The sequence below is a fragment of the Sus scrofa genome, chromosome 4 (assembly GCF_054392235.1).
Source record: "Sus scrofa isolate SSC_HxYL_T2T_F1_AM1 chromosome 4, Sscrofa_HxYL_maternal_Yorkshire_Landrace_v2.0, whole genome shotgun sequence".
Classification (NCBI taxonomy): Eukaryota; Metazoa; Chordata; class Mammalia; order Artiodactyla; family Suidae; genus Sus; species Sus scrofa.
The window spans coordinates 87,572,855-88,525,000 of NC_139386.1; the positions used below are offsets into that span (position 1 = coordinate 87,572,855).

At 42.0% G+C, this 952,146-nt stretch overlaps 9 protein-coding genes, 3 long non-coding RNA genes, 3 other non-coding genes and 2 pseudogenes across 70 annotated transcripts in view; 9 read left to right on the forward strand and 8 right to left on the reverse strand.

The window, feature by feature from the left end:
• Positions 1-16,330: 16,330 nt before the first annotated feature.
• Positions 16,331-99,691, reverse strand: MPZL1 (myelin protein zero like 1). Of its 6 annotated transcripts, none has more exons than XM_085022509.1 (6): positions 99,529-99,691; positions 41,333-41,499; positions 34,547-34,760; positions 33,107-33,239; positions 29,694-29,796; positions 16,331-18,589 (listed from the first exon to the last, which is right to left on the reverse strand). In XM_085022509.1, the coding sequence occupies exons 2-6, from the start codon at positions 41,396-41,398 to the stop codon at positions 18,488-18,490; spliced, it is 618 nt and encodes a 205-aa protein (XP_084878635.1). In that variant the 5' UTR covers positions 41,399-41,499; positions 99,529-99,691; the 3' UTR covers positions 16,331-18,487. The 6 variants fall into 6 exon arrangements, with proteins under 6 accessions (XP_084878635.1, XP_005663198.1, XP_084878639.1 ...); XM_005663141.4 differs by lacking the exon at positions 99,529-99,691 and adding an exon at positions 92,611-92,862; XM_085022513.1 differs by lacking the exon at positions 29,694-29,796.
• Positions 98,360-98,431, forward strand: TRNAP-AGG (transfer RNA proline (anticodon AGG)). The gene has a single exon. It is a non-coding gene; the product is annotated as a tRNA-Pro (tRNA).
• Positions 99,132-99,203, reverse strand: TRNAP-CGG (transfer RNA proline (anticodon CGG)). The gene has a single exon. It is a non-coding gene; the product is annotated as a tRNA-Pro (tRNA).
• Positions 99,692-107,467: 7,776 nt separating the features above from the next.
• On the reverse strand, positions 107,468-609,379 carry RCSD1 (RCSD domain containing 1). 14 transcript variants are annotated; one of them, XM_085020306.1, is made up of 12 exons: positions 240,612-242,284; positions 240,229-240,311; positions 224,577-225,316; positions 196,382-196,453; positions 186,992-187,111; positions 183,189-183,374; positions 131,397-131,498; positions 129,915-130,004; positions 125,216-125,287; positions 120,458-120,661; positions 117,650-118,288; positions 107,468-109,425 (listed from the first exon to the last, which is right to left on the reverse strand). In XM_085020306.1, the coding sequence occupies exons 3-12, from the start codon at positions 224,577-224,579 to the stop codon at positions 109,393-109,395; spliced, it is 1,521 nt and encodes a 506-aa protein (XP_084876432.1). In that variant the 5' UTR covers positions 224,580-225,316; positions 240,229-240,311; positions 240,612-242,284; the 3' UTR covers positions 107,468-109,392.
• Positions 241,750-253,285, forward strand: CREG1 (cellular repressor of E1A stimulated genes 1). Of its 3 annotated transcripts, none has more exons than XM_001928982.5 (4): positions 241,750-242,127; positions 246,568-246,687; positions 248,308-248,492; positions 251,638-253,285. In XM_001928982.5, the coding sequence occupies exons 1-4, from the start codon at positions 241,774-241,776 to the stop codon at positions 251,645-251,647; spliced, it is 669 nt and encodes a 222-aa protein (XP_001929017.1). In that variant the 5' UTR covers positions 241,750-241,773; the 3' UTR covers positions 251,648-253,285. The 3 variants fall into 3 exon arrangements, with proteins under 3 accessions (XP_001929017.1, XP_001929021.1, XP_020945135.1); XM_001928986.6 differs by having other exon boundaries at positions 251,958-253,285; XM_021089476.2 differs by lacking the exon at positions 251,638-253,285 and having other exon boundaries at positions 248,308-248,496.
• Positions 277,666-367,475, forward strand: CD247 (CD247 molecule). 4 transcript variants are annotated; one of them, XM_005663131.4, is made up of 8 exons: positions 277,666-277,856; positions 359,373-359,476; positions 360,944-361,000; positions 361,620-361,700; positions 362,266-362,298; positions 363,111-363,167; positions 365,072-365,113; positions 366,345-367,475. In XM_005663131.4, the coding sequence occupies exons 1-8, from the start codon at positions 277,799-277,801 to the stop codon at positions 366,408-366,410; spliced, it is 498 nt and encodes a 165-aa protein (XP_005663188.1). In that variant the 5' UTR covers positions 277,666-277,798; the 3' UTR covers positions 366,411-367,475. The 4 variants fall into 4 exon arrangements, 2 of the variants coding, with proteins under 2 accessions (XP_005663188.1, NP_999320.2); NM_214155.2 differs by having other exon boundaries at positions 277,729-277,856; positions 362,263-362,298; positions 366,345-367,388; XR_303057.4 differs by lacking the exons at positions 277,666-277,856; positions 359,373-359,476 and adding an exon at positions 360,403-360,785.
• On the forward strand, positions 287,986-288,924 carry LOC146403918 (heterogeneous nuclear ribonucleoproteins A2/B1 pseudogene; annotated as a pseudogene).
• Positions 379,256-559,455, reverse strand: POU2F1 (POU class 2 homeobox 1). Of its 6 annotated transcripts, XM_085020911.1 has the most exons (19): positions 559,383-559,455; positions 547,725-547,768; positions 544,130-544,176; positions 462,818-463,095; positions 459,489-459,554; positions 429,366-429,466; positions 427,333-427,386; positions 425,377-425,496; positions 423,265-423,453; positions 420,828-420,954; positions 419,334-419,428; positions 413,035-413,208; positions 407,717-407,858; positions 405,494-405,639; positions 403,655-403,834; positions 401,693-401,798; positions 382,851-383,196; positions 382,025-382,113; positions 379,293-379,810 (listed from the first exon to the last, which is right to left on the reverse strand). In XM_085020911.1, exons 4-19 carry the CDS (start codon positions 462,843-462,845, stop codon positions 379,500-379,502), a joined length of 2,274 nt encoding a protein of 757 aa, XP_084877037.1. In that variant the 5' UTR covers positions 462,846-463,095; positions 544,130-544,176; positions 547,725-547,768; positions 559,383-559,455; the 3' UTR covers positions 379,293-379,499.
• On the forward strand, positions 407,016-413,047 carry LOC146403919 (uncharacterized). Its single transcript, XR_014843929.1, has 2 exons — positions 407,016-407,100; positions 409,721-413,047. It is a non-coding gene; the product is annotated as an uncharacterized LOC146403919 (long non-coding RNA).
• Positions 609,380-621,776: 12,397 nt separating the features above from the next.
• On the reverse strand, positions 621,777-624,732 carry LOC106510105 (uncharacterized). Its single transcript, XR_001308293.3, has 3 exons — positions 624,417-624,732; positions 623,234-623,310; positions 621,777-622,646 (listed from the first exon to the last, which is right to left on the reverse strand). It is a non-coding gene; the product is annotated as an uncharacterized LOC106510105 (long non-coding RNA).
• A 29,435-nt stretch (positions 624,733-654,167) lies between these two features.
• STYXL2 (serine/threonine/tyrosine interacting like 2) lies at positions 654,168-685,275 on the reverse strand. The gene is made up of 6 exons (XM_003355072.5): positions 685,165-685,275; positions 684,384-684,509; positions 668,892-668,986; positions 665,224-665,455; positions 663,355-663,572; positions 654,168-657,493 (listed from the first exon to the last, which is right to left on the reverse strand). Exons 2-6 carry the CDS (start codon positions 684,491-684,493, stop codon positions 654,687-654,689), a joined length of 3,462 nt encoding a protein of 1,153 aa, XP_003355120.2. The 5' UTR covers positions 684,494-684,509; positions 685,165-685,275; the 3' UTR covers positions 654,168-654,686.
• A 949-nt stretch (positions 685,276-686,224) lies between these two features.
• Positions 686,225-724,537, forward strand: GPA33 (glycoprotein A33). 6 transcript variants are annotated; one of them, XM_085022515.1, is made up of 8 exons: positions 686,225-686,719; positions 700,071-700,225; positions 705,998-706,214; positions 711,976-712,270; positions 714,731-714,886; positions 721,239-721,358; positions 722,313-722,445; positions 722,906-724,537. In XM_085022515.1, exons 4-8 carry the CDS (start codon positions 712,075-712,077, stop codon positions 723,042-723,044), a joined length of 744 nt encoding a protein of 247 aa, XP_084878641.1. In that variant the 5' UTR covers positions 686,225-686,719; positions 700,071-700,225; positions 705,998-706,214; positions 711,976-712,074; the 3' UTR covers positions 723,045-724,537. The 6 variants fall into 6 exon arrangements, with proteins under 6 accessions (XP_084878641.1, XP_084878643.1, XP_084878645.1 ...); XM_085022516.1 differs by lacking the exon at positions 686,225-686,719 and adding an exon at positions 687,919-688,000; XM_085022517.1 differs by lacking the exon at positions 711,976-712,270.
• A 4,494-nt stretch (positions 724,538-729,031) lies between these two features.
• On the forward strand, positions 729,032-899,940 carry ILDR2 (immunoglobulin like domain containing receptor 2). 22 transcript variants are annotated; one of them, XM_085022523.1, is made up of 11 exons: positions 840,140-840,164; positions 848,983-849,101; positions 854,262-854,594; positions 855,493-855,612; positions 875,736-875,792; positions 878,618-878,764; positions 879,883-880,059; positions 888,888-889,001; positions 893,328-893,544; positions 894,616-895,291; positions 896,881-899,940. In XM_085022523.1, exons 2-11 carry the CDS (start codon positions 849,047-849,049, stop codon positions 896,914-896,916), a joined length of 1,932 nt encoding a protein of 643 aa, XP_084878649.1. In that variant the 5' UTR covers positions 840,140-840,164; positions 848,983-849,046; the 3' UTR covers positions 896,917-899,940. The 22 variants fall into 22 exon arrangements, with proteins under 22 accessions (XP_084878650.1, XP_084878655.1, XP_084878659.1 ...); XM_085022524.1 differs by lacking the exons at positions 840,140-840,164; positions 848,983-849,101 and adding an exon at positions 729,032-729,396; XM_085022521.1 differs by lacking the exons at positions 840,140-840,164; positions 848,983-849,101 and adding an exon at positions 839,576-839,932.
• Positions 737,467-741,490, forward strand: LOC146403920 (elongation factor 1-alpha 1 pseudogene; annotated as a pseudogene).
• MAEL (maelstrom spermatogenic transposon silencer) lies at positions 773,159-823,344 on the reverse strand. Its single transcript, NM_001097511.1, is given in 12 exon segments — positions 773,159-773,602; positions 774,134-774,209; positions 777,977-778,109; positions 779,419-779,481; positions 810,783-810,924; positions 811,046-811,100; positions 812,648-812,772; positions 818,897-818,938; positions 820,377-820,532; positions 821,412-821,511; positions 822,804-822,896; positions 823,146-823,344. Coding segments are annotated over 12 exon segments (1,305 nt in total). The 5' UTR covers positions 823,278-823,344; the 3' UTR covers positions 773,159-773,414.
• MIR9825 (microRNA mir-9825) lies at positions 893,598-893,660 on the forward strand. The gene has a single exon (NR_128510.1). It is a non-coding gene; the product is annotated as a microRNA mir-9825 (primary transcript).
• Positions 899,941-945,009: 45,069 nt separating the features above from the next.
• LOC106510106 (uncharacterized) overlaps positions 945,010-952,146 on the reverse strand; it is a 14,371-nt gene continuing 7,234 nt past the window's right edge. Inside the window, exons 3-4 of one of the 2 annotated variants that reach the window (XR_014843115.1) lie at positions 946,811-948,778; positions 945,010-946,088 (exon numbers count right to left, since the gene is read on the reverse strand). This is a non-coding gene — a long non-coding RNA (uncharacterized LOC106510106). Of the gene's footprint in view, positions 946,089-946,810; positions 948,779-949,413; positions 951,460-952,146 lie in introns of those variants that run through there. The other variant, XR_014843116.1, reaches the window with a different exon arrangement.

A 952,146-nucleotide genomic window follows, 5' to 3' on the forward strand; every position in this document is an offset into this window, starting at 1 on the left:
GCTGTGGTGTGGGTCATAGATGTGGCTCGGATCCCTTGTTGCTGTGGCTCTGGCATAGGCCAGTGGCTACAGCTCCAATTAGACCCCTAGCCTGGGAATCTCCATATGCCATGAGAGTGGCCCTAGAAAAGGCAAAAAGACAAATAAATAAATAAATAATTGAAGAGAAAAAAAATTTTTGTCTTTTTAAGGCCATACACATGGCATATGTAGGTTCCCAGGTTAGGGATTGAATCAGAGCTGTAGCTGCCAGCCTATGCCACAGCTCCAGCAATGTCAGATCTGAGCCGCATCTGTGACCTACACCACAGCTCATGGCAATGCTGGATCCTTAACACACTGAGAGAGGCCAGGGATCAAACCCACAACCTCATGGTTCCTAGTCAGATTTGTTTCACTTATGTGATGACAGAAACTCCCCTGAAGAGAAATATTTTTTAAAATTGTGATTTAAATATCCTTAAGCTATACATAATTATTTGGAAAGGGACGTATCCATTGTGTCATACTATACTTATGAAGGGCAAACATCTGTTTCCTTCTGATACAGCCATTGTGGAGCATTCTGAAGGTGATTGTGTGTCTTGTGTAACCAGTACCATTTAGTCCCCAAAATGACTTTCACAAACTAAAGCCAAAATTTTATGTATATTTTATTTTTATTATACTTGATTTACAATGTTCTGTCAATTTCTGCTGTGGAGAAAACTGATCAAGTTATACATATATATGCATTCTTTTTCTCACATTATCCTCCATCACGTTCCATCACAAGTAATGAGATATAGTTCCCTGGGCTAAGCTGTAGGATCTCCTTGCTTGTCCACTCCAAATGCAATAGTCTGCATCTACTAACCCTGAACTCCCAGTCCATCCCACTCCCTCTCCCTCCCACTTGGCAACCACAAGTCTCGTGTCCATGAGTTTGTTTCTTTTCTGTAGACAGGTTCATTTGTACCATATATTAGTTTCCAGATATAAGTGACATCATATGGTATTTGTCTTTCTCTGACTTACTTCACTTAGTATGAGAGTCTCTAGTTCCATCCATGTTGCTGCAAATGGCATTATTTTGTTCTTTTTATGGCTAAGTAGTATTCCATTGTGTATATGTACCACATTTTAATCCATTTATCTTCTTTTGTTTTTCTGATTACTGTGGCTAAGACTTCCAATATTATGTTGACTAAAGTAGGGAGAGGGGGGATCCTTGTCCTTTTCCAGATTTTAGCAGAAAGGCTTTCAACTTTTCTCTGTTGAGTATTATTTTGACTTTGAGATTGTCATAAATGGCTTTTATTGTATTAATGTATGTTCCCTCTATACCCAAGAATTTTTATCATGAATGGATGTTGGATTTGTCAGCTGCCTTTTCTGCATCTATTGGGATGAATTTTCTTTTGTTAATATGGTGTATGACATTGATTGATTTGCATATGTTGAACCATCCTTGCGACCTTGGGATGAATCTCACTTGGTCGTGGTGTATGATCTTTTTTATATGCTGTTGGATTCGCTTGGCTAAAATTTTGTTGAGAATTTTTGCATCTATATTCATCAAAGATATTTTTATAGTTTTCTTTTATGGTAGTATCTCTGTCTGGTTTTCAGAGTAGGGTGGTGGTGGCCTCATAAAATGTCTTTGGGATTATTTTTCAACCTTTTGGAAAAGTTTAAGAAGAATGGGCATAAGTTCTTTTTCGTATGTTTGGTAGAATTCACCCGTGAAGCCATCTGTTCTGGGACTTCTGTTGTAGGGAGTGTTTTTATTACATATTCAATTTCATTTCTAGTGATTGGTCTGTTCAATTGAACTATTTCTTCTTGATTCAGTTTTGGCAGGCTATATGTCTCTAGAAAGTTGTCCATTTCTTCTAAGTTGTTAAATTTTTTGGTGTGTAATTGTTCATAGTATTCTCTTACAGTTTTTTTATTTTTGCAGTATCTGTTGAGATTTCTTCTTTTTCATTTCTTATTTTGTTTGAGTTCTTTCTCTTCTCTTCTTGGTGAGTCTGGACAAAGGATTGTCAATTTTGTTTACCCTCTCTTGGTTTTATTAATTTTTTTTATCTGTAGTTTTTTGAATCTCTGTTTTCTTGATTTGCTCTCTGATCTTTATGATTTCTTTGCTTCTACTGACTTTAAAGTTTTGTTTGTTCTTTTTTTTTCTAATTATTTTAGGTAGTAGGTTAAGTTGTTGATTTGAGATTTTTCTTCTGTTTTGAGGAAGAGCTGTATCACTATGAGCCTTCTTCTAAGAACTGCTTTTGTGGCATTCTATAGATTCTGAATGGCTGTGTTTTCATTATCATTTGTCTCAAGGTATTTTTTAATTTCCCTTTTGATTTCCTTGTTGACACATTGGTTTTTTAGTGGCATGTTGTTTAGTATCCATGTAGTCAGTTTTTTCTCATTTCTTTTCCTGAGGTTGATTTCTAGTTTCATGCCATTGTGGTCAGAGAAGACACTTGAAATAATTTCTATACTCTTAAATTTGTTGAGGTTATTTTTGTGCCCCAGTATGTGGTTAATCCTTGAGAATGTTCCACATGCACTTGAAAAGAATGTACATTCTGATTTTCAATTAAGTGTAACTCTCCTATAGTGTCATTTGGGATCTCTGTTGCCTTTTTTATTTTTTTTCTTTTTCTTCTGTCTTTTGTTTAGGGCCACACCTGTGGCATATGGAAGTTCCCAGCCTAGGGGTTGAACAGGAGCTGTGGCTGCCAGTCACCACCACAGCCACAGCAATGTGGGATCCAAGCCATGTCCTTGACCTACACCACAGCTCATGGAACTGGATCCTTAATCCACTGAGCAAGGCCCAGGATTGAATCTGCATTCTCCTGGATACTAGTTGTGTTCTTTACCACTGAGCCACCATGGGAACTTCAGCCTTATTGAATTTTTGTCTAGAGGATCAATCCATTGATGTGAGTGGGGTGTTGAAGTCTCCTACTATCATTGTACTCCTATCAATTTCTTCTTTTATGTCTGTTAGTATTTGTTGTATTTATCTGGGTGCTCATTTATTAGGGGCATATATATTGAAGAGTGTAATATCCTCTTCTGAATGGATCCTTTTATCATATGTGTCCTTTACCCTAAGGTGAGTCTCCTGTAGGCAGCATATTGTAGGTGCTTTTTTTTTAATTCAGTCTGCCACTCTATGTCTTTTGATTGGAGAATTCAGTCCATTGACATTTAACATAATTACTGATAAATATGTATTTATTGCCATTTTAAACCTTGTTTTCCAGTTGATTCTGTTTCTCCTTTGTTCCTTATTTCTGGTTGGATGATTTCCTTTTATTTTATGCTTGTGTCCTCTTCTTTATGTACTGTTTGGTTTGATTTGTGGTTGCCCTGTTTTTAAGCTATGTTAACCCCTTCCTATAGCTGCTTGCTTTAGCCTGATAGTCACATAGGCTCAAACACATTCTTTTTTTTTTTTTTTTTTTCAGGACCGCACTCATGGCATATGGAGGTTCCCAGGCTAGGGGTCTAATCAGAGCTATAGCTGCCAGCCTACACTACAGCCACAGCAACACCAGATCTGAGCTGCGTCTGCAACCTACGTCACAGTTCACAGTAATGCCAGATCCTTAACCTACTGAGCAAGGCCAGGGATCAAACCCGAAACCTTACGGTTCCTAGTCAGATTCATTTCCACTGTGCCACAATGGGAACTCCTTGATGTCCTTTTTTGATATCCTTTTTTAACATCTTCATATTTAACCTCTAGCTGTTCCCTGGGTTTGTCACTTTTTTTTTTTTTTTTTTTTTTTTTTTTTTGTATACCACAGCCAAAGCAACATTGGATCCGAGCTGTATCTGCAACCTACACCATGGCTTGTGGTAATGCCAGATCCTTAACCCACTGAGCAAGGCCAGTGATCAAACCCACATCCTTATGGATGCTAGCCACTGAGCCACAAAGAGAACTTCCTATCATTGCTTTTATTTTTTTTTTAATTTAAATTTTTTTTTTTGTCTTTTTGTCTTGTTGTTGTTGTTGTTGTTGTTGTTGTTGCTATTTCTTGGGCCGCTCCCGCGGCATATGGAGGTTCCCAGGCTAGGGGTTGAATCGGAGCTGTAGCCACCGGCCTACGCCAGAGCCACAGCACCGCGGGATCCGAGCCGCATCTGCAACCTACACCACAGCTCACGGCAACGCCGGATCGTTAACCCACTGAGCAAGGGCAGGGACCGAACCCGCAACCTCATGGTTCCTAGTCGGATTCGTTAACCACTGCGCCACTACGGGAACTCCCTATCATTGCTTTTAAATAGGTGGGTTTTTTTTTTTTTTTTTAAGACATGTATACTGGCTTATTTAAGTGATCACTTTCCAATTGTGATTTACTCCATCCTATTTTCTTCTTACTTCATTCCTATTTAGAGGAGCTCTTTCACTATTTCTTTTAGAATGGGATTAGTATTGCTGTACTCTTTCAGTTTTTTTTGTTGGAGAAATTATTTATTTCTCCTTCTATTATAAATGATATTCTTACTGGGTAGAGTATTCTAGGCTGCAATTTTTTTCCCTTTTTGAACTTTGAATATATCTTGCCATTCTCTCCTGACCTGTAGTGTTTCTGTAGAGAAAGCAGCTGATAGCTTTATGGGGGTTCCCTTATGATTAACTTTTTGTTTTTCTCTTGCTGCCTTTATTTATTTTTATTTTATTTTATTTCAGGGCCATACCTGGAGGTTCCCAGGCTAGGGGTTGAATTGGAGCTACAGCTGCTGGCCTACACCACAGCCACAGCAATGGCAGGTCCAAGCTGTATCTGCAACCTACACCACAGCTCATGGCAATGCCAGATCCTTAAACCACTGAGCAAGGCCAGTGATAGAACTTGCATCCTTATGAATATTAGTCAGATTTATTTCCACTGAGCCACGATGGGAACTCCTTTCTTGCTGCCTTTAGAATCCTCTCTTTAACTTTGCCATTCTAATTATAATACATCTTGGCATGAGCTTGTTTGGGTTCAGTTTGTTTGGAGCCTTTTGTGCTTCCTGTATCTTGATATCTCCTTCCTTTAGATTTGGAAAAATTTCAGGCATATTTTCTTCAAATATGTTTTCAATCTCCCCCCCCCCCCTTTTTTTGTCTTTTGTCTTTTAAGGTCTACACCTGTGGCGTATGGCGGTCCCAGGCTAGGGGTCAAATCAGAGCTACAGCTGCTGGCCTACAGCACAGCCACAGTAACTCCAGATCCGAGTCATGTCCGTGGCCTACACCACAGCTCACAGCAACACTGGATCCTTAACCCACTGAGCAAGGCCAAGGATCAAACCTGCAACCTCATGGTTCCTAGTTGGATTCATTTCTGCTGCACCACAATGGGAACTCCTCAAACCCTTTTTCTTTTTCTACTCCTTCTGAAATCCCTATTATGCATAGATTGGTCCACTTTATATTTTCCCATAAGTCTCTTATATTGCTTTCCTGTGTTTGCACTTAGTTCTCTGTCTGCTGTCCTGATTGGGTGATTTCCATTATTCTATCTTCCAAGTCACTAATTTGTTCCTCTGCATTATTCATTCTGCTCTTCAGTGCCCTTAACTCAGCTTGCATCTCTACAAAGGAATTTTCTAATTTTTCTTGGACACTCCTTATATTTTCTAATGTAATCTGAATTACTGTTTATATCCCCTCTTAATTCCTTCATATTCTCTCTTAACTCCTTCAGTATTTTCACTGTATCCTTTTTGAACTTGGTGTATGTTAGACTTCAGAGGTCTGTTTCATTATTTGCTCCTTCAGGTGAATTCTCCTGTTCTTTTAACTGGGAATGGTTCCTGAACTTCTTTCTTTCTTTTTTTTTTTTTTTTTTTTTTTTTGTTTATATTTTACTTATTCTGTGAGTTTAGGAAAAACAACTACTTTAATCTTAGAGGGCTATTTATATGTGAGAAGGCCCCTGGGTATTTTGCGAAGTCTTACTATTTATTTTTGGCATGAGGGATGCTTTTTTGGAAGCTTGCTGTCTCTTTCCTCAGTGTGTGAAGGCTGTTATTCTCTTGATAGGGTGGTGCATGTGCATTCACGGAGATGGAAGCAATGCCCAGGGCTAGTAGCCAGTGCCTGGTTGCTGGTCCCTTGACAGTGGTAAGGACCTATGGGAAGGTGGCACAGGCTGCTCCTAGTTTCAGGGTCATGGGAAGTGGCAGTGACCCTCAGGCAGGTGTAGGCAGCACCCAGAGCATTTATAGAGGCAGTGGCAGGGCATGTGCATTCCCAGGGGATTGAGAGCAACAATGGGTAGTGCTTGGTTGCAGTGCACTCCTCTGTGCCAAACTCTGAGGTGACTGGGGCCTGTTCATGGACCCCTAGTGGTGGTGGACCATGCCCAGCTCTGGAGTCTGAGATGACTGTTTGCTCCTGCTGCCTATAGACCCCACAAGAGGTGCCCCATCGTGCTTAGCACACGCAGAAGGTCCTGCCACATGTAGCGCATGCAAAAAGGGCCCATCTCCCACACCCCACACAAGAGGCTCCTTGCTGCCCATAGCCCCACCCTCCAAGAGTCTGCATGTGCAGAGATATCCCTATGGTGCTCCCCCCTCTTCTTGCCCTTCCCAACAATGGCACCTTGCTTCTCCTGTGGGCCCAGACCTCCTTCCAGTTTCCCTTGGATGTGGTGCTCTGCTACCCAGCCCTTGGTGCACTGCTCTCTAGCCCCTTAGGCTTTCTCCACACAGTCAACCCTAATCCTCTTCCTGGAACTGACCTCTGGAGCCTGAGTTTCAGTGCCCAGCCCCTTTTCACACATCTCAGGCTGTGTTGTCCTGGGATATTGTACTGATGATCTATGCCCCCCTCTCTCTGCTTTGCCCTCCTCAGTCCAGCTGCTGTGCTTTTCTCTGAGACTTTGAGGTCCCTCCTTCTTGCTGATCTCCCCATCAGTTAGGTGGCTTCCCAGGGTGTGGGTTCCTTTCCTCTTTCACAGCTCCTTCTCAGGGTACTAGTCCCATCCTGATTCCTTTCTCACTTTCTCTCTTTTTTTTTCCCCTTTTGTTCTACCCAGTTATGTATGTGAGGGGGGTTCTTACCCTTTTTGGAGGTTTAAGGTCTTCTGCTAGGGTTCAGTAGCAAATTGTTCTACATGTAGATGGGTATTTTTAATGTGTTTGTGGGAGAAGGTGATCACCACATCTTACTCCTTTGCCATCTTGATCCCTTTCCCCCAAATTATATTTTTAAAATACAGTTGTATTTAAGTTTCTGACTTTTCCTCCCTCCCTGCCTTTTTTTTTTCTTTCCTTTTTCATAAGTATATCTCAAAGCCATTGCAAAGAAAAAAAATCAAAAATAGGGAGTTCCTCCTATATCTTAGTAGGTTAAGAACCAAACACGGTGTCCATGAGGATGCAGGTTCCATCCTCAGTGAGTTAAGAATTTGGTGTTGTCACAAGCCTCAGCAGAGGTTGCAGATGTAGCCAGGATCCAGTGAGTGATGTCATGGCTATGGCATATGCCTGCTGCTGCAGCTCCAATTAGACCCCTAGCCTAGGAACTTCCTTATGCTCAGGTGTGGCTATAAGAAGAAAAAAATAAATAAATAAATAAATAAATAAAAACTAGAGTAACTATGGTTTAGGCATCCAAAATAGGCAGGATGGCCAGATGGATGTGATTTGAGATACATTCCTTTATTACTGAAAATTTGGATTATCTGAAATGTATTACATACCAGGACAATAACCACAGGCTGTTGTGGTATTATTTCAAAATGCAGTTACTACATGTATTTTGCTTAATGGTCCTGATCTTCCCTGTCTTGTACCTTTAAGATGACTTACAGTTAATCCCTAGCATAAGTTGAGGGACTCTACTCAAGGACTGAGCAGCAAAAATGGCCTCACTGTGAAGTGATTCTAATTGCTAGGTCTACAGAGAGATGCTCTTGTGCTTCTCTGAACATCCATGGAAAACTGACGTGGCTTATTCAGCTGTGTGGGAACAATTGGCAATGTGGGGACAGATTCTCACCATTTTCCTATCCCACATGCCAATACATCAGAAGGACTCTCATCAGTAAACATTACCGTAAAGACCTAATGGGTCCACCCCTAATGACACCCAATATAAAAGGGGTGACAAGCCTGTACTGTGATTGCTGACACCTGGCCAGGCAATCAGAATGTTCCCTTTAAAGCTGGGGTCTTTACCTCCCCATGGGGGTGACTCTGAGTTTGTGGAATCTTGAGATGGCCTTCCCTTATGACCGGATATGACACTGCTGCCCTTGACTTCCTGTCTGTTGAGTAGATAAGCACTTGGCTCCCAACTCTATCTACATCCTGGAGAGCTACTATCTTCAGCATACTGGATATCTTAATCTGCTTTATCTGCTGTATTTGTGGTATCTAGTTGCAGTACACCTCCATATACGTAACCCCAGGGATATTGCCAAAGAGGTGTGGACCAAGTTTGTGAGGGTTGAACAGGGTAGGTAGGGATAGAGTGTATGATCAGTCACTAAAAACAGCTTCTCTCTCTCTCTCTCTCTTTTTTTTTTTTTTTTTTGCCATTTCTTGGACCGCTCCCGTGGCATATGGAGGTTCCCAGGCTAGGGGTCTAATCAGAGCTGTAGTCACTGGGTTTATGCCAGAGCCACAGCAATGCCAGATCTGAGCCATGTCTGCGACCTACACCACAGCTCACAGCAATGGCGGATCCTTCACCCACTTAGCAAGGCCTGGGATCGAACCTGCAACCTCATGGTTCCTAGTTGGATTCATTAACCACTGTGCCACAATGGGAACTACAAAACAGCTCTCTTGCTGTCTGTACAACCCCTGTTCAACCAGCCCCTGTCTCACCTACACCCTACCCAGTCGCACCTAACCCTACTCATCTGATTCCCCCTCAATCATAGATCCTAAACAGTAACTGCCCACATGCTTTTCCCCAACCCTCCCCCCGGCTATTTCTTATTCCAATTCTTGAGCCAGAATTGCTCTACCCTGCTTGCTTGCTTATTTATTTATTTTTGTCTTTTTGCCATTTCTTGGACTGCTCCTGCGGCATATGGAGGTTCCCAGGCTAGGGGTCTAATCAGAGTTGTAGCTGCCAGCCTATGCCAGAGCCACAGCAACACCAGATCCGAGCCGCATCTGCAACCTACACCTAGTTGGATTCGTTAACCACTGTGCCACGACGGGAACTCTGACCCTGCTAATTTATTAAACTGAAACACCTGCCTGAGACAGTCTTAACCTGAGGGGCTAGGGATGTGCCCCCTCTGCAGGTTTCCCTGGTAACTAATGAGCAAACCTGACATCAATTTCCCCTATAACTGGTAACCTCCCCCTCCTCCTGGTAGTTAAGACTGTTGCCCTATCTTTAGTTCCTCAATCCAGTTAGCAATGTAATCACCCAAAGTAGTTAGAAGGGGGCCTGTGGTTATAAGGGGGCAAGAGAGTTCCTGAGATTCCCCATTAAACATGAAGCTAGCTCCATTGGGGCAGTAGTTACCCTCAGAAAAACCTGTATGTGTTTGGTTGGTATGTTACTTGTACAGTTTGGAAATCAGAGCCCCAGAAGAAGTGGGAAAATCGCCAATACTTTATGCTAATTTGGGAGGAAATGAGAGAACCTGTAAGATTTCATTACTGCTATCCTTCCATTCTTGGGGAAGCATCTCTTCCTTTTTGCTACATCACACATGACGCAGTTCACAGGAGACTCATTCCTGCAGGTTTTCTTGCCAGCTCAAGAAACCATTCAGTTATTCAAGCTGAATCCATGGTAATTATACAATAAATCACCAGAAATCTTAAGGCATTATTTGTAACACAGTTCTCAAAAAATAAAGTCAGTATATCATCTTCCAAACTAAGGTTAAGATTCCTGGGCATCCGTGTCTCCACCACCTACAAAACCACCTCCCTCAACTCACCCACACAACACCTTTATTTGAACACAGAAGAAGTTAGGTTCTTCTCTTTGGTGAAAAAGGGCCACAGGGCAGAGGTTAAGACAAGGTTTTGTGTCAAACAGAGCCAGCGGCAGCCCTGTCTCTCTGGACCTTATTAGCTGAGTGACCTTGGGCAAGTTATATATCCTATGCCTGATGTTGTCTTTTTTTTTTTTTTTTTTTTTGTAGTAGATAAAATATTGTGTTCATTGTTTATTTCTGCTGAACAGCAAAGTGATTCAGTTACACACACACACATTCTTTTTTACATTTTCCATTATGGTCTATCACAGGATATTGAATACATTTCCCTGTGCTATACAGTAGAATATTGTTATTATCCATTTTATATATACTAGTTTGCATCTGCTAATCCCAAACTCCCCCTCCATCCCTCTCCAGTCTCCCTCCCCCTTGGCAACCACACATCTGTTCTCGATGTCTGTGAATCTGTTTGTTTTGTAGATAAGTTCTTTTGTGTCATATTTTAGATTCCACATTTTTTGAGGAAATGCCATACAGTTCTCCCTAGTGGTTGTACCAATATACATTCCCACCAACAGTGAAGGAAGGTACCCTTTTCTCCACACCCTCTCAAGCATTTGTTATTTGTAGACTTACTAATGATGGCCATTCTGACTGATGTGTGGTAGTACTTCATTGTAGTCTTGATTTGTATTTCTCTAATGATTAGCAACATTGAGCATCTTTTCATATGTGTATTGGCCACCAGTGTGTCTTTGGAAAAGTGTCTACTTAGGTCTTTTGCCCATTTTTTTTCAATTGAGTTATTTGGTTTTGTTGTTGTTGTTTAGTTGTATGAGCTGTTTGTATATTTGGGAAATTAACCCCTGTCAGTTACATCACTTGCAAATATTTTTCCCATTCCATAGGTTGTCTTTTCATTTTGTTTATGGTTTCCTTTGCTGTGCAAAAGCTTGTATGTTTGATTAAGTCCCATTTATTTAGTTTTGCTTTTGTTTCTATTGCCTTGAGAAACTGACCTAAGAAAACATTGATATGAGTTATATCAGAATGTTTTGCCTAAGTTCTCTATTAGGAGTTTTATGGTGTCATGTCTTATATTTAAGTCTTTAAGCATATTGTGTTTATTTTTGTGTATGCTGTGAGGGTGTGTTCTAACTTCATTAATTTACATGCAGCTGTCCAACTTTCCCAGCACCACTTGCTGAGAGTTTTTTTTTTTTTTTTCCCATTGTATATTCTTGCCTCCTTTGTCAAAGATTAACATAAGTGTGTGGGTTTATTTCTGGGCTCTCTATACTGTTCCAATGATCTGTATGTCTGTTCTGTGCCAATAACATCTTGTTTTGATTACTGTAGCTTTTGTAGTGTTTACTGAAGTCTGAGAGGATTATGCCTCCTGCTTTATTATTTTTCCTTAGGATTTTTGTGGCAATTCTGAGTCTTTTATGGTTCTGTATAAACTTTCTGAAGTGGGTCTCTTGTGGACAGCATATATATGGGTCTTGTTTTTGTATTCATTCATCCAGTCTATGTCTTTTGCTTGGAGCATTTAATCCATTTATATTTAAGGTAATTAACAATCTATATATATATTCTTACTGCCATTTTGTTAATTGTTTTGGATTTGGTTTTGTAGGTCGTTTTTCTTCCCTTCCTCTTTTGTTCTCCTGTGATTTGATTACTATCTTTAGTGTTGTGTTTGTGTGTGTCTGTGTATGTATATACATATATGTATGTAAAAACATATATATATATGTTGGCTGTACCCACAGCATGTGGAAGTTTCTGGGCCAAGATTAAACCTGTGCCACAGCTATGACCTGCATCACAACTGTGGCAACACCAGATCCTTAACTACTGTGCCAAATGGCAACTTCCTAGTTTTGTATTTGGATTGCTTTTCCTTTTGTGTGTGTATCTACTGTAGCCTTTTGGTTTGTGGTTCCCATGAGGTTTTTCGGGGTTTTTTTGGTTGTTGTTGTTGTTTTGGTCTTTTGTCTTTTTTTTTTTTAGGGCCGCACCTAACATGGAGGTTCCCAGGCTAGGAGTCTAACCAGAGCTGTTGCTGCCAGCCTATGCCACAGCCACAGCAACAACAGATCCAAGCCGCGTCTGTGACCCACACCACAGCTCATGGCAATGCTGGATCTTTAACCCACTAAGCAAGGCCAGGGATCAAACCCGCAACCTCATGGTTCCTAGTCGGTTTCGTTTCTACTGCACCATGACAGGAACTCCTCCCATGAGGTTTTGATATAGCAATCTATAGATATACAAGATTGTCTTCTGGCCTCTTAATTTCAAATACATTTCCAATGTCCTGTGTTTGTACTCTCCTTAAGATTGCTGGTCTTGATATATTTGTGTGTGGATAATTTCCTACATTTACTGTATGTTTGCCTTTACTGGTGAGCTTTCCCATTTGTGATTTTCTATTTGTGACCTTTTCTTTTTTGCCTGGAGAAGTTCCTTCAGTATTAGTTGTAAAGCTGGTGTGGTGGTACTGAGTTCTCTTAGCTTTTGCTTGTATGTAAAACTTCTGATATAGCCATCAAATCTGACTAGGAGGAGTTCCCACTGGTGCAGTGGTTTTAAGAATTTGACTGCAGCAGCTCAGGTTGCTGTGGGGGCATGGGTTTCATCCTGGCTTTGCACAGTGGGTTAAAGGGTCTGGCATTGCTGCAGCTGCAGTGTAAGGCTGCAGCTGCAGCTCTGATTCAATCCCTGGCCCAGGATCTTCCATATGCTGTGAGTGCAAGCATTAAAAAAGAAGAAAAAATCTGAACAAGAGCCTTGATTTTTTTTTTTTTTTTTTTTTTTTTTTTGCTTTTTATGGCCATACCCACAGCATATGGAAGTTCCCAGGCTAGGGGTTGTATTGGCACTGCAGCTGCTGACCTATGCCATGGCCACAGTAACACCAAATCCAAACTGTGTCTCCAACCTACACCACAGCTCATGGCAATGCCAGATCCTTAACCCACTGAGCGAGGCCTGGGATCAAACCTGCATCCTCATGGTTATTAGTTGGGTTCCTTACCATTGAGCCATGACAGGAACTCCAGATGTATTCTTTATTGTAGCTTTTCCATATTCTTTATTGTAGCTTTTCCCCTTTCATCACTTTAAATTTATCATGCCACTCCCTTCTGGCCTACAGAGTTTCTGCTGAAAAATCAGCTGATAACCTTATTCCATTGTATGTTATTTGTTGCTTTTAATATTTTCTCTGTCTTTAATTTTTGTCAGTTCGATTACTATGTGTCTCTTCGTTTTCCTCCTTGGGTTAATTCTGCCTGGGACTTTGCACTTCCTGGACTTGGGTGACTGTTTCTTCTCCCATGTTAGGGAAGTTTTCAGTTATTATCTCTTGAAATATTTTTCTCAGACCTTTTCTCTCTTCTCTATCTAGGATCCTTAACCCACTAAGCAAGGCCAGGGATCAAACCCGCAAATGCAAATGTTGTTGTGTTTAATGTTGTACCAGAGGTCTCTTAAACTATGCTCATTTCTTTTCATTCTTTTTTCTTTATTCTGTTCTGCCACAATGATTTCCACTAAATCTGTCTTCTAGATAAACTATTCATTCTTCTGCCTCATTTTTTCTGCTATTGACTGCTTCTTGCATATTTTTCATTTCAGTTGTGTTACATCTCTGATTATTCCTCAAATCTTTTAGCTCTTTATCTTCTCTGGCTGTGCCTCCATTCTTTTCCTGAGACCTTGGATCATCTTTATTATCATTATTCTGAATTTTCCAGGTATACCTATCTCTACTTCACTTAGTTTTTCTTCTGGGGTTTTATCTTGTTTCTTCATTTGGAACATCTCATTTTTTTTTTTTTTTTTTAACTTTCTGTGTTTGTGGTCTTCTTCCATAGGCTGCAGGACTGTAATTCCTCTTGCTTCTGGTGTCTGCTCCCTGATGGTGAGGTTGGTCCACAGGCTTGTACAGGCTTCCTGGTGGGAGGGACTGGTGCCTGCCCACTAGTGGGCAGGGCTGTGTAAAATTGCAATTAAAGGGGGCTGTGAGCTCAGGGTGACTTTAGGCAGCCTGTCTGCTGATGGGTGGGACTGTTGGTTGTTTGGCCTGAGGCATCCCAGCACTGCAGCTGCATGCTGTTGAGTGAGGCCTAGTTTCAATGTTAAAATGGCAACCTCTGGGAGAGTCACATCAATGAATATTTCCTGGGGCCTGTCACTAGTATCACTGTACCCACTGTGAGCCCCAGCCAACCCCTACCTCCCCAAGAGACCCTCCAAGACCCAAGGTAGGTCTGTCCCAGACTCCTGTGGAGCCACTGCTTTGCCCTAGTTCCCAATGCACATGAGATTTTGTGTGTACTAAGAACAGAGCCTCTCTTTCCCCTAGTCCTGTAGAGCTCCTGCACTTAAACCCTGTTGGCCTTCAAAGCCAAATGCTCTGGGGGCTCCTCTTCCTGAGGCCAAATCATGGAAGCCTGATGTGGGGTCTGAACTCTTACTCCTATGGGAGAACCTTTATGATCTATTTCCTAGTTTGTGTGTTGTCCACCAAATCCAATTTGGGAATTGATGATTTTGTGAATGTGCCCCCCACCCCCCATCTCATTGTGGCTTTTTGTCTTTGGAGGTAGAATTTTTTTTTTTTTTGTAGGTCCCAGGCTTTTTTGTTGATGGTTGTTTAGCTATAGGTTGTGATTTTTGTGTTTTTGTGAGGTGAGCTGAAGTCCTACTTTGCTACCATGTCTCCTATCCCCTATTTTTATTGCAGTATACTTGACTTACAATGTTTTGTTAGCTTTGGATGTACAGCAAAATGATTCAGTTGTATTTCTTTTTCAGATTCTTTCTTATTACAGGTTGTTATAAGATAATATATGTTAATCCCAAATTCCTAGTTTATCCTTCCCCCCACTTTCCTCTTTGGTAGTGCTAAATTTGTTTTCTGTTGAGTCTGTTTTGTAAGTTCATTTGTATCATTAAAAAAATATATATATATACATATATAAAATTTTATATATATATAAAAATATATATATACATGCCACATCTTTATTCATTCATCTGTTGATGGACACTTAGGTTGCTTCCATGTTTTGACTATTGTAAATAGTGCTGTTATGAACGCTGGGGTGCATGTATCTTTCTGAATTAGTTTTTGTCTTTTACAGATATATGTGGAGTGGGACTGCTGGATCATAGACAACTCTATTTTAGAGAAATGTCTGTTTAGGTCCTTTGCCCATTTTCTGATTTTTTTTTAAATTAAGCTGTGTGAGTTGTTTGTATATTTTGGAAATTAAGCCCTTGTCCATGGCATCATTTGCAAATATTTCCTCTCAGTTTGTAGGTTGTTTTTCATTTTGTTTATGATTTCCTTTGCTGTGCAAAAGCTTCTAAGTTTGATTAGGTCCAATTTATTTTTGCTTTTGTTTCTTTTACTCTAGGAAACAGATTCCCCCCAAATACTGCAATTTACTGACACTATCTTTTTAAAAGTGGGTTTAAGATTGGAGTTCCTGTTGTGGCTAAGTGGTTAATGAATCCGACTAGGAACCATGGGGTTGCAGGTTCGATCCCTGGCCTTGCTCAGTGGATTAGGGATTCGGGATTGCCGTGGGCTGTGGTGTAGGTCGCAGATGTGACTTGGATCCTGCGTTGCTGCAGCTGTGGCATAGGCTGGTGGCTACGGCTCTGATTTGATCCCTGTCCTGGGAACCTCCATGTGCCATGGGAGCAGCCTTAGAAAAGAAAAAAAAAAAAGAAGTGGGTTAAAGATTAGTACAACTAGCATAGTGCTATACAGAGCAAGAAATGCAAAAGGCCTGACACACAAGTATTCAATAGTTATTAGTTACTACTATTACGCTACTTTCTCTCACCTCTTCTGTGGCAAGTTTTTTGAGGAACTTTTTATTACCAGCAGTGTCTGGTACAGGATAGTTCTCAAAAATAGATAGATGATGGGTAGATGGATTTATCCATTTAATCAATCTAGTCAACACTTAACTGGCTAAATACCAGGTACTATTCTACACACTAAAGGTGGAGCAGTGAACAAAACAGCAACATTCTGGCCTTTTGGTGCCTATATTCTAATAGGGAAAACAGACAAGCACAGATATAGTTTGCCAGGGTGAAAAACTGAGCAGGGTTAAGGAATTTAGGGAGAGCTGGGGGTGGGTGAGATTGCTCTTTAATGTACCACAGGTCTGAGAAGGTGACATGTGAACTTAAGGAGGTGAGGAGCAAACCACAGAAATATGTGTATTCCAGGATGAGGGAGCAGCAGGTGCAAAGAGCCTGAGGCAGGCTCATGAGTGGTGTTTCTGAAGAATAAGAAGCCAGTATGGCTGGAGTGGGATAAATAAAAGGGTTTGATCTCTTCCTCACTTGATTAAAAAGGAACACATAACACAATCCAGTAGCTGAAAAAGATGTATTAAAATATTCACAAAAGTACAACTGAAAAAGAAAATCATGAACTTGATGGTTTTTTTATGGAGCTGGATCCCTTTCCATTGAAAAACTACAGATAGCTTGCCATTTTAATCTTAAGTAATCCCTTTTAGGTCTCCCCCCACCCCCTTAGAAAAACCTTGTGTAATTTTAAGAGGTCTCTGCCAGTAATTAGACACAGAAAGGACAGCCCTGGCATTTGAAAGCACCACCACAGTTGTCATCTGTGGCCAGGGACAAAGATGGTGAGTCACGGGACCAAAAGGGCCAAAGATCCACAGGAGCCGGTGGGAGTAGTTTCTGAAAAAGCCCCACGTGTGAGAAGCTCCTTCAGACAAGTCGGTCATGGAATGGGAGTCGGTAGGGGCCCACTCTTGCCTGGTGGAGGAGGGTGATGAAGGCCAAATAAAGTCTGAGGTATCTGGTTGAGTGGTCATGCCCAGAAGGAGGTGCACGGGGGTGGTGTCCCGCTGACAACTGATTAGCGGGAGTGTAGGCTGGTGCTCTGGGTGGCAGCTTCACAAACATGCAGAGAAATTAGGGCTCTTGCTATCAGGTCATGTTAGGAATGTATAGATTTATTAGACCTGCTGAGAAAAGGAGAAAAGGGAGAAAGCCACTTTTCTCTATAAAAAATGACTGTGAGGAAACTACATATCAAGAATGTGGGCTTGCTACATTCTTCCCATAACTGTGGGTTTTCAATTTCAAATGAAGAAAATTATTTTAAAACAAAATCATCCAGAAAATGGGGAAATGACAACGTAAGTGTTTAATGATTTTTACCATGCTTTTCATCCCCAGTTTAAAAAAAAAAACACATAGGTTTGAGATGTGGGTCGGGCATAGTCAATGGGAAAAAATGTTACCGAGAAGGATGCCAAAATTGTCTATATTTTTCCTCATCTTATTGTTTCTCAATACCATGTAACTGGGGAGGGGGTGAAATAAAAAGGAAAGAAGGAAGGGAGAAAGGAATAAAAAAAAATGCTGGGAATCTCTTCTCAGTTCCCATTTTTTTTTTTTTTAAGTCTCTACGAGTTCCCTGGTGGCTCAGTGGGTTAAGGATCTTGTCACTGTGGCAGCTCGGGTCACTGCTTGGGCAGGGATTCAATCCCTGGCCTGGGAACTTCCCATGAGCCTTAGGCATGGCCCAAAAAATAAAAAAATAAAAAAAAAAATTAAAAAAAAGATTCTCTAGAGAGAGCTCTGGGCTACTAGAGACTGGCAGTTGAATTATCCCATTTCTGCCTTCTCAGAAGGAAATGAAACACTGCTCCTTTGGCTGTCTGAGGACTTGTTACCAGTATGAAGAACTAGAGCAAAGAATATAACTGATACTTTTTGCTCTCCAATGGTACAGGACCCCTCAAGCCAGGCCTGGGTTCTCTATGTCGATTATGTCTGTGGTGTTGATTGAAAAACACCTGGAAGGAAGTGGCCTCTGGCTTTGGTTCCACGCTATTATGAATCCACAAGTTGACATAATATGCTTAAAGGGCATCATGTTATTGTCTACACAACATAGAAAGCTAAAAACTGCCCTGTATTTGAGAGAGAAAAACATCAATAAAAATTCTCAAACTGTCCTCAGGTGGTATGGAGAATGGATGTTTTCTAAAAACCACCACCAAACAGGGGGCACGCTAGGTCAAAGGCCACCCTGAAGGTGCTTCCACCATAGTATCGCCACTCTCCAACCACAGGACATCCTAAGGTGGGTTAAGCCCTTAGATTAAAAGGCCATGTCTATTAGAATACTAAAAGAGCTGCTACAGTCTCCATTAAGACAGACCACATCTAAGTGATGGTGACAGGAATGTGTCTGAATTTCCTCAATTGTAAGTGACCCCAAAGGGAAGTACAAAAACAGCAAGACAATTTACACATACGTAGAATCATACCGCCCCGTCATCATGCAACACTGGCTCCTCTCATCAGGAAGATTAAATAGAATATTTATACATCTCCTTTATACAAATCTTTTTCTCCCTCTATGAATAAACATGTGCTTGTTCTTGTCCACGTTTCCAAGGCCACACATGGTAATGGGCTACATTTTCTGCACAAGAGTCCAGTTTGGATTTGTTTCTTGCTTGTTGGGATGTCACTGGGGTCTTCTCTTAATTTTTCCGGATGTCTGCATATACCACAGACTCTGACTTGTTAATCTTGTCGCTGTGATGTCCGCCAGAGTGGTCTAGCTGTGCATATATGACTGGGCCCTGGAGAAGAGAAGCAGAAGTAAGACATTTTGAAAACTAGTGGCCCCATTAGGTGCAGGGACAGAAGCAATGATTAAAGTGATATTGTTAGAGTTCCAGAGCAAACTCTGGAACAATATGTCCCGGACTGACTTTTTTTCCCCTCTGAGATTGACTTTAAAACAACATTGAGGAGTTCCCGTCGTGGCGCAGTGGTTAACGAATCCGACTAGGAACCATGACGTTGCGGGTTCGATCCCTGGCCTTGCTCAGTGGGTTAACGATCTGGCGTTGCCGTGAGCTGTGGTGTAGGTTGCAGACGTGGCTCGGATCCCACATTGCTGTGGCTCTGGTGTAGGCTGGCAGCTCAGCTCCAATTAGACCCCTAGCCTGGGAACCTCCATATGCCACGGGAGTGGCCCAAGAAATGGCAAAAAAACAAAAAATAAAATAAAAATAAAATAAAACAACATTGAGTATATCTGGTCATTGTTCAAGGGGGTACACAGAGATCTGTTACATTCCCCTATCTACTTTTGTATCTGTTTTAAAATCTATAACAATATTCTTTCTCAGGGATTACCTTTAGCTTAATACCTGTCTCAGAATTCCTCAACTCTTGCAATTGGGATCAGTCTCAAGGACAAAGATGGGCACTTCTACCAACCTGAGACTTACTGAAATCATGACTTTCAGAATGAACAAGAATCTAACATATTCGGTGCCACTCCAAAATACAATCGATTTGAACTGGTCACTTTATACAAACAGGTACTTAAAAACTTCAAATATTTTCTCTCTCTTCTTCCTCTTTTTTGGCCATGCCTGCAGCATGTACAAGTTCCTAGGCCAGGGACTGAACCTATGCCTAAGCAGTAGATACAGCCACAGCAATGACAATGTCAGATTCTTAACTTACTGAGCCACGAGAGAACCCCAGAACCTCAAACATTCTTTCATGTATCTTACAGTGCAATTCTTTTAGTTTAATCGTATCATGAGCAATAAAGGTATTGCTTTTTTTATGGCTACACCTGCAGCATATGGAAGTTCCCAGGCCAGAGACTGAATCCAAGCTGCAGCTGCAGCAACGCAGGATCATTTAACCCATTGTGCTGGGCTGGGGACTGAACCTGCACCTCTGCAGGGACCCAAGCTGCAGCAGTCAGATTCTTAACCCACTGCGCCATACCACGATCTCCAAGTATTGCTTCTTTGATATCTAAGATAAGAAAACCAAACCATTTTTCCTGTTTTAAAATTTAAAACAACAACAAACAAAAAAACCAAAGCCACAATCTATGGAGCTATAAGGAAAAGCTCCAGATGGACTAGAGTGGAAGAGGTTCTCTTAGCTTCAGCAGTAAGGAAGCAACCCGTCAGGGTCCCATCCAGGATAGCAAGGAAAAGTTGCCTGGGGAGAGCAAATCCTTTGACTCTTTGGGAAGGAGGGGGGTTCAAATATCAGAAAAGTGGCTGCACTTCACAGTCCTTAAAGACTTCCAACCCAGAGATTCTAAAATTGTAAACAACAACAACATAGCCCTGGTGTGAAGTTTAATATAACCCAAAGTCAACTTTTCTCCCAATCCAGGGAAACTCTCCTTGCATACTCTACTCTTGTGCTTAAGCTTTCAACTTTGAAATCATGAGCTCAACTGCCAAAAGCATGTGGTTTAAAACAACCATCCTCACTCCCATCTAGAAACACCACAACCTGCATTCTTTAGTGTGTATAACGGGATCCTGCAGAATTCAGGCACCCCAACTTCTACAGAGGAAACAAACCCAGCTATAAGGGCTAAACAGTGGTGGACCTAAAAGTGGAGTCATAAATTACACCCAGGGGCTAGACCCATTTGAACTTTAGCAGATCCACAATCTACATGCATGAGAAATTCTTTTTGAGTAACAGTAGCACTGGGGAGCACTACACGTGTGGTCTCAGGAGTATTTTTAAATTCCCGAGCATGAGTTTCTTCACCTGTAAGACAGCACTAACAACAGTATTATACCTCTTAAGGTTTTTGTGAGAATTAAATGAGATGATATCTAAACAAAAGCAGTATCTGACAGGTAGCACTCAATACACGTCAGTCTCATCATGAACAGCCTGCTCTACAAATATACTTGCAAGTACACAGAGGTAACCCATCAAGTAAATCAAGCAAAATCAGTGTGTGATATTCTCAGGCCTGACATAGGTAATACAACAGATCACGCTGTTAATACTGAATCAAACTGAGACCTTCTATATTCATCTCAGAAAGCTGCAAGTTAAATGTCACTCAAAAAACCACACATCCTATTTTCTACTACTAAGAATGAAAACAATGAAAGTATGAAGTATCTTCTAGTAAGTTAACTAATCCTTGGTAACAGTCATTTCCAACAGGAAAGACACCAAAATTAAATTATGTAATTTCCTTGACAATAAGACCTTATACCATGAGGAGTTTTAGTTCATGGGGGAAGGGGTTCATGCCCCATGATGGATTGTAAAAATGGCTATAAATTCTTTCTTTTGTTGCATCTACACCCTAAATATTAATGCTGCAACTCCTCCCACCAAGAGCATGAACCTACTTCTGAATCCCTTAAATCTGGGCTGGTCTTGTGACTTGCTTTGACTCACAGAATGTGGCAGTAGTAACATGCGCAAGTTCCATACCCAGCAGGCCTTACAGCTTCCACTCTTCTTGATCTTGGCAACTGCAGAGCCACCACCCCATATGAAGAAGCCCAAGCTTCCTGCTGGCTGAGGGGGACACATGGCCCTGTGGTCCTCTGTCTCTCTGGTCAACTGCCTGCCAATTATCAGCCTATGAGTGAGACCCCTTCAGGCTGTCCAGCCAACTGAGGATGCACCAGTGAGCCAGCAGAGGTCAGCTGAACTGCCCCAGACCAGACGATCTGCCCACAGGAGCAGGAGCCCAATAGAGGGTGGTTGCTTTAAGCCACTATCTTTTAAGGTGGCTTGTTACATAGCAATAGATAATTGATACACTGTGGGAATGGGAAAGAAAGAGAACAGAGAGAGCAAACAAGAAAAATGACAGAATAATCTCTGAATCACTCAGAAAATGTTAAAACACGAGCAAGGTCTTTCATGTGAGACAGTACCGTCTTTCATGGCAAGAGAACACAAGCATTTGTGGGAAAGTAACTGGGAAAACATTAAATGATAAAAGGAACCCCTTCCTATTGATGGATTTGGTTTCTTCAAATTGCTTCCCACTATCTGATGTCCTCACTCTCTTTCCCCCTTAGAATGTAACAAGGTCATAAGGTCAGGGGCTTTGTTAGTTAAATGACTTTAACAATATTTGGAAGACTATAGGTGTTGGATGAAGGGGTGGATGAAATAATGGATCTAGAGGAAATGTGGGGTGTGAGTTGAGATCAGGGATCTGCTGATAGATCTAGTTCAATCCAGAACAGCTCTCTGGAGTCTTGTTCCAAGGGATATTTGCAAGCTACTTTGAAGGCGAAGGAGACCACTCAAGACTTCAGAAGGGGCCAGAGAACCAAGATCAATTTGGAAGCAAACGTGCCATTGCCAAGACATTTACTTTTGGGTGTTTGAGAGTTAAAACAATATTACCACCACCTACACTAACCTAGCTGTTTTTACTGTAAACCGCTTGACACTCACTCTTCCTCATCCTCTTTTTTTTAAAAATGGGCTGTATTTGTGGCATATGGAAGTTCCCAGACTAGGGATTGAATTGGAGCCGCAGCTGCCAGCCAATGCAACATCTGTGACCTACACCAAGCTCACAGCAGTGCCAGATCCTAAATCCACTCAGTGAGGCCAAGGATCAAACCCACATCCTCATGGATACTAGTTGGGTTCATAATCTGCCTAGCCACAAAGGGAACACCTCTGTTTTTTGTTTTGTTTTGTTTTGTTTTTTTTTTGACGTTGCCACAAAGAATTACAACAACCAAGTAAAAAATTACCCTTACTTATACATTTTCCCCAACTATTTACTATACAAATAGTCCTTACCATTGAAAATATTTCAAGAAGTGAATTGCTTGACTTAGGTTTATTCTTTTAGTTCCAATAAGAGATAAGTTACTCCTGAACTCCACTTGCATGCATTTTATTCCCATATAAAAACATACTAGTGAAAGTGTGGGGACAGTCCAGGAAGAGAAGGTTATAGGAAAGCAAGGTGACTTCTAAACACATATTAATTACTCAGAAGCTACTATGGTATGTGCTGAAGTACACTTTTCATGGTCTCTGTAGTTCTTCAGAATCTGAACCTTGTCCTTCAGGCAGCAGAGCAACCACGTCTGACACCCTAGCACACGTGTCACTAAGAGAACATCTGCCTTTACCATGTGCTCACTGACTATTCACCAAACACATTTTCAGTATTCATTTCACATCACCAAATATAGTTATGAAACACATCTGTGTATTGTGACATTCTTTGAGAGAAAGGAAACATTATCAAAATGAAATTGGAAAGTGAACAGGCAGAAAAGAATAAGTACACACATCTTAAAGCCACACAGTTGCCTAACTCCAGCTCTGCCACTAACTACTAATCTTGACCAAGTGACACAACTGACTAAGCCTCAGTTTCCTTGTGCGTAAAATTGGGACAGTAAAAAAAATTACCTCATAGGGATGTTGTAAGGTCTAAATGAGTTCAAGCACATGACGTACTTCTGGAAACATCACCTACCTATGGACTACAGTTGACAAACGCACAACTATTGCATTCACTGTCCTCCAAGACTACATGCCTTCTGTGTACAAAGGCATGTAGAAAAATTATCTAGAAAACCAACTGTTCCTCAGGTAAATACAGAAAATTTATTTTAAACCAATGTCATTCAAGACAAAGCTTTACAAAGAAAAATTTGTATTTATCTTTTCCCTAAGGTCAGAATACTCCAAACTAGAAAGTGCTTACCTAACACCCTTCCCAACTCAACTTCCCATTCTGTTTGCTGGAAAAGCCCCAAATTGGGTCTGGTGTTCACCCTCCCTTCGCACAGGCAGATGAACCCACCTTCCCCTGCCTCCAGGGACGAGGCCAGTCATAACTGCTGTCCCCTTGCAGAGGACTGCAAGAGGCATCAGTGTGTGACCCACTCCGACCAAGGAGACGAGACATTTGCTGGGGGGTAGGGTGGGGGGAACACTTCAGGTAAAACTTTTCCTCCATACTAAAAACTGCCTACAAGGAGATTCAGCTCTTTCTGCAGGTAGCTTTTTTCATGAGCTGCCTGAAACCATGGCAGCCATTCAGAGGCTGAAGGAAGGAGCCCCAGAACAAAGACAATATGCAGAAAATGAAACAAGATGGAAAGAACTTGAGTCTTAATGACACTGTTGGATGACTGAAATAATGAACATAGAAGTACCCTGCTTTGGGACCTCCTGTGAGTTAGTAAACCTCTCATCGTTAAAGGTAGTTTTAGTCAAGTCTTCTGTGACTTGTCTTCCGATAAAAAAAAAAAAAAAAAAAAAGTGGGCCAAAGACAAATGAGTAATATAGCACACTTAATAGCCTGCCTGGCTGTTATGTTTCATCTTTCATGTTTAAATTTCCTTCCTGGAGCACTAATATTCTTTTTCTTCTTTTGATAAAATAACTTGGAGTTATTTATTCATCTAAAGAGTAATGACTAATGCTATTAGATGATGCCTGCAGGTAGAAAATGGAACGTTAAGCTGATCAGGAAACATGTCACGATAGAACCCTTGGAAGAAAGCATCAAAGGATAATCTGCAAACATTCCTACCATGCCCCCATTACACAGATCTGATTGCAGTACGTGGGCAGCAACTACCTAAATTTCTCCTTATAAGGCACTGTGTGCCATGAACCCTTATAATTAGAAATGGAAAAATGAGAAGGGTCTACCCAACCCAGCATTTCAAAGATGAGGGAAGAGCTGTGGAAATAAAAGAATTCTTGGAGGTCCCATCACTACTCAGCAGTAGTGAACCTGACTAGTATCCGTGAGGGTGAGGGTCTGATCCCTGGCTTTGCTCAGTGGGTTAAGGATCCAGTGCCGCCATGAGCTTTGGCACAGGTTTCAGGCGCTGCCTGGATCTGGCATTGCTGTGGCTGAGGGAGTCAACCCCTAGCCTAGGAATTTCCATATGCCGCAGGTGTGGCCATTTAAAAAAAAAAGAAAAAAAATTACAGAATTCTTTGCAAGTTAAAATCATTACTGGGACGCCAGAGTCAATACTAGTTTGTAAGACATCACTAATCTTTAAAACACTAAGATGTTTATCTAAATATGAAGATTTCCTCAAGATTGTCAGGATATGTAGAGAAAAAAAAATTCCCCATATCAGGGAAATGCCTGAAAATGATCTGAACAAGTCAGGAGACCCTGAGGTTCTGGAGAGCAGGGACTGGCTGATGCTCATCCCTGCATTTCCCAGGTTCCACTCACACTGCACGTATGCCGAGCACTCACATGTGTGAGGAGCGATCAAAGACGGCATACAATGGAATGATTAGACCGTCAGAACAACTGCTACATCTGGTTGTGCTCAACTTATAAAAAGGACAATCTCATAAATTCTATCATACGAGGAACATATCGGGTCAAGTCAGTTTTCTTCCTCAGTAGGAACAATCTGAAGACAGAGTGTGTCAAAAGGATTCTGGTGAGAGCAACTTTCACAAAACCCTCTGGTGCTCTGACAGGTTTTCCAATACGCCTCCTCAGGGCGGCTTGTGATGGTGAGTAAGAGCACACACCAGGATCAGCAAAGGCCCTGGGGTGCTGGGAATTTTTGTGGAGTATATGAAGCAAATGTTTTTAACCCTAGGATAGCAGCCCCTGCTGTAAGGTGAACACTGAATGCAAACCTAAATGAAACAGAAAATTGGAAGATACATCTGCAAGGAGATCACGCAGTCCACTCCCAAGTCTTGTGCTGATGGGCAAAGGCTTTATAAGTTCCAGAAACAGGGAAGGCAGAAAATATCTAACAATTTAACTGTGGAATTCCCGGCATGGCACAGCAGAAACGAATCTGACTAGGAGCCCTGAGGTTGTGGGTATGATCCCTGGCCTTAATCAAGGTTAAGGATCCAGCGTTGCTGTGAGCTGTGGTGTAGGCCAGCAGCTGTAGCTCCTCTTCAACCCCTAGCCTGGGAACCTCCATGTGCTGTGGGTGCAGCCCTAAAAAGCAAAACAAAACGAAACAAACAAAAAAACATTTAACTGTATATAAAAGGTACATTATGACTTGATGAAAAGTAAGACAAAGGGTCCTCCAGGTACATGTCACCGAACGAAAAACCCTGACTTGCAAACAAGTTAGAGGGTGAAGCCTTCAGGGGCCTGTGCTGAGTGCAAAGGAAATAACCGAGGACTCAACAATGAGAAACACTACAGCTTTCCTCTCAAAGCTGACCTGGTGTCATACTGCAAATGCTGAAAAATGATCATCGAGATTGACGCGATGCTTGAATTGCTTCTCACCAACCTCCAGAAAATGCCACAGAGTCAGGCCTGGGCAGAACCCTGGGGATCTACTTGCAGGTGAGCTGAGCTGTCTCTCTGACTCAGGGACAGCAGGCAAGGCCGGGTGGGGTCTTGGCACTGGAAACAGGGCAGGCAAGTCTGCTTACTGAGCAGCGAGCCCTCTCCTCCTCTCCCCTCGCTCCATTCCCAAACATGGAATCAGAGGACTTCTGAGAAACTGACTATTCCACAAGAGAGGACCCCTCAGCAACTGACAAGAGAGGTTGCCCAATGAGAGGCAGCTGGCACTTTATACAAAGAGTGAAGCCCACTACCCAGTAAGTTCCATCTCTGCAAAAAGAGCTTGTGATCAGATTTGAATGCCTTCAATATAAACAGATATCCAGGGAGCTTTGGGCATTTGAGGAAAGCTTATAAATGAATGACAAAAATTATTAAAAAAAAAAAAAAGGGAATTCAAAAGAAACAGCAAAACCCAGTAACAGAAGAAAACATAAAAACAAACAAACAAAAAACCCATATAAGAGTTCCTGTCATGGCTCAGGGGATTAAGAACCCAACTAGTATCCATGAAGATTCAGGTTCAATCCCTGGCCTTGCTCAGTGGGTTAAGGATGTGGTACTGCCATGAGCTGTGGTATAGGTTACAGGCCCAGCTCAGAACCAGATTGCTGTGACTGTGGTGTAGGCCGGCAGCTGTAGCTCAAATTCGACCCCTAGCCCAGGAACTTCCATATGCTGCAGGTGCGGCCCTAAAAAGAAAAAGGAAAAAAAAGAAAAAGAAAAAAAAAATATATATAAAAAACAGAAGAAAAAATTAGTTGCACAGAGAGGTAAGACAATGCATCCAAGGAAAGCAAGTATGGGGTATCAGAATCAGAATAAACAACAGTCCCTGAAAATTAATAAAAAGCAGAAATTAAATATTCAATAAAAGTCAGAAATAAAGTTGCAGATTCTCTAGAAAGAAAAAAATGCAAAACAGGGAAAAAAAAACTAAAGGTTTGCTCTGGGAGATGATCCAATTCCTAACAGAAATTTTCAAAAGAGAATTTTAGAAAATGGGAAGAAATTTCCAAAAAATAATGGAAGACAAACCCTAAGACTGAAGGACATACTTTTTCAGATTGAAAGAGACCACTGAGAACAGTAACAATTTCGTAAAATTTCAGAGCACAGGGGATTAAAAAAAAGATTCTAGGAGAAGAGGGATTAAACTGGTTCTACACAGAGGAGGAGGAATCAGAACAGTATCATCTTCTTAACACTGGTATCTAGAAAAATCAGCAGCCTCAAAATGTTGAAGGAAAATGATTTCCAAACTGGTCTCCTACCCAACCAGATTATCACTCAAGCTTGATGGTAGAGAATAAAAATAATTTTAGACCTTCTAAACACAAATGTATTATGTTTCAGCTTGGGAGGTCAGAAGTCTGCAATGGACTTCATTGAGCTCCATCAAAGTATCAACAAAGCTACATTCCTTCTAGAATACGACAAAATCCAACATCCACCAATGAAAAATTCACAATGTCTGGCACCAGTTAAAATTTATCAAGCATACAAAGAAGGAGGAAAACAAAACACATAACCCAGAGGAAAGGTCAATCACTAGAAACAAGCCCAGAAATGACAGAGATGATGCAATTCAGAGACAAAGACCTTAAATCAAGTATTATAAATCTTATAAATAAACTTAAGGGTATAAAGGAAAGCTTAGCATAATGAGAGAAACCGAAATGTAAAAAAGACCAAAATGGAACTTCTAGAAATTAAAAAAAAAAAAAAAAAAAAAAAAGACAAAAAACATTGGATAGCATAAATAACAGATGAGACACTATAGAAGAAAAGTTTAGTAAATCTGAAGAAGCAATAGCAACTATCCAAAATGTGGCATGAAAGTAAGACAGACATGCTTTGGTAGTGGGTACTAATTACTCTTAGAAATTTATTTTGATTCTTTAAAAGCTTCCTTGTTATGGTGGATCCAGAGAAAATTTAGCCCCACTACCAAGGCATGATCATTCTGAGGACTCAACCAATATCCTGTATGTAAGAAGCCCTCTTCATTCTGGCTTTTAGGAACACAGACTCTTCCCAGTCCTGTGTGTAAGTTCCAGGCATTGTAAAACCTACTGCTTTTCAGGTGGTTCTCCCTCTGGTCTTGGAGTTTTTACCCATGCATACACAAGTCTATATTCAGCAAAGGCTCAGGGGGACCCACTCCAGACCTTGAGGGTTGCTCTCTCTGTGCAGTTTCTTCCTCTCTAGTACTCTGCCTCATAAATCCTAGCTACCTTGGCCTCCCCAACTCTGAATTCTCCATCCTCAGTTCAGTGAGACAGCTGAGCTTGCCCCAAGCACTGCAGTCTGGAAACCACATGAAAGAATAAGCAGGGCAAACACAGAGCTCCCCTGTTTCCCTTTTCTCAGGGATCACGGTGCTACACAATCTGTTTTCCAATGTCCAAAATTCACTGTCCCCGTCCACCGAGTTTGTTCACAATAGGAGAACAATTCTCATGGCACTTTAAGGGCAGAAGAAAGTTTCCAAGGCTTCTGTAGGTTTTAGGCCTATCTGTAATTCTAACGCCTTTATTTTCAACCCTATTCCCATTCACAATCCAAATTAGTGAACTGAGGTATCTGAGACATACTATGTAATCCAGGGGGGGTGGGGGGGGTGGAGAGGGAGGGAGGGAGGGAGACTGGAAAAAAAAAAAATGAGAGAGATGGACAGACTAGGAACAGTAAGGAGCCTGATGCTGTGAGAGATGCTGTTGCCTAGAAACCTGTGTTTTGGTCCAAATTCTGTCACTAACTGGGTCTCTGCTTTTAGTAATTTCATGTTACAGTGTCTCAGTTTCCTCATCACATATGACAACTGTGGACTAAGACTGGGGGTATTTCTTCAGCAAAACAGTTACTCTTTACTTTCTCTTAAATCCACCTGCCCGCTACATCCCCAATCCCTTCTCCTCACAGCAAAGTTTTATCTGGCCAAATTCCTTCTATGTTTTCTACCCTAGAAGAACAGAAGTGGTACTAAACTATGGAGTTTCTGCCATGTCACAACCATAGTTACAGTAGCATGGCCAAAACACAATATTAACCACAATGTTAGATTCTATGCTAGGTTCCAAATAAAAGTTATATCTTCTCTGTACTTTCTCCAAGAAGTAGAAACCAAAGCCTTTTCCTTGTTCATTGAGCCTACTTATTATTCCAATAAATGCTTACTTTCAATTACTTCTAAAGAATTCACCTAAAATAACTTTTCTGTTTTATTATTGATTCCAAGATCAACTTTTCCCTGTGAATTCCCTAGCTTATAGAGTACCTCAGTATAGAATCTAGTTCATTAGCTTTATTTCCTCGAGCAATTAAGGAAGAATCATTTACATCTGACAAAGCCATTGCCTGACTTCACTTGGGCCAATGTATTAGATGTTGTTTGGTGGAAACCTCTACAAGTCAGATTCCTCTTCACATATGTTCTCATGGTCCTCCTAAACCAGCCGTAAATTCCCTCTTGCTTCTCTTGCCCTGTCTCTCACAGCTCAGTATTCTTTTTCAACCCCGGAATGAGACACAGCACTAGACTGCAGAGCGTGGTACAGTGGGCAGAGCTGCAATCAGCTGTTACCTGGTGAGATCCAGAAGGCAGGCTCTTTACTAGACCCTCTGTGTCGAAGGGGGACTTCCGTGGAGCCTGCTTAACTGGTGACACGTTCTCTGATGTATTGCAGCTGATGAGTTGGTGATTTGGAGAACAAATGTTAAAAAAAAAAAAAAAAAAAAATTAAAATAAATGGAAACAAAAAAATACAGAAATGCAAGTGATGACAAGATGAAGTAACAGATGCATAAAAACGAAACAAAACAATGAGTACAAGAACAATCACATATCTTGAAACTATTTTTTATCCTTGACACTAATTCTTCCAAGTCAGGGAAGCTACTCTTGGGGAGGTACAGAAAGCAATGAAGTACAACCTCTTCGCCCCCAGTTTACAATAATGATATATGCTGAATGGGATTCTGGCTACCATGAACATGTATCCTTTTGCTACTTTGTCTTTTACCCCGCCTCAATCCTCAGATGGGATAAAAGTTTAAAGGAGCAAGCTATACATTCTTAATAGCAATTTGCTTTTGTGATCATCAAAGGTAAACTTCTGAATATGTTTCCAAAATAAAAGACACAGATCTAGGCTCATAGTCTTGGCTCATCTCATTCCTTCCATTCCCTAGGTCCCTAGAATTTGCTTCCCCACCAATTCCACAACCAAACCAAAGAAAATCTGGGAAGTTGTGAAATGATAAGCAACTGTGGAATGCCACATCACTTGGGCTGAACTTTTTCAGGGACACAGGGGTCTTAGCAGCAAGCCCTTTGTCATAAATGAGTCAGCAAAAGTGGATGCCAGGAAGTAACTCATTAGGGAATCCCTAATGGGATGTGTCAGCAACAGAGCTTAAATCCTTTATGACGTACTTTTTAAAAAATCTTAGGAGCGGGAGTTCCCATTGTGGCTCAGTGGTTAACAAATCCGACTAGGAACCATGAGGTTGTGGGTTCGATCCCTGGCCTCACTCAGTGGATCCGGTGTTGCCATGAGCTGTGGTGTAGGTCGCAGATGCAGCTCGGATCCTGAGTTGCTGTGGCTGTGGCACAGACCGGCGGCTACAGCTCCGATTTGACCCCTAGCCTGGGAACCTCCATATGCCGCGGATGCAGCCCTAGATAAAAGGCAAAAAGCCAAAATAAATAAATAAATAAATAAATACAGTAAATAATAAATCTTAGGAGTATGGGGAGAATTATATTTAAAGTGTTGTTACTAAGACCAAAGCATACTGTGCCTTCTGCAAACTGCGCCTTCTCTGAAACAAGGCTATTACCTCAAACCAAAACGGTTTGAGTAGTCTAACACCAAGAGGGTCTCACTCAATAAAACAATTCCTGGAGTTCCCGTTGTGGCTCAGTGGTTAACAAACCTAACTAACCTCCATGAGGATGCAGGTTCAATTCCTGGCCTTGCTCAGTGGGTTAAGGATCTGGCATGGCCATGAGCTATGGCGTGGGTTGCGGATACAGCTCAGATCCCACATTGCTGTGGCTGTGGTGTAGGCCAGTGGCTATAGCTCTGATTCAACCCCTAGCCTGGGAACCTCCATATGCTGCCTGTGCGGCCCTAAAAGACAAAAAGACAAACAACAACAACAACAAAAACAAAAAAACAACAACCAATTCCTATATATACAAAAAACTAAGACACACACACAGGCATTTTACATGAAGAATGACCATAAAACCTCCATGTAACTTGACAACCCAATTTCTTTGGTTTGGTACACTCAACATGCTTCTAATACAGACACATGATATATTGTGGACAAACCATGATAGCTGTTGGGTTAGCGCATAGCTAGCTGGTTAGCTGTCAACAAGGGAGATGAGCTGCATACATACACATGAATATTAACAGCATCGGCCAATGCAATTAGTTACCATGTGTCTAGTGGGAGTGGAAGAGGAGACCCAGCCCTGTTATTGTCCCAATGTGTCGTCTATGTCAGCTTTTCTTAAGAAGTGGAAGATAAGCAGGATCTGATCCCAGCACACCAAAGTAGAAAAGGCAGGGGAGAGGAAAAAGAAAAATCAAAGTAAGAAGAATAGCAGCATTCACGATGCCATGCAGGATTTGAAGGCACACTTTTCCGTGCCTTCATTAACCCCCAAAGCATGAAGTACTGAGACACCACCCTGGATTAGTTTCAAGTTGAAAACCAACGCTCCAGTTATATTTCACTGTAAACCACTCACCATGCAAGGGGGCAGGTATAGTCAGTAGAAGAGAAACATTCAAAGCAAGTAATATCTGACTTCAAATACTCAAACTCATAAAAACACAGCACTGCTAGAAAGTAGAGCAGCAGAGTCCAAAGGGACAGGTTCCCACCACCACCAGCCAGGGAGTCAGGAGCATGCAATCTATTCAGAACATGGTCCCTTCCGTGCACCCTGAACACAGCTCGTGCTACATCATCTGACACCCAGCCTCACTCTCAGTCTTACCACATGAGTTCTACAGAGCTCACACGGGCCAGCTTTCTGGCTGAAGTGGTGAAAAGAGAAGTCCTTCGATCACACACACACACACACCCTATGCTCAAACGTGTTTTCTTTTGAGAAGCTGCAGACAAAAAGCAAATCTACTTTTCTTTATTGCCGGTATATTTTGGTGTTAAACTCTTATTATCCTAGCTTTAATGAGTCCAGCCGTGCATTTGAGAATCCTCAAAGCAATAAAACTGCTTATAAAGCTACAAACAAGAAAAGTTCTGCCTCATGACATCAGGTGAGGGCCATTTATCAGCAAAACTTTCTTATATGTTATAACTATACATTATGTTTACCTGACTGAAAAGAACCTCATGACATTATTACCAAGAAATTAAAATTAAACTCACATTGAGTAAGTGATACCTGTGGCTTAATAACAACTAACTGCAAGAGGTTCCCGTTGTGGCTCAGTGGGTTACGAACCTGACTAGCATCCCTGGGGATGTGGGTCAATTCCCGGCCTCACTCAGTGGATTAAAGGATCTGGCGTTGCTGTGATCTGTGAGGTGAGTTGCAGATGTGGCTCAGATCCAGAGTTGCTAGGCTGGCAGCTGCAGCTCCAATTAGACCCCCACCCTGGTAACTTCCACATGCTGCAGGTGCTGCCCCAAAAAGCAAAAACAAAACAAAACAAAAACTAATTGTAGAGTGGATGGAACTCAAGCACAGACTACCAGCAATCCATTTCACCAAACTTAAAAAAGAAACTGAAACAGGGATTGGTGTCATCCTCCATAATTAATAGCGGGCCACTGAGTTCTGCTGGCCCATGTCAGAACACCTTCTAAGGAGATGGCTCAGTTCCCACTTAAGAGCAAACAGTAGCTAATTTTCCACAATTCTTTAAAACAATTCTATAAAACATACAGAAATTTCATAAACACTGTTACCTTCCCTCCACCCTTCCCCCTAAAAGCAGAGTTTCTTACCCAGTGTAATCTCGTTTAGAGTTTTTCCTTCTATAGAGGACGGCCAGAATCATAGTGATGAGCAGAGTGAGACCCAGGACCACAGCAGTAACTATGCCCACCACCCCCCAAACTGGAAACGCAGGCAAAATCTCTACAGAGAAAGAAGAAAATTGTTTTAAGGTACACTGCTATGGAGAGAAGAAATGGAATTTTATTAAATTAGTAAACAAATATCAAGTTCCTGTTGTGGCTTAGCAGGTTATGAACCTGACTAGTATCCATAAGGATGTGGGTTCGATCCCCAGCCTTCCTCAGTGGGTTATGGATCCGGCTTTGTCATGAGCTGTGATGTAAGATGCAGATACAGCATGGACCTGGCGTTGCTGTGGCGTAGGCTGGCACTGCAGTTCCGACTCAACCCCTAGCCTGGGAACTTCCATATGCTAAAAGTTCAGCCCTAAAAAAGCAAAAAAACAAAACAAAACCAAAAAACCTACAAATGTCTCTCTTTACCAATTACCACACACTCTTATTATCCAAATTATAAGATCTTAATATCTAACTGATGACATACAAATATTCATCAGAACTAAAAACATTCTACACATATAATTCCTCTCAATGCTCTAAAATCCAAGAAAACTTGGGATGCGAATTTATCCCAATCTATTCTCCAACAAAGCAGATTTTATCTCAAAATGAAACACCAGGACCTGCATTTCCTGATGATTCTCAAAAAAGGGCAAGAAACAGCTGTACATTTTGCCAACATTAAAACTTCTTCCTGGAGAATTTTTTTTTTTTTCTTTTTTTTTTGGTCTTTTTAGGGCCATACCCGCAGCATATGGAGGCTCCCAGGCTAGGGATCTAATCAGAGCTGTAGCCACCGGCCAATGCCACAGCCACAGCCACTTGACCTACACTACAGCTCACAGCAACGCCAGATCCTTAACCCACTGAGGCCAGGGATCGAACCCACAACCTCATGGTTCCTAGTCGTATTTGTTTCCACTGCATCATGTCGGGAACTCCGAATTTGGTCATATTTCTAATGAACACTGAAAAATTCCCACTCCTGGAATCAGATCAATATTCCAAACAGAGGGTATATAAATGGAGAAATCAACCACTCCAGTGGGAATGAGTTTCTGACCCACCCCCCGCCAAGGCATGTTTGGTAGAGCCACAGGCCCATGGAACTGGGAGCAAAACTGTCTGGCAAAAATACCTCCTTTAAACACACCCCGAAGCATAATTTTTTTTTTTTTTTTATTTTCCCACTGTACAGAAAGGGGATCAAGTTATCCTTACATGAATACATTACAATTACATTTTTTCCCCCACCCTTTGTTCTGTTGCAACATGAGTATCTAGGCAAAGCCGAAGCATAATTCTAACCAAGCATGAGATAGAAGGGACTCTGCTATTACTGCAAAACTACTCAAGGCCCATCCATACCTTTCTCTACAACATAGAGCCTAATGTGTCCTGGCTGGACAACAATGTCAGGAGGGTTTTTGACATCACAGATGTAGGTGCCATTGTGTATAAACTGAATATTTTCTATGTTGATTGATGCATCTTTCTTCTCGAGGTCTCCAGCCCAGCTGATTCTATCTTTAAATGGTGGATAATTCCCGGCATACACTTGCCCTTGGGAGTAGTGGAAAAACTGCAATTAGAAAAAAGAACATATGAGCTATTCTCAAAAGCAGAAGTTCTAAACTCTTAAAAGAACTTTTCATAACATGCCTATAATAAAGATTTCAGGAGTTTCCGTCGTGGCGCAGCAGAAACGAATCCGACTAGGAATCATGAGGTTGCGGGTTAGATCCCTGGCCTTGCTCAGTGGATTAAGGATCTGGCGTTGCTGTGAGCTGTGGTGTAGGCTGGCAGCTGTAGCTCCAATTGGACTCCTAGCCTGGGAACCTCCATATGCAATGGGTGCGTCCCTAAAAAGCAAAAAAAAAAAAAAAAAAAAAAAAAAAAAAAAAAAAACCGAAAAAACAAAACAAAACAAAAAAATAGGCAACTTCATCCAGAATGAAATGCCACATCATATTATAAATCTCAAGTTTAAAACCTAAGTCAGACAGAGGTTTAGAAATCAGAGTTCGATCTTATTTCAGTTGAAGAAATAGACTTGTGCATTACCTCTAATCCTCTCACTATCCCAGAGATATTGCAATTACAACCCATATTTTTATAAATAAGGAAATGGAGACGCAAGCCATTTGCCCAAGGTCACAATTGATAATAGGTGCTGGATCCAGAGTCAAAGTCAAGACCACTTGACTCTTGAAAATCAAAGCTCTGATTGACACTATGATTACCTCAGTGAATCCAAAGTTTTCAGCCTTAATTCACAAAGCTTACCATTAATATACACAAAGGCATCAAGAAAAAAAAAAAGCCTAGGAGTTCCTGCTGTGGCTCAGCAGGTTAAGAACCCCGCTAGTATCCATGAGGATGCAGGCTCGATCCCTGGCCTCATTCATTGGGTTAAGGATCTAGCACTGCTGCAAGCTGCAGTGTAGGTCACAGACATGACTCAGATCCAGTGTTACTGTGGCTGTGGCAAGAACCGGCAGCTGCAGCTCCAATTTGACTCTTAGCCCAGGAACTTTCATATGCCACAGGTGAGGCCATTTAAAAAAAAGATGTGGCTGTAAAAAAAAAATAATAATAATAGAAGAAACCTAAAGAGCATAGATCAGTTAATCTGGTGAGTTACCCCCTATTAATGGTTTCCTACAGGAAAGTCATGGGTATGTGAAAAGAACACAGCCCAGATAACCCCAAAATATTCTTGCTTGCCTTTGCTGGTTCAGCCTTTGGCCCCTTTCACTTCTCACGTTCTCTCTCTCCTCAGACCTGCTTCCAGCCAAGAAACACATTTTTCAAAGTAACTTTGTCAAACCCAGCACCTTGTAAGATGGGCAGAAATGTGAAACATCATGCTCGGATGCTCATAATCACCCTGTAAGGTGAGATTTGCCTGCTAGATATTTTAAGAGTGAGGAAATCGAGGCTCAGAAAACCTTAGTGACTTCCTCAACGTCACAGGTCCTAGAGGTAGAACACAAACCCAGCTTTGATTTCAAAACTTAGGCTATTTTCATTATTTAATGCCTCTCGTGTCTGATATCTTGCTTGCCTAAAACCCTTCACTCTCTTTTCTTTACCAGGAAATAAACCATAAACTCTTAGCTTGGCAGGCAAGTCCTTCTGTCATCCGGTCTGCTTTCCTTTCCTACTTCATCTACAAACATCCTCTGCCCTGCATTTCTGAACCAGCAATGAAGACTTACACGACACTTTTCCACTGTCAGGTCTCGGCAACCCCTCCCTCATTAGCCCAAGTGCCCTCTGAAGGCAGGTATGAGCTGTATGTCTCTCTGTACCCCTCTGGACTTAGCGCATCACAGGAACTAAATATGTTTGCTGAAATGATTAAGGATGCTTTGGTTGGAATTCCCTTGTGGCTCGGCAGGTTAAGACTCTGGCATTGTCACTGCTGGAGGTCTGATTTGGGTTTGGTATGGCCAAAACAAAACAAAACCCCAAAAGCACTTTGGTCAAACCAGTAAGAAAAAGAGAAATGAAACAGTAAAAAAAAAAAAAAAAAAAACACCAAAAAAAAACACCCACCTTACAAAAAACTTTACAAAAAAGAAACAGTAAAAACAAAACAAAACAAAACAAAACAAAAAACCTCTTACAAAAAAGGCCAGGGATTGAACCCACATCCTCCTTACTCAATTGGTTGGGGATTTGGTGTTGCTGTGCTGTAGGCAGGCAGCTGTAGCTCTGATTCGACCCCTATCCTGGGAACTTCCATATGTTACAGGTGCAGCCATAAAAAAAAAGGGGGGGGGGGACTAGATCTCCTTTTATTGACCAATATTTATTAAGTGCAAACCACAGTGCTGAAACTGTGAGGGACAAAGGTATAAGACAGGTCTCTACCCTCAAAATGCTTACATTCAAGATGAAGAGAAAAGGTACCATAATAAGGGATGCTATCTCACAGGAGTGGCCCAGACAATGTGGGCAGTGAGCTTTAAGACCAGCTGAAAAGGTCAAAAGAAGTGTTATGGACGGATCAGACGGTGAAAATGGAATATGACTTAAAGGGCCAAGAATTCAGAAGTGTGGCTGTAACAAAGGTCTTCTTTTTTTTTTTTTTTTTTTTTTTTTTTGGCTACTCCAGAGGCATATGGAAATTCTTGGGCCAGGGACTGAAGCTGGGTCATAGCTATGACAATGCCATATCCTTAACCACTAGCCCACCAGGGAATTCCAGACAAGCGTTGTTCTCAATGAGAAAATAAAAGGCACTGGCAGGTACCTGGTGGACTGAAAGCGTGGACTGCAAGATGGATGATAGGAAGTGGAGAAACAGCCAAGGGGTTACTGCATCAGTCTCAGCACACAGTTGTTTTTGTTGTTGTTGCTGTCTTTTTAGGGCCACTTGGGCGGCATATGGAAGTTCCCAAGTTAAGGGTTGAATCAGAGCTACAGCTGCCGGCCACAGTCACAGTCACGTCACGTTAGATCCGAGCCTCGTCTGCAACCTACACCATGGCTCACAGCAACGCCAGATCCTTAACCCGCTGAGCGAGGCCAGGGATCAAACCCACAGCCTCATGGTTTCTAGTTGGGTTTGTTTCTGCTGTGCCACAATGGAAACTCCTCGGAACACAGTTTGTTATTACTTAATGGTAAATGGAGAATCAGTAAGGCTGACAAAAAGCTGGATGCAAGAAACAATGTAGAAAGAGCCAGCAAACATTCTTTTTTCTCAGGGTGGGAGTGAGGGGTAAAAGGGAAGAGGTAGTGGATGGGGGCAGGAAGGGCCCCAAAAAAACCCTACAAAACTCAAAATTTCAACAATCCAGTCCCTAAAGGAACCCTCCCATACTGTTAGTGAAAACGTAAACTGGTACAGCCAGTATGGAGAAGAGTATAGAGGTTCCTTAATAAACTAAAAATAGGACTATTATATGATCCAGCAATCCCACTCTGGGCATATGCCAGAGAAAACTGTAATTCAAAAAGACACAGGCACCCCCTATATTCATTGCAGCACTAATCACAATAGCCAAGACATGGAAGTAACCTATTGTCCACTGACAGAGGAGTGGGTGAAGAAGATGTAGTATATACATACAATGGAATATTACTTAGCCGTAAAAAAAGAATGAAATAATGCCATTTGCAGCAACATGGACAGACCCAGAGATTAGCAAACTAAGTGAAGTCAGGCAGAAAAAGACAACTATCACATGATATCACTTATATGTGGAATCTAAAAAATAATACAAATGAACTAATTTACAAAACAGATACAGACACACAGACTTCAAAAACAAACTTATAGTTAACAAAGGGGAAGGATGGGGTAGAGGGATGGATTAGGAGCCTAGGATGGCATATGCACACCATTGTACATGATATGGATGGTCAGTAGGGACCTGCTATGTATAGCACAGGGAACTCTAGTTAATATTCTGTGATAACCTATATGGAAATGGATATGTGTGTATGTATAACTGAGTCACTTTGCTGTACAGCAGAAATTATCACAATATTGCAAATCAACTATACTTTGATAAAACTTTAAAAAATGAAAAAAAATTTTAAAAAGCTTAAAAAAAAAGGTGAGCTCTTGTTGCGGCTCAGCGGCAATGAACCCAACTAGGTATCCACAAGGATGCAGGTTTAATCCCTGACCTCGTTCAGTAGGTTAAAGGATCTGGTGTTGCCACGACCTGTGGTGTATCTGGATCCCACGTTGCTGTGACTATGGTGTAGGCCAGAGGCTGTGGCTCCAATTTGACCCCTAGCCTAGGAACTTCCATATGCTGAGGGTGAGGCCCTAAAAAAAAAAAAAAGAAGAAAGTAAATAAAATTTTAAACAAATGATATAATAAATGAACTTATTTACAAACCAAATTAGACTCACAGACATAGAAAACAAACTCATGGTTACCAAATGGGATGCTAGGGGCTCGGGGGCAGAGATATCATCAGGCCCTTAGAAGAACGTAAGTACCAGAAAGAACCAGCAGAAGGAGTTCCCGTCGTGGCGCAGTGGTTAACGAATCCGACTAGGAACCATGAGGTCGCGGGTTCGGTCCCTGCCCTTGCTCAGTGGGTTAACGATCCGGCGTTGCCGTGAGCTGTGGTGTAGGTTGCAGACGCGGCTCGGATCCCGCGTTGCTGTGGCTCTGGCCTAGGCTGGCAGCTACAGCTCCGATTCAGCCCCTAGCCTGGGAACCTCCATATGCCTTGGAAGCGGCCCAAGAGATAGCAACAACAACAACAAAAGACAAAAAGACAAAAAAAAAAAAAAAAAAGAACCAGCAGAGAAGGGAAACTGGGGAGAAAGATGAGTTCTGTTTTAGATATGTGACCCCTAATTCATGAACCAGAAAAGCCATCTCTGGTATGTTGGGCTTGATTTCACTTCCTGAAAATCTATAAAAATGATGAGCATCCTGCTCATCTTAATAACTGTGCCCTGACGTTTAAAGGTAAAGGATCTTATTATCAGCAACTGAACATTCTGGAATTAACTATAATCAGATTAGTCTGTAAGTATAAATTGATTAGCTAAAAGCATCAATCAGAAATGTAGCAGGTTCTTAATACTATCTTGGGATAAGTAAACCTTATCTGACCCACATAATAAGAATGTTTTGCGCATAAACGGAAGTGGTCTTTTTTTTTTTTTTTTTTTTCTTTTTTCCTTTTAGGTCTGCACCCATGGCATATGGAGGTTCCCAGACTAGGGGTCAAATCAGAGCTGTAGCTGCCAGCCTACACCATAGCCACAGCAAAGCCAGATCCAAGCTGCGTCTGTGACCTACACCACAGCTCATGGCAACACCAGATCGTTAACCCACTAAGCAAGGCCAGGGATCGAACCTGCATCTTCATGGGTATTAGTCAGATTCATTTCCACTGAGCCATGACAGGTAGTCAGGAGCTGCTCTTTAAAATAAAGAGCATCTGGGTGTCTTCCTGATTGATGCTTGATTTCCTTTCTTTCTCCCTCTCTCCCTGCTTGCTTCTCTTCCTTCCTTCCTTTTCTTTCTCTGATTTTTTTAGAGCCAGACCTGCGGCATATGGAAGTTCCCAGGCTGGGGGTCAAGTAGAGCTACAACTGCCAACCTGCACCACAGCCACAACACAGGATCCGAGCCATTTCTGTGACCTACACCACAGCTCACCAAGAGGCCTGATCCTTGACCTTGAGCAAGGTCAGGGATCGTACCTGTGTCCTCATGGATACCAGTCGGGTTCATTAATCACTGAGCCATGACGGAAACTCGGATGCTTGACTTTCAATAGATAAAACAATGTCCTGCACATCTGGTCTGGCAAAAGATGTCAGGAGGAAATCTTCACAGATTAAAATAATTCTTTGGACTCTCCTGAGTGGGTCTGTGTGTTTAATTTTGCATCTAAAAGATGTATGTTCCACATTGATGCATGTTTATGGGAAACAGCAGAATGCCTCTGACAACATGTGCAGGGGTTCCTGTTTTCACTCACTCTGGGATTCTGTTTTACACAGAACCACCCCCAACTGGACCCAGTGAGGAAGTTATCTAAATTTGTAATCTCTGACTTTACCTCATCTTTCCTTCCTTCTCAGGCATAACACCTAAGGGCTCCCCTTTTTATAAATCCCAAGACACAAAGGTCTACTCAAAAATTAGGTAATTAGGTATACATTCCAACCCACTATATAGATATAGATATTAATACAGACAAGAAGCTGCATTTAATTTATTTTGTCTTTTCTAGGGCCGCACCCACAGCATATGGAGGTCCCCAGGCTAGGGGTCTAATCGGAGCTGTATCTGTCAGCCTACGCCAGGGCCACAGCAACGTGGGATCCGAGCCGTGTCTGCAACCTACACCACAGCTCACGGCAACGCCGGATCCATAACCCACTGAGCAAGGCCAGGGATTGAACCCATAACCTCATGGTTCCTAGTTGGATTCGTTAACCACTGAGCCACAACGGGAACTCCAAGAAGCTGCATTTCAAAGATGCTGAATCTATTTTTTCCTGGAGAGTCTGAAGAAACAGAAGGGCCCCGAGGTCTCTAATAGATAACAAACACAGTCATTTTAGAAGTGAACAATCAGAAGAACAGCTCATTAATAACACTACAGGAGTAAAGAACCCCAGCGGTAGGAACAGGGAGAGCAGACAAGCATTCCTACCGACACAGTGCTGTCAGTCCCCTCTGGCTGGAAGCTCCAGGAGACTGAAGTCAGTGTGCCCGTCATGTTAGCAGACTTGAACTTGCATGGCAGCTTCCCTTGTGTCCCATTTGCCACGAAGATTTCTTTTGGTGTATAAACCTCCAGGGCCGATCCACCAGCTGTCACTGAAGAGAGAAGAACAAGGAAAGCTAAGGAGTAGGATTTACATGAATATCACTGTGCCTGTTTACCAGAGGACAAAGATATAAGAACATCACGGGATATATAAGTAATTCACTGCCATTGTGGACTATACATTTCTGGCAGAATATTATATACCCAGGTACTTTCTTACCCAGCATAAACCACTGAGTCGTCACTGGTTCACTAGTTCAGCTACAACTAATTATTTGTTTTCTTTTGAATTAAAAGACTTTACCTTTTTTTGTCTTTTGTCTTCTTAGGGCCGCACCTGCGGCATGTGGAGGTTCCCAAGCTAGGGGTCCAGTCGGAGCTATAACTGCTGGCCTACACCAGATCCAAGCCTCGTCTGCGACCTACACCACAGCTCACAGCAACAGCAGATCCTTAACCTGCTCAGCGAGGCCAGGGATCAAACCCACAACATCATGGTTCCTAGCTGGATTTGTTTCCACTGTGCCAAAACAGGAACTCCAATAGACTTTACTTTTTAGAGCAGTTTGAGGTTTGCAGAAAGTAGAGTGTTCCTATATATTCCCTCCTTCTTCCCTCAATTATTAACCTCTTGCATTAGTGTAGCACTACCATCCAGAATATTCTATAGTTGGAATCACAGTAAATGTAGCCTTTTCAGATTGGCTTCTTTCGCTTAGTAATTTTCATTTAAGCTTTCATCCAAGTCATTTCATGGCATGACAGCCCATTTCGTTTTATTCCTGAATAATGAATATCCATTGTATGGATGTACTACAGTTTATCCATTCACCTCTTGAAGGAGATATCATCATGCTTCCTTGATGGCCTGTTTTTAATGCTACGGAGGCCATATTTTTATTTCTTTAGATAGTTCTCGCATTTACCTCATATTTCAATTGACATATCATGTTGAACTATATTCATCTTCCACATTTAAAGCAATTAAAATTATTCTAAGTATGATACTGATTCATTTTTAAAGCCATATTATTTAACTGACCCCCCCCCCTTTTTTTTTTTTTTTTTTTTTTGGTCTTTTGTTGTTGCTATTTCTTGGGCCGCTCCTGCGGCATATGGAGGTTCCCAGGCTATGGGTTGAATCGGAGCTGTAGCCACCGGCCTACGCCAGAGCCACAGCAACGCGGGATCCGAGCCGCATCTGCGACCTACACCACAGCTCACGGCAACGCCGGATCGTTAACCCACTGAGCAAGGGCAGGGACCGAACCCGCAACCTCATGGTTCCCAGTCGGATTCGTTAACCACTGCGCCACAACGGGAACTCCTGACCCCCTTTCTTATAAGGAACTTAGGGCAAAAAAAAAAAAAAAAAAGAAAGAAAGAAAGAAAAAAAAAGCATAACATATGTTTTTTTCATTAGTGACATCTTATCATTGGATTTCAGTGCACTAGATACATTTATACTCAATAGCTGACCACACTGGGCCATGTGTTCATGCACCTACCGAGTTTTTTCCATTAGTTTAAGCCCAGGAAGTAGTAATTAAAACGTCTATCACTTGGAATATAAAAATAGCTCTTTTTAAAAGATCTGTAATCAGTGGCAACTGCAGGAATTACTAAGGATGGATGCTAAAATAAAATCTTCACTCAAAAAGAGACCCTTTCATGGACTAAATGAAGGTTAGAAAGAAGTTTATTTGGCCTGAAAGTGGAAACAATTAGAACTAATACAGAAAAGATTAAAAACACCCATTTTCAAAATAAGATATTTTTTAAAGAAATAGTTCGGAGAGAATCCCTATCTGCGGTGTTCCAATTATTCTTAGACTATAACAGACAAGCAGAATAAGGCTGGGTATTGTCACCCAGGACTGATGGTCATATTCAGAATTTTTTCTTCCTGAGGTCTTAACTATGACTCTAGGCCAAGGAGAACAAGAGTCCTCCCCCATGCCTCCCAACCATCTTCCAAATGTTTATTCTCAGGACACAATGAGCACTTTTGGCTATTCTTCTAAATAAACTGATAGCCACACTGCATCAAGCAGATTTTTTCTGCTAGAGAGGGTGGATTATTATTATAGGGAACAATGGATTATTATTTGTGATCCAAACCTCAAAACAAGCCCTCCTTTGCAACAAGAAGCAAACAAAAGACGTTCCTTGCTATTGCGGGTAGGCAGAAAAGCAGCCCCAGGGCACTTGAGTTCAAAATGAAGGACAAAGCACAAGACTGGACGATGTGACCAGTTCATTCCAGGAAGCAGAACTGGTCTGTAACCCTTATTTACTCTGTGTAATTTTTGACTGGTTTTCTCCATGGTGATGAGCACTGCAAGGAAAGCCACAGTCTTTGAAGTCAATAAATAAAGTTTCTCAAGGATTTTCTCAAACCAGATCCGTGCCACAAGGCCTGGCTACGAGAACTATTACCCTGAGAAGTTATTTAAAGATGGAACTAGGCCAAGTGCCCAAGTTTACAGTCATGGAATTTTGACCAAGACGACCAGTCAATCCCAAAATGGGCTTTTAAATAATCTATTTAAGACAGACAATTTAATTGTGCCAAAACTGATTAACAAACATGTGGATTTAAAAAAAACAACAATCTACCATCACTCTTTGGCTAATGAGAGCCAGGATTATGAATTCCGACTCTAGCCAATCAGCTAGTTCCAGAACAATAAAATAATGCCATACATAGCCAGTTAATTTCCCCTTATCCCTGGCTCTTTCTCTCTCCTACTCTTGTCATAATTCTTGGAGAGTCCATGAGTCATAAGAAGAACCTTCCAAATCCTGGTCTCTTTGTTTATCTTCTGTTCTCCAATAATTTTATCCTCAGGCCTAACCCTGCCACTAATTCCTATAATCATACCCTAGTCCAGGACTTCCCAATCTTGGCACCACTGACAGATTACTCTTTGCTGTGGGGGATGTCCTATGCATTATAAGATGCTTAGCAGCATCCCTGACCTCTACTAGGAGCCCAAAGCATCTTTTCCCCTTCCAGTTGTGACAACCAAAAATGTCTTCAGACAATTACATATGTTTCCTCAGGGGCAAAATGCTCATGGTGGTTGAGAACCGCTGCCCTAGATCCTATCATCAATACCCACACCCCCTCCACAATCTCAATTTCAGGCTCTCTACTCTGACTGACCACCTCCCGTTTTTCCAGAGCATTTCCTCAACACCCTGATTCCACCACCCCTTCAGCCACATCAGAACCAAAAATCCTTCTGTTCTCCAGTCCTTTCACTGTCTCATCCCGCACGTCTTCATGTGTCCCACTCAGATCAGATCCGCGTTGTCCCACAAGACTCACCCCTGTCAGCTCCCTTGTCCCTCTCCCATCTGTGCATTCACCTGGCAAACCTCAGTCCCAGTTAATCCACGACTCTACTCACTCTGCACAGATGGAGAAAAGCACAAAATCCCACTAGCTGGTTTCACCTTAAATTCCTGACCCCTAACTTCAAAGAGGACTCCTGAGGGTGCCCAGCAATCCTTCCACATTCTACTCCATCTATCTGCTCTCCTAAACGACTATTTTATACATTCCCCTCTAACCTCAACTACCTTCCCTCTGCTTCTCTTGCTCAGCTAATGACCATGCTTCCTGTTTCACTGAGCAAACAGAAGCAATCAAAGGAGAACTTCCCTATGTTCCCAACCACATCCTACCCGGCTTTTGTATCTGTGGTCTGCCTTCCTATGCAGGAAACGTCTGCACCCTTCTAGGTCAGCCCTCCACTGGGCACTGGATCTCATCTTCTCTTGCCTACCTAGGGACACTAATTGAGCAACTCTCCCTTTTTCTCCTGAATTTTTCACTCAGTAAAGTTCCTGACACCAGCCATAAAATTAGATATATTTATGTCCCAACTTTAGGGAAAAAAAAATCTTGCCCCTACATCTCCCCCCAGCTATGATCCCTTTGCCCTTCTTTAATTTACAAATCTTCAAAGAACTGTCTATACTGGGGGGGAGGGGGAAGATAAATTAAGAGTTTGGGATTAACATATACACACTACTACATATAAAACAGATAACCGAGAACCTCCAGTAAGGCACGGGGAACTATACTCAATATTTTGTAATTTCCTATAAGGGAAAAGAATCTGACAAAGAATACTCACACACACACACACACCACATGTATATATAACTGAATCACTTTGCTGTACACCTAAAACTAACACAACATTAGTATAGTATAGTAAATCAACTATACTTCATTTTAAGAAAGAAAAAAAGAAAGGGAATTGTCTATACTCCCTGTGCCCAGGCTCCCTCTTCCCACTTTCTCCAGAATAAACCCAGTTCAGGCTTTCATCCCCAGTACTCTGCTAAAACTGTTCTTCTTAAGGAATCCAATGATCTCCATGTGGTTAAATCCACTGCTGATTCTCAAATCCCATTTTAGGGACATATCTGTATTTGATACAATGTTTTTTCCAGGCTGACTTCTGAAACATTGCTCCCTTTTAATTCTCTTCTCATCTCATTACCTGTCTAGTTCTCCTGACCTCTATATGCTGGGAATTCCCAGGGCATCTCTCTGACCTCTTATCTAGTCATTCTCTTGGTGAGTAGTTTTAGGGCTCTAAGTACCTGCTAAATACTGATGACCCTGTACCACACACATCACATATGTGCGTACGTATACATATGTTATACCCAACAACTTCACTTGGATCTAACTGGCATCTTAAATTTAATATGCCCAGATTGAACTCATGATTCCCACCCCCGAACCTGCCCTTCCATGGTCTTCTCCATGTAAATGACAATTCCTGCCTTCTAGTGGCTGAAGCCAAAACTCTGGACACCTCTCTTTCTCCTAACTTAATTTCAAGCCATCACAAAACCTGTGTCTCTACTAAAAACCTATCTAGAAGTGGCTCTCTCCTGCCCTTTCAGTGTCACCATCTTGGTCTACGCCACCATCATCTTTCATTCAGTTATCTGAGTGACATCCTAAGACAGTGTTTCTGCCTCCACTCTCACCCACTTAAATGCAGCCAATCCACAGAGAGTCCACAGAGATCTTGCTAAATTCAAGCCAGATCTTATTGCTCCACTACTCAAAATCCACCAAGAGTTCCCCACATCAGCCAGGATCATGTCTGAGTCCTCAGAGTGGCCCAGAAATCCCCGGCCACCTCTAAGACCTCATCTTCGCCTGCACTCCAAACATGCTGAGCAGCCACCCCGTCACCCTGTTGCTTCTCTGCCTGTCCTGAGTGCCCTCAGCACAGAGGAGGCTATGGACAGGGAGATGGGAAATGGTGATGCCACAACAGAAGATTAGCAACCTTGTGAACTGCTGGAAGTCAGATGCTCTGCACAGCCGACCTCAGGGGGAAGTTGCAGGAAAGCCCCATACTTAAAATTGCATGTGGCTACCAAGCACATAACAGAAGCCCAAAGTGCTTACAGCAGTTTCCGATCAATGTCAGTGAGCATGAATAACACCTGGTTAGAAAGTGTCTCCTGTGTGGGGAAAGGAGAAAAATAAAAACAGAGACCTCCCTCTCAGACTACATTCCATGTAGCCTAAGCAAGAGATGAGTTCACTGGCTGCAGAAACAATTGGGAATGGTTTGCTTTGTCCAGTCTTTTTTTTTTTTTTTTTTTTTTTTTTTAACGTGACTAGGGGTATTATGGAGGTACACAGTAAATTATTGTGGAATTCAGATGGCTCATCTTCAGAGTCATAAAAGAGAGCTTTAAGGGGCTAAAGTAGTTTAAAAATGCAAATATAAAGAGCACTGAGATGCAGAGAAATTACTGTTCTATCCACAGCATCCCCTGACACTGTAAGACTGGAATTCCAGTCTGAATAAGATATTAAATAGGTTTCTTTTAGGCCTCAGATTTACAACTATGGTATAGTGACAAAAATCACTGTGAAAAGCAGAAATTAACACAACATTATAAATCAACTATACTTCAATAAAATTTTTTCAAAAAAGGGAGTTCCCATCGTGGCTCAGCAGTTAACGAATCTGACTAGCATCCATGAGGACTTGGGTTCGATCCCTGGCCTTGCTCAGTGGGTTAAAGATCTGGCATTACTGTGAGCTGTGGTGTAGGTCGCAGATATGGCTCGGATCCTCTGTGGCTGTGGCGTTGGCCAGCAGCTATAGCTCAGGTTCAACCCCTAGCCTGGGAACCTCCATATGCTGCAGATGTGGCCCTAAAAAGAAAAAAAAAAAAAAAAAAATTAAAAAGAAAAAAAATCACTGTGTAAAGTATTAACTCTTTAGTTTTAAAAACTCAGATGAGGTCAAAAAGTCTGCTGCTGAGTCCTGGAAAAACAAACTGCCTCAGGAATAAAAATATAGAAATGAAATGAAACGATTAAGTATCGTAAGTCCCATCATGGCTCAGCAGTAATGAACCCAACTAGTACCCATGAGGACATAGGTTCAATCCCTGGCCTCGACCAGTGGGTTAAGGATCCTGCATTGCCGAGGCTGTGGTGTGGTCTGGCAGCAACAGTTCTGCCTAGCCTGGGAACTTCCATGTGCTGCAGGCGTGGCCCTAAAAAGCAAAAAAAAAAAAAGATTAAGTTACAGACATGTTTCTATGACTCTGAGTTACATATTAACTTACAGATAAACTTCAGAATGGTCATGGGAGCAGAGCTCGCCTTCTTCAGGGGAAAGGAATTGTGCTAAGCCACACTAGAGTTCAAAAGGCAAGAAAATAAACAAAAACAACTTCTTGTTCTGGCATGCCCTGGGAAATAAATTTCTAAAATGCACCACATTGCCCAAAAGGACCATTTGGCAGTGATGTGGCAATAACCCTCAAAGTAGGAGATCAATTCAAATAAAAAAGCCTGCAAAATCATTTGACAAGTAATCAAAAAGCTTGTGAAATCTACTCACTAAGGGTCATTTCTAGAGTAGTCAAATAGGATACCTAAAACTTGGTATTCTTCCATTCTGGATGGGGAACCCGAACAGTTTAGGGGAAAATGAAGGGCAAATACAAAATACATAAAAAACATCCATCACAATTCCAAAGAAAGAAGCAAATTCAAGAATGGTCCGCTCAAGAGGCTATTTCCTAATGGGATCTATTTCAATACTTTGAATTACTAAAGTGATAGTGTCAATAGTATCTTCCAAGGAACATGTCAAGATGACCTTACTCCAGTAAATGCAAACTCTGAAACCACAAAATCATTTCAAATACACCGGCGAAGCATTATTATGAATGAACAAATAGTTTCACGACCTGGTTTAAAATAACAGTGGTTTCACTTTATTGGCTACAGCAATTCCTTGTCATGTTATTGCTGGGTCTAGGTGTAGTAACCTAGTTTGTAAAAACCTTACCCTTTTAACAGAGCTTGTTAAGGATTTGCTTGAAAATTGAGAGGCTTTTAATTTGTTTAAAGCACTTTGATGTTACCAGTCTATTCTCCTCTTTGAAAAAGTATAACCACGCAATTTATTCAGCTTTTCAGCCTATCTCTTGTTTGTGGTTGGTACACACTGATAGCCTGATATTGTTATATGCCCTAGAAGAATAAGACCTTCTAAAAAGGTAAAAGAATTCCTTGGTGGCTCAGAAAGTTAAGGATCTGGTGTTGTCTCTGCTGTAGTGTGGGTTCGTGTGGGTTCAATCCCTGGCCTGTAGAACTTTCATATGCTTCAGGTGCAGCCAAACAGACAGAAAAAGAGGACGGGAAAGAAAACTGAACACAGAATTCAGGTTACTGGTTATGACTGAAACAGGGTAGAGGGGACAGGATGCAAGTAACACACACTACTGGTCATGTTTAATTTCCTAGCTTAGGTAGTGAGGGCACGGGACCTCATTTTATTCTGCAAACCACACACGTGTGCAAGAAAACACCCACCCACACAGCCTTTTGTATATATTTTATACTTCATAATAAAAACAAATTTTGCAGAGAAGAAGGAAGATGTCAGTAGATGCTAAGAGATTTTCTTTTCTTTTGTTGTCTTTTTTCAGCTGCACCTGCAGCAAATGGACGTTCCCAGGCTAGGGGTCAAATCGGAGCTGCAGCTGCCAGCCTACACCACAGCCACGTGGGATCTGAGCTGTGTCTGCAACCTAGACCTCAGCTCACAGCAGCTCCGAATCCTTAACCCACTGAGTGGGGCCAGGGATTGAACCCACATCCTCATGGATACCAGTCAGGTTCATTACCATTGAGCCACGACAGGAACTCCCAGACTTACTTCTTTACTTCCCAAATGCTCCACTGAAAGCATCCAGCACACAGCTCCCTCCCAGTGCAGCTGTGACTCCCATACTCAGGCTGGATAAGGAAAGCCAATTGATGGTATGTGTGAGTGGAAACAATGCCGGTGTCGGGTCAGAGGCCTCCAGCCTCTCTCAGCACTGGGCCACCCTGCAGCTGACATGGGCTACATTCTGCCAGGCATCAGGGCTATTCTGGACCTTCCTCAGCTGGAGGACACAAAGTCAGGAGGCTACAAAAATATATTTTATTCAATGAGCCATAAATATTAATAAATTAAGCTTTGGACTTCCTGACATGGCGCAGTGGAAACAAATCCAACTAAGAACCATGAGGTTGCAAGTTCGATCCCTGACCTCGATTAGTGGGTTAAGGATCTGGCGCTGCCGTAAGCTGTGGTGTGGGACGCAGATGCGGTTCAGATATGGCGTTGCTGTGGCTGTGGTATAGGCGGGCAGAAACAGCTGTGATTCGACCCCTAGCTTGGGAACCTCCATATGCCCAGGGTGCGGCCCTACAAAGACAAAAAAGACAAAATTGATTAATTAGGCTTTTCTTTTGTCAGAAACACACTCTTCCCTACCCTTTGTCTGAAAACATGCTTCAGGCCACAATCTAAAAGTGACCTCCTACCAGTGTCTGGCTCACATTCCCCACCCCGTGCCCCTCACATCCTGCTTTCCCTGTCAAGCACTCCTCACACTCTGCTGGAACGAATGGCTGGCTGGAACCAGGGCACCTCGTTCACCACACCACCCACCTCCATTACCTTGCAAATGCCTGCCCCTGTCAGTGTGCTCCACAAACATTTGTTTGCAAGCTGGAAAAAAAATGAATGAATGAAATGAATGAATGAATGAATGGAGAGAAGAATGAAAGAGACCAACCTCAATTCACTTAAGTTCAGTCAAAATTATACTTGCTTCACAACTAATGGCTTCAGCATAGTATCCAACCAAAAGGTATTTGCAAGTTTTTGTTGTTTTTTTTGTTTGTTTGTTTTAGGGCCACACTCATGGCTTATGGAAGGTCCCAGGCTAGGGGTCAAATAGGACCTACAGCTGCTGGCCCATGCCACAGCCACAGCAACACCAGACCTGATCCATGTCTGTGACCCACACCACAGCTCATAGCAACACCACATCCTCAACCCACTGAGCAAGGTCAGGGATCAAACCCATGTCCTCATGGATACTAGTCGGGTTCATTACTGCTGAGCCAAGACAGGAACTCCAGTATTTGCAGATTATCACTCGGGGTCAAGTTTGAATGCTGACATCATCTTAGAGAAAGCTTAGATAGGTTTCCTCCAAGAGTCATCCTCCTTTATTTTTTTTGCCATGCTCAGGGTATGTGGAAGTTCCTGGGCCAGGGACTGAACCCTAGCAACAGTAACGACAATGCAGAACCCTTAACCTTTAGGCCACCAGGGAACTCTGAACCTTCCTATTTAGCTGAGAAAAATCCCAGAGTTCCTGTTGTGGCCCAGCAGTTAACGAAACTGACTAGCATTCATGAGGACGTGGGTACAATCCCTTGGCCTTGCTCAGTGGGTTAAGGATCTGGCATTGCCATGAGCTGTGGTAAAGGTCACAGAAGTGACTCAGATCCTACGTTGCTATGGCTGTGGAATAGGCCGGTGGCTATAGCTCCAATTGGACTCCTAGCCTGGGAACCTCCATGTGCCGAGAGCGCAGCCCTAAAAAGACAAAAAAGAAAAAAGAAAAATCCCAAAGATGACTCACCCTTTTTTTTTTTTTTTTGGCTTTACCCATGGCATGTGGAAATTTCCAGGCCAGGGATCGAACCTGTGCTACATCTCTATTCTTAACCTTTTTGCACCAACAAAGACCTTTCTGTTTCTCAAATGACACATAGTCAAAAGGTCTTGAATCAGGCCAGTCACTGAACCAATCACACTTGACTCCTTAAAGCCCTGGTATTTCTTGTCAGCCCTCCTCTATGTATGTACTGTTCATCTTTCTTTCCTGCTGCACCTTTTTTCAATCAACTGCAGTGACGATGCCATATCCTTAATCTGCTGTGCCACAAGGAAACCCCAAGACTTATCTTTTGAAATGTTTAAAAAAAAAAAAAAGGCCATGTACTTTTTCATGAACACATAGGATTACCAAATTCTTCTTTGAGATGATTCTTTTCACTCATGATTGATGGTCAGCTGGCCACATCTCTATCCTTAACCTTTTTGAACCAACAAAGATCTTTCTGTTTCTCAAATGAGAGATAGTCAAAAGGTCTTGAATCAGGCCAGTCATTGAACTAATCACTTGACTCCTTAAAGCCCTGGTATTTCTTGTCTGCCCTCCTCTATGTATGTACTGTTCATCTTTCTTTCCTGCTACGCCTTTTTTCAATCAACCATTCATTCTTTCAAACCATGCCGGGCCTCGGCTCTGCCCTTAATGGACCAACAGTCTCATGGGGACAAAGGAACAAACATCTACAGGGCTGTGGCAGAGGCACAGTGTCTGGCCTCTCAGATGTACATGGAGCTGGTGCAGGGACAGGGCAGGGCTTCCACTAAAGACCAAAGTCTCCAAACAATCAAGCAGTGGACACAAAGGCCACAGCTGTAGTGAACCTGAACTGTATCATCTGTATCCAAATGTGTCCACTATTGTCCAAACATTTCTCAGTTCTCAGCAAGCAGATGAAAACAAGATACTTTTGGTAAGAAATCAGACTGCTTTACTTCTGACAGATTATAGTGGACTAAAATGCTTGGCATCAAGAACACGTTGAAGGTTCTGAGAGCATATATCATGGATAAAAGAATAACACTCTCATGTATTTTATACTTCCCAGGTGCTGAAATGGCATATCAAAATCTCTGTTCGAGCAAAAGGCCACTGCACTGTAAATCTATCTTTCCGAGCTCTCAAGTCCCATCAGAAGGCCTAAAATGTCAGAAGATATTTGAATCAAAATGTAATCCAAATGAGGAAAGGCTAATACAAAATATTACAGGAATGACAAAACAAAAGACAGTAAAGTATGTGCCTCTGATTAATGGCAAGAAGGCTATTCCTCATGGAGTTCCCGTCGTGCTCAGTGGTTAACGAATCCGACTAGGAACTATGAGGTTGCAGGTTCCATCCCTGGCCTTGCTCAGTGGGTTAAGGATCCGGCGTTGCTGTGAGCTGTGCCGACGTGGCTCGGATCCCGCGTTGCTGTGGCCCTGGCGTAGGCCGGCGGCTGCAGCTCCAATTCAACCCCTAGCTTGGGAACCTCCATATGCCGCCGGAGCGGCCCAAGAAAATGGCAAAAAAAAACAAAAAACAAAAAACAAGGCTATTCCTCATCTTTAAAACAGAGCAAAAAGAAAAGGAGTTATAGACAAACCACTACTTATTAAGTGCTTACTATGAGTTAAGCATAATTAATCTATGGTACCTTCATATTTTTTAACATCACTGTTGGGTATTATCTACTGGATAGGAGCTCAGAGAGGCTAAGAAACTTGCCCAAGAAACTTTATTCAGCAAATGTGGAGCCAAAAGTTGAATCTCAGACCCTCTGACTCCAAAGCCTTGCGCTTTTCACTAAGCTGATCATCAACCTTTAACAGAGTCCTCTATCAAATAAAATCTTATGGGGAGCACAACACATAATGGAGACAGCAGTAGCTTGCACATGCAATTCTAATAAGAAGTACTCAAAATTTACAATAACAAGTCCCTTTACTTTACAGCATAATGGTTCTCACCTTGGTTATATTTTGTAATCGCCTAGAGAGCTTTGAAAAATAGTAATGGCTACTGAAACCACTGTGATGGATATACATCATATTATATATTTGTCCAAACCCACATACAATACCAGGAGTGTACAACACCAAGAATGTAAACGACGGACTTGGATGATTATGATGTGTCAATGTAGGTCCATCAATTGTAATAAATGTACCACTCTGGGGGGGGGGGGAGAGATGTTGATAATGGGGGGAGGGGGCGGGCAGAAAGAATATGGATATATGGTATATAACCTCTCAATTTTTCTGTGAAAAATAAAGTCTTTTTTTTTTGTTTGTTTGTTTGCTTTTTAGGGCTATACCCACGGCATATGGAGGCTCCCAGGAGAGGGGTCTAATTGGAGCTATAGCTGCCAGCCTACACCACAGCAATGCAAGATCTGAGCCATGTCTGTGACCTATGCCACAGCTCATGGCAACACCGGATCCTTAACCCACTGAGTGAGGCCACGGATTGAACTCGAAACCTCATGGTTCCTAGTTGGATTTGTTTCTGCTGCACCACGACGGGAATGCCAATAAAGTCTATTTTTTAAAAAATGTTGATGCCTAGGTCCTGCCCCTACTCCCAGGGATTCTGATTTAATTAGTAGGGGGTATGGTCTGGGCATCAGGATTTTTAAAAGGCCCTCAGGTGATTCTAAACTTGTAACCACTATCTAGCAATAGCAATGAGATGTTGGACTTACGATACTATAATAAAAAAGACCATGTCTGAGGCAGATGAGCCAAGACTTGCCTGGCACTTGATTGAGTGTAGGAACAGGTATGTTGACTTATAAAACATATGTTAGCGCACATGCATGGACCTGAATTTTTCAAAATATTGGGGCAGTGCTCTACTTCCCTCTTAAACACACACTTACGAGTTTAAATGCATACCCAAAAATTATAAAAATCTGCTTTATTCTAAAGAATGCACTGGTTGCTGGAGTTAACGCGGCAGAGCAGTCAAAGTCCCCAAGTTATTGGAGTTAACATGGCAGTAGTCATCAAAATCCCCAAGTTACACATACAACTTACTATCTGGCATGTTGTCCCTTATTATTTTACTAGAAATACATTTTACATCTCAGAAAATTAAAAACCGGAGTTCCCATTGTGGCGCAGTGGTTAACGAATCTGACTAGGAACCATGAGGCTGCAGGTTTGATCCCTGGCCTTGCTCAGTGGGTTAAGGATCTGGCGTTGCTGTGAGCTGGGGTGTAGGTCGCAGACACTGCCTGGATCCTGCATTGCTGTGGCTCTGGCATAGGGCAGCAGCTACAGCTCCAAGGAGACCCCTGGCCTGGGAACCTGCATATGCCACAGGTAAAGAGAAGAATAGAATAGAATAGACTAGACTAGACTAGAATTCTATTTACTAAATAGAGGGAGTTCCCACTGTGGCTCAGCAGTAACAAACTATTATCTCTAAGGACATGGGTTTGATCCCTGGCCTCACTCAGTGGGTTAAGGACCCAACATTGCCACGAGCTGTGGTGTAGGTTGCAGATGCAGCTCAGATCGGGCATTGCTGTGTCTGTGGCGTAGGCCAGCAGCTGCAGCTCCAATTTGACCCCATCCTGGGAATTTCCATATGCCACAAGTGCGGCCCTAAAAGACGAAAAAAATAAAGAAAAGAAACAGTCCTACGGACATAAAGAACAGACTTGTGGCTGCCAAGGTGGGGGAGGGAGAGGGATGGACTGGGAGCTTGGGGTTAGTAGATGCAAACTGTTACATTTAAAATGAGTAAATAGCAATGTCCTAATGCATAGCACAGGGAGCTATATCCAGTCTCCTAGGATACATATGTATAACTGAGTCACTTTACTGTACAGCAAAAATTGGCACAATATTGTAAATCAACTATACTTTAAAAAAAAACATAGAAAAGCGTACACACATACATGCAAATTAAATCTAAATAAATTCATGGAAAAAAGAGAAATACATTTTAGAAACAAAATGAGAAGTTCCCTGGTAGCCTAGTGGTTAAGGATCTGGTATTTGTCACTGCTGTGGCTCGGGTCCAATCCTAAGCCCAGGAACTTCAATGTGCCGAAGTTGCAGCCAAACAAACAAAAAGAAACAAAAAACATTGGACATTCTAAAGCACAGTTCTTGAAACCTAGAAATCTATCAATGAGAACATGAAAACTGCTTCTCTGCTTGGTTTTCAAGAAGTTCAAGTTTACTACAGATGTGTAAAACCAGCGTCTACTGCCATAGCAACCTGAAGCTGGACAAACAGACTAACCACATTTTAACCACACGGGGAAGTGAAGTAGTAAATGGAGGAAATACTTAATCCTTTAGGGCCATAGGTGCTGTCAGAACTGCGTCTTCTACCTGATAATTCTTTAGTCAGGTTCTTAATGAAATGCAAATCTGCCCATGCTAATTTCTCACTTAAAATTCAGTTCCCAAGACCCCCTAAGTCTTCCTGAGCCCACAGTCCTCAGCATGGCACTCTAAGCCTTTCTAAGTAACACCCCGTTTTCCTGCTTTATATCTGGTGAGGGCTATTGCTGGTGAGCTGGTATCAGCTTGGTCTTGCTTCCTTCAACATGCCACGCAGCTGGCATACCTCTGGGCACATGGTACGCATATTCACTAAGTTTGGAACAAGGCCACCTCTGGAATCCTACAGAATCTTAACCCTACCTTAACATGACTTCAGGAAAACCCTCCCTGATCCAACCACCTCTTCTTGTGCCCCACTTCTCAGTGTTTCTAGTACACCTCTGTACAGCTTCAATCTGCTGAAGCTACACCTTCAAGTGAGAAGCCAGATCTTTTGCGTAGCAGTCCTGCAAGTGTCTAGAATTCCCCTATTAGACTTTCAACCCCTCGAGGGATGGAACTACTTCTATTTGGCCTGTGTGTGCCCTACACATGAGACACTTCCGATGGTCAGAAAGCTCTCCAGGAACATTTAAGGAGTAAACCAACTGAAAACAGTTGCATTTTTTGGATTCCTAAAATGTGAGGTTTTGGTTAATGAAACATATAAGTACCTGAAAGAAAGAAAGAAAGAAAGAAAGAAAGAAAGAAAGAAAGAAAGAAGGAAAAAGAAAAAGAAATTAAGTTGCCCTTAAATGGAAACCTAACCCCACTCAGTCAAGTGATCTCTGGCTCTTAGAAAAATCTGGCAAAAGAGTCCAAATTAATCACCACCAACTTATCAACTCAAGAGTTCAAAGTATAAATGCTCAGCCTTGGACGAAGTAAAATATGAGATGAGAATGGATATATGTGCCCCACTTCTTGTTGAGACTCAGGCTTTGTTAGAATAACACAAAGACAGTAACATCAATTAAATAACTCATTTACTGAATAGCAAATAAGGGCTAGGTTCTGGGGGATGCGGTCTCCTTGGATACTATGCGTGAACATCCACACATAGGAATGTGTACATCAAACACTGGGTGCCCACAGTGGGCAAGGTCTGTCACAATGGAGGACACAGGAGAAGAGCCCTCCAAAGGATGCTGATGTGCCACCTGGTCTGTATTTTATTTCTGGTTTATGCTACCTTATTATAATCCCTAAAAAAGTTCTTACTAAAGCATCTCCTTAGAGTAGCAAATAGACTACATGATGTTAATTTAGCTAGTTTGAGGAGCTCCCGTCATGGCTCAATGGTTAACAAACTTGACTAGGAACCATGAGGTTGCAGGTTTGATCCCTGGCCTCGCTCGTGGGTTAAGGATCCGGCACTGCCATGAGCTATAGGTTGAAGACGTGGCTATGACCCAGCATTGCTGTGGCTGTGGTGTAGGCTGGCAGCTGCAGCTCCAATTCGCCCCCTAGCCTAGGAACTTCCATATGCCTGGGCTGTGGCCCTAAAAAGACAAAAGACAAAAAAAAAAAAAAAAAAAGCTGAAGTTGAAAAATGAACAGGGCAGGGAGTCTTTTATGGAAACTACACTTGAATTTTATCTGGAATGTTGAGAACAAATCAAGATGGACAGATAGGAAAACCATTTTGTCCAGATAGAAAAACACGAGATGATGTTTCCAAATGGATTATGTAGATTAATTTGGCTGGAGTCAAACTTTAAAGAGAACTTTAAAGTTGAAAAGATAGGTTGATAAGTTGGAACTTGATCCTGTGGGAAGTAGGCACCACTGAATATTTCTATGCAGGGCAATAAGGTGAAAGTGGACTTTTTGGCAGAGAGATGAAGAAACAGAAAAATGACAGAAAGGAGAGGCATTTAGAATTTTTTTTCCCTCTCAAGGAATTTTTGTTTGGTTCAATCTGTCCCCATCACTGGACAAAGCAGAAAAAACTTCCAGGAATGACTCATCCCTGTCCTTAAAAAGCAACAATATTACTAAGAAATGAAATTATTTTTAAATGTATAAGCCTACAAAGTGACTTTAGTTATGTGAAGGATACCTTTTTTTTTTTTAATTTCTTTCTTTTAGGGCTGCACTGCATGTAGCATATGAAAGTTCCCAGGCTAGGGGTCCAATCAGAGCTGGGGCTGCTGGCCCATGCCACAGTCACAGCAATGCCAGATCAGAGCCACATCTGAGACCTACACCGTACCTTGCAACAACATCGGATCCTTAACCCACTGAGCAAGGCCAGGGATCAAACTGGCATCCTCATGGAGACTAGTCAGGTTCTTAACCCTCTGAGCCACAACAGGAACTCCAAGGATATCTTTTAAAATTGAGTACTGCAAATATCTAATTTCTCTGAAATAATACTAAGGAATTCTATGGATAAACAACAAGGTCCTCTGTATAGCATGGGAACTATATTCAATGTCCTATGATAAACCTAATGGAAAAAAATATTTAAAAAATGTTTTTACGTATGTAACTAAATCACTTCACAGCACAGCAGAAATTAACACATTGTAAATCAACTATTCAATTAAAAAATTCGAACAAAACTGTTCCATGTAAATACACAGGCATAGGGTCTAAGTTTAGGAGTACAAATGTAATACTTATTAAAAATGCAACTTAATACTACAAATGGTCAAAAGAAAGGATACCTCAGGAGAGAGAGTACCCGAGGAAACAGGTAGGATAAGAAATAAGGTAGAAGGAGTTCCTGTCATGGCTCTTTTTTTCTTGATAAGTCAGGATAAGGGTTTATCAATTTTGTTGATGTTTTCAAAGAACCAGCTTTTAGTTTCATTCATCTTTTCTATGCTTTTCTTCATTTCTATTTCATTTATTTCTGCTCTGATCTCTATACTACAAAGCGACAGTCATCAAAACCATATGGTATTGGCACAAAGAGAGAAATACAGATTAGTGGAACAGGATAGAAAACCCAGAATTAAACTCACGCACCTACCGTGAACTGATCTATGACAAAGGAGGCAAGAATATACAATGGAGAAAGGACAGCTTGTTCAATAAGTGGTGCTAGGAAAACTGTACAGCCACATGGAAAAGAATGAAATTAGTACACTCCCTAACACCATACACAAAAATAAACTCAAAATGGATTAAGGACCTAGATATAAGACCAGATACTATATAAAACCCTTAGAGGAAAACATAGGCCAAACACTCTCTGACATAAATGACAGCAACGTCTTCTCAGATCCACCTATCAGAGTATTGACAACAAAAACAAACAAAAAAATGGGACCTACTCAAACTTCAAAGTTTCTGCACAGCAAAGGAAACCCTAAACAAAACAAAAACACAACCCACAGAATGGGAGAAAATCTTTGCAAGTGAATCAAGTGACAAGGGATTAATCTCCAAAATCTATAAACACCTTCTGCAGCTCCATACCAAAAAAAAACAACTAACCCCATCAAAAAATGGGCAGACGATCTAAACACATGATTCTCCAAAGAACACATACGGATAGTCAAAAAGCACATGAAAAGATGTTTAACATCACTCATCATTAGAAAAACACAAATCAAAACCACTCTGAGGTACCACCTGCACCAGCTAGAATGGCCATCTTCAAAAAGTCTACAAACAGTAAGTGCTGGAGAGGGTGTGGAGAAAAAGGAACCTTATTACACTGTTGGTGGGATTGTAAATTGGTGCAACCACTGTGGAAAACAGTGTGGAGATTCCTCAGAAAACTAAAAATAGAACTACCATTTGATCCAGCAATCCCACTCCTGGGCATCTATCCAGAGAAAACCATGACTTGAAAAGACACATGTACCTCCAATGTTCGCTGCAGCACTATTTTCAATAGCCAAGACATGGAAACAACCTAAATGTCCATCAACAGAGGAGTGGACAAAGAACATGTGGTACATACACAAAATGGGATATTACCCAGCCATTAAAAGGAATAAAATAGCAGCATTTTTAGCAAATGGATGGACCTAGAAATTATCATGCTAAGTGAAGTCAGTCATACAATGAGACATCAAATGCTTTCACTGACATGTGGAATCTGAAAAAAGGTCACAATGAACTTCTTTGCAGAACAGATGCTGACTCACAGACTTTGAAAAACTTATGGTTTCCAAAGGAGATAGTTTGGGGTGTGGGGGATGGGCTGGGGGTGTGGGATGGAAATGCTATAAAATTGGATTGTGATGATTCATTGAGTAATTAAAAATAAATAAATAAAATAATAAATAAAACAAATAAAATCTGTGCATTATCAGTATTTCCTGATTTTGATAATTATGCTGTGGTTTTATAAGACCATCCCTTAATCTTTGGGAAATACACATTAGTGGAGTTCCTGGTGGGGCTTAGCAGGTTAAGAATCCAACTAGTATGCATGAGGATGCAGGTTCAATCCCTGGCCTTGCTCAGTGGGTTAAAGGATCCTTCGTTACTGCAAACTGTGATGTAGGTCGCAGATACAGCTCCGATGTGGCGTTGCTGAGGCTATGGCATAGGCCTACAGCTTCAGGTACAATTCGACCCCTGGCTTGGGAACTTACATATGCCATGGGTATGACCCTAAAATATATATATATATTTTTTAAGTATACACAAGCAATATTTAAAGATAAAGGACCAGCATTTCTGCTGCCCTCACATAGTTAAGAAACACAAGGGAGAGAGAAAGGGATTAAAAAAATGTAATAAAATGTTAACATCTGAGAAATCTGGTTGAAGGGTAGAAGGTATTCTTTGCATTCTTTCACCACTTTTAAGTCTAAAATCTTATCAAAATAAAAATGAGAAATATATCCTATTTTGTTGAACTTTTTTTTGCTAACTCTTTGGTAACTCAGGACTCGTTAACCAAACATCAAGAACATACATAAGGAGTTCCCGTCATGGCGCGGTGGTTAACGAATGCGACTAGGAACCATGAGGTTGCTGGTTCGGTCCCTGCTCTTGCTCAGTGGGTTAATGATCCGGTGTTGCCATGAGCTGTGGTGTACGTTGCAGACGTGGCTCAGATCCTGCATTGCTGTGGCTCTGGCGTAGGCCGGGAGCTATAGCTCCGATTCGACCCCTATCCTGGGAACCTCCATATGCCGTGGGAGCGGCCCAAAGAAATAGCAAAAAGACAAAAAAAAAAAAGAACATACATAAAATTTGGTGTGAAAAAGGATTTGAACAATTCCAAAGTTCTTTTTTATGATATCATACTACTTTGAACAGTATATAAAATAAAGGAAACAGTCCTTAAAAAAGAGCTGTGTTACGAGTAAAGCTTAGGAACTTGAAGAAATGGACTTTGTCATGAATCTTAGGTGTCCCTTGGCCTTTTCTTTGCTTACCTTCATGTGGCCAGATAAGCTGCTGCAGATTATCAAAGTGTTGGCATATTTCAAGCTTTCCCCCAAGCTTCCTCTTTATTTAAAAAAGAAACCCACATGCTTCACAATCTCCAAGTATTCTATTGCTTACTGAGTGGCTGACTGAATCACCCAAAGTTTAGGTCATTGCTTACCTGGATTCACATACACAAGAAATAATGCCCCAAAACCACAGAAGGAGGATACAGGCTCCTAAGTCATCTGTAACTGAATATATTTTAAAATGTACAAAATATTACAGCACCTGGTTCCTCCAAAAGTATTTTTACAGGTATTTTCAAACAACTGAAAGAATCTTCTGCCTCCTGACTTACTATAAACATTTAATGGAGTGAAATCTCTTGAAATAATTCCTTGGGGTCATTCTCCCCAGAAGACTGGCATTTACTCAAAGGCTTCTGTAAGAATTGCTTAAGACAACAAAGTCTGTCGAATGGTTGAAAGGGCCATTTTGAGGGGGCTGGTATGAAATAACTTTTTTCTTTTTTTTATCTTTTTGCCATTTCTTGGGCCGCTCCCACAGCATATGGAGGTAGGTTCCCAGGCTAGGGGTTCAATTGGAGCCATAGCCGCTGGCCTACACCACAGCCACAGCAACGCGAGATCCGAGCTGAGTCTGCAACCTACACCACAGCTCATGGCAACACCGGATCCTTAACCCACTGAGCAAGACCAGGGATCAAACCCTCAACCTCATGGTTCCTAGTCGGATTCGTTAACCCCTGAGCCACGACGGGAACTCCTGAAATAACTTTTCAAGCCACATGACATTCTGAATAATTTCTGAAATAAACCCAAATGTTTATGTAAATTTCCACCAACGGGGGGCTTATAAATAAATTTGGCATATTTATACAAGGGAATACCCTGGTATTATAAGAATGAGGAAGTTCTTTAGTGCTGATATGATCTACAAGATATACTACTAAATGGAAAAAAGCAAAATACAGACACATCCTATACAAAAATTAACTCAAAATCTACCACTGACTTAAATAGAATTAAAACTATAAAATTCTTAGAAGACAACACAGCAAATTCGTGATCTTGTATTAGGCAATGGTTTCTCATCAAAAGCATGAGCAACAAAAGAACCAAAAGATAACCTGGTATTAATCAAAATTAAAAGCCTTTACACCTCAAAGGATACCACCAAGAAAGCCAACCCACACGGCGGAAGAAAATATTTGCAAATCATGTATCTGTTAAGGGACTTATATCCAAAATACATAAATAACACTTGTAATTCAACAATAAAAAGACAAGTATGTGAATTTAAAAATGAGAAAAGGGGAGTTTCCATCATGGCTCAGCGGAAACGAATCTGACTAGTAACCATGAAGACAAAGATTTGATCCCTGGCCTCACTCGGTGGGTTAAGGATTCGGCATTGCTATGGCTGTGGTATAGGTCAATGGCTACAGCTCCAATCCAACTCCTAGCCTGGGAGTCTCCATATGCCACAGGTGCAGCCCTAAAAAGTCAAAAAAAAAAAAAAAAAAAAAGAGAGAGAGAGAGAGAGAGAAAAGGACTTGAATGGATATTTTTCCAAAAAAGATATACAAATGACCAATAAGCAAATGAAAAGATGCTTGAACATACTAATCATTAGGGAACTGCACGATACTACTTCACACCTATTAGGATGGCAGTTCAAAAACACTGTAACAGAAGTTCCCATGTGGCTCAGCCCCGTAATGAGCCCGAGTGGTATCCATGAGGATGCAGGTTTGATTCTTGGCTTCACTAGGTGGGCTGGGGATCCAGCGTTACTGTGGCTGTGGCCAGCAGCTGCAGCTCCAATTCAACACCTAGCCAGAGAACTTCCATGTGCTGCTGGTGTGTGGCCCTAAAATGCAAAAAAACCAAAAATAAACGAAAACCACCACCACCAACAACAAAAAACACAGTAACAAGCATTGGTGAGGATGTGGAGATATGCTAACTCTACATTGCTGGTGGGAATGTAAAAGAGTGCAGCCCTTTGGAAAACAGATTTGCAGTTCCTCATATGGTTAAACCTAAGATTACACCACATGACTTAGCAGTTCTACTCCCAAATATGTATCTAAGAGAACTGAAAATATGTCTATCAACTGATGAATAGGTAAACAAAGTGTGGCATATCCACACAATGGAATATTTTTCAGCCATAAAAGAAAATATTGATACATGCTGTATCATAGATGTGACAACACAAAACTCTATGCAAAACAATACACCTAGGGGCTCGAGAGGGTAACAGGGCTAAAATTAGCCTAAAGTAATGGGAAAAAATCAGTAGTTTTCTTTCCTATACTGTTTAATTCTGGTTCCATTAACTTTTCACTTTTGGTCTTCTAACTCTTTATATCTTAGTGGCTCTTTGATGAAATTTTTTGTACCTCTTTTATTTGGAAACCCAAACCAAACAAATTTCTCCTATAATGGATCAGATCTACAAACTTTTTTTCTGAGGAAGAAGTAGGAAAAAAAAAAATTTTTTTTTAAAAAAGTTCTGGGAGTTCTGCTGTGGCCCAGCAGGTTAAGAATCTGACTTGAGTGGCTCAAGTTGCTGTGGAGGTATGGTTTGCTTCCCACCCTGGCACAGTAGGTTAAAGGATCCAGTGTTGCTGCAGCTGTGGCATAGGCTGCAGTTGTGGCTCAGATTCAACTCCTGGCCCAGGAACTTCATATGCCATGGGTATGGCCATAAAATAAAATAAAATAAAAATTCTGATAAAACCTCCCTCTGCCAGACATTATACCTTAAAGGAAATGAAGAATAATACATTGGAGTTCTCGTTGTGGCACAGTGGTTAATGAATCCGACTAGAAACCATGAGGTTGCGGGTTCCATCCCTGCCCTTGCTCAGTGGGTTAACGACCGGCATTGCCATGACCTGTGGTGTAGGCTGCAGATGCGGCTCAAATCCCGAGTTGCTGTGGCTCTGGCGTAGGCTGGCAGCTACAACTCAGATTCGATTCCTAGCCTGGGAACCTCCATATGCCATGGGAGTGGCCCAAGAAATGGCAAAAAGACAAAAAAAAAAAGAAAGAAAAAAAAGAATAATACATAACCCTTATAAATCAAGGGTTTAATTAAGGGAATAAAGAACCCTTAGAAAAAAGCCAAAAACAGCTTAGTAACACTATATCCTACAGGCTCCACTCCTAAATTTCCATCCCAATGGATTAAAACTGCCCTCTGAAAGCCATTCTCCATTTTTCACCAACTTTGTCATAGAGCTAGTCCAGAAACAGGCTTCCAAAACAGGCCCCTGGACCCCCAACTCTGCTCACAACTGGGGCAGAAGGAAATATCCCCACTTGGTGAAGTTCTCCCTTCTATTTAATTCCCCACCACTGAGCTGGAATCAGAGCGTAGTTCCTTCCATTTTGGAAAGTTCTGTGCTGCAGATCTTATCTGGTATATTGCCTTATCTACACTCTTTGTGATTATGTCAATGCCACACACCCCCTTCCGATGCAGAGAAGGGAGAGCTGCTTTACAAGGCTGCGTGGCTGTAAATACAGCTGACTCCTTAGCACACAAAGCCCTTCAGGGCCTGGCTCCAGGTTACTGTTCTGGCCAGTTATCACTTTCCAAATCTCACCCCAGATCCTACATATCTGCCTTCAGGCATTAGGAGTCCAAATTGTGGCTTAGCGGGTTAAGAATCTGACTAGTATCCATGAGGATGTGGGGTTGATCCCTGGCCTCACTCAGTGGGTTGAAGGACCCCACGATGCCATGAGCTGTGGTGGAGGTCACAGATGTGGCTTGGATCAGGTGTTGCTGTGGCTGTGATACAGGCTGGCAGCTGCAGTTCTGATTTGACTCCTAGCCTGTGAACTTCTACCTGCCATGTGTATGGCCCTAAAAAGACAAAAGACAAAAACAAAACAAAACAAAAAAACCAAAAAAACCCAAACTTCTAACCCTTCCCCCAACACAGTACACTCTTTGAAAACAATATGCTTTGTACATGCTACTTTGTCTCAAATGCCATCTCCACCAACTCCCTCGCCCAAATGGGGCTGAGGCCTATGCTTCCTGCACGGCCACTCCAAGATAAGCACCTCTGTAAAGTCTCCCCTAACTTGGGGTCTATTCCTGGACACTTTTCCTGAAGTGTCAATAAAATTATATTAAAAAAAAATAACGTTATAGAAATCACGATATTTCATCAATTCTAAGAGAGGACTAATGGCAACACACATTATTTTATGTGCCACATGAATATAAAAATGCTGGCTCTGACTCACCAGTGATTGTAAGGCACATTCCAATGTCAGAGATATTAAAGTGTACAAAACCATCTTAAAATTTTTAAAATGTAGTAGACCACAAATCTGAGAGGCAAAGATGTTATCTTCCAACTGTTTACTTACAACACATCCATTGATAATTGTTTCCCAGTTTCTCCCAGGCCTTTGGCATCTAAAATTTTGGATTTTACTCACATTTGATTCTTCTCAATAATTAGCTCAGGATCAAAACCCCAAGATATGCAAGGTAAAAAAGATTCCAATTTATTAAATCTAAAAATAAGAGTTCTCGACATTTTTCCAAAGAAATACAGATGGCCAAAAGGCACAAGAAAAGATGTTCAACATTGCTAATAATCAGGGAAATGCAAATGACAAGCTCTGTGAGGCATGCCTCACCCCAATCAGAACGGCTATTATCAAACAGTTTACAGATAACAAATGTCAGTGAGGATGTAGAGAAAAGGGAATCCTTGCACTGTTGGTGGGAATGGTGCAGCTACTATGGAAAATAGTATGGAAGTGTCTCAAAAAACTAAAAAGAGAATACCACATGACCCAGCAATTCCACTCCTGCGTACGTATCTGAAAAAAAACCCAAAACACTAATTTGAAAAGATACAGGGAGTTCCCGTTGTGGCACAGCGGAAACAAACTTGACTAGTATCCATGAGGATGTGGGTTCAATGCCTGGCCTTGCTCAGTGGGTTGGGGATCTGGTGTTGCCATAAGCTGTGGTGTAGGTCACAGACATGGCTCAGATCTCACATTGCTGTGGCTGTGGCATAGGCCAGCAGATGTAGCTCCAATTCGACCCCTAGCCTGGGAAGTTCCATATGCCACAAGTGCGGCCCTAAAAAAAAAGCAAAAAAAAAAAGCAAAAAAAAAAGATACATGCACCCCAATGTTCACGGCACCATTATTTACAACTGCCAAGACCAGGAAACAACCTAAGGAGCCATCATTAGATGAAAGGATAAAGATGTGGCATACACACACACACCACACACAAAATGCACAATGGAATACTATTCAGCCATAAGAAGAATGAACCAGCTGCACAGACATAGGTGGACTTGGAATGCACTATGCTAAATGAAATAAGTCAGAGAAAGACAAACATTACATATTACTTATACGCAGACTCTAAAAACACAACAAACTAGTAAGAATAACAAAAAAGCAGCAAACTCACAGATATAAACTAGTGGTTACCAGTGGGAAGTGTGGAGGGGGTGGTAATACAGTGGACATACAAACTCTTGGGTGTACAACAGGTTCAAGAATATATTGTCCGGGCAACAAGTTTGACAATCTGGAAGAAATGGACAATTTTCTAGAATCTTACAGCTTGCCAAAACTGAATCAAGCAGAAACAGACCAACTGAACAGACCGATCACTAGAAATGAAATTGAAGAGGTCATAAAATCACTCGCTACAAATAAAAGTCCAGGACCAGATGGCTTCACAGGTGAATTTTATCAAACATATAAAGAGGAATTGGTGCCCATCCTCCTTAAACTCTTTCAAAAGGTTGAAGAAGAAGGAATACTCCCAAAGACATTCTATGAGGCCACCATCACCCTCATTCCAAAACCAGACAGAGATACCACCAAAAAAGAAAACTATCGGCCAATATCATTGATGAATATAGATGCAAAAATTCTCAACAAAATCTTAGCCAACCGAATCCAACAACATATCAAAAAAATTATACACCATGACCAGGTTGGGTTCATCCCAGGTTCACAAGGATGGTTCAACATACGCAAATCAATCAGCATCATACACCACATTAACAAAAAAAAGGTCAAAAATCATATGATCATCTCAATAGACGCAGAAAAAGCATTTGACAAAGTTCAACATCCATTCATGATCAAGACCCTCGCCAAAGTGGGTATAGAAGGAACATTCCTGAATATAATCAAAGCCATTTATGATAAACCCACAGCAAATATAATCCTCAATGGGGAAAAACTGAAAGCCTTCTCACTCAAATCTGGAACAAGACAGGGATGCCCACTCTCACCACTGCTCTTCAACATAGTTTTGGAAGTCTTAGCCACAGCAATTAGACAAACAAAGGAAATAAAAGGCATCCATATAGGAAGAGAAGAGATCAAACTGTCACTGTATGCAGATGACATGATACTATACCTAGAAAACCCTAAGGACTCAACCCCAAAACTCCTTGAACTGATTAATAAATTCAGCAAAGTGGCAGGATATAAGATTAACATTCAGAAGTCAGTTGCATTTCTGTATACCAGCAATGAAACATTAGAAAAGGAATACAAAAAAATGATACCTTTTAAAATTGTACCTCACAAAATCAAATACCTCGGAATACACCTGACCAAAGAGGTAAAGGACCTATATGCCGAGAACTATAAAACTTTAATCAAAGAAATCAAAGAAGATGTAAAGAAATGGAAAGATATTCCATGTTCCTGGATTGGAAAAATCAATATTGTGAAAATGGCCATCCTACCCAAAGCAATCTACAGATTCAATGCAATCCCTAGCAAATTACCCATGACATTGTTCACAGAACTAGAACAAACAATCCAAACATTTATATGGAACCACAAAAGACCCAGAATCGCCAAAGCAATCCTGAGAAACAAAAACCAAGCAGGAGGCATAATTTTCCCAGACTTCAAGAAATATTACAAAGCCACAGTCATCAAAACAGTGTGGTACTGGTATCAAAACAGACAGACAGACCAATGGAACAGAATAGAGAATCCGGAAATAAACCCTGACACCTATGGTCAATTAATCTTTGACAAGGGAGGCAGGAACATCAAATGGGAAAAGGAAAGTCTATTCAGCAAGCATTGCTGGGAAACCTGGACAGCTGTATGCAAAGCAATGAAACTAGAACACACCCTCACACCATGCACAAAAATAAACTCAAAATGGCTGAAAGACTTAAATATACGACAGGACACCATCAAACTCCTAGAAGAAAACATAGGCAAAACACTCTCTGACATCAACCTCATGAATATTTTCTCAGGTCAGTCTCCCAAAGCAATAGAAATTAGAGCAAAAATAAACCCATGGGACCTCATCAAACTGAAAAGCTTTTGCACAGCAAAGGAAACCAAAAAGAAAACAAAAAGACAACTTACAGAATGGGAGAAAATAGTTTCAAATGATGCAACTGACAAGGGCTTAATCTCTAGAATATACAAGCAACTTATACAACTCAACAGCAAAAAAACCAATCAATCAATGGAAAAATGGGCAAAAGACCTGAATAGACATTTCTCCAAGGAAGATATACAGATGGCCAGCAAACACATGAAAAAATGCTCAACATCGCTGATTATAAGAGAAATGCAAATCAAAACTACCATGAGATACCACCTCACACCAGTCGGAATGGCCATCATTAATAAATCCACAAATAACAAGTGCTGGAGGGGCTGTGGAGAAAAGGGAACCCTCCTGCACTGCTGGTGGGAATGTAAACTGGTACAGCCACTATGGAGAACAGTTTGGAGATACCTTAGAAATCTATACATAGAACTTCCATATGACCCTGCAATCCCACTCTTGGGCATCTATCCGGACAAAGCTCTACTTAAAAGAGACACATGCACCCGCATGTTCATTGCAGCACTATTCACAATAGCCAGGACGTGGAAACAATCCAAATGTCCATCGACAGATGATTGGATTCGGAAGATGTGGTATATATACACAATGGAATACTACTCAGCCATAAAAAAGGATGACATAATGCCATTTGCAGCAACATGGATGGAACTAGAGAATCTCATACTGAGTGAAATGAGCCAGAAAGACAAAGACAAATACCATATGATATCACTTATGACTGGAATCTAATATCCAGCACAAATGAACATCTCAGAAAAGAAACTCATGGACTTGGAGAAGAGACTTGTGGTTGCCTGATGGGAGGGGGAGGGGGTGGGAGGGATCAGGAGCTTGGGCTTATCAGACACAACCTAGAATAGATTTATAAGGAGATCCTGCTGAATAGCATTGAGAACTATGTCTAGATACTCATGTCGCAACAGAAGAAAGGGTGGGGGAAAAAACTGTAACTGCAATGTATACATCTAAGGATGACCTGACCCCCTTGCTGTACAGTGGGAAAATAATAAAAAATAAATAAATAAATAAATAAATAAATAAATAAAAGCTGCAAAAAGAAAGAAAAAAAATGTAAAAAAAAAAAAAAAAAAAAAGAATATATTGTCCGATATGGGGACCATAGCTAATATTTTATAATAGGTGTTAAATAGAAAGTAACCTTTCAACATTTTTATAAAAATAAATTTTAAAAAATCAGGTTAAAAAAAAGTATTCCTATTTATTAAGCACATGTTTATTAACAAAGTACAAAAAGAGGGTGATAACTTAGAAATCATTTATGCCATAAAATTAAACCTTAGGAAACAAAGCTTCTTTGCCCAGTGACCCAGGCAATACCCTTTTTTTTTTTCCCAGTGTTTTTTTAAAAGATACACAGGATATGCCCTTGTATCCAAGGTTCCAAAAAACATTCTTGGCAGAATTTGCCAAATCTTCCATTAACAACATTAGGTTAATGTGACATGGTATTTACTTAGCACAGAGACAACATTTTTTGCCCCATAATATAAACAACGATAAGCACTTAAAAGATATATTTGTCATAGAGAATCTGATGTTTGCTGACAACTTTCAAGCTGTTCCAGTCCCCTTTCCTGAGGGCAAACTGATCAGGTGATCCCTCCTTTGGAGCAGATGGGAAGTTAAAACCAAGCCCCGGCAGCACAGATGGGAACCCTGACCCTGGACGCACCACCTCATCACAATAAAAAGCACAGCCATTTTCCATTCTCTGTTCTTTCAAACCACTCCTGGACCAGCTTGAGAAGCCTGCCCTGTTCTTCCCAGAAAGCCTCATTATGTAACTAACAAACCTTTACCTTTTCATAACCTCTTGGTACATAGTGTGGCATCATCGGTTCCTTTCTCTGAACCAAATAGGGAGGGAAGGGGGAGTGTCCACCTCACCTCTGCAGATGGTCACAGCAATATTTACTCTTGAATTGATGGCAGCAGATATTATTCTGTTATGATGTCATTCCCACTTTAAAGTAAATAAATTTAATGATACAAATGGACAAAAATGTTCACTCACTGTTGTAAAGGGTCCATGATAAGGACTTTTATTAAGGCCTTTATGTAAATTTATTTCAGAGAGAGGAGGCGGGAAAACTATCTGTCTCTGTGGGTTCCTACAGAAGCCCTGGGCTTAGACATATCTTCTAATATATCTTATTTGTTTTACACATCAAAAAAGGTTCTTCCCCTAGTAAGGTTAAGTTTTTTTTACAAGATATCTAGATTTTTGCTGGAAAACCACCAGAGTGGCTATGTGGTCTGCCACTACAGAGGCCAGAGGGCTACCTGAAATAACAAGGAATGACATATAGCCTTGTGGAAAAAACCTCTTGGTGCCTCAGCTTCATCTACTGTAAATTTTTTCTAATAACAGTATCTACCTCATAGGGTTATTACAAAAGTGAAATGAGCTAATATTTATAAAGGGTTTAGAAGAGTGCCTGGCTTATGATATGCTCCACATGTACATATGATAAATAAATCAGGAGCTGCAAGATCACTTAGGTATAATGTGATGCTTCTGGACTATAAAAAGTATCTATCAAAATAGACAAGAACATTGTGATGATGGTTGTACAACTATAAATATAATAAAATTCATTGAGCTGAAAAAAAAAATAGACAACAGCCTCTCCTTTCTCTGAAAATCGTTGCATTTGTAAGGAGTCCAAAAGCGTTGCTGCCATTTACTTCACGTGTACGAGTTACCCCTCCAAATAGACGTTAGGCACCTTGAGGGCACGGCCACTCCCACCATCCTTTACTGTACCCGCCAAGTGCTTTCATAGCTTCAAGCTCCTCAGGTTTAGACTGCAGTTTTGGAGGACTGGCTAACTTTGGGAATGGAATGGTGTAAATGGTGCTGGAAGCAGAGGATAGAAAGGCTGCCCAGCTCGCCTCCATGAGATGTAATTTTTTTTCCAGCATATGGAAGTTCCCAGGCTAGGAGCTGAATTGGAGTTACAGCTGTTGGCCTACACCACAGCCACTGCAATGAGGGATCCGAGCTGCGTCTGCGACCTACATCACAGCTCACAGCAATGCCGGATCCTTAACCCACTGAGAGAGGCCAGGAATCAAATCCACATCCTCATGGTTATCAGTGAGATTCGTTTCTGCTGTGCCACAACGGGAACTCTGAGAGCTACTTTTTTTGAAATGGAAGGTGTTCTAAAGTAATCCCTAAGTGGAGTTCCTGCTGTGGTGCAACAGGATTGGCAGCACAAGTCCCAGGTTCAATCCCCAGTCTTGGCAGAGTGGGTTAAAGGATCTGGCATTGCCACAGCCGCGGCATAGATCACAACTGTGACTCAGATCTGATCCCTGGCTGGGGAACTCCGTATGCTGTGTGGTGGCCAAAAAAGAAAAAAAAAAAATTAATAATCTCTAAGTGAAGACTGTTCAACAATTGTTCATGCAGACTCCAGAGACAGAGGTCAACGTAGCTCTGATTCAACCCCTAGCCTGGGAACCTCCATGTGCCTCCGGTACAGCCCTAAAAAAAAAAAAAAAAAAAAAAAAAAAAGACGACCCATGGAATCAGGAAAAGATCCATTAAAAAATCAATACTGGGGGGTAGGGTAACAGAACACAGATTCCCAGGAGATGTGGTCTATCCACTAGCTAAAATAAGCTTTTCCTGGCCAGTGTCTCTCATATAAGGTATTTCTCACATACCTTATAGAGCGCACCCTGGGTAATGCAGAGGGGACGTCTTCAAGAACAACTGACAACAGCGCCAACAGTTTTATAAAGCAGGCTCTCCTGACACCTCTTAAAAAAAAAAAAAAAAAAAAAAAAACAACAACAAAAAAACAAAACTGATGCCATTACACCACCACAGGATTCAAAGAAAGCAATTGTATAAGGAGCCAAAGCATGACTGTCCAAACACAAAGCCAAACCAAGGCAAGGACGTGGGACAGCTACAGAAATAAATGGACTGCAAAGTGCTTGAACAATCCTTGACAAATACCACTTCCCTTGACTGGGCTCCTGATAAAAGTTGTTTGGTGAAAGGTTTCCGGTTATATTCTTTGGCAGTGTGGTCTGTGTTGACTATCAAACGTAGATCCACATTCTTGACAGATCAAAGAACAGAGCATGTTTGAGAGTTCACTGTAAAAAGTGAGGTGTTGGGTCAAAGCTCTCACCTTGATCTGTGGCCGTCTCGCCTAGGGTGGGAGGTAAGTCATGTGAATACCCCTTGCAAGCAATAGAGAATGACTTTGGGATTGTGCCAGAATAAAGTACAAAAGATTGGTCATACTGCCAATTCTAGACCATAGAATGCAGGCAATACGATTTTAGTCCAGAAACTTCCCACAGTACTTGCTAACAGTCACCCAACACGGCCAGGAGCTACAGTAGGCAGAGCCCAAGCCAAGGGTGGAAGGTCTTGGTACCTGGATCAGAAGGGTAAGAAGACCCTGTTGAGTTGCCCACCAAACCCACCAGAGTGCTTCCGGCCTAGGAGGCAAGGGAAAGGTCACCAAGCAGCTCCACCCAAAGACACCCCAGGGTACCTGTGGCTGGCAAGCAGTGGGCTAAAGACCCATCCCTAGGAGGCAGGGAGGTAGCAGAAAGGAAGCTTCCATGTGCTCTGAGGCTCTGAGGCCCTGCTCAGCCCAGTGTCTCATCAGACTTCACTCACAAACTACACAAACTACACAATTAAGACTTTCAAGGTAAACTCAGAGCATTAAATACTAAGCTGGTTATAAGGTCCTTCTGAATGCCAGGCCCTGTGTGACTATGCCAACTGTCTGCCCTTGAAGCTGGCTCCGCCAGCTTGCAAGTTCTGCAAAATGCTCTCACAAAGTGTCTGATTTTGAATGATAAAACTTATCAACAAGCCTATCAACTGAATGAGTCAAAAAAGAGTTCACAACTCTCTATGGTATCAAATATAGTACACATTGGGTTAAAGGTCTACCACCACCACCAATAAGCCAACATATCTATTGGTTTCTCATTTTCTCCAGAGTTGCTTATGTTATTAGTAAGAGCAAATTGAAGTGGTTGCCAGGTTTGGGAGGGGAAAAAAGGGAGGAAGAATTTATGGTGCACAGAGAATTTTTTAGGGGAGAAACTATTCTGCATGATATTTTAATGGTGGATATGTGTCAAATATCAAAATATATATCAAATATCAAAAATATATGTCAAAATCCAGATTGCACAACAGTGAACCCTAATGTAAACTATGAAATTGACTTAATCATAACGTATCAGGAGTTCCCATTTTGGCACAGTGGAAACGAATCTGAGTAGGAACCATGAGGTTGAGGGTTCGATCCCTGGCCTTGCTCAGTGGGTTAAGGATCCGACATTGCCGTGAGCTGTGGTGAAAGTCACAGACATGGCTCAGATCTGGCATTGCTGTGGCTCTGGTGTAGGCTGGCAGCTACAGCTCCAATTAGACCCCTAGCCTGGGAACCTCCATATGCCACGGGTGCGGCCCTAAAAAGACAAAAGACAAAAAAAAAAAAAAAAAAAAAAAAAGTATCAATATTGGCTCATCAATTATAACAACTGAACTACACTAAAACAAGATATTAGTAGCAGGAGAAATGGGAAGGTAGGTATATGGGAACTTTGTCCTTTCCACTCAATTTTTTTTTTTTAAAACTTAAAACGGGGGAGTTCCCGTTGTAGCTCAGTGGGTTATAAACCTGACTAGTATCCATGAGGAGGATGCAGGTTTAATCCCTAGCCTCACTCAGTGGGTTAAGGATCCAGCATGGCCATGAGCTGCCGTGTAGGTCACAGATACCGCCTGGATCCCACACTGCTGTGGCTGTGGCATAGGCTGGCCACTGCAGCTCCAATGAGACCCCTAGCCTGAAAACGTTCATACGCCACAGGTGAAGGCCTACAAAAGCAAAAAAATAAAAATAAAAAAAAAAACCCTAAAACTGCTCCCCAAATAATAAAGTGCATTAATTAAAGAGAAAAATGACATATCTAGAGTTTTGGCTCTAATCACAAAATTAACCCATTATTTCTATTCTGACTATGGTAGACTGACAATAGACTAGGGACTCCTTATCAAAATTCCTTCAGGCAATCCACGTTAATTTATTTTAAAAGTTGCAAAGTACCTTTTTCGCTTTAAAGTTACTATTCATATATCTGTCCATAATACAATTGAACAACATACTCTTATATACTCTATATTCCAAGCTTTTGACACTATGGAAAATAAGAATAATTTGGTCAGACTGAAAGGTGTTAAAAACTTTTAGGAGAGTGACATGCAATTTAAAATAATTCTTGCTGGAACAACACTATAAATCAATTATATTTTAATAGAAAATAAAATAGTTCTTGCCTCTATGTAGAAAATGGAATGGGGGAAAATATGGGTAGAAACAGGGACATTCGCTAAGAAGTTACTGCAATAGGGTGGGGGATGAGCTGGGGGTTTGGGATGGAAATGCTATAAAATTAGGTTGTGGAGTTCCCATTGTGGTGCAGTGGTTAACGAATCCGACTAGGAACCATGAGCTTGCAGGTTTGATCCCTGGCCTTGCTCAGTGGGTTAAGGATCCGGCGTTGCTGTGAGCTGTGGTATAGGTTGCAGACGCGGCTCGGATCCCGCGTTGCTGTGGCTCTGGCGTAGGCCGGTGGCTACAGCTCCGATTCGACCACTAGCCTGGGAACCTCCATGTGCTGAGGGAGCGGCTCAAGAAAAGGCAGGGAAAAAAAAAAAAAAAAAGACAAAAAATAAATAAATAAAATAAAATTAGGTTGTGATGATCACTGTACAACTATAAATGTAATAAAATTCACTGAGTAATTTAAAAAAAAATTTTTTAAAAAGAAGTTACTGCAAGTTGACTGAGTAATTTTAAAAAAATTTTTTAAAAAGAAGTTACTGCAAGTTCTTGGATAGAGTGGTAATGACCTGGACTAGACGAGAGGAGATGGAAAGAGAAATGAACAACAAGACTTCCTGCTGATAAATGAATATGGGAATGAAGAAAAGGAATGAATCAAGAATAACTCCAGGAAGTTCCCATCGTGGTGCAGCAGAAACAAATCCAACTAGGAACAGTGAGGTTTCGGGTTAGATCCCTGGCCTCATTCAGTGGGTTAAGGATCCGGTGTTGCCATGAGCTACGGTATGAGTCACAGACTCGGCTTGGATCTGGCATTGCTGTGGGTGGTATAGGCTGGTAGCTGTAGCTCCAATTAGATCCCTAGCCTAGGAACCTCCATATGCCATGAGTGCAGCCCTAAAAAGAAAAGGAAAAAAAAAAAAAGAGTAACTCCTGGAGTTCCCTTGTCGTGCAGTGGGGTTAAAGATCGGGCATTGTCACTGCAGTGGCTTGGGTTTCTGCTGTGACTCAGGTTTGATCCTTGGCCCAGGAAATTCCATATGCCATGGGTGTGACCAAAAGAAGAAGAACAACTCCTAGGTTTCTGGCTTGAACAACTGAATAAATAAAGGTGCTTGCAGAGCTAGAGAATTACTTAGGGCGAAGAGAAATCAACCAGCATTTTTGGAAACGTTAAGTTTAGAATGTCTAGGAGACCTCCAAATGGAGTCAAGCAGAGACCTCTGAGGCTCAAAGAGGTCTGGCCTGTGTATAAATTTCTGAAGTTACAGGTGGTATTTAAAACCACAGAAGAAAATAGTATATAGTGAAAGATGAGGGTCAGGTGTGTGTGGTGGCAGGGGCAGGCCCTTCCAAAGGTAGATCAAAGAGAACAAATTATGGAGTTCCCGTCGTGGCTCAGTGGTTAACAAATCCGACTAGGAAGCATGAGGCTGCAGGTTCAATCCCTGGCCTTGCTCAGTGGGTTAATGATCCAGCGTTGCTGTGGCTCTGGCGTAGGCTGGTGGCTACAGCTCCGATTAGACCCCTAGCCTGGGAACCTCCATATGCCATGGGAGCGGCCCAAGAAATGGCAAAAAGCCAAAAAAAAAAAAAAAGAGAGAGAGAGAGAGAACAAATTATGAGAGGGAAAGAAAGCCAGAGGATGGGGTGTCAGGAAAGCCAAGAGAAGATGAATGGCAGGGGGTCTCAGAAGATGACTACTGGAAAGGATAAAGGGAGCTGGCAACTTGGAGTGCACTGGTGATCCTGACATGAGCAGTTTCCACGGCATGGACAAGGCAGCCATGAGAGTTGGAGGGAAGAACAGAGCTGTGTACAAAGACAGGAGTACAGACAATTCTTCTTGCTGAGATCCAGAGCCTGGAAATGTGGCTAAGGAGACTGTGGTACCAAGAAAAGATGTTTACAGAGTAGGAATTCTAGAGCTTGCTTATACTGTAATAAGAACGCTCTAAAGAGAAGCAACAGGAGTTCCTGTTGTGGTGCAGTGGTTAACGAATCCGACTAGGAACCATGAGGTTGCGGGTTCGATCCCTGCCCTTGCTCAGTGGGTTAACGATCCGGCGTTGCTGTGAGCTGTGGTGTAGGTTGCAGACGTGGCTCGGATCCCGCGTTGCTGTGGCTCTGGCCTAGGCCGACAGCTACGCTCCGATTAGACCCCTAGACTGGGAACCTCCATATGCCGCGGGAGCGGCCCAAGAAATGGCAAAAAAAAAAAAAAAAAAAAAAAAGAGAAGCAACAGCTAAAGCAACAGATCCTTGAGGAGATAAAAAGAGATGATAGGGTTGGGGGTTGGCTAGTTGATTACCATGAAGGGACAGAAGGGCAAGGGAGGTAAGAGTATTGGAAAGGGAGTGATTCTAACAAAGGACCATGGACTCCAAGCTGGAGAGGGAGAGAGGAGCAGCCAGGAAGTGACTAATGTAAATAAGAGAGTGGGGAAGAATCAGAAGTCTTAATGAGTTCCAGAAAGTCTTGCAGTGAGACTGGAAGGAGGTCACGCAGGATGAGATTTTGGAGTTGGTGCATTTTCTGGTAGTGACAAGGCTCGGAGAAGACAGCTCAGAGAAGATGGGTAAGAGAGATGGCCAGAGAAGGAGATGTTCGGAGTGGTAAGAAACAACTCCTTAAGAGATGGCACATGCCCGGGACTACCTGCAGGTGACTAAGGTCAACAGGGATTGGAAGACGCAAGGGGAAAAGTCCAGATACTCTGGGACAAACAAGTTCACTGGCTGCAATCCCCAGGTATACAGCTGCTTAAGAGGTCCCCTGGGGCTTCTTGAGGTGTCATGACAATATTTACGGGAAGGCAGGGCCTCCTGAGAATTTCCAATCTCCATGTCCACATTGGAGTAAGGTTACCTTATACTGACTTTTAGAAAGTTTTGATTTTTATTTTAAAAACTTTAAAAGCTTCTTTATTTCAAAAATTTCAACAAACTTTAACAAAGTACAGCAACATTCTGCCCATCCCAAAAATATATTCAACAAACACTTACTGGGGTCCCCCTATGTCCCAGGCGCATTCTGGGCCTTAGTGGAGATTTCTAGTCTAATGGGAAAGCCGAGAAATAAACATATAGGGAAGAAATAATGTATTTTCAGCTATAAACAGTAGGGAAAATACAAACTAGAGCAATGGATCAGCAAATAATGGGGTTAGTGATTGTATGCTCATTTTATTTCGTGCCACTGTACTGTTAATCGACATTGAGTGTCTGTGTTTGTGTTCACTTTTGTGTACTCTGACTCCTAAGTCCAATGTACTTTCCATTTAACATTAGTACATTAAATACCTTGAAATCTGGTATAGAACTGATTAAAAAAACAAAACAGGAAGGTCAATGAATTTTGAAACAAGATGTTTCAACACTCAATGGATGATATTGGTCATCGGTAGAGGGGAATCCACTCTGTATGACAGGGTTTCTGTCTAGAAAAACTCTCAGGATGCAGGAAACTATCAAGGTTTCCAATCAAGCCTTCCAGGATGTCTCGTCACGTCTAAAGTGTCACTGTGACACTTTAGTGACAGCACTCTCCAGTGAAGGGGGTGACTCAACTAATCTGACGTGTCTGTCACTTATATGCTTGCCATAGAGAGAGGGTCATTTCAGAGGCTGTCATCCCCGTTGTGGTCATTCAGTAAGCATCCATTGAGCTGATCCCATATTCCCTGGGCAATCTTGTGAGAATAGTCTTTGGACAGGGAGAAAAATGCTTTAACAACTCAATCCACTTAAACAGTCTAGGCCCCCCAGCATTTATAATGCTCACTGAACCCAAAAAGCTGACACAATGCTCTTACTGATACAATGCTTTTGAGAGCTTGGTTAGACAGTTTCCCCCCGAGCCATATCACTGTCAAATCCAATGTCTGAACTACAAAGTTGACTGCTCCCTGGATCTTGAGATTCTCAGTTTGGGAAGGACCTGCATCCCTATTTTCACTCACTCTCTCCTCTAATATTTATAGTTCCTAAATGAAGTTCAGCTCAACAGTTCACCTAGTACCGGCTAAACACTACATTCCAAGTATTATGCTAAGTATTGGAAACCTAAAGATGAATAAGGCACAGTCCTGCATTCAGAGAAACACTCATATAAAAAGATAATTTTAGGAGTTCCTGTTGTGACTCAGTGGCAACAAACACAACTGGTATCCATGAGGACGTTGAGTTCAGTCCCTGGCCTCGCTCACAAGGTTAAGGATCTGGTGTTGCAGTGAGCTGTGGTATAGGCTGCAGACACAGCTTGGATGTGGTATGGCTGTGGCTATGGTGTAGGCCGGCAGCTAAAGCTCCAATTCAACCCCTAGCCAGGGGACTTCCATGTGCCTTAGACGTGGACCTAAAAAGACAGGGAGAAAAAAAAAAAAAAAAAAGAAGAAAAGAAAGAAAGATTATTTTATTTTTATTTATTTATTTGTCTTTTTGCCATTTCTTGGGCCACTCCCTTGGCATATGGAGGTTCCCAGGCTAGGGGTCTAATTGGAGCTGTAGCCGCCAGCCTACGCCAGAGCCACAGCAACTTGGGATCTGAGCCACGTCTGTGAGCCACATCACAGCTCATGGCAATGCCAGATCCTTAACCCACTGAGCAAGGGCAGGGATGGAACCCGTAACCTCATGGTTCCTAGTCAGATTCGTTAATCACTGTGCCACGACGGGAACTCCAGAAAGATAATTTTAGATAAAGTGATAGAATAGAAACTTAGAGACAGGGCACTTGGCCTTGCCTCGGAATATCTGCCAGGTGAATTTGAAGTTGAAAATGGGAAGACTAAATAAGGATCACCAGCTAAATAAATAAGGAGATGGGTAATCAGGAGAGAGAGTAAACATACTATACAGAAAAATCAAACAGAAATGTTGCAAACAAGCAATAATGCAAGGAAGAGAATGGCAGAGGATAAGGGCAGAACATATGAATCAAGCTAAAGACCTGAGGAATTCCCGTTATGGATGAGATCAGCAAAGATGAGCACATGATGAAACTAGCAGAGAGCTGAGAGCAGAACCTAAGGAAAATCAGTGTTGGGGTACAGGCAGAGGGGGGATGCTTGGAGCAGACAGGGAAGAGATCAGAATGGTCAACAATGTTGAGGAAGCAAAAAAATCCAGAAAGGAAAGCACTGAAATAGGACGCCTGATTTAGCAACATCGAGTGACTTTATCAAAGGATCAAATGGGTGAGAGGAGGCAGAAGTCAGATTGCACTGACCTGAGATATGACCAGGAAAAGCTAAAACAGAGCAAGGCATACAACAATTTACCATCAGAGGAAATCAACAATTTGGGATTTTTCCCTTATGGCTTATCTTTCATAACTTGCATTACTGGTATGGTGTTTAAGTGTCAACTGGATTGGGCCACCAGCTGGGTCAATAATCTTTGATCGAAGATTACTGATTACTGTGTATGTTTCTACAAAGGTGTGTTTTTGAATGAGATTACCATTGAAACTGGCAGACTCTGAGTAAAGCAGATTATCCTCCCTTATGTAGGGGAGCCTCATCCAATCAGTTGAAAGTCTTAAAAGAACAAAGACTGACCTCCCTGAGAAAGAAAGCTACCAGCAGACTGCCTTTGACTCCAACTACACTACCTCCCTGAATTTTCAGCCTGCTGGTAGATTTTAGACTTAACAAGCCTCCACCATTGGGTGCCATTTCCTTAAAATTACCTATCTATCCATCCATCCATCCATCCACCCACCCATCCTGCTGGTTCTGTTTCTCCAAGAATTCTGACTAATATGAATTTTGGTACCAAGAGTGGGTCTAGAACAGAATTAAGGGTGAGTTTTCTGAATTGGTTCTGGCATTTCTGGAATTAGCTCTTCAGACTGATTAGATTTAAAAACACTAGCGACTCTATTTCCAGTAATAAAGAGAGCGATGATAGCCCACGGCACAATGTGGTAACAGAGACATGGAAATGCCACCACTGGATACTCCAAAAGGCAAGGTCCTGGACACAATGTATATAATACTTCTAAACGTTTCTGTCCAACTCATGAGTATAATCACATTGGTTAACTGCTCCTAAAGTCACTGGACAAAGGGAAGAAAGAAAAGGATGAGCTCAGGGAATCGAATTCCCAGCTCAAGTGCTCATAAATGACCAGAAAACACCTACACCTACCCTGAAAGGGGCCCTTAGCCCCTACAGCCGCAGAGCTGAGACTGCTGAAAACCAAATCCAGAAACTCATCCTGAGAGTGGCTGAATTACAAAGCAATGGGAATCCTACCCTTCACAGGGTGTCTATTATTAAAGTGAGGACATTGACTGAGAAGGAATGAGGACCCTGTGGAAAGACCCTAATAAGATCCTGATAAAGCATTTTACCCCTAAATATCGATGAGTCTTCTTGGCCAGTAGACCCCAGCCTGATATTAACCCTTTTGCCTGAGGAAATCTTAATGACCTCCCTGAGGCAGCTGCATGGAAAGAGGCTGCTGACTGCCTTCAGAACCTGGCCACCAGTCCTCTTTGTTTTCGGATTTATCACTAGACTCAAATCACAGAAGGCCTCTATCAGTACAAAGTGTGACCCATGAGGAGACACACTGCACTCCAAAAGAACTACTTGATTTTTCTAATTTATACACACAGAAATCCAGGGAATACGTGTGGAATGGATACTAAGCATGTGGAATAATGGTGGAAGGAACATAAAGTTGAATCAGGCCAAACTGATGGATATGAGCCCATTAAACAGATTTTCTGCACTTAATGCTGCAACTCAGGGAGTTAGAAAGGCTCTAACAGATTGTTTTGGTTCCTTGGCTAAAACATGGACCATAAGCAGACCCCAGAAAATGAACCTGAAATGCCAGACCTGCCTTGGTTTAATGCAGAGGAAGGGACTCAAAGGCTCAAGGAGACTGGGATGTTAGTGTGGATTTGTCATTTAAGAAAGATCATCCATCCTAGAAGATCCAGAAGACATGCCTTTCGGCATAACTGTGAGAAATAAATGTTTTGAGGCGTTTTGTTTCTGTTTGTTCACATCCGTAGCATGTGGAAGTCCGGGATCGAACCCACACCACAGCAGTGGCCTGAGCAGCTGCAGTGACAATGCAGGCTCCTTAACGCACCCTGCCACAGGGAACTCCGAGAGATAAATTTGTGAAAGGTGCCCCAGTATCCTTGAGGAGCCCTGGAACCACTCTTTTATGTAGGCCGGAACTTAACAGGGAAAACCACTAACACTGATGTGATGCTCCTAAACGTATGGAAGGAACTGCGTCCCGGAGTGGCAGTGGGACATGGCAGCACTTAACTGCCAAAGGCGAGGCAAGTATGGTTACCAGGGTGGAGAGCAAAGGGAAAGCAGCTTTCAGAATAGTCTAACTCACAGAGACCTGCAATATTGGCTAGTTAATTATAGTGTTCCTGGAAGTGACAGAGATGCTAAGTCCACTAAATTCTTATTGGATCTGTATAAGCAGAGAAGTTCTAGGTCATGTGAGCAAAAAAGTCTAACTTGAATCATAACAATAGAAAGTCATATCTCCTCAATCAAGTCCCAGATTTGAGCCAGTTTACAGACTCTGAATTCCTTGAATAAAGGGGAGGCCAGGTCCAAAGGAATTTGAAAGACGGTGTGTAAATGGCAAGCCATTAGCTTTATGTATTAAATGTGATTCAGAAGGTAGAATTTTTCAACAATAAAAGCCTTCTGCATAGTACAGAGAATTATACTCAATATTTTGTAATAACCTGTAAGGAAAAAGGATCTGAAAAACAACGTGTGTGTGTGTGTGTGTGTATACATACACAAATGTGAGAATCTGAGTCATTGTGCTGTATACTTGAAACTAACATGGTTTGTACATTAACTATACTTTAAAAACTAAATTTTAGGAGCTCCCTTGTGGCATAGTTAAGTTAAGGATCCAGTGTTGTCACTGCAATGGCTCAGGTCACTGCTGTGGCGGGGGTTTGATCCATAGTCCAGGAACTTCCACATGCCGTGGGCACAGCCAAAAAGAAAAAAGAAAACAGGAGTTCCTGTCGTGGCTCAGTGGTTAACAAATCCGACTAGGAACCATGAGGTTTCAGGTTGATCCCTGGCCTTGCTCAGTGGGTTAAGGATCCAGCATTGCCTTGAGCTGTGGTGTAGGTTGCAGATGCGGCTCGGATCCTACGTTGCTGTGGCTGTGGTGTAGACCAGCAGCTATGGCTCTGATTGGACCCCTAGCCTGGGAACCTCCATATGCCACAGGAACATCCCAAGAAATGGCAAAAAAAAAGAGACAAAAAAGACAAAAAAAAAAAAAAAGAAGAAGAAAAAGAAAACAAACCAAGAAAAACAAAAAATTAAAAATTTTAAAAAGAGATTACAGATTTTAGAAAACTGATATAATGTGTATACTATATTACAGGCCCAGCTTGTCTCAGGCAGCATCCCATAATCAAACACATAAGTATTTCTGTGGGGAAACATATGATTAGTCTTATCAAGTGGACCACAATTGGAAATAGTCTCTTATTAGTTCAGGTCGAATTTTGCAGCTAAAACAGTTTGTATCAAACTTAGGAAAAAACTTTCAGTTTTCAAAGCTCTGGAAATTCCAAAGTTGCTTATAAGAGTTTGTGGACCTATAATTTGAAATAAGAATGAGAAACTGCCCCTCAGCATTCTTTGTTCTAAATCCATATACAAATTCCTATCACCTCTGCTTACTATTAAAATATTCTCTAATTTTTCTAGTGTGTACACATCAGCAAGCCTTACTGAGGATCTTCTACACTTACAGTCACTGGGGAAAAAAAATTAAACTCCAAACAGCTGAAAGTGATCAAGACTGAAAGTCCCTACTAGTTAGGAGACAAGGACTGGAACTCCTGCTGGAGGCAGGCAGCAAGGCAGCAGGGCTACAGAACCTCTGCCAATGAGGTGGAAGAACCAAGGAAAGGCACTGGTGAGGAGCTTCTGGTTGGAAAACCCTGAGCCTGTTTGGACATCCTGAAGGGCAGGCCTGCCAGGAGTCTAACTGCAGAAGGATGTGCACAGCCTCCAGGGAGAAACTCAGCCCAAGGGAAGAAGGAAGGCTCAGTGGCTTGGTCCACATGTAGTGCCTCTGGATGAGGGGGCAAGGAGCCTTTCTGAACCTCGTTTGGTGTCAGACAATTAAATGGATTCATGCTAGGTCCTAGCCAGAGGGAGGGGTGTTAAAGTGAGAACCTACAAGAACCACACCATTAAAAAACCCCTGGGGGAGTTCCCGTCATGGCGCAGTGGTTAACGAATCCGACTAGGAACCATAAGGTTGCGGGTTCGGTCCCTGCCCTTGCTCAGTGGGTTAATGATCCGGCGTTGCCGTGAGCTGTGGTGTAGGTTGCAGACGCGGCTCGGATCCCGCGTTGCTGTGGCTCTGGCGTAGGCCGGTGGCTGCAGCTCCGATTCGACCCCTAGCCTGGGAACCTCCATATGCCGCGGGAGCGGCCCAAGAAATAGCAACAACAACAACAACAACAACAACAAAAAAGACAAAAAAAAAAAAAAAACAAAAAAAAAAAACCCTGGGACACCTGAAGTGAACACAATATTGTAAGTCAACTATATTTCAACTAAAAAAAAAAAAAAAAAAAAAAATCCTTAGAGTTCCTGTCATGGCTCAGCAGTTAACGATCCTACCTAGTACTAATAAGGAGACAGATTCAAACCCTGGCCTCACTTAGTGTAAGGATCCGGCATTGCTCTGAGCTGTGGTGTAGGTCACAGATGCGGCTCAGATCCCATGTTGCTGTGGCTCTGGTGTAGGCTGGCAGCTACAGCTCCAATTCAACCCCTAGTCTGGGAACCTCCATATGCCATGGGTGCTGCTCTAAAAAGACAAAAAAAAAAAAAAAAAAAAATCTCTGAGGAGCAGTAAACATGATTCTTCATCATTAGTGAGGATGGTTTCAACATGGCAGCTTCATTCCTCTAGAGCAGAGTCAGCAGCATCAAAGCATCGGGTTCTTGGCACAACCATGACCACAGAGAGGAAGAAACTGGTGGATGCCTGGGACAGTTAAAGGGCTCTCTGCAAACATTCAAAACATCCTGGAAGCCTCCAAAAAACTGGTAAGAGACTTTGGAAGAGAAATTCTATAATAACGCAGAGTAGCTGCAAACATATCCTTTGAGGTTTGAGTCCCAACCCTACCATATATTAGCTTTGTAATTCTGCACAAGTTGCCCAATGTACAGATGAGGATTCATTTTCTCATCTGTAAAAGTAATAAAATAATTATCATCCAGAGTTGTGAAGAATAGATGAGATAATGTATATGATTGCTTAGCAAAGGTTTTGGCACATGGTAAGCACTCAATAAATGAGGGTAGAACAAAAGAAATAACATGAACCCAGTTTTTTGTTCAAACTTCTAAGTTATACCTCACTGAAAAGAGGAAAAAATATATATATAATGTATGTATTATATATATATGAAATCTGTATCTATCTCTAGATAGATAATGGGGTAATTAAAAATTTCTCCCTACTACCCACTCACTTTCTCTTTGCCCTTCTTAGCCATTTAGGAGGTTTCAAATATTTACGTCTTAACACATTTTTCTCTTAGGAACCTGAGTCCTTTAGTTACGTTTCCTAGTGACACCTTTCAGAGGAAGGTAGACAGCAATTACAACCTGGACATAACTGTAAGAAACTGTCTGGCACAGGGTTGTATAAGTTCTCATTGAAGCTTAGTCTACGATTTAGCACCTTCATCTTTTCAAGTGTTATCTGGAAGAAGTACATGATTATGTTAAATTTACAAAACTCTAATGTATTCTTTAAAGTTTGTAGAGAAAAGGATGAATTCCTTAATTTTGATAAAGGCATTGTTTAAGGAGTTCCCGTTGTGGCTCAGTGGAAAGGAATCCGACTAGGAACCATGAGGTTGTGAGTTCAATCCATGTTCTCTCTCAGTGGGTTAAGGATCCAGCATTGCCATGAGCTGTAGTATAGGTTGCAGATGTGGCTCGGATCTGGCCTTGTTGTGGCTCTGGCATAGGCTGGCAGCTGTAGCTCTGACTCATCCTGGGAACCTCCATATGCCATGAGTGCGGCCCTAAAAAGCAGTGGGGGAAAAAAGGCATTGTTTAAATGGTTTTAAATTGCATATAACAAACACCTCAGATCCCAGCAAAGAATATCGGTCTCAGTATAGAAAATGTTCATTGCAAATTCAGCAATATTTATTCAGTTGGTTACAGAGCACAGTACTAGCAAGCTCAAGTTAAGGATTTCATTCTATAGGGCAATCTTAGCTACTATAATAAATAACTCAGGCTCAGCAAAGACATACTGCATTTCTAACCCCAACCAGTCAAACCTAAAAAATGGGTAAAACGCATCACAGTTGTTAAAAAACTATTCATCATGACACAAGTCTGACAGTATATCAGAGGTATTACAAAGGATCAAACTTCTTATAGAGACCCTGAGTTTAGAAGGAAAAAAAGAAAAAAGAATAAATCAACGAAGGAGAATTTATCAATGAAATCATCCTTCTGTTCCTGGATAAACACCTAATGGGACCAAAGGGAAATTATAAGTGAATAAAAAAATTACAGCAGCCACATGCATTCAGAGATACTGAAGGAGTTCCCATCGTGGTGCAGCCAAAACGAATCCAACTAGGAACCAGGAGGTTTTGGGTTTGATCCCTGGCCTTGCTCAGTGGGTTCAGAATCCTGAATTGTTGTGGCTGTGGTGTAGGCTGGCAGCTGTAGCTCTGACTCAACCTGTAGCCTTGGAACCCCCATATGCCGCAAGTGCAGCCCTAAAATGCAAAAAAAAAAAAAAAAAAAAAAAAAAGAAGAGGTTTAAGGCCACATGCATCCAAAAAGAAATGAGGAGGTTTAAGAGCAAAGATATAAAGGTCCCAGGAAGTAATTACGGACTTCTCAATTTAGGTTCTTTAAATGGTCACAAAGCCAACTGACCTCTGTCCTAACAGCCAAAATTCCAAGGACATAGGTCTGGACTCAAGCACATTGCTAAGGTCAACCACTTGGCAAAGTAAGAGGAGAAAAGGAAGAAACATCACTCATGATATACAAAGGCTTCATATCTCACCAGCCTTAGACACCAAGACCCAGAGACATATGACACTTGAGACCCCAATTGATGTTTCTAGTTTTTCTAATAATTAAATTTCCTTTGATGAAGACTAAAGATCAAACTAGTTGATAATGAATTCCAAGCCAAAGCAAACCATTTGTTCTCTTTTCAAAATGACATCGGAGTCCTCTTGTGGCACAGTGGGTTAAGGATCCAATGTTGTATAAATAAATAAATAAATAACATGATACCAATAGTCTTAGTCTCATTAAAATCTTCCCCAGGTTTAGGTACATGTCCTACACAGAAAATCCAAATTCTCAGATAAATGATACTTCAATAAAAACACAACTGATGGAGTTTCCGTCGTGGCTCAGTGGTTAACGAATCCAATAGGGACCATGAGGTTGTGGGTTCGATCCCTGGCCTCGCTGAGTGGGTTAAGGATCCAGGGCTGCCGCAAGCTGTGGTGTAGGTCGGCAACCCTGGATCCTTAACCACACCACACTTGGCTCAGATCCCAACGTTGCGGTGGCCCTGGCATAGGCTGGCGGCTATGGCTCTGATTGGACCCCTAGCCTGGGAACCTCCATATGCAGCGGGTGGGGTCCTTTCTAAGACAAAAAAATAAATAAATAAAAACACAACTGAGCTCCAGTTAGAGGATTCGAATCATCCAGGAGAAATGTGATTGTGACTACAGTAAATCAGCCTCAGTGGTGATAGAAAGGAATGTGAAAAATATTTAGCATGCAGACCAGCATTTACTAGACAGAGGGGAGGCAGCAACATTTCCACCAAACTATGTATATCATGTTTTTCCCAATTAAATCATTTTTAAAAGCTCAGTAGGAGAGATCAACCATTAATGAAATCCCACAATATATCCTTTTACTTTAAGAAACATCTATTTTGTAATGCCAATAACTTTCTCTCTTTTATTTTTACTGTAAACTTTCATAATAGGTGAGTATTTTCAATGTGGTGACTGTCTGGAATTTAATCTGTCTTTGGGTATTCACTACTTACTTGAAAAGTCTGTCACCTAGAACTAGGCTTCCTGCTGCATCCAAGGTACCTGAAACAGCACCTGGCACCCAGGAGGTCTCCATTTAGTTCAGTAAGTGAATAAAGACATTGTGAAAATACAAATTTGCACTTTATGCACTTTTCACATATACCCCTCTTTCACTTAATATTTGTCTTTATTTCTTCTTTTGGCAGCTTCTGATCCTAGTGAATACCCTGGAGTTAGGGTAAAATATTAGAAATATTAAATAAAAATATTTTTAAAAGAATATTAAAAAAGATGAAATTTTTGTTTTATTATATGAACTAGTAAATAAGTAAAAGGCTGAGGGAATTGATAATGAGATTTGTGGCCTTTCAACTACAGGGGTAGTGTCTCAAGCCTAAATTTGGTCAAAAAAAAAACAAAAAAAACATTTCATTGATAAAACACTTAGATGCTACAACACACAGGATAAAAGTAATTTAAATACTAATTCCAAACCTGTACTGTTTTAAAGGGGTCAAAGAATGTTAATTCATTCCATACATTTCTGAATAAATACGAAACAGTACTTAAAGAGTGAAAATTATCAGATAATGCATAAAACCACACTTGGAAAAAATACTTCGTCTTTCAACTTTTTTTTTTTGTCTTTTTGCCATTTCTAGGGCCGTTCCCGCGGCATATGGAGGTTCCCAGGCTAGGGGTTGAATCGGAGCTGTAGCCACCGGCCTACGCCAGAGCCACAGCAACACGGGATCCGAGCCACGTCTGCAACCTACACCACAGCTCACAACAACGCCGGATCCTTAACCCACTGAGCAAGGCCAGGGATCGAACCCACAACCTCATGGTTCCTAGTTGGATTTGTTAACCACTGAGCCACAATGGGAACTCCTCTTCTTTCAACATTTATTGGATACCTACTGTGCACCAGGCTACATTCCAACTACGTGTCACAAAGTACGAACAAACTGTTATCAAGACAGGCCTACACCTCACTGCCATTTGATACGATTATTATCTACTATATACACTACACTAAGCACTAGAGATACTTCTATCAACAAGACAAATGATTTCTGTCCTGGATTCTAGTGGAGGGAAAAAAAGAGAAAAACCACCAAATAGTGAGAAATGACAATAAAGACATAAATAGAGAGCCAAGAAATGATAACAGGGGACCCCTGTGGATAATGTGGCTGGAAACTGTCTCTCTGAGGAAGTGACATTACACTAAGGCCTCATTGATGAAAAGGAAACAGCTCTGGTTGAGTTCCAGATGTATTTTGGAGATGGGAGAATGGACTGGATGTGGGGATTGAAGGGCAGGGAGGAATCAAGGATGGACCCTAGGTTTCTGGGTTGAGCAATTACATGGATGGTGGCACCACTGACTGAAATGGGTGCTGCAAATTGCTGAGACTTAAACTTCATATATTATGTGTTCATTCCTGCCTAAGGGTTACCAAAGACATTCCAATTGCCAAATTCAGTGACGTATTCACTCTTTTATCTGACACTGTTGACCATTGCTTCTTTCTTAAAAACTTCATTCTCTCTTGGCTTCCAGGACACCACACTCTTCTGGTTCTTTTCAAATTCAATGAGCCTCCTTCTCAGGTTCCGTATACTGGAGGACTCTGTCCTTGGTCTTCTGCTTTTCCTTCAATACACTCACTTGGTGACCTCATCCAAGCAATCCACTGCTTTAACTGCTATCCACATAAAGCCTCCCAAATCTCTAGCTCCTACCAGAACTTTCTCCTCACCTTTAGAACCATCCACCCAACTGTTTTCTACCCACTCCTATGGAGATGCCTCAGTAGTATCTTAAACTCAACATATCCAAAAGGAACTCCATCATCCTCTTCTATGAACACTCCTATTTCCTCATCCCATATTTTTCATCATCGAAAAGCCCCACTTTCCAAAAATATGCCTGGCTACCCAAGCCCCAAACTGTAGCCCCAACTCCTCTCTTTCAAGTCCACATCAAATTGATTTCCAGGTCTTATCAAATTTACTTTCTACTGAGCTCTTGGTTATGTCCTCTCTTCATATCCCACACCTTTAATTCAGGTCTTCATCCTCTGGATTATTATAACACTCTGGTTTCTTAAGCCTTATACCATTCTAACCTACCCTTCACATCTCAATAGACAGAGAAATCCTTCACAGGCTCCCACAGCCCTCAGGATCAAATCTGGCCCCAAGAATGGCAAACAAGGAGTTCCTGTCGTAGCTCAGTGGTAATGAACCCAAATAGTATCCATGAGGATATGGGTTTGACCCCTGGCCTCGCTCAGCAGGTTAAGGATCCAGCGCTGTGTGGCTGTGGTGTAGGCTGTTACAGCTTCAACTGGACCCCTAGCCTAGGAACTTCCATATGCCATGGGTACAGCCCTAAAAAGACCAAAAAAAAAAAAAAAAAAAAGCAAAATCTTGTGAGTTAGTGCCTCTGACTGGCTTTCCTGCCTCAACCCCTACCATCTCTCCTATACTCTCCAACCTCCCATCACAATGACCTACTAACAGGTTCATGCATGACTCTGCATATCCTGTTTCCTCCCCCAATGCCTACTTGGCTTAGGCATCCCTTTTTCTAGCAGCCTAAACTGAGATGATGACTCCCCTTAGTACTTTCACAGCAAACCATTAAGGAAAGACTTCAATTGCTCATCTCATTGGTTCTCCCACATGTGTAAATTATGTGAGGCCAGGGACTGTCCTTAATAGAATACCTCTGGTGCTTAATACTTAAAAACTGCTTAATGTTTGCTAAATAACTGTATCTGGGTCAAACTCAAGAAGACAGTCTATAAAACACGAACTGTTATGTACAGTATCCAGAACAAGAAAAGATAACCTGGCAAGAAGAAACATTCAATAGTTTTCTAAAATTAACCAATAACATTAGCTGCAGACTTTCACATATTAGCATTCATCTTTCATTACTGAAAGGCTAAGTATGTCCAAGGTGTGTGCAGATGTTATTCCAACAATCTCTCTCTCTCTTTTTTTTTGGCTGCAGTGTACACACCACAGCAATGCTGGATCCTTAACCCACTCACTGATTGAGGCCAGGGATCAAACCTGAATACTCTTGGATGCTAGTCAGATTCGTTTCCACTGAGCCTCAATGGGAAATCCCTTTTATTTAAACAAAACAAACAAAAAAAACAAACCTCAGAAGAGACATTTATACATAATGAATTTTGTCTTATATGTACAAAGTACATCTTCACCTATCAATCTCCACAGGGTGGGGGACTTTTACAATTAGACTTTATAGTTCATGGAACCATTCATTAAATGTTATTTTTCCTGGCATTTCCTACCTGGTGCAGTGGATTAAGAATCAACTGCAGCTGCCCTGGTGTCTGGAGGCACAGGTACCATCCCCCCGCAGGTGCAGTGGGTTAAAGGATCCAGCATTGCCCCAGATGCAACCTCAGCTGCAGCTGGGATTCAGTCCCTGCCCCGGGAACTTCCATATGCTGTGGGTGCAGCCATTAAAAAAAAAAAAAAAAAAGATATTTTCCAAAGATTACATTAAGGACTTTTCCATGAAACTAATTACTGAGTATACTCATGTTCAGATACTGTGAGGCAACTGACATTTTGCAAAACAAAAGAAATGAACAAGTCTCCATGGGTTCTTAGGAGTTGGCCCTCTTTATAACCATTACTTAACCACATTCTCAGACAGCAACAAGTACTCTGCTTTGAACAACACACACACAAACGCCTATGGGGGACTGCGGATATCCCTAAAAGAACTCATCCAATTCAATCAGTCCAGTCTCAGGTTTACCTTATGCCTCACTCACGAAATCTAGCAAGGAAAAAAAGGATTTTTTTTTTTGGATAAAAGAAAAATGTGCCTTTTAATGTCCTATGTCTTGTCAAAAAATGGTGACGATGTCTCGAATGATTATGGATTTGCCCGAACTCTTAAACCAGGTCATTCCAGTGGTATTTCCAACTCTGCATTCTCACCCAAAAGTAATGTAAATTTCTTCTTGGTGCTCTGCAGACCCCAGAGATAAGCCAAATTAAGCTCCGGGACTCTTCTATCTCAGAGGCTTAAAAATGGGTACTTTACGAGGTTAAAAAAAAAAAAAAAATTGCTTAAAACAGAGGAACAAACAACAAAGGCCCTACAAATGAAAAACCTGCAACCTTCCGCCACCTCCCAAAGGTGGAGAACGCCAGAAGCCCGGGTTCCTGAACCGGAATTCCAGGCGGGCCCAGGCGACCCAAAGTCACCATGCGGAGAAGGTGGGCGAATCAGCGAGGGTGCGATGCAGCCGCCCGTCGGGCCTGCTCTCCAGACAGATTCCCCCAGGAGTGAGCAAGGTAGGGAGTTTTTCCCCCTTCCTCCTCACGCAGGGACCGAGGAAGAAGAAAGAAGCTCCGCGCCTCCTCTGCCCGTAGCGGGGCCCGCGGTCCCCGCCCGCCGGCTCGGTTCCCCCAGCCCCAGAGCGCGTAGGCCGCGCCCCCTCCCCACCTCAGCGCCCCTCAAGCTCAGGGCCCGCCACCCTGCCCCAAGCCCCCGCCGCCACCGCAACACTCACGGAGTCCGAGCGCCGCCACCAGCACCGACCACAGCCAGCGCCCGCGGTCTGGGGCTGCAATCAGTGCCCTGGCCCCGGCGGGCGCTGCCATCGTCCTCTCGCTGCAGCCGCAGCCGCCGCACCCCCGGGCCCCGGTCCCCACTGTGGTTAGCTCTGCTCGGGGCTGAAGGAGCCTGACTCGCCGCCACCCGCGTCCGCTGGCACCTCCACGCCGCGCTCCCCGCTCGCGGCCCCAGGCGCAGCCAGCCAGCCCTCCGCCGCGGCCTCGGCTCCAGCTGCCTGCTCATTGGCCTGCCCCGCGCCCTTTGAAGGACGGGATTGGAAGGCACTTACTGTCCATCACCCCTCCCCCAGGTGTAGCCCCGCCCCCCTCAGTCCCACCCTGGCTCCTTATCCAGGCGCTGGAGGTCCCCGGCTGTCCGAGGGAACCGCCGCCAAGCCCTTTGCCTGCCTGCGTGGCTGCCGCCTGCCTTTCTCCTCTGCCTCTCTAAGGGTCCAACCCCCCAGATCTCATTATCTGTCCTCGCCTGTTTCAGCTCTTCTCCGTTTCTCTGAGCCTCACCTAAAGAAGCAGTTCATTTACTAAATTAAAAAAAGAAAAAGAAAAAGAAAAGAAGGATTAGGGTGCAATGGGGAGAGACTTCTGATTCAGACTTCCAGATAGAACTCGTTTCCCCGCTTGCCCTGCTTCCCGAGGCGTGTCCTTTGCCTGGACCAGATAATTTATGTGTTGCAATTTGAAAAATCTACTAGCTTAAAAAGAAGTCTCCATCTTGTCTGACTCCCTTCTTAGGAGGCCCTCCTTTTGGTTTAAGAAGGGTCAGGAACTGAGAACACTTTCCTGCAACCTAGAGCACAAATGAATGGGGGGTTTGTTTGTTTTGCTTTTATCAACAAAATGTCCCTTAATTTATCAATAAAAAATTGGTTAGTTCTCCACCCTGACTCGGAAGTGCCTTGCCTGAGCCGGCTCCACTTGGTTATCTTGGCCCAGGACAATGTCTGCAACTTATTGGTTGCCCAGTAAATAAAGTGTTTGGAAGGGTCCTTCTGAGAGTAGCCCATGAAAGAGAGAAATGAGACAAGAGCACAAGAAAGATGATGGTGAAGGAAGAAAAGGAAAAACCCAGATAGGAGGCCAATAGTGTGAGTGAGGAAAACAAGTACTAGGCAGTTAGGAGAGAGTGGGGGAAGAGCGTGGTGAGAGGACCTAAATGCAGCCTCTCATTTCAGGATTTTGTCTAAAGTCAATCTTAGTAACACCTCTCCTGATTTGTTGCTGTTTTAGCCTGCTAGCCTTGCAGTACCACAAACTCATAATAATTACTTTAGCACTAGTGAGAGAAAACTGAAAACTACAAAGAGAGAGAGGGACCATTTCAATCTATTTCTCACTCAGCATGACCTTATGAAGTGTTTCTGGAATGCCATAGGTTGGAAAGAATACTAATATACAAGTGCATTAAGGAAGTTCCCATCGTGGCTCAGCAGAAATGAATCTGATTAGCATCCACGAGGACTCAGGTTTGATCCCTGGCCTCACTTAGTAGGTTAAGGATTCTGCGTTGCAGTGAGCAGTGGTATAGGTTGCAGACATGGCTTGGATCTCATGTGGCTGTGGCTGTGGCTGTGGTGTAAGCCTGCAGCTGTAGCTCCGATTTGACCCCTAGCCTGGGAACCTCCATATGAGGCCCTCAAAGGACAAAAAGAAAAAAAAAAGTGCATTAAGTGAGCAACTACTATGTGCTGTAGATGTACAATACCTAGACTTTACTCTGAAGAAGCACAGTCTACTAGTCAGTGTAGCAAGCAAGTACGTAATGAGATTTTTTTTCATGCTCTATGAGATCAAATAAAGGAGAGACCTAAGGCCAGCAGGGACAATGAGGTTCTCAAAAACACATGTAATGTGAAAAGCTTCTCCACTGACTGTGATGTATCTCAACACACATATTCTCTCTTCTGAGAACCACTGGCCCATGAGGTGTCTGGAAAAGATGCACAGAGGATGTAGCATTTGAGGTGGATTTTAATGGGTGAATAAAGTTTCACCAGAGGGAAACAGGAAAAGTCAACTCAGACACAAGAAAGAAGTACTAGGTGTAAAGGAATAGTGGATTAAGCTTGTGTGATTTGGGACTTCAGGGGTTTTAGGGTAGGAGAGAACACTGGAAAAGCAGGCTGTGGTTATATTTTAAAGAGCCTTGGATTGTCTTTATTCTGTAGGCAGTGTGTAGTGATGACAGGGAGGTGACAAATTCAGACCCATGTATTAAAAGGGTGACCCCTGCAACAGACAAGGCAAGAGTGAGGAGAGTACAAAATAAGTTATTGATAGTGATGATGGAGCGGACTATTGGAAAAACCATTCAGAATGACAAGACTGGGTATAAATTGGATGGGAAGTTTAAGCAAAGACAGATGTGACCTCCACTTTCTAGCCAGAGTGGAGAATGATGCTGGCAGTTAACCAAGACTAAAAACCCAGAAAGAGAACCTGGTCTGGGAGGAAAGCTAATAAGCAGGGCCCTGAACACAGCTTCAGGTGCTGAGAAGACCCAGATGGTCAATCAGAAGGCAGTTGGATACCTAGGCCTGGAGCCCAGGGAAGAAGAGAAGGGCTAATGTGAAGTTGAAGGCCTGCCATGGTGGCAAAGTGTTACCACACTAAACAATATCAGACCATTATTAATAAAATATTTGTTGAATGAACACATGAATGGTTTATTAAGTTAATCTAGATAAGTTACAAAGGAAAAAAAATGCCACTTTGCTTTAGCATAGTCCTTACATTGTGGTTTCTTTCTTTTTTTTTTTTTTTTTTTTTTTGCCTTTTTGCCTTTTCTAGGCCTGCACCCGTGGCATATGGAGGTTCCCAGGCTAGGGGTCTAATTGGAGCTGGAGCTGCCGGCTGACACCACAGCCACAGCAACGCCAGATCCAAGCCGTGTCTGTGACCTACACCATAGCTCACGGCAACGCCAGATCCTTAATCCACTGAGTGAGGCCGGGGATCAAACCCACAACCTCATGGTTCCTAGTCGGATTCATTAACCACTGAGTCACAACAGGATCTCCACATTGTAGTTTCTGATCCTTCTGTAGAGATAGAAAATGGAAAACAAACAAACAAAAAACCCTCTGGATTTCAGCCACTACTGTGAGCCTGAGGGTCTTACTCAACAAACCTCCTCTTCTTCAGATACCTCCCTGGAAGCTATTTCTAGCTCACTCAGTCCAGACAATACAACCAGAATCAAATGAATCACAATCAGGTGGGAAGGTCCGTTTTGATGGGCTGCTGCCTTGGAAAGGAATGGTCTCCTTAGGGAGAATTTTCCCCACAGAGTCAATAAGAAGGAAAATCACGTGCAGAGTCCTCTCTGATAATGATTATCCATCAGCTAAGTAGGATCTATGTGCAGATCCATCAGCCTCACAGACTTCCTGCTTCGTGAGATGGACAATGGACAATAAACGCACTAGTGAGGAGCGGGGTTGCCTTGCGAACATCTCAAGGCTTTAAATTTTCTCTCAGTAGAGACCAGGTAAGAGGCACCCAGGAGCAGCTAGTTTTGGCAAATATATATGGGGAGAATCTTCTAGACCTGGAATTAATGGGAGAAGTTAGAAGAGAATGACAGGAACCAAAATTTCAAACATCTTTGTGATTGTGGTAGAATTCTCTTCCATCTCCTGTACTCTCCTGGCATTCTCTCCTGCCTTGTCTTTTAAGATCTGTGGCCAGGGGAAAATTGGAATGCTGTGTGATCTGCAGGTGGTGATAACAAGCCATTTCAGGAACACTGAGATTGAATGACTACCAGATCGAGTCCAAGATGAATCCCAGGCCATGCTGAGAAAGATTTACCTGGAGCTAAATTAGTTTCTTGAACATTTCTACAGAGAAAATATCTTCGTCCAGGAAAAGTGTGGCATTTTTGCTAGGACATTTTTGAAAATCTGATAGAGTTCTAGTGTCTCTGGGGTCCCTGGGCACAGAGGCACCAAATTGGGGAATATGAGTGATGGGGTCTTTATGGCTCATTGTATAGGAGAAGGTATGTCACCAGGCTGCTTCATTTCCTGTGGCGGGGATAAAATACTCCTCAAGGTTCTCAATCTCCCTGTGCCCTGCAACCACCTAAGTACTACTTCTGCTTCACCTATGAGGGAAGGAAGTGCCTCGGAAGAGGCATCGCAGACAATCCTCCTACCATGATAGAGGCATTTCTCACTCTGAGTTGGGCAATGGAGAGCCTAAGTTTTGTTACCCTCAGTCTTCCTGTATCATTGTTGGGAGAGCAAATGAGATATTCTGGTGGCACCGGCAGTGGAAAAAATGAATACTTTCAATGACTAGAGAGAAGGAGGAGGAAGAAAGAAGAAACCATAAAATGATAACTGCGGTAAATTCCAGTGGGGAAAGTGAGCATAGAGACAGACCTCTTATGAAAAGCCATGGAGGTTTTCAGAAATCTAAAGTGGTTACATTATTTTACCTAAGGAAGTTATTTTGTAGTTTCCCCTTTCTCTAGAGAAACAGAAAATTTTTAAATGTCCAGGGCCATTTGTTTTCCAGTTACGTTCTGATGAATAATCTGTGCAGGCATCTAGAACTAACAAACATTTTTAAAGTGTATTTTTATCCACCCTACCCTGGGCCCTAAGAAGGACTGAGAACTCAAGTTAGGACAGTTTCAAATAAAACAAAGAAGGGTAGTGACTGAATGGTAGAGCTCCAGAACTATAATTTACTGCTGTCAAGCCATAAAAACAACTTAGAGTGTGGCACATAGTGCTTCTAAATGTTTGTTGAATGAATAGCCATCAAATGAATGAATAAACTGATGAATGAATGGTGTAGGGAATCAAATTTTAAAAGAGATCTGTTTAGGATAGTCACCCTGTCTCCTTGTTTCCTATCTGGTTAGTTAATTGCTAGAGTGACAATGCGCAATTACTGATCGTCCAAGTACCAAAATTTGTATGTTTAAGGGATTTGAAATGAATTGCAGTCATTCAGCAATTATTCACTGAGCACTAGCTTTGCTAGCAAAAGCCTCAATGCTAAGTATTTAAAAATTTTAAATAAATAAGCTATGCCTTGAAGATATGGGGACAACCAGGCACCAACTGGTTGTCAATTAGTATTCAGTGCTGCTGTTGATGTCTTGTCCGCCAGTAAGTTATGATTAGAGGAGACAAGACTACAACCCAATTATATACTGCATACAATTGGTTTTAAATGTTAAGGGATTTGGGGAGGGAAGGTTAGAGTTTGGGATTTATGGAAAAAAGAGAGCGAGAGAGATTTTCTAGGTGAAAACAGTTTGAGGAAAAATACAGAGATGGGAATTCTCAAAGCTGGAAAAGTGGTGCTTTGAACACTAGAGTAAAAGGTGTAGGCAAGAAACCGACAATTTTGCTATTACTGGAAAGCGCAACATCCAGAATGTCCTTGCACCCCTTTCTGAGTGTAGGGAGAGAGTCTGAAATCCGCCTTCCACAGGGATATTGCCACACACTCACTGCAACTTATGAGCTATGAATATAAATAGAATTATAAATATCACACCGGAAGTGACACGGTTATTTTCTTTTGTGTTACTGATTTTCAAAGATCAAAAGGGAAAAGAAAATCGAAAACAGCTGAAAGATATAAACTCATTACACAGGCAACCACTTGGGGGCGCGGACCTAAGTAATTCCACCTTCCTTTGTGATGGCGGAAATAGAGCATCATCGCGGCTCGTTGGTCTAGGGGTATGATTCTCGCTTAGGGTGCGAGAGGTCCCGGGTTCAAATCCCGGACGAGCCCTCATTTATTTCTTTTCGTGAATTAATTGTAATTCTAAAGTTAATTTTACCACAGATCCATAAACGCAATAAATGCATGTCGGTGAAAAACACAAAACTGAGACTTAGAGCACATTTTACGTTCAAATGCAATTAAAAGACGTAACATGAACACGTAGAAAGTTTGCTAACAATGTTAATACTCTGCAAACGCTGTCCCCAACCCCGGCCAGTTCCAGAGTCAGCGCGTGTGTTAGTAACTGAGTTCCGATCGTGTTTAAACTTGCGCTCTCCAGCTATAATGGAAAAAATAAAAATCAGTAAAAATAAACAAACAAATAAATAAGTAAAAATAAACTTGAGTTCGCCTACGCACGTCGACCTGCAGAGCAGGGTGTAGGCCACCGCGGGAGGAGGACAGCGCGCCCCATCACCTGGGTCGCGCTAGTCCACGGCGCCCCCCTCCCGTTCGGAGTCTTCGAGGGGCGCCCAAGGAGTCCGCACGAGGCGTGTCTCTTTCCCAAGTATACGTGTTTTAAATGGTACGAGCATTTTCTTGCCTTCTTCTAGGATGTACAAATACCACATGTTATAGGCATTGCTCTCAGTGGATCCTTTACTTAAAACTACGGAGAGATTCGTGCTCGAGAACAGTTTCATTTCAGCCTCTAAATAGGCTGTGTGGGAAAAAGCTGGTTGGTTTTTAAGGAGAAAAAGAGCCTGGGCTCGTCCGGGATTTGAACCCGGGACCTCTCGCACCCGAAGCGAGAATCATACCCCTAGACCAACGAGCCGCTCTCGGCAAACGCGCTCCCGGCGCCTCCCTTCAGCCTTGCCCCGCCTCTGGCCGCGCTGCCTGGCTGAACCAGGTCGGCGACCTTTCTCTCGCTCTCCAGGCCTGGGGTCCGAAACCCTTCTCGCCACCCGGAAAGCGACCCGAAGGGACGCGCGTTTTGCCCAGCGGGACCAGCCGTATCACCCGCAGCCGAGGCTCTGCACCTCGGCCTGCGGCCATCCGCACACTATCGGGGAAGCCGCCCGGATGGCTCCTGGAGTGCTTTGGCGGCCGGGCGCTGGGAGCTGGGCTAGGAGGGCGCATGCAGGGCCCCTCGGACTTACCGGACGCCGCTGGCGCCAGTGCCCATTGTCTTCACGCCGCCTGTTTCGCTCCTTGAGGAGGGCTCCCGCCACCCTCCGTTCTCAGACCACCCTCAGTGCTCTCGGCCGCGTGCCCCATCCGCCTCCCCATCCCTGTCACCTGCGCGGCCGGGGGACAACGCTCGCGGGTGGGTGGGGCGGGAACGGCTGTGGAGGAGCGGGCGGCATATGGAGAGGGTTCACCTTATCCTTTGGAGGGAATGATGGGCCGCAAGAATTCTCAAAGGGAGAGTATTAACAGCTAACTTTTTTCGAAGGTTCATTTTGGGGTGGTGCACCCTTTTAAGCGCTTTGCATGTATTGAATTGCTTATTCTTCACAACGTGTCCCTTATGTACTCCTGTTATCCTCATTTCACAGGGAGGCCCAGAGACCTTAAGTAGATCTCTTAGGACCACACAGGAACAGGACCGTGGTCTTGGGAGGTGGGCTGAATGGGGAGGGTCTTGGCAAGTGCTGGGGAAGGAGGGGGCAGAGTTCGATGCCTGAGCAGCTGGAGGAGTGATAAAGGCAGTGGCAGTGGGCAGATCCTTTGCTCTGGCACCACCTCACCTCCATCCCCTACCGTTAATGGGGAAGAACAAGTCAGACTTCATCTTGGATCCGTTTATTTATTTTTTACTTTAACCTTCGTTTTTATTGTTTTTGGTACAATAAAACACTAAACGGATGTTTCCTATGGCTTACAATACACATAACGGCCCATCTCTGGGAGCTCTGCCTCCCATGCCGGAGGGTTACGCTAAAATACCTGTAAATTCACAGAAAAAATCCTGAACCCGCTCACCTGTGAATGGGTGCAGGAAAGACGAAATTAACACATCCGCTCCTGGCCAGAACCAGGAAATATTTGCAACAATTTAGCGCCTTCTTTTTTACTTTAACCTCTTCACCTCCCCCTCTTCGTTCTATTTGAAAAACTAGCATCCAATCCCCGGGGAAAGGTTATTTTTTGGGACACTGGTCCACCATCTTCCCCTTCTGATGAATAAAATCGCTATTCCTTGTCCCAACAACTGTCTCTCAATTTACTGGCCTGTCCTGTAGCAAGCAATAAGCTTGGACCCAGTGACACTACCTACACCCTTAAGCCCGGCCTAAGGCCCCACTCCCAGTGATCAAAAGTGTAGGGTCTCCCACATGTAAGGTCTCTCTGCCTGGGGTCTTCAGCTAGTATTATCTGCTTTCTGCCTGCACTCCCTCTTCCCTCCCTGCCCCTACCTACTTGGATTCTCATTTCTCAAACCCTCTTCTATCCTTAGGTTACTTTGAATTCAGGGTCACTGGCATGCATTGCTCCATAGCCTGCTCAGTCTGTTCTCTGAGGATCCAGGTCGTGTTTTTGCCCCCTCACCTTTTGACTGAGAGCTCCCCATTTGCACCAGCCTCTCTGCTCTTCTCCTGCTTCCTTCCTTCCTCCTGACACTGAAACTGATAGTATTAACTGCCTGAACCAGAACACAGATTGGGGCTTGAACCCTTGTGCGGGGGACTCCAACCCAGCCTAAACCCAGATTGGTACTTGAATCCAAGATTTTACGTTAGAATCACTCACCCTGTGTCTGGACTCGCTGAGGTTCAGGTTCTTCATGTCTCCGTGCAGAAGGAATTCAGCGAGAGACAAAGTGATAGGCAAGAAATAGATTTATTAAGATAGGACATTTGCGAGAGATGCACTGGCAGGCACGGAAGCTCTGCCCCGAGGATCTGGTGGGCTACAGTTTTATCATCCAAGAGGAGTGGGGGTTGGAAAAACCCGCCTCTTCCTTTCTGGGAGTGGTAGCTCCTTAGTATCTGGTAAGGTGTGTATTCAAATCTGCAGAAGGGTGGTCCTCAAACTCTTGCCCTTGGTCTGAATATGAATGCAGGCCTCATCCCATCCCCCACCCAATGACACAAGGCAATTCGCAAGACTCCACTAACGAAGCAAAGCTGTCTTGTGCCTACGTCTTTTTTGAGCAATTTATTTATTTACAGCGATCTCCCAATGTCCCCTAAGTTACCCGTGGTCCTTTATTGAGACTTCTGAAAATACCTGTGTCTATTTCATCCCTATCAACACCAGTGGGCAGACATTAGGGATGCCACTGAATGATAGGCCAGCATCAGAGCTCACTCCCTTTTTGAGTGTGACAGGGGACATACGAGTGAAAACACTTTGAAACAAAGTGCAAAAGCTGGAAAACCTTTCTATAACCCAAACTGGACATGTGGAGACATTCCAGATCTCGGTTGCTCCCTGGAGTAGGAGGATGTGTCTAGGGTAGACAACTCTGCCTAAGCTTTCCATTTGCTTTTATGATAGGTAAATTGTTTATTGTCACCCTCTCCCTGTCTGAGGCCACTTTTCTTCCTCCTACTGAGCTAAGTTTGAGAGCTGGATTTTGCTTTTAACCAACCCACTCTTTTGAAGTTTGAAAATGGCTTTAGGAGGGTGAGGAAGGAGGGAGACCTGAGCAATCTAGGTTTTGCCCTCTGCCTTGAGACTGTACCTTCTAGAGGTCTCCCTCTGCCCCGGCTGGGCTGAGCTGTACCCTGCCCCTAGGGGGCTCCTCTTCACTCCCTCACCAAGGCTGGAGAACTTTCTCCCTTTGCCCACATCCACTCTCAAGGTTTTTGTTGTTATTGTTTTGCAATTTCCCACATCTGATTTCCCAAAGCTTTTGAAAATGGTAGTATGTTAAAAGTACTATTGCATATAACAATTTTGACTTGGGGTCGGATGCGTGGAAGAGCAGAGATGAAATGAGAAATGACTAGGTCCGTTTGGGGATTAGAATAACCCTAGGATGTCATGGTTGATGCCTTGAAATTGTGAATGGCTTTTAAAATCACTGACGGTGAGGGATTGGTGCTTATTTTATAACTAATATTTGCCACTGAATTCTGACCCATTTGAGGCTTAAGCAGTGCAGACTTGGCTCTGACTTGGAATGGTCAGCCCTTAGAACTGAGAATACAATTTAATCACATGTGTCTGCCTTTCAAAAGAAACTTCCTGGAGTTCCCAGGTGGCCTAGTGGTTAAGATTTGGGGGTGTGACTGCTGTGGCTCAGGTTTAGTCTCTAGCCCAGGAACTTTCCCATGCCAAGGGTGTGGCAAACAAAGCAAAACAAAACAAAAAAAAGAAAGAAAATTCTTGCATACTCCTTCCACATGACGGGCCTCAGGACTGTGTGCTGAGCCTTATTCGCTGCCTGTGGGGTTAGGCAGGAACTGATTCACAGGCCACCATCATTGTCCCCTGAGTAAGTTTGCTTTGACCCCTGCGAGCCGTGTGCTGATCTGCATAGAAACTTGGGTCAGATTTAACATTTGCATTTTTTTTTCCAGACTCCAGTCCAATAGCCTCAATGACTTCAGCTACTTTTTACTAATAACATTTCTATGTGGTTTCCCTCAGGGATCCTTTTTCAGAGGCTTATCTCATGCCTCCCCCTGAATTTCACAATCTCCTAATCATCAGGAATGAATTTTGCCTCAGATCTTTCATTTTTTAATAAAATGTTTTCACTTGTTTTAGGTTTTGAGAGGCATGAGGTCATAGAAGTCATAGAATCTGAGATCTAGATTGTGAAAAGAATTGCTTTTGAGGAGGACGCCTTTATTTACACCAGTGGATATTACTACCCCTCTGTTGTGTACTGATTCGGTCTTGCTCTGGATGTTACTGGATGAATAGAAGACAACGTGTGTATTGTTTTCAAGATCAAAATTGTTTTTGTTTATAAAGACATGTTCATGATAATATGTTACAAAAGAAAGACACACAATTACAAATAGTAAGATCTTAGGTTTGGAACAACAATGAATTAAAAATAAAACCTGCACAGGAGTTCTCTTCCTGGCTCAGTGGTTAATGAACCCAACTAGCAACCACCAGGACGCAGGTGTGCTCAATGGGTTAAGGATCTGGCATTGCAGTGAGCTGTGGTGTAGGTCGCAGACGATGCTGGGATCCCGAGTTGCTGTGGCTCTGGCGTAGGCCCGTGGCTACAGCTCTGATCAGACCCCTAGCCTGGGAACCTCCATATGCCGAGAGTGTGGCCCTAAAAAAAAAAGAATAACAACAATAACAAAAGTACATACTCATTTAAAAACTTGCGGATATCCATCAAATATTAACACTAGTTATTTCTGGGTAGTGGCATTATGAATACGTTTTTAAAATAATTTATAATTTACTTAAAATATTTTCATTTCAGAGTTCCCATCATAGCTCAGCAGTTAACAAATCCGAATAGCATCCATGAAGATGCAGTTTCCATCCTTGGCCTTGCTCATGGTTAAGGATCCAGCATTGCCATGAGCTGTGGTGTAGGTCACAGACGTGGCTTGGATCCTTCATTGCTGTAGCTGTGGTGTAGGCTAGCGGCTACAGTTCTGATTCGACTCCTAGCCTGGGAACCTCCATATGCCACGGGTGCAGCCCTAAAAAGCAAAAAAAAAAAAAAAAAATTTTTGTTTAATCCACAAATGTTTAAAAATAAAGATGTACTGCTTTTATAGTGAGGAAAAAAAAGATAATTAACATTTTAAATCACAGAGGAGATGGGGAGTTCCTAAAAGTATTCCTCATGCCTGGTAGAAAGAAAAGAGACACAGAATTAGAGGTGATGCAGAGCAGGCCCTTTTTGCCCTTTCCATCTCAGCCGCTTGCAGAGGTCGTTAGGAAGGCTGCTGCCACTGCTCCTGAAGGGCTAGGTGCATCCATGATGGGGCGGGCCTGGTACCATTCAGCAACCATGAGTTCCTTAGCTAGTCCAACAGTAGTGTTTGAGGTCCTATTATTTTCTTGTAGGGGAATGAGTATCTGCTTCTTGGTAATATCATCCTTGTGTACCAACCATATAATCATTCTAGAATCTTGTTTCTGAATGTTGGTTAAAATGCAATTCATGCCTTAAAACAGAAGCAGTTGATATATGTGATAACTGACATTATAGGTTTACCTAAGTTCATGTAATTTTTTCAGATTTTCATTTGATGAAATACGGTGAAATGCATTTCATTTCCCCCTGAAAAACCAGAGCCATCACTGCCAGGAGTGCCCCTTGGGGAATGCTAGCCTGTTTCCACCTCTTTCTTCTATATCCTGTTTCCCTTATAGCATCTGTGCCAGGACAAGGGCTTGTAGACCCCATGGGGAGCCCACAGCCCTCTAGGATGAGGAGGGAGAGGAAGGAGTTTCTTTGTTCCTGTTTTCAAAGTGGGTGGCTCCCTTTTTGGTGTGAGGAATTTAACACATTCTTTTCCTCCAAGGAGTCTCAAAAGAGCTTCTGCCCCATTAGACCACAGTTTGGGCCTCTCCAGAATTCCCACAGCTCTCCTCAGTTTTGAGGACAGAACTGGAATAAATGGTCTTCTCAGCCTCCATAGCCACTCTGGTCAAGATATCATGGGGCTGAATGGGAGCCTGACTTAACCCAAGCAAGATTGGGAAGTCAGGGATGTGTCACCTGCCCCTAGACTTTTGTGTACTTTGTACTGCTTTCTCAACCCCCTCTGGAAAGGCTTTCTAGAACCAACTCAAGGTGTAATCACAAAGGAGGCTTAATATAGTACCTTTCGCAGGATACGTGTTTCGACTGGAAAGGAAGACTAGAGCCAGTGGAATCAGTTGCTAATTATGACAATTCAGGCACCTGGTATCAGTGAGGGAATTTGGGGCAGCAATAGATGTTGAAAATAATCCTATTCCAGCTCTAAAATCAGTTCGATCGCTCATTACTTAACCAGTATTGTTTGGGTATCTGTAATATTGCTCACGAGGCACTGGCACCATGAAGAGGAACACAGACACTGATGGGACCCTCATGAGCTCCAGACTGGCTCTAGGCACAAAAATACATTATTCCATAAAAAATGAGACTGATTTTCTTCGGTGGCTTATGAAAACGAATTCCTTTTTATTTGAGTAGCTTACATTTGGCTCAGTGCTCTGTTTTTGTTTTTGTCTTTTTCTACCCAGCATCAATTTTTAGTGACAGCATGCTGATTTCACCTTGAGGCACCCCATGCTCCCATTCAGACCTTGCAGATGAAATAGAACTGACTCACCTAGCACCTGCCTCCAGGAGAAGGCAGTGACCAAGGGCCAGCCAATCTGATCTCGGCATCTCCTTAGGATTGGTTCCAGTGTGGATATATGGTCCCCAGGGAGCCTACAGAAAAACTTCGCAGGGTTTTTTCCCCACAGTTATTGGGGAAAAAATAAGCTCTTTCCATTGGGTTTGCAGGGTAGGAAAAGCCTGCTTGAGAATATGGCCAACATGGAGGAAAACAGCAATAACAGAGATTTCCAATAATGCTGAAGTGATTATATTTAGGTCTGTCCATGGATTATATCTATTACTCAATGTATAAGTAACTAGAGAGAGGAGGGAGAAAGAGAAAGATTCATAAGATACAGCTATCCTACACCGGCCAGTTTGCATTGGGTTCCTTTCATTAGCAGCTGAAGATCTTCGTTTATTTATTCAATTAGATTAAATGTTTACATTCCCAATACCCAAGTTGTATTGAACATTTGCACTCCCAATAATCAAAAGAAGACAATGAACTGGTTACCTGTCCACTCCTTTATTTCCTTATCTGACATATATTTATGTAGTGGCTAGTCGACTGCTCACAGGCCAAAGCTGGTCTGGTATACTGGGTCCTGCTCAGGGTGACCTCAGTTAGGAGAATGAGTTTGAGGTGCCTGGCCTCCTCCTCATGGTCATATCTGGTTACCCAGTTCCACATGCAGCTGAAACAGCATCATAGCCCCCTTTTGAATTTTGGCATTTTCCTTCGAAGCACTCAAATTTTCTTTTCCTTGCTCCCTCTCTGGAGAAAGGAAGGACACTAATTAATTAATTAATTAATTAATTATGTCTTTTGAGGGCTGTACCCAAGGCATATGGATGTTCCCAGGGTCAAATCAGAGCTGCAGCTGCTGGCCTATACCACAGCCACAGCAGCACGGGATCTGAGCTGCGTCTGCGACCTACACCACAGGTCATGGCAATGCTTTACCCCATTGAGAGAGGCCAGGAATAGAACCTGAATCCTCATGGGTACTAGTCAGGTTCATTACCACAGAGCCACAATGGGAACGCCAGGGATGCAATTTAAAATTCAAGGGAGACTGTGGAGTTCCTGCAGTGGGACAGCAGAAACAAATCCAACTAGGAACCATGAAGTTGCGGGTTTGAACCCTGGCCTTGCTCAGTGGGTTAAAGGATCTGGGGTTGCCGTGAGCTGTGGTGTAGGTTGCAGATGTGGCTCAGATCTGGCATTGCTGTGGCTCTGGTGTAGGCCAGAAGCTGTAGCTCTGATTAGACCCCTAGCCTGGGAACCTCCATATGCACAGGTGGGGCCCTAAAAAGACAAAAAAAAAGACCAAAAATAAATTAAAAAATTCAAGGGAGACTGCAAAGGCAGTGGAAGAATGATTCTGACACTTCTCTTTAGCCTTGTCCCTGTGAAGCATCAGTGTTTTCCTTCAAGCCTCTTAAGGAAGCCTAAATGAAAGCTTTCCTGGCCTGGCGATGACTCTGTACCACGTAAATGACTCTGTACCACCTAAGACATAAATAGATTTCTTTACTCCAAATTTGAAATTCCAGTCTCACCCATGGGATGCAACATGCCCAGAAAGGAGAGCAGTAAACAGCAAGGCTGCAGCACCAACAGGGAAGCTCAGGGTCCTGCCTGAGCTTCAAGCTTCTCAAATTCCCCACCAAGAGCCCCCATCACCAATAAAATCTGAGGATGGGGCCTCTGTGTTTGTTGGTCAATAATGTCACTAACAGGGAACTGGGGAGACTTTTGACCCCATCATGAATGCTCCTTCAGCGTCACATTCTTGTCATTTCTCATTGCTTCTTCATCTGCTACTGTAAGACATGGACCCTCCAGAAGAAAAAGAGTTTTATTTTTACATCTACATCCCATCTGTTCCTTTCCATTTTCTAGTAAGGGAAAGTGGCAACGTTCCCCTTTCACCACACACACCCACAGACATGCTCAGATTCACAAAACTCTTGCCCAGATATGTGCATGAATATATAAACAATCCAAAGACATATATAAATAAATCCATGTATTGTTTAGGGGGTATACACCTCTGTCAATAGACAGATGATTGATACGGTCTGGATCTTAAAATAACTGAAACACACGTCTCCCAAAAACTCTGCAAAAATACAAAGCTTATTACAGTATCAGTCTTCACTAGATTACAAGTTTTAGAAGCTGCATTCGATTTAAAAATAGTTTTTGGAAAAATATATCCCAAACATTAACACTATCCTGGAGTTAGAAAAACTGTAAATAGGGTGATAAATTGAGGTACCAGCGGTGAGATAAGGCCTTTGAGTCTGAGAGGCTACTTTCTGAAGTCAGAGTAGAGTGTGGTCTAAGAGACCTTCGAAAAAATGACTGCTTCACCCACCAAATCAGCATGTTGAAACACTGAAATACTCAAATCTGAGTAAGGACCATCTCTAAAAATTAAATATGTTTTGGATGAGCATCTTTCAGCTTTGAGTCTGAGAGGCTACTTTCTGAAGTCAGAGTAGAGTGTGGTCTAAGAGACCTTCAGAAAAACGACTGCTCCACTCACCAAATCAGCATGTTGAGACACTGAAATACTCAAATCTGAGTAAGGACCATCTCCAAAAATTAAATATGTTTTGGATGAGCATCTTTCAGCAGAAGTGGGTGAAGAGGGGAGCAGCTATGTCCGGAAAAGGGTTGCTGATGAATCTCCTGCATTCTGCAAATAGAACCCTTAAAGCAAGAGCTATCCCACCCCTCCCGAGTCCAGGAGGAGAGGCTGGGTTTCCACTCAAGTGGGGAAAGCCAGGAAGGACGGTCTCATTATGTACCTTGCACATCACGATGCTCAAAGCACCTCCCAAGAGGTACCTAATCCATGCTTGAGGGCCCCCTTCTGGAAGGGCAAGCTTCCTTCCCCCAGGATAAAGCAGAGGGCAGGCATTGCTCAGGTTGTCGTGCTCTGCTGCTTTCAGGAGGAGGAAATGTAGCCTGAAACCTGACACTCTGCCTCTCCAAAGGAGCTGCTCCCTGCCTCCTCCTCCTCAGCCAGTGAGCAGAGCTGCTTACCTCCCAGCATATCATCAACTAAGGAACTACCAGGCAGAGGGGAAAAGCTCCTGCTGCTGGAACGGACACATATTTTTTAATGTTTCAATAATTACCTCTTTTAGTGCAATGTTTTCAAAATCCATTGGCCGGTTTAAATTTGGACAGAGCTGAAAGGCTGTCTCGTAATTTACAGGATTTCTTACGCTCTTCCATAACTTACAGGGTTTCTATTTCCAGCGATACTCTTGTTTCTAGCCACCTGAAATGAGTTTTTACTTACATTTGAGGACTGTGAAAACTTTAGAACAGTAAAAAGGCTGTCCTTTTATGCAAAACAAATCAGATCAGCTCAATCCTAGTCCCGTTCTGAGGTCAGCGATAGAGATAGGTGGGTGTGGGCAGTGTCTGCGCTCCACAGGTGGACCAGTATCCCTGGGGAGTTGGCACCACTGCACATTGTTTTAAATACTTTTTTTTTTTTTTTAAACCACGTTCCATCAAGTGACACAAACTCAAGCTGATTGATAAAAGCCTGCTGCCCTCAGATCCAGTCTCAGCTGGTGATGGTGTGGAGGTCGGGAAACTGCAACCTGTCTTCAGGCTAACTCCAGACCCTCAGCCCAGTCCGCTTCTGCGATGGCTTCCTGTGCTGCTGCTCCTATCATTGCAGCTACTTCCAAAGGGATGGCTCGAGCAGCAGCTTCATCACGAGGCACCATATGCTCTTCTTCACATTTTAATTTCCTGGACAGGGGTGTTATCCTGTGAACAGAGAGGGAAGGAGCAAATTAGGAAGAGAGGAGGGAAATCTGGACACTTAGCCTGTTTGCTTGGGGATACTAGGTTGGGGAATAACAGTAATAATGATGCTATGTGCCTGCCATGGTTTTTCACATGTATCTGCTCATTCATTCCTCAAAGCAATATGGGCTTGGTACTTCTATTAGCCTTTTTTTTTTTTTTTCTTTTCGTCTTTTCTAGGGCCGCACCTGCAGCATATGGAGGTTCCCAGGCTAGGAGTCTAATCAGAGCTGTTGCTGCCGGCCTACGCCAGAGCCACATCAATGCCAGATCCGAGCAGCGTCTGCGACCTACACCGCAGCTCATGGCAATGCCGGATCCTTAACCTACTGAGCAAGGCCAGGGATCGAACCTGGAACCTCATGGTTCCTAGTCAGATTCATTAACCACTGCACCACGATGGGAACTCCAGCCCTGTTTTATAGTTGGGGACAATTAAGGCACAAAGAGGTCAAGTGACTTACCCCAGGTCACACAGCTAGTAAGTGGTGGAGTCAGAATTTTTTTTTTTTTTTTTGTCTTTTTAGGGCGGCACCCACAGCATATGGAAGTTCCCAGGCTAGGGGTCGAATTGGAGCTGTAGCTACGAGCCTACAGCACAGCTGCAGCAACACCAGATCCAACCTCCACCACTACTCATGGCAACGCTGGATCCTTTAACCCACCGAGCAAGGCCAGGGATTGAACCTGCATCCTCATGGGTACTAGCTGGGCTCGTTACTGCTGATCCACGACAGGAACTCCTGGAATCAGAATTTAAATCTGGGGACCAGAACTTGAGCCTTCAATGACTAGGTGACACTGCCTATTCCATGATGCTTGGCTTCTCATGTCCTCCCTGCCCTAGCTCTTTACTGCCTCACTCATTCCATTCCATCATCCTGAAACACTGCTCAAGAGTCTTTGGCAGCATAAAAATGGCAAAAGAACAGAAAGATTCAAAAATAAAAAACTAGAAGGACAGAAAAATTGCTATTTATTTAATGTTCACGCAGAGGGTATTACTCTGAAGCTCTTTCTGCACCAGGAGCTGTACCAGGCCTCGCCAACATCAGTTCTCTAGCTGAGAAACCGGGACATTTATGAATACCTCTACAGTGCGAAGTGTTCCTGTTGTGGCTAAGCGGTAAGGAACCCAACTAGGATCAATGAGGATGCAGGTTTGATCCCGGGCCTCGCTTAGTGGGTTAAGGATCTGGTGTGGCCGTGAGCTGTGGTGTAGGTCACAGATGTGGCTCAGATCCTGTGTTGCTATAACCGTGGTGTAGACCATCAGCTGCAGCTCTGATTTGACTCCTAGCCCTGGGAACTTCCACATGCCACAGGTGCAGTCCTAAATAGAAAAACAAACAAACAAAAACAACCACAGTGCAAGCTAGTATGTGATATAAGCCATCCTAAGGGATGACAGGTAGTGTGAGGAGCTGGGACAAAATTTTTTTTTTTTTGGTCTTCTTAGGGCCAAACCCAAGGCATATGGAGGTTCCTAGGCTAAGGGTCAAATCGGGACTGTAATTGCTGGCCACAGCCACAGCCACAGCAAAGAGGGATCTGAGCCGCATCTGGCCTCCACCACAGCTCACAGCCATACCAGATCCTTAACCCACTGAGCGGGGGCAGGGATCGACCAGCATACTCATGGATACTAGTCAGATTTGTTTCCACTGAGCCACGATGGGAACTCCAGGGACAACGTTTGTTGTCAGAACAATCAGAGAAGGCCTACAAGAGGAGAGAGTGCAGTGAGAGGACCTCTGGTGGTGCAGGCACTTCAAGCAGAAGGGACAGAGGGAGCCTGGAGTGGGTGAGAGGATGCGTTGCTTATCGTGGAGCAGTGGGTGATGGTGGCCCTGGCCCCATCATGGGGGACAGGCAAAGGCTGGAGATACCCACAGAGTTCAGCATGCAGGAGTGTGAACTCAATTTTCCAGTGGTAGGGGTTTTGGGTGGGAGAGTGGCATTTCCAGGAAGATGAATATGGTGCTACTGTACTGGGTGGATCTGGAGACCAGGAATGCCATTAGGAGTGAGTGGTGATTGCAGAGATACGGAAGAAGGGGGGCACTGGGCTCAGGACAGCGGAGATGGAGGGGAAAGGGTGTGAAAGGCCCTCAGCAGGAAATTTCAGAAGACCTGGGGTCTGATTAGGTATGGGAGGGGAGGGGACAAAGATAAAGAAGAAAACTAAGTACCTCTTGAGCAGAGGTGGGTAAAGGCTAGCAAAGGGATTGCAGGTTTCAGCTGAATGGAGTGAAGACCTGGAAGAAACAAAGAGAACAGGAGTCTGGTTTGGGAAATGCAGAGTGTGAGGGACGGATGGGCCTCCGAGCTTGGAGGCCTGTCAGTGCATAGTCAGGACTGCGGTCAGAGCCTGCCTGGTGCAGTCGGAGGGGTCCGATAGGTAATGGTGAGGACCAGGTTACTGACAAAAGGAGATGAAGCCTGGGAGTGGGGGCCAGAGGAGACCACTGTGGTCCGGATGTGGTGACTGCCCTAGGAGGTAGGGAGGCAGGGAGGGGACCGGAGCAACCCAGCCACACAGAGGCTTAAGGAAGGAGGTGGTTTCAAGGGCAGGTTGCCGGGGTCAGCTGCGTCACAGAGGTGAGGATGACAAGAACCGAGATAATGACTGGTCTTTGGTGGCTGTGAGGGCATTCGTGAGCTTCAAAGTCATTGCTAAGAGCAAGACCATAAGGGGAAACAAATGAGAGGGAGGCAGAGAGGATTGTGGGCGAGGAGGTGGAAAGCAGAGTGGAGAAGGGATATGTATATTTAGCAATTAAAAAAAAAATACATCTTTTAAAAAAATAACCACAGCTTAGTCCATCGAATCCAAATAGGACTGAAAATATGAACACTGAGTTGTTTACGGTGATGATGCTTATTAAGGAGAGAGGTGCAAAGAGGGAAATGAGGGTAGAGATTCAAAACTCGGCCTTGAAGAAGTTCCCGTCCTGGCTCAGTGGTTAACGAACCTGACTAGCATCCATGAGGACGCAGGTTTGATCCCTGGCCTCACTCAGTGGGTTAAGGATCTGATGTTGCCATGACCTGTGATGTAGGTCACAGACATGGCTCGGATCCCGTGTTGCTGTGGCTGTGGTGTAGGCTGGCAGCTATAGCTCCTATTTGACCCCAGCCTGGGAACCTCCATATGCTGCAGGTGGGGCCCTAAAAAGACAAAAAAACAGGAGTTCCCGTCGTGGCGCAGTGGTTAACGAATCCGACTAGGAACCATGAGGTTTCGGGTTCGGTACCTGCCCTTGCTCAGTGGGTTAAGGATCCGGTGTTGCCGTGAGCTGTGGTGTAGGCCGTCAGCTACAGCTCCAATTGGACCCCTAGCCTGGGAACCTCCATATGCCGTAGGAGCAGCCCAAGAAATAGCAAAAAAAGACAAAAAAAAAAAAAAAAAAAAAAGACGAAAAAACAAACAAAAAAACTCATAAACAAAAAGGATTTACTTTATAGCACGGGGAATATAGTCAATATCTTTCAATAACCTACAATGTAAAGAGTGAAAAAAAAACAACATAAATATATACATGTATATACATATAATTGAAACACTTTGCTGTACAACTGAAACACACTGAAAATCAACTATACTTCAATTTTTAAAAAAGGAAAAAAATTTATTCTCTATACTTCTATGTTGCCAAAATCTTTAAAATGAGAATGTATTCAATGCACTGTAGAATAAAAATTATTCCAGGCAATTTAACCAGTAATTTTATTTTATTTTACTGCTTTTTAGGGCTGCACCCACGGCATATGGAGGTTCCCAGGCCAGGGGTCGAATAGGAGCTATAGCTGCCAGCCTACACTGCAGCCACGGCAAAGCAAGATCCTTAACCCATCGAGCTGGGCCAGGGATCGAACCCGAGTCCTCATGGATACTAGTCAGATTTGTTAACAACTGAGCCACAAGGGGAACTCCCTAACCAGTAATTTTAGACATAGGCCAGTTGGAAAATGATTCTAACACATTATTACTTAAGTCATTAATGTATTAATTGACATTAATTAAACAAAAATAGACAAAAATAGTAGAAAGTCTATGCTACGTCTGCTTTCTTTTTGTGGCTGCGGCATGTGTGGCATATGGAAGTTCCCAGGCTAGGGGCTGAATCAGAGCTGCAGCTGCTGGCCTACGACACAGCCACAGCAGAGCAGGATCCAAGCTGAGTCTGGAAACTATTCCATAGTTCATGGCAATATCAGATCCTTAACACACTGAGCAAGGCCAGGGATCAAACTGGCATCCTCGTGGATACTAGTCAGGTTCATTACAGCTGAGGCACAACAGGAACTCCTGTGCCTACTTCTATTTTAAAACTACGATCTGAATCTAGGAGTTCCCGTCGTGGCTCAGTGGTTAATGAATCCGACTAGGAACCATGAGGTTGCGGGTTCGATCCCCGCCCTTGCTCAGTGGGTTAAGGATCCGGCGTTGCTGTGAGCTGTGGTGTAGGTTGCAGACGTGGCTCGGATCCCGCGTTGCTGTGGCTCTGGCGTAGGCCAGTGGCTACAACTCCCATTCAACCCCTAGCCTGGGAACCTCCATATGCTGCAAGAGCAGCCCAAGAAATGGCAAAAAGACAAAAACAAACAAACAAACAAAAACAAAAAAAACCTACAATCTGAATCTATAGATCAGACCTTTGTTCACCTTATCAAACTTTGCCAATTCCTCAGGAAAAGTAAATAAATTGAAATACCCTAGTGAGTAGCATATTTTTTATTGGTATGCTGCAAGGGAAAAAGGGAAAGTTTAGATGTATAGTTTCTGGAAAAGATATATTTTCAACTAAATCTTTTTTTTTTTTTTTTTTGTCTTTTTGTTGTTGTTGCTATTTCTTGGGCCGCTCCCGCAGCATATGGAGGTTCCCAGGCTAGGGGTTGAATCGGAGTTGTAGCCACTGGCCTACGCCAGAGCCACAGCAACGCAGGATCCGAGCCGCGTCTGCAACCTACACCACAGCTCACGGCAACGCCGGATCCTCAACCCACTGAGCAAGGGCAGGGACCGAACCCGCAACCTCATGGTTCCTAGTCGGATTCGTTAACCACTGCGCCACGACGGGAACTCCTCAACTAAAAATCTTTTTACTGTTTATTTGGCACCTCAAACACACACCTATCTCTATCCTTGTATATTAAAGAATTTAATATACTAAATCCTAAAGAATTTTTTCAAGAATTTTATAATATTCTCCAACTAAATCTCCTTGGGAGTAGAAGTGTGTGTGTGCTCATTGCAAACACAAACATACACGCACACTACAGCTAGTACAGTGTTCTGCATATTGTGAGAATCTGACGTGCAATTAAATGAGAAATTAGACGCTGTTAAGCTTTTGTAAACAGGTAGCACCTTGCATTTAAGTAATAAAACCAGGAGTTCCTGTTGTGGCTCAGCGGAAACGAATCTGACTAGCATCCATGAGATGCAGGTTTGATCCCTGCCTTTGCTCAGTGGGTTAAGGATCCAGCGTTGCCATAAGCTGTGGTGTGGGTTGCAGATGCAGCATGGATCCAACTTTACTATGGCTGTGGTGTAGGCCGGCAGCTGTAGCTCTGACTAGACCCCCTAGCCTGGAAACTTCCACAGATGTGGCCCTAAAAAGAAAAAGAAAAAAGAAAAAGAAAACGGTGTCTTAAAAATAAAAAATTCAATTTTTTTTACTATTACTATATTAAAGAAAGCTTAATGAACATTTAAAAACAACAGGTTTACGACCTGAACACTACCGATTTGGATCATAAAAATACAGCCACAGAGAAGAAGGGCTGGAAGGATGTACACATGGCAGCCCTATGCAGTTCAGGCACATCCTAAACAACAGCTCTCAGATGGCATTTTTGGAAAGCCACAGGCTCTGATTCTGTTCAGCCAATTTTGTACTTACAAATTACTTCATTTAGTCATTTTAAGGATCTAGATATTTACCATGGTAAAAACCACACAAAACAAAACCCAAATCGTTAAGGATCCAGCATTGCTGTGAGCACTGGTATAGGTCACAGATGCAGCTTGGTTCTGGCGTTGCTGTGGCTGTGGCATAGGACAGCAGCTGTAGCTCCAATTCAACCCCTAGCCTGGGAACCTTCATGTGTCGCGGGTGCGGCTCTAAAAAGCAAACAACAACAACAACAACAACAACAACAAAAACAAACCCCAAATCATCCATGGTTGGGTCACAGGGAAGGGGAAAGTCAGGGAGAGCCCAGGCAGGGCCTCACAGAGGGTTTGGAATCTTTGTTTTGAAGCCCTGGAAAGCCACGGGAAAAGGGGGTACTGGGTTGTATTCCCCCCTAAAGGTAGGTTCAATCCTGATCTGCACACCACCCCCCTCCACCTGCCCCCGGCCCTGTGAATGTGACCTTATTTGGAAAGGGAGGCTTTGCAGATATAATTAAGGATCTCAAGATGAGATCATTCTGGTCTAAGGGTGAGTCCCCATCCAATGATTGGTGACCTTACAAGAGAAAGGAGAGAGAGTTTTGAGACAGAGGCAGAGGTTGGATGATGAGTCTACAAGCAGAGTGACAGAAGCAGGAAGAGGCAAGGGAGGATTCCCAGGGTTGCTGGCAGCCCCCAGAACTTAGGGGACAGGCATGGAATGGCCTCTTTTTCGGGGCTATGGAGGGAACCAACCCTGACAAGACCCTGACTTTGGAGTTTGAAGCTGCTAATTTGTAGGAATTTGTTATGGCAGCCCTAAGAAACTAACACAGGAGGTGTGTAATTTTAGCAATGAGTGAACACACATACACACACACACCCTCTGGTTGCTGTACAGAGAATGATGACTATGCAGGCAGAAAAAGTAGAAGGTGGAAGCAGGAATCCAGAGAAGAGGTGATCCAGTCAGAAGCTGATGGTGGCTTGAGTGAATAAATGAATGAATGAACTAACGAGAAGGGAAGAGGGAAACACCGGAGGCTGACTTTGTTGATGAGACTGTACGGGGTGGTGATAGGGGTGTGGACAGAGAACTTTTCTTGTGGAACTTCTAAGTCTCAACAAAGCTGGTCCTGCTCCTGCATCACAGGTAGGTGAATTCAAGGTGGGCTTCCCGGGAGTGGTGGGAGAAGCCAGGTGAAAGGCCAGTGAATGTGGGCCCAGCAGGAGGGAAGGGACCAAGACCTGTGCATGGATGGAACATAAAGCCTCCTTTAAGGGACCAATGCAAAAGCCGCCTTTGCCTGGAAGCTCCTCTCCTCCAGCATTCTCCACATGTAAACTGTTTTTCTGATTTCTGTGCCAGGCTGCCCTAGGAGAAGCCCCGCCCATTGCTATGCTTTTTTTTTTTTTTTTTTTTTGGTCTTTTTGCCTTTTCTAGGGCCACTCCTGCAGCATATGGAGGTTCTCAGGCTAGGGGTCAAATCAGAGCTGTAGCTGCTGGCCTATGCCAGAGCCACAGCAACTCGGGATCGGAGCCTCATCCGTAGCCTACACCATAGCTCACGGCAAGCCGGATCCTTAACCCACTGATGCAAGAACAGGGATCAAACCTGCAACCTCATGGTTCTTAGTCGGATTCGTTAACCACTGAGCCACGACGGGAACTCCCTGCTATGCTTTCTTTAATGTGCCCTAAGGAGCTGGTCTCATGCGCTAGACTGTAAGGGATTTTTTTTTTCTTTTTAGGGCACGACTGTGGCACACTGGGGTTGAATTAGAGCTACAGCTGTTGGCCTACACCACAGCGATCTGAGCTGTGCCTGCGACCTACACCACAGCTCAGGGCAATGCTGGATCCTTAACCCACTGATCGAGGCCAGGGATCGAACTTGCGTCCTCATAGATACTAGTGGGGTTCTTAACCCGCTGAACTACAATGGGAACTCCTAGACTGTGAGTTTAATATGGAAAGGAGCACCCCCTTTTCCTTTCAGAACCCCCAGTACAGCAAGGCCAGCCCAGGATGCTGCCACGGCAGGCCTGTCACACCCAGAAGGGCTTCAGACCTCCAAGGCAGCACCAAGAAAGAGAGCATGAGACACGCTTCCCCTTCTGGTCCTTTTGTCCCCTCCCCCAGGGATAGCTGGTCTCACTCTGGTGCCTTTGTTACTGCACACCCAGCTGATGGTGATGGAGCATAAGGAACAGGGGAGGGACAAAGGATGCGCTGGCCTGGCCCTGCCCTGTCAGGGTTGGGGGACAAGCTGGGCCACCTACCTCTGTCTTGAGAACCTCACTGCTGGTGTCCGGCTGGGTATGGCTGGTGCCAGGGTTGCAGCCTGGCTCAAGGCCGGTCCCCTCATCTTGCTTTTCCATGCTGGTCTCCTGCTCTGAGCTGTGGCCCCCCTCCACTTCTCCAGGGAGACTCTTCTTCGGAGTCTCCTCTGCCCCAGCTCCCTCCTCCGGCCCCTTTGTGTCTGGGCCCCTCTGTCCGGGCTCCTCCTCTCCACTTGCCGCCTTCTCCTTCACCTCTGAGGGCTCTTCCGTCTGCCCTCCAGCTGGTTTCTCCTCCGTGGGACTCCCACTTGCATCCTCTCTTTCTGGGCTGGAGGCTTGGGCTGGACGCTGGCCTGCCCCCTCCTCGGAGTTCCCCATGGCCTTCTCGGGCTGCTGGGCTTTCTCTGCCGCCCTGCCCTTCTCCTCTGGCTTCTCTGTCCTGCTGGACATCCGGCTCTGAGGAGGGGATCCTGGGGCCTTGCCCTTGGCTGGGAACACCTCATCCCCGTTTTCTTCCTTGGCACCATTCTCCTGGGAGGACTCCACTGCCCTGAAGTCCCCCAGGTCCCCACAGTCCGACTGGGACCTTCGGAATCGCCTGGAGGGAGGGCGCCTTTTAATGGAGCCCCTCGTCCGCACCTGGAAGAAAAGGTCAAGGAAAATGATCTCACCTGTGGAAAAGGCCAAGGGGAGGACCATGTCTTCTTTTAATGCCAGGTTCATGCACTGCTTCGCAAGCCCACCTGAGGATTATTTGATTTTCAAGGAATATGTACCATCCATTGCTGCTTTTTTTTTTTTTTTTTTTTGGTCTTTTTTCTAGGGTAGCACCCACAGCATATGGAGGTTCCCAGGCTAGGAGTCTAATCAGAGCTATGGCTGCTGGCCTACGCCAGAGCCACAGCAACGCAGGATCCAAGCCGTGTCTGTGACCTACACCACAGCTCATGGCAACGCCAGATCCTTAACCCACTGAGCAAGGCCAGGGATTGAACCCGCAACCTCATGGTTCCTAGTCGGATTCGTTAACCACTGCGCCACAACGAGAACTCCATTGCTGTTTATTATAGGTCAATGCCCTACAGGATTGTGGGATTACATGTTAACGGCAGATTTTGTGTGTGTGAAGATGAAAATGTTTTCTATTATAAAAGGTAATGTATGATTTTATTGGCCTGTAAAACACCAATCAATTTGGTGTCTGATAGCAATTTTAACATCTGTCCTTTTTTTTTTCTTTTTGGCCGTGCCCTCAGAGACCAGGGATCAAACTTGTGCCACAGCAGTGACAACACCAGATCTTAACTGCTAAGTTCCCACCAGGGAACTCCAAATTTGTTTTTTGTTTGTTTGTTTTGTCTTTTGTCTTTTTAGGGCCACACCCATGGTATATGGAGGTTCCCAGGCTAGGAGCTATAGCTGTCAGCCTACACCAGCCTATGCCACAGCCACAGCAATGCTGGATCCTTAACCCACTGAGCGAGGCCAGGGATCGAACCCACAACCTCATGGTTCCTAGTCGGATTCATTTCTGCGGTGCCATGACAGGAACTCCCCTTTGGGTGTTCTTTGAATGAGCATTACCATCCTATAGGTTTCCTTGTAAATTAACAAGTTGGAGAAAATCTCTATTTTGAACAAAAGTCATGTTTTAAGAGTTCCTGTTGTGGCTCTGCAGGTTATGAGCCTAACTAGTACCCATGAGGACGCAGGTTGGATCCCTAGCCTTGCTCAGTGAGTTAGGAGTCCAGCATTGCTGTGAGATGTGGTGTAGGCCGGTGGCTGCAACTCCGATTGGATCCCTAGCCTGGGAACTTCTATATGCCAAGGGTGCGGCCCTAAAAAAACAAACAAAAGGAGTCATGTTCTGTTGTTGGTGGTGGGTTTTTGTTTTTTGTTTGTTTGTTTGCTTGCTTTTTAGGGCCACACTGGAGGCATATGGAGGTTCCCAGGCTAGGGGTCCAATCAGAGCTACACCACAGCCATAGCAACGCAGGATCCTTAATCTACTAAGCGAGGCCAGGGATCAAATCTGCAACCTCATGGTTACTAGTCAGATTCTCTTCTGCTGCACCACAACAAGAACTCCAAAAGAGTCATGTTTTAACATTTTGAAAATTCTCTGACAAAGGTGAACCCAACAGAGAAGAGGGTTAGGGGCCTGTAGGAGGCCTCACCCCACTACAGGGACCTTGTGGGTGTGGAGTCAGACAACTGGTGACTAGCCTCCCCCCATCCCAGCTCAGCCCTCCCCACCTCCCCAAAGCTGGCTAACCCTGGGAGGCAGGTCCACCTGTAGCAGAAGCCACGCCTTAGAAGCACCGAACAGAGCTGCCAGAAATCATTTCCTCTCTGTGAAGTGTGTGAACCTCAGAACCAGGCCTCACCTCTGTCCGCTGGACTTTGTCACAAGTTCAATGGGCCTGTTTATATGGATGGCCTACTTAAGTGATGTGTCCTTTAACAATTTCTGTGCAAATTAGCCTGCCAGGCAGGCTAGGTGGGTGCTAGACTTGTTAAAAAACAGTTCTGGGAAGTTCCCGAGTGTCACAGTGGGTTATAGATCTGGCGTTGCTGCAATTGCAGCGCTGGCTTGATCTCTGGCTGGGAACTTCCATGTGCTGTGGGCATGGCCAAAAAGCCCCCAAACAAACAAACAAAAAAACCCCAAACCCCACCAAAACCCAGCTCTGACTACAGCTCAGATGTGTCCTCCTTTTTCCAGGACAGCAGGGTGGAGATAATTCAGGTTTGCACAGTTCCCACATTTCCACCGACACACCACAAGGCTTAGGACCCAGACCTTACCTTGTTGTAACAGGGCAGATGGCTGCCTTCAGGAGGCTGGTCGAAGCTGACGGGTGGTTCCTCAGGCTCACTGGCCCGAGAGCGCACGCCAGGGCTGCTGGGGGTAGAAGGTGGGCTGTGAAATGGTGACACCATGGCCTTAAGACCAGGACTCTTGGGTGATGCCCCAGGCAGCAGGGCAGCTGGATCAAAGGCTAAATTGGCCTGTCAGGAAAAGATGAAGAATTTCAAACAAGGGTGAGAAGATGAGAATTTCTACCTTAGCCTGTTGGTTACCTGGCCTCCCCTTGCTAACCCACTATCCACTGTCAATTCAGAACCTGCTCCTGGAAGCACATCCTGCTCCTGCAGTCTATCCCTTGCTACCTAGCTTCCCCAGGCTGCATTCCAGAATGTCCAGGAAGTATTGATTTGATCCTATAAAAATGCATTGGAACAGGAGTTCCCATCATGGCGCAGTGGTTAGTGAATCCGACTAGGAACCATGAGGTTGCGGGTTCGATCCCTGCCCTTGCTCAGTGGGTTAACGATCCAGCGTTGTCATGAGCTGTGGTGTAGGTTGCAGATGCGGCTCAGATCCTGTGTTGCTCTGGCGTAGGCCAGTGGCTACAGCTCCAATTGGACCCCTAGCCTGGGAACCTCCATATGCCGTGGGAGCGGCCCAAGAAATGGCAAAAAGACCAAAAAAAAAAAAAAAAAAAAAAAAAGCATTGGAACAGTCCTGATTTGTAGACAAAGAGCCAAAGCTAGCACCTGCAGGCTCCAGGATCTCATGCTAAGTCAGCTTCCTTTACCATCTTTCAGAGTCAATAGTAGTTACTGCTTCCTGGATGCCTACTCTTTGCCAGACTTGTGCCATTTCCCCCTCTACAGCAACCCTAAATGTTCAGTTCTGATCTCATTGCACGAATTAGCAAAGCATTTAAGGAATCCACCCTGGGACGCAAGCCAGGTCTGTTTGTCCCTCAGCCTCCAAGTATAGGGTCTCCCTTGGTAGATGACAGGAGTGGTGGACATAGCAGACTTCAGAGCCCTTCCAGCAGAGCAGATGCTAGGGCATGTCCCCACTCGGGACCAGACTAACCCAGACTAAAATGAACCCTGAGGGCAAGCGAAGGGGAGGGGTTACCCAAAGGTAACTGAGGCCTGAGGGAGTCTTGAGTGTGGTAGATGGTTCCTAGTGCCTTGAGGAAGGTGGTGGTGCAGATGTCTACGGAGGGACTAAGCATGGGCCTCCCTGGTCCTCTCTAGCACCATCTAGGGGCACTCGCTCCTCTGCATTTCCAAATCATTGCACAGCTGCATCCTCCATAACAGGAGAGCAAGCACCAAGGCCTCACAGGGAAGGGACCAGGCTTGAGGGGGCCAGATGGTGCTCTCCACGCAGATACACCCGCCTTCAAATATTGGCTCTTTCACTTCACAGCTGTGTGACCTAGAGTGAGTCCAGTAGCCTTCTTGAGTTTCGTACTCTTTATTTGTCCAATCCACTGAGCCTGACCTTCAGAGTGTTTTATGATCTGGTCCCATTTTTCTCTCCTGCTATTATCCAACTCACCCTTCACTCACATCCTCTCCCTCCCTCCGTGCCAGTTAAGGCTCTGTCATCCAGGAGGACCCCTACATGTACTTTAGGACTTGCAGTGTATCGGACATTATACCTGCTTAGGATGATATTTGTATTTCTATTGTGATTTTAAGAAAGAACTTATAATATAGACTTGCATCTATATTAATTAATAAGGTTGCATCATGGTAAAAATTAAAAACTTAAAAGTTAAAGAGCAACACTGTGAGCCCAAGCTACGTCTAAAAGCAGCATATGGTGGGTACAAAGGGACAGGTTTGGACCTCAGACGCTGTGGAAGGTGATGCACAGGGATGGCTGGATGGCTCAGAAAGGCTTCATGGCAGAGGGGATGTCAACTGGATATTAAAGGAGGTCTTCCTTCCCCGTCAATGTCAAGCTGGGAAGTTCCTCTATAAGATTGTTCGAAAATAATATGGGAATTGGTACAATCATTATGGAAAACAGTATGGAGGTGCCTCAGAAAACTAAATATAGAACCACCATATGACCCAGAAATCCCACTCACCATATGACCCAGAAATCCCACTCATAGGCATATATCCAGACAAAACTTTCTTTGACAAAAATACAGGCACCCATATGTTCATTGTAGCATATTCACAATAGCCAATACATGGAAACAACCTAAATGTCCACTGACACATGAATGGATTAAGAAGATGTGGTATATATACACAATGGAATACTACTCAGCCATAAAAAAGAACAAAATAATGCTATTTGCAACAACATGGATGGAATTAGAGACTCTCATACTAAGTGAAGTAAGTCAGAAAGAGAAAGACAAATACCATATGATATCACTTATGTCTAGAATCTAGTATATGGCACAAATGAACATTTCCACAGAAAAGAAACTCATGGACTTGGAGAACAGATATGTGGTTGCCAAGGGGGAGGGAGAGGGATTGAGATGGACTGGAAGTCTGAGGTTAATAGATGCAAACTATTGCATTTGGAGTGGATAAACTATGAGATCCTGCTGTATAGCCCTGGGAACTATATCCAGTCACTTGTGATGGAACATGCTGGAGGATAATGTGAGAAAAAGAATGTACATATATATGTGTGACCAGGTCACTTTGCTGTACAGTAGAAAATTGACAGAACACTGTAAGCCAACTGTAATGGAAAAAAAAAAAACATTAAAAAATGGAAAAAGAAAATAAAATGGGTCTTGTTAGCCAGCAGAAACCTTCAGCTTTGAATTATGGACTACTCTAAAGAAGAAAAATCATAATTCCTAACTCATCCAGTAGAATATCTAGAAGAAAAATCAAGCAGATAATATATTTCTTAGTTTTTCCCCCACATTTATTTCTAACGAAGTAAGGTTTCTATGGGATTTGGCCAAATTATAGCCTTTTGCTGACATTTTTCATGAGATTAAACCATTAGAGATCAAAATCTCATTCTCAGGTTGCTATGTTTCCCAAAGAGGTTTATTTATGACTGGAAAGGGGAAGACCAAGACTGCAGGGTACCCAGCATTTGGGAACTGCTTTCTGGCACTTGGCTGAAGGGTCTGGTGGGCTGCAAGGAGGCAGGGGTAGCTGTCCTGGGCTATACCCCCTTGGATGGCTGCTTAGGAGAGGTGTCCAGGTCCAGGGCTCCCTTCTGAGAGCTCTCTGTTATGTATATGGGAGTCCTGCAGCCTCCTACAGTGATGAATAGGTCACTCCCTTCCTGCTTCTCAGTATAAATTAAACTTCAGGGGAGACTCCCCCCTACCCTCCACAGGGAAGGCTCATGACTGAAACCAGAGATGCTTTCCAGAACCCCAAATCAGGCCCTGGGCCCTCCCATGGCTGGGATGCACAGAGGCTGTGGCTACTTCTTTTGATACACCCCTAGTAACTACGGCTTCAGAGGCAGAGGAGCCAGTTTTATTAGGTGAGCCCCAGTGGGAGGATCCAGTGCCTGAGAGCTGTGCTATTCTCCTGCGTGAGCACCTTCTCCAGGCCTGACACACCATGCCTGCCCCTCCTCTGCGCTTTAGCTCACGTTATTCCCACACCAGGAGCACCTTCCGCCCACCTTTCCAGCCATCATTTTTTGTTTGTTTGTTTTTTAGGGCTGCACCTTCGGCATATGGAAGTTCCCAGGCCAGGGGCTGAATCAGAGCTGCTGGCCTACATCACAGCCACAGCAATGCCAGATCCGAGCTGCATCTGTGACCTACTCCACAGCTCATGGCAATGCTGGATCCTTAACCCACTGAGCGAGGCAAGCTATGGAACTGGCAACCTCATGGTTCCTAGTCGGATTCATTTCTGCTGCGCCATGACGGGAATTCCCAATATACATCTTTTATTGTATCACGTGTGAAAGTCTTATCTCCCCTATAAGACTGTGAGATCAAGTGTAGTGTCATATGCTTCATTTACATGCTAGGAAAGCCAGCCCAGCTGTGGGCACATGGGTGAGGGCTCCAGGTGTACGAGGTGCTTGGTGCAGAGGTAGAGCGGAATGCTCTGGCCACAACAGTGTAGTGTCCAGGACCTGAACTTCAGCCCTGTTAAAGGCTGAAATCATGTGTGGCTACATTCAGGCCTTGGAAAGGACTTGGCTATTTCTGGAGCATTTCTTGCACTATCATGTCTTTTTCCCCTAAGACTTAAAAAAACTTTTTTTTTTTTTAATATATAAACTTTTTTTTACATTTTATTTTTAAAATTTAATTTTATTGGAGTATTATTATATTAGATTCAAGTGTACAGCAAAGTAAATCGGTCATATGTATAAATACATCCATTTCTTTTTCCCATATAGGTTATTACAAACTATTGAGTAGATTTTCCTGTGTTGTAGTGTAGATTCTTGTTAATCATCTATTTTATACAGTAGCGGGTATATGTTATTTCCACCTTCCAAATTCTTTGCTTCCCCCAACTCACATAAGACTCTTGAGACACCCTATTACCCTCAGCTTCTCTTGGGCGTGTTAAGGACATAACCTCCTGTTTGATATGGTCATTTATTTTAGTGTTTTTGCCTCCAGGTAGAGCTCCTCACCCTTCAGGGCAATTTGATCACTAGCTGGTTATCAGAGGTCAGCCGTCCTGGTGACACAGAGGACTAACCCTAGGAGCCCCAAAGACATGCAAATGTTGGATAAAAGGTGGGGTTGGATACGAGGTAGCAATAGGTAACCATTCTGAACTTACCTGAAGCTTCTCAATCAGAGGCGAGCTCTTCACCTTCATTTTAGGAGGGTGGTTTGCAGTGGGTGGTGACTTCTATAAAAGCAAATAGACGAAAACAACCAAATAAGTAAGGTGAAGGGAGATAGAGCTCTGGCTGGGGCCCAGAAGCCACAGTTGGAATAAGAGAAGAAATAGATGGTTTTGTCGCTTCACAGCTTAGCTCCCGAAGCCCCCTTACCTCATCAGGTCCTGGGCGGCAGGCTGCCCTCCTCTCCCTCCCACATCTTACCACTAATAATACCACTTGAATCTATGAATCAGAGCAGGCAGGGCGTCTGAAACACAAGGGGTCTCCTGGAAGAATGGCTTCGTGGTCATTACAGGGGAGCAGACTATCTCCGAGGGGGACAAGATCTTCACCTCAAGACCTTCAACAACACGAGCCAACAATTGGAGGGGATTTCAAAAAGAAACAAGAGACAAGAAACCCCAGAGTCAGAGTGAAACCTGACAGAGGTGTTAAAATTCTTCTTATGAACTTATAGTATTTTGGAAAACCCCACAGAGAGTGTTGTTTGTTTGTTTTACAATAGTGTTATTTATAAATCATCCACTTTCTAAAACATTGACTATTCATTTTGAATAGTTTATTGAGCATCTACCACATTCCGGGCATCGTGTTGGTTATATAAAGATGAATGTGATTAGGAGTTCCCTTCACGGCTCAGCGAGTGTTAACGAACCCGACTGGTATCCATTAGGATGCAGATTTGATCCCTGGCCTCACTCAGTGGGTTAAGGATCCGGTGTTGCCATGAACTGTGGTGTAGGGCACAGACATGGCTCAGATCCTGCGTTGCTGTGGCTGTGGTGTAGGCTGGCAGCTGTAGCTCCAATTCAACCCCTAGCCTGGGAACCTCCACATGCCTCAGGTATGGCCCTTAAAAGACAAAAGACCACAAAAAAAAAAAAAAAAAAAAAAAGAATATGATGAGCCCCTGCCCTCTAAAAGTAGTCAATGTTTTATATGTATATATATATATATATGTTATATATATATATATATTCATAATCCATATAATCCATATAATGCTGTTAGTAGTTGGAGATATTTTTGTGATGACTATATGTCAGGAATCTTTCCCATATTTGGGTTTTACATTATCTAAAAAGAGCGACACTTCCTTGTTTTTTGTAAAATCCCTGCAACTTGATTCTAGTTCCTCAGATATATGGATCCTCAACATGTAGGAATGATGACAGTGATGATGAGGATGAAGACGAAGATGAAGATGACTTCCATGTTGCTGGACAGAGATGAGGGCAGAAAAAGGATTTTCCTATAGTTTGGAGACACTGACCCTTGCACCCATGTACTAATTTACTTGAGTCACAAGAAGACTAACACCAAGTTCTTATAAATATTCTGAGATGTTGATTAGGTTGATTGTATTTTAGTGATGCAAGAAGAGAGACTTATTCAACTAAACTCCCTGTGACCTTTTTAAGGCCCAGCATTAAGGGAGAGGTGCTGGAGTGAGACAGTCACCCTCTGGGACTCAGGAGCACCCCCTTCTGGCTCCTTCTAACTTTGGCAGGTGCCAGATGGATGCCCTGGCCTCCCAACCAAGACCCAGGTGGGTGAGTGGGTTGAAGTAAGTGATTCTAAGGACGCCTCCTCCAGCTGTCAGGTGCCTCTGGCTCTGTGAATCTACACCGTCAGACACATTTCCAGAGTGGCCAGTCTTTCAAGGAGCCTTATGTCCACCTTGAGTACAAAGAGCTTCCAGCCCAAACTCCATTATCCTAAATTTCTAGGCTTTACAGTGGAGGTCACATGAGCCAGTGTCTCTGAAGATATTGTTTTATTAACTGCAGCAACAATTGTGTTGACGAAGCTCATTTTATGCAATACTTAAAACTCTTCTCTTCTGAAACTGAGCATTATCTTCTGAAGAGAGTAGACATTCAATAAATACAGCTCCTTCACCATAGGAAGGTGCTGAGAACCCAGTTCATCGTCCACAAAATCGTTGTTGACTTGAATGGAACTGCAAAACAGGAAGAATCCAAAACAGCCACCCATGCAGTTTCCTAGGAATGTCAGTAGGTGGCAGTATTTCCTTTATGGCTTAACAACCAGCCGGCTCCAGGCCAGTGGCTAAGGCTAATACAGTTGGTGGAGAAAAGCCAACCTTAACATCTTTCTATATATATATGTATGTATGTCCATATATGACATTCTTATAATGTCTAGAAATTACAGACAAGATTTTTCAAATGGAAATGTTTTTCAGCCCTTCTCTGGGCAGGCCAGGTGGAGACAGCAGCCACATTAAACATGTTTTTGGGTGGGTCCTCCAGGACACTTATCAGCCAGGGCTGGCCTCAGGGACCCAGGCCTGTCTCTGTGCAGGCATAGGGAGGGGGCAGGGATGAAGAAGGAATGGGAGAACCCTTTCCAGCTCTGTGCATTGGGCACCCAGGGGTAGCCTGACTGGGGCCCGTCCTGCAGGCCCCCAAGGCTCCGAGCATTAGGGCTCCTGCAGGCTGTGCTATGTGAGAACAGAAGGAGAAGTATGGGCAGCAGCCTCCATCCAACCTTGCTCGTTTTATTTTTTATTTTGTGACTTCTGTCTTTTCAGGGCCGCATTCATGGCATATGGAGGTTTCCAAGCGAGGGATCAAATCAGAGCTGTAGCTGCTGGCCTACACCACAGCCACAGCAATGCCAGATCCGAGCCGAGCCTGCAACCTACACTACAGCTCACAGCAATGCCGGATCCTTAACCCACTGAGTGAGGCCAGGGATGGAACCTGCATCCTCATGGATGCTAGTCAGGTTCGTTAAGCACTGAGCCACGACAAGAACGCCTCATTTTATTTTTATGTGAATTTCGTAGTGACAAAAACTCACTGATCCCTGGAAGCAATGCCCTTCCCATGGTGCAAAAAGCTGATCCCTCTGAGCTGGAGTATAAAATCCACCCTCTAAAATCCACCCTCCCATTCATCCAGTCCTTGGCTATTATATGCCCTTTAACTGCTGGTGGTGCCCCCAGGGGTTGAAACATGTAAACATATTTCTCTCAGAGCCACTGAACTAATCTGACTCACTCCACTTTTATCCAGGGAATAAATGCCCCTATCCAGCCCCCATCACCTGTCTGGTTAGTGTCCTCTGTCCCATTTTATAAAAAGGGAAGCAACTCAGTGCAGTGCAGTTACTTCCCCAGGGCAGTAGGGGGCAGCCTCACAGTAGGGTCCTAATGGCCATGGCCTTAGCCTGTTGGCTAACATGGACTCCAAGCCCAGAGGGTGAAGGTCAGAGAAGTTGACCTGCAGTGGTAAACTGATATGTATTTGGTCAGGACATCGGCTGGTGACCCTATGAAGCCACAGAATCATAAGGTCAGCACATGAAGGGATCCCAACAAAAACAATGTTTTTAAAACTGTGCTTCTTGGGGGGTTCTCATCCGAGAAGCCCACCTCCCCCGCCGCCCCGTTCAGTGTGGGGAAGTATTTTCAGAGCACATGGGGCCCTAGACCCCGCCTCCCACCTTTCCACTTGACCAGGGGATCTGAGTTTCTGTTTCATCTGATGGGCTTCTGCTTGTGCCTTAGGTTGACACAGTTTGAAAACTGTTGATCTAATTCAAATATTTCACTTTATAGGTGAGAAAATGTAGCACCAAGAGGCTTGCCCACCCTCGTGGCTATCCAGTGTCCGTTGTCAGGATACTGGTCCCCAAAAAGAACAAGGGGAGAGAGGTGGTCACGACAGGGTGTGGGAACTGGACTGTTTTTGGTTTGCTTGCTCTGTTTTGGGGCTGGCCTCCAGGCTGAATGAGAGAACATGCAAATCCATTTCTGGCGGAGACCATGACCACAGTGAAGGTTCATGGGCTGCTGGGAGGGCATGGACAAGCTACTCTTACAGCTACAATTAGATAAATAAGGGTGGGTGAATATGCAGGGCCGGGAATCCATTGCTGGCTATGATCTATGATATCAGAGCCTTTATTATGTTGGTAACATTGGCTATTTATATCTGAGGGCAATGAGGCCTCCTGTGTGCTCTGGTTTTTTTCCAATGATGCAGAACAATAGCCAGCCTTTACAAGACACCGCAGAACCTCTCAAATGCTCACATTGCACTGTAACCCCTCTTTCCAGATGCCCTGTACACATGGATGATCATATAAGTCAGACCTGGGAGTCAAACATGACTTTCACGGCTCCTGAATCTGGCATGGGAATACTATATGGCCCATTTTCTTTGCTGAAACATGCAGGCTTAAAAAATAGTGTTCCTGGAAGTTCCCATTGTGGCACAGTGGGTTATGAATCCAACTGCAGGGAGTTCCCATTGTGGCTCAGTGGAAACAAATCCGACCAGTATCCATGAGGATTCAGGTTTGACCTCAGGCCTTGCTCAGTGGGTTAAGGATATGGCGTTGCCGTGAGCTACGGTGTAGGTTGCAGATGCAGCTCGGATCCCGAGGTGCTATACTGTGGGGTAGGCTGGCAGCTGCAGCTCCGACTGGATCCCTAGCCTGAGAACTTCCATATGCAGAGGGTGGGGCCCTGAAAAGGAAAATAAACAAACAAATAAATAAATAAATAAATAAAAAGAGTGTGAATTGTGTGCCTCTTCTCATACGGAGAAAGAAAATCAGTAACCAGGTCCTCTGAGCCCCGGGGGGAGCAGCACTTACCTCCTCACCATTCTGGCCCAGCTCTACCTTGGGGGGGAACAGAGAGAGGGAGCAGGGTGGTTTCCTTCTTGTTGGTCTACTGGCTGGTGTCTAGAAGGAGGGTGACAGACAGACACACAGAGAGAAAAAGAGAGAGAGCTAATCAGGCAACAAGGAGGAAGAGGAAGGAGGTGGAAACTGGTTTGAGGAATGTTTCCAGATGTCTGGAGGAGAAAAGAATGGAGGGAGGAATTGCATGTCTTTGTGACTGCAGATTAATTTTATAAATTCTTGTGAACTGTCTGCCCATTTTGACTTTCCATTTTGACTTTCCATTTTGACTGGAGCATCCTCTTTTTTTGAGATTCATCAGCCTGAAGTAACATCTCAAAATGACACTCACATCCAGCTTCCAAGCATTGCCATCACCTTAGATCAATAACATCTCCTTCATCCTTTATGATATTTCTGTGATGTCTAGAAATTATAGACCTATTCTTCAGATGGGAAAATAAAAACGCAAAACGACACACCTAAAAAAGCATGATAATTACATTCTCTTTTGCCCCAAGGGGTCATGAGAGACCTCCCCCCACATTAAGGTGCCCTTCCTTCGTTTCACTTCTAAAGAGCTCCTCGGATAGTAGGACTCAAGGAAATCTAGCCCAAATCTCTCTAATGCTTCAAAGCCCCTTTTGAAACTGTCCTCTTCAGCAGGATTGTAGAATCCACTGGACCCTGATCCCTTTCCTTCTTGATGCCTGGCTTTCAGTCTGAATGTGCTTCCGTTTAAGTCTCCTGTTTCTTTCCAATTCTCCATCTGGAATCTACCCTTGCTCTGGATTCCTGAGCTCCAGCCAGGAGCCTGTTGTGGGGACTCCTTTATTTTGAACTAGTCCAGGGAGTTCCCATTGTGGCTCAGCAGTAACAAACCTGACTGGTATCCATGAGGACGTGGGTTTGATCCCTGGCCTTGCTCAGTGTTAAGAGTCTGGAGTTGCCATAAGCTGTGATGTAAGTTGCAGATGTGGCTTATATCCCGGGTTGCTGTGGCAGCTGGCAGCTACATCTCCAATTTGACCCCTAGCCTGGGAACCTCCATATGTTGCAGGTGTGGCCATAAAAAGACCAAAAAAAAAAAAAAAAAAAGAACCAGTCTAGACCTGGCACAGCTGTGCAAGATCTAAGTCTCAGTGGATGGACAATCAAGGTGGGCAAGCCCTGGGTTCCAGACTCTCCTCTCTGGCAGCTGGCTCTTTCAGTTTTCAGCCCCATTTCTGCTCCCTTCTGGCTGGAGTGTAAGCCTGGCTCTGGTGGGGAAAGATCCTGCCCAGGCCCAGCAGCATGGCGACATTCCTTGCATTCAGAGAGACCCCTCTCTGGCTTCTCTTCCTAATTTGGTAATTACCAAGCCTCCTCCCTCCCTCTCCTCTGGGCCTGACCCAGACTTCCCCTTCCTCCAGCCCCCTCCCAGGAGAGGGGCTCTGAAGCCGCCTGACTCACCTCCTTTGCAGCGGCTGCCTGTTCCCTAAACCGCCCAGCCAGCTGGGCCACCGAGGGGAGCGCCGAGTCGTCCACATTGGCGTTGGTCTCTGCTGGCCTTTCCTGGCAAAGCGAGGGGAAACAGAAGTTAACCAGCAAATAGGCACTTGGCACTGCTGAGCGAGGGCACTGGGTAGCACGCAAGGTGCTTGTTATGTGGCCACAAGCAGGGGATGCCGCAACAGGGAGGTCTTTAAGAGCATCTTGCAATTGGCTCCTGCATTCAAAGATTTAAAAAGCCCATCAGTCAACTGCATTTAAGGAATATTTACATGGTTCTTGGCCCTGGGTGTGGCTCTGCAGATCTGGAAAGGAACCAGAGGTGGTACGTCCTGGGGGCTAGGGTGATGCCCAGGGATCTGGGAGGCAGGACAAGGTTGGGTTCCTCATTCCAGCCTGGAAAGGGTTCTACAGTGATAGCATCTTTCCTTGGGTAGATGGGGCTTCAAAAACTGGAGGTCTGACCGAATGCACTGGAAAGAGAGGCCTGTAATTTTAAGTAATGGCATGAACAAATGCCCTTTATTGAATTTTCGCAAGTATTTCTGTGTCTTGTCTCCCCTACTTAATTGAGTGCCTTAGGCATAGAAAATGCTCAGAAAATATTTGTTGAATGAATAATAAATAACATGAGAGGCAGGTAGCATGGTGGATGAGAACCAGATTGTTTGGACTCGACCCTGGAGCAGCTGCATCTCTTCCTAGCTCAGTGACTTTGGGCAATTGGCTTTACCATTCTGTACCTTGACAGGTGGGTTAAATGATTTACTACATTATCTAAAGTGAGGGGACAAGGCCTAAGACATAAAAAGAGCTTTAGAAGGGTTGTTATTAAAACAGGCAATGGGGTCCTTCCAAGAACCCTCACGATGACTTTGGGTAGGTAATTGCATATTGCATTACATTCTCCCCAGTGCCCTCACTGAGGAAGACTCGCCCCTTTTACTGTTCTTTTCCTTTTTGGCAGTACCCATGGCATGTGGAAATTCCCAGGCTAGGGATTGAACCTGCGCCACAGCAGTGACAGCGGATCCTTAACCTGCTAAGCCACAAGAGAACTCCTGTTCCGGGAGTTCCCGTTGTGGCGCAGTGGTTAACGAATCCGACTAGAAACCATAAGGTTTCAGGTTCGATCCCTGGCCTTGCTCATTGGGTTAAGGAGCCGGCATTGCCGTGAGCTGTGGTGTAGGTTGCAGACGAGGCTCGGATCCTGAGTAGCTGTGGCTCTGGCATAGGCCAGCAGCTATAGCTCCGATTAGACCCCTAGCCTGAGAATCTCCATATGCTGCAGGAGTGGCCCTAGAAAAGGCAAAAAGGCAGAAAGATAAAAAAAAAAAAAAGACAAACAAACAAAAAAAAAGAACTCCTGTTCTGTTCCTTTTTGCCTTGAGTTTTCTCCAAGCTGGTTACCAGCTGGCTATCACACCCCTGCTCCACCACCAATGCAGTCAGCGGTTTCCTGTGGACTTCCCTCCCTCAAGGTGCTTCCAGGCCCCCTGAAGAGGCCAGGATGCTCCATGGCCACCAAGACACACATGGTGAATCATCAAGTGCTGGAAATGACCACCTCAACTCTGCCTTGTTACACGTGTCCTATGGAAGCATCTGTTTTTTTTTTTTTTTTTTTTTTTTTTGTTTGTTTTTTATGGCCATGCCCATAGTGTATGGAGGTTCCTAGGCTAGGGGTCGAATCAGAGCTGTAGCCGCTGGCCTATACCACAGCCACAGCTATGCCAGATCTGAGCTGTGTCTGCGACCTGCACCACAGCTCATGGCAATGCCAGGTCCTTAACCCACTGTGCAAGGCCAGGGATTGAACCTGCATCCTCATGGATACTAGTCTGATTCGTTTCCACTGAGCCATAATGGGAATTCCCTGGAAGCATCTGGTTTTAATAACCTTTTTTTTAAGTGTCCAGCCCCAGAGATATCCCTCTTTGGGGTTTTAGTGCCATTTCTTACACAGACTGCAAACTCCCCCTCCAATCCCTCTGCTCAATCCTAGCCTGCAACTGGAAGGATTTGGGTAGCAGTTTGCCTGAGAAAGTCCATCTCTGTCTTTGCACTCAGCTCATGGCCTTCAAAGACTAGGCATGCTCCTTTACAACTGTAAGCTTGCACTCCTGTACACCCCCCCCCCCCCCACACACACACACACACACTCTTCCTAGGCCCTCCTTTGTGTGCTATAAATGTCTCTAAGCTTTCTTATTTGGGTGCTCCCTCTAAAGCAAATGTTAGATTGAATCCCTAGCCTGGGAGCCTCCATATGCCAGAAGTGCGGCCCTGAAAAAGCAAATAATAATAATAATAAAAATAGAAAAATAAATAAAGCCAATGTTACTGGTCATGCCATGATGCTGCCTCTCCTTGGAGAAGGGCGGGGGCGGATGCCCGCAGCTTCACCCTCCACCCCAGCTGATCTCAGGCAGGCAGTGAAGTTGAGTAAGTGAAGACAAAGCTTTGTGAAGAGGGCTTTGCTTAGAGATAGGAAAGGACTGCTGGGGCCACAGACCTTCTGATCTGTGAACAGGCTCTTCCGGAGGAAAAGACAGGTCCCTCTCTACTGCTTCCTGTTGTAATTCAGGTTTATCCCTATTCTGACTTGAATGTCAAATGCTGATTCCACATAAACATATAAAAGGATCCACCTCTCTTCAAGATGTGGAGTCCCCCACAACGCTGGGGGAAAGCGGGAACCTGATGCCTGCCCTGGTGTCTCACACTTGCCACCTTGGACGTGGTCAGAGGCGAACAGCTTGTCCTCCTGGAACAACGGAGAGTCTCCAGGGACAGTGTGATTAATTAATTGAGCTGCTCTTGGCAAAGATGCTGGGCCCATCGGTTTGTCCATCTGTCTAACTTCCTGCCCTCATAAGAGCTCAGTCTCTCTGTCCGTTGCTATTTATTGCTTGGGTCCTGCTGACAGTGCACCCTGAAGGCGCCAATCACTGGCGGTGCAGGAAGATACATTCCAGATAAAAATAGAGCTGTACAGGAATCAGAAACTCCTCCCTAACTTCCCTGTCTCAAAACCAGGCTTGGCAAGGGGTGAGAGAGTTACAAGGCTTCTGGAAGCACTTAGGGCTTAAAAGCTGGGTTGAAGGAAAGATTATAATATGTGTGAGTTTGTTTTCCTGGAGCCCAGTGAATGGGTTTTCTTCAGAATGTCTATGGACTCCAGAGTTGCTGAAACCTGGCAAATCCACTCACCACAGCACATCTCCAGCTGCTTCGCATTCATTCTATGTTGTGGAATAATGGCTGATGGTTGCCTTCTCTCAGTTGGGCACATCAAAGCCCAGAGATGGTAAGTAAACTAACCAGAATCACACAGCAGAAGCCAAACAATAATCTATGAAACACGTGACTCCAACGCCTGATAATCCAGCAATGGACATCAGTTAAGTAGCATAATTTGGGAAGGCGTTTTGAAAGCTGCAAAGTGATATATAAACAGCGAAACTACTATAAGCCACTGGGTCACAGAGGTGGAATGGAAGTATGGTTTTGGGGAGGGACAGGCACTGTGGCTCAGCCTGTTCAAGGCTTTCCCTGGATTGCTGCCTTGTAATTCTGGCAAGGTACTATTACTAAGCTCCTCTAGTGGTTCAACATCACACCACCTTGTCCCCAGGTAGGTGAGCAACTCCTCCACCCTGAGGATAGATAGTTTGTTAAGGTCATGCTCCCACCTTGATTGTTCTTGGATCTGAGAATGACAGAGTATCTCTGCCTGGTCTGCAACTGTCCTGGGACTCTCCCCACAGCCTCCCTGGGAGTAAACTTTCTTGCTTTGTTCCAAAGATGTCCATTAAGTACTGAACACAGAGCTAGGCTCATAGAAAGCCCTTCTCAAAGGGTGCTTTCTTTCCTTCCCCCCATCCAACTCACTTGTGGTGTCAGGGCCTGGGCACCTGCTCCAAGTCACTGACACCCTCAGCTCTCCCCTCCCTCGCCTGCATCGACATTCCTGGTCTTGGTCACTGTTTTGACCTCAGCTCAATCCTTTCTTCCTGGGGCCAATCTCCATGTCTTAAATCTGTTTTCTGAACTCGTCCTCCTTTGCATCTTTCTTGAGCTGCACTTGTCTTTATAGACTGCAGGCCCTCACTCCATCTTCCTGGGTCCAGATCTTGTTCACCGAGCCATCGTCCCTGGCTGACTCTGCCAGCCAGCTTGGGAGGCACTCCTGCAGTTCCCTCATCTTTGCTGAGGCCAGAAGCAACTTTGCCGAGGCCAGAAGAAAATCAACTCTGGTGTTTACTTTCTGTTTCTATGGGACTTTCTTCGGAGAACTGAGGAGTCCCTGTGTCTGGACAACATGGAACTTCCCCCTCGCTGTTGCCATGTTGAGTAAATACAATTTGGATGCTGCGGACCAGCCACATAGTGGAATCTTTGTGTAGAGGCCTGAATCCCTACCTACTTCCCTGGCTCTGCCCCCATAGCTCCATCCTCTTTGGTCCAAAGTCTAAGCATCTAACAATCTTTGGACCATAGTTTAAGGAAATAAGGCACCAGGGGAGGTCTCCGCATCATAGCTGGGGGGAGAAGGAGTTCGAGGACTCTTGGGGCTGAGGAACCCCTGCTTTTAGGTAAAAGGAAGATTCTCCTGCTCACCAGAAATAGGCCAGATAAACCAGAGCCTCCAATGTATAAGGTATGCTTGTTTCTTTGCACTTCTAGAACTGTAGTGGCTTTTTTTTTTTTTTTTTTTTTTTTTTTTTTTTTTGTCTTTTGAGGACCACACTCATGGCATATAGAGGTTCCCAGGCTAGGGGTCTAATCGGAGCTGTAGCTGCCATAGCAACACTGGATCTGAGCTGCCTCTGTGACCTACATCACAGTTCACAGCAACACCAGATCCTTAACCCACTGAGCAAGGCCAGGGATCGAGCCTGCATCCTCATGGATACTAGTCAGTTTGTTAAACACTGAGCACGACGGGAACTCCTGCAGTGGATCTTAAGACCACTTACTTCCTTTCAATATCACCATACTTAAACCATCATTTTTAAAGGATTGACAGACAATCCTTTGCGATGCTGCAGTAATTCCAGGGTCTACCTTTATACTTACTTATCCTTAACTCTTCAATTCATCCCAACCGTTTAACCACTACCGTCTTGGGATGATGGAAAGGACAATGGGCTAGGAACCAGGTTTGACCTAGAGCAGCTGCTAGGTGGGAGCCACTGTCCTTGGAGCCCTTGATAATTTTTTTTTCCTGCACCCGAAGCATGTGGAAATTTCTGGGCCAGGGATCAAACCTGCACCACAGCAGCAACCTGAGACACTGCAGTGACAACACTGGATCCTTAACCTGCTGCACCACCAGGGAACTCCCAGCACTTGATATGTTTTCTGTCATTCTCACAACACCTTGTCTAGAACAGAAAATGGCCCAGAGTTGCTAAGTCACTCTTTAAGTTAGTAAGCATGGCACCAGCGTTATCTGGATTTGAAAGATCATGCTATACAAACTGTAGACTTTCACTGCAAAGAGTTATCTTATTCAGCCTCTTATCAGTCAACATAACTGTCCTGGCCCCTGGGGTAAAGTAGTGAACAGGACAGAGTTCTTGCCCTTAGGGAGCTGCTATTCCAGCAAGGGTAGCAAACACTAAACATAGAGGCAAATAAACAAGCAAGATAACTTGCTAAATGTCATGAAAAAGAGAAAATAGGGCACTTTATCTCTGGGGGTGTGGGCAGATGTCTTTGAGGAGGGTCATCTGAGTTGAATTCCAGCTGCAGGAAAGATGGGAAGAAAACTGTTCTGAGCAGAAAGCACAGAGAGGAACAAAGGCTGAGGGACAGAGGACAGGGAGGTGTGGCAGGGACCTGTCATGTCCAGGAGAGAGGGAGAAAGACAAACGATGAGAGACAGTCTGGGGGCTGTCTCGGGGGGCCTTGCAGATCATGGCAAGCAGTTTGTATTTTATTCTGAGTGAATGGGATGCAGTTTGGAGAGTTTCAAGGAGACATGTGACTTGAGTTACACATCAAAAGGCCGTCTGTGGAGGATGGATGAGAGTGGGAGCAGAGGAACAAGGAGGAAGGTTCTGGCAGTGGTCCAGTGATGGCAGAGTGGACCAGACTTGGAGCAGCAGAAAGTGAAAAGGGGTGGGTCTAGGGGTAGGACAGCTACCAGTTACTGATGCATTGGGTGTGGGGAGTAAGAGAAAGAGGGCAATCAAGGATTGCTTGACTTGGACAACAGGATGCACAGGGTGTTTTGGAAGACTTGCTGGGGAGAGGGATGTGGGGGTGTGTGTGAATAGTTTTTGCTCATGAAAGTTTGAAATGTCTATTAGACATCCAAGAGGAGATGCAGCAGAGGGAGTTGAATATACAACCAAGCCTTGAGTTTAGAGGAGATGTTCAGGCTGGAAATAAACCTGTGGGAGTCACTAGATAGTCATAGGACTGGACGAAATCAGGAAATACAGACCAGGGAAAAGAAGAGGTCCAAAGACTAAACCCCTTATTAACACTGAATGGTCTTTCATTCATAAAGGTGAGGGGACTGTTCCTGTTATTCCTGTGGGAGTCTTGCAGACATTGAGGTACAGATGGCAAACAGGATGGGTTGAGGCCAGAAGATATCCTTGGCTTAGGTGATAGAGGGTAAGAAAGCCTGGGATTGCCACAGGAGGGAAACACATGTGTCCCAGTGCTGCTGGGTGATGCAGTCATCATTTCTGGAGCATCTGTAGACACTGCAGAATGCACTGGGATAACAGCGATGGCCCACTGGGAGTGAACAGCCTTATGGGGGGAGTGGGGGAGGGGAGAATGGAGAGGAGGAGGAGAAGGAGAAGAACAACAATAATTACAACTACACAACTACACAAAGCAGAAGAAAAGAAACAGGTACAAATGAATGCTGATCAACTATTTCGCATAAAACCGAAAAAGTCCCAAATATCCCCAGCCTACCCCCTTGTGGGCTTTAAGAATCTGAAAATGGCAGGTCCCTGGCCTCTGAGATTCTGACTGGGGAAAACCCAGGCAGGATGCTCTGCTCACACAAAGGATCCACAGGCTGGAGTTCCCGCTGTGGCGCAGCAGAAATGAATCCGACTAGTAAACATGAGATTGCAGGTTCGAGTCTTGGCCTTGCTCAGTGGGTTAAGGATCTGGTGTTTCAGTGAGCTGTGGTGTAGGATGCAGATGCAGCCTGAATCCTGCGTGGCTGTGGCTGTGGTGAAGGCTGGCAACTGCAGCTCTGATTCAACCCCTAGCCTGGGAACCTCCATATGCCATGTGTGTGGCCCTAAAAAAACAAAACAAAATAAAAAAAAAGGATCTGTGGGCCATGCCCTGGGGACTGCATCCCTCCATGGGCCCTCCAGTGCTTCCCACTTCCTCCCAGGATGTAGGGTTGCAACTCAGTGCCCTGGACAGGGTTCAGTAGCCTTTGGTCAGTGGACTCCGGCCTGACTGCTTCAGTGGTTTTAGAATCAGGGTAGCCCACAGCTTCAGGTGCCTGGCTGGCCATCCAGGTGGGGTCAGCGGGTTTGGTGGTGGCACAGGCAGGGTTAGGGTCCAGGTATATTTCCAGGTAACAGTAAGGCCAAATGGGAGGGATATGTTAATTCGGAAGGTCATGATAGTGTAGGATCTTATCAATACCATCTGGGAGATAAAAGTATGTGAAATTTCCCTGTAAGACCTGTTCATTGTCGTATAAACATAAGGATAAAACTTTGAGTCTGTGAAATTTCCCTGTACGACCTGTTCATTGTCGTATAAACATAAGGATAAAACTTTGGGCATGCACAGGGACAATATGACAAGAATCGAAAGAATGAATTCAGAGTCGGATATGGGTCTCGGTTTTGGCTCTGACATATATCGGGGGTGGACCCCTCTCAGTCTCAAGACCCTCATTTGTAAATGAGAATATAATATCCATCAGGGTTTGCTCCGACCCAAATTGCAGCACGTGTCCTGTTGTCTGGAGGCCCCACCCCCCCTTTTCCCATGGAGAGCAGGATGTAGCAAATATCCCCAGAGTCCCCACAAGAATCAGAATTAGTCCAGACAGAGTGCACAATGACAGGGTTACAGTGCTGTATGTGGGGCAGTAGAGCACAGAGCCTGCCTGTGTTCAAATTCAGACTCTGCATATGAATGCGTATATGCCTTAGCCTTGGACAAGTCACCTAATTTTTGGTGCCTCAGTTGCTATCTGTAAAATGGGGAGAATATGCCAAAGGATGCATAGTCTACTCTTGCCCTTCTGTTCCCTCTGGGGCACAGAGGGAGCCCCAGCTGGCTCAAATGTCCTCCCTCCTGCTCCCGGCCCTTCTTAGTTCAGGAGCAGGCCCTTCTTGAGTCAGCCATTAGTGGGATACACTTAACAGACACCTAACAAGGCAGACACCTAACAGATATTCCGTTCCTGAACTCTGGAACCATCCCTGAGAAACTAATGTGCGTAGTAACGAGCATTTACAAAAACATAAAGTTTAATTTATGGCTTGATCTAGGTCATGGCCTAAGTATGTACGGCCCCCCCTACCCCCCACTACTCTTCCATCTCTCTTCCACCTCTCCTCCTTCTTTTTCTGATTATGAGTATTGCTATTATTTTATATGCTCTCCCACCACCTACTGCAGGGAGCTCTCAAAGTCTTGCTGGTAAGGACACTAGTAAAGTCCTGAGCACGGTCTTGGAACTGCCCTTTCTTTTTTCTTTTCTTTTCCTTCCTTCCTTTCTCTCTTTCTCTCCATCAGCCTTTTTTTTTTTTTTTTTGCTTTTTAGGGCCACACTCGTGGTTCCCAGACTAGGGGTCTAATCGGATCTACAGCTGCCAGTCTACACCACAGCCATAGCAATGCTGGATCCAGGCTGCATCTGTGACCTATACCACAGCTCACAGCAACACCAGATCCCTGACCCACTGAGTGAGACTAGGAATTGAACCCACATCCTCATGGATACTAGTCGGATTGGTTTCTGCTGTGCCACAATGAGAACTCCTGGAACTGCCCTTTCTCATACAACTTTGGCTGAGTCCCATCAGCGAGTGAAGCTGCAGCTTCTTCCTCTTCAAGAGTCCCTACCTTGTCTTCTTCCTGGGATAGCTGTGAGGCTCTAAGGACACAAGGAATGACCACACACTGGATGAGAGGTGCACAGCGATGAACAGGATGAATACTGTCATCCACAGCATTTATGGCCCAGAGTGTAACAGGGGCAATTAAGCAAATATTTAGAGTGTGATGGGTCAGTCAGTGTGGGAAGAGAATAATAGCCCCCAAAGATGTTCACATTCTAATCCTGGAACCTGTGGATATGGTAGGTTACATGGCAAAAGGGAAGTAAGGTTGCAGGTGGAATTAAGGTTGCTAATCAGCTGACCTTAAAACAGGGAGATTATCCTGGCTTATCCAAGGGGGCCTAATGCAATCTAAAGGGTTCTAAAAAGTGGAAGGAATTGGAGTCACAGTGATGGGATATGAGAAAGTCTTGATCTACTACTGGAATGCTGGCCGCCTCTAGAAGCTGGTAAAGGCAGGGAAGTGGTGTCTTTCCTAGAGCCTCCAGAAGAAACGCAGCCCTGGCAACACCTTGATTTTAGTCCCATTGGGACTTGTTTTGAACTTCTGACCTCCAGAATGATCAGATAATAAATTTGTATTGTTTCAGCTGCAAATCTGGGTCATTTGTTGCACTGGCCATAGGAAACTAAAACAGCCAGTCAGTAAGTACTTGCCGAACACCCACTTTGGACTCTGAGTCTGCCGACGTAGTGCTGAAGAGAGTCAGTCCCCACTCTTACTGGAGCTCATGTTCCAGGGGAGAGATAGGTGGTGAACAAATAAGCAAGTGCGTATCTAGTATGTGATTGGCGCTAGATGCCATGAGTGGTCACAGGAGGCCTCCCCAAGGAGGAACAGAAGGAGGTGACATTGAATTTAGGATGCTGTGATTGAATAAGGACAGGGTGAAAAAGCATAGCAGGAGCACCCAGTGTGGCTAGAAGCATCTAGGAGAGCTTCCAAGAGGAAGCATCAACTTGGCCAAGCTTGAAGGATAAGCAGAGTTGGTCATTCTCCCACTGAGGGAGCTGCATGGGTGAAGGCTGAAAGGCCAGGGGTGCCTTATGGAGCTACTAGAAGTCCCCTAAGCCTGGTGCAGGGCATGTAGCATGAGGGGCAAGATGAGGCTGCAGAGGAGACAGGAGGTTAGAGTGGGCAGGGCTTCTAAGCTGGAACCCTGTTCTTAGGGCCATGCAAAGTCATTGGAGGGTTTTAAGCAAACAAGTAAAACCATTGGACTTATGTTGATGATCCCTCTGGCTGCAGTGTGAGAAATGGACAGGCTAGGGGTGGGGAGACTGGTTCAGAGGCCATTGCCATTGTCATGAAAGGTAAGAAAAAAATGAGCAAATTGACAACCTACTGCCTCCTACAGAGGGTGGATCCTGGCCCCACAAGGTCCTTTCTCTGAGCTGAGCCTCTTGTTAGGTCTAGGTCTGTCAAGGGAGCTGCATTTGGGAAGAGAGTGTGGAGGAGCGCAGGAAGGGGCTGGGAGCTGTGGCCCTAAGGAGTGGACAGGGCCAGACACCTGTGGCAGAAATGGCCAGAATGAAAGAAACTTCTGGGGATGGGGTGGCCCAAAGGGTTTTGATGAACAAGAGTCTTTGGTCACCGATTTACAATGGTTAGCTGTGTTATCATGACCCCTTCCTGAAATCTGCAAACTCACAGAAATTCTACAGAAAGCAGCAGGTTTTTTATTTGTGGGTGCTTTTTTAAAGGGGTAGAATGAGAATCAAAAGTGTCTAACACATGCCTGGGACTCACAGGGGTGTTTAGGTTTACTAGGCTTTTTTTTTTTTTTTCCCAGCTGCACCTGTGGCATATGGAAGTTCCTGGGCTAGGGGTTGAATCAGGAGCTGCAGCTACAGGCCTAGCCTGTAGCTACAGTCACACCAGATCCGAGCTGTGTCTGCGACCTACCCCGCACCTCATGGTAAGGCTAGGTCCTTAACACATTGAGCAAGGTCAGGGATCAAACCCATATCCTCACAGTCACTATAACCCACTGAGCCACAATAGGGACTCCTAGGTTTACTAGCCTTAAGAAAGAATGGAGAACAAGGATTTAGTAGAGGCAAAAAACTGGGACCAAAGGGGACCATGAGCAGACAAGTCCATCTGGGAATCAGTAACTTTCTCAAGGATGGCTTAGACATAGAGTTGGAGGCAATACTCTGTAGATCTCAGGAGTCTGTAGGACTAGACAAAATGGTGGCCTGAACTGGGATAGGGTCCATGGGGATGGAGAACATTAATAGGACTCAAAAGCAACTTGGGAAAAGATTGACTAGAACTGGCGACTGACCAGGCAGGTGCGGGGAGGGATCAATATGCTGTCCAGGTTTCTGGCTCTGCCTGCTGGGGGGACAGGGGTGCCATCTACAGAGTGAACCCAGGGGAAGAGCAGGGCTGGGGGAAAAGAGAGGTGGCAAGAGAAGGGAAAGGTGACCAGAAGGAGTGAGTGACCAGAGCAGAGGGTCTAGGACAGACCCTGAGGGACCTGTTTGTGATTTCTGGAGCTGGAGGAGCCTGGATTTGAAACTTGGCTCCCTTACAAGGTGATGGCTGAGCCTGAGGACAGGCAAGTGAGTGGAGGCTGGAAAGGAGATGGAGGGGGTGCTGGGATGAGGGGCTGAAGCAGCAGCCTCACAGCCCAGGCTGGGTGTATGCACCCTGCTCCCACCAGTGGGCCTGCAGAGGTGGAATCCAATCCAATCCTGTCAGTCTGGCGGCCTCAAAGCAGCTGGCTGGTTTTTTTTTGTTTGTTTTTGTTGTTTTTTTTTTTTTTTTTTTTTTGGAAAAGGGGAAGAGTGTGAAAGACATGCCTCCGCAGAGCTGGCATGAGTGATTCAGAGGGATTCACTTACCTATGAGCCAACAAGTACATCTACACTCAATCGTCTCTTCAGAGAGAGTTCAGAGACTCCTGCCATGTGTTCTCTCATGCTGGTTAGATCCATAATAAACCTGATTTCACTGGGCGCCCCTTTGGGTCTGAGGGGTGGGTTAGGTTCCAGGTGCCAGGGCTTCCTGGAGTCCTGGGGTTTGCTGCAGCCACCTGGAAGCCACCTCAGAATACCCTTCACTGGGGGCCACTTCTGCTTCCCAAATGGGAGTGACAAGGAGTGTGTCGTCCTAAGGTCTGGATCATTTGTCCTTCACGCTGAAGCGAAAGTCCAGGCATACCTTCTAAGATTAGAACAAGTCACCCAAGGACCAAGGTCTGCCTCCCAGTCAGCTGCAGCCTCTCCTGTTACAGAGGCTCCTCTTCCCTCCCCCCTCCCCCCTTGCAGTCTGGAGCTGGACTCTTAGCAGGAAGTCTCTAGGGATACTCTGCGGGGTTGGGTCACCATGGGCAGCATGTGGTGCTGGGTCCTCTGCTCCTTTGGGTTTTACCCTGTCTTGGACTCATTCCTCTGTTCATTCATTCATTCATTCATTCATTCCTCCTGTACTCCAGGCCCTGCAGCAGAATATAGCAATGAACAAGATGGGACAGATTCTTTCCTAATTGGAGTTACAGTCTAGTGGGGATAACTGTTCAACAACCATATTATTTATTTATTTATTTTGTCTTTTTGCCATTTTCCTGGGCTGCTCCCGTGGGAATGGAGGTTCCTAGGCTAGGAGTTGAATCGGAGCTGTAGCCTCCAGCCTACGCCAGAGCCACAGCAACGCAGGATCCGAGCCGCGTCTGCAACCTACACCACAGCTCAGGGCAACGCCGGATCCTTAACCACTGAGCAAGGCCAGGGATCGAACCCGCAACCTCATGGTTCCTAGTCGGATTTGTTAACCACCAAGCCATGACGGGAACTCCAACAACCGTATTATTTTTTTACGCCTGTTAATTTTTTATGATGTCAATAAATGTTGCAGAGGGAAAGGACTAGGAAAACAAGGACAAGGGGACCTGACCCAAAGATGTGACGTTTAAACTAAGATCTGAAAGAGCAGTAGAAGGGATCCAAGCAAGGTGTGTGTGGTGAGGAAGGGAGGGAGGTGGCCAAGGGCATTCCAAGTAGTGGAATTTACACAAAGGCCTGGAAGTGAAAAGAGCAGGAGGTGCTTGAGGAAATAAAAGAAGGCCGATATGGTTGAAACTCAGAGAGCTTATCAAATACGCCCAGTTTTGCAAGCTTTTCTCTTTCTGCTGTAAGCACAGGAACCATGCATTCTTCATGTCCTCGGTCCTTTGCGGATTAACACATTAAGTGCTCAACAAATGCTGGTAAATGAATGAATAAATGAATGATGCCTCAGAAAACCAACACCAATGGATTGACATTATGAGGGCTTGATAAATATAGATGGGGACCTTGAAATGAAAATGGAAACAAAGTGTCAGCCAGGCTTGGCTCTGGGCATACCAGTCTTGACTATTTTCATTAAGGTTCACTGAACTAGTCCAAGGTCACTGGAATAGTGTAGCTAACTACAGGGCAAAGAATGAGATCTTCCCCCATGAATCCAATATTTAACAATCTGAGCCTCCAGTCTCTACTTGGAGCCAAGAAATGCATTATAATTTCATATTCCCATCCCTGGGTATCCCCTATCTTCTTCAGCTTTAATAATTCAATCTATCCTAAAACATGGCATATATAAAAAATACTTAAAATGTGTCTACTTCTTTATCTAGAGCCGTTGAATCCTTCTGTCAGATGTTGGGACTTTCAGACACATTTCCTCTAGAAGTAACTAAGTCACCTGTCAGTGTAGGTGATGTCTGCGTAGGATCGGAAACTCACATTTCTGGTCTGCAGCTGTCCTCAGACACTAAACCTGTCCTCCCTGACCTTGCTGTCCAGGGATGCTCCAGGCAGGAACCCACAGTCTCTGGTAATCAAAGAGGCCCCATGCAAAGAGAGGACAGGCTCACCTGCCCTAGAATCTGAATCACTGGGACGGGGCCAAAGGGGACTTGAAACGGTTATTTTAATTATCTTTCTCATCTCCCCTTGCCACACCCTCCAAAGAAGAGAAAAGAAAAGAAAACCACTAGGCTGGGTTGAGTTGCTTCCCTTGAAAAATCTACTGGGTTTTAGAGAGCAAAACAGCTGACCTCCTGGCATGAAAAGGGGAGATTGGGAAGGTAGGGGGTTTGACATTCAGCCAGCAGAGGCTTGTAGATGGCCTGACCTCTCTCCCTTTGGCCTGAGGCTGCTTCTCAGTGGGAATGTCCCCTCCAGACACTGGCTGAGAGCACTCAAGACCCAAGAGTTGCACAGGAGTCCAGGCCTGCTGAGCTGCTTAGCCCCCTCTGTGCCCAGCACTGTCCCCAAAATTAGTGATTCAATCTACACCTACTACCGTTGCTGAAAAGGCTCTCCTTAGAAACTGGTTTTGAATTAGTAAGAGTTGCCTTTTTAGCCTATATTTTCTCCACAGCAGTAAAGTAGCCAAGTTTATTGTGTCAGGTAGTGTGTTAGGACGAGCTCATCCAATTCTCCCAACATCTCTGTGACATGGGTTTTATAATCACCCCTATTTTACTCATGAGAAAACTGATACTAGAGAGCTCAAGTAATGAGTCCAGGATTGCACAGCTACTAAGGGGAGGTCTAGAATCCACACTCAGATGGTCTATGAAAGCCTGTGTTCCAAACCACAATACCACATGCCTCCAGCAGCCAAGGCATCTGGGAGTTCACATTTGGGGGGTTAAACAGGGCTCATCGAATTCCATAATAATGACAAACAGTCCAATTTAAAAAGGGTAAAAGATCTGAACAAACACTTCACCACAGAAGATATATGAACAGCTAATAAGCACATTAATCAGGTAAACACAAATTAAGACTATAAAGAGATAGCACTACACACCCACAAGAATGGCTAAAATAAAATAAACTGATAATATCAAATGCTGGTGAGCCTGCAGAGCAACTGGAACACTCATACACTGTTAGAGGAAATGCTAAATGGTGTAGCCATTCGGAAAAAAATTTAGCAGTTTCTCATCAAGTTAAACTTACAAAAATGACCAGACAACCCCACACAGATATTTGCCCAAGAGAAAAAACATGTGTCGACATGAAGACTTGTACGGAAATTTCTAGAGCAGCTTTATTATTGTTATTATTATTTTGCCTTTTTGTCTTTTTTTGAGGGTGGCATCTGCGGCATATGGAAGTTCTCAGGCCAGGAGTCTAATCGGAGCTGTAACTGCCAGCCTACACTACAGCCACAGCAACACCAGATCCGAGCCGCGTCTTCGACCTACACCACAGCTCACGGCAACGCTGGATCCTTAACCCACTGAGCAAGGCCAGGGATCGAACCCGCAAGCTCATGGTTCTAGTCGGATTCGTTAACCGCTGAGCCACGATGGGAACTCCTACATAACATTCTTAAAAAGGCAAAGCTATAATGGGGGAAAGCAACTCACTGCCTGGGATCAGGGCCAGGGGCAGGGGATTGACTACAAAGGGTACAGGGAACTTTTGAGGCAAAAGAAATGTTCTGTATTTTGATTGTGATCTATAGCTTGTGGTGGTGATGCTTACATAACTGCATATAGTTGTCAATACTCATCAAATTGTACTCTAAAACAGCTGTTTTATTGTGCATAAATTATATCTTATAAAAGTGATAAACATCTTTTTTAATTGAACAAATGGGCTCATCACACTCCTTCTGCATGATGTCTCTCTTCATTTGCCCTAGGGGGGAAGGGACTCTGCTTAGTCCCAGGATGCCAGCCTTATGGGCCCCACAGCGAGGGCAAGAAGGCGCCTGGGCTGCAGGAGGCTGGCTAGCAGCCTCTGGCAGCTACTAGGAACAGGACACACCCAGCCATTCCTGTCCAACCCAGGTTAGCCGCCAGCACTCAGGAAGCAAGAACGGTGAAGAGAGGACAGAATTTGGAGCTTGACCAGCCAGGTTTGAATCTCACTCTATGATTTATGGGTTGTGGGGTTTTGGGCAATTGACTTAACTGCTCATAGTCTCATTTGCAACATGTGGCTAATACCCCTTAAGGAGCCTTGAAGATGCAAAGAGATGGTGTTTGATAGGACAGTTAGGGTCCAAATCCAAACCCTACCTTTTACTAGATGTGTGCTCTTAGGCTAGACTTGGCTTCACTGAGCCTCAGTTTCCCCACTTGTAAAATAGGGCTTATAACAGCACTTATCTCAAATGATTGTTATAAAGTCCAAATAAGATAATGCACATAAAGTCCCAGCACAGTGCCTGACACATAATAAGCCTGCCCTCCCATTTTAGCTATTTTTGTTGTCACCTAAGACACTGATTGCCACTATGGGCTCCCCTGCATGCTTTGAAGGGATGATAGGCTGTTGGCCCCGAAGAATTACAGCAGAAATCTGCCACTGCCAAGTCATTTTCATTCCCATCCTATAGAAAAAGTCTGCAAACCAGGCATTGCATCTTAATGTCACAGGAACTTACAACAAAAATAAACAAATGGGATTTAATTAAATTTAAAAGTTTCTGCACAGCAAAGGAACCCTTAACAAAATGAAAAGACAACCCATAGAATGGGAGAAGATATTTGCAAATAAATTGACTGACAAGGAATTAATCTCCAAAATTTATAAACACCTCCTACTGCTCAATACCAAAAAAACAACCAACCCCATCAAAAAATGGGCAGACGATCTAAACACATGATTCTCCAAAGAAGACATATGGATGGCCAAGAAACACATGAAAAGATGTTCAACATCACTCATCATTAGAGAAATGCAAATCAAAACCACTCTGAAGTACCACCTTACGCCAGCCAGAATGGCCATCATAAAAGTCTACAAACAATAAGTGCTGGAGAGGGTGTGAAGAAAAAGGAACCTTATTACACTGTTGGTGGGATTGTAAATTGGTGCAACCACTGTGGAAAACAGTGTGGGGATTCCTCAGAAAACTAAAAATAGAACTACCATTTGATCCAGCAATCCCACTCCTGGGCTTCTATCCAGAGAAAACCATGACTTGAAAAGACACATGTACTCCAATGTTCATTGCAGCACTATTTTCAATAGCCAAGACATGGAAACAACCTAAATGTCCACCGACAGAGGAGTGGACAAAGAAGATGTGGTACATATACACAATGGAATATTACTCAGCCATTAAAAGGAAAGAACAGCATTTGCAGCAACATGGATGGACTTAGAAATTATCATGCTAAGTGAAGTCAGTCAGACAATGAGACACCAACATCAAATGCTATCACTGACATGTGGAATTTGAAAAAAGGTCACAATGAACTTCTTTGCAGAACAGATACCAACTCACAGACTTTGAAAAACTTATGGTTTCCAAAGGAGACAGTTTAGGGGGTAGGGGGATGTGCTGGGGGTGTGGGATGGAAATGCTATAAAATTGGATTGTGATGATCATTGTACAACTATAAATGTAATAAATTCATTGAGTAATTTAAAAAAAATGAAAAGGAAAAAAATGTCATAGGAACTTACAAATGGGAATCTTGTGAGTCACACAAAAGAGCAGACTGGCTACTTGGAGTGAGATTCTGGACTCCAGGCGCAAGTAACCTAACTCACTGAGGGCAGTTCTTGTGGTGGGGTCAGCTGGATGTTTCTGGGATGTGGGGGTGGGGCAATGGGGCAAGACCAGCCAACAGAGGGAAGTCTGCTTCTGGCTTCTGCAGGCGGGGATCGTCCTGCCTTTTTCTCAGGGCCCTGCACCATGAAGGGACCATAGAAGAAAAAGCCCCGAGGCCAGAATTTTAGGGTTGTGCCTGGTCCTGTAGGTCCAAGACTGATCAGGCTAGTTTATCAAGTGGGAGCAAGTACCCTCAGGGGCCACAGTGGGTGTATGGCTGTTGTAGCTCTCCAGGGAATAGGCTTGGGTCTAAATGATGCAGGCGAGTTCCCACTGTGGCACAATGGGATCAGCGGTTTCTTTTTTTTTTTGTCTTTAGTGCTGCACCCGCCACATGTAGAGTTTCCCAGGCTAGGGATCGAATCGGAGCTGTAGCCGCCAGCCTACACCAGAGCCACAGCAACTTGGGATCTGAGCCACGTCTGTGACCCACATCACAGCTCATGGCAATGCCAGATCCTTAACCCACTGAGCGAGGCCAGGGATCGAACCTGAGTCCTCATGGATGCTAGTTGAGTTTGTTAACCGGGGATCAGTGTTTTCTAGGGAGCTCTGGGACACAGGTTCCATTCCTGGCCTTCCACTGCGGGTTAAGGCTTCAGACTAGCTCACATCTGATCCCTGGCCCGGGAACGCCATATGCCTCAGAGCAGCCAAAAAAAGAAGAAAAAAAAGAGATTCAGGGAGGGGGAATAAGAGGTTAAGTCTCTGGGCAGACATGCTTTGCCCTGCAGAGTCAGAAGGGAAGATCCAGATGAGTTATTTCAAGAGCTGAGCATCCCGGGAGCGGGGGAGGCCACTGACCCAGAGATCAGAGGAGTTGTGTGAACTCTCCACCCCTCTTTGCCTTCCCATTTCCTCATCTGTACAATGAGGGGGCTTGCCAAGGATGTTTCCCAAGGCCCTTTCCGGCTAGCGCACTATTTTATTTTTCTTTTTTTTGCTTTTTAGGGCCGCACCCACGCATATGGAAGTTCCCAGGCTCGGGGTCCAATCAGAGCTATACAGCTGCCGGCCACAGCCACAGCTACAGCCACACTAGACCTGGAGCTACACATGTGACCTACACCACAGTTCACAGCCAACGCCAGATCCTTAACCCACTGAGCGAGGCCAAGGATTGAACCCGAAACCTCAAGGTTCCTAGTTGGATTTGTTTCTGTTGCGCTGTGATGGTAACTCCACTTTTTTTTTTTTTTGAACTTGAACATCACTGTGAGGAAAACTGGGAATACTTAGATTATCTTTCTCATGTAGATGACAACAGAGGTGGATATCTACATTTAGGCAGAATCAGAGCAAACTCTGCAGGGAGGCTCAGGGATTCCCAAGGAGACACAGCTCTTACACTACTTCCTCATGGTCTTGACACGCAGCTCTGCAACGTAAAGAACCCCATCCCTCCTTCTCCTGCCTTTTCTGAAGAAGATTCTAAGAATGGAACCCTCTTCTGTTCTCCAACTAGGAATCAAACGGCAGTGTGATATAATCCCTTTATTCCAAATTAGCAAACTGGGGTCAGTAATTCTTTTAGAAAGAAGAGTTTCAGGAGAAGGAGATGACAGGGCTCAAGTAGCGAAGAAGGTGTTAAAAAGCAATTAAACAGAAAAGTGGGTGAGAAATCAATAACAAAGGACCTTCGGGACCAAGCCAGATCAAGGGATACAAAGGCCAAAAGACGCATAAACTGAAAAGGGGAGAAGAAAAGGAGTAGAGAGTTCAGGTTTTTCCCCAGGCGTGTTGCTGTCCAGCTGGGGAACGAATAACCCGCACTTGATTTCCTCGGGAAGTCATGCAAAGAAGGAATGACTACAGGTTTTGCTTTCTTTCATTCACACCCCTCAGCGTGCTACTTTTTTTTTTTTTTGCTATCTATTACAGCAAGGGCACAGGCTCAGAGCCTTGGCCAGCTTGAGAGCCTCAAAGTTCTGAAGCAAGCACCAGGAGCTCTAAGAATAGTACAGGCCTGCAGGGAAGCATTCCGAGGAGATACAGACAGAGCTTTTCATGAACCCCCTAAGTTGAGTGACTCTCTGGGGCTCTGAGGGAGGGAGGATGGCTTGTCCTGGCAGGGGTCTCCCAGGCTCCAAATGGAAGTCCCTCACAGGAAATCTAAGAGAGATCCTCCAGGGTGAGCACAGAAATATAGGGGTCCTCAGCCCAAGAAACAGCCAAGTGCCAGGTCTAAGATACAAATGAACCAGCCTTCTCTTGCCCGCCTCTTATCAGCAATGGTACCACCTTCCACCACATGAATGAGAAATCTCTCTTTGGACAATGGCCAACCTACTCCCCATGTAGAAGATATTCGAGCAGATGACTCACAAGATGGTTTGGTTTTCATACGGACAGGGGAGCTGTGGGCAGCCGGGAAGTACTTGACCCCATCACTCCAGCACATCCACACTTACACCTCCGAGCTGCCTCCATGGAGTCCAGGATTGGCAACTGCTGTGGCTTTTCCAGGAGAGGTGGCTCCACCCTTAGTGGCTTCTAGGCCACTTTACAGGGAGGAGGATGTGGGGTTGCAGAAGGACCTCCTCAACCCCCACAGAAAGCAGAGAGCAGAAATGGTGCTCATTTCCACCCTAGGATCAGCACGGTGCTGGTGATGAGTTCGGACTGGCCAGTGCTGGCCTGTCTGCAGTCATCCTGCCATCTAGGCACAGGCTGCTGTAACGTTGTGTGAGACGAGGACCCACAGTCCCAGACCCATCTCCTCTGGACTTCATTTCCTCCTCCATACAATGGGAAACAAATCTAAACAGGGTCATTTTCACAATTAAGTGAAATGTACATGGGAAGTATCTGATAAGCCAACATTGATTGGCTGATCCATCATTCCTACTTTTCACAAATTTCACTGAATACCACCAAGAACGGGCTCTGCTGGGGTTGGAAGCTGTTTGGTAGTCAAGACCTTTAGTTAAGAAGGGACTTCAGAAGGTTCAGAGTTGTAGGTATTTTATTTTATTTATTTAATTTTTTGTTTTATAGGGCCATATGTGTGGCATATGAAAATTCCCAGGCTAGGGGTCAAATCAGAGCTGCTGGCCTAGCAGCAACAGCAACGAGGGATCCGAGCTACGTCTGTGACCTAAACCACAGCTCATGACAATGCTGGACCCTTAACCCACTGAGCAAGGCCAGGGATCATGGATACCAGTCAGGCTCGTTATTGCTGAGGCACAATGGGAACTTCTCTTAGCTGCAGGTATTTTAAAGCCAAGGGAAATTTAAGAAGATTCAATGTTGCTACAGAGTCTTGGTTAAACATCATTCCAGTGAAGGTTGGAAGAAGTTGCTAAAAAATAAAACGCATTAACTAACAAATTTGGGGGAGGAGACAGTCACAGAAATTAAGTCATGGTCTCTGCTCTGTCAAAGCTGACAATCCAGTTGGGGAAACATGAAGCAAAGTTCAATTAAACATAAGAGCAAGTTGGAGTTCCCATCATGGCACAGTGGAAACCAATCTAGGAACCATGAGGTTGCAGGTTCAATCCCTGGCCTCACTCAGCGGGTAAAGGATCCTACATTGCCATGAGCTGTGGTGTAGATTGCAGACGTGGCTCGAATCTGGTGTTGCGGTGGCTATGGCATAGGCCAGCAGCTGTAGCTCCAATTAGATCCCTAGCCTGGGAACCTCCATATACCGCGGGTACAGCCCTAAAAAACCAAAAAGACCAAAAAGAATAAAATAAAATAAAATAAAAATTAAAAATAAAACATAAGAGCAAGTTAAGCAGACCATTGTATAAGAAGTTGTGCCTGTGTAGGCATGATTAACTGGCCAAGGAACAGTACAGGCTATAAATGTGGCTGTGTTCGAAGACCTAAGAAGGAGAAATGATGGGGTAAGGATAGGGGGTAAGATCAGATCAGAAGGTGATCACAGACAGTGCTCCACAGACAGAATGTTTGATGCATGTCTCTACTCTGCTCCTTATGTGACCATGGGCAGTTAACTAACCTCTGTAAATTTCAATGGCCCCAGCTAAGGGCTTGTGTACAAATCAAGTGAGATGTACAGTACTCAGCACGGAGTCTGGCACACAGTAAGTGCTCACTAAATGCAGGCCATTACTATACATGAAGCCAAGGTATTTGAAATTAATCCTGGGAGTTCCCGTCGTGGCGCAGTGGTTAACGAATCCGACTAGGAACCATGAGGTTGCGGGTTCGATCCCTGCCCTTGCTCAGTGGGTTAAGGATCCGGCGTTGCTGTGAGCTGTGGTGTAGGTTGCAGACGCTGCTCAGATCCTGCGTTGCTGTGGCTCTGGCGTAGGCTGGTGGCTATAGCTCCGATTCAACCCCTAGCCTGGGAACCTCCATATGCCATGGGAAGTGGCCCTAGAAAAGGCAAAAGGACCAAAAAAATAAATAAATAAAAAAATAAAAAAAAGAAATTAATCCTGAAGGGGTAAATCTGCAAAGTTTAAAGGAAAACATTTGTCCTGGATTCTTACCACGCAAACTGCAAAGAGGCAGTCAGGCAGTCCCCACAGTGATACAGACATCCTTTTGGAGACAAGGGTGGATATTCAGGGAAGCGTGGGTGACCCAGCTTAGATGGCGGGAAAGGACCCTGTGACCCTAGAAGGCCCTGGGGCAGGAACACGGAGAGTTCAGGGACATTCCACATCCATCCCGCCAGAAAGAAGGACAAAATATAGAAGAGAGCTGGGAAAATGGATGGAAAGCTTCCATTTAAGGAGCAAAGGGAATTGACGGCGAGCTGGCAGGGGAGGGAGGAGAAGACAGAGGCTAAGACCTGGAGATAGAAAAATCCCAGACTGGTATCAGCTATAGGATCTGGCCAGAGAGCAGACACGTGGTCTAAGGGTAGCCTGTGATAACAACTCCCAGCATGCTTTGCTGATTTCTCATGACTGCCTCTGGGTTCATGTCATTTTGAAGGCAAATTGAGATTAGTTAGCCGAGACATAGGATGTAATAGCAGAATACTGGATAAATGAGTGTTAAAATGAAACATTTCTCTTTTTAACTAAGAGAATGAAACATTTCTCTTTATATATCTTAAAGGTCCCTCTACTATAAAAAAAGGCAAAACTTTTTAAAGGCAAAAAAAGCTATAAACGAAGTAAAAAGAAAACAATAGATCTGGGAAATTATTTGTAAAACAGATGAAAAGGAGATAAAACCTGTTATATAAAGTACTCTCACAAAAGGACAAGAACAATATAGTAGAAAGGATATAGACAAGCAATTCATAGAAAAGAAAATTCAAAAAGCCAATAATGTAAAAAGATGCTCCAATCACTAGTTGTCAGGGAAATGCAAGTTAGATTAACACTAAGATTTCTTTTTATGCTTATCAGACAGGCAAGGAGAGAGAGGGGAGAGAGGAAACAGACATTGCTGTCTGGGAAATGGGAAAAAGGAAATATCATATGTTTCTGGGGGAAATGTGAGTCGTTTCAGCCTTTTAGGAAAGTTACCTTGCAACATTGATTGCATTAGATTACACAAACTTTTTGACTTAGCCTCATGCTCCTGAGAATCTACTCGAAAGACAAACAAACCCCAGTAAATAAGGATGTGGAAGCTGATGACAGCCTTGTTTATAGCAGCGAAACTCTGGAAACAAAGTAAATACTCATTAAAAAGGGAAATGTTCTACTCTTCATCCACATAACAAGTTATTATGAAACCAGTAAAAAGAACAGATTAGAGCACTTCAAACTTCCATAAAAATTGTAAAGTGAGAACAGTAAGAGGCAGAGAAGAGTGTGTACTCTGATCCCAATTTTATAAGACAACTAAACAATCTAGCCCCTGTGTGTCTGTGAACATAAACCTATCTATATAACATGTGTATAAAATGTATATGTAATAATTTATATAGTTAAAGAACATGAAATAGCCTACAGAAAGGTATGCATGAGGTTTCTGGAAGCTGGGGTGATGTGGAGGGGAGCTTATTTGCAGAAGGCAAGCCTAAAAAAAAACCAAAAAATACTGCTTGTAAAAACCTAGCACACTTGCCATGATCTCTGTCATGTGAAAATTGTCTATGTGTATTTGAATGAGTAAACCTGAAGTGATTCATAGGGCTGTCCATGATATGTTTTCAAAGAAAAGAAAGCAGGTTGCCAAGATATAATATGAAAAACATCAAGTTAAAATTTTTTTTTGTTTTGAAATACTGAAATGAGAGTTTCAAGCTCTACTCCCTAAATCTTTTGGGAAAGTTTGTTTTGAACAGGGGAACAAATGCCTGAAAACTTTGGAGAGAGTTGTCGGTCTTCTCAAAATATCCAGCCCAGGGCCTGAGAGTCTGGGGACAGGACGCATGTGCCCAGAGGGAAGGAAAAGGAGATGAAGTTCATCATTCAAAAAAGAATGTGCCACTAAGTTTAAAGACGTGCACTTTGAAGCCGTTTTTAGGTTTACTAGAATCCAGTCCAATTTATCCCATTTGTAGTAACCCCTGAAGCATTTTAAAATGTTGTCTCTTCGCAGTTACATACAGCTCTCTGCTCAAGGAAATGATCAATCCGAAGCCAAAATGTCCCCTTCCATCTAAGTAGACACTCTTGGAAAAACCAAAGTACAAGAGAGAGAAAGGAGAAGGAAACGGGGATTTCTTTTAGATCCGACTGATTTTCTAAAGGTCATGGACTGCTCAGCATGGACTCATTTACATCCCTGGTGATAGACTGTTCCCAGGATGGTTAGGTACTCATCGCATTTGGAAAGGAAAAAGAGATCAGGAATCAGTGTCAACTGAGTGTTTACTATGGGCAACATGCATCACAGGCAGAGCTCAATGAATCCTCTCAACAGCCTTGGGAAGTAGGTATTATTAGATTATTGGTCCAATTTTATAAGAAAGCATAAAGTCACTTTATCAGAGTCACATGTTGGTAGAGTGGAACTGGGTTCAAAACTTGGCCAGTCTGACTCGTACTACAACACAGCCAATCTCCCTTCTGTGAAATGTTTCTTTCTTTTCCTTCCTCCCTTCCTTCCTTCCTCCCTCCCCTTCCTTCCTTCTTCCCTCCTTCCCTTCCCTTCCTTTCTTCCTTCCTTCCTTCCTTCCCTCCCTTTGTCAGTGCCCAGGGCACGTGGAAGTTCCAGGCCCATGCAACAGTAGTGACCCAGGCCACAGCACTGACAATACCGGATCCTAAACCCGCTGAACCACCAGGGAAATCTGTTCCACTCTGTGAAATCTATTTGAAATCTCTGTGAAATCTATTTCTACTCTAGATGTCAATGATGTAAATTCTGAACAGGAGCTGCCCTTCCGAGAATGCAGCCTGACAGATGGGAGCCATGACCTCTTTCAGAGTAGGTCGGAAACGGAGGCTTTCCCAATGTGTAAGACCCATTTGGGGTCTTTGTAGCCTGTTTGCATGTCCCTCTCCCACGTGATTTGGGATGGCCTTGCAAACTCCAGTGCTTTCAGAAGACAAGCAGGAAAGGTAAAGGTGGGGGGTTGGGAGAAACCCCTGCATCCCCAGATCTTGGTATTCAGCTCCCGCCCACTGCCTGCATCGGTCACACAGAGCCAAAAGATCATTCAATGCCCAGCATCACCAAATGATTTGATTTTTTTAGGAGTCTATTGATTTTTGTTGTTAACATCAGCTCGGTTAAAAAAAAAAAAAAAAGGCTCAGCAGAAATGAATCTGACTAGTATCCATGAGGACACAGGTTCGATTCCTGGCCTTGCTCAGTGGGTTAAGGATCCAGCGTTGCTGTGAGCTGTGGTATAGGTTGCAGACATGGCTTGGATCTGGCATTGCTGTGGCTGTGGTGTAGGCTGGGGGCTACAGCTCCAACCTGACCCCTGGCATGAGGACTTCCATATGCTGAGGGTGCGGCCCTAAAAAGACAAAAAAAGAAAAGAAAAGAGGAGTTCCCGTCGTGGCTCAGTGGTTAACGAATCTGACTAGGAACCATGAGGTTGTAGGTTCGGTCCCTGGCCTTGCTCAGTGGGTTAACGATCTGGCGTTGCCGTGAGCTGTGGTGTAGGTTGCAGACTCGACTCGGATCCCGTGTTTCTGTGGCTCTGGTGTAGGCTGGTGTCTACAGCTCCGATTGGACCCCTAGCCTGGGAATCTCCACATGCCGCGGGAGCGGCCCAAGAAATAGCAAAAAGACAAAAAAAAAAAAAAAAAAAAAAAAAAGAAGAAGAAAAAAAAGAAAAGAAAAGAAAATCTCAGTTTGGGGAGAGAATGTCTGCCTGCAGCACTTGGCCCAGAAGAGTATCAGTTTGCCACTTCTGATTTATGGGAAGAATATTTTTATCCTATTTCTACTTGCTTTCCTGAATAATCCCAGGAGGTATCTTTTGATTTAACATACAATTTTTTTTTTTTTTTTTTTGGTTTTTAGGGCTGTACCTGCAGTATATGGAAGTTCCCAAGCTAGGGGTCAAATGGGAGCTGCAGATGCTGGCCTACACCACAGCCACAGTAACACAGGATCCTTAACCCACTGAGCAAGGCCAGGGATTGACCCACTCCTCATGGATACTAGTTGTTTCATAGCCCACTGAGCCACAACAGGAACTCCCTAATATATAAATTTGTTTTTCATTATTATATGTATGTCATATCACTGTTCTTAATATTAAATAATATTGAAGGTATTATTACCTAAGGGAGATTAGAATATGTAACTCTTGTGTCTCAGAGGAGTTAGGGAACTGGCATTGTCACTGCTGCGGCTTGGGTAGCTGCTGTGGTCTGGGTTTGATCCCTGACCCAGAGACTTCCACATGCTGCAGGTGAAGCCAAAAAAAAAAAAAAAAAAAAAAGAACATAGAACTCCAGACAGGATGAGAAGAGTTCAAATTCTGCTTGCCACCCCCCCACCCCGCAACTACTAGACTGTTTAACCATGCTGAGCTTTAGTCTCCTAATCAATAAAACGGATCAGTAATACCCAACTCACAGATCATCTGTGAGGGTTTTAAAAGACAAGTTGTGTAATAAAAGTATTCAATAAATGCTTGCTCCATTCCTTCTAAAAGACAGATGTAAGGCTCCATAAATACTGCAAAAATAGATCAATTGAGAGAGATTATGTTTCTTAAGTAATGGTTTCTTCACTTGATAAAAGGATTTCTCATCGTGGGCATCTGCCATGCATGAAAAACATGATGATGTCCCTGAAGTTTTAGTTGAGGCATAACTTTTAGGGGCTAAAAATAAATAAGGATGCTGCCTTCTCACTAGCATAGGCATTCTTGCCGGTTCTATGAGGCTGTCATAATTGGTTGGAAATGAAAGAATTTCTTACCTATGAGAAGTAAGAGTAATTCCATTGGAGCCACCTGGCACCTCTGTCAATAAGGCCACAGTTGCTAGGGACTCAACAACCAGAGGAATGCTGGAAACCAGACTTCCTTCTGTCCCCCCTCCCTGACAGGACCGCTTTTCAGGTGCTCTTCAGAGCGAGCCCTGACTTACACCACAGGAGAACACAGAGCCAGTTGTGCAGGGGGCCTGATTTCACCTCACCTTGCCCACAGGGGGTGTGAGGTGGCACACTCAGGCCGGAGCGGGGAGACTTTTTGGAAATATCTGGAACAAAGCTGATTATGTCATGGGCTCTGTCCTTTCTGAGTGCAACACCATAGGAAACACCTGTAGACAGCAGGAAACTAGAGGAATTAAAAATATCTGCCCAAACCCTAAAAAATAAATAAAAGAGGAAAGTAAAATGGCCTCTTTTCTTCATAGGGAAAACAAACAAGGTAATATCTGGTTTGAGCCATTTCCGCTCCGCAAAGCACATCCCTCCTGTGGGCCACTGTCCCCAGGCAGACATGGGCTTGGACCACCGGCTGAGACAGCCCAAGACATCCGGACGCCTGAGGTGGTTGTCAATGAGGGTCCTGGGCAGGGTCCAAGTCCTCAAGCTTGAGATTTTTTTTTTTGCAGGAGGGAGGGTTTGAGGAAGCTGAGCTCACTTCCTTGGAGAGAGGGGTAGCCTTCATCTAGTTTGGATATAAAAGGCCCTTGTGTTCTTCCTCCACCGTCTTCCAATCCCAGTCCGTCAGCTCCTCCGAGCCCTGAAGATCAGGGATGGCAGGTCCCTTTGGAAAGGATATGATTGCTGGGCCTGCAGGCGCTGGCTGAGCACAGGGGCAGATTTAAAGTGGTAGGAAATCTTAACTCCTGCTCTTTCCCCTGCCTTCTCACGTCCAGCAGGTCACTGACCCTGGTCATTCTGTCTTCTGTATCTATTTCCAGCCTGGCCTCTTCATCTTTACTGTGGTCACTGCACTTAAGAATCCATTTCTGGAGTTCCTGTCGTGGTGCAGTGGAATCCGACTAGGAACTATGAGATTGCAGGTTCGATCCCTGGCCTTGCTCAATGAGTTAAGGATCCAATGTTGCCGTGAGCTGTGGTGTAGGTCACAGACTCAGCTTGGATCCCAAGTTGCTATGGCTCTGGTGTAGGCTGGCAGCTATAGCTCCAATTTGACCCCTAGCCTGGGAACCTCCATATGCTGCAGGTGTGGTCCTAAAAAGCAGAAGAAAAAAAAAATCCCTATCACCTCTCCCTTGATTGTGGGAAGAAATCATGATCACCTAATTGATCTCTTTGCCTCTGCTCGTTTTCCTCTGCTGCCCCAACAATCTGTCTAAAATACGTCTGACAGCCTTTGGTTTGTGTAACTACTACATACTACGTACTATACAACCCAAACATCTTAGTATAGAAGTATAGTATCTTATAGTATACTATAGTATAGTATAGTATCTTTCCTCCCCGAAAGATAATAACATAGGGAGTTCTTGTTGTGGTTCAGCAGGATCCATGAGGGATTGGGTTTGATCCCTGACCTTGCTCAGTGTGTTAAGGATCCGGAGTTGCCATGAGCTGCAGTGTAGGTTGCAGACGTGGCTCTGATCCAACATTGCTGTGGCTGCGGTGTAAGCCGGCTACTGTAGCTCTGATTAGAACCCTAGCCTGGGAAGTTCCATATGCTGGGAGTGTGGCCCTCAAAAGACAAAATAATCATAATAACAATAAAAAGAACAGCCAACATGTATTCAATATTTACCATGTGCTATGCACTATGATTAGTGCTTAATGAAGACGATCTCATTTGATCCACTGCCAACCAGCCAGGTATTATGATCGTCCCATTGTGGACAGAGGAATCAGAACTTAGGGAGGCTAAATGACTTGCCCAAGGTGACAAGGCTTGTGGTTGGACCTGGGATTCCAATCCTGGAAGTGCAACTCCACATCCCCCTCTTTCCACCCTGAATCTCTTGTGCAGCCCTCTAAACATACTACGTATTTTCATGACTCTGTGTCTTTGCACATGCTGTTCCCCTACCTCAAATGCCTTTATCTTTATTCCCTCCCCTGGATAGACCGTCTTCATCATCCAAGACCCAGTTTATTGCTCTCTCCTCCCAGAAGCCCTCATGGACCTCTCCCCGGGGTTGTGTCACCACAGCCAGACATGCAAACGTCTCTCAGAGGACTTCCCTGAGTACAGTGACCTGTCTGTCCCCCCTGTCAAGAGTATGAACCCCTTGAAGGCACGTATCATGGCCTTTTCCTTTCCCCTATTCCTAGCACAGGGGCTGACATATATATAAATATTTACTGGTTTAAAGACATCAGCCATTGGAAAAGATTGTGCCTCTGGATTCTGGATCAATTCTCTAGGTCTCGTGGTCTCCATCTGTTGCATGAGACCAGCAGTCTGCTCAGCTCTTCTCCTTAATTTCCAAAGGGGCCCCAGTTTCTCTATTTTGGGAACTCTCTCCACGTGACTCTCATGCATCTAGTGTTGAGAATCAGGGCTTTGACCTAAAGAAGACTTACTGGAGGCACAGGCTGCCAGGGAGAGGCTTGTGAAGGGAAATCACACAGCATGTTCATACATGTGAAATTTGTACAAAATAAACACCAGAAAGCATCAAAGGAGATAAGCTTCCAAAGGACGGGGAGAAAATGCTGACCAAAAATTATCATTTGGGAAGACACAGGACACTGACAGTCAATACTAAAATGCAAATCACCTTTAAGATAACAATGCACAACAATTAGATTGGCAAAATGTTACAACAACAACAAGCCAGAGCTGCCAGGATTATGGGGAAAACTGTTCCCTAAAACTGCTATTAGGCGTTCCCATCGTGGCGCAGTGGAAACAAATCCGACTAGGATCCATGAGGTTTTGGGTTCGATCCCCGGCCTTGCACAGGGGGCTGAGGATCTGGCATTGCCGTGAGCTGTGGTGTAGGTCACAGACATGGCCTGGATCCCGTGTTGCTGTGCTGTGGCATAGGCTGGCAGCTGTAGCTCTGATTTGACCCCTAGCCTAGGAACTTCGATATGCCACGAATATGCCCCCCCCAAAAAAGACTGCTGTTAGCATTACACATTGATTAATTCTGCCCTCTCTTGAGAAAATAATCTGGGACTATTAACAGGAGCGGAAAATGCTTTGTTCTATTTTTAGAATATATCCTAAGGAAATAAGGAAGAAAAACATAGCTCATACAAAGCTATCTATAGCACTGCTATTCATGCGAGGTGAAAACTTAGAAACTATCTGAATGACATTTTGGGGAACAATCATGAACTACATAGACCGTAAAGGAAATAAAACCCTATGTTCCCATTAAAAATGACAAATATGCAAACTTTCTAAAACATGGAGATGTGTATGGAAGAAGAACAACAAAAAAGGGTTGAGAATTCACAGTGTTTTGTACACAGTGATGAGGGTCACACAAAAACATGCAAATACACTTTGATGAAAAACTGGAAGCGAATTTGGAAGAGTGAGGGGGAAAATGTAATGTTCACCAGCTTTGCTGTTGCTCACAGTTTTGGTCACTACAAAGTGTGCCCACCGCCCGGCTAAGGCAGCAGCTGGTTGGTCTCTCTGTACAAGGGGCAGGCCTGGTTCCAGTCTGACAACTGCTCGTATCTTTACCTCAGCCTCTTGGCTGAAAATACACTCCGGTATCTGGCCATGGTGCGGGTTTCAACTTTAAAGGGACCCGGGTCCTGTTAAACTCATATCCTTTCCAGTCTAGATGATAAGGGGGAATCACTGGCTCCAGGAGGAATGGAGAGGGAGGAGATATAGGAGCCAGGGGTGGGGAAATCTCCTCCCAGCGCCTGGTCACAGGCACTACCTTCCTGTGGGAAAAAAGCGCTGGGGACTGTCTAGGGGAGAGGAAACAGCTGAGGCCCACCCCCCAGATAAGAGTGAAGGTGGGGTCCCTCTCAGGACCACTGGGAGAACGCCCGTCAGAGGCTCAGACTCCTCTTGCAGCCCAGTGATCTCAGAATGGAGGGCAGACAGGGTCAAGACTGACCATGGTCCCTGCCATGCCTGCCCACCACGCCTCACCTTGGCATCTTGACCCATAGACCTAGCCCCCTAAGTGGACTAGCGACTGGGGACTAAGAGCCCCAGAGTAACAAAACTCCTCATAGGAGGATGGCAAGGAGCTAGGAAGTTCAGGGCAGAGGGACCTGCAGGAGCAAAGCCATACAAGAGAGAATGCTGAAAGCAGCTCAGAAGGGCTGGAAAGCACAGTCAGAGTCTGTCACCTTGCACTTTGTGTTAGCGGAAGAGGTGACATGAGTTTATCCACCCCGAAGGAGGTGATAGAAGCTGTGCCTGGGGTCAGAGGAGAGCGGGAGAGTAGGAAAGCTCTGCAGCAACACTGACAGTGCAGAATACAGGGTGCCCTCCAGGTCTTTCTAGGATGTGGCCCTGGCACAGGAGTGGCAGAAGTAGCCAGGCATGGAGTGAAAGGCTGGCCCTGGGCCACAGACCAGATGTTCAGAGTCCCTGGGTTCCATTTCTGTCCCTGTGACTTCATGATCTCCACTGCAACTTTCCCATTCTCACCCACAGCTGCAAGAGAGGCTCTGTGTCTGGGGGTGTCACTATACATTGAACTGTGTCACTCAATTTCATATGTTGATGTCCTAACCCCCGTACCTCGGAATGTGACTGTATTTGGAGATCAGCTCTTTAAAGGGGTCATTAGGTTAAATGAGGTCATCAGGGTCAATCCAATCTGACTGGTGTCCTTTGGGACCCTGAAGGAGGGAAGACTTTGTGAAGACACAGAGGAAAGACACCCATCTTCTTTTTTTTTTTTTTTTTTTTTTTTTTTTTTTCGCTTTTTTTTTTTTAGGGCCACATATGGAGGTTCCCAGGCTAGGGTGTCGAAGCAGAGCTGTAGCCACTGGCCACAGCCATAGCCACAGCAATGGCAGATCCAAGCTGCATCTATGACCTACACCACAGCTCATGGCAACGCTGGATCCTTAACCCATGGAGTGAGGCCAGGGATTGAACTTTCGTCCTCATGGATACTAGTCAGATTTGTTTCCACTGAACCATGATGGGAACTCCTGCAGTGGGATTCTTAACCCACTTGCCACAGCAGGAACTCCTCCCCTGCTCTGTTCTTAATTGGTGCTTTTGCTTCTAAAACTGAAAACATTTCACTGGACAGAGGAGGAACCCCTGTAATTCCTGAACTTTGGCCTTGACAGTGGCTGGAACAGAGCTCTTAGATGGAGGGGTGGAGCAGTGGTCCCCCTGGCATGGATGGTGTGTCTTTTCTCATGACCTAGGGCCTCCTACTGGGGGCCCTGGGGTGTCAGGCCAGAGACAGACCCACATGCTAGAGTCAGGAAGTCCTGCCCACCTCCCAGTGGTTTTTTTCTTTGTAGCTTCAAACATGACCTCTGCCTCTGAGCACAGTGATCTGGGCAGGGCCCAACCTGGCCTCTCATCTGTAACAGCTGCTCTGAGCTTCAAAGAAAAGCCACAAGAAGAGGAGGAAGTAGAGGCCCAAGTGGAGGTACACGCCCCAGACCCTCCACCCCACCCCAACACACACGTTCCAGAGTGCCTGTTTCTCTTTGAGGCACCAAGTTATTTTCAGATATTTCCCCGTGTTTTCCAAAACACTGAGGTGACAACACCTTGCATCTGTTGAATTCTTTATGTCTCTTCCAAGTCCTTGACAATGAACACATTAACTCATTTAATCCTCCCAATAAACCAGGCAGGGACAGAATTATCATCCTGGTGAGGGCCCCAAATCTTGTGCCCTTGATTCAAGATCCCCCAGCAAATTCCGTAGTGATGGGATTTGGTCCAGAGTCCTAAACTCCTGCACCACCAGGCCTGGATTCTTCCAGTTAGACTATAACACTCATCTGGTTCTCCTTCACTGCACACACACACACACACACACACACACACACACACACACACACACACACACACACAGTGTACCTGCACAAATGCCGGGGAAGCACTGGTGACCTGCCTTCATTATAGATGTGAGAAACTCAGTCCCACTTCTGTCTGCCCTTTACATGCTATGGCCATGCCTGGGCACCCCCAAGAGAGCACTGGTCTCTGGGAGCCTCTTCCCTTAGTCCTCAGCTAGGGCTTAGCTAGGAAGTTCTTGGCCTGGGAGGAAGGGGTCCCCCTCAATCTCCTGTCTCCCTCTCTGCCTCCATAGTCCTTTCCGAAGCCCACCTTGCCTGCCTGTTAGTAGAGGCAACTGAAGAGCCGCCAAAGATCTCCATGTCATTCATTCTCTGGGGGCCATAGTCACAGTGTGTTGTGGATTAAAAATGTATTACAGTGTAACACATTTTAAAAAGGTAAATCTGGAGGAGTTCTCTTCGTGGCACAGTGGTTAACGAATCCAACTAGGAACCATGAGGTTTCGGGTTCAACCCCTGCCCTTTCTCAGTGGGTTAAGGATCCGGCGTTGCAGTGAGCTGTGGTGTAGCTTGCCCACGCAGCTTGGATCCCGCGTTGCTGTGGCTCTGGCGTAGGCTGGCAGCTACAGCTCAGATTAGACCCCTAGCCTGGGAACCTCCATATGCTGCGGGAGCGGCCCAAGAAATGGCAAAAAGACAAAAAATAAATAAATAAATAAATAAATAAATAAATAAATAAAAATAAAAAGGTAAATCTGATCACCTAACTCCTTGTCCTGCATTGCTTGGGGAATAAAACAAGTGACAACACACAGAGGTAGCTTTCAAGAGCTTTAACCTTCCCGGTAATCTCAGCAGCCACACCAAAGACATATCCAGTTTAAGTGAAGAAGTGTGCCTGCCTTACAGATGGGGCTTCAAGGCGAGCTCCTTACACTCTCCCTTTGCGATGGGGCTCTGCCTCCAGATGCCTCTGTGTGGAAATCCTGGCTCCTCCTAGATCAAGTTCTAGGGAGTCATGTATGACTTCCTAACTAAACCCACTTGGACTTCACACGCTCTCCCTCTCTTTCACCTGAGCTGCAACATCCTTCTCTTCACTCTTCAGCTTTGCAGCTCCTCCTCATCCTTCCAACTGAGCTCAGGTACTACTTCCTTCAGGAAGCCTTTCCTCCTCCCAGGTCATATCCAGATCCGTGTCCTGAGCACAGATCTGTCAGCATCCTTGACCAAACCGTTGTAATCACCTGTTATCCTTCTGACTCCCTTACTAGACTGCAAGCTCCCTGAAGGCAGGTGTATTCCCTTTTGTGTCCAGAATTCCCAGCACAGAACTTGACACAGTGGGCATTCGCGAAATCCTTATTAAATTGGGGGAGGGGGCGGTGAGTACTTGCTTTTTCTCCCTAACCCAGACTACTCTTGCCCATGACCTCAAGGCATTTCCTAAGAGCAGGTCCGGTGCTTCCTAGAGGCCTGCTCAAACAGGCTGTTCTGCCTACATCCTTGACGGGTGGGTGAGGTTCTCGGTGTCTGCAGGCTCCCTCCCTCCTGCCCCCTCTCATGGGTATGTAATTTCCCCCTAAGTGCAGCTGCTCCAGCAGGAAGTCCAGATGGTTGCTTCATTTCCCAGGGTGTCCACACCCCTTTCCTGCCTCCCCTCCCCCTCCCTGTTGGCAGGGGGGCACCCACAGGAGTACAGTGGGAGGATGGGGCTCTGGGCTATACCAGGCTCCACCTCACATTCCCCTCCTGGCACATCTTGCTGAGCCTGCAATTTGTGTACCAGGTACAGTGAGGCTTTGTGGAAGGAAGGCAGCCCAGGGCTAATATGGCAACGTTTATCAAGAACCATAAAAACATTCATATCCTTTGGCCTAATAATTCCACTCCTGGGAATTGCTTCCAAAGAAATAATTCAAGAGAAATAAAAAAGATACATGTACTGTTTATAGCTGTGTTATTTACAATAAGAAAAAAGTGGACACAAATGCCATGTCCCCAAATAGAAAAATGATTAAATGAATGATGGTATATTTGTGTAATAGAATATCATGCAGACATTTTAAATGAAAATATGACTCTGTAGAACAAGGATATTGTCTTGGAAAGAGCATTAGGTGAAAAGATAAGAGTTCAGAGTTGCATAGACATTGATTTTAATTTTGTAAGAATTATGTGTATGGCTAAAAATAATAAACATATCAAGTTGGAAGTAATATTAAGCAGAATTGTCTTTTTCTCTTAGTTTTTTTTTTTTAATGATAAAGGGGATAAAATTAGGATCCGAAGGGAGCAAGAAAAATTAAAAAAAATAGTTGTGTTAGGATGATAATTTTTATAATTTTACCTTAAAATGTTTAATCTTAGATTAATAACAATGCTTTAAAACTAAAAGGAAAACCCTGTACACCAAGTCCTAGGACTTTCTCAAAAAGGATTTTTTTGTTGGTTGTGGTTTTATCATTGTTTAAAAATAATAACAAGAACATGCCTCATTCAGTCCTTACCAGTGTGTGGCTGTAGGTCTATAAATTATCTGAAGAGGGACCCATAAGCTGATTGTCACTAAAAGCACTTAAAAGACTTTTGCCTAATGGATAAATAGTTCTGCCCCCTCTCCCTCCCTTCTGTGCACCTTGGCTACCACATCCCAACCTCTGGGTCACAGCCTAGAAGTTCTGAGGCTCATTTCCTTGAGGCCTCTATTCCTGGAGCTGAGAGAGTGTTAGAGGAAAGGAGATGGGATCTCAGAGAGTCCTGCAAAGGTCACCTGGGCAGGATAAAAAACTTTTAAGTCCTACATTGGTGGGATTTAGAGATAAAGCCTAGGATTGGGTCTTTAAAGAAAACCATTCCGTTATGAGAAGCTCATGGTCAGCTAAGACTCCCAAGCCTTTGCACATAAACTGCTCTTTCACTGTCCTTAGTGGTCCTGGTGCTCCCCCAACGTGAGGGAGGCCCATGGGGTTGTCTGTGGCCTGCTTCTCACTTTACAGTGGCCTCTCATCACTCCAGCTGCAGAGACCACTTCTGCACAGATGACCGCTGAAGCTCGTCTCAGCCCAATAAGCCTCCACGCCCCAGTGCCAAATTTTCAATTCTGAGTGTCCAAGACCTCCATGGAAACACAGCCTCTCCTCATGTAGGGCATATGGAAATTCCCAGGCTAGGGGTCAAGTCAGAGCTGCAGCTGCCAGCCTATGCCACAGCCACAGCAACACCAAATCCGAGCAGCATCTGAGAACACTGCAGCTCACAGCAACAGAGGAGGCCAGGGATCAAACCTGCATCTTCATGGATACTAGTCAGGTTCGTTACCACTGAGCCATGATGGGAACTCCCCTTGCCTCAGTTTTTTCTGTAGCTTCCTTGACTTTCTAATTTCAAGGTCCCTCTCATTGGTGCTTTAGCCTCTTAGGGAGTATTCTGGCCTCAAGAGTCTCCTCCCCCTACTTTCATCCCCCACAGTGAGATCAGATGAGCAGGCCTCCCATTCTCCTTTGATCCTGGGAGCCCCTCTTTGCAAAGACCTTCCTCAGCCACTGCAGGAGGCCCATGTTGTCAAGGCCGTCTTTCTGGTCTGTGCACAGTCTTGTTTTATCCTCTCTCCCCAGCAGCATCTACCCCACCTCTCCCCATCCCCATGCACACGTACCCATGCACGCATGTGTGCACACACACACACTCACCTAAGAGACCCTCCATTTTGGTCACTTAGGGTACTCATGGCTCCCCATTCTCCCCATTCAGTCACATCAGCTGCCCACCACTGTACTTCTTTGCCCCTTCACCACTGCCACCTGCTTAAAAAAAAAATCCTCCTGGTTTTCAGTGCCTGCTCTGAACTCACACTCCCATGAAGGCTTCTCCATTTGCAGCAGCTGAGCATGATCTGTCCCTGAGAAAGTCCTCCAGCCCTGTGGTCTTGTCACTTACATGCCATTCATACCCTGCACCCTGTATTTATTTGGAGATGCAGCATATCACTCCCCACCACTGCTACTAAGCCTTCAGCACATTGAGATACCGTCTTTATATCTGACTCTCTCTGAGAATCCAGACAGCATCTTTCATACAGTGGGCCCAATAAATATATGTGGAATTGACTGAACAACTGTGTATTTCCGAGCCAGGTCTGTCTCACACTGGTGTCTGACTTTCCAATGCTAAACAGAAGACTTGATATCCATCCTTGTTTAATTTCATTATGTTGGTTTTGGCCCAGCATCCTATCCTATATAAATCATTTTGAACTTGAATATGTCATGCAGCATATTAACTATCCCAGCTGTGGGTCATCTGGTTTCTTTCCATTTTTCATCCAAGTCATTAACAGAAATGTTTAACAAGACAAGGCCAAGGACAGAGCCTGGTGGTCTGCCTGGGGAGCCTTCCCTCAGGAAAGATCTGGGATTCAAAGTGAAGTGAAGCTAGGGGCCAGATAGCTCAGCCTGCTCTGGGTTCACCTTTGTAAGACAAGTAATTATTTTTGGCAAGATGAATTGAGAGCAGGTTGAGTCACCTCGACGATTTGAGAAATCAGAACACTCTCGTTGGCATATGAAGGCACTCAATTCCTTCAGCCCAACAGGAAGCTCAGGATTGATAACAGCAGAGAAGGGCACTGGAGCTTAGCTTCTCAGTCTCCAATCCCTGCAGCTGTCTTTGCAATCACAGAATCCCACCCTGTTCAGCTCCCCAGCATGAGCTTCCCATGCAGGTGTGAAAGGTGAGGTCAGGCCAGGCAAGATGAGCAATGTAAACAAGAAGGAGGAAAAGGAAGGAAAGCCATACTTCAGTCAGATTGTCTTCTTCCCTTTTCCTACCTCTTCATTTCACCGGGTCCACCAGGGTAAACCACAGAATACACGTGCTGTCTCCCTTTCTCTGAAATGCATTTATTGAGCCAATGAGAGTCCCTTCTTCTCACAGGTCTCATCTACCCTGTGAGTCTGCAGCTTGGATTTATTATTTCATGCCTAAGGCTCCCTGAGGGGTGTTTCCCTGGTTCTAGTCTGGACTTATGTGGGTACTGTTGCAGAACTGCCTCCAAGGACCAACCACATGCCAGACAGCTCCACCAGAGCAGAGATCAGCACGAGGTGTGCACTAACCATCCCTCCATCTATATTCCCTCAGGTTGGAGAACTTCAGACGTCCTCTTGTCCATCCTGGGTCCCAGTCAAAGCTGCACTAAAAGCATAAAAGGCCATTCTCTCTCTCTTTTAAAAAATTATTTTAAATGTTCTGGCTATAAAATGTTATGGCTTGATGTGGGATCTCAGTTCCCAGACTAGGGATTGAACCCAGGCTGCAGTGGTCAAAGTGCTGAGTCCTAACAACTAGACCACGAGGGAACTCCTGCCACTCTATTTTGAATGACTATAAAACTCTTATTCAACAAGCAATCAAATCACATCAAATATGTGCCAGGCACTAGTCTAAATACTTTACACAAATACAACCGGTCCTCCATATCAACTGTACTATGCTCATTGCAGGATGCTAGGGGAAATGATGGGGAATTTTAGAGCTTAAGTTTAAGAGATATGGGAAAGTATTTTGAAAAGAAAGTGTGGCAGAATTGTAAAGCATTTTCCTTATCACCACTGCACAGATTAGAGCCTCCTTTTTGATCCATAATGGAAGCCTTAGCTTCGTATTTACTGATGTCACCTTCTTTGCACTCCCTCTGCCACCTTCCATTAGGCAAAGAGAACACCAGAATTTTCTTACAGAAGACACACTCAAGGTTGTTACAATTTTGCACAATATCCATTTAATAAATATTAATAACCATACTACTATGACTTTATGGGATATTTTACCTTTTCAAGGTACTTTCACAAATTATCTTATTTTTCATGCATGATCTTAATTCTTTTTCACTATGGCCCTACAAGGTAGGTAAAGCAGGTAGACAAGACCCTAAGGCTAGTTACTGACTCTGGACCCGAAACTCAGGTCCCAAGGTTCATCTCTCTACACAGCATCCCCCTTGGCCTATCCCAGATGTAATCACTCAACAAAGGAAACCCAAAGTGAACAGAGTGCAGAGGGCAGCCTGATGTTTCCATTGCCTTCAAATTCCACTGCGTAATTCCAATGATATTTTCAGGCGAGGCTTACGTACAAGCTCATGGAGAGAAGAAAGGCAATTCCAAGTGCTTTGTAACTACATTGTGGCTCAGCGGTTAATGAACCTGACTAATATCCATGAAGATGTGGCTTGGATCCCTGGCCCCAATCAGTGGGTTAAGGATCCGGTGTTACTATGAGCTGTGGTGTAGGTTGCAGACATGGCTTGTATCCAGCTCCGATTGGACCCCTAGCCTGAGAACCTTAATATGCCACAGGTGAGGCCCTAAAAAAGACAAAAAGACCTAAAAAAGAAAAGAAAAAAAAAAGGCAAAGATTTCCTATTCTCTATAGGGGAGCATTTCTAAATCAAAAAGGATGCCTATAAGCAGGCTGTCTCTCTTGATGGCATGGTCAGTGCAATTGGCTGATCTGGAGGCAACAATATTTGAGAAACACTTAAATAACTGCACCTAGTGGTTATGTCTATTTCATTGATATGTTTACTTACAGAAATGGGGCATATATTCACCCCCTGACTTCCCTTTCAAACCTGCCTGCCCCTCCTAATCACACCTCAAAGCATGAACAACTGAAATCACTAAAAACACATATTGTACTTGCAAAGAAGCTTTCATTTTAATCAGGAAGAACATCTCTGACCACGAGAGTTGTGTAAGTCCCAGTCAAGTGAGTGAACTCTGAGTGGCACAGATAAATGCTTTCTTCCTCAGCCTTCACACTTTGTCAGCCTGAAAGACACAACTTGCAGACCCAGCTCAAAGAGCATCTGCTCTATGAAGTCTTCTGAGATTCCATCGGGACCCAAAAGATGTTCATGGAACAAATCTCGCTGACAGAATTTGGGCCATGTGAGGGGAATAGCACTTCTTCATCCTCGTGGTTAACTTGATGTGGCTAGTTCTAACCCTTCCAAACCAGAGCCACAGCCAGGGCAAGTCCTCCAGAACCTTCCCTCCCTCTGCTGCGACAACCAACAAAGTTCTATATGGTAGCTGCTCAGTCAACCTGGGTCCCAGAGGGAGGACAATGATGACATGGAGCAGAACTCCCAGCCAACCCTTGATGGACATGGAGCATGAGTGAGAAATAAGCCTTTATCATTTTCAGCCACTCAGACTGTGGAATTGTTGTACAGAGACACTAGCCAGCCCAGACTGCTAGAGTTACCTGTCCTCACTTGTGCAGGTGACCTTTACAGAGCCAATCATTTCTTCCATTTCTGCCCACCCCTCCTCCTCCAGACTGTATGGATCTTGAGAACAGGTATAATGTCTTATAAATTCCCATTTGGTAGCTGCTCAGTATATATCCTTAAATGAATGTAGGGATGGATGCATGAATAAGAGATCACCCAAAATCTAATTCTATTATCTTGCTAGGCACAATCCTCTTTGAAGGTGGAGATGATCCTGGATAATCTTTTTTTTTTTTTTTTTTTTTGTCTTTTCTAGGGCCACTTCCGCGGCACATGGAGGTTCCCAGGCTAGGGGTTGAATCGGAGCAATGCCAGATCTGAGCCACGTCTGTGATCTACACCACAGCTCATGGCAATGCCGGATCCTTAACCCACTGAGCAAGGCCAGGGATCGAACCCGAAACCTCATGGTTCCTAGTCGGATTCGTTAACCACTGTGCCACAACGGGAACTCTGATCGTGGATAATCTTAAGTAGCTCTTCCCAGCCTGCTGGATGCCATAGTTATCTCTCGGGAAAGGGAGCAGAACAGATGGAGATGATCCTCATAGCTCCATGGAGAGGCTCCACAGCACCCTTGCAGACCTCCTCTCCCTACTGTGGCCCCAAACAGAAAAGAGTTGTGGCTGTGTGACTCGGGCCAATATGGGTGTATGTGGGCTACCCCAGATGCAGGAAGTTAGTCACACAGCAGGAATCAATGAATATTCATTGGTAGTTCACCCCCAGGGCAGAGAGGGAGGGAGGAGTGTAGCAGTATAGTTTAGCAACAACCAAGGATTGACCATACCAACCCCCAAATCCCCTGCTCCTCCAATAGAGAGCAGGTTGCCTGCTGTCATGAGCTAAACTGTGGCCTCTCTGCAAAATACAATCATTTCCCAAACTCTGGAACCTGTAAATGTCATCTTATTTAGTAAAAGGATCTTGGCAGATGCAGTTAAGGACGCTGAGATGAGGAAATCATCCTGGATTGTCAGTGTGGGTCCTACAAACAGTGACACATGTTCGCATGAGAGAGTCACAGAGGAGAAGGTGAAGAGAACATGAGGCAAAGATTGAGTGACCACAAACCAAGAAAGCTAACAACCACCAGGAGCTACAAGGAGGTGTGAAGAGATTCTCTCCAAGGTCCTTCACCACCTTGATTTCAGATATTTGGCCTCCAGAACTGTGAGAGAATGGATTTCTGTTACCTAATTTGTAGTGGGTTATGGCAGTCTTGGCAAGCTCACACATCTGCCGCCTCCACTGGCTTTAGATGCCCCTCTGGGCAGCACTCTGGCATTCTAAGGTACCTGAAGCACTGCATCCTCTGAGTCTCCCATTCATTTCCCCTAGGAAACACTGGGGTTGGAATCATCCTTATTTTTCTCCTCCCAAGTACTTTAATTCAGACCTTTGTGAGGGGATTCAGGCATGACTGGGCAACAGGGGCCAAGGGCTCTCCCAAAAAGGCCCCTTGAGGGCATCGTAGAAAGGAAGGCTAATAGGACTAGGGGTAGCACTGCCCCTGGCAGGGTGGAGCCCTCTCAGCCTTAGCTCCAAATCTCTTGACACTTGTTGGTTAAAACAATGATAAAATGATAAAAATAGCCATTTCTCTTCCTGCCCATCTCAACCCCCACCCATGTGCTTGCTACATAAAACCTAGGAAAGTGAGCACCACTGGTGTGGACTTGGAAAGCCTCAAGAAGACACTACAGAGAAATGTAGAGGTGATAATGTATTATGAGCTGATTTAGACACATGGATCCCCAGTGCCCTGGAGAAGGGAGGTTCCTGTGCTGGGAGCTAAAAGACTTCATTTTATTCTGACTTTGTACTAATTGATTTCAAGTGTGACCATCAGTATGTCACTTATCTTAGTTTCCTCACTTTTTTTTTTTTTTGGTTGCCCCGCAGCGTATGGAGTTCTTGGGCCAGGGATCAGATCTGAGCTGGGAGTTCCCATCGTGGTGCAGCAGAAATGAATCCGACTAGGAAACCATGAGGTTGCAGGTTCAATCCCTGGCCCCGATCAGTGGGTTAAGGATCCGGCATTGCTATGAGAGGCGGCTGGGATCTGATGTTGCTGTGGCTGTGGTGTAGGCCAGCAGCTGACTGGACCCCTAGTCTGGGAACCTCCATATGCTGCAGGTGTGGCCCTAAAAGGCCAAAAAAAAAAAAGGATCTGAGCTGCAGTTGTGACCCAAGCCACAGGTGTGGCAATGCTGGGTCCTTAACCCACTGTGCCAGGCCAGAGATGGAACCTGCGTCCTAGGGATCCCAAGATGCCACCAATCCCACTGCACCACAGCAGCAACTCCAGTTTCCTCATCTTTAAAATGGAGGGAATGGGGAAAATTGCCAATATTCCTTCTTACTTTTGAAACTCTAAGCCATGAAAATGAATTTGTATTTAAAATTCCTTTTTGCCACAGATATTGGCACTGGTTTCATCCAGAGATATAAGTGGAGCCTTTCAGAAGCTTGCCAGATGTGTAGATGAGGGCTCAGAATGAATCTGTGCCAGACCTGAGAAGCCACCAGCCTTGAGCTGCCTGGCCTTCACCACAGCCTGGCCCTGAGCTGGAGGAGGACTGGCCAGGTCCAAAGGGCTCTGGTCTCCCCATCAGCCCCCAATGCAGACACCGTTAACCTCTCCAGTGCAGGAAAAAGTACGGGCCATAGGATCCCACCCAACTGGGTGGGTTCAAATGTTGGCTCTTCTGGTAATCATCTTCCAGGCCTTGGGCACATAATTTAATATATGTAATCCTCCGCATCCTCATTTAGAAAACAGATGTAACAGGACTTTATGGGTATGGAAAGATAAACTTATGCAAAACATCTGTATATAGTAGGCGTTCAACAAGTGGTAATGATTACCATGACGGGAAGCTTTAGGTTTCTCCCACACTGACATCAGTGTGGATGTTCAGAAATGGATTTGCTATTACCCATCAAAACGAATATCGAGGAGTTCCCATTGTGGCTTAGTGGAAATGAATCTGACTAGCATCCATGAGGACGCAGGTTCAATCCCTGGCCTCGCTTAGTGGGTTAAAGGATCTGGCGTTGCCGAGAGTTGTGGTGTAGGTTGCAGACAAGGCTGGGATCTGGCTTTGGTGTGGCTGTGGCATAAGTTGGTGGCTACAGCTCCTGTTTTGACCCCTAGCCTAGGAACCTCCATACACTGAGGGTATGGCCATAAACAAAAACAAACAAACAAACATTTCTCAAAACAAAACAAGCCAGGGACCTGAAGTCTAGAAACAGACTTTCAGAGATGGGGTTGGGGTTGAGGGTGGCCCCATCAAGGTGGGAGAACTGTCTGTCTAGCTTAGGTGCTTGGAATGAACTATCGTGGGGGTGGGGTCCAGGGGCAAGGCCCCCAGGAAACTGGAAGCCCTCTACAACATGTGAGATATAAATTCTCTGTGACCTCTGGTGTGGGTGCTTGGGTTGTCATAGCAGCCACATGGCTTCGCCTCTTGTTTCTGTTGCAGTCTTTTTCTGGGCCCAGCCCTGGCTGATGCATGTGGTTGGCGGCTGCTCAGGGCCCACCTCAGCTGGTCCCTGTGCTGCCTTTGGACAAAGAGGAGAAATGCTGGCTTTACGGAGCAGGCGCAGTACCTGCAACCACAGTGGGAGGCATGAGTGTGGCTGAGGTAGAGGTTTGAATTGGAAAAGGAGATATTTTTGTGTGAATATGGTTTATTCCCAGAGGCCTCTTTTTCTCACAGAAGGTAAGAGGGCCTTGGGGAGCAGCTTTGGGTGAGCTGGACCAAAGGCATTCCCTTGGGGCCTGGAGCCTATTTCAAAGTGGATCTCAGTAAAGCGTTTAGGTACAGGCTCCAGGCAGAGTGTGCTAATCTTTGGGTTGAAATCCCGTTAGCTGTGCATCTCCTCCACCAGGCTGCCAGGGGGCCTGGGAAGAAAGAACCACACTTGCAGAAGGAAACCCTAGCAGAGGAAGCGACTTTGCTCTAGCTCCCCCTAGAGAAGCTGACTTTTGAACACCCACACACCTGAGAGCTTATCAAAATACGATCTTATATTTTTTAATGTTGTGTCACATGCGTATATCTTGATTCCTCAAATAAAAGAGAACTCCTTTTATGGCAGGAACCGTAACTTACATTTCTCTGTATCCCTCATCTAGTCTCCCAACTTCAAATACCTTTATCTTGCTTCATCCTCAAGAAACAAACTGCTCATAACTCATGCCATGTTGTTTCTAGCAACAGGGCTTTGCTCTTGTCATTCCCTCTGACTGGAATGCTCTTCTCAGTTGGTCAACTCCCACTTGGTCAACTCCCACTTGGTCAACTCCCACTCATCCCTCCAGATTCCACTTAGAAACCATCTCTCACAGGAAGCCACCTGTAACCCAGATGGGTATGATGTCTTTCCTCTGTCCATGTGAATTCGAACCCCTGTTCTACACGCATCTACTAGGTATTGCCCTTGCCCGAGACTCAAGCTCTTCAGAGATTGGGAGGGTGAAACATTCATCTTGGTGTCTCCACTGCCTGCATGTAGTATAGCCTCAATACTTGTCTGTTGGACCTAATTAAAAAGCTGGTATGTGGCATCCTATGACTGGTTATCAATCAATTATAGAAGATCCAGCCTGGAAGAGACTTGTGCTTGCTACCTCAAGGCCAAGAAGGCAGCCCTGAAATGTATGGTACAAGCAGGTTCAAAATGAAGGGCTGCGAACATCTCGGCTGGAGAGAATGTCCAGACCTTGGGGTGTGGAACTTCTCCGTGCTTCCAGACTGGGGTCAATACCACCCATTAAGGAGGTACTCTGATGGCATCTCAAGAGCATCTCTAATAGAGATAAAGGCCCTGAATACCCAGCTCCTCTCTTAGAGAGGTGCTGGGGCTTGCATTGCAGAGGATAGAGCCCCTTCTCTCAAGAAAGGATTTGACCCATGCAAGTGAGAGGCTCAGCAGTCATTTCTCACAATTCCTAGAAGAGAGATATTCAGAAAACCCCAAAGGAAAAAGATGGGGGGGCTCACCGCCTAAAAGACAAGGATATAAGGGCGTGTCCCCCTGGTCTGGCTCAGGTAGATCCAATGGGGAGATGAGCTCCTGTAGGGCCCTAGAGCAATAATGCTGATGTGCTAGCGACCAAGCCTTCGTACTATGTTAGCAGTTTGATTGTATCTTCTTTCACACAGAGACATTAAAAATGTCTACATAACTCTCTAAAGGCTAAACATGAGGTGGATATTGTTTTTGTGGGGAAACTGAGCATCTCTAAAAGAGATGGTTCCGTGTGACTTAAAAGACTTAAGGTTTAGGCTGAACTACTCCCCAGCTGAGAGGAAAACTGCAAGCTGTTGGCGTTCCACAAGTCCATTGGCACCTAAATCCCCTGGCAGCCCCAGTCTCTGTCTTAGTCTCTCCTTTACGGAATGGCAGTTAGAGATCATTTAATTCCAATCCAGAGCTCTGAGATGTTTAGCTCTAATGAGTTGAGTAGAAGTGGTCAAGCTGGTGCTGCAAACCTAAAACTATTACTTTAGGAAGGCAGATCTGACTTCACATTTTCTCTGGAACCAAACTCTTGAGGCCCTGATAAGATTACTGGGCTGCTGAGCCGCCAGTGTTCAGATTTCTCATGGAACCACATTCGCCAGGCTCTGGTTCGCCTGGCTCTGAAGAGTCACGCTGTAGATGGGCTCTGAAACCTGACTCCACTGCAAGAATGCACGCTCACCCCCTCCTGTGACAGTGCCTGGGCCCTTCCAGTCTGCCTACCCCACCCCCACCCCCGCCCCACTGGCACTGGGCTCCAGTGAAGGGAAGTGTCAGCTCAGTGGAAGCCAGTGGTACTTTGAGGTCCCACATAGTGGGCGCTAGATAGGAATGGGTAGGCCCAAAAGTCTGAGCCAAACTCCAGCTCCCAGAGGGCAAGCAATCCCCAGTTACGACCAGTAGCCAGCAGCCAGTATGGCTCAGTGAGAGGGACGGTCCAAAAGCTGTTGGTGAAACTGTGGTAGAAAATATTTAATGAAGTAAAAAGATTTCATTGAAAACGTAGGCCACAAAATGAACACATGATAGATATCAGTAAGTACACACATACACGCGCGCTTGTCATCAGTGTGGAGGATAGAAATACAGATAGTCTGTGAGGATGATGAGACATGAGAGCCCAATAATATATATATATATATATCTTTTTTTTTTTTTTTTTTGTCTTTTTAGGGCCACACCAGTGGCATATAGAGGTTCCCAAGCTAGGGGTCGAATCAGAGCTGTATCCATAGGCCTACACCACAACCACAGCAACACCAGATCCAAGCCGTGTCTGCGACCTACACCACAGCTCACAGGAACACCAGATCCTTAACCCATTGAGGGAGACCAGGGACTGAACCTGCGTCCTTATGGATACTAGTCAGATTCGTTTCCACTGAGCCACAATGGGAACTCCAAAAGCCTAACAGTACTTAACTAACATTTACAATGCAAGATCTAGTACATAATAAATGCTCATTAAATACTGAATAAATGGAGGAATGATAAATAATATCTGGGGAGGGGTTGGAGTTTCCCCAGAAAAAAGGGGCTCATTAATTTTCTCCATCTAAATTAGAAATTCATTCTTTATTCAGTGGCAATAAAGTTTGATTTTTCACTGACTAAATCCTTCATTTGTTCAATGAAATTGGAGACATATGGTTGAGAGAGATAAATTTAATTTCCATGTGTCTATTATTTCATTGAATAAATGAAGGATTTAGTGAAAATTGAACTTTTTCAAGCACTCTAAGGCTATTTGGTAGTGCCTACAATTTATATTTAAGCAACTAAGAAAATAAGTTTTATTCCAATGTCCCAAGTTTCCAGCTCATTCTCGATTATACACTTTTGGGTTCCTATCCAGAGTAACTTTACCTATGACCACCTCTAGAGAAGAATCAATTATATTTTCATCATAAGAGGTCTGTACTTCTCATAGAGTACTGGACATTCCTGTTCAGAACAATTAAAACCAACATATTTAAATTTTGCTTAAAAAATTCTGATCTTTCTTCCATCTTCAACCATTTATGTTCTCTTTCAACAAGCATTTGAATACCATCAAGCCCTAGATATATAAGATATGGTCCCTGGAGTTCCTGTTGTGGCTTAGCAATCATGAACCTGACTAGTATCCACGAGGATGCAAGTTTGATTCCTGGCCTCACTCAGTGCGTTAAGGATCCGGCGTTGCCATGAGCTGTGGTGTAGATCACAGATGTGGCTTGGATCTCACATTGCTGTGGCTGTGGTACAGGCTGGCAGCTGCAGCTCCAACTTGACCCCTAGCCTGGGAACTTCCTTATGCCGAAGGTGTACCCCTAAAAAAAAGATATGGCCCCACTTCTCAAGGAATTTTCCAGTGAGAGAGCCAAGTGAGCATTTACAGTTCTGCCTGGTCCTCTGATTTGGTTTGAACAAAGTGCCCTGAGAGTGCTGTAGAGTCTGAGAGCATCTGTGAAGACTACTGTAGGTGGAGATATTTGAGCTGCGGGCTAAAAGGGGAAGGAAACCCTTGATTCTGTTAATTCATTTATCAAACAAACTCTTCCTAAGAAATTACATTATTATCTAGGCACTGTGTCAAATCTCTGGAGACCCAAAGACCAATAAGACAGTCCCTGCTTACCAGAGGCTTATAGAGCTACAAAAGTGGTATTGCCATTCTCCTTGGCATCTTGGAGAATTCCACTCCTCTGGGTACTCTGGTGAGTTCAGACACAGAGGTCATTTCTCATTTCTCTTATAACACATGGTCTTGACTCTTCCATCTTTTCCATTCTTGTTCTCTTGCAAAATCAGACTATACATGGATTCTCAGAGAATCTCCTGAGTCTGGTTTCCTCACTCACTCTAGGAACTAGCATTTCTGCCACATTATCCCTGCTACATTGTGGCCGCCATCTTACTCAACACGACTTAAGAGTTTCCTACTGTCCATAGAGCAGAATCCAGGACCATCCACTCTCTAGCCTTTGAGGGCTGCATTGGGCCTCTGCCTAAGTTAGAAAAAAAGCACCCCTTTGGGGCATAGCTAGGCAAGGAGATGTTGCACATCGTATGAAGAAAAAGTAACCCTTTCTTCCAGATGGCTTGAATTCCAGCTCCCACTCAACCACTTAGCCAGCATCCACTATACTCAAAGGCCCTGTGGTTTTTATCTTATTACTTTCATTTTTTTTCTTTCTCTGCTTCCCTATCTTCCTCTCCAGCCAACTGGCCTACTTTCCTGTACAAAGCTGGCATGTTCTCCCTGCACCCATTCCTTATGCCATCTCCTCCTCACCACCCACCTCTCTGTCAGGACTTCTTTTGAGTCTCACATGGAAATACTGAGATTCTGCAGAACTTATGGTCTGCAACAGGCATACCTTTCACACTTAAGCATTTGAAAATTATATACATGACAAAACACAATGGTAAATCTCATTCTCACTATTGGATTGTGAGATTTTATTTTATTTTTTGCTTTTTTAGGACCACATTTGTGATATATGGAAGTTCCCAGGCTAGGGGTCGAACCAGAACTGCAGCTTCCAGCCTAAGCCACAGTCACAGAAACTCAGGATCCAAGTTGCTTCTGTGACCGTGACACCACAGGTCACAGCAACCCTGGATCCTTAACCCACTGAGCAAGGCCAGAGATGGAACCAGCATCCTCATGGATACTAGTCAGATTCATCGCCACTGAGCCATAATGGGAACTCCAGATTATGAGCTTTAAAAGGCATCTTTATCTTGTTTATTCCAGAAGGTTTAATGTGGGCTGAAGCAATGATTGATATTATAGAAACAGCAACGGTGACTTGAAAAAAGGAAAGATTTCCCAAAGACTTCCAATCTGCAAGCAGGTTCTAAAGAATGAATGTTGAGTAAGCCTTGATGGCCTAGTTTAAATTCCAAATAGTGGGAAGTGGTATAACTCAGTTTCTCACCAAATACAGCAGCTAAGATTTTTCAGGAATTCCCAATCCCATTCCTGCATATCATATCCCATCATGAAAAGTTCACTTCATGGATAAGAATCGTCACTTCCCCAGCCTAGTGGTTTCCTCTTTACTTCCTTCATCAGTGCTAGCAGTTGAAGTTCTTTTTTCAGGCATTTTTGACAAAGAAACTTCAAAAGCAGTCACTGACGACCAGCAAACCCATGCCCTGTACAGACTCAGTGTAAACTGACAGGCTTCCTGGCTGGTCGAGTAGAATCCCCCATCAATGACTGGACTAGACTATACTAAACTATACTACACTACACTTACACTACACTATACTATACTATTTGTAGACTGGAGGACCTTCTTTTTTCACATGCCCCCCACCCCTACCCTACCCCCCCAGCCACACAGGAAGTTGCTTAGGCAACAGTTTCAGGGCCTCTGCCACACACTGTTCCTTCCTCAACTGAGGGAGAAGAAAGTAGCTTTGGAAAGAGGCCTTTGTGTCTTCCAGAGAACAAAGTTGAAACTTGCATGTGGCCCTCAAGCAGCAAGCAACCCGCTTTTAAGCCTAAAATTTTCCTTTTATCTCCTATCCACTTCTACAAGAGATTAGACAGGTTCTAAAGCATACTGCACCTCTAGGTGGGGGCCCGAGGCACCCTGCACTCTTTTTTTTTTTTTTTTTTAAAGAGCCACACCTATGGCATATGGAAGTTCCCAAGCTAGGGGTTGAATCCAAGCTGCAGCTGCCAGTCTACATCACAGCCACAGCAATACCAGATCTGAGTGGTGTCCTTGACTTGCACCATAGCTCAGGGCAACACTGGATCCTTAACTCACTGGGTTAGGTCCAGGATCGAACCCACAACGTCATGGATACTAGTTGGGTTAGTTTCTGCTGAGCCACAATGGGAACTCCATACCCTGTACTGTTGCAGAGGTGGAAACCTACTCCTAAGGCAACTTCTTCAGGAACCTTCAAATTAGCCTGTGGGCATCCACTGGGCTGTCTCCCTCCTCTGCCCTGAAGCAGCAGCCACCAGAGAGGATCTTGATGCCCTGGGCTATCTTGTAGTAGACTGGCGAACACCCCCTGCTGGGCTTCCCCATGTTCCCTTCCACCCTTACGCAGCCCTAATCTGTCCAGAGTCTCCCTGGCTTGTAGATGTTCCTATAGAGGGTCCATCTCAGTTTCTGGTGGATCACACTGTCCTCAGTCCTTTATATAAAGCCTCTCTGAAGGGAATCCCTGTTCCTCGAAGACAACTGGTAGAGCTGGATGCCTGAACGCAACTGCTCACACAGAGAGGTCCCAGCACTTTGTAGGCCAAGCAGTGAGGTTCACTTAGAACAGCCAACCAGGGCTCCGGTGTAGAGCCGGGAACCAGGAAGAACTAGCAGAACTAACAGAATCTTTTTTTTTTTTTTTTAAGATTTTTATTTTTTCTATTATAATTAATTAATCTTCCGTCAGTTTCTGCTGTACAGTGAAGTGACCCAGTCATACATATATACACACATTCTTTTTCTCACATTATCCTCCATCATGTTCCATCACAAGTGACTCGATACAGTTCCCTGTGCTACACAGCAGGATCTCATTACTTACCCACTCCAAATGCAATAGTTTGCATCTACTAACCAATCCCAAGAACTGACAGAATCTTGAAGGTGCTGAGCACAGCCCTGGAGGAGCAGTTCAGCTTTTGAAAAGGCCGGGAATCACCTTGGAAGCTAGACAACATTTACACCTTCTCTTTTCTTCTTTTCAAAAGCAAACAACAAAACAAAACAAAAAAAAGTCTGAGTCCCCTAAGACTGGCTTGAGGCTAAATGTGTCAGTCTCAGTTTCAAGGGAGGGAAATCTGTGGACGCCTCAAGATGTGGAGAAGGCAGAGAGGAGGGGTATAACACCCAGTCCCTCCTCCCATGGAAGGTGGTTCCTAGATCCCACTAGCATTGGAACCGTCCCAGGAAAATCCCAGGCAGAGTAGTGGCGGGCCCTTCACCCTAGTGCCCCCACACAGATGTGGCCAGCACACCCCCATACCTGCAGGGACATAGAGGGGAGTCTCAAATTTGATCAGAAATAGTGTCATCTGCCAACAAGGGGCGCTTTTCAGAAAGTTCTGAAACGTGACAGACAGAAGTGGGACGTGAGAAGCAAGAGGGCAACTGGACTCTAAATACTCCAATCATACTGAAAATGGAAGCCCACAGCCTGGCAAAGAAATGCATCACGTTAAGCTCTGTTTCTCTTTCAAAACCCATCTCCTCAGATCCAGCGGCTTCGGCTTTTTTGAGGGTTTGCCCACTTACAAAGTTGACGGCACCTAACCACCCCTCCCCGCCCCCACAAGCATTTAAGTTCCTAAGCCAGATAGCAGGACTTCCAGAAAGGCCCCTCCTTCTCCCTGAGGTCTTCCCCTGCCGACCCCTGCTAGCCCGGAGGGGTCCCCTAGGTAGGACCCGGGTGTTGGCCAGGAGGCGTGGGAGCGGCTGGCGTGCGCAGTGCTCCCCGAGGGGCAGCGATGAGCCCCGAGCTCCCGGCTCCCCGCTGAGATCGCAGCCCCGCGCGCCGCCTCGCCCGCGCGCCACCGGCTCCTTTACCTCCATGTCCTCCAGGTGCCGACTCGGCGGCGGCCGAGCGCGCTCACTCGGGCCTGGGCTCGCGATCCTCGCTCTCCGCTCGGCTCCCGCCCGGGCCGGGTTCGGCTGCGGCGGGCACAGCGCAAGTGGGCGGCGGCGCGCCCGGCTCGCTGGCTGCGGGACTGCCCCGTCTGCCCTGGTCCTGAGCTAGAGAACGAGGAAGGAGGAGGAGGAGGAGGAAGGGAGGGAGAGAGAGAGGGAGGGAGGGGAGGGAGGGGAGGGGAGGGGGGAGGGAGGGAGAGGGAAGGAGGCCGGCGATCAGGGTTTAAATTTAGACACAAATCTAAACAGATACTGTCCCCTCCCGAGGCAGGACTCAAACGAGGGAGCCACGACTCCATTAATCTGCCCAAACATGGGGATGGGACAGCCGCCTGGCCCCTCTTTCTCGCAAAGTTTCTTCAGGACCCTGGTCTTTGCCTTGGTGTCAGTCCTTCTCAACCTCTCACTCCTTTGACACGCCTCCTTTCTTTTTCTTGCCCTAAAAGTTCCAGTCGTTCCTTCATTCTTTTAAATCTCCCTTCTTTTCTATTTACTGTTTTTATGTACATCCCTGCTCCTTTCTTTCCTCACTTAAAAAAAGAATTGCGTTCGCTGTGTGCCTACCTGATTTTCCTGGCGTCCCTGGGCAACATGTGAGGACCTTCCCTGGTTGAGGTGTCCGTGTTCTCTCAGGACCTCCCCCTCCCCCCAAAAGGAGCTGTTCGGGACAATGCTTTCAATGCCCAGGGTGGGCGGGCTCCACCACCCTGCCTCTCTACCTCTGTCTCACGTTTTCATGAAACCACTATCAATCTATCCATCTCTCAGCTGTGTATCAGGAAGATGAGGACGAGAGAAGAAAACCAAGGAATCCGAGCAGAGTTTTCCAAGCTCCCTGTGGCAGTATATCTTCCCCTCTCCCCCAGTTTGATGCATTCAATTTTGTGGAATTTAAGCTTCCACAAGCTGCTTCCTAAAGGGCCTTTTTGCTGTTCCTAAGTGTACTCTAAGGAATAGAGTAAAGGGCAAGATCCTGAACATCCAATTCCCAGAGGCCCAGCATAGCAGTCCTCCCCCAGGGCCATCCCAGTCCTCTGGGCAGCAAAGAGGCAGAAGAAAACAAAGCTGCCTGCGAGGCACGGGGTGGGGGAGGGGGGGTTGGAATCTGGAGCAGCTTCTCTCTCTGCTACCAGTTTATAACCCTGGCCATCAGCCTAGATGCCCCTTCTGGATCCCCTAACCCTTCCAGAGAGGAAGAGGGGAAATGCCTTCAGAGACCTGGGATGTGAAGGGGATGAGCTGGCAAGGATGCCTCTGTGTCTTTCTGTAGTGTTCTTGCGCCCCCATTCCTACCCTAAACCCCAAACTCACCCTGGGAGAGGGACAGTGGGCCAGGTCATCATGAGCACAGTGAAGAGAGATATATGGAGAAACTGATAACAGAGACCAGTTGAGAGTTTGCTCACACTACAAAGAATTGCCCTGATTCTGCTTCTTATCCCAAGACCACCTGCAGACTATCGGGCACTTAGATTTCTGCTTTGGGTATCAGCCTTAGAAACATGGCCTCTTCTAAGGCCTTCCTTTCCTAGGCTAGGGGTCCAATCAGAGCTGTAGCTACTGGCCTACACCACAGCCACAGCAACATCAGATCCAGACCACGTCTTCAACCTACACCACAGCTCATGACAATGCCGGATCCTTAACCTGCTAAGCAAGGCCAGGGATTAAACCCATATCCTCACAGATACAAGTCAGGTTTGTTACCACTGAGCCATGACCAAACTCCAAGCCTGCCTTTCTAAAACACTAGTAGCCTTAATGGCCAAGTATTTTCCAATTCATTTAACTTGACTGAGCATAAAGCTAAGAGCCTTGATTTCAGAAACAAAGTGAAAGTTGAATTCCAGCTTTGCTTCTTTCTAGATATGTTTTCTTTTCTTTTCTTTTTTTTTTTTTGGCTTTTTGCTATTTCTTTGGGCCACTTCCCATGGCATATGGAGGTTCCCCAGCTAGGGGTCTAATCGGAGCTGTAGCCGCCAGCCTACGCCAGAGCCACAGCAATGCGGGATCCGAACCGCATCTGCAACCTACACCACAGCTCACGGCAACGCCTCATCCTTAACCCACTGAGCAAGGGCAGGGACCGAACCTGCAACCTCATGGTTCCTAGTCGGATTCGTTAACCTCTGCGCCACGACGGGAACTCCTAGATATGTTTTCTTAGACAAGTCACTTACCCTCTCTGATCCTCGCTTATGTCACCTATGTAGTTTAGTAGGCACTCTGAAAAGAGCAGCTATTTTTATAATGCTCAGCTTGAATGTACAAGCTCAAATGAATAGGGACTCAATATTTCTTTTATTGCCAGGCATTCTAGGGTCCATTGAATGGGGCCTTCACCCCCAGGAATTAATGGTAAGACCCTTCCCATTCCAGCCACACAGTTATGGAGGTGAGGGCACTAGGCAACAACTGATGGCAAAAAAGGAAGTATCGGAGTTCCTGTCGTGGCACAGCGGAAACAAATCCGACTAGGAACCATGAGGTTGCAGGTTTGATCCCTGGCCTCGATCAGTGGGTTAAGGTTCTGGCATTGCTCTGAGCTGTGGTGTAGGTCGCAGGTGCGGCTTGGATCTGGCATTGCTGTGGCTGTGGTGTAGATTGGCAGCTGTAGCTCTGATTAGACTCCTAGCCTGGGAACCTCCATATGCTGCGGTGCGGCCCTGAAAAGACAAAAGACAAAAAAAAAAAAAAAAAAAAGACAGAGAAAAAAAAAAGGAAGTGTCTTTGTACCTTGCAAAGCCTACTTGTGCTTGTAATTTTTTCTCCCTTTCCTTTTTTTAAAGGTGGGGACTGAGTTGGTGGTGGGAGTGTAGTTTCTTACCATGTCTTCTAAGTCTGACTCATGGGGCCTTTTCATTTCATTTGTCATCCTCCTCTCTGCTCAGAATGGGGCTGCCCCAGCACAGGCTTCTGGCTTCACAAACAGGAGGGCGGAAGTGCTTACCCGAAGGAAACCGTTAGGCCCAGATAGCATCGCAGTCACTCAAGGTGACTTGCAGCTGCAGCCCACGCCCTGCTCAGGCCTTCCCTCAGCCACGTGAGGACCCAGGATCCACAGTGCAAATTAGCTCGGCTTTAGCTCTGTTCCTACATGCAGGGTGGGATGCCCTTTCAGAGCTGACTGGGCCGGAGGCAGAGACCTTCATGGGAGGAAGGAGTGAAAAATGGGGAGAAGGGGCAGAGGCCCAGGGCTCAGTTTCAGCAGCCCTGAGTAGGTATAGGGCCCATGCCCCTCTTATCTTCCCTTCCTGTCCCTCCTGAAGATCCTCAGAAGCTAGAATGGAAATAAACCAGCTGGCAAACACCCCATTTTTGCTGGGCTATCTGGGGTTGTGACTTGCTGCTCTGTGTGCTGAGAGGAGCTGACAACCAAGGGGAAGGGAAAGTGGCTCTGAGGGGGTGTCTCCCCTCCCGCTCTAGGAGACTGGTTGGCTCACAAGGGCCCACTTCCTTTACTCTCCTCTCTTCACAAACCCTGGCAGTCTGAATCAGCCAAGCAGAAAATAAAGGCCAGTGCAGAATGAAGAACAAGAAACACCAGGAGTTCCCGGCACAAGTGGGTTAAAATCTGACTGCAGTGGTTAGGGTCACAGCTCAGGCTCATTGGGAACTTCCTTATGCTGTGGGTGCAGCCATGAAAGAAAGAAAGAAAGAGAGAGAGAGAGAGAGAGAGAGAGAAGCCAGAGATGCAGCTTAAGCAGAGGAGCCCATCTTACCATGAGCAGCTCCAGGCCTTCAATAAATAGTGAATGAACGAAGCAAATTAATAGGATCTCTGCCTTTAAATCAAGGGTAGAGACTTTTTCCATAGGTAGGTCTCCAGTGGGAAAGAAAATCTGATGGGAGAAAAGATCATGGAAGGGTACAAGTTATGCAGTAACTTAGTTTTTAGGCAGAATTGCTAAGTGCTCCAATCAATCAGCTCTTAGTAAGTGGCCACACTGTGCTGTTGACTGTCCATTTTAAAAATTAAGAGCAAGAAGCAAATATCCTTCCATGACTATAAATACTTACTTTAACACACACACACACATACACACACACACACTCAGCCCTAAGTCCTGAGAATGCTGCAAAAATAAAACAAAACAACTCATACTGGGAGTTCCTATCGTGGCTCAGTGGAAATGAATCTGACTAGCATCCATAAGGACGCAGGTTCTATCCCTGGCCTTGCTTGGTAGGTTAAAGATACGGTGTTGCATGAGCTCTGGTGTAGGTTGCAGACACGGCTCAGATCTGGCGTTGCTGTGGCTGTGGTGCAGGCTGGCAGCTGCAGCTCCTCTAATTTTTTTTTTTTCTTTTTTTTGTCTTTTTGTCTTTTGTTGTTGTTGTTGTTGCTATTTCTTGGGCGGCTCCTGTGGCATATGGAGGTTCCCAGGCTAGGGGTTGAATCGGAGCTGTAGCCACCGGCCTACGCCAGAGCCACAGCAACGCGGGATCCGAGCCGCGTCTGCAACCTACACCACAGCTCACGGCAATGCTGGATCGTTAACCCACTGAGCAAGGGCAGGGACCGAACCCGCAACCTCATGGTTCCTAGTCGGATTCGTTAACCACTGCGCCACGACGGGAACTCCAGCTCCTCTAATTTAACTCCTAGTCTGGGAACTTCCATATGCTGCGGGTGCAGCCCTAAAAAAAAAAAAAAAAAAAACCCAAAACGAAAAACTCGTCCTGCCACAAGTGACTATCAATGAGGAAGAGTTGAATATACTAAAATTAAAACAAGACTTGAGAGCTCATGTGTTCAAGGAATGGCAATGGAGGGTTTCCCAGAGGAAGATGATAGCACATGAAATGTAAACTGAGGAGGAAGGTAGCAGGGTAACAGTTGGGCCACAAGGAGGATGATGAAGTACTGAAAGGGCAGCCAGCAGGGTCGGGCAACCTCATGAGACAATTGCCTTATGACAGCAATTATAGTTGTAATACTTTTAGGTAAGAAGTATCATTGGATGCTAAATCTAGTGGGTAAAAATGGAATGAGGACTAGGATTTTATATAATTCCAAAGTCTCTCCCCAGAAGTTACTCATTAATTACAAAGAAAAAAAGTAACTTAACAGAGAATAAGCCTAACAGACACCATATTAATCAAATGATCAAATAAACAGCAGCAGTGACGGGACAAATTGACTTCACATTCTACCTGATGGGATGTAATAAGAAGAGCACACCATCACTTCTGTGATAATCTGGCCCAAGGTGCATAACCTGAATCTAATCATGAAGAAACACTGGACAAGCTAAATGGAAAGACGTTCCTCAAAGTCACAGTGAGTTCCAAAAGTGCCCATGTCAAGAAGGTCAAGGGAAGGCTGGGGAAGGGTTCAGGTTAAAGGAGACTAGAGCCAATAACAATTGGATTGACCATGTACTTCTAGATTGGTTCCTTTGACTATAAAGTATATTAAGGGAATTATTATATATATTATACATTATTGTATATATCAAATCATCATAATTTGTGCTTTTAAGTATCTTACAATTTTATTTGTCAATTATATCTCAATAAAGCTGAAAAAAGATAAATTACTAGAATTGGCAAAATTGTAAGGAATTCTGGGTGAAGGATGTATGGGAGTTTTTGTACTAAACTTACAATTTTCTCAAAGTTTAAAATTATTTCAGAGTTCCTGTTGTGGTTCAGTGGAAACGAATCTATCCCTGTCCTTGCTCGATGGGTTAAGGATCCAGCATTGTCGTGAGCCGGGGTGTAGCTGCAGACGCGGCTCAGATCTGGCGTCGCTGTGGCTGAGGCTGTGGCTGGCAGCTGTAGCTCTGATTAGACCCCTAGCCTGAGAACCTCCATATGCCATGGGTATGGCCCTAAAAAGACAAAAAAAAAAAAAAAAAAAAAAAAAAAAAGTTTAAAATCATTTCCAACTAAAAAGTTAGGAAAAAAGGTGGCTGGGTAAGAATTGAACCCTCCTATTTCTTTTCTTTCTTTCCTTCCTTCCTTCCTTCTTTTTAGGGCCGCATGTGAGCCATATGGAAGTTCCCAGGCTAGGGGTCCAATCGGAACTACAGCTGCTGGCCTACACCACAGCCACACAGCAATTCGGATCCGAGCCGTGTCTGTGACCTACACCACAGCTCGTGGCAACAACAGACTGTCAACCACTGAGTGACGCCAGGGATCGAACCTGCATCCTCTTGGTTTCTAGTCAGATTTGTTTCTGCTGCACCACAAGAGGAACTCCTGAGCCCTCCCATTTCTTTGATTCCAAACTGACTCCCTACTCAGTCCCTTTATCATGTCCCCACCCTACCCCACCCCCAGAGACCCACAGGATGGTCCGGGGGCCTGTTGACAGTGGTGATAGAGAGATTGTGGGTAGAGAGAGAGTCTAGTCTTCTGAAATGGAGACAGGAAGGGGATTATTTAAATCTTTCTTTGTATAAATATCTTTGTGATGTTTCAGTGGTTACAGCAAACACAAGTATTTTTAAAGTTTTGGGGGAGAGTTTTTTGGAGTTTTTTTGTTTTTTTTTTTTTGGTTTTTTTTTTTTGTCTTTTTAGGTCCACATCTGCGGCATATGGAAGTTCCCAGGCTAGGGGTCAAATCAGAGCTGCAGCTACCAGGCTACACCACAGCCACAGCAACGCTAGGTCGGAGCTGGTTCTGCGACCTACACCTCAGCTCACAGCAACGCCGGATCCTTCAACCCAATGATCGAGGCCAGGGATCAAACCTGCATCCTCATGAATACTAGTTGAGTTCATTACTGCTGAGCCATGATGGGAACTCCACTGGGGGAGAGATTTAACCGAAGAAAAAAAAGAAGAAGAAGAAAACACAAGAACCAAACTGGACAGAAGGAAGACTGGACCTACTGACGGAGACCACAGTTAGCTCAGGTGCACTGAGAAAGGCTGGGTGTCTATTGTGAAAGAAAGGCCAACCGGGGATATCCTGGGATGAGTCTGGTCTCATCATCAATGCCAAAGAACAGTGTTGACAGAAAAAAATCAAAGAGGATAGGATAGCATAGGCTCCTTTTGTGGCAGAACCTAAGTTCAAGAATGAAGTCAGGCCAATCTACAAGGAAACCCAAACCTTCTCAACCCTAAAGTGTGTCATGCAGAACATCTGAGCACTAGTGTAGATGTAAATTATAATGACTCAGGGGGCTTTGAAAAAATATCTATGCCTGCCCACCACTACCCCCTCAACAGGGAGTGGGGCCTGTGTCAGTGCTTTTTAAGCTTCAGTAAAGAGTAAATCTTGAATAGTCTAAGCCAATTATGGAAATACCATTCTTCTTGCCAAAACTGTTTTAGAGAGAGGTAAGTGAGGAAATTTTAGCCAGAGAGAAAAAAGGGGAAACCTTCATCCTTTCCAATAAAGGAACACATAGGAAGAGATGCCCCATAAATATAGGGTGTTGTCCTACCTGGTGTAATGCCTGGAACTCCAGCAACTATTTTGCTAACATGAGGCAAACCTGGGCAGTTTCAGGATTTTTATTTTTATTTTTTTGTTATTATATATCTCATGTGCCTAAATCAAGGCCAGGCACAAATAGTCATTCAATAACTGTTCATTGAGCAAGGAACCCAATGAGTTTGTTGACCGAGTGATGTTGTTGAGGCACTGAATTAACCAACTCTGGAGGGACTATCCCTTGGAACTCTTGTTATGTGAAATAATACATTTCTTTATGGTTTAAGCCATTTGAGTATGATCTTTTGTTACAGCTGAGAGCATCCAACTGATTCAGATATACACAACCTTAAAGAAGACAAAACCAGGAGTTCCCACGGTGGCCTGGTGGGTTAAGAACCTGACTAGCATCCATGAAGATTTGTGCTCGATCCCTGGCCTTGCTCAGTGCGTTAAGGATTCAGTGTTGCCACAAGCTGCAGCATAGACTGCAGATGTGGCTTGGATCTGGTGCTGCTGTGGCTGTGGTATAGGCTGGCAGCTGCAACACCAATTTAACCCCTAGCCTAGGAACGTCCAAATGATGCAGGTGCGGCTCTAAAAAGAAAAAAAAAAAAAAAGGAGAAGAAGACAAAATTGGACAGATTTACCAGTACAAGGAAAGAAGCAATCAGAAAAATGTCCAACAGAGATGTGGATAAAGACTTGCATGGAAGTGCAGACACATACACACACACACACACACACACACACACACACACACACACACACACACACACACACACACACACACACACACACACACAGATAGGAGAATGTGAAGCAGAAAAAGGGAGTGGGGAGTTCCCGTCATGGCGCAGTGGTTAACGAATCCGACTAGGAACCATGAGGTTGCCACACACACACACACACACACACACATACACACACACACACACACACAGATAGGAGAATGTGAAGCAGAAAAAGGGAGTGGGGAGTTCCCGTCATGGCGCAGTGGTTAACGAATCCGACTAGGAACCATGAGGTTGCGGGTTCGGTCCCTGCCCTTGCTCAGTGGGTTAACGATCCAGCATTGCCGTGAGCTGTGGTGTAGGTTGCAGGCGTGGCTCGGATCCAGTGTTGCTGTGGCTCTGGCCTAGGCCGGTGGCTACAGCTCCGATTCAACCCCTAGCCTGGGAACCGCCATATGCCGCGGGAGCAGCCCAAGAAATAGCAAAAAAAAGAAAAAGGGAGTGGGAAACCTAACTAATATCCATTGTGGGAGGAAAAAAAATTTAAATTGAAAAAATAAGCATAATCATTATCAGAATTTGGAGTGTCTTGGAGTTCCTGTTGTGGCTCAGTGGAAATGAATCTGACTAGCATCCAAACCAGGATCACAGGTTCGATCCCTGGCCTCACTCAGTGGGTTAAGGATCTGGCATTGCCATGAGTTGTAGTGTAGGTTGCAGAATCGGCTTGGATCTAGCGTTGCTGTGGCTGTGGCGTAGGCCAGCAGCTACAGCTCTGATTCGACCCCAAGCCTGGGAGCCTCCATATGCCACGGGTGAGGTCCTAAAAAGACAGAAAATAAAATAATAAATAAAAATAAAAACAACAGAATTTGGACTGTCATAATTCCCATCTAAATTTCAGACAGCAGGTGATCTATATAATCCTTTATCTTATTCTTAAAAAGAAAAAGAACTGGTTTCTTCTAGAAATAAAGTGGGGTGATATTTACAGAAATAAAGATGTGTTTTCATGAAGTAATTTCATATCACCATTTCTTTTAGGATATAGATAGTAACATTAAGTGATGTTGTAGTTTTGCCGCTAAAGGAGTTTACTAGTATGAATCAGTCACTTGGACTGTGCAGGAGCTTGTCCAAAGCTGGAGGTTACCTGCATGGCCTTAAAATGAGTATGTCCAGTGATTCTACCCTAATAAAGTGAAACAGGTTATAAGAAAGAATATTATCCTCCCACCTGTCATGCAGCCCCTTTGTCTTTTTTTTTTTTTTAACATGGACAACAGGAAAAGGATTATGTGGAAAGTTTTTCTGTACAAAGTAGACATTTGCAAAATATTATCAAAAACCTGTGTCACATTTTAGTCTCTCTTTCCCTCTTGTAGTGGTCTCATTATCCATCCATTTGTCCATGCCAGAAACCTGGAAGTCGTTCTTGATTTTCCTTCATCTTTACCAACCAGGTACTACAGTTTTACCTCTGAAATATCCTGACATTACTTCCCCCAACAGTGTCCTCGTTCATCTCTATATCTACTAATTGTTGCCCCCGCCTCCAACCTTGACTCACATTCTCCCCAAATCTATTTTCCACTCCACAGGCGGTCATCTTTCTAAAGATTACTTTAGAGAGTGTAACTCACACCCTTTCCTGACATGGCCATGTCTACCTCTACAGCCTCTTCTCAAAAGAGAACACCCAATATTCCACACTCAAGCCATCCTGAAGTGCTTTTGGGTCCCCGAATGAGCCCTTTCCTCTGCCTGGGACACATTCCTTGCTTTCCACAAAGCACAAAATTAAAAGTTAACTCTTTTTTTTTTTTTTTTTTTAAGGCAAGAAACAGAGTTATTAAGCAAAGTTAACTCTTAATCACCTCTTGGTTCTCAGATTAGGCTTCCTCCAGGAAGATGGTTCCTACCACTTGGAAGAGATATGCTTCCAATTACTTTATTTATTTATTGCTATTTTAGGACCACACCCAGGCTAGGGGTGGAAATGGAGCTGTAGCCACTGGCCAACGCCACAGCCACAGCAACTCAGGATCCGAACTAAGCCGTGACGGGAACTCCTCCAATTACTTTAAAATTGCCTGTTTGTTTTTTCTTTTAATCCTCCTACAAAAGCAACCTGCATCACAGCTCATGGCAATACTTCATCCTTAACCCATTGAGTGAGGCCAGGGATCGAACCCTCATCCTCATGGATCCTAGTTCGTTAACCGCTGAGCCATGATGGGAATTCCTCCAATTACTTTAAAATTGCCTGTTTATTTTTTTCTTTTAATCCTCCTATAAAAGCTTAATCTCTCTTTGGCCCCACCTGCAGCATGCAGAAGTTCGCACTCACACCACAGCAGCACCCAAGTCACAGCAGTAACAATACCAGATTCTTAACCCGATGCGCCATCAGGGAACTCTAAAACTTTAACTGTAGAGGGTACATTCTATTCTGTCTTCGTTAGAGTTCTATGCTCAGTGTTGGGTTCAAATTTGGTGAGCAAGCACATGTTGGGGGAACAAATGGACACTGGCTCTGTGCAAAAGAGGTAGATAATTCATTTTGTAATCCACTTCTTGAATGTTCACCTAAAAATGTGGTACAAACAGAGAAAGTTGTAATGCAGAGGACACACAGAAATTTAAAGATCAGCATTGAAACCAGATTTCCTGGTTCCAGCTGTGACCTTGATCAAGTTAATTTTGCTCACTCCTCAGTTTCTCCATCTGTAATATGGGGCTGATAAGAGCACTTACTGCATAAAGTTGTAAGGATTAAGTGATAAAGTTTGGGTCATTATTGTCATAGATGTAATAGAAGCTGCAGTGGCATTTTATCACAAAGAAATTATTGTAACCAGGGGCAGGTAGCAAATACAGCTTCCTCTACAACATGATTCCATATTTATCTCTCAATTCCAAGCTATCCACTCATGATTTTCACCTACTTTTTTTTTTTTTTTGGTCTTTTGTATTTTTAGGGCCGCACCTGCACACATGGAGGTCTGTCCCCAGACTAGGGGTTGATCGGAGCTGTAGCTGCCAGCTTACACCACAGTCACAGCAATGCCAGATCCTTAACCCAATGAGCGGGGCCAGGGATCGGACCCAAGTCCTCATGGATGCTAGTCAGGTTCGTTAACCACAGAGCCAGGATGGGGAACTCCAAATTTCACCTACTTTTAATAAATTTGTCTGCTTGGCTGCAGCTTCACCTTGGAGGAAAGATTTATCTTTGTCTTACCTCTCCTCATCTGTACTTTATCTGACTGTTCTAGAATATTTTAAGTTCAGATTCAAATCTGCATTTTTTTGCATGCCCCCCCCAAAATGATGGGAGGGGAGTTCCTCAGATCTCACTTCTGAATAAATTTCACTATCTTGAACAGTATTTCATTTTCAAAACCAGTTTTAAGTTATACTTATTTAAATAATGCATAAATTTAATGCACAGAAACTATAGGGGTTTTCTGGCATAGTCAAAGATTTGACATTCTTTCCTATTTTTTTGGTAGGGCCAGAGGCCTGTTGAAGTTTCTGGGCCAGGGATCAAAGCTGCACCTTGAGTTCCCATTGTGGCTCAGTGGAAACAAATCTGACTAGTACCCATGAGGTCGTAGGTCGGATCCCTGGCCTTTCTCAGCGGGTTAAGGGTCTGATGTTGCAGTGAGCTGTGGTGTAGGTTGCAGACGTGGCCCAGATCCCACATTGCTGTGGCTGTGGTGTAGGCCAGCAGCTACAGATTCCATATGCCTCAGGTGTGGCCCTAAAATGACCAAAAAAAAAAAAAAAGGCTCCTTAACTTGCTGTGCCACAAAGGAACTTTGTGAATTTCTTTCCTAAATCTTACCACTTATCAACTGGTTTACTTGTTCTCATCCTATTGTATAACATTATAACTACTCATACTGAAGTCTTTTTCATGATTTTAAAGTTTTGAAGTATGTCATTTTTAACATTTCCTTCATTCATCTTTGCGGCTTCCTGACCTGTGAAAATATTTGAGACTTTTTCATTTCTTTTTTCTTTTCTTTCTTTCTTTTTTTTCTTTAGGGACGCACCTGTGACGTATGGAAGTTCCTAGGTTAGGGGTCGAATCGGAGCTACAGCTGCCAGCCTACGCAACAGCCACTTCATATTACTTTCATCTTGGTGTCCCCAATACCATTTAGCCCGTGAGGCCCACACAGACTCCTTATCTTGTAAGCATGTCATTTATCTGCGAAGGCATGAAATAATAGACCCTCAGACATTTGAATCATAATACAAATTAAATGTCCTGAAGGAGTATACGACTAGATGCTGCTAGGAGTTCCCGTCGTGGCACAGCGGAAATGAATCCGGCAAGGAACCATGAGGTTGTGGGGTTGATCCCTAGCCTTCCTCAATGGGTTAAGGATCTGGTGTTGCTGTGAGCTGTGGTGTAGGTTGCAGACACAGCTTGGATCCTGCATTGCTGTGGCGTAGCCCAGCAGCTCTGATTTGTCAACCCCTAGCCTAGGAACCTCCATATGCCTTGGGTGTGGCCCTAAAAAGCAAAAAAAAAAAAAAGCAAAAAGCAAAAAAAAGACTTGATGCTGCTAGATCCTGAGGAAGGCAGGATGGACAAGGATGGAGGGTTTATGGAAGGCCTGGAGGCAGCAGGAAGAGGAAGCTGACCTGGGTTGTGTTTGGTAGACATGGGGACAGTGGGGTTCTGGGTGCCTGGAAAGGTCATGTGAGCAGGGGGCTCCAGGAGCTTAAGGAGAGGGTTCAGCTGATCAAGAGGGTTTGTCAGAGGCCAGCTTTACGTCCTTTTCAGGTTTGCAGTGTCTGCTCCAACACAGCACACATAAGTCCTTTAAGTGGGCATTAAGTTTGGAATCCATCCTTGCCTCCTTATAGGGAGCTGGCTGCTGCTGGAGTCTTGTTCTGGAAATGTTTTATGCTTGGTATTTGCCTCTGTAAAAATAGGTGACATTTGCATTTTGAAGATTACTGACCTTGAGCAGAGTTGCTTCTGATTTGTATTTTCTGTTTCTGTTTCCTTTATTGCACATGGTGGGGATTTTAGGCTGCAATAAAGAGAAAGAGAAGGGATGAGAGTGAGTATGGACAGAGACATGAAAACCACCTACCTGTAAAGACTCTGTAGGCAAAGGGGCCAAGCTGAGGACTGGGGACTTCAGGACCCTACCACGTATGTGCTTTCTAAAGGGCAAAGTTACTGAACCATCCTCATTTTCTAGTTTGATGATAATTCTCATTAGTCACCCAGGGATGTGGCAAGGAACTCTTAATCAAAGCAACCATAAATCTAAAACCATAATGAAATGGGTTAAGCACTCAAGCTGGCCTCACACAGCCCAGTTGGCAATGAAGCAAAGGACAAAGACAGTGGCTGCTGGAAGTCATAGAGGGAGATGAATGCATCTCTGCTGTGGAAGGGGAATCTGGTGTGGGTGGCAGTGGTCTGGGAGTGGGGTGGGGGTGGGGTGGCGAAGGAATTTGCATCTCATGGCTTAATCAGATCAGAAAGCTAACATCCTGTTTTTCTGTAGGTTGGGCACATGAGTAGCTGAAAGCCTCCTCTGACCACGACCAGGCTCAGGAAGTGAGTGTCAACAGCTTTGCAGATGGGAACTCAACTCCTAGTGACCATGCCTGCAGAGGCGACCTGCCCCCACTCCGGCCAGGCCCCCTGTACTCCCTCCACCCCAATTCTAGAACTCCAGACTTCACCCCCTCCTCCCCAGAGACTTATCAACAGGAAGTTAAGTCAGCTGGAACACTCCGTTCCCTTGACATTTTTGTTTTAATTTTGCAGCTGTGTTTAAGGCTTCATGAATTATCTCTCTGGCTCTGTGTCTTGGGTCTGTCTGTCTGTCTGCCTGGTGCTTTTTCTCTCACATCCACGCACCAAGTCATGATTATCACAAGGCTGATGGACCAAAATGAGTACTAGGGTTGGTAAGAAGGACGTGGGGGTGGGTAAAAAAGCATTTTAGGGACTGTAATACTAGCTGACAATGAGCTACGGAAGGTGACCATTTGCACAGGGACCATTACTGAGGAGAAGCTGTAAATGCTGAGGAGGAATTCCTAACTGTGTGCATCCTTCCTTCCTCATCCTTCCTCATCCCTTCATAGAGCTTATCTCTCTCTCACATCAGAGTGATGTGTGGGCATGTCTTCCCAATACAGTATAGTGCCCACTCAGCAGATGCCTTATTCACACTCATTCTCTCCTAAGAAGCAGTTGGTAAATAAATGAATGAAGCTTCTCTCCTTCCTTTTATCCCAAGTTAGCTTATCATTTAAAAAAACCAAGACACAGCTTTCAAGTGCAACCTGTTCCACTCAAGGCGATATCTCTAAATCTCTTGTGGCTACAATTACACAGTACCTTACATGCTAAAAGTCTATTTTTTATTCATAGTACATTTTTCTGAGATTCATCAGGGCATTATTTTGTTCTATCCTGATTGCTTTTATCTTTCTTTCTTTTTTTCCTATTGCCTCTCATTCAAGTCTTGAGGGAAAGGACCTCTAAACCTAAGAGACCCTGAATCTTCAAAGAAGGAAAGTGGTGATTATTTTCTCTCCAAAGTCTCTCCAAGAGTGTCCTCCATTCACTGTAGTAGTTTTCCATCGAACTCACATGTGTAAACTGCCAGTGTTGGTTTTAAAGGTCCATGTGAAGCAAATGATTTATAGTCACGCAGGTTGGATATGCTTTGTCAATTCCTACCCTTGAAACCTAAGTCCGAGAAAACGTAGCTCATAAGACAGTAACAGTCTCCACAAACTACATCTAGAAAATCCATATACAAATCTTCTGATACTAGTTGGTAATCCTGAGCTATCATTTCAAACACCTGCCCAAATTTGATATTTCAAAATCAGTCCAGGAATCACACACATATATATAGTTTGTTTTTTGGTTATTTTTAGGGCTGTGCTTGTGGGATATGGAGGTTCCCAGGCTAGGGGTCCAATCGGAACTGTAGCTGCCAGCCTGTGCCACAGCAACAGCAACACAGGGTCGAGCTGCAGCTCATAGCAATGCTGGATCCTTAGCCCACTAATCAAGGCTAGGGACCGTACCCACATCCTCATGGCTACTAGTTGGGTGCTTAACCTGTTGAGCCATAATGGGAATTCCAGGAATCCTATATTTTAAAAAGCAACCTATATGAAGCCCACAATGAACATTATACTCAACAAGAAAAACATAAAACTTTCTAAGATCAGGAGAAATGCAAGTTTGCCCACTCTTGCTACTTGTATTTAACACAGTACTGGAAATTCTGGCCAGAGCAATTAGGTAAGGAAAAGAAATAAAAGGCATCCAAATTGGAAACAAAGAAGTAAAATTATCTTTGTTTGCGGATGACATGATCTTACATAGAGTTTTCTAAAGACCCCACACATTTCTTTATTGAAACTAATAAATGAATTCAGCAAAGTTGCGGGATACATAATCAACATACAAAAATAAGTTTCGGAGTTCCCATTGTGGCATCTCCGATGTGACCCCTAGCCTGGGAACCCCCATATGCTGAGGGAATAGCCCTAAAAAGACAAAAAACAAAAACAAAAACAAAACAAAAAACCGAAAACATATGTCTTTACTGGCATAAAGACAGACACGTGCACCAATGGAACAGAACAGAGAGCCCAGAAATAAACCTTTGTGTTTATAGTCAAATGATCTTCAATAGGATGCTTCAAAAGAACAGTCTCTTAACAAAATGGTGTTTTTGGATATTCAGAAGCAAATCACTGATGTTAGACCCTTAACTGATACCACATACATTAATTAACTCAAAATAAGTCTTAAAAACTATAAAATTCCTAGAAGAAAACATAGGGAAAATTTTCGTGACATTGGGTTTAGCAATGATTTCTTGGATATGATATGAAAAGCATAGGCAGCAAAAGCAAACAGAGAGGACTACATCAAACTTTAAAACTTCTGCACATTTAATGAAAACAATCAACAGAGTGAAGGACAATCTATGGAATGGAGAAAAATAGCAAAATCTAACAAGGAGTTAACATACAGAATATACATATATATACTATTTATTTATTTATTTATTTTTGTCTTTTTAGGGCTGCACCTGCAGCATATGGAAGTTCCCAGGCTAAAGGTCAAATAAGAGCTGCAGCTGCTGGCCTATGCCAAAGACACAGATCCAAGCCGTGTCTTCCATCTATACCACAGCTCATGACAACACCAGATCCTTAACCCACTCAGCAGGGCCAGGGATACTAGTTGTGTTTGCTACTGCTGAGCCACAACAGGAGCTCCATCAGAATATATAAAGAACTCTTACAACTCAACAACAAAAAAACAAGTAACCCTATTCAAAAATAGGAGAAAGACGTGAATAGATATTTCTCAAAGATATACAAACGGCCAACAAGCATATGAAAGATGCTTAACACCACTAATCATTACAGAAATGCAAATTAAAATTACAGTGAGGAATTCCTGTTGTGGCTCAGTGGTAATGAACATGACTAGTATTCATGAGGATGTGGGTTCAATCCCTGGCCTTGTTCAGTGGGTTAAGGATCTGGCATTGCCATGAGCTGCAGTGTGGGTCGAAGACGCACTTGGATCTTCGTTGCTGTGGCTGCGGCATAGGCCTGCAGCTGCAGCTCCGTTTTGACCCCTAACCTGGGATCTTCCATATGCCACACTTTACATACAGCCCTAAAAGGACCAAACAAACAAACAAACAAAAACACAGTGAGACATCACCTCATACTCATTCGGATGGGTGTTATTAAAAAGAAAAGAAGGAGTTCGGTCGTGGCTCAGTGGTTAACGAATCGGACCAGGAACCAAAAGGTTGCGGGTTCAATGCCTGGCCTCGATCAGTGGTTTAAGGATCTGGCATTGTCCTGAGCTGTGGTGTAGGTCGCAGACATGGCTCGGATCCTGCGTTGCTGTGGCTCTGGCGTAGGCCGGCAACAACAGCTCTGATTAGACCCCTAGCCTGGGGAACTCCACATGCCGCAGGTGTGGCCATAGAAAAGGCAAAAAGACAAAAAAAAAAAAAAAAAAAGCAAAGAAAGATAGAAAACAAAACAAAACAAAAACCCCAGAAAATAATAAGTGTTGGCAAAGATGTGGAGAAATTGGAACTTTTAATGCACTGCTAGTGGGAGTGTAAAATGGTGCAGCCACTATGCACAGCAGTATGGAGCTTCCTCAAAAAACTAAAAATAGAATTACCATATGATTTAGCAATCCCACTTCTGGGTAACTGTCCAAAAGAATTTTTTTTTTCTTTTTAGGGCTGCACCCACAGCATATGGGGGTTCCCAGGCTAGGGGTCAAATCAGAGCTACAGCTGCTGGCTTATGCCACAGCCACAGGAATGTGGGATCCCATTGCATCTGTGACCTACATCATAGCTCATGGCAACGCTGGATCCTCAACCCACTGAACGAGGCTAGGGATCAAACCGGGGTCCTCATGGATACCAGTCAGGTTCGTTAACCACTGAGCCACTACGGGAACTCCCAAAAGAATCTAAAGGAAGATCTCAAAGAGATATTTGTACACTCATGTTCACTGTAGCATTATTCACAATAGCTAAGAGTTGGAAGCAGCCCAGATGTCCACTACCCAAAATGAATGAATAAGGAAAATGTGATGCACAAACACAAACACTCAATGGAATAATGTTCAACATTAAAAAAGAAGAAAGTCCTGTCACATGTTACAACATGCATGACATATTACATACAACATATAAGGACATTTTGCTGAGTGAAATAAGCCAGTCACAAAGGACAAACAATGTATGATTCCACATATATGAGGTATCTAGAGTAGCCAAATTTATGGAAACAGAAAGTAGAATTGTGGTGGACGGGGGTTGGAGTAAGGAAAAAGTGGAGTTGTTATTCGATGGGTATAGAGCTGGCCCTGCCCAGTGGAGTTGCCGTGATTGTGGTGTAGGTTGCAAATGTGGCTGGGAGCCAGTGTTGCTGTGGCTGTGGTGTAGGCTGGCAGCTGTAGCTCTGATTCAACACCTAGCCTGGGAACTTCCACATGTCACAGGTGTGGCCCTAAAAAGAAGAAAAAAGGGTGGGTCTCCTTTTCAATCTTAGGCTTTTTCCAAGTGGGAAACAAGACCTTAGGCACTTTTTTTTTTTCTTTTTAGGGATGTACCTGCAGCATATGGAGATTCCCATATGCCAGATCCTTAACCCACTGAGTGAGGCCATGGATCGAACCTGCAACCTAATGGTTCCTAGTCATTTCTGATGCACCATGACAGGAACTCCAAGACTTTAGGTACTTCTTGATAGGATGCAATAAGGAGGACATGGGGCCACCAACGATGTGATACTTGTGAAAGTAAAAAACATAAAACTTAAACCAGAGTCTAATCATGCCTCTAGTTCTGATTCCCAGTTTGTAGGAAATATGGCATATGGCCCATGTATGACCCAGGAGGATCTAATCAGCAAAGCCTGGAACGAGGAATTTCTGTAGATCAAATGCACTGGTTTCTTCAATAAATAAATGACATTTTTAAAAGTAAAGAAAAAGAAGGAAGTGCTATAAATTTAAAGAGACTTAAGAATCAGCATTCAATATGCAGACCTTCTTTGGTTCCTGATTCAAACACACTCAGGTTTTTGAGACAAATGAGAAAGTTTGAACACAGATGATGAGAAATCGATGCTACCTTTTTTTATTTTTTTTGGCTGCCTCTGGGCCCATGCCATAGCAGTGACACAAGCTGCTGCAATGACAACGCTGGGTCCTTAACCTGCTGTGCCACAGGGAAATCCAATTCGTATTATCTTTTTTAGGTGTGGGAATGATATTAAACACAAAAGTTCTTATATGTTGGACACACATTCTCAAGTATTCATGCTAAAATTACATGAGGTCCAGGATTTACTTTAAAATATCCTAGAAAATGCTGAGGGAAGAGGTACCAGCCACCAGCTGAAAAATCCACACACGGACCATGAAGATAGGCCACATGTCTAAGCATTTACACATGTGCCTCATTTTCTAATACCCCTTTTATACCTTAAAATAATTTGTTGGGTTTTGACTATTGTATTACCACACATTTCTAAAAAAAACTCTAGGGGAAAAGAAAAAAACTGGTTAAGGAATAGATGAGGCAGAATTGGGAATGTATTAATCATTGGAACTGGATGTGGGCATGTGGGAATTCATAGCACCATTATCTCTGGGTTTCTTTTATTTTCTTTTTTTTTTTGGTCTTTTCTACGGCCGCACTCATGGCACATGGAGGTTCCCAGGCTAGGGGTCTAATCAGAGCTGTAGCCACCAGCCTACGCCAGAGCCACAGCAACGCAGGATCCAAGCCACGTCTGTGACCTACACCACAGCTCACAGCAACGCCGGATCCTTAACCCACTGAGCAAGGGCAGGGATCGAACCCCGCAACCTCATGGTTCCTAGTTGGATTCGTTAACCACTGCGCCACAATGGGAACTCCTCTCTGGGTTTCTTATCCTTACACATTTCCATAGTAAAAGGCAAATAGTGAATAGACTCAGGTTGATTGGGTATCCAGGACAGGTTTTATTTTCAAGACACGTCTTGGAAGTTCCTGTCGTGGCACAGCCGAAACAAATCTGACTAGGAACCATGAGGTTGCAGTCGATCCCTGGCTTCACTCAGTGGGTTAAGCATCTGGCATTGTTGTGAACTGTGGTGTAGGTCACAGATATGTCTCGGATCCTTCATAGCTGTGGCTATGGCATAGGCCAGCAGCTGTAGCTCTGATTTGATCCCTAGCCTGGGAACCTTCATATGCCCTAGGTGCAACCCCCCCCACCCCAAAAAAGATAGGTCTTGATGTAGGAGAGAGAATTGGTACTGAAAACTTTGAGATCAATAAATACATCTTATCTACTCTACAGGTTTGCTTAAGGGCAGTTTCCTTCATATGGTTCCTGAGGAAATTACTTTATTCATTTCCTTAAAACTTTGAGAGTCAGTTTTATGACCCAGTAACCTCATAACTAGATACCCTCCCAAGAGAAACGAGTGCATAAATCTATCAAAAGTCATGTACAGGAGTTCCCTGGTGGCTCAGTGGGTTAAGGATCAAGCATTTGTCACTGCAGTGGCTCAGGTCATTGATATGGCATAGGTTCGATCCCTGGCCCAGGAGCTTCCATATTCCCAGGCATGGCCAAAAAAAAAAAAAAAAATTTATTCCCAGGCATGGCCAAAAAATAAAAAAGTAGTCATGTACAAAAAATTTCACATCAGCTTTATCCATAATTGTACAAAACTAAAGGCAATCCACATTTCAAAGAACAGATCAATAAACTGTGGATCATTAATATAATAAAATGTTACTCAACAATTAAAAGACACTAACTATAGACACACACAACATAGGTGAATTTAAAAAACATGGTGGTGGAGTTCCCCTCGTGGCTCAGTGGTTAACGAATCTGAGCAGGAACCATGAGGTTGCGGGTTTGGTCCCTGGCCTTGCTCAGTGGGTTAACAACTGGCATTGCCGTGAACTGTGGTGTAGGTCGCAGACTCAGCTCGGATCCCATGTTGCTGTGGCTCTGGTGTAGGCGGGCAGCTATAGCTCCGATTCAACGCCTAGCCTGGGAACCTCCATATGCCGAGGGAGCGGCCCAAGAAATGCTAAAAGACAAAAAAAACAAAAAAAACAAAAAAAAACCCAAAAAACAGTGGTGTATGTCACAGATGTGGATCAGATCCCAAGTTGCTGTGGCTGTGGTGTAGGCCAGGAGCTGCAGATCAGATTCGACCCCTAGCCTCTATATGCTGCGGGTACAGCCCTAAAAAAACAAAAGATAAATAAATAAATAAATAAATAAATAAACAAATAAATAAAAATCATAGTGCAGAGCAGAAGTCAGACACAGAACACAAGCTGTGGTATTCAGGAACAGGCACAACTAACTGAGGATAATGGATGATAGAATAATAGCTCTCTCTTGAGTTCCTGTTGTAGTGTAGCAGAAACAAATCTGACTAGTATCTATGAGGATGCGGGCTCAATCCCTGGCCCTGCTCAGTGGGTTAAGTCATGGTGTTGCTGTGACCTGTGGTGTAGGTCGAAGATGCAGCTCGGATCCCAAGTTGCTGTGGATGTGGAGTAGGACAGCAGCTGTAGCTCTGATTTGACCTCTATCTAGCCTGAGAACTTCCATATGCTTCAGGTGCGGTTCTAAAAAAAAAGCACAAAAAACAACAAAAAATAAAATGTCTTTTTTTAAAAAAAGAATAATAGCTCTCTTTGAGTGGTGGTATTGACCAGGAAGAGCATGAGGGACTTTTCTGAGGTGATGGAAATTCTTACATCTTGATCTGGAATCTGGTGTGTACATATACAAGGACCCGCTGACCTGGACACTGAACAACATGCTTTGTGCATTCTACACTATTGTGTAGGTCATAACTCAATTTTTAAAGTAATTTTTTAAAATAGGAAAAGAAATTTCCGGGTGGCTTAGCGGGTTAAGGATCCAGCATTGTCACTGCTGTGGCTCAGGTTTGATCCCTGGCCCCAGAACTTTTGCATGCTGTGGAGTGCAGCCAAAAAAAGAAAAATAGGAAAAGGAAAAGAAAAAAGCCCTGGGAGTGCTTTGCATTTCTAAGAGAGATCTAAGTGATGGTGAAATTTAAGACAATATTTTTAGGGTATAAAAAAACCATACTGAGTTTGACTCAAAAAGCAAAAATCTCTTTCTAGGAAAATGCTGCTGCCTGGAATGGTCTATACCCAGGGGTCAGAGAAAGGGTTCCAGTTCTTTTTTTTTTTTTTTTTTTCTTTTGTCTTATTAGGGCCACGCTTCAAGTGTGGCATATGGAGGTTCCCAGGCTAGGGGTTGAATTACGGCTGTAGCCACGGGCCTACACCACAGCAACAGCAACGCAGGATCCAAGCCGCATCTGCAAACTATACCACAGCTCATGGCAACGCTGGATCCTTAACCTACTGCATGAGGTCAAGGATGAAACTTGCATCCTCAGGGATACTAGTTGTGTTTGTTACCGCTGAGCCACGACTTGGAACTCCAAGGGGTTCCAGTTCTACCCCAGGCTTCCATCCTTCTTTTCCCTTTTGTAAAATGCATTAGTCCCCTGTTTTTCCCAGTAGCAATTAAAGAATTCATGCTTTTTCTTTTTTTTGTTTTTGTCTTTTTGTCTTTTAGGGCCACACCATGGCATATGGAGGTTCCTAGGGGCCGAATCAGAGCTGTAGCTGCCAGCCTACCCCAGAGCCACAGCAAAGTGGGATCTGAGCCGTGTCTGCAACTTACACCACAGCTCACGGCAATGCCAGATCCTTAACCCACTGAGTGAGGCTAGGGATTGAACCCGCGTCTTCATGGATGCTAGTCGGGTTCGTTAACCGCTGAGCCAGGACTGGAATTTCCAAGAACCCATGCTTTTTTTCTGATTTTTTTTTTCTGAAAATATTCATGGCAAAATCCTAATGATTGGGGATTCAATATAGATGACAGCCAAATGAAGCTGCCCTGTACAGATGAACATACTGCCTGCAAAGAAGAAATGGTTTGTTTTCCAAGAACTTGGTCTGGGATAGTGAGGGGATGTGCATGTGTGGTGGAGGGGAGGGGGCTATGCAGAGTTTGCAAATAGTACTGGACATAGAGTAAGAAGACTCGAGTTCTAAGTCTAGCTGTTTCCCTGGCCAATTATGCATTTTGAGGCAAATCACACAACTTCAGTTATCATCAATTTCCCATTTGAGAATTGGGCAGGATGAGCCCACAGGGCTGCACATGAGATCATGCCTACATAGTGGCTACTGAGCTCCTGTTGCTTAATAAACAGTGACTAAAATAGAAGAAGAGGAGGAAGCACCAACATGTCCAAGTTCCTTCCTTACAACATTCTATTCATTCCTTTTCTTCTTCTAAACTCCTGGTGACTCAAGGGTCCCCAGACCCTTCCTGCTGTGGTCAGGACTCATCCCACTCAGGTAACTTCTCTTGGGTGCTCTACTGCAAACCTGCAGGTGGAAAGTCATAGATGTGACCAGTGTCCTTCGAATGCCCTCTGCCAGGTGCAGGGAGGGCTGGGGCGCTGGGGAGGTTTCAATGAGGAGGTGACATTGGGATTAAGGATGAAGACCCAAAGCAAATTTTTCCAGTCTGTGAGGTCTGTAGAAGTAAATCAGAGGATACAAGAGAGGGTACACGGTTCGGAAGGAAAAGCAGAGTCCAGCATGGCTGGGATGGTGGAGAAAAACACAGGATGGATTTGGACATGCTGAGGTTGGACTTCAGTAAGAGAAGGGGCAACATGGCACAGGCTGTTCTTGCAGGGGTCAGAATTGTATTTTAGGAAGAAGATTCTGGCAGCAGAAGGAATCAGAGGCAATATGTTTGCAGATAGGAAAGCAACATCTGTTGAGCTGCCATAAAGACCTAATCTGGGAGTTCCCGTTGTGGTGCAGTGGTTAACGAATCCGACTAGGAACCATGAGGTTGCAGGTTCGATCCCTGGCCTTGCTCAGTGGGTTAACGATCCGGCATTGCCATGAGCTGTGGTGTAGGTCGCAGACCAGGCTTGGATCCCGAGTTGATGTGGCTCTGGTGTAGGCCAGTGGCTTCAGCTCCAATTCGACCCCTAGCCTGGGAACCTCCACATGCCATGGGAGCGGCCCTAGAAAAGGCAAAAAGACCAAAACAAAACAAAACAAAACAAAAAAAACCCAACCTAATCTAGAGAGGAAAAAAGGGATTGAAGGAGGTGGATTTGCCAGGACTGGTATGCAAAATAAGTAGGAGAGCTGAGAATAACTTAAACCTTCAGAGTAGGGTTGTCAGATTTATCAAACAGGGATAGAGGATGGAGGCACAGCAGAAATGACTCCAACTAGGAACCATGAGGTTGCACGTTGGATCCCTGGCGTTGTTCAGCAGGTTAGGGATCTGGCATTGTGGTGAGCTGTGGTGTAGGAGGCAGACGTGGCTTGGATCTGGCATTGCTGCGGCTGTGGCGTAGGCCTGTGGCAACAGCTCCGATTCGACCCCTAGCCTGGGAACCTCCATATGCTGCGGGTGCAGCCCTAAAAAAAAAAAAAAAAGAAAAGAAAAGAAAAGAAACAATAGAGGATGGATGTCCATTTAAATTTGAATTTCGGTAGTTCCCGTCGTGGCTCAGCAGAAACGAATCCAACTAGGAACCATGAGGTTTCCGGTTCGATCCCTGGCCTTGCTCAGTGGGCTAAGGATCCGGCATTGCCGTGACCTGTGGTGTAGGTGGAAGACGTGGCTCGGATCCCGTGTTGCTGTGGCTCTGGTGTAGGCCCTTCTCAACAGCTCCAATTAGACTCCTAGCCTGGGAACCTCCACATGCTGCAGGTGCAGCCCTAAAAAGACAAAAAAAAAAAAAAAAAAAAAAGAATTTCAGACCATCAATGAATAATTTTGTACAAGTATGCCCCACGTAATAATTCACCTAATATTCAAACTGAATTGGGTGTCCTGTATTTTATTTGGCAACTCTATTTCAGAATTATCTCCTTAAAATTCAAATCTGATGTGCATAAAACATTGTTATCTTCTGTTTTTGTTTTATTCTTTTTTGGCTGCACCTACAGCATGCAGAAGTTCTAGGTCCAGGGGCTGCTGCAGTGACAGGGCCAGATCCTTAATCCGCTGAGCTGCAAAAGAAATCCTAAACCATCGCTATGCCCATTTGACTCCCCAGGTAAATCATCCTCCTGGAAAGAGACTGCACTTGTTAGCTGAAGAGTATTTGGGTAAATCAAGCAGTCATATTTCTCATTTTCAACTGGAGAATCAGCCCAGTGAAGAGCATCTTTTTTTTTTTTTTTTTGACCACACCTGAGGCATATGGAGGTTCTCAGGCTAGAGGTAGAATCAGAGCTGCAGCTGCTGGCCTACACCACAGCCACAGCAACGCAGGATCCAAGCTACATCTGCAACCTATGCCACAGCTCACAGCAACACTGAATCCTTAACCTACTGAGCGATGACAGGGATCAAACCTGCATTCTCATGGTTACTCGTCGGGTTTGTTACCCCTGAGCCACAATAGGAACTCCAAGAGCATCATTTTTATTTCAGTGTCATAAGTCACCTGTACCGCCATTTATTCAATATGGTTTTTAGATCTATATTAAATTTACTCACTTTTAAAATTTAGTACTGTCCTAAGTAATGATATCCATGAAACCAACAGTTTAGTGGTCTAGTTGTTATTTTTTTTCTATACCAATTAAAAAAAAAAATGACTAGAGCATTTCCCATCATGGCTCAGTGGAAATGAATCTGACTAGCATCCATGAGGATGCAAATTCCATTCCTGGCCTCACTCAGTGGGTTAAGGATCTGGTATTGCCATGAACTGTGGTGTAGGTCATAGACGTGGCTGGGCATTGCCCACATTGCTGTGGCATAGGCAGGCAGCTACAGCTCCTATTCGACCCCTAGCCGGGGAACCTCCATGTGCCTTGGGTGCAGCCCTAAGAAGACAAAAAAAAAAAAAAAAAAGACTAAAGAATAAATTTTTTATTTCCATACCACCTAAAATTTGCACACACACACTTTGGGAAATTCTAGTCAAGTAGAGAGCTATGCCTAGGCTGGCCCGACTCCTACCCTGCCAGCCTGGGGCCCTAGTCCCTGTCCAGATGGGTAGGAGGCTGGCCTGGTGTGCTTGCAACCTGCACTTGACTGTACTGGATTAGGAGATGACGGACAGGCCCCTGATAAGGAACAGGCCAAGTGGGGACTGGAGCTCAGCCTCCAGGCATCTCACAGGTCCCAGAGGGGTTGAGGCACATATGTGGTTGGGGCCCCATTGCCTGAGAAGAGCTGCATGGTGACAAGTGAGGGCTGGGAACTTAGCTGGATGTTGGGCTGAGGAGTTTCCATCCCCAGAGGAACCATATCTCTCCTCAGGGGCTGTCAGCTGATATCCAAGAATGCTGCTTGTGGGATTTGGACATGGATTGTTGATCTACTTGTTTGAACAATATCTAATTGTTCTCGACTTGTTAAGAAAGCTTTTCCTGATACTTGGTAGTGGTTCCTGGGTGGTCCAACAGAGAGGTTTTCCCAGGTTTCTTGATGGAGACTGGAGCCACCAGCATTGGGGTGCCCTGAACTCAAACCAACAAGCCATTCTTGCCCAGGCACCTCTGACCCCAAAAGTGAAGCTCAAAGTTCAGTGGCTCTGATTTCAGCACTTCAGCCACATAATGGCCACCACTGTCATGTTTCCCACAGGCCACAAGGCTCTCTTTCCTCCAGGTTTCATTGATCCACGCTGCTGGTAAAAAGACTCCTAGACTGGAGTTTCCACTGTGGCGCAGTGGGTTAATGATCCAGCTTGTCTCTGTGCAGGTGCCAGTTCAATCCCTGGCCCAGCACAGTGGGTTAAGGATCCAGCATTGCTGTAGCTATGGTATAAGTCTCAGGTGCGGCTGAAAAAAACAAAACAAAAGACCCCTGGACTGTACCACCATTACTCTGGGACTTTCTCTGTGCTCATCCAAGTTCAGATCCCTTGGTGAAGGCTGAGGCATCCCTATGAGTTTCCTACAGCGGGCTGGTAAGACGAAAGACAGTAGGGGAGGGTCTACCACTCTGTCTAACACTCATGTGTCACAAGGCTGTCCTATGGGGGGCGAGGCAGCAGGGTTGGGCAGGAGACGGTAGTGAGTGTTCCTTATGTGCCAAGCATTGTGCTGAGCCAACCTTCACAGTGATCCAGGAGGCAGGTACCATCATCTTCATTTTCCAGATAAGGAAACTTTAAACTCAGGGAGATTAAGTAACTTGTATAAGAGAAAAAGCAGAGCTAGAATTAGATCTCAGTCTTCTGACCTTAAGGCTGATCCTCTTTGAATTATGCCACTTGAAATCATTTGGAGAGGAAAGGTAATCCCTGGCTGCATTTCAAGGCAATAAGAAATCAGAGGCCCCCCCACTTTTTTTTTTTTTTTTGGCTTTTTAGGGCCACACCCTTGGCATATGGAAGTTCCCAGGCTAGGGGTTGAATTGGAGCTGCAGCTGCCAGCCTACGCCACAGCCACAGCAACTTGGAATTCGAGTTGCATCTGTAACCTACACCACAGCTCATTTGGCAACACTGGATCCTTTAACCCAATGACTGGGGCCAGGGATTGAACCTACATCCTCATGGCTACTAGCCAGATTTTTTTCCACTGAGCCACAGCAGGAACTCCTGGGAACTTTCTGCATGCCTAAGGGTGAGTGACTAAAATTTAGGTGAGAGACTTGCATCAGGCAAAACCTACTGGTAACACATCCTTCATAATGTTCTGCTTTAATTCACATCCTTTTTTTTTTTTTTTTTAACATCCCACAGGCTTCTTTCCTCATAATTACTATTACTAGTTATATATGCCCACATTAGTTAAAAGCTAGTTAGGCTGTTATAACAAAGAGATCCGACATAGAATAGCTTTAACTTTTTTTTTTTTTTTTTTTTTTTTTTTCTTTTTAGGGCTGCCTGAAACATATGGAAGTTCTCTGGGCTAGAGGCTGAATAAGAGCTGCAGCTGCCAGCCTACACCACAGCCACAGCTAGGCAGGATCCAAGCTACACTGTAGCTCATGGCAACGCCGGGTCCTTAACCCACTGAGCAAGGCCAGGGATCAAACCCACATCCTCATGGATACCAGTCGGGTTTGTAACCCACTGAGCCACAATAGGAACTCCCTTAAATTATTATATAACATTCCAAGTGAGTAGTAAAATGGTTTCCCCAGCTCCTACCATCACATTCTGCATCCCTGATATCAGGAAGGAGGAGAGCGCATACCTTCATTTTAAGGGAGTGGCCTGGAGTACATAACCACCACCACAATAATTCTGAGAAGCTCTGGCATGAATTGATAGTCCATTAAGTTTTCTTTAAGGAGTCTAGATGTAAAGTCAGATTGCTTATCTTAGAGCCATAACTCTGTCTCTCACGTGTGATCTTGGTTAGTTGTTAAGTTCTCTGAATCTCAATCTTTCCCCCCCTCTCTGTACAACTGGGTAATTGTAATTAGTTGACTTAACTCACTGGGATGTTGGGAGGCCTTTGAGAGCCTAGGCAAGCCTTTTTTCGTGAGGTCACATGAAAAAAGTGAAGTGCTACTGCATTAGGAACACCCAGATGTAGTTTTCTGTTTCTATTTTTTAAAAATTGTGGACACTTGGTGCTGGCTCCTCAGCTTGATTTAGGGTGAAAACCACATATCTGAAATGTCTTTGTATTTCCACTCACAGGGGAATACTTTGGTGTGTGCTATTTGATTCTCCTGGTTAGGCTGCCCTGCTGTGACCAAGTGCCTCTCCCCAGGCGCCTGGGCTCCCATCCTCCCCTGGGGTGAAGGTCATTGGTACCTGGCCCCACTGGCTCTCTCTGAGCTCTAATCATGTGGCTGATGATGGCCCTGAAACTTATTCCTCACAAAGTGGATTTGGGTGGAGACCTGGAACAGAACTGGCAGGAAACCAGCCAACAGCCCCCAGTGATGCCAATCTGAGCAGTTTCTCCCCACCCTGCCTGCAACAAACCACAAAAGGCAGGCTTGGCATCCTTTGCATCCCTAGTTGAGCTTGTATGACAGTCTACAGTGTGTGTCAGTTATAGCGAACCTGTTCTTATCTATCAGCCTCTAAGCCTCTCAAGGAAGGAAGGAAGGAAATCTTTTCTCAGCATCTATTATGTTGCAGGCACAAAGACAACTTGTCCACATTTATTTCTCACTGCCAACAGATATTATGCCTTCCTTATTGATAGATGAGGAGTGGGAGGTTGAAATCTGCCTTGCTCAGTACTACACAGTCATCAAGGGGAAGAGGCAAGATTTGAACCCAAGACCTCTGACACTAAGTCTGGCTCTCATTCTACTGTAGCATGATTAATTTTATTACAGTTGAGTGTGAAAGGGTACAAACCACACGGTCAGTCATTGGATCCTCCACTCAGTATAAGCATGATTTTCTGTACATAGTAAGGACTCAAAAGAGTTGGAATGAATGGCATTTTCACCATTTTACCTCTGGCATTACACAACCCAGTTCCTGACGGGTGAAACAGGTCATTATAGTACTTATTGGATATATTTAAGTTGTTGGAGTGATACTTTTTTTTGGATTGATATTTTTATTTATTATTTATTTTTGTCTTTTTGTCTTTTCTAGGGCCGTACCTGTGGCATATGGAGGTTCCCAGGCTAGGGGTCGAATCAGAGCTGTAGCCACTGGCCTACGCCAGGGCCACAGCAACACAGGTCTGAGCCGTGTCTGTGACCTACATCACAGCTCACAGCAACACCAGATCCTTAACCCACTGAGTGAGGCCAGGGATCGAACCTGCAACCTCATGGTTCCTAGTTCAATTCGTTAACCACTGAGCCATGAGGGGAACTCCAAGGATTGATATATTTAAAAGAATCATAGTTGAGTTGAAGGTAAAAACACCCTGCAAATCGTAGCTGAGTTGAAGGTAAAAATACATTGTAAAGCCCCCATGGGACTAGGGTTTTTATGCAGGTAAAACAAGTAAATGAAGTCAAGGAAAAAGTTGTCCTGGACACACCTGTTCTCTGGCTTCTTGGCAGAATCTGAGTAGGAGTTACTCAAGGGACTACTGTGGCTGTTATCTGAGTCACACTCACAGGCATGAATCTGTGGCAAAAGCAGATGGCACTTCTAGCAGGCATCACCCAGAGGAGAGAACTTCTCAGGATGTATGTCCATGGCAACCATCCATCCTGGGTTTCCTGGCATGGTCCAATTTCAGGTCTTTTGTCTGAAAGTCCTTAGAATGGCACGTGTCCCGCTTGGGTAATGAATTCTACTTTTGAATATGGAAAATATGGTTACAGCAGGCACGTGGAAAGTGCCTTTTATTGCTTCCTGCTGGCAGATCAAAAGCAGAGGGGTTGGACCACACCAAGACAGCCTGTTTTACCCAGGCAAAGGGAGAGACCCAGGGGTTCATGAGTGTTTTGTTCTTCTGTGCAGGTCAGGAAGCCAGGGGGAGGCTACTGATAGGGAAAGCCAGCCAGGGCTGAGCAGGGCTGTGTCTTGAGAACTGGGTCCTAGAAAAGGCAAAGACAGTGGTGGCAGGAAACAAAAGAAGCAGAGGCAGAAATTGCTTTTTTGTTGCACAAAGGAAGGAGGTGACCCAAGGCTCCTTGTGACACAGGAAGAAACATATTTGGGGAAGTGAGAGCCTCTCCCCACACATCCCTTCAGATTAGAGGCGAATTATGGGTGGCCTTAGGGCAAGCAAGAGGCTCTTGTGGTTCTGGCTCTTTCTATACCCCAGGTGGGTGGGGTCACTTGTTGGTAAAGGTGCCTCTCAGCAGCATGTTAAAACCAAGCTCAGGAGTTCCTATTGTGGCTCAGCAGAAATGAATCTGACTAGCATCCATGAGGATGCAGGTTTGAATCCTGGGTTAAGGATCCAGCATTGCCGTGGTGTAGGTCACAGATGTGGCTTTGGATCTGGCATTGCTGTGGCTGTGGTGTAGGCCAGTGGCTACAGTTTCGATTTGACCCCTAGCCTGGGAACATCTATTTGCTGCAAGAAAAGAAAAACAAACAAACAACAAACAAAAAACAAGCTCAAAGCCTATTTATTTTCTGGGATCAGTCCATTAAGGGCCACCTCCTCATTCCCCTGTCCTCCCACCCAGTCAGGCAGGTCCCTATGACTTAAGCCTTGAGCTAGGACTTAAGTCTCATCCTGCTTTTCTAATCAGCCTCAAAGCCTGGGGCACATCATTCGCCCCCTCTGGCCTCTGTTTTTTTCCAAAGAGGAGTAGAGAAGACTGACAGAACTGTCTCTAATGCTTACTAGAGACAGTTTGGTTACTTTGCCTTGAGGTGACTCAACTAGCTGACTCCACATTTAAAAAGCTTGAGGAGTTCTGTTGTGACACAGTGGAAGAAAATCTGGCCAGTATCCATGAGGATACAGGTTCGATCCCTGGTGTTGCTCAGTGGGTTGGAGATCTGGTGTTGCTGTGAGCTATGGTGTAGGTACACCCCTAGCCTGGGAACTTTCATATGCTGAGGGTGTGGCCCTAAAATAAATAAATAAATAGCTTGAAAGTATTCATTTTCCTTAGTGCAATAAAATCTCTGTGATTCTACACATTTCATTCACTCATTCATTCACTTAAACATGTATTAAGCACATTTTATGTCAGCTGTGATTAAGTAACAAATAGCAATAACTTCTGCCTAAGTCTCTGCTATGTGCTACACACTGTTAGATGCTTTAGACTGATCATTCCATTTAATCCTCTTACAGCTCTATGAGATAATGCTTTCATTTTTATTTTTTAATTTTTTTTAAATTTTTTTTTTAATTTTTTTTGTCTTTTGTTGTTGTTGTTGCTATTTCTTGGGCCGCTCCCACGGCATATGGAGGTTTCCAGGCTAGGGGTTGAATCGGAGCTGTAGCCACCGGCCTACGCCAGAGCCACAGCAACGCGGGATCCGAGCCGCGTCTGCAACCTACACCACAGCTCACGGCAACGCCGGATTGTTAACCCACTGAGCAAGGGCAGGGACCGAACCCGCAACCTCATGGTTCCTAGTCGGATTCGTTAACCACTGCGCCACGACGGGAACTCCTGCTTTCATTTTTAGACTAAGAAGAGTTTAGGTAACTTGCTCCAGTTCGTATCTTTGATTCTAGGTCAGACTCCAAAGCTGGTGTGTGGTTTTTGTTTAGTTTAGTTTATTTGTTTGTTTTGGCCATGTCCATATGGCATGCAAAAGTTTCCGGGTCAGGGATGGAGCCTGCACCACAGCTTCAACCTGAGCCGCTGCAGTGACAACTCTGGATCCTTAACCCGTTGTACCACCAGGGAACTCCCAAAGCTGGTGTTTCGATTTGGTACTTCTGATATCAAGGAGGTTCCAACCAGCAGCCCTGTAGCCAGAGGGCCAGCTTGTAGGCTCTGAAACCCTTGATATTGCTCACTTGGGACATTAGAACATGTTCTATCCACTCCAGAAAACACAGTAAGTCTGGAACACATAGCAAGCACTTTCTCTTCCTGTTTCCCGTCATGAGCTCCACAGACCTTGTTTTCTACAGGAATTTCTGCACCATGAATATTATAAACTGTAGAGATAGTGCGCCCTCGTGTGTCAGGAGCACAACACACATTTGAACTCAGGATAAAGATACATTTTAAACAATCTTAAACTACAAAACGCTTCACTTTTTGTGTTTTTCTTTTTGCTTCCTATGACTTTGAAACATACTGGGTTGGGGAAGGGATGGTGAAAAATTGCTTAACTTGAGGAACTCCACCCAGAGGCAAATTACTAAGTACTAGGACTAGTAAGACAAAATGAAGGGGCCGGATCTTGGAATACTCCCTTGCTGGGGGCATCTGATGTCCTACAATAGCTTGAAAAATCTAAAACTTCTATTGTTTCAATCTGAATGTAAACTTTACTTCCTTACATGTTTCCATTCTTCCTTTATGCTTACCCCCTCCTATTTCTTTTTTCTTTTCCTCGTTTCTCCCTCATTTGCTTTTCTTCCCCTTCCCGTCTCAATTTCCCTACCTGTTCTTAGAAATAGTTAAATTTGCTTATGGACCATAACATCTTTCTTCCTCTCTTTTGTGGAATTTGAAACATTTCTCTCTTTTTTGAGTGTATGTTGGGGATGGGGCAGGAAATGAAAAGAGGGAAACACTGACATAGCTGAGGATTTAGGAGATCTGGATTTGTCTCCATTCATCTCTTCCTACTTTTTCCACAAAGGTTAGCCATTGCTTATTAAAACACATACAGTAAGGAGTTCCCATTGTGGCTCAGTGGTAACAAATCCGACTAGTATCCATGAGGACGCAGGTTTGATCCCTGGCCTCCCTCAGTGGGTTAAGGATCCGGCATTGCCGTGAGCTGTGGTGCAGGTCACAGACCCGGCTCAGATCTGGTGTTGCTGTGGCTGTGGTGTAAGCCAGCAGCTGTAGCTCTGGTTAGACCCCTAGCCTGGGAACCTCCATGTGCTGTGGGTACAGCCCTAAACAGACAAATAAATAAATAAATAATAAGAAATAAAATAAAAACACGGACAGTAAAAATGATTCAATGGATAGATGGGGGGATATGATGAAGGAAAATATATGCAATAATAAAAGGTCAGGGGTAAGGCCTACACAAAGTAGCATACACCATAGAGTTCTGCACATTTACTCAAAGTAGGTCACAAGATATTTCATTGCGGAATCTCTCAGAAACCAAGGGAAATAATTGTATTTATCTTATTCATTAGATGAAAGCAAACCAATTGTTCTTTGGAAATATTGTGCTGCCTGGTATTGAGGCCTGGCAAATTCTCCCCTGGGTGCTCATGAGGAAAGGACTGTAAGGTGGAAAACACTCCCAGCAGCAGCCCCATAATAGCTACAGTGACACATTTCCTGCTGTTGTTTCTTATTGGATGCTGTTTCAAAGATTGTTCTTGTTTGAACAATGTTCAAAGTGAGGCTGATAGTGTAACTTCAGTACAAACAAATCCAAACAATAGAGGAAAAGAATAAAATCCAAGCAGGCAATTCTCTGCTGCTCTGATACATTTCAAGGGTAAAATTTAGAAGAGCTAAAAAAAGGAGTGGGCTGCCTGTTCGTAAGAAATCCATTGTAGATATGATTTCTCCTGACTGGGCTTTTGATAAAACTGAACAAAACAGAGTGTCAGGTTGTAGTCTCCCAAAAGAAACTGTGTTGTTGATAAAAGGAAGATCATTGTTTAAAAAAAAAAAAAGGAAGATCATTGTGATTTTAATAACTAAAAAGGAAAAGAATAACATCTTTTAAAGAGTATTTGGATTCTATCCAGACACTAGACTAATTAGTACCCACTGCATCTCAGCAGAGGGTGAGTTTATGGAGTAACTAGAAGCTAAAGCTAAAATCTCTTTAGGAAAACAGTTTGGGGTCTACTCCAGCTCATTAAAGAAAGACAGAAGCATTAAAAAAATGCTCAAATTTTAGTGTGACTAGAACATACTAAGAAATTTGTTTAGAAGTAGAGTCCTAGGACCGGACTCCAAAAATTTTTATTCTGTTGTTCTACCATGTGCCAATGAATCTACATTTACTTATTTATTTTTATTTATTTATTTTTTTAAAGGCCGAACCTGCAGCATATTGAAGTTCCTAGGTCAGGGGTCAAATCAGAGCTACAGCTGCCAGCTGAGGCCACACCACAGCTCACGGCAATGCCAGATCCTTAACCCACTGATCGGGGCCAGGAATCAAACCCCCATCCTCATGGATACTAGTCAGGTTGGTTACCACTAAGGCACAAGGGGAACTCTGAATCCACATTTTAAACTCAAGAAACAACTGGGACAGAGACACCATCTTCACATGGGACTATGATAATTCTAGTTGGGAAAAATCAAAACCAAAAAAAAAAAACCTCAACGCAGATGCTAGTGATTGCTCAATTGAACAAAAACCTCTCAATAAAACAATTTGACTTACACTAATTTAAAACTAGAGCATCCTCGGGAGTTCCCGTCGTGGCTCAGTGGTTAACGAATCCGACTAGGAACTATGAGGTTGCGGGTTTGATCCCTGGCCTTGCTCAGTGGGTTAAGGATTTGGCACTGCTGTGAGCTGTGGTGTAGGTTGCAGATGTGGCTCAGATCTGGCATTGCTGTGGCTGTGGCATAGGCCGGCAGCTCCAGCTCTGATTCGACCCCTAGCCTGGGAACCTCCATAAGCTGCAGGTACAGCCCTAGAAAAGACAATCAATCAATCAATCAATCTAGAGCTTCCTAATAAAACTTGTAGGACAAATTAGTTTATAATTGTGCCCCCTCCACAATTAAATGTTCTAACCTGAATGGCTGCTGTAAGCCAATTGTATGTTGGAAGATGGCTGCCAAAATTAATTTGATTTTAGAGTAAACTCAAGTCATTAGATCAGTTAGGATTAGGTTTAGCTGCACAGAAAAATCACAGTGAAACATTAAATTTTACTTGTCTCACAGAAATTGATGTCAGAGGTTGGCCATGCTGAGCAGGTATCTGCCCTAAAATACTGGGGACCCAGACTTCCTCCACTGCTCCGATTCTTAGCGTGTGACCTCTACTTCATGCCCAAAGTGTAGCTGGACCTCCTACCACAGTTCTATATGACAGATGGTAGCAAAGAAGGGCAAAGATGGATGTACCCTCTCCTTTAAGGACATTTTCCAAGTTTGTCCTCACACATTTGCTTACATTTTATTGACCGGAACTTGGTCTCACGGCCACACCTAGCTGCAAGGAGTTGGGGCTCTGGGAAATGTAATCTTCATTTTACATGGCCATGCGTCCAGCTAAATTTGGGGGGTTAATTTCAAAAGAAAAATAAATGAGTATCGGGGGACATCTCCCAGTCTCTGCCAAAGCTATCTGTGGGCACAGATTAGGTGACAAGATCAATTGTCAGTTGAAGCAATTCCTCACCAGTGACACCAAAGTCATGTCACCTCCCTCAGATCTTTTTGATCTCAACACAGATGCTCATGCTTCCTCCTTATCTGAAAGCAAAAGCAGTTCATAAAATACACACTGAAAAGAGGATAGGTCAAAATCTCTGTGCTTTTTTCCATTCTTCTTCTTTTGAAAATTTTACATGTATCATAGGGTGACAAATTTAAGTACCACGGAAGAGTAAAAAAGCACAAATTCCCTCCTGCTGCAACCCCTGCCCCTAATCTTAACTTGAGAGTAGTCTCTTTTTTCTTTTCTTTTCTTTTCCTTTTTTTTTTTTTTTTGGTCTTTTTAGGGCTGCACCTGCAGCATATGGGAGTTCCCAGGCTAAGGGGCTGAACTGGAGCTGCAGCTGCTGCCCTACACCACAGCCACAGCAATGCCAGATCCAAGCTGCATCTGTGACCTACACCACAACTCATGGCAATGCTGGATCCTTAACCCACTGAGTAAGGCCAGGGATCAAACCTGCATCCTCATGGATACTAGTCAGATTCGTTTCCTCTCAGCCACAATAGGAACTCCAAGTTACCACTATTCATTGCCATAATGCAGTGGGGGGTCAAAGACTACAAATGTTATAAGTTGGAAGGGGCTTGAGGAATCACAATGTATTCTCACAAGTTATTTCTCAGTTTATGTTGAAATGGAAATGGGGCAAGACTTGTTATTTTTTCCCCCATTTATCTTAAGGAATTTCCTTCCTTCCTTTCTTCCTTCCTTCCTGCTGCACCCGTGGCATATGAAAGTTCTCAGGCTAGGGGTCAAATCAGAGCTACAGCTGCCAGCCTACACCACAACCACAGTAACGTAGGATCCGAACCTCATCTGCAACTTACATCACAGCTCACAGCAACACTGGATCCCCAACCCACTGAGCAAGGCCAGGGATGGAACCCGCATCCTCATGGATACTAGTCGGATTCGTTTCCGCTGAGCAACAATGGGAACTCCCTCTTTATTTTTATTTTATTTTATTTTTGCTTTTGAGGGCTGTACCCACAGCATAGGGAAGTTCCCAGGCTAGGGGTTGAATTGGAGCTATAGCTGCCAGCCTATACCACACCCACAGCAATGTGGAATCTGCGACCTACACCACAGTTCACGGCAATGCCATATCCTTAACCCACTGAGCAAGGCCAGGGATCAAACCTGCAACCTCATGGTTCCTAGTTGGATTCATTTCTGCTGTGCCACAACAGGAACTCCCCTCTTTCTAAGAATTTTTTTTTGAAAGTACTTCATACAAAAGTAACCATGGAACTTCTCTTGGGATCTTCAGTAATATGAACCAGAATATTCTTTTTTGTGCTCTAGTAAGTGTGAGTGTGACTTTGCTGACAGTGTCCTTAGAGGCCATCATCCAAGAGAATATGAAACAAATGGAAGGAAAGTGAACCATCCCTCTTTTCCACCACAGCATGGGGGGCTCCACTGGCACAGAAGATGGCAGAAACCCTTAGCCAGGAATCATGGGGTCTGACACATGACAAGGGGTCAGTGGAAGCAGCAATACCCCTTGGAAGGACAGTGGTGTCTGGGGGAGATCCCCAGCAGAGAGGGCTCTAGCAAGAAGAGGGGAAGACAGTGGTCAATGTGGTGTAGTAATTATACTATATGCCCCCCACTTTGCTCTGTTACCTGCATATCTCTCTCTCCTCTCCCCACACCCCTCCCCCTCTTTCTCTCTCTCTCACACACACACACACACACACACACACACACACACACACACACACACACACTCTCTCTCTCTCTCTCTTTCTCTCTCTCTCTCTCTCTCTCTAGCCCCCTCCCCACCCCAGTAACTTGGCCACGTGCTCAGTGGAGGTCCTTTACCACTGCCATTGTCATTACCTCACGGCCTAACAGTACCAGCTGCCTCAGCCTCCCCCAGGAGAGGGCTTGGCTTCTGCATGGCTTCTATCATATCTGTTGGAATGGTACTGGAGCCCTGATGCTTCCCAACTGCACCCCAAATGCTGTGGCTCCTCCCACATTTCTGGGCTCAGGAAAAGACCACACTGCAGGGTAGGGGACCTGGCTTTCCCAGCAGCTTCCCAGAGGGTTCATGAAACTCAGCATGGAAGTGCAGGGGAATGAATGCTCCATGCAGTGAACTAAAACATTGACAAGGAAATCAAAGACTGGCTGATATACCCCTCACCTTTCTTCCCCAAAGGCAGGGGTACAAAGCACAGTGTTTCGACCTGGCTTGTCTGAACAACAGTCTGCATAACCAAGCAACCCACTGTCTTTTCTCGTGCAGCTGAGGGCAGCTAATCAATGTGCCACCTGGTATTTACTTTCACTCCTTTCTACTTTGGCCTCCTGCCCTGGGATTTGCAATAATGCTGCAGCATGTGAGGTTTGCCTCTGGCTTTTTTTTTTCCCTAGGGAACATGGGCTAGGAGGGTAACTACAGATATTTGTTAGAGTTCCCGTGGTGGCACAGCGGAAATGAATCTGACTAAGAACTATGAGGTTGCAGGATCAATCCCTGGCCTCGCTCAGTGGGTTAAGGATCTGGCGTTGCTGTGAGCTGTGGTATAGGTTGCAGATGCATCTCAGATCGTGCAATGCTGTGGCTCTGGCGTAGGCTGGAGGCTACAGCTCTGATTAGACCCCTAGCCTGGGAACCTCCATATCCTGCTGGTGTGGCCCTAAAAAAATCAACAGACCAAAAAAAAAAAAAAGATATTTGTCATGAGCATATGTGAGTGTCCATTGGAGGGAGGGTTACAAGATTTGGCAAATAAAAATATAGCATTGAATTTTGAAATACCGGATTCCAAATACACAGAGAATTTTTTTTTTTTTTGTCTTTTTGTCTTTTTTTGTCTTTTGTTGTTGTGTTGTTGTTGCTATTTCTTGGGCTGCTCCCGCGGCATATGGAGGTTCCCAGGCTAGGAGTTGAATCGGAGCTGTAGCCACCGGCCTACGCCAGAGCCACAGCAACGCGGGATCCGAGCCTTGTCTGCAACCTACACCACAGCTCACGGCAACGCCGGATCGTTAACCCACTGAGCAAGGGCAGGGACCGAACCCGAGACCTCATGGTTCCTGGTCAGATTCATTAACCACTGCGCCACGACGGGAACTCCCAAGAATTTTTTTTTTGGTATAAATGTGTCCCAAATATTACATGGCACATACTTATGCTAAGAAAATTATCTTCAGCTTATCTGAAATTCTTTTTTTTTTTTTTTTTTTGAGAGGGGCCCTCACCTGTGGTATATGGAAATTCCCAGGCTAGGGGTCCTTAACTCACTGAGTGGGGCCATGGATCAAACCTGCATCCTCACAGATACTAGTCAGGTCTGTACCGCACTGAGCCACAACAGGAACTCCTGAAAAAAAAATTTTTTTTTTTGGTCTTTTTAGGGCCACACCCATGGCACACAGAGGTTCCCAGGCAAGAGGTCAAATTGGAGCTGCAGCCACTGGCTTACACCACTGCCATAGCAATGCCAGATCCGAGCTGCATCTGTGACCTACACCACAGCTCACTGGCAATGCTGAATCCTTAACTCCCTGTGCAAGGCCAGGTTCAATCAGCATCCTCATGGATGCTAGTCTGATTTGTTTCCACTTAGCTACAGCAGGAACTCTAGGAACTCCTGAAATTTGAATTTAAATCTGCATCCTGTATTTTATCTGGCAACCCTATCTGCAAACTCCAAGAAATTCCTGGGGGAAGAGACTTTGCAGGGTTTGAGGCAAGGGAACAGTGTAGGGAAAAATGATTTCTACAAAGCTGTACAAAGAATTAAACAGCATAACGAGAGTGTGAAAGGTGAAGAGGGGGTGCAGTGGGAGATAGAATTGTGTCACAATGAAGAAACGTGGGCTTCTACATTGTTAAAGGAATGATGTGATCGCTTTAAAAATATATAGGGCATTCTGATGAAAATTCTGAATGATGAAGCTTTGAAGAAAAATTGGTTAAGGGGCAAGACAAAATAAAGGCAAGAAGGTCAGTTCAGAGATTTTTTTTAGTCACAGAGAGTGGGCTTGGACCCAACCCATGGTGGCTGGGATAGAAGGAAGTTGATGGTTTTGAGATCTTCTGAGGACATAAGATTTAAAAGCTAGGGCGAATAATTAGATGGCCTGGGGAGTGGCAAGGAAGTAGAAGGGATCTGCAATAAAGCATTTCTGCTTAGGTAACCAGCACCACCAGAGCCAATGAAAAGGACAGATTTGCAGGAAGAAAACCAGAGTTCAGTTCTGAACATGTGGAGTTTGAGAGGGTTTGCAGGAGTACTCAGTATGATACTATGATGAAAGATACATGTTATTAGATATTTGTCTAAACCCAAAGAATGGGCAATACTAACAGTGAATCCTCAAGTAAACTATGGTGTTTAGGTGATTCTGATAGGTCAATGCAGGTTCAGTGACTGTAACAAATGTACCACTCTTGGGGGAATGTTGATAAAAGGAAAGGCTATGCATATGTGGGGCTGGGAAATATATGAGCAATCTCTGTACTTTCCACTCAGTTTTGCTATGAACCTAAAACTCCTCTGAAAAGATAAAGGTTTTTTTTTTTTTGTCTTTTTAGGGCCGCACCCGTGGCATATTGAGGTTCCCAGGCTAGGGGATGAATACGAGGTATAGCTGCTGGCTTACACCACAGCCATAGCAATGCAGGATCCAAGCCGTGTCTCTGACTGACACCACAGCTCATGGCAATGCTGGATCCTTAACTCACTGAGCAAGGACAAGGGTAGAAACTGCATCCTCATAGATACTAGTTGGGTTTGTTTCTGCTGTGCCACAAGGGGAACTCCTCCAAGTTGATACTGATCCTTGTAAACCTAAAGCATTATTGGGGCCCTCTGTTAGAGTAGGGGTGAGTGAGGACTGGGTAATAAGTTGTCCTAGCCTCAGCCCACCTCATAGCTGGTCTCCTGGGGTCCATGACTCTCCCAGCGGTCATTTTCCTTTTATAATTTGTTTTCTTTTTAGGGCCACACATGCAGCATATGGAAGTTCCCAGGCTAGGGGCTGAATTGGCACTGCAGCCGCTGGCCTATACCATGGCCACAGCAATGCAGGATCCAGGCAGTGTCTGTGACCTACACCACAGCTCAGGGCAACAGTGGATAATTAACTCACTGAGAAAGGCAGGGATTGAAGCCGCATCCTCATGGATCCTAGTTGGGTTTGTTAACTGCCCAACCATGAAGGGAACTCCTCTTTCTTTCTTTTTTCCTCCCTTCCTTCTTCCTTCCTTTCTCTTTCTTTCCTCCATTCCTTTCTTTCTGTTGCACCTGCTGCATGTGGAAGTTCCCGGGCCAGTGACTCAAGCCATTGCAGTGACAACGCCAGGTCCTCACCCTGATGCGCCACAGGAGAACTCCCCCACACTTGCTTTTGCTGGCATGGGTAGGACCTTAGTTTTTCTGTGGTTTTTGGCTAAAGCAGCATGATTATTATCTAAATGTTTTCTGCATTGCTAGAATGTTCTTTTCATGGTCTTTGGTTAGAGAACAGATTTTTGTTGGTTTGTTGTTGTTGTTGTTTTTTTTTTTTTTTTTTTGGTTTATGCCCATTTGTTTTTCCAGGTTGCCAGTTTCTTGACTTCCAAGTCTGGGATATATGAAACAAAAAAGAAAACTCAGGGAACTCACCATTGTGTTGATCCTCAGGCCCCTGGGTCTCCAGCTAGTCAGACTCCTTTTCTCCACTGTTCAGTCTTCTATGTCTGAGTTTTTGTTTGTACACAGTGGAAGGAATAGGGAAGATGAAAGAAGTCCACATTTCATCCACAGAAATGAGATCTCTGATAACAGAGCACTGGACCAAGGGGATCACTTGACAGCACCAGAGATGGAGAAGTGAGCCCATCACCATGGGATCCGCTGGTCCTTCACATACCAGAACACCCAGAATATGCCATCTTGATAGACAGTGGAATGCCCCCTGAAGGCGTAGCTGAGGTGCTGGCTGAAGTGGAAACCATGTGAGAAGGGTGTGCTATCCTCCTGGACAGAGTATACGCTCCCTTACCAATCCTTACATGGTGCAGTGTCCCCAGCAGGCAGACCACTTGGGCCTGGAGGTTATGCAGTAAAAATAAGAGAGTTCCCACTTGTCATTATTCCAAGTGGTCCACTTTGGAAACTTGTGCTTTCTGCTCCACAGTCCTGGGCACTGCAGAGTTAGAGGTCTTGGCTCCCAGAGGGTGACTGGGTTTCTCATCCTGAGAGACTGGCAGGTAAAGACTCTGATCAATAGGAGGAGATGAGTCTGCTGTGACACAGCGACGGTAGAGATGAACATGGATGGCATGCAGGTGGTCCACTTGGACATCACTTGGTTCGCCCTTGCACAGTTTTGCTGAAAAATGGGCAAATGCAGCAGCCACGGCCTAAGAAGGACATTGCAATCAGGGACTCAGACCCCTCAAGGATAAAGGTCTAGGTCATTCTACCAGGTAAGCCATCTGGACTAGCAGGGCTACTCACCAAACATCAGAGGAGTCTAGAACAGACAGTTGTAGCCATGAGGGCTATCATTTGTCCCACTAAGCATCTTCTAAATTTTCCCCAGGGAAAAGGGCTTGCTAGAAGACTCCTCAAAGAACTGCTTCTCAAGTTCATACAAAGCAAGCAGATTTAAGTGGCACATGGGTGAACTATGGTGGACGCTTTGTGTGCTGCCCAGATCCCTCCTCCCCCACCCAGGATGGAGCCCTCATTTCTCTGACTGCTGAGGGCGTTGGCAGCTAATGGCTTGCTTCTGGAATACTGCTTCCAAGACTGTCTTCAGCAGAGAACTGCCCCATCCACGGTCCTGTGCCCACATCTAAGGACAAGTTGATATGAGGTAATATAAAAACCTGGACAATCGGGACAGCCTGGAAGGCCATCCCAGGTCCAGAGCTCTCCATGGGATTGCCTGCGCCCTTTGCTGTGACTGTATCACAACCCACCTCCTTCTGCCCAATCCTGCTTTCTTCACTCCCCATATATGTTGATTCCTGAGTCACTCCCAATAACCTTTAAAAATTTTTTTAATTTTTATTTTTTATTTTTAGGGCCGCACCCATGGCATATGGAGGTTCCCAGGCTAGGGGTTGAGTCGTCGGAGCTTTTCAGCCTACACCACAGCAATGAAGGATCCAAGCCTTGTCCGCAACCAACACCACAGCTCACAGCAGCGCTGGATCCTTAACTCACTGCATGAGGCCAGGGATTGAACCTGCGTCCTTATGGATAATAGTCAGATTCATTTCTGTTGCGCCACAACAGGAATGCTCCCTTTTTTCTATGTACAAAGGAATAAGATGATTTCAACCAAAAAGCTTGAATTTACTTGATCAACATACATTGTGTAACTATTTAAGAATTTCCCGTTGCAGTTTTATGAATGTGAAGGAAGGAAAAAAACACTACTAGTTTAAAAATGGGCCACACAATATCTTTAGAAAAAGAAGTGTTTTTTTATTTAACATTAATGCTTAGAAAGCAATTTTGTTGTAGGAAATAGCCCATAGCAGTGTGGCTGGGCTAGGAAAAGACCTTAAGCTAAATTACTGTACATATTGGAGAGAAAGAAATTTATTTATTTATTTATTTTTTAATTATATTTTCCCACTGTACAGCAAGGGGGTCAGGTTATCCTTACATGTATACATTACTATTACATTTTTTCCCCCATCCTTTGTTCTGTTGCAACAGAAATTTATTTTTTAATGTGTATTGAAGCTGGAGTTCCCGTTGTGGCTCAGTGGTTAATGAACATGACTAGTATCCATGAGGACACAGGTTTGATCTCTGGCCTCAACTCAGTAGATTAAGGATCCAGTGTTGTGAGCTGTGGTGTTGGTTGCAGACTGGTCCCAGATCTGGCATTGCTGTGGCTGTGGTGTAGGCCTGTGGCTACAGCTCCAATTAGACCCCTAGCCTGGGAACCTCCATATGCCATGGTGTGGCCCTAAAGGGAAAAAAATTAAAAAAAATTTAAAAATATCATATTTGAAGTTGATTTCTTCAAGCAATGTTAGCATCTTATTGAAGATCCAGCACGTGAAGTGTGGAAATGGGTTCCCTGCAGTTCTGTCTACTAATTTGTAGGAAGTCAGGCAAGTTTCTCTTGGCTGAGGACGGGAGTCAGCTCTGCATGTGCTCTTTGTTCCTGAGCATCCCTCTGCTTTCCCAGCAGTTATTCCAGAACCCACAGCCCCTCCAGGGCATTGGAGCCAGCATGATGAAAGGGGGTTAATTTACCCTCATATGCCATGTATCTGCCTCTGGTCAAACAAAATTACATTTCTTAAAACCCAAGTGGTATTTAGGGTCATAACAAACTTAGGTGTGATGAATGTGAGAGGTCTGGATTGTTTGCAGTAAGAAAGGAAAATCGAAATGGAGTTGGTATTGCTAAGAGATCTCTCTAAAATGGAACCAGGAGGCTACTAAGGAAGTGTGACTTATGTGCCCCTCAGCCTGGACAGAATCTGACCTTTTGACCTGATGATGTCATCCTGAACACCTGCAAGAAATTCTATCTACTTTAAAATAATTTCTGACAGTCTGTCTATTTATTGGACCCCCTACCCTAAAACAACTTGTGATTAATTAAGGACAAATATTTTCTGACTCAGGTCAGAATCAACCATGATTCTCACCATGCGACTCTTAACCACCTGGAAGCATTTTTTTTGGTACCTGCAGCACGTGGAGGTTCCCAGGCTAGGGGTCCAATTGAAGTTGTAGCTGCAGGCCTACGCCACAGTCACAGCAACATGGGATCCATGTTGTATCTGCAACCTACTCTATGGCTCACAGCAACGCTGGATCTTTAACCCACAGAGCGAGGCTAGGGAGCAAACCTGCGTCCTCATGGATACTAGTTGGGTATGTTAACCACTGAGCCATGACGGAAACGCCTGGCTTTTTGTCTTTTTAAGACTTGTCTCTTTCTCTTCCTTGGAACACTCAGGGTTACCCAAAATTGTGCCTCTTGAATTACAATAAAAAAATTTTTTTTATTAAAGTATAGTTGGGTTATAGTGTGCTGATGTCTGCTGTATAGCAATGTGACCCAGTCATACATATATACACATTTTTTCTTAAACATTATTTTCCATCATGGTCTATCCCAGGAGGTCGAATATAGTTCCCTGTGCTATACAGTAGGATCTTATTGCTTTTCCATTCTAAGTGTAATAGTTTTCCATTCTAAGTGTAATAGTTTTCATCAAACTCCCAGTCCATCCTACTCTTGAATTACAAATCTCAAGATACCCAATAAACTCTTTTCTTATTTGCTGGCTCCTGGGTTATTTTTTTGTCGTCAAAGAAGAACAGAACTGGGTTCTGTGAAGAGGGTACAGTTAAATAAGGAGTTATAGAACTCTTCCTGAGGGCCCCCCCCCCACCGCTTTGAGAAGGAATCCACTTAAATTTTTTGTGACATTCCAATTTTAAAAAATATTTACTTGTGTTTACCCATGAAGCCCCGATAGGATGCAGTGAGGGTTTAAATAGACTTGCTCATGGGAGGCCTCTCCCAACCCCCAATAGATGCGTGGCCAGAAGAGCACTGTAGTGGGAAAAAGCTGCCGAGTGCCTCCCTGTCAGACCCCGAGGACTTGGCCAGAGCCTTTAGCCTCCTTAAGGACTTCTCTTTTTACTTGCAATAAAAAGTCTTTCTGGCTTTTTATTTATTGTAAATAATCCTCAAGAAAACCTTAAATTATTATCGATGGCTTAAAAAAAACTTTCTTCTACTTCCAACACTTCTGACTCCAATTGCATGTGGGGTTTCCCACATCAACCACTTCAACTCTTTAGCACCAAGTGGGTGTCCAACAACTCAATTCTGACACCAACTACCCAGAGCTTGCTCAGACCCTAGAGGTTAGGGGCTCAGTCCCATAAGACTGCCCCCCATTTCAGATGCCAATTGTAAGTAGCAGGTCCCCTACTTCCATCCCACTTGGCTACAAATTGATAATTTGCCACAGTAGCTCACAGAACTCAGGAGAACACTTAATTACATTTACCACTTTATTATCAATGATATAATAAAGGATAGAGATGATAGCCAGGTGAGGAGGTACATCAGGCAAGGACCAGGTCCTGAGCACAGGAGCTTCTGACCCTACGGAGTTTGGGAAGCCCAAGCCCTGTTATATAGGGTGTTTATGGAGACTTCATTCCATAGGCATGGTTGATTAAATCATAGGAATCAGTGATTAACTCAGTCTCCAGCCCCTCTCCTCACCAGGAGATCAAGGTAGAAGAGTCAGGGACCAAAGAAAATATAACAAAAGATGTTCCTATCACTCAGGAAGTTACAAAAGTTTTGGAAGTTCTGTGCCAGGAGCAAGGGACAGAGACCAAATACATGCTTTTTTTATTATGTCACAGTGGCCAAGAAATCAAGGAGGAAATAAAGTAGAGAGGAAAATAACCACAGGTTTCCTCCTCAACTCTTGGTGAGGCAAGAGACATGGAAATGTCAGGGTGGGCTTTCTCCCTGCTCAACCTTGACCTCAGGGTGAAGAGAGGCATTGCCTCTGCCTCCAGCCCAGGGCAGGACATTGAGGTCTTGCACGAGGGTAGCTCTGGGCACAGAACCTAAATGGGTGCTGACCTGGTTCCTCTGGTACCTGGAAGGGACTTGCCAAAAATGGGTTATCTATTTACTCAGAAAAGCTAGACCTTGGGTAAATGTCTTAACGCCCATGGGCCTCAGTTTCCTCAGTTGTAAGATGGGAGTGATAAAAAGACCTCACAACCCCTTAACTAAGAAATTTAGGGCCAGATAATTTGTGAAATTCAGTTTTTCAGATCTGAGAGAGGAAATAAGGTATCCTTAAGTGTCTATTTTATGTATTATGCAACACTTGCTCCCATCCCCGTGGGGTCTGGAGCAGTACCCTGCAAGCAAATGTGCTGCACAAGGCACTGGAGGACTGAGGAGTTTCCACTGAGGCCCTGAATCCTCGTCCTCCACAGCTAGCTCTCCTGTCCCCTCATACACATGACCTTAGCCCCTAATTGCTCCCCTCCTCCTGAAGAAATCTTATTTGCCCAAACCAGGTCTGCTGGTGTGCAAGAATTCTCTCTCCCAAGATCTATCCTTGACTAAATATTCCTGAGACCTGCTAAATTAGGACTGATTCTCCTGCTAAAGCCCTATTAAAAAATTCTTCCTGTCTTTCTGAAGGCTGAGCACTCCTTTCAGGGACTTCTCACACTTGGAATTCTGGAATAAAGGCTTATGCTGCCAGTGCTCCAGCTGCCTTTCTTCCACAACATTCAGAATTCTATGTGACACACGGGGACACTCGCAGTAAGGAGGGTGGACAACAACCATAAAGAACCTCTCAGAGGTAAGGGTAGCTTAGGTGCCAAGCGACTTACAACAGCTTCCTGTTTTCAGAGCTTTTTGGATTTTGGAAATGAGGATATGAGATTGAGGACCTGTAGTACATGTGAAAGTGCTTAGAACACTGCTGGGCATATGGTGCTTAAAAAATACACTGAGAGGGTTCTGTAATTAAGGAACCGTTACTCTGGGAGCTCAGCTTCACAGGTGAACAGAGTGATCACAGCTTAGGGCAACCCCATTTGAGAGGCATTTTCTTATCCTTGTACCCCGAGAAACTGTGGGGAGTGAGGGTCCAGCCAGGCTGCCTGTTTGCAAGAGATATGTGTCCTTAACAGCTCAAATTAAAGTCTCTGAATGCAGCCTGTGTGTAGAGGCTCTGGTTTCTCACTTGCTAAATTATTTGTTTTTGCATAAGGCAATAGGAAAACAATCAGTTCCATAGCTTGAAGAGTGGCCCAGAATTCTTGTGCTTCCTACGAAGGAACGGAGGGCCAAAGATGGAAAAAGTATTTTTTTTTTTCCGCTTTTTGCTTTTTAGGGCCACACCTGCAGCTGTAAAAAGTAAAACGCTGTATGGAAGTTCCCAGGCTAGGGGTTGAATCACAGCTGCAGCTTCCAGCCTATGCCACAGCTGCAGCAATGCTGGATCCAGCTGCATCTGCAAACCTACACCTCAGCTTGCAGCAATGCTGGACCCTAACCCACAGAGTGAGGCCAGGGATGGAAACTGTATCCTCACAGACACTATGTCAGGTTCTTTTTTTTTTTTTTTTTTTTTTTTTTTTTGGTCTTTTTTTGCCATTTCTTGGGCTGCTCCTGCAGCATATGGAGGTTCCCAGGCTAGGGGTCGAATCGGAGCTGTAGCCACCGGCCTACACCAGAGCCACAACAATGCTTTTATAAAGGAATTTCCTTGCCCCTTCCACCATGTGAAGACACAAGAGGTCTGACTCAGAAGAGGGCCCTTACCTGACCATGCTGGTACTCTGATCTTGTACGTCCAGCCTCTAGAACCATAAGAAATACATTTCTATTATTATTATTACTATTATTTTGTCTTTTCAGGGCTGCACCTGCAGCATATGGAGGTTCCCAGGCTAGGGGTCTAACTGGAGCTTCAGCTGCCGGTCTACCACCACAGCCACAGCAATGTCAAATCCGAGCCATGTCTGTGACCTATACCACAGCTCATGGCAATGCTGGATCCTTAACCCACTGAGCGAGGCCAGGGATCGAACCCACAACCTCATGGTTCCTAGTTGGATTCTTTCCCACTGCGCCATGATGGGAACTCCACATTTCTGTTATTTTTAAGCCACCCTGTCTGGAGTATTTTGTTATAACAGCCAAACCAACCAAGACAGTCCTTCTCTTGTGGAGTTTCCATTCTACCAAAGAGAATGGACTAATGTAATTATTTGTGCTGTAAGTACTAGGAAGACAATAAAGAAGAGTGATGGTGCTAGAAGTGACTGGAAGTGGACTTTTTGTTGCTGTTTTTTTCTTTTTTTTTCCTTTAGGGCCACATTCTTGGCTAGGGGTTCCCAGGCTAGGGGTCAAATCAGAGCTATAGCTGCCGTCCTACACCACAGGCACGGCAAGGCCAGATCCTGGTCAGATTTGTTTCCACTGCATCACAAGGGGAACAACTGGAAGAGGATATTTTGGATGGGGTGGTCAGAGAGAATCTCTGTGAAGTTATCTTTAACAGTTGAGAAGGCTGAGAAGCTGACTCATAAAGAACCAAGAGAAGTAACTTCTTGGAGGAAGGAAGAGCAAGTGTAACGCCCCTGATGTGGAAGAGGTTTGAGATATTTGGGGAATGGCAAGGGGACATGTGACCTGAGCCACAGTTGTGGCAATGCCAGATCTTTAACTGCTAGGTCACCAGGGAACTCTGCAAGCCACATAATATCTTGACAGTTCAACTCTGTCACAACTCTATCTAGGCTTTTGTCTCCATCTTGCTTTTAGGAAAAACTATTAATGAACGGCCCCATCACTCCTGATTGCCCCACACCTCCACACAGCACTCATGCACATTTCTGATAAGTAAAGATTCTGACTCTAAACCTAAACTTCTCAGAAATTATAGAGAAGCAACAAGAGGAATGGAAGAATGACTGTTAGGGGCTCAGTGCAGTGGATGCTGCTTTAAGATCTCTGACCAAAGCCAGTTGCCCATCTCTGCAAACTAGCTGGCTAATGATTTTTCCTTCTTCCCAGTAAAAGCTTTACCTAGACAGGTAGCTTCTGTTTGCCTGGGAGCTAAAACAGGTCACATTAACAGTGAATTCTAGCTTATGGCCCTCATCTCCACTCATGGCAGTGGAACCTCTATTCCTCTGAAAGCTTCTCCTATCACTGACATGTCTCTTGAAGGCTTATAAATGAGCTCAAACTCCACTGCCTGCCAAGGCCGCCACTGCTGGCAGTGCTGCGGGAGGGCCCTTTTTATTGTCAGAAGCATTAGTTGAGCCACTTTCAGGGTGCAAAACTGTGTCAGGCACCCTGACACTAGCCCACAACTGATCCACTGTTGCCAAACATACACTTTCAGTTTATGTGGTTGGGTTTTTTTTTTTTTTTTAAAGTCTCTTCTCCTTTCCATTCTGTTCCATTTTTAGACTAAGGCATAAGACCAAGGGAGGGTACAAGCTGGGCTAAAGGATAAATATAAATTGTAGATGTTTTTCTGAATTTACAACTGAACACTGAGGTTACATAATTGCACTAATCCCATATACCTGTCTTTCTCACCTCTTAGTATTCATGGTCTATGTTAATCCCCTCTCTTTGAATGATGGGATGTCACGCCAGGATTATTTAAAAAAAGTTATTAAGAAGACTTTGGCTTCTATGTTCTGGTCTTCCTTCTTTCTCCCTCATTTAGTTGTTCAAAGGCAGCCAGCTGCCATGATATGAGCTGCCCTATGGAGGGGCCCACGTGGCAAAGAACAGAGGGAGGCCTCCGGCCAGCAAGAACTGAGGCCCTCAATCCAACAACACAGAAAGGAGTGAATGCTACTAACAACTGTGTGAGAGAGCTTAGAAGTTGATCTGTTCTCAGTAGATCCCTGAGATGACCACAGCCCTTGGCATGATATGTTCCCCCTGCAGAGCTAAACATGCCTATCTCTCACCAATGGTTCGTCACATTCCCCTAAACTTACTGTTGCCTTCCCAACATATCATGTCTCCGGGCCATGTACATTCCAGGGCCTCTGTAAAACTCTTCCCTTCCTTCCCTCTCTCCTACCTTCTCATTGTCTACCAAGCTTCTGCTTATCCTTCAAGTTCCTATTCAAGAATTGTCTCTGATATAGAGCCTTTCCTTGAGGGGATTCCTTCTCATGTTTCCTTTGCCCCTTGTATAGCCCTCTGTATAACACTAACGACATTGATTTATAATTTTCTGTGTGTTGTCTGTTAATCAACTAGGCAGAAATTTCCCTTAAGGCCAGGGATAATACATATGTTAATATTTGCTTTCTCAGTAATTATTACAGGGCCCCAGGCTTGGCAGGCATTACATGCACACTTGTGAAATGTATAAATTTAATACACAAATGTAAAAAGAGTAAAAATTTTGGTATCAGGCAGGTAGAATGGACATGCACGTTGTTATAGGAATTCTTTCATTTGTACTCTTTGTTTTTTTCTTTTCCTTTTCGGCTGTATCTGCAGCATGCAGAAATTCCTGGACCAGGGATTGAACTTGCACCACAGCAGTGACCTGAGCCATTGCAATGACAATGCTGGATCCTTAACATGCTGAGTCACCAGGGAAATCCTCATTTTTACTCTCTAAATTATTATAATGACATGGAAGGCTGAATTCTAGTGCAAATTCTAATTTAATAATTTTCTTCTGACAGATAACTTTCTCTTCCTGTTTAATATCACAAAATCATTGAAATGCTAGGAAGAATATTCTTCTAAAGCTTAGTTGTGTTTTTGATTAAAAAGTTAATTCAAAGGTATGTGTTAATATGTTTTTTATTTACCAAGCACTATCTAGGCAGGTGGAAAACATGTCCTATAGATTGACAGGAGTCAAAAATTGTCTCCAGGGGGTGTGGAGAAAAGGGAACCCTCCTGCACTGTTGGTGGGAATGTAAACTGGTACAGCCACTATGGAGAACAGTTTGGAGATACCTTAGAAATCTATACATAGAACTTCCATATGACCCCGCAATCCCACTCTTGGGCATCTATCCGGACAAAACTCTACTTAAAAGAGACACGTGCACCCGCATGTTCATTGCAGCACTATTCACAATAGCCAGGACATGGAAACAATCCAAATGTCCATCGACAGATGATTGGATTTGGAAGATGTGGTATCTATACACAATGGAATACTATTCAGCCATAAAAAAGAATGACATAATGCCATTTGCAGCAACATGGATGGAGCTAGAGAATCTCATACTGAGTGAAATGAGCCAGAAAGACAAAGACAAATACCATATGATATCACTTATAACTGGAATCTAATATCCAGCACAAATGAACATCTCCTCAGAAAAGAAAATCATGGACTTGGAGAAGAGACTTGTGGCTGCCTGATGGGAGGGGGAGGGAGTGGGAGGGATCGGGAGCTTGGGTTTATCAGACACAACTTAGAATAGATTTACAAGGAGATCCTGCTGAATAGCATTGAGAACTTTGTCTAGATACTCATGTTGCAACAGAAGAAAGGCTGGGGGAAAAATGTAATTGTAATGTATACATGTAAGGATAACCTGACCCCCTTGCTGTACAGTGGGAAAATTAAAAAAAAAATAAAATTGTCTCCAAACCCTCCTACACTGTTGGTGGGAGTGTAAGTTAGTACGACCACTATGGAAAACAGTATGGAGGTTCCTCAGAAAAGTAAATAGAGAACTACCATACGACTCAGCAATTCCACTATTGGGCACAAGCCCAGACAGAACTATAATTCGAAAAGATACATGCACCTCTATGTTTATTGCAGCTCTATTCACAACAGCCAAGACACAGAAATAATCCAAATGTTCATCGACAGATGAATGGATTAAGAAGATGTGGTAAATATATACAATGGAATACTATTCAGCATAAAAAGGAACAAAATAATGCCATTTGCAGGCATGCAGCTAGAGATTATCATACTAAGTGAAGTAAGTCAGAGAGAGGACAAATATCATATGAGATAATTGATATGGGGCATCTAAAATATGGCACAAATAAACCTATCTACAAAACAGACTCATGGATGTAGAGAATAGACTTGTGGTTGCCAAGGGTCAGGGAAGGGAATAGGATGGACTGGGAGTTTGGGGTTAGTAGATACAAACTGTTACATTTAGAATGGATAGACAATAAGGTCCTATTGTACAGTGCAAGGAACTATATATCCAATCTCCCAGGATTGCCCATGATGGAAAATAATATAAAAGAAAGAATGCCAAAAAAAGTGACTGAGTTACTTTTCTGTACAGCAGAAATTGGCACACACTGTAAATCAACTATACTTCGATAAAAAGTGGAAAAAAAAGAATTATTCCCCAAACATCTGGAAAACCATTTTTAGTCAAATATAAGTGTGCATGAAAGAATAAAATACAAAACTTAAAGTAGTCAGCAAAAGGGTAGGTTTGTATTATTACCTTTTTTTTTTTTAGGGCCGCATCTGAGGCATATGGCAGTTCCCAGGCCAGGGGTTGAGTCAGAGACACAGCTTCTGGCCTATAGCACACCCATAGCAACACCAGATCCAAGCCTCATCTATGACCTACACTGCAGCTCACAGCAACGCTGGATCCTTAATCCCCTGAACAAGGCCAGGGATCAAACCCACATCCTCACAGATAACTAGTTGGGTTCTTAACCCCTTGAGCCATGACAGGAACTCCTGTATTACTACTTTTTTTTTTTTTGTCTTTTTAGGGCTGCACGTGTGGCATATGGAGGTTCCCAGGCTAGGGGTCCAGTCAGAGCTACAGCTGCTGGCCTACACCACAGCTGTAGCTGTGTGTCAGATCCAAGCCACGTCTGCAACCTACACCATAGCTCACAGCAACACCCGATCCTTAACCCACCAAGTGAGGCCAGGGATCGAACCTGAAACCTCAAGGTTCCTAGTCAGATTCTTTTCCATTGCGCCACGACGGAAACTCCTATTACTACTTTTTAATGTCTGGGAACATTTGATTAAAGTGAGGGTGGATGACAGGAAGTATGAAGGGAAGGACATCTGATTAATGAAAAATAGTATGTGTGGGCTTTTTCCTCCCTGAAAGTAGTGGTGGGCTATGAAACTTAGTAGTTGCTTGAGGAATTCTCAGACATTTTGTAAAGTTATTTTTTTCAGAAGGTATTTTTTTTAAAACAGAGGCCACAGTTGAAAGCTTTCAATCTCAAAAAGAGATTATATGAAGCAATCTACAGAGCTGCAGAGTAAAAAGTAGGGACAGAAAGAATGGAACAAAAGCTAAGACTCACTAAGATAATAACTAGAAACTACTGAGCATCTCCTTTGTCCCAGACGCTATGCCGGGTATTTTAAAATATTATCTCATTTAATCTCCATGAAAATCCAATGATGTAGGAGCTAATATTTTCACCTTTTTAATGAGGTCACGCTTAAGTGACTCTAAAGATAGCTCTCGTCACATCACTAAGCAAGCTACTATTTGAAACATGTATACTGTGGAGTTCCTGTCGTAGCTCAGCAGTTAATGAACCCAACTAGGATCCATGAGGATGCAGGTTTGATCCCTGGCCTTTGTCACTGGGTTAAGGATCCAGCATTGCCGTGAGCTAACGTGTAGGTTGCAGACAGATCTCAGATCCTGAGTTGCCGTGGCTGTGGTGTAGGCCGACGGCTTTAGCTCTGATTCAACCCCTAGCCTGGGAACCTCCATATGCTGCAGGTGTGGCCCTACAAAAAAAAAAAAAGCAAAATCAAAATGGATTTGGTATTGCTAAGAGAGCTCTCTAAAATGGAGCCAGAGGTTACTAAGCAAGTGTGACTTATGCACCTCTCAGCCTGGATGGAATCTGACCTTTGACCTGATGAAGTTATCCAAAACATCTGCCAGAAACTCAAGGTGCTAACTGGACCCCTACCCTAAAACAACTTGTGGTTCCTTAAGGACAAATATTTTCTTTTTTAAAAAATTCAATGAATTTTATATGTACAGTCGTTACAACCATCATCACAAACTAATTTTAGAACATTTCCATCCCAAACTCCAGTCCACCCCTCTTGCAGCTGAGCTAGTGCCCTGTGGGGCTTCTAGGCACACAAACCTACTGTGGCTCCCTTTGCCTGGCATAGCAATAAAGCTATCTTTTTCTCCTTCACCTAAAATTCTGTCTTCACGTTTCTATTTGGCAATGGGCTGAATTTTGGCAACACTCTCTCCTAGACACCTGTCCCCTTTGGTAGATATAAGTTTTTCAAAGTCTGTGACCCTGTTTCTGTTCTGCAATAAGTTCATTTGTATCCTTTTTTTTTTTTTTTTTTTTTTTAAGATAAGACAGATATTTCTGACATGTCAGAGTCAATCACGATTCTTTTTTTTTTTTTTCTTCCTTTTGCTTTTTAGGGCTGAACCTGTGGCATATGGAAGTTCCCAGGCTAGGGGTCAAATCAGAGCTCTAGCCGCCGGCCTACACCACAGCCACAGCAATGCCAGATCTGAGCCATGTCTTCAACCTACACCACAGCTTAGGGCAACATCAGATCCTTAAGCCACTGAGCAAGTCTGGAGATCGAACCCATGTCCTCATAGATACTAGTCAGTCTTGTTAACCACTGAGCCTCGAAGAGAACTCCCTGAATTGCAAGTCTTTTGACTCCAAATGAACTCTTCTTATTTGCAGCCTCCTGTGTTACTTTTTGGTTGACAGTTCCTCTCTGTGCACAACACCTATTTCATGTTATACTATAGTTATCTGTGGTTAATAGTTCCCTTCCTGGAACAGTCCTCTAATACTTTTAGGCAATTAGGGGGAAGGTCAAGAGTGCATCCTGAGTATTTTGGGCCTTGATTGTTTTCAGCTCAAAATAATCCACATACTTAGAGCAACTGAAATCCCGGGCACCAAATTTCAATACAGCTGTTGCCACTGCAGGGGATGGGGTAAGAAATAGGACAGAAACAGGAGGTCCTACAGAATATTCAGAGGGCACTTATTTTCTCTCAAAAAGAATGATAGCTTCATCTTATCAACAAAAGCTCTAAAAAGTAATGACGGTCATCACTGCAAATGAGTCTTGGCATTGTAACTCTTTTGAGTTATCTCATGCTGTTCAATAGATGTACAGTCAAAAGGCATTTTTAAAATTTTAGATCGGATGATGCAATCATATCAGAGCTTCTTGAATAGACCAAAAAGGCACCAACATTGTTTATCAGGAAGAAAATACCTCATGAATAAACAGAAGTCTTTCCCCCAAAAAAACCCACATGCCAAAGTGGCACATTTTGGGGCAACTCATCCTGAACTACTACACTATGAATGAAACAAACAGGTTGTCCAATGGAGCGTAACTGAGGAAGGCCCCCTAGAAAGAGTGGTAAAGAGGCACCTTTAAGAAGTTTTCAATTTTTACTTTAAGATTTAATTTTTACTTTAAGAAGTAACATCTGGAGAAGTTCCCGTTGTGGCGCAGTGGTTAACGAATCTGACTAGGAACCATGAGGTTGCAGGTTCGATCCCTGGCCTTGCTCAGTGGGTTAAGGATCTGGCATTGCCGTGAGCTGTGGTGTAGGTTGCAGACGTGGCTCAGATCCAGCGTTGTTGTGGCTCTGGCATAGGCTGGTAGCTACAGCTCCGATTTGACCCCTAGCCTGGGAACCTCCATATGCCGTGAGAACGGCCCCAGAAATGGCAAAAAGACACACACACAAAAATGACATCTGGAGTTCCCATCGTGGCTCAGCGGTTAAAGAACCCGACTAGTATCCATGAGGATGAGGGTTCAATCCTTGGCCTTGCTCAGTGGGTTAAGGATCTGGTGTTGCCATGAGCTGTGGTGTATGTCACAGACATGGCTTGGATCCCACGTTGCTGTGGCTGTGGTGTAGGCCTGGCAGCTGCAGCTCTGATTCAACCCCTAGCCTGGGAATCTTGATATGGCTAAAAAGTAAAAAAAAAAAAAAAAAAAGGAAGTGACATCTGAGTAGAGATCTGTATGTGAGTGAGGTAGCCATGCATATATGTGAGTGAGGAGCATTTGGGGCAGAAAAAACAGCCAGTGCAGAGACAGACACTAAGGGGAGGTACTTCAAACTGGAGGGTTTGTAGACCTCATTCTCATGCTCTGATCGTGAGATCAAGTTTTAGGCACTTGTTTTGTACTGGGGCTATAACAGGGCTTATACATCAGCAATAGGGTATAGCAATAAACAAAAAAGATTTTTGTTAGTCCTCTTGGAAAAAAAATCATTCTGAAACTTACAAAAGGCTCCTATTTTGCATATTAACAGAAAAATAGAATATAGAGCCAGAAGAGGTATCAGAATTGAAAACAGGGGCCCAAAAAAGGTAAGATGAACCACCATCACACGACTTAATAATGGCAGAGCTGAGATTAGAACACTAAATTTGAAACTCCTTTCCTTAAAAGATTAAGGATGAAATATTTGTAACTGGCACGCACACAAGCTATTTGTATTAAACATTCATTTTGAAAATGAGAAACCTGATTTTTCTCCTAAGTCTTTCCCACTTAGTTTTCCATCTAGCTGACGCTCTCCCAAATTCAGTTGTTGAAAAGGAAATCAAAATTTAGTATCTATGAGACATGGAGGCTCAGTAAACTTTTTGTAATAATTATTTCATGATGTATGGCAGTTAAATCATTATGCTGTACACCTTAAACTTATGCAGTGCTTTATGTCAATTACATCTCAGTTAAACTGGAAAGAAAAAAAAAGGAAGCCAACTTTGACTTACCTGAATATGCAAGTGGTGTGTGTAACATCCTTTGGCCACCAGAAGGCACTGCAGGTTCCTCCTCAGAGTAAATGGTGTCCTTTCTGTACCCAAGTTCTTTTCTTTCTTTTTTTTTTTTTTGTCTTTTGTCTTTTTTGTTGTTGTTGCTATTTCTTGGGCCGCTCCCGCGGCATATGGAGGTTCCCAGGCTAGGGGTCAAATCGGAGCTGTAGCCTCCGGCCTACACCAGAGCCACAGCAACTCGGGATCCGAGCCGCGTCTGCAACCTACACCACAGCTCATGGCAACGCCGGATCGTTAACCCACTGAGCAAGGGCAGGGACCGAACCCGCAACCTCATGGTTCCTAGTCGGATTCGTTAACCACTGCGCCACGACGGGAACTCCATGTACCCAAGTTCTGGCTGAGTAGCCTGAGAACCTTCCAGGCTCAATGTGGGGAAGCCGAGTTGGAGACCGGAAATGGAGGCGGGGCTTCAGTTCACACACCTGTGGCCCACACCTGCCTGCTCAGGTGACTGGTCCGGGGCCCCAAGTTACTTCACCTTTGTTGAACACCTCAGCCTCTGAAGGCTGCTTATACCAGAGCCAGGTTTAGAAACTGACAACCTCCTGCCCCAGCACCACCACACTGGCCTTTATAACAATGATTAAAGTAGGGGCGTGAGGCCAGGTCAAAATAATGAGGATTCGCTATGAGGAGGTGTGATTAAAGCTTATAATTATAAGGCGGGCACATCAGGTGGTATGAGCCTACTTGCCAATTGCCAGAGTATCAGAAAGAGGAGGCACCCCTGGAAAAACGGAAGAGACTTTCTTAGGAGGAGCAAAGGGAAACGCCACGTACATGAGGTGAGGGATGAGCAAAAGCAAGACATCTGTGAAACCACAGTCCCCGAGCCTTATAACCACGGTCCACAACTGGTTTCAATGAGTTCAAATACGTGCATGGAATCCTGACAATCCCCTGGTATCTCTGAGGGACTCCCGGGCCAGGAGTAATAAGTTATTGAGGTGTTAAACTTTGGGGCTTCTGTTTTCCCCCTGGGACCCTTGCTGCTCTTTGGTCTTTACTCTTTATAGTGGAGTAACCAGACAGTGAAGTAAACAGACAAGAGGAGCATGTGAAGAAAACACAGCATTTCCTCTCAGATGCCAGGTAGCCAAATCCAAAGGTATTAAAGGAAGGGGGTGTGTGTGAAGAGACTGGTCCTTTCCTAGGAATATGACTTAGGCAAGCTGCTTAATTTCTCTAAGCCTCTGCTTTTCCTCGGTCCAAAACGACCACCCCCTTTAGGAAGATTTCGCAATCCTGTCAGAGCGGCGGGGCGGAGCTGCAGGAAGGTGGGTAAACAGCTTCCTCGCAGCACGTTGCGGGGGCGGGCCGAGGGACACGCCCTCTCCGCCCATCACCCCCGTACTCCCATTGGTCCTCTTCGGAAGGGGCAGGATCGGTTTGCCCCGCGATGGGCGGGGCCCGGGCGCGCACGCCTAGTCTTGGGACCCGGTAGGCCCCGGACGCGGAACTTTTGCTGGAGTCGCGGACATGGATGGTCGTGCCCGCGGGTCTGCGCGCGCCGTGCTCGCCTTCCTGCTGGCTCCCGCGCTGGTGGCCTTGTTGGTGACACCAGCGCGGGGCCGAAGCGGCCAGGGCCACGGGCACTGGGACGCCACCGGGCTGCTGCCGCCGCTCCCGCCCCGCGAGAATGCGGCGCTTGTGGCCCGCTTCGTGACGAACCTCTGCGACTGGGGCGCGCTGGCCACCATCTCCACGCAGGAGGGGGTGCGGGGCAGGCCCTTTGCCGACGTCTTATCTCTCAGCGACGGCCCCCCAGGCAAGGGCACCGGCGTCCTGTACTTCTATCTTAGCCCGTTGCAGCAATCAGTAGGCAACTTGCAGGTGAGCGGGAGGGGCCGTGTGGCACCGCGGGCCGAAGCGCGAGCCTTTTGACTGTCGCTTAAATTCTGTTGAGGAAGGAGAGCCGGCCTCGTAGAGATAAGAATTTGAACGTAGGCCAAACCTACCTCTTCTTTCCCGAGCTGGCTAGGCGAGCATTGCAGCTTTTCTATTGCTGGGCAGCTAAATATCAGGAATTTCACACACGCCCTCGCCACTGCGCAATGCACTTCTAGTGAATTCTCTACCAGCACCTGGAGGACTTCTCACCTGGGGTCGTTTTGGGTTACGGTGTCTCACTGAACTCTTATTAAAAGTTTTACAGGGTGTGGAGACTTTTGGGTAGTTTAGCACTTAGTATAACTGGCTTTGGGATTTCTCTTTCTTATCCCTCCTTTGAATTAAGAATTTTCCCTTCAGCAGCAAGAAGTAAATACAACATTGTGTATGATTATTGCAGTCTTTTTTTTTTTTTTTTGGTCTTTTTAGGGGTGCACCCGCGGCATATGGAGGTTCCCAGGCTAGGGGTCTGCAGCTGCCAGTCTACACCACAGCAACACCAGATCCAAGCTGCATCTGTGACCTACACCACAGCTCACTGCAACCCGGATCCTTAACCCATTGAGTGGGGCCAGGGATTGAACCCACGTCTTCATGGATACTGGTTGGGTTGGTTACTGCTGAGCCACAATGAGAACTCCAGAGGTTAACACTGTTGATAATGATAAGATGAAAGAAACCTTATATTTAATATAAGGTTTGATATAACCTTGTTCCAGGCTGACCTTTTCATTCATCTTCCATTCATCGTCTCCTTTAATAACGCTTTGAAGTGGGTATTACCATCCCCATGCTGCAGATGAAGAACTTGAATTTTAGGTTATGTAACTTGCCCAAAGCCAGTGGCCACACTCCAGTTTCACCCCAGCTCTGTCGGCCTTCAAAACACAAGTCTCAGACTGGTGGCCCATGAGATGAATATGTCCCACAGGCTGGTTTTCTTTGGCCCATGCAGAGCTCTGTTTTGTTTTTAATAACTCTGAATTAGTTACCACCATTCAAAAATGGAGAGTGCAATTAAAAGTCTGTCTAATTTCTTGAAAAAATGGTAAGATCTGTGACACTGGGGGCCTGCAATCTCTGAGCAAAACCAGAAGCAGCCAAGGCACATAACATCCTTGTTCACCATTTTCTTATTCCTGGCTTGCTCCACTCCCTTAGGCATTTGCTCAGAGCAAGTTCATTCCACTCCCATCAATGATGTTCAACCTTAGCTGCAAATAGTCACCTGGGAAGTCTTAACAAAAAATGCAATGCCAAGGCATTTTACTAAAAACACATATATTAAAAAAACACCCCCCAAATCCCTCCCTGATGCTTCTAATGTTGAGGGGGAGGGGAATGAGAACCACTGTTCTACATTATTACATTTAAACTTTTGCTGATATTCTCATTTTAAGAATGAGGAAACTCAAACTCAGAGGGGCAGAGACTCAACTTCTACCTAGTCTGACTAGTTACTGTCAGGTAGAACTTGAGCCCAGGCCTTTGACATCTCTAGAAAAGACAGTGGTGAGGAACTTACCCAGGATTTCAGGTCCATGATGGCAGTGAAAAGGCATAGCCACATCAGAATTAGTCTGAGTTTGATTCTGTCAATTAGCCAGTCAAAGTTGGTTTCTGACCTCTGTCTTCTTCCTGTCTACTCCTGTCCACCCTACCCACCAGATTTACAGGAACAAGATACCACTCAGCATTGCTTTCTGCCCAGAAACATTTATTTATTTATTTATTTATTGGCTGTGCCCATGGCAAGCAGAAGTTCCCAGGCCAGGGATCAAACCCGTGCCATAGCAGTGACAACGCTGGGTCCTTAATCAGCTGAACCATGAGACAACTCCCCAGAAAACTTTGACAACTTCTGGCTGCCTAGAGCTGCATAAAATTCACCTGGATGTTTATTAAAAGTACAGATGCCTGGGCTGGGAATGGAGCCCAGAAATCAGGACTTTTTTTTTTTTTTTTTTTTTTTTTCAGGCAAGTGGTTCTTGGAAAGCACTGACAGATGCCAGCCTACAAAATACAATTTTGACTCCTTAGCTTGGAGTTGAACCACCTGCACTACTTCCATCCCCTCCACACTTTGTCCCCAACCTCCTCCTCTCAGAAAGCCTTTCTTTCAAGCAAATTAGGTTTTCACTACACATAATCATGTCTTACACAGTGCTGTGTTTTTGCAATTACTATTCCCTTTATCTTTAATGTGTCTTCCCACTTCTGTGCTGATTTTGAATATCTTATAAGGCTCTCTAGAGATTCCATATCGCTCCAGGCTGTGCTGACATCTCCTTACACTGACCTTCAAATACACTTAACTGTACCATTCACTTGGCAATTCGTTTTGTGCTGCCTTTTGACTTCTTCTGCGTCTTTGTTTTGCATTTTTAAAGTTTTGTTTATATCTGATTTTCAATCAGATTATAAACTCATAGTGGAGGAAAGACCAAGTCTGAGTCTCCCTCTCCTCTATTTTTAGTCTCCTATGATGCCTCGCCTAACAGTTTGTCAACAGCAAATATTTGGCCTAATGATCCCAAAGACGTCTGTTTATGATTCATTGTTTTGATGAGTCACTATGAGATGGCAAAATTCCCCATGCAGGACACTCAGGATTTTTTTTTTTTAACACTTGGGGTTTAAAACACTAAATGCAGTGTGTGAATTTTACTGTAATCTGTCGACAACGCCTTTTATGATGCTGATTTCTGTTTAAGAAAGAATTAGGAATTTTGCTTGCATTACATTTTTAATTTTAGAATTCTGTTGTTAGAGCAGGAATGAGCAACTTCTCCAGTTTTGAAATCACATGACAGTTTCTGCTAGTGTAAGATAACTAAGAAGCATGATTCAGCTACTTTTTCTTTCTTTCTTTCTTTTTTTTTTTCTTTTTTTTTTTTTTTGCTTTTTAGGGTTGCACCTGGGGCATATGGAAGTTCCCAGGCTAGGGGTCGAATTGGAGCTACAACTGCCAGCCTATGGTTATGCCATAGCCATAGCAATTCGGGATCCGAGCCACATCTGTGACTTAACACCACAGCTCACAGCAATGCCAGATCCTTAACCCACTGAGCGAGGCCAGAGATATAACCCAAGTCCTCATGGATCCTAGTCGGGGTCCTTAACTGATGAACTGTGAAGGGAACTCCATCAGCTACTTTCTTGCTTAGCTAGTTAAACCACCGTAGTATTTTTATACACTAGTTTCATATTAGTCTAATCCTTTAGATCTTGCAGTGAAGAATGAAGATGAACTTTGTGTTTGCATGGTAGGGTAATTATAATTCCTCTGGTGAATATGGGACAAATTAAGAATTTAAGAAAAAAAGTTTTTTTTATTTTTTATTTTTATTTTTTTGCCTTTTCTAGGGCTTCGCGTGGCATATGGAGGTTCCCAGGCTAGGGGTCTAATCGGAGCTATAGCCGCCAGCCTATGCCAGAACCACAACAACGTGGGATCCGAGCCATGTCTACGACCTACACCACAGCTCATGGCAATGCTGGATCCTTAACCCACTGAGCAAGGCCAGGAATAGAGCCCGCAACCTCATGGTTCCTAGTCGGATTCGTTAACTACTGAGCCACGACGGGAACTCCAAAAAAAAGTGTTAAAATAATTCTTGGAGGAATTCACAACATGGCTCAGTGTTTAACGAACTCACCTAGTGTCCATGAGGACAAAGGTTTGATCCCTCACCTCCCTCAGTGGGTTAAGGATCCGCAGGTTCCATGAGCTGTAGTGTGGGTCACAGATGAGGCTCGGATCCTGAGTTGCTATGGCTGTGGTGTAGGCTGGCAGCTGTGGCTCTGATTCAGCCCCTAGCCTGGGAACGTCAATATGTCATTGGTGTGGCCCTAAAAAGACCAAAACAATAATTACCGAGTCAGTTAATTTACAATATGAAACAACTCTCCACACCCTTTTTTTTTTTTTTTTTTTTTTTGGGCGGGGGGGGGGAGGGGGAGGGCCACACCTGAGTTGTATGGAGGTTCCCAGGCTAGGCATCTAATTGGAGCTATAGCTGCTGGCCACAGCAACTCAGGATCTGAGCTGAGTTTGTGGCCTACACCGCAGGTCACAGCAACGGCAGATCCTTAACCCACTGAGTGAGGCCAGGGATTGAACCTGCAACCTCATGGTTCCTAGTCAGATTCATTTACAATGCATCATGACGGGAACTCCCCACGCACCTTTTTCTTTGGAGAGGGTCAAGATCAGTCTCTATCCAAGTAGTAATTTTCCCAAGTGGAAAGTGGTATTTTCCAACTCATCATTTTATGGAAGAACAGTCAAAGTCTGGGGACAGTGTGTATGCAACTTGTGAGATTTATTACCTATCCGGAGACAATATTTCACATGAGAGGGTCTTCATTTTCTCTCTACAGGATAATCCATATGCTACGCTGACCATGTCTTTGGCAGAGACTAGTTTCTGCAGGAAATATGGATTTGATCCTCAAAGTCCCCTCTGTGCTCACACTATACTATCAGGAACTGTTATCAAGGTAAATAGTTACCCTACAAGAACAGACAATGGTTTTAGAAAGCACTGTCTTGTTAGCAGTGAAGGAAGGGATATTTTGAGAGTAAAATAAAATTGATTTGTGATTGAGATCTGTAATTAGAATATATTCTAATATGTAAATCATGAAAACCAAAAATTTTAATCAGTTGCTTTCATATAGGTGTTCAGTAAGATATTTATGAGAGAACTGAACTATTTTTTCGAAGCCAAAGAGATGTAATAGCTTATTAAGCCCCTATATTAGGAACATCCACTCAACCAAAATTGGTATTTCTACCCGCGGTGTACACTGTACAATGTTACCCATGCTTGTGTTCCCTGACTCCATATTTTAACAGTGGCTTAGAGCAGAGCATGTTCTAAGTAGGTTAAAAGGGGAGTATCCAGGAATTCTTTTTGTGGCACAATGGGTTAAGGATCCAGTGTCACTGCAGTGGCTGGGTCGCTGCTGTGGTGTGGGTTCAATCCCTGGCCTGGGAACTTCCACATGCAGAAAAGAAAAAAAGGGTTGGGGGCGTATCCATTAAATACTAGAAGTGAATTTAGACAGTTTGGAGTGAGTGCTAGTGAGGGGAGGTTAAATTGAATCAGGGGAAGGGTAAAGGATGAGGTGTTAATGAGAACTGATCTGATTGCTGAGTCAGCAGCTGCGACTTGACCTTGTGAATCATGAATACCTCAGATAAGTTTTATTTTTGGTCTCAAAATTCTTTGTGGATGCGTATCTGGAGTTGAGTGTCCCTCCTGGGCAGGAGAAAGGGGGAGGGGCAGCAGATATTTTTGAGTTCCATTGAATTTCTACAGACTTCTATCCTTTGTGTTGTTAAACCCCTCTCCCTGTTTAACATGTGCATATTATGGGTTAAGAGTGCTAATGTTACAAAGTGTAACCATCCATAACATTTTACTATAGTACTCTGTGCCAATTACTCTGATAGCTCAAAATTACTATTCAGCAATGAAAATTGGTACTCTTAATGGTCGTCCACTTCATTATAGTATATATTATCACCAACATATGAAATCTTCATTGTTCTCTGCATTTCTTCAAGCTTCTTTTACTTTCTCCTGATTCCTTAAGATCAGAATTTATAGTAGTTCTCACTTAAGTTCTCACTACAGGAAGAAAAAAAATGTATGCATGGTGATGGATGTAACTAAACTTGTGATCATTTTGCAGTGTATGAACATATCAAATCATTATGTTGTACACCTAAAATGAATTTGTCAATTATAAGATTAGTAGAATGCTAGAATCACATATTCTTTTTTTTTTTTTTTGTCTTTTTAGGGCTGCACCTGTGGCATATGGAGGATCCCAGGCTAGGGCTCTAATCAGAGCTGTAGATGCCAGCTTAGACCACAGCCACAGCAACACTAGATCTGAGCTGCATCTGCGACCTACACCATGGCTCACGGCAACACTGGATCCCTAACTCACTGAGCAAGGCCAGGGATCGAACCCGAAACCTCATGGTTCCTAGTCAGATTTGTTTCCGCTTCCCAACCACAGGAACTCCCATAGAATCACCTATTCTTAACAGCTGAGGAAACAAAATGTTACTGCTATGAGTAGGTTTATTTTACATATGTCTTTTAGGTGAGTGAAGCAGAAATGGATGTTGCAAAGAATTCATTATTCATTCGACACCCTGAGATGAAAACCTGGCCATCCAGTCATAATTGGTTCTTCGCTAAGTTGAATATCACGAACATCTGGGTCCTAGACTACTTTGGTGGACCAAAAATAGTGACACCTGAAGAATATTATAATGCCACATTTCAGTAAGTATTTCTACATCTTTCATCCTTCTAATATCACAGCCCCTATCACTGCTTCTTAACCTTCTAAAGCAAGGGGATCTTAACCATTTTATGTACCATGCATCTCTTTGGCAAGCTGGTAAGGCCTGTGGACCCCCCCCCCCACCAAGAATAATATTTTTTAAATGCATAAAATACATGGGATTACAAAAGAAATCAACTATATTGAAATACACTTATAAAAATATTTTATAAAAAATGTGTGGTATAGTGATATGTTAGCTTTTTAATGAACATGTTAAATAATAAGATATAGCAGTGAGTCCATATTCTTCTGTACTTTCAGAGTAGTGAGAACTGAATATTTTGAGACTTCAGCAGCTCTACCATGATGTGAAAGTGTCTGTGATTTCTCTATTTCTTTTGGTGGCCTTCACAGATACGCTCTTACCATTGTGGTTTATTGCCTGCATTTATCATTGAAGGAAATGATACATTTCAGTTAAAGCTTAATGAAAAAAAAGTTTATTCCATCCCAGTTTTTTTTTCCCCATCACGGACCCCCTGAACTCTCTCTGCAGACTAGGACACCAAGTGCAGACGCCGTTTTAAGGCTATGCCTGTGGGGCCCCGAGTAGAGCCTAGTTCCACGATGACATTTTCTCTTGAGAATCAGACCTGGGTGCTTCCGGACCATGAAGGATCCACATCCGAGTCCGAGCATGTGACCCCATGCACTCAGCCCCCATTCCTATGGGGATGTGTAGTCCGTCTCGCCCAGAAAGGGGCACCTGGAGGGGAGGAGTATAACCTGAATATGGGAAAGGGATAGGAGAGAAGGGGGTGATCAGATTCTTTGAAATTAGGTCAGGGTTCAAATGAAGGAGTATAAGAGACTGGTGCTTTTCCCAGGCGACACGGGTCACTCTTGCCTGTCTGGCAGCTTTAAGGCCTAGCGGACAGTGGTGACAATAACAGTAGCAGTAGCATTTATTGAGCATTGCTGGCCGGGTGCTGTCCAGGTGGCTTTAGGTGTATGAACTCACTGAACTCTCACTGCAACCTGATGAGTTAGATAATGTTTTTTCTTCATCTGTGAGGTGGAGAACTGATGCATAGAAAAGTAAGAAACTTGTGGAGTTCTTGTCGTGGCTCGGTGGTTAACCCAACTAGCGTCCATGAGGATGCGGATTTGATCCCTGGCCTCGCTCAGTCGGTTGAGGATCTGGCATTGCCGTGAGCTGTGGTGTAGGTCACAGATGTGGCTCAGATCCTGCATTGCTGTGGCTGTGGTGTAGGCTGGCAGCTGCAGCTCTGAATTGACCCCCAGCCTGCGAACTTCCATATGCTGCAGGTGCGGCCCTAAAAGGACAAAAAAGAGAAAAAAAGAAAAGTAAGAAACTTGCCTAAAGTCTACAGCCAGTAAGTGATGGTATTGGGATTCAAACCCCGGCATTCCAGCTCCAGAGCCCTCACTTTGCTTCTTATCAGAACCTCATGCTGCCATGCTGGTGGTTACCTCACTAGCATCTGGCCACGCTCCAATTCCAGTGTAATGTAAACACTTTCTTCTTGTAACAGACTGACTGCTCTCTGTGGAGACTGGGGTGATGATGCTAAGCTAGATGTGTAGGTTGTAACTCAGGTTTGCATTTAAATTCTTAGCATTTTTTTGCCCTGTCTTATTCTATTTAACAACAGTTTTGTGGTGAACTAGTGACTTCCCACCATGATTGTAAATCTCTTCACAGTAAAAGCTCAGGTTTTAGTTTTAGTTTTTCATTCCAAACTGGACCTAGGACAGTGTAGGGTACAGAGCAGCTGTTTCATAAATACTGGCTACTTGTCAGGCTGATCCTTTGAGACAAAAATGCTCAACTTCTTTGAATAAAGAATCCAAGAGTCATAGTGTTTATTCTGCTGCTGTGTACACAGGAGAAGAGGCCTGGGCCAGTGTTTGTCTTCTGAACGTGAAAAGCCATCTTGCTTTATAGGAAGACAGAGGTAGCAATTACAACATTATGGCCAGGCAACAAATTACCAAGGAGGATGTCCAGTAAGCTGACAGGCTCGCTCTTAGAGGTTAAAGTTCATTTTTACAGGACGTATCAATCTCTGAAGCACAGTTATCTTCATATAAATAACATGCCCAAGGGCAATGCTTGCTTTAATAGCAAAATAAGAATGGGGTTTTCCCATAAGTCTCCATGGTGAGTGAGTAAAATAGAAAAGTTTGAGGTTCCCACTTTATTAACACAGATGAGAGGACCTTTTCTGCTGCTCAGAGATAAGAGGGAGCACTCTCCTGTCCTTTTGAGAGGAGGCCAGAAGACTAGACCTGGGTATGGGCCCCTCCTGAGACAGGACACCGGAATCCTCAGAATGGGCAGTTCCTTGAAGATGACCTTCCAGAATGGGTGCCTCTGACAACTGTCCATTTCAGAGCCTAGGTGGGACAGAGTCACTCCCATCCCACCTGGTTTGCCATCAGAACTATTTCGTAGCCTGAGAGAGTATACAGTAGTATCTGTAAGGGTCAGTGGCCTGCACATTTTTGGGGAACCACTCCTGGGGGCTACACAGGCATACTGGAGCTTCCCCAAATGGCAGCCACCTTGCCTGGTTTGCCTAGATTGGTTTTGGAAGATATTATTTCTCCAAATACCACACAACCGTCTGCATCTGGAACCTGTCTCACTCCAGTGGAGTCTTTTGAGAAAGCTTCAACACCCAGGTCATTTGGCAGGGCTAATTTGGAGCCTAACTGAATATGGTTTGCCTTGCTAGGCTGTTGGGTCGAGGCTCCATGAGCATATTTGGATATTGAGGGGAAGGTTGAAATGTTTACTGGAAGTATTTGCAGACATGCTGGAGAAAGCCATTCTCATGAGTATCAGCCATTGCCTCCTCTCACTGAAGTCTGAGCAGCAGGCCTCTGGGGCATCCTGTGTTCCCTAATAAGGATAGAGGGAATGAGAGGTCACAGATTACAAACTTGCCTGCTCTCCCTTATCTGGAGATGGATTTCCTGATGGCCACGGTTAGGACTGCAACAGGAAGATGGATTAAGGTCACCTCCCTGGCTAGGCGCTGGCTGATTACTGCTTTTTTGCCCTAATGTTCAGGACCTCTTTGTCTCAACTGTTTTTATCTTTGAAACCTTCAGATACTCCTGAATGAGAAGATCACAGCAGCCACAGCTGCTGATTAATGTTTCATCCTGTCAGTGTTCCTCTGAAGCATGTCAGCATCATACGTGGAGAGAAGGGATGCTGACTGAGATGAAGATTCCTAGGCCAAATGCTGAACCAGAACCCAGCAATCCGCATTTTAGCAAACTCAGATGATTCTTTAGTATATTGAAGTGGCTGAAATTAACTCAAGATCTTAAACTTTTAGATCAGAAGTTTCTCTAGTCCTTCTCCAGAATGAATTAACTTTTATGATTTGTTCACTCAGTTCAATGAAATAACTCTTCCTCTCCAGGTGAAGCAGCATATGGTGAATTTAACTTCATATGTGAAGTTTCTTGCGAAGTTTCATACAGACTTGAAATGCTCAGTGTTTCTCCATGGAAATTTCCTAGAAGATTAGCCAGTTTTCTTTCATGTTCTGGTTTGTTTCCTTGCTTGCATGTTTATGGAATTGAGTTGGATTGTTACTGGATTTCTTGGAAGATGAACCAGTGGGATATATACTCTTTTCATATCTTGAAGCCAATTTTCTTAGAGACCTATCTTTCCTTAGGATCCAAGAAGTTGGTGCCATCAGTTCCAAATAATTTGCCAATGATGCTCCTTGCAGAGGAGATTTAGATTGCGTATTGGCACTTGAAAGTATTCAATGTGTGTTCTTAATTCCTGGAAACCACTGTACTAAGGACAGGGCATCACTCCCCAACAGCTGCTGCCTGAGGCTGTACTAAGGGTCTGGATCCAGTTACAGTGTCCCTGAATAAATCTTGCCCAGGCAGACCAACAGTGATGAAACAATTGGAGTGTCCTACTCATGGTCCGTTTATGTCTGACAGTTCTGGGTGTTGCTGATTCAACATGGGACCAAAACTTTCTTATAAATAACTTAAAAGTTTTTCAAATCCAAAGCGATAATTTCCTAGAACAAAGGAAGTCCATAAAACGTCCTGAATTTGATTTCCCCCACTAAGTGGACACCGTATAGTATTTCCTCCACTCAAAATACACACATACATGCACTTTTTTTTTTTTTTTTTTTTTTTTTTGCCCCAGAATGGGATTGCAAAAGAAAGAAGAAAAGAGGGGATTTTCGTAAGTTGTTTCTGGTATTCTTTTATAAGTAAAGTTAACCTAGACATGGACCAGCTTAAGCCAGGGCCATAATCTGTCTCCCAGCCACTCTGTAGCTTTTCTTTCATACTAATGATACTCTCAACAATGACCTAAGCCTTCCTCAATTGCTTCAAATCTCCAAATGCCTTCTAATGCTGTTACTACCAAAATTACATCATCAGAGGGAAAAATAACACAACATTTTAAAAGCATATTTCTTCAGAAAGCAAGAAACTTTTATTACCTATATTTCAGAAGATGCTATGAGATCTCTCATAAAGATGTGTGTCAGGAATCAAGTAACTGACTCCTTAAATGACTTAAAAGGGAGGATGTTGAATATGAGTTTGAAGACTATGAAATGAACTTATCTGAAATCCAGCTTCTCTTTTAGAAAAATGGTATGTTTTAAAACTTGGCAGAGTACATTTCTTATTCAAACCATTGATAATTAAAAGTATTTTAATGAAATGAGTTGGATTTATTAAACAGATTTGTTACACTTTGTTTCATTGTCCACTTTGAAACTCTTTTGTGTTTTTATTTTAGCAGACTGTTAAAATCAGCTTCTGGCTGTTTCAAAGCTTAATGTGAATAATTGGACTCTTTCCTATTGGTAAACAGCTCCTTGTGTCCTAAAATTTGGGGGATGTCAGAATGCAGCCATCATCAAGGGTCTTCCCTCAGGACCTTCCATGTTAACTTGGTAGAATTAGGTTGAGAGCGTCTATCTGTACTTTTCTCTACCCAATTATTGTGAATTTTGTCTTCATCATTTAGTACCATGCAAAAACACTTGTATTCAGGTAAGATCTGATTATCAGAGGAGAGTCAACGATTTTTTCATGGAAGGTGTTGCAGATTCCTTTAATTGAATGTTCAGATTATGTCCCTGATTGACCATCAGAGGGCACTGTAGACCACTTTTTGTGCAGATGCAGGTTTCTTGTATAGTAATCCCCAACCCCACCCTTTTTTGCGGGGATACTAACAAGACAACCAACCCCTTGCCCCCAACCCTTGCTAGTGGATATATATATATATATATATATATATATATATATATGTATATGTGTGTGTGTATATGTATGTATGTATACACACATACACAATGTTTCCTATACATATGTATGATAATGTTTAATTTACAAATTAGGCACAATAAAAGACTTATCACCACTCTTGTGCTTTGGGACCATTATTAAGTAAAATAATGGTCACTTGAACACAAGTACTATGATATCAAGACAGTTGCTCTGATGACCTCATTGGCTACTAAGTGACAGCATATGCAGCATGGAGTCTCTGGACAAAAGGGATGACTCATAGTGTAATATTTCATCATGCTACTCAAAACAGCGCACACAATTTAAAACTTATGAATTGTTTATTTCTGGCATTTTCCGTTTAGTATTTTAGAACTCAAATTGACCACTGGTAACCAAAACCCCAGAAAGCAAAACTGTGGATGTTGGGGGACTACTGTACAGCAGAGCCAGTCAAGCCCCTGAGAAAGACACTGTGGGCTGGGTTGTAGGCAGACGGCCTCGATGATAGTATACTAGGGTAAAGGCAGCCCAGCAAGGAAAGAGAAAATCAGAAGTAAAGAAGGAGTGGCTCAGGAGCCTCAAGCTGCCTAGCCCAGGGACTGTGCTTGGTGGATGTTGTCCTGGCCTTGGATCTGTGCCCAGCTGGTCAAGGCCATCTATCTTTCTCAGATCATGGCCAATAGTCATGGTTTATTCTGGCTTCTAGTCTAGGTTTAAATTCTTTTCAAGTATGTAGTGAGGTGGAGAAAAATCCTTTATGACACGAGGCAGGGCCCAATGAGATCAATTCATACATGTTCTGATTGGAGCTGTTCATGTCACATTTCCCTTTTAATAATATTCAGACTGAAATTCACAAAGTCACCGAGGAGGAGACTTTACTTTCCTACAGTGGGGTGTGTTTTCAGTTTTAGTACTAAAAAAAATAATGTTCTACTTAGTGTAAAGCTGATAAATTAATATTTATAGGGAAATTCCAAACTGTCACTTTAAAACCAGGTGCTCTACTATATATTTTCATCTGAGAAGACAGTAACTTAATTTTTTTTAATTAAGGGAGGTATAAATCAACTAGTAAAACTTTTATCTTTTTCTTAGTTTTTTTTCTTGCTATTTATTGTAAGATATATCCCTCTGTGTGAAAAAGACACAAAGTAGAGGATTAAAAATATCACCAGCCATCATGGCTGCTAATATTTTGATGTGTTTTCTTAGAAGACACATCTATGCTTCCATGAAATGTTTAAATATGATTAAGATTGTGCTATATGTTTATTATCATGCTTTTTTTCACTTAATCATAAGTTTGTTAACGTTTCTAGAAGCCGTTCATAAAGATGGTTGCAAGTATTTCATCAGATCTGATTTGGTTACCAAATGACAGTCTGTGTTAGCACTCCATTGCTAGTGACAGAAACCCTAGTCAAAGTAGTTTAAGCAAAAAGAATTAATTTCCTAAAATATTCTTTTAGAACTCAGTCTTCATCCCCTGGCTCCTCTTTCCATTGTGTTGGTTTTGACTGCAGTCAGCAATCTTAGAGCAAGGGGGATGCATCTTTTTGAGCCAGAAGGGCCACTTCTGAATAATCCCTGTGTCTGGGAATGGGGTTCCCTCATTGGCTGAGCCCATGTCTTGTGTCTTTCTCTGCAGTTGGGGGATCATCTATCAGAACCATCAGAACTCCAGGGATTGGGAGAATTTTGAAGCAGAGGTCCTGAAAGGAAAGAAATTATGTTAACTGAAGGGACTCTAGACAGGCAAAAGCTAAGGGCTGTTATCACTTTCTCCAGTATTTGAATATTTAAGTTACTTCCAATTTTTCCCTGTTATAAGAACTCTTTTTCCTTTTTTTTTCTTTTTTTGGGCCACACCTGCAGCACATGGACGATCCCAGGCTAGGGGTCAAATCAGAGCTGCAGCTGCTGGTCTCTGCTACAGCCTAAGCCACAGCAGTACCAGATCTGAGCCTCATCTGCAACCTATGCTGCAGCTTATAGCAATACCGGGCCTTTTAACCCACTGAGTGGGGCCAAGGATTGAACCTGCATCCTCATGGACACTAGTTGGGTTCTTAACCCACTGAACCACAGTGGGAACTCCAAGAGAGAACTCTTTATGCATGAAGTGTTTTCTACATCTCTGCTTGTTTCCTTAGAGAGATTCCCAGCAGTGGAATCCCAGGTCAAAAGCTGGTAGGACTTGTTACACATTGCTTTGACGTCTTGATATCAATGAACAGTCCTGCAAAGAGTATATGAAAGTGCTCTCTTCCCTGAATTTAGAGGTAAAAATGGTACTGTATGATTTGAATTGGCAACTCTTAGGTCATGATAACACTGGACATAAAAAAAATCAGTAAAGGGGTTCCTATTGTGGCCTAGTGGTAACGAACCCACCTAGTATCCATGGGGATGCAGGTTTGATCCCTGGCCTTGCTCAGTGGGTAAAGGATCTGGTGTTGCTGTGAGCTACTGTGTAGATGGCAGACTCAGTTCAGATACCCCACATGGCTGTGGCTGTGGCTGTGGCCCACAGCTGTAGCTACGATTTGACCCCTAGCCTGGGAACCTCCATATGCCACAGGTGCGGCCCTAAAAAAAAATAATAATAATAATAAAAACTCAGTAAACACTAGTTGCTTTTCTTTCCTTTGCTTCAAAGGGCAGGTGGTATGAGTTTTCTCAAAAATAAGTTAACATTTTATCTAATCCTTGCAACAAGCCCAAGAAATAGTTGGGACACAGGTTTTCCTTCCTTAAGGGAAGAGGCTAGAGTCCCCAGATGGTTAGCTTAGGAGGGTTCACACAGTTGCTCATCAAACCCCGTCCTTAAATCTAGCTCTGTTCCCAAGAATCCAGTGACCCCTCAGCTGATGGTGACACATGAGTCCCTTGAAGAGATTTCTTGCCACTTGTATTAAAGGTGTGTAGTTTAAAAAATAGGTCCATGTGTAAGAAAACCCCAGGATATCACGGGTTGCGAGTTAACATCTTTTGTGTAGGCAGTTTGGGGTATAGGAGTGTGAGCTCTGAAGCCAGGTGACTACCTTCAAATCCCAGCTCAACCACTTAGCCAGGTGGCCTCAGGCAAATGCTCTGCAGAAGGTCCCCTTCGTGGTTAAGTCAGGGATGATACCTAGGATTAGGGGTGGTTATTAGCATTATTTTATATCTATCAGTGTAGGTTGGCCCGAGGCCACTCGTGACATGGATGCTGGTCAGGCTTTAGTGGAGCAAAGAACTAGCCATTTTCTCAGTAATAAGAATGTAGGAAGGAAGGTCACCCCTGTCATGTCAGTCCCTGGTCTCCACTGGGCCTTGGGACTCACCCATCATGTGCTGGGTGTATAGGACCAGGATAGATATGGGAGGATCTGGGTTCCTGTGCTGAAACCTGGTTAGAGGTCAGGCCCAATGGTCAGCTGGGGAAAAGCTGGGGAAACCGTAGTTTGACATGACAGCCACTAGAGGTCCCTGTGGAGCTGCACTGAATTGCCCAGAGAGGGTCTGCCTAGAGCAGGAAAATCCTCTTTAATCCTCTCTTAGTGGGGCCAGACCAGCTTCACCTCAGGAATTCCAGGCCTCCTTTGTCTTTTAATCATCCTTCCTTCTCTGTAAGCTGCTGACTATCCTAAGGGACTGTAAAGTTCTAATGCAGGGACCACCTGTCCCCTCACCAGCAGAGTGAACCCCCTTCAGGCTTGTTCCTGAGGCAAGAGGACCAAGCCAATGGGGAGGGGGCGGGGGTGCTGGCACAGTGTTCAGAGAAGATTTCCAAGCCAGCCAACTGACTCTGCCTCTTGCAGCTCACTTGGTCCTTCCACTTTGCAAATGATAAAAATATGATTTGCATCAAGCCAGAGTGCCTCCCGCACAATCAGTCAGGGCAGAGCTCTGAAAACCGACATCTAGACCCTCATATTGAAGACTGGTCAGTATGGGCAACAAGCAAGGAGCAGTAGGATCAAGGCACACACCTAGGATGCACTCAGGGCAGCACACATACAACTCTGTGCTTCACCCAAGGGGTGGGAGAGATAATAGCTGGTGGGGCTAAAAGGGAAGGGGGTATTGGAGAAGCAAGACTAATAAGCCTAAATATGCTTTAAGGATAGACAACAAGTTGGGAGGGGCTCTAGTATGCCCTTTCATCTCTCTCTTTTTTTTTTTTTTTTTGTCTTTTTAGGGCCACACCTGAGGCGTGTGGAGGTTCCCAGGCTAGGGTTGAATCACAGCTGCAGCTGCTGGCCTACAGAGGATCTGAGCTGTGTTTGTGACCTACACCACAGCTCATGGCAATGCTGGATGCTTAACATACTGAGTGAGGCCAGGGATTGAACCGTGTCCTCACAGATATTAGTCAGTTCGTTACCACTGAGCCACAATGGGAACTCCTCATCTCTTTTTGAAGAGGAGAAGAAAGGTGCTTTATTTTTTCATGTTTTGATTACAAATCAAAAGCACTTTTTACATAGCAAATATTTACTGAGCTTCAAGTATGTGCATAGCACCGTATCAAGTCTCATGGAATTAGACCTTTAAAAGCTGCTTTTCTGACAAAGGAACCCATAATATCTCTATTTATCAGGATGTTCTTCAGTCTCAAGTAATGAAAATCCACCTAATAATTCACTCCCTTCACCTATGGCTGAAGACACCAAGACCCAGAGACGGAAAGTGATTTGGTCAAGGTCACAAAGCAAATTTAGGACAAAGGTGGGAGCAGATCCCAGGTCTGTGCATTCCTAGAGCCACAGCTCTCCAAGGCACCACACTGAAGGAAAACCATTTGGTAGAGTCAGAAGTGAGTCTAAGCCACCACAGAGGTGAGAAACTTGAGATCATTCATCGCTTGGAATTTAGTTATAAACTGGGCTCTCAGATGCCCTGGCATCTCAAGGTTTGCCCAGGCGTTCTCCTGTGGCTCAGTGGGTTAAGGATCTGGTATTGTCACTGCAGTGGCTTGGGTTGCTGTTGTGGCGTGGGTTTGATCCCTGGGAACTTTTGCATGCCATGGGCACTGCCAAAAATAAAGGTAAAAATGAAGCCTGCTCATTTCAAAGGATAATTTTGGGGAGTTCCCTTAGTGGCTCAGCAGTTAACGATCCCAACTAGGGTCTATGAGGATGCAGGTTTGATCCCTGGCCTCACTCAGTAGGTTAAGGATCTGGTGTTGCTGTGAGCTGTGGTATAGGTCGCAGACACAGTTCGGATCCTGAGTGGCTGTGGCTGTGGCTGTGGCATAGGCTGGCAGCTATAGCTCTGATTTGACCCCTAGCCTGGGAACTCCCATATGCTGCGAGTGTGGCCCTAAAAAGCAAAGAAAAAAAAAGATGATTTTGTGTTTGCTCAGATGCCCAGGAGCAGACTCTATAAGACTCCTGAGGCTAAACTCATCACCTCCACCAGCCCAGGAACTGGAACCCTGTGTTCATAACAAACACAAGGTAGTTGCCCTAAGTTCTGACCTGGTCCTCAAGAGCTGTGGCATCCTAAAGAGGGAGCAAAGAGGACCCTGCCCTGGGATCCGGAGCCTTCCCTCTCTGCTGGAGCAGGTGTCCACCCCATCCGTCATCAGCTCCTCTCCATCTCCTGCTCTCTCCACAGAGATGGGGACCGCACCCCCCCCCCATTCCTAGAAAGACTTTGCACACAACATGTGCTTCAAACATTTAACAGCCAGCTGGAGTCCTTTTCTCTAGGCAATGATGGTGACTCTCACTTCCTCTGGATGATGTAAACAGGAATAAATTCTTCCCAACACCTTCTATACCAGGGACATAACATATATCATTGTATTCATTCCTCCAACAGTCGAGTGAGCAGGGCTTTGTTAGCCAGTATGGAACAAAGAGTTTTAAACATTTATTAATGGATTCAGCAACCAGACAGCTAGTAAGTGGTGAGGCTGGAATTTGAACTGGGGTCTGGCTGTTCTCACACCATAGACCTGCACGCAGAAAAGCTGAGTTCTAGTTTTGATTTAGCCACTACCAGCTTTGTGACCTTGGGAAAATTAATCTTTCTGAATCTGTTTCTTTATAAGGAGAAAATTGTGCATCAGTATTGACTACCTTACTAAATCATCATGGAGATTAGATATGACAATATACATGAAAGTGACACACAAATGTAAGTTATTCCCAAAGCAGAAAATGTTCTTTTTCTAGTAGAAGGTCTTTGACTAACTAGCAACAGCAATATTTAGTAGATTACAATTCATCTAATTAATTGATAGTATCTCTAATTTTACCCACAGCCCAACTTATTCTTACTATCTCTCGTCATTTTTATTTTATTTTTTTAATTTTTATTTTGTCCTCTTAGGGCCGCACCTGTGGCATATGGAAGCTCCCAGGCTAGGGGTCAAATCGGAGCTGTAGCTGCCTGCCTACACCAAAGCCACAGCAACACCAGATCTGAGCCGCATCTGTGACCCACACCACAGCACACAGCAACACCAGATCCTTAACACATTGAACGAGGACAGGGATCGAAGCCACAATGGGAACTCTTCTTGCTATTTTAAAATCTTTTATATTTTTGTGCAGTCTTTTTTTTTTCATTTAAGTCTGTCTTGTGTTTGGACATGAGGCATGGTCTTCCTCCTTAATGTCTCCTTAAAGAAAAACTTATCACTTAATTTTCTTAAGGACAAAAAATGTTTTGAGGAGAAGGACCTCTTAGATAAAACTCCACAAAGTAGAATCAGGCAAAATTGTGACATTTATAAGCATTTCTTCAATGGCTATGCATTTTCAGCATCTGTAATATTCAAGGCCATTTCAATTACAAAGCACAGAGTTAAAGTCAAATTGCTTAACAAAAAAGCTATTGGCTTATGAATGGAAAAACCCATGGACTGGATTTAGGTATGGCATGATCCAGGTTATCAATGGATATAGTGAGTTGAAGACCTGTCTTTGTATATCTCTGCTCTCCTCTGGGTTGGCTTCATTCCCAGGAAGCTTCCTCCATCTGATGAGAAAGATGGATATCAGGCATACCTGATTCTCACGGAGGAAGAAGGAAGGAGGATCTTTTCAATAACACTCCTGTGGGAGACAAGATCATAAGATGGCCTTCAAGATTTCCATACTTTGGTGTATATGCCCCGTATAATCTCCTTATGGGAAGGATCTGTGAATATGAGGAGATACCACTCCTGTGATTGCATTATCTTATCCTGGGTGGTCCTGACCCAATCAAGTGTGCCCTTTAAAAGCAGAGTTTTCTCATGCTGGTTGCAGAAAAAGTCAGAGAGATGTCTTTGGTTGGCCTTGGAGAAAGCACCCTTGTTGTGAACTGCCTATGGGGGTCACATAGTAAGGAAATGCAGGTGTTCTCTAGGAACTGAGATAGTCCTTGGCTAATTGTAGTAGGAAAATAGAGGAATATAGTCTTACCTTTGTAAGGAAATAGATTTTGTCAACAACTGGTGACTTGGAAGAAGACCCTGAGCCTCAGATGAAAATAGCAGCCCTAGCCAACACCTTAATTTCAGCCTTGTAAGAATCTGAACAGAGAATACACTCATGCTGTGCCTGGACTTCAGATATATATTACTGTGAGATAATAAATTTGTGTTTTTAGCCACTAAGTTTGTGATACTCTGTTATGCAGCAATAGAAAGCTAATACAACTTCCCAAAATCCCAAATGCATGAGTTATGGTCCTTCAGTTGCAAGCAACAGAAACCACCTCTGGCTAAACTAAGCCAAAAGAAAATTTACAGGAACAGTGAACAGAGCCACAAAATGTGAACAGCTCCTGGGATGGACCCAAGTATGAGAAATGAACAGGGAATGTTTCCAGGTCTTTTTTCACTATCTCAAGAAAGCAGCTAATTAATTGTCTTTACCTGAGAGCCTCATCAAGATTGTAACCAAGGGGATGTGGCTGTGGTATAGGTTGGCAGCTATAGGTCTGGGCTCATCCCTAGCATGGGAACTTCCATATGCTGCTGGAGCAGCTCTAAAATAAATAAATAAATAATAAAAATAAATAAAAAATTGGAACCAAGGGAGAATAGTTGATTCTTTAAGGCAAAAATTTTGAAAAGACATCAACAACACTGCTGAATAAGACATCCTTTATTTATGCTCTACTCTAAATAAGAACAATTTGACCTCCATCCATGGATAGAAGTGCCTTTGTGGGAGCTATGGGATCCAGCATCATACACCAAAGGATTTAGGAGGAGTCTTGCCCACATGTGTTGTATAAGAAGCATACAGACCCCGGTTCTGGCTGTGGACCCTACAGGGACCCATGAACTGGCTCTGTCCCCTCTCAGTCATGGTCTGAGAGCCTCTGGAAAACACTGCCTCAGATGATCACCCACAGACAAGAGAGCCTTGTTCCAGAGTTTCCAGAGGAGAAGTTCTAGCATTTTGTTGGAACAAAAAAATACAAGTCTGGATGCACTGGAGTAAGAGGAACAGCTTTAATTTACTTGCATCATCCTTCCCCTGAGGTGGCACAGGTAAGGGGTAAGAGATTTCTTCTCAGCCCTGTGATTTCTCCTACAGTGTAAAGTGAAAGCATGTGAGGAGCACCTGGCTTCCCCAGCTGTATGGGATACTGTTAAAGAGTCTCATTTCTCTCTCGTTCCATCCAGAGTACAAAATCATGATTTTTTTTTTCTTTATATGGCCACACCTGCAGCATATGGAGGTTCTCAGGCCAGGGGTCAAATTGGAGCTGCAGATGTGGCCTCCACCACAACTTGTGGCAATGACCCACTGAGCCAGGCCAGGGATTAAACCCAAATCTCAAGAGACAACGTTGGGTCCTTAACCTGCTGAGCCAGAATGGGACTTCCCTGAATCATGATTTACATGACTAAAGGGCAGGAAGAGACTGGAAGAGTGGCAAATAGGACTTGGGGGGGTGGGGGTGGGGGCATTAAGGTGATGTGGCTCCTACTAAGAGCATTTCAGTCCAGAAGTTCTCACTGTGGCACAGTGGGTTAATGATCCAGCATTGTCCCTGAAGGCACAGGTTCAATCCCCAGCCTGGTACAGTGGGTTATAGATCTGGCATTACTACAGCACCACAGCTGTAGGTTGCAGCTGCAGCTAAAATCTAATCCCTGGTCTGAGAATTTGCATAGGCTTCAGGTGTGGCCGAAAAAAAAAAAAAAAGCCAGTTCATGAACCACTGGGGAGCGGGGGGTGAGGGGTGGCAGTGCCTTGACTGCCCTGCAGATCCTCCCAACTGGCCCATGAACATCCCAGTGCTCTGTGCACTTCACTCACATACCTGGCTCCCTGTTTGCACTCCTGATGGTGGTGGTAAGAGTGAGCACTGGCAGATAACTATAGAGCATGCCCAGAGAGCTGACCTGAATCTACAAATCCACAGGCCAGGGAAAGACTAGAAACTTTTTTTTTTAGGGCCGCATGTGGTATATGAAAGTTCCCAACCTGAACTTTCAGAGCTTCAGCTACCGGCGTATGCCACAGCCACAGCAGTACAGGATCTGATCCACATCTGAAGCCCATACCATAGCTCACAGCAATGCTGGATCCTTAACCCACTGAGTGAGGCCAGGGATCAAACCCACATCCTCATGGATACTAGTCAGGTTCATTACCACTGAGCCACAATGGGAACTCCCAAGACTAGAAACTTAAGCTCTAGCATCACCCTTGGAAAAGCAAAAGGGAGGCCATTGGCACTTGCCCTGGTATGTTGTAAGATTAAGAAAAAGCATACAAGTTTATGAGTTTTTCCACAAGAGGGAGCCAGGAGCATGGAACAGATATATCTATGGCAGGTCTGAGAAAGCCCCAGAACCCCTAGTGGGGCTGATGGAAGATGTTTCTTTCTCAAAGGCAATTAGGAAAGACTGGAGGAGGGGACTGCTACTTCAAATATGAAGACAGCAGTGCTTCAAGGAACATGAAAAATTAAGGAAACATGACATCACCAAGAAATTACTGTAATCTTTCAGTACAGATCCTAAAGACATGGAGATCTGTGATTTACCTGATAAAGAATTCAAAATAGCTATTTTAAAGATGCTCACTGAGCTATGGGAAAACATAGAATACATTTCAAAAAAACCAGCAAACAATCAGGAAAACAATACATGAACAAAATGAGAAGTTGAACAAAGATAAAGGAATCACAACAACAACAATAAACAAATTCCAGAGCTGAAGAATATAATGAATGAAAAATATAACAGAAAACGTCAACAGCAGAATGACTTAGACAGAAAAAAGAATCTGTGTAGAAGACAGAAAATTTGAAATTATCCAGTTGAAGGAGAACAAAGGAAAAAGAATGAAAAAAGAGTGAAAAAAGCCTAATGATCTATAGTCTGCCATCAAAAGAAACAGTCTGCAAATTACTGGAGTCTCAGAAGGAGAAGAGAGGGTAAAGGAGGCAGAAATCTTATTTAAATAAATATTGACTGAGTACTTTCCAAATCTGGAAAGAGGTTTGAAAAATGAAGCTCATAGGTCATTGAACTCAAATTAAAGAGTTATTCTCCAAAATACATTAAAATAAAACTGTAAAACAAACAGTCTTAAAAGCACCAAGAGAAAAGGAACTTGTAACCTATAAGGGAACCCTATAAGGTTACCAATACTCTCAGCAGAAATCTTATAGGCAGGGGGAAAATAGGATGATATATTCAGAGTTCCCATTGTAGCTCAGCGGTAAAGAACCCAGCTGAGTTCAATCCCTGGCCTCACACAGTGGGTTAAGTATCCAGCATTGATATGAGCTGTGGTATATGTTGTAGACAAGGTTCAGATCCTGCATTGCTGTGGCTCTGGTGTAGGCCAGCAGCTGCATCTCTGATTTGCCTGGGAACTTTGATATGCCATATATGAGGCCCTAAAAAACAAACAAACAAACAAAAGATATATTCTTCAGGAATAGATCACATGATAGGTCACAAAACAAGCTTAGCAAATTTAAAAAGGTCAAAATTATACCAAGTATCACTTCCGATGGCAATGGTATAAAACTAAAAATTCACAACAGGAGGAAAATTGGAGAATTCACAAAAATGTGTAAGCTTAATAATACACTCCTGGCTAAACAAGGGGTCAAAGAAGAAAGTTCAAAAAATCTTGAAGCAAACAAAAATGGAAACACAACATAACAAAACTTATGGAATGTAGTAAAAGCAGTTTCTAAGAGAGAAGTTTATAGTGATAAATACCTACATAGAGAAGAAAAAATTCAAATAAAAGATGTAGCTTTATATCTCAAGGAACCAGAAAAAGAAGCCCAAAGTTATCAGAAGGAAAGAAATCACAAAGAGCAGAGCAGAAATAAGTGAAATATAGAGAGACAAATGACAGAAAAGATAAATGAAACTAAAAGCTTTTTTTGAAAAAGATGAAAAAAATTGACAAACATCTATCTAGACTAAGAGAAGACTTAAAATCAAAAATAAAAGACATTTCAATGATACCATAGAAATACAAAGGAACAAAGAGATTACTATGAATAATTATGTGCAAAAAACTGCACATAATTAACTGATAAGAAACAGATAAATTCCTAGAAACATATACCTTACCAAGACTGAAGAAATAGAATATTTGAACAGATCAATAATGAGTAGAGATTGAGTCAGTAATAAAAAAATCTCCCAACAAAGATAAGCCCAGGACCAGATGATTTTCCTGAGGAGTTCTACCAAAAATATTAAAAAATTATTGCCAATCCTTCCCAAACTCTTCCAAAAAACTGAAGAGGAAGGACTTATTTTATGCCAAACTCATTTATGAGACTAGGATTACCCTGACACAAAAGCAAGATAAGGATTCTACACAAAAACAAAACTACAGGCCAATATCCCAACATATTTTGAATATAGATACAAAAATTTTCCATAAAATATTAGCAAACCAAATTCAACAGCACATTTAAAGGATCATACACCATGATCAAGTGGGATTTATCCCTGGATGCAAGTATAGTTCAAAACATGCAAGTGATAACCATGACACACCACATTATTGGAATGAAAGATAACATCATAAGACCATCTCAATAGATGCAAAGAAAGCAGTTAACAAAATATAGTATCCTTTCATGACAGAAATTCTCAACAAAGTGGGTACAGAAAGAACATATTTCAATATAATAAAGGCCGTATATGACCAACCTATAGCTAATGTTAACTTCAGTGGTGAAAGGAAGAAAGTTTTTCCTCCAAGATCAGAAACAAAAGAAGGGTGCTCATTCTCACCACCCCTATTCAACATAGTACTGGAAGTCCTAGACATGGAAAGAGAGATAAAAGGCATACAAATCAGAAAGGAAAAAGTAAAATTGTCTTTGTTTACAGATGATATAACCTTATATGTAGAAAATTCTAAAAACTGTTATAACTAATCAATAAATTTAATAAAGTTTCAGTATACAAAATCAACATTCAGAAGTAAATTGCATTTCCATACACTAAGAATAAATTCTCTGAAAAAGAAGAAAACTTAGCCTATAGAAAATAGCATCAAAACTAGTGACATATTCATGGCTCAGTGCTAACGAACCTGACTAGGATCCATGAAGATGTGGGTTTGATCCCTGACCTTGCTCAGTGGGTTAAGGATCCAGCATTGCTGTGAGCTGTGGTGTAGGTTGCAGACTTGGCTTGGATCCTGTGTTGCTGTGGCTGTGTTGTAGGCTAGCAGCTATAGCTCCAAATGGACCTCTAGCTTGGGAACTTTCATATGCCATGGGTGTGGCCTTAAAAAGACCAAAAAACCCAACCAAACAACAACAAAAAACACCCAGTGACATACTTAGGAAGAAATTTAACCAAGGAGATGATAGACTGTACACTGAACAATTGGATCAAAGGAATTGATGAAGACACAAATAAATGAAAAGGTGTTCATAGATCAGAATTAATACTGTTGAAATGTTCATAGCACACTATGTCATCTATAGATTCAATATAATCCCTATCAGAATTCCAATACCATTTTTCATGGAAATAGAAAATAACCCTAAACTTGATATGGAATCACAAAAAGCCTGAAGAGCCAAAGCAACCCTGAGACAGAAGAACAAAGCTGAAGGCATCATACTCCGTGATTTCAAACTACACTACAAAACTATGCTAATCAAAAAAGCAAGGTACTGAGGGAAAAAAAGACATAGACCAATGAAACAAAATTGAGAACCCATAAATAAACTCTCTATGTACAGCAGATGAATATTTATTTGATAAGAGAGCCAAGCACACTCAATGAGGAAAGGATAGTTTCTTCAATAAATGGTGTTGGGAAAACTGGATAACCACATGCAGATGAATGAAATTGAATCCCTCTTACCCCACTCACAAAAATTAACTAGAGATGAATTAGACTTAAGCAGAAGTCCTGAAACCATAAAACTCCTAGAACAAAAACATAGGGAAATCTTTTTGACATTGGTCTTGGCAATAATTTTTTGGATATGACACCAAAAGCCAAAGCAACAAAAGCAAAAAATTAAAAACTTAGGCTACATTGACCTAAAAAACTTCTGGGAGTTCCCATTGTGGCTCAGTGGTAATGAACCCGACTAGTATCCATGAGGATGTAGCTTCGATCTCTGACCTTGCTCAGTGTATTAAGTATCCGGCATTGCCATGAGCTGGGGTGTAGGTTGCAGACATGGCTTGGGTCCTGTATGGCTGTGACTGGAGCCAGCAGCTGCAGCTCTGATTCAACCCCTAGCCTGGGAACTTCCATGTGTTGCAGGTGTGGCCCTAAATAGCCAAAAAAAAAAAAAAAAAAAAAAAAAAAAGCTTCTGGCACAGTGAAAGAAATAATCAAGAAAACGAAAAGGCAAACTATGGAATGAGAGAAAATATTTGTAAAGTATCTGTCTGAAAAGGGATTAATATCCAAAATATACAAGGAACTCATAAAACTCAGTAGTAAAACAAAACCAAAACCAAAAACTATCTAGTTAAAAAAATGGGCAGAGCAACTGAATAAACTTCTTTCCAAAGGTATATGAAAAGAAGCTCAATGTCACTAATCATCAAGGAAATGCAAATCAAAACCACAGTGAATGTCACCTCACACATGTTAGAATGGCAATTATCAAAAGACCTAGAGATAAGAAATGTTGGCAAAGATGTGGAGAAAAGGGAACACCTGGGCACTGTCAGTGGGAAAGTATGTCACTATGGAAAACAGTATGGAGGTTCTTCAAAGAATTAAAAATAGAACTAACATCTGATCCAGCAATCTCACTTCTGGTTATATATTCAAAGGAAGTGAAATCAGGATCTTAAAGAAATATCTGCACTCCCGTGTTCATTGCAGCATTATTCACAATAGCCAATAGGTAGAAAAAACTGTCAACACGTGAACAGAGAAAGATGTGGTATGTAATACACTGGAATTATTCAACCATGAGAAAGAAGGAAATCCTGCCATTTGTGACAACATGGATGGCCCTTGAGGGCTTTATGCTAAGTGAAATAAGTCACACAAAGACAAATGCTGTATGATATCACCTATATGTGGAATCTAAAAAAGCTGAACTTAAAGAAACCATGGGCTTTTGAGTGGGAGAAATAAGGAGATTTTGGTCAAAGGGTACAAACTTCCAGTTATAAGATGAATAAGTTCTGGGTACAACATGACGAGGTCAAAAGATGAGGCTCCACTGGGGTATTTGGGTGGGGTCCTGGTGGGACTGGTGGACATTTGTGCCCCAACAGAGACTCCTTAGGAAACAACTATTTATCAGTCTGAGACCAATCAGCTGGAGTGCATGGACACTGGGCCCTCAAGGCCTGGGGAAGTGCTCCTCCATCAGAGAAGCCTTGGGAATGACTGCCTCTCGAAACACCAAGGACAGAAGCCAATTCTCTTTCTGTGTTTCTTTCTCTGGAGATTAGGACCCTGGGAACTGCTCCATTCACCAGTTTCTGTATTCCTCTTGCTATGATCTTCTCAACAGTTGAGGAACCTCCTATTCAGTGTTAGACTTTCTGCCATCCTGAATGTTACCATCCATTCACCCACCTATCCATTCATCCATTTACCCACCCATCCAAAATGTACTGGGAGCTAGAGATTGAATCATGAGAAATAGCCAGATCTCTCCCACTAGGAACTCCCAGCTGCTAGTCATCATGTTCTATTTGGAACTTCTCTCAGCTCCTATACCTACCTGTATCCTTCTCTGCAAAGTGTGGGCCTAGTTCTAGGTCCCAGCCCCATTCCACTGCACTCAGTAGAGCATGACTGGCAGTCATTTTATATATACCCTGAATACTTTATCTTTCTTTCTTCTATGACAAATGATTCTGGTAGGGCTGTTAATCATAGTGCCCCATCTCCAATCTTGTCTTGTCCCCTTGGAAGTTGGTGCATCCAAAAGGTGAGCATAAGATCCGGGCTGGGCCCCTCAGATCATTTCCTGAGATTGATTTGGGGATACTGTTTCTGTTACCTACCACTGTGTAACAACCATCCCTAATTTAGTGACAGAACAACAACTATTTTAGGTGTGTGTGATTCTGTGGGTCAGCAGCCTAGGCTGGGTTCAGGTAGTACCCTGTCTGGCCTTACCTGGGGTAATTCATGTGGCTGCAGTCCTCTGGCAGCTCTGCTGTGGATGATCTAAGATAGCTTCACTCATTTACTTAGAAGTTAGTTTTGGTTGTCAGTTGAGGCATGTGTGTTCAGCAGGCTAATTCAGCCTTCTTCACATGGAGAAGCCTGGATTCACTTCTTAGATTCCCAAAGCAACAAGAGTTATGCAAGCTCCAACATGCGAATGTTTTTCAAATCTCCAAGGGTTTTTTTGGTTTTTGTTCTGTCTTGTTTTGCTTTTTAGGGCCGCCTCCACAGCATATGGAAGTTCCCAGGCTAGAGGTCCAATCAGAGCTACAGCTGCCGACCTACACCACAGCCACAGCCATGCCAAATCCCAGCTGCATTTGTGACCTACAGCACAGCTCACCGCAACGCCGGATCCTTAACCCACTGAATGAGGCCAGGGGTCAAACCCGAAACCTCATGGTTTCTAGTCGGATTCATTTCCACTGCACCACGGCAGGAACTCCTCCAAGGGTTTTTTTTTAAAGATGGGAAAGATAACATGTTTGTGTACTGATAAGAATGATTCAATTTAGAAGAAAAAATTGTTATGCAGGAGAGAGAAGAGAAAATTTCTGGAACAGGAGTTCCCGTCGTGGCACAGCAGAAACAAATCCAACTAGGAACCATGAGGTTTTGGGTTCAATCCCTGGTCTTGCTCAGTGGGTTAAGGATCTGGCATTGCCATGAGCTGTGGTGTAGGTTGCAGACGCGGCTCGGATCCTGTGTTGCTGTGACTGTGGTGTAGGTCGGCAGCTGTAGCTCTGATTAGACCCCTAGCCTGGGAACTGACATATGCCTGGAGTATGGCCCTAAGAAGCAAAAAAAAAAAAAAAAAAAAAATTTCTGGAACAATGTCCTTGGGAGGCAAGAGAGGATGGAACCAGCAGAGGGTTGATACCAGTAGGTAAAAAAATGTATTCATTGTAGTTTTAATTTTGGTTTATCTCATTATGAGTGGTATTGAGATTTTTTTCATTCATTTAAAAACCAATTACTAATCCCTTTTTCATGAATTTTCTGTTCAAGTTCTTTGTTCATTTTCTAATGTGTTTTTAAATGTCTACAATCCTAAAAATTTCATGAGGGTGAGGATTCTTTGTTTCACTCTAAATTATATCCAAAGTATATAGTACAAAAAAAAAAATAAAGTATATAGTACAGTCCTTGGCACATGGTAGGCATCCAAAAAATATTTGTTGTAACTGAACAATGGTTAGGTGCTCCTTATACATAAAGGAATAAGCCCTTTGTCACAGTGCTAGAATTTTATATAAAGGGAATCATTTAATGTATACTCTTTGCCTAGCTTCTTTAACTTAGTATGATTTTGAGATTGGGCCATATTGTTGTGTTACTAGCAGTTTGTTCCTTTTTATTATTGAGTATTATTTCATGGGTATACCATAATTTGTTTATCCATAGTCTGGTGATGACTATCTGCTGTTACAAATAAAGCTGCTATGAATATTCATGTATGTCTTTGTATGAACATATGAACTTCTTTTCTCTTTGATAGGTAGATAGTTAGGAGTGGAGTGTCTGGATCATATGGTAGAAGTATGTTTAAATTTTTAATAAACTGCCAAACCTTTCCCAAAATTGTCATATCATTTTACAATCCCACCATCAATGTATGAAAGTTCCAATTCCTCCATAGCCTTGTCAACACTTGATTCAGCCAGTGTTTAATTTTGTTTATTTATTTATTTTTAGGGCATGTGGAGGTTCCCAGGCTAGGGGTCAAATCAGAGTGATAGCTGCTGGCCTATACCACAGACATAGCAATGTGGGATCCGAGCTGCGTCTGCGACCTATACCACAGCTCGTGGAAATGCTGGATCCTTAACCCACTGAGTGAGGCCAGGGATCAAACCTGTGTCCTCATGGATGCTAGTCAGAATCGTTTCCGCTGAGCCATGATAGGAACTCCCAGTTATTTAATTTTAGCTATATTAATAGGTGTATAGGTGTGTAGTAGTATCTCATTGTGTTTCAATTTGTGTTTTCTTTCTTTCTTTTTTGTCTTTTAGGCCCATACCCATGGCATATGGAGTTTCCCAGGCTAGGGGTCTAATTGGAGCTACAGCTGCCAGCCTACGCCAGAGCCACAGCAACACCAGATCCAAGATGAATCTGCAACCTACACCTTAGCTCACGGCAGCACTGGATCCTTAACCCACTGAGCAAAGCCAGGAATCAAACCTGTGTCCTCATAGATACCAGTCAGATTCATTTCCACGATGGGAGCCCTGACAGGAACTCTTCAATTTGTATTTTCTTTCTTTCTTTTTTCTTTTTTTGTCTTTTTTTTAGGGCCACACTTGCGGCATATGGAGGTTCCCAGGCTAAGGGTCTAGTCTAATCGGAGCTACAGCTGCAAGCCTACACCAGAGCCACAGCAAGCCAGATCTGAGCCAGGTCTGCGACCTACACCACAGCTCACGGCAACACCGGATCGTTAACCCACTGAGCAAGGCCAGGGATTGAACCCGCAACCTCATGGTTCCAAGTCAGATTCGTTTCCACTACGCCATGACGGGAACGCCTGTATTTTCTTAAGTATTATCGATGTTTAGCTTCTTTTTAGTGCTTACTGGCCATTCGTTTATCTTGGGGAATTTTCTATTCAAATGTTTTATCCATTTTCTTATTATCTTATTATTGACTTGAAAGAGTTTTTTTATATATGCTGGATATAAATCCTCTGTCTGATATATGCATTTACAAATAATTTCTCCCAGTATATGTCTTGCCTTTTCATTTTCTTAATGCTGTTTTTTAATGAACAAAGTTTTAAATTTTGAAAAAGTCAAATTTATCAATTATTTTTCTCTTATAGTTTGTGCTTCCTGTGTTCTGTCATAGAGATTTTTCTCCAGTTTGTTCTGGAAGTTTTATGGTTTTACATTTTACATCTAGGCCTATGGACTATTTTAGTTGGTTTTTGTGTACAGTGTAAAGTAAGGGTAAATTTTTTTTGCTCCATAAAGATACTTAGTTGGTTTTCCCCTGAATTCTCCTTGCACCTTTATTATAAACCAATTACCAATTGACCATATATATTTGAGAGTCTATAGTATCACAACTACTATATATGGTAATCATGTCACTTTGTAACATTCCCAAGGCTATTTCACTCTCCTTACTCTTTTTTTTTTTTTGGCTGCACCTGTGGCATGCAGAGGTCCTAAGGCAAGGAGTCGAATCCATGCCACAGCTGTAACAAAGCCACAATAATGACAATGCCAGATCCTTAACCCACTGCAACACCAGAGAACTCCTTTCCTTGATCTTTTACAGAGTTTTCCTGGCTGTTCTTTTTGCTTGTTTTAGCGTTATTTTTGTATTGAGATATAGTTCACCTGAGAGGAACCATTTTTTTTTTTTATACTTCTTTATTTTCCCGCTGTACAGCAAGGGGGTCAGGTTATCCTTACGTGTATACATTACAGTTACATTTTTTTCCCCCACCCTTTGTTCTGTTGCAACATGAGTATCTAGACGAAGTTCTCAAAGCTATTCAGCAGGATCTCCTTGTACATCTATTCTAAGTTGTGTCTGATAAGCCCAAGCTCCCGATCCCTCCCACTCCCTCCCCCTCCCATCAGGCAGCCACAAGTCTCTTCTCCAAGTCCATGATTTTCTTTTCTGAGGAGATGTTCATTTGTGCTGGATATTAGATTCCAGTTATAAGTGATATCATATGGTATTTGTCTTTGTCTTTCTGGCTCATTTCACTCAGTATGAGATTCTCTAGTTCCATCCATGTTGCTGCAAATGGCATTATGTCATCCTTTTTTATGGCTGAATAGTATTCCATTGTGTATAGATACCACATCTTCCGAATACAATCATCTGTCGATGGACATTTGGGTTGTTTCCATGTCCTGGCTATTGTGAATAGTGCTGCAATGAACATGCGGGTGAACGTGTCTCTTTTAAGGAGAGTTTTGTCCAGATAGATGCCCAAGAGTGGGATTGCGGGGTCATATGGAAGTTCTATGTATAGATTTCTAAGGTATCTCCAAACTGTTCTCCATAGTGGCTGTACCAGTTTACATTCCCACCAACAGTGCAGGAGGGTTCCCTTTTCTCCACAGCCCCTCCAGCACTTGTTATTTGTGGATTTATTGATGATGGCCATTCTGACTGGTGTGAGGTGGTATCTCATGGTAGTTTTGATTTGCATTTCTCTTATAATCAGCGATGTTGAGCATTTTTTCATGTGTTTGCTGGCCATCTGTATATCTTCTTTGGAGAAATGTCTATTCAGGTCTTTTGCCCATTTTTCCTTTGATTGATTGGCTTTTTTGCTATTGGGTTGTATAAGTTGTTTATATATTCTAGAGATCCATTTTTTTTTTAATTTAAAAAGTTTCAGTTGTGGTACAGTGGGTTAAGAACCTGGAGTTCCCTTCATGGCGCAGTGGTTAACGAACCCGACTAGGAACCGTGAGGTTGCGGGTTCGGTCCCTGCCCTTGCTCAGTGGGTTAACGATCCAGCGTTGCCATGAGCTGTGGTGTAGGTTGCAGACACGGCTCGGATCCAGTGTTGCTGTGGCTCTGGCGTAGGCTGGTGGCTCCAGCTCCAATTCGACCCCTAGCCTGGGAACCTCCATATGCCGCGAGAGCGGCCCAAGAAAATGGCAAAAAGACCAAAAAAAAAAAAAAAAAAAAAAAGAACCCTACTAGTATCCAAGAGGATGCATGTTCAATCCCTGGCCTTGCTAAGGGGGTTAAGGATCCGGCATTGCCATGAGCTGTGGTGTAGGTCACAGATGTGGTTTGGATCCCAAGTTGCTGTGGCTGTGGTTGTGGTGTAGGTTGGCAGCTGCAGCTCTGATTCAACCCCTAGCCTGCGGCCCTAAAAAAAAAAAAAAAAATTATTTTTTTGGCCAAGCCTACAGTATGCAAATATTACAGGGCCAGGGATCAAACGTGAGCCACAGCAGTGACAATGCCAGATCCTTAACCTGCTAGGCAACCAGAGAACTCCAAGAGTCACCATTTTAAGGTGTATACTTCAGTGGATTTTAGTGTATTCACTGTCTTGTATATCATCATAAATAGCTAGTTCTAGAATATTTCCATCATTCCCCCAAAAAACTTCATAATCAGTTTCATACAGATAGCCAAAAAGTATATGAAAATATGCTTAACATCACTAATTACTAGAGAAATGCAAATCAAAACTACGAGGTATCACTTCACACCAGTCAGAATGGCCATCATCAAAAAGTCTACAAACAATAAATACTGGAGAGGGTGTGGAGAAAAAGGAACCTTCCTACAGTGTTAGGGGGAATGTAAATTGGTACAACCACTATGAAGAATAGTATCGAAGTTCCTTAAAAGACTGAAAAAAGAACTACCATATGATCCAGCAATCCCACTCCTGGATATCTATCAGAGAAAACAATAATTCAAAAAATACATGGACCCCAATTTTCATTGCAGTGCTTTTTATAATAGCCGAGACATGGAAAGAACCTAAATGTCCATCACTAGAGGAATGGATAAAGAAGATGTGGTACGTTTATACAATGTAATATTATTCAGCTATAAAAAAGAATGAAATAATGCCATTTATAGCAACATAGACAGACCTAGAGATTATCAAACTAAGTGAAGTCAGGCAGAAAAAGACAAATATCATATGCCATCACTTATATGCGGAATTTTAAAAAATGATACAAATGAACCTATTCACAAAACAGAAACAGACTCAAAAGACTTAGAAAACAAACTTATGGTTACCAAAGGGGAAAGGTGGAGGGGGCAAGGATAATTTAGGAATTTGGGATTAGCATATACACACTACTATATGTAAAATAGATAATCAACAAAGACTTACTGTCTAGCAGAGGGAACTCTAATCAATATTCTGTAATAACTTACATGGGAAAAGAATTTGAAAAAGAATGGCTATATGTATATATATAATGAATCATTGTGCTGTACACCTGAAACTAACACAACATTGTAATCAAGTCTACTCCAAGATAAAATAAAATTTAGATTAAATTGAAAAAAAGAGTCTTAATTTCCCCCTTTCCTTATCCTCTGAAAACTACTAATCTACTTGAGTCTCTGTGGCCTCTTCTGGACATTGCATATAAATGGGATCATATAATATGTAGTCTTTTGTGTCTGGCTTCTTTTACTTAGATACTGTTTTCAAAGTTCATCCATGTTGCCACATATAACAATGCTTCCTTCCTTTTTAGACTGAATCATATTCCATTGTTTCGATATGCCACATTTGTTTATTTCTCACTTGCTAGACATTTATTTCTAGTTTGGGGCTATTTTGAATAATGTTGCTATAAACACTCATGTACAAGTTTTAACATGGGCATGTTTTCATTCTCTTGAGTATACGCCTAGGAATAGAACTGCTTGGTCATATGACAATTCTACTTAATTTTTTGAGCAAATGTCACACTGTTTTCCATAGGGGGTTCACTGTTCCACATTCCCACCAGCAATGTATGAGAGTTCCAATTTCTTCACAACCGCTAACACTTGTCATCTGTCTTTTTAAAATTTTAGCCATCCTAATGTGTATGAAGTCATAGAGTTCACTGTAGGTATTTTTTTATTTTTTAAAGTTTTATCGAGGTATAGTTGATTTACAATGTTGTGATAATTTCTACTATACAACAGAGTGATTCTGTTATACACATACACATACCCATTCTTTTACAGATTCTTTTCCCATATAGATTATCACAGAATAGCGGGTAAATTTCCCTGTGATACATACAGCATAGTTCACTGTAGTTTTGATTTATATTTTCTGATGACCAAAGATGTTGAGCATTGTTTCATGTGCTCACTAACTGTTGGCATATTTTCTTGGAGAAATTCAGATCTTTCAGATTTTTAATTGTTTTTTTTTTCCTGTTTTAGTTGTAGGAGTTATTTATATATTTTGAATACTAGACCCTTATCAGTATATGATTTGCAAGTATTTTCTTCCATTCTATGGGTTGTCTTTTCACTTTCTTGATAGTGTTCTTTATGCATAGAAGTTTTAAATTTTGATAAAGTCCAATCTATTTTTTCTCTGATTGCTTGTGCTTTTGTGTTCTGGTTATTTTGGTACTTTTTTTTCACATTCACTCTTGTTCTAAAACTTTTGCTGGCATTTTTAGAGGAATGGCAGTTTTAGAGAATTGTAGTCTTCTTAGGAGGAAACTTGTTTTTGTTTTTCTCCTTTTGTCCTTTTTTAGGGCTACACCTGTGGCATATGAAATTCCTGGGCTAGGGGTTGAATTGGAGCTGCAGCTGCCGGCCTATATCACAGCCACAGCAATGAGGGATCCAAGCTGCATCTGTAAACTACAGCGCAGCTTGCTGCAACACCAGATTCTTAACCCACTAAGTGAGGCCAGGGATAGAACCAGAAGCCTCATGGAACTGTGTCAGGTTCTTAATCTGCTGAGCAACAATGGGAATTTCATTAAGGGGAAGGCTTTTTTTTTTTTCTTTCTTTTGGTCTTTTTGCCTTTTCTAGGGCCGCTCCTTCGGCATATGGAGGTTCCCAGGCTAGGGGTCCAATTGGAGCTGTAGCCAACCAGCCTACGCCAGAGCCATAGCAACTCGGGATCCGAGCCGTGTCTGCGACCTACACCACAGCTCATGGCAACGCTGGATCCTTAACCCACTGAGCAAGGCCAGGGATGGAACCCGAAACCTCATGGTTCCTAGTCGGATTCGTTAACCACTGCACCACCACGGGAACTCCGAGCTATACTATTTTGAAATATTCTATTAAATTCAGGCCAAGTTCAGATCTGCAACCTCAGAGCTACTCCAGTAATCTGCTTTATTGGTAAGGACACTGAGGTCTAGAGATGTCGAGTGGTTTACTCAAGGCTGCATAGCAAGTAGTTAGCAGAGATGGCGCTAAAACACAAATATTCTGTCCCTCCATTTCCCCTGACTCTGAATCCAGCACTCTGTCATCTTACCATCCTCCATAAAATACATGAACCTAGCAAAGTGGCAAACGTTCTTACATGCACTGGGATCTTGCATTTATCTAGGGACTAACTTCACCAATCAAGATAGGAATTAGCTAAAAAGTAGGAAAAAAGGAAAATAAAACAATAGTTAAATGAGAGGAAAAGCAAAAATTGAGACACACACACACACACACCCCAAACCCTCAAACCTCCAGAGCTTCCTGCCTATGAACCGAAAGGGGGAGTGTGAGTTTCTTGGCCCTGTTGGCAGGTGCCTTCTCAAAGGCCCCATCGTCCTCCACTTCCTGAGGAGGCAGCAGCAGAACAAAGCTAGCAGAGACTTCTTTTCTTTTCTTCGTCCAGCCACGACTGCCTCAGCCTCTGCCTCCCGGCACCATCCTGGGGAAGGACAAGATGAAGTGGACAGCGCTTGTTATCGTGGCCATCCTGCAGGCACAGTTTCCAATTACAGGTAAGGCCAGATGTATTGATGGCAAGGAACTTTTAGAAACTCTTTGTGCGTGTGTGTGTGTGGGGGTGGGGGGTGGAGAGAGATGTGGAGGGGTGGTGAGAAGCCAGTGTCTCCTTTAAATCCTGTTCTCCCCAAATCAGTGGGCAGCTGGGCAGGGAGGGGTCCAGCTCGATGCAGGCATCTGCTTCATTAAGGCCACGTTGGGCATCCATTCAGAGTCAGCTGCTTGAAAACACACCTGCCCAAAGTATGGATTTTTCCAGTGATAAAAGGAGACAGACAAGTCTGGATGAGGAGAAACTAAGGCAGGTTCCATGTGGAGAAGAGGAGAGGGAGTATTTAAGCTGGGTGGGACCAAAAAAATGTCAGCCAGGCCATGTTTCATGCTGAGGCATTTTTCTAGTCGTTTACCCCCTTCCTGGCTCTATCACTCAACCCTTTTTCTTGGGCAACAAAGAATATTTCATTTATTGGTCAGAGAGGGTCATGGCTGTGGCCCTGTCTGACTTGAAACACCTCAATGGGCCAGGGACTGACTGGGTTAATGAGGGAGGGAGTGATATGGCCTTCTTTGGGGTCCATTCTAGGCTCAGCTCTGACACTGGTTCCCCTATGCCCCGCAGCTAAGGGCTGCCTGATGACACACCCATTCCAGGCTCAGTGACTCACCACTGCCCCTTGCTTCAGGCCGCTCTCCCTCTGAGGCCAAAAGGCTAGAGATGCTGACGCGATGTAGGGAACTGATGAGAAGATGTGACTTGTTAACTTGTCACCATGAGGAACAACCAACCAACAAGCGAACTTACTCCTCACTTTATTCCTGCTCCTGGAGTCTGACTTTTCTAGAATTCTTTCACTTCCACCATGTTTTCTAGCCCAGATAATAAGGAGAAGTGAAAAGAAGACAAAATGTGCTATGTCCGGGGACTGGTGTCATAGCATTTTTACAAAAAATGGGACAAGCTGTATTTGAATCTAAAGAAACAGGGAGGGTCGTCGCAAGCCAGTGTCCTTCCTCCACTTCGCAGCTCACCTCAGCATGGGAGGGCATTTGGCTACAATGGTGAGAGGGCAGGAGAGGCCACTGACACTTCTGTTCCTGCCAGGGAACGTGGCACAGCCCTGGCCTAGTGCCTTGGCGGTTTCGAGGACAAAGTAATTGCAGGGTTTTCTGTAAGATCACAGGTCTCTTCTCAGAAAGGCCGTGTGTTGGGTATGAGTCATGTGGTGCTGTGGGGTAAGAACATCAGATCGAGCTCAGAGCAGCCCATCTTTGTGTGTGGAGCAGCCAAGTGAATTCAGCGATTTCAGGGAGAACAGCTGATGGCAACAGAGTCCAGACCTTGGCTTCAGCTTGGGGGGGGGGCGCTGAACTTGGGAGATAATTCTACCATGTGGAGTTTCCTTAAGGGTCCATCTGTGCTGGGCCTTGGGGCCAAGGCCGGGGCAATGGAATTAGAAGAGAAAAGAAAAGTTGCTTGGGTGGTGGTGGCTTCCAGGAGTGGTAAACAAAACTGCACCCCGCAGACAAGATGGGAGGAGCCATGTCCCATTTCCACAAAGAGCGTACAGGAGGAAAAGCTTTAGATTCATCTTTCAATGCCACTTGCTTTGCCAGAGTGGAGATTGAAATTTCAGCTATTTTCAGATAAGGCTCCTGGACCAAAGTTGTTCAAAGTGTCCTAGCTCTGTTGGGGGAAGGCAAGAGAGCCTCACAGAGGTCTTTAACTCCGAGGGCCACAAAGGGCACCCAAGCTGCCTGAAAGGACACACACTCTGATCTCCTCAGGAGGGAAGGCTGTTGATGGAATTTGAGCTAAGGTCTTCCCTCTTTTCTTGAACAAGTAAGTTACTTACTCCTAAACCCATTTAAAACATCTTTTGGGGTTCCCATCGTGGCTCAGCCGTTAACGAACATGACTAGTATCTACGAAGATGCAGGTTTGATCCCTGGCCTTGCTCAGTGGGTTAAGGATCCCATGTTGCCATGTGCTGTGGTGTAGGTCACAGATGCGGCTTGGATCTGGTGTGGCTGTGGCTGTGGCAGGCAGCTATGACTCCGATTGGACCCCTAGCCTGGGAACCTCCATATACCATGGGTGTGGCCCTAAAAAGCAAAAACAAACCCCAAAACAAAAAACTTCTTTTGACTAAGACTTTTCCATTTGCATTTTCTTGGAAATGACCAGATCATTAAGGTCACAGCATACAATGACCTAGTCTGTCCACCTAAGGACGTCTCCCTGGGTGTTAGCCAAGATGGTCACCTGAGGCTGGAAGAGATTAAGATGGTGTATCTAATGGCAAGGGCACACTTTTGCCTGCAGAGCCCTCAGCTCCTCAATCCCTTTAACTCCTTGCTTCACGGTGGTCAGTGTGGCCTTTGTCTTTTCTCTGTAAGGAAATGCAGCTCTGACACAAAGCCTCAGGAAATGAGAACGCTCCCAGGCAGGTGGGAAGAATCAGGCTAATCACAGTGCTGCCAATTTCCCACCTTAAACAAGTACAACCTTAAGCAAGTTACTTAACCTCTCCGGGGCCTCAGTTTTCTCACCTCTAAAGTAAAAATAACCTTCATCACAGAGCTATGAAAGTGAGAAATAAAGGTAATGTGCCTGATACATACCAGACAGTCAATACATGGAAGTTGTATTAATTTTTACTATTATTACATCCTGGCCTGTTTTGTTGTTCTCATTATCCAGGGACAGAAAATGGAAACCCATGGTTAGGATTCTTAATTTGCTCTTGATTGTATCGTAAAGCAGCCTGGACATTTTCTCCATCTCTTGAAATCTAGGTGGTCCTTCTTTTGGCTTCTGAGCATATCCTGTAACAGCTCAGGAACACCGGTGGTCCCCAGTGGTAGGCCAATTGTGAGCAAGGATCAAAGCCTCAGTGGGTCACACAATGAGTGTTGCAGTGACCAAGTGAATTTTTCTGGAGACACTTATTCTGTAGAGGATATTCCCCCAAAATGAAAACATGACTGATTTTATACACACGCATACATATGCGCATATATATATATATATATATATATATATATATATATACACACACACACGCACACACACATATATAAAATATATAAATGGGGGAGTAAATTAAGACAAGGTCATCACTGGTCAGAGTGCCCATCCAAACGGGTGGTTTAGCTAGGGTATTTAAATGCAGACTCCTCAAAACCAGACCTTTGCTTAAACTGCTCAGAACTGAGCTTGAGGAAAGCTTTTGAGTGATGCTGGGACAGGTTTTTCATTGATGGCATTTAACCAATGGTTTATTTTGACCTTTGGTCATCTGGCTCTGCTCCTCTAGATGAGTTACTTCATCTGGCCTTTCTCAGATTTGCTGGCCTATTTACATTCTGCTGCTGCAAAACATCCGCCAGAAACAGTGCTAGAAAGCTCTTGCTTAGGTGAATAAACACCGCTGATTTTATTTTATTTTAATTTTTGCTGAATTTATTTTAAAATTCTTTTTATTTTTGTCTTTGTTTTTAGAAAATTAGATTTAATTTTTATTAGATATAATACTGTTTTACTTCCAAGAATCCGTTGGCATTGTGTCTTGGGTTTTATTTAGAAGGACTTAGGCGCCGTTAGGGAACTATCTTGCCTTAGAATTGTCCAAAACACACTCTAGGGATCTTTTTTCTCTGGAGCGTTATTTATCTATGGGTCAGCTAACTGATTAAATAAATAGCAGCAATAGTTCAAAATAAATTTTTTCTCTGCTTGAGCCAAGGCTAGTTCTTATCAAAATTAAAGTGACAGTAGATTTAATCAATTTGAGCAAACATACAGTCCATTTGGTTAAAAAAATAATCAAACCAGTCATTGGATCTGTTAATTGAAACAAAACGATTAGTTTACTCACTGCACATACATAGCCATTCCTTCCAGCCTAAAACACAGTCTAATGTTTTCTGAGGGAAAAGAAGCTTTAGTCTTACTTAGGGATGTAGCCCAGCATTTAGCACTGTGTCGGGAGCAAAGATCATGCACAGTAAATATTTGTTGAGTAAATTAAAAGGTGGGTGAATGAAGGAATTCTAGACTTTTCCATGTGATTAAATTCATTTTAAGGGTTTGTTGAGGGGGATCATATATCAGAGTGGCATTACCCTAGAGAACTTAGCATTAGACAAAGTTACTTTGGGAAAAAAAAAGCAGAAATTAAGCTGGTGGAGGGGATAGGGCAGTGGGTATAAATAGACTGATTCAAAATAAGTTACGAAGACAGTTAAGAATAAAATTCTACTGTTGTTAAAATTTGCTGGTTGGGCCGTATGAAATATCTGATATTCATTTATTTGGGACCTATGAAAATGATAATTTCATGTGATTCAACTAATACTATTTCTTGCAAATAGACAAAAAGAAAGAAGCTCATTTTTTCTGACTTAGCTTTAACACTGGGGAAAAGCACAAAATAAAGAAGGCTACCACTGCTGGAAATTATTAACTAATGTACTAATAAACTAATGAAAGGCACCAAGGAGAAAAATAACAGTTTGTGGGTAACAGCATAAATCACATTATTCAATCTTCCAATAGAAAGAAAAAAAGCGGGGTATCTATAATAGTCCGATCTGGTCTAAGTGACGAAATAAATATCCCAAGTAGCTATCCCTTTTTTTCCTCTCTTAATTTGAAGTATTTTACCAAAAATATTGTAAAAGGATATTTTTAACATCAGAGGAAGTTATGCATTTTTAAAATATTCCATTTCAATATTTTTACAAGTGTTTATATATCTTCATATATTTGTTATAGAAACAATTTCATGTGCTTTTTTTCCTTAGTATTTTATTCTAAGCATCTTTTTTTTTTTTCCCTTAGCCTTCATGATTGTTTTTAACTGCTGTGTAAACTTTCACAGTTTATGCATCGTATTTTCTTTACTATTTGTTTTTATTGTTGGACATTTGGGAAATTTCTAATTTTTCTTATTATAGCTAATTCTACAAGAAAATCCTTACATATCTAGCTTTAAAAGCTTCTTTTTTGAATTTCCTTGGGCTAATTTCTCCAGGGCTGACATTTAAAAGAATAAAGTAAAAACACTTAACAGGATACTTGACACTTCTGCTGAAAACAACCCCATCAGGGAAAGAGGTTTTTTTTTTCTCTCAGACCATCTGCAAGTGTTTCTTGTCTTCTCTGGAGTAGGCAATAAGGTGGGGGGAGAAAGGAGGCCATGGAACCAGAAAGATCTGGATCCAAGGCCTGGTTCCCCCCGACCCCAGCCTTTCACTGTGGCCAGGTGCCTACATTTAGAGGCTCGCTCTTCCTCTGTGAGATGGCGGGTGGAGAGGAGATACTACTCGAGAAAGTGGCTGCACGCAGGAGGTGCTCGAAAAGCAGCAGTCATTATTGTGTGTGCCTCAGTTTCCCACTCTGCAAAATAGAAAGGATATCATTTTCCCAGTGAAAGAAAATGTTTTCTTTTTCTAACATGCTTTCTTTTGTACTAACATGCTTTCTTTTTCTTCTTGTGTCACTAAACTGCAGTGTAAACTTGGGTAGAAATCTCTTTAGTTTTCGCATCTGTGAGATGAGGAAGAAGAGGGTTGAACATCCCTTTCAGCGACAGAATGACTTTCGAATGGTCTTGAAATTACCAAGTTTTTAAGAACATTTAGTTTCCCTACTGGTACTGGCTCATGAATTAGGAACCTAAACTTCATTCTTCCCTGCAGCTCCAAACAAGTGAATAAATAAAATAGAAACTTTTAAAAAATCTAGAACTTTCACCTTATCACAATATTGTTAACTTTCTCACGGGAGCTTCTGTTGTGAAAAATCCAGGAACACAGTCCAGCATTTTCTGGCTTGTTCTTTACGCTTGTGCATTAACTATAGATTTATGGCCACACAAGGACTTTGTTGGTGAGAATGGACTTGAAGAGAAAGCAAATTGCAGTGGTGGAAATGTTAGGAGCTTCCACTGTACTCTCTGTTTGCCTGTTATGATTCGTGCTACTCAGCAACTAATTTTCAGGTTCAAGGGGAAAAAAATAAATAGAAAGCATTCGAACAAGGACAGGCAGGATCCTTGCCCAGTCTAGGCCAACGTTATCTTAGTGCAGTTATCTCTTTTTTTTTTTTTTTTTTTTTTTTTTTTTTTTTTTTTTTTTTTTTTGCTTTTTAGGGTCGCACTCGAAGTATATGGAGGTTCCCAGGCTAGGGGTCTAATCGGAGCTACAGCGGCCGGCCTACGCCACAGCCATAGTCACACCAGACCCGAGCTGAGTCTGTAACCTACACCACAGCTCACGGCAACACCAGATCCTTAACCCACTGAGTGAGGCCAGGGATTGAATGGGCAACCTCATGGTTCCTAGTCGGATTCGTTTCCATTGCGCCACGACGGGAACTCTGCAGTCATCCCTTTATATTTACAAATGTTTCCAGTGCTTTCAGTCAGAACCATTCTATGGCAAGCAGCAGTAAAAATATTAAGATTCTCTTTTTATAAAGAAAATGAAGCTCAGAGATTTAGTGACTTGCCTAAGAGTAGAGCCAGGCCCCAGTTTCTCTGATCCCTTGTTCAAACTATGTGCTCTCGACTGTTCTGTGGACCCTCTCTAGTAGATCTTCTGTCAGTTTGCAATATCATATATCTGATGACTGAATCCTAAAGCAGACTTTTGAAGGTATTCCCCTTAGTAAGCACTTATTACACACCTCCTTTTAATTGTTGAAGAAATAATTATTTTGAAGTGAAACAGCCTCATTTTCTGCTTTGTATGAAGTATTTGGTTGTTAATAGAGCATCACATTTTTCTCTGGCCTATAATTATAGTTCTGAACTCACATTTTCCCCAAAAGTGGTAAAATCCATATTTTCTGTTTTTCTCTTAATAAATATACCTATTTTGGAGCCTTTCTTGAGGGGTACCGGCCTCGATTTGCAATTCAACCTGCTTCTGTGTACGCAGGTCTCCCCTCCCCCCAAGTTACGCATAGGTGGAAATCAAACGTGTAAATTAAAATGTAAATTAAATTGTATGTGAGAAGCTTTGATCCAAAATAATTGCCTTTAATTGATCTGTTTGGTAAGAATTTACCTTCATACAGTATATAAGGTTTTGTGGAGTGACGTTTTCTAAAAGAAAAGCATTTTATTACCCAGAGAATCTGAGGTGAGATTTGATTTTTTTATATAAATCATCGAGGAGTGGGAGAATTACCTTTAAATGACAAATGTCTATAATCAATTCTCAATTATTTATGTCAGATTTCGGCCTTGAGGTCACTCGCATCTGCCTGGGCTGAGCTCGGGGAGTGCAAACACTTTTGCTGTTGACTGGAGCAAAGCAAACCAAGATAAGAAATCTGATGCTCAGAGAAGAATAAGTGAAGCATTAAACTGCCCAAAACGCAAATATCAGTGACTCTTAGAGGGGCCATTCCCCAAGCTGACCAGGAAAAGGGCTAGGAAAGGAAAAGTGTCTGGCAGGTTCAGCAGGATATTTGTAGGGCTGCTGCGTTATATATGCATTGCTTTTGGCAAACCCTGGAGTTGGGAGGACAACTCAGAACACAAAGCAACACCATTTAGGATTAAACAAATTATCACTTCTACAGTAATTGCTGTAGATACTAGAAGGTCAGCTGGGTATTGCTACATTTCACCTGTTTCCTATCCTGTAGTGTTTACTGGCTCTAAGACAGAATGTGAATGGCAGCCCTGAGTTAGGACTACCTTTTTGTCCTGTAGGCTGGGAGTGATGGTGGAGGCTTGGAGGGAAGAGGTCTTGTAGGGGGAAGAGTAGAAGAGAGCCTGGTTTCTGGGGATGGAGGTTACCATCTGTGGCTGTGGGGGGCAGCCTGGCCTGAGCAGCGTGCTCCAGGAAGGCAGCTGAGCCAGGGGACGCTATCATGGGACCAGCCTGTACCCAAGCCCCGTCCTGTGGGTTAATGCTCAGTGTGGATGAGGCAAACACTTGCACCATCATGTTCTCTGCTGGGGGTGCAGGAGTCTATGCCCCGGGTGTGCATGTGCAGGCATGTGTGAGGCTATGTGTTTGTGTATGTGTCCGGTGTGTTCCAGCATGTGGGTGCACATGTGTGTGATTTGGTGTGCCTGGTGCATGTATGTGCTTATTTGTATGGGGATGGCATGTGCATCTGTGTGCACCAGTGAGTGGTTTTCTGTGTATGAAGTGAGCATATAAGAGGAGGTTGGTGGCAGCATGACAGCTCTGTAGAAGGAAGGGCAAATGTTGCTTCAGCTTAGAGCTGGCCATCTAAGTGGCAGAGCAGTGGGGCAGAGATGCCATTGAATGCAGTCCAGGCATTCTCTACAGGAGAGGGGTAAGAAAACTGTCCAAACTAGAACGTCTAGGATCATAGAGATGCAGAGACCTCTCGTGTCTCCCAACTGCCGTCATTAACTCCTCTGAAAACTCTGCCATCTCCCAAGTAAGCCTTCTATCTTTCTTTCCTTCCACCTTCTTCCCAGTTCCCTCTACTTAGAATGCAGACCCTACCCAACTCCCACCTGTGAAAACCCTGTCTTCCCCTTGTAATCAGGTCCAGATGCGTGGGGATCTCCCAGACTCACTGCTGACATTATTACCACCATTAGGGTGACAAAGGAAAGTGGAAAATTGTTGTTCTCAGAACTCAAGGTTAAAAACCCAACACAAATAGTTCCCTATGGTGAGCCCTTCTCAAAGTGGAGGCCCAGCACACAGAGTTTTAGAAACATGTTCCTGTCAGCAGAAAATGTCACCAGCTCCCCAAATTCTCACCAGTTCTCCCCACAGCGGACATTCTGTGAGTTTTGACTAAAAGAGTCAAAATGCATTGGATGCTTTTCTTTCTGCCCTTAGAATAGATAAGCAATTCAATAAGGTGGCTCCTGGTAACCTACTTTGGCTGTAGAGAGCTGGTATTGCCAGACTGATAGTTATTTTTATTTTATTATCATTATTATTATTCTTTGTCTTTTTAGTGCCGAACCCAGGGCATATGGAAGTTCCTAGTTAGGGGTCGAATCAGAACTACAGCTGCCAGCCTACACCACAGCCACAACAGCACTGGCTCTGAGCTGGGTCTGCAATCTACACCACAGCTCACGGCAACGCTGGATCCTTAACCCACTGAGCAAGGCCAGGGATCGAACCTGTGTCCTCATGGATACTAGTCAGGTTTGTTAACCAGGGGACTCCAGAGTTATTTTTAATATCTGATTATTCAAACCATCTGGATGGGACATTTCCCTTGCACTGTCATTGGGAAAGAGAGCACTGACTGGAAGGGAGAAAGAGGAGGTGCCCAGCAGAAAATGCTGCAAATAGCCTTTTAGCTTGGGGCCTGGTGCTCTTGCTGAAATTTCTGCCAGCATATTTTTAGGCATCATAGACCTCTCTAAGTTGACAAGGATTTAATTCTCTGTCCTGTTCTCTTGCATGCAGCATTCAGTTGAAAATATGAACTTTAAGGAAAAAAAGTTTGCCGCTTTAAAAATACTTCCTGATCTGCTATTCTTGCTAAAGTCCTTTAAATTATACATATCTTTACACCATGGCCATGATCCAAAGGAATCAGAGCAATTGAGAAAACTTTATTGCTGTTCTGAGCTTTGAAACCACAGATGATAGTTTAAGAGACTATTTTGAGAAACGGGGCACACAGGCCATGTGGTGATGAGAGACCCTCAAACAAAATGTTCTAGGGGCTTTGGTTTCACAACTTACTCCTGTGGTCACAAGAGGTGGATGGAGCAATGTATGTGGGACCACACAAGAATGATGGGCGTCGTGGCACCAAAGAGAGCTCTTTCTAGAGAGCATTCATAAAATCCATCTTGGAGTTCCCGTCGTGGCGCAGTGGTTAACGAATCCGACTAGGAACCATGAGGTTGCGGGTTCGGTCCCTGCCCTTGCTCAGTGGGTGAAGGATCCGGTGTTGCCGTGAGCTGTGGTGTAGGTTGCAGACGCGGCTTGGATCCCGCGTTGCTGTGGCTCTGGTGTAGGCCGGAGGCTACAGCTCCGATTCGACCCCTAGCCTGGGAACCCCCATATGCTGCGGGAGCGGCCCAAAGACATAGCAAAAAGACAAAAAAACCCACAAAAAACAAAACAAACAAACAAACAAAAAAAATCCATCTTATAGTGAAGAAAATTTTTGTTGGTGGCATTAAAAGAGATACAGAAAAATATAATTCAAAAGACTACTTTGAAAAGTATAGCAAGATTGGAATCATAGAAGTTATAGAAGACAGGCACAGTGGAAAAAGAGAATTAGCTTTTGCGATTTGGGGTGATCATGATCCCATTAATAAAACTGTTGTTCAGAAATACCACACCTTTTTTTTTTCTGGTCTTTTTAGGGCTGCACCCACAGCATATGGATATTCCCAGGCTAGGGGTCGAATCAGAGCTGTAGCTGCTGGCCTCCACCACAGCCACAGCCATGCCAGATCTGAGCCGTGTCTGCGACCTACACCATAGCTTACAGCAACACTGGATCCTTAACCCTCTGAGTGAGGCCAGGGCTTGAACCCTCGTCCTCATGGATACTAGTTGGGTTCATTACCTCTGAGCCATGATGGGAACTCCGAAATGCTGCACCCTTAATGGGCATAATTATGAGGTGAAAAAGAACCTTTCTAAATAAGAAGTGTAGTCTGTGGGATTGCAAAGAGGTAGAAGTGGATGTGATAACTTTATAAGTCATTGAGGATACTTTAGCCATGGTGGACACCTTGGTTGGAAGAGGAGACTATGGTGGTGGAGGCTGTGGCAGCAGAGGTAGTTAAGGAGGTGATGGTGGTAGAAATAATGGATTTGGAGGTTACAGTGGCAACCATCATGATGGCCCTAATTATAGTACTACAGGAGGCTATGGTGGTGGGGGGCCAGGATATGGAAACCAAGGTGGTAGAAATGCTGGTGGTGGCAGAGGATATGGTGGTTACGAAGAAGGCGGATGTTTCAGCACTGGTAACTGTGGTGGTGCAGGAAACTAAAGATTTTGGAAATTATAGTGGACAACAGCAATCAAATTATGGGCCCATGAAGGGGGCCAGTTTTGGTGGAAGAACCTAGGGCTGCCCATGTGGTGATTATGGATCTGATGATGTAAGTGAGAGATATGTGAGCAGAAAGGTTCTAAAAACTCGGCAGTAAAGGGCTACAGTTCTTAGTGGGAGAGACAGTGAGGAATTGTCAGAAAAGCTACAGGTTACTTTGAGGCAGTCATCATAAAGGCATTAGAGGACCTATAAAAATCTGCTACAGAAAGAACCATGATGCATAGTCAGAAAAGTTACTGCAGCTTAAACAGGAAACCCTTCTAGTTTAAGATTGCCATAGCCACGGTTTGCAAAAAGGTAATTAACTGATTAATGCAATGTAGTGCCAATTAGATGTACATTCCTAAGGTCTTTTATCTCTTTTAGCTTTGTCTTTTTCTTTTCATTACACTCGGCACACTGTACTATAAATTGTGGTTGTGGTAGCAGCAATAAAAAATTAAGGAGGAGTTCCCGTCGTGGCGCAGTGGTTAACGAATCCAACTAGGAACCATGAGGTTGCGGGTTCGGTCCCTGCCCTTGCTCAGTGGGTTAACGATCCGGCGTTGCCATGAGCTGTGGTGTAGGTTGCAGACGCGGCTCGGATCCTGCGTTGCTGTGCCTCTGGCGTAGGCCAGTGGCTACAGCTCCGATTCAACCCCTAGCCTGGGAACCTCCATATGCCGCGGGAGCGGCCCAAGAAATAGCAACAACAACAACAACAACAAAAGACAAAAAGACAAAAAAAAAAAAAAAAAAAAAAAAATTAAGGAATTCTTACCCTTAAATAAAACAAATAGTCTGGGTCAGTCACTTCACTTATCAATGAGTAAATATTTACTAAGCATCTTTCATGTGCCCCAAGGCAGACAAACAACTCTGTAGATAGTTGGCCCGACCAGCACATTGTTTAGGCCGGTGTCTTAGAGATGGATGTTGAGTGATTGAGAGCCTGTAGGTGAAAGAAAACTTGCCTAGTTTTGTAGGTCATGTCATCAGGTTTTGTGAAAAAGTCTTAATTTCCCTACAGGCTTACTTCTTTATGGTCTGGTCTAATTTTCATCATTTTGTGAGACTGTGCTAATTTCCATGCTGAGTTTAACAGCAAAGGAGGCATATATCAGGAGATGCCACCCAGGACTATTTTGAGTTAGACTAGAGAGCTTCAGAAATTCCCCCTTTGATTTCCTCAGATTAGAGGGGAATCTTTGTCTTTTCTCCCACTTTGCTATCAACGCTTCAAAACCCAGACCTATACAAAATACACAAATGCTTTTTGGACAGAATGAATCTTGTCTGTTTTCTTTGGATTTCGGTGGGAACAATAAAGATTGAGCTACAAAAGGATGGCAAAGAGGATTATTCTTTTTCTTTCTATTAAGTGTAGAGGCTTCAAAAGAACAGCTCAGAAAGTCAAATAATTGTATCCAGCGCAGCTCACCCATCCATCTCCCTGCTGACCTGGCCTGTGAAATCCCCTTTAAAAACTTGGCCAGTTCTCACCTGCCCATTGCAAATGCTGTATTGTTAAATGTCCCCATCCATAATTCCACAAGGGAGGCTGCTATAAAGCAAATTCCTTCCATTTCAACAGAGGACTTGGTCAGGAATAGCTCTTCAGGGTGAGAGGAAGGGTGCCTGTAATTTTCAAAGCTTTGTAATTCCATCTTGGAGAGGGAGCTACTTGGAAACCAAAAGTGGATTGTGAATAAAGTTATCACAAACTCTAGCAATCCAAATTGGCCAGTGGGGAGGATGTGAAAAGGAAAGTTTGGAGAGCAGTGTTTGATCTTCATGACAATTTCTTGATTTCTTTAGTTTGGACAAAACACATCTGTGAGTTTCTGGTTATGGCTTTAAAACACAAAGCCTCCGACCTGAGGCAGAACTAATTTTTAGTTTGGTTTCAGACCATTGCGTCCTCAGCAAATTCCTGTCAGCCATTTTGAAGAGCACAAAATAGGTCCTCTGACCCAAGGGCTGGAGAGGATTTGGCTGTTTAGGGATTTTTAAATTTAGAGTTGAACATTTTATAGTGGCATTCAAGCCTGGAGTAATTTCAATTAAAAACGGAAAGAAATCTAACCTCCAAACTGGCTAATCATCTCCGATTCAGGGCCAAATGCTCACCCAAAGAAGCTGAAGATGGTATCTTGCTGCTGGGTCCTCTCTTGGGAGTTCTCTCTATGGTCCGGGTCCTGGACGCTTTCCCCAGAGAGTTCCTTCAAACCCATGGTCTTTCTCCATCAAGTTTGACCCCATCACTATGTTTCTGCGCCATCCCTTCATTCCTTTTCTCTGAAGATTTTTTAAAAAATCCTTTCCGAGGTATAACTATAGTGGCTCAGCGGTAACATCCCCACTAGTATTCATGAGGACTTGGTTTCATCCCTGGGCGTTACCGTGAGCTGTCGTGTAGGTTGAAGAGATGACATGGATTCCGTGTTGCTGTGGCTCCAGTGTAGACTGGCAGCTACTGCTCCAGTTGGACCCCTAGCCTGGGAACTTCCATATGCCACGGATGCGGCCCTAAAAAAAGGACAAAAAAACAAAAACAAAGAACAAAGAAAAGACAAATGGAAAAAAACTTTCCAAAGGAATATACAAATCACATTTAATGGGATGCATTTGAATTATGCAAATTCAAAATAATGCAATACAAAAAAATTAAGATTTCAATTTATGTTCACAATTTAAAATAATGTGATTTATTTTGCATGTATTCTCTTGAGAAATTAATTTGAACTTTGCAAAATCATCAGGAATGCACTTCTCCTGTAGTGTAACTATCTTGTAATCAGAAGTGGCTTGTAGTAATATTGTGATTAGCTGGAGTGGGTGTGGGGGATGCTGTCAGTGAATTTTACTTTCGGTGATAAGAACAGTAGTTGGGGCCTCTACGGAAAGATTTTCTGTGACCTAAGTGGGGCTGTCCTGATATGACAGAATCACAGAATATAGAGAGGATAGACAGCTTCAAGTTCTACTTCCAGATTTTACCAGGTTCAAGGGATCAATGAATCAGCCAAATGTCACATAGCACCCAAGTGGGAAGGGTCAGCACTTGACCCCGAGACTTTGGATTCTTGCTCCAGCCATCTCTCCACTGGGCCACCAGGTTGCCCTGTTGTAAGGGAATGGTATTTCCCGAGCTGGGTACTCGGGTCCCAGGTCTGTGTGACAAGTTCTCATGTTGGAATGGCAACTGAAAGAGGGCTGCAGGTGGCTGGGCCATGTTAGTTTGGTCCAACCCTGAGGTCCTGGTGGTGGCCAACTGGCCGTCTCTATGAGCAGGGAGACAGCCTTCAATTGTTTCAGGAGGTGCAGAAATGCACTGGGTCATCCCTACCGAGAGGAAACCTTGGACGGGGACAGTTGATGCTGCTGGGGAGCTTCATTTAATCTCCTTCTACTTCAGCTCTTACAGGCCGAATTCCCATTTTTCTTAAGTTTTTTGCCCGTTAATGGCTCAGGCCCTGACCTACCCACCTGCAGGACCACAGTTCTGCTTGAGGGCCTTGTTTCATAGGACATGGTCTCCCGCAGCTTCTGGGAGAAGATCAGGTCAGCACTCCTCCCAGAATCCTGTCAAGAGCAAGGCAGGTTGTAGATTGGTAGTAAGAAAGCTATAAACACACACACACACACACACACACACACACACACACACACACACACAGAGCCAGAATGTTTTTGTCTGTGTAAAATAAAATTTGGGAGTTCTCCATGTGGCACAATGGAAATGAATCCAACTATTATCCATGAGGATGCGGGTTCGATCCCTGGCCTCACTTAGTAGGTAGGGGATCTGACATTGCCATGAACTGTGGTGTAGGTCACAGATGCGGCTTGGATCTGGTGTTGCTGTGGCTGTGGCATAGGCCAGCAGCTATAGCTCAGATTTGACCCCTAGCCTGGGAATTGCCATATGTCACAGGTACAGCCCTAAAAAGCAAATAATAATAATAATAATAAATAAAAAATAAAACAAAAGTTTAAGGAGTGCCCTGGTGGCTCAGCAGATTAAGGATCTGGTGTTGTCACTGCTGTGGCTCTGGTTACTGCGATGGTGTAGGTTTGATCCCTGGCCTGGAACTCCCACAATGTGCAGGTGAGGGCAAAAACAAACAAGCAAAGGTTAATGAATGAACAAGTTCTTTATATCTAGGTTCAGAAAACGCCTTATAGTACATAATTATACCTCAACAAAACCTGTTTTTGTTTTTTTTTAAATAAAATGTCAGCCACATACAAAGGGAACTTTCTCCACTAGATGAGGCCCTTGGAAAGTTTTGTGGAAGGGAATATTATAATAACACTTAAAATATATCTATGAGAGTATTGTTGAATCATTCAGTAATTTAAGGATTCATTTTCTAATTTAGCTGTTTTCTTGATTTTTCACTTATTGGATTTTTGCAGCATAGACGTGTTTAATTTTCTTAAGGAGAGGCATGCCCACATTTTACCATCAGTTGTTCACCAATGGATGACCTCCCTTGGGTGAGCAGGATTGACCCCTTGAACTTGGAAGAACTTCCTTTTTTAGAGCTTTCTGTGATGCAGTTCTACCTGGGTGTCCCACCTCCCTGCCTGGCATCCCGTTCATGACTAGGAGAGACAGATAAATTGCCTCTGTGTATAGATAAATCAAAGACATCTCTAACTTCTCTGCTGAGACTGCCCGGGGCCATGGTGACCACAAGGACAGTGACCTGCTGATCCAAGGCCCCGGCAGCCAATCTTACCTCTAGTAATGACAGGGCATCTGTCTGGTTAATCTAGCTGGGAACATTAGATTAAAACCAATGAAAGAAAATCAGGTAATCTTTCTATTAATTAGTCAAGAGGGTATATATTTTTAAATTATTTTTATTTTTTACATTATAGGTGGTTTACAGTATTCTGTTAATTTTCTACCGTATAGCAAAGTGACCCAGTCACACATACATATATACATTTAATTTTTCTCACATTATCCTCCATCATGCTCCATCACAAGTGACTAGATATAGTTCCCAGCGCTATACGGCAGGATGTCATTGCTTATCCAATCCAGATGCAATAGTTTGCATCTAATAACCCCAGATTCAGGAGGGCATATTTTAACAATACATTTCATTATTAGAAATACTATCGGAGGTAGAAATAAAATACAGGGCATAGCCGTGCCGTAACTCACCCCAAATATGTTTTCTGAGCAGACACTATTGCACACCAGGTGATGCACTGTGATAAGTCCTAGTCACTGTGCTCAGAAAATTCAAAATTCCGAGAGCCGATAGATGTGTGAGATTGGTCTGGTAAAATGATGTGAGCTGCAAGGACAGTTAACACTTGAGAGGAGCTTGTTTTTTGTGTTGTTTATATGCACTAGGTCAACTAATCCTGTGGGACTTATACTAGTGTCCCCATTTTTCAGGTGGGGAGCTGAGGCCCAGGGGTACTTGGCTAGCACACCCAGAGCGGGCTTTGACCCTGGCAGCCTTTCCCCCTGTGGACCATATTATCTTTGGATGGGGTAGAAGACCTTATGTTAGTCATCAGCCTCGAGGGAGAGGTTGAAGTTTGTTTGCCACGTGGAAAAGGGAACTGGAAAAGGGCAGATCTAGGAATAGGATGTCTTATGGCTAAAAACCAGTGAAAGCCAGCTAGGGCTCTTAGAAGCTCCCTGCCCTTCCTTGGAACCTCATTTCTCACCCTCAGGATGGTTCTAGGATGAAGAACCTGGGGGCACCTTCTATTCACGGCCCTCACTACCCTGACATATGGCCCACCCCGACTCCAGGCCCAGTACTAACTTGCCTCTGGGGACCAGCTGCTCCCAAGAGCTGACATTCCTCATCCAAAGGAGGTGACACCTAAAGATCTTGTTCACTGATATTTATAACAAAGGCATTGTTCCCTAAACTGTGTTCTGCAAGATGGGAACACTGTACCATGGAAAGAGGGGACAGACATATTGGAAAGGTTTTGTGGGAGTTCCCATCATGGCTCAGTGGTAATGAACCTGACTAGTATCCATGAGGATGCAGGTTCCATCCGTGGCCTTGCTTAGTGGGTTAAAGATCCGGCATTGCCATGAGTGTGGTGTTAAGTCGCAAACCTGGCTCGGATCCTGCGTTGCTGTGGCTATGGCATAGGCTGGCAGCTGTAGCCCCGATTCATCCCCTAGCCTGGGAACTTCCATATGCCATGGGTGTGGCCCTAAAAAGACAAAAAAGGAAAAAAAAGAAAAGAAAAAGAAAGCTGTTGATTTTTGCTGATTCACTGTAGGACTTGTCAGAACCTTATCTCTGCAAATGTGCCTTATACCTCCCTAGGAGGAAGAGAGGGAGATACAGTATGCAATCCTGGGTGAATTGATTCGGCCCCATTTGGCATTTATTTTTTCAGGGAACCCCTATTAAATAAATGGTCTGCAGATTATAGTTCTAGAAAAGCTCAATAGAGGACTGTATTGAGTGGCTCAACACGTAAGGGCTCTCAGAAACCTGGGCTGGAGGGGTAAATAGAGAGGGGCACCCTGGGGACACAGGATTTGAATGGGTAGGATTTAATGCAAGAAGGAAGACACCCCAAGAAGGGGAAGCATGTACCAAAGGTATGGCAGTAGCAGGAGCACAAATGTGCAGGTGAGGGCTTAGAAGCTCCATTCCTTTTGACCACCATTAGAATAAGCAAATGGATCTTTAGGGGCACTGATTGGCAGGACTGTTCCAATGAAAAGAGGGGCCAGAAATACTTTACCCTTCTTTATTTTTCTTTTTCCAGTCACACCTGTGGCATATGGAAGTTCCTAGGCTAGGGGCTGAATTGGAGCTGCAGCTGTGGGCCTATGCCATAGCCACAGCAAAGTCAGGTCTTAGCTGTGTCTGTGACCTACATGGCAGCTTGTGGCAAAGCCCAATCCTTAATCCATTGAGTGAGGCCAGGGATCAAACCCACATCCTCACGGACACTATATCAGGTTCTTAACCCGCCGAGCCACAATAGGAACTCCCTAGCTTACCCTTCTTAAATAACCATCCTTTGTAGGGGATGGGGCCTGTTCATACCACGTTGACCTCCCCCTCAGTGCCTGGCCTGCCTTCCAGCTGCTGCCACCTACAATTCTCAGCCGAGTTCTTTCTCTGGCCCTAGACCCTGCCCTGCCCAGCCCTGTGCACTGCAGGTTGGCAGTACAGGAGGCTTAACTCTCTGCAGAGGCAGCCCTCGGCCAGTGACTGAATTTACACCCCAACAGCCTTGCTGTCAGGCTGATAACTCTGAACTACCTATTCCATACTGCTTCCTCAAGTTTGCCAGCATGATGAAGCCGCGTTGTTCACAGTGGTAACTAGCCTATAAGGCTCCCTTTATTGAGTTCCTTCCTGTTCCTTCCAGAGTCCCCCACCTATTCACTGTATCTGTGTAACAAAGGACCACAGACTGGTTGGCTTAAAAAAACATATCGAGTCTTTCACAATTCTGGAGGAGAGAAGTCCAAAATCAAGGTGTTAGTGGGATTGGTTCCTTCTGAGAGAGAATCTGTTCCATGCCTCTCTTCTAGGGGTTTGCCGGCATTTTTTTGCACTCCTTGGCTTGCAGGTGCATCGCCCTCATCTCTGCCTTCCCCTCCATGTGGTGTCCTCCCTGTGCGCAAGTTTGTTTCTGTGTCCAAACTTCCCCTTTCCCTCCCTCCCACTTTTTTTCCTTCCTTCTACAGCCGCACCTGTGGCATTTGGAAATTCTTGGGCTAGGGGTTGAAGAGCTTGTGGCAATGACGGATCCTTAAGCCACCGAGTCACAGCAGGAACTCCCCAACCTTCCCCTTTTTATAAAGACACAGCCTTATTGGATTCCAACACACTCCAATGACCTCATTTTAACTCAATTATCTGCCAACACAGCATTTCCAAATAAGGTCATGTTCACAGGTACTGAGGGAGTTAGGACTTCAACAGTCCTTTGCAGGGCACAATTCAATCTGTAATACCACCAGTGCTTCCCGGGAACGTCTCCCAAATAAAGTACTTGTACCTTAGTCTCAGGATCTGCTTCAAGGGCAACCCAAACTAAGATGTTTTTAAAAATGGTACCTCAGGGGTACAGAGAGATTGTGAAACTTTCCTATCACATGTAACAAGTCCCTTGCTCAAATTACGATTTGAGTCAACATTGTCAGCATTTTAATTTCTTACCTAAATACAAGAATATACTTCTCGGGAGTTTCCTGGTGGCCTAGTCGTTGGGACTTGGTGCTTTGTACTGGCCTGGATTTGAACCCTGGTTCAAACTCTGGAAACTGAGATCCCACATCAAGCCACAGCACACCATAGCCAAAAAAAAAAAAAACCCCATCCAACCAACCAACCAACAAAAAACCAAAACAAACCCAACAAACTACTCAAAGTTCCCTAAGGGTCTCTGGAAAAATAGTTTCTATGCTGGCTCAATTGATTTGTTTTGAAGACTGGCTGTCATTCACCATGATGTGACTCAGTGGAGAAAGGGGAGAGGCATGTTAACTGCACAGGGGTCTTTGCCACTAGGCATCTCTCAGGACAGAACACTTCCAGCTCAAGGCCCAGGCGTCCATTTCCAGCCTGGTTGACTATCAAGCTCCCGCTGAAGTGACTGGCATAGATGCAGATTTTGGGGTTGCTGAGCCTGCTCTGTCCCCTCCCTCCCTGCGGAAGATGGAATAAATATGTCAGAGGGGAGGGTGCTTCCCATCTCGGGAGCACCGGGGTTGCCCTTTAGAAAAACATCGCCAGCACATTCTGCAATCTCGAAATGAATCTGAATGATCAACTAGCAGGGCTGGGTCTGGATTTTAGACCGTTCGTCTACCTGCTTCAGACCCTCCTTTTCCAAGCCCCATCTCGACTCCACATACAGTGGTCTGGATGGCAGAGGGATGCTGACAGGAGGCAGGGCCCCTGTGGCAGCTGTGCTGGCCCCCTCCTGCCAGCTCTGTGGTCTCCTTGGCTGGCGAAGGAAGAACAAAATCATGTTTCCAGGTCACAGCTGCACGGGGCCCCCCGGCTGTGAGGCAGGGTGGCTCCAGTTCAGTTATGAGTCAGGAAATGCTTCAAACACGTTCTCCTTGGGAAGAGTCACCAGGAATTGGCCATTTCTCTCTGTGGCTTTCTGCAGTCTATGAGTATTTGAGAAACCAAGTGAGGGCCCAGCCATGACTTGCAGAGAAAAGCTGTGTGAATGTGTTTTAGCTGAGAATAAATTTTAATTCTAGTGAGACATGCTTGTTTACAACCACAGGTGTAGAGACCAGGACTGGAGAGGACCTTGATTTTTCTTAACTGTTACAAGAAGATTGTGTGTGTGTGTGTGTGTGTGTGTGTGTGTGTGTGTGTGTGTAAGAGAGAGACAGATAGGCTGAGAATTAGGAAGGTGTATTAAAAGGATATTCGTGGCAAAGGAAATAACTTATATGATTCCTTTTCTCTTCTTGTCTGCAGCCAGAACCTCAGGGAGCTCTGAGTGGGTGTGGGAGGTTGTGACAGGAGAGTGTGTTGACTAGAGGTAGCCCTGCTTTTTATTCTACTGCTGAAAAAGGCCCTTCTCCTTGGTAAGAGAAAGCCACTCTGTGAGGTGCACATCCTTAGCAAGGAGCCCCTTTTTCTCTGCTGATTTGGGAGAAAGGAACGGTATTCTGACACAGAACAGTCTTCATTTATGCCAGATTCCTTCCCTGTTGCCAGCTTTCCATTTACCTTTAACTTCTGTCTCTAATGATGTTTATCACTTACCTGTGCACACCTGATATTTCCACATAGGGTTCCCATCTCACAGCCCATTCTTATGACAACTCGGTGAGGTCAGCCTCGATACTCCATCTTATGCATGAGGAAACCAAAGCTCTGCAGAGACGAAGAGATTTGTCTTAGGACTTGTCATCAGTAAGCGGTAATGCCTAAGTGTGATGCCTGCCCTGCCCTGGCTCTTCACTATGCTGAGCCCCACCATTACGGTGACTACAGGAAGAGGTGCCTTTAAAGGAGGGGGCTGTGGTATGGCATTCTGAGACCAGAGCCGAATCTCTCTTTGGGTGGCTAGAGTGCTCCCGACCACATGATTCCCCATAGGCTGTAGGACAGAACTGCCTCAGGCCCTCTCTCAGGGACACAGGGACAACTGCCAAGCCACCTGCAGCCTGCACCTCCTGTCAGCACCATTTGCAGTTGCTGAGCTCCCTCACCACCCCCAATGGTGTGTAGTGATGGGATTGGATGTAATTGGCCTAAGGCTGCTGGTAAACACTTACTTGATGTTCTGAATGGGTCTGGATGTGGTTAGTCCTTGCAAAGACCTGTCCTCTGGCCAAGTCCCCTCCCCAGGGCTAGCTGGTCATGATTCATGTGTGACATGGTCTTCTCTCATGTGGGGAGGATTGCTTCTCAGACTCTCTCCATCCTTCTTGGCATTACTCAGATCCTACCTCTGCTCTGAAGCTTTCGCAGCCTTTAATAATTTCTCCTCTCACCGAGGTCCTGAGACTTTCACCATCTGCCCCACTCAGCTGACGGTGAAGAGCATGGGTTCTAGAGTCACATGGACTGGGTTCAAGCTCTGTCTTCGGTACTTCCCAGTGGTGTGTCCTTGGGGTAAACAAAGGCCCTCTGGACCTGGGGCTCTTCCTCTGTTTAATGTGGGTAGCAATATCTATCTCAGAGGGGTTTTGTGAGGAACAAACTCTGTAATGCATGAAAGGTGTTGGACTTGGTGCCCAGCACAAGAGCACTTGATATACACCGGCTCATAAGATCAATGTTGTTGATTGCTAACACATCATTATCCAACTCTTGCATTATTAAATAACTTGTTATGTATGTAGCAACACCTTGCTTTTGTAAATGAACGATCCTGGAGGCAAGGACTCTGATGTGTATTTCTTTGTGTTCCTTTATGTGTAAAGTATTTACCATTGGTCTCCCTCAACTGAAACCCAGTGGTTAGGCAGAGCTCAGCAAACTTTTTCTCCAAAGGCCCAGATAGCAACAATTTTAGGTTGTATGGGCCATAAATCTCTTTCACAACTACTCAACTCTGCTGGAGTAACATAGAAGCAGCCACAGATAATATGCAAACCAGTGAGCGTGGTGAAGTTCCAACAACCTTTTGCTGACAAGCAGGCAGCTGCCCAGATTTGTACTGTAGGCCACACTTTGTCACCCTTGGTTAAGAGCAATGGGATCAGAAGTCAGATGCTTGGGTCCAAGTCTACCTCCACTACATCGTGTGCCCAGTTTTCTATCTCTGTGTTTGAAAGGAGGTCCCATTAGTAAGTGTCTGCCTGTCTCTGCCTGATCCCAGCCCATAGCATTAGGGAGACAACTGAGGTGCCCTCCTAAGGCAGCTGCATAGCTGGAGTAGGTGGTTGACTTCAGTGAGAAGATAGCACAGGTGTGGTGCTTCAAACAAAAATGGCATCCATTTGCTGGGGCAGTATGTTCAAGGTCGATAACCCTCTCACTAAAGTGAAACAGAAACCGCATTGTGATTTGGCTGGCCTGAATGATAAAAGCATTTGTTATTATTCTCTGATTTGCTCTGTTCATGGAGAGTTTAGTCATACGAGTTTCTATTCTCAGGAATTCACAGTGCATCACAACACACAGCTTATTCGTCCTCAAAATAATTCTGCTCTACATAACAAGCCTTTACAGGCAAGTGGGGGGGCAATTATGAGAAAGCATGTGTGTTAGAACTGCTACCAGTGCTTTGAGATCATCAGATAAAAGTTAATTAGTAATAACCGTACGTGTACAGGCCACCTCTCTAATTACCAGAAGTTGAGTTTGTAATGAAAGGATAGTGTAACTTATTTTCAACTCTTTATAATCCTTGAAATTGTATTTATTTTATTTTATTTTTATTTATTTATTTATTTTGTCTCTTTGCCTTTTCTAAGGGGCCACTTCCACGGCACATGGAGGTTCCCAGGCTAGGGGTCTAATCAGAGCTGTCGCTGCCAGCCTATGCCAGAGCCACAGCAACGCCAGATCTGAGCCACATTTGCGACCTACACCACAGCTCATGGCAACGCCGGATCCTCAACCCACTGAGCAAGGCCAGGGATCGAACCCACAACCTCATGGTTCCTAGTCGGACTCGTTAATCACTGCGCCACGACGGGAACTCCTGTAATGATTTTAAAAGTAAAAACTGGGATTTCCCATCGTGGCTCAGAGGAAACAAATCTGACTATTATCCATGAGGATACAGATTTGATCCCTGGCCTTGCTCAGTGGATTAAGGATCCGGTGTTGCCATGAGCTATGGTGTAGATCAGAGATGTGGCTCAGATCTGGCGTTGTTGTGGCTGCGCTGTAGGCTGGTGGCTACAGTTCCAATTTGACCTCTGGCCTGGGAACCTCCATATGCCTCGGGTGTGGCCCTAAAAAAAAAAAAAAGATTAAAGTAAAAACCCAGCATCCTGTTAAGGAAAGATAAAAACAGATGAGAATTACAGAGCAATAAGAGTCTTTGAGCAATAAGCTCAAAGTGGCAAGAATTATTGTAGGACAAGAAAGCATTGGGTGATGTCAAGATCTCATCATGGGAAAATGGAAAGCTACATCATAAACATTGTCTGCCTGATCATCCTAAACTTTCTCATTGGAATGGGATGTATTGTTGTCTCAGAGGCAACAATCTTCTTTGGGATGTGAGTAAAATAAGTTGGATTCTGTTTCTCTTTCATGATATAACGACTGTTTCTCTGGTATAACGTAAGAAATAGAATATCACCCAGGAGAAGCTTACATAGGCAGTGATAATGTGGGAAAAATCCAATAAAGAGAACCCACATGCCTCATGGAGAAGCTGTCCTTGTTTGGAATCATCATCCTGTGAGCGGTTAGATCACACTTTATAGTTTTGCCAAGTGCTTTAATATAAATTACTTCATGAAAAAATCCACATCCCTTTGGAATGTGTAGGTATAGCCCTCTTTTATTGGTGGAGAAGGTAACACTTAAATGAGTAAGTTATTGGTAGAGTTGGAAACTGAATTCTGTTCTTCTGGGTCCAAATCCAAGCTCTTCTATGTGCTTACATGTGGACAGGTTGCATATATATCTGTGGCCTGGAGAGGTGGCATGGAGGGGGGTGAGTAACCTTATAAAAAAAAAATGCTCTCAGCCAAAAGTTGCACATGAGCTTCCATTATTACACACACTTTTCGTTTTCTGTTTATTTTCCTCTTAGAAGTTAAAATTTCCATTCCTGATTTTAACCCAAAGAAGGGCTAAGTAAATTCCATGGGCCACTCTTGAAGAAGGCAAACTGGAAAAAATATAGAGTGTCAATTGACTAGCCTAACAGGATGTGGGCAACTTGGTCATGGCTAACTCTTGTACAGTTTAATCCTTGAGAAATTTTCCTGTGTATAAAATAGCTGCTCCTTTTTCTTTTCTTTCTTTCTTTCTTTTTTTTTTTTTTTTTTTTTTTTTTTTTTTGTTGCCTTGCTTTTTAGGTCCACACCTGTGCCAGGCTAGGGGTCGAATTAGAGCTGCAGCTGTCAGCCTACGCCACAGCCACAGCGACACGGGATCCAAGCCCCTTCTGTGACGTACACTGCACCTCACAGCAGTGCCAGATTCTTAATGCACTGAGCGAGGCCAGGGATTGAACCCGTGTCCTCATGGATACTAGTCAGGTTTACTACCACTGAGCCACAACGAGAACTCCAAAATAGCTGCTTTTTGTTTTGTTTTTTTGCCTTTTCTTGGGCCGCTCCCTCGGCATATAGAGGTTCCCAGGCTAGGGGTTGAATTGGAGCTGTAGCCACCGGCCTACGCCAGAGCCACAGCAACGCAGGATCGGAGCCGAGTCTGCAACCTACACCACAGGCTCACGGCAACACCGGATCGTTAACCCACTGAGCAAGGTCAGGGATCGAGCCCGCAACCTCATGGTTCCTAGTCGGATTCATTAACCACTGCGCCACGACAGGAACTCCTTTTTTTTTTTTTTTTTTTTTTTTTTTTGATATTGGTCTCCAGCTGTGTCAAATCCGTTTTGACTGAGTGCTTGGAGCAGGGCTTTTCAACCTCTGCACTGTGACATTGTGGGCTGGATAATTCCTTGAAGTGGGGAGTGTCCTGTGCATTGTAGGATGTTTATCAACATCCCCTACCTCTATCCATCAGATGCCCATAACACCTCCAAGTTGTGATAATTCATAATGTCTTCAGATGTTGCCAAAATCCTAGGAGATAAAATCTGCCCCTGGTTGAGAACTTGGGGGTTAAAGTTGAAGTGATGGCCTCAGGGCTGCCTTTGAGAATGTCTTTTGATGGCTCTTCCCAAGGGTTAAAGCCATAAATCGTGGAAAACAGCCACCTAACATCAGATGTCCATGGTTGGTAAGTGCATCCTTGTGTCTACCATTGGCATTTCCATGTAGATGCAGGATTGAGGGAAGTCAGTTTCAGCAGGAAGGAGAAAGAACATAGATTTATGAGACAACCAGATCCAAATAGAAATTCCGGCTTTATCACTACCCAGCTGTGTGACCTTGGGGAAGTGACTAGACCTCTCTGAAACTGTCTGTTCCTTTATAAAATGAAGATAACGCTACCTACCTTAAAGAATTGTGGGTGGGAATTAAAGATAATGTGTGTAAAGGGTCCAGATGGAGCCAGGCACATAGTAGCATTGTAATAAGTGTTTTCTATTACTGTAAATTAAAAAAGAATAAACACTTCAACAGATAAAGTAGAAATGTCAAACGGAGTGTTTGCCAGTGGCCAGTCCATCTGCCGCTGATCTCAAGGGTTTTCTGTTGGTCCCTGGAGCGTGTGTCCATCTCTAGCTCCCTTGAGGCCCTTCCCACCTGTTCTCACTCCAAGGTCCCTGCTTCTCTGACTCTTGAGGGACCTGAACATTCCAGAACCAAAGGTTGAAAAGGTGTGGATTCATGTAGAAATCTGCCAAAGTGCTTTTGGTTTTAGCAGCTGATCTGAGCTGGGGAGTGAAAGACAACCAAAGTTACTAAGCCCCAGAGGGATAGAAATGGGAACAGAAGGGCAGATGGGAAAACAGCTCTTGACCTGAGCAGCACAGAAGCCACTGCTTAGCAAGGGCTGGGGAGAGGCTCAAGAACAGGGAGCAGGGCAGAGAGCTGCCATAGCTGGGATCCCAAGGCTAAGCTGCCAGCACCCATCCCACATCTGCGGAAAGATCTATACTAGGCACCAAGGAGAAAGGGCCAGACCTTCAATAGAATATTTGGCCAGGACAGTTATGGGTCAAATGATAAAGCAGGCTTTTTTGGTAACATCTCTGTTCCCATCTGCATTACGGAATCTGTGCTTGGTAAAGAAGCTAGGAGATCTCCTTTATCCCAATCCCTTTAATACAGGCCCTGAGAAAGGAGGTTGCAGAATCAGGAAGCTGGTGGCTGAACCAGAAATATGCTGTAGGTGGAATTCAGGTCCTGGGTGGGGTTGGGGGCCCCTTAGAGAGAGAGTTTTACATTTGTTCCAGTTGACAGTTTGTGATTCTAGACCTGCAACCCAAGATGGACACCCAATCCGGTGCTCCTTTTGCTCTGCCAGGCTCCTTCCCTCATCCCAGTCTTGTTTAAATTCTAGGATAATACCTCTCCAAGGAGATCAGCACTGTTTTCCAAACCAAATACCAACAACATTTATAATCTTTATGTCCTTATTTATTTGATGCTGCCCCTAAAAGTAGTAATTTACCACCAAGACAGGTTCTCCTGCCCTGGAATACTAAAGAAAATGAGACATGAGCAAAAGATGACTTGGAAGTCAGCGATTCTACTGCATCCTATTTAAAATTGGGTGAAATTTATTACCTGCTTTTAGAACCTATAGCACACACATTTTAAAAGACAACATCTTTCATATTTTAATGATTACACAGCCAAAGCATAGTTATTGTGGAAAACCTGGTAAATACAGAAAAGAACAAAGAGTAAACAAAAGTCATTAAAAAAATTTTGCCACTAAGACTCATTAGTATGTCAGTGACTATCCTTTGATGTTTGAATATGGGCATTTAATTTTGTAGCTGTTTTTTTTTTTTTTTTTTTTTTTTTTTTTTTTTTTTTTTTGCTTAACTGTAAATCATGACCCTCTTTCCTTCTTGTTAAATATTTCTCTACATCAATTTTAGTGCCTATAGAGTACCATAATTTATTCCACCAGTTCCTATTATTGGACGTTTAGATGGCTTCACATTTTGATGCATTATGAACAGTGCTGCTGTGGACATTCCTGTGCATAAATCTGTATCCACATTTGGGGTCATTTCCTTGGAATAAATTCCTGGAAGTACACTTGCTAGGCTCCCCCCTCACTGTCAATGTCCCTGCTTCCTGGGGCCTGTCTCTGGTGCCTTCATGGGCCTACCTTCCTCATGAAACTTCCTAAACTCCAGGTCTCTCTCCATCTCAGGTGTGACAAGGTGCACTCCTCCTGGCCTGCTCTCCAAAGGGCAGAGCAGATGGCCATTTGTAACCATGGTGGTCAAGACCAAAAAGGGTATCTCGTATCATTCCTTTCAGGCATTTATGATGGTGACAGAGGATCGCAGTGGGCATAGCTCTTGCCTAAAGACAGCTCTCAGGAAATGAAGGGAGACCATTTAGGGACAGTCCCCAAATCACAAACTTCTAACCAATTCAGTCCCTTGCTTTGCTTTGCTTTTCAGTCAACTTTGTCCCTGGTTGGAGTCCTTCTTCCTCTCACCCCATGTCCGTCTCTCAGTCCCACCTAGGACCTCCTTCTCAGCTGGCCTTGGTACTTTCTCTCTTAGCCCAGCACCTCTGCTTCCTCCTTGGTTCCTTCTTCCTACTCCCTGCCCTACTCTCTATGAAGAGTCAGACCCTCCCCAGGATGGATCAGGCTTCAATGCCAAAGTAATGCAAAACCTCATTGCTACAGGATTTTAGTGTTTTGAGCAGACCCGGAACCAGGCATGCTCAAGTTCTGACCAGGGGTGAGGGGATTGTTGGGGCGGGGAGAGGGTGCAGGGGGATCCTGTGATCCTGTTAGAGCACATGGGGACCTAACCAAGGTGTGGTAGTCAGACGTTGGAGGGAACTTCAAGGTCATCAAGTCAAGCCTCTCCTCCAACATAGTTATCATTCAACAGAGTCTTTTGTGGGAAGAAGGCCAGATCTTTGGGAACATTTCTGTGGTGAACAATGCACTGGTTATTTTCTACTTTATTCCATAATTCTTGCCATGTAAAGAAAACAAAAAGAGAACAAAACCCACCACTAATGTTAATCATTCATTTATTTATTCAACAAATATTTATTGAGTATCTTTCACATGCCAAGAACAGTTCTGGGTGCTTTGAAAAACAAACCCATGAACAAAACCCCCCAACAACTTCACACCTCATAGAGGTAATGTTAAAGATGGGGACAGGCAATAAACAAGGCAAATTAGTAAGATATATAGTCCAGAAGAGATAAGTGCTAATAAAGACTTCCCATAGGAGAAGTACTTAGGAAGTGTCAGGGTTTGGTAGAAGGGACATGATTTTACGTAGGATGTATAGGGATGTCCTTGCTGAGAAGGTGACATAAAAGCCAAACCAAAATGAAGGAAGGAGTTCCCCTTGTGGATCAGTAGGTTACAAGCCTGACTAGTATTCATGAGGATGGGGGTTCGATCCTTGGCTTTGCTTATTGGGTTAAGGATTCGGTGTTGCTGTGTCTGTGGTGTAGGCCATTTGCTACAGCTCTGGTTCGACCCCTAGCCTAGGAACTTCCACATGCCAGCCCTAAAAAGCAAAAAACAAAACAAAACAAAAATAAAACAATCAAAAGTAAGGGAGTGAGCAGGCCAAGCTGGACTCTGCGACAAGGCCGAGGGACAGTGCAGAAACTGGCATGTTCCTGGGACCACAAGGAGGTGGAGTAAGTGAGGAGGAGGCCAGCGGAAGTGAGGCTGAGGTACCAAGTTCCAGCAGGGTGTGGTGTGTGTGTGTGTGTGTGTGTGTGTGCAAGGAGAGTGACAGCTGAGGATGGGCTTGAAGGACATTGTATTTCAATGAGAGTACATGAGGTGAGATGGCGATCAAGGACTTGGAGCAGAAAAGAGACAGTTTTTTGTTTTAGTGGGATCACTAGCAGCTGGGCTGGGAGTTTACTGAGGGCAAGTGAGGGCAGAAGTCAGCATTACTAGCCCTGTGCCAGGTGATAAGGATGAAATGAGCAAACTCTCTTCCCTTTGGTGGATCAGTGTGACAACTGTGACCAAACCAGGTCTGTTTGCCCCTCTCGGCACAGCAAGCCAAATACTGAGACGCCAGAGTTTAGGGTTTACAGCTGAGAAGGAGCTTATTCCCAAGACAGCCAAGCAAGGAGATGGGAGAACAAGTCTCAGATCCACCGCTCCACGGAGAAGGGGTTGGGATATTTCGGGGATAAGCAGGGTGGTTGTAGGCATGGGGAAAGGTGACGGGAGATGGGGCAAGGTTGCGGACATGGTGTTCTGTGCAGGCGCATCTGTTTACATGGCAGGTGCATCTTCTGCATATTCAAGATGGAAGCGCTTAGCATGGTTGGAGGGTAGAATCTTCCAGCTCTCTAACAGCAAAATGACATTCATCAGCCATCTGCGCAGGCCCAGTTTTAGGGTGAGGGGGCCCCAACCAGCCCCAGCCAGCTCACACTGGACAAGAGCTGACTCTAAGTTCTTGTAAAACAACTGCACTGCATGAGGCTGGGAAGGATGCGATTAAAGAGAGGAAGAAAGGAAGAAGAAACAACTAAAGCAAACTTAGTCAATGAACGCAGTTTAAAAGCAAAAGGCTTTTAATAAGCGTTCCTTTATCTATTGTTCTGAGACAAGTTCAAGAATTTCTATTCGTATCAGCTTCTATCAACTCATTGGGGCACAGTTTCACAGCTCCCCCATCTCCATCTTTAATGAGCACTTACCCAGTGCCAAGCTGGGGTGGAACACACCCCATCCATTATTACAATTACTGCTCTCAAACACCTGTAAGGTTACAACCCCAGGATATCCCCATTTTACAGATGAAGAAACTTGGGCTCAGAGAGGTTATAGAACATTACACAGGGAGTTCCCATTGTGGCTCGGAGGGTTAAGACTCCGTCATAGTATCTGCAAGTATGCGGGTTTGATCCCTGGCCTCACTTAGTGGGTTAAAGAACAGCGTTGATGCAAGCTGTGGTGTAGGTTGCAGATGCGGCTCAGATCCTGAGGTGCTGTGGCTGTGGTGTAAGCCAGCAGCTGCAGCCTTTTTTTTCCCACTTTGCTTTTAGGGCCACGCCTGTGGCATATGGAAGTATCTCAGGCTAGGTGTGGAATGGGAGTTACATCTGCCGACCCTCGCCACAGCCATAGCAACACCGGATCTGAGCCTCATCTGTGAACCTACACCATAGCTTACAGCAACGCTGGATCCCCAACCCTCTGAGCAAGGCTATGGATCGAACCTGCATCCTTATGGATACTAGTTGGATTCGTTTCTAGCTGGGAACTCCAGCTGCAGCTTTGATTCAAACCTCTAGCCTGGGAACTTCCATATGCTATGGGTGCAGCTGTTAAAAAAAAAACCCCAAAACAAAAAACATACCCCAGACCACACAGCTAGTGTAGCCAACCTACACCACAGCAGGACTTTCTCACTCCAAAGCGGCAATCCTAACCATTATTAGAAACTGTTTCTCTGGATTTTGAAATTTCTTCTAAGACAGCATGAAGAGTCCATTGAAATGCTTCAGGTGGCCAGGTGGGCCAGCAGACCTTCCATCCTCCAGATCTGCCCTCCCTGCTCTGTCTGAATGGAGGGTCCCTGAACTACTCTGGGGATGAAAGAACCCCAGAAAGAGAGAGAGTAGAGTTCCCTAGGATAAGGCCCTGGAATAGGTCTCTAACCCTCATTTTCAGCTCTAAAATCCAATGGGTTCGCTGGATTTTAAAATCTGATGTGAGCATTGCCTTGTCCCACTCAAGTGGCTTTTGACAAAACTTTCACACTCAACACCCATTGCTTTACTAAGGATTTCTCCGTATCCAGGCCCTATAGAGGGTACAGAATACAAGGCAAAGCTCCTGTCCTCCACAGAACACATGATTCATGATCTTATCTGATCCTACAACAGTCTAGTGGCATGGACAGTGGAAAGCCATGGTGCAAAATAAAAGTAGGATGATTCAACCACAAGACCACTCATGCCTTAGAATAGTGCTAGTTACTGCACTAATTACCAGGTCCACATGGTTTTCTCATCTGACCCTCACAGCAGATATGAGAAGTGGATGGTGAGGAAATTATCCCCCTATAACAGATTGGCAAACTGCAGCCCAGTGAGCATGTGATTTTTCCCAAGGTCCTACTTCCACTGGTGTAGAGGAGCCACCATATGTATTAAACTCCAAATTCTCAAGCCAACCCAATATAGTCTCTAGAAAATCCCAAGTACCTGACCATTCCCCATGTGGAAGGTGAACATCTGAGCCTGTCAGAAAGGAGAAAACCAATCCCTAATCCTCTGCAGAGGCTTTGCTGAACTGGCCCCAGGGATTGACTGTACACAATAAACAGAGCAAAGGGCTCTTCAGAAAGCATGTTTTATTTCCTAACCACCTCCATTCCGCACTCTTTCTATCTCCACAAGTCATCCTGGACTACCAATAACTCTGGGGAGACTTCGCCTAGATCATCCTGTGAGAGCCCCTAGCCATGTTCTCATTTTGCAGCCTCTAGAGCCCTACTGTTGAGCCCCAGGAAGAAGGTCCAGGGTCCCCCAGGCTGCACCTGCAGACACACACATTCAGCAAAAGAGCATATTAGGTACCTTGGGTCTCTAGTGGGATTTAATTCGGTACCTGACCAGGGTGAGTTTTGGGTAAATGCTTTCTGGATATAGATGAATGATTCTGGATAAGTAAACCTAGAAGACACCCACCTACGGAGAAGGCCTGTAGAACAGGAAATGTCTTGGAATTAGGTGGCCAGCTTCTGAGTCTGGGCTCTGTCACTAACTTGCTGTGTGGCCTCAGGAATATCCCTTGATGACTCTGATACTATTTTCTTCTGTATTTTAAGGAAAGTTTGGGCATTGATGATCCCTAAGTTTCCTTTTAGCCCTGGAACTCAACTATTTTGAAAAAGCCAGGCAAGAAATCAATCTACACTAATGTCATCATCTGAGCTTGAGCCTGGCTGCCTCCTTTCTCTCCCTATCAGCCAGACTTCTCCATTCCCCGCTGACACCGTTATCAACAGAACTACTGCGTTAGGAAAAGGAAGGGAAGGAGGAACATGTGGAAGAGGAATGAGAGAAGGAGGAGGGAAGAGGATTTGCAAAAAATATAGCAACAGGGAGTTCCCGTCATGGCTCAGCAAAACAAATCTGACTAGGATCCATGAGGACGCAGGTTCGATCCCTGGCCTCGCTGGTTAAGGATCTGGTGTTGTGGTGAGCTGTGGTATAGGCCAGTGGCTGCAGCTCTGATTTGATGCCTAGCCTGGGAACCTCCATATGCCATGGGTGCGGCACTAAAAAAATTATACATATTTATAATTATCATATATATATTAATATAGCAATGTCTTGGCTCTGAGGCAGACACCATCAAGGTTCAAATCCCTGTTCTGCCATATTCTAGCTGTGTTACCTTGAACGAATTACTTCTAAGCCTTAGCATCTCTGGCTATAAAATGGGCACAGTAACACCAATCTCATAGGGCTGTTGTGAGGATCCAAAGACATAACCCATGTTAGCCCTTAACACACTGAGAAATTCAGGGCTCAACTAAGTTAACAGTGTCTCTTGATGCTTATTCTGTGACGCAGAAAGTTGAAGAAGGAAAGGGGAAGATGGAAAGAAAGATTAAGAAAATGCAGGTGGGGGAGAAGGCAGGAAAGGCAGGAAAGGTTTGTGGGTGGCATTGGAATAGTATTCACCTGCCCAGAAGTGGAATACATATAGAATACAAAAAAAATACCCAACACCTCCCCAAACACACTCCCCATCGCCCTCCTCTCTGCCCCCAGCAGATTGCATGGCATCCCAGGGATGAAGCCTTCTATAACTGTGGAGCCTGCCCCTCCAGACTGACACCATGCTGCGTGTCTCTGGACAGGACCTCCAGCTCAGCCACTTTCCCTTGCACCCACCCTCAGAGGGGTCCCTTTGAGATAGATTCCAGTGGTTTCCCACCTCCTACTTGGGGCAAACTGAACTGTCAGTTCAAGAAAGAGCTTTTGGGGGTGGGGTGTCCCCCATCTGGGGCTAACCCTGGCCAGGGAGGTTGTTGACTATTTGAAGCTGAAGACAGCCTACGCGACAGGAGAGGAAAATTCCCCTTCCTGCTAGTAAGAAGCTTCACAGAGCACACCAGCCGGCTGTTTTCTATGGTGTTTTGTTTTGGTTTGGGTTTTTTTCTTTGTGCACATCAGCTTCTAAATTTTAGTAGCTGTTGCCTCCCTTTATCTCTGAGAGTAGTGAAACGTGTTGGATTCAGAAGAGTAACAGTGGAGCAGAGAATCACTGATGGGTTAACAGAGGCAAGGTCTCCTGCTTTCCTCCGTACTGGAGAGTTAAGCCTTTCTATGGACAAGCAGTCCACTAATCATGACCCTTAACCTGCTCACTTCTTTCTCTCCTCCTCCCTCAGAGATGCAGAATGGGACAGTCTTTTTTTTTTTTTTTTTTTTTTTTGCTGCAGCACATGGAAGTTCTCAGGCTAGGGGTTGAATCAGAGCGGCAGCTGCCTGCCACAGCCACAGCAACTCGGGATCCAAGCTGTGTCTGCGACCTACACCACAGCTTGTGGCAGTGCTGGTTTCTTAACCCACTGAGCAAGGCCAGGGATGGAACCCGTGTCCTCATGGATACTAGTCGGATTTGTTTCCACTGAGCCACAACTGGAACTCCCCAGAATATGACAGCCTTAACGCCTAAGACAACTTTAACAGTATGTGCTTCTAAATTCCGTGCCCCTCCCTCATTTTTTCTTGTGGTAATATACACATAAAATTTACCACCTTAACCATTTTCCAGTGTACACTTAGTGGTATTGAGTACATTTATATTGTTGTGCAACCACCACCACCATCCATCCACAGAAGTCTTTTCATCTTGCAAAACTGAAACTCTATACCCATTAAACAATAACTCACCCTGGCTCCCTTCCCCCAGCTGCAGGCTTCCATAATTCTGCTTTGTATCTCCATGCATTTGATTGCTCTAGGTACCTCCTATGAATGGACTCATACAGTGTTAGTTCTATTGCATCTGGCTTATTTTATTTAGAATGTTGTCCTCAAGGAGTTCCCGTCGTGGTGCAGTGGTTAACGAATCCGACTGGGAACTATGAGGTTGTGGGTTTGATCCCTGGCTTTGCTCAGTGGGTTAAGGATCCAGTGTTGCGGTGAGCTGTGGTGTAGGTCGAAGATGCAGCTCAGATCCCACGTTGCTGTTGCTGTGGCTGTGGTGTAGGCCAGCAGCAACATCTCCGATTAGACCCGTAGCCTGGGAACCTCTATATGCCACAGGAGCAGCCCTAGAAAAGGCAAAAAAGACAAAAAAAAAAAAAAAAATGTCGTCCTCAAGATTTACCCATGTCATGGCATGTGTCAGAACTTCCTTCCTTTTTGACACTGAGTGCTGTTCCATTGTATGGATATACCACATTTTGTTTATCCATTCATCTGTCGATAAATACTTGGGTTGTTTCTACCTTTTGGCTAGTGTGAATATGGGTTCATAACATGAATATCTCCTAGAGACTCTGCTTTCAATTCTTTTGGGTATATACCCAGAAGTGGAATTGCTAGAACATGCGATAGTTCTATTTTTAATTTTCTGAGGAACTGCCAAACTATTTTCCACAATGGCTTCACCATTTTATATCCCCACCAATGGTGCACAAGCATTCCAACTTCTCAACATCCTTGCCAATACTTATTATTTTCTATGTTTTGATGATAGCTGTTTTAATAGATGTGAAGTGGTCTTTTTTAAAAGGAAGAAATGCCAAAACTAGGACTTCAGGATTTATAAATATAGAATAAAATGTGTTTATAGGTGACAAATTAGGGGAGTTCCTGTTGTGGCTCAGTGGGTTAAGAACTGGACATATTGTCTGTGAGGATTCGGTTTGATCCTTGGCCTTGCTCAGTGGGTTAAGGATCACAGATGGCAGAAGGGTAACTTAGGTTGCAGGTGTGGCTTGGATCTGGCATTGCTGTGGCTATGGCATAGGCTAGCAGCTACAGCTCCTATTCGACCCCTAGCTTGAGAGCTTCCAGATGCTGCAGGTACAGCCCTAAAAAAAAAAAAAAGAAAAAAAGAAAAAAAGAAAAAAAAGTAACAAATTAATTTAACAAATTAAGGTTTAACATACACATAAAAATATAACAACTGTTTGTATAAGTTCCTCCGGAGGTGTCAAAGGAGAAAAGAGAAGAGAGGGGAAAATAAAAAAACTGGGAGAAGAAAAATTAAGTCAAATGGGGGCAAGACAAGGGAAAAAGGTGGCAGGCCTTTGAGGGCAGGATCTGGAATAATGTTTGTGGAATTGTGAGGCCTTTGGTCCTCCTCACGCAGCCCAGCCCTCCCGCTACATGCATGGATTTGCTTGAGGAACATGGATTGTGTCCTGCCGTTTCTCTATGCTGGGGAGGGTACAAAGATGAGCCAGCCGTTGTTCCTCACTTAGGCCAAAATGTCAGGCAAAGGGGGTGGAGATGGGGGGTTTTTGGCGTCTATACTGGCTCTGCCTCCTGGGCAGAGCAGCCATCTTCCTTGCTGGATCTGCCTGTTCCCACACCTCAGCACGGGCACAGGTCAGAGGCAGGGCTGGGTGGCATTCAATCCTGTGTATCATGCAATTTTAAAGCTGCCTTTGAAGGAACGAATGCATCATGGTTCTTTCGTTTCACGGAAGGCGACTGTGAGAAAGGGGGAGGTGGGGAAACCCTGGGCTTTGGTCCAACAAAGCCACCGCTGCTCAGCAGCTGAGCTCTTGCCCTTTGAAAACCAGTTGGCCAGGAATCCCTCAGGCCTCTTTCCCTCCGGCCAGTCATGTCACATTTTACAGATCTCAGGGCAGAGGACCCACGTCCCTGTCCTCTGTCACTCTGGGTTTGCGTCTCTGAGTCTCCAAAGTATCAGTTTTCTAGGCAAACACAGCCTCTGGGTAAACAGTAGCATTTTGCTTCTCTGGCCCCTGGATGGGGTCACATGTCCATAGAATTCCACAACCAAACCAGATGAATAGAAAGAAAACCTACGGAGGCAACTAAGTGGACAGGACCAGGACGTTGCTGGTGTCTCAATGAGAGGGTCGTCTATTCACAAAGCAGGCAGGAAATCTTTAATTGACTCCATTGCCAGGCACAAAAGCCCATGATAACATTTCATCCTATTGGAATTCATATTTTCAAAGATGTCCATGTGGGAGCCCTTTTGTTTTTGTTATTGGAGGGCTAATTTACCACCATGTATATTTTATTTTTTAAATTTTATTATTGTTGATTCACAGTGTTCTGTCAATTTCTGCTGTACAGCAAAGTGACCCAGCCATATATTTACATACATTCTTTTTTTCACATTATCTTCCATCATGTTCCATTGCAAGTGATTACACAGAGTTCCTTGTGCTATACAGCAGGATCTCATTCCTTATCCACTCCAAATGCAACAGTTTGCATCTACTAACCTCAAACTCCCAGTCCACCCCACTACCTCCCTTTCCCCCTTGGCAACCACAAGCCTGTTCTCCAAGTCCATGAGTTTGTTTCTTTTCTGTAGATCGGTTCGTTTGTGCTGTATGTTATCTTAAACGGCCGTACAAGAACACAGAACCTGAATTTATAAACATAGAGGATGGGGAAAATCCTTCTAGGAACTCTCCTTTCTCTCTTCCACTTTTATTCCTCAGCGATACCTCCCTCTTGGGAAAATCCTGCCCTGTAGGCTGTTGGGGTTGTAAAACCTCACAGATCCATTATGTGCTTCTCAAACCTGCTTTTCAAGTTGCCTCTCCACCGGAGGTGGCCTAATGAAATGGGGGGGTGGGGGCAGGGGGCAGCTGCCCTCATCTCTCTTAGAAGAGGCTGAGGCCAAAGATAGCCCATCCTTTAGAGACCCTCAGGATATTCTTGCTCCCTGAACTCACCATATTCTCACTGCCACCAAGTTTTTATTCAGAACTACTTGAACTACAAGTATATGCTCCAATATGTGGCATAAAAACATGCCTGTACGTGCAGAAAGGGAAAGGCTGGTTATGCTCCCTCAGAGAGGGTCTTTTTCTACTTTTTTAAAAGTCTTGAGATGACCATATGTCATCTTTGCAATAAAATTATTTTAAAATTTTTGTTAGAACATATTATTCATATCTTAGAGCTATATCCTAATTTCCACTTTACAAGGTACTCTCATAGTACTATCTCTTCTGTACCTCATCACAAACGCTTTGAGAGGTGGATTGTCATTCCCATTTGACACATGGGGAAACTGAAGTTCTAGGTGGCTGAGTGAATTCCTCAGGGGAATACAAAGAGAGAGTAATATTGTGGGACCGGGACCCAAATCTTCTAATGCCGAGGCCAGTGCTTATTCCCTTTGGCCGTGCTGTCTTGTTACCAACAGACACTCAATGAAGCATTGTTGGAAGGATGGTAGGTCCTTCCTTCACAGCATGACATTAGCGACCCCTTGGATTAGTACTGCCAAGTGTGGTTATCTGAGCACCCGACAAAGGCACCAGGCTGAGGCTGCTGGTGGGTCCTGGAAGCTGCCTATGCCCCTTCACCGTGGGGGTCCAGGAGCACTCACCTAGAGAAGGGGTGTTGATTGTCTAGGGTCAACCTCCACAGAAATGCCTCTTTCTTTTCTTTTTCTTTCTTTCTTTCCTTCTTTCTTTCTTCCTTCCTTCCTTCCTTCCTTCCTTCCTTTCTTTCTTTCTTTCTTTCTTTCGGGCTGCACCCGTGTCATATGAAAGTTCCCAGGCTAGGGGTTGAATTGGAACTGTAGCTGATGGCCTGCACCACGGCTACAGCAACACAAGATCCAAGCCGTATCTGCAACCTACATCACAGCTCAAGGCAACGCCGGATCCTTAACCCACTGAGCGAGGCCAGGGATCAAACCTGTGTCCTCATGGATACTAGTCAGATTCGTTTCCACCACGCCAGGACAGGAACTCCGAAATGCCTCTTTCTAACTTACAAGATGTGTAGGAACAGCTGGTAGTGGCCCAGCATTAGTGGGTAGAGCTCTTTCGTAGGGTGGGAGGGGGTGTTTCTATGCTGACCCTCTCAGCAGACAGCAGGTTCCACAAGCCAGAGAGAAAGGATGTGGTAGCAGAGACTGGCCTCTGCAGTGTAAGAAACAGATCTGCATGCCATCGGATGTGTGCCTGCCACATTGCAAGCTCTGCCACCCAGCTCTGCTGCCCAGTTCAGGTGGGGCGCTAGACAGGGCCTCGGGTCTGAGGAGATCCGGGCTCTGGTCCCAGTTCTGCCACTGATCCCTTTTGTTTTATTTCACTGTTTCAGTTGACACAGTATTTTCATGTAAGCCGTCTCTGTTGATCCCTACCATAACCCTCTGGAGTGCCCCCTTGATGCTCAGGGAGGTTCAGTGACTTGCCTGTGGTCCAGAGCCCTTTGGCGTCCAAGCTCCCTGAGTTCCCTCCCAAGAGCTGCGGTGATTCAGGCAGGTCCTGTGTCCCTTCTGAATTTGATTTCTCATATGAAAAATGAGGGGGTTGTTGCAAGAACCAAACCAGTTTTTCGATCTTGCTGTGATCAAAACATGTTTTCTTTCCACTGACTTTTCCATGTTGCTCACTTCTTTGGCTGACAAGCCCTCTCCTCTTGTTGTCTCTCAGGAGCAGCAGAGCTGAGGCTACCTGCCCCTTGAAGCATGGCATTATGTCCTTGAAGGGGTCTGAGGGGCAGCGTGGACAGGGCAGGAAAGGGAAGGAGGCCGTGGAAGGTTGTCTGCGACAAATCTCGTTCCTCCCCCCATTCCAGCCTTTCCATCATTTTCTTTTGGTTAATGACCTGGTTGTTCAACCTTCATGTCAGCTTATTTTCCCTATGGCCATACTGGGCTCCTCTGAGGCTCAGCCAGAGGGAAGCAGAGAGCAAAATTCATATTGTTCTTTGTGGGAAATAGTTAAATCCCATCTGAAGTATCTGTGGGGATTTGGGGCTGGAGGAGGGATGGAAAGACAGGTGTCCTGAGCTCTGCCCCGCCTGCCCCCACCCCTGCCCAGGTTTTAACCACCAAGGAAGCCCTGCCAGAGGGAATCCTCCCCAGGGAGCCTGGCATTCTAGCCTTCCATGTGCCAGCCAGCACTGACAGGGGCCCTGATTGCAGGGAGCTCACAGGGAAGGCAGATGCATAAACAGATCATTTTCTTCAGTCTCCAACAATCTAAGGCCAGGGTTGAGCTTCTGCAAACACAGCTGCTGAACTGTAAATCATCCTACTAGCTGTAGGGCTTCTATTTTGAAACGCCTGGTGAGTGGTGGTAAGTGGGAGGGGACAGGTCTACCCACCCACCCTCAGGTCCCTAACCCCCCAACTCTTGCCGTACCTGGGCCATCTGCAGATCTGCTCAGGCAGGGCCATCTTTCCTCCACCACTCAGACCCTTGCTTGCCTCAGTTTTCCTGAAGTGGCAAACGTGAGAGCTAACTGTAAGATGTTCTTTCAGAATGCTCTGGCCAGAGGGCTCCAGGCGGCACCTCCACCCTGGCCTCTGGGATCCCTGAGGGGAAAGGACAAGGAAGGGGGATGCTGAGAGCCAGGAGGCTGTCCCAGAGGCTGACATAGAGCCTTAAGGAGCCCCCACGACCAAGCAGTGTGTGGGGAAGGGAGAAAGCAGAAGGGGGAGGCAGGGTGGGAAGGTGGCATCTGTTTGATGGTTGGAGCTAAAGGAATCAGTTCCCCAAAGGCCAAGTTACCCCCAGAGAAACAAGAAGAAAATAAAAGGGGGTCACAGGCCTCTGTGCCAGAGCACAAGGAATGGCCAAGGGCAGAGCTGTGCCTGCAGCTTGCACACTGACCAGTGTGATCCCCACCTCAGATTCCATTTGTCCACATGGCACTGGCCTGGTCCACCCCTCAGGCAGAGCTAGGACAGAGGTCCCTCAGCCCCCAGCACTGATTGACTCCAGTTGCCAGTGGAGCATAGCAGTGGGACACCCCGGCAGCCTCTGTTCAGGAAATCTTCCATTGTCTCTGTGGCTAGCCCAGTGGGCAGATGACTTCTCATGTCCCTCAGGAGGGAAAGGGGAACAGCATCTCTTCTCAGACTCAGTTAGTGCCCTGAATTCAGAGCCAAGGAGCACTGCCGAAAGTGCTGTGCAAATGTAAAATTCACTCATTGCCATCGTTATGACTGGGCACGTGGTGCAGCAACTCCCCAGCTGGCCTCCAGAAGCAGGTGCTGCTTTGTGGGTAACATGGCCCTTGCCACCTCAGAGAACAGTTCCTCTACCTACCAGTTATTTGACTTTGGGCAAGTAACATAACCTCTCTGAGCTTTTGCCTATTTATAAGATGGGGAGATTGTGACCTGTCTCCCTAGGTGGGCTCTGCGGATTAAATGAGATACGTTTACAGCCAGTGCTGGGAACATAGGAGATGGTAATAAATATCAGCTCCCTTGTAGCATGAATGTCTGAAAGGGCATGAGGACATCTGAGTTTGATGAGAAAGCAGACTAGGAGGGAGAGGGTGGCTATTTTTAGGGTCTAGACACCAAATCCCTGCGAGGGGCTTGGTTTTCTCCACTGGGCACTGTAATTTATAAGCTAAAAGCATGAGACTGTTGGTTAGCTGCTCTGTGAATATGGCTGTGGAGGATATTGATATTAGGCTGTGATTACAAATTAGAGGAGATATTAGATCAGTAAGGGTCCAAACCAGGGCTCTCCCAAGCCTTTCCCTCCCTCATTTTAGCATCTCACCTACCTCGAGGCAAACCTGGGCTCTGTCCTAAGGGACTGTGGGCAGCATATGTAGGATAAGCCACCATCCCAACTCATCTCCTGTTCCCAGACTCTCTCCCAGGAGAAGAGGCGCAAGGACCTTTGGACTTGAGTCCAGAAGGATTCCTTAAAGTCACTGTGGTCCTCCTGGTGCTGGGAGGCCTGAGGTCCAGGCCTTGCTGAGTTGCTGCTTCCTTAGCAGCTGGGTTTCCTCTGCTCTCTGTCACAGCCCTGTGCTCTTAAAGGTCAGCACCTGGCCCAGCCTGCAGGGGCTTTGCTTCTGGTAAGGGCAGGAGACGGGAGAGGGTTGTGGGCAGAGGAGGGGAAGGAAGGGAGTGCCAACCCACTGCTCAGAAACGTGTTTGGTAGACGCTCAGAGAGGAGAGAGGCTCCCTCGGCCCCACCCCGCAGAGGTGAGATGAGCTTCAAAATGGGGTCTAGGCATCCTCCAAAAGTCGGGGTCTTGACAGTCCAGCAGCCTCTGGGCGGTCGGTGGGGAGGAGCCACCTGCCTTCTTTATCACCAGCACCTGCAGGAGTTCAACATTTTGGGGAGACCCCACGGGCCTGGGGCTTTGGGTTCGGAAAAGTCATGAGAGAGAGGAGATGTCACGTTGACTCCATCATCCCAGAGTGTTTGGGGACTGTGCTGTCCATGGTAGGACAGGAGACGGGGGCAGGGGGTGGTGGTGAACCCAGGGGGTTCAGAATCATCCTCGGGTCAGAGGACTTTTCAGGGGAAGGCTTCTAATTCCTGCTGAGACAGTTCACAGTGCAGAGCTTCTCTCCAAGTGTCATCCAGAGGGTGACTAGACCAGGTCCCCAGGGAGTCTTGGTTGAGAGGCAGGTTGCTTGGGCAGGGCTCACAGCCAGGAAAAGGTACAGACAGGCCTGCTGCCAAAGGCCTGAAACTAACTTTAGTGTAGGCCCGGGTCTTTCTCAGCACCCCGCATAGGGCTTTCCCCTCCCTGCCCTGTGCCCTAGTGTCCTTTGTAAAATAGTCAAACAGGATTTCCTGATGAGTCTTGCTGGATTAAATGAAGTGATGTCCTGCTTTTCTCCTCTGCTTGTCCTGGAGAAAGTTGGGACAATGGGGCCATTTGCACTGTGTCTCTGGAGGTTCTTTGTTTGTTTGTTTGTTTTGTCTTTTTAGGGCCGCACCTGTGGCATATGGAAGTTCCCAGGCTACGGTTCAAATTGGAGCTGTAGCCACAGGCCTACACCACAGCCACAGAAATGAGGTATCCGAGCTGTGTCTTCGACCTACACCACAGCTCACAGCAACGCCAGATCCTTAAGCCACTGAGCGATGCCAGGGATCGAACCTGCATCCTCATGGATGCTTGTCGGGTTCATTACTGCTGAGCCATGACAGGAACTCCCTCTATCTGGAGTATTATGTATCCATCAATTCAGTAAGCTATTTCTTGAGGCCCTAATGCCCAGTACTGGATTGCGTCATGAACTTACTGCATCTATCCTCAAGAAGCTTATGTTTTTAAAAAGAAATGAGGCATGTCACACAAAATAATCGGAGTAGTGATTCTGACTATTTCTTTCAATCTCAACTCACGCTGGATAGCACCAGAATGTGTGTTCCTCAAGGGCTGCAAAAACCCCACCTTCATCTTATTCTCAACTTTCTCTGCTGGGCAAGAAAGTTTTTGGAGAGCAAATAAATGAAAATGATTTTAACAGAGGTATAAAATGACTCCATTTTATATTTTGTAATAGATGTAAGTTATTTCCAAGTTTTGTTATTTTATCTATTATAAAGAACAATTTTCTTATAACACTTCCTAATGGATAATGGTCGAGAAACAATACACGAGGCACTGAGTCTCAGGCAATACCATAATTGTTCTTTAAACCAGCCTTATTGTGGCTTAAAAAGTCACATAAACCTTACATGAGAAAGCTCTCTGTAGGTCAGAGTTTTTTGTCAATTCCCAAGAGTCCATGATAAAAGCCAAGAAGTGATGGCCAATCACAGATTAAATAATTTGTAACCAAATAATTTCAAAAACAATATTATAAAAATATTTTAAATCATTTTATAACTAAATAACTACATATATTTTTTATGCATCTTCACATTTGGTTGGAAGTATAGTGGGCTGAAGAGATAAAAGGTTTCTAAAGCCCCTGCTTAAACCTTTAAATGTTTAAGACATCTTCCAAAATGACTTTATTTTTTTCTAAAACCACCTGAAAAGAATATTCAGGTCATCCTTGTTTACATGCCCCAGAGCCTATGGTCTCAGGTGTAAGAAGTTCCAGACTAAAGTTTTGGAGCTGAGAGAGATCTCCAGTTGGCTCATTGGCTGGTTGAACTGAAAGAGACTTCAGGGGTCTTGGGGGGCAGGGGTGGGCTCTGAAAGGTGACGTAGCACCACAGCATATGCACAGTAGTTATGGTTTTCTTTGTGTATTAAAGACATCCATGGGTTCGTGTCAACTCTTTTTTTACAGCTAAATTAACCCTATTTTCTTTACTTTCTATTCCACTTTCTAAGTGGTCTCCCATCATCATGACCCTATTGAGATGTTTCCAGTTCTTCTCCATTTGGCATGTGTGCACAAGTTCTAAACCAAATGCTGAAGTGTTCACAGAAAAGTGAGGAAACTGTGTTTCTTTCACTCCAGGGCAGGATTGTGTCTTACATGCAAGGCTACCCTGACAAATCAGGCTGGTCTGCTGTCTTTTCAGATCCAGTGGACATCTGCCTGATTGTGTCTTGGCCTGGGCTGGGACTGGGGTGTCAGACCATGGGGCAGTAGCCATTGAGTAACATGGTCCGGCTGGCACATGCTCTCAGATTCTGAGTTCCCGCTGAGTGCAGTGCTGGGTGTTTTGGTTTGGGGCATGGGAGACACTAGAGAAGTAGAAAATGTGGCTCCACAGACGAGAAGCTCTTACCCAAATGGGCAAGGCAAGACCGAAGGTCAAGAGCTGTCATAAATGTTTTGATGCAGAAAAAGAACGGGTGTTTGCAGGAGCTCAGGCAGGTTTGGCTGATGGGTAGAATGTGGATACGTGCAGTTTGACGGGAGGGAGGAGGGGTCCTGGCTGAGCCGCAGTGCAGGCCTAGAGGGGGCAGGTGCTAGGCCCACAGACGCGGACCTGGCTGGGGGAGAGGCATGGGCAGGGGGCATAGATGGAAAGTTGTGTGACCAGAGTATGAGATGCCGAAGCCACACAGTGGAGGGGAAGGTTTGCAATGTGAAATAAAAGCAAACCGGAACTTCTGGGCGGTTTTTGAAGGGGAAGGGGGAGGGAGGGGGCCATGACCACCTTCGGGCTGCAGTGTGTGGTGGATTGAGGCGGATGTGTCATGTCATGTAATTGCCACCATCTTGTGGTCACAGAATCATGGTTGTGGAAACTAGCTCAGCAGGTCTGGGGGTTGGGAGGGGGCTTCAACTAATCGAGAAGGACCTCCTTTTCTTTTGATTTCCTTCTGATTTAGTTTTCATTCCAGTTGATGCCCTTCCCCCACCATTTTCAAAGTAATGTACATTTAATTGAGAAAATGTTTAAAGTACGGAGAGAATAAAGAAGCAAACCCACCCTACTCATCGTCCATCTCTGTAGAGTAAACACTTACCAGCGTCTTTGATTTCTTTCCAGTCTTTGTTTTTACGCACTGCCTTCTTTACATCGTTGGGATTAAACAGTACAAATAACACGACTGTCCATTAGCCATACGGGTTTGAATATTTTTAGTGACATGGTGTTTTAAACCCTTTTAGTGACTAGGATCTCACTACACCTTTAAGCATACTATGGCTTTTGAAAACAGGGATAATGCTAAAAATGTTTTCCACTTATGAAATAACACATGCTTAGAAAGTATGCAATACTTAGAATTGTAAACATTTATATCATTCATCATCCTATTGTCCATGCATCGCCTCATCTATTGTTGATATGTCATGGTATTTCCTTTTTATATTCTTCCAAAACAATGTGCATTTTAAAAACACAATTGGAATCCCACCACCTATGATAAGGATCTTGCTGTCTTCATTTACAAATCACACAAGTTTCCATTTTCTGACAGTTGCAAACATTATGTTAACCTAATGTTTGCAGAATACTTAGCATAAACCAGGCCATTCAGAGCATTTTACCTATATCTGATTATTTTACTCTTCACAGCAGCCCTTGAGGATAAGTACCATTTTCATTCCCATTTCACAGACAAGGCAACTGAGGCACAGAATGTGGGATGTGAAGCTGAACATTTTGACTCCAGAGCCAGTACTCCTATCCACCACATGGCCTCTCCAAACTGTTCTCAGTGAAGCTTCGTCTACCGATCTCCAGTACACACACACACACACACACACCCAAGTTCTTTTCCATGAGACAGAGTTTCATATGTTGAAAGTATATCTGAGGTCCCCAAGCCTTGTCTTTGCCAGGCTTACCATCCTCACCTCAGCTGTTTTTCATGGCTCCAAGGCTCCTTGCTTTGTTGCCCTTTAGGCAGGTCTGCATTCTTCTGTGCCTCTTAACCGAGGAGCTAGAAACAAAAGCACGGCTATGCGCAAACCTGCTCAGAGCCCACTGCAGCAGCCTCTCCTCCTGTGTGTGCTGGGCACTGGACACCTGTCAGAATACACAGAAGTGAGTTAGCTTTAACGAATAACAGTTCAACTGCCACAAACAGAGAGGGCTTGTTCCTAATCCCTTGGCCCCCTTGCAGCTCCGTGGCCTGGCTTGTTCAGCCCTTTGAGTCTTTGCTTGGTCCTACAGAGCACAGCCCAGACGAAAGGCGTTTAGGAATTTCCAGGGGCCTTAGTGTGGCTGGAATGGGAACTTCCCAGGCAACCTGGTGGGGATCAAAATGACAGTGTCTGGCCTGCCTGGGTCAGTGGGCAGGCGGGGAGACCCAGATCTGGCAGCAAGGCCAACGACCGCCCCAGCAGCACCTGTGTTTCCCCAGATGGCTTCACGTTTTATACCAGGATGCCCCAAGAAGGCATCAGTAGTCACAAGAGCTAGTCTGTGAGAGTCTGAGTGGGTGGGAGGGAGCAGAGAGGAAGGGATCTTCCGGGCGGGTGGGTGCTGGCACTGCAGAGCTGGTAGGGTCCTCTCCGTTCCTTGGGTCTGTTTGAGAACAAGGAAGGCAGCTTTGTTTGCCTATCGCCTGGCACTGCCCACCTGAGGTTGGAATCTGGACAGGCTTCAGGTAAAATTGCCAAGATCATGGACTTTGTCCTTAAAACCTTGGTTCCTCTGTCTGATCAGTCCTCTTTTCTCTCAGGGTCCTCACAGAGAAGGGAGGAAACCTGATCAACAGTTTCCTAGTAAGGCATTCGTGGTGCACAGAAGCTTAATGTGTTACCCCCTCAAGGTCATTTCCATGATCACAGAGACATCTTAGAGGTCCACAAGCCCCCATCTGAAGGTATTTTCCGAGAAGGGACTTCCTGATATCCCTCAGATTACAAGGGGGTGGCCAGCAGCCTCTTCATCTCTGTGCTTTGAGAACAATATACAAACCCAGCCGTGGTCCTTTACATCCTTGTGCTTTGACTTTGCCCTCTGTGAGATGAGGATAGTAATAGTGCATCTCTCCTAGGGTTTTATGAGAATTAGATGCGATGGTGCCTGTAAAGCTCTTAGAATTAAAGCTGGGACATGGTTAGCCTTCAATATATTACCGGGAGTTATTAATTTGATAACATAGAGCAGCTTCACGTTTATTATGCCATTTTATCCTTATGACAACTCTGTGAATTTAGTCTTATTGCTCTGATTGTATAAAGAAAGGAAATTGAGGGATTAAGCATGAAGCTAAGTAAGCACAGAGTATAGCTGAGTGATCTCCGCAAAGATTGCTCACTCCCCCTGTTTGGCGGGGTTTAGGGAGAACCCAGTAGCCCAGACCTGAACCTGGCACCCTGGAGGCATGGAGGAGCCCCAGAACCAGAGCCCGCCTTGGGGAGCTCACCAGAATCTCAGAGGTGTCAGCAGCCCGGGAAAGGTGCCATTTCTACCCATAATGTTGTACTTAACCAGAGAAGCTTCACTTCACACTAGCTCCCTGTCATCTGAAGGGGGAAACCAGGGTGGCCCTTTCTGTTCCAAACACATATAAGAGGAAAGAAATAACATAATGAACCATATGTACCTATTTAAGTATTAATCTCTAAAAGTTAAGGATTTTTTTTTTCCTTTTGTCTTTTTAGGGCCACACCCAGGGCATATGGAGGTTCCCAGGCTAGGGGTCTAATCAGAACTGTAGCCACTGGCCTGTCCCACAGCCACAGCAATGCCAGATCCGTGTCTGTGACCTACATCACACCTCACGGCAACACCGGATCCTTAACCTACTGAGGGAGGCCAGGGATCGAACCAGCAACCTCATTGTTCCTAGTCGGATTCGTTAACCACTGAGCCACAACAGGAACTCTGGTTTGGTGTATTTTATCGGGAGACTCATGATGTCCTGAGGTCTTTCCTTTGGTGTCATTCGAAGCCACCGATGGTCATTGCCAAGAGCTGCCATTTCATTGACGGTGAGCTTTTTTTCTTTTGCCTTTTCTAGGGCCGCACCAGAGGCACATGGAGGTTCCCAGGCTAGGGGTCCACTTGGAGCTGTAGCCATCAGCCTACACCACAGCCACAACAACATAGGACCTGAGCCGCTTCTGCAACCTAAAACATAGCTCACGGCAGCGCCAGATCCTTAACCCACTGAGCAAGGCCAGGGATCCAACCTGCAACCTCATGGTCACTAGTCGGATTCATTAACCACTGAGCCACGATGGGAACTCCAGAGGGTGAGCTCTTTTTTTATTTATTTGGTGGAATATTTCTTGAAAGTCCTCATCAACTATTTGGTTATATCCTGATAAATACCCAGGATAAACACTGATTTACATGCCTGATTTTTTATCTTTAGATGAAATGATGGATATAATGCTTGTGATTGAATTCAAAATAATCTCAGGAAGGGGGTAGTGAGTAGGTATAGAGAAGAAGAGGAAGAGCCGTGAGCTGATCATTGCTGAGGGTACGCATTAACAGGTGAACAGAGGTTCATTCCGCTATTCTACTTACGTGTATGTTTGATATATCTTATAACTAAAAGTAGGGGTTTTTTTTTTTGTTTTTTTAGTAAAAAATTAAGTAAGGATTTGGTTCCCAAACATCCTCCGAAGGACAGCAATGAGTGTGTTGGCTGGTTTTACTGTCTTGATGAGTCCATGAACTTAAACATATTTAAGTGTTTTAATCCACTGCAGCTATTTTCTTACTGATGCTTAAGTGGTCCTATCGTTGGCCGATGGGAGCCTCTTCAGGTTGGCTCATAAGTTCTTTTTGACTCAAGTACAGTGGTCTTTGATAGCATCCTTGCTTTCGCTATGACAAGAATCCTATCTGCATGGTGCGTTTCCTACCCAGACCGGGGCCATTTTTCCCAGGCAGGGATCCATCTTTCCCTAAGGTTTTTTTTTTTGTGTGTGTGTGTGTGTGTGTGCCTGGCCACTGTTCCCGAAAGAGATCTTGTTGAGGCTTCAGTGAGGCTATAGCTGGGGCAGACTTCTCCTCCCTACATACCCAGCAAGTGTACCTCTCCACCCTCTACCCCCACTACCGCTGCGCTCCCACCCCCACCCAAGCAGGTGTCTCAGCGATGCGTTGACTGTGCTGGTGGGTGGGTGGGTGGAGGGGAAGGGAGATTAAAATCTGACTTTAAAGCTTCAGGCAGTAACTTGCTTGAGGCTGGCTCCCCCTCCCCAGCCTCAGCCCCACCCCCAGACTCAGAAGCAGGGAGAAGGAAAGGAGGGCAGTGAGAGTGTTCATTATCTCTATTTATCTATCTATATTTAGGCAGATTTATCTTGCAAAGTAAATCAGAGAGAAACATTTAGGGAGGAGACAGAGGGGTACCTCCGGTTAACATAGATTTATCTAATCTGCTGGGGGTTGGTGGTGGTGCAGAGCTGGCAAAGCCCACCAGAGACAAGTGTAAGATGAAAAGGGCACGGAAGACTAGAGTGAGACTGGCCAAGAGCGGCCTTCAGACATGCAAGGTGCCACCAGGTAGAAGACGGTGCGTACTGGTTAATGTTCAAGGGCAGAACCAGACCCTGTGAGTCGATGTGACAAGGAGGCTGGTGACAGGTAGAACCACCCAGCCATGGAATGAGGAGTTGCCACATGAAGCAGGGAGTTCCCTTCTCAATGAGAGTTCTGAAAAGTCTAGAAGATCGCCAGTCGGGGATGTCTGGGAAGGGGGTTCCCATGTGATGACTGGACACATACTCAAAGAGAGAACATACATTTGCATGTGGCAGAGGAGAAAAGACCCAGGGCCTGCAATGGAGACATCAACTGTGTGAACTTGGCCCAGTCGGTTCCTTCCGAACTTTTTACACTGAGGGGATAATAGTCAGACCTCATCCTCTGGGCTGTCGTGGGGCTGAAAGAAGAGGTGAGCTAAGAAGCTCTGGGAATCCCTAGGTGTGACTGAATGACCCTGCCGGAGGAATCTGCAGATAGGCAGGAGGCAACGGCCTTTGTTTTCAAAACAGTCTCCAGATGGAAACTGTTTCCAGGTAGAAGCTGCATGATAGAAAGCCCCAGAGTGGAGGAGGTGGCAAAGCAAAGGGAGGAGGAGGCCAAGCGTGTTCCCAGGGTAGTGGATGGAGGCTCTGGGAGAAGCTAGTCCTTGCAGAGGATAGAACCACCCAAGCATCCTAATAGTGAGTCTGAATATGAAAATAATGCTCTTCAAGGAGAAGTCTCAGTATAGATTTCTCTCTAAGACTGCAGGGGTGCGTGTGTGTGTGTGAAACTGAAAGAAATGGTGGCAGACACCTGAGGAGTCCACACCTGGCCTCCTTCCAGGCCTGACCAGTAGAATATTTAGTTGGGCTGGAAGGTAAAGGCCAGAGAGGCAGACCTGCCTAAGAGGCTAGAAGGCAAGGGTCAGAGTGGAGGGTTTCCAAACACCAGCATGGGTCCCGTGATCCCGCGTGCAGGTGCACAGGGCACGAACCAAGCCAACAGGACATGGAAGTTCTAGGCCATGGTGCCGCCCAAGCCTGTCTAGCGCTTCATTTGGGAAGGGTGTGATCAGACACAAGATGGGCAGCAGTCTCACTCATGAATATAGCCATTTAAAGCATTTCCTACGCATGCCTCTGCCTTCTTTGATGTTTATTTCTTTTTATTTCTCTTTCTTCTTCTTTTTTTTTTTTTTTTTTGTCTTTTTGTTTGTTTGTTTGTTTTTTGTCTTTTTAGGGCTGCACTCGAGGCATGTGGAGGTTCCCAGGCTAGGGGTCTAATCAGAGCTATAGCTGCCGGCCACAGCCACAGCAACGCAGGATCCGAGCCCCATCTGTGACCTACACCACAGCTCACAGCAACGCTGTATCCTTAACCCACTGAACGAGGCCAGGGATCAAACCCTCAACCTCATGGTTCCTAGTCGGATTTATTTCCTCTGTGACGGGAACTCCGATGTTTATTTCTTTAAAAAAAACAAACAAAAAAAAAAAACATGATATGAGTTCCTGGTGTGGCTCCGATTAGCCAATAGGAACAGGAGTTCCTATTGTTAAGAACCTAACTAGCATCCATGATGAGAGTTCGATCCCTGGCCTCATTCAGTGGGTTAAGGATCCAATGTTGCCACAAGTTGGGTGTAGGTTGCAGATGCAGTTTAAATCCTGCATTACTGTGGCTGTGGTATAGGCTGGCAGCTGCAGCTGCAATTCAACCACTAGCCTGGGAACTCCATATGCCTCAGGTGTGGCCCAAAAAAGCAAATAATAATAATAAATAAACAAAATAAAAAGCCATGATAAAATAAATATAAAAGATGCAAGAGGGGTCGAATTTAATGGTGGCAAACTCCTAATAGAAGTGAAACTTCAGTTTTTTTCTAATCTGGCTATAATACAGCAGTCTTGGCTCTGTTGTTACTGCTCCCTTGACAAAAGTCCACAATTTTTCCTTCTTAATTTTGCTGCATTCTTAAATAGATAAAAATCAATTTTATTAGACTTGCTTTTCCCTATGTGCACACACTGTGTATGTGAGTGTATACAGACACATTTAGTGATAGATATAATTCTACCAACCTGGGCCACTGCCTAAAATGCTTCCTAAGTTTTTTATTGTGAATGTTCCTCAGAATATTATTGAAAATAGTACTTCCGAGAAAATATAAATGAATATGTATTTGATCTCGAAATGAGGAAACAGTTTCTGAGCATATGAGTAAAAGCAAAAAATTAATGACATAAATTTCAATTTCTACATGTCAAAGATACCAAATGAAAAGTAATGACAAAGTGGAAAAATATTCACAACATCTATGGTAGGAAAAGGGTGAATATCCCCAGTACGTAACATGATCTTAGAGGTCACTTAAGAAAGCATGTCAAGGAATTCCCTTGTGGCTCAGCAGGTTAAGGATCCAGCATTGTCACTGCTCTGGCTGGGGTTGCTGCTGTGGCGTGGGTTTGATCCATGGCCCAGGAACTTCTGAATGCCAGGGGTGTCGGGGGTAATGGGGAGAAAGCACATCCAAGAAAGAAAGAAGAAAGATTCCTCACCGCATAGGTCATAAAATAAGAAACACACATGGTAAAGAAAATACATGAAAAAATGTGCGACATTGCTAATAACCAAAGAAAAGCAAAATGTAAAATTAGGTTTTTGCTTACTGGGGAGGTTGGGGAGGCTGTTTCAGGTTTTGTTTGTTTAATGATAATATCCAGTGTTGGTGAGAATACAGTAAATTAGAGTTTGTCTTTTTTTTGTTTGTTCTTTGCTCTTTTTAGGGCTGCACCTGTGGCATATGGAAGTTCCCAGGCTAGGGGTCAAATCATAGCTGTAGCTGCTGGCCTACAGCACAGCCACAGCAACACCAGATCCCATCCACCTCTGCGACCACAGCTTACGGCAACACTGGAACCTTAACTCACTGAGTGGGGTCAGGGATCGAACCTGTGACCTCATGGATACGAACTGCATTCGTTACTGCTGAGCCATAACGGGAACTATGAATTAGAGTCTTTCAAAAACTGCTGAGGATAAACTGGCACTGTCTTTCTGGAAAGTAATGCAGCCCTAAGCTTAAAGTTTCAAAAATATTCCTGTTGGCTATGTGTTTCTCGTGTCTTAATTTGTTTCTTAAATAATCAGAGGGATAAACATATTTATATTCAAGGATGTTTATAGCAGCACTACTTATAATACTCACAAATCAGCAATAACCTATATTTCTAACAATAAGGAGAGTGGCAAAATAAAAATATATAAATATAAATAACAAAAATAGTCCTAGGTAAAATCAAACAAAACCCCTAAGGTTTTGAAAAAAAGCATTAGAATAAATGTTAGAAAAAATATAGCTATATATTAATAGTGATTATGCTTAAGTGCTAGGCTGTGGGTGATTTTTATTTCCTTTTTCATGCTTTTCTGTATTTTCAAATTTTTCTATAATTAACATTTCTACTTTTGTTATAAGGAAAATTATATAGAATATAAAAATTCTTCCCCCATTTATTAAAAATTGAAAAATAAATGATTTACAATGTTGTATTAATTTCCACTGTACAGCAAAGTGATTCAGTTTTTTATATATGTATATATATATATTCTTTTCCATTCTGGTTTATCATGGAATATTGACTATAGTTCCCTGTGCTATATAGTCAGACCTTTGTTGTTTATCCATTCTCTATATAGCGATTTGCATCTGCTAATCCCAAACTCCTAATCCATCCCTCCCCCACACGCCCTCTCTCTTGGCAACCACAAGTCTGCTTTTGATGTCTACGAGTCTGTTTCTGTGTCATAGATTAAGTTCATTTGTGTCATATTTTAGATTCCACATGTAAGTGATATTATATATTTGTCTGACTTCACTTAGTATGATAGTTTCTAGGCTCATCCATGTTGCTGCAAATAGCATTATTTCATTGTTTTTAGCGCTAAGCAATATTCCATTTTATATAGATACCACATCTTTATCCGTTCATCTATCGATGTACATTTAGCTTGCTTCCATGTCTTGGCTATTGTAAATAGTACTGCTGTGAGAATCAGGGTGCATGTATCTTTTCAAATTAGAGTTTTGTCTGGATATATGCCTAAGAGTGGGATTGCTGGATCATACGGCATCTCTATTATCACCCCACTTCTGATGTGAGAAATCAAACTCATCCTAATGTTACCCAGTGAGCCCAAAAAGAGCAGGTTTGGGGTGGGAGAAGTGATGAGTGCTGCTTAGGACAGGCTAGAGCTGAGGTGGTCATTAGATCTCCAAGTGGATATTTGAGTCTGGATTTCAGGGAGAGCTAGGGCCAGACGTAAATGTTGGGGTCAACAGCATACAGATGGTATTTTAAAACCCCCCAAAAAAGTGATGAGATCCCAAAAGGAGTAAGTTCAAGAAGATTAGAGAAGACCGTCAAGTCTCTCCAAGACATCTGGGAGAGACGGAGCCATCCACAAAAGAGACTGTGGCCCTGTGCCCATAGGAGGCACTCAAAATGACTAAGGGGTAGTTCCCGTCGTGGCGCAGTGGTTAACGAATCCGACTAGGAACCATGAGGTTGCGGGTTCGGTCCCTGCCCTTGCTCAGTGGGTTAACGATCCGGCGTTGCCGCGAGCTGTGGTGTAGGTTGCAGACGCGGCTCGGATCCCACGTTGCTGTGGCTCTGGCGTAGGCCGGCGGCTACAGCTCCGATTGGACCCCTAGCCTGGGAACCTCCATATGCCGCGGAAGCGGCCCAAGAAATAGCAACAACAACAACAAAAGACAAAAAGACAAAAAAAAAAAAAAAAAAATGACTAAGGGAACAAACAAATGAACTCTAGGCATTGATTTATTCTAAAACCTCAGCTCATTTGCTTGTACACTTTCCTTTATTTCTCTTCCTTTCAGGCCCAATTCTCAAGTAATTGGGAGAAGAGGGGGCATGCATCATTCTTGAGAATAAAATCATGTTTGAGTAACAAAAAATTCTAGATTAAAGAACACCAATATCATGCTTGTGACCATCTTAATAAGCCTGTAAGTGTATTGACATCAACAGTAGCCGCTTCAGCCCCCTGGGAATAATCCAATACTGGAGGCCAGGCTGAGACTCGATTCCCTTGTCCATTGAGTCCCCTTGAGCAAATGTGCAGCTGGATCTTACAACTGAAAATCAAATGTGTCTCCATCTTCCAATTAACCTGATTAGTCCTGTGGGCCTTTGGTTTGGCATCAACACATTTGGACTATTTAAATGGACTCAGTCCCGCAAATGCATAAATCTCGCTTGCCAAATTATTACAAAAAAATTTATTCCAAAACCAGATCACATCTTTTTAGTTTTAGAAACTCCTGTTTTTTTGTTTGTTTGTTTTTGATAGGCAAGATGTAGATTTATTAAGATAGGACAGTTAGGAGAGATGCAAGAGGGCAGGCAAGGAGGCTCTCCTGGTTTTGAGTGCAGTTTGCTTTTTTTTTTTTTTTTCTCCCCATGCGAGGGAGCATGGCTTCCTTCCACTGCTTGGAAGGAAGGAGAACATTTTATTTTTTAATTCCCTTCACTCACAATGGACCAACTAGGTGGAGGATCTCTGCCTAGCAGAGACTGGTTGATCAGGAACAGAGGTATTAGCAGCTATAAATTTGTTGGTTACAATTTAGCAGAAGGCAGGGCTGGCAGTGGAGATGGGAAGAGAAAAGGGAAGGGTTCCTTAGCCTCGGTGGTTTCTCTCTCTTGGTAGCACCTCTCTTGGTGGTGAGGGTGGAAAGATCAGCTCTTTCCTGGGTGTGAGCCTTGTGATGGGGGCTCACCGTGTAAGTCGCTGGACTTAATTGAAAGAAGGCAGCCCTAAAACCATCCTGCTGGAAGCTGGCTTGGAGGAGTCTTTGCATTAAACTGATTGATAGTCTGCCCGTGTCTGGGAGAGGTGTTTTGGCTTCGTGTCAGGGCTCCCATCAGATGCGCCTACACTGAGAGAGATTTGAAAAATGGTTTGTATGAAAAAAATTGACTCTGTTCAATAATAAATTATAATGATGCTTTGTATTTATAGAGCATCCTTCAACTGAGGGAGCTCTAAGTTCTTTATGGATATTAACTCACCTTTCTCACAATAGAGAAAAGATAATTTTGTCAATTTAGGGCTTTTTTTTTTTTTTGCTGGAGGAGGATAGTCATTACAGGGATATTTTCTTATATTAATTTGGAGGCAATAAATCTTCCTTTCATTTTTTTTTTCTGCTGGAAATCTTTTCTTATTGGATGTCACTTAAGAAATTAAAAATGAATAGTGATGCCTGAAATGTGTGTGTATGTGCATGTATACATCTATGTGGGTGTAGTATCTATATAAATATTTAATTTTTATGGCGTAAGTCTTCTCCCTCAGTTTTCATGAGCTAGACTTTATTAACTACTGAACAGTGTGGCTATTATTATTTGCTTTTGCACCTAATGATTTAAAAGTCAATTATGAATTGGCTAAGGGGATTGGAGAACTGTGCCATGTAATATGGCCCCCTCAATTTCGATTTGTTACCAAATGTCTGGAGTGAGGAAGTGTCCTGGGTAGGAAATAGCCCACAGACGTACTATATGGATATTAAACCAACCAGACAGGGGCCGTAGGTTACTGGGATGTAGCAATTCTCTGGGTTTCATCTGGCTGTGCTAGGAGGTGGGCGCAGAGGGTGCTGGGGGGCGTATAGGCAGACCATAAATCTAAGAATAAAGCAAAACCCCAGGACTGGCCAAAACAATGACTAAAAACTAGACAAGCCCAGAGAGAGTCTGGTCACAACCACCAGCCCCAACACTTAGGTCTGAGGTCTAGATCCCTAGCAACAATCAGAGCAAGCACCAACTGGCTCCAGGGACCCAGGGGAGAGAACGTAAACATTTACTGCATTTCCTATTTATCTGCAAAATGCCGTCTTCTGAGTTACCAAGGCAGAGAAGCAGGCTGGAAGGCAGTAATAACTCAATGCAACAGAATTATTTGTGGAACATAAAATTCCACAGGGGAATTCTTTGTCCTTTGAACATTCCAAATGGGAGGTGGGAGTTTGCGGGTGGTAAAGAGAGGTGAAAAATAGGTAATTCATTCTCTGGGCCCTCCACTGGGGACATTATGGCTTTGTGTTTGCATGAAGGGATGCTGAAAATCAGATTATGTTCACCTCAGAATGAACCAGGAGCAAATGACAATACTTTGTTAATAAGCTTGGAGTCCACAGTTAATTTTAAAAAGCGAGTGTGCGCTAGAGTGAGCATTCATCATAAATCTTCAGTGGCCTCCAGGTTCCGGCCTGGAAGCTGAAAAGGATAAAATACTTTTGGAACAAGAGCCAGGCCTCCTGGAGTTCCCGATGTGGTGCAACGGTATCAGGGCCTCTCTGGAGTTCTGGGACGCAGGTTCAATCACCGGCCCGGTGTAGTAGGTTAAGGATCTGGCCTGGCCACAGATGCAGTATAGATTGCAATTGCAGCTAGGATCTGAGCCCTGGCCAGGAACTCCATATGCTTCTGGGTGGCCAAAAAAGAAAAGGAATTTAAAAAAGATCCAGGGAGTTCCCATTTCAACTCAGTGGTCAACAAACCCAACTAGTATCCATGAGGATGTGGGCTCAATCCCTGGCCTTGCTCAGTGGGTTAAGGATCTGGTGTTGTGGTGAGCTGTGGTGTAGGTCACAGACTCGGCTCGGATCCCAAGTTGCTGTGGCTGCAGCATAGGCCAGCAGCTGCAGCTTGGATTCAACCCCTAGCCTGGGAACCTCCATATGCTGCAGGTGTGGCCCTAAAAAAAGAGCCAGGCCATCTGAATCCTTTGTATGTTAACTAGCTAATCAAGGTGCTCCAGCCTGTTGGGCTTATGCTACCCAGTTATTATCTACTTAATACCATCAGCACCCAGCGTTGAACATTGAAATCGCTGCTGGGTACACATTATATACATACACACACGTGTATGTTTACATACATATGCATGTGCTTATACATATGTACGTAGGTGTGTATATTTGTATATGTATGTACCCATATACATACACAGGCATACGTTTTCCCTCATGAATATAACTGAGTTACACTTTCAGTATTTTGATGACCCTTAAAACTGAGGGGAAGAGCTGAGATTGAAAAAGACAGGACAGGGGAATAATTATTCTGTGAATCTTCTCTAAATGAAAATTTCCCCCAAAACATTAGCTCCAAATTCTAATATTAAAAAAAAAATCTAAAGCGGTATAACATAAAGATGGACTTTAATACAGAAAACCGTGTAGCACTGTGGGTCAGTCCAAAGAAAAACTGATTTCTTTTTCCTTAAAGGAGGTCAGAGTTAACCTGGAAAATGGTCAGAAAAGTGAAGAAGGAGGGTTCCTTTCTTTGTTAATTTGTTTGATTTGAGGTCCTCTAAGAGCCACGATTGGTACCAATCATGAGATCTGTGCCGAGCTGCAAACCCCAAAGCTTCAACCTGAACCCCCAATGAAGTTAATTAAGTTTCAGTCTTGGGCTGGTTGATACCAGAGTAAATCTAATGTGTTGTCAGCGGTGAAGCCAGAAGAGCAGAGCTCCAATGAGGAATTTCTATGCAGTAAATATCACTTAAATTCCACTCAAAGTTGGAGCCGGTGTCAAAGTCCAAAAAAGCAATATTCCCTGGCAACTGCTGTCAGGAGTGCGTTTGTGCCTGGCTATGTATCATCTGAACACTCAAATTAGCAGAGAAGAAGGATAGTGAGTTAATATCACCCAGCTGACTGCTCAAAGAACGGCTTCAACTGTAGCCAGAGAAATATGGAGAGGGCATGACCAGTCATCAATGACCTCCAAATGACTAGATGCTCAGAATTTTCTGCCAGCCTGGCCTAGATAAATAATTCCTGCTCTGAAATAAATAAATTCCCTGAAATATTTCAGAGAAACCAATGCTATCACTTCCAGGTTGTTCAGCTATAAGGAGCTGGAGAAACACTACGGGTGAAGGGGAGAGGAAAGCAGGAAGCTCTCCCTGCTGGTAGATTTCTTTCTTTCTTTTTTTTTTTTTTTTTTTGGCTTTTTAGGGCCACACCCTTGGCATATGGAGGTCCCCAGGCTGGGGGATTAATCAGAGCTGTAGCTGCTGGCCTACACCACAGCCACAGCAACTTGGGATCCGAGCTGCATCTTTGACCTAGGCTACAATTTGTGGCAATGCTGGATCCTTAACCCACTGAGGGAGGCTAAGGATCGAACCCGCATCCTCATGGATACTAGTGCTGTTCGTTAACTGCTAAGCCACAATGGGAACTCCCTGCTGGTAGATTTCTATCTCACTGCCTGCCAGTTCATGAAGGGCTGGTGAGCCTAGTGAGGTTGGCGTGGCGGATGGAAGTGGGAGGTCTTCCAAGAGCTCTGTAGGTGAGGCTTGTAAACATATTGTCTCTGGACAGGTCTTTGGAAGGGAAGGAAGAAGACTAGGAAGGAAGGGGGGTATATGGAAAAGCAGACTGAAGATGGGAGACAGGAGAGAGAAGAGAAAGAAAAGAGAGAGTGATATCAATTTAAAAAGGAAATAAGAGGGAGAGAAGGAGAAAGGGAGAGAGGAAAGTGAAAGGGATTAATACTTGGTAGCTCTAACGTAACTGTCATTTTTTTTTTTTTTTTTTTTTGCCACACCTGCAGCATGGGAAAGTTCCCAGGCCAGGAACTGAACTCATGCCACAGCAGTAACCTAAGCCACAACAGTGACAACACAGAGTCCTTAACTGCTAGGCACCAGGAAACTCCACAAAGCACCTTTAAAATTTTTTTTTTTAAGTGAGAATTCCAACTTTTTAAAATTTTAATATTTATTTATTTGCTTTTTAGGGCTGCACCCGTGGCATATGGAGGTTCCCAGACTAGGGGTCTAATCAGAGCAACAGCTGCCGGCCTATGCCACAGCCATAGCCACAGCCACGCTGGATCCGAGCTGTGTCTGTGACCTACACCACAGCTCACAGCAACGACGGATCCTTAACCCACTGCGTGAGGCCAGGGACTGAACCCGACACCTCATGGTTCCTAGTCAGATTCATTTCTGCTGTGCCATGACAGAAACTCCTTTTTTTTTTTTTTAATGGAACACACGTTGCAGATAAATATTGCTGTTGCCATCTTGGAACTTTTTCAAATACTGCATTTCTATTATTCTTTTTCTTTGCTTTTTTCATGTTAATTTTTAAATGTTTGCTTTTAAAACAGAGACACAACAGAGACTTGTGGAGCAAGGCGTTAAGGATCCAGTGTTGTCACTGCAGTGGCTCAGGTTGCTGCTGTGGCATGGGTTTGATCCCTGGCCAAGGAACTTCTACATGCCTCAGGTGTGGCCAGGAAAAAAAAAAAAATTATAGAACAGAGACAATTGAAGTTTTGGGGTTAGCACTGTCATCCTCCGTTTTCCAGGTGGTTCAAAGCTAGAACAACCACAGGCAAAATTCTCTTTCTTCTCCATCTTCTTTCACTCATCCAGCTTCCTGCTTGCCTGGCTTTCAGAAAAGGGACAGGGGTGCTAAGAAAATTAGCTGTGGGGAGTTCAAGGAATTTGGGCTCCTAACCGCTTCAGGAGCCAGCACCCTTGCCCAAAGCAGGAGCAGGCAGTCCTGGGCGAGAGAGCCATTTCTCCCAGGGAGTTTGCTAATTGGACTATTTCAGAGACATTCTTGGGGAAAGGAATCCTTAGGGGTGTTCAGAACTGGAGCTAAATTCCTCCTCCCCTGAAGAAAAAATAGGGGTGTTTAGGAAAGTCCCCCCACCCCCCACACACAGCAGGGAGGCAGCCCCTGTATTTGGAGCTAAGTGTTTATAAAAAGCCAGCCGGTCCCAAATGCAGGCTGGGGAAATAAATCAGTGGCCTTCCTCAGGGGACAAATTGGGAATGCAGAAAATCCACAGCTTCCTCCTATGCGGTTGTGATCCTGGGATGATTTGGTTCAAGTGAACTGGCCTCTGATGGGGCGGGGACTGGGGGGAATAATTATAAATGTATGATTTCCGTTTATAAATTAAGCTTCTCAAAGGAAGGGAACTCAAAAACAGTTTTATTATTGCCCAGTGAAAATACAATTGCTACCGGCAACAATTAGCACATTCTGGAGAAAAACAATGCACAACCACATGACACAGTGGTGGCAGTTATAAAAGGCATATGTCTCATTAGCCAGTGTCAGGATTTCTGGGGGTGCTTTGTTGTCCCATGGAATGAGAAGGCTGTCTTCAGGACGGCGCGCTTCTTAACTTGGGAAATAAAACATTGAAAACCAACAAACTGACCTTTTCTTCTTTACCACCTTTCTGACCATCCCCCTTTAAGTTTGTAGGACATAGTATTACTGGGAAAAGAAACTTCAGCTGAAATGAATTACTGGTTTTAATTCAGGCAATAGGGTGACATTCTCTTTAATAATTTTAGGAAATTATGTAGATTCAGATGAAATTTAAACCACTCATTTCAATAGGGTCTATTTTTTTAAGTTTAAAAGTCTGATGTAGTTCCAAACAATAGTGACTCTTTGAACCTGACGTTCAACTAATAATTTAGCGCAATTTCAAGTTACCACTAAATTGGAAGCTGAAATGCAGGATCAAGGGAAAAGAGATGCAAGTTACAAAACTAGATTCTAAATATCCTAGCAGATTATCTCCATTAAACTGACTTTTATTTTTTGTGAATAAGTGTATGTGAATCACCCTCTCTCTCTCCCTTCTCCTTTAAAAAAAAAAAATACATGATGACTTTATCAGGTCTCTGGTTCTAGATGTGAAGGGCTTTGGCCATTTGAAGCCAGGTGGGAGGCAGGAAAATGCTACTAATTGGGTGCATCCTGGTGGGCTAATACAAAGGACAGCCAAAGTGACTACGGATTTCTGAGTTTGCTATCTGTACCTGGCCTGTCTGGGAATTAAGAAAGGCTTGCTGGCCCCCAGGTCATGGGTTACATTGCAGACTTGATTGCAATTTCCCTGGCTGATTCCTAAACCAGAGCAGACAGTGTGACCTCTATGCTAACCAGCCCAGAGTAGTTCATACTTAGTGGTCATACAGAAAAGCCACACGCAGACCTTAGAAAGGATTGCCGGGATGGCAGAGTGACGGCTCATCCTCCAGAAAGTTGGATCAAGCCACAGGAGCAGCCCCCAAGTCCTTAGGGCCAGAGCTGCTGGCAACAGGTCACCCAAGTCTGTGAGGTGACAGGGAATGATGCCACCTTAGGAAGGGACCATTTGGTGAAAGATGCGAGGAGGAGTAGGGGTGGGTGACAGAGAAATAAAAGGAGAATCTGGGGGGAAATTAAGGAGGAGACCATTGAGAACAAACACAGAGGGAAGAGGTGTGTCAGCCTGAAAACAGGATGATGTGGGAGGGGAAGCGAGAGGGGGACAGGGAGGGTGGACCTTTCCAGCGGTGAGACTCAGTCCGGCCACCTTCTACTTACTTGTTGGCCATCTTCTTCTGACAAACAGAGAGAACCTAGGCTGGGAAATGGCCCAGGTGCTTCTTCTCTGTAAATGGTTCTGGAGGGCCTGGTCAAACCTCTCTCAGCTGGGGCTTGGTCTGGCCCAAAGGATTATTTCACCTCCTTTCCTTGTTGCGACACTTCTGAGAGACAGGATGTGCCCTCTCCCATGGCTCGTGTATACAGACTCATTTACACATGCAGACACTCCCAGGTCCTCATCCCGGTCGCATCACCTGTGCGTTTGGATATCCATGAAACACCTTTTTTTTTCCCCCATCATTCCCACCCATGGATAAGGCTTTGATTCCTAAAACCACCCTAATCCAGCCGCATGGCCTGACTGAATGCCTAGCACACACTGGCCTTTCCTGTGAGCTGCGTTTTCAGAGGGTTTCCAGGAAACCTGGCCTGTGATGCCAGAGCAACCCCAAACACAGCCTGCCCCTTGTCCTGAGATGTGAGAGGAGAATGTTGACCCCTGAGTGGGACACGGAGACAGGTCCCATCCATCTGCCTCCTAGGCTTGAAGAGAGCAGGGTGAGGAGAGGACGTGGGCTTGGCACTGCCTGGCCTATGATGGCGGCCACATCCCACTTGGCTTAAAGATGATGATGCTAAAAGTCCCTTATTGGTTGTAACTAACTTTAATTCCACTATCCCATCAGCTACCTACCTTCTGTTGGTGTGTGCCTGAAGAATGCAGAGTACTTTAGATATTCGTTAACCTAAAGTGCAACTAAGAAGTGGGGGGTGTGGCCATGGGGAGGAGGATAACACAGAGCATGGAAAATATATTTTAGGAGTACCTGCTGAGGCACAGCGGGTTAAGGGTCCAGTGTTGCCGCACCTGTGGCAGAGATTGCAGCTGTGGCTTGGATTTGATCCCTGGCCTGGGAACTTCCATAAGCTGTGGGTGTAGCTGGAAAAGAAAAAAAAATGTATTTTACTATTTTCTCTTATTTCAAAATTTTATATTCTTTTGTGTAATATCTTGGGGAACTTAGAAAAGAGGGAAAGGCATAAAAAAAGATTTAAATCACCCACAATTTTACAAACCAGATGAAACCACTGTTAACAGTTTGCTATATTTTCTTCCGTTTGCTTTTCCATAGTGGTATCTGCATTTATATGCCTATAAATCTAGATTTAGTGGTCAAATAGGAATGGCCTGAGGGTGCTGGAGGTGTCCTGTGGGTTCTGGTAGCAGATTTCATTGATTCCTGGTAGTCCTGGTGAGAGGTCCTGAGGACCCAAACTATGGGGTAACTGAGCAAGAGAGGAGGTGACATGACCAGGCTCCCCGCCTCCCCCTCACTCCACCCCTCCCCCACTCCCACCCCCACCTGAGAAGGGGGAGGGTGGAGGCTGGTTTGGAAGCTGCAGGGTGAACTCCCTACCATGGGAGAGAGCCACAATAGGAGGTGGCAGCCCAGCAGGCTGGCTCTCAGCCCATGATCGCCCACGCCCCCCAGCACGTCCTCAGCGCGTCCCCAGCACTGCAGCTGCAGGGGCCGCAGGCTTTGTGGGGCCTTTGATCCACGCGAACAAAATACGTCACAGGCGAGTGCTCACGGGGCGTGGGTTGGCACAAACACTAGGGGTTGCCAAACTGACAAACACACCTCCAGGAAAGCCTTCCAGCTCTGGCTGTGCTTCAATCCAGCCAGCAGCCCCGACCCCCGACCCCCCTTGTCACAAACGACCCGCATAGGAGGCTGGGAAATGGAGGCTGGGAAATGGACTGGGCCCTTCCCCTTGGTGCTCCCAGGGCCCACCCAGCTCGACTCACAGGAGCTCAGAAAAAACTCGCCGCGGGCTGCAAAACTAGAAGGCAGACCCTCTAAGTGAAAAGGGAGGCCTTTCCTGCACCTTGCTGCACACAGAGCAGATTTTTCTGACACCCACTCACACTTCTTTTGGACATCTGAGACAAAAATCTCTTAGTCGTAATCTTATTTCTTTTTGTCGAGCTTTCAGAGGTTAGAGAGAGAGTTGAAAATAGAGGAGGCAGCCAACTCAGAGCTCAGCTCCATAGCAAGGGTTGGGGAGAGTCCCAGCTGAATTTATCATTTATTCATTCATCAAACCCTTAGGATCACCTACTTTGTGCTGGCACTAGCTAGGGATTGCAGAATCAAAGAAGAATAAAATATATTCCAGGTCGTATGGAGTTTTTTTGTTTGTTTTGTTTTGTTTTCGTCTTTTTGCCTTTGCTAGGGCCGCTCCCGCGGCATATGGAGGTTCCCAGGCTAGGGGTCTAATCGGAATTGTAGCCACCGACCTATGCTGGAGCCACAGCAACGCGGGATCCGAGCCGCGTCTGCGACCTACACCACAGCTCACAGCAACGCAGGATCTTTAACCCACTGAGCAAGGCCAGGGATCAAACCCACAACCTCATGGTTCCTAGTCAGATTCATTAACCACTGCGCCACGACGGGAACTCCTGGAGTTTAATTTTTAATAGGGAGAGAACTGTCATCAAATAACTAGTTTCTGACAGAAGCTACAGGTCTGTCAGAGATATTATCATGAACTTATTTTTAAACAGAATGTTAGCTACGTTTTCAAACAATATGCTTGACCTGATTTACTTCAGCTTCCAGGCAACTTATTAGGAAATTCTTCTAAGTTTAAAACAATGAGTCCAATTGTCAATGTGAAAAAAGCATAAGAACCACACCACAAAGTCTCCAAAAAGCTTGGAAACACAGAGAAAAAACTGTATTTATTGTACCTTTTAAAAATAAGATTAAGGCATTCCTGTTGTAGCTCAGGCTTAACGAGCACGACTAGTATCCAAGAGGATGCAGGTTGGATCCCTGGCCTCCCTCAGTGAGTTAACGATCTGGTGTTGCTGTGAACTGCAGTGTAGGTTGCAGACACAGCTCAGATCCCACGTGGCTGTAGCATAGACTGGCAGCTGCAGCTCTGATTTGACTCCTAGCCTGGTAACTGCCTTGGGTGTGGCCCTAGAAAGCAAAAAAAAAAAAAAAAAAAAAGGCAATAAATAAATAAAATAAGATTAATAATTGAATGCATTTCAGTTTATAGGTGCTTCACCTGAACAGGTATCCAAAGGATGAAGGAAAACACAGCAAATGTATTTTTTTTTAATGTAACTAATATTCTGTTTAACAATAAACTTAAGTGACTTCATAAAAGTCATGGCTCCTGACTTTTTCGGCACCCTGTAGAATAGAAACAGGTGCCTACTGAAGGGAGATTAGTTCTGCTTGAGGAGGCAAAGAAGTTTTCCCAGAGGAGGTAATATTTGATCTGAGCACTGAAAGATGAGTAAAAGTTCTGAGCTGAAGAATTTAATGGAAGGATAAGCTGAGCACAGTCTTACTGGAAACCATGGGCTGGTCCTCCCAGAAGGCTCATCTTTTCTGGGTGAACCTTGGCCTGTTCTTTGTTCAGGTGTCAGTAGGATGCTGCCCTGGGAGGCAGTCCTGCCTGGCAGGGCCGGGTCCTGAGTCAAATACAGGGCAGGGGCCCTGCTCACAGCCTGGGGCCCATCGTTAGAAAAGGCCTGCCAGTTGTCCTCCCTCACAGGCTTAGGGGCTGCGACATCCTGTCCTAGTTACTCATGCTCGTCCCAGGACCACGCATACAGGGACACTAGGGACGGTAGAGGGCACTTGGGGAATCTGACACTTTGTGACATCTGTTCACTAAGAAATATTCTGTAGTTTTCTTCCTGATGACTAGTTTGAACACTGGGTCAGAGCTGGAAGGAACTATAAAGATTGTTATTCAAACACACCCTTATTGGCGGCAAAGAAACCAGGGGTAAAATAACTTCCTTAAGGGTACACACTTTGGGTAATAGCATTAGCCCAGGCTTCCATCAGAACTGTCCCTTGGGCCTCTTCCAACTCATAGGTTCTTTGAAATGTAGGGATAAAATGCATTCACTTGATGCGTTACTGGGCACCAATCAGTCAATGAGCCTCTTAATCATCCTGGCAATTATGTAATGACTGGATTCTGGTGATGCCTACCACTGGGCTTCCTACAGTAGTAAAATTAAAAGAACTAGAAGCCAGGCTTTTTCTCTGCCCATGGGCAATGTGCAATCTAATTGAGTAGAAAAGAACCCCTTAGACACAATGAGAGTAACAAAGTGCTCTTTGCACACAAAAAAATAGTGAACGAAATGGCAATCTGTGTAGGCTGGAGCTCTAGGGGAGGGAGGACTTAGAGGTGGTGGTGGGGAGCTGAGAAGGGCTTGGAAAGAATTACTAGAGTGAGAGGGTAAGGCAGGATCTGGGGGAGAGCTGTGGACAACATTTGGGAACACTTTCCAGTGCCTGTTTATGTATAAGCCTGCGCTCACGCCTAAGCTCACAGGTGCCCTGCTTTAATTCCCAGTGCCTCTCATCATCCGGGGTTGATGGGTGACTTTTCCCCTTCTCCACCCAGAATAAATCAGTGAAAGATATGCAGGGGCAAGGTGCCAGCTCCATTTTGGCTGCAATATTCTTTTCTCCTTCACGGATCATTCTGCTCTGTTTGGAAAATTGGACTTGTTCTCTTTGGCCGACTAACCCTGCAATGGGGTCTAAAGCATGCTTTGAAGTGCCCAGGCCCCCCATCCTATTTCCACATAGCCCTGAGCAAACCACTCAGAGTCCCTAAATTGTCAGAGCAGCTGTGGCTCTGGTACCAATAACAAAGGCCGCCGTAAAGAGACGGTGGTGATGCAATGTGAGACGCCCACCCCGGTTCCTGGCGCCCCCCAGGCTGGCGTCTCACACCAGCTGTTCAGAATCTCCCAAGACACAGGTGGGAGCAAGGTCTTCCCCGGCAGGCCCCAGTATCAAACGAGCTGGTCCTCAGCAAATGACTGGATGTCAAAAAAAGCGGAGCTAGGAGAAAAAGAAATGCCAGGACCATAGTCCTTGTTAGTATATTTTATTTTTGTCTTTCTTTTTTAGGGAGGCACCCGAGGCATATGGAGGTTCCCAGGCTAGAGGTCCCATCAGAGCTACAGCTGCCGGCCTACACCACAGCCACAGCAACACCAGATCCGAGCTGCGTCTGTGACCTACACCACAGCTCATGGCAACGCTGGATCCTTAACCCACTGAGCAAGGCCAGGGATAGAACCCAAAACCTCGTGGTTCCTAGTCAGATTCGTTTCTGCTGTGCCACGATGGGAACTCCTAGTATATTTTAAACAAGGCAGAACTCCAGGTGGCCATGTTAGAGAAGGCACAACGTCCCCTTGAGATCACATTCAATACATGAAACATGGGGAACAAACACAGCGTGGACCTGTGACATCAGGGTCGTGGTCCCTCGGGTTGTTTCTTTGACAGAAGCGACAGAGCATGGGGTTACTGGCCCCTGCTAGATTGCTCTGTGTCCACGACAGAGAGCCTTGGGGCTGCCCTCCTTCAAGGAGCAGCCTGTCCACACATGCTCAGGTGGGGCTGGATGTGTTCAGAGAATCTTCCAGACCCAACCAACCCAGAAGGTGATGGGAAGTAAAGCATATAAGAGAACACCAGGAAGCATGTCTTCAGAGACTCACTGAGCTGCTCTGGCAAGACCCAGACCTGACTGGCAAGCTCTGCTGAGGGCTTTGGCTCTGCTGACAGCCAAGAGTAAAGCCACCTCTTTTCACCCAGAGAGGAGCTCAGCTGGCTTTTTCTGTCCTCACGCAAAATTCTCTGCATCTGGGAGTTCCCGCCGTGGCACAGTGGAAACAAATCCAACTAGGAACCATGAGGTTGTAGGTTTGATCCCTGGCCTCACTCAGTGGGTTAAGGATCTGGCATTGCCGTGAGCTGTGGTGCTGGTCACAGACCCGGCTCGGATCTGGTGTTGCTGTGGCTGTGGTGTAAGCCGGCAGCTGTAGCTCTGGTTAGACCCCTAGCCTGGGAACCTCCATGTGCCGCGCGAGTGTGGCCCTAAAAAGACAAAAGATTTAAAAAAAAAAATTTCTGTATTATTTATATGTACGCTGTCATGCGACCTGATTAGCTCAAATCAGAAAAAATCAGAAGAAGCTAACAGGGTCTGCCTCCTGGGCCACTCCCCAGCTGCGTGGAAGAGAACACAGCCCCTCTGACAGGTGCATTCCCAGAACCCCACCCAGAGCGGTGGAGATAAAATCCAGTGTTCTCCACTTGCTGGGCGTCGGCCCCAGGATGCCCTGACACTGTGCTCAGGGCTCCAAAATGAAAGCAGCTGCGGATTGTGAGAGTGGCAGCTTTGATGACATTTGGAGTCCCCCACTTGTGTGAGAACACAGAGACCCCTGCACTTCCTCCTGGTTCTCTAGGAAGGAGGAGCAGTGCTGGCGGGATTGAGGTTCCACCCCAGGTGGAGGTTTACGTCTCCAGAGGGGCTTTTCCTCTCCTGGGCCTTCAGATCGGAAAGCAGCAGCCTGTCCTCAAGGCTGTACCACTGTGGACAGGTGTGACCGTGTGCCCAGTGACCCAGAGCCAGGCCTTCTCCTGGTCACTGTCTACCCCCTCTTCCTGGCCTGGTCCCTGCATCTCGGTGGGCTGGGGGTGGGTACTCTTGGACAGTTTTCCTTCATCTGGGAGGCAGCCCCTCCGGCCCCACCCCCGAGCCAGCGTTCCCACCCCGGTAGACCTCCCCGCAGAGGCTGGGGGCGGTGCGGTTCCGGGGGGAAGGGACCGCAAGTGGGGGCGGGCGCCTGAGAGTGTGTGAGCAGTTCAAGTTCAGATGGGAGATCTCGGGCGATAACCCAGGCCCTGGATGGCAGTGCTCGACAGGAAACCTCGAGCAAGGAGCCAGCTGTGGGCCGAGGGGAGGAGCTGCTGCTCCCAGTGTAACCGCACTGAGAGGTGGTGGGACAGCGCGACCCACAGCGCGGGAAGCCCACCCTGACTGCGTGGGAAGGAAGGGTCTCAGGCCCCTCAGCCCGGCCCAGGGTTCTTTTCCCTCAGGAGGCAGGCTGTCCTTCATGAATTCGGTTGGCGACTTTGGGGCTGGGGTTTGGCACAGCTGGGCTTTGGGTGTGGTTGGAGAGAAAGTCCAGCCCCTGAGCAGACCAGGTGGGCTGTGACATCCAGGGGCAGGATGCATTCCTGTCAGACCTGGGTGGCAGGGGCCCAGGGGTACTGTGAACAAGCTGTTCCAGGAGAGGCCACTGCTTCTCCCCATCTCCTTTCCAGCAGTGACCCCCACACCGGGCACAGTGAGCCTGAGCCTTCTCAGGCTTAAAATCTCAGGGAGTTGTTTGCTCTATCCCCTGAGGTATTCATGTTTGACTTCAAATCAAAACAGCATTTCCTCTCCCCCTGTCTTGGAGAAGCTGAAGCTTGGTGCAGTGGCGGGCCTCATCGTGAGCGTTGCTGCCCACCCCCCAACCAGTGTAACAAGGGAAGCCCATCACAGGGCCTACAGATGTGCAGGAGGCATGGCCCCTGCTTCGAGGAGCCCTCTGGCTGGAGGGGGCGTCAGTCAAGCAGAAAGATACACAGGTTTCCCCTGGGGGTGCTTCGGGAACCTAGAGGAGTTACCCTCAGTCACCTGGGGCCAGCAGAATGGTTCCTAGAGGGCAGATGAGGGCCATAGGAATGGCCCTTCTGGTTCCCTTTCTGAGCACGGTCTCTCGGGTTGCCCAGGCAGCTCAGCTACTGATGCTCAGAAACCTGCCTGGCCTCTTGGGTGCCTAACTCAGGAAGCAAGGGCGTGTTTGGAGTGAGGCAGTGGGTCAGAGCAGCTCTCCCCTGCCTGGGCTGGTTCTCATGTTAGGGATGGGGACCAGAGGGACTTCTGTTTGAAAGCATCTCTTCTGGAGCACTGGATAATATTAACAACGATAGCGATTAAGTTACTCACGAGCAGTCATTGTTTTTATGTTCGTGCTTACATGTATTATAAGCATGAACATAAAAATACCATTAGAGTGAAATTTTCTGTACATTTGAAATACTTCAAGTAAGTATTTCAGCAAGTCACCAGAAATGTACTGAGCCACAGCCAAGTTCAAGGTGCTTTCTTAGGTAGACAATCCCCGTCCCTCTACTTTCTTCTTGCCTAGAACTGTGCGGCACACACCTTGTTTGACTCATGTCATTTGTTTTTGTTTGTGTTGTTTAATGTTAGAAATGTAATATACTATCATAGAGTTTCAAAAAGCACAAAAAGTTGTAAGTGTGGAAAATAAGAAAAATTTGCTCAATTTCCCCTTCCACTCTCTGGAGTTAACTGTGGATAATGTATTTTGTGCATGTAGCTATCCGGACAGCTAGATAGATATGATTGATGATATAGAGACTTTTTTTTTTTTGTCTTTTTGTTTTTGGGGCCACACCCGAGGCATATGGAGGTTCCCAGGCTAGGGGTTGAATTGGAGCTGTAGCTGCTGGCCTACGCCAGAGCCACAACAATGTGGAATATGAGCCGCGTCTGCAACCTACACCACAGCTCACGGCAACACCGGATCCTTAACCCACTGAGCGAGGCCAGGGATTGAACCCACAACCTCACGGTTCCTAGTCGGACCCGTCTCCACTGCCCCATGATGGGAACTCCTAGAAACTTTTTTGTTGTGGCAAAGTATAAATAAAATTACCATTTAAGCATTTTTAAGTGTACAGTTTGATGGCATGAAGTACATTCACAATGTGGTGCAACAATCACAACTGTTTCCAGAACTTTTTCTTTTCTTTCTTTTTTTTTTTTTTTACTGTCTTGTAGATTTTTCTATTTTTTAAAAAATTACAGACTTAATAGTAATGATAATTAATAATACACTATTTTTGGTATTTAGTTCTGAGCTTTAAATTTTCGGATAGGGAGTTCTCGTGGCTCAGGGCTAACAACCCCAAGTAGTATCCATGAGGACTCAGGTTTGATCCCTGACCTAGCTCAGTGGGTTAAGGATCTGGATTTGCTGTGAGCTGTGGACGCAGCTTGAATCCTGTGTTGTGGTTGTGGCTTAGGCCAGCAGCTGCAGTTCTGATTCGACCCCTAGCCTGGGAACTTCCATATGTTGCAGGTGTGACCCTAAAAAACAAAATAATAATAAAGTTTGGATAGATTCATGTAACCGTAATCACAACAGGATACAGAGCAATTTCCCTCCCCAACATCCTTATGTATTTTAGAGTTTTATATGTTCAAGATTCAATCCTCTTTTGTAGTTGTGATTTAAATATATTTTCTCCTGGTCAATGGCTTCTTCTCAAACAAAGGGAATATACCTAACAAAGTATGTACAAAACCTTACACTGAAAAGCATAAACCGTGTTTACAGAAATTAGAGAGTCCTAAATGGAGAGATTTATTAAAATCGTGACTGTTTCCAGAACTTTGTCATCATCCCAAACAGAAACTCCATCAGGTGTTTTTATGTATTTACATATATATATATGCACACGTGTGCAGCCTACACAATATGCCTTTTCTTTTTTGCTTTATAGGGCTGCACCCGTGGCTTGTGGAAGTTCCCAGGCTGGGGGCTGAATCGGAGCTACAGTGTCAGCCTACACCATAGCTCACAGCAACGCTGGATCTCCAACCCACTGAGCAAGGCCAGGGATTGAACTCACATCCTCATGGATACTAGTCGGATTCATTTCCGCTGAGCCACAATGGGAATTCCTGCCTTTTCTTTTTTCTACACAAATATTATACATGCCTTTCTAGAGCTTGCTTTTTTTCTCTTAATAATCTGGAAGATCTTTCTCTAACAGCACAACAGAATTCTCTGTTGTGCTAGTTTTTCTTGAACTACTATATATGAATAAACCAATATTTATTTATCTGGTTTCAGGCTGGTGGACGTTTACATTGTTTTTCTTTCTTTTTTCTCTGTTTTTTGCTCCTGCGGATAATGATGCAATAAATATCTTTGTGCATATCTCTTTTTATACCATGAGGATTTATCTGAAGAATAAATTAAAGTTTCAGAGAAATGGCAAAATTCTGCCTGGAATTTTTGCATGAAGGGTTTGCTTTAGAGTGGGTTTTAAATGGTGCTTATGTTCGTGAGGGCTGTAGGCTCTGTGCTGTGTGAGAAGGAACAAAGACTTGGCGAGACCTGGCCCCTCATTCAGGCTCTGCTACATATGCTCCTTGGGACCTCAGGAGAGTCACTTCACCTCCCTGACCTTCAGGCTCTCCATTGATAAAGTGGAGCAAATAAGATCTGCTCAGTTTACTTCACGCCGCTCTTGTAAGGATGAGATGAAATCAAGAATAGAAAAGGGTTTTGTAGATGGGAAGCATAGAGTAAATGTTTGGTATGACCATGACCGTCCCTGGAGCTGAGCAGGAAAGCCGCAGGTCCAAGCTAGAGGCAAGAGGGCAGAATGAGTCCCTGTTTTCCTTCTCTGTCTCTCTAGATATAGATATGGACATAGACATAGATGTATATATACACATACATGCATATATGTGTATATATATATGCATAAGCAGACATATATACGTATGTGTATATATTGCTCTCTTTATATATAGATACACACACACTATATATATATATAAAATGTATGTGTGTATATGTATGTATATGTATACATATATCTTATATTGTGCCTGGCACAGAGCAAGAGCTGTCCGCTAAAATCAAAGTCTTGCCTGCAGGCCTTGAGGGGCTGCTGGGAAGATGGAATGCGTGCAAAGACCCAAAACATGAATTCTGCTCACCAGAAGAGGTCACTTGCCTGTCACTGTTTTATCCCCAGAGCACTGACAAAGGCGCCATCTCCCTTGGGTCCCCTCAGGGCCCTGTGCATCTCTCTTCTGGGGACGATCTGTGTACTTGTTCACCTCCCTGCTCGGCCGTGAGGCTAGATCTGAGTCTTTGCTTGCTCCTCGCTGCCTAGCACAGTGCCTGCACCTTTCCCTAATAACCATGGCCTGACACAGTGTTTCGGATACTTACTACATGTCAGGCACTGTGCTAGGTCGTCGCTTACATGCCATACGTCCCTTCTTTACAATTCCCCAGAAGTTAGGAATCATCGTGACTGTTTTCAGAGAAGAAAACCACCTGTTTGCTAGGGCTGCCCTAACAAAGGACCACAGACTGAGCAACTTAAACAACAGAAATTTATGTTCTCACAGTTCTGGAGGCTAGGAGTCTGAGATCAAGGTGTCAGCAAGGCTGGCTTCTTCTGGCCTCTCTCCTTGGCTTGTAGATGGTCGTCTTCTCTCTGTGTCTTCACATGGTCTTCGCTCTGTGTGTGACTGTGTCTTAATCTCCTCTTTCTTATAGGACACCAGTCATCTTGGGTTAGGGTTTACCCTAAAGCCTCATTTTGATTTACTTTCCTCTTTAAAGATCTCCCAATAGAGTCACATTCTGAAGTAGTGAGGGTTAGGCCCTCAACATATGAATTTTGAAGGGCCAGAATTCAGCCCATAGCAGAAACAAAGGCTTGGTGGTCCTTTGTAATGAACAAAGAGAGAACAAAAGAATGAATGGATTTGCATCCATCCCTTCAATAGAAATAAAACTACTATCTGGGTGGAAATCATAGCTTGGTTTTTGGGTTGAGGGCAGAAAGAGGTAAAGTTACTAGAGTGAGGTAAATGAAGACAACTCTTGGAGGGTCTCTACAGAGCAGGCCGACACTCTGGCAGTGCTGCCCAGATCTTAGGCTCGTCCTGCAGCTCACCTGTCCTGCCTCTCTAGCCAACCCAGGGGCCCAAGGTAACTGTGAACCAAATTTATCCAGTTGGCTTTAATTTTTTTCTTTTAAATTTATTTCATGTTTTTGAAATTACCAAAAATAACATCTAAAAAGAGAAAACACTGCAATCTTAATAAGAGTAAAATCCACCAGCCAATGAGGTTCTAACTAATGCTCCTACCCTCCTGTCACCCTCTAACCTCATCTTCTATCACTCTCCCTCTTTTACACTACTCTGGCCACACCCACCTCCTTGCTGAGCAGATGCCAGGCATGGGCTCACCACAGGACCTTTGTACCTGCTATTCCTCTGCCAGGAGTGCCCTTCCTCCCCATGTCCTTGCAGCTGTGGCCTTCTGGCCAGCTGTGGAAGAGATTCATCTCTTGGGCATTTTATACTTTTATTTACCTGGCCAGTAGTGAGATTGAGTATCTTTTAATATGTCTGTAAGCAATTTATTTTTCCTCCTCTGAGAATTGCCTACTTATATCTTTTGCTGATTTTTCTCCTGGGCCAATTGTCCTAGCTTTCATTTTTCAAAATATTATTGACTAAATTCTAAACCTATAAAAAGCTTTAGGAATGAAGCTGTTCATCAAAGAATTGTTTACAATGGGAAAAAGTTGGAAACAAATAGCCGTTGATGGGGGAATTGTTAAATAAATAGCGGAAGGATTATTATGTAACCCTTAAAAAATATTTAGTAAAACTATAAAGTAACATGAAATATGAAGATATGAAACAACATGAAAAATCTAATGTTAAATTATAATTATAACTGAAAAATGTTTTTTAGGGAAGTTTTTATGTAAAATGATTACAATTTATAAATAACAAACACTGGAAAGCAATCAGCCATCAAGTTAATAGTGGCTTGAATGTGTGATTATGGGTGATTCTGATTTTTTTTCTACTTTTCTGTACTTTTATAATAAGCAGATTTACTTAAAAATAAAAAGTGATCACAGAAAAAAAATTACTGCACAAACATAATGTTTAATGGAAATAAAAATACAAGAAGGGAAATATTCACCCATAATCCTGTTATCTCTATGAAATCAATCTCCTTGTCTATGGGAATATTATTTGTAGATGGTTATGATCAGATGATTAGCTTTACAATGAAACATGAATATTTGAAATCCAACACTGGGGAGGGGGTGGAGGAGACCGACAAAGTAAAGTTGAGTAGCAATAAATTATGTGGTACTCATAAATAATGTAGACTTGCTCTGCAGGTCAAGGTGATTAGGATGTCTTCAAGTGGATCAGCCTCACCGGGCTCTGGCTGCTGTGGGTCCTGACCTCTCGTTTGATAACAGGCCAGCTATACCTGTTAACCCCCTAGGCCTTTCAGCCCCCTGCTTCCTTAAAGAAAGAAGCCATTTGTAAAGTCAGAATATCACCTGCTAATATAGATCCCCTGAGAAGGAAGGATCCCTTCTCCCCATCTCTGAAGACCAGGAAGTGGTCAAGGGCAATACCAAACGATGGTTAGGACTTTGGACCACATGGTTTCTGGATTATGGATGCAGATAGGCCTGGGTTCAACTCTGGCTGTAGACTTTAGGCATGTTTTTAAACTTCTCTGTCTCAAATTTCCGGCTATAAATTCATAGGTGCTGTAAGGATCCAATGAGAAAGCACACATGTGCTTCCTGGCGCAGAAGAAATCTTCAACTAGCGGTTATAACTATTATCCTCTATGTCTAGTCTCTATCTTTCCTGCTACAGTGAAAGTTATTTGCTCAATGAAAGAGAGCAACTCCCCTGAGGGGGAGGTCTGGCTGCCAGGGGTGCTGTGGTCGAGGGGCCAGCACAGGCTGCCACTGCCTTCCTGAAAACACATGACTTCCTGTTTTCTAAATTCTTAGCCTGCAATGTCATCACCCATTGTGTCTGAGTCTGAGGGTGGGGCTGGGCAGCAGCAGGACCCTGGGCTCAAGATTGGAGATGCAAAAGGAGGTCAGGGAGGCTTGGAAGCCGTCTGCTCCTACCTGAATCATAGGCTATTAGTATTGATAGCATTAGCTCCTATGTACTGAGTTTACCATGTACCAAGCCCATCCTGTTTATCTCACACACCCTGGGAGGCAGCTGTGATTACCCCACGTTCTCATAGCTAGTTAGGTAGCGGGGCCAGGACTTGGACACCAATTGTCTACCTTCAAAGGATGTCTTCTTGCTGAGATGCTAAAGTGCTTCTTATTAAGGGGAAGACAAGCTGGACAAGGGGGAGATTTTAAAGACCCTATGGAAGTGGAAGTACCTGTGTTCTTTGTGCTTCTGGAGGCAGAACTAAGAACAAAGTTGTTTTTTAGAAGCTCTAAAAACTAGAGGTCTCCACTGGCAATTGATGGGTGGTGAATTCTCCATCACTCAAGACTTTCAAGCAAAGGCTGGAGGTATCGGAGAAGAAATTCTTACAAAAGGCGGGAAACTCTCTGGATGAGAGGAACCTCAGAGGCACCAGGATAAAGTGGAGAGACTTTGCATCGTATGAAATTTGGGAACTTTCTAGCTGAGTGACTTTTCTGAGCCTCAATTTGCTCATCTGAATAGAATGAGCAATAATTCTGCCCATATCATACAGAGCTGTTCTGAGGACTAAACCCGATAACACAAGGGCAAAGAATTCTCTACACTGTGCATTGAGTGCAAATGCAAGTTACCTTGTTATCATTTTGTGAAGCCAGGAGATCTCAGGATGTCCACACACTGCTGGGCTCCCACTATGTACCAGGCACTTGATATATATTCGTTGTCTGGTTTTATCCCCATATACTCTGAAAGGTGGGTCGCGCAATCTTAAGCTGGGGAAGCTGACCAGGTTCCATCTCCAACCTTGGCATGAAGGAGCGGGAAGCTCTGGGCCACCCCTGCTGCTGCTTGTCCTCCAGAGCCTCTATGGTGGTAAAAAAGTTCACCTGAGACTCCTGGGCTCAGCCTGTGCCCCCAAGCAGGGCACTTCCCCACACACTGTTATCTCGTTTCATCTGCATAAGTACCCTGTGAAGTCAGTCTTGTGAAACCCTTTTGGCAGGTGGAGGCATGAGTGCTTAAGAAAGCTGTCCCAAACCACAAAGCCAGTAAGCAGCAAATTCAGAATCTAAATCTTAGTCTTTCTGGCTCTAAGGCCTCTTTTCTTTCCTCTTCATAAGTGGCCTCATATGGGCTACTGAGGAGGGGAAATAAGCAAGTGAAACCAAAATGCATCATCTGTGCTTTCCAGGGCTTGTTGGGGAGGGAGACACGATGTGAAAAGTTCACAAGCTTCTGTGACTAAGTGTCAAAAGCAGCAAACAGTAAGGGATGTGAATTCAGAGCTAGGTGAAAACTCTGTGTCCTGCACCCAAAGGTGAGGTGCACCTAAGGCAGAGAGGTTGGACAAGTAAGTAGCTGGGATCAGGAAACCAGTAATCCCATCCAGCTCTGCTGCTAACCTGCAGAGGTCCTTAGGGGAGTTACTTGATTCCTCTGGTCTCAGTTTATCAACCTGTGAACTGGACCCAAAAATAGCCTCCTGTCTATCTTCTGGGCTCTCATGAGAATCAAACTTGATCAGGCACAAGAAGTCATTTTAAAAGTACAAACTGGGGTTCAAATGGGAGGTATCCTTCCTAGCTGGATGAGAGGGAGTTCAGCGGATGCCCTGCTTCTAGACAGGATTTGTTTGAGGGTGAGGGGTCACCAGTGCTGTCTGCAGCTTCAGGCTGTGGCAGGATCAGTGTGATTTCATCCTGTCCACAGAAGCTCACAGTCCACATGGGCGACAAATGTAGCAATTCAAATACATCTCACCCAGAGAGACCAGACTCTGTTAGGGCAGCTGCCTCCTCCAGGCTGCCTTCTTCGGCCCCAGAATCTTCTGGTTAATGGTCAGTGCCATGAAACTTTCTGAACTCAGGGCTTTTTTGAAGATGTCAAAAGGGTGTATAGAGATGGCTGGGCTCACTCTCACTAGTAAGACTCAACATGTTTAGACACAATGAACCTATATATGGCTTGATATGCTGTGATCTGTCTCTAGCCCGTAGAGCCTCCTCTGGGCATCTCACAGAGCCTGCCCCAGGCATCCTGTGTTAACCAAAAAACACAGGAGATGCAAATAAGAAAAGAGTTTATTTGGGGTCTTAAGTTATGCAATTTGGGAGATGTAGATTTGGGCAACCCCGAATGTTCCAAGGAAGAGAAAGAGCCAAGGCTTATAAAGACAAAAAGCCACCAGGCTGGTAAGAGTTGCCTGGTAAGAATTGTAATTGGCGTGCATTGAAAAATATTTGTCCTTAAGGAATCACAAGTTGTTTTAGAGTTGGGGTGGGGTCCCGTAAGTAGATAGACGGTCATGTGTTATTTTAGGGTAGGGGGTCCAATAAGTATCTGGAGTTTCTGGCAGGTGTTCAGGATCACATCATCAGGTCAAAAGGTCAGATCCATCCAGGCTAAGACGTGCCTAAGTGATACTACCTTAATGGCCTCCTGGCTCCATTTTTGAGAGCTCTCTTAAAAATACTGATGCAATTTTGATTTTCTTTTCACACCTGCTACTTGGCAAGAAGGTTCCAGTTTATTACGCTTAAAGTAAAAATCACGGTGCTTCAGATGGGAAGTGGCAACCAGGGCTGGGCGGTGCCCTGGGATGGGAAGCTGGTGGCAGATGCTCTCAATTTGCTGCCCAGGCACCACACATGTTCACACCAACCTGGACTGCAGGAGGGACTGCGTGTCCAGGGGCCTGGGCTGACCACCAAGGCTCTTTTCAGGCACTGGCATGACGGCACTTAGCCACTCTCTGCCAGGTCCTGCACCCATGATAATTTTCTCAAGCCTCACCATTAGCTAATGAGACAGGTAATATTATTGTCCCCATTTTATAGATGAGGACGAGGCTTAGAGAAGTTCAATGATACATAGCTCAGAAGCACACAAAAACTATAGTGCGTATGAAAGACTACAGCTTTAATTTCATCCTTTGTTTGGCAGTGGAATTTATACTTGCTGTAGGGTACGGCTGTATTGCTATGGAACCCACCTAACACCCCATCCAGGGCTTTTTTTTTTTTTTTTGCTTTTTAGGGCTGCACCCACAGCATAAGGAGGTTCCCAGGCTAGGGGTCTAAATGGAACTACAGCTGCCGGCCTATGCCAGAGCCATAGCAACTCGGGATCCGAGCCACGTCTGCGACCTCACAGCTCACAGCAATGCCAGATCCATAACCCACTGAGCGAGGCCAGGGGTCAAACCGGCAACCTCATGGTTCCTAGTTGGTTTCATTTCTGCTGTGCCACGACGGGAACTCCCAGGGCTCTTTCTATTTCAATATCCCCTGACATCAAGTAGATGTCCGATAAATACTTAATTCATCACATAATTGAATTTGATCCTGGGTCCTTCCAAGGAACTTAGAGAACTGTCACAGCCTTCCTCAGTGCTCTTGCTCCCAGCGGCGGCACAGCTAGACTAGGTAGAGGCACATTTCCTACCCTGGGGAGTGTGTGACAATTAATAGCCTCTTCTCAACCAAACCACACACAGCACACTTGTCACTGGTCATAAAATCATGCTGCTCTTTAAAAAGAAAGAAAGAAAGAAGTGCCCCTGTTACTTATCTCTGGGGAGGGTGGCCAGTCCCCTCCCCCACTGCGCTGGCTCTGCACAACACCAAGAAATATTTCTTCTTATTTGTTCTAAATTTACTGTCCAGTAATTTTTCTGTTCTCATTTTATGTGACAGGTAACTGAGCGATTTTCTCCCAACCCTTTTTCTGAAGCTCAACCACCCCCATAAATCGCCACTGACACCTCCTTTCCAGCCCTAAAAGAAAAAAAAATCACCCCAGCTTTGGTGGCCTTTGTTGGGGGCTGGCTTGTCTCCTAGAGGCCTTTAGACCCCCGCCTTGGGTCAGTGGGGGCTTCTGGCTTTGCCTCAGGGCCAGAGCTGGACATCTTCCCTGAAAATTCCATGTGTCTAATGAGTGTCTACTCTGTATCCTGCACTCTTTTGTTGGGGGTTGTGGAAAAGGCAAGAAGGAAGAAGATGCAGCTATTGTTCTCTGGCCTAGATGGAGGGGAATTTCATAACTCAAATACTATGTCTTCGAGAGCTCTACTGGGGGCAGGCTCTTGCACCTCCATCAGCACACTGGAGTCTCACTGGGGCACATGACACGGGACCCAAGTCCCATTCCAGCAATTAAGTAAGAGCAGGTGGTGCCAGCAATGGCAGTCAGGGAAGAAGAACCAGCTCCAGCAAAGGCAGGTGGCTGGAGCAGGATTGGGGAGCAGTATGGGGGCGGCTGCTGGCAACTGAACCTGGGCTTCTAAATCAGGGCTGGACTTTACTCTGAAAGATTGGCTCCTGGATGGTTTCTGAGCAGGGGCTGTGGGAAGTTTACAAAGAGATCAGCTGTGTTGGGGGCAGTAAGGCAGAAGGAATCTTAGGGTCAAAGGTCTGAGGGCAGAGGGAGTCAGGGGGTGGGGGTGGGGATTCTGGGGCAGCCCTGAGTCACCTGTTCCCAGGGCTTGTGGGAGAAGCCAAAACGTTGTTCCTGCGGTGGGGCTGCAGCGGGGTGGGCAGGGCTGGGCCCAGAGGGAGGGCGAAGGGAGGGGAGATGCACTGCCCCAGTCGTCCAGGGCTGCCTCACATTGAGGTTCTCTGTGCCTCCGTGTCTGCATGGTGCTCTTGGGAGGACCTGACAAGTTATTACATCAAAGCCATGTCTGGCACGGAGTAAACCCTAAAGAAATGTTGCAGTTTTCACCTGGTGAACAGAAAAGGCAGATGAAATAGGGTAAAAAAACTCGCCCCAAGTCAAAAAGCTAGTAAGGATGAGGCAGCCTTCTTAGCCCCAGCAAAGTCCTGGTCGCAGGCGGCCAACAGGGGGCGGCCGGGGCCTGGAGAAACTGTGGCGGCCGAGATCTCTGCTTCTGTGATACCAGACAGGGCTGGAGAGAGGCGCCTACTAAACCCCGTTTTACAACTTGAGATGCTGCGCACATACCTGGTAGGAATAACAGCCTAGACTAAAATCCGTGACTCTTCACTCACAGAGCGGGGAGCTTTCAGGCAAAAATGCTAACTTTTATTTAACCAGAATATTTCCTGTACCTCCTGCCGAAATACCATTGTATGGCAGCACAAGTGCCAACTAATATGCATACAACAGTTTGACAGGTTATTATGGCAGTAGGGATTAGGGGTCCCTTGGCAATTTGGGGTGCAATGTAAACAGAGGGCCCCTCTGAGCTGCTTCTGGTAGAATGCATCAGATGGTAGTATTGCAGGGAGGGACTATGTGAAGGGGGTAGTGCATGCAAAGACACAGAAGCAAAATCTGGAAGAGCAAGGTGTGTCCTGGGAATAACAAGTGTAGCAGGGGACGGGAGCACAAGGGATGAGGCTGAGGCTGTGGAACTAGGACTGGTGAGCAGGGAGATTGCCAGGTTCAGGCAGGGAAGGGGACCAACAAAAGGTATCTCTGTCTGCTGATCATGAGACCCCTCAGTGCCCAGGGAAGGGAAGCCCAGCACCAGACCCCACTGCTCTGTGCCTGGCACCAAGGAAGCAGGGAGTCAGGAAGGGAGAGTTAACCCAAATTCTCACAGTCCCAATTAACTTAGAGATTGAAATGATCTCATTTAGCCATCAGTCCTGTTCTCTCTCCATGGGCAGGCCTCAGGGGTAAATATATCCTAATTCAGGTGGCGGTGCCATTCATCCAGATGTGGGTATCTTATAGAGGCTTTCAGAGTGTAAAGTTCAGGGAGTTCCTTTCGTGACTCACCCAGCTAGGATCCATGAGAATGTGGGTTCGATCCTTGGCCTTGCTCAGTGGGTTAAGGATCTGGCATTGCTATGAGCTGTGGTGTAGGTCACAGACATGGCTCAGATCCTGCGTTGCTGTGGCTGTGGTATAGGCTGGTGGCTACAGCTCTGATTCAACCCCTAGCCTGGGAACCTCCATGTGCCGAGGGTGCGGCCCTAAAATAGCAAAAAAAAAAAAAAAAGAAAACCACAGAGGGCAAGGTTCAGACTGGGCTCACACCCAGCTGGGTTCCCATGCCCTGAAGCCGCAGTTCTGTTGTACATGGGACGGTTTCATCACGCCACTGAGTTTCTGCCTCCCTCCTGTGTTCTAGGGTTTGTGACCCCACCAAGGCACCATGTCCATTGTTGGGGCAGGCTAGGTTTTCCCAGGGGCTGGTCCAAGGGGGTAGAAGAGAGGCTGTGGTCACTTGGGGTGTGGACAATGGATCCGGCTCGCTGTTATGATTTCCTTGACCAGTCATGGCACAGCCCTCGGGTTGCGGGGTCATGTCTCATCACCTGGGCCTTGCTGACCAACCTCATCTCTTGACACAGCTGCGCAGAGCTTCGGCCTGCTTGATCCCAAACTCTGCTACCTGTTGGATGGGATCCTCTTCATCTATGGTGTCATCATCACTGCCCTGTTCCTGAGAGAGAAGGTGGGTACCACTGGGTTCTAGGGGGAGGGCATAGGCTCCCCAACTTGATGGATATTCAGAGGGGCCTTGGTCTTGGAAAGTCTCAAGCTCGGGTGGTACCTGAGGCTTGGTGTGCACTTTGGGTTGTCTTAGAAGGTGTGGGGAGTGGTGTCTGGCTGAGCAGGACAGAGTAGGAGGGTGAGCCTGGTACTGGCCCCTTAGTGAGGAGGCACATAGTTGTGTGAACATCAGAGAATCAGGGGTTCTGCTGGCAAAAAAGGGGGTTCTGCTTCAGGCAGAGAAGAGCAGGAAGGTGGGAGACTTGCAGTCTCTTTCCAGATCCTTCTGTCCAGCTGCTGACCCAGGCCCCACCAGCCTTTTCTCTTCAAACTTCAGTTTCCTCATCATTGCGTGGAAGGGTTGGCCCAGAGCTCAGGGTTTTCACCTGGTGCCTTGTAGACCCATTATTTCTTGGAGGGGCAGGGGCTGGGGCTGGAGACGGGGTTGGGGAGGTGGGGCGAAGGGGGCCCATGGCGTGGCCAGAGGGCGGAAGGACTTCTGGAAAGGAAACTACATTTGTTATGACTTCCATGACTTCATCCATTTCTCCTTTGGATTTTGGACTTTGGCAAAAGCTTTTATTATTAAAAAAAAAAAAAAAAAAAAGCAAAAGCCTGATTTTCTTTTTCTGCTTCTTAGGGCCGCACCAGTGGCATATAGAGATTTCCAGGCTAGGGGTCGAATAGAAGCTACAGCTGCCGGCCACAGCCACAGCAACGCCAGATCCAAGCTGAGCCCGTGACTCACACCACAGCTCACAGCAACACCGGATCCTTAACCCACTGAGCGAGGCCAGGGATCATCGAACCCACAATCTCATTGTTCCTAGTCGGATTTGTTTCCCCTGCGCCACAACGGGGAACTCCCTGACCTTCTTGAATTTGAGCAACGCTGCCCTAGCCGACCTCTCGGGAGTTCCCAATGCTCTGAATCTGTAAGACCCTGCAATTTCAGCTGAGGCGCATGAACTGAGGAGAGCGGGAGGCCATATGCCTGGGCCAGGTCCTCAAGATACCAAGCCAGCACGACGCATCCGCACCCCGTTGCAAGGGGCAGGATGGGCGATGGGACCTTGCGCAGCCACGGTCCTTCTCCGGGTGTCCTCAGAGCCCCTGGGAGGAAGGGGCTTAGAGAACATACCGGAACCGAGGCGGGTGCGGGGAGCGCAGTCCGCTTACCAGGCGCTTCTGCGCACGCGCTTGGGCGCGCGCAGGGGAAAGGAAACTGCGGCCGGTGCCCGCGCCCCCGCTGTGGCCGCACTTGAACCCTGGTAGGTAAAAGGACGGTAGAGCTGAGAAAACGGGCGGCCAGGCTGCTGGCTCCTCAAGGGCCGGGCTGGGGCAGGCAGGGCGCGCTCCGCTGGCCGTCGAGGAGCGGAGGGAGGCTGCCCGCACGGAGTAACGCGCTTTCCTTTCCTTCTCCCTCCAGTTCAGCAGGAGCGCGGACGTCTCCGCCTACCAGTCGGGCCAGAACCAGGTCTATAACGTAAGTCCGCCTCTCCTTTAAAGCCCCTCTGAGAGAAAGTGCAGTCCTCTGCTGGGTCGGCGTGGGGGTGGGATGGGGGCGGCGGGGTGGGGGGCAGGAAACCTGGACCAGGGGCTCAGCTGTAGGTAGAGTCCACAGCTCTCAGCCCTGCGAGTTGTTTTAACCTCCCAGGGGCTCAGTTTTCTAACCCTGTAAACAGGCATAGCCCTCGTGCCTGCCTCGTGGGGATGCTCTGGGGATGCTCTGAGGATGCCGCGCGCTAGAGATTTGAAGCTGGAAGGCGCCTACTTAGTGTAGTGTAGTGCCTGCTCCTAGTGAGCCCCTACCTGGCAGCGGTTCCTTAGAGGGGGCGGGGGTGGAGAAGGAAGTATAGGATCCTCACTCCGGTGGGGAAGCGAGTTCCCTCCCTCTGTGCAAGACCTTGATGGAATCGACGATCATCTGACCCCCCCCTCCCACCCCCCGCCATGGTAACAGCAGGTTCTTTGAGATGGTCTGCAAGATGATGGTAGCCAATGGACTTGCCAACTCCCTGCTCCCTCCTTTGTGAACCCACCCAGAAAGAATTCCCAGTCCAGCTGCCCGCACCCTCCCGGTCCCTGACACTTTTTTGTTTTAGGAACTCAATATCGGACGAAGAGAGGAGTATGCGGTCTTGGATAGAAGAGGGGGCCTGGATCCTGAGATGGGGGGAAAACCGGTAGGACCTTGTTGTCTGTGCATGTGTGTGTGTGTGTGTACGTGCGCGAGTGTGCACTCTGCTGGGCAGAGGCGAGGTCTCCTCGGGGCCAGCACACTCTGCCACTTCGCCAGACCCTGACATGTGACAGATCCCCTTTACCACTGCCCCTTTTCTCCTCCTTGCCCTCGGCTCCCTTTTGTCACAAGGGACCTCACACACATGAATGTGCAACCCAGACTCGAAGCCCTCCCCCGCCCCCCGACCCCAGGACCCCCAGGGACTCTGTCCTTTTGGCGGTAGACTCCACACCCTGTGGGGAGGGGAGCAGACCCCAGAAGAGTCTTCTTAAGAGCAGGGCTCAGCCTGGGTGTGAGAGAGCGTGTGCATTAGGGAGTATGAAGCGTGGTAGTCCTGTGAGCTCCCACGGGTGCCAGGGCTGCAGGTGCACAGGGAGGGCAACAGCTGGATGGCCAAGCTCACAGAGAGTGTGGGGAAGGGGAATGGGGAGGGTGCTGCAACCCTCCTGGCCAGGTGGATTCCTGTTTCTCTACCTCTGATGTCTCCCCTTTTTCTCTCCCAGCAGAGGAAGAAGAATCCCCATGAAGTCGTGTACAATGTGAGTACAGGAGGCGGTGCATTTTCCCTTAGAAGATTGGAGGGTAGGGCTAGGGGAGGGCTCTGGATGAAGGCTTTGCTCCCTACTCCATGGTCTTTGCCTGTCTTGACCTTCATTTCCCTGGGTCAAATAATGCCTCACTTGCTTGCTGCCTGCAGTGGCTTCTTGTAGGAAACCCCTTGGCTTGCCCTCCCTCGGCCACCCCTGGAGCTTGTTGCTGGAGTTTCCCCATCAGCCTGGTGGAGACCTCGGGGAACAGTGAGGTCAGGCTGGGCAACTGCCTCAGAGGGCCTCCTGTTCCTAGGAGCTCCAGTAGTCTTCTGAGTGTCTTGTTGAAAGGTCAGCCTCCCCATCCTGGGTGTTGACCTGGGTCTGCCACAAAGGGGGCCATTGAAGAGGGTAACCTAGTGTAAAGAGAGCACTTCCCCTTTCCTCTAGCAATTCCTCCGTGGTGGTGGCTGTGTAAGGAGACAACTTGCTCCAGTAAATGGTTTTGGGGGGCTCCGGGTGAGCCCTTGCATTGTCCAGCATGCGTGTCCTTCAGCTAGGACCCCGCATCTTTTTGAACCTAACTTGAGCTTCTCAGCTTCAGTACAAAGGGCTGGTGGCTCAGAGAAGGTTCCAAAGTGCTGAGGAGGAGTGTGGCATCGGAGCCGGGTTTTGGCAGAGACGTTTGTGTGAATAAGGCCTGGAGCCTTGACTCTGGAAGCCCCTCACCACCTTGGGAGTCCAGAGGCTTCCTCTTATAGGGGAGCCCACTGCTTTGTACATCAGTTGATAAAACCAGTGTCTCACGCCCTCTTCTTCTCCAGGAGCTGCGAAAAGACAAGATGGCAGAGGCCTACAGTGAGATTGGGATGAAGGGCGAGGTGGGTGTTGCTCTTCCTTACTTCCCAAGGATTGGGTGGCATGAGATGCTCTAGAGAAGTTCCTGTGGTCTTTCAGATACCCTGCCATAGGCCTCTAGTCCCATCCCTCCTGTTATCTGAAGAAGCCTTGTGGTGGCCGCTAGAGGCAAAGGTTAATCCAGCTCTCACCCAGTTGATAGTATATAAGGTATTCAGAAAGGGCTAATGTCCTTTTGGGATTAAAAACCAAGTTAGATTCTAAGATGTCCCGTGCTTTGCAAAAATAGATCAAATCTGTCACCATTAATAATAATCATTATCAAGGGCTTCATGGGTGCCAGCATATGTTCATTGCTTAGGATGCTTGCGCCCTTTATTCATAAATGATTAAGAATTTCCAAACAGTGAGAGCAGAATGTTGAACCTTCTAAGTTTGAACCCTGTGTGACTACGTAGGCGGTATGCTCATGACGTTGGCCTGGCCAGTGCTTTTACCAGGTAGATGGTCTTATTTAATTCTCATAATAATCTGATGAGAAATATATGTCCTACCAGTAACTTACCCAAGGTCACGTAGCTGGTGATTAGGGAAGCCAGGATTTGAAGGAACTCTACAGCCCAAGCGTGCACTCACTACTCAGTTGCCATTCCCAGTGAACACTGATATTGAGCCAAGAATTTAAAAAAAATTTGTTTTATTGAAGTATAGTTAATTTCCTGTAGTTAATTCCTACTGTACAGCTAAGCGATTCAGTTATCCATATATGTACATTCTTTTTCATATTCTTTTCTATTATGGTTTATCACAGGATACTGAATATAGTTCCCTGTGCTATACAGGAGGGCCTTCATTGTTTATCCATTCTATATATGATAGTCTGCATCTGCTGATCCCAAACTCCCAATCCATCCCTCCCTAACCCCTCCTCCCCCTTGGCAACTGTAAGTCTATTCCCTATGTCTGTGAATCTATTTCCATTTCATAGATAAGTTCATTTGTGTCATATTTTAGATTCCACATGTAAGTGAGATCATTGGTATTTGTCTTTTCTCTTTTTGACTTATTTTCCTTAGTATGATAATCCATCCATGTTGCTGCCGATGGGATTATTTTATTCTTTTTATGGTTGAGTAGTATTCCATTGTATATGTGTACCACATCATCTTTATCCATTCCTCTGCCAGTGGACATTTAGGTTGTTTCCATGTCTTGGCTGTTGAAAATAGTGCTGTTATGAACACTGGGGTGCATATATCTTTTCAAATTATAGTTTTCTCCAGATAGATGCCCAGGAGCGGGATTACAGGATCATATGCCAACTCAATTTTTAGTTTTTTAAGGAACCTCTCTACTCTCTCTTTTTTTTTATGGAGGTTCCCAGGCTAGGGGTCGAATCGGAGCTGTAGCCACCAGCCTACGCCATAGCAACGCGGGATCCGAGCTATGTCTGCGACCTACACCACAGCTCACAGCAACGCTAGATCCTTAACCCACTGAGTGGGGCCAGGGATGGAACCCCAATCCTCATGGATGCTAGTTGGGTTCGTTAACCACTGAGCCGTGATGGGAAATCCTCTATACTCTTTTCTATAGTTAGCCAAGAACTTTGAGAGCTGCAGGCAGGCCGGCTTATTCCAAGCAGAGGGCATCATGGGCAGCTCCCATGTAGCCCAGATCCAAGAATCTGATACCAGGAGGACCTGAGCTGGACAGAGCAAATCCTGGCCTGGCCAATTCAGCCCTCACCTCACTCTGCAGAGGCCAAGGTCTGGAGTGGCCTGAGGAGCTTTCTCTCCTGGGGGAGGGGTGCTGGCTGGGAGACAGTCACCTCTGACTCTCTGGGGGAGGAGGAGTAGGGTGCTTGAGCAGGAAGGTCACTGCTCACTCTCTGACTTTCAAACCTTTTTTTGTCTCACTGCCACAGAACCAGCGGCGAAGAGGCAAGGGGCACGATGGCCTTTACCAGGTAAGTGCTGATGGCAGTGTCTCTGGTCTACGCTGCCGGCCGTTCTTCCCAGGTGGTGCCATCTAACCCGGGCTGAGGTCGGGCCCTTTTGTTTTGCTTGTTGGTGATGCCAACAGCTTACCCAGGACACCCATGTAGGCCTGTGGTGACTTCTCTGCCAGTCAGTCCCTGGGGCGGGGCTGGCATTCACCGGTTCAAGCAGAGGACTTGGCTCCAATCAGGAGGCCATGGGAGCCCCCAGGGGAAATGGCCTTGGCAGACAAGCAGCAGCTGCCCAGAGGCTGTGTGGTCTGGAGCAAAGGGCAGATGCAGGCAAAGAACGCCACACAAGCCATTTCCTGCCTCTTTCTTGGCCACCCTGGGCCTTGGAGAAGCCTTGCTTGGCCTCACATTCTCACACCTAATAGGATGGGAGGATGGGTGAGAAGGTTGAAGCAAACAAATCAAGAAAAATAACTTTAAAGAAAATGTTATTGTAGTCAGATATCTGGTTTATGCAAATCAGGGTGAATAATTATGCAAACTAAGCACAGCGAACCTACTTCTCTAGAATGTAACCCCCAGTGGGTTCTCACTTGGCTTGTTCTGCCTCCCCAGGGCTGTTCACAGCTCGCTTGACTGACTCCAAAGTGTCAGGCCACTCGCTTGCCTGAGTTCAGAGTGATGTCAAACGGCCCTCCAGTTTTGCTGTGACTGCTGTTGATCTGTGTCCTGGACCTGAGCAGGAGAGGGTCCAGTGAGATTGGGACCAGCCTGCCTGTTCCCTGACAAAGAACATAACTGTCGTAGCACAGCCTGGGAAGAGGGCTTGGGAGGGCTGGGGCCAGGGAGCCACACCTTCCGCTGGAGGGCCAGGTATCAGGGACAGTAGATTCTCTGGAGCAGGTCTGGGCCCTTCCCCCTGATTCCAGCTCAGTGGTCCAGCTGGGGGACCCTCCTTCCTCTGCGGTCTGACCAGAAGCTCGTAGGGCACAGCACTTGGGAAGCTGGGAGGAGGGAATCTGGCTGGAGGGGAATTGCATCAAGGCCGTTACCAGCCGTGACGCAGATCCCATCTCGGCTGCTGCCAGGTGGGCCAAGGCCCCCAGCTGCGGCATGAGGGGAGTTCCTGGGCCTCTGATCTGGGTGGGAGGCCATAGGCCAGGCTGTAGCAGATGCACCTACTGGCCTCCAGGTAGGCTTGAGCCCACACAGGGTTCCTGACACCCACTCTTTTGATTTCCCTTTGCAGGGACTCAGCACGGCCACCAAGGACACCTATGATGCCCTCCACATGCAGACCCTGCCGCCTCGCTAACAGCACTAGAGATTTCACCACCCACAGGCCAGACCTGCAGACACCCAGATTGTTCAAGACCCAAGAAAAGCATTTACAACCCGTTTTACTCTTATTTCTCTACCACCCAAGTATTCCTCTTTATGAACAGGATGCTTCCAGTTGTAACATTTGGTTATATTCCCATTCCAAACTGTCACAGAGTTCTTCCCTGGACGCTAGGAGGGAGTGTGTCCCCCAGGCCTTATCCTTGAGGAGCCCGCTGTGAGTGCAGCATGCTGTGTTCTGGTTTCTCAGAGGCCGTGGGCCGGCCCAGCTCTGTGCAGCTCCAGGCTCTGACCTGGGAGACGGGCACCCTCCTTTTCACACACACAGCTGGGTTCAGGCTAAATCCCCAAAGAAACCCCAGATGTTAGTGCACACTCATCATCTGTATTGTTCTGTCAGTACTGGAATGGCTTCGCTTCTGCTGTAAATTTGGCTTCTGTTGTCAGCGAACCCTCTCATTTCTTGGTGACTGGGCCGGGGAGGCTGTTCTGCCACCCCGTGAAGGATCCGGGCAGAGGGGAAGATGGGAGTTGGTAGCAGCCAGAGGAGGCTGAAGAGGGAAGCAGTGGTGGCTCAGGGATGGGAGCAGGGAGCCAGAGGCCCGGGAGGGGGGCAGGAAAGGACCCCCCCCTGCAATCAAGCATATGTTCCCCGTTATAGAACTTGTGTGCCAGACCCTGTGGGGACCAGAAGATAAAGAAGCCTATCTTTGCCCCCGTGGAGCCCACACTCACAGGGCAGCAAGTTGTGAAGAGTCTGGTGTGAGAGAATGTTAGGCACTTGCTCACCTCACACTGTGTCCAAGACAAACCTGTCACGGGGAGACCTCCAAGGGAGACTCGGCACCACTCAGCCCCAGAAAGATCCCACAGGACAGTGGCACGGAAGCGCCTTGGCCAACTTAGTGCGACAGTGCTGTGTAATAAAGTGCATGTGGCCACGGATGGAAAACCCTCTCTGCTCTGCTTGGTCTTAATTTATACTGGTTTGCTAGAGCCTTAATCTTCTGCGTAATAAAGGCTTCAGTGCAAAATGCCACTTTACTGGAAGCTTTATTTCAGGGCAGTAGAGCCTGTTAATGGTCATTTAGTTGTCAGGAAATCAGCCTGTTGCTCCTGCAGTGGGAACAAAACTGCCGATTCTTGGGTGAAAAAAAGATGGTTCCTTGGAACGTGCAGGAGAGCAAGGTGCACCAGTGGTCCAGAATGTGGCACCAGGCCAGCAACGCGGTGTGTCGAGATGGGCCAGGCCTTACTCAGGAACTGAGAAAGATGGGAAGAGGGCCCTGGCGTGCAGGGCTCAGCATGGAGATAGGTAGCTTGTGGTGAGCAGGTGAAAGAGTGGGAGAGAGGCCAGCTGAGCATTCGAGCCTTGGGAAGAGGCAGCGTTGTTGACAGAGGGTGTCTGAGGTTAGAAACAGCCACCAATGCCACAGCACAGACCCTGAGTCCACAGGACTTGGGGAAGGATGGAGGCCATCAGAGGTCTTTTAGGTCAGGTTCTCACCAAAAGTGGCCCTGTCCTCAGTGGTATTTCTTCTAACCACAGAGGCTATTTATAATGTCCCAGCTCATCCAGCCACCACTTAATATTGGGGAAAGACTCTGAAATCCAAGGCCACAGTACCCCATAGAGCATCGGGGTAAGGATGGAGGAGCCAAGGTGGGGATGGGCAATGAACCAGTGTGCTCACAGTGACTCTGGGACTCCTGAGAAGAGCACCTGCTGGACAAAAGAAGTTGGAAGTCTTAGGTGAGTAGTCTGAGAATGTGTGTGTGAAGCATCCAGGATACCAACACAACGTCAGAGAAACAATGTGAAAACACTTGGAAAATGGTTTAATGATGTTTTACAACAGAAATGAACTGTACAGTTACAGTAAGTTTAATATATATAAAAAATTACAGCAGACAAATGCATCTACACAAAATCTACCACTTCATTCTGATTCACTGTCACCTACACAACCTCTCCCAAGCCTACAGCCCCCTGCAGGCAGCCCCAGGAGGGGGAATCATATAAAGGGCACTTTTAAAGAGACAGCACCGCTCATATTCCCCACCACCTCCTCGGGTCTCAGGAGGTATCAGCGAATTCCCCTAAGTGGAAAGTTGCTTGTGTTTCAGGTTTTCAAAAACCAAGAAAATGTGTTTCCCAGGGGCCCAGGTAACGAGGCCCTAAACTCCAAGTTATCAGCTGAGTCTTATAAAATATTCCTATCAGAGGGGAAATGGCTAACCAGGCTCTCTGGGACAGTAAGGCTATACAATAGCCACCCAGATTGCAAGTTATCTACGGAGAAATGTAAAAGGACTCCCGATAAACTAATTAGGAATTGTCACTGCCTCATTAAAGCTGCTGGACAATTTTGGAAAGAATCATTTACACCACATCTTAAGTTTCCACAAAAGAGAACTCAAACTCACATTTTAAAGTTAAGTACATAAAACAAAAAGTTTTGGGAGGCCAAGGGGTCAAATCCCTCTTGTGTCTCTCCCTTGACAACAGTGGAAAAACACCCCTGAATCAATATTAAAAAAAAAAAAAAAAAAAGGAAGAAGTGAAAAAGGGTCGGGTAGCTAAGATATTCAAAGACAGAGAGAAAGAAAAAGAGCTTTAGAAAAACACGTTCGATCACTGTCTCTTCAAAACAAAATCCCAGTTGGGAATACGGTAATCAGCAAATATTCAATCCAAATTGAACCCAGTGGAAGTTTATTACTGAATATTATGTACACTCAGAACTTTTTTGTTTTCTTTTTTATTACGAACACCTAGGCAGTGAAAACTGTTATGTTAATACATACATAGACACACCCAAAACATACAAAAATACTATTATTTCAAACTACTAAGAATAGGACAGTTCAGTTATTTTCATGCTATGACTTTAAGAGCATTACACTGAAACAAACAAGAAGTTAAACGACATTTTTTTTTTTAATATCCCAGAAATATACCAAAATATACATCTAAGCTTTGGAATTACTGAGGTTAGACTAATGCAAGTGCTGGGTAATCGTACTTAATACACAAGTCTAAGGTTCTGCAGGAAAGAAATTATCTTTGGTATCTGCATCAGGCTAATATTATTAACATTTGGATTTTGCTTTGGGATAGAGCTTGTATGACCCTAGAACCAAATACCCCCCCTCCCCCAATCAACTGAGATTAAAAAGATCCATGTAAAAAGTTCCTTCATTTGCAACCCCCCACCCCCCAAGTTAAAAAGTCACAGGCATCTACCTAGCACAAAAGGTTGTGAAATACAATGCATAGTTGCACAGTGGTGCTGCAAAAAGGAAACAAACCTACAATAAGGAGAAATGAAAAGCTTGATAATCCTTCTGCATGTTTGCTCACAAACAGGACAGCCACTTCCAAGCAGTTCCAGTAAAGGACGAGAAAAGGCTCAGAAGGGCACGGGCACCGCCCCAGAGGTTAAAGCACCCAGCAGAGCAGCCAATCCTGCGCCAGTGTCTTCAACTTTCCCCCACTCTGTGGAGTCCATGGCGGCCCAGCCGCATCCCCACCCTCCTAGTCCCTGTGCCAAACCCCTGTGGTGACCATGGCTATTGTAGGGTAGTGGTTGTGGTAGGGTGGATTAGCATGGTGACGGGCTTCTGTCTACTGTTTTGGAAAATCTGAAATGCCAGTTTGTTCCATGGCATGTTCACAAGTTGGCAAGAGCCAAAGCTACTAAGCATGCGCCTCTGCAAACCCTGGAACATGGTAAACAGACTCCCTGCCCTTTCGATGCAGTCAGAGCCCCCCCCCACTCTGCCCCTGGCCTCACTCCTCTAAACGCCAGGACGCCACAGACTGGATTGACGCTGAAGACTTCCCTTTTCTTTGGTTTTTTTGTTTGTTTTGCATTTATACAATCATTAAAAAATCTTTGGTTTTGGCTGGAAAATTTAAAAACAAAACAAAACAAAGAAACCACCCTCCCCTGGCTTATAGCAGCAGTAGTAAGACCTGGCAAAGCTTGTTTTCAACATCGGGCATGGGAACTGAAGGTTGGGAACTACATTCAAAGAAAAGGTGAAAGGGCTGGGGATGCAGCTTCTAGAGAGCCCATTGGATATAAGATTGTCAAATAATAATAATATTAATAATAATAAAAACTTAAATATTTGGATTTTTTTGGTCTTGTCAAAGGAAAAAAAAGTGAAATGTGTATGCAGCAGTCAGCTTAAAGGAGCCTTTGGTGTCTTCCCTTCCACCCAAAGTCCTGAAAATAAGCAGAACCCTGAGGCCTCCCAGGGGAAGGGGATGGCCTCCCCCACCAGGGAGAAGGCAAGTACAGGAGGTGATGTGTGGCCAGCAGTTGGAGACGTGGGGTGGGGTGTGGGTGGGGACGGCTGGCCAGCCCCTAAGGGCAGGGTTTGGGGAACAGATGGTGAGAGACCTGTGAAGACCCCTTGCAACAAAAAGAAGGAGGAGATTGCAATTTGCCCTCAGTTTGCAGTAGCTCTTAAGCAGCGACATTCAGAGGCTTTGGGAAGGTCCCACCCTAGGCTACAGGTCCCGTGATGCTATAGGCCAGAGTTCAGCATTACTTAGAGGAGGGAGGGCAGACTTGGCAACTCTGTGGGGTGTAGAGAAAGTTAAAGCAAGTTACTCAGTCACGAGTCAGAAATGAGGTATACAACAGCTCCTGGACTTGTGGTGGGTGGAAAACCCCACACTTACTCACCTTGCCTCTGCTACCACCACAGCTGCAGAGATGGGAACTGGGGTCTAATGTGGGTGGGGTGGGGTATTTCCTCGGAATGAGACCTCCTGTGGACTAAGTAATGCACACAGGCCCCCTCGAGCAGGGGTAAGAAGCTGGAAGAAGTCTGTCCGTCTGTCTCTCCCCATTACCTGATCTTAGGGGAGATACACCATTTCTGCTGTCAAAAGCCAATGTTATAATAAAGCTGCAGAGTCTTAGGCTCTCTCCGTTCTGCTCCCTCCCAACTGTTTGCCATATTCAACACAACCAGGCTGGTCCACTCTACTCTCAGGAGTATGCGCCTTCTGCAGACCCAAGTAGGACTGGAACCACAGACATGGCACCTGCCTACGACTAAGCCTTTCCTAACAGGACTCTCCTTTTAGCTGTGGAAAGTGCATTCCCTTCCCTGCTATGCTGTTCAGACTTAAGAGACACTGTGGGACTAGGTGGGAGCGCAGTCTTCTGTCTCCTTGGCTTTGTCTTTTTTCATTCGGAGGAGATTCTGATTTTAAAGAAGCATTTGGATGTCTCATTTTGGAAAAAGCATTGTATCAAGCTGTCTGCCTGCAGACTTTGGAATATCATGTGGGAGAGCTCAATGCCACTGCCAAGTTACAAAAGATATTTAAACTGCTCTTGTGAGGTTGTGGCTACTCAATTAAAACAATAATGAACAAGTAAACAAAGAAAATTCAGGGGAACTTTGCAGCAGACCTCAATGGTTTTTTTTCTTTTTTCTTTCTTTCTTTTTACAATAAATTAGTTTGGGGGCCTGAATTTTCTGATAGTGTCCTGCCTGGGTTTGAACCAGAAGGTGGTGCAGCCCTGAGTGGAGTGGGCTGATTCAGGGGCACAGAAAGAATCTTCAAGGGCACCTGCCTGGCCCAGCCTGGGAGCTTTATTCCTGGGCACAGTGGTGTTCCATCACACATACCTTGTCCTCCCACAACTGCTGTTTCAAGTGCTCTTACCTTCAATAGCCCTGCTGCCTGCTTCCTGATCTATTTAGCACTTGGAAAAGTCACACACTCTTAATACTACTTTTATATAATGTCAGAACAATAAGATTATTAGTAAAGCCTTCGTGAAGTTCTGCAACCTGACCAGTTCTTGATGGAATGAATATGGAGAGCTATACATTTCTCCCCACTCCCCCTGTGTCCCATCAATGGCACACCGAAACAATGAACTACTCAACTCCCTAGGGCCCGGATGTAAAAACATTTTGGAATAACACAGCTCCATGGAAGAATAAAGGAGGGTCTTTGAGTTTCTGTGTAATCCTGTTCTTGAAAATGCTTATCCTTTACAAGTGACAAAACAACTAAGTATCATCTAAACTCAAATAGGCTGTACTAGCTCTCTTTATAAGCGTTAGATAAAGGGAAGTTAGACAAGAATTCTACCCCCATCTTCCACCACCTCCCTCCCTAAATTTCCCAGCAATTCCAAGAGTATCACTGCCACCTGAGCAGCTCTATCCATCTTTGCAGAGCCAGCAGAGTGAAACTAAACAAATCTCTTTTCCAAAGCCAGGATGACTACCAAGACTTTCTTCAAAAAGTGGGTATGGGGTGTGGGGAAGAAGAGAGAGAAGAAAAGGGAAGAGATAAAGGTAAAGCTTTTCTAAATTTCAGCTTTTTGCTCCTATCCCCTCTGCCTGCTTTGAAATTGTAAGGATCAAGAATGCAGTGTCTTTGGTATCCAAACTGAATCCCACTTAGGTTCTGTGAGATGGATCACTTATTAAAAAATAGCCTTTTTGGAGACAGAATCTATATTTGAACTCGGGAAGCCAAAAAAATTTGCCCTAGAGTATGGCCAGAAAGGGCTCTTAACTGTTCCTAAACCAGCATCATTTCTCATTCACATATCCACCAAGAACAATATTCTCCCCAACCTCACTAACTAACCAATCCCTAAAGGTCACATGGTATCATAGGTGTTAAGTGAGCAGGTTGGCTTTCAACATCTTGGTCTGGTTTTTCTTCTGTTTGCGTTTTTGGTCTAGACAGAACTGGCCTTGGTATGAGAAAAGGAAGTGAGGTTTTAAACTGTTGTGCTACTAGCACAACATTCATAACATGACAGAAGGAACCCCTCCCGCCCCCCCAATCTAATTTACTTTAATTTTCTTAGACTAAGATGCATCAATCACTCATTTCTCCTTTCCTTTCCAAATAAAACGGTGCCTGTCTACTTCTGCCTCTATTTCTCAACTACACACCCAGACTTCACACATTCATCCTTGGCCTAAGCTCTTGCTACATACAGAGGTAATGAATCATCAGGAGAGGCTGGCAGAGTCTGGGGGGGCCCCAGGCAGCCACAGGAAGGGATGTAAATGCCCTCAGGGACCCTGAGCTGGTCAACCCATGTGTAACCTGCATGCCACCACACCCTGCACTGCGGGCCAAACCACAGAGAAGCCAACAAATCCCAACCTAATCACAGGGATGATCAAGTTTCCTTTGGCAAGACAGAGATAAGGACACACACACACACACACACACACACACACACACACACGAGCAATGCAACGTTTTCCTTCTAACATAATCACTTTCTCCCCCCCAACCCTATAAACTGTAACCTATAAACAGGATTCCAAATACATACAACATCAATCATGTTTATCGATCATAATAAACATCAGTTGAACTAAATGCTACAGCTATAATTATTTCCACTATTTATAAAGTTTTTCTCTTTATTTGGTTTTTAGTTTAAAACCAGTTCTGTAACAATGCTAAGCTATGCTGAGGTATTTTATGAAGGTGCCAGAAGCTAGCTGTTACCCACGAGCATTATCCTCACGGATTAAGGTATCACCATTCAAAGAGAAAAGGAAGAGAAGGAACAGAGGAGAGGAGATCCAGATTACAGGATCAACATAAGATCCACCAAAGTTTACTGCTTTTAGCAAAGGCAGTAAAAGTAGAAGAGCCTGAACATGGGACTGCTTCAAGAATAAGGATGGTCAGTAGGCAACAGTTCACAAATCATGTAGAAATCTGGGTGTAAAATGGACAACTCTGAGAAAAGACATATTCCCTGCTCTCCTGATGGAACCCTTTCAAATACCTTACTGAAAATTTCAGGGACGTCCCATTTAATCTCTTTGGATTAAAAAAAGAATGAGGCAGAACAGGATTAGTACCAGCCTTTAACAGTGAAAGCAATTTATCCTATTTCTATCCAAGTTCACAGTGTGCGCCATCTATGCAGACCTACATAATAGCTGATGTTAGTTATTCTTCTTAAAGGAATAGCAGAGAAGGACTTTTTTCCTTCTGAAAACTGAAGTTAAACGCTGAGAAGATTTTGCCCTTTTATAAACAGTCATCCTCAAAGTGTTTTAAGACTGAAAATGACTTCAAAATGGCTACGGCTATTATTAAATTAAATGCTTTTCATACACACATACAAAAATGAACTCACAAATGGCTATGATCAAATGAATCCGTCAATTCTTGCCCATCTGAGTTATTTTAAATTTTAGGCTTTTCAGTCTTTTTCTCTATTAGTACTGATGGTCTTTTTGATATCTTCAGCTTCAATAAACATGGTTTGAATGAATAAACTTTAAATTCATCAATTTCAGATGCTGATTTAACAAGAAACTATTTGACCAACTCTCATAATGAATTTTTGAGGCTCTTTAATGGAGGGTTCTCTAATCGCAGGATGGTTCTTGGAGGGCCCCTGTGGGGTCTAAGGCCACAGAAGACTGCCACTGCCTCCTCCCCTGGCCAGCCCTGACGCTCAGGGCTGCTCCCTGCTCCCTGTCCACTCGCTCTCTTTTCTTCCTGTCTCAGTGATTTTACCTTCTTGGTAAAGAAAGTTTTGTGAGGTTTGGGCACAACTTTATGAACTACAAAGAGTTTCCTCTGTAAGCCAAGTTTTTTTTTTTTTTTTAATTATACACTAATTTCAATGTTTACTATTGGGATTTACAACTTTAAAAATCTACATTAATTTCCTACATTTGCAAAGGTATCCAGCTTTCCCAGCAATTTAAATAGGAAATTTAATGTTAAAGATGGGACTGAATTTAAATACTGTGTCAAGCAAGTATCTGTGCTTTTGGATAACAGACAAGGTTTTCCCCCACCTTCCCAAATAAATGAGGGATAACAGAACAAAATAACGTAAAAAAAAAAGGTATAATTGTGCTTTTTTTCTCAATAGTGAATGGTGTCGAACAAACTGGCAAGATAGTTTCACTAAAAATCTTTTAACTAATCTTTCCTTTGTAAAAAACCACGTTAATTTCTCATAATGCTACTAAGGAGTATAAATCATTATGGTCCTACACAAAATGAAAGTTGGATTCCTTTGGTTCCATTTCTCTAGTATCAGCTGAGTACACAGGGAAGGTATTGATCCTTCTTATCAAATAAATAAAAGTTCACTTTATATCAGGTAGTGAATGGACAGGAACAATTTTTTAATTCTAAAAAGCTGCCTAGATAACTTCAGAACCACTTAACACTCAACATAGCACTCAACTTATTTCTTAAATGGGAAGCAACAATATCATTCCTCTGAGAAGCTCTTTTCCAGGTCTTTCTGTTCTGTCCTTCAGATTTATACAGGGTACAAAATAAAGTTCACGATCAAATCACACTGCTTGTGATAAGCAGGATTCAAACAATTACATTCACCACTCCCTAGGGAGGGCCCACTGCCATGGGCAAATATAGTATCACTATAAATGCATTAAGAGTTAGTCTTTGGCTTAATGTATGTTAACCAAATTCAGGGATGAAATGAAACTTGCATAAACATTAAGAAGAAAAAAAGAAGGATGACACAATGAACTGTGATGACCTATCTGGCCCCTCCTCTTAGAAATGGCAGACACTCTACCAAACACTTCTTTTTGGTCAAATGGTCCCCTTAATTTCCAGACTCTCCCACATAAGGAGGCTAAAAGTTAGGTCTGAGTACCTTAGCTTACGAGATTCATTTGATTCAAAAAGCATATCTTGAGATGATAAAAAAGATGATATAAAGTAAAAAAGGACTAAAGGTTGAGTCATGAAGCAATACAATCAGCAGAATATCTAGGGATGACGATGGGGGAGTTGATTTTAAGTTAAAACACCCATGAACAAGCTGTTTTAGTGTTTTGTGTGTACATGTATAAATGTATCTTTCATCTCACAACTTGTTTTTAAATAAGATTAAAAAAAAAAGAAAAATTCTAGAAGTTACCTTTGTCTAAGGATTTATTTCTTCTTTTAAACACAGGTTTTTATGCTGGTTTAAAGTTTATCCTCATAAAGTGATCCACATACACACACAAAGGCAGAATCCCCTTATCCCAAACTGACTAGTGAATATAGACAGGGTGGGGAAGAGACCATCGTACTGACATTTAAAGCTTAGTAAGTTTTTAAAAATATTAAAGTATGTTGGAGAATCTTATTTGGGAGAGGAAGCATCTTTTCAACCACATAGGAAAACAAACAAACAAACTCAGCCTTTCCTTGTTCTTCCTCTTAATCCACTGGGGCTTGAGTCCCTTGGGGCTCAACACTTCCTTTGGTAGCAATTTTGGGAAATTAATGCTATAACCTCTACTACAGTATGGTGGGTATCAGCATTTCCCTCCCTGAATCCTTCCTCCTAAATTACCTCTCCCAGGGGAGGGACTCACCACTATGGGCAGCTACAGTATTACTGAAACCTCTAAAATCATTTGCGCAGACTAAAATTAGAGATGTCAAATCAGGATAAAAGATTAAAGTCAACTATATCAGAGAAATAGTGGGTTGAAGAGGAGAAAAATTAGTAACTGACACTGCCATCCTATTTACACATCAAACTAAATAAACTAGTTAAAAAATCAAGTTAATGTCTGCCCAGAGGATATTACAATTTACCAACATAAAAGATTAAAACAAGCAGCAACTTTTATATAAAATTAATAAAAGACAAATGAAAAAAGAAATTGTCAGTAGCATCTATCTCCTCAATGTGTCTGAACTGCACGATACAAACTAGTCCATTAGTACAGCAGCTTGCTAAAATTTGACTTTGGTTCAAGCTTAGTCAAAAAAAAAAAAAAAAAAAAACAATAACAAAAAAACAACCAAACAAAATACAACAACATAAAAAAATACCACACATAAAAAAGGTGGATGGACATTTGTTAGTTTCCCTGCTTGCAGTTCACTGATTTTGGAGGGACTTTAGGAAGGGGAAGGGTAGTAAGTAAATACTTTGTGAAATAAAATGGGAAGACAGAAGGAACAGAAGAAAAATTAACAAGGGGACTAAAACGTTTCTGGCTTTTTAATATTAATATGCCTGTCTCCCACTTGGATGATCACAAACAAAAATACACATTGTGTCCATATCACTGCCTTTCCCAGCACTGTGAAGAAACAAATACACAGAATCCAAGCTCCCTTGTGGACACAAGCAGAGCAAGCAGAACAAAAATTACCTGTAAGCTCTCTCTCAGCCCCCAGCTTGCAAGGGGGAAAAAGTGCAGTCAAGGGACCACTGGAGATATAAGCAAGCACCCACAGACACCAGGTGGGAACCTTTAACTCCAATAAGAAGGGCGCTCAGATGAGCTGCATTGCAGTCATCCAGTCTTTGGGGAATTTTCTGGATATAGATACTGTAATAACAGAACATTGACAAAAAGGGGAAGCTAATTTCCAAGTTACCCTCATTCCTCTTCATCTACTTCCATAAACACTTCCTTTTTGTGGGCTCATTTATATAGTCTAGAAATACCCTGGAAACAATTACAGACGCTAATCAACTTCTATAATGAATAGAGAGATGTGTATTGCCATTTAGACCTAGTTAGCAGGAGCATCACTAACAAACCTAGGAGAAACGTGAAGTTGTGCAAAGTTCCTGCTTAAAGTCTGTCAAAGGTTCTACAGATCCCATGTCTGGCAAATGCGTGCCTTCTCTAGTCAGAGAACCAAGGATAATGTCAGGGTTAGAGGAAGTGATAAGCCATCTGGTGAAAAGAAAGTCTGTGGCTAGAGGAAAAGGTGGTAACCCCAGACTCTTAACACACCTCTTTCGATGATCTATAACTAATGGAAAACGGTCTAGAAAAATTCCTTCAGAAAACAAAAGAAGGGAAATATTTCCCAATTTCAGTTATTTTGTTCTTTGCCAAGTAAGTTAAAGAAGTTTGGATGAAAAACTTCCACAAAGTGGAACAAACAAACAAACACACCAACAGTAGGAGCATTTCAGGAGATTAGAAATCAGGAGAACCACCAAGTCAGGTGTCTGCAGTAGTCTTTGCTCTTTGGAACCAAATCCTGCCCTGCAACATGCACAGGCATTCCCACTGAAAGTAGCAGAAGGCAGCACTGCTGCACCACAGGATCTGGGCCCCAGGTCATTCAATGGTTCGGGGTGAGTGAGAGCTACAGTTCAGCAGGAATTCCTTCCTACGCAAAAGTGCTCCAAAGGCACCACCTGATCGGGGGGAGGGGGCGTGTGTGGAGTGAGAGTGTTTGCACACACTGCCTTCAGCTTCTGCACCAAGCCTCTTGCATAAGTGGCAAAAGAAAATAATTTTCTAGCACCTCTGTAAGAGTCATCAAGGATAAGGAAACCAGCAAGAACATTCCCCGCAGTTAAGAACGTAAGCCCCACCTCACCCCAAAACCCTCCCGCCCCACAGTGTGGGAGCTCACTGAAATAGGATCCAGGAGCAAGAGATAAACATGTCCAAACTATATATATATATATATATATATATATATGTATATATATATATAAAACAATAACAACAATAATAATAGAGATACAGTAATACAGGCCTGCCTAAATTGTACCAGTTAAGAAAGGAACCCCCAACACAATTGATACGATTATAAACACCTTGTTATGACTTAATGGCCTGTACAACAGACCCATAAAAATGATTTTTTTTTTAAGGAAAAAAAAAAGAAATTTAGACAAACAAGAAATCCCCTTCCTATATTGGAATTGATAACCCACCTTAACTCGTCATCATGACTGCTGGAAATGATAAGTAGTCCTTTCACTTATTTTTTTGTTTGTTTGTTTTTGATTTTTCGTTTCTGCTTTTTTTTTTTTTTTTAATTTTTGGTTAGAAAGTTCTCCGATCCATGAAGCAATCCTGAAAAGACAGTGTTTTATTACAAAATTAGGCAAATGTTGTCCCGTCTCCATCCATTTTTTTTTCGGCATGTGTTTTTTTCTTCTCTCCCTTGCCCTTGCAACATGGCAAGAGGAAGCCAATCACATGTTTTAGTCTCAGCCAAGCTGGCAGCCCTATCACACCCAGAGTGAAGAAGACTGGAGGCAGCCCTGCTTGGCCCCACTCACTGTGCCTTGGAGGCGGTGGTGGTGGTGGAGGCAGCCCCGCTGGCAGAGGCGACTGTGAAGAGAGAGTTCTGGATGGACTCAGCTGAGGTGGAGGTGGCATGAAGGCTGGCTACAGGTCCAGAGTTCCCTGCAGAGGCTGCAGCGGCAGAGACCAAGCTAACTGGGTTGCTGGTGAGCAGAGAGAGGTTCTGAGGGTTCAGGAACAGAGGGGCAGTCACGATGTTGGGGGCTCCTCCTGCATTGGCAAATACCAGGTTCCCAGTCGCGTCCAGTGACGTTATTGGAAGAGAGCCACCAGAAGCAAGAGCTACAGACAAACCCCCCCAAAAACAGGCAGGAAGGAGAACGTCAGTATCATCCTGGAGAAGCCAAACAACACATCAAACCTACTGAGTTTTCCTATAATCCAGACAGAGAAAGTATAGCTCTTAATAGAATTTATTCCCTTAATCACAGTACTATATTGTCACCAACTAAAGTTTATTTATAATTTTGAAAGGATTGAAAACTCTAATTTAATGAGCATGAACGGGATAGGTGAGAAGAAAGCTAAGAAACTGTCTAATAAAGAGTTACGTTTTTATCTTGAAATCTCAATTAGATTTCATCTACCTAGAAATATATGTTAAATCCAGTAATTTTGTTTTTAATGAAGATTACTGATTTTAGACTACCTCCAATTCAAAAGACAAACTACAGTGATTAAAGAATTAAAATAAAGTTAGCTTTTATCAAACTAACTGGCATTCGGATAAATATGAGCACTGTATAGTGCAATATACAAGATAAAAACTGCTTTTCAAAAACACTTTAGTTCTGGAGTTCCCATTGTGGCTCAGCAGAAACAAACCCGATCCCTGGTCCCACTCAGTGGGTTAAGGTTCCGGCGCCGCGGAGAGTTTGGTGTAGGTCGCATATGCAGCTTGGGTCTGGCATTGCTGGTGTAAGCCAGCAGCTGTGCTCTGATTCAACCCCTAGCCTGGAAACTTCCATATGCCCCCGGTTTGGCTCTAAAAAGTAAAAAAAAAAAAAGAAAAAGACTTTAGTTCTAAGTTAAGCTATATATTAACAAATAAAGGATAAGGTGCAATTAATTCATTTTTACTTTACAGCATGTGATATTTATGGCCTGTATAAAGGAGAATGATAAGTCTGTATGAGGAAAACAGAGATGTACTGACAGAGGTGGCCCTAGGTGCGTTATCTAAGATTAGGACTTGCTTTAATGTGTAAGAATTTTCTATGATGCTGCTGCTTCTCCACAGAAGGCAGCATCAAACTTTTCCTTAAGATAATCAGGCATTCTCATTTAATATCTTTTCCTGTTATCCGACAACCCTCCTCTGCGGCATTAAAATTTTGATTGATCTCTTACATAATATATAACAAAAGCTGGAGGAACTGAAGGCAATGTTCCTGACTTAAGTTGTACAGCTCTAACCATCAATTTCACATAGGATTTAATCAATGAGAGAGTCAATAAGGTAATGTAAGGTAATCTAGGTCAGGTTTTGGATTGTCTGTAACGAATATTGTCCATAGTATACTGTAGAGATATCACCTATGAAACATTAATCTTAACTGAAGTTGGCTAACAGGTCATTTTTGGCCCCAAGAACTCTTATTTAAGCACAACTATTTTAAGAAAAGAATTCTCTGATTAATATAGTGATGGCTCAAAGTATTTCCCTGAATCATGTAACAACAAACACCTTCAGACACAAAGTTCAGAAGCTTAACAAAGCAAATCCTTCGATATATAGAATGAGTGGATTTAGACTTATTTTAGACTGGATAACATGCTCAGGCCAAAAAGGAGCCATCTAGGCTTGGAAAGGAGACATTATAATCCAAGAGAATACATGCTCTACAGTGATGGTAATGTTCAAACAGCAGGCCCTAATGGGAACTCTATTAAAGTCTTCAGGATGTGCTCCAGTGTTAATCCACTATAAGGCTTTTTTGTATATGGCTCTCTTGGGGGTGGGGATGGGGACTAGGGGAATTTTACCTGGCCAAGTTTGCTTGGGGTTGGATCTTGGATGACAGTTTGGATAAATTTAGGAGGAAATTCTGCCTCCAAGTCTATTTATCTAAGAAGATAAATAACAGCATAAAAATCCTGGTTTCTTAGAATACATCAAACTAAATATATCTCCAGTTTTTCAAACTGACACCTATATTTCTCTTATAAAGCTTTTCTACATGAGCATATTTTTGGTTGTCAAGTTAGTTAGCATTATCAATTCAACTATCTCTTCCCATCACTTTCACCTCTAGAAAAGCAGACTTCCTTCATTAAACCTCCTCCCCTCCAAGACTCAGAGTTCCCTGGCGGCCTCGTGGTTAGGGATTCAGTGTTGTCACTGCTGTGGCTCAGGTTACTGCTGTGGTGCAGGTTTAATCCCTGGCCAAGGAAATTCTGCATGCTGGGGGTATGGCCAAAAAAACCCCCCACCAAAAATAAAAACAAAAAACCCAAGACAACAAAGAACTAAATAAGTAAAAAAAGTCTACTGACCTTGGATAGTTGCCAGTGTACTGTTGCTCATCAGTGCAGGGCTGAGAGCACCGCCCAGGGTCCCTGGATTGAGACTGAGTAAGGCACCTCTGAAAGTCCAAAAGAGAAGTCAATTTATTACAATGTAAGACACATGTGTCAGTTTGACTATAGACCCAAGGGGATAAGAAAAATGAAAATACAGCTGGGGAAGCGTATGGAAATATTTGTTATTCCCTTTATATTCTTAAATGGTTTGGTTAGTCTTTCCAAGTTACTGCTTTCCTTGAGGTGCACTCGTACAAAGCAAAACAAGGTTATGGTTCAAACAAAACTAGCAGTCATTTTGACTCTTTAATTACTTCACCCTCTACTTTTGCAAAACACAAGAAAAAAACGCCAGAGAAAGGAATATATTTACAAAGTAATTCTTATATGTTTGATGATAAATATAACATTAGGAATCCTGTTACTGTATCTCTTATTTATGTTTGAAATTAGAAAGCAGACAGTTGAGAATTTAATGGCGAAACCATAAAAATAAGAGTCAGGAATTCTGGGCTTTCTTCCTGGCCCAACACTCAAGTATAATGAGTGGCCTGGTGTTCTGTGTCTTCATCTAGAAATAAAAGCATGCCTATTGTCCTTCTAGGGTATAAAGGAACTTAAGCCCACCTATTATCAAAGTCCTTGTGCTATTATAAGCATGACCCACTTCAAAGGGATTAGGGCTTTAAGGGTTTTTTTTTCCATTTAAGATGGCGATGAAAAGTATCCCCTATGAGTAACTCCACGGATGGCCTCCACGGTGTTTCTCAAATGTGACCCAGATAAGAAAGTGCCTTACCCAGCTGCAAACTGTGAGGGTGCCATCAGGCCTGGGTTTAGTCCTGCAGCAGCAGCCATGGCAGCAAGACTGGCATTTGCTGGCAACTGTGCAGCTCCTTGGAGGGCAGCAGCTGCTGCTGTTTGCAACCCTGACGCTGTCACCATCACCTGGCTGGTCCCAAGAGGAGAGGACAAGGGAGTGGAGGTGGTCTGTGTTGTGCTGGTCTCACTGGCACTAGATGCCTCGGAGGTGGAGGCTGAGGCAGAAGGGGAGGGACTCAGAGAGGGGGAAGTGACTGCTGAGGAAGCCGGAGGCGCTGTGGAAATCACGGTTGCAGTGTTGTTGGAGGTGGTGTCTGTAGTGCCTGAAAAGAGATAAAGTGACCTTCTGTAAATGCTTTTGGAAGAGTGGTTGCTTTATTCAGCCATACTCTAGAATCGACTGAATAATCTATCTCCGGTAATCTCTACACATGTCCTTTTATATTAACCTAGTTTAGTGTTTCTATGGAAAATAACCACAAAACCAAAACATTTTAAGAACCAAATGGCAATAAAGTAACCATGAAACAAATAGAGAACACAACTTTCCATTTCCAATTTCATATTAATTTTTTTTTTTTAATTACAGAAACTCTAACTATAGAACACAATTGTTCTGGAGAAGAAACATATAAGCAAAAAAAATTCCAAGGTTCTGAAAAGTATTTTCATTCAGAAATCTCCTCAGCAGTCTCTGTAAAAGAATTAAAGCAAAGCAACGAAGGCAAGAACACCTAAAAGTTACATATTTTTCTGAAATAAGTGTCAATAACAACATACACAGAAATAGTATGAAAATAAAGGTATATATGTCTAAATGCTTTCTTTGCATTAAAAAATTTAAATGTCTATTCTGTAAAAACAGCTCTCAAAAAAATCTATTGTTGTAGACATTTTCTTATTTGAGGAAACAACAACGTACAATGATATTATGAATCATAGAAATTAGCATGAAAAATGAAGATCTATAAAATTGTTATATTTGAGAGACCTAAAAAAAAAAAGATGCCACTTTTTTGTTGTTGTAAGGAGAACAACAAACATTGGAAACAAATAACTGACATTAAAAATATCACTGATAAATAAAACACATTCACTGAAATTGTCTAATGTTATAGATCAATGATGTCCAATAGAAATATAATACATATGTAGGGAGTTCCTCTTGTGGTTCAGCAGTAAGGAACCTGGCTAGTATCTGCGAGGACTTGGGTTTGGTCCCTGGCCTTGCTCAGTGGATTAAGGGTCTCAGTCACTGCTGTGACTGTGGCGTAGGCTGGCACCTACAACTCCAATTCGACCCCTAGCCTGGGACTTCCATATGTGGTAGGCGTGGCCCTAAAAAGACCAAAAAAAAAAAAAATATATATATATATATATATATATATATATATAAAATACATATGTAATTTACAATTTTCTAGTAGTCCCATTGAAAATAGGTAAAAAGAGGAGTTCCCATCATGGCTCAGCAGAAACTAATTTGACTACCAGCCATAAGGACACAGATTCGATCCCTGGACTCACTCAGTGGGTTAAGGATCTGGCATTGCTGTGGCTGTGACATAGGCCAGTGGCGGCAGCTCCAATTTGACCCCTAGTCTGGGAACTTCCACATGCCATACACTGCAGCCCTAAAAAGCAAAAAAAAAAAAAAAAAAAAAAAAGTAAAAAGAAACAGGTGAAATTAATTTTAACATTATGCTCTTTTTAACACAGTGTCCCAAATATTATCATTTCAACATAAAATCAATTATTTAAAAATTATTAACGTGGATTTTTTTTCATACTAAGCACATTTCAATTTGAACTAGCCACATTTTTATATGGCATAAAAGCCATACTGGATAGCACAGGGGTAAAATATCTCTAAAAGTTAGGCCCAGGGTCCCAGAAGTAAGTGTGACTTAAAGAATACCAAGTCCTTTTGCCTAAAGTAGAAATGATTCAATAAGGCACAGGATAGATAAAGAAGATGTCAAGTGTTCTCACAGAGCTGCAATTTTGATGCTATCTATAAAAGACAGTATAGAACAGGCCTTCCTTTCAGTTATCAGTAAATGCTACATATTACAAAAAACAGGCTGTCTGAATTAGGTGGAACTTAATTTAGTGAAAGTCATCATGTTCTAGGATATAATCAATCATATGTATGTGTAAAGCATAACCTTAGTGGTATTTTCTCAGGATAGAGAACTCAAAAAGACAAAAAAAGACAAAAAAAAAAAAGGCATTCAATATTTCTGTGAGGTACTAGACCAATCGCAATAAATACTTCAAACCTATAAACACACTGGGAAAAAGATCTATGTAGAAGAACTTTGTGAAAAAATTACTAAGCTAAAGACTCTCTTTTCTCTTAACAGCTGTATAAAAAATTCAGGCAGTTTTGTTCTTTGAAAATCTATTTTGAAGCCTTCTTTTGGTCTGTACTAAGGCCCCCAGAATTCAACTCTCTTCTCACTTTAACTGTCAGGAAATGTTTCTTTCACATATTATAGAGCTGGAAGAAAATCAGATGCCATCTATTTCAGTACTGGCTCTGATTTTCCTACCTCCTATCATGCTGCACAAAAGTGTGATGTGGCCCTGCAGCCTCTGAATAAATTAAGTAAATATATCTTTTTTTTTTTTTTTTTTTTTTTGGCCATGCCCATGGCTTGTGGAAGTTGCTGTTTCAGGGATCTAACCAGAGCCACAGCAGTGATAATGCCAGATCCTTAACCCACTGAGCCACCAGGGAAGTCCAACCTATCTTATTGTTAACTGAAAAAGGAAGATTTACTCCTCTTTCTGCCCCTCTTAAAAATGTAAATGATTCCCTCTCTACTGCTCTTGTCCCTAAAGTACCATTACATCTTCGTGGATTTATTAATCTTAGTTTCACTATTTCTTTAGTTCTAAATTTATCAAATCAATTTCTATCACTGAGCTGTTGATGCTATCTTGGGTCCTATGTTTGGCAGATTCATACATACTTTTTCAGTTTTGATGCTCTTTTCCTAAGATCTGATCCCTGTTCCATAAAAAGGTAAATATCTTTTCTCACTTCTCCCCTACTACTAATAAATTTCAATCTTTTCTTGACCAATTTCTTGCCTTATCTAACCTGATTTTCCTTTTTTTTTTTTTAACCTGATTTTACTTATGGGCATTACTTTCCTTTCAAAGTTCGGAAAGTGAAATTGCCCATATCGTGAAGTCAAAGGCTTATAGCAATAGCCTTTTCTTTACTCTCCATTGCCATTTGCAGACCATTCAGTATCACTTTCTTAAAATCCCATTTGTATATAAAGACAATCCCAATAATTTTATCAGTAAATTTAACTTTGCTAGGACATGATAACTCCAGAAACCTCTCAAAGTGTTGTTTTTTTTTTTTTTTTTCCTGGTTGTCACCCTCCAACCTCATTCTAGGTGTCTTCAATATGAATGTTATATGAGTGCTAGAATATAATAACTTACTGTGATTTTCAAATTAATTCTCCCAGCCAGTGACTCACTTTGTAATCAATATATATCTTTTTTTTCTTTTTTGGCTCTGCCTGTGGCAAGTGGAGGTTCCTGAGCCAGGGAATGAACCTGTGCCACAGCAGCAACTCAAGCTGCTGCAGTGACAACATGGGATCCTCATTTCACTGTACCACAAGAGAACTACAATACATATTTTTTATGACATTAAATTCTTGGTAACTTAATTACCTGGGCAACTTTGATGAGGGAAGTGATGCTTGCTGAGTTTCAACATCCTTGACAACAAAATAAGATGCCATCACTCACCTCACAAGGTTAGTAGATAGTTAAAATGCAAGAACATATAGTGTTTGGCACAACCTCCTGCTTCCCATCTCATCTTTTTTTTTTTTTTTGTCTTTTTTTTTTTTTTTTTTGCCATTTCTTGGGCTGCTCTCGCGGCATATGGAGGTTCCCAGGCTAGGGGTTGAACTGGAGCCATAGCTGCCAGCCTATGCCAGAGCCACAGCAACGTCACATCTGAGCCTCATTTGCGACCTACACCACAGCTCATGGCAACGCCAGATTCTTAACCCACTGAGCAAGGTCAGGGATTGAACCCGAAACCCCATGGTTCCTAGTCGGATTCGTTAACCACTGAGCCACAACGGGAACTCCCCCACCTCATCTTTAAAAAAAAAAATTTTTTTTTTCTTTTTAGGGCCAAACCTGCAGCACATGGAAGTTCTTGGGCTAGGGACTGAATTGGAGCTGCAGCTGGAGCCTACCCCATAACCACGGCAATACTAGACTTGATCCATATCTGCGAACTATGCTACAGCTTGTGGCAACGCCAGATCCTTAACCCAATGAATGAGGCCAGGGATCTAACCTGAATCCTCATGGACACTATGTCAGGTTCTTAATCTGCTGAGCCAAAGGGAACTTCCTACCTCATCTTTTAAAATTTATTTTTTTATTTTTTATTTGTCTTTACAAATGGATTTTATTTCATAATATTAGTCAATATTAAACTTATTTCCCAAGGAAATAACTGAAAGCTGTAGAGATATACATCTGACACTTTTTGGCAAATGACACTGAAAAAAAATTTTTTAAACAAAAAAAAAATTATTCAAGTATAGTTGATTTATAATATTGCATTAGTTTCAACTATACAGCAAAGTAATTCAGGTTTTTTTTCAGATTACTTTCCAATATACATATTACAAGATATTGAATATAGTTTTCTATACTATACAGAAAATCCTTGTTACCTATTTTCTGTATAGTAATTTGTATCTGTTAATGCCCTTCTCTGTATCGTTCCAATTTTAGTGTGTGTGCTGCCAAATCAAGCATTCACCTCATCTTTTAAAAAAATAAATTTAGCAAGGTACAATATACATGGCATAAAATTTACCCAACTTGTGTAAAATCCAGTCATTTTTAATATACAGAGTGGTATGGCCATCACCCCAATCCAGTTTATGACATTTCTATCACCCAAAAAAGATCCCTTGTGCCTATTTGTAGTCATATCCTGTCCCCACCTACAGCCCCTGATCATCTGCTTTTCACATCTGTAGGTTTACCTTTCCAGAACATGTCACATAAATGGAATCATATGATTTGAAGTCTTTTGCATCTCACTTCCTTCAGTTAGGATACTGTTTTCAAGGTTTATCCATGTTGCAGCACAAGGCAATACTTCCTTTTTCTGGCTGAAAAGTATTCCACTGCATAGACAGACCACATGTGTTTATTCATTCACCAGTTGATAGGCAATGGCTTGTTTCCAGTTTTTTATTATTATGAATAATGCTGCTATGATTATTTGTGTAAAAGTTTTTATGTGGACATGTTTTCATTTCTCTTGTGAGACTTGCCATGTAGGATGCAAAGTTCCATTAACTTTTAAAGACATTGCTAAAGTTTTTCCAAAGTGGCTGTATCATTTTACATTCCCACCAACAATAAATAAAGGTTCCAGTTTCTCCATACTCTTGCTCATACTTACTATTTTTGGTCTTTTTTTGATTACAACCATTCTAGTGAGTATGAAGTAGTACCTCAGTGTGGTTTTAATTTGCATTTGTCTAATGAATAATAATGTCGAACATCTTTTCATGTGTTTATTAGTCATTCCTCTGTCTTTGGTATAACGTATTCGGTTTTTTTTGGATGTGGAAAGTTCCCGGGCCAGGGATCAAACCCATGCCACAGCAGTAACCAGAACCATGGCAGCTGACAACACTGAGCCCCCCAGGGAACTCCCAGTATAATGTATATTAAGATCTTTTGCTCTTTTAAAAAACTAAGTTGTCTGTATTCTACTACTGGGTTTTAAGAGTTCTTTATATGTTCTAGATACAATTCCTTTATCAGGTATGTGATTTACAAATTTTTTTCCCCCAGTCTGTAGATTATCTTTCCATTTTCTTAAAGGTGTCTTACAAAGTACAAATGTTTCATTTTCTTTCTTTTTTTTTATTGGCTGTGCCTGTGGTATGTGGAAGTTCCTGTGCCAAGGATCAAACCTGCCACAGTGGTGATAACGCTGGATCCTTAATCACTAGGCCACCAGGGAACTCCAAAAGGTTTTATTTTCTATGAAGTCCAATTTACCATTTTTTTTTTCCTTTACAGTTTGTACTTTTGGTGCTATATCTATGAACTCTCTGACTAACCCAAGGTTACAAAGATTTTCTCCAACAAAAAAAAGTTTTGTTGGAGTTCCCTTCATGGCGCCATGGTTAATGAATCCGACTAGGAACCATGAGGTTGCGGGTTCCATCCCTGGCCTTGCTCAGTGGGTAAAGGATCCGGTGTTGCCATGAGCTGTGGTATAGGTTGCAGATGTGGCTTGGATCCCGCATTGCTGTGGCTGTGGTGTAGGCTGGCAGCTACAGCTCCGATTAGACCCCTAGCCTGGGAACCTCCATATGCCAAAGGAGCAGCCCTAGAAAAGGCAAAAAGACAAAAAAAAAAAAAAAAAAATTTTGTTTCTTACATTTAGGCCTTTGATCCATTGTGGTTAATTTCTGTGCATGGTATCAGGTCAGGGTCTAAATTATTTCATGAATATAGATATCCAATTGTTCCAGAACCATCTGTTGAAGACTATTCTTTCCCTATTGAATTTCCTTGGTGTCTTTGTCAAAAATCAATAGAGCATATATTTAAAGGTTTGTTTCTGGACTCTCAGTTCTGTTCCTTTCATCTACATGTCTATCCTTAGGTTAGTATCATACTGTCTTGATTACTATAGCTTTATAGTAAGCTTTGAAATCAGGATACGTAAGTCCTCTAACTTCATTCTTTTTCAAAATTGCTTTGGCTCTTCTGGATTCCTTCCATATATACTTTAGAATGAATTTCTCAATTATTGGGGGGGAAAAAACCCCTCAAATCCAACTGACCACCACCAACAAAAAACACCAAAAACCACCTGCTCAAATTTGGGTTATGATTGTATTAAATCCATAGATCAATTTACAGAAAATTGTCATCTTAAGAACTCTCCATTTAGATTTTTAAAAACTTCTCTTAGCAAACTGTAGTTTTTTTTTTTTGTCTTTTTGTCTTTTGTCTTTTGTTGTTGTTGTTGCTATTTCTCGGGCCACTCCCGCGGCATATGGAGGTTCCCAGGCTAGGGGTCGAATCGGAGCTGTAGCCACCAGCCTACGCCAGAGCCACAGCAACGCGGGATCCGAGCCGCGTCTGCAACCTACACCACAGCTCACAGCAACGCCAGATCGTTAACCCACTGAGCAAGGGCAGGGAATGAACCCGCAACCTCATGGTTCCTAGTCGGATTCGTTAACCACTGCGCCACGACGGGAACTCCAGCAAACTTACTCTTTAAGTCTTATACTTCTTTTGTTAAATTTATTCCTAAGTATTTGATTCTTTTTGAAGCTACTGTGAATAAAATTATTTTCTTAATTTCATTTTTTTGGACTGTTCGTTGATAGTATACACAGATGCAATTTATTTTTATATGTTGATTTTGTATCTTGCATCAAAATTGAATTAATTTATTAGTCCTATTAGATTTTTTGGTGTATGGATTTCTTGGGAAATTTATACATACAGGATAATGAAAACGAAGACAACTTTAAATTTTCCCCTTCCAAACTGGATGTTTAAATTTTTTTTCCTCTGTTGTTAAGCTGGCTACAACTTCCTGTACAACGCTAATTCAAAGTCTGCTAGAGCAAATATTCTTGCTTTGTTCCTAACCTTTGGGGGGATAAGCATTCAGCCTTTCCCCATTTAATACACTGTTACCTGTAGGTTTTTAAGTAGATGTCCTTTATCAGGCTAGGAAGCTCCCTTCTATTCCAGGTTTTTATCATTGAATGGGTGTTGGATTTTGGCAAATGCTTTTTTTTTTCCCCCTCATTTCATAGCCTCACTTGTGGCATGTGTAAGTTCCCAGACCAAGAGTCAAATTGGAGCTACAGCTGCTGGCCTACACCACAGCTCAACACTGGATCCAAACTGCATCTGCAACCTATGTCACAGTTTAAGGCAACACCGGATTCTTAACCCACCAGATCCTTAAGTGAGGCCAGGGATTGAACCAGCATCCTCAAGGAGATTATGTTGGGTTCTTAATCTGCTAAGCCACAATGGGAACTCCTTAAATGCTTTTTCTATACCTATTGAGATGATCACGAGGTCTGAGTCCTTTCTTCTAGTACTATGGTGTATTACATTAAGTGGATATTCTATTATTAAACCAACTGTACATTTCTGGGATAGAAACCCCTTGGTCATGATACAGAATATTTATATTTTGCTAGATTGGATAGGGTTTTTATGCAGATTTTCTTTTTTTTCTTTTTCCTTTTTAAAATTATTATTATTTTTTAAATAGTTATTTCCCCAATACATTTTTTTTCCTACTGTACAGCATGGTGACCCAGTTACACACACATGCACACATTCTATTTTTGCACATTATTATGCTTCATCATAGAATTTTTGTGTACATTTTCATGAGGGGTAAAGGTCTATAATTATTTTCTTGTGAAATCTTTTTCTGGCTTTAGTATCAAGGTAATATTGGCTTTATACAATGAGTTGTTTCTCCATCTCTATTTTCTGGAAGAGACTTAATTCTTTTTAAAATATCTGATAGAATTCACTATTAAAGCCATCTGGGTCTTGGCACTTCTTTTTGATTAATTCACTTTACTAATTTTAGGTCCACTTAGATTTTCTATTTCTTTTTCTTTTTGAGTCAGTTTTGATAATTTGTGTCTTTCTTAAAATTTGTCCATTTCATCTAAGTGGTCTAATTTTTTTGGCAAAAAATTCCAGCATGCGGCATAATGTAGAAATCCTATTCCTAAATATATACCCAGAGAACTGAAAACACAGAACCACATAAAAACTTGTACATGAATGTTCATAGCAACAGTACTTAAAATGGCCCCATATGTCCATCAACTCATGAATAATAAACGAAATATGGCATATCCATACAATGAAATATCACTCAAACATAAAAAGGAATGAAATACCAATATAATCCACAAAATGGATAAACACTGAAAATATGCTAAATGGAAAAAGAGAGGCACAGGTCATATATTATATGATTCTATTTATATGAAAAGTTCAAGACAGGCAAACTCAAAGAGACAGAATAGACTAGTCATTTCCATGGGTTAGGGGGAGGGCTGAATGGGAAGGGGCTGATAATGGGTATGGCATTGCATATGGTTCCATTATGAAATGCTATTTTGGAAAAAGAATTGGAGGCAGAGCATGTTTAGTTGAGATTATTGAGGGCTGTGGAATTTTTCTAAGTTCTTAAGATACATAAGAATACATATCTTGGGAGTTCCCGTCATGGCTCAGTGGTTAACAAATCTGACTAGGAACCATGATGTTGTGGGTTCGATCCCTGGCTTCACTCAGTGGGTTAAGGATCCGGCATTGCCATGAGCTATGGTGTAAGTCACAGACACAGCTCGGATCTGGCATTGCTGTGGCTCTGGTGTAGGCCGGCAGCTGCAGCTCTGATTGGACCCCTAGCCTGGGAGCCTCCATATGCCACAGGTACGGCCCTTTTAGAAAAGGCAAAAAGACCAAAAAAAAAAAAAAAAAAAAAAAAAGAATACATATCTTTCTGGAGTAGTATGGTCATGATCATTCTTGTATCCATTTTGGAAAAGTTTATCAAGAACATATTATGTGCCAGCACCATGCTAGATACTGAGAAAATAAAAATGTCACGTCAGATACATAATCAGACAAGCTTTCTCTTAGAAGATGATAGATTAAGGATATGTTTTTTTTCCCTTCATTTCTAAAATCCTATCCCAAATGATGGTGAAGAAATAAAAAATGGAGTGAGAGCTCTGGGGAAAGATATTGGAGAACTTGAGATTTTGATATACTTGCAAAAATGAGAAAGAGGCTAAAATTGGGTGGCAGAGAAACCAACCACAGTCCAGAAAGGCATGGTAGAAGTGGGAATTATTTACTCCCATGGAGCCCTGAGGTAATCCAAGCTCAGAGTTGTCAATCCTGAAGTAGGAATAGGAAGCAAGGGCAGAGAAGAGAGTTATCAGACTGTTCACACACCAGTTCTGTCAGTGGGACGGTCCCTTCTTCCACCAGACTTCTCAACTGAGCAGAACTAACGTCACCTACTACTCTTTGAAGAAAATAAAAATCTGAGTATGGAAGGTTAAGAGCTTTGTATAAGCACTGGCATCCCTCTCCTTTAAGGAAGGTGTGAGGGTAGAGCCTGGTCTGGCAGTTCTCTTCCCACATTCATAGCTTACAGCTCCCTTCCACTCACTGGAGAGGATGCTGAGTAACAAATGCTACACAAGGACAGACAAACATTTCAAGCTACTTATCTTAAGTAAAAAGGCCTTGCATTCATCAGTATAACTAACCAAAAAGTACCAGATAATGTGAAAAATCCACAGGACAAAAGAAATGGAACAAAATGAATAAGAACTGAGGCCAGAAGAAACAACTTAAACACCACTGTAATCTGTACTGTATCTATAAATTAAAAATAGACTGCTATACAGATGCAAACTATTATATATAGAATGGATAAACAATAAGTCCTACTGTGTAGCACAGGGAACTAGATTTAATATCCTGTAATAAACCATAATAAAAAGAATATGAAAAGAATATATGTGTGTTTGATAATCATTTTGCTACACAGCAGAAAACTAACACTATAAATCAACTATACGCCAATAAAATAAATTTTAAAAATAGAATGCTTTAAAAAGGAGGAATCAGAACAAATAAAAGTTCTTAGAAATAAAGAACTGAGGATAAAGTTTACGGAGGGGAAAAAACAAATTATCAACACAAAGGAATTAGACTGAAATCTGACTTTTCATCGGTAACAATGGATGCTAAAACACAACAGAGCAATACCTTCCAAGTTCAAAGGAAAAGTAATTCTGTACCTAAAATTCTATTACTGGACAAACGACAAAAAAACTGTGAGAACAAAATATTTTTTACTTATGTATGTGCTTGGAAATTTTCCCTCCCACATAACCTTTCTAAATAAAGAAAAAACTTATTTTGAGAATCTGCTCCTGGCAAAACAAAAAGGAATCAAAGTAGAGGGAGACATGGGTTCTCAGAAATATTAGTTCTAACTCAGGAACACAATGAAAAGAAATTAAAATAAACAATCACAGGGATCCCAAGGAGAAAGTCTTCAGGAAGAAAAGTAGACTGCATTAGACAAGCTATATGATTAAGATACTAATTGTCTTTAGTAATAATATGGATGAAAGAATATGCTACTTTTGTCAACAGAAACAGTTATAGAAACGTCAGAAGAAAAGAGGCTATAATAAGAAGTTATAGTCCAGGGAGTTCCTGTTGTGGCACAGTGGAAATGTACCCAACTAGTATCCATGAAGGTGCAAGTTTGGTCCCTGGCCTCACTCAGTGGGTTGGGGAATCCAGTGTTGCCATGAGCTGTGGTGTAGGTCATAGACACTGCTTGGATCTGGCATTGCTATGGCTGTGGCATAGGCTGGCAGCTATAGCCCCAATTGACCCCTTGCCTGGGAACTTCCACATGCCATGGGTGTGGCCCTAAAAAGCTAAATAAATAAATAAAAGAAGTTATGGTCCAAATAGGAAACAAAAATTGGAATGGGGTATGATTTTGAGCAACTGTTGACAAAAGAAAAGAAAATCCATTTGATACTACTGCTGCTTAACAAAAGTACTACAAACTTAGCAGCAGAAAACAACACATATTTACTATCTCATAATTTCTGGGGGTCAGGTGTCCAGGCACAGCCTACCTAGCTCATCCTCTGCAAGGCTGCAATCAAGGTGTCAGCCACGCTATTCCATTCTATTCCATTCCCATGTCTGGGAAGAATATGTTGCCAAGCTCACTTGAGTTGTTGGCAGAAATCATTTGGCAGAATTTGCCTGCTGCTCTAGATTAAGTGCCAAGCTTCTTTCTGGCTATTGACTGAAGGCCACCCTCAGTGCCCTGATTTGTGAGCTTCCTAACATGGTTGCTCATTTCTAACTTCATCAAACTGGTGAGAGGGGTCTCTAGACTAAGTCTGCTAACAAGACAGAGTCTTATAAAATGTAAAATAATCATGGTGTGACATCATATCACCTTTACCACATTCTACTGATAAGAAGCAAACTAAAGGATCAGCCCACACTCAAGGGGAGAGCATTACACAAAGGCATGAGCATTAGGAGGCAGGCACCATGTAGGGGTCACCTTAGACTTCATCTATCACAATTATAAATGCTGAATGTTAATTTAACATTTTTAGAGGCTTCTGCTTTTGACCATTAAAAGTAAATGATAGTGGAGTTCCCGTCATGGCTCAGTGGTTAACCAACCCAACTAGGATCCTTGAGGATGTGGGTTCAATCCCTGGATTCACTCAGTGGGTTAAGGATCAGGCGTTGCTGTGAGCTGTGGTGTAGGTCGCAGATGCGGCTTGGATCCCGCATTGCTGTGGCTGTGGTGTAGGCCAGCAGCTACAGCTCTGCATGGCCCCTAGCCTGGGAAGCTCCACGTGCTGCAGGAGCAGCCCTAAAAAGACACACATACACACACACACACACACACACAAAGTAAATGATAGCAAACTTACCCATTCACTATAACAAGAATAGAGAAATATGTGAGAAAATGTTCTAGATATGAGAAAATAGGCAGCACAAGGCTGTGAGTCCTGAAAAGGGGGAAACAAATGATGTGGGCCCTACAATCACCTGGATTGTATTTGGAAGCACTTTATAAACAGTGGCACCGGAAGAGGAAACTAAGTAGGGCACAGTGATTTCAATGACTCAAGGAAGATTCTATGTTGGCTTTGAAGAAGCAGCCATGTTGTAAGGTCATGAGGCTAGGACCTGAAGTTAGCCTTGTAGGAGTTGAGAGTGACCAAGCTGACAGTCAACAATAACAACAAAAAAGAGGACTTCAGTCCTATAACCATGAGGACCAGAATTCTGCCAACTAATAAACTTGGAAGATTTTGGGCCTCACATGAGGTCACAGCCCTAGCCAATATCTTGATTTTAGCTGGTCAAAAGTACATAATCTAAATCTAATCATGAGGAAACAGTACAAAATAACTAGCTAAAATAAAGAACCCCCCCCAAACCCAAAATAACTAGCTATACTTTTCAAAAATATTAATGTCACAAAACACAAAGAAAGAGTCTTTTTTTTTTTTTTTTTCCTTTTTAGAGGCACACTTGCAGCCCATGGAAGCTCCAAGGCTAGGGGTTGAATTGGAAATGAAGCTGCCAGCCTATGCCACCACAGTCACAGCAATGCCAGACCTGAGCCGTGTATGTGACCTATACCACAGCTCAGGACAATGCCAGATCCTTAAGCCACTGAGCAAGGTTAGCACTAGATAACCCACCAGCATTCTCATGTATACTAGTCAGGCTTGTTTCTTGTGCGCCACAATGGGAACTCCAAGAAAGAGTCAAATTGTCCCAAATTAAATGAGACTAAAGGGACACAGCAAATGAATGCAATATATGAGCTTAGATTTTCTTTTGCTATAAGGAACATTATTGGTATAATTGGCAAAATCTAAATGTGAATTGTTTACTGGATATTAGCAACTGAGTCAGTGCTAACATTCTGATTTTTGATAATCATACTCTGGTTATATATAGCAATTTTTAAATTAAAAAATATACAGTTAAATATTTAAGGGTAATGGGGTATATCTGTAACTTGCTGTTAAAACAGTTCATAAAAATAACCACAAACAAAAACACAGAAAGAGAAAAATGAGAAAGCAAATATAGTAAGATTTTAATATTTGAAGAATGTGAGGAAGAGATTTAGAATTTCTTTGAAGTATTCTTATAACTTTTCTGTAAGCTTGAAATTATGTCAAAATAAAAAATTTAAGAAAAAGCTATATGTACAAAGGTGCTCATTATAGCATTATTTATAACAGTGAGAACTTCATTCATTTAATAATTACTGGGTATCTTATACTCTAAGTGGTATGCTGGACATGAGGAATATAACAGTGAACAAGTGAGACCAGTTACGTGGCTTAGAGATTGAGGGGTTTCTTGGGATGTAATATTTGTAAAGCTCAAGCTGGAAAAGTTGGTCGCCCTTGGTAGAACTTAACTGTGATGGCAGCACATGGAGATGTTTATGAAATTATAGCACAGTCATTCGACATAATAAGGGAAAATCAAAATAGAAATGTAAAACATTGTAATAACAGAGTAAGATACTTATTCTAAGAGTTAAGGAGTTCCTGTTGTGGCACTGCAGAAACAAATCCAACTAGGAACCATGAGGTTGCGGGTTCGATCTCTGGCCTTGCTCACTGGGTCAAGGATCTGGCGTTGCTGTGAGCTGTGGTGTAGGTAGCAAATGCAGTTTGGATCCTGCATTGCTGTGGCTATGGTGTAGGCTGGCAGCTGTAGCTCTGATTTGACCCCTAGCCTGGGAACCTCCATATTTTGGGTACGGCCCTAAAAAGTAAAAAAAAAAAAAAAAAAAAAAAAAAAAAAGTTAAGTTAAAAAAAAAAGCAGAGTACACTGTAAATACTATCAGAATTGTACATCTATATGCATATAAAAATATACAAAGACAAAATAAAAAATTGCACCCAAAAAATCAAATACCTGGGAATACACCTGACCAAGGAGGTAAAGAATTTATATGCCGAGAACTATAAAACTTTAATCAAGGAAATTAAAGAGGATTCAAAGAAATGGAAAGATATTCCATGCTCCTGGGTTGGAAAAATTAATATTGTATAAATGGCCATACTACCCAAAGCAGTCTAGATTCAATGCAATCCCTATCAAATTACCCATGACATTTTTCACAGCACCAGAACAAACAATCCACAAATTTATAAGGAACCACAAAAGACCCAGAATTGCCAAAGCAATTCTGAAGAACAAAAACCAAGCAGGAGGCATCACTCTCCCAGACTTCAGGCAATATTACAAAGCCACAGTCATCAAGACAGTGTGGTACTGGTACCAAAACAGAGAGACAGACCAATGGAACAGATTAGAGAACCCAGAAATAAACTCAGACACCTTTGGTCAGTTAATCTTTGACAAAGGAGGCAAGAACATAAAATGGGAAAAAGACAGTCTTTTCAGCAAGTATCACTGGGAAACCTGACAGCTGCATGCAAATCAATGAAACTAGAACACACCCTCACACCATGTACAAAAATAAACTCAAAATGGCTGAAAGACTTAAATATAAGACAAGCCACCATCAAAATCCTGGAAGAGAACATAGGAAAAACATTCTCTGACATCAACCTTACAAATGTTTTCTCAAGTCAGTCTCCCAAAGCAACAGAAATAAAAGCAAAAATAAACCAACGGGGCCTCATTAAACTGAAAAGCTTTTGCACAGCAAAAGAAACCAAAAAGAAAACAAAAAGACAACTTACAGAATGGGAGAAAATAGTTTCAAATGATGCAACTGACAAGGGCCTAATCTCTAAAATATAAAAACAACTTAACAGCAAAACAGCCAACAACCCAATTGAAAAATGGGCAAAGGACCTGAAGAGAGGTTTCTCCAAGGAAGATATACAGGTGGCCAACAAACGCTTGAAACAATGCTCAACACCACTGATTATTAGAGAAATGCGAATCAAAACTACCATGAGATACCACCTCACACCAGTCAGAATGTCCATCATTAATAAGTCCACAAATAAAAAATGCTGGAGGGGATGTGGAGAAAAGGGAACCCTCTTGCACTGTCGGTGGGAATGTAAGCTGGTACAGCCACTGTGGAGATCAGTATGGAGGTACCTTAGAAATCTATACACAGAACTATCATATGACCCAGCAATCCCACTCTTGGGCATATATCTGGACACAACTCTAATTAAAAAAGACACATGTGCCTGCATGTTCATTGCAGCACTATTCACAATAGCCAAGACATAGAATCAACCCAAATATCCACTGGTAGATGATTGGATTAGGAAGATGTTGTATATATACACAATAGAATACTACTCAGCCATAAAAAAGAATGAAATAATGCCATTTGCAGCAACATGGATGGAACTACAGACGCTCATCTTGAGTGAAGTAAGTCAGAAAGAGAAAGACAAATACCATATGATATCACTTATATCTGGAATATAATATACAGCACAAAGGAACCTTTCCACAGAAAAGAAAATCATGGACTTGGAGAATAGACTTGTGGTTGCCAAGGGGGAAGGGGAGGAAGTGGGAGGTACTGGGAGCTTGGGGTAAAGAGATGCAGAATGTAGCCTTTGGGATGGATTAAAAATGGGATCCTGCTGTATAGTACTGGGAACTCTGTCTAGTCACTTATGATGGTACACTTAATGTGAGAAAAAAGAATGTATACATGCATGTGTAACTGGGTCACCATGCTGTACTGTAGGGAAAAAAAAAGATAAATAAATAAAATAAAATAAATAGTACTCATTGTGATTGTGTTTCCTATTTGAATTTCCTATGTTAAAAATTTTTGTAATTAAAGACAAATTTCAGGAGTTCCTGTCATGGCACAGTGGAAATGAATCTAACTAGGAACCATGAGGTTGCAGGTTCGATCCCTGGCCTTGCTCACTGGGTCAAGGATCGGGAGTTGCTGTGAGCTGTGGTGTACGTAGCAAAAGCAGCTTGGATTCTGTACTGCTGTGGCGTAGGCCGGCGGCTGTAGCTCCAGTTAGACCCCTAGCCTGGGAACCTCCATATGCCTTGGATTCAGCCCTAAAAAGACAAAAGACAAAAGATAAAAGACAAAAAAAAAAAAAAAAAGAAAGAAAAAGAAAAATTTCATTCCAAAAAAGTTACTAACATTTCAGGAAATTGTCATAATTAAATCTACATAAATGGACTGAGTAATTGAGTTTAAGAAAATTCGATTAGTCAGTCAAGATCATCAAAAAATTTATAAAAGATAGTTACAATGATGGGTATCTTTTTTCTTTTTTGGTCTTTTTAAGGCTGTACCTGCAGCATATGGAGGTCCCTAGGCTAGGGGTTGAATTGAAGCTGTAGCTGCCAGCCTACACCACAGCCACAGTAACACCAGATTCCGAGCCAAGTCTGCAATCTATACCACAGCTCATGGCAACACTGGATCCTTAACCCATTGAGGCCAGGGTTTGAACCTGCGTCTTCATGGATGCTAGTCAGATTCATTTCCACTGAGCCACGATGGGAACTCCAAGATGAGTATCTTTAAATCTAATATAATATGACTTATAATTTGTTTGGAAGGTGAAGTACACAATTTACCAGCTAAAGGCAGTCAGGGGAGACTATAAATTTCTCAAAGGCAGGAATTTCGTGTTCCTGGTGCCCGATACAATGGCAATCCATCACCAGTAGTTTGCTTATTAAGCTGAGGTGCTGAATACTATATACTCTTTTTTTCCAAAATATATTACTTCTTCATTTTTGATTTTTTTCTTGGTCTTTTAAAACATTTTATTTTTTTTTAAGTTTTATTGAAGTATAGTTGACTTACAAGGTTGTGATAATTTCTGCTGTGCAACAAAGTGATTCAGTCATACATACACACATATCCATTCTCTCCCAGATTCTTTTCCCACATAGATTATCACAGAATATTGGGTAGAATTCTTTGTGCTATACAGCATGTCCCCGTTGGCCAATCATTCCATATACCTCAGTGCTCTCTTGAACAGAGGTTTTTAATTTGCTTCTAAGGTATCCAGAAATGCCAAGTCTTGGTGAGGAGGGGGACAGATGTGGTTTGTCATTTATAAACCTCCTTGTATCTTACTAAAAATTGTGGATATGTCTATTTTGTGAAGGGAAAAGTTTACAGCTTTCACCACAGTTTCAAAGAGGTCAAAAGTACTGTTTTGCATAAACAAAGAATATTATGAAATTTTTCTAATAACTTTGAAATTTAATAACTATATAGAGCCATTTATTTAATTTTTACATCGTGGTTAGGTCAGAGACAAAGTGGTGTTATGACCTTAAAATCTGAGTGAAAAAAACCCCCAAATTCCTCAACCCCAGGTTAAGTTTAAGCTTGACTGTGAAATATCGCAAATCTATCCAATGATTTACTAGCACATATCAACCTGATGAATAATTACAGAATGCCTTCTATACTACGTATTACCAAGAAACATTTGACGAAATGCTAAGTTTTTAGATACATTTAGGGAGTGGGCCAATTAAAGGGAAAACATTTATTTATTCATTTTAATTGTAAGTGTGCCAAGCACTGAGCTAGGCATTGATAGTTCAAAAAGAACACTCAGATCTTTTGAGAAGTACAAAGTCTACTGGAAAAGACAGACGTATAAAAATATAATTGTTCACAATATAGTCAGGTAGAAATAAATAATTTCCTGAAGAAGTTAAAGTATATATCCAAGAGGAATTGATATCTAAGCTGGAGGAGTTTCATCACTAACAGAAAGCAATGGAGGCTGAGATAGACAACATTTAGGCTGTGGGGATGTTTACAAAGGTATGGAAGATCCCTCCTGCGTTTGGAGGATGGGTTAGGGAAAAGACTAGTAGAAGATAAGGTCCAGAATGGAAAGGGTCAATGAATTCATGATGAATCTGGATGTTTTCCTGAATGCAAAAAAGCTGTGACTATTAAAGGTTTTTAAGGAGAGGAGGAATTAATTGGAAAAAAGTAACTCTGAGAGTAATGTAGAAGACAGACTAATGTGGGAAAGAAAAAAGATATGAAAATCTTTATGTAAAAGCGGTCTTTCTGAAAAATTTAATGGCAGACATTCTCACAGAAACCTATCACGGACCTACTGTTTGCCTAAGAGCTGCACAGCCTCGTTGCTGCTTACCTGTAACAGAGAGATTAGTTACCGCAGCGCTAGTTAGAGGAAGGACTGGATTGACTGTGAGGGTAGTTGCTGCACTGCTTGTCACAAGGCTTGGCGTGGTTGCCACCTAGAGGTCAGAAGTGAAAATATGCAAAAGCATTTAAAAATCAAGATATAAAAATTTAAAGTCCATATTATAGATTTATTTTTCCTATTAAAATTTTAAAATTCCAGGTATAATAGAATAAAATAAAAGGGCCTACAATGAAATGATTTTATTAGTTATTCCTTGATCTCGGGAGTTGCAAAAACTGGCTTATGTTGAAACGTTGCTTTTAGCAGATGGTTTTTCACTGATATTACAAATAACTTTGCCCAAGTTTCAAAAAGAAATAAAAAAAAATCCCCAAATTTCAAGTCAGATATACTCTAAATCAGTATGAAATACTATACCTATTACAAACTTAATTTAAACAAGAAAAAACTACTCAAGGGGATCAGAGAATCTGGGTGGTTTTTTTTTTTTTTGGCCGCCCTGCAGCATATGGAGTTCCTGGGCCAGAGATCAGGTCCAAACACACTGGCAACCTATGTCACAGCTGCAACAACACCAGATCCTTAACTCACTATGCCACGCCAGGGATGGAACCTGTGTCCCAGTGCTCCAAAAATGCTGCCAATCCAATCCATTTCGCTAAGGCGGGAACTCCTAATCTAGGGTTCTTGTATTACTTTCATTTTCGACTATGTGGGGGCAAGACTGTCTTGGTTTTGCTTTTTTAATAAAATTATATTATGGAAAGAATGTAAACAAATTAAAAAAACTGACAGTTTCTTTTTGAAATAACAAGTATTTCTACATTGTTGTAAGAAATACTGCCTTCCGTCCTTCCTTCTTCTAGTAGAAATATATCCAAAACACGAAATAGTCACCTACGTAAAACAAAATTGTACCTAGTGACTTTTTCATTACTACCATCTCATGGACTTTATATGATTAAAGCTTCACCATTTAACAACTATAGGCTTCACTTAACAAATTAGTAAGTGCTTATTAATGAGGACCTTAGTTTGAATAGCCTCCCAGTATAGAATAATAATCAAATAAATTAAAAACAAATTAACAAGGTATCAGAAATGCAAACTCAACAATATTTCCATCTTTGGAATCCTAGTTGGAAATGTGGCATCACATTTATAATTGTAAAGATCAAGGGAGTCACATGGCCACTCCATGTCCCTTCAGTCTAGGAATATTATCCTCATGTTAACAGCAGAGGTTACTCAATGAGGTTATAAATAAAAGGCCAACATGTGTGTAAAGATCTGAGACAGTTGTTTTAATACAAGTTCAATAAATCTGGGAATTTATTGTCACTTAATCACATAAGTGTAAGTTTAATAAATTGAGCTTCAGAACCCAACATGAATAAAAAGCAACTAAAGATTTTTTTAGATAACTGGAATTAGCCACAAATTTACTCCCATTACATAATAACCTAGCAAATTATACCAGAGAAGAGAATAATAGAACTTCAATGAAATAGGAAAGGATTAAAACTGTTTACTTTAGGAGTTCTCGCTGTGGTGCAACAGGACCAGCAGCGTCTTGGGTACACTGGGACGCAGGTTTGATTCCTGGCCCGGCATTAAGGATCTGGTGTTGCTGTTGCGTGGCTTAGGTTACAACTGTGGCTCGGATCTGATCCCTGGCTGGAAACTCCATATACCATGGGGTGGTCAAAAAAAAAAAAAAAAAAAGAAAGAAAATTGTTTACTTTAAAAAATAAAAATCAGTAAGTTCTTAGGTTAACAAGAAGAGATTTAATTACTTTGGTAACATTTTAAATATAAATTTAAATACCTTTATTCAATATGAATATGTACAGTAAATTCCTATAGTGAAATACATTTATTTGATAGGTGATTTGTAAAATTGTAAAAATTAACCCTTGAGCTTGTATCTCTATTCTTCACCCTTACCAGTGAGGTTGGGCTGGGGAAAATTGCTTTGATAGGTGAGCTGCTGGTCCCACCACTGCTTGGTGGGTTGATTCTTTTTTCTTTCTGGCGGCGGTTACAAAACCAAACACGTATCACTTCTTTTTCCATATTAAGCTGATCAGCAATCATGGTGATCTCTTCCGAGGTAGGCTTTTGATTCTGAAGGAGAAAAAAAAAATCTTCTTTTGGAAAACTGGCATAAAATGCCATTAAATGAATAAATGGGGAGGAACAAGTAAGAGAATGAAGTTGGGGTTTATGTGGCCACATTACTCCACTTTTAACAAAGAAGTTCTATAGACAGACTTTCTAATGAGCATATATATATTTATCAAATGTTGTTATATTAACTTAGAATAAGTTATTCTTGAATATATACATATATATTTTTTATTTTAAAGGGCAATTACTTTTGAATGAAACCAATACTTTATTAGTGGGAATTTAAGAAATTTCCTGCTGCTTTACACACACAGTCTCACTTGGACAACATGAGGCACGCAACAAGGCTGTGGGGCAGGAAAGACAGTTATTATTACAGATAAAAGAACTTTACCTTTAAGAGACCAAGTAACTTGACCAATCATAGTTCATAAGTAGCAAAACTGATAAAGACTCCTATTTCAATGCTCCTTCTACTGTGCTCAAGCCTTTTCTAAATTAGGAAAGTTAAAATTTTGTTGGAAGCTTTGATTTTGCTATTCCCTGGTACCAATACCCTGGTACAAAAAGACAAACATCTGCAGAAGTGATAGGGATGGAGTAGACACAGGTGTTTTTAGAAGTCTCAATAAAGGACCACAGATAACGAGGGAAACTTAGGGGACAATGGGAGATCACTGTAAGTAAATAAATTGCTCAAAAAAGACTTCAGCACAAGACAGCTTTGCTTCATTAGTGGAGCCTTGCGAATTGCCTCAGGTCTTGGGTGGGGGATGGGATGAGGCCTTCATTCATATTCAGACCAAGGGCAAGAGTTTGAGGACCACCCTTCTGCAGATTTGAATACTAAAGAGGAACTACTACTCCCAGAAAGGAAGAGGAGGGCTTTTCCAACCCCCACCCCCTTAGGTGATAAAACTGTAGCCCACCAGATCCTCAGGGCAGAGGTTCCTTGCCTGCCTGCTTGCATCTCTCACAAGCGTCCCATCTCAATAAATCTATTTCTTGCCTATCACTTTGTCTCTCGCTGAATTCCTTCTGTGCAAAGACATGCAAAACCTGAACCTGAGTGAGTCCAGACACAGGGTGAGTGATTCTAATTTAAAACCGTGGGTTCAAGTCCCAATCTGGGTTTGGGCCAGGTTTGAGTACCGGCACATGGGTTCAAGTCCCAATCTGTGTTCTGGCTAGGTTCAGGCCGTTACTACTGTCAGTTTCAGAAGCAATGTGAACTTCATAGCCCACCAAGGCCTTTAGTGTTCTGGTTCCAAACTACTATTCTAAGCACGCGAACACTAGAATTTAGCCAAACCAAAGTACTGGTGTTCCCCTGATACACGTCATGGTTTTTCTCCCTGGGTGCTTTTGCTCGAAGGGCTTTTCTCCCACCTCTTCCTGTCTGTGAATTCCCACGTATCCTACAGCAGCTGCTGCCTCCCTCACCTTGAGTGCTCACATGAATCTGAGCCTCTGAACCCTAAAGAACTCTGGTTTTGTTTTCTATGCTCAGTAACTTACTTTGTCTTATTTTCTCCAGTATGTTTATAAGCATGCATAAAGGCCAAGGCTTACAAGTCTATATTTTATTGTCTACAGCAATTAACATTTGTACTATACAGACAAACCCATGTATATGAAAAGTAAAAACCTACTAACCTCCAAGAAACTCTTCTCTAAGGCCACACGGATGTTGGTCTCTATGCTGGTGCGTTTTTTCCTCCTACGGTTCAAGCCCTCAACTCCCAGCCCTGGAGAATTCAGGGCACTTGGGCTGGAGAGAGCCGAATCAGATGAGAGGTTCTCTGTAAGAAAGAAGAAAACAAGTGAATCAAATTAACTGAACACAATTTATGTATGTAATACATGTATGTTAACAACAACAAAACTGACCAATCTATGTTAAGCTAAAAGCACGTCTGAAAAGGTTTTCATAATCCACATTAAAATATAGTTTACTACCATGGATCTTTCCACTGTTCTTGGCATTCTTTGTCTCAGAATGGTTGACTATACTGTCACTGCCACTCTCTGTTTTGTTTCTGAGAAAGCAGAAATTTACTACCCCTACCCTTAACTCTATGTCTTCTCAGTTCTGTTCTTATGTTTTGGTGTTGTTTGCTGATTTATTTATTAGCTCTAAGGATAAAAGGAAGAAAGCTTCTTGGAAAATATTCAATGTTTAACATTTATCTTGCAAATGACCTCTCATTTTATTTCATTGGTATTTCCCTTCCCCCAAACCAGACACATAATGAAACACTTCTATACACTTTAAAGTTTAAACAAGGTTCTGTTTAATGACCCTGGGCATGTCACAGAATTCTCTGAGTTTCTTTCCACTCTACAAAAAAATGAGATGGAGGGAAGAGACCAGTGAGCCAAACCCAGAACTACAAAATCAGACTACATAAGGCTGGAAGTTATAGGTCTGTCTTTTCCAAAGACCTGATTTATGCCCACATTTATAGGGGGAACCATAGTATAGGGGATCTCTATGGTTCCTTACAGCTCTCATGGTCAATGATTCTGTGACTCAAAATTCAAATTTTCCAAAAGGAAACCTCAGCACAAAACACTTAAGTTAAAACTAACAGAGTTCCTGCAGTGGCACAGTGGGTTAAGAATCTGACTGTAGTGGCTCAGGCCACTATGGAGATGTGGGTTCAATTCACTGGCCAGGCACAATGGATTAAAAGATCTGGCATTGCCTCAGCTGCGGTATAGGTTTCAGCTGTGGATCAGATTCAATTCCTGGCACAGAAAATTCCACATGCTGCAGGTACAGCCATAAAGTTAAACAAACAAACAACCCCCCAAAAACCAACAGCTCAATTTCAATGTATGAAATATATGGTCATTTACAAAAAAACAAATATAGTTGATTCACAATATTTTGTAACTGAATCACTTTGCTGTAACTGAATCACTTTGCTGTGATTCAGTTACAAAATTTTTTTTTCAGATTATACTCCATTATAGGCTATTACAAACTACTGAATATAATTCTCTGTGCAATACAGTAAATCCTCATTGTTTATCTATTTTATGCATAGTAGTTTGTATTTATTAAACCTATACTCCAAATATGTCCTTCCTCTCTCCCTCTCCCATTTTGGTAACTGTAAGTTTGCTTTCTATGTCTATGAATCTGTTTGTTTTGTATATAATTCATTTGTATTACTTTTTTATTTTAATTTTATTTTATTTTTTATTATTATTTTTTTTTTTGGTCTTTCCTAGGGCTGCACCCATGGCATATGGAGGTTCCCAGGCTAGGGGTCTAATCGGAACTGTAGCCGCTGGCCTACACCACAGCTCACAGCAACGCCAGATCCTTAACGCACTAAGCAAGGCCAGGGATGGAACCTGCAACCTCATGGTTCCTAGTCGGATTCCTTAACCACTGAGCCACGATGGGAACTCCGTGTATGACTTTTTTAAGAACAAGTGATTGAATAATATTCCATTGTATATACATACCAATATATGTCATTTTAAAAAACAAAGCAGAAATATTATAGGAACAAATTTATCACAATTCATTGGAAGAACCAATAATCTTATTTTTCAAGTTTATTTAAATATATAGCCTTTCTTATCCTCTTCTTTCAGCTGTCCCTCACCCTGGGCTCAAATACAAGAAATATTCCAAGGCTAAAAAGTATTGCTGATTATATACCTTGTAATTACTAGATTATTTAAATGAATTAGCTTTCCAATTTATGTAGTCATAATTTATACTGATCCTTCCAAAATTAGTGAGTTTCAAGGTCCTGTAGTATCAATAATGTAATAAGAACCATAAACCTCAATTTATACAATAATACCTCCTGTGAAATTTCAATGGAAAATGAGGAAATTTTTAATATATTCACCCACCTGCATCATTTAGCCACTTCTCCAGAAGTGGCTTTAACTTGCACATGTTCTTAAAGCTGAGGTTCAAGGCTTCAAAACGAGAGATGGTAGTTTGGCTGAAGTCATTTCCATACAGTTTACCCATAGCAAGCCCAACATCGCCCTGCAGAGTAATATAGAGCAGGAGAGGGAAGAGGAAGAGAGAAAGAAAAGACTCATCTCACTAAAGTTTACAGCCTTCACTCCAGGGTGCTACTCCAATAACTGTTCTAGACAAAGAATCAACACATTCCACTTAGTGAGTCCCACAAAATCCACCCCTAAACTAAGCACAATATTGTAGTGAAGACTGTTGGGCCTTGATCATGACAATATTCACAACCGTCCCATAATCTATCTTGAATCTCTTTCTTGCTACCTTTATAATAACTGAGATATCAAATGTTTCCACCAACTCTCAAAAAATAGTGCTGATATTCTACCAAATCCGTTAATTGATGCAACCAGAGTGAGTTATGTAATTTTTAAAAATCAGTTCATCTCTATCACCACAGGGTTAAAACATGTAACTGTCTAGATAAACTTAGGTGTTTCTGAACTAACCAAACTTCCCATAAATCACTTTAAATGCCTCATCCTTTTATTTTATTTTCTTGTAAAGTATTTCTGGAAGCAGTAAAAAAAAAAAAAAAAAAAAAAAAAAAAATCTTTCCACCCTTAGTTTGGATTTCAAAGTTTGTTACAAAAACCAGGTATTCTAAAAAGACTACTTTTGTAACCATTATAGAGACAGAAATTCACAGTAGAGAGGTTTGACCCATTTAGTCAAACCTTTATGGGTACTGGAAACGTGGTAACCTTATAGCAATAGAACAATGATCCCCTGAATATATTACAAAAAAATATCTTTCTCTGTAAGCCTATAACCTTTGAAACGTATACAGTGCTTTTCCTCCATGTGAATCTCTCTTGCTAAAGCTGGAAAAGCCATATTTGAATCATTATTGTATGTATAGGTAATAGAAGCTCATGGAGTGAAAATAATTCATGGTCTTATTTCAATTAGTTTAGGGACGGCAGAAAGGCAACATTTCTGGTCCAAAATACTACATAGCTAATCTTACCAAGGACAGCCAACTCCCATATCCTGGCAACATCCATTTTGAATTAGGATTACCAGAGTCCTTTGATTTCTCTTGCTTAAATTCATCTTTTTTTTTTTTTAATTTACCTTCTTTTATTTTATTTTATTGGCTATGCCCATGGCATGTGGAAGCTCCTGATCCAGGGATTGAACCTGTGCCACAGCAGTGATCCAAGTCACTGCAATGACAATGCCAGATCCTCAACCCACTGCACCACAAGGGAACTCCTATAATCCATCTTTTGGATAGTACAGTACTTATTAGCACCTGATTACGTGGCAGTCAGGGAAATGAAAAAACATTTCTTTTTAAACTCTATTTTCTTACTGGTGAGTTACTTCTGACAAAAAGTTTAAGAAGGGAAATGTTGCAACTAGAAGATAAAATGAGGCACCAAGAGTACTTGAACCCCAGCTGAACTGATCTATATTCTAATCTTTCCCATAGGATAGCCACCAGCCACATATGGCTATTTAAATTTAAATTAATTCAAATCAGATAAATTAAATATTCAGTTCCTCAGAAGCCCTAGCTGCCTTTTAAGTTATTCAATAGTCACATGTAGATAGTAGTAGCTATTGTACTGGACAGCACAATTACATAACAGTTCCATTACCTCAGAAAGTTTTATTGACAGCTCTAAATATACTATTTCAGGAGTTCCTGTCATGGCTCAGAGGAAACAAATCTGACTAGTATCATCCAGGAGGATGCAGGTTCGATCCCTTTCCTCACTCAATGGGTTAAGGATCCGGCATTGCTGTGAGCTATGGTGTAGGTCACAGATACAGCACGGATCTGGCATTGCTGTGGCTGTGGCATAGGCCAGTGGCTACAGCCCTGGTTCGACCCCTAGCCTGGGAACCTCCATATGCTACAGGTGCGGCCCTAAAAAGAAAAAAAAAAAAGAATATACTATTTCACTAGAACAGAAGTGGACTGCTGATTGATTTTGTTCCAATTACAGTAAAACTCAAAGAACCAGGACAGTGTGAGTGAAGTATAAATGTTATCCATTATCTCTATATAAAAATCTATAAATACAGCTATAGATTTTATCTATATCTTTATAAATTCTTCTTTTTTTTTTTTTTTTTTTTTTTTTGCTTTTTCGGACTGCACTTGCAGCATATGGAAATTCTCAGGCTAAGGGCTGAATCAGAGCTGCAGCTGCAGGCCTATGCCATAGCTCACAGTAACACTGGATCCTTAACCCACTGAGCAGGGCCAGGGATCAAACCCGCATCCTCATGGATTCTAGTTGGTTTGTTTCCGCTGAGCCATGACGGGAACTCCCCATATGTATACATTTATTAAACCTTACTTTATTTAATCAATAAATACTAGGTGTCTACTATATGTCAGGCATTAAACTATACTTTGTATATCATTATATTCATGTCTTGGTCACTTTATTTGTTTAGATTATAGCTTCCTATAAAACTAGGTCCAACTAAACCTTGCAACTCTTTGAATATAAGACCTGCTGCAGGAGTCAGATGGCAATAAATGTTTTCTGACATTATAATTGCACAATTCACTAAGAACTATTCACAAACTTCTGTAATGCCTTTCTGTGAAAAGTAACAATGACAACAAACAAAAAATACAATATCTATTCAAAGATCATATTATAATAAGAATAAGAAACAATGCCATAAGTTGGTGGCTGGAAATAAGAGCTGTGCCATCAATTAATTAAAACTGTGGCAATAAACGACAAATCCACTTAACTGAGATTTATAATACAAGTTTACTTCACATTTAAATGATTTCATTGTCTAAAAAGCAACAGGTGCCTCAGTTAATATACTAATTTTTGCTGATTTGATACCAGCTCGGTTTAGTGTTTTTATAACTCACAACCACCCTGGGTTCTCCCTCACAAAAATAAATCTTTGAAGCAGTTAATTCATATCTAATCTGAACTGTATTACTTCCCTTTTATATACATTTTTAAAAGCAATGGAAAAAAGGAACAAAGATTGGATTAGGAAATAATGAATATACTACAGGTGATGGGTGGTGTTAGACACCTCCTAATCATGTACTGACACCAGCAGTAATCCTTTAATAACCAGTTATGTAGTTAGAAAACTACTGTTTAAAACACCTAATAACATGCATATTTACACAGAGAATAGGGCTTTGTTTGTTTCAACCTAATAACTCAAACGTCTAACTTGTCCTCTGTAAGCATATGTATAAATAAATTGGATAAAAAGCAATGCTTAAAAAACTACAATTGAAGTATCTGACTTAAAAACAAAGGTTGATCTTCCCATTCTGCACCACACAGTCAAGGACTGTAAAATGTTGCCACTGCTATGTCAAAATCATTTTGAAAAATAAGGAACAGTTATGCCAAGTAATAGGATAAAACCATAAAGCAGAATACCAGACCATAGGGTAGCTCTTTTGCATAAAAAGGAGAGTGAGAAAGAAAGAGAAACAGCATTGGCAGTGTGCTGGGTCAAATGCCACAGAAAGGCAAACCACACTGGGTAAAAGGTAAGATTTTTAAAAGCCTTAACATCCTTGGCATATCACTCAGGCAACAATCTCCTAGGGAACCTGAGAGTATGCTGCGTTAATAGTCTAAGAACTGAAGCACTGCTGAACATGCCAACCTTACACTTATTTAAGCTTGTAAATTTACCCTCGTCAATTCAGTTGTATCTTTAGCTTTCTTTTTAAAAACATTTCGAATTGTTTAGATGTTTCAGAAGTACCAAAATCTTTCTAATTATAATTTGTTTCTTCACAACTGAAATGCCTCACAAATACACCTGCATTTTCTCCAAAATTACATCTATTTAAAAAAATTATTCTATGTTCCCAATATATAATGAGTTTCTTTGAGCAAAAATAAATTACCAAAGAAATGTAAGGAATAAAAATCTGTTCTTAAAAATGCAGGGATATCATCCCTGATTTTTGATCTTTGAGAGCAGGTGGTACATTACTATACTTTCAACATAAGATAATTTGGATAATACTTAAGCGGTGGCTTAAATTTCAAACAGTAATTATATTCTCTGGAATAAAACCATCCGGTTTTTCCTGATTCCATTAAAATAGCCAATCCAAACTACACTTAAATAATTTTATTTTACCTAATGATCTTACATTATTTTATACAAATGTCCTTCAGCTTAATTCTTTTCCTGCTTTAAAAGTATTATTTGTGGAGTTCCCGTCGTGGCGCAGTGGTTAACGAATCCGACTAGGAACCATGAGGTTGTGGGTTCGGTCCCTGCCCTTGCTCAGTGGGTTAACGATCTGGTGTTGCCGTGAGCTGTGGTGTAGGTTGCAGACGCGGCTCGGATCCCGCGTTGCTGTGGCTCTGGCGTAGGCCGGTGACTACAGCTCCGATTCAACCCCTAGCCTGGGAACCTCCATATGCTGCGGGAGCGGCCCAAGAAATAGCAAAAAGACAAAAAAAAAAAAAAGGTATTATTTGTGACAGGTTAATCAAAGAGTAAGTCAGTGGGAGTGCTTGGAACAAAGAAGTCATACACGCAGATGCCTGTTTAAACTATTAGACTTAATCTACCTTTTAGCCCTCTGCTAGGTGATATTTTAAAAAATTGATTTAGATTTTGACTAATCTAGATTTTTCATCTTCAACAGATTCCTATATGATTGATTAATTAGCCTCAGTTTGTGTCTGTGTCTCCACTAACCCTTCCTCTCTCCCCAAAAAATGGTTTTAAACAAGTCTTCCAAATGTTTCACCTTTCAGGCTACTATAAAAGAAGCTATAATCTTTATTCTTCTCAATCTTACACACACACACACACACACACACACACACACACACATATAGCACAAAGGTCTAGAACCAGATGTTTTTCAAACAACAAAGCTTTCTGTACAGTTATATCATCCCCCAACAGAATCTTTCAACTTCTCATCATTTATTGGTATAATTCTAATATTTCGGAGGCCTGTGTTCTGAGAGAAATCTTAACAATTTTAACCTAATGGTAAATTATACATTTATAAATGAATATATATGATGAAGGTATCAATTTAACAAATGCAGAAGATGGTTAAGAAAAAGTTACAATCTAAAATTAAAAAACAAGGCTGAGGAATATATTGCTCCTTGGAAGTCTCTTTGGACATGGAAAGCAAATATTTGGACCTAGCCAAGGAGGGAAACCTAAGTCAAGGGTGGGTTCATGTTACCTGAGTGAATCCAAGTTTGATTCGTCTTTGTTTAAAGGTCTTGGCAAACTGCTCAAGCTCCTCAAGGTCACTGGGCTCCTCCAAGCTGGGAGTATCAATTCGCTTTGGTGTTGACTGGCTCTGTGGAAGTGTCTGAATTGGGGTTGCTGCTATTGTGCGTGTTGGGGTTGCTGGCTGTTAGAGAAGGAACAGAAGAATAAGAACAAACATATACCAAGATATTTATCTCTGGAAGGCCACGAGTAAACAATTTAAGGAAATGGCTGTATTCAAGAAGAACTATAAAGACCATGTAACATTGTAGAAGTTACAACATAATACCCAATGAGAAAAGCAGAGTGTGATGTTATGTACACTATAATTATAGTTAAGGTTAAACATGTAAATCTATGGAAAAGACTTGAATATACAAATATGAAATCCATTATTTTTGGATTTTCAAATGGTCTGAATACATGCATCTTAACTAAGCCTTTTAATAAATCAGTCTTAATTTTTAAGAATCTATTTTATAAGTATGCCTCTTAAACTGTAAGTTTCAAAACAGCAGGGACCATATCTGTCTTATCATTATCATATCTCCTACTTGTAACACAATATTATAAAAAATATTATGAGATTATTGAAACTATTTTAAGGGGGAACAGTAAATCATTTATAGTTTAAATAACTTAATAGCTTCATTTCTATCTGTTCAAATTTTCTTTCATAGATTTTTTATGTTGTTTTTAATTTGTTGCACTGAATTTATTTAATCTCACATATATTTCTCGCAAATTATAATTTTCAAATTTTTCAGTAATAAGGTGACATTCCACAGATCAGAGTAATTTTTACAATATGATTAAGACATTGGAATGGACCATATGGGACAAAATCAAAGCAGTAAACTTTTAAAATTTAACTGAGATATGACTGACATACAAAAAAAGTTGTACATATTTATTAATGTATACAACGTGATGACCCCGAGTGTAAGTAAATACCTATGAATACATATTCTCACCATATACAATTCCCTAAATTTATCCTTACTTCTGGAAGTTTTCTTCCTCTGTCATCTACATTCTTAACCTTAACTGTAATTACGGTAACCTGATTTTATACTCTGCTTTTCTCTCTTAAAATTATGTCTTAATTTTTTTCCTATGGGGTTTCAGTCATCACAATTATCATTTTCAAAGGCTGACTGAAAGGGCAATAGTTTACTTAACAATTTCTTCATTGCTAGACACTTTTTCCGTTGTTTCAATTAACATAGGTAACACTACAATCAAAAACTGTGCATATAGTTGTTTTTTCCACCTTTGTTATTAGTTGTTTGAGATAAACTCACAAAGGATTTTCTGTAACTGGATAAAGAGAATACCAGAAACAATTTCATGGCTTCTGGTACATGCTACTAGTTCTAACTATACAATGCTCTCCACAGGATTTGTATCAGCAGTTTTTAAAAATGTTTTGCTAATTCAGTGAGTAAATTGTACTTTGCTGTTTTGCCCTAATTCATATTTCTTTTATTACTTAAAATTTTAAGTAATTCTCTCATTACTTAAAAGCCAGAAATTTCCCACATGTCAATTATTATCTGTACTTCCTTTCATGTGAATTGGACTTACATCCATACCCATTTATATATTAACGATATAATATATAAATCTCATTCTTATCCTTAAAGAGATCATCAAATGTTACAAATTAAGCCTTTGCCTGCTGTATTAATACAAATAATTTTCCCAAACTGCTTTTTTCCTTTTATTTTCGTGTACATGAGTTTTAAATTATCATTTGGATAAACACTTTTTTTTCCCTTTCTAATATCTTTATGTTTTAAATCTTAGAAGACTTTGACTTATTTGTAACTTGGATAAAATTCCTTTTAATACTTCTATGTATTTTTAAATATGCAATTATTTAAATCCATTTAAAGTTTTTTTTAGGACATGAGGGTATAATCTATCTTTTTTTTTTTTTAAATCACACAGATACAAGGCTACTCTGTTTTACTCACAGGCCCTGAGTAGAACCTGACCTTCTGAGTACTCTCTAGTGGGAAATGCTGCTCTAATTCTGCACTGTAACTGCTCAGTTAACCCTTCCTGTGAGCAGAAATCTAGGTGAGAGATTGTAGGACAGGACTACAGATGGAGCCTATGGTTATGTGCTTTTTTCTTATAATTTAAATGGGTCAGGTCCCTAACTCTGACCTCATTAGTAATGTATTCTCTCCAACTGAACTAACTGGCCTTGAAAACTACACAATAGGAATTATACAGGCCTACAGTTGGGGTAAGCTCCTCTCTATCATAGTGCTTTGATGAAGTCAACAAAGTTCATCTCTATGGTCTGTCGACCCTGAGAAATTTTACCTGACCATCTGGAGGAGCCACACTGCACCAACCATATTAGAGTCCTTTGTGGTTGTAAATTCCCATTGAAACTGTGATAGGTAGAGATGAGTCTCAACTATCAGATTGTTACTTCATTTCCAGGCTTGAAGTGCCCTGTTCTCAAATAATAAAGGACTAAAAATACTTTGGGTACCTTTTGGTGGGGTGGTTACAGATAAGTTACCCCAACTCCAGAAATCTCAGGCTGGACTGGGCCAGATCTAGAAATAGTAGAGTAAAATTCAGTGAGCAGGAGTCAGAATGAAGCTACAACAGCCCTGCCACTGTGTACAAAGCTTGTAGGCCAGGAAGGAATTGCTGGTATAGGCTTTTTTCAACCTCATTTTTATATTCAGCTTATTCACAATTAAATGCACTATTTAAAAGTGTACAGTTTGATATGTTCTGACAACTATATATACAACTATATATATCATCATGTAACTGCTTACCACAATTAAGACAGAGGAAATTTCCATCACTCCCAAAAGTTGCCTTGCGCCCTTTGCTGTCATACCCAACCCTAGCCCCAATCCCCTGGCAACCACAGATATGGTTTCTGTCCCCATAGTTTTGTCTGTTGTAAAATGCCATGTTAATTGAATCATGCACTACACAGTCTTTAATGTTTGGCTTCTTTTGCTTAACATAATGCTTATGAATTTCAAACATGATGCTGAATGTATCAGAAGTACATTTCTTTCTATGGCTGAGTGGCATTCCACATATAGATAAGCCAAAATTTATGTTATCTATTTACCAGCTGATGGATGTTTTTTCAGTTGTTTCCACTTTGGGGTGATTACAAATAAAACTGCTGTGAACATTCATACACAGATCTTTGTGTGGACAAATGCATTCATTTCTAGGAGTAGAACTGCTGAGTCATAAATATACATGCATGTATATTTAACGTCATAAGAAACTGCCAAGCTGTTTTCCAAAGTGTCTGTACCAATTTGCAACCCCACCAGCAACATATATGAATTGTAATTGCTTTACATTTTTACCAACACTTGGCATTACTATAGTTTTTAAAATTTTGCCCATTCTAGTGGTGTATAGTGATACGTCATTTGCATTTCCTGATGACTAATAATTGTGAGCATCTTTTCATAAGCTTATTAAGTATTTATGTGCCTTCTTTGGTGAAATATCTTTAAATATTTTGCATATACCTCTTTTTTAAAAAATCAGGTCATCTCATTGTGTTGTATGAGTTCCTTATATATTCTAGTTAGAAGTCTTTTATTAGATATAAGTTTTTAAAACATTTTCTTCCAGTTTGTAGCTTTTCTTTTTATTCTTTCAACAGAAGCTTCTAATTTTTATTTATTTATTTATTTGTCCTTTTTGCCATTTCTAGGGCCGCTTCCGCAGCATATGGAGATTCCCAGGCTAGGGGTCGAATTGGAGCCATAGCCACTGGCCTACGCCAGAGCCACAGCAACGCGGAATCTGAGCCGCGTCTGTGACCTACACCACAGCTCACCGGCAACGCCGGATCGTTAACCCACTGAGCAAGGCCAGGGATCGAACCTGCAACCTCATGGTTCCTAGTCGGATTCGTTAACCACTGCACTATCACGGGAACTCCCTAATTTTTATGAAATTAAATTTATCATTTTTTTCTTTTATGATTAGTGTTTCTGTGTCCCACTTAAGAAATCATTACCTCACCCAAGGACATGAAGATTTTTTCCCCTAGGTTTTCTTGCAGAAGTTTAGATCTGCAGCCCCTTTCAAATTAATCTTTGTATATCATTGTGAAATAGGGAGTAAGGTTCTTTTTTTTTTTTTTTTTGGCCTATGGGTATCCAATTGTTTCAACACCCGAAACAAGGCTTTCCTTTTCCCAATGAAATCCTTTGGCACCTTTATGGAAAATCAGTTGGCTCTATATGTGTAGATCTGTCTACTGACTTCTGTCCTGCTCCATTTCTATTCAAATGCCATTATTACACTGTCTTCATTACTCTAGTTTTATAATAAATCGACATTAGGTAGTCCTTCAACTTTCTTACTTTTCAAAACTGGCTATTCTATGTTCTCTACAATTCTGTACAAATGTTAGAAACACCATGCAAATTTCTACGAAGAAAGTCTGTAGATATTAACTGGATTGTATTGAATTTATAGATCAATTTGGAAAGAATTCACATTTTAACAAAGTCTTCATGAACATATTCTACCTGTCCATTTACTAAAATCTTTTTCAATTTCACTCAGCAAGATATTGTAGTTTTCAACATATAGTTCTTATAAATGTTTTGTTAAAGTTGGAGTTCCCATTGTGGCTCAGTAGTAACAAACCCGACAAGGTAAGCATGAGGACGAGGGTTCAATCCCTGGCCTTGCTCAGTGGGTTAAGGACCTAGCATTGCTGTGAGCTGTGGTGTAAGTCTCAGATGTGGCTTGGATCTGGTGTTGCTGTGGCTGTGGTATAAGCCGGTGGCTATAGTTCCGATTCGACCCCTAGTCTGGGAACCTCCACATGCTGCAGGTACAGCCCTAAAAAGACAAAGAAAAAAAAAAGGGTTTGTTAAATTTATCCCTAATTACTGTAAATATTTTTCTTTTTAATTTCAAGTTCCAAATGACTTTTATATAAATTTTTTTTAATTTATTTTTTTATTTTTTGTCTTTTTGCCATTTCTTGGGCTGCTCCCACGGCATATGGAGGTTCCCAGGCTAGGGGCCTAATCGGAGCCATAGCCACCAGCCTACGCCAGAGCCACAGCAACGCGGGATCCGAGCCGCGTCTGCGACCTACACCACAGCTCAGGGCAACGCCGGATCTTTAACCCACTGAGCAAGGGCAGGGACCGAACCCGCAACCTCATGGTTCCTAGTCGGATTCGTTAACCACTGCGCCACCACGAGAACTCCTATATAAATTTTTATATATTGACTCTGTATCCTACCTACTTGCTAAATTCACTTATTAATTCTAACAACTCTTTTGCAGATTCTTTTGGATTTTCTACATAGACATCATGTCATCTATCAATTAAGACAGTTTTACTGCTTCCTTTCTAATCTATATGTGTTCTTTCTTTTTCTTGCTTTATTGCACTGCTAGGCCCTCCAGGGCAATGCTGAATAAAATTAACAGTGGACATCCCTCTGTCTTGTTTCTGATCTTGGGAGAAAACATCAGTCTTTACAATGTTTTTTTTTTGGTAGATGCCTTTGAGCAGGTTGGGAAAGTTACCTTCTATTCCTAGAAGAGTTTTTATCACAAACAGTTGCTGAATTTCGTCAAATCTGTTAGGTTGGTATTAAAGTGATAACTTCCATGATTATGGACAAAGACAATCAGGATCAGCCTGTTAATCATCTAATTTACAGATGAGGAAATGGAGGTCCAGAGAGGCAAAATGACATGCTTAAAGTCACAGCTAGGTAAGAAACAGAACTAGGTGTAAAGCTTAAACCTGTGATTTTCCTACAGTTAAAGCCTCTCGCAGAAATTAGCTAAAGCAACATTTGAAACTTGAGACAGAATAAAACACAGATAAGAATGTCTTTGCAGTTTTCTAAGAGCGAAGGGCAACAGTGGGTTTTAACTGAAGCTCTAGGTGTCTAGTTCAAGTGGTAATCTCTACTGCCAAATATGCAGGGGAGGGTGGTCAAACAGCAAGAACTCATTTCTCAAATGGCACTAACACACAGGTATTCTTTATGAACACATAAGAAAACAGGGACTCCTTAAAGATTTTCAAAGACTACATCAATTTGGTAGCACTGCTTTACAAAGTTGATAAGGCTAACTTTGAAATTTTGGTGACTTTTGAAAACTATTTGAATTATTTTTATTAGGGGGTTGTGGTTTTAAATTAAACAAAGCCCCAAAGTGTCTCAAGACAACAGAATAAGAGAGAGCAACCCTCATGGAAGAAAACTGACCTGGGAGGTGAGGGTGATGCTTGGCTGCGACTGTAGGAGGTTGGCTTGGCTTTGCTGAGGTAGTTGCGTTAAAAGATTTTGCGCTTGCAGGAGACCTGTGAAAACAAATGTGTTATGTCAAACATTAAATAGCACTCTGAACATACGGAAAAAGAAAATAAAGTGAAGTGAAAATTTCCAACTGATCTTCTGATTGTCTTAATGGCCTTAAAACTCTTAATGTCTTAAATTTCATGCCTGAAATTCAGTCGTGTTAATAAATACAACTTAGGCAAGAAGATATGGAACATTAAACTAAAACTGGTGTATGTCTTTAGCGTAACCTGAATAATCTCTCTGGCCAATTCTTTATTTTAGCGAGGAATGGACAAGAGTGAAGAACTATTCTAAATGGAAGAAGCCTGAAATTCCAAAAAAACCTCAACTTCTTAACCCAGAATCCATTAGAAACTGCTAGTATATGCAGAAAATTATTTAGTTCATGAAAGGAGCAGGCTATCCTATCTGTTAAGTGGAATAGGTATTTATACAACAAAAAGTTTTAGAATGAATGATCAAGAAGAAAAAAACATAAAGAATAGAAATAAGGAGGAATCAGTAGAGATGCACTAATGTGCCTTGAGTTGAAGACTTAATACTCATATCCTCTATAATGATTCCATTAACCAATCCTACAATCATGACTGAATTTTATATAGAAGTTACACAACAATATTTAGCACTAAAAAGCTTTGAAGATGTTTTACATAACTCACAAAATCTGCACAATTTCTAATATAACACCCTCTCTTTCTTAAACTTTAGAATAAAACAAACGATTGTTAGAGGCATATATTTTCTTCTTCTTCTTTTTTTTTTTGTCTTTTTGTCCTTTTTAGGGCTGCACCCGTGGCATATGGAGGGTCCCAGGCTGGTGGTCTAATTAGACCTGTAGCCGCTAGCCTACGCCACAGCCACAGCAACACCAGATATGAGCTGTGTCTGTGACTTATACCACACAGCTCAAGGCAATGCCAGATCCTTAACCCACTGAGTCAGGCCAGGGATCAAACCTGCAATCTCATGATTCCTAGTCAGATTCGTTTCCACGGCACCACGGACAGGAACTCCCAGAGGCATATATGCATTTCAATGCTCAGTCCACATTCTTTGAATACATTCCCATGAAAAACTATCAAAACGCTGAAAAGAAATTTATCCAACGTATGCTCAGCATGTGAGTGAAAGATTTAATTCAGACTTCTGGCCAAACTCCTGGTCCTCCTTAATGATTAAATACATGAAAGGCAGTGAGGATGACCTTCACTAATGAGGTATGCATGACAAAAGAAACATTTTTCCTCAAAATGAATATTGAGCTTAAAGTTAAATAAAACTGAATGAAAACATTGTTCCAATGGACAGCTTCTAGGTCAAATTGAGAGTAGTCAGCATGTGTGTCACATAGATGGAGAGCCTTGGTGTACCACTAAGAAGCTCTAAGGAGGTGCTCACCCTGCTGGCCCTGGGGCGTCTGTGAGATGATAAACTGTGCTGGTTGCAGGTTGGTGGTTGGATGTACCAACACAAACTGTTGCAGGTTGAGATTCTGCTGTTGTAGTTGTTGCAGTTGTTGCAGATCCTAAAAAATTAGGATTAAGACATGGATTGAAGATTCTGAAACAAAACCTTGCTTAATCTTAAGGTTCCCAGATGGTGAATTCTATTATACAAATAAAGAAGAGTCAATATTTTACATTCTAACTCCCAATCAGGATGTGCTGTGGGTATGCTCATAAAGTCTGTGAAGAAACCTGGAGCTGCTACAAGGACTTCCTATTCTGTGGGGATGTATTGGGTTGTGACTTATGCTATACATAATTTTCAATAGTTATTTAAAATTCCCTCAGAACAAATGGTTATGGTTCTGTTTTTAACATGCAGAGACCAAAATGAGAGTTTTTTTTTTGTCTTTGTAGTGTCACACCCGAGGCATATGGAAGTTCCCAGACGAGAGGGTGAATCACAGCTGCACCTGCTGGCCTACACCACAGCTACAGCAACGCCAGATCCAAGCCATGTCTATGACCTACACCACAGCTCATGGCAGCGTTGGATTCTTAATCCACTGAGTGAGGCCAGGGATTGAAACTGAGTTCTCATGCATAGTACTTGGGTTCATTACCACTGGGCCTCAAAAGAAACTCCTAGAAAGAGTTTTTAAAGTCAAGGGAGGGAGTTCCTGTTGTAGTTCAGCAGTAACAAACTCAACTAGTATCCATGAGGATGTGGGTTCGATCCCCTGGCCCCAGCGGGTTGAGGCTCTGGCGTTGCCATGAGCTGTGGTATAGGTCACAGACACAGCTCAGATTCCATGTTGCTGTGGTGTAGGCTGGCAACTAACAGCTCCAATTGGACCCCTAGCCTGGGAACTTTCATATGCCAAGGGTGTGGACCTAAAAAGACAAAAATAAATAAATAAAAAATCAAGTGAGAAAAGAATATGTTGACTTTTTAAGTGTTTGAGTTTTCTCTTGTTAAGTAAAAACTGAGAGGGCTATGTCTAATTTGCATCAATAAACCAAAAGATCTATAATGATTCATGAAATTTGGCACCAGCCTAACCCAACTGAGAAATCAGTGTAAGAAATTTATTTAAAAAATAGCTATCCATATAAAAATCTGATCTACAACATATTAACCTTGCTTATATTGGCTAAGTATTTGAGAATTTTCAATGTGCTTTCATGTATATTATGTTATTAGAATAACATCAACATAGAGCCTTGAAGCTTAGGCTCTAAAAAAGTATTTATTTGGTGATGGAAAAAGCAGCCAAAATAAAAACATTATCTGATAATTATTGGATATAATAGTCATAAAGATTAGTCTGACATCTATTCTGTACTCTTATAGTTAATTGGTTTTTTTGTGATATTTACTCAAATTCTAATTCTTATTTAAGTCCATTTCTGAGCCTCCTCTGTTGGGGGACAAGATAGACTTGTTTATCAATAGACTCATAATAAATATATATTTTTGTGTTCCCTTTCACCCTCCTTTCTTTTTATGTGTATGTGTGTGTGTGTGTATATATATATATATATATTTTTTTTTTTTTTTTTTTTTTTCGGGCTACAGCCACGGCATATAGAAGTTCCCAAGCTAGGGGTGTGACCAGTGCTTCAGCTGTCAGCCTATACCATAGCCACAGCCACAGCCACACCAGATCTGAGCTATGTCTGTGACCTACACCACAGCTCATGGTAATGCTGGATCCTTAACCCACTAAACAAGGTCAGGGATCAAACTCGAAACCTCATGGATGCTAGTCAGATTCATTTCTGCTGAGCCACAATGGGAACAACTCCTTTGCATATTTTTACTGAAATGACTACTTATACTGTTTTCCCCTCCTTGAGATAAAGGAATTCATGTACCTTTCCTCTTTGGTAGAACTGTCTATGCCTCTTAAGTAAATTTTTATTATCTCTGGATACTTTGCCCTAAAAGGTGAAAATAAAAGCCAAACAACACTCTAACGCAGTTCTACACAAAGCTAATTACTCTGTAGCAGAGAGATGACTGGCAGTCTCTCTCACACATGGGTGGCAACATTCACTGCAGAACACATGAAAGAACCCATGCTTGCTGTAATTAACTAATTAAAATAAATACAGTAATCCCCTGCTTCAGAAATACGCCGGCTAATTATTCAAGAATTGTCACTTAATATAAACAGTTATTCAAATAATCAGTTATGTATTTATAATATTAACTAAGCAAACAAATGTATTATTTCTAGTCCACTGATAAAGAAGGCTACACCACTTACCTCGCCCATCTAGAGCTTCTCAGGCCTGGAAGCTAATAATCAGAAAGTGAGTTTAATCCTAAAGAAAGTCTGCCACTCTATTCCTCCCTTCCCGTGCTGGCTATGAGTGTTACTTACCTGTGCGATCTGTATGGGCTGAGAGAGCGGGATCTGCGTCATGGGAGTGGCGGCGGAGGCTGAGATGGTGGCCCCAGCAGCACTGTGCTGTTGGCTGGCGGAATGCTGCTGCACTGCCGCAGCCAGCAGCTGTGCCTGTGCCTGTGCCTGCTGTAGTAATAACTGTTGCTGGGCTGGTGTCAAAGTCAGCTAAACAAAATCAGGACAAAACAGTTGGAACAGGTTGAAGGCGACGGCCCTAGCGCAATACTCAAGTGGTATTAAACTTTAGCTACCCAACTTCACATGGTTAGCATGAAGCCAAAACATTCACTGCTGATCAAACTAACACTACTAGAAGGACATTTAAATTAAAATGATGGTTCTCAGTCCGGACTTAATCATTCAAGCCTGTTCAAGGCCCTAGAGTTCAGGCAAAAAAGTAATTAACTAGTGAGCAAGAAAAAAAAGGAATCAATGCTGACAGGATATGAAAAGAAATTTACACCCAACAGAACAGCAAGTGATTAGTCAGACGAATGAGGAACAAGGACGCTGAATCTGACCAGGAAAGAACTGATAAGGCCCAGCTGCTTCCCATTAGCATGAATCCCTGCCATATTCCATCATTTTCATTATGTCCTAAGATATGACTAAAGAATATGAGGTCCATTCGTTTCTTTTCCAGGTCTCCCTACAGTCCCCTCCCCAACAGTCTTTTCTGTTATTCAAAGCACTGGGTCTCTGCAACTTTACATCCTCTTTCCAACACATTATCTCTGTGAAACAGGTGGTGACAGCCGCTCTCTTTACATGCAAATGAATCCTAATGCCCAAGTTTAAATTTAATAGAAGCCCCTGCCAGGAGAACCTGGAATCCCAAGTGTCTCTTACTATTATAAACACTAGTCACTCAAAATAAAACCCAAACAGGGAAATAGGAAAAGTATTTGGAGATTTAAAGTTGCTTTCACAATGTAACTTATTGCAAACACACTTAAAATGATAAGTGTTCTATCTTCTTTCTGGTGACATAGTCTGATCAAACCAAGAAGGAATATTCTGAAGTACATGTACAGTCACTTAGTCATTTAATGGTATAAACGTCTTTCAAAAAGGGTCCAACAAAATATGTATATCAGAGACACAAGAATCAAAGACAAATCATTCAAAAACCCGATACCCTTCAAGATATATGTTTATAAATATTTCATACGACATATAAACATGTAATAACCTCTACTGATGGGATTTTGTAAACAATTTTGCAACAATTCTTAAAAGAGACTTCCACTGCCAAAACAAGGAAATACAAAATTTCGTGGGTTGTTGTGATGTGAACTGAATAACAATAACTCTTCCTTACCACTCTTCTTGACTCCCCTCAAAATATAATTTAATGGACAAACTTTTGACATTATTCTGAATCATGACTAAGAGAAAAAGAGAGTTGAAAACTTAAAAGCTTAATATATCAGCATAAGTCAAATTACTCCCAATAAAAACAGATGACATTTATTGAATGCTATGACATGACATGCCAAGCACTCTTCCCTGAGTTTTACATATGTTATTACTCTTAATCTTTATAACCATACTGTGAGATAAGTATTATTAACATCTCCATTTAACTGAAGGTAAACTGAGGCAAAGGGAGATAAAGTAATTAGTCCATACAGGAAATTGCAAAGCCAGGATTTAAGACCAGAGGATTCATTTAGAACACTATATAGTAACTTAACATGTTTTTCTTTTGTAGGTACTAATCCATTCTTTAACTTCTACTCTGCAGTGATGTTATAACTCCAAACTGATAACTACAATTTAATTACTGTAACTCTCTCAACCATGGGATCATGACTCCATTGCATGATGAAGCAACAGTTGAAATATGGGTTTAAAAATGTCCTTAGATTACCCAGAGCATCTGCAATGGTAAGAAAAAACACCCTATGATAAAGATAGTTCCTTTTTCAGAGTTGCTTACACTGTGGAAAGTTCCGTTAAAAGACATCATAGAGCCAGGCATAGTCATATTACTGGCTGCTACAGCCAACAGTTCTAATCAGATATTGGCCAATGACAGTTCTGACATGGAGAAAGCTTATTACACTTCTCTCAGTGAAAACTTACCCCAGTTATCTGTCCTCCAGCCAACATAAGCTGGGTCTGGGGGATGGCAGCCTGCACTGAAGGCTGCTGAGAAGGCTGGCTTGGCTGCTGTGAATCCCCAGATTCTTCATTAGATTTAGACTGAGGTGTGGTAGGGAGGAAGAAAAGATTTCAAATAATTGATTTTAAAAAAATTACTCAAAATTCCATATTTTAAGAATTATCTATAACATAGACTTGTTTAATCATGAGTTTCCTGGTTTTACTCATTTCCTTTCTTATAAATCTTTGTATTTTCCTAATTTTACATATTAAGTTTCAGACTTTTTGTTCCAGTGCCAGCAAAGTTGGAGTTATAAGTTTTAAGATGAAAAAATAATTTGGTCCTTTACAAGTCAAGAGAATTTTTTACAAACCCAAATTCTCAACTCTGGAAATAAGGAGGAAGGGGAAGAGCACATTCAACCTGTCCTTAATTAGACCCTCCATCCCAACATTTTGACATGGGTCTGGTGGTCAGTCTAAAACTTCATTATACACCATCTCAGAAATTGATTACTTGACCCACAGAACTTTTCACCTAATGTTTTAAAGAACCATAGATTTAGCATCTTCCATCAAGTAATACAGCTGAGAGGGAAAATGCTGCAGTCAAGGGGGAAAGGGAAAGAGAGCACGCTTCAGAAAGGGACACTGAGAGAAAATTTTATGGTAATTAAAATTGGTTATGCAGAGCATTAAAATTCTGCATAGATTTGCATATTTCCCACCACCTGTTTTGGGGACTGCAGCAAGGCTAATTAACATAAAGGCTCTGATTAATTCTGCCAGTCATTGTGAGATAATTACAGTGCAGGACTGTAAACACTCCGCACTGGAGATACAGCCTGTTTGCCAACATCTCTCTAAGGGATGAAAGTTTACCATGGCAACCAAGGCAATTTTCCACCTCCTCTCCCTCAGAAAGGAAGGTCACATTATCTCCTTTTCTTTTCTCTTCTTGTCTCCCTGTATTACTAGGTCCATATTCCACTGGGTTTCATGGAATGCTCAACCCAAGGTCTTTAGTCATTAACAATGCTGAAATCAACCTTCCAGAATACTGTTTTTCCCTCCTGACTGTGAGTTACCTAAACACTATCATGAAAGGAAGCAGCAGGTTGAATGAAGTATTATGGAGTAATACATGATACTTGAACTTTGCATGTGTTGCTATATGGTTCATAGAAGCTAAGCACCCAGATTTAAGTTTTGTCTTTAAAATTTTGACTCTAAGAAGCCCATTAATGTCTATAAATAGGTTAAATTACAATCCTTAGAATCATAACATTTTAGTGCAGAGATGAACCTGGCAATCTTCTAAACTTTGCAGTTGCCCCCCTTGGTATCCACAGAGGATTAGTCCCAGGACCCCATGGACACCAAAATCTGTGGAGGCTCAAGTCCCTTACAGTCAGTCCTCTGTACTGGCACAGTGGAACTTTGGGATAAGAAGGGTGGACTGTATAACAAAAAATGAGCCCCAGGAGGATAAGTGGCTTACCAAAGCTCATACATCTAGTTAGTGGCAGGATGATCAAACTTAAGACCTCTCTCATTCCAGTGCTCTTTTCTCTACTATAATGTTTCTCCAAGATATGAATGATAAATAAAAAGATATTTGGAAACAAAAGGACACAAAGTATTCAGCTTTATGTTTTGGCATGTGTTATGACTATACAACTTGGAAACATTTTTACTGAACTTATATATAAAACTTTGAAAGTAGGCTTTTTGTTCATCTTTGGACATTCACAGTGGCATAATATAAAACTGATTTCCATTAAGGGCTATGATTATCACTGTTTGAATCTTCATGAGATTCAGTAATAAAAAAGTCATTATAAGTATTCCTATTACATGCTCATTACAGAAAATTAGAAAAATATGGAAAAAATTAATAGAAAAATTGATCCATAGTCCAATGTCCCAGCTTACCTGTACATTTAATGACTGAGCAGCAGCCTGTAAACTTGTTCCAGCGAGCTGGACCTATAAATAAAATAATCAGGGACGTTCTAGTCTAATACTGTTGACATTCATCATCAGAGGTTGTCATCAACAAACCTCTATTAAGTGTATGTCTTACTAAGTTAGAACCAAGAATACAAAGTTTATTTTATGGAGTTAAAACTTTATGAGCAAACTCTTGGCACCTCCATCTCCTACCAGAAAATGCTGTTAAAAAATTCCTTTCTTGAAGGTATTTTCCCACACTACATTGGCATCAGCAGGTATGCCACACTTCTATTAGACATTCCTTATATAACACTGTTTGTATATATAAGAGACTTAAGATTCTAAAAATTTAGTTCCTTTTTCACACAGTGTCAAAGAACACACAGGAATATATATACATAATAAATAATATATGCATTATATGTTATATATGATATATGCATTATATAATATTTTCATCATTATAAACAAACAGAATTCTCTAATTTCAAAATTTCCATGTACAGACAAATGAAAAATCTCATATATATACTCACACCTCTACAGTCAAGTCCTTAAAACACTTATCATCATACTAAAAAATCCTAGCTGAAATAGAAAATCTGTCCTATAAACTACACATGAAAAATTTTCAAAATAATTAATTGATTCAGGCAAGGGTCACTAATGGATGCCCCAGAATGAGTGAACTTTGAGAAATAACATGATATTTACATATTCTCACCTATCTTTCCATAGATATTTATTAATTACAAAGGGTAAGGGTAAAACAGTGGGAAAACCTGGAAGAAAAGTGATCACAGTTAAAGTCACCCGTATTGAGACATGGGCCTTTTACTATGATGCACTAGGGACACTAACAGCAAAAGTGTCAACTAAGTCTCACTCTAATAGATATAATTGTTGCCTACACAGTATCCCTTTAAGTTGGTGAACAAATAAATGGGCTTTAGAAAAGCTTTCTAATATTTCACCTGTTTTCAAGTAGAGGAGGTTCTTTTACAGTTTAAGTAGTCTGAAAACATATTTTGATTAAAAAAAAACTAGGGTAGTATTACATATATTCAGTTCACAGTAACAATGTGTCATAAGTAATCTTGGAGTTTTTATGTCCATATGTGCTTTTCATTGAACCACTACCACTAATACCATCACGCACTACCATCACTAGAGTCACTACCACCAACATCGCTGGCCAATACATTTTGAATACTAAATTGGTTCTAGGGTTTACCTGAGGTAGACTAAGCTGTGCCAAGTACTGTTCTAACATATAACTGTGAACATAAATCAAGGGGTTGAGACACTCTGATAATCTAACTTCCAAATGTTTTCATTGTTTCACTTTCCATTTTCAACCAGCTCCCAAATCCCCAAACTCTTAAGGAGTCAATGTTTGATTTTTATATTCCCTTTCCCTCTACATTAGAGCTAACATGTAGATGAATAGAATCTATAGTCTGTTTTAGACTCAGGAAAAATTCTCATAATATAGGGTAATAAAGTTGAGACAAATCTTTCTGAACCCCCAACTAGGGGGTTCCCAGTCAAGCAAAAGCTCTGAGTAGTTGCCCAAATCAAAATGACCTCAAACTATTTTAAAAAAGGGATTTGAGCTGTGAGCTCAGAGCGTACACTGCAGGTCTCAGGCAATGGGGGGTATGGTTATTTTGGATGACTTTGTAATTTACTGCTACTTTCAGTGAGCGACCACAGACCAAACTCACAAAAACAGTAATACGAATACACACACACACACACACACACACACACATATTTATACTGTTCATAACAAGGAATTCTTTTTTTCACACAGCTGTGGGATCAATAACTATACAGTCAACAAAGCTATACGATTCCATATTAACCATTCAGAATGACATGACTAGATGCTAGTAGTACTAGACTTTAATCAACTTAAAAAGTCCCACATTCTGAAATAACTTCCCCTGGCCCTAGCATTCCATGCCTCCATTTTTCACTCTCACTCATGGTTGAGCAGAACATTCTACCTGATGGAGATGTCCAAGGAAAGCCTGGGCCTGGGCTGTTGAAATTGCTCCTCCAACAGGCACAGGCTGCTTTTGAAAGTCCAGACCATTGGTTTGTGTGCCTAGAAAGCAAGCAAAATAATATAGCTATTAAAAACACAAAAACTGAAATAAAACACTACCCCCCCCCTTTTTTTTTACACAGGTTCCTTTTTAGTATAAGTATTCTTCTAAGTACCTCCAAGGAGGAGAATGGATTCAAAAGAAAGGAAATAGAGTAAAATGATTTCTCTACTAAAGGTAGGAATTCAGGACAAGTACATGAACACAGATAAAGTTTCCAAGAAACAAAAACAAAAAAATAAATAAAATATAAATAATGAATTATAATCATAATCTCATATTAGAGAGTTCAGAAGTAAAGGCAATGACTGGAGTAAATGGGGTCAGAAAAGCATGAAACCTAAGGTGGCTTTAGGAGGAGATTAACATCATTACCACTGTTATAAATAATGACAGACACAGAATTCCAAGGGGGTATCAAGGTTCTCTTCTAGTCTCTCCCTTCTGGATATTTGGCTTGGACAGAAGAAATTCGCAGGTGACTTTGCCAAGATCAAGATGGAGTTACTCTTAACTTATAATCCTTTTATCACAATCTCATGGTAAAAGCAATCATTTACAATACAAACAAAATGGTTTTACCTATATCTTCAATCCCAAAGTATAGACTGTTGTGTGTATCTAATTAGCAAATGCTTCGCTAATATTACAATTTTCTAAATGTTACACCAGTGCCTTTAACCACTTATGTTATAATCTTATGTTAGAATAGAATTAATTTATGGAAAGGCATGATACTGACATGATACCTAATACCCAGAAATATTTCCTACGGAATATAATACATTGTTTTCAAATTATTATATCCAGCATTATTTAGAAACAACCAGAATACCTTGTACTGAATAAAAGAGACCATGTGAATCTGCAAGAATCATCTGGTCATGTGAATGTGGTAATGAGCTTCCATTTCCTACCACCAGAATACCCCGTCTTCTTAGCCTCATCCCTCTGCATGTACACACACAGAGCAGACTAGTTAGAAAAGTACAAGCTACAGCCTTTAGGCAATATTCCTAAAAGTGTGCTTTTGCCATTATATACCCAAATTACTTCTAGAAATGTATCACTTGAATAAAACAACTAGGTAGGTCACATGACTCAACAGAGTTATTTAAAGTTTCTTTGAGATAGTTATTAAAAGAGTGTATATATTATTTCACCTCCTCAAAAATCTCAATGATGGTTCTCTTACAGTTTTTCCTAAAGTTTCCCACAGATAGGAAATAAAGAACTACTTATACACACACAGTTAATGAAATTAAAGGAGATACTTGTGTCAAGTAGTGAGAAACCAGTATGAAACAGAATTAAAGGTAACTAGAGTCACTTTCATAGGCCACATACAGAAGTTTCACTGTTTTAAAGTCATACATTTTGTCATTAGCTGCTGTCTCTATCTCAATGCAGGAAATCATTACTTATGTTAAGATTTTAAGATTGTCTACCATTAGGAAAACATGCTTAAAATATATTAAACAAATCAACAGGGCTAAAAGAAGGTAAGATTTTGAAAAACAGAGATAAGCACTTAGAGATTAACATATCACCAATTTAAGAAGTCTTCCAGAACCAAATATTTCACTCTCATGGAGACCATAAAAATTCCACACACTGGTTCCATTTTCAAGTTCTCATAAAAATGATAACAAGCTCCTTGTAAATCATACAGCACCATATAACACAAGACTGAATGATTTCTGGTATCCCTGGTACAAAGTCCACAGTGGCTGACAGGTAATACTATTTAAGTGCCCTGGCTCTGTCTTGGAGGGGAGGGTAGCATAAAGGCATGGTATCCAAAGCATGGTATGGTGAAAAGAATGCTTAGATAACAACTCAGACAAACATTAAGATGCGAAAGCAGGTTTTTGTGTTGTTGTTGCTGTTGTTTGTTTTTTTTTTTAAAGTAAGATGTTGAGGCTCCAATAAGAGGTGAAGGGTAGAAGTAGATATTACATATTACAGTCAAAACCAGATGCATGCCTGAGAAAAACTGAAACATCCAAAGGAGCAATCAGGGGAATTAAAAGTTTGGGGGAGAAGGCAATTTATGTAAGAAGATTAACATAAAATAAACAGAGTTTGAGAAACCCTAATAAAATATCTAAGAAAAGTGACCTAGAAGGAATTTAGAAATTACAGAGGCCAGAGCTAAAGAGTTTATAAGGTTGTCACTAGAACAGTATTACTGAGATAAAACTTTAGAAACATTGTATCTAACACCTCTGTATCTTATTGGTAAAGAAAGAGAGATGGAGGAATCTTAAGTGAATTGCTCAAGATATCACAGCTAGATAGTCGAAGAGTTAAGACAAGGAAGCAGTCCCTTAAATCTGCCTAATTCGCTCACAGAAAATGACAGTTGAAATTGGGAGTAAAAATGTCTATTAATTAATAATGGATATATGTATCGATCTTTCATAACTAAATGATGGGTTATGTTCTGATAAACTGTTCCTAGATTGAAAATATCATAAGTTAAAAATGTATTTAATACACCTAACATACAGGAACATCATAGCTTAGCCTGGCTTACCTTAAACATGCTCAGAACACATATCAGCCTATAGCTGGATGAAATCATCTAACACAAAACCTGTTTTATAATAAAATGAATATCTCATGCAATTTATTGAACACTGTATTGAAAGTGAAAACCAGAATGGCTGCATAGGTACACAATGGTTGTAAGTATATGGGTTGTTTCCTCTTGTGATGGGGAGCTGTGGCTGCTGCAGCCCAGCATCACACAAGAGTATCACGCTGTCCATCACTAGCCAAAGATCAAAATTCAAAATTCAAAGTATGGTTTCTACTGAATGCATATGGCTTCCACATCATTGTAAAGTTGAAAAATCTTAAGTTCAAACAATCATAGGTTCAGGACCTTCCATGAAGAAAAAAAGGTTGACGATAAGGGGGCACCTACATTGGGAGATGTAAAGACAAAGACTCAGAGAAAGCAGTGAGGAAATGGAAAAAAAAATTCCTCAAGACGAGGGTGCCTCAGGAGTCAGGAAAAAGAAAGCTGCAAGGATGGGGGTAGTTTAAGTGGTATCAAATGGTACAGAAAAGACAAGGCTCAAACACTGAGAAAAAAAGAAACATAAGGAGAACAGAAGAAAAGCATTAATAAAGATAAGATTAAAATTAATGAAATCGGGGAAAAACACACAATGGAAACATCAACTTGGTTCTTTCAAAAGAATCACATAACTTACAAACTTCTGGTAAGATAAAATAATAAAAGAGAAGGAGTAAATAATTTAATGAAAACAGAAAGCGTATACAATCAAAAAAAGTCACAAGAACTAAAAGAGGACATTTGAGCCGATAAAATTAAAACTTGGATAACTACCTAACTATAACTTATCAAGACTGACTCAAGAAGAAGAAGAAAAAAAAGAGTCCCACAGTATTTGAAGATATTAAATTAATAGACGAAAATCTTCACAAAAAGAAAATGAAAAGCCTAGACTATTTTACTTTGCTTGTTTCCAAAAATTCAAGGAAAAAATAATTCCAATCCTACAGTTTTTCCAGAGTGGGGTTAAAAAAAAGGAAATACTTCCTGGAGTTCCCACTGTGCCGCAATGTGTTAATGATCCAGCTTATCTCTGTGGTATTGCCGGTTTGATCCCTGGACTGGTCCACTGAGTTAAGGATCTAGTGTTGTTGCAGCGGTGGGGTAGGTCACAGATGTGGTTTGGATTTGATCCCTGGACTGGGAACTTCCATATGCTGTGGATGCAGCTGAAAAAGGGGTGGGGGGAAGAAACACTTCCTAACTCATTTTATGAGTTTAGCATAACCTTGATACCCAAACCTGACAAAGTATGAAAAAGAAAAAACACAAAAGCCATCTTTACTTATAAACATATGTGGACATATCCTAAATAATAACAATAAAAATAACCTAGCAAATTAAAATATTGTGACTAAGATGGATTTATTCCAGGAATGATTTGGGGCTAAAAGAAATTCATTCTTTGAAGGGGGAAAATCATACAATCATCTCAAAGCATGCAGAAAAACTCTTAGATGAAATCCAATATCCATTTATGATAAAAATTCTAGGTGTAGGAATAGAAAGAAGCTTCTCTAACTTGACAAAGAATAATATTAAATGCACTCACCTTAAGATTAAGAACAAGATAAGAGTGCTAGCTATTGGAAGGTTTAGCCAGAAAACGCGTCAAAAAAACAAGGTAAGTTAGAAAAAAGAAATAAAACTTTCTTCTTAATCTGATTATGAATATAGACTATCCCAAGGAATATAACAATTAGAATAAGAGAAGTTTAATAAGGATGCAGCACATAAAATCTATTTAAAAACTGCCTTTGTTATACACAAAACGAAAAAAAATGAAAAAAATTTTAAACAATTGTATTTGCAACACTTTGAAAATATAAAAGTCCTGGAAATCAATCTCTCAAACTAGCAAATCCTAGAAGTAGAAAATTATAAAACTTAATTGACAGGCTGATTCTAAAATTTCAATAGAAAGGCAAAGACCCAACATGCTTGTTAAAATGACAAAATGGAGGGACTTGCACTATCAAGATATCAGGACTCATCATAGAGCTAATAATTAGGACAGTGTGGTATTAGTGCAGGGATAAACAAACAGACCAGAATGGAAAGTCTGGAAATAAGGCCACACATATCTTAAGACACCTGAAATGTGAAAGAAGTGCTATTGCAGCTCAGTGAGCAAAGGATGCAGTTTTCAATATATAGATAACTAGGAGTTCCTGTTGTGGCACAGTGGTTAACGAATCCGACTAGGAACCATGAGGTTGCGGGTTCAATCCCTGGCCTCGCTCAGTGGGTCGACGATCCGGCGTTGCCGTAAGCTGTGGTGTAGGTCACAGATGTGGCTCGGATCCTGCATTGCTGTGGCTCTGGTGTAGGCCGGCGGCTACAGCTCCAATTAGACCCCTGGCCTGGGAATCTCTATATGCCGTGGGAGCGGCCCTAGAAAAGGCAAAAAGACAATAAATAGATAGATAGATAGATAACTAGGTGTTAATTTGGGGAAAAAATGAAATTTCAGAGATTGATTCACATCATACCAAAAAAAAAAAAAAAAAAAAAAAAAAAGGCAAGCAAAAGAAAAAAAAATTCAGGAGGATTAAAGACCTAAATGTGAAGTGTAAAACAATTACATTTTTGGAAGACAGCATAATCAAGTATCATTATAACTTTGGGGAAAGGGAAGGATTTCTTGATCATGACCCCAAAATTAAAAAGACATGAATTTAACTACTTTAAAATTAAAAGCTCTGTTCATCAAAGGACTATGTAAAATTAATGAAAAGGAGAAAATATTTGCAATACACATAAACGACAAAGGATTAGTAGTAAGAATATACAAAGAACTTCTATGAATCAATTTTTTAAAAAACCCAATAGAAAAATAAAGCAGGCAAAATAAATGAATAGGAATTTCACATAAGAAACATAAATGGCCCAAAAACACAAGAAAAGATGTTCAACTTCCTTGGGAACCAGGGAACTACAATAAAATCTCAGTGAGATACCATTTTACACTTGTTAGATTGGCTAAAATTATAAATCTGGTTACTATCAATTTTTGCTGAGATTGAGAAATTCACGTCTGTTGTTGGTAGCAGTATAAAAACCAGTTACTAACGCTTTGGAAAACTGGCTGTGGCTGGAAGTTTTGAGGAACACCGAAACAAGTTCAGCAATTACAGTATTAGGTAATTTCACACATACGCATCAAGAGGTAAGTACAAAATTATTTATGGTAGCAATGTTTGTAATGGCAAAAGCCTAAAAATAACCAAAATGTTCATCAATAATAGAATAGATGGAAAAATTGTGATGTATTTATATAATGGGATTATACCAGTGAAAATGAATTACAGATATATGTACCAACTTGGATGAACCTCAAAATCATAATGCTGAGCAAAAGAAACCAGTCATAGAATATACATATGGTGTGATTCAATTTATATAATGGAAACAGGTATATATAAGTAATATATTGTTTCAGGATAATAAATACATAAATGAAAAAATTGAAAGAAAAGCAACGTGACTACTAAATTCAGGATGATGGTTACCTTTGTGGTAAGAGAATGAAATATGATCAGAGTGGACCTACAGTGGCCTTCTGGGACATAGTAACTATTTCGTGACCAGAGTGGTACACATATGAGTGCTTAAACCATACATACATGTTTTTAAAGTTACTGCTTTTATATTAAAAGAGTAAAAAAAAAAAAAAAAAAGGACAATGACAAAAAAGTTGCAGTAAAGTTTTTGGGATGCATCCAGAGAGCAAGAAACAAAGAAAAAGGCAGGTGGTAATGAAGCCAAGGTGGTGAGTGGTACTCACTTATTCCAGTAAGTCTGGCAGTGGTGGGAGTGAAAGAGGATGGTAGTTCAAAGTGGTAGACAGGGTGGAAGGGAAGGTTTATAGGTTGATGAAACCTGAGTCTACTGAAAGACTGAGGAAAGACTCACAGGAAGGGATACATTGAAGATGTAAGAACCAGAAAGAGTTAACAGATGAGGTAGAAATCTGAAGAACACGAAAAGAGAATTAAGAGTGAGAAGTAGAGGATTTATAATAATGGAAAAGAAGGATATTCCTTTCTTAGATGGAAAAGAAAAGGAGAAGGTGGTGAAAACAAAAAATGTGATGTGATGAGGAGGGAGGTGATGGGGCTCAAATCAGCTACAACTTTCTTACTAATCAAAACATAGTCATTTTCAGAAAAGAGTAACAGCAAAACAGATGAGATAGAAAAGTTTTGGACAAGAGAAAGGATTTGAGAACATGTAATGAGGAATGTGACAAGGAATCATTAGAGGGGAATCCAAGGATACCAGTTACAGTGTAGGTCCAGCTGAGAGAGAGCTGAAATTTATACAGCATTAAAGAACTGGCAAATTCTCATCTCCTAGGGAGTTCTGTTTCTTTCTTCATAGCCAACAGTCAGGCATCAAATACACAAAGGTTTCCTCTCTTAATAAATAGTTCATACTTCCCCGATTTGCACAGGTTTCAGGCTTTTAAATTCCTTTCAGAGTCCAGCTCAAATGCTCCCTTCCTTTGTTCCCACCTCTCAAACCCAAAAGCTATCATCTATATTTACTAGTGCAACATAGTTAATACTGTTTCAACATTTTGTAGGAAAGAGATAAAAATGAGCTACAATACATACAAACACACTGTGCTAAGTGAAAGAAATGAGACTCAAAGAGTACATTTGTATGATTCCATTCATATGACATTTTAGAAAAGGCAAAACTGAAAGGAACCATTAAGAGAAATGAGTAAACTTCCTTGATTCACAAATGAGAAAAACAAAAAATATACAGAATCACTTCCAATGAAATAACTGAGCTGCATAGTAATTGAGCCAACTGAAGTTTAGACTTCCTTAACTCTCTTCTCATTGCTCTTTCTACTCTACCACTGTATGACCAAGGAGTCCAACTCCACATTGACTTATGAAGAATATTAACTAATTCACTGACCAGTGACTGAAGCCAAGGTCAGGCCCGTAAAGAGATAACAGATGATGAGATATAAGAATTCAGAAGCTTTGATTTCTACATCACAGCTTGTTACTCCAGCTATATTACTTTAAAATAAAATTTTTTAATGGATCAAATCAAATTTTACAGTTCATGAGAAATAATACCATAATGAATAAAGATAATATTTGGCAAAAAAAAGTCTCCAAAACATATCAAACACCAAATGTTAACAGTAGATACATTAATCTATGATTTTCAAATTTTCTACCATGAATATTACAATTAGTAATAACAACTTAAAATTTTATTCAGTTTCACTTTTCCTAAAATAAGCTTCCTTTCAATTTATCCTTCAATATTGACTCCAAAGCAATCATCTCCAGAGTGATCTGTCCCTTACAAAGGGCTGACTTCTGCTTTTTAAATTCTATCTAGGAGTGTCTTTATTTGGTAGAGGTAGGACAGCCTCATTTATCCTAATCCTGTTACCATTTCCCCATAAATGAGAATGGAAATCTATGCCCTATGAACATTTATTTTAAAATGTATAAATGGAGAATGAAATACACATAGTAGGGAAGGAAGGAGAGAGATAGGAAGAGAGGGATAAGAGTATGAAGAATGTGTCACAGAGAAAGCTAAGGTGACACTGCCACAATGGGATCAAAACGCAGATTCCCTCCACCACCTTCTTTATCTCTGAAAGTCTAGTTATGATTCAACCTCGAGCCTCCTCCTAAAGAATCTAATTTCTTTAGGAGGACTTCAAGGGTCAACCTAACTATAAATCATCTTTCCCCAATTGTAACTCCTATAGAACAACCGAGTTTTAAAGTAACGACATTCAATCCTTACTTAAGAGATAACATTAATATTTTCCAAACAGATCAACCCTTTGAGGCTTCAAAATTAAAACTTACGGTAATCTTACATTTTAATTCTTTCTTCAAGATCTAATTATATCTAATGGAAACTATGATACTTTAAAAAAAATTCTTTTTTCTAATGTAAGTGGCCTTGGATTTTTTTTTTTTTGCTAAATGCATGAGTTTGAGGGGTAGAACACGAACAAGAATAAAGTACTGTCGCTGGCCTCAAGCAAAGAGAGGCAAAATATGGTATTTGTTCTAAGGAAGGTACAAGGTGCTTTGAGAGCTCTAGTGTGGCTAAAAGGAAGAAAGGAGGTTTTAAAGGGGGTCTGAGGTTACAGAGTGAGGCCTGAACAACCAAGGCGAGAATGTGAAAATCAAATGGTTCAGATATACATATTTTATTACTACCTATTGATCACCTCATTATTACAAGACTTTTTGACTATAATATTGAGGGAGATGCAACAAAGACACTGTTGGGGGGGAATTCAGTTTCCAGCATTATTTCTTGAGGATAAATGAATGCATAATTGTTACTTTTTTTTTTTTTTCTTGCTCTTTAGGGCTGCACCCACGGCACACGGAGGTTCCCAGGCTAGGGGTCAAATCAGAGCTGTAGCCACTGGCCTGGGCCACAGCCACAGCAATGCCAGATCTGAACCACGTCTGCAACCTACACCACAGCTCACAGCAACACCAGATCCTTAACCCACTGAGCAAGGCCAGGGACCTAACCCGCAACCTCATGATTCCTCCTAGTTGGATTCGTTTCCGCTGAGCCACGATGGGAACTCCAGAATTGCTACTTTTTTTTTTTTTAAATTTCTAGGTGAAGTTTTTATATTAACTGATTTTTATTTTATTTCCATTATAGCTGGTTTACATTATTGTTACAAGAAAATAACAAGTATTAACAAGGAAGTGAGGAACCTGGAATCTTGTGCATTTATTGTAGAAATGTAAAATGGTTCAGGTGCTGTGGAAGAGTTTGGTGGTTCTTCAAAACAGTAAACATAGAATTACTTCATGACCCACCAATTCTACTGTAGGTATATACCCCATAGTACTGAAAACAGGTACTCAAACAAATCCTTAAACATGAATGTTCATAGCAGCAGTTTCACAATAACCAAAAAGTGGAAACAAACCAAATGTCTGTCAACAGATAACTGGATAAACAAATTGTGGTATATCCATACAATGGAATGTTATTTGGCCAAGGAATAAAGTACTGATGCATGCTATAAAATGGATGAACCTTTGAAGGAAGCCAGACACAAAAGGTCACATACTGTATGATTCCATTTATATGAAATCTCCAGAAAAAGTAAATGATGGCTGCCAGGGGCAGGGCAGAGGGGAAAATGGAGAGCAACCACTTAATGGGTATAAGATTTCCTTGTGGGATGATGAAACCATTTTAGAACTTGGAAGAAGTAATGGTTGCACAACACTATGAGTGTATTAAAAGCCACAGAATTGTTCACTTTTAATGGCTTAAGTGCATTTCACCTCAATTAAACAAAACCAAAAATGAATCCACAGCTGCTAGATAAATCTAACAATACAAATATTACTGCCTATAGCAAATAGTCTCACCTATCTAATGGGCCACTTATACTCTGCTACAGGCCAAGTAACAAGAGTTACCTCTAGTGACACTGTGTGTGAAAATAAGAGTAACGATTTCTTGAATGAGAGATTCTTGAAGATGGGGTTTGTGAAGACTACTTTTCATTACTAAGCAGCTGTATTTTAGATAACACCTACTATACTTTAATGAAAATTATTATATACTACTTCAATTAAACCCATACAATAAAGAAAATATATATATATATATCACAGATTTCTATTTGACAGTAAATTTAAGGCAAAGTAAAATTTAACAATTTCAGACGTTCTACAGGAAATAATGACAACATTTGTGCATGTCACTATATAACCTTGGCAAGCAAGCACAAACGCCAAAAGAAATTCATAGAAAGTTGGGCAACTGTGGGCCATAAACAATACAAGTAACAGCTAAAAGTTCTTCAAAGGAAACCTTGGCTCCTACTTGAGTGTGTGTGTGTGTGTGTGTGTGTGTGTTTGAGTGTGTGTAGATAGTTTCTTCATGTGTGTGTGGGTGTATGTGTATGTGTAGATAGTATCTTCCAAGCAAGTCATCATACAAATGGGAGAGATGTGGGACAATGGAAATCCAGAGAGAGAATTACTTATAGCTATAGAAAAATTCTACATTACTACAAAATTAGGTGCATAACCACAACTGGTGCTATCGATCATCCATGGGATGGATGAACATTATATATTTGCTAAAAATTTCCACTGCTATTGTATATTTGTCTTTTCCTAAGTAATGGTGTTTTTTTTTTTAAATGTAGATGACTGCATATCAGTGTTGCATGATAAGATTTCTATACATGGTTAATGTTTGTTAAGTCTATCTAGATAAAAGGTTCTAATGAAACAGATTTTTATTAGCTTTATTCTTTTTTTTTTTTTTTTTTTAATGGCCACACCTGTGGCATATGGAAGTTCCAGGCTAGACTCAATCAGAGCTAGAGCTAGGGTCTATGCCACAACCATGGCAACACTGGATCCAAGGTGCATTTTATGGCAATGATGGATCCTTAACCCACTGAGCCAGGCCAGGGATCTAACCCACATCCTTAACACTGGGTCCTTAACTTGCTGAGCCACGATGAGAACTCTTTTTTTTTTTTTTTTTTGGCGTTTTGCTATTTCTTGGGCCGCTCCCGGGGCATATGGAGGTTCCCAGGCTAGGGGTCCAATCGGAGCTGTAGCCACCGGCCTATGCCAGAGCCACAGCAACGCAGGATCCGAGCCGCGTCTGCAACCTACACCACAGCTCACGGCAACGCCAGATCGTTAACCCACTGAGCAAGGGCAGGGACCGAACCCGCAACCTCATGGTTCCTAGTCGGATTCGTTAATCACTGCGCCACGACGGGACTCCCAGAACTCTTTTTTAAAAATTATTTTTATTAAAGAACAGCTGATTTACAACGTTGTGCCAATTCCTGCTGTATAGCAAAGTGACTCTTACACACACACACACACACACTTGCGCATTCTTTTTAATGTTATTTTTCATTATAGTCTATTCCAAGAGATTGGATATAGTTCCCTGTGCTATACACTAGGACCTTATTGTCTATTCGTTCTAAATGTAATAGTTTGCATTTATTAACCTCAAATTCCCAGTCCATTCCACTCCATTCTCCTTCCCCAATAACAACCACAAGTCTGTTCTCCATGTCTGTGAGTCTGTTTCTGTTTTAGACAGATTCATTGTGCCATATTTTAGATTCCAAATATACGTGATATCACATGGTATTTGCCCTTCTCTTTCTGACTTACTTCATAAATCACTAATTGCATCCATGCTGCTAAAAATGGCATAATTCCATTCTTTTTATGGCTGAGTAGTATTCCATTGTATAGATGTACAAAATCTTTATCCAGTCACCTGTCAATGAATGTTGTTTCCATGTTCTCTTGGCTCTTGTGAACAGTATCACAATTTTTAAACTATAATTTTGTCCAGATATATGCCCAGGAGTGGAATTACTGGATCATATGGTAGTTCTATATTTAGTCTTCTGAGGAACCTCCATACTGTTTTCCATGGGTTGTACCAACTTACATTCCCACCAAAAGTGTAGAAGGGTAACCTTTCCTCCACACCCTCTCCAGCATTTGTTATTTGTAGACTTTATTAATGACGGCCATTCTGATCAGTGCGAGGAAGTATCTCAGTGCAGGGTTTTTTTTTGGTTTTTGTTTTTTTGGTCATTTTTGACTACCCTGCAGAATATGGAGCTCCCGGGCCAGGGATCAGATCGGAGCCACAGTCTCAACCTAAGCCACAGCTGCGGTACCACCAGGTCCCTAACCCCACTGTGCTGGACTGCGGATCAAACCTGCATCCCAGTGGCTCCCAACTCCCAAGACGCTGCTGATCCTGTTGTGCCACAGCAAGAGCTCCCTTATTGTAATTTTGACTTGGTATTTCTCTAATAACTAGTGATGCTGAGAATCTTTTCGCGGCCTTCTTTCTGGTCATCCATGTCTTCTGTGGAGCAATGTCTACTTAGGTCTTCTACCAATATTTCCACTGGGTTGTTTGTTTTCTGTTGTTGAGTTGTACATGTTGTTTACATATTCTGGAGTTAAGCCCTTGTCAGATGCATCGTTTGCAACTAATTTCTCCTATTTTGTAGGTCGTCTTTTCATTTTTTAATGGTTTCCTTTGCTGTGCTAAAGCTTGTCAGTTTGATTAGGTCCCACTTACTTATCTTTGTTTTTATTTCTATTGCTTTGGGAGACTGACCTAAGAAAATATCTACCATTTATTTCAGAGATTGTTTTGCCTATATTCTTTTCTAGGAGTTTTATGGTGTCATGCCTTATGTTTAAGTCTTTAGGCCATTTTGAGTTTATTTTTTGTGCATGGTGTGAAGGTGTGTTCTAGTTTCATTGATTTACAGGCAGCTGTCCAGTTTTCCCAGCACTACTTGCTGAAGAGATCATTTTTACCCAATTTTATTCTTGCCTCCTTTGTCAAAGATTAATTGAATGTAGGTGTCTATCTGGGTGTATTTCTGGGCTCTCTATTCCATCTCTCTCTCTCTTTTTAATGGCCACACCTGTGGTATATGGAAGTTCCCAGGCCAGGGATTGAATCCGAGCCATAGTTGCAATTTATGTTGCAGCTAGGCAATGACCCACTGAGCTGGACTGGGGATCAATCCTGCACGTTTGAGCCACTGCAGTAGGATTCTTAACCCACTGTGCAACAGCAGGAACTCCTCTATTCTGTTGCACTGATCCTTATGTCTGTTTTGTTTTTGTTTTTCTTTTTAGGGCCACCCCTGCAGCATACAGAAGTTCCCTGGATAGGGGTTGAATCAGAGCTGCTGTTGTCAGCCTATGCCACAACTATGGCAAGGCAGGATCCAAGCCACATCTGCTACCTTCACTGCAGCTTGCAGCAACACCAGATCCTTAACCCATTGAGAGGACAAGGATCAAAACCACATCCTCCTGGGCACTATGTCTAGTTCTTAACCCACTGAACCACAACAGGAACTCCTTTATGTCTGTTTTTGTACCAATACCACACTGTCCTTATTATTGTAGTTTTGTAATGTTGTCTGAAGTCTGGAAGAGTTACACCTCCTGTTTTTTTTTTTTTTTTTTTTTTTTTTTTTTTTTTTAATTCAGGATTGCTTTGGCAATTCTGGGTCTTTTATGGTTCCATATAAATTTTTGGATTATTTGTTCTAGTTCTGTGAAAAATGTCAAGGATAATATGATAGGGATTGCATTAAATCTGTAGATTGCTTTGGGTAGTATGGCCATTTTAACAATATTAATTCTTCCAACCTAGGAGTATGGGATATCTTTCCATTTCCTTAAATCCTCTTTAATTTCCGTAATTAATGTTTTATAATTCTTAGCATATAAGCTTTTTCACTTCCTTGGTCAGGTCAGATATTTACTTTTTTAGGTATGATTTTTAAAAGGTTTTTTTAAAATATATTCCTTTTCTAATACTTTATTGTTTGTATACAGAAATGCAACAGATTTCTGAATGTTAATCTTCTATCCTGCTACTCTGCTGAATTCACTGATCAGATGGAATAGTTTTGTGTGGAGTCCTTCAGGCTTTTAATATATAGTACCATGTCATCTGCATATGACATCTCAAACTCTTCCCTTCCAATTTGGATACCATTTATTTATTTGTTTGTTTTTGTCTGATGGCTGTGATTAGGACTTACAATACCATGTTGAATAAAAGTGGTAAGAATGGGAATTCTTGTCTTGTTCCACATTTAGTGGGAACACTTTCAGCTTTTCTCTGCTGAGTATTACATTGGCTCTTGGTTTGTCATAAATAGCTTTTATTATGTTGAGATTGTTTCGTCTATACCCACTTTGGTAAGAGTTTTTATCATGAATGGATGATGAATTTTATCAAATGCTTTTTTTGCATCTATTGAGATGATCATGTGGTTTTAAACCCTTCTTTTTTAATGTGGTATAATACATTGATTTGTATATGCTGAGCCATCCTTGTGACCTTGGGATAAATCCCACTTAGTTGTGATCTTTTTTTATGTGCCATTGGATTCAGCTTGCTAGAATTTTATTGAGAAATTTTACATTTACATTCATCAAAGATACTAGCCTATAAGTTTTCCTTTTTGGTAGTATCTTTGCCTGGTTTTGGTATTAGGGTGACGGCTTCATAGAATGTCTTTGGAAGTGTTCCTTCTTCACACTTTTGGAAGAATTTAAGGAGTGGTCTAAGTTCTTTTTTTCTATGTTTGGTAGAATTTGCCGTGAAGCCATCTGATCTTGAACTTTTGTTTGTAGGGAGGTGTTTTTTTTTTTTTTTTTTTTTTAAATTACATATTCAACTCCATTTCAAGTGATTGGTCTGTTCAAATTTTGTATTTCTTTTGATGGGCTGTATGTTTTCTTCTAGGTTTTCAAATTTGTTGGCATATATATTCATAGTATTCTCTCTCTTTTTAAAGATTTCTGTCGTATCAGTTGAGATTTTTTTTTCTTTTTCATTTCTTGTTTTATTTGGGTTTTCTCTCTTTTCTTCTTGGTGACACTGGCCAGGTTTGTCAATATTATTTACCTCTTCAAAGAACCAGCTCTTGGGTTTACTGTTTTTGTATTTTTTAAAATCTCTACTTATTTCCTCTCTAATCTTTATTATTTCCTTCTTTCTGCTGACTGTTCTTTTTCTAATTCTTTTAGGTTGTAGGTTAGGTTGCTTATTTGAGATTTTTCTTGTTTTCTGAGGAAGGCTTGTATTGCCATGAACTTCTGGCTAAGAAGTGCTTTTGTGGCATCCCATAGATTTTGCATGGTTGTGTTTTCATTGTCATTTGTCTCAAAGTATTTTTTATTTTCTTATTTGATTTCCTTGTTGGTCCACTGGTTTTGTAGTAGCATGCTGTTTAGTCTCCACGGTGTCAGTTTTTTCTCATTTCTTTTCCTGTGGTTGATTTCTAGTTTCACGCCACTTGTGGTCAGAGAAGATGCTTGAAATAATTTCTATACTCTTAAATTTTTTGAGGCTTATTTTGTACCCTAATATGTGGTCAATCCTAGATGATGTCCCATGTACACTTGAAAAGACTATATATTCTGTTCTTTTTGAATGTAATGTCCTAAAAGTATTACTAAGTCTAACTGTTCTATCAGTTAGGATCTATGTTGCCTTATTGATTTTCTGTCTAGATCTCTCCATTGATGTGAGTGGGGTGTTAAGTCTCCTACTAGTTGTATTCTCATCAATTTCTCCTTTTACGTCTGTTAGTATTTGCTATATGTATTTGGGTGCTTCTATATTAGGAGCATATATATTGACAAGTGTAATATCCTCTTGAAATGATCCTTTTATCATTAGCATCCTTCTTTATCTTTCTTCATGGCCTTTGTTTTAAAATCTATTTTGTCAGTTATGAGTATTGTAATCCCCACTTTCTTATCATTTCAATTCCCATAAAATATCTTTTTCCATTTCCTCACTTTCAATTTATATGTGTCCTTTGTCCCAGTGTGGGTCTCTTGCAGGCAGCATGTTGTAGGCTCTTATTTTTTCAATCTGATCTGCCACTCTATGTCTTTTGATTGAAGCATTCAGTCCACTGGCATTTAAGGCATAAGTATGTGTTTACTGCCATTTTAAACCTGATCTTCTAGTTGATTCTGTTTCTCCTTCATTCCTTTCTTGTTTCTTTCCAAAGTTTGATTATTTCGTTTTATTTTATGCTTGTGTCCTCTTTTTTGTTTTTGTGAACATATTTTTTCTTTTTGAATTGTGGTTGCCATGTTTGACAAGTATGTTAATCCTTTCCTGTATCTGCTTGCTTTAGACTGAGTCATATAGACTCAAGCATATTCTTAAAAAAAAAAAAAAAAAAAAGAGTCCAGATTTTCTTACTCTCTTTCCCCATTTTTTATTATAATGGTCCTTTTTTAGATCTTCAAGTTTATCCTTTTGCCATTTGCTGTGTTTATCATCACTTTCAGAAATAGCTTTTTTTTTCCCTCTTTGATACATACACTGGCTTAAGTGATTACTTTCTAATTGTGACTTCCTCAATCCTATCTATTCCTACTTTTTTCCTATTTAGAGGAGACCTTTTTAAAAAAAAAATTTTTTTTTTTTTTGGTCTTTTTTGTCATTTTAGGACCACACCCATGGCATATGGAGGTTCCCAGGCTAGGGGTCAAATTAGAGCTATAGCTGCCGGCCTACGCCAGAGCCACAGCAACACGGGATCTGAGCTTCATCTGCGACCTACACCACAGCTCATGGCAATGCTGGATCCTTAACCCATTGAGCAAGGCCAGGGATCGAACCCACAACCTCATGGCTCCTAGTCGGGATTTGTTTCCCCTGTGCCATCATGGGCACTCCTTAGAGGAGACCTTTAATGTTTCTTTTAGGATAGGTTTAGTATTGCTGTATTCTTTTAGTTTGCTTGTCTGAGAAGTTCCTTTATTTTCCTTTCTATTTTAAATAATAATCTTGCTGGGTAAAATATTATAGGTTACAATTTTTTCCCTTTAGAACTGTGAATTTATCTTGCCACTCTCTTCCGGCCTGCAGTGTTCCCAGGGAGAAATCAGCTGTTAGCCTTATGGGAGTTCCCTTGTAATTTAGTCTTTTTTTCCCCCTCTTGGTGCTTTCAGAATCCTCTCCTTATCTTTAACTTTTGCCATTTTTATTCTATGTCTTGCTGTAGGTCTGTCTGGGTTCATCTTGTTGAGAACCCTCTGTGCTTCTTGATCTGGATATGTTTCCTTCTTTAGATTTGGGATACTTTCAGCCATAATTTCTTCAAATACATTATCATTCCCTTTTCTTTCTTCTCTGTCTGGGATACCTATTATGCATAGATTGGCATACTTTATATTCATTCCCTTTTCTTTCTTCTCTGTCTGGGATACCTATTATGCATAGATTGACAAGATGTAAAAAAGGACCATTATAATAAGACGTGGGGAAGGAGAGTAAGAAAATCTGGACTCTCTCTTTTTTTTTTTTTTTTTTTTTTTTTAAGTGGCAATGGTGGAGCATGTGTGTTCCCAGAGATGTCTTATATTGCTTTCATTTTTTAAAATTTGGTTTTCTTTCTGATGTCCTGATTGGGTGATTTCCATTAGTCTATTGTCCAAGTCACTTACTCATTCCTCTGCATTATTCATTCTGCTATTTAACACCTTTAACTCAACTTTTGTCTTGGCAAACTTGGCTCCTCCTCATAGTTTCCAGTCCCTTTTTAAAGTAACATGCTTTACTGTCAATAGTTGTTCTTAATTCCTTCAGTATTTTCATTACCTTCTTTTTAAATTCAGTTGTTTGTTAGACTGCAGAGTCCTGTTTCATTGTTTGCTCCTTCATTTTGCTTTTATTTTTCTTACTCTGTGAGTTTAGGGAAAACATTTATCCACTGTAGTCTTGGAGGGTTATTTATATGTGGGAGTGTCTCTGGGCAGCTTGTGCAGGGTTTGCTATTTTTGGGGTGTGAGGGCTATTTTTGGTTTGGATGTTTTCTATCTCTATCCTCAGTGTGTGCAGGTAGTTACCCCCTTGATAGGGGGTGTGCAGGTGCATGGCCTATCCATGTTTCCAGGAAGGTAGAGGCAATGGGTGGCAGCTGGTCACTGGGCCTTTGGCTGCAGGCTGCGCCTGGTTGCAGGGTCCTTTGCAGTAGCAGTGACCCCCAGAGATATGGGGGCTGTGCCCAGGGCACTTGGCAGTGGCAGTGGTGGAGCATGTATGTTCCCAGAGAGGTGTTTGCAACAAGTGGTGCTTGGTTGCAGGGCCCTCCATGCTGGCAACCCCTGGGATGACTGGGGCAGGTGGTGCTTGGTCACTAGACCATAAGTGGTGATGGGCCATGTCCACCTCTGGAATCTGAGATGACACCCATGAAAGAGAGCCCACAGGTGCACAGAGACAGAAATTCCTACGGCAGTCCTCCCCAACAGTGGTGCCTTGCTTCTCTGATGGGTCCAGGCTTCCTCCTGCACTATCTCAACTGTGGTGCATTTCTCCTTAGCCCCCTCATACTAGCTGTTCCCACATAGCCAACCCTAGTCCTCTCCCCAGAAGTGACTTTTGGTGCCTGAGTCCAAGTACCCAGACCCCACCCAAGTGTTGCAAGCTGTGGTGTGCTAGGCTGTGGTAGTGACTGTCTGTGTCTCTTTCTCTCTGCTTTACCCTCCTCAGACTGGTTTCTGTACTCTTCTCTGAGGCTTTGAGGCTCCCTCTCCATCCCAGCTAATCTCCCATCAGTTAGGTGGCCTTCCAATGTGTTGATTCCTTTTCTCTTTCACAGCTCTCTCTAAGGAGTTATGATCTGTCATGATTCATTTTCCCCTCTTCTCTCTCTCTTCCCTCTTGTTCTGCCCAGTGGAGGTTTTCTTGCCCTTTGCAGAAGCCTGAGATCTTCTCCCAGCATTCAGTAGCCTGTTCTGTACGAATTGTACTACATGTAGATGTTTTGTTTTTTCTTTTTCTTTTTTTGATGTGTTTGTGGGAGAAGGTGAGCTCCATGTCCTATTCCTCTGTCATCTCCTGGACCTATTAGCTTTATTCTTAATTGTAGAAAATGAATGACTTGTAACCTACCACCTACTGAGACCAAGTCTTTTTCAAATGACTTAATACACATGTCACTCAACGGAAATATTTTGAAGACCAAGAAAACCAGAAAGTTCTTATTCTAAATTCTAATATCATAGTAACATTTTTGTTGACAAAAATTTAGCAATCATGCTCTCCTCCATCTTGCTCTTGCCTCATAATCGAGTCACAAGCTCCTTATCCGTCTTTACCTTTAAGATGGGAGCCAGGTAAATGGTGGTATTTCCTTGCCTTCTTTGGTAACACAAAAAGCCCCTGAACAGCTTCAGTAAAACTCATTATCCTCTGATTTTATCTGATGTCAGGGTTCCTAGCTTGAATTATGACCCTTTGCTACCAATCCTTCTTTTATTGTTTATTTATCTGGATGAACTATCTACTCTCAGACTTCTTTATTGTATTCTATTGCCTAGTTTTCATTTTCTCAGTATCACAAGGACAACCCTAATTGCCTCTATTCCTAACCCTATCTAGGGCACTTTCTTACCTTCCCTTCTACCTAAAACCTTATTATCTATAATTTATCTTTAACTCCTTCCCTTTCCCATTTCTCTACTTTAAAAAAGAGGCAGGGGTGAGAGAGGGTTCTTCTAGGCTAAGCTACTTCATTTACCAGTGCTCGGAAACCTACCACCTCCCTTCCCCTTAGAAACTTTGTTTCCTGAATCATCCATCCTTTTTTCACCTCTCCCCTCCTACTGGTTCTCTCCTTGGCATATATACAGACTTGACTTCCTCTTCCATTCTTTCCTTGCTTTTGTTTAATAAAAAGCATCATCAGCATAATACTTACACTCATAATAAATACTAATTATTGAACACCAAGTCACACATCTACTTGCTGTCAAGATCAACTCTATGCAATAGATTATTATTATTTATCTCCATTTATAGCTAAGAAAACTGTGGCACAGAAGGAGATAATGTGCCCAAGGTAGCATAACTAGTAAGTGAAAGAACAAAGATTTGAATCTAGATGGTTTGGTTCCAGGGCCTGAGTGTATAATTACTGTGATACACAGCTTCTCATAGAGATTCCATTAAAAGAGTTGCCTACATTTATCTTTCCCCTACCTTAACTATTCAATTCTCTCTCCACATCAATTTCTTTCCCTACCACTTACCTAAAACCTTAAAAAAGCCATCAAATTCAAAGGTCACATTTTAAGCTTCCTACGTCTCTACCTCACTTGTGGGACTTGATTACATTGAATACCCACTCTATGAACTCTGCTGTCTGGTTCACCTCTGTTTTTTATTTTATTTTACTTTTTCTTTTATGTTAGAGTACAGTTGATTTACAATATTGTGTTAGTTTCAGGTATACAGCAAAGTGACTCAGTTATACATATACACACAGCCATTCTTTTTCAGATCCTTTTCCCATATATGCTATTACAGAACACTGAGTAGAGTTCCCTGTGCTATACAGTAGGTCCTTGCTGATTATCAATTTTATATAATTGTATGTATACGTTTACCCTAAACTCCTAATTTATCCCTCCTCCCACCTTTCCACTTTTGTAATCATAAGTTTGTTTTCAAAGTTTGTGAGTCTGTCTTGTAAATAAATTCATTTGCATCACTTTTTAGATTCTACATGTAAGTGATATCAAATGATATTTGTAACTCTGACTTACTTCACTTAATATGGTGATCTCTAGGTCCACACATGTTGCTGCAAATGACATTATTTCATTCTTTCTTATAATTAATATTCCACTGTTTATATATATCACATCTTCTTTACTACCCAATGGACATTTAGTTTGCTCCCATGCCTTACCTTTTGTAAACAGTACTACAATGAACATTGGAGTGCATGCATCCTTCCGAATTATGGTTTTCTCAGAAATATGCCCAGGAATGGGACTGCTGGATCACATGGTAGTTCTAGTTTTAGTTTTTAAAGGAACCTCCATACTGTACTCCACAGTGGTTGTACCAGTTTACCTTCCTATCAACAGTGTAGGAGGGTTCCTTTTGCTCTGCACTCTCTCCAGTATTTTACTGTTTGTGGACTTTCTAATGATGGACATTCTGACTTCAGAACTCTCCTATGAGAGAACCTCTGTGATATAATTACTTTTCAGTTTGTGGGTCGCACACCCATATGGTATGGGATTTGATTATATCACAAAAGTGCCCTCATAAAATCTCACTGTAGCTTCTTCTTTGTCTTTGGCTGTAGAATATTTTCTGTTGATGGTTGTTCAGCAGTTAGTTGTGATTCTGGTGTTTTTGAGGGAGGAGGTGAGTCCTTCTATTGCAACATTCTTATCTCTGCTTTTGTCTTGCTGGTGATCTCCACAGTTGCTCTTTTTTTGGTCTATGTAATAAGCACTGTCCAAAGGAAATTTCTGTGATGATGGAAATGTTTTATATAGGTGCTGATACAGTAGCCACTAAATACACCTGACTACTGAGCACTAGAAGTGTGGCTAAATGACTGAATTTTTAATTTCATTTAATTTTAATTTAAACAGCCACATGCAGCCTATCGGACAGTGCAGGGCTACTTCATGGGCTCCTCTTTCTCTGTCCACCCTTTCTATGTTGTAAAAGAGTTTGCCCTTGGTTCTCTTCTCAACTTATTCCACTCTCTTCCCAGCAGTATCTCCCTAAGTACTTCCACAACCATATAAGCAGACAGATTTCTTTACTTAGGAACCTCTCCCTTATCTTTTAATTGCTCACATCTTCACCTGCCAGTGCCACTTTCTGGCTTGCCTTTTTTTTTTTTTTTTTTTTAAATTCCCTCTCAATCTTCTCTTCTCCTGCAAATCCTCATTAAATCTGACCCCTGGCTTCCACTGCTGCGCTCTAAGACAGAATGCAATATAATAGATCTAATTGAAAGAGTAATGGAGTCCAGTTTTTTTTTTTTTTTTTTGCTTCAAGCAAGATGTAAAATATGAGGTGGCTAGAAAAATATATTATACTTGTTAGAAAACACAAACAACAAAGTGACAAGATAGGGAAACTAAACTGCTTTTTAAAGAAGAAGAGAGAAAATGATAAACAATCTCATAATCTATGCCTGAAACAGCATTTTAGAAACAAACCCTCTTATTAATGTTCATTTAATGAATAAAAATGAAATGGATTTAAAATCCTAATTTTTATTATTGATTATCACTTGGTGAAGAGATCAACTGCTCATACACTCATTTAACAAAAGTAATCTTAATTCAAATGTCACTTAATATTCTCATGGGTTTAATAATTATGACTCTCGGCCTCATACACCGAAACGACGACAACAACAAATTTCTCCACATGCACCACAGGGCAGGGCCAGAACAAGTTTCTCAATATGTAGTGGTCAGAATCCCCCAGAAGCATGTACTCTGACATCTATCAAACCAAACACTAGAGGAGATCCATCTTTCCTACAGATGTTTACTTTTCTGCTTTAGACCACCAAGAACAGAGTAATGTATCCTCCACTGTGCTCTTGAGGCTCTCATGAAGTGTTCTAGCCAATTTCAATGACCCGCAGAACTACCCACTATTTAAAACATAACTATGAAGGAAGGCCAAGAAAAATCAGTATTGGTATTTCTACCCTGAGGCTTATAAGAGCACTTTGGCCAGTGCAGAATGCAGCCCATACAGTAAAATACGTAATAAATTTAAAATAACAACAATAGCAATAAAAATATTACTAGTGACCTTAGATAAACTAAGTTCCAAAGGAAAACAACTCTATGGAATCTGAAATCTGTAACTGTGCCACTCTCTTCTGATGACAATTTCATGGGAGGCCTGTTCCTTGGTGAATTTCTCAGGCTTTTCCTGAAAATGCTGGTATCTTATCTGGAAGTGTTTTCCAAAAGTACCACTAGTTCAAGACATCGACATTTTTCAATTATTATGAAGAACAGCAGGTATATTCACTGGTGCCCTGGTCTTTAAGGATCTTGTGTTTTTATCTTAGAGAATATAATGTCCGATTATGCTCTCTTAGGAATATAACTTCCCAACATCATGGCACTAATAAGTCCCACAGAACGAATACATCACTGGTTGCTAAGAACTTCTGATAATAATTTTGGAATGCCATTTCATAAATGCATATTACGATGTTTTAATAAGCTTATTTGGCTTTTTCAGTTGCCAAAAAGAATTTGATATTATCCCGGGAAAAAAAAAATCACCTGAATGAAAATTCAAGTGAACAAGGACACAAAGGGAGCCTTAGCTATACCATAATTCAAGTAAAAAAAGACTTACAGTTATATGACCACAAACTCAATGAATCAACAGGTTAAACCCAAGACCACCTAAAACTGAGTTCTTGTTTGGTTACAAGATGAGTCAGTTGCTTTAAAATAAAACAAGTTTTAATATTTTAAAATAGATAAATATTATTAGAAAACATACCATTTTATATTAAAATTTTAATCTGATGTAATTTTTACCTTAATTAAAATTATGAGAATTATAATAAGCCCATAGCTATGGCAATGGCTGAACTAATGTCTGAAGAACTGTAATACTGACTAATTCTGAGGACTAAATGATAAAGGATTTAGAAATTACATGACAGGATAGAAAAAATCTAAAGGAATTAAAACCTTCAGAGCAGATTTCTTCTTCCCATCTTAGCTTGTACTATTTCTTCATCCTGAACAGGCACTGCCTACTACCATCACATTTAAATCCTACCCAGCTTCAAGGCCCAATTTAAGTTCCACCTTCTTTAAAGCCTTCCCTCATCCTCCCAATCAGAAACAATTTCTCCCTCACTGAATTCTCATGGACTTACATAATACCTCCTATGATTATGCCATTATATTTTCATACATTTTCTCTATAACAAATTTTTTGAGAATAAGTTACTATTTTATTCAACTTTAGTGATCCTACTGAGTATAGTATAGTATCTTGCATACTGGAGACAAAACAAAAGGAACAACATAGCTCAAAACATAAGAGGATGTCTCTGCTCACTTTTATAGATATGTGTGACTTTTGTCAAGTGATAAATATCTAAGCCTCAGTTCCCAGATCTATAAAAAGAGAAAAATAACACCTCATATGGTTGTTATAAGGATTAAATGAGATGACCTATACAAGTGCTTAATTCATGAATGACAGCCACTATTACGTTACATTATTACTTTATAATAAATTATAATATTTTAAAATAAATTACTTTATAATAAATCACTTTAAAAAATTTTTTATTAAGTATAGTTGATATACAATGTTGTGCCAATTTCTGCTATATAGCAAAGTGACTCAGTCATACATTATATATACATTTTTTAATATAAACCATTTTATAATAAATGTCAAATACATGAAGACTTACAATAGGGCAATGACTTCCAGAAGAGCTTTCATTTTTAAAAGATGAGGAAAATCATTTTAATCTGTGTTACTCCTAAGAGCAGAATTTGGAAGAATATAGATAACAGAGTTGAACAATAGAACAGGATGATCAAAAACTAACTGTTCCCTGTCAATGGATGAGTCCAGGCACAGAGCAGATGAGTATTTGTCAGAAATACTGATTAAATAAGCCTACTCTTTGATTAAAAAGAAAGCAAGCTTTAAAATTTGTCAAATTTTTTTTTTTTACATTAGAGAAAATGCTTTGGTTTTTTTCCTATTGATACTTATAATACTTGATTCAACTTTACTTTTCCAACTGTAATCTATAATGCGACTGATCAGATTTATTTTAGGATAAAGTACTGTGATAGGTTGCCCAAAGATGTCTACATCCTAATCTCAGAAGCTGATAAGTTACCTTACATATGATCAGATCAAGTCAATGGTCTTGAAACAGGAGGGGAAAGTGAGATGGGGGGGTGGCATGGGGATTATCCTCAATTATGTGGGTAGACCCAGTGTAATCACAATGGTCTTTAAAACAGAAAGAAGGAGGGAGAAGAGTCAGAGAAAATGTGATGATAGAAGCAGGGATCAATAAAACAGAGAGAAAGACCTATATTTCTGGTTTTGAAGATGGAAGAAGAAGCCATAAACCAAGGAATGTTGGTAGCTTATAACTTAAAGGAAATGAATTCTCCACAGGGCCTTCAAAAGGAACACAGCCCTTTCAAACCTTAACATTAAAACTTCTGACCTCCGGAGCTATAAGATAATAAATTTGTGCTGTTGTACCCAGCAATTTAGCCATTAGTTATATACTCCAAAGAACTACACACCAGTGTTCACTGCAGCATTAATTCACTATGGCTAAAAGCGGAAAAAACCCTAGGGTCCATCAACAGATGAATGGATAAACAAAATGTGATATTACATATAAAGTATTATTCACCTAGAGACCCAACATAGATGAAGTTGAAAATACACTAAGTGAAATAAGTCAGACATAAAAGAATAAATATTGTATGATTCTACTTATAAAAGTATCTAGAACAGGCAAACTCGGAATCAGAAAACAGAGGTTACTAAGAGAGAGGAAGAAGAAAACAGGAGAGTTATTGTTTCCCCTAGGGGAAGTATCCTTGCCAGCATCCTTGTACAAAAAGCCATGTTACAAGAAATAACATTACTACTCCCTCTTATCCAGATGGGTATTCTGTTGGGAGGGAATTAATTTGGCCATTTTCTTCACTTCTGATCTTGGACTTCTTGAGCTAGGCTATGGAAAGATCACATAACCTTGTTGGCTAGATAAGCTACACATCTGTATTCTTTGAGTCTGACCTTCAAGAAGCTTGTTAATCTTTTTAATTTATTTTTATCAATTCCTTAAAGGTAAATACACAAATCTCATTCACTCTACTCAAATCCCCAAATCCATTTCCTTCAAAATCTTTGAGGCAGTGTAAGATAATGAAAGGTAATGAAACATTCAGTCTTTGCAATCACAAATTACTAAACGAGTTCTTAATTTATTTCTCTTATCTGTAAAATAGGCATAATACATGCTACTTGCCTTATAAGAGTATTTTAACAATTATGATATAAAGTATATATAATAAAGTGGCTAGCCAGACACATACAGTAAGTATTCAATAAATGATAACTGCTGCCATTATTACTATTGTCCTTGCCTTCCTTTCAGATGACCACTTCAACTACTTCAATGAGAAATGAGAAAAATGGAGCAATCTAATGTCAATTATTCCTCATTTTCCTTCTCCTTGACACCTCAATTTCCTGTCATTATTTAATCTTACCTACTCCTCAATATGAAAATGATAATAGCTTTTCCATTTTCAAAGTTAACTCTCCATTCTGTACTTTTGATTCTCCTTCCCCTACCTCAGTTCCATCAGTTGTTTTTCTTTAATTTCTTTTTCTCTAGTGGTTCCTTCTAAGTGGCCTATGAACGTACTCACATTTCTTAAAGAAATACCACTTTGGCACTTTTCTATACCTCCTCTTGAATTATTATAATTTATCCTGAATCTGTCACCGAGGTTATCTGTCTCATCTCTTAATGGATTGCTAACTCCTCAAAGGACTGACAGTATCTCATTCACTTGCACTAACATCTTTTAATAACACCAAGTACAATATCTTAAATACAGGACAGGCACAGACTGAATAAATAAATTTATAAACCTAAATAAGAGATCTTCAATTAACATGTAAGGGCTATTTAACAAAAGTGTATTGTCAGATTTAGCTGCTCAACCTAAATGAATCACTCTGGCCAGAGAAAGGCAAAGAACTAATGTATCAACACAATATTAAATACTTTCATATTACCATTTCCTTAAACTGTCATAAATCAAAAATTATTTTTTCCCTGAAATGTTTAAAATTGTTGAAATCTACACAAAAGTATTATGAATCCAGAAAATGTGAAACTTCAGTTTTATTATAATGTTAAAAGTTCTTTCCATTGCAATTTTTATTGGTTATTCATAAACTAACAAAAACTAAGAACCTATATATTTTTATAGTTAAACAATTTGCAGGTTTATATTTTTAAAATAAAAATCAATTTATAAGCATATAATTATCTGAATAAATGTAATTTTACATCTAACACATTAAACATGATAATTTAGTATGCAAACTGGAACTCAAATGTATTTTTATATTCCTAAGTTAAACTGACAGCGGGAGATGCTAAGAATATAGTGACAGACCCTTAACATTTGAGAAACTGACATTCAAGGTGTCAGTTATCTTCAAGTGAACGTAAAAGTCCATAACATGGAAGTAATTTGTAGTTTTATAAAGGTAACAAATGCTTTAGTCAACATACAGAAAGTAAGTTGCCACACTCCAGAGTTAGGAGAGCTGATCATCTCATGTTTGATCCAATTTCTATTATTATTGCATTAATAGTAATTCTTGTGAAAAAGGAATAAACATTTTCCCTATTTGTAAGGAAAAGAGAAAATCAACTGCTATTGCTGGTGACAGAAATAAAGACGTCTAAGAAAGCACTAGTTCTTAGCCACAAAATCAGAGTTTTAGAGACACTGAAAAGTAAAATATCTAAATTCATACTGCTCAGCTCTATGGCTGGAATGAGTCTGCCATGCATTCCATATTAAAACAGGGCAAGAAATTCATGAGACTGTTTCAGCAAGTGTTCCAGCTAAACTTTATCTTATGTAGCTCTATAAACGGTTTCAGACCTGAACATATATAAATCACTGCTTAAATTTTCAGTTTTATCTAATTACAGTTCATGGGAGAAACCATGTGCAGGGTGTAAGCCATATGCAGGGTGTAAATCCTGATCCTGCTTTTATTTTCTGGCTGGCTTTGTGCCTCAATTTCCTATTCCTTGACAGAATACCTAAAGAGAAGGGTTGTCATGAGAACTCAAATTGAAATCAGATAATGCACACAGTGCTTAAGATTTTTAAAAGCATGTCATTAGAGTTTTATTAAATGTAAGTGTTCAATAAATGGCAGCTACTAAAACTTCTATAATAGTGTATGATAGTGATGGATTCCCAAGGAATCCGATTTAGTGGACATTTTTAGTGTTCTCCAATCATTGAGTCTGTTTCTCTTTCCTAAGACATACAAGACTCTTCTTTGAATTTGTCTTTTGTTTGTTTGTTTGTTTGGCTTTTTAGGGCTGCACCTGCAGCATATGGAAGTTCCCAGGTTAGGGGTTGAATCTAAGTTACAGCTGCCAGTCTACACCACAGCCACAGCAGCGCAGGATCCGAGCCGCATCTGCGAACTACACCACAGCTCATGGCAACTCTAGATCCTTAACCCACTGATGGAGGCCAGGGATTAAACCTGCATCCTCATGGATCCTAGTCGGGTTCATTAACCACTGAGCCACGAAGGGAATTCCTGAATCTGTTCTTTACAGGGGCCCTATTTATTCTCCTCTAGCATCTTAATGGGATCAACTACCCTATTTCTCTCTGCAAACAAGTCCCACACTTAAGCTAGGTGGCCAAAAACTGGCAGAAAGATTGGTGCTACAAAGGAGTGCAAGATGGAGCCCAAAGAGGGGACAGAAAGGAGACTATGATGACACCACAGACAGAAGAGAATGCTGCACTTCCCCTTCTCAGGAAATACTACAGAAGTCAACCTGGCCAGCCTGTTAGAGTAGCTTGAGACACGTTAAATACAAAAGGAAGTACCACTGCTCAGTTTCACATAAAGAGGCAGGTATGCTTTGGAGATTAAAAGATTAACAAGTATTTCCAGGTACAGAACAATTTAGAATGAAAGATATGTAGGAGGAAGCTGCTATCCTGGGTCAACTCATCTACTTCAAATTAAAAAGTGTTGTGGCCAGAAGGGGTGAAAACAAAGCTAGTTTCTAAGGGTGACTCTCATTTTTACTATCTTCTGTAGTTAAGCATTTTAAAATGACGAGTCAAAGAAGCAACCCTCTCTGCTAGTGAAAAACTTAGTGTAACTATTAATTTCTGGGTAGCCCATTCATAATTCCCTTCTTAAATGGTTGTTTATTTTAATTTATGCCTTTACCAGAAACTGGGAAAGTCCCTGTACCACCTCTGGCAGATGATAAAGGCATATGGTCAAATGTCAAGAATATGGGCTGTGGAGACAATCTAGTCTTTATGGACTTACCATTTTCCTATGGGGCATCAGTTTCCTCATTTATATGATATTAATTTTCTCCTGATAAAGGGCTTAATCAAGCGTGAATTTAAAAAAAAACAAATAAAAGGATGTATTAGAAGTAAGTGTGTGTTTTCATCTACTCATAATATCATAACTTCAATATAATTTATATTGAACGTGGATAAGATTTCCTTTTTTTTTAGGGCTGAACCTGCAGCATATGAAAGTTCTTGGGGTAGGGCCTGAAATGGAGGTGCAGCCACGACAGATCCAAGCCATGTCTTCAACCTACACCACAGCTTGTGGCAACACCAGATCGTTAATCCACTGAGCGAGGCCAGGGACTGAACATGCATACTCATGGATACTGTCAGATTCTTAACCTGCTGAGCCACAGTGGGAACTCCATAACATTTCCTATTTTGATTAACATCTGTAACAAGAGCAACTTTTTAATGAATGGCTACTGTGTAGTTGGCAGCATGCTCAACACATTTCCTTTAATACTCACAATGACCTACAAAATTTATTATCCCCATTTTATAGGTGAACAAGTTAAGTCTCAAAGAGATGAGAAGTTGCCTAAAGTCACATTACTAGTAAGTGACTAGTATTTCTTACTCAAAACTAACTGACCCAAAGGACTATTGTCTCAACTACTGATAGGCGTTTCTTTGATTATGCGGCAGCAAAAAGATGAAACAACCTGCGGGAGTTAGATAATCTTAAGTATAATAAACACAATCCCAGGTCCTGCAAACACTAACTTATATTTGACAACTCAATACTCAAACTGGTCTTTATTTGACAAATATGCTAAGCCATGCTTAAATGGGAAGTTTCTTCTTTTAGCTATATTACATCTATTTAAAAAGGTAGATCTGAGATTGATCTCTTACCTGTGTTGCTATCTCCACTCTCCATAGATGGTTTACTGGTTTCTGACGGATTGTTCATTCTTGAGTCTGCAATAAATCAGAGACGAACAAGATTTTTTAAAAACTGAGGATGTAGTTAAAGAAAAGAGTTAAGAATATTGACCAATGTTACAGTCTTCCAGTTCAAGGAGAGATGGTGTCAACACTCAAACACTGGAAATTATAATAAAAGTTTATCTGAAAGAAATTTAGGATTCCTTTAACCCTAAAGTGATCCATAAATAAACTATCTTCTTAAAAATTTTAAGATTCTTCCAAGAAACATAACAGAAATCTGACCTAAAAAATCATAATAGAGAGTATAATATAAAAAAAGTAAAAATACTTTGTAATATGAATCACTAAGTACATTAAAGAAACAAAGCTGGGGCGGGAGTAGGGGAGGAGGGTGCACTTCACAAAGTAAAATATATTATTCCCAATAAAGTTTCTTTTTTTATAAGTAAAGATATTTATTAATTATAACCTAAAGAATTCACTAGTAATCTTGATAACAGACTGGACAGAAACTCAACCTATCAGAATAAACAGAAAACATGTCTTTTAAAAAAACCAAACCTCTGTATTTACTCTGTATTTACTACCCACCCCCACCTGGAACAAACTATAAACATGTGTCAAAGTGAGGATATATCAATTCATACCTCAGTCAATCTAGTACAAGAAGCTGTACGAGATACAACAGATACATCTAATAACTGCAAAGTTAATTCATAATCACACCACCTAAAAATTATACTGCCTTGATATCCTAAATGAACCTGATGTGGGTTTATTTCTTCTAGTGTTACCTGTATAATGAAGGCTTTCATAGTAATAAGTTTTCATAACGCAGTATTAAATATCTTGGAAGACGTGCAAGAGGAAAGAGAAGGAAAAATCTGCTTTTCCTCTATCTCTCTTAAAGGTTAAAAACTAAATATACATTTAATATATATCTTATTCTACTTCTACTAAGAACTCAAACTTAGTATATTTATAATCAAAGAAATTTACTATCAAGTAAGTTCTACCTTTTCCCCCACATGAGTTAAGAACCATTTAACTATAATTACGAGTAAAGGATAATATTTAAACTATATTATATTTGATTTTTTGACTGAAGAGCACATTTTGTCATCTGCTTAAAGTTTCACTGGAAAATCAAAACAATCATTAGTAGTTCCAACCACGCTGTCCATAGTTGCTTTACCACATGCATAACTGATGAGAAAGAATCAAGAGTCCTTCTCCCATAAATTTCATTTCCAACCCGGAAGCTGTGTAATAGTTTTTTCTACAAAAGTTTTTGAAACAAATGCTTGCCTTATGGGCCTATGTAGTCCTATCATATCTTTGATTTGTTTTTCAGATGTTCAGAGGGTTCAAATTTGTGGTCATAAATGAGGGTAGTTCTATAACTTCCTTCCCCCTGCTATCCAGAAAAATTTGAATATCATCTGAAAGCAAACTAAGGTTTGAAAGGAACAGGTGTACAACTTAGTAAAAATCAGCTTTCTGAATGACTTAACCAAAGTCTTAGGAAAGTCAACAAAAATCACAACAAATGTAACAGAATATACCACTGAGCATACATGCTGCTCAATGCTTGCTTTAGAATGTATCTTAAAAGAAAGTAGGGGGAAAAAAATGATGAACCAGTTAACATTCATAAGAAGGGTAATAATTTTTCCACATACCATAGAAACAAAGCTGTAGTATATAATTCTTAACAAGTCATGACCTTGTATAATTCATATCCTGATTTTCACATCTCTAAATTAAAATTTATTTCACAAGTATTTTATGTCAATCTTCTAAGCACTTTCTATTAAAACTGTCAAAAGCTTCAAAGACATTTAACAAAATTATTTCATGTACACAAAAATAAATAAATAAAACCAAATTTTGATTTACTGCATGAGTGTTGTACAATGGAATGGAAGAATGTTTAAATGATATTTACTGTTAACTGAAAATAACAGAATTAGAATAAACTTCTAATTCTAAAATATAATGCTAAAAATATTCAAAAAGGTACTTTCCTTCCTTGAGTTCCCAACTTAGTAGATGTAAAAGAGTAAATATAATTAAGTTATTTTTTGATATTTGTAGTTTTTTCTCTCTGGACACAGTGAACTGACTGAGTCTATCACACAGTCTACAAGTTGCTCTTAGATTGAATTCTTGACATCAGTTTGTTATTTTAGTCATTCACCCTTTTAACAGGGTTTTTAATCATATGAATATTACTACTATGAGATTAGTCCATGCCTTCTGCCTAAAAATGCAAACACTTTCAGAACTATCATTTTATTTTATCCTGAGCAACTGTGATGGTGATGGGGGTAGCCTCGATTTTTCAAGTGGGAAAAATTACATACAGGAAAAAAAAATTATTTGCAAAGGTTTTAAAACTAAGATATCATAGTCCTTATCATCACCATATCATCAGAGGTGACCAGAGGAACCCAAAGAGGTTTCAACAATTTCACATACAAACAGAAAAAACTCAACATAAACTATGGCAACATGAGTCACGTCCCTCTAAAAACCAAAGTGTTCAATTAATTTTATTTAAAATTTTAATCACCAGTTTATACATTCAAACCACATAACTTTTCCCCCCAAAGTCTTGATCTATAGAAAAAACTCTAAAAACAGGTTTTCCAGCACTTAAAAATTGTTTCCTAAAGAACAAAAGTTGGTTTTTAAAAATAAAAAAAGGCTAGTATTTGCCAAAATTTGAAAACAGTTAATAGTTTCTAAAATTTGGAAACTGAAACAGTCCTATTGCAGTAACCACTCCGATTACCCTCTGCATTAGTATTTATGGGAAATAAATATGACTCTATCTTATGCACTATGGCTCTGTCTTATTTTTCACTAGGCACTTTTGGTTTGTATATAAGATATTTACATTTTGTATGCAAAATATTTTTTGTTAAGATGTACATATTATTTAGGTACACTTTATACCTTGTTTCAGATTTAGACTGTTTTTAGAACTACATGAAATGCTCTCATCAGAAATTTCCAAAAAGAAAAATGTCCTTCATTCAAGATGAACTCTAAATCTACACTATTTACTGAAAATATCCTCTGAACCAGAAGAGCTAGTGGTAGGGAGGGACCTACTGCAAATTCAAGCATGCTTGTGCTTTGCAAATGCTTTCCTCCTTCCCGGCTCAATCCACTTCTCCCCCTTCGCCCAATAGGTTGCATATGCGATTAAGCATTTATGCATAGTCAACCCCACACATGCTATTTCCATATTAAAGCTTATAAGAAAGAACTGTGCTGGTACCCACCTAGAACATAGTCACTGCAGTCCAGCATTGCTGTGAAATCTTCTAGAGGTTCAGACAGTCCAAAGCAAGGAAGAAAACAGGTAGCGGTTTGGGGTGGGGGAAAGAAGGTACTACTATTTCTAACAAATCTACACTATATTCTTAAGAGAACAAGGGTGGGAGGTGGAAAGTGGATTAGGGGGAGAAGCAAAACACAACTTCAGTTACACCATAGCAATCTTCAACTGAATAAGGAAACTTCAGTTGCTCAGAGTTTTAGTCTCTCCTACCAGCTAGGACTGACATTGTCAAGGCAACTGAAGCATGAAAAGTTCCCCTTTTTGTAATAAAATAGAAACAAAGATTGCAGCTGGCAGTTTCCATAATGAAGCTTAATCAGTATGCGCGTGATTAGGGCCTTATGCAAATCTCTCCTCGTTAGCACAGCAGCCAGCACTTTGAAGTCCACGAACAATTCATTTACAGAATACACTGAAAGCACCCCCTGCATAATTTAAATCATTGCATAAATATTTATCAGTCCATTTGCATATTAATTGGCAGTGCATGAAGGGAAAAATTATCTCCTGAGTGCCAGCATAATAATTAGGAGGATAAAATGAGACTTCTTCCAATGGTCTGGCTTCTTGGACCTAACTTGAGATAGTACCAGGGGAGAAGGGAGGGACAGGAGACAGAGTTCTGTTAAAATGCCACTGAAATGACACGTACAAATTAGAAACAACTCTACAGACTTAAGCACCTTTAATCTTATTCCTGCTGGCAACAATGACTTCAGTAATAAGAGGATTTGCAAAAAGCTTTCTACACAATCCAAATAATCCCAAGGAAACAATTAGCAAGGTAGAAGCAGAACACAGGGCTGTCAAGATGGTGCTAGCCTAGTGATAGGGAATTTTCCAAATATTAACATACACTGTCAGGGGAAAATCCTACTTTAAATCAAGGCACCAGTATAAATCCAGAAGCAGTGTAGGATCTATAACATTATCTTCAAGAGTATGAAAATTTTATCATCTACAAATACTTTTATACAACCAAACTAACAAAACAGATGAGCTGAATGCCACATAGCATGTACTGTCCTTCCCCCATCGAAATGAATGTAAAGTGTAAGACAGTTTGTTATTTATAGCATCAATCAAAAAAAAAAAAAAGGGCCATGCAAATAGTGGAATTACTTAGTATTTTCAAGTAAATTTCACTTAGTGGATATAAATCTATATATTTAGAATTCTTACAAAGGAATATATTTATCTATTTGAAGTGAATTTACAAGGTAAAACATCAACTCCCCAATTTTTTAGGCATTACCACATGAAAACATTCCAATGTAATCATCATAGACAATTTAGAAGATTTATAAAAACCCCATGAAATAGTCATCTATTACCCCCTGTTTAAATAAAAGTAAGGAAACTGAGGCACAGACAGCTAAAGTATCTTATATTAATGTCATATGCATAATTTGGTATCAGGATTTAAAACTAGATTTGCTAACCTTAAAATTGGACCTCTTGGCTACTATTACACCTACGGACAAGTTACACATTTAGGGAACTAGTGGTCACAGGGGGTTGAATTAAGTAGACTAAAACACTAAAACACTAAAACAGTTTATTTTCAGTTACTAAAACACTAAAACAGTTTATTTTCAGTTGGTAAGGAACCAATAATTGGTGACAACAATTTTGTGTTTAAAAGTCAGGTGTGGGCGTTTCCACCGTGGCATAGTGGAAACGGACCCAACTAGGAATGATGAGGTTGCAGGTTCTATCCCTGGCCTTGCTCAATGGGTTATGGATCCGGTATTGCCATGAGCTGTGGTGTAGGCAGCAGATGCAGCTCAAATCTGGCATTGCTTGCAGCTGTGGTGTAGGCTGGCAGCCATAGCTCTGATTAGACCCCCTAGCCTGGGACCCTCCATATGCCAAGGGTGTGGCCCTAAAAAGACAAAGGACAAAAATAGAATAGAATAGAAATAGAATAGAATAGAATAGAATAGAATAGAATAGAATACAATAGAATAGAATACAATAGAATAAAAGTCAAGTGTGTATAGATACACAGAAGAGTGCACTAGATTTGAGGAGAGTTCTTAAGGGCATTATCTCATTAATAACTGCTTTTATTTAGAACTAATCTTGAAGCACGCCAAGCGTCTGATATTTAAAAGTATATATGGACCTTTTCCCAACGTTAAGGATGAAATTAAAGTCAACATGCATATGAAGAAATGAAAGACAAGAAATCTTTAAGAGCCCTTCAAAAGGATTTCCTTGCAAGTCAGTAACTTTGCTGGGAACAGAACCAAACACCCTGCTTAACTTTTAGATCAGCATTCTGTTACACTGCTAGTTTTTCTATGTTTTACAGAACCACAAGATCCTTATGAGAGGGTTTCAGGGAGAAAGGTAACACTGCCATATAGTACCTGTGAGACTTTCCTTCTTTGAAACCTGCTTTTCTCATCCATAAAATGATCTTTCTCATGAGGCTGCTGTGAGGATGATAAAGGTGCTTGTGCTTCTCAGACTAGACCCTAGACTATAGCATGAGGTAGCTGTGGGCCAAGAAGGACATCAAGACACAGGATAAAAATGGCACATCCTTCAAGAACATCAATTTTATTCAATAAACATTCACAGTACTAAAATATATTCCCTTCCCATATCAACTTGTGAAAAGTCTGTATCCTGTAAAGATAGGCTTAAAAGTTATGATTTCAGATCTTCCTTCATTCCCCTTGTTTTCGTCAAGTAACTCTTTGTTTCCCCGAAATCCCACAGCAATGATGATGTCCCTCTCTTTTGTTTTTAACCCATGTACCCTTCACCCAATTTGTCCCACTGATTACATCTTATATAACTAATAATATAATACAACTAACAGTACAAATCCAGGAAATCAGTATAGAGTGTATGTATAGTTCTATGTTATTCTACGGTCACATGTGTAGATTTATGTAACCACCACTGCAATCAAAATATAGAACTAGTTCATTACAAAGAATTCTTGCTGCTACCCTACTGTAGGCATATCCATTCCTCTCCCTCTAGCTATTCCTTGACAATCACTCATCTGTCTCATTGTCATTTGGAGATTATACAAATGGAATCATACAGTACATGATCTTTTGGGGTTGGCAGTTTTACTCACCACAATGGCCTTAAAATCCATTAAATTATTTTGTATATCAATAGTTCATTCTATTTTATTGCTCAACAGAGTATTCCATAGTATGGATGTACCACAGTTCATCTAACCATTCACCTACTGGGGAACTTTTTGGTTGTTTCCAGTCTTTGGTTATGACAAGTAAAGCTGCTATAAACATTCACACATGGGATATACACAGAATCACAAGCTCCACCCTAGGAGAAGGTATTTGCAAAAGACATTATCTGATAAAGGACTCTCATCTATAATATACAAAGTGCATTTATGTACGTATTTTTATGTGGATATAAATTTTTATTTCTCTGAGATAAATGCACAGAAGTGAGACTGCGTGGCCATATGATAAATGTATATTTAGTTTTAAAGAAAACTGCACATATTTTCCAGAATGGCTGTACCATTTGACATTCCCACATTCCTCATACATTGAGGAATTTGCATTTCCTCAATGTATGAGAAACTCAGTTTCTCTAAATATATACCAGCATTTGGTATTGTCACAACTTTTTATTTTAGCTGTTTTAATAGGTATGTACTATTGGTACAACCACTATGGAAAGCGGTATGGAATTTCCTCAGAAAACTAAATATAAAACTACCATATGATCTAGCAATCCCACTCCTGGGCATATATCCAGACAAAACTTTCATTCAAAAAAGACACATGCACCCCTATGTTCACTGTAGCACTACTCACAATAGCCAAGACATGGAAACAACCTAAATGTCCATCGACAAATGAGTGGATTAAGAAGACGTGGCGCATATACACAATGGAATACTACTCAGCCACAAAAAAGAACAAATTAATGCCATTTGCAGCAACATGGATGGAACTAGAGATTTTCATACTAAGTAAAGTAAGTCAGAAAGAAAAAGACACATACCATGTGATACTACTTATATCTGAAATCTAATACATGGCACAAATGAACCTATCTAAAGAAAAGAAACAAACTCATGGGAATGGAGAACAGACTTGTGGTTGATAAGGGGGAAGGGGAGGGAGTGGGATAGACTGGTAGTTTGGGGTCAGTGGATGCAAACTATTGCATTGGGAGTGGATAAGCAATTAGGTCTTGCTATAGATAGAGCACAAGGAACTACATCCAGTCACTTGTGATGGAACATGATGGAGGATAATATGAGAAAAAGAATGTATGTATATGTATAACTGGGTCATTTTGATATACAGCAGAAATTGAACACTGTAAATCAACTATAATAAAAAATTTATAAAAATAGGTATATGTACTGATACCTCAACGGTGATGGTAGTCTTAATCTGCATTTCCTCAGTGGCTTATGGACCACCTTTTGGGAGGGTACTGTTTTTTGCTATCGTTGTTATTAAAGAATAGCTGACTTATGGGGCCAACTTTTTTTTCTTTTTAGGGGCCACAAGTGCAGCATATGGGGGTTTCTCAGGCTAGGGGTCGAATGGGAGCTGCAGCTGCCAGCCTACACCACAGCCACAGAAATCCGAGCTTGTAGGATCCCAGCCACATCTACAACCTATACCACAGCTCACAGCAACACCAGATCCTCAACCCACTGAACAAGTCTGGGGATCAAACCTGTATCCTCACAGATAATAGTCAGGTTTGTAACCCACTGAGCCACAACAAGAAATCTGGGACCAACTTTTCATATGTGTATTTACCATTCACATATTCTCTTCAGTGATATATCTATCTATTCCTTTCTTTTGGATTTTTCTAAAAACCCCCAAACTCATTTTCTAATGGTTTGGTTTCTTAAGGGTTTGTTTTGAGAGTTCTTTATACATTACAGCTATCAAGCCTTTATCAGGTATGTGCTTTGCAAACATTTTTCCTTACTGTGGAGCTTAAATTTTCATCCTTTTAAGAGTGTTGCACACAGCAATTTTTAAATTTTGATTAAGTCCAGCTTATCGAATTTCTTCTTTTATGGTCTGTGTTTTTGGTGTCATGATGTAGAACTGTTCACCAAGACCAATACCTTAAAATTTTTTTCTCTTTTTATTCTATTGTGAGCTTTAAGGTGAAGAGTCCACCGCTCCCCCCCCCCCCAAATCATTCATCAAAAAGACAATCCTTCCTCCGCTGAATTGTTTTTGTACCTTAGTCACAAGTTCACTTGCTGTACTTGTATAGATATTTCTGGGTTTTCTATTCTGTTCCACTGATCAAATGCATTAATGCTTCCACTAATATCCTGAGGCTTTTATTCTTGCAAAGACTGATTCTTCCCACTTTATTCTTTTTCAAAAATTTGTAAGCTTTTCTAATTCTTCTGTATTCCCATATTAATTTTAGAATAATCTTATCTATGAGAAACCTTAGTAGGATTAACAGATACATACTACTATATACAAAATAGACAACAAGGACCTACTGTACAGCGCAGGGAACTGTACTCAATATCTTGTGATAACCAAGAATGTGAATCACTTTGCTGTACAGCAGAAACTAACACAACATTGTAAACCAATTATATTTCAATAAAAAAAATAACATCTTATGGGGATTTTGACAGGAATTGCATTAAACCTGTATATCAAGTGGGGAAAAAATTCATCTTTCCTATGATGAGTCTTCTAATCCATGAACACAGTATATCTTTCTACTTCCCTATATCTACCTTGACTTCCCCCATCAGCATTTTGTAGTTTTCAGTATATAAGTCCTGAATATGTTCTGGTGAATTTAAAACTAAGTATTTCTTTTCTTTCTTTTTTCTTTTTCTTATTTTTATGGCCATACTTGAAGCATTGGATCCCAGGCTAGGAATCAAATTGGAGCTGCAGCTGCTGGCCTACACCACAGCCACAGCAATATAGGATCCAAGTGCATCTGCGACCTACACCACAGCTCACAGGAAGCCAGATCCTTAACCCACTGAGCAAGGCCAGGGATTGAACCCACATTCTAATGGATACTAGTCAGATTCATTACCACTGAGCCACAATGGGAACTCTACTATTTCTTTTTAAGCCATTTTTTAAAGGTAAGGGTGATAGAAACAAATTCTCTTTACTTTCCTCCATCTAAGAATGTCTTGATTTCTCCTTCATTCCTCAAGTATATTTTTCCTGGATATAGAACCTGGGGGTTTTGAGCTCTTTCTGTACTTGAAAAATGTTTTGCCACTGCCTCCTAGCCTCCATGTTTTCTGGTGAGAAACCCACTATCATTAGAATTGTTTTTCCACCACAGGTAAGGTGTCATTTCTCTCTTGCTATTTTCAAAATATTTCCTTTGTCTTTAAGTTTAGATAAGTTTTATGATGATGTGTCTTATAGATTTCTTTGGGTTTATCTTGTTTGGAAGTCGTTCAGCTTCTTGGATCTGTAGGTTTATGTCTTCTCCCAATTTAGCAAGTTTTCAGCCATTATTTCTTCAAATACTTCTCAGTCCTGCCCTCCTCCTCCTCTTCTCTTGTAATCTTCTTTTTGTCACAGTCTTACAGGTACCTGAAGATCTGTTCACTCATTTGGTCTATTTCTCCTCCTTGTTTGGACTGAGTAATTTCTACTGTTCTTTCAAATCACTCTGTCCCCTCCATTCTGCTGTGAGCCTACTCAATAAGTTTTTAATTTCAGTTACTATAGTTTTCCATTCTAAAATTTCCATTTAGTTCTTAATATTTTCTAGTTCTTTAATGAGGCTTTCTGGGTTTTTTTTTGTTGTTTGCTTTTGCTGAGACTTTACATTTTATTTTTTATTTCTTTCCTTTTATTGTTCTAGTAAAGAAATTTCTCATGGAAGTACCTTAAGAAATGATGGGGGAGTTCCCGTCGTGGCGCAGTGGTTAACGAATCCTACTAGGAACCATGAGGTTGCAGGTTCGGTCCCTGCCCTTGCTCAGTGGGTTAACGATCCGGCGTTGCCGTGAGCTGTGGTGTAGGTTGCAGATGCGGCTCGGATCCTGCGTTGCTGTGGCTCTGGCGTAGGCCGGGAGCTACAGTTCCGATTAGACCCCCTAGCCTGGGAACCTCCATATGCCGCAGGAAGCAGCCCAAAGAAATAGCAAAAAAAAAAAAAAGAAATGATGGGAATATGTGAAAAAGAAATAGAAGCCAGCATGAAAGGTCTCTCATTGACTAACTCTGGACAACTTGGGTAAAAATAATAATAATAATAATAAATTATAACCATTGCTCAGAGGAATTCATGAGTCTATGCTGATAGAAATAAATAAACAGGGAGAAGAGAAAATTTTTTCTTACAATAGAATGTCAAGAAAATCAACATTTGGAAACTACCAGAGTAATAATAAGTTCAGTCAAGAAACTAATGCTAAATGTGGTGAGTAAAAATTTGATGACAAAATTTTAGTTTCCCCATAAAATACATGTTAATTACAAAGGGAAGAAGTTAACTTTGCAGTAAAGAGGCTTAGTAAACATCACCTTAATCAAGTTATTTAAGTTAGTATCACCAGTCAAGGGAGACAAATCAAAACTGTGCACCCCCCCACATGAGAATACAACTTCACTTCTGTGATGTTTCTGCCATACATTCACACATAACTTGAATCTAACCATGAAGCACTTTCACATAAGCCCCAATTGAAATACATTCCATAAATGCATTCTTCCACAGTGTCAAAGTGCTGAAGATCAAGGAGAGACTAAGCAACTATTCTAGATGGAAGAACACTAAAGAGACATGACAACTACATGCAATGCACGATCCTGGACTGGAGTTTCTTCTTTGAAGGGTATTTTGTTGAGACAACTAGCAAAATTTGAATATGGTCTATGGATTAGCTGGTAGTAACATATTATTGCGAATTTCCTGAGTTTCATATGTTTGTATCGTGGCTATAGAAGAATGTCCTTATTTGCAGAAATTAAACACTGAAGTATTTGGAAGTGATGGACCATCAAGTCCAGTGACATACCTCAAAGATTCATGGAAAAAGTTATTTGTGTTATTGTGAAACTTTTCTATAAGTCTGAAATCACTTTTAAAGAAAAAGGGAGATACAGCAAAGAGAAAAAAGGGGGGGGGACAGAAAAGAGATCAACAAACCACCATTACTGTTTTATTATTCTAATAATGTCTTGCCTTCCCCATTCCTCAGAAATCTCTTATCACAAGATGCAGATAAACACTGGCAACACTACAATTCTTACGAAATGTACCGATAATCTAGCAACAGAGTGCGCTTGAAACACATTAAACAACATTCTGTTGGACATCTCAAAATATGGAGCATAAGTCCACATTTTAAAACTATATTGCATTAATGGAAGTTTGGATTTATACTCAGGTCTAAGCCCTGGGTATTGAGCAACTTTCCATAGCTGGTATCATATCAGTTATTTATTATCCAAAGAAAGAAAAAGAGTTGGAAATCTGTTATAAGCAAAAATTCTATTAAATATTTTTGAAACAATTTCAGTTAAAGAAAATATTAGAAAATGAATTTTAACTGTGCTATTATGGGTATATTATCATGTTCTTTTAAAACTACTATTTTAGTGGCACTTTAGTGTGTTTTGTTTAACTTTCCTACTTAAGAGACCCTGAGCTAAGGACTTAACATCTGTTATGAGTTAAGACTATATCCTCCCCAAAGATGTTAAAGGCCCAACACCCAGGATCTGTGAATGTGACCATATTTGGGAATAGGGTCTTTGGAGATGATCAAGATAAAGTCATTAAGGTGAGTCCCTGCCCAATACTACTGCTATCCTTTAAAAAAGGGAAAATTTGAGGAGTTCCTGTCGTGGCCCAGTGGTTAACAAATCCGACTAGGAACCATGAGGTTGTAGGTTCGGTCCCTGGCCTTTCTCAGTGGGTTGAGGATCCGACATTGCTGTGAGTTGTGGTGTAGGCTGCAGACACAGCTCGGATCCTGTGTTGCTGTGGCTGTGGCATAGGCCGGCGGCTACAGCTCTGATTAGACCCCTAGCCTGGGAACCTCCATATGCCGCGGGAGTGGCCCTAGAAAAGGCAAAAAGACAAAAAAAAAAAAAAAAAAAAAGGGAAAATTTGAATACAGATACGTACAGAGGGAAGACAAGAAGACAGGCATGGAACAGATTCTCCCTCACAAGCTTTAGAAGGAAACAACACTACAACACCTTTAATCTCAAATTTTCAGCCTCCAGAACCATGAGATAATACATTTCTATTGCTTAAGCCTCCCAATTTGTGCTACTTTATTATAACATCCCTAGGAAACTTAACATTGGAACCTCTGTTTTCTCATTTGAAAAATAGGAATGATTATGCTGTCTCCCAAGGTTGTTCTTAAAGTTAAAATGAGAATATAAGTTATTTTGAAATTATAGGAATTATAAAAATGACAACTATTATTCTGATCTCTTGATATTCAATAAATGCTACTCTCATAATTTTTCTGCTATTACAATAAAAAATTTTAAGTGATGCTCTTTAATATCTCCATGCGTTTTAAGTGAATTTTAATCCATAGGCCAGAAAATTATATTTTGCTGTACATGGTAAGAGCAGAGTTTTAATAATGTTAGGACTAGCTGAATATAGCTAAAGTAGAAGTTGGTTTCCTTTTTCTTCTTTTTCATGTTTTAATTTTTATAACATTTCTTAAGTATAAAGTTTCTCTTTTGAAAACTTAAAAATTCACTTTATTGAGGTATGATTAGCATACAAAAAGTTGTATATTTTTAATGTATACAAGTTTAATGGATATACACTTGATACATTTTTAGATAAATACTCATCTGTGAGACTACAATTAAAGCCATAAACTTATTCTTCGGCTCTAAAATTTCCTTTCACGTTCCTGCCCCACTTTTTTTTTTTTTTTGTCTTTTTTGTGTGTGTGTGTTTTTGTTGTTGTTGTTGTTGTTGTGTTGTTGCTATTTCTTGGGCCGCTCCTTCGGCATATGGAGGTTCCTAGGCTAGGGGTCCAATCGGAGCTGTAGCCACCGGCCTACGCCAGAGCCACAGCAATGCGGGATCTGAGCCGCATCTGCAACCTACACCACAGCCCACGGCAACGCCGGATCATTAACCCACTGAGTGAGGGCAGGGACCGAACCCGCAACCTCATGGTTCCTAGTAGGATTCGTTAACCACTGCGCCACGACGGGAACTCCACTTTTTTTTTTTTTTTGCTTTTTAGGGCTGCACCCATAGCATATGGAGGTTCCCAGGCTAGGGGTCAAATTGGAGCTACAGCAGCTGGCCTATGCCACAGCCACAGCAATGCCAGATCTGAGCCGCATCTGCGACCTACACCACAGCTCATGGCAACATCAGATCCTTAATCCCCTGAGCAAGGCCAGGGATCGAATCCGCAACCTCATAGTTCCTGGTTGGATTCGTTTCTGCTGCGCCACCACGGGAACTCCTCCACCCCACATTTTTTAATTAAAAAATTTTTCTGAGTGTGTGGCAAGAGCACTTAACTAAGATCTACCCTCTTAGCAAAATTTAAAATACATCAAACAGTACTGTCAACTACAGTCTTCTGAAAACTTAAAATCTAACCCTTTCCTCCAAAAAAACACCCACTGATGGCCCTCTTGTCACAAAAAACACTCTTCAGCCATCCCAGGCAGCTGTGTACCAGAGCACTGGAAACAGTCAACAGCACTTGGTTGGCCAAAAGTGGATGACAAAAGAATATGAAGGGTTTAACAAGCTGACCATCCAAACAAAAAGCAAGACAAAATTTTGTGCATAATGCTTTCTTCTCTTTGCTCTACTTCCTGTACTTCCACATTTCTCTGTATATTAAAAATGAATGCATACATGTGCGTGTGTCTAGTATATGCCCAACCAAATAAGAATTCAACGAATGTTAGCTGCTCTGGCTTTCTTAACCTCCATTCCTTCTACTCAGAGGATGATGAGTAGCTAGCTGCAAGCTCATTCTTAGGGTAGCTAAGTAACTTTGTAATCTCATCATAATGTCACAATATCAATAAATTTCATTCTACCTGCATAAACTCCAGTTAGATAAGAATTTAACTAAATAAAATAAAATCTGTCAACATATCTCACCTTTTATAAAGTTCTAACATATGTCTATCCAGAACAGAAAGGTACTAAGCAATCCAATTTATATCATTTCTCATTTTAAATGCTAGAGATTAAAATGCATTTATATTACAATTTTTTGCTATAAGATCTCCATACTACCAGGAACGAAACAGTTATGTGACATGAGCTCTATCTATTATATTTATCTCATTGTCCTGTGCATCCCCATCCTCTTTTGACTAGGCAGGTAAGTGGTGGTTGTAATTTAATGAAAGATTCCTGGGGAAAGGTGATTTTCAGTGGATGAGTCAGGTTTTTAAGGGAAAGATTCTCCTGAACTGGGCAAACTCAAGTATTCTGAGTATTTTACTAAAGAAGAATAATTTTCTTTATACTTTCATCATCACAATTTCATTTAAGATAATAAGCTTTTATTTATCCCAAAGCCAACCAGACACTTGAAATGTCTTAATTTCTAAATAATAGTCTTTGCTTAAATATCAATTTTTTTTCATTAAAGGTGTCAACTATTTTGAAATGTCTCTTTTAAAAATATCTTACGGAGTTTCCGTTGCGGCTCAATGGTAACAAACCCAACTAGTACCCATAAGGAGGTGGGTTTAAGCCATGGCCTCACTCAGTGGGTTAAGGAGCTGGTGTTGCTGTAAGTTGTGGTGTAGGTTGCAGACGTGGTTCGGATCTGGTGTTGCTGTGGCTGTGGGCCAGCAGTGGCAGCTCCAATTCAACTCCTAGCCTGGGAAGTTCCATATGCCACAGGTGTGGCCCTAAAAAACAAAAACAAAAAACGAAAAAAAGGAAAATAATCATTGTTTTCTATTTGTTTGTTTTGGGCCACAGCATGCAGAGGCTTGATGTGGAATCTCAGTTTCCAGACCTGTAGTGGTGAAAGCACAGAGTCTTAACTACTAGACCAGGGAACTCCCTAAAATAATGACTGATGATCAACCAAGTAAAAACATGGAGACAAATGTTCAGTCACCCTAAATATACCTTTGGATTTGCTCAAATTAGATTGCTTTAGTTTAAACATATGTTTATAATATATAAGTATTATATAAATACCTTTTTTTGAGTGGTAATAAGATCTACACCTTTAAATTACATTATAAAATAGCTAATATGATTTCTATAGTTAAAATCATTAGAGGGGAAGATACGGTTTTATGATTTCTCCACACTGCATCAATATGTCTCTGAAATACTTGGATTTTTGGATGGGTGACTCAAGAAATAATTCTATAAGCAGTATCAGTTAATGTGGGATAGGTTGGATTTATGTCTAAATTTTAATTCCAAAAATAAATAGTTTAGTAATGGGCTTTGAAATCAGATAAAACTGTGTTTAAATTCCAGCTCTAAGTTACTCAACCATATGACTCTTTCAAAGCCTCAGTTTCCTCATTTGCAAAACAGGTACAATAATACGCCTAAGGGTTCTCTTCAGTTTTGAACAAAATGTATCCAAAAGCTTCAACAACATCTAGAAGTTAATTAATGATTGTTAATACTGTTATTTAATAGATTAAATATTTTATGTAGAATAAATGAAACCATTTCATCTCTGTGGCAAAACTAACATTTTTCAGTTATACAAAAGGAAAATCCACATGAAATGTCACTACGGTTTATTTATTCCCTTATGCATGTTAATTTATAATTAAGGTACATAAAAAATAAGAATTTTTAAAAGGCGCTAGACTAGGAGTCTCATTTTGATCTAGATTTCGATCTCAGCTCTACACTGGCTAGCTGAACTTCCTTAAACAAGTTGCTTGATCTCTCTAATATTTACTCTGTAAAACGTAGGTTACAATATTTTGATTACTAGATTTTATAAAACCATTATTTACAAAATGCTTCTATTAAACTACCACATAAGGATTATTACTAATTATTAACTATTACTATTATCACAATAAAGATGACACTTAACAAGTACCTTATTTGCATTAATTTCACAACTTTTTCAAAAGAAATCAGAGCCTAATCTAAGTACCAGGGCCAATCCTAAACTAGTTTCCGTTGTTGGCTAGGGCACAGGCATTCTATGCATAGCTCTATTACACCAGTAAATACCAAACAAATTTCAGAGTTAAAAATGAAATACAGATATATTTCATAAGTCATTCTCATGGTCATTCCACAAAATTAAAGGCAATCATTATAACACCTGGATTTATCAGAGGCCACTAAATTAATAGCTTTCATTAGCAGAAAATATTTACCAGGTACAGAAAGACTGCATTCTTTCTCTGATTTGATTCACTGAAAACTGAGAGTAGTTTGGTAATTAAAAAGGCAGGAAAGCTCTTCTTACTTTTCCAGTCTATGAATACAAAAAGAGAAAAAGGCAAGACTGAGTAAGCTGTATAAAATAACCTAACACTTTAAGGGGGAACAATCAGAAACAGTGGGGAACACTGGACTACCCCTCAAGGTATGGCAAGCTGCCTAAACATAAAGTGATTAGGGACAGGCATTTCTCATGAGCCTACTTCCTCATCTACAAAATGGGGAGCTAGCACCTGCCCTTACATGAGGAACCTGGAAGGAAATCAGAAAGTCCTTGGAAAATGTGTCATAAGGCGGTATTCTTTTATGAAGCTAGATAAAATAGCCTACTTAGTATTTTCTTTAAAGGGTATATATTTCACTAACCTTAAAAAAAAAAAAAAAAAGGACTCCCAAATCCAACATTAACCTCCCCCCAAAGTGATAAGTATCTACTTCAATTGGCTATACCACACAGAGAAGACAGACCTAGATATAGATGGACATAGATTGTTTTCACTGTATTTGGGGAAAAGGTGTGAAATTACACCTTGTCTTTAGAAAATGAGAAAGGTTAATACTTGGCATACACAAGTGTGTAAATTTACCATCACACTCTGCCACGAGGCTTCAGAACCCTGAACAGTAGTTTTATGTAGCCTTAACAGATGAAGAGGAGTTGGTAAGTGCACTGATCTACCTCTACTGCAGCTTTGTTTGAATTAGTACAACTAATTAGTATAATTGGTATAAATTAGTATAACTGATTGAGTAGTATAACATTAATGAAAACCATGTAGGTTTTACATAACTGTACTCAATGTTCAGTCACTAGCCTGAGTAATTTTCTCTATACATTCAGTGATATTCCTAACTACTTCATAAAACTTTGAACCAAGAGCTAATCAAGTTCAATGGTGCAAACAAAATCAAACTATCCTCTTAAATTTTTATTTAATTATTTAATTTTTTGGCTGCACCTGTGGCATATGGAAGTTTCCAGGTCAGGATCGAGTCTAAGCCATAGCTGTGGCAACACCGGATCCTTAACCCACTGTGCCAGGCCAGGGATCCCACCCATACCGCCAGAGAGGAAGCTCCTCAAACTATTTTTTTTAAGGATGGCAGGTCAGCATATGGAAGTTCCCAGGCTAGGGGTCAAATCAGAGCTATAGCTGCAGGCCTACGCCAAAACCATGGCAACTCAGAATCCAAGCTGAATCTGTGACCTACACCACAGCTCATAGCAATGCTGGTTCCTTAACCCACTGAGCAGAGCCAGGGATCAAACCTATATCTTCATGGATGCTGGTCGGGTTGGTTTCCACTGAGCCACAAGGGGAACTCCCCAAACTATTCTTTTAAAAAGGAATTGTTTTGAAAGAGAAGGGATTCACAGAAGCCATTAATACTTGAAAATAGGGATCAACATTAAAATTCGACCACAATTTCCCAACAGTGGTCAAAAATCTACTAAGACATTTTATTATGTTACATAACTGAAAAGAAACTGAATTTTTTATCCCCTTAAAAAAAAGTTCTCTTCCTTAAAAAAACTTAAAAAGTTCAGTGTGATCTGAACTTTTCTTGCGGTGCAGCAGGTTAAGAATCCAGTAATGTCACTGCAGTGGCTTCAGTCACTACTATGCCATGGGTTTGATCACTGGCCCAGGAACTTTCACATGCTGTGGGCATGGCCAAAAAAACCCCCCAAAAAACCCACATCTGATCTGTATATACTTTAACTTCTTTAAGAGGATTTTAAAATTGTTAAATTGTTAAGAGGATATACCTAAAACAAAAAACAAAACAGAACCACACTGACAACTAAATACGCAAAACAAATACTGCCTTTAGCACACCCATCAATCCTCCAGAGCAGGAACTATGATGAATAAGGAAACTCCACCCACTCTTCCTTTAAACCAATGAGATGGTTACAAACTTGACAAACTCCTTCTGGTAGTCCACCAGATTCTCACTCCTTTGAAATTTCCCCACCTTAAACTGAATGCAAATATGCCAGGTGTGGCCCTTAGAAAAGTAATCCTGCTGGTCCCTATTTGAGTTTCCATAGAAACAGGCACAGCTAGTAATGTCAAAGAGGTTGTGTACTGGCCTCCTACTGGCTTAAAAAGTTTCAGTATCCATTAGGTGAAATAACAATTAGGGTATCTTAGTAAAGAACAAATAAAAAAAAATCCATTTTTACTTGAAACATTAAGCAAAATAATAAAAAGTATTTATTTTCTTCTAGTCCAAAAGTAGCTTTCAGCCTAGCAGCAGCAAGTAATGTGTCTGAAAAATTACAAGATGTCAATTACCAAATGGTAACCCCTCTTTTACTAAAGAAATATATATGTGCAACTGCAGCATATGGAAGTTCCTGGGCCAGGGTATCAAACCCATGCCTCTGCAGGGAACTGAGTCACTGCAGTCTGATCCATAACCCACTGTGCCACAGCAGGAACTCTTAAGGAAATATATCTTATGAGAGTATTCCCTGTAGGTCACTTAATGTAATAACCAAAATCCAGAGAGAAACAATATTAAGTCTAATCTAAATAGTAGTAAATACAGTGTTATATTTTCCCTAAATAAATTCGATATGACTCTTCCTTGGTTTCATTAAATGTTTTTATAGCAGTGATTCTCAAAGGGCAGTACCTAGATGAGCATCCTCAGGAAACTGTTAGAAATGTAAATTTTCAGCCTCCCACCCCAGACCTACTGAATCAAAAACTCTGGGGGTGGGAGGTCCAGTGATCTGCTTTCAACCCTCCAGAAGATTTCAATGCATGCTGAAATTTGAGAACCACTGACTTACAGTGTCAAACCTCAGAGGAGGCTGAAATATGAAACAGAAAATTCAAACCCTTGGAACTAAGTTAAGACATAGTAACAAAATACAATGTAAAGGAGACCTCAATGGCCTCCTGAAATAAATCTGTTGACTAGTATTTCATTGTCTAAAAGACATGCAGAGATTAACAGTAGTTCATCATGTCTGTCCTTCCTATATATGTTAAGCACAAAAAGAAAGTCAGAAGTGTTTGTTCCTGATTACTCAAGAAGAGGAGGGTCCTTGCACATAAGACATTCAATCCATCGCCATTCACAGTCCATTAACAATCACAACCCATTTCCAACCACTGCGGTCTTCAAGCACAAAGCAGCAAACCTAACCATTTATTACTTTATAAAAAAGAGAATAATCATTTTTCCAAAATAGAAAATACATCTGTAGGGATGAACCCGAAGTTTGAGTCATAAATTTTAATATTCCTCACTACAGCTGGCCCTCCTTATTTGTGGGTTTTGCATCCACAGATTCAACCAACCAACATAAATAAAAACAAAAAATTTTTTTTGATGGTCGTACCTGAGGCATATGGAAGTTCCCAGGCCAGGGAGTGAATCCAAGCTGCACCTGTGACCTATGCCACAAATGCAGCAACACAGGATCCTTTAACCCACTGTGCCGGGCCAGGGATCAAACTATGCCTCTGCAATGACCTGAGTTGCTACAGTCAGATTCTTAACCCACTGAGCCACAGCAGGAATTACAAAAATATTTTTTAGGATTCCAGAAAGTTCCAAAAAAATCAAAACCTGAATTTGCCACTTGGTGGCAACTATTTACATGGCATTTGCATTGTATTTAAACAGCATTTACATTGTACTAGATATTATAAGTAATCAAAAGATGATTTAAAGTACTATATGGGAGGATGTGTGTAGTTATATGCAAATACTGTGCCCTTATACAATGGACTCGAGCACCCTTGCATACAGTATCCACCAGGGTCCTAAAACCAATCTCCCCAATGCCCAGGGATGACTGTGCTTGTAAGAAAAAAATTTTTAAGAAATATACGTGGATGTAGTTCAACTATCCTAGTATCTAACACATCACAAATCATACACTCCAAAATACTCTTTTCATTTTTCTATTAATTTCTATATACCCATTTAAAATTCCTTCCCTATTTCCTTGAAGACAATGGGCAGCACTTCCAAAAACAAAAAAACAAAAACAAACAAACAAAACCCCAGCCCAAGTAGTAACATTAAAGTGACCAGAGAGGTACAATGGAGAAAAATCACTGGGTAAATCAAATGTCCCATATGCTATTAGCACTGATGAATTCAAGTCAACTGAACAGTTTTTAAGTTCATAATTTAAAATAAATTTCTAAATACCTACAGTATTACACCTGCAAAATGTACCTTTAAAATCTTATTTTAAGTGAATTGAAGACCAGTCACAATTTACAAAAAATAAAAATAAATCCAGGAAATTCAAAAGAGAGTATCTGTTTACTTACGATCAAGATTATTTTTTGATCTGTTTTGATAAGAAATATGCTGAAACTTACTTGACTTTGGAACAAGGGGCAGGAAATGAAAAAAAATACATTTGACCTGTTTTTTCTTGCTTGTTATTTTTTCTCTTTTTTTCTTTTTTTGTCCTTTTTTTTCAGGGCCGCACCTGCAGCATATGGAGATTCCCAAGCTAGGGGTTGAATCGGAGCTGCAGCCGCTGCCCTAAACCACAGCCACAGCAATGCCAGATCTGAGCCGTGTATGTGACCTACAACCAGAGCTCACAACCCACTGAGCAAGGCCAAGGATCAAACCTGTGGCAGGAACTCCCTGCTTGTCATTTTCTTAAGTTAGAAAATACTTGAATTATAAGAACATTTTAATTTAAATACTCAAGAAGCATTTTTTACTTATGGGATAAATTCAAATCTCAATTTCTAAGCCTAACTTATTTCCAGCAATTGCTATTCTTTTGGAAAATGAAACATAAAGAAAACAAATCCTAAGGTCATCACTATTGTCATATAACTATTTTTCCTTATTTTTGGGGGGATTTTTTAAAAATTGAAGTGTAGTTGATTCAAAATGTTGTGTTTGGGAGTTCCCCTTGTGGTGCAGTGGAAACGAATCCAACTAGTATCTATGAGGAAGGGGGGATCTGGTGTTCCCTGAGCTGTGGTGTAGGTGGCAGAAACTGCTTGGATTTGGCATTGCTGTGGCTGTGGCACAGGCCAGCAGCTATAGCTCCAATTTGAGCCCTAGCCTGGAAACTTCCATATGCCGCCAATGCAGCCCTAAAACCAAAACCAAACCAAACCAAACCAAACCAAAACCAAAATGTTGGGTTAGGTTCAAGTGTAAAATGATCCAGTTTTACGGACACACACGCACACACCTTTTTTCAGATTCTTTTTCATTACAGGTTACAAGATATTGAGTATAATTTCCTTTTTTTAAAATCAAAGTGTTAATACAGAATAAAGTTAAGGAGAAAACTGATTCACAGGCTCCTCTTTCTCTTTATTAAATATTGGTATTTTTTAGGGCCCATCCTTTGTCCACTTCTCACTATACAGTGATTGCCAAAGTACTGTCTTTGTGCCACTATTGGGCCAGAACTGATCCAAAAAATGTCAATTTCACTGATTCTGATGTCTGATTGCAAGCTGCACACTAGTGGCGCATGCTGGCTGCCATTCCAACTCTCTCACTTGGATAAGGGCAATGACATTCAGTTCAAGGGAAAGACATGAATGATTCATTTCATTCCCCTAGCTAGTGATTTGTATCCCAGGATTGTAATCAATTCTGGCTGAAGAAATCAAGGAACCTTTCTGAGATAGTTATTCTCACTCTGAATATAGAGAGTTAAGTGGCTACTCTCCTTTCTCTGGACATGAGCAAGGAAGCATATTGTCCTGGTTGCTGCTGGAAGCTGTTTTGCAACCTTAAGGGAAAGAATCTGAGGACACAAAAATGAAAAGAACCCAGTCCTACCATCCTTGAAGTTTCTGCCCTCTTCATCATGTGAACCAAGTCAGTTCCCCTGTGTTTAAGCTGTTTCAGTTTCCACCATCTGAAGCTGAAAGCAACCTACCAATAACATATATATGCACATTATTAAGAGTTACTAATTTGATGTACACAAATTTTATAGAGCCATCAGATTTTACTAAGGATTATTTCAGCTAATGTGTCATTGCCACATTATGTTCAGCAACTCTGAAAAATCCTAATATATGTGTACATGATGGACAAGCTGGAATTTCAAAAATTTGGTTTTGTTATTTGTACACAACCTTTCAGTCTCCATTATTCTTTCCTGTTTTGTGTATCAATTTAGTTATATACTTGCATATTTGCACCAAAATTTCTAGCTTATAATTTTCCAAAAATTAGCCTTCATGATAAGAAGTCAATGAAGTCCAAACAGTCCCCATATTTCACAAGACAGTGCTTTGCATATAAATGGGAATCTGCTAGATGACTTACATAATTTTATTTTCATCTATAGTTATAGGCATACACATGCATATAGAGAAAGGACTAGTCGGTTTACACTAAATGGTTAGTATTTAGTACACACATCTCTATTTTTCTCTCAATTAACAAACATTTTTTAGTTGAATTCTTTACTTTCACAATATATTTGGCTGACTCCCAAGAATATGACCATCTACTTTTACTTAACTACCCAAATAAAAACTAAAGGAATACAAAGCTGTTTTGTTAACTTGTTGCAAAAAAACTTCCTAAAAGAACTTTTTCTGCTTCAGATAAGGAAGGACTGAGATGAACCAGTTAGGTTCTTAAAACTAGGTTAAACAGAGAAAATTATAGGAAAGGTCAAAACAAGTAAAAGTTGGGCAGGAATGGCAATACTGGTTTACAACATAAGATTTTGTTACAATGAGAGAAAGTTCTGTAATTAAAGAAGAAACAAGCAAACACAAAAGAAGATTTTCAAATAAAACACTTAGGTTGCAGAGCTCCTCTGTGGCTCAGCAGGTTAAAGACCCAGTGCTGTCACTGCTGAGGCTCAGGTCACTGCTGTGCCACAGGTTCCATCCCTGGCCCTGGAAATTCTACAGGCTGGGAGTGTAGCCAAAAAGAAAAAACAAACAATATAAGCCAAACAAAAAAGCTTAGGTTGCTTAGGAAAAACAAAAAACAAAACTGGATTATTTTAACCACCTCTCCATTTGCCTGAATTTAAGTCTCATTTTACCTGAATGCAAAAAGGCTATTGGAGGAACTGACAAGATATGGTCCTTCCTATGAGTCTTGACTGATATCTAGTTCCTTCAGTATGGTAACTCTTTGTCAACTTGTGACAACTGTGCATAAAATTTCTATGTGTATGGTTTGTTTTGAGACAAAATTAAAACATTAAAGATTATTTTATTATTTCATTTTTGGCTGCCATCCAGTATACAGAGTTCCCAGCCCAGGGATCAGATTTGAGCAGAGGTTTGCTCCCCAGCCTGGCTACAGCAATGCAGGATCTTTTAACCCACTGTGCTGGGCTGGGGATCAAACTTGCATCCTGGCACTGCAGAGATGCCACCAGTCCCACTGTGGTACAGTGGAAACTCTGATTTTTTTTTTTTGTCTTTTTGTCTTTTTTGTTGTTGTTGTTGTTGCTATTTCTTGGGCCGCTCCCACGGCATATGGAGGTTCCCAGGCTATGGGTTGAATCGGAGCTGTAGCCACCGGCCTATGCCAGAGCCACAGCAACGCGGGATCCGAGCCACGTCTGCAACCTACAGCACAGCTCACGGCAACGCCGGATCATTAACCCACTGAGCAAGGGCAGGGACCGAACCCACAACCTCATGGTTCCTAGTCGGATTCGTTAACCACTGCGCTACCACAGGAACTCCGAAACTCTGATTTTTTAATATATGGCAGCCACTACAGACCCTTTTTGAACTCTAGTAGAAAACAGTAATTCTAGAATATACCTCTATCATAGATTCTGCTCAACTCATATTCAAACTAACTCACCAGATAATTTACAACAAAAAATTCACAAGGACCCTGAAGGACTTCCCCAGTCAATGTGGTAGAGAAAAAGGCCATTTACAATCCATTCACATCAAACACTAAGCAACTTATTCAGCAGAAAGCCATTAAAAGAAATATTTTACTTCAATTTTGGCATCTGAAGTTGTATTCATACTCCACAAAAATAATGGCAGAAATTTCTGAAGCCCAAGATGAAAATCCTAAAGCCATTAACCCACCAGCAGATGACTATTAACCCTGTTTACACAGTGTCAACAGTAAACCCAAAGTACACTGCAAGTGCCATTAACTTTCAAAATGGAAAGTCAATATAAAAATTCCAAGCATTAAGTAGGGTACATTTTAGCTAAATCAGAACAAGATCCAGTCTTGAATTAGCATATAGTCTATATTGTAATTCTTCCTTCTCATATAATAGATATCACAAAAGACACTAGAAAGATAGAAGAAAAAACAATCTACTTGACTTGAGCCCATAAGAAGCCTCAACAGCTCTGTCTCTACAGTCTAGCAGCACTAAGAGAAAATTAAGGTAACAAGTATTTGGGAGTGTGTGCACATGTGTATATATACACACACAATTTTCTAACACGAATTTGAGAGAAAACAAGCAGGACAGTGGAACAGACATGCCATATATCAGGAGCTCCAAGCCAACAGCACTTAAATAGGGGTAGCCAGACTTCATTTTGCTCACGAGGAAGGGACAAGAACCCCCAGAGGAATATCACTCAGATAATCTACTCCCCCAGACTCTTTAGGAGATAAAATAAAGCTATTAAAATTCTCTATTCTCCAAACAAAATGAAAAGACAGCCCACAGAATGGGAGAAAATATTTGCAAATGAAGCGACTGACAAGGGCTTAATCTCCAAAATTTATAAACACCTTCTGCAGCTCAATACCAAAAAAACCGAAACAACCCTATCAAAAAATGGGGCAGAGATCTAAATAGACAATTCTCCAAAGAAGACATACAGATGGCCAAAAAACACATGAAAAGATGTTCAACATCAGTAATTATTAGAGAAATGCAAATCAAAACCACTATGAGGTACTACCTCACACCAGCCAGAATGGCCATCATCAAAAAGTCTACAAACAATAAATGCTAGAGAGGGTGTGGTGAAAAGGGAAACTTATTACATTGTTGGTGGGAATGTAAGTTGGTGCAACCACTGTGGAAAACGGTATGGAGATTCCTCAGAAAACTAAAAACAGAATTACCTCAGAAATAGAATAAATAAAATAAAATAAAATAAATATTCTAAAATATTATAAAATAGAATTATAAAATATTATAAAATATAAATATAAAATTCTATTATAAAATAGAATAAAATAAAAAATAGAATTCCTCAGAAAACTAAAAATAGAATTACCCTTTGATCTAGGAATCCCACTCCTGGGCACCTATCCAGAGAAAACCATGACTCGAAAAGATACATGTACTCCAATGTTCACTGTAGCCCTATATACAACAGCCAAGACATGGAAACAACCTAAATGCCCATCGACAGAGGAATGGATAAAGGTGTAGTACATATACACAATGGAATATTACTCAGCCATTAAAAGAAAGAAATAATGGCATTTGCAGCAACATGGATGGACCTAAAAATTATGCTAAGGGAAGTCAGTCAGACAATGAGACACCAACATCATATGCTATCGCTTACATGTGGAATCTAAAAAAAAGACACAACGAATTTTTTTGCAGAACAGACACTCACAAACTTTGAAAAACTTATGGTTTCCAAAGGAGACAGGTTGGGGGTGAGGGGATGGGCTGGGGGTTTAGGACAGAAATGCTATAAAATTGGGTTGTGATGATCATTGCACAACTATAAATGTAATTAAATGCACTGAGTTAAAAGAAAAATCTCTATTCTAAGCTGGAATTTACCATTAAACAGATTTTATTTTCACTTTAGAAAAATTTTCCAACAATATGTTAATATGCTATAAAAGAGAATGTTATGCTTAGTGTGAAAGAGAGAAGCACCTAGAACCTCTTCCCACCTTTATTTAAAAAACTTAAAAAAAAAAGTATTGTATCATAGACTACCCTTTATACAAACAATCTCCTTATACTTAGAGGCTATCAACATCAAGACATCTCATCATAATGGCTGAGCCCCTTCTTAAAAACATACCTTTTGTTTGTACTAATTTTCATACTTAGAGAAAAATCAAATGGGGAGATGAAGAGTATGGGCCATTAAAGAAAACAGAAGTGGCAAAACTAATCATAACATAATCAGCTTGTGCACACTACTAAACCTTCTCCAAGGTTTTCCCTTATCATTTAATAAGTATAGCGTAAGCACCATCATCCTCTAGATTTAGAATCAAATCTAGGTAAAAGATAATTTTTATTTCTTGGTTCTTACAAATAGCAAAGGATAAAAATCTTTGAGTTCTTGAACAGAGAGAAATGTTAGTGACAATCAGTTCAATCCCTTCATTGTACAAACTAGGAAACTGTGTACAAGGTCGCATAATTTATTTCAGGACACGTTGTGAGTTACGGCACAGCTGAAATTCAGATTCATTTTCTGATTCTTAGTCGATGTAAGCACTCTTCAAATTGACCACCTCCTTTTTGCAAAAATATTTTCCAACAATTTTATAAAGTCACTTTTAAAAGTGATCAATGTCATGTCATCTTTTTAAGTATGCCAACTACTGGTCATTATTCTCTAAGGATCATTTTATTTTATTTATTTATTTATTTTTTTGTCTTTTTACTATTTCTTGGGCTGCTCCCACGGCATACGGAGGTTCCCAGGCTAGGGGTCGAATCGGAGCTGTAGCCACCAGCCTACGCCAGAGCCACAGCAACGCGGGATCCGAGCCACGTCTGCAACCTACAGCACAGCTCACGGCAACGCCGGATCGTTAACCCACTGAGCAAGGGCAGGGATCGAACCCGCAACCTCATGGTTCCTAGTCGGATTCGTTAACCACTGCGCCACGACGGGAACTCCTAAGGATCATTTTAGAATGTGTTTATATGTTAATTCATTCTTTCATTCACTCAACAAATAATCTAAAAAATTATTAGGTATAGGGCTCTATACTCTTTTTCATGAGGCCAGAAAGATCAACCTGACGTGATTCTGACCCTGAAATGCTTTATTAGATGAAAAGCTAGAACAGTCATTAGAAATCTATAATCTGAGTAAAAGCTAAGAAATGTTTTTACTTTTTGTAAAAAAGGTACAACATATGCATATTTCAATTCAAAAGATAAAATGTAATTTTCATGAAATTTTAAGGATTCCTTTCCTATGTTGAAAACCTGTAAGAAATTAGATCTTAAGAAAAGGAAAAAAAGGAGTTCCTGTTGTGGTGCAGCAGAAATGAATCTGACTAGGAACCATGAGGCTGCAGGTTCAATCCCTGGCCTCACTCAGTGGGTTAGGGATCCAGCATTGCCATTAGCTGTGGCGTAGGTCACAGACACGGCTGGGATCTTCCATGGCTGTGGCTGTGGTGTAGGCCAGCAGCCACAACTCCAATTGGACCCTTAGCCTGGGAACCTCCATATGCCATGAGTGTGGCCCTAAAAATAAATAAATAGATAAATAAATAATAAAATAAAAGATATTTATGGAATAAAGTTTATTCTAAAAAATAGATTCCATACTTAATTCTGTAACACAATTTGGGGTTTCAAGTACTGCCTTTTAAGTTTTATACCAAAGACACTATGATCCTTTGTCATTATCTCATCTTCCTATGTTAAAACCTAGATTTATAACTCAACTTAGTTCCACTGGTTGAATACAGAATAGGGTAAAAATGAGGGTAATTTAGAACATCTGCATCAGTAAAGATAGTAATTTAAGCTATGACAATCTGATGTGATTTTCACACCATCATAAAATCAAAATAAATTTCCACAAAATGTTAGGCCATGTTAAGCCACCATGTAAACATACTCTAAGTGCTTACACCACCACAAGGACACATACTAAGTTCATGGGCCTTAAAACCTTTGTAATTTCTGTAACTTCAGCTTAGGCTGCTTCTGCCCAGGTGGTTTCTTTGTATTTGCTATTCTAGTCTCTGTGTGAAAGTCATCTTCTCAGAGAAGCCTTTTTTGACCATGCACTCTAAAGAACACCTCCCCCCACTTCCAGTCATTACCATGTCATGCCATTTTATTCTATGTTTTCATTATTTTATTTTATTCTTTTTTAGGGCCACACCTGCGGCATATGGAGGTTCCCAGGCTAGAGGTCCAATCAGAGCTGTAGCCACTGGCCTACACCACAGCCACAACAATGCCAGATCCGAGCCATGTCTGATACCTATACCACAGCTCATGGCAACACTAGATCCTTAACCCACTGAGCAAGGCCAGGGATTGAACCCGCAATCCTCATGGATATTAGTCAGGTTCTAAACCCACTGGGACACAGGAGAACTCCTCCTCATAATTTTAAAACTTATTATTTGCTCCACTAAAAGGCAAGCTCCCAGGGTACAGGCATCTTCTCAGTCCTGTTCACAAAAGCAACCTTAGTCCATGGTAGAATATGACAGGTGCTCAACAATATTTGTTGAATGAATGAATGGCACCTAGAAAGTCACTAAGAATTAGATTAGGGATATCAGCTTATGTCCACAATAAAACAAACTCCTTGAAAGAAACCATTTCCAAAAAGACAAGAGTATGTGCTCAGAGAACTCATCTACTAATATTGAATAAAAGCAGCCCTCCTAGGCTGCCATAAGTATACTCTACCATAAGTATACTCCTGATAGCATATCAAATTCAACAGTTAAAACGATTTTTGTCTAGTAGATACTTCTTAAAGTCAGGGCCAGCCATATGGCAGAAAGACTAGGCTTCTGGTTTCTGATGTTCTCAGCCATCTAAAGAGCATTAAGTTCTATTTTATTAATTACGTTTATAACATTTTCCTTAGATTAGCATGGGTTCTCAGAAACAATAAATTAGAATCATCTTCTAATTAACAGATGTGAAACCTGGGAACACTCTGCATAGAAATTCCAGATCCAAACTATAAATCAGGAATGACATTTAGGATCTTGGTGTATAAGGGTAAGGTTAGTTAATACCTAAATTAAACTTTGCTCAGCAGCCTATAATTTGACACAAATCTTGCAAGAAACTCAGCCATGCCAGATCACATCCTGGAGATGGACTGTGTCTCTTTGCAAAATAAGACAATCATGCTGGGAGTCCTGTTGAGAATCCAGCTTTTCTACGAAAAATTCTGAAAACTCAATCCATTTGCTATGGGTGAATAAGGAAGCATACTATTTCAGGAAAACTGATGAATCATTTATCTGTTAGTCAAGAATTTACCATGTACCAAGTTCTTAAAATAGGTGTGGAGTTTACTTGACTTACCCATGTTACTGATTTCTTTGCTCACCATTCCCTCTTGCATCTGTCTTTCCTTCTGAGTTCAACTTCCCTCCTCCTCTTTAAATACATCCTTTAAAAGTCCCTTTAGTGAAGGTATGATAGTAGCCAATTCAGTCTTTATGTGTCCAAAAAAGAGTCATTTCATCTTTATTCTTGGACAAGAGTTTAACTGTAAAAATTTTCCCTCAGCATTTTACAATTTCACTATTTTCAGTCTTCCATTTGATGCTGAGTCTTGTGAAATGTAGCTCTTTTAATGGGCAATTATCAATTCTTCTTGTCCTCTATTAAGATACTCTCTTTATAGCTGATTTTTTTTTTTTTTGCAGTTTCACTATAATATATCTAGGTATAGAATTTTTTTCTGCCCTGCCTGGCCTTTTATTGTGCCTCCTAAAGCTGAGAATTCATGCCTTTCATCAGTTCTAAAAAATTCTTAGCTAGTATGTACTTGAACTGATAACAGCTGAGAATGATCTCTATTCTCTCTGGAACTACAATTAGATTCAGTTTCAACTTTCTCATTTTATCCTCCACATCTCATTTTTTTTTTTAACCTCCCACTTTTTAATTTTTCTCCTGTAGCATATGGAAGTTCCCAGACTAGGGGTTGAATCAGAGCTGCAGCTGCTGGCCTAGGCCATAGCACAGCAACACCAGATCTGAGCCACATCTGTGACCTACACCGCTCAGGGCAACTTGTATCAACCTACTGATCAAGGCCAGGGATCGACCTGCATCCTCATAGATACTAGTGGGTTAGTATGGAGGACTCCCTATCCTCCATATCTCTTATTTTCTCTTTATATCTTTCATCTATAGTTATTGCTACTTCATCTGCTGATTTTTTTTGAGATCTATCATTAACTCTTTTTTTTTTTTGGGCATTTAGCAGATATTTAATAAATGGCATCATTATTCTCAGCCAATGAGGAAGAAACTCAAGTGGGAAGGCGAATGGGGCACCACCCACTGAAGTTCTCTGCCCCCTCGTCACTAGTTTCCTGTCTACCACCTCCTGAAACCTACTCCACATTGCAGGTCTGGATGATGAAGCTGGGAGGTCACATCAAGAGGTACGGTCCCCTCTGGGGTGTTTTTCAGAAGCTGCTCTACCTGAGCCATCAAGACCCATTCACCACTCCAGCCCCAAACCGTGGCGCCTCCAGGGGCCTTCCCAGGGACACCCAAACACTTGTGCTGCCATAAACACCCCGCCCTCTCATGCTGTATTATGGCCTCAAATGCTCTTTCCCATACCCATCCAGTGCTGCACAGGAGTGTCAGGAGCGCCCCAAGGGCATGGACTGCATGGCCACTATCCTGGTGTCACCAGGCCCTGGCGCGGGCTGGGCACTTGGCATCAGCTTGGCCATGTCATTGAGACAATGAGTGGACAAAGAGTGCTGTCTAGGAGAGAAGCACTCCCTGCTGGGGGTGCCCCCTCCCGCCACTGTGAAGCACTGTAACCAACATTACTAACTTGACCAAGTCCAGGGCTTTGGAAAGGCCGGACCCCACAGCAGGGATGAGGATGTTTGTGGCCTCCACCCCCCCACTTGTAGAGCAGGCTGGTTTCCAGCAGGGAGTCATTTTGGTCCTCGTGCTTGGACAAGTCCTCCTGGGGCTCTGGTGTCTGCACCCTGTCCGGCTCAGTGGAGACAGGCTCCTGCTCCTGGGAGGGGGCAGCTGATGTGGCCTCCTCCTCACTGCTCTCCTCCTCCTTTAGGGCAGGGAACTCTGGGGGCCAGCTTGTCATGAGATTCCCCTGGCCTTCCAAGGAGGGTGCACTCTGGTGGTCCTTGTTCTCCAGCTCCAGTAGCAAGTACATGGGGGGTTTGCAGTCTCTGGACTGGCTCAGGAAGCCTCCCGTGTCTACCTTCCTCTTGATGGTGGAGTTCCAGGGATTCTTCACAGCATTCTCTGTCCTCCCTGGCAGCATCTTGGCGATCTCAGCCCAGCGGTTGCCCAGCACCTTGTGGGCCTCGCAGATGAGGTGGTTGTGCCAGCGCTCACGGCACTGCTTCCCCAGCCAGCCCTTCAGGTGCTTGGCCATCAGCGTCCACTGCTTCGTGCTGTACTTCTTGACCAGCTTGATGACCTTCTGGTCCTCCTCTTTGGTCCATGCCCCCTTGACAAGGTCTGGATTCAAGACCCTCAGCCACTGGTACTGGCAGTGCTGGTCAGTGCAGGTGGGAAAGTTGCTGGCCAGGAACTTCCAGTCTTGCTGCCCAAACTGCTTTACCAGGGCCCTTAGCTGCTCATCCTCCTTCTGAGTCCACTTGGCCTTGCATTTGCTGTCTCACTGCTCTGGCACATCTGAATCTGTGTCCTGGTAGTGCAGCTCATCCATCTCCTCACCAAGTGTCCACGGAGACATCACCCTCCCTGGCCGCGCCTACCTGCGCTGAGCCTGGAGTGGGAGCCAGGCTGGGGTCAGTGTCTGAGCTGCTCGAGCCGGCCCAGCCCTGGTGCCACACAGCGATGCGTCAGCAGGGCCGGAGGTCCGGCTGCTGCTCAAAGTGGCTGCAACCGCCACAGCCTGCGGTACGCACAGAAGAACTTTTCTATCTTCCGCCAAGGGCATCGGCACTGCCCGGGCCTCTGTCATTAACTCATTTTTCAAAAAGTACCTCATCTACTATTTAACTTGCTCATTTTGTTTCTAAATTTCAGTAACTATTTTTTTCCTTTCTAGAGATTGTTTCTTTGCCATATCTGCTTAGACATTTTCAGAGTTTGTTTCTTCAATCCCCTTTTATTACTAGAACATTTCATCTTTTTTTTTTCCAGTCACACCTGCAGCACATGGAAGTTCTCCATCCAGGGAATGCACCTGAGCCATAGCTGCAGCAACACTGGATCCTTAACCCACTGCGCTGGGCCAGGGATTGAACAGAGACAAGCCAAATAATTAACCCACTGTGCCACAGCGGGTACTCCCTAAAACGTTTTAAATTAAATAGTAAATCTGATTGATTCCAATAATCTGAAGCTCATGGGCCCTGTGGAAATCCCTCAAATCCTTGAGCTTGCACAGAAAACACGTAAAGGGATGTTTCAGGCATTTGTAGGAGTTCTGTAGAATTTTTCTGAATAGCCCATTATAGTGCCAGAAGTCTCTGAGAATAAGTTTTAAAATAAACAATTTCAATCTTCAAAAATAAGCTCTAAGTCAGTGTTTGCTCCTCTGTGCTTCCACAGCAGTGTATCCTCCATCACAGCTCTTCCTTTACTTCAACCTTGTCACTGTGCTTTAATGTCTCCTCCCCTGCCATGATTTTAACAGATATTTCTAGTGCTCAGTAATCCAAGGTACTGTATCAACAACGACATTACCTCAGTGATTCCTGAGAATCAAGAAAATAAGAATGAGCAGACTGTTTCTTTAGCTTTGCTGTAACTTTGGAGAAAAAGGTCAAGTGCACCAACATAGTTTACAAGATGCTCTATATATTTTTTTAAGAATGGAGAAGTAGCAAAGGTTTGGACAAATGTTTACAACAGGACAACAGGAATGGAAACTTACTTGCTGATTCTAGGTCATATGTGACAGTAATCTAGAATAGCAGTAGGTTAAATCCAGATAGCAGGTACAGGGACAGACTCTGTATGGTTTTTAGAGGTAAAACTGAAACGTGTCTGATTTGATGGGAGGGATGAGAAAGGGACTGACTCTATCAGGCTACAGAGAATGAACCAGAACAAAGGGATGAAAGCTAGAACAAGAGGACATATTTCAAGTTAATATTAAAGGAGAACAATTTAAAAACTAGCACATTTACTAAATAACTCCAATTATATCACTCCCAGTTAAAACTTTTCCATCATATTCCATTTGATGGATACTGGGAAGTCAACTGCAACAATGCACCCAAACCTCTACTATCTGGCAATAACTTTATCACCTTACCTTTCACTATTCCTTTACTGTCCTTAAATTCCAGTTCAATGGAATTACACTCAATTTTTCCTACAACTGTCCTGTATCTTCTCTCCTTTGTTCTACCTGTTCCTTGTCTGAAGGCACTGAGAAATGAACATGTGATGAGGAAACTAGAGAAAAAATTAAATTCCTTAAAGGGAGACTGGGCTTGAACTCTGATTTTTCCCTCTAGTTTTTAAGATTTTGTTACTCTATAAAAATAATTTAAAAATATACCTAAAGCATTATATTTTAAAAAATGTTAAACATTTATTGTACAGTCTTCTTGTACCAGATACTGTGTTAGGTAAGCTTCAGTGTGATCTCATTCAACTCTGACAAAATTCTCTGAAACAATTATTCTTTGCTTTCTTTTATAGGTGGAAAGAAAAAAAAAAAAAAAGATTCCGGTATATTGTCCTAATACGGATACTATAAAAGTGGCAGAATAAAGGCACATACTTTAAGCCTACTGCCCTTAAACCCGCACCACAGCTGCCAAGTGATTTAGAATTTAATTTTCACATCTAAAGAAAAATACATTGAAAATATCATAGACATGAATGAATCCAGTATAGACAGCAAATAAATACAAATTATTCTTTGATACTTACAACAACAATGAAAAACTTTCAGCAAAGCAAAAAAGAAAAAAAAAAGCATCTACTCAGCAGGTTCAATTCAATTTGACATGCATTTATTTACTGTGAAAAGCATTAACAGAATTCTAAAAGAAACAGGCTAAGAATAACATTAAAGTATAGAGTCTACCATTGTCTGTATTGAGTTCATGGTGGCATGGAGGAAGATTCTATAGCTTAACACTGAAGATGAAACATCAAGTTATTCTCCATTTTCATTAGTAAGTCCCTTTTGACATATGATCTTCTTAACAAGCCGTGCTCTATAGAAGCAAGGTTTCCTACTTTTGCCTCCAGATCAGAATATATGGAAAGGTAAGGACTACCTATATTAAAATGTATAAGATCTTAGTTTCACTGAAGTTTTTTTCTTTTCCTTTTTTTTAGGTTTCTTGGACTATTTACAGTCGAATGGCAAAGTCAGTATAGGATGATACTTTCAGATAACTGAAAAATAAACAAGAGGTGGATTTTAAGTCCTGATCATTATTATTCTATCAAATAACAACGGAAAGAGTCCAGACACAGAACAAGTTTAGCCTAACAACGTAATTGAGGAAGCATAGCTCTCACTACCTAAAGCCAGGACAGCCCCAGATGCACCATGATCTAACAGAAAGGAAAAACAGTGAAAGCCAGAGAGCTCACTCTACTAAGTACCTGTGTGATTCTAAACAACTGACCAATCTATGAAGCACTCTTCAGTACTTTCAGATTAGAAATAGCCAAATGGTTGTCAGTTAGTACAAAAATAACAACATTAATTACAATTTGGACTTTAGCTTTAAGACATACACTATTTAGAGTAAATAGAAAATTAAATCATTAAGGAAAGAGAAAAGAAATAGAAATTATTTTAACTCCATAAGCACAAAATAGGACAGTTAGAGGATAAATTGCTTTGGCCAAAATCCCTAAGGACAGTGAAAAATAAATACTGAAGAGCCCGGTTTCAACTCAGCATTCTCTATTTCCACTAATCTACACGAACAAAATATGAAATTGTTAAATTCAAAAGTCAGTATTTACTATTTGTTTACTACTATGGATGCCAAGGAAGCTTCGTCACGCAAAACAAGACTACTTGAAATTTTTCATCCTAAGAAACTACGGAAGTTAGCAAATTCTTGTCTCTACCACATGCTGATACACATTAGAAAGATGAAGGACCTTAAAATGTCCCTTCACACAGAGAACAGTCTAGTCCCAGACTGCCAAATGAGAAGTAACTGCTTTGGACTTTCTACTGACTTTCGTTCTTTCACAAAATTGCTGCTCTTTCTTCTTACAAGTAATCATCAATAGCTACAATTTTGATCTTTGTACCCTACTCACTTATCTAGCCAACCATCCGCTTATTCTAACATTTACTGAATATCAGCCATCCTATGTATCTCTGACATCAAGCTCAGGGATAAGTAAACATTTTCTGTGAAGTAAATTTAAGAGGCAGTGAATACTTTAGGCTTTGTGGGTCTATGATGTTCCTTTTTTTTTTTTTAAACAACGCTTTAAAAAGGTAAAAACTATTCATTTAGCTCAGAGGTTTTACAAAAACAGGCCAATTTAGATTTAGCCAAGTATTTTGATTTAGTGAATGCCCAATCAATATTTTTGAATAAAATTTAAACTGAATAAGTTTAATTCCTTCCCTCAAAAAGCTCACAATGCAGTGGAAGAAGGAATAAGTAAACTAGTGGTTCAGTATCAGATAATATGTGCTATGAATGAGTTATGCATAAGATAAAAAAAGGTTAATGTCAATGAGTGTTAACATGGGCCAAACACTATTCTAAGTATGTGACATATATTAACTAATCTACTCTTGCAGCAGGAAAGACATGACTGGGCCCAAGACCAGCCCCGCCTCATGTATAGACATTAGGCAAAAGGCAAAGCCACCTCCTTGTTTTGCCCTTAATGAGATCATAAAGCATGGAGGAATGGCATCAGCAACAAGAACATAAACTAAACGTCAGTTAAACTTTGTGACACTCGAATAGGGAACTCTCACCATAAAACTCGCAGAGCACGTCAGAGCACGTGCAATAGAAATGCCCAGCTGCAAATGACCACTATACAACTTTCCACATGTGGCACCTGACTAGTAAGGGAAAATTTGAGGGAAAACAGCTTTTAGAGTGCATGTGAAGTGGCTTTGGGAGAGGAGCACAGAGGAGTGGAAGCTGATGTAAACAGGTGAAATCATAGTCCGGCCTCAACCTTCCTATCAATGGATATTCCACTCCTAATATAAGAAACCCCCTTCCAGTCAAGAAATTAAAATGAAATAAAAAGAGGTCAGGAGTTTCCAATGTGGCTCAGTGGCTTAAGAACCCAACACAGTGTCCGTGAGGATGTGGTTTGATCCCTGGACTCACTCAGTGGGTTAAGGATCCGATGTTGCCATGAGCTGTGGCATAGGTCACAGATGCGATTTGGATCTGGTGTTGCTGTGGCTGTGGCATAGACTGGCAGCTCCAGCTTCGCTTCCACCCCAGCCTGGGAACTTCCATATGTTGTGGGTGTGGCCCTAAAAAGAAAAAGAAAAGGGAGGAGGTTAGAAAATCCTTTAGCGTGCTCCTTACCTGCCAGATGCTTGTCCTCTTCCCCATATTGTGTATTTTTGCCCTTTAATAAACTGCTTCTTTGCTTTTCTCTATGCCTCATTCTCTGTTTCTTTTCTTCCTTCCTTCCTTTCTTTCTTTCATGATCCTCAGCCAAATTCTTTTGGACGAGTAGAACAAAAACCTGGACTTTTAATTTCGCCTGTCCATTATTACTCACACAAGAACAAGCCTTTAAGGTAAGTTCTATCATTATTCCTATTTTACACGAGAAAAACAGTGAAACGGAGATATTTAGTAAATATCTAAAGGAGGAGACCTAACCAGCAGAGCTTTAACCTGGCCAGTCTGTCTCTGGATCGAGCCCTGCATTTAAACCCTTTGTTAGGATGCTAAAGGGGCCTGAGAAGAAGTGCAAGTCTAAATCAGACAAAGTCAGAGCACGCCTCACTGAGAAGTAGAAACAAGAGAAACAAAAGCTATTGGTGTGATAAAGCATAGAAAAAGTAGAACATGGGAAAGGAAAGAGGTTTAATATTCACAAGTCCAGGAAACAGGAAATGGTATGATATGGTTAGAGTCAGGAGGTGAGGGAATGTTGGGAAATAAAGTCAGAGAGGAGGGTAAGGATAATGTCATCAAGTTCCTTATGTTTAGTTTCAACTTCAACTTAAAAGTTTAAATTTTGACCTTGAAGCTTTAAGGGTTTAAAGCAAGAGTAATGTGATTTTTTTTATTTTATTATTTTTTTTTTGGGGGGGGTAGTTTACTTGGTAGCTATATGACTACAAGTTAACAGGGTGTTAAGTCTGAAAACTGAACCACCACATGAACCCAAATCAAGAGTAGGGGCTAGAACTAGAGTAGTAGCCTGACAATGGACAAAAACCAAGGATGAATAATATTAAGGAAGCAGCCTTGGTACCAATTTAAATGATCATTTGAGGGAGTTCCCATTGTGGCTCAGCAGGTTACAAACCTGACTAATATCCATGAGGACTGGGTTTATATTACCTGGCCCTGCTCTGTGGGTTAAGGATCCAGCAATACCATGAGCTGTGGTGTAGGTTGCAGATACAGCTCAGATTTGGCGTTGCTGTGGCTGTGGTGTAGGCTGGCTGCTGCAGCTCCCATTTGATCCCTAGCCTGGGAACTTCCATATGCCACGGGTACAGCACTAAAAAAAGCCCCCCCCCTGCCCCAAATTAAATGCTCTGTTGAGTGAAGGAGATGAGAATGACCGCCAGCTTCAGGCTCCAGTAACCAGTTGGTGGTGCTGAATAGGAGGAAAATATGAGTACAAGGGAAAATGTGGGGGTGACGGGGAAAAGAATGAGTTTGGGCATCATTTAATTTGATATGCCCATGGGTTCCAAGCTGATTTTACAGGTCTGGAATGAAGAAGAAAGGTCTCTCTCTCCTTCCTGATCAAACTACTCCTCAACACACTGCCTCATTCCAGAAAGATTCCACACACCAGTCAATCCTCCATTTCACTTATAAACTATCACCTCTATCCTTTATTCTAACCATATCACAGTTCTACAAACCTTCATAGTGATGTCAAAAACTGTCCCAGAGGAGTTCCTGCTATGGCACAACAGGATGGGCAGCATCTCCAGAGCACCAGGAGGCAGGTTCAATCCCCAGCCTGGCGCAGTGGGTTAAGGATCTGGCGTTGCCACAACTGTGGCATAGGTCACAACTGCTCTGGGCGCCAAAACGCCACATGCCCTGGGGCTGCCAGAAAAACCCCAAAGCAAACAAACAAAAACAGTCCCACAGATGAAGGTCAAGGATCTCTGTATCTTCAAGCTGCAACTTTTCTTTATTCAACCAGTAAAATAAATGTCCCTTTCTTACTATTTTGTTATCCTCTCACCTTGCCTGGTGTACAAAAGAGGTATAGGAGTGCAACAAAAACGAAATACCCAGAGAAGAAGATCCTTGTTAACAGCTTTTACTGCAGTTTCTAATCTAAGCAAATACGCATAACATTTTTTTCTCCTCCAGGATAGAGAAGGGAAGACGTATGGTGTGGCAGTTATAGCAGGGACAGCATGGTGAAGACACAACTGCATAAGCAGTGCAGTCGGCTTAAGGAGATATTTGTATGTATCATGGTGAACTACATTAACTTGAGCTAAATTTGTAATCGTATCTGTTTCTTGGTGGTGGGGGAGGAAGATATTATAAATGCAGGCTTCTATTACCAGGGGCCTTTAAGAGACCACTGTTTCTTAACCTTGACGCAAGTGATGTTTTGGGTTGGGTATTCTTTGTTGTGGTGTAGAGGATGGTTAACAGTGTCCCAGGCCTCTAATAACAAGATGCCAGCAGTACCCTTCTCCCAGACATAGTCAGAGGTCTCCTTGAGAGGCAGAATCACACTCATTTGAGACCACGACGATAGACCCACACACATTGACTTAACATCCTCTTTTTCCAGCTCTGAACTCGCTTCTTCTACATACAGCAGGCCAATCTTTTGTTATTCAAACGACTCTTAAAATGCCCTTTTTATAAGCCTCAAGCACCACAACTGTGTCCCAGAATTCTAAAAAGCATGAATATTTACATACTACTAGAAGGCATTCTTCACGGATCTGATCTTCAGTTTGCCAAGAATCTGCCTAATAACAGGCTGGTTAAATGCAGAAGTACTGCAATATTTTTCATTTGTCCAATATCTAGTTCCCTACATCTTTATCAAGTTCTAGTATTCTTCAACTTAATAGCCATCATTTATTGAGTCCTTACTATGGCTCAATAACTGTTCTAAGTACTTTGACACATTACCCTCAAAGCAGCCCAGGACTTAGACACAGGCAGTCCGGCTCTAGAATCCCACTGTTGACCCCTACTACATGATCGTATTTCCCAAATGTTCATCAATAACTTTCCGTCTACTCTACCTATTCAAGATTTTATGATCTCAGATCACACAATCTCAAAGTTCTTTTTTTAATTTCTGGTTCTTCTGTTTTTCCTATAAGAGCATAAGAAAAACAGATTAGAGAGACATACAGTTTGCACTGACCAATAGTAAGTATCCTGTCTGACACAAGCATAAAAGAACATTTTGTGAGCCCAGCACATGGAGTAAACATAGTGGTTCCTCAATAAATACCTGGTTGAATGAATGCCTAAAACAACCTAAATTCTTGTAATAAATCCAGATTGAAGTGCTTTTGTTATTTTGTCTTTCTGGCCCTTAATGGTGTCTCTCCTGGAACTTCCTTCTTTCCTGAAGCACTGTATCCAAATTTACAGATAAGATATAGAGATATTTTGGTATAAGATATCTCCATGATTCCAATAAGCTTTCTCTTCAAATTCAGAACTAGTCTGTTGGTTGCAATCTCAATCTGCTCTCTTCAAATAATAAACAATGGTAATTTAAAAATTCTCTCTCGTAGTAATCGAAAACCATCAGCCTACAAGTGTAAACTGGAATATCCCCCCCCCCAATACATTATTTTAAATGTGTACACTAAAGCCCCTTTGCCACTTTTCCTAATTCAGACAATCACACACAGTCTTAGGCATTTTGCTACTAGAGACAACACTCCCGAATGCATTATGTACATTTTGAGTAAGACCAGTCTATAAATGGACCTCTAGAGAAGAGTATAACTTACATTTTTTCATCTAAACCAGACCCAAATAAAGACTAAATACTCCACCTTTCTCCTCTGGGGATGTAATCTTAGAGCAGCACTTAGGGCATTCAGTTTGGGATGAGGGTGGTAGACACTATTTATACGAATGCCTTTGATAATATGATTTGCATTAGTATTACCTGGTACTTTAAAAAGCACTTAATAGACCTAAGTCTCATGTGTTCCTTCCTACTTTATTGTTACAGCACTTAACAGAGTAGCAAGTACATATCCACACTGAATAATGCCTTTGACATGAGGACTGCTTGAAATCTAAGAAGCTGATAATTTGGCACAATTAATTTCTGAGAAGGGGTTAGAAAGAAGGATGATCTTCCTTTTTATGCTAGTTAGGACTGGGCAGGGTTAAGAAAGCCTGAGACTACAGCAAGAACAAGCAAAGGAAACCATCTCAATGAAAAGGGAAGGGAGGTCAAGTGTTCGCAAAAGCCTAAATTAAAATAATTTCAAAGAAAAGAAAAGCAAAATTGGTTAGTTACCGACCTTGATCTTTCAAAAAGAGTAGTAGAAAAACCTAAAGTCCACTACCTTTTTAAAGGTAATTGTCATAGTACCGCCCATACCATGAGGTAATTCTGGCTGATGATGGCACAGGAAAAAACTGACTACAGAAACTGTTATGTTGAGATCCTAACATGTTCACTAATGGGAATTGTTCAGAGTTATTTTTCCACATTCTCTGGTTAAAGAGACTAGTTATGAAAACTTAAAAACAGCGCCAAGTAGCAGAATAAAATCTCTTTTAAAAAAATCAAGCTCAAATGCCAAGCATTTTGCTATCACATCTACTTTTATTTTCAGAAGACCAAAAGAGGTAAGTTTTATTATTTCTCACATTATAAATGTTTATACTATATTTTAAAATGCAAATCATTTTTAAAAGTCAGAATTCTTAGTCTATGTTTCCAAACATAGTTTCTACTAATCACCACCTTCTCCTTGCTCTACAAGAAAACCTGCTTGCTAAGCTTTCACTAAGTCCCGTTCATCATCCCCCAACTCCCATCGATATTTGTTTATCTTGGAATATTTATGTTGTAATTCCCTCAACCAAGAACTGCATTTCTCCCCTGCTCTAAGTCATATCTCCTCTCATTTTTTAAAGTATTCCTCAAGCTCTTATAACTACATATTCTAATATTTCTATATTTATCTGGTTTGCAAGGGTAGGTCACAAGTTACTCGCTCAACTGTGATAATATAGTGAGGAGGACATCTCTAAGGAAAAAAAAGGTTCAGCATAAACCTCTACTTGAAATCTCTAACAACTCTAGGTCTACATCCTAGGATAGAGATTAGTTGTACTATACCTGTAAAACAAAGGACTGAATTCCTTCATCAATAGTAGACCTTTTCTTTTTAAACCGTATTTGTTAGGTCTCATCCATGAATGATATTTGTTACATACCACAACCCTTCACCAAATATCTGGGAAGTATTCTACCATTATGGTCAGGAAGAAACAGAAGAACTTGGGGATATAAATCTTGCTTCAATAGCATCTGAATACCTTTACCATGCAAAATTATATAAAAATTAAAGAGAATTTACCTAATTAATCAAAATCAAGTGAAAAAATATCTTTCAAGTGAACATTTCATTTATAAATTATTTTGTTTAAAGTAAGACTCAAAGACACAAATATGTACCCATGTGAAACAGAGGTCTTGAAAACCAAATCTAGGTTTAAAATTACTTTAAATTCCACTATCACAGAAAGATAAATGAAGGGGGCAATAGCCAATTAAAGTCTACAAAATGTCTGGCATATTATATGCCCTCAAATATTTGCTGAATTAAAGCAAAAATCCCTAAGTCAGCATGTCTTCTTTCAGGGACAGGTAAAAATGGAGTTCCCAGATAATCTAAACAGATTCAATTCCAATTGAGAAAATAGCTGATTTTACTGCATCTTTAGTTTCTAAACTGTGTTGGATGATAAACATAGTATTATCCTATCTTTGAGTCCTAAACAGATTATGTAGTGCCCTAAGATTTCTTGAAAGTAAAATATATGGACCAGTGAAATATACTTTGAGTCTAAAGAAAAAACAGACTCCAGTCATTTAACTACCATTTATTAACTGCCTGCCATGTGCCAGGTACTGAGGATTCTGGGGGTTGAGTTGTGAGTAAAACAAAGTTCCATCCCTCTTGAGAGTTTTCTGTCTCATCACACAGATTATGATAAAATGCTATAAAAAAAAAAGAACCAACTATTATAAGACCATGTATCAAGAAGCAGTTTTTCTATGGAAACTGTCTTTGTGTTGAGATCTGAAGAATGAAGCGGGAATTGACTAGGCAAAGCGAGATGCAGAGGGTCAACTTGAGGCACCTGTGAGAGTCTGACTAAAGGGAACTGGGTGGCTCAAGTGTCAAGAGGGAGGGAGGAGGGGAGGCTGGAGAAGTAGGCATGTAGGGTATGTAACCACAGAATTTAAAATTCACCAATACTAGGACAGAGTGCTAATAAGCTGGTATTTTAAAATGTCTTGGTTTCCTTACCTAAATTTCCAGAACTCTTCCAGGCAGTCTTCAAATGCACAGATTTTTGTTGTTGTTGTTTTGGTTTTGTTTTGTTTTTTTTTTTTAAACAAGATTCTATAACTCAGCCTGCACAGTTAAGCTCAAGCAAATACGAACACTTAAAAAAAAAAAAAAAATGCGAATGGGAGTCTTGGCACAGCAGAAACAAATCCAACAAGGAACCATGAGGTTCCAGGTCTGATCCCTGGCCTCAGGGGGTTAAGGATCCGGCATTGCTGTGGCCGTAGAGTAGGCCCGCAGCTATACCTCCGATTAGTCTCCCACTCTGGGAACCTCCATATGCCACTGAAAAGCAAAAAAAAAGGGGGGGGGGATGGAAAACCTGAATAGCTGAATCAGAACAGTAACTAGCCCCATCGTTCAATTTTAGAGAGATTTCATGCCCACTGTGGCCTACTGTAATATTACTGGAGAATGATGGACACTTACTGCTACAATAGTGTGTTTTTAAAAAAATTTTTTGTTTTGCTTTTTAGGGCTGCACCCGAGGCATATGGAGGTTCCCAGGCTAGTGGTCAATTCAGAGCTAGAGCTGCCGGCCTACCCCACAGCCACAGCAATGCAGGATCCAAGCTGCATCTGCGACCTGCAACACAGCTCATGACAAGGCCAGATCCTTAACTCACTGAGAGAGGCCAAGGATCAAACCTGCATCCTCATGGATCCTAGTCAGGTTCGTTAACTGCTGAGCCATGAAGGGAACTCCTACAATAGTTTTAAAATAAGCTGCAATATGAGTGTCTGGTGTAAGAAAACACTACTGGTGGGAGCATGGTTTCTCTTCACCAAACTGTTCCCTGCTTGCCAGGGAAGCTGGTAATAACAATAATAATGACACCCGCATCTCAGAGGGGCAAAGAGAGGATTGAGGACATGAAGGCCACATGGCTGGAAGTGCCAGAAACAGAATTCCCCCACAGGCCTGACTCCAAGGCCACTACTGACCCTCTGTGATGCTAGCTTCTTCAGGGACCTTTCTGTGCCCCCTGAACACCAAACAAGGGTCCAGGGGTCTCATTCCAGCCTTCTTGAACTTAATAAACCCTCTGTGCCAATTCCCTCTGCATCACAATTTACAGGTTCAGATTTTACTGGCTATATTTAATGATGTTTCCTAGCATAATTCCTCACCCCAATCCTTTTTATCTGATATCCTATCCCATCCCTTTGCTTCTTCAAATGTCTAACTGCTATTAGGAGTGTGTCACTATCTATTCTTTAGTAGACTTATGAGTTTATGTGGGCCCATTCTACTTATTTTTGGATGAAGATTTTGTAATTATCTAAAATGAGGTCCCAGGCAAAGACACAACTAACTCCAACGGCTTCTGATGTGTATTCACCAAATGATGTGTATTCATTTATTCACCAAGTTTTCTTTTTAGGGCTGCATTCGCAGCACACAGAAGTTCCCAGGCTAGGGGTCGAAAAGAGCTGCAGCTTCTCGCCTACACCACAGCCAAAGCAATTCAGGATCAGAGCTGCATCTGCAACCTACACCATAGCTCAGAGCAACACCAGACCCTTAACCCACTGAGCGAGGCCAGGGATTGAATCTGCATCATCATGGATACTAGTTAGATTTGTTACTGCTGAGCCTAGACGGGAACTGCACCCCCACTTAGCTTTTAATATTACAGTTGACACTTTTGTTTTGGATATCACATCCAGTCAGAACTGAGATCAGCAGGCCTGCCACCAGGGGCTTGGATGGTAACCCACTGAACCACAACAGGAACTCCTCACCAAGTTGTCTGAGCACCTGCTAAGTGCTCTCTTCCTTCCTTAGCTGCTGGGGATAGAGAGAACAAGCCAAGACCAACACCAGTGAGGAAAACCATAATGTTTTTAAAAATACACATAAAAATAAATGTTAAGGAGAATTAATTAGACTAAAGGAAATGAAGCTATTAAATAATGAGACTGGATTTCTTGTGTGATTTAATCATTCCAATCACTTTATTACAGACATGTCAGTAATAACAGTAAAATGTAATCCCTCATTTGTAGGGAAAAAAACCCAAGACAACCATTGCAAGAATAACAAAATAAAGTACAATTAAAATTAAACCACTCCTCTATGATCTCCTCAAAAATACTTTCACCTCTCTGCTAGGTAGACAGATAATGCTCCTTACCTCCACCTACCTTTCTTTTTAGAATATGAGCAAATATTTCCAAAAGAAAAAAGAAGGGAAGGGTTGGTCTCATCCACCACCAATAATTATTATATTCATTTGGCTAAGGTTAGCCGTGGAATTCATCAGTTGCAAATCTCAGGACTAAAACAGCATGTTCCAGAAGGGTATCTTCTAAAAGGCAAGGAAAAAGATGGAAAAGAAAAAGGACTGTAGGGGGTTACTGCTGTGGTGCAGCAGAAATGAATCCAACTAGTATCCATGAGGATGTGGGTTCAATCCCTGGCCTTGCTCAGTGGGTTAAGGATCTAGCATTGTTGTGAGCTGTGGTGTAGGTTTGCAGGTTCGGCTAGGGATGCCGCATTGCTGTGCCTGTGGTATAGGCAGGCAGCTACAGCTCTGAGTCAACCCCTAGCCTGGGAACTTCCATATACCACAGGTACATCCCTAAAAAAGCAAAAAAAAGGGGGGGGTGCTGTAAAGAAAAATGAAAGACTGTCAATAGTCTTAGATGAAGATGTTAGCATGAATGAAAAGTGACAAGAATTTTTCAAAAACAAGATTTATAAGAAAGCATAATTTTACCAAATTCATGGTTTAGATAGACACCTAAACTTAAGAATAAATAAGAACCAATCTACTTTAACTCCCTAACGCTTTTGATAACACAGGTGAGTCTACAGAGAAGGCTACTAATTAGCAAATGTATTAAATTATGTTAAAATTCAGATTAATGGGTAGACTTCTAGTTTCTAAAGCAGAGTATATAGCACCAAATAGCAACTCACCTAAAAGCAAGGAGAATAAAAAAATAACTTCTCATTTAAAACCATATTTGCTTCTTCAATTTTCCCACATCTCCTATAGAAAGTTACCAGAAAAGCTAAATTTCAAGCAATACTCAAATATCTAGAAGGAAAGGAAAGAAACTAGGGAAAGGAATTACCTAAAATAATCAAACTGAGTACTACCATTATTTCTATAGCCACATAGATCTTTGATAGCTTCATTCTCTACCCAAGTATATTTAATAAAGGAAAATATCAAGTTTATCATTGCTTAGGTATGATTAGGAATAAGAAAACCTAGTTTGGGGGAAAAAAAAATCATCCTTAATTTGTAGCTAATGGTCATTCAGAATAAATCACAAGTTCGATTTATGATTACTATCTTTGTCGTTTTACACAGAGAATAGTCATGAACAATGTGCTTCCAGTTTAAGCTTAATTATTTAAGAGAAGTTAGTAAGACAAGAAATTAAATAACTTATTTTTTTTAATTTTTTTATTACTTACTGAATTTTACGACATTTATAGGTGTACTTAACTTACTTTTAACTATGATTCTCAGATCTTTGTCAAACCCAATAATTTTTTCATGATGACATTTCTAGATCCCTAATTTTGTTGTCCTAAGCATGTGGCTGATAGGCAAGAGAAAAGCAGGAAGAGTCAGAGAAAATGGAACACAAGTACGAATTCTTACCTATCCAATTAAGCCCTCCACCCAAGCTAATCAGTAAATCATAGCATGGGTCATCTTAGCTTTTTCTATAGAAGACTATACAGGCTCCCATTAATTCCCAACAACTGTCACACTTCTACTAGGTAATAAAAGGAAAGAAGCTATTGGCCCTGAGGCCAAGAAAAAGAAAAATCAGTGTTTTAAAGAACAAGTCTAGAACACGATCTTCTTAAATATATCTTAAAATGCATGGCTTACAAAGGCCTAATGCTTTCAAGAAAGATTAACTGCTCATTCCAATGTGCTTGGCTAAAATGGGGCCAAATTTGCCTGCGTAGATCTAAGTTTTCAAAATTTCCCGGACAACGGTAAACAGCTCCCCTGATTTTCAATCAATATAATCTCCCATGCTGTAAAGAAGAGAAGGCAACAAAGCTCTTAGCAGTCTTGGAAGTTAGACTGAGTTCTGAATACGGCTTGAATTTTTTAAAATGACTTTTTACTTTTTTCACTATAGGTGGTTTACAGTGTTCTGTCAATTTCTACTGCACAGCAAAGTGACCCAGTCTCTCTCTCTCTCTCTCTCTCTCAGACACACGCACATTTTTTTTCTCACATTATCCTCCATCATGTTCCATCACAAGTGACTAGATACAGTTCCCTGTGCTACATAGCAAGATATAGCTTGATTTTTTTGAAATATTAACAAGTAGGGAATATACCTAGGAGATGAGTAAGAGCATTCCCTGTCTCCAAAAAAAGGAGCATTATTGAAAGAAAGAAGGAAAGAAAGAAAGAGAAAGAGGAAGGAAGGAAGGAAGGAAGGAAGGAAGGAAGGAAGGAAGGAAGGAAAGAAAGAAAGAAAGAAAGAAAGAAAGAAAGAAAGAAAGAAAGAAAGAAAGAAAGAAAGAAAGAAAAGAAAGAAAGAAAGAAAAGGGAAAGAAAGAAAGGAGGGAGGGAAGGAGGGAGGGAAAGAAGGCAGGCAGGAAGGAGGAAGAAAGGAAAGGGAGGGAAGGAAAGAAGAGAAGAAAACAATTAACTGGAAAAAGCATTTATTCCTGAAGAACAAATACAAGAACATAGAAAACAAACTTATCAGTGGCAAATATCCCTAATCTTAGAAAAACTGTTTTGTTCATTCTAACAAACTGCAGACAATCCTTTATTACAAACTTGTTCTATAAAGGGCCAGAAGGTTAACATTTTCATCTTTATGAACCATTCAATCCTGTCACAACCAATTCAACTGACTGCTGTAGCACAAGTGCAGCCACAAATATTACACAGGTAATATATTAACAAACGGATGTAGCGGTGTCCCGCTAAAACTTTACTTATGGATATAGAAACTTCAATTTCATTTATTTTCATGAAATATGCTTTTAGTTTTTTTTTTTTTTTTTTTTTTTTAATTGTTGCACCCACAGCATATGGAAGTTCCCAGGCCAGGGACTGAATCTGAGCCACAAATATGACCTACACCACAGCTGTGCCAATGTCAGATACTTAACCCACTGTGCTGGGCTGGGGATCAAATCCATGCCTCTGCAGGGACCAGAGACACTGCAGTAGGGTTCTTAATCCACTGTGCCACAGCAGGAACTCCTTTTTAAAATTTTTTTCTATTTAAAAATATAAAATTTCCTCTTAGTTTATTATGGACCATATAAAAACAGAAACCACACTGATTTGGTCAGAGGACAACCATATGCCTACTCCTGTATTATTTTCAACAATGTAGATATAAAAATTGATAAATGTACACAAAAATATTTTCTTTTCTGATATTTCATTCACTTCTTTTCTCCACTACCAGTTCCAAGTCTTCCACAGGAACTTTCTGAAGTTCCCGTTTCATTACATTCCTCCCCTCCTGCACATCTCTCTCTCCTCAGGGTACAGCTTGCCAGTCCCTTGGATGTTTTTAAATCAAAATCTATCCATGTCAAAAAACAAAACAAAACAAAACAAAAAAAGCCACCCATCACAATTTTTTTTATAAATTCTACTTCCTTGAACTACTAGAAAGCTCCAAATCTTTTCATGCTCAATCTTTCAATAAGTATAGGTTTGGCCAATCTTATTATATACTCTTTCTCTTTCAGCCATCATTTAAGTCTAATTCTATACAATGTTCTATACCCTGTGAGGTCACAGCAGTTAGGCTGCCTTACTGAAAAGGCAGATTTTAGTCACAAATACATGTAATGTTTAAAATCTTGGCAGTAACTGTTCAAAATGGCTTCTCAGGAAAACAGCTGGTCTACTTTTAAATTGCTTCTCTCTCCACTTTCCCAGTTAGGTATTTTTTAAAACATTTCATCATTTACTTTACTATGTTTTAATTACTACTATCATTATTTTAATTATAGAACAGTGTTTCCAAATGTTATCAAAATTTAAATCTTTAAGTTTAAAACCACAAAGTCCTAAAATGTTAAATTATTTAAAATAATTAAAACAATACAAGCATACATTCAATTCTTTAGAGCACAATATTTGAAATATGTTAAGACCAATATTAACATGGAAAAGTACAATCATAAACCGGGAAGTGTCGAGAAATCAATTTCATAAAAGTGAGCTACACGTGGGAACTGTGTAAAAGTGTAATCTCTGGTACAGGGGATCAGATTAGCATAGAGAAACATTCGGGACTTAGTGAAAAGCCATGTGGTGGGGGCAGAATTGTGCTCTTGAAAAGTGATGGACAAGACTTAGAGCATTCAATAAAGAATGAGATTTCACTCTCCATCTCTCCCCATCCATAAATAACACGTGTTTAAAGGCACCTATATTAAAACTCTTCCCAGTGAATTCAGCAAAACAGTAAGAGCAAAAATGCCACAGTTCAGCAATTTGTGTTTGTGAAGTGATTTCTCTCGAAGACAGACGCCACCCCAAGGAACAAAAGCAGGAAAACAATTCAACGTATGACCAGAGGCAAAAGCAAGAAAAGATCAGAACTGCAAGTTTCTCTCTCTCCCTTCCCTCTGCAAATCCCCAGCTAGATCTTTAGAACACCGTGCACAGACAACAGAAATGCTAATTTTTTATACAATACAAAGCAAGAAGCTCTTTGACTATTATTCTGCTGCCAAATATATAAACCAAAGGATTTCTCTCAAACTACTTGTTTTGTAACCCCAAAAACAAGAAACAAGCAATATGGTTCCTGAAAAGCAATGTCCAGGGTCCACTGAAGGTCAAAAATTTCCTCAAGTAGTTAATATATTTAATTTTTTTTCACTTTATATTTACTAGCCAGAGTTTAAAAGAAATCCTTAGGACCAAAAATGGGAGTTGAATATACTCTGTATTTTTATTTAAAAGCTGCATGGGATATAAGAACAAATACTAAAAATCTCCTCATGGAATTTTCAAAATAAAATGTTATCACTGCTCTTACAAAGGAATTATTTCTTTAACATTCTTTTTAACCCCATTAAATCATTTCTGTAATCCTAAAAAGGCAGACCCACTCTCTACATGTTAAGTCACAAATTGCCCACCATTACTTCAACATCAGATAAAAAGACAATATACTTTGAGAAATTCAAGTCTTACTCTTCACTATATTAAAATTTTTAATTTAAAAACATCACTAAAAAAGGACTATTCCTTCTCCCCACTCTGTAACTCTCCTCTCTTCCATCTCTTTTCCCACTCCCCGCCAAACCCTAGCACAAACCACTTACTGACCTTCCAATTTCTTTAAAAGAATAAAAATAAATAAAACCAGAGTCCAAACCTCCAATCATCAGATATTTCATCTCTGCAGTGAACTAAAGCAGTCTCTGGCTATTTTGAGACTTGCTAACTTGATAATGTTTTTCTCAGTGATTAACAGTAGGCAAATGTCTAGAATCACACACTCCTTTACAAAGGCAACTGACTTTTGTCAGCAACAATAAAACAGCTTTACCATAAGCAAGGTAAATTTTTTAAGTATGTAAAATTTGAAATTTCAGTAATTTTTCTCTAAAATTATAAGTTTGGTTCTACATAGGTAATCCTTTCATGTGCTTCTTAAACCTTTTTTTTTTTATTGTTATTTCTCAGTTCCATCCCATTGAGAATGTAAGGCAACAAATCTTATAACCTTATATAAGGCTACACAACACCAAAAAGGCAAGGAACAGTAGCAGCAGATTAGTAACAGTTTCTCATTATTATAAGAAACTGTTCCCAGCAATTAAATTTATTCCCATTTGCCTGCTTTGTTCTGTTAGACAAAGAGAGGAGAAACTAACTCACCAACCTCTAGTGAATATAAATTAATTTTTTAAATGCAGGATATTAAAAGGCATAGAGTAGTAGAAAAGCAGTAAAGACTGGTTCCTTCCACCTGCCCTGGATTCTAGGGTTGTAGCTTCTCTAACTGCTAATTTTCTCTCCGTGTGGGGTTTTACTTGGTGTGCATTCCTCTCCACTTCCATTTCTACCCATGCAGTCTTTTAAAAGGAGATAAAGCAACTGTATAAGAATGCTTAAAAACATCAAAAACCTAAAGCTTCACTGGTTGCGTGTGGCATGGGAGGAAGAGGAGAAAAACGTGAGGTAATGAGGATCTACTGTATTTACCTTATGTGCAGGGCATGTGGACAACAATAGAAACCATGTAGGGTGCACGTTTTGTCAAAAAAGAACATGGCAGCCTAATGGGAGGCCTTTGTTCTTCAAAAGGGTCTCCTTTCCCCCTTTTGTGCTTCACTTAATTCATGGCATCTGAGCTGCTCTTGAACTTGACAGACTGAGAGAAAGAAACGGAGAAGAGAGGGGGAGTCAGACACACAAAGAGAGGGGGAAAAGGGAGGACTTCAAAGAGAATTCATTTGAAAAAATTAGTTCTACTGCCAGTTTTGATGAAGTTTTGGAACTTTAGAGGAGGCAGAGCATATCATTCAGTGTTGAAATTAATTATCCCAGAGATTGCAATGAGTAATAAAGTACATAGAGAACAACATGAATTATGTACAAGGAATTTGTCACAAATTTCTTCTGCTACATTGTATTTCTTGAAATAATAGTTCAGAAAACATCTGATTTTCAACAATTACATGAAATATAGCATTCCACAAGTAGGACCAGTAATTAAACAATTTCAAAGTTGAGGGAAATTTTACTTGAGTGATAAACAGTGCAAAAGAACACAAAACCACCAGCACCACCTGCAGGATAAACACAGATGAGCAGTCTACAACCTATTTCAAAACTGAAAAATTTTTAAAACATTTCATAACTAACCTTTCACACTTTCACTTCAAAGTCAAAATTTTTAAAAATTTTTAAAAAGCAGTGAGTAACTTCAGATGAAGAGCAAAAATCCTAGGAACCTTTGGCCAATTTTAAGTATTCATGAATATAAATACCAGAACTGCTGAAAATTATGTATTAAAACAAAAGGCTGCTTCAAAACAATAAAAGACCTAGTTATAAAGTAAGATGACTGTTCCATGGCTTTAAAATAGATTTTTTTTCCTGTGATTGTAAAACATACATTCATTATAAAGCAACCAAACATATCTGAAATATAGCTATCCTACTCCTACTGTTAGAGTTAGTATTTTTTCTTCCGGCTTTTTCTTCTATGTATATCTCACATGTATAATTTTGTATAGTATGCCATACATACTTGTTTGGGTTTTTTTTTTAAGAACATCTCCCATTTAATATATTTTATACCTCCTTTCATGAGTCCACGTATCAACTTTTGGTGGTGTATAATATTCCACTGTACAGATGTAGTAATGATTAGTGACCAAGATGTTGTTGATAGGTCTTTGAATTGTTTCCACTTCTTCCACTTTACAAATAAAGCTTTAAGAAACAGCTTGTGTGTGTGTATATTATGACACAGACTATGTATATGTGTCTTTGCTTTCTGCCATAAATGCTACTGTAAGTTAATGGCTAGAGGCAGAAAGAATTTCAAACATTTAACATTTAAATAATTACCAAATTTGCTCTTTAAAAGCTGTACCAAGTTACTTTCCCAATATTATGTGATAACACTTGTTTCCACCAATCCTAGGCAACAATTGTTCTAATATTTAATGTTCTGATAAACACTGCCTTTTGTTTTATTTTATTTTTTTGTCTTTTTGCCTTTTCTAGAGCCACTCTTGCGGCATATGGAGGTTCCCAGGCTAGGAGTCTAATCGAAGCTGTAGCCATCAGCCTACACCAGAGCCACAACAATGCGGGATCCGAGCTTCATCTGCAACCTACACCACAGCTCATGGCAACACTGGATCCTTAACCCACTGAGCAAGGCCAGGGATCAAACCCGCAACCTCATGGTTCCTAGTCGGATTCGTTAACCACTGGGCCACGATGGGAACTCCTTGTTTTAAATAATTTTAACTTTCACACATAAATATGCTCCTTCATATTGAGAATATAATACATTTACTCCCAACATTTATTGATGAAAATATTTGCAGAAAAATTATTACTTTTAATCTATATTCAGAGCCCATTATTACTTTATAAGTCATATCTCAATGCCATCTTACAATTGAATTACTAACAACCTCACTGCTCATCACAATGCTTTCAGAAAGTGCTGGATATTTCCTCATCCACCCTCAGAAGAAAATATGGTACCAATATGGAGATTTAAAGATCTCAAAGGTAAAAAATGTAGGATCACATGAACAAATAAATACCCTTTTCAAAGGAACTACTTTTTTTGATAGAGCTTTACTGGATTTATGTACATGAATGTGTACCTGTGTATACATTTGTTTAAAAGCAATCACAACCAAGCTAATTACACCTTGTGTAGACAAGAAGTTGCACAGGTCTGTAGATGTAACAGCATGACTGTAGGTTTAGCACTAAAATAATGTGAAGTCTGCATTTTAATCCTTGAGACAGGGTTTCTCAACCTTGGCACTATGGACATAGTGGACTGAATTCTGGAGGAAGAAGGCGCTATAGGCCTATAATGACTATTAGTGCCATCCTACAAGTTGTGACAACCAAAAATGTTTCTAGACATTCCCTGAAGGAGCAGAATCATCCCCAGTTGAGAATCACCACCCTAGAAGAACAATCACAAAAATACCATTTCTGCATGTACCACCAGTTTGATTTTTAAAGTAGACAAATATTTAAAAAACTTAAATATTAATATTTTAAATACTTCTAAGTACTAAAAATATTTACCAAATTCTTATTAATCTTCACCACACTCTGCAACTATCAGTGAATATGGCAGCACCAGCAGACACAGACTAAAACAAACCAAAAACCACTCTCATCTAATTACTAATATATTACTAGTTAACAACAATGTTTCATAGTGTTTTAATGGAAAGAACACTAAATTTGTGAGGTAAAAACTTGAGATATTTTAACCACTGTGAACTATCCTGTTGATTCCACACTATATCTTGAATCCATCATTCCTTTGCATTTTCCACAACCTTCATCTCAGCCAACATCATCTCTTATCCAAAGAGCCTTAAACTGTTCTAGCTTCTACTCTAGACTCCTCCAATATATTCTCCATCCATTCATTCGCCCTTCAGCTACTATTTATTGAATGCCTGCTATACGCCAGGAAGTCTATGTACTGAGTACTGAGTACCATACACAAAACTCTCTTACAAAATCCTTTACTTAGGGAAATCCTAGTATAAAATATGTTATAAGGCAGCAAGTGCTGTGGAGAAAAAGAAAGTAGGGAAGGATAGGCAAGGTGGGGTCTAGTGTTAATACAGGGATAGACTCACTGGTAGGTTAAGAAGTGAACTACACGGTTATCTGGGAAATCAGCCCAGGCAAAGAGAACAAGTATAAAGGGCCTGAGGTAGGAGAATGCCTCTGCCTTTTACTCTGTATGAAATAGGAAACCACTAGAAGATCTGGAGCAGAAGAAAGCCATTCTGTCATGTTTTAAAGGAAAACACTGGCAACTATGTCAAAAATAGGCTGAGGGAGTGTAGGTAGAAGCAGAGATCAGCTAATTCATGTGAGATTTAGACCAGAGCAGGGTAGGTGGAAATAAGAGGAGGATGGATTTAGGATATATTTTATACACACATATATATTATTATTATTATTATTCCTCAATTCAAAAGCCCTTCAACTGCCACTTTCTCCCCCATTGCACTGTATATAAAATGAAAAATCCTAAATATGGCCCAAAGGCTCTATATGATATGGTCTCTGCCTAACTCTCTCAAGCTTCATTTTGCTCCTTAGCAACCAAAATGTCCTAGCCACACTGAGCTTTTAGGTCCTCTATGATCCCCTCTAAGTACACACTGTTCTCTGCTTAGAATCAATAACCTTCTCATCCAATTAGTAATTATAATATTAGTTTAATTACACTTAATGGTTAATGTTTGTCTCTCAAGACAGCAGGCTCTAAAGAGCAGGGACCACTTCTGTTTCACTCACCTTCATATCTTCAGAGTATGGCACAATACCTGGTAACCAGCAAGTACAAAGAATACCTTTTTGAACAAATGATAGAGCTTTTATCCCAGCTCTGCCAGGTATGACCTAGTCACTTAAGTTCTCAGGACCTCAATGTACTTTCCCCCCTTTTTAATCTTATGACTCTAAGAAGATCATAGAAACTGAAGTAAATGAGACAAAGAAATGGGAAATCACAAGGAGCCTTAGGAACAGTTTTTTTTGAAGCAGTCAGGGAATAGCGGGAGTGGGAAAGATAAATGAGAGAGGGCCTTGATTACTGGGTTATAAAGTTTGGTCTTTATTCAGCAGCCAAATGGAGGGGTATTAGAGGCTTTTTAAGCAGTACAATGCTACAATCAGAACCATGTATTTGGATACATTACTGTGATGTATGTATGACGAAGAGTCTGAATGCAAAAATTTAATTAGAATCCAACAAGTGACTAGGGCCTCAACTAGTTTTAAAATGTAGTTGAATGTATGAGAACACAAATATATGTATTAATGAAGATTCTTAGCATTATTATTTAATAACTAAGCTTATGCTTGTTTTAGCTATGTTTATACAGAAAACAAAAAAAAAAGTGATCCAACAATGGAAAATACTTTCATTTTTCCATTAATTCATTACTAACAATATAACCTGATTAATCTTCCAAAAGCATGGACCAGATCATATTACTCAAAAAACTTTAGTGGCTCCCCACTGTCTACTGAATTAAGTCCAAGCACCTTAGCCTGATATTTAAACCCTACATGAACTGGCCCCAACTTATTTACTTTTATTTCTCTGTATTCCAGCCAAATTGAACCACTTTTGCTCCAAACACTGCTAGCATTTTCTGCCTCTGCCAGACTTTGTTCACATTGTTCCATCTTTCTGGAATGCAATTCCACCCCCGACTCCTAATCCACCTGTCAAAATCCTACCATCCTTATTCAGGACCCAGCTCACATGCTACTGCCACTCTCAGTCTCTTTCTTTAGCCACATTAAGTATGAAATTATTTCCTCCACTTCTACAGCCACCCATATCCCCCAGTGTTTTGTAACTTACTGCATTCTATCTTGAATGACTCTTCCTTTTTATGTTTCACCTCCCCAATTAAATTATAAACAACTTCCAGCCCCCTCACTTTGTGAAGCTAAAATGGGTACATACGCATGTTAAAAAAAAAAAAAAAGACAATTGTATTTATAATTTGTAAACTGTTCTAAGAAGCTATTCTTTTTGAGGACAGGAACTGTTTCTGATTCATCTTATGCTTCCTGAAATTCTTTAAATAAAGTATGCATGTACTTAAACAGTTCTATTGAATAAAATACTCATAAATTTTAAGTTAAATATAAAATTTGCCCTTATTGTTCAGGTCATCGAGGCCACATTAAAAGAAAGAAGCATTTATTAAGCACCTATACTGTAGTTAGCTATTGTGCTAAGGGAGTGTGGAAATGATTAAAAAATAAGTATAAGAAGAAAAAGTATAAGGCCATGTCTGTCCTAAGAAGCTTATAATACCGTTAGGAAAACATAAGACATATTTCCAAAGTAATCGGAAAAATAATAAAAGTGTTATAAAACATAATCAAATTATCTTCCATTATGTTCTATCACAAGTACTGATGAAGAATGCTTCTGAAAGGCTTGGCTAGCAGGCATGAAAAGAGAAGATTATCCAAAACAATGTGTTCCCCCAAGTTGCTTCAACAGTCCTCTCTCTCCCTATATCTTGTTTTTAAAAAGAAAAATAACCCAGGCATCATATCTCTGACTTTTTTTTCTTTTTTTTTTTTTTTGTCTTTTTGTCCTAAAGGTTCCCAGGCTAGGGGTCTAATCAGAGCTACAGCTGCCGGCCTACACCACGGCCACAGCAACGCCAGATCCTTAACCCACTGAGAGAGGCCAGGGATCAAACCCGCAACCTCATGGTTCCTAGTTGGATTCGTTTCCACTATGCCACAACGGGAACTCCATCTCTGACTTTTAAATGTTCATGCTATAATCAATGAGGTGCTGCTATATAGCACAGGGAACTATATCCAATCACTTGTGATAGAACATAATGGAATATGAGAAAAAGAACATGTGTGTATATGTATGTATGTGTGTGTATATATATGTACATATGTGAATATATGTATGTATAACTGGATCACTTTGGTGTACAGCTGAAATTGACAGAAAACTGTAAATCAACTACAATAAAAAAGTTTTTTAAAAAAATGTTCATGCTCACTCACCCCATTCGCTACCCATGTAGAAAAGAAAATCATGGACTTGGAGAAGAGACTTGTGGCTGCCTGATGGGAGGGGGAGGGAGTGGGAGGGATCGGGAGCTTGGGCTTATCAGACACAATTTAGAATAGATTTACAAGGAGATCCTGCTGAATAGCATTGAGAACTTTGTCTAGATACTCATGTTGCAACAGAAGAAAGGGTGGGGGAAAAAATATAATTGTAATGTATACATGAAAGGATAACCTGACTCCCTTGCTGTACAGTGGGAAAATAAAAAAAATTAAAAAAAAAAAAAAAAAAAAGAAAACCCAGAAATCTAAAAACACAATAATCACTTTCCAAAACACAAACTCATTTTCTACATTTTCCTCACATGCAATGTTGGGGGTAAACTGGAGGATTCCCAAAGATCACCATTTTAGGAAGCCAAATTAAATTCTAAAAACAAACTGCAATAAATCTTTATGGCCCCTGCTTAACTCATTCTATCAAGTGGGAAGATTTTAGAGGTAATAGTTGACTGGAAGTTGCTCTTACTCCTATGGTCAAATGTTTCAAATTAGAAAAGTCACTTATAAACTCAGTTCAATGAGAAACAGTATACGACAGTGGTTTAAAGTTGAGACCCTGAAGCCAACTAACCTGGGTTCATAAGCCCAACTAAACAATCTTCCTCTGTGCCTCAGTTTACTCATCTGTAAAATGAGAAAAAAAATCCAGCTAACTCATAGTAGTGTCATGAAGACCAAATGAATTAATGAATTACTACGTAGAATACCTAGTAATGCATTAATGCATACAAATTAATGCATAATGCATACGAATTAGAGTAATCTAGTATACAGTAGGCAACCAAAAAAAACTGACACCTATTATTATCCAAAAGAACTAAGGGCATTACTTAGGTAAAAATACAGTAGTAAACAAAAAGTGCTAGCTTCAAAAGTGAAAACTAGACATTTCTATATATGAAATTAACATTAAAGGAAATGCAGAACCTACGTACACATGGAAACTCAATGTATAACAGAGCTGGCATTCCATGAAAGCAGAGAAGGAAAAATTCAACAAATCATGCTGGGAGAGTTGGAAATTCACATACAAAAAAAAAAAAAAAAAAAAGTCCTGACTTAACACCACATACAAAATCTGATTCCAGGTAGGTTAATGGACAAATATTAAAAGACAAACTTTAAAACTCTGAGAAAATATAAGAGAATCTGAACTTGGAAAAAGGAAAGATTTAATAAGATGTACAAACCATCAAAGAAAAGGCTGATAAGTCCAATAGTACTGAAATTAAAAATGTTTATTAAGGGCTCATTTACAAATTGCAAAGGCAGAGCACAGATTAAGAAAGGATAGTAGAATACATATATAACTAACAAAGGATTAGAATCCAAAAGATTCCAATAAGTCGATAAAAGACAAAACAATCTTAATTTTTAAATGGATAAGATACATTAACTGGGAATCCACAGAAGAAACACAATGGCCAATAAGAATAGGAAAAGGTGCTTATTTCAATTAAAACCTCTATGAGGTATCTTTCTTTTAACATCCATTGGGAGTGGCAAAAATTTTTACATCCTGGTAAAGATGTGGAACAGTGAGAACTACAGCACTAGTAAAAATGTAAATGGATACAGTCACTGGCACTATCTAGTAAAGCTAAAGATGTGCATAGCCTGCAAAGCAGTAATTCTACTTTTAGGTGTATTCTTTACATACACATTTTGCACTACTGCATGTAAAACATTATAGGAGTTCCCATCGTGGCGCAGTGGTTAACGAACCCGACTAGGAACCATGAGGTTGCAGGTTCGGTCCCTGCCCTTGCTCAGTGGGTTAACGATCCGATCCAGCGTTACCATGAGCTGTGGTGTAGGTTGCAGACGCGGTTCGGATCCCGCGTTGCTGTGGCTCTGGCATAGGCTGGCAGCTACAGCTCCGATTGGACCCCTAGCCTGGGAACCTCCACATACCGTGGGAGCGGCTCAAAGAAATAGCAAAAAGACAAAAAAGTAAAATAAAATAAAATAAAACATTATACACACACACAAGTGCACATTCCGTAACGAAACTCTTATAGCCCATTGCACAAGGAGATAACATACAAGATTATCCACAGCAGCATTGCTTACAAGTGCCAAGAACTGGAAACAGTAGAAATGCCCATCAATAGAAGAATGAATCAACTGTGGCATATTCATTCAATAAAATTCTATACAGTAGTAAAAATGAATTGTGGTAGGTCGGCTGATAAACTGTTCACAATCACTCCCTGCCCTGTTTCCACAACACTCTGCAATGTTCCTTTGCTGCTTCCCTCAAGTCTGGAATGGCCTTGGCAACAGAAAGCAGTGAAAGCAATGCTGTGCCAGTTCTTAGCCTAATCCCCAGGCCTTGTTTGCTTCCCCTTGCTCTCTTATATCCCTGCTCCACAGGTTGGTGAACAACTTTGGGCTAGCTTCCTGTAGGATGATACATATGAAGCAGAAAACAAGCTGTTTCCATTCACTGGACACAGATACATGAGCAAGTCTAGCAAAGATCAGCAGAATCACCTATTGATCCACAGTCCAATGAGCAATAATAAATGGTACGTGTATTTAAGTTAGTAAGTTTTGAGGTATGTTACAAAGCAACAGATAACTGATATACAGATGGATTGAAGCTATACATGTTAGCATGAATAAATCTGAAACATAATTTTGCATGTAAAAAGTTGCACAAAAATTTATAAATGTTACCATACCATACATATGTTTAAAAAGCATTAGAAATATACTACCTATGTATGAGAATGGTTGTAAACTCAGGGTTTAAAGAGAGGAAAATGCCACTAGGGAGCGGCACACAGGGGCTCCCTATGTAAGACTTTCCCTAGCCATCCTATCGAAAATTGCACCCTCCCAACACGTCCTGCCCTTCCCTGCTTTATTTTTCTACTTAGCACTTCTCAGTGAATTTAGTAAAAGCAGGGATTTATTTGTATTTGTTACTGCCTGCCAGCTTCTAGGACAGTGACTAGCAGGAATTCTAACTTAAAGCTCTCCAGGTAAATGTAATGTGCACCCTGGATTGAGAATCACTACTTTAATAAGAGTAAGGGGGCATAGCAGGAGTTAAGGAAAGGAGCTGGCAAACTACAAACTGAGGGCAAAATCTGGCCTGCTACTTGTTTTTGTATGGTGCAGAAAGCTGTTTTGGGTTTTTGGTTTTTTTTTCCCTTTTTAGGGCTACACCTGCAGCATATGGAAGTTCCCAGCCTATGCCACAGTCATAGCAATGCCTGATCTGAGCTGCATCTGTGACCTCCTATACTGCAGCGCAAGGCAACGCTGGATCCTTGACCTACTGAGTGAGGCCAGTGATCGAACCCACATCCTCATGGATACTAGCTGGGTTCTTAACCACTGAGCCACAACGGAACTCCAAAGCTAATAGTTTTTAATGAAGAACATCTGCAATTGATTTGATAACAGAAACACTTAACTTTGAACCCCAACTGAGCAAAATGCTATCCCTCCCCAAATAATTCTATTCTCATTAATAAACCTGTTACAAAAAATCTTGCTCAATTACTATTATACTTTGAATTTCATCAATTAAAAATGTATGGAAATTTCTCTTTCTACATAAGTATCTACATCATATCCTTGATACTGCCTCTTTGCCTATGAAGCCTAAAATATTTACCACCTGGTCCTTTACAGGAAAGTTTGCCAGCCTCTAATTAAGAGCAACAGCTCTAGATGTTAAACCCTGTGTAAGTTTAGGCAAGTTCTTAAACTTTCTATGCTTCGGTTTCCTCATCTGTATCTACCTGAAAGAGTTATGGTTAGAAATAATAGAAGTACTGTATATAGAACACAACCTGGCCATTAAGAACAACTCAATAAATACTGGATAGTATTGATTGGGAAGAAAAGAAACAAAAAAGTAAACAAAGATATTAGTACAATTATAGGAGTCTTTGTAATTTACACTAAGTGGTATGAAGGAAATAAAGGATTGAGACAGATAATAACTGGGTTGTCAAAAAGTGCTCAAGAATCCCACAGTGTGGCACAGTCAGAAGAGGAAGTAATATGAAAGAAATACGAAGGGGGAAGTTGCTGATTCTTGTCCCTTTAAATCACCTCCCAAAAAGGAGGCAGATGTACCCAAGCTATGAGAAACAGTAGTAAATGAGGTTAAATTTTATCTGTTGTCACTTTTGGAGCCACAGCACAACTAGAGGTAGCAAACATACAGTTAAGCACAGTGCCTGGCACATGATCAGTGCTCAATAAATGATGGCCATTATTACACAAGCTGCCAAAGTTTTGTCTTGATCCCTTAATGTTTCCTATAAAGCGAATCATTTCTAGTCTACGTTTTTCATTTTCTCTGTCTCTTCCGCTTCAGGTAGTGTTTAGTAAAGCTTTTAGTTCACTTCTCAGCAAATTTCTTTAGATTTGAAGCTACTGCTATATTTTCAGCACTGCAAATTTCTAACATTTTCAACTGAAAATCAATACTGGGGCTCAAAAGAAAGATATTTTTCTGGAGGAAAGAATTACAGTAACTCACATTAGACCAAAATGCCATGTACTTCTCATCATTTGGACACAGGTATACATACTGTTACAGCAGTATTCATCCTCATTTTTATTTTCCATAGAGTAAATCAGAGTCAATGCCTCAAAAGAAGTTGTTTTAAAGCTATCTTTCTCATTTACTGGTTTTCTGTTTAAATCAAAGAAAAAGTAGTGCCAATGTCAGATTTTTAAAGACAGCGTTTGATGTCCAAAATGAGACATAATTCCTCAGCACCACCTATTCTTGTACAAAACAATAAATGGTTCCCTGCAGAACACTGTCTACAGCTCACCTACCCAACTTAATAACAATCTTATCACCAAAAGTACCTTGAGCAATAGATAGCATCAAGAAGCAGGCTGTTGCAAATTTAGAAACAAAATTAAAGGTCCTAGGGAGACATTTTCCACAAGCACATCCAGACAACGAAAATGGGCTGCCACAATCAAACAGGATTTTACTGCTTTATAAGCACTCAATCCCTGAAGGAACTCAAAATTATGACTGCCTCAAAACAAAGATTTGTGTAGCTATAACCACTGTACCCATACCCTCATATGTCCATAGATATTCACTGAGGTTCTCCAGAGCAGGAAAGTCATTGTACTGCTCTATCACAAAGACTTCTTCAAATAGAACCAAATAATAATAACAATAAATAGATAAAAATCATCTTTCTTTTTAATCACAGGTAGCTCATCCAAAGACCACCATTTCTTACCTTTTCTGTTTGCATAAGTGAGATAATATGGTATAAATAGCACTGAGCTGGAAGTCTGCAATCTGAATTTTAGTCTCAGCTATCACTTATCAGATGCCTGACCTTCAGCAAGTCACTTAACTCTTGTTTTCAACTTACTTAGGAACTCAAGGTTATTTGGTGTGAATATCCTCATCTATTCTTCATCTAAAAATTCTTATTAACGCCACCATCTATTCTCCTGCCTCAGCAAAAACAAAAAGAAAAGAAAAAAAAAAAAAACATTTTCTCTTCCAGTTAGGACCCAATCAATTTCCAGGGACAGGAAACCTAACACAAATTGAGATCAGTTAAAAGAAAAAAAGAGGGGATGTTAATTGGCTCATCTGACTGGAATAGCCAGAAGTAGAGTAGAGCACAACAGACACAACCAAAATCTCCAAGATCTGATTTCTGTCTGTCTCTTTTCTTATTCTGGCTTCGTTTTGGGTTTCACATGGTGACCAGAGAAGTGAAGCCACTTTGCTTCTCATTATCCTAGGTTTAAGAGGCAAGAGGCTTCCTACCATAGCTCAAGTAAAGGCAAACGCTATGACTGGCTTCGCTCAAGAAACTGCCCACCTTGAACCAACCACTTGACTGGGGGAAACACGATCCTGAATGTCACAACAGTTAATGCCACCCATTAGGCAGGGACTAAAAGTAAGGAAGGAGCAAGTACCTCCAAGTAAAAACACAAAGGTTCTTCACACCTTCTCCCCCAAGGTAAATCCCTCCAGTGAGGTCTAATCCCATTTCCCAACCCCATTATCTTCTTCCAAAACCTAATCATCCCCTTGACACCTTCTCCTTGATGTTTGGTTTGGCACATCATCCACACTCTTAATACAAGTAAGGAATCACTTTCTCTTCTTCATTTCCTAAATCCAGTCAAGTCACCAATTCTCAAAGATTCCACCTCCTTGGCATCTTTTTTCCAATCCTCTTCTCCAGCTGCTAGCAGCTCCCTTAGTATAGGCTATAGGCCTCCATACCACTCTTGCCTAATTACTGAGGTTGTATCCAACTGGCCTCCCGTCTCCAGTCTTTTACTATTCTAATCCATATTCCATACTGTCACCTGTGATCTTTCTAAAATTCAAGTCTAATCATATTTTCCTATATGCTTATTAATGTCTCCTTGTTTTGTGCGGCATAAATTTCATCTTATTTCTGAACATCTTCACCACATAATCATGCAATTTCCAAATTTTAGGAAGCTGTTTCTCATCTGTCCTTTTGCTCATCTTGCTCTCTGAAATTTTCCTGTGCTACTCTGTGGATTCAAGGGATTTCCCCTACTCTTAAACACCTGGGTCAACAAGATTCAGCCAAGGTGTTTCTACGTCTATGAAATCTTTCCAGAGATACCCACTAGGACATCTTTCTTTGCGCCCTCACTATGCTCAATAGAGTTCCCTCTCATAGCATCTATAATATTTTATTTCACTTACCTATTTACAGACTTGTCTCGTTCCAATGGTTCTCAAAAGCAAACATGGTCTTAGGATAATTTGAAAAGCTCTGTAAAAATACAAATGCCTAAACTTGTACCACCCTGAACATACCAAACCAGAGTAAGGGCCTAGCCATGTAGACTGTGAAAAAGTTTCAAGGCAATTAAAATTACCTGCCCCTATCTCTCCAAACAAAAAACCACTGACAGATGATAACCTCCTAAGGAAAACAATTCTTATTAAATATATTCAGTTCTTCAAATTGTTCCTGGCAGTAGGGAAACAAATATTATAGAATGCAAATAAGTCTTACACTTTGCTGTCAGTTAAGCACCAAAAATCATCCAATGGAAGAAAATGGACCATAACATACCATTTGGGGGCATTCCATTTAAATAATTTTTTTAATACATTGGGTGGGGGGATGGGGAAGGGGCAGACAAAGAAATTTCTCAAACCACCATTTTCTCTGATAATCAAGAACACAACAATATCCTATACATTCAATTGCTGAAGCCAAAGATAAATATTTCTGATTTTAGCTTCAAGGTATTCTATGGTTATTGAGTCAGACTCTAAATAGTATCTGTTGCTTTTTAACAATGAAAGAAACCAATATGCCTTCTGCATAGCTTTCTATGCAGCAAGAATCAAGATACATGCAGAACACAGCTCTGGTATGAATTAAAGTTAGGCACTACAAAGAAACATGGGAAATACAAAGAAAATGTGAAATCCCGTTTAATAAATATTTTCTGTCAACATTCAAGTTAGTTTAGCTGCACTAGTAAGGTGAACAAGAGGCTCAGTGGCTGTCTTGACTAAGGCACACTAATAATGCTACTCAAGTTTACATTAAATAAACTTGAGACTGCCAGATGTTTCATATGTATTACATCATAAACTTTAAATCAGATTAATATTCTTATCTTATAAAGCTTTTTAAAAAGACTAAGGTGTTTTCCTGTTGAGAAGCAGGAAAACACCTTATCAAAAGTTTCCTCTTCAAAAACTGAATACCGTGTCAACAGGCTTTAAAAAAACCTGAAAGTGCCATAGAAGCAATTTAATTCACCATATTACACAGGCAGTTTAAATATTTTGTCAAAGGACCCAACCAAGCAAGAAGAGAGTTTGTTCTACATTCTGGTCAAAATTTAAACTGATAAAAAACTTCCTAGGTGCAGTTAGAATCTGAGTGTTACTGAAGTTCTCCCCTGCCCCACCCCTTTTCATCATAAAAGCAGAGCAAACAGAAAAAATAACACAGCAAAGACATAAAAACTCTCCCTCAGCCTCTATTTTTTTCCTGAAACAGGCAAAACTAGCACTAAGTTTAAAAGAGGTGAAAAAAAATCTAAGAAGAAGAACTTTGTTTCTTTAAAATAAAAAAATCCTTAATAACCAAACATAATTCCAAGTTTCACTCTGGAAAAAAAAAACACAAAAACAAAAACTAGAAAAATAAAAGACAAAACATGATAGTAGAAAAAATGACACTTTATTGTATGAGAGTTAATAAATCATTACAGAATTCATAGAGGCTAAAAGTTTTGTTTCTGATTCTCATGTACAAACTCCGGGGATGGTGAGAGATAGACAAGTAATAATTTAAACCATTCAATGTACTATAGGCTTTTTTGAAGTGAAACTCTTTTGGCCTCATTAACTGAATTGGTCCCTTGATAATCAAGTTTCAGGAGCATTCCACCAGTAAATTCATCATAAAGCGCTCTTTGGGCCATCACATTTAAAAACACACATTGTAAGGAATACTGTAGTGCAATAAAATAAGACCATTTTTTAAAACCCCAAAGCCCAATTAGATTATGTAAATGTGAATTAAGGATATATACGGATCCATATATATGTATGTCAATACACAAAGATCCTGGCAAAATGCCAGGTAGCACAGTCCTTGGAATAAGAAATATTAGAAATACCATCTTTGTGGGACACATGCTTTTTCTCTAGTGCCATCATACATCACATTGAAAGCTACAAACTGGTTATCCACATTAACTTGACTCTGCTGAGAGCAAAAAAAAAAAAAAGACTATCAGATCCCATTACACTTTAGAATTTTTTAGTTTTTCTATTGGTGAGAAATGTTTGAATTTATTTTGCCACTTGGGGCTCAGTTATGAACATCCTTTGGTTTGGAGTTTTAGAAAGAGTAAAAAAAAAAAAAACCCACACCTAATAAAAGCTATAACTTAATTACACAATTACACAGAATATAGATAATAATCTGGTTTATGCTCTCAAATTATCAACAATGGATTTTATTACGGTGGTGGATCCCCTTCAAAGAAAGAAAAAACTAACACTGAAAACAGACTTGAGAATCTTAGGTCCCCCTAAACACTTCATAGTAGTGATTCTTGCATGGACTTCTGCAACATGGAAAACTATGCAGGAGTAAGTTTGGATAGCACTTTGGAAAAGCACACCTGAATTCCCCAAACAAATCTCTTAAGGAGCAGTTAGTGGAGATTGCTGTTTTGTAAGTATATTCTGCAAAGAAACTGCAAACATCTGTGCTCTCTTATCTGCAAGGACCTAAGACCTGAAACCTGGACTGTTGGTTCTAAATATTCTCTCTACAAAGTTCTGTTCAGATTATCCTAATTACAAATAGGATAACCGTCACTGCAGAAGCACTATATGTTATAAAAGATAAGAATGAGATAAAATATAAGAAAACATTCAAACATATGAGAACTGCCAACACTTAAAGAAATATATTTGATTCAAATGATCAATATATAAAGAAAAAAAACAAAAAATTTTAATATTATCTTAATAAAATGCAGAAAATTTAATTAGTTACATTATCTACTGTGAAGCCTATAACACCATACACTCACTGATGACAAAAATGATGTGCTGTTTTCACTCACTTTGCAAAATCCTTTTGTGTCAGGTAGGAAACATACTCTATGGTCAGATCAACAAGCTCTGGCTGTCAAATAAGAAGAATTTCCAAGTATGACCTTTCAGTAGAAAAATGCCATTTTCCTCAGACCCAATATAGAGAAAACATGAAAGAAAATCAAAACAAAATTCCCCATTAATATATTGAAACTCTCTCTCTAAACTCTATTTCCCTCCATACTGAGCAAAATATTGGTACATATTGGTCCAAATCTACTAAGGTACAAATGAAGTCAAGATTAGTTTTAAAGCTAAAAACCTCATAGTCTGCTCATGAGATTTTCTTTCCTTTTTTTTTTTTTTCTAGGGCCGCTCCCGCAGCATATGGAAGTTCCCAGGTTAGGGGTCTAATCGGAGCTGTAGCCACCAGCCTATGCCAGAGCCACAGCAACGCAGCATCTGAGCCGCATCTGCAACCTACACCACAGCTCACAGCAACACCGGATCCTTAACCCACTAAGCAAGGCTAGGGATCGAACTGCAACCTCATGGTTCCTAGTCGGATTCGTCAACCACTGCGCCACGACGGGAACTCCATGAGATTTTCTTATAATACCTCTAAAACACGTACACATACAAATCTCACTATTGTTATCTGAAATTGTTGTTGGTTAATTCTTTACTGATTTCTTGAGAAACACAATCCTGAAATTACTAAAACAACATATTAATTTGCTGTCAGAACCCTAGCAAAATAGTTTGTTTACATGTACTAATTTTCAATTTAGCCTCAACTGAACATAATTAGGAAAATTTGAAGAAATAAAATAACTTACAATAAAGATAAGGTGTTTTTATGATATATTTTTAAAATATAGCCCTTCAGAATACTGAAGTATGTAATAAATATGCTAGGACTTTAGATTTCCCCTATTGATGAGATTACTAGAAACCACTTTTTAGAGTCAGTTTGATCCACTCTGTTAATACAAAGAAGGCTTCCAGAGTCCACTGAACAAAGAGCTATGCCTAAATTCACAGAAAGCCAAGAAACTGTACTTAGTCATTGTATACATCAATGTTCAGCCCCAAAGTAGCATCCTCTCAGCGGAATGCTAACAGTAAACTAATTCTCTCAAATAAGACTACATTTTCCCCCTAATGCTCCTGTGGTGACATCCTCAAGAATAAAAAAAAAACACCATTAAGCATCCTTTTCCTTTCTTACCTAAAATTTAAATACCATGTCAAATTCTGAGAAGCACCTACACATTCTACCAGTACACAATTAAAAACAAACAGGAACAATAAAAATAAAACTGTTTCCCAAGCCATGATTATTGTTTTCTATTTGATCTATGGTGGACAATTTCCAAAACTATCAGCATAATTCAAACATGCTAAACTAAAAAATTGAGTGTTTGTCATTTTTGTTCTTCATCTCATCTCCTTTTCTCTTTTTTGTTTTCTGAAAACAAAATACCAGAGGGGTTCCTGCTATGGCTCATCAGATTTGGGACTCAATGTTGTCTCTGTGAGGATATGGGTTCGATTCCTGGCCTGGTTCAGTGGGTTAAGGATCCAGCATTGCCACAAGCTGAGGTGTAGGTCAAAGATGCGGCTTAGACCCTGGCCTGGGAAATTCCATATGCCATAGATGTAGCTATTAAAAAAAAAAAAAAAAAGAAAGAAAGAAAGAAAATGTCAGAACAGACCACCTAGAATGAATGATAGATAAGGTCAAAATACTGCTAACATAAGTACTTATGCTGAGAAATATACAAAACAGAAGGCATATACAAGCATCTGATCATACAAATAATGCTCCTTTTCACTGATACCTTTGCAATATGCTGTGCAATCAAGAAAAATGTCAACTACAAAGGTAAACATACCCCCCATTAATAAAATGAGTATTTGGCAGCAAGTGAAGGGCAAAGATGGTAACAAAGAGCACCTTGCAAATTATGCTTTCATTCTTTCACAACTCATCACAATGCTCCACTGCACAAACAAGACCCATTCTCACTCTGGGTCAATCAGTATCCTCCAACTCTCATGGTTCACACCACTGGTCAGATCTTGAACCTCATCATCACCTGGAACTATTCCTCCTCTAATACTTTAAACTTTCTCAACACAATGACCCTCTTGGATTGCTCACTCCCTTACTCTCATTAAAGACCTGTTTCTCCACCTCATCCAGACCTCCACTCCCTCCCTTTTCCCCCAGCCTGTCAATTCACTCCTGTCTTCACTTCCTTCTTAATTCCAAGGAGATCACAAGGTTCATTAATGACTTTCTTGTCAATACTTTCCACTCTCTTGTTTCCTTGTCCTTCTGCTGTACATCCCAGCAAAGCTCCCAATCCTGGAGCTTCTCCAATCCTTCTAGCTTCTCTACTTCCCGAATACTGACTAGCTTCTCCACTAACACACCTTGGGCTGACAAGCACTACCGAAAAATAAAAACAATAGATGGCACAATCCTACAGGCGGGTCCTCCATAACCCGGAAAGTTTCCTCATAAATCTCTCTTTAGAATCCGTGGCTCAGTGGTTAACGAATCTGACTAGGAACCATGAGGTTGTGAGTTCGGTCCCTGGCCTTGCTCAGTGGGTTAAGGATCCGGCATTGCCGTGAACTGTGGTGTAGGCTGCAGACGTGGCTCGGATCCCGAGTTGCTGTGGCTCTGGTGTAGGCCGGCGGCTATAGCTCCGATTGAACCCCTAGCCTGGGAACCTCCATATGCTGCAGGAACGGCCCTAGAAATGGCAAAAAGACAAAAAGACAAAAAAAAAAAAAAAAAAAAATCCAGATTGGGTTGAAGAGGGAGTTAAAGGTGTATAGCAAAGGGAGTATAGGGGTTTAGAGTATATTCAAAGAAGCCTGGGTATAAGAGGAAGGAAAGGGCCGGTATGCAGAGGGAGCAGAAACAAAGGAAAAGTTGGAGCACACAGAGGTTAAAGAGAGCTGGAAAAGAAGGAAAGTTTGGAGGCCAGGAGAAGATGAAGGATACTGAATATTCCTACAGAGGCAGAAAGAAATGGATAGGATCCACTGGTTCAAATTTTATAAAAATATGTGCTTCAGTAATAATTTAAAAGGGTTTCCCTCCAAAGCAACCCAGAGTTTACCTTCTTGCATGGTAAAAGCCCAAACTCTGAAGCTGGACAGCCTGGGTTTGAATCCCAGCTCTTCCCATCCCTATTTATGTTAATTCCTAGATTACTGTCCAACAACAGAATTCCTACCCAAAAGTTAGCAGTATGGTACAGAATGTACAATGGATCATTATATTATGGACAGAAAAAAAAACTTATATAAACAATTCAGTGTCCCAACTGCTAAGAAGACAGAAGCCTAATAAGCACTAACTATATAGTTCAAAACTGAAATTCACTTAGGGATATAAGATTTATAGAAATTGTGAAACAAAAGAGGGGAAGGAGGAAGAGGAGATCTGGAAAAAAGTTAAGGGGAGAAAAGGAAATTTGGATAAAGATAAAAATATAGGCACTGGGAGGTCCTGTCGTGGCTCAGCAGTTAGCGAATCCAACTAGCATCCACGAGGACTCAGGTTCGATCCCTGGCCTCACTCAGTGGGTTAAGGATCCAGCATTGCCGTGCCTGTGGAGTAGGCCCAGAGGCTACAGTTGCAATTCAACCCCTAGCCCGCGAACCTCTGTATGCCGAGGATGCGGACCTAAAAAGACAAAAAAGACCAAAAAACCCCCACAAAACATGCACTGTTTTCTAAGGGTCCTTTACAAATCTATTTTAAAATCTGGGGAAATAACAATTGGATAATGTCTATCACTTGATTTACTTACAAAAATCATTACATTTAACATTAAACTAAAGCGCCATTTATTATTACATTTAACATTAAACTAAAGCGCCGTTTGCTCAGATATCAATATCCTTATTTTTATAGCAACTAAAGTTATAAACCAATCAATTTTAAATCTACAACACTGCACCTTTATTAGTCTATGAGAAACAGACAAAACTCTGACAGAAGAAATTATCAACATAAAAGCAAAGCAAAAATAAAAGATACGGTTTTCCTATCTTCTACACAGTACTAGGAGATACAGAAATCACTAAATTACCATTTTTAAAACACCACTGTATAAAAGCAAACACATTTTATTTGGAAATCTAAAATTTGGAGTCTCCTTTCAACTGTAAAACCTTGGGTTAAGTAATTTAACTCTTCTCTTAATGAGGAGAAGAGTCTTTTTTTATTTATTTATTTATTTATTTTTGTTTTCATCTTTTTGCCATTTCTTGGGCCGCTCCCGCGGCATATGGAGGTTCCCAGGCTAGGGGTCGAATCGGAGCTGTAGCCACCGGCCTACGCCAGAGCCACAGCAACGCAGGATCCGAGCCGCATCTGCAACCTACACCACAGCTCACGGCAACGCCGGATCGTTAACCCACTGAGCAAGGGCAGGGACCGAACCCGCAACCTCATGGTTCCTAGTCGGATTCGTTAACCACTGCGCCACGACGGGAACAGGAGAAGAGTCTTAAAGAAACTTTAAATTCTTCCCAGATCTAAAAATCATAGATAGTATCTTCTATGTACTCCTCCACTCTTTATCAAGTAAGTTTTAGGTTTTCACTCCCCCCACAACTCTTCTCATTAGGGAGAGACCCACAGGAGGTGGCTCTAAGTGTAGCTTACAGAAATGAGACCCTAGAGTTTGAACCCAGGCTCTGACACTTAGCTAGAAGCTGGAGGATCTCAGCCTGTTTCTTCAGCCCCCCAAGCCTGCTTGTGTATAAAATAAGAGTAATAAAAATACCTGCCTTCATAAGGTTCCTCTCAAGATTAAAAGAGAAAGTGCTTAGCACAGTCCAGGCACACAGGAAGATACCCAATTAAAGTTAGCTATATCACTTTTATTTTTATGGTATTTATTTATTTATTTATTTAGGGCTGCTAGAGGTCCGAATCACAGCCACAGTAATGCCAGATCCAAGCCACATGCAGCATCTGCAACCTACATTGCAGCTTGCAGCAACGCCAGATCCTTAACCCATTGATCAAGGCCAGGGATTGAACCCTCATTCTCATGGATACTAGTTGGGTTCTTCACCACCGAGCCACAATGGGAACTATTTCAATGGTTTTTAAAAATGGTATTACTTCTTTCACCAGGTGGATAGATACATAATAGTTTACTTAATTCCATTTAGGTTGTTTCTAAATTTTACCTTTTAAAGAAAGGGGATATAAACATCTTTCTGCATTAAGCTTTACCCAAATTTAGAGAATTTTCTTAGGATGTATTCAAGAATTCAAATCACTGGATCAAAAGATATGGATGTTTTAAAGAAAGGTTTTATGGATTTACACTTTCATCAATAGATATGACAGCACTCAATTCACTGCAACCACACCAATCAACACTGAAAATCATCCTATTTTCATTTCTTTCTTTCTTTTGTATTTTTGCCTTTTCTAGGGCCACTCCTGTGGCATTATGGAGGTTCCCAGCTAGGGGTCTAATCAGAGCTGTAGCTGCTGGCCCATACCTACATCACAGCTCACAGCAATGCCGGATCCTTAACGCAATGAGCAAGGCCAGGGATCGAACCCACAACCACATGGTTCCTAGTTGGATTCATTAACCACTGAGCCACGACGGGAACTCCCCAATTTTCATTTCTTATAGTTAGATTTAAAATGTTTCTCAAGGTTGCTACAATTTGCAATTCTCTGATGACTTGTAAGGCTGAGAATTTTTTCAGTTTATTATTATTAAAAACTTTTTAAGAACAACCTCATTCAATAAGCTTTTTTTTTTTTTAAGAAGAAAAAAGTATAAAACATGCAGAAATAAGGAAATCAAGAAGGGATAGAAGAATAAAACAAGCATAAACTTAGAATATAAATATGTAAAGTTATTAAAATTCCTAGTGACTGAAAACAAAGAAGAAAATGTTTAAACAGTGCTTTGGGAGGGCTGAGGTGGGGGAACAGCAGCATTTAACTCCTCAAGCAAAGCAAAACTTTTTTCAGGTATTTAGAATCTAAAAGATAAGATGGGTCTTCATAAAAAGAATACAAAGTGATTCAAGGACAATAATCTCAATAACAAATCTGATAGAAGTGCTCATTGGCTGCAATTGCATTTTTTACTTTAAATTTCAAAAATACAAGAAGATAATTTACTAAACATAATTTTGGCACATGAAACTTAGTATTACATTCATTTCCTAAGTTACTCTTACATTGCTATCTGCAATTTCTGCTTCTTCTCATCCTCTATTTTTATCTTGACAAATCTCTAGCACTGAAAGCTTGATCAAACTGAGACAAGCTTATTTACAATTTCTCAAATTCCTTTATTTTTATATGTGAGTCTTGGATATTAACAATATGGGTTTAGCTGACATCAACATTCTTCCCAATCACCTTGCTTACTTTTATATTTGCAAGCAGAAATAAACTTAAGACTCACAAAAAGTATTGGTTTGCCTTGCCATTTAGAAAGGAATGGGTATGAAAAATACAGCTTCTTGTTCAGGTTGAATGATTGATATAACCAATTTTACAATAAAATCTTACCACAGTTTTCAGAAATTTGGGCCACTTAATGGTCTTTAGCTATACTGGAATTTATCTGAAGCATTTTAACAACCATTTAAGAAAATTACTACTCCAATTCCTTCTCTTTTAGAGGTGAGTTATAAAATTTCCCGAAGGGTAACATATATACAAAGATCCTCCAAAAATTTTTTTAGCTTTGTTTTTGCTCTGCAAGAATATTTCCTTCTCCTTTCCCAGGCCTCTCTAAACTATAGGCATTAATACTAAAGAATATTTAAGGAGTTCACTAGTGGTTCAGTGGGTAAAGGGTTCAGTGTTGTCACTGCTGTGGCTTAGGTTGCTCCTGTGGTGCAGCTACGATTGCTGGCCTGGGAACGTCTGCATGCTGCAGGTGTGGAATAAAGAACGTCTGGACACAAGAACATGTGATCAAGATCTGACAATCCTATTTTATAATATAAAATGCTTATATAAATATTACACCAAAATTAATAACCTCATTATCTTTATATGTGTGGGATCTATGTGAGAGGAAAGAGAGGTAACAGGAAAAGATAAAGGAGGGAGGGCAGAAAAGGCAAGTTTTTTATATATATATATATATATATTTTTGCTTTTAGGGCCACAGCTGTGGAATACGGTAGTTCCCAGGCTAGGGGTCAAATTGGAGCTGCTGCTGTCAGCTTACGCCACAGCCACAGCAATGCACGATCTGAGCCACATCTGTGACCTACACTGCAGCTCACAGCAACACTGGATCCTTAACTCACTGAGCAAAGCCAGGGATTGGACCTGCATACTCATGGATACTAGTCAAGTTCGTTACTGCTGAGCCACAATGGGAACTTCCGAAACTTCATATACTTATTTCTGAAATTCTGCCTGAACCCATTACTTATCACAGATTTGGTCATTCATTTTCTTCCCACCCCAACCCAGGCCATCTTAAAGAATTTTGAAAACATACAGAACCTTCTTCATCACCTAATCCACAGCTCCATTTTACAGATGAAGAAATTTTAGCCCAAAGAGATTAAGATCACAGAAAAAGATAGTGGCAAAACTGGAAACTTTTCAAAATTTGGACAAGAAATTAAGTATTATGGCTCTCAAATCCTACAGAATCATGCAAATATTAGTGAGATATTACTCTTCCATCTCTCTAAATATCTGATGTCAATGCATTCTTCCTTCTTACCAATGACATGGAGTTTCAATGACTACAACAAAACCGTGCTTTTGTGCTCATGACATCTATGATATGCTTCAGAGACTTTTTAGTTTTTCTAACAATTGCTATTTCGATCATGTTTGTGTTACTTTCTAAAAGATGCTGCTAGAAATTAGCTATGTAATGAATAATAAAATCGGTCTCTTCAGAAAATGAGGTCAACAGAAAGAAGAGGTTTTATCACTCCCTAGCCCATGAATACCTTTTTGAAGGATGGTAATTATTCCCCACCCATATTCCACCAATTTAATATATATCTAGATTAGCAGTTCTCTAACTTTTTTTTTTTTTTAATTTCAGGGCCCCTTTACACTCATTAAAATTATTGAAGTCCCTGTAGTAGGTGGGATTTTTAAGATGGACACCCCAACTCTTGATATTCATGCCCTGTGTAGTTAGTCCCCCCCCCTTGAGCGTGGGCTGAACCAAGTGATTTGCTTGTAACAAACAGAATATTACAAAAAGGACGAGATACTGCTTCTGTGATTAGGTTGCAAAGGCTGTGATTTCTAACACTCCTTTCTTGCTAGCACTCTCCAGCTCTTCTTGTGTGCTTGCTCTGATGAAGCAAGCAAGCTAGAGGAGCCCACATGGTAAGGAATTGAAGGCAGCCTCCAGCCAACTTGCTGGAAGGAACCAAGGTTCACAGTCTGACTGCCAGTAAGGAAACTGAATGCAGCCAACAGCCATGTGAGTGAGCTTGGTTGGAAGCAGGTCATTTCCCTGCTGAACCTTCAGATGAGACCATGGTTCATACTTATACCGCCTTTTGAGAGACTGAAGCAGAGGATCCAGCTAAGCCATACCCAGATTCCTGACCCATAAAAACTCTCCCTTTCTTTTACTTGCTATCCTCTAACCTAAAATGCATTCCCAATTCCAAAGCGCCAGAGCCCAAGTTCTCATACTGTTCCAACTCTTCAATTCAGCAAACAGGGAGGATTTTTTTTGCTATCTCAGGGGTCCACAGCTCAGGATTCAGAGAGCCAGGAAGAGTAGGAGACTGGCAATATGATTTAGAACATGGGCAAATACAACAGACTCTACTCTGGGTCAGTTATGGAGGGCAGATACAGATAAGAGAGCAAAAGAAATGGTTTTATGTAACAGCTGCTAAGATCTATATCATTTACTATGCCTATCAGTATGCTTGTGGCAGTGAACATGATGCTAATTACACTGGACATGTTAAAAAAGACTGTCAATCCTGAAACAAATTTAATTCAAGAAAATAGTTTAATAAATATTTACTCAATATCTACTATGAGCTAAATATCATGTTAAAATGAAGTACTTAAATTAACAAAACTTGGCTTCTTCAAAACCCTCAAGAAGCCCAAAGTTTAATGATTACCTCAGACTGAAGAATTTTAGAGAAAAATTAAGCAAAATCTACTTGGCAAAGAATAAAAATTATAGGTAACATTAAACATCATGTTCACTGTTTTGTTTCATATGAATAAATTTATTTAGTCTTCTATAATTCACTGTTCATCTACAGACAATATTTTAAAATCAAAGCAGCATTTTTAAATGTGGATAATCATTTATTTCCCTTCTATGTTTATAAATTTGTACTACCCATTAAAAATGATACAACTTGTTCATACTCGCTTTTTTACTATGAGGGTTCCAAGTCATCAAAAGATAAGAAATAATTTATAAATTGATAGGAAAAAAAACATGGATTCTAATTTCCAGGCAAAGTGCTCAGCAATCTATGTACATTATCTCGTTTAATTCTAAACACAGCTTTGTGAGGAAGGATTTTTACAGGTAATTTCTCAGAGCCTAGGTTTTCTTCAGTGCCAAAAATAATACTTAACACACAGTAAGCACTGAAATGTTTGCTGAAGGAAGAAAGTTATTGGTCTTGTATTCAAACTGATCCGTGAGATCCCTGGCCTAGTATTTTTAATTATCATGCAATAGTGCCCCAGCTAACTCGTAAAATACAGCTGGAAGTAGAGCATGTGAACAATAGTTACATAATGGCACTACAAAACAGAGATCCTGTCTCAACTAAGAGACACTTCTTCAAAATCTGACTTAGTCAAATAAAGAGAGAATTCATTTTGAGAGACTAAGGACTCTCAAACATAGCCATATGTTTGCATATTCATATGTACAATATACACTATTTTCTGAACTTTGCTAATATATACAGATAAAATATTTATCCTATGCAAAAGCAGGTATCAATAATATATATCTAAAGTATCATTTCATGGCAAAACAATTAAAATTAGCACAAACCCCTGAAGGTTCTTAACTTTTTGTTATTTTGCTAGTAAAAACAAGTAACAATTCCAAAAATGAAAAATGTCCCTTGTGGTCCAATGGTTAGGATTTGGCACTCTCTCTCTCTCCCTCAAATATGAAAACCTGAAAACCTGGGTGCATATAAATTAGTTACATGTGGCTTCTGATTTGGGTTGATTCTACATAGAGAGTAACTAACTAAATAAGTAAGAGTTAAGCTATGGTAGAAAGCATTCATTTGCTTCTCATCTATCTCAGGATAAAATCCAACAAATTCTATAGCTAGATCACATCTTATGAGACATACTCAAACATTTACTGCTTCAACATATCACCCTTGTGAGAAAGCTCATCTTGGAATCTTCTGTGATTTGGGCTTTTATATCAGCAGCTTTTCATCTGTTTTTCAAATATCAGCTTTAACAGTCTTTCAGTATCATCACAAGGGCAAGCAACTTTTCCATGAGGTGCAGAACAGAAAACTGGTACAGGTACAAGTATGTAGCCTCACACACACATACACTTTCCAAAGGTTTTCATTCACATCCTGCTTTATTTTTATTTCACTCTTCACAGTACTGAAAGTGTCATTTATGGCATTTATTCTGACTATCACTATACAGGCTGAACAACTAAAAAACGGTAACTCCAAAAACAAAAAGCGTTCAAAGTATGCTTCTTAGTTCATCCAAAATTAATGTTCATAATACTTTATAAAAGTGCAAAGGAGCAAGTAACACTTAAATGCATAACTATCTCTAAAAATATCTTACTGCCAAACAGGTAACTCTGTTTCTAAAAACTTGAAAAAAAGTGATTGGGGAATAACAAAGAATTTCTGCTAAAATACCCCCCCCCTTTTTTTTTTGCTTTTTAGGGCTGCACCCGTGGCATATGGAGGTTCCCGGGCTAGGTGTCTAATCAGAGCTACAGCTGCCGGCCTATGCCACAGCTACAGCAACAGCAACGCCAGAGCCGAGTCTGAGACCTACACCACAGATCACGGCAACGCCAGATCCTTAACCCACTGAGTGAGACCAGGGATCAAACCTTCAAACTCATGGTTCCTAGTTGCATTCATTTCCTTTCTGCGTTGCCACGATGGGAACTCCAAATATACCTTTCTTAACCAATCAAAAATAGAAGTCAAAGAATGTCAGCTGAAAACTGGAATCAATACCTTAAATTATTTTAAACTGGAGTTCCCGTCATGGCTCAGCAGAAATGAATCTGACTAGCATCCATGGGGACATGAGTTCTATCCCTGGCCTCGCTCAGCGGGTTAAGGATCCACTGTAAGCTGTGGTGTAGGTCACAGACACGGCTTGGACCTGGAGTTGCTGTGGCTGTGGCATAGGCCAGCAGCTACAGCTCTGATTCAACCCATAGCCTGGGAACCTCCATATGCCTTGGGTGTGGCCCTAAAAAGATAAAAAAAAAAAAAAAAAACAAAAAAAACAAAAAAAACAAAAAAACCCCTTATTTTAAACTAAGTCCACTTCTTCCTAGTGATGTTTACTTTGGAAAATTATATAACTTTCTTATACCTTAGTTTCTACATCTACAAAACTGAGATACAACATCTGTATCATAGCATTGTAGTGCATGTGAGAATTAAATGAAATAATTCATGTAAAACACTTAGCACGGTGCCTGTGTAAATGGGCCAAAAACAAACTTGATAACTTGTTATTTTATATTATCCAGAACTATTCCATCTCAAGCTAATACTGCCAACTGTAGTTGTCTGTTAATTAATTTTTCAGCTGATGCAACAAACCTTGCTGTCAACTTATTTATCCACAGCAAATTTTGCTTTCACATTCTTATAACAGTATCACTTCATTTGCTCAAGTAACTTTTTGCTGACATCACTATGATTACAGCCCAGCAGAAGCTAGAAGCAAGGAGATTTCTGATTCCTTCTTTTTAAATAAAATATTTAGTTATTTCTGGCACTACAAGAAGGATTCTGTAGGCCATTTGGAGTCATGCCTGTAAGAAGACAAATGAGTTCTAATGGAACAGACTGTTTTGTTAAGGTATTGCTTTACACTGGCCAATGAGAGGCAGATGAGTAAAACAGGAGAGGAAGAAGAGAAGTTAACTGCTATCTCCTGGGTGACAATTTCACTACAAAACAAGGAGTCCCTAATGCAAAAGTTCCAGAAGTTGAGTTCTGAATCAGAATGGATATTCCCATGAACATAATGTTGAAAAAACTCTAAGGCCTTCAAACCACTGCAAAAGGAACCTTCATCAGGACCCTAGGAGCGTTTGTTAAAGATGCTTGCGCAGGAGCACTAGAAAAAGTGAGTTAATAGCTGACTTTCGATTATCTATGAGATACTTATTTTGGAACAAATTAACAACTACTACACAAGCTGAGGCATAATCTCCTATCATTTATCTGCTGTCCTGCATATTAAATCAGGAATGGCAGAAAACCCTTCTCTATTTAACTATATGACAATTTTAAATATTTTCCTCCTTTAAAGCAATAAATTAACCAAATGCATATATGTATATACATATATACATACATACATACTCCTAAATTACCTTTAAATTGTGGCCAGTATTCATTTCAACACTTTCCTCTTCCCTAACATGTTAATTTCCCCACTAACCTACCAAAAGCATACACTTTCCAATTCATCTTACCATTTTTTATATTTTTTGGCCATATCCATACAGAAATTCACCAGCCAGGGACTGAACCCATGCCACAGAAGTGACCCAAGCCACTGCACTGACAATGCCAGGTTCCCAACTGCTAGGCCACCAGGAAACTCCAGACTTTTTTTTATACATTTACTTATTTTTTTTCTTTCGCAGCTTTTTTTTTTTACATATATATATTTTTTTTCTTTCCACTGTACAGCATGGGGACCAAGTTACACATACATGTATACATAGTTTTTCCTCCCATTGTTGTGTTGCGATGTAACTATCTAGACGTGGTTCTCAATGCTACACAGCAGGATCTCATTGTAAATCCATTCCAGAGCAATAGTTTGCCTCCGTTAACCCCAAGGTCCCATTCCCTCCCACTCCCTCCAGGCTTTTCATATTTCTGACTTGAAGAAGCTTCTGTCCTTATAGCTGAGGCTCTTAATCAGGGTTCATATGCTTGTATTCCTCTTCTAAGTGAATTGCCTATTCATATACATTGACCATTTTTCTACTGGGGTGCCTGTCATTTATTAATGACGTCCAAGAGTACTTAACATATTAAGAAAATTAACTCTTTCCTTTAGGCTACTAATATTTTCTCCTATGTAACTTCATTATATTTGTAGGCTTTTGGCACAAAGAACCTTAAATATTTTGCATAGTTAAATCTATCAATCTTTTCCTTGTATGGCATCTGAGTTGTATATCATATCAAAAGCTTTTGCATGCCTAAAATTAAATAAAAATTATCCTTACTTTTGTCCTAGTACTTCTCTGAGTTTTTCTTTGAACATTCAAATGTTTAATCTCTCCAGAATTCATTTCTGTACATGGTATAAGGTATAACCTTGACACATAATTTTTTTTTTTTTTTCCAAATGGACAACCAATTGTTCTAGTACTAGCTAGTCCCTCTATCTAATGTCAATTTCAATCACTACAGGCTCCTAAACTCCAGTTTAACGCTGACAGGAAACTTTCATGTCGGTATTAAAGTAATCACTTTTCAAAGCTTATTGTTGTTCAAGGGGCAACTTATTCTGCTTTGAGCATTCCTACCTAGCACCAGCTAGAATTAAAAGAAAAAAGAAGCGTAGGATCAAAGTCTCAAATGTGACTACAATGCCAAAATATAACCATTAAATCACCAGTGCGGTTTACTCCGTGTATACACACCCGTGGTATGCACTAAAATTATCCCCTGAATTGCTGTCTATAGGCAGCATTTTTAGATATGCTCTTTTACTCTGGAATGCAGTGAAAACTATACAAGATAAGCATCATTTATTATATAACTGGGAGTTATAATAACTATGCCTTAACAGCATTGCAAACAAGAATATCATGAGGACTTGAGATGTACAATCCAAATATTGAATTTCAACCTTTCCCCCTTATTTAAAAAGAGCTTTAAAGTAGACTATTTAACCTAGTGTTCTCCGTCCTTGGCAAACGGTGTTTTTAGAAGACAGTGGGTTTGAGTTAAAAATAGGAATGGGAACCCTAGAGAACAAAAAATTCAGGATATACCCAGCACTGTTCAGGGCAAAATATACCCTAACCAACAGAGAAGGTACATGATGACCATTAATACTATTAATTAATTTCCTTGACCTTGACTAAAAAAGTCATTAAGCAACTCTTCTGATTATAACTTGACTTCTCTTAAAGTGAGGTGATATACTGCTGAATGGCCAAGAATTCTGGTCTACTTCGCAATTATATTTCTCATAATAGATTTATAGGTTAACACAGTCATTGTTTCTATTTCTGTCTATCCTGTATTTTGTCAGCAAGAGTCAGTTCCCCTGAACTCAATTACCTTTAAGTATGGTAACAAAATCAAGTTTCTGAGAAGCAGGCTGCCAGAAGTCTATCAACATGGTATTACCCTTTGAGATGCTGCCTAACTAGCCCTAATCTCCCTGAACACGACCATCTTCTCCCTACGTTCAATGGTAAGTACCAACAAATATAATTTCACATCCAGTGCACATTTATTCTGAAAAAACTTCTAATAGCTTGCACTGTGCCATACTCCATACTAACATGAACAAAAAATATATACTTCCTGTCCTCCCTCATCTTATAATCCAAAGTTGAGAGAAAGATTATTTACGGTAGACTGCTAAAAGATATGAAACATCTTCATCGTTTTAATTATTTTAAAATCTCTTCCCCTTTAAGCCACATTCTGTTTTGAATCATTATCTCCCTGCCATGTAAGTGCATTTACTAAAGATGCTCCAGAATGATGCATTTGGCCTATGAAGTTTGTTGGTACTACTGTGAGGTCACTGTTCATTCCATTCATTACATGGGGTCCTGTTCATAAGGACTCTGAGGAGAAATTTCCTTCTGATCTTAGTGTCAGTAATTCTTCTTTTTTAAAATAAAAGTCTGTTTGCTTTCAAAGGTTATGAACATAAATTGACTAGGCTTCTTTTTTGCACCATCTAAGATAAAGCTTAGAGAAATATCTGTGCTTTACTGAAAGCAAATATTAAAATAGTTTTATATTAGGATTTTAATTTTATTTTATATTTTTATTTTGCTTTTCTTGCTACAAGCCACCTTAAATTTGGGGATGGAAAAAATTAAACAAATGGAGAAAGCTGGCATTACTGCACCATAAGGAAAATTTTCTTTTTAAAAATAAAAACAGAAAAGGGAAATTAAGAAGGGGAGCAGAAGAAAGAGAATATCCCCAATAATTTTTTTATTTATAGAAATTAGACCAATAGTAGTTATAAATGACTTTGTATAAACTTAAACTTAATGTATGGTTAAAGTTATAAACAGTATCTAAAAATATTTTTTATTCCACAAGCATCACTCAAAGTAGTAAAAATATCAGTCACAATTGATAAAGAGAAATAAAAATTACTTGATAAAAATGGCCAAAAGAGAAACCTGGAAAAACCAACAGATTGTTATTGTACCTGTTTCTTATCTGAGCTCTTCCCCTCATCACCAAATATTTAGGAAAAACCTTATGCATTACAACAATCTCAAGTCCACTGACCTCTCAGCTTTCAAACAACATGCCATAATCTAGGTAGGTCTTTACACTCTACAACACACATGATCATGTCTTTGCTACATAGCACCTTTTCCTTCAAGGTCATCTTTCCTAGCCACCAAGGGACTTTACAATGTTCTCACTGCTGGATGTCAACTGGGGTTGACACATAACATTGTTGAGCTATCTCCACTTAAGTTAAATTACCTTCCTCACTACTGTCAGCTTCCTGGAATTCCCTGTTCCACACACCCCAGACAACCCCAAGCTTATTGAGAGATTAGACCCCAGTTCAACCCATCCACTGAAATGATTTAGCGTCTTGTCAGTTCCAAATTCGTAGGTAGTAAATAAACTCCTAGAATGAATTATCTTTTCAATTCCTCCTTTACTCTTCCCCTCCCAAATATGTGATTAAAAATTAAAGTGTCTTAAAAGCAAGGAGAGTAAAAAATTAGGCTCACTCTAACTCCCCTCTGCTAAAAGAAACATGTTTGCTCAAGTCCTGCTCTCCAGGACTACAGTGCCACAGGTGACCTGCAACTATAACAGATGGCTACAGGTATCTGACTACCAAGGGGGTACACACATCTAGCACTTATGGTTACCAGGCAGGGGTCAATGAGAGATCACATAGAATATATGCAGATGTTTTTGCTGATCATTTCTTATTCTTTCAAAAATGCACTCTTTCTTTTAAACTATGATTAGTTGCAAACCAGCTGGTTCCAGAGAAGATTTAGTTATTGCTGAAGCACTGCTAAGTGGATGGGAAATTAGCTATAGATCCATGGGAAGGAGGACAAATGCTAACAGTCTACAAAGAAGAGAACTGTGGCACATGGGATGCTCCATGAAGGCACGCGCTATGACTGTTCCAATCACAAACTGGGCAAACAGCACAATGTCTTGAAAACTGTAGGCATTCAAGAAAATATCTGCTATGAATAAACTTGTTAAATTAAACAGATAATTTTATAAATACTATAAAGAGACTAAATAACTAGCCCACTGGTCCTCAGCCAGTAAGTGCAAAGTCAGGATTCAAACCCACAGCTGTCCAGTTAAAGAGCTGGTTCTCTTTTCACTTCATATGAGCTTCCTATATCAGGAGAATGATTTGCCAAGGATCTCTGGTAGAGAACTCAAAGCCACAGGATAAACATGCCATAATTTCCTGGAAAGTAAATTTTTTTTTTCCTCATTTTTGGCCGCCCTGTGGCATTGAATTCCTGGGCCAGGGATCAGTTCTGAGCCATAGCTGCAACCTAAGCAAGAGCTGTGGCAACGCCAGATCTGTGCCCAGCCAGGGATCAAACCTGCAACCCAGAGCTCCCAAGATGCTGACGATCCCACCAATCCCACTGCGCCACAGTTGGAACTCCCCTGGAAAGTAAATTTTACTCAGAGTTGAAAACTGTTAAAATATTTTATATATAAAATAAACACCAATATATTATTAAAAAGAATAAAGAATTCGTGGTTAATACTTTAAAATTATATGGACCACCACCATTTTTCATTTTGTGATATAACCCCAGGCTCTCTTAGGATACAAGTTGATTTTCCTCTTGTCAGTAGAGGTACATTGCTAAAAGAAAACCTGAGAACCAAAAAAAAAAAAACATTCAATAAAAATACTTGTTGAGCACCAAATACATACCAAGCATATGTTAAAGGTCGGGATAAAATGTAGCCCCCGACCTCAGAGAGCATAAGCTATCCTGAAAAAGAGAAACAGGTTAGCCAATAATTAAACTGGTAACTCAGATGCCTGAATAGAATCTATAGAAACAGAAGAAGGAATCTAACTCCAACTCTGTGCATGTCTGGGGAGCCTTAGGGGAAGCTGAGGGAATGTTTAAGTGTTCCCAGGATATGACCCTAGCTCTCCTCTCATTCTCTAAGCCGCTTCTTGAAAGAGGTACAGGAATTAATTAGATTGGAGGGAGAAGGGAGTACTCGTGGAAAGAGAAAATTCAAGTTATAAATTTTCATGAAAGGGCCGGAACTAGGGCAATACAACGAGAGAAAGAAATCACTGTTTTATGGTACATTTATATTACATACATCACTTATAGATGGAATCTTGAAAAAAAAGGACACAAATGAACCTATTTAAAGAAAAGAAATGGCTTTAGACTTTGAAAACAAACCTGTGGTTACCAAAGGGGAGAGGCTGAAGGAGGGATGGACTGGGGGTTTTGGATTGGAATATGCAAGCTTCAGTACATGGAATGAATGGCCAACAAGACAGGCTGTATGGCACAGGGAACTCTACCCAATATTCTGTGATAATCTATGTGGGAAAAAAAAAATCTGAAAAAGAATGGATGTGTGTACGTGTATAACTGAATCACTTTCTGGTACAGCAAAAATTATCACAACACTGTAAATCAGCTAGGCTGCAATAAAACCTAAAATATATCCATACACACACACACACACACACACACACACACACACGAAAAGATGAAGTTCCCTATTGGCCCTACAGGTTAAGGATCTGGCATTTTCACTGCTGTGGTATGAGTTCTTTCCCTGGCCTGGGAACTTCTGCATGCTGTGGGTGTGGACAAAAAAAGAAAAATACACAGAAAAAGAAATAAAAAATGTAATAAGACGTTCAACTTTTAGCAAAAATATGAAAATTAAAATAATGAGCTATCTTTCATCTATCAACATATCAAAAATTTAAGAGACTGTGGGGAAACTGATTAAATAGTATAAATAAAATATATATAAAAGATAAAAAATATATAATGGCACCTCCCTCAAGGCAATCTGACAACAAGTACAAAGTTTTTAAGTGTATAATTTTTTACGCTACTATTCTACTTATAAGAATTTACCTTTAAAAAGGTAAAACACTGTAGATAGATGCTCATAAATATGGAAAAAGTCTAATGTACATCAAAAGAGAATAAGTAAATTAGCTGGTCCATCAATACAATAAAATAATGCACCATTAAATAGATGTGGAATGATATCTGTGAAAAATTATTAGGTAAAAAGGCAGGTTAGGTTAGCTTTTGAAGAACTGAAATCTGCAGACATGTCAATATTTTCCAAAGTTACAAGACAAGGTGAAAATTGCCCCTCTGTTGATTTCACCAGGTCGCTCTGATTAACTAAGATGACTCTTCCTTGATCAGCTACAGCCACCCTGAGTAATAATTTAACCGTTGATTTACTGTTTGTTATTTATGCCACTAGAAGTCATTCAACTGAAAGTTCAGAACTTTAAAAAAAAAAAAAAGACTAGCCTTGAAATTACCCAGAGATTGTACCTAGCAAATGAAAAAGATTGTTTTATTTACCTGAGTAAACCCTAAAAAAATAGGGAACCATGTAAAAAAAGAAAGGCAGCAGGATGTACACTGATTCCTTTTTAAATTATACGCACATAACATAAGATAGCAGGCACACCTAGAATATGAACGTGGATGTGGAGGCACTGTGCACTGGGGGACATGGGTCTGCCAACACACAGGAGTGCATTCCAGAAGAGGGGCTCAATCATTGACCCAGCACTTACTGGTTCTCACAGCAAGATGGAACTATTAAGATGTGATTCCAGTATCAAAAGCTGGCAATGTCTCCAACACCATAGTCTAACCCTCCGAAATCACACCATGATTTCTTCCACCAATACTCATAAAATTCTTAATTTGTCTTTTCAGGCTTTTGTGATATTTACAATGTCTCTCATAATATCAGAGGATTTTCATCAATTCCTTTATAACCAACAGTGATTGGCATCCGAGTGAATATATACTACAGTCTGCCAAAACTGCATTCTTGGCTGACAGCATGAAGAAGCCCTCAGAGAGAAGAGGGGTGTGCCCCAGCACAGTAGTGTAAAGAAAAATGTTTCAGACACAAACTGCATAACAATAAACAGGGTGATATGGGGCAGGATTAAACAGGATATGTATGATTGGGAACACCGACACCATTAAATGTCTGACTTCTCATCAGAAATAATAATCAACTGTCATGTTTCTTCAACTGAAAGCCGGCTTACTAACAGCTTGGTGGGGGAAAGAGAAGTTGTAAACAAATCCACAACACTTGCCAGTATATCAATTTTAAGTCACAGATCATTTAAGAAACATTAAAATATTTTAAACACTTTTTTTTGTTGTTTGTTTTTAGGGCCGAACATGCAGCATATGGAAGTCCCCAGACAAGAGGTCTAACTGGAGTTGTAGCTGCTGGCCTACATCACAGCCACAGCAAAGCCAGATCTGAGCCAGGTCTGCAACTTACACCACAGCTCACAGCAACACCAGATCCTTAACCCACTGAGCGAGGCCAGGAATCAAACTCGAATCCTCACAGATACTACTTGAGTATGTTACAACTGAGCCACAACAGGAGATTCTTAAACATATGTTAATCACAATAATATGTAACTATATATAGTAGTCCTAATAACTTCCTATCTAGCCAACAAAAAAATATGATGTCCCAAATGAAAATGATCTGTATGTTAACATCTGAAAATAGCTTCAGTTTAATATATAATTCTTTTCCTTTCTTTTTTTTTAATAGCTGCACCTGCAGCACATGGAAGTTTCCAGGCTAGGGACTGAATTGAGCCACAACTGCGACCTATGCCTCAGCTGCAGCAACGCCAAATCCTTTAAACCAAAGTGCAGGGCCAGGATCAAACCTGTACTTCCTCAGAGACAGAGCGGCTGCAGCTGGATTCTTAACTCACTATACTGCAGCGGAAACTCCTAAATATAATTCTTAACACAAATCCAAAATATTCAGGATTCCTGGGTTAACAGAATCAGCAATCTTTATACAAACAGCTTCAAAATATTTTTATAATCAGCAACCGGAGATGCTTGAAAGCTAGGTTAACACTAGATCTGGGAATCAAGTGTCCATCTCTCCAAACTCCAAGATAGGGATGAAATGCACCACTGATTCTAGATCACACAATCTGGAACTGGGAACTGCATAAGAATATTAAGGATAAACTCAGAAATAATATCTGTTAAATAGAACATCATTCAATTTGACTGGAAGGAGAAGTTAACAGTTAAGAGCATAGTAATGCTCTTAATTTCATACAGCCACAACCAAAATAGGTCAGAGACTTAGATGCACCACTTAGCCTCTTTACAGTTTTCTTACCTGAAAGATGAAAAGAATGACAACTGTACACACTTCATGGGTCACTGTGAAGATTAACATGAAAATGCATGTAAAACTTGGTAACTAGCACAAAGACTTAGTAAACATTATTATTGTTATCACTAGAATATAATACATTTGTTAAAGGTTATGGAATCTCTTCCACAAATTTTGCTTTTGTATCTGACCACTAAAAAAGGACAAAGATGGTGAAAATAGCCTCATTATTTGCAAGTCATCTTCAGCTCCTCAGCTAAATCCTACCCTTCCTGGACCCAGTCAAGCGGAACTTCAGTAACTTTAAAGTGCTGTGTTTTCCCTGGCTTCAAGAATTATGTATATATTGCTCCCTTTGCTTATTAGAACATTTTCAACCCTACTTCCTACTCCCAGCCTTGATTCACTTACAGTCACCCTTCATGTCTCAGTGCAAACACTGCTTCCTCAGGAAGCCCTTCCTAAATCCTCCTGTCCAGATTAGGTGTCCCTATTTTAGGCTTATGTCCCTATCATATTCAAAATCTCCCATATTTTACCCAATTAACTATGAACAGTGTTATTTAACATATGACTTGCCCAACAGATTGCAAGCTTTGAGAGGACAGAGTCAGTGTCTGTCTTTATTCACTACTTTCTCCAGTGCTGGGTGCATGGCAAGGAATAGAAGCTCTATAAATACTTATTAAATGAATGCAGAAGGACCAGTCAGGTTGGTTAATTATAATCCAGTTCATGTTCACACTGAGAACTATTAAAGTTCCTGATAAGCTTACTGTCCTTGTTCATTCACATTCTACCAAGATGTTTCAAGCTTAAAATCTAAATACCACTTTTCAGACTCATATGTTTTAATTATGCTGCTCATATGTTTTTAGCTCTGCTGCTGAGATAAGATCAAGGTTCCATATTCTTTTTTTTTTTTAATGTCTTTTATTTTTTCCATCATAGCTGGTTTACAGTGTTCTGTAAATTTTCTACTGTACAGCAAGGTGACCCAGTCACACATACACACATACATTCTTTTTCTCACATTATCATGCTCTACCATAAGTGACTAAAGTTTACATTCTTAATATGTCTATTAAAATGGTATTCAGATGAAAGTTAAGCAAAGTATCTGTTGTGTTTACTGGTCTTCACTCACCCAAAAAAAAGATGCTTTTCAAGAATTCCACAGCTTAAAAAGAAAAACAAAGTATGAAAACAAAACACAATTTATCAATGTAGAATCATATGGACCAGAAAAGTTATGTAATTTGTTCAGTATCATGACAGATAGTATTACAAAGAGAATAAGGATCAAAGTTTCCTAGTGCTCTGTTTCTTTCCACTATGGAGTCTTTACGATACCCTGAGAACCACAGTTCAAGATATTCTAAGCAATAAGCTTAAAATGCAGCAAATAATCATTCAATGCTACCCAATCATTTGTAAAGCTTTTTAAAACTATGGATGGCCATACTTCTACTTTATTAGAACTCAGGAGGTAAGGCCTGGGCCTTTGCATGTGGAAAAAGTACCATGGGTGATTCTTATCCCAGCAAAGATTGAGAACCCCTAATTTAATCAATCAAGCATCATTTGCTAAATGTCTACTCTGTCCCTAGCAGTGTGTTCCTGCTCTCAAAGCTCTTAGGAGACAAGATTTACTTATATAACTCAATTAGAGAAGGAAATAAGACTGTGTATAATGAAGTGCTGAATTAGCTAAATGAACACAAATTAAGTGCTAAATTCAGACAAAAGCAGGACAGAAGCAGAGGCTTGAGAGATCAGCTATTTTGTGGATAGAGTGGAGATACACAGGTCCCATACGATAAATAAGGATAATAGTTCTCAAACAGTGCAGCCAGCAGGAGTCTAAGGATCCCATAAAAGGGCCTTAAGGGCCACTGTTAGGAGTAGAGGCAGGAGGCTTTCCCTGCCCCTAACCATCTCAATCAGAACAGGGCAACTCTTACCTTTTAACATGAAGCTTCTGCCTAAAATTCATTTTGAAAAGAATGCCAATGGCCTTTTGTTTGAAAACTCTGATTTACAAATGCAGAAGAAGAAAAAGAAAATCAGTGGTGAAATAATTTGCCCTGAATTCATAAAGCGAATTACTGATCTAGAGCCCAGGTCTCCCAACTCCCAGTGCCCTTTTCACTATTCCACACCAAATAGCACAACATTCCAAGGGAGAGGACACTGTAAGCATGTCAGCAAAGATTCTCACAGAGCATCCCAAACATCAGTCTGAGCCAAACAGTGGGTTTACTTTCAGGTTGGGTCTCCATCTGGGATGGAGATGTGAAGGGGGAGAGGAGAGGGGAGCCCATGCATCAGAATGAAATAAAGCCACCCTCCCACAACAGCTCTTCAACACAAAGTTTTAGGGAGATTTTTTTTTTTTTTAATTAAAACCTGATTAAAAAAAAACACTTTGTGGTGGGCCTATAAGGGGACTTCCTGGTGGAATTGTTGAGTCATGCTCTTTAAGGAAGTAGTAAAAAGATAAGAATGCATAGGCGGGGGTAGGGGTAAGATAAGAGAATGCCTTGAAATTAAGGACAAGCTTATGTTTGCCACAATGCAATACCTCCATTGTATAGAAGCCTTTCAGGGGAGTACCTCCCCCTCCCAAGGTGCTGGCTGCACATGGGAATGTATAACCTGCAGTACGATGTCCCATGGAATCAATCTAAAAGCTACAGCTTCTTCTCTACAGCAGCACAAGTAATAATATTGCAGATTTTACTCTTGTGCTCACTGAAGAAAAATTATTACAGTACTTTAAAAATGCTTCTGCTACCAATTTGTTACTTCACACAGCACCCCTCTAACACTGGTATTATCACTATTTTATTGTTGAAACAACTATAGCAGCCAAGCAAAAGTGAGATGTCTAGAATTTAGTGTTCAGATTCAATGCTCAGTCCAAACACAGTGGCATGAGCATAAATCTCAATCCTATTATTTGTATGTTTATCACACATTTACTTCAGTAAAACTTTTTGTGATTTTTACAATAAACTTGTTACCTCATAAGAGTCAACCAAAACACGTTGAAACTGAATTCATTGCCTATTCCCCCAAACGGCTCCCACTTCCAACTTCTCTACCTCTGTTCATAGCATTGCTTTAGATAATCTAAACTCAAAACTTTGATATTGCCTTTGACTCTAATTAGCTGCTAACGACTTTAAATTAAGGGCTTTGATCATAGCTCCGTCCAGAACAAAAAGTTCAATGATTCCTTACAGTCAAGCAAATGAAATCCAAACTCCTACACTATCAACACAGCACTCAGAGCTCTCCACAAGAGAGTTGCAACCTGCCTTCCACCACTCTCCAATATACAGCCTTAGTGATAGCTGGCCTGGAAGACTTACTATTTCCCAAATACACTTAGTGCTTATTAAACGCATGACCTGTGAAAGTCACTTAATCTGAGCTTTATTTTACTCAGCTATAAAATGGGTATAATAATACTTGTCTGAAAGGAGCAAATGAAAATGCTGCTATAAATTTTAAGGTACTATAAAAATACAGACAGTATCATTATGTCATAGTTATAATAATTTTATTTACACTTGCCTTGCTTCAGAAAGGATATATGGTAGCCCACATAAAACACAAAATAACAGAAGCTTAAAAATGAAAGCAATAAATGAAATACAAAACCAAAAGTAAGGACCTAAAACGATACTGGGAATGAGGCTAAAAAAAAAAATGGATACCACAAGTGCCTCTTCAGGTTAATAACTTGGTCTAAACACTGTAGTCTGATTTGAAAAGGAAACAGGGAGTTCCTGTTGTGGCTCAGCGGTAATGAATCCAACTAGTATCCATGAGGACATGGGTTCAAACCCTGGCCTTGCTCAGTGGGTTAAGGATCCGACGTTGCCATGAGCTGTGGTGCTGTGCTGTAGGTCGCAGACAAGGCTTGGATCCTGTGATGCTGTGACTGTGGCTCCGACTGGACCCCTAGCCTGGGAACTTCCACATGCTGCACATGTAGCCCTAAAAAAGCCAAAAAAAAAAAAAAGAAGAATAAAGAAAAGGAAATAAAGTCAATTAATTCAATGTCCAAAAGACTAGAAACAAAATCATTAGTCAGAAAAGAGTTGTTACTGTAAAAACCTGGGAAGGATTTCTCCCAAAGGTCCTTATTCTATGTGATATAACTGGACAACATTCTCGACATCCTTATTACGGATTATCTATTTCGTTATATCAATTGTTAGGTTGAAAGACTTTAGAGGCCCAGTAATTGTCTTATTATGTTTGTATCCTACAGCACTTAAAGCAATTAATCAACAAACCATATACCTCAATTTTTATACACTGGTTTCCAGGGATCCAACCTCTCCCTATTTCAAACCATCTTGCACATCACCATGCTAATTCCAGAACAAAACTTTTATCATGGGATTCCTTACTTTAAAACCTCCAAAGGCTTCTGTGCCCATAGAACAGATACCTTATTCTTTACCTATACAGCACAACCCTGAATACAACCTGCCCTGCAATGCTCTTCCCATCCCTTACCCTTTTAAATTCAGCTTAAAAATCTCACCTTCTACTAAAAGTCTTCTCTGACTAGTAGCAAAATGAGGAAGAGATGGGTGCATGGGGAAGAGGAGACTAGAAAGTCTGAAGGCTTCTGTTCTTATCCATTACTCAATCGTTAAGAGACTGTGGGCAAGTCACTAAACCACTGTGAGACTATTGCCTCATCTGTAAAGGCGTTAAGAGAGACTGTATCTAAATTATCTTCCAGCTATAAAGGTTCAGGATGCTTTGGTTCCTATATACTTGGACACACCCTGATTTGTACTCTGATCATTATTAACTATATACATTTTAATATGCAATTACTATCATCCCTTGGTATCTATAGGAAATTGGTTCCAGGATCTCTGCAAATACCAAAACCCAAGGATGCTCAAGTTCCTCATACAAAAAAAGGACATAATATTTGCATAAAACCTATGTGTACCCTCCTATATACTTTAAATCATCTCTAGATTACTTACAATACTTAGTACAATGTAAATGTTACATAAATAGTTCATGGGGTGCAGCAAATTCAAATTTTGCTTTTTGGAACTTTCTGGAATATTTCTTTCCAATATTTTAGATCTGCAGTTGGCTGAAATCACGGATGTCAAACTCACCAAAATGGAAGGCTGACTGTATATATGTGGCTTTAAAATTTTCCCTGTGTAAATTTCCCAGCCATCTTACACAGCAGTCTTATATTCTCTTGTTAGCCCCAAAGACAACTGACATCAGACCACGTACGAAGCAGCAGATAATTTTTGTAAGCTATGTTTACATAATTATTTTTAAAAGATTGATTATAATATACCGGTCTGCTGCAGTATGAATCAGCAAAAAAAAAAAAGCATTCCCCCCGGCAAGCACACTATTAAAATAAGTACACTAAAACAAGAAAATAGCTAAGTCACTTTTCCCTAAAAAATTATATTCACTCTGCGAGTTACAAAGCTATTCTGTCCAACTCTATTACCTGAGGAAGTGACTACATGTTAAAAACAACTGAGCTATTTAACATATACAACATAATGCTCACTTCCCAGGCATTCCTTCCACTGCAAAGAAAAAACTCACCAGTCCAAAAAAAAAAAAAAACACCTATCATAATTTTTTATTATTTTACTGATTTAATGGTTTAACTTTACATACTACGCTATGATTTCAACATAAAAACCAATAAAGTTACAAAGGAATTATGAAATAAATCATGTGACAAATTAAACTGTACTTGCAATGACTTTCAATCTTACAGGCTGAGTAAAGCTACTACCAAACACTCACACTGAGTTAAGTTTTGTGTTTTTCACACTGTCTTTTTAAAAATTAATATTCTGTATCTTTTTCTGGATAAGAATCTAGTTTCCTGGATAATACTTTTAAAAAGAATCTGATAAATGTAGAGGTTTGTTGAGTCTTCTTTTGTTCATTGCCAGACCTGTCTGCAAAAATCTAGGAAACACTGAAAACTTGAGTATCTGCTTAACTGGGAAAAAAATAAATAAAATCAAAGGAGTTTCTATCAGTTGCTGAGTACAAATAAGATATCCTACCAATGCTCAATAAATCAACATCCTATAGTAAAAACAGAACTCTAAAAAACACATGCATTTTATGTAAAGATAAACCACATGCATTTTATGTAAAGAGCTTCTTCAAATCAGAGGTTCCAAAACTGAAGACAATTCTCATATTCCCAATTCTAAATATACTGTACATGGATTAGTAAATCAGGCACTGGCTCCACTCATGTTATTTTTGTTTCCATTGCTTTTACTGTGGAAAGAGTTTATAGGGGCTCAGTGCCAGTTTAGAACATAGTTAGATGTATTTCACTGCAGAATAAAACCAATTTATTCCTAGGAAGAAATATAAATCTACTAAGTTATTCAATTACCTTTGTTTACAAAAATGTCGATAATGTGCAAAAAATGTTCAGCAAAAGAAAATGGATAAGGAATCCGTGAACCACAATTATTATCTCTTTCAACCTTGATTCCATTCAAAAAGATATTTTTACATAACACAATCAAGATAAGTAAGCAGAATTTTGGCCCAAAGAGTTTCCTATAAAAAGGAAAAGGAGGAAAAAATTCATTCAGAAGGGATACAAAAACTCACATAAGGCAGATGTCTAACAATTAAACTCATACTCAATAAGATTTTCTTTAAGAAATAAATAATAAACATGTTTGCTCAGGCATTTGACATTAAAGGAAACAAGAAACATGGGTGACCAAAAAGGGACATATTTTATCTATGACTTGTTCTGTTCTGTAAACAATAATTATTTAAATAGTTCTAAATACAATCACTGCCATTAGGAAAACACATCCCTGCTTAAAATTAGTCTTCATAGTAAGCCTTTACTAATCACAAAAACTGTGTACCTGAACCAATACTTATACAAAAGCAAATGAATGATAAGTCACATGCCAGTATTATAAAAGAAAATTAATTTTAACAGGTGTTTGAAAAAAGGCTAAAGCTGTGGGCTTTCAACTCTAACAAAAATAACCGATAACATAAAATCACTACTACATAATATTATAGTCCTCCCAGTACAAAGGAAACAGATATTCATGAAAATGAGAGATCAATTTTAAAAACACAGCTTAACACACAAACCCACATACCTAAATTCAAAATCAAGCAATAGAGATTCAAGAACTTAAAAGTTTCATTGTTAATGGAATACTTATGAACAATAACATTCAAATTTCTAGTTCTATCATTTTAGAACCAATCTGCTTAAGATATTCAAGGGTCCTTTAATCATCTCTAGCGCTTTATAAGAGCAATTTAACATTCTAAGTCCTAAACTTATTCCAAAATCCACTGACCAGATGCATAATAAATTAACAATTATTTCAATGTACAAAGCAATGAAACATATTTTATTTCTTCTGCTTTATATTGCCTATTGATGCAGAGAATAGTAAATTTAAAATGTGGCAGAATATTACACCATTTAAACCTGAAAAACCGTCACTGTTTTTTCCTTGATTACTGAGATTTTTGACAATGACAAAATGAAAGGAATTAGAAATTATCTGCAGGCCAAGGTTAAAATTTACTTGAAGAGTAATAACTCTGAAGAAGAATGATCCTTTTAGACATTAAAAATATTTGGTCAGCTGTCAAATGAATTGTCAAGACCTCAATTCGAAAGTACTGTTATAATTAATAGATGAGGCAAATTAAGAAAGGAGTGACAATGGATTTTCTGAAAACTTGTGGGAAGCTGCCTGACAGATGCAAAAGGAGACAGGCAGGTTATATACTTACAAAGGCTCTAAAGTAACCTAAAATAAAACACTCTATTAAACTTGGCTTACTAGTTAGAATTAGAAATAAGGCACAGCAATTCTACCACATTCCCAGGACATTTTAATCATTGCTTTAATATAAATTAGTGAAAAATGATGAAAAATGTATGACAGGAAAATCTAATATGTCAAAAATCATATGTGGAATCACTACCTCTGAGTGGAACAATTTTAAAAATCACAAGTCAAACAATAAAATGCACAAACGTATTCAGACTAAATTAAGACAAATCCAAAAGGAATTCTGAGGTTTTTTTTTTAGAAACTGTTTGCAAAACTCATGTTTTACTGTAAGTATTTTATGTACCTTATTTTAAACACTGTAATTTCAACCTAAAAGAATCTACAGCTCTCATCCTCTTCAAGTTCACTACTTTATTCACTGAAATAGGTTCTTAAGCAAATACAATCTCTTCTTCTTTAGCCTGGGCTAAGCTCTGATTAGGTCAAGAAACAGCTTCTTGCTAGAGTTGGGGGGACCACAAAGAACCTACCTAAACAAGCATGCTTATGGATCACTTCGCTGAGTATACTCTTTTAAAACCCATGGTCTCCATTTGAGAATTTGAGGAAATGAATTTTTACAACATCATAGAAAGGCAACCAGAATATAAGGCCAGTTAACAATACTCATCCTTTCCTGTATTACAAAAATTGTGACAAATTTTGTTTGTAAAATGCAATGTACATTTTATCATCTTGGATAAAATATCTACAGCCTCGGCAGTGGTTAAATTGCAGCTATAAAGGAAATTGTCCTGAGATAAATGGCTTCCCTATGAGAAGGTTTCACTGCTACACTTCACCTCAGGACAATAAATCAAATTAACTGCACCTTGTCCTCTGTCCAATGACATCATCAGTTTGACCACATCTTGGGAATCAGATGTAAAAACATATATTACTTAAGGAATGAAATCATATTACTGTTTTTTTGTCCAACTGACCTCATGCTTCAGGTCTCTGAAGCAGTCATTCACCTGAATATTCTCATGAAAGCTACAGATTTTTTTTTCCTGCGGCATTCACTGCCTGCCTACTGGAGATGAAATAAGAAAAATAGTCAGAACTGATTATTTGAAATTGGCTTGCTTTTAACCCATCAGATCTAGAAATTTGTTACCAATTAAATTGATGAATAATGTCTCACAAAATATGTACCTCACAACTGACCATCAAGTGTCTTAACATAATTTCACAGGTTAAACACATGGCTGGTAAACAACACTTCTCTGATACTTTTCTAGCAGGGGTTAAAAAACCACCAATGAGAAGCAACACTGTGTTTTTTAAAAATACATCAGAACTATAAAAATATCAAAGAAAAAAGAAAGAAAACTTTACCAAAGGAAGCCCTCAAATCAAAATTCTTTTAAATGGCAAAAATTAAACTGCCTCTCACAGACCAAATGTCCTAAGTCTCCATAAAACATAAAATCAATTCTGACAACTTAAAGAAGGGGGGGGTTCCAAGATCAGAGTTGACACAATCTGTGTTTATTCTTCTATTTTCACTCACTTAACCATGGCACTAAACACTCAAAGAAAACATAGCCCCATTTCTGTGTTCAGAAGCGCTACAATTAAAATAAGCAAGTCTATGACAGTGATAGCACAAAATTAACATCAGCCCTAATTTTTAATTAGAATGAACAGATTGAAAAAGGGATGCAGCACAGAGAAATTATGAAAGTGCTATTAATTGCAATTTCTAAAATATCTAGTTAGTCTACAACTCCTAGGAAAAAAACCTACTAGTTTCACAAACACTGCAGACCTTTACAAAGCCTGGAAGTGTTTAACCTGGGGTAGGTGCCAAGGGGCAGGGGCGAACTAACCCCAAAACAAGGTGATTTATTTCTATTAAACCAAAATAGATTTCATTTCGCCTCTGAAAATGAGAAGACACAGATTTTTGTTTCCTTAGGCCCAATATTATAGCAAACTATAAGAAAGTCTTTTTAAGAGAAAACAAAACACCAGAGTTGACGCTGAGCTAGGAGCCATTTGAACGCTAGTAAGGCCCCAAGAGGGCTTGTCGGGCCCACGGAGGAGGGGTATGTGTGTGGAAGTTGTTGGGGGGCAGTCATTTTGGTTATTAGTAAATAAATCAAGCGGCAGAGAACATGAGGCCTAGGCCACTGTTAGAGGAGCCAAGGCCTAGCTCTCCCCCTTCTCTTCCCAGCACAGCCTGGGTTTGATCTCAGAGTCCTGTGGATTGCCAAGGAAAAAAAAAAAAAAATCATATCGAACCACAAAAGCACATGGGGCGAATGTAAAATATAAACACGGCGTTGGGCTGTGAGTGGCTGTTATTAAAGGTCTGAATTACTAAACATGAGAGGCGGGGAAAGCCAGGCGGCCATTTCAATAATATAAACCTCCCCGAATTAGACATTATTCAAATGAGAGAGGTTCAGCTAACCAGAGTCAAGAGGACCCAGCACCGAGAGAGAAAACCCGGGCAAAGCACCAGGGAGGGGGACCCCCGCCCCTGCTCAGCTCCCAACAGGAGAGGGGAAACCAAGAATATCATCAACTTGTCATTCAGCCGGCTCTGGGGCAGGGGCAGGAGGGCAGCGCCTCACATCCGAGTTCCCGAGAGGCCTCCAGGCGCTTCTGGGGCCTGGAAGCGGGAGGCCCCCGAGGGCCCCGGGCCGGGTCGGTCCCGGTCTAGCGCAGAGGCGAGGGGCGGGGAGGGGCTGGGGGAAACGGTGCTCAGACCGCACCAGGCACCTCCAACACAACTCGCTCGGGAAACCACGGCCGCCGGGGGACAGGGGCTTTCCCAGGACCCAAGGGGACCCCTGACCGCTGGCCCAGAACGCATGGGGCGGCCCCAGAAGGAAACTTTACCCGAGGGCCGCTTTCAACCCAGTCTGCCCCTAAGGGGGCGAAGCGGACCCCGGCGCGGGCTCCCCACCCCCTCCGACCCGAGGCCACCTCTCTGCGCCCAAGAGCGCTCACCCCTACCCACCGACAGCGCAGGCCTGGTTCGGGTCAGGCCGCCACACGAGGGACAAGTGGGGCGCGGCCGAGGTGCTCGGAGCCGTGACCCCCGGGCTCAGCCCCGCTCGGACCCCCGCGCGGCGGCAGAGCGCGGGCGCCTGCAGGGCGCTCTCCCCGGATGCACCCCCGGCCGCCCTTCGGGCCGCCCCCCACGGTGGGCAGCGCCCCCCTCCCGCTCCGGCCCGCTCCCGGGGGGAGGACGCGTGCGGCTGTCCGGCCGCCGGGGTCCGCTCCGGCCCCGCCGCCTCCCCGGCATTGTGCTCGCCGCCACCTCCATTCCCCCTCCACGCCCCCCCCCCCAAGCCCGCACCCGCCCGGCCCGGGTCGCCCGCCCGCGCCCCGCCGGCCCAGCAGCTATGAATATGTAAAATGTCTTTATTGTCCTCTCTCTCTGCCCCGGCCCTACGGCCCCGCCGCGGACCCGCTCGGGTCCCGGCACCGCGGCGGGAGGCGGCGGCGGCCGGCGGCGGCGGCGGCGGCGGAGGAGGGCCGGTGCCCGCGGGCGGGCGAGCCGGCGGCGGGGTGGGCCAGGGGCAGGAGGGAGGGCGGTGGATCGCAGCCCCCTTTGCCCCTCGTCTTCCCCCTCCGCCTGGCCGCTCCGAGCCTCTTTCCCCCTCCGTTTGGCGCCCGGCGGGGGCTCCGTGCTCCCCGGCCCCCCATCTCCCCGCCGTTAATTATAATAATCCTGAGTACTAATAAATTATGCTAAGTCGCGGGGGGGGCAGCGGGAGCCGGGGTTGAGTATGAATATGAATATGTAAAATGCTGTAATGATTACCTGCTGCTGCTGCCGCCGCGGCTGAACTCTCATCTTGACTCGCTGCTCCTCCGTCCGCCATTTTGAATATTTTAACCAAAATCGCCCGGTCGATAAACCCTCCCTCGCTCCGGCTCCCCTCCCCCCTCCCGCCCTCCATGCCTCCTCCCTCCTCTCCGCCCCCTCCCGCTCTCTCTTCTCCCCGGGCGCGCGCCAGGGGGCGCGCGAGGCCGTCCCCTGGCAAGAGCCCCACCCCCTTCGGGCGCTTGGCGCAAGCGCCCTCTGGCCGCTGTGGCTCTTGAGTAGTCAAAGCGCCCTCAACCTGCCAGTCACCCCTTCACATCATTTTTCCGCTTGGGCTCTGCACATGCGCGACTCTCTCCACTGGCTTGAAAGGCAGTCTGCGCCTGCGCGAGCTCTGGCTCCCTTCTGAAGCACAACCTGTGAAGTGTAGTACCGGGAGTACTTGTGCCTTCTTCCAACCCCCACTTCTCCCGCCCCAGTGCCTTCCCGGTTTTACTCTGGCTTCCCCCAGTGGCATTCTAAAAGAAGGGCAGGGGACACAGCGGCCAGGAGCGTGGAGTATTGGTGCGTAGACCAACCCTCGTCCTCTTGGCTGCGCACTTTTTAAGGCTTTCCACGTAGTTGAAACAGTGACAACAAAGGAGGGGCCGCTTCCCTGCTAGGTAATTTCCGGCCCTGTGGGCAGGTAGGGGCGGAAACGCCCGCCGCAGGGAGCCGGGCTGGAGGCACCTGCTGAGCCACGCGCGGGCATCCCGCTTTAAATTTGAATCCGAACTAGTCCCCGCCCCCAACTTTGCGAATGCTGCTAGAGACCTGGCCCGGGCTAACGCGAGGGGGAGTGTCCTGTGTTTTAATTAGCCCCACATCTCTTCTGCTCTATTTGTTTCTAACACCCGACCAGCGTCCTCGGGAGCTGGGAGTTTTATTAAGTCGCCAATTCCCGCTCCTACATTTTCTTGAGGCTTTCACGCGCCTCGATCGCCGCTCACCAGATCGAAACAAATAGCCGAACCCTGGTTTACGGATGGGCATACTTCCTTTCACTTAGGAACAACTTTTAAAACCTAGCAGTAAACTGGAAACTCATGACCTAGTAAATTGAAAAATGTCTAAGTCAGCGGTAGCTACATCATGAATTTTACTTTGTTCTTTCTCAGAGTCAATATAAGTACGCATTTTCTGTTGTAAATATCTTTCTTTGTAACTAGTCATTATGTTCTGATATTTCTTTATCGTTAATGGTAGATTTTCCTGGGCAAAACTCAGGTCTAATTATTTGAAGAATTTTTAATAAAGCCTTATGATTTTTTCACTTTTTTTTAAGAGAAGTGAACTGTAATTCATGGTCACCAAAGAAAAGTTTAAAAAAAACCAAACAATTCTTGATAGTCTGTCTTAAGAAAAATGACTGTAAAGTTTAAATTGGAAAGAATTACCACTTCTACATAGGAAAAAAAAAATCGTATCTAGAAGATAGCAGTTATTTTAACGGCTAAATTTTTAATCATGGGTCTTAGTCTATTCTTTGAATTCCTTACACTGTGCAAATACGTTAAAGTTATTGTCAGTGACAGCCAGTGAATTTGGGGTGGTATTGACTTGTTCATGGTAATTAAGCCCCAGGGTGTATGCATGACTGTTTAAACCAAATAATTGGGCTACCCTATAATCTAATTATTTCAGCCTACACCAACCAGCACTCAGTGAAGGAAATGCAAAATTTAATCATGTTACAATTAATCTGTAAATTCGCCTGAGTTATATTTACCATCATTACTGGAGGAAGTCTCAGAATTATCAACCTATTTAAAACAAGTACATGCACCTGCTCTGAGGGTAACAAATTTGAAATCATCTCCACTAAGAACCAAAGTATGCTTATTAAATTTTTCTGTTTAATTTTTGTTTTGCTCTTTGTTTCAAAAAGTAAATTAATATCACTTAGAAAAAGTAATTGAGGACAATGCATATGCTATTCATTATTATTTCATTTCCATAAAAGGAAATTTTAAGGAAATGAATTTTTATGTAAGGAAGATAGCTCTGTGAGAAAAAAATAGTTTAAAATAGTCTGTATCAATGATTCATTTTCTTCTTAATGATAATATTTATGTTTCGAAATGTAGGCCCAGGGCCTAGCACAATACCTGGCCGTAGTAGGTACCCATAAATATTTGTTGAATAAAAATAATGAATAATACAGTTACATATGTTAGGATTATTTTAAAGTTTTATAAAGTCATTTATTCAGCAAACATTTATGAACATCTACATTCTGCCATAAACTTTACTAGGTGCTAAGGATATGAAAATGTGTAAGATACTGCTTTGACCTCCGCAAACTTAGTGTGTCCTCACAGCTCTGGGGAGGTGGGAACGCTGTTTATCCCAATTACCCAGGATGGGGAAATTGAGACATCAAGATGTTACATAATTTGCTTGTTTTAGTCAGGGTTCTCTGGAGAAACAACACCAACAGGAGATTTATATATATAACTTCATTATGTATATGAAAGAGATTTCTTGTAAAGAGAAATACATTTCTATTCATACATTATGAAGGCTGAGAAGTTCCCACTTTGGCAGTCTGAAGGCCTAAGAACCAGAAGAGCCAATGGTGTAAGTTCCAGGCCAAGGCCAAAGGCTTGATTCAACTTTATGTTTGTCCCACTGTTATCCTTTCTTAACATCCACTCCTATACTCATTACCTCGATTACTGTCTGTATAAGTTAGAAGACTCAAGGAGTTCTTTTGGAGTGCTGTGCATCTCCTCACAAATCAGAGAATACCCAGTTCATGATGGGCAGCTCAGGTCTCATGGTAATTTGGTGGCTCATGATTAAGCATTCAACCTCTGCCGAAATCCAGTAGCAGGCTAAGAACTATTTCTCAAATGGAGTGTAGTTATCTATAGAGGATGGCAGGGCTTTGTTCTAAAATCCTAATGAGCTTTGATTCACTTGTTGGAAACTGGCAGCATCCCTGTCAGCCATGGACACCTCAGGGACCTTTGCATCTGTTGGATCATATGGCCCAATGGCAAAGCAGCTTGCGCAGCAGTCTGCAGTTGTTGCAGAACCTTCTCTTATTCTGGATCTCATTCCAAAGTAACAACTTTTGAGTCATTTGAAGGATATGTTGCCTCCAAAATCCAAAAAAGCCTACTAGGCATTGTGCCCCTTTTTAGTTGTAGGAGGAGCCAGATGCAACAACTTAACCTTCACCTTAGAAGGGATATCTTGACCTGCCCCACACCTGGACCTCTAGAAATTTCACTGAGGTAGAAGGCCCTTGAATTTATGTCAGGTTTATTTCCCACCCTCTGATGCACAACTGTCCTACCAGTAAGTCTGAAGCAGTTGCTACTTCTTGCTCACTAGGTCCAATCAGCATGATGCCGTCAATTTAATGGACTAGTGTGATAGCTTTGAAAGGGAAAGGAGATCAAGATCCCTGAGAACTAAATTATGACACAAGGCTGGAGAGTTGACATACCCATAAGGTAGGACAGTGAAGGTGTATTTGTTGAAAGCAAGCTGCTTCTTGTGGGCCTTATTGACAGAGATGGAGAAAAAGGCATTTGCCAGATTAATAGGTACATACCAGTTTCCAGGGGGTGTGCTAATTTCCTCAACCATTGAAACCACATCTGGTACAGCAGCTGCAAGTGGAGTCACTACCCACTTAAGCTGACAGTAATCCATTGTCATTCTCCAAGATCCATCTGTCTTCTGGATAGGCCAAATGGGAGAATTAAATGGGAATGCGGTGGGAATAACCACTCCTACATCTTTCGTATACTTGATGGTGGCACAAATCTCTGCAATTCCTCCAGTAATGAAGTGTTCCTTTTGGCTTATTATTTTCTTAGACAGAGGCAAATCTAGTGGCTTCCGCTTGCCTTTTCCCACGATAATAACCCTCACTCCACAGGTAAAGGAACTAATGTGTAGATTATGTCAGCAGCTTCCATTTTCCAGGGTGGAGGAAATTGAGGTATAGAGGTGATAAGTAACTTGCCCAATGTCATACCACCAGCTGAGATTTAAACACAGGTCAGGGACTGCACTCTTAACCATAACACTATGCTGCTTACTTTGGATCAGGCAAAATCCTGGAGGTGCATATAGTTCATGTGGGAAGAGAGCATATTAACACATGATGTCCCTATCTGTAATCTCAATATAATAAAAATATACATATGGATGCACACTTATGTTCACACAAAAATTACACAAATAGCAACTCTACTATAATTGCCAAAAACTAGAAACAGTCCAAAGGTCATTCAACAAGTGAATGGGTAAACAAACTGGGGTACATTCATAACTGGAAATATTCAGCAGTAAAGAAGAATGAATTATTGACACACGCAGCAACTTCAATGAATCTCAAAGGTATTATAATTAGTGAAAGCAGGAAATCTCAAAAGGAATCATACTCTGTGATTCCATTCTATGACATTCCTGAAATAACAAAACTATAGTGATGGAAAACAGATCAATAACTGCCAGGAGGTAATGGTGAGAGAAGGTGCAACTATAAGAGATAGGTGTATAGGAGGGTTTTTTGGGCAATAGAGTTGTTCTGTATCATGATTCTACTGGTGGTAACACAAACCTCTACATATGGTTTTATGCATTATAATCACACATTACACACACACAGGTGTAGGAATGATACAAGGATATGATGAGCCTACCTAGAAGTTAATATTGTGAATGTTTCTTGGTTAACAGTTATAATGTATGGATGTGAATATATCAATCTATTTTGCAGCAGGGCAACACATAAGCCTTCACAGCTAAGTGTGGCCATGTGACTAAATTTTGGCTTTTGCTTTTAAGGAGTTTTGGGGTGGACTTTCTAGGAGAACACTTAAAAGAAGCAGTTCTTCTGTTCTTCCTCCCCTTTTTTTTTTCCTTCCTACTGCCTGGAATGCAGAAGTGAAGACCAAAATTCCTGCAGCTTTCTTGGGCCATGGAGTACTGTTGTTCTCAAGAGACCAGACCATGTTAGGAGCAACAAGCCAATCAGATCTTTTCCACAGCTGATGGGAAGACAGGGATTGGGACTGGGCCTGGCACAGACTTCATTGAACTGAACTTAACTCTTGGCTCTGCTACATAGTTTTGTTCCAGACTGAAGAATCAGACTCTGGGAAATGGATTTTAATGATTGTAGTTATCTTGAGTGAATAAATGGAAAATTATCATTTTTAATAAATATCTGCAATATTTTAGCTGTTCTTAAAGATTATCATCTAATAGAGCAAATTAATTTCTTTAGTGAACTTGGAGTGTAATTCATAAGTAATTCATCTTATAGCAGGGCTTTCAAGCCATGTTTCATTAAGCCCTCAGCCCTGGCCTTAAGGTAGGATAAAGACCAATCCTGATACCTCCTCTTAACTGGAATGGCTCTGCTTTACCTATTTTGGAATTCAAGATAAAATTTCATTTGAAAATATGGTATCACTGTTTTAGAAAAATTATATGTAATAGGCATGTATACATTAAATTTATTGTCCTTGAATATTCAACCAAGATGTTTCATTGCTTAAAGGTACACATATCTATGAATACTTCTTTGAAGTTTAGCAAGCTTGGCAACAGTGACTTTAAAATGTTTTCAACATAGTTCTCTTGTGGCTCTGGAGATTCAGCATTGTCACTGCAGTGGCTTGGGTTGTTGTTGTGGTGCGGATTTTAACCATGGCTCTGGAACTTCCATGTGCCAAGGGCATGGCCAAAAAAAAAAAGTTTTCAAGATAAAATGATCATGACCATTGTATATGAAGCATTGGGATTTCAATCTCCTTCTCCTCCATGTCTTACAATGTACCTAGAAGTTTTTCCAAGGAAGATTTTTTTTTTTTTGTCTTTTTAGGGACACACCTGTGGCATATGGAAGTTCCCAGGCTAGCGGTCGAATGGGAGCTGTAGCCGCTGGCCTATGCCACATCAATGCCAGATCCGAGCTGAGTCTACAACCTACACTACAGCTCACAACAACACTGGATCCTTAACTCCCTGAGCGAGGCCAGAGATTGAACCTGCATCCTCATTGATACAGGTCAGATTTGTTTCAGCTGAGCCTCGACAGGAACTCCCCAAGGAAGATTTTGATCTGCATCAGATATTTCCATGGTTCTCCTCCATAAGCAAGTGGAGATGGCCTCTATTAAATTAGTGAATATATCCTGATCACATAGCTTAACATTCATAAAATATGTCAAAACTACTTACTGTAGATGACAGCTACGATTTATGTTTCTACCCTTAATGTACAGTGTAGAGTATGTGTACTCAGGAAATTACACTGAAATCTTTACAAGCTAATACTTAACAAAAAGCTCAATATCATGGATGGAGAATTATCTGATGGATGTGTAACCCACTTTCCCCTCTGGCTCAGGGTCAGCAAATTCATTGCACTACTCTTATAACTGTCCCTTCCAAGCTCCTGGCCAACTTATTTAATCCATAACCTTTTCTCATGCTGAGCCTAGAGGAACCTTGCTCAAACATGATTCTTTCCAACCAGCATTTCAGGCAGTCATTGGCATCTCATCAGCATTGGCATGCAGGATGAAATCCACTTGTAATTCCAATTCTTAAAAGCCAAACCACCAGAAAGCTATGCACTTGAAGTATATCATTTTGTCCCCTTGTACGTTCTTTTCTTGAATTATGCTTTGGACTTATGTCATCAGCCTACATTAAAATTATATAGAGGAAAAAACTCCTGAGAAGTGTATCATATTTACCGTAGGAGTGTTTTGGAGTATTTGTCTCTTTTCTGAGAATTCTTAATATCTGAAGGGGAGAGGTAAAGTAACTTGCCCAAGTGCATACAGTAAGGAATAGAGCTAGGAATTGAACCACAGACTGCCTGATCCCATACATTCTCTAAGATCCCAGATTAGCTCTGTGGCTTGGCTGCCATCCGTCTCTCCAATCTGCCTCCTACTTCATCTACACATTTAGCCCTTTGCTTTGTTTCCGTGTTTTGCTATTTTCCCCTTACATTCATTGATTTTGTTTCTGCCCTTCCTGTTTTTTCCTGCCTCTTCCTATCCTTCCTCATAAGCTTTTCCTAAATAAACTCTTCCTGCATTTACTCATCAACTTATTATAGTCTGACATCTGCTCCAGTCATTTTCCTGAAATTGCTTTATTAGAAGTCACTGATGACCTCTCAACTGCCAAATCTGATAACACTTTCATCCCTCATCTTGTCCCATCTCTCAGCAATTAGACAATAGTGATAGTTCCTTCCTTCTTAAAACCGTCTCTCTAACTGGCTTCAGTGACAAATTGCTCTCTAATTTTACATCTTCTCTCTCTAAACATGTCTAGGATTTCTTCACTGGGTCCCCTTCTTCCCATGTAATACAGGTACTCTCCAAGGATCTGCCCTTGCCCCTCTCTTCACTGCTGCAATCCTGTTTGATGTCATTATCTGTACCCACAATTTTCACTGTTATCTCTCTGAGGCCAGCCCCCAAATCTACACCTTCAGTCCTGACCTCACTCCCAATGTCGGACGATGTTTGTTACATTTGTCTCTTTTGCTAGAGTATAGAATATTCAAGGGCAGGGCTATATCATACTCATTATTTTTTGTTTTCTTTTTATAGTTAATATTATAGCACAGGCCTAGATATATTCTATGTTTAGCAATTAAAAACATTTTTTTGCATACTTAGCCCTTATATTTTAGTGACCATCCAATGCATGTAAGAAGGCTTTATTCTCTCATAAGCATTCATCAAATACCCACCAAGCACTTAGCATTACTTTAGGCGAAACACTTCATTTTGGTTTTTGGAACACCTTGGGGTGGATACACATTTAATTCAAATTTTTATCTTCCAGCTCTACATCTACTAAGATGCACATTTTTTCATATTTCAATATCTCTGAAATCAAGATGTATCTTACAAGAGATATAAGAAAGCAGTGTGTCATAGTTTAATTGGCAGTATTTTTAATAGTATATAAAATAATGGAAATCTTACAATCAATGGCATATTAAATCTGTAAAATTGGAACTTTGTATTGAAAATTAAGTTTCAGAAACTTGATCTAATATGTTTTATCAGCCAAGAAATATTTAGTTGTTCTAAGTATAATAGACTTTATAAGGCAGGAAAATAAATATTTTAAAGAGATTTTCAATAATAAGCATTAAAGGAAAGCGTAAAAGGAAAGGGATTTCCCTGGGCACAGAAGGATCACACATCCCAGCATTTCCTTTGCTCTAAATATACAGCAGTGGGAGTTTCTGCTGTGGCTCAGAAGGTTAAGAACCCAATTTTGTCCCTGTGAGGATGTGGGTTCTATCCCTGGCCTTGCTCAGTGGGCTAAGGATTCGGCATTGCCATAGGCTGCATCATGGGTTACAGATATGGCTCAGATTTGGTGTTGCTGTGGCTGTGGCATAGGCTGGCAGCTGCAGCTCTGATTTATCCCCTAGCCAGGGAACTTCCATTTGCTTCAGGTTAAGCCCTAAAAAGAAAAAACAAAAAACAAAAAACACCAGTGATAGATAAGCTACGTGGAAAATCATAAAGAAATGAGCCCCCAGTTGTCATTTCTATGAATTGGGAAGAGCACACGAGTGGGTCTATTGCTGTGGGCTGGTTGGGCTGCAGGCCTGGAGAAAAGCAGTGGGGTGTGGGATTTTAGTGCTATAAGAGGAAGATCCAGAGCCAGGCTCATCACTTGATGCATCCTTGCCCTGCCCCCCAAAACACACACACACATACACAGACTCACCTTTTGTAATTGATGGGGTTTGTTATAATTTTATTTTCCATAAATCTTACATGTCTTCTTACATAGATATATCCTACATAAATCAAAATTCAAGACTAGAAGATCCTGTTGTAGCTCAGTGGAAATGAGCCCAACTATTATCCATGAGGATGCGAATTCAGTCCCTGGCCTCGCTCAGTGGGTTAAGGATCCATCATTGCCATGAACTATGGAGTAGGTCCCAGATGCAGCTCAAATCACGAGTTGCTGTAGCTGTGGCGTAGGCCAGCAGCTATAGCTCTGATTTGACCCCTAGTCAGTGAACTTCCATGTGCCACAAGTGCGGCCCTAAAAAAAGCCCCCAAAAATTAAATAAATAAAAAAAATAATCAAGACTATGGAGTTTTATGATATAAGGAATTCTCTCATGTTTATTCCACTTCCCCTCCTTTTTAGGAAACCATTTTTATTTATCTGTTGCTTAGTCTCTCAGTATCTCTTCTTGCAATCATATAAATTCACATTTCTCTCTCTTTCTTCTGCAAAAAATAGACACCATATATACTGTTCTGTAACTGGATTTTTTTCACTTAACTGTTTGCTCAGAAAATCATGCCATATTGGGACTTGGAGATTTCACTCTTCTTCATGGCTGTGTGTACTTCATTGCAGGCACAAACTGTGGTTTACTCACACCTCTCTTGTTGAACGCAAGCTATTTACAAACATTTCCTGTTACTCACAAGCAACCTTCTACCTGTGTCATTTTACTCTTCCACACACCTTTGTAGATGAAGGTGGAGTAACACTGCTGCTGGACTGTTGCCTGGGGCTATGGCTTTATAGGAAGTTGAGGAGCCTTGCAACCAGGAAGTGAGTAGAATCGCTCCCTAGATGGTACTAGCATTGTAGAAGCCCCTAACTGCCATCAGAAGACCTAGATTTGGACTAGATGTTTAGAAAGTGGTACGGAGGTAACCCCTGAACCATTAAACAGCCAAAGAAAGAGAGAGAGTGACTTCAAAACAAATATGTATATATGTATGCATAGAAATATATATATTTCAAAAACAAGATATATGTGTGTATTAATATGTATCACACATATCTTTAAAATATTAAGTTAATATTAAATGAAATTAAATGTATATTCATTTATTTTAAAATTATTTTTAACTTACATTAATTTTTTTTTTTTTGGTCTTTTTTTGTCTTTTGTCTTTTTGTTGTTGTTGTTGTTGTTGTTGCTATTTCTTGGGCCGCTCCCGCGGCATATGGAGGTTCCCAGGCTAGGGGTTGAATCAGAGCTGTAGCCACCGGCCTACACCAGAGCCACAGCAACGCGGGATCCGAGCCTCGTCTGCGACCTACACCACAGCTCACGGCAACGCCGGATCGTTAACCCACTGAGCAAGGGCAGGGATCGAACCCGCAACCTCATGGTTCCTAGTCGGATTCGTTAACCACTGCGCCACGACGGGAACTCCTAACTTACATTAATTTTAAAAAATTGGATCTGTACTTCAAACCTAGACCAGGATCAATTCTTAATGATTCCAAGATTTAAATGTAAAAAATAAAAAGTTCTAGAAGAAAACATGAATTAATTCCTTTATAAGAAAGCTATTTGGTAATATTATCAGAAAAATTGGAATTTAAGGCAAAAGGAATAAAAATACGTGATAACAAAAGGCTAATCCATTAAGAAGCTATAACAACTATGAATTCGTATGCAACTAGCAAGTTATCTTGAAATGTATAAAATTAAAACTGAGTTACAAGAGATCAGCAAAATTACAAGCACAGGAATTCCTGTCGTGGCGTAGTGGAAATGAATCCGACTAGGAACCATGAGGTTTCGGGTTCGATCCCTGGCCTTGCTCTGTGGGTTAAGGATCTGGCATTGCTGTGAGCTGTGGTGTAGGCTGGCAGCAACAGCTCTGATTCAACCCCTAGCCTAGGAACTTCCGTATGCTGTGGGTGTGGCTCTAAAAAAAAAAAAAAAAAAAAAGACAAAAAAAAATTATAAGCACAGAAGATTTTAATACAAAGGAAGTTTCTTGCTATTACTACTTATCCTGAAATGTAAACTAACCATGATGCCCATCTTCCTCTCATTACAGTCAAGTGACTCGGACCTCTCAGATTGAGCCCAAGCTGTGACTACCATTAATGCTCAGCTGTGTCTGGGCATATCTAACAGAATGTGGTAGATCAAGAGATGTCGGTTTGCTTGAAGACCCAAGGAAACTTCCGGGAGAAAAACCTCCTAAATGATCCTGGCACTTTTCGGCTTGACCATACATCCAAAGCTACCTGACAGTATATCACAAGCCATCTTTCAAGGGGATAAGTAACTATGATTTGAGGATGGTATCCATTACTCAGGTTAAATGTCTTGTTCAGATTCCCATGAACACTCAACTGTGGATTCCTGTGGAGAGGTAGCTCTGGAACCAGAGGTGATATTCAAAATATTTAACACCCAGTGTGGTCCAAGTGTTGACTAGACAGAACAGTCAACCTACCCATTAGAGTAGATGCCAGCTCTTCGCCATGTCTTACCTGATGAATTTCAGCTCTGTCTCTAAAGACCATCTCATGAAACTTTCCACAGGACATTGAGACACAAGGAGTTTTGATACTGCTCTGATAGAATGTAATGCAAAAAAAGAGAGAGAGAACTCTGCTCACTCTGGCAAAGCAAGGACTGCAATGCTTTAGCAAAGAGACCAGTAGCACCAACCAAAAGCAATAGCGGTGCTTAGAGAGAGAAGCTTACATAGACAAAAGGGTATAAAATAGCAGAGGCCATGGGTAACTGATCAGATGTATTTGAGAAGGGAATGGAATGTGAAGCTTAGGTGAGTTCTGACATCTGTTAGATCTGAGACAATCCCATTCTGCCTCTCACTCACTGCTCAGCCTCAGTGAGCAAGAGACTTGAATGCCTGGGCTTCAGGTCTCCTATGTAAAATGGGAGTCGCAATGTTTTCTCTATTCTCCCTGTTGTTGCAGGAGGTGGTAGGATCATGGGACCCACCCACAAGGTCCCACCAGGAATACCCACAGGGACTAGTCCTACATGGGTTGGCAGGGCAAGAGCCAGCGGTACAAGAGCCACACAATTTAGCATCTTGAGCACAGGCGTAGGGAGACAGCAAACTGGGATTTATTGAGCTATTCCTCTACTCTTTTATTTACTTCAGTTCCATAGATCTCATTGCCAGATATAGGGCATATAATTCCTTTCCCTCAGAAAAATTCACCAGTGTAGGTTAAGTACACAGTATGAAGTCCACATAGATCAGGCTACCTCAAAATAGATGTATCTGACTCCTAACTCAGACACGAATTGGGAGCCAGTGGGAGGAAGGAAAGGAAAGAGTCTTGGAGAACCACTAGCTTCCTGGCTGGGGGGTTGGAATGGTCCTACAAAGATAAGACACACAAGAGGGGAGCTGGGGCTGGAGGTGAATAGCAGCACACTCTCACTATAAGACTACAGTTTCCAAGTAGAGGGTTTTTAGGGTGGAGGAAAGTGCTAAATATGCATTATCTCCCTTAAGATCATCCTTGGGAAGGAAGGATCATTTTTATTGTGTGATTAGAGGAATTGAGGTTCAAAGAAATTTAGTAACTTGCCCAAAGTCACACAGACACTAAGATTTGAACCCAGGACCACGTTACATCTTCTATTCTCACTAAGCCAGGCCACGCCAACTCAGGAGAGAGAAAACCTCGTGTTTCTCATTGCCAGATAGTTCTGATTGCTATTTACTTTCTCATCTATTTCATATTATGATAATGTTTTCCTGGAATTGGATGATATAATACAAGAAATTGAAGATGTTTATTCGCTACAAAGATTACATATGCGGGCTTCCTGTCATAATCAAGGGAAGTTGCTCACATCATTTATGATTTCCAGTCTTCTCTGCATATGATAATGCTTATTTTAGGAAATCTGTTTTTATTAAGCCTGCTGATCTTCAGAAGGAAAACAAGCAGAGGCGGGACAATGTTATACCCTTTTGATATTTATCGAGTCTGGAGTCTCTCTAAAATTAGTTTGCTGGGAAACATTGCATGTGATGAATAGTATAGTATTTAAATGATGCTGTGGATGTTCTCCCTTGTAATAAAGCAAATTACCTGAACAAAATGATTTTGTTTCATTTCTTCATACAAAATTCATATTTGAATTTCATCTAGGCCCTAAAATTTTAAATTTCCATAACAAGTTTTATACACTATTAAATTTCATACACTGCTGCATTATGCTTTTGAAACTGATTGTGCAATCTAATTAATTCAGAATATTAGCTACAATTTCCATAAAATGAATAGGATAATGTTGATCGGGGTGAGATAGAGGGCTATAGACATCTCTTCCTCTCTCCACGGGATCTCAATTACACATACACTAAAAACCACTTCTCTGGAAGTCCTTAGTCCAGTAACTTCAATTTGGGGGAACACAGCCAAGACCCAAAGTTCACTTAAAATACCAAATAAACAAATAACATCTTAAAGACTTGTACCTCATTCCCAGGCAACTCTTTCTAACCCTCTGTCAGAAGTTAGAACCCAATTTTTTGTTGTTGTTGCCTTTTTAGGCAGAATTTTCACAAGAGCCATGCAACTTGTAGATCCAAAGCAGATTTAATATCAAAGTAAAATGATGAGGGAGGTAAAGAAGATTCCTAGATACTGTCTCCCCAAGAGAAGCAAAAAATGTCTATTAACAGCCTAACAACAATGACTAACTACCAAAAGTGGAAATTAGACTTCAGAAAGCATGGCAGTCTAGGTATGGTTTCTTTTAGGAGATTATAGCCCTATACATATCAGGGGCTTACCATACTACATACCAAAAGTAATCAGTGCTCATGAGACTTGGAGATACCAAGGAATGGTTAAATTCATCTTTTTTCTGCTTAAGAAAGTAACACATTGTACAATGTGTTCTGGCAGGTTTTCCATCAGAAAGATTAAAATGTTATAAATCTTAAAGAGCTGTTTAAATCATTTGGAAAATTGACTTACTTGTGGAATATCACATTTCCTAACATTGTGAAATAAGTGAGCATTCTATTATATATTATAATTGAATCCTCTTTTGTCTGTTTTAAAAAATAAGCCACATTAAAAAGGGCATAATTTGCAGAACAGAAATAGACTTTGAAAACAAACTTACGATTACCAAAGGGGACAGGTTGAGTGTGCACAAGGAACCCTATTCAATATTCTGTAATAATATACATGGGAAAAGAATCTGAAAAAGAATGGTTGTGTGTATATGTATAACCGAATCACTGTTGTACAGCAGAATTTATTGTAAATCAATAATATTGTAAATCAAATATACTTCAATAAAACTTTAAAAATGAAAAAAAGTTACATGCACCCCAACATTCACCTCAGTACTACTTACAATAGTGAAAACATGGAAGCAAACTAAATGTCCATTGACAGAAGGATGGATAAAGAATATATATATGTATATATATACATGCACACACACAGTGGAATATGACTCAGCTACAGAAAAGAATGAAATAATGCCATTTGCTGCAACATGCGTCAATCTAGAGATTATCATATTAAGCGAAGTAAGTCAGAGAAAGACAAATACCTTATGATATCACTTATATGTGCAATCTTTTTAATTTTATTTAATTTTATTTTGTCTTTTTAGGGATGCACCCATCACATAGGGAATTTCCCAGGCCAGGGGTCAAATCAGAGGTGTAGCTGCCAGCAATGCCAGATCCAAGCCACATCTGTGACCTACACCACAGCTCACCTCAATGCTGGATCCTTAAGCCACTGAGCAAGGCCAGGGATTGAACCCGTGTCCTCGTGGATACTAGTCAGGTTTGTTGCCACTGAGCCACAATGGGAACTCCTGGAATCTAATTTAAAAATGATACAAATGAACTTATTTACAAAACAGAAACAGATTCAGATTTCAAAAACAAATTTATAGTTACCAAAAGGGAAACATGGGTGGGGGTAGGGGGGATAAATTAGGAGTCTGGGATTAACATACACATACTACTATATACATTCTGTAATAACCTGTATGGGAAAAGAATCTGAAAAAGAATGAACATATGTATTTGTATAATTGAATCACCTTGTTGAATACCTGAAACTAACACAGTATTATAAAGCAACTATACTCCAATAACATTTAAAAAATAATTAAACTACATAAACCAAGTTGATACCATATACCCCAACATGGCTCAAGACCCTACTGGCCAATGGGTAAAAAGAAGTTCAAATTACCAACAATAATCCCCAAATTCCTATTCATAGCACCAATCCCCATCACTGCAAAGCATCAACAATTCCATTTGAAGCTGTCCTTTCATGTTCCTCTCTGTACAGGAGCAGGTAGCCTTCTAAGGCTGTCAAGAGCCCCAAGCTCCTGGACAAGCCAAACAGCTTATGCACCTCCTGTGACTTTGCCATGCTGGGTGTTCAGCTGATGGAAAGGAAAGCTCTCATTCCACCAGTGTCTCTTTCAGGAAGAGCTCATTCCTTATATGGGGTGAGGGTAGCTCTAGGGGTTGGCCAGAGAGGTGGCTTAGGTGGTTTGCCCACACGTTTGGTGGTGTTTTGTGCAGGGGGTATGTGCAGTGCCCTGATTTTCTCCTTGCTCCTCAAAAATGGTTGTTTGATTTTTGGCCTTTTTGTATCCTGTTACCCATCATTTTCCCCAACTGCCCATGCACACAGTTATTTATTTATTTTTGTCTTTTTTTTTCTTTTAAGGGCCGCACTCTTGGCATATGGACGTTCCCAGGCTAGGGGTCAAATCGGAGCTTCAGCTTCTGGCCTACACTACAGCCATAGCAAAGCCAGATCCTTAACCCACTGAGTGAAGCCTGGGATCAAACCCGCATCCTCATGGATACTGGTCGGGTTTGTCACCACTGAGCCACAACAGGGGCTCCAACATCGTTTCTTTGCCTTTTGTTGCTCTAGGAGACACTTGTCCAGGTGCAAGCTCTGGAGCAAAGGGTCTCAGGTCCCAGGTCCCAGCCTGTCTCAATGTCTTTTGATGAGCAGAAGTTCTTAGTTTTGCAGTAGTCTCCTTTGTCAATCTTTTCCCTTATAGGTGACCAAACACCCCAGTTTGGCTGGAGTTAAGGGGTTTGCCAGGACATGGAATGTTAATGCTAAAATGAGGACTGTCCCAGATAAGCCAGAATTGTTGGGAATTCTAGCCTAAGCGGTTCACATTGCTTTGGGGAGGTAGGATTCTGTCAGGTCACAAATGTATTTTCCAGTGTTAGCTTCCAGACAGCATTATTTTATTTTTTAATGTTTTATCTTTCACATTTACATCAAACATGAGTCTAGAATTGACTTTTTGTGGGTGGTGTGGGGTAGAAGTCAACATTCATTTTTACCCCTTATGGATACAAACCAACTGACCCAGCACTATTTATGGAAAAGACCAAACTTTATCTGCTCTCTTGCAGTTGATACATTTGTCATAAGTCCTGTGTCATAAATCAGTTGTGTGACTTTGCTTTTGGAACTTTTACTGTGTTCCATTCATCTACTTATCTCTTTCTCTACCATTATTACAGTAATTTATTTAGCTTTATAATAAATCGTGATATCTGGTAGCATAAGGGTCTTCTAACTTTATTCTTTTTCATTAAGATTGCCTTGGGTGTTCTTGGCCCTTTGCATTTTCATATGAATTTTGGAACCAGATTGTTGCTTTCCTGAAAAAACACGTCAGAATTTTGATGGAGGTTACATTAAATCTCTAGACTACTCTTAGGAGATTAGACATCTTTACAAAACCCAATATTCCAGTTTATGAACTTGTTACATACTTGTATATATTTAAGTCCTTTATTTCTCCTATCAAAGTTTGGTAACTTTCCTCAATAAACTTTTAAACAAACATATCCAGGATCCCCATTCTGAACATAATGAATCTCTGGGAATGAGTTGTAGTTATAACTGGAAATAGTTTGGTGCATACTCTCCAGACTTGATTCAATGTTTAAAAAAATATAAATGGGTATCTATTCATTTGAGATTTAAACATAATTGCCTTAAGACTCCTAAGTCAAACTTGGTGCTGACTGAAATGCCTGGCTTTCTGCTTCCTTCAGTATAATTCTGCAAACTCTGGGAAGCTTATGGTCTCACAGTCCCTTCTGACATTAAGCTCTGCTCTCCTTGACCTCTGGATCTCACTTTTATCCCAACACCATGGTCTCTTCTCTTTTTCACAATTATCTAAACAATTCATAGGCCCCATAGTGGAAATTAAACATTTTCCTTTTTTTTTTTTTTTTTTTTTTTTGCTTTTAGCACTGCCCCCATGGCATATGGGAGTTCGGCTTGGGGTCGAATTGAAGGTACAGCTGCCAGCCTACACCACAGCTGCAGCAATGCTGGATCCCAGCCGCATCTGCAACCTACATCACAGGTCACGGCAACACCAGAACCTTAACCCACCAAACCTGCATCCTCATGGATCCTAGTCAGGTTCATTAACCGCTGAGCCAAGAAGGGAACTCCAAATCTTTTTCTTATTCCCTTTATGGTGTATTTTGAGTAATTTCACTCTGCAACCTCTGCATATGCCTGGCTCACCTTTATACATCCAAAGACACATTTAGGTCTTGATAAAGCAAAAGCCATCCATTCTCACATTTTAGTGACAAAGAGCAGTGAGGATTTAAATTTTCTATCTTTCTTTTCCTCTTAACACTCACACTTGCATAAGTCTCTCTAAGTAAAAGAGATTAATTGGAGATAGTTATTTCCCTCTACATACAAATTATTTTAAAACTATTTCAACTTTCGGAGGTAGAAGGCTTCTTATATACACAAATACACATCATATACATATATATCAATGTGTTTATATATATGCATATGTACGTATACATGTATGCATTGTATATACAAATATTTAAATTTATTTTTAAACTCATCTCCATACTGAATTCAGTGATTTAAAGAGTGATCTCCTATGGTTTTCAGGTATATAATCATGTTATTTGCCCATAACAATAATTTAGAAGAGACAGGAATTAAAAAAACTATACACTCAGAAAAGTGATGGGAGTTCCCATCGTGGCTCAGTGGTAACGAATCCAACAAGCATCCATGAGGACTCAGGTTCGACCTCTGGCCTTGCTCAGAGGGTTAAGGATCTGGCGTTGCTGTGAGCTGTGGTGTAGGTTGCAGAGGCCCCTCAGATCTGGCGTTGCTGTGGTGTAGGCAGGCAGCTGTAGCTCCAATTTGACCTCTAGCCTGGGAACTTCCATGTGCCACAGGTGTGGCACTAAAAAAAGAAAAAAGACAAAAAAGAAAAGAAAAATGATGAGTATCTTGAGCCTTAAGGGCTATATGCCTTGCATTTTTATTTAATTTCATAATAAGATTGAAAATGTCTCCATTTGGCTGCTTCCTTAATGCGTCTAGATACTTATATTTATTGGCTACAAAGCAGTTCCAATTTTTTTTTTTCTGAGTTTATACCATTTTTTTTTGAGAAGGGGGGAGACATTTTCTCTGTAGAAAAAAAATAAGAGAGTGAGGACTGCAAACTTTTTATGTTTTTATTTTGGCTCTTCCATAAAAACATGGCTTACCACAGGCTTAACATTCAGGGATTAATTACATCTATTTACATTTTTAAAAACACATTTGCTCAAGAATATCTTCCCTTAATGCTTAGGAAACTCTACATACTGAATAGATACTTTTGGACCTTAAGACTCTTCATTAATTATTGATCCATAACAGATCATTACTTTTGGAGAAGATAATAAGTTTTGCTCCCTAAATGGGCTACCACACAAGCACGGTCTGTGATTCAAGCTATTTCAAACAGATTGTTAAACTAAGTTATGTATTAGTAATTTTAACTTGCCGTATACAGCTTGTACCTTTAAAATTTCCTTCCAGAGTAATTAAATGGCTTTGCACTCCAAATATGAGAAAAAGTATATACTGATAATGAAGTTGGCAGTGCGGAGGTGGAAAGAAGAGGAAGAGTGGTGGAGGAAGGAGAAAGCTGAGAAGTTTTGAAAGTCTCATCTTTGGGGTGGAAATAGCAGAAGTATCCAGATTTGAGCATTTGAAGTCTTCTATAGGAGGTTCTTGGAACACTGACACAGATCACTCTGAAAAGTGTCACATATGCATCCTGAGCTGGGTTTGCATTATTCTCATCCACATGATCAAGCAGTGTGCATACATAATATGACAGTTTCAAATCTTAGCACAGAGTTAGAAGGACGTTATTTTTGACGGAGCATTTTTCCTTTATTGAATGTCATCCACACAGCATTAGAAGTTTTGAGTTATTGTTCCCTTGAAATTTTCTAAATGTTTTATATAAAGGGAAATTACAAAATCTCATTGAGTTAAGTGAAGGAGGGCTTGTACTCCAGCTCTTACTTTTGTTTTGAAGGAAGATGGTTATTTTAGTGCAAGTGTTTATCTCCTGCCCTAAAAAAAAAAAAAAAAAAAGAAAAAAATAGTTTCTGTCTGAAAGTGTTTTCTGACTCTTAAAGCTCACCAATCTTTTGCTAAAATAGAAAGTGAGCCAAAATCCTAGAGTGCTCATTATGAACCAATTTTCCAGCCTCAGGACCTAACATTTGTAGAGCACAGCTTATGAATCATAGTTTTTGCTTTTTACTTTATGCATGTTAACTCATTTACAGTTTTCAATGACCCCAAGAAGAAATTATAGAGCCTATTTCATAGATAAGGAAACTGAGGCTCAGGGAGTTTGAGTGGAAACCCAGTGTTTACTCATTAAATGGTGAAGCTGGGCTTCAAACTCCCGGATAGCTTCACAGGCAATTCAAGGCAGTTCTTTCTCTGCATTGTGAAACCGCTTTCATAGCATATGCTTACTTAAAAAAAAAAAATGCAAGAAACATTTTTTTTTTGGTCTTTTTTTTTTTTTGTTGTTGTTGTTGTTGCTATTTCTTTGGCCACTCCCGCGGCATATGGAGGTTCCCAGGCTAGGGGTTGAATCAGAGCTGTAGCCACCGGCCTACACCAGAGCCACAGCAACGCGGGATCCGAGCCGCGTCTGCAACCTACACCACAGCTCACGGCAACGCCGGATCGTTAACCCACTGAGCAAGGGCAGGGACCGAACCTGCAACCTTATGGTTCCTAGTCGGATTCGGTAACCACTGTGCCACGACGGGAACTCCAAGAAACATTTATTGGATGCTACTAGAACAACAACTGTAGGCAGTGTTGGCAAGAAACAAACCACAGTCAGCACCTCATATATCTTGAACACAATCTGCACAGATTTTCTATAACAATAGTAACAGCATTAAATAGCATTATAATAACAATAACACCTTAAGTTTTTACAACATATAAGAGTTTGCAAAGCACTTTCATATGTTACCCCCATATATTTTAAGATTGTCTAGACCTAGACTTTTACATAGATTTTAACTCGAGTGCCAGTTCCAGTGAGTGGTGGCAGCTGCCTGGCATTCTGTGCTGAAAAGGAACTTGAGGATCATTCCAGGATCAGTAGAGATCAGGGCCATGATTGATTAGCCATGTCTGCCACAGCCAAGTTGTTAGAGTAATGGCACATTAGTTATACGTTCGTAGTCTCTTTTGTCTGTTGTAGTCCATTTTTTTTTTTTACGAAGGAACGAATGAATGACTTCTTTATGGTCACATAATATATACTATATGCGAACCGAATATAACCAAAGCTCAGGTTTCCTTTAAGCTGTTGTTATTGCAATTAAACTGTATTACATGTAAAAATGTAAATACTCTGGAGTTTTGTATTCTTTTTGTTTGTTTTTTCGGCTGCACCCACGGCATGTGGAAGTTTCCAGGACAGGAATCAAATCCTGCCACAGTTGCAGCCTGGGCCACAGCTGCGGCAACATAGGATCCTTAACCTGCTGCATCACTCAGTAACTTCCTGGAGTTTAGTATCCTAATGGACTGAAAATTATTATAGTTTTGAGCTTAATAATGTTTAATCTAAAACAAAAAAATACATGCATTCCACAGCAAAATGCAAAAAAAAATTTTGATGCAATTTTTGAATAGTCACATTGGAATGGCCTCAGGTGCAAAAGTATTGCACAAGTGGGGCTAAAGACATGCTGGGCTATTGTCAACTGTGTGCTGTTGCCTAACTGATAATATCTGGAGAGTCCAAGAATATCAAAACCCTATTTCAAAGGCCAAGAACCTTTTGGTAGTGCTAAAGTAACACCAACATGGCATTAGACACCACGCTGTCTCCAAGCTAACACAGTAATGCGTGTGACCAGTCCTTTTAGCATCTCCCTCTGGCCTATGACAGAAGCACATCAGCTTCTTGAAGAGTTTTGCTAATGTAATGTTAACACAATTTAGCACAAGAAAGGAAGATTAATAACTACACATAATGCAAACAGGAACACACAGATGACTTTTGGGAATGATAGCAAAATCTCCCAGGTTGTTATGGCTTTTTCAGAGTCAAAGCGGGACAAGCTGTAAAACCATTGACTGCAATGAGACTTGTAAAGACTAGCAATACAGCAGAGAGACTGTACTGTCCCCAGTGTAGGTTCCAGGTTTGGATGCTGTGGGCACACTCTTCTCTGTCAGTAGTGCTACCTCTGAATACAGAAGACAAAGACAGACATAATATGTAGTCAGCCATCAAAGGCCAAATAGCTTTCCTTCCAACTGGAGTAACCTGCCTGACTGCACAATACCCAAGACCCAGGGCAGTCGAGTCCCCACCCCACTACTTAGCCCCAGCCACCTCCAAGAGAGCAGACAGGGATTTCTTATAGCTTTACACACTGCCTTTGTTGGCTGTTTCCAAGGTGACAAAGTGTTCTGTCCTTTGCTGTAAATAAAGACGGGAGCAAAGGGATCCAACCCTTTCTTCCTCCTCTATTAGCTTCTGTCACGTTCAGTTGCATGCTTCTTATAAGTGTGTGTGTGAAAGCCCTGTTTCCCAGAGTCAGGCCTTCCTATGGGTTTTTGGTTGTTGTTGTCGTTTTTGTTGTTGTTGTTAGTTTGTTTTTTGTGTATGTGGAACTTTTCTGACAGACTCGGAGCCTGGTAGCTGGCATCCAAGGCTCTCTGATTCTGCCTCCTACTTCTCACTCCTACTTCATTCCAAAATGCTTTCTCAGCAGGGGAGGAATATATTCAAAGACTGTTGAAGATTAGTATTTTATGTTTCTGATTAGTCACTGTACCTCCCTGTGAAATGACATTTTTCCAAACCATTGACATGGGCTTGGCCTGTGACATTTCTTTGGCCAGATGCACTCTCAGAGGAAGTGATGCTTGCTGTGTCTGGGTAAAGTTTTAAGGGCCTTCTCATAGCTCTGCCATTGCTCTTTTTTCCCCTCTGTCTTGAGAAATGTATTTAGGTACCTATGGAGGGGCTGCTCCATCAGCCTAGATCCCAGCATAAAGGAGACATACAAGACACTGCCACAAAAAACTGCAGCTGATGTGTAATAAGAGTAGGAAATAAAATATTGTAGCTGTGAGCCACTGAGATTTTAGGGAGTATTTGTTACCACAGTATAACCTAGCACAAGTTGACTAATTCAATAGTGGTAAGCATGAAACAGAGGAAGTAAATGAACATATGGGCCATGCAGGGACAGCATCAAAATGGAACACACAGTCTGGTCTGAAGGACATAGCAGTGATTCAGCTTCAAGGGATTATTGCCTTTCAGAAACACAGGCCTATCAGACTTTCCTCTTTTTAAGAGTATATTAGCAATCTAGATTTTGATGTGAATTCTATCAGTTTTTCAATATTCAAACTAAATGCAGGCCAAATAATACATACACTCCAGTGCAAAATTGGGCACCAGGCTTCAGCTTGTAAACATTGTTCTAAGCTAACTGAGCCATGACACAACTGATCTATTCACTGCTCTCCAACGCCATGCATATCCCTGCATATTCCCTCCTCCCTTCGTTAGTTACCCCGGCTGTGTTCTCCCACTCTCCTACCCCTCTCCCCTATTTCAAGGCCTTCGTCAAGTTCTTTCCCTTTTTTTCCAACCAATCTTCCCCTGAATTTGCAGTCTATATCTTAGCTATCATTTTGCATGTTTCTCCAGTGTTATCTTCTTATACACATTCCATCCTTTGAGAGTCTATAAGCCCAGTGAAGACAGATAACAGCTTATAATTTTTGGCACTCTTAGTGCCTTGCAGACATAATATGTACAAAATTATGGTTTTACACCGATAGCCTGTTGGTTCAGATGAACATCTATTGTCAATTATCTCCTGGGGTTCTTAAACACAAAGGATGAAGCCTGGAAGGAGGCAGGTTCTAGACACTTAATTTCTTACTTTTCTTATACTAAAGGTGATACCTCATTAACAAACAGTGTGAAAGATTTGAATGCTGCACACACAACCCTTGTTAATAGCTAGACGGCTATATAGATTAAGTTCTCTCTGTTGTGATATATACAATTAGGGATAGACTATCAGTGTTAATCCAGTTCATCTGGGATTGAGTTAAGTTTGATGTTGACCCTCTTCTGAGATCCCTCTTGGAACTTGCTTTATACCTCAACAACCAAAATGTTATGACATTCAGCTGCGTCCCTAAAGAAGAACAACTTGCTGGGATATCCTTTCAAGTACTTTTCGAGGGTCCTACTGTATGTCATAGCCCCTGCAGTGTTTTTGATGAGCCTCCAAATAAGTTTGTTGAATGAACAAATGAATTAATGAAATGCTTTCATACTGCAGGTGCTATTTCTCCAGCCTAGGAAGATTTAGTCCCCAGCACTATCCCCTATTCTTTTATATCCCAAATTGGCTTTACCCCTATAATTTTCTCTGCTTTTGAAGTAATTCTGTATTAATAATTCTCCCAGTTTCCTTGAGAACCTAATTTAAAGAAAGAAGAATCTAATTCTTTAATTAGCAAGTGCTTATAACGAGTGTTTTCTTATATCTTAAAATTGAGCTATTTGGTACATATGTGAAGAAGGGCCAAATAACACCCAAAGGTATTAAACCAATTACTAGAAGATAAACTACCAGATCTGTGCTAGGAAATTAATATTAGAGTCGAAACAAATCACTTGGAAGTGACTCACTTCCCTTTGGCAACTGAAATTAATTTAAACAACTTCCCCTCCCCCCATGGTCTGACATTTCTTTCAAATGCCAATGAGCACCTCACTTTGTCAAATTAGATACAACCAAGCTGCTGGTATTATGTGACTTTGAAGCCATATGGCCATATATCTAGGATGTTCCAGGACACTCTGATTTCATGTAATTTTAATCTTTTTAATAAAGGCAGTTTATTAAACATGTAACTAAATGTGAAGTCATTCTATATAATTTTAAGGTTTCATATAATTAACATTCTCTATTACCATTCAATTGAATTCAACCAGTGTTTACTGACTACTAAATTACGTTAAAAGGATCTATAGATAAATAGAACTTAATCTCTGCCCTCAAGAATCTTGCAAAGTAAATAACAAATTACAATATGTGATGTATATATAACAATAAAACTGTTAATCACAAAGGAACATATGACTTTATTTAGGCTGGAGGTAGGATAATAGCAGAGGAGGCTTCCTAGAAGAGGTGAGTCCTTGGCTGGGTTTTGAAGAATGAATAGGAGTTCACTGGTACATCAGGGGATGGACTCTGGCATTCCAAACAGAAGAATACCCTGTGTGTACTCTTGTTTGAAAATTAGGATCATCCTATAGCAATAATAGAGCCAAGAGCTGGAAAAAGAGCTATTAGCCTAATGACATTTATTGTATTTTAGAAGTATCTCTGGAATTTTAATTCTGGCTTAAAACATTCTCTAGCTATTCTCAGTCGGAGAGAAAATTTATTATTGGGTACATTATGTTTGTTTAAAAACTATGTAAAAACCACTTCTTGGATTTTTGTTCATTGGCAATGAACAAGAAGGATCACTATTTTCTTATTCTTAAAAGAAACCATATATCCTGGTCAATAATCACTTTTAACCATTCAAAGGAGAAGACGTCTCTTAGGCATCTTCAGTTATTCATATAGCATGTATACACTAGGTGTCCATTTCAGGGACATTATGTCCAAGGCTAAGTTACATGTGACCTTTTTCTGTCCTTGGGGAACTTCTCATTCAGGAGAAAGGGAATCCCCTTGGGGAGATAATCTGTATCTCTGCACTTGGGGTGAAGACCTTTCAGAGCACACAAAATGAATAGAGAAAGATTTGTAGGCAGCTTTTTGGAGATCTCAGAAGATCTTGAAAAGCCTCTTGGCTCTGCTCCCCATGATATGATTGAGAAGGAAAGGCAGACCCAGGGCTGGAAGGTGCTATTCACACCATAGGGGGGGACAATGAATCTCTCCTGCCTTGCTGTGAAAGCCTTCTAAAAAGCTGCCCTAGTGCAACCCTGGCTACAAAGGAACTCAAGAAAGAAAAGCCAAATTATTGGTCACGTTTCCTTCCGCCTCCCCAATTCCATCTCTGGAGGCTCAAGTCACCTCTTTGCTGCCCTTCTCCACATTGCACCTCTTCACTGGAATATTTTTAGAGCCTGAACAGAAGCCAAACATAGTCCACTTTCATGCCACACAATGAATGTCATGAGTGGCCTCCAAACTGAGCTGAAACCTACCAGCTGGTGGGGTCAAGACAAACCTAAAAGAGAGAGCTTGGTCTGTGGGAAATCGCTAGTTTGTAAGATCACGCAGCATGCTTTCTCTTACAAGACACCTGACACACATACTATTAGCTCTTAAAGTTTTTCTGAAAAAGAAAGAAGGGCCTATCCACGGTGTTGGTGGGGATCGTGTTGGGGGCAGGGGAATCATTTGAACATAATTTGGAGTCTGCAGTAGGCCAATAGTCCACTAGCTAGATCTCAGATGCAAAGGAGAACCTGAAATTTTGGAGAAAGACAGTTTTCTCCAGGCTGGAAGCATATGGCAAGCCCTCCTAACCAAAAGGAGAGGCTTCTGTCATACAAACCCCATGTCACTAATAATTGCAAGGGCCTCTATCCAGAAAAATGCATCAAAATTGTGCCTTCATGTAATAAGTCTTTGAGAACTAGAAAGAGGAAATGAAGTGTCTCTCTTTCATTGACGATGAAAATTAAGATGATCTGGTTATTTAAACAGGGTTCTTAGGATTTAATATATGCTTTTCCCCCACTCCCACATCATGTATTCCTAAAAATCTGCTTTGAAAGTTTACACCTATTAAGGAATAAATGTACTTATGTGTACAATGAGGGTTATACACACATTTTTAGAGTGTTGAAAACATCTTAATGACCATAATTTCACCCTGCCTTTAGATAGAATTTTTAGTGATCTATTTCAAGTATTTTATTTTGATGTTCTTTCCTTTTCCTCTATAATTCAATATATTGAATTTGTTTTCGTTTACACTGACTACATTCAATGTCTAATTGACATCTGTTTTAGACCAAGGACTGACCACGTCAGCACAATGATCTTCAACCTTGTCTCATCTATAAAGTTAATGAGGACTTTGACCCATAACACTAATAAAAGCACTTTCATTCTGTTATCTAGTTATTAAAAATCTGGAGTTCCTGTTGTGGCTTAGTGGTTTAAGAACCCTACTAGTACCCATGAGGGTATGGGTTCAATCCTTGGCCTCACTCAGTGGGTCAAGGATCTGGTGTTGCCATGAGCTGTGGCTTGAATCTGTCGCTGTGTCTGTGGTGTAGGGTGGCAACTGCAGCTCCAATTTGACCCATAGCCTGGGAATTTCCATATGCTATGGAAAAATAAAAAGAAAAATAAATAAATAAAAAAAAATCCTTTAATGTACACAAAAGTAAAATGTGTGCATATATACTCAATAGGACTGTAACGTTTAGAGTTTAAAAATATATCCATAAGCCCCATCTCTTCCCATCCCAATGCCTGTTCTTAGTGGCAAACATAAAAAACCTTTTAGGTGTTTCTTCCGTTTCTTTTTTTTTTTAGTTTTCTAGGTATGCTTATACTGCTAATTTTTTTTTTGTTTTTGGAATGTGCCCATGGCATGTAGAAGTTCCCAGGCCAGGGACGGAATCTGAACCACAGCTGTGACAACACACCAAATCCTTAACCGCTAGGCCACAAAGGAACTCCTAAAATTTTCTATTTTGGATGCTTTTTATTTACTTCTAATCATAGAAAGCAAGATTTATTTTCCTTACACCACTCCACCATCATCATATACATAGTTTACTTTCTGTCTACCAGTATAGCTGTTACTATTATTTTTATTAAATTAATATTCAAAATTATACCAAAAATATAAAAGTCACAATTGACACCCTCCCCCTTTTTTTGCAGCATGTGTAAGATCCTGGGCCAGGAATCAAACACATGCCCCAGCATCATCCCAAGCTGCTATGGTGACAATGCTGGATCTTTAACCTACTGCCCCACGGAGGAACTCCAGAACTGACATTTTTATTTATTTATTTATAATTTAATTAAATTTTTTTTTTTTGGTCTCTTTAGGGCTGCATTTGTGGCATATGGAGTTCCCAGGCTAGGGGTTGAATGGGAGCTGTAGCTGCCTGCCGGACTATGCCACAACCATAGCAATGCCAGATCTGAGCTGCGTCTGCCACCTACACCACAGCTTATAGCAATGCTGGATCCTTAACCCACTGAGCGAGGCCAGGGATCAAACCTGCATCCTCATGGATACTAGTTAGTTTCATTACCGCTGTGCCACACTGGGAACTCCTTTCAGAATTTTAAAGGCATTGTTCTAAGGTCTTTTAGCTTCCATCATTGCTTTTGAGAAGTTCAATTCCTAATTCTTTGAGTCTTTTTTTGTCACCCTGGAAACTTTTCGATCCTTTCTTTCTACCTATAGTACAGTAAGTTTTATTACTATTATTATTATTGTTGTTATTTTTCTTCTTAGGACCTCACCCATGGCATATGGAAAGTCCCAGGACAGGGGTTCAATTGGAACTATAGCTGTTGGCCTACACCACAGCCACAGCAACATGGGATCCAAACCACATCTGTGACCTACACTGCAGCTCATGGGCAACACGGGATCCCAGACTCACTGCACGAGGCCAGGGATTGACCCACATCCTCATGGATCCTAGTTGGGTTCGTTATTGCTGTGCCACAACAGGAACTCCCTATTTTATTATTTTTATTGATAATTTCCTCTCCTTTGTTCCTTCTTTCTCTTTTTGGATTTTCTGGTACATTGCAGATTAATCTAAATTTTTGTCTTTTTTCCTTTGTTTTCTCTTTGTTTCTCTTTTTTGTTCCATTTCCTAAATATTTTCTCAACTTGATCTTCCAACTTTTCTATTAGACTGTTAACTTTTGATACATCAGTTGTTTTATTACTAAGAATACTTTTCCAGTTTCTAAATGTTCTTTTTCCATAACATCATATTCTTCCTTAATAGATACAATATCTTTATATTTGTTGGAACATATTATTTATACCCCCCCCTTTTTTTTTTTTTTTTGGCTTTTTAGGGCCACAACCACACTCGCAGCATATGGAGGTTCCCAAGCTAGGGATCCAATAGGAGCTACATCTGCCGGCCTATGCCACAGCCACAGCAACACAGGGTCCAAGCTGTTTCTTCGACCTATACCACAGCTCATGGCAATGCCAGATCCTTAACCTGCTGAGCAAGGCCAAGGATTGAACCCACAACCTCATGGTTCCTAGTCAGATTCATTTCCAATGTGCCTCAAGGGGAACTCCTATTTATACCTTTTTTGAAATTTACTTCTCTCTGCACTGCCTTTCTTCCTAGATTTTTTTCCCTGCCCCCCCACTTTTGTCTTTTAAGTTATAGGATTTCCTTGACTATCTGGTCATGAATTCATATTTAAGAATGAGGTACTGGAGTTCCTGTCGTGGCGTAGTGGTTAACAAATCCGACTAAGAACCATGAGGTTGCGGGTTCGATCCCTGCCCTTGCTCAGTGGGTTAACGACCTGTGGTGTAGGTCGCAGACGCGACTTAGATCCCGCGTTGCTGTGGCTCTGGTGTAGGCCGGTGGCTACAGCTCTGATTAGACCCCTAGCCTGGGAATGTCCATATGCCGCGGGAGCGGCCCAAGAAATGGCAAAAAGACAAAATAAAAAAAAATAAAAAAAAAAAGAATGAGGTACTAAAAATCCGACTGAAAGTTCTGTATGCATGGGTAGAGATTGTTCATTCATGTGCTAACCATAGAAATCTTCTAGTCACTGGGACACTTCAAATGTCAGTATCTGTAGGTCTATTTTTTTGGGATGGTCATTTCCCCAGAGGAGAATCTTCTCAACTTCTGGAAGTGGTGGATAGGTCCAAGATATATGTTTAGCTGACAGCATTCTGGAATTCAGGCAAAGAATATGGGGGTTCTTACCATTCAGTAGGCTGACCTTCAATTAATCCCTCTGTTTTCAGTTTGATGCTTTTCTCCTACCTTTAGCAGTGCTGGGTGTGTCCATAACATCACAGATTCTGCCTCTCCCTTTAGGCACTTTTCTGCTGTTGGGATTCAGAAGGGATGCCTCACAGCTGCCTAGGCTGAAAGAAGAGACCTGAGGAATTTAACTGCTCTTTATATGAACTTATAACCAGTATTCTAGGTGAGAGTTTCATCCTACATTTAAGCCAGTAGAAAGAACTGCTGTCTTGAATTCCTTAATTCTGTCACTGAATAAGTATACTCTCTTCTGCTAGATCAGAACCCATTGTCGTTCTTCCTACAGTTTGTTGATGTTATTAAACTGTTACCATCTCTTCCATTTTCTTTCTCTTTGTTTATATGTTTTTATTTCTTTCTTGTTATTTTAGTTGGGTTTTAGAAGGAAATAGAGATGAAAAGCTGTGTTCAAACATTCATGTTTAAGTAGAAGTCTTTAATATTCTATTTTTTTAAAAATAAGAAAAGTTTAAATAATCGCACAATCAAAACAATTGAAAAACAAAAATGTGGTGTTAAAACTGAACAAATTGGTTGGCAGCCTCCATTATCATGTGAAAATTCAAAACGTCCTCCTGTTAGCAGAGTACAAGAGTTGGAATTCCATTTATGAAAGACTGAGTGTCTAGTATATTAGCTATATGAAAACCACCATGATGTAGGACCATAAGGAACAAATTATGCCAAAGAATTTGAATTATTTCCATGACTGAGTGATGGGTCATATAGATAATGGACAATGAAGATTAGAACTTTATTAAGTTTTATTAAGTTTTCCACATCTAGGAAGATGTGGTCTATCCAAGTCATACTCAATATTTTAATATGTACGAACCATTAAAAATAGTTTTCTTACTTTTGAAAAATTATATTCTTATTTTTAAAAAATATCGGAGTATTGGAGTTCCCATCATGGTGCAGTGGAAACAAATCTGACTAGGAACCATGAAGTTTCGTGTTCTATCCCTGGCCTTGCTCAGTGGGTTAAGGATCCAGCGTTTTGGTCAGCTGTGGTGTAGGTCGCAGACATGGCTCGGATCTGGTGTTGCTGTGGCTGTGGTGTAGGCCAGCAGCTAAAGCTCCAAATGGACCCCTAGCCTGGGAAACTCCATATGCCGTGGTTGCAGCCCTGAAAAGACAAAAAACAACAAACAAACAAACAAACAAAAAAATTGGAGTATCAATTGTGGTCAGCAGGTTAAGAACCCAACATTATATCTGTGAGGATATGGGTTCAATCCCTGGCCTTACTCAGTGGGTTAATGATCTGGTGTTGCTGCTGTGATGTAGGTCAAAGATGTGGCTCGGATCTAGTGTTGCTGTGGTGCAGGCTGGCAGCTGCACTTCCCATTCATCCCCTATCCTGGGATCTTGCATACGCTGCAGGCCATAAAAAGAAAAAAAAAAAAAAACCAAAAAACCTACAAACATTAAAGTAAAACAAAAACCAGTATTTCACCACTCAGTTGGATCCTTAACCTACTGAGCAAGGCCAGGGATGGAACCCACATCCTCATGGATGCTAGCTGGGTTCATTTCTGCTGTGCCACCCTGGGAACTCCCAGTATAATTATTTTTAATAGTTGAAGGTATATAATTGTATGATATATACTGTAATTTACTTAACTGACTTACAGTCAGGTTATTTCCAAGTTTGGGGCTATTATAAACAAAACTGTAATGAACACCTTTGGGTATATGCACTATTGCTTAAGGATTTCTACAAAATAACAAATGTACTTTAGGATAGCTATTGATTGAGAAAATGCACAATGACCAAAATCTGTATGAATTTAGTAGCAGTATTAGATTAATTTGTGATTTATGACTCCTAATAGCCTTAAGACATATTTTAAAAATAGAAATACACATATAGATGAAATATTATATATAAAAATCTACAGTGAGAGGTATATGGAAACCTAGGTATAACTCTATGTCCATATACACTTCCCCCAAAAAAGAAATTCACAACACACTAGTTTGGAATATGAGGAAACTGTTAGGCAGTATCCAATTGGTTTTAAGCTACCCACAAAAGCATATAACATTAAGGACTGTTCCACAGAACTTAATTCTAGGCATCTAAGATCGTCAGCAACCAATTAGATGATGGATTTTTAGTATGCACATTACTTTTTCAGAGGATAAGTTGAATAAGTATTGTTTGTGAAGGTGTGAACAGAAGGCAATATTACCTTCTGAAAGCGAAGAAGATTTCAGATTTCTTCTTCTATTTATCAAAGAAGCAATTACCCCTTATAAAAAACAAAGAAGGTACAAGAGAAAGGCTTGATGGTTTTAGTGGGCCACAAGCTGGAAAAGGGGATTTTTTTTTTTTTTTTTTTTTAGATAATCATGGTAACAGGATATAGTAACAAGAGTAACACATTCAAGGCCAAGTTGTAATCCATCCAGTATATTTCCAGGGGTCCAACAGGGATGAGTTGCATGAATTTTTACCAGTATACCTGACACCTAAGCAAACACATAGCCAAAATAAATTAAAACTAATCATTGTATGTATTTCTATATGTACAATTCCTCCAGCTATGGTTTTGATTGTAATGGGTTATATTAATTGTCTCACTCCACCCTACAAATCATACAGATCAGTATTTAAGGCTAAACACTCTCTCTTTTGTTTGTCTATTTGGTTGGTTGGCTTTTCCCCTCCAGACTGATGATAGCAACTAGCTCTGGATGGCTGCTTCTCCCTAACTCCCTGGATGCTGGCAGTGCCCATGTACGTGAAGGTCCTTTAAACCAAAGCTCATAGGTGAGTGATGCAGAAATAATGCTGAGTTGCCAAACTGCCCTAGCCTATGGAGTTTACCAAAATTTATGTTAAACTAATGGGTGCCCAAACTAGCAGACCTCTACCAGTCTGCCTAGTTTTAGGATAAGAGCTTAGGTCAAATTTCAAGTTCATTCCACCCTGGGGAAGATCCATGTCTAGCCCTTGTGGGGACTGGGTGGATGCAGACAATGGTAACAGAAGCCACCTTAGCATGACAGAGCCTGACCTGAAGTAGCCAGAGGTGTCTTAGTTGCTCTGGTGGGTTTCTGAGGACTGGAGAAGCAACTGCACCACTTACTCTGCCCTGTTCAGCCCAGCTGAGTGGAGGGACTCTGACTATCAGACAGGGAGGCTAAGATGGGGTAGGTGGCAGGGCTGCATCTTGTGGGTCTGGTCCCAGGCAGTATGTAAATGAAGGTGCTCAATCTAGCCTCTGCTCTGCAGGTAGTTCCCGCTCTGGGACCTTGGTTATGCCATTCCACCTCCCTGAACCTCTGTTTTACTTTCTGTCAGTGCAGCTGCAATATCCTCCTTGAGGTAAATGTTTTTGATGATAAAATTAATAATAATGAAAGCTAACCTAACATTGCTTGAGCACTTATTACTACATGTTTTCATGTCCTTCTCTGCTGATTCTAACATCTATGTCAGTTCTGGATTGGGCCAGTCAACTTCAATTGATTAATTATTCTCCTCAATCTGGATCATGCTTTCCTGCCTCTTTGCCTGCCTAGTAGTCTCTAGATCCCAGGTGTTGTGAATTATATATTGCTAGATGTTAGATATTTGTGTATAAGTGTACATTTTTTTCCCACATCTGTGGAAGTTCCCCGGGCCAGAGATCAAACCTGTGCCACAGCAGCACCCCAAGCTGCTGCAGTGACAACACCAAATTCTTAACCCACTGTGCCACGACAGAACCGTTGTTTTTTTGTTTCTTTACCTATACATCTTCTTGAGTTTTGTTCTGGGTTGCAATTACTTGGAAATACTAGCTTGAGCCTTTTGGGCCTTGCTTTTATGATTTGTGAGGTGGGGCTCAGAGCATTGCTCAGTCTAGTGCTAAATATTGCCCACTCCTGAGATAAGACCTTCTGGAGTACTCTACCCAATCTGTCATGAATTAAAAAGTTTTTCAGTCTGGCTGGAGAAACAATTCAGGCACAGTTCCCAGTCTTGGGTTAGCAGGAATCACTGTCCCCTCTGAGCTCTTCAAATGGCTCCTTCCCTATATCCAGGGCTCAGACCCGAATCCTTCCTCTGCAGAACCCTGGGATGTTCTTTCTGGGCAGCTCTGTCCTTTCTCATATTCTGTCTTCTGCACTGTAGCTGCTTCAGTCTCCCTAGACTCTCATTTCTCTCTTCTCAATCACTGGACTTTACCTCAGGGTCCCCTCCTGGTGTCGCAATCTGACTACTCCCTAAGGCAGGAAGAGATGGTAATTTTAGATCTCATTAAGTTTATTTCCCATTTCTCCAGAATCACTCAGATTTGTTACATAATCTCCAGTGTCTTAAAACCATTGTTTTATATATTTGGTCTTTTTTTTTTTTTTTTTTTTTTTTTTTTGGTTATTGTTGTTTCAGACAGGAGGATAAAATCCAGTCTCTGTTATTTCATCTCATTCAGGGCCACAAGTCAAAACCTCATGTTTGAAGTCACCTAAGTCTGGGTTAAATTGCTGACTTTATTCCTGAAGACTTGTGTGACTTCAGTCAAGTTATATAAACTGCTTGAACCTCAGTGTGTTTTTTAAATTTTTTTAATTTTTTGTCTTTTTAGGGCTGCATCCGAGGCATATGGAAATTCCCAGGCTAGGGGTCGAATTGGAGCTGTAGTTGCTGGCTTATACCACAGCCACAGCAACGTCAGATCCAAGCTGCCCCTGCAACCTATACCACAGCTCACGGCAATGCTGAATCCTTAACTCACTGAGCAAGGCCAGGGATTGAACCTGTGTCCCCATGGATGCTAGTCAGATTCATTTCTGCCGAGCCACGATGGGAACTCTATTTGTTTATTATTTATTTATTCGTTTATTTTTGCCTCAGTGTGTATTAAACAGGGATAAACAAACTTCCTCTATTTGCTGCCACAAGGACAGAAGGAGAAAATAAATGTGTCTAGCACATGGTATGTATGGAGAAAAGAGAAGGTGAGCAGCCAAGAGATATGGACGGAAAAGTCTTGGAGAGAGACCGGGAAGTGACTAGAGAGAGATGAAGTGGAGGGGCCCCTTGGTAAAGGCGATGGGGAGGGGACATGGGTGGAGAAGGAGAATGGAGGAACTGGGGTGGCCTGACAGAGAAGTGGGGGGATGGGAAGGAATTCTGTGGCCACACAGGTTGTGTGGTTTGGGTCTCCCACAGAGGTGCCAGCCCAGGGGTGAGTGGGGCTTGAAATCTAATCTGAGTTTAGCAATCCTGGTGTCTCCCCTCTACCTTCCTGTGGGGGCTCCTTCTGCCACCAAGCTGCGGCCTGCGGGGCTGCATCTGCCCAGAGAATTAGGTTTTCCTTCTTTGCACAAAGGTGCTGTGTAGGCTGTGAGGCCCTGTCTACAAACACTGAACAGTGTCGGGGGACACATCAGCAGGAAATAAAGCATCTCTCTTGGGGTGAGGGGTACTTTGAACAATAAAGAGCTTAATGTCATTTATTTATTCATTCATTTATTTACTTGTCCATTCATTCAACAAACGTGGCTGGGCCTAGGCCCACTTTGAGCCAAGCATTGTGCTGAGACCTGGGGATAAAATTATAAAAACTCCTGGGGATATTTCCTATCATGGCTCAGCGGTAACAAACCTGACTAGTATCCATGAAGATTCAGATTCGATCCCTAGCCTTGCTCAGTGGGTTAAGGATCAGCATTGCCATGAGCTGTGGTGTAGGTTGCAGACGTGGATCGGATCCTGCATTGCTCTGGCTGTGGTGTAGGCTGGCAACTGTAGCTCTGATTTGACCCCTAGCCTGGGAACCTCCACACGCCATGGGTGTGGCCCTAAAAAGACAAAAGACCAAAAAAAAAAAAAAAAGAATTGAGTAGGAAGTGAGGTGGAGGGAAGGTTATATGTGTATATATGTGTGTGACTGGGTCATTTTGCTATACAGTAGAAAACTGACAGATCACTGTAAACCAACCATAATAGAAGACATAAAAATCATTTAAAAAAAGCAAAAAAAAAAAAAATTTTGACACAAATTCTGTGTATAAGGTCCCAGCCAGCTCATACAATGTAAGAAAACAGGAAATTCATAAGTTAAATTCCTGAAGTCCTGGGTCACTCTCTTTGATCCCTTAGAAAGTCTTGCCTCCTCTATCATCTCCCCAGCTTGTTTCTACTGGCAGGTTTCTGCCCAAAACCTCTGGGTTTGACCTGGGAGTCTTGCCATCCAGACTCCATTTCTCAGTAGCTCTTGAGCTTCCTGTTCACGCCCCAGCTCACCAACCTTCTGGGATGTGAGAGGACAATTACCCGGAATGAAGCAAAGCCCTCCAAACTCTCAGCGCTCATTGGCCTTATGTATTTGTTGTAATGAAAGTGAAACTTGACCGTCTCACAGGGCGGTGCTGAGAAAGTAGAAACACCAGTTCTAATCACTGCTTGAAAATGCCAGTGGCCTTTTTGTGTCCGTGCTCCAAGGCTCGTAAGATCAGCATGTGCTTCACTATGGATTCGGCACCATCATTGGAAAACATACTGCCACGAGTACCCCACTGGTGACGCTGGCGAGGCATCTTCCAGGCCTCTGTACAAACCCCAGAAGACTGACTGAGGGCACGTTTCTTTTTGAGCTTAATATCTCTTTATACTATTTAAAGTTGTATACTCTCTATATAGATTTTGTTCAAGAGAAAGCTCAACATGTAATTGACCAATTAGACATTCTTTGACATTCATCAGAAGAAAGCATTCACCTGAAAGTGAAATTTTTACAAATGATAAAACAGCTGCTTGATTTTGCACAATATAAATAGCAGAAAGTGTTCTCGGGGATATTTAATACCCAACTTGTGTTAGTTTAGCTCGTGCTAAGTAAACAATGTTAGGTAGAAATTCTCACTTGAAAAGCCTCAAAATTTGTTTTTCTCTTATTTCTTTTCTTTCTGTTTATCCTTATTTCCTTTATTTATCTCCTTTCCTCTGCTTCTTTAGCAATTTTATGGAATTTTAGAAGAGAATTTGAGATCTGGCAAAAGATCTAACAGTTTTAAATTTTGGTTTTGTTTTTTTTTTTTTTTAAATACCACCCCCCACTCATCAGAATCCCCTAGGATACTTTTGCAAAAATGTAGATTCCTTGGCTCTGTCTCTGGAAAGCTTATTTCAGAAGGTCTAAGAAGTGGCGTCTGTACATCTTAAAGCTTTCCAAGTATTTCAAAGGGCAGTCCTAGCAGAGAACTGCAGCTCTAGGGGCCCTGACAGGGTTCAGCTCAATGGTTCCCTTGTGTGCACGTGTGTACAGACCATGTGTAGAGATCAGGCACTATAATAGGTGCTTGGAATAAGTCAGAAAACCAAGAAAGTCCCTGCTCTGTGGCGCTTAAACTGCAGTATTTACTAAAACAAAACCCACCCAGATCCCTGCCCCCCTGTCTGCCAACTCTGACTGAATGAATAAACTCTGTCAATCCTCTTCCAAATGTCTGTGCCCTGGTCAAAAGGGAAACCAGATAAAACATGGAAGGATAAATGCATGCATTCTGTATACCATAGCTCTCAATCATTTCCTTCCACCTCCTACTGTCTTGGAGAGCTTGCCCTTAACCCCTTCTCAAAATTTCTGCTTCCAAAGGTCCTGCTTGGACCAGGGGCAGATATGTGATCACAGCTGGGTCAATCTAATTCTTCTTCTGGGAGCTTAGAATGTGCACTTAGAAAATTCATTGGGGTTGCTAATGCAAATGCCTGTAAGCAGGTCACATCATGAGGGAGGCTGGCCAGGCATAAGGAAACCGATAGCATAATTTTTTTTTTTTTTTTTGTCTTTTTGCATTTTCTAGGGCTGCTCCCGTGGCATATGGAGGTTCCCAGGCTAGGGGTCAAATTGGAGCTATAGCTACTGACCTACGCCAGAGACACAGCAACGGGGGATCCGAGCCGTGTCTGCGACCTACACCACAGCTCACAGCAATGCCGGATCCTTAACCCACTGAGCGAGGCCAGGGATCGAACCCGCAATCTCATTGGCTCCTAGTCGGATTCCTTAACCACTGAGCCACGAAGGGAACTCCCAATTTCTATGATGAATAGCACATGACCTGGGATCTTGCGGGAGGGGGGGGCAGGAATCCTGCTATGGACTGAATGTTTGTGCCCCCACCCAAACTTTATATGTTGGATCCTTAGTTCCTAATGCAATGGTATTTGGTGACAGGATGTTTGTGGAGGCAATTAGATCATGAGGGTGGAGCCCTATAATTGGAACTAGTGCCCTTATAAGAAGATACACAAGAATGCTTTCTGTCTTTTCTGTCTCCCTCTCTCTCTCCCCACACCCCCTTATCATGTGGGGTAACCAGAAAGAGGACTCTCACCAAAACTCAATGATGCTGGCACCATGATCTTGGACTTCCCAGCCTCCAGAACTGTAAGAAAGTGTTTGTTGTTGAAGCCACCTAGTCTATGCTTGTTAGAGCAGCCCCAGCTAACAAAGACAAATAAACAGGGAGACGTGAGTCCTGGAGCAGGTTGGAGGGCACATGCTCCATGCAAAAGGATGACTATTATTCCACTCCAGCCAGCTGTTGCCACATGTGAGCCCAGTTTGCCAGGTTTCCTAATGTTTACAAAAGGAGTCCAATATCCAGGTTTCTATATGAAATCTCACAATGAAACAATGTTGAAATTACTTTACTTAAAAAAAATTGTGTGGTCCAAAGCACACTCAGTTGCAGACTATACCTGCTGTAGAACACCAATTGGTAGCCTCTGCTTGTTCTAGCCAGACTGTTGGAAACAAGGACAAAGTGTCATAGAGCAGGGGTCAAGGCTGCTATGTTCAGTCCATGTGTCCAGAGAAGCAGAGATAGCCAAATTACAGGAAAAGATGGTGATAATGACAAAAACAGAGATTTTTTTTTTTTAATGTGGTAGAAAGACACCCTAGTTCCTGACTGTCTTTTAGGATTTTTTTATTCCAGTCAATTTTTTCTGAAGCTTAGGTTCTGTAATACATTCCTGTTTTCTTGTAGTAAACTAATGTTTTTCTTAAGCTCCAGTTAAATACACTCAGTGATAAAGAATGCTAGGGTAGACAGCAATTGCTTAGCTATCTAAAAAGGATCTCAAGGAGATGCTAGCTTTCAAGTGACATTATGTTATGGTCCAAAAGTTTTCCATCTTGTCCCCTTATCCTCTCTTCAGGTGGTGAGTAGGTTGAGAGTAGGAGATTCTGGAGCCTCTTGGTTAAGTCCCAAATGGGAATTATACTCAACTGGCCTGCAACTGGCTCCTCAATTTTCCTTCAGTTACACAGAAGTGAACATTTGGACCTTACTGCTGAAAAAACCTTCCACGCAGCTTCTTTCTATCGGGACAGTAGTGGCCAGATTTGTGGGCAAACCCTCAGATCTTGGAGCTAATAACGGTAAGGACACTTTGTAATTGCAGGCCTCTCATTAAAAACCCTCAGAGTGCTTCATAAATGCCAAGGGTTTGATATACTAATATGATTTCCAATACATAAATAAGCACACGTTTTCTTATATGCACACCTGGAGGCTATGAGCTCAGTCAAGGCAGGGGTCCTTCTTCAATTTGGTTATTTCTTTGCAGCTATTATTGCATAAGCAGGGAAGACCACCTCCCACCTCATATTCCTTCTTGTTTCTTTACATTACTTTTGAAAGAAGAAAGTGAAATGGACATATAAACTAAGTGCACTCATGTGTAGGAGGTCCCATAAGGAGCCTCAGCTCTGGAGCTTCAAATCAGAAAACTTTTGGTAAAAAGATCTATAGCTTTCAGTCTCAAACCAAGTGTCCTGGGAATCTACTGCTGCATAACAAATAACCCCCAAAGTTAGAGTTCAAAACAATCTACTGAAGCACTAATACACATTACAACATGGGAGAACCTCAAAAACATGTTAAGTAAAATAAGCCAGACAAAAAAGGTCACATATTGTATGACTTCATTTATATGAAATATCTAGAATAGGTAAATCCATAGAGAGAAAGAGCTGATTGGTGATTGACAGGGGCTGGGGGCAGGGAAGAATAGGGAGAAACTGTTTAATGCATATGGGATTTCCTTTTGGGGGGATGAAAATATTTTAGAGCTGAATAAAGGTGATGGTGGCACAACACTGTGAATGCAGTAAATGCCACTGAATAATATACTTTAAAATGTTAATTTCAATGTTATGTGAATTTCACTTCATTTTTCAAAAAAGTGATACCATTTAATTTTATCTCATGATTTTGTAGGCTGGGAATACTAAGAGGACTTACTGTTCTGTGTGATTGAAAGAGGTCACTTGGTATGATTCAGGTATCAGCTAGGTTGTTCCATAGGATCCAAGACAACTTTGTCACTCCCCTGGCAGCCTGGTGGGGGCAGTTGGAAGGTGGGGACTCAGCTGAACTGCTCTTCCTCTTCATGTCCTCTCAGGCCTCTCACATGGTCTCTCCAGTAGGCTTATCAGACATGGCAGCTTAGGGCTACAAAAGAACAGGTCCTCTTAATGGCCAGCCCAAAGTGACATAGTGTCTCTTCCACTATATCTTGTTAATCAAAGCTGCTAGGACTTCTCTGATTCAAAGGAAGGAGTAAGTAAACCCATCAACAGAAGGAGTGTGAAAAATTTTTAGCCATTTCTAATCTGCCTCCCTAAGTTTCCTTTCATTGGTGAAGTCATTAATTTTGGTTTGCTAAGAGAAACTCAAAACTCAGGACCTAGATCCCTGAGAATGCTGAATAGCTACATCTTTCAGTCTATTTTATTTTGAAAATGGATGGATGGCAATAAGTTAACGGTCAAGAAGCATTTATTGAGAACTGATGATAGACAGAACTCTGTATTGTAATAACAATTACATAAGTAAATAGTGTAGCCACAACTATAGAAATCAGAATGTTGCTTTTGTTAAATAAGATTGGGCCATACTGAATGTGACTGTCTAGAAGATAAGATCAAGGACTATACTATTCTAAGATCTGGGACAGGTATTGATCTTGAACTGAGGTCTTTTTGTGAATTTGGTCCTTGGCCCCCTTACTTCTGACTTCCTGACATGACACATGATGATTACATTCACGAAGGCCTTCAAGGCCATGCATCCTTCTTTACCTTTATCTTGTGTTTGACTTGCTGCTTTTTCTGCTCTGACTTCTGAGAGCCTTGCCTTGCTGCTCCTGGACATTATACAGGATTCTGACTTGGTCTCCTTCTAGCTCCCCAAACTCTACTTCGAGGCTCTGATATCATATCCCAACTGTTCTCTGCAGCCTAGCTGGCTGTAGTGCACTTTCCCAAAGCCTTGGCTTGTAGCAAGAGACTTAAGAGTCCTCATACCAATGAGCTCTAGGCTTCTTCATCCTACTGAGGACTCTTGAATTTAGCTTTCCAGGAAAGTGGTCCCTGGGCACACTGAGGAAAATTGAGCAGGATTAGTCTGAGCTGTTGGTAGAAGCAAGAACTTTGAGAATGAGCAGCAGGAAAAAGACAGTTCCTTGGGTTAGGGATATGTGTGTGCGTGTGTGTGTGCGTGCGTGTGTGTGTGTGTGTGCGTGTGTGAGTGTATGTGTGTATGAGAGAGAGAGATGTGGGGGGAGGTGGAGGCTTAGTCTATGAGTCACCATGGCAGATGGTATTTCGGCTTGTTAAATATTTCAGTTCTCTCCCCATAGGAGAGCTAGGCATTGCCCTCCTACTGATGCCAGGCTTGGCCACAAGACTTACTTTGGCTCAAGAAATGTGAGCAAGGTAGCCAGATGACCCCTAATGACCCTCGCTCCTGGTATCCATGCCCTTGTGTAATCCCCTTCTAAACCAAGTCAGGACTGGCCTTTGTGACCAATAGAATATGGCAGCAGAAGTGATGATGTATGATTTCAAAGGTTAGGTATAAAAGGCATGGCTGCTTCTGCCTTCTTCTATGGGATCACTTGGTCTGGGAAAGGTCATCCACTATACTGTGAGGACACTAAAGCAGCCCATGAAGAGATGCTCATGGCTAAGACTGAGCCTGGGACCATATGCAGCTCCAACTTGCCAGTCTTGTGAATGAGTAACCTTGGAAGTGGATCCTTCAGCTCCAGACGAGCCTTCAGATGATGCCTCCTCAGCTACCATCTCATGAGACCTTAAGAAAAAGCACACAGGCTGAATTCCTTACCCACAGAAACTGTGAGATAATAGATGAGTATTGTTTGAAACCTCTGTGTTTTGGAGTGATTTGTTATGTAGCAATTAGTAGCCAATACAAACGAACATAAGTAATGCAGGTTGTTTCCTACAATGTGAAAACATTAAAAGCCTGCTTGTGGTTACCAAGTTCTCTCTCCTCTCTCTCATGACACCACCTGTGTTCCGGATAGAAGTTGCTTCATCAGTTTGGATCCTAGAGTAAAGGTAACATAGAGCTCAACCACAGCTGATCTGAGATGGATGTGATAATGCTTGAGCAAGAAATAAACCTTCGTCGTTACAAGCCCTTGCAATTTTAGTGTTGTTTGCTGTCATTGCATAATCTAGCCTATCCTGGCTGATACAGCTACAGATTGTCTACATTCTAAATTAAATTAAATTGTTTGTTTCAAAAGTATAGTTTTTTTTTTTTTGGTGTTTTTAGGGCTACACCCATGGCATATGGAGATTCCCAGGCTAGGGGTTGAATCGGAGCTGTAGCCGCCACCCTACGCCAGAACCACAGCAATGCTAGATCTGAGACACATCTGTGACCTACATTGCAGCTCACAGCAATGCTGGATCCTTAACCCACTGAGCAAGGCCAGGGATTGAACCTGTGTCCTTATGTATACTAGTCAGATTCATTTCTGCTGAGCCACGATGGGAACTCCTAAAGGTATGGATTAATGGAAGTTTCCTGGAAGTAGAAGAGAGGTCTTCTGTATACTTGGAATAGTAAGTGCAGGGAAGAAGGATATTCTACAGTCCTGTCTCCTCCCTCTACACCTGCTCCAGGTTGTCCAGACACTCTTACTGGGAAGAACTGATCATCCCCCCATCTTCCCTTTCAGCAAACCCATGTGTCTGAGAACAGCTGCCTGTGTAATCTCATGAGAGTGGGTGGTTTGTGCCCAGTGGTTCTGCCTAACTATGTGTGTTCATAGCTTGGTGACTGCCAACAGCCATTCAACACTGTTGGGTAACAGTTTATGGATGAGTGTGCAAAAATCCAGATTTTATTGACTTTACTACTAATTGTATCCTCTTAGGAAAGGAACCAGCTGGAGGAAGCAGGGAGAAAAGAGCTCAAACTCATTTGCAAAGTCGTATGAGTTTTCCCAGTCTAGGATGTACTGCTTATATAATCTCCTGAGAGGCTAGCCTAGAGCACCATCTGTGTGTCAGTTTCCTAACTGAGAGATACCAGAGCCAGGGAGGGGAACCTCTAACAGGTGAGCATTACTGCAGTTCTGTCTCAAGCTGATTTATGAGGTGCAGTGGACATTGCCAGGTCTAGGCTCCCAGTGTTCTGGTACCTTGAGAAAGGGCCAGAAAATACTGTTTTGAAGGACAGAGAGAGAAGTGGGAAGCCATTCATCCACTGATAGAATAAATGGAAATTGTGGGAGGAGCTCTCCAGCTTTTGATAGAGAAGGACAATGAATCAGCCAATGCCTCCCTGGCCCTCCAGTCCCCAGAGGTGACATGTTTTATCTGCTCCCATCCAGGGTATCCCATTCTGAAGACTTCCATGACCTCTTTGGTGACCATCCCTAATCTTCTTCCCTGGGGCTGACCGCTCCTGAATTCCATGCCGGAATCTCTCACTTCCTGTGGATCTCTCCCTCTGTGGGACTGTCTCTCTTCCACACATCCTCCAGCCATCACCCTAACTTGTTCCTTATCTTTTGCTCTCTATTTCTCTTCATTTCTATCCCTCATGTGGTGACCCAGGCCAGACGTTTGTGGTCCTCACTGAGAGTTTCTGTGTGGGCTAAGCCTCAAAAAGCCTCTCACACCCTGCATCCCTTCTCCAAAACAATTCTTCTAAATGGGGTGCCTCGCTGGTACCATGTGATCGGGCCTCCTTGGCTGCAGCTGATTAGACCAGAGTCCTCGGCTGTCAAACCACGGAGGATGCTTCCTTCAGAGACATGGATATAAGCTCAGGTGTTGAGACCATCCTCTTGAATTTTGAACCAGAGATTCAGAGAGCAGGTCAATTTGTCAGGAGACATTAAAAGACCCAGAGGATACAGCTCTGATTTGACCATGAGCCTTGGAACCTCCATATACCACAGGGGCAGCCCTTAAAAAAAAAAAAAAAAAAGGCAAAAACAGATCCAGAGGAATGATCATAGGCAGTTATCATGAAATCATGTTATCACAGGAGTTCCCATCATGGCACAGAAGAAACGAAACCAACTAGTATCCATGAGGATGCAGATTCTACCCCTGACCTCACTCAGTGGGTTAAGGATCTGGTGTTGCTGGTAGCTGTGGTGTAGGTCACTGATGTGGCTCAGATCTGGTGTTGCTGTGGCTGTGGTGTAGACTGGCAGCTGTAGCTCCAATTTGACCACTAGCCTGGGAACTTCCATATGCCATGGGTGTGGCCCTAAAAAGCAAGAAGAAAAAGAAATCATGTTATTCCAAGGCTGTGAAAGCTAGGAGGAAGCACAAGTTATGAAGAAAGTGAAATCATGAGCAGTAAGCTGTGGTGCAGTGGGAGATTGTTAGGTCAGGAGGGTGGAGCCCTCATGAATGGGATCAGTGCCCTTTTAATAAGAGCTATGAAAAAATGTGTTCTCTCCTCTCCACCATGAGAGGATACAAGAGAAAACAACCATCTGCAAACTACACCCAGGCTCTGCCAGCACCTTGAACCTGGACTTCCCAGCCTCCACATTGTGAGAAATAAACATCTATTGTTTATACCACCTAGTCTCTGGTAATTTGCTATAGCAGCCTGAATTGACTAAGACAGTTCCTACTGCACTCTGTCAGGACTCTGGGATGTTCTGTGCTGACCCGTGGGTGCTCTTCCTGGGTCGTTTCATCAGCTCAGAGGCTTCACCTTCTACCATGTGCTGAAGATCTCAAATCTGCATCACAGCAGGACCTCTCCTGCTGTTGTAAGACCTACAATAGCTTTCCTCACCTCACCTGTCTACTGGTTTTAACCACTACATTAGTCCTAGCATTAGTCATGGCAGGAGGCAGCTGATGGGAGAGTGCATTGCAGACTAAGACCACCTGAGTCCTTGCCTGGCTCCACTACTAGCCAGCTGGTATCCAGGGGTAAATTGTTAACTCCTCAGTGCCTTAGATTCCTCATCTCAAAAATAGAGGCTCATGATAGCACCTACCTCCTGGGTTGATCTGAAGATTTGATCAATTTAACAAATGGAAAGTACCTACAATAGCCCATGGAATGTAATAAGCCTTCAACATATTGGGAACTAACTTATTCTGTGCTTGTCACATTGTTAATTTAATTCTCAGGGTAGCCCTGTGAGGTTTTGAGGGACTTACCTAACTCCAGCGCTTAAAGTCTTAAGTTAAGACATACCACATTGTTACCTTTGACCAACGCCTGGCGTAGCTGGGCGTTCCCTCCTCTGGGTTGCCACTGTACTCACACCGGGCTCAGCTCATCTGACTCACTGGCCCATAGCTGTGGGCTTGGGCATCAACTCTCCACTAGGCCACCACCTTCTTCCTGGGCTTTATCTTTTTTCCCCGGTACAATGCCTGGTTCAAACATAAACATGCTCAACACATGGTGCTAAAGAAATAAACTCATAAAAATGCTCATAGCCATAGCTAGTCTGCATCCTCTCTTCTTCCACATTCTGTATAGTGTGCAGTTTATATTTGATTACTTGTTAATTACAAAAGGATCACAGGTTTATTACAGAAAACTTATGTTTACACACAGAAAAAGAATGTGTCTCTTAAATGTGACTCTTTCAGAGGTAATGTCCTCATCTTTGAGTCCATACAATCAATGACTCACACATTTTTTAACTGTTTAATTTTAGAATAGTTTTGGATTTACAGAAAAATTGCAAAATAGTCAGAGAGTTCCCACATACCCCACACCCAGTTTCCCCTAAGGTTGACGACTTACATTGGTATCATTCATTTGTCACAATGAACAAATGAATATTTGGGGGGGCTCTTTTTAGGGCCACACCTGTGGCATATGCAAATTCTCAGGGTAGGGGTTGAATCAGAGCTGCAGCTGCCAGCCTATACCACAGCCAGAGTAACACAGGATCCCAGCTGTGTCTGTGACCTATACTGCAGCTCACAGCAGCACAGGATCCTTAACCGAAGCCAGGGATCGAACTGGCATCCTCATGGATACTCATTGGATAACCACTGAGCCACAGTGGGAACTCCCAGTGAATGAATATTGATATATCATTATTAACGGAAGTCCACACTCCATTCAGATTTCCTTAAATGTCCTTTTCCTGTTCCAGAATTCCACACTATGCTTAGTCCACACACCTCCTCAGGCCCCTCTTGGCAATGACCATTCCTCAGTCTTCTCGGACCTGGAAAATACCTAGTTAACTGTGTACCTCAGGTCATCCTCCTCATCATGGCTCTGGTGGGGTGCACTTCCCCTGGAAGGGATTTTCAGATGAAGTCTTGGGAGCTTAAGGGAGAGCCACAGAACTGGTTGGTGGAAGAGCCTGATGTCCAACCCCCCGGAGAGATTTAAGGGGGAGTTAGGGTGAGGGAGGAGGGGCACACAGCACAGCTAAGAGCCCCCACACAGCAGTTTCTTGTGGTCTAATTGGGCCAGTTTTCTGGTAGTTTCTTCTCCTAGTCCTTGCATTAGGACTCCCCAAGCCAGGAACCTTATTCTTTCAGGTGAGGTTTACTCTGCTCTTACCTGGCTGAATCTCAGGGGAGAGAAGCAGGTTGGCTTCCTGTGCTCCCCTGCTTTCCTGCCCTGACTCACAATCCTGTATTTTCACGGCAGTCATAAATCTGGAGAGATCAAAATTAATACCCCATCTTGCCCCTGGGCCAGGGTTAACCACATTAGCCACACTCCTTAATGCCTCACATATTCCATTTTCTAAAGAATCTCTATCTCTCCTTCCTTCTTCTCTCTCTGCATTCCCCTTACCCCAGCTTCTTTCCCAACTCTTGACCAGGAGAGAATTAGAAACAAACAAAAGAATGTCTAAGCTTGTCACCTCTGGTCTATTTCTTCTCATTTCCTAAGCTAAATTCCAAACGGGTAATTGCATTAGTCATCCCCAAATCCAGACTTCCATGTGGGTTGGCCCCATGAGCTCTCTCTCCTTCACTCTTTCATGGGGACAAGACACAGTTTGTAAGAAGCCTCTGCCCCTAAATTTCACATCTGTACTTTCTCTGAAACCTGGTCCCTTCCCAGAGACCCACCATTCTAGTCTAACCTGAAGCTGCAAAAGCTTCCAGAATATAACCTTTCTCCTTGTCACACCTTCCACCTTGCAGCTAATTAATGACACAGAAGGCTAGCTGCTGCTTCTGCTGCCCAGAGGAAGATGAATTAGAAGGCTGGTAGGAGACCTGCTGAGAAGGGGGCCAGGGCCCTGGGCTAAGATGGGGTGGAATGTGCAAAGGGATTTATGAAAGCTTGGGCTGGATGTGGAATTGTGTTCAAACACACTGAACCGCAGCACTGCTGATTAAAAACTAACAAAAAGGCTTGTTAATTTCCCCTACAGATTTGCCATTTTCTGACTGTCATGTGGAGACAGGCACAGTTACTTTGCCTAGGTCTGTTCACTTATCTTCTTACCCGGATCCAGCACCCAAATACACATTGAGGTATTTGAGAAGGCACCTCCTGCCCCTGAGGAGTTTCTGTCTCTTTAAACAAATACATTTGCACCTACACTTTGCATTTTGTCCCATGCAACCATGGGAGCTCCATAATCCACAATCCCTTCTTGGAGAAGGGATGTTTTTGCTGTGAGGCTCGTGGTCAGAAACGAGAAATTTACTTGGTATGTGTAACTTTTGGTATTTAAAACTAGATACTAGATAGAGGGATAGAGAGAGAGGGATACTTTTTAAAAAATGAAGTTATGGTGAAATGGAGCAGGATCCTACAGTCCTCACCAAACCATGTCTTCCATCTGTCTTTCGCCTATAGAAAAACTTTAGTCAAAGAACACATTTAGGAGTTCCCATTGTGGCTCAGTGGGTTAAGAACCCGACATAGCATTCATGAGGATTTGTGTTCGATCCCCAGCCTTGCTCAGTGGGTTAATGATCCAGTGTTGCCACAGGCAATAGTGTAAATCACAGATGCGGCTTGGATTTGACCCCTAGCCTGAGAAATTCCATATGCTGCAAGTGCAGCCGTAAAAGGAAAAAAAAAAAAGAAAGACGTTTTAGTCAAAGAAGTGAGAAAACACAGAAGTAAAGGAAAGCATTCAAATGAGACCAAATAATAATAGTTTAGTCAATAAGCAGTCAAGGACATTTAGTTCCTTCTCAAGGGCTATAGATAATATTCTTAACCATTTCCTGTGGGCTCTCTTGTAGATACTCAAACCTCCAGCAGGTAGAAGAAGTTAACTACACGATGATCAGAATGTAGTCATGACATAACCTACAATAATTTCAAGAACTGGCCTCAGAGAAATGGGAACAAACCTACCCTGGAACTGAAGATTAACTGCAATCAAGATGCTGCTGCTCAGACCACCTCATGGCCAATTTCAAGGCAACTGTCAGAGCTGACTGTGCTTTTTCTGCCTGTAGCTCTCTCCTTCCACCTATACACCCCTGAAACTCTCTTTAAAAGGTCTTGTCCACTGTCAGTGGTGGGAGTCAGCCTTTAGACATGAGTCTGCCCTCCACCTGAGTTGCTGGCCTCCAAAATAGAGCAAACTTTCCTTTTCACCACCCTTGCCTCTTTACTGGCTTTAGAGCAGCTGGACCCTACATGGGTAATGGGTTTGGGTGGTAATGGGTTTTGGCACCCAATGTGGGGCGGCTATGCTCTCTCGAGATCTGGCTCCCCTGCGTTTTCCTAAGTGGAGCTGCCGCCATGATAACACGCCAAGATGGCTGCAGTGAGCCAGCTGCTTGTGGCTACTGGCTCTGAGAGGGGGATTTGAGGGGACCTTCCTAGCAGCTGCTGAAACCATTTGTTTTGGGAGATCCTCCCTGTTTCTCCCCTGCTGGACACTGGCTGCCTACCTAGGCTTTTCCTTGGTGGAACGGAAAGATGCATCGGGCCAAGCTGACAAGCCTCAAGACCAAGTAAGTCCACTGGTGTGCACCTGGGCAAACTTCTCTTTTGAGCACAAAGTGCTTTTGGGGCATTTTGCCAACTGGTTCTGACCTGTGTTTGATTTCAAGGACTGTGTGTGAGCACTGAGTGTCATTTGGGCATTGTGCCCACTGGTTCTGGCATGTGTCTGCTGTTGAGGACCGTTTGTGTTGGGGAAGTTTTTGTTTCAGACTCCATATCAGTCATCCTCTCAGAAGATTTGTGACAGTTGTCTTATGCTGTGTGGGTCTGTACTCCATTTGTGTGATTGGTAGTCTTGCTGCCTTTTGTAAAATGAGAAATTCAAGTTCAATTCATTAGAAAGATTTTAGGTATAAAACTATGATTAAGGACAAAGATGATTTTTTTTTAAACACTGGCAACAGTACTTTTGAGACTCCAGAGAAAATTGGTTAAGACAACAATCTTTTGAAATTCCCAAACTGGTTATTTTTGCATATGCAGTTATAGAAAGCTAACTTGATAAAATACTTTTTTCAGAATTCTGACCCTGAGGGGGAAAAATATGCCTAGAAGAAAGCCCGAAGTTAACTCTTATCATGTTGCAATACACAGTCCACTTTGCTTGAGACTTCAGTCTTGGGTTATTTAGTAGAACCCCAATCGAGGGGGGAAAAAAAAAAGAGAGACTCTTTAACTGAAGTCAGTTTCCACAATTTGCTAGAACAACTGACAGAACTCAGGGAAGTGCTATATTACCAGCACAGTTTTATTAAAAAAGATGCAAACCAGGAAAAACCAAAAGGAGAGATATCCAAGATGACGTCTGAGAAGATCCTGTGTCCTCTCCTCAAGGAAGGAGAGTGCATCACACTTTGTTTTTGCTTTTTAGGGCTGCAGCTGTGGCATATGGAGGTTCCCAGGCTAGGGGTTGAATTGGAGCTACAGCTGCCGGCCTACACCACAGCCACAGCAACTCAGGATCCTTAACCCATTGAGCGGTGAGGCCAGGGATTGAACCTGTGTCCTCATGGATGCTCGTCAGATCTGTTGACTGCTGAGCCACAGCGGGAACTCCATGCATCACACTTTCTGCACATCAAATTGTTCGCCAACCCTTCGCTTTGGTGTCCAGGATTCTATTACACAAGCATAATTAGTTAAATAATAAGCCCCATGATGAAACTCAATCTCCAGTCCTCCTTCTCTTCCTGGAGGTTGAGTTGGCTCAAAGACTTAGCCCTCTAATCACAGGGTTGGTCTATCGCTGACCAGCTTACATGCAGAATCTATCTAGGGGCCCTGAGAGGCCTCATTAACATGATGACAGCACAGTGATTCCCTAGGGCTCAAGAATAAGAAAGACTCATCTAGAACTCTGCTTTGGAAATCCCCAGGGCATTAGAATCTCTATACCTGGCACCTGGAAAAAAAAAATCAGACAAATCCTTTACAACAGAAATTCTTTATACCAACATAAGGTATGCTGGGAAGAAATTCATCAAGTGGTTGTGAGCCACACGGGAAGTCCAGAAATTCATCATATGGTTAAGGGTTGCTGCAGGTGTAGACTTGGAGGTCATTGGCCTAAACTGACCAAAAATTAAACTGAAAATATCCCTTGGCCACTGTAGCCAGGGTCGGGGGGTGGGGAGGCGGGGGGGGGGGGTAGGGTGTAGCAGGTGAGCTTAGCATATTTTAAAGGTAGTTTGAGTTACTTTCTTTTCTCCTGTCCCTCTTCCTCAGTTTTGCATCCCTTGCCACTTCTTTTTCCTACAGTTTCTTTTCATCAGTTTTTCCAACATTTCCTGCCTGAATTGATTAGTTCTGGGAGGTTGTGGCACAAAGCCCCAAGCCCCACTGAAACCACCATTACATCAGATGGTCCTCCTGTCTTTTTTTTTTTAGGGCCCCACCCACAGCATATGGAGGTTCCCAGGCTAGGGGTCAAATCAGAGCTGTAGCCGCCAGCCTACGCCAGAGAAATGTGGGATCTGAGACACATCTTCGACATACACCACAGCTCACAGCAACACTGGATCCTTAACCCACTGAGCAAGGCCAGGGACTGAACCTGCATTTTCATGGATACTAGTCAGATTCGTTTCCGCTGAGCCATGATGGGAATTCTGATCCTCCTTTCTAACTAACCCACTCCCCAAGGCTGCAAGTCAAATGTAAACCCATGGAGCCCCACCACTGTCTCACAGCAGTAGCCAGAGGTTAAATCATGTGTGAGTCACAGTAGCTCAGATTCTTTAAAGCAGTCGAAACTCAGGAACAAAAATCTGGAGCTTTGAGAGAGTCTTTAGAAAGAAGAGAGGAAGTAACATCCCCTAGGATATCTGTGATATGAGGTTTCACATCACGCTCTGCCCCTCATCACTGGATTCATCTTCATCCTCTTCTGGGAGGTAGGAAAGAAATGACTGTTGTCCTTGCTTTGCAGACTTGAGGTTTGTCTGAAAAGGATGGCCATGAAAGGAAGGGGAATTCCTTTGATGGCACACAAACTCCATGAATTCTCTTTCTTTGTAGAGGTTGGGATACTGGTAGGAAAAAATTATGAAAAGGAGGGTAAGGATCAAACTATCAGCAAATAAAAATTTCTTTCTCCTAAGAGATACCGAGATTGAATGGGGAAGGAGAAAGTTTTTTTATTTTCTGAAGGAATCCCTAGATCACCATCCCCTATTCATTCATTCCACAAATATTCATTGAACATCAACTGTGTGCCAGGCACTGATCTAGATGCTTGGATCATAGCAAGGAATTTTTTTTTTTTTGTCTTTTTGCTTTTACTTGAGCCGCTCCCGCAGCACATGGAGGTTCCCAGGCTAGGGGTCCAATTGGAGCTGTAACCACCGGCCTACACCACAGCCACAGCAACGCGGGATCCGAGCCGAGTCTGCGACCCACACCACAGCTCACAGCAACGCGGGATCCTTAACCTACTGAGCAAGGCCAGGGATCGAACCCTCAAGCTCATGGTTCCTAGTTGGATTCATTAGCCACTGCGCCACGAGGGGAACTCCAAGGAATGATTTTGAAAAAAGTCCCTGTACAAACAGCCTCTTCAGTAAATGGTGTTAGGAGAACTGGATCACTGTCTCACGTTATATACGAAAATTAACTCAAAATGGATTAACACTTGTATGTGAGAACTGAAACCACAAGACTCCTAGAAGAAAACATAGGCAGTAAGTCTTGGTAATGATGTTTTGAATCTGACACCAAAAGCAAAAATAAACAAGTGAGACTGCATCAACTAAAAGACTTCTACACAGCAAAGGAAATATCAACAAAATGAAAAGGCAAGCTACTGAATGAGAGAAAATATTTGCAAATCATATATCAGATAAGGGGTTAATGTCCAAAATATATAAAGAACTTACACAACTCAACGGCAAAAAATAAATACTCTGATTAAAAAGTGAGCAGACTATCTGAATGGACCTTTTTCCAAAGAAGGCATTAGATGGCCAACAGGTGCATGAAAAGGTGCCCAACTTAATTGTCAGAGATATGAAAATCAAAACATTACTTTACATCAGTTATTACTTTACATCAGTTAGAATGGCTGTTATCAAAAAGACAACAAGTAACAACTATTGGCAAGGATGTGGAGAAAAGGGAACTCTTGGTGGTAATGTAAATTGGTACTGACCCTGTGGAAAACAGTATGGAGGCTCCTCAAAAAATTAAAAATAGAACTACCATATAATCCAGTAATTCTACTTCTAGATACTTATCCAAAGAAAGTAAAACACTAACTCAAAAAAATATCTGCACCCTCATGTTCATTGCAGCATTATTTACAATAGCCAAGATATGGGAAAAACCTGTGTCCTTTGGTGGAGGAATGGATAAAGAAGATGTGCAATATATATACTGTAATACAATATAAATTATATTATTTATAATAATATATGTAAATCATTATATATTTAATATATTATAAATAATCATGTTATATATCATATAACATAAAACATAACATATAATAATTATATATAACATAAAACATAACATATATAATATAATATGTAAAATATATTAATTACATATATTATAACATATAACATATATAATATAATTATTATTTTATATTTATATGTATTATAATGTTATTTTGCCATTAAAGAGAAGAAAACATGGATGGACCTTGAGGACATTACACTAAATGAAATAAGGCAGACAGAGAAAGACAGATACCATATTATCCCATTTACATATGGAATCCTTAAAAAATGAAAAAACGAAACTCATTAGAGCTACAAAGCCCAGATTGGTGGTTGCCATAGGCAGGGGGTAATGGGTGGGCAAAAGTGGGTGAAAGGGGGGGGTCAGGCATACAAACCTCCAGTTATAAAATAAGCAAGTCATCGTGATGTAATGTATAGCATGGTGATTATAGTTAATAATACTGTGCTGTATATTTGAAAGTTGCTAGGAGAATGGATGTTAAAATTTTCATCCCAAGAAAAAAATTTTTTGTAGCTATGTATGATGAGGGACGTGAACTAGACTTGTGATCATTTCATAATGTGTACAAATGTTGAATCATTATATTTTGCACGTGAAAACTAACATAATGTTGTATGCCAATTACACCTCAATAAAAAAGAAAAAAGAAACAAAGAAAACGGCAGGCTATATACTTTAATAATTTCCAAGATGTTCTACACACTCCCTAGACAGAGCTGAGTTAATCACTGACCAATTTAAAAAAAAAAATAGGGCAAAATGTGTCATATGTTTATATTAGTTAAATGAAATAATCTTATGTAAAAGTTGTTTATCATAAGATGTTTCTCTTACTCTGTAGTAACTAGTTTTGGAAATGCTTAAGCTTCCTTTTTTTAAAGTTGAAATTAAAATGTATAGCAGTTGAAAAAAGTAGAAAAAAAGTCCTTGTGCTGGTGAAGGGAAGAACAACAAACAAATAAATATATAGTATGGCAGATGGTAATAATTACTGTGAAGAAAAATAGAGCCGGTTCAGCAATTAGAGAGCGATGTTGGGTGTGGATTTTACGTAGGGACGTTAAGGGCAGCCTTGCTGTGAGGTGACGTTTGAAGTGAAATGAGAAAGTGAGAACACTGAGGAGAGTTTTCAGTGGAGGCAACAAATGCAAAGACCACGAGGAACAGTCTTTAATCCTTACAACAATGCCAGAAAGTCAGTACTCTTGTTTATCCCTTTTTAAAAAACTTTCTTCGTCTTCTCCCTCCTCCCCTTTCTCCTATCTCTCCTTCGACTTCCTCCTTCCTTTCCTTTCCTGATTTTCTGCCTCTTAACAGCCTTATCTAGCACTACCTTGGAGTAAGCTCAATCTTGTCCAGAAAATACTATTTTTTTTTTTAAAAAGGTAGGGCAGAAGGGGAGAAAGGGACAGTCTGTCTCAGCGAGTGACACTCAGTCCACATGGAGCCACCATGTGATGAGGACACACTGCTGAGAAAGCCCTTCACTGGCTCTGGGCCACCTGTGGAGCAAAGCTCAGCTCTTCAAACCTTGAGGGGGAAGATGTTCTGTCAGCGTCTTTTGTCAACTCTGAGGAATATGGGCAGCAAGACATGGGATGGAGAGGAGGGGACTGCAGAAAACACATTTCTGTCAGCAGCCAAACTGAAAACTCACCAGGATCTGCTAGGAAAGGTTTCCTAGTTCATGAGTTAAAGTCAGAGTATTAACTCTGCTCAGCTCTGATACAGGAAATAGAAACTGTTTAGCTTGTACACATTTTCAGAATAGATCCCTTTTTTTGCGTGAATCTTTTTGTCTTTTTAGGGCCGCACCTGTGGCATGTGGAGGTTCCCAGGCTAGGGGTCAAACCGGAACTGTAGCTGCTGGCCACAGCCACAGCCACAGCCACAAGGGATCTGAGCTGTGTCTGCAACCTACAACTCATGGCAATGCTGGATCCTTAACCCACTGAGCAAGGCCAGGGATCCAACCCGCATCCTCATAGATACTAGTGGGGTTTGTTAACCATTGAGCCAGGACTGGAACTCCTGTTTTTTAAAACCAAATGAAAATTATCTCTGAATATTGGCATGATTTTCACATCTTTTTCTCTTTAGCCTTATGTTGGAGTTCCCGTTGTGGTGCAGTGGAAAGGAATCCGACTAGGAATCATGAGGTTGCGGGTTCAGTCCCTGGCCTCGCTCAGTGGGTTAAAGATCCGGTGTTGCCATGAGCTGTGGTGTAGGTCTCAAATGAGGCTGGGATCTGGCATTGCTGTGGCTGTGGCCTAGGCCCACAGCTGCATCTCTGATTCAACCCCTGTCCCGGGAATATCCATATGCCGTGGGAGCGGCCCTAAAAAGAAAAAAAAAAAAAAACTATGTCAAAAGATATGCAATGACAAGTCTCTTGACTTTAAAGAAAAACTCCCGTTCATATGTGCAAAAATCAACATTGCCACAAATAGTTAAGTTTAGGATGGCTTCAATGACAAGGAGAGAAATGCCTGGTGCAGGGAGTGTCTGCCTCAGATACTGAGGATGAATTGAGAAACAGTCTCACTTTAATTTGTTTTCTTTTTGTTCTCATATTCCTAAATTCCCCTCCTGATCTTGTCTCTACTGTACAAAACTCACTGAGGCATGCCATTCCTGTTTATTCCTCCACCGCCTCCTCTGTGCCATTGGCACTTTATGTCTCTCCTGAAGTTCTGCCATGTTGTAGGGTGACCATTCATTTCCACATGGCCTCCCCTATGAGGCTGCACAACCCTTTCTGGTCTCTTTATCTCTGCATGGTCCAAGCCACTTTGCAGGCACAGGAAGATTATATGAACAGCTGAGCAAGCGAGTGAGTGAGCTGGGGCTAATTTCTGAGGAGCTTTAGTAGTGCTGTTGGGGTTTTACCTCCAACATTCATTGCAGCCACTGCAAAGGCTTTTCTTGAGGCTCTCCTTGACTTTGAAGATGATGCATTCATTCACCTCCTGGCTACATCATGATCTTTCCTTGTCTTCATGTTTTTTGTTTTTTTTTTTTCTAATTTAGAAGAGGTTACTCGTTTGCTCTTGGAGAGCACTTAATGTATTTCAAATGGCAAATCCCAATTCTGAGTGTCTGTAGTTAATAGCAAGCCGTTAACTCCTAGCACATGTGGAATCATCTGCCAGAGTTGGAATCTTAGATTATTCATAATAGGAGAAAAAAAAAAAAGGAAGGTAGGTAGGCAGGAACTAAGGAAGACAATGAAAGAAGGATGGAGAATATTTAAAATAAAACAGCTGGAAAATGACTTAATTTGTTAATTCCCTCCTTCATGTATTAATTGAATGGGAAAACTTACTGCATAAATGTGCGAACTATTAATTGAGCCCCCATTGTCCCTGGTACAGTCCTGGGTATAAAAAGCATAAGAGTGAACATGGTGTATGTGGTTATAGGCCTCATAGTGTTTATGGTCTAGCACCCTTGGGAACCTGGGGAACATACGTGGCACAGGTCACATAGTTACAATACCTAGCAGCTTCCCCCAGTTGCCATGGAGACCCCCGAGAGAAGAAGAGGGAGGGGGTCCTCTGTGCTAGCATCTAGCAGCTTCCAGTGCTCTTTCATCTTGGCCTGAGCTGTGGCCCTTTCTCTAGCTGCAAACACCACCCACACTGGGCCTCCGGGAGAAGGAAAAGGAGCAGCTCACCTTTGCAGGCTTAGGGCTGAACGTAATACATGCCACGGAGGAGGAGAAAGTTAGCTCTGCCTCAAGGCTGGCCAAGCAGAGCTGCCATGGAAAAAATTATGAGGTGAATTAGACTTTAATTTGATTTTTATTTGGTTTCAGTAACCAATAAAGGGACAGCAGTTTTCCAAATCCTGTCACTGGTTGGAGGAATGCTTTGAGAACATCTGTTTTATTAACAGCAGTGACAATAAAAGCCAATCCTATATTTGTAAAGGGGCTGCCTTCCAAGGCCCTCTAAGCATTTTCACTGTTCTTATCTGCGCTCCCTCCCCAGAGCAGTCCCAGAGAAATTGTGTTGACTTGTAATTAAGCTTAACCGCTGACCTCTTCTACAGCTCTTCCCACTGCTGCCTACTGGGCCCCTGCACCGGAGAGGAAGACCAGCCTGGCAGAGGTGGGGGTGGGGCAAGTTAAAGAGCCGGAGAGCAGAGGGAAAGGGCAAAGGCGTGGCTTTCATGCCTTCATTGTCCTTTGTTCAACACTTGCTGGACTAGGCACCCAGCTGGCATAGCAGTGTGTGATCTGAGTTCTCAGGGCTTAGGAAAGTATACAGAGATGTGTAGGCACAGGGGAAAAAGTCAGAAAGTATTTCTGGTTGGCATAGAATTCCATTTTTCGGAAAGAATAGAAAGATACAGAAATTTCCTCTTTTTCCCCTGAATCTTTTTTCTCCTTTCCCCCCTTTATCTTGCTGAGATGACTAAATTGTTTAAAAAATAGACATAATTTAGTCTAATTACTTGACAGAAAGTACATAATGCGACAAGGTCCAGATTGACTCTATTTTAGGCACTAGAAGTAAAGTGCTTTAAATTCTAGAGGCCAAATGGAGAAAGAAAATACTGAATATCCATGCAGTGGAATATTATTCAACCAGAAAAAGAAATAAAATACTGATACATGCTTTCTGGTTGGTAAACCCTAAAAACATGCTAAGTGAAAGAAGCCAGTCACAAATGACAACACATTATATGATTCCACTTACGTGGAATGTCCAAAATAAGCAAGTTCATAGAGACATTGTAGATTGGTGGTTGCTCAGGTCTGGGGGGAGGTGAATGGAAAATAACTATTAATGAGTAATGAATATGGGGTTTCTCTTTCTTTCTTTCTTTCTTTCTTTCTTTCTTTCTTTCTTTCTTTCTTTCTTTCTTTCTTTCTTTCTTTCTTTCTTTCTTTTTAGGGCAGCACCCGCAGCATATGGAGGTTCCCAGGCTTGGAATCAACCAATTCCCAGGTTGAATCTGAGCCTCATCTGCGACCTATGCCACAGCTCATGCTGGATTCTTAAGCCACTGAGCAAGGCCAGGGATTGAACCCGAATCCTCATGGATACTAGTCAGGTTTGTTAACCACTGAGCCACAAGGAGAACTCCAGTATGGGGTTTATTTTGGAGTAATGAAGATGTTCTAGAATTAGGGAGTGGTGATAATTGTACAACCTTGAGAATATGCAAAAACCACTGAATTGTACATTTAAATAGGTGGATTTTGTACTATGTGAAATATAGTTCAATAAAGCTGTATTTTTTTTTTTAACAGACCTGGTAACTGTAATCTCAGCATCTGGGTGAACTCACAATTAAATTCCAGCCTCTTTACAGCCTATGTAAGGGATTTGAGATGACTACCTGTCCTTTCAGATAGGAAACAAGAAGTATTTAGAAATGGGATAAACCTTCAAAACACTGGATTGGATGAGCAAAGCAAAAGACTGCATGACACAGAATATCACTGTGCCAGTCCTGCAAACTAGAAGCATATTTACACACAGATCAGTAATGTATGCATAGTGTGTGGGTATACATACATGTTTCTAGACATGTGGCAAACATGGGTACCTAGAGCCTGAGTTGGAATAATAATTGGGTATAAGGAGAGGGGTCTTAAGTGGCTTGATGATGACAGTAATGTACAACAAAGAGTTTGATTACCTTCTAAAGTTAATTAAAATATGGCAGAAAAGTTACTTATAAAAGAAGCTGGGGAGATAAACCATCCAAAGAACACTGTAAGGCAAAACATAACCAAGACTAATGTGCTGCTCAAGTTATAAGTCAATTGGGAAATTCAATCCCTTTTAAAAATAAAATAATCTTCTCTATTAAAGAATATTATAAACATTTTAAAATACAAGTAAATGTATTATTTCTATAGATTTTCCCTAGCTTTGGGGAAGTTATTTTTTTATCTTAGTGGGGGGTTGTTTTTAATGTTCTCACATTGCAACCCAATATGGTAATTGACTGTTTTCAGTTCATGTTTCAGGAGCATTTGTTCATTAGCTTATAAATTCTTAATAAACATCATGTAAGTCAGACAATTTTCTTACTATGTCTTTTGTAGAACAGATTCAAAATGACTAGAAATTTTAAAAAATCATCTAAATAAGGAGCTAGTCAAATTTTGATTACTCCTAATTCTTAGGGAATGAATTCTCATTTATAGAGTAAGTCTTTACCTTAAAAGCCACGCACTATTCTAATAGTGAAAACAGGAAATACAGTTTAAAAGCTCAACAGCACAAGTTGGAAATATTAGCCTTTCCCAAGCAGTCTCTCAGCAATGATTAAAAAAAAAATTATTCTCAGGGTGAGGTCAGATACAGGATGGAACAAAGAAGTCAATTGGATGGTTGAATGAGATTGTTTTAAACTCATAGCTGAAACAATAGTTTTGAAAGACTAGGTACTAGAGAGTGGAAAGGTTTTTTTAAATTCCAAAGCTGGCTTTGAACATCAAAAGCCAACTCCGGAAGGAAGCTGGGCATAGCATTTATCCGCAAACCACAGAATAAGGAGGAATGCACAGCAAAATAGACTGCCTCCTGAGAACTGTTTATTACTGAGCTAAGGAGCTCATAACAGAATGTAAATCAACTTTATTACTATGAACATGTTTTAGTTTGTTGGCACTTTTTTTTTTTTTTTTTTTTTGTCTTTTTAGGGTCATACCTGTGGCATATGGAGGTTCCCAGGCTAGGGGTCCAATTGGAGCTGTAGCCGCAGGCCTACACCACAGCCACAGCAATGCCAGATCTGAGCCACGTCTGTGACCTATACCACAGCTCATGGCAATGCTGGATCCCCAACCCACTGAGTGAGGCCAGGGATCAGACCTGTGACCCCATGGCTCCTAGTTGGATTCGTTTCCACTGCGCCACCACCAGAACTCCCGGCACTATTTTTTGGTAGCTAGACTTTGCGGATGAAGGAAGCAGTGTGTTGATTTATGTACCAGCACAATGTCCTCTTATTGCACACCAGCACTCTGAATAGCACTGACAGGAGAGATAGTTCTCTGTCCCGAAGGGGGAGGGAAGAGAGAATTGGGAACAGAGAGCTAGAGAGGGCAACATTGTTGAGCTTCCTTGTGGGCATGTTCAGGGTTCTAACCACTATCTCCACACCTACTCTCCTGGGGTTTAATTCCAGCAGCTGGATGAGGACAAGATTGATAGAAATCTCAGGAGTACCCATTATGGCTTAATGGTAACAAACCCAATTAGTATCCATGAGGATGTGGGTTTGATCCCTGGCCTTGCTCAGTGGGTTAAGGATCCAGTATTGCCATGAGCTGTGGTATAGATCACAGACATGGCTCAGATCCTGAGTTGCTGTGGCTGTGGTATAGGCCAACAGCTGCAGCTCTGATTCAACCTCTAGCCTGGGAACTTCCATATGCCATGGGTGTGGCAAAAAAAAAATTTTTTTTTGATAGAAATCTCAGATAGTTGAGGTGGTGGGGCCTGAGATAAGTAGGCACTTGTATCATGCTCCCCAAGTTATAGCCTAGGGAGATGGCATGACTCTTAAAGAAAGAACTCTCTCTGCCATGTAGCATGGTGCCAGCAGTGGTCCCTGTAGATGAATGAATTACTTGAGGGCAACCTCAAAGCATCTTAAAGCCCTCAAGGTCCAGAGATCTGTGTGGAGGGAGAGGAAATGCTGTGAGAGGGCTGATAGACCTTGGAGCCCTTTGGTTGGGATGAGGAAGGAACAAAGTGGTCTTTCTGGTATTCAGAGGCCATGGCAGTGCTGGACCTCTACCACAAAGGTCAAGAGGAAAGTCATGTAGCTGTGATGGCCTGTGGATGAGAAGACAGCCTTAGGGCAAAGGTCCCTCTCCTTTCTATGGGGCCCTTAACTTCTCTTTTTACTCTCTCCTTTACCCAAACTCTCTCCATTACAGAAGTTGGTTGTACTTCTCCCAACCCCCTCTGAACAAGGAAGACTTGGGGCAGAACTTTGAGCTGACCAAGTATCCTTCCTTAAAATATGGCTGACCAATGGGAGTTCCCGTCGTGGCGCAGTGGTTAACGAATCCGACTAGGAACCATGAGGTTGCGGGTTCGGTCCCTGCCCTTGCTCAGTGGATTAACGATCCGGCGTTGCCGTGAGCTGTGGTGTAGGTTGCAGACGCAACTCGGATCCTGCGTGGCTGTGGCTCTGGCGTAGGCCGGTGGCTACAGCTCCGATTAGACCCCTAGCCTGGGAACCTCCATATGCCTCGGGAGCGGCCCAAGAAATAGCAACAACAACAACAAGACAAAAACAAACAAACAAACAAAATATGGCTGACCATTTCATTGAAAAGTGGGTTGAATGGGCAAGACTAGATTTTTTTTTTATATTGGCAGAAACAAGGGCTTAATAAGTTTAGTTAAAGGGAAATAAAGGTACATTTTTGTATTGTCTAGGCTGTGACTGTACCAGGCTGGGTAGGTTAGATTATGTGGCAGTATCAAATAACCTCCAAAGTTCAGGTACACAGCACAACACATCCACCTTGGGTCAGCTAAGTCCTCACTTCAGGACCTATGCTGATGGGGCTGGAACTTGGCTGTTGATGGAAGGGAAGAGAGCTCTCGTGAATGATTACATGTCCTCGTCCGCAGGTGATACACATCACTTCTATTACTTCCTCTCACAACTCACTGGCCTGAATTAGTCACAGGGCCCCACCCAACCAGGAGGGGGCCAGGAAGTGTTTTCCTTTTCTGTGTCCAAAAGGTGAGGATCTGAAAATATTTGGTGAACAGCACTAATGACTAACCTAGCAGGTGTGAAATTCTTACCTACAACATGAATTAGGGCTCAAAAATAAACCAAAAAATAAAACCAAAAAAAAAAACAAAACAAAACACAAACAAGATAGGGAGTTCCTGCTGTGGCTCAGTGGAAACAAATTTGACTAGTATCCATGAGGATGCAGGTTTGATCCCTGGCCTTCCTCAGTGGGTTGGGGATCTGGCATTGCTGTGAGCTGTGGTGTAGGCCGGCAGCTATAGCTCCCATTTAACCCCTAGCCTGGGAACTTCCATATGCTACAGATTAGGCCCTAAAAAGAAACAAAAACAAAATAAATATAGCATAAGAGATTAGAGAATAGAACCTGGGGATGAATTCTGGTTCTGTCACTTGTAAATGTTAGTATGCCCTTGGCTACGTTGCTTAACCTCTTTAACATTTAGGACTTCCCTAGGGTAGGTGTAAATAGTATATAAAATAATCTCTGGCACATGGAGGTGACAGAAATAAATAGCTCTTATTTTAATCTTTAAAAATTACTTTGCTTCTTTTTTCTCTATGGTTTATAACCTTAACTAATTAAGAGTTCTAGTTAGTTGGATTCTGACTGAACCAGAACCATGGCAGTGACAATGCTGGATCCTTAACCCTCTGAGCCACCAGAGAATTCCTTAAAGGTTTATTTTTATTTTTATTTTTTATTGTTTTGTCTTTTTCCAAGGCCACACCAGCGGCATATGGAGGTTCCCAGGCTAGGGGTCTCATCAGAGCTGTAGCCACCGGCCTACGCCAGAGCCACAGCAACTCAGGATCCGAGCCTTGTCTTTGACCTACATCACAGCTCACGGCAATGCTGGATCCTTAACCCACTGAGCAAGGCCAGGGATTGAACATGCAACCTCATGGTTCCTAGTCGGATTCGCTAACCGCTGAGCCACAACGGGAACTCCGTTTTTTTTTTTTTTTTAAGTTTATTTGTTTCTAAAAATATAGTCAAGAAGGGAAGGATAAATTAGGAGTTTGGGATTAGTAGATACAAGCTACTATATATAAAATATATGAACAACAAGTCCTACTGTGTAGCACAGGGAACTATATTCAGTATCTTGTTGTAACCTATAATGGGATATATATATATATATATATATATATATATATATATATATATGAATCACTTTGCTATACATCAGAAATTAATATAACATTGTAAATCAATTATACTTCAATTAAAAAAATCAGTATTCAGGAGTTCCCGTTGCGGGTTCGATCCCTGCCCTTGCTCAGTGGGTCAGGGTTCCGGCGTTGCCGTGAGCTGTGGTGTAGCTCGCAGACGCGGCTCGGATCCTGCGTTGCTGTGGCTCTGGCGTAGGCTGGCAGCTACAGCTCCGATTCGACCCCTAGCCCGGGAACCTCCATATGCCTCAGGAGCGGCCAAGAAATGGCAAAAAGACACACACACACACACACACACACACAAAAAAAAAAATCAGTATTCATATATTTCCAGTGGCAACTTTCTGGGGGACACTTTGAATGATGGCTCCCATCCTGGAGTGGTCCAATATTGTTGGGTAAAATCAGTGCTCAGTGATTGAGGAGCAGTCTGCATTCAGTTTGTACTTATGGTTGGTAGCAACTGGGAATGATTGTTCCCCACACCCCCACCATGACTGAAAAATGTGAAATTAAGAAGATAACAATGGGAGAGGGATGTGAGGGAAACAGAGCAGGAGAGCAGGCACACACCCATCTCCTCCACATTCACCTAACGAGTGTCGAAACAATTCAATTAACCCTGTCAGGATTTACATGAATAAATGGTCCTGCCACCACTTTAGAAGGAAACTGGAGTGTCCCTGTCTTACATCCTATGATTTGGTTTCAGCATGGAAAGGCCCCCAACAGAAACCTGGAAATAGCATAACTCCCTATTTCCATTTCCCACTTGGATTTTAGCACAGACTATGGAGCAGAGAGGGAGTGAAGTGCTTCTCCCACAGCAGCTGTTTCCGTAACTTTCTCCTCTCCTCCGACCACTTCCTCCACCTGTGCAACTCCAGATCCTGTTCAGAGAGGAGGAGGAAACACAAGGTACCAAATTCAGAGATGTGTTCATTCATCACCATACTCCCTCCCTCCTTTTGTCCTCTTCTCAAGGGAGAGGTGCAGGTTTGGGCAGCAAGAAAAGGAACACTTCTGGAAGGCACACTTCTTCTTTTTATCACTGGGGGAACCAAGTACTGTAGTTCTGTTGTAGTACTTTGGTTGAGAGTAAGATGCTAGGCACTAAGAGTAACCGTCCAAGTGAACAGGCCTGGCCTGAGGCAGAAGGGTAGATTTGCAGACATGGTTATTAGCATTTCAGAATATCCACTGCTAACCCTGATTATGTGGCAAATTAATCTCAGAGAGTGAGGACTCCCTTTACTTAGTTGTGTTATCAGGTCACCCATCCCCCAAACAACCCCAGGCATAAAACAAAACAAAGGCCCAGATAGAATTTTTTCCTATAGACCAATCCCCAGTGCACATTCTGCAGAGGGAGTAAAAAAATGTCCTTCAAGAAAGGACAGCCTCAGAAATCGTGTTCCCTTTTAAAATTAATTTTAAAACCCAGAGGCAGGGGTGGTGAGAAAATCCTTTAGCATACCTTACAAAACACAGGATAAGGTCAACCAGAAATAGCAGAGTCCCCCTCTCTTAACTTGGTTTGAAGGAAGGGTGAGACTGAAAGACACATGGAATAAAAGAAAGGTTTCACAAGAAAGAGAAAACAGAATGCTGACATAAATTAGAGGAACCTGCAGAATGAGAATTTAGAATTCTCGTAGGACACAGATGTCCTCCGTGAATCCTGTCTGGAAATGATTTGGAAAAGATGAGATTCCAGGCTGCTCAGAGGTTCTCTGCCTCCTGAAGAAGCAGGGCAGAATTAGGGGAAATTCTTTACATTTACAAGGTGAAGCCTGGCATGAGCAACTATTAATCAGGACATTAGCACCAGAGTTGACCAGTAGTCTCAGAAATCACCTAAGTCAAGAGCAAAATGTGTGTGCCATGTGTGTATGTGCACTTGATCATTTGTAGATACATGACGAGTGGAGGAGTAGTTGAAAAGTCATCGATCCTGGAAATACAACCAGGGCAGCCCTGGGCAAGACAAATCCCCAGTGTGGTCTCATTCTGAAGATGTGGGAAAAGGAACAGGAGTGGAGGAAGCCATTTACCTGGCCTGTCTGCTCAGGAATAGATTCAGCTATTAGGTGGGTCCAGTTAGATCTGGTGTCCTTCTACACCACCTAAAGGGTATTGTTCACCTGTGACTTTACTGAGACAGCAAAATGATTCATTGAGAGTGACTGGACCCACATTATTGATACCTCTGATGGTAGTTTGTATCCATGACTGTAAGCATCAAATTAAATAAATGAATGGCTTCTTTTATTTCAATGATGGTTTCAAATTGTACCTTTTTTTTTAAATGATTACAAAAGTGACCTATGTTCTTCACTGCAGTTTTGATGGTAGTTTTCACTTTCATCTCCCTTAAGATTGAGCAGGACAGGTCCCATCTCTACCCTGTTGCTGATTGTCCCTGCCTTCTTTAGTTGGATGGTTCTGTGTTGCTTTTGATTCTCTGCTGCACTTGAGTTTGTTTATATTCTGGTTTATATTCTGTGTAGCAATGGTCACTCCCTCTTCCTCCTGGGTCTAAGATGAGTCTAAATTGAGTCTCTGTGGACTGTTGTGACAATGCTTTGAAAACATTAGGCAGCACTGCAGGGTCCTGTGTCCACTGTGACACAGAGAAGAGAGAGATACTCATCACCTACCTGGTAGTGCAGAAGGTAAGGAGAGCAGCAAGTAAAGCCCAGCTTTGACACCTGGAGGGCCTGGAGTATTCCTGCAGCTTTGAATCCAGCTGGGGAGGCAGTGGCAAGAGGCCTAGTAGCAGAAGATTGCCCTTCAGTGGTGGCCCTGGCCGTGGGCATCACAGGGAAGTACACAGGGCAGCAGATACAATTGATGGGCTGGACAATAGCAAAGATAGCTCAGAGGGCCTCTTCATCAACACACAAAAACCCCTTGGGAAGCCCCTTAAATAACTGGTGGGGCTGTGGGAGGTGTGTGGGGGGTGAAGCATGAAAAGATGCAACCACAGTAGTAGGTTGAACCTAAATCCCAGGAAACACTGTTTATTTCTGTTAATGTGACCCCGTCTAGGACTCCAGGCTGATGAAACTTTGGACACACAGGCTGTCAATTCAGGGTTTTTACATAAAACTTGTAATAAAAATCTTTTGTCCTCTCTGTCTACAATTATTTTAAGGCTTTTAAAATGTAGACTCTTCCTCAACTATTTTTTTTCTTTCTTTTTGTATTTTTAGGGCCTCACTCGCGGCACAGGGAAATTCCCAGGCTAGGGGTCCAATTGGAGCTGTAGCTGCTGGCCTATGCCCGCCAGAGCCACAGCAACGCCAGATCTGAGCCACATCTGAGACCTACACCACAGCTCACTGCAACGCCAGATCCTTAACCCACTGAGCAAGGCCAGGGATCAAACCCACAACCTCATAGTTCCTAGTCAGATTTATTACCCACTGAGCCACAACGGGAACTCCTCAACTATGTTTTTAAAGATTGTAGGAACACAAAATAAACCTGCAGAGCCAACCTGATGAATTCAGAAGAGACCTGGCCATTATTCACAGAAATTTTGAAAAATTGATCTTGCTGGGGTCTTGGGGGTGATCAGACTCTGTGGCGTTGACCCCCCACTTACAAAGCTCATAAAATACAGGTATAAAAACAAAGATGCCCATTTATTAATATGCATTTAGATTTATATCCACCAAGGTGACTAGGTGTTCCTGACCCTCGGCCACAAATCCTCTCTCTGAAGGAAAACTACTGGGGATGCTCATTTATAATCAGGAGCATTCGTGTGAGTGTGGAGCCAGGAAGAACTGGTTATGTGATTCACCTGTTCCTGGCAGCAGGCTGAGTAGCCTGAGGTGTCTGTCTCCACAGCGGGGATAAATGCGCAGGCTAGAATTGAGAATGGGACATCATCGTTAATGGGCTATGTTAAGATGGGCCCTCCGCATGCTTGCTTCTGTCACTCTTTTATTTTCAACTCCCCTACCTCCTATTACATCACTTTTTGAGGCAAGCAAACCAACTTTCCAAAAGGCAATATTTGTTTGCTCAAAAGAAATGTTCTAGATCATCGATATGCTGAATGACTAACTTACCAAATTCTTGTTTCATCAATCTTGCTTCTATTAACTACTTATGGAGTTTGTTTTTTTGTTTGTTTGTTTGTTTTTTAACAGATTCCTTGTCTGATATTGCTTCAATACTCTCTGAAGATTTTATTTTCAGTTTTTCTTCAGTGTGGCTCATAGGAACTGCTTCACCTCGGTCTTTTCACAAAGAATTTGTCAGACCAGCCCAGCTGAACATCTGCTTTATGTTTTTCACCTTTTATCTCCTGTACTTCTCTAATGTACAATTTATATGTTAATGGAGGAGGTCACTCTTCAAACAGATTATTGCTTTCTCTAGTTTTGAGGCTTTATGCCTAACTTGGATTTTATAGACTGCATACCTAAATTTGTACATAGACCTCATTTCATGAAAACAATTTTGCCAGTTTCCACATTTGTCATGGATATGTAAAATTAACCAGCAGGCAAAAAGCTTTGTTCAAAAGACTGATAAAGTCAGCATAAATAGGGAAGGGCAAATTGGTATAAAACTGTGTTTAAAGGGCAAACCATTCTTTCACATATATGATATTAAGGTGAAAGGAGTCTGAAACTTGAAACATGCACAGAAGATTTATTTGATTGGGCTTATTCACAAAGTTGTGATTAAGAGTAATAGGAGAGGAAGTGGGCTAAATGTATTTGCAGAGAGAAACCTACCTTATTATTTAGAAATTCCTCAACATTGGATTCATGCACAGTGCATGAAATTTGAAATACACAAGATCCTCTCATTACTTAATGACACAAAGTGCCAAATACCCTAGGAACTAGCCAGCCTCATCGACACAGCTATAGCAAACTGGCTTGTAGTGAGATTGCCATGGTGAGCTGTTCTAGATCTGGCTTAACATGCAACATTTGGCAGTTTGGGTGAATTAATTATTCAGCAAATTATTTTTCAACACATAGGCTTTTGGTAAATTCATCTTTGACCAATTGATTTTCATCAAATTTACCTAAAGTTCTTCTTTGGATCTATGACCACTTTCAGTTAGGTTAGCATTAAATCTCCAGTTGTAGAGAGCTCTTTAAGATGATTTAGCAGATCCCCAAATTGCATCCTACTGTGCTGATTTTATTGTTTGCTCCGAGGGCAAGCATATTTTTACCTTCTTGGGAAACATGTCACTAACCTATGCCCTTGTTATTGACCAGTATTTAGCTCTCACTTTCTATCATGCTACTAAACTATTTGTGCCATTAGGGCTTGTGATCATCCTGCAAATTATTTCCCCAGACATTGATTCTCCAAGAGGGTAATACTGCTGGAGTATTCTGGAAATTTATGGAGGCTTTTTTGTTCGTCATGATGACTGGAGGGTACAGCTGACATTTTTAGGGAGAGGACTAAGGACACTACACTTCCTCAAATGCGCAGTCATCCCCCATAACAGAAGCTGTTGGGGGTCTCATATGACTTTGGAAAATAACTCTAGACATTTGTGTAGTTAAAAATCCCAGTGACAATTTTCTGAGCTAGAATGTAACTATGAATCAAGGGAAGGTGATAATTTGTTTTTACCAAAAATTGTCATAATTTGGAAACACATGTTTCTGACAGGGATATTTCTCATGCTATTGAGTCACCAATTTAACCACAATATATTGATTATACCACAATTTAACTACCATTATAACCATTTATATTCATAGCTGTTGCATTCACAGTGATTTTAAGTTCAAGCATCTGGCTTTTTGCTATGTTTCCTAGTGTACTGCACGTCAGTATTCATGTATTTCAATATATTTTATTTGAGTATGTATTACTTTTTTTTTCTGTATATTATAGGTAGGACATTATATTGATTTTTAAAAGTATGTGTGTAGGCAGGTTATATTATCTAAGAATTTCATTTCTAGACAGGAAAGGAATATTATTGAATATTTCTTTTTCTTTTTTTGTCTTTTTAAGGCCACATTAGTGGCATATGGAAGTTCCCAGGCTAGGGGTTAAATTGGAGTTATAGCTGTCAGTCTACGCTGTAGCCACAGCCACAGCCACACCAAATCCAAGCCACGTCTGCGACCTATACCACAGCTCACAGCAATGCTGGATCCTTAACCCATTGAGCGAGGTCAGGGATCAAACCCTTGTCCTCATGGATACTAGCCAAGTTTGTTACCACTGAGTTAAATGTATCTTATAAAAAGGAACTATTGTGTCTGACAGGGCTGTCCGAGACCTTTCTCACTGTCTGCTCCATTTTCAGGTCTTGGCACTCTGCTTTCTGTCTTTCTGTGCTCTGGGGGTGAAAGGAGTTTTGTAGTCAGCCTTGGCTTTTAGGCAAGAAAGAACAACCTCCAAGATGAACTGACCTCACCAGAGTCCTCAGCGGTTTCTTAAGACTTTTTGTGTTGAAACTGAAACTTCCCCTTCACCGCCCAGCCACCCCCTTACCACCTTCCCATCACAACCCAGAGCCAGAGGTCCCACTCTGAAAACATTTCTCCCACTGATAAAGTAGGAATGGTGTGCTTTAAGAGAACACCAAACCTGAGTGAGCTTAATGTATTTCTACACTGAACTTTAGGCTAAAAAATAGTTTCTCTCAAAAATTCCTGTCTACTTAGGAACATGTCACCTGCGAGGAATAGCCTACAAAAGCTTCAGCGTCTATTACCTGAGATGATTATGTTAGCCAGGCCTTGCATAATAGAGGGCAGGTCTCTAGGTCTCTGCAGAAATAGGACCCTGGGGTGCGAAGGGAGAGAGAGAGAGGCTCTGACTTCTAGTCTGGTCAGCAGCTGGCATGGGCCTGCAGAGGTTCCCTGGAGGGGGCAGGGGTATAGACTTTACCAAGAGATTTTCAAAGGGTAGTCTCGAGATATGCCACTAACAGGGAAGAAAAGAGGCCGTTTCCCATAGCAGCCTGCCCGGAAAGCTGACATTACCTCCACGTAAAGGTGAGGTTTACTAGAGTAGCCAGTAGGAAGGAAAACAGTTCTCTCTGTGGCTGGAGTCACAAACGATTTTTATTCTCTTCCTTTTCCTTTTCTAAATTTCATAGAAAACAGTGAATAATAAACAGTACCCTGGCTGGAGTCTGGCTCCTCAGTCACACTTGGGTGTGAATCCCAGAGCTTCCTCTGAGGAACCGTGATCTGGGACAACTGAATTAACCCGATTAAGCTTGTGTCCTCAAATGAAAAATGGCCTCGATAATAGCACTGACTTCATAGAGTAGGTTGGGGTGTCAATGAGCTACCAGACATAGAGAACCATAGCTTTGGAAGAGTGAGTTTCTCTGGGGTTGGTTTGGACCAGCCCTGCGTGGAGCTTCTGAGGTAGTCACTGCCTGGGTCACTTTGGGCCTGACCCTTAGGCTTGAGGGAGCCACAGGCATCTGGCACCATAGACATCCAGGTCAAGTCCCCTCTTATAAACACATAAATAGGACCAGCCCCACATTAGGAGAGTCCAAGAGGTAGGGGCAGAAGCAAGGCAGGACAGAAGGGGCAGCTGGCCTGGTGAGGGGTCATCTAGGAGAGAAATGGCCACTGTGGTCAAACCGTGGTTTGGGCAGACTGGTGGCTCAGGGAAATTGGTCAGCACTGTCCTCTCACTTCCCCTTTCAGCCCCAGCTCTCTCCTCGTTTCTTTCAAAGTGATGATATAATAAACTGAGCCATAGAATATTTTTACATGAGACTTTTCTCTCAACTAACTAACACAAATCCCAGCTATAAACTGCCTGCATTTATTTTAAGATACATTTACCTCAACCTTTTTAACCACCCTTGGAAATTCCAACTACTTTAACATTGATGATTCTTTTTTTGTCCTCGGTTCATCAAGCAATATTTACCAAGCATGGGTTATGCATACTGGACGATAGTCAAGTCCTAGAACTGACCAGTATGGACTATCAGGGTTACTTCAGGTGAAATAAAGGTTTATTTTGGGTGGCAAGAAAGGAAACAGGTTTCCTATCGGTAAACTCAGTGGTGGATGTGTTACCTGAACACTGGGCTCACCTCTTGGTAGGTGTTGAGCCAAAATACACAACCGAGACACAGATCATGAGAAGGAAGGGTTTATTGCTTGCAGCAAGTGAGGAGAACACTGAGAATCTTTCCCAAAGCAGTGTCTCCCTGAAGGGCAAAGTTGGGGAAGTTTTAAGCTAAGGATACATACATGTTCATGAAGGGGCTTGAACAGAGGAGAATTTAGCAAGAATTGGGGCAAAGCTGACAGAGTGCAAGCCTTAGCTGACTGAAGTCGGGAGGGTCAACATCATTATCCCATCCTCCACTTGGGTAGCAGATGACTATGTATAGCCCTTGAGGAAGAGGAACTGGGACTCTGTTGTATTGCTGAACTATTGTTCCTTGACATTTTCCTTTGTTCCTGCATTCCCTTACTTCCGTTAAGATCATTATTACTGAGGCCCTTTGGAGGGCAAGCATTGTGGCCAGACTCAGGTTACAAAATGGCTTAGGGACACCTCCCCCCCTCCCCCATCTGCTTACAGCTGTACCACCAGCTCCTGAAACTAGGGACCATGAATGGATTCTAGGCTCACTGGGGTATGCAAATATAATAGTGGTTGGGATGGGTGGAGAGCAGTTTGGATTGGCATGGAGAATGCTGAAATACCTCCTGCCTCAGTCACTTAGAACCCTCCTACCTTTATGAGTTAATTCTGTTTCATCTTCCAACTTTTCACAGAACTGATCTACCACTTTCTCTCAATTAACCCTGATCTCAGTTCAAGGAACTGTTTTCTGGGTTGCACTTCTAAGTAAAAGTTTGTTATTACAAACAGATAGTGGGTAAGGGGTCCCCAGAGAACTAGACATGGTTTTCCCTTTTTTTTTTTTTCTTTTTATGGTGGCACCTGAAGCATATGGAAGTTCCTGGGCCAAGGGTTGAATACAATCCACAGCTGCAATCTGAGCCACTGCAGTTGGATTCTTTTTTTTTTTTTTTTTTTTTTTTGTCATTTTGTCTTTTCTAGGGCCTCACTCATGGCATATGGAGGTTCCCAGGCTAGGGGTCTAATCGGAGCCGTAGCTGCCAAGCCTACACCAGAGCCACAGCAATACCAGATCCGAGCCACGTCTGTGACCTACACCATAGCTCATGGCAGTGCCAGATCCTTAACCCACTGAGTGAGGCCAGGGATCGAACCCACAGCCTCATGGTTCCTAGTCAGATTCGTTAACCACTGAGCCATGATGGGAACTCCTTCAGTTGGATTCTTAACCTGCTGCACCATGGTGGGAACTCCCAGGCATGGCTTTCTTGACTTAAGAGAAGCCATTTTGGCCTAAGCCGTTTTGTGATCCAAGCCTGGCTGCTATTCTTGCCCTTGAATGGGTTTCAGTCATGCAGAAACAAATGGCTATACTCAAGCAAGAGAAGTAACAGTAGTAAAGATAATGTATGAGTTGTGAAGATTCCTAGTTCTGTTTTAATGGTAAAAATTAGTCTGAAGCACTCAACTCCCAGATCAACTGGAATCTAAGGGATGATTATGTTGACCTTTTCTGATTCTTGTGACTTCAGTCAGCTAAAGCTTGGACTCTGTTGACCTCCCAAGCCCCTACATGAATTTGTATATACCCTTAGCCTAAAACTTCCACAGTTTTGCTGTTCAGGGAGACACTGCTTTGGGAAAGGTCCCCAGTGTCCTCCTTACTTGCTGCAAGTAATAAATTCTTCTTTCTCCTGAGTGTTGGCTAGGTTGTCAAACCACACAGCTCAGATTGGGACTTGGACCCACTGTTTTTTAATTAAAATCGCACACCTGGTCTCAAGATTTACAAGAATTCATTGAAAGGGAAGCAATAGGGAAGAAGTAGATTCATTGCAAGAGACATAAAAAGTGTGGGCCATCTCAGAAGGAGAGAGAGCCCAAAATACGGGAAGGTTAGAGTTTATGGGCTGGGTGATTTCATATGCTGATGGGTGGGAGGATTAGTTCAACCATTTCAGGGAAGGGGAGGGGATTTTCAGGAATTGGGCCATCCTTTACTTTTTACCCTTTTATGGTTGGCCTTGCAATGGTCATGGCACCCGTTGGCATGTCATTTAGCAGCTAATGTATTTCAATGAGTGTATAATGAGGCTCTAGGTTCACTGGAAGTCGAATCTCCTGCCATCTTGGACCTAGTACCTAGTTTGTTCTAACCAATTTTTGCTGTATTCTCAAGGGCTATGTCTTTTTTTTTTTTTTTTAAAGGTTATGCTCTGCTTATTTCTCTCCTGTTTCAGTATGTCTTTTTCTTTTCTTTTCTTTTTTTTTTTTTTTCTTTCTTAGGGCCACGCCTACAACATATGGAAGTTCCCATACTAGGGATCGAATTAGAGCTACAGCTGCAGGCCTGCATCACAGCTGCAGCAACTCAGGATCTGAACTACATCTGCGACTTACACTGCAGCTTGTGGTAATGCTGGAAACTTAACTCACTGAGGCTAGGGATTGAACCTGAGTCCTCATGGATACTGGTCAGGTTCTTAACCTGCTGAACCACAGTGGGATCACCTCAGTTCTGCCTTTTGACTTGACACCCACCGAGAGATGAACCTAATTTTCAGGTAACATTATCTCATACTCTCTGCACCACAGGGTTCAGAAATTCAACTTTGTAGTTCTGGAAGTACAGAGGTCTCTAGGAGCTTGTTTCCTACTAACCAAACTTATAGGAGATTGGTTTACAAATCTGTATCACTGGGTTTTTTTGCAAAAGGAAATACCCCTAATAAGGGACATCCTGCCTATAACATAGGATGTTAGGAATTGTTCCACTGTTATCAACAGAGCTCTGGAATAGCAGTGACTTAAAAAAGGTAAACTTGTTTTTATCTCACATAAATGAAGTTTGGATATGGGCATGTGGGCAATGAAGGGCTGATCTACTGGCTCTGTAGAGTCATCAATGCTCTGGACTCCTTCTAGAAGCCATCCTTACTGTGTGGTTGCCATTCACAAGTCATTTTAAGGTCACAACTTGGACACTGCCTGTCTAGCCATTGCGTCCACAATTCTGGTAGGAAGAAAAGTAAGGGGAAGGCCAAAGGGAACTCTCAACTGATTCAACAGTCCTTTTTTTAGGGGCTTTCCTCTAAGGTCTAGTGTATTAGAAGCCAGAACTTAGTCATAGGGTTACTTAATCTCTATAAGAGGAGATAGGAAATTCAGTTTCTTAGCTGGGGATTTCACTACTCCCACCCCCCCCCCCAAATGAGAATTACTTTATAAAGAAAAAGGGAGAGAGAATGAACATGGCAAAGCTAGAAATCTTTGAGGAACAGGATTGGACTATATCATAGCAATTATAGAATCAGAGATCAGCCAGTTAGGTAATTTTGAGTGATATTTCATCTGGGCTATGAAAAAAATGGGTGAGCATCCCAGCCCCACCCAGGGGTATTCATTTCTGGAATGCAGTGTCCACTTCCCTCCTGTGGTATCGAATAAACACTGACAGAGTCTGAATAACATTCTTCTCCTCATGCTATCCATGTAGACCATACTGCGGTGGGACTGGTCAGCTTGCACTTGTGTTGCTGCTTAAATGTTTCCACTGAAATACTCAATGATGGTTATGAACAGAATATTTAATTACTAACCAGGATCCTGAAGTTTCCTCTCTAGCTATTGTTTCACTGCAGGAAAGGACAGAAAAGAAGCAGAGGCTTGTGATTTCCAGGGAAAGCTTTATTCTCTCTTTTCTCTACAGTCTTTAACTCAGAGACCAGAAAATAAGGAAGAGAAGGAGATGAAAAAGAAGGGAAAGTGCTGGAGAATTCTGGCCTCCAGATAAGTTGACTGTAGTAACACTCTCTGTGGTCTTTTGAGATGGAAACTGGAAAGCTGCTCAGAGCTTTTGCTCCTCTGGTTGAGGTGGGTGTGGTATCATTGACAAGGATAGGTGCCAGAAGTTTGACCCTGCACCCAAGCTGGGGTCCGGTTATTCCTGCCGGTCCTGTGGGAGTGCTCTACCTGCCCTTTCAGGATTCTAAACTCTGCCTTGGCATGAAGTTTTTACTTCGAATTAGAATAAATTTTCGCTGGCTGCTTTCCAGATTGCCAATTTCTGCTTCATCTGCAGAATGTTTTAAATTTAATGCTTTCTGGGACAGCCTCTTTGGTACTGAACAGAGGTGAAGTGAGTACTTCACACATACACATAAATACACACTGATAGTTATCACAAAGAACATCGTGCTCTTATACCACAATTCCACAGCAACTTGCCAAGACAGCATGTGTGAGTAACGGCATCATCCCAGTGTTGTGGAGTGCAGCTTAAAGAACCCTTCACAATCAAGGATAATGTCAAGTGATTTGTTTTATCTTAAAACTGAATACGAAATCTATGCTTTACTCCTTGGCATTACTCTATTTACATTAATATTTTAAACTCAATACTCATCTCCCAATATTGATATTCTAAGAAGTTGGAGAGGGTGGCTTTCCACATTATTTGTGGACTTTCAGGGTTTGCATGATTCAGTTTGAGCTTTCTTGGGTTATGTTATAGTATTGAATAGTGGTTGCCTGATTGGTTTGAGATACTTCCCAGTATTTCTCCCAGCAACACAGTCATTTTGTAATAGTTAGTACTTTCATTGCGTTTTATGTATTTATGAAGTTATATTGCATAGCTATAATTTATATTTATTTAGAAACAAAAAGGTTTTATTTAAAGACTGTCTTGTTAATTTTATACTCTACGTGATCAATTCCTCTGTAGTGATTGGAAAATGTTTTCTGCGAAGTGCCAAACAGAAAACATTTTTGGTTTCATCTAGTTTGTATCAAAACTAGTCAACTCTGCAGTTGTAGCATCAAAGCAGCTATAAACAATGATTAAATGGCCTAGGTATGGATGTGTTTCAAAAACATTTTATTTACAAAATGAAGAGTGGGCAGGATTTGGCCTTAGATTGCTGACCCCAGCTTTCTAACCTATACCTACGCATTATTTACAAAAACTGGTCCATATATTCAGCCTCAAAAACTTAACATAAACACCAAAACAATTGGGAATTTTCAAGTACTCTCTGAAGCAATTCCCAGGTCAAAGAGGAAATCAAAATTATAATTGCAAAATACTTAGAAAATCTCGTTAGTAAGAATAGTTAATAGCAAAACTTTTGAGAGGTAGCCAAAGCCATACTCAGAATAAAATTTGTGGACTTAAATTTTAATATAGAGTTATCCTGTGGTGCAGCAGGTTAAGGATCCAGTGTTGTCACTGCAGCAGCTTGGGAGTGTGGGTCCCTGTTGTGGCTCAGGTTTGATCCCTGGCCTGGGGACTTCCACATGCTGCAGGCATGGCCAAAAAAAAAAGTTTATCATGAAATAAATATAAGTGTAAGCTAAATGTACTAAGTGTTCTATTCAAGACATTAGCAGAAAAACAGCAGAAAGAGAACAAACCTAAGGAAAGTAGGAAAAAGGAATTGATAAAGATAAAAGCAAACATTTATTAATTAGAAAATAAATGGTAAAAATAGTCGTTTCTTTGACAAAATGAAAGTTGAAAATCTATCTAATCTTTTGTTTTTTATTATTTCCGTCTTTTTTAGGGCCGTACCCAGAGCATTTGAAGGTTCCCAGGCTAGGGGTCGAATCGGAGCTACAGCTACCAGCCCATGCCATAGCCATAGCAATGCCAGATCCGAGCCACATCTGCAAGCTGCACTACAGCTCACAGCAACGCTGGATCCTTAACCCACTGAGCAAGGCCAGGGATCGAACCTGGGTCCTCATGGATCCTAGTCAGATTTGTTTCTGCTGAGCCATGATGGGAACTCTGAAAATCTATCTAAACAAAAATGAATAAGCAAATGTAAAACATTAAGAATGAGAAAAAATATAGACATAGAAGCTATATAGAAGAAATGTTTAAGATTTATAGAAATATGCTTCATACAATAAATTTGGGAATTTGCATTAAATATATAATTTTCTAAGAAAATATAAATAATTAAAATTACCTCTAAAAGAGGCAAAAAGAAATAAGCCAAAACCAATGTAAGACCTGATTTCAATTCTGCATAGAATAACTAGAAAATTACCAAGGAAACTTAAAATTTGAACAACACTGTAAGTTCATTAGACCTAATAGAGCTCTATAGAGCACTACACCCAACAAAAGCATAATACATATTCTTTTCAAAACACATAGGACATCTCCTGGATAGATCCTATGCTAAGTCTTAAAATAAGACTCAATAAATGTAAACATTTCAAAATCATACAAAGTATGCTCTTTGACCAAAGTGGAACTAAATTGGAAATTAATAACAGATGGACAGAGGAGGAAATTAAATGAAACATTCCTGAGAAAGTAATCCACAGGTCAAAGAAGAAATCATGAGGTGAATTAGAAAATACTTTAAGATAAGTGAAAATGACAACACAACATACCAAAACTTATAGGATGCAGCTAAAGCAGTACTTAGAGGGAAGTTTATAACTGTAAACAAAACTATATTAAAAAAGAATAACTTCAAATCAATAACCTAACCTTCCACTTTAATAAACTAAAAAAAAAAGTAAACAGAAATCAAGTAGAAGAAAGGAAATAATAAATATCAGAGTAGAAATAAAGACGGAAAAACAATAGAGAAAATCAATAAAAAGTTGCCTCTTTGAAAAAACCAACACAAGTAGCAAATCTTTCACTAGACCAAGCAAGAAAAAGAAAAAAAAGGCAGAAATTACTAAAGTCAAGAGTGAAAAAGGGAATTATTTCCAACCTTCCAAAAATAAAAAGGGTTGTAAGGGAATACTATGAACAACTGTTTGTATAAATATAAATGGGTATGTGTGAATTATTGAATAAGAAAGGATTTTTTCCAAGCAGAAACTATCAAAAAAAAGACTGAAGATTTTGACTATATGAAAACATAAAACTTCTGTATATATGAAAAATAGCATTAATAAACTATAAGAAAATAAACTGAGGAGGAGTTCCTATTGTGGCTCAGTGGTAACAAACCCGACTAGTATCAATGAGGACATGGGTTTGATTCCTGGCCTCAATCAGTGTTAAGGATGGCATTGCCCTTAGCTGCGGTGTGGGTTGCAGATGTGGCCAGATCCCATGTTGCTATGGCTGTGGTGTTGGCTTGCAGCTATTGCTCTGATTTGACCCCTAGCCTGGGAACTTCCATTTGGTGTGGGTGCAGTCCTAAAAAGACAAAAATATAAAAATAAATTAAAAAATAAACTGAGGAATTGATTTAAAAGACATATGACGGAGCCAAAGTGCATAACGAGTAAGGAGTGTATACAAATTAGTTAAAAGATAAGCGTATCAAAATGAAAAGGTGAGCATGATGCAATTTATAAATTATGAAATATCAAGTCAGTAAACACATGGAAAAAAGTCAAATTCAGCAATAATTTTAAAAAAGCAAAATAATGAAATAATATTTTGTTATGTGATTTTGGTAAATTACTGATACCCTCTATACTTTCTTCTTTAAAATTTAATTTTTATTTTTTTATCAAACTAATGTATGTGTGTTGTTTTACATGTATGTCATTAAAAATGTATTACACTATTGTTGTTTTACAATGTTGTGCTGATTTTGGCCATATAGCAAAGCAACTGAGTTATACATATATATTCTTTTTCATATTCTTTTCCATTATTGAATATAGTTCCCTGTGCTATAGAGTAGGGCCTTGTTTATCTATCCTACATGTAATAGTTTGTATCTGCCAATCCTAAACTCCCAATCCTTCCCTCCCTCACCCCCCTCAGTAACCACAAGCCTTTTCTCTATAGCTGTGAATCTATTTTGTAGATATGTTGATTTGTATTATATATAAGTCATTTTTAAAGTTAAATGAAACTGCAAAGATAATATAGATGTATGACGGGGTCACTATGCTATACAGCAGAAATTGGCACAACATTGTAAATCAACTATACTTTAATTTTTAAAAAACTACAAAGATAATAAAAATCAGCAGCCACCTGCCTCTGCTCTCCTCACTGGGTTTCTGTGTTCTCTGGGCAACCACATTCAGCTGCTTCTTCTAGCAAATAGGACACACATCTCTGAGGTATGTGCCGAGTAAGGAATATATAGCCACTACTTGAAATGGCTGCAACTGAAGCTCTATCTTGAATGAAGAGCTAGCTTTTCTTTAAAGCTAGAAGAGGGTGGGGGCACTCAGAGAAGAGGGGGGATCTGTAAGAGAGTGTTAGCAGTCAGCAGTATCTGCAGAGGGAGGGCTTGGCAGTGGGGAGCAGACTGTGTGCAGGTGTAGCTAGAAGGTACAGAGCATCCTGGGGATGATGTGCAGAGAACAGGTGGCCAGAGTGGCTGACTCGGGAGCATTATCAGATGAATGAGGGAGTCAAAGGCATGGGAGTTTTAGTTTCTGGTCTCTTTGAAAGCAGTGGATAATGAATGGCCTGGGACTAGAAGGTTGGTCTCACTTAGTTGGGCTGACAGAGGACTTAAAAATGGCAGATTCACATGAGCTCCTAATAAAGCACTAGCCCAGCTCCTGGCAGCAGGAAGCATTTAATAACCTCAGCTCTAATTAACATGGGAATTATCATATTGGCAGAAGGGCATGTACTTGATAGTACCTAGCACAGATGCAAATGTAAGAACTAGGTACTGTGGCTAATACAAAATTTAGACAAACTTTCTAGAAGGAAACTTGGTTTTTGGTTTTGCTTTTTAGGTATATAGGCATTGAAGTAGTAACTTCACAGGAATTTATTTTGAAGAAACAACTATATGGATAAACTACCAGATATATGTAAGGTCATGCATGTCAGTATTGTTTATAATAGGAAAAGCCAGTTGTAACTACTCAATGTTAGAAACTGCTAAAATTAGTCCCAGACCAAAGATAGAATACTACAAAGTTATTAGAAATTTCTTATATGGGAAAGCTATTAAGTGAAAATTAAATTTAAAAATAGTCTGTATGACATGGTCTCAAATATATAAATCACATACTGACATGTACATAAAAAAATACCAAAACAGAGATTATCTCCAAGTGGTATGATTTTTTGAGTATATTTTTCTGTATGTTACAGATTTGCTTCACTGAAATTTTCTTTTCAAATTTCTTTTTTCTTTTTTGGTAATGGAGGAAAAAACAGTAATGTTGCTGAAAAAAGTATAAAAGTTCATATCACTCAAGTTCACATTTCATTATTGACTCTTTTAATTCTTTAATTCATTCTCCAGTTGATCAGTGAGTGCGATTTTGTCTTTTCCAGTCTGGAAACTGTATATTTTACAGAAAACTCTTTTGACGTTGAGAGGTTCCCTATTATTCCCAATATTTCTTTCAGATCAGTTAAACCCCTTTAAACAGTGGCTCTACTACAGTGACAGCAGAATTCTGCAGAAGTTACCAAATTCACCAGCTTCCTTCAGCTGCAACCCTCCATAACTCTATAATAGAATCACTGGTTGTTTTTAACAGATGCAGTTCTCTTCTACTGGCACTATGAGGAGGGTACTTCTGCTGCAGAACAGCATTAAAAGGGGCTCCATTTCTCTTCTGTCATTTTCAAAGTACCTAGAACATTGAGTACCAGCAACTTAATTAAGAAAGCTGAGAGTGTCATTACTAATAAAGGCCATTCTCACTTTACCCAAACATTCTCAACAGTAAGTATTAATAATGTTTGTGGTGTGAACCAACAAATCTGAGGAAGCATATTTGATACCTACAGCAAGCTCCAAGCCAAATGAGAAAGTTGTTCCAGAAAATAACAGATGCCCTCAGATCAAATACATCTCCGCAGAAGAAAAAGGAAAAAAAAAAAAAAAAAAAAACAAACAAACCCCCAAAACATAGAAAATAACTCCAGGCATGATCAGAACATCCAACTGAGGAAACATCAACATATGGACCATTCAATTAAAAGTTATGTGTCCAGGGTTTATGATACCAGCCCTTGATTTGGAGATCTGAAAATGAATGGATAAGGTCAGTTAGGAATAGCAGAACAGTCTGTGAGCTTCCAAAATCCATGCCATTACCAGTTAGAGCATTTTGTAATTGGGAGGTCATGGTGGGAAAGGGCATTGGCTCCAGAGTCAGGCAGAAATGTATTTTAAGGCCAGTTTTGCCAATCTAGATGTGTGACTTTGAACAAGTAATTGAACTTCTCTAAGTCCACCTCTTCATCTGTAAAATGGATGTAGAAAGACCTACCTCATAGGATTGTTGTGAATATGAAATAAAAGAATATATTAAAAATATCTGGTAGAGGGCCCATAGACACTCCACCAGTGATGGCACTGAGCACTAATGGTAATATTCAGAGACCAGTGCACAACACTATAAAGAGAAGCAAAACAGACTTGGATAAATACAAATGATTTAGTGCTTTAAAGAGGCATGCAATTCTTTACTGCAGAAAATAACAGGACACTTTTGTTGAAGTCTGATCAAGGAGTTAGTCCACTGGGTGACCATGGGTTGTAGCAATATCTAATCAAATGGATATTCATAAGTTTATGGGAATCTTGAGTTAAACTCTTCTGCATTGAAGTCCACACTAAGGAGTTCTCTGGTGGCCTAGTGATTTAGGATCCTGTGTTGTCACTCCTGTGACATGGGTTCAATCCCTTGTCTAAGAGCTTCTACAAGCTGTGGGCATGGCCAAAAATAATAATAATAAAAAAATAAAGTCCATGCTAAAATGTGGCAAAAAGATATCACTATACCAGAAAAAGACTTGAGGACAAAAAGTGTTGTCTAGAAACACTTTTAGCAGCCACAGCAACATGGGATCTGAGCAACATGGGATCTGAGCAACATGGGATCTGAGCAGCGTCTGTGGCCTATACCACAGCTCACGGCAGTGCCAGATCCTTAACCCACTGAGAGAGGCCAGGGATCGAAGCCACAACCTCATGGTTCCTAGTCAGATGCATTTCTGCTGCACCATGATGGGAACTCCTAATTAATGATTTTTTATTAAAAAACTAAATGCCTTCGCATCCTGCTCTGGGTCTAAAATTAAAATCAGAGTTATAAGGAGTTCCTGTCGTGGTGCAGTGGTTAACGAATCCAACTGGGAACCATGGGGTTGCGGGTTCGATCCCTGGCTTTGCTCAGTGGGTTGGGGACCCAGTGTTGCCATGAGCTGTGGTGTAGGTTGCAGATGCGGCTCAGATCTGGCATTGCTGTGGCTCTGGCATAGGCTGATGGCTACAGCTCCGATTCGACCCCTAGTCTGGGAAACTCCATATGCCGTGGGAGTGGCTCTCAAAAAAGCAAAAAGACAAAAAATAAAATAAAATAAAATAAAATCAGAGTTATAAGATGGGTCCCTACTCTGTCTTTCCTAGTTGATTGACCTTGAGCAATTTATTGAACTCCTAAACCTGTTTTTCTATCTGTAAAATGGTGATTAAAATGCCTATCTTTGGCTGTTACTTGATCCCTGATTTTATGTAGAGTCACAAACTAAGATATGCTGCCTTTAGTTTATATAAAGTGCTCCGGGAGTCCTGGAAACCTGAATGGAGTATTCATCTCAGAGGTGAGTTGGGAGATTTGGGGGACAATGTGAAGAGGGTAGTTTGGAGTACAGTCAATGCAGCTAAGTCCTAGGGGAAGCATAGCAGGAGATTTCTGACAATTGACTTAAAGCTTCAGCCTTGGAGAAACATATATTTTTTTTAATGACAAAAATGATAAGTATTATGTCTGATGCTATTTTAAGATTTTCTTGATCATTTCCTAATTTTATCATGATGAAACAAACAGCGTGACAGTCATCTTACATAAATAGATACACAGGTTAATTAAATGGCATTGTCTGGGCTAAAGGGAAGGGCATTTTGAATGCTCTCCATGGAATTAAATTGCTCTATTCACCCCATTTCCATAGTCAGCCCTGTTGGCTTTGCTGGTATGTTGGAAACAACTGGGGGTACTGTGGGAATCCAGGACCCAAACTAGTCACAGTCATATGGTATTCATCTGGACAGAACTCAGCCCTCTTTTTTTTTTAAATTGAATTATAGTTAATGTACAATATAGTGTTAGTTTTGAGTATATAGCAAAGTTTGACAGAACTCACTTTTTTTTTTTTGCCAAGCCATAGAAATTCCTGGGCTGGTCCTGGGCCAGGTGTTGAACCTGCACCATAGCAGTGACCTGAGTGGCTGCAGTGAAAGCAGGATCCTTAATCCACTGCACCACAAGGGAACTCCCAGAACTCAGTCTTAAAGCTAAGATTTCATTGAGGGTTAGTCCTCCAAGGCCAGAGTTTATATTGTTTATTGGTATGGGGTAGTGAAAATATTTTATAATAGTAAATGTAATTTAAAAAATCATTCAGTTTGCAATCATATCAGAAACAATATTTTTTTGTCCAGGAAAATTTATGATCTAAAACTCCACAATTTTCATGATCAAATAAAAAGCCTAGATCAGCCTGGCTGAACTGCTGACACACAGACTTGAAAAGAAGGAAGGAAGGAAGGAAGGAAGGAAGGAAGGAAGAAAGGAAGAAAGGAAGGAGGAAAGGAGGAAAGAAAGAAAGAAAGAAAGAAAGAAAGAAAGAAAGAAAGAAAGAAAGAAAGGAGGAAAGGAAGAGGGAAGGAAAGGAAGAAAGAGAAAGAAGGAAAGAAGAAAGAAAGAATGTTTTGGTAGTGGAGTGCCAGTTTATGGAAAATGAGCTTTGCTCTGTCTTGTGACTCACTACAGCTTGTGCCTAGATGTATCTCTCTCTCTCTCTCTCTCTCTCTTTTTTTTGTCTTTTGTCTTTTTAGGGCCATACCTGTGGCATATGGAAGTTCTCAGGCTAGGGGTCAAATCAGAGCTACAGCTGCCGGCCTACACCACAGCTCATGGCAACCCTGGATCCTTAACCCACGGATTGGGGCCAGGGATCGAACCTGAGTCCTCATGGGTACTAGTCGAGTTCATTAACCACTGAGCCACGATGGGGAACTCCTTCGGTGAGTATCTCAAGAGCTGTAAAACAGAGAAGAAAGGAGGAAGGGATGTCCTCTTCTTGATTTGCAGATGGCCTCACATGGCCCTTATTTTTCCATTGACACAATCTATAGGCTCCTGGACCTTTTTGATATGCCTCCATCAAAACTTCTTTCTCAGTGTCTGTCTCATTTCAAAGGGACACTAGTTAATCCATGCCATGGAGTTATCCCTAATTCATAGACATTTTAACTGTAGCTTTTGCCTTAACTCAAAGGAATGAGTCTAATGCTGGGATTTAGAGCCAAAGTAGTCTCTGGGCTCCAAACTGCCTTTTGTTAAAGAACCTGCTAGAGTGTATTCAAACTCTTCAGAGAAAGGCATTGTGTTTCATTCATCTCTGCATTGCCAGCACCCAGAACAATTCTTTCCCCTTGTAAGAACTCCATATATGCTTGTTTAATGAAAGAAGGAATGAATGGATGAAACAAGTGAGAGGGATCTTTTATGGCAGGTCCCAATTTTTGGTGATTAATAGATATCTGTCTTCTGAATAGGTCTAGTATTAAACCTATTTGGCTACATTTTGTTGTAATATTGTTGTTAAACCCAATTTTGTGTGCCTGATGCAGTGTGAGGCCAAATAAACTGAAACATTGGAGTTTGGAGCAGAGAAAAGTTTATTGCAAGGGCCAAGAAAAGAGAACGGGTGGTTGTGCTCAAAAAGCTGGAGCTCACTGATGGTTTTGGGGAAGAGTTTTTATAAGCAAAATCTGGCGGAGAATGGCTGCAGTATGTATGTCATGCTGGGTTATATCTCAGCCATCAACCTTCTGGTTCCAATCAGTTAGTGGTCCACATGCTTGTGCTGTGCTTGACGACCTCATCCTCCAAGTAGGTGGGGACCTTAATTCTTACAGAAGTACTCAGATATAGTGTTCATCCCTAGAGGAGGAACCAGCTTTATCTCTGCACTACTGTTTCTCTTATTTTTTTTTCATAGAGTCACTTTTATTTAAAAAAAATTTTTTATTGTTATTTCCCCAATACGATTTTTTTTTTCTACACTACAGCATGGTGACCCAGTTACACATACATGTATACATTCTTTTTTCTCCCATTATCATGCTCCATCATAAGTGACTAGAAGAAAATCATGGACTTCGAGAACAGATTTGTGGTTGCACTATTGTTTCTTGACTGCTTCTTCTTTGTTCCTGCTTCCCCTCCCTTCCCTAATTAGTAACTGTGTGAATCTGCCCTTTGAAACTCAGGGAGAAGTTCTTACAAACAAGAAATGGGGGATACAGAGAGGCTTTTTTACCCAGGAGGATGCCACAGGGTCCTGCTCAGTTTTGAAACTGAAGGGAAGTGGATAGGGCCCAGCCCTTAAAGAATAATATAGCCATTGAGGATATGACAAAAACTGGTTAGAACCAATTAGATGGAGGAAGATTTGACTTCCAGTGGACCTTGGGTCTCCTTATACACCCATTGTAATACATGAACAGCTAAATGACATGCCCACAGGCCCCATGATACTTCCGATGACGACGACGACGACGACGACCATAAAAGGGCAAAAAGTGGGCTGTGGTCCCAATCCTAGAAACTCCTGCCCCTTCTCCAAAATAGTTGGAATAATTCTCCCACTTGTTAGCCTATGAAATTATCCAGCCCATAAAAAAACTAACCACCCACCATCCGGAAATAAACCCTGACACCTATGGTCAATTAATCTTTGACAAGGGAGGCAAGAACATAAAATGGGAAAAGGAAAGTCTATTCAGAAAGCATTGCTGGGAAACCTGGACAGCTGCATGCAAAGCAATGAAACTAGAACACACCCTCACACCATGCACAAAAATAAACTCAAAATGGCTTAAAGACTTAAATATACGACAGGACACCATCAAACTCCTAGAAGAAAACATAGGCAAAACACTCTCTGACATCAACATCATGAATATTTTTTCAGGGTAGTCTCCCAAAGCAATAGAAATTAGAGCAAAAATAAACCCATGGGACCTCATCAAACTGAAAAGCTTTTGCACAGCAAAGGAAACCAAAAGGACAACTTACAGAACGGGAGAAAACAGTTTCAAATGATGCAACTGACAAGGGCTTAATCTCTAGAATATACAAGCAACTTATACAACTCAACAGCAAAAAAACCAATCAATCAATGGAAAAATGGGCAAAAGACCTGAATAGACATTTCTCCAAAGAAGATATACAGATGGCCAACAAACACATGAAAAAATGCTCAACATCGCTGATTATAAGAGAAATGCAAATCAAAACTACCATGAGATACCACCTCACACCAGTCAGAATGGCCATCATTAATAAATCCACAAATAACAAGTGCTGGAGGGGCTGTGGAGAAAAGGGAACCCTCCTGCACTGCTGGTGGGAATGTAAACTGGTACAGCCACTATGGAGAACAGTTTGGAGATACCTTAGAAATCTATACATAGAACTTCCATATGACCCCGCAATCCCACTCTTGGGCATCTATCCGGACAAAACTCTACTTAAAAGAGACACATGCACCCGCATGTTCATTGCAGCACTATTCACAATAGCCAGGACATGGAAACAATCCAAATGTCCATCGACAGATGATTGGATTCGGAAGAGGTGGTATATATACACAATGGAATACTACTCAGCCATAAAAAAGAATGACATCATGCCATTTGCAGCAACATGGATGGAGCTAGAGAATCTCATACTGAGTGAAACGAGTCAGAAAGACAAAGACAAATACCATATGATATCACTTATAACTGGAATCTAATATCCAGCACAAATGAACATCTCCTCAGAAAAGAAAATCATGGACTTGGAGAAGAGACTTGTGGTTGCCTGATGGGAGGGGGAGGGAGTGGGAGGGATCGGGAGCTTGGGCTTATCAGACACAACCTAGAATAGATTTACAAGGAGATCCTGCTGAATAGCATTGAGAACTATGTCTAGATACTCATGTTGCAACAGAAGAAAGGGTGGGGGAAAAAAACTGTAACTGCAATGTATACATCTAAGGATAACCTGACCCCCTTGCTGTACAGTGGGAAAATAAAAAAAAAACAAAAACAAACAAACAAAAAAAAAACTAACCACCCCATATTTTAGGGCCACTCTCAAGCCTTTTGCGGTAGACCACATTCTGTCGATGGAATGTGTATCTCTCGCCTTCTGAGAGCCCACACTCTATCTGTGGGTGTGTATCTCTCTCAGCAAATCTACCTCTTTCCTATCACTTTGCCTCCTGCTGAATTCCTTTTGCTCTGAGACATAAAGGACTTGAACTTCAGTAAGTCCTGAAACCAGGTTTGCGTTTTCAATGAAAAGACAGTGGGTTTGAGTTGAAGAATGTGGGTTCAAGTCCCATCTCAGTTGTGCCATTTGTTTCAGCCCCCCATTGTCTTTGTTACCTCTCAATCTTGAGGGGAACGTGTGTCGGTGTCATAAACTCAGCAGAGGAACTTGGTCTTGGGGGGGACTCAGTTTCAATATCTGAAATCCTCAGTCCTCTTGACTCCACTGCTATCAAAGAGGAGGCATTTTCTTTCTGTTTGAGTGACTGTGAGGATGAGTGATTTGCCTAATATCTCTGTCTGTCTCTGTTTCTCTGTCTCTCTTTCTCTCTCACAAACACACCTTCCAGCTCTCTGCCACCTCCTCCAGCAGGCTTTGTAGTAAATCAAGAGCTATATAACTGCCTGTGCTGTGCAGCTTTAAAAAGAGAAAGCTATCTGAAAGACGCACAAATATTGTGACTCCCTGGAATGAAAGCTCTCCCGGGAGTCAGAAGAGAGCGCGTGTGGAAATCTCAGGCTCTTTGAACATCCCATCCTTTAAGTAAAGCTCCTATTTAAGAGCTGTCCCTGGGGGTTGCGGGCTTGTCATCTTCCCGGCACTCTTTTGCACTGGACTGATTATTAGTGAGACAGCTAACACGCAGGATGGAGGAAGGCCAGCTCGAGCACAGGCTTTGTTCAGGGACGGTATCTTCTGGATGGCCAATCTGTCAGCAGCCTGCAGTCAGATTTCAGATTTCTCTGCAATTGCGGTTTTAATCCTTCCCTGGGCATAGATCTTTTTAAAGGTAAAATGTGTGGTAGAAAAAAACGGCTTTGAAATCAGACATATATAGGTTCAAATTCCTATTTCCCTACTTACACTGTGATTCTGGACACATAACCTAATTCTTCTAGGTCAGAATTTTCCCATCCGTAAAATGGGGATGTCAACACCTGCTTTGTAGAACTGTTATGTTGGTCAGCAGGCTAAATGGAATGTGGCTGAGAGGTGTCAGCTGGTTTTCTAAATAGAATTCCATAAGAAAGAGCAGCAGAACTCTGGGGCCTCCCTTGTGCTGCACTCTCTGGGGCCACCAGGGCTGGAGCAGGAAGCCATTACATTGCTTCCTGTTGGAGCACTTGTTTGCATTGTCTTCTTGTTTGAGAAAAGCTAATAAGGCAATGATCCATTTAAGCCACAGGTTCCCAACATCCAGCAAGGGGCAGTGAGTCATGTCTGCTGGCTGCCCTTTTGCCTGCTGCGGGGGCCTTAGTTGCTCTGTGTTCTTTGAGGAACGCCTTGTTCTCCCCAAACAGTTCTTAGCAGCCCCTTGTGAACGGGGTCAGAACCTGCTGCTTGTAGCTGGCACAGAGCAGGGGCCAGGAGCAGTTATTACTCTGATGGCTTTCCTTTCCTCTCCCTGGCCCTCGTCCCCAGCCTCTGCTCTGCTTTGGAGAACATGGACATTTGTCAAGACTGGGCTCTACTGAAGCGTTTGCAGAGTCACTGTGGCTGGGAGAGAAATGCTTCCAGCAATGCTGGCCCAGAAGTCAATGTTGGTGAAGTGGGGGCTGCTTTCTCAAGCAGCTGGCTGAACTGCCGTGCCTCCCACAAATGCCTGGAATTCCCTCCAACCTCCAGTATCCTGTGACGTTCTCTCTCCCATCACCCCCTAAACATTTGCCCACTCATCGAAGGGGGAAATAAAAGAAGGAAAAGTATGACTAAACAGAAGCAAACTGATTCCTTTGGGTCCTAAAAATGATCTATGCTCAATCATTAATTTACTAGCCAATCAAAATTCCATGCTTTTAAAATATGATTGATTTAAAGATGAATAATCCAGTAGAGGAAGTAAAAGATGTTTATTGAGCAATTATTACATGCCAGGCATTGTTCGGAGCACTTTATAGATGTGGCCTAACCTGCAAGACGTGTGGGCTCTGAAATTAGACTGTCTCAATTTGAATATTAGCTTTGGCATGAGTAGCATTGTGGCCTTGAGTAATTTATTTTTTCACCTCTCTAAGCCTCAGTCTCCCCATCAGTTTCTTTGAAACATCAGAGAGATATTTCCTGAGTCACCCCATCAAAAGTAACACCCTACTCCCCACCACCATCTTAGCCACAATAAATGTTTGTTGAGAATTCTCTTTATGCTAGGTTTGGCTTCTAGTGCTGAGGATACAGCAGGGAAAAAACTACCTCATGGAGTTTACAATCTAGTAAGGGGGATGGACAAATAAACAGGCAGGCAAATAATATATAAATGATATTCTAAATATTTTAAATTCCTTGTTTACTATCTCCCTCAATCAAATTATTAGGTCCTTGAGGACAAATTCTCATCTGTCTTGACTTTTGCTGAATTCTTAGTGCCTAGCATGGTGTTTAGCACATCATGTGTTTAAAATAATGAAGTAAATAATGCAGGTTAATTTTTTGAAAAGAATAAAGTAGATAATCTATGCTTAAAGTTCTTAGCATAGTTCCTGGAATAGGGTAAACATGTAATAAATTGGTGGTTTTTTCAATCAGATTCCAAAGCTGTGTTCTTAACCACTTCACCACATGGTGTCTATCATAATAATAAGTATAATAATAATAATGTGTTATTATTATGGAATTATGTATAACAATGTACAAGTTCTACTGGATACCATGGAATATCTAGACATGTTAAAATATACATTATTTAATTATAACTCCATAATAATCCTAGAAGGTAAACATTAATAACCTCTATACCAAATTCCTATAATAAAAGGCAGACTACAGTAAGTGCCAAAGACAGGTGCAAACAAAATGCTGGCATAGGATTTCAGAGGAGGAAGAGACTCCTGTAGCCAGGATGTCTGGAAGAGGTTTGGTAGAGGAGAACCTTGGAGGCTGGTGGAGTCTGAATGTGGAGATAACCAGGTAAGACTGTGGGTTGGGAAGCTCAAGGCAGAGGATAAAGCCTGAGAAAGGGCATGGAAGAGTGTTTGGAATGGTATGCTCTTCCACAAAGGAGGAAGTTGTGTACATGAAGTGAGTGATGGATAGGACTGAAGTGGAGAGGAAGGTAGCCCTTGAATGCCAAGGGAAGAAATGCAAGCTTCATTTCCTAGACAATAGGGTGATGTGAAACTTCTTAAGCAAGGGAATATAAAGAACCAGAATTGTGAACTTGAAGCTTAATTTGGTTCTAGACCAGATGGAAAGGAGATGAGGCTGCAGTTTCCAGGTGGTGGATTAGAGTCCTGATTTGAGGAAGGTGATGGTGATAATGGGATGAAGAAAGCAAGTGCAATGGGCAGAATTACCTGACTCAGGTGAGGGAAGAGGGAAAAGAGGTATCAAAACTGGCTGTGAGCTTTCAAGCTTCAGTGGTTGGTGCTCTTCGGAAACATCTGGCACAGTACTAAGTTCGGACTCAGGTGGCTTGATAGATTTTTTTAACCTGGGCAGTTTTTCAAAAATCCTTTCTCATAAGGAAGTTGGGACTTTTGCTTGAGATTGTCCCTATCTTCTATTACTTTGTGAAACATGTTCTCAATGGCACAGTGCCCTGGGGCAGTGTTAGTATAAGGCTGGCATTCAAGAAATGTTTATCCGAAATGTTCGTGTGGTGGCTCAGTGATAACGAACCAGACTAGTATCCATGAGGACGTGGGTTCAATCCCTGGCCTTGCTCAGTGGGTTAAAGATCCAGTGTTGCCCTGAGCCATGGTGTAGATTGCAGACACGGATCAGATCCTGCTTTGCTGTGGTTGTGGCCAGCTGCCGTAGTTCAGATTCAACCCCTAGCCTGGGAACTTCCACATGCCATTGATGCAGCCCTAAAAAGGAAAAAGAAAAAAAAGAAATGCTTAACAAACTGAGCTAAATTGAATTATTGGTTGTTGTGGCCACTGGCTTGCCATAACAAGCCAAATTAAATCCAGCTAATGCCTCCAGGAACCTAGAGGCAGATGAAGCCAAACCAAGTTCTGCCAGCTCCTCTGAGAGGCCATGTCCACTCAGGATGTGGATGACTGAATGGCTGGCAGTCGAGTGGCTTAGCTATTGCAGCAGTTGACCTGTGTGCACAACTGCTCACAGATGCCGGCTGGGGCCACAGTGTCCAAAAATGACAGTTGCCATGTTTGAAACTTACAAAAATAAAACTATCCTTTATTGCTAATTACCTTCAGATGCATATGGATAGATTTATACTAAATTTGGCAGACATTTTGGGGGATGGTATGACTTAAAATTTAGGTTTTACAGGAAATGTACTTGTGAATGTGTGTGTGTGGCAGGGATGGGGAGGTGGTTTCTGGCTGGCACCTGAAACAGACAGCAGGCATCCTGCCTAGCAACAGGAGCTGACACAGAAAACAGACAGTACTTTAAAACATGAGCTCTGAACCAAAGCTCATAAGAGTAGATGATCCTAAGACTAAGCATAAATTTTTATTCAAGGTTCTTCTCACAAAGACAACTCTGTTTAGCATGATTTAGGCAGGTTGTGGCAAGAAATTATTTAATTGTCATTGGTTAATAGCACCAGGATATAGAAAAATTCATACTCATATTCTTTCTTCTAGTAATAGTCCAAACACTAAAAGCAGAGTCTTCCTAACCCAGCATCAACAGTGTATCATAGCATAAGTGGTGCACTAGCCTGAAATTTTGCCCTTGCCATTGGATAGCTTCCATCTGCTGTCCCAGATCCATGGTTCACCCTTCCCTCCCCTCCTCTGTGCCCTATGAGGCAGACCTAACTGACTGCAGACACCAACTCCCTTCCCTCTGGATTTCCTTTGGGGAAGGGCGGCCAGGAGGCTGGAGGCTGGAGGCTGGAGGCTGAAGTTCTCTGGCTTCTCCTGTATGGGGTCCTGTGAGGTTGGCTCCCTAGACCAAAGGTCTTAGCTCTTATAAGACAGCCCTCTCCACACAGCCCCCTCTGTCTCTAGGGGTCTAGTAACAGTTCCCTGCACTTGCCCCTTCAGGACCAGGGATCTAACCCTGAGCCCCAGGGGTACACACAATAGCTCTCCATCCTGCCCATACCTCTGTAAATGGCTCCCTTTTGAATTGCTGCACTGAATTACTGTAAATGACTCCTTTTTGAATTACCTAATTGGGTGTGCCTTCTGTTTCCTGCTGGGGTGCTTCAGATCCACCTTGTTTTTTCGAGGGCTCCATGACTTCATTTCCCCTCCAGGTCCTCACCTTGTAGGTGAAAAAAAATGTGTTATCCTTTCTCTCTCACCACCTACCTCTGAATTCTGTACAGGATTTCCACCTTTGTGGGGCTCCTTTCTGTACACTTTTCTCCCCTTATTGGGGGACTCTCCTGGTGAGCTCTTTATAAACCTCAGAGGTAGACAAAGGCCATTGATTCAGAGCTATCCCCTCTTTTTCTTTGCTGTAAAATAGAATCACTAACTCTATTAGTTGGTGTTGTGTAGCTAAAACCCTATTCCAGTCGTCGATTAATTCTTAAGAGTGAATCGATCTTGTGTTCAGTGCATATTGTTCCCAGTCATTTAAGAGAACATCATCAGAAAGGCTCTGCTGAGATGGCCTTTCCATTTAAATGTGTTAAACTCTGTGCTGGAAAGTCTCTGTTTGCCCCTCCAGATCCACTTTTGGTTCTCCAGACTACCAGGCTTTCCCACCTGTTGGATGCCAGTTAGGTTTGACCAGTGAAAGTGACTAGCATGAGATCAATATTCAGGAGGAGAGAGAAGTCAGTGTATTCATTCTCTTCTCTCCCCCTCACTTTGTCAAGTGGTCCTCTTCCCATGGTTGTGGCTCTTGCTGGACTCTGCAAACAGCTCCCTCATGTTGCCCCCTCAGTCTTAGGGTGGTATCCACATCTCACCCTTTTAGCACCTGGGTGCTTTACAATTCCTTCTTGATCTCTTAACCATGCCCATGCCTCTGTCATTACTTCCTCCACTGAACTCTCATCAGTTACCACTTCAGGAGTGCCATCTACTGAGACCTTTACTGACACAATACCCACATTTTGATGTCACTGGAGACTGGAAGGCTAAAGGGCAACCTGTCATCCTAGGTTAGGTCTAATTTAGAAGTCACACTTGGGATCCAAATACCTCCAATCCAAGCTATTCCTTCAAGTTCATTATAACTCACATAAAATTTCCATTGATGTGGTTTACCAAAATATAGTCTGTATTCCAGGAACAAGCTGAATTCAGAATCCACAACTTTCAGGCAGGACACCTCTGTGTCCTGAAGGAGCTATCTTTGGAGACAGAGCAACAAAAGCTTTTCCTTAGGTCTTGACTCTGACCCCTCTTAGATTTCCTCATCTGAGCTGGTCCACATATGGGCCACGAAGGCTATTGGTGCCCTCCTAGTCCATGAGCTCAACTAAAAGCTGACTAAATGGTCTCCTTGGTCTATTTCCACCAGGTTCATATTCAGGGCTGGAAAAAGACCAGGTTACCCTTCAAACCAAGATGTTTTGCATGTCTTTGGTAGCATCCACTCAGTGGTATATTAATTAGGATTGACTAGATTTTTTTTTTCTCAACATGATTGAGATCAATTTATTTATTTTTCAATTAGGTGTGGGAAAAAAGAGACATGTGTAGAGACTTGTGTTAATTGGCTGGCTCCTTATGGATGAATACTGGGGACAGCTGCTCTGTTGGCCTGTCAGTTTATTCATCCTTGCACTTGACTTTCTAAATATTGATGCTTGAATTGCAAGATAATTCAAGGTAAAACGATTGGGAAAGGAAAAAAAGAGCCATTGTCCCAGGGATATTCTAATTCCTCCATCCAGAAGACCAGCCTGCTAGAATGGATGCCCAGCTAATTGTCTGTGCCTGTATGAGAAACTTCCCTGTAGGGGTGAAATGAGGGAGGAAGCCTTGAGCTTGCCCAGAAGGTAAAATGGGCTACAACCTACCTTCTTGCAGTGGGTGTGTGAGGACAGCGCCATCTTAGATGATGAGAATGACCTGTCGAGTCATGAAACTAAGGACAAAGGCCAACTAAAGTAAAACAAGCAAAGGATAAAGGCAAAGGGCAAATGGGACAGATGCTGAGCAGTGTTTTTTTTTAAAGGCCTCATTCTCCCTCAGCCAGTGCAGGAGGAGATGAGTACCCTCGGCAACTAAACTTCAGGCTACAGTGTTAGAGGGAAGGGGAGAAAATTAATTCAGTTACTTTAACAGCAGCTAATGTGCAGTGCTGGGTGTGAGCTCAAATCTACTGATTTTGCCTTGACATTTTCTATCTTTGTACTCACTGAAATGTGTGATGTTGAACTAGCCCATGTAGAAAGCTTGCATCATCATCATGTCCCCTGAAACTCAGTTTTTAGTAAAAAATGATCAGATGATTAATGATCATTTACTATTCATCCCTTTGGTAGATTCCTCCTTACCCTTTTTCCCTCCCAATTGTGTCTCATGAATTAAATTTTTTGATTGATCAAGACATCTTGGACCCCTGCATGGCACAAGCCTATTTTTGAATCTTGCAAGAGGCTGCAGCTTGAAAGGAATGGTAGAAACCAGTCCAATATTTGACGTAGTTACTTAAAATATGCCTTTTGCTCCAGCAATTCAATTTGTGTTTGGAGGGACAGAAACCCTTGGAAACAAAAGGTAAGGAAATCTCACCAACCTAGCCCATCCAGGATTCAGAGAAGGACCAAATGGACTATCCACTGCATTGTCCAATGATCATCCAAGGAATGAAAAGCAAGGATGACCAGATGATTTCCTAAAAATGTATATCCATCTCCTTGTACTGGGCTTCTTTTCTTCTCTCCCTCATGGCTTGCTTTTTCTGCCATTCCAGAGGGCCTCGCTAACATTATCTCACCACTCTGACCGCAAAAAAACCCATTCTCTCTTTCTCCAGTTCCTTCTGTTACTCTCCAGGGTCCCCCTAGTGTCTTCCCACTGCAATGTATCCTAGACTAAGTACTTGGTTATTATTTTTATAATAAGATGATAGTGGTACTCTCTAGAGACACAGCTTTTGTGGAACACGGCAAGGCTGGCTCATGGTAACCCATTTGTATCTCTTAAAGTGGATTTCCCTTAATAACCAAAGAGTTAAAAGTGACCAGAATGAAGAAGAAATGTTTGGCACCATATCAATTTAATGAGATCCAAAACATTATAAAGAAACAACCAGAACTCAGCATTTCTGGGAGTGGTGAGGCTTGGCACAGGATAGAGTTCCTGGGTCTCATTACAAAACCTCTACATATAGAACTACATCCTGCATTCACAGCCTTCCTGGATATAAGCTGGAGTCACTGACAAAACATAGTGCCTTTGCAAGCTCATCTCTCTAGTCTATGATGAACATGATCAAATGCATACGTGAAGCACCAAAGCTTAGAGGACACTGTGTGACAGAAATGGTGTCAGTTGGTCCCTCATTCGGACCTCACATTTATGGCTCGTCTCCTCCTATCTGCCCCACCTCCAATGTCCTTCTTCCTGCAACCTCTCATTTCACCTCCACCCATCTGTGTCATAATCTCCACATCCTTGTCCCCTGATGGGCTGTGGCAATGTGTGCCTTGAGCCCTGTGCTAAGCTGTATGGCTTCTCCCTGTGTTCTCAGTCTCTCCCAGATACATGTGGCCCAGCTTAATCTTCCCTCCTTCTCTGCAGCTTAGTCCTGGTTTCTTCTTGCCGGCGTCTCCAGGCAGCAATGATGGCTTCATCGTCCATTTCCTCCTCCTCCTCCCTGTCAGTGCTTCTCCGATACTGGGACCGCCTTCCTGAAGCAAACCTCCCCTCTTCTCTCTTTTCCATCCTCTCTTTCTCCCCCTCCTCTTCAGACCTCATGAAGCTCTGGGTGAATTTCCTCTTGGCTCCAAATTCAGAAAAGTCCGACTTGGATGACTCTTCCACATCTTCCCAGTCCCTGGGTCTGGCCCAATTCGGACGCCGTGGTTCTGGGGACTCTTCCCCTTCAGAGGGCTCAGGGGTCCGACGGAAGAAGTAGGGCTCTGGGCTTTCCTCTCGAGAACTTGAGGTCTCACTGAATGTCGACCTGGAGAACGTGTGCATCTCTCTGCCCTCCCTGGTGGAGGAAGCAGAGAACTTCGAAGTGCTTCTTACAGAGTTGCCATTGGCCTCGTGGTAGGAGGAGGTGTCCTGTTCCTCTGACTGGGATTTGGAGAACTTATAACTGGAGGACTTAGACTCTGTCTCCCGGAGCAGGGAAGATCTGGTGCACTTCCCCCTGGAGCTTCCAGACCAATCACTTTGGGGAGGAGATTTTTCCTCTGTCCTGAGGCCACTGAGCCACTTATTAATACTGCTATCCATCTCTTTGCCAGCTCTGCTGCCACTTCCATAGCTATCAGAAACAGCCAGGGAGGAGGCGGTGTCTGTTTCGGGTTTCTGAGAATTACTGCGGGAAGAATAGCGGAAGCTCCCTATGGCACTGTCAGTGTCCTCATCCCAGTCACCCACGTCATCATCTTCATCTCCCCTGCCCTTCTTCTTCTTGAAAAGGGAGCTGCGTTTGTTGTCGGAGGCCAGCTTCTCCATTTTGTACTCAGACATCTTCTCCTTGAGCTCCATTTGCATCTCTTTCTCCTTCCGGCCAAGCTCCCTTAGGTCGACATTGTCAGCAAAGAGGCTATAGATAGGCTTGCTGGTCCCCCTCACTTTGCTCCCAGTACCTTCGGCCCTCGAGCTCTGTGTGGTATGGGAGGACAGAACAGACTGTGTGTCAGAGCTGGGTCTTGCCTGACTTTGAGGCAGCAGGGATCCACCCAGGGAGGAGCTGCTCTGTCCACTAAGCATGGAGACTTGGTCATCCCCCAGACAGCTGGCGGCTGGTGCCACCTTCATGCTTGCAACAGATGGTGAGCGGGACAAGAGCAGTATTTCATTTTGTTTCTGGGCCAGCGTTTCACTGACTACATTGGCAATCCAGTTTTGGATGCTGGCGATGGAAATAGTGTCTCCAGGCCCCACTGGCAAGTTAGGTAGAGGTGTGGTGGGGGCAGAGGCCAAGCATCCCCCTACGTTTCTTAGGGCCTGAGATGGGTGGGAGCTGTGGCTCTGTGTGCTAAGCACGGATGCTGTGTCCCCATCAGCACTGACTGAGGGGGCCGCTGACCAGAATGCAGACAGAGGGATGCTCCCGCTGGCAGCTGAGCTGTCCGCCTCCCAGCTTCCCATGGACTGGCTCTCCTGCAGCGTCTGCCTGCTCCTCTCCAGCAGCTCCAGCCTCCGTTGCCTCTTCTTGGCCAAGGCCGAGTCCTCTCCCTTGCTGAGCTCCACCACCTCCTCCTTATTCTCACTGCCCACCTTCTTCTGGTGTTTCAGCTTCCAGGCCTGGTAGGCTGACAGATTGACGTCAGAGGGGTTCTTCTTCTCCCCCTCGACCTCCTCTGCATCCTGTTCACTGCTGCCGTCTCCTGCCTCTGAGTCTTTCTTGTGAAATCCAAACTGAATTCTCTTGATCTTCCACCTTTCCAGGGCAGTGAGTTTGTCCTTGTTCCTGCTGCAGAAGTTATAGAAGGAGCTGGCCTCAGAGGACACACTCTGCTCATCATCCTCCCGCATCCCACTCCCCACCTCGGAGCTGGAGTCCACCTCCTCTCTCTTGCTCCTGGAGTGGTACCTCCGTGAAGCTTCCTTCTCAATCTCCAGAAGCCTCTGGTTCCACATGTCCCAGGTGCTCTCCGTGGACACAGAGTCAGAGCGGTGTCTCCCACCTCGGTTCTGGCTGCTCATTTCCAGCTGCTGCTTCAGGACTCGGATGTCCCGGCTGCTAACACTCTCCGAGGTGCTGCTCTCACTCAGCGTGTGCTTCCGTCTTCTCCTCACGAAGGAGCCGGTGTCACTCTCCTCCTCCTCTGCCTCCTCCTCCCTGTCCCACCTCCGGTGCCCTTCTGCCTGGTACCTCTCATTTCGGCTTTGCCATTCCCGGATGATTCGCTCCACATCCTCATCCTCGGCCTCCTCCTCTCCCCTGCCGTCCCTGCCCTGGGGAACCTTGCCTGTGGGGAGGCCCCGCCCTTTCTTCCACGCCTCATAGAGTTTCTCCTCTTCCTCTTCGTCAATGAGGGTGGGGGGCTTGGAGGCCCGGCTGGCCTTCCCCAAGGAGGAGCCACTCAGGTGACTGGTGACATCATCCTCCTCCTCCACGGTGAGGGCGTACACTCTGGCCCCGACTGTGCTCCCGGCGTCCTCACCCTCCTCCGCCTCCTCCGCTCCCCCTGCCCCGCCGAAGTCCTCTTCTCGCTCCTCCATCAGCTTCTCGTTAAGCTCCCGGAGCTGCTTCAGGAAGCCGTCATTGGGGTAGATGGGCCGCTTCTTGCGCACAGTCATCAGGGCCTCCAGGATGGCCATGTTGTGGAAGATCATTAGGTAGGCAACCACCAGCACTGCCGAGCGGCTGATGCCCATTTCACTGCTGACGAGGACTTTCCCTGAGGGGAAAACACAGGAGATAGTGTAATGATGTAAGGGCGGTGGCTTCGTTGAAGTTTATTTTTTTAAGAACTGTTTTGATGTGCTGGATTGAAATGTTTTCTGTGCTTCTGCTGTTCATCCATGCTCAGGTCACATGAGAGACAGATACCATTGTCCCCATATTACAGATGTCAGAGCAGTGGGGCTGCCCTGTACTTATAGAAACATCTTCTGCCTTTTCTGAACACAGGCAAGGAGACGGGAGTGGGGAAAGAAAAAAGGAGCTAATCACTGTCCCCACTTTTGAAACACTGGAGTACGTTTCTGCTTTTTCTCCACCAAACTGAGTATCAGATGGAGGAAAAAAATAAATGAATAAGAAGAAAGGGGAAGAAAGTAGAAAGTAGAAAAGGAAGGAGGCTAAGATGAATGAATTGCAGAGAAATATAATCTCAGTGTTGGAAAGGACCAGAAGTCATAGTTGAAATCTGAGAATTCCCTTTACAACATATTTTTTTTTTTTTTTTTTTTTTTTTTTTTTTTTTGCTTTTTAGGGCCGCACTCACAGCAAATGGAAGTTCCCAGGCTAAGGGTGGAATCACAGCTGCTGGTCACAGCCACAGCCATGCCAGATCCCAGCCACATCTGAGACCTACACCACCGCTAACTGCAACACCAGATCCTTAACCCTCTGATCAGGCCAGGGATCAAACCCACACCTTCATGGATACCAGTCAGCTTCCTTTCTGCTGAGCTACAACAGGACCTCCTACAGCATCCTTGATACTGGATAATCCATCATCCAGACGCTTCCAGTGGCAGGGAGGTCAGTATCTCAGACTGACGAACAAATACACACACCTCTCCATATTTAGATCCTTCTAATTTTTTGAAAATTCCTTCACATATTAGGGCAAAGGATAACTTTCTGTAACAGGCATCCAGTGTTCCTACTCTGACATTCTGGGGTGAATAATTCATATATCTGTATGAATCAGGTCTTTAACACAAAAATCTTTAAGAAAATCACTGTCATATTCTTCTCTAAGGTTTTTTTTTTTTTCTTTTTCTTTTTCTGACTATTCTGGGTCTTTCAATCATTAGTCAGACATGTTTTCATGTTCCATTGCAATACTAGCCACTCTCCTCAGGTTAAACTTGAACTTATCAGTTTTTTTCCGAAGAGATTTGTGTCAAAATGGAGCAATATATTTGAGGTTTGGACTGACCCATACAGAGTAGAGTGGGCCCCTCATCACTCCTGTTCTGGGCACTAGGTGTTCACTGATAACATCTGAACTTGCAGTGTGAGTGGATATATCACACAGCGAACTCAAATTATTTTTTATATCAACCAAACCCTATAAAGCTTTCTAAAAAACTTCTATTGAGTCATATCTCTCTTATCTTATAGCATTCTTAAAACACACAGACAACTTTACAAATGCCTATTAATATTTTGGGTAGATATAGCTTGTTCTTATAGCTTAACAGAAGCTTTTGCAAGTCTTGGCTTTACCATTTAATAGATCAGTTATTCCCTAGCCTCCGTCCTGCTTTTCGTCATTCGTAAACATGACAAACATACCTTCTACACCTTCATTCTAACAACCGTTTAAAATGCACCCTGGGGAGTTCCCGTTGTGGCTCAGCAGGTTAAGAACCCAGCTAGAATCCTTGAGGATGCGGGCTCGATCCCTTTCCTCCCTCAGTGAGTTAAGGATCCAGCATTGCTGTGAGCTGTGGTGTAGGCCACAGAGATGGCTCAGATCCTGGGTTGCTATGGCTGTGGTGTAGACTGGCAGCTGCAGCTCCAATTTGACCCCTAGCCTGGGAACTTCCATATGCTGTGGGTGCGGCCCTTAAAATAAATAAATAAATAAAATGCACACTGGGACCAGTGGAGATCTTCCTCCAGGCTGTCATCAGTCTATTTGTCAACAGTCTTTGAGGATATTTGTTAAATTAATTGAGTCCTATCTTGCAATACGGGATGGGGGTGACTTTTATTATTATATCTTCACACCAGTTAAGACCATAGGTTTTTCACACAAGAGGTCAGAGGCTAAGGCAAGACTTTAGGGCCCTGGAGGTCCAATAATGCTGAAGGGCCTCATTGCCAGGGGCCAGCAGCCACTAGGGGGAGGTAAGCAAGCAGAATTAAGGCCACTAAAAGACCATCTACAGATTTAATTCCCTCCCTCCTCCAGCTCAGGGCTTAGCTGTCCCTCACCAAGGACCCCCTTTACCCAGCTGACCTAGCCACAATTTACTGCTTTTTATACCAAAGTCTCACTTGCTTCCTTTGGAGGAGGTTACTAGGCCAGCTCACTTTAGGACACTTCAGGACACAAGCAACCAAACTTCCTAATAAGGACATCAAATACATTTAGACCCAGTCTGGTGGGTTGGGGTGTCATGCTTTTCTGTGCTGTGTTCCTTGCACTTGGGATACCTCCAAGGGCCTCAGGGGCAGCCCAATGGATAGAGGAGAGGCTGGGTGGGTCAGACTTGGGGCCCCCACCCAATTCACCCAGAGCAGCAAAAGGATTTTCTATTTTCTCTGTTAGACACAGGACCACACTAATGTATAGCTTGTGTTTAACACAACTCCAGGGGAGGCTTTTCACATCAAAATCAAAGTAGATTTGTTTGGTCATGATGAAAAACCTCCAGTGGTAAGATGGTTTGAGGAAGGTGGTCTTTTTCTAATTTGCAGTCATCATTTTCAATTAGCAGCAGAGCTAATTTGGACAGGAGGTGCAGGGGTCGGGTCCATCTAGATGTGGTCCCTCTGCTTAAAAATTTGAAAAGTACAGCTAGTGGCCAGAACCCTGGACTTGAGTAAGATGGGTCTCAAGTTCTCTCACAGTCTCAGTATGCCTTTGTATGGCAGGCATTTGTGTTCTGTCCTCCCAGTTCATAATTCTCCTTTCTCTCCGAACTTTCCCCTTCTTGGCACCCCAGGAAAATAAGAAGTTCTTGCCCAGAAGCCACCTCACTTGCCACTGTGAATAGAATTCAGGGTAGACAAAGGACCGGAGGGTGACAAAACAATGTTTTTCTCCAGAGAATGTGGAAATGGAACTGAGGCAGGAGTTAGTGCTTATTGTCAGGTCTAGGGAGAGCCATACTCTCCGAGGTAGAAAGAGAGAGAGAAAAAGGAACCAAGAGTTTTGAGGTTGTTCAGTCCTTGTTCCAGACCATCCTGGGGCCACATTCCTGTCTTTAGATTTCTCTTTAGATTGCTATAATTAATGCCTTTTCTGCTTGTTAAATAGTTGGAGATAGTTTCTTCTTACTGGCAACCAAGGGGATCTTAATTATTACCTGGTGGCCGTTACTTATCCTTTCTGGAGTGGGGATTTCCTGATTTGCAAAATATAACTAACACCTTCTCAAGGGGTTGTTGTGATTAGTATGTAAAATGCCCAGCACCGGGTGTACGTGTTGTCTTCCTCCTTGTTAAAAACTGACTCAGATGATTGGATTCGGAAGATGTGGTATATATACACAATGGAATACTACTCGGCCATAAAAAAGAATGACATAATGCTATTTGCAGCAACATGGATGGAACTAGAGACTCTCATACTGAGTGAAATGAGCCAGAAAGACAAAGACAAATACCATATGATATCACTTATAACTGGAATCTAATATCCAGCACAAATGAACATCTCCTCAGAAAAGAAAATCATGGACTTGGAGAAGAGACTTGTGGTTGCCTGATGGGAGGGGGAGGGAGTGGGAGGGATTGGGAGCTTGGGCTTATCAGACACAACTTAGAATAGATTTACAAGGAGATCCTGCTGAATAGCATTGAGAACTTTGTCTAGATACTCATGTTGCAATAGAAGAAAGGGTGGGGGAAAAATGTAATTGTAATGTATACATGTAAGGATAACCTGACCCCCTTGCTTTACAGTGGGAAAATAAAAAAATTATAAAAAAAAAAAAAACTGACTCAGAAACATCCTAGGAATTCCCATTATGACTCAGTGGTTAACGAACCCAACTACCAACCATGAGGACACAGGTTCAATCCCTGGCCTCAGTGGGTTGAGGCTTTGGCGTTGCTGTGGCTGTGGTATAGGCCAGTGGCTGCAGCTCCGAGTCAACCCCTAGCCTGGGAACCTCCATATGCTGCAGGTTCGGCCCTAAAAAGACAAAGACACCAAAAAAAAAAAAAAAAAAAAAAAAAGGAATTTTGGAGTTCCCATCATGGCACAGTGGAAATCAATCCGACTAGGAACTATGAGGTTGTGGGTTAGATCCCTGACCTTGCTCAGTGGGTTAGAGATCTGGCGTTGCCATGAGCTGTGGTGTAGGTTGCAAATGCGGCTTGGATCTGGTGTTGCTGTGGGGCTCTGGTGTAGGTCGGCGGCTACAGCTCCAATTGGACCCCTAGCCTGGGAACCTCAATATACCGTGGGTGCAGCCCTAAAAAGACAAAAAAAAAAAAAAAAAGCATCCTAGAGTGGAGAAAAACCACAGAAACTAAGGTTCAGGGGGTTAATACCAGGAGTGGTGACAACTGTTTACCCTGGGGTAGGAATTATGCACAAAGGCAAAAACCTCAGTAAGAATACTGTCCTTTCCCTGCCTCACAGAGGTATGGAGATAAGAAAGGGTGAAATTGAGAGAGAGAGGAGATGGTCTGTGAGACTTATCGGCCAGGAGATGGGGACCTCCCATCCAACCCAAGGTCTGGGCCCCAGTGAGACTTTATATATTTGTCCTTTTCCACTAGAGGTTACTCTTCCTGGCCATTGATGATGACAGGAAGTGTCCTTCCCAGGAATCATTAATGATATTCATCATTGTAATGGCTATAACTTTTTAAACATTTATTATCTGCCAGGTGCTGTACTAAACTCTTATGGGCATTTTTATAGTTTTAATCCTCACAGCAGTTTTAGGAGGATTAGATCTTTTTATCGCTGTTCTTTAGGTAAGGAAACAGGTTCCCCAGGATAAAGAAAATGGCCCAAGGTCTCATGGTATAGAGAGAGCACAGCAGATATGGACTTCAAGCCTGGGTTTGGGGAACTCCTGAACTCCTATCAGCTCCCACTGCATGACCTACAGCCTCTTGTCATTGAGACGGATGTCCCAGCAACTCTGTAGACAGTCTCCTATCATCCCACTTGGACAACAGCAACAACTTCAGCATAGCTGAGCTCACTCCCACTCTCACCTCCCCAAATGGTCTGTCTCTAAAGCCCAGGGAGTCAATTTTCCATAATGCAGTTCAGACCAAATTAAGTTTCAGCTCCCATACCTTGGTCCTCAACTTCCTGCCAGTGGGCTCCTGCCACCCTCAGCCACTGTGCTAAACCACACTCACCTTGTGATTCCTGAACACACCAAGCTTATTCCATCGTAGGATCTTGGCACCAGCACTTCCCTTGGCCAGGAATGGTCTCCTTCCAATTCTTCCATGGCTGGTACCTTCTCATCACTCAGTTTCAATGCCCCTTTCTCAGAAAGGCCTTCTCAACCAGCCTCTTGAAGGAGCTGGCCAGCCATTCCAACACATCATCCCAATTATCATCTCTGATACTATCACCAATCAGTATCTGACATTTCTCTTTCTCTTTTCTTTTAATTTTTTTTTCTTCCTTCACTACAATGTAAGTATCAAAGGCCAGAAGCTTTGTCTGTATCTTTCACCACAATGCCTGGAATAGCACCTGGCCCATGCCAGGCCCATGATAATTGCTTATTGAATGAATGATGATGTTTTCCTTTCCCCTCCTCTTAGAATAAGATAACCTTCAGCCACAGCAGGTAATCCGGAGGTTTTCATAACATTCCTTATGTCACTCCTCCCCCTGTGGAATTCCAGCAGCCTGGAGCAGGCAGACCCCCTTACCTCTGTAGGTCAGCAGGGCTTCGTCCAGGAACTCTGCCGCCTTCCGGAAATGCTGGGAGATGTTCACCTCAGGGAAGTCATCAACCTCCACACCCAGGTACTGGATCTCCAGGCCAGTATAGAATTCAGGCCCAGTGTAGACACCGGTGCCATGAGCAGCATTCAGGATATGGGTAATTCCCAGCCTCTTCAGCCTCCCCTTGTTCACAGCCACACTCCTGAGGGGAAAGAGGCAGGGATTTTTTTTTTTTTTTTTTTTTTTTCCCCTCCAGAGTCAGAACCAGGAAGGTGCCTCACCACTTAGATTGGGAGCCTGCCTCAGCTGGGTCAGGAGGCCACACCTGGGTGAATGCCACCTTTTCTGCTTCCTGATATGTCTGGGGCTCACTACAAATATTGCCATGAAAAGGGACAGTGACTTAACCCTGGCAAGAGAGAGAAGGGACAGGGAGCTGGGCACGGGAGGGCAGGAGAAAGAGGAGAACAAGAGTGATATATAAGGAAATCTTTGAATGGTCCAGAGATCTCTAGCCTAAAATCCCATGCCTTAGGGATGGATATTCATTAAGACATAAAAGTGGCAGACAAAAATAATAATAAAAGTAGTGCTTCACATTAATACGTCAATGTGCTTTCACAGGTATTATTTTATTTTATCCTAATAATAAACTTAAGAGGACAACTATTTTTATTTCCATTTGAAGATTGTAGAAATGGATCAGAGAGCTTTTATGACTAGTTCAGAGAAAAAGACTGAACAAGAACTGGGGCATGGGGTTTCTAGTTCAGAGCTCTTTTCACTGCAGTGGAATAACCAGAGTTTAGTTTGAATAGGCTGTAAGGATAAGGTTGCCCAAGAAAGGGCAGAGGCCTTGAGCTGGGGATATCTGGGGATCCCTGTTAATCACAATGTGAATGTTTCTGGGTCTACAGAGATAGTTAGAGATCACTCAGGACCTGGTGCTCAGCTCTGGGAATCAGGTTCTGATTATACCACTGTGGAGTACAAGGCCCAATGTCTAAAGTTATTTTCCATACTGCCTGCTCTGGGGGCCCCAAATTCCCTCCTTTGCAGCTGCATATATGGGTAAAGGATCTCATTAAGTAGTCAATAGATCAGCAAAAATGAGTTTCACAAACCAGCTTGTTGGTACCAATTATCCACTGGGAAGGCCATGACGAAGGAACAGGATATGAATTAGTTGTTTTGTTGTTTTGTTCTGGAAACCACTTTTGAAAAATACTACTTTTTTCTGATTATAAAAACAATAAATTGTAGGAAATCTGTACAATTCAAAAGATACCAAAGAAGAAAATGCAAATGACTTATAGAAGCTCCTCCTAGAGAGAAGTAGTATAAACTTTTGATTACATCTGTATCTAATTTGTTATCTATACAAAAGCACAGGCACATATACACTCTATGTTACTCAATTAGCATCAGCATCATATATTGTTTTGTAACTTATTTATCCTCTTAATATCTTGTGGACATTTTCATAAGTTGGTAAATACATATAAAATCAAAATGGCTCTGAAGGTCCCATATAAGGTTGTTATGGATGTCACGGGATGATGGTGACAGTAGGGTCTGTGTTGGCAAGGCTCTGGGCAGAAGGGGCAAGGCTATGACAGAGAGCCCTGGCAGGAAGGTGGATTCAGGCTGGCTTTTTTTGGCTGGGAATGTCTGCGTGCAGGTGGGTGGATAAAGCCTTTCTCCAAGGTAGGGGCTGGGAGTGTGGTCAGGCAGCATCAATTTGCAGGATGGAGCTCTTGGAGCCTTGGTGAAAGTTGGAGGAGTTTCATCTCTCTCTGGCACTACCCAGGGGGGTAGGACAAAAGGTCATGACTCTCAGCCATCACACTCACTTCTCTGCTATGAAGACGTTGGGCCAGACCTCATCCACCTCATTCCAGGGGGCCTCTTGGCGGTCTTGGACCAAGGCCCGCTGCAGGTCCATGATGCAGGGGGTGTTGTACAGGCTGGTGTCATCCATCTTCTCCCTGACACGGTTGTACAGGTCCTCCACCAGCAGCTGCTCGGCAGACTCCAGCATGCCTGGACACTCTGCCTCGGCTTTGATGCCCCGAGGCTTGAGTTCTAGGGGGACAGCAGCATTCTCATTAGCGTTTGGAACATCATCACCTTCCCTTCTCCTAGGGAGAACCCACCCTTGGGCCATTTGGGCCTGGGCTGAATGCCAGCAGGATCTGATCTGCCAGGTTGGACTTAATGGGGGCCCATGGGGAGCCTGCATTGGCATAGACATTTGTGGTCAGGATGGGCAGTAGCACATGTGTACTGGTGTAGGAGAAGGATATCGGTGTCCCTTATTCCCTCCCATATTTCTCTAAAGCTGGCTGGTACTTAGACTGGGGTCCTTAGGTATCTAGTGTAAGTCTGATTCATACTTGTAAATCCCACAGTGAAACACAAAACAGATGTTTAGAACACACGCTATTCTCTCCTACCATAATTCATTCTATTTGACTCCTTTACATATGGAATGCAAATAATTCTTGGAAAAGTAAAACTTTCAGCAGTCATTTATGCTAGGCCCCCTTCTAATACACATTTAATTTACTTATTTCATTTATTGTCTGCTTTCCCCCACCAGAGTGTAGGCACCTGTGATCTTCAGCCCCCACCTCTCTGACAGGTGGCAGAAGTTTGCCAAGAGCTCTGATAGCAGTCACAAACCGGCACTCAGGGTCTTTCTGACTCCAGCCCAGAAAAACTCAAATTCCAAATGAATTCAAATTCTATTCACCTGCTTCTCCCATGAACCTTTATCTTCTCCTCCTAATGTATTTGCTTCTAAGTTCTCAAATTTGGAGGAAAGTAAGATCTTTCCTTTCTCTAAGAAGGTAGAGAAGAAAGCCTTTCCTTCCACTTAGTAGCCAAGAAGTACTGATTTGAGAGAAGGAAAAAAGAAGTTAAGTAGGAAGGGAATGTCCTCTGTTGCGTTGGCCATAACCTCTTGCTGGCACCACCCCTTTCCCTGGCGGGTGAAGAGAACAGCATGTTTGGCAAATAGACCCCGTTCTTTGTGGAATGCCAGATGTCTATAAGCTGGACTTGCTGCTCAAGGTGTGCAGATCCTGGAGTCCTGGGTTCTGCCCAGGCTGGGGGCTTCATTTTCCTAAAGCACCCCTTCTTTTCCTCTCTCCTCTAAACCACCTGATGGGCCCCCACATCCCTGCACAGGTCTCAGCTCTAGATGTTTTTTGATCTCCATTTCAAAAGCAGCAAGAAGAAAACCTCTGCAATCCCAGTCCTCTATTTTGTTTAAAAATAGATGAAGCGTTCCTATTTTCTTTACCAGTCCTGACTCTCCTGGGGTCTTACATGGCAAATGAAGAAGCTCCTCTCTGTCCCTCCCCTACTTAGATATCTTTCCTCTACTACATGGAAAAAATAAAATAAAACTCCCGCTGCCTCATTAAAATATGCAGACAGCATTGTCTTCCTCAGCTCTTTATATAGCAGGTTGTTCTGATTTCCTCCCCTTTTATTTTAAAAACAAATGTCCCAGCCCCTCATGCCCATTGGGAGCTCCTTACTTTCCCTAGGTCTCTGGTCCACACCTCAGTCACATCAATTCCTTCCATTTATTTCTGCTCCCTGGGGTTTCTTCAGAAGAGAGTGAAGCCCAGTTATTGCTCCCACGCACGTTCTCAGATGTGGGGCACATGCAGACTTTCCTGAAACTGGAGGGTTCTTCAACATCCACTTTTAACCCTCTGATAACAGGGAGTAGTTTTAAAGTATCGCCTGGAACATTTTCCTTTTTCTATAATTTACTGTTTTTCTTCTCTCTCTGCGCCCCCCACCCCCGCCCCGCCCCTTCACCACCTTTCAGCCACTCAGACTGATGAAACTTAATGCCTAGAGACAAGGAGAGTAGATACAACCTAGGTTTAAAAAAGGCATTGCTCAGCTTCAGGTCTGTCTAAATGCTGAATGTCCCTAGCACCCTGTAGACCTCAAAGTGAAGCTTTCAAAGAGAGAACATGGTTTTCTCTTAACCCCTAAAGCTTGACTCTTATTTATCAAGAACCAGAGCCTGAAGAGTGGTCCAGAGAGGGAAACACGAAGCAAGGATGATGTAGGATGGAAGGTTAGGAAATTCCCAACCACACAGGAGGGAAAAAGAACTCCCAGAGCTAGGGTGGTACTGGGAGCAGTTTAGAAAGAATTAGATGGGGTCCAGACTCCATGGCTTGGCTTGGAGCAAGGTAACAGAGACCCCAGGTAGGACGGTAAAAGAAAACAGAAAAAAAAAAAGTTCTTTGAGAATTGAGGCCTCCTAGGGTTTCCAGATCAGATAGAATTTCTGATTCCTCATGAGGTGTACAGGATCCAGATGTCCTCAGGGAACCCGATGGGCATCCAAAGGGCTTAGGGGACTGAAAATGACCTGGGGCTACATGGAGAAGGAGTAGCACCCATGGTTCTCATCATTAGGGAAGGGATCATGCCCACTAGCAGTGGATGCCAGATTAAGCCCAAAAGCCAGGTAGTCTCTGTGTCATTAGCAGGACTGCATTATCCTGCCCCACCCACCAGAATGAGAGAGACACCCACGGCAAAGGGAGCAGAAAGGAGAGGAATGAAAACATGAAAGATTATTTGCCCAATATTGATGAGAAAAAAAAAAAATCTATCCAGTCAGGATGAGTATCCTTTAATGAAATATAGTTATGTTTTCTGCTATAAATTTTTCTGCGTAAATATTAACATCTTTCATCTCACCTTTCCTTACTTCCTTCCCATGAACTTCTGTTTGAAAACCGTCTTTGGGCACTAGCGGAAATGAAGTTTATTTTTTTATTTTTTATTTTATTTATTTATTTATTTATTTATTTTTGTCTTTTTTTGTCTTTTGTTGTTGTTGTTGTTGCTATTTCTTGGGCCGCTCCCACGGCATATGGAGGTTCCCAGGCTAGAGGTTGAATCGGAGCTGCAGCCACCGGCCTACGCCAGAGCCACAGCAACGCTGGATCCGAGCCGCGTCTGCAACCTACACCACAGCTCACGGCAACGCTGGATCGTTAACCCACTGAGCAAGGGCAGGGACCGAACCCGCAACCTTATGGTTCCTAGTCGGATTCGTTAACCACTGCGCCACAACGGGAACTCCGGAAATGAAGTTTAAATCTAGACATCCCTTTGAACAGAACTCTCTGGATGCTCCTAGCCATTTCTTGGGCTTTCAAGTCTGCATCTCTAGCATAACCCACATCAGGACCACTGTGATTAACTGAAAAACTGAATGAAGCCTTGGGGCAGATTGGAACAGTCTTCCTGGCTATTGACTAAAGAACTGTTCACATTGATACATAATTTTCACCTCTGACCCAGGAAGGTTGATGAGGAGTTGGAGGAACTGTCTTCTTTGGATCTAATCCTCTTACTGTGATGGGAAGCACATGAGAAGCACATCAACACCTTCCAATGGGCCACCCACTTTCCAAGGGTCTCCAGATGACCCATGGACTCTCCTTCCTCCCACTTGGCCTCTAATGGGCATTACCTTCATTGATGATCTGTTTAGCTGCAACAGCTGAGGAGAGGTGAATGGGATCCATGAAAATACTTTCTGTTTCCGCGTCTGAGACAATTGAGTATCTAAAAGAAAAGGATGTTTAGGTGAGATGACTCTGGTCAGCATCTGTTTAGACAAGAAACTTGGATCTCATTGTAGCCAGATATGGAAAACAATGAGGGATAAAGGGAATGCCTTCCTAAGTTGAGGGAACCTGAGAATGCAGAGTGCTGGGTATGCTATGGCTTGGTCACCCATCTATTTTTAGACCAGAGTTGGCACCTGTGTGAGTTGCTGTTTAATGACATGGTAGTCATTAAACCATGTAGTCTGGGTTGTGGAGGGAAGAGACTGGTGAGAACTCATGCTGATGTGGCGTCACTTTCTCTGCTGTGTTTCTACCCTTGCATGTACTGCTGCTCCTTTTCTCTCTCTCTCTCCCTCTCCTTTTTTTAGAGCTGCACCTGTAGCATATGGAAGCTCCTGGGCTAGAGATCGAATCAGAGCTGCAGCTGCAGCCACAATCGCAGCAACACCAGATCTGAGTCACATCAGTGAGCTACACTGCAGCTTACGGCAAAGCTGGATCCTTAACCCACTGAGCGAGGCCTGAGGTTGAACCCGACCTGCATCCTCATGGACACATGTTGGGTTCTTAATCCACTGAGGCACAACAGGAACTTCTCCTTCCACTCTGTGCTGGGTCAGTGGGGTGGGTAGGCTGCCATCATTCCTTCTGTGCCCCATGTTTTCTCCCTGCTTAATGGGTATGGACTAACAATGATGGGCTGGCACAGCACGGAGGAAAATGTGAAGATGTGCTCAGCTGCAATGGGCCACCCACTTTCCAAGGGTCTCCAGATGACCCATGGACTCTCCTTCCTCCCATTTGGCCTCTAATGGGCCAAGGCTGTTGCTGCCATCACTGTACCACTGCCTTGAGTCAAGACTAGGTACTTCAGAGGAAAAAAATGATACACACACTGCTGATTGGGTGGTACTTTGGATTGTGTTCCTGATTCTGAACACAAGAAAGCTTGAGCCCAGGGATGCAACAGAGTGGCTGAGGCAAATATCAGTTTCCCAGAAAGAATTCAGCAGAGGTGTCCAGAGGGATCTTGGAGGAACAATGGTGAATCAAGGGCAGCAACAAGGGTTAGGACCATGCTATAGTGGTGAGTGTTCTCCTCTCTAGGGGGTTCTCCTCTTTTCCAAGTGTTGTGGTGAGTTGTTGGGTCTTTTTTGATTAGTCTTTCTTTTATGTCCAGAGAGGATTTAAAAAAAAAGTGAGAGGACTTATGCATTTCATTTTTTTCCCCTCATGCCTCATTCCTTTCATAGGCAAAACTTCCCTGAATCTTCCCCCAGCAGTCACTGATCTGTTTTCTGTCCCTAGAGCATGGCTTTCGCCAGAAGTTTGGATAAATGGAATAATATCATAATCTTTTGGATATGGCTTATTTCACTTAGCAAAATGCATCTAAGAGTCATCTATTGTATTGCATGAATCAATAATTTGTTTCTTCTTATTGTTGAGTCATATTTCATTTTTTAGGCACCTTAGGCTATTGCTGCCATCACTGTCCCACTGCCTTGAGTCAAGAGTAGGTACTTCAGAGGAAAAAAATGATACACACACTGCTGATTGGGTGGTACTTTGGATTCTGGTTTTCTTCCTCAATCTGCTTGCAGCTCTTTACTCAGCTGCCGTATCCTTCTATCCAGGTTTTATAGGGGCAATCCATGTCTAGGTGGAGGGTGTGTTTGCCACTTTACCCAGAACTGGAAACTTGTCCATTTCTTTTTTGCTTTTAAAATTCTGAAGTTGTTGTATTTCCTGATCCTTATAATAAACTTATTTTATCTCTGTGGAAATCCGTAGAATATTTCTTGGTGTGCAGTGTTTGGAAATTTCCCAGTGATTTTTCTTGGTCTATGTTCATCCACTGTTTTGGGTATGGATACCCATTTTTGAGTACCTTCTATGAATTTGGTTGTGACAAAACTTCCACAAAGTAGGTATTATTATTCTTGATTTAAGATAAAGAAACTGGAGTTCCTGTCGTGGCACAGTGGTTAACGATTCTGACTAGGAATCATGAGGTTGCGGCTTCGATCCCTGGTCTTGCTCAGTGGGTTAAGGATCCGGCGTTGCCGTGCTGTGGTATAGGTCTCAGACGCCGCTCGGATCCCACGTTGCTGTGGCTCTGGCATAGGCCAGCAGCAACAGCTCCGATTAGACCTCTAGCCTGGGAACCTCCATATGCTGCAGGAAGCGGCCCTAGAAAAGGCAAAAAGACAAAAAAAAAAAGAAAAAAGAGGAAACTATGGCTCAGAAAAGTTAACAAAATTGCCCAAGGTAGTAAATAAGTGGCAGGGCTAAGTTACAAACATAGGGCAGTCCTGCTCTGAGGTTAGTCTTCTCTCCACCTCAATACACTTATAACCATTTTGACTGGAAAGGGGAAGTGAGCAGGTTGGTAGAAGCAACCACAGCTGGACCCCCAGGCCCATTAAAGACTTGGACACAGAAAAGTACTTGAAGAATACTTGTTGAAAGCATGGATGGATGTACGGAAGGATGGATGGGTGGGTGGGTGTGTGTGTGGGTGAATGGGATGAATTGAGCCAAGTCCAGTTGAACTGAATAGAACTAACTTGAGCTAAGATAAGTTTAGTTGAGTTGATTAGCAGAACAATTCCCTTGTAGTCGACATCCACATCAGAGTCTTCCCCTGAGGGACCTGATGGGAATGGACCTAGCAAGGCTATAGAGAAAGAAATGTCTTTGGCAGAAGGAAAGAGCAGCCTATGACTCTACCCAGGACATAGCTAGACCTGTCCATGTAGCAGAAGGGACAGTACAATGTGGCCTCATCACTGGTAGTTCCTGAGGGATTTCCAAGAGCAGTTGTGTCAGATCATTCTCAGTCCAGCACCAAGTACTCCTGTGACCAGAAGATGCATTTTCAAATAAGCATGACTAGGGAGTAGGGGTGAGTTAAGGATGAGGTTTGTGAGCTATTATCCTTGGATGCTAGAACAAGAGAGGTGTTTACAGATCTCATTGCTTGGTAAAGGTAATAAAAAATAGAACACCTGGTGGGAGTGGGCATGAGCTCTGTAAAGGTAAAGGTACAGATTAGGTAGTCCGATTTATCCCTGTACCTCCTGCACATGGAAAGCCAGTGACCAGGCAGGTTTTGATGACTGAGTGGATGCTGGGTGGACAGATGGGCAGAAAGATGAACAAGTGGATGGCCTAGAAGGGATAGAATTCTAGGCACCATATACCACTTTGGGGATAAAACCTGATAGTACCCAAGACCCTGCAGTCTCTGGCCCCTTTCTCCTCTCCAGCCTCAGCTTGCCCTGGCTTCCCTTGAGCTCATTCCTTTCCAGCACACTGGTCTTCTTTGGCTTCCCATCCTCACCAAGTTTCCTTCTGTCCAGGCACTTGTAGAAGCCCATTTCTGCTGCATGAATGATCAGTCCTCCCCTTCCTCACCAGTCTCTCAGGTCCTAGTTCAATCATCATTTCTTTGGGGAAGTCTTCCTCAGATCTCTACCTCTTGTTGCACTATATACCTTTCAGTTACAGCACTTCTACTCAATGTAACTTTGCATTTATTTATGAAATCATTTGATAAATTGTCTTCTTATATAACCATACCCTCTATGAGGCAGAGGCCACACCATCTTTGTTAGGCTCAGTAAACTGCATCTGTGTCAAAATAGTCTTAGGACTATTAGGTTATTTTGTGAGATGTTGGGTTCCTAGCTTAACAGATACATTCTGATTCACTGACTGAATTTATCCTCAGTACGGTACCATATTTTTTTTTTTTTTTTTTTTTTTTGTCTTTTTGCCATTTCTTGGGCTGTTCCCGCGGCATATGGAGGTTCCCAGGCTAGGGGTTGAATCGGAGCTGCAGCCACCAGCCTACGCCAGAGCCACAGCAACGCGGGATCCGAGCTGCATCTGCAACCTACACCACAGCTCACGGCAATGCCGGATCGTTAACCCACTGAGCAAGGGCAGGGACCAAACCCGCAACCTCATGGTTCCTAGTCGGATTCGTTAACCACAGCGCCATGACGGGAACTCCAGTACGGTACCATATTTAAGGGAATGTGGCAGGTACAACAATTACAATGGAAGAGTGTTTATCAAGTATTTGTTACTGGCTCATTATTTTCCTGGGATGCCAGTAGCAAGCCTGGGAGCAAAGCCAGAGTCCTGGCTGTGTTCTGTTCATGTTCACTCTCTGCCCTTCTGAGGCTAAGATGTGTACAGTCTCCGAGGTCTATATTGGCAATTAGCAATTTTTCCTTATGGTGGATTAAAAGTGCCTCCAGTTCTATGACACTCCTTGCCAAGAGAGTTGTCTGAGTGGTCTCTGTGACTGCTCTCACTATAGATGTGGTGGGAGGGACACTGTGCTAGTGTCTGAGCCTGAGTCTTGAGGGCAGCTCCCTGCTCTTGGCTCTCAGTGCTATCTCTCTGGAAGCCCTGAGCTGCTGTGTAAGAAGTCAGATGACTCCCACCACCCCAAGATCGTCAAGCTGGAAAGGCTATTGATCAACAGTCCCTGCCAAGCTCCCAGCCAACAGTTAGCCATATGGGTGAGCCCCTTAGAGGGGCATCCTTCATCCCTTGGGTGACAGCATGTGAAACACAGACGAGTTGCCTGGTCCTGTCCAAATTCCCATCCACAAAAACAGGAGCAAAATAAAATAATTATCTTAAGTCATTACATTTTAGAGAAATTTGTTAGGCAGCAGTAGATAACAACAACAGCAACAACTTTATTCCAAGGGCTAAGAGGTGAATTTTAAGCAGATGCTAAGGCACTCATTTTCCCTAACAGTAGTACAGGACCTAGTAAATATCAGTGACTGACCTCAATTTGTTGCAGTTGGGGGGTAACAACAAAAGAATAGCAATATGAGAGTAACCCCTGACACTATGCCAGGCTCTGGGGACATTCCGGGCCCAGGATTCAGGACAGTCTTAGTTATAAAATATCAATGTTTCATAAAATTAGAGTCAGTGCCTGAAATTTTGTATAAATGTGAGTCACATTTCCATTTCAACAATATTTATTAAGGGAGTTTTATTCTTTTCTTTATTAACAATATTATTTATATATTGTTAACAAATTTTTTTTTGTTTATTAGGGGTCAGTATTATGTAAAAATGAGGAGGGGGAGTGGGAATCAGGACAAAATCCTGACAGTGTAATTAGCCAAGGTGTTACTATAGGGATGACAAGGGCTTGCTCCCAACAGCGCCCCTCAGTTCTCCTAGAGGTCAGTTTTCTTTGTTCCTCTACAGGCCTCTAGGGCTCTGCATTCCAGGGAGATTACAGGTACAAATTAAAGAGAGACACAGGAGGAGTCCTCACCTGTCAGGTGTGTAGAAAGCCTGGGGCCAGGAACTCAGTAGGCGTTTCTTGGGGACCCCCTGCCTGGTACTGTCTATGAGCCTTTGATCATGCCATTTTCCTTTAAATGATGTTGCCTTCAGATTGTGTGGGTTTGGTTTCATGTGACAAATACTGAGAACTGACAACCAGTCCTGAATATACCTAAACTCGGGGGCTATAGGTTTGATAGTGGAGGAATTTGAAATTAAAATTTGAAAATAGAAATGATGGAGAAACATCCTTCCTTCTTACTGATGCTAAAGAATGATTCATGAGTCAGTAAATCTGAGAAATCACCTTTGAAGACTACTTAGTACACTTTGATGAAGTCGGAGGTTTTATGATGGAGAAGAGAGGAATTAGGGTCAGATTCCCTCCCTGGCCTCATGGCTGTTTTGGCGGCTGATGCAAAAATGTGAGCAAGAGTAAACTCAGTGCAGTGTATCCTCCAGTGCTGAAGGTAGGATGTAAATTCTGAGCACTTTTATGGGTTAACATGTTATGAGAGAAGGATATGTAAACTTAATAGTCCTAAGACTGTTTTCCCACAGACACCGTTTAATGAGTATATTAAAGAAGGTGTGGGGGTGGAGTTCCCATTGTGGTGCAGCGGAAATGAATCCAACAAGGAACCATGAGGTTGTGGGTTCGATCCCTGACTTTGCTTAGTGGGTTAAGGATCCGACATTGCCCTGAGCTGTGGTGAAGTTTGCAGACCCGGCTTGGATCCTGCGCTGCTGTGACTGTGGCGTAGGCTGGTGGCTGTAGTTCCAATTCAACCCCCTAGCCTGGGAACCTCCATATGCCATGGGTGCAGCCCCAAAATAGTAAAAAAAAAAAAAAAAAAAAAAAAAAAGTGTGAGGGTTGGACCAGAAAGGACCCAAATGGAGAGCAAAGTTCTGATGTTAAGAAGCCGCTCTTGCTTTCCACTGAGAAGCAGTATTGCAGAGAAAGACAGGAAGGAGGGTAAGATCTGGACAAGTGGCCCTGTTTATATTTGCAAGGTCAGTGAGACAGCGGCCCTAGAGGTTTTGATTTATGGCTGTGTCTGTGCCTCTACCCGCATGCTTGAGATGGAGTGTGATGACACTCACGCCGTGATTGGAAAGCAGCAAGGGCTGGCTGTTCAAAAAAGACCAGCAGGGAAAGAGAGGCTCGAGGATCGATATACACCTCATCATAGGATCAGGAAGCAGCAGCTAAAAAGCCTTGAGGGTGAATTGAAAGAGAAACAATAAAGCAGAGTTTGATGGACTTCCTAACCAAGAGCAGAGACGGAGGCGGCTTTCTTTAAACCTGTGTTTTTCAAAATTGCAGACTGTGACCCATTAGTGTATCATAAAATCAATGGGTCGTGCCTAACATCTGGAAGCAAAAGAAAGAAAAAGAATAGAATGGAGAATATCACCTTGTAAAAATAGGTATAATTTTGTGAAACCTTTTAAAAATGTACACATATCTATACGTGTATACAGTGAGTAAATGGCATGCCCTACTGCAGATTAGAGGTAGCAAAGTTTGAACGCCACTTCTTTAAACCAGTTGCCAGGTTGTCAAGTCCCTGAAAAAAGTGGAACTGTTGGGGTCCTCCTACCTGTACCCCCTGACAGCTGATCTCTTCCTTTCAGTGAGTCCCTTGGAAATGAAGTGGAGGTAGAGGCCCAGGAGGCAGTGTCTTTCTTGGCTTGGCTTTTGCAAAAATGGAACAGGTTTCTGAGCTTCAGTGAAAGTGACCACACAGGCAAAGTTCAAGCTCCAAGGAAGAAAAGACGGCAATAAATCCAATCGATTTTTAGCAAGCTGCTTCCAGCAGGCTTCATGAAAGAACCAAGGCAGAAATTTTTTTCACAGAAAAAGAAATATAAAAGAGAATGAGTAGACAGGAGGAGCCACTTCCCAAGGACGCGTGATGAGGACACACAGACCTGACACTTCATGTCCCCATCTCCTGCCTCACTGCCACCACCTGACACGCAGACTGCACAGCAGGAAAGGCAAGCAGAGCACAGCTAAGGATCTTTCCTGAGGGTGGAGGGGAAGATGCTGCCCAGGAAGATGGCCTGACCCATCATCAAGGAGTTCGAATATGCTGTGAAGGCTTGAAAAATTCAGATCTGAAGCCAAAGCAAGAAATGGATTTTGACTTGGAAAGAAATAAAAGAAAACAGAAAAACATTCTTCAGATCAGATCAAGAGAAGGATAAAAAGAGGTTTGATTCTTTATTTGGAAAGGAAGAGGAACCTGGTCATAGCTAAGGAGGAACAGAAGAGGCAGAGGTAGGCTCCAGATGACCTGCATGGGAGGGGAGGGCCTGTCTTGAGGTTGGTGCATCACAAGCACACTGATATTTTAGACTGTGCTCACTGGGGTGACTGGGGAGGTCTGATGGAGATTATGGATATAGGCAAAACTCTACCAAGTTGTCCCACTGGACAGGGGTTTTACATTTTAGCATTTGCCTCGCTGGGAGATGGATGAACCTGTAGCTGCAGGTTTTCCTCCAGAGACAGTGACTCGCAGAGGCTAGGTTTGAATTTAAGGCATTTGAGGTCAGGGCCTAAGTCAGGCAAAAATGAAGACTTTATACCTCTATCCACTAACTACACCCCTTTCTCAGGTCCTTAATTCACCCTAGGGTGAGATTTACAGATGAGGCTGGAAATGTTAAGACTCCCTTCCAGGGCAGTCCCTTCATCCCTTAACTAACTCTGATTGATTGGCAGTGAATGTTTGCAGCATTTTTTGTAAGGTCCTATCCCGGTTCTACTAAAAAAAGTACAGTTGTATCGGCCAGGGGCTGGATCTAAAGTTGCAGTGGGTTGAAAGCTGGCCCTGACAAAGATATGTCTCCCAGAACCTGCGAATGAAAGCTTATTTGGATGAAAGGATCTTTGCAGATGTAATTAAGTCAAGAATCTTGAGAAGAGATGGGCGTGGATTAGGGTAGACCATAAATCCAGTGCAAATGTTACAAAAAGGAGACAGAGAAGAGATGGCCATGTGAATAAAGAGGCAGAGGTTGGCATTATACTGCCACAAGTCAAGAAACTCCTGGAGCCAATGGAAGCTAGAAAGCCGCAAGAAAGGAATTTTCTCTGGAGCCTTTGGAAGGAGGATGTCCCTCCTAACACCTGGATTTCAGACTTCTGGCCTGCAAAAGTGCAAGAGAATATGTTTGTGTTGTTTGTAATTTGTGGTAATTTGTTGCAGCAGCCCTAGGAAACTAGGACTGAGAGTCTGCTGGTGGGATATTTGCTGACTCAGTACATAATTTAATTTTTAGAAGTCTCAAGACTTTAGCTAAAGAGATAAAACAAGAATGGTGGAATTTCAGGCCCTTATTAAGTACAGGGAGGACTGTTCAGACTTGGGTGATGATTGGTGACTTAAAATGCAGTATTTGTTTGTGGCAGAATCAGAGAACCACGATGTTTTAATTACATTGTGTGGGACTCTGGTGAAAGAAAAATTTCTTTATATCACGAGTTACTGAAAAGAATGGGTTGTCAGATATCTTTCTCTGGAAGGAAAATGGAAGAGGACCACCATTTATCAAATACCTAATATGCCTATATATATGTATATGTGTGTATGTGTTAGAGTAATATATGTTATATATTATATGTAATATGTGTTACAAAGAATATGTTATATTGCTTAATTTCTACCACTGGGTAAAACTGGTATTCCAATTTTATGACTAATTTATGTAAGCTCTCATGACTAGTAAGTGGAGAGCAGAAGCTGACCTTAATTTTGGCCTCAATTACACTAAGGTGTTCCCATATCACCATACTGCCTCCTAGAAGAGAGTTTTATTTCCCTTTTCACAGCTTTAAAAAAAACCCCACAGCTTTATTTGAGGTATATTGTTACACATACAGCACACATTTTAAATGTACAGACTGGTAAGTTTTGACATACATATACGCCCTGAAACCATCACCACAGTCAAGACAGGGATACCCATCATTTCCCCAAAGTTTCCTCATGTCCCTTTGTAAGCCCTCCCTCTACCCCTCACTGCCCTGTACTCCCTAAGCAAGCACTGATCTACTTACTGTCACTACAGAGATTCATTTGCATTTTCTAGAATTTTCTGTAAATGGAATCATATGATATGTACTCTTTTTTGTCTGATTGCTTTCCTTGAGCATAATTATATTGACATACATACAGGTTATTGTATGAATCAATAATTCATCCCTTTTTGCTGCTGAATAGTATTTCCTTGAATAAATATACCACAACATTTTTATCCATTCACTTGTCGATGGACTTTTGGGTTGTTTCTAGGTATTACAAATAAAGTCACTATGAGCATCCATATATAAGTCTTTGTATGGACATAGGCTTTAATTTCTCTTGGGTTAAATACCTAGAAGTAGAATGACTGGATTATATAGATAGAGATATATATTTAGGTAGCTGTATTTTAAGAAACTGACTAACAGTTTATAAAATGGTTGTAACATTTTAAGAAACTGTATTTTAAGAAACTGACTAACAGTTTGCAAAATGGTTGTAATATTTTACATTCCAGCTGGCAGTGGGATTGTTATAGATCTTCCATGTTCTCACCAAGTTTTGGTATGGTCAGTCTTTTTAATTTTAGATATTGTAATAGGTATGTAATGGTATCTTCTGGTGATTGTAATTTGCATTTCCCTAATGACTGAAGATTTTGAGCATCTTTTCATGTGCTTATTTGCCTTCCACATATCTTCTTTAGTGAAGTATCTGTTCAAATCTCTTGTCCATTTTTAAATTGAATTGTTTCTTTTTTATTGGGTTTTTGAAAATTTTTTAAATGTATATTTTGGGTGCAAGTTCTTTATCAGATATGTGTCTTGCAATTTTCTTCTCTCAGTCTGTGCTTTGTCTTTTCATTTTTAAAGGTACTGTAGACTCATTCATCTGGGCTGGTTTAAGCCTGATCCTGAGCAATGCAGTGAGATTGATTGGGTGATGACTCAAAAACCAATACAGCTGTAGCAGTTTATACCTCAGATTTTAGGATGATAATTGCAGGAAGGGATAGCCCATGAAGTGTTACCATGTGTTTGCCTTCCTTGAAATTTTCTGAAAAGGGGTAGCCAATTTGGGACCAGCTTCTAAAAACCAGTTGCTAAGGAGTATAATGTACACAAACCAAGAAGGGCATCAAAACCAACAGGATTCAGGAAGAGTCACTGAGAACACAGAGAATTTGATTTGTATGTGGGGTCATGCTTTTAGGGAGCTCAGCCCATTCCATGTGAAGCTTTCAGGCTAAGCCTGTTTTTGTCTAGGAGGCGGCCTGGCACCTGGCAGGGCCAAGGATTGAATGCTATTGGAACGTCTCTATTAATAAAAGCTTTTGTCCTGTGGTAAACTCACTCCATGTGTAACTCTGAAACCAGCAGAACTGGTCTTCCTTGCAGTGACCCACCTTCCACCTTTGCGGCCAGCTCTCCCTGATTGCCTTTCCCAACCAATAATCTGAGAAGCTCAATCACACCAAAGTGGTAGGCACTTAATAAAATGCCTATTCCTTAGGGCAATATACACACACAGACGCACACACCACACACAACTTTAGCCTACTGTCAATTGAACAGTTCATCATGCTGTTTAAACATTCCATGTTCTTAATGACTGTTAGCTGCTAAAATATTCTAGTATTGGCGCTTCTTCTCTGGTGCACGTATGTATTTATATTAAGTATGTATTCGCAGTGAGCCTGCTGGGTCATAGGACAAGCATATGGTTAGAAACTATAAAATAGCTTCCCAAATGGTTATACTGATTTACCCTCTTACCAGAAGTGAGCAGGAGAGTCCTGAGTGTTTTGCATCCTCATTCATATTCGCTATTGTTGATTTTTAATTTTAGGTAGTCTGGTGAGTATGTAGTACTATTGAATTGTGGCTTTAATTTAAATTTTTATTATCCATATATTTCAATATACCCCATCCCACTTGCTCTCTTTATAGTGTGACCTTGATACTCCTTCAACGCAGTGGTGAAGCCTATGCTGCCTCCTATTGAACTTTTGTGGTCCTTTATGTGACTTCTATCCTGTTCCCTTGCTCTCCTGCAGTTGTTGGGTACATGTTCTATAAATGCTGATTAGGTTATTTTGTTTATTATTTTGTTTATATTTCTTTCATATTTTTTGGCTGTGCCTGTGGCATGTGGAAGTTCCCAAGACCAGGGATTGAACCCATGCCACAGCAGTGACCTGGCCTGCTGCAGTGACATCACTGGATACTTAACCCCCTGTACCACAAGGAAACTCCCACATTTCCTATACTCTTGATGATTTTTCCTCATTCTATCAGTTGCTGAGGTTGTGTTTTTAAAAATGTACACTTGTCCGCGATTTTGGATTTTCCTTTTTTCTTCAGTTCTGTCAATTTTTTGCTTTATATATTTGAGGCTATGTTATTAGATCATAGAAATTTAAAATGAATCTATCTATTATATGGTGAATCGAACCTTTGCTTATTATGAAACATCCTTCTTTGTCCCCAGTAATGCTTATCTTAAAGTTTTCTTTGTCTGATGTTGATAAATCACTTCACTGGCTTGCTTTCAATTAGCGTTCACAATTGTGGCAGTTTGTACTTTCCAAAGATGGTCACACTATAGGCCATCCTACTTGCTCTCTTTACAGTGTGACCTTGATACTCCTTCAATGGAGTGGTAGAGGCTATGCTGCCTCCTTTTGAACCTTTGTGGTCCTTTATGTGACTTCTGAGGCTAGATCATGAAAATCAATGCACTTCTGTAGTGTGCTCTTGGAATTTAGCTCGCAGGCTATGAGAAAGCCCACACTGGCCCACATGGAGAGATCATACAAAAAGACCATGTTAGGTGTTCAGGCCAGTCGCCCAGCTGATGTCCCAACATGAAGTGCCAAATGTGAAGATGCCTCCATGACAGCAGCCCCCAGCTGTCGAGTCACCCCCAGCCTTAAAGTCATCCCCAGTACTCAAGCTTATCCAGCTGAGGCCCCAGACATCATGAAGCAAAGACAAGCCACACCACTGTGCCTTGTCCAGGTTCTGGTTTGTGAACATAATAAAAGGGTTGTTTTATGCCACTAAGTTTTGAAGTTATGAGCAATAGTAACTGGAACAGTATAGTATACATTTTCTATCCTTTGTTAACCTTTGTCCATCTTTATTTTTTGAGTTGTGTCTCTTGTGCAAAGTATGTAGGCTTGTAAAGAAAAGTGAGTATGACAATTTTTGTCTTTTAATTGGAGTCTTTAGTCTACTTATGTTTAATGTAACTGCTTCTATATTTGGGTTTAAATCTTTCATCCCCTATTTTCTTACTATTCATTATACTTTTTATATATTCTTTTCTCTCGTCTTTCTTGCCTTCTTTTGGATTACGTTTTTATTATTGCATCCTCCCCCATTAGCTTGTTAGTTACACATTCTAAATAACTTTTAATAAGTGCACCATAAATTACAAAATGCATCCTGAACTTGCCACTCAAATTTAAAGTTTCAGATAATCTCTTCAGATAACTGTCATTAAGCTGAGGGAGTGAAGCATGTAGACAAGGAGGCAAAGAAATACATTAAGATTGAAAATTCTATCTAAGAAAGAACTTCAGGTATGGTTTCTGACACATGGAATTGTCTGGTCTCTGCAGATCAGAAACCAATTAAGTTTTTGAAGGGATTATATTTTCCAAGAAATCATGAGCCTTAAAAAGGCTTTGGGTGATGTAAGCCTTTAAACAGCCCTTGGACCCCCATGTTTCCATAAACAGGACAAGTCTACAAAAGATATATGGCCTTCAAGGATGAAACCTTCTCCAACCTCACTTAAGATGTAGTTATGGAGGATAACAGACAAGGAAAAAGACCCAGGGGCTGAAGCTAGAGGCCACAGAGAACAACAGATAAAGGAATGCCACCCTGAGAGCCACATCAAGGTCGCACCTAGGAGATCTCCCCTCTTCTGGGACAAAGATGCTTAGCAGGTCAGCAGGTGTGCTAATTATATGAATCAAGGACTGCTGTAGCTCCCAACTCCTCTTTTACCAAGTGGGAGGGTTTTTTTTTGTTTGTTTGTTTGTTTTTTTGCAGTTATCATGGCTAGACCCCGAGGAACTATATTTGGCCTTGAGGGAGAGGATTCATACCCTCCAGAGAACCTAGCTTTTGAACTTTGCAGCAGTTGGTAAATGGGATTTGGGGCTGTCTTCCTTGGGAGGCAGTAAGTAGCTCTATGAGTGGGAGAAAAGGAAACATGAACACTAATTAACTGCTGAGAGGGGTTACTGTGACTGAGACTGCTGTGTGTCAACAAACCCACTTCTTTTTCTCGAGTGCCTGGACCTCATTTTCCATCCTCCCTTGCAAGAAAGCATGGCCTGGCTGAGTTCCAGCTAATGGAGCATGAGTGGAAGCAAAATGGCCATTTTCAGGCCTGGTCCATAAAAACCTTCTGAGAGAGTCTCTATGTTTTTTTAAGGTCACACCCACAGCATATGAAAGTCCCTGGTCCAGGGGATGAATCCGAGCTGCATCTGCCGACCACAGCCACAGCCCCAGCAATGTGGGAACTGAGTCACACCTGCAACCTACACCAAAGCTCACAGCAACGCTGGATCTTTAACCCACTAAGAAAGGCCAGGGATCAAACCCGTGTCCTCATTGTTATCAGTTGGGTTCAAAACCCACTGAGCCACAGTGGGAACTCCCCCATTTTGTCTTGATGCTGATGAACATTGTGACTTTGGAAGCCAGGCCTTAAAATGGGGGACCTCCAACACAGAACAGCCTCAGTTCCTGAATCACAGCTCAGTACCTGTTCTGAAATGTATTTTGAAAGAGGAAGAAATGTCCCTTTGCTATAACAGCTGGAATTACCCTATTCCATGAAGCCATCACCTTTTGCAGCCATACCTCTTCAATGTCTGGGAGTGTCGAGAGGGTAGGTCTACATTTTAACTCTCAATCCTGACAGTTTTTCTAAGTGGGAAGATGAGACTAAATTTTACATGAAAAGTCCCCAAGCTCCCTTTGGACAAAGTGCCCTGGCCTGTGGTGAAGAACACCTGCCCTTGCCCCCATCTCACTGCAGAGGGAAAGCCTGTAAAGCCTTGAGAAGCGGAAGCCAAGACCCCAGGAGAAATAAGGAAAAGAGAAGTCAAGCAGAATCAGAGATACTCAGATGGAAAGTTACCGTGAGGTATCGGAGTTGGGTCTTCCTTTCCCCTTTTGTAGATATGGAGTCAAGAATTAAAGTAATTCTTCACATAAATTTGGTGACAGAGCCAATATTAGAAGTCAAGTTCCCTACTATTATTTATGGCAGAAGAAAATGGATAGGTACACACACACTACTGCTTTAGCAGACAATTAAGCATTTCTTTGATGTCTCATGGTTTTTCTTAACATTTCATGCAAATCTTTCATTTTATATCATCATATATCCTCAATGATTTTATGTAAAAGAAACTTTAAAATTACTTGTCATAAAGTAAGTAAGACCCTCCAGGAAGATGCATGTAGCTGTCAACCCCTAGATACACTGCCACTCTCCCAGTTTGAAAGACATAGCTTGATCACGGATACAGAATTATCTTAGTACTAGGATCTGGTGTCTTCTGGGCCTCTTCCTATCCTGATGCCTTCTCTTATCTATGACCTATGGTCTACCATCCCCATTTCCAGCCTCAGTCCTAGGAAATCAAGCTCTACCCTCCAGGGAGAACTGCCAGACTCCTACTCATCCTTTGAGGTTCAAGTTCAGCGTCATCTCTTCCAGGAAGCCTCCTATGATCCTTCTAAGCCCAGGTCTTCCTTTCCCTGGCCCACCACGCACTAGATCCTCGGCATGGTAATTCTGGCACTTACCATGTCATATTTTAATGGGTTTGTTTGCATGTTTGCCTCCTCCAGAAAGTATGACACATAAAAAGTGCTCATCAATGTTTGCTGAATGGGTGAACTTCAAGAGGAGGGTCCCACTTGTCATCATGCTCCCTATTCCACCTCTGCCATGGCTGGAGGGGTTTGGAGCTGAGCAAGTACACTTACTGGCTAGGAGAGGGGCTCCGGAGGTACCGAGCCTGCACAGCCCTCACGTCAGCTTCATCCTCTTCACTTGGGACCACCTGCTCCTCTTCTGGGTCCCCACTGGTCGCCATGACAATCTGTCAGCGTCTGTAGGTTTGGCATGAAAAAGACAGTTAGAAAATCTATTTATGGAGGTTTTGTGTGTAGGGGGGTAGGGAAGGGTGTGTTCAGTGATGTCACTTCAGTGGGACAAGGACTGGGAAAGCCGCCACATGTTAATAGGAAAGTAACCCATGAGGAAAACCCAGTCAGAGTTGGTCCAGCTACCGTTATCAGGACACTAAGACTTACGCCCCGGCCATGTAAATAGCCCATCTTGGAGTCACAAGATTTAAGAAGTGACAACTTGGTGGCTTCCATAGGTGCCGGCAAGAAAGCAGCGAGGGGAAACAGAAGTTTGCCTTGAGCATAACTAAAGCTGAAAAACAGTGAATTCCCCAGACCAGAAAGATCTTTTTGTTGAACCTCCTGGGTGCACTCTCTCTTTCTCTCTTACACACACACACACACACACACACCACTTTTGTCCTTACTGCGGGAGGTGCCTTTTTCAGCGACCCTAACCAAGGCCTGGAGCCACTTCCTGTGGCTCAGGCACCATCTCACATCCCTTTAAGGAACATGATATCCCCAGGAGCTGGTCCCAGACATGGCTGGGCCCTGACACTCAGGGCAGATCTGCTGCCCCTTTGTGTTCAGGTGCTGGGCTCACAGGACAAAATGAGGGGAGACACACACTCACCACCGCTCTGCTGGTATCTCCACACCGAGGGGCAGTCACCCAGTGACTGAGGGACCCAGACGAAACGGCCAGAAGCTCTGACCTCCCTTCTCTCTCCAGTGCTCCTTCTCTGAGGGGCAGGACAGCTGTTCACAGGAAACCTTAGCTACCTTCTAAATTTAGCCTCTGGCCCCACAGCCTGGCAGATCTCTGGGAGGAAGGAATGCAGGCTCAGGACCCAGACCCCAAAGCAGGCCCCACTTAACTCTTTCTCTCCAGGCTGATAATCTGGACAATGACACTGAACAGCAGGGTTGGCAAAGTTCATGCTTCGTGGATGGAGAGGCCTAAAGAAATCTTTGCTTTGGGCTCACTCTCCATACTTTCCTGCCTGGGGCTGCCTATTCAGAGTGCTTCCAGAAGATAATCTAAAGCCAAGGATCTAGAAGAATGAAATAAAGGGAACTTCAGCCTAGAGGGGGATGGGGTAAAGCAGCAGATATATGGAATGAGAGGGTCCTCTGATAGACGTTGGGAGAGCACCCTGGTGCGACTAAAGGGCAGTCATTGCTTGTGACCAGGGCTCCATTTCCTTGAACAGAGATGACTCTGGATAGTGAACTGGGCTGTTGTGCTCCACGACCCCTGCCCCATCCCCCTACCCCACGGTGATGGTCAGTTGGCAACCCTGGGTGATATAAGCATTCCAAAAGATTCAAAACCTCAAATGAGTGCATAACTCACCCTACTCCACCATCATTATGATGGAAACAAAGCCCAATAACCCATTAGTTCACTCCCTCACTCCGCACATTCTATAAGGACCCCATTCCTCTGCCCATGCATTGATCCATTTGTCTACCCATTTACAAATATCTACTGATATCTACTATGTGTCAGGTTCTTTACTTGACCAAAGTTAGTAAGACACATAATTACATGTGTAAAATAATGTTTCTTCCCAGCTAGGTGGAGAAATGCCTGGCACAGAGTATCATTGATAATTGGCTGAATAAATGAATGAGCTCATAGTTTATTAGGAGGGCTGAGACATGAACCAAAAATAACTCAAGTACAAGGCAGAATGTAGTTAGTGTCCTAAGAGAGATCCAGAGTACTATGTAAGTTCAAAGGAGGGAAAGCGCCCTTTTGACTGAAGAAGTTAGGAAAGGCTTTATCAAAGAACAGATAATATATGTCTTTAAGGTACATGTTGAACTATAAGAGCAGATGTGACTGTAGGGGAAGAAATTACAGAGGGAATGGCATGGACAAAGTTTTAGTAGCAAAAATTAGTTTTATATAGTGGTTAAATCTTTGAAGAGAGAAAACAGTGTCGCGTGCCGAGACCTGGCACAGCCAGGGTAGGTGCTCCTTTGGATAGAGTGGTCCAGGAAGGCATCTCTGGGGAGGCACAGAGCACCACCACTGACCAGTTGTGAAGCCACCATCCTGGGCATCACAATAGGGGCTCAGTGAGTGACTGCTGAAGAATGGACGACTGACAACAACTGAGTAACCATGGGGGATTCAATCTTCAAAGTTCCATGAAGACAAAAGGTGGTATGAGAGAGAGGTGAGATGAAGGAGGGGAGGATGGAGATTGGGGGTGGGAATGGGATAGGAAGGGGCAGGGAAGGACTGAAGGTTGGCATCAGTTGGGCAAAGCTCAAGGTTACAGACCCCTGGCATGGGGAGGCAGAGGGTGGTTGGGGGTTGGCAGTGGGAAAGATGGAGTGTCAACACAACTAAGAGAAGCAACAGATAAAGAGGGGACCACTCAGGAGGAGAGAGAACAGAGGGCCTCTGCCTTTTTTTATATCCTTAGTCACCACCCTTTCCTCACAGAGGGCGACATCTGGGTCACCAGCATAGTGGACTAGAAATCAGAAAACCGTGTACTAGCTACGTGACCTTGAAGAAGCCATTTAACTTCTTTGAGACTTAGACACTTGCTTATGAGACACAGAGTTAGGATACTAATTTCCCCATTTTGTTCTGATCACCCAGTCTAAGGCAGGACCCCTTCCACTGCCTCAATTTCATTGCCTATGTCATTCCCCAGGTTATGGCCCCCATAGCACTGGCACTCTTTTAGGGGGACCAACCTTCCCAGTTTGCCTGGAATGGAGAGGTTCCTGAAACATAGGACCTTCTGTTTTAAAACTGGGACAGTTCCAAGTGAACTGAAACAAACTAGTCCCAGTATTTCCAAGACCGTCTTGTTTGTTTGTATACTATCTTCCTCTGAGCAATTATTCACTCTCTGTGGGTAGGGATTCCTGGTCTTCATGACTGTGTCTCTAGCGTGGCGTGGGGTCGGGGGAGTAGGCAAGGAAGAGAAATAGAGGAACAGATCACATTATGCCTTGAAATATGGCAGCAGTTGTGGCCAACACCCTTCTTTTATTGGCTTTGAAACCCTTCCTCTGAGATCATTTCCCTCGACATTATGAGGTGGCAGCTTCCTGTCCCGGAGAGGAGAAGCCCACATTATAATGAGAAGCCCAGGACTTTGTACGCTTGCTAAGTGGAGAGTAAGGAAGGGGAGGTAACTGAGAAGGGAGAGAAGGTTTCTGTTGGGGCCTTTGGTAGAGGGGGTGGAGCAAGAGTCCAGTCCTACAGGTAAGCTCACCTATCAGTCCAGCTGAGGGGGGGGGGTGTGGGGCCAGGCTGGTCAGAGGTAGACAGGAAGGGAGCCAAAGGCTGGGTTGGGCCAGATGCTGTTAGAGCTTTAACCAGTCGGTTCAGACTGGTTAAAGTTGCGGGCACACCAGTAGCAGGCTGGACTTGGGGCAGAGAGGAAGCAAGACAATGGAGGGGAAGATGCAGCCTGTGCTGTGGATGCTCTGTGCTGGTGAGTAGTGCCCAGGGGTGGGCAAGACAAGGGCTGAATGCTGAGGGTCTTGCACAGTCCCCCCAGGGAGGGCCTGCAATGACACAGTTGCATTCCTGCCAGACAGAATGACACATTCTGTCATTCAGAAAGCAGGGTCCGGGCCAGCACCCAGAATCAGAATGGTTTTTTATTTGCTTATTAGTAAACAAAATTCTAGCCCATTTCTGGAATAAATAACTCATTATATGTTCAAGATGATATTTTTCTGATCTCAGATCAGATCAGATGTAAGATCTGACAATGAGGAACAAAATATTTAAAATCAGGGTTGTTCCAGAAAAACCAGGATGTATGGCTCCAGGACTCTGGGATTTTAATCATTGCCTTAAAACCAGAGAAAGAGGCCAGGGTAAGTGTGATAACATCTGTATCACATATAAGGAAACTGAGGCAGAGAGATGCTGCAACTTACCCAGGGTCATGGACAGAGCTCAAAAATAAATCAACTAGAAAGGCCCTTTCCAAAGACCAAGGCTCTTCAGCTCTCTTGATACTCTGGTCACTGAAAACTCAAAAGATGAGGAAATCCCACAAAATAAAAACCAGACACTCACTGGTATAATGGTAGCCTCTAAATCAAGTGCTAAGTAGCAAAGTTGCTATGTGTGGACCCATGGAGTGTCTAAAGGTCAGCATGGAGATCTTGGTGTTAAGGTTCTGGGCATGGGCAGGAAGCAGAATGAGCAGTGAGTTGAGAGATGAGGGTTGGGGGAATTTTAGGAGTATCACTAATTCAGTGTATTTGATCATGCTGAGAATCTCATCAGCTTGCAATTTGATTTATTTTAAAATTCAACCATATGTTAAAACTAAAAATATTTATTTTATGAAATAGTCTTTAAATTCTATAGTGCTTTACAATGTTCAAGTTTCACACACATGATTTCATGTAATCCCACAATAACCCTTTTTCCCCCTACTCCTATATTTGCCCCTTCCATCCTCTCTCTCCCCACGGGTAGCCACTAGTTTGTTCTCCTGAGTCTGCTTCTTTTTTTTGTTTTATTTGCTGCTTTGTTGTATTTTTCAGATTCCACATATAGGTGCTATCATACAGTATTTGTCTTTCTCTGTGTCACCTTGCAATTTAGAAATTGTTGTGGGCTTCAGAAATCTGGCAAGACTGGGGAGTGTTGTCAAATCTGAGCTCATGGGTCCAATGCAGTGAGGCCAAATAAATGGAAATGGAGTTTGGAACAGAGAAAATTTATTGCAAGGGCCATGCAAGGAGAATGGATGGCTTGTGCTCAAAAGACCCAACTCCCCAGTGGGTTTCAGAGAAGCATTTTTAAAGGCAAATTGAAGAAGGGGAGTGGCAGGGTGTGTGGTCAGCTTGTGCACGATCCTGTGATTAGTCTCTGGGGCAGTTAACAGGGCAGTATGACAGGGGTCAGCATTATTAATCTTCCGGCTCCAATAGATCTAAGAACTACAAGTTCTTGGTCATCAAGTACTTAACTTCTTCCATTGGTGGAAGGTTTTAGCATCTGTAAAGCAACTCAGGAAATGTACATCAGATACTATTATTGAAGTACTCCAGGAAGGAACTCAATATTCTATGGTTAGCATGCGGCTGATTTACTGTTTAAATTCTCACCATTTCTCTTAGCCCACCTGCTAGTTTTGCATTAATTCTTGAGCCAGGCTTTGTGACTCAGGGGAGGCCTGGGAGACTACATCTTTTCTACAAACAAGAGGCAGGCCGAGGACATGGGGAGAGGAGGTCTGTCCTGGGAAGGATCTATAGAATCCTGCTCCATTACAGGAGGAGGTGAAGAGTTATACCAGGAAACTTGGGAGCCCCAAGGCCTGGGAAGTAGAATGGAGGAGGGTCTGATTTAGAACTCACTTTTCAGCTCCTTCAGGTAAGCCTCAGGTCCAGCTGGCCTGCCAGTTCAGGGTCATTCTCCCAAGGTCCCAGACTCATCCTCCTCTCCTATCGCTTGAAACCCGGCCTTAGGCCTCTTAGGTGGAGGGCATTCCAGTTCTAGGGAAGGGCTAGGTCAAACTCATCCAAGTTCTAGGGAGGCCCTGCCCGGAGGCCCACCTGATTGGGGCAGAGGGGCCCCTGTCTTTAGGCTAGAAGGCCTCCTTCATTCATTCCTTTATCCAAACAGCTCTTTACTGAGCACACAGTATGTGTAGGCACCACAGAAGCAAAGGATCTGGAATGATTAGTCATGAGGGAAGCTGTCTCAGCCATGAGATCCAGACGGGAAGGATGTGCTTCAAACCCAGAGGGTAGGAGGCTGAAAGGATGACCACCCTCCCTGGGCTGGCCCAGCGACCTCTGATTGTCTTCTCCAAAGCCTAGAAGTCTCCCCCACGCTCTGCTTCCTCCTCCTCCTCGAGTAGACATCCCTGCATTTGTAGGCTGTCTGCAACCCCAAACGCATGCATGAATAAAAAGGAGGTTGGGCTTAGAGAAAAAACCCAACCCAACACACACACCCAGCTCAGAATGAAAATTAGCCTTGGAGTTTCACTGTGGCTCAGCGGTAATGAACCCAACTGGTGTCCATGAGGATGCAGGTTCGATCCCTGGCCTCGCTCAGAGGGTTAAGGATCCTGCATTGCTGTGAGCTATGGTGTAGGGTGCAGACACAGTTGCTGTGGCTGTGGCTGTGATGTAGGCCAGCAGCTGTAACTCCTATTTGAACCCTAGCCTGGGAACTTCCCTATGCTGCAGGTACAGCATTAAAAAAAAAAAAAAAGACAAAAGAAAAAATGAAAAGAAAAGTACCCTTAACTGTGAACTGCCTGGAGCGGTACATTTCACCTCTAACTGTGAGAAGGCATGTGACCCCTGGGTGAACTCATCCAGTAGAACCAGTTCTTGAGTTTGCATTCAGACACACTGATCAAGTGTGTCCTCTGTCCCCACCCATTTCCCTCCACCCTCCTAGCCTGGCCACAGGGGCTCACCACTTTCGCTTCCACACTTTACACTGAAGGAGAAGGGGTTGCAGCAGTGGGGTGAGGGAGGTTGGGCTTGGTGGCCAGCTGGGGTGTATGTTTGCCAAGTGGAAATGTTTGGGAGTGAAATAGCCATTGCCATATGCAAGTGAGCAATGAAGGCCCTCAGAGGCCAAACCAAAAAAACACTCGAGTGGCTCTCCCCACCATGGGTTGGGAGAGAACACCAGAGGAAGAGCAGGGAAATTAGGGAGGGCTTCCTGGAGGAGGTGGTAGTTAAGTTGGGTTCTAGAGGACATACTGGCCTTCATCCTTCTTCTGTTTTTCGTCTGAACTTGCTCAGTAACAACTTAAATTTTGCTGATGGCCTGGGCAGGGTAACAGAGTAGATGAAACTAGGATCTGGGACTTTGGGAAATCAGAATATAATCCCATAAGGTCAAAAAAAGGGGGCACAAACAGAAGATGGTGTGTTAGAAATTTAAAAACACTACTTAAACCAACTAAAAGGCAACTGGACATTTCTACCCAATGGCAGGGACATAATACTACTCTCTCCCTGGCAGATGCTCCCACCCCCTCCTCTGCCATCACAGGCACTCGAGAGGGACAGGCCCTCTTCCCTAAATGACTTTAGCATAGGGCAAACTACTTGACCTCAATAACTCAATTTTCTCATCTCTGAAATGGAGACGGTAACCTATAATGTGTGAAAATGCACACAGTACCTTTCATAGGGTTATTAGGGATAGTAAATGAGTTTGTCAATGTAAAGACCTTAAAACAGCACCTGGCACATAAAAAGCATTCAATAAATGCCTATTCTTGTTGTGTTATTATCAGTGTGGGCAAGTGTACATTACAGGAAAGTAGCTAGACTTTGGTGATCTGAGTGCTCTGATCTGGCAGACCTCTACCAAGAGAGTAAGAGTCACTGCGGATGAGGGATTGTCACCCCTCCCGAAGGGCTGCTAGGTAAAAGGCTCTGACTTGGGTATAAGACCAAAGCGCTTCCACTCTGGGAATTTTTCAGCCACCAGAATCCATGAAAGACTTGATGTGATGGCAGGTATAGCTGCAGGAAAAGAGATTCAGGAAGAGGAACCTCCCCCCTCCCAGGGAAGGGGAGTCCCTAAAACATTCTGCCCAGAACCACTAAATCTTGGAAGACTTGATAAAAAACAAAAGCAAACAAAAGCTCCACCTTCCTAGAACTAGAAGAAAGCGTGGAGTTTAAAATAGAAAAACTTAGGAAAGTACTGCTTTTTACCAAGGAATAAAGAAATCCATCATCGCAAACTATACCAGATGCTAAAAAAATATATCTTTTCTTTTCTCATCTAAAAAATATCAATAAGCCCATGGATGCTTAATTCATAATGGGTTTTTGAAGGGAACTGAGTTTCTAAGTTCCTGTCCTTTTGAGGCTGATCATACCATTTTTTAAAATTTCTTTTATTTATTTTTTATTTTTATTTTTTGGCTTTTTTAGGCCCACACTTGCAGCATACGGAGGTTCCCAGGCTAGAGGTCAAATCCGAGCTACAGCTGCTGGCCTATGCCACAGCCACAGTAACACAGGATCTGAGCCGTGTCTGCAATCTACACCACAGCTCATGGCAACACTGGATCCTTAACCCACTGAGAGAGGGCAGGGATCGAACCTGCATCCTCATGGATGCTAGTCAGATTTGCTTCCGTTGAGCCACAATGGGAACTCCTGATCATGCCATTTTATAATTCTTCCCCAGAAGCCTTTGTTAGAGCCACAATCCCCAGCAGGGATTAATGTTACCCACTCTGAAGCGCTGTGTTCCTGTTGGCCACACAGGCTTGGAGAGCTCTCAGGGAACTTCCCTGTTGGAACATGGGGTATTCTGAGCCCAATGTCACTTGCATTCCTAAGTCCATGCAGTGACCTGAACCAGGCTGTGACGTTTACCAGGCTCAGCCTCAGATATACACATCTGATGAGAATCAGATAAGAGAGTGCCCTTATGCCCAGTTAATCCTGACCCCAAGAGGGTAGTATTCAGGCCAGAGTCAGGGTGGTGTCAGCCAGCAAGTGTGCTGCAAGATGGGCAGCCCAGCCTTTCATCTGCTCCACAGCTCTGAGCCCTGTTGCTGTTCCAATTCCCAGGGTCTGGCTCTCACCCAGAGGCAGGGCCCTACCTGTCGGTGCCTAAGCAGAAGTCAGAAGCCATCGCTCACAGGAAGGCTCATGTGCCTGGGGAATTACAATGTCTGCTGTCAGAGATGAAATCAGTTTGAAAAAGCCCCAGCCCTAGTTCCAAGCCCAAAGAGGGAAGGATGTAATGAACGGTCAGCCTAAAGGGGTATATGTACAAAGGGGGAGGAGTGATGACTTAGGGCAGTGGCTGGCAACCCTGGCTGCCCACCACAGTCACCTGGGGAGTAGAAGTACAGATGCCCAGTCTCCCCCAGACCCTCTGAGTTGGAATCCTGAGGAGCGAGAATCTAAGCATTGCTCTGATTTTGAACAAGTTATCCAGGTGATTCTGATGTGAAAGTTTAGGTTCAGAGTTGCTTATTGGAACTTGAGGAAAAATAGGTTTCATGGCCAACTGTCTCTGTGACGGGGGCTGATAGTCTGCATGTGACTTGCAGCTCAGTTTTGCACCATCTGGCCTCTTCCCTGAGTTAATGCTCAGTCTCGACGCTGGTGTCTTATCTTCTCACACTTGTGTGGATGGACGTCACCTGGAGGATCTTGTTCACACGCAGACTGAATCAGTAAGCCCAGGGCAGGGCCTGAGATTCTGCATTTCTAACAAACTCCCAACTGATGATGATGATGCTGGTCCAGGGACTACAGATTGAGAAACGAGGCTCCAGGGAAGAACCACTCACTTCTTTCCCCATTTTCTTGTGGTTCCCTCCTGTTCATCCTCCAGTGTCAGCTCAAAAGGCCCTTCCTCAGGACAGCCTCTCCTCACCCCCAAATCCTCTGTTCAAGTCTGTCACTGAATGTGTACCACTGGTTACTAAGGCAGTTTCACATTTATTGCTGCGGTTTTTTGTTTATTATCATTTGGCTCCCTCAGAGGATCGGACATGGTGAAAGCAGGAACTGTGTCTGTTTCTGCTTGCCATTCTACCCCCAGAGTCCAGCAGTGTGCCTGGAACATGGGCATCCAGCAGCCATTTGCTGGTGGGTGTTAGAATGAGTACCTCCCTTTCGAACTCACTAGACAGCAAGCTGGTTTGCTCTCAGTATCTCCTATCCTGTCTTCCTTCCCTTCCTTCTGACACTATCCTGCTTCTCCCCAAGCCTCAATTTCCTAATCTCATTAGCTTTTATTAAAATTTATCCATTCTGGAGTTCCTGCTATGGCTCAGTGTGTTAAGAATCTGACTGCAGTGGCTTGGGTCCCTGCGAAGCCACAGGTTTGATCCCTGGCCTGGCACAGCAGGTTAAAGAATCTGGCATTCCTGAAGCTGTGGTGTAGGTTGCAGCTGAAGCTCACATTCAGTCCATGGCCTGGGAAATTCCATATGCCATGGGTGTGGCCATTAAAAAAAAAAAAATTGACCCACCCAGAGTCTCCTTCTAGACGGATGGCTGAGAAAGTCTAATTGAGAAATGGATTTGCCCCGTGGGTTAAAAGAAGAGAGTCACTTGCTGTATCTTCTCTGCCTCCCAGACAGCACTGGCATTTTAATAGGTGCTTTAGCATCTTCACTCAACAGTGGGAATTTCAGTACTGAGACAGCCAGTGGAGGACATGTTTGACTTCAAGGTAAAGATTAGTTGCTCCTCAAACCACTCCACCTTGGCAGCACTCAGTTTGTGTCCCTGTGTCCTTCCTGCCTGCTGAGCTTGTCTCTATTCCCAGATCACCCTGTCCCTGGAGCAGTTCTCTCTGCCCAGGGCACCAACGATCACACATGGAGCCCGCTTCCTTCCTGAGGTGCCTTCCTCCTCTACCACCCAGTGACCTTTGGGCAGCTTCCTTATCCTCTGCCCTGGTGAGTCCAGGATGCCATAAACACCTGGCATGAGCAGAACATGGTGATAGACGGGCGCTCCTACTTAGGATTGTCACAAAGTTCACTGGGAGAGAGGCATAAAATGTGGAGGACAGAGCTCACTGCCTCTCACCTGCCCACTGGCTTATCTCTGTCTGCATACATGGGAACAGCTGTCACTTGCTGTGGGCAAGGCGAGTCTTCCACTTATGCCCTGATTCCTCTTGACCCCCTAGGCTGGGGTCTTCTCCATCTGGCTCCTCCTCTATTTTCCTTCTCTTCTTTTCTAGGAGCTCCATCCCTATAACCCATAGGCCTGCTCAAGTCTCTCCATCTTCTATCCCAGAAGGGACTCAAAAAACCTTCTCAAGATCTTTCATGGCCTTCTGGTTCCTGTCTTCCCATCTTCCTGTGATAGGTGAGCTTCTTGACAAAAGAAGCTGCCCTCAGTGTCTCTATTCCCTCACTCCCTGCCTGACTTATAAAACTATAACAGGGCTTTATGGTTACAAGGGTACTGCATGTCTGTTGCAGAACAGTTGGAAAACAAAAATATGCAAAGAAACCCATCATCCCAGAATCCAGAGATAACTGCTATTAATTCTGTGTTTTGCTATATTTTCTTCTAGAACTTGCTTGCTCTCTGTGATTATGTGGAAATGGGGTGCTGTTGTCTGCACAGTTTTTCATCCTGCTTGACTCCTTTATATATACAAGTTCAACATAGTGAACTGAATACCTTGGGGGCTATTTCAAATTCCACCAGTGCAATAAGCCTTTCCATTAAAATCCTTTTTACAGGTCCTAATGCAGCCCCTCACCCTCACCCCCACTTCACTCTCTTAACACTTGCACTTAACACTTAATTAGGCTCTGTTAGGATGTAGGCTGACAGTGGCCTCTAACTTCATCCTGGGCCACTATAATAAGGTCTTATTAGCACCCAGATCTATGTAGCTACTTCCAGGAGGGAACTGGCAGGCCATGGGTACAAGAGAAGTCTGAGACACAGACCCTGCTGGAAGGAGATGCCATCTGATGAGGGGAGGAGGCCCCCACACACAGACCCACATTGACATGAGAATGACGTGTGATTCATGCTTCCTGAAGTGGTTCAGCCAAGCCAGTATACTATGGCTGGGATGGTCCTGATGGGTTCCCTGAGGAGGTGGGGCATGAACATGCCTCTGACTATTTTCCCAGGGCCTTACACTAAACTAGGACCTTAGGAAAAATTCATTAAATTGACCGGAATTTATGGATTCCTGTTGAGAAATAAAAGTTCAATAAACATCCATTGAGAGCTAACTCCCCACCCCACCCCTCCATTCCTCCTCCCCCAGCTGCCAATCTGAGAGGCCACAGAGATCATTCCCACCTGGGGGGGTGAGGACAGGACAAATCAACATGCCCATGCCTGTGTCCCTGCGGGCGGCAACCCTCACCCTAGACAGCAGTACTTTCTCAACGTCAGAGCATGCATCTAGTCCTGGGGAGGGATGGGTCCCTTCTGGCCGCCAGCCCCTCCTCCCTAACTAAGAATGTGGTTTCTCTGAGCAAATGGATTTTCCTAAGTGGAGGCATTACTGCCAGTTTCCCAAGGGTTCCCATAATGTGCTGTGGATGCCTCAAGCAGTCAGTTCCATCAAGCATTTCATTATCCTCCGTGGATGTATTGCTTTCTGGTTAGCTCTCAAGAGACCGTTTATTATCTTCTTAACAAACCTTAATTATTTACAAGCAATCCTTCAAGCTGGGTCTTCACATCCCGCCCACTTACAAAGGTTAAATGACCTTTCCTGTTTCCATCTGGGGCAACTTGCGAATTTGTCTTCCCCTCCCCGAGGCTCCTTTGGTTCTTCGTTTGATTTTTTGACATTTTCTAGCACTATGTAGAGTAAGTTCTTCAACCAGGTTTGTCTGGTTGTAAATTCTACCCATTTTTAAGTTTAAATTATCTATAACTCATGCATTTTTCTGTCAAAGAGCACTTATTTGAGTACCTCCTGTATCTTGGGCACTTTGTTGAGCATTGGGGATGTGAAAATGAAGACAGCACAGTACAGAGGAGAAAGAGGTGACAATACAGAATGCTGGCATAGGTCTTGCTAATGTGCCAGGGCAAAGGTTGTGCATGCTAAATGTGTTGTCATTCAAACCTCACAACATCTTTGAGTTAGATAATATTATTATCCTCAATTTATAATTGAGAAAACTGAGGCACAGAGAAGTTAAGTTGTGCAAGGTGGCACAGCTAGGGACACTAAGAATGAGAATGCCAGATGGGATAATTAAGCTCCAGCATTTGTGCTCTCGGACACTCTGCCATACTGTAAAATAAACTTTCATGAGAGAGAAGTTCTAGGATGAAGGTACCCATGAGTACTAGATGGCACAAAGGACAGAGTACTCAACACTCCTTAGGAGCGTTTGGACATTTTCTCTAGGACCATGTATGTGCTCAAAAGTCCTTCCTCAGCAAACTACTATAGTGCTGCGAGATTTTGATTCCTTCCTTGCAGGTAAAAGCACCTGCTCTTCCCATTCGTATACCCTTGAATAGGTTAACACATCACTGAAGTATTAGTTTTTTAACACCGTATGGTGAATTAACTTAGCAGATGGGTGATCTTTGTGAATATCAGAAGAGCTCAGCCTTGAAGAAAAAAAAAAAAAAAGGAGAGCCAAGAGCAAAGGAAAGAAAGAATAGTTCTGGAGCATGAGGGACACAGCTGTCAGCAGTAACAGGATGGGAGAGCTGCAGCTGCTAGGGAGAGGGCGGGTTCTGGGCCACCGGAAGGAAGATTCCCAATGTAGACCTGTAAAGCAAGTAGAAAAGGAGGTTGTTGGAAGGCTCTAGAAATGAACTTCTCCACTTCCCAGTTTTCTGATTACGGATTAGCTGTCCCACCAGGTGCTTTTGTCTCATCCATTGAGTAGGGATGTGAAGATCCCACAGAACAAAAACGCGAGGGCCACAGAGCTAATAAACATCAAGCCTATGGGAAGAAGTGAGAGGGACTGGGTTTATTGCAGATGAGGGTGAGAAAGCTGGTGATTACACACATCAGAAACCTCTGAGCGTATGATGGGAAATTATTAAGAAGTTAAGCCAGATGTCTTCGTTGCCAGTAATGTCAGAACAAGAGGATATTGACCGAATCAGTGAGGAGGATTTAGATTCGCTACGGAGGATTCCCAGTGATGGCTGTTGGCATGAAGTTCTTAAACATAGGATAAATTCTCATCTAGGATTATGGAAAATGTTAAGTGTGCCTCAGGGCACAGGATCAGCCTTTAAAGATCCTCCTCAGGTTTACAAATAGCATTTAAATAGTGCTCTGTATTTGTTCAAGATTTTTTTTTCCTGTATGAGTGCTTTCTCAACCATTCATTTCAATCTCTTTTCTCACAAGTTAACAGAAAATGACCTAAACTCACTGTAATAATGATCTCAAAAACCGATCTGTTCTTTAATTATAATCATTAGCAATTATTATTCCTTTATGATAGTTCACCCTTGGTGATTGTGGGTGCTTATCTAGTGTGATTAACTTCTAACCAAGGATGCACCTAAACAAAAGGTGAGAAAGTAGAAATTTTTAATACGAATATATATACATACACACACACATATATATAAAATGAAACTATCATATAGTCAGCTCTGATTCTGCATCAGGAAACATTCTAAACAAAGAATACATTTCATGTCATTTAATCTTCATACAACCCATTTTTCTTTTTCTTTTTTTCTTTTTTGCCTGTGCCTGCAGCATGGTAGTTCCTGGGCCAGGGATAGGACCCTAAGCCACAGCAGTGACAGTGCTGGGTCTTTAACCCACTGAGCCACAGAGAAACTCTCTTACAACTGATTTTTCACGCAAGGACTCTGGCACAGAGAGGTTAAGTAAACTGCTCCAGGTTATATGTTTTGTAAATAAAGGCACAGTAATTCCGGAGGCATTCTAGCTCCGGAGCCTGTGCATATAAACTAAATGCTATGCTACTTCCTGAAATGGCCATGGAGAAGTTGTGTATTAAGCATGGACTGGCACAGCAGCGGTCAAAGATGGCTGCATCAGAAAACCCTGAGCTCACCTCTTCCCACAGACACACGGAATCTACACATACATATAGAGCAATTCTTCCCGAGGAAGATCTGAGGACTCATTAAACAGCTACTGCACATAGAAGGACAACATGGAACTGGGTAGGAAAGATGGAGATACTGTATCCATTGGAACCCAACCCCCCCAGCATAGCAACCTGGAATAGGAAGCAATATTGCTGATGGGCCTGGATGCAGACTTGCCCAGCCTGGGAAACAGCATGAAAATCAGCAGTTTAAAGGGCACCTAGACTATATAGGAAGGAAATCCATTTACTAGAGCTTCTGCCAAAGGGGCATCATGTACACTGTAGTCACAGACCCACCCGACTTAAAAGAGAGGAGAGTCAGTGTCACATGGTAAGAATATATGTGATACTGATGTGGCCACACTCTTTTTCTCACCTTTTTTCTGATAAACTTATATAAAATAAATGCCCCTAGGAGTACCCTCTCTTTACTTGACTTAATCTTATTCATCAAATTTATTACCACATTTAAAAGCTCCATAAATAAATTTTAAATAAATAAGTAATCATCATAACAAAAAAGATGGTGGGGAATATTTATTGAGAATGTTCTATGTACCAGGAGCTAAGCAAAGCACCTACACATGATATCTCATTCATCTCATTGTTTTTCAATGGCTCCAGTGAGTATTAGTATTCCTTTTTGTAGATAAGAAAACCTAGGCTGAGAAAAGTTTACACAGTAAGTAAGAGATGGGGCTGACTCTCAAAACCAGGCTTTTACCCACCACAGAACACACTTGAATTTGTTGAGATGCTGCAGGATGAGGACAGGGTCTACCAAGTCCACGTGTTTGTCTTCACAGTCTTTGAGGAGAGCAGCTGGTGTGCCATGGCCAGGACCCCAGTGGTAGTGTATCTAGCTGTGGCTGGAGGAGGAAGGGCCCCACTGGGTATCCCTTAAGAGGTTGAGTGGACCATGAGTGGGTATGCCTATGTCATTTCCTTCCCACTTTCTTTCTTTCCCACATACTTAACCCAGTCTGGGTGACTGTCCATGCCATCTCTGTGGAAACCCCAAAGGATGTTCTTCGGGCTGCTCGGGGAGAGAGTGTCACCCTTCCGTGTACCTACCAAACTTCCTCCCTCAACCGAGAAGGATTTATCCAGTGGGACAAGCTTCTAAGGAGTCATACGGTAAGGATTTTTAAAAACTTGGGTGCATCACAGGAAGGAGTATGACCTGATCATGACCTCTTGGAAGATAAGCACTACAAAGTCTTTCAATAAATGTTAGATAGAATTGGAGTTGCCATTGTGGCATAGCGGAAACGAATCCGACTAGTATCCATGAGGATGCAGTTTCGACCCTGGCCTTGCTCAGTGGGTCAGAGATCTGGCATTGCTGTGGCTATGGTACAGGCTCCAATTTGACTCCTGGCTTGGGAACTTCCATATGCCATGGGTGTGGGCCCCCGACAAAAAAAGAATAGGGGTTTCCTGTGGCTCAGTGGGTTAAGGATCTGGTGTTGTCACTGCTGTGGTTCAGGTTGCTGCTGTGGCACAGGTTCAATCCTTGTCCAAGGAATGAATATAACACACACACACACACACACACACACACACACACACACACACATATATATAGGGAGAGAGAGAGAGAGAGAGAGAGAGAGAGAGAGAGAGAGAGAATTGACTTAGTATTAACTTAGTTAGCACCCAGGCTGGGCTGGGTGGAGAGGGAGTGGTGAATGTTGCACCCAGGGAGAGCCATATGGTGCCACCTCTATGTTGAAAGAGTCACCTTCCCTAAAACTTCTTTGTTGGCCACTCTCAAAGGACCTAAACTGTATCCTTTGAATCAGTCATTTCTTTTGATAAGCATAGAGCTCTCCCTGAGGCCAAATTTTGTTATAGGGTTTTTTTTTTTTTCTCTTCCCTTTTTGGGAGTATGGAGGAGATTTTATTTTATTTTCTATTTTGGAGTAGACAATATAATCCCATGATTCAAGAATTAAAACATCATAAAAAGTATACAATGAAAAGTCTCATTCCCATCCCTGCCCTTCCCATCTGATCCACCATGTTCCCATACTTAACTCTCTACCTCCCCATCCCCCGAGTAAGGCTAATTCTCACTGGTACTGATTGTTTGGGACCAGCATTTATACTGATTGATTGGTATCTCTGCTATAATCATTCAGTATCTTGAATATCACTTTGGCTGAGATAACTTATGTGGTTTCCTGTGTATCCTTGCAGAAATTCTTTATGCAATTCAGGAAAATGTGTATATATTCACACATACACACATGTGTATGTATGTGTTCCTGTTTCCCCCTCTTTTTATACAAAAGGTAGCATACTGTAGGCACTGTTCTGCCCCTTGCATTTTTCACCTAGTAGTTCCTGAAAAAGCTTTCTATATCAGTTAATAAAGAGTTTCCTCATTTTGTTAGAGCTGAGGAGAAGTCCACCATGTGGATATACAATTATTATTATTATATTATTATGTGGTCTTTTTGTCTTTTAGGGCTGCACCCACGGCATATGGAGGTTCCCAGGCTAGGGGTCTAATCGGAGCTGTAGCTGCCAACCTACGCCACAGAAACGCGGGATCTGAGCCTCATCTTCGACATACACCACAGCTCACAGCAACACTGGATCCTTAACCCACGGGGAAAGGCCAGGGATTGAAACCACATCCTCATGGATCCTAGTCGAGTTCGTGAACTGCTGAGCCACGATGGGAACTCCATACATGGTTATTATTTAACCAGCCCCCTAATGACAGAAATTTGCTTATTTTCAACCCTCTTATACCAAGAATAACCCTTTATACATGGCATTGGGTGTGTGTGTAGATACACCTGTGGTGTATATTCCCACAAAGGGTAAATGCTTACATAATTTCTATAGGGAGCACCAAACTGCCCTCCATAGGGAAACACTTTGTGTTCCCACCAGCCGTATATGAGAAGATCTGCTCCCCTACAGCCTCATTTGTGTGGTATGCATGTGCTAAGAGACACGTGCATGTGCCTAATGATTACACAGTACAAAAGCACACAGAGTGGAAATATGTCTTTGTCCGACGCTAGAATGCCAGTCCCTTACTCCCCTCACCAAAGGCAACCATTATCAGATGCTCTACGAATATATGATGCATTTACAAACACAGACATATATGTGCATATGTTTACATGTACATATATCAATATGTATGTTTATCTAACTACACACGCCCTGTCCTACACTTGGGTTTTTTTCTTCTTAACAATATACCTTGGAGCTCTTTCCATATGCCAGCACATTTATATTTATCTCATTCTTTTTTAAACATTTGCATTAAGTATTCCATTTTATGAATGCTTTACATGTACCAATGACAGACATTTGGTTTGTTCCCTATATTTTTCTGCTACAAATGATGCTGCACTAAAGATCCTTATATGCATGTCTATGGGTATATATTTATAACAATTATAATTATTTATAAATATATACTTATATATAAAAAATATATAGGATAAATTATTTAGAATGGAACTTCTGTGTCAAAGGATATGTGAATTTAAACTTTTGATAAATAATATCAAACCATTCTCATTAGATGTCAGGCCAGTCTTCGCTTTCACCAACAACAATGCAGGTGCCTATTTCCCCAACACAGAGTATTGGAGAAACTATTTATTTGCCAATTTGATGAGTGAAAAAGTATCTCATTGTTGAGCAAATTCACATTTCTTTAACTGTAAGAAGAACATCTATTCATAAATTTAAAAAGTGTGGTCTACTTTAAAAATTCAAACATGCCTGGCATCAGGTCCCCAACCACTTAGAGTGAAAGCAGGTAGCTTTTTCCACGACAGAGAAGAAGGGTGATCCAGGACACACAAGTGCTAGAGCAGCAAGGCTGATAGGAAAGAAGAGTATATTTTGGCCTGAGGCATCCTGTTGTCTGTTGCCCAAGGGACCCTGAAGGGCCCCGGCACGTGTCCTATCTGTTTCCAGAATTCCAGGAAAAAACCTAGAGAGGGCAGCTGTTGCCTTCAGCTTGCAGAAATTGAAGGATACCATCTTTTGCCATCACAAATATTCAGCAAACCAGATGTTAGGTCTCTGCCAGGCACTTTTCTGAGTGCTGAGATAAATGCTAAAGATCTCTTGTTGATGGATGGGTCCCTAAAGGGTTGAGGCAATCCCTTTGAGAGCAAGCAAGGATGCAGAGAAAGGGATTATATCTGTGCCCTCTAGGAGATTACCGTGGCAGGGTCTAGCGGGGGTGTGTGACCTGGGGGAGATCCAAGAAGGAGGAAGCCTCAGGGGACCTGTGATTTGGGGCACAAAGAGGCCTTGGCAGAGCCAGTGAGTCAGAAAAGAGCTGAGCTGGGAAAGACCAGCATCCACAGACAGGTCCAGAGCCCAAGATGTGTCTTCACCTCCTGCCTTGTTGCTCCTCCCCTTCTCAACCAAGCTTCCCAAGAGTTATCTGCCCCCTACCAGGACAGTAGCATGCTTATACCCTGCACAAGCATAACCAGCCCAGGGGGTCTGCTCTCCATGAGCCTAGCACGGTGTGACTGTCCAAAGACCAGAGCGTCTTCCCTGTTTGCATAAAGAGCCTGCACAGGCATCACACCTGGCTCTGAGTTTCACTCTTTTCCCTGCCAGCATGGTTTGCCTTCCTCCCCTGACACACCACCGACGTCGCCTGCAACTTCTCTTTTGTTCAATTCAACATGCTGATTCAGTCATCTTATTTCATTTCTCCCTGGCTTTTCTGTCAACGACTTTCCCATCTTGGAATCTCCCTCCCTTGGCTTTTGGGTAGTCTTGTCTTGGTTTCCCTCTTATCTCTCTGACCTCTCCCTGACCTTTCTGAATGAAGTAACATGGGGATTTGCCATTTCTCTACCCATTTACCTGAGGTGACTTCATCCAGCCCACAGCTCAGTTAATATCAGCATGACTCCCAAAACTTCCTCCCCGGTGGCACTCAGCTGACCTATCGAGCTCCTATTGAACTCATCCACCTGGGTACCCTGTTCATGCTTCATGCATCTCATAGAAACAGAATGCATTATTTTTTCATAAAATGTTCTCTTTCTAGGTGTTTCCTCTTTTGGAAATGACATCACCATTCACTCAAACATCCAGGTCAAGAAACTCTTACACTTGCGATTTTCTGCTCCTTAACTTTGTATGTTTAATCCCTCCAATCCCATTGGTCCTGCCTCTTTACCACCCCTCAAATTCACTTCTATCTGTTCTTTCTATCTTCATTCCCATAGCCTTGTCTGAAGACCCATCATTTTTCACCTAAGCTGCTAAACTTATTTCTTAACTAGTTCTCCTCTAGTCCAGTTCATGTCCCACCCTGTATTGAGAGCTAATTTCCTAAAATACTAAAATACACAGCTGTCAGGATACAATATAAACCATTTAGTCTCATATACAATGTCTACTATCTGGCAATGTAGAATCTCCAGAGCTCAGACTCTGAAGCCAGAATGCCCAATTCAAGTCCCAGCCCTGTCATTTACTTAACCATATAACTTGGGGAGAGATATTTAACCTCTTGGTGCCTTGGTTTGCTCATGTGTGAAACAGGTATAATAATCTCCGGGGTGTTGTGAGGATTAAATGAGATAATAAAGAGTGCTTAGCATGGTACCTTGCCCATAGCGTATACTCAATAAAGAGCTGCTATGATCTTTATTGCTACCTCCCATTTGCTCACTGACACACTCACCTCCATTCATAACAATCACTTAGGGTTGATGAGTTTCTTCCCACTTCTAGGTCTTTCCCCATTGTTTTCCCTTTGCCTGAAATGCCGAATACACTTATCCCATTCCAACACCCACTGCCCCAATACCCCCAGCCCTTTGCCTGACTAATTCCTATTAGTCCTCCAGGATTCAAGACATTACCTTCTGGGAATGCTCCTAGGAAACCTCCCCTGACTTTCCAGTTTAGATGTAATACTTCTCTTCTGAGATCCCATAGCTAATCATAAGATGCTCTGATGTTGGTTTGCCTTCCACCTTGTTCATCTTTGAGGGCAGAAATCATGAATTGCTCATCTTTGACTGTCAGGCACCTAGCAGATGCTCACCAATAATGGCCAGCACTTACAGAAAACTTACCACACTGGGCAGTGCCCCTGTGCATATATTATCTACTGTAAGTCTCACAAAAACCCTATGTATAGGTGTTGTGATTATTTCCATTTTGTAGAAGAGGAAACACAGTCATAGAGAGGACAAGCATTTTGCTCAAGGTCATAAAATTTGTAAGTGGCAGAACTGGGATTTGAACTTTGGCAGTGTTTCAAAAGTAGTGGTCTTAGCTAGTACCAACTTCTCTTTGATAAATGATGAGTATGTCAGTGAATAAATACATTCCAAAGCCAAGAGTCAGGTAAATAAAGGATGGCTACGTAGCACAATGCCTGCACATAGTAGGTCCTCAGTAAGTATTGGTTGACTGGATGTTTGAGAACAGACAATGAGCTAAAATGGAATGGATAAGAGAGGTGCCAGAGGTTACAAGAGATGAAAGTCTCATGATCTGAGAAAGTCTTCCTTATTCATATGTGCTCCTGTGGTATGAACTGCCTACCTGCCCTAGGATTTCAATAGTTTCACTAAAAATTGGAGTTCTTTGGGGGTTTAGTGGTTAAGGAATTGGCATTGTCAGTGCTGTGGCAAGGGTTTGATCCCTGGCCCCAGGAACTTCTGTATGCTGCGGGTGTAGCCAAAGTATATATATTTTCACTAAAAATATATATTCATTATAAGAAAAATCCACAGGTGGGCACATGCACAGAGCTGTTTGTTCTGTGGGGTTGGTGTATCAGAACATCTGAGCCTGGGGTTGGGGGATGAAGGTAGGCAGGAGAGCCTGCAGCACCACACCAGGGCCTTAGGGTGAAGACCAAATGGTATTTCCTCTTCCTCCCAGGAAAGGGTAATCACCTGGATATTTACGACCAAAAACTACATCTACGGTGACCTTTACCTGAACCGTGTCAACCTGTCAGTCCAAGTCGATCGGTCAGATGCCTCTGTCACCATCGATAAGTTGACCATGGATGACAATGGTACCTACGAGTGCTCCGTCTCTCTGATGTCGGATATGGAGGGCACCTCCAAGTCCCGCGTCCGCCTCTTGGTCCTGGGTGAGTGTCTCCTTCTTCTTCCAGGCTGGTAGGAAGACGCTGGGGAGAGGATGGGGTGCGAGGAGGAGGACACCCCAGTGGTCAGATAAAGCCAGCCCAGCGAGCAAGCAAACCCTGACCTGGAGCTTAGACTCCTCCCCTTGCCCGTCTGTTGGGGAGGCGGGTACTCCTCCTTCCTCTGGGGCTAAACCCTGTTCTCCCTGGGCAGACAGATCCCAGGGCAGAGGTCAAGGCTGATTTGGAGTGGTCCCTGGGGGTCCACCTTGGAGAACTTGCCCATGCTCTGTCCAGTGCTCTTTCCTTCACATCAGCTCTCCTCTTTTCCATGCTAAATTTACTAAACAGAAGAAAAAAGGAAATCCTAGATCCTCACTGCCTTACTTTGAAGCTGGGGGCCAAATTGTGACTCTCTTAAAGGTCAGGCCCCTCTCCTGGCCCTGAATTCAGCTAATCAGCTAAGCCCTTCACGCCACCATCTCCCACATCTCCTCACCTCTCGGCTCTAACACATCATCGATCAGGTTCTACTGCCTCTGAAATATCTCCCATGATCATGTTCTTTCCATACAAATGGCTTATTATTGGGATTTATAGCTTTGGAATGACTGAAACGGTCATCAACTTTTAGTATCTTCACTCTGCAGATGAGGCGCAGAGGAAGCAGGCACCTGACTCAAAGTCAAATGGTTATTGGAAAAGCTCGTGACCATGTGTGTCCACTGTATGCAATGGCCCCCACCTGGGAGTTAGTGACACTTTAAACCAAAGCAATGGACTCTGTTTGCTTCATTTTTCCTCTTTTTACATTACATAGTGGGCATCTTTTTTTTTTTTTTTTTGTCGTCTTTTTTAGGACTGTACCCACGGCATATGGATATTCCTAGGAGAGGGGTCCTATTGGAGCTACAGCTGCCAGACTACACCACAGCTACAGCAGCACAGGATCTGAGCACACTGGCAGCCTACACCACAGCTTATAGCAACACCAGATCCTTAACCCAATGAGTGAGGCCAGGGATCGAACCTGCAACCTCATGGTTCCTATTTAGATTATTTCCGCTGTGCCACGACGAGAACTCCAGTGGGATCTTATTTTTAGTTGCATAAGGTGGCTTCCTGGGTTTTTGAAGCACTGTGGTGATTCAAATTATAAAGCCTTGTATAAGGGAATAACCATCTCCTCCTTGCACCCTACTACCAAGAAGGTGGCCAAGGGTAGCACTTGTGTGTATTCTTCCATATGCTCTTTCCATACACACAGACACACACTTTCTTTTTCTTTCTTTCTTTTCCTTTAAAGAAGAGGTCATATTATAAAGATTACTGTAACTTTTTTTTCTTAATGTTTTATGCACATTTCTCCAGATCTATACGTACAGATCTATCTATTAACAGAACACATTCCCTCGAATGAATGTACTATGATTTCTCCCAGTGTTCCATCAGTGTTCCATACAGAAAAGCATTCTCAGCCTACTTCCATATTTTTTTTTGTACAAACAACACTGATGTATACATGCATATATATATGACCATAAATTTGGGGGAAAGTGAAAAAAATAAACTCTTGAATTTTATTCTGTATATTGAAACTTATCTTTTAAGGAAGCAATTTGTATAGTACTTGCTTGTATGCCCTTTGACCTTTCTTGAGGTTTTCATAAGCATTTAATTTTTATACTGTCAATGACAGATTTACATTATATATTTTAAATAACACACACAGATAGTTATAGGCGTATATATGTCTATGTATGTATATTCTTTCCTGTATTGTCTTTATTTCTATTGGATAGATTCTTAAAAGTAGGATTTCTAGGGAGTTCCCTTATGGTGCAGCAGGTTAAGGATCCAGCATTGTCATTGCAGTGGCTTGGGTCACTGCTGTGGAGCAGTTTCGATCCCTTGCCCAGGAATTTCCATGTGCCAAGGGCATGGCCGAATAAAAAAGAGGGTTTTGGAGTTCTCCCATGGCATAGCAGGTTAAAGACGTGGTGTTGTCGCTGTAGCGACTTGGTTGACTGCTATGGTGTGGTTTGAACCCTGGCCTGGGAACTTCCACGTGCCACAAGTGTGGCAAAAAAAAAAAAAAAAAAAGTAGGATTTCTAGGTCAAGGACTATGCTGTCATTAAATATTACTCCATACTGGCAAGTAACTTTTTCTGAAGCAACTTATACTGCCTGAGCATTACATTTTCCTATATTCCTACCAGTAGTGAACATCACCAACCTTTTAATTTACTTAATTTTTTTTTTTTCTTTTTAGGGCCACACCAGCTGCATATGGAAGTTCCCAGGCTAGGAGTCAAATCAGAGCTGCAGCTGCTGGGTACAGCACAGCCACAGCAACGCTGGATCCTTAACCCCCTGATCGAGGCCAGGGATAGAACCCACACGCTCATTAATACTAGTCAGATTCATTACCACCGCACCATGAGGGGAACTCCGAGAATTCTCTTTAAAGAAATCTCCTCCCTGGAGTTCTGGGTTTTGCAGCAGGTTAAGGATCCAGAGTTGTCACTGCTGTGGCTTCCATTACTGCTGTGGCGTGGGTTCAATCCCTGGCTCAGGAACTTCTGCATGGTGTGCATGCAAAGAGGGGGAAAAAAAAAAGAAAAGAAAGGAAAAAAAATCTCCTGGATGAAGCACTAGCTTTCTGGAGGAGGGGAATTCCTCTAGGATAGAGGCTTTGGAAGGTCACTGAGATGTTCTTCACCTCTCTCCTCAGTGCTGGGGACACTTGCCATTCAGAGCCTCAACCTGAGAATTTTAGTGGACATTCTGAGTCACAGGAGAAGTCTCCTTCCGCCTCCTGCTGATGTTTTCTGTCATGGGTTTGTGGTCTCTTGTCCTGCACAGGGTTTCTCACTACTGTCTCTGGGGTTATGACAATGAACTGAATGTTCTTTTCTTATATCTGTAAGTCGTATTTTTTACCCTTAGACCTTTACTTTAGCTAGAATTTACTTAGGGGCATAGGATGCTAAGGGTTTTTGTTTTCTTCCAAATGGATAATCAGTTACATCAGCATCATTTATTAACACCAAAGAAACAATTATTTTCCCACTGGAATGCCAACTTTGTCACATCTTAAGTTCTTACATGGCTGTTTTTTACTCATTTTGTTTATTTTCCTTTTGATTGTTCCTATGCCAATATCATATGGCTTTGATTACAGTACATCTGTAATCAGTGTTGAGATATATACATATATATATGTTTCGAGTTATCGGTGATTGTGTAGTTGGCTGTTAAGATCTGACACTGTGTAATAGCTTCTCTTATTAAACTTCCAAAAATTCTTGTCAGTATTTATACATTTATTCTTTCATGTTTACTTAAAAATCACCTTGCTTAGTTAAAAAAAAAAGTTGGTTGGAACTACATTCAATTTCTGAATTAATTTGCAGAGGAATGACATTTTAATCATATTATGGAAGATGATATATCCGATTTTCTGACTTTCAGTATCAGCAAATCTCTAATGAGAGAATTACAGGCTTTCTGTGGCCAAATGAGGAGCTTTTGTGTTATTTAGTGAGGACAGGGAACTCCCTTCCCAACCTGGCACCCAACCCATGTAACCAAATACCTGGTCTCTCTAGGGCTTCCTGCTCAGCCAACCGAGGGATCCCTCTTACATGGAAGGAAAACTGCCATCAACTTGCAATGACCTTTGCCTGTATAGAGTTGTTATAGACAACACCAAATTCATAATCATAACACCTGTCATTTCTTGAGGGCCTGCGATGTGTCAGGCATCTCACTAGGTGCTCTATGGATACTATCTCATTTAATCTTTACAATTCATTCATGAAAGTGAGTGTTAACACTCATATCTAATAGAAGGGAGCACTGAGACCCAAGAGGTTAAATGACAACAAGAAAGTGTCCAAGCTTCGATAGGAACAGGGCTGCCCCAATCCAAAGCCCTTCGCTTCTCTACCCTGTAAGCCTGCCATTCCCAACTGGCAATCCCTTCACTTCTGGATGATTCCCAAACTCTTCTGGGTTTACTTTTCAGCATACCCCCTCTTTCATGCTATGGCAGATGTAAGCTTGCCAATTATGTTTTATTGTGCCACAGCACCAATTATATTTCATCCTTCTTGCACCCATGCCAATGAAAGAAAGTTGGAGGTGTAGAGCAGTGCCTGCCCTGGATGTGCCTGTTGCCCTCATTTGGCCCTAGGACATGTGCATCTTGGAAATGCCATGAAAACTGAGATTCTGTAACTGCTCTTCCACACTGAAAGTCTTAGCTCAGGTCTGGGACAATGGCCCCGCTCCCCACTGCCGCCCCCCGTGAGTGCACGGATGTTTTTTCTGGGCTTTCGGGGGGGGGGGGTCCTGAGTCTTAGAGCACTAGGAACCTTTCCCCTGCTCCCAATCTCATGGACTAAGCTGATACCATCACCATGCTATCATCCTAGAGCATTTTTAAGGCTGTGCTTTAGTTGCCTCAGACTAGGTAAAGGGCCTGATATGTTTTTCTACCAGCTCCATTGAATCACGGGCCTGCCTGTTTTTGGAAGGCTCCTTACATTAAAATCTCTAACACAGGAAAGTTGTTAGAAATTCTAGAAGCCTATTTCTGCTTTGCTCTCCTGCTCTTGTTCTTTGACTACAGCAACACAAACACAAACAAATAGCTGTGTTGGGTGGTCCTTTACTTTTATAAAAAACACTAGTTTTTTAAAAAAAGAGAGAGGAGTTCCCATCGTGGCGCAGTGGTTAACGAATCCGACTAGGAACCATAAGGTTGCGGGTTCGGTCCCTGCCCTTGCTCAGTGGGTTAATGATCCGGCGTTGCCGTGAGCTGTGGTGTAGGTCGCAGACATGGCTCGGATCCCGCGTTGCTGTGGCTCTGGTGTAGGCCGGTGGCTACAGCTCCGATTGAACCCCTAGCCTGGGAATCTCCATATGCCGCAGGAGCGGCCCAAGAAATAGCAAAAAGACAAAAAATAAATAAATAAATATATAAATAAATAAATAAAGAGAGAAAAAATAAACAAAAAACGAATTCACCTATATCACTAGGTTTTATATTTCTCCACGTTATCTTTTAGCTCATCCTACATATGCATGTACATAACTGAATTTGTAGTCTAGCAATTAGTATTTTTCTCCTTTCATTACATATCAGGTAACATTTCCTGCTGTCTTACGACTCACTGTTCTTTAAATTTCATGCCACTCCAGCAAGTGGATGCAGAGTCCTCTGTCCCTGGACTGGACACTCAGGCTATCTCCAATTTAAGCTCTTATGATTAAGGTTGCATCAAACAGTTTTGCCTGCATAGCACTTAATTTTTATTTGTATTAGCTCCTGGGAGAGGTGTTACCCAGCCAGGAAAACGAGATTTTTTTCTGCTGTTTCTCTTTTGCACACCCCCCCCACCCCTCCCCTCGATCGAAGTCCCTCATTTCCCCACCTGATCCTTCTCTGGCTAATTCATGGCTTCCCTTAAACAGCACCTGTTTTCTTCTGGTAACAAGCTAGTTGAGGGAAGGTAGCAGGAGCCCACTCAGGTGTAACTGTCCCGAGTTGCCCCCCTCCCTTCTCAGGGCCAGCTGCCTTTTAGAGAGGAACTAGTTAACTGGAAGGGCAAAGGCTACAAGTTTAATCAGAGATTATGGAACTCAGTGAAAAGAATGTTTTGCTTTTTTAAAAGAAGGGATAATTTGGTACTGTATGTTAAGAAATCCAATTAATATTTTTTTTTAAAAAGTTTTCTTTCCAAATGGCTTTGCTGCTAGGATATTTTTAGGCAGAAAAGCTTTAATTACACGAGGCCACCCACTCAGGTTGCGTAACCTCACAGTAAACTGAGGCGAACAGCTTCCGGACAGAAAGGCATGCACCAGCCTGGTCACCACTGGAAAGCCACCTGGCTCTGGGGCCCGGGACCTGGAGCCACCAGGAAGGACCGGTCGTCTTCACGGCCTCTGGCGCCCTCTGCTGTCTGTGAAGGGAGTCTCACGCTTTGGAGAGGCCTCGGAGCCCAGCGCGTGCCCCGCCCCTCCCATCACTCCGCCCTCAATAAATATTCAGGTAGCATCTACATTCTGTTTGGGAGATGGGACGCGCCGGTTGAGATCTAGATCTGCGAGAGTGCGCACAGGTCTCCAGCCCCCGCAGCAGGCGGAAGGGCAATTTGAGCTAGTTCTGTCTGATTGAAGGTTCTGGCTGCTCTTGATGGTGGGGGCTGAGGAAGGGAGCTTCAGGGAGGGGTCTGGAGGGAGTGAGGGCTGGGGGTGCCTAGGATGAGGTGAGGCGAGAAGGCAGTTTGGGGGCTGAGAATAAGGACCTGGGAAAAGAACCCAACACCTTTCTCCATAAGACCTGTCTACTAGGGGTGGTTGGTTCCTTATTTGCTCTTCTGCGGCCTCCAGAATGGATTAAAGATTTGCTGTTAGCAATCTTTCCTCAGCAAATGGTGGTGTAAGAAAGCTAGGCTTCGCGTTCTCTGGCTGTTCATTTGCCCCAGTCCCTCCCCTCTCCCTTTTGGCTTGTATCTCAAAGAAACTCAGTCATGGAAAGGCTGGACTTCCAGTCATGCACACTAAGCATGACTGAGTCATGTGAGACTCCGCAGGTGGTACTATATTTATGGTCAGGTCTCTTTTTGTGGAATAAAGCCTCAGCCTCCTGGTAAAGGCTTATCTCCAAAACAAGGGTGACAGTTTTGATTGCTGGAGAGGGATGTTCCTGGACCTCTGGACAGCTCAAGAGATAAAGCTCGGCTCAGCAACCCTGACATGGAGCCGGGCTCCTCCGAGGCAATATTCACTTTCTCTGGCCCCCAGCTACCTGCTTGTTGGGCCATCAGGGAGGACAGGAGGGCTACTTGTGAGGGTGGCCAGTGAGCAGCAGCCTCTCCCTCCCTAGGCTGCTTCAGTCCCCGGAGGTCTGGGCATGGATCCCTAAGGGCTGTCCTTGAACCTGAGGTCTTTTAGGTTTAGGGATTGTCTTACTGGGGGTGGCAGGAGGGAATGCCTCTGATTTGCCCTACACTCGCCCCATGCTTGGCTGGCTCTCACTAAGACAGCAGGATACATGGACACACACAGCAACCACCCACCTTGTCAGAGAGGAAATACCACGGGCTAGAGGCTAGAGCGAGAGGTAGGTCCTAGCAGCTTCTCCCAGTAGCTCTGAACAGAACAGAGAATGGAATTCATCCTCCATGCTCAGTGACCATGCACTTGTGGATTGCAGAATGAGCAGCATGATTTATTGGGGCAAGTAAACCATCCAAGGAAGCACATAAAGAAAGAAGCAGATGAGAAAGGCCTGCTACCAGGGGCTTCTAGTAATAGCCCTCTCCTCTGGGTGTCATCCCCTTTCCACTCCCCAAACACTGCCAGTGGTCCCAGGCATACTTTATACCTCTTGCCTCAGGGCCTTTGCACATGCTGTTTCCCCTCTGTGTAGAGTACCCTCCCCTCTCTTTCTCTGATCCCCTCCCCCTACTACTTCTGCCATTGGCTTCCTGATTGCGTCAGTGTCCCTTGTCAGGCCTTCCCTGTCCCAGCATCCTTGCCTCTTGCCTGGTTTTTGTTTGGCTGTGTGTCTTTTGCCCCCACTGGACTCCATGAATAGGAGGACTCACTCGCTGTGTCATCTCATGGTCAGAGGTGTCACGCAAACAGTAGGTGCCCAATGAGATTTGTAGAACAAACCACTCTACACACTGGTATGTTAACAGTGCTGACAAGAGTGAAAGGGACTAGCTTAAGGTCTTCAGGAATTCACGGAGATCAGGTTAGGCTTGTGAATTGAGGGCAGCCTGTTGATTTTTATAACCTTCTTTCTATGGACTTCCCTTTCCTTGTTCCTATCCCACCCCTATCCCCAGTCCTCACCATCGCCTTCAGTCCTCATTCTCCACCCTGCACAACCCCTGCTGCTGCCAGAGTTCTTTCTCATCACTGTGGCAATTGCATTTTTTTTTTTTTTTGTCTTTTTAGAGCCGCACCTGTGGCATATGGAGGTTCCCAGGCTAGGGGTCAAATCAGAGCCGCAGCTGCCAGCCTACGCCACAGCCACAGCAACGCCAAATTCCGAGCTGCATCTGCGACCTTCACCACAGCTCACGGCAATGCTGGATCCCTAATCCACTGTGCGAGGCCAGGGATCAAACCCCCATATCCACGGATACTAATTGGGTCTGTTAACCACTGAGCCACGATGGGAACTCTGGCAATTGCATTTTATCAGTAAAGCACAGGAAGAGGATAATGTTTTACTGAAGGGAACATTCCTAAGAAGTTACCATGAAGGGCTTCAGAGAAAAAGGCTTTCACTGAATCCAAGGGCAGGCACATTACAAACAGCCAAATCCAGCCTGAAGACTGTTTTTATATGACCTGTGAGCGAAGAATGGTTTTAACCTTTCTCTGCCCGTGAACAAACAAGGCAGTATGTATATATGTGCATGTGTTTGGGGTCAAGGGATGGCTGTCATCAAGCCCCAATTCATGGCTTCTCTTTGGCCCCTCCCCTACGTAGTGCCACCCTCCAACCCAGACTGCGGCATCCAGGGAGAGACTGTGATTGGGAACGACATCCAGCTGACCTGCGAATCCAAGGAGGGCTCCCCAGCCCCTCAGTACAGCTGGAAGAGCTATGACGTGCTGAACCAGGAGCGTCATCAGGTCACACCAGGTAAGATCAGCGGGGAGGCGGAGTCCCCACATCATTGGTTAGTGTTGCCAGGGGAGACCTGGGGCTGACCAATCAGATTCCACTGAAAGCTGCCCCTTTCCCCAACCCCACGGTCGTCACCATGCGATATCTTGGTCCATCTCTCTAAATAGCATTTTTTTCATAAGAGTACCTACCTCATAGGTTGTTGTGAGAAATAATAACATAATAAACATTAACTTCTTTTCTTTATTCCCCATAACTCAATTCTCTTGAGTGAGCGTGCATGGATAACTACTCTGTGCTAAAAGCTCAGGGTGGGATTTCAGTTTTGATTACGATCGTGTCCTAAAATATACACTTAAGGCCCAAGTCTACCTTTATGGCTCCACTTAAGGGTAGAGAATTTCCTATTCTCATCTTCATCCAGGCAGGTCCATCTCAGTCTCCTCTAACTGTCCCCCCGCCAAACACACCCCCGTTTTATGGCCCCACCAAACTGCACAACTAGGTCTGCTGTAAGAGTCCCACGTTCTCAGGGAAGGAGATGGTAGATTCTGCTCTGGTTGCCAGGAGACTGGTTTTGCACTGGGCAGCTTGGTAGTTGACCTTTTGGTCGGGAAACAAAGGGGGGGGGGGCAGGGGGAAGAGCTGCATGAACATCTCACAGTCATTATCTTGGAGCCAGCTGGGGTGGGAAAACCCTGGTTAAATCCTTCCGCCCTGGTGCTCCCTGACTGCCCAGCCAGCTGCACCCACTACTCCTGAAGATCAAGGAAGACAAAGCCTGGAAGGTCCCACTGGATTAACGTCTGGGAGGACTTTCTGTCCAGTGTGGGTGGAGAGTGGAGCAGTGAGTGTAGACTATGGTTCTGAGGAGGTGGAGTGGGAGGGGAGCCCCGAGGGGTAAATGCCCCAATTCAGGCTCTGGTCAAACCAGGGAGAACCTCATCAAGATACCTTTTGTTCATTTGGGGGTAAAACAAGAACTTCTTAAAAGCAAACAACAACAACAACAAAAAACAACAAAAAAAGAATGAGTAGAATCCACCATATCAAATGTAAAATAGAGGTATTGTGGATTTCAACAACCTTTCAGTTTTGTTTACATATTTCTGGTTGGCAGGTTTTTGTTGTTGTTGTTGTTGTTGTTTTTTCTTTTTAGGGCCTCACCTGTGGCATATGGAGGTTCCCAGGCTAGGGGTCTAGTTGGAAAACTGTTATCAAGTGTCTCTGGAATTTCTGTCAAAACTAGTTCTGAGCTGGCCTCCCCTCTCTGGCTTATAATCAGCTTAGGGACTCTAGCAATGGGCTCAGTAGGCTGGCCATGGATGCTGGTTGTCTGACCTTCTACCAAAGTGTGTACAAGTGGGTCCAAAGCTGGCAGTTACCAAGGTGGGAAATGTTACAATAGTTTATATCCAGTGGTGCTGGAACCCAGAGGATGTGTAATGGGTGTCAAAGAGGGTTTCTCCCAGGAGGGGGGCACTCGAGTTGGCATGGTGGTTAGGAGCATATCATGAGCTTGAGTGCTGGCTTTGCCACTTGTTAGCTGTGTGATCTTGGCACATTACTCAGCCTCTCTGTGCCTTCATTTCTACATCTATAACATGGGCTTAGCCATGGGTGTGGCCCTAAAAAGCAAAAAATTAAAAAAAAAATAAAATGGGCATAATATTAGTATTTACTTCGTAGGTATGTTGTGAAGATTAAGTAAAGGCACATGTAAAGCACTGAGACCAGTGCCCAGTAGACAGCAAGCACTCAGTTAAGGCTAGGAATTATTAGCCATTATCTGAGCTGGGTCCTTAAGGATGAGTCGGCTCATCATGAGAGCAGTGCAGGAACCACGCATACAGGAATGGCGGGAGGTACCACTGTTAAGAAATGCAGCAATGAGAGCTGGGGCAGAGAGCATGCATGGGCTAGGGAGGCTGGCCTTTACCCTCCTTACAGCTCTCCTGACTCCATCAGGAAAGACTCTTCTGCTTTTTAGAAGTGAAAACATAGTTTTTTAGTGCTCCCAAAGGAGAGAAACCCGAGGGTGTGAAAAGACCTTAGTTACTTTGGAAAAGCTTTATCCTGCCTCGAGATTTGCCCAGTCACAGAGTTCCCGTCGTAGCTCAGTGGAAACAATCTAACTTGCATCCGTGAGGACTCAGGTTCGATCCCTGGCCTTGTTCAGTGGGTTAAGGATCTGGTGTTGCCATGAGCTGTGGTGTAGGTCCCAGACTCGGCTCCAATCTGGCATTGCTGTGGCTGTGGTATAGGCCAGCAGCTACAGCTCCAATTAGACCCCTAGCCTGGGAATCTCCATATGCCACAAGTGCAGCCCTAAAAAGACATAAATAAATAAATGATTTGCTCAGTCAATCAGAACGGGGACCTGAGAGTGACAGAAAAGAGCATTAATGGTAGTAACAACATAAGCTCGCATCTGGATAGTGGGGTGGAGTGGCTCTGCTCTGCTCTGCCTCTCGGAGCTCTGTTGGGTCTTCTCCCTCTGTGGGTCAGTCCAAACCCATTTTTGAATTTTACAACAGTCCGCAATGGACAATTTGGGGAGAAGGTTTCCTCCACCCTCCTACATCTGAAGACAGAATTCACACCATTAGAGATTGTTTCCTTTGTCTTAGAACAGTGGCCGCTAGCCAGCAGTAAAAATAGGGACTCTGGAATTAGCAAACAAGGGATTTGAGTCCTGGCTTTTCCACTTTGAAGCTTAAGTCACTCACAGCCTCCTTGACCCTTAGTACCTTTATCTACAAAACTAGGGTATTATACAACCTTCCCTGAAAGCTGTGAAGAGATCATAAATGTGATAACTCCAAGCATCCTCTGTTAACCCCATCCCAGTCACCTGAGCTCCATGTGCTGAAAAGTAGGAATCTGTTTATCAAGGAAGGAGGGAAGGGTAATTCTTGGGCTGGAGCACCTTAGGGGAGAATGTTCTGAATCTTGTCCGTTTGGCATCAGTGTCTTTGGCAGACTAGGGCTTTTCTGGAAGAAACCTCTTCCCCTTGGAGCAGAGGGAATGTGGGAGCCCTACTGTCCTCTGCATTCCCCACTCTGACCACAAGGTGCCGCCACTGGAGTGGGATTGGGTCCTTTCCAAGAGGAAAAGGGGCTTGGAAGCGCCAAATCAGAATCAAAGCTGGTCTTGTGGCAATGGGTGTGCACTGAGTAATCCAGAGTAGCTTCTAATGTCCACTTTTTGTTTGTTGGTTTGTTTGTTTGCTTCCTTGTTTGTGTTTTTGCTTTTTAGGGCCAAATTCGCGGCACATGGAAGTTCCCAGGCTAGGAGTCAAATTGGAGCTACAGCTGCCGGCCTACACCACAGCCACAGCAACACAGGATCCGAGCTGTCTGCTACCTACACCACAGCTCAAGGAAATGCTGGATCCTTAACCCACTGAGTGAGGCCAGGAATCGAACCTGAGTCCTCATGGATACCAGTCGGGTTCCTTAACCACAGAGCCACAAAGGAATCTCCTAATGTCCACTGTTTTTGAGGAGCTGTAGAAAGATAGTGCTGACTCCCACCTAGCATGCCACATGTTCTCCCACCTTAAACAGGTCCAGGAGCTCAAAGTTAAGCTCTGATCAGTGGGAAAGAGAGAGTCTGAGGTCTTCTGCTGTCAATTTATCTGCAATGTGCTGTGTATACTTAACATGTAGATGAGTTTCAGAAGCTAAAACAGTAGGATTCTGATAAGAGCTATACACCTCTGAAATGTGCCCAGGGTCGTAGAGCAGTTCTTAGAGTGTGTTCCTTCAAGAAGCCTCTTAAAAATGTAAAAATCCAGGAGTTCCCATTGTGGCTTAGCAGATTAAGAACACAACTAGTATCCATGAGGAAGTGGGTTTGTTCAATGGGTTAAGGATCCGGCATTGCCTTGAGCTGCAGTGTAGGTTGAAGATACAGTTCGAATCTGGCGTTGCTGTGGCTGTGGATGTGGCCTGCAGCTGCAGCTCCAATTTAACCCCTAGCCTGGGAACTTCCATATGCTGCGGGTATGGACCTTAAAAAAAATGCACACATGCACACACACATCCATCCATCCAATTGGTTTAGAAAATGAGACAATTAATACTGTAACCTCTTGTCCAGTGCCCATTAGCTCTAAACTTGGTTTGGCCATGGGCTCCTTTCTCACTTCCATGTATGAATCTCACATGTAAGCAATATTCCAGAAAAATCACCAAGGAATTCTAGGATAGAAGGGGTAGCATTTCATAGAGAATGCGCATCCAGAGACTAGCATGCTAGGTTTTAAGGGAAGAATCTGAGAAAACTGTATACGAAAAGAGTGGAAGAAAATAACCCCAAATCAAAGTGTTATTATTTCCAACAGATGAGATCTTTATCTTACTCTCTGCTCTTCAGAGAGGCTTCCCCTGACCCTTCAGAGGAGATTAAGCTCAAATAATGCTTCCAGGTTGAACTCTAATCACCCTGAATCACCATTTTTCATGTCTATCTTCCCTTATATACTGGAAATGCCTCTTCATCTTGTTTTGAGCTGTTGCCATGAGCATCTAAAGATTTTCTGGACTGGACTGAATTGAAGTAATAGTTTTATGTCATGACACAAATGTTTGTTGGAAAATCTAAGGACATATATTTTAGGAAGTGTACTGAGTAGCATGTTCAGACAAGGAAAATCCACACTGAGCTACAGTCCTGCAACAGAGTGCAGGTGGGTCAGATCTGTAACTTCACATCCATATTAAGAAGTCTAGGAGTTACCGTCGTGGGGCAGTGGTTAACGAATCCAACTAGGAACCATGAGGTTGTGGATTCGATCCCTGGCCTTGCTCAGTGAATTAAAGATCCGGTGTTGCCGTTAGCTGTGGTGTAGATCGAAGATGTGGCTTGGATCCCGTGTTGCCATGGCTCTGGTGTAGGCCGGTGGCTACAGCTCTGATTAGACCCCTAGCTTGGGAACCTCCATATGCCGTGGGAGCGGCCCTAGAAAAGGCAAAAAGACAAAAAAAAAAAAAAGTCTAGGAGCACCCATTGTGGCTTAGTGGTTAATGAACCTGACTAGGATCCATGAGGACGCGGGTTCGATCCCTGGCCTTTCTCAGTGGGTTAAGGATCCAACATTGCCATGAGCTGTGTAGGTGGCAGACATAGCTCAGATCCAGCATTGCTGTGGCTCTGGTGTAGGCTGGCAGCTACAGCTCCAATTCACCCCCTAGCCAGGGAACCTCCATATGCCTTGGGTGTGGCCCTAAAAAGACAAAAAAAAAAAAAAAAAAAAAGCAGGTCTGGACTTGTTATTGAAGATGATGGGCTGCCTCTGAAACGTGAACAGGGCTGTGGCTGGATCCTATTTTCAATTTAGAACATCTCCTCTAGGTGGAGCATAGCTACCTAAGTGACAGCAGGGGAGGCTGGCTCTGCAGTAAATTAGGGGACAAATCTCTCTAACTCCGCTCTGAAAATAGCAGGTATGACAGAGCATCTCTGAGGACAGAACATATAAATATGTTTAAGCTCTCCCTTTCAAGGTGGAAAAATTCATAGGACCACAGATTTAGCAGGAAGGTTTGGCATGAAGACATTTGAACCATGGCCCTGAATTCAGGAAGATCAGGTGCTTTCCCTCCCACTTCCAGTTAAGGTTTAAGATAAACTATGGTTCACAGAAGTTAAACGGCTTACTTCAGTGGTGGAAGAAGAAGAGGAAGAGGAAACGACTAGTCTGACAGCCTGCCACCTTCCTGCCCACATTCACACACACCATATATGTCCCCACACCCACACACTTACCGCCCCCCTCAACACATACTACACATGGCAGAGAAATGCAGAAGTCAGAGTTCTTAAATTTCTAAAGCCTCTTTCACATGAGTCCAAATGAAGGGATTTTGTTTTTAAAGATCAAAAAAAAAATGGTTATAATCATATTATCTAACTATAAAGTGTTTCCATGTAATATATATTGTATGTTTCCTGAGCATTTATACATCTGGCCTTTGGTTGTGGGCTTATACTTATTCATACCTCATTTTATGTTCACAATTACTCTGCAAAGCAGGCGCTGTTACCATGTTATTTAAATGAACAGATTCAGCGAAGCTAAGTTCTATGCCCAACGTCACAAAATTAATAAGTAGTAGAACCAGGCTTCAAACCCAGAGGGCCTGCTTGAATTCTAAGCACTTCAGAATTGTGCAGCCTGCTTGGTGTAATCATTCTGCAGTCCTAGAGGCGGATATTTTCTCCATGTCGCAAATAAGGCTCAGACAAATTCAGTGGCAGTGCTTGCATCTACCAGGAATTGAGGCGACCACGCTCCTTCCCAGCTGTCTCTCCTCTACTGTGGTGACCTGTCTCCTCACCCTGCCTCTTCTTCCTTCCCAGTCACAGGACAGATCTTCTCTCTGAAGAACATCTCCACAGAAATGTCAGGTTACTATGTCTGCACCAGTTCCAATGAGGTGGGGATACGGTCCTGCAACATCACTCTGGCCGTCAGACCACGTAAGAGCATTGGGGATGGAGGGAGGGAGGGGGGACAAAGGCCAGAAGATGATTGGCTGGGGGGTCCAAAGAGCCAGCTGAGAGGGACCACCATGGAGGTAAATTGGGCAGCTTCTTTAAGGTCTTGCCCTGGCAGGGTGGGGGAAGTGATGGCCAGCGGCTCTTGTCCCAGGGTATCCTTACCTGGAGGCCAGTCCAGTTCCCTTGGTTCTTTGGAAATAGTGCCTAGGACTGGCTTCTGGAGACCTGCTTAGTCCTGTCTGCTCTTAGGGTCACTTAGTGGGCAGGGGGAAGTGCCCAGACTTGGCTGCTGTGGTGTTTGGACCCCACCCTTTAGGGTGAGCTAGAGTAGGAGTTGGTGAGACTGATCCCGAGGGCTTTTTTGTCTTTTTTCAGGGTGGCACCCATAGCATATGGAGGTTCCTGGGCTAGGAGTCTAAGAGCTGTTGCTGCTGGCCTACACCAGAGCCACAGCAACACCAGATCCGAGCCACGTCTGCAACCTACACCTCAGCTCACTGCAATGCCAGATCCTTAACCCACTGAGTGAGGCCAGGGATCGAATCCACAACCTCATGAGTCCCAGTCAGATTCGTTTATGTTGCACCAAGACAGGAACGCCCACCGAGGACGTTTTTGGAGTCTGGGTGCCCAAATCTGTTGCCCCATCTGTCTTTGTCTACCCCTCCACCCTGAAGCATATCCCCCAGTTTTGTCTGGTTGCTTTCCCAAGAGAGGGTGCCTTTCAGGGAGTGCTACCCAAGGCCGGCAGCACCCCCCGCCCCCGGGGCTGGGAGGAGGACTGGGGCCCCTGGAGCCTGGGAGAGACCACCTCCCACATCCCAGACACAGACTGATGTGGTTCCTATCCACGGCGAGCTGGCCACCCAGAGCCTCGGCCTGTCCTGGGTTCTGGGATTGCGACTCAGGACGTGTGGCGGCTGTCTCTCGCAGCCTCCATGAACGTGGCCCTGTACGCGGGCATCGCGGGGGGCGTGGCGGCGGCCCTCATCATCATCGGCGTCATCGTCTACTGCTGCTGCTGCCGGGAGACCAGTAAGGCCGAGGACGCTGAGGTGGCGCGGCCGTGAGTGTCGGGGGCAGCCTGCTGGCAAGGGTCTGAGCCCACTGGGATGGTGCGCCCTGGCTCACTCACAACACCCCAGGGGACAGCTGTTGTTTTTATGAGCCGCGTTTTATAGCTGACAGGAGAGTGAATGATCCTCAAGCGGCTTGACCCTAAGGTCCGAGTTCTCCAAGACTCTGATCTCAGGGTGGGGCTTCCTGTAGATTCCCGGGGCTGGACGTGGGGGGAGCCTCTGTCCCGCTCCTCCCCTGGGGAACCAGCCTGTTCCCGTAAGGCCCTCAGCTCACGAGCAAAACAAGTCTGTGCCACCCTACTTCGCTCTGAGCCCAGCCCTGCAGCCCAGGGCGCCTTTGCAGCTGATGGGTGGGGACCCCGGATCTCATGGGTGCTCCTCCCTCCCGGAGCACTCAGGCCTGACTGAAGGAGGCAAACCCTTCTCCTCTGCCCTCACCACCTGCAGGAATCGGGCAGCTTACCAGGAGCCGCCAGAGCAGATGATAGAGCTTTCCAGAGAGCGGCAAGAGGAGGGAGAGGACGGCTACAGGGATGAAGATCCGAGTGACCCTGACCAGGAGTCCCCTGACCAAGCTGGCCAATGACCGGGGCCTGCTACAGTCTGGGGGAGGGGAGGATGGGGTCATCACCCTACCTCTCCTTTCCAAACTGCGCTGTTCTGACCCTTCATCCCCATCATTGATGGGCTGCTTCTTCCCCATGATGGCTGCTGGAGGACTTGGCTTGGCCTGGCCGGGGGCATCTCAATTGTGACTGACACTGCCAGGGGCCCTCACCTGCATGGTGGCCCTCCCATTGCCACATCTGGCTCAGGACCCACCCTCACCCTGGACCAGGCCTCGGCTTCCACCTCCCCATGGTGCTACCACCTGTGAATGTTCTACAAATGCTCCTCAGGTGGGTGAGAGCTGCCCTTGGCCACCTATATGCCCAGCACCCAAGGGAACAAACCTGGCAGAGGGTCTGCATGCAATACATTTTTGTTGAAGGAATGAAAGAATAAATGAGTACATAAAGGAGTCCCTTTCTTTATCCAACTTCAGTACAGACTCCTTGCTTTGGACCCATGCTGGCCTGGCCTCAAGCTCCCTTTCCAGCTGCATCTCCTACAACTTTCCTGAACATTCCAGAGGCTCCCTGCAAGGGCCACCCCAGCTCCCACTGCCCACTCCTTTATGGGGCTTTGCTTTCTGTTTGGCTGGGAGAGCCCATGCAGCTCTCATTTCTGCCTGTCAAATCATGCTTGGCCCTCTAGGCCCCTCTCAAATCCCAGCAGACTCTAACCCTCTCCTGAATGGCCACATGTCTAAGGACAGTCTTGTTGCTTTGTCCCACATCACAGGCTATCTGGCACAGTTAACTGAGCATGTCTCTCCCCCATGTTACAGTGTGAGTTCTGAGGGCAGGGCCTGGGCCTCACTCCTCCCCCAGAGGCCTTGTAGCCCACAGCCCTCCTAGCAGGTGCTCAGTCCAGCTTCATTTGGGAAACTACTTTGATAGGTTGGGCCTTCCCCTCTCTGGTCTCCCTGATAGGATTGTAGACCCAGAGATGACTCTCACCCAAACCCACTTGCTAGTTTTGTGAACTAAGCAGGAGACAATTTAAATGAATGCTCACCCATAGGAGCACACACAAGGGAGCTAGTTTGCAGCTGGCCCTGGGTTCTAAGGTTGTAGTGATTCCTCTCAAGCCCAGAGCAACTGACATGCCCACCTTTGCTTCCCGAAGCTTAACGCCTGCCTTGCCCTGCCTGTTCCTGGCTCTGCTTTGCTGCCTGGGCCATCTTGCTGCCTCTCCCACAGCCTCTCCCCTGTTGGTGGATTATTTCTTGTGCTCCCAGGAGCTCAGCAAAGTCCTGGCTGTTTGGGTCTTGTGGCCTAGTGCTAGTCTCACCCAAAAGCAATTTACTAGGAAGTAAACATTGTCATTTTTTTTTTCTGGATGATCAGAAAAGCAATTCTGTATATCTATTGTCCATCTGTGATTTTTTTAAATATATATTTTATATCTTTTGTTAAAATTTTTTTGCTTCATTCAGAATGTCAGTAATAATAAAATTGTCAGTGGGGATTCTTATTCCTTTTTTAATGTGGGTTTTGTTCACACCAAGGTAGAGATTGTGTTTCATGGGTTTGTGTTGACCTACTGTGGGCCTCTTGGGCTTCCTGGGAGAGGTGAGGTGAGGTGATGGAGTGGAGTGAGGAGAGCAGAGGGTCTGATGGTGTGGGTCCCATTGCTTGTGGCCACCATAGGGTCAGGCAGTGTTGCCAATGGTGGCTGGGGACAGGACATAGTCTTGCCTAGTTGTAGAAGAATATTCTAGACACCTGCAGGGACAGGAAGACCGCACAGACTTGGGAGTCTGTGCACATGTTTCAAGAAAGATGGTGGAGAGGCTCCTGCCAGTTTTACCCTAAACGGCGCCTCTCCTGAAAGAAGAGGAAGCAACCCCAGCAGCTTGCTCTGCCAACTTGCTCTGTGACTGTCTCCTGCCACACGTTGCAGGTCCTCTCCTCCACGTCCTTTCCCATGGTGCCCTTTACTCCCATCCCCCATCCCCCCCCAGCACCTGTCCCATGGTACTGTCATTACCATGGTCTGTTTCCACCTAGGCCTGTAAGATTCATGAGGATAGGAGCTGAATCTTACCCATGGCCTGGATGTGTTGACACAAACTCGATAAATGTTCATGGAATGAATGATGTCTGGTATCACCATATCCTGCCCAAGGCCACCTCCTAATCCTCTAAATACTCTGGGTGCCTTCCAGTCATCCTGGTGCCAGGTTCTCCAGGCACGTTCTTGAGGGAGCTGTGGAAGGGAAGTGACCCCTTCCCCTAGTCCTGGCCTGGCTCACCTCTCTGCCTCTGGAAGGGCTCTGAAAGTTCATCCACCTTAGCTCCAGTCTTGGGTAAGAAAATGAAGGGGTTCTTATTGTGGCTCAATGGTAACAAACCCGACTAGGAACCAAAAGGTTTTGGGTTTGATTCCTGGCCTCACTCAGTGGGTGAAGATCCGGCATTGCAGTGAGCTGTGATGTAAGTTGCAGACGTGGCTTGGATCTGGTGTTGCTGTGGTGTAGACTGGCAGCTGCAGCTCTAATTTCACCCCTAGCCTGAGAACTTCCATATGCCATGGGTGTGGCCCTAAAAAGACAGACAGACAGACACAAAGAAGGGAAGAAAGGAAAAAAGAAAGAAAATGAGCGCAATCAGGATCCATGGCATTAATTCAGCAACAGATATTTTGTGAGCTTCAAAGAAGAGGTGATATATGGGCTGCATCTTGAAGGAAAATGAGGACCTTTATGAGTGGAAAGGGGGTGATGCTGACCCTTCTGCCCTCCCTTTCAGGGCTTTATTACTTGGGTCTCGAATCACCTTATCAGTTGATGAGACTGCACTCTCCTGTTAAATTTATTTCAATTGAGCATCCTTTCTATAGAGACCTACTTATCAAAATAAAGAAATGGTCCAGGCAGTTCATCTGACTGTAGAGTTGGAGGGGAGGTCTCTCTTTTAAAAATTTGACTTTTATCACATGCGTTGGTTTTTAGGTGTGGTGCTTATCTTTGTATTTGAGTTTTCTTGTTAATACAGCTGACTTTGAAGAACACAGGTTTGAACTACATGGGTCCACTTCTATGAAGAGTTTTTTCAACAAATACATTGGAAAATTTTGGGGAGATTTATGACAACTTGAAAAACTTGCAGACAAACTACATAGCCTAGAAATAGCAAGAAAAAAAAATAAGAAAAAGGTCTATCATGAATGCATAAAATATATGTAGGTACTAGTCTATTGTATTATTTACTGTCTTAAAATATACACAAATAGGGAGTTCCCGTTGTGGCTCAGTGATTATGGTTAACGAACTTAACCAGTATCCATGAGGATGCAGGTCGATTCCTGGCCTTGCTCAGAGGGTCAAGGATCTGGCATTGCCATGAGCTGTGGTATAGGTCACAGACATGGCTTGGATCCCGTGTTGCTGTGGCTGTGTCATAGGCCAGCAGCTGCAGCTCCGATTGGACCCCTAGCCTGGGAACTTCCATATGTTTCAGGTGCAGCCCTAAAAAACACAAAAGACAAAAAAATAGATAAATTTAAAAAAATATATACACAACTACATTATAAAAAGATTAAAATTTATCAAAACTTACACATACAAATACAGACCAAACATGTGCCATACCCAGTTGAGGGAAATATGAACAAGTGTAAAGATACAGTATTAAAGCATAACTGCATAAAGTTAACTATGGGACATACTATACTAATCATGCCATAGCCACTTCCTGTTGCTCTTGCGATGAGCTCAAGTGTTGTGAGTGTCCACTTCAAATGCTGTGTATGCTGACCAGCTAATCATCGTGTGGGCACGGCATCTCCAATAAATTTTATACCACAGTAAAAAGTCATCTTGTGGTCCTCACATATTTTTCATTGTGTTTAGTGCACTGCCCTAGCCCTTGAATAACACCAGGGGACCCATTCAAAGTGGCACTAGTGATGCTGGAAGTGCTCCCAAGACGCAGAGAAAAGTCATGACATTACAAGGAAAAGCTGAATGGCTTGATGTGTACCATAGATTGATGTCTGCAGCTGTGGTTGCCCCACCATCTCAGGATAAATGAATCCAGCGTAAGAACTATTGTAAAAAAAGAAAAGGAAATTCGTGAAGCCATTGCTGCAGCTACTCCAGCAGGCTCTGAAAACCTTGCACTTTTTGCGAAATACCTCTTAATCTAGTGTTGAGAAGTGCAGCTTTTATGTCAGTGCAGGATTGCTATAAGAAAGGCATACCTGTAGACTCTAATAATGATTTGAGAAAAAGTGAAGTCATTCTAGATGATAACTTAAGGCAAAAGAAAAGTGAAGGACCTAAAGCTGGAGAATTTAATACCAGTAAAGAATGGTTTGATAAGTTTAGAAAGAGGCTTAGCTTTCAAAATGTCAAGATAACAGGGGAAGCAGCTTCTTCTGACCAAATGGCAGCAGACGGGTTCCCAGACGCCATTAAGATAATCACTGAGGAAAAAGGATATCGGCCTGAACAGGCATTTATTATAGACGAAGTGCCTTATTCTGGAAAAAAAATTCCACAAAGGACATTCATTAGTAAGGAAGAGAAACTAACAGCCTATCATCACAGGTAAATGGGTTTTTTTTTTAAAGTAACAATGTTTCCAATACTCTACTATGGATTTGACTGTAATACTGTATGCCACAAATATTATATAATAATTCATTCATTACTGTATAAGCTAGGCTATCATGAAGCAATCATATTACATTAGGCTACAGAAAAGAGATCATATTGCTGCCTCATTATCAATGCATGATTCATTATACTTGTAAATAAACATGAATTTCTTTTTCACGTTATCTTTTCATTTTGGATGTCTGGTGTTAGTAACACGTACAACATCTACGGTGTTTTGTATCATATGAGACTATATTGATGTAGGTACTGACAGATGATTCATCTTGTAAACGGACAACATATAAACTTACGATGTCAATACAGGTCAATTCTGTAAATGCATCATCTCTTCCTTATGATTTTCCTAATAATATTTTATTTTTTCCAGCTTCCTGTATTGTAAGAATATAGGATAGAAAACGTATAACATACGAAATATGTGTTGACAGTTTATGTTATCAGTAAGGTTTCCAGTTAACAGTAAGCTATTAGTAGTTAATTTTTAGGGAGTTAAAAGTTATATGCAGACTTTTGACAGCACAGGATTTGGACTCCTACCCCATGTGGTTTAAGGGTTAACTGTTTATGGATCTATCTGCCTTTGCTAGATGTGGGAAAGGGCCAGACTGTGTTGCAGGGTGGTATGTACCATTAGCCCATCTTTAAAGATCCTTTTTCTGGAGTTCCCATTGTGGTGCAGCAGAAATAAATCCTAGTATCCATGAGGATGTGGGTTTGATCCCCGGCCTTGCTCAGTGGGTTAGGGATCGGGTGTAGATGGGAGCTGTGGTGTAGGTTGCAGACGCGGCTCGGATCCCACATTGCTGTGACTGTGACGTAGGCCAGCAGCTGCAGCTTTGATTAGAACCCTAGCCTGGGACCCTCCATATGCCACAGGTGTGGCCCTAAAAAGCACACACACACACACCTCCCTTTTTTTTGTTAACACAAGGAAAGCATCTTTTGTATCAGCAAACTTAAACCAAGTTATGCGTGGTAAAAACATAAAATCTCAGTGGTTCACAATAACAAAGGGTTACTTCTTGCCCGTACAACAGGTTAGCTCAGCTTTGTTCCACATCTTCCCCACTCTGGGTTCCAAGCTGAAGACCAACCTGTATTCTATTACAAGTTAATCACTAAAGTGATGTTTCCAATGAGCTTTGATTATACATAACAGCCCATCTCTGGGCACCCCGCCTCCCAGATAATAAGCGTTAATCTAAAATACCTTTGTTTAGCTCACAGGAAACATCCAGGCCAGGTCCACCTGTCATGACTGTAGGGAGGAGGAAATTAACTTCCCCTCTGGAGGCTGAAAGGAAGCAGGAAATGTTTGACGTTACCCCCTCCCCTTTTAGAATAAAGGAAACCCGGTTCTCACTCAGGCAAGATGGTTCCTTGGGATATAGGTCCACCATGTCCTTGGCCTGCTGACTTTCCAAATAAAGTCGCTGCTCCTGCCCCGACAGTTTGTTTCTTCATTTACTGGCCTATTGTGTGGTGAGCAGTACCAGCTTGGACTCAGTAAAACATTTCAGCGCTCCAGCCAGAAGCCTTGCTACTAGTGGCTAGCTGGCCCTGGTTGGGAAATTTTTGGGTAAAGCCCTAGCCAGGAGCACTAGTTTTGAGGATCTTCCCTTCAAAGTTCCTGGAAGTGGCACTGGCTGCCCCAGTGCTTGGCCGCTGAAGAAGACAATGTGGGAGCCAGTGGGCTGCACACAGTAGGGTAAGTCGCTCGGTGTATACAGGCGAAAATTTTCCTCTTTGTTTGGGTTTTTTTCCTCCAGAATAAGCCGGTTTGTTTGGGGTACCCTGTTGGAGCGAGGAAATAGTTGTATTCCCTCTCTGTTTCAGGATTTTCTCTGGAATAAGTCATTTTGTTTTGCGTATGGTACCCTGTTGGAGAGAGGAAAGAGTGGTCGGATTTTACCTGATTTGTGAGCTGATTTGTTTGTTTCTTTGGATCCTAGAGCTTGTGCGCAGTTTGTGTCTGCTTGTCTTGAATTTCTATCTTTAAAGATGGAGGGAGTTCTTGTTGTGGCTCAGCGGTAACAAATCCAACTAGCAGCCCTGAGGATGTAGGTTTTGATTCCTGGCCTCGCTGAGCGGGTTAAACGATTTGGCCTTGCTGTGGCTGTGGTGTAGGTGGGCAGCTGCAGGTGCGATTCAGTGCCTAGCCTGGAAAGTCCATATGCCTCGGATGTGGCCCTAAAAAGAAAATAAATAAATAAATAAATAAATAAATAAAGATGGTGAATGTTTCAACTATCCCTAAGGAAAGTCCTCTGTGGCACATTTTAGAAAAGTGATCTGATTACAGCTAGGAACCCATGGGTGAGAAAAAGATATTTTATTGTAATAATTGCAGGCTATAGTACCTGATTGGATCCCCACAAGGGGAGGGACTAGTCAGGGGACCCTGTGCACCACACACTGCTCTCCTTACCTGTGCAGTTATGTTCTTTATGGTCTCCTGTGTTGTTGGTATATGTAAAACCCCAAGACTAAACTTGAGCATTTGTTTAGGATTTTCTGATGGTCCTTTGGGGTTTTGCTTGTTTGGGACTGTTACTCCATTTACAGCAAAATCAGTTTCATGATATTTAAAACTTTTACTGATGTCAAAGGGAGAAAAGGAAAAGAAAAAAAGAAAAAAAAAAAAGAAAAAAAAAAAAAAAGAGAGAGCTGTCTGTCCGCTCTGTTTGTATCCGAGAGCAGGACATTTCCAGGAAGAAGAGAAAAATTCCACTTGGTTCCTAAAATCAGCAAAAGCTACAAATAGTGTCTTTTCCATAAATATTGGTAAAAAGGATTTAGTCACCTAGACAGGTGACATTTACTTGTCCCAGCTGCCAGAAATGCAATTTGTATCCAACCTCTTTTGTAGCTGATGTACCTGTTGCACCTGATTCATGGCTGAAATTCTGGAAAAGAGCTATGAGTTCTCTGTGTTAGTTTTGGCAATGCCACACATCTATAACAATACAAACTTGTGAAAGAGCTCGATTTAATTGACTGAAAGGAAATTAAGTGCTTATCTAAATGCTAAATATAAAAGAAACTTGCCAGAATGAATTTTGAGTTCGCATGATCTAGGAAATATCAGCTGATGTTAAAGTTAGATAAGCTTGTTGGCTTGGTTTACATGTCTAGAATCATCAATATTAAGTATAATACTGTTATCATACATAGGTTTACTAGAAATCAAATAAGAGCTTATTCCTGTTACAAAGTTTTGTCAGCAGGAAAAATATCAATGCGACAAAGCTTTTAAGTAAATAAAATAGAGCTAAATGAGGTAAGGGTTTTAGGCAAACTCTATAGAAATAATTATGCTTCGGGAGTGTCTATATAAAATAGTATCCTCCAGATTTGTGTTAACTTGAAACTAAAGTTAAATGAAGAGAATTCATTGACTATTTGGGTCATTTCAAATAGGACAAAATATTAGAACACCAATTGTGGGGCAGGTCTAAGTTATTTACTTCTGTCTTAGAAAGGAAGACTAAAGCGTAAGTTGTCAATCAGGAAACGCTGGTGTGACAAGCATTTTACGATTGCTTCTTGATTTTCACTAGAGATCAAGTTTTTGAGGTTAAGAATGGCAAGAGATCTCAAGCAATGAGATCCTGCTGTGTAGCACTGGGAACTCTGTCTGGTCACTTATGATGGAGCTCAGTGTTGCCATGAGCTATGGTGTAGGTCACAGCATGCCTCAGATCCCATGTTGCTGTGGCTGTGGTTGTAGGCTGGTAGTTGCACCTCCCATTCGACCCCTAGCCTGGGAACTTCCATATGCCCTGCGTGCAGCCCTAAAAAGACAAAAATAAATAAGTAAATAAAGGTAAAGTGGTGCAAAACCTGAAATCTGGTTCTCTAAGGGGACAAAGTTTTCTTAAAATATGAACTGCTTTTGGTAATTGAAGTTTCTTTGTTTAAGTGATCTGTATTTGCCATTGATCTTTTTTTTTTTTTTAATCATTGGTTAAAACTTTTTGATACTTTGACAAACTTCCTCAAAATCAAATTTTGGGTGAGATTTATTTGACCTTTAGCTAACTCTGAGGTTTTCCAAAGGATCCCTGGAAAACCTCAATTTGATTTCTCTCCATCTCAGAGAGAGGAATACTAATTGGGCTTATTCTATATGTCGAATTTGGTGGGAGGCATTGTCAAATAAGGGGTGATAAAACTTCATGGATTGTATCATATGGGTAAACAGTGTTAATGTACACATTTTGGAAATTAAATGGAACTCCTAAAATTCTGGTATATTCTGCTAAAAGATATCAGTCCTTGTTTTAGTAATTATCTTTTTTTTTGTTTTTGTTTTTGTTTTTTAATTAATTTATTTTTCTGCTGTTCAGCATGGGGGCCAAGATACACTTACATGTATGCGTTTTTTTTTCCACCCTTCGTTCTGTTACAATATAAGTATCTAGACATAGTTCTCAATGCAACTCAGCAGGATCTCATTGTAAATCCATTCCAAGTTGTATCTGATAACCCCAAGCTCCCAATCCCTCCTACTCCCTCCCTCTTCCCCCAGGCATCCACAAGTCTATTCTCCAGGTCCATGATTTTCTTTTCTGTGGAAATGTTCATTTGTGCTGGATATTAGATTCCAGTTATAAGTGAAATCATATGGCATTTGTCTTTCTCTTTCTGACTTACTTCACTCAGTATGAGGGTCTCTAGTTCCACCCATGTTGCTATAAATGGTATTATGTCATTCTTTTTTAATGGCTGAGTAGTATTCCATTGTGTATATATACCACCTCTTCCGAATCCAATCATCTGTTGATGGACATTTGGGTTGTTTCCATGTCTTGGCTATTGTGAATAGTGCTGCAATGAACATGCGGGTGCATGTGTCTCTTTTAAGTAGAGTTTTGTCCGGATAGATGCCCAAGAGAGGGATTGCAGGGTCATATGAAAGTTAGATGTGTAGATTTCTGAGGTATCTCCAAACTGTTCTCCATAGTGGCTGTACCAGTTTACATTCCCACCAGCAGTGCAGGAGGGTTCCCTTTTCTCTACACCCCCTCTAGCACTTGTTATTAGTGGACTTATTAATGATGGTCATTCTGACTGGTGTGAGATGGTATCTCATGGTAGTTTTGATTTGCATTTCTCTTATAATCAGCGATGTTGAGCATTTTTTCATGTGTTTGCTGGCCATCTGTATATCTTCCTTGGAGAACAGTCTATTCAAGTCTTTAGCCCATTTTTCCATTGGGTGATTGGCTTTTTTGCTGTTGAGCTGTATAAGTTGTTTATATATTCTAGAGATTACGCCCTTGTCAGTTGCATCATTTGAAACTATTTTATCCCATTCTGTAAGTTGTCTTTTTGGTTTCCTTTGCTGTGCAAAAGCTTTTCAGTTGATTAGGTCCCATGGGTTTATTTTTGCTCTTATTTCTGTTGCTTTGGGAGACTGACCTGAGAAAATATTCATGATGTTGATGTCAGAGAGTGTTTTGCCTATGTTTTCTTCTAGGAGTTTGATGGTGTCCTGTCGTATATTTAAGTCTTTAAGCCATTTTGAGTTTATTTTTGTGCATGGTGTGAGGGTGTGTTCTAGTTTCATTGCTTTGCATGCAGCTGTCCAGGTTTCCCAGCAATGCTTGCTGAATAGACTTTCCTTTTCCCATTTGATGTTCTTGCCTCCCTTGTCAAAGATTAATTGACCATAGGTGTCAGGGTTTATTTCTGGATTCTCTATTCTGTTCCATTGGTCTGTCTGTCTGTTTTGATACCAGTACCATGCTGTTTTGATGACTGTGGCTTTGTAGTATTTCTTGAAGTCTGGGAGAGTTATGCCTCCTGCTTGGTTTTTGTTTCTCAGGATTGCTTTGGCGATTCTGGGTCTTTTGCTGTTCCATATAAATGTTTGGATTGTTTGTTCTAGTTCTGTGAAAACTGTCATGGGTAATTTGATAGGGATTGCATTGAATCTGTAGATTGCTTTGGGTAGTATGGCCGTTTTTACAATATTGATTTTCCCAATCCATGAACATGGAATATCTTTCCATTTCTTTACATCTTCTTTAATTTCTTTGATTAAAGTTTTATAGTTCTCGGCATATAGGTCCTTTACCTCCTTGGTCAGGTGTATTCCCAGGTATTTGATTTTTTGAGGTGCAATTTTAAAAGGTATTATATTTTTGTATTTCTTTTCTAATATTTCATTGTTGGTATATAGAAATGAAACTGATTTCTGAATGTTAATCTTACAGCCTGCTACTTTGCTGAATTTATGAATCAGTTCAAGTAGTTTTTGGGTTGAGTCCTTAGGGTTTTCTGTGTATAGTATCATGTCATCTGCATACAGTGACAGTTTGATCTCTTCTCTTCCTATTTGGATGCCTTTTATTTCTTTTGTTGGTCTAATCACTGTGGCTAGGACTTCCAAAACTATGTTGAATAGCAGTGGTGAGAGTGGGCATCCCTGTCTTGTTCCAAATTTGAGTGAGAAGGCTTTCAGTTTTTCTCCATTGAGTATTATATTTGCTGTGGGTTTGTCATAAATGGCTTTGATTATGTTCAGGAATGTTCCCTCTATACCCACTGGTGAGAGTCTTGATCATGAATGGATGTTGGACTTTGTCAAGTACTTTTTCTGCATCTATTGAGATGATCATATGGTTTTTGACTTTTCTTTTGTTAATGTGGTGTATGACATTGATAGATTTGCGTATGTTGAACCATCCTTGTGAACCCGGGATGAACCCTACCTGGTCATGGTGTATGATCTTTTTGATTTGTTGGATTCGGTTGGCTAAAATTTTGTTGAGAACTTTTGTGTCTATATTCATCAAAGAAATTGGCGGATAGTTTTCTTTTTTGGTGGTATCTTTGTCTGGTTTTGGAATTAGGGTGATGGTGGCATCACAGAATGTCTTGGGAGTGTTCCTTCTTCTTCAACCTTTTGAAAAAGTTTAAGGAGGATGGGCACCAGTTCCTCTTTATATGGTTGGTAGAATTCGCCTGTGAAGCCATCTGGTCCTGGACTTTTATTTGTAGGGAGTGTTTTTATGACCTCTTCAATTTCATTTCTAGTGATCGGTCTGTTCAGTTGGTCTGTTTCTTCTTGATTCAGTTTTGGCAGGCTGTAAGATTCTAGGAAACTGTCCATTTCTTCCAGATTGTCAAACTTGTTGGCATATTGTTGTTCATAGTATTCTCTTATGGTTTTTTTATTTCTGCAGTATCCATTGTGATTTCTCCTTTTTCATTTCTAATTTTGTTTATTTGGGTTCTTTCTCTCCTCTTCTTGGTGAGTCTAGCCAGGGGTTTGTCAATTTTGTTTACCTTTTCAAAGAACCAGCTCTTGGTTTTATTAATTTTCTCTATTGTTTTTTGAGTCTCTATTTTATTGATTTCCTCTTTGATCTATTTTTTAATTTCCTTCTTGATTTCCTCATTGACCCATTGGTTTTTTAGTAGCATGTTGTTTAGTCTCCATGTAGTAGGTTTTTTCTCATTTCTTTTCCTGTGGTTGATTTCTAGTTTCACGCCATTGTGGTCAGAGGAGATACTTGAAATAACTTCTATGCTTCTAAATTTGTTGAGGTTAGCTTTGTGTCCCAATATGTGGTTGATTCTTGAGAATGTTCCATGAGCATTTGAGAAGAATGTGTATTCTGATTTTTTTGGATGTAGTGTCCTGAAGATATCAGTTAAGTCTAACTTTTCTATTGTTTCCTTTAGGATCTCTGTTGCTTTATTGGTTTTCTGTCTAGAGGATCTGTCCATTGATGTGAGGGGGGTATTAAAGTCTCCTACTATGTTTGTATTCCCATCAATTTCTCCCTTTATGTCTGTTAATATTTGTTGTATGTATCTGGGTGCTCCTGTATTTGGGGCATATATGTTGACAATAGTAACATCCTCTCTTTGGGTGGATCCCTTAATCATTAAATAGTGTTCTTCTTTGTCTTTCTTTATGTCTTTTGTTTTAAAGTCAATTTTGTCTGATATGAGTATTGCAACTCCTGCTTTTCTGTCATGTCTATTGGCATGAAATATTTTTTCTCACCCCTTCACTTCCAATCTATATGTGTCCTTTGTCCTAAGGTGGGTTTCTTGTAGGCAGCAGATTGAAGGTTTTTGCTTTTTTATCCACTCAGCCACTCTGTGTCTTTTGATTGGAGCATTCAGTCCATTGACATTTAAGGTGATAATTGATAGGTGATTATTTATTGCCATTTTAAACTTTGTGTTCCAGTTGATTCTATGATTCTCCATTCTTCCTTTCTTTTTTTGGTTGGATGGTCTCCAAATATTTTCTGCTTTGAGTGGTTTTTTTTTTTTTTTCATTTTTTGCAAATGCAATGTTTGGTTTTGATTTGTGGTTGCCCTGTTTTTAAAGAATGCTAACCCCTTCCTATAATTATATGTTTTAGCCTGATGGTCCTATAGGCAAACACTTCATTATTATACTAAAATTAAGAAGAGAAACAAAGGAAAAAAATAAAGAAATAAAAGAAAAAATTTTTAAAAAGAGAATTTATTTCCTCACATCCCTTTCCCACATTTTATGATTTTGATGACTCTTTTTAATTTTATTTTGTTTTAAACATGTTCATGATTAAATCTGTATGCTGGCTTATCTGAGTGACTGCTCCCTGATTGTGGCTTCCTTAATCCTTCTTTTTGGTTTAGAGAAGCCCTTTCAATATTTCTTTTAGCCTGGATTTTGTATTGCTGTATTCTTTTAGCTTTTATTTGTTGGAAGAAATTTTTATTTCCCCTTCTATTTTAAATGATATTCTTGCTGGATAGAGTATTCTAGGTTGCATATTTTTTTCCTTTTAGCACTTTAAATATCTCTTGCCATTCCCTCCTGGCCTGTAGTGTTTCTGAAGAGAAATCAGCTGATAACCTTATGGGGGTTCCCTTATAGGTAACATTTTGCTTTTCTCTTGCTGCCTTTAGGATCCTCTCTTTATCATTAACTTTTGCCATTTTTATTATAATGTGTCTTGGTGTGGGTCTATTTGGGTTCAACTTGTTTGGGGCCCTCTGTGATTCCTGTATCTTGAAATCAGTATCCTTTAGATTTGAGAAGTTTCCAGTGATAATTTCTTCAAATATATTTTCCATCCCCTTATCTTTTTCTGCTCCTTCTGGAATTCCTATTCTGTGTAGATTGGCCCATTTTATTTTATTCCGTAGGTCTCTTATATTGCTTTCATGTTTTTTCCTTTGGTTTTCTGTCTGTTGTCCTGTTTGGGTAATTTCCATTATTCTATCTTCCACATCACTAATTTGTTCTTCTGCATTATTCATTCTGGTTTTTACTGCCCTTAGCTCAGTTTGTATCTCTGCAAGTGAATTTTCTAGTGTTTGTTGGCTCATCCTTATATTTTCTAGTTCCTTTCTGAGGGCATCTGCATTACTGTTCATATCTTCTCTTAATTCCTTCATATCTTCTAAATTCCTTCAGTATTTTCACTATTTCCCTTTTGAACTCCAAGTCTGTCAGATTGCAGAGGTCTGTTTCATTGTTGACTGCTTTAGGTGAGATCTCCTGCTGGTTTAACTAGGGGTGGTTTCTCAGCTTCTTCATCTTGCTTGTTGTTTTTTTTTTTTTCTTGGTGGAGTTGTACTCCCCGTGGCCAGGCAGGGATTGCCTTGGCACTGCTATGGAATGTTTCCTGGGGGCTGGCTGTTGTTGGTTGTCTTCTTTGAGGCAGCGTGAGTTTTCTTGGGGGTGGGCGGGGCTGACAGGGTCTCTCTGAAGCAAAGGAGGACTTCCTGAGGGAGACAGGACTGGGAGGTCCGCAATGCGATGGAAGCAGATTTCACGCGGCTGAGCAGAGCTTGCTCTGGTGTTACTGGCTGGTGGGGCTTTTCTAGGGGGCTGGCCGTGCTGGTCAGCTGTTCCACGGGAGTGCAGCACCCCCAAGGGCGGGAGCAGCCAGTTGGGCCACTGAGAATCCAAGGGGCTCTTCCCAAGGGCAGCAGGGATTGGCAGGATCACACCGCAATGAGGCAGATTTGCACAGCCAGGCCAAGCTTGTACTAGCTTTTCTGGGCTGCGGGCCTTTTCCCCGGGGGCTGGTGGTGCTGGGTGCTGCTCTGCGGGGGTGTAGCCCCTCCAGAGGGCAGGCAGGCCAGGGCAGGGAAAGCCCTTGCAGTGGTGGGCTTCCTGCAAATGGTGAGGCCAGCCCTCCAGGGTGGCAGGCAGCCTCAGGTCCGGCTCGCACGGCAGGGGGAGGCAGGATGCACTGGGAAGCACAGCTTTCTGATAGCTGGTGGGCAAGTGAGCTCGCTGTGATGTGAGGAGTATTCTATGGTGGCCCACCCCTCCTCCTCTTCCCTCCCCAACACTGGTGCCTTGTCTCTCCTGCAGATCCAGCTCTTCTCCCAGGTTCCCTCTGATGTGGCTTTCCACCCCCTAGCCCTTAGCATATTGCTCTGGTGCACCTGCAATGCTCAGCTTCCTAGTCTCCCAGGCAGTCTCTGCCCTGACAACTGGACAGACTGGTTCCTGGTCCCCCAAGCAGTCTCAGCACCGCCCACCCCAGCCCGTTTCCAGGGACTAAACTCTGGAGCCGAGGTCTCGGTGCCCAGCCCCCACCCAAGCATCTCGGTTTTTGGTGACTGTGCCAGTAAGTAGTTCGGATGATCTGTTCAGTTCTCACTCTGCTCTTCAGAACTCAGACTTACTTCTGTGCTCTTCTCTGCATCTGGAGATTCCTCTGATTCGGCTGATCTTTCTGTTGAGTAGGTGACTTTCTAGGGTGTGGGATCCCTTTCTCCTCCACAGTTCTTTTTTGGGGGCACCCGTCCAGCCCGGATTCCCCTTCTCTCACTCTCCTCTTTTCTCTTGTTTTACCCAGTTATGTCACGAGATTCTTGCTGTTATTGGAGTTAGGTTCTTCTGCCAGTGATTAATTGCTGTTCTGTGCAAGTCGTTTAACCTGTAGATGTGTTTTGTTGTTGTTGTTGTTGTGTTTGTGGGAGAGGGCGAGCGTGTCCCCCTACTCTTCTACCATCTTGCCTTTCTGTCTCACCAGTAATTATCTTAAATTGTTGTATGTCACAGCAGTAACCAAGTTTCTTTTCAATTGCATTGTAATCCCAGTTGGTTGATACCAAAGCAAAATGGTTAGTGATGATCAATTGCTATTTAGTTTTAGAGTAGCTTTTGAATGACTGTATAGCTATTTTGTGAAGAAGTGGGGAAGAATGATGAATCCTTCATGTATAAGCACTATTTTTTTTTTTTTTTTTTTTTTTTTTGCTTTTGGCCTTTTCTAAGGCTGCTCCCATGGCATATGGAGGTTCCCAGGCTAGGGGTCTAATCAGAGCTGTAGCCGCCAGCCTACACCAGAGCCACAGCAACGCGGGATCCGAGCCATGTCTGCAACCTACACCACAGCTCACGGCAACACAGGATCCTTAACCCACTGAGCAAGACCTCATGGTTCCTAATCAGATTCGTTAACCACTGCGCCACAACAGGAACTCCTATATAAGCACTATTACATCAAGAAAAGTAAGAAAAGGAAGGAATGAAATTGAGAATATGTTGCTTCAAACTCTGACTTCTCCACCAAGCTGGCTATCCCAGCTGCTCCAGCCGTTGTGCCAATATAATCACCCTTTCCACCACCTTCCATTCTTTTCTAGCCCTAATTGCTGACACCGGGGCTCAGGACTGCCTCTCCTTCTAGGGATCAATTAGAAAATCCTGTGGTAGGGAGTTCCGGGGCTCAGGACTGCCTCTCCTTCTAGGGATCAATTAGAAAATCCTGTGATAGGGAGTTCCCATCATGGCTCAGTGGTTAATGAACCCAAATAGCATTCATGATGACGCGGGTTCGATCCCTGGCCTTGCTCAGTGGGTTAAGGATCCAGCATTGCCATGAGCTTTGGTGTAGGTTGCAGATGTGGCTCCTATCCAGCGTTGCTGTGACTGTGGCATATGCCGGCGGCTATAGCTCCTATAGGACCCTAGCCCGGGAACCTCCACATGCTGTGGGTGCAGCCTTAAAAAGACATAAAAGAAAAAGAAAATCCTGTGTTAGTTTCCAGGGCACAGGGGACTTGGTCTGATACTACCATCTAAGATCCAATAGGGCACCCAGTTTGGGCAGGAGCCACTCTCAGGGCAGGGCAATTTCCATTGTTATTATCTCATATAGGGGCTGAATGAAAATGGCCAGCAGGGCTTCTCAGACTTCTTAATTGGAAAGCTCACAGCCCTCCTTTATAGGGAAGATCCCCAATACCTAAAGCCCATGTGGCAGCACCTATAACTGAACCAAACTGGGACCCCAATAAGGGAGGGAGGCCAGTGTTAGAGCACTACTAATTAGTGCATCTTGGCAGGGCTTTGAAAAGGGGAACTGAAGCAAAAGAGTTTTGAACAAAATTCAAGAAATTTGGCAGAAAACAAACAAACAAAAAACCCAAAACAAAAACAAACCCACCTGAAAACCCCAGGAAAGGAGACAGTGCTCTTTCCCTCCAACCCCTGAGGGCTATGAAAAGGTAAGACCATAGTGTGTGGTCATGGCACTCAAGGAAGGCCAAAAACACATGGCCAATACCAGTCCCATTAAAAAGGAAATTTGGGAAGGGGAGGAAGTGGATGGACTGGGAATTTGGCATTAATAGAAGCAAAAAATTGCCTTTGGAATGGAGAAGCAATGAGATCCTGCTGTGTAGCACTGGGAACTATATCTAGTCACTTATGATGGAGCATGAGAATGTGAGAAAAACAACGTACACATGCGTGACCAAGTTGCTGTACAGTAGAAAACTGACAGAACGCTGTAAACCAGCTATAATGGGAAAAAAAAAAACTTAAAAAAAAGGGACTTTGGGGAGTTCCCATCGTGGCGCAGTGGTTAATGAATCTGACTAGGAACCATGAGGTTGTGGGTTTGATCCCTGGCCTTGCTCAGTGGGTTAAGGATCTGACGTTGCCGGAGCTGTGGTATAGGTTGCAGACGTGGCTTGGATCCTGCATTGCTGTGGCTCTGGTGTAGGCTGGCGGCTACAGCTCCAATTAGACCGCTAGCCTGGGAACCTCCATATGCCACGGGAGCAGCCCTAGAAAAGGCAAAAAGACAAAAAAAAAGGGGGGGGTGGAAACTTTGGGACATCTAATCTAGAACAATCTTCTGAGGCAAGAGGATCACTTCTCCCACAAATTGAAGTGTCAAAATACCAGCCAGTGTATTCCTTGTGTCTGCCCCTCCAGGACATGTATAAAATGAGTGGTACCAGTACTGTCCCTATGGGTCAAGTGGCAAGGTGGTCACCTTTGCTCCAGTCAGATGTTACAACTGAAGTAAAGTCTGTTGAAATGTACCATGAAGCTTTGAGAAAAGCTCTTCCTGGGGAAAATGTGGGCTTCATTGTCAAGAATGTGTCTGTCAAAGATGTTCATCCTGGCAGTGTGGCTGGCGACAGTAAAAATGACTCACTGTTGAAGGCAGCTGTCTTCACAGGTCAAGTGATTATATTGAGCCATCCAGGTCAGATCAGTGCTGGATATGCACCTGTGCTGGATTATCACAGAGCTCATTATTTGCAGGTCTCTTGGGCTGAAGGAGAAGATTGATCATTATTCTAGGGAAAAGATGCAAGTCCCCAAATTCTTGGAATCTGGTTATGGTACTGGGGTTGGTATGGTTCCTGGCAAGCCCATGTATGTTGAGAGCTTCTCTGACTATCCTCTTCTGAGCCATTTTGCTGTTTGTGACATTAGATTGATGGTTGCCATGGGTCTCATCAAAGCGGTGGACAAGGAGGCAGCTGGAGCTGGCAAGGTCGTCAAGTCTGCCCAGAAAGCTTAGAAGGTTAAATGAATATTACCCCAATCCCCCCCAATCCCCCCCCTTTTTTTGGCTTCATGGTTTTCTTGTTTCTAGTTGTGATTTTTTTCTTTTCACCTAGAGAATTTCCTTTAGCATTTGTTGTAAAGCTGGTTTTGTGGTGCTGAATTCTCTTTGCTTTTGTTTGTCTATAAAGCTCTTGATTCCTCCATCAAAGCTGAACAAGAGCCTGGCTGGCTGGAGTAGTCTTGTTTGTAGGTTTTTCACTCTCATCATTTTAAACTTATCATGCCATTCCCTTCTGGCCTGCAGATTCCTTATGAGGATTCCTTTGTATTGTTATTTGTTGCTTTTCCCTTGTTGCTTTTAATATTTTCTCATAGTTTTCTTATATTGTCTTTAATTTTGTTCAACTTGATTCATACATGTCAGCATGTTCCTCTTTGGGTTTGTCTGGTAGGGGACTCACTGTGATTCCTGGACTTGAGTGTTTCCTTTCCCATGTTAGGGAAGTTTTTGGCCATTATCTCTTCAAATATTTTCTCTGGTCCTTTCTCTCTCATCATGCAAATGTTGGTGAGTTTAATATTGTCCCAGAGGACTTTTAGACTGTTCTAATTTATTTTATTTCTTTTTTCTTTATTCTGTTCCATGGCAGTGAATTTCCACCAATCTGTTTTCCAGCTTGCTTATTTGCTCTTCTGCCTCATTTATTTTTCTATTGATTCCTTTCAGTGTATTTTTCATTTCAGTTATGGGGCCTGATATATTAATCCCACACTAGGAGTCTGGGCAAAATTTGACTGAAAATGCAGCTCTTGTAATTCATATAAAAGTCTGTGAGATCTGTTGGCACCTTTTGTACCTCTGTATGGAGGCTCCTGATGAGAGTGTGGAAACTCATGGGTCAGAAATCTTTCTCTTTCCAGACTGAGAGAAGTTGGAGACAATTTACCATAGCAAATTAAGGGAAAGTAGCATGAAAATCCATCTAGACCTTCAGAAGAGCAATAAGATCGATGGGAAGAAAAGAGGAAGAAGAAAGTGATATTGGGGTAGTCTATGGAGCCACCAAAGTGAATGTTACAATTTCTAAATGCATTTTGATGGTTCTGACCTTGATTAGTATGCCATGGCTGGTAGACAACCAGCATTGTCCTCTCTGATCTTGCCAGGGGCCACCCAGCAAGAGAAACAGAACTCCACAGTTTTTCTTCTTTCCTTCATGAAGGGAGAAGTATCCATCCAGACTTGCACCCTTGTTCTCTTGGAAAGGCATTCCTCATGATGTCTAGAAGCTGTTGTAGAGTAGGTACAAGTGCAGGTCTTGTACAAGTGTCTTGGCAAATAGGCCAATGAGTTGAGGCAACTAAAGGCCACCAGCTATGGTGTCTCAGTTCTAGAACAGAAAGGTGACCAGCTTGAACTGAGTTCTAAGTGGCTCTGATCACCAGATGCCAATGGAAATGACCCAAGGACAAACTACCTGACCCATTGAGTTCATTTCTTCTCTATGTCCTTTGTTGGAAGGCAGGAAAAAACTAAGTGGTTGTGAGGTGATAGATCTACTCAATAAAATTAGTCAGAGATAATCTAACATGAATAATTACAATCAATAATTTGTCTCCTCCTGGAATTCCTACTGTATGAATAATGACACATCCATTTCTAGCATCCAGATCTCTTAACACATAATTTTTTCATTACTTTACTCCCTCCATGCCTTCTGGAGGTTTCCTTAACCCACCCTTCTAGCTCACTAATTCTGGGAAAGGGCCTGACTTAGTCCAGTTTCCCCTGAGAGCAAAGCCTGAGTTCAAGGTGCCAGTCTTACGAAGTGATTATCAAGAAGCTAAAGTGATGAATAAACAGAAAGGGATAGTGAAAAGGTCAGTAAATCTGTTATTGAGTTGGTTGCTGCTGTGGAACACCAGGGCTCAATGCCACTGGGGACTCTCTGAGAAACTATGTAGAATGTGCCTCAGAATTGTCTCATTGAAGGGATAAACAACCAGGGCATTTATTCACCAGCTTATATCCCATACATGTTCTACTGGTTAATGGTTGTTTCTGGGGGTGTAAACTCCCCCATACTTACCAGCTGCGCACACATAGGTGGCCAGGCATCATCCCGAGGCAAAAAAGGAGACTGTAGCATTCATTCAAGTGGGAGCAGATGCACCTACATGGACCGGTCAATCACAGCGGCACTGAAATCAGGTGACCAAAAGAAAGAGATGGTAGGGACCACAAGTGTTTGCCCAACTTTAGTCCCCAAGGTTGAGAGCCTACAAGGCTGCTCTACCACAAGGAGTTCCTGAACTCCAAGCAGTCTCTTTATACCTCAGCCTCAAGTTCTGCCCCTCTTCTGTCTTCTTTCCTGATTGTACTCACTCAGCCTCAAGGGTGTGCAGAGAGGAGGGTTCAGCTAGGGTCCCTCTCATTATTTCCTCTGGCTAGGTGCTTTACTTCTTGGAGCTTATTCCTGTAGTATTGAGCATCTTCTTTTCTCTTTATCAATAGCAATTTTCCCAAGGAAATACAATGAAGAGAAAAGAACACAAATGAAAGTCTTTTCCCAACCTGAGGGTCCTTCCAGAATCCACTCTTTTCCTTCAAATCATCCAGTGGCCAGTTCTGAAGATTCTATTCATTTAGCATTTCTCAACCTGCCCTCCTCCTCTGCATTCTCCTTGCTATTTTGGTATTGTTCCATGGCATAGAGACCTGAGGCCTCAACTGCTAACCCCAGTTTGGAGTGAAACTAGGGTTGTTTTCTGTCCACTGGTAGCTCCTGAGGCCATCTCCATGCAGAAATAGGTGCAGTGGCTTCTGCTAGGTAACTGTGTACATTAGGCATTAAAACCTTCATAAAAGTTTGTCACTTTTACCCTCACACCCATTGGCTGGCTTTCCAAGCAAATATGTCTGCACTGAACTGCCAAGAAAAAAATATTTTGCACTCCAGAAACATCTCTGACAGTTAATAAATTTCAAAACCTCTCCTAAAATAAAAAAAATAAAATTTAACAAAGTAATAATATTCTTCACCTTTGACTCAAGCCAAACCATCAGATCTACACTTGGTTTGTACCATCTTGCTTTCTTCTGGAATTCTTTTGCAAATTATATTATTCCACTGAACACTGTTGTAGGAAATTATTAGAAACAGTATTGGGTCTCATTTTTGCACTCACTCGTAGGATGTTGTGATCATTACATCATAAATTTCTTATTGATTAGAATCCGCTACAGAATTTTCTCTCAACTCTTCTTACTCGGAGGTTTTTGCTACTCATGCACAACAAATTTGCTATAGATGGACAATGAACTTGTGCTCCCCTCTTTGCAATGGTTAGTAGCAAGCTGAAAGTCAAACTCATGATGCAGGTCAAGCAACCATATAAAACTGTTCTAAGGAGATTTGTGAAACATTTTTTTCCCGTTATTTCTTTTTTTTGCATTTTTATCGTCACATTGATTTCACCTTATTCATTACCTTTATTTAGTTTTTACTTTTTATGTATTTTTATAATTCACCCTAAGTCCTTTTTTTTTTCAAAAAAAGATAAGTTTGATTAGCAATAAATAAGAATAATGAAAACAGCTATGGAGTGTTAGGTCTAAGTGCTTGGAGATCTGGAAGAGAGTTTTGGCTGGTTTAATGCTTCAGTGGTCATAGGCATCCAGGAGGGACCCGTGGACATGGAGAGGTTGAGGGTGTGTGGTGAGAAAGGAGCCAATAGGAGTTCTCAGGACATCTTTAATGGCACTTGGTGGAAGAGAACTCACAAAGGAGATGAAAGTGAAAAGCCTTCAGCTAGGATGTTGGAAAGCCTTACAGAGGATGGTCCGCACAGCAGTAGAATAGATTCTTCCTTAAAGTTTTTTTTAAAACAAATCCACCTTTTCCTCATAAAAGCAACATGAAATATTCCACAATTGAAAGTGTTAACTAAGCACGGCTTACTCAGCAAGACAATGTTCTCTGATTTCTTCCTTCTTTTTAAATTTTTTTTCCTGAATCAAAACAAGGCTACCCATGGAAAGATAAGCCATTCTGTTTCCACCAAAATTCACAGCCCAGGTTCCCAGGGGCCCTGACAGACACCTCTCAGCCTGGTCTACTGCCAGGTTAAGGAACTTTTCAATCTTTCAGGCAGGGAGCATTAGCCCCACTACACCATGTGGACCTCCCAGAGAGCCGGAACTGGGAACTCAGGTAGCATGGGGTGCGGGGTGGGGGTGACATCAGCATCGCACAGAGGCGTAAATGGCTTCCTGCAGAGAGACACCTGGACCCATAATTTAGGCTGCTTTTATTCCCTCCCCCAGTTGGCAATCAAAACCGGAGATGCTTTTGAGTTTTCTTTTGTGCTGCCTAGAGAAGAGATGGGCTCACTGTGCCAACGGGCAATTATTTTATATCACTCTGAAAAGAGTACACACTGCAGCTGCCTTGGAGCAGCAGTTTTGTGAGGTGGATTCAAAGTGTCTCTTCTCAACCAGCATCCAGACATAGGCTTCAAAGATTGTACTAAAGTGCTCATTAAGGCATTTTCTAGAAAAAATCGGCCTTGGTAGATCAAAACTTCTATCTCCCTATCCAAATATCTTGCAGTATGGGGAGTTCTATGGCTCAGCAATAATGAAGCTTACTAGGATCCATGGGGACGAGGGTTCAATCCCTGGCCCAGCTCAGTAGGTTAAGGATCCGGCATTGCCGAGAGCTGTGGTGTAGGTTGCAGATGCAGCTCCATCCAGCGTTGCTGGTGGCTGTGGCCTAAGTTGGCAGCTACTGCTCCAATTTGACTCCAAGCCTGGGAACTTCCATATGCTGCACATTCAGCCCTAAAAAAAAACAACCCCCCACCCCCCGCCCCAAAATAAATATCTTGCAGTATGGATACACATGCCCAGGGTGTAAGGGAAGGGCTTTCTAGAAAAATCAGCCTTGGTGGATCACAACGTCCAAATATCTTGTGATATGGGTACACATGCCCAGGGTGCTGGGGAGGGGACTGGTTTAACAGAGTTCATGAATAGCCAGATCAGGAATGGTAGAAGCATTGAACTTTACAAAGCACGTTAAAACACATGACCCATTTTCATCCTTACATCCACGCTTAGTCAGACAGCCACGCTCTCCATTTATAGATGAAGAAACCAAGGCTCAGAAGATCGATGCGGCTTGAGGATGATTCAGGCAGCTGATGAGTGACAGAGCAGGGACCCAAAGAGTCTAACTTCCGGGCTTTATTACACAACTTCCTCTTTCAGAGAGTGATCCAGAACCCCTAAATAAAATACAGTTATTTGCTTAAGCACAAGTCTACATATCATGAGCCTTAGTCCTTTCCTTCAGGAAAAATCTATGTGGTCTATCAGTTCAGAGCAGCCTTCCTCCTCTCTCAGCATGTTGCTTTTATCTTCCTGCTCCCATTTTTCTCTAACTGGCTTTTATTGTCACCCTCATGAAACTAAAAACATCCTGCAGTCCCTTTGAACCAGTTCCATGACCCAGGACAGCTCTGTAACTTGGTGCATAAGCGTGACGCCAGGGAACAGCCTGACCAAATATTGTCCAGGGCCTCAGTGATAGGAGTTACTCTCTAGACCAGATGGGGACCAGAGGCAAGGGTTGCATTTGTATTCTTTTTGCTCCTTTAACTTCTCTACAAGGTTGATGCTGTAAAAATAACCTAGTAAAAGCTAAAAACGAGGGGCCTGGTTCTGGATGACTTTGAGCAGTGTTGAGATCTCTGGATCTTTTCTCCATCAACAGAAGAAGCAAATGAGACAAGATGAGGCCAATGGTCCTCTTCTAGCCCTGAAAGTCATCTCTCTGGCAGAAACCAGAGTTTTTACCATTGCTTTTGATCCACTAGTGGGGCTGATCCCCAATTTCTGCATACTGCAAATGGAAACATGGGGAAAATCACATGAAATAAGAGTATATTTTTTAGGGAATAATGAATCAAGAGAATAATGTCATTTCCGTCTCCATTAGCTCCCTGAGGTAGGAGAATAAGTTCATCATTGTGTCTCCAGTGCCTGAAACAGTGTTTTGACATGGCATGTGCTCAAGAAATATTAGTTGAGTTAATGAGTTAATGAAATTAATTATCCAGGAAATCCAATACTTCTTATCTCATAATTCAAAACCTTAATATTTGAAAATATCTGTACTGTTGTCCAGGTGATTCCACATGGTCTGTGATCCTCCATGGTCCCTATACCACCCTTCAACTGCAGTCACAGCAGGACCTGAGGATTCTTTGGTATATAACATCCTTGTTGGAATTTGAGGCTGTTAGCAGAAAGATAATTTGAAATATAAGAAAACACCTGATGAGAACATAATCAGAGATATGAATGGACAATGTATAGAAAAAGCATGAAAATTATAGTTAGCCAAGTGAAAAGATGTCCAAAATCACTCATAATAAGATAAATGTGGGAGTTTCCATCATGGCTCAGCAGAAATGATTCTGACTAGTAACCATGAGGACACAGGTTCAATCCCTGGCCTTTCTCAGCGGGTTAAGGATCTGACGTTGCCATGAACTGTGGTGTAGGTCACAGACATGGCTCTGGCATTGCTGTGGCTTTGGCGCAGGCCGGCAGCAACAGCTCTATTTCGACCCCTCACCCTGGAACCTCCATATGGTGGGTGGGGCCCTAAAAAAAAAGACCAAAAAAAAAAGAGATAAATGTAAGTTAAAACTACACTGAGATACAGATTCCCTCCTGTAAGATCAGCAAAAATCCAAAATTTGGATGATATATTCTATTAGCAAGGGTATGATGAAACAAGCACTTTTGAAAGCATAGCTGCTAGGAATGGAGTTCCTGTTGTGGCACAGCAGAAACCAATCTGACTAGTATCCATGAAAATGTGGGTTCAGTCCCTGGCCCTGCTCAGTGAGTTAAGGATCCTACATCGCTGTGAGCTGTGGTATAAGTCGCAGACTCGGCTCAGATCCTACGTGGCTGTGGCTGTGGCTGTGGTGTAGGCTGACAGTTGTAGCTCAGGTTTGACCCCTAGCCTGGGAACTTCCGTATGTCATGGGTGTGGGCCAAAAGCAGGAAGGAAGGAAGGAAGGAAGGAGGAAGAAAGGAAGAAAGGATAGCTGCTGGGCATGCTAGGCATGCACAACAGTATAGCAGAAGAACTCTGATGGAGGGGAAATTGGTAATATTTAGCAAAGTTATATGTGCATTTGTCATTTCACCCAGAAATCACACTGGAAGCTTACATTTTAAGAATCTAGATTTTGGAATACTCTTAAAAACATAACTAAAACTTTGACAACATATATGAACAAGGTACTATTGTAGCATTATTTATAACAACAAAAGATGGGCAACAACCTGAACCAACAGGAAAACAGTTGAATAAATAACTTCAGCTGCACAAATACAATAGAGTGTAAAAGGGTACAAGACATGCAGTGATCTCTAGGGTATACTGTGTTTTGTTGCTATTGTTGTTGCCAAGCAAATTTTTTGTTGATGTATAACGGATATACAAAGTGGTGTTAGTTTCAGCTTTACGGCAAACTGATTCAGCTATACATATGTGTACATTCTTTTTTTATATTCATTTTCATCACGGCTTATTACAGCATATCGAATATAGTTCCCCATGCTATACAATAAAACCTTGTTGTTTATCCATTCTATATACAATAGCTTGCATCTACTAACCTCAAATGCCCAATTCATCCCTCCCCTGCCCCCCCTTGGCAACTACAGGTCTGTTCTCTGTGAGTCTGTTTCTGTTTTGTAAATAGGTTCATTTGTGTCATATTTTAGATTCCACATATAAGGGATATCATGTGGTATTTTTCTTTCTCTTTCTTACATCACTTAGTATAATAATCTCAAGTCCATCCATGTTGCTGAAAATGGCATTATTTCATTCTTTTTTATGGTTGAGTTCTATATTCCATTGTATATATGTACTGTATCTTCTTTATCCATTCATCTGTCGATGGACATTTGTTTCCATGTCTTCTCTATTGGGAATACTGCTGCTATGAACTAGGGGTGCATTATCTTTTTATTTTAAGTGAGAATTGCAACATTTATTTATTTATTTATTTATTTATTTATTTATTAGCATTTTAGGGCCGCACCCATGGCATATGGAGGTTCCCAGGCTAGGGGTAGAATTGGAGCTACAGCTGCTAGTCTATGCCACAGCCACAGCAACACCAGATCTGAGTCACATCTGTGACCTATACCACAGCTCACAGCAATGCCGGATCCTTAACCCACTGAGTGAGGCCAGGGATTGAACCCGCAACCTCATCGTTTCTAGTTGGATTTGTTTCTGCTATGCCATGACGGGAACACCTGCATTGTCTTTTTGAATTATAATTTTGTCTGGATATGTGCCCAGGAGTGGGACTGCTGGATCATATGGCAGCTCTGTATTTAGTGTTTTGAGGAACTTCCATACTGTTTTCCACAGTGGCTGCACCAACTTACATTCCCTCCAACAGTGTAGGAAGGTTCTCTAGGGTATGTTTTTAAGTGGAAAAAGCAAAGTGAAGAAAAACGCTTATCATAGTTTTAGTATAGTATGCTACCATTTAAACAAGAAAGGGAAGATGTGAATGTATTTATATACCTATATTATCCAAATATGCATATAGATAATATATAGATATACATATATGCATTTGCTCATATTATAAAAACCAATAAAAGAATAATAAATTTTAAATGATTATATATAAAGGAGGAGAGGGAGGAGGTTTTTTTGAACATTCCTAAGATTTGTCTTTAGAAACACAAATATTTTTTAATTTTTTAAAAATTAAATAAACAATCCCTAAAAAGCAAAAATAAAACAAGAGATTATATCTATGCATACAGTTAATGGCATAATAACACAGAAAGGAGCTTTTTTGTTGTTTTTTAGGGCCATACCTGCGGTATACGGAGGTTCCTAGGCTAGGGATCGAATCAGAGCTACAGCTGCTGACCTGCACGAGAGCCACAGCAACACCAGCTCTGAGTCATGTCTGTGACCTACACCACAGCTCACGGCAACACCGGACCCTTAACCCACTGAGCAAGGCCAGGGATCAAACCTGCAACCTCATGGTTCCTAGTCAGATTCGTTTCTGCTGTACCATACAGGAACTCCAGAAAGGAACTATTTAAAATAACTGTAAAAGCACTAATTTGATCATATATTTCCACTGGGATCAACCCTGAAGACAGAAGTAACCAAAACAAAAAACCTTAAATTGGTCTCAGTAATCACATTGTTGGTAGTAGATTTAGTATTGCTATTTTGAGATTGTTGTATGATAGGATTAAAGAAGAGTGATTATTTGTTATCATTAAGAACCAAATATTTTTGGAGTGGTTGAAAGGACATACAAACGCAAGGTTAGTAAGTTTGAGTCTGTAGACCTGAATTCATTTAGAATATAAATATGAAATCATGATGTACTTAGATCTTAAAAATATATATTTTATAGTTCTATCTACTGAAGAGGCCCAGACACAGTTCCCAGTTTTAGTCAGAGGGTCCCCCAAAGCAATCTCTCAGGTTCAATGATTCTCTAAAAGGACTCACAGACCTCAGCAAAACTGTTGTACTCACGATTGCAGTTTATTACAATGAAAGGATACAGACTAAAATCAGCAATAGAAAAAGGCACATCAGGTAGACCAGGGATAAGCTTCCAGTTGTCCCCTTCCAGGGGAGTCTTATAGACAAAACTTAATTTTCCCAGCAGTGACGTGTAGCAATTTGCACCAAGTACTGCCAACCACAGAGGTTTACTCATACGTCGATGTCAGGATCTTTATTAGAGGTCAGTCCGGTAGGGATGTCCTCCAGAGGTCAACGGATAGCTATTTTGTGATCCAAGGCCCCCACCATAAGTCACACTGTTAGCACAGGGTACCTGATATGGCTCAAAGTCCTTCATAAACAGATGCTCTTAGGCAGGATATTCCAAGGGCTTAGTTAGAGGTTATATCTCAGGAGTCAGTCAAGAGCCAAACCTTTCTTTGGAATATGCAGGGTTTGGGTAATCTAGTCCTGCTTAGTTCTTTACTGCACACTGTTCTTACAAGTGAGGCACCACTGGTACTCAGATCGTGGTCTTTAAATACTGTTTCCCACAAAAGAAAACAGGGCTCTTTGGAGAAAAGGCTGAATCTAGGTCCGGGGAAAGAGAGGTACAAGTAGGACATAACGTCATAACGGAGAGTAAAGAAGTTTATCCTAGACCATTGGAATCGTGTTAATAGGTTTTAGAAGTCAATCCAAATAAGTGGCCACTGGCCAAAGAGAGGGCAATTTGAGCAACAATAAAGATTATTATAATAGGTTAAAGCACACAAAAATACTTATATTTGTTGTTCACAATGATGCTAAAATAACCACAGCCACTCATCAGTCACCTCTGGAAGATGATAAGAAAAACTCACATCATTACTTTGAAAAAAGGTAAATGAAGCATTTCAGGGAAACAAGAGAGCTGATGTAGGGTGAAGGTGGAGGGCCTTCTCTTTTGTAGAACTTTTTTCAGCTAAGAAATGGGGGAGGGAATGATAAACTGGTGTACTTGGGCGATGATCATCACCCCTAAAAAAGAGGAAACACCAGTAAAGCAGGCTTGAGAAAAACCAAAGAATCAAAGTACGACCAAGTGTCTAACTACCCGTTTATAGGTGATACAGGGAACAGAGGAACATGTTAAATGACACCCAGGAATGCAGCCATGCAGTAAGCAAAATCCAGACTAGGAGAAACTATAGGACAATTATGGTAGGTGAACTATGGGAAATTAGAGCTGGCTTTTTCAACTGAAAATTTACCAAAAAATAGAGAATTCACAGAATAAAAGGGACATATCGGCAGATCAGAAGGTCTGATATTTATTTGTATCCCAATTCAAATTATCAAAGTGAAAAACAAAAAGCAAAACCAAAAACATTTATAAGGAGGGAAGTATGAACAATGATTATATGATGATAATTGAGAAATTTTAATTTTAGGTGTGAGGATATGTGTATTTTTAAAAGACTCCTTATCTTTCAGAGGTACATTTTAAACACTTACAGATTAACGATATGATGGTTGAGATTTGCTTCCAAATAATCTCTTGGGAGGTACGTGGAATGAATGAGGATATAGATGAAACAAAACATCACATTTTTTTTTTTTTTTTGTCTTTTTAGGACTGTACCCAAGGCATATGGAGGTTCCCAGGCTAGGGGTCTAATTGGAGCTGTAGCCACTGGCCTACACCACAGCCACAGCAACTCAGGATCTGAGCTGCATCTGCAAACTATACCACAGCTCACAGCAATTCTAGAGCCTTAACCCACTGAGTGAGGCCAGGGCTCGAACCTGTGTCCTTATGGATGCTAGTCAGATTCGTTTCCACTGAGCCACAATAAGAACTCCCTAAACTGGTCACATTTATGTTGATAATTGTTCTGCCAGGGTGACAGATACATTTATATTCTCTTTCCTTTTATATGTTTGACATTTTCTATCATTAAAAGTAAAAAAACAAAGGACAGTAAGAAAAGCCCTGAATTAAATAGTAAGATGGCCCCATTGTTTTGACTGAAAAAAATGAATAAATTCATTCATTTGTTCATTCAGTAAACATTTATGGATCATCTATTCCGTGTCAGGTAACATGAAAACAGAGGTGAACAAAGAGAAAGAAAAGTCCTTGCTCCCTTGGAGCTTACATTCTAGCGATGGGAAAAGGTAATCACAAAAAAATGAACAAGTGCAACAAGTGTGTTCTAACTGCAGTAGTGAATAGTAAATAAGGCTAGGGAGCTAGAAAATGTGGGGGAACAGTTATCTTGACGAGGTCACTGGGAAGATGACATTTGAGCAAATACTTAAAGTAGGTAAGGAGAGGGCTACACAGATGCCTGGAAGAGCACTGCAGGCAGATGGACCAGCCAGCACATAGGCCTCGTGTGCTAGTGTGTCTGCAGTGCTTACAGGACAGCAAGGCGGGAGTGAGGCTGGAGCAAAGGAGAGGGTAGGAAGCCAGTCAAAGAGGTAGTTCTAGGTCTTAGTAGCTAGAGAAAGGACTTGGACTTTTTTTTTTTTTTTTGCTTTTTAGGGCCACACCTTTGCCATATGGAAGTTCCCAGGCTAGGGGTCAAATCAGAGCTGCAGCCACCAGCCTATACCACAGCCACAGCAACAGCAGACCGAGATGCATCTGTGACCTACACCACCACAGCTCATGACAATGCCAGATCCTTAACCCACTGAGGCAGGCCAGGGATCAAATCTGCATCCTCATGGATACTAGTTGGGTTTGTAACCTGCTAAACCACAACAGGGACTCCCAGGATTTGGACTTTTACATGACTTGAGATTGAAAGCCATCAAAGGTTTGTTTGCTTGTTTTTAAGTAGCTTTATTGAAATATGTATTCATTTCCTAGGGCTGCCATGCAAATGACCACAAACTGGGTGACTTAAAACAAGAGAAATGTATTCCCTCACAGTTCCAGAACTCAGAAGTTTGAAATCGGGATGTCCAGGGGGTTGATCCTTTGAGGGCTGAGCCCTGAAGAACTACAAAATTTTAGGGGACAGGATAATGGAGCTAAGACTGATGAGTAATCAGTAAGATGAGAGAACCAAGAGTGTGGTGTCCTGGGAGCCAAGTGTGTCTAAGGAATGTTGCTGGTTAAGAGGAGGAGGACTGAGACTTTGACCTTCAGTTTATTCATTTATTTTTTAAATTTATTTTTAAATGATTTTTATTTTTTCCATTATAGTTGGTTTACAGTGTTCTGTCAATTTCTACTGTACAGCAAAGTGACCCAGTCACACATAACATTCTTTGTCTCACATTATCCTCCATCATGTGCCATCATCAGTGACTAGATATAGTTCCCTGTGCTATACAGCAAGATCTCATTGCTTATACATTCCAGATGCCATAGTTTGCATCTATTAACCCCGGACTCCCAGTCCATCCCACTCCCTCCCCCTCCCCTTTGGCAACCACAAGTCTGTTCTCCAAATCCGTGGACAGTAAGTTTAGCAATATGAAAGTCGCTGGTGATGTTGATAAAGAACAATTACAGTTGAAGGACAGGGACAAGTTTCTATGTGGTTTCAAGAAACATGAGAGAAGAGGAATTGAGGCAAGGCAGGAAAGAAAACTCTTTTGAGAACCTTTGCTCTAAAAAGGAGCAGTAGAGGAGCACGAGGATTGCTTGTTTTTATTTTTTTGTCTTTCATCTTCCTAGGGCCGTACCCAAGGCATATGGAGGTTCCCAGGCTAGGGGCTGAAGCAGGGCTACAGCTGTCGGCCTACACCACAGCCACAGCAATGCCAGATCTGAGTTGCGTCTGCAGCCTACACTACAGCCACAGAAATGCCAGATCCTTAACCCACTGAGCGAGGCCAGGGATCGAACCCACAACCTCATGGTTCCTAGTTAGATTCATTTCTGCTGTGCATGATGGGAACTCCCTATTTTTAAATGGCAGAAATAATCTCAAGTTTGAGCAGTAATAGGAATGATTGAATTGGGGGAAGGATTAAGAGTACCAGAGGAAAAAGGGTAATTGCAAGTGCAACACCCTGAGAGAGAGGGATGAGATGCAGCCTGGAGGAGTGGTGCTGGCCTTAAGGAGGAGCATGAGCAAGCTGTCTGTTCTAATGGGCTGGGATGGCAAGGACACAGATATGGAACAGGTGCCAGTGACTGGGTAGATATGGTAGAGGGAGCTTGTTGAAGTTCTTTCTCAGTGAAGTATGAAGCTATAAGTGAGCATGGGGAAGGGGGTATTGGAGTTTTAAGGAAAGAAGAACAGGTCTGAATTATCTAGAAGAGCAGGAGAATGAGGGACTGTGGAAAGACAGCAGCATTAAGGGCCCCCTGGAGGTGAAGGTCATGAATTTATAGTGAGACTGGGCAGCATGGCTGTGTGTCTTTCTCCAGCTGTATTCAGATGTGTGCGTGTTGATACAAAGTAGGCAGAGTTGGGTTTAGCAAAGATTTGGATTGTGCCAACCAAAGAAAGGGAAAGATGAGCAAAAGAGGTAAGAATGATGCAAGGGAGGGCTTATTACACTTGATTGTGGACTTCTGGTAAAAAGCAAAGCGAAGACAAAGCAGAGTGAGAGATGGGGGAAAAGGTGATTGAATCAACAGGTTTTAGGTCCCATGTGCAACAGAGGAATTGTTGAACCTGGGGTGCCAGAAGGTATGAGCATAAAGCACCACCTGAATTGGAACGTATGGTGGGGTTGTGTTTTTGGTAGTGAAAAGGACCAGGCTATGACTAGGAGGATGGGTAGCTGCAGAGGGATAAAGGACAAGTTCACTGGGGAGAAGATGTCAAAGAACTGAGACATCAGGATTTGAAAAGATCATCTCCATGGAGACCGAAGTCACCATGAACTGTGGCAGAACAACACTGGAGTGTGTGACAGTGAGCCCAGGGCTGAAATCATCAAAGAATGAGGAGTGCTGGAGTGGGGGCAGATGACAGCAACAAGAAGGGGGGTGGTTGGTGACAGTCTATCAGTGGGACCCTCAAGCCTGCAGGGTTTTTTTTAGGTGTAGGTTTTAGAGGGTCGGAGGAAGAGGGTGGGAAAACAGTGTTTAAAGAGCAACAAGGAGCCTGGGGGTAGGTGGAAGGTGAGAGGGAAGCAGCCAGCAGTGGAGGGGCCTAAAGCACATGAAGGGGGAGGGCATGTTCTGACAGGAGGTGGTGTACAGAGGAGGCTGTTCCCACAGTTGCCCTGTGCTCCAAAGGGCCCAGCCAAGGGTTTTATGACATGAGGAGGGCTGGGAGATGGGGCAGGAAAGGAGCCCATGGAGCTGTATGGGGATCCCAATGTGGGGGAAGAGGGATGATCTAAGAGTCAGGTGTTTGGGGACAGGGCTGGTGGGGAAGGTGGATGATGCAAACAGGAATAAACAGCACGGTGAGGCTGGCCCAATAGTTTCAAGGCAGATGGCGGTGCAGCCACCATAGGTATGAGAGAATGGTGGGGCCTTGGGCCATGGTACCATCCCACCAACCAGGGATGTGGAGGCTGGGAAGACAGCCTCCTATCAGCATTCAGAGAGGCTCGAAGGCCTGGGGTCAGGGTGAGGTTGTCTTACCTAGAATTTATACAGTGCCGAGAATTTTTTAAGTACATTAAATCTTTTCATTTTCATTACAACCCCATGAGGTAGGTGTTGTTATCACCACTTTTAGATAAGAACCACAGAAAGTTAAATAATTTGCCCAAGGCCATATAGCCAGCAAGTGGTAGAGCCCAGATATGAATGGAGACTATCTGCCTGGGGCCCATACTCTTAACCAAGAACACTGCAGATGTCGGACATTTATTGAACATTGTGGGGTACCAGCTATATGCCCACTGCTCTGTGAACTCACTAAAAGGAGAGACTGCTGTCCAGCTTTTCCTCTCCTGCACCTGGTATAATGCCAGGTATTTAGGAGGTGAGTGTTTGTTTTTGTTTTGTCTTTTTAGGACCGCATATGGAGATTTCCAGGCTAGGGGTCAAATTGGAGCTGTAGTCACCGGCCTATGCCACAGCCACACCAGATGGGAGCTGCGTATGTGACCTGCACCACAGCTCACGGCAACACTGAATCCTTAACCCACTGAGCAAGGCCAGGGATTGAACCTGAATAATCCTCATGGATGCTGGTCAGATTCGTTTCTGCTGAGCCATGATGGGAACTTCCTAGGAGGCTTTTCATATATGTTTCAATAGAAAATGAATGAATAAGCAGAAAAATGAACAAATTTGACCTGGTAGAAAGGTAGATGTTGGGTTAAAAATGAATGAAACTGTTCTTTGCCATACCAGGTGTGAAAAACTTGTTGTAAAGCTATTATACTAAGTAAAATGGAGCATAAGCACACAGAATAGAACAGAAAATCAGGCATTAGACCTAAATACACATAGGAATTGATGATATGAAAAAAATCTGCATTTTGAAATTAGTGTGGAACTACGGCTTATTTAATAAATGATATGGGGAAACTATCTGGAAAAAATACAGTCTGAATCTATATCAGGATCTGTCATTAGGATACAAGGATTAAAAATTAAAATATAAAACAAATTCTAAAAGTCTGAGAAGTATGGCATATATACATTATTTTGCACCTCAATGTGGGGAAGGCATTTCTAAATGTAACATAAAGCTCCAAAATTAAAAGATAAATCTGACCAATATAAAAATAAAAAATTCAACATGTCAAAAATAATTAGTAAAGATAAAAATATACAATAAGCTGTGATTGGAGTTCCCTTCGTGGCTCAGCAGTTAACGAACCTGACTAGGATCCATGAGGATGCGGGTTTGATCCCTGACCTCGATCAGTGGGTTAAGGATCCCACATTGCTGTAAGCTGTGGGGTAGGCTGCAGATGTGACTCAGATACCGCATTGCTGTGGTTGTGGCTATGGCTGGTAGCTGCAGCTCTGATTCGACCCCTAGCCTGGGAACTTCCATATGCTGTGGGTGTGGCCCTAAAAAGAAAAAGAAAAAAAAAGCTGTGATAAAATATTTGCAACTCATGTCATAAAGAGCTTCTTAAAATTATGATAAAAATAAACAACTCAATAGCATAATGGACAATGGACAGGAATGCTTAATTACCAGAAAACAAAATATAAGTTGCTCTTAAGGATATAAAATATCCTCAGCCTCACTCTCATTAAAAGAAATGGAATTTAAATCACACAGCAATACCATGTTTAACTATCACACTGGAAAAGATCCAAATTTGGTAACATACTTAGTGGTGAGAGTGTGGAGAAACAGGCACATGTATGCACAATCTCATGGGTACACACAAGGATAGTCACTGCAGCTTTTATAAACAGCAAAAGACAAGAAGCAACTTAGGAGTTCCCTGGTGGGGCTTAGGATTCAGCATTGTCACTGCTGTGGCTCTGGTTACTGCTGTGGTTTGGGTTCGATCCCTGGCCCAGGAATTCCAAATGCCACAGTTAAGAAGCAACTTAACTGTGTATGAACAAGAATAAGCCACACCACACAGTGGTGTGCTGCTGCTACACACACATGTAAATACAAGTGCTGCTACACACACTGTTAAAAAGCAGGAGGAAACTCTGTAGAATGATATTGAATGAGTTCCAAGATACATTAAGTGGAAAAAAAAACAAGATGCAGGAGAGTATACTACCATTTTCTATTTTTTTAAAATGAGGAAAAAGAATATGTGAACACATGCATGTTTGGGTTGTTTCTGTAGGTGTACTCTGGAAGGACGCCCAAGAAACTGGTGATACTGGTTGCCCCTGGGGTACATGGGAAACAGTGGTGTCATGAACATCATGCACAGGGATGACCATGTATCCTTTGTATCTCCTGAATTTATATGCAAATATAGTACCTATTCTAATTAACAGTAGTGATGATAACTAAAAATAATCTTTTTGTCCTCAGTTGGGGAGACAAAATACACATATACTGCTTTCTTAGATGATGGAAAGCGTTAGTTGTCCTAAGGGAGCAATGAGATTACGTTCTGGCTTGGCTAGAAAGACAGGGCTTGTAGAAATTTAGACAGGAGTATGCTTGTATTTTATTTATTTTGTCTTTTTAGGGCTGAACTCTCGTAATATGGAGGTTCCCAGGCTAGGGGTCGAATCCCAGCTGTAGCCTCCGGCCTACACCAGAGCCACAGCAATGCCAGATCCCAGCCACGTCTTCGACCTACACCACAGCTCACAGCAACGCCAGATCCTTAACCCACTGAGCGAGGCCAGGGATCAAACCCAAAACCTCATGGTTCCTAGTTGGATTTGTTTCTGCTGCGCCACAATGGGAACTCCTGCTTGTATTTTATTTAAATATAGTTAAATAGAACTGGAATGAGTGCACTAATTCCAAGTTCAAGTCATGTTCAGCAGCACTTTGGCCTCCAACAAGTTTTTTTTCTGATTACCAACAGGTGCCTGAAAACACAAAGTTCCGAAGAGCCCTAATAGTATCTGGTACAAGTCAAGGGTCTAATGTTAAAGCCTTTTTAAGCACTCATCACCCTCCTTTGTGACCTGATTCGGTGTTAAAGTAGCTGTGCTTAACACTATTGTGTGTCAGCAGGAGACAGAAAATGTACATTATTTTTAGCAAGTTCTAATACAAATGGTAGATGCTTTTTGGACTCTGCTGGCAGACTTGCCTCTCAGCTCCTGGGAAGCCAAATTTTATTTAAATTGCCATGCTTGTCTGTCATCTCAAATGGAGAAATAGGCTTTATAGATTCCTCAAACTGTGATGTGGTGGATGAATAAATTCCCAAGGTGGCATCCAAGGGTGACTGGACTGAAAGTTGGGGGATGTTTTTCCTCCAAGGACAGCGTTTCAGCTCTGCAGCCAACACAGACACCTGATTTATTAAGCTTGCACACAGAGCTCTCCTGCCTTTATTTTCTAAAAAAAAGAAGAAAAGTCTCAGGTAGCTCATAAACTCTAGCCCTTTCCATGTCAACTAGTATCAACTGTCTTAAAGAAAGATTAAGATATAGTCAGCTGAGAGAAAGAATGGGGCTATTTCACTCTTTGTTGCTTTGGGCACTAAAACACCTCTATCCAGATTTGCTCTTTATTATCCCTTTATTTATTTGGTCGCACCAAGGGCATGAGCAAGTTCCCAGGCCAAGGATCAAACCCGCGCCACAGCAGCGACTCTAAGCCACTGCAGTGACAACGCTGGATCCTTAACCTGCTGAGCCACATGAGAACTCCTATTTGTCCCTTTAAATGTAGTATTTGACACATACATTCCTCTGCCTTCTCACCACCATTCCCCACAGGTAACTGCTATCCTGATTCTGTCCTTATAACTTCCAGTTTGCGGCTTGTTTTTACATTCTCTGCAGTTTTTTTTAAAACACAATTTCTTAATGTAGTCACATCTATCAATAGGGTTTTTTTAATAGTCAACTTTCTATATCGTTCAAAAAATCATTATGCTCTCAAAGATATTACATATTTTTTCTAAAATTTAAAAGGTTTCCTTTTCATATTTAAATCCTTAGACCAAGTGTAATTGCTTTTTATGAAAAAGGTGGGGATGGAGTCTACTTCAACTTTTCCCCTTCATGCATTTATAAATTATTCTTGGACAAATTTTCTAAATAGTCCCATTGATCTGAAATGTTACCTTGGTATTATATCACATATATATCAGTTTCATAAGTGCACAGGTCTTCTGATTCTGCACCATTATTTTGGCTATTCTTACTCTAGTATCTTATAATCTTAACTATCATTATAATACGCTTTGTAATAAAAAAAGATCAGGAAGAGCAAGTCCCATCCCTCTTACCATATTGTTCTTCTAGAGGTGTATCCTGGCTTTTCTTAGTCACTATCTTCCAGAGTTAGCTTGTGAAGTCCCACAAAAATAAGATTGGGATTTTAATTGAAATGGCATTAATCTACAGTTCAGGGAGAATGAAAATCTTTGTAACATTGATTTTCTATAGATAGAAAAACTAGGTCTCTTGTAAGTTTTTTGGTCAGATTTATTTTTTGGTCAGATTTATTTTTAAGTACTTCAGTTTTTTTTGCTATTGCAAATGCTGTCTCCGGTCTCCCCCTCTTTTCTTTTGCCTTTTAGGGTCGCACCCACGGCATATGGAGGTTCCCAGGCTAGAGGTCTAATTGGAGCTACAGCTGCCAGCAACACACCACACCACAGCAATGCCAGATCCGAGCTGCATATGTGACTACACCACAGCTCATGGTAATGCCAGATCCTTAACCCACTGTGTGAGGTCAGGGATCGAACCCCCAACCTCATGGTTTCCACTGTGCCACGATGGGAATTCCCTTTTCCCCTGCTCTTAAAAAATGTTTTCCAAACTATTTGTTGGTGATGTACAGGAATTTGATTTTTTAATATTGACCTTACAGCCAGCTAAACCCTTTTTTTTCTAATCTACAGATTCGTTTACATGGATGACCATATGTGCAAAAGACAATTTTACTTATTCCTTTCCAAATCTTCTGCTTTTCTTTAAGTTGTGCTTGCTAAAAACTTTAGTACAATGTTGAATAGAAGCAGTAACACAGGAATTTTTGTCTTGTTCCTGATTTTAAAGGAAATGCTTTCTAGATGATTTTCATCAGGCTAAGGAAGTTCTAATTCTATTCCTGGTTTGGTTGGAGTTTTTAATTATGAATGGGTGTTGAATTTTATCAAATGCTTCTTTATTTACTCTAATGATAACATGCTTTTTCTTCCTTGAACCTATTAACGTGATGAATGACATCTATAAATTTTTGTAATGCTAAATCACTATTGCTCTCCCGAATTAACTTGGACACAGACTATGTATTTTTTTAAAAATATATTTGGAATGATAGATTACTTGAAAGAAATCACCCATTAAACCATTTACATTTATTGTAATTATTGATATACTGCACTTACTTCTACCATTTTACTTTGTGCTATTTTTCCTATCCCCCAATTCCATTCTTTTTCTTTCTTTTCTCTCTCCTGCTACCCTCAGTGGGGGGGGGAGGTGAGTTTATTTCCTTATTACAATTGTTTTCTCTTTATAAACTTAGAAATCTTTTACTCTATTTCTATTCTCTTAATGGTTACCTTAGACATTTTGCCATACCTATTTGATGAGATCTAGTTTAATAACCATTTAAAGAACAATTCTAGAAACTTAGAACACTTTAACAAAACTCCATTTGAATTATATGCCTATATGTTAGCCCTGTCCTTTTATAATCCCCCCAAATTAAACTATAATTTAAAAAATTTATCAAAATATAGTTGCTTTACAATGTGCTAATTTCTGCTGTACAGCAAAGTTTTACACATATATTCATTATTATAGTTTATATAAGTGGTATGTGTCCGGGCTTAGATAAATGTCTGCTACTTTATAACTTCGCCACTCTTTGTTACATCTTAGACCGCCTAGGATAATTTTCCTTCATTAAATCCTTTATTGTAGTTCTCCTGATGTTTTCTTCTTTAATCTACAAAGGTCAATCTTCTTTCTTCAAAGATAATTTTACTGGGTTAAACCATTATAATTTCTTTTCTCTCAACATTTTGAAGATATTTCACATCTTCTGTCACTGCTGTTACATATTTGCTGTCACTGTCTTTCTGAAGGCAGTATTTTTCTCCGCCAGCTTTTGAAGTCTACTTTGGTGTTCATTAGTTTCCCTTCAATAGTTTTAGGACAGTTTTTTTTTTTAAATACTATCTTGGGGATTCATGTTTTTCATCATTTCTGAAAAATTTTAGCCATTATCTATAAATACCACCTCTCCCTTATTCTATTCCTTCTTCCATGGAAATTCCAATTAGATGTTAAACCTTCTCATTTTTATCTCCAAATCTTATCTTCCATCCATTGTTTCTATCTGCTGCATTCTAGGTAACTTCTTCAGAACTATCCTCCAGCTTGCTAATTTTCTTTTCAGCTGCGGTTAGTCTTCCATTGAGTTTTTTTCACTTCAACAATTTGTTTTTTCATTTCTAGAACCTCCTTTTGTTCTTCAAATATACCTGTTAATTCAAACTACCACTACTTGTTCTTCTTTGTGAATGAGTCTTTACAAACATTTCATGCATAGCTGTCCTATATACCATATACAACAATTCTAGTATCTGCAGTCCCTGAGTGAGCAGTTCTGTTTGTTGTCTCTGCTGTCATAATGTTTCATCCTTTTCCTAGGCTTCAGGCACTTGATCGGCATACTGCTTGATCTTAATCTGAGGGAATCGTGAAGGAATAAATTGGACAAACATTTCTTAAGAAAGGATTGCTGTTTGTTTCTGTGTCCAGAGGGTTTCACCAACTTGGTATATTTCAGACCCCCGACAGGTAAAAGGCCCAGACTCAGACAAATGTTAAGAGTCCTGCTACCTGCACTAAGTCTTGTTCCTATCTCCTACCCCCAGGCCTTCCATAGCCAACTTCTCAACCTGCTTAGAATTCCTGTCATGCATCAGTGGGAGTCAAGATGAAGCAGACGGGTTTAAGAGTAATCACTCCTATCACCATCAGTGAAAACTCACAGAAACTCACTCATCCTCATCTGCTAACAATGATAGTCTTAGTATCACTATCTGCTTTGAATCCACCAAGACCAACTTTCTCATGCCTTTTATCCCTGTTTCTGTCAATTATCACAAGAACCACCAGATTCCTAGGTCAAATTCCACACTCAGGTATCTCTAAGTTTCTGTACATCCCTTACTCTGCTCCTTCTACCACTCTTCTCTAATTCCTCCCATCATGGCCCCTAAAATCAAGGTTCAGCAAAACTGATTTAATTTCAGTCTTTTTTTCTGAATGTTCGCTTCAACTTCTTGCTATAACTGAAACACAGATCTCCCCTGAAAGCACTGTTTTTTCCATGCAGTGTTCTCAAATGCTGGCTGTTTTTCTCTCTCACACCCATTGCCTCTGAGCCTAGAGGATGGGATAGTGTCTCCTTCTCCCTCACTGCTGCTTTCAGACTTTTCTATCTTCCTTTTCTCTAAAACCTCCAGCTTTCACACTCATGTGTTCAGATTAGATCACTTATTACCTCTTAATGCAATGTCATCTACCAGCTCCTGAATTAAACCCCCACCTCCATTTTCACAACTTTGTTTCCTGGCACACTACCCTCTCTCCAACACTCCCCATATCTTAATTACTGGCAGTTTAAATATATGGAGATAATTCTCTCAACACCTTAGCTTCTCAGTTCCTTGAAGTCTTCTCGAATCATCTTGTTTTCCACCTTCTTCAGCAACTCATTCCCATGCAATATCTAGATTCTGTCATTATTAGTAACTATAAACTTCTACAACCTTAATTGCATAATTTCCATTCTCTGATAACCATTTCCTATCTTTCTAGCTTACTCCTTCTGGTATCACAGAAATTCATCTGTCTGTCCTTCAACCCTACTTCCAATCCACTGATTTAATCACTAACTGTCCTATCTAGGTAGACTTCATTAAAAATCACTATTCTCCCTTACATATACATTTGACTCCCTTTTCAGTAAAACCACATCTTGGAGCAACTGTCTCTCTCCCAACTCTGCACATGCAGCTATGTAGCTTTATACAACTGAAGAAAAAGGTGCAACTATGTTGGTATCATTTTAAATTCCTGACCACAAATCCTAAGCATTCTACCAGGTAATAACACTACATGTATCCAGTCCATTTACCCTCCTACTCTCCTAAGCTATGACTTTATTATACCTTTTTCTGAGTCTGCAACCCTTGAATACCTCCTTTCTTTCTCATCCTCAATTTCAGATGACATACTCCAGTTCATCTTGCCAACAACTGTCTCTCTGCTAATAACAATATTTTTTTCTAGGAACCATTTTCAGAAGTATAAAATACAAATACACTTCTCTTGCTATTGCTATCACTGCTCTATTTTTTGTTCGTCTTACAGAAAAATTCTTCTAAGTTGTTCCTTATACTCTGTGGTTAATAAATGTACTCCATTCAGGTTCTTACCCATCACTCCAGAGGCTGCCTTTGTCAAAATCATGAAAGACTTCCACACTGGTCAGCTCTCAGTCCTCATCTTATTTGACCAAAGAGCAGCATTTTATGCAAATGGTCAGACTCTTTCCTTTGATACACTTTCACTTGATTTCCAGGACTGCAGTTATGCTATGTATAAATGAAATGAATGATAGCAATGATATATACACATGAGATACATCATGCCAACACTAATCAAAAGAAAGTGGGAGTAGGTATTATCAATTTTTGACAGAGCAGACTTCGAAGTAAGGAAAATTATCAAGGATGAAGAAGAAAATTTCACAATAATAAAGGGATCAGTACTCCAAGAAGACACAACAATCCTTAATGTGTAAGCACTTAACAACAGAGTTATCAAAATATGGGAGGCACAAATGACTGATAGAAAAGTAGAAAGAAAGGTGTGAATCTACTGTTAAAAGTTGGAGACTTTAACACCCCTCTTTCAAAAAGGACAGATCCGGCAAACAAAATCAGGACAAAATCAACAGCACCATCAATTGACTGGATACAGCTAACATCTATTGATTACTTCACCCAACAGCAGAAGACACATTCTTCTCAAGTTTACCTTGAACACTAAGACTATACATTCTGTGCCATAAATTCTGACCCTAACAAACTTTAAATATTAGAAGTAATACAATGTCTGCTCTCAGACAATGGAATTAAACTAGAAATTAATAACAGAATGACAGCTGGAAAATCCCCAAATATTTGGAGATTAAACAACATACTTGAAAATAACACATGGGTCAAAGATGAAGTCTCAAAATTTTAAATTTTTTGAACAAAATGAAAATGAAATTACAATATCAAAATCTGCAGTGTAGGAGCAGTGCTTCAAAGGGAAGTCTTTTAGCACTGAATGCATATATTAGGGGAAAATATATGCACTCTATCAATAATCTAAGCTTCTACTTTTAAAAACTAGAAAAAGAAGAGCAAATTACATCCAAAGTGAGCAGAAAAGTAACAAAACTAGAGCAGGAATTGATAAAATTGAAAACAGGAAATCAATAGAAAAATCAATACCAAAAGCTAGTTCTTTGAAAAAGAGCAATGAAACTGATAAGCTTCTTCAGCCATACTAAGAAAAAAGACATAATTAATAATATCAGAAATGAAAAAAGGGACATCACTACAGATTCCACGAACATTAAAAGGATAATAAAGGAATATTATGAACAACTCTATGCCCATAAATTTGATAACCTAAATGAAATGGACCAATTCTCTGAAAGACGCAATCTGCCAAAACTCACACCAGAAGTAATAAACAATCTGAACGAGCCTGTACCTAGTGAACAAATCAAAACAGAGTAACCGTCCAAAAGAGAAAAGCACCAGGCCCAGATGGGTTCACTGGGAAATTTAACAAACACTTAAGAAACTGTATAAAATCTCTACAATCTCCTCCAGAAAAAAGAATCCCAGTGAATACTTCTTAACTCATGCTTTGAGTCAAGCATTAACCCAATACCCAAACCGGATAAAGAAAGGAAGACTACCAAGGGAGACTACCAAGCAATCTTTCTCATGGACATAGATGTAAAAGAATCCGCAAAATATTAACGGAAGAAATCAAAGACTGTATGAAAAGAATTATACACCACAACCAAGTGGGATTTATTTCACATATGCAAGATTAATTCAATATTAAAAAATCAATATGGAGTTCCCATCTTGATGCAGCAGAAACAAATCTGACTAGGAACCATGAGGTTGCGGGTTTGATCCCTGGCCTCACTCAGTGGGTTAAGACTCTGGTGTTGCTGTGAGCTGTGGTGTAGGTTGCAGACACGGCTCAGATCCCGCATTGCTGTAGCTCTGGTGTAGGCCAGCAGCAACAGCTCTGATTAGACCCCTAGCCTGGGAACCTCCATATGCCGTGGGTGTGGCCCTAAAAAGACAAAAAAAAAAAAAAGTTTAAAAAAATCAATGTAATCTATCACATCAATAGGATAATGCAGTAAAATCACATGATCATATCAATAGATACATAAACAGATTTTGACAATATGCAGCATCCATTCATGATTTTAAAAAAACTTCCTAGCAAACTAAAGATAGAGGGGGACTTCCTCAACTTGATAAAGACTATCTGCCCAAAACTCTACAGCTAACATCATACTTAATGGTGAGAAATTTGAAGCTTTTCTGCTAAGATCAGGAACAAGGCAAGGCTGTCCCCCTCATCATTGCTTTTCAACACTGTACTGGAAGTCCTAGCTAGTACAATAAGATATGAAAAGGAAATAAAAGGTACATAGACCAAAAAGAAAAAATAAAAGATGAAAAAATCTATGCAGAAAACCCAAGAGAACTGACCAAAAAACTCATGGAATAAGTGATCATAACAAAGTCACAGGATACAAAATTAATATACATAGTCAGTCACTTACATATATACTAGTAATGAGTAGAATTTTAAATTAAAAACGCATTACCAGCAGAGTGCAGATAATTTTTAAGGAAGTGAAAATACTCTGTATTATATTATAATGATGGATATATAATGTATAATGTCATTATATATTCATCCAAACCCACAGATTATACAAGACCAAGAGTGAACCCTCAAGTAACTACAAAATTTGGGTGAATGGCTAATTATAATCAATGTACCACTCTGAGATACATGTTGACTATGGGGGATAAACTATGCATGTGTTGGAGCACAGTCTATTTGGGAAATATCTGTAGCTTCCTCTAAACTTTGCCATTAATCTAAGACACCTCAAAAAATTGTCTAAAAATTAAAAACTTTATTTCCATTAGCACCTCCTAAAAATGAAATACTAAGTCTACCAAAGTATACATAAGACATATACAAGAAAACTGTAAAATTCTGATGGAAAATATCAAAGAACTAAATGTAGAGATATTCCATGTTCATGGACAGGAAGACTCAATATTGTTAAGAGGTTGGTTCTTATCAACATTGATCTATAAATTCAGTGTGATACCAATCAAAATCCCAGTTATTCTGTGGATGTCAACAAACTGATTTTAAAGTATATATGGAAAGGCAAAAGATCCAGAACAGGCAACTCAATACTGAAGGAGAACAAAGTTGAAAAACACACTACCCTACTTTAAGACTTACTATAAAGCTACAGTAATCAGGAGAGTGTGGTATTGAAATAATAGACAATTAGATCAGAGGACCAGAATAGAGCCTCATAAATAGACCCAAATAAATACAGTGAACCAATCTTCAACAAAGAAGCAAAGGAAACACAGAGAAAAGATGGTCTTTTTTAGCAAATGGTGCTGGAACAACTGGCCATCCACAAGCAAAAAAAAAAAATCTAGTCACAAACCTTACACCTTTCACGAAAATTAACTCAAGATGGATCATGGATCTAGATGCAAAACATAAAACTCCTAGAAGATAACAGAGGAGAAAGGGTACAGTGTCCTTGAGTATGGTGATGAACTTTTAGATACAACACTAAAGGCACAATACATGAAATAATCATTAAGCCAGACTTCATTAAAATTAACAAATGAAAAAAATTAATAAATGGTGCTGGGAAAACTGGACAGGTACATTTAAAAGAATGGAATTAGAATACTCTCTAGCACCATACACAAAAATAAACTCAAAATGGAGTAAAGGCTTAAATATAAGGCCAGATACTATAAAATTCCTGGAGGAAAACAGGCAGAACGTTCTTTTATATAAACCACAGCAACAATAAACCAGTCGGACCTAATCAAACTCAAAAGCTTTTGCACAGCCAAGAAAACCATTAAAAAGAGAAAAGACAAACCACGGAGTGGGAGAAAAATCTTTGCAAACAATGAAACAGATAAGGGCCTGATCTCCAAAATATACAAGCAACAAAACAAACAACCCAAATGAAATATGGTCAGAAGACCTAAAAAGACATTTCTCTTAAGACATATGGCCAACAGGCACATGAAAAAATGCTCAACATTAATAATTATTAGAGAAATACAAATCAAAACTACAATGAGGTACCACCTCACCCTAATCAGAATGGCCATCACTAACAAGTCAACAAATAACAAATTCTGGAGAGGGTGTGGAGAAGAGGGTACCTTCCTTCACTGTTGGTGGGAATGTAAACTGGTATAACCACTATGGAAAACAGAATGAAGGTACCTCAGAAAACTAAATACAGAACTACCACATGATCCAGTAATCCCACTCCTGGGCATATACCCAAACAAAACATTCATTCAAAAATATACATGCACACCTATGTTCACTGCAGCACTATTCACAATAGCCAAGACATGGAGACAACCTAAATGTCCATCGAGAGATGAATGAATAAAGAAGATGTGGTACATATATACAGTGGAATACTACTCAGCCATAAAAAGGACAAAACAATGCCATTCGCAGCAACATGGATGGAACTAGAGGCTCTCATATTAAGTCAGTCAGAAAGAGAAAGTCAAATACCATATGATATCATTTTTTTTTGTCAGAATCAAAAATATGGCACAAATGATCCTACCTGCAAAACAGAAAGAGATTACAGCCAAGGAGAGCAGACTTGTGGTTGCCAGAGGGGAGGGAGTGGGATGGACGCAGAGTTTGGGGTTGGTGGATGCAAACTGTTATATTTGGAATGGGTGGGCTATGGGGTCCTACTGTACAGTACATGGAACTGTGTATGATAGGGCCACTTTGCTGTACAACAGAAATTGAAGAAACATTGTAAACCAACTATATACCTTAATAAAAATTTTAAAAATTCTGCTCTGCAAGACAATATAAAAGCATAATAAGCCACAAACTGAGAAAATATTTGCAAAAGACACATGATAAAGGACTGCTTTTTAAATTGTACAAAGAACACTTAAAACTCAAAAAATGAATCCAATTTAAAAATGGACAAAAGACCTTAACAGACATCTAATGCATTTTAAAATTAGATTGTTCCCTTATTGTTGAGTTAGAAGAGTTCTTTATATATTTTGGATACTAGACTCCTATCAGATAAATGATTTACAAATATTTTCTCCCATTCTGTGGCTTTTTTTTTAAAAAAAAACACCTTTTTTTCCCCTCTTTTTATGGCTACACCTGCAGCATATGGAAGTTCCCAGGCCAGGGGTAGAATTGGAGCTATGGCTACAGTCTTCAGCACACCCATGGTAACGCTGGGCCCAAGCTGCATCTGTGACCCATGCCATAGCTCGTAACAATGCCAGACTCTTAACCTGTTAAGTGAGGCCAGGGATTGACCCCACAACCTAACAGACAATGTAAGGTCCTTAACATTGAGCCACAAAACTCTTTTGACTTTAATAGTGTACTTTAACATACAAGGACACTTTTTCTGGACTTTCATTTTGATGAAGTCCAATTTATCTTTATCTTTTTGACTGTGCTTTTGGTATACCATTAAGAAACCATCACCTTAAAAACCAATAATATGCTTCTAAGCCATAAAAAAAGAAACCATCACCCTGCTCTCTCTAAAAAAGAAGAAACCATCACCTCATCCCAGGTCATAAAGATCTACTTACACTTTATTCTAGGAGTTTGTATATAGTTTTAGCTCTTATTTGGTCTTTCATCCATTTTGAGCTAATTTTTGTCAGTGGAGAGATCCAAGTTCACTGTTCCAAATACAGATTCCTAGCTGTCCCGTCACTATTGTTGAAAAAACTATTGTTTCCCCCATTGAATGGTCTTGGCACAATTGTCCAAAATCAACTGACATGATATAAGTTTATTTCTGGATTTTTTTTTTTTTTTGGCTTTTAGGGACACACCCATGGCATATGGAAGTTTCCAAGCTAGGATTCAAATCGGAGCTATAGCTGTGGACCTACACCACAGCCACAGAAATGTGGGATCCAAGCTGTGCCTGTGACCTACACTACAGCTCATGGGAATTGCAGACCCCTAACTCACTTAACAAGGCCCAGGATCAAACCTGCATCCTCATGGATCTTAGTCGGATTCATTACCACTGAGCCATGACAGGTACTCCTGTTTCTGGATTTTCAATTCTGTTCCATTGATCTATGTGTCTTAGCACTTTTAATAATGCATTAATTGTTTACTATCCCTATGAAACTGAGTCTCTTGAGGGCAGGGGCAACATCTTTATCTTAGTATTTTTAACCCAGCACTTTAAAAAATCCTCAAAACATATTCAGTAAGTAAAAATCAATCATTTACTTTTGAGGAAAAGGAATGGGAGTGGAGTCCATAAGAAAGGTGGGCTCCTGTACCCATGAAATACTTTGCCATTTGACGTGGATTTTAAATTCTGGCATCCCTTTTCCTTGACTTGCAATGGCAATTATTCATTCTAACATGTACTGAGAACACCTTGCTCATACAAAAATATGGGCACCTCAGAGTTCCCATTGTGGCTCGGCTAGTATCCATGAGGATGCGGATTCGATCCCTGGCCCCACTCCCCGCCGCCCCCCGCCCCGCCCCGCTCAGTGGGTTAAAGGATCTGGCATTGCCATGAGCTGTGGTGTAGGTTGCAGATGTGGCTCAGATCCCACGTTGCTGTGGCTGTAGTGTAGGCCTGCAAACTTCTGGAAACTTCTGTATGCTGCATGAGCGGCTCTAAACAAACAAACAAAAAAAACACACCGGCCCCCACGCATTTTGTAAGGGGGGGAAAGAAGATATGACATGAACTCAAACAACAGTAATTAAAGCTGTAAGTATTACCAGATAACACAAAGAAAATGCTACCGGAGTGGGAGCAGAAATCATTTTCAACGTGGATATCTAATCACTTAACACTCTGCATTTACTGCCAAAAGAATTTTGAAATAGGAGACAGGAGTCTGACGTTTACTAGTAATACGGTTTGGAGTTTTAATTACCTGTGAAGGGAGAGATCAATTATTCTCCTAAAATAAAGACCACTGAATTGTTTTGGTTTATTTGACATATAATATATACTTCAGAAGTACAATACAACCACCAAAAAATTTTAAATATAAGTTGAATGATTAACATAGAATGATTAACACAGAATTAAAGTCCTATGGCACAGAGAGGTCTTAGGAACCTGAAACCATAAATCTGAATTATAATTTTAGGATTTCCCTCCACTTTTAAAGCCAACCCAATTACTGTCATGCTGATTTTGAAGAAAGATAAAATGGCCTCAAAGCTTATATATAAGATTTTAAAATAAATCTGCTAGAAGAAAATGCAATATATAAACTTAAATTCAGTAAGCTTTTTCTGGTTTAAAGATCTAATATCAGAAATAGATAAAAAGGAGGTAAAATACAGTGTGGTATTTGAGTAACATGGTCTTTGGAGTCAGACCTGGTTAATAGTTCCTCCACAATGTAGCTGTACAACTTGAATCTCCAAGTTATGTCTGTAAAATGGAGGTAATCTCCTTCCTCAGAGTAGATTATTAAGGATTTCACAAGATGCTGTGTGTATATACACACACACACATACATATATCCACAATGTAGGTACTCAAATAGTTAGTAAAGGAGAATGCCTGTATTAAGAAAAACCAGAGTCCCATGACAGACACCAGGTGAATCTCTATAGTCAGAGGGACCAGGGTTTTGGGTCAAACAGATCTAAACTAGAATACTATCTCCGCCACTGCCATGTGTATCCTTGGCTGTGGTTCCAAGTAAAAAAGGGTTATTACATCTCTCTTTGCTCCAGGGCTATATAATAGCTCAGGTAAAGAACACATGCCAGTTTAAGTCAGTCATCAACAGGGCAAAATACCTGATTCAATATACATCTGCTTATTACATGCAAAGTGCTCTGTGGTCAGGTGGACCTGGAATCTGGTCACTGTCTAGCCATGTGACTTGGGGAAAATTATATACTCTTGTTTCAGCTTCTCATTGTTCAAGCGTCTTTGCCAAAGTCAGCATATCTCAAAGACTTTAAGTAGCAAAACTATTTTTGCTAAAGACTAACTTTTTAGATAGTTGCAATTAAAACAGCTGCAGGTCTCAAGGGTACCATTCCACATTTCATAATGGGAAGAAACTGATTAAAACTATTTTAAAACCTTTCATAACAGATATTCAATACCTTTATTGTGGAGGAAAAGATACCAAAATATAACATTTTCAAAAGCACAACTCTGAAAATGCCAGTTTTATTCTTATAGGACTCAAAACTTTAATGGCATTCCCCTAATACAATCAGGAATTAGAACAAGCCCTCATGAACAAAAGCAAAAATGCCAAGATCTTCCCCAACCACCATTATTTTTAATCTTTGAAACAGAATTTCCTTACAAATTAAGTAGTTTTTATAGTTGTGACATTTATCATTGATGTGATCTGTTTAACATGACTGTAGTCAGAAGGGAAGTTGGGCCCGTCATTTTTCCAGAAATGAAAAAAGTACCATCATTAAGATAAGGAAGAGAAAGATTTGTATCCATCTTTTTGGGACATGTAAGGTGAGAGTGAAGACTCACAGGTGGAGAATTTGTGGATATTGCTGGAGGAATTGGAGATGCTCTCTAATAAGCGGGTAATCCCTCTTCCCCGAACACTGCTGCTTTGGCCAGAAATTTTCACCCCAGATGGGTAGTCACCTAGGATATGGAAAATACAACAAAAGAAAAGCAGCAATTGAGATCTCTCAATTGACTTATCCTACTGCAGGACTTTCACTAAGCCATGATTACGGATCATCAATAGGGAAGATAATTCTTAGAGTAAAGGAAAAAAGGCTGAACAAGAATATTTCCTTTTAAGTCTTGGAAACCTTAAGTGAGGGTCTTCAGGGACCACTGGAAATGTCATGTCATTAGTCTATTTAAACTTTCCTAACTCCCCAAAGACACTATCACATCAAAACCATAAAACCATAGCTGCTAAAAGAGTAACAAGTTTTAAACAACCTGAACAAAATCTGAAGAATAAGTTAAATTGTATCAAAGTGATACAAAAATGTACATATCCAAATTGTTTAAGGTGCTTATGCTGAATAAAACTCCTAATTCATTGAGATCTATGTCGTAAAGCCAATTTAGAGCATCTGTTTAAGTACTATACCCTGGTATCATAAAAAGACCCCTAACTATTAAACATAAGATGCTTCTTATTAAACACAAAATGCTTACCAGTGGGTGTGTTTGATCTTTGCTCCTGATTAGAAGAGCTGAAATGAGAGAATCCTGAACTCTCAACCCTCAGCTTCTACAAATAAAAAGATACCAGGGGGAAACATGTTTATTTTTTATTAAAGAAATCTATTTATTAAAGATCATCTACTTCAATTTCAAATTACTCTTTAAATATAAACACTTTTCCAATGACTGATCATTTTTTTTTTTTTTTTTGCTTTTTAGGGCTGCACTTGCTGCATATGGAAATTCCCAGGCTAGGGGTCAAATTGGAGCTACAGCTGCCACCCTACACCACAGCCACAGCAATGCCAGATCTAAGCCACATCTGCAACCTACACCACAGCTCATGGCAACACCAGATCCTTGACCCACTGAGCAAAGCCAGGGATTGAACCTGCATCCTAATGGATACTAGTTGGGTCCGTTTCTGCTGCTTACTATGGAAATTCCTCTGATCAATTTCTGAAGAGTATTGCTATAAGGAGTAGATAATCTTTAAAAAAATTTTTTTTAACTGTTTTCTTTTTATAGCTACACCTGTGGCATATGGAATTTCCTAGGCTAGGGGTCGAATTGGAGTTGCAGCTGCCGGCCTATGCCACAGCAACACCAGATCTGAGCTGCATCTGCAACTTATACCACAGCTCAGGGCAATGCTATATCTTTAACCCACTCAGCAGGGCCAGGGATCAAACCTGCACCCTTATGGACACTAGTTGGGTTTGTTACCACTGAGACACAACGGGAACTCCACAGAGGGTAATCTTTGAAGAGGAATTACAACCTCAAGAAAGGGTTTTTTCTTTAATCAATCAACTTATTTATTTATTTTTTAGGTCCGCACCCATGGCATATGGAAGATCCGAGGCTGGGGGTCAAATTGGAGCTACAGCTGCTGGCCTTTGCCACAGAAAAATATGGGATCCAATTTCATCTGCAACCTACACCACAGCTTGTGGTAACACCGGATCCTGGCCCTGAGCAAGGCCAGGAATAGAACCTGCATCCTCGTTGACATTAGTTGGGTTCATTACTGCTGAGCCACAATGGGAACTTTCAAGAAAGGGTTTTTACTTTTAAATATGAGAGTATAGCCTGTTTACTGACAAGAATGGTTCAGAGCAGAGAAAAACCCTGACGATGCAGGGAAGAGTAGGAAATTTTTGGAGCCATGTCCTTAATAGGATCTAATATACAAATAAAAGGACTGGTCTTAGCAACAGGCAATTCATCAATTCACACATTAAAGCAGAGGATATAGTAGATATAATGGTGGGAATATGGGGAAAACCTCTCGATTGCTTCTATGTTCTTAGAGAAGGAGGGGGCAAGAATATCAGCTAGAATAAGGGTGAAGGAAGAGGTGATGGCAGTCTGAAGTGAGAGAAGGTGAGAAATAACTATCCAGGAGCATAGATAACTAATCAAACCAGAAAATGGACAACTGCCAGGTAATACTAATGGCTCATTGGAAGTTGATGGTTATGAATATTTAATAATACCAGTCAGTACAGTAGTTTCTTCTCAGCCTCCGCTTCACATGAAAAGGAATAGAGCAGACGAAGAGTTAGATTTCATTAGGGTTACTGTTTGTCAACCAAGTATGATGAAGAATGAAGGGCCAATGGAGTTCATAACACATGGGAGTGGAAGTAATAGAGCAAGAAAAATCTAAGCTGGGAAGGAGGAGATGAAGGGTGGGGATGAAGTGGGGAAAGGAGGAGACCCAAGGCTACAGCACTTGGAGTAAATGGTACCCTGGAGTTGTGCAATGCAGTGACCCTGTAAAGGAGCACAGAACAGTGGAGGCAAATGATAAATTGAAGGTCTCAGTACAAAGAGTTGTTGGCACTGAGGTACCAGCGAAAGACAGTGGTAGTCAGAAAGCAGGATGCTTGAAATTATGGTGAGGTGCCCCTGGGGCATAGAATATGATAATGAGAGTGGATATTTGATATGTGGCCAGAGACAGGATCGCTGGAGAAAGGCAAGTCAAAGAACTGAGAGGTCAGGCGGTCTGAGAGATCATCTATGTGGAAACTGAAATCAAGAATTCTGACAGGAATATTGTTTGATCTCCTGGTTCAGTGTTGTTCTTAGGGGCTACTGATGCCAAGAAGGGGTTATCAGGTACTGCCGCCTGAATGGTATGAGACTCAAAGCCTAGAAAATTTAGGGAGAAGGTAGGAGAAGTCTGGAGACCACAAAGTTAAAGATAACTACCTCAAATCTAGGCTCATGATAAATGAGAAAGAAAAAAAAAGATGTTGCCATTTAAGAGAGCTAACTGGGAAGCAGTGTTTAGAGGATAGCCAAATTTTAATTAGAACCAAGGAAGTAACCAGAAAAGAAAAGGTTGAAGGTATTCGAGATTTTGCTAATAACTGAAGTTGAAAAGACCCACAAGTGTTTTTCAGGAGCTGCAGAGGGTTGGAAAACACAATCAGCCAAACAAGATGAGTCTGGAAGATGAGCGAGAATGTGGGTATCCTGAACTTCAATAGTGAGTGATGCAAACAATAAGAAGAGAGTTAATGAGTCTAGTTCTGGTAGTATCAATACGGATGGTGATGATGCGGCCAAGGCAGGGTTTCTCAACCTGGGTACTATTGACATTTTAAGCTTAATATTTTGTTTAGGAGGCTGTCCATTGTCAGATGTTTAGCAGGATCCCTGGTATCTACCCACTAGATGCCAGGAGTACCCCCTTTCCAGCTGTAACAACTAAAAATGTTTCCAAGTGTTGCCAAATATCCCCTGAAGGACACAAGATAGGCTCCAGGTGAAAACCTCTGGGCTAAGGGTTAACAGTAGAGAGAAGCGTCTTGGCTACAGAATAATATGGAGGGAGAACTCTGGGGGCACTTCAATTTTTAAAATTATGATGGAGTAAGACAGACTTTTGGGATATATATTTCTATGAGTTTTAACAAACAAAGATACTTGTGAAAGCACCACTGCAATCAGGACACAGAGCCATCCTATCACCTCAAAACATTCCCTCATGCTTTCCCGTAACCCTTAAGGTCTAGGAACCACTGATCTGTTCATTATTATCATTTTTCAAGAATGTCATATAAATGAAAGAATACAGTATATAAACTTTTTAGACTTGGTTTTGCTAAGTGTAAGTAATGCTTTGGAGATTGATCTTAATAGTTATTAATATCAATAGTTCATTGCATTTTGGGGTTCCATTTTCATTAGTTTAATTAACTATTTTAAAATAACAATTATTGACTATGTTCTAAGGCAGAGTTCTTAGTACTCTCATACCCTGCTGCATTTAATTCACAACTACTAGCCCTTATTAATATTCTCATTTACAGATAAGGAATCAGGAAGAAGGTTCAAATAACTTGCAGAATCACACAGCCTATATGTAGCAGAGCCTGAAGAGAATTTTAACGTGAGAGCCCACATGTCAGAATTAATTGCTTTGCTCTTAGTAATGTAGAGAGGCCTACCAGTAAGTAAACAGCAAGGAGGGAAGAGAGGTGGTAGGAAAATTAGATGGCTTCTAATCAAATCCTGAGTCAGGTTTTACCTATTTCTGAAGCAAATATTTTAAATATTTATATCATTTATTTTTAGAACAAATGTGTGGATGTATTTTGTATAAAGATTAATTGCCAACTTTAATTTCTTAAAGCTTTTGTCAGGAAGGAAAAGGATTTTATGCAAGATTCAATTAACTGTTTAAATATTATATTAAGGATTAAAAAACTGTTTAAAATAACAGAGTACCAAACAAAGGCTTGATTTTGGCTGCTAGCGACGGAGATCATACTGAGCAGGATATATAAGACTAGTAACTCCCAAAAGTCAGTTCCTTACCTGGTAGCGCCCTGCATCCAATACAACCATTTTGGGTGTCACACTATTGCTGGTCTCATAATCTTGGAGTGGAACATGAGCCTCTGTGAGTTGGATTCCAAGAAGAGTGGCCAGAGAATTACTGATGCAATACCTTTAAAAGTAAATTTAAAATGTTCATTATCTGAATCTCATCCAGTTCACTCTAAAAGCATTCACATTTAAAATTTTTCTAATATCTAAGAGCATGTGAGTGATACTGTTTTAAATTGGGGGAAAAATAAGTTTAGAGATTTGAAGAAAAAAAATGGGAACAGGAACATAAAACTGGTAATTACTGGTAAGCAAAACTCTGATTGCCAACTAAAATTTCAGGTTCACTACAGGGATGAGGGTAAAGATTACAAGAATTCTCAAATATTTGAGCAGGGAGAGACAAAACCAGAAATAGGGCTAAAATGTAGAAACACTTATTCATCCAAGAACTACTGCCACCTATGTAAAGAGATCATTAGTGCTCCCAGATCTCAGGCTGCAAGTACATTCACTACAAAATGAGGAGAGGAGTTCCCGTCGTGGCGCAGTGGTTAACGAATCCTACTAGGAAACATGAGGTTGCGGGTTCGGTCCCTGCCCTTGCTCAGTGGGTTAACAATCCGGCATTGCTGTGAGCTGTGGTGTAGGTTGCAGACGCGGCTTGGATCCCGCGCTGCTGTGGCTCCGGCGTAGGCCAGTGGCTACAGCTCCGATTCGACCCCTAGCCTGGGAACCTCCATATGCTGCGGGAGTGGCCCAAAGAAATAGCAAAAAAAAAAAAAAAAAAAAAGAAAAAGAGGAGAAAAGAGTCTATTATTTTTAAGCACCTTAACAAGGAAGTGGTGGTTATTAATGATAGTAGGGCCTTCACTTTCCTAAAGAAATCCTAGAAAGAAAAAATTTTAGTAAGTGCTTCTGAAAGTTCAGCCAAATAGCTCAGGTAGTAACTATACCAGACAACTAGTGACACCGGTAAAATAATAAAAGTAACCATGATTTTAAAAAGCCATTGTTGGAGTTCCCGTCGTGGCACAGTGGTTAACGGATCTGACTAGGAACCATGAGGTTGCGGGTTCGGTCCCTGCCCTCACTCAGTGGGTTAATGATCCGGCGTTGCCGTGAGCTGTGGTGTAGGTCGCAGACGCGGCTTGGATCCCGCGTTGCTGTGGCTCTGGTGTAGGCCGGTGGCTACAGCTCCGATTCGACCCCTAGCCTGGGAACCTCCATATGCCGCAGGAGCGGCCCAAGAAATAGCAAAAAAGACAAAAAAAAAAAAAAAAAAAAAAAAAAAAAAGCCATTGTTTTACAAGAACTGTGTAAATGGAGGTGAACAATGATGTATCCCAACTACCAAAGCAACAACAAGCAAAGTGGCAAAGAATTCAATGCAGAATAGAGCATTATGAAGAAAACTTTCTCCAACTTACGCAATTTTCCTGCAAACAGCTAAAGCACAGAAGAGGATATCATTTTCTTCATGCCACTTGCACCTGTACCAAAAAAGAGACTTTAATATCCTGATCTAACTGACGTAATACAGCTTATGGGTTTTTTTTTAAACCAAATATAAATTTTATATTTTTATTTCCTAATTTACCTGAGGAAAAATATAATTCATAAGAATAATCTGCATTGCAACTTTAGTATCCAGTCACTTCAGATAATTTATAATTATTAACTCATTTTTAAATTTTTCAGTTTCATTGAAGCACAGATGATTTACAATGTTGTGATAATTTCTGCTGTACAAAGTGATTCAGTTACACATGTACACATAACCATTCTCTTTCAGATTCTTTTACCATATAGATTATTACAGAATATTGGGTAGAGAACCCTGTAGCCTGTAAAAAGGAGACCATAAAAAAAGCTATACAAAACGAAAAGGCAGAGAAGTATGAGCCAGATAAAAGAACAAGACAAAACCCCAGAAGAGCAGCTAAGTGAACGGAGATAAGCAACCTTCATGAAAAAGACTTTAAAGTGATGATAGTAAAGGTAATCCAAGATCTCGGAGAAAAAAACTGGAGCCTAAGATCAATAAATTATAAGAAATGTTTAACAGAGAAATAAAGATTAAACAAGCAGAGGTGCAGAATACAGTAACTGAAATAAAAATTCACTAGAAGGAACCAATAACAGAATACAAGAGGCAGGAGAATGAGTAAGTGAGGTGGAAGCCAGATTGATAGGAATCACTGGTGCAGAACAGAAAGAAGAATGAAAAGAAATTAGGAAAGTCTAAGAGAACTTTGGGACAATTTCAAACCAACATTCACATTATAGGGGTGCCAGAAGAAGAGAGAAAGGGCTGGAGAAAATGTATGAAGAAATAATAGCTGAAAACTTCCTAAACATGGGAAAGGAACAACTCAAATCCAGGAAGCACAATGAATATGATACGGAAAAAACCCAAGGAGGAACACTTTGAGACACATATTAAGCAAAATGACCAAAATTAAAGACAAAGAAAATATTGAAAGCAGCTAGGGAAAAGCAACAAATTAACATATAAGCAAATCCCAATAAGGTTATCAGCTGATTTTTCCAGCAGAATCTCTGCAAGCATGTTATACTTAAAAGTGATGAAAGCAAAAAAATCTACAACCAAGAATATTCTACTCAGCAAGGCTCTCATTCAGATTTGAAGGAAAAAATCAAAAGCTTTACAGACCAACAAAAGCTCAGAGAATTCAACACCACTGAACCAGCTTTATAACAAATACCAAAGGAAAGAAAAGGCCACAACTAGGAACAAGAAAATTACAAATGAGAAAGCTCACTGATAAAGGCAAAAACTCAGTATAGGTAGAAAATCATCTACACACAAATATGATACCAAAACCAGCAACTGTGAGAAGAGGAGGGTATAAATGCAGAATACCGGAGATGCATTTGCAATTAAGAGACCAGCAACTTAAAACAATCTTGTGTGTGTATACACACACACACACACAAACACACAGACTCCTTTATCAAAACATGACAACCTCAAACCAAAAATCTATAATAGATATACACACACAAATAAGAAAAAGCAGTCCAAACACAACACTGAAGACAGTCATCATATCACAAGAGATGAAAAAGGGAAGAAAAAAGACCAACAAAAAAAAAAATCAAAATCATTTAGCAAATTTGTAATAAGAACATAAATATCAGGGAGTTCCCATTGTGGCTCAGCAGTAACCAATTCAACTAGTATCCATGAGGACATGGGTTCCATCTCTGGCCCTGCTCAGTGGGTCAAGGATCTGGCACTGCCATGAGCGTGGTGTAGGTCACAGATGCAGCTCAGATCCCGTGTTGCTGTGGCTGTGGCATAGGCCAGCATCTACAGCTCCAATTTGACCCCTATCTAGGAACTTTCATATTCTGCAGATTAGGCCCTAAAAAGCCAAAAAAAAAAAAAAAGTAATGAAATAATGCCATTTGCAGCAACATGGCTGGACCTAGAGGTTATCATGCTAAGTTAATCAGACAGTGAAAGACAAACATTACATGACAACACATATGTGGAATCTTAAAAAAGGATACAAATGAACTTCTGTGCAAAACAGAAACAGACTCACAAGATTTTGAAAACAAACTTATGGTTACCAAAGGGGACAAGGGTGGGGAGGGGTGGACTGGGGGTTTGAGATTGTCTGCCGCTTATGGGTTTTCTATATGCCATATTTCTAGCTTTCTAGTTTAGTTGAAATCATTTAAGAAAAACTGATGCTATTACACAAAGATTAACGTTTCTATTTTAATATAAAAAAGATTCTTTAAAACTTTGTTATATCCTCTGATGAACATTCATGATGCATTTCAAACCACACACGACTGTTATAGATTTTTACCTTGAAATAAAATGAGTGTTCCAGAGACATGTTAGTGACTATGGTTAACACATACTCATTCAACAAGCATTTACTGAACACATTCTATTTACCAGGAACTTTTCTAGGCACTAGGGATGCCATATTGTATGAAAAACCCTTATCCACACAAAAATGGGGAAGCTGTATTAAAAAAAAGATGTAGGCATAATACATCTAAGTTCTAAGAAGGAAAAAAAAAAAAAACAAGAAAAAGATGCTAGGAAATGCTAGAGAAGGGTGACATTTTAGATAAGAGGTAGCCAGGAGAGGTGTTACTGAGAAGTAAACGTTTGAGTGAGTGGAGACCTCATGAGGTGATGATGGAAAGAAAATGACCAACAACACATTTTCATGATGAGAGGTCCTATAAACCTGTGTATATCTCCCCCCAAGTGGATTAAGTCTATCAAGACTCAGAACTGCACTGTCTGCATAATGGAAAACTTGCCTGAACACAGCAAGAATCTTACAAACATGCTAAACAGTAAGTGTAAAAAGTCCCGTATTTGCACTTATGTTAAGTAAATGGAAGACTATCTAAAAATATATAAGAATTTTCCACTGCTCTTAAAAGTGATTCATAAATGATTCATAAAACTCTTAAAATGAAGCCTTAAGTTAAAACTAAATTTCATTTCTTACATGCTCAACCAGAATTAAGTATTTTTAAATTTCCAGTTAGTTTTGTTCCTTGTCCAGAACTTACACTGAAGAGTACCTACTTCATATACACTTTCCCTTGAAGATAATTTAAACAAAAACAATTGAAAAATCAACAGTATTCCAGTAATAAAACAAACAAAAAAACCCCCCCACAAAAATGTGATCTCAGAGAAAGTCTCCAAATCTAGTTATGCTATTAAAAATGACATTATTTTGGTGTTTTTATTTATTGGTCCTCTTCCTCCAAATCATCCCACCAATCCCTCTAAAAACATGAATGTATCTTCCAGTAAAGGAAGATTCATTCTAAAAATCTCAATAAGCAGAACTGCTTTGTACACTCTATAGAAGCTATTAATATTCATTACGTGACCTCAAATCTAGCTCCAACTTTAATGCATTTAAATGTGTTTCTTTTATGAGATTCCACTCCAAAGTCATAATATAAGGTCACAAGTGAGTACGTGTGCTAGGTTCACAAGCTACTGCCAACATTCCAACACTATCTCCTTCACTAAAAGAATGTGCAGCACACAGCATTTATACTTCTCTTTTCCTCCGATCTCCAAAGGTCTCAATGGTCTCACTTCCACCTATTTCAGGGTTAAGCTACCTTCTTCTTCTCAAGGATAACCTTGCCTTTACCTTCCTCAGGAACCAGTGTCATCTGAAATTATAGATGTTCTCTGCTCTAGTCAAACTGACTCACTGATTTTTCTTAATCTCAATGCTTACATTCCTCTGAGTCACTGTTCAGGTCATTTTCTTCTCTTAGAAATGTCCTCCCTTCAACTCAAATCTCTGCTCATATAAATTCTATCCATCTTTCTAGAAGAATCAAATAAAACATTTATTCCATAAAGCATTTCATATATTTTTAACCTGTATACTGAAGTGATTTTTTTCCCTCATCTGATCATAATCTTTTCAAATTCTTTAAGAATCATCAGAAATTATTGTAACTCTAGTATGTCTACATGCTTCATTGCTCTTATCAGAGAGAAGACTCAGAGCAAGTGTGATCATGTTACTCTTTCCCATGTTTCCCAAAGAATCTAGTCTTATGCCTTATGTGTAAGAGCTGCTCATATATTTGTTAAATATACAAAATTCAATAAACTGGACTAAGAAAAAACTATTCTGAAGTGCTGTCAAGAGAGAAAGATAAGACGGCAGAGTAGGAGGATTTGAGCTCACCTCCTTTCACAAAAACACCAAAATTACAACTAACTGCTGAACAATCATTGACAAAAGGACTGGAACCTACCTAAAAAGAAATTCTACATCCAAAGATAAAGAAGCAGCCAAAACGAGAGAGTGAGGGCCGCATTCACCATGTAATCAAAATTTATACTCACCAGGTGGGCAACCCACAAACTGGAAAATAATTATATCACAGAAGTTCTCTCACAAGAATGAGAATTCCGAGCCCCATGTCAGGCTCTCCAGCCTTGAAGACTGGTATTGGGAAGAGGAGCCCACAGAGCATTTGGGTTTGAAGATCAGCAGAGCTTGATCACAGGAACTACACAGGACTGGGGGGATGAGGGTCTACTGGTGGCAGAGGTACCAGGGAATACTCATTGGCGTAAGGTCTCCTGGAGGCTGCCATTTTGACACCAAGACCTGGCTCCACCGAAGAGCCTATAGGCTCCAGTGCTGGGACACCTCAGGCCAAACAACCAATACTGTAGGAATACAGTCCCACCCATAAGCAGACAGGCTGCCTGAAGTCTTCCTGAGCTGACTGCTGCCCCTCAACACACCTCTTGACATGGCTCTGCCCACCAGAGGGACAAGTCCCAGCTCCACCTACCAGTGGGCTGGCATCAGTCACTCCCACCAGGAAGCCTGCACAAGCCTCTAGACCAACCTCACCTACCAGGGAGCAGAAACCAAAATCAAGAGGAACTACAATTCTGCAGCCTGTGAAATGGAGACCTCAAACAAAAAGTTAGACAGCAAAGGAATATGGTCCAGAAAAGGAATAAGATTAAAACCCCAGAAGAACAACTAAGTGAAATGGAGATGAACAATCAATCTGAAAGAGAATTCAGAGTAATGACAGCCACTATGATCCAAGATCTCAGAAAAAGAAGAGATACACAAAATGAGAAGATACAAGAAATGTTTAACAAAGCTAGAAGATATAAAGAAAGGTTGAACAATACAATACTCCAGAAGGAATCGATAGCAGAATGAATGAGTCTGGAGAACAGATAAGTGAGCTATAAGGGAGAATGGTGGAAAACACTGACATGGAACAGTGGTTTTTTTTTTCTTTCTTTTTTTTTTTTTTTTGTCTTTTTAGGGCTGCCCGTGCAGCATTATGTAAGTCCCCAGGCCAGGGTCAAATCAGAGCTGCAGGTGCCGGCCTACACTACAGCCACTGCAACGTGGGATCTGAGCAGTGTCCGTGACCTACACCACAGCTCACAGCAACACCAGATCTTTGACCCACTGAGCAAGCCCAGGGATTGAACCTGTGTCCTCATAGAATACTACTCAGGTTACTGCTGAGCCACGATGAGAACTTCAAAATGAGGATAGTTTAAGAGATCTCTGAGACATCAAATTACCAACATTTGCATTACAAGGCTCCTATAAGAAAAGAAAAAGGACCTGAGAAAATATTTGAAGAGATAGTAGCTAAAAACGTCCCTAACATGAGAAAGGAAACTCAAATACAGCAAGTCAGAGTCCCAAAAGGATAAACCCAAGAAGGAACATGCCAAGACACGTATTAATCAAACAGACAAAAATCAAAGACAAAAAATATTAAAAACAAGGGGAGAGCAGCAAATAACAGACAAAGGAATCCCCTAAGCTGTTTTTAGCAGAAACTCTGAAGGTCAGAAGGTAGTGGCAGGGTATGTTTAAAGTGATGAAAGGGAAAAACTTACAACCAAGAATATTCTACCCAGCAAGGCTCTTATTCAGATTTCATGAAGAAATCAAAAACTTTACAGATAAACAAAAGCCAAGAGAATTCAGGATCACCAAACTAGATTTACAGCAAATGCTAAAGGAACTTATCTAGGCAGAAAAGAAAAGGCAACAACTAAAAACAAAATTACCAGGCAGACTTAAGCAAATCCCACCCTATCCTGGATGGAGTCCTCATTCCCTCCCCGACCCGTGACACTGACCAGAACATGCCCAGAGATCCTTCCCCTTTTGTGGTAAAGGACTGCTAAGTTCCTGGCCTTATCAGGCCCAAGCAGAAGGTCAAAACATAGCTAGGCTTTCCAAATTGCCAGCACCAGTTGGTTCAGGGGCACCAAGACCAAGAGGTGACCCAGAATGACCCAGTACATTATGTCATATTTATAATAATTAGCATTGTGGTTTTTGACACTTGGGTTTCATTTGAGTGCTTATGGGTAAGCACCTGCACACAAGGAGAAAAGACGCATAACCTAAAGCTGTCAAAGACCTTGTCAATCAAATCATGTAGGACATAGGGAAGGACTTTGCACTACTCTGAAAAAATCAGCCCTCCCCTCACTGTCGGGCTGTTCCTGGTTTTCCAGACAGACCACTCTCTTCCCTTCAGGAGAATACTTTAGCTTGCTTTGCTTAATAAAACTTGAAACTGCTCTTTATCTCTTGACTGAATTCTTTCCTTAGGGGACAAGAACAGAGGAACTGCCATTCTACCAGTAACATATCTGGTGCCATGACTCAGATTTGCTGGATTTGAAAGGTATGCCTGACTTTCAACCAACTGCGCCTTCCATTCCTGCTTCCTTCCTCAATTTTCCCTCCCTGACACTCTGAGAATGTCTTTGCTTAGCTTTAGTTTTGGTATAGCAGATACTTTCTTTTCCACTGGTGCTGGGGCCTAGAGATGTTTCCTACTTTGGCACCATATAAGCATGCTTTGCAGACAATTTGACTGTTATGTCTGTGCAGGACACAGATGGTTGGGATACTAAGCCTTCTCTCTTGTGCCAGGACAGGGTTTAAGCAGATTTCTTTTTGCCTATTTTTTCAAGCATCTGGCATTTTGCCACTCTAAGAGACGGAGCATGGACCTTAGCTTGATTTGGATAGACTATAAGATCAATGAGATAAAAAGACTTCTTCAGATTTTACAGGCCCCCTCTCCCAACAGCCAAATCCCCAAACTAGAAACTCTGGCCACATGTTTCATCTTTCAGGTCATCCTTAAGCAGGGTCAATGGGACTTAAGGTGACTGGAACAATGCTAAATCCTGGGGACTACATCCCAGCACAGGACCTTTGATAATTGAAGATATACAGGGAAAATGCCCAGAGAAAGGACTCAGGAAAGCTGCAACAGCTTCAGGTTAGAGTACTTGGTAAGATGTACCAACCAATAGCCCCTGGGGCAAGCAACATGCTTTGCCCAGCAGGTTCATAGGCAAAGGACACTTCATTCACAAGAGGCCACTGGGGACTTGAGGAATGCCCCAAGACTACCATGTGCATTCATCTTTTCTCTTTCAGATGGGCAACCAACTGTCCGCCTCTGGAGATGCACCCTTGGGATGTATCCTAAAGAACTGGGCTAAGTTTGATGCCCAAACATTGAAGGGGAGGCAATTTTCTTCTGCAACACAGCATGTCCACAATATAAGCTAGGAGGGGGGAGAAATCTGACCTGGTATTGGGAGTTTAAATTATAATACCATACTACTGGCAGCATTACAGGTCCGGCAACCAACTCCTTGTTGCCCTTAGGATCTCTTCCAACCCCCTACCCTGGCCACTGTCATCACTGCAGGAACCCAGGATGCTGGAAGACAAACTGCCTGGAAACACAAAGAAGCCCCATAAGTCATGCCCCAATGCAACAAGTTTGGCCACTGGAAAAAGGACTGCCCTTAGGTCAGGAGGGACCTTTGGTCTGTCCCTGACCAAATCATGACCTTGAACTGAGGGTATCCTCAACCCCAGCTTCTGAATCAAGGACCATTATCATAGGACAGAGCACAGGGCAACTTTGGATGTGGCAGGTAGAGCTGGAAATTTTCTATTTGAGATGCACTAGGATGTCTGCGTGAACCTTCAATTCATTGTAAAGCTTTTAGCTATAAAACCATGATTAAAGAAGAGTTTCCCAGTGTCCTAGTGTGTTAAGGATCCAACACTGTCACTGCTATGGCTTGGTTTACTGTTGTGACATGAGTTCAATCCCTGGCCTGGGAACTTCTGCATGATGTGGTGGAAAAAAAAAAAAAAGCAGGATAAGGATGGAGGAAGAGTAAGATGTGACACTCACCTTCTCCCACAAACACATTAAAAAAAACCCAACCCATCTACATATAGAATGATTCACACAGCTACTGAAAGCCTTCCTGCTAAAATCTGGAACAAGACAAGGATGCCCACTCACCACTTTTATTCAACATATCATTGGAAGTCCTAGCCACAGCAATCAGAAAAACAAAAGAAATAAAAATAGAAGAGGTAAAATTGTCACTGTATGCAAATGACATTACCATATATAGAAAACCCTAATGACTCCACACAAAAACTACTCAAAATGATCAATGAATTCAGCAAAGTAAGCAGGATACAAGATTAACATTCAGTAATTGGTTGCATTTTTGTATACTGACAATGAAATATTAGAAAAGGAATATAAAAATAACTGCCTTTTAAAACAACCTAAAAAAGTTAAAATACCTAGGAATAAACCTGACCAAGGAGGTGAAAGACTTATATGCTGAGAACTATAAAACATTAATCAAGGATATTAAAGACGGTTCAAAGAGATGGAAAGACAGTCCATGTTCCTGGACTGAATAATTAATATCATTAAAATGGCCATGCTACTCAAAGCAATCTACAGATTTAATGTGATCCCTGTCAAATTACTCATGACATTTTTCACAGAACTAGAAGAAACAATCCAAAAACTTGGACGGAACCATAAAATACCCAGAATTTCCAAGGCAATCCTGAGGGAAAAAATACCAAGCAAGAGGCATAACTTTCCCAGACTTCAGACAATACTACAAAGCTAGAGTAATCAAGACAGTGTGGTACTGGTATACAAACAGACACACAGACCAATGGAACAGAATAGAGAACCCAGAAACAAACCCAGACACCTATGGTCAATTAATCTTCAACAAAGGAGACAAGAATATAAAATGGGAAAAAGTCTTTTCACCAAGTGGTGCTGGGAAAACTGGACGGCTGCATGTAAATTAATGAAACTAGAACACACACTCACACCATGCACAAAAATAAACTCAAAATGGCTTGAAGATTTAGACATAAGACAAGACACCATAAAACTCCTAGAAGAGAATATAGGCAAAACATTCTCTGACATTGACTGTACAAATGTTTTCTTAGGTCAGTCTCCCAAAGCAATAGAAATAAAAAATCAATGGGATCTACTCAAACTTACAAGTTTTGCACAGCAAAGGAAACTATTAAAAAACCCAAAAAGACAAACTACAGAATGGGAAAAAATAGCTGCAAACGATGCACCTGACAAGGGCCTAATCTCCAAAACACACAAACAACTCAACAGCAAAAAAACAAACAACCCAATTTAAAAATGGACAGAAGACCTAAATAGACATCTCTCCAAAGAGGACATATGGAAGGCCAACAGTACATGAAAAAATGCTCAACATCACTAGTTATTAGCGAAATGCAAATCAAAACTAGTGTGGTACCACCTCACACCAGTCAGAACAGCCATCATTAGTAAGTCTACAAATAACAAATGCTGGAGAGGGTGTGGAGAAAAGGGAACCCTCCTATGCTGTTGGTGGAAATGTAAATTGGTACAACCACTATGGAAAATAGCATGGATGTACCTCACAAAACTAAATATAGAACTACCATATGATTCAGCAATCCCATTCCTGGGCATATATCCAGACAAAGCATTCACTGAAAAAGATAAATGCATCCCTATGTTCACTGCAGCACTACTGACAATAACCAAGACATGGAAACAATCTAAATTTCCAATGACAGATGAATGGATTAAGAAGATGTGGTACATATCCACAATGGAATACTACTCAGCCATAAAAAAGAACAAAATAATGCCATTTGCAGCAACATGGATGGAACCAGAGACTCTCATACTAAGTGAATCAGGTCAGAAAAAAAGACAAATACCATATATCACTTATACCTGGAACCTAAATTACAGCACAAATGAACCTGTTTATAAAAAAGAAACAAACTCATGGACACGGAGAACAGACTTGTGGTTGCCAAGGTGGGGGAAGGGAGTGGGAGGGACTGGGAGTTTGGGGTTAGTAGATGCAAAGTACTGCATTTGGAATGGATAAGCAGTGAGATTCTGTGTATAGCACAGGGAACTATATCTAGTCACTTGTGATGGAACATGATAAAGGATAATGTGAAAAAAAATGTATAGCTGTGTCACTTTGCAGTGCAGCAGAAACAGAGAACACTGTAAATCAACTACAATAAAAAGACTTTTTTAGGAGTTCCTGTCGTGGCACAGTGGTTAATGAATCCAACCAGGAACCATGAGGTTGCAGGTTCGATCCCCGGTCTTGCTCAGTGGGTTAAGGATCCAGCGTTGCTGTGAGCTGTGGTGTAGGTCACAGACACAGCTCGGATTCCGCGTTGCTGTGGCTCTGGCGTAGGCTGGCAGCTGCAGCTCCGATTGGACCCCCAGCCTGGGAACCTCCATATGCTGCGGGAAGCAGCCCTAGAAAAGGCAAAAAGACCAAAAAAAAAAAAAAAAAAAAAAAAAAAACAACTTTTTTAAAAACCCTATGACTAAAGATAATTTTCTTTTTTTGTCTTTCTAGTAGGGCCACACCCATGGCATATAGAAATCCCCATGTTTGGGGTCAAATTGGAGCTGTAGCTGCTGGCCTACACCACAGCCACAGCAATGCCAGATCCCAGCTTTGTCTGCAACCTACACCACAGCTCATGGCAACGCTGGACCCTTAACCCACTGAGTGGGGCCAGGAATTGAACCTGCATCTTCATGGATACCAGCTGGGTTTGTTACCACTGAACCAAAATGGGAACTCACTAGAAAAAGATAATTTTTTATGATACTGTGTGACCAAAAGTACTCTTTAAACTCTAGAGAAAACTGGTTAAGATGACACTCTCCTGAAATTCTAAAATGAGTTCTTTTTGCATATGCAGTTAGAGAAAGCTAGCTTAATACATTTTTTTTTTTTAATTTTTGGAATTCTGATCCTGAGAGAATAAAAATACACTTAGGAGAAAGCTTCAAGTTAACTCTTATTGTGTCCTTGAAATACAAACACAGTCCACTTTGCCTGAGACTTCAACCTTGGATTAACTAGAACTTCAAGCCAAGAAAAAAAAAAAAAAAAAGAAAAGAAAAAAAACGTTTGGGTATAATAAACATGCATCTTGCACCACATTAAAGAAAAACTGTACTATGAGAAAAATGTTTTTAGAGGTTATGAAATATGTTCTTAGTTTGCCAATCAACAAAAGGATGGCAAAGCAATTCAATTACTTGTTTCTTGGTTTTGTTAAGATGATTAAGGGTTAAAAGTTGTAATATGTAAACATTCAACACATGGGAACAAAGGGAAACATTTTCAGTGTGTAAAGCAAGTAGGATACATATTGTTGGTGAGAGAAGATAAAAAGAGATATTTTTGCTGAGGGAAAATATAATTTTGTCCTACAGCTGGTTGTTTCTGGATGGAAAAAAAATAGGACAAATTAATATGGAAACAGAAAGTGATAGATGGTTTGTAAAAAAGGAACTTATGAAAAAAGAATTTTGTATGTTGTTAAGATTAGATTGAATTTAATTAGGTAAGTGAATTTTATTACAGTAAGGTAGTACAAGAATGGAATTTGGTTCTAAGAGAACAAAATTTTCCTATAATATTGAGGTGATTTTGATAACAGACTCTAAGTTTCTTTCTCTATCTAGCTTTGAATTTTCCAGAGGCAATCTGAGACATCTAAGAAAAATACTGATAAAAAAGTTAAAAGAATTCTAATGGAAAGCTATTGTTTTTCTTCTAACCATACTTTTGGCCTCAATATTCAGGATGGAAAAATCACCTAGTTAAGTTGTAACAAAGTATAATTACTCATGATGGCATCATTGCTGACTTTGTTTCTTAAAGCACATGTACAAGGTTTGTGTGATAACTGGGTATAAGTTTTACAATGTATAGCCTATAAAATGATTCTCCATCAGTATATCTCTATGCTTGTTTGTCATGTCTGACTGGTATTCCTCCACCAGATGGAAGAAGCTTCTAAGCTCACCATGGGACACTAGAAGTTTACACTTCTCACCAGTCTATTAGAACTCAAAGGACCCACTGGCTTATAGACAGTAGACTACTGAGATACTAGGTGTTGTGTTAGAAAAATCCTAATGTCTCAGTGTCCTACCTTAAACCCAACTATGCTCTTGCCAGTCATATGGAAAGATAAACTGATCCATTCATGCACTGAAACTGTTAACCTGACTTCTGTCAGGATAAATGACCTCCAGGATTAGCTACTAAATAACCCAGAGGTAGTCTGCTTTTCAGATGGCGGTAGTTATATGCAAAAGCGAATAAAATATGCTGCATATGCAACAGTCTTAGAGACAATGGCTCTTCCTCCTCACACCTTTACCCAACTGACAGAACTCACTGCTTTAACCAGAGCATTGGAATTAGCTAAAAACAAGAGGGCCACTATATACACAGACACTAAGTATGCATTCCTAGTGCTACATACCAACGCTGCCACTGGAAGGAATGGGGCTATTTAACAGCTAAAAAAACCCTGCTATTAAGTATGTACCTCAAATTCTGTCATTGCTGGAGGCAGTTCACCTACCAAAGGAAACTGCAGTGGTTCACAATAGAGGACATCAGAGAATACAGAACAATGCGGCTAAAGGAAACCATAGAGCTGACCAAAAGGCTCAGTAGGCTGTCTAATCCAAAGACACTTTTTTGGGAGTCTTCATCCCTTCCCCCACCTACTCTTTCCCATAAGCCTCATTATATCCAGTAGGAGGAAGGCTGGACTAACAAGAAAGGCTACAGTCTTAACCCACAGGGATGGTATCTTACACCTTCCCCAGTCTATACAAAGAAAGGTTTTAAAAGCTTTACATGACACCTGTCACTTTGGGAAGGACAGCCTTCACCAACTTTGCAGGCAGCCATTTACTGGAAAAGAGTAAGACGATAGAGAAGGTTTGTCAGGCAGATCCTCTATGGGCCTACAACACCTCCAATGGTCAACCCCCACCCCCCACCCTATTAGCAGTCAGGGGTCCCACCTGGGGGAAGTCTGGCCAACTGACGTCACTCAATTCTTCCCTGCCAGGGTTTTAAATATCTCTTAATTTATTTAGATACCTTTATGATCTGAACTGAAGTTTTTTCCACCTAAACTGAAAAGGCTCAAGAAGTGGCTAAGACTCTTCTTAAAGAAGTCATTCCCAGATCTGGGCTTCCCTGGTCATACGGAGTGACAATGGACCTTCTTTTGTTTCACAAATAACTCAACATGCATCCAACGGTCTGGAGACTGAATATTTTCTCCATATATCCTGGAGGTTCCAATCCTCAGGGAAAGCGGAACAAGTCAATAAAATTCTCAAACATAGTCTAAGCAAACTCTGCCAAGAAACTTCCTAAACTTGGTAGAGCTCCTTCCAATTGCCTTTCTCAAGATGCAGACAGCCCTAAAGGCTGAGTTAAAACTCAGCATCTTTGAACTCCTGTACAGGAGACACTTTCTTTTTTTTTTTTTTTTTTTTTTTATTTTAGCAAGGGGGTCAGGTTATCCTTACATGTATACATTGCAATTACAGTTTTTCCCCCACCCTTTCTTCTGTTGCAACATGAGTATCTAGACATAGTTCTCAATGCTATTCAGCAGGATCTCCTTGTAAATCTATTCTAGGTTGTGTCTGATAAGCCCAAGCTCCCGATCCCTCCCACTCCCTCCCCCTCCCATCAGGCAACCACAAGTCTCTTCTCCAAGTCCATGATTTTCTTTTCTGAGGAGATGTTCATTTGTGCTGGATATTAGATTCCAGTTATAAGTGATATCATATGGCATTTGTCTTTCTCTTTCTGGCTCATTTCACTCAAGATGAGATTCTCTAGTTCCATCCATGTTGCTGCAAATGGCATTATGTCATTCTTTTTTATGGCTGAGTAGTATTCCATTGTGTATATATACCACTTCTTCCGAATCCAATCATCTGTTGATGGACATTTGGGTTGTTTCCATGTCCTGGCTATTGTGAATAGTGCTTCAATGAACATGCGGGTGCATGTGTCTCTTTTAAGTAGAGTTTTGTCCGGATAGATGCCCAAGAGTGGGACTGCGGGGTCATATGGAAGTTCTATGTATAGATTTCTAAGGTATCTCCAAACTGTTCTCCATAGTGGCTGTACCAGTTTACATTCCCACCAACAGTGCAAGAGGGTTCCCTTTTCTCCACAGCCCCTCCAGCACTTGTTATTTGTGGATTTATTAATGATGGCCATTCTGACTGGTGTGAGGTGGTATCTCATGGTAGTTTTGATTTGCATTTCTCTTATAACCAGCGATGTTGAGCATTTTTTCATGTGTTTGTTGGCCATCTGTATAACTTCTTTGGAGAAATGTCTATTCAGGTCTTTTGCCCATTTTTCCATTGATTGATTGGTTTTTTTGCTGTTGAGTTGTATAAGTTGCTTATATATTCTAGAGATTAAGCCCTTGTCGGTTGCATCATTTGAAACTATTTTCTCCCATTCTGTAAGTTGTCTTTTTGTTTTCTTTTTGGTTTCCTTTGCTGTGCAAAAGCTTTTCAGTTTGATGAGGTCCCATGGGTTTATTTTTGCTCTTATTTCTATTGCTTTGGGAGACTGACCTGAGAAAATATTCATGAGGTTGATGTCAGAGAGTGTTTTGCCTATGTTTTCTTCTAGGAGTTTGATGGTGTCCTGTCGTATATTTAAGTCTTTCAGCCATTTTGAGTTTATTTTTGTGCATTGTGTGAGGGTGTGTTCTAGTTTCGTTGCTTTGCATGCAGCTGAGGAGACACTTTCTATACACAAACCTCATAATGAATCCCAAGATCTTAGGGCTGGCCCAACATGTAATAACTTTAGGACAAGTACAATGGGCACTCCGAGCCTTTGGGAATAACATACTGCCAAAGCCTACTGACCACGGTATAGAGTCAAGTCCTTACAAAAACCTGGAAGGATAGATCTCCAAGGTCCCAGCTGACTTCTACATCCAAGGGCCTTTTCACAGTTTTTCTCCCTATTCCTATAGCTATCAAGGTGCCTGGCATTGCCAGATGGATCCATCACATAAGGGTCAAGCCATGCATGGGCTGCAACTTCTGAGGAGAAGCCCTCCAAGGATCCTCTAAACAACTATACTTGCAAACCTTTGGAACACCTAAAACTCCTCTTTCAAAAGACACCGGATAAGTAATGCCTCCTAGTTCCCTTTTACCACAATATAGGTGGGCTCCTGTTGGGTAATCGTATGCTCATATAACTTCTCATCTTTATAATTTTACTTCTCTGTTGTTTCCCTGAACCGACCATAAAATGACACTTAGAGCTTCTTTTTCACTTCTTGGTTCATAGCTAATCCCAAGTTCTTGATACAATCAATTGAGAGACGTTCAAAAGACACATTGAAAACCGTATCCAACAGGCCTCCAGCCTTGTGGATAGAAACTTTCAAGGGTAGTTCACTTGGAAAAAACATGATCTTGGATGCTCTGGCTCCTTCCTTTTCTGGGGCCCCTTGTTTTCATCTTATCTTTTGTCCTGTTCAGGCTTTGCTACCAAACCTCCTATTTAAATTCATCTCCTTTTACTCTCAGATGATAAAACTTGAGATGGTTCTCAGCCATGGGTATTAGCCCATCTACAGCCAAGAGACATCATTCTACATGGGACCTCTGAATCAATCCTCCAGGACATGTAGACAGAAATGTGACAGCTAGCAAGAATAGGGACTCTAAACCACTCTACATCACTTTTCAGCAGGATGCAGCCAGACAATGCCCTTCTTTCCAAAGATTTTAGGGTCTCAGCTTTTGAGGGAAGAAACGCTAGGTAGCTAGGCAGACATAAATGGGTCCTACCCCCATCCTAGACAGTGTCATCTTTCTCTCCACTACCTAGACACTGACCATAACACATCCAGATATCCTCCATTTTGTGGTTAAGGACTACTAAGTTACAGCCTTATAAGGCCCAAGTAGAAGGTCAAAAACACAGCTGCCCTTTTCAAACTGCCAGTGCAAGTTGGTGCAGGGGCACCAAGACCAAGAGGTGACCCAAAACAAGCTGGGTTCATTATGCCGTATTTATAATAAATTAGCATTGTGGTCTCCCACCCCCATGGGTTTCACTTGAGTGCTATGCACAAGCGCCTGCATACAAGGAGAAAAGGTATATAACCCAAAGCTGTCAAAGACCTTGTCAATCAAATCATGTAGGACACAGGGAGGGACTTTATACTACTCTTAAGAAACCAAACCTCCCCCACTACGGGGGTGTTTCTGGTTTTCCAGACAGACCACACTCTTCCCTTTAGGAGCATATTTTAGCTTGCTTTGCTTAAAACTCCTTTATGTCTCTCTCGGCTGAATTCTTTCTTTTGGGGGAAAGAACTGAGGCATTGCTGTTCCACTGTAACACTGCAAACAGAAAAGCTCATCAGTAAAGGCAAGTATACAGTAAAGGTAGGACTCCTCAACACACAAATATGTATCAAAACCAGCAACTGTAAGAAGAGGAGAGTACAAATGGAGAACATTAGAAATGCGCTTGAAATTAAGAAAGCAGCAACTTAAAAAAAATCTCTTTGTATGTATACAGGCTGTTATTATCAAAAACCTCATGATAACCGCAAACCAAAAACCTACAATAGATACACACAAAAAAAGAAAAAGAAATCCAAATACAACTTAAAGATAATCATCAAGTCATGAGTGAACAAAAGAGGAAGGGGAGAAAAAAAAGACCTTTAAAAATCCAGAACAAAAGAACAAAATGGCAGTAAGAACATACATATCGATACATACTTTAAATATAGATTAAATGTTTGAACCAAAAGACATAGACTAGTTGAATGGATACAAAAACAAGATCTGTATATATGCTTTATATGAGAGACTTCAGATCTAGGGACACATACAGATTGAACAAAAGGGGATAGAAAAGGTATTCCATGCAAGGGAAAAATCAAAAGAAGGTTGGGGAGTTCCCATCACGGGGAACTTGGGGACCTCAATGGTTAATGAACCCAACTAGTATCCATGAGGATGTGGATTTGGTCCCTGACCCTGCTCAGTGGGTTAGGGATCCGGCATTGCCATGAGCTGTGGTGTAGGTCACAGACATGGCTCAGATCCCATGTGGCTCTGGCTGTGGTGTAGGCTGGCAGATGTAACTCTGATTCGATCCCTGCCTGGGAATCTCTGTATGCTGTGGGTGCAGCCCTAAAAAGACAAAAAAGAAAAAAGAAAGTTGGAGTAGCAGTACTCATATTAGACAAAATAAAACATAGTTATAAAAGACAAAGAAGGAAAATACATACTAATCAAAGTATCTATCCAAGAGATAATATAACATATATTTTATATATATGTATATGTATATATAAATTGCACCCAATATAGGAACACCTCAGTATATAAGGGATATGCTAAGAGTCATAAAAAGACAAATTGACAGTAACAACAATAGTGTGGGACATTAACACCCTGCTTACATCACTGGAAAGATCATCCACAGAGAACATCAATAAGGAAACAGAGGCCTTAAGTGACACTTTACACCACATGGAATTGATTGATATTTATAGAGTATTCCATCTAGAAGCAACAGAATACACATTCTTTTCAAGTGCACAGGAAATAATCTCCAGGACAGATCAAATGCTGGGCCACAAAGCAAACCTAAGTAAAAAAAAATATATATGATTTGAAATCATATCAAGCATCTTTTCCCATCATCATGCTATGAGATTAGAAATCAACTATAAGGAAAAAAAACCTGCAAAACAACACAAACACCTGGAAGCTAAACAATTATGTTACTTAACAACCAATGGATTACTAGAGAAATCAAAGAGGAAATTAAAAAATTCATAAGAGAAAAACGAAAACAAAAACACAATGACCCAAAAACAGCAAAAGAAGATCTAAGAGGAAAGTTTACAGCAATACAATTTTACCTCAGGAAACAAGAAAAATCTCAAACAACCTAAGCTTATGCCTAAAGTAACTAGAGAAAGAAGAACAAAACCCAAAGTTAGAAGGAAAGAAATCATAAAGATCAGAGCAGAAATAAGTGAAATAGAAAAATTATAAAAAAAAAAGAAGAAACTAAAAGGTGGTTCTTTGAAAAAAATAAATAAAACTGATAAACTTTTAGACAGACTCATCAAGAAAATGAGAGAAGGCTCAAATCATAAAATTAGAGATGAAAAAGGAGACGTTACAACCGACATTACAGAAATACAAAGAATCATAAGAGATATTACAAGCAACTATATGGCCACATATTAGACATATTTGGGCAATATATAGGCATAGAGAACCTAGAAAACTGAGAAAAAAATGAACAAATTCTTAAAAAGATACAATTTCCCAAGACTAAACCAGAGAGAAGTAGAAAACATGAACAGACCAGTCACAAATACTGAAATTGAGACTATGATTTTAAAACTCCCAGAAAACAAAAGTCCAGACCAGATGGCTTCACAGGTAAATTCTAATAAATATTCAGAGAAGAGTTAACACTTATTCTTCCAAAAAACTTCCAAAAAATTGAAGAAGGAACACTCCCAAACTCATTTTATGAGGCCACCATCACCCTGATACCAAAACCAGAAAAGGATACACAAAAAAAATTACAGACTAATATCACCAATGAACATAGATGTAAAAATTCTCAACAAAACGAATCCAACAAAACATTAAAAGGATGATTCACCATGATCAAGTGGGATTTATCCCAGGCTGCAAGGATTTTTCAATATCTGCTGATCACTTGGTGTGATACAACACATTAACAAAGTGAATAAAAACCATATGATCATCTCAACAGATGTAGAAAAAACTTTTGACAAAATTCATGATAAAAATTCTCTCCAGAAAGTGGGCATTCAGGGAACCCACCTCAACATAACAAAGGCCATATATGACAAACCCACAGCTAACATCATTCTCAATGGCGAAAAACTGAAAACGTTTCCTACAAGATCAGGAACAAGACAAGGATATCCACTCTTATCAGTTTTATTCAACATAGTTTTGGAAGCCCTGGCTATGGCCATCATAAAAGAAATAAAAAGAGTACAAATTGGAAAAGAAGTAAAACTATCACTGTTTGCAGATGGCATGATATTATACATAGAAAATGTATGTAGAAGACATTACCACAAAACTATCAGAGCTCACCAATGAATTTGGTAGTTACAGGATACAAAATTAATACACAGAAATCTGCTATATTTCTATACACTAACAATGAAAGATCAGAGAGAAATTAAGGCAACAATCCCATTTACCACTGCTTTCAAAAAGGATAAAATACCTAAGAATAAACCTACCTTAGGAAGCAAAAGACCTGTACTCTGAACACAATATGACATTGACGGAAGAAATTGAAGATGACAAAAACAGATGAAAAGATATACCATGTCCTCGGATTGAATCAATACTCAAGGCAATTTACAGATTCAATTCAATCTCTATCAAATTACCAATGGCATTTTTTTGCATATATAGAACAAAAAAAATCTTAAAATTTGTATGCAAACACAAAGGACTCCAAATAGCCAAAGCAGTCTTTTTTATAAAGATTTTTATTTTTTCCATTAGAGTTGGTTTACAGTGTTCTGTCAATTTCTACTGCACAGCAAAGTGACCCAGTCAAACACACATATATACATTCTTTTTCTCACCTTATCCTCCATCATGTGACTAGATATAGGTTCCAGTGCTATACAGCAGGATCTCATTGCTTATCCATTGCAAAGGCAATAGTCTGCATCTATTAACCCCAAATTCCCAGTCCATCCCACTCTCTCCCCCTTCCCCTTAGCAACCACAAGTCTGTTTTCCAAGTCCATGAGTTTCCTTTCTGTGGAAGGGTTTATTTGTGCAGTATATTAGATCCCAGATATAAATGAAACATACAGTACTTGTCTTTCTCTTTCTGACTTACTTCACTTTAGTATAAGAGTCTCTATTTCCATCCATGTTGCTGCAAATGGCATTATTTTGTCTTTTTTTTTTTTTTTAATGGCTGAGTAGTGGCCAAAGCCATCTCTAGAAAGAAAAATGGAGCTGGAGGAATCAAGTTCCCTGACTTCAAACAATAACTATAAGGCTATAGTAACCAAAACAGTATGGTACTAGCACAAAGACAGACTTATAAATCAAGTGAAAAGGATAAAGTCTCACAAATAAAGCCACACATCTCTAGTCAATTAATCTACAACAAAGGAGGCAAGAATATACAATGAAAAAGTCTTCAAAAAGTGGTGCTGGGAAAACTGGACAGCTACACATAAAAGAATGAAATTAGAATATTCTCTAACACCATACACAAAAATAAACTCAAAATGGATCAAAGACCTAAAAGACCAGATACTATAAAATTCTTAAGAGGAAAATACAGGCAGAATAGTCTTTTATATAAATCATAGCCATATCTTTTTAGATCTACCTCCTAGAGTAATGATAATCAAAACAAATAGGACCTAATTAAACTTAAAACCTTCTGCACAGCAAAGGAAACCATAAACAAAAAGACAATCAAAAGAATGGGAGAAAATATATGCAAATGAAGCAACTGATGAGGGATTAATCTCCAAAACAACATTTCCTGCAACTTGATATCAAAAAACAAACAACCCAATCAAAAACTGAGCAGAAGATCTAAACAGACATTTCTCCAAAGACGGCCAAAAAGCACATGAAAAGATGATCTAATCGGTAAGTATTAGATAAATGCAAATCAAAATTATACTGAGGTATCATCTCACACCAGTCTGAATGGTGGTTATCAAAGGGTCTCCAAACAAATTCTGGAGTGGGTATGGATAAAAGAGAACCCTCCTATACTGCTGGTAGGCACATAAATTGGTACAGCCACTATGGAGAACAGCATGGATGTCCCTTAAAAGACTAAAAATGGAGCTACCATATGATGCAGCAAGCCCACTCCTGGGCATGTATCTAGAGAAGAGTGTAATTCAGAGGTATACATGCACCCCGGTGTTCACTGCAGCACTATTCACAATAGTCAAAACATGGAAGCAACCTAAATGTCCACTGACAGATGAATGGATAAAGAAGATGTGGTACATATATGTATAATGGTATGTTAGCCATAAAAAAGAATGAAATAATGTTATTTACAGCCAGCATGGATGGACTTAGAGATTATCATACTAAGTGAGAAAATCAGAAAAACAAATACATGATATCATTTATATGTGCAATCTAAAAAAAAAAATGGTACAAATGAACTTATTATTTACAAAACAGAAACAGACTCCTAGGCATAGAAAGCAAAATTCTGGTTACTAAAGGGGAAATGTAGGGGGAGAAATAAATTTGGGATTAACATATATACACTACTATATAAGGACCTATATATAAAGCACAGGGAACTCTATCCAATATTCTGCAATAACCTACAGCAGAAAAGACTCTTTAGGAAGTAAATATATGGTATACATATAACTGGATCACTTTTCTGAACACCTGAAATAAACACTGTAAATCAAATATATTCCAATATAAAATAAAAAATTTCAAAAATTAAATTATGTCAAAACTTACACTTGACTTTAGCCAAAAGGCCGAGAAACAACTGTGATGTCAAAAAAGTCAAAATATAAAACTGCCTTTCTTAGAAGTACTATTGTGGGGCTTCTGGTTCAAGATGCATATATTTATCTTCTCTTGTTCCCATGGCCCTACCAAAATGAGAGTCAAAGAATCAAAATAGTCGATATCCACAACAAAGGAGAAAACAGGAAGAAACTTCCATGGAAGAGAGTTTTAAAAATCTGTTCAATACAGAAAGTAAATGAATGAATAAGTGATGGAGCTAGGTAAAGGAAAATGCTGCCTTCGGTACTCACAGAACAGGCTACACAGAAGTTAATCTACCTACTGAACTCTGGAGAGGCTCTGAACTCATGGACAGGTCCCTGGCCAGAGAGCAGAGGTTTACTGGACATCTGTCCAAAGAATTGTCAACTTTCCCGACCCCATGCAAAGAAGTGATCTGTTCTTAGAGAACTAGGCAGCAAGAATGAATACTGATTCCCTAAGGCAAAACTCTCAATATTCTGGAATTTGTGATTCTGCCTCCACCTTAACATCTAGCTCCCTTGTTTGCTTTCCCTATAGCAAGGCCTAATCTGCTGATACTCCTCATTGGACAACACAGAGCTCTTACTCATCTTTGCAGCCTCATTTTAACATGTGATTTAACCAAGGACTATCAAACAACCAAGGAAAGCCTGCAACATGAAAACAACAACAATGAATGAAATCAAGATAGGAAGACCATAATTCACAACTCAAAAGAATGAGATAATCCAAGAAACAAATGCAAGCTAACATTTCTGCCCCACCAACCAGTACCCCAACCAGATTTGTAAAATTACTGCATCTATGATCCTAGTTTTTCTTTTCATCTCTCCTACTTAACACTGATGACTCACTATGGTACTTTAAATAGCATGATGGCAACTGTAGACTGAGAGGTATTGAGAATCTTGGGAGTTCCTGTTGTGGCTCAGTGGAAGTGAATATGACTAGGATCCATGAGGATGCAGGTCAATCCCTGGCCTCGCTTAGTGGGTTAAAGATCTGGCAATGCCGTGAGCTACGGTGGCAGATGAAGCTCAGACCTGGCATTGCTATGCTGTGGTGCAGGCCAGAGGCTATAGCTCCAATTCGACCCCTGGCCTGGGGACCTCCATATGCCATGACTGCGGCACTAAAAAGACAAAAAAATAAAAATAAAAAATAAAATAAAAAAATCAGTCTCTGCCTAGTCTGAAAATGTCAGAGTTTCTGAGGGCTCTCTGTTGAGTCTTCTCTCTGCATCCTCTAAGATCTGCCTAAGTGATCTCATCCATATGCTACAAGAACCATTTAGGCAGAGGATTTGACTCTCCTTCACTGTATTTTCAGCACCCAGAACAGTGCCTGGCACACAGGGAAATGAATGCTGACATTATCCAAACCTCTCCACTGAGTTCTAGGCCAGGAAGACCAGCTGCCTGCTTGTTATTTCTAGATCTTGCCTCACTAGGGCCTCAAAACATTCTAAACTTGGTCTCTCTTCCCCATCCACTCTGAGATCCAAGTTAGAAACCTGCGCATTGTCTTTAGGTTTTTTCCCTTCATTCTCTCTTCCTGTATCCAATCCATCAGCAAGGTCTCCTAATTTTTTACCAACATCACTTCTCCTTTTTCTGCTCTAACTCTACTGTCACCACCCTTGTCCAAGCCATTTCTTGCCTGGACTAGAGAAATGACCTAATAATTAAAGACTACATACTTCCTTTCTTGCCTTCCTCTAATATATCCATTAAAACCTCCTATCTTTTAGAAAATTCTGTTAATTCTCAACTTGATAAAATTCCTTGCTGTAGCTAACAAGGCTCGAGCTTATGGTCCTTGCTTATTGTTTCAATCTCATCTTGTGCATTCTCCCTTTTGCTTGTTACTCTCCGGTGAGTGAAACTGTTCCTTTTATTTTTCATATGGATGCATCTCTTCTCTTGCTTCGGAGCTCAGCTTTTCATGTTACACCCTCAAAAACAGTCTCGACAATTCTAGAAAGTAGTCTACCTTTCTCCACACTTTTCTCTACTACAGTATCCAGCTGATTTCCTTCTTAGCACTGATTACAAGTTAAAATCACTAAAAAGTTTTACAGTGTGTTTCTCTTTCCCATTTAAATGTGAGCTTCAGGAAGGCGGGAACCACATTAACCTTGGTCACCAGTGTACCTTCAGTAAGTGCCTAGGATACTTTTTGGGAAAGGGGAGATGCCCAATAAATACTCATTAATTAAAGTTGCCTTGTTTCAGTCAGCAGGACAATTATGGCATGAAGCAATAAGGAGAATGGGAGATCTATACAAGTTATAAATACTCTAGCTTTCAAAATAACTGGTAGTCATTGCGTAACCGTACTCAATTTCACCAATACAAAACCTACTTATTTCTCCTGGAGCTAGAGACAACATTCATCCAAAGCTTATTACAAATTTTAATGTCCTTTAAGTGGAATTTTAAGTGCAGTGTTTGAAATGAGTCCCATTTGCTTACATTAACAGATTTAACAATAGTTTCTATTGTCCACTACTGCCAAAACTCCCTTGTTAAGATCCTATATTTCGGTATCTCACACTATGATACTCAGGAAAAGGTGGATCTACCCTTTACAAATCAGTTTATTATTAAAGTGTTTAAAGCATTATGTAATGGTTCTTTTTAACAAAATCCCATGGCACAAATCTCAAAAAATGTCTTATACCAAAAGTACTCTTGTTGCAGCCTATACATACTCTGAGACTCAACACTGTGTTTCTTCGGTTCTAAAACATGCTTTTTTTCACCTTTTAACTGAAGCTGGAATGCATGCCTCATACAATTTAAAGGTATTCTACAATTCCTATTAGTCAGTAGAAACATTTGCCATTATCTTTGCACAAGTTTATTATTTTTAAAGCAGTGATATGTAGTGTTTTATTTTTTATTGCAGTATAGGTGATTTATAACAATATATTAGGTTCAGATATACAGCAGAGTAATTTAGTATTTTGTTGATTATACTCCATTACAAGTTATTACTAGATAATGGGTATAATTTTGTCCTATATATACTTGTTGCATAGATGTATTAATATGTTATTTGTTATATATTTATATATCTGTTAATCTCATACTCCTAAATTTGTCCCTGCCCCCTTTTCCCTTTGGCAACCACTATTTTGCTTTCTGTATCTGTGAATCTGTTTCTACCAATTGAATCAAATATATTTGATTATTATTCTTGATGATAATCAAACAATTGAAATCCTTCAGTATTTTAGTAAATAAACCATTAAGAAAGTATTGCTTTATCTCTGCAACTTTTTTTTTTTGCCTTTTGTCTTTTTAGGGCTGCACCTGTGGCATATGGAGGTTCCCAGGCTAGGGGTCTAAGCGGAGCTACAGCTGCTGGCTACACCACAGCCACAGCAATATCAGATCTGAGCCTCATCTGCGACCTACACCACAGCTCACAGCAACATCAGATCCTTCCCACTGATCAAGGCCAGGGATCGAACCCACAACCTCATGGTTCCTAGTTGGATTCATTTCTGCTGCACCATGATGGGAACTCCAAAACTTTCTGTTGGTTATCATCTGATGAATGAACCATTATCAAAACTTGCAGAAAAGTTGTCCTTCAGTGGCTTGGTAGAAAATCTAGAGATGATAGTACAGTTCTCTTTTAAGAAATGCAGCATCACTAATACTCTGTATGGCACAGATACAACTATGTATGAAAACATGGACAATGAATGACTGAATGTGTAATTTTAGCAATACTTTTGCCAGTAGCTGAAATATTCTAACCACTGACAACAAACTTTAGAGCCTAAAAAGAATGAACATACAAAATATATGCCTGCAGCATAACAGAGAACATCACAAAACTCAATTACCTATAGAAAAGCAAAATAGAATCCTTAATTTCCAGTGGAATCATTGCTCAAGTTCATACCCAAGCCTTTATATAATTTTATACAGAGAATGGAGTCCAGAAAACACAGGGGAGAGGAAGGGAAATGGGAAGCCCAAGATCAAATTACCATCTTTTCCGCAATGAGAAAGTTCATAAACATCTAGAGTCCTGGCAGATCAGAATACTGACTATAGACAGGAAAGGGACTTAAAAGTTACTGTGAGACTCCAGAAGGCAGTCTAGAAGGCAATGTTTCTGGGCAGCAGAGGGTAAGAGGAAGGGAGAAGAGTCCTTTAGAAATTTTGTGGAGGGAGGAAAAAAAAAGCAAAGGGGGAGAGGAAATTTAGGACTCTCCTAGACAAAGCAGGGAAAAAAAATGGAAAGACCCACAATCACACCCCCAAACATCCTGAAAACATTCCAAGAAACCATAGTTTTGCTACACTGACAGAAGAGGGTGCACTTGAACTATGAATCTCAAACCACCCCAAATCACCAGCTCTGTCCAAGAAAGTCAAAAGAACAACATGTAACACATCTTCATCAACAGAAAGCCACTGTGAGAATAACACAGAAAATGAGAATCAAAATGCTTTAGTTGATAACTCCTCCCTCTACCTCCGCCCCCCAAAAAATGAAGAAAACTGTAACACTCTACATTGTTAATGTATACATAAATTAAATGTCCTCAAATGAAAAGCTAGAGGATTTGAAAACATGCCCTGAATGAGAAACTTTCAAAACTAAGAACAGAAAAAAGAAATGAGTTGATAAAACTCAGAAAACAAAAATTATATAGGAAAAGAGCTAAATTACAACCTGCCTAAGGAAGAACAGATTCAAATGAGAAGTTAATAAGGAAAACTGAAGAAAACAGAAAACTACCATGAGAAAAAAATTAAAGAAGTAACAAGGGTGTGAAAAAGCGACCATAATGAAAGATAGGTAAAGAAGACCAAACCAAACATACATATACTGGACTCCTTTAAGAAGAAAAATTAATGGAACAAAATATTAAACTATAATCTAAGAAAAACTGCTAGAAATAAGACCTAATTTTGCATACTAAGAGAGCCTGCCAAAGACCTGGGAAAACTGACCTGCAATAATACACTTAGAGAAATATCCTGGTAAAAGCTATTAGACTTTAAAGATAAAAAAAAAAAAAATTCTTAAGGTCTCCAGGCAAAAAGATCAAAATAACTTAAAAGATCAAGAGAATGAAATGACCAAATCTCTAAAAAGCAACACAAAGCAATACACCAATGCAGCTGTATTTTCTAGAAATTCAAGGAAATAAAATGTAAACCAACAGAAAAAGTTTCAAACACCTCAGAACACAGTTACTACTATTCCCAAGAGCCCTTGATTAATCTACTAGGTCAAGACTGAGCAAACTTTCTGTAAAGGCATCAAATAACACAGTAACCAACTTACAACTACAGGTGACATAATAAGACATAGAAACAATAGTAATGAGACTTTACACCACTCTCAATATAAGCTAAATCAAGTGGACAAAACAAAGAGATAAGGCAATTTAAACGACATAATAATGTAGAGCTTATGGACACTTGTCAAAACACTGCATCCTGATAAATAATACATATTTTTCCACACACACCCACAAAACTGATTATACATTGTTAGCAAAAAACTGCAGAACACTATTAACTTCCATAAGGTAGAAATATTATACACAACACTTTGATCACAATGCTATTATAATTTACTAATGAAAACGAGAAAGGACATTTTTTTTCCATCGGGACATTTAAAAGCTTCATATTAACTCCTGGATTAAAATTGAGTTGAAACGACATAATTTTAAAAAAATGACAAAATACTATGCCAACAATGTATGGGATGCACTGCAAGCTATGTTTAAAATTCACTAAACAATACAAAAAAAAAAAAAAGCAAACCCAAATTTATTAAATTCTGAGCCCCCCAAACTAGGAAAAGAACCATAAAGTACCAAGAAGATAAAAGCAGAAATGAATAAGGAAGAGAATAAAAAATAGCAGATTTAATAAATTGAAATCCTGTTGTTTGAAAAAAAAAGTAAGAAACGCTCTAGGCTAGTTTGATTAGGGTAAAAAAAGGAGAAGCACAAATATATAAGAAATGATGAGATAACCACTGAAACAAGAACTTCTAAAATCATGAGACTTAGTTTGCAGACTTAATTTTTTTTTTTTTTCGGTCTTTTTTTGGGCCTCCAGCATATGGTGGTTCCCAAGCTAGGTTAGGGGTAGAATTGGAGCTGTAGCTGCTGGCCTACACCACAGTTACAGCAACGCAGGATCTGAGCCACTTCTGCCACCTATACCACAGCTCCTGGCAATGCCGGATCCTTAACCCACTGAGCAAGGCCAGGGATCAAACCTGCATCTCATGGATACTAGTAGGATTCGTTAACTGCTGAGCCACTATGGGAACTCCTGCAGACTTAATTTTAAACAAATTTGGAATCCTATATAAAATGCATAGTTTCCTAGGGAAATTACCAAAATTGATCCTATTAAAGTTAGAAAGCCTAATCAAATCAATTTTCATAGAAGAAACAGAGAAAGTTATCAAGGGAATTGGCCCACAAAAGTTCACCAGTCCCAGAATGTACAACCTGTGTGAGAAAAATTTTAAGACAAGACTTGAAAGACCCAAAAGCAGATTTAAACAATAGAAAGATGTCTCTTGTCTTTGGATGTTTTCAATACTAGTCTCTTGTCTATGGATAGTTTTCAACATTAAAGATTTCAGTCCTCCCAAGTTAATTTATAAATGTAATGCAATCTAAGGAACTTAATGGTGCTAAACTGAAGTGAGCGATACTTCTGCCTATACTTTTTTGTTTGAACTATGTTAATGCATCACACATTCAGAAGATAATAAAACCAACAAAGATGAGAAAAAACAAAATTGGAATAAAACAAGCAAATAGACTTTCAAATGAATAATTTAACTACACTGAGGGAGAAAAAAAAGGACTGACTCCAAAAACTTTGAATACAGTTTTGACTATCTTCAGACTAAAACTGCAAAAAAAAATACGAACTATTAATATGCATTTTTTAAATGGTGGTAACACTTAATTCTAAAATAACTTTTAATGCATTCTAGGACTAAACAAATAAAAATTTTGAGCACCAGGATTTTCCACTCACAAGGGCAATACAAAAATGGAAAACTAGAGAACTCTAACAGTTTTAAATTGGAATTGTCATTACTGAGTGGTTAACGAATCTGACTAGGAACCATGAGGTTTCTGGTTTGATCCCTGGCCTCGCTCAGTGGGTTAAGGATCCAGTGTTGCCATGAGCTGTAGTGTAGGTCACAGACGCGGCTCGGATCCTGCGTTGCTGTGGCTCTGGCGTAGGCCAGTGGCTACAGATCTGATTAGACCCCCTAGCCTGGGAACCTCCATATGCTGAGGGTGTGGCCCTAGAAAAGAAAAAAAAAATACACACATAAATAAATAGGAATTGTAAGTTTAGTATAAACTCGTGGTGAGATAAAGACAGAGGGAAAGAGGGAGGGAGGAAGAGGGGCAGGCAGGGGACACTAACTACATAAAAATGTATATGGAGGGTATGTAATACATTTATCTAACTCTCCCCAGTAAGGGGAACTAGAATCAGTAACACTCTAGTAGGAATGAACAGACCGAGCACCCAGATCCTATCTCCTAAATATTCTCCTCTGCTAAAAGGAATCAGGGCTTCTTGGATAAAGGGCTAATTCAAAACTGAAGCAGGAAAAGTAAAAAATGAATCTGAACTACATGAATAAAGGAAAGACGTACTCAAAGCATTCAGGCAGCACTGTAAAAAAAAAAAACCCAAACAATAAAGAAACCACTATTTTGAAAGGACTTCCACTGGCCATAAAAAATAATCTGAGCATAAAAATAAATTGATAATAAAAGATTATAGCCCACTGAATAAGGTATATGTCAGTTCGTACTCATATAAATAAATGGGGAAAAAGTGAGCAAAAAGGAAAAGCTCCTTACAGTAAAATGCTAACCAAATAAATATTCAAACCACAATCAGATTAGGAAACCACCATTTCAGTAATAACTGATTCAAGCAAAAATCAGTGGATACTAAAACTAGCAGATTATCGCTTCTCAGCCTTTTGGCTAAGATCAAGTGTAAAACTAGCAGATTAAAGTCTGAGGAATAGATTATCTACCAAATCTCAAAGAATCTCCCAAAAGAAAGTTATTTATAAGGTGAAAGACAGTAACTCTTCAATAAAGAAGTTTAACAGACACTATCTTAACCAAGCCATCAAAGTTATCAGCAACGAGACTGCTATCATACACCTTAAAATTTGACACACTGAGAAAGACACATCACTTGTGTGTTACTCCTATTAAGAATACGTAACCTTGGAGTTCCTGTAGTGGCTCAGCAGTAACAAATTCAACTAGTAACCATGAGGTTATGGATTTGATCCCTGGCCTTGCTCAGTGTGTTAAGAGTCCTGTGTTGCCATGAGCTGTGGTGTAGGTTGCAGATGCAGCTTGGATCTGGCATTGCTGTGGTGTAGGCCAGAGGCTGTAACTCCGATTCAACCCCTAGCCTGGGAATTTCCATAATGCCAAAGGTGCGGCCCTAAAAAGTGTATGTGTGGGGTGGGGGAGGAGAAAATACATAACCTCAATCTAACAATGAGGAAATAGAGTAAAACTCAAACTGAGAAACATTTTACAAAGTCATTGGCCTACACGCTTCAAAAAAGCTCAAGATGAGGAAAGTCAAAAGACTGAGGAACTATTCCAGACTAAAGGAGCCTAAAGAGACATAATAACTAAGGGCAACATGTCATCCAGGGTTGGACCTTAGACTTTTTTTTTTTGCTATAGAAGATATTAATGGAACTAGCAAAATATTTATATGGGCTTTAGATTAGATAGCAGCATTGTATCACCAGCAATATCCTGTTTATATAACTGCATTATGGCAATATACATGTTCTTGTTCTTAGGAACAACCCACTGATATTCAGGGGTGAAAAGGCATAATGATAACTTACTCTCGAGTGGTTTAGGAAAAGAAATAGCGTATATATATTTAGAAAGTTACAAATAAAATGTTAAAATATTAACAATTAGAGAATCTGAGAAAATGGCATATATATCTTCCTTGTACTAGTCTTACAACTTTTCTATAAACCTGAAATTATTTCAACATAAAATACTTTCAATTTATTTCACTTCTATACATCCTGTAACACAAGAATTGTATATAATAAAAGATCTATATAAATAAATATATTCTTTCATCAGTACAGAAATTCTAAGTGATAAAGCCCTGTGAGTTTATTTGGTAGTTTATTATTTTTAGCCATATACAAAGTAACAATGTGCCTTACAATCAATAAAATATTGTACTCAATGAAATATAATGATTCCAAAATTTCATAGGAAAATTTTGGCTAAGAAGGCAAAAACTAATCCTACCATATTTTCTCAGTTAAGAAGTCATTATCACCATCACAAAATCACTATAAATACCTGGTGTTGCTGGAATAATCCCACATGGCCACATCTAGGAGGCTCCGAACCCAGGTCTTAGAGGGCTCCTTGAGAAATTTTTGCTGGTAGATCCCTACCACAAGATCCTCTACAGTGACAAGTTCTAGATCTTGCCTGATTTCTTCCATTGGTAAACAGAAAGCACACATAATCAGTAACTTTAGGTACACAGAACATGTACATCAAAATGAAACAAATACAGATATCGAAATGCATTTGAACAGAGACCCAGTTTAACTTACCTGATGACTTTGCCATATACTTCAAACACCAGTTGACTCTGGCTCTATCATCAGACTGAAGAAAGGAAAAAATTTTACTTGTATTTTCTCCTCTCCTGATTTACTTTAATTAATGCAGTTTTTTCAAACTTGGCAGGGGGTGGGTGGTAGAAGGGGCAGAGTGGTGGGAAGGGAGAAGACTGAAGTTTGTGATGAACTAAATAAGCATTGTCAAAAAAAAAAAAAAAGCAACACATACTAGAAAAGACTACTGCTATTAATAGCCAGCTACATTCACAAAGGAAAGTTAACATCTTATGAACAGCAAGCGAGACATAGGGTAAGCAAATGAAGAAATCAATGTTCAGAAAAAGATAAATAAGAAATTGCGTTAATGGTGACACAAATAGTAAGGTTAAAACCCAATTCTTGGAGTTCCCGTGGTGGTGCAGTGGTTAACGAATCCGACTAGGAACCATGAGGTTGTGGGTTCAATTCCTGGCCTTGCTCAGTGGGTTAAAGATCCGGCGTTGCCGAGAGCTGTGGTGTAGGTTGCAGAAGCGGCTCGGATCTGGTGATGCTATGGCTCTGGCATAGGCCGGTGGCTACAGCTCCAATTCGACCCCTAGCCTGGGAACCTCCATATGCTCCGGGAGCAGCTCAAGAAAAGGCAAAAAGACAAAAAACAAACAAACAAAACGAAACCCAATTCTTCAATACCTAGCCTAAAAGAAATATAGACAAAACAAAGTATAAAGGTTATAAAAAGATCAAGGGGTGTTCCCATCGTGGCTCAGCAGTAACAAGCCCAACTACTGTCCATGACAGGGGTTCCATCTCTGGACTTGCTCAGTGGGTTAAGGATCTGGTGTTGCCATGAGCTGTGGTATAGGCCAGCAGCTGCAGCTCTTATTTGCCCCAGCCTGGGAACTTCCATATGCCGCACCTGTGGCCCTAAAAAGACAAAAAGATCAAAGGATTGCCACAAAAAAAGTTCTGAATAAATAATACTCTTGTCTAGAAGGACAGGAGTGAGGATTAGAAATCCATCCCTCAGGGTAAAAAGATAGTGAAGATATTTTAGAAAGAGGAATAGGAGTTCCCATCGTGGCGCAGTGGTTAACGAATCCGACTAGGAACCATGAGGTTGCGGGTTCGGTCCCTGCCCTTGCTCAGTGGGTTAACGATCCGGCGTTGCTGTGAGCTGTGGTGTAGGTTGCAGACGCGGCTCGGGTCTGGCGTTGCTGTGGCTCTGGCGTAGGCCAGTGGCTACAGCTCCGATTGGACCCCTAGCCTGGGAACCTCCATATGCCGTGGGAGCAGCCCAAATAGCAAAAAGACAAAAAAAAAAAAAAAAAAAAGAAAAAAGAAAAAAAGAAAGAAAGAGGAATAACATGAAATTTACCAAAACTGAAATACATTCAGCTTTTGCAGTCTTCAAAACCCATCCAAACCAGAGAAATTTAGAAGACATTATACCCAATTACATTCAAAACAGTTAACCAAGAATGAACATGTTTTAACACACACACCTAATACACAAAGTTCTTTCTTTGGGCATCTTTCATGGATCTTTTGGTTTCTAAGTGGATGCTTTAAAATAAACTATTACATTGAAATTACCTTGCAGTAAATAGGTGGCCACTTCCCTGAGTTTGGACGAATAAATCTATAAAGGTTTTGTAACACAGTTGCTTGATCATGCCCAGATTCAAAATGTGAAATAGGAATCTTGTGACTAGAATCACCTGAAGGAAATAAAAACAAAATAGGAGTTCAAATTTTGACTACGATAATTATGGAGTAGGTACAGAAATAGGAGTCCAAGAAGGGAGTAATGGGTAACTTGTACTCGAGCGCTTGTACCAAGCCTGGTTATGGTTAGGTACTTCATATATTTTATCCCATATTCTTATGAGGAAGATAATATACACAGTACTAGAGAAGAGATGACTGAGAATTACCAAGGTCAGCAGTGAATAACTAGTGAACACTGGAATCAAGACTCAAACTCAGGTTTAAGTGAAAGAGCCTATATAGTTATTTTCACTGTTCCTAGGTGGCCTTTCATGAATCTTTTATTAATAAGGCTGGGGACCTTAACAGTGGTGACTACCTTTTAATTGATTGTATGATGAATATTTCTACTTCCAGTAAAACATGAACCAAGTAGTTCAGATCAACCTCTTTACAAAAATCTAAAATGCTTGAGGATAACAAGAACACCTATAGTAGCAAGGAAATATTAGATGAAGATGCAGGAGAACACAGAATTCCAGAGAGGTGAGCCTAGCTTTTGAGACAGTTTTTCCCCTGGAGTCATTTGCTAATTCCAGAAGGGTAAGTTTAATGGCTGAGAAGTGTGCTTCTTGGGGCCTGGTTTGTGAGATGTAGGGTGTCTAGAAAAAGTAAACACAAGCCTTCTCCAGAAGAAGTGAACATCACTATAAGCCTCAAATAACTTTAAATCATTCTTTTCAAAGAGTCTATACAAATAATCAGGCACACAAAGAAACAAGAGAACCAAAACCAAGTTGATAGAAAAAGATCAGAAGGGTGTCCAGATGAAGTTATTGGACACAGATTTTAAATAATCAAACATATTTGACAGGATCAAATAATGAATTTCAGCATAAAAGTGGAAGCTATAAAAAAGAATACAAGGCGAGTTTAACTTCTGATAATGACAGACTGGGGAAAGCTGAACATACAAAGCACCTGCTTTAAAGCACTGCAGACACAAAAATGCAGTGAAGAATTATGGGCCCAAAATCATAGAAAGGAAGAAATCCTAGAGACTGAATCCAGCATTTCAGTTTGTTGGTAATTTGGGCATTTACCAATTTTAGAAGAGGAGATATAGAAGGTGAGAAACGGAGAAGTTTAACAGTCCCAGAGCTAATAAGAATTAAAAATATTACTATAGTATTACTTGTGTGTGTATATATATATATATGTGTAAATTTATAAATTAAAAAATATTCATTTTCTTCTGTCCTCCACCATTTATGCTGTGAAGTCAATTATAAATATTACTGATTTTTTTGTTGGTAATCTGTCCACCTTCCTTTTTTTTTAAGATCAACTAGAAATAAAAACAAAAAACATCAACTAGAAATAGACTGACTCTCTTAAGTCTAAACTCAATTTTAAATTATCTTAATCTCTGAAATGGGATTAAAGCAACCTGAGATGGCTAGTGACTCCAGCTTTCTGCCAGAATCACAAATCTATGGAGAGGAATAACAAGTTTTCATATCCACTGTTCAGTACTCAAAAACAACCAGACATATTGAGAGCTAAAAACTTTATGGAACAGCAAGACAACCAACAGACTATAAAAATACATCAAAAAAGAAGATCCCTGTAATAGGGTTATCAAACATGAGATTTTTAAAATAATGAAGCTTATTATATTCAAAGAAATAAAAAATACTGGTAACTTCAACAGAACCATAAAAAAGATCCAAATGTAAACTCAAAAACTGAGAATACATTCTCTAACCTGTTTTAGGATGGCCAAATAACCTTGGTAACAAAATTAAGATTAACCTCAGTCTTCGACATGAATGCACAAATCCTAATACAAAATTTTAACAAACCAAATCTGGCAACTTAATTAAGAGTTATACAGTACCATGTTGGATTTTTTGCTGGAATGTAAGGTGGTTTAACAATAATAAATCACCATGTAAACAAAAGACATAAATCAAGTGATATACAGAAAGAGTACTCATTAATATGTACAACTGACATCTCTTGCCAAACTGGGAACAGAAGGGAACTTCTTTATCCTGATAAAAGAATACATACTAAAAAATGAAAACTAGAGCAAAAAGTGTACTCACTGGTGAAACATCATTAACTAGAGAGCCTAACCAGAATGAATACTAAGACAAAACAAGTTTTAAATTTTTAAAATAAAAGATGCATACTAAAAAGAAAAATCACAGATATGATTATATAAGGAATTTGCTAAAAATTCGGTTTAGCAAAGGTGGGATAAAACCAAAATACAAGGAGTTCCCACTGTGGCACGGTGGGGTAAGAACCTGACTGCAGTGGCTCTGGTCACTGTGGAGACATGGGTTCAATCCCCGACCTGGCCCAGTGGGTTAAAGTATCTGAAGTTGCCACAGTTGTGGCACAGGTCACAGCTGCAGTTCACGTACAGTCTCTGGCTTGGGAACTTCCATATGCCACAGGTACAGCCATTAAAACACACACACACACAAACACAAAAGTAAACAATTAGAAAATATAATTTTAAGAGATATTTATAATAGCTATAAAAATGGTAAACTATAATAAGATTAATACTATGGAAAAAATAAGATTTTATTGTAAAACATTACAGATTCAAGCAATAAGAGTAACCCCATGTTCACATAAAGAATCAATATCATGAAGCTGTCAGTTCTATGCCAAATGACCTAAAGATTTAAAGGTTATTCCAAATTCTGAGATTCTAAAGTTCAGAAAGGCTTTTGTGAAGCATGATACACTAAGTTGTATGTGGAAGAGTAAAGGGTTAAGAATAGCTAAGATATTCCAAAAGAATAAAGTCAATCTTGTCAAAATGTTTTAACAATATGATATGGGAGACAAACAGATCAACAGAAAATATAAATAAGGCTCAGGTGGAGTGTTCTGGTGGCTCAGTGGGTTAAGGATCCAGTGTTGTCATTGCTGTGGTGCAGGTTGATCCCTGGCCTGTGAAATTCTGCATGATGCAGGTGTAACCAAAAAAAAAAAAAAAAAAAAAGACTCATGCATAAACATAAACGTGATTTAGTACAGGTGACACTACATATTTGGGAACAAATTGATTATCCAATAAATGATGCTGAGACAACCGATTATCCACATGGGAAAAAAATGAAATTGAATCTTTACTGCACATCATACACAAGTCAATTCCAAGTGGAATAAGAACCTAGATGTGAAAAACTATAGAAGAAAATTAAGATATTTTCATGGCCTTCAGGTAGAAGGGAATTCTTAAATAAGACAATAACACTCCCCCAAACAATGAGAGAAAAGATAGTTACTAAACTAAAAGTAAAAATTTCTGTTCATTAAAATACACTATAATGTAGAATTCCTGCTGTGGCTCAGTGGAAACCAACCTGACTAGTATCCATGAGGATGTGGATTTGATCCCTGGCCTCACTCAAAGGGTTAAGGATCCAGCATTGCCATTAGTTGTGGTGTAGGTCATAGATGTAGCTTGGCTCTGACATTGCTGTGGCTGTGGTGTAAGCCAGCAGCTGCAGCTCTGATTCAACCCCTAGCCCAGGAAATTCCATGTGCTGCAGGTGTGGCCCTAAAAACAAAAAACTACCAAGAAAAAAAAAACCCCATCATAATGAGAGTAAAAACTGCAAGGAACAAACCGAAATTAGGGATCTGCACACAATTAAATAAAAAAAATATATAATAAACTCCTATAAACCATTAAAGATGACAATCCAATAGAGAAATGGGGAAAAGACACTGCTGAGTTAAAAAAAATTACAGGTAAAGAATTGGATTGTGATGATCATTGTACAACTATAAATGTAATAAATTGAGTAATAAAAATAGATTAAAAAATAAAAATAGAATAAAATAAAAAGAAATATATACAGTATCATATAAAAATCTAAATAGCAAAATTAAATGTACCATATAAATACATATCTATAGTAAAACTATTCATAAAACAAATAATACAAAATTCAGAATAGTGGCTCTTTTAGGAGGGAGGATACAATTAAGGAGAAATATAGGAGCCTTCAATAAGTAATGGCAAAGTACTCTTTCTTCAGCAGACTGGCAGCTGAACTGCTGTTCATTAATATTCTATATACCTTGGAATTCCTGCTGTGACTCAGAGGTAACGAACCTGACTAGTCTCCATTAGGATGCAGGTTCAATCCCTGGCCTTGCTCAGTGGGTTAAGGATCTGGCATTGCCATGAGCTGTGGTGTAGGTCGCAGACATGGCTCGGATCCCACATTGCTATGGCTGTGGTGTAGGCTGGCAGCTGCAGCTCCAATTCGACCCCTAGACTGGGGACCTCCAAAATAAAAAAATAAATTCTTTATACCTTAAGTGAATGTTATGTATTCTATTTTGTATCTGAAGCTTCATTTAAAAAGCTGATAGACATTTTGTATAGAAAGCTGAAGGCAGTTTTCAAAGCTTTGTTTTAAAGCAGAACTTCTCTCTCAAAATCATCAACTAGTAAAATAGATAAAAAGTAGAGCTCCTACGGTGAAGTGGGGGAGATGAGAAGGGACTAAACCTCCTACCTCCACACACTCATACAAAACCTGAAGTCCTCTTCAAAGGAACACATGGTGGCAGCGGGGGGAGGGGGGATCAATGGACAGACTATATCAAAATCTCTTCCAATCTTGAAATCCTTGAATACAATGTCCTAAACCATAATGCCCAAGAAGCATTCACTTGATTTCACTTACACATACTTCATTAAAGGCCAGGTAGCACAGGAGCATTTGAAAGATCTACCTGCACATTTCCTGGCTACTAATCGAACTGTATCCACGTATAAATTTGCTTCAGTGTATTACTCATGAAACATGGTCTTTTCCTAAGTAGCAGCCTGATTATAGCACCCTAGGCACTTTTAGTTATTATATTGGCATAGCTGTCACTCTAATACAGTCATTTATCTTATTTAATTTGCACATTTCCCAGGGTTATCAAATTGGCAATTTGAGACACGCATAAATCAGTGAGCTCCAAAAGGATCTGAAGTTTCCTGAATGAAAAACACTGTACTCAGGTTTAATTAGTTTGAAAAATAACTGAAGAAAACATTCCTAGAGTCCTTAATAAGTTTGTTTTTAGGACCATACTTTGTTAATTAATTTGAAAAGATTATAAAAATAAGCCTTTAAAATGATTTTTTAAAAATTTCATCAGAAATAAAATAAGAAACAGTAAGGAGGTATTCTCACAGATGAGTGTCTCACTCATAGGGATTCTGATGCACTCAGGAGATGAACAAACCAGTAACAGGGCTTAAATAAAAGTGTGAAATTAATTCATCAGCTATGTTTCTACTTCTGATTTGTTACTATTAAGTGAAATAACCAAAGACAACATAACACTTGGGCAGATTAGCTAAGTCCGTACTTCAGAGTTACAACAGAACTTTTATCCTATAATTTTTTCATTCAAATCTACTTAAGGGGTCTTACTTAAAAAAAAAAAAAAAAAAAAAAAAAAAAAAAGCCTGTAACTCCTTGCTCCAAGGCCCTAGAGTCCTGATCCCAGGCAAACAAAATAGGACTAATACATATTTTTCACTAAGACTAGAAAAAAAACTCAAAGGATATAGACAAAAAAATGAGTCTAAAATATTCTCTTCATTTATAAAGAATATTGTAAGTATTACACAACAGCTGCTTATTACTGGAGATTTGAAAAACTTTTTCCTTTTTTTTAAGGGCCGAACCTGTGGCACATGGAGGTTCCCAGCATAGGAGTTGAATCCGAGCTGTAACTGTTGGCCTACACAGACAGAGCAATGCCAGATCCGAGCCACGTCCAAGACCTACACCACAGCTCACAACAACGTTGGATCCTTAACCCACTGAGCGAGGCCAGGGATTGAACCAGCATTCTCATGGATACTAGTCGGATTTGTTTCCGTTATGCCACAACAGGAACTCCACAGTCCATATATTTTAAAAGTATTTAGGGATCACATAAACCATCTACCACATTTATGAAGATTTTTTAACAACTTAAGGTTATTCTCCCCCCAAATCAGTGTTTTCTGTTTCTGTTTAAAGCAGTGTCTTAACCAGGTACACACATATTTAATGCCTATATTCTACCCCATTCCTTTATACTTACTGGCAGCCTGACAATGAAATCGAAATCCTCGTGGAATTTCACCTGTAATACAAAATATTTTATTGAGAGAAGCTGAAATCTGGAAGCTCTCTGGTTGTGCTATACTAATATTCCATAGGATGACCAAATCATAACATGGGTAATTGCTATTGCTATGTGAAATTACATAACGTTAAACCTTCAGAGGGTTTTTCCCCAACAAAGGTTATGATGACTATCAAAGAATCTGGTATATTGTCTAAACTACTTTAAAAAGCAAGTTATCCTGGAAGCTCTTGCTATGGCACAGTGGGTTAAGAATCTGACTGCTGTGGCTCAGGTTCTGTCCCTGGCCCTGCCAGGTGAGTTAAAAGGATCCAGCATTGCTACAACTACTGAGTAGGTCACAGCTGAGGCTCAGATTCTTCTCTAGCCTAGGAACTTCCATATGCCGTTGGCGCAGCCATAAAAAAATAATAATAATAAAAAGTTATCCCTTACAGAAAAGGGTCTATTAGGTAAAGAAAATCTGTGTTAAAGGAGTCTTAGCCTGGGGTTCAGAACAAGCCACAGGAGTTCATGAGACCCATGATAGAGCAAAGTATTTATGTATTTCTCAGAGGAAAAAGTCTCCAAATTCTCTTTTTAGTGTTTTACACCTATACAGAAAATAATTATTTGATGTGTCCTAAGCAGCAACTGTCACAAGTGTTAAGTAGGAAAATTTTGTTGTTGTTGTTATTTCAAACTAAGGAAAAATGCTGGACTGTCTCAACGAATTTTAAAGAAATTGACACAACTAAGATGAAATTCTTCTTTCCCCAAACCTCTTCTCCTTTACTCTTCTGCCTATATATTCCTCCCATTTACCTTCAAAAGTCTAGTGCTCCCTTAATTATCTATTCACTTGGGAGCTGAATCAAGTCCTGTCTCTATTACTAATTGCTTTCAATAGGGTACACTCATGTAAAAAAGAAACAGAACATCCATGAGCCTATTAAGTACTAGGCTACTTCCATACGGTCTCATGTATTCCTCAGAAAAGCCCTCTAACGGGCATTAGCCCCACTTTACAGATGAGTTGATAGGTTCAGAAAGGATGAATACTTCGTTCAAGGTTACAAGGCAACAGCAAGTTAAAAACTAGTGACTGCTGAGGAAAGGATGGGGTAAAGAAATAAAAAAATAAATATATACATTAACAAGCTTTTAGAAATTCCAAAATGTTAAGCCACAGATAAGCAAATAGCAGGCTGCACATTTTTTTCAGGCATTCTATCCACCCAACTCTAATGCTTACTTGAGGTTAAAAGCCTAAACCAAAACCTGTGGGTCAACATTTGATTCTTAGTTTTCCATTCAGTTATTATGAAGTTTTGCTACATTTTAAGAACTCACCCGTGCAACAGCTTTTAAGAAAAATACTATCATCAAATGAGGTCAAGATAAAAAAAAACCGTAACTTTTTAAGATGGAGCATCTACTCTAGCTGGCTACTTACCAGGATTTATAAAACTGTGGAAATCTGCCATAATACCTTCTTGGAGAGAGTATTTAACACAGCCTATTTCACAAGGGAGGAAGCGCTGTTCACAATGAGGAGGTAGCTCGCCATGGCTAAAAATGTTCAAAAAATAAAAAATACCTCCAAGGAGAGCTAAAAAAAGACAACACAAACAGATGAGCACCTCAGATTTACTCCTCTGATAAAACGCAAAAGTTTTAGAACCTTTCTCCTGTGTTCCTATATTCCTAAATGAGCTAAAAAAAGTCAGCTGTACCAGATAAATCAATTTTTATGATGACACCTATTAAGGATTAAAGTAGTAACCACTTTTTGCATGAAGTAACAAAAATTATTCAAATTTGGAGCCAGCTCTACATAATTTAGTTATACGTAAGCCCTAAATCTCAGCAATGACTTAAGCTGTGACCCATTTTCAAGAAATATAAAGGTCTGGGAAATAAACCAAGTAGAATCAGTGTAGAAAAACTCTTTTATGATATAAACTACAGACAATTTAGTTTACCCTTTACTTTTACCAATATACACAAGACCACTTATAAATTCTCTAAAGCAAGAAAGAAATGTGACGATGTAAGGGTCTTATTTACTAGGAATGGCAATACTTAAATTGTTAAAAATTTATGATCTTCAGCAAAGTCAGAACACAATAATAATTTAAAAACAGAAGGAACAGCAAGGACTTTCTTTTCTAGGATAGCTCAATTTATCTTTACCTTTGTAATAAATGTACTTAAATGTCTAGCTGTAAACAATTTAAAAAGTATGTTTAATAACATGTGAGATGCTAGAAACCAAGAGATCAGATTTTTATTAAAAAATTATCCAGTGTTACTCCAACAAATGCATATTACCTGGGCTTTTACAAGTTAAGCATCATTTGTGTTTGACACCTGTTATCAATTTGAAAAGTGGGCTCAAAATGAACCGAATACGTGTTTACTGACCAATGTATCACAGTATTTTAAGGACCCAAATTTATCTAAGGAAAATATTTTAAGATTACTCTACCTTGATCACTTTTTAAAGACAAGCATGACATATCTGGAGGTGAAACATTCTGCTTTGGTACAAGCATTGCGGGCCTCCTCAGAGGAGTAGAAACAGGTTTCTAAAGAGAAAGATAATGACTGACCACATACTTAAACTCTTACCAGGCGCTTTATACCATATACTTAAATATAGCTAATTGCAAAACAGCCCATAGATTACTTTGCTGGCCTCTCTAGGCCAACAAATACAATGAATATATAAATACATCATCATCAACGACACCAAGGGCAGACAATGGCAAAAATCTATAAATACTTTGAGTCAAAAGGTTGACTGGTAAATAACCAGTCCCATTATGGCTGAAAGTCATTTGCCCACTACTGATAATCTAAACTAATCCTACTAAGTCACAAAACACATGCCTCTCCAGTGGCCAAAAGAGTATCATTTGCCAAAGTACTCTAATATTGTTTATTTTTCACTTAAAAGTTAAAACCAGATTTTGCTGACTCTTAAGTCTCAACAAGATAAAGATATACACACATGGTTTTCATTTTGAGGGGAAACATCTTAAACTGTAGTGAGAAGGAGAAAAAAAGAATCAAAGCTCACAAGTATAAATAAATACAAATTCAACCGATTATATTCCAAACATAAATCCACAAAATCAAAATCTCTCAAACCTTAAACTAGCAAAACTCTCTTGAATTTCAATCCAATGTTCACAGCTTAAAATAACAGAATTTTACTATGTAAGAATGGAAAGAACATGGGGAGGGGGGAAATTCCACAATTACTATGCCTCTCCTTGATATGAACAACAAATCCTAGTGCTTTAACCCTCTACTACACAGATATTAACCCAAATAAATTTTACACACCTTTTACCTGTAAAGCACACAATCATCCACCAAGATTCACAAACCAAAGATTCACAAACCACCAAGATTCAAAAATAAAAAATTTCAACATTTTAAACACAGTAACTGGCCTGGGTTCCAGGTGTCACTCAAAAAGAGAGAATGGCCCAAACTACTTTTAAACATCTAAAAAAAAAAAAGGTTCTTAAATCATAGAGGAGTTGAAAGGGACCCTTAAAGGTCATCTAGCACAGACCCTAAATATCAAAACTCCCATTGCTGATGATGGTTTATTGGTTGCAGGTTTCCCAAAGGGATTTTTCCTGGCCTTCTCCCACCAAATGATAGCAATGAGTGCCCTAGTTCTGGACCCTGCTGGTTTTTCAAGAGGCACTTTGACACCAGGAAAAAAGTATATATATGAAAAACTCTTCCTTGCACTCACCTAATCATCCAGTCGTCTACTCTTTGGCATTCACTCACTCACTCATCCAGCATTTACTGAATATGCCTACGTGCCAGGCAGGTGGCTGTTCTTCCCTAACTTTACCTGCTTCTCCCAAGGCCCAGCGTCCTTCCCCTGGGCGGCCTTCCACTCTCGAGCCATTTCTGAGTATTTCTCCTTTTCCTCCTCCCTCAGTAGCTGGGGAAATGGAAGGGGGACACAAGAAGAGGAATAGCAGTGAGGACCGAGTGCCCTGGGTCCCGCAGGTAGATCCTTGGAAACTACAGGAAGGCGGTTCCAGCGTCTGTTTGTCCTAGGCTGGGAGCAGGAGACTCCCTCTCCCTCAAGCAGGGGCCCAGGGATCACTGGCCTCCTTGGGGCCTCTCTTACTCCCTCCTCACCCTCCCGCTGGCCCAACTGCCCAGCCCCAGGCTCACTCAGCCTTACCGCCCAGTCAGCGGAGCAGTAAGGGATGGCATCAGCGACACGAGCCACCGGCAGGCCTCTTCTACGTAGTTCAGGGATCTTTTCCTGCACGAAGAAATAGTAGGCATTGCGGCTGCCCCTGCGGTTTGGCATGGTGAACGCTGCCGGACGTCGAGATGGGCCTGAGACAGTACCAGCCACCTGCGCCCTCGCCGGGCTCCCACCCTTAGTAACCAAGGCAGCGGCCTGCGTGCGCAGGCCCAAAGCTCTCAGCCAATCAGGGTGCGCTGCGCAGCCGCATTGGCCTCGCCAGGAGAAAAACAGCCTGAGATGGGATGCTTCCCCCATGTGTGGCGGTGGGGGTGGGGTGGAGAGGGAGCGAGGTCACAGGTGCGAAGCACTCTGATTGGCTGGGATGAATCATTGTCGGAGGTGCTGTCACGTGGAAGGTTCGGTGATTTCTGTACATTATTGCGTAATATGCCTCAAAGTAGGTAGAGAGAAAGAGGACTGGCCCCGGCTTCAGGTTCTTCCAAGTTTTACATTTGTAGCAGCTCTGTGCCAATTATTGTGAAAGGTATTGAGAGGAGAAACAGTGAGGAAATAGGACAAGATCTTGTGTCTCAAGAAGTTTACAATTTAATAGGCAGGGCGGGTAAGATGACAAAAAAAAGTGACTCAAAAGAGTGTGATTTGGTTTGGTTTTTCCCCATTTTCAAATAAACATTGTTGTTTCAAAGAATATGTTTATTTATTTATCTTTACTGCACAAGAAATCCACTTTCATTTTTAATTAATGATTTTAATTTTTTTCCATTATAGCCGGTTTTTTAAAATGTAGCTTTTAGTAAGTGTTAAGAAGGACACACATACGTAGTAAGAGACTGAGATTTTATTTTATTTTATTTTATTTATTTATTTTTTTTTGGTGTGTCATTCTTTTTTTTTTTTTTTTTATTTTCCCACTGTACAGCAAGGGGGTCAGGTTATCCTTACATGTATACATTACAATTACAGTTTTTCCCCCACCATTTCTTCTGTTGCAACATGAGTATCTAGACATAGTTCTCAATGCTATTCAGCAGGATCTCCTTGTAAATCTATTCTAGGTTGTGTCTGATAAGCCCAAGCTCCCGATCCCTCCCACTCCCTCCCCCTCCCATCAGGCAGCCAAAAGTCTCTTCTCCAAGTCCATGATTTTCTTTTCTGAGGAGATGTTCATTTGTGCTGGATATTAGATTCCAGTTATAAGCGATATCATATGGTATTTGTCTTTGTCTTTCTGGCTTATTTCACTCAGGATGAGATTCTCTAGTTCCATCCATGTTGCTGCAAATGGCATTATGTCATTCTTTTTTATGGCTGAGTAGTATTCCATTGTGTATATATACCACCTCTTCCGAATCCAATCATCTGTCCATGGACATTTGGGTTGTTTCCATGTCCTAGCTATTGCGAATAGTGCTGCAATGAACATGCGGGTGCACGTGTCTCTTTTAAGTAGAGTTTTGTCCGGATAGATGCCCAAGAGTGGGATTGCGGGGTCATATGGAAGTTCTATGTATAGATTTCTAAGGTATCTCCAAACTGTTCTCCATAGTGACTGTACCAATTTACATTCCCACCAGCAGTGCAGGAGGGTTCCCTTTTCTCCACATCCCCTCCAGCACTTGTTATTTGTGGACTTATTAATGATGGCCATTCTGACTGGTGTGAGGTGATATCTCATGGTAGTTTTGATTTGCATTTCTCTTATAATCAGCGATGTTGAGCATTTTTTCATGTGTTTGCTGGCCATCTGTATATCTTCTTTGGAGAAATGTCTATTCAGGTCTTTTGCCCATTTTTCCATTGATTGATTGGTTTTTTTGCTGTTGGGTTGTATAAGTTGCTTATATATTCTAGAGATTAAGCCCTTGTCAGTTGCATCATTTGACACTATTTTCTCCCATTCTGAAAGTTGTCTTTTTGTTTTCTTTTTGGTTTCCTTTGCTGTGCAAAAGCTTTTCAGTTTGATGAGGTCCCATGGGTTTATTTTTGCTCTAATTTCTATTGCTTTGGGAGACTGACCTGAGAAAATATTCATGAGGTTGATGTCAGAGAGTGTTTTGCCTATGTTTTCTTCTAGGAGTTTGATGGCGTCCTGTCGTATATTTAAGTCTTTCAGCCATTTTGAGTTTATTTTTGTGCATGGTGTGAGGGTGTGTTCTAGTTTCATTGCTTTGCATGCAGCTGTCCAGGTTTCCCAGCAATGCTTGCTGAATAGACTTTCTTTTTCCCATGTTATGTTCTTGCCTCCCTTGTCAAAGATTAATTGACCATAGGTGTCAGGGTTTATTTCTGGATTCTCTATTCTGTTCCATTGGTCTGTCTGTCTGTTTTGGTACCAGTACCACACTGTTTTGATGACTGTGGCTTTGTAGTATTTCTTGAAGTCTGGGAGAGTGATGCCTCCTGCTTGGTTTTTGTTTCTCAGGATTGCTTTGGAAATTCTGGGTCTTTTGCTGTTCCATATAAATGTTTGGATTGTTTGTTCTAGTTCTGTGAAAAATGTCATGGGTAATTTGATAGGGATTGCATTGAATCTGTAGATTGCTTTGGGTAGTATGGCCGTTTTCACGATATTGATTTTTCCAATCCAGGAACATGGAATATCTTTCCATTTCTTTACATCTTCTTTGATTTCTTTGATTAAAGTTTTATAGTTCTCGGCATATAGGTCCTTTACCTCCTTGGTCAGGTGTATTCCGAGGTATTTGATTTTGTGTGGTACAATTTTAAAAGGTATCGTATTTTTGAGATTTTAAATAATGCCTTTGAATAAAGTTTTAAAAGTTTCCTCATAAAGATCTGGTTCATTTTTGTGGTTGTTAATTTTATTCCTAGAATGTATTTAGAACTATTATGAAAACTTTGTTTTTTCCATTATATTTTCCAAGTTGTTACCAATGATGTGTAGAGAAGGTATTGACTTTGGTGTTAATTTTGTGTATTTAGTCATCCTGCTGAACTCTCAAATTGATTCAAATAGTGCCACTTGATTTTCTAGGATTTTCTACATATATGTGCTTCCCAGAGAAATTCCCACCTGTATGCAGTTTATTAAGTATGTGTATACATGTTTTATGCATCTATTTTAATCAGGAACAGAAGTTGAAATTTTATTAAATGTTTTTTGTGCATCTTTTCAGATGACCATTTATTTTTATCCTTTAGTTGGTTATATGATAAAACGATACGGCTAGATTTTTCCAATGTTAAAGCATCCTTCTATTCCTACTACTACTACTCTTCTTGATCATGAGGCATAGCTTTTTTTTTTTTTTTTTGCCTTTTTAGGGCCGTATCCATGGCATATGGAGGTTCCCAGGCTAGGGGGGGTTGAATTGGAGCTGTAGCTGCTGGTCTACACCACAGCCACAGCAATCTGGGATCTGAGCCATGTTTGTGACCTACACCACAGCTCCTGGCAATGCCAGATCCTTAACCCACTGAACGAGGCCAGGGATCGAACCTGTGTCCTCATGGGTGCTAGTTAGATTCGTTTCCACTGAGCCACAATGGGAACTCCCATTGCTTACTTTTTTTTTTTTTGTCTTTTGTTGTTGTTGTTATTGTTGTCGTTGTTGCTATTTCTTGGGCCGCTCCCGCGGCATATGGAGTTTCCCAGGCTAGGGGTTGAATCAGAGCTGTAGCCACCGGCCTACGCCAGAGCCACAGCAACGCTGGATCCGAGCCGCGTCTGCAACCTACACCACAGCTCACGGCAACGCCGGATCGTTAACCCACTGAGCAAGGGCAGGGATCGAACCCGCAACCTCATGGTTCCTAGTCGGATTCGTTAACCACTGTGCCACGACGGGAACTCCGCTTACTTTTTTTTAAAAGCATACTTTACGTGGAATTTTTTTTTTTTTTTTTTTGCTTACTTCATTTAAGTTGTATTCAATTACAGATTTTTTTCCCTATCCTTGCAAAATGTTGATATCAGAGTCGTGATAGCCTCATAAAATAAACTGCCATCTATTTCTCTGTTCACTTTGAACAACAAATGGAAATATCTATTCCTTGAGAGTTTGATAGAACTTTACTAGTAAAATTCTGATCCTAGAGTGGGGGTTGACCTTTCACTACCATTTCATATTTTGTATGGTTATCAGTTTTCCTAGCTTTCCTTCAGCCAATTTGGTAATTCATACCTTTTTGGAAAATTGTCTGTTTCATGTAGGTTTTCAGTTATATGGTTATAAGATGTTGGCAAGGATGTGATACAGCTAGAACTTTCATACATTACTGGTGGGACAATTGCATGGCACCTAAGGTTAAACATATATTTACCATAGGACCCAGAACTTCCACTCATTTAGGAGAAATGAAAATATATATCCATACGAAGACTTGTAAATGAATTTTCATAGCAGCTCTATTTATAAGAGCCCCAAACTGGACAACCCAAATGTTCATTAACAGATGAATTGGAGTTCCTGTCATGGCTCAGTGGTTAATGAGCCTGACTAGTATCCATGAGGACACAGGTTCGATCCCTGGCCTTGATCAGTGGGTTAAGGATCCGGCGTTGCTCAGAGCTGTGGTGTAGGTCACAGATGTGGCTCGGATCCCGAGTTGCTATGGTGTAGGCTGGAAGCTGTAGCTCCAATTTGACACCTACCCTCAGAACTTCCATATGTCTAAAAAGACAAAAGACAAAAAAAAAAAGATGAATTGATTTAAAAATGATGGTATATCATAGTAAACTGCTCTCCAGGAGTGAAATGTAATGAACTATTGATAATCAACATGAATGAATTTCAGGATAATTCTGTTTAATGAAAAAAGGCATACATAAAAGGGTAGGCACCATTATAGAAATTCAAGAACAAGAAAAGGCAAAATCATTGTACAGAAATCAGATCAAGATTGGGACAAAGAGGTGGGGGGAGGGCACTGACTGAAAACTGAAAAGGGAACCTTCTGGGTTGGCAGAAATAGTCTAGACCTTGGTGATTGTGGTGGTTACAGGTGGCATATAGTTGTCAAAACTCCTCAAATAATACACTTTAAAGATGTGCATTTTATTTGTATATATTATATTTGAATAAAGTTTATTTAAAAAATAAAATTCATTGGCAGAAAATAATTACATTTGCTTGTAATTTAAAATATACATATTCCAACTTGCCTTTCTATTTCATTCCTAATGTGATTTTTACCTTATGTCTTTTTTTTCTCTTAATACTTGCCAAAGTTTACTGATCTTTAAAAAAATAGGTTTGGGTTTTATTGATTAACTTTACAGTTTTCCTATTCTTTTTCATTTCTGCTTTAAATTTATAGATTCCCTCTTTCTATTTACTTCAGGCTATTTTGTGGGTTTTTTTCTAGTTTCTTGAATAAAAGCTTCATTCAAGTATTTTCAATTTCTATTTACTATCTTTTTAGGTTTCTTATTTTTCCTTTTTTATACTTTAGTTGGTTTGATCAGTATTTTTTGCTCTCCTTTTCTTCTTCTGGCTTCAAGTTTATTCTCTTTTTCTTCATTCAGTGGTTACCCCTATTTTCAAGGTACACATTTTTATAAGAACTTATACAGGTAACAGGTGTCCATACCCACTCTTCCTAAATAGACAGACCCTCAGAAAACTATTACTTCCCCTCACTTAGTATCCCAACCTACTCCTTCACCACCCTACTTCCATCTCCCATGTTGATATTATCTGGGATTTTAGTTCCAGATTGCTTTCTTTGTTGGGGGAAGGGGGGGTGCTGCACCTGTGGCATATGGAAATTCCCAGGCCAGGGACTGAACCCATGCCACAGCAGCAACCCCAGCCACTGCAATGAGAACACCAGATCCTTAACTCTCTGAACCACAAGAGAACTCCCAGATTGCTTTGTTATACCAATATTGAGACAAGATGGAAGTACAATAATTATGTATCTTTAAAGCATACAACTTGATGAGCATTAATATATGTATACAGCTGTGAAACTATCATCAGCATCAAGATAATGGACATATCCACTCTCCAAATTTCCTAATCACCCTCTTAGGCTGCTTGCAGTTGCCCCACAGTTCACTAATGCCGTGTTCACCGTGTTCGTTTTTTTTTCTTTAGTCTTTTTTCTTTCATTTTGAAGGGTTTTTTTTTTTTTTTTTTTTTTTTTTTTTTTGCTTTTTAGGACCACAACCCACAGCATATGGAGGTTCCCAGGCTAGGGTCCAATCGGAGCTACAGTTGCTAGCCTACACCACAGCCACAGTAACATCAGATTAGATGTGTCTGCAACCTACACCAGAGCTCACAGCAAAGCCAGATCCTTAACTCACTGAGCAAGGCCAGGGATTGAACCCGCAACCTCATGGTTCCTAGTCAGATTCATTTCTGTTGAACCATAATGGGAACTTCCATTTTGCAGTTTTTACTGCTATGTCTTCATGTTTACTAATCTTTTCTTCTCCAACGCCTAATTTGCTACTAATACCATCCAGTGTATTTTTTTTTTTGTATCAAACCTTTAGTTTTTATCTCCACAGTCTATCTGTCTTCTACCTTCTTTAACATGGAATGTAGTTATAATATGGAATATGGTTATAATAACTACTAAATGTCCTAAATGTCTACTCATTCCACCATCTGTATCATTTCTGGGTCTGTTTCTACTGGTTAATTTTTCTCCTTATTATGGGTTGTATTTTGTTCTGCTTGGTAATATTTGACTGGATGACAGCTGTAAATTTTACCTTGTTGAATACTGTATATTTTTGTATTCATATAAATATTTTTGTGATTTGTGATATGTTATTTGAAAACAATTTGAGTCTAGTTTTTCCTCCTTTTGCTTTTATGCTTTGTTATTCAGAATCAGAGCAACCTTTAGGACTAATTTTCTCCTCTGCTGATATAACACCCTTTTGAGTACTCTGCCTGACAACCCATGAGTTTGGAGATTTTTTCCAGTTTGGCTAATGGCAACACAGACTATTTCTAGCCCTATGTGAATTTCAAGGATTGTTCCTTCTAATCCTTTCAGGTTGTTCTTTCCCTGGCACTGTATAGTTTCCTCCCACACATGCACTGATCAGTATTCAGTTGAAACTCCAAGGGAGATCCTCAGCAGATTTCCAGAGCTTTTTCTCTGTGCTGCTCTCTCTTTTCTGGTACTCCGCCCAGTGAATTCTAGCCACCTTGGCCTCCCCAGACACCCAACTCCATCTTCTTAACCCAGGGAGATCATGGGGCTCTGACTAGGTTACTCATCTTGATGCTGAATTCCAAATATTCTCTCTAGGTAGCAACCTGGGACAATCACAGGGCTTACCTTGTTTGTTTCTGTTCTTTCGGGGATTACTCACCTCTGCTCCCTGCTATCCAATGTCTGAAAACATTGTTTCATATATTTTGACCAGGTTTTTAGTTGTTTCCAGATGCCTGGATAAATTCATTTCCTATTACTCCATCTTGCCAATAAAATAATAGTTGGTTTTAACTGCTAGATGTTTAGATAGGTGGTCAGAGGTGAACTTCTCTGAGGGGCTGGCATTTAAAATGAGATAGGATGCAAAAGTATATGAAGAGTTGCAAGAGAATTCCAGACAGAGGGAACAGCATATAAAAAGACTTCACATAATAAAGAGCTTGCTGAATCCTCAGAACAGATGGAAGACTGATTAGTGTTGCTTATTTGTATCCAGTCAGGTGGAGAATAGTGAGCGTTGAGAATGGAGTGATCAGCAGGGATTTGGGCATGGCCAATGTCAGGGATTCAAGTATTACTCTAAGGACATGGGTGGTCGTTTAGTGTCATCATATGATTTACAGTTTAAGAAGATCTCTCTTGATGCTCATCAGAGAGTAGGCTCAAAGATGAAAGAATGGGCATAAGGAGATGAGTTAGGAGGCTCCTCAGGAGTCCATGAGGTGATGATGACTTAGAGCAGAGAAGCAGCAGAAGACATGGAAAGATGAGAATGGTTTCAGATTGCAATTTGAGGAATAATGGAACTAGCTGATGAATTCGCTGTAGAAGTGAGAGAAAGGGAGGAATCCTAGGGTTCTGATTTGAGTAACCCAGTGGCAAGTGGTATCTTTTTCTAAAAGAGCAAGGGCTGTGTTAGTGCCAAAGAGGTTCCATTGCTCCTCATAATTCTGTTACTTGATGCTCTTCTTTGATATGACTAATTTTTTTCCCAGTCTTACTTAAAGTCTGGTGCAAACAGAATAGTTTTCCCCTCTTTGCAACTACATTAATCTTCCTATTCAGAAATGTTAAAGGGTGTCAGGTTTTCACTGGGGTGTGCCTGGCAAGGGGGGTGGGGTGGGGAATCAAGAATTCAGTTATGGACATGCTAATTTTGAAATACTTATTATACATTCAAGTGGAGATGTCAAGCAGGCAATCGCTAAGTCTGGAGTTTTGGGCTAGAGATAGAATTTGGAAGTAAGCCACATAAAGCTGGTACTTAAATTCATGGAAATGGACGAGACTGCTTAGGCTGAGAGAGAAAAGAAAAAAAAAAAAAGGATCCAGGATGGAGTCCTGAGGAACACCAGCATTTAGAAGTCAGAAAAAGAAAACTGAGTAAAGGTAAGGAAGAAGGAACATCTGAAGAAGCAGGGAGAAAACTAGGGAAACTAAAAGAAGAGTTTCCAAGAGAAAGTGCTTCATTCTTTCAATAAATATTTATTAAGATATATAGAGTATCAGGTTCTATTTTAGGAATAGGGACTGATGGAAGGTGCAGTTTTAGAGTGGTCAAAAAAGGCCCTATTTGAGGAAATGAAATTTAAGCAAATACCGGTAGGAAGCAAACCATGAAGATGTTAGGCAAAGAGCATTCCAGACCAAGGGAATAATAAGTGCAAAGACACCAAGTTTGGCATATGTTAGGGATGTCTGAGGAACAGTAAAGTAAGTCTGTAACTGGAGTGAAGTGAGAAAGGGGGAGAGCAGAGAGGATATTGGAGAGGGAGCTCAGGCCAAATCATACGGGGCTTATAAGCTACTGTAAAGACTTTAGATTTCAATCTAAATGGGTGAGAAGCCATTGGAAATTTAGATGACCTCTACTTTAAAAAAAATATTAAGTATGAGGTTTTCAACTGAGTGTTATGAAACCATTCCAAAAGGTACAGCATTTTAGGAAAATGTTTCTCCTCATGCTATTTTTTTTTCCTAGTGCTAGTTTAAATTAAGACCTTGACAATAAAGTGTACATCCTCCAACCTGTGCTAATAATAATAGCAATAATAGCTAACATTCATTGAAAGCTACTGTGTCAGACTCCCTGCTAAACATTGCACAAGAGTTATCACATCTCTTCTCTTTATTACAACCCTGTAAAATAGATTCTATGATCATCCCCACTTTGTAGAATGGGAAGTTGGGGCTCGGAGAGGTAAAGGAACTTCCTCAGTCCACGTAGCCCATGAGTGGCTCTGATCTCATCAGTGAGATCCCTCCTGCTTTTACACTAGTATTCCAAGCTGTTCATTATAGATGTTCAGGGATATTTATTACATGGCACTTTGCCAAAGTAAAAAAGGAGAATTTCCAAGTTCCCCATCATTTCTAGATATTGCCTAAATGCACACACATTCTTAAATAATTCAACCTGAAATCTGGTTGATTTCTTGGCTTGCTCAGTCTGTACACACACAACCTCTTCTCAGGTCACGTGGATTCTGCTTCTTGCAGAATGTAATGTCTCTCTCACATACTATTTGCTTCCCATTTCTGCTACCCTATAGCTTAATTCTGGTGCTTGTTCCTTCTTGGGCTCTTATGATGAGCTCTCCCAAGAAAGAAGCCTCTGTTTGTTGTCTCTCTTTCCACCAATGCCTCTTACACCCCATAACCACAATAACTTGGCTGAAATGCATGTCTGATCTTGCTCTTCTGCTTAGATATCTTTATGGGAGGTCCATTGCCTGCAGAGTTAAGTTCAGACCTGATAGCCTGGCTCCCCTTGTTCTGACCTCAGCCTACGTTTCCAGCCTCATTGCTGACTCATACTCCTGGCAGCAGGCTCCACTCTCACCTTGGCCCATTGCTTGTGCGTCTGCACTATCTCCTGCTCCATTTCTGATTTTAGAAATTCTTCCCAGATCATGTTTAAGACTTAGCTGGAGGTCACCTTTTCATGAAGACATCTCTGACCACTCCTGATGGGTAACTGACCCCTTTCCCTTTGTTCCCCAGCCGTACCTGGTACATGTTACACTAGCACATTTAAAGGCCATATGTCTGACTCTCCCCTATCCCAACATATACACATAGCTAAATTTCAATTGCAAGCTCTTTGACAGAAGAGGCTGTGACTCATCCATCTTTGAATTCCTACTCATCTTGAATTTCTAGACAACATAGAATCTAAAATATAGTAGGTGCTCAATGAATGTGTATGGAATAAATGAATGAATTCACAGAAGAGAAAAGATGAGGAAAAGGGAAGGCGGCCCTGGAACAGTTTGTAATTAATTAGACAAAAATGCATATTGATTATCTCTGTGTATAGGGCACCCACACAGAATTGGAGTAGGGGTAAGAATTAACAATTCTATGAGAGGGACTCATACCACAATCCCAACACGAAGGTCAGGCTGCTGTTTTTTGATACTAGCTTTCAAGAGCCCACAAATGACACTTCTATTGTTTGAGCTGCTTCCTTTCATGATGCTCAGTGTTCTGGCTCTGTTGTTCCAGCTTCCTTACCTGCCTGCTTTCTGGAGGTGAGGTCATTGGATGACATACTTATTCTAGTTCATTTCCCTCCCTTAGGCTCCATCATTGACCTGTGCCAGCAGAGAAGTCCTCTAGCGGAATACCTAGGGATGAGAAACAATCTTCTGGCTTAATCACCAAGCATCCAAAGCCTTGATAAAATAAAGAAACGGAGACTCCCTTCATCTTTCTCCTTTTGGGCTAAAGGATGCTGCTTGACCACTGGCGTGTGCTTTGCTGCTCATTTGGGGGGCCACTGACACTATTCTGGTTTCCAAAGGATGCTAACCTTGAAACAAAAGCAAAAACCAAAGCAAAAACTGGAGACAGGGCTCATAAAAGAGAAGCAGACTTACTTCATCTTTGGCTCTGTAACTCACAAAGAAATTATAGGCTGAACTGTCAGTCAGTAAGGGCTCCCTGGGCTTCAAATGCTCATAATTAACTTGATTAACAGCTCATGACTGAGACAGAATGGGAGCATGTATACGTTTGGGGGCTTTGTATTGGGCTAAAGACACATGGCCCAGAGACTGAGTTCATTGTGGTACAGCTGTCTCTTTTGTCCAGCAACTGTTTCTAAATTGTAGAAATACTAGAGCATACAGAAAATGTAAAGAAGAAAATAGAAATGAATGACTATCCTACCTGAGACAACCATTATTACTCTTCTGTTGTTTCCATTATCTCTTTTAAATGCCTTTTCCATATTTGAGACTATGTTTAAATATAATTTGATGTTCTGCTCTTTTTTTTCTGCATATTATCCTTAGATGGACCTCTGTGGGGAAAGCATAGGGAGCTGAGTCCGGTGGAAGCTGCCCACTGTTGGTGGGGTCTGGCCTCAGATGGGGCAAGCCGACATCATCTAATTCTGTACATGTTCCATTGCAGTTTGATTTGAAGCCCAAGACAGAAGGCTCTTGGGTTAAATCTGCTTCAAGTATGTGGAATTTTCAGCACATTTTCCCAATCTTTTACTTATTATATACTTACCAGTGTTCTTGGCAATGCAGCTTAAAATTTTTTTTTTTGGCATAATACACTTTATATTTGCATTTCCCTTCTTTAAAGCATTTTCTTAATGAAACAATTTATTCTTCAATATGAAAGGGATTCCAGATTGAAAAGATTTCCAGTTTCCAGTACAGGGTACCTAGAGTCTCCGGTATTTTATTTGTTTGTTTATTTAATTATTTTAGTTTCTCACTTCAATTTAAAATTTTTAAAAAAAAATTCTAATTAAACTATTCAGCCATAAAAAATGAACAAAATAATGCCATTTGCAGCAACATGGATGGAACTAGAGGCTCTCATACTAAGTGAAGTAAGTCAGAAAGAGAAAGACAAATACCATATGATATCACTTATATCTGGAACCTAATATATGGCACAAATGAACCTATCTACAGGAAAGAAACAAACTCATGGACATGGAGAACAGACTTGCGGTTGCCAGAGGGGAGGGACTGGGAGTTTGGGATTAGTAGATGCAAACTATTGCATTTGGAATGGATAAGCAATGAGATTCTGCTGTATAGCCCATGGAACTGATCACTTGTGATGGAACATGATGGAGGATAATGTGAAAAAAAGAATATATATATATATATATATATATATGTATGTATGTATGTATAACTGGTGGGCCACTTTGCTGTACAACAGAAATTGACAGAACATTGTAAATCAACTATAATAAAAATTTTTTTAAATTCTAATTCATTGAAGGTAGTTTTGAAGATATGGGGATAAGGGAGATTAACAAACTGAAAAGGTAGCACAAGGGAAGGAAAGAGGAGTAGAACTTAGATAAGCAGCATGGTATCTGTTTTAAAGTCACACCTCATAGATTCCTACTGGAAGTCGAGATCAGAGAGAAGCAGAAATGTGATATTATCTGAGTGCTTTAAAAAGACCTACGTTCAGCAGAATTCATGTGCATGCATGCCTATGTGCCTGCAATGAAATCATGTTTTAAAGAGGATTCAGCTGCATTATATTTATAACTATGTGGTTGCTACCAGCTACCAGCCTGTCTCCTTGTGGTGGTTCACTTCTCTTTTCTCTGTGTCCTAATTCTGTTCTAAAGGATGCAGCTATGGTGAAGCAGCCTGTCAGTCCACACCCTCTCTCCATGATACCCAATTCCAGCTATGGCTTTCTGGGAATCCTCATCTGGCCCCACACAGGCCTATAATCTGACATTTTGTCTCTGGTTGCAGCAGAAAGTTTGAAGTGTTGGGGATCCAGAAGCTCCCTTGAGCATGAAAAATTCATCTCTTTGGGGGTCCTGTTCTATTTGATCAGGAAAAATGGACAACTGGAATACAGCCAAATGTGAACCTGAGGTTCATTTGCAAATATCAACTCAACAGCTTCCCAGGCAAACAAAAAAGTGACTAGGTAGTGCTTCTTGAACATCAGTGAGCTTTGGAAGCATGTGAGGAAGGCAGTTAAAATGTAGATTTCCAGGTCCCACCCGGAGTTTCTGACCTCATAGTTTTTAGCAGAGCCTGAGAATCTGTATTTAAGCAAACACTTTCATGTGATTCTGATGCCAGAAGTTCAAAATCCAGGCAAGGAAAAGCACCAGGATTCCGGTGTCACACCACCACCAATACGGCATAGTTTTTAGTAGAGCCTGAGAATCTGTATTTAAGCAAACACTTTCATGTGATTCTGATGCCAGAAATTCAAAATCCAGTCATGGAAAAGCACCAGGATTCTGGTGTCAGACCACCACCAATACAGCAAAATTGTACCACTGTCTCACCCTCCTCCAGTACTTCCATCCTTTCAGGCGCATTTTTTAAATCATTAGGTATATCCTTAAGTTTCTCTTACCCCCCATCACCTTGGTAATAACACATGCCCTGGGGAGGGGCAAACACTGATTTAGTCCAATTTCGCATTTTCTTAGGGATGGCCCAGGCCCCACTTCCTCAGGAAGATGCTGACCAACTGTACCTCTCTAGCTAGAAGATAGACAGGCAGGGTGCTGCCCAGAAAACAAATTCCCAGGATGGTGGGCAAGGCCCCTGTGCTCTATGACTCTGGCATAAGTGCTCTGACTCCCTGCTGACATACACAGAGGCACAAACTCCAAGCATACCTTCAAAGCACACTTCTTTGGGCTTTTACTTTCCACTTTCCATGCACTTCCAGGTTCCTTTTGGTCAGTCCATCTCCCATTTATAATTTCTCAGCCCTTAAGTCCAAGTTTTGCATAAAATACCATTGTTATGTATGCTTAGATACCAAACACTATTTAAACTCTGTGTGCACATGCTACCCCCACAGTAAAGGTGGGCAAGTAATTTGTAGCCAATATAAATACCAACACTCTGGTCTAGATGTCCCTTTTAGAGAGCAAAGGGCCTATGCTTCGGAGTCAAAAGACCTCAGTTCAAATCCGACCTCTGCCACTTACCAGCTACCTCTTCTTAGAGAAGTTAACTAAATTCTTCGGGCCTGAGTTTTCTCATTAGGATTAAATGAGAACAGTTGTAAAACATCTAGGACTGTGTCTAGGACCTACCAGGAAATCCACAAATGTTAGGTATCACCCTCATTTCTATTTTCTTTCTTTCTTCCTTTTCTTGTTTGTTTGCTTCTTTCCTTTTTAGGGCTGCACCCATGGCATATGGAGGTTCCCAGGCTAGGTGTCTAATCAGACTTGTAGCCGCTGGCCCATGCCACAGCCGCAGCAACTCCAGATCTGAGCTGCATCTGCAACCTACTCTACAGCTCATGGCAACACTGGATTCTTGGGCCAGGGATCAAACTTTCATCCTCATGGTTGCTAGTCAGCATCATTTTTGCTGAACCACAACGGAACTCCTCTTTCTCTCTCCCTTCCTTCCTTCCTCCCTCCCTTCCTTCTTTCATTCCTTCCTTCCTCCCTCCCATCCCCTCCCTCTTTCTTTCCTTCCCTCCTCCTTCCCCACCACTGTCCCTCCCCCCTTTCTTTCTTTCTGTATCTGAAAGAAAACAATCCTCCAAATTTCTCTCACACAGTATATTAGTGAGGATTCTTCATGGCAATGTCAGAAATACCTCTAGCCAAAATAAGCAAAGAGGGAATTTATGAGAGGTTATTGGATAGCTCACAGAACTGCCAAGATGGCTGAAGAGCCAGGTGTAGAAAATGAGCAGGAATCCAGAGAGGCTACACAACCAAGAGCAAAGCCAAAAATCACACCATAGCAGTCTGATGGCCTGACCTCTGCCACCCTTGGCCTGGAAACACCAGACGCCACTGTTCCCCTCAGAGGCAAAACCTATTCTCCCAGCTGGCTCTGCTTCCTGCACCACGTGTTCCTGATTCCAAATGGTCTGAATGAGAGGGTCGCTGGTTGGGGAGAAGACTCTGGATTTTTTGCCTTTCATAGTTGGAATTCCTTTAAAATTAGAAGGGAATTCGGATGTCAGGCAGCCATGAACGACCATTGTCTAGACTCAATTCTCACTATTTTTGATGTTCACATCTTATCCCTGGTTTCACATATATGTAAATTCAATCTTAAGTGTGTAGAGTCTCTTTAGGAACTCTCCTCAAGCCTATGATCGCTCTGTTTCCCAAGGAATTTTATACCTTTCTGCCTTATCCCTTTTCTTTCCTCTGCCCAGACTTCCCCCTGCCCTGTCTCCCTTCCACCACCAATCCCTCAACAGACCACGTCTTGCCCGATCTGCAAATGCCAATTAAGACATTACCCCTTCTTCAAAGTGGTGCTGCCTACGCTCCCCCACCCCAACTAAAATGCTCCTTCCTTCATGTTCTGAGGGCACTTTCTAGATATCTCCATCAGTGCATTTGCTCTGTTTTACTACCAGTTTGTGTTTTATGCTTAATGGTCTGATCCTCCTCCCTCTCCTGTACCCAAAATGAGGCTTCCTAATGGCAGGGATACATCTTCATCCTTGTAGCCTTAGTTCTTAGCACCTAGTAGATGCTTAATATATATCGGCTAACAGATGTATTTCTCAATCATCTTGAAACACATACATTTAGAATCCTTTCCTACATACACAAGCCAGATCCTTTAAAAAAATGGAAGTAATCCATGTGAATGCGCCCTGCAAACTGAAAAGTGCTGGACAAATGCACTTGATCTTAGCCAAAAGGTCGAGGAATAATGATTAAGTGTTGGACAACTGTAAGCAGTGTAATTGTTCATTTCATTCTAGTTTTACATATTTTCTATTAAAGAGCTGTATGTCTTTATCTCATAATGTTTTAACAGGAGAAAGTTATGATGCAGTATTCCGGCCTACATTTTAATTCTGCCCCTCGGTCCCTTGCACTGTCAAAAAGGGAACCGCACTGAAGGGCAGGGGCGGGGGGCTTACAGCGAAAGCACACATCCGTGCCCAGAGGACTTGCTAACAAGTTGTGTCAGGTCCCCATAGATCCTTCTGTCCCTCTTTCCCAGGTCAGAATGGCTCTAACCACGTGTGTACCCAGACTCTCCCTCCTCAAGTCTCCAACCCCGCTTCTGGCTCGGGTCCCAAACGCCGGCTTCGTTGGGAGCAGCCCGATCACTCCTGGCTCCGCGCAGCCTGACTGACCTCCACCTCCGCGCGCCCCCTGTCCCGTGTACTTTGTCACTCGGCGCTGACCTCGAGGTCGCGGGGGTGTGCACGTGACCGAGAAACTTTGGAAGCCCCGGGGCGGCGGACGGCGGGCGGACGGCGGGGCGGGGAGCCGGTAGCCGAGCTCCCCCGCGCGGCGCTCTCTGCGGCCGCAGCGGTCGGCGGGCTGCGCTGCCTGGGCGTGCGGGTTCGCCAGCCGGCGGGGAAGGCGCCACCGAGCGCGGCGTGGATCCCAGGAGCCCGCGGTAGCGCGCGTGCCGCCGCCGGCGCGGTCAGCCCCGGGCCCCGCCTGCGCGGCCGGGCCGGCGGGCGGCGGATCCCAGGGACGCCAGGGGCCCGCTCGCGCCCGCCGCCGCCTCCGCCACTCGGTTACCTCGATCCTCCCATCTCTGCCGCTTCCCACTTTCCCTCACTCTTTAATCTGGATGGGAAGTTGGGGAAAATGGACAGGGTCGTGCTGGCGTGGATTGCTTTCTTCTGGCTAACAGGTAAGAGACATTTTCTACCGACACGGATAACTTTGTATGTATTCCGGTACCGGTACTGTTTTCACCCCCCGCCCTTCCCCCTGATTGTGTTTAAAGAAGCTTAGCAGGCTAGTGGTAAGTGGGGGAGGGGGCTGTGTGTGTGTGTGTGTGTGTGTGTGTGTGTGTGTGTGTGTGTGTGTGTTGATGGGGGAGGCGGGGAAGAAGCCCTATATCAAGTGAGACGGATTGAAAGGCAGGTGTTTTGACTCATTTGAGATAAGAAATTGTTCTTTGAAATGTGCCTTTCTCCTTCCATACAACGGTTCTTCTTCGGTCTTATCCTGAGTTTGTAATGCTGTGAGTCCCGAGAAAAGCGTGGTTGGGGGTGGGGGTTGGAGAAAGCTCGGGGGAGACTGATTAAGAATGTTTTTCTGGAGGTTGGAGGTAGAGGAGTGTCTCCTTAATTCCTTCCCTAGAGAAGCCGGGAGCTCCAGGGACATTCTGTAGCTCACAGGGTGCATGGGAGTGGGGATGAGGAAGGAGATGGGGATGGAGGCTTGATTAGTTGTGGAGTTTAGGACCCTTCTCTCTCTCATTTGGTACCATTTGGGGAATGGTCCTATAGAAGAGAAGAGCCTTCCTTCCCCCAGTAAACAGTATAAACAGGTGAGAACCCTCCCTAATAATGAAAATTTGCGGACATATTCAGAAGGCAGGACCTCTCAGCATCAGAGTCGTCTTCTGGAGCTAGGACCTCTGTTATTTCCCCCTCTCTGTGAACTTTGTCCCTACCCTCCTGGGGTCTGGAAAGACTCAGGTTCCTAACACGTTGTCGCGTAGGACGATCTTTGAGGTTGAAAGCCAGGCAGTGTGGGCACCTCTGAGAGAGTCACAGAGCAATGGGTTGGCGATAGAGGGGTTAGGAAAGCTTGGGTAGTTTGGACTGGGTCTGAGGCAACAATTTAAAGCAAGGTGGAAACCAAGTGATGGAAGAGAGGAACAAGGGAGCAGAAAGGTTGTGAGGACAGGACAGGACAATGAAGGGCAGGAGAGAAAATGGAAGATAGCACCAAAAATAAAGTTTTATCCCCTCTAGGGGCATTGGGGTGAAAGTCAGTAGGAAAAGAGGAACAAGATTAAAATAGCTAAGGCAAGTGATTCAAAGAGGGTAATATACATTTAAGAAGACAGACAAAAACACTGTTTCCCTTAGCTTCAGAAAACCATTATAGATTGTCCCAGGTTTTTTTTTTTTTTTCTATTGTTAATGAAGGGCCCCTAAACACTGGCTCTTGCCCCCTGCTGGGTTTAGGTTGGGGGGGGGCATCAGCAGAGTTAGCCTCTTCTCTTGGCTGCTCTGAGTTCATCCCTCCCACATTATTCAAATATGAATCATCTCTAATTTCGGGCTTTGGCTGATCCGTGCCTCCCCACTCCCCTGGCCTCCCAGTGCCTTCCACTTCCGCCCTCACTGATTCTCAACGTCCTTAATTTGCCTCTGTTTCTCAGTCATTGTATTTGAGGGGGAACTTTGGCCTTGAGCCTTTATCACTGCCTCCCTGAAGTCAGCTAGGCATTTGGGGAGGGGTCCCTGAGTCAGAGGTGCTTTTCCAGACACCCTGGGGTATGCCCAAGAAAAGCTCTCTAGAGATTTGCAGGGAGCAGGACACAAGGAGAGCATATATGCCTTGGTAGATGGCTGACAGCTTTTTATGAAATAAAATTATATCCCTGAAAGGGACCATCTAGTTCAGCTCTCTCAGTTTATGCAAATGAAGGTCTAGAGAGGCAATATGCACACAGCAAGTTTGTCCTGGAGCAGGGAGTAGAACCCAGTTCTCCCAAACCCCAGGCTAGTCCAGTTTGCACCCTCCTAAGCTGCCTCTCTGTGTTGGGGGTGGGAAATGCACCTTTGTCTATGCCTTCTTCCCTTTGCACCTGCAGAGCAGGCAACAGGTTGGTTATCAGGGGCATCTCACTTGTCAGAGGGCTGGGACTGCCAAGCTCTGCAAGTGAGGCTGGTGGCAGAGATCCCAATGATCACCCCCTGGCATCCCCTGCATCCAGCTTCCGCTTCCCCTCACCCTACCTGGACTAGCCTCTCAGCCTCAGCAAAGTAGAGGAGCTAACAATGGCGGTTGGGGAGGGGAGGGAGGAGAGAGGAGCAGTCAGGGATGAGATGGCTTCAGATTCCCCGTTCACAGGGCAACCAGGAGAGGAAAGGTAAGACATTTTAGTCCAGCCCAATCAATGAATTCTCTCTTGAGGGGGTGGTAGAAGGGGAGGGAGAAAGGAAAGGACAGATTAAAAATGAGTCAGAGAGCCAGGAAAAAAAACGCATTCATTCTCCTTCTCCCTCCCTTTCTCTCTCCTCCCCTTCTTTTTCTTTTTCTCCTCCCATCCTCCCCACTCCCCTGTTTTTCTCTTTTAATGCAGGCTGAGTAATTTCTAATCAACACTTCAGGTTTTTTTCCTCAGGCTCCAACAGCTCCTTCTTCGTCTCTCATTGCAAACATTCTGTATTTCTCTTTGCTGTATATTTAGCCTCATAATTTCTTCTTGTCATTGTGATGCTGCTTCCTGTAATAGACTGTTTTGTTGTTGTTGTTGTCCTTGTTGTTTTGAACAAAACAAAATGCTTACCAGCTGCTATTTTAGCAACAGGTGCTATCTAGCAATAGGACTTGAGGAGGGTTCACTCTGTCTTTGTTCTGAATATGGATGGCGGTTCAGCCCTTCCTGGTAGCAGACGCTGTGAGAAACGCCGGAGCTGTGGCGACACTCTGGGAACACACTCTGGGAGCAGGCAGTGCATTTTCCTGGAGACTCTTTTGAGTCTCTCTGTGACGAAAAGCGATTTCTCTATTAGCATTTTTTTTTGATACCCTTTTGGTTGTATTCATTCATATATTCATCCTTTCTACAAACATGTATCACATTCCTGTGGTTTCTAAGTATTACGATAGGTGCTGAGAATAAAGGGAGAAAAGACATAGTCCTTGCCCTCAAAGAGTTGTTAGTCTAGTCAGTGACTCAAAAGGGTTTTCAAGTAATGCTGGCATGGAGGTAAAAGGTCCTGTGATAAGAGCCATGAGAGCCACACAGGTGCTAAGAGAGCACAGACAAGGCATTCCCACCCCAAACCTGGGGAAGGAGTGGAGAGGCTCTGAAAGGAACTCCCAGAAGGGATAATGGCTGAGTTAAGACCTATATTCATGTGTAGTTGGCTGCTGAGTTACTGAGTTACAGCCCTGGCTTCTGGGGGTTTATAGTCTGGTGGTGGAGAAGCCACTGATAGAGCTGTGAAGTACCCTGGGCAAAGGGGATCCTGGAACCGCCAAGTGTTGTGGGTGCCTCCAGGTTGTTCCTAACCTAGCCTGCAGCAGGAAGGGAGGTATCCAGGAATGGTTGTTACCTCGTCTGATTTGCATTCACATAGATGCCTGGTGACAGTGTGAGGATGGGTTCCGGCATAGAGTTAAAGTGTTATTAGCTCTGGAGAAAGAAGAGTTGTTTTTAGAGATTCCTGATACCTCAATTCTATTATCTCCTTTCCCATCCTGCATATCTTTCCATTCCTCTCGCTCATCTGTTTGACTTTCCCCCAGTGGAAGAGACCTTTTTCTTATCTTCTTTAAGCACTTTTCTCCACTGCCTACCATCTTCAGCCTGGATGCTTCTCTGTGGACTAGGAGAGGAGAGTTGTTTCAATATTCCCGTCACTTGTTAGATTTTAGACTCATATCCTGATTCTGTTGAGTGTCTAGTTTATACAGACTTGGGTATTAGTTCTAGTAGTCCTGGTACAATACTATACCAGTACTATGCTATGGTCTTAGTGCAAGTACGTAGTGCTCAGTACCGTGTTAGTAGTACTAGTACCAGGACTAGGTTAGTGGAAAGAACCCTGACCTGGGAGTTGAGGATTGGGTTCCAGTCTCATCTTCTCCGCAAATTAACTGTATATTCATGGGATCTGGATCTTGTAACTTTTTTTTTCCTTTTGACATGTAATTTTACTATTTTTTTATTGAGATGTAACTGACATTAAACTGTATTAGTTTCAGGTGTACATCATGATTCCATATTTGTGTATATTGAGAATAAGTAAGTAATAGACTTACTTACCACAGTAAGTCTAGTTAACGTCCATCACCATACATAGTTACAAATTTTTTTTCTTGTGATAGCTTTCAACATTTATTACCTGTAGTCATTATGCTGGGCATTATAGCCTCAGGACTTTATTTTATAACTGGAAGTTTATACCCTTTGACTCCCTTCGCCCATCCCCCACCTCAGGCAACCACCAGTCTGTTCTCTGTATCCATGACCTTGATTTTTTGTTTTTAAGATTCCACGTAGAAGTGAGATCATACAATATTTGCCTTTCCAACTTATTTCATGCAACATAATGACCTCAAGGTCCATCCATGTTGTTGAAAATGGCAAGATTTCATTCATTATCATGGCTGAATAATATTCCATTGTAGTGCATGTATATAAATAATGAACAAACAATACTTAATGAATGAATGCTTAGGCAGTTTCCATATCTTGGCTATTGTAAATAAAGCTGCAGTGAATTTTGGTTGCATATATTGTAATCTTTTGAATGAAGTCACATTTTAGATCATTTTCAGCTCTAAGATTTGATGGTGCTGAACTTCCTTCCATTTAATTTTGATGCGATGGAAGTCAAATTTACAGAACAGCAGGTCCTTATTGAAGTGCCACGTGGGAGCCCCTGTTGTCTTCAGCCTTTTCCTGACCACCGATGATTGGAATAAAAAAACAGCAGCAGGAAAGGGAGATCTCTTGTTAGCATTTTCAGTGGAACAAGTGGAGTAGCACCTAGTGCTTGGTGGACAGAATAGGGTCCACTCTGAACAATTAAATGTGGTCATAACGGGGACTGTTAAAGTGAGGCAAGTGCTTTGGGCCAGATGGGATGTATCCTACTCTAGCCACCATGGCCCTAGAATGTCCCTTTCTTTCAACCTTTTGTTCCAGGATGCACTCACTTCGTCCATTTTTCCAGCTATTTTAACTCTTATACCAATTTCCCCCCCCAATCAGGAATGTAAAGAAGAGTATAATCTGATTGTTCTTGATTATTTACATGCTCTAGTGCTTTTATGTGTTGCAAGTGGCTTTCACATACATTATCCCTTTTGATCCTTCTAAGTAAGGAAGGTTGATATTACCTACCTAGACTTATGAAGAACAAGGCTTGGAGTCGATGACTTGTCTAAGTCCATGGTATCTTCTTGATTAAAATAATAAGAAATAGTGTCACTATCATACATGACTTGGTTGTTTCAAATGCCTGAATCCAAGGAAAACATTATTTTCTGGTTAAGGTGGATCAAAATAGAACTCCTGATTTACTTGAATATACATGGTATCTATTTTGGGACACTGGATAGTGAGGCTCTGTTCTTAGAACAAGAGAAATATTATAGGGAAAAGTGATAAAGAATAGCATTTAGTATTTCTAATTAAATCTGAAGATCTACAGGAACAGAAAGAATGAGGAGTGCTCCAGTGGGGTACGGGAGAGCAGCGGATGTGACCCTGTAACAGCAGACACTGCTGGCATATCAGAGCCCATCTGGGACTAGGAGCTGTTGCTGTGCACCCAGGAGCCACACAGGATATAGCTGTGGCATGTGTAGGCTTAAAATCTTGGTCTTCAAGATAGTTTCTGGCTTTCTGAAAATGAAAGAAGGCATTTTGGATGACTAGAGTTCTTTATGGGCCAAGAAACAAGGAAGACCTCAGAAGAACATGCTGCTTCCCTGTTCTCCTATAGTGCCTGGAGCTCTGCAGGAAGTGGCGCTCTGAATTAGGAACAGAACCTTCACATTCAGCTTCGATCCTGCATCACTCCTTCCATGCCCTTGCCTCATCAGGAGGCAGTTAGGGGAGAGGGATTATACTCAGAATGACCTGGATTTGAATACTAGCTTCATATTTTACCTTAATTTCTTGAATTTTAAAATGTGGGAAGCTAACTTACCTTATAGGGTTGTTGTGATAATTAAAATGAAATTATGTATAACTCCTAGCACAATATTTGGCATATAGTAAGCTCTCAGTACTTATTATGAACTCAAAATAGTAATATTAGTCAGCATTTTGATGCAGCAACAAGTAACCCCCAAATCTCAATAGCTCATAGCACCAAACATTTAGTTGCTCATATTATGTGAGAGCTGCAGTCCGTTGCAGGTCAGCTGTGAATTGGCTAGAATTGTTAATTCCAAATGTCTTCTTATTTCAAGGCCTAGGATGAAGGAGCAGCCACTCTCTGGGCATGCTGCTCTTATGGCAGAGGACTCAAGATGTGTAGAGGGGAGACACAGAGCCAAACTACACAAATGTCTTTCAAGCTTCTACTTGGACAACAAGTCTTATAGCACATTTGTTCACATTCCATTGGCCAAAGCAAGTCACGTGGCCAAGCCCATAGTCTATGGAGTGGACTCTGCCTTCAGGGAGTGATATAAGAGTGTAGGGGAAAATTAATTGAGAACAAATAATACAATTTATCAGCTGGGTTAAATGATTCAACAAATGTGTTGAGTACTTACTATGTAGAAGTGTCTTTAAAAGCCTGTAGGAGAGAGCTTGTTATTAATGACAGACAGATAACTAGGAAATTCTTCAGGCCAAGTGATGTGATTCTCTAGAGCACTATGACTGCAGTAAGATCACTTCTATAGGAAGTGATGCTGAGAAAGTTTGTAAGGATAAGTAGCAGTTACTAGGGGAAGAGTGGGATGGAGGAAGGGAAATTCACAGAGGAAACAGCATGTGAAAAAGCCGAGAATCAAGAGTGGAAGACAGTGGCCCCATCTGAAATGAGCCCTTCTACTTCTGAGTGCCTGGAGGGAGTCTTAAAAAGGGTGAGAACAAGGGAATGATGTGATCAGATGTGCATTTTAGAAATATCCTTTGGACCTCAGTATGGAGGATAGATTAGACATAGGCAGTTTTGTGGCAAAAACCAGCTAGGACACCCTTGCAGAAAGAGAGGCAAGATGTGATGAGATCCTGAACTCCTGTGGAGCAGCAGGGATGAGAGAAGTGGACAAAGTGATCAGTGATGGAGGAACTAGTCCTGGCTTGGTTGCCTGTGGAGGTTGAAAGACAAGAGTGTCAAAGATGCCTCCAAGTTTCTGGCTTGGCATTGCTGGGATGCCATTTATGAGCCTGAACTAATACAAGAGGAGAAACATATAAGAGAGGGAGATAGAGGTTCCATTTTTGCATTTTATTAGCTAGAGTATAGCCTAAGATGCTATAAGAAATAGACTCTAAAATATAGTAACCCACACAAAATAGTTTTTTTCTCTTGTAACAGTAGAGACCTAGTGAGACTGAGTCTACCATTCCCATGTGGCTCCCAAGACTGCTCCAGTGATAAGAACTTTTCAGCCAATAGAGCAAGGAAAGCAAGGGGTCAAGGCAAATAATTTGTGTTTAGAGAGTTGATAGAGCATTACACATATCACTTCTCCTTACATACCTCTGTCCTCAATCTTAGTCCCATGGCCACAGTTTCACTGCAAGAGAGGCTAGGAAATGTAATATGTGGCTGGCTTGGCTGACCAGATTAAAACCTGGGAAGTTCTGTTGCTAAAAGAAGGGAACAGTTGGCATCTCCAGCTATAAAATGATGAGTTTGGGGTGCTTGTGTAACACCCATATATTTGGGTCTGGAGCTCAGGTGAGAGATCTAGACTGGAAATACAGATAATAAGGTGATAAGAGTGGGTAAAAACTTTCTTAAAGGAACTTTCTCTGTCCAAATGGCAGGTCCCGTCCTAGAAGTCTGACCCACATGAATGAATCAGGACAGCTTCCAAAGTACCTCTGCCTTGCAAGGTAGAGACTGACCTTTTTTAGTACAGCTTTAGTTGCATTGGAACAGCATGTAAGCCAGCTTGACATTGCCCATGAACTCATTTCAGATCTCTGGAAGACAAGGCAAATCAGACAGAAAGGGGATAGTCTTCTCTCTTTCATCTGCACAGTGGTGGCAGAGAAGGGGAAAGCATACCTCCATGAGACATGCAGGACATACACATATCAGAGTTATTGGCAGCAAATAATAACTAGGGCATGAGCAATGCCCATTTGGGCAAGGGCAATGTTGGTGTTTAGCCCCATGGAAAAGGGAGAGATACTCATGCCTTTTAGGAGTCTTAGGAAGAAAACATGCAAGATTGCTGTCATTTTTTTTTTTCCCTCTAAATCTCAAAATGGCACATCTGGTTACCCTAACCTAAAATGGATCAAGCCATGAGGTACTATGGTAGCAAACGACAGAAACTGATTCTGCCCAATTTAATCAGGAAAGGAATTGATTGAAAGAAAACTGATTAACTTACAGGTCCAAGAGGCAAACTGGAGAACCAGGCTTAGCAAATGGGCAAACACCAAGGGGATGTCTACTGTTCTCAGTAAAGTAGTGAATGGTTACTATTTCTAGGGGGAGAAGATTCAAGCTGTGTTTTCTTTTCTTTTCTTTTCTTTTTTTTTTCTTTTTTGTCTTTTCTAGGGCCACACCACAGCATATGGAGGTTCCCAGGCTAGGGGTCCAATCAGAGCTGCAGTCGCTGGCCTACACAGCCACAGCAACGAGGGATCCGAGCTGTGTCTTCGACCTACACCACAGCTCATGGCAATGCCGGATCCTTAACCCACTGAACGAGGCCAGGGATCAAACCCGTGACCTCACAGTTCCTAGTCAGATTCATTAACCACTGAGCCATGACGGGAACTCCAAAGCTGTGTTTTCTTTGTCTTTAAAAATTGAGCCTATGGTTGAGCATTTCCCCAGATGCTTTGCTTCCTATGCTGACAGTTCTACTAAAGGATGGATGTGCTAGGACCAAACCTGGTGGAGATGCTCAGACACTCCTTATTTATCTCCTACACTTAGAAAACCTGCCCATCAACTGTTCCTAAAAATAATGTCCTAAGAGATTGGGACAGTGTGTTAAAAATGTAAAGACAAAAAAGATGAATTTCTTAAAGATCTAACTTAAGGCAGGTAAAAGATGTGTATTTTCAGACCAAATGGAGAAAAAACTCAGGAATCTGAAAGCCAAGATATGCTGGTGAATGGGCAATTCTGGGATCAAATCCCACTTCTGGGACTTCAAAAGTGAAGGAATGGGTAAGTTTGATACAAAATTTCTAAAGATGCCTCTCTGAGGTGATAATAATTTTCCATGATCTTTAGCAGCCGTCTTTGATTCTCTAAAATGGGGCCATGCTTATAGGTTAGCTTCTCAAAGATGCTGGCAGGAATAGCTTACAACTAGTGGAGAAAAAGAACTTGCTTTGAAAAAAATGCAAGTGCTAAAATAGGAATAGCACTGCCGTAGATACTGCTTTTGTTATCCTGGCAAGAACACTATTCGTCATGTATAGAATCCTTTTCTTTACATGAGAATTAGGACAGGAACTTATTTTGCCACATGCAGGGAGCCACTGTCTGCACTTGGAGCTGATGCTCCCTGGCCTGGTGACCCCTGGGGCTGCTGCTCTGAGGTGTCACTCGTCACTCTACTTTTAGGCAGCTTTCCCAGTGATTGGCCAGGATCCATTCTCTGCACTGAGGGCCACCTGCTAAGAAAAGCCCTTCAGTCACTCATTCATTTGTTCATTCATTCCACATTTTGTGAGCTTCAGCTATATTTTATGGCCTTGCTGTATACTGCAGATATCAAATCATCCAAATCCTGTTCCTTGCCCTCAGGGACCTTAGAGGTAGAAACCAAGTTTATATGGAATTTCTCATGATCAGAGACTGGTCTCTTCAATCTGTTTTCTTAGAACTTAACATTATATTATAAAACATACTTTTGGGTGAATTTGAATTAGATAGCCAATGGCAGTTTTCCTGAGGATCGGGGATAATATAAAAACTGAAAAAATGGTCTGGTGGTCAAAGAAGGATGACTCCCTCCTCTGCAAATTCAGAAAACCACCTATCACCTTCAATCTTCAAAATGCCATCGGGTACTTCTTCAAGTCAGGAATCCTAATTTTTACAGATGTGTTCTTTTTAAAAATTTTTAAAATTATTATTTTTTTTTCAGTTCCCATTTAAATTATTTTTTAATTGAAGTATTGTTGATTTATAATGTCATGTTAGTTTTCAGCAAATAGCACAGCAATTATATATACACTTATCTATTCTTTTTCAGAGTCTTTTCCAGTATAGGTTATTACAAAATATGGAATATGGTTCCCTGTGCTGTACAGATGTGTTCTATAGAGTATGATTGACCCTCACTCAGTGCTTCTCTCTGTCCACTCCCCAGAAACTCCTAAGTTACATGCCCTGATGCTTCCCCAGCTGGGGGAATAACATATAGTCAAAGAATGGAAAATATCTTGGTGTGCCTGGAGAGGGTGTGGGCCATATCATGGAGAGGCCTCACATGCTATGTTAGGCTTTTGAGTTTTATCCTGGAGGGAATGGGGAATCATTGGAGGCCACAAAGCAGGGGACTGACGTGATTGGATATATCTTTTTTAAAAAGAATATTCTAGATAGAAAAAATATGGAGCGTGTGTTGGGCTGGAAGTAGGGAGACCACTGAGGAGGCTGTTGTACAACCAAGGAGGAAATGAGGACTTGTGAGCTCATCCTTCAATGGGGTTCCTAGTAGGCCTGGCCAGGACAGGCTCAGGACCTGGGTGCCATTCATCCTACAGTTTGAAGCTTCTAGACCTAAAGCAGAAATTGGCATTTCCCACTTTCTCTCTAACTTTGCAGTCTCATGGTCCTCAAAGATCCAATGAACTGACATTTCCTTGAAATTCCTAGTTCTATCCTCTCCAGCTACCCAGATGTGTATCTCAGCTTAGATCCCCAGGGTTTCTATGACACCTGAACATCTATATGTGGCTGTGCAGGTGCACACACATGCAGGGGTACCCTGTTTACAGCTTTCAGGATGTGCATGTGTGACTGTGCAGTGATGAACCCACCCAGCCACTGCTGAACATCTAACTACCTAATCTAGCATTCCTGTACAGTTTCTGCCCATCCAGTCCTATACACACTCAGCATCTTTGTTATCGGTGCTAACCTAGCTCTAGGTTCATGGCTTCCCAGAAGTCAACAGACTCTTCTTGACAGCAGCAGCAACCATTACATTTATTGAATGCTTGCTGTATACCAGTACTGTCCTAAGTGCTTAGGATAAAATCTTATTTAATCCTGGAACAGCTCCATAAGATAATTACTATTAGTCTGGTTTTACTGGTAAGGAACCAACTTGTAATTATTGAGTAATTTGTCTTAAGTCATGCAACTTGGAAGTGGTAGGGCTTGTATTCTAAATTAGGACTCCTTCTGAAATCCATGCCTTTACCTATCATGCTATAAAAAGGTAGAGATTTCTGAAAATGTATTCTTTTCTCTTTGGAGCTAGAGCTTATGTGTACATCATAGAAGAAACTGCAAATCAGCTAACCTCTATTAATAATTAAGGAGGTCCACAATTTAAAAAATAATAATTAAGGGAGTCCGATGGCTTGGTCAAGTGGCTAATCTCATTAACAGAGAAGAGAGCCGAGAAGGGGGTTATTCTTAGTAATTATCTAATGAAGAAAACCGCATACTTAAACTCTCAAAAACAGCAAAACAAAAACAACCCTCCCCTCAACACTTTTGTGTTGCCTGCACTTGCCTCTTTTGCTGGTTTCATTTATTCGAGAAGGGCCAGGAAATATGATTTCCCAAGTAGAATCTGCATGGGCAGCAGAGAAGAAAGGCACTTGGTCAGCTTCACAGCATTGTACTGGGAACAATGCCTGTGATTAGTTATCCAGCCTCAGCCACCGCTAATTGAAGCCCCTTCACCTCTCTGTCCCATTTTTGTTACCTGGAAAATTGGAGTGTGAATAAGGATTGGAGGAGAAATTCCAAGGTTAAAAATTAATGTGATAGATTTTAAGGAGAAACTGTAAAAAAAAAAAAAGTCTCTTCCTCATCCAGGTGTGTGAGTTGGAGAGAATGGAATCAGTCACCTCAGCATTTGGGGGTGGGGAAGGGAAGCAGTAGAGCCTGGGCACTGGGGTTCTTAGCTTCCAGATGAGAATTATTTGCCCCTTGATGGGGCTAATCTATGTAACCTGGCTGTAATCAAACCTTTGGTGGATGGTCATCAAGATTCAAGAGCCTCAGGACAGGAGGTGAGGGAAAAAACAGAAAAGGTGAGGGAGGATTCCTATTTGAGGTGTCCTCTCTACTGGTCACAGTCACATGGCTCTGCCATAAAGTCCACTCAGGCACCCAGGGAGATAAAGTTTGTTCACAACTCTGTTGGGTAAGGAATATGAGGCTTATTTTACAGGTGAGGATTGCTTAACAGGCTTCCTTAAGGCCTCACCATTAGTACATGACTTCATGAGATTCAAAGCCCTATTTGATACCATTGCTATTTTACTATCCCGTGCTCTTTGAGTCATTTAACCTGTTTCCTTTGCAAAGTCCTGGAAATTCCCATATTAATAGTCATTCATTTGCTTACCCATTCCTTTATTTGTGCCATAGTAACTATTAAGCCCTTAGGTTCAAAGCAGTAATCTCAAATATTCTGTTGCATTCACTTCCCAATTCCACAGAATGCAGAAACCTTTTCTTCCTAACAGGAGTAAGACTCTAGTTTTCAAAGTGCTTTGATAAAGAGAGGCACTGATCTGGAAATCAGAAGATGTGTGTACAAATAGGATATCTTGCTCTTGTTAAGAGAACTTCTATAAAGAGACATTCATGAGTAAGCACAAGTTTGAACTGTGAGAGTGAGTTTGCTTTGTGGGATGTCACTGTGAATATGGGCAGTGATAAAGGACAGGAGGCTCCCCATGGACACTAGTTCTTTCTTGTATGTCTCAAGTCCACCTGCAATTCTAGGGTGAAACTCTTTACTTCAGGCTATATGAAGCTGGCATGGCAGGTTCTTGGATTAATTCTGAATCTCTTTATCATGTATTTCTAGTCATATTTCCCTTTTTTCTGCCTCTCATCATAGTTCTGGTTCTGCTCCTAACCTCAGATCAAGCTAGAAACTCTTAACTCTCCCATTCACCTCAAAAAGTTATGTTCTCTTTGCTTGGAATTTCTAGATCTTACCATCGAGTTCATAGAAGCCCTTTGCTTTTCAAACACTCCCTGATCTCTCATTCACTGAAATTTACCCCTCTGTCTCAAATACCAAGCCTCAAATCCATCTTTTCAGCACTTAAACTTCTCATCTGCTTTCCAGCCTCCCCCCTTCTTTTTGGATTATCCTTCAAAGCTTTTAAACTTAGTCTACTTCTTTTGATCTGAAATTCTCCATTTCTCTCAAAGCCTTCTTTCCCCCTTAATGTCTGTCTCCTTTGCTTGGTCACCAGGTGGAAGGGAAGTCACTTCCTCCTGAAGTCATACTTCCTGGCTTCATTGTCCTCATTTATCAAATATTTGTTGAGTATCTATGGGCTTCAGGAACCAGGACAGCAGGATAAGACACATTCCTGACCTGACCTGACAAGTCTAGAGGCATAAAAATAAGTACTTTTACAAAATTATTATAGTACATGTCTAGAGGAGAATGCTGGGGATACTGATGGCACAAAGTGACAAATGGATTGGTCAGAGAAGGCTTGACAAGGAGCCTTTGAACTGGGTTTTGAAAAATGGAAAAGGGTTTCCCAGGGAGGGAAGTGAAGAAAAAGCATTCAATAAAATAAGAAGCATCATGTGCCGAGAGATTTAGAGGTGTGAAATGGCACATCCCTCTTGGGGAAGCTATTCATTTGGTTACCTTGAATGTTGGTGTGCAAATAGAGATGCTGCAGGAAGAGAGGCTGAGGAAGAAATAGATGATAGAATACCCAAAGTTCCTGAAGGCCATGGAGGGTGAGTGAAGGGTTATAAGAAGGAGAGCCATAATAGTCAAGTTTAGAAAGATAACGTGAACTTATAGCAAGGAAAATGGACTGCATGTGGGCAACAGCAGGCAGGAGCCCAAATAAGAGATTATTGGAAAATTTTAAGCAAGAGGTGAAGAGGGCATATGCAAAAGCAGTGGTGATGGCAGTAAAGAGAAGGAAGGAAATATTCAAGATGTTAAGAGGTCAGGTTGCCATGACTTTATGACCAATTAGATACTGGGAGTGTGGGTTTCTAGACAAGGCAACCAGGTAAGACATTGATGCTATTCATTGTAATGGAGAAAATAAGGGGAGGGACAGGCTAGGAAGGTAAGATGGAAGGTAAGAGGAGGTAAGGTCCAGGATACAGACACCCTTTGGACACATTCTTTCTGTTTTGCAGCCATGACTGAAGGCCTTCAGGTCACAGTGCCTGACAAGAAGAAGGTAGCCATGCTCTTCCAGCCCACTGTGCTTCGCTGCCACTTCTCCACATCTTCCCATCAGCCTGCTGTTGTGCAGTGGAAGTTCAAGTCCTACTGTCAGGATCGCATGGGGGAATCTTTGGGCATGTCGTCTCCCCGGGCCCAGTCTCTCAGCAAAAGAAACCTGGAATGGGACCCCTACTTGGACTGTTTAGACAGCCGGAGGACTGTTCGAGTGGTAGCTTCCAAACAGGGCTCGGCTGTGACCCTGGGAGATTTCTACAGGGGCAGAGAGATCACGATTGTTCATGGTAATCATGCCTCTGGTTGGAATCTAGGGAATGAGAGGGAGGTTGGTTCCCTATTTCCCAGGGGCAAGAGGATGTCAGCCTCACACCCTTTCGATCCCTCAAGACTTTGACTTTATGGGATATGGGAGCATCAATAACCTAGCAAATTGCTTTAATGGGATGGTGTGGGGAGGAAGAATGGAGGGGTGTAATAGCCAGAAGACACATAGATAAGCTTGGGAAATAGCCTTTCATGAGCTTGACCTCCATTCTGAGGAGTTTATTATCAGAACTGAACTGAAATGGGTTGTAGGGAAAGCTTTATCAGTCACATACCTTATACCTTGACATCAGTCTGTATTGCCCTTTCCCTAACTTGGCAGACCTCCCTTGAAGTTCCTCTGCTGGGAGAAGGGGTGTAAGAGTACAAGTTGCAGAGCCAGGTCAATGCCGTGGCCCAGGTGGTTTTTTATCAGTTTAACCTTTTCACCTGGTCCCTAAAGCTTTGAACAAGAAAAGTTCCAAAGTGTGGTAGGACCTATTGGATGATTTGAATTTTGAAGAACTTCTGTCAAGCCAGCTCATTTCCAGTAGTCCAGAGTAATTCAGGAATTTATTTGGCTTTCAAGGGACCCCTGCAGGCCAGGTTGAAAGCAGTCTTCTATTCCTGAAGCCAGACTGGAATTAGACCAGTTTCTGGGAGTGCTCTAATTCTCTCACCTTAGGGATGCTAGATTTTATTATTGTTCGGTTGTTTGTTTCTTTGTTTTAAAGCAGACATCTTGTCAGCAGCCACCATCCAGGTAAAGAGATAGAATACTACAGACACCTAGAAGGGCCCACCTCTCACCCTCCATTGTTCAGTGTTGTCCTTCCAGAAGACAAGTGTAGGACCAGGTCCTTCTCTTTGTGATAACAGATGCGGATCTTCAAATTGGAAAACTCATGTGGGGAGACAGCGGACTCTATTACTGTATCATCACCACCCCTGATGACCTGGAGGGCAAGAACGAGGACTCAGTGGAACTGCTGGTGTTGGGTAAGTGAAAACCCTCAGTGACATTTTCATCGTAGACCGCTTGCACTGTTCCCGCCTCTCACTTCTCCCGGCAGGTTGCATACACAGGCTTTATCTTCTGTACACAGACAATCCAGTTATGGAATATGTTCTTTATGAGCAGTAGCTGGACTTATTATATTTTGTTTCTTGGCGGCTGTGGCCCCCTTTTTATAACATTGTCCTGAGGGTTTCTTCTGCTTTTTCAGCCCCACACCCCTTTCCACTTGCACCTTTAACCCTGACTTCTCTCTGCTATTATTCTTATCTTTTTATATGCTAATTGTTGAGAAAATGCCAGGCACCTTTGAAGCAGGGTAGAGACAGCTGAGAGATAAGGATTCACTGGTGTGGTGTGTTAAGATCTCCTGAGACAATGGGAATCTTTTCCCATTCAATTATCTCCACTTACGCCAATCTTAAGGAAAAATGGCTGTAAACTGTTAGTAATAAAAGGTGCCCTGTGAAAAGAGCTATTGGGAAGATAGACTAGTGTTTAATTGGAAGGCAAATTTCTTGAAACCTAAGTGTCTGAGTTATTCTCAAAGCGAATATAATCTAACCCTTATTAATATTAATTTCTTCATAAATGAAAACTCATTACTTTTGGCTACTATCCTCTTTTGTGAATTGGAGGAGTGTTAGCGGGCGATGACCTCCCTGTATGAAACTGAAAATTGAGCACATATTTCGTGATCTATAATTGTTGGTGGAAACCAGAAAATTAGAATAAGACATACTGAAATTGAGAAATGATATTAATTGGAGGAGGAAAGGTAAACCTTGAAGCCATTTTTCAAAAGAAATTACATCTTTTGTAGTGTCTAACAATTTAGGTAACAATTTAGGGGAGTATTTAAGGTGCTTTCTTTTATAGGCAAGTGAGGGTGAAGGTTAATTTTTACCTGCTGTAGGGAACTCCATGCCCAGGGAGGAAACAGAGTTTGCTACTTAGGATATTTAGTTTTACTCTATCATGACTTTTTCAAATCAGTTATTCTGCTGCCTTAATTTTGTAGTTTACAAAATGGATTAAGGTAATAATTATGTGTTAATGATTAACCCCTTAATTAATAATATTAGCCCTTTTTAGATGGTTGACTTAATTCAAATACATATTTCTTGAATCTAGTATATAAAGCATAACTGCTGTGATTTGGAAAAGAATGGGAACTATGACAGATATTCAAAAGGAAATTAAAAAAGTAAAAGGTTTATATTGACATTGTAAAAGAACACAGAGCGATCATATTTGAGATCCACTGTGACCCTAAATCTGAAGAGAATAAAAAGATAAAATTCTGCCTAATCACACAACTCAAATGGCCAAGTTGGAAGGAACAAGTGGCTCATTGAGCCTGCAATTAGCTAATTGTGAACACAGTTATTTGGCCAATGCAGTCATTTGCAGGAAAGTAATTGCCTGTGCAGGAAAAGGAGGCCAGGTAAAAACCACTTTAAATAATTTGGTCCTAGTTCTGCAAATGTGGAGAAATAAATAGAGTGAAAGCCTTGTCATCTGAGGATGTACTGAAGTGCACAAAGGGCATTGCTCTGGATGGAAACACACAAAGCAACCTGGGCAAAGATGCTGTCCTCGTGACTAAAAGGTGGGTGAAAGGAAGGCTCAGATGAAAGTGGCCAACAATGATGGAAGGAGCGAGAAGAACAGAAATCAGCGTTACTCTAAAAAGAATCATAAAGGGAAAGTGAGGACACTGCAGATCAGCTTATCACAGTAGAAACAGCATATCTGTGAGATCAACAAATAACGTTCTAGGGTTTGTGAGGAGGCAACAACATGCAATTCTGCTATGTTCCACGTTAATTAGGAATGTTCAAAGTGTGATAAATTTGCCACGTAAACTTTTTAGAGCAATACTTTCTGTGTTTGTTAATTAAAGAGGTTAGTTTGAAGCCTGTGACAGTTTTCTGGGTGCAGAAAGTATTATATTTACTTTCCAGATACAGCCTTCTGAGTCTTCTTTATCTGGATTCTCCTTTATAGAATTTTATGGAATTTTTCAATATACTGTCACAGTTTTAAAAACTCTAATTATTTGGTCATTATATCCTGTAGGCCTTTTTGTTAGGTATTCTTTTTATGTGAGACGAGGAGAGCAGCCTGATTTCTGAAGTCAACCTCAGGGAGATAAAGACCTCAGTGGGAAGGTAACTGGGTCCACAGTTGCCTAATTACAACCTCCACAAACCACTGGTTCAGTCATTGAACTTAACCTGAAGAATGGTTGGAGGGACTGGGAAGATTTGGTCTAAAGAAAGGAATTGGGAAAGGGAGCATGGCACATGTCTCCAGATATTCTGAAGTGAAATTATATAGAAGAGAGACTGGAAACTTACTCTGTCTGTGTGGCTGGGTAAAACCAGAACCAGGAGTGGAAGTTACATGGGGGATGTCCATCTCGGGATAAATAAAGAACTGTTAACAATTGGAGAGACATCTAAAGATGCAATAAGTGTTCTTAGGAGTAGTCATTTCTATATCCTTAAGAAGGTGGAGGATTTGTTATGAGTTATTATGTCAGGCACTTATGTATAGGGAAAGGTGTTCAATTAAGTCACTTTTGAGCTTTATTTCAATTTTTAAATTCTTCGATTAAAAAGTAGATGCACATGAGTGATGTGACAACCTTGATAAATGAGAAAACGACCTCCCAGGAATTCGATCCTCATGACAGAAATAAAAAGTATTACAGGTGGGTTATGAGAACATACAGGGTGATACTTACAGGAAGCCAGAGGGAGTAAACTGTGGGTCAGGGTTATAAGGACTAATTCCACAAGAATGAGAAGAAACTATTGATGGAGACTTGAAGGAGCTGAAATGTTAGCTGTTCTTGGAAGATGATTGCAATGGGGAGTAGAAAACTGGTTGGAATTACACATGACCAATTAGTAAGGAAAGATAGTTTAAAGGGATAAATCAGAGGCAAAGTTAAGAAGAATTGGGTTTTTTCATTATACGCATAAAGGTGAAGATGGAAAAGTTGATGCAGCAAGATGTCTTATGTGTCAGAGTAAGAAGTTTGGACTTCATCTGAAGACTTTGGGGAGCTAGTAGAGAAACCATAATGGAAGAATGAAATTAATCTCAGGGTCAGAACAATAACTAGCAGCAGGGTAGACAATGTGTTAGAGTTCTAGAACAGAGGGACTGGTTATGGCACTGCTGCAGCAGCACAGATGATAACTTATGATATTCTAAACCAGAATAATGATTTGAGAAGAGACAACATAGAAACATTTCTGAAATGGAAGTGGTGGATCTTGGTGACTAATGCATTTTTAAAAAATGAGAGAGAGGGCTGAGTCAAAGAACACCATAGTTTCTAGCTAGCTGGGTAGCCAACTGTTCCACCACCCAAGAGAGAAGCCACAGGTTGGAAAGCAGGTTGAAAGGCGGGAGAATGCGTTTGATCTTGACATGTGGAATAGAGATGCCTCGCTGACAATTAGAAATATAAGTCTGTACATGTACGTGTAACTGGGTCACCATGCTGTACAGTAGAAAAAAATTGTATTGGGGAAATAACAATTTATATATATGTGTATATATATATATATGTGTATATATATATATACATATACACATATATATATAGAAAAGAAACCAAAAAAAAAAAAAAAGAAATGTAAGTCTGGAACTTGGTGAAGAAATAAGGGTTTGTGATAATAGATTTGAGAGTCATAAGTGATAGTCACAACAATGAAAGAATAGATGAGTCACCAGGAAGATTATATAAAGTGAAAAGGGCCAAGGACAGAACCGTATCAGTCTTCTGTTCTAGCTCAACTTCATGTGAGTGGTAACACTGGTACTGCATGTATACTTGTCCTGATTTCCCCTGCAACACTGGATGCTTCTCAATAGCACTGAACCATGAACTCTTCAGAGGCAAGGACCAGTTCTCATTCATCTTTCTATCTGCAATGCTTGGCAGAATGTCTAGAATAAAGAAGCTTGAGAGAATTTTTAAAGTGATAAATGAACAGAATCTGTAACTAATATTTACTTTGTGCCTCTTCGTCAGTGCTGAGTATATATTTGCTGACTTATGAAGTGTTAATACAATAAACATCTACAGTTTTCCAGTGAGATATAATGCAGTTTAATCTCACTGGTCATGATTCTTTTTTTTTTTTTTTCAGTTTTTTTTTTCCCACTGTACAGCAAGGGGATGAAGTTATCCTTACATGTATATATTACATTTACATTTTTTTCCCCACCCTTTGTTGTGTTGCAACATGAGTATCTAGACATAGTTCTCAATGCTATTCAGCAGGATCTCCTTGTAAATCTATTCTAAGTTGTGTCTGATAAGCCCAAGCTCCCGATCCCTCCCACTCCCTCCCTCTCCCATCAGGCAGCCACAAGTCTCTTCTCCAAGTCCATGATTTTCTTTTCTGAGGAGATGTTCATTTGTGCTGGATATTAGATTCCAGTTATAAGCGATATCATATGGTATTTGTCTTTGTCTTTCTGGCTTATTTCACTCAGGATGAGATTCTCTAGTTCCATCCATGTTGCTGCAAATGGCATTATGTCATCCTTTTTTATGGCTGAGTAGTATTCCATTGTGTATATATACCACATCTTCCGAATCCAATCATCTGTCGATGGACATTTGGGTTGTTTCCATGTCCTGGCTATTATGAATAGTGCTGCAATGAACATGCGGGTGCATGTGTCTCTTTTAAGTAGAGTTTTGTCCAGATAGATGCCCAAGAGTGGGATTGCAGGGTCATATGGAAGTTCTATGTATAGATTTCTAAGGTATCTCCAAACTGTTCTCCATAGTGGCTGTACCAGTTTACATTCCCACCAGCAGTGCAGGAGGGTTCCCTTTTCTTCACAACCCCTTCAGCACTTGTTGTTTGTGGATTTATTGATGATGGCCATTCTGACTGGTGTGAGGTGGTATCTTATGGTAGTTTTGATTTGCATTTCTTTTATAATCAACGATGTTGAGCATTTTTTCATGTGTTTGCTGGCCATCTGTATATCTTCCTTGGAGAAATGTCTATTCAGGTCTTTTGCCCATTTTTCCATTGATTGATTGGCTTTTTTGCTGTTGGGTTGTATAAGTTGCTTATATATTCTAGAGATTAAGCCCTTGTCGGTTGCATCATTTGAAACTATTTTCTTCCATTCTTAAAGTTGTCTTTTTGTTTTCTTTTTGGTTTCTGGTCATGATTCTTTATCTGAGTTTTTACTATTATTAGAGGTAGATCCATCAGGGATTGGGTAGACAGCAACAGAAGCGGACTGGCTAACTGAGGCAAGAAAAGAATGCATGTTAAAAGAGAAAGTAAGAGTAGAAAATCAGTCTCCAAAAAGGGTAGTATATTAAGGTGACACTTGTTGGCTTCTGTAAACAACCCCCGAATCTAAGTGACTTACCACAATGGAAGTTCATTACTTCATCTTGTGGTTAGGAGGCTTACCCAGAAGCTCACTTGCAAGTCATGTGTAGGTGTCTAGGCTTCTCCATTGTTGAGCTTGCCGTATTGGAGCATTTCACTTCCAGCTGCACAGAAAGAAAAAGTGAGGAAGGTCATGTGGAACTTTTTAGGGGTCAGGTCTATTCAGTGACCTGAATTACTTCTGTTGTTTTGTTTGTGCCTCGGAAGAAAATAAAAATGTTTTGATGAACACAGCACAGTCCCTGCCCTGCCAGAGGTGTCCCAGGGTCCATGTAATAAGAATTAATAGACAATATCTTTAGGGGTCCATGGACATAAAAAAGAAACTCAATTCTTTTATTCTTTTTTTTTTTTTTTTCTTTTTAGGGCCGCACCTACAGCATATGAAGTTCCCAGGCTAGGGATCGAATTGGAGCTACAGCTGCTGGCCTGTGCCACAGCCACAGCAACACGGGATCCAAGCAGAGTCTGCGGCCTATACCACAGCTCATGGCAATGTGGGATCCTTAACCCACTGGGCAAGGCCAGGGATGGAACATGTGTCCTCATCTATATTAGTTGGGTTTGTTTCTCCTGAGCCACAGTGGGAACTCCTTCAACTCTTTTTTTCTGATCTTGCATTTTCTCACTCAAGAATCAGTCTCAGGAGAGAGAGTCCCATTGGCCCTATTGGGCAGGTGCCCACCGCTTGGCCTTTGCTGATTAGAGGCTTTAGATGGCTAGTCCATCAAGTTATGGAGAAGAATCAGTTCCTCAAAGTAAACTGGGTTACTGTTACCAAAAAAGGAAGAATGAATTTTTTTTTTTTTTTTTTTTTTCCCACTGTACAGCAAGGGGGTCAGGTCATCCTTAGATGTATACATTGCAGTTACAGTTTTTTCCCCCACCCTTTCTTCTGTTGCGACATGAGAAGAATGAATTTTTTTGAGATGCCCCCCAAAAGCAATACATACCCACCAAAGTGATGTTATTACTAAATCTACTATTAATATTAATGTATACAGATAATGATTTGAGTTCACAAAATTTTTCTGTAATAACCTTGTAAGAGAGCAGGCATTATTTTCTTTGTTTTCCAAATGAAGAAATTAGTGTTCAGGTTTTGAAACTATTATCCCAGTGGCGGGGGGGGAAAGGGTTATTGATCTAATGCAAGTGTTTGATTCCCAGCCTCATCTCTATCCATGATACCACATGACCTATCTATATTAAGCCTTAGAATGCTCCCCTGCATAAGCCATGTTTTAAAAAAATGTGGTTGCTGCTTGAGGCCATAGATAATGATTTTTACTTGTCCCAGATTTTCTTTAGTATTTCATTTTATTTCTCAGTGACACTGCCTGTAACCATTGACCTAGGCCCTCACTTCAAAGACAGAGTTGTTCTTGCCTAGGTTGCATACCTCCCCACTGAGCATGCTTTTTCCCATACATCTGAAGCATCTACAAATCACTGCGGATGCTTCTCTTAGAGGTTTCAGAAATATCCAAAGATGTGGTTCAGAGAAATGGGAAGACAACCACTGATTCCAAATTAAACACAAAAACTATACAGAACACTCTTTAGTCTCTTTTTGATGATTCAGAAGGTAGAGTCATTCTGAAGTTGGAAATGCACGTGGTGTTTTGGGTGCTTTGAGATGACAGTAACAGATACCTTAGAAATATTTAGACAGGCGTTTGGGATCGTAGGGCCATACCAGCAGAGAGACCCAGAAGGTGGAAGTGCTCAGAAATCTGCCACCCTGAGATTAGGCATTGGTCTAGGATTAGTGGCAGGAACGGTCTGTTTATAACCTGGAACCATGCCACTGTTTGGATAGGAATAAAGTTCTCTCGGGCAGCTCCAGCTGGCAGGAAAAGAACTTCGCCATTCAGGAAGGCTCAAGTTGGGAAGTTGTTATTTTAAAATCTAAAAGCAGCTCGCCTTGTTCTTACTTTTCTCTATACACAATATAAAGGCCTGACCCCTTCTTTCTGATGTCTGATGTGGTGGCTTGTTTTTAAGGGCCAAGTAGAAAAAGGAGGGAAAGGGCCCCAGTGGAAACAAATATGGCTGGATGAACACTTGTACCTCAGGACCAAGAAAAGAATAACAGGATGTGAGCCAAGAGTGTTCAGAATTAAAGCTAAGGAAGACTTTTCTAATGGTAAATAACAATTTTTGAAATTATAGAGACTCCCTTTCTGATCAGCTGTCAACCTGGAACTTGTTCTCTTGTCCAGGATATTGGGACAAACAAGATGGCTTTAGAGTCCTTCTATAATTGTGAATTTATCTAAAAGATCCCCAAATTGCAGAATTAATTCTCTGTATAGGGTGATGCCCCAAAGACTCTTGTCTTGTTTTGTTTTAATATTGTTTCTGTTTTAGGAAAAAATGATTCCTGTTGATTATAAATATTTCAAACAAAACAGAAAAATACAAAATAAGAAAATAATTTCCTAAAACCTCACCATCCAGAGCTAACTGTTCTGCAGAACCCTTTTAATGGCAGGGAATAGATTCTCAAACTGACTTAGGGGAAATTCTTGGCTTAGGTAGCCAATAAGTCCAGGGGTATCCTAGTTTCAAACATGGCTGAATACTAGTGTTCAGGTTATGTTCTAAAGAATCTCTGTCTTCTCTGCGTCAGCTTCATTCTCAGGCAGTCTGTCTCCACTTGGGCCAGACATGGCCTCCAGCAGGTCCAAGCGTCCATGGTCTTTAACACCTTCCATCTCAGGAAACTTAGTTGCCTCTCTCCATAGTTTCAGCAAAAGTCTTCTTGTTCAGGGTGGGCCCTGCATTGGGATAGGAATGTAAGGTACACTAGCTCAAAATGAACCCAGTGAATTGAAGGGAAAAGGAATAGCTTCCTAAAAAGAAATTGGGCATTTGTTTCCAAATGAAGAAGAAAAGAATGCCAGGCAGGCAAAAAACACACACTGTTAATATTTTGTGGAATTCATCAATTTCTGCATCTTTATAGGCCAAATGCAATGCTATTCCAAGGAGGCCTGAAATAGGCTTGCTCCCAGCAACCCTTGTGAGTAAGGTGCTAAGTTGGGATTGATTCTTCTCTATGAAGGTAATGCCACAGAATTACCTTTGTGTTTCTGTCATGCTTCTATTTTTCCTCCCATCTTCTCCTGTGAGTTCCCCAAAAGAACGGCTATTACCTAGACAAGAGGTGGAGAAACAGGCAGCACTAATTTTTTTAAAAATCAAGTCGTTCACAATACTGTGCCTGAAATTGTTATTCTGGTCTAAAATCAACCTTTGCACCCATTATTATTATTATTATTGGTCTTTTTGTCTTTTTAGGGCCGCACCACGACATATGGAGGTTCCCGGGCTAGGGGTCTAATCAGAGCTATAGCTGCCGGCCTACGCCAGAGCCACAGCAATGCCAGATCCGAGCCTCGTCTGCGACCTACACCACAGCTCACGGCAACACCAGATCCTTAACCCACTGAGTGAGGCCAGGGATTGAACCCACAACCTCATGGTTCCCAGTCAGATTCGTTTCTGCTATGCCACGATGGGAACTCCCCATTAGTATTATAAAGCCACTAAGAATAAGAAATTAGGGAATTCTTGGGAGGGAACATCTCAGAACTTGTGATCAGCTTTAGGGATTTTTGATGGGAGTTTGTTTCTGTAGCTTTGCAGAAATACTCAAGCACTTACCTCTGTGTTAATGCTGCCTCAGTTTGACTCCATCCTACCCTGCCACCGTGACATGAGTTCTGCCTGTTTTGAAAGGCTACTTGTTGCCAAGACTCCCCCTCCCCCTTCTCTTCCTCTGCCAGCCTCAGCCCATTGCTGCTAACCAAGGAGATTTACCGATTAAGAAGGGCTTCAGCTCAGAGAGTTCCCATGGCAACAGCCTCCTCGGAGGTCTTTGTTGCCTGCTAAAACTTTGATCTCTGATAGTGGCTTCTGCTGTTTCTCTCCGAAGATTCACAAACAGAGGAAGAGGGGGAAAGAATTAGAGAAGAAGAATGGAAAGTTTACTCTTAGCAGAAAGAAGAGAAGGAATTAATTACAGAGCCACACTCTAGCCATAAATCGAGGGTTACTCCTTTGGAACATCGTTTGATTTGGAGACATATTTTCGTTTGTAGACTTGATTATACTTCCAAGATCTTGGCTTCACTTGAAAGACTTCAAGTGGAGTTGATTCTTCTAGTAGGACGGGCCTATTCTATCCTTGGATTTCCAGAACAGCACTGGCTCCCATGAAAGGAGAGACACAGAACTAATAACGGGAGGGAGCTTTTTAGACTTTATAGCCCCACTGTCTTTTCTTCTAGCCCTCTCTCCTAGTTCTGGCCTACTCTGCCCTGAGTTGCCTAGATGTCTCTGTTGGTCTTGGTTTTAAAAAGAACCAGAAAAATGTGTTGAAGGGATGGAGGAGAAGGAAGAGCCAGAGAGTGAGCCAGGCATCAGGTGGAATCTAATTCTGGTTAATGGCCGTCAATAATGAGCTTTCTACCATCTGAGGAGTGAAATGGGGTTTGTGGTTGTTGTAAGGATCATACCTTTTACCTTTTGCAAGAAGCCCCCTATGGCCTTCAGACCTTCCTAGTACATTATCACAATCTTACTTTTTGGTAGGCACCATGGAATGGAGTCAGTTTTACTTCATGCGTGATTTGTATTTAAATTATGATTTAACTTTTAACCAGTCTTTTTTGCCTCTTATGTCTTTAGCAGAGTGAGGATACAATATAAATAAATGACAGTTTGTCCCTCTAAAAATTACTGCCTTTTGGTAAAGTATTGCATTTCTGAAGCAATGAGAGAACAATACAAGAATATATTAAAACTGTGTTTGATAGTAAATATCTAGGCTATTGATTCTCAAGAGGGTCCTATTCCCAGCACCCCCCCACCCCCGCCCCAGGAGATACTTGGCAATGTCTGGAAACATTTTGGTTGTCACAGCTTGTGGGGTGCTATGGCATCTAGTGAATAGAGACCAAGGAGACTGCTGAATATCCTACAAGGCAGGGGATAGCCCTCCTGCCCCCAACAGGAATATCTGGCCCCAAAAGTCAATAGTGCCTAGGTTGCAAAACCCTGATCTTGGCTAAAGATCAGTTTGGATACTGGATACTCTTCTACCGTGAAGAGCATGGTTTTGGGGGTCAGATATCTGTTGACTCAGTGCAGCAGTATGACCTTCGATAAAGTCAATGTTGTTGAGTCTCCATTTCCTTATCTGTAAAAATAGGGGAGGGGAAAATAAAAGTTACAAGGAGACAGATTGTGAGGATTAAAAAGCGCATAATATGAACCGAGTGAATATCAGTTCATTCTCTTACCCCTTCCCATCCCCCACATCTCATTGCCAGTGTGTCATCTCTAATCCGAGGGAACCCTCTTTAGGGAATTCTGTGTTCCTCTTTAGACAGCTGATTTCCTTTTAGCCCTTTCCATAGGCAGAGGCTTTAAGGAGCCATCTGTGAATCGGCAATCCTATTACTAATAGATTCATGTTTTCTCAGTCACATCTGTGCAGTGCCTTGCGAGTGGTGACCCTAATCAGCCCTGTGGGAATCTTCCTGCTAGTGGGTTTCCGGGCATTCTGTCCCAGCATGATATCTTTTGGTTGCTATGTTTTGGTAGCTGTTGGAATCCGCAACTTCTCAGTTAATGTCGGGGTGTTTACACCCAACCTGAATATAAGGATTAGGTCACACAGGACATTCGAAGAAGTCTGGAAGGGTTTGGGGAACACCCAAGTCTTGGATTAGAATCTGCATTGGCCTGGAAAGACTGTAGATAGGGGGACTTTAAAATTTATCATCCAAACTAGGATACTTTTGAGAGTGGAAAGGGTAGACTTTTAACACTCTATGTCAAGACAATAGCATACTGGTATGATGGTCACTCCATCTTTAGAGATCACCTGGAAAGTTCTTTTTTTGACTGAAAAAAACAGAAGATCCAGGGGAGCTGGGAGCAATTTAGTTTCAGTTCACCTTCACCTGCTAAATCCTAGATGTTAGCTGGCATTCTGTTCAAGGGGACATAGGGATGTGCACATCTCCATTGTCTTACTAGAAGCAAGCAAAGAGGTGGTGGTTTGCGGTAATAGTTGATTGAAAATATGCAGTAAGATTTCTGAAGGGTAAGGGGGGTCCTTTCAGGCTCTTCTTCCCTGCCCTGGGTTGTAAAGAGAACAAATGAGGTCTTGAAGGCACTGTTCGCCCTCCCTTCGCGCCCACCCCCCCATCCCGCCAGCCACCCAGTCCCCCCAACCCCCCGCTATAACTGCTCACCCCTCCCCCGCCCCTGCTCCCTCGCAGCCTTTATCCCGCCTCACTATTTTTGCTTCACTTGTTGCTCATCACTGTGGGAGGAAACTCGGCCTTCAATTAGCCCGCATTCCTGAAGCCCGCGGTTGCCTTGGTTACCCGGGTGGGAGCTGGAGCAGCTGGGTCAGCCCGACAGCCTCATTGTAGTTGACGGACCCAGGCGAGAGGCAAAAATGCAAAGCCTGTGCGGGAGGAGGGAGGGGACCGGGCCCAGCAGAGGGGAGGCACTGGGGGCCCACAGGAGAGTGGGTGTCACCTAGCAATCGGCTCAGCCCTCGAAAGAAAGAATGGCAGCCCTTCAAAGCCAGCCAGGAGAGAGTCATGGCATTTTTTTTCTCCAAAGCCAGCTGCTTCTATTCAAGTGTTCAGGTTTGCCTTCACACGGGGGCAGTGCCTCTGAGTTTGCTCTGGGAAATGCTCCATGCTCAAGCCCCTCATACTAAGAGGGGAGGACTGGCCATGGGGGAGAGGGCAGGAACTTTGACAATCCAAGACCTAACAAGCTGTGTGCTCTTACTGGCCTGCCTCGGACTACCTGGGTTTTTTTAGTTCAGGAAACTAGCCATTCTTGATATCTTTGCATCTAAGGTGTCTGTGCCCGTCTGATGGATGAGCATGGTGGGCTCAGGAAATCACACCGGGCACCAAAAAACTCAATTTCCTCCTTCCATTAAATCCTACCCTCCTCCACATCATTTTGGAGTCAAATCTAGCTGTCTTTGGCATTTCATCTCAGGCCAACTTGAGCATGTTGTATTACGAATAATACTTTGCATCTATTCACTCTTTGGGGCTAGAGGCTTGATCAATTTAGCACTTTGCAAAGGCAGAGTGCTTTGCAATTGTTTTTATTATTGTTTATTAGTTTATAGCAGCATGGTGAATGCCTTTTAATTAGCTCATATTGTGTTATATTCAGTAATCATTTTCTGGTCACATCTTTAAAAGGTGCTGAAATTGTTAACCATCTCCGACACTCGTATATTCAAAAATCATACTTTAACAATGTAAGTAGAGCAATAATGCCACAAACACAAATTTCCAGATTGCTCACTGGAACTACTGGGAGACTAGAAGTGCTGCCCATTTCAAACATTTCTAAATTAAGAATAAGCAAAGCTTGAGGAGGAGTGAGATATCAGGAAGAAATACAGGAATGGGGGGAAGTAGACTCAGGTTCTATTTCTGGTTGGATTATTAGTCAGCTGTGTGCCTTTGGGTAAGATTCTTAAACTCTCTGAGAGCCTCAGATTCCTGAAAAGATGGAGTGAATTCTGGGTTACATGACCTCTGAGATCCTTTCTAGCAATACAATGTGATTCTAGAATTCTCTGTAAACAGAAAAAGTCAATGCCTTAGGCCAGGCTTATAATCACTACCCCAACGCCTGAAACATTTATTAACAGTTAATTGCAGATGGTCTGATACTAGTCATTTTGTGGAGAGAATTCCCTGGCAGAATTATTCACTATATTTGAAGGAAAATGTAAGGGACACAAGAAGAAAAAATCTACAGCTGAAATGCTTAAGTACATAGTTTATAAATAGATATAAAATAAAGGGAGGCTATCTCCACATTTGTGATGGATAATCATAAACTATATTGAATGCATGGTTGCCATGGGAATATAGAATAAAAGCAGGGATATGCATGCCCTTGGGAAATTTCCAATCTATTTGGGATTCCAGATAGCCATAGAAACAACTTTACACTTAAAAAAGCCAGAGAAAAACATCTGCTCTCCTCAAAGACTTAGTAGAGAAACATGTTGGAGGGTTAGGAACTGAGAGAAGAGGAGTGGATACAGTACATCCCTGAAAGTGGATCCAGGGCATCTTAGAAAAGCTTGGGAGCAGGATGAAGCCCAGATGTACATTAAGCAGAAGGGGAAAGAAGGGAGCCTCAGGGAGCTGGGGAAGAAAAGCATTCTAGGCCATCCTGAACAGAAGGTTCAATTGCATAATATATTGGCAAACCTGAGGCTGACTCCAAGTTAGTATGTTTCAAAGAAATGAATGGCGATCACTATGCTGTCAAGTGGTGACATCACAGGGATGAAGGAAGTAATGTTTTCTCTCCTTTTCGTAAGTTCCAATGCACTAAATAATGTGTCTGTTGTCATTCAAGTAATTGAGTAGCAGATCTAGGATCTGAAAATAAGTTTGTCCTACATCTAGAACTTCGGAACATGCCATTGTACTTTGAAGGCTTGGACTAACAATCACAGCTTGGATTTGACTAGAGACAAAAACTGATTTGGGGGGCATATTGTATCTCTCTGTAATGGCTACCTTAAAAATACTGTAGCCTGGTGGCTTTTAACTGGTGGGGTACGTTGGTGCTTCAATCCCCAAGATGGCAAGATGGCATTGGGGGATGTTCTGGTGACTAGTGGGTGCTCCTGATATTGAGCCCCAAGTCCAGGAGTGCTAAATATTCTCCAATACATAGAATAGTGCTGAATGAAAGATCAGTTCTTTCATATTCTTATCAAGAGTCTATTTCCATCTGGGATGGATGAAAGGCACTATCATGAGCAGTAAATCAGACTTCCAGCCAGAAGTACAGCACAGCAAACACTGGGGATTTACTACCAGAACTTCAAGGTCCTGATGGGGGAGGTGGCTCCTCCTGCTGGCCTGCAGGGGATGCAGCATAGAGCGGTCCCTGACCCAGAGGGGTCTCCACCTTCCTAGTGGAAGCACAGATAAAAGAATCACTGCAGCTAAGAGATAAGTGCTCTCATGAAGGTGTGAACAGTGGTGTTCGGGAACATGGAGGAGGGTGCATTTTCTCAGGGCAGTATTCTTTTTTTGTTGCTGTTGTTGCTTTTATGGGCCACATCTGTGGCATATGTAAGGTCCCAGGCTAGGGGTCTAACCGGAGCTACACAGCTGCCGGCCTACACCACAGCCATAGCGACACGGGACCTGAGCCACATCTGCGACCTACACCACAGGTCATGGCAATGCCAAACCCTTAACCCACTGAGTGAAGCCAGGGATCGAACTCAAATCCTCATGGTTACTAGTTGGATTTGTTTCCACTGAGCCATGACGGGAACTCCTCAGGGCAGTATTCTTACAGGGCTCTGTCAGAACGTATTTCAGAGTCTTGTTTGTGGTAAGGATTTGCACAAAGCAGGAGATAGACTAATTCACTAGTTTATTTTCTTAGTAAAGAAGTTAAGTACATCCTGCTTTGGGGGCCTGGCCGGCCAAGAAAAGGGTATTAGCACTTTGGGGAAATGTCACTAGGACATAGTTTGCTGTAAAATATGGAAAGATATTGCCATTGATAGGAGAGAAGTAGGAAACCAGGCAAGGACTGCATCTCTGGGGGAAGGCCTCATGAGTAGGTGAAACATGATGTCAAAACTGCAAAAAAAAAAAAAAGGCTGATTAAAACATTGGATTTGGCAGGAAGAAAGTCCTTTGCCCTTGGTAAGTCTTGTGACACAGACACAGATACGTAAAAGTGAGTTCTTATCCACACACCATTGGACAAGCTGCACGGGCTAGTCTGAGGCTTTCAAGCCTAGGGATCACGTCTTGTTCCTCTTTGTGTCTCCACCTGGCACAATACACATTTCTTTGTTAATTGAATGAATGAATGATGCATGAATTGGAGACATTCCAGAAGTGAGCTTGTTCTGAGGAATATGTACAAAGAGTTCAGTTGGGGATAACTTCAAGGTTGCAGAGGCAGAAAACAGCTAAAATGAGGAATTGTAAAGGTAAAATCTGTAATATGTTTTGTCCACAGTGATTGTTTCTGCCCTCATCATTCAACCCCAAATGCGTGAATGTTTTTGGCTTTGAAGTTTGTGAGGGTGTGGTATGATACTGGCATTTGCTTGTGTGTGTGTATAAACTATTAGTATGCCTGATTCGTTTGGTCTATTCATGTGGAAATTTCTTAAGAGTAATGGATTCTACAAGGTTGGGGGAAAACTGTTTGAGTGCTTACATGAAAACTGTGTTTTCTACTCTTAGCTTGAGCTGGAGGTTGAAAAGAGTAAACGTGGTCTTCTTGCAGGGTCTGTTTTCCATCCTTTTCTTAGACATTAAAGTGACTAGTAATTGCCACTCTAACTGAATCCTGGAAGAATGACAGTGATTCACAAGTGTTGGTAAAGTGCTCCTGAAATCTGGAATGTATTTACTGCAATTGTTTGGACTTTCTAAGATCAGGACTTTCATTGGATGTGTTAGAATAGGAAGACAAGTTAGAGCATTTCTAATTGGCAAAAGCATTTCTTAGGAATTGTTAAGCAAGAAGCTGGAAGCAAAAGGACTTTGAGAAATACAGGATTCCAGTATAAATCCACTTTTTAAAATGCCTTTAGCACCAGGAAAATATGTCATGGTATAAAAGCTTTGCTCTCTCTCTACTGTTAGTTTTTTGTTTTGTTTTGTTTTATTTTCTTTTTATAGGGCCACACCGGTGGCATAATGGAGGTTCCCAGGCTAGGGCTTTAATCGGAGCTATAGCTGCCGGCCACAGCCATAGCAACATGGGATCCAAGCCGCATCTGCGACCTACGTCACAGTTCACGGCAACTCTGGATCCTTAACCCACTGAGCGAGGCCAGGGATCAAACCTGCAACCTCATGGTTCCTAGTTGGATTGTTTCTGCTGTGCCACAGTGGGAACTCCATTCTCTCTCTACTGTTGACATAACATAGTGGTATTGTCTGCTGTCCCCAAACTCCTACTGTATTCCAAATTCTGAAGACATTTAATTTTACCCACTTTATTGCAAAAGTCTGTCACCCACGCCACTCTGGGGCTAACACTACACAAGTGCATCATGGGAAGCCTTCACCATCTTCTGAAGCATTAGCTATTGTCTGTTGCTTCAGGGAGAGTGAGAAGCTTGGTGTATATCTTTCTGTCGGAGTGACAAGCTTTGTGAATCTCCTGTCCATATTTCTTATTTTAACCTTTTCAATTACATGTATAAAAAAAATCTAAAAAATGAAAGCCCCTTCATTGTTCTTCTGCCCATTCCAGCTCCCCAGACATAAGAAGGGCTAACAGTTTGGTATGTAATACTGTTGTTTTCAGATTTTAATTTGAACATAGGTGCCTAGAGCTTATATTCACTAACATTCTGTGTGTAGAACTAGTGTCAGAAATTCATCAAGGTGTTGTTCTAAACAGCATGTGGGGAAATTCAGCTTTTGTGTTTTATCTGTTCATAATTGTGTCTGTGTGTATGTGTGTGTGTATATACACACATATATATGTGTGTATGTATATATATATACACATACACACACACATACACATACTCACACACCCCTCAGTGGTTGCAAGCCCATGATGGATCCCTGGGCTCTATATAGCCCCCCAAACATATTTTGTTTTATATGGCTTGCCCAGTGATTTTTTTTTTTTTAATCTATGTATCAGTTGCCAACATTTGAAAATCAGGATAGTTCACATAAAAATCTGGGGTCTGGCTAATCTTGAAAAATAGGAAGACTTGCAACCCTGAAGGCACATTTCCGTGAGGCAACAATTGGCTAGAGGTGAGTACTAGCAGCCCCTACAGACCCAGTATGCCATTTGCCATACCCCCACCTGCTCCCAGTTGTATTACATTTGGCCAATGCACTTATTTACATTATCTAGTGGTCCCTATAAATATATAGATTTGAGTTTATAACTCTAATCATTAAATATCAGCTTGAGAACTGAAAATATTGTAAAAAATATAAATCATTGTCCAAATTAAAATACTTTAACATTAAAAAGGGGTGCTACCCATAATTATACCAGTACAACAGGCATAAACCAGGACTGTCCCAGACAAAGGAAGATGTTTGGTCTCCCTATTTATGGATCTCTTCATTCAACCACTGCATTTGACTTATGAGAAAATTGAGTCCTAGAAAGAGGAAGTAATTTGCCTATAGTGGTCCCCAAGTGAACTTATGGCCAAGCTGCCTCAGATACCCTGACTCCCAGTCCACTGTTTTCTCCAATGGAACATGCTTTGTGTAATATGTGTGAGCACCATATCCTCCTTGAATGTATGGATATTTTTGTGGTTAATGATTATCAGATAGCTAATTTCCTGTGAGAAATTATATACAATCAGCAGCTTATATCATCAATAATATTTCTCTTATGAATATAGTAAATGATTTAGGTTATAGCACATACAGAGATGTGTAAAATGTTAGTAGGTTTGAGAACCAGAGAGTAAATGCAAGAAAAGCTTCTCATTTTACTGGATTCAATAAGATATAAGTGCTAATTGTCCATATTAAAAATGAAAACACCATTAAGTAAGCATCTGATAACTGCCTTGCTAAAAACACAGTATATTGACTTTTGATCATTAGCTATTGGCTGGTAATTAACGTTAACTATGCCTTTAAGAGATCTCCAAGATCCCAAATTCCCAATTCTTTGACCACCTGTCTGTTGCCTTGTTGAGTTTCCAAGAGATATCTGTACAGAGAACATGTTATATGAGACCAATGCATGCTCTTAATCACTTGCTCAAATGTTGGCACCAAATCCCTGTCTGGTCTCCTATCCTAAGGAACTGGACTAGAGCACCTGTAAGCCTTAGAGGCTTGGGCCAAAGGCTGGCTGGGGACTCTCCTTCAGGATACTCTTTTCCAGTGGCCCACTTGGCTCCCATTTGTCTTCCTCAGAGACCTTGCAAGCAGCGGACCACTCTTACTGTGTTAGCTGAACAAGATGGAAGACTCAAAGAAGGAAGCCCTTCTTATCAAAACCTAAAACGATCTAGCCTAGTCACCCACTCCATGCTTCCCTTTCTTTGGGATGTACTCTGGTCTCAACTAACTTTTCAAATGTGTGGGCATTGCCCATAAAGGACACATGACCAGGACACATTTTACCACACTGGCCTTGTATAGCTGAGCCAAGAAAGAGCAAAGTGAGCAAAGAGCCCTTTTACTCCACTTCCTAACACTCTGCCCCTGCTACAGTATCCCCTCGAGTGTCCTGGAAGGGCTCCTTTTTCCTTGACCTTGGCCAGAGCTGCTTTTCTGTGGGGTGATTTGATAGAGGAGAGGACCAGTGACCAGCCATGACCTGTAGGCTCAAAGTATAAACCACACACATGGGTAACTCTTTCTCTGATGCACTTCAATAAACTTTAGCAGGAAAAGTTGTTTTCTAAATGAGCCAAATCCATATACAATGATCGTGCTTTCTAATAGCGACATGTGGCCATTGAGCCTTTGAAGTGTTAGTATTTTGGCTACATTGGTACAAGTAAAAATATTAAGTTAATTTCATCTTTAAAAAATTATTTTAATGTGATTACTAGAAAAGCTAAAAATTACCAGTCAGTCACATTGTATTTCTACTGGACAGAGCTGTTTTAGAGGAATATGTGGTACCTATAAATGAAGTAAGATTCAGCTGCAGGCTTAGGAGTCACAGTGACCTTTTGCCATCCCAAGTCTGAAAGGAGGGCTGTTTCCTGGTGCAGCTTGTTTGTTAGCAAGACTACATTGTCATAGAAATACCTCATACAGGGGCAGAAATCTTATCACAGTCTTTATATTTACCTGAATATAAGAATATGGTGAAAGCATTCAACACTTATTTCTATATAAATCAAGCTAGTTTTTAAAAGGACTAACCTCTTCCCCCACATCTTCCAGTGTGTTGTTTCCTGTGCATCTCTTTGGGCAGGGCACCTGTTCTGACACCAAACCTTAACTTCTATGCCATATCCCACAGAAGGCACTTGGGTGCCATATGGAAAAGCCATACCATATACATATGTACAGAGTATTTCTGAAGCCAGAAGGAGTGTCGAAGAGTGTGTAACTGATCTAGCTTTATCTTTTCCTTGCCTTTGAAAACTTTAATCATTGAAATATCTTTAGGCGATAAATAGAATCATGTAGGGAGATAATTCTGAGTTAAAACCAAATATGTACTTTTGTTTTTATATGGACATAGGACTGTGTGTGGATGTATGAAAATGTAGGTTGAACGTTTGGATACAGATGGGTTTGACTTTCCAGTAAAATGTGTGGAGCAGGATGTATAAATGAATGGAGATGGTATATGTCAATCTGCTCAACCAGGGTTTTTCATATTTGAAGCAGAGATTTCCTTCTCCTGTAATAGTTGGAGAAAAAGTTCTGTTTCTGCTTCTGCCTAGTTTAGATGCAGAGTTCACTTCGATGGCTGCCAAAGATTGACTCTCTTACTGAGCAGCCTCTCATGACCCAAAGAGCATGGGTCAGTAGCCCCATGCAGGAATGGTGCAATTGGAGCCAGGTTTAAGGCTGTATTTTCCTTTGCAGTAACCTCTTTCCTTCTTCTTTTCCTTCCACCTCTTCTAGGCAGAACAGGGCTGCTTGCTGATCTCTTGCCCAGTTTTGCTGTGGAGATTATGCCAGGTATTCAGTCATTTAACTCTATATTTGCTTATTTTGCTGTCCTTCCATCTGTCTTGCTTCTGCATTAGTTACTAATTGCACCTTTAATTTATTTGCACATTTGTCTATATATGTCTATGGTATTTTCCAGGATGAACTAAGCCCATTGGAAGAGTCTCTAAATTGTATTTCTTCTGTTACTAGGCCCTAAAAGAATAATGTTAATTAAAAATAGGCTGAGATGGGGGCCCAGTCCTTCAGTGTCAGGTATGCAGGCCCTTTGGCAACCTCGGTATCTCAGCGGCACCCAGATAGCTATAAGTATCCTTAACGGAGTCATTATTTATCTGCATTCCTTATTCCCTAAGTTTAATGTTTACCCATTCATTGCAACCATGTTACTCTGAATTGCCTTTTATAAGCTCTATCAAAATATTTTTTCAAACCTTATGAACACTGGGCACCCTTCATCCCTTGAAAAGTATACATTTACAGATCTACATTGCTTTGTATACAATTTCATGGGTTTCATGGCCCCCTAAGTCCCTGGGGTCTGTGGACTGTATGTCAAGGACACTGGCGCCAAATGCCCACTTTTGTCTTTTTATGTAGCATCCATCAAATGTACCAGCTAGACAGGCCAACATCAGTTTGATGCTGGACCATAGTCCATCACAGAAGGAGGCTAAGAGAAAAACAAGAATGAACTCTAGGAGAGGACATACCCAAACACAGGAAGTAGGAAAGGGTATGAGTCAGTCTTGCTGTGGAGGGCTCCTGCCAAAGTGGGGAAATAGCTGCCTAATAGTTGAGAGCAACAAAGAGATACAAAATATTTATGGTCATTGGTTTAGATTTGAGTTTTAAGAAACATTGAAGAGTCTTCACAGTTATACTTCACTAATGATTCTTCCATAAATTCTCCTGGTCCATTCCCATTAGTTGGCAAACCCAAATACAGACATTTTTCTTATTGATGTTGATCCCCAAGGACACAAATAGATATTTCTTGGAATTACCTGGTGGCCTAGAGGTTATCGACTTGGCATTATCTCTGATGAGGCTCAGGTTACAGCTGTGGCTCAAGTTCGATCCCTGGCCTGGGAACTTTCACATACCTCCATTGAGGTTAAAAAACAAACAGACATTTCTTTGTAATCCCCCTTATCCAGAGTTCTGTCAGTTTGTACCATTTGTTCATCACGAAAAGACAATGTTACATTGCATTGTTTCAAACTAGATATTATATCCCCTAGTCCTAAAAAAGAGTTACTGTATTTGTCATATCTGGTTCTGGTCTCCTGAATTTCCCTCCCTTTTGACTCCAAGAATCCTTTCATGGATAACAGTCTTTGTTTCTCCAAGGTAACCTGCCAGTCTGTTACCCTTGACTGCCTGACCCAAGTTGCAGCCACCACACTACCCTGCTCATCTAATCCTCAGGGCCCATATTATCTCAGGCCACATTGTGTTACTATGTTATTACTAAGGCACAGGCCAAAGCCCTCAGTTATCTATTGTCCTCAGCAAGAATGCTCTCCACAACATTCTAGCCAGGCACAAGGCCTTCTCACTTCCTCCCTGAAGGGAGGGTGACCAGGTTAATTGGAATGTATTTATGATGGGTGAGTGGGGAGGTGCATTCAGGAAAAATAAATTGTTTGTTTTCTCTCTGAGGAAATTTTGGTCTAAACAAAGGTCCAGTCCTTTTTATCATTATCACAAAACCCTTTCTGTAACCAAAATGTCATGTATTCAAGCTCCAATTGAATATCCACTTCATTGAAGGAATATTTAATAACTAAGATTCAAACAAAAGAATGTATGCTTGAAGTTGATTGCAAAGAGATTTTTGGTAGATGGTTTTCAATCAAAATGAATCACTTTCACCTTTTGCTTTGAATGGAAATCATGGCTTACTCCAGTTTGTCCTGGGCCTTCAGTGGAATGCTGGTTCCTAGAGGCGAGTCCCCAAAGCATGACATCAAGACAAGTCATTCAAAGGCCACAATCATTTTTATCTAAGCCAAACGGAATGTGTTTCCTTTCTGTTAATCTTTTGGATGGGCACCTAAGTTAAATTCATGTTCAGCCTCTGGCAGAGTTAACAAACATGGTCAGATGTACACGTGTTAGCCTTGCCAGTCATCAAAGCCCTGAGCCACTTTAGTCCATGGCTGTGCTGGCTGTATAGCATGGTCAGCCTGAGAATGAGCAAGCCATTCTCAGGGGACAGGGACAGCATCTTCTCTATCTGAGCCTCTGTCTCTAGTTTTCTCTAGTAGACAGTTTAGCTCTCAGCCCCAATGCTGAGCACAGGAATGGTGTTCAGGGCAGTCAGCAAGCAGAGCAGATGAATACATAAGGGACCTGGACCACCTAAATATGTTATGATTTAGAACGTAACACTTTTAGGGACAAGAGTACCTTGACTACAGAAGATATGTATTCACAGAACCCACCACTTTATAGCTCAGCAAGCAAAGGTCCCCCCTCCCCATCCAGGAGTCCCTCTACTCTTGTCCCATATTTATTCTGACACTGGAGCTGATAAAGTAAGCCCTTTCCCCAGGAAGGAGCCCCGAGGCCCTCCACTTTGTATAGGCCATATGTGTGCTCAGTATGACCTGGGTACCTTCCTTCCTCTCCATGTCCCAGCCCTGGGAGGGTCTGCACTTCTCATTCTTAGGGTTCCTCCTGAGTTTGGGGGCTCTGTGCCCTGTTAAAAGATGCTTTCTTCCCCCGGGTCCCTCCTACTCATCCCCCTCACAGGGAGATGCTGATGAGAGGGTGCCTGTCCCGACAGGGGCCACCTCGAGTGTGGGTTTCTCTGTGCATCCTTCCAGAATGGGTGTTTGTTGGCCTGGTGATCCTGGGAGTCTTCCTCTTCTTCGTCCTGGTGGGGATCTGCTGGTGCCAGTGCTGCCCTCACAGCTGCTGTTGCTACATCCGCTGTCCATGTTGCCCAGATTCCTGCTGCTGCCCACAGGCCTGTGAGTAAAGTGATGAATGGGGAGATGGCGAGTGATCAGAAGAAACGTCACCTTTCCATCGGACAGCTCTGTGCCCTGAGTGCCTTCTCTGCCTCCTTTTCGTTGCACCCCCAAAGTGATCGTTCCAGATTCTCTCCTTTCCTGGGAGCCCCCAGCTTCCCAAGAGGACCATTCTTGTTTGCCTTCCAACCTGCATGCACCTCTCCATGCTTTTTATCCACACTTGTCACCCCTGCATTTGAAATTCTCATTGACATTATTGATCAAAGGAAGGGCAGGTTCAGGATGGTGAGGTTGTGGGGTAAGGCTTTTACCCTCTCCTCAGGCATCCAAACTAGAGGAAACCTTCGCTGGTTATGCTTTTTGCAGACAGAGAACTCCTCTTTTTACCAACATCATATGCAAACCACAACCTTTGGGTCCCATCCAGCCACAGATGAGTTGCATTTTCTCCTAGGACAAAATGGTCCACAAAAGAACTAGTCCTCATTTGGGGTTCACAATTTTACCTCCCAGACCTCCATAGAGGCGTGAAGTTTGGCACCCCTGCCATAAACCAAAACACATCTTAAAGGAGAGAGACACGATGTGCATCTTTAGTATCCTTAGGAACAAAGCAGTTTCTGGGAGGAGCTGGGTTATTTGCTCTGCTTTTGTGTCCGCAGAGTGGGGGCCGTGTATAAGCCCATCACTAGCTGTGCCTCTCTAGAGGAGATTAGGAGACTCCTGGGAGCAGCCCGGGCAGCCCTAGTGCGAGGCCTCCTCCAGAGGGGCTGAGACAGCCTACAGACAGTATGGTTAAGAGTGGGCTGCTGCCGTCACAGGGGAGGCTGCTGTGACAGCTCCCGGCACCGCTTAATTACTCAGTTGCCAGGTACTACTAAACACTGTAATTCCTTATGTCGTTGCCTTTTGGCAGAGCTGGAGGAGCCTGAGAGAGTGGGGGTAAGTGGTGCCTGTGAATCGGTTCAGGCCTAGTAGGGCTCACATGCGCATGCATGCACGCAAGTGCACATACGCCCAGGAGCTCCCTTAAGTGTAGCTTAAGGGACTTTGGGTGTAAGGGTTGTGGAGGGTGGGGTGATGTAATCTCTCTTGCTCTTCATCTCCCTCCACAGTGTATGAAGCAGGGAAAGCAGCAAAGGCCGGGTATCCTCCCTCTGTCTCCGGTGTCCCTGGCCCTTACTCCATCCCCTCTGTCCCCTTGGGAGGAGCCCCCTCATCTGGCATGCTGATGGACAAGCCGCATCCACCTCCCCTGGCACCAAGTGACTCCACTGGAGGAAGCCACAGTGGTAAATGTAGTTCCAGACTTCCCTACCCCTTGCTCCTATCCGGCTTCCACTCTGGTTCCTTGCCAATTAGAACCAACAACTCAGTGATGCTTCTTTGGACAATGATTATCTCCATTCCGGAAATGGGATCCTGCCAGCTGTAGTTATCTCCTGGCATGTATGTCAGGCTTTCCAAGGGCTGCAGGACATAGCTGCCTCTTGCTTTCTTCCCAGGCTCCTCAGTAACTAAAAGGATAAGAAGAAGAGGCAGGGTACCCCATGAATTTGATCATCCAATGAATAAATAGTTATCTCTTCCCTACCTAGCACTCAGCACTGGAACAGGTACTGTGAGGAACACCCTGAAGTGTAGGACATGGTTTGTCTAACAAGCAGTATGGCCCAGCCAGGGAGGGAGAGTGGACCTTTATTAGGACATTAAAGCGTATGGTACCAGGAGTTCAAAGGAGGAAGAGCTGGAATGGTTACAAAGTCTTAGAGAAGAGGTGAGATTTGAGCTGGGCCGAGAGGCATGAGAAGGAAAGCAGAGACACACACGGGCCAGCATAGTTGAAGCCCGGAGCTAGGAGAGCACAGTGTGTGTGTGTTAGTGTCCAGCTTGTCTCTCTGATTGGAAGACAGTGGAAGAAAACAGTAGAGCCAGTTTAGAGAGGGCCTTGAAACCCCTCCAGAAGAGCTGGGGCTTGGCACCACAGCACATGAGGGCCACTGCAGGCAGGCTGCTGAGTGGGGAGGTGACAGGCTGCCACAAGTGGTAAGTAGGAGAAAGTAGAATTGGAGACCTTGAGCTGAGGGTGTGGTTGAAGTGATTCAGGTAGGACATGTGAACATCTGGATTGTGATGGAGACAATGGGAGCTGAAATGAGTGGGTGAATCCGAGAGATGCTTTGAAAGAGCAATACATTAGATGTGTGATGGCTTCAAGATGAACCCAAGCTGTCCAGTGATGTGTATCCTATACATAAATGAAATAACAGTAAGGACAGTTTATTTGGATGGAACGTAGCTCCACTGAGGGCATGATGGAGTCAGTTTTTGGTAGGGGTAGAGTAGAGCAGCATTAAAATGTAGCTTTCCTAGGGGCATCTGAATAGGATTACAGAGTAATCTTGGTTAGAACTCTGCGAGTAGTAAATTTAGGAGCTGATTTTTAAATCTCTAGATGTGAATGAACTACTAGGGTTGATAAAACAGACATTTCTGGAGGTATCTGGACTGCCTTCAGTGGGGAGCAGGGAAGAATATCTAGTCCAGTTAATTTGCCATCAATGCTCCACCCTGGAAAGAGTAGATATACTCAGTGAGTAATTGGTATTTATGTTTTTTCTTTCTCAGGAACTATTAGTAGAATTCTGACGTCTGAGATTGGGAATGAGTCACAGACTGAGAAGTAAAAGTTAATGATCAAGGACACACAGGGAATTAGAAAAAGACAATATAGTCCATTTCCTCAAAGGATGGAGTGGGCAAAAGAGACATTAAGGGGACTTGTCTCATGCTCTATTTGCATCTTCCATTTTTTTTTGCCAAATCTTCTTTCTCCTTCCCACCAGAACCTTTCCCCCTTACTTTTTATTGAATGGATTTTCATAATAAAATTACTTCTATTCATAGACTGGCACATACTTCTTCTCTCCTGTTTGTAACTTTTTTCCAGTTCCTGCTAGTTGTAGTTCAGTCATTTTGGCTCCACTCTGCCATACTAACCAACTTCAAGTAGAAGTGGCTGGAAAAATAGGGGGGAAAAACCCCTTATTTCATACAGCAAGATATCCCAAGGTAAGGTGGTTCTGGGGTTGGCTAATGGAACAGTCAAGTTGAATTACTGAAGGATCTAGTTCTCATCTTTGGTTCTGGCATCCTGAATGCATCCTCTGTCCTCCTGGGCTGGCTCCCCTCCTGATTCCATGATGACTGCCATAGTCCCAGGTCCCAGATGCATTCTAAGATGGGAAAGATATGCTTCTTCCTTGTGCTCCTTTTCTTGAGAGTGAGGAAAACTTTTCCAGAAGCCTCTTTCCCTTTCTATAAACTTCTCCCTGTAGTTTGTTGGCAAGAATTGTGTCCCATCTCCATTTCTAAACCAGACTGGCTTGGACCAAAACAAAGACTCATCTCTTATGCCAAAACATCTATTCACCTTGGAAATGAACAAAATCAGGGTTCTGTTAGCAAGGAAAGGGGGGAGGATGCACAACCTTGTGTTAGCCACAGCTAGTCTGGCTCATGTTATCATTATCTGGATCACTGAGTCAGGACAGAGTCCCTCATGAGCCCCACCAGGCACATTTCTGTACACATGGTCTCAGGGTCAGAATTATGATGGTATTTGGCTGTTTCTCCTTTAAGAAAGGTGGCTTAAGCCAATGTCCCATGTAGATTGTTCTTTAAAGAGTTTAGAAGTGTTAAGAAATGCTGATTTATAAAGATGTAAATTTAGCCTATTTTATATTTTTATGCTACTTCAATTTTAGGGTAATCATCTAGCAACAGTAATTTTTCAGATTACATTTGTACACAATACTCTTTGGAACACTCTGTGTAGTTGAAAAGGCATCTTTGATGAGTTATGTATAATATATTCAGTTAGTTACCAAATGGGAGAGAGAGAAAAGGCACCCTGATTCCCTCTCCCATTCTTCTTAGCAGCTATTTGTTACCTCTGTTAAAAGAAGCCCTTCTCCTCCTGCCCTGCTCTGGATCCATCCCCTTCAGCCTTGTCAAAGTTCTCTGTTTATTGAATCTCCACACCCCACCCCATTCCCACCTCACATCTCCAGCCTTCCCTTCTTTAGTGACTCCCTATCAGCATTCAAAACATGGCTAAATCTCTATTGCAAAAACCTTATCATTTTCTGGTACCACTTCCCTATCCATTTTCTCCTCTTCCCAGTTAAACTCCTTGAAGGAGTTTTGAATGTTTACTATCTCCATTTCCTCTGCTCTTACCAACTCCTCAACTAACTTCTGTCTTGCTGTTGCTTTTGCCACTCCAAAGACCCGCTCTCGCCAAGATGGCCTTATTGCTAAAGTATCCATTATGCTTCGCAGAGTTTGCTTCTCTGGACATCTCAAGCACATTTGCCACCTCTGACGCACTCATATTTCTTTGCCCTCCTCAGCACTGTACTTTGTAGTTTCTCCTACCTATTTTGCTAAGTGCTGGCTGTTCTTCTGCATACCCTCCAGACGTTGGTGTTCCTATTTTGTCTGAGGTCCTCTCCCTGGGAAATCTTATCTGGTCCATGGCTTCAGTCATCATCCATATGTGGATGATTGCCAGTCTTTATCTCCAACCTCTCTCCTACTCCTCAGTCCCAGATATTTAACTGCCTTCTGGATGTCTTACAAGCATTTCAAACTCAACCTCTATCTAGGGAATGGAATTCATCTACTGTTTCTCAACCTCAAACCAACTCTGACATTTCTTATTTCAGCAGATGGCACTGCTGTCCACCTAGTAGCCCAAACCAGAAGCAGGGACTTCATCCTCAACCCTACCTCACTTCTCACATCCAAGTTGGTCACCAACTCCTTCAGATTGGACCTCAAAATAACTTTGAGAATTGATTTACTTCCTTCCATCTCTACTTAACTATCCTTGTCATTGATGCCATCATCTCCCACCTTGATTAATGCAGTTATCTCATAGCTGGTCACTTCCATACCTATTCTCCTCTTGTTCCAGTCCACCTGATTTTCACATCTACCTGGCTTACACTCATCCTTCTTACAAAAGGATTGAGTAGGCAAGTAGGGTTTTGAAATGTCATTTTTCAAACTAATAAGGATGTGTGTCTATATATATGCCTACTGTATGTATACAGAGAATATGCAAATTTTAAGCATCGCTTCTCCCACAACTGAGCTGCTGTCACCCTGGGGGTGGAATCTGGCAGCTGTTCCATTATCCATAAACAGCCTTCCATAGCTTATTAAGATAGGATAGGAAGAACAAGGCTATATCCATGGGTATCATCTCTTTTTCAAGTTTTATAAGCTGGATTTGGCTGTAAGGGGGAAATTAGCTGAAAAATCATTGAGCCTTAATTGGGTCAAAAGTATCAGCTTAAATCTTTTAACAATAAGAATTTTTGAAAGTATAGTTTGACATAAAAATGAATATCCCAGTATTCTCTCTCCAGTAAAAATCAAGTTGCCAAGGCTAATAAATTAGAGGAACTGAAGTATAAAAAGCCACACCAAACAAAGGACTTGGAACAGACTGAACTTCACAAGAGAAATAAATCACAGTTCCTGTTGTGGCTCAGCAGGTTAAGGACTCTACTAGTATCCATGAGGATACAGGTTCGATCCTTGGCATTGCTCAGTGGGTTAAAGGATCTGATATCGCTATGAGCTGCAGTGTAGGTTGCAGACATGGCTTGGATCTGGCATTTCTGTGGCTGTGGGGTAGGCCAGCAGCTGTAGCTTTGATTTGACCCCTAGTCTGGGAACTTCCATATGCCACTGGTGTGGCCACAAAAAGAGAGAGAGAGAGAGAGAGAACTCATCCATCAACCCTAAACTGAAACATAACCAGGAAAAAAAGTCATTTTCAAAAAAAATGCAGGACTTTGGCCAATACTATAGGACATTTCTTATTAAAATATCATCACAGGAAGTTCCCATTGTGGCTCAGCAGTAACAGGCCCAACTAGTATCTTTGAGGATGTGGGTTCAATCCCTGACCTTTCACAGTGGGTTAAGGATCCAGTGTTGCTGTGAACTGTGGTGTAGTTGCAGATGCAGCTCAGATCCCATGTTGCTGTGGTTATGGCATAGGCTGGCAGCTGCAGCTCCAACTTGACCCCTAGCCTGAGAACTTCCATATGCTGCACTTGTGGCCCTAAAAAGCAAATAAAAATGAAATATCACCACACATCAGAGAGTTTTGTGATCTTCAGATAAATTATGGATAAAAACCTGACACCAATCAATTTGTTTTTAAATTGAGAAAAATTTAATGAATGCCTACAAATTTTCTCTCAAGGAGTTTACAGTCCAGCAGAGTGGTTTCTGGGGGATTGTGGATGGAAATAAAATGAGGGAAAAATAGAAAGGAGTATTTGGTAAGACTGTCTTTGATGCCAGCTCAGAGAAGGAAAAGCCTCATCTGCTGGCAGGATCAAGCTCATATGTGACACAGAGCCAGGTTTTACCATGATGAGAGAATTTGCTACTGAGTGCTGCCGAACTGAATTTACAGCTTTTGATGGTGGTGGTGGTGGGGGAACCTTTTAAAGGGAGAAATGCCTAGCTTTTTAGCTCCTGAAACAAAATGGGTGTCACCTCTAAAATCTAAATATCAATACTCTGCCTCTGTCCTTTTTGACAAAGTAGAGGGATTTGTACTTCGGAAGTCATGAGCTGGTGTGACCGAGAAATCAAAGCTGAAAGTATCTAGCACGGTGGAGTCACTTACCAGTACTGAAAGGTGAAGCTGCTATCTTCATTTGAGGCTGTACATAGTTATTGTAACTTTTCAGGGGCATGAGAACCTACGCACACACGATCAAATCTGTCTCATGGTGAGGAGTGTAATTTGTTATAATGACACAGAAAGCAATCTAAGCTTTAGCCCAAGTTGCAGTTAAGGGGGAGATTTTCAGCTGTCCTTTGGGGTGGCATTCATCTCTCAAACAGGATAGCTGGTACACTGTTTCATATACCAATACTTCCCCTTACCGCAGTATTATTGAATGCTTGCCATAACAGCATTTCACATATTAAGAACACCTAGATAAAGCCGTAGCTGCAGGTAGAGTAGACCCCCTTCTCTGACGCCTATAAACATGCTAGTTTTCTTTACTAAAAAAAAAAAAAAAAAAAAAAAAAAAATCATCAATACAAACAAAACTTACCTAAACCTTGCTGCTCCCTCAAGCTACCATTCAAGCCTTCCCCTTCCTGGTCAGGCTTCTCCAACAAATCCATCACATGGTCTCTTCTGCCTTACTTTGTAATTCTTTGTAATATAGTTCAATTCCTGATTTCCTTTCATTCACTCACTTCATTCATTCATTCATTCATACAAACATACATGTTTTGAGTGTCTGCAACGTGCCAGGATCTATGCTAGGTGCTGGATATGCAAAGATAAACAGAGTGAACAGGTCCTTGACCTCAGGAAGTTTATAGTCTAGAGAAGGAAACTCTACTGAAAATACTCTTTCTAAAGAAAGCATTAACCCAATCCACCCCCATCCCCAGGCTGGCATCAATTCAGCTCAAGGAAACATTTAAGTACATGTATGTATAGAACATTGTCCTGGGTTTTACGCCAAGCTAGAACGATAAGCATTCTTTTCCCTTAAGAATTTTGGGAAGATTAGACATTTATACAGATAATTTGAAACAAACTGGAATGTATTAAGGGCCATGATGAAAGTTCAAAGTAAATGAGAGAGAACTTTTCTAGCCAGAGAAGAAGAAAAGCTTTTGGATGAGGTGACATTTGAGCTGCCCCGAATAATTACAAAGAACTCAAGGCACTCCACTGATTTGGTCTTTCTTGTCTCCTCTGCTTTCTTTTTTCATTTTGGTTTATATATTTGTCTTCTCTGCCTCATGAAATTATTTAAAAGTTGAGAAGTATTAATTGCATTTTATAGACATGAAAACTGAGTCCCAGATAGGTCACCACTTACTTGAGGTCCCTCAATCCACCAGCGGCATACCTACAAGATGCCCAATTCCCCACTTCCCAACCCTGTGTTGCATCCATCAGCAGTAACGGCCTCAGAACAGACATAGCAGTTCCGTGGGATAATTGCATTTTAATTGAACTGTCTGTACTACTCTGTAAACGCCTCTGCAGAAATGGAAGAGTGTGTAGCTTGATAAATAAAATCATTTCTGCTAATAATTGCTCCTGTGTAAGGATTATGGATCTAACCTCCGAGAGAAGGTATCACTAAAAAGCGTGTGCTGAGATTCATTAATTTTTTAAAATAATTCCACAACTGGAACTGAATGTGGACTGCCCAGCAAGCTCTCTTATAGAAAACCAATGCACCTGCAAATGGGTGTGTGGGTGTTTTTCTTAGTCTTCAGTGCCAGGGCTGTGATTAGAGTCTGTGGAAGATGATATTTTAATCTTTCATGTACATGCTTGTGTGGGGAGCTTTGTCCATGGCCGGGGTAACATGACCAGAGAGCACAAAGGATTTTTTTCCAGAGGCACATGCAGTCATGTGGTTTCTCTATGGTATTTGCCCTACTCTGGAAACAGAGATGTTGGAGGTGGGTCACTTGATTTTGTCCCATTGGACAGTCCTGACCGGCTGGAAGGTTGGACATGCCTCAGATGACAGCACCCATGGCACACCAAGGAGCATTTTCTACTCTGGGCTCTTCCTTTTTGTCCTGTTCTCCTATCTCTCCATACTGCCTCTGCTCCTAGTCTCCAGAGAGGAAGATGCCCCATATGACTGGGCTTTAATCAGATATGTAGTTCCAGTCCCAAGGCTGCCATTATTTCTGAGCAAGTTACAAAACCTTTTTTTTTTTTTTTTTTTTTTTTTTTGCTTTTTAGGGTCACACCTGTGGCATATGGAAGTTCCCAGGCTAGGGGCTGAATTGGAGCTAGAGCTGCCCACCTATGCTGCAGCCACAGCAGCACAGGATCTGAGCTTCGTTTTGCCACCTTCAGCACAGTTTACAGCAACCCACTGAGTGAGGCCAGGGATTGAACCCGCATCCTCATGGATGCTAGTGGGGTTCGTTTATGCTGAGCCATGACGGGAACTCGGAAACCTCTCTTTACCAGTTTCCTCAACTGTGAAAGGTGGCTACTAACAGTAACTTCCTTAAGTTGCTATAAGGAACCAAGGTCATGTAAAGCATTTAGCACAGTACCTGGCACATTTCAGTGCCCAATAAGTGTTGTCTACTACCCTTATTGTTCTGTCCCCATCCCATTCCTTTCTCTCTTTCTTGTTTTCTTCTTTCTGTGAAGATAGACCCACCCATGTCTGATCACCCTTCTGGCTTGTATTGGTCTAGACTGATGCTTAAGTGATATGTAGCTTCAACAGCCTTTTTCCCTGACAGTAAGAATGATGGGAATGTAGGAGATGGTATTACCTCTCATGCTTAGGTTTTGTTTTTTATTAAGCCCTGAAAATAACACCTGCCTGAAACTACACAGCAGCAGGTTGAATCAATCATGTCTAAAATACGGTATTCCTTTTCCTAAGGGGAAAATGCTAAAGAAATAACAATGGAACCATAATTAGGAATCCATGTATTTTGCATTTTATTTTGTATTAATTCATATAAAGCCTATAATCTAATATTACCTCTTACACATCACCTAGTTATGGAATTTTTTTTTTTTTTGGCACCATCTCCCAGGCAACTAGAGGCTTTCAGGCCACCTGTGTCAAGGTCCCTAACATTTGAGTATCTGTTTAAAGCTATGTGTGCTCCCACCAGGTGAAGGTGTGCAATCCTCAGACTGTAGAGTGACGTGTGCCTCATCTAAAAAGTGGTCTTTTTTTAGTGTGAGTATACTCCCCTAAGTTTTGAGAAGATGAGCTTTAAGTGGAGCTCTAAGAGGTGGGGAGCTAGGAAGCAGAGGTTAACAAAGGACTAAAAATATACTATGACAGAATTTTATGGTTGACCTGCTGTTCCTCCATTCAAGTGGAACCATCTAATAAGGGCGATCTCAGGTATGGTTCCATACATATAAACAAATTTACTATTTCTGGGTGATTTCAAAAAGAGTTGCTAGAAGTGGGAATCATATTTTCTACTTAGTAAAATAAACAAATGCCTCCTTCTGAATTTTCAGCTCACCTTCTTGTCCTTTTCTCAACAGTTCGCAAAGGTTACCGGATCCAAGCTGACAAAGAGAGAGACTCCATGAAGGTCCTATACTATGTGGAGAAGGAACTGGCTCAGTTTGACCCAGCCAGAAGGATGAGAGGCAGATGTGAGCATCTGTTAGCTTTATGTGATCTGCGCATCATGCTAAAGGGGATTTGGGGGTGACCAAAGGTGGGCATCCCTGAGCTTTCAGGGTTGGAGTTAGTAGGGGTGCTGGTGATACCATCCTAAAGAAAGTAGCTTCAAATACACAGAGGGGGAGTTCCTGTCATGGCTCAGTGGTTAACAAATCTGACTAGGAACCATGAGGTTGCAGGTTTGATCCCTGGCTTTGCTCAGTGGGTTAAGGATCCCGTGTTGCTGTGAGCTGTGGTGCAGGTTGCATACTTGGCTTGGATCCTGCATTGCTGTGGCTCTGGCGTAGGCCAGCGGCTACAGCTCCAATTAGACCCCTAGCCTGGGAACTTCCATATGCTGCGGGAGTGGCCCTAGAAAAGGCAAAAAGGCAAAAAGGCAAAAAAAAAAAATACACAGAGGAAAGACAAAAGGGATTCTGATGTGAAGAATGGAGCAGTCCTGAAACATGTTGGTTTATGTAGTATCTATCTCTCCAGGAGGCAGTCAGCATTGCTAGGGCTGTGCAATCCTAGGGTTGGAAATACTTCATTAAAATACTTTCTCTATTATTCCCTTTAAAATATATTCAAAATAATGATATAAGATATGGAAGCTTGAGTATCAGTTTTTTCCAACATGAAAACAGTCCAGTTGCCGACCTGCCACATCAATGAAAGCGAAAGAACAAACCTGCCAGAAGAACCTTATAAAGAAGAGGCCCACACTGCTCTGAGAGGCCCAGCAGCAGAGACTGAGGGGCAAGCAAAAGACTGCTCCTCTTGTCAAAGGAACGTGGTAATTACTGAATCTGTAGGTGGCAGGGCCCCCACCCTAACTCACCCACAGCCCTTGCAGCTGACACTGCTGATTCTTTAGGATGGATTCCAAATTACCATCTATCATGAGAGGCAGCACAGGGCAGGTCTGCCATGGATAGGCTAATTATCAGAGCGCGCTGGCAGCATGGGAGTGAGGTCACCACGTTTCCCTCTTTGAACCCTCCTCGCGTTGGAACCAATGAGAGACTCAATGGCATTGTTGGGAAAACAGTCCCAGACTAGAGGAGCTTTATTCAGATTAAGGACAACATATTCCTCCCAGTTTGCAATTCTAATTTCATCCTGTCTGAGTTGCATCCATTGCTGCCTCCTCCCACCACACTGACTATAAAAAGACCATCTCCAGATTGGAATGTCAGGAATGCAGATGTCATTGCACTTGACAAGCTAGTTGTAACAGGGTAGTCATGGATCCCTGTAAGAGGACAGAGACAGAGATAGATAGAGATCAAGGAGAAAAAGCCTGTGGAGGAAATCTGTGGCTCTCACAGCTCAGAGAAGAAGTGAAAGACAGAGGTTAAAACTAAGTGGACCCAGGAGTTCCCATTGTAACGAACCCACCCTGGCCTCGCCCAGTGGATTAAGGATCTGGCATTGCCATGAGCTGTGATGTAGCTTGCAGATGCAGCTCAGATCTGGTGTGGTTGTGGCTGTGGCCAGCAGCTGCAGCTCCAATTCACCCCCTAGCCTGGGAACTTGCATATGCTGTGGGTGCAGCCCTGAAAAAAAAAAAAAATCAAAAAAACAAAACTACGTGGACCCCTGTTTAGGTGATGTCTCCTGTTTGCCTGGATTAAAGTGGTCTCCAAGGGCCAGCTGGTCATAAAGTAATGACCAAGGAATGTTAGAGTCCAAGGAGACTTTAGAGGTGGCCTGGGTCGACCTTTGCAGTGTACTGATGAGGGAATAGAAGCTCAGAGGGTTGAAGTGACAGAATCAGGACTAGAATTCAGTTCTCCTGATTCCCGTCCCATGCTCTTTTGTTAAACTAGAAACTTTGGTGCCAATTGTGGATGGTGCCATGGCTGCAGCAGTGGTTTCTGTTCAGAGACAACAGTCTTCAAGCTTGTGGGACTTTAGGATGCTGGAGCTGGAAGAGACTGAGGTTTTTGAATCCACTTCCCTCATTTTACAGAGGAGGAAAGGGAGGCAGAGAGGGAAAGTAACCAGTGCTAGTACTCCATGCCGATGCCAGAAATGGAACCTGCAGGTTGACATAACAATAACTGCATAGGGATGAAGTAGGAACCTAGTTCATTTTACTTTGAGAGGTCCTATATCTGGAGAGTAAAGTAAACTCTGGGATGGATCATGGACATGGGACAGTCTTGAAGATCTCATCACAGTCTTGATAGTTTCAGGTGTGGCAAAGGGGGTGATAGATTCTATAAGAATTGGGAGTTTCACGGGTCAGACCCATGAATTTCCTAGTCAGTGTGATCCTCATTTCCCTGCCTCTTGTAAGTAGATAGTTGCTTGGGGGATGTTTTCATCTGGAATCCCAGCGCTAGGTGTAGCGCAAACTACACCTCCCCAGGCACTTATGTTCCACCTCCTGTTTTTGGAAGTAAATTTTCTTGGAACACAGCCTGCCAGTCCACCTCTGTATTATCTTCGACTCCTTTCATGTTGCAATGGTAGAGCTGAATAGTTGTGACAGTATGGCTTGCAAAATGGACTGTAGTTATTATCTGGCCCTTTGCAGAAAAGTGCCTATTCCGTTCTAGAGTTGTATTATTAGGTGTCTGTGAAGTGGGGGATGTTGATATTCATGTTCGTTGTGGCAGAAATTTGAGAGCAGCATGCAGCCTGGACAGTCTATCATGTGAGTGATGAAACAGAGACAGCCCTCACTATCTGGAGAAATGGAAAATGTCCATTATCCTTGAAGTTGAAGGAAACTTCTGAGCCAATAATGTAATTTTTCAATAAACACACAGTGCATTTTACAGTTTTTGTCTTTATGGTTCTCTGGGAGATTGGAATTCACTGGGATCAGGAGAAAAGGAAGCTTCTAGATTAAACAATAATGTCTGAGATTTTTTTCCTTGGCACTAAGTCCATTCTCCTTACAGGGGGAAAAAGGCTTAGAATTAGATTATTATCAAATTCAAAACTGATCACATGACCAAACTGAATGGCATTCCTGGTCAGCACTGTGTCCTGGTAAAGCAGGACAAGGAGGCTGTGTTTATGCTGTGGAAGGAGGCCCTCCCTCCCCTTCATGGGTAGGAACCAGCAAAAATTCTCTGCTTCTCCCAGGACCACTGGGGATAGGGAGGAGACAAGGTGGAGGGGAACCTGAGACACAATTTTGTGCTTCCCACATCCTATCTTGGTTTACCTCTTGCTCCGCAGGCAGGACTTATACCTTACAAATGTTGATTTTGATAACAGTTTGAGGTTCAAAGGATTTTAGAAAACAAATGGATTCAATTTCATTGCAAATAGATTCACTAGATTTATTTTTTAAGTAATGTGAAATTCAATCCATTTCAAAGTTTTATAAATAAACAGTTTTTTTTTTTTCTTTCCAGATTGTGATTCTGGTCCTTATTCACAAGTGCATTTGCAAAAAGCTACTAGGCCACCCTAGGAAATGAGGAGGCTGTGGCCATCGCTCCCCCTTTCCTTTATTTTTTTTTGGTCTGGGGCAAGAGTACAATGGAGGCCCATAGGCCTTAAGTGTGGCTCAACCCCCCTTTTTCTTCCCACACCTCCAAAGAGCTGCCGTGGCCACCTATGGCGACATACACCTGGAATACTCTTTGGAGAATAGAAGAAGTCCACTTAGGCCCTGGACATGGAATTGGTACTGTATGGGGAAGATATGCCAGATCCTAGATGACCATCCAGAAAGGAGGTGGATGGACACTAGGTGTGCACATCCCCTTGGCCCTGTGGACTCCTTGTTCTTGTTGGGGGGGGGGCGAGGGGAGGGGGGCAGTATAGCTGCAGGAGGATGGAATGAGGTGCCTCTAAAGCACGGGGCAGTACTGGTTCTGAAGACCCCATCTTGGGACTTGGCCAACAGTAGGGAAGATCCTGTGATCTGTGGCTTCTCTCTCTTTTTGCCCCTTTTGGTGCAACATACCTGGGATCATCCGGGCTCATCAGAATTAAACAAGAAGAAGAAAAACACTTGAGCAAGGATGATGACATATCAGGAGGAGACCAGCTGCAGAGAGCCCAAGTTCTGGGAAGCCTGCCTTAGGTGGAACAATAACAATTGTTTTTCTAAGAACAGATCATGTAGGAAGCCTCTCTCTCTGTAGGCAAGTAGGGTTCTAGCTTGAGCCAGTTCCTGCTGAGCTAAGAACACAAATACTGCTAGTTCAGATCTACAACTCACCCTGGACAGGATTGAGACCCCAGGATATGAGTTTCCCAAAGCCTCTAGCCTCAGTCCTTTAACAGCATTCCCATTCTATTCTACAGGTAGAAAGCTCTGTCATGCCTGATTTTTGTCCCTGCAGATAACAACACCATCTCAGAACTCAGCTCCCTGCATGAGGAGGACAGCAGTTTCCGCCAGTCTTACCATCAGATGCGAGGCAAGCAGTTCCCGGTGTCTGGGGACCTGGAGAGCAATCCTGACTACTGGTCAGGTGTCATGGGAGGCAGCAGTGGTGCAAGCCGGGGGCCCTCGGCCATGGAGTATAACAAAGAGGATCGGGAGAGCTTCAGGCACAGGTGAGGATGGCTGTGGCAGGGCAGCTCTGGTGCTGGGTGTGAGGGGGTAGGAGCTTGGAGGCAGGGTGGATCTGAGGATGTTACGACTCCATAGCATCTCTGTCTGCCTCTCTGGGTTATCCTGCTGCATCTGTCTATGAGCTGTTGAACATCCCTTTCCTACCTGCATTAAGCAAAGGCACACTTGGGCTACTGTGTCTAGAATTAATCCCTCAAGGCTCTTTGAAGAGGATACTCTAGACCCCTTAATGAACTGCATTAACATTCCTCTGCCCGTCTCTAAAAACCCCACCGTCATCGCCATCTTTTTTGATTATTTGGTGAATGGTCAAATGCCAAACATGTTATATTGTTGCATTTGATTCTCATAATTCTAATGTCCCCATTTTAAACTGAGGAAACTGAAACTTACACATGGTAAGGAATTTACCCAGGGTCTCATGGCCAATGAATGGGCAGGGGAACCAAGATATGTGTCCAGTTCTGTGTGGCTAATCACCACTGATGGCACCTTCACCACTCACCTATTCTGTATCTTGAAGGGCAGTAGACATCGCTTTTCTCTCGGTACCAACTGCAGGGTCCCTCTGGCCTGCTGCCCCAAGAAGTCACTTGGCCTCCGCTCTAAGGAAGGAAAAGCCCTGTTTATCACTAAATGCCACAGGGACTCTGTGGGTCACACCACCTATTGCTTTTCAGGGTGTGAGAAGTGAGTCAGGAGGCTGATAACCAGAAGTCACAGCATAATAAAGACTTCACGTGTGTGTTTCAGTACCGCGTAGACCACAATGTAGTTTTACCCAAAGGACCCCATTTTGATACTTAAACTCACAAGATGGGCACGACGGCTTTGACTTTGCTCTTTGAGATTCAGAGGAATGGGAGGTGACCAAGGTGCCTCATCCAATCAGGAGCGGAGCTGTGGCTCGGCCGAGGTCTTCTGATCAAGGCCCAGACACTAAGGGGGTGGGGGTGCCCTTAGATCCCCTCTCAAGCTCCCCCACCTTCCTCACGCCAGGTGTTGGGGACCTAGGCCTTACCTGAACTGACCAGCGCCTCCTCTGCCCGCAGCCAGCAGCGTTCCAAATCCGAGATGCTGTCGCGGAAGAACTTTGCCACCGGGGTGCCGGCCGTCTCCATGGACGAGCTGGCGGCCTTCGCCGACTCCTACGGCCCGCGGGCCCGCAGGGCGGAGGGCAACAGCCACGAGACCCGGGGCGGAAGCCGCTTCGAGCGCTCGGATACGCGGGCGCATGGGGGCTTCTACCAGGACAGCTCCCTGGAGGAATACTACGGCCAGCGGAGCCGCAGCCGGGAGCCTCTGACAGACGCCGACCGCGGCTGGACCTACAGCCCTCCGCGCCGGCGGCCGCCTGACGACGCACACCTGCCGCGCCTGGTGAGCCGCACGCCGGGTACCGCGCCCAAGTATGACCACTCGTTCCGGGGCGGCGGCCTGGAGCGGCAGGCGCGGCCCGAGGGCGCCAGCCGCGGCGGCAGCCTCGAGACGCCGTCCAAGCTGAGTGCGCAGCTCGGCCCGCGCAGCGCCTCCTACTACGCCGCCTGGTCGCCGCCGTCCACCTACAAGGCGGGCTCGCCCCAGGGCGACGAGGAGGATGCGCCCGACGACGCGCTGCCGCCCTACAGCGAGCGTGAGCTCAGCCGGGGTCCGTCCTACCGCGGCCGCGACCTGCCCTATCACAGCAACTCCGAGAAGAAGAGGAAGAAGGAGCCCGCCAAGAAGACGGTGAGGCCCGGGCGGCCTCCAAGGGGCTGGGACACCGAGGTGGGGGCGGGGGGAGCCAATGGGCAGAATCGCGGTACAGGGGCCTCGGGATCAGGGAGTGAGGAGAGCCCAGGTGGAGGGAACGGACGCTCGCTCTCACCCACCTCTGTTCAGGACCAGGTGAAGTAAGTGAGCGTGCGGCTTGGGAGAGAGAGAAAAAGGCTGAAAAGTCAGGTGTGTAGGGTGTAGAGCAGTAGAGATCATTGATGACCAGCTTTAAGAAGCCTTTAGAAATGCCAAAGATTTGGCATTGTCGATCTAGCAGGGGGAGTGTGAAAGCTATTTTATACACAAGCCATTTTATGTTAACCTCCAGCTGACTAATGAGCGGCCTCGAAAATCAGGCAACAAGAACCAACAAGAATCCCTTATTTGCATGGCGGGAACTGAGAGAGGAAGGCAGTTCCCTTAATAAAAAGCTCAAACCACTATTCCAGGGCAGACAAGCTCTCCTGCCCACTGCTTCCTTTAGCAGTATATTCAATAAATCTCTGCTAACCTACAAGAAAGGGAGGGAGGGAGGAAAGAAAGAAGAAAGAGGGAAGGAAGAGAGAAGAAAGGAAAGAAGGAAAAGGAAGAAGCCTTTAGCATGAGGGATTCTAGGGGTCATTACCACCACAGGCCTTTAGGTGGGCTTGGAAGTCTTTGCAGGCCTGTAATATGTGCATTCCTTCCTGTCCCCACCCCCTTTAGAGTGAGGGTTTGTAACTTGCATCAGATGCCCCAAAGAGTCCACATTCCTGAGAAGGTTAGTAGCCATCTCCATTTATGAAGGGCCGCTCACTCTTTTTTCTTTTGATGTTTTCTTGAGGGTAAACTGTGTACAGTGCCCACTGTATGTGAAGGAAATCTTTCCACCCCGTCCAGCTAATTGTCTCTTGTGTAAGCAGCCTTGTTTTGATTTGATTGTTCTCCATCTAAATGCCCAGAGCAGCCCATTCCATCCCTCAGCCCCCAAATGTGAGCTCTGGACCCCAGAGAAATGTTGGTGAACAATCACAGATGTCCAGTGTGGGTGTCCAAGCTACCTCTGTGCTCTGGAGGCCACTCTCCAAGCCAGGGTGCTTCTGCCCCCTCCCCAGTTATCCTGCCCCTCCTGCCATTTTGTTTTCATGATTCCAAGGGAGATATTTCCTTTACTGTGTAATGTGGGGAGAGAACATGAACAGAAAAAGGTTCTGGCATGATAATTAACTCCTCCAAAACAAAAACTGTGATGACCAGAGTACTGTGGGTAGGCAAGGAACTCTCAGGTGATGTTAGGTTTATGGTATATCATCCACACTAGCTGTTGTGGAGTTACTTAACCCTAAAGGGATGAGAATTCTTCTGTTGTCATGGAACTAAGCTCTAGCAGATGTATGTTGGCTTTAGGATCAATTGAGGCTTAGGGACAGTAGTCACAAACCCAATGAAATGTCCTGAAAGTCAGGGTGTGCCAGGCTCTGAACAGGTGTGGATTCTGCCCAGGGAACCATCTGTTGGGTTGGGGTGGGTTTCTTTAATCAGTGTGTCAATTCACATCAGGATCTTTTCTGCCCTTCCCCCAGAGTGACTTTCCAACCAGAATGTCCCTCGTGGTCTGATGTTTGTTCTCAAGACATCTCTCTGGATGACTGGAAATCAGAAGCAGAACATGGAAACAAGACACAAATCCAAGAGCCATCAGGCCCAGATCTTCTCTGGCCATCACCTTGGAAGATTTGCTGATTTTTGCTTTGGCAGGGGTTGGGGGGACAGCCTTTAAGGGAGGCTGATTCCAAACCTAAGTGCCCATCTAACAAGTTTGAGAAACGTATCAAGAAAACAACTACATGTGAGCACATTCCCGCACATGGAGTTTCTCACCCAGAGTTCATCCTGCACAGTCTCCTTCCTTAGCCAAACCAGGATTCCTTTTTCAGTTCTGAATGGGAGTTAGCTCTGGACTGCTAATCTTCAGAAAATGCCTATACCTACAGTCTGCTTTTCTATACCTCCTGTGCTGTGCTGAGAGACAGAGGAATTTATTACTGCTGTTAGAAGGCCTTCACCGGCAATGGAAAATAGCTTCAGGCAAAATATATGTTTTAGCCCCATCACCTCCCAGTCACTAGTCAATGACTGTTGTTATACTGAAATCAGGCGTTTAGTGAGCTCAGTGACAATGACCTACTGGACAATCACAGAAATGACTTCAATTTGCTGTTCTGAATGACAGTTCTTGAGTGGCTGGAACAACACAAGTGCTGTCAAGGCACTGTTTCTTTTCCATTCTGAGAACATGAACTGCTTTTTCCCTTTGGGCACAGCAACATCTGAGTCTGGGACATCAAGGGCTCTCCTCGTCCTCCCCTTTCCTGGACCCTCCACAGAGCCCCGCCTCCCTCTATGCTGTGATTAGGTGGTTATCAGGTGCCTTTTGACAAATGCTTAAAATACACCCACGAAAGAGAAGAGGGAGAAAAAAGAGGAGAAAACGGTATTGTAAAATGAAGAATGAGAAAGAATCTAGGAGGAAAAGAGTACACGTTCTCATTATATTCTGAATATGGGCCATTTTCCTCACAGTCTCTACTGGATCTTCTGTGTGTTTGGTACTTCGTTTACCATGAGTCGTCCCTGCCATCCTAGCTTTGCCATTCCAGGATCCCTGAGCGTGGAACAGGCATCCCTGGACCTCACCAGGCTGCCACTCTAGATACTTTTGGCAGATGAGGAAAACAGCTTTCTCAAGAAGAAGATCTTCCTATTCCCACTCTTGCCTAAATGGTAGATGTTGCCTAAAATCCAAAGCTAGATCCCTCTGGATTTTTGGCATGTGTATAGATTGTGAAAAATGGCCACAAACTCTCTCCTTCTCTTCAAGAGGTGCAGTCTGTTTCTCTGCCCCTTGAATCTGGGATTGGCCATGTGATTAGATTTGGCCAGTGACCCATTAACATGTGTGACACAAGCAGAGACTTGACAAATTCTGGGGCATGGGGCTTGTCCTCTTTTGCTGCTTTTGGGAACCCTGCAGACACCACCAGGTGAATGAGCCTGGGTTACCCTGCTGCATGATGAGAGGAAAAGGCCTAGTTACCTCCATCACCCTATCCAGTAGCCTATCAACTCTCAACTGATTGCACACCCATGAGTGAGCCCAACCAAGACCAACACAACTGCCTAGCTGAGCCCAGCCCAAATTGCTGATTCCTACTCAAGGCATGATAAGTCGGTGCCATCTTTAAATGTTCATTCCTCCTCAAGGAAAAACTGACCTTTTCTTCTTGTCTGAATGTTTGGCCCTGACTCTCTTTAACCTTAGGTGTTTCCCAGTCTCCCTTCTTTGACAGACTTTTTGTCAAGGATTTTCAGCCCACACTGTTGTGGTGGGATACATGATTGTGTCAGATCACTGGAGGACAATCATGCTTGGTCTCCCTACTGCTCCACTCCCAGTAGTGGTCCGTCCTCTATCAGTGGATCCATGGACAATCTCTGAAGACAGTTTCTTCTTCAGCGTTTCCAGAACCACCTGACTGGAGCTTGGCCCTTTTCTCAGAGTACCATTCCACTGGTATCCACTTAATTCATGGTGTTGCCAAACCAGTCCTCTATGTGCAATGAAATAAAGAAGTCACTGGATGAGGGTCAGAAGGTTGAGTTGGTATGATTGCTTGGGGGAGAGGTGGCCTTCCAAAGGACTTCTCAGTGGCCCTGGCCTGTGTGAGAGAAACCAGGAGGACAGTTCAGCCCAGTGCTGGCACTTCCAAGGCTGGAAGACACAAGCCATAACCCTGGTGCTGAGTTTTAGGCTTGCTGATGTTCCTGGCCTCTGAGAGCTGAGGTCTAGTCTGTCTGTTTGGGCCCCAATTCCCATGGAAAAGATGAGTAGGACATCATTTCTTAGTCACCAGCTTTGGAGTTCAACTTGCTCAGGCAATTCTGGAGAATATTGGATGGCTGCAGTAGCTATTATCTCTTCATATTGAGCACTGTGTCAGGCTTCTCACCACCAAAGAGCCCATAGCACCAGCTGCGGAGACCAGAAATACTGCCTTTATTAGCCGGGGGCAGGTATGCTTTTGGTGAAGGTTGAAAGGAGCCATGAGAAAGGATTATTAGAATTGGAAACCTGCAGTTCCAAAGACAGCAAAACTACAGACAGACCATAAAAAAATACCAAAATGATAACAGGCTACTGAAATAACCTGGGGAGATGGAACCAGGTTGTCCTCTGAAAGGCTACATCAATCACCCAAACTTCCAGGCCTCCAGTCAAGAGGGGAAATAGTCCTTTCTGAGTATGTGGACCAGAGATAAGACTGACTGGACAAGTAAAGGGAAAGCTGGCCATCCTTGGCACCCCACCTTTTCTCAACACATCCTTTCATCTCCTCTGTCCTGAATAGCGTGTCCTGTGTAGGAAGTGCTTATACATATTAGCTTCCTTCCTAGGTTTTATTGGGGGTACAAAATAAAGTCTTGTATAAGACATGGTCTCTGGCCACTGGAACTCTGCAATTGAATAGGGGCAATAAGACAGGCCCAAGAAAGAATGGGAAGATTTTATGCATATAATATGAAATACCACTATGGATAAATTACAACAAACCCAGAGAATTAAAGGTTTTTTTTAATTTAAATGAGTATATTTTGATATTTCAGTGTTGTGTGCATTTGTCCATCCATCCTATTTAATGATGTGCTCAGTGTTCTGAAAAACCCATATTTAAAAGTCAGATCTGGAAGGTGAGTTAGGATGGGGAGGGGTGAAAGGCAGAGGGCCCAGGGTGGTGATGCTGAGAATGTCGGTCTGTGAGTTACAGCCGAGTCAAGGATGTGTTGGATGAGGGGGCATGGATGCAGGTGGCAAGAGGTGTCCCCGGGTAGATGAACTTCTCACGGTCATGCAGAAACTCGTGAGGAAGCTAGGAACATTTGCCGTGGACCTGGCAGTTTGTGCCAGCTGTTCCACCCCAAGCATGATCACCAGGGAGCTCTCCATCTGCTTCTCCAGAGATTCAGCTCTGCAGCTGTGAGTGGCTAACACAGAAAGTCTTGCAGAGATAAGGGGCCTCTCTTCCCCCTTCTCTGTACCTGGCGCAGGGCTGTGCAAACTGAGCATGGAGAGAGCCTGCCACTCTCTTCCAACATACTCTATGCTAAAAATACCTAGCTACATCTGTAAATATTTCTAAATAGTGCAAAAAACTTCATGTAGGTAATCTGATTAGACCTTAGGCAGCCTTTGAGAGAGGCTGAGGTCAGTGTTGCAATCCACCCCCTCTATAGATGGAGAACTTCCCATTAGGGAAGTCACACACCTAATCAGGTCTTTAGACTCTAAGGGCTTTTCTGTTGGATCAGTGTTTCCCCAAATTGCCTAACCATTTGAATCACTTGATTGCTGTTAAAGATGTATCACTGGGGGAGTTCCCATTGTGGCTCAGCAGTAATGAACATGACTAGTATCCTTGAGGATGTGCGTTTGATCCCTGAATCTGTTCAATGGATTAAGGATCTGGTGTTTCTGTGGGCTGTGGTGTAGGTCACAGACTCAGCTCAGATCTGGCGTTGCTGTGGCTGTGGCGTAGGCCGGCAGCTGCGGCTCTGATTAGACCCCTAGCCTGGGAACATCCATATACCACAGGTGCAGCCATTTAAAAAAAGCAAAAAATAAAAATAAATGTATTGTTTGGCCCTGCCTTGGAGATTGATTGGGTGGGTCTGGAGCTAGGATTTGTACTTTTAACATATATTTCAGGAGACTCCTATGATCACATGTATTTGGAGACTCTTGCACTGGATCATACCCCATTGTATGCCCCAAATACTTGGTCCTGAGGCTTCCTTGGGTGTAGAAATTTTTTTCTTCAAATGTCTTGTGAAGTCACTCTTATTCCCTTGGGGCTGGCAATGGTGAAGCCCCCTGCAGTGTGGCTGTGACAGTGGGGACTGTCTCACCAGGGTCCAGGAGTAAGAAGACTGCGAGGCAGAAAAGAATGCAAGGAGCACTCCTCAGGAGGCTTCCAGATGTTTCCGGTCCTAGAATAGAGATCTGTTGTGACAATCTCAGATCTGACAACAAGAATTACAGGTAATTGTCTCATTCCCTTGATGTCATTCTGAGCAAAACTTATTTCAAGAATAGAAAGAAAAGAGCCCATTGGGGAAATGGCAAAAATAAATTGTTTTTTTTTTTTTTTGAAGCATTCAAATTATCAGCCTGGGAAGTCAACAATTACTTCCATCTCAAGACCCAAAGTGGGATGGGCAGGAATAGTAAAATCTATGTTACAGGTCCTTCCAACATCCGATGTAAATGCTGCCAGAATCTTACAGTAACTTGAAATTGATTTATAAGATTTAGAGATTCAAATCTGCTAAAATAGGGGCCGAGGTACTTAAAGAGAAAAGTGCCTAGTGTTTTCCTGCCAGAATCCTTCCTCCTCCTCACCTGGGAAGCTGATCAATGAAGCTCAAAGTTAAGGAGCTTTTAACACCAGAGTGGAGGAAGGATAGTGTTGAGCTGCTTTAAGTAGAAGAACCCTGAGCTTTATCACTGCCTGAGGGTGATAAGAACAACGTGTGTCATTTTATGGCATCTTACTATTTACAGACTACTTAAACATGCATTATCTCATCTGATCCTCACAATAAGCCCTTTGGTAAGAGGGTGGATATGATGGTCCCATCAAGCAGAATATAAAACCGAGCCTGAAAAAAAGCCTGATTTGCCTGCAGACAAATGATTATTTATTTATTATTTATTTATTTATTGTCTCTTTAGAACCAAACCTACGGCATGTGGAGGTTCCCAGGATAGGGGTCGAATTGGAACTGTAGCCGCTGGCCTATGCCACAGCCACGGCCATGCCAGATCTGAGCCACACTTGCAAACTACACCACAGCTCACAGCATGCCAGATGCTTAACCTGAGCGAGGCCAGGATACTAGTCAGGTATCCTGCGTCTTCATGGATACAAGTCAGGTTCATTTCCACTGAGCCATGGTGGGAACGCCCAAATGATTATTTAAATTATAGAGCCAGGCCCTATAATGACTGTCTGTTTAGGGTTCTTTGCAATTTCTACAATACCTGTGGGACTAGAATCAGCCAAACATTTGGGGAGAAGAGTCCTTGACGAGATGATGACTCAAGGCATCACTAGGGTGTAGCTATGGAGACAGACACTGGTCACTTCCTCTTCCTAAGCACTGGTCCTTACACGCGGCTCTGAGAGGGGGTCAGCTCTGCTCAAGGGGAGTTTCATTTTCATTAGCTGTGCTGTGCGGGGGAAAGGCTTTGATAAAAATGTGCTTCAGGTTTTAGAATCCAGAGTTCCTGTTGTGGCTTGTCGGTGACGAGCCCTACTAGTATCCATGAAGATGCAGGTTCTATCTGGCCCCACTCAGTGGGTTAAGGATCCGGCACCACCATGAGCTGCACTGTAGGTCGAAGATGCAGCTTGGATCTGGCGTTGCTGTGGCTGGCAGCTGCAGCTCTGATTCGACCCCTAGCCTGGAAACTTCCATATGCCACGGGTGTGGCCTTAAAAAGAAAAAAGAAAGATTTTAAAATCTTTCCTGAAGAGGAATTTCTGAGCCAAATTAGACTTGCATGTAGACTTGGAATTCCAGGGCTTGGAGGTGACCTGCCTGGAGCGAACCATCTGGCATCTTCCCTGCATAAGGGGATTTTAGGTAGAACTCAGAGGATGGTTCTCAGGGGGGGCATATATAGAGGGAGCCAAAATAGCAGTTTAGTTAAAAGTTTTGTTGAGATCTCTCAGTGGGGCTGGACACAGGTCAATGTGGTCTGGCCCACTTCTTCGGGGGGTGGGGGGAGGCTGTGCTGAATGAGACACAAATAGCTTGCCTCTCATCTTGGCTTTGAGAAAAGCTACTCCATTATCAAAGGTATTAGACACTATCCAATGAGAATTTTCCTTGTGGGACTAAACGAAAAGGGAATAGGAGGAGCCACAGGACAAAGAAGGGTCAGAAAGCAGCTTCATGAGAGTCCCCTGACCAGTGGTTTTTGTGCCTTGTCTGTGGCATCAAAACTGAAATGTTTTTGTATTACTGTTGCCCATGATTTTCTTCAGTGTCTAACATACAAGGTGGATTCGGTTGTAACGTTTGAGCTAAATAAAACATTTTCACCTACATTTGTTATCAAGAACTCATGATTTTACACAACTATGTTTAATCATGATCTGACATTAAACGACCTCAGTAGAAAAAGAAACCATACAATACATGACCTCCTCAGATTGTTTTCAGTACTGTGATGAGGAATAAACTCCTCATGGGACTAGAGGCAATCCTGGCAGAGCATAATTTCTGTTTTTATAGATTTTAATAAGCTATGGCCTGGGTACATTCTGTGGCCGCTCTGATTACTCTCCACAGACTAACACTCAGGAGATGAGGAACAGAAAAGGTAGTTGGATAATGAGATGAGACTGAGCTCATTTTCAAGAACACAGGCCTCTGCCTCCTAGAAGCGGCACGTGGGAAAGGAAGGAAGGAAACTATTTGTGGGAAGACATTTTACGTTCGGAAGAGATTTGAAAAATTCCACAGCATCATAATTTAGAGGAGGCGACCTAAAACCTTTGTTAGCAAAGGAAGAGGTGAATACCTCAGAGGACTCTTCATCCTCTCTTTTGGCCAAGCCCTCCCAAGGGAATTTCAGACTTTAGGGTCCTGGTTGAATGGAAATTTTGTCCTTGCTCGGAGTATCTGGACTCAATTTTCTCCTTTAACTAGTTAACTTTAACTTTTTCACATGTGGATTTAACTTAAAGATAGACACTAACAGTTTAACTCTGTTTACCCCTTGTACCTTGCTGCTGTTTCATCCGCTGTTTTAATTCCATCTTGCTTTGCAGCTTTATAAAATACAGTGTTTTTGGAGTTCCTGCTGTGTCTCAGTGGTAATGAACCTGACGAGTATCCATGAGAATGTGGATTTAATCCCTGGCCTTGATCAGTGGGTTAAGGATCTGGTGCTGCTGTGAGCTGTGGTGTAGGTCGCAGACATGGCTTGGATCTGGTTGTAGCTGTGGTGGTAAGCTGGCAGCTGCAGCTCAGATTCAGGCTCTATTCTGGGAACTTCCATATGCCATGGGTACAGCCCTAAAAAAAAACGCAAAAACATTTTTTTTTTTAAAAATATGGTGTTTGGAGTTCCCATTGGGGCTCAGTGGGTTAAGGACCTGACATTGTCTCCATGAGGATGTGGGTTCAATCCCTGGCCTTGCTCAGTGGATTAAGGATTTGGCATTGCCCCAAGCGGAGGCGTGGGTCTCAGATGCAGCTTTGACTTGATCCCTAGCCTGGGAACTTGCATATGCTGAGGGTAGGGCTATAAAAAGAAAAAAAAATACAGAGTTTGACTTATGTAGTCAAACCTACATATTTTTTTCTGCACATATTTTTATCCTGCATTTAAGAACTGCTTTTGAAATCTCCTTTGTTTCTGAAGGAAGTTTTCTTTAGTGATGGTCTATTGGTAGGATTAGTCTGTCAGTTTTTATTTGTTTAAAACAAAATCTTTACTTCATTCTTGTTCTTGAAAGATAATTTCACTGAATATGCAATTTTAAATCAATAGTTATTTTCTCTCAGTGCACTGAAGGTATTATTCTACTTCCTTCTGGCTTTTATTGCTGCTTTGGATTTTTGGCCACACCTACAGCATGTGGAAGTTCCTAGGCCAGCCACCAAACCCGAGCCACAGTGGTGACCCATGCCGCTGCACTGACTATGCTGGATTCTTAACCCGCTGCACTATAAGGGAACTCCTTATTGTTTTTGAGAAGCCAATCTCAAAATCTAATTTCCAATCTAATTAGCCTTCCTTCACACATAATCTGTCTTGTGTCTCTGGCTGTCTTTAAGATTTCTCCTTGGAGTTCCTGCTGTGGCAAAGTGGCTTAAGAGTCTGACTGCAGCAGCGGCATAGGTTCAGTCCCCAGCCCAGTACAGTGGGTTAAAGGAGCCAGTGTTGCCAAGTTTTGGTGTAAGTCACAGCTGCTGCTCAGATTCAGTCCCCAGCCCAGAAACTTCCATATGTGTGGGCGCATAAATAAATAAATAATTTTAAATAAAGATTTCTTCTTGTTTCTTGTTTCCTTTGGTTTAATCAACATGTGACTGTGGATTTCTTTTTCTTTACTCACAGTGGGACCTGCTGTGCTTCCTAAATGTGTATATTTTTCATTAATTATGGAAAACTCTCCACTGTTAACATAGCAGATATGTCTTCTCTTTAAACTCTCTTTTGAGAGTTCCAGTTGACTGTTTGTTAGACCTTTTCATTCTATTTTAGATACTGCTTAACTCTATCTTTTGTATTTTTCCTCTTTTTATCTTTCTGTGCTCTATTCTGTGTAACTCCTTCAACTTTATCTTCCGTTTCACTACTTTTCTCTTCGGTTGCCACTAATCTCCTTTGAGTATTACTTTTAATAAATAATTTAATAAGTTTTTTCTTATAAAAATTCGATTTAGTTATTTTTTAAATCTGCATGGTCATTGTCAATAGTGTTTTTCTCCTTACTGCTGTATACAATTCTCTCATTTCTTTAAAAGCATGAAATGTAGTAATTTTGTTGTTGTTGTTGTTGTTGTTTTTGCTATTTCTTGGGCCGCTCCCGCGGCATATGGAAGTTCCCAGGCTAGGGGTTGAATCGGAGCTGTAGCCACTGGCCCAGGCCAGAGCCACAGCAACGCGGGATCTGAGCTGCGTCTGCAACCTACACAACAGCTCACGGCAACACCGGATCATTAACCCACTGAGCAAGGGCAGGGACCGAACCCACAACCTCATGGATCCTAGTCGGATTCGTTAACCACTGCGCCACAACGGGAACTCCAGTAATTTTTTTCTCTATACTAAATAATTCTAATATCTGCAGTCTTTGTGGGTCTAATTTTGAAGTTTGTTAACTATCACTCATGGTTTCTCTTTTCCTTATATGTTTTGCAGTTTTTGATTGCGAATTCCTGTTTGGTAAATACTGTATTAAATTGATGCCAGTCAAGAAAGACCTTTCTTGCTCCTCACCTGTCCTCATTCTCTCCATAATCTACATCAACACACATGTACACAACTTGGGGGGGCGCAGGTCCAAGAAGAATGAGTGATTGAAGGAAGAAGGAATGGAAGTGCTAAGTGAGGAAAATCTAGAAGGTACATGCATTTCTCACTAATGCAGTCTTCTAGACTCAAATGAGCCTACAATAGGAGAGAGCAAGAAGCTTTAACTTTACAAATTTGTCCAGAGTTTGATCATTATAAAAGAATCATTATTTTACTTACAGAGATAAAACTATTTGAGGGTGTTAAAAATGAACAGAAGGTCATGTATTCTTCAAGAGTGACCAAAGAAATTGGGGATCTAGATTTCATTCAAGAAGAAAGGAAGGACTAGACCCATAGGATGGACTAAAATTAGGCAATTGTGGGTAAAAGTCAACTATTTTGTGTTTTCACCCTAGTGATTTCCATTTATATTTTTGTATACACTCAATTCAAGAAATAAAGTAGGCTGATTTCAGGCTCTGAAAAAATCTTGGCAAAGACATCCCATTAATGCTCATCACATCATTTAGGTGAAAATTATATTTGCTGCTGAACTGGTCTTAAGCATTGCCTGAATATTTATTGGGTGGCCTGAAATGACTCACCAAATATGGCAGAAATTGGAGAAGTAGCTTGCAAGGTGCTCAAAGAGGGAAGTGAGTTAGCCTGACCCGCCATCTAGTGGCTCACATCTAAAGGAGCGCCTCTGGTGTTAACTTTCCAGCACTCAAAGTATTGGATAGAGGTGTACCTCACATTGTCTAAGAGAGGTATTTTTAAAAGCTGTGTATGAGTTCGCTTTTGGCTAATGAAATTAAGTGCATTAGGAGTTCTTTATTTAGAAGTAGTGAGTTTTTCCCTGTGTTTGGCAAGTTTAGATCTTGCCATGTTGTATTTTCAGGCAGACTTCTGCGAGTACCATTTGGGGAAAATTTCATGTTTCTTGCTTGGGGCCAAATGGACATGAAGCACATTTCTCCCTTGATCTAAAGCTATTTTGGGAAGTGTTCTTTTTTAACATCATCGAGGTACAAGTACCAAGGTCAGGTCAGACTCCAATGCTACAGAGTTTCGGAGAAGTCAGTTTCTCATTAACAAGCAACAGTTCTGACAACTGAACTGTGCAACCAACGGATCTAAATAGTCCGTTCCCTGGTGTTTGGCTGTAAAAGGATGACTATCTCTCCCTCCCTCTTACTCTGTCTCTAAAAAACAAGTAGAGAGGATTCCATAGTCTCTTATATTAAAATACTTTTAATAAAAAACAATCCTTGCTCTCAGGAGATGTTTTCTTATATTTTGTTTACATATCTTGTGCAGCAGCCTGGCACCAATGTATTCTTCCTGGCCTATTTTGTTTTTTCCTGAGAAGTTCAATCTCCAGTAGAGCAAAGCCAGAGAGAGAGAGAGAGAGAGAGAGAGAGAGAGAGAGAGAGATGCCAATTTCTGTTTAGCACTGTTCTTATAAAAGCCTTTTGTTCAATTGAATGGAATTCATTTATAATGGATTACTGTGATCCCCTCTCCCCCATAGCCTCTTGGTGTTGCTGCTATGGTGCAGGCAACTGGTTTTTCTTATTCCTTCATGTCAGGAAGACATCCACTGAAGTTCCAGCTAAAGTTGCTTTCGTTTTGCAGCATTATTAGTCAAAAATGTTTTGGTTGAAAAATGACAGAAAGCCAGCTCAGACTAGTCTAAGGGGGAAAAAGAAGACATGGAGGTTGTTTATCAGAAAGATCCTGGGATAGATAACGGGATGGAAGATGAGTTTTAAGAACTGAGGGAAAATATGGGTTGTGGGGTATTAAGAGTCTCTTTCTGTCTATCACACACACTCGTGTCTGTGTGTGTCTGTATGTTTTCCCATTGATGGCAGACCTTCTCTAAAAGGCAGAAATATAACCACTAGAAGTCTAAGAGTTACAATTTTCCAGCTCATGTGGCCAGACAGGTGAAGAACCCTTACTTATGGGAACAATCCAGGGGAAAGGCTGTGATTGACCCATATTGAGTCCTTGGCCCATCTTTGAGTTCATCCTTATGGCCAGAGAGATGACAAGTTCATTTATGACCAGGAACGTGAGATTGGGTGATGGGATTGATAGTGGGATAAGAATATTTCTCCCAAGAAGAGAGGCTGGTATTATTAATAAAAGTGGGGAAAGGGATGTGGGAGAGACAGAACACGATAACAACAGGCATCCACTACTTCATCATAAAAGTTTCCTCTCCTGTAGTCATAGAGCCTTGAACACATCTCAGATGAAATATTCTTGTCCAGGACATTAAGAAGCTATTTTCTTTGCAATTCAGTGAAAAAGCCCACCAAAGCCTTCCATATACCTGTATTCCTTGGTTATACTCTCTTCATTCTAAATTCAGAAATCTGCCTCTGTATCACTATCTTAGTTAAGACTTTTCATCTTTTTCCTGGATTAATCAAACACCCCCTTTCTTCTCTGCCATCTCCAGTGTTGTCACCTAATAATTCACCTTCTACTTTGCTGTCAGAAGTCCTAGGCCGTCTCAAGAGAAATACTTGATGTTGAGCAAAGCGTCTTCTCTTTTCCTCTTCAAGCTCCATAGAACTGGGGATTTCTTGCTTCCTAATCTACTTCTTCTTTCTTCTCTGTACCAGCAGGAGAGGAAAACTCACTAACTTTCTGAGAATCTGGGACGCTCACTGTGTCACACTTCATGCACTGCACACTCTTTTCTGGTCCTGTGTCCTCTTTCATTTCCTGTTCTCAGGATGCTCAGCATCTCTGTGCCTGCTTCCCTCAGGGCAGGGCACACTTGGGTAGAGTCATCATCAGGCATCTCTGCCTCAGACCAAAGCTGCATTCCCCCACATGGGTACTGCCAGCCCTGCAACTAGGGAGATATTTGTTCCTCAGAGCCTAATTTGACTTGTGGTCTTTATGTGTACATGTAGGTGGCCTTGGTCATGGGAGAACAGGTCTGGGCTACCCCAAAGCACTAATGCTGGAGAGGACACTTGTGAACCAAAGAATATTTTTGCATGCCATAGAAAGTTTATTGAGGGAGTTCACATTGTGGCTTGGTGGTGGTAAAGATCCCAATTAGTATCCATGAGGATGCGGGTTTGGTCCCTGACACGGCTCACTGGGTAAGGATTTGGCATTGCCATGAGGAGCAGTGTAGGTCACAGATGCAGTTCAGATCCCACGTTGCTGTGGCTGTGGTGTAGGCAGGAAGCTGCAGCTCCAATTTGACCCTTATCCTGGGACCCATATGCCACATGTGCACCCCTAAAATTATAAATAAATTAATTAAATAAATGTTAATTAAAAATAAAGTTTATATCCTTTCAAAAAAATTATTAACTGCTCCCAGGCAACCAATATCTCATGTCCATCTGACCATTCCAGCATTTGACACAGAAATGCAAAGAAAATATTTTGAACAAGTTTTAACGAATCTAGGGCAGCTGATTCTTGAGGGGAAAAAAAATCAATTTATATCCATTTATTAAGACATGTTCCCTCAAGAGAGGTGACCATCACATTCAAGGCCTCCCTATGAGGAGAACTTGGAGAGCCAGTGCCCATAGAGATTCTTCAGATGTAAATAATTCTGTCTGACGAAAGTGGATTTTCGCAATGATCCAAACTCTCATCCCTCAGAGCAGGTCATGGGCATTCATCAGAAGGAAACCTCTCCTCTGGGTATTTGAGGGCTCTTGTGTCCACTTTCAGTGTCTCAGGACAAGTCTTCAAGAGTTGGCAAACAGCTCTTCACCACAGCAAATGCATCTCTCATTCCAAGAAACTTATCAACACTTTTTTTTTCTTCTCAAGGAAATAGAGACCAAATAAAATGTTTTAAATTCTTGACTTAAGGAGATCTAGATTTTTTTTATAAAACTGCCAAATGCTCCTCAGAATATAAGAAAGAAAAAAGTCTACCAAAAGACTCTCACTAAAAGAATTGCAGGGGATCAAAGGGAGCTACTTAACTCTGGCTTGTGGCAGAAGGCAGCCTGGCAGTAGGCAGTGCTGACCCACACACAGAATACAGGGTGCTGGGGCACTGGGCTGGGAGCCATGGACTGGATGGATGCCTGAGCCCCTGCATCCAGGCAAAAAAAAAAAAAAAAAAAAAGTAGCAGCACATATATCCAAGAGGGACAGCCTGAACATTCTCACCAGGCAGTGTCACACCTTCATAATGACTCTCAGTTATAAAGTTCCAGATGTGCAAATATTTTCTAATCAGAAAACTCAAGTAAATAGTTCAGTTGAAATGAAGATACCTGCCAAGACCAAAGTCTGACTCTGTCACTCCCTGCTTAAAACTTTTATGGCTCCCTAGTCTTTTGACACAAGGTCAAGTGCCTTAGAAAGTACATGAGGCTCTCTGTGGTCCAACTCCTTTCTGCCATTGCAGCTTCACTGCCAATTTCTACTTCAACTTCTCTCTTTTTTCTTTGTTTGTTTGTTTGTTTTTTGCGTTTTTAAGGGCCACACCCGCAGCACATGGAGGTTCCCAGGCTAGGGCTCAAATAGGAGCTGTAGCCACTGGCCTGCACCACAGCCACAGCAACGCAAGATCCAAGCCACATCTGCCACCTACAGAGCAAGACCAGGGATCTAACCTGCAACCTCATGGTTCCTAGTCGGATTTGTTAACCACTGAGCCACGATAGGAATGCATGACTTTTGTTTTGTTTCTTTGCTGTGCTCTCTTATGCAGAAACATTTATAGCACTTGGATACACTGTGTTGTTTTGAGTCCTCATGCCTTTATTGCAGAATATTTTCCTCCTCCTCTTTGGGGACCTCCTTCCACATGTTTTCAGTTTGGGTGTCACATCCTCTAGGAATCCCTGCTCCCACCAGGCTGAGCTAAGAGCCCTAGTTCCATGCTTTCACGGCAGTGTTCATCCTGGCACTGTATTCAACATGAATTCAGAAGGATCCCTTTTTGTGTCTGTCCACCCACTGGAATGCAAGTTCTTTGAAAGTAAGCTTTTTTAGTCGCCTTCAAATCACTGTGCTGTGTGATGCACAATAAGTTCTCCAGCGTTTGGCGAACTAAACTGAAGTGAGATCATGTTATGATATTTTGGAAGCTCTGATCCTAGGAGCTCTGGAGAGCAGTCCCTTCCATGCTGATTGAATATGCCCGAACCCTTCCGTATCCAGGTTGCTGCTCAGCCAGGGCAGATGATCTTGGTCACCTTGAGGCTTTCCTCCTAGCCATATGCTAAAGTAGAGGTTGGAAACTTTTGAAAGGGACTTTCCAAGAAACTTGGCTCTTTTTCCATGCCATGAGCCTGGAAAGGTTTGGAGGGCAGGAGATGGGGGCTGTGTTTCCTTATAAGCCATGGGCACGAGGCCAAGGATAGAAACATCTGAGGCTCTACATGGGCTGCCAACCTCAGCTCTTCACTCCAGCTGACAATTTATATCCATAGACGTTTTTTGTTTGTTTTTGTTGTTTGTTTTTTGCTTTTCTCAAGGCATATGGAAGTTCCCAGGCTAGGGGTAGAATCAGAGCTACAGCTGCTGGCCTATGCCACAGCCACAGCAACTTGGGATCCAAGCCATGTCTGCAATCTACACCACAGCTCATGGCAACACATCCCCAACCCAATGAGCAAGGCCAGGGATCGAACCCACATCCTCATGGATCTTAGTCAGGTTTGTTAACCTCTGAGTCATGAAAGGAACACCCTGTTTGTTTGTTTTTAATGAGAGTTGCAATGTTTATTTCTCTCTTGGTTTTTTTTTTTTTTTTTTTTTTTGTATGTATTTTTTTCTTTTTTGCCACACAGACAGTAAGTGGGAGTTCCTGGGCCAGGGATCTGACCTACACCACACAGCAGCAACCAGAGCCACAGTGGTGAGAACGCAGGATCCTCAGCCCGATAGGCCATCAGAGAACTCCCTATATCCATAGAAGTTTTTGATGATGCTGTGACTGAGACACAAAGGAAGCAAGCAGTCCCTGGGTCACATGCTGTTTTTGTGTGTTTTCATGAGCACCTAGATTAGCTATGACTATCCCCAACGTCAGGAGAACTGTGAAAGAGTATTAACCATGGATCTGAGACAGAAACATCAGGATAGGACAACTCAGGTGGACCTGGCAGACATTCCATCCCAGGAGTGGGGAAGATGAAGCAGTGAGTATGAGAGAATTCTGCTCCATCTCTGACCTTCCCTGGGTCTGCTCCCTGCCTCTCCACCATACCCAAGCCGCAGTTTCTCTTAGTCTAAAAGCCTACCGATCAGTGAGATAGGTAGGAAATATCAGTGCTATGAGAACCCCTTAACCTCTTTCTCTTTCACTCTACACCAAATTCTGAACAGCCAGATCAGCACCTGCAATTTTGATATAAAACAACGTAATGAGTAAGGGCAGACCCTAGACCATCCTGGCCTGGCTTCGTGGATTCATATGGAATGAGCAGAGTGTATGAGAGCAGGTAAAAGACAATGGTCAAGATGAGCTGGAGTGTTTAAAGAGAGGGAAAAAAGTAGATTTGGGGTGTAAGATGTTAAGGGAGATATAAAAAGAGTCTTTCAAAGATTTCATTATTTTCTTGTTGTGTATGAAATCCCCTCTGGCATTTTGGAGGAACTTTAGTATCTGCCAACATGGGGCCTTGGGTTAAATTGGTTATAAAAGTTTTTATTTGTTAAATTTTTAAAAAATTATTATTATTATTATTTGTCTTTTTAGGGCCACACCCATGGAGGTTCCCAGGCTAGAGGTCCAATCAGAGCTACAGCTGCCAACCTACCCCACAGCCACAGCAACATGGGATCCGAGCCGTGTCTGTGACCTACACCACAGCTCACAGCAATGCCAGATCCTTAACCCACTGAGCAAGGCCAGGGATCGAACTGCGTCTTTACGGATACTAGCCAGGTTCATTAATCACTGAGCCATGGCAGGAACTCCAGTTTTTATTTATTTTTTTTAATTTTTAAAAGTTTTATGGCTGCCCCTGAAGCATATGGAAGTTCCCAGGCTAGGGGTTGGATCGGAGCTGCAGCTGCCGGCCTATGCCACAACCACAGCTATGCCAGATCTGAGTCACATTTGTGACCTACACCACAGCTCATGGTAACACTGGATCCTTAACCCACCGAGCAGGGTCAGGGCTTGAACCCACATCCTCTCAGAGACAATGTCATGTCCTTAACCCACTGAGCCACAATGGGAACTCCTATTACAGAATTTTAAAAGTCTCACTTCATGTCAAGGCCTCTTCCTTGTCTTCTAGCACAAAGGGATTCTTTGTGCCGTCTTTGAGGATGTGTCTCCATGCTTGGCATGAAAACTGGGAGAAGAAATGACAAGATGTTTTATTGCTTAAGTGAGGGCAGGAGACTGATGACTTTGGATATGAGCTCTAGAGAAATAGCCTCTGGATCCCCAACAATCCTCCCACACTCCTGTCATCTGGCCCTGGCTGTCCTGGAAGATCACCTCATATTTCAATACAATTTTAGATTGTTCCATGGTGTGTTTATGTACTTACAACGAGTCATGAGGAAAGCATAACAGGCATTCTTTTTCTCTATTATACAATTGGGAAAATGAAATCACCAAGAGGGGAATGGCTTTCCTGAGGTGACTTTTTAAAAAAGATAATAGGAACTGGAGCTAGCACCCAGCTCTCTTGAATCCAAGTTCATTAATCTCCATGACACTTAATTCTTGCTCTGCAAACAAGTGTAGAGGTTGTGGAAGCACATATGAAAGGGGAGGTGCAGTGAAAACACAGCACAGATTAAAGAAGCAGGAATGCTTAGTGTCCATTAACAGAGCCAGAAGCTGACACTTGCATGGGAGGCTGGGAAGGACCTGCAGACCCAATGGCAGTCGACAGTCCAGAATCAAATCCTAAGCTAGATCTATAGACTGGGGCAATGGGCTAGGTCTAATGGAATAAAATTAAGAGGAGTAAATGCAAAGTCTTAAATTCTGATATGAATGATAATTGCACAGGATGAGATTGGGAGATATTGCTTAGGGTCATTTTATCCTTTTATTCAATTTTGTTTTATTTTTGTTTTTTATTTTTTGGCTGTTCCTGTGGCATGCAGAAGTTCCTGGGCCAGGAATCAAACCTGCACCACAGCAGTGACAATGCTGGATACTTTAATCTGCTGAATCACCAGGGAACTTGTCGATTGAAAAAGACTTTGTTGGGCACTCTTCATGTCTATGGGATGTTTTTGACCAAATATCCCCGGTAAACAAGAACCAGACAAATAAAGCCCTATCCTCCTGGAGTTAGATTCTAGTGAGAGAGGCAGCAAAGACAGAGATAAAGAAATGATTTCATAAAATAATCAGTTTTGTGAAGCGGAGTTATAGACATTAACTATTAAGAGGTAGGACAATATTAGAAGGGTGGTCAGAGAAGGCCTCTCTCAGGAGGAGGAGGCATTTTTGAGCAATTCCCTGCACAGAAGACGGAACCTAGCTTGGGAGGATCACTGGGCAGTGTTCCAGGCAAAGGAAAGCAAGTACAAGGAACTGAAAGTAAAAATGACTTCGGGATGTTTGAAGGACAGAAAGGATGCCACTGTGGCTCAGAATTAGTGAACTAGGAAGAATGCAGGAGATGATGCTGGAGGGGTTACAGGGGCCAGGTTATTTAGGCTTTGAAGGCTGCAATAAGCATGGCACACTGCTAGTCATCCTCCCCAGATCTATTCTGCTTTTCCTCCTTGCTACAAGATCTGGTCACCCAGCCAGACATAGTTTCCAAGCTCCCTTTGTGGTGGGGTCTGGCCATGCCACCAAAGTTATCATCAATGGAATATGAGCAGAAGAGAAGTGTGCAACACCCTGCTTGACTGAATGGAAAATGCTCATCTTTAACTTTCTGTTTCCCCTGCCCTTGAGTGACCAACCATGCAAATAAAGACAACGTGCTAGCTTACGGGAGCGGGGGAACAAGTAGTTGGAAGGAACCCGGGTCTCCCGAGGACCTCATGGAGCAAAATTGTTCTGCCAGCCTGGGCTTTTTTGTGAAAAAGAAATAAATTCCTATCTTACTTAAGTCACTGTATTTTGAGATCTTTTTTATAGTGATGTAGTATTTTCTGTAACTAAATCAATGAGATATTTGCTTTGTTGTTGTTAGTTTGTTTGTTTGTTTTTTCCAAAGTGAGAAACCATTAGAAAGTTCCTGGAGTTCCCTGGTGGCCTAGAAGTTAAAGGATCTGGCATTGTCACAGCAGAGGCTGGGGTTGTGGCATGTGTTCGATCCCTGACCTGGGAAATTCTGCATGCCATGAACGAGGCCTAAAAACAACAACAAAAAAGAAAGTTTCAAACAATGAGTAACATAACTTATGTTTTCAAAAAACTATTCTGAGTTCTGCATGGATAACAGATTATAACAAGGCCGGCATGGAAGAGGGGAAAACAGAAGGCTATTGTAAAGTTTATGTGAGAGACAATGAAATGAGATGGTAGCATTGGAAATGGATGTATAGGATGGATTATAAATATATTCTTCAGATTAGAGCAAGTAGCTTGCTGATTTATTAAGTTTTGGAGATGGTGCAGTAAAAGGAAAAATGAACATGATTCCTAAATCTCTGACTTGAATAACTGACATGATGTTGACAGGATTTCCTGAGGAGGAGAGGATGAAAGTAGAGTGGTGTGCTTTGATTGCAAAAAGCCAGAAATCTTGACACAAACTGGCCCCCCCTCAAAAAAAGAAACCCCAAATATATTAGCCTACAAAATGTAGAACCGGGCCATAATGGTTTATTGTTTCAAGTGGCTTAGGCATGTTATCATTGGCCTCTTTCTTCTTTGTCATCCAAGTTTAGGCTTCATCCTAAAACTGATTCTCTTTGGGGTCAGCCACTGCGGCAAGTGTTTCTATGCTCAGACTCAACAGGAATGAAGAGAGATGGCATTCCTCTAAGCATATATTACAAGTCCTTCCTGCTAGCCTGAATTTGTTGACTTAGGTCTGCCATGTTCTGATGGAATAAGGACTGTTTTTAAAGGAATAAGGATTAGAGTTGGAGCCATTGTCCTCTGAGTCAAGATTGATGCATGGGAGTTCCCATTGTGGCTCGGCCGTAACGAACCCAACTAGTATCCATGAGGACTTGGGTTCAATCCCAGGCCCTGCTCAGTGGATTAAAGGGTCTGGCGTTGCTATGAGCTGTGGTGTATGTTGCAGATATGGCTTGGATCCCTCGTTGCTGTGGCTGTGGCTATGGCAGATACAGCTCTGATTTGATCCCTAGCCTGGGAAACTCCATATACCACAGATGTGGTCCTAAAAAAAAAAAAAAAAATATTGGTGCATGGAGAGTAGTGCATGACACCTGGGAAAAATCAAGTTCTGTGGAGAAAGACAAGAGAAAGGGTTAAGAGTTTGTGTTTGGGAGCTTTGGCTCTTTATTTCTTTCTCCCCATCTGTGAAGTGGGACAAAGATGTAGGTGCAACCTCAGCAGACAGAGGAGGAGAGAATTCTGTATCTGTCAGAAGAAAGAACACTAGAGCTGGTGTCTCTCTGACACTAAAAGGGAAGGTCTCTTCTAGTATCAAGGGACCCCAGGGTAAAACTGCTGCATGGAAGATGAAATGCAACTATCAGTGACTTTATTTTTTAAATATTTTTGTTGAAGGATAGTTGACTTACAATATTGTGTTTCAAGTGTACAGCAAAGTGATCAGTTATATATGTATATATATATATTTGGATTCTTTTCCATTATAGGTTATTACAAGATATTGAATATAGTTCCCTGTGCCATATAGTAGTTCCTTGTTGTTTTTCCATTTTATATATAGTAGTATGTCTATGTTATTAGCAAACTCCTAATTTATCCCTCCACCCACTTCCCCTTTGGTAAGCATAGATTGTTTTCTATGTCCTTGACTTTATTTGTGTGACACAGATGTGCTGTCTGAGACTGATGAGTCCAAGCAGCCCTGGGGAGAGCCAGGGCAAAAGACAACAAAAGAAAACTCTTGCTAGTCCTCAGGTTTTGTACTTTAGAAACCCAGTTTTTTGGTCTGGAGAATGATCATAAAGAATCCTAAAACTGTCTCTCTTTTGTGAGTCAGGTCTCTGACATTTTCGGAAACCAGAACTTGACTATGAAAAACATACCGTGTCTGTGCCATACAGGGCAAAAGCAGCCTTGGTCCAGGATGAGGGAGGTACAGGAAGAGAACCAGTAAGAATGCTGTGGCATCAAAAGCCACACCTGCTGGCTAGGGAGACTGATTCGGAGGGAGGGCGTGGGGAGTGAGGGAAGCTTTTTTTTTTTTTTTCTTTATTTTCCCACTGTACAGCAAGGGGGTCAGGTTATCCTTACATGTATACATTACAATTACAGTTTTTCCCCCACCCTTTCTTCTGTTGCAACATGAGTATCTAGACATAGTTCTCAATGCTATTCAGCAGGATCTCTTTGTAAATCTATTCTAAGTTGTGTCTGATAAGCCCAAGCTCCCGATCCTTCCCACTCCCTCCCCCTCCCCCTCCCATCAGGCAACCACAAGTCTCTTCTCCAAGTCCATGATTTTCCTTTCTGAGGAGATGTTCATTTGTGCTGGATATTAGATTCCAATTATAAGTGATATCATATGGTATTTGCCTTTGTCTTTCTGGCTCATTTCACTCAGGATGAGATTCTCTAGTTCCATCCATGTTGCTGCAAATGGCATTATGTCATTCTTTTTTATGGCTGAGTAGTATTCCATTGTGTATATATACCACCTCTTCCGAATCCAATCATCTGTCGATGGACATTTGGGTTGTTTCCATGTCCTGGCTATTGCGAATAGTGCTGCAATGAACATGCGGGTGCATGTGTCTCTTTTAAGTAGAGCTTTGTCCGGATAGATGCCCAAGAGTGGGATTGTGGGGTCATATGGAAGTTCTATGGATAGATTTCTAAGGTATCTCCAAACTGTTCTCCATAGTGGCTGTACCAGTTTACATTTCCACCAGCAGTGCAGGAGGGTTCCCTTTTCTCCACAGTCCCTCCAGCACTTGTTATTTGTGGACTTATTAATGATGGCCATTCTGACTGGTGTGAGGTGGTATCTCATGGTAGTTTTGATTTGCATTTCTCTTATCATCAGCGATGTTGAGCATTTTTTCATGTGTTTGCTGGCCATCTGTATATCTTCCTTGGAGAAATGTCTATTCAGATCATTTGCCCATTTTTCCATTGGGTGATTGGCTTTTTTGCTGTTGAGTTGTATAAGTTGCTTATATATTCTAGAGATTAAGCCCTTGTCAGTTGCATCATTTGACCCTATTTTCTCCCATTCTGAAAGTTGTCTTTTTGTTTTCTTTTTGGTTTCCTTTGCTGTGCAAAAGCTTTTCAGTTTGATTAGGTCCCATGGGTTTATTTTTGCTCTAATTTCTATTGCTTTGGGAGACTGACCTGAGAAAATATTCATGATGTTGATGTCAGAGAGTGTTTTGCCTAAGTTCTCTTCTAGGAGTTTGATGGTGTCCTGTCGTATATTTAAGTCTTTCAGCCATTTGGAGTTTATTTTTGTGCATGGTGTGAGGGTGTGTTCTAGTTTCATTGCTTTGCATGCAGCTGTCCAGGTTTCCCAGCAATGCTTGCTGAATAGACTTTCTTTTTTCCCATTTGATGTTCTTGCCTCCCTTGTCAAAGATTAATTGACCATAGGTGTCAGGGTTTATTTCCGGATTCTCTATTCTGTTCCATTGGTCTGTCTGTCTGTTTTGATACCAGTACCACACTGTTTTGATGACTGTGGCTTTGTAGTATTTCTTGAAGTCTGGGAGAGTGATGCCTCCTGCTTGGTTTTTGTTTCTCAGGATTGCTTTGGCGATTCTGGGTCTTTTGTGGTTCCATATAAATGTTTGGATTGTTTGTTCTAGTTCTGTGAATAATGTCCTGGGTAATTTGCTAGGGATTGCATTGAATCTGTAGATTGCTTTGGGTAGTATGACCATTTTTATAATATTGATTTTCCCAATCCATGAACATGGAATATCTTTCCATTTCCTTACATCTTCTTTGATTTCTTTGGTTAAAATTTTATAGTTCTCAGCATATAGGTCCTTTACCTCCTTGGTCAGGTGTATTCTGAGGTATTTGATTTTGTGAGGTGCAATTTTAAAAGGTATTATCGTATTTTTGTATTCCTTTTCTAATATTTCATTGCTGGTATACAGAAATGCAACTGACTTCTGAATGTTAATCTTATATCCTGCTACTTTGCTGAATTTATTAATCAGTTCAAGGAGTTTGGGGGTTGAGTCCTTGGGGTTTTCTAGGTATAGTATCATGTCATCTGCATGCAGTGACAGTTTTATCTCTTCTCTTCCTATATGGATGCCTTTTATTTCTTTTGTTTGTCTAATTGCTGTGGCTAAGACTTCCAAAACGATGTTGAAGAGCAGTGGTGAGAGTGGGCATCCCTGTCTTGTTCCAGATTTGAGTGAGAAGGTTTTCAGTTTTTCCCCATTGAGTATTATATTTGCTGTGGGTTTATCATAAATGGCTTTGACTATATTCAGGAATGTTCCCTCTATACCCACTTTGGCGAGGGTCTTGATCATGAATGGATGTTGGACTTTGTCAAATGCTTTTTCTGTGTCTATTGAGATGATCATATGATTTTTGACTTTTTTTTGGTTAATGTGGTGTATGATGCTGATTGATTTGCGTATGTTGAACCATTCTTGTGAGCCTGGGATGAACCCAACCTGGTCATGGTGTATAATTTTTTTGGTATGTTGTTGGATTCGGTTGGCTAAGATTTTGTTGAGAATTTTTGCATCTATATTCATCAATGATATTGGGCGATAGTTTTCTTTTTTGGTGGTATCTCTGTCTGGTTTTGGAATGAGGGTGATGGTGGCATCACAGAATGTCTTTGGGAGTATTCCTTCTTCTTCAACCTTTTGAAAGAGTTTAAGGAGGATGGGCACCAGTTCCTCTTTATATGTTTGATAGAATTCGACTGTGAAGCCATCTGGTCCTGGACTTTTATTTGTAGGGAGTGATTTTATGACCTCTTCAATTTCATTTCTAGTGATCGGTCTGTTCAGTTGGTCTGTTTCTTCTTGATTCAGTTTTGGCAGGCTGTAAGATTCTAGAAAATTGTCCATTTCTTCCAGATTGTCAAACTTGTTGCCGTATAGTTGTTCATAGTATTCTCTTATGGTTTTTTGTATTTCTGCTGTATCCGTTGTGATTTCTCCTTTTTCATTTATAATTTTGTTTATTTGGGTTCTTTCTCTCCTCTTCTTGGTGAGTCTAGCCAGGGGTTTGTCAATTTTGTTTACCTTTTCAAAGAACCAGCTCTTGGTTTTATTAATTTTCTCTATTGTTTTTTGAGTCTCTATTTTATTGATTTCTTCTTTGATCTTTATAATTTCCTTCCTTCTGCTGACTTTAGGACTTTTTTGTTCTTCTTTTTCTAATTCATTTAGGTGGAGGGTATAGTTGTCAATTTGGGATCTTCTTTTTTGAGAAAGGCCTGTATCGCTATAAATTTCCCTCTGAGCACTGCTTTCGCAGCATCCCATAGATTTTGAGAGGTTGTGTCTTCATTATCATTTGTTTCAAGGTATTGTTTAATTTCCTTCTTGATTTCCTCATTGACCCATTGGTTTTTTAGTAGCATGTTGTTTAGTCTCCATGTAGTAGGTTTTTTCTCTTTCCTTTTCCCATGGTTGGTTTCTAATTTCATGGCATTGTGGTCAGAGAAGATACTTGAGATAATTTCTACGCTCCTAAATTTATTGAGATTAGCTTTGTGTCCCAATATGTGGTCGATTCTTGAGAATGTTCCATGAGCATTTGAGAAGAATGTGTATTCTGATTTTTTTGGATGTAGTGTCCTGAAGATATCAGTTAAGTCTAACTTTTCTATTGTTTCCTTTAGGATCTCTGTTGCTTTATTGGTTTTCTGTCTAGAGGATCTGTCCATTGATGTGAGGGTGGTATTTAGGTCTCCTACTATGATTGTATTCTCATCAATATCTCCCTTTATGTCTGTTGTATGTATCTGGGTGCTCCTATATTTGGGGCATATATGTTGACGATAGTAACATCCTCTCCTTGGATGGATCCCTTAATCATTAAATAGTGTCCTTCTTTGTCTTTCTTTATGTCTTTTGTTTTAAAGTCTATTTTGTCTGATATGAGCATTTCGACTCCTGCTTTTCTGTCATGTCTATTGGAGTGAAATATTTTTTCTCACCCTTTCGCTTTCAATCTATATGTATCTTTTGTTCTAAGGTGAGTTTCTTGTAGGCAGCATATTGAAGGTTTTTGCCTTTTTATCCACTCAGCCACTCTGTGTCTTTTGATTGGGGCATTCAGTCCATTGACATTTAAGGTGATAATTGATAGATGATTATTTATTGCCATTTGAACCTCGTGTTCCAGTTGATTCTATGGTTCTCCATTCTTCCTTTTTTTTTTTTTTTTTTTTTTGGTTGGATGGTCTCCTGTTATTATCTGCTTGAGTGTATTTTTTTTTCATTATTGGAAATGCAATATTTGGTTTTGGCTTGTGGTTGCCCTGTTTTTTAAGTATGCTAACCCCTTCCCGTAATTGTGTGTTTTAACCTGATGGTCCTGTAAGTTCAAACACTTCATTACTGTATTAAAATTAAGAAGAGAAACATACAAACAAACAAAAAGGGTTATTTACTTCCTAACATCCCTTGCCCACATTTTATGGTTTTGATGACTCTTTTTTATTTTTTTCTTTTTAATTTTATTTTGTTTGAAGCATGTTCATGATTAAATCTGTATGCTGGCTTATTTGAGTGACTGCTCTCTGATTGCAGTTTCCTCAGTCCTAGTTCTTCCTCTTCTTCTTTTTTTTCTTTTCTTTTCTTTTTTCTTCCCTTTCCTTCCTTTCTTTTTGGTTTAGAGAAGCCCTTTCAATATTTCCTTTAACCTGGGTTTTGTGTTGCTGTATTCTTTAAGTTTTTGTTCGTTGGGAAAAATTTTTATTTCCCCTTCTATTTTAAATGATATTCTTGCTGGATAGCGTATTCTAGGTTGCATATTTTTTCCTTTTAGCACTTTAAATATCTCTTGCCATTCCCTCCTGGCCTGTAGTGTTTCTGTAGAGAAATCAGCTGATATGCTTATGGGGGTTCCCTTGTAGGTAACATTCTGTTTTTCTCTTGCTGCCTTTAGGATCCTCTCTTTATCACTAACTTTTGCCATTTTTATTATGATGTGTCTTGGTGTGGGTCTGTTTGGGTTCAGTTTGTTTGGGGCCCTCTGTGCTTCTTGTATATTGAAGCCAGTATCCTTTAGATTTGGGAAGTTTCCAGCGATAATTTCTTCAAATATATTTTCCATCCCCTTATCTTTTTCTACTCCTTCTGGAATTCCTATTATGTGTAGATTGGCCTGCTTTATATTATCCCATAGATCTCTTATATTGCTTTCCAGTTTTTTGATTTGGTTTTCTGTCTGTTGACTGGATTGAGTGATTTCCATTATTCTATCTTCCATATCACTGATTCGTTCTTCTGCATTATTCATTCTGGTTTTTATTGCCCTTAGTTCAGTTTGCATCTCTGCAAATGAATGTTCTAGTTTTTCTTGGCTCCTCCTTATATTTTCTAGCTCCTTTCTGAGGGTATCTGCATTACTGTTCATATCTTCTCTTAATTCCTTCAGTATTTTCACTATTTCTCTTTTGAACTCCAGATCTGTCAGACTGCAGAGATCTGTTTCATTGTTGACTGTTTTAGGTGAGTTCTCCTGTTGGTTTGACTGGGGGTGGTTTCTCAGCTTCTTCATCTTGCTTGTTGTTTTCTTTCTCCTGAGGGAGTTGTACTGTCTGTGACTGGGCAGTGTTTGCCTTGTCACTGCCGTGGAATATTTCCTGAGGGCTGGCATTGTTGGTCAATCTTTTTTGAGGCAGTGCGGCTTTTCTGGAGTGTTGATGGGGCTACCAGTGTTTCTTTGAAGCAAAGGAGGACTTCCTGAGGGCAGACAGGACTGGGAGGTCCACACCACGATGGTAGCAGATTTCACTTGGTCATGCAGAGCTTGCTCTGGTGTTTTTAGGCTGTGGGGTTCTTGCAGGGGGTTGGCGGTGTTGGGCAGCTGTTCCTCAGGAGTGCAGCACCCCCTGGGGGCTGGAGCAGCTATCTGGGTCACTGAGAACCTAAGAGGCTCTTCCCTAGGGCAGCCCAAGTCAGAAGGACGGCCTGAGAATGTAGGTGGATCTTTTCACAGTCTGGCCAAGCTTGTTGCAGCTTTTCTGGGCTGCAGGGGCTCCTCCAGGGGGCTGGTGGTGCTGAGCAGCTATTCTGCGGGAGTGGGGCACCCCCTGGGGGCTTTGGCGGGTAGCAGGGCTGCTGGAAACCCAAGTGGCTCCTCCCCAGGGCAGCCTGACTCAGAAAAACCGTCTGAGATCTTTTCCCGACTCGGCCAGGCTTGTTGCAGCTTTTCTGGGTTGTAGGGGGTCTTGCCTGGAGCTGACAGTCCTATGCAGCTGATCCTCTAGAGCTTGGCACCCTCTGGGGGCTTGGGAGGGTAGCAGGGCCACTGGAAGTCCAAGAGGCTCCTCCCTGGGGCAGCCCAACTCAGAAAAACCATCCGAGAATTAGGCAGATCTATTCACGGCCTGGCTAGGCTTCTTCTAGCTTTTCTGGGCTGCAGGCCTTTTCTCGGGGGCTGGTGGTGTTTGGTGCTGCTCTGCGGAAGTGTAGCCCCTCCAAAGGGCAAGCAGGCCTGTGCAGGGACAGTCCCTGCGGTGGTAGGCTTCAGGCAATTGTTGAGGTCAGCCCTCCTGGATGGCAGGCAGCTCCAGGTTCAGCGAGAGTGTAGAGGGTGGCGGGGGTGGGGGGAGGGGATGCACTGGGAAGCACAGCTTTCAGCTAGCTAGTGGGCCTGTAAGCTTGCTGTGGCATGGGGGTTATTCTATGGGGACCCACCCCTTCTTCTCTCCCCTCCCCAGCATGGGTGCAGACCAGGCTCTTCTCCCAGGTTCCCTCTGATGCAGCTTTCCACTTCCCCTCCCCTAGAGTATTGCTCCCTTCCTCTGCGACAGCTTTGTTTTCTAGTCTCCCAGGCAGTCTCTGCCCTGTCAAATGGTCTCTAGACCTCCCAAGCAGTTTCCGCTCAGCCCCGCCCCCCCAGCCCGTTCTCGGGGACTAACCTCTGGAGCCGAGGACTCGGTGCCCAGCCCCCACCCAGGTGGTCTCAATTTTTGGTGACTGTGCCCATAGTTCAGACGGTCCATTCGGTTCTTGATCAGCTTTTCCATACTCCAACTTACTGCTACACTCTTCTCTGCATCTGGAGATTCCTCCAGTTCGTTTGATCTTTCCCCCATGTAGGTGACTTTCCAGGGTGTAGGATCCCTTTCTCCTCTGCAGTTCCCTTTTGGGAGCACCTGTCCCACTTGGATTCACCTTCTCTCATTCTCCTCTTTTCTCCTGTTCTGCCCAGTAATGTCACGAACTTCTTGCCGTTATTGGAGTTTGGGTTCCTCTGCCAGCGATTGGTTGCTGTTCTGTGCGAGTCATTTATTCTGTAGATGTGCTTTTTTTGTTGTGCTTGTGGGAGAGGGTGAGCGTGTCCCCCTACTCCTCCGCCATCTTGTCCTCTCTCAAATAATTCTTCCTCTTTCCCTGGACCACATGTCCATACTCACATAAGTGCCAGGTCATGGTAGTGTGGGGAAAATCTTTCATATATATATGAAATATATATATATGAATGAAATATTATATTTATGAATGAAAGAATATTTGTGAAATATATATGATTGAAAGTATATTTATGAAATATATATGAATGAAAGTAATGAAAAATGCTTTAAAAATTCAAATATTTGGCATCAAGTTAAAAGCTAAAAAAAGAAGAAATATTTGATTTTCTGAAATCCAGTTTCTTCTATGGACAAATTCTTGAGAAGACAGCAAAGAGACTTATGACTCATCTTGAATGTATTAACCCCATCAGTTCTAAGATGGATTTATGTTAGGCTACCTCTTTAGATTACAGTTTACTCACATGATTAAAAGAATTTGGTTTGTGGGAGTTCCCGTCGTGGCTCAGTGGAAATGAATCTGACTAGCATCCATGAGGACGCAGGTTCAATGTCTGGCCTTGCTCAGTGGTTTAAGGATCCAGCATTGCTGTGAGCTGTGTGGATTGCAGATGTGGCTCTGATTTGACCCCTAGCCTGGGAAGCTCTATATACCATGGGTACAGCCCTAAAAAAAAAGATGAAAAAATAAAGAATTTGGTTTGGAGTTTCCATTATGGTTCAGTGGTAATGAACCCGACTAGTATCCATGAGGATGTGAGTTTGATCCCTCTCATCGCACAGTGGGTTAAGGATCCAGCATTGCCATGAGCTCTGGTGTAGGTTGCAGACAGCTCAGATTTGCAGCTGAGATTTGGCATTGCTGTGGCTGTGGTATAGGACTTCAGCTGTAGCTCTGATTCAATCCCTAGCCTAGGAACTTCCATATACCTTGGTTGCGGCCCTAAAAAGTAGAAAATAAACTTTGTTTAACATATGAATGTTCAGATTCCTTCAGACTGTAAACAATCATGTCTTTTCATCTTTATGTTCTTAACACTAAGCACATACTAGGTGGTCAGATATTTGTTGGGAGAAGAATGAATGTCTTCGGCATTTAAAAACACAAACTCTCAGAGTTCCCAGGTGGCTCAGTGGGGTTAAGGATCTAGTGTTGTCATTGCTGTGGCTCTGTTTACTGCTGTGGCATGGATTCAAACCCAGATCCAGGAACTTCCACATGCAGGCATGGCTAAAAGAAAAAAAAATAAGTAAAATAAACAAAAATAAAAATATGAACTCTCATCATGTTATACTATGCACAAGTGATATAACAAACTCCACCTAGAAGAAGAGGTGGAAGAGGTAAGGGTCATGTAGCCATATGATCAAATAAAAATCAGTGAGAGCAGGGGATGAATTGTACATAGGGTGGCAGAGGGTGTGCTTAGAGCCATCGGGTTATCCAGCTTCTCCAGATCATTAGCCAAGACTTGAGCAGGAAGGCAGTTCTGTGGGCCACTTCAGCCCAGAGTGGGAAGAGTATGAAGAGGAAGGAATAACTTGGGTGGGGTAGAAAAGACAAAGGCACAGGAATATCTGTAGAGTGGGATGGAAGTGGATGGGAGGAATGAAGAGCCTTAGAGGACAACAAGGTGGAAAGATTCCTATTTCAACCTCCTCTAAATGGAGCACCCCCCCCCCAAATCTTTGTCTCCAGCTCAGATTCTCTCCTAAACTCCAAGTGCACTGCTTTCTAGACATCTCAACCCTGAAGACAATAGAATCCTCAAAGTTGACAGTCGTAACACCAAATCCATCTTCCTTTGCTCTGACTCAGACCTACCTCTCCTATTGGGGTCCTTATATTTTTAATCTAGGAACTGTCCAGCCATCCTTGACTGGTTCTCTTTTCACCCAGTCACATAATCCTGACACTAGCTAGACAGGTTAAATTTCACAGGCTAAGGGCACATTCTTCCACAGGACGGCCCTCACTTCAGGTGTCAGCCACAAGCTCAGGGGTTACCACATCACATGCACTTCTGACCAAGTGGCTATAAATTTGAGGGCTTCCCATGACACCTTCAGTTTTGATCACTTACTAGGAAGACTCACAGAACTCAGGAAAGTGTTACCATTCTGATTACAGTTCAGATAAAAGAGTAAAAACCAGGAACAGCTCAAAGAAAAGACCATAGGATAAGATCCCAAATGTGAAGTTTCTGGGTCCTCAGGATGCATCACCATCCCAGGGCATCACTGTGCACCATCAACCATGCAGCTCACTCAAGCCTCAGTGTCCAGAGTTTTTATTAGGATTTCATTACAGAGGCATGGTTGCTGGAATTTTTGGCCATGCAATGGAAATCAATCTCTAGCCTCTCTTCCTCTCCCCAAAGTTGGGAAGACTAGCTGATATCACTTGGTTCAAAGTCCCAGAAAAGAACTCAAAGCTCCATTTAAATTTTTTTAAACAATGGCACCCTTAGTGGCAGTAATACAATTATTGGATTAAAAGACTCCAGAAGAAAGGGCAAGTGATGTGGCAGACAGATACAGACTGCATAAAGGGGGTGGAATAGAGTCATGTGATGATCATTCTAAAAATACAATCCGTTATAGATGTATTTGTACCATCACCTTTTAACTTGGAAATAGTATTTACGCTTTTGTTACAGTCCTTAAATCTCCACACTTTTAATCATATGGTTGGTCTTCCTGGCATGAAGGAGTTGACCATGAGTCACCTTATTAGCATGAATTCAGTTGTGATCCAAGGGGTCCATCATGAATAGCAAAGACACTTCTGTCCCTTGGGAAAATTCAATAACTTCAAGGTTACCTCCCAGAAACCATGGACAAAAGCCAAATTCTTCACTATACAACATACCCTCACAGCCAATCCATCACTAAGCTATGCTGATTTCTCCTCCTATTTATTTTATCAATACAGCTCCTCCATTCCATCCCTACTGCCTCTTTTAGGTCTTTATTGGCTCTCATGTGGATTATAGCAATAGCCTCTTCACTGGTCACCTTACTTCTAGTTGCACTTTCCAAGCCATCCTCCACTCTATTGTCAGAATTGTAATTATAGGAAGTTCCCATTGTGGCTCACTGGTAACAAGCCCAACTAGTATCAGTGAGAATGCAGGTTCCATACCTGGGTTAAGGATCTTGCATTGCCATGAGCTGTGTGTGGTGTAGGGGTCGAAGATTCGGCTCGGACCTGGCATTGCTATGGCTGTGATGTAGGCCAGCAGGTCTAGCTCCAATAAGTCCCTCAGCCTGGGAACTTCCATATGCTGCATATGTGGCTCTAAAAGAGAAAATAAATTGTTATTATAAACCCCCAACCTCGTCACATTTTTTTCCTACACAAAAACTATCAACGGCTCTCAACTGCCTATAGCTGCACAGTCCAGCAGAAATATAATGTGAGCTGAACATGTAATGTTAAAGGTACTAGTAGGCTTGATTTTTAAAATATGGAAGGAAATAGGTGAGGTTAATTTTAATAATATGTAATATATTTTATTTATCCAGTGTATCTAAAATATCATTTCAACATGTAATCTCTCCCTATTATCCATTTTATTTCCATTTTTTAATTTACATAAATAAAATGAAATTAAACAAAAATTCTGCCCTTCAGTGGCACTGGCCACATTTCATGTACTCAAGAGCCCTATGTGGTTTGTGGTTATCCTACTGGACCTACCATACAAGGTCAACTTCCTGCCCATGACGTAAAAGTCCTTCACGTGCTGCCTCCTGCCTGTCTTTTATTCTGTCTCCCCCACTCATGCATCTTTTCCTCTGTCACCACTTGCTCTTCCCCAAACAGAAGAAGCTCTTTTCTTAGTTTACACCTTTGCACATTCTGCACATTCTGCTGTGTCTGCCTTAAAACCTCTTTCTCTCTGTGCCAGGAAATGTCACATATACTGTCGAGTGTTAAACCCCAATTTTTCCTCCTTTGGAAACTTTGTCAGAACCTTCAGGCTGAGACCGTCATGCTCAATGCTGAACTTCCATGGTGCTTTTTGCCTCTATTCAAGCAAACCATATTTTCTGCATCAAAGATTACAACACATGATTTGACACATCAACTGACAACTAGGCAGACTATTTGAAAATCAAGGGTAAATGGTTTTTGTGATTATAGTACTTATCATGTTATATTGAAATTGTGTTTGTACACGCTTGGGTGGTAAGCTCTTCAAGGACACAGACTGCTCCTTTTCACCTTTGTATGCCCAGTTCTAGTTCAATGCCTGCCGACTGTTGGCTCCCCACTTATTAGATTAAACAGGAAAGATCTCTGTCCCTGAATACAGCAAATACTTCTGAGAGAAGAATTATATATACCAGTTAGTTATATATGTTGTTGTTTTTCCCCTTAACCTTAACCATATTTTGCTTAATCAAAGCACTCTTAGAACATTTGTTCCTATTCAAGGTATATATAATTGATGACAATGAAAATTGTTACCAATAGTACGGGTCTTTGCATTTTGACAGAATTCAAAGACTCCAACTAAAAAGATGAAACATAAGGGCAGAAGAAGAGGCATCTTCCAACTAGAGGCTGATCGGGGATTTTTTTGGAATGTCTGAAGGCATACTTGATATAAATCCTGGATTCAAGGTTAAGTCATTTAAAAATATACCATAGTACAGCTACTTTTCAAGTTTGGTGGTTTCTTACATAACAGTCTGACCATACAGTCTAGTAATCATGTTTCTTGGCATTTACCCAAAGGAATTTAAAACATATGCACAACAGATGAGCATGGTGGGTGGGGCTTCTGAACTGTGGGTTGGGCTTTCCTGCTCCCGGAACTCAGTCTGAATGCCTGGTTGCGTGACTTCTCCACCAGGTGCCCATGAGCCGGTGAGACTAGACTCAGCACAGAGGACAAGAAACAAACAGGAGAGGAAGAACAATTTATTGGTCACTAATTCAGAGCCAACAATGGCATCCTGCAAAAGACCATCCCAACTTTATAACATGTGGACAGGACTACAAGGGAACATGGGAAATTGAACATAATTAGCAGAGACAAGATTCCAGAGTAGAAGGACTCAAGATCACCTCCTCTCACAAAAACATCAAAATTACAACTAACTGTTGAACAACCATCAACAAAATATACTGGAAGATGAAAAAAAAGATATCCTATATCCAAAGACAAAGAAGAAGTCACATCAAGATGGAATGAGGGGTGATTTCATGATATAAGCAATTCCATAACTACCTGGTGGGTGACCCACAGGCTGGAAAATAACTATATTGGAGAGGGTCTCCCAGAGGAGTGAGAGTGTGGAGCTCCATGTCAGGTTCCCATGCCTGGGGGTCTGGCATTGGGAGGAGGAGCCCCTTGAGCATTTGGCATTGAAGGCCAGTGAGGCTTAAGCACAGGAGCGCCACAGGACTCAGGGAGAAAGAGACTTCAGTCTAGGAGGGCACACAGGGATCACAGGGCACCGGATCACAGGGCAAAGCAGGGACTCCATAAGAATCTGGATCAAGGAGTTCCCATCATGGTGCAGTGGTTAATGAATCTGACTTGGAACCATGAAGTTGCGGGCTTGATCCCTGGCTTTGCTCAGTGGGTTAAGGATCTGGAGTTGCCGTGAGCTGTGGTGTAGGTCGCAGATGCGGCTCGGATCCTGCGTTGCTGTGGCTGTGGTGTAGGCCGGTGGCTACAGCTCTGATTAGACCCCTAGCCTGGGAACCTTCATATGCTGTGGGAGCAGCCCTAGAAAAGGCAAAAAGACAAAAAGAAAAAAAAGAATCTGGATCAGCCCACTAAGTGGTCTTGGAGGGTCTCCTGGGAGACTGGAGGTGGCCATGACTCACTGTGGGGGCAGAACATTGGAGGTGGAGGTCCTGGGAATAATCATCAGTGTGACCTCTCCTGAGGCTGCCATACTGGAAAAATTTGGCCCCACCCATCAGGGCCGAGAAGCCACAGGCCAGACGACAAATGGGTGGGAACACAGCTCCACACATCAGCAAATAGGCTGACCCGAATCACACCCAGAGATAAAGCCCCACCCACCAGAGAGATAAGAAGTAGCTCCACCTACCAGTGGGCAGGCACCAATCCTCCCATCAGGAAGCCTATAACAAGCCCCTTTATCAATCAACTTCATCCACAAAGAGACACACACCAGAAGAAAGAGAGGCTACAACCCTCTAGCCTGCAGAAAGGACACCACACAAAAAGCTCTACAAAATGAGAAGTCAGAGAAACATGAGTCAGATGAAGGAACAAGACAAAACCCCAGAAGAACAGCTAAGTGAAGTGGAAATAGGAAACCTGTCTGAAAAAGACTTTAGAGTAATGCTAGTAAAGATGATCCAAGATTTCAGAAAAAAAAAAATAGAGGCAAAGATCAATGAATTAGAAGAAACATTTAACAAAGGAATAGAAGATTTAAAGATTCAACAAGCAGAGATGATCAACACAATAGCTGAAATTAAAAATTCACCAGAAGGAAACAACAGCATAATACAGGAGGAAGAAGAACAGAAAAAAGTGAGGTGGAGGACAGACTGGCGTAAATCACTGATGTGGGATGGAATAAAGATAAAAGAATGAAAAGAATCGAGGACAGTCTGAAAGAACTCTGGGACAACTTTAAATGCACCAACATTTGCATTTTAGGGGTGCCAGAAGGAGGAGAGAGAGATAAAGGGCCAGAGAAAATATTTGAAGAGATAATAGCTGAAAAATTCCCTAACATGGGAAAGGAATCACTCACTCAAATCCAGGAAGCACAATGAATACCATATAGAATAAACCCAAGGAGGAACACACCAAGACATATTAATCAAACTGACCAACATTAAAGTCAAAGAGCAAATATTAAAAGCAGCTAGGGAAAAGCAAAAATAACATACAAAGGAACCCTGATAAGGTTATCAATGATTTTTCAGCAGAAACTCTGCAGGCCAGAAGGGAGTGGCACAATATACTTAAAGTGATGAAAGGAAAAAACCTGCACCCAAGAATACTCTACCCAGAAAGGCTTTCTTTCAGATTTGAAGGAGAAATCAAAATCTTTACAGACAACAAAAGCTAAGAGAATTCAGCACCACCAACCCAGCTTTACAATCAATTCTAAAGGAACTTCTCTAGGTGGAAAGAAAAGGACACAACTAGAAAGAAGAAAATTACAAATGAGGAGGCTCACCAGTAAAGGCAAACTTAGTAAATGTAGGTAATCATCCACACACAAATATGCCACCAAAACCAGCAATTGGGAGAAGAGGAGGGTGCAAAAGCAGTATCCTGGAAATGCATTTGCAATGAAGAGACCAACAACTTAAAGCAATCTTGTGTGTATATATAGACTCCTATATCAAAACCTAATGGTTACCACAAACCAAAAACCTACAATAGATGCAATTCAAACACAATACTAAAGATAGTCATCAAACCACAAGAGAAGAGAACAAAAGGGAAGAAAAAAGGCCAAGAGATAAAGGGCCAGAGAAAATCAACAAAAACAAATTCAAAACAATTAACAAAAGGGCAATAAGAACATACATATCAATAATTACCTTAAATGTAAATGGACTAAATGCTCCAACCAAAAGACATAGACTAGCTGAATGGATACAAAAGCAAGACTCATATATATGCTGTATAAAGATGTGAGATTGATATATATATATATGAATATTACTCAGCCATAAAAAGAAATAAAATAATGCCATTTGCAGCAACATGGATGGGACCTAGAGATACTAAGTTAGACAGTGAAAAACAAACATCACATGATATCACTTATATGTGAAATCTAAAAAAAAGATACAAATGAATTTATTGCAGAACAGAAACAGACTCATAGACTTTGTAAACAAACTTATGGTTACCAAAGGAGACAGGTGGGGTGGGGAGGAGGCGTGAACTGGGGATTTGAGATTGGCACATGTACACTGTGGTAGATTGAATGACTGGCCAATGGGGACCTGCTGTACAGCACAGGGAACTCTACCCAATCAATATTCTGTGATAATCTATATGGGAAAAGAATCTGAGAAAGAATGGATGTGTGTATATATGTAACTGAATCACTTTGTTGTATAGCAGAAATTATCACAACTTGTAAATCAACTATACTTCAATAAAATTTTTTTAAATGGGAAAAAATACCCAAGCATACAAAACATATGCACACAAAAACCTGCACATAGGAGTTCCTGCTGTGGCTCAGCAGTAACAAACTTGACCAGTATCCATGAGGATGAGGGTTTGATCCCTGGTCCCACTCAGTGGGTTAAGGATCCAGTGTTGCCGTGAACTGTGGTGTATGTCACAGATGTGGCTCAGATCCTGAGGTGCTGTGGCTGTGGCAAAGGCCTGCAGCTGTAACTCCAACTGGACCCCTAGCCTGGGAACCTCCATATGCCTTGGATGCGGCCATAAAAAGAAAAAGCAAAACAGAAAACCTGCACATAAATGTTTGTAGCAGCTTTATTCATAATTGCCAAACCTTGGAGACAACCAGGATGCCCTTCACAAGGTGAATGGATAAATAAACTATATACATCCAAAGAGCAGAATATTCAGAATATTATTCAGTGATCAAGCTGTGAAAAGACATGGAGGGATATTAAATGCATATTACTAAGTGAAAGAAGCCAATCTGAAAAGACTACATACTTTATGACCCCAAAAACATAACATTCTGGAAAAGGCAACACTGTGGAAACAGTAAAGAGATCAGTGGTTGCCAGGGGTTAGGAGGGTAGGAAGGGGTGAATAGGCACAGCATAGAGGGGTTTTAAGGCAGTGAAATTATTCCTTCTGGTACTATAATGATGGATGCATGTCCTTATGTGTTTGTCAAAACCTATTGACTGTATATCAAGAGGGAATCCTAATGTAAACAATGGACTTTAGTGATAGGGTCGAGTCAGTGTAGGTTCTTGAACTGTAACAAATGCACCCCTCTAATGCAGTAAGTTGATAGTGGGGGTTATATATGTATGGGTGCAGGGGGCATATGGAAACTCTGCTCAATTTTGCCATGAACCTAAAACTGCTCTTAAAAAGTCTGCATATCCAGCACAAATGAACAACTCCTCAGAAAAGAAAATCGTGGACTTGGAGAAGAGAGTTGTGGCTGCCTGATGGGAGGGAGAGGGAGTGGGAGGGATCGGGAGCTTGGGCTTATCAGACACAGCTTAGAATAGATTTACAAGGAGATCCTGCTGAATAGCATTGAGAATTTTGTCTAGATACTCATGTTGCAACAGAAGAAAGGCTGGGGGAAAAATGTAATTGTAATGTATACATGTAAGGATAACCTGACCCCCTTGCTGTACAGTGGGAAAAAAAAAAAAAAAAAAAGTCTGCTAACCAACAAGCAAAACAAACACCACCGGAGAATGAGGAAAATTCTCTCCATGAGCTTCTGTGGCGTCTGAGGGAAAAGCAGCCTTCAACACTCTCTAAGGCTCAGCAGCCTCCTAAAATCCCGCATTGGGTGGGGAAGTACTCAATGCAGGGACCACCCATACCCCATGCATTTACTTGTACACCTCCTCCCTAGGCTGCAAGTCCCTTGTGGGCAGAACTGTGTCTGACTCAGTACATCATTCCTGTTGCCTGGAATCTATTAGATGCTTAATGCACATATGCTTATTCACTAAAACAGAGCTTGTGGGCAGCTCTGTAGCAGCCCTAAAGTGTGCCTACTGAAGCTGTAGTTTTGGACACCTCTCAGCACGGACCTCTGAGGAAGCACCCTCTGAATCAGTGACACTTTCTCCTGAGAAGTTGGAGCAACTGCTTCTTGTGGTATCATTTTGAGTTCTGCTTGAGAGGCCAGCTGCAAAAGAGAGCTGCAGATGGCCTCTGAAAATATATCAAAAACAAAGTTAAAACACCAGGTTGGCCTTCTTAAAGAAAGAAATTTCTCTAGGTGAGGAAAATATTGCACCAGCAAATGGAAAACTGATTAGGATCTGGCCGATTTAGTTTCAGGCTCAACTCTTTCATATACTGTGTGAAAGTGGACATATCTGTGAGTCTGGGTCTTTGTGAACAAAATGAGCAAATCCTTGGGTGGATGAGCTCTTACCTTTGTGATTCTGAACAGCCCAACAGCAAAGGAAGTACTTCTACCCATCATGGTCTATGGCTTCTCTCAAGCAATTTACCAGCTATCCCTGTTTCCTATCCTTGTTTATAATAATTTTTTTTCTTTTTTGGGCCACACCCACAACATATGGAAGTTCCCAGGCTAGGGATCGAATCAGAACTACAACTGCTGGCCTACACCACAGCCACAGCAATGTGGGATCCAAGCCATGTCTACAAATTACATCACAGCCCACAGCAATGTCAGATACTTAACCCACTGATCGAGGCCAGGGAACCTGCATCTTCATAGATACTAGTCGGATTCATTTCTGCTGAGCCACAACAGGAACTCCTACAATGATTTTTACTTCATGTATGGTGCTCATGTTCTCAGTCTGCCCTCACCCCCAACTGACCCTCGATTAAAGGACACTTTATTTCCTTTTCTGCAGACTCTGTCTTCTGTGGCCCTTTTGCCATTTGAGTTTGGCCAGTGGGAAGACTGGCCAAGAACAGAAAGCAGGAGAAGGCAGAGGCCAGGGTCTTTCTTTCCCATTCCTTCCCTGCTATACTAGTTTTCCAAGGCTCTCAAAACAGAGTACCACAAACTGTGTATCTTAAAACATTAGAAAGGTATTCCCTCTCACAGTTCTGGAGACCAAATTCTGAAATCAAGCTGTCCACAAGTTAGTTCTTTCTGGAGGCTTTCAGGAAGAATGCGTTTTTTGCCTTTCTCCTGGCTTCTGGTGGCTGCAGGCAATCCTTGAGGTCCCTTGGATTGTAGACACCTCACTCACATCTCTGCCTTCATTCTCACATGGCTCTTTCCTCTCTGTGCTTCTGTTTCAAGTTTCCCTCTCTTGTTTCTTGTGAGAACCCTGGTCACTGATATCCACCCAAATCCGGAATGATCTCATCTTGAGATCCTTGAAAACATTCGCAAAAACTATATTTCTAAATAAGGTCACATTTTTAGTACCAAGGATTAGGACTTGGAAATACTTTGCAGGGTGCAGCGTGCGGGGGGGGGGGGGGGGCGGCTATAGTTTAAGCCCCTACACCTGCTTGATGTCATGCCTCAGGTAACAGAAGAGACATATGGAGGTCAGGTGTTCCAGTCTCTGGTCACATTATTTCCTTGTCTCTTTCACCCTAGGACTGGTAATGACCTCAAATTATTGGCTAGACTCAGAGACCCTATTATAAGGGACTGAGTTATTGAATATCCTTCTAGTCCAAAGGGAAAAAAAGAGCATGTATTCCATTTATATTCCTGGAAAATAACTGGCAAGAAGTAAAAGTGAGCTTGGACAGAAATAATAAGGATGAAGCCAGGCAAGAAGGTAAAGGGTGAATTTTATGTTTCTCTCTAAAGAACCATCCTATATTTGGTTCATTTTTTCCCAAGTCTTTTTTCAGAATTCATTATTATAGTGCAGTGTGAAAATAAGAAGTTACAATCAGTTTCAGTCAAGGACTCTCCTAAAATTAATGTCATCTCCAAAAGGACATCTAGGTCAAGCATACCAGAATCACCCGGACTATTTTTTTAAAGTATTGTTGTGGTGTCTTCTCTTTAATCTACTAAATTAGAACCCCACGGGCAGGTTCTAGGTACCTTTACACTCCACTTTCAAACCACTAGAGATTAATTTGTGAACATTTGTAGTCTTGGTTTCGGTTTCCCAAGAAGCATACCCTGAAACAAGAATGCGAGGATGAGCGCTCTGTTGGAGAGGGGGTTCTAGGAACACACTGTGGGGGAGTGGGAAGTGAGACACGGAGAGGAAGGACACTAATAAGAGTGCATTGTTGGGAGTTCCCACTGTGGTGGCAGTGGGTTAATAATCCAGCTACAGCAGTTCAGTTTTCTGCAGAGGTGCAGGTTCAAAACCCTAGCACAGCACAGTGGGTTAAAGGATCAGGCATCGCTGCAGCTGTGGTATAAGTTCCAGCTTCAGCTCAGATTCAATATCTGGTCCAGGAACTTCCATATATCATGAGTATAGCCATTAAAAAAAAAAAAGTGCACATTGTTGGGGCAGTTAGCTTTTCCTGCCCTGGCACTGATGGAGGATTCTGAACAATTATACAGGAATGCCTGCATCATCTCAACTGAGATGTGAGAAATTGGGACTCTTTCCTCCTTCAATTCCCTTCCCATCTTTGGTTGAGCTGCTTCTGGGGCCTTCACTTCCCAGCACTTCCTGCATGTCCTCCTTGCTGGATTGAAGACAAGTCCTCAGGCAGAGTTGTGGATGCTCATATTAGCAGCTTGTCTTCCAGAGGTGAATGTTATGGGGATTATAGGTGGGTCATTGGATAGCATCTGCTAAAGAAATTAACATCATTAAAGAAAAAGACTAAACCCCAAATACAGACATCCTTTCAAGTTACCTGTCAGACTAAGTCAGATTGTACAGATAACCAAAGTCTTTCCTCCTCTTCTATCCTTGCCAGGGTTGAATGATGGGCAGAGTGTATTTCTCCCACCTTACTGGCTTTGGGTTGGCCACATGACTTGCCTTTGTCTAATGGAAAGTTAAGAGATATGATGGGAACACAGGCTTTAACCAACTAGCATGGTTTGGCCTGACCTCTTGCGTTCCTCATCTACTTTTTTTTTTTATTACTCAAATGAATTTATCACATCTATACTTGTATAATGATCATAACAATCCAATTTCACAGGATTTCCATCCCATAACCCAAGCACATCCCCCCACCCCCCAAACTGTGGTACATATACACAATGGAATATTACTCCTGTCACCTACTTTTTACCTAGAATTCCACCTTGGGGAATTGACCCTACAGAAATACACATATACACAAATAAATTATGTGTACATGATGTGCAAAATGATGGTCATTGCAGAATTAATTGTAAAGGCAAAATAATTGGAAGGACCCTAACAGAATGAGTAAATAAGTTATAGTATATTCTTATTGTGAAATTTTATGTGGTATGTCTTTACATGGAAAGATGTGAATGATGTATAAAATAGGAAAGGCAAATTTCAGAACTATATTAATCCCAATTTTGTAAAACAACAAAAATTATACTTGTGCATTTGTAAAGATGCACATTTGCATAGTTCTTTTATACATATAGAAAAAAATCCTGAAAGTAAAAAGTATCTCTGGGCACTGCAGTTAAGGAAAGAGGAGAAAAGGAAACTGCTGCTGACGGTTTTTTAAATGTCATATTTAAAATATGTATAAAATGAAGAATTTAATGAGTAAAATATCAAAACAAAAATGAGAGCTTCTTTCCTTTTCTTAACACTAGCTCCCATCCCACTGAAAACAGTTTCTTGAAATTCACTCAGGGAAAAAGTGCTTGATTGCATATATTCACACAATATGTGCATCTATTTATGCATTTAGTAAAAATGCGACACATTGTACTGCTGCTTGTTCTTTTGCTTTTGAAGACACAAAACTACCTTATTCTTTTCACAGAGGCATTCTTATTCCATCACATGCATTCATGGTAATTTAGTTAACTTGTACCCTGCTTTTTTTTTTTTTTTTTTTTGGTCTTTTAGAGCTGCACCTGAGGCATATGGAGGCTCCCAGGCTAGGGGTCAGATCTGGGCTGTAGCTGCTGGCATGTACTACAGCCACAGCAATGCCAGATCCAAGTTGCATCTGCGACCTACACCACAGCTCATGGCAATGCTGGATCCTTAACCCACTGAGCGAGGCCAGGGATTGAACCCGTGTCCTCATGGATGCCAGTTGGGTTTGTTAATTGCTGAGCCACGACAGGAGCTCCACTTGTCCCCTACTTCTGAATGCTGGATATGTCCAGCCTTTAGCTATCGCAAAACCATGTAGCAATAAGCATTCTTATACATATATTTTGCCAAACATTTGCTGAACTATATTATATGTATTGGGCAAATTTCTGGAAGAGGGATTACTAGTGAAAGGAGATAGATAGCTATTTTTAATTCTGATAAATATTGCCAAATTATCCTCCAGAAAGAATGCACCAATGTACATTTCCATCAATGATTTATGAGACTGCTCATTTTCCCCTCAGGCTTACAGTACTAGGTGACATCAAACATCTCTATTCACCAATCAGATCAGTGAAAAAATTCTTATCTCTTTGTCATTGTAGTTTTGATTATTTGCATTTATTTAATTATGAGTGAGATTGTACGCCTTATCATTTGCTTTCCAGATGGTTGTGTACCTTTTTCTGTTAAAACCAGTTTCTTTTGACCATTTTCCTCCTGGGTTAGTCCTCTTTTTTCATACTGACACATATAAACTCTTTGATGATTGAGGAAGTTTAGCTTTTTATCATTTGTTTTATAAGTACATTTTTCCAGTTTGTCATTCATCTTTTGACTTGGTGTAAGGCATTTCCCTCTATGCAACTTTTTAAAATGTGTATATGGTCAAATACATTAATTTTGTTTCTTAAAGACTTTGGGGTTTTATTCTTACTTAAAATGGCTTTGCTTATCACAAATTATAAATTCTCCTAGAACTTTAATTTTCTTATGTTTAAATCATTGGTGCAGCTAGAATTTATCTTGGTGAAGCGAAGAATATTTACTTTAACTTCATAGGCATCTACATTGTTTGAGTTTTCTAAAATGAGCATGTGTTTGATTCAAAAATTCAAAAATTCCGGTAAAGGAAAAAAAAAAAGAGAGAAGATAAAGCATAATAACACAGAAGACAAGGCCTGGAAACAGAAAGACCAGGTAAGAGCTATTTTAATAGTCTTGGTCTGACACATTCATTCAATACATTGACTGCCTATTATTTGCCAGGTCCAGTGCTTGGTCCTGAAGACATAATAAGGGCCTAGATTGAAGGTTTGACAATGGTAATGGGAAGGAGAGGAAGGATTGATGGGAGTGTTTTAGCTCACAGAATGATCACCGTGGCAACAGGAGCCTGAATTGTCACTATGGAGACACAGTGCTTGGAATTATGGCTAGAGGGATACTGTGACTCTGTTGGTGAGGATTTTAAAAAAAACAATTTTTTTTTTTTTTTTTTTGCTTTTCAGGGCTGCACCCACAGCATACAGAAGTTCCCAGGCTAGGGGTCGAATCAGAGCTATAGCTGTCGGCCTACCAGCGTGGGCCACAGCCACAGAAACTTGGGATCCAAGCCGCATCTGCAACCTACACCATAGCTCATGGCAATGCTGGATCTTTAACCCACTGAGTGAGGCCAGAGATCGAACCCACATCCTCACGGACACTAGTTGGGTTTGTTTCCACTGTGCCACAATGGGAACTCTGGTGAGGATTTCGAAAAAGGTAAACAGATGTGGTACATATGTTTCAAACTGACATTGCTTCTTACTCAGTTGAGGCTATGGCCTTGCTTTCTCCCAGTGTTCTGTTTGAGGGAGGCTAGAAACAATATAGTTTGAAGACAACATAGATTAAGACAAGCACAAGCTTTATTTTGGTCATTGCTAATCATGAATGCATCAACCAGGGATGAGCCTTTTATTCATAGACACTGCTATCCAACATGACATGCATTACATAGAAAGTGTCCTATCATCCTGCACTTCTGATTCCCGGGGTGCTAGGTTGGTAGAGACTGCTCCCACACTTGCTTCTCTGCAACAACATAAAGACTTTTGTCCAACAAAGTCAAAGAGAAACTTTGTGAGTGAGTGGTTGCGAGGCTTAGTTTTAATAAGATCTTCAAGGAGGGCTTGAGCTATACCATTGAATTATTTGATTACAACCAATATGTGATGGGCTTTACCTGCTCATCAGTACAGGTGAGGCCAAATTTATCATAATGTCCAAATAAAAATGCCCTTTTCCTGTCCTGCCCAACCCTTCGCACAGAACCTCCAGATTCAGGGGCACAGGGACCTTGGCAGTCTTGGGTTTAGAAGGATTCATATAGGTTCCAAATCAGTCTGTGACAACACTGCCACTCCCGGCCTCTGGACACTGATCCTTGCTCTGCTGCATTCATGGCTCAGACCCCAACTGACCCCTTCCTGAAGTGCCCAGCCACCATGTCAGCCTAAAAGAGGTGATTGCTCCTTTTTTACCAATCCATCCTTGGACTCTTCCCTGATCCTCAAAGCACAGCTCAAACCAGCCTCGCATTTTGGGTGTGAATTTTCTTTTAATTTAATGAAATTGAAGTATAGTTGACATACAATTTTATATTAGTTTCTGGTGTACAACCTAGTGATTTGACATTTTCATATGTTACAAACTGATCACCACTATAAGTCTAGTAACCATCTGTCATCATACAAATTTACTGTAAAATTATTAACAATATTCCCTATGCCGTATATTACAGCTTGTAACATTTTTATAACTGGAAGTTTGTACCTCTTAATCCCCTTCCCCTATTTCACCCTCCTCCACCCTCTCCCCTCTAGCAACCACTAGTGTGTTCTCTTTATCTATGAGTCTGTTTCTGCCTTGTTTTATTTTGTAGATTCCACATGTAAGTGAAATCACAGTATTTGTCTTTGTCTGACATATTTTACTTGGCATAATACCTACTAGGCCCCTCCATATTGTCACAAATGGCAAGATTTCATTTTTATGGCTTGAGTTATATCCATTGTATATATATGTACCACATCTTCTTTATTCATCTATCAATGGACACTTAGGTTATTTCCATTATTTACTCTTGGCTAATGTAAATAATGCTACAGTGAACATAATGGTAAGTATACATAAGTATTACTACCCCAGCTTTCTTTTTGTTTCCATTTGTATTGAGCATCTTTTTCTATCCCTTCACTTTCAGACTATATGTATCTAGATATGAAGTGAGTCTCCTGTATACAGGAAATATATAAATCTTGTTTTTTATTCATTCAGCTACTTATGTCTTTTGATTGAAGCACTTAGTCCATATATGTGCCAAATCATTATTGACAGGTATGCACTTATTGCCATTTTGTTGTTTTCTGGTTGTTTTTGCTGTTCTTCTCTTCCTCTCTTCCCTTGCAATTTTATGACTTTCTTTAATGTTATGTTTGCATTCCTTTGTCTTTTTTTTTTTTGTATCTATTACAGGATTTTAGTTTGTGGTTACCATAAGATTCATATATAACAACCTAGGTATATAGTAGTTTAAGTTGAGCACATTCTAAAAGCACCGTATTTTTACTCCCCCACCATGTTTTATGTGTTGACTTCACATTTTACATTTTTGTGTGTATCATTTATAATAAATGATTTTACCACTTTTGTCTTTTAACCTTCATACTATCTGTATAGGTGGTTGAGCCACTATATGTTTACCTTTTCCAGTGGGATTTTTTTTTTCTTTCATAATTTTCCTTGTTTTTATTATGGCCTTTTCTTTCCATTTAAAGAAATCACTTTAATGACTTTATGTAGGACTGGGTTAATGGTGATGAACTCTTTTAGCTTTGATTGTCTGGGACACTCTGTCTCTCCTTCAATTCTGAATGATAACCTTGCAGGGTAGAGTATTCTTGGTTATAAGTTTTTATTTTTTTCCTTTTAGCACTTTAAATACATTGTGCCAATCCCTTCAAGCCTGTGAATTTTCTGCTGAAAAATCAGCCAAGAGTCTTACAAGGGCTCCCTTGAATGTAACTAATTGTGTTTCTTTTGCTGTTTTTACCTTTTTTTCTTTTTTAGGGCTGCACCTGTGGCATATGGAAGTTCCCAGTATAGGGGTTGAATGGGAGCTGCAGCTGCCAGCCTATGCCACAGCAACTGCAACGCCAGATCTGAGCCACGTCTGCAACCACAGCTTGAGGCAATGCCGGATCCTTTAACCTACCTAGCAAGGCCAGGGATTGAACCCACATCATGAGGATGTTAGTCGGATTCTTAACCCACTGAACCACAATGGGAACTCCTGTTTTTATCTTTATCTTTACCTTCTGACATTTTAATGCATCTCAGTATGTGTCTCTTTGGGTTCAGCTTATTTGGGACTCTGCTTCCTGGACCTGGATGTCTATTGCTTTCACCAGATTAGGGAAGTTTTTGGCTATTTATTTCTTCAAATAGGTTTTCTGTCCCTATCTCTCTCCTTTCTCCTTCTTAGACTCCTACAATGTCAATGTTAGTACACTTGATGTTGTCCTAGAGGTCCCTTAAACTATCTTCATTTTTTAAGAAATACTTTTCTCTTTTAGTGGTTCTGATTGAGTGATTTCTACTGCCCTCTTTTCCAGATCACCAATCTGTTCTTTTGCATCCTCTAACATGCTGTTGATTCCCTCTTGTGTATTTTTCATTTCAGTTATTGTATGCTTCAGATTTTTGTTTTGTTTTCTTGCCATGGCATTCAGCAGCTTAATATGGGATCTCAGTTCCCAAAACAGGCATTGAACTCAGGCTGCAGTGGTGAAAGTACTGAATCCCAACCATTAGACCACAAGGGAACTCCCCGTGTTCTTCAGTTGTTTTTTTTTTTGTCTTTTTTTTTCTCCTTTTCTAGGGCCACTTCCCATGGCATATGGAGGTTCCCAGGCCAGGGGTCTAATTGGAGCTGTAGCCACCAGCCTACACACAACCACAGCAACACGGGACCCAAGCCATGTCTGCTACCTACACCACAGCTCATGGCAACACCAGGTCCTTAGCCCCTGAGCAAGGCCAGGGATCAAACCCGCACCCTCATGGTTCCCAGTCGGATTCATTAACCACTGCACCATGATGGGAACTCCCTGTGTGTTCTTCAGTTCTGATTGGTTCTTTTTTTTTTTTTTTTTATTTTCTCTCTCTTTATTGAAGTTCTCACTGAGTTCATCCATTCTTCTCCCATTCTTCAGTGAGCATCTTTATGACAATTACTTTTATCTGGTAAATTGCCTATCTTTGTTTAGTTCAGTTTTTTTTTTTTTTTCTGAGGCTTTTGTCTTGTTCTTTTGTTGGGAAAGTATTCCTTTGTCTCATTTTGCCTAGCTATCTGTGTTTTTTTTTTTTATTAATTAAGTACATCAGCTGTGTCTCCTGACCTTGAAAGAGCGGCCCTATATAGATGGTGTCTTGTGGGGCTCAGTACCTGCCCCCCACTATCCCTCATCAGAATCAGGTGCTCCAGGGGTATCCCTGTGTGGGTTTCATGTGCCCTCTTGTGGTTGAACTGCAACTGCTGCAGGTGCGCTGGTGGGCAGGGCTTGCCCCCTGGAGTGGGAGCCTCTTGGGAGGGGGCCCACCAGGTAGAGCAAGGCAGAAGCTGCTTTGGTGGATGTGAATTTTCTTAAAGCTCAAGGATAACCAAAGGGAAATTTAAACGTGGTTACCAGGTCAGATTACTTTGGGGGCCAGGGCCCAGGCTCAACCTCCTCCATGTATCAGAAGCCAGTTTGCTCCATCCTGGAATGCCCTCAACATGTCTCTATTCCTTTTTATTAAATGATCCTATAGAATCAATTTCTGATGTGGGTTGAGAAAACATCTTGGAACTCACTACCTTTAATTCAGTCAGGTCAATATTCAGGCTCTCCAAGAATGTTTGGTGTCCCCAACTTATAGACCTCTATCCTGGCTGGTACTGTTGATGCTCTGAACCGTGAATCATTTATTGGGGTTTAGGGGGAAAACTATGAGGAAGGGCTGCACATCAGAATCACCTACAGGCTTTGAAAAATACTGACATCTGGGTTCCATTCTCTAGACATTCTGATTTAATCAGGCTGGGGTGTGGCCTGTACATGGAGTTATTTTAGATTTCCCCAGTGACTCTAAAACCAGACTTGAGAAACTGCTCTTATCAAAGTTAATAAATGGACAAATTAAGCAGAAATGATCATTTCTATTATAGCAATCAAAGTTCAGTAATCTTTGGCCATGTCAGGTTCCATGAGGGTAGACATCCCTCATGTCTTCCACGGCACCCCTCCCTGCCCTGGGATGGATCCCCACAGCAACCAGCTGGAATTGATCCCATTGTCCTGTTACGGTTGATTCCTAGGTATTCCCTAAGATAGTGGTGGAAACCATTGGAATAGACTAAACATGGCATGGAAACCACTGGAATAAACCAGACATTAGAATAATTTGTGTACTTATAAAGCAACTGGTAAATGCATATTAACATTATTATCTGATCAGAAGCTGACTCTACTGGGCATTAGAACACACCCAGACAGCATCCTTCTTCCACTGGCACATAGCAGAAAAGGCTGAAGCACTTGCTATTGGCATTTGATAAAAAGCTGTCATCCCAGCCTCCCAGCAATACAATAGGTACTATGAGATGTGAGGCTACTTAGCAGTCCATCATAGCAAGTAAAAAAGGTGACCTCCAATTACTGTCCATTTGGTATCAAACAGGCATGCCGTGGAAGCAGCCAAATGTCATGAGTCTGGTTTACCCAGGCTCTAACCTTCTTCATAGAGAAATGTAAGATTACAAGTTCCCAACAGATTATAATGATGGAGAAGTAGTGTAAGGCATACCTCTGGTATGTATGTATGTATGTATTTATTTACTTATTTATTTTCTCTTTACATACTAAACCTTAAGAACCCTGCTGGGAAACAGTAAGAGTAAAGCCAACTGGATCAGGCTCTACCATACAGATACAACCTCACAAAATCCATTTCAAACACCTCATCAAAATGGCAGTAGTCTTACTTCCACGTGGGTGTGACCTACCTCATCTTCTTGAACTTGAGTCAACAATTCAGATATTTTCAGATATTTATTGCCTAGATTTGGACTCTTCTATACACCTGGTAACTGGGGGAGGCAATAAACCCAGACAGACATTCGTGCTTAAAAAATAAAAGGAAAGAAAAGAAAGAAAAAGATTTTTCTGCCTAAATCTCCTAACCTAGCTGATATGCACTGGATAAGAGGCCAGTGTATTCGGCAGAGGGTCCCTCATAATGGGAATATAGGGCCTGCATGAGCTCCATCCCCACGGTGTACAGGAATTGTGGGGCTGCACCAAGTCATAGCATAATATATAACGCAGATGACTGAAAGGATGACATCAGCCACACTGGTTAGAGGGCATTGAGGAGTTTTCACACCTTCTCAGCTTGCCTCAGATGAAATTCTTGAGAAGAGGTGGGGTGGAGCGCCTATAACAGAATGAGCAAGAAAACATGGTAGCTAGTGATGAGCCCTGGGGTGGGACTGCCTGGGTTCAAATCTAACTTTTCTGGTTATTAGCTGTGTAACTGAGGGAAAATTTCTTGGTCCTCTATGTCTTAGTTTACCTCCCTATAAAATGAGTGCTAATACCATTGAATAGGATGTTTGCTGTGAATTTTTTCAGTATGACCTTTATTGTGTTGAGGAATGTCCTTTGTACAGAAATTTGTTGAGTTTTTTTTATTTAATCATGGAAGGATGTTTTAATTATTTCATAAATTCCTTCTGCATCTACTGGGGTTATCATATGATTTTCATATTTCATTCTATTAATGTGGTACATTGCATATTTGGTTTACATAAGATATATTATCCTTGCATTCCAGGGATAAATTCCATTTGATCCTGGTGTATGAACCTGTCACTATACTGTTGAATTTGGTTTGCTAGTATTTCATTGATAACTTTTGCATCTATATTTATCAGTAATACTTGCCTGTTATTTTTAAAATTAAAGTATAATTTATTTACCAAAAAAATGAGAGTGATGATAATAATACCTACTTTGTAGGGTTGTGATGAGGATTAAATAGAGTACTATGATAACTACAAGATGTATATAAATACAGGTTTCCTCCCACTTCTGACAGCAGAGCATTCCCATGAAACATGTTGTAAGCTGAACTGGTGTAAAGGGAAAAGCAATTACCTTAGGACACATCTTGCTAACGGATGCACAAAACAAATCAAGATAAAGCACAGATGCTCCCAGACACAGTTCAAAGCTTGGTGGCTTGATGCTGAGATACTGAGTAAAGTTCCTAGGGAAAAAGTTTGGTGATGCCACTCTTGCAGTTTGGGGAGTGTGCTGCCTCTATAAGGGCTTCCGCAAGACAAACGCTGAATGCTGTTGATTTCTGGCATCAAGGTGAAATTCCTCTTCCAATTTCTTTGTTAGTGAAAACGAGTACTGATGGCAAATCTGTAAATGTGAAGCAAACTTTTGAAAAGTGAGGGACACCTGTATGAGGCACTGTGATAATAACAGGGTTGTTATGAGGATAAATAAGGCATTACAAAAACATTTCACGCACTGTTTGGCAGATATTAAATGCTCAGTGGAGTTAACTTTGATTATTACGGTTATTATGGCAAAGGGAATAAACACGAGGACTAGGCGTCAGTCAGACCTGGGTTTCAGTCTTAACTTTGCCACTTCCGGTGTAACCTAAGTTTCCTGAGCCTCAGTTCCCTCACCCACAGCACAAGGACAGCAGCAGTTCAAACTTCACTGGGTTCTGGTTTGGACTAAAGGAGGTTATGTAGTAGTTCCAGCTGGCTCCTAGTAGGCAGCCAGTCAAGGACATCTATCATTATTGACCTGATGAGAAAGATCTCACAATGAATGTTCTGCTCTCTCTGTTCTTCTGGGCTCAAGCTCTCAGGCTTGGGTAACCTCGGGGCGGGGGCGGCGGGGGCGGCGGCGGCGGGGTGTCCCTGTACACCCCGGCCATCACCACTGCTGTAAGATCCCTTTGGTCCTCAGCTCTCAGATTCCCCCCTCAAATTGGCGATTCATCAATCTGTTTTTGTCAGTGACAGCCTTGTCTAGAATCTGGCAGTGATTTTGAGCCCATCTCTGCCAGGAACCTTATGGTGGCCTAAAGGCCACAGTCACTGTCCATCAATTAAGCTCGAACGCCCCAAAGGGGATTGCCCTCCAACATTTTTGGATGGCCTGAGAACTCCCACCTTTGGAGGGCCAAGGTGTGTAAGTCCAAAAGCCAGGACTTCCCAGGGCTGCCTTGTAATCTGCAGAAGGAATGAGCCTGGCTTAGGTGACACCCTGAGCTGAGACTCCGGGTTTGGGATGCCTGAGACCCACTGTCCTCTCCGTCAGTCGCTGCATCCTGGAGGAAGGGTGAGGGCGTATCACCCCCTGGTGGCGGTCGAACAGACACCAGCCGTCCAGGCGATGCAGTGCGCCGAGGCTGTCTGCTGCGGTGACACCGCGGCAGGGACCAGCTCTGAAATCTTCGCTTGGCTTCACAGAGACAGTTGCTGTGGTGCTGAGCCAGCATCGCCTGCTTCGCAGAAAGATTCCTCCGCCCAAGGCCACGAAACTGCCTCACCCACACCAGTTTCCTGCGGAAGGCGGGATTTGAAATCCTAGCGCGCGCGCGGGACGCTGGGACCCCCGGGCTCTCTCCAGCCGCCCTCGGGAGTTGGGCGCCTCTAGGGAAGGTCCTTCCTGAAGTACAAGGTCCTATCCGCGCCGGTGGGTTCTTGAACTTGTGGGAGCCCAGGACTCACCTGGTCGCCGCTCGTGAGATTCGACATATAGGCCAAGGGTGATTGGATCGAAACCAGCAGGCAGGCTGGCCTGCGCGAAAGGTAGTTGTTGCTCGTGGCTCCCCAAACCCGCTCGATGTCGCTTTCGGTCCACCTGCCCGAGGCACCACACAGTTAGCCCTCCTTGGGGAGAGGCAGGACCACTACCGGCCTTGGGATGGGGAATCCACTTTCTTGGCGCAGAAATTATTTGGGGCTGCTCGAGAGCTGCCTTTGCGGAGTGCACTTTGGTGAGGTTGAACGTAGATTTCCCAGGCAGAAGGTAGATCAGGGAAGGAGACCGGCCTCCAAACTGGATTTGCAAATCCAAGAACCTAAACTGCCTCTTTATCAAGAAGTAGTGGAAAAACTGGGAAGTAAAATTAGAGAACCCACAATCCGGCCTTTCCTTCACCACGGGACCTTCCTGAGTTTTCTTTAGAATAAAGTCGGTATAAAGTAGGCCAGAGGTAGGGGCTGTTCTTAGAGGTGTGAGAAAGATAGTAGCAACATTATCTTGTGTCCACAGAGATTCGAAGCAAGGTGCTGGTGTTAAGGGGGGGACCCATTCCCTACATAAGCCCACCCCGACCCCAGCAAGATTAGCCTAGGGTCAACACTGCACTGCTTTGAAAACTAGAGGAAATGGAAAAGTATAAAAACACCTCACTTAACAAAAACAGCTCAAGAAAAAATAAGAAAACCAATAATCATGGAATTAAATTTGAAATCTGAAAAACCTGTCCTCTTCTCCACCAGGGCAGGTTCAGCCAGTTTCATGAGAAATTTTCCCAACTTTCAAAGAACAGAGAAGCCTCCCTCCCCTTTATAAACACGGTTGCAGAGAACAGAAAAAGTGGGAAGACTCCCAATGCATGTCCTGATGCAATGTGTACACCCAAAGACAATATTCAAAATACTGAATATTTTAGATTCATATTACTAATGACCATAGATGCAAAGATCCTAAACAAAATATTATCAAGTACAGCAGTGTATTTTAAAAATGCATCACGATTAAGGAGGATTCATCCCAGAAACACAAGAGTGGTTTAACATCAGATAAAAATCTATCAGTGTAATTCACCACACCATAAAAGTAAAGGAGAAAAACCCTACAATCCTTTGAATAGATGCAGAAATGCTTTTATGCATTCAATGATAATTCTTGGTAAAACTCTCAGTAAACTAGGAATAAGGGCATTTTTCAGTATACAGCAAATATCATACTTACTGGTGAACTCAGAGGAGTGCCTTGTGAAGGCAAAGAGGTCCCCTATTATAACCATTCCTCTACACTGTAGCAGAGGGTCTGGCCTTCAGCTATTTGATATGGTTGCCACTAGCCACAGGTGGTTTTTCAAATTTAATTAAAAATTCAATTCCCGTGTCTCACTAGCCATACTTCAAGTGCTAAACAGTCATATATGGCAACCATACTGGACAACCCAGCTACTGAATATTTCCATCATTGTAGAAAGTTCTATTAGCTAGTGCTAGTTTAGCTAGTACAACAAAACCAAGAAAATTAAGTAAGAGGACTAAAGAATGGAAAGAAAAAAATGTTTTCCCTAACTGTAGACAGGACATTTAAGAAAACTATTAGCATCTGCAGATAAACTCTTATAGAGTTAATAAGAGTTTAGCAATGTTGCTATACACAGGATCAGCAAAACAATAATTGCACATATTGATATTCACTATACATTTGGCACAGTGCAAAAAGCTTTCACATACACTTACATATTATAATTCTGACAAAAAAATCTTACAACAATCCCTAAATAAGTATTATTATTATTACCACCTTAACAGAGTCAGAGTAATTAACCTGCTCAGAGTCATACAGCTAGAATAGGACAAGTCAGGATTCAAACCTCAGGCAGACTAGCTCTAGAGCTTGTACTTTATGTTATTTTGTCTCTGCACATTCCAATTCATGAACAAAACAAATCTGATTACATTAATAAAGGGAAAAAGTTATAGACACAAAAGATATCTTTATAAGAGCATCAAAAACTTTAAAAGAAATTAGGGAATTCCTGCTGTGGCATAGTGGGTTTAGAATCCCACCACAGCAGCTCAGGTCGCTGTGGCAGCACAGCTTCCATTCTCCTTGCAGGCACAGCGGGTTAAAGGATCCGACATTTGTCCCTTGCCACACCTGTAGTCTAGGTCCCAGCTGCTGCTGGGATTCAATCCCTGGCCCAAGAACTTCCATATGCTGTAGGTGTGGCCATTAAAAAACAAAACAAAACAAAACAAAAACTTTCAAAGAAATTAGGCATAAAGCTAACAAAAGAGATGCAAGGCAGAGCTCCTTACTTTGGAGGAAGCCCTGGCTCCTAGCAGGCTTGCTGCTTCTGATGGGTAAAGAGCAGGCTCAAAACTCCAGCAAGTGGAGGGATGCTCTGTTTGGTACAATTACAGCTTTTGCTTCAGTCAGCAAATCACCTCCTGGGTATCAAACAATGAGCCCTGGCCAAATCTTCTAAATTTCACTTATCAAGTTCCATCCCTGGGGTCAGGCTATTCAGGGCAACAGCAAAGAGCAGTTCATCTTTCTGGATCAGCATGTGGCTTTCCCTCCTTCCAGAGGGTGACTTGTGGAGCCTGGTCTCCATCCAGCATGTTATTAGCAACTCCAGACATAGTGGGTCAGTTTGGAATCTCCACCTGCCTCCAGTGTCAAAGATGTCTCCAAAGCCTGAGCTCCATCACTACAGGAAAATATCTTTTGGCACCCCGGAGATGCTCTTATCTACATTCTGAGTAGTGGCCAAAAGCTTCAGCCAAGTTTTACAAATTTTAGTTTGGCTGGCTGCTCACAGAGGCTTGGAGGAGTTCTTTTTCAACGTTTCCAGCTTAATAACTCATGTTTTGAAAAATTTTTTAAATGATTCTGTAAACACCTCTGATATTATGCCCAGGACTAACTTCATCCTTTATGGAAGCTTTGTCTCATTGCAGACTGTTTGTAGCATTCTTACAGCTATCATAGGACCATTGGGGCTCTTTGCTGTCAGGCTTCTAGAGTGAGAAGAGGCAAAAGAATTAAGAGCTGCTTCTGAGATTTCCTTCAAGATACAGAACTATCCTAGAGAGACTGACCCATGGAACATGCTCATGACTGACTGCTTCTTTGGTAGGGAAGCTAATTAGTGGTCCAGCTCTGCTACATATCCTACACTCTTAGCTGAAAGGTAAACTCTACAGTCTCAGCTGATGGTCCTAATTTTTTTTTTTCTTTTTAGGGCTGTACCTGAGGCATATGGAGGTTCCCAGGCTAGGGGTCGAAGTGGAGCTGCAGCTGTCAGCCTAAGCCACAGCCACAGCAATGCCAGATCCAAGCTGCGTCTGTGACCTACACCACAGCTCATGGCAACGTCGGATCCTTAACCCACTAAGTGAGGCCAAGGATTTAACCCACATCCTCATGGATGCTAGTCAGACTTGTTTCCACTGAGACACGATGGGAACTCCCGTGATTGTCCTAATTCTAAATCTTCTTTTAGTTGCAATAATATGTATACTTTTACTCATACTCCTCTAACTGGGGAAAGAAAAATTGTTAGGGTAACTTAAAAAGTAATTTTAAAGAAACTAGACTAAGCTAATATTTGTAGAGTTATTTACATTTTATAATGAACAAGTATTTTTTATTTTATTATATAATGGACCAGTACTATACAGTTGACAGGCTTCTAATTATCT

Excerpts from the sequence above, each read along its gene's own strand:
- MPZL1 (XM_005663141.4), bottom strand. The coding sequence starts at position 92,701 with ATGGCAGCGCCCGCCGGGGCCAGGGCACTGATTGCAGCCCCAGACCGC. Across the intron at positions 41,500-92,610 it reads GGTGGCGGCGCTCGGACTCC|TGACAGCTGGTGGATCGGCC; the intron begins GTGAGTGTTGCG and ends TTCTCTCTTCAG. Across the intron at positions 18,590-29,693 it reads TGCCTTCTGGATCTCACCAG|GGCCCAGTCATATATGCACA; the intron begins GTAACAGCTGAT and ends TCTCTTCTCCAG.
- RCSD1 (XM_085020306.1), bottom strand. Across the intron at positions 131,499-183,188 it reads GGCACCTGGAGGACATGGAG|GAAAGGCCAGCAGAGACCAA; the intron begins GTAAAGGAGCCG and ends TCGCTTTGCCAG. Across the intron at positions 130,005-131,396 it reads AGGCAGCCGCTGCAAAGGAG|ACACCAGCCAGTAGACCAAC; the intron begins GTGAGTCAGGCG and ends CCCTCCTTCTAG.
- CREG1 (XM_001928982.5), top strand. The coding sequence starts at position 241,774 with ATGGATGGTCGTGCCCGCGGGTCTGCGCGCGCCGTGCTCGCCTTCCTG. Across the intron at positions 242,128-246,567 it reads AATCAGTAGGCAACTTGCAG|GATAATCCATATGCTACGCT; the intron begins GTGAGCGGGAGG and ends TTCTCTCTACAG. Across the intron at positions 246,688-248,307 it reads TATCAGGAACTGTTATCAAG|GTGAGTGAAGCAGAAATGGA; the intron begins GTAAATAGTTAC and ends TATGTCTTTTAG.
- CD247 (NM_214155.2), top strand. The coding sequence starts at position 277,799 with ATGAAGTGGACAGCGCTTGTTATCGTGGCCATCCTGCAGGCACAGTTT. Across the intron at positions 361,701-362,262 it reads CTGAGATGGGGGGAAAACCG|CAGAGGAAGAAGAATCCCCA; the intron begins GTAGGACCTTGT and ends TTTCTCTCCCAG. Across the intron at positions 365,114-366,344 it reads GGCACGATGGCCTTTACCAG|GGACTCAGCACGGCCACCAA; the intron begins GTAAGTGCTGAT and ends TTCCCTTTGCAG.
- POU2F1 (XM_005663132.4), bottom strand. The coding sequence starts at position 559,443 with ATGGCGGACGGAGGAGCAGCGAGTCAAGATGAGAGTTCAGCCGCGGCG. Across the intron at positions 429,467-459,488 it reads GAGTGGAGATAGCAACACAG|GCACACAAACCAATGGTCTG; the intron begins GTAAGAGATCAA and ends CTTGCTTTCTAG. Across the intron at positions 425,497-427,332 it reads CTCAGTCATTAAATGTACAG|TCTAAATCTAATGAAGAATC; the intron begins GTAAGCTGGGAC and ends ACCACACCTCAG.
- STYXL2 (XM_003355072.5), bottom strand. The coding sequence starts at position 684,493 with ATGGCGACCAGTGGGGACCCAGAAGAGGAGCAGGTGGTCCCAAGTGAA. Across the intron at positions 665,456-668,891 it reads TAAACAGATCATCAATGAAG|AACTCAAGCCTCGGGGCATC; the intron begins GTAATGCCCATT and ends CTGTCCCCCTAG. Across the intron at positions 663,573-665,223 it reads AACGTCTTCATAGCAGAGAA|GAGTGTGGCTGTGAACAAGG; the intron begins GTGAGTGTGATG and ends CTTTCCCCTCAG.
- GPA33 (XM_005663142.4), top strand. The coding sequence starts at position 687,958 with ATGGAGGGGAAGATGCAGCCTGTGCTGTGGATGCTCTGTGCTG. Across the intron at positions 721,359-722,312 it reads CACTCTGGCCGTCAGACCAC|CCTCCATGAACGTGGCCCTG; the intron begins GTAAGAGCATTG and ends TGTCTCTCGCAG. Across the intron at positions 722,446-722,905 it reads GACGCTGAGGTGGCGCGGCC|GAATCGGGCAGCTTACCAGG; the intron begins GTGAGTGTCGGG and ends CACCACCTGCAG.
- ILDR2 (XM_085022523.1), top strand. The coding sequence starts at position 849,047 with ATGGGCAATTCTGGGATCAAATCCCACTTCTGGGACTTCAAAAGTGAA. Across the intron at positions 854,595-855,492 it reads AGAGATCACGATTGTTCATG|ATGCGGATCTTCAAATTGGA; the intron begins GTAATCATGCCT and ends TTGTGATAACAG. Across the intron at positions 880,060-888,887 it reads CACTGGAGGAAGCCACAGTG|TTCGCAAAGGTTACCGGATC; the intron begins GTAAATGTAGTT and ends TTTTCTCAACAG.